Below are 1133359 nucleotides of genomic sequence, written 5' to 3' on the forward strand. Positions count from 1 at the left end.
GTGACAGGGCTGGGGGAAAACCCCATCTAGTGTGGGGCAAGTGTGCCCCACACACCCTCCTAAACTCCAGTCAATATACTCGCCCTTCTTAGTAGGATACTGAGGCCTAATTGCTAAAGTCAATGTGCTTACCCCAAACAGCTGAGCAGTGCAGCCCAATGGCCAAAGTCAATAGATTTGCCCCTCTGTGCAGGGCAGTAAGGGCTAGTGGTCAGAGTCTATAGATTCACCCCTCCTAGCAGGGCCGTAAGGTCTAGTGGCTACAATCAGTAAATTCACCCCCAGGGAGACAGGGCAATAAGGCCTAGCGGCAAGAGTTCATAGATTCACGTCTCATCATGGGGCAGTAAGGCCTAGTGGCCACAGTCAATATATTCACTTTGGTCAGCAGAGCAGTAAGGCCTAGCGGCCAGGGTCAGTCAGGATGGGGGCCATCATGCACAAAAGGGGGGGTGGCCAAAGTAGGGGGGTCCAGGCCCTCCCTCTCCCTCCGGTACACTAACTGGGCCACTACCTAATTCCCCTGGGCTGCTTCCTACTGTAGTTCCCACTGCTATGGTCAGGGTGTCTCGGCTGTCCCTGGTCACCGCTATCCCCAGTGACTCTGGGCTTTGTGGGGCCTCCATGGGTACCTTGACCTCTGCCTGGGTTGTAGAGTCTCCAGCGCCCATGGCCTCAGGCTTCAGCTGATCTTTGGCTGGAGCCAATGGCATACATACTTCCTTCCCAGCACTCAGCCCCAACTGAGCTGAGCTGCTCCCTTTTATACTGGTGCACTTGGAACATGCTCAGTAGAGTGTAGGGGGCGTGGTTTCCTCAGCTCACAATGTTTCCATGGCCGCCTTCCCCATCCAATGCGGGGCAAGTGTGCCCTGTCACAGAATCCTATCTATTATTTCCCCAAACTGAAGGAATTAATCTGGAGTTCTCTGTTCTTTTCTATGGGCAAGGTAACCCACCTCAACATAGCATTCTGGAAGTCACATAGGAAGTCTGACACAGCACTGGTTGTGATTGGTGCTCTCCCCTGTAATCCCATGGAAGCACCCAGTGGCTAGAATGCGCAGGACAATGGTCACTGTAACTGGGACAGAGAGGATGTGGTTTTATGCATCCCTTTGGCTTACCACACAGATGCATGATAGCTTCTGCAGTGAGCTAGTTCTGCAGCTCCCATCCACTGTGGAAAACTCCAGAAGTTTCCTCCTTCTGTCACCCATCACTATTATTTGAATTGCTCTCATTCTCTCAAACTTGTGCTGCCTTGTGTGTCTGAGGAGTTTTATTCATTTAAGAGTGAGGTCACTGAGTGTGCTTTTTCTGGAGTTCCCACTGCTTGGGAGTGAGAGGCTTATCTAGTACCTTCTGATTTGTGCACGTCCCTAGCATGACTAGACCAGTAGCACTTAAGTGAATATGTGGAAATCACCGAGTGCTTTTGAAAATCCTGATTGAGTGATTCCCCCCCATCCTTAGAATGACCCCTTGTGCTGCTTAACCTGAAGGCACTTGGGGATTTGTTCATGTCTAAAGGACTATCTGGAAATCCGAGATAGTAAACATGTGCCAAGACCTATCTGAGCTGTACAGCTGGCCTCTTGAGTCCATGCAACATCTGGCATTAATCGCCTTGTGCCTGAGTTCCCCATCTGTAAAAGAGAGATAATAATACTTCTCTGCTGGGGTGTTGTATGTTTTTGGATACTTACCATCAATAGGAAGACATTGTGATTCTTTGGGGATGGCAAGACAAATAAGTATATGTAACTTATATATAGTGGAAAGATACATTCTCCTTCCTATCTCCCCTCTCTTCCCCATTTCTCTTTGAAAAGCTCTTTCTATTCTGTTTGTGTTTGGATTTATGGTGCTAATATTCCCACACAACTCCATCATAAAATGTGCTGGTAGGATCCAAGTGGCTTCAGAATTAGAAGTAGTTTAATATGTCAGAGATGAACATCTTGTCTGGGGATAGCTCTGAAAGAAACTTTCCCCTTACAAACAAGTAATGAAGTGGGGATTTCACAATCATTTTGGCTGACACACACGGTTGCATTTTATGTTTTAATCTAGAGATGCCTGAAAAGAACAGAAAACAAAACAAGGGGCTGGAAACTAGCTTGGTTTACTAGCTGAGGATCTGGCCTCTGTAGTTGACATCAGTGTAGTTCCATATTGGCTGAGAATCTGCCCCTGGTTTTTTATTTTTTTTTCCCTAAATTGCTTGCCTGAGGCTCACACAGTGATTTCTTCACTTTTCACTAAATAAGATGTTTTTTTTTCTTGTGGGATTTCAGAACTGTCTTTTTCAATCCAATATTTTAAATAACATTGATTTAGATTCCTCCTGTTTTTCAGGATCCCCCTACTGAGTTGCTGAGTACCTTCCTGATATAGATGTCATCCCCATCACAAAGACAGCAGAACCACTGTAGTCACCACTTTTTAAACATTGTTGTGTCAAGCAATGTGTTTGTATCACTACCCAACGATGACCACAATATGGTGCCTTATTGTCACATAATGATTCACGGTCATATGTTATGACACACTGTTATCATGTCATAAGAAAAACTCTTATCACTATGTGACAGCACATCCTCATAATATCACATAAAAATGTTGGAATGACACAAATTCTTTGACACTGAGGTTTCTGCATCTGGGAGGGTTTTTCCATTCTCAGCCCAATAACATTATCAGTAAAAGAGCTAGAGACCATATCCAGAGATCCCACAGCAATCTCTGAGCATTTTATCGCCTGCCTCCTTTGCTAATGAGTTTAACTCTCACACTGGAGCTCAGAAATTCTTTCTTGATGGAGCACACAATGAGAGATCATTAAATGATTCTATGGTTGATTGAGTGTATATTAACTAAGGCATTATAGGCAGTCATTAGGATGCCAAAACAGGAAAAACTGATCATGAGAAATATGACTTAGGCCTCAGTTCATGCTGTTTTCTCTGGAACTTTTACTTAGGATTTGAAACAGTTCTTATCCCTTAATCCCTCATTAAGGACACACACTGCTGTACTGCCAGAGAAATGCGTCTTGCATCTGCGCATGCCACCTCATGCTGTCATTTTTTTTGGTCAGATTTCTCTTCCTATGTCAGGTCAGGCTGGATCAATACTTGGATAAAATATCTTCAGGAAAATCCAGGGTTCATCAGGAAATGTTTTGGTGATTTAGTAGGTGATATTTTCCCTCTTAATCAGTCCTGAAGCAATACCCCAGAATGGTGTTAGGAGGGACTGTGTCATCTGAAGGGCCATTTGTAGGGTGCTGGCTTGTCCCCAGCCCACAAAGGATCCAATCCTACACTCGGAGTCTCTTTTCCAGACAGTTTTATTTCTCAAACAGATGCAAAAAACAAACACAGTTCCTCAGCCCACTCTAGGCTATAGCTCCCAGCGGATTTTCTCCTTTGCCTCTCTCAATTCTTCCTGCTTCAGGGCCTATTTCAAGATTCTCCCATGCTCTGTTAACTGAGCAGTGCCTCCCATGACTCTCTCCCTGGAGACTCATTTCCGCAGAAGATTTCCTCTGCTTTGCCTCCCAGGTGACTCTGGCACCACTCTCAGGGAACTTCTGGCTGCTCCTGCTCCCACTACCTGGCCTGTCTTCTATTCCAAGGAAGCAGTGAACCCTTGTCTGCTCTCTCTGCCCCTTTCCTGACTGATTCTCAGGCCTGGCTCATCCAGAGCCTAGGTACCTCTTTTATAGCACAAATGGGGGCCAGCTGACCAGTCACAAGTGCACTGGCCTCTTCCCTCAAAAAAGCCATCTTTTAGCAGAGATATAAAACTAGGATCTGCTGCTTGGTGGCTATTAGAATCCCATGACACTTTTCATACAGGAAGGCTCCTCATGTCCTTGCCAAATTCCAAAATTCCAACTTGAGAAGTTACATTCTTTTTACCTACAATTTCTCTGTAGTTTCGGTAGGATGATTTTTACTCCCGTTCCTATTTTAAATTGTTGTGTAGTGTTGCTGTGCACCATTAGACAATGGCTGTATAACACAGCTGCTGAGCTTCAGTGTTATGGTAGTGATTTCTGTAATAGTACATATTTGTAAGGAGCTTTGGGATGAAAGGTGTCATATCTATCTATCCTATTATTTAGCTGCCATTACCATTGTATTAGAGTGCCCCACAATATTAAATGTATCTGTCCTCGTAACAGCCCAGTGAGGTAGGGCAGTGCTATTATTCCCATTTTACAGATTGAGAACTGTTGGACGGAGAGACTAAGGCCCAGATCAAAGGTATTTAGGCTCGTAACTTCCACTGAAATCAGTAGAAGCTGGGAGGCTAAATAACTTTATGAATCTGGGCCTAAGTGACTTGCCCAAGATCACAAAGGAAGTCTGTGGCTAAGCAGGGAATTGAACCCGTGTCTCTCAAGGCCCCGGTTAGCACCCTCAGCTATCCTTCCTCTTTTTAAAATTGTGGGATTCTGGATTAATCTAATTTCCTCTGGAAATTTTTAATGTTCAAAGGCTTGTGGAATTGGGTTCCACTTTCACTTTCATAGTTTGTAAGGAAACTAAAGATCTCCCCTGCATACACTTCATATAAAATGATTGTGTGTCCAATGTGGGATGTGTCCCAAAGATTCATTACCCTCTCCTAAATCTTCAGGATGTCCAGTGCTTACAGGTGTAATCAGACTCAATTGATTACACTTGTGGTTGGAGTAGCAGTAAATAATATTTCACAGGTGTACCCCAAAATGCTAGGACTGTCTGAATCTTGAATAGTTCAGGGACTGGGGAAAGAAAGATAAAGTTTGGAGGGGAAATAGTCTGCATTGAACAGAAGTGACTTTCAATGTCCTGGTGAAAATTGATTTTGATTTGACTGAGCTAGAAGCTTTTGAAAACTGCACTTTGTGCCTTTGCAGCATGTTTGGTATGAGTGTTATCACTTTTCTGGCAATGTTCCAAGTTCAGTCTGCCTCCATTGCACACATAGGCTGTCTCTCCACTAAGGAATTTTTATAGAAATTGTCACCAGCTGCACCAGCGATAGCAACATTGGGAGCTCTCATGAAGATGGCTCACTGAGTCTGGCAGCTCTTTTCTGCACCTTGTCAATTAGACTTGCTCTGAACAGGTTTAACTGACACGGTGCTGAAAACAGCTGGCAGAGCTGGAGAGCAGTGTATGCTGCAGCTGTACCAGTATTAGCAATGGTAGAGGGTTTTTGTAACAGTCCCCTAGCGTAAACAAGGACTAAGCTGCCAACATTATATCCTTTAAACATTTTATCCTGGGTCTATTCTGTGAAGAGGCCAGGGCTTTGGAGACTGCTGAGGAGAAGGATTTTGATAGGACATGACGGGGCTTTGGTTGGTCTAGGGAAGTGTTGGGGGAGAGGGAGGCGTGTCACCAGGCAGGATAAAGTATGGGGAAGACATAAGTGCGTTCAGTGATTTTGGGGGGATCTGGAGGTGGGAGAGTGGGAGGTTTGGTCAGTGTCAGGAGGAGAATTGCTAGATTGGGAAGCTCTGGCAGAGGTACGATGGAGGAACTATTGGTCCCAGCTGTTGGAAGCTTTAGAAGGAGCTTCAGCCTCTTCACCTGCAAGGAAACAACTAGCAGTTCAGTTCTGGCAAGGGAGCTGCTGGTTGTTTTCCTGGAGGGGAAGAGAAGCTCCCTGTATATACTGAGAGTCCAAGGAGTCCAAGACACCAGCTTCCTTTAAAAACCCAGGAATGTCCAAGCAAAACTGGGACTCTGGGCAGATGCATGTATATTTGTTCATTCTTCTGTGAGTCTTGAATTTCTCCAGTGTGATCTGGAACAATGTTAGTGATTCTGAGAAATAGGATCTGGTAAAACAGATCCTCTGTCTCTGGTTGGCTAGGAGACTCTGTCTCACCCTTGACAATGACCTGGCCATAATTATGTATGCCTTTGTCCCCTCCCATCTACATTACAGCAATGCACTATACCTGGGCATGAACACATAAGTCTTTAGAAAACTCCAGCTACTACACAACACTGCAGCATGTCTCCTCAGCAACATGAGCTATGATGACACATCAGCCTTGTCCGGTGCTGTTTACACTGGGCTCCTCATAAACTACTGAATCAGGTTCAAGTTGCTCCAACACCTGAGCCCAGAATAGCTAAAAGATCAATTAAAGCTCTGGGATGAAGACATGGTCAACAACTCCACTCCTCAGGCACAATGGAACTCTCTACAATAACAGTAAAGCTCATCCATGAAGGAGACAGAACTTTCAGTAATGGTCTCAAGTTGCAGTGCAGGAGGTTTAAGTTGGATGTTATGACAAACTTTTTCAGAAGGAGGGTGGTGAAGCACTGGAATGGGTTACCTAGGGAGGTGGTGGAATCTCCTTCCTTAGAGGTTTTCAAGGTCAGGCTTGACAAAGCCCTGGCTGGGATGATTTAGTTGGGGATTGGTCCTGCTTTGAGCAGGGGGTTGGACTAGATGACTTCCTGAGGTCCCTTCCAACCCTGATATTCTATGATTCTGTTATTCTAGAAGGCTAGTTACAGCTGTTGGAACACCACGGGAACTAAAGAGCATCACAAACCTTACCACCTTCCGCTCTAAATGCAAGGCGCACTTCTTCAACCAGCTTTTTCTAACATGAGCACAGAGCCTCATGTACATTAAAAAAAACTTACCAAAACCCTTCACTGCACACACAATTCTCTGCTTGGGCAGAGGATGAGAAAAAGAACAAACCACTCATACCAGATGACAGGTACATTGCTTAATGTTCTACACTTAGATACTACAGTGGTGAAGGCAACATAAGATCCTATGTAGACTAAAATAGAATAGAGGCTTGCAGCTGTGGCCAGAGAGGTGAGTGAAAAGCCAGCATAAGGAGACAACCATGGTTTTCCTAAATACCCACAACAGTTAGGTTGGGATTTGGACTACACACCTAATCAGAGAGTAAGGACACTCTCCCTCTCCCCACCCCGACAGGCTACCTGGGCATTGGGGTCAGACATGGAGGAGTAGGTAGATGTTAGGATACTGAGCATCTACACCACCACCTATTGCAGACTCTATGGTACTACCACAATTGAGCCTTAATTCCACTAATGTATAGAAGAGAACATCATCTAGTAGAGAGCAGGGGACAATGTGTTAGGACAAGGGTATTCTATTACACACTCTCTGTTACTTACAGTACTTGTTGTATAACCTTCGGCAAGTACTGTATCCTCTCTATGCCTCATTTCCATAACTCTAAAATAGACATGATAATATTTATCTAGCAACAGGTGTGTTAGGGGGCTTAATGAATGTTTGTAATATGCTTTGGGTTCTTCAGATGAAGGGAGTGAGAAAGAAAACATTACAGGGTTTATTGGCCAGATCCACTTTCCAAAGCAAGAGACACAGCTGAGTTTGAGATACACCAAGGTAAAGATGACAGAACATAAGGGGAAAAACGGGTAAAGTATAAATACAAAACTGTCATCTGATAGTCTCTCCATAATTCTGAGAGAGAGTATATAGTTTAGACTTTTGGCACTGACTGGATACCTGCTAAATGTGGGCATGTTGAGTTATTCATGCCTTTTGTTATAAATAATGCATTGCCTGCATATATCTAATTTAAATACATCCATATAGCCCAATGGATTAGTCATTGCATGCTGCCCAAAAGTAACAGATCATCTCGCCAAGTTCCCCTGGCCATTACCTGACCTCGGTGAGCCTTCTTTACAGGATAACACTTTCAAGTAATTGGTTCTGCTGTTTTTGTTGATACACACATAAGGATGTTCTGTAAGTAAGGGTTTAAAAGACTGAAGTAGGAGTACAGTTTTGTACTAAAGCTCAGCCTGGTTGAAATTGCTGCTGCATAATTTTCCCTAAGGATCATTATAGAGAACAGTGCTGTATATTTTTACTGTATAAGGTGTTTGTTACTCTATCTGCAGTATTGTATGCTTAGTTGGTTGCCATCCCAAAGGACGGTAATTATTATCCTACAGAGAGTGATGTTAGGTATAATCTAATAAAAAACCTTATACGCTAGGATTAATTGGGACAAGATTATGCCCTCTGGTTCTGTCTTCTGGAAACTATCCATGCTTGGGTCCCCCACATGCAGAGGATAGGAAATCAGCTGCCTCCATAGCATGGTCCCCTTTTCGTTGGGCCCCATGGAAAGCCCTAACATAGGCTAATCGATCCACAACTTGGGAGGGGGCAGACCTGGATGAAGCAGGGGGAGAATTGGAGAGATACACATCATTGTCCATTTGTATGTTCCACAAGGAAGCCCAGGAATCCTGAGGTAACTGAGAGAGCATGGGCTGACTGCTACATGTACCAGTTGCACTAGAAGAGAACCTGACTATTGCCACCAAAACTAAAAGAAGAAAATATACTCTTATCCTGCTTGATTTCTCTTCATGGGGTCCTGGGGAGCTGTGTGCTCTAACTGTGGGCATCGTAAATCCACTGTAAGATCCATTATGAACTAGATAAAGATGAAGGGTAGAGTAAAGATAAAGGTACCTTTTATGCACTGCCCAGGTATTGGGGTTGATGCTGCTCAGCCATAATGCAGTTCCAGAAAGCCATGTCCTTCCATGAAGCAAAATAATACCTCCTGAGCTCTCTGGCACACAGGGAGAATATGACCTCTCATACCACATGTAAAAGGATGCAGTGTGTACTTACCTCCACAGCTGGTCAGTGTTTCTGTGTGATGCAGTGGGAGTAGGCCATGGCATTTGCAGCCATTACTATTTTGGTGTTCAAGTGATGCTAGACCTGTTTGGTCTTCAGCTCATCTTAATGCAGAGACAGCAACTGTGCTCAGCCCATGTGAGGAGGCACAAGTTGAGGGGGGAACTTACCCCCTACAAAATTATCACACCACCCTGATTTCCCTCTGCTGACAACACTCTATAATTCCCAGACTATCTGTCCCCTTAACTGTAAAACCAACCAGTTACCAGCTGGCACCCCCACTGAGAAACAACCTGTTTTCTAAAGAACAACACTCATACCCTTCTCCAGGGCCAGTATCAGGGACACTTGAAGGAAGAGGTTTCATGGGCCACCAGCATCAAGGCAGAAGGGGCACTCATAGCTGTTCATCTCCCACAAAACAAATCATGACTTGCTCTTGTCCCTTTACATTTAAAACAGAATGGTCTATGTGTCTAAATCTTTAAACAGACAAAGGCAGAGTTCCAGACTTAGATTCCTCTGCATCCAAGTCAGTGATATTAATAGTGTCTCCTTACCTCAATACAACACAGAGAGGTTGGGTTTATTTGAGCATCTTTTAAGATTTCTGGGGAAAAAAATCTGAAAGCGTTCAATTAATTAGTGAAAATCTATCCCACTAATCCCTTCGTGCAACCATGCATGCTGTGAGGGGGGACTTTAACCCACTAAGGTTAGCTTTGCCACCTCCCTATGTGTGAAATCTTCCTCACAAAGAATTCTACTCATGTATATCTCAATTTCCCATGAATCTTTGCACTCCAGCAATCCAGTGATTCTCTTTTGGAATCCACCAGTGACTCCATCTTGAATCTTTGTGTGGGAGGACTTTAGAAATCCCAGAATCAGTGCTCAATCTATAACTAGTCCTAGACATCACCTAACTGCCCTCTACTTGCAGATGCAAAAGGATATCATCATAATAGGTGGCTAAACACCTGTCAAGATGTTTCATCCCTCATTCCTCTTCCACTCATCTCTTATATTTTTTTCAGTACATCAAAGGCAGCTGGTGGACCCCATTCTTTACCCAGATTGCAAAATCAGCTTCTAAATTTAAGATCATGCAACATAAAATTCATGCTTGCCTGAAGGCTGTTCCAAATAATGGAGATCATCAGACTATAGGGATGCCTCTGGCCTCCCTCCTGTTTCCTTAGCCATGCCTCCAGCACTGCTAGAATGGACCAAATCTCTCTAAATGCTGCTAAGGATCTAGCCCCTTGATTGCCACATCTGTGCTTTGTAACTTTTCCACTAGAAGATATGTTTGCTATGGACCAAATCCTCAGCTGGTGTAAATCATTATAACTCCATTCAAGTCAGTGGAGCTATGCTGGTACGCGTCAGATGAAGATCTGTCTGTATACGACCAGATCTGTCCATTAGATTTCCTGAGGATTTCTTCCTTTTCAATAGGTGTTATGCACCAGATATTCACTCTCATGCTTGGAGTTTATTTTACCCCGACATGATTTTAATTTTCATGTCGGCTTGGGACAGTAGGATTCAATATAGGGATGCATGGTGTAGGATTATGTGAAATTATAACATTTTAACAATGCTGCTAACATCAACAAATTGGAATTTTGGGGGACAGGTGAGTTTCATTCAAAAATTGGACATTCAGGAGTAAAAATGGGCTATTTTTTCACCCCAATATAGTCCTATCCTTGAGCAAAAAAACTCCGCCCCACAAAATTGATGTAATTTTGCAGTATCTGGGCATTTCAGTGAAATCACAACAAAAAAGTAAAATTAAGAAGTTTTTGAATATGACACTGTCTTGCCCACAACTAACATTAAGGCAAAAATCATTCCTTTTTTGACCAAACTGTGTCTTTTTTCCAGTAGTTACATAAATGTGATGGGCAGCTGGTACCAGTTCCTGTTTGGAGCACAGGAGCACCTGGAAAAAGATTTTGCTTAGAAACCAAGTAAACTTTCAGTTCTGCCATAGATCTCTGACTTCATCCGTATGGATCTGATAAGGCTATTTTTACATTAGCAATAACAATAGTTTATTTATAGTAGTGCTTTTCACACTGAGGGATCCCAAAATGCTTGACATATTTCCAAGAGGTTCCATTTCTTTTAAGTTGGCCATTAAAAATGCCTTTTTAGTGGCTGGGGTTTTTGTTTTGTTTTGTTTTGTGTTTTTGTATAATTTTTGTTTTGTGTTTTTGTATAATTCGACGTTCTTATAAGTAATTTCACCCTTAAATGACTAATATGTACTCTTAACTTGATATTAAAGCTTTTGTCAGGGAATATCATAAGCCTGATTCTGCACTCCAACATACTGGTGTAATTCCATCAAGGTCAATGGAGTTATGTTGTCACAAAACTGGTATAATGGGGTGGGGAACCTGGACCAACACATTCAAGAATCACTTCACCAACCATCAAAATCTCACCACCTCTGTGGTTTAATGCAGCAGCAGTTTAACAGCAAGGAGGAGCGCTAAACAGTTTATGTAGAAGGATTTAAGGGAAGCAGAAGGTATTTGTCCAAACTAGAATTTCACTAAAACTCTGAGACTAAGATCCTTACTCTTAAGAATACTGCCTTGGGATCTGCAACAATGCCCTTGTCTTGTGCAGTCATTGGCACTGTCTTTGTAGCTCAATTATTTTTGTGTGATAAATCTACACACTTCACTTTCTCCTGCCACTGAAGAACTAAATACACAAGACAAGAGCAAGCAAGAAAGAACGACTTCCAGGGATGAAAGGATACTGTAACCTTTGAACACTGAGAAAGCTTATGATTTGTCAACTCAGACATGGCTTTCTGCCTCCGTTTAATTAGATTTTAATTTTTCCTTACACATCTTTTCCTCTATAAAAAGTAATTATTTCCAATATCAATCGATATGGAGGAGCAATCCCAAATCAGAATAAGCAGCTTACAAAAGTTTGTCTTGTTCCTGGTTAAATATTCCTGCTGTGCAGCTGTATACGCTGCTTGAAGTAATAACATCCAGCACAAATAATGGACTTGTGTCTGTGAGCACAGACTTGGCATGACTAAAGGGAACTTCTCACATGGCTCTCAGCACGCTCAGAGAAAATGTTCCCAAATAACCTTGCAGAGGCAGAGAAATCAAGCAAAGGCCAGCCTCTTGCCTCGAGGGTCCCTTTCCCGAAAGTAAAAATATCAACATTCTGCAGGTTTCATGAGCAAGATATTGGAACATGAAATGACATAATTTCTCCTCTGGTTATGCTGTAACGGAGGTGCCTATCCATATCCAAATATATTCTTTATGTGTCATGTGTGGAAAGCCAACTCTATAAAAACAACAACAGCAAAACAAATAAAAAGTACCTTAAAACAGAAAGCTGTCACTTTAAGGTGTGTCATGCTGGAAAACCAGAAATGGAGGTACTCAAAATCGAGGACCACATTTGAAAATTTGGCTGCAAATTCCTTGTCTACGGCCACAGGGAGAGGCAGGACTCAGAAATTCCAGAATGTTAGCCCTATGCTCAGACCACTAGATTATACCTCTCTTTCACCTTTGTGTTAACAGCAGATATAAATAGCTGCCAGGGGAAGCCATTTGTAGTACATAAAAGGAAGTTTTATTGGTCCTTCAAATCCCATAAACCAAGTTACATATTCTTGAGTGCCATCTACTGGCACCTAATCTATTAAATATTTACAGAGATAAAGTACTCCTGTAATTTTAATGGTGTTTATTTCCTGCATATCTGGGGAGGAGACTGGAATGGTTGGTGGGCATTTCAGCCAGTATCTCCCCTAATGCTATTCCTTTGGACTTAAACAGTACCTTCACCTCCCTGTGACATCATTGGAGTGGATTATCTGTGGGCTTTTGCTGTTGACTTAGAAATATTTTTTGCTCAAAGGTGACTAGGGTGAGAAAGGAAACAGCCAGAGGCCTTGACTGCCCTGTGATATTGCCATTGTGCATTAGGGGTGTTTTCCTTGAAGGAGAATCATCTGACTTTGGGGAAGATGGCAACACCTGGGACCCTGAGCAGCAGAAAAAAGGGGCTAATGCTAGGGAATTGTTGGGCTGATATTTTTACTTTATCCTATGAAGTTATGAAGTTGCAGGGATTTAACTATATGTGTGTGAGCATGTGTGTGTATTGTCCCCTGCAACTTTTTAACTTTATATATACACACACACATTTGAAACTGGGAATAATCATAGACAGAGATAATTTCTATGTTTGTTTTTAAAAGACTAATTGAATCATCAAGCTGTACTCTAGCTACCCTTGAAACTATGTTAACATTCTTGCCCTTGGCCTTCTTCCCTTTCCTCCATCAATTTGTTTAAATTCACTTGTTCTTTCTTGTCTTAAATGTAGACTGTTAGCTCTTCAGGCCATTGACATTTTTATTTTGTCTGTTCAACACTCAGCGCAATGGAGTAAGGATCTACATTGGGGTCTTTGTGTTGCCATCATACAATATTTGGATTCCTGTCAAATTGGTTGAACACAGACTCTTGGCTGAGCAAAATTTAGACGTGCCTAGCTGATGTTTAATTACTTGAGCACACAGTGTAACTACAAGGTATATTCTGCACTAGGGGTAATCATGTTTCATTTTTTGAAGAATGGTATGGCCTTTTTAGCGTCTGATAACTAGGGAGCATTTTAAGGAGCAGTTGTCCATTTGGAGTGACACTTTTTCTGACCAATTGCTGAGACCATGTGAGAGATAACTAAACAATTTCTCAGTAGGAAGTGATTCTCATTGACTTGTGTGTTAACTATGTGTTGTAGGACTGGTTGCTGTTAGGTCCTCGCACCTAGTCAGGGAGACCAAGGCAAGTGCAGGGGAAACAATCCAAAGTTTTGGGTTCCAGAGCTGGTTCAAATGGCCCATGCATTTGGGCTTCTCACAGCCAGAGTTCAATAAACAAAGGCAGAAGAGCTTTGCAGCCTCTCTCTTACTTTTACATAGACTGAGTTAGGTCTTGCCAAAGAGTGGTTGGCCAGAACTATCCTTTCCTTTTTTTTCTCCCTGATGGAGCAATTAGCTGCAGCTGAGCCACATTCCGCTCCTGAGCACCTAATGCATCAGCTGCTGTGTCTGACATTCCCTATAATGAGGTCAGGCACCTGTAGTAGATTTTCTGCTCAAAGGAGCTTTTAATTTTTTACCCTCCCATTGTCAACTACGGAGCTGTCCAATTACCCTGTCACAGTCAGATCTTGGTTCCAAAAAATGATATTCTATCCCAACCAGACTTAGGTTTAAGCTATACATGGAGTTACATATGACACTTACATGCAACTCAGTTCAGTCATAAATGCATTGTTGACTGGCTGCTGCACCAAGAAACTGGTGCCCCCAATAGGTGATACTTATACATCCATGGAAATGATTTTTTTCAAGTACCTTTATTGCAAAGAGGTCAGTCTTTGAGCAGCATAACAAATAGGTATTGACACATTTAATAAGATAAGGCAACAGTTTCTCAAGCCTGAATTTTACAATGATAATAAACACCTGAAGGACAGGCAAAAGTAATATGGTGAAAATTGAATTGTTCTTTGTCCCAGATTGTTGATCCATGAAGAGATCTGATTAAAGGAAAAACTGTTGCTTTCACAATCTTCTTCAGAGGATAAAAGGGGTACGAGATCAAATTCATAGCAATTGCTCCATCTAATCCAGCAGCTTGTCTCTAACAGTTGCTATTATTAGATGCTTCGCAGGAGATGTAAAACGCCATAATGGACAATCATGCAATTCAGATTGCCAAAACCAAGTTCTCCTGCTTTCTTTCTGATGTGTATGTAACGAGACAAGGTCTGTCTACAATGGTATATGAACTCTTAGAGTAAAGTGGGGAGTGGAGAAATAGTTATTAGCAGACTTTGACCTTTCTAATAATCTCTATTTTAATTGTTCCCTGATTAAATTCCCTGGTGTCTTTTCTCTAGTTCATGATCTAGTTTCATTGTGTTTTAGAGCAATGCAAGGATTGTTTGGAAGGCTTTTTTTGTTTTGGGGTGGGGTGGGGTTTTTTGTTGTTGTTGGTTTTTTGTTTTGTTTTTTTGTTTGTTTGGTTTTTTTTGAGGGGAAGATTACACCAAAGACTCGATAATTAAACAGTCAAGTGCTTACACACCTATTGGTTTGGAGAAACATTATTAAATAATCCTAATATTGTCCAGCTTCAGAAATATGGCTGGGAAACAAGATCTAAAGTTTACTAATGACTTTGCAGGGAAAGAAGGAGGGATCTGGCAGTAGTTAGCACCTGGATTCCTTTTTTAAACTTCTTTAGTCTTGCATGAGAGTTTAAAGGGCATTTGGAAGAGATGTCTGACTTGCCTAGTTCTCTCCTTGCTGCTTGTTAGTGCTGAATAATTCAAACAGAGCTGGGTTACATCTAAGTATCAATATTTGATGCTCAAGATCACCACAGTGTAATGTTCGCAGTACTCACTTGGATGAGCATTCTGACTAGCATGCAGGCAGTTTCTGCACCAGACACACCAGCTTGAAGAGTCAACTGAATGCATCCTCATATACAGCTTTTGCACCCAGTCTGCACCAGCATGCAAAAGCTAGATTCTGTGGGCACCTGCATGTACAGATTGTGCACTGGGTGAGCCCCAGGAGAGGATGTGATTGAAATTACAGGCAGGCTGTTTATAAAGGAAATCAGCGCTGTTAAATTCAGGATAAAATTTTTAAACTGCACAGGAGCTGAAAAATATGCATGGCACTCCATTATGTAAAATTAATTTTTTATTAGTTTCTAATCTGTTAATACCTATAGTCCTGCTGTAGAATGCAACTTCCTTTCATTTCAGTGCAAGTTACTAGCACCTTGTGGTGAAGAACAGGACCCTACTGTGGTTTTTGGGTGTTCACAGGAGGCAGGACCAACATGGGATACACTAGAACATGAAACTATGTGCAGATATCCCCAAAAGACTTGATCATGAATGCCATTCTCTCTGACCTCACACTGGACAGAACTGCAGTTAAAACACTATTTCCGGGAGAGACTCCATTGTAACAGTCAATTACTGCGGCTGAGGATTGAATGCCAGTGCCAGAGAGGTTATTACTGGTCTCCGTAGACTTTCCCCTTCTCATCTGCCTTCCCAAGACTCATGACTGACTCACGAGGGGTTGGCCAATTGAACCTACAGGTTGGGAGGCAATCACAAAAATGTGAATATTAATAATAATAATACATTTAAATGACATTTTGTTTGAAAAGTAAAAATAACAATCCTCTGATACATCATAGGGAAATAGTTTTAGAACAACCATCTAAGATATTAAAATAATCATATAAGGCAGTGTTTTGAATTCCTAATAAGGAATTCAGTATTAATAACATAAAAGAACATAATAAGATGTATACAGTTTAAAGTGGTTTAAAAGACTTTTTCAAAGACAAAGGAAGAATTCAGAAGTAGTAAATATCCTGGCTAATGGGATCAATGCCACATTCTCATTAAAGGGTTACCAAGAAGCTGTGTGGATTCCCAAGGTCTCCTCTCCTGTTGATGATATAAAGGCTAGTCTCTATCTGGGGTCTTAGATGTCCGCCATCACAGCTTCTAAGTGCATCACATATATTAATAAATGTATCCTCAGAACACTTCTATGAGTAAGAAATATTATCACCATTCTACAGATGAGGTAACTCAGGCACAGACAGGTTAATTGATTTTCCCAAGTGTTTCTTCAAAACAACTGAAAAATGGACACACGCTTCTGCTCTGTCATTACAGACCAAGAATTGGGATAATTAATAAAAAATTGTCTGCCTCTTTAAATGCAAAATAGACTAAAAAACCCCAAGGACGTGCTTACATTTGCTCATCCTAGTTGGTGATAAGCTGCAATAAGCATAAACAATACAGGGATCTTTCATTCATGAAAGAGTTCTCTACTGATATATTCATAGATAGTCTGTCATAGTGCATGTCTTTGTAGAGCACCCAGTCAGGCATGGTGCTTCAGGTGAACCCTGCCTCAGTTTCCCCTCAGACAAGGTATAAACAAGTCCAAGCTGGCCTTCAGGTACTGAAGAGTTCCCTCTGTGGAGAGTCTTATTTATTGAACAAAAGACATAAGTGAAACCTTCAGTCAGCTACTCCACCAGAAAACCCTCCACCTCTGGATTTAGTACGTCTTATATCTTGGCCCTTTAGCTACAGGCTATTCTCAGAGAGGTTCCGTGCCTGCCGATAGTGGGGGGAGGGAGGGGAGGGGCAGAGTGAGGGCAGCCAGGTTCAGCAGTGTTACTGAGCATGCTCAGTCCATGTGAGCATACTCAGTAGAAGCCAAGCAGGAAATCGGGGAGACGGGGGGACGACGGGACGGGACATGTGACCCCTCATGCCTCCCACAATGCTTCGCCTCTGGCTGAATTCCTTGTCTAGAATTGGGCCTCTGCAGGGTGTTCTGCCAGCTGCCACTCTTCCCCAGTACATTGGTCTTTGCTGAGTAAGCCCATAATAGCTCCCTGGAAGATCCCATGCACTGTTTGTTCTCCTGGGCTGCTTCTATCCCTTCCCTGGGAGCACTTGCTCTCTGGGACTGCTCCTCTCTTCATGAGCCCCATCTCTCCAGAAGCACCTTCTCCCAAATTCACTCAAGTTGTAACATCACAGAGAAGCCACCCCTAGAAAAGTTCAAACTGGATTCTCCAAGGACCAACAGACAAAGAAAGTGTTTTTTTAATAAATAGCCTCATTTTAAACTGGATCATGGCCGTTTTCCTGATCCAGCAAATGGACAGGACCCCTGGTCCATGGAGGCCCCAATCCTTTCAGAAGGGTTGCAAGGACTGGGTCTGATAAGGCCACAAAAGACTGAGTGCTTGTTCTGAGCTGAAACTCTGATGAACTTGTAACTACAAGACAGGGGTGCTGGAACAATTTTTATAGTGTGGGTGCTGAGAGCAACTGAACCAAACTGTAAACACTGCATATAATGGAAACCACTTCAAGCCTGGTGGTGTGACAACACTTCTAGTTCCAGCACCTACAAGGAATCCCTTTTGGTGGGGGTTCTGTTTTCCAAGGATTGCTCCTACTAGAAACCATGTTAGGGTTGGGGTTAACTCTGGTGAGCTTATTAGCATGCATGTAAATTCTTTTATTGTTTTTAATGTGTTTTCACTGTAATGCTTTTTACCTTCAGAATAAAAAATAAAGTAGGCTTGCATAGGAGGTGCATAGGAGGTGCTGTACCAGTTACACCGGTTAACCATCTCTGAAGAGAAAGCAAGCAGGTGTCCTTGGGCAGCCTGTCTGCTGGGAATAACACCGGAAGGCAGGGACCTGTGCAACCTGGAAACACCCTGATCAGAGAGAAGAGAAGTGCACGTCTCCACCCTGAAAGGCAATGGCAGGGGACCTGGAAGCTTGAGGGTGAGTGCCCTTGCTAGACCACTTAAGGGGAAATGAAGGTGTGGTTGCCCTGAACTGTGACAAACACCACTAAATCTTCAGGTGTGAATGTCATGACTGGGTTTTTGGAACCGTTTATCTAATTTCTATTTATTTTTTTTTGTAATTAGTATTGTTGAGAAATATGTGGCAAGCAAATGCCCTGCAGTAGAAACAGAGCTTGCCTGGAAAAGACTGTAGACCTGGTGAATATTTATACACAGTGACAGTGACATTTGACTTTGGATTTTCTCTCACCTAAATTGCTGCCATTCAACTGTGAACCATTTCTCCTCATCCTGACAAGCTGGGGCAGACATAACACCTTGGACCAAAAGGCCCAAATTATGCATCTCTGCCTCAGAAAATTTTGACTTACATTTTATGTCTGTGAAACACAGACCAGATATAATTAATGATGAATGAACTTCAAGGGATTGTAAGCTTCATTATTCTTATTCTAATTTGTCTCTTTTTTCTAGTGATACCCACAATGTACCAGGTGCTGTACAAACAAAAAAGAAGACACAGTCTTCATCACAAAAAGCTTACTATTGAAAAATACAAGAAAGACAGAAAAACTGAGGATAGGGGGAAAGTGTTCACCATACAAGAAAAATGGGCAAGGTGATGATTGCCCATGAGTATTAACTGGAACGTTCTATACATTTACTGTAGAACTGCTTGATTTTCTCTGCAGCGCGGTTCCCAGAGCCCTTTATGTAGCTACATAAAAACCTACATTAAGACAATATTGGGGCTGCACAATTAGACATTCAAAAAATCAAGAAATGCTGAAGTTAAACTGGCCTGTGCAACCTTAACTCTGCTTCTTGGTGCATATGCATTACTGCAGCCTTTAAGTACATGATCACATACTATTTTTTAAAAATAATGCAGTAAAATATATATTATATTTTTTTTCCTATGACAGATATGCACAGTTAGTATCTTCTTCTAATGTGTACTACTGGATCTCAGACAAAAAAGTCCATGGAAATCATTTTATGCAATAGATTCCATTGGAATCCCTTGCTCCATTCAGTGGACAAAATTCACTGCACTTGCATAAAGCCAGACTATTCAGACTTTATGAGGGATATGTGAAAGGTGAAATTCACCAGAAGGCCAAAATGTGGGGCTGCCATGCAGGACAACACAGCTGATGCACCAACCAATAGGCTGGAATAGTGGCTGCACCTCTATAGGTCTAGTACTCTTCTTAAACTAATGCTTCTCTCCCACAGTGGTTATTTGAACCGCTTTCAGGTAGAGAGAGGGAGTGCTGTCAATCGTAGACTAGCCTGGGTTCTAGTCCCAGCTTTACCGTGTACTCTGCGTGTGACATTGGGCAAGTTACTTAAATTATCAGTACCTCAGTTTCCATATCAGTGACACGGGGATAATAATATTTACCTACCTCACTGGGGTGTCACGATGCTTCACTAATTAACTTCTGAAAAATACTTTCAGACCCTTGAATGAAAGGTGCAATGATTTCTTCTAGTGCAGGGGTTTACAGTGATGAGGATCATGTGAGTCCCTGCACAGACAGACAGTGTAGCATCTGCTACTCCTCAGAAAGAAAGGGGAACAATATTATAATGAGCCAGCCTATTTGGAATCAACATCAAGGTTTTTTTTTCTTTTTAAACACAAACGAAGTCATGCAGGGAGATCATTTCATCTTTCTCCCTTTTCACAAAATACTTGTGGGCCCTTTTATGCCATGTAACTATCAAAGGCCAGAAACCCAGCTCACTCATCTTCTCGTTGCAGTGCTTGGAGAGTTATTCCAATGAATCAGAGGGAAAAAAAAGAGAAGAAAGAAATATCATGCAGCGGCTGTCCCACAACAGCTTACGCATATAGGCTGATTCAGTTGTTTTCACTCAGTTTTTCTCAGCTCTCAGAGACCTTGGGCTGCTCTGAGGCACTTACATGCCAATCAAAATAAATTATTCTAATAAACAAAAAAAAGTCCAGTATTTGAAGTCCAGAGAGACTCTTACTAGAGAGCAACAGGTAAGAAATATTTCTCATTCTGACTTTGCAGAAGTAACTAACTTTTAAAAAAGTGTTTTGTGTCCAAGAGATTCTTTTCTTCTGCCTCCAGATTAATTTTCTATTTTATCTGGAACATGTTATCTTGACTGGCACAGGTATTCTTTAAAGCCAGTTCTGTTCTCTGGTTACAGGGAAAAGCAAGAGGTAATCAGTTTGTAACCATCAGCTGCCATGGAATTGCATTTCTGTTAATTTTAGAAATGAGGAGTCAAGAGACTTTTTTCTTCACTGGCCCATTCAGCTCCAATGTCACCTGAAAGGGCAGCTGGGGTTCTGGGAGCTATCTGGTTTGGTTTTTAATGTCTTTGAGCCATAGGTGCTGGAACTAGGGGTACGGGGGGGGTGCTGCCTCACCCCCTGGCTTGAAGTGATTTCCATTATGTACAGGGTTTACAGTTTGGTTCAATGGCTCTGAGCACCCCCACTATAAAAATTGTTCCAGCACCCCTGCTTTGAGCCATAGGGACCTAGCATGGAATCATCCTCCTGAAGGTTTGGAGCCATCGGATGACTTTAAGAAATCCTGTACAATAGAGACAACACCCAGAGAGCAAGAATAGATTTAGTTTTCTCCTTAAAAAGTAAGTTTTACTACTAAGGCCAATATTCTCAAAACTTTGCACAGCCCAAAGTGACAGTCTGGGTGGTTATAAGAAGTTCTTAGCCGCTCTGGGCATGCTTAGTATTTTCAAAAAGTGTGTGTAAATGACCCCAAGGCCCCTGAGTGCCCCAGTAGAAGTGGTGAAAAGGGCCTGGTTATGGGACCTCATTACACGTTGATGACAAAGCCCCTCAAATACACTTGGCATGAAATAGGGCATCCATTGGGAAAAGGATGAGGTGGGGGCATGTGGGTTTACCATTGTAGACTGGTCATGATAAAGATGCCCATAGGAAGAATTGCATTTTGTGGAGAAGTCTTTGGAAGGCCAAGAGCCTCAGGGAAAAGCAAAAATGTTCTTTCTTCTTCAAAGGCACCTCGTGTGTGGGCTTCTTGGAGGGAGGTGGGATCTCCCCTGTGACATTTACTGGGCATTAGATGTAGCTGTCGGAGGTTGAGATAGAAGGGAAATTCAGGAGACAGAGAACCAACTACTCTATGTGTGGGTTGTAACGCTGCAGGTGCCAATGGCTGCAGACACCGTTTAAAAAGAGTCATATTCATGGCGAGCACATAAATTCATTCACTTTGCCCAGAATATCATCATTCCAGGCACAATCTGGTGGTTTTGGAGGCTTCCCCATAGAGACTGGCTCCATACTTAGTACATCAGCCTTCCTGTCTGAAAAGTTACTCTTTCTTTTCCTACTCTAGCCCTTTCATTCAGTATTTTTTCCCATGGGTTTCTTATCTTTTTCCCACCTTGCCTCTTGCCAGGGCCCTATACCCCCATCTCTCTGCAGCAACAGATGAAGACATCATCGTGGCTGGGATGTGATGCTGAGCACATAACTGAAAATATGGCTATTTTGCATACATCTCCAGGTGTAAAAATAAATCACAATTAATATGTAATATTTAAAATGGCATTAAGGAAGGTACAGGTGAGGTCACGCACTCCCGCACCATGCAGTAAGTAGCAGTGTTTGTTCTGAAAATGATAAGTGCTCTGGGCAGGCTGTTCCCAGTCCCACCCTCATTGCCCATGCTATATGCTGACCATTAGGCAGAAGCCACAGAATGAAAGACAGCAGTGTTGGCTCAGCAACAATGCATAGGGAGCTCTTCCACTTTAAAATTGCAGCCCAGATCTTGCCAGTGATGAACTGAGTATAATTCAGAGCTAATGGCTTCTTCTGCGTTGATTTGCTGCTACTGCCAAATCCTAAGGCCAGTCTACTTGAGCATGGTGCCATAACATAATTTTGCTGCTGATAATGGCAGAGGCAGAAGTGTGTAATTGATTTCTGGCATCTGCAGCATGACCATCCATATGAGACCAGGTAGTCGTCGTGTAGTGTCAGGGCCAGCTGCTTCGCTCATGACGTCTCTGTAGTTCATCTATTTCACTTTACATTCATTACAGTGAGTACACTGCCCAGGGGCACGAGCTGCTATATTTCAGCATATGACAATAAGAATGCTGTGTACAGTAGTCACCCTTGTGCACATTCCTAGATGTGGGCACCAATTTCTTGCCAGACTTGCTCTTTCTGAAATCTGAAGAGGGCGACAATAACTAGCTGGAGCCCACAGTGCTGGTGGGGAGCATTCAGCTCCCCTCTTGCACCTTCACTGCCTGATGAAAATGCATATTTTATTCAGTGCAGTCCAAACAGAGCACTCTTTTCTCCCAAACACTTCTCCTGCTTTGAAAACTCCCCTTTAAGCAATTCATATCTGGCTATCCTGACAGTTGTGTTCATAGAATCTGCATTGATTTCAGTGGGAATTGTGGCTGCTTCCTCCAGACATGAATTTGGATCAGAAGGCTAGGTCACCTATAGGGAAAACTTGCATGGGGAGGACGAGGAAAAGAAACTTAAAGTATTAATGTACAGAATTGTTTCCCCTTCGCTCCTTGGCATAGGCAGTGGGTTCAGCCTTCTAAATCACAGCTGTCTTCAGATCATCTGAACAGCTCCCCAGGTCATTCAGCTGTGTTCCTTTACTGTCCCCACCAGCCCTATCTCCCAAATCCCCTTCAAGGAGGGACACATCATATAAGATAATACTGATTGAGTCTCACACTTCACAAACCCTGTGGGGCTGGGAGCAGGAGGAATTTATGGACAGTGGCCGTCCTCCTGACACACACTCTTCTGTTGTGCAAAGCTTTGACTCCAGAATGCACCTGCAAGGAAACTTCTCCGGGATCAGAGGAAAGGGAACAGCATACCATGGAGTTGCTATTCCTCTCCTTGCATGGCCTCCACCCTACCTGATCTGGCTCCATTTCTCTCCTCATCTATAGCAGAAGAGACATTTGGGCCCAGAGAGAGAGAGAGAAAGGGGGTGGGAGAGAATGAGAATGTATGAATGTGGCTGAAATCAGGCTGACTTTTTGTCATATGTTAATTATTCAGTTGAAAACCACCTTTTCAACTTGGGGAGGAAATCTGCTTGTCTGTGCATATTTAATCTAGCATTGACTCTATCTGCATCTGCAGCCCCATTACTTCAGGGAAAATCCTGGGCTCTTTTAAAAGGAGAACAGAAGACAAAATAGTATAGAATATGCTTGGGGTTGGCACAAAGTACTGAGTAGAATTGGTCAATAGCCAATCATTTGTATTCCTAGCAGAAACTAGCTACATGAGATTCTGGCTGTATTTAATTGGACATCTTTCTTATTTTATATTTGTATTGCCATTCATACTACCTTTCTTTTCTCCAACATAGGAAGCTAACTGACTCTGGTCTCCGCAATAGAGATTATACCGGCAGTGCAAGGTGGAAGATTTGTTTTAGTACTTTGCTTTTCTCACTTACATGTCATATTGGACCAAATTCAACCAGTGGCTTCAGGACAGTTATGGCAGGGGTGATTTTAGCCCATTGTGATTGGCGAAAGAGAGCATATTGCAGCTCTTAGACATCTGCTGCCTCAGAAAGACAGACAGACACAGTCAGGTCCAGACAAAGAATATGGTTGATTCCTTTATTAGTGTTTTCTAGTTATCAGTCATTCTTCCGGAGACTTCCCATAAATGGGAAACTCGTTGCCAAGCTGCGAACGTCCAGTTGGTAAGACAGTCCTTCCAACAGTTTGCACATGCCCACCAGAAGATGCTTTCCCAGTCATGTAGCAATTGTTGATGCGGGGAAACTACAGGAAGCTGAGAAGGTTGACATGACTTGATTGTCTACTGCTAAGGCAGGCAGTTTTTTGTTATTATACATGTCTGATAACATCTGCTGAACAATGCACAAACCTCAGGGTAAGCAGCTCAGTGCTAAGTTCTGTAATTTAGGATATGTTAAAAAAGGAACACACTCAAGATTGAGCCTGTCACAAGGGGCCCTGTGTGTCGAGTGGCCCAGGGCATGGTCAGTATACCCTGTCACACAATCATCGGGACTCCCTGTTGCATTAAGCAGTTGCAGTTAGGGGGATTCAGGACACCTGGTGGAGCCTGGTAAACACTTCGTCTATGCCTCCCGAACCTCCTGGGTAGGACAAACAATTGCAGCTGAGGCTCTGACCCTCTGGGCAGGGTAAAACCAGCAAATAGTCTGCAGTCCCTGGGCAGGGCAAAGCAAACAGTAAGCAGCCCTTGGGGCAGGGCAGAACAAATGCTCAGTCTCTAGTCTCCTAAAACTCCTGGCTTGGGCAAACAATAGCAGTTAGTGGGCTCTGATCCTCTGGGCAGGGCAAAGCAAACCAATCTGTAGCTGGAGCCCCCCAGTAGCCACACCCGGCAGCATGTGCAGAGGGGTACGGGAACCCAGGCCCACCCTACTCTCCCAGGTTCTGACCCAGGGCCATTTGAAGCCAGGAAATCCCTAGTTAAGTATTCAAGCATCAGCTTCCAATACATTCACTAGGTCACTTCCTACTGCAAGGCTCATCTTGGGCACCTCCTCAGCTGGCAGTGGTTCAGCATCCCAGGCAGTCTCCACAGTTGGCTGATCGTTCACAGAGTAGTCTGGCTTCAAGGTTTCCACCACTCAGAGAGTCGCAGGTGCCTCTGCAGGAGCCTGCAACACACATCCTTCTTCCTCCTCAGCCAGCCCAGACTGAGCTGGCCTGCCTCCCTTTATCTGTCCCTTCCACCTGGAGCATGCACAGCAGGGGATGAGGGGATGTGGTCTCCTGGGCCCACAGTGATTGATCAGGCCCTGTTGGCCCAGTGCAGCTTTGGTACACCCTGTCACAAAGCCATCTACAATTTTGTTGATACGCATCTTTTTATATGTTCTTGTTATAGGGAGAGCAGTAGTGCTGTCTATAATTCCTAACATTCTCTATTATAACTCCCTGTTTTCAGTTGTATATAACTTTGGCAACTTGTAAATGTTTGGGCTGACATTTTCCGTGCGTCATCCCTTCCTACAGTTGATATTTTTAAAATATGCTTTAACAAAAATGATTCAGCCATTTGAGAGACAGTTTTGCCAGCAGTAAACATTTTTTCCTTAACTGTGAAAGGCTAGTAATTTGGAAAATGGCTCTTTCTCCCAGATCTGAATCCTGTCTAAAGGCACATTGCTGTGAAATGCTTGGGAAAATAGTTAGTTTAGATATAAAAATAAGACCAATAAAGGAGTTTCCAATACACTGTGACTCCTCAGGTGAGTGAAATAAATGGCTAACTGGGTACAGTACTTGACCTCAAGTACAGCTCAGTTGTCCCTCTCAGAGGATGAATGGTTGGATTGCTGACAGGTAGTATACCCCAGGTCCTCAAGAGGTGTAAATTGAAATCAGAGCTATACTGATTTACACCTGCTGAGGATCTGGCCCATCATCTCTAGGTTTCTAGTCCAAGAACTGAGAGTAAAATAACCCAAGGATCTTAGAAGAGGGCCACATCTGCCATCCTTACTCCTGTCAAATTGCACTTTGCTCCTCAAATTGTCCCAATGGGACTACTCACCAAGTAAGATACTAATCAGTGTGAGTAAGGTCATTAGAGTCTAGCCCTAAGAAAATAGCTAAGACTTCTAGCTCCATGTAAGTTTATTTTGATATTAGGATGTGGTGGTTCTTTTCATAGAAGTATTATTGTTTTATGTTGCTATGGCTATACCTGACCTATGAGGAAAAGTTTTTTTAAAATGCGCATATTTAGTCTTGAAAAAGAAGACTGAGGGGGGACCTGATAACATGTTAAGGGCTGTTAGAAAGAGGACTATGACCAAGTGCTCTCCATGTCCATTAAAGGTCGGACAAGAAGTAATGGGCTTAATTGTTAGGGGGCTTATCCTTCACCCACTTACTTCCCTGGTCCTTCTTGCATGAACAGAGAGCAACAATACCCAAAGTCCAAAGGTGCAAACAATTCAGTGTTTATTGGGGTGAACTTCCAACAAGCATGATTCCATTTTCCTTCCTTAGTGTCCCCCTTCCCAGCTCTGACACCACAGAGCTTTACACCTGTGTCCCTGTTCCCATTTCTGCCCTTAGCCAAAAATGATTCCAATTTCCTTACCCCCATTCCCTGTTCCCATTTCCCCCACCCACGCCCCACCCACTTTCTGATTGACTGCAGACTATATAGTAAAACTTGAGTTCTGCTTAGCTATATCTTAACCAATCATTTTCCTGAAATTTAACTAACCAATCCTAACGTATTGTAACATGACTATGTAACCAATTATGTCCCACCACCTTAATTAGTTTACACCCAGCAAAATTAATTATACAGCAGACAGAAACAATCACAGAACCAGACAGAGATTATACAGACAAACAATAGCAAAGTGGGAACTATAATGATAAAACAATACAGAAGTGAGGATTTCACATACCAGCTATTGATAAGTGAGTTCTTGCCACACAGGATGCTATCAAACTAAGTTTCCTTTTACATTTTCTAGGCACTTCCCTTTCTCTGGAGATGATAGGCACTATCAGGACAGGATTGTACTCCTAACAGCCCAATAGCACCTTATTTCAATGTGCCTAGTTTGGAATGTGAGGATGTGACCATACACTTCCCAGCTTATGGCTGCCTCTGCTGCTTAGCCAAAGGCCTTAGCCTAAGAACAGGGCCTCAGACTGTCACAGTAAGAGAAGGACCTTACACCTGCAGACAGTGATTTTGATTCTTTCTTTTATACCTCTAACTAGCCAAGTGATAAGAATACACCTACATTCTTAAAGTACAGGCCTTTACCGACAGGCCTGAATATCTATATCCTAACATTAATCTGCAGCAAGGGAAATGTAGGTTAGATATTAGGAAAAACTTTCTAACTATAAGGATATTTAAGCTCTGGTCTAGTCTTCCAAGGGGAGTCGTGGAATCTCCATCACTGGAGATTTTTAAGAACTGGTTGGACAAACGCCTGTTCGGGATTGTTTAGGTTTACTTGGTCCTGCCTCAGCACAGGGAGGGCTGGACTAAATGACTTCTCAAGGTCCCTTCCAGGCCTGTATTTCTAGGATTGTCTTTATGCTTTTCCCAACCAGTTTCAAGTTGCCAGTTTCTATGTTCTGTCCTTGTAGGCACTGTAGTCCAGTAATAGTGTTAAACTCTGTAAATACAGTTTATCTATTTTCCTTTACCTTGTGGAGATTGCTTTAATTCAGGCAACTATAGAGACATAATAAAGGAAAGGATAGCATCTAAAATGACTGCCTTCAACAAACACTATTCATTATTCAAGGAGAAATTCCAAGGGGGCTATATTTAACCCTGAAGTATTTTACACAATTAAATTAAGGGTCAATTTGGTGGCAGTGAAAACTGAAACTATCTAACCCTTTAATAAAAGGATCCAAAGTGTGAGTGGTTTTTGTTTGATTTTTTTTATATTTTTGTGCAGTGGCAGCTGATTGACTAGGAACTATGGAACCAAATATCTACCTTCAATTTACTGTTGCTGATTTTGATCATTACTTCCACTTATACCCCCTTTGGATTCTCATACATAAATTCTATTATTCTTGGTATTTGTATACTTTATATACTTGACCATTGTTATCCTACCCTCTTCCTCCAGGCATAAGGTGGTAAATTTGGACCCAGACTCTGTTTGCTTATTCAACTGTGGTGTTGACAACATTCCTAGTTATATGTGATGTTTTACTAGGAGGAGTGGATTGCTGTTTAAAATAAACCAAAAACAGTCATCCCCAAACCCAACCAGGTTGAGTAACTTAATTTTGTATCCATTTTGTAATGTGGGCACAATCTTTCAGCTCTAGTTCCTTAGTGAATATTTAAACACAGAGCTATGGACACTCTGCGTAGCAAGGAATTGATTCTGAATTATAGTAGGTATGAAATAAGTTGGCATTGATTGTGCTCAAACACATGGGGAGAAAACAAATTACATAGGTATTGATTAATAATATTTTTATTAAAATACTCCCCCGCCCCGCAACGCATCTACTTAAGACTAGGTGCCACTGTTAACCAGATTTATTGAAGATAAAAAAGACAAGTGAAAAGGGGGCATTTAATTAGCCCAGAACCTGGTTATAGAATCATAGAATTGTAGGACTGGAAAGGACCTCAAGAGGTCATCTAGTCCAGTCCCCTGTGCTCTTGGCAGGACTAAGTATTATCTAGATCATCCCTGACCGGATGTTTGTCTAACCTGCTCTTAAAAATCTCCAATGACAGAGGTTCCACAACCACCCTAGGCAATTTATTCCAGGGCTTAGCCACCCTGACAGTTAGGAGTTTTTTCCTAATGTCCAACCTAAACTGCCCTTGCTGCAATTTAAACCCATTGCTTCTTGTCCTATTCTCAAAGGCTAATGAGAACAATTTATCTCCCTCCACCTTGTGAGACAATATCAGAAGTCTTATTAAAGTCGAGATATACCACATCTGCTGTCTCCCCTATCCACAAGGCTTGCTACCCTGTCAAAGAAAGCTATTGGGTTGGTTTGACATGATTTGTTCTTGACAAATCTATACTATTACTTATCACCTTATTTTCTAGATGTTTGTAAATTGATTGCTTAATTATTTTCTCCATTATCTTTCTGGGTACTGAAGTTAAGTTGACTGGTCTGATTCCTGGGGTTGTTCTTATTCCCCTTTTTATAGATTGGTACTATATTGCCCTTTTCTAGTCCTCTGGAATCTCTCCTGTCTCCATGACTTTTTGAAGATAATTACTAATGGCTCAGATATCTCCTCAGTGAGTTCCTTGAATATTCTAGGATGTATTTCATGAGGTCTTGGTGACTTGAAGACATCTAACTCGTTCTTTCCCTATTTTAGCCTCTGATCCTACCTGATTTTCACTGGCATTCACTATGTTAGACATCCAACCTACCTTTTTGGTGAATACTGAAACAAAAAAGTCATTTAGTACTTCTGCTATTTCCACATTTTCTGTTATGGCTTTTCCCCCCTCATAGAGTAACAGGCCTACCATGTCCTGGTCTTGCTCTTGCTTCAAATGTATTTGTAGAATGTTTTCTTGTTTCCCTTTATGCCTGTAGCTAGTTTAATCTCATTTTGTGTTTTGGCCTTTCTAATTCTGTCCCTACATACTTGTGTTATTCATTTATATTCATGCTTTGTAATTTGAGCAGGTTTCCACTTTTTGTAGGACTCGGAATGGCACTTGGATTGCAATAATTAAGATGTGGTCAGCCTAGCCATTAAAAACCTCTTGTTTTTCAGAGCTGTAAAACTAAACCAAGTAAACATGGTTTTGTCTAAAAGTCACCGGATGGAACTATACATGTTATTTCTGCCTGGAAAAATCAAAAGGAAAAAAAGGCAAGAGGTACTAAAAATAATCCAATCCACTTTTAATGTTCTATCTAATGCAAACTGCATATCCTCAAATGCCTTTAGTGTTAACAAAGGTAGATAAATAATAACAGAGGGAGGAAAAAGTTTAGAGGCACAGGCAATGGAAAACAGATGTTTGTGCCAACATGCAGTCTGTTAATCTAGACTCATGACAGAGCCGCAGCTGAGCCCTTAAAGGGGCATGGATAGTCTTGTTCCCATTGTCTTAAACAGGGAGCATCAATTCTCCTTTTATTTAAATCTACCACAGACAGAGTACCTGTGAAGATGGGCAACACATAGCACAGTGTTCATCACATTCTGGAGTCTGGAGAGCTGGGAGCTTCAATAACAATTTTAATTGTACAGACTGAATTTTCTGGCCTTTCCCCCTTGCTATGGACTGTTGCTGAGAGCAGAAACAAAATATCAGACTCCTCTGGTGAGTTGAATGAATGGCGAAGGAGATACAGTACTTCTCTTCCAGAGAATGAGAGGTAGGTCATGAGCCCTGTGTCTGACTGCTGAGAGGTAGTGGGTCTGATCATCAGGTGGTGTGAAGGTTCACTGTCTAATACTGCTCAGAGACTAGGATAAACTTTTTAAAAGTTTTTAAATCAGTCACAGTAAACTCAGAAAGCCTGCCAAGAAAGGAGTAAAGACTCCGAAGCTTTAGAAGATTCCAGTTTCTTTAGTTCTGTAGAAAATCAGCAAGAGTGTTCAAATTTTGGCACCAATAATGATCTTCAGTCCCTTCAAATACAACTGCCTTGCCTTGGCCTCAGTGTTTTCTTGGTCTCACTTGCTAACCTCATCCCAGTGTAACCTTTGAGTGGGCTAGAGTTTACTTCACTGCCCTTCTCCAGTGACTAAAAATACCTCCCAACATTCAAGTCCCAAAAGGAGCTAAAGAATGAATTTAATTAAAATAACTTTATAAAATCTTATGATAAAGAAACAAATAATCTAATTTTTACAGCATAACATGGCTATTTTATAATCCACAGACATTATTTTCACAATTATACATAAACAGAAAGAAAACAAATTAAAATTTGAACAGTTCAGTCCCCACAGAAACACAGTGAGAAGATACTGTGAGTTCCCAAAAGCTTAGGTTGAGTTCACCTAAGTCTCAGTTAGAATCTTTGATCACCAAATCTATATGGTTTGCTGAGTCTAAAACAACATCTTCCCTCCATTTGCTTGTAGGAAACTTCAGTTGGAATCCATGCAGACTCTTCCTCTGCTGAAATCACTGTTAGCCAGTCAGCTAACTGATTAACCAATCACTCAGTTAGGTGTAAAAACAACACAGAGTCTTTGTGGCACCTTAGAGACTAACATTTAACTAAATTTGTTAGTCTCTAAGATGCCACAAGGACTCCTCGTTTTTGCAGATACAGGCTAATACAGCTACCACTCTGAAATCAGTTAGGTGTATAGATTTTTTTAAAAACCTTGTTACAAGAAAATACAAAACTGAGAATAGCAAAATATAAATGACTCTTTCCCCATTATTACATTTAATGAAAAGTTGTTGAATCATACTAGTTTAACTAAAACATTCAAAGCATACAATTAAAATAGAAGAAATTATTTTCCCCCTTCCCAATTTCCCCTTTCTATAATTAACATTGCTCTCAGGCTTCCCTGTTAGAAGGTTAACAATATCACCAACCTGATGCAAAATGCTTCAGAGATAGGGAAAACTTTCTGCTCCAGGGCTCAGCTTCCCCTAACTCACACAGGGCACATGGCCCTTTGTAAAGCAGCTGTCCTGACTGCTTGCCCTCATGGGAGGCAATTAGAGAAAATAGGAGAACTTACTAGATCATAGACTAAAACTACCACACCCAATTCCAGAAGCTTCTGGATGTGGAGTGCTAAATCGGCCTAGCAACAATGACCCAGCCCCTGGTCCTGAGGCCCGCCAGGGATATTAGTTGGCAGCTCCATCACGGAGCCGTGAGCATGAGCGTGTACTTGGTGCGGTTCACCCCCACCCTGGACGCCTGCCCCTTCTGCAGCATGAGGAAGACTCTGGTGCACGTGTACCTCGATTGTGCCAGGTTGCAGCCCCTATTCCAGCTCCTCTTGAACATCATGTTATGTTTTTGGTTGCACTTTTCCCTTCACCTTCTTATCTACGCACTCCCTATCCATGGCCCCACAAAGTCGCGGGACCTCCTTGTCAGCCTCCTCCTAGCCCTGGCCAAAATGGCCATCTACAAAACCAGGGAGAGGAGGTTGGCTGATGGGGTTTCCTGTGACTGTGAGGCCTATTTCCAATCCTCAGTCCACTCATGCATCTGGACAGAGTTCCTCTGGGCGGCATCTGCTGGCTCCCTTGACACCTTTGAGGAGCAGTGGGCACTGTCTGGGATTCTCTGCCTGGTGTCCCAGTCAGGTTCTCTTCATTTAGCCCTATGACCTCACTCCTGTCCCTGTTTTATCTTTAGTTGTCCCACGTACTCACTTGGAATCCCGGACCTGTGGATACGCCCCTTAGGCTGAGGGGAGGTCCTTTAGTAGTGGGAGGGCTTCTGCCCACCCACTTCCTGGATCCCAATAGGAACAATGACCCAGACAACTCACTCCTACCTACCCCCCAGTGGGTCTTTTAAAGAGTATCTCCCTGTTAGGTACATGAGTTACACCAGCTCAAATGCTAATTGTATTAATATTAGCTCCTTCTCCCCATTCAGCTGGTCAGTAAGCATTGTTCCCTATAGCATTGTTCCCATTGTTCCCAGTGCCTTACCTAAGCCTGAATGTCAAACTCTAGCAAAGGGGTTTCTGCTACTTCTCTTAGGAGATTACTGTAGTGTACTTCATCTTTTTGTTAGGCAAATAATTCTTACTTTCCAGCTGTAACTTCCCCTTTCTCAGTTTCATACCTAATATTTACAGCTATTTCCCTCTGAACATTCCCAAATAACACTTTTCATCTCCGTAGTATCACACTTTAGATATTTGTAGGCAGATTTCATGCCTCCCCTGCCCCTCCTCCTGCTTCATGGGCTTGCAGCTATGCTATACTCATTTAATTCTTTTCATAGATTCATAGATATTTAGGTCAGAAGGGACAATTATGATCATCTAGTCTGACCTCCTGGACAACGCAGGCCACAGAATTTCACCCACCACTCCTGCAAAAAACCTCACACCTATATCTGTGCTATTGAAGTCCTCAAATCGTAGTTTAAAGACTTCAAGAAGCAGAGAATTCTCCAGCAAGTGACCCATGCCGCATGCTACAGAGGAAGGCGAAAAACCTCCAGGGCCTCTTCCAATCTGCCCTGGAGGAAAATTCCTTCCCCACCCCAAATATGGCGATCAGCTAAACCCTGAGCATATGGGCAAGATTCATCAGCCAGATACTAAAGAAAATTCTTTCCTGGGTAACTCGGATCCCACCACATCTAATATCCCATCACAGGCCATTGGGCCTATTTACCATGAATATTTAATTACCAAAACCATGTTATCCCATCATACCATCTCCTCCATAAACTTATCGAGTTTAATCTTAAAGCCAGATAGATCTTTTGCCCCCACTGCTTCCCTTGGAAGGCTATTCCAAAACTTCACTCCTCTGATGGTTAGAAACCTTCATCTAATTTCTAGTCTAAATTTCCTGGTGGCCAGTTTATATCCATTTGTTCTTGTGTCCACATTGGTACTGAGCTTAAATAATTCCTCTCCCTCTCCGGTATTTATCCCTCTGATATATTTATAGAGAGCAATCATATTTCCCCTCAACCTTCTTTTAGTTAGGCTAAACAAGCCAAGCTCCTTGAGTCTCCTTTCATAAGACAAGGTTTCCATTCCTCGGATCATCCTAGTAGCTCTTCTCTGCACCTGTTCCAGTTTGAATTCATCCTTCTTAAATATGGGAGACCAGAACTGCACACAGTATTCCAGGTGAGGTCTCACCAGTGCCTTGTATAATGGTACTAAAACCTCCTTATTTCTACTGGAAATACTTCTCCTGATGCATCCCAAGACCGCATTAGCTTTTTTCACGGCCATATCACATTGGCAGCTCATAGTCATCCTATGATCAACCAATACTCCAAGGTCCTTTTTCTCCTCCGTTACTTCTAATTGATGCGTCCTCAGCTTATAACTAAAATTCTTGGTATTAATCCCTAAATGCATAACCTTACACTTCTCACTATTAAATTTCATCCTATTACTATTACTCCAGTTTACAAGGTCAACCAGATCCTCCTGTAGGATATCCCTGTCCTTCTCTAAATTGGCAATACCTCCCAGCTTTGTATCATCCGCAAACTTTATTAGCACACTACCGTTTTTTGTGCCAAGGTCAGTAATAAAAAGATTAAATAAGATTGGTCCCAAACCCGATCCTTGAGGAACTCCACTGGTAACCTCCCTCCAGCCTGACAGTTCACCTTTCAGTAGGACCCATTGTAGTCTCCCCTTTAACGAATTCCTTACCCACCTTTCAATTTTCCTATTGATCCCCATCTTATCCAATTTAACTAATAATTCCCCATGTGGCACGATATCAAATGCCTTACTAAAATCTAGGTAAATTAGATCCACTGCGTTTCCTTTGTCTAAAAAATCTGTTACTTTCTCAAAGAAGGAGATCAGATTGGTTTGGCACAATCTACCTTTTGTAAAACCATGTTGTATTTTGTCCCATTTACCATTGACTTCAATGTCCTTAACTACCTTCTCCTTCAAAATTTTTTCCAAGACCTTGCATACTACAGATGTCAAACTAACAGGCCTATAATTACCCGGATCACTTTTTTTCCCTTTCTTAAAAATAGGAACTATGTTAGCAATTTTCCAATCATATGGTACAACCCCTGAGTTTACAGATTCATTAAAAATTCTTGCTAATGGGCTTGCAATTTCATGTGCCAATTCCTTTAATAGTCTTGTCTGAAGATTATCTGGGCCCCCAGATTTAGTCCCATTAAGCTGTTTGAGTTTCGCTTCTACCTCAGATATGGTAATGTCTACCTCCATATCCTCATTCCCATTTGTCATGCTACCATTATCCCTAAGATCCTCTTTAGTCTTATTAAAGACTGAGGCAAAGTATTTGTTTAGACATTGGGCCATGCCTAGATTATCCTTGACCTCCACTCCATCCTCAGTGTTTAGCGGTCCCACTTCTTCTTTCTTTATGTTTTCTTCTTATTTATATGACTATAGAACCTTTTACTATTGGTTTTAATTCCCTTTGCAAGGTCCAACTCTACTTGACTGTTAGCCTGTCTCACTTTATCCCTACATGTTCTGACTTCAATAAGGTAGCTTTCCTTGCTGATCCCTCCCTTCTTCCACTCCTTGTATGCTTTCTGCTTTTTCTTAATCACCTCTCTGAGATGCTTGCTCATCCAACTTGGTCTACAACTCCTGCCTATGAATTTTTTCCCCTTTCTTGGGATGCAGGCTTCCGATAGCTTCTGCAGCTTTGATTTAAAATAATCCCAGGCCTCCTCTACCTTTAGATCTATAAATTCTTCAGTCCAATCCACTTCCCTAACTAATTTCCTTAATTTTTGAAAGTCAGCCCTTTTGAAATTAAAAACCCTAGTTGCAGATTTATTTGTGTTAATCCTTCCTTTCAGTTTGAACTGAATTAGCTCATGATCACTTGAGCCAAGACTATCCCCTACAACCATTTCTTCTATGAGGTCCTCACTACTCACCAAAACCAAATCTAAAATGGCATCCCCTCTAGTCGGTTCAGCAACTACTTGCTGAAGGAATCCATCAGCTATAGCATCTAGGAAAATCTGAGCCCTATTATTATTACTAGCACTTGTCCTCCAGTCTATATCTGGGAAGTTAAAGTCTCCCATGATCACACAGTTTCTATTAGTATTTACTTTATTAAAAACATTAAAAAGGGCTCTATCCATATCCAAATTAGATCCCGGCAGTCTATAGCACACCCCAAGCACTATCCCAGGGGAGGCTCTATGTATTTTTTGCCAATGTAATTTTTGCCCAGACAGACTCAGTCATATCCATTTCATTGCTTCTTATTTCTTTACATTCTACCTCATCATTGATATACAATGCTACTCCACCACCTTTACCTTTATTTCGGTCTTTCCTAAACAGCACATACCCTTCAATACCTGTACTCCAGTCATGTCTACTATTCCACCATGTTTCTGTTATCCCTATAATATCTGGTTTCACTTCCTGCACCAGTAGCTCTAGTTCCTCCATTCTGTTACCTAGGCTCCTCACATTAGTGTACAAACATCTTGATTTTTGCTGTTTGGCCTCGCTCACATTCTGTACCCTATTAGGCACGGTCATTCTACAGCCAGTATAACGTATTAGACTGGTATCTACACTGCCCTTCCTCCTACCCACGGAGGAATCTAGCCTCATACATAAATCCCTCCCAGCTCTTGGTGTGCTTCTAAAACAGCTGAATACATCCTGTTTGGGTACAGGGAGGGTGGTCTGTATGCATTTCTGCCCTCATTAAGTAATGTAAATGGCATTTAATGTGACCTCATTAAGTAATGTAAATGGCATTTGACTGAGGACATATTTCTCTATGCTGTGGAGAAAGCTGCTCATTTTGACAGTATGTTCCATACCAACATCAGCTGCAAAGTCTGTGCTGCTTCCTTAACTTGCTCACAGCACACTAACACAAGGTAAACTAAATGCATGTAGTGGTGAGTCAATGACTAAAAGCCCACGGAGTCTTCAGTGTGGATTGAAAGAGAGAAGGCATTGTTCTATACTTGATGTTTCCATTGGCTTTCCTTGGAATACTAGAACGTTAATGAATGTAACATAAATCTGAACAAAAAAGAAACAAGTGGGCCAAATGTCATTTAGGGATTTTCCCCCAAAGCCACATTATAGAGGTCACAGAGGAGCATCACTTGCCCCATAACCTCAACCGTGCAGAACACAATGCCATCCACAGCCTCAGAAACAACTTTGACATCATAATCAAAAAGGCTGACAAAGGAGGTGCTGTCGTCATCATGAATAGGTTGGAATATGAACAAGAGGCTGCTAGGCAGCTCTCCAACACCACTTTCTACAAGCCATTACCCTCTGATCACAATGAGGGTTACCAAAAGAAACTACAGCATTTGCTCAAGAAACTCCCTGAAAAAGCACAAGAACAAATCCGCACACACACACCCCTGGAACCCCGACCTGGGTATTCTATCTGCTACCCAAGATCCATAAACCTGGAAATCCTGGATGCCCCATCATCTCAGGCATTGGCACCCTGACAGCAGGATTGTCTAGCTATGTAGACTCCCTCCTCAGGCCCTACCCTACCAGCACTCCCAGCTATCTTTGAGACACCACTGACTTCCTGAGGAAACTACAGTCCATCGGTGATCTTCCTGAAAACACCATCCAGGCCACTATGGATGTAGAAGCCCTCTACACCAACATTCCACACAAAGATGGACTACAGGCCATCAGGAACAGTATCCCTGATAATGTCACGGCAAACTTGGTGGCTGAACTTTGTGACTTTGTCCTCACCCATAACTATTTCACATTTGGGGACAATGTATACCTTCAAATCAGCGGCACTGCTATGGGTACCCGCATGGCTCCACAGTATGACAACATTTTTATGGCTGACTTAGAACAACGCTTCCTCAGCTCTCATCCCCTAATGCCCCTACTCTACTTGCGCTACATTGATGACATCTTCATCATCTGGACCCATTGAAAAGAAGCCCTTGAGGAATTCCACCATGATTTCAACAATTCCCATCCCACCATCAACCTCAGGCTGGACCAGTCCACACAAGAGATCCACTTCCTGGACACTACGGTGCTAATAAGCGATGGTCACATAAACACCACCCTATACCGGAAACCTACTGACCGCTATGCCTACCTACATGCCTCCAGCTTTCATCCAGACCACACCACACGATCCATTGTCTACAGCCAAGCTCTACGATACAACCGCATTTACTCCAAGCCCTCAGACAGAGACAAACACCTACAAGATCTCTATCAAGCATTCTTACAACTACAATACCCACCTGCTGAAGGGAAGAAACAGATTGACAGAGCCAGAAGAGTACCCAGAAGTCACCTACTGCAGGACAGGCCCAACAAAGAAAATAACAGAACGCCACTAGCCATCACCTTCAGCCCCCAACTAAAACTTCTCCAGCGCATCAACAAAGATTTACAACCTATCCTGAAGGACAACCCATCACTCTCACAGATCTTGGGAGACAGGCCAGTCCTTGCTTACAGACAGCACCCCCAACCTGAAGCAAATACTCACCAGCAACCACACACCACACAACAGAACCACTAACCCAGGAACCTAATCTTGCAACAAAGCCCATTGCCAACTGTGTCCATATATCGATTCAGGGGACACCATCACAGGGCCTAATAACATCAGCCACACTATCAGAGGCTCATTCACCTGCACATCTATCAATGTGATATATGCCATCATGTGCCAGCAATGCCCCTCTGCCATGTACATTGGCCAAACCGGACAGTCTCTACATAAAAGAATGAATGGACACAAATCAGACGTCAAGAATTATAACATTCAAAAACCAGTCGGAGAACACTTCAATCTCTTTGGTCACTCGATTACAGACCTAAAAGTGGCAATTCTTCAACAAAAAAAACTTCAAAAACAGACTCCAATGAGAGACTGCTGAATTGGAATTAATTTGCAAACTGGATACAATTAACTTAGGCTTGAATAGAGACTGGGAGTAGATGGGTCATTACACGAAGTAAAACTATTTCCCCATGTTTACCCCCCCCCCCCACTGTTCCTCAGACGTTCTTGTCAACTGCTGAAAATGGCCCACCTTGATTATCACTACAAAAAGTTCCCCTCCCCCCGGCTCTCCTGCTGGTAATAGCTCACCTTAAGTGATCACTCTGGTTACAGTGTATATGGTAACACCCATTGTTTCATGTTCTCTATGTATATAAATCTCCCCATTGTATTTTCCACTGAATGCATCCGATGAAGTGAGCTGTAGCTCACAAAAGCTTATGCTCAAATAAATTTATTAGTCTCTAAGGTGCCACAAGTACTCCTTTTCTTTTTGCGAAGACAGACTAACACGGCTGCTACTCTGAAAACAACAGGTGAGACACTCTGGCATAAATTTAATTAAGAAATTTTAAATGCTTTTGCTAGCAACACAGCAAGTTTTTATGCTGAAAATTCAGTTGTCCACTGGTGACTTGTGCCGAATTTGCAGACTAAATTCATTAATTAAAGTATGAAATAGAGAGACTGAAATCCTGTTTAAGTGGAAATCAATGCAACCTCAGCTATGGAATTACTACCCATGCTTCCACAATAAAAGGCAAGCTATTGTATGACTTACTGGCTCGGTGCAAGGTTTAAATTTAATTTTCTCATTACATTTATTGCATGTGTGGGCCGAGTCTTATCTGCAAACGGTGCAGTCAGATCATTGCCTGGCTTGTTTAATTGCCTCTGTGGCCGGATTCTTTCCATGTGCTGTGTTAAACAGCTTCCCATATGAGATATGCTAACTTCTTATATTAGTCATCAGCACACAATGAAGAAAAATAGTCAAAGCAGTAGAGGATGGATGAAATTTGTCTTACAAATTCACACCTTTAGACTCTAGGCAGATACAAGGGACCACTTCTAACTTCGTCAGGATAGCATCACCTTCACAATCTGGTATTTCTGCTAGTTCAAATACAGCAAGCTGCAGAAGAGAAATATCAGTCCGTCTTGCCTGCTGTGACTGCAGGGGCCACCTTTTGAACCCAGAGAATGTAGTACAAGTCATCCTGTCAGATGCTGATGCAAACAATCTCAGTGAACTATGATCTGGAGAGAAGGGCTCATCTCAGGGTACGTGTGACAGTTCCAGTTTTATGAAATAGATGAGTGCTACTATTGAGTCCCTTATTTCTGAGGACGTGGTGGATGAAATAGAGAGGGCTGTTTTAAAGTCCCAGATGGCAGTAGTGGGCCCTGAGGGGCTCCTACTGATATGTTGTTAACATCTTACTTTCCAAGGGCCCAACATCAAAATACCCATATCATCCAAGAGATGAGCAATCAAGCTGATACTGAGACAAGAGACAGCAGAGTGAATAGCAGAAACTGCCATCTGTACTGCATTGGTACTTAATTGGTATTTAATGAAGATAAGTAATCTTTATTTTTCTCCTACAGGAGGTGGTAGCTGCTGGTAGTAATACATAGGAGCAATTTCATCATTTGCTGACTACAAATCCCATTCAGGAATCATCACAATTTTCATGCAAGGCGGAAAGTTAACAAAGCATGGCAGAGTACAATATAGAAAGGCACATTACAGGTGCTCATTGTCAAACTGTTGCCTCAAATCCTCCCTGATTTGAATAGCCCCCATACCCTCCGCATTGTGCCCCTCCAATAGCGATGGTATCTGGCTGCTCAAATTCAGCAGCCAGGTGATCCACCTCCACACTCCACCCCAGGGAAATGTCTCACCCTTAGCCTCACAAATATTATGCAGCTTGCAGCAGGCTGCTATGACCAAGGGCCTGCTATGACCTGAAGATGTTCCTGAAGATGCATTTGTCATGTACCTTCCCAGATCATCGCAAGATGATCCAGGGCCAAAATTGGAATATGCATGCCATCTATCGCGCCAATGCTGTTTGAGGATCCCATTGCTGCAAAACCAGCCACTATTTCATGCACTTTGCAAGAGTCACAGTCCTTCATAGCAGGATGCGATTTATGACCCTGCACACTTGCGTTCGTGCCGCTCCATTGGTTGACTTCCTGGCTCTAAACTGATTCGCAACTCAGCAGTAGCAGTCTGGGTTCGCCAACTTCCACACAGCGATTGCCACTCACTTCTTCACTGAGAGGCAGCTCTCATTTTGGTGTCCTTGCAACCGCAGTGCTGTGGCGAGCTCCACACACAGTTCCTAGAAGGTGGCTTTCTGCATCCAAAAGTTCTGCAGCCACTGCTCATCATCCCAGACCTGCATAACAATGTGATCCCACCACTCAGTGCTTGTTTCCCATGCCCAAACGCAATAGTCTGCTGTGTTCAGCTGCTCCATGAATACCAAAAGTAATCTGGTGTTGTTTCCTTCCATGGCACACAACAGGTCAGGCACTTCGGATTCCTGTTTGGATTCGGAGCTCATGATATACTTGCATGACTATCCACAATGTGCTCACACTGTGACCACAACAGTAGAGGGCAATGCGGAATCCATCCTTTCAGACAGATATGATGGGCACACAGTAAATAGGGGCCATTGAAAAATGCCGCAAAACACAGCTGCAAGCCATGGAGTGCTAGGACGGAAAGACCTGCATCATGGAATGTTGAACCCGCATCCATGATGCACTGTGATCCACTCCACCTTCCCACAACTCCTCGCTGTAGAAGATGGCAAGTAGCACAGTGGGATAACTACCCACAGTACACTGCTCTCACAGTTGATGCTAGAGCATCTACTGTGGATGCGCTCTGCCAACAGAAGCAGCATTGTACAATAAAACAAGGGTGGCAAAACTTACTGACCCTCTGAGCCACATACAACAATCTTCAGAAGTTTGAAGAGACGGAGCTCACCTGCTGGGGCTTGGGGCTTCAGCCCCCAGGGAGGTGCCTGCCAGGGCTCGGGGCTTAAGCCTGCTCCTGCTGAAGCCCCAACAGGTGAGTCCTGCAGTGCTGAAGCCCAGAGATCTTCCTCCCCGCTGGGCAGAAGCCCCTACCCCATCGCTCCACTGCAAGGCAGAGGTCCCAGCAAACTGTCTCTCTCACACACTCTTCATACTAATGAAAAGACACACCACTCTGAAAGGGCTGAGATATTTATTTCACTTAATGATTGTTCAAGTAAGGATTTTGAGCCGAAATGTAAATGATTTAGTCCATATCACATTCTTGATTCCTAACAGCTTATTTCTCCTTTGTCAAAGTGTCGTTCTTTGATGGAACTGATCATCTTCAATACTGGAGAGAATTAGTTTTCTTTTCTTAAGAAGAAACCAATGGAATGTTGCCAGGGAAAGAGATACTAGAAAGCTATATGCTCAGGACAATGATTTCCTATCAGTACATTGAAGTGTCTTTAAAAAAAAGTTTAAAACCCCTGTATAGATTTGGTCATTTTCCTGATATTGGCACAAATGATGCATTGTCAAGGTTTGATTCATGAAAGCACTTACCCTTGGAATATTTAAATAACCATTTTGTAGCAAAAAGAAATTTGAGTCAGTACAATGAATAAAATATTCCTTGGCTGAGATAGTGTTAAGTTTTCAGGCAGTGATGATGAACCCAAGAAGCAGTGAATCACTCTTGTTAAATTTAAATGGTAATAGGAACATTGTTCACTATAAGAGCAACAAGATTCAGGTTGGACACTTATGTCTGCAGTCAAGCAGCCTTGGGGTGTAAGCTTGGCTAGATCATACCACAAGCTGAATAGGATCAGGCAGGGGTCAATTCTTGGAGAAAAGGTGAGGATGCTACAGCAAGTGACAAAAAACCCAGCACCCTTCCCTATGTGTCAATACAACTGAATTAATTCCTTACCACAGTGTTAGAACACACTCTGCTGATGTAGGTATTCATCATTTCAGACATGATAGATTTGGATGGATAATGTGTGGTCTATGGCTGGGCCAGGGTCTGAGTAACTAGAGAAAGCTCGGGGGGGGGGGGTGTCTAAATTTAAAAATATAATCCATCTGTGGGTATGCAGTTTGGGGTATGTTTCAGAAGTTATGGTTTGACCCAAATAATACAAGCATGGCACACGTTGCTGGCTGTATTGCTTCCATGCTTCCAGCACTTCAGAGAGTAAACGTCAAAGCACAAACTAATATACAAACCAACAAATGTAGCTTTTATATTTCCCCTGGGGGCGGGGGGAGGGGGCAGAACTAAGAGACCAAAGAGGAGTCAAAGGTGCAGCTAGCCCTGTGCTGTGACAAACCCATTTCTGTATTATCATCTGCAGAGAGTTGACCTGCAGCTGTATGTTCCTGAATGCATTTTTACATTTGTATTTCTTTGCAGTTTATGTTGAAAAACACTCTTAAAAATCTTTGTTTTATTGAAAGTGATAGACCACTTGGGCTGGACACCTCTGCATTTTGTTGCATATGCACAACACGCTTACATATTTACTACAAATAAGTCTCATTTCTGTCATTTGTTTCCTATTGTAGTCTGTCTTTGGATCTGATCAGAGCCCATAAACATCAATAGAAAAACTCCCACTGACCTCAGTGGACTTTGCATCAAGCCCATTATGCCTAGCTATGCAGTTTAGATGTGATGTACATGGCAGGTCTTCCCCCTGCTTCTTAGTGCTTTCATTTGGATAACACAGTTTTCAGTATCCTTGTGTAAGCAGAGTCAGAATGAGCTCCACCCTGGCATCTGGTGGTGAGTTGTGGCAAGTTGAGGAAAAGAACTTCAGGGGCTGATCTCATTTGCATAGGCACACCCACCCCGCCTAGCATGAGCCCGTAGCTGCCCAAATGGTCACTTTGGCTGCTGTAGGATCCCCAGTTTCTCTGTTATTGGGGCAGGAAGAATAAATTGTTATTATCCTGATTATGTGAATCAAGGACAGTGGAACTGTACTTGGCCTTTTGTTATGATGGAGGGACTCGCCATCAACTAAGTAGCAGTCGCTAAGCAAGGGACATGGGATTCAAAACTCAGTGAATTGAGAAAAGCTGAGGGTAGGTGTTGATACCTGGTGGTATGGGTCCCCTGGTGATGGTATTACAGGCTAATTGCACTTCTTCCTTTCTTTGCTATGGAATATCAGAGCTAATTTTGATTCTATTAGGAGTCTAGTTAGAGGCTGCTGAGCTGAATTCACTTTGGGCCAATGGTGCACCAGCACTGAGGCTCCCTTACTACAAGCTGAAATCACAAAAGAGCTAAACTTACTAAGAGCTGAAATCACTGACTGTTGTGTTAAGTAGTGAGGAAATCCGAAGATATATTGCGGAGCAGTTTGTGGGACAGCTGGCAGAGCAGAGCGGTTTGCGGCATGGCTGGAGCGGCTCATGGGATGGCTGGCAGAGCAGAGCGGCTTTTGGAGCAGAGCGGTTCACAGGATGGCTGGAGCAGCTCATGGGGGCGGCTGGCAGAGTGGAGCAATTCATGGGACAGCTAGCAGAGCGGAGCCCCATGGAGAGGTTGGGGCAATCGGCTTTGGACCAGGTAAGGTGCCCCTTAACCCCCCTCCCTCCACCCAGGTTGGGAGGTAAAATTCTGTACATAAATTTTCAAACTCTGGTGCTGCACTGACCAGGGACAGAGACTTTTGGGTTGTTGGACTTTTTGGGACTTTAGGTGTCTTTGGGTTGCTGGACTCAAGAACCAAAGGGAAAGGTCATACCCCAATTTGCTTGGGGTGGGGTTTTTTTTGCTTGTGGGTTGTGTTATGAATCCTGTTGGGAAGTTTCCCTAACATAATGCCACATTGTTTCTTTCTGTTATTAAAAGGCTTTTGCTACACTCAGACTCTGTGCTTGCGAGAGGGGAAGTATTGCCTCTTGGAGGCGCCCAGCAGGGATGGTATATATTTGTCCCAGGTCACTGGGTGGGGGCTCGAGCCAGTTTTGCATTGTGTTATTGGAATGAAACCCCTAGATACTGAACCCGGCCCTTGTTGCTGCCAACTCTGACGGCCAGAAGGGTTATATTTGCAAATATTCACTGTCCTTTGCAATGTCAAGGCCTTCTCTAGCAATAACCTTCTTTGATCTAATTATCAGTTACACTGCAAATAATTGTCTCTAATTACTCCATTTGTTAACTGTTCAAATTGACATGTAATAAAGCTAGGTCATAGATATGTAAAATAAGGGTAAATCATCTCACCTGGTAGCTGATTTCCTGTAAAGAAAATGTGCTGTTTCCAAGTGGCATTCTTGTGTGAATCATGGTATTCTTGAATTCTTAAAATAACTTTAGGTAAAACTTTCAAAAGTGCCTAAGTGATTTAGGAGCCTACATCCTATTTTTCAAATGTGACTTGACATTTGGAAGCCCATGTCTCATGGGGTGTGGAAATCAGTGAAAGTTAGTCCTAAGTCGTGTTTGAAAAATGGACTTAAGCACTTTTGAAATTTTTGCTCTTTGTCTAGTAGTTTACAATACCTGTCATGCTCCCACTGGAACATATTGTAGATCTGCAATCCCCTTGGGGCTGCCACATATACCAGTGTGGTGGATTTCACTATCTCCAGCTTCTCTACCACTTGCCTCCAGGAATATTAGGAATTCTTGTAACTCCCTCCTCCAGTTCTTTGCATGACTTCATTTCAAATTGAGGGGATTTGGGATGCACCTCTTGTTCCATTTTTGTGAAAGGTTTTGATTTACCCTCCAACACCATGTAAGAAATGTCTAACATGAAGTAATGCTATCATAAAACAGAAATTGTGTTTCCTGGCTCCAGTACATGACCTGGTGCAAAGTTCCAAAGGCACCTCCCCATGGCACATGTCAGAAATTATCATCTACTGACTTCAGGGGTTAGTATTATACCACCTTCCACTTAGAGATGTCAAAATAACTGAATATGCAGTTTGTGTGCAGGTCCAAAAAATGGAGACAAATTGCTTTTGGTTCGGATCAGCCAGAAACATTTCAAAATTTTTGGTGAACTGAAATGTCAAAGTGTTTCATGTCGACCAAAACATTGAGGTCAATCCAAAATTAAACTTTGATTAAAGATTTTAAACATTTTAAAGATAGGTTTCAGAGTAACAGCCGTGTTTGTCTGTATTCGCAAAAAGAAAAGGAGTACTTGTGGCACCTTAAAGACTAACCAATTTATTTGAGCATGAGCTTTCGTGAGCTACAGCTCACTTCATCGGATGCATGCCGTGGAAACTGCAGAAGACATTATATACACACAGAGACCATGAAACAATACCTCCTCCCACCCCACTGTCCTATTACCAGCAGGACAGTGGGGTGGGAGGAGGTATTGTTTCATGGTCTCTGTGTGTATATAATGTCTTCTGCAGTTTCCACGGTATGCATCCGATGAAGTGAGCTGTAGCTCACGAAAGCTCATGCTCAAATAAATTGGTTAGTCTCTAAGGTGCCACAAGTACTCCTTTTCTTTTTGCAAACATTTTAAAAAAAATTTAATACAATTGAGCGAAATTCCAAAACAAAAAACGTCAAAATATTTTGTTTCAGAAATGCTGAAATGAACTGTTTTGACATTTTCAATTATTTTTTCTCTCCAACCAAAACAATTAGCCAAAATCAACCTGAACTAACTGATTGTTTCGGTCGACCCAAATCTACATTTTTTTTTTTTTGGCCAAAAAAAAAAAAGGCTTAGAATGAAAAAATTCACCCAGCTCTACTTCCAGTAGCTTGAAGCGTTGGTTTTGCTTGGTGTTTCCAAAAGTTATAAGGAAGGCAGCTAGATTTTAGCAGCAGTAAATGTTTGTTGATTGCTCATTTTGTGAAAGAGTGAGGACTGTCCTATAAATTTCCCCCGTTTGCCTAAGCCAGCAAGAACCAGGGGAGCAAACTCTATTACCACACTACTAACTGTTCCTCCAGGTCAGCATACATTGCAGTCTGTACTGCAACAAAGCTCAGTAAGAGAGGACATGATGGAGATTGTGGGTTCAATAAAAGATACTGCCTCACCAACCTTGTCTCTAGATTTAGAAAGGAAGTTGAGCAAGAAAGAAAGAACAGCCTCCCTTCCACTCATATGTTTGTCCCACCTCCTGTTATGTCATGTCTTTTTTTATACTCTAACCTCTTTTGGTCAGGCACTATTATTTGCTATGTGTTTGCACAGTGTCTAGCACTGGGGCCCAAAGATATTGAGGTATCTGTGCATTAATTCAATAATGGGAAGACACACTGCAACAAAGAATGGCAACCTGATATAAAGAATGATCAAACACAGATGTTATTGATACACTTGTGTTTGAGAGGAACTCCATCTTTTTTTACATGCCCTGACTAACTTCCCTCATCTGCTCCAGGCATGCCCCACTAATAGATGGGGGAGCATGGTTCTCATAAATTAAAGGGAAGGGTAAACACCTTTTTAAAATCCCTCCTGGCCAGAGGAAAAACCCTTTAGCCTGTAAAGGGTTAAGAAGCTAGGATAACCTTGCTGGCACCTGACTAAAATGACCAATGAGGAGACAAGATACTTTCAAAAGCTGGAGGGAGGAAGAAACAAAGTCTCTCTGTGTCTGTGTGATGCTTTTGCCGGGAACAGAACAGGAATGGAGTCTTAGAACTTAGTAAGTAATCTGGCTAGACATGCGTTAGATTCTGTTGTCTTTAAATGGCTGAGAAAATAAGCTGTGCTGAATGGAATGGATATTCTGGTTTCTGTGTCTTTTTGTAACTTAAGGTTTTGCCTAGAGGGATTCTCTATGTTTTGAATCTAATTACCCTGTAAGGTATTTACCATCCTGATTTTACAGAGGTGATTCTTTTTCTTCTATTAAAATTCTTCTTTTAAGAACCTAATTGCTTTTTCATTGTTCTTAAGATCCAAGGGTTTGGGTCTGTGTTCACCTATGCAAATTGGTGAGGATTTTTATTAAGCCTTCCCCAGGAAAGGGGGTATAGGCTTTGGGGAGGATTTTGGGGGGAAAGACCTTTCCAAGTGGGCTCTTTCCCGGTTATATATCTGTTAGACACTTGGTGGTGGCAGCAATAAAGTCCAAGGGCAAAAGGAAAATAGTTTGTACCTTGGGGAAGTTTTAACCTAAGCTGGTAAAAATAAGCTTAGGAGGTTTTCATGCAGGTCCCCACATCTGTACTCTAGAGTTCAGAGTGGGGAAGGAACCTTGCCAATGTCATAGTGGTTGGAGCAGGATCCTGGGATAAGGACTTCTGGGTTTTAGTTTCAGTTCTTCCACTGACTTGGGAAAATCACTTCACTCCCATATGCCTCAGTCTCTCTCTTTATGTATTTACAATTTGAGCATATCTATTATATAGTGGTACACACATACCTCACAAGGTTTTTATGATCCTTAACTAAAACTAGGGCCAGACTAGGATAACCCTGGTGAGAGGGAGATAAGTGCATGAAAAATTCCACCCCCACCTCCCAGTCTTGTGTGGCCCTGCAAAAGCCACCAACAATAACAGTCCTGTCATTCTGGGGAGCACAGGAACTGCTTGCTCCCTGCTATCCCCATGTAGGAAATCTTATTAAAGGGAGAAGGCGCCATGACCTTGCCCCTTTCCATACCAGGAGAAGCCATCCCAATGGAAAAACACCATACCACCATGCCCATGTGCACTGAGCAACCCCAAGAGAGATTGTGCCTGCATAAGGCACAGTCCCTCCCACTGCTTCCCATTGGGTTGTGCAGGCCCTACCCAGGGCTGTGGCATAGATGCTACAACCTAGCCATTCATGTTGAGGCATCACTTTGAGACCCTATAAATGTACAAATCGTTATTACCAATATGGTCTCTTATGTAGGTTAATCCTCCAGCACAGCACTAATTGTAGGGGGCAGGGGTTGGCTGAACTGTTGAAGTGCCATCCTTTGGAGTAGCCATTACGCCTCACTTCCTTTGATTCTGTTTTGGTGTCTATTCTATACTGAAGCTAAAACTTCCATGGCACTTTTCAGAAAGAACATGGTAGCTGTCACCGGGTGCCCTCCATGTTGAGCCGGGCTCCCCCTGTTGGCCCAATGCGGGGTAGGTACACCCCATCACACAATCGTTGGGACGCCCTACGGGATCAGGCAATTGTGATAAAGAGGGCTCAGGACCCCTGGCAGGGCTGAGTGAACAATCAGTCCATAACCCCTGGGTGGGACAGAGCACAACAAACAGTCTATGGTCCCTGAGCCTCCTGGCTAGGGCAGTCAATAGCAGTTGGGACTCTGACCCCCTGGGCAGAAAAGAACAAACAGTCTGTGGCTGCAGCCCCACCTAGTGGCCAGTATGGTGGAGGAACCCTGGCCCACCCTACTCCACCAGGTTCTGACCCAGGGCCCCATGAAACCAGGAAATTCCCAGTTAAGGGTTTAAGTATCAACTTCTAATACATTCCCTGGGTCACTTCCTACCATAAGGCTCATCTCAGGCACCTCCTCAGCTGGCAGCAACTCAGTGTCCCAGTCAGTCTCTGCAATTGCCTGATTGTCCTCAGTCTTGTTCTGTGCTTCCCACTTCTTGGAGAGTTGCAGGTGTTTCTGTAGGAGCCTGCCTCACATGTCCTTCCGCCACCTCAGACTGAGCTGGGCTGCTTCCTTTTATCTGTCCCTTCCACCTCTAGCATGCACAGCAGGGGCCAGGGGGGCATGGCCAAGCCCTGTTATCCAGTGTGGGGTAGGTACACCCTATCATAATAGCCTCCATGTTTTGGTCAGCACTTCCACTCTCATTAATATAAGTTCAATGCCATGTGTGAGATACTGCTGGTCATATCACTGCTATGGGGAAGACTTTAGGAAAACATTCAGCAACAACTTGATTCCATTTTAACAAGTATTGAAAAGCTGCAGCTTGGACTGTGTGTTTCATGGACTGATATTTCATGCACTGACATTTTCTTCTCCTATATCTTTCTGTTTTTTCTGAAGACCTTGAGGTGAGTGTAAGATGTGAGCAGTATATTTTCTCTGGAGGAGTGAGAGAAAACTGCAATAAATCCATATAGTGGGGAGGAGAGAGCCTGGGTGGTGGTGTGCTATTTGTAAAAAACTAAGAGCTGTCAATCCTCATTCATCAGGACATTTGCTGATTGCAAGCTAGGGTCCAAAAATCATTTCTCTCGTGGGATATTATCTCAGTTAGGTGCATTATGCAATTTCTTCCTCTGAAGCATTTGACATTGGCCACTGTCAGAGATATGAGAACAGATTAAATGGGCCATTGGTCTGTGCTACTGTGGCAATTCCTATGTGTGAGATTGTCAGGAAATAATAAGACCTTGCACATATATTTTACAGAGCCTTCCAACCAAGGACCTCAAAGCACTTTGGAGACATTATTGAAGTAATTCTCACCACCTCCATAACGGGTGGGACAGCATTATTATTATCCTCATTTAACAAATGGGAAAGCTGATGCATAGGGAGGTTAAATGATTTGGTCATGATCACATAGGAAGGGTAACTGAGACAAACTAACCCAGATCTACTGGCTCCCAGTCCTTGAGTTATCCACAAGCCTATTCTTCCTCAGACCAATACCACAGTGCACTTTCCTAGAGCTTGTAGATAAGGGAATGTACATGAATAGTGGAAAAAATTAATGCCCTGCAGAAATAGGTTATATCCGTTTCACTACTGAACTATATGCAGAAAGGGGTCTTTGAATCCTGGGGTGTGGAGGGGAGGGAAAATGTAATAGTTCCCATTTACCTTCAATGCAGTTTCTGCCACTGTAGAAAAGATTCTTTTTTGCATCTTTATCTCCAGCTAGTCTTTCTAGCCACCATTTATTTGTTATAAAATCCTCACCCTATCTTTTCCCTACCTACCTGGTGTTCAGGCCTCACCTCTCTAATCTCCTTTCTAGACTATGTAACTAAACACTTGCATTCCCCCAGCCCTTCAAAATTATAGCTCTCCCCTAATGTTCTATGAATGGATGAGGCAGCCTGAGGCAGGAGAATACTGAGGGCCCAGTGTACTTGTATAATATGAAAAGGCTCCTTTCTGAGAATGACTCAATGCTGAAGGGAGAGAAGAAAGGATTAAGGATTGTTTTATATCCATCTTTGTTTAAACCACAAGTCAAAGACTTATTTCCAGCAACCAGAAGAGGTAACTGTCAGGAAGTCACTCACTGGAGTATTTACTAATACTGCCACCTGCTTTGAAGCAGGATCAACTGGGACCATAGAAGAAATTTCATACTGCAAAAATATTAGGTTGAGAGCTTTGGTGTCATCCAACACTTTGTTATAACTTTACTCCAACTTTCCAAACATTTAGGGTCTTCAAAGTGGGGCTGGAAGGAAACTCAGATAATCAGGCTCTCCCCATAAAGAGTCTCAGTGTTTACTACCACTCTTTGGGTTGGTAATGTCATGAAAATGTCTTATCCATTATTTGTCATTCATGATTCTAGTTCCAAATGGAACAAGAAATGCAGAACAGTGGCAAACAACAAGAGAACATAATGACAAAAGTTAACTGTAAAAAGAGATCCAGGGCTTCAGGGTTCATTTCATGCTTGGATTTGATGGGGTGCCCTGATTTTATCCAAAAGAATTTTCCCCACCAATCACTAAAATATATATACATATATCTTCCAGACAATGCAAGGGAGGTCCTTTTGTTGTTCAATTATTTCCATAGTATTTTGGGTTATGTTAGTTCTCCCCATTGTGAAGTGAGCCAAGAAAATAAATGATAGTCATATAATAGAAGCCAAATAAAATGGTTTGCTATTTGGCGCCTAATAATTAACTAATAAGATTCCCTGAAATAAGCAAATCTAACTTGTTTTTATGACCACATTAAAATGTGAATCTTAAGCAAAACAAGAACATAAATCTTACCAGAAGATGCTACCATAAAAATCAGACTAAATTCTAAGTAGAGACAAGGCTTTATTGATGGCCATAAAACTTTCTCACATGCCAGCAGAAGAAATTATGATAATAAAATCAGCTCCAGTTTAATGACTTGGTAAATGAACAGAACATTTGTGTGGAGTCATGCAGGATTCCTACAGTCCATCCCATTTCCCCCTCCCCATCTTCACAATCAAAAATGTTCTATCTAAATGCCCTACTTGAAATATTTTACCTTGGGGGCCACCCTGCCTCCTCTGCTACCAATGTATCCTTTCTAGAAAAGTAAGATCTGATGTGTTATGGGATAAGTGAAGATACTGCAGCTCTTACTCATGTGAATAGTCCCACTGACTTCAGGGAGACTCCACAGGAGAGTAAGGGCTGCAGGTTTAGTCCCTCCAGGAACAGATGGTATGTAGTGTATGAAAACAGAGGTCCATTCACAGATCAGAACAGTGAGGATAAAAATAAATATTAAACAGCTGCTTCATTCACTGTGCCCCCATCAAACCTGTGTACTATATAAGAGAGGCTTCCTGTGGGGGAAAAATTAGTATGTGATCATATATGGAAAACTGTATCAGATTGTGGGAGTCCAGTTTCCCTGGATAAAATGGAAAAGTAGTGGGGCCATGCCTCCAACTCTTCACTAACACTCTGACTTTCAGGAAGTTACCACCATTCTAGACACTAGCTCTGAGTCTTGCTCTGGTGCAGAATTCTAATGGGAAGGCTTTTCCCTCACTTTCTCTCCCTTGTGCACCTGGGTAGGGCTGGCCATCATCTGGCCCATATTCCATGAAATGGATTGGGATCCTTTGAGATGTAAAGTACCCTCTGAATGTAGGAAATTATTCTAATTCATTCCTTTACCTTTTGTATAGGACTTTTGCGATGGTACACAGAGTATATATATCCCTGTTATAGGATCCCACCCCAGAGTGAGCCCCATGAACACAAGAGGCGCCTCAGCAGCTGGCGCCTCAGCAGCTGGCGCCTCCTTGTGGCTGGATGTGCGATTGCTTGGTCTCTCCTATGGTTGCCTTCTCCTGTTGATCACCTCCGGCTGAGTACTCTGTGGCCTAGCCCTCCAGCCAAGTCACTTAAAAGTTCATTCCCCTTTCAAGATATCCAAGTCCAGCTGTAACTGGTCAGGTCCCCAGCTGGCCTCTTCAAAGTCCCTTTGCCCAGCTCCATCCTGGGCTAGCAGAAAAGGCCTTAGAATTTAACAGAAGTCACATTCTTCTTTCCAAAGCAGCAGGTGACATGGCTTCTCTCTGGGTCCCTCAGTAAAGCTCAAAAGTACAAACAAAATCAAACACTACTGAAGCATCTTCTGCCCCACTCCAAACTTGAGCCTCTCACACCTCTTGGGCTCCTCTTCAGCTCCTGGTTCCTTGTGCAACGCTGGCCCCAAGACTGCATTCCAGGGCCTACCAATGGAGTTACTCCATGCCTGTGGCTCAGCTCACTAACTGCTCACCTCCATGCCCAGGACCAAATTTCTCGGCTCTCTCTCTCCTTTTTAAGTCCTACAGCCAGCACAGCTGTGGCAGGGAAGGGCTGATTAAACAGGGCTGGCCAGCCCTGGCCTTCCTGGCCCTTAAAGTTGTACTTATTTTATTAATCCTGTGTAAGAGAGCAGGAGCCGAGCCAGCCTCACCTGAGGGGACAGCAACCTACTGCACAATATTTTCTCTTGTACTTAGCTTCAGCAGATCTCAACCTGTAGGTGTTGTTGTCTAGTATGGGGTCAGGAAGTCAAAAACCTTTCTGACATTCATTCTCTGGTCAATTATTGAAATGGAGTTGCTTAACTACTTGCAACCAGGTCTTCCCAACAGACCCCTGCATCAGCTTCTTTGTCTCCTTTTCAGATCCCCTATTGGAAGCAATGCAAAGGATCCTGTTAGAAAATACTACAAGAGAATACTTGTTCATACCACACATAAGTAACATGTGGAACTCCCTGCCATGAATTATTGAGGAAAGAATTTCATGGGACTCAAAAATGACTAAATTTTATGAGAATTATAAGAATATCACCCACACTTAAAATAAAGTGGATAAATTTCAAGGGATATCAACCCTCATGGTTCAGGATGTAAAGAAACATCTCTCTCTATCCCCCCCCCCCCCCAAAAAAAAAAAGTTTAAAAGCCTGGACATTCAAAGTTAGATTTTCTAAAATTAATACCTAAACAACATTAAAACTCCAGAGAAGCATAATTAAACACACCCAAAAACTTTACCCTGGCCATGTACCACCCAGCATAGTCTTCATACCGTCTTTGTAAGAGAGTTTTACGCAAAGGAATTGCCAGAGTTTGAATGAGTAGTAATTTATTTTGAAAGACATTTTCAAATTTTACTGTCTGTGTTGAAAAAGATGGCAAACTTCAAGCTCTTGTTGGTGCTTTTGAGGCAACTGTGAGCAATTTCATAGGTATTAATGGTATTGATCATGTATAACCATGTGTGTTACTAGTCGGGGCAGTGCTCAAAAATTCTCATGTGGCTTTCACTCATTTTGGAAAATATTGCATAAAATGAATCAGGACTGATGTAACCTGAGTTCATCAATAGATGTAAATTTGTGCACTGTGTATTTCTCTTTGGACTTAATCACCATTGTAAATTCTCTCTTACTTTTCAAAAGAAAAGTCTCTTGTTGTCTGAGGCATTGGAAAAGTTAGAAATGGTTACTGGAGCTCACAGCCATGAAAGACAATTCTGGCTCATATGCCTAAAAACCTATTCTACGAGACAGAGTAACAGTCAGTGAGCTTATGAGGCAAAGCTATGCCAAAAGCAGATCTATGTGCTTGAAGCTGCCATTGAAATAGGGATGCCCAGATTCAACAGGCTACAGCAACCATCATTATCTAGAATTTGTTCTTGAATTTTAAATAAATTATTGCAGTTTTGGTTCTGACTCACAACCCCAGGCTGGTGAGAGTAGTTGCATTTTCACTTTTAACACTGAGGATGTAACTACCTAGAAATCCAAGGGAGAAACAGACGCTCCAAACAAGGAAAGGAAAAGAGAGAGCACCAGTACCATTGCCTCTCACAGAACAAGCAAAACACAGAGAAATGACTTTAGACAATTGCAGCAGCAATAATATTTCATTTTAATTTACCAAGAGAATAAGGCCGCAGCTTACAAATTACCACTGGGCTTTCTTGTCAGACAGCAAAATGTTAAGTCTTCACTACCAGTGGACAAGTGATCAGATTTTTTTCATAGCCTGAAAAATTTTAATAACAAATAGCATACAGCAGGATTTTATGAAATGATAGTGTAGCTTGATTGTCTGTGTTACTTAAATGCCTTGTAACAAACAATTATACCAACATCATGTCAGGAGCATATAAAAATGTAAAGGAAATGGAGCATCTGAATGTCCTACCAGTGCTTAGATGTATACCAGAAAATAGAGCTGAGACAGTGAAAAACAAACCTAAAACTAAAGTGGAGAGCAATTTTCATTAGTAATCCTTTAATCAAACATACAGTGGAAATCTCAATGTTATGAGTTAAATTAATATATTGCAGTATGATACAGTGTTTGATTATATTTGATGCATTAAAGACACACACCACTTTGTTTAATGGCTGAGATGCCCTGGTTTATGAGTCCACCTACAAAACGTCTATTCCCAATAAGTGACTGGGTTCTTCTTGAAGTAACACGCATTGAGTGTTAGTTGGTTCATTGACTTCTTTTTATCTATCTGGACCAATCCAATGACTATATCTAATCGGCCCATTCCTGATTATATATAACAGGCCCATTGATGCAATCATGATGATAGCAGAAATATTTTTAAAATTACAAATATGCCTTTGGCCCAAAAGAATTTTGTAAAATGAGCTTTCAGTTCCCAACTAAAGAATAAGATAAGTGGACAGAACTAAACACATCAATGTGGAGGACTGATCAAGTGATTTTTTTTTTTTGGTAGTAGATAATGCTGGCTGAGCAAAGTTCCAGGCATTCTACATTTAGTTGCCCCTAGGCAGGTACTGCTTCCTTCATTTAATTTTTGACGTATCTTATGGACCAGACGTGTTCTAATATTTCTGCAGTGCTCTTACAGAAGTGATAAATTAATGGTATTACTACTTATAAAGTGTATGTCTTGGTCCTTGTCACGGTTCCTCCCCCACTCTGAACTCTAGGGTACAGATGTGGGGACCTGCATGAAAAACCTCCTAAGCTTATCTTTACCAGCTTAGGTCAAAACTTCCCCAAGGTACAAAATATTACCCCCGTTATCCTTGGACTGGCCGCTACCACCACCAAACTAATACTGGTTACTGGGGAAGAGCTGTTTGGACGCGTCCTTCCCCCCAAAATACTTCCCAAAACCTTGCACCCCACTTCCTGGACAAGGTTTGGTAAAAAGCCTCACCAATTTGCCTAGGTGACTACAGACCCAGACCCTTGGATCTTAAGAACAATGAACAATCCTCCCAACACTTGCACCCCCCCTTTCCTGGGAAATGTTGGATAAAAAGCCTCACCAATTTGCATAGGTGACCACAGACCCAAACCCTTGGATCTGAGAACAATGAAAAAGCATTCAGTGTTTTACAAGAAGACTTTTAATAAAAAATAGAAGTAAATAGAAATAAAGAAATCCCCCCTGTAAAATCAGGATGGTAGATATCTTACAGGGTAATTAGATTCAAAAACATAGAGAACCCCTCTAGGCAAAACCTTAAGTTACAAAAAAGATACACAGACAGAAATAGTTATTCTATTCAGCACAATTCTTTTCTCAGCCATTTAAAGAAATCATAATCTAACACATACCTAGCTAGATTACTTACTAAAAGTTCTAAGACTCCATTCCTGTTCTGTCCCTGGCCAAGACGACTACAGACAGACACAGACCCTTTGTTTCTCTCCCTCCTCCCAGCTTTTGAAAGTATCTTGTCTCCTCATTGGTCATTTTGGTCAGGTGCCAGCGAGGTTACCTTTAGCTTCTTAACCCTTTACAGGTGAGAGGAGCTTTCCCCTGGCCTCTTAACCCTTTACAGGTGAGAGGAGCTTTCCCCTGGCCAGGAGGGATTTCAAAGGGGTTTACCCTTCCCTTTATATTTATGACAGTCCTGAATGTGATATTTGACTAAGGACGAATCTATATATTGCGTGAAAACAACTAGCTATTGCTATGGCCTGGTGAACATACTACAGGGAAGAATCATAGCAATATAAAAGATAAAATTTTGGAGACCTGTATTAACTGAAAAAGGCATTAAACTAGTTATCAGAAGAAGCCAAGACACCCCCCACCACCACCACCACCACAAAAAACGAAACAGGAATGGAAGAATAATGTGAATGCTCTTTCCCAAATCCTCAACATAAACAAGCACTATCAATAAATAATCTTTACCTTTTTAGAACAAAATGAGTCAGCCAGTACGTTTTGCCAATGTTATTCTAGTAACTGCTGAGAACTTAATATCTCTTTAGGCTGTTTTAGCTGACACAACAAACCATTTCAATACCGGCTGTGTTTAGGAGGAAGTCAGCTTATACATGATCATAGGGCCAGCTCCTACAAGGTAACAGCCAGAGCTCAATGGCTGCTCAATGCATTTCATGCCACAGCTGTGCTTGGCCCTGCTTCCTGTGTTTCTCCTTCTCCCAGCCAGCCCATGCCTAGCCCTGCTCCTGCCCAGTTTATTCTTGTGTCCTCTCCAGTTTCTGTCCTTCTCCACTCTTGACACCGTGGCTCTGACGCCTGGCTCTGCTTTCTGACCACATCTCTGGCTCACCCATTGGCTCGGACACTTGACCCTGCTCTTGACTACGCCCCCCAGGTGTCCCATTGCTCTGATTCTTGACTCTGGCTCAACTCCACTCTGCTGTCATCTCCAGAGCTGCCCCTGCCACCCCCTGGCCCCATCATGGCTCTGACCATTAGGCATGACCACTCACATCCCGGTTGTGATCCTGACAGCAGTGGGCTCCCTGAGATGCTCAAAGAAGGGGAAAGAGCCCTTATCTCGTGGCAAAAATCTCATTTTCAAGCAGCCAATATTTTGTTCGAGGGTCCTAAGTGCAGTTGGTTCCCCTCCCATGGGAACTTCACTACAGGAAATGGTGCAGAGGACACCATGGTAAAAGACAATGGAGCCTGAAGACATTTCTGTGAGTGCATTGCAGAGGACTTTGTGGCAAGAAATGATTTAGAAAACAGTAGAACTGAGTGGACTCTAAGACCCACCTACCCACTGCCTTTATAATCACTAACCTGGATTAGGTGGTGGCACCACCAGGTGGGACAAGGCATGTAACTCCCTCCTTTGGGACTGGGGATAGATCTGCAGCAAGACACTTGAATAACTGCTACTTGCTGATCCAAACTGTGAGTGGGGTTTGGTGGATGGGAACGGTCACAGGACTATAAAATGTGGGACACTCTCTGCAGTGGCTGGGAAGGGTCTTAGACTGACTACTGCCAAAGTTATTGGAAGGGAGGTATTTTACTCTTTATTTGCATGCATATTTTGTTGCTGTGTTTTTCCAAGTTTATCACTGCGTTCCCATTTCTTGTTTGTACTGTGTCTAAGAATGCTTTGTGACTGAGGGCAGTTTTGCCTGCTAAGGGCACCTGGGGGTGGGGGGTGTGTGCATTTAGTTTTCCCAGGTTTCTGAGTGGGGGCTTAAGCTGGTTTAGTTATTTGTCAAGAGGGACTGTAGCTATAGCGAACCCAGACCTTTTTTCTGCCATTAACCACCTGACAGAAGGGTTAAAAATAATTAGTTGTCATATTTTGTTTCTTTTAAAGCAACGTTCTATAAGTTAGCATAACTGCTTCCTCTAGCAGTGCACTGAAGCTCTACTAGCGCTGTCATTCTAATGTTGAAAATGGCTCTTTCCTGACTAGAACACAAGGGAATCTCAGACTGCTGCGCTGGGCATCACAGCATGGGGAGTAGATGGCCAGCCCTCTGTGGAGAAAGAGGTGGTTAGGGACTATTTAGAAAAGTTGGACATGCACAAGTCCATGAGGCCGGACGAGTTGCATCCAAGAGTGCTGAAGGAATTGGCGGCTGTGATTGCAGAGCCATTGGCCATTATCTTTGAAAACTCGTGGCGAACCGGGGAAGTCCTGGATGACTGGAAAAAGGCTAATGTAGTGCCAATCTTTAAAAAAGGGAAGGAGGAGGATCCTGGGAACTACAGGCCAGTCAGCCTCACCTCAGTCCCTGGAAAAATCATGGAGCAGGTCCTCAAAGAATCAATCCTGAAGCACTTACATGAGAGGAAAGTGATCAGGAACAGTCCGCATGGATTCACCAAGGGAAGGTCATGCCTGACTAAACTAATTGCCTTCTATGATGAGATTACTGGTTCTGTGGATGAAGGGAAAGCAGTGGATGTATTGTATCTTGACTTTAGCAAAGCTTTTGACACGGTCTCCCACAGTATTCTTGTCAGCAAGTTAAAGAAGTATGGGCTGGATGAATGCACTATAAGGTGGGTAGAAAGTTGGCTAGATTGTCGGGCCCAACAGGTAGTGATCAATGGCTCCATGTCTAGTTGGCAGCCGGTGTCCAGTGGAGTGCCCCAGGAGTTGGTCCTGGGGCCGGTTTTGTTCAATATCTTCATAAATGATCTGGAGGATGGTGTGGATTGCACTCTCAGCAAATTTGCGGATGATACTAAACTGGGAGGAGTGGTAGATATGCTGAAGGGCAGGGATAGGATACAGAGGGACCTAGACAAATTGGAGGATTGGGCCAAAAGAAATCTGATGAGGTTCAATAAGGATAAGTGCAGGGTCCTGCACTTAGGACGGAAGAACCCAATGCACAGCTACAGACTAGGGACCGAATGGCTAGGCAGCAGTTCTGTGGAAAAGGACCTAGGGGTGACAGTGGACGAGAAGCTGGATATGAGTCAGCAGTGTGCCCTTGTTGCCAAGAAGGCCAATGGCATTTTGGGATGTATAAGTAGGGGCATAGCGAGCAGATCAAGGGACGTGATCGTCCCCCTCTATTCGACATTGGTGAGGTCTCATCTGGAGTACTGTGTCCAGTTTTGGGCCCCACACTACAAGAAGGATGTGGATAAATTGGAAAGAGTCCAGCGAAGGGCAACAAAAATTATTAGGGGTCTGGAACACATGACTTATGAGGAGAGGCTGAGGGAGCTGGGATTGTTTAGCCTGCAGAAGAGAAGAATGAGGGGGGATTTGATAGCTGCTTTCAACTACCTGAGAGGTGGTTCCAGAGAGGATGGTTCTAGACTATTCTCAGTGGTAGAAGAGGACAGGACAAGGAGTAATGGTCTCAAGTTGCAGTGGGGGAAGTTTAGGTTGGATATTAGGAAAAACTTTTTCACTAGGAGGGTGGTGAAACACTGGAATGCGTTACCTAGGGAGGTGGTAGAATCTCCTTCCTTAGAAGTTTTTAAGGTCAGGCTTGACAAAGCCCTGGCTGGGATGATTTAATTGGGGATTGGTCCTGCTTTGAGCAGGGGGTTGGACTAGATGACCTCCTGAGGACCCTTCCAACCCTGATATTCTATGATTCTATGAATATATTTTTCAGTGAAATAATTTACAATAGGATGAATTGCTGGATTTATTCCAGCCATTACTGTAAGTGGAAAACGTAACAGACACAGAGACATCTTCACTAATCAGAGCAGCAAAGAGGGATGACTGACTGCCTTTTCCCAGCAGTAAGAAATAGAGCTGGGAGAGAAAGGAAGTGGCAGGAAAAGGAACAAGAGTGGTAACCTCTGGTAGCCACAGCTATGGTGGGGCATCTATCTCTTGTAGCAAAATGAGAGAACCTTAGAGGGAGAAAGGGTTTCCCTGAGGAGGCCCAGCTGGTCAGGACAAACAAAGGGAACAAGAACAGAGGGGAAAACTGAGAAGTGTCCTATCCAATCTGGAATGGTAAGATATTCCATTTTGCCTAGACCAACAATCCCACCTTACCCCTTACATCACTATTCAGCAGATGAAGCTCTCATATCATTCATAGGATCTGCAGAGGCTAAATTTAAAGTGCTGAGTATCTTATTTGTGCAGGATTTACTCATGCCTATTTCTACCTGGAGATTCCTGCATCATATAAGTGAGTTAGATAGGAGACCATTAAAGAGAAGTGAAGTACACAATGAAGAAGGAAGTGTTTTTACACAATAAAGACAGATGAGCATAGCCTAGAACCTATTTGTTTTTTTCAGAGCCACACAATTAGATATTGCTAGTCAATTCTATTAAATATCTTTTAAAGATTTTAATATGGGAGAAGCTGTGGCTCATGTACATTCAAGGAACTTAAACATTACAAGGAACTTAGGTATTACCTTTATTTGCCATCAGTACCATTGTCTTTATATTGTCTGAATTCCACATGAATTGGGCAAATACTTTTCTTGCCTAATATTTTCTTGTCTCTGTACTTACAGAATCTTCACACTGTGGAATGAATTAGTGTTGTTTGTTCAACAGGCCAGAATGAGAGCTAAGCTGACAGCCCATGTCACAAGTGGAGTTCATATTGGAATTATTAAAGAGAGAGACAGGTCCAAAGGGTAAACTTAAGAGATTATGGGTTTTGAGAGAGGTGAAGAAATACAGATCTCTACATATTGAAACAAAGTAAGAAATGGAGTGACACCAAACTACTTGGAGAAGAGCATCAAGGGCAGAGATGGATTTTGGTTTTGTAGGGCCCTGTATGGAGTAATATGTCCAGATCCTTCTAACATCTGTGACTCAGACATTATCCCCAACCCCTCCACATATGACACCTTCTACCTCCCTGTGCTATCCTCACAAGTTGTGCCACCAACCCCTTGCCTGTGTAAGGCACGCTGGCAACCCATCTACTCATCCCAGGAAGCCAGAAGTAAAGTCGACGTGTGACTTTGCAAAGAGGGAGCGAGGAGGGAAGTTAGGGCATTCATTCTTTGTCATGGCCAACTGGTATTAGAATCAGACAAGACTGGATGGGAAATTGGCAATGATCTTCTGACTGTCAGATCAGGGGTGGGGGTCTTTGTGTGTGGCATGCACGACCTGGTTAAAGTGGGACCTTATATAGACACAAACTGGTAGGTCCACAACCTTAAGGCTAGACCTTATAAAGAACAGACACATAGGTATGTGTCCACATCAATACAATGCATTATCTCTCTTGGAAAGTTCATCAATAGTTCAAAATCGCAACAGCCCAGGGGCTTTAGACGAGGCAAGCCAGAGCTGGATATTGAAAAATGGGGACTTCATGCAGGAACAACACCCTAAGCCGTGCTTGGGAGCAAGTAGTCACCTCTGAAGCGGATGAGAGTGGAACCCAGTGGATAAAGCAGGGACCCACTTTGAGCTCCAGAATGAGTGGATGTACCATCTGATGAAACACCCCTAAACCCAGGAAATGTGGCAACTACCGGTACCCAAGAAGTTCCGGAAGAGGCTACTACACCTAGCCCGCTCAATGCCATGTGCTGGACAGTTGGGGAGGGAGAAGTCGCTTCAACAGGTAGCCCTCAAATTCTTCTAGCCAGGCATTCACAAGGAGGTGTGCAATTTCTGTGCCTCATGTCCTGAGTACCAACTAACAGGACCCAAAGGAACGCCAAAGGCCTTCCTGATTCCAATCCCTGTGATGGAGGTACCATTCGAACCAATAGGTATCTGCTATGTCCCCTAGGGAAGAACATGTCTGGGGTTTGTTACATACTGGTGATAGTGGATAATGCCACATGGTACCTCAAGGCCATCCCCTTGTGTACAATGAAGGCAACTGCCTGCTGGGCAAATTCACAAAGATCTTCATGAGGGTTGAAATATTGAGACAGGGGATCCAACTTGACCAAGCTGAGGAGAGAGCTCTGTTAGCTGCAGAAGGATAAAGCCCTCAAGACATCCATCTACCACCCACAGACCGATGGGCCAGTGGAGCATTTCAATGGGACCATGAAGTCCATTTGAAAAAATTTGCTAGCATCAACCCACACCACTGGGACAGGCTACCACCATTATTATTTGCCATAGGAGAGGTTCCCCAAGCCTCCAGGGGTTTTTCCCCTTTTGAGTTCCTGTACAGGAAGCAGCCCAGGGGAATTTTGGACCTCATCCAGAACACCAAGGAAGAGCAAGAGTCCCAAGCCATAGGCTCAGTGCCATATATGCTGCTATTACAAGAGCAACAAAAGGGAGGGGCTCGCTAAGAGAACCTGTTAAAAGCCCCGCAGACACAGGAGCACACTTACAACCAGGGCGCCTGACTGCAAACATTCAAACCAGGTGACAAGGTATTCCTGTTTCTCCCGTCATCTGAATCGAAACTCCTGTCACAGTAGAAGGCCCATTTGAGGTGATAAGGAAGATAGGACCCATGAACTACAAAATCCAGCAGCTGGGGAGATGGAAAGACGCAGATCTATCACAACTTCCTAAAGGCCTGGAAGGCTCAGGAGAGTTTGTTGATAGCACTATACCCCGCCTCCCGAACCAGAACTAGCACCTCAGTCATGGGCCCTCCCAGACCCAACCCCCGTACCGATGGGGACAGAGCTTAGCACAGAACAGTAGGTCCAACTGATCCAATTGGCTCATGGCACTTTCTGCCAGATGAATATTAACTTTAGTGTTCTAGGAAAATTCCAGTTTGATTAATTACTAGTGCTGAGTCATTAATTGTGGGTGGGGCTTGGCTTTGTCTGAAATATCAGGTATTGGCCATTGCTAGAGCCACGAAATCAGGTAAGATGAAACAATGACCTGATCTGACATGACTGCTCCTATATAAGATTGGCATGGGAAGCCATCAGCTAGCAGCACAGCAGTCCACTGATCAGCAGACTCTTCACAAGGCACTTGGCAGGATTTTTTTGCAGGGAGGCTATAGGAACGGGGAGCCAGGGAAGAAGGAAGTTGGAGGACAGAGAGATGCTCAAATCTTAAAATGATCATCAGAATGTATTACCTGTGAAATTGCTCCATTAGGAAAGACAGCATCTATACTTTTGTTTTTCCACTTCAATTGAAATTGACATTTGCCTATTATTGGAAGTGAGAAAATTGCAGCTCAGATGGTTCCTAAACTCATATTTGTTCCATATTGTTACATTTGTAACAATGACTGCTCTGACACACTTGTGCATACAGTACATGTTGATATTTTCTCCTGGATTTCAGCCACCTTAAAGGAAATCAGAAATAGGGGACCTACTACATACTTTTTGTACTTGTCTGGAAAGAATACAAGGGGAAAGGATCTCCACTGATTTTTTGGGTAAGTGAAAAATTTGTCTTTGCACATGTCTGTATCACTGTGACAGTGCTGGTGGATATTTCCCACAGGGATAATTCCAAAAATAAGAGTGAGGTTCTGGGGCTGCTAAGCCCTGAACTGCTGGAGGCCTGTGTGCACTTCTGTTGAATTTTAGGTTATTCTTGTATTCATATTTTATTTATCAAGGCCTAAAAACCAATTCAGCTTTCAGGCTATCATCAAAGATCTTTCTCCTACCAGACCAATACCCACTAAATCCTACATTCACTGCACCAGTGATTAATTCTTGTGACAAAACATCAATAACAATGCAAAATTACATATAAAACCAGTTAAAAGAACCCCCCTCTCCCAGGGTTTGTAGTCTGTAGAAGAATCCTAACACACGGATACTTATGCAAACTTGCGGAAGTTCTCACTCGAACTGTGATACACAGCCTCCCCTGCCACCCCCCACAATACACACAATAGGAGTCTTTTTGGCTTTCAGTATCTGATGTCTTGAGGCGAGGATCATTCAGTGTGACTGGGTATTGGCAGTAGGCTTACTCCATCTGTGTCACCTTCACCAGAATGCATGGCAAGCCTGCTTCCCTAATGTCTACAGGAGCATCATCGCCTTTCTCTCCCTTCCCCACACCTAGACTTCCCCTTTTCTCTTCCCCCATCAGAGGGCTTGGGGTGTGTGTGTGTTGGTGGGGCAAGGCGGGTGGCTGACATGTCCCCAGCAGAACCACTATAAGGTTGCAGCAGTGAGACCTAGTTCTCTGCTAGCCTGGGAGGGGTTGTGTCAGCAGCCTCCCTACCACCATACACAGGAACACTTGTTCCAATGACGTGTTGTGCGTGACCAATGTTCCCTCTGCCCCTTTTGTATGTGTGGAATAAATTGCTGCCAGACCTCAAAGTTAAAACCGACAAAGGTGATCTTTCCCACTCCCAGCCCCACTCCTCCTTACTCTGTTCATTTCCTCATTCTCTCTAGCCCTTCATTCAGTGTTGATGGAAGGGTTGAATTAATCTGAAAACTGGGAGGCTGATATTGGCAGTGTTGAATTGATTTTAAGATGTGTGTCTAAATTGATTTGATAAGGATGAAGACTGAATTGGTTATATGGGACTGAATTGCTCATGGGATTTAGAGGAATAACTGATTTTTTTTTCTAATGGGAAAGAAATGGTTGAATGATAAAAGCAGAATTGCTGAGGAGAGAAATAGTGAGGTTTTTCATGGGTGTCAACTGCAGGAATGAAAACCTACCCAAAATGTAAACATGCAGCTGATTGTTAATTGTTTCCTTTTTATACTATGTGTTGTGGATGTAGATGGATCCCTTACTGGATGTGGATAGCTTTTAAGGAATCCTGCAATCATTTTCTTACACTTTTTGAAAATGGGGTCCATTCAATCCATGATCCTGAGAGCCAATAGGGTAAAGATGCCACAAAATGTCAATTATGGTGGTGGCTTTTGTGATATAGACACCTGTTCACTGGGAACTGGCTCCTTCCTCTGAATCATTTGGTGATGGCCACTGTTGGACTAGATGGACTGCGGTTTTGATCCGGTATGGAAATTCCTATGAAGTGACTGAGCCCCCATCATTTTAAATGGGCCAGAAAACCAGAGGGGAATGATTTCGGATCACTACCACCTTGAACTAAATCTGAACCAATGAGTTAAGCATGAAAGGCTCCATATTCTATCAATCTCCTGAGCAGGACAGAATACCTACAAATCTCTTTTCTAAAGAAAGCTGGCCTTTAATAATTAGTGATAGGTGGAGCCACAAAAGTTGCACTGTTTTAGTTTGGATAAACACCCAGGAATTTGGGAAGCTTTTTCTGGCTCTTGACTTTCTCTAATTCCATGCTAAAAGACCAACCGTTCAATTTACACTAAAAACATTACTTTATCATCAGCAGATTGAAAACATCTGGTTTTTAAAATTAACATTATATATTGGAAACAATCGAAAATTTCATGCCTTGTATGTCAATGAACAACATAATCATAATCAGATACAAAAACGTAAACAGGATAAATTGAAGCGCTAATGGAAACTTCATCTATATAGTAAATCTATACTAAAATTAGATCTAATGCTCTCGGCACTCCCTGAAAGACAAAGACAAGTAATCTGTCCCCAAGGATCTTGTAAATGTATTTTTCTACTGGCTTGTTTGTTGTTTGGATTATTCATAATAGTCTGAATTAGCTATTAATCTCTTATCAATATGTTCATTTTCTTCCAGAGATGCTGTCTCTGGAATCATAGAAACACATCATGAAGACTCTAGTTGCTTTAATGACATAGGGCCAGATTCTGTTCTCACATTGATAAATCAGGAGCAACTTCATTTAACTTAGTGGCGTTGCACTGATGTGAACCAGGATGGAATTTGGTCCAATAGATTTAGACAAAACATTAAACGTATGAGAGAAAGAGAGAGGAAAGAGGAAAGGAAGGGCATGAGGAAATTAAGAGAAAAGCAGAGCTTTCGCTTGGGTACAACATGCACCTCAACTCCAAAGTTTTCTTTAGAAAGTTTTCAAATTAAACAGTGGAAACATTAACAATGAGAATGGTACACATTAGAAGACAACTTGATTGATACTCCTCTGTAATTTCTCCAGAGGCAGAGAGTAAAGAAAATTGTGTTAAAATGATGCCCATATTTCATGGTCAATAAAGTAACCCCTGCATCTGTTGCACAAGTCATATGTAAGCAGGGGAATAGTCCCGCTATTGTGGGGAACTTTCCTAGCTTCTGCACTACCCCGTGAAGTGGGCAAGTGAAAGGATCTGAGTCCTCGCTCCCACTTCCTTTACCCAGTGGCCTCCCTGCCCTTGAGGACTCCCCTTCCACTCTCCTGTCTGGCAGAGTCCTTGTAACCCCAACAAGGCTGGACCCAGGATTCCTGGAGGGCTTGACCCCCAACCCTGCTGTGGTCACCTAGGACAGGGGCTAGGGTGTCCCCACTCTGGGGTACTCTCTCTCTGCACTGGGCACTTCTCTGACCCACTGACCATTACATACAATTTGATGCAAATGCAAGTTATTTAATCAACAATTAATTTTAAAAAATAAGGGGAAATGGGAAAGGTTAAAGGAAACACATCAACCCACTCTGTGGCAGGGAACCTCACAAACAGTGTCTCTGGAATATCAGGGCAGTTCACAGTCTGTTCCTTGTAAGTCCCAGGCCTCCTCCTCAGGCCCTGGCTGTGCTGCAGGGATACTGTGGGTTGGACACTCGTTCTGGTGGTGGCCACAGGCTGTAGGTGGGAGGGCCCTTCTTCCCAGTGTTGCCCCCGCCCTATCGGGGTTACCAATCCCCCTTCGAGTCTGGCCTGCAGAGCCTCCTGGCTGAGGTGCCTCCCTGTGTTAGGCCCACTGCCCAGGGTCCCCCCTTGCTCTCCCCAGCTGCTCACGACACCTGGCTCCGGACTGCTCCAGCCCCAACTCCAATCTGCCTAAGCTCCAGCTCCACTCTACCTCAGCCTGGCTGCTGCTCTGCCTCCAGCTCCCTGGGCTGCTTCTCTAGCCCCTCTGGCTCTGGTTGCTACAGCTCTCCTCCCAGGACAGGTCTGCTCTACAGGCTGCTTCTGTGACTCTGCTCCCAGCATTGACCTGCTTTGTGGGTTGCTTTTCTGGCCCCTCTGGCTCTGGTTGCTGCAGCTCTCCTCCCAGGGCAAGTCTGCTCTCTCTGGGCTGTGCCTCTGGCTTTGGGGCTGCAGCTCTGCTCCGAGGACAGGGTCTGCTCTCTCTGGGCTGCTTTTCTGGTCCCTCTGGATCTGGCACAGCTCTGCTCCCCAGCTCAGCTCGGGCCCCTGCTTTCTCCTTAGCTTGGCCCCCCTCTGTCTGACCCAGGCAATTCCAGCTCACAGGGAGGAGGGGACCTCCCTGGCCTCCTGACTCCCTGATTAGCGTGCCTGCCCTGTCAAACAGGCTGACCTGGAGTATTGGCCTCTCCCCATTGTTCCTGGGGACTGTGAGTCTGAGTCCTGATTTCCCATCGATTTTCCCCCCCCCCCCTTTAGTACTGGGAGCTAGCAACTAAAATGCCCCCACTGAATGTTAGTAAGGGAAAAACAGTCCCCTTACACACAACTGATTCCAAAGAAAATGCACCACAGTCTGTCCGCTACAAGTGCCCTGCCCACCAGGCAACTCACTGCACAATGAGTGCATTTAAGCTTTGGAATACTATTACAGTAGAGCCTCAGAGTTACAAACACCAGAATTACAAATTGACCAGTCAAGCACACATCTCATTTGCAACCAGAAGTACGAAATCAGGCAGCAGCAGAGAAAAAAAAAGTGTAAATACGGTGCAATACACTGTTAAATAAAGAGAAAGTTATAAAAAAAAAAAAAGATTAGACAAGATAAGGAAACTGTTTCTGTGCATATTTCATTTAAATTAAGACAGTTAAAAGCATTTTTCTTCTGCAGTGTAAAGTTTCAAAGTTGTATTAAGTCAATGTTCAGTTGTAAATTTTTTAAAGAACAAGCATAATGTTTTGTTCAGAGTTATGAACATTTCAGAGTTGCGCACAATCTCCATTCCCCAGGTGTTTGTAACTCTGAGGTTCTACTGTAGTAGGTACTGCTGTCCAAAGATTTGGTCCCTTTGAATTACGCTTCTCCAACATTTAATTTTGCAGAGCAGTAAGTGAAAGAGATTATTTTGTGGATCAGTCCTCTCTCTAGCCTCATAATCCTGCACCCATTTTGCCACCTTCTCCCTACCAGTCCTCCATCTGCCCTCTCAATCTCTAAAACTCCCACCTGCAACAATGGTCCATACTCCCAACATACAGCTATTAACATTATTTGTATGAAAGAATATAGAAATTAGAGATTAAAAATGCAAATGGATCACCTAGTTCACCCTCTGGGGGAAAACCTATGCAGGATTGTTTCTTGCAAAATATATTCCTATTCTTTGTCCAATTTGTTTTTAAATTACTTGAGAAAAGCAACTCCCACCATTTATCTCTTGTGATACTGTTTCAATCTAGCAGAGCAACAGATATCATGTCGGTGGTATAGTAGATGATATTCCTTCCGCTGAGTCAGTGAATCAGTGCACCAATAAGGTACTAGGGTGCTGTAACACTGGAGATGTGATCTTTTAAATGAGATGCAAAATTCTTAATTATTCCACAAAATATTTTGGGACTGGTTTCCTTGCGCAGATCTACAATATTATGCCTCCCTCAAATCTCTTGAAATTTCAACTTGATCTTCATTTCCTGGGCTTGATTAATCTCTGCGTGTGCAGCAAAATGCATAAGGTACCTCCGTGCATCATTGAGGGCAACTCCGGAAGGGAGCTTTAACTTGGAGCCCTGGTTCCATATAAGCCCAAGAGTTCAGGCTGCCTGGGGAATGTACTGATTGAGAATGAGACATGAGGAGGAGGCAAAAGGTCAAGAAGGTTTTGATTCTATTATATTCAAAGGTCTTATACAGCCCTCTTCATCAGAGTGTCTGACCACCTTTCCAAAGTGCATTAAGCACGATAGTATCTGTCACATGTGGTTGTAGGCATTCTGAATACTGAAGGATATGGCAGTCTTGAATCACAGCTAATATTATTAACACTGCTAATGCCTTCTGTTCTGATACATCCAAATATCTATGGGCCAGATCTACAACCAGACAGTGTCCTTTCTCATGTTCAGATCCTTCTGGAAGGCTGCATGGGGGGGAACACCAAAAATGCTCTCAGTTTTGATTAGCACACTCACTTGGGAGAGTGGGAGCTCAAAGATCTGAGAATGAGAATTCAAAGACTGCCAGAATCTTGGAAAGCTGAGCAGCATTTAGCTTCAACTTGAATTGCTATATTAAGTTCAGCATCATACGGAGGGCTCCACAGCATTTCAAACTCAGTACAGTGGTACAAGGTTTTCTGTCTCTTAGCTGTTCTCTCTTGGTTCCCAGTGACCCAGAAATTCATCATGTTTCCCAGAAAAAAGATGCCACTTGTAACACAGGGAAACATTAGCTCCTAAGAACATAAGTAGGCCATAAAAAAGGCTGTTCTTGAAACTAAAAACACAACAGTGTAAATAAAGGTTTGTGCATCCAATTTGACTTAAAATGGACCAATCTGTGTATTACTATTTAAGAATATCGAATACAAATACACAATGGGGAAAATTTTCAGTGGCAGTTAAACGCCCAAGTCCTGTTGATTTGCATTTGTCTCTTTGTAAAATCTCCCCCTAGGCTGTTCAACAGAATAGGTTACTGAGGTACAGCAACCACTTACCATTAAAAAAACTAGGTAATTGCCAATTATGTCAAACACACTATACAACAACAAACAGATCTTACAGAAAAATGCCTTTGTAACAGGGTGCCTGTCCCCTTAACAGTAGTAATCACTAGTGGTCAGTCAACACCTGTTCTGTGGTGTATCCTTTTAAGCCTGGGGTTTTTAAAGTGGATGAAGATCTAGAGAAGGCAGAGCTAGGGATTGGGAGAGAGGAGATGGTCCCAGGGGAACAGTTAAGGCTTTGAGAAAACCCAGGCTACAGTTTCTGTAAGGGCCCGGGACCAGAAACTTTATAGAGTAGGCAGGGCAGTCAATTAGGACAAGGTCTGGGAAGAAGGCAGTATATATTTTGTCTCTTCCTTCAGAATGGGGGAGGACTTTTATTATCTGTGGACCTCTCGCAGCTCAGGGAAAGAATGACCGAGATCGCTGCTGAAAGGGTTCCTGAAGAAAGTGGCTAGGAAAGTTGATAGAGCAGCTGCTCAAAATCCAAAAACACAAACCCAAGGAAGGAGGGCTGGGCATCCTCCTGAACCCAAGGGGAGAGACCACAGGTCAGGGAAATTTTATTTCAAGTTTATTTGGGCTTAATAAAGTAGAGCACCAGCAGTTCTTAAGGGGCCCTGAAAGAAGGGAAATTGAGGAATGATGCTGCAGAGCCATGTTTGGCCAGCAGTGGATGCTACAGGACAGGCATGCCCTTTTACAGCCTCGCATCCCCTAGCACCCAGATAACCAATATCTTGGTTGGGCAGCTATCTGGTCAACCCATTCCCCCACAAGAGGGAGAGGTGGCCAGACCCTTTCTCGCAAGGTCAACCTTAATGCCTCCTTCAGAGGATTAGGATCCTCCAGCTCTGGGCCCAAAGTCCCTCTCGGCCATCAGGTCAACTCAGTGTCCTTACACGTTGCAGTAGCAGATACTGAGAGCTGCTCTACCTGCCTTCCCTGAAGGATGAGAACCTTCCGGCCTGGACCCAAAGTCCCTTTCAGCCACAAGATCAATCCTTTTGGAAAAGAGGTATAGTCTAGAACTCTCACTTTCTTTCATTTCATGAAGGAGGAGACCCACTTGCATTACTAGAAAAGACTAAAGTTATCATAGTGTCCTGACCTGAGGATTCTAATTATTTCTTGAGATATCAGCCAGATGAAGACTCAAACAGAGCTGAAGAATGCCAATTTTAACTTGATACTTATCAAAGACTTTTATATATGTGTATTATCCAGGTGGTGATCTGCTAATTGTAAGCTAACCAGAAATGTGTATTTGTACTAATGAAAACATGTGTAACAACTGTGCGTTTACTTGTATCTGAATAACAAGTTCCATCTTAACTATGATGAGTGTTGTGCAATCAGTGTTTCCTGGATAGGCTTTACGTACCTTGTTTGTATCTGAAAGGATTTTTGAAGACTATGAATATAAATTAGTTATATGAAAAACAACGGCAGATGTATATGCATACATATATAAATATATAGCCTTGTGGCTATGGCTTGCTTCTGAGCAGCTGACCACAGTCTCGCCATAGACAGTTATGTTTCTAAGTCCTCAAAATTACTTACTGAATGCATTATAAAAGTATCTAGGCAGGCTTTTGATATGCCTGTAGCAAGCCTTTGGCTGGCAGCTCAGCTGAAGTAAGCCACAGGCAGAGCGAAAGCCTGCCTAGATGTTTTCCTAACATATGCAGTTTATCACCAGCAAGTCCTCAGAGAAAGAACTTGAAGGCCATACTGTTTGTTGCTTAAAATTCTGTGTTGCATTGCTGTCTTTTCGTTTATAAGTATTCATACTAGAAAGTTCCTCAGTTATTAAATAATCGCTTCAATCACTTACAGTTGCAAAATCATTCTCTGCTAAAGAGAGTTTTTTAAAAATGGAAAATCTCAACCCACATCTCTCAGAGTAAAAAGCAAACATGAATGAGGATGATAATCTGATTCCTTAGTTCAGCTGTATTAACTGGGCCATTATTATTTGTGTTACTGTAATGCCTAAGATCCTTGCTCATGGACCAGGAGCCCCATTGTACTATACTGTTATCTTACTATCCCAGTTGTTACATCCTTATGATTCCTTTTAGCATGTAATATATACTCAGTGCCCACAGAGTATGGTATACTCCCGTTTATCGCAAACCCTATAATACACATTATCTCCTGCTGGGGGGGGGGGCAACAAATGGGTTTGGATAATGCGAAAGTTCGGATAATAGAGCAGAGACCCCCTGGCCAGGACTGCAAGAAGGAGGATGAGCCTCTGGCCATGGGGGAGGGCACGCTGATGCTGAATAGCTTCTGTGGCAGTGTAGGGAGCCTCTGCAGCCCCGCTGTCATGGGAGCAAGAGAGTGGGGCTGTGACAGCAGAGATGCAAGGTGCAGGGAAGGCTGCCATTCGGAGAGGGGGCAAAACAGAGTCCTGGCTGGGGGTCTCTGCTCTCCCTGCCCCTTGCACCTGCAGGGATTGGGTGTCACCAGCCCTGTGGCAGTGCAGGGAGCCTTCTGCAGCCCTGCTGTCATGGGAGTGAGTGAGCAGAGCAGAGGCCCAAACCAGGAGTGCAAGGAGGATGAGCCCCCGGCTTCAGGAAAGGCCACCCTGCTGCTGAAAGGTTCCTGCTCTCTTGATTATCAGAACTCCCAATTGTCCGAATAAAATCCATGTGTTCCCCCCCCTCATGCTACTCAGATAATTGGACATATACTATACCAACAAAAGTGTTGTGTTCCTAATTGTTCATCAGTTATGTACCATGGCCTTTGCCATATGGTACCAAATCTCCCTGTCAGGTATGTAGGGATACGGATTCATTCTTAAGTGAGTGGTGGTTAAGAATGCTGAGACCTTGAAACTTATTGCATTCAATGTGCAACAACTCACACTAATTGAGCATAGCTTAAGCAGGAATCTGTAGCCAGCCTGCAGACTAAAATAGAAAGAAGCACATCCAAAGCAGAAACATTGCTCTAAAAATTTGAATACTTTAGTGGCCTGACACCATCTGATGCTCAGAGAAAGAAAAGCAATAACTTGACTATGATTTATGCTGGAATTTTCAAAAGTCTATGCAAATACAAGTCGATATTGTACCATCCATCTTGTCTCAGAATATGGTTGGCCACTTGGGCTTTCAACACAAGTGTTTAGTCTTCTCACTGTAGTGCTCAGGTAAATAATCTAGGAGAGCAGTTCTGTGATGTAGTTAAAGGAGATTTCAGAAGCATTTTGTGGTCTCCATTCTAAACCAGAGATACAAATTCAGCTACCACTCATTCTTTGGTTGTTCAAAACATAGCTCCCAGACACCGTGCTCTTAAATTAAGCTTTAAAAAAATCAAACACATGTAGGAAAGCATGGGAGAGGAAAAACAGAATTACATGGCATAATGCATGGGGCAAGTCCAGGGCATCTGAGGAGGTTTTGGGGGTTTTCATATCAGTTAGGGGCTTCAGCACCCCATCACACCATGCTACATTTGGATTCTGTGTTCCTTGCTCTGTGCCTCCTTACTCTGCTGCTAACAGTCTGTGCTGCAAGGCCAGAAGCCCGCCCCCACAGGTGCTCAGATACCCTGCACCTTCAAGGACTGGACTAGCTCCCTTCACTTGGTATCCTTGAGTGGCAACAGAAGGTGCTGCACCCTGCAGTACATAGAATCATAGAAATGTAGGGCTGGAAGGGACAATGAGAGGTCAGCAAGTCCAGCCCCCTTTGCTGAGGCATGACCAAGTATACCTAGACCATCCCTGGCAGGTGTTTGTCTGACCTATTCTGTAAAACCTCCAGTGATAGGGATTCCCCAAACCTCTTTTAGAAGCCTATTCCAGAGTTTAACTACCCTTATAGTTAAAAGTTTACCTAACCTAAATCTTCCTTGCTTCAGATTAAGCTGGTTACTGCTTGTCCTACCTTCAGTGGATATGGAGAACAATCAATCACTGTCCTCTCTATAACAGCCCTTAACATATTTGAAAACTATTATCAGGTCCACCCCACCCCCCTTAGTTTCCTTTTCTCAGGACCAAACCTGCCCAGTTCTTTTAACCTTCCTCAGAGGTCAGGTTCTCTAAACCTTTTATCATTTTTGTAGCTCTCCTCTGGAATCTCTCCAATTTATCCACATCTTTCCTAAAGGGTGGTGCCCAGAATTGGACATAGTGCTCTTGCTGAAGCCTCACCAGTGCCATGTAGATGTTGCCGGCACCCAGTGCCAAGAGGCTAAACAACAGCTGAAGTTGGTTCGTTACCCGGTATGCTACAACCAATAATCACAATAGGGTGGAGAAGCAGAAAAGTTTATTTGAAGCTTCAAATAGGTACAGGGAGATTTGAATCTCAAATCCTGTACACAGAGCAGGAAATTACACAGGCTTTAATACATCCTTTTCCCCAACATACTTACCCAATAGCAAGCTGCCCCAAGTATCCATATAGCCAGCCAATCCAGTTCCCAGCTAGTTCCCTGGTTCTCTGTATCATTTATTAAACTATACATAACGCTGCTTTATTCAGCATTGTTCTTCCATATCTGCCCTGTGTGGCCTTGCTTAGTTTCAGGCAGTCTGACTCTGCAACATATTGTTGCAGATTCTCAGCATAACTGCTGTGTGTGTGCCTCCAGGCGGGGGGGCCAAGGACACTTGGGCCTAGTACGCAGAGCTGCTGCGAGTGCCTCCAGGCGGGAGGGGGGGCCAAGGACACCTGGGCCTAGTGCGAGGGGGCTTCATCGACACTTGTGGTCTTCCATCCCCTCGAGTTACCTAGCGGCCATGCCCCAGGGTCCCCAACATAGAGAAGGACAGTTACCTCTACTCCTGAGGGAATTCTGCGCTACTGTGCATGCGCATAATTAATGAGCCCTGAAGAGTTCTAATTTTTTGTGCAACAAAGCCGGTTGCCAACTGTGTCCACATATCTATTCAGGGGACACCATCATAGGGTCTAATCACATTAGCCACACTATCAAAGGCTCATTCACCTGCACATCTACCAATGTGATATATGCCATCATGTGCCAGCAATGCCCTTCTGCCATGTACATTGGCCAAACCGGACAGTCTCTACATAAAAGAATAAATGGACACAAATCAGATGTCAAGAATTATAACATTCAAAAACCAGTCAGAGAACACTTCAATCTCTTTGGTCACTCGATTACAGACTAAAAGTGGCAATTCTTCAACAAAAAAACTTCAAAAACAGACTCCAACAAGAGAGTGCTGAATTGGAACTAATTTGCAAAGTGGATACAATTAACTTAGGCTTGAATAAAGACTGGGAGTGGATGTGTCATTACACAAAGTAAAACTATTTCCCCATGTTTATTCCCCCCCCACTCCCACTGTTCCTCCCATGTTCTTGTCAACTGCTGGAGATGGCCCACCTTGATTATCACTACAAAAGGTTTTTTTGCCCCCCGCTCTCCTGCTGGTAATCGCTCACCTTACCTGATCACTCTTGTAACAGTGTGTATGGTAACAGCCATTGTTTCATGTTCTCTGTGTATATAAATCTCCCCACTGTATTTTCCACTGAATGCATCCGATGAAGTGAGCTGTAGCTCATGAAAGCTTATGCTCAAATAAATGTGTTAGTCTCTAAGGTGCCACAAGTACTCCTTTTCTTTTTGCGGATACAGACTAACACGGCTGCTACTCTGAAACCTGTCAAAATGTTGCTGTAGTTCTGCCTTTTGCCCACAAGAGGAGACTGTGGCAATAGAACAAAGCTGCAGCTTCTGCCAGCGAGGGAAGAGAGAGAGGTGCCTTCTTCTTTCTCCTGAAGCTAATCTGAGTGGGCATCTTATAACTAAAGACAGGATTTGTCCTTATCCTTCCGAGCCCCTTGTCCCTTTGTGATATCTTTCATGGTTCCTGGGCATTCTTGAGTTCTGCCTGTAGCCCAGTGGTCATCACTTAGCCCAAGCTTAGCCTTCTGCTGCATGCTGGGTCCAGTACACCGTAGGAAAATTCTGGCCTTTGATGACTAGTGGGCACAGCAGTAGCTGGCTATTAAAGACTCAGCTGAAAATTCTGAAGCCTGAGCATACAGCAGGAACCAGAACACCAAAGAAGCATGAGTGCCTGGAGAAGTAGTTGAATGTTCTAAACGATCCCCACTCATCCTCAGGTCTGGAAATTCCAGAGATTTCAAGACTGCCCAATCGTCCGTGTTCATCTGTGCTACTGTATGCCTCATTCACACACACCCCTTTGAAAATCCCTTTGCACATAATTAGAATACTAAAAATTTTACCTTTGTGTAAACCAGACTGTAGAATGAGATTAGAAAGCAGTTTTAAAACCACTTAGAGTCCATATTTACTTAGATTGTAAGTTCATGGGGGCAAGTACTGCCCTTTTATTCTGTTGTTTGTACAGTGCCTACTCCAATGAGGTTTTGGTCCTAGGTGCTCCTATAACACATAATAACTTGGGGTTCACAGTAGATAATGGACCAAATCCTCAGCTATGTAAATCAGAGTAACTCCATAGATTTAATAGAGCCATACTGATTTACAACAGCTGTGGTCCTGACCTATTACCTAAAGTTGTTTTGTGAGAAATTGTTTACTCTTCTTAATATCTGGGAAAACAAGTTTGTCTTGAATTGACATTTCTATAACAAAGCTATTTAGAGTATTTGAAATACTTATTTTAGAATGTATTTGACTGTCAGTGACACCAACTTGGAATAAGGCTGATTGACCTGAAAGGATCTATATTATAGATTTTTATGTTGAGAGAAAAAAAAAATCTTCCTAAACTAGAATTGAGTACAATTGACACTTTAGTATAATACTTACATTTTATGGGTTATATGGATTGAATTTAATAGGTTTTTTAATAAGCACTGAACATTATAGGTTAATACATTCCATTCTTGCTATTCTGTCTAATAACCATCTGTCTTTTTTTCTGTAATTTTCTTTTGTTTACCTTTTGAATTTTAATTTGGTAAAATCTGTAAATACATAGGACCAAATTCTGTCCTATAATGCAGGACAATCCTTTCGTACTGCTCTAATGGCACAAGGAGTCTGGAGAGACACCAGACCTCCCCTCTTGGGACTTTTACTGTCTGAGGGAGTCCCTAGCTGGTGCAGAGCTATCTCACTCAACTGTACACGATCCCCCAGGCATATAGGGGATTATTGATCTCTGGCTATTCTCCACAGCCAAAATGGCCTCTTTGGGGCCCCAGCCAGGCAGCATACTTTAGAAAAGTTCTCTGCCAAGGGCAGTTATGTGGGTCACTGGAGCACAGCAGCACTCTGGCTACAGTTCTTCCCACCACAAGAATGATCAGAGGTCTGAAAACAGGCCTATGGTGAGAGACTTAGGGAGCTCAATCTATTTAATTTAACAAAGAGACGGTTAAGAGGTGACTTGGTCACAGTCAGTAGGTATCAATTGGGGAGAATACTGCTGATTATAGAGAATCATTACCACTAAGATCCAATGACTGAAAATTGAAGCTAGACAAATTCAGACTAGAAATAATGTGCAATTTTTTAACAGTGAGAGTAATTAACCATTGCAACAGGTTTACCTACAGTTATAGTTTATTCTCAGTCACCTGAAATCTTTAATTGAGATTAGATGTCTTTTTAAAATATATTAACTAGCTCCACCAGAAGTTATTAGGCTTAATTTACAGTGAAATTCTATGGCCTGCATTCTGAAGGAGGTCAAACTACATGATAATAATAATCCATTCTGGCCTTTAAAAATATCTATGACTGTATAAACCACAACTCCTTCAGCGAGGCTGCGGGAGAGAGATTGGCATAAGGCCAGTCCCACAGGTTTGAGTGGGGAATCCTTAGCCAGCTATTTAGCCAGCTTTTTAAGTCTCTGCTTTGCACCTCTGGAGCAGCACAAAGCAGACTGAACTGAGATCAAGGTTTGACCCTCTGTGTTTTGCAGATCCATCCCCCACATCTTCCAGAGATTTCCTCCCCCCCCCACACACAATCCCTTCCAGGCAAATCAAAATCAGAAAGAGTCTGTATTTGAAGGCTTGCCTTTCAACTAATCAAGGAACAACTTTGTGTTTTGTTTTTGTGTTTTTTTTAAACAGATGATGAAAAAGTGTCTTTTTTTGTTGAGGTCTGATCAAAATTCCAGTGAAATGTGGTGAGGAAGGGTCATGAGGAAGTGAGTGACCATGTCAGTCGAGTGGAGGAAGGTAGTGGTAGGGTAAACTTCATTAGAAATCTCTCTGGCTACCTTACTATCTTCCAAATTATCTCAAGGCATCTGACAGTCTTTAAAGTCTCAGATCTAATGCTGTTTTAAGATGAAAGTTACCTGGAATGATCAGAGATCATGTGAACCAATCTTCCTCATCAGATAACTTCCTCTCCGGCTATGTGTCCTTTCCACCTACTTGATGTTAGTAACACATTTTCCACACATGCTTAGGAGAGGAGACTATTGGAATATTGAGCCCAGGTCCAGTATGTATTAGGGGGTATGGTTTTTTTTTTGTTTGTTTTTTTCTGGTTTAATCTGACTGGTTAGCTAGAGCTCTGAAAGGCCTTTATAATTAAATGGAATATGTTAGAATCCCAAAACTCAGCCCAGGCGTGCTGAAATGATTGCAAATCTTTTAGCAAACTGGGTCTAAATTTTGCACAGAACTCAGGCTGTTAAAAGTGCCTCTAATCTAATTTATGTATTTGGATGGAAGCCATCAGGCATCTAGTAAATTCTGTTGGTTTCAATATGAAACCGAAAAAAAGCTTATCAGTTTTGGCTGAGTTTTGTTTGTTTACCTGGGTGAAAACCTATCTTCACTTTGAGCAGGGGGTTGGACTAGATGACCTCCTGAGGTCTCTTCCAATCCTAATCTTCTATGATTCTATCAGCTCACTGGGGCCAAGGTTTCACTCCTTGTGTTCATCTTAATCCTAAACTCAAGGTGAAGCTCAAGGTAAGCAAATCCTATGGAACCAAAAGCAAAGTTGTCACACAAGCTCTTGTACATTGTGCTCCCCTCTTCCCAGGGCTTCTGAGTTAAAAGGGATTTTATTTATTTTACATGTAGCTGGAGAGATGGAGGTCTACTGGATGTGAGCAGCAGGCTAGAAGAAACAGCTTGGGAGCTGGGTAAGGACAGAGGGCCAGGTAGTAGGGCTAGATGGCAGTCTTGGAATTCATGAGAGCTGGGATGAGGAAGAGCAGCCTTTGTAGGGCTGGGTGAGAAGACAAACCTAGAACAGGACTGGAAAGGGGGGAAACAGCCGAGTGGAGGCTAGGAGAGACCTACGAATTTCCCACAAGAAGAAACTTGCCAGTGAGAATTAAAACCATGTAACTTTTTGTTGAACCTACAAAAATGGTGTCCCATCCCCAGTTTGGGTGACAGGGAGAACTTTGTCTGGTGATAAACAAATCTCAAAAGGTTTGGAATCTGCATAAGCATCTGAAAGTCTGGCTGCTTGATGAACCCTCATATAGATTGCTTAACTATAAAGTTTGGCTGGAAAGCTTACAACATCCCAGTATTTCCTGCTGGGCTAGGAAAACAAGAACAGCCTTCCTCATTGTATTTCAGAATTTCCATTTCCAGGCCTGAGATGGACTCACATCAGCTACCTACATTTGAAAGGTTTTGTAGCCTACTCCATAACCCCTGAACTACCCAGCCCCGCCCTAGGGAATTTAGGGTGTGTGTGTCTTTGCCTTGCTATTAGCTGCTTTTGCTTTGTCTATTTTCTCCATTGCAGGCTTGCTCTGGCTTGTAAATCCTCTAATGAGGCTTTTGGGATAATCTTCTGCATCTGGCTTTGACCATTTAATTTGTGATCCTAATCCTGCTGTTTCTCTCCTTTCATCTCTTTTTGGATTCTCAAAATTGCCTTTTCTCTGGCTAATCTGTGCGCTGAGGCCATTACCCTGTCCATATAGAAACACCAGTGAAGTCTGGTGACATCTGATGGCATGCATGTGAAACTGCCTCAGAAAGGTACACTCAGTCATTTCTTAGTAACAGGTGAAGATCTCATTTTATCTGACTCAGTTCAAGGTGGACAAAGCCAACCTACTCTTGCCCTGTGGGGCCTCCATTGCAGAATTAATCCCTTTCCCAACATCTGTTAAACAAACCGTGTGGGTAGAAATGGAGCAAGTGTTACAAAGTCACAAGAGCAATTTTTAGAAGGTGAGTGAAGGCTCTCTGAGACCAGAAAAGCTACAGGGCATGGGAATTAGTTGTAACCTTTCAGAAAAATGATCTTGTATGTTATCATGGGCAGATCAGTGAAGGTGTTGGCACAATGTGGAACTGCAGTCCAAAGGGTAACTAAGCTGTGTCATAGTGAGAAGGGGTGAAACAGAATTTTCTGTTGGCCATTATAAAAATTGATGGTACGCCTTCCCACTGAATGCCGCTCACTTCCAGGGCTGGATTATGGCAATGCAGGGCTCCAGGCACAATAGGATACATATTGTGGATCCACCTGCATGCCATGGCCCTGCCTAACATGGAGAAGTGGTAGCAGGAAGCCCCATCCATTCACAGAGAGGCAAGGGACCCCATTCTTTCCCTCTCCAAAATGGCATAAGGGATCCTGCAGCAGAGATAATAGCAGTGATCCATTCAGTCCCCAGGTGAAGCAGGGGTGACAGGAAGGGGGCTTCTCACTACTTATCCAACCATCAAGGTGTATTTGCTTGGGCAGTGCGGCAAGCCCTGCTGCACTCTTCTCCTGCTGCCACCCAGAGTCCCCTACTGCAGTGGTAATGGCCGGGCCCTCCAGCGCAGTGGATTTTGAAGTTAACCCCATACTGTAGTGTCTGAGCCAGTTCACATCTCTCAGAGCTGTTATTTCAGGCTGTCTGCAGACTCAGGTACAACTTGGGTCACATTTTCAAAGCTTTTTCTTTCTCATAACCATGAGGACTAGAAACTTTAATGTAAAGAAAGTAAATGGAGATTGTGATGTGATCCCATGACTTCAGGAGCAGGAGCCCTAGGCCTGTAGCACCTATATCTTAATCTAGCCATGATCTCATTCACTTGCTTGCTGTCCCCTATACAAATCGCAATAGCCATGAGATATGACATTGTGTTTGCTAAAGTACAAGGCAGAGAGATTTGTGCTACTTCTGTTCAGTAGACATTATTTGCAGAAGTGGAAGGTTCCCTTAAAACAAATTGTTTAAAATTGTCTCACTGTGAAAATTTCCCAGGGCCAATGGTATCATTTTTGTTTTACACCTGACAATGAGATGGCTGAAGACAGCTGCTTTTCCTATTTCTCATATCACCACTTGCACTGTACACCTCTGAGTTTTTGGGATGCATGTGCTCTGCTGTTCCCTTTTGATTTTATTGCCCTTGGGACAGTTTTAAAGGATAGATTCAGAACAAAATCTCTTTTGCTTGTAATTTGCTCATTAACTTGCATTTCCATTAATTTGTGAGAAGTAAGGAAGTTCAGGGAGAGTAACAGGCTCTTAAATACTTTATTGTGTTGTGCAAGCAGACAGCTCCTCATATTGTGGAGCAAGGGCTCAGACTTTCCACACCACATATGAGAGTATGAGTTGGTGATGATGAATAGAGCTTTGATATTGGAAATAGAGAGAGAGAAACTAGGGTAATGTAAATAAGAGAGCAAGATGGCTGTGAATACAAACTGAAAGAATGAGAAGGACTGAATATGTAGTGGGGAGGGCTAATCCACATGGAAGCAGACTGTGCTGTTAAGACACACGCCCACATTGGAAGCAGTGTGAAGCCCTCGCCCTCCCCCTTGCTTTCCCCCTCCCCCCCCCCACACACCCAGAGGCCCTGGGACAGATTCATACACCAGCAGAAGGAGAGATGGTGGGGGTGGCATGTACCTTCTCTATTCATGGGCTGGCAGAGTCTGACAGTTTTACAGCTGTGGACCTTACATCTGCCTCTCTGTGGCTGTCTAGCTGGTGCAAAGGTTTATAGGGCAACAAGGAATCAGGTCCATTGTACTTCAGGAAGACATAATGTCTCCTTGAGCTTCCTGGAATGAAAGCACACTACGCACATTGAAATTTATGGTAGTAGGATATTGTATGCAATTCCCCCTTCATGACTGGCCATCAACAACTAGAAAACACTGTCCTGCATTCTCCTCATTCCTCTACCCTCTCTGCGGTGACTTGTACAGAATAGTTTGCTAGCAGAGTACAGGGACTGCAATTCTGACTGGTGCTTGCACACTGAAATGAAGCTTCTTGTGTTTTCACAACCTGGCACACCCACGCAGGGCCAAGCACACGGTGGCCCTTAGAGACGAGAGCAGGGTGTAGGTGAATCCATGTAAACGAGAGATAGGAATGTGTTGATATAGAGAGAAGCTGGGAAGAAAAAGGCAGAGGTTGGAATCTTCACATTTACCCTGGTGTAACTGAGATAAGCATTAGGTTCAATGTGTTAAAAATGCCAAACATTCAGAGAGAAGGTCATGTGCCCAAGCCCCTTTCCTCTCCTTGATGAGTGTGTGACAAGTCACCTATTTCTTTGCAGATTTCCCTTGTTTTGGACCTTTTGGGGGACCTTCAGTCACTTCTTCTGTGGCTTATCATGAACAGCAGAATAAAACATGAGAATAAAATAGAATGAAATATTGATAGTCCCAGTATGATAAATTGGGGATTAGACTTTTTAACATTCCTACTGTTTGTTGAATCAATATGTCCACTAAGCCCTAGACTTTTATCTCAAGTGTGCTGAGGAACTTCAGGACTCAACACAGAGACGGAAGATGCTTACTGTAATACAAATAATGTGCAATCCCAGGTAACCCTCCAAAATTAGTGCAAGATTCTGCCATCACAATAGATAGGTTGTTGGAATGGGAGAAGAAGTGATATCGACTGAGAGGAGGATAAAATGACTTAGGGGGCTGAGGACAACATGCACCCACATGCATATAATTGCTACTCTTAAAGGAGCAGCATGTGCTGCCACGAGAGGTAGTCATGGTGACAAAGGGGGATATTTTGTAATATTTTATGGTTCTCTTTGTGCCTCAGTTTCCCCTATGTGCTGCATTGTTACCCAGTGAGTGGACGGGGACTGTTTGCTCTCAGGGCAGGCAGAAACATCTGTGTGGGTGTTGCCTAGCTGTCTGGGCCTTAGCCTCCATAACAATGGAGCATCTGAGAAGGCAATGGTGAATCCAATCACCAGGACATTGACACCCAGCAACCAATGACCCAGAGGGATATGGACTTTCCTGCCGCTCTGTTGGGAACTGAACAACAATCTCCCAGCAGGAGATCAAAGGACTGAAGTGGTATGAGTGGGGGATAAGAGTGGGTGCCTGGAAGGAGCTGTGGCTCTCATCTGGAGTTTACCAAGGAGGTCAGATGGAAACAGACAGAGCTTAAACCAAGGGGTTCCTACAGCTTGACAGGAGTCTGGGCTAACCAGAATGGACTATGCTTTAATCTTCATTTCTCTGTGCTACCCTAAGGACTTCCTGTGTTGTGTTCCAGTTGACTAACAAACCCCACTGTTTGGCAATGTTATGTAAGTGTCACTGCAAATGCTTGGTGAGGTGCATTAACACCTAAAGAACGTACAAATCTGCATCGGGGTGTGTCTCAGGTGGACTCACTGAATGGTGCTCACAGTGTGAAGCAGGAGTGCTGCAGACCCAGAGGTTCAGTCTAAGAAGGCGGTGAAGCTACATGGCTTAACTGGGAGGAGGAGTGAGGCCCCTAGGGGGTCTGGAACAGTGAAGGGTTCCTCCTGGAGATCATTCCAAAGTTGGGGCCATAGCACCAATTCTGTGGATCCGTGATGGACATCAATGGAAGTGAGCACATGGGGGACTGAGGCCCAGCAACACTCTCAAGTCAGCTGACACTGGTGGTTGTGGACACATTAGGCTGAGCTCCTCAAGACAGCAGCACAGGGCAGAGGTCACTTGCAGGTTTAATCTACTGTAAATGGTGAATTCTCTGTAACTTGAAGGTTTAAATCATTATTTGAGGACTTCATTAACCCAGCCAGAGGTCATGGGTCTATTACAGGAGTGGGTAGGCAAGGTTCTGTGGCCTGCAATGTGCAGGAGGTCAGATTAGATTATCAGGATGGTCTCTTCTGACCTTAAAATTTATGAGTCTATGATTATTAGGGGCTTCATTCTGGGTTGCATGTGTCACATGAGTGCTAGCATAAGTAAATTATACCATCTTTATTCTCCAATAACTTTTACCTCATAAATGCACTAGTGCAGACAGAAGCTCCTTGGGTAATGAGAAAAAACAGATTTGTGGGCCTTGCATCCACACTTTCCTTCTTCTTGGTTCACTCTCTTACCTCTGCAGCAACAGCTTGCATGGATACTATAGTCCTAAACTTGCAGGGGTGCTGGAACAATTTGTAAGTTGGGGTGCTGAGAGCCATTTAACCAAATTGTAAACCCTGAATATAATGGAAACCAATTCAAGGCAGGGGGTGTGGCATCCTTAGTTCCAGCACCTATGCAAACTGGTGGTCCTATCACTGCTGGTTGGAGAATTTGGAGAGTTGCACAAATGGAAAAGGGTTGTGTATGAAATAGGTGAATGTTGAATAAATCTATAGAGGCAAGATACCTCTCTTGAGCCAGTATTGTGCCCACATCACAGCCACTGTAAAATTCTGCATAGTTTGCATTAGTGCCTGTAAAGGTTTGCTGTTTGTCTCCATGCAAATACTGAGCCAGATACTTACCCAATTTACGTTATAGTATGGTTGTTCTGTAAATTGAATAATACATAGAGTGATTTGTCTGTATAACTGTATAAAGTACTGGAGCTGGTCATCTCTGGCAATAAGCTACCAAGAGTTATAGTTTAGTGCTTCTGAGTGTATGATATTTTTTTATTCTACACTACCCAGCAGGGTGACTTTTCATATAGAGTTCTGCTCCCCTCCATAACTACAGCTACCATCTATTGACGGCACCAGACTATTTTGGAGGAGTGTTTTTGAGCATAGCAAATGCATTCAGGTTTTCCTATAATTGTTAACATGCAGGGCACACCCTGGAGGTTAATAATTGTCTGGAAGGAGCTAAGGGCCTGAGGCATAACCCCAGAAAGTCAATAATCCTCCCAATACCCTCCATCAATGCTGTTTCTGCCCACATGAAATTTCTTTGGATTATTTATTCATTTAGTCCATTTATAAAGTCATCTAAGTGCCATGCAATAAAAACTAAAAACATGACATTAAAAATTTAAAGAGCCAACCACATAGTACAAAGAAAGATATTTGGCACCAGGACATCTCCATTTGCTGTCAGGTAAACCGCACCCACAAAGCAGTGAGAAGAACAAAGGGCAGTGGATATAGAAGCAAAGGAGGAGCCTAAACATGATAAAAATGTACCTCTGCCATTAATGCAACTTGCAATATGCCCTAAAATCTACCAGCAAGAGACTTCAGCAGATCCTTTTTGGGAAATAGTCTGACAACCAAAGGCTTTCAGCTGACAAAGATCTGCCCCAAACAAAGTCCTGATTGAACCTACAGAATCTGAGAAGACTTAACCCAGTCAAACATAAATGAAGGGTAGGCACCAGATACAAAATGCAGAGATAGTGCTGAGTCACACATTTGGCACTGTATGTAGCCTATGCAGTTTCAGAGCTCTGTGGAGAGCAGAGAAGAGTTGTGGCAGCAAGGAAGAGATTACAATGTTATGGTCTGAGTGGTCCCCTATCTGTGTGTGTAAGTGTGTGTAATCCATGCTGCCTCCATCACAGTGAATATTTGATTATATTGGACATTTCTAAAGAATGATTGTCATATAGGTTTCACAGTTGTAACTGGGGGTAGTATTTGCCCCAAATATCTTTTATATATTTCTTCTTATACCAGAGAAATGAAGAAAGTGTCGTACTTTATATATAAGTATCAGGGGGTAACCGTGTTAGTCTGTATCCACAAAAACAACAAGGAGTCTGGTGGCACCTTAAAGACTAACAGATTTATTTGAGCATGAGCTTTCGTGGGTAAAAACCCCACTTCTTCAGATGCATGCCACCGGACTCCTTGTTGTACTTTATATATGTTTATCTTTAACTGAGCCAATTATGGCATGACAGCACTTTGTGCAGTTACAGCACAGCAGCAGTGCAGCCAGCTCAGAGCAGCTGTGTCCTCTACAATCCCAGCTTACCTCCCTCCTTGGTCTTTCAACTTCTCCCAAGTTTGCCTTTTGCATTATACCTTAATGGGAGTTAGCCTGTGAGTGAAGGGTTAGCCTCCAGAAACTCCTGTACCCATTCGCACCAGATCAGATGTACTCAATTTACAACTAGAAAGATTTTTCCCCCTAACCAGCTTCCATGCAAATTAATTCTCATTAAGACAAGTTATTTCCTTCTCTCTTGCATCACCCTAGTAATAAACGTTCAATAGGTCAAATTATGCCCTCAATAATGTGTATATTCTGACTGCCTTCAGTGTTTTTGCGCAGGTGTACCTGATAAGCCCTGTAGCTAAGACTTAGTAAGCAATTCTGTTGATGCTACACAAGAAGAAATAAAATCTATCTCACTGTCTGTTTTGTTAGCTCTGAAAGGCTAACATGTAAATGTAGGAAATACATTTTATCACTCAAGTCAATGAGTAAGATACAATGGAAGAAGATTTGCTGAATAGGAAGGTGTCATCTCTACACAGTCATTTTTCAGAGGATGATGGCACTGTGAGACTCCATATCTTAGTGCAAAACACATGTTATGATGGTGGTAGGCCAGCTGAAAAGCCACAATGAGGAGCTCTTTTTCCACCTCAGGCAGCAAAAGGAGAAGAGGCTAGCTTAAGCCAGACGGTGTTAGAAAGAAATCAAATGGGGATGTTTGCATCTAGTTAAAAAAAAAAAAAAGTACATTTGAGGAGAAAGATCTATAGAAAGAAAGTGATCAGAGAGCCAGAGGCTAGTGAGAGAGAATGAAAAACAGGAGAGCTGGAAGAGAGGGGGAAGAGAGGGGAAAAAGAGGCTGGGGAACAAAGAGAGATTGGGGAAGGAATGTTAGAGGGGGAGACAATGTGGGGAGGGAGAAACAGAAGTGGGAGGGTGTCAGGGAATGGAGGAGAAACATAGATGGGTAAGAGGGGAAGAAAGTGATTGGAGGACATACTGAGGAAAAGATGGGACAATATTACAAGGGAGAGAAATATAGTTTTTGCTCAGGCTACCGGGGGTTGAAAAAAAAACACACAAAAAAGGAAGTAATGCATAAGCAAAGAGGGCTTGGAGCACAGAGAATGGAAAAGGAGGGAGTTTAGAGAGTTGTATAAAATATTGATTTTAAAGTTAAATATATTGAGGCCCTGAATGTCAGAACAGTAGCCTGCAGAAACACAATAATTCCCCCTGATATCCTAGTATGAATTGACAAGACTATGGCCCTTATTTACCTTTTACTTACTCAGATTTACATCAGTGCAACTCCAACGAAGTCAATGGTGTTACATCACCCTGGCAGGAGAATCAGATCCTAAGTTTCCAAACTGTACTCCTGGGGGAATTCTGAACTAAAAAATTAAAAATTCTGTGCATAATATTTTAAAATTTGGCATATTTTATTTGTCAAAATAACACAATATAATCACACCAGTTTCAATTATTTTGGTAATTTATTTAAAAATTGCTGTCAGCAAGTATGTCTGTAACAATAAAGATAACGAAAAAGATTCCCCCAGGAGCAGAGAATTAAAGAAACCCCTACTACAACCCAGTTCTTGTTTCTCTGTTATGCTTTTGTTGGGTGCCTCAGCCTGGGTGTCACACATGCCAGCTGGGCACATCTTGGGGGGAAAACTCTTCTCCTCCAGTCTCAGACACCCACACCCACACCCCAAAACCCAGCCATGAGGTGCCCCCACAGCCAAGACACCCACTACCCACAGTGCCTAGCCATGGGGCAACTCCCCAGCCCAGGCACCTGCACCCCCTACCCCCGCCCTGCCCAGAGCCCAGGGATCCAGAGACAGAAATAGATTGATGCTGGGTCCCCAGTTTGTACCATTTCCTTCAAGCCATGCTGGGAATGCTGCAGGACATGCTGGGAACCACAGCTGCCTGGAACTCTCCAGCTCCCACTCCTCCTCTCCTCCCCCATACCCAGTGTCTTGTATTTGCGAGCTGGTGAGCCAGGCTCTGCTGGGTCCAGTGGTCCCAAGTGGTAGCCAGCAGCTCTGTAGCACCAATTCTGTGGGGAAAAATTAAATTCTGTACAGAACATTAATTCTGCACAAATTCTGCATTGTGAAGTGGCACAGAATTCTTCCAAGAGTAAAACTGAAAGCCAATGCTGAAACAAAGCACCAAGTCACTGAAGCAACAGATCAGATTTTACTTCTTTTTGTGGGGAAGTGATTGTAGAGTTGTTAATATAGTTCTTCTGTACTACCATTCATCAATATTCTCAAAGTGGTCTACAAAGATTAATTACTGCAAGTATCATAATCCCAGTCACTCAAATAAAAAATAGGTAATTATTATCTTCATTATACAGATAGGTAAAGGGAGAGTTGAATAAGTTGGCCAAGGCTGTATAATAAGCTGAGAGCAGGAAATAGAACCTAGCAGTCCTGACTCTTTCTTCCTTCTTATCTCTAGTAGGTCTATAACCAGAAGGATTAAGGGCATCTTATTATCCAAATTATTCTTACAAAATTCCTTTTAAATCCTAGTGCATTCCCAATGTTCTAATAATATCCAGATTATGTTGCAACATCATGTGCCCAATAACAGGATGCTGGCAATAGAAGGAAATTATTAGTTTTTTGGGAATATATAGAAATTAACCCACTGTGATACATTCATTTTGCCTATTGCTCATTCAGAAGGCCTCCTTTGAAAATCCGGCTGCATTTTATTTTCCATAATAATAACAACTTACATTTTAGGATTTCAAAGACATTCAGATACCATGGTGATCGGTATGGGACAACAGCCTAGATAGAGGCAGAAGCATTAATTAAGCCTCACACACACTTTAGAGAGAGGCAAATATGATCAACCCTCTTTTAGAGATGGGGAAACTGAAGCAAAGGAGAAGTGACTTGCTCTACTCTTGACAAAAGAGGTACATGGCAGCTAAAAAGAGAACCCAAATCTCCTGTCTTCCAGTCCTTCATTACCCACGTCATAAATATAAAGGGAAGGGTAAACACCTTTAAAATACCTCCTGGCCAGAGGAAAAATCCTTTCACCTGTAAAGGGTTAAGAAGCTAGGATAACCTCGCTGGCACCAGACCCAAATGACCAATGAAGAGACAAGATACTTTCAAAAGCTGGAGGGAGGGAGAAACAAAGGGTCTGTCTGTGTGATGCTTTTGCCGGGGACAGAACAGAAATAAGAGTCTTAGAACTTAGTAAGCAATCTAGCTAGATATGTGTTAGATTATGGTTTCTTTAAATGGCTGAGAAAATAAGCTATGCTGAATAGAATGGATATTCCTGTCTTTGTGGCTTTTTGTAGCTTAAGGTTTTGCCTAGAGGGATCCTCTATGTTTTGAATCTAATTACCCTGTAAGGTATTTACCATCCTGATTTTACAGAGGTGATTCTATTTACTGTTTCTTCTATTAAAATTCTTCTTGTAAGAAACTGAATGCTTTTTTCATTGTTCTTAAGATCCAAGGGTTTGGGTCTGTGGTCACCTATGCAAATTGGTGAGGATTTTTATCAAACCTTCCCCAGGAAGGGGGGGTGCAAGGTTTTGGTGAGGATTTTGGGGGGAAAGACGTTTCCAAACAACACTTTCTCAAACATAAACCCGGTTAGACGTTTCGTGGTGGCAGCAAAAGTCCAAGGGCAAAAGGTAAAATAGTTTGTACCTTGGGGAAGTTTTAATCTAAGCTGGTAAAGGTAAGCTTAGGAGGTTTTCATGCAGGTCCCCACATCGGTACCCTAGAGTTCAGAGTGGGGAAGGAACCTTGACAACCCACAAGAACTGCTTTAAATGGTCCTTATTGTGATTGGCTTTATTACTGTAGGACATAGCTGGTCAAAATATTGACAAATTTTTATGTAAAAAATGGGGTTTCATAGAAAATTTAATTTTCTATGAAAAAATCATTTTTTTAAATTTTTTACTTTTATTTTAAAGACAAATTCAAAATGAAAATTTTCAGGGAAAAAACCTACTTTTTTCCCAATATTCTCAACATAGTTTGTTTTTAAATTGTGGGTAAATGCTCACGTTTTTAAAAAAAAATTCACCCCACGAGAAGTGAGGAGAAAGTTTAAAAAAAAAAGTTACTTTTCACTTAAAGAGTGAGAGAAAGTTACACTTTGAAATTTTCCATTTGGAAACAGTTAGAAAATAAGTTTTTCTACACTTTATTTTTTCAAATATTTGCAGTAACAATCTCCATTTGAAATTTTCTTAATGGGAAAATTTTGAATGTGGAGTGTTCCTGCAAAAATTCCCATTCTTTGGCCAGGTCTATTATAGAGGCTTTTGTTAAGATGACCAATGTAATATATCATTCAGCATGGAGGCCAAGGCCTGAATGTACATTGAACATGAACTTTCTCCTTCCCCTTATCTCTGCCAGATGTGGTCCTTCCAGGTCAGGTCTGAGGGACATTGGCAAGGGGCACAGACTGTCAAGCTGTGAACTCATTCTATGCCTGTTCAACAAGTAAACAGAAGGCTGCAGTATCCAGGGCTGGCAGTCCAGCACCTAATTCACTTTCAAATACTAGCTTAAAAACAGAAATAACACAGAGACACACATGTTGGCCATGAAAATCAGAATTTCCCAGTGCTTAAACTCTGATACAATCTGTATTTCATCTCAGTCTTACATACAGACATAGGTTAACATCCTTTACCTCAGAAGATATATGGAAGGGCTTGGATCTAATTAAAAGAGTTCAGAAATAACTCAGACATAAAAGGCATTCTACAACTGATCTCTCTTAATTGACAAATTATCCTGCCATTACTGCAGAGAAGGGAATGTATCTATTTCCTGTAATTCTGCAACTTTAAATGAAGGCACCAGGAATTACCTTGCCCAGAAGGGAAGATCAATAATTGTGCATTGGACAAAGATGGTAATAAAATGGAACTTCTACTGTATGCAGCTTTCTGGAATAACTAGGACTCTAAATGACTGCTGCCCATCAATGGATGTGCAATGGGAGGTGAGAAGGAACAGGGAGTCCCTTCCCATCAGCACTTTAAGACAGGAGGCAGCTGTAATATACCTGATAACACTGTGGGCAAGATCCTCAGCTGGTGTAATTTGATATAGCTCCACAGAAGAACTGAGCTGTGGCAATTTTTTCCAGCTGAATATCTGATCCATTACAACTACTGGACATGCTGCATAGCCCAAAGGGAGCAGATGTGTGGAAGCTGAAGGTGTGGCCACACTCCCATCCATCTGTAGACCAGTTCATACTAGGAGGTCAGTGCAAGGCAACGTTCATTACACATTTTTCCTCTCAGTGCCCCTGGCAGCACTGGGTCTGATTTTTCACTGCCTTCCACATTATGTAGCCAGTTACACCTGTGCAAAGAGAATGTAGAGTGGGGCTGAAAACTTTGTGATTTGGTAGCATTTTCCCCTACTTGATTATAAGTGACTACAGTAAGAGTACAAGCACCCTTTAGGCAGGTGTGGCCAACACTGTATTGGGGACTTCCAGAGCTGTAAGCATAAATCTTTATAGCTTGATTCAAAAAGCCAGACTCTGTATCTGAGGCTGTAACAGATTCACATGCTCTGTGGATCAGGCACAGAGGGGGACATCTAACACACCGACCAGTAAGTTACATGGGCATAAAGCTACCTGCTACATTACTCAGTTGCTGTAGTTCCTCCCCGACCCCAATGTCAGACTGCCTCTGAGATTCATAATTTGGCCATCAGAATCTAACAACAAACCAGTTTTTGATGTAAGATTGATGAAGGAAAGAAATCTGACTGACTTCAATTTTAAAATGGGAACAGGTTTTTCATTCAATCAGAGTCAGGAATTATTTGATCCTGAAATTCATTGCATCACTATTTGATAAATATTGAATGACTGACATTTATGTAACATCATTTATCCAGCTATCCCAACGTGAAGGGCAAACCAATTAACAATCTGTCTTGGGACTCATCTTGAATAAAAGTGCAAGGAAAAGGACAAATCAATCAAAACTACTTCTAGGTGTTAACACAAATTTCTTGTACTGCATCCTCCCATCTCCTGTACATAGGCTACAGCCAGTACAATAAAGGACAGAGAATGTAACCTGAGAAAGAATAAGAAGCTGGGGATTTGTGGGAAGTACTGGGTTCAGCTCAACCACTCAGATGTGTTCTCTATCTGCTGTCAAGAGGCCAGACTTGGAGGGGGGACTGGGAAGAAGGACCCTGCCACCTAGAGCCTGAGGGTGTGTGGCCACTGCCAGAACAAGTGTCCGACCCACGGCACCCCTGCAGCACAGCCAAGGCCTGTGAAGGAGGCCTGGGGTGTGTGAGGGACAGACTGTGAACTTCCCTTACATTCCAGAGACAGCTGTTTGTGATGTCCCTGTGCCACAGAGTGGGGTGACGTATTTTCTGTTAACCTTTTCCATTTTTTCCCTTATTTTTTTAATTCATTGCTATTTAATCAATTGTATTTGCTTGAACTATATGCAATAATCAGTGGGTCAGGGAAGAATCCAGAGTGGAGAGAGTACCCCAGAGTGGGGACGCCTTAGCCCCTGTCCTAAGTGACCAAGACAAGATTGGGGGTCAAGCCCCACAGGAATCCCGGGCCCAGCCTTGTTGGGGTTACGAGGACTCTGCTACACAGAGAATGGACTGGCAGTCCTCGAGGTCAGGCAGGCCTCTTGGTAAAGGGAGTGGGAGCAAGGACTCAGATCCTTTCGCTAGCTAATTCCACCAGGGCAGTGTATAAGCCATGAAAGTTTCCCCCAAATTGCGGGACCAATCCCCCACCTACACTTGCAATAAGGGTGACACAGAAGTGGCCCCACAGTATGCCAACATTTTTATGGCTGATTTAGAACAACGCTTCCTCAGCTCTTGTCCCCTAAAGCCCCTACTCTACTTGCGCTACATTGATGACATCTTCATCATCTGGACCCATGGAAAAGAAGCCCTTGAGGAATTCCACCATGATTTCAACAACTTCCATCCCACCATCAACCTCAGCCTGGTCCAGTCCACGCAAGAGATCCACTTCCTGGACACTACAGTGCTAATAAACAATGGTCACATAAACACCACCCTATACCGGAAACCTACTGACCGCTACTCCTACCTGCATGCCTCCAGCATTCACCCTGACCACACCACACGATCCACCGTCTACAGCCAAGCTCTGCGATACAACCGCATTTGCTCCAACCCCTCAGACAGAGACAAACACCTACAAGATCTCTGTCAAGCTTTCTTACAACTACAATACCCACCTGCGGAAGTGAAGAAACAGATTGATAGAGCCAGAAGAGTTCCCAGAAGCTACCTACTACAGGACAGGCCTAACAAAGAAAATAACAGAACGCCACTAGCCGTCACCTTCAGCCCCCAACTAAAACCCCTCCAACGCATTATTAAGGATCTACAACCTATCCTGAAGGATGACCCAACACTCTCACAAATCTTGGGAGACAGGCCAGTCCTTGCCTACAGACAGCCCCGCAACCTGAAGCAAATACTCACCAACAACCACATACTACACAACAGAACCACTAACCCAGGAACTTATCCTTGCAACAAAGCCCGTTGCCAACTGTGCCCACATATCTATTCAGGGGACACCATCACAGGGCCTAATAACATCAGCCACACTATCAGAGGCTCGTTCACCTGCACATCCACCAATGTGATATATGCCATCATGTGCCAGCAATGCCCCTCTGCCATTTACATTGGTCAAACTGGACAGTCTCTACGTAAAAGAATAAATGGACACAAATCAGATGTCAAGAATTATAACATTCATAAACCAGTCGGAGAACACTTCAATCTCTCTGGTCACGCAATCACAGACATGAAGGTCGCTATCTTAAAACAAAAAAACTTCAAATCCAGACTCCAGCGAGAAACTGCTGAATTGGAATTCATTTGCAAATTGGACACTATTAATTTAGGCTTAAATAGAGACTGGGAGTGACTAAGTCATTATGCAAGGTAGCCTATTTCCCCTTGTTTTTTCCTACCCCCCCCCCAGACGTTCTGGTTAAACTTGGATTTAAACTTGGAGAGTGGTCAGTTTGGATGAGCTATTGCCAGCAGGAGAGTGAGTTTGTGTGTGTGGTTTTTGGATGAGGGTGGAGGGGTGAGAAAACCTGGATTTGTGCAGGAAATGGCCCACCTTGATTATCATGCACATTGTGAAGAGAGTTGTCATTTTGGATGGGTTATTACCAGCAGGAGAGTGAGTTTGTGTGTAGGGGGGTGGAGGGTGAGAAAACCTGGATTTGTGCTGGAAATGGCCCAACTTGATGATCACTTTAGATAAGCTATTACCAGCAGGACAGTGGGGTGGGAGGAGGTATTGTTTCATGATCTCTGTGTGTATATAATATCTGCTGCAGTTTCCACGGTATGCATCCGATGAAGTGAGCTGTAGCTCACGAAAGCTCATGCTCAAATAAATTGGTTAGTCTCTAAGGTGCCACAAGTACTCCTTTTTTTTTTGCGAATACAGACTAACACGGCTGTTACTCTGAAACAGAAGTTAATGCTGCTCCAAGCCATGTTAACTAAGCCTCTGTTAATGTGAAAGTTACTAGAAAGAGAAAGAATGCTGCCCAGAGAGACAGCTCCTTGACTATTTTCCCCTATGGAATCGTAGGCCACCTTCTCTTGCACAGCATTATTCCTGTGCAGGGTTTTTAGCTGGTGGCAGCTGTGCAGATGAGACACATTCTTTGCAACTGCCTTTCATCTCTCTTTCATTTCTGATAAACTTCCATGATCTGGTCCCTTCTGCAGTGAAGTGAGTAAGGATCTAAATACAGAGATGGGCTGCTTTAGTGTTTAACAGCTAACAGCAACTCTAATACAAGATAGTTTAGGACAGGAAGAAAAGATTCCTGTATCCAACTGTCAGCAGGGAGATTTAGCAGAGGCTGAATGTTGGAATTCAGTCAGGAGACCAGGACAGACATCCCAACTTTCACAGGAATGACCACTGGATTGCTAATGACCACAAGTGGTCGGAACTAGAGGTGATCAGAAATTTTCCCAAAATATTTTTCTGTTGGAAAATGCTGATTCATTTAAATCAGTATCTTCTGTCAGGATGTCTATACAAAACTTTCACCAGAAACTGCCTCATTTCCTGCCTGTCTCCCCAGGTTCCTAGACTCCCTGGCTCCTTGGCAGCACATGTGGCCAGGTCCCAGGTTCGCAGCTCCCTGGCAGCCCATCAGGCAAACTACTGTGCAGCAGAGGCTGCCAACAGCCTAGGAACCCAGAGAGCATATTTCATTTCAGAAACACCAAAATATCCCCACTGCAGGAAGCATCATGAATCAGGCCCCAAAGATCATGAGGTTTGCTTTAAAATCATGAGATTTAAAATAAATTTTAAAAATTGGATTTTTTTTGTTTATTTTTGGGGGTGGGGGGGCGCCTTTAGGATACACATTGCTAAGCTTTTCTCCACAACAATGAGAACCTAAAATGTCTTCTTTTTTTCATGAAAGCTTTAAGACTGCTAGAGCTTGTAGCATTGTATTAGCTTCTACAGGGCTTGTGGGTTCCTCAAAGATCTCCCTTACAAAACACTGTGGAAACCTAACCCTATTATAATTGTTGTTGTATTGGTTTTCTTTTTCAAAATTACACAAACTTATTTAAATGTTAAATATGTTGGTAGAATAAATTCCATTGATATATTTAAAATTCAGATTGGGCCTTTAGTTCTGAGATCAAGTTTTAACTTTTTCTGAATCTGATTTGGTCCCATATACACAACCAAAACTAACCCTTGTAATAAGAAAGGTTGAGGCACACCCATTTTGAAAGTAAGTACCCAGCACAGTTGTAATGGTTTTCTAGTGCTAGTTATTTTGGTATTCTAGTACACACAGGAAGGCAATGAAATGTTTTGCATTAGTCAAATAAGGTGAATCATCTTTTTAAACGAATATCCTTAAAGGAAAAATAATGCTATATGAGAAGAGTCTGGTGTATTTTAGTGGCATCTCTCTGTAGTATAAATTCAGAATGGGAATGAGAAGCTGATAAAAGGAGGATCACACTGATAATTAAAATGTTTAAAACATTTTCCCCATTGTAAAGATGAAAGGCTTCAAGGGGCAAAGAAAAATGGTTATAGTTTTAGACTGTCAAATTTCCCTCTTCTCTAAGAGATATTTGGTGAATATGCTTTGAAATCTACTGTAGGCAGGAGTCAGCAAGTCCCCTAAGAAATCCATTCTCTCAGATAAGAAGCCAAATGCACATCAGAGGTGATTAATGAGAAAAGTAAAGAGAACCTCCTCCAGTGACATTAGGGGGCAGGTGGAGGAGAGTGCGGCAAACAAACAAACAAAAAAAAAGAAAGAAAGAAAAAGAAGGAGTAGCCATCACATCACAGTCTGCACTGTCCTAAGCACAATTAGTGCCAAAGCAACCATCAATACCACAACCAGCATCCTGATCACTATCACTGCCACGGCAACCATCAGTACCACCAGCTGCAGCATTTATGCCATAATCACCCAAATTGGTCATAATCTCAGTAACCGGCCCCATTATTGGAATCCATCATGATCACCATTGCCACCACAGCCAACATCCACTGCATTCAAAACCACCACTGATGGTACAGCTACCTTCCCTACTATCATAACTCTTATCACTTCCACAAACAATATCCCCTACAGAAAACTTCCCACCATCAGACTCCATTTCACTCCTGCAAACAGCATCACCATAATCTATAATCAAAATCACCAGCATAACAATCATTACCTCAGACATTATTTCTGTCATTGCCGTGACCGCCATGATACCCTTGCAAATGCTGTTGCTACTAACATCTTTGTCACTATCATTAACAGATTTTGGACTTGACCTGTTTTAGGACATTGTCGATCCTGTTGAACTTTTACACATTAATGACTCCTTTAATCCTGATGACCTATAATATCTGTGTGTGTGTGTGTGTGTGTGTGTGTGTGAGAGAGAGAGGGAGAGAGGGAGAGAGAGCGCAGAGAAACCTCACACCAGCAGGAGCAGAGTTAAAGAGAACGTTTGGGCCCGCTAGACCTGCCCCACTACACGTGCAGCCAATGCCAGACCTGGAGAGAGAAGAAAAGGAGAGAATTTGGCTGACTGGCGAAGAGGCAGCTGTGCTTCTCTATGTGTGTGGGGGGAGGGCGCAGCATCTCCAAAAGCCTGACAGCTGGGACAGCCACTGGGGGACAAGTGTGGTGCACCCCTGACAGAGAGAGACTGCTGAGGAGACTGGGGAATACCCAGCAGCGAGTGAACTTTACTATTTGACTGTAAGGACATTGTGGGACTAGGCCCCTCCAACCTGACATCCACCCCTGCCCACCTGAGGCCTTGGCAGGGTGCTGCAAAAGGTCCACAAGAGGGCACTATTCCAGGTGAGACACTGCCAACTGCTTGGACTTTCGGTGTCATGCCCCAAACTGAAGGGATGTAGGCAGGAAGTAGCCCAGGGCAGTGGACTTAGACTCTCTGCTGGGAGGACTCTGATGGCTTTGCTTCACACTGGGCCCTGGGCTGGGAGCAGGACCTGGTGGAGAGGGAGGGCCTGTGTCCCCCTGCCACATCCCTTGAGGGCTGAGGTCCCGATGCAACTGCAGGCCAAAAGGTTCCTGGCCTAAGGTCAAGAACTAGGTACCTATGCCAGGGAAGCAAAGGGCTGGAAATCAGGTATCTAACAGCTAGGCTGCCTGGCCCTCCAAGCACCTTATCACAGTATACCCCTTTCCCCCACTGCTAGGAATGCCCTCTCATAGTATTCATAATTATATTACTAAGCACATGAAATGCCCAAAATCCGTAGAAGGAAGTCGTCTGTCTCTCTTTGGACATTAAAAATAAAGTGATTCTTGGCAGTAAATCTCTTATACAAGTTTTTCCTTACCCCAAAACCCAGAGGTGTACAATATACCATACCTACCAAAAGGTGTTTGCTTTCTCTAAACTCATTGGTTGGCACCTGAGAGGCATATTCTATATGCCAGCTATCAGTTAGCATTATAAACACTAAAGAAGATTTTCATATACTTGAGTGAAAGGCACTAACCTTTTTCCTTCAATATTTAATGATCAAATGCTTAAAAATGACTGGTGATTAGGGTGCCTCTGTTTCTGAGTGCCCAAATTAACATAGTATGGAGGTCTGATTTATAGAGAGTCGGTGCAGAGCACTTTGTGAAAGATGCCCCCCTCTAAGGTATTCAAAGCTAAGCACCTAAAAGATTAGGCACCAACATCACTACTCACTTTTGACAAATTAGGCCAATGTTTCCTTTTGTATCAAACAGCATAATCTGATAAACTATTAGAGCTGTTGAAAAAATGCCAGTTATTTTTTAAAAATTCCCTGTGAAAAAATTATGAAGATACTGGTTTTTTTAATACAAAATTTTACCAAAAATGATTTTGGAAAACCCACAACCAATTTTTTTTTTACTGAAAACTGAACCAAAAAATGAATAGTTTTCTTTTTGTTGTTGTTGTTGAAAGTTCAGAACATTTTTATCTAACTGAAAATTTATTTGAGCTGGAAAGCCATTTTTTTTTTTTAAGTTTAACAGTTTCAGTCAGCTCTAGACATTCTATTGTTGGTAGTTTGCATAATTCCTTCACCTCTCCCTTCAGGGTGGCTAGTGTATATGTACTATTGCCCTCTACTGGATAAAATCAGAACAACTCAAACTGTTTGATATAAAACTCCTATCTGGGTGTATTATTAATAGATAGTTAAGTAAATAATAGAATAAAAGGGTTCTTCTTTAATTTAAGTGTTGGGAATTTGTTCTTTTAGAGTTAGGGGATCAGAGTTAATTGTGAAGTTCTGAGTGGGCACTGTGTACACCCCAGAGAGAACCCTGCAGTTCTTCCATGGTTACAAATTCATTATATATCAGTAAGCCTCCTCCAGAACTTTAGATGAAATTGATTAGTATATTGCAGAGAATGGGGAAAATTAATTTGGAGAAAATAAGAACTGATGTGAACCCTTTCTTCAAACTCAAACCTTTTATCATTTTCAACAAAATGTCCAAATGGTTTGTAACCTGCAAAACAGGCTAAGGCAATTCTGGGCTATACATACATATACGCATAAGGTCATTGAGCCAGGAGATAATAGTCCATCCCTAGAAAATTATGTTCAGTTTTGGGCACCAAATTACAAGAAAGATACCTACCAATTTAGAGTTCACAGAAATACTATGACTCTAATGGATGACCCAGTAGATTCCTATCAGTATACAGTACTCACAAGAGCTGCCCTTTGATTATTTTAAACTTATTTTTCCCTTTTGGTTCTCAGAAGTGCAGGTGTTTATTCAGCAGCAACTTCTGTAAAACTACAGCAGAGGTAGGCATTACAGCAGAGATCTTTTACAGTAATTTTACTGTGGTCCCTCTTCCCAATCATGTCCACTATAGCCATGGCTTTGTCAGAACTTGATTTAAGGCAAGAACAGATGCCATAGAAGTATCTTACAGACTGACATTTTAAAAAAATATTTCAGTTATTTTCCCTGCCCACTCTCCCCACACTTCACATAAAACATATAGGCCCTCATTGTCAAAGCTCACCAACTTTGATAAATGTTACTTTGAATCGCATTCAAACTAACCTACATGCAATGGTCTGGTCTCTCATTGCTTTCACCAATCTGTCATTTTCTGCTTACTATAACACTTCATCTAAAACCCCCAGGACACCCTTCTTGGAGATTTCCTTCTTCTTTATGTTTCTTCTGACATCAGTGAAGGGTTTTGTCTTGTTTAAGATTTAAGATGATAGAATGTCTTCTTCCGTGAGAGTAGTGTTAGTGGCCTGTCCATAGGCCTGGAACCTGCAGTAGATTAAGAGGCCAGTTCCCAGGCTTTTTGAGGTAACATCAAATTGCTTGGAACATTTTTATAGAATTTCTGTATCCATGTAATTAATGTTTCTCAGCATATTGTTTTTGTATGGTAATGACTGAGGACAGATTGATTACCCAGCTATAAATCAATTGGATGGTGACTATGATACCATGGATTATATAAGGAAAGTACTAAGAGTTTATAAGAACATTAGGGTACCTTTGTGATTTATACTTATCTGATTCACCTCTCCCTAAACATTAACTTTTATTATTAATACAAAATATTTCTACTGGGGATTAGGTGAAATCTATTTATTCTAAACATTTTGGGCATGGATGTTTTGTTTAAAACTTAATTCCTATGGTATATTGCTGAAATATCCAACAGCCTGCACTTCCATGGCAAAAGCAGAAAGATGTTTCAGGGAGCACTGCATACAATCTGACTTTGAGTCTGCAGATGAGTCCTTTATATTTTTTACTTTTAACATATTGTTGCCCCCATCCAATCACCTAGATAGCATCTAATCCCAGAAATATAGTGGATGACAGGAAGGACCAATTTCCAATACTACTATTGTCCGTGCCATCACCCACTGCAAGAAATAGAACATGTAAGTTAGGCCCAATTGATTTTACTAATTCATTCCTCGTCAGTTCTCCAGAGAAAGGGGAAAAAATCTTGCAATGTCCCTTCCAATGTGATATGGGGCAGAAGTCCCTCCTAGCTCTGTGCAAGTAAAAATTCCCACGTGTTTCCTAATAATGCTGGTGTATGTAAATCACCATCATCATTTTTTACTCCTTCCTGGCAGCTTTAAAGATGTCAAATGAACGGTAAATGCTGGAAGACTCTCTTCTTTAATTCCTCCATTCCAGCACTTAATGTTGTAATTTCTAATTTGTGAATGGAAGTGGTATCCAGTGGTTATAGCAGAGGTTTGTTAGTTCTAGCTCTTGACTTCTATTCCCAGTGCTACCACTGACTTACTATGGGATCTTGGACAAGTCATGTCACCATTCTGTGCCTCTGTTTCCTCACCTGTAGGAAGGAGATGGAAATACTTAGCTTCATAAGTCCCAAGGGATCTGCGGATCATGTACTCAGATTTACAGATGACTTATCCAAGAGCACCTGAGTAACACTTCCTACCAGTCATTTCTCCAAGAATCCCAACATGCACAGTAGCAGTATTTAATCTAAGGCTCCCAAACAGGCAACTGTCTTTGGGAGAAACATTACTCCTATTCTCCTAAATGCGTCTTGCCCGTTTCCAAAATGCCATTTCCCTCTTGCTCTTAATTGTCTAATTATGTTTTTTTCAGGACTCTGGCAAATGTTCATGTGCCAGAGTGGCATTTCCATACATGTCTGCCACTCTGTGATGGATAGGCTCTGCAGCTCTTGTTTTTTAATTCATTTTACATTCCTATCCCCCTGCTCCCCTACTAACTCCTGTACTGCCGTCAGGGCCAGAATAGCCCTAATAACTCAGGCTGACAATAGAGATGCCATTAAGTCTACATACTTCAATGAAATTGCCTCTTTGTTGTCTCCTTTCTGGGCTATAAAGATTCTTCATAGGTCACAGAATACCATTCTGCTGTAGAGTCAGTTGCATTGCCCTCCACAAACCATTTCCAAGGCTAAGGTGATATTTTTCATGTATCTGCACCACTGATACCCAATAAATGTTACATGGGACAAAGAATACACTTTATACCGTCGTTTTGCCCTCTGCAGTCCAGCTCACCATCCCCTACAGGATGGAATAAATTAGGTACGAATATCACTGCTGCTCCATGCTGGATGGAATTGGATTAACGCTTCTGGGCACACCGATGTAGGTGAACAAGCATATGTGCATGTGGGCAAAGGCAAGCATCCATAAACACTTGAGGCTCCTGGGGGCTCTAATGGCCATCTGTGGATACTCCTTGGCATGATTTGGATCAGCAACTTGAACCCAGCCTCCTTTCACCCAGGAGAGTGCTCCAGCAAGGATATTGGGTAGTTATTTAGTCCGCAGAAGAGAAGAATGAGGGGAGATTTGATAGCTGCTTTCAACTACCTGAAAGGGGGTTCCAAAGAGGATGGATCTAGATTGTTCTCAGTGGTAGCAGATGATAGAATGAGGAGTAATGGTCTCAAGTTGCAGTGGGGGAGGTTTAGGTTGGATATTAGGAAAATCTTTTTCACTAGGAGGATGGTGAAGCACTGGAATGGGTTATCTAGGGAGATGGTGGAATCTTTTTCCTTAGAGGTTTTTAAGGACAGGCTTGACAAAGCCCTGGCTGGGATGATTTAGTTGGGGATTAGGTTCTGCTTTGAGCAGGGGGTTGGACTAGATGACCTCCTGAGGTCCCTTCCAACCCTGATATTCTATGATTCTATGATAGTCTGGGGTGGGTCCTTCTCATGTTAAAGCTGTTCCACTTCATAGGAAATAATTAAATATTCATTAGGAGAGAATGACTCAGTAGCTCTGGGGGGTTAGGGCACTCCCTTAGGATGTGGAGACCTTGGTTCATTTCCCTACTCTGAATGATGAAGAGTAAGGATTTGAACCTCGGGTTTCTACATCCCGGGTGACTGTGCTAACCACTGGACTATTGTGAAAGGGCTGATCTGGATTAGGTGCCTAACTCAAGGAGAGGACTCACAGTTGTGAATCCAAGTGGAGAAAGGTGCCTTCCTCCAGCCCAGAATTAAATGCCTAAGTCCCTTTGAGGGGGCTTCTTCTCAGCATTTCCTACTGGCTAGGTTAGGTAGCTCCCTGCTCAGTGTGCTGGCTCTGTCAATACCTTCATTAGGCATCTAAGTCTCCCCATACATTGTATATGGAGCTTGGGCACCTAACTTGGGATTGTGAATTGCACTAGGTAGCTGGACACCTAAAAGGTAGGTGTTGCAGGGAGAAGTGATAGCACCAGAGCTGAATGGCTGTTTGAGCCTTTAGTTGTGTGTTGAACATGACACAATCCATGGACGTTGCTGCTCCCCAGCCCTCTGAGTTCCCAAAAAAGCATCTCCTAATTCTTAGATAGGTACTCCATATGTGAGCTGTAGCTCACGAAAGCTTATGCTCAAATAAATTGGTTAGTCTCTAAGGTGCCACAAGTACTCCTTTTCTTTTTGCATATACTCTATCTTTTTCATAGAGATGAATCTGAAGAATTATTTGCAGAAAAGGAACTCACAAAACAGTAGGATTTTAGAACAGGCTGTACTTGAAAAATCCAAGAAGGTAGTAGCTGGGCTCAGGTTCCTCAGGGGAGGAATGGAGCAGGAAACAGGGATCCCTGTCACTAAAGAAGATTTTGGTCAGCTAATTTACAAGTTTAGATCCCGAAAGTCCTCCCTAGATTCCAAATTGGATGAAATTAAGGCTGATGTCAGCAAAATGGGGGTGAGAGTGACTGGTCTGGAAACAGGCATGGGGGACAGAGTGGAGACAGAGGCTAAACTGCAGAATAGGATCCAAATCCTAGAATAAGAAGAGAAAGTGGAAAACATGAAGCATCGTGAAAGGAGAAATAACCTATGGCTCAGGGGTCTCCCTGAAAGAGTGGAGAAAAGAATTTCTAAAGCAGGCTCTATATACCTTCTTGGTGCTAAGAGAGGACTATGAGATTGAGATAGACAGAGCTCAGAAAGCCCTGTATGCTCCCCCGTTAAATTCCAATAGACATGATTTTGCAACTTCATTAGTTTGTGCAAAAAGAGCAAATTTTAAGATGAGCCAGGAGCTCTTTTCTATGACACAAATTAAATGTATGGGACTATTATAAATTATTACAACTGAGAGCAAATCTAATGTTTCCATCTCTCCCTGTCTCTAGCACTTTTGACTCCTAAGGAGCCTGGTCTTCCCCTCAGACATTCAGATGTGACTCCCTTTGGCTTCAGTAAGTACCGTTCCTATATATATAGGAGAGAAGGCCTGGGAACAAAATGTCTTTGCGTGGTGTGAGATTAGATATGACCTCTCTCTCTTCAATTTCAACTCAGCTTTCCTCTTTTATCACTGCTAGCCCTGAAAAATAATTAAATTAATCTTATAGTGTACATTAAGAATAGAATTTCTATTTTTATATCTTGCAGAAATTATTTTTAAAAATCCCTCTGTAAAATCGCTTAATGAGCTAGTCGGAAAAAGGAGCAAACACACAAGAAGGAGGAAGGGAATCATCATCTCATTTCCATTTTCAGTGCCAATGACATATGCAAATTCCTGCCCTCCAGTACACACACAATTTATCTGCACAGGCTTTTGTTTAAAGGAACACTCAGTTTAATTGATGCATCGATTTTAGGTCTGATCATAAAAAATGTTTTAAATGTGTTAAAGGAAATATTTTAAAAATTTTAGGAAGTTTAAATGGAAGCAGTTTAAGAAAATATTTATATGTTCCCCCGTTCTGTGAAGTGAAATACAGGAACCTTGTTCTATTGCTTGAAAAACAGAAAGTTAAACTATCCAAGCTGAATGAAAGAATAAATTATATTTTAAGATGCATTCAGTTTAAATAGTTTAATATGCTTTTAATAACAGATAAGGATTTTTTTATTATAATTTTTTTTACCAGTTCTCCTTTTAATCTATTCAGTTCCCTCTCTCTAGCCCTAGTCTCTTTCCTCCCACTCTTAGGTTTCATAATGCATTCACAGCCATAATCTTTTCACCTAAATAATCCCTCATTTTCCCATTCTGAGAAGTAGTGTCTGAGCTGAAAGACTAAACCAGGCTGCTGCCTATAATGGCTCCCCAGGATGGGTAATCATCCTAGCTATGTGACATCCATTTATGTTGACCTTACTGGGACAGTAGAAGGGCAGTATTTAGTTCCTCCTTACTTTCTTTACTATCTCTTTTTCCTGCACAAAATTCTGCAGACCTATGTAATATATGGAATGATTCCCAGAAATCAAATCACAAACTTTTCAGAGTAGTCTGATTCCTGGGCTTCGTAAACTCACTGTACCATCAAACAAGAAGGAATCTTTCTTCATCCTCCTCTCCCCATTCAGAGCACACAGCTACACTCTCTGACTGGGTGCTTTGTCCATGTCTATACCTATGCTAGCATCTCACCTCTCCATCATCAGGGGTGACTGCTGCCTCCATTTCCCTCCCCAGTTGGTATGTTAAGAGAGTTTAGCCCTCCAGCAAATTCTGCAAAATCCTCCCCTTCCAAATAATAAGAATCCCAAGGAAAACCAAACATTTAAATGTCAAGTCCAAAATGCAGGACTTTCTAGAGGGTCTGCCAGTCTATAAACCTCTCTGAGGCAAATAAGAGTCCCACAGAATAGGGAGCTTAATACAGGTCCAAAATCCTTTATCCTTTGATGCAGGGCTTACCACTCTTGATCCAGGGTCCCAAAGTCTTGATCAAATGAAATGTACCATCCCCAGGGGCCTTCTATAGCCTTCTTCTGGGCCTCCTCCAAGGAATCTTTCAATACAATCTCCTCCCATGGCCTTTGCCTGGAGAAACCCAGAAGCTTCTATTATTCCCTCCATAGCTCTCTGTTATGAAGGAAAGCGGTTTCTTATACCCTGTCAAACTTCCCAGAATTCCTTGCTGATCCAAGCTCCAGCTCCCAGACCCCTTCTTGCCTACACTCTTCAGAATCTGTCTCTTCTGAGCCAGAGCTGGAAACAAAAATGTGCTAAACTTGGGCTGCTTGTAAAGGGTCAGCACACCTTTCAAAAGTACCCTTTTTATTTGCTATTCACAAAAGACAGTTACCTTTTCCGTAACTGGTGTTCTTCAAGATGTGTTGTTCATGTCTATTCCACAATAGGTGTGCGTGCTCACAACGTGCACCGGTGCTGGAAATTTTTCCCCTAGCAGTACCCGTAGGGTGGGAGCAGCCCCCACGACCCCAGGAGTGGCACCTGCCTGGCGCAGTATAAGAGGAGCTGCGCGCTCCCCCCACCCTCAATTCCTTCTTGCCAGACAACTCCGACGGAGGGGAAGGAGGGCGTAGTGTGGAATAGACATAAGGAACACATCTCGAAGAACACCAGTTAGGGAAAAGGTAACTGTCTTTCCTTCTTCAAGTGATTGCTCATGTGTTTTCCACAATAGGTGATTCCAAGCTATATCTGTTGGAGGTGGGTAGGAGTTCACAAGTTCTCAGGATGGAGGACAGCTCTGCTGAACCCGGCATCATCCCTGGTTTGGGGGACGATCGCATAGTGCAAGGTAAACGTGTGAAACAAAGACCACGTGGCGGCCCTACAAATGTCCTGGATGGGGATGTGGGCCACAAAGGCAGCCAACGAGACCTGCGCCCGAGTCGAGTGTGCCCTCAGAATGGGTGGCGGGGGGACACCTGCCAACTCATAACAGGAGCAGATGCATGAAGTGATCCAATTGGAAAGTTGCTGAGTGGAAATCGGCTGGCCCCTCACACACTCAGCTGAGGCGATGAACAGTTGCAAGGACTTTCTGAATGGCTTGGTCCGCTCGAGGTAGAAAGCCAGAGCCCACCGCACATCGAGAGTGTGGAGATGGCGCTCCTCACTGGACGCATGAGGCTTGGGGCAGAGGACCCGTAGAAAAATGTCCTGACCCTTGTGGTAGGTGGAGACCACCTTCGGGAGGAATGCAGGGTGTGGGCAGAGCTGGACCTTGTCCTTATGAAAGACCATGTACGGCGGCTCAGAGGTCAGGGCCCTGAGCTCCAAGATTTGCCTGGCCGACATGATTGCAACCAGGAAGGGCACCTTCCACAAGAGGTGAGTCCAGGAGCACGTGGCCAGTGGTTCAAATGAGGGTCCCATGAGATGAGTCAACACCAGGTTTAGGTCCCACTGTGGGACCGGGGGTCTAGAATATGGAAAAAGACGGTCCAAACCCTTAAGGAACCAGCCAGTCATAGCATGGGAAAATACCAAGTGCCTTTGCGCCAGCAGATGGAAGGCCGATATGGCTGCCAGGTGCACCTTGACTGATGAGGGCATCAGGCCCTGGGCCCTCAGGTGAAGGAGGTAATCAAGGATCAGCTGGATCGGGGCAGCCACAGGTCCAGGACACCCTGGTCCGCCGCCCACCTAGAGAACCGGGACCACTTTGCCAAATAAGCGCGGCGAGTGGAGGGCCGTTTATTTTTGAGGAGGATGTACTGAACCTGTTCTGAGCATGTCCTTTCCTCTCCACCTAACCACTGAGCAGCCACGCTGTGAGGTGAAGAGCCGCTAGGTTGGGATGGAGGAAGCGGCTCCGGTCCTGAGAGAGCAGGTCCGGGGGAGTGGCAACGGTGATGGCGGAGCTACCGCCAGGCCCATGAGGGTCCCATACCAGCACTTCCTGGGCCACGCCGGGGCAATCAGGAGGACCCGGGGCTTGTCCATCTTTATCTTCTCCAGGATCCCGCTGATTAGAGGGAACGGGGGAAAGGCGTAGAGAAACCGGCCTGATCAGAACAGGATAAAGGGATTGGAGATTGCGCCCCTCTCCAGGCCCCCCCGGAGCAGAACCGGGGGCATTGCCAATTCTGCCGAGTTGCGAATAGGTCCACCTGGGGAGTTCCCCACCTTTGGAAGAGCCGGTGGGTCACTTCCGGGTGGAGGGACCACTCATGTTGCGAGGAAAAGTCCCTGCTCAAGCGATCCGCCCTCTTGTTCCGGGCACCTGGTAGGTGGAAGGTGGATGTCGTGGGCTATACAGAGGTCCCACAGCCTGAGGGCTAGGTGGCAGAGGATCAGGCCCCGCCTTGCCTGTTGATATAGAACATCGAGGCCGTGTTGTCCGTGAGGACCCTGACTACCTTATCCTCCAGGTGCAAGCAGAAGGCCATACACACCAGCCGCATCACCCTGAGCTTCTTCATGTTTGTATATGTAGGGTCAGATCTTGGGTCAAACCAGGTCCAATGCATCATAGAATCTCAGGGTTGGAAGGGACCTCAGAGGTCATCTAGTCCAACCCCCTGCTCAAAACAGGACCAATCCCCAATTTTTAGCCAAGATCCCTAAACAGCCCCCTCAAGGATTGAACTCACAACCCTGGGTTTAGCAGGCCAATTGTCAAACCACTAAGCTATCCCTCCCCCCAGCGATGGAGCCCTGTCCCTGAATGGGACTCCTTGGAGCATGTTGTTTGGAGTGGACCACCACTGTAGGGAGGTGGTCACCAAATCCGGCACAGTGAGGAACTTGTTCATCCTCTCTGTGGCCTGAGAGAACTTCAAGGCCAACCAGAGCTGGAGGGGCCTCATCCTTAGTCTGGCGTGACGGACCATGTACATGCACGCCGACATGTGACCCAAGAGCTGCAGGCAAACCCTGGCTGTTATCACCGGGAACCTTTTGACCGAGTCGTTGAGACCTTTCAGGGTCTCAAATCTGTGTGGCGGGAGAGAGGCCCTGGCTGACGCTGCGTCCAGGAGCGCCCCAATAAACTCTATGCATTGGACCAGGACTAACGTGGACTTGGTGTTGTTTACCAACAGGCCCAAGGCAGTGCACGTGGACAGGAGGAGCACCACATGATCCCTCACTTGCGACCGGGAGGTGCCCTTGACAAGCCAATCCTCCAAACAGGGAAATATCTGGACCCCGCCCCCCGTCATCTGAGGTAGGCCGCTACCACCGACATGCATTTTGTAAACATCCTGGGGGCAATGGACAGACCAAACAGGAGGACCATGAATTGGTAATGATTCCGTCGCACCATGAAACGGAGGAAGCGCGTGTGCCACTCGAATATGTGGATGTGGAAGTACATGTCCTATAGATCAAGGGCAGTGTACCAGTCCCCAGGATCCAGAGAGGGGATGATGGAGGCCAGGGAAACCATGCAGAACTTGAGTTTCACCATGTACTGGTTCAGACCTCGCAGGTCCAGGATGGGCCTAAGCCCCCCTTTGGCCTTCTGGATAAGGAAATAACGGGAGTAATACCCCTTGCCCATGAACTCCTCCGGCACCGCCTCTATTGCTCCTAGTCCTAGGAGCTGCCCCACCTCCTGCTTGAGCAGAGTTTCGTGTGAGGGGTCCCCCAAGAGGGACGGGGGCAGAGGGTGGTTTGGTGGGGAGGAAGTAAACTGGAGGGTGTAACCCCGGGAGATGGTGTTGAGGACCCATCGGTCTGAGGTTAGCCACGACCATTCTGGGAGTAAAGCACGTGACCAGTTGGAGAAGGGGAGCTTTATTGGGGGTGGATCCCTGATGAGGACTATCGGGGTGCCCCCAAGCGTCCTGTCAAAAGCACCTTTTCCCTGCCTGCTTGCCCTTGGAGGATCCAGGCTGGGGGGCAGGCCGAGACTGCCTCTGAGGGCATCTCTTATAGTCCTGCTGCTTCTTATGGGTGGCCTCATACTTTGGGAGGGTGGCCTGGGCAGGAGTCTGCTGCGGCTTGAACTTAGGTTTTGCTGGAGCCAGGACATAGAGGCCCAGAGTCTGGAGGGTCGTGCGGGAGTCTTTCATGCCATGCAGGCTTGTCTCTGTTTCCGCTGCAAACAGAGCTTTCCTGTCAAACAGGAGATCCTGCATGGAAGACTGCACCTCACTGGACAGCCCAGAGAGCAGGAGCCATGACGCCCGTCTCATGGACACTGCGGAGGCCATAGATCGTGCGGCCACAGCCACAGCATCCGAGGCTGCCTGCAGGGACGGCCTAGCAGCCGCTGCCTCTTCCTCCACTAGCACCTTGAACTCACACTCCTGGAGGGAGTCCTCAAACTTGGGCAGGGAGCCCCACAGATTGAATTAGTACCAGCCCAGGAGAGCCTGATGGTTTGCCACTCATAACTGGAAGCTCGAAGACAAATAAATTTTCCTTCTGAAAGAATCCAGTCTCCGAGAGTCTTTGTTCTTTGGGGTCGGAGCTGGCTAACCCTGCCATTCCCTGTGGTTGACCGACTCGACCACCAGGGAGTTGGGCACCGGGTGGGTATACAAGTACTCATGCCCCTTAGTGGGTACAAAGTACTTGTGCCTTCTTAGAGATGGGGGCCAACGAGGCTGGTCTTTGCCACAGGGCATTTGAAATCTTAGTCACCCCTTCATGGAGAGGCAAGGACACCCTACCCGGTGCCGATGGGGACAGCACGTTAAACAGGGAGTCTGAGGGCTCCTCCATCTCTCTGCCTGGAGTGGAGGCTTGCTGCCACCCTCTTTAAGAGTTCTTGATGGGCTCTGAAGTCCTCCTGCGGGGCAGAGGGGTGGGGGGTCACAATCACCTCCTCCGGGCAGGGCGAGGAGGCCAGTGCAGCGCTCTGGGTATCGGCCAGCACAGGAGGGTCCACCACCTGGTCGGATTCCGGGCACAGTGCCAAGGATGTACGTCCCACCAACTCTTTTCTTGGGGGTCTGGGGAGGGAGGCCAACGGTGCTTCCGAAGCTCCAGCCACCGAGCAAGCTCCCACCGGGGGCTGCACTGGAGGCCACGCCAGAGGCCACAGTGCCCACTGGTACCATTGGGCCGGCCACGAAACTCAGTGCAACTGCACCTGCTGTGGCACTGGTGGGGCTGGCTGTTCGGATTGACTGTCCTGGCCCATCGAAGGACGGCTACGAATGGAGGCTGGGCTGGTGTAAGATCTGCTGCTGTTTCTGGACTGGGAGGAGCGGCGGTGACTGGGTCTATGTCAGCCATGGGATCGTGATCTCGACATGGAGGACTGGTGCTGACGGTAACAGCTGTTCCGTGAATGGCCTCGATGGGCGGACCCACGACAGCGAGACACCGGCGATCGATGCCCGGGGCTGCGATGTCTTGGCGGAGACTCGGAGAGAGAGTCAGAGTGGGAACAGCATTGACGATCGTGCCATGACCGACTGCAGCACCCCCTCCGAGATGAGGACCATTGGCGACGCCTGCTGCAGTCCCGTCAATATTCGCTCCTTGAGGACGAGCGATGCTGAGGGTCCCAGCCGGACGGAACCCAGACAGACAGTCTGGTCGCTGTTGAGGGCGATCCACATGGACTCTGCCCCGAATGGTCACTGGCCGCTGATCGGCGTTGGGAACGTTCCCTCAACTGAGACTGGTACCAGGTCGGAGGCGACTGTGGAGATCCCAGCAGCAGCTTGCCTCGGGAATGTGGGGCCGATGTTGGCAGTGCTCCGGGCACCGGCATGGACATAACGTCCCGGGTCACCTGGAGGGCTTCAGGCCTGGATGGCATCCAGACATCTGGAGAAACCTGTTCCGAAGGGGCCGGGCTACTCCGCTCAACGTGAGTCGGAGGTCTAGGGCCCGGTGGGAATCGAGGGGCCTACCCTCTGTCCCAGACTTCTCTCGGTGCCACTGCAAAAAGGGAGTCTTCTTGGCCCTCTTGGCATGCCCCGTGGACAGGGAGCAGTGCCGATTGGTCAATGGCACCGGAGGGTACCGGTTCGGAGCGGCGTGCCGAAGTCGGGGTCAGCGCCAACTCCCTCGGGATGGCCCAGAGCATAATGTCCCTTTCTCTTTTGGTCTGAGGCTTAAACAACTTGCAAATCTTGCACCTTTCGCTGATATGAGTTTCTCTCAAACAGCACAAACAGTCTGCGTGTGGGTCACTTCTTGGCATAGAACGCCTACAAGAGCCACACGACTTAAACTCCGGGGCGTGGGGCATGCCCCAGCCTGGGCTCACTGACTAACTAAATTAACTAAACAGCTAACTAACTACAGGTACTAACACTGAACAAACGAACAGTTCTGGGGATGAGCTACAGCAAAGCTGGAGCAGAGTAGTTCCGACGCACCTTCACTGGTGGCAAGAAGAAACTGAGGGTGGGGGGAGCGTGCAGCTCCCCTTATACCATGCCAGGCAGGTGCCACTCCAGTGGTCGTGGAGGGTGCTCCTGCCATACAGGTACTGCTAGGGGAAAAACTTCCGGCACCAGTGCACGTGATGAGCACGCACACCTATCGTGGAATAGACATGAGCAATCACTCAAAGAAGAAACATCCTTGCAAATGTTTTTTATTTGGGGAATGCCTGTTTGAGGAATAGAAGGGGAATTATTCATGCACAAACAAGAGCATTCATTGTTAGATATTGTCATTCATTATAATTTTTCCTGTTTATAAAGTATCAGTCTTCTAATGAGGGAGCAGAAACAATACCATGTGATTTAAATGCCCAGTTGTACACCATGATTTGTTGAAGTGAGTAGTTTGAGGCTACTCCAGAAACAGAAATTTGTTTGCATAAATTATGTGATGAATACTTGAAAACAAACACATTTGTGGAAATCAGGCACTTTTAGTGAACAGTAGGCAAATAGAAACGGAGTGATTTCAGATAATTTATTTGCATCAACTAATTCTACCAGCTGTAATTACATCCCCTAAAGTACATTGTAGCAATTCTGGGCATAGAGTTATAGGCTCGGTTCCTCCGCTACAGCCAAGGAGTGTTCAGCTCAGTTGAAGAGAGGGAGTATGAAAGTGACTTAATTATTATTTGTGTTATGATAGCTGCCAGAAGCTCCAATCAAGATCAGGTCCCCATTGAGCTGGGAGCTTTTCAAATATGAAGTAAGAGACAGTCTCTGCACCAGGAACTGATCCTGCAAGGTGATGAGCATCTTGCCAGGTGTTCGAGGCTCGTTAAAGCAGGAGTTGAGGAGGCTCAGCAACTCACAGGGTCAGGCCCTCAAACAGTCAATGGGAACAGCTGATGTGAGGAAGGTAAGAAGAAAGGGGATGTGGAGGAAGGGGGAATGGATGGAAAAGGGGAGAGGAGATGATAATACAAAGAGGTGGGCAGAGGAGTAAATGTAAGCCATATCTGAGGGGTAACTGACAGTCATGTGGGGGAAAGACTAGAACTGGTGTGCTGGGGGAAAAGGAGTGGATAGACAGATAAAATGGTTCAGAATAATCCAAAAGTTCAATCAACTAAGCAAAGTGAAATACTATCAAACATCTAAAGCATTTAGAGGAGAATAGGTATTTAGTAAATTAGGCATTTGGACCAGGTGTCAGTCAAAAGTGACAAGGTAATCTAATACTCAGTAGGGGAAGTGATTTAAGTGAATAAATCAATTGTTTGAGGAAGCAATGTGATTTAGTGTCAAACTGTCATTTAAAGTCAGTGGACATGAGCAATCAGTACAAATAGGAAAGTTATCAGATGTAGTTCCAGTGAGAGTTACAAAACAAGAGTAGAATCATGTCAGTGGCAGAAGTGGAAACATAATACGCCCTTAACTCCTATGCCCTTAACTCCTTATCCTGCTTCAGGGAGACAGGAAGATAGTAATTTGTTCCATACAAGAAACACTGGTCCTGGAGAACAACAAAGAATCTCCTTCTGGGGCCGTTCTGCCCTTCTTCTACCAGTGGTTAGAGCAGGCTAAAGACTTCTCTAATTTGGGCCACTGACAGCTGGCACAAGAGGCTGTTCTAGCAGCCAGGGATCACCAAGGCCGAGGGAAAAGCCCGTCCATACCTCTTGCACTAGCAGCCAGGAGGAGGGGTGGCATTCTTCTGTCTGTCAGAGGCCTAACATTTAGAGCACTTTGGTTCTTTAAACATACTGCAAATTCCTGTTTGGTTCTCTCTTCCCTCTGCTGATTTATTCCATTTAGTAAATGGATAGGCTGGAGTGTTTGTCTCCATGAATGTTATGTCAACTTTGACGTGTTATGTATCTTATCAGGTGAAAATTCTCCTTAATGTGTGCAATGAATTTGATTCCAGCTTGATCCAATTTGCCCTGGTGATGTATGCAGCTGTAATTCTGTGTCTGAATGATGGATCAGAGGGGTAATCTATCCCGATGGGACAGAGATGAGGCTAAGAGATGGATACATGTGAAAAGCTGAATTGTTGCTAGATTTATTGGCAAGATAGTAAAGCATTCAGCAAAAGTTCTCTGATCCACTAAGGCCCCTTAGCGTAGCATCAATACCAGTTGCAGTATAGCACTGAGCAGAATAGACCTCCAGCACAAGCTCGATAATAGCAAGACATGGGACTGGCAAGTTCCAGCTGATATGGGAGTTAACTCATACTCTCAGAACCACCAGAGTTTGCAAAATGTATCTGGAAGTGTCATGAAAGCTGCATCTCTCATAGGACTTCTGGTGCTTCCTTCTTTCAGCCCACTCAGACTTAATGCTAGAGCAACAGCTCTTCCAGAATGCCACTGTATTAGGAAGAACATGGAAACATAATTTTATCTGGTGCTCGTAATTGAGTTTAGTCAATTGAATGCTACTGACAGGTCCCAAGAAAAATCCATGGCACCGAGTCTCAGACCCCAGGCCAACTGACTTGGGCTTGCGGGGCTAAAAATAGCAGTGTGGACATTCCTACGCACGCTGGAGCCCAGGCTGCAAGACCCTTCCCCCTTGATGGGTTTCAGAGCCCAGGCTCCAGCGTGGGTGGGAACATCTACATTGCTATTTTTAGCCCCACATTTCAAGCTCAAGTCAACTGGCCCAGGTTCTAAGACTCTGCTGCAGGGTTGTTGTTTTTTTACAGTGTACATATACCCAAATAGACTGTCAAAACCCATAGAAAGGCACAATCGTAGTCATCCCCTCAAACCAGGCCTGGCAGAATCATTTCTGGGAATCAGAGCAGTTCAGTCCACAGGATCCATTCAGTCACTGACCACTCAGACAGACAGCTAACTGGAGTATGAGTAGAGTATTGGAGATAAATTTACAAAGAAATCTATGTGTGGTCAAACGCAGCATTACATAAGCTCGTCTATAGGGGCCCAATCCAGTAGGCGAGGTCTGAGCATGATTACTGGATTCGGCCCCACAGCAAGTTAGGTGGAGAAACGCCTGTCTCCTCTCCATTTGTGCATTGCGCTGGGGCTTAGCTGCCCAGATTCCTGGTGTGGGGCTGCTGTGTACATGCCCAGAGCCAGAAACATAAACACCCAGAGAACTTTTACTGCAAAAATTTAGCCACTGAGCAATTTTAAGTACTTTCAGAGTTCAGGGGCAGCCAAGCAAGAGTTTTGCAAATCTCAATGGGGCCTGATTCTGGGATTAAGGTACATAAAGTGGCAGTTAGGGAGCTATGTCCTTTTGTGCATCTAGCCCTTGGTGCAGAATATGGGTGCACTCAGCAGCATTTAAATGTGGACTGTTGAAGAGCTCCCAGTTTAGCTTTTGCAGTAGAAAATTAAGTGGTGGAAAGGGTTACATGCTGCAGACTGTCACGTTGAGGGTGGGACAGTTTAAAACAATCAGTTTTCCTCCTGCAGCCCCTCACAAACCCATTTGCCTGTCTTCACCCCAACCCTCACAAAGTGCTGTTGTTGTTGTTGTGTTTTAACAAGTCACAAATTGCAGTCTGCAGAAATAAGACTATTTTGTGTCATGCGTGTCACTGGCGTCAGGATGACTTCTCCATATTGTCAATGAAAATAACAATGTTCTTTCAATGTTATTTTATATTCTTTATTTCATAGTGTGAGGAAAGGAGCAAGAGTGCTGAGTGTTGCTCACATGTCCCTCATGACCAAACCTGAAGTGCCTCTGCAAAAAGCGTTAAGTGGAAGGGGAGCTCACACAGCCCTTTTATTCTGACTGAAAAGGAGGTTGGGGGCAGGGTTCTTGTAAAAGAACTGTTATGCTTTGTGAGGGAGAACCATTTTTAGGCAAAACTGAAGATGTTTGAATACCCCCTGCACATTCGATTTCTCTGCTGTCCACCCAGTCTCACAAGGGCCAATCTAAGACATAGTTTGGGTGGAAACAACTGCAGGTCATAACCAAACTGGACTGAATTCCAGACAGGAACTGAGAAGCAAAAGGCTTGGGGTTATTTTAAAAATGGAAGTTGATCAAACTTTTTTGTGACCCTCAAAACTGGTTTGGATTTAGCTTGACTGTATTCAGTTCCTCCAACGCTATTAATAACCTCAGTGTGACAACTGGGGGCTATGCAAATAGGAACGATGAAGAAAAAATACTTAGTATAATAAGGTACAACTATAATCAGTGGGATGAAAATAAGAAAGGAAAAATTTAGGTTGAATAGCAGAGACTTTTTTTTTGAAAATAAGACGAATTAGGCTATGGAAGAGTCTCCCTAGGGAAGTCCCATCACGGTACACATTTAAAACTAGACTGGACAAAGCACTTCTAAATACATGAATGAACAATCTTGCATTAGATGGATTATATAACTTCATATTTTCCTCTGGATCCTATGATTGAACAGAGGAGACCTAAGCATTGCTTAAATGCAGGCAAATTGTTTCCAGACTAGCTGCTCAACAGGACTGGCAGTTTTTACCTTTGTATCTATTTTAATTAAAATGAAAATTAACTTCCAACCTCTTTTTAAAAATGGGATACTGCAGTAATGATCCAAAATACTTCACTAACATTATTTTGTATTAGAGAGGGGAGAAAAAGCATGGTCTATAGGTGAAAGAGCAGGTCTGAGGATTCAACAGGATTCTGCGGCTTACTTCCAAAGGACCAGTACCGGTTTGTCAAAAATTATCCCTAATTGGTGAACAAAATATTCCATCCATCACTTCCTTTTGGAGTCTTTAAAAAAAGCGGGGGTTGGGGAGACAGCTGCTGACTGGCTGTGAAATAGATCCACTGGAAGGAGTGAGCTTTACCATTGCGGCTGCCACCTCCACCATTTCCTGGGACCCTGGGATTCACCAGTACACCACTGGGCCTTTGACATCCTGATCCTGAGAAATGTCTTGACCAGACTGGGCCAGAGCGAGGGACCCAGATGACACCACCACCCCCAGCGGTTCTGGCTAACTCCTGAATACCACCTGGGATGTGAGACCTTGGTTCATGCTAAAAGAAAAGGAGTACTTGTGGCACCTTAGAGACTAACAAATCTATCTGAGCATAAGCTTTCTTGAGCTACAGCTCACTTCATCGGATGCATTCAGTGGAAAATACAGTGGAGAGATTTATATACACAGAGAACATGAAACAATGGGTGTTACCATACACACTGTAATGAGGGTGATCACTTAAGGTGAGATATTACCAGCAGGAGGGCGGGGGGAGGGAACCTTTTGTAGTGATAATCAAGGTGGGCCATTTCCAGCAGTTGACAAGAACCTCTGAGGAACGGTGGGGTGGTAGAATAAACATGGGGAAATAGTTTTACATTGTGTAATGACCCATCCACTCCCAGTCTCTATTCAAGCCTAAGTTAATTGTATCCAGTTTGAAAATTAATTCCAATTCAGCAGTTTCTCGTTGGAGTCTGTTTTTGAAGTCTTTTTGTTGAAGAATTGCCACTTTTAGGTCTGTAATCGAGTGACCAAAGAGACTGAAGTATTTTCCAACTGGTTTTTGAATGTTATAATTCTTGACGTCTGATTTGTGTCCATTCACAATTTTACGTAGAGACTGTCCAATTTGACCAATATACATGGCAGAGGGGCATTGCTGGCACATATCACATTGGTAGATGTGCAGGTGAACGAGCCTCTGATAGCATGGCTGATGTGATTAGGCCCCGTGATGGTGTCCCTTGAATAGATATGTGGACACAGTTGGCAACTGGCTTTGTTGCAAGGATAGGTTCCTGGGTTAGTGGTTCTGTTGTGTGGTGTGTGGTTGCTGGTGAGTATTTGCTTCAGGTTGGGGGGCTGTCTGTAAGCAAGGACTGGCCTGTCTCCCAAGATCTGTGAGAGTGATGGGTCGTCTTTCAGAATAGGTTGTAGATCCTTGATGATGCGTTGGAGAGGTTTTAGTTGGGGGCTGAAGGTGGTGGCGAGTGGCGTTCCGTTATTTTCTTTGTTGGGCCTGTCCTGCAGTAGGTGACTTCTGGGTACTCTTCTGGCTCTGTCATGCTGTCACCTCTTCTTTAACATGTCCTTTTTCTTTCCTGACCTTATTTCTCCTTTTTCTTCTCTCTCTTTTTATGCCTTCTGTTTAATAAAGGTCTGGCTTAGCTGGTCAAGATGGCATTTTTTGCAGCACTGCTGCAAGCCTTTGACTGGTGAGGCAGGTAAAAGCAATACCCTGAACAGTCCAAAACTAGTACAAGTTTGCCTGGTCTCAGAGTGGCTGGTAAGACCTTATGTTATGCCTGTACCAGCAGTAAGGTTGCAAGTGAGTGCTAATACCACAAACAAAAGCTGCACCTTCTTTCTTTGCTGTTCTTCACTCTCCCCTTGAGTACATTTAGCTTGTTTTGTCTTCTAGACAACAGGATTGGACTTTAACAACAGCTCCAGATCATCTCAACTAACTTTTTCTTTTCCCAGAAAAGGATAGTTATTGCCATATTTAATACCATCTACATGACTGTTTGCAGTGTTGTTGTAGTCATGTTGGTCCCAGGATATTAGAGAGATAAAGTGGATGAGTAAATATTTTTTACTGGACCAACGTCTCTTGGTGAAAGAGACAAGCTTTTGAGCTACACAGAGCTGAAAGAGAGGTGAAAGAGACAAGCTTTTGAACTACACAGGAACTGTATGTAGCTTGAAAGCTCATCTCTTTTACCAACAGAAGTTGATCCAATAAAAGATATTACCTCACACACCGTGTCTGTCTAAGAGACTGTGAGACAGGAGTTTGGGTTTTTTCCCCTTCTAAAAACTCTACAGTTAAAGGAAAGAGACTGAGGAATATTGTTAAACTAAAAGCCTTACCTCTTTATATTTCAAAAGCTTTAGCTAATTTTATTTCTTTTCTGTATCTTTAATAAAAGTTTAAATAGCTGGGGTGTTAAAATGGTGTGGGTGCGTTTGCCATGATACTAAGTAGGCCAAGGTCTCTGTACACAAAAATCCAAACTTTGTTTAAAACTGTTAATGTTGTGCAGTAACAGGGTCATAGTAACATCTTTGACTCTCGGGGCCTATTTTTTCCATCAAAATTAATACAATAACATTTTTCTTAATGACAGGTTTCAGAGTAGCAGCCGTGTTAGTCTGTATTCGCAAAAAGAAAAGGAGGACTTGTGGCACCTTAGAGACTAACCGATTCACTAGAGCACAAGCTTTCGTGAGCTACAGCTCACTTAATCTCTCTCACATAGCTGGAAAATTTGGATTAGTTGAAGAATTTGGGCAACATCATCTCGAGTGATGATTTCCTTGATAAGGAAATTTCCTCCAGAATTAGTAAAGCCAGCCAGGCCCTTGGCCAACTCTGAACAAAAGTCCTGAACCTACACAATATTCGTGTCTCCACGAAATTGAAGATCTACAATACAGTGGTTCTAACATCTCTCCTGAATGTATCTGAGATGTGGACTCTTTATAGATGTCACATTAAACAGCTTGAGCAATTCCACATGTGCTCCCTCTGGTCAATAAGCGGTTTCAGAGTAGCAGCCATGTTAGTCTGTATCCGCAAAAAGAAAAGGAGTACTTGTGGCACCTTGGAGACTAACAAATTTATTTGAGCATAAGCTTTCATGAGCTGCAGCTCACTTCATCACTGGCAGGACAGAGACCAATATTAAGATCCTTGAGAGAGTAAAAACAACCAGCATTGAGGAACTGTTACTGAGAGCACAACTAAGGTGGACCGGACATGTCCTCAGAATGGAAGACCACCGTCTCCCAAAACAGATTTTGTATGGGGAGCTGAGTCAGGACAAAAGAAAGAAGGGTCGTCCATATAAATGCTTCAAAAGATAATCTGAAGAGTCTCCAATGAGCTGGCATCAATATCAAAGAACTCAAGAAAATGGCTCAGAATAGGACTCACTGGTAGTCTCTGACAAGATCAGCACATAACGGGTTTGAGCAGGATTGCCAAAATCATCTCTAGGCTGCATGTTAAAGATGCCACAGAGCTGTATCATCAAACACCATAGATACAGACTTCCCATACCCTCAGTGCAGCTGACTCTGTGCATCAGGGTTCGGACTTCAGAGTGATATATGTAGCCATAGAATGAGACCTGCGACAATATCATCATTATTGTCAGTGATGGACTACCAATAATATCTCTCAGAATATGAGAGCAAGAGTTAATTCAATTAAACTGAAAGGTAACAAAAGTATTTTTTGTTTTTACACAATGTATGATTTAACTGTGGAACTCATTCCCACAAGAAATTATTGAGACCAACCTCTTAGGAGAATGCAGAAAAGGACTTTACATTTACATGGAAAATATCAAAAGTTACATAATAAGAAAAATGTTTAGGTGGTTTACAAACTTTAATGCATCAGGGACAAGTCAATCACTAACTGATGAGAGTTAGGAAGAAACTTTCCATGTGGGCAGGTTATTCCATAAATGTCCACTTTCAGATTTCTTACATCTTCTTCTGAAACATCTGGTACTGGCCACTATCCAAGACAGAATACCAGACAGATCACTAACTGGTGTGATCCATTATGGCAATTCCTGTTCATAGATATAATCTGGCCTTTTTTCTTTTTTTTAAACGTGGTATGCTAAGGATAAAGATAAAAATATCACAGATGCTTTTCTTATAAAAATACAGAGTGATATTGGTTAATTTTGGACCCGGGTGGTGCTTCTGAGCACCAGTCACATGTATATTGTCTGTTCTTCCATTGGAGATAATTATCTTACAGCCACTGTTCAGTAACGCATGGTGAGTCTTTGCAATCTACTCATGGCACAAGGCATCATTTCTCCCCATACCTCTATCCTGATTGGCATTTGGTGGGCCAGCATAAGGGAGGTAAAAAGAAAGAGGAAAGATGAGGAGACAGAGAGAAAAAGGGCATGGAGGGGTGGGAAGAGACTGGGCACTAGCTCATCAAGTAGTTTTTTTCCCCAAGCTCTCTGAGCTGTAATTTTCTTCCTCGCAGTTTTCAAGTATTAAAGTTAAATAAGCAGAGAGCTAATGTGCATTTATCTGAAGAGGTAATATGAAACATTTACAGGATTTTACTCCTGCTATCTGGAGACATTAGAATAATAAAAAAAAAAACTTATGGGATTACCCTAGAGTTAATGAGAGTTGAAATGACAGGCTATTGACTTAATTCTCAGTCCTTACTTTAGGAATCTCTCTCCCCTAAATATCTTTCCTTTACCTTGGGATTCAAGAACTGGAAATTCTAGGAATCCTTCTAGTGTATCTCTTGTTATATTTTATAATGTCCTTCACGGTTTTCAAGAGTATTTAATACCTCCCCACTACTATAAATGAAACTCATTCACTGCCCCACCACCCCGACACATTGGATTGCCATGTCACTGTAATTTATTTTATTCTTCTGTTTAGAGGTTCCCAAATGAGATTGAAGCTCCATTGCACTAGGTGCTGTACAAACAGAGGTGGTCTATGCCTGGAAGAGCTTACAGTTTAAACAGAAAACACAGAGAAAGCATGGAAAGAGAGAGGCACAGAGAAATGCAGTGATTTGCCCAGTCACACAGCAGGCCAGTGATAGACCCATGACTAGAACTCAGATCTCCTGACTTTGTAAATACTTGTAATAATGATTGCCCTACTACGTTATTCGTCTTCCATTCACTTCCCTTTGCGTTGTCCAGATACTGAGAGTTTACACCAATGAGTGAAGTGCAGTTTTTCTATAAGATGATTCTATGACAAATTTATTTAATTGTTTTTCCATTAACTGGAAGACTAACCTCCCTGCGCATGAAGAATATGTGTTTAATGGTCTGTCTTGTTGTCAGACCATGTAAAGATCTGGGTTACAGATGGAATAGTGTTTTTTAAATGAAAACATAACTATAGGGCCACACACTTTAATTGCTTTTGTAGGCAAACTCATTGCACACACCATGGATTCCTAGAATTCCTCCATTCCCCCACAAACTCTGTCCCCCCACCCTCCCATCCCTGTCTATTTCAGGAACATATATAATAGTTAAGCTTGTATAATTTGTTAAAATATTTTTCTTTTTGTTTGGTGTGTCTCTGCACTTCAGACTTCTGCTGGCATAGCTATGTGAGTGACAGGTGTGATCCCAGACTAACATAGAAATGCCAGCAGAAGTCTATAGTATAAATACAACTATATCAGCAAAACTGGGCTGCTTTTATAAGTATAGCTTGTTTCACTTGTGGGGGTGTGGCACAGCTTTGCCAGTATGACTGCGTCCACACTGGGAGTACTTGGTTGGTAGAGTATACTTGTATTCCTATATAAGGGCTTGTCTACACTGGCAATTTACGGTGTTGCAACTGTCTCGCTCAGGGGTGTGAAAAAACACCCTCCCTGAGCGCAGCAAGTTTCAGCGCTGTAAAGCGCCAGTGTAAACAGTGCACCAGTAGCTACACCTCTCGTGGAGATGGGTTTTTTAGAGCGCGGGGAGATCTGTCTCCCAGCACTCTGCCGTGAGTACACAAGTCACATTAAAGCGCTGCCGCAGCAGCACTTTAGCGTTGCCAGTGTAGACGAGCGCTCAGTAAAGCACACCTAGTGTAGAAATAGCCTGGGAGAGAAGTTGTTCAAGGTGTCAACATTTTAAACTCAATTGGGACAAAAGACTGGGCTGAGACGGGGGAGGATATTATGCCGCAGGTGTTAATGGCTGCCTTCAACCAGTTTTTTTGATCTATAGACAATTGGAGAGCCAGTTAAACCTGCGGGCTCTGCTAACCACCTGCAAAGGGCTCCCTCTGTTTCCTGTTCCCCCTTTCCAGTTTTCAGATCTTCACCCTAATTAATAGTATTCTGCCCACTGATGTCTTGAGCATTGCCTGAAATTTTGGAATTGATCAGATCTGGTGTTGAAAAGTTATCAAGCTACATACACACAAACAGACAGGCTGAGAAATGCCATCAAGCTGAGTGTAGGCGAGGGCCTCACTTCATTGAGTCAGCACTGAGAAGCTCAGCTACCAGCAGATAAAACCATTTCAGAAAGGTGAGGTACCTGTGGAGATTAGGTAAATGGATGGAGGGGCTGAATGGCAGAGCAAATTTTTTATCTGACCTCTTGTTTCTGGAGGGCTGGGTTCAGATGCTGTCTCAGGTCACATAAGTTTGATGGTTGAGCAAATAGATGAGAAGCTGATTTGTTTTTATTCTTTTAGAGAGGGTATTAGTACAGCAGGTGAGGGGAGTGAGAAGGAGGAAGAGCTAGAGATGGGGGCAGAAAGGTTGAGTATTCACTAATTACTTGGAATCTGTAGTTTCCCTCACCAGGTATCAACTAAACTAGACCCAATATGGAGTGTCTATACTGTTAGCAAAGGGGCAAGGAGTTTCCTTGAGAGGGTAAGAAAGATGAGTCATTGTTGCAATTCTGCTGTGTCTGACTCTTTGTTTGACACCTTTAGCTTTTGTGCTAATGGGCAGTCAGAATATTGAAAATACTGATTTCAAGGCCAGAAGGGACCACTGTGATCATCTAGTCTGACTTCCTGTATAACACAGGTCAGAGAACTTCCCCAAAATAATTCCTAAAGTATATCTTTTAGAAATACACCCAATCTTGATTTTAAAAAGGGTCAGTGATGGAAAATCCACCATGACCCCTGGTAAGTTGTTCCAATGGTTAATTACTCTCAGTGTTAAAAATGTATGCCTTATTTCCAGTCTGAATTTATTTCAAATTCCAGCCATTGGATTGTGTTATGCATTTCTCTACCAGGTTGAAGAGCCCATTATTAAAATGTTTGTTCCCCAGGCAGGTACTTTATAGACTGTAATCAAGTCACCCCTTAGACTCTATGAGCTCAATCAATCACTGTGAGACATGTTCTCTAATCCTTTAATCATTCTTATGGCTCTTCTCTGAACTCTCTTCAATTTATCAACATCCTTCTTGAATTGTGGACACCAGAACTGGACACAGTGTTCCAGCAGTGGTTATTTCCAGTAGAAAATAACCTTTCTACTCCTACGTGAAATTCCCACTTGTTCTGTACCAGTGACATGTCCTCTTCCTTATTTACCACTCCCTCAGTTTTCGGATTGTCTGCAAACTTTATCAGTGATTATTCAGATTTTACGTTTTCTTCTAGATCATTAAGAAAAATTTTAAATCGCGTAAGGCCAAGAACTGATCCTTGTGGGACCCCTCTAGAAACACACCTGTTCAATGATTCCCCATTTAAAATTAATTACATTTTTAGATTTAATCAGTTAGCCATTTTTAATCCATTTAATGTGTGCCATATTAATTGTATACCTTTCTAGGTTTTTTTAATCAAAATGTCATACAGTACCAAGTCAAATGCCTTCCAAAAATGTAAGTATAGTACATCAACACTATTAGCTTTATCAACCTAACTTCAAAATAAATACATATAAGAACTCCTCGGTGGAGATTCGTTATACTATGCCAAATCAAATGTAAGAGGAAGACAGAATGGATGATTCTGGGAATTGGGAATAGGATAAAGAAGTTTACAAAACAATAATACACTACAATACAGCCCTATATAAGGATAGGTCTATACTTAGGTGGCATGTAGAGTATAGACACTGAACGAACTAACATGGGTACAAATAGCAGCATACACAGTGAGGAATGGCTTAGGTGCGCAGAGTAGATTAGAGTGCCCTACATGTCTGAACCCTAGCGTATAATATAAGATGTGTCCTACACAACTCTCTACGTGCCCAAGCAATGCCTCCCATAGCTCCCACTAAAAATAGCAGTGTAGTGTTCCACTGCCTCCCTGCTGCCAGAACCTTTCCCTGCTGCCTCCCCCTTGTTAGGGCCTTTTACTGTCTCATGTAGCTTCGCACCACAGTGAGCATGGATGCAGCCTGCCTTTCACTGTGGCATGTGGCTACATGTGCCCTGAACACTGCCACAAGTGTAGACAAGGTCTAAAAAAGTATTTCATATAATCTTTATTGCAAAATGCCTAACAGAATTAAAAAATACAAGAAAGTACTGTGTATAGCGTTTAAATTATAGAAATCAATGGTTTAAAGACACTGGTGAATAAAGACAAGTTAAAATATTCAGTCAAAAGGCTCATTAACAATGGGAGAGAGAAATTAAGAGGCATAGGAAAGAAAGAAAGGCTTTGTTCTGAGATAAGATTTAAAATGAGATAGCGAGCCAATGAGGCAGAGAGAGACAGGGAGGGTGTAACAAATGGCAGAAACTGCAAGAGAGAATCAAGAGTGGAAAAATTATATTATATGAAGGGTCAAAGAGGATGCAGGCACTGGATGAAAGGATGGAGTGAAATCATCTGAAGCAAGTTCATGAAGGGTTATAAAACACAGGTGCCTGTTTTGAACTAAATCCTAAAATTAATGGGGAGCTACTGGAATTGTTTGGGGTTGGGGTAGTGCCTTTTTATAATTTGAAAAAGGCCAGCAGCAGAAGTCTGTACATTCCAGAGTCAGAAGAGTTGGAAGTCAGGGAAGCCATTGAGAAGGGAGATACAACATAGAAGACGAGATGGAGGCCTGGAGAAGGATCTAGGCAGTGAAATCTAGGCAGTAGTATGCACAAATATTGTTATGCAGTTGGAGTGAGGGATTCAGGAGATGTGGGAGGATCAGCGGAGCTCAGTATTTAGGTTGACACCTAAATTAGAAACAGTGGCAGCCGAACAGGAAATCTGGGTCCAAAAGGGAAATAGATGTGACGGAGTGGTACTGGTGGGTACTCCTCTTGCCGAGGAGAAGCACTTTTGTCTTTGAGACATATAGATGAAAGAGACTGAAACAAAACAACAAGAGAGAGGGTGGTCAGCCAGAAACCATGAAAGGTGTCAAAAGATATGCATAGCTGAGTATCGACATTATAAAAGTCATTGCTAGGTTATTAGTTTGAATCTAGTCCATGTCAGCAGTGTAAGAGTTGTTACATAGGGCACTGAATAGCCATGTTGTAAAGTAGCTGGTCATCTTAGCCCCATTCTTTGTGTCCATATCATAATAATATGCCACTACAATTGGCACTTAGAGAGATCAAGGACTGAACAGCATTGGAGACTGGTGAGGACTAATAAAAGCTTATGGTTCTTGTGACCCCTGGCCAGGGGTGAAAGTAACTTAAAAGTCTTACCAGTACGGGGGCCTGGCCTCAGGCAGAAGGGGCAGGCAGGGGGTCAGCCTCCCCCAGCCAGCCCTTCAGGGCTGCCAGGCCCACACCACCCGGTGCTCCGGCAGCGATTTAAAGGGCCCGGGGCTCCAGCTGCTGCCATGGTAGCAGCGGTGGCGGCTGGGAGCCCTGAACTCTCTTAAATCACCAGAACCTGGGGCAGCTGCCCTTTTGACAGCGCCACCGATGTGGGGGGCGGGGGGGCAAAAGGGGCAGCGACACTAAAGCACTGCCATGGCAGCGCTTTAATGTCGCCTGTGTATAGGCTCGTACCAGCGGCCACTTCTTACCGGTATGCTGTTCCAGCCCGTACCCGCCCACTTTCACCTCTGCCCCGGCCAGGGCTAGTGAAAGTTGTGGCTAATCCATATTTTCTCTAGAATAAGTTTACAGGGCACCAGCTGTGATACACACCTGTAATATTACACTTTTTTTGCTCATCAATCTATGTAGTATATCTGGGAGTCATCCCATTTCGTTGTACACAGCATATATAGAATCACAGACTTTAAGGTCAGAAGGGACCATTATGGCCACCTAGTCTGACCTCCTGCACAACGTTTAAGGTTCCAAGAACTTCCCACTGATACAGTACCAATAAAGCCTGAACATTACTCTAACACTATCGCCTACAGTGAGAAGGTCCAGAAAGTCTCATTAACTGTACAAATCATGTGTTCATTGTTTCTCCAATACACTGACAGGTATCCTTGAGCAGTAGGCGAGGGAGGACAGGCAGTATAACACAGACTCTGACATGTCCTGTGTTTGCTATACAAAAAGCATTTGCCAAGTAGTTGTCCTCCCACAGTTTAATTGCCATCCCACGGCTCTGCAGAGGGGTTTTTCTCTTCTCTGTGCAGCTTGAGAAGGAGTTTTGCAGGGCTTTCTTCTTCAATCCAAGCTCCCCAGCAAGAGCTCCTTCAGTTTAACATGAGGAGGTTGCTACAATCAGGCAGCCAGGCAATTTATGCCCCATGCTGGATCAGGAAATTGTTCTCCTCTGGTTTTTAATGGGATAGTTCTCCAGCTGTTTCATGATTATTGAGGACAATAAGGGCAGTGGGATACTTGGAATATTTGTAACTTTTTTCCCCCTCTCTTTTCCTGGTGCATTGAAAATACACACACCAGTTCCCTATACAGATCTTATCCTCATTGCATTTAAATAGAAGAAACATGATTTGACTATTATATTTTATTCAAAAATATTTTGTGAACCTTTTTCTCTTACAAATTTTTAGGCTCCTGCATGGCATTTCAAAGAAGAATTTCTCTTCTCCATATACTGTATTTCTTTCAAATACATGTATTTCAAAACAGAATAGTATGTACAAGGAATAAAGAGGGAGTGGGTCTTTAGTCTTCAGTGAGGGCACATGAGAGTGGTGGTAGTGGGAATGCAGCTAGGAAGAGTGGGGGCCAGTACTTCATATCGGGAGGCTAGAGGTAGGGATGGGAGTTTCTGACTCATATGTAGAGGATAAGCAGGCATATCAGATCATCTTTAGTCGTTATGAGATAAATAGGCTGGAATACAAAAAGTGCTCGGGCTAGTTGTTGGGTGGGGGTGGACTGGGTTATGGGGACACAGTTAAGGTTTGTGGTGGTCTGTGATGGTGTGTTCACCCCACACCAGCCCCTGAAGGGGTTAAGGTGGCTAAATGGGCCAATTAACTGCCTAGGCTTCACCTGGAAGAGGAGCCGGGCAGCAATGAGGACTAATTAAATGATGAAGCTTACATGAACAGGGGCTTGTATTGAGCCAGGTAGCTGAGGGAAGAAGGGGGCTACAATGAGGAGATCTGCAGTCACAGTCTCTGAGGTTGAGGTTGAGGAGAAAAGAGAGCTTGGCCTGGAGGGATGGGCATACCCGAAAGAGGGTGGAAAAGGAGCCTGACATAAGCAATGTAAGAAGCAGTCCAGGGAAACAGCAGAAAGGGAAAGGTGTGGGACCATGCAGACCTTAGCAGCTGGTTGTAGGGTTTCTGGGCTGGAACTCCAGTATAGAGTGTGGTCCTGGGTTCCCATACCAGCCACTGGGGAAGTGGCACCAGCTGAGGGGCAGTGAACTGGAAGACTGCCTAGGACAGTTTATACAGTGAGACTATGGTACACAACACACACACCACCCTCAGAAGGGGAAAGCTATAGTGACCTGGCAGCAGGGCCAAGCCACAAAGAGCGATCCATCAAGTCCTGAGAGAAAGATGGAGTGAGCACTTGGAGGAAAGGGCATCAGACTGGCAGAGCTAATCCTCAGCCGCGGCCTTAAGGAGTACCCTGTGACATGGTCTCTAGCTTGGATCCGGAAGGCGGGGGGAGGGTGGAAAGCTGAATTTAGTCTGGTGTTCAAATCTTAACTGAGACTTTCCTAAAGTTTAATCTTTCAATTCAGACTCTGTTGCTGAAAATTTCAGAAAGCTTGAATGGGTGAAAATGGCAAGGTAGCAGCCCAAATGGGACTCATCAGCATCTCTTTGGCCACTGAAGGAATTTTCAGAAAAGGCTTGCTAGTTATGGCCAAATGCCCCAGAAGCAAGTGGCCTAAATGGACAATTTCAGTGCATGGCCAAAGGAACAGTTTCTCTGTTGGAATTTTCAGAAGTGCTCAGTGCCCCTGCCCCCAAACTCATCTAGGTGCTGCACCTTTAGTTCCGGTAGCAGCATGATGAAATCAGGAGGTGCAAGTTAATAGATTTACCCACTAGACACATCATTGGTTGAGTGTGAAAAATTACATAAGGAACTCATACTCCTAAATTAATGAACACACAAGACAGCAAGGGTTTAAGAGACAAAGATGGAAACAATCATCACTTGTTACTGGGCTTTGAGGAGAATCAAGTCAAGAGGTGGATGACAGGAGAGGGGCAGAAAGCATAGAAAAGGGGGGCTGCAGCAACTATTGCTTGCAGTGAGAGCTGGGTATGAAATGGCTTTCATATCCTGCAAAAAAATGGTTGTGATTTCTAAAGCTTTCCTGTTCTGTACCAGGATGAAACTGAAACCTTCCAAAATGTTTTCAAGAGAGACACCCCCACCCCAGATCAGCCAAGAGCCTGGTGGTTGCAGGACTCCTCAGGGCTGTAGGAGACACAGGTTCAAGTCTTTGCTCTGCTGGATTGGGAGGAAAGCCTTAAAAGTAGGTCTTCCACCTCTCAAGTGAGTGCCCTCACCATCAGGCAATTGGGGTGGAGGGGTGTAGCTCTCTGTCTCCTGTTAAAGCTTTTCCATTGAATATTTAACTAGTTCTACACACTGAAGAAGGGGCTTGACCTCAGGTCTTCCACAGCCTAGGTGAGTCCTCTAACAATCAGACTACAGAGTCAGTCAATCACTTTAGCGCATCTAATAAATATTTAATTAATTACACACAGTGGAACAGCTCCAACAGGACAGACTGAGAGAGACCCATCCTACAATCGTCAACATCTCAGTGCTGCAGCAGTGGCCATCAGTCTTGTGAAGAACATCAATAATTTTTTTGCTTGAATCCTACAGAAAAAGTAAAAGAGAATTCTATAAAGATTCTTGAGGATAGTGAATGGATTGCGCAAAGGGTTTCTATTCTCTCCAGACACCTGCACATCCAGTGTTTCTGCATACGACCCACACCCTTTTTTAAAAGGGTTTGTCTAGCTTCCAAAATCAGAGCAAAATCCAGATCTAGTAGGTACTCAGATACCAGGATGATGACCACGGTTTAGATGACAGATAATATTTCGCTCTCCCTACATCCCGAAATTCCCAATTTAGGAGAGTAGATGTTTGATCGGAGATGAACCTTTAGGATATGGGAGAATTTTGCTCTACATCTTCAAAAAAAAGAACAGGAGTACTTGTGGAACCTTAGAGACTAACATTTATTTGAGCATAAGGTTTCGTGAGCTACAGCTCACTTCATCTGCTTATTCAGTTCTCACTCTTCTCCTTAACATTCAAATTCATTCCTACAAACAGTGAAATGGAATCACTGCCAAAATGCCACTGCTTTTTGAGTGAAAAAATGCAGGAAAGCAACACAATTAAAATACACACGCACTTCATGGGAATCTTAAGCAGATTCAAATATGCTCCTTAGGACAAACATTTCAGAGGAAAAGCAGGTCACTTGAGCCTTTCAACATCAATAAAATTAGATTAAACAGTATCATTGATTTTTCCTATATTTTATCCAGAGGGAAGATGAAATAGATGTGTGAATAGAGTATATTATGTATATGTATATTAAATATGTATATCCAGTTTAAATTATTTCTATCATGACCTAGATGTAAAAGACTTTTCTCACTTGTCAACAAGATACAGGGTCTCTTACCCAGTTTTCTTAGAAAACGCTGTACTCACTGTGTTCAATATTTGAACTCAGAAGTACTTGGAGTATCACATCGGAGTATGACATCAGCTGGCTAATCGTCACAGCCCAGTGAGTTCTGGTAGTCTCATGAAGGCAGTGTGGTAGCTTCATAGTTACAGTTGTGTTCAGATTGTCATTTAAAGCGAGGATTCAATTTATTTTTTTTCAACACAGCAGGCCATCTCCTCCCCAAACTTGCAGCACTTATTCATAGGTAAACCATTTTTTTTCAAATTTAAAAGTACGTATATAATTTAATTCAGGAGTTAGATGTATTTTTAAATGACCTTTTTCTCTTAATCTCTCAAGCTAAGAAATAACTGAATTCTGAGAGCTGACTTGCTGGTTGATTTTTAATTTAAGACTAAGGCTTCCAACTTTTTTTAATACAATAATCTGATCAAAAAAATGACTTGAGTTTGGACAAGTCTCTTCACCTCTCATTGCTTAAATTTCCCCAACGCTAGAATGGGGATAGCAATACTGACCTCTTTTCTAAAGTGCTTTGACCTCTATGGATGACAAGCACTATAGAAGAGCTACATATTATTATTATTAATATCTGCTTCAGTTTATGCCAGAGAGGGTCAAATAATGGATTTATTCATTAACAGCTGATAAATACTTTCTGGGCCCCAATCCTGAAAAGACTTGGACATGTGCTGTAAGAACCTACAGGGCTAGAACCTAGGACCACAGGGATTCAAGCCTGCTGATGCACCATATCACCACCAGAAGCTAAGTTAAGCTCCCAGGGAGGCTAGGCTTGGCAGGAAGTACTACCCAGTAGGACCTAAATGGCAACCCCTCACAGCCCATTGATTGGTAGGTACCAGTATTTAAACCAGGAAGCCATGATAAGAAGTTGAGTAACAACACAGACTGTCTGCTGGTCTCTGGTCCACACGCTGCTTGTGATAGATCTTAGACTCTCACTTCTGACCCTGACTTGTCCTTGACTTTGCTCTTCAACTGCTGTCTGTAATCTGGTGCCTGACCCCAGGCTCCTGGTAACCTGCCCCTGCCTGCTTCCTGACACCTGATTCTCGGTTTTTCCTCTAGCCAGTCTCAGACTCCAACCTCCTGGTAACCTGACCCTGCCTGCCTGCTTTGATGCCTGACTCTCAGTCTGGCGTGTCTTGGACTCTGACCTCCTAGTACCCAACTTGGCTTTGACCACAAGTTCTGACAGCCCTCATCATGACAGTTTCCTCAGACCACCTTTGCACTGGCCCCCCCTCAATCTCTCCAATCTCTCCACCAATGATGGAATGGGAGAGACACCACACCCTCCCACTAGTGGTTTCTCTAGGTCCTGGGACCTGCAGGACCAAGTCACCTGTCTGAAGGCAGAGCACCTTGCACTACAGGCCCATGCTATGCAGTGTACACTCAAAGCACAGACCCTGCATGAGCAACTAACCCAGTCATAGGCTCAGGTGGCACAGCTCACTGCCAAAGCACAGACCCTACACAAGCAGCTCATACGCTTACAGGAAGAAGAAGTGGCACTATGTGCCTGAACAGACCACGCATCACCTGAATCAACTCCCACAGTGCCACTGTCTGAATGGTTCAACGCAGATTGTCAGAAATTCCAGGGTTTCCTGAACCAATGCAGGCTGCTCTGCCTCCAAGCATACCCCACAGACCAAACTAAGGTGGGGCTAGTAATCAGCCTACTCTCTGGTGAAGCACGTAATTGGGCCTCCCCACTGTTGGAGCAAAACAGCCCAGTAATCTCTGACCAGGATGCCTTCCTGCTAGCCTTCACAACCATCTTTGATGACTCACATTGCGTCCACTCTGCAGAAGCTGCCCTCCAAAACCTTCACTGGGACAAGGGCCAGATACCTCCTGCGCTGTCCATTTCTGATGGCTTGTGGCTGATGCTGAATGGAATGAGGCAGCCCAACTTCACCAATTCCAGTGGGGGCTCAATGATGAGGTAAAATATGAGCTAGCCCATGCTGAAAACCCCACCTGCATAGATGCCTTTGTTGACCTCACCCTGTGCATCTGCTCTTGGCTCTATGAGCAGAAGGAGGAAAGGAGAGGTAGCATGACCTCTGCACCACAGCCTGTAGAAGTAAGTCCTGAACCCATGCAGGCCAACCAGGGCCAACAGAGGGGATAGAGTGCCAACAACAGCTGAACCTCTGTTTTCACTGTGAGGGTCATCTCGTTGCCTCCTGCCCAGCTCAGAAGAACTCAGAAAACAGACCAGTCCAGGCCCAGTAGGGGGATACAGTCTGCACACAACTAGAGCTGCATGCTTCAGAACCACCCCCGGCCTCAAGCAGAACCTGACCCGAGACCCATGATGTCTCCCTGCATTTACAGTTGTTGTTGCAGGTATTGGGGCAGGCACAGCAGATCCATCCACCCCACCCTCACAACCATAACTAGTAATCATAGACTCTGAGGCTCCTGCCAACTTCACAGATGTTGAAGCAGACAAAACCCTCCAGATTCCCCTTCAGCCAAAACCTACACCAGACCTGGTGAAGACGATTGATGGGTCACCCCTATCGTCAGGACTGGTTACGCAAGAGACCATGCCCTTAGAGGCTATCACCCATAAACAATATGCTTTGATGTGATGATTCTTGGCTTTCCTTAGTTGGTGCAGCATGACCCATGTATCTCCTGGCAGCAGAGGAGCATTAGCTTCCCCTCTGAATGTTGTCAGAAATCTAGCCTCCAATGAAGCAACCAAACCCCAAGTGACCCAGACCCAGAGCCCCAGGATGGGAGGAGACCCTCGGAAGTGGAACCACGGGTGGCGGGGGCTAGCCAGACAGGAGCGTCTCCAGGCCAGAATCTCAGCCTTCCTAACAAGTACTGTGACTACCTATATGTGTTTGAGTTATTAGGTCAGCTTAGTGCATGAGTTAAATCGGTGGGAGAAACATTATAGTGCAGATGCCTACATAGTTAGGTTGACATAAAGCAGCTTATGTTGACCTAACTCTGTAGCATTGACCAGGCCTCAGTACCTTTCCCAGACCTGAAGAAGAGCTCTTTATTGCTCAAAAGGCTCTCTCACCAACAGAAGTTGGTCCAGTATACAATACTACCTCACCCATCTTCTCTCTCTAACAGGAATAATGTTCAGAATTGAATTTTGGAAGGTCAAGCTGCACAATGTTTGCTATATCTCTTCTCCTGCACGCAGGAGTGCAGTAGCACAACTCTGTGCACCCGAATCCTTGGAAAAAACCTCTAGACCCAATCCTGTTCCTAACTAAATCCATTGCAAATCTACCACTAACTTCAATAGGCTAGCATCAAGCATTACGGGAAAACCCAGCCCATTCTTGTTCTGTGTAATTCTACTGCCCAAGCAGAGGTAAATGTGGGGAAGGATTGTAGGGTGTGCCTACCAGGTACCATGCGGTGTAGAATTCAGGACCTCTGTAGTTTGTTGTGGGCAGCGTATAAGAGGGGACTGGATGGGATGGGCAAGGACAGGAGATCCCCTGCTACAACAGATCTGCCCATTCTCCCACCCTACAGAGGGCTGGGTTTTGTTTTGTTTTTTTTACTTACACATACAAACACACACACACACTTATTCTCTCTTTCATTGCACAGCCTGGCTAAACATTTAACATCCTATGTTTCCTTTTTTAAAAACTTTGGAAATTTTTTCTATGCCCCCCAAACCACTTTGACTTTAGCTAAGGTTAAGTGCAATTCAAAAAAAAAAAAAAAAAAAAAAAGATAAACCATGACACACACAACTAAAAAAGCTCCAAACATTAAAAACTAAGGAAACCACAAACTAAAGTTTCATAAATTGGTTTAACCGCAACCTTAAAACCTGATTCATGCACATGCATAAACAAACAGTAACTCACAGGAGAGTTGTGAAGATTAATTAACATTTTAAAGAACTGGCAGATACTTGAATTAAAGGTGCTATAGACATGCAAAATATTACTACACTAAGAATCCTGAGAATTATTAAGATTGATTATTAAAACTAGAACTGGGTAAACTAATTTAGCTAAGAACAGTTCTTCCAAATATTTGCTCAAAACTTGAATTAAAATGCTGAACTCATTCTGAAGTTCATAAAAAGTCAGTGATATTTTCAACAAAAACTTTTTCTTCCTTCCATATTCTGTTTTCAGTTGGCACCAAAGGTAAAAAGATCAAAAAGAACAACTCAGCTGACAGTACTTCTGGCCAGCTAGAGGGCTAGACTGGAGTCTCTTCTCATACTGAATAAATAGTAACTTATACCACCACAGGTAATCACACCAAGGTCCAGAAGTTCTTCACACAGAAGAACAAGAAATTAATGAAATTCTTGAAAGACACCCTTTTCACAGGAGATTTCTGGCTGGGTTTCCAGTGATTGCTGAACCCCATAATGTTTGGTTTGGAAAAGTATGTATGTCAAAGTTTGGATACTTATTCAAACTTTTTTCCCTGAATCTGTAGAACCTAAGTTGGAAAAATGCATGTGATCAGAGTGTCCTGGGCAAGATCAATTGTTCTTGCAGTATTTCAGCAATTCCACCTCCAGTTCTAGCTGGAACCTGGAAATGCAGCTGCAAAAAATAACGAAAACAGAGTTCTATTAAAAAAAATCTCCAAAGAATATTTGGGGACTAATTCTGCTCCTAGTTGTCTAGGCATAAATGAGGACAAAATGTAGTCCTTAATTCAGATTCATTTCTAATTTCAAGACCGGTCTCTCCCTTTTTTTTTTTTTTTGGAACTATTCCCTTTAACTTCCATCTGCCAATATCAAGAATACAGACTTCGGCTAGCTTTGGATAAAGACCTAAAGTGTTGGTGCTTATCTGAACCAAACCTCCAAATCATCAGTGCTGTGTTCTTTGTGTGGAGCCAATGTGGTATTCATTAGCCATGTTCTTCAACTAACATCCACTGTATATGTTGCTTCCATAGAATTTCACTGTAATTGCTTACTTGTTAACAAAGTGAGGAGTTACAGCAATGTCTGAAAGGGTACAAAATTATCATTTCCTAAACTCTAGTCAATCTGGATTTAGCCAGAAATAGCTCACTCTCCAGGGGATTTCTTTAGTTTTACAACCTTTTATGTTAAGCAACACTTCTCCATTACAAAATACTCAAACAGATAATCAACATAATCCCACAAAGAAATATGCCTTGTGCATGTTTTCCTTAATTTTGTATATTTTTAGAAAAAAATATTTATATATGTGTATGTATGGTCTAGTGATTTGTAGCAGGGGACTGCACAATAAGACTTCTGGGTTCTGTTCTTGGCTGTACCACCAACTCACTGTATGACCTTGGACAAGTCATTTAACTTCTTTATATCTTACTTTATTCATGAATAAACTGAGGATAATAAGAAAATACCACTGCTACTGATGAAACTGTTAAGGCCTGAGAGGTAAACATTGACCTGAAGGGGACTGTTCAGTAAGCCTTATTGCTCTTTCATATTGTACTTATAAGTGACGTGTGGTATCTCAGATGTGACAACAGGAAAGTCAGGTTTATCAGTGATGTTACTCATAGAAATTACAGAAGGGAAAAAATCTTAGTCATTTGGCCAGCCTTTCTCATCTTCCTCTCAGGGGTCAGTGCAAGATTCTTCCCACCAGTCTACTTCCAGTGCTTTGCTCAGTCTTGTTTTAAATGCCTCCTGCAATAGGGTTTGCATTATTTTCCTTGGAAGACCTTCACACAGTCTGCTGGGGAAGTCTCTACTGTCCCTTTACCCCCCGATAGGACCAAGCAGGGAGGCAAGATGACTGCCTCATGTGGAGAAGCAGAGCTATGGGAGCTATAGCCTAGGGTGATCCTTGGAACAGAAACAGGTCTGGATCAGGCCAATACATTTAGTGCCCTTTTTTTTTTAAAGCTGTTTTGAGTTGAATGTTATCTATTTAGGTATTTGTTGGCCTCTACTACTTTGCCTGCATTACTCTGGTATTTATTTCCTTTGTGTTTGTGCTGCATTAGTATACAGTTGACATGTTTATTTCCATTATAATAATACTTGGCTCTTATAAAGCACTTTCATCAGATCTAAAAGCACTTTACAATGGAAGGTGAATCTCATTATCTCCATTTTACAGAAAGGGAAACTGAAGCAGAGATAGGTGAGGGGAATCCCACAAGATCACACAGTGACTAAATGGCGGAGCAGGGAACAGAGCCCAAATCTCCCAACTTCTAGTCCAGTATCCTATTCACCCCCACAGTACGGTTTTGCCGTGTGTGTGTGTGTTCTAGTTGTCTGGGGGTTTTTTCTTATCTTTCTCTTGTACCACTTTGTTTTGGGTGGATTTCTGCTGCCATGGTTATTTTTGTGGTTCTGAATACATAAGAATTTTTTTCCTGATAATATTCAGAAAAGCTAAGTGATTGGTTCAGGAACACACCATTTAAAACTATAGGGAGTCCTTGAAGCATGGCTGCATTTTAAGGGGTTTCCTCTAATCAGAGTTGGAGAATTAACATTTGTTGCACATTTGTGTAATCATCATAATAGACTTGCTGAGGAAGGAAGACCTCAAATCTTGGATACAGGTGTAAGAGCCCCCCCTTGTGTATACTTTTTTAATGTAAGTAGTAATTTTTATGATTTTTCTGATGAAAGGAACAGTTTAATAGAAATACTGTTGGAAGTCATGAACCAGTGTACACCAAATACTGGACAGTAATTCAGATGAGAAGCTATCAAATGGAAGTGTTCATTCCTTTCATTGTACAGTCTATGCCACCTAACTGGACTAGTCACTTTATTGGGATGTCTCCCATGGAACCAATTTAGCCTAATGACAGTAAATGGCACTGTCTAATTGGAAGAGTATTAAGTGGAGGGAAGGAGAAGAGAAAAATGCATTCTGTTAGTGTTAAGAGACTCTGTTAATACCTAACTATGCATTAATTAAGCATGATATTCTAAGGTCTGGTCATTTAATAGAGGAGATGCCAAATACAGATTATCAAGAGAACAAACAAACAGACAGTAGAAATGATTAAATAAAGATGAACTGCAATAAGTAGTATTTCTTCTTTACGAAAATACCTTTGCAGAGCTCCCTCCCCCATAGGAGATATGTACCATTGAACCTCTTGGAGCATTCAACAGTTAAGGAATGCACACACATCTCTTGTATTTGGCATTTTAGAACCAATGGAATAAAAGCTCATAATTCCAAACCATCCTTCAGTTCCTCTCTTTCTGCTAACCTAGAAGATTCAAAGCCCAACCATCATTAGTGCTGAGAATGGAGTTCAATACTAGTTCCTGTTTTTAAAAATGTGATTAGCTTTTTGTATGTTCTGTTTGCTTCAAGCCTAATTCTGTCACCCTTCTAATGAGCTGCACTTTACTCCAAAAGTAGTCCCATTCATTTCAGTGGAGCTGTTCAGAGTATGGTATTGCTTAATATAACTAAAAGGGTCGGATTTGGGCCCTCAATTAGAATTTTTGTCTCATTATTTAGTCGTCCTTCAAGTCACACTATTACGTTGCCATTGCTATAGCATATGGGGAAAGGAAGTCAAGGTTTAAGAGATTTGGCTCTCTCTGCAAAGGCCTGTCATGAAAAAAGCCACAAGCTTAAATCCTTCTCAATAAAACAGGCCTTGGGAATTTAAGGCCTTAGAGTTCTCCTGTGAAAGGTGGTCTATTGGCCTGCACTCATTAGTCTCTCCGGTTAGGTTCTATCAGGGAAGAACCTACTGAGTTAAAAAGCACCCAGTTGTTTTAAGATCCAGGTTTCATTTTCCTAGACTGGCAAAATCATCATCACATCCATGGAAGTTGAGGGACTGTGATGAGTAGAAGGTGGGGTCTATTTTTCAGCATCCTCCTATACTGACCACTCCCTCCTGACTTCCTTTTCTCCTGGTGACATCAGGGCCTTTAACAACATGGTAGACAGAATGGCATCTGTGTTCAAATTCCCTTAGCTTTTGTCCAGTCCAAGTTACAAAAGTTGTTTGACATACTGGAACTAAAGGAAAGAGAGAAGGTAACCTTTCTGGTTAATGAGGGACTTCTTGAGACTGTTCAGTTGTGGAAGCCTCCTGTTAGTTTCCTCACTGGACAGAATATTAGACTTCCTTTCCCAGATAGCTGTGGAGGGAACGTCTCACTCCAATCATAGCAACACCCAAGGGTTCTGTTCAGGAAAGGCTTTTTTCCACCTTCTCGTGCTGATAAGGTGTCAAAGTGACTGGATCAGTTTGAAAAACATATTCTTCTTTGGTCCGAGTTATGTAAGTACCATGGGTTACAACATATTATTTCTAGTCTCTGGACTAAATCCTGTTGTGGTGGGAGCATACCCCAGACGAGATGGTCCCTATTGGCCTTAGCATCTATAAATCCACAAAAGTTACTAGATTAACAACTCTCTGGGGCTGGTCAGTGTGAGCATGAGAAGAGAGTCTGCCCCATGGCACTTCCTGGTAGCCTGCTCTCAGCCCTTCGCTTCCGTTTCCCTTCTTGGATCCCCAAATAAATTCATCAGAAGGTTTTTCCAATCTAGTCACAACAGCCATAGAGTTCAAAACTAAACACAAAAGTCTCCCTTCCAGCCTTCAGCTGGGTACAGTCTAAACTCCCTTGGTCTCATAACAGACCTTCCTGCCTTAGTAGGCTACTCCCAGCTGGAGCAATTCTCCACTGTAAGTCTGTTGCAGAGACCACACCCCCTCACTACAATGCTTCTGGAGTAACTAAGTTCAGGGAGAAACTAGCAGACAGTTAGTAGGCCCCAGCCTGCAGTCCAGGCCAGGCAGCAATTGGGTCTGAGTCCTGACTCTCAGCCAGGGCAGGGCAGCAAATAGTTAATGGTTCTGGCCTGCAGTCAGGCAGAGCAACACAGCAGTCTAGGGGGATCAGCTCTCTGATGGAGCAGACAGTAAAATTGTCAGCTCAGGTGAGCGACAGACAACATAGGCCTCTTGGCCTAAAGGTGGGGTGGTAGGGGAATACAGGCCCACTTGACTCCACTGCTTTCCAGCCCAGGACCCTAACAGTGGCAGAGTGGTCTGCCACTGCATCAGCGGGGAATCCAGCTGCAACATGCTGGCCCATTTGCAGTCAGTAACACAAGCAAACCATATTCAGCTTCCCTGGGCTCCTCCTACACTCCCATTCAGGGGGTACCTGGGTTTTGGGGTTGTAGTTTGTCTTGCTGGGGTAAATGGCTAGTGGCAGTCCCAACAGCTCCTTGGTATCCCTGGCAGCCTCTCCAGGTCTCTGGCACTGTAGTGGCCTCCATCAGGTCTGAGCTCCAGCAGCAGGGGGAAAGACATCCTGCTTCTCTGGATGTCTTTTCTCCAGCTGAGCTGGAGTGCCTGCCTTTTATATTTCTGGTTCCTGTCCCGCCCCTCTACTTCCAGCAGGGTGGTTGTGGGTGTCCTGGATCTGCCCACCAGGGAGCGGTCATGGCTCTCTCCCCATCCATCAGGGAAGGAGGCCACCCCCGCTCACTACACCCACGTATCAGGGTCTTGCCTGCAAGAGCATAAATTGCTTAGGGAGGTTGTGGAATCGCCATCATTGGCGATTTTTAAGAGCAGGTTAGACAAACACCTGTCAGGAATGGTCTAGATAATATAGTCCTGCCATGAGTGCAGGGGACTGGACTAGATGACCTCTCAAGGTCCCTTCCAGTTCTATGATTCTATGATCCCTCGCTGTCTGCAGCCTCACTACAGCCTCCTGAGCTTCCCCCTTACTGCAGCCACTTTCTACTCTTTCTAGGAAATTGCATGATTCCCCTGAAGTCGGGGTCATTGTGTAACCAGAGTTGACTTGGCCTCAGGCTCTCAGCTCAAGGGCAAGCCACCCTGTTACAAGTCCTCTATCCATTATAAAAAGACCAATATTACCACCCTATGCTGCTTCAATATATTTTCAAACCAAAAAAGTTTCTCAGCAATAGGAAATTTTTCTCAGCCACCTGGCATTCTTCTCAGATAGTTTTTGGTCTACTGAGTTTTGGTATAGGACCTACAGCCTGTCCTACGGTCTTCCTCTATTCTTATCCCTCTTTCTGGAGACTATTTGGTCCAATTTTTATAGGCATGGCGAGACTAGTGAGTCCTGAATGTTATTAACTGGGCTATGCTTTTCAGTTTGAAGACATCATGCCAAAGCTCATTCTCCTCACCCCATGCCATTTTCTCCACATGACCCTCTGATAGGACATGCCTGTCCTGTAGCACCCCTTGATAAGTTAGTAGGCACTGGACATATTTCCTGCCGCAGTTCCTCCTTCTCAGGAAGCCAATAACTCTACTTGAAGCATGTCAAGGTTCCTTCCCCACTCTGAACGCTAGGGAACAGATGTGGGGACCTGCATGAAAAACCTCCTAAGCTTCCCTTTACCAGCTTAGGTCAAAACTTCCCCAAGGTACAAAATATTCCTCCCTTTGTCCTTGGATTGGCCGCTACCACCACCAGACAAATACTGGTTACTGGGGAAGAGCTGTTTGGACACGTCTTTCCCCGCAAAATACTTCCCAAAACCTTGCACCCCCCTTTCTGGACAAGGTTTGGTAAAAAGCCTCACCAATTTGCCTAGGTGACTACAGACCCAGACCCTTGGATCTTAAGAACAATGAACAATCCTCCCAACACTTGCACCCCCCCTTTCCAGGGAAATGTTGGATAAAAGCCTCACCAATTTGCATAGGTGACCACAGACCCAAACCCTTGGATCTGAGAACAATGAAAAAGCATTCAGTTTTCTTACAAGAAGACTTTTAATAGAAATAGAAGTAAATAGAAATAAAGAAATCCCCCCTGTAAAATCAGGATGGTAGATACCTTACAGGGTAATTAGATTCAAAACATAGAGAACCCCTCTAGGCAAAACCTTAAGTTACAAAAAAGATACACAGACAGAAATAGTTATTCTATTCAGCACAATTCTTTTCTCAGCCATTTAAAGAAATCATAATCTAACACATACCTAGCTAGATTACTTACTAAAAGTTCTAAGACTCCATTCCTGGTCTATGCCCGGCCGAAACCAGCATACAGACAGACAGAGACCCTTTGTTCTCTCCCTCCTCCCACCTTTTCAAAGTATCTTGTCTCCTCATTGGTCATTTTAGTCAGTTGCCAGCGAGGTTACCTTTAGCTTCCTAACCCTTTACAGGTGAGAGGAGCTTTCCTCTGGCCAGGAGGGATTTCAAAGGGGTTTACCCTTCCCTTTATATTTATGACAAAGCATTCTTGACATTTGACTGAATACCATCCTTGGTGTTTGTTTATTACAAAACCTCTTACAAAAGGGTCCATAACAAAAGTCCCAAATAAACAAAATATGCTTCTGGTTTCTAAGGTTCCTTTGAAGCCTTCCCTCTAAGCTCTGTTCCCAGTATCCTCAGGGTAACCTTCTCAGGCTCTGTGAACTTATGGCACAAGCCCCAGTCCTCCTTCTGGAGCTGTGTAATTCAAGCAATTATTGTTTTAGAACTACTCCTCAGTCTGTCTTCTGCTTAAGGCTGGAGCCCCCAGCTCTCCTCCTGGAGCTGAGCTGCAATTTGTCTCCCTGAGCTGGCTATGACTAGTCCTCAAGCTCAGAGGGCTTGGCAGCCTTTTCCTGTTGGTATCCATTCCCTGTTAACTCAGGGCCCTGCAGAAGCCTGCTTACTCCCTTCATTGTCTGCATGCATCTGCCCTGCTACGAGGAGGGAGGCAGCATTTGTGCTGGTCCCCTTCTCCCCGCTCATCTCCAATTGACGGGAGAGAGGGGAGCCTTGGCCCCCCCGTGCAAGGCTCCTGGCCTTGGGCTCTTAAAAAAAACAGTACCAGGTTCTCCTCCCTAACCCTGCTTACTCTCAGGACCACTCCCTCTCACCCAATATTTTCCAGGTCCTTGTGTCTATAGCAGAACTTTCAGCTCTTAAAGAGCCATGGCAAGTGGTGGGGCAGACTGACCAGTAACAGACCCCTGCCTCATTTAGTGCAAAAGATGGGTGGTGCTCAGTGCAGGATGTAGCTGTTTAATATTCACTGTTAGCATCAATATCCAATGTGTATTTGCCCCACACCCACCAAAACTAGACTCAAAGGTTATTTTTATTTATAAAGCAACTAGATCAAGCCGCTTAGGCCCAGATCCTCAAAGAAGCCTAATTCCCATTGATCCCGAAAGACCCAGATCCTCAAAGGTATTTAGGAACTTAATTCCCACTGAAATCAATGGGAGTTAGGCTCCTAAATACCTTTTGAAGATCTGGGCCTTAGGCCCTGGATTTACCACCCACACACTAAATAGTGCTTCATTCCACCTTTAGTCCATTTTAAATCAATGGAACTGCTGGCAGAGTAGGATACTATTATTGTAATTTATTACTTTTTAATACAATTGCAGCAAGAAGCCACAACCAAGATTAGGGCCTACCATGCTAGGCTCTGTTTAAACACACAGTAAAAAAAAAACAGTCTCTGCTCCATTGGGCTTACTACCAGCATGAGTCTGTGCACTCCTTCCTGAGGCACAATCTATCCCTAAGATCCTCAGCTGTTGTATCACACATTTTCTATTCAGAGCTCTCTCTACATGGCACAGTTTAGCCCTTATTTTATGAAATTACAGGGATCAATGTCACCGGAGTGCATGGATGTGGCAGCTTTACCCAGATGTGGAATAGGTGCTTTCAGAAGAGTAAGACACTGCAGCCCATTATCATTCCTAGGTACCAGTTCTAAACTGTACCAGGTTAGATGTGGCATGAATTGGTGGTTCAATCTAGTGAACTATAATATATAATACATCCGATGAAGTGGGTTTTAGCCCACAAAAGCTTATGCTCAAATACATTTGTTAGTCTCCAACGTGCCACAAGTACACCTCATTCTTTTTGATAATATATAGTGTGTATTTAATTGTCATCCACAAAAAAACAACCCTACAGGATGACAGGTTTCAGAGTAGCAGCCGTGTTAGTCTGTATTCGCAAAAAGAAAAGGAGTACTAATGGCACCTTTGAGACTAACCAATTTATTTGAGCATAAGCTTTCGTGAGCTACAGCTCACTTCATCGGATGCAAATGATGAATCTGATGAAGTGAGCTGTAGCTCATGAAAGCTTATGCTCAAATAAATTGGTTAGTCTCTAAGGTGCCACTAGTACTCCTAACCCTACAGGATGTTCCCCATACTCACAGTTTTCACAGTGCAGACTGTGACCCAGACCATGTGGTTGTATGATTCAAAATAAGGCTTTCACGATGGAAATTCCATGGTGCCAAACAAAGCTATTGCCCACACATTAACATCAACAACACAAAAGACCAAGGAAAGAGCCTCCAATTTTATTACAAATCTCAGGGAATCTGTGTCATCGATTGCACCTTCCCTGAATGCTGATGCAACAAGGAACACACTCAGAATAAATACCCATATATCTGCAACCTTAGTATTTGGTAAAAAGACTGAACAAGATAAAGACTCGCTTGCAGCATGTTCTGAAAAACTGCTTCCAGTTAATGAAGCAAAACACATAACATGTCTCCACTACAACATGAACCCCTCTCCTGAGCCATGAGCTTTAACCTCAGATTGGCCAAGCCAAGTGTGCATTGCAACAAACAGCAAGGCAATGTGCTCAATTGCACATTGTCCTTTGAGAATGGAGATCTAAGAGGTATATATGATGGAATCAAGAAAGCCATATGTCCTGCAGCCAACAAGATTGCTTCACTCAAATCTCTAAATGGAGACATCATCAGTGACAGCAGCAAACAGAAAAGGAGTACTTGTGGCACCTTAGAAACTAGCAAATTTATTTGAGCATAAACTTTCGTGAGCTACAGCTCACTTCAACGGATGCATGCAGTAGAAAATATAGTGGGGAGATTTTATATACACAGAGAACATGAAACAAGGGGTATTACCATACACACTGTAATGAGAGTGATCAGGTAAGGTGAGCTATTACCCAGCAGGAGAGAAAAAAAACCTTTTGTAGTGATAATCAAGGTGGGCCATTTCCAGCAGTTGACAAGAACGACTGAGGAACAATGGGGGGGGGGGAATAAACACGGGGAAAAAGTTTTACTTTGTGTAATGACACATCCACTCCCAGTCTTTATTCAAGCCTAAATTAATGGTGTTCAGTTTGCAAATTAATTCCAATTCAGCAGTCTCTCATTGGAGTCTGTTTTTGAAGTCTTTTTGTTGAAGAATTGCCACTTTTAGATCTGTAATCAAGTGACCAGAGAGATTGAAGTGTTCTCCAACTGGTTTTTGAATGTTATAATTCTTGACGTCTCATTGATACCCATTTATTCTTTTGCATAGAGACTGTCCAGTTTGGCCAATGTACATGGCTGAAGGGCATTGCTGGCACATGATGGCATATATCACATTGGTGGATGTGCAGGTGAACGAGCCTCTGATAGTGTGGCTGATGTGATTAGACCCAATGATGGTGTCCCCTGAATAGATAGGTGGACACAATTGGCAACGGGCTTTGTTGCAAGCATAGGTTCCTGGGTTAGTGTTTTTGTTGTGTGGTGTGTGGTTGCTGGTGAGTATTTGCTTCAGGTTGGGGGGCTGTCTGTAAGCAAGGACTGGCCTGTCTCCCAAGATCTGTGAGAGTGATGGGTCGTCCTTCAGGATAGGTTGTAGATCCTTGATGATGCAGCAAACAGACGCAATGCTGAGTTATAAAATAAGCTCTGTTCATGTGAAACTACTGTTTCAGAAAACAGTGCTAAATGTCGCTCTCAGGCTGCAGATTATTGAAGAGTTTGATGTAGAACCAATTATAAATGAGCTTGAAAAGGCAATCACCTCGCCAGCACCAGGAAAGGTTACAGGAAAAGATGGAATTCCAGATGACGTACTGAAACCAGGGCAGGTTATGCTTAAACATCTGCACAATGTCTCCCTCGCCCTCTGGAGGCTAGAAGGGGTATCCAAAGACATGAAAGATGCCACATCATAGAAAACAAAACAAAGGGGACTGGACTGGTTTCAACAACTACAGAGGAATTTCTGTCCTTGATATTGCTGGCAAGGCATTTGCATGACTCATTCTCAAAAGATTGCAAGTTCTTGCTGACCATGTATATGCAGAGAGTCAGTGCAGTTTCTGTAATGGTAGATCAATTATCAATATGGTCTTCACACTAAGGGAACTGCAAGAAAAGTTTCAAGAACAAGGAAAATCTCTCTACACTGCCTTCATAGATCTTACAAAGGCTTTTGACTTGGTCAGAATATTTCCAATTGCTAGAGAGAATTGATTGCACACACACCCCCATCCTCCTCAATCTGATTCAATCCTTCCATGATGGCATGAAGGCTACAATCCAGCAGGTTGGTGATCACTCTGACAGCTTTGAAATCCAGAGTGGTGTCAAACAGGGATGTGTTTTGGCACCAGCACTCTTTGTATCTACTTGTATCTTGTAACTTGTATCTACTGCTTTCTCATCTAGCTCTGAAGATGTCCATTGCCATACAAGATCAGATAGACAAGTCTTCAACATTGTACACCTGACAACAAAAAGCAAAGTCAAACACCTGCTGAGAGGAGGACTTCTTTCTATCAGTGACACAGTGCTCATTGAACACAGTGAAGAGGAACTTCAGCAACTTTGCAATAGCTTTGTGCTACCTTGTGATGAATTTGGACTAACCAGCCCCTAAAGAAGACAATGATTATGATACAAGCTGTGTTGACTTCACCAGAAGTTTTAATAACTAGTACCTCACTAGAAGTTGGTGCATCAGCTGTATCGCATAATTTATGTCTAGATGAAAAGCTTAATCCTCACATCAGAAAAGCAGCTGCCACATTCTGCCAACTGACCAAATGTGTGTGGGATAACAGCAAACAACCAATGAACACCAAGATACAGGTTTACAATATGTGCATTCTGAGCATGCTGCTGCATGATGGTGAGACCTGGATGTCTACAGCAGGCACAAGAAAGATTAAACACTTTCCATACCTGCTGTCTTCACCACTTTCTAAACATCAAGTGGGAAACCAAAGTTCTTGACACCAAAGTACTTGAGAAAGCAAAATTACCAAGTCTAAGCACTATTCTCAAGCACAACTGTCTCCAATGGCTTGGTCATCTGTACCACCTGAATGATGAATGCATTCCTAAAAGGATCTCCTGTATGGACAACTTGCGGGTGCTCCGAAGCCTTTGGGCCGAACAATGCTCAGGTTCAAGGATGCTTGCAAGAGGAACTTAAACTTTCAACATTCCACCACAAGCTGGGAAGATGCAACTAGCAATAGGATACACTGGAGAGCTGTGCTGCATTAAGCAGTCAGATTGGCTGAAGAGAGGTGGTGGAGAGACAGGAAAGCAAAGAGAGCAAAGAGGAAAGTGCAACAGGCCTTAAATACTACTAGTGCACTAGTTTCATCCTCTGTTCCTGTGTCTATGCCTGCATTATCTGTGGCAAGGACTATCCTTCAAGAATTGGACTTTTTAGCCACTTACGATGCTGCAGCATGACACACAGAAACTGAACTTCTTTGGCATTGGCAACTGTCCATCTTGAAAGACAATGGTGTAATTCATATATATCTGGAAGCATTGTTATCAGTCTAGCAGAGAGACCACAGAGGCTAAGAGGAGCCATAGAAGCCAATATTTAGCTCTCATTAGCAGCATTCATGAGTAATGCTTTCTACTATTTCTGGTTGGCTAGGAGACTCTGTCCCATCCTGGCAAATGATGAGCAACACTCAGACTAAAACACGGAGAAGAAACTCTGGTCATCAACTCTGCTCCTCTGGCGCAAAGGAACTCATTACAATAAGGATAAGGCTGCTCTGTGCAGAGCTTTCTCAGGGCTGGTCCAAGGGCTGCAATGAACACCAACAGGAACAAAGAATCATCACAAGCCTCACTACTTTCTGCTTTAAGCTCAAGGTGCATTTCTTTACCTGCCTTCTCTAACATGAACACATAGCAATGCATCTATATAATTTATACTATAAAAAAATCCAAAATAAAACCACTCTACTGAACAGAATTCTCCTCCTCGGGAGAGGATGAGAGATATTAATGCACTAGTGGAATTGATAAGAACCTATATTGACTAGAAATCCGCCATGTCAGGGCTGAAACCAATAGGCAAGTTACAGTGGAGAAGCTTGAATTTCCACTGCATCTGTTCTGTGGAGAAATGAGACTTAGTGCATGTGTAACTACACCGGAAAGTAAATTCATCTTTTTAAACCTACATTGCAAATGATTTAAGTGTGAAATTATATATTTTTCAGAGCAATGCACAATTAATCAGAGGGGGTAAGTGCATCTTGCTTCAGAAACCCCCCAAAGAGGGTCAGCCAAAAAGATTCCAAACTGTCAAACGATATTCTGAGAGGGAACATATGTGCAACAAAAGCACATGGCTCTCAAAAGGCAGGGGGAAGGGTGCCACATCTTCTCATTATGTCATTAACAGGCTGTGTACATTTGCCATCAATACTCTTTACCCTTCATTTCTGTGTGCTGGATTTTGTGTTTTGTGACCAGCTGCTCTACCAACCATGGATTTTAATGAGGCATACTGAACAGGGAGGACACCATTCTGATATTACTAATGGCTGATGTTCAACAGTGGTGAAGGTTTCTGGGTTGGTCTGTTTGTAAGGGGGAGAAAGTGGGGTGGAAGGTGCTGCATATGAACTTTTTTCCATGTCTGACATTCAGCAAGTAAAGCTAATATTTATTGCCCCACTTGCTGCACCTATCGCAACTGTAAGATAAGTAACCCATTTACCATGAGTTTATCTGATATCAAAAAACAAAGGTTTGGTCTTTGAGACAGTTCGTTTCCAATTGCAGTTCATTGTATCCAAGTGGGATGTTCGATCATTCTGGGCATTTACCTTCAACTTAATGTGAGCATTAGTACAATTTCCTCACCACAATTTTTTATATATTTTAAATCTGGAGGCTCTACCAAGGGTTCCCAAGATTCTCCTTGACATGCTAGCCTGGATCCAATATACGAGGGTAGTACTGGGAAAACCACAAAATGCTTAAGTTTAGTCTTAGCCAGACTTCTGGGGTCTGAAAATCTCATGAATACAGGGACTGTGTACAAGTGAAAGGAAGAGTCTTCATCAGGAGCCAGAAACTGGGCTAAAGGTCTCTCACATGATTGGTTTGTTGGCGCTTCTCAGTTTTCAGAGATTTCAGGCCCCAAATGCACCACACGTCCTTTTCCACATCCTCCCTCATCCTGCTAGGTTCTAGCAGGGACTCTTCTCCATGAAGCAGATGAGGAAGAGGAAGGTGACCGCCTGGCTGTGGGTGATAGTTTCAACCTTCCCTTTCCTCACAAAGGTCTCACTCCTGGCACTGGCTGGCTCAGAGGGTGCCCTCGAGGGGAGGGAAAGGGGCCTCCTGGCAGGGGAGCACAGGGTCCAGAGCTGCCAGTGAGAGTACATTTGCCATCAATACTCTTTTCTGTTCATTTCTGTGTGCTGAATTTTGTGATTTGTAACCAGCTGCTGGGTATTCACCTCAGCTCCCCATGGGCCTCTCCCAGCTAGCCCTCTTCCCCTATCTTCTTCCCAGTCCCAGGTAGGGGTCCTGGAATTGCCCCTCTGGACAAACAATGCCACGCGAAGAGACCATTTTGATCATCTAGTGTGACCTATACATAATACAAGACATAGAACCTCCCCAAAATAATTCCTAGAGCACAAATTGTAGAAAAACCTCCAATATTGATTTAAAAATTGCTAGTGATGGAGAATCCCCCATGACCCTTGGTGAATTGTTCTAATGGTGAATTACCATTGCTGTTAACATTTATATTATAGCTGGTGATTTTAATATTTGTCTAGACCCTAATCAGCACATCCCTTCTGGAAATGACATTCATGCCTTTGTGAGGCTCTGGTGGGTCTTTCTCTGGAGTGCAGTAGATCTAATGTACCTGGATTTCAGTAAAGCATTTGATACACGTCCACATGGGAAATTATCAGTTAATCACGAAAATATGGGATTAATACGAGAATCAAGCAGTAGGTAAGAAACTGGTTAAATGGGAGACTTCAACTGGTCATGCTGAAAGGTTAACTGTGAGGCTGGAGGGAGGTTACTTGAGTGGAGTTCCTCAAGGATCGGTTTGGGGACCAGTCTTATTTAACATTTTCATGAATGATGTTGGCACAAAAAGTGGGATTGTGTTAATAAAATTTGACATGAAGTAGGGAGGTATTGCCAATATGGAGGAGGACAAGAATGTCATACGAGAAGATCTGGACAACCTTGAAAACTGGAGTAATAAAAATGGGATGAAATTTAATACTGCAAAATGCAAAGCCATGAATTTAGGGACTAACAACAAGAATATTAGCTATTAACTGGCAACTTATCAGCTGGAAATGACAGAGGAGGAGAAAGACATAGGTATAGTGGTCGACCACAGGATGACTATGAGCTACCAATGTGATGCAGTCATGAAAAAGACTGATGCAATCCTGGGATGATATTTCCAGTAGAGATAGGGAAGTGTTATTAAATTAATTAAACAGACTAACTCCTTTGTCTGTTTCCCCTCAGACTAACTTTCTGCTGCTGTCTAGGAAAAGAACTGAGTGGAATTCACAGTTGGTTAATTCTATTAACAAACTAGCAACATCTCACATTCATTTTTTAAGGAATCTCCTTTTGACTTCCAGTGATTTGGATACAGTCAGTCATTTTGAGGCTATTTTATGTGAACTACAAGCAGATCTTTCCATTGGATCAACAGCTAATGCCAGACCTATTAATAATTCACAACTCTGTTTTGATGATGAATGCTAGAGGAAAAAGCAAATACTAAATACTTTTTGCAGGCTTTTTAAACAGTAAGGAGATATTTCTAGTTTAGAAAATTAGTTGCTTCTAGAAAGGAGAATAGACTTGTATTAAAACCAAAAAAGGCCTTTCCCACCTCGTAATTTTGGGAGACCTTTCAAAAGGTGTCCAGTTCAAGAAACCTCCACCATTTGAGCTAAAGGAGTAACTCCATCAGCAGGCAGCAGAGTAGGTTGTCCTCCTCTGTGGACCAGCCACTAGAAAGGAATAGTGAAAGAGTGGGTTACAAATGCAGCAGTAGCCCTACCTTATGGACAGTTCAGCAAAGCAGATAGTTTGACCAATTATTTCTGAAAGGCACTATCGATAAGAGAAAGTGGTTTGCATCTTCCATAATAGAGACTGGGTTTCCCAGCTCTGACAGAAGTAACTTTGTGCAATCTCTCTGTCACTCCTGTAAAATGAGGAGAGAGGCTGATACTTGTCCCATACTTTTTAGAATAGGGTGGTAGATCTTTCTGCATAGCAAAGACTGTGATGAACATAGAATTATTATGTCAGTCAGCAGGGGGTTAAGACTACAGCTCAGGGTTTCCTGGTTCCTAGCACATAGTACGCTGTCCCATAAACCAAAGGTTATATTGATGGGGGAAAGTAAGAGCAGGAGTTTTTTAATTTTAAGCTATCCATAGGCTTAATTCTGCCTGGCTTTAAAATGATGTAGAGGGAATGGAAATATGTGCAATGCAGTTGGAACATTAAAATAACTAAAAAAAAACCAAGCCTCTCCAGTCAACTGTGCATATGCACAATTTCAGAGGTCTATAATTTGTCCTATTCTGGACAGATTTTCACAGATATAGCAAAAGGTACTTTTCTGCCCCACCCCAACTAAACTGACACACATTTTTCTGGCCCCACAACTGAATAAATAAATATTTATTTATTTATTATTAATATTTATTTATTTATTCCAAATAAATTTCAAGTTCTTGCTCCAAGCCACTCAGACTTTCAAATCCAGAAAAGCATTTACTGTTGTCAAAACTACCTATTTTTTCCAACCATCTCACTGAAAGCAGTTGCAATATTCTCTGCTTAAACTTTAAAGAAAATCAACCTGAAGCAGAGACTAAACAGAAAGTTTCATCTTGAATAGTTAAATGCTATTGAAAGCAGGGTGTTAGACTGGGAAATGTTAAAAGAATGAGGAGTACTTGTGGCACCTTAGAGACTAACAAATTTATTTGGGCATAAGCTTTCGTGGGCTAAAAGCCACTTCATCGGATGCATTCAGTGGAAAATACAGTGGGGAGATATATATATACACACAGAGAACATGAAAAAATGAGTGTTGCCATACCAACTCTAACGAGACCAATCAATTAAGGTGGGCTCTTATCAGTAGGAGAAAAAAACTTTTGTAGTGATAATCAGGATGGCCCATTTCAAACAGTTGACAAGAAGGTGTGAGTAACAGTAGGGGGAAAATTAGCATGGGGAAATAGTTTTTAGTTTGTGTAATGACTCATCCACTCCCAGTTTTTATTCAAGCCTAATTTAATGGTGTCCAGTTTGCAAATTAATTCCAGTTCTGCAGTTTCTCGTTGGAGTCTGGTTTTGAAGTTTTTTTGTTGAATAATTGCGACTTTATGTTCTCTGTATATATATATATCTTCCTAGTGTATTTTCCCCTGCATGCATCCAGTGAAGTGGGTTTTAGCCCACAAAAGCTTATGCCCAAATAAATTTGTTAGTCTCTAAGGTGCCACAAGTACTCCTCATTCTTTTTGCTGATACAGAATAACACGGCTACCACTCTGAAACCTGGGAAATGTTAGGCAGTCCTAATCTAGATGTCACTACTGCTCCATCTCAAGAATAGTAGCTACCAAAGTTTTGCTTGTGAGATATGCACATGTGCACACAATCAGGTAATTGCATAGGCAAAATAGTTTGCACTAGTGTGGAAATAGGGACTAGCATGCAAATACCTGCATGTGCACCGTTATCCATTTTGTAAAAGTACGAACCTATTTACACATTCATGTATATACTTTGTGTGTGCCGCTATGGCACCCCTTTTTTCCGTTTGGCCCTCAAAGTCTAGTATGCTGTTCTTAAGATTGTTTTAGACTTTACATTGTCACTAACGGTCTCTTTTCCTTCCCAGCTGTTGTGAGTCCACACCCCTGGACACTTTCTCTTATTATCTGTAGAGTCCTGTTAAGAATGGTCTGTTAACTATTTTTTAATCATTTCATTTATGCCATAACAATGTAGGCTACTTAAACAAAAAAAAGACTCAGTTCTCCTACCCATACACTCCTTACTACAGTCGTAACCCTATTACAATAAATAGGCCAGATTCTGCCACCCTTATTCATGTTTAGTACTTAATTTCTCGTGTAATCGCATTGAAATCAATGGACTACTTGAAAAGTAAGATACTACTCACTGAGAGTAAAAGTGGCAAAGCCAGGCCCAAAGAAGATACAGGATCATTTCTCTAAAAAGGTTCAGTCTTACTTTCACAATAAACCCAAGATAACAGTTTGGGTGGAAATTAATTCAGAGACATCATTGGTGAGGAGCTCAACGTAGGAAGGCTTCATAAAAGTAGTTTTAAGGAGGGATTTGAAAGAGGAGAGCATTGGTGCAGGTATACAGGTTATAGAAGGCTGTTCCCAGCATAAGAGATGCTCAGAAGAAAAACGGGAAGCTGTGAGTGGGAAATACACCATGAGAGCAATAAGCAGAAAAGATGCATGGGATCAAGGGGTTGGGGGAATGGGAGTGAGGGGCGTGGGAAGAGTGTAGGAGGAAATTAGATCAATGATATAGGCAGGGGCAGAGAGATGTTTCAATAAAATACTTCCAGTTAATTTAAGGGACACAGTGATATTGTAAACTAAGTGGAACCCCTGAAACAGAAGTCCCACTTGGAGGAATTAATCATGTCACAAAGCATAGATCAGACAAGCAGCTGTGACAGAAGTGCAAATATTTGTATTAGAGATCTGTAGACTGCCGCAGTTATGATTAATAAGTTTTGCCCAAACATCCACAGAGATTTTGTTTTCCAATTTATCCTGCAGAAATTTTAACCAAAATCCTCAGGGATTTTTTCACCCTTCGGATTTTCTTTTAAAAAAAAATAATTAAGAAGGGTAGCTCATTACTTGGCTGGTAAATTAAAAGATATGCATAGAGCCTGTCGAAAATCTAATGGTTGCTCTCAGAAAGATCCTTGATCAAAGGAGATACCCCCTGAAGATCAGGGAAAGTACCAAGGAAACTGTTCTAAAAGAAGAAAAGACTGTCAGGGAAAAAACAATAATGGGTGACAAAGATGGTGATGAAATGTCAGATGCTGTAAAACCTAAAATTCAAATAAATAGATATTAAACACTTTCAAACAATAATACATGTTTTGGGGGGGAGAAATTTGGAAGAAAGAAAAAAATTCAGCTATAAATGAAGCATCAGAGAGATATGTTAGGTCATTGTTGTTGTTTTTGTTTTTTTTTTGTCAGAAGGACACAAACCAACAGAGTCTCCTGTCACACTACGAACTAAAAAAGCTTTCCTTTGTCTATGTTCCATGGAAAAATTTCTATTGGCATGTGAAGGGGCATGTGGGTGTGTAAAAAGAGATCTTTGATGCATATGTGTGGTACAGGGAAGAGAAGCCAGGACCTCCTGTTCCAAAACCATGGTATACTATGCACTGAGGTAAAGGGGTGGCAGTGAGAGGAACACATCTTTTTATATTCTTAATATTTTTCACATAATTGTGATCAGTGCCTTAGATACCAACGTGCCAGAGGTCTAAAACAGACAGAGAAACAAAGGAAAAATCTGCATTATCAGTCAGTTTTATTTGGGGTTTATAGCCTCTGTGAGCTCCAGCCACTGGAGAAAGACAATTAAAATGTGTTGAGCAGGTAAGAGACATTTGATCCAAATAGAAAGCAGTAATCATACATATAAATTACTCAGTCTATTATATGTCAGAGAAGACAGGGCAAGTAATTTAGTTTGGTTCCCACTTCTATTTATAGCAGCTACAAATCCAAGGAGAATCATGTTGGTGGTGGGAAGGAGCTCTTGTCTCCTCTCTTCCCCCACCCTCCAGCGCAGCTTCTATCAGTTCAAGGTTCAAACCCTCCCTGGTTTTCATCACTCTGCTTTGATCCAACCCTTGTTTCATGATATCAAGCTTTGATCTGCCAACTTATATCTCCCAGGTATCCATTATCTCTCACTGTCTCCTGAGACCTCGTTTCCCTACTCTTCTTTCTTCTCCATAAGTTCTCTCTATCCATTTCTCCTTCCCTGTGTGTCTGTAGGGAGTGGAGAAGGGGTCTGCAGTTTGTGACGTGTCTGAGTCTCCCCTTCTTGTCACTTCTGGCCTCTTTTCTCAATCGTGATGGTAGTAAAGAGTCACAGAAAGAGCCACTTTCTTCTAATACTGAACAGGGGACTTTATTAGAATAAAGAAAATCACAGAGTCATAGAAATGAAGGGCGAGAGGACCGCAAGAGGTCATCTAGTCCATCCCTCTGTGCTGAAGCAGGATTAAGTATGGCTAGGTCATCCCCAACAGATGTTTGTCTAACCTGTTCTTAAAAACCTCCTGTGACAAGGATTCTACTTCCTCGCTAGGTCACCCCTGTTCCAGGGCTTAACTGGCCTTGTAGCTTTTCCTAATATCTAAATCTCCCTTGCTGCAAACTAAGCCATCATCTTTATAACAACCTTTCACATATTTCAAGACTGTTGTCAGGTCACCCCCTCAGCTTTCTTCTCTTAAGACTAAACATGTCCAATTCTTTCACCTCAGAGGTCAGGTTTTCTAAACCTTTTGTCATTTTTGTTGCTGTCCTCTGGACTCCATCTAATTTGTTCACATCTTTCTTAAAGTGCGGTGCCCAAAACTGGACAACAGTACTCCTTATGAGATCTCGCCAGGCCAGAATACAATGCGACATATTCAGTTTGTGATCCATTACAATCCCCAGATCCTTTTCTGCAGTACTGCTGCCTACCCAGTTATTCCCCATTTTGTATTTGGGCATTTGATTTTTCCTTCTTACGTATAGTACTTTGTACTTATCCCTAAAGCTACTGTCTCTCTGTGCCTCACTGCAGAACTTCTGCCTGCTACAGATTTAAAGAAACGGTACTCATCCCAACAGTTCCCTCCCTTTGCTCTGTATAAATCTTTAACAAACTGTAGATTTATACAATTCACCATCTTCACTACTCATCAAGATTTGGAATTCTTCTGGCCTTCAGAAGGGTTTTGGCCAGTTAATTCACTTGAATTATTAAACCCCACAGGTATTAAAGCTGGTTGAGAACACAACAGGATAGCGTGAGAACCACTGCAACTAGGGTCACAAAGCAACACAACTGTGTGTGGAATCAGAGGAATCATGCCACCTTTTCTTTGCACTGAGTACCATGATCAGTCCTAACCAAATAGGGTCTTGGAATGTAGCTGTATTCAGCAACAGGTGGGTGTTGTCCACTATGGGCCTGGGTCTACTGGTTTTAAGGTTAGGTAAGCTTTGGACTATGTTTTACTGGTTAAAGAATAAAAGCATCTCTCTCTGAATTTGTCACTTCTCAGATGCATGTTTTTCAAAAGCAGGGCTACTTAGGATGAAAACATTTCTAAGGATAGGAGTGTTCTTCTAATGAGTGGACCTATACATAGCTGAGATAGGTTGTCTTTGGTGACTGATGTATGGGTTGCCCTACAGCTCACCAGAGCTAATATAGAATCTATTTATTGTAAAATTCTCTGGGCCATCTGTAATGCTCGGTTCATCATTCCATTCTCTCATGTGTGCTGGGCACTGGAAGTAAGATGCTTAAACTCATATTGTATTGCAAAATTTCAGTATTCATGTGTGGCAAACTGCAGCCTGTTGCTGGTGTCTATTTCTTCCAAAACAAGCAAAGTTGTCTTCAAGTTTTCTGTGACCTGATGACATGTGGGTTTAATAAGAAGTATTTCTGCAAATACTGAAAAATAGTCAGACAGACATGCCACTTTTCTTCATGTAGGTCTAATGCTATTCTGTAGCCTGACTTATTGGGTAGTGTTGTGGGCATGAGATGTTCTTTTAGGTGTATACTCAGCCTGGGGTGCACTCTAATTTGTGCCAGCTGGTAGAGTTACCAACCCTCCAGGATTGGCCTGGAGTCTCCAGGAATTAAAGATTAGTCTTTAATTAAAGATTATGTTATGTGATGAAATCTCCAGGAATACATCCAACAAAAATTGGTAACCTTACAAGCTGGCTGTGGTCCCCAATTGGGGCAGCTTCAACAGGAGAGATTAAGGAAGGCCCACATCAGAATAGCCCAGTGGTTAGGACACTCAAAGGTATCAAATCCTCTCTCCCTTCTGAACCTGGGTCTCCCACATTATAGTTGAGTGCTCTATCTATTGGGTTAAAAGTTATAAGATAAGCCCCACCCCCTCCTTCAAACCGATTTAGAACAGACTCCAAACCAGTAGGCAGCTTCTGAGCATGCTTACTGGGTCAGGCCCTGCACGCAACTTAGGGGGCAGAATGCCTGTCTTCTGCTGGTTTGTGACTTGTTCTGGGGTTTAAGCAGGAGCTAGGTGTCTGGACATAAGAACAGCCATTTTGGTCCAGCTAGCCCAGTATTCTGTCTTCTGACAGCGGCCAACACCAGGTGCTTCAGAGGGAATGAACAAAACAGGCAATCACAGAGTGATCCATCCCCTATTATCCACTCCCAACTTCTGGTAATCACAGTCTAGGAATACCCAGAGCATGGGGTTGCATCCCTGACCATCTTGGCTAATAGCCATAGATGGACCCATCCTCCATAAACTTATCCCATTCTTTTTTGAACTAAGTTATACTTCTATTCTGAACATCCTTTGGCAACAATTTCCACAGGTTGACTGTACGTTCTGTGAAGAAGTACTTCTGTTTGTTTTTAAACTTGCGGCCCATGAATTTTATTGGGTTCAATTCTTGTTTTCTTGTGTTATGTGACGGGGTAAATAACACTTCCTTATTCACTTTCTCCACACTATTTGTGATTTAATAGACATATATCATATCCCCCCTTAGTCATCTCTTTTCTCAGCTAAACTATTCTACGGCTGGGCTTCAGGCTCTTTCATTTAAATATTCTTGCAGTACCATTTACCCCCGGCTCAAAAGAATCTATCAGAATGTTCAGCCATATATGTCAAGTATGACCTGATATGGATGGAATCAGACCTAGTTGTGACATTCCTCTGGTGTTATCCAGACCAGTAATCTGCTAGGCCACTCCAATCCTTGACTCTGGGACCCAACCTTACCCTGCTCTGCTGTGAGAACCCCCCACTCCTGGGTTGTTCATGTACAGCCTCTGGCATGTAAGCTGCTCCTTGGATTGTGCAACTGAATGACACTAACCAGTATCTCCGATCCCAGACACAACCCTAGGAATCTCCATCTTACAGTGTCCAGTTATGCCCGCTGGACACTGCAAGCTTTTATGACTTTGTCAATTTAACAAAGAAATTTATATGTACCAGGCTTGTTATCCCAAGGGGAGTCTCTGACATGCTTTAAACCAAACACACTGCTTCAGGTAGAATAAACAAATGAATTTATTAACTACAAAGATAGATTTTAAGTGATTATAAATCAAAGCATAACAAGTCAGATTTGGTCAAATAAAAAAAAAGCAAAACGCATTCTCAGCTGATCTTAACACTTTCAATGCCCTTACAAACTTAGATGCTTCTCACCACAAGCTAGCTCGTTGCCCTTCAGCCATGCTCTCCCCTTTGATCAGTGTTTCAGTCGCTTGGTGGTGACATCTGTAGATGGAGGTGGAAGAGAGAGGAAGAGCATGTCAAACGTCTCTCTCTTTTATCATTTCCTTTCTTCCCTCTTGGCTTTGCCCCCCCCGCCCTCCACTTCAGAGTCAGGTGAGCATTACCTCATCGCAGTGCCAAACTGACCAAAGGAAGGGGGGTGACTCACTCAAGAGTCAAACAGATCCTCTGTTGTTGTCTAGACCAGTGATCTTTGTTCCTGTGAGGCTGGGCTGGGTTCGTCCCATACATGCCCTGCTGAAGTGTGAACTACCCCTCTGCTTCTGGAGAGTTTTTGCCTGGGCTTGCTTTAAAACATGAGGACACATTTTCAGCCTCATAACTATATACATGAAATTACAACTTATAACATTACTATAACAATGATTACCATAACATTACCCCAACAACAATGCTCAGTGCATCATGAGACTTCCGAAGACACCTGACATGACAAACTTTGCATTAGATACCACACAATCATAAGGATGAACATGGGGGTGTTGGATGTTCCCCCAAGGTACAGAACATCACACTAGTCCTCTCTGTGTCACCACTGCCTTTAACTGGATAGAATTATACCTGTTCCTCTATTGAAATTTAAATCTTATCAGTATTGTCTCCTGTTTGATGTAAATCAGACCTGCACATGTGTATGCATGTGCCCCCTGAAACACTGGTATTTGCTGAGGAATATTTGTTGTGCATTCATTTAGATTTAATATAAAATAAAATACCTATATAGAGTTCTACATTAGCTGGCAGCAATTAAAATCATATCCCCACAGAGATCACCCTGTAGTGAAACATAATAAAAATCAATGTACTGCCAGCAAATGCAGCAGCCAAACACTCCCCCATTCTAATCAATCCAAAGCCCCATACTCTCAGCCATCTTCAGAAGTTTGTCAAATAGATGGTTTTGCAATATATCCTAGAAATCTATTTCAGAGTAAGGATATGGGGAGGGGGAAAATTCCAGAGTTAGGGGGCCCTCACAGAGAATGCCTTATCCAGGAATAGTGGCATTTGCTAAATGCTAAATAAAGCCATAATTTTTGGTCACAAGGATTCCTGCAAAACATTTTCATCTGGGAATGGGCAGGCTGGGGGTTGCACTTCACCTATTAAGTTTCATTTTGAGTTATTAGTTTTTGTTCATATGGGTTCTATCATAAACTACAGCTTATCCCAGGCTCACATGAGACTCAGCTCAGATTTGCCCAGAAAGTTCACAAACACTGATAAAACTAAATGAACAGATCAAGGAAATCTGAGTCCCCAGTGAATTCATTCATTGGGACATCTCGTCTCCCCAAACACTAGGGCCCAAGATTCAGTGTGCACCTTCCCCCCTTTCACAAAAACTCCTGTCAGATGTTCATTCCCTCAGAGGTGCGTAGCTGAGTATGAACCGTACCCCAAACTGGAGTATATGTTTGCGGAGGAAGTTAGAGATTGTGAAAGGAGATTTCCTGTTAAACAGGAGAAAGAAGGAACCTGGACTGCACTGTGCCTCATCATGGGCTGCAATAAGAAGGCAGACATTTTGATTCTCCTCTGCTCAAGTTATCACCACAGGACAGCTCATATGTCACCATGTCAGGAGCATAAGCAGTAAACACCACACTAGTATTTTCACCTATCCCAGGTGCAGAGTCTCAGTGGCCTAGTGACTCTCTTATGCTAAGAGATTTAACAATATTATCTGAACTAGTTCTATGGACCTGACCCACATTCCAGTTTTGTGATGAAACCTCAAGGTAGGGGGATTTTGCCTGTTTCAGATTAGAAGCATGTTGCATGTTAAGGCCAGTCACCCCAGATTCTTTGCTGGAAATCCAAGCATTTTGGGGTCTCCTGCACACAGCTATGTGAGGTAACTGTCTTAATGACATTGTGTGTGCCAAATGTGAAAAAATGCTATTCCATTCATCTCAACCTTGACTCAAACGGAACTTCAGCAGCTGTGTGTTGTGTGATATGGCAGCAGAGACAAAAGACAAACTGAATCCCAGCAGTCAGAGTAGCAGCTTTCATCCCCCTCACCCACAGAGCAGTTAGCTCTTTTGTAATGGCTTTACCTTGAATACTTTGACTAATTAAGCCATTTCATCTGAGTGCTCTCTTTGTACTGCAAAAGGTTTTTGGCAAGGTAAACATGATTTGGAGCACATGAATGACTAAGGTGTACATGCTAAGGCGGGAAATGTGATAAACGATTTATTCTAAGAAAAACTTATGTCTCTCCTGCAATTTATTGCTAAGTATTTAATTGTTTTAGCACAAGTAAAAATACAGAAATAATAGATTTTTAAAGGTTTCTTCAAAAGGTTAGCTCAATTAGCAAATGATGTGGAATCAAGTAATTAGACTCTTCCAATTGTTTTTCTCCAGATTAAAATTTATTCAAACCCCTCTATTTTAAAAACAAAGGAAAATTGAGATTGAATATTGAGAAAAAGTATCTTGACTGTGAAAGCTTTTGGCTGTGAAATAGCCCTCAAGAGAAGTGATTTCCAGATTTAAATAACTCAAGTGCCTAGACAATGCAAAGGATGATACATAGAATCAATCCTGTAATCTCTTCCTACTCTAGTGCCTGTGATTCTATAGTATATTCATGGGGCTGCATATTAATAAAACTTCACAGCTATAAGAAAACAACATTCAAGAATGACCCCTTTTGGCAATGCCAGTGATGGTTTCTTCTCAGCTTTTTGGCTAAATCTACCTGTAGCACCAGATTAATATCTGTTAGGTCCTCTGTTGATGCGACTATTGCGCTTTCAAGGGTTGGGCTCAGTGATCTAACAGATCCTTGCCATTTCTAACTGAGATTGTTTATCTGAGGTTTTTCAACCACTTTCCCAATGTGACCTATATTTAACACCTCAGATTCAGTCCTCTTCAGACATGCCCCATAATCCTTTGCACCACATAACACAGTGCTTCACAGCCAGTACAATGGGAATCAAACCAATGTTTTATAGGGTTTTTCTAGCATCTAAGGAGGAACACTTCTAAGTGACAGAGCAAATCCATCTCTGCAAAGACCAGAGACAAGAAAGAGGAGAGACAACTAAATAAATACTGGCTAAATTATTCCCTTGATGGTTCACTTATAAAGCACCCAAAAGCCATTCAAAGAATGGTAGTGAAGGACACAGCCGTGACCCTTGTCCCAGTCACTCAGAGGAGTCATCTATAAGTTGATATGACTCCTACTGCCAGAGTCTTTCCCAGATTGATTATAGAAGACTGAGGATGTTGAGAGTCTCAGGCTGTAAAAGGTTCTTCTCTGGAAGCAACTAACAACTAGCCTTTCACTTCTTATTTATTTCCCTTATTTTCTGTTCTGTGAATATTATTCTGTTAATAATTTTACATTGCCTGCTACTCTTTGCAGCTCAGATTGCATCTTGGCCTCTAAGACTATGTCTACTCAGCAAAGAAAAGCCCACTGCTGGCCTGTGCCAGCCAACTCGGGCCTGCAGGGGCTCAGACTTCAGGGTTGCTTCTTTGCCTTGTAGACTTCGGGCTCGGGCTGGAGCCCAGACTCTAGGACCTTGCAGGGTTGGAGGGTCTCAGAGCTCAGGCTCCAGCCCAAGCCAGGAAGTCTACACAGCAATGAAACAGCCACTCAGCCCGAGCCCCGTGAGCCCATTTCAGCTAGCATGGATGTGTGTGCGTGTGGTTTTTTAATCTGTACTGTATATTTAATCTGAATATAATCTGGCTATGAATGTATTTGTATAACCAAGACACAATGATGAAGACCACAGACTAGACAAGGGTTGGGCCTGGAGAAATGAGTAAGAGAGCACCATTAGGGGTTTCCATTAACTGAAACCCAGATCCCACAAGAGAGTAGAATGTTTCCACTTGCACGGAGTTAGGTGGCAATAGAATGTAATCATAATTAGATATCTTTAAAGCTTGGAAGAGGAACCCCAGGCCATTACAAAACCCCAACCATTAATCACTCTTAGCCATCAATGCCTTTAATAATACCTAACTTCAGTTATAACTCAGCTCATAGTTCTACAGCCAAATGCAGCTCAACTGGATTCTAGCCATCTGTGTGGAGCTCTAAATGCTCTGCTTGGTTTTAGTGGAGTGGCGATCATGGGAATGCTCGCCATGCTACCTAGCAGGTAGCATGAGTCACAATGAGAATGTGCTATGGGCACATTCATCCCACCTTCATCCCACCAGAAAACCAAGGAGCTGTTTTCATCCCACCTTCATCCCACCAGAAAACCAAGAAGGTATGGAGTAGAAGGGGGAACAAGGAGGTGGTCAAATGGATCTGCAAAGGAAGAGCTTGATATTTAGTAGCAGTGTTTTCTTTGTGATATGCATGAACAATGTTAGTATATTGAGTTTTCATTGTGAGACACTGTGATGTCAGTATTGCAACACAATGCCAGGTTGTCATGCTGTTATTAATTTGTGCAGCTCCATTCTCTGACAGATTGTTAAAAGTGGCTGGTGTGGTTTCTGTGCTTCTTTATAATGGAGGAAGAAGGTATGAAAATGTTTGTTTTTTTCCCCTGTGTTTTTTACCATAGAGATATCAGAATATCTAATGAGGTTTTCCTGAAGGACCATTTGGGGGCCTCAGAAGTGGGGCTGTTGAGTCTTTAACAAAAGCTTCTTGTATATAAAATGTTCATTATTGTAAGGTGGTTGCGGCTCTCTCCCCGTCCGTCAGGGAGGGAGACCACACCCCCTTGCTACAATGCCTTTGGAGCGACCGGCAGTTAGTAGGCCCGAGCGGGCAGTCCAGGCCGGACAACAACTGAGCCTATGAGCCACAGCCCTCAATCAGGGTGGGGCAGCAAACAGTTAATGGTGCTGGTCTGCAGTCGGGCCGAGCAACACAGCAGTCTAGGGAATCAGCTCTCTGGAAGGGCAGACAGCAAAACCATCGGGCATCCTAGCTCCGGTGGATGACAGACCAATTCAGGTCTCTTGGCCTAAATTTGGGGAGTCTGCCACCCTAGGGGTAGGGTGCCAGGGGGTACAGGGATGCAGGCCCATCTGACTCCACTGCATCCTAGCCAAGGGCTCTAACAGTAGCAGAGTGGTCCGCCACTGGGTCAGCGGGGAATCCAGCCACAACACACTAGCTAGCTTGCAGTCAGTAATGCAGCCAAACGCTATTCGGCTTCCCTGGGCTCCTTTCTACACTCCCATTCAAGGGGTACTTGGGTTCTGGGGTCATCGTTCATCTCACCGGGGTAAACGGCTAGTTACAGCCCCAACAGCTCCTTGGTGTCCCCACTGCCTGGAAGTGCCAGCAATCCCTCCAGGTCTCTGGCACTGTAGCGGCCTCCGTCAGGTCCAAGCTCTCGTAGCAGGTGGGAGATGTCCTGATCCTCTGGCAGCTGTCCTCCAACTAAGCTGGAGGTCCTGCCTTTTATATTTCCGGTTCCTGTCCCACCCCTCTGCTTCCAGTGGGGCAATTGTGGGTGTTCCAGCTCTGCCCACCAGGAGGCAGTTGCGGCTCTCTCCCCATCCATCAGGGAGGGAGACCACGCCACCTTGCTACAATTATTGAAATTAAATAACTTGTTGTTTTAAAGAACTCCAATGCAAAATATTTAAACAGTGACTAAATATCACTTCTTTAAAGAGCTCAGCTTCCACAAAGTGACTCTTACTGGAGGAGCCCAGAGCTGATTGTGACTAGCTCACATGTGTATAAAAGTGTTGTTATCACTTTTCAACACATGCAGCTTGTCAATGTTTGAAGTCCTGTGGGTCTTCCAGTTGGGAGTAGAAATTGGTGGTAGTCAAGTATTTCTTTGATGCAGTTTTGTTTATTTACAAAGAATGTACAGTCTTGTGTCTCTGAACACAGAAGGAATCAAATAGCAGAAAACAGCTCCTTTTGCTCACAGCAGCAAGAGCACTCCTGTCAGCCTGCATGTCTGACCAAAAAACCTCTCCTAGGTTTCTTCCAGAGTCAGCCGCATGCTTTTAGTTGGTCCTCCAGGCAGTCTCTCTCTCTCCGTCGGTTCCGTTTTTGTCTCAATTTCTGTGAGATCTCTCTTCCTATACACACACCTCTACCCAACACAGTACTCAGCAAAAGTTCCTGGGCAGGTTCACACACTCCTTTTGTCTTAGGTGGGGGGATATGCTTACAGTTGTGCTAATTGAAGGGTGAGTTCATGCCTGTCCATCTCAATGGGGTTTTAACTCAATACATAACAAGGTTTCACCCAGATCATAACAGTGTTAAACATTGTCTATGCAAGTTGCTAACTCGGAAAAATGGGTGTGTGCACACGTGCTTTTTAGACAAGGTTGGGGTGAAGCAGAAAGCCTCATGTCCTCAGTCCACTGAAAAGCATTGATGCCACTACATCCCCCAAAATGAGGCACTTTAGGCTCCAAGCCAGTTCTTCCCAAACCCAGCCTGACCTCCACCCATCAGCCCATTTATGGCCTGCATGAACAGTCAACAATAAGGAGGTGAGTATCAGAGGGGTAGCTGTGTTAGTCTGTATCCACAACAACAACGGGGAGTCCAGTGGCACCTTAAAGACTAACATTTATTTGGGCATAAACTTTCATAGGTAAAATACCACTTCTTCAGATGCTTCAGTGAGGTCGAGCCAGTCATCACTCACTGCAGGCAAGAATCCTAAAGTTGTCCCACCTCCCCGCAGCCAAAAAATTCCTGTCCTCATCTAACAGCACCTTCTAGTGACTTCCAAACCTTTGGAAGTTAACTGTCTCTCAGGTGATTAACTAGCTTCTTAAGGGTTAATTTAATGTGATATATTTGACTCTTTTCAACCCAAGCAACTAGTCAAATTTGGGACCCGGGGATGTTCCCAATGGGAGAAGAAATGGGTGACTGATATTTCTTTGATGCAGTTTTCTTTATTTACAAAGAACATACAACATCCTGTGGCGCTGAACTTCTTTTTTTCTGTCTCTCAGAGTTTTTGTGTTCCCCTGACACACACCTGGTCACAATACCCAGTGGATCTCCTCTGCCCACGTGGTACTAGTTTCTGGGCAGACTATATTAGGCCTTGGTTTAGGTGTGAACCCTTAAGTGTTTCTTGCAACTATCTTAAGTGTAGTTCACACATCTTTTTGACTGAGGTTTTAACTCTACCCATAACAGGGTTTCACCCAGCTCATAACAGCATATACAGCATAACGAAATTAACTAAAGAGTTCAGGAAAATAGTTTAATTTTCCAGTTTATGGGGTGGACTTTAATTGCATTTTTGTCTCTTTAATTTAACTCTTAGGAAAGCTGTAGTAGCTAGAGGTTAATTAGCTTATGGACTTATTTCTTTGTGCTTCTGCTCATCAGTTTCTTTAGGATAATTAGGTGTGACTAAGAACATAAGAATGGCCATACTGGATCAGACCAATGGTCCATTTGGCCCAGTACCCTGTCTCTGACAGTGACTAGTGTTTGTTGCTTTTGGCAGTTGGAGGATTAGGGACATCTGGAGTATAGGGTTACTTCTCTGATCATCTTGGCTAATAGCCATTGACAGAACTATCCTACATGAAACTATCTAATTCTTTTTTAAACCCATTTATACTTTTGGCCTTCATAATGTCCCATGGCAATGAGTTCCACAAGTTCACTCTTCATTGTGTGAAAAAGTATTTCCTTTTGTTTGTGTTATATTGATTCCCTATTAATTTCATCAGGTGATCCTAAGTTCTTATGTTATGTGAAGGAGTAAATAACACTTCCTATTCACTTTCTCTATACCATTCAAAATTTATAGTCCTCTGTCATACCCCCTTAGTTGTCTCTTTTCTAAGCTGAGCAGTCTCACTCTCTTTAATCTCTTCTGATCTGGAAGTAGTTCCATAACCCTAATCATTTTCATTGCCCTTCTCTTGCACCTTTTATAATTCTAATATATCTTTTTTGAGATGGGGCAACCAGAACTGCATGCAGTTATCGAGGTGTGGGTGTACCATGGATTTAGATAGTGGCATTATATTTTCTATTTTATTGTCTATCCCTTTCCCAATGGTTCCTAACATTGTTAGCTTTTTTGACTGCTGTTGCTCATTAACCAGATGTTTTCAGAGAACTATCCACAATGACTCCAAGATCTCTTTCCTGCGCGGAAACTGCTAACTTGGACCCCATCATTTTGTGTGTATAATTGGGATTGTTTTCTAACGTGCATCATTTCACACGTCTCGGCACTGAATTTCATCTGCCATTTTGTCACCCAGTCACACAGTTTAGTGAGATCCCTTTGTAACTCTTCACAGTCAGCTTTGGACTTAACTATCTATCTTGAATAATTTTGTATTGTCTGTACATTTTTATCCCTCACTGTTTACTCCCCTTGTCCAGATCATCCAGACTCTCCCAGTCTTGATAAGTTACAAGTGGTGGGAAATAACCCTGGATCTACCAAAACCCAAGCAAAATTCCTCTGAAGTGTCTGCTGGAAAAGGCCTCTCTCATCAAAATCCTCATATCTGTCTAAGCATAATTCCCTCATTGTTGATGATAGTTTCTTGAAAGTAAAATGTATTTTTCTACTATTTTTCTCCTTCATACAAACACACATTTGTTATTGTAGGGTTGTTTATAAGTACTAAATATCCCCTACAGTTTCAGTTAGATACAGCACTTTCCACTTGCCATAAACAGCTATTTTCCACTCCAGAGAACGTTGTATTCTGGCATTTGGTAAAGTGGTTCCTGAATGTAAAGGGTGTTATGGGCCCTTTAGGGATGAAAAGCACTAGTGAAGTGTACAATACTATTGGTTCGTTATTACCTTATTGAGGGGTGTATGTTGAAAAATAACATGACATAGTCCTAATGGAGACACATGATGGACCTATGTGACTGACTCCTCTCTTCCTTCTGCCTGACCCTGCTGTTTCAGGTTGCTGAGAAATTCAGTGCATTTTGAATGTCTAGCTAATCTGTCACTTAATTCTGGTTTCTGCAAATGAAAGAGAAAAACCTGACATATCTTTGCTGAGATGCTGTTTACCCTGAAGTACATGTTTGCTCACTGGCTTAATCTGAGCCACAGGAAAACTCTGTGTGTTGTAGAAAGCCAGTCACAAGAGCATTCCTCTCACTCCACTGAGCCACAGTCCAGACAACAAGACAGATCTGAGAGTAAAGAGACAGAGGCATGTACCAATCCAATTTCACACAGGTCTGTCAGCCATTCCTCAGCTGCCCTGAGGAGTCTACATGTGAGAACAGGATCTGTCTACAGGAGCACAGAGACTGTTACTTCATGCTGGGTGCGTACATGATATTTGCACTGTCTGAACAGGTTACAGAAAGGAGGAATTCGAAGAACATCTGCCAAACTTCAGGAAACTGAACATTAGGGCATTCCAGAGGGGTAGAACTGGAATTAAGGGGATGAAGTTTAGGCTGGTTATCAGAAAACCATTTCAAATGATGAAACTAAGACTGGGTCACATGGACCATTAAAAACTGAACCAACCATAGCACTAGAAATTGTACTGTAGCAAACAATCATTCACTGGTCCCTGGATGGATGGACTGGCTTTGTGACCTAATAGCCCTTTCCAGTCTGTAACTTCTATGATTAAGAATCTTAATATCTGATAAAATTTACAATGTTAAACAACATTTGCTCCCTCTAGCACTGTTGTAAAAGACACTTGCGCTGCACAAAAATCTCTTCAGTCTTATTATTATTCAGGGTGTGAGTGAGCCTCAATTTTTTTGGTGCCAGTGTGTATGGAGGCTAATGGCATGTTGGCACAAATGGTGCTAATAGTCTTCTCACTGCTATTTCACAGTGCACTACTCACTGCCAAGTTGGCCTGTCCGGTTTCCTTTCTGCACTCCACAGGGAGTTCCAACACCAGTTGTTGCAAAGCAAAATCACAGCTTCTGCTCCCTCTCATTTGGGCTCACAACCATGTATTTAAATAAACCCCATTGTGCTCTCAGTCTTCCTCAAGACACACCACTCCACTTGCAGGTGGAGGGATCATTTTGTACATATAGTTAGGATTATGTTTTCCAATGTGCATTACTTTGTCTTATCAACATTGAATTTCATCTGCCATTTTGTAGCCCAGTTGCACAGTTCTGTGAGATCCCTTCGCAGTCTGCTTTGGACTTAACTATCTTGAATAATTTTGTATCGTCTGCAAATTTTGCCACCTCAACGTTTACCCCTTTTTCCAAATCATTTATTAATACGTTGAACAACACTGGTCCCAGTACAGACCGCTGGCGGGACACCACTATTTACCTCTCTCCATTCTGAAAACTGACCATTTATTCCTACTCTTTGTTTCCTGTCTTTTAACCAGTTACTCATCCATGAGAGGACCTTCCCTCTTATCCCATGACTGCTTACTTTGCTTATGAACCTTTAGTGAGGGACCTTGTCAAAGGCTTTCTGAAAGTCCAAGTACAGTATATCCAGTGGATCACCCTTGCTCACATATTCATCAACCCTCTCAAAGAATTCTAATAGATTGGTGAGGCATGATTTCCCTTTACAAAAGCCATGTTGACTCTTCTCCAACAAATTATGCTCCTCTGTGTATCTGATAATTCTATTCTTTATTCTAGTTTCAACTAGTTTGCCTGGTGCTGAAGTTAGGCTTACCCACCCGTAATTACCAAGATCCCCTCTGGAGCCTTTTGTAAAAATTGGCGTCACATTAACTATCCTCCAGTCATCTGGTACAGAAGCTGATTGAAGTGATAAGTTACATACCACAGATAGTAGTTCTGCAATTTCCTATCTGAGTTACTTCAGAACTCTGGGGTGAATACCATCTGGTCCTTTTGACTTATTATTGTCTAATTTTTCAGTTTGTTCCAAAACCTCTTCTAATGACACCTCAGTCTGGGACAGTAAATTCCTCAGATTTGTCACCTAAAAAGAATGGCTCAAGTGTGGGAATCTCCTTCACATTCTCTGCAAAGGATTCATTTACTTTCTCCTCAATGGCCTTATCTTCCTTGAGTGCTCTTTTAGCACCTCAATCATCCAGGGTCCCCACTGATTGTTTAGCCGGCTTTCTGCTTCTGATGGACTTAAAAAAAATTGCTATTAGTTTTTGAGTCTTTAGCTAATTGCTCTTCAAATTCTTTTTTGGCCTGCCTAGCTATTCTTTTACATTTGACTTGTCAGAGCTTATGCGCCTTTCTATTTTCCACAGTAGGATTTAACTTCCAATTATTAAAGGATGCCTTTTTGCATCTAACTCCTATTTTACTTTGTTGTTTAGCCACAGTGGCACTCTTTTGGTCCTGTTACTATGTTTTTCAATTCTACTGTGTCCTGCAAAATCTTATCTATGTACCTCTTTGTCTCCCTTAGCTCCTCCAGTTCAGCTACTCTCCAGAGCAAGTAGTTGGTCTCTGAGGGCCATGAATGCACACACATGCCACCTGCCCATAAGATAGGTAATACATTCTGCATTCAGTGCAATAACTGGATAGCCCCCACTCTGTTGCTGGACTTCTGTCTGCATTCTCTTTAAAATCCTGCATCTTTTGTTGCTGTTGTGTTTTGTTTTGTTTTTCTGTTTTGTTTATTGGGGTAGAGGGTGTTTACTGCCTTAAGTTTAAAGAATGTTAATCAGGTGTATCTAGCTCTTCCATTCCCTCTATAAAGACTTCCTTGCAACATTAGCTGCTCCTGTTTGCTAATTCGAATGGTCACTTAGGAGCTGGCTTTTTAAACTCCTGTGCTCCCAGAATAGCTCCCCCACCCTTAAGGATTAATGGGTGTTAAAGAGCCTTGTCAAAGCCTTGTTAAGAAGCTCTCAGCCTTACCTGGCAGGCTGCTAAACTCAACATCCCCCTCAAACAAAGAAATCACACTATACACTTCAGTCAAGCAGCAAGCACACCACAAACACACACTAAAGACAACAAACTCACCCCAAGGGTCATATAGTCGCTCCTCCTTCACCTGGAGAACTCCCTTGCAAAACTCCCGTGTTGTAATATAAACTGGTTTTGATGTTTAAAGTACACAGTTACTTTTCCTCCAGGTATGCATTCCCCCTTCACTGTGACAAAATTCAGTACCAAAAGCAATAAACCCACAACCTTAACAACAAAAATATTTCCTCTTCTCACTCCTTCTCCGTTAAAGAGAAACAAATTTGTTAAAGCATAACAATATCAAAGCGAAACATACATCAACAGCCCACCACCATGGCATCAACAACGACTTAAATGCACCAGTTATTTCTGACGTATTAGCCTCCTGGAGCACACACCCCTGCAAAACTATGTATTGGCTTATATATCACCACCTCAACAGCAATCTTCCTGGACTCCGCAACCCCAAATTGAAATTGCATTAGCACTGGGGATACCTGTGCATCCTGCAAGAATTTTTGTCTTAATATGAGGTGTGTTACAGTCATGGGCGCTTGCAGTGATGCTTGCAGTGCAAAAAGTTGGCAATATCTATTACACAGGGCCAGTCCATCAGGAGATCTGATACCAGCTTCAAAGAGCATCCCTCACTCCCTGAGATGGCAGGAGTTCTCTATTAGAAAAAAAGTTTCTAATTTCACCTCCCTAACAGGAACCACCACAATGAAGGTACTATAAGTACCTAGATAGGATATCACCAATAGATAGCCTCCTTTGCATCCTCATTAGTTTTCATTCACATAGATAATGAAGTAGGCAAAATCATGTAATTGAGGATTTATGACCCTAAGAAGAGGATCAGTAAATAAAAGCAACAGATTACCCCAATATTATTGAATGCTGCCATTTAGAGTATCTTTTGACAGGTTTACTAGGCGATATATATCCATTTTATTGGAGGCTCTGGAATGACTAGCATCTAAATCAGAAACACAGAGTCAACAAGGCAGATAGATATCTTATCTTTTAGCTGGATGGTGGTAATGCATGCAAGATTTGGAGAGATTTATGCCAGGATTCAAGGAATATAATATTCATCCTGAATTAACTAATTTTTACAATCAACGTACTATGAGTGATACACTGCTGCCAGCATAGATTTGTGATCTGCCTGAAGTACCAATTACCTTTCAATTTCAAGAGTAAATTTATTTGGCAATGTGAGGTGCTGCAGCAATTTTTACATACCAGTAAAGATAGAAATGAATGGGCTTTCTATCTTGCCTGGAAACCAAGTTTGTAAATAAAATAAAATATAGAGGAGAAATCTCTAGGACTTGTGCAAGCAAACTTCAATTGGTATTGAATTTTTATTTATTTGTTTTTTCTGCCCAATGATGCTTCTCAGAAAGGTTGATTTTTCTTGTACGTTAAAACAAAATGCTCTGTATGCTTTGAAAAGGAAGGTTCTTTCTAAGTACAGGAAAGAGCCAATATAGTACAATCTTAAATCAGGTTGTATGCAGCAGAACACAATCTACACCAATGCTTTGGACAATTTCATCTTTATTCTCCTCTTGGTATACATACAACAGTGTGAGTCCTGTCTCTTTTCTGGTTTACTCCAGATTTACAGCAGTGCAAATAAGTGGAGAAATAAGCTAACTGCTATATTTATAGTGATATTGTCAATTCAAAAATCATATTGCAAAAACAAATTGCCTTTATCTGTGTTACTAACAACACCTGTAATTATTAAAAGTGACTAGATTTTTAAAAAATCCAATATAACTCATCATTATTTATGCCCTTTGTTTACATTTTTCATTTCTTTCCGCATGGACAATGAAATTCAGTCACTCAGTTTCATGTCTGTTAAAAGCCATTTTCACTTTAAGATTCTTCTGGCTGCAATGTTTGGATTTAAGAGCGCTGTAGCAGAGTGCTTATTTGTTTATTTTCATTGGATATTTATTTTAAATTTATCCAAAGTTTTCTATTGCTTACTTCTCAAGCTTACTTCTCAAAATTTAAATTTCAGGCCAAAAATAAATTGGACAGTATTCCCTTAAAGGCTTCAAAACAGTTTGTTATAACTCCTGTTTTCAGATGCTCATAACATAAGTGTTCCTGTGACTTTTTATTAAAAAAATAGGGCTTTAGCCAAAATAGCTGTAGTTCAAAGCCGCAATATGGCATGGAAATAGTCCCCAGTGAGGTACAGAATGAGCTCAAATTGGTTTTGATTTGACTAAGTCATGAGCATTTTAAAAATTGCCCACTGAGCACATATAATAGAGATTTTTGCTAAGGTTAAGTGCATGCCTAAGGATCAATGGACTGTGCATTTGTGCATTAACAGTTAAGTTTGCATTGCAAACTAAATTCTCAAAAGCTTGCATTTATATAGGGGCTCATTCTGGAAGGTGATACAGCTCCAGGAGTAGAATATATTTTTCTGTATGTTGATTAGCAGAGGGAACCAGCTCACTTCTGTTCTGCAGTTCTTGTTGCTGGAATTCCTGTAAACATGGATTTGTTTGCAGAAGTGCAGATGTAGAGTTTCTGATGGAGTTTTACCCAATCAGTGTAATCAGCTGATGATGATATACTTCTTATCTTATGTATACTATATACTCAGGTGATATTGCTGACTATGCAGCTTACTGCAACACATCCATCCTACTTGACCATTTTCAATATCTCTGTTTTGTCATTTTTAAAATAAACTTCTTAACTTTTCTGTGCTTTTGCTGCTATTTTGAATCTGGTCACATTGCATCTGTTTGATGGGTACTTCACCTTTACTTGAAACCATGGTCCATTTAGCTGACTATGGAGCAAGAGAGACACACACAGACAGACAGGGTTGGTTATGGAAGTGGTTACCAAACCTAGTGGCATCTGAGGAGCCATAGTAGGTATTGACCTATGGAGTAGGGAGATGCTACTTCTCTTACAAAAATGTAACTGGGGGAAGGGGTCTTTTGCCCTCCTGAAAGGCTACAGCTAACTTGTTCACAAAAAACACAATATTCTTACAAACCCCTCATTTCCTGAGTCTGATTCATCCAAAAATCAGATGTGGGCCATTTTTAGACCAATAATTCTCAACCTATTTACCGTTGTGGGCCACATATACAGCACTCTATATGCTATGTTGGCCACACCTACACAATATATACACTACCCGTATTGCCCTGAAGATGTCTCATGAGCTGCAGCTGTGTGCTAATTGGGCCACAAGTGACCCGCAGGTTGAAAACCACTGCTCTAGACTTTCTACCTCTGTAACGGGGCTTTGGGATTCCAGCATAGATGTAGTTTTATCCTGGTTCTCATGCTGATTCTGGGCTAGAACCCAATAATACTGTTCTCTCCTTTTTTATTTTTTTGTCTTTCTATATTGCTGGGTGTCTTGTTACAATCTAAAATGAATTCTAGCTCTGTAGAATGCAGTCAAGTTCATCATAAAAGGGCAGGTTTTTCTTTCTGGACTGGAGCAGCTGTTGTGATTCTGGGTTCTGTGGTATGGGACCTTTTCACAAAGGGGAGTAGGCCCTTTAAGAGGGAACTGCTCCATCCCACTTGTGCCTCATTAACAGCCTTAATGGGGCCCTGTAGAAGATAAGTGTTCCCTATGAAGAGCTAGAGAGGAACAGGAAAGAGAAAGCTGTAGTAAAAGGGAGTTGTAATAAGCTGAAGGTTCCTGCAGAAGATCTTGAGGGGGAGAAAGGTTGGGGCCTGGAAACCAGAGCAAGAAGGCTGAGCTTTAGCTAGGAAGGACTGGGAGTCGTGGCAGATTTGGGATGAGCAGATTCAGATAGGACAAGTGCTCCAGGTGTGATAGAAGATGCCAGAGCTAAGTATGAATTTAGTGTTGTGGTGATAGACTTTATTTTGGATCCTTGAGGAATGATTTCTGTTATTAAACAGCCCCAGGAAGGGGTGACGTTAGTTACAAGAAAACCTGTGTGGCGTTTTGAGGGGCCCTGAAAAAAGGAAACCAATATAAAGTTCTATAGAGCCCTCCCCGTTCCCCCTGCCAGGGCAGAGGGGCTTGAGAGGTGGCTCACCCCATTGCTGACCTTCAGATCCTTTTATCTTTTCCTAGTAGTGTTTCTTGGCGCAGGTGATTGCCTAGTGGTCAAGACACTTGAATATTGGACATACTACAGGGTATTCCAACTGGAAGTCAGCTGTGGCTGTATTTTCTGGTAAATTCCAGAAGTTCATAATCACTCTGATCTGTACTTTAAACTAGCTTGTAACATGTTCATAAGGGGACTTCTTCTGAGACGTGTTCCAAAAGTAATTTGATTACACCACAGTTTCAAGGGAGTTGGATGCTGGTGAAACACTGTGATAGCTGAAGTGTGTGCAGCATAGTTGGTGAGGGACTTCCTTAGGGTGACCATATCTCCCGTTTTGGCTGGGACAATCCCTTTTTTTAAGCCCTGTCTGGCCATCATGACCTTTCTAGCAAAACTGGATATTTGTCCCTTTTGCTGTTGCCAGCTGATGATCAACCCCGCGCAGGCAGACAGCAGGAAAACTTGGGCTGCCCCACATATAGGGGATTGGGGGCGTGGATATGGGCTGGCTCCAAGCAAGCGGAGGGCAGAGGGGCTTGGGATGGTCCTGCTTGTGGGAGAGAGAGTGGGGCCTTGGGCTGGGACTGAGCCATGTCTAATTTTCCCTTTGGGAAAATATGTTCACCCTAGGCTTCCTGAAAACTTGACCTTGGTCCAATAATACAGAAACTCAGGCCCAGATGTCCCATAGGAAGTGAGTAGTGCACTGTCACTTGGTAGTGGGAGGATTAATTGTACAACTCTAGCTGATACTCCATCACTTGCTGTCTACGCCAGCACTGAATTGGTGGAGACTGGCCTGGTGAGGGAACAAACAATAGTTGGTCTTTCTCAGACCAAGTACAATGCTTGTGTGCTGTTGGGAGCACTCTTGCATAGCATGGTGTCAAGGTTCCCTCCCCACTCTGAACTCTAGGGTACAGATGTGGGGACCCCCATGAAAGATACTCTAAACTTATTTCTACCAGTTTAGGTTAAAACTTCCCCGAGGCACAAATCCTTCCTTGTCCTTGGATGGATACTGCTGCCACCACCAAGTGAGTTAGACAAAGATTCAGGAAAAGGATCACTTGGAGTTCCTGTTTCCCTAAAATAACCCCCCAAGCCCCTTCACCAGGGAGGCTTGAGAATAATCTGCCAACCAAATAGGTTAACAAGGTGAGCACAGACCAAATCCCTGGGTTTTTAGGACACTAAAACCAATCAGATTCTTAAAAACCAGAACTTTATTAAAAAGAAAAAAAAGTAAAAGAAGCACCTCTGTAAAATAAGGATGGAAGGTAACTTTACAGGGTAATCAGATACAAAACACAGAGGATTCCCCTCTAGGCAAACCTTTAAAGTTACAAAAAAAAAGGGATAAACCTCCCTCTTAGCAAAGGAAAATTCACAAGCTAAAAACAAAAGATAATCAACGTGCCTTGCCTTATTTACTTACTCTTTTTGCAATATTGAGAATCATTTTAGGAGATGGAGTTTTCTGACCTGATACTTCTCTGCTTCCCCAGAGAACATACAACACCAAGCACAAACAAAGCCTTCTCTTCTTCTCTCCACCTGCCCCCCGCATATGAAAGTATCTTCTTTCCCCATTGGTCCTTTTGGTCAGGTGCCAACCAGGTTATTTGAGCTTCTTAACCCCTTACAGGTAAGGAGGGATTCTAGGTTACCCTTAGCTGTATGTTTATGACACATGTTGAGTGTGGAACTGGAAAAATTGAACCTGGTTTCAGGAGGGGCATATATTGATATGGGGCTAGAAACCCACTTATTGCTCTTTGGTGTGGGATGGAGACAAACAGCAGAGCCTGAAGGGTTCTTGGCACTTCACTCAATCTCTTCAAGAGTGAGAGGATTTTGGCTGGGGCTGGAGTTCACCCGGTGACAGTTCTCTCCTGCATTTCAGCCCTGTCCTGTGACAGGCTGCTGCACTGTCCTGCCTCCTGGGAAAGAGCAGCTCTTCTCCCTCAGGCAGCTAGCACCAAAATAACCTCATTTAATAGGATTGCCAGGCATCTGGTTTTAAAAGTCTGGTCCATGGTGCAGCAGGGTTAAGGCAGGCTCCCTGGCTCTGCACAGCTCTCAGAAACGGCTGGCATGTCCAACACCTAGGCGCAGGAGTGACTATGGGGTCTCCACATGCTGCCTGTCCCCCCAGTGCCGGCTCTACAGCGCCCACTGGCTGGGAATTATGGCCAACGGGAGCTGCAAGGGAGGCGCCTGCGGGTGCGGGCAGTGCACAGAGCTGCCTGGTCGCACCTCCACCTAAGAGCCGGACATGCCGTCCACTTCTGGGAGCCGCCTGAGGTAAGCGCTGCTTACTGGAGTCCCAACCCCCTGTCCCACCCCAGAGCCTGCACCCCTTCCCCAGCCCTGAGCCCCTTCATGCACTCCTGCCCCGGTCCAGAGCCTCCACCCTGAGCTGGAGCCCTCATCCCTTCCTACACCCCAACTCCCTGCCCCAGCCTGGTGAAAGTGAGTGAGGGTGGGGGAGAGTGAGCAATGAAGGGAGGGGGGGTGGAGTGAGCGGGGGTGAGGCCTTTTAGAAGGGGTGGAGCAGGGCTAGGGCCTCGTGGATGGGGTGGGGCAAAGGTGTTCCATTTGGTACGATTAAAAAGCAAGCCTATTAAATATATTTGGAAGAGTTGGCAACAATAATTTCTCTCACACGCTAGGAAGGGGCAGTTAAAAAGATCAAAAGCACAATATAAGCTTTTAAAGCCAAATTGCATGTTTGGTGGTGGGGCAGTCTGACTCCTGAATATTTGGGGTTGGCAGTACCGTAACACTGGCCTTTGACTATATTTAATAAAAGTCTTTTTCTTAAAGCTCTCCCTAGCTGCTGCAAAACTTACTGCAAACGATAGAGCAGAGGGGGGCAAACTTTTTGGCTTGAGGGCCACATCAGGTTTTCAAAATTGTATGGAGGGCCAGTTACAGGAGGCTGTGCCTCCCTAAATAGCCAGGTGTGGCCTGGGCTCTGCCCTCTAGCTGACACCCCCCGCTTCTTGCCCCCTGACAGCCCCCCCGGGACCCCTACTCCATCCACCCATCAGGGCCGGGCAGGAGGGTCCCGTGGGCTGGATGTGGTCCACAGGCCGTAGTTTGCCCACCTCTGTGATAGAGTATGTGTGTTTCAAATATGCTAGGCAGTCCACACTGGGTAGAGTGATATGGCACACTAGTGTAGAAAAGACTTTGGAGAACAAATGTGAGAGACTTCTCCCAACTTGACTATGTGACAGAGAAAGAGATGGCCCCTGCCTTGCAGCTGCAGCAGAAACAAGCCATGCAGGGCTAAGCCATTGCAAAGAGACTGCAAGATGTCTCTACAGCAGGCCTTTTAGCATTGCCAGAGCTGGCTCTATGTCCCTGCTTCTGCAGGAGGCCCTGGCACAGGGAGCATTTTGGGATAGCCAGGTGTGTGTTGGGGATGATTTGGGGACTGGTCAGGACAGTCCTGTGTACCCTGATTTCTGTGCTGCTCCAATGATCCATGGAAGTCATTGCAATAAGAGTGCAAGATAGGGCAGTCTGGAAGGCTGTGAGGGTGGCTTCTGGCAGTCCCTGAATAGCAAGGTTACAAGCCACCTCCTCTTGGTGCCTGTGCTAGATTAGGATCTATTGTGTAACCAGTTTGACAAGAGAATTGAAGATCAGAAGAGCCATGAATTAGATCCAGGCCCATGTTATATAAACTGAGATGAGAATAAAAGGAGGACCTGCCTTTGAGAAGTGTCTCTAATAGGAGAGCCAGTATCCAGCTGGCCTAAAGCTGGGAGAGGTAATGGAGTCGTTGTTCATCTGGTAAAGGGAGATAAGAAGAGTTAGGGTGTAATTTAATGAGAATCTCACATATAGTCTCATCAAAATATTCTTCACAAGTTAACAGGAATGATGCAACTGCTTTAGTTTAGTGCACAGAAAGGAACTCTGGTGCCTCTGCAATTCGAATGGCTTTATTTAAAGGCAAAAAGTCATAGAACCAAATCATATGCAAAGTGCAGTATCTTTTCCAGCTGCTCTGGGGTGACTATATGTACTGAGATCAATTAAAAGAACGGTATGGAGCCAGTTGACATCTTGCAAGCATGCTGGAAAAACAGTTGCGTAACCATTTGTTAAATTGTTTTCCTATTGAAGTTGTTACCCAATTTAACCTCCAGCAAACTTTTTAAAAACTGAAACTTAAAAGACAGAAACCACCTCCTCAGTGAGGTGTTACAAAAGCCCTTATTCATGGTGACAACCTGACATTGTTGAGACAGCAAGGAGTAAAAATGCAGCAGAGAGCAATGTCTGAAAGGCCATGACGTGCTTCAAGCATTGCAGCAGAAAAATCCTACAGTTGGCAGTATCAGAAAGTTACAGGAAGATCATGAGGAATTAAAATTGATAGAATGCCAGGATCCATCTGTGAGAGAAGGTCAGTGCAAATACATGTAAGAAGTCTTTGTTTGGAAGGGTGGGGGAGTAAGGGTTCTTGTCCCTATTAAAACAGTAAAACTTACTGTGTGGGTTGAAGATGGAAAGTCAGATTCTCCATTCTACACGCACTTTGCATTGGAATAAATGATGACAGAAGGTGCAGACCACAGTCTATAAATACACTGCCACTAGCAAAGACTGTAGTCTTGTCTGCCCCAAGTCCACTTCAACCATATATGTACATCTGAGTCAGAAGGCTCCTTCACAAGAGGAAGTGTCCTCATTACAGGGCTATTTGCACCTTTACCCCCTTTCTGGTTGTCCTTAGTGGAACCCCTCGGATACCAAGCCTCATGCATTTACCTAGCTTAGCCCTGGTCTACACTAGGACTTTAGGTCAAATTTAGCAGCGTTAAATCGATGTAAACCTGCACCCGTCCACACAATGAAGCCCTTTATTTCAACTTAAAGGGCTCTTAAAATCGATTTCCTTACTCCACCCCTGACAAGTGGATTAGCGCTTAAATCAGCCTTGACGGGTCGAATTTGGGGTACTGTGGACACAATTCGATGGTATTGGCCTCCGGGAGCTATCCCAGAGTGCTCCATTGTGACTGCTCTGGACAGCACTCTCAAATCAGATGCACGATTGTTTGCCGTTGCTCTGATGCAAGGAGGAGCGACTGACGACACGGCTTACAGGGTTGGCTTCAGGGAGCTAAAATCGGGGCGGGGGGAAGCAAATGAGTACAAAACAAATCTGGTCTATATCTTGTTTTGATACACTCCATCTATCTTTTACATCTTTGGCTGGCAGCAGACGGTGCAGAAGGACTGCATGCCATCCACATCTCATGGCTGCTTGGCAGAAGATGGTACAATAGGACTGCTAGCCATCCTCATCTCTTGCCTGCCCGGCAGAAGATGATGCAATAGGACTGCTAGCAATCTGTATCACCTGCCTGCTCACCATAAGATGGTTCAATAGGACTGACTGCAGGACTAAAGAGAATGACTTGATCAAGTCACTCCAAATTTAGTCCCTGCGCCCATGTCTGCCCAGGCGCTCCTGATCGACCTCACAAAGGCGACCAGGAGCACCTCGGACATGATGATGATGGCTACCAGTCCTATTGCACCGTCTGCTACCACAAGGCAATGGGCTGCTGCTGCTGTGTAGCAATGTCCGCATCTGCCAGCACCCAGGAGACATATGGTGACAGTGAGCTGAGCAGGCTCCGTGCTTGCCGTGGTATGGCGTCTGCACAGGTAACTCAGGAAAAAAGACGCAAAACGATTGTCTGCCCTTGCTTTCACGGAGGGAGGGAGGGAACGGGGGCCTGACGATATGTACCCAGAACCACCCGTGACAATGTTTTAGCCCCATCAGGCATTGGGATCTCAACCCAGAATTCCAATGGGCAGCGGAGACTGCGGGAACTGTGGGTTAGCTACCCACAGTGCAACACTCCGGAAGTCGACTCCAGCCTCGGTACTGTGGAAGCACTCCACTGAGTTAATGCACTTAGAGCATTTTCTCTGGGGACACACACACTCGAATATATAAAACCGATTTCTAAAAAACGACTTCTATAAATTCGACCTAATTTCGTAGTGTAGACGTACCCTTAGAGTGGAATTCTCCACTTCCCTCACTCCTAGAGCAGGACCTGGGCTACAGCACCCTGTGTATCAACCACTTTTACCTTGCAGGTCCAACAGAGTTTGGACCCCTGCTGTTCTTCCCTTTGGGCGTTTATGATCAGAGGTATATAGTGACTAGACAGCCTTCTTATTGTTTTGTTTGTTTTTATTTTTAGCATAGGAACAAAGCTTTTAGAGGAAAAGGATTTTAAATCAGTATTTATGTAATGTAAACTGACATGAAGCCCTACCATCCTTTGGTGAGCTAGGCAGGCCTAGCTTCTCCAGAAACCTGTAACTTCCCCAACCAACTGCCTTGAGAGTGTGTCCCTCTTTTAAACTCTGCTCTTGTTCCTAAGCTTTGACACCTCCTGGTCCAAACCACTTTGCAGGTTGGCTCAAGACAGAGCTGAAATCATCCAAGCTAATTGTTCTGGCATTGTCCTCTTAAAAACTCGTAAGTGTTTGACGAGGAGTGACTATCTTGAGCCATTCCTTTTCTTCCTGCCTGTCTTTTTTTTTCCAGACAAACTCTGGTTGAATTACACTTATAACAGTCATACAGAAAATACAAATACCCAGGCCAGCATACAGGATTTGAAAATTATCACTGGGCAGCTCCAAATCTGCCATCTCCTCCCTTTAGATCAACCAGGATGGTATGCTCACAGTCATATCTGGGAAGCTTTCACGTGCCTCCATTAACTCGGACCTTCTGGGACCTGAACTTACCACCTTTTCCCATTTGTCTTCCAGGGAGTGAGAAGGGTGGTGATCCCTTATTTTTTATTTCTTAATGTGCCAGACACTGGCTTTAATGAGGATGCTGGCATTAGAGCAGCAATCTTCCCACTTGATGCAAAGGATCTTCCAGAGGCGGCATTGCTGGTACCTCTCCAGACTCTTCAGGTGCTGTCAATAGGTCACCCAGGTTTTGCATCCATAAAGGAGTGTGAGAATAACAATTGTCTTGTAGACCTGGATCTTGGTGTCCTTCCATAGGTCACAGTCCATGAAAATGCATTGGAGTAGTTTCCCAAAGGAAGCCCTTGAAGCTGAAAAGAGAAAACTTTCTCCAGCAGGCAGCTGATCCACCAGGAACTATCTGTACCTAATGTGGGCGGATCTGTGGTTCCAGGATCAGACTCCTGAGTCATCTTGGGACCTGTATGTAAATCTGTGGTAGAGATCATCCTCAAATTGAGGGATCACAGATGAGAGTTCAGCAAGCTACAGTGTGCTAACTATTCTGCATTGACTCTTCTATGGGGACACATACTGTGCGCTAAGAGTGCCTTTGTGCACTTGAGTTTACTCATGTACAGTGTCATTGCAGAGTAGCTAGCACACTGTAGCTTGCTGAGCAGTAACTTCCCTGTGTAGGCAACCCCTGAGGAGAGAGTGCTCTGTTGCATCACACCACTGCCTGCAGCACCCTGCATTTTCCTTGGCCTTGCTTTGATGGTGAACAAAAGAAAACAGAATTACTGGTGCACAGATGAAGCTGTCTGCTTCTGCTTTGAGAGATGTGTAGTGGGTTATGTCCCACTTTCAATCATGAAGCAAGAAGAGGGTGGAGGAAATGCTTCAACCCAAACCAATCCATCTCATTGCTTTTCACAGCACAGACAGAGAGCGCGAGAGTGTTTGTATGACGCTGTTCCAAGTCATGCAAGTAAGTCATTGTACTCTGTATTACTCTGTAATACCTTTAGGGAGAAACAGACTTGTCTGCACTTTATAGATGGTTCAGAATAAGATGGTGTATGAATTTTAAAGCACAATACGTGTTGTAGAGTAACTCCATATGTAGATGAGCCCTAAGAGATGAGATAGAAACAGAATGCAGCAGACAAAGAGAGAGTGAGACAGACAAACTGAGAGACAGAAGAAAGAAGATACACCAATAAGAAGGTAGAAAAGAGACAGGCACATAAAAAGAAGGGGGGCATCTATGCTACAGAACGTCTAAGCATCTGGTATGTAGATGGAAACAAAGACAGGAAGCAGTTACTACTCACTGACTTCAGGAGCAGCAGAAAAGTAATTTGTATGCCAGGAGAAATGAAACCAAGAGCCCTGTACTACTTGTATTTCTCGTTATGAGACCATGAGTTGTGTGATTCTGGTCTAAGGAATGTAAGATCAGAGGTACTCATGCTGGTGTTTAGACTATCATTTATTTCTTATGCAGGGTTGCCAAAAATTCTAGTAACAGCTCTTTATTAATCCCACCCTGACCTTTTCAGGGATTTTATCCATCACTGACTTTACTTTGTACTTTTGAACTTAGCAACATATGAATCATGGAGTTGAAAATGTGTGTGTGACTGTGCTGTGGATGCCAGAAATGCAGGGGGCATGGCAAGTGCAATAGACATGGAGAGGGTTGGTGGTACAGGGCTCTCCAGGCAGGCTGAGCCCTGGAGATGCACAGAGAGTATTTGGGTGGGTGGGAGAAATGAGGAACAGAGTGGGAGATACATGAAACACAGGTGGCAGAGGCCACAAAATGATGGTAGAGAAGATGTGGGGTCATGGAAAGAGTCTGAGGGGAAACAGGGAAACCTGAGTTGTGGAGGCACAGATAGTGGATCCGGAAAGGCCCTATATTTCAGCTTTTCATCACTTGCGCCGCTGTGATCTCATGTGTGCCTCTGCTCTTTAAGAGCCTTCAGATCAGAAGGAATTGACCCGCTCTCCCGGAAGTGAGGAACACCAGGAGGCAGCTATATCACTATGATGCTGTGCTGGCATGATGATGTGCATTATTCCTCCAATTTCATGGGGAGCAATTCTTCCTCTTAAAGTCAATCTGCAAGCTAACGTGTGTGTATGCACAAGGATTAGAATTCTCCTTTTCCAGTCTGTCTGCATTCTGGCCTGGCAGTGACCATTGAAACCAAGTTGCCAGGAGAAGGTACATGAAGTAGGTAGGTATCTCAGCCACAGAATGAATGACCAGCTATTGTCTCTCCTTTGTTGAAAACTATTTTGCATAATTAGCCATCTGTAAAAGGGACTACACTGAACTACCATGGAGAAAAGGCTTGTTTCCAGGGGTCCATTCTATTCTTCAGTGCATAGAGGCTGTTCTAAATTGCACCTCATTATTAATCTAATGCTCAGTGGCCCATGGATCATGTTGGGGGAACTGTAGCAATGTTTTATTGAAATCCAGGTAGACTAGATCTACTGTATTTCCCTTGTCTAGAAAATCAGTTAAGTCTTAGATCTATCTTTAGTAAAACCATGTTACATTTTATCCTGTTTACTGTTTACCTCTGCTTTTAATTACTCTTTTCAAAATTTGTTGCAAGATCTTGTATACAACTGAGGTCAAACTAACAGGTCTATAGGACTATATACTTTTTTACTTGGTGTTTTTGTTTGTTTTTTGCTCCTGCTCAATATTAGAATCAGGCATGGAGACTACATGAGAATCTCCCAACCATCATCCCTGAATTCCTAGTTTAAAGCTGTTTTAATCTGTTGTACCAACCTCCCTCCCTACCCAGGTGGAGTCCATCCCATGAGAACAGTCCATCATCTGTGAATGCCTCCCAATAGTCAAACATCCCAAAGCTCTCCTTTACACCCATTGCCTGACCCATCCGTTGATCAGCCTATTCTTGTTTTGCCTTTGCGGTCCTTCTCTAAGGACAAGTAGATCACATGAGCCTCCATTTCTTAATCAGTGGATTCTTTCCTGCTCCCATTAGGATCCTCTTCAGCCTCTGGTCCACATTCCATATCTTAGCTCCCAGCAGACAACATCCCCTTCTATTTTTCCGAATCCACTCTGGTGACAGGTCTGTGTGCTTTTCTTCTTAACAGTGTCCCCAATCACATAGACCACCTCTTCCTGGTGTTGGTATGATTCTCTGGCCTTCCCCCTTCTGTATTTTCTGGCTGTAAGTTGTCTTGTCTTCTGTTGTCACTTGCAATGTCCTGTGATTTACCCTCTATCCTCCTAAGGCTCTGAACTCTGGCTATCTCCATCATCTCTTCTTCTTACTGCCTGCCTCTCATCTTCATTTTCCACCTCAGCAAACCTGTTCCTCAGCTCTTATTTCTCCTCTGCTAGCAAGTGTTGTGTGGTTCCCCCCCACACACCTTTGTTCTCATAGTCACATGGTACTACGGACCCCTTTCTTCATCCAGAAATCTACCCTCCCAGCACTCCTTCCCAGCATGCATCTGACATTCAGTCTTCACTCTCCTTCCCTCCATCTGCTCAAATCACCTTTTTTCTAAATCCAACTATAGTTTCTAGCTGCATCTCCAAACCTGCAAATCTGCATCTATCAGATGACACATCATACAAACAACACACCTTTCAGGTACCCTCTCCAAAATAAATGTACATTCTGCAGCTTTCATATGTAGTCGTCTTTGCCTCTTCCATTCTTAGGGTCTCTAGCTGTGCCTAAACTGCTATCAAGGAAAAAAACATACCACACAAACTGTCGTCTTATCAAGGTGACCCCAAATGACTAGGGCTTCCTAAACAAAACTAATTATGTTGATTTTCCAGACCACTACACTGAGTAAAATAAGAGTCATTCTATTTCGCCCTCTGGCTTCCCTATTCCTGTACTAGCATGTTATGCTTCAATCAGGCACCCTGTTACACAGGCTAAGTCTGCATTTCTGCACTGCATTTACTGTTATCAGAACAAAGTCTAACAGTAAGAGGGAAGTGCAGTTTTACAAAGCACCTGTATTCTGCAGTTCCCTTTTTAGCATAGTAAGTCATTTAAGTTGAATTATTAAGTCAGGGGTTTCTGACTTCCTGGGGATTTAGCTGAAGGCATCAGACTAGTGAAGCATTCAGAATAAGCATTATTCCGTCTGTCCATCCTTCTGTGACTTGTAATCTGCAAGGCTTGAGACCCACATCAAGGGAGTTAGCATTTTGATCAGTTTACTCCACTCCTGGAAATACTTGGTTGGCAGACTTTCCCTTTACTTTCCTGCTCTGGATAGGAATTTAGGGTAAGAGGGTAGTGGGAGAGAAGTCTTACGGGATTCCCTATTTAAATTTTCTTACTGTTCACTTGTAATGCCCCCTACTGATTCTCCCTCACACTGAGAGGCTGGATATGTAGGGCCAGAACCTTAACAAGACCTTCAGTTTTGCACCCACAATGAATTACAGGTAGTTAGGTGTCTGAATACTGTTTTGTTACTTTAGCTCACAAATGATTACAAGTGCAAAATGGCACATGCAACTTTGAAGTCACAGGGGCCCTGCTTCTATTTATTCTCCAGGTTCTGTAAATCCTGACTGAAGCCCTAGTAGAGAGGTCCCACTACTGACTCCCCAGCACCACCTTTTGCAGGACAATTGGATTTCCTTGGAGAGTCCCAGCCAAGCACTGACCAGGCCCTACCCAGCTGCACGCTTTGTGAAATCCAACAAGTCAGTCTGCGGCAGAGAAGCTCAATAAATGAGACACTGCCTTTTCTTTCCCCCTCAATAAACTTATCTATAGAAGTCCCCTAAGTACCATTCTCATGTTCTTTCATGTACTTCTTCACTTCCAATACAGCTATGGAGATCACCTTCAGGGAAATGATCAAACATTTCTAAAAATGTCCAAGTAATTACTTTCAAGCAGTTGTGCATGGCAGTTTTTGCCTTCAGTACATCAGTGGAGCCAGTTTTCAGTAATCTTCAGCTATGCAGAGAATGTAGCTGGTTCTCCCTTAATTCTGAAGTACAGATGCATTAGCCTGGGGAAGCTAGGGTTGTGTTATTGACCATAAACTTACCAGCAACTGGCTTTCTTCTCTTATCTAGTCTCTGGAGACAAGGTCCCCAAGCTGTACATGGGGAAGTGCCTGAGTCTCTGCTTGATATGATGGGATACTTGTATGGTATGAGTGTGACACATCACTACACACAAAACTGAACATGTTAATCCTTTGAATGTTAAAATGAGCTCACCCTGTCTTGTTTACAGAAGATTTGAACTCAGACAATCTCTCCCTTTCCCTCCCATTTTAATTTACAGTTTTGCACTAAACTGCTGCAATGTAGAAAGACTCTTTGGCCTGGATTATAATCAGGAAAACAATCCTTAATTCCTGACTGTGGGCACTGACAAATGATATCTCTTCTGGCATCCATGGTGCTTAACACTCAGAGTATAACAGTCACATAGGCTATGTTTCCACGGGGCACTTCTTGACCTTGTAGTGAGCCATGTGAGGCATGAGACTACAACTATTATTAAAGACTCCCAGTCCAAGTGAAATGCCAAAGTCCTTTAGTATTTTCCATCAGTGGGAGCTGCTTGGAAAGCAACAGGAGACAAACTCTTCAACCAAAGCAGATCATTCCAGAATTCAAGTCATTCAGTGGATAAGGCAAAATTTCATATACTGATATTCTATTCTATGGGCTGTGATATAAATTTAGGATAACAGACTACCTTGAGTCCACAGCAGATCTCCTACTGATGTTAATGGGAGGTTTAAATAATTTGAAGAAAGAATTTTATCTAGCACCTAAATTTGTAGTTTCATTTGTTTTATTTAAGTGCCCTGTTCTTGCACTCAGAATGTGATCCCCTTTATGACCACTCTCTTCTTTTCCCCATTCTCCTTTCTTTCTCTCCCGCAAACCCCCCCCCCCCCCCCACACACACACACCCCTCCAGTCCTTGTCTCACTGTCTCTTCTCCTCTTCCCTCTGCATTTCCCTCCTGGCAGCAACTCCCAGTTCCCTTCTCCATCTTCTAAAGTTTTTGACAACCAAATTGTTACTGTTTAAATGTAAAGTGCCACAATTAGTGATGATACCTCAAAGAAAGAAATGGAGAGGAAGGGAAATTAACAGTCCTGAGCTGCTGTTTCAGGCTGTCTGCTTGTGACAGATGCCACCATGCCATTAATTCACACTCCAGTCATGTTGGGAAGGTTTTCTTTACAAAAATGTAGGCTAAAATCCTACTGGAAGGAAATCTTGATCAGGCATGCTGGATCTAGCCCACAGCACAGGCATTTAACACTACTGCTTTAGACTTGCCAAGTGACAACAGCAGCTGACTCTGCAGAAGCGTTCACTGTCTCCAACTTCATACTTATTTAGATTTATACTGCTACTAAAATGAGTTCCTCTCCTTCCTGTGGGCATCCTTGATAATCTCTTAAAATATGCATTTAAATAAAAAGACTCCTTCACTTATCCCAGAACACAATATGCTGAAAGCAGTAAAACTTAAGCCCTGATCCACTCAATGGAGACAGTGGGGGAAGTTGCACAGACAATCCAGGAAGTTTTTGGAAAGTGTAGGGGACAATTTCCTGGTGCAAGTGCTGGAGGAACTAACTAGGGGCAGAGCTCTTCTTGACCTGCTGTTCACAAAGCACGAAGAATTAGTAGGGGAAGCAAAAGTGGATGGGAACCTGGGAGGCAGTGACCATGAGATGGTCGAGTTCAGGATCCTGACACAGGGAAGAAAGGAGAGCAGCAGAATACGGACCCTGGACTTCAGAAAAGCAGACTTTGAATCCCTCAGGGAACTGATGGGCAGGATCCCCTGGGAGAATAACATGAGGGGGAAAGGAGTGCAGAAGAGTTGGCTGTATTTTAAAGAATCCTTATTGAGGTTACAGGGACAAACCATCCCGATATGTAGAAAGAGTAGTAAATATGGCAGGCGACCAGCTTGGCTTAACAGTGAAATCGTTGCTGATCTTAAACACAAAAAAGAAGCTTACAAGAAGTGGAAGATTGGACAAATGACCAGGGAAGAGTATAAAAATATTGCTCAGGCATGCAGGAGTGAAATCAGGAAGGCCAAATCATACTTGGAGTTGCAGCTAGCAAGAGATGCTAAGAGTAACAAGAAGGGTTTCTTCAGGTATGTTAGCAACAAGAAGAAAGTCAAAGAAAGTGTGGGCCCCTTACTGAATGAGGGAGGCAACCTAGTGACAGAGGATGTGGAAAAAGCTAATGTACTCAATGCTTTTTTTGCCTCTGTCTTCATGAACAAGGTCAGCTCCCAGACTACTGCACTGGGCAGCACAGCATAGGGAGGAGGTGACCAGCCCTCTGTGGTGAAAGAAGTGGTTCGGGACTATTTAGAAAAGCTGGACGAGCACAAGTCCATGGGGCCGGATGCGCTGCATCCAAGAGTGCTAAAGGAGTGGCGGATGTGATTGCAGAGCCATTGGCCATTATCTTTGAAAACTCATGGTGATTGGGGGAAGTCCTGGACGACAGGAAAAAGGCTAATGTAGTGCCCATCTTTAAAAAATGGAAGGAGGAGGATCCTGGGAACTACAGGCCAGTCAGCCTCACCTCAGTCCCTGGAAAAATCATGGAGCAGGTCCTCAAGGAATCAATTCTGAAGCACTTAGAGGAGAGGAAAGTGATCAGGAACAGTCAGCATGGATTCACCAACGGCAAGTCATGCCTGACTAATCTAATTGCCTTCTATGACGAGATAACTGGCTCTGTGGATGAGGGGAAAGCAGTGGACGTGTTGTTCTTTGACTTTAGCAAAGCTTTTGACACGGTCTCCCACAGTATTCTTGCCAGTACGTTAAAGAAGTATGGGCTGGATGAATGGACTATAAGGTGGATAGAAAGTTGGCTAGATTGTCGGGCTCAACGGGTAGTGATCAATGGCTCTGTGTCTAGTTGGCAGCCGGTATCAAGTGGAGTGCCCCAAGGGTCGGTCCTCGGGCCGGTTTTGTTCAATATCTTCATAAATGATCTGGAGGATGGTGTGGATTGCACCCTCAGCAAGTTTGCAGATGACACTAAACTGGGAGGTGAGGTAGATATGTTGGAGGGTAGGGATAGGATACAGAGGGACCTAGACAAATTAGAGGATTGGGCCAAAAGAAATCTGATGAGGTTCAACAAGGACAAGTGCAGAGTCTTGCACTTAGGACGGAAGAATCCGATGCACCGGTACAGACTAGGGATCGAATGGCTTGGCAGCAGTTCTGCAGAAAAGGACCTAGGGGGTTACTGTGGACAAGACGCTGGATATGAGTTAACAGTGTGCCCTTGTTGCCAAGAAGGCCAATGGCATTTTGGGCTGTATAAGTAGGGGCATTGCCAGCAGATCGAGGGACGTGATCATTCCCCTCTATTCAACATTGGTGAGGCCTCATCTGGAGTACTGTGTCCAGTTTTGGGCCCCACACTACAAGAAGGATGTGGAAAAATTGGAAAGAGTCCAGCGGAGGGCAACAAAAATTATTAGGGGACTGGAACACATGAGTTATGAGGAGAGGCTGAGGGAACTGGGATTGTTTAGTCTGCGGAAGAGAAGAATGGGGGGAGGGAGAGATTTGATAGCTGCTTTCAACTACCCAAAAGGGGGTTTCAAAGGGGATGGATCTAGACTATTCTCAGTGGTAGCAGATGATAGAACAAGGAGTAATGGTCTCAAGTTGCAGTGGGGGAGGTTTAGGTTGGATATTAGGAAAAACTTTTTCACTAGGAGGGTGGTGAAACACTGGAATGCGTTACCTAGGGAGGTGGTGGAATCTCCATCCTTAAAAGTTTTTAAGGTCAGGCTTGACAAAGCCCTGGCTGGGATGATTTAGTTGGGGATTGGTCCTGCTTTGAGCAGGGGGTTGGACTAGATGACCTCCTGAGGTCCCTTCCAACCCTGATATTCTATGATTCTATGATTCTAAGTTTCAGAGAATACCTGAAATAGAGGGGATGGGTGGGTGGCACATAGGGAGCTTGAGAGAGGGATACGGGGAGCCCCTGGTGTGTAATGTGCTCCTCTTATGGAAGCAACCAGCGTGTGACCCTAAAGTTGAAGCTTCTGAGGATGTGTGCACTTTCTCACTGGTCTAGCCAAAGAATTTTGTGTTCTGCTTTCTTTATTGCAGGAAACTAATTTCCTATGTGTCTGGAATAGCTATTTCTCATCCTCTTTGCTAGAGTACTTTCAGTCTGACTAACTATCATGAGATAGTCACCTTGTCAGAGACCAAATTAATGAAAAAAATAGGTGATGGTGTTCTGCCCACTCATCACCAGCATGCGCAAGATGCTGTAGCAGTGGGCAGATACCATTGTGGGCACAGCATCTAGACAAAATAGAAAAGGAACGCAAAACTCATCAATACCAGTGACCATGTACTGGTGTCACTCGCTGGGCTTCATATCCCGCTCTGGGATTCCATGCAGTGATGTGCACTGAGGTCAGGGGTCTCTTACTAGGTTGTCACTGAGGCATGCTAGCATCCCTTGCTGGGGTCTGGAGTCATGCAATAGGGTGGACTACCCTTCTTGGGCAGCTGCTGCTATTTCCAGGTACTCAGAAGGGAATGGCACCCACAGCAGCTCTCCTGTGGTTGCAGCTCCATCTCTGGGTGTGTTCCCTCTGCCAGCTGGTGGGGAAGGAGCTGTCAAAGCTTGGGCTCTTATGCCAGTCTCAGGAAGCTGCATTTCTGAATACACCAGTGGCTGATTGGTCAGTTGTATGAAAAGGAGCAAAAAAGGGGTGGTGCAAAACACTGCTGTTTAGAGAAGTGGCACTCTGACATACATGTGCATACTGGCTGTTTCCAAGCCTTGTCTGTAGATGTTAATGGTGGAAAATATCTACGGAATCAGTCATTTCACTGCACTGAAGCCTAGTGAAGGCTTGACCCCTGCATTTATTTTATGCAGTGCAATTTTAAATTACCCAAATGAAGGGACTTCCACAAGTCCTCTTTCAAAGGTTATTCCATAGGCTCGCAGACCTCCTTGTTAGGCTGCATATCAGGATAAAATTCCTAAATTTTCATTTGATCATTTTCCTCTCCCTGCTCTTTAGAGCTCTCCTTTAAGACAACCTCAGCAATTCCTCTTTGGCATTTATACCCTACACAAACTTGTAGGCAGTTTTCTTTGAGGAAGAAGCATCAGATGTTGATATCAAAAGTAGCTTACAACACCACTCAGAATTGCAGACTTGGAACCAATGAAAATTTTCCTCCCGTGTATGCTCTCTAAATAATAAACCATACTTGAGATACCTGGGACAAGTGAAGAAGATTAATGGGAGAATGACATGAAAGAAGTTCTTTGGCTAGATTTGGTTTTGGATTATAATAATGATCGGCCCACAGCTTGTGGTGGCAAAAAGTCTTCTCATAGGGCATTGTGGCAACACAAGGCACCCTGAAACCCTCAGTTGTGGGGGGATGGGGGGGAAGAGAGGACCTACCCTCTGCCAGTGAAGTTCTCCGAACTGGAAGTGTTGGCTAGAAGAGGAGGGGTATTGAAGATAGGTTTTCAGCAGTCCTTGCACTCAGGAAGGACTGTGAGTCCATGACCTCTTAGTCAGGGCTTATTGGGAAGGTTCCTTATGCTCGCTCGCTCGCTCTCTTGCTTACCCATGCAAGGCTGAACACCAACTGTGTTCCTTAATCACTTTCATTTTAGGACACTAGTTTAATTTCTACCCCCCAAAAAGGATAAAAGAGTTTGGCTTCTATAGTAAAACCAGTATCTGTATCTGTGGTATACATTGGATTTGTTGCTTTAATTCTGGTGATTGATATTCAGAATCAATAAGCTAAACTGATTAGCAGATATGAGGGCAAGCAGCACTTCATTTTTCAGATTATGCTGGCAAGGACTCTGAGTGTTTTCTTCTTCCTCTGGAGCTTTTACAAGAGATTATCTGTTAAGATTAGGTGGATTTATCACACCTGCTAAGCTTCTAAGGGCAAGGGGCATTGGTAGACCTTAATATTTAGATGTTTTCTGTTTCTAGCCTGGCACAGTGGGCAGTCCCTGCTTAACAAGTGTCTAGGTAGGGAACTACCCTCCAGGTGGAAGCATCACTCAACCCAAAATCAGTTTGATTTTGCAAAATCAGGGGACAAGTGTCCAGAAGATTGTCTGTAATCCCTACAAAAGGGCAATCTGTCTTTATATAGAATGGCAAAAGGATCCTGAAACCCCAAAGCCCTTTCAGCTGTTTGCCTCTTCTAGAGTGCAAATATTCACCGCTAATCTCGTGCAAACAAAAAATGATCAGTAGCAACTGTTCCATTTACTGTTAACAGGAGTTGAGGAATAATTATGCATATGTGGTATAAGCATTTCAAGTCTTCTAAGCCATTTGGCTGGAAGCCTGATTATATTTCTGCTGCAGTACACTTTCTCTCTTTTTTTTTATTTTTTTTTAAACTATTCAAATTTTATTTCTTGACCCAGAAAAAATCCTACTGTACTAGCCTGCCATCCACAAAGGGACTTCTTAAAGATAAATTATGGATTAAATCCAACATGCCCCAAAATATGGCACCGCCTGATTATTCCAGGAAGAATAAAACTGAACTAGGTAGCTTTTTTATTTCTGAAGAAACTTTACTGCTCATCAAGTGTGCCAGCTAGTCAGCCCTGAAGAATGAAGTTCTCTATCTAATCACAGAGCAGGTCCAGCATGAGCTGCAGCTATGCAACTTTCCCCTACACTGCCTTCTCCCAAAATACCTCTGACTGAGACCATCACCTCATTTCATTTGGGCCAAACAATCATCATGTATCTCTAGATTTCCCCTTAATTACATATGGGAGTCCTCTTCCCTTTCTGTCCTAAATTATTATGTAATGTTGCTGTGTGCTGTCAAACAGCTTCTGCATTTTGCTACAGGGTGGTTGTATTATAATGGTGGGTGAAATTATTCCTATCTACATCATATAGGGCTTGGTCCTCTTTTGGTGTAAATTGGTGTAGCTCTATTGAATTCAACAGATCAGTGCTGGTCTGCCCCTGCTGACAATCTGGTCCATAATTTCTAAGGTGCTCTGGGATTCTTCAGGATGAAAGGTGCTTTAGAAATGTAAGCTCACTTTCATTATTAACAGTAACATCAGTTACACACACATCAACAGCAGGCTAGACCCCAGAATTGTTAAACCATCAAAATCTCTCTGAACCCTGCCTATAGTCATTTAAAGAGGTAATGAAGCCACAGAATAAGAGCAAAGTGTTCAAACTAAAAATACAGGGTGCAAAATCAGAGACATCCATGCTGAGAAGGGACAAAGGCAGAGGAAATTCTCTGACTAGAAAAAAACAATCTGGATCCAAATGAGTCATAGACTGAGTTTCACAGACTACACATAGCAAATATAGTCAGCAGCAGCAAATTACAACTTCAACTCACCCAGTGATGTGTCCAATTACTGAGACAAGAGTTTCATGCAAAGTGAATAGCACAGTAAGTAATTAACTGTAGTGCAAATACTTTAAACGCTGAGAGCATGTTTCATCCTGGCTGTCACCAATTGTTCTGTGCAATATGGAAGCTTTTCATCTCAACTTTTGTTGAACACTATTTTTGTCTGGGCTTCAATAGGAAAAAAAATCAGAAGTAGGACATACTAGAACTATAATGAGAAGAGACAGTTTATTCAAGGTTTTTGGCTCTGCTTTAGTCAGAGCTAGATAGAAGCATTAGACAGTTCATGGGAGGTAGCAGATTCTTCATCAGTATGGTTGGAGGTGGCTGCTGCAGCTAAAGCCACGGCTCCCAACGTGTGGTACATGTGCCACTGGGGGCACGTGAGCTTGTTGGAAGAGGTATGCCGAAAAAAATTCAGTTTCAAATGAACAGTTATGCACCATAAAATGTCCAAGAACCAAGATGCACTTTTCTGACCACTGTCAGCTATAATGATGAATAACACCCCTCAGTCATGGTGGCACAGTCATTTTATCTGGTGGTGTGTTATGCACTGTGGCTGTGTAGATGGGCACTGTACTCTCAGCTGGTACACAGCTGGCTGGCTCTATGCTAGGCCTAGCCTTCAGCCTGGCCCAAGCTGCACAGCTTGAACACTGAAGGAATCACAAAGTTCCATATCGCTGCGGCAGAGCACCTCTCTTTCCAAAAAGATACATGCATACAGGGTTGCTTCAGAGTGCCTGGAAAAATCTGCAGCCCCAGGGAACCCCAAGATCAAAGTCCCTCCCCCATCCAAGGAAGTTGCTGCAGAGAAGGAGCACCCTTTGCTCTCCCTACCCCACAGAGGCTACAGCCTGGCCCCCGCAGGGCAGGAAGGCAGGGGTCACCTGAGGAATTCCCTCCTTTCTCTGCAGGGAAGTTGGTGGGTGGGGTGGTCAGTTGGATCCAGAGGATAAAAGCCTGGTTACAGGAGTAAGGAGAACCACCTGGCCCTAGAGCAGCAGAACAATGACTGGCTGCAAAGGAAGCTTTTTGGGATCTTTTAAGATGAAAGGTGCTGTAGCAATGTAGGATATTAATTGTTACTTAATAAAAACACCCAAGTGCATTGTTCGGAAGGTAAAGAGCTACTGTACAGTATTTTATGAATAACTTCAATTTCCAAACATTTAAAAACTAATTACATTGCCATTGATATAAGGCTCTCAAAAAGTCCAGTGAATGGGCCTTCAGAAAGGTGACACCAATTAATTGCCAGCAGTAATTGTCATTTCATAATCATGTTAATATCTAATTTGCTTCTGCCAACTCGTTAAAATGACAATTGCACATCTTCTTTTTAGTGTGTTAATAAAAAGAGCAATCATGCATTTGCCTTTATAATTTCTGAGTTAATTATATAGCAGCTTGAGGTATGTCTTCTGTACTTAACCGTCATGCTGAGCTCTTTGAAGAGCCCGGTGGATGGCAAATTAATATACTTGAACTACCTCGCCATAGTGAACTAAAATGCTTGCGTGGAACACTTAAATCTAAAACTTCTCAGGGATGTTCAATTAAAAGAGATCTGAAGTGACACTGGAGCTACAGAGAGTATATTAAAGAGCAATGCAATTCTTCATCCTCCCTTGCCCCATGGAAGGAAGGGTAAGGCAAAAGATAGGTTGTTTTTTAACAAAGGGGGCAGGGAGGTTTCCTACTAGCCGTCACCTGGAGGCTCCCGGGTGGTGCCTCATTACCCAGGAAAGTATTGGTATCTAAGTACAGAACGATACTCTTCCAAAAGGGTTGGTGGCAGGAAAGCTCAGGAAACTCATTCAAATCTGTCCACCGTTTGGTAGAACTAGGGCAGTGCTCCACTACCCAGTGGGACCTGGTTTGGATTCATAGAGATTCAAGAGGCTAGGAAAGATTTATGAGGACATACTGTTCATGCCTAGAGGAGCTAATATAGAATTGGGGCCTAAGGTATGTCCTGCAGTAACACAACACATTTAAGATCCACAGGCATCCGAATAAATTCTTAATCTCAGCATTTAGGTAAATTAACTAAACTCCAAATACCTTGACATTTATATTTATGGATTTTTATTATCTTTCTCTAGGGAACCATTGATGGGCCTAAAGCAACAGGAGCTTCCCTTCTGCTAGTATTTCCACCATCCAGAAACTGAAAAGCCGGGAGAAAAAGATCTCCTATGTTAACCCCACAAATCCCTATATGTGGTTCCTTATTGTTTGTAATTCTGTAAAGCTTTATGATTTGGATCCTGGTGAGCATAGAGACTGCAGGACAGATTCTCAGATGGCATGAAGTTAGAATAGCTCCATTGACTTCAGATGAGCTGCACCAACTGAAAATCTGCCTACACCCTATCCCCTCTCTCTTTGTGTGTCACCACAACAGTTAAGACAATCTGTAATGTCCTTCTAGTTAAGTCCCCTGATTTGAAAGGGGGGAGGGTTGGAGCCAGGCTCTTTTTCTCATTGGTGGCCCCATAATCCTGAGATTTTTTTCACTTATCAAAATAAATGTAGCTAACAAAATGGGAAATTGAAATAATTAAATGAACAGCATGGTGAACCTTGCGCCTAAACTCCCACAAGAAATTTGTCCTATTTCATTATGACTGATGCCATCTGGTATATTGACACCTTTTTAAATGGAGATGGTTTAAACTGAAATATAGGCCCCTCATAACCCAGGCCTCTCTCTAATGATCTTGCAACAACACATACTTCAGCCCTCCCATCCAGAGACTGGAAGGAAAAAAATGTCCTCCTCTCACCTACCCTCCCTAAATCTACGCAAGATCACAGCTGCATAACCTGCATGCAGGGATTATCAAATTAGTGGGGCTGGGCCAGTTGTGGCAAATTAGTTAATCCAGTAATATGCTATACGAAGGATGTGCTCTGCTGAACTTGAAACAGCTGGAGCTAGAAGTTAGATATACTGTGCTGTAAGATCTTTTGAGAAGAATCTATTTTGTACAGTTTATGTACTGTACTGTGCCATGTACATTTACAGTGCTATATAAACAAATATATTCAGTTTTGTACAGTAGAATGGCAATATTTCATAAGCACAACAGATAAACCCTTGAGGCTACATGGGTTTGTTTGGCCTGAGCGCTAAATAGCCCCAGCAGTTTCCTTTTCTTAATCTAAACTACTGACAGGAGGTCCATAGACATCTATTTTTGCTGCAAATTTTAGCTTAAGGGCTCTACTGAAGGCAGTCCAGTACAGTCAAAAGGCATTGACCCAACAATCTGAAGTCCTACCCTGACCCACACTTTTGTAATGTCCAGATTTAATGTTATGTGCCCTCCAAAGTGCAAAATTAAGATTTTTTTTAAAAGAGTGCGGGGGGAGGCGGGGGGAACAGACCCACTGGCAGGGAAGGAAGAAACCCCACTGCTATTGTTTGTCTCCCATCAGCACAGTATTTGAAGCTCTCCCAGGTGTAAAGTCTAGATAGAAAAACCTATTGTGTAAACCAGAGCCAGAATGTGGGGTGAATGGAAAAAGCCTGTGCAGCTGCTCCACCTCACAGCCCCAGGAGTTCAAACTGCTCCAGAGAAGGTGTGGGGGTGGCTGGGTTCTCTACCCACTTACAGAGCTGGTCAAGCCATGAGAATGAGGAGGATGCACCATTCAAAGGGATAGTGCTGCCTTTGTGCATCTCCTGCCTACAGGGAAGGATGGTACATCCTGAGTTCCACCTGACGTGGTGTGACGCCATACCATTCCCTGTGGGAGACAGTGGCTAAATCTCACACTCTGGCCATAACTGTATGTTGCCCTGTTGTAGCTGCAGTCCCCAGAAGGTACGGGCCCTTCTACTCTCACATGGGAGGAAGATTCTCTTTGAGCAAAAATAGCACAGACCTACATTTGGGGGGTGAAGGTCCTACGGCCCTATCTTCACTGGCAATCATGATGGCTGCAGCCTATGGAATTGCAACGTTGTCCAACGGATCCTTTCATGTGTTTCAAGTTCTGTCTGTTTCCCATATTCATCCCTTAGGCAGCTTCTAGGAGATGGGGAAAGAACTTTTTTTTTTTAATTCCTGCCCTTATGTGGAACAGCCAGGTGGAGACATTTTTAGTGTCAGCCTGGTGCAACAGACACAAAGTCACAGATAAAACCTTTGTGAGGAAAGTGGTTCAAGTGACAATCTTGTTGCTTACAAAGAAAAGTAGGTCAACTTTTATTGTGTAAAACACTGGGAGCAAGAACAGTGCTGCTTAACATGAAGCTGACATCTCCCCCACCTCCTGCATCACGTTCTGCTTTTAATACAGTTTAAAAAAATTAATACTGTGAGATTTAATCTGAAGCCCGTTTAAAATTAACCCAAAGACTGCTCCCCTTTCTCACCTTCTGTTCCTCTTGTACTTTCTGCCATGTTTTTTTCAAGTTTTTCTACCTTTCCATCTTCACATTATTTCCACCTAAACTAGCCTAAATGGATATATTAACTATTTCTCTCTTAATAATTTCCTCCCTTTTTTCTTTCTCTCCATCTCCACATCTTTTCTGCCTCCTCTCCTTCTTCAAGTATTTGACTAGTTTAAACACCGAGAAGGAGATGGTATGATATTACAAGAGAAAATTTTGGTTACAGGTGAGGAAAAAATTTCCTGACAGTGAAATTACTGGACTGTCAAGGGAAGTGTTGGAAACCCTTTTGTGCAAGACATTGAAAAGTGAACTTGACACAGCACTGGAGAATGTTCTGTAGGGAACAGTGTTGCATTGCTCAAATGAATGAGATCTCTGGTATTTTCTGGTTCCAGACTAAGTGGAAGCACCATGAGAGCAGCTTCCCACACCTTGCTGGTATTTTGGCACTCCCAACCCTTCCAAATACAGGAAATGCAGAAGCAACTGCCAAAATAAAATAATAATAATAATAGAATAGAAAAAGTTAACCAAAATTCATATCTCTAGAATTACATTTTAAAAATGATAACTTGTGAATAGTCATAGACTAGAGTCACAGTGAGAATTAACTAGTTTTGTCTAGAAATGTTATAAGTATGCTGCACAGTTATTCATCAAATCTGAGGTTTTATTCAGCTTCAGGAGGCAAACGTGCAAAAAGTGTCTGTCTGGTCCATTCTCCTTGCTCTGGACTGATTTTTTTACCCATTCTGTTCAACTTTAAGATAGGGCATCACTACTACTGTGCTTTGCTGTGATTGATGTTAGCAGGAAAACAAAATTCATGTCCTTAAGATGCAAGACCTAACAAAAAGCCTCCAATAAACCCACCAAAGACTATTACGTTCTCATTGATTAAATTCTGTTGACTATGCAATAAGGGTGTTGGTTTCATTATATCTTATTCATTTGCTTCGTTATCTATCTTTTTGCTTTGTTTACATCTGGTTCAACTTTTCCTATCACTTGTACCTACCCGCTATGTCTAGCCATTTGAAGCAGAAGAAAACCACCACCTACTGCAGTTGCTGCAAGTTTTCTAATTTTCTCAAACAAAACTAGACACATTACAATCTGAGTAGCTACAGAAAAGTTTTCTACAATTGATCTGAAGTGTCCGCCAAATGTATGATTCCCCCAGTGGTGCTGCCTCGCATATTCTGTTAAATCCAATTGTGCTCTGAGGCTGAGCCAGGACTCTGAGCCACTGTGTTTGCAAATGTTTAGGGTGGACTCAGCCTGGGGCCACACACAATGGGAAATACTGACAAGCTTTGAGAATAGCAGCAATACAATCGTATATTCTAAAAGGCACTCGCAACATCAGTTTGCCTTGAAGCCAAATGGCTGCCAGAGGTTTTGTTTCAAAGCACAGATCAGCCCTGGATGAAACAATAGGGTTTACTGTAGTTGTATTTCTTTTCCCCTAGATTTTCAAACTTGAAACTAATCAGAAACAACAGATCATTTATTCACCTAGGGCTATAGGAAGGAACCACCACATAACAATATATAACTCTTTCCTCAAGAAGATTCTATGCCAAATCGTTGCAGATCTCAAGTCTTCTATGGTAACTGTACAAGACTGTCTCTGCTTCAGTATAATTAAGCCCCTTTGTTTTCAGTTTAAACCAAGTTTTACTGAAAAATTCTTGGGTTTTATAAAAAGTATGATTCAGTTTTTTTCTGATTTTCACCTTACTTTTATATCATTCAAATATATAAAAAAATAACTTGTTTTATTAGGTAAATACAATATGTTGTCTGAGAGAGCTGTATTACAATACAGTAGTCTGTGTGTATACGCAAAGCTGCCTGTTGAAGTAAGGCTATGTATTTGTCAGATACACACAATAAGCAAACAGGCACGCACACAAGCTCTGAAGTGCGTGCACATCTGAATGTACTGATTAATCTAACGCCCGCCACTTACAGATTTTAAGCTGTTAGCAGGTAATAGTTAAAAATTTGACCCGTTAAAATGGGAAGAAAACAAAAATCTGTATCAGAATATGTTTCAGAACACGAGGAAGTATTCAAAAGTTTAAAACAAAAACAAGAGAAGAGGATGAAGTTGAGTGTATGCGCTGCAAATGGTGTGGCCCAATTATGAAATGTAAATATTTATAGGCTAATAGTTCTCAGTCTACAACAGTAAACTGACTATTCAAATTAAAAGTTTTATTTGGGGATTAGAGATGTATTGTTTTCTTAAACTCAGAGGTGGCATTGTGTTTTGAGTTCTGTTTTAGTTCTGCAGCAAACCATGATGATGAAGGGAATTCAAAGCATTAATCTACTGAATACTTTTTCCCCCGTCTTTCCATCCACCAAAATAAACCCTGATATTATTATTAATAGTTTTTGCACTGATTTTCACCTGTTTTTGTTGTTGTGGTAATAAACACTCATAAATTCCCAGTAAAACTTAAATAAAATAAAACTGAAAACAAAGGGCCCTAAGTATAATTAAGATGCAGATGGTGGTCACTAGATGGCAGACTTTAACCTCTTAAAGAAGGCATTAAGCTTCACTATAGGAGACTTCCTGGCAAGGCCAGAGTTTGCTTAAACTGTAGGTGGGCTTTCTGAGGATATCTGCCCAGATTAATAATACTCAGTCTGGTACATAATAAGAGAACAGACAAAAACACACACAAGGCTGATTTTGTTTGTCATGTGTTCAGTTTGGGAAGAATAATTTCCTAATAGCTTGTCATGTTTGGTTATTCTTTAATTTAAACTCCTGTCTTAGCTAATAAATCATTTGCCTGACATTAGCCTGCATGATCCACTCAGTGCATGTATTTCTATAGAACAGAGAATCCTCTGAGCAGTGTGAACAGGGCCCATCGCACTAGACCGTAACGAAGGATACAAGGGTAAACAGGGCAGTAAGATCTCAGAATTCTGTGTATGTGGAATTGAAGCACTTTCTATATCACTAATAAGACATAATCTGCCCTTCTGGGGGCTTTACATTATTTGGGCTTTAAAACACATTTTGAAGTAAAGCGTGCCCCTTCTCCCCCTGCCCAGCATTTAGGCATTTCAGACAATCCAAATTATGGCTTACAAAAGTTAGAGATGGCAAAGGTAGTTTGGGTAACAGCTAATCCCTCCACCCAACCAACCCTGGGTTGTTCCCTGCGATACATAGTTTTTAGTGTCTTGTCTGATCCAATTTTAAACTAGTCAAGCAATTGGGCTTCTACAGTTTCCCTGAATAATGTTCAAGAATTCTCACAGTTAGGAAATGTTTTCTGATGCTGAAAATGTCCAAGAGTTGAGTTGCAAGCAATTAATAAATATTCAGGATCTAGACAATTTTGTTCATTTAAAAAAAAGCATTAGACTTTACATTAGATCAGTGTCCATATGAGGCACACTTAATTACACATATGAGAAAATAGATGCAACAAATCATAGCATAGTATAGAACCCGGTAACTGCATCTTTATTACTAGCCATTAAGGATGATATTGCTTAGGCAGTGTACCTATCTTACACGCCTGTGTAACTCACACACCTCCTGGGTATCATGTTCTGTCCCCTCTATTAGTACCGAGACCACTGAGAGATTAATGAGTCTGCTACAGCCTTAGCTAAGAGCCATGTGGCTTTTAGCTCATACAGTAGGGGTTCATCCATTTAGCTCTAGAGTTCTCAGATTTGATCCTGCCCGCCGATGACTAGGGTCTGTCGATGTTAAAACTGCACTAGCATCAAATATTTATTTAGTTTATACATTCTATACTTGTGTATTTGGTATTTATGAAAACCAATAACTAATTCGACTTTGTTTATTTTGCTTGAAGTGAAGGGAGCATATTTGTACTCCAGGAGCTTACTTTTCAAAAACCTGACAGTCATAATCAGCTAAAGACCAATCTTAAACCTGTTTATAAAACAAAATATTTAAAATTTAATTTTAAGTGCCACCTTCCTGATTGTAGTGATATTGTTATTGATATGACCGTTATGGGCATTTCACTATTTATAGATCAACCCACCAAGCAGTGGTGGTAATGTCTGACCAATGCTACTCTGCTCTATGGTAATCTTTTTACCATCATGGACTTTCTTTCCTTGCCTTCTGTCTCAGCTGGAATTTTATCCCCATCCCTGTTCATTAAATGGCATCTTTTTATGGGTAGTGACTGAATTATCTAATACCCAGACTAAAATAAACAAACAAAGGATATAAATTAAAGATGAACATCAGGGTGAATATTATTGGGTTTGCATTCCATTTAGGCGAGATTATGGAAAAGGAATAAGTAAGGGGGAGCGGGGGAGAGAAGTATCAGTGGAATAAATGAAGTGGAAATGGAGCAGCGTGTTCAGAATGTAAAACAAAATATGGAAAAGCAGGAAAAAGGTAATGTATTTTGAGCTTAAATTCTCATCTTAAAAATTAGTATTTAATTATATCAAAGAGGGGAAACTGCAAAGCCCTTTCATTCCATCAGAGTCAGACGAGCTTGCATATGAATTATATAAGGGCATTAGGGCAATCTTAATATGGCTGCAATGCTGATATTTCCCCCTAAGCTACGGTAAACATTTTTAGATTGCCAGAGGCCATAACAATGGAGTAGAGTAAACATGCTGAGGTCTCAAATACATTTGGCTAATGTAAAACATCCCCCACACCTGCAATGTTTTTCATTTTTTATTTTTATTTTTTTGGGGGGAAGGGGAAAAGGAGGGGCATTTTTCGTGAAGGTGCTGAGACAGGTGATTGAGCACTTGCTGTGGTGGCCCCAGGGTATGACTCACTCCTTGCTGACATCCATCTATGTCCACCTCTCTCCACTAATAACAACTTTAGGATTTGTTTTTCCAGAAATCTTTTCTTTTATCCCCTCTTATCCCCTGTTTATTTCATTTTCCTCATTATTTTGTACCTTGTTTGGTTTCATTTGGATGATACCAATCTTTTTTTTAAAGTACTTTGAGATCTGTGGATGAAAAGCATTATATAAGAGCAGCTAGGTATTAGTTGTTGTAGTTGTTGTTATTTTAGCTGTGTTTTTATGATGGCGTGCAGTGCCCTTGCACAGTGATGGAGAAGAGGTGTTTTAGTGCTTTATAAATAAAATGATCACTGCTGTTGCTGACATCAGTAGGAGTTATGAATGCAAATTAAGGGCACTGTGTGATCCTATGTGCAGAAGTAAAATCAGGGCAGCCAGTCAGCCTGTCTGTAGTCTCACTTTAGCATGTAAACGATGCTGATCCAGGGATTCTTTTCTGTCTCCTTAATAGATGGGAATTGACCTTAATAGCTCCAAGATTTGGTTGCTGAAGCTGGTCAGAGGCATGTAATTTGTTGGTCTCTGAGTAGGAATTTGATCCAGTGGGCAATGATTGTTTTGTGTGATCTTGGCTGGGGCATTGCATTTTGCAGTAGCAAATCACTAAAAAGGGGGAAGCAGCTAGTGAATTGTGCTTCCCACTTCTGTTGACAGTGATGTAATGCCCTTTACTCAGGGCACTGCCTTAGAGCAGAATCTAGCCCTTACACCAGATATGTCAAATTCCATTTTTAGTTATGGTCTGTTGGAGATGGCATAAATTTAGGGCCCTGAATCCACAGGATATCTCCCACTGATGACAGTGGGAGATCTATAGAGTTTAAGAGTGAATCTGGGTCTTCATATGAAAGTGAAACTTTTAGATACTTGTTTTAATCAGCGCCTAAGGCTATGTCTACACTAGTACTTTTGTCAGTATAATTTATGTCGCTCAGGGGTATGAAAAAACACATCCCAGCAACGTAAGGGACTGCAACACAGAGCACCGGTGTTGACAGCGCTCTGTGGGCGGGAGATGCTCTCACACCAACATAGCTACCACCGCTTGCTGGGGGTGGGTTAATTATGTCGACAGGAGAGCTCTCTCCCGTCCGCATAGAGCGGCTACACGGGCGATCTTATAGTGGTGAAGCTGTGCTGCTGTAAGCTCTCTGGTGTAGACATGCCCTTATTCTCAAACTCAGCATCACTCAGTGGGGAAATGAGCTTCCCTTTGGGACCAACAATATTTCTGTTTCTCTCCCTTCTGCTTCCTGTTGTCCCACCTCATCCCATTTCCTCTCTCTCTCTCTCTCCACCCTTTTTCCCTTCCTTCTTCATTTTCTTCCTGTCTATCCTGTGCCCTGAATGAGGCAGTGGAAAAAAAATGTGGTCATGTAATTAATGACTATATCATAATGCATATGCAGAAGGGGGCTGAATTAGGCAACCTTAATTCTTGATTTCCTAACTTCTGAGTACTTCACTTTGTAACTGTAATGTTCTTTTAACATAAGTGGGGTCTTGTTTGTTTTTATGTAATGTTAACATGTTATCACTAGGCTTTAGCATTAACATTCCAATTATATAAATAGGGGACTGACGGGATTCACAGCTCTCAGTCATCATTTCAAGCAGACTGCAGATTCAGGAAGAAAACACTGCATCAATTTACACTTAATTAACATTTAAAAGGTTGTCCTTCCAATGACAAGTATGAGAATTTTAGCTCTTCCCCTCCCCCCCCCACCATCTCTTTAAATGAAAGTTTAGTTCTGAATGTAATGTCAGTGACATAAATATATCAAGTGGGCAAGATTGAGCCCAGGGGCCAAGCATTTGACACTCATGGCTTAGATTATAAACTCTTTTGGACAAGGATTTAGTATATGTTTGTAGAGAACCTAATGTAATGTGGCCCTGATCTTAAGTGAGGCTTCTTTGTGCTACTGTAGTATAAACATTTAATAACTGCTGCTCATTATTTGTGCAACCCTGTCTTTATAACGTGGGTGGTTTATTAGGAACAAAATTTGCCACCCATGCTCCCTTGGCTTCTAAATCTGAGAAACTGCTATTTCAAGGTTCTGTCACATGTACATAACTCACTTCAAAGTTAAAGCCACGAAACTTCAATTCTAGACAATTCTTTTATTGCTGATACAGAGAGGTATTTCAGATTTCTGGGCCAGCATTCTCAATGGTCAATTAGAAACCAATCTGTGCTTCTGTGAAATCCAGGCCATCATATGTTCAGATGAAGGGAAGCTGTCAAAAACCAATTCACTTTCTGGCAGTCAATACCTGAAATAGAGTCAATGACTCAGCAACATACAGCATTTCTTGCTGCTTCCAGGACACTACAGTTTGTCAGACTTGTCATTCTTTCCTGACAGTTTCAATAATACTTAGTCCAACAGGCTTTGTTCTGGAGTCTCCTGCAATTTTGTCACCTCTTTTTTACAAGGAAAATGCTGGAGGAGACAGTTTCAGAGAGTGGGTTAATTATTCTGCATATATAGTTTATTCAGAAGATTGTTATATTGGTACAATTTATAAAAACCGTACATTTTAAAACAATGAACTATTGACTGATCTTTTAGAAAGATGTCCAATCTTGATTTAAAGACTCCAAGTGATGGAGAATCCTTAGAAAGCTATTCCAGCGGTTAAACACACTCAGTTAAAAATTTACACCTTATTTCCAGTTTGAATTTTTCTAGTTTCAACTTCCCACACTGGGTCTTATTATGCCATTGTCTGCTGGATTATATAGACCCAGAGTGTCAGATATATTCTTCCTGTGTAGGTACTTAGACTTTAAGTTGTCTCTTAGCCTTTCTTCAGCAAACTAACAAATGATCTCCTTTAAGTCTCACTCTCTCTCTACAGTATATTTTCCAGGCTTTAAATCATTCTTGTTGCTCTTCTCTGAATCCCCGCCCTTTTTTTAAAAGCATTCTTTTTAAATTGTTGACACCAAAACTGCACACAGTATTCCAGAAGAGAACTCACCAACAGCCATATACAGAGGTAAATAATCACTTTCCTGCTCCTTTTGCTATTCCCTTGTTTATATGTGCAAAGGCTGTGTCAACCCTTTTAGCCACAGCATTGCACTGGGACCTCATGTTCATTTGTTATCTACCATGATCCATGAGTAGAGCTGTGCAAATAACTGATTTTTTGATTCACTGGCAGTTCCAAAAATAATAAATAATAATTTTAAAAAACACCTGTGAGGGTGAAAGTAAATGTGTTTAGCGTATTTTTAATAAAAGCAAAAGAAATAAAGGGCTAGATACATAAAAATGGAGGAGCCCGTTATTACTTTAGTCCGTGGTGAGATGCTCACCTGGAAGGTGAGAAACCCTTATTTGAGTCCCTGCTTTGGAGCTGAGATTTGAACCCATGTCTCCTTCTCCTAGGTGAGTAAACTGACCACCAGGCTACAGGGTATTCTGGTTTAGGTCTTTCTCAATCTCTCTCCTGTTGCAGCTGTTCCGTTTTGTATAAATAATTAAATAGTCATTGGAACAGGGACTGGAACCCAGGTGTCCCCTTCCCAGGTAAGTCCCTTAACTGCTGGGGTATTGGCTATTCTGGGATGGGGTCTGCCTCAGTCTCTCCTGTTGAAGCTGTTCTACTGTGTAGCAGATAGCTAGTCACTGGGCCAAAGGGGAAGTGAAAATGACTCCATAGCCTAATGCAGTGGTTCCCAAACTTGTACCACCGCTTGTTCAGGGAAAGCCCCTACTGGGCCGGGCCGGTTTATTTACCTTCTGCATCGGCCAGTACGTCCCTCGGCCTGCGCCACTTCCAGCAGCCCCCATTGGCCTGGAGCAGCGAAACCGCGACCACTGGGAGCCGCGATCGGCGGAACCTGCGGTGGCGGCAGATAAACAAACCAGCCCGGCCCGCCAGGGGCTTTCCCCGCACAAGCGGCGGAACAAGTTTGGGAACCACTGGCCTAATGGTTAACACAATCTGCTCAGAGACTGGGATTCTAGTCCCTGCTCTACCAAATATTTTAATTACTTATTCCAAGTGGAGCAGCTTCAACAGGAGAAATTGAGAGACACCCACCACAGAATAGCCAATAGCTGTGTGATCAGCTAATAGCATCCCATAAATATAGGATATAGTCTGTTTCTATTTGCATTTTTATCCAGCCTACCAAGCGATCCAGATCCTTTTCTGTCAGTGTCCTGTTCTCATCAATATTCACCACACCACATATGTGTGTCATCTACAAACTTATCCGCAATGATTTTATATTTTCTTCCAGATCATTGCTAAAAATATTGAGGAGTGGACCCACTAGCTGATGCTTCCTCAGGAATATTTACCTTCTAAGATCCATCAGTTACCCAGTTTTTCATTTGTTTAATATGTGCTGTATTGGCTTTTTTTTATATTGCTAATTTTTAATCACGATATCAGGAGGTAAGTCAAAAGCCTCACGGAGGTCTAAAAGCCTGATTTTCACTCAGAGTTAGGCCCTATTACACCACTCTGGCTCTGTAAAAGGAGCTTTGGTGTAAATGAAAATCAGGTCCTAAATATATCATATCAGCATAGTTACCTTTATTAACCAGCTTGTGATCTCAAATAACGAAATAAAGTTCATTTAAGAAGACCTGTTTCCTATAAAACTATGTTGACTGGCATTAATTATATTTGCATCCTTTATTGATATTCTGTATCAGCTATTCTATTATCTTTCCCAGAATCAGCTTTAGGCTAACTGTCCTATAATTACCTAGATCATCCATTTGCACCTTTTAAATATTGACATGATACTGGGCTTTCTTCAAGCCCTCAGGAACTTCCCCAATTTTCCATTATTTATTCAGGATTAACGAATGGACTGGAGAGCTCCTTGGCCAACTCCTGGGTGCAAGTTATCTGGGCATGCTAATGTAAAAACAACCTCGCCAGCAGTCTATGCTGTCCTTCTGTCAGTCACGTGTGCAGTCTCCTCCTGCTTCATCCTTTGCCTGTATCCTGATGCTGCTACTGTTGGCTCCCTGCCAGCACCAGCCATCTTCCCTGCCAGACTCTCAGCTTTCACTGAAACCTCTTTAACCCAGGTCTCATGCTACCTGTTGCCACAAGTCTGCCATTTACCCTTATACACAACCATTGGGTTACGTAGAAGATTGTAGGGAAAGTATCCTACAAGAAGGGAAATATTTCTCATTATGAAGAATCTTACGGCTCCTTCTTGCCTCCTGGCTCAGAATTCTCTTCTCCATAGAGTATCTGAGATCCTTGAGTAGTAACAGTGAGGGAGGAAACGTATTCAGGATAGAGATTTTGATATAATGCAGCAAGAGGAGAGTTCTTGGCTCTGATTCTGTTCCAGCCAAACTATGTGCAGACACAGAAGGGTCAGCGCAATGGTGCCTTAAAGTCACCTTTGTGCATCTGATATTCTTGGCCCAACCGCATATGAATCAGAGCATCCTTACATGTAACTTACTGTCACCTACCTGTGGCCCCAAGCAGAAGAGAAGAATCAGAACACAGTAGTGCTCCAGTTTCGTTCCCAGTCACACCTCCATGAACCCTCTGTACAATGGGATGCAAAGCATTATGGTAAAACCATTACTCCAGATGTACGCAACCTAGGGAATCCCCGATGACTGTATCTGCTAGCTTTGCACTACATTTATGCCAATGGATAAGCATAAAGTAAACATAACATACTGAAGAATCTGTATCCTTTTCTCCAAATCTGTGTCACTTGAAAACACCTGAAGTAGCTAGTAAAAAAGATTGTCACTAACAAATCAAGACACAAGCTAAATATAAAACATTGATCAGTTATTTATATACAATTTTCAGATGCTGCATATTTTTATCTGGCCTGGATTAAAGTATTTGATATTTGTGTATCACTTTTCCTCTCAAATTTCCAAATTACTTGACATACTACAACACATGCTATACAGTGCCAGAGAAATGCAGCTACCTCTGTGGTTGGAAATGACAGCCATCTTCTACACATTCCACCACAGTGAGTATGGATAGTTTTGGCAACAGACAGGTCAAATGCCGTTGAAGAAACAGGGGGATATGTGAGATATTTCAGGTCAAGTTTCCAAAGAGGAGTAATGCATTCACAAGGGAGGCTGGTCCTTAATGGTTCAAATTTGCAATGCTTAAAACCAGTAAGTCCTCCTCTGACAGATTCAAGCTCTTGTATAAACAGAAAACTAAGTGTGTCCGGCCTGCAAGCAATTTATAAGGCATGTACAAAATTGTTGTTGTTGTTTTTTTTTAAAGAGTTACTGAAGCAAAAAAAAGAAAAAGCCTTCCACTAACTCCAATCCAAATGACATTGAAATGACTATGGAGTGTGTAAAACCTTGATGAGAAAAGTGACTGAATCCGTGATTTGATATTCTAGCACAACCCAATTTTCAGTTTATTAAAAACCTTCATTAAGTGAAACAATGGCCAGGTCTATACTATAAACTTTTGCCAGCACCACTGTGACAGGCAGGGATATAGGAAGGTGTAATCTTTGACTGACATATGCCCTTAGTATAGATGCAGTTCATAGTGGCAAAAACACACTTTTATTGGTATAGCTTATTTGGCTCGTGGGGAGCTGGAATACGCTATACTGGGAAAAATACACTTTTTTTGCCAGCATAAGCTGTGTCCACACTAGGAGCACTTTGCTGGTACAGTATATTGGCAAAGTGTTCCTCGTATAGACCTGGACTCCAAGCAGTTTTCCTCCAGCACAAACCCCTTACCTAACAGTCAACTAAACTACTCGCCATCCAAGGAAAGATTGAGCAGACAAAACAGGACAAAGAAAAAACTATGTGAACACTACAGACTCCTGCTGGCATAGCTAAGATGGTCAGCGGTGTAAAGAAGACTGCTCCCTGACTGACATGGCAGTGCTGGTAGAAGTTTCTATTGGGGATGCAATTATATTGGCAAAACTACACTTACTGGCATAACTTCTTTTGCTTGTGAGGGGTATTTTTACTATACTGGTACAAAGTGCAGCTTTGCTGACATAAACTGCATCCACATTAGAAGTGCTTTGCTAGTATAGTATACTGGTATTTATATACTGATAAAGTGTTCCCAGTGTACACATAACTAAAGTCTGTCTCTTTTTTTTTTTTCTCCAAACCAATGGTCAAACATTTAATGTGCAGAGTCACCTGTTGGATGCTGTACTTGCACCTGCGTATGAGCATGTTAGAGATGGATGAATGTTAAAAGGTTTGAGGAGTCTGATCAGATATAAACATCTAGCTGTCTGGATGCTTCTCCAAACTTCGCATTTCTCAGCAGTGGAACAGAAGTCAAGAGAAGAGCTTTTCTGACAGCACATAGTATTTCCTGTGCCGGGCTGTAACCTGGAAGCATGTACATCAAAACCAAAATCAACAAGAAAAAAATTGCCAACATATTTTCAGTGCTCAAAGATTTGTGTTCAGTTCTTAGTTTCCTCACCTTAGAGCTTTCAGTGCACCAGCAGAATCCAGCAGAAAAGTTTTGGTTTTTTTTTTTAAAGTAGGGAAATCTCAAAATAATTACAAACCTCAGGGACTTAATAGGTTATAGCCTTGTTTAATACAACACAGTCCACAGGAACAAAGTAAGGGAGAAAATTAAAGGGGATTATGATCAAACAGTATGGAAAATGGTTCCCGCTAGTGGAGTATATGACCGACTAGAGAGACAATGTGGGTGAGGTAATATCTTTTATTGGACCAACTTCTGTTGGTGAAAGACATAAGCTTTCAAGCTACACAGAGCTCTTCTTCAGGTCTGGGAAAGATACTCAGTGTCACAGCTAAATACAAGGTGGAACCGATTTTTAGCATTAGTAGTTAACACATTCTAAGGGACCATTTAAGGTGAAGTTGCCCATTAATACCCCTGCAGTCATAGGACAAAAAAAGGGGGGTTAGCAGGTTACAAATTGTTGTAATAAGCCATAAATCCAGTGTCTTGATTAAAACCATGATTTTTAGTGTCTAGCAAAGTTATTAATTTAAGCGCCCAGGTTTGACTTTTGAAGTTTCCTTTGAGGACGAAGACTGAGAGTGATCGTTTTGTGAAAAATGTTCTCTAACAGGTTGTCATAAATATAAAGGGAAGGGTAAACACCTTTAAAATCCCTCCTGGCCAGAGGAAAAACCCTTTCACCTGTAAAGGGTTAAGAAGCTAGAATAACCTCGCTGGCACCTGACCAAAATGACCAATGAGGAGACAAGATACTTTCAAGAGCTGGGGGGAGGGAGAAACAAAGCCTCTCTCTGTCTGTGTGATGCTTTTGCCGGGGACAGAACAGGAATGGAGTCTTAGAACTTAGTAAGTAATCTAGCTAGATAGGCGTTAGATTCTGATTCCTTTAAATGCCTGAGAAAATAATCTGTGCTGAATGGGATGTAGATTCCTGTTTTTGTGTCTTTTTGTAACTTAAGGTTTTGCCTAGAGGGATTCTCTATGTTTTGAATCTAATTACTCTGTAAGGTATTTACCATCCTGATTTTACAGAGGTGATTCTTTTTACTTTTTCTTCTATTAAAATTCTTCTTTTAAGAATCTGATTGCTTTTTCATTGTTCTTAAGATCCAAGGGTTTGGGTCTGTGTTCACCTATGTAAATTGGTGAGGATTTTTATCAAGCCTTCCCCAGGAAAGGGGGTGAGGGTTTGGGGAGGATTTTGGGGGGAAAGACGTTTCCAGGCGGGCTCTTTCCTGGTTATATATCTGTTACACGCTTGGTGGTGGCAGTGATAAAGTCCAAGAGCAAAAAGGTAAAATAGTTTGTACCTTGGGGAAGTTTTAACCTAAGCTGGTAAAGGTAAGCTTAGGAGGTTTTCATGCAGGTCCCCACATCTGTACCCTAGAGTTCAGAGTGGGGAAGGAACCTTGACACACGTGATATTGAGTTTTTGTCCTTTTATAATTTTTCTGCATAAGTTCATTCGGGAGCACAGTTAATGTGTGGTTTCACCCACATAATTGTTGTGGGGGCATTTGAAGCACTAGATGAGATACACTACATGCTGTGACAGGCATATATAGGATCCATGGATCTTGAAAGGTGTGTTGTGGGGGATATTGATCATTATAGCAATGGAGATATGTCTGCCAATTTTGCATCTGGCAAGGGCTGGTGCCACTTTGAGTTGGTGAGTCCTGGTCTGGGGTGAGCCTGCTTCCAAAGATGAGCTTTGAGAGGTTGCAGGATTGTTTGAAGGCCAGAAGAGGGGGTTCAGGAAAGATTTTTCATGATGTGGTCACCATTGATTATGGGTTGTAATTGTTTAATGACATCCCCTAAGTGTTCCACTGTGGGGTGGTAGATGACAACTAAAGGTGTGCAGACAGAGGGTTTTTTTCCCCCTGTATTGAAGCAGATTATCTCAGGTTATTTGGGTGGCCTGTTCCATGATGCGATCGACTTCTCTGGTGGAGTGTCCATGCTTGGTGAGGGTGGTTTTGACTGTGTTAAGACATGTATCCCAGGCTTTCTCCTTGGAGCATATTCTGTGGTATCTAAAGATCTGGCTATAGATTAGATTTCTTGGTGTGTTTGGGGTGTTACTGGATCTGTGGAGGTAAGTGTGGTGATCCATAGGTATCTTGTATATAGTTCTCTGTAGGGTTCTATTGTTGAAGCTGATTGTGGTGTCCAGCAAGCTGATGCTAGTGCAGGAATGTTCTAGAGAGTTGGCTAAATGGGTGTAGTGGTTGAAGTTGTGGTGCAAATCTATGCAGGAATTCAGGACATCTGACCAGAGGGTGAAAATATCAATGTATCTCAGGTACATCCTTGGTTTGTGGTGCATTTGTCCAGAAAAATCTTCCCCAGGGTGGCCTATGTAGAGGTTCGCAAAAAGAAAAGGAGTACTTGTGGCACCTTAGAGACTAACCAATTTATTTGAGCATGAGCTTTCGTGAGCTACAGCTCACTTCATCGGATGCATGCCGTGGAAACTGCAGCAGACTTTATTTATACACAGAGAATATGAAAAAATACCTCCTCCCACCCCACTGTCCTGCTGGTAATAGCTTATCTAAAGTGATCATCAGGTGGGCCATTTCCTGCACAAATCCAGGTTCTCTCACCCCCTCACCCCCCTCCCAAAAAACACACACACAAACTCACTATCCTGCTGGTAATAGCTCATCCAAAGTGACCATTCTCCCTACAATGTGCATAATTAAGGTGGGCCATTTCCAGTACAAATCCAGGTTTTGCAAATTGGATACTATTAATTTAGGCTTAAATAGAGACTGGGAGTGGCTAAGTCATTATGCAAGGTAGCCTATTTCCTCTTGTTTTTTCCTACCCCCCCCCCCCCAGGTGTTCTGGTTTAACTTGGATTTAAACTTGGAGAGTGGTCAGTTTGGATGAGCTATTACCAGCAGGAGAGTGAGTTTGTGTGTGTGGTTTTTGGGAGGGGGGTGAGGGGGTGAGAGAACCTGGATTTGTGCAGGAAATGGCCCAACTTGATTATCATGCACATTGTGTAAAGAGTTGTCACTTTGGATGGGCTATCACCAGCAGGAGAGTGAATTTGGGGGGGGGGGGGGTGGAGGGTGAGAAAACCTGGATTTGTGCTGGAAATGGCCCAACCTGATGATCACTTTAGATAAGCTATTACCAGCAGGACAGTGGGGTGGGAGGAGGTATTTTTTCATATTCTCTGTGTATAAATAAAGTCTGCTGCAGTTTCCACGGCATGCATCCGATGAAGTGAGCTGTAGCTCAAATAAATTGGTTAGTCTCTAAGGTGCCACAAGTACTCCTTTTCTTTTTGCGAATACAGACTAACACGGCTGTTACTCTGAAATATGTAGAGGTTGGCATGTTGGGGAGCCATCCTAGTACCCAGGCTGTTCTCATGGTTTTAATAAAGTGTTTGTTGTTGAAAGTAAAATTGTTATGGGTGAGGATGAAATGGATGAGTTTAGCGATGTGTTTGGGGGGGATATCTGAGTGTTGTCCATTGTAGATACCTCAGGCAGGCCGTAGGGTCATCATCTTTTATTTATACGTAATACTACTGAGCTGAAATGGGTTGAAATCAATATCCTAGAGATTAAAGCATCCAGTATTCTATTACTGATCTCTTGGGCCACTCAGTCCCCTTTTGGTACTGAATACAGTTAGCTGAATGCCAGAGTGTCTGTTTATGTGATTTGTTACCAAATTGGACAACTTCTTTATCTTAAGTCAATTCATTACAATTTATGCTTTTGATCTTTGCTAAAGTTTGTTAGATTCTATTCTCTGTTCCTACATTGATGTGGCAGATATTTTGTGTTTTTCTAACAATGGATGGGTAATATCATGGAAGAAGGCATCAAGTTGGATGGACTACACAAATCTAAGTTTCTGGGTCTTTTCTGGGATTTCCCAGTGAAGCGTAGTCATAAAAAAATTAGTAGTTTCAAATTATTGTGTTCATTTTTGGAGTACTGGATACAGTATAGTATATAACTCAGGTTTGTGCTATTTACTAATATACTTCATTTCAACATCTTTGTTCTGTTTACTTTTTGTTACTATAGTTTCTCATTATCTTGTAGTTAAATCATAACTAAGTATGATGATCCTTTTTGTTTCCCTGTTACCACATCAAAAATTTAGTCTCAGTATTTCGTTTTGAGAGATCTACACAAGTTGATTTCTAGGAGTCTCTCTCTCTGCTGTAATAAAACACAGAGCTTATCATAGAACCAAAGGCATAAACCTCCTACACAAAACTGAAAGAACGAGGCTACATTTTACTCAGAACAAATAATTTTTGAGTGAAAACCATGGTTTATAGTTTTGACTTGAGCACATGGTGTATATAAAACATAACTGAAATAAGCAGCTGCCTGACAACTGTGCCACCATGGCTAAATAGCAGAGTAAAAGAGACTGATAGAGGCAAAAAGGCATCCTGTAAAAATTGGAAGTCAAATCCTAGTGAGGAAAATAGAAAGGAGCATAAACTCTGGTAAGTCAAGTGTAAAAGTATAATAAGACAGGCCAAGAAATTGTGTGTGTCTTTAGCTAGTTGCTCTTCAAATTCTAACAGCAAAAAAATTAAGTCCATCAGATGCAGAAAGCCTGCCAAACAGTCAGTGGGGCCAAAGGAACTTTCGAGGGAGACAAGGGTGTTCCAGAAAACCTACGTGAATTCTTTGCATTACTCTTCACTGCCGAGGATGTGGGGGAGATTCCCCATACCCAAGCCATTCTTTTTAGGTGACAAATTTGAGGAACTGTCCCAGATTGAGGTGTCAATTGAGGAGGTTTTGAAACAAATTGATAAATTAAACAATAATAAGTCACCAGGACCAGATGGTCTTCACCTAAGAGTTCTGAAGTAACTCAAATATGAAACTGTAATATGTAACTTATCACTTAATCATCCTCTGTACTCGATGAATGGAGGGTAGCTAATGTGATGCTGATTTTTTTTAAAAAAAAAAGACTCCAGAGGCAATCCTGGCAATTACAAACCAGTAAATCTAATTTCTGTCCCAGGCAATTTGGTTAAAACTATAGGAAATATCAGAATTATCAGACACACAGAGGAACATGATATCTTGCTGAAGAGTCAATACAGCTTGAGTAAAGGGAAATCATGCCTCACCAATCTGCTCCAGTTCTTTGAGAGAGTCAACAAGCATGGGGGCAAGTGTGATCCAGTGGATATAGCGTACTTGAACTTTCAGAAAGCCTTTGACAAGGGCCCTCTTCAAAGGCTCTTAAGCAAAGTAAGCAGTCATGGGATAAGAGGGAAGGTCCTCTCATGGATCAGTAACTGGTTAAAAGATAGGAAATAAATGGTAGGAATAATTGGTCCATTTTCATAATGGAGAGAAGTAAATAGCAGGATCCACCAAGGATGTGTGCTGGGACCAGTGTTGTTCAATATATTAATACATGATCTGGAAAAGTGGGTGAAGAGTGAGGGGGGAAATGTGAAGACTACAAAGTTACTTAAGATAGTTAAGTCCTAAGATGAGTGTGAAGAGTTACAAAGGGATGTCATCAAACTAGATGACTGGGCAACAAAATGGCAGATGAAATTCGGTGTTGATAAGTACAAAATAATGCACATTGGGAAAAATAATCCCAACAACATATAGAAAATAATGGGGATCTAAATTAGTAGTAACCACTTGGAAAGAGATCTTGGAGATATCGTAGATAGTTCTCTGAAAACATCTGCTCAGTGTGCAGCAGCAGTCAAAAAAGCTAACAATGTTAGGAACCATTAGGAAAGGGATATATAATAAAATAGAAAATATAATGGCACTATATAAATCCATGGTATGCCCACACCTTTAATACTACGTGCAGATCTGATCACCCCATCTCAAAAAAAGATGTATTAGATTGGAAAAGGTACAAAGAAGGACAACAAAGAGGATTAGGGTATGATATGGACCAGCTTCCATATGAGGAGAGATTAAAAAACTAGGACTGGTCATCTTAGAAAAGAGACGGCAAAGTGGAGATATGATAGAGGTCTATAAAATAATGAATTCTATGGAGAAGGAGAATAAGGAAGTGTTATTAACTGCTTCACATAACACAGGACTACGGTCACCCAATGAAATTAATAGGCCGCAGGTTTAAAGCAAAAGGAAGTACTGCTTCATACAACACACAGTCAACCTATAGAACTCACTGCCGTGGGATATTGTACAGGCCAAAAATATAACTCGCTTCAAAAATAGATAAATTAATGGATAGATAGGACCATCAATGACTATTAGCCAAGATGGTCAGGGATGCAACCCCATGCTTGGGGAGACCCTAAATCTCTGGCTGACAGAGCCTGGGACTAGACTATGGGGGATGGATCACTGAAAATGACTTGTTCTGTTCATTCCCTATGAAGCATCTGGCATGGGCCAGTGTCAGAAGACTGGATACTGGGCTAGATAGGTCATTGTTCTGACCCAGTATGACTGTTTTTAAGCAAAATGAATTTATATACAGGTTCTGAGACCATAATACCTTACAAAGGTACAGCAAATTTGATTTGTTTTCAGAGGGACCATGATAATGTAGTCAGACTTCCTAGATAACATGCCATTGAATTTCACCAAGTGGTTCCTGCATCAAACCCATCAATTCTAATTGAGCTAGAGCATCTTTTAAAAATACATCCAGTCCTGGTTTAAAGATTTCAAGCAACAGAGAATCCATCACATGCCTAGGTAAATTGTTCTAATGTTTTTTACCTTCACTGCTAAAACCTTATTTCTAGTCTGAATGTGTCTAGCTTCAGCTTCTAGGCGTTGGACCTCTGTCTGTTACAGTGAAGAGCCCTCTATCATCAGAAATCTTCTCCCCACAAGGTGCTTATATGCCATGATCGAGTCACCTCTTTCTCTGGGCCAGCACTTACTGAATGACGGCAGAATCACATGGATGTTTCCTCAGGCCTTTTTTCTTCTGTTACTCTCTTCCCCCTTTTTGCCTCACATCTAAGGCAAATTAGGCCCCTTGTAAATCCAGTGCAATTTCTGTGAATAACTAAATTATTTTCTTAATTGATTTAGTTGGTTTGATGCAATCCCCCTTGCATGAGCTCTCTTAAATTAGTATAGAGTGGCTAGTATTGATTTGGTTTAAAACAGTTTGCTTCCAAATGTGACCTGAAAGTAAACCAATAATTGTTGTTTTTTCCACTCTTTAGGCAGCCTGAAACAACAGCTGTAAGAGAGGCATGAACTGTTTCCAATCAATCTCAATGGGAGGGTTAACGGTCAAACCTAATACTGTAGACGTTGTTGTAGCCATGTCTGTCCCAAGATATTAGAGAGACAAGGTGGGTGAGGTAATTTCTTTTATTGGACCAACTTCTGTTGGTGCGAGTGACAAGCTTTCAAGCTACACAGAGCTCTTCTAATCCTGATAATTTTGTTGTTACGTATGTCATTGATGATAATCAAAGCAAAATCATGTAGTGAATGTGCTTATTGCTGTTGCATTCAGTGGCAGATATTGGGAGGTTGGAGGGAGTAACTGAATGTTGTCAGTGATTGCTGGAGTGGGAATTAAGAACTCAAGCCCTCACAAAAATTTGGAATCACTTCAGTCCTTCCCAATTCCAGGGTAAGTAATAAAAAATACACCCCATTCCTCCTCAAACATGAATAGTCTCCTAAGGTACATTGATTGATGGCATTGCGCCAGGCATTATGTAATGAGGTTCCCAGATCTGGCTCCATCCTGCAAATCTCTGGGACAGCCCATAAGCAGCACCAGGTGGGGTCAGGGCATGCACCCTTTTGTCCGTCTTTGGAGATTTTCAGAGCACAGTGTGCTGGGGTATTTTTGTCCATCCTGGTGACATGGCCAAAGAGCACATAACCCCTCTTTCAAATATAATGAGTGAAAGAAGGAAAACTAGATCTCTGTGAGATTTTGACATTTCACTCAAAGTCAAATCACTTTATGCTCTGGATTTGGCACTGACAGCATATATGGAATGTCTCTAGCTGCTCCAAGTCTGCCTACAGGAGGGTCCAGGTTTCTGACACATATAGCAATACAGGCAGTGCATAGGTTTGATAGATCCTGAACTTTGTCTCAGTGCAAAGACATTTTTGCATCCACAAGCAAGACATGAACTTATTACAGGAGATAATGAGACCTATTTGTTGAAGAACATCCAGTTTGCTGGGACTGTTTGAACTCTGCTTGCAACCTAGGTAGATGACCTTGTCGGCACTCTCCACAGTACTCAACCACACCTGCACCACAGGTTCTGGTGGCCTAGCTCTGAGGTTCTGGATCTTGATCTTCTGCCATGAGACATTCAACCCCATAGGACAGGTGGTATTTTGGAGACCATGGCCGGTGGGGCTGAAATTCTCTGATTTCTCCCAAGTGCCAAAAACCTGAACAGCTTCCTGACTATCTAAACCCCAAGCCACCTTTTGCCTGTTCCTGGGTGCCAAAAGCCCCAAATTCCCCCTGCTCAATTGCCAGAGCTTCAGATTTCCCCAGACAGGTATTACATTTAATATTAAAATAAATGACAAGTTATATTACACTGGATTGTTCATTTTCATATTAAATTATAAACTTCTGGTTTTGAATTTACTTGAATCTTCTACAGAAATGTTGATGTGGCTGTAGAATTCACCACTGAATTCCATAGCCAGCACGCCGCTGTTTAAGCAATTGGGACTTGGGCAGGCATGCTCGGTGGTTAGAGCTGTAGACTGTTAGGTCAGAGGGGATCAAGCCAGAGATGATCACCAGGGTCCAGAACCAGGAGTCAAGAACCAGGAACCAGAGCCAAGGGTCGAGATGAAGTCAAAAGCCAGGACCTGGGGGCCAGCCAAGGAACTAAGAACCGTGAGTGAGACAAGGGAACAGGAACAAGGCAGGGTCGGTTTCAGCAGCAGGTTAGTGATCTGCCTCATTGCACAGACAACTACCAGATGCTCTCTTCAGGCTTATATAGTAGGCCTGTGCCAGTCAGAGTTAAGGGAGGAGCTGCCAGTCATCTCTACTGTGGGCAGCACTTCCTGCAGTGACTGGTCTCCCAGGATGTATAGTGTGTTGACCATGGATCTGCCATGGCTGCCTGGTGGCAGCATGGAAGTACCACCTGACTGTAGCCTTCCAGAGCTGAATTTAAGTCCCATGAAATTTACTAACATAGCTATTCCAGAATAATTATTACAGTATAACCCTCCCCAGGGATACTTTTATTCAGAAATAAGGTTGTCCACATGGGGAGTTATTCCAGAATAACTAATCTAGAATAATTATTTTCATAAAATTCCAGGCGTAGACAAGCCCAGAACAGTAGTGAAAAGATTTAGCAAACATTTCCTAGTGTAGACAAGGCCTCTGCAGCATAAACATTTCATCTTTTGAAGTGTTTTTACTGTTGAAGATTATGTGAAATGTGGATGAACGCTGTCTCTGTGTGTGTGTGTGTAATTATAATTTCTGGAGCACCAACAGAGTGTTTATCATTACACAGAACTGTGCCTAGTTATAGGGGCCTCCCTAGTTTCTAACAAGCGAGTCATTAACTCACTGCTTAGATCTTACAGAGGGATACAGGCTTTAGGGCTCTTTTGTGCCACCAGAGGGCTTTCTGTAAATAATCCTGTGAAATAAATGCCGCTTATGGGGACCAGTAACTTGCCTTAGACCTACACTACCAAGTTATGCTGGTCTAACTATGTCACTCGGGGGTGTGGAAAATCTACACTCCTGAATGGTGCAGTTATAATCGACCTAATCCCCAGTGTAGACAGCACAATGTTGATGGATGGGCTTCTCCCATCAACAGAGCTCCCACCTCTCGGGGAGGCAGAGTGCCTGCACCAGTGGGAGAAGCTCTCCAGTCAGCATAGGTAATGTCTTCACAAAGCACGACAGTGGTGCCGCTGCACCACTATAAGTATAGAAAAGCCTAAACTCTGCTTTCAAACCTCAGGCTGGGGTTGGGGTTGTGGCTTTTGTTTGAATCATGCAAAGTGCCAACTGAGAGAGGCGAAAGCACATAGATTAAGCACCTTTTCAGGGCTAACTGGTTTCTCATACAATGAATTCATTGAGCTTAAATTTGCACTGTGCCTGAGGTGACTTACTTTCATATTTTAGTTAGGCACAATTTCTATTTCACTGAACATAACTGAGCCTGAAATACTAGAAATGGAGAGAAATCTTTGCAGCTAAATGATTTCTAATGGGACATAAACAAGAAAAAGCAAACCTGGCAGGGCAAAATATATTCATAGAATCATAGAATATCAGGGTTGGAAGGGACCTCAGGAGGTCATCTAGTCCAACCCCCTGCTCAAAGCAGGACCAATCCCCAACTAAATCATCCCATCCAGGGCTTTGTCAAGCCTGACCTTAAAAATATTTAAGGAAGGAGATTCCACCACCTCCCTAGGTAACACATTCCAGTGTTTCACCACCCTCCTAGTGAAAAAGTTTTTCCTAATATCCAACCTAAACCTCCCCCACTGCAACTTGAGACCATTACTCCTTGTTCTGTCATCTGCTACCACTGAGAACAGTCTAGATCCATCCTCTTTGGAACCCCCTTTCAGGTAGTTGAAAGCAGCTATCAAATCCCGCCCCCCCATTCTTCTCTTCCGCAGACTAAACAATTCCAGTTCCCTCAGCCTCTCCTCATAAGTCATGTGTTGCAGTCCCCTAATCATTTTTGTTGCCCTCTGCTGGACTTTTTCCAATTTTTCCACATCCTTCTCATAGTATGGGGCCCAAAACTGGACACAGTACTCCAGATGAGACCTCACCAATGTTGAATATAGGGGAACGATCACGTCCCTCGATCTGCTGGCAATGCCCTTACATATACATCCCAAAAAGCCATTGGCCTTCTTGGCAACAAGGGCACACTGCTGACTCATATCCAGCTTCTCGTCCATAGTAACCCCCTAGGTCCTTTTTTGCAGAACTGCTGCCGAGCCATTCGGTCCCTATTCTGTACCAGTGCATGGGATTCTTCTGTCCTAAGTGCAGGACTCTGCACTTATCCTTGTTGAACCTCATCAGATTTCTTTTGGCCCAGTCCTACAATTTGTCTAGGGCCCTCTGTATCCTATCCCTACCCTCCAGCGTATCTACCTCTCCTCCCAGTTTAGTGTCATCTGCAAACTTGCTGAAGGTACAGTCCACACCATCCTCCAGATCATTTATTTAACAAAACCGGCCTGAGGACCAACCGTTGGGGCACTCCACTTGATACCGGCTGCCAACTAGACACAGAGCCATTGATCACTACCCATTGAGCCCGACAATCTAGCCAACTTTCTATCCACCTTATAGTCCATTCATCCAGCACAATTCTTTAACTTGCTGACAAGAATACTATGGGAGACCATGTCAAAAGCTTTGCTAAAGTCAAAGAACAACATGTCCACTGCTTTCCCCTCATCCACAGAGCCAGTTATCTCGTCATAGAAGGCAATTAGATTAGTCAGGCATGACTTGCCGTTGGTGAATCCATGCTGACTGTTCCTGATCACTTTCCTCTCCTCTAAGTGCTTCAGAATTGATTCCTTGAGGATCTGCTCCATGATTTTTCCAGGGACTGAGGTGAGGCTGACTGGCCTGTAGTTCCCAGGATCCTCCTCCTTCCGTTTTTTAAAGATGGGCACTACAGTAGCCTTTTTCCAGTCGTCCGGGACTTCCCCCGATCACCATGAGTTTTCAAAGATAATGGCCAATGGCTCTGCAATCACATCCGCCACTCCTTTAGCACTCTTGGATGCAGCTCATCCGGCCCCATGGACTTGTGCTCGTCCAGCTTTTCTAAATAGTCCCGAACCACTTCTTTCTCCACTGAGCGCTGATCACCTCCTCCCCATGCTGTGCTGCCCAGTGCAGTAGTCTGGGAGCTGACCTCGTTCGTGAAGACAGAGGCAAAAAAAGCATTGAGTACATTAGCTTTTTCCACATCCTCTGTCACTAGGTTGCCTCCCTCATTCAGTAAGGGGCCCACACTTTCTTTGACTTTCTTCTTGTTGCTAACATACCTGAAGAAATCCTTCTTGTTACTCTTAACATCTCTTGCTAGCTGCAACTCCAAGTATGATTTGGCCTTCCTGATTTCACTCCTGCATGCCCGAGCAATATTTTTATACTCTTCCCTGGTCATTTGTCCAATCTTCCACTTCTTGTAAGCTTCTTTTTTGTGTTTAAGATCAGCAACGATTTCACTGTTAAGCCAAGCTGGTCGCCTGCCATATTTACTATTCTTTCTACACATCGGGATGGTTTGTCCCTGTAACCTCAATAAGGATTCTTTAAAATACAGCCAGCTCTCCTGGACTCCTTTCCCCCTCATGTTATTCTCCCAGGGGATCCTGCCCATCAGTTCCTTGAAGGAGTCAAAGTCTGCTTTTCTGAAGTCCAGGGTCCGTATTCTGCTGCTCTCCTTTCTTTCCTGTGTCAGGATCCTGAACTCGACCATCTCATGGTCACTGCCTCCCAGGTTCCCATCCATTTTAGCTTCCCCTACTAATTCTTCCTGGTTTGTGAGCAGCAGGTCAAGAAGAGCTCTGACCCTAGTTGGTTCCTCCAGCACTTGCACCAGGAAATTGTCCCTACACTTTCCAAAAACTTCCTGGATTGTCTGTGCACCGCTGTGTTGCTCTCCCAGCAGATATCAGGGTGATTCAAGTCTCCCATGAGAACCAGGGCCTGCGATCTAGTAACTTCCGGGAGTTGCCGGAAGAAAGCCTCATCCACCTCATCCCCCTGGTCTGATGGTCTATAGCAGACTCCCACCACTACATCACCCTTGTTGCTCACACTTCTAAACTTAATCCAGAGACACTCAGGTTTTTCTGCAGTTTCATACTTGAGCTCTGAGCAGTCATACTGCTCCCTTACATACAGTGCAACTCCCCCACCTTTTCTGCCCTGCCTGTCCTTCCTGAACAGTTTATATCCCTGCATGACAGTACTCCAGTCATGTGAGTTATCCCACCAAGTCTCTGTTATTCCAATCACATCATAATTCCTTGATTGTGCCAGGACTTCCAGTTCTCCCTGCTTGTTTCCCTCACTACACAAAGCAACCCTGTGCTGCTTGTTTGTCTGTGAATAAGGAATTGAGGGGGCATATCACACCTTCTGCTCAAATTAAATACTAAGACTCAAACATGAGATAAAACTGCTAGTTCTTTACAAATGCAGCTTTACTGGAGAGCTCCATAAACTAACTATAACTCAGTGTCTTGTCTAGGCCTGCACTGGACTTATTGTAAACCTGGTATTAATTCTTCATCGGGCTGTTTCTTATGATTGTTCCAAAGTCCTGTTCAACTAAGGAGAATAAAAGATTCCGTACAAGTCCCTCTGGTGGCTATGCCCCTGAAAATGAGAGAGCACTGAGACGTGTAATTAGCTGTTCTCTGGATTTTTCTATGAACATGTCAGTGAGAATAAAATATGTCATCAGAAAGGATGCATCTTTGTCCAAGGATTTGCTGTAGTGTCTATTATTATGAAACATAACATTTTAATTAACTGAACGGCTATCACCCATTGGAGGGACTAACTCATTTAATAGAGGTGACAAAATGCCAGCATTTCCTGGCATAAAGTCAGAGTGTCAGTGCTTTCATAAAGCTGACAGAGACAAATTCCCCAGTTTGTTCTGTGTGAAAGCAGCTTTATATACAGTTCTGAGATTGTGTCACAGCTGAAACTGAGACTTGGTAGAGGATCTATTATAATTCCACACACAAAAAGCCACATTAAAGGAACATTAAGGTTGAAAAGTGAAGTTGTCAAATTCTGGAAATTACAGCTGCCTGCTCCCTATTGCACTGGTTTCTTTTGGCTGACTGGTGGAGAAGAGAGGCAGCTGGGGGACAGCCTGTGGCTCTGCTGTGTGTGAAGTCTATCACATCCAGAGGCACTAGACTTCGATGGGGGTTGTACTTTGGGAGTCAGAAGACTGGTATTTTGGCTGATGGCTGTGAAGATGCACAAGGAGATGTCGTCTTGTTCCCTATGGTTGCCCTCCACCTTCCCCCGAATCCCCTCTTGTGCACACATGCAGGGATCAGCAACGCCTCTGGCCCCATATATAAGGATTTCTTGTACTTAACAGGCATTGTACAGTTTTGCATAAAAAAATTCTTCACTGCATTGCACCATGTAGTCACTTTAACCTGTACAAAGTGAGTATGAAGTTGATATAAAACACAACTTGTTGGGATATATATATACACACATTGTGATTCATATATCCATGTAATATATTATAGGTCATTGAGGCCTGGTATGAATGACTCATGCTTGACATGAATGCGTGTGTTGCAAGTTAGCAACAGAAGCAAGAACTTAGGGTCAAGGACTATTAGAACTATTTGTGCAAAAACAATCTTATGTTCTGAAAAATATACAGAAAATCATCAGACAAGGAAATACCAGCTGGACTGATATAAAATTGTATAAGAATTGGAGGAAATGGCACATCTATGATCATAGCGGCCTGCGCAGGATTGTCTCTTTGGAATTGTGTGGGTAGAAGGCCTAGTAAATAAAGGCAAAGAACCAATGATGCGATGGAATGAACTATAAATGGTTGCCTATGATTTCTGCACATCAGAGTCGTTTATTGATCCAGAGTCCCGTGTAGCTATAGATGTGGTTTTTGCCAGCTCCCCAATCTTATGATCTTATCCCGATGGAAGGAATCTCAACTGGCCATCAGGACCATTCTGACCTTTGGACTCTGGTATAGTATGTTTGGGGTGTGAATGTGGAGTGAGTAAGGTTTGTTTTGTAATCAATAAAGAGCATTTAGAGTATTATATACCAACACTGTGTCCGGTATCTGCTTGCTCCCCATCCCGTAGGGAGACCTCTATTGCGGGTCTAACAAACTTTTCTGATTTGGTAACATTTTATGCCCTCATTGCACTAGCATAAATGACTCCACAAGGTACAAGGCAGTGACAGTGGGCAATCAGGCCTAGTTTCTTTCATCTTCAAATATTTCTGTATCTGAATATTTCTGTATCAGACTTGGCTTTCCAGGTATTGCAGCCTTTTTCCTCCCACCAGATTTCTCTTAAATAATTTTCAGGCTAACTTGGTATTAACTGTCACTTTGATATCCTGAATGCGTTTTCTTTGAGTTAATTTAAATAAAATGAATGACTGAGCAGAAATTATTTCCCAATCTGTTCACTTTATTCTACCTGCCCTCCCCATATTTTCCTCCAGAGAGGACAGCAACTTTATTGCTTTCTCTAGTTGATCTTTAAGATACCCTGTGAAGGCCCAGGAGGGCTGGAGTGTCAAGGAAGATGTACAGGATGCAAACTGCCATAATGGCAATAAGGAAGCAGTTCAACTGTGTGGTTTGGACAAATCTTGCTGTCTCACAAGTCGTAGGTATTAGCTTCTACATACAGATTGGCCCTAAACAAAAATTCCAAATCTGAGCACCCACAAACTTTGAGGGAGTTTGAATCCAGACTTTACAGATGCTTCCATCTCAGTAATAATAATTTACATTTACATAGCACATACCAAAACCCTGGACCACACACCTCAAACTTTGAAAAATTCAAATGATCCAATTCCAGCAGTGTGACTTGGGCTTCTCTCCTTCCAACCAGTTGGTAAAATATATAATTGGTAAAATTCTGCACTTAGAGAGAAGTCACATGGCCCTGCAGAACTGCTATTCAGACCCACCATTGCCCTTTTTTATATTTACAGAACCTGCAGCATTCTAAATAAGCTCTAGTCTTCCGAGTCTCTGTTGTCTCTCAGTTTGTGATACACCCTGGAGGCGGTTTAGGCCAGGGATTCCCAGTCTTACTCATGTAGGCCACCTCACAAAACAAAAATTGACTCCACATACAGTTTCCCAGCCAATTAAAAATCAATTTTAAATACACACAAACACATTTTAAACAAATGTAATGCCACTCCCCTCCCCCAAACGCGCACATTTAAAAAAATCAGTGTATGTGAAATAAATGCGTTAACATGTGCCTGCTGAGCTGGGTTTCTCGAAAAGCAACCCCTATTTGGACATATGAGTGCCCTGTTAGGGATTTTGAAACTGCCATGTAAGCAGCTAAACCATGCTCTTGTCCTGCCTCTCTATTTGCTGATCTCAACAGATAGCTCAGGGCCCTTTGTGGCTACTTAAGGCTACTTTTCAAAAATACCATGAATGCCAACAGACAATGGCACACATTTAGCCACCAATATGCCAAATATGACTGGGTAAGCTATTGAAAAGTTTGTCTCAAATCTTGTTGGTGTTTTAATCACTCTTACTCATCAAACCACCTTGCAGTGCATGTGTATGTCTTCAGATGTTGCATCTTTGTTCAGCCCACTTGCCAGTTTTTCCATTGGCTCAGGATTAGGAGTTGATACAGTGGGAGCTATTGTTGTTTTCTGTGGCATAACTGTGGCCTGTTTCTTTGATACATCTCAGGAATTGTCTGTTACCTTAGGAACCTCTGTTTATCCGGCTCCACAGTGCATGAATGAATATGGAGCTACTGATCCAAGCAGGTTCCCTTTCTCTGCTTTCCATCTCTTTCAGTTGGAAATGCCTTTACTCTTTCTCTGACCTGTTTTCCACTCTGGCAGTTCTTTGGTTCCTTGATCACAATATGCTTTGGATTTGCAATGATATTGAATTGTGGTTTATGACTTCAGATGTAGTTTACTGGCTGTTTGGAGCAATGTTCAGGTTTTCCTGGACCTTAGCTGTTGTACAGAGCTGATGATGGTTCCTTGCGGTGGGCAATTCTGCCAGTCAACTATTGCTTTTTAGCAAAAAGAAAAGGAGTACTTCTGGCACCTTAGAGACTAACCAATTTATTTGAGCATGAGCTTTCGTGAGCTACAGCTCACTTCATTGGATGCATACCGTGCATAATAGCTCATCCACCAGCAGGATAGTGAGTTTGTGTGTGTGGTTTTTCGGAGGGGGGTGAGGGGGTGAGAGAACCTGGATTTGTGCAGGAAATGGCCCAACTTGATTATCATGCACATTGTGTAGAGAGTTGTCACTTTGGATGGGCTATCACCAGCAGGAGAGTGAATTTGTGGGGGGGGGGGGGGGTGGAGGGTGAGAAAACCTGGATTTGTGCTGGAAATGGCCCAACTTGATGATCACTTTAGATAAGCTATTACCAGCAGGACAGTGGGGTGGGAGGAGGTATTGTTTCATATTCTCTGTGTGTATATAAAGTCTGCTGCAGTTTCTACGGTATGCATCTGATGAAGTGAGCTGTAGCTCACGAAAGCTCATGCTCAAATAAATTGGTTAGTCTCTAAGGTGCCACAAGTACTCCTTTTCTTTTTGCGAATACAGACTAACACGGCTGTTACTCTGAAACCTGTCATATTGCTTTTTAGAGATCTTTCCCACTGTTCTTACCTTTCAATTGTTTTGCTACTTTGAATGCTGGCTCAGTATATGTCAGATTGACTGTGTTATAGTGATAAGGGTAGCTACTCAAACTCCCACTGATTACCAACTCTGCAAACTCAGTGCTAGTAAAGTGTGGACAGCTGAAGTGTTTCTCCAATTCTTCATGGGTCCTTGTAACATCCTGTTTATTCTGCCTCGGGTTGTGAGAGATACTGGCAGCAGTCTGTTCCCACTACTGAATGTAAGGAAGCTATCCATACTTTAGGATATTTCTATTTCAGCTCAGTTGCAGCTTTGTAGTCTGCTTGTTTTGATATACAAAACTAGTTAGTCCGATCTCACTTGCATTCCAGCTGGGGTGGGAGGGGAGAGAGAGCAGTTTGGAAAGTTGTTAGTAGCCATTTTCCCACTTCCCACCACCACTACCCCAACTCTCACTCAAGCTTTCATACAGCAAGTTCAACCTCTCTTTGCCGTTACTGAATCTTCAGGCCCAAAAGCTGATCAGTTTTTACAGGGTGGGAGTGTGATTCTGTGGTTTAAATATTCAAAAGTCCACACAGCACTTCTGGCAACATATTTCAGCAGATCTTTTCAAACAAAAACTCTGAATATGGAACTGAAATAAACACTGTAATCTGTAATGCCCACTGGTGGCTCCACACACTGGATAATAATACGATTCTTGTAACATTCTCATGACTGAAGCACCCATCCTGTGCCTGGACTCACTCACTCTGCGCATCCTGCGTGTTACTCAAGCCAAGAATCAAACCCAGAGCCTGATGGGTTCCTTAAGCAGCAGCTCCATTAGGTTTCAGAGTAACAGCCATGTTAGTCTGTATTCGCAAAAAGAAAAGGAGTACTTGTGGCACCTTAGAGACTAACCAATTTATTTGAGCATAAGCTTTCGTGAGCTACAGCTCACTTCATCGGATGCATACTGTGGAAAGTGTAGAAGATCTTTTTATACACACAAAGCATGAAAAAATACCTCCCCCCACCCCACACTCCTGCTGGTAATAGCTTATCTAAAGTGATCACTCTCCTTACAATGTGTATGATAATCAAGTTGGGCCATTTCCAGCACAAATCCAGATTTTCTTTCCCTCCGCCCACACACACACAAACCCACTCTCCTGTTGGTAATAGCTTATCTAAAGTGACCACTCTCCTTACAATGTGTATGATAATCAAGGTGGGCCATTTCCAGCACAAATCTAGGGTTTAACAAGAACGTCTGGGGGAGGGGGGCGGGTAGGAAAAAACAAGGGGAAATAGGTTACCTTGCATAATGACTTAGCCACTGCCAGTCTCTATTCAAGCCTAAGTTAACTGTATCCAATTTGCAAATGAATTCCAATTCAGCAGTCTCTCGCTGGAGTCTGGATTTGAAGTTTTTTTGTTGTAATATCGCAACTTTCATGTCTGTAAGCGCATGACCAGAGAGATTGAAGTGTTCTCCAACTGGTTTATGAATGTTATAATTCTTGACATCTGATTTCTGTCCATTTATTCTTTTACGTAGAGACTGTCCAGTTTGACCAATGTACATGGCAGAGAGGCATTGCTGGCACATGATGGCATATATCACATTGGTGGATGTGCTGATGAACGAGCCTCTGATAGTGTGGCTGATGTTATTAGGCCCTGTGATGGTGTTCCCTGAATAGATATGTGGGCACAGTTGGCAACGGGCTTTGTTGCAAGGATAGGTGCCTGGGTTACTGGTTCTGTTGTGTGGTATGTGGTTGCTGGTGAGTATTTGCTTCAGGTTGGGGGGCTGTCTGTAGGCAAGGACTGGCCTGTCTCCCAAGATTTGTGAGAGTGTTGGGTCATCCTTCAGGATAGGTTGTAGATCCTTAATAATGCGTTGGAGGGGTTTTAGTAGGGGGCTGAAGGTGATGGCTAGTGTCGTTCTGTTATTTTCTTTGTTAGGCCTGTCCTGTAGTAGGTGACTTCTGGGAACTCTTCTGGCTCTATCAATCTGTTTCTTCACTTCCGCAGGTGGGTATTGTAGTTGTAAGAATGCTTGATAGAGATCTTGTAGGTGTTTGTCTCTGTCTGAGGGGTTGGAGCAAATGCGGTTGTATCGCAGAGCTTGGCTATAGACAATGGATCGTGTGGTGTGGTCACGGTGAAAGCTGGAGGCATGTAGGTAGGCATAGCAGTCAGTAGGTTTCTGGTATAGGGTGGTGTTTATGTGACCATTGTTTGTTAGCACTGTAGTGTCCAGGAAGTGGATCTCTTGCATGGACTGGATCAGGCTGAGGTTGATGGTGGGGTGGAAATTGTTGACATCATGGTGGAATTCCTCAAGGGCTTCTTTTCCATGTGTCCAGACGATGAAGATGTCATCAATATAGCGCAAGTAGAGTAGGGGCGTTAGGGGACGAGAGCTGAGGAAGTATTGTTCTAAGTCAGCCATAAAAATGTTGGCATACTGTGGGGCCATGCGGGTACCCATAGCAGTGCCGCTGATTTGAAGGTATATATTGTCCCCAAATGTAAAATAGTTATAGGTAAGAACAAAGTCACAAAGTTCAGCCACCGGGTTAGCCGTGACATTATCGGGGATAGTGTTCTTGATGGCTTGTAGTCCATCTTTGTTTGGAACGTTGGTGTAGAGGGCTTCTACATCCATAGTGGCCAGGATGGTGTTATCAGGAAGATCACCGATGGATTGTAGTTTCCTCAGAAAGTCAGTGGTGTCTCGAAGGTAGCTGGGAGTGCTGGTAGCGTAGGGCCTGAGGAGGGAGTCTACATAGCCAGACAATCCTGCTGTCAGGGTGCCAATGCCTGAGATGATAGGGCGCCCAAGGATTTCCAGGTTTATGGATCTTGGGTAGTACATAGAATATCCCAGGTCGGGGTTCCAGGGGTGTGTCTGTGCGGATTTGATCTTGTGCTTTTTCAGGGAGTTTCTTGAGCAAATGCTGTAGTTGCTTTTGGTAATACTCAGTGGGATCAGAGGGTAATGGCTTGTAGAAAGTGGTGTTGGAGAGCTGCCAAGCAGCCTCTTGTTCATATTCCAACCTATTCATGATGACAACAGCACCTCCTTTGTCAGCTTTTTTGATTATGATATCAGAGTTGTTTCTGAGGCTGTGGATGGCATTGTGTTCCGCACGGCTGAGGTTATGGGGCAAGTGATGCTGCTTTTCCACAATTTCAGCCCGTGCACGTCGGCGGAAGCACTCTATGTAGAAGTCCAGTCTGCTGTCTCGACCTTCAGGAGGAGTCCACCTAGAATCCTTCTTTTTGTAGTGTTGGTAGGGGGGTCTCTGTGGATTAGTATGTTGTTCAGAGGTATGTTGGAAATATTCCTTGAGTCAGAGATGTCGAAAATAGGATTCTAGGTCACCATAGAACTGTATCATGTTTGTGGGGGTGGAGAGGCAGAAGGAGAGGCCCCGAGATAGGACAGCTGCTTCTGCTGGGCTAAGGGTATAGTTGGATAGGTTAACAATATTGCTGGGTGGGTTGAGGGAACCATTGTTATGGCCCCTTGTGGCATGTAGTAGTTTAGAAAGTTTAGTGTCCTTTTTCTTTTGTAGAGAAGCAAAGTGTGTGTTGTAAATGGCTTGTCTAGTTTTAGTAAAGTCCAGCCACAAGGAAGTTTGTGTGGAAGGTTGTTTTTTTATGAGAGTGTCCATTTTCAAGAGCTCATTCTTTATCTTTCCCTGTTTGCTGTAGAGGATGTTGATAATCCAAAAGGGTCCCTTCTCTGGATGAGCTAGTAGGTGCTGTCTAGATCTCAGCTAGTAGTTGTCCTTTGCAGATTTTACAGGCAGCTGATGACTGGCTAAAAGAAAAAGCTCCCCCCTTTCCTCCCCGCCAATTGAGTCAGCAAGACCTATGGTTCCTAATCAGCATGAAACATTGACCAAATATACCTGGTAAAACACAGTTCCTTCCCTTCCAAGCATACCAGTTACTCATCCTGACATCTCCAATTTCGTATAAAGGAAGCAGCTGAGACCCATCACTTGGAACACTTAAAATTGGCCTGGATAAAGCATGGGGGGCAGGGATCACTGGTGGGAACTATCTTGCACTGTCTCCAGGAGGGTTGAGAATGGACTACATGTGTCCTATTGTAGCATCTTTTCATCTGTAATTTACCCGATTCCATGCGGGGTCCCTGGAATGCCACAATAGTGAATTTTGAATGGAGAACAGTTAGCAAAGGCTAACCCTGTGCATAGTTTCAAAAGGACAGTGGATGAAACGAGGAAAATTGTGGATTTCCTTTTAAATTATATAAAGCAAACACTTTAGAGCTTTATAAAAGTTTAAAATCATGAGATTTTTATTTTCCAAGGTCAGGATCTCTCTCTCACTCTCGCTCTCGCACTCTGATGTAACAAACTATAAACAGTTCTCATAGGCTTTGAATCCCAGAACTCAAGCATTCCAGGATCCTGGTTTCTGATTTTTCCTTATTACCTTCCCAGTTAAAAAGCAGCTCAGTCACAGAACTGGAGGCTGTTTTGATCATGTTTTCCAACCCCCGTCCCTTTCCTCCTGCCTTCTCTCTCCCCCATTTACCCATTTGGTGGAGGGGGAAAACATGAAATAAAACACATACAAAAACATCCCAGGAGTGCACAAGAGAGCTCGGGCTGAATTCCACCACTGTGGGATGTGAGGAAAGGTGAAGTTGCTGAAGGGGGAATAGACCTCTATAACAGGAACAAATCCATACGCTTCAGTGATGATGGCTGGAGTTATTTTCAGCAGACTTCTTTCTCACATTATTTCTCCTTGATTACTTAGCCATCAGGGTATAACCAATCTGTCAGTCAGAACATTCTCTTCAGTTTGTTATGAAAATAAAAACTGCCATCATGGGTTTTCCACTGGGAGAGAATGGAGTGTTCAGTAAATGGTGTTTCCATTTATGGCAAATTTTATATTGTGTTGAGGCATAACTGATGCTCCTCTGCTTTCCAGCACCAATTCACAGTAGATTAAATAGTAAAATAAGTAATAATTTACATTTACATAGCACCTATCATCCTGAAGGATCTACAGTAACTAAAACCCCACAATTATGAATTGTTAATATTTAAAACTTGCCCAGGCATAAAAACTTGCCCAGGCATAAACACTGCCCAGGCAAAAACAGAAGAGTGGGCTGAGAGATTAAAAACCCAAAGTCTAATGACTAGTTTTGTTCAATAGTCTGAAAAACCGCAGAGTTGCTGCAGCCTTTCACAAGAGCATACTGCTTGGGCAGCTAAAGACACTTCCCTGTCTATGAAAAAGTAAATGAATTTAAAATAATATTAAATTAATAACAAATATTGATATTATATGAGGTGCCACATACAGCAGTAAAATAGGGATCTTGATGGAATCTAATCATAATTAAAATGTGTATTGCAAACTTTAATGACAGGATTTACCTTATGGTAATCCTGTTAGCCTTGGTCTACACTACGAGTTTAGGTCGAATTTAGCAGCGTTAGATCGATTTAACCCTGCACCTGTCCACATAACGAAGCCATTTTTGTTGACTTAAAAGGCTCTTAAAATCGATTTCTGTACTCCTCCCCGACGAGAGGTTTAGTGCTGAAATTGACATCACCGGGTCGAATTTGGGGTCATGTGGTTGCAATTCGATGGTATTCGCCTCCAGGAGCTATCCCAGAGGCTCCATTGTGACGACTCTAGACAGCACTTTCAACTCAGATGCACTAGCCAAGTAAACAGGAAAAGCCCCGGGATCTTTCATTTCCTGTTTGGCCAGCGTGGCAAGCTCATCGGCACAGGTGACCATGCAGTCCCAGAATCGCAAAAGAGCTCTAGCATGGACCGAATGGGAGGTACTGGATCTGATCGCTTTACGGGGAGATGAATCCATGCTATCAGAACTCTGTTTCAAAAGAGAAAATGCCAAAATATTTGCAAAAATCTCCAAGGGCATGATGGACAGAGGCTACAGCAGGGACCCGCAGCAGTGCTGCATGAAAATTAAGGAGCTCAGGCAAGACTACCAAAAAACCAAAGCGTCAAACAGCCGCTGCGGGTCAGAGCCCCAGACATGCCGCTTCTATGATGAGCAGCATGCAATTCTAGGAGGGGGCCCTACCACTACCTCACCCCTGTCTGTGGACACCTGCAAGGGGGGAGTCTCATGCAATAGGGATGAGGATTTTGAGGATGAGGAAGATGAGGAGGAGGATAGTGCACAGCAGGCAAGCAGAGAAACCATTCTCCCCAACACCCAGGAACTGTTTATCACCCTGGAGCCAATACCATCCCAACCCTCCCAAGGCAGGCTCCAGGACCGTGAAGCCGGAGAAGGCACCTCTGGTGAGTGTATCTTTGTAAATATAATACATGGTTTAAAAGCAAGCGTGTTTAATGATTAATTTGCCCTGAAGACTTGGGGGATGCATTCATGGCCAGTACAGCTACTGGAAAAGTCTGTTAATGTGTCTGGGGATGGAGCGGAAATCCTCCAGGGACATCTCCATGAAGCTCTCCTGGAGATACTCCCAAAGTCTTTGCAAAAGGTTTCTGGGGAGGGCAGCCTTATTCCGTCCTCCATGGTAGGACACTTTACCACTCCAGGCCAGTAGCATGTAGTCTGAAATCATCGCATAAAAAAGCATGACAGCATATGGTCCTGGTGTTTGCTGGCATTCAAGCAACATCCATTCTTTATCTCTCTGTGTTATCCTCAGGAGAGTGATCATCCCAGAGAATTGGGTGTGTGGGAGGTTTAGTTGGGTTTGTGCTGCATGTTAACCCGAAAACCACAGCCCCTCCTTTTAAATGGCCAACCCAAAGGGTGCTTGGTGTGGGAAAGGAGGGCGCTGCTCTTTGAAACCATTCCCACATATTATGAAGATTGAAGAAGCCAAAAGACTGTGGCTTACCATGGCTGCCTGCAAGCCAAATTCTGTTGCCCGGCCCTGCGTGTGTGATCTCTCACAACAAATTGGCAGGCCCTCAATATAAGAGGCAAAATGCGACCTTGTACCAAAAGCACATGTGCTATGTAATAAGTTTTGAAGTGCAGTGTGGCCTTGTCCTTCCCCCCTCCTCTCATCCACCACCCCACCTGGTGCTTCCCTGCTCCCCCACCCCTCCCGGGCTACCTTGGCAGTTATCCCCCTATTTGTGTGATGAATTAATAAAGAATGCATGATTTAGAAACAGCAATGATTTTATTGCCTCTGCAACTGGTGATCAAAGGGGGAGGGCAGTTGGCTTACAGGGAAGTAGAGTGAACCAAGGGGACGGGTTTTCATCAAGGAGAAACAAACACAACTGTCACACCGTAGCCTGGCCAGTCATGAAACTGGTTTTCAAAGCTTATCTGATGCGTAGCGCACCCTGCTATGCTCTTCTAATCACCCTGGTGTCTGGCTGCACACAATCAGTGGCCAGGCAATTTGCCTCAACCTCCCACCCCGCCATAAATTTCTCCCCCTTACCCTCATAGATATTGTGGAGCACACAGCAAGCGGTAATAACAATGGGAATATTGGTTTTACTGAGGTCTAACCGAGTCAGTAAACTGCGCCAGCGCACTTTTAAATGTCCAAATGCACATTCTACCACCATTCTGCACTTGCTCAGCCTATAGTTGAACTACTCCTTACTACAGTCCAGGGTGCCTGTGTTTGGCTTCATGAGCCATGGTATTAAGGGGTAGGCTGGATCCCCAAAGATAACTATAGGCATTTCAACATCCCCAACAGTAATTTTCTGGTCTGGGAAGTAAGTACCTTCCTGCAACTGTTCAAACAGACCACAGTTCCTGAAGATGCGAGCGTCATGGACCTTTCCCAGCCATCCCATGTTGATGCCAGTGAAATGTCCCTTGTGATCCACCAGTGCTTGCAGCACCATTGAAAAGTACCCCCTTGCAGTTTATGTACTGGCTGCCAAGCACTGGAATGCATTACCTCGGGAGGTGGTGGAATCTCCTTCCTTAGAGGTTTTTAAGGTCAGGCTTGACAAAGCCCTGGCTGGGATGATTTAGTTGGGGATTGGTCCTGCTTTGAGCAGGGGGTTGGATTAGATGACCTCCTGAGATCCCTTCCAACCCTGATATTCTATGATTCTATTATTCTAAGGTGGTCCGGTCCCAAGATAGGGATATGTGTTCCACCAATCACCCCACCACAGTTAGGGAACACCATTGCAGCAAAGCCATCCACTATGACCTGCACATTTCCCAGAGTCACTACCCTTGATAGCAGCAGCTCAGTGACTGCGTTGGCTACTTGGATCACAGCAGCCCCTACAGTAGATTTCCCCACTCCAAATTGATTCCCGACTGTCCGGTAGCTGTCTGGCATTGCAAGCTTCCAGAGGGCTATCGCCACTCACTTGTGAACTGTGAGGGCTGCTCTCATCTTGGTATTCTTGCGTTTCAGGGCAGGGGAAAGCAAGTCACAAAGTTCCATGGAAGTGCCCTTATGCATGCGAAAGTTTCCCAGTCACTAGGAATCATCCCAGACCTGCAACACTATGCGGTCCCACTAGTCTGTGCTTGTTTCCCGGGCCCAGAATTGGCATTCCGCGGGATGAGCCTTCCCCGTTGCCACCAGGATGTCCAAATTGCCAGGGCCCGTGCTGAGAGAAGTCTGTGTCCATGTCCTCATTACTCTTGTCACCATGCTGCCACCGCCTCCTCGCCTGCTTTTGCAGGTTCTGGTTCTGCACGTACTGCAGGATAATGCGCGAGGTGTTTACAATGCTCATAACTGCTGCAGTGATCTGAGCGGGCTCCATGCTTGCCATGGTATGGCATCTGCAGGAGAGCAGACTTGCAGCGGAAGCAGTGTGTGACAATGGATGCCACAAGAATAGATATTTATAAAGAACGACGAGAGGACCTGCTAGGTGGATTCATGAGAGCAGGAGAGCAGAGTTGCAGCGGAAGCGGTGGAGGACAACGTTTAGCACCATGCACATTTCCCGAGGAAGAACACACGTACCCGGGAGCCCATGACAGACAACATGGAGAAATTCGCTATTGAGACAATAGCAGCAGAGCAGAGTTGCAGCGGAAGCGGTGGATGACGACGGTTAGCAGTCCTACTGCACTGTCTGCTGCCAGCAGCACCCAGGACACAACAACGGCGGTGTCGGTGAGCTGAGCTGAGTGGGCTGCATTCTTGCTGTGGCATGGTGTCTGCGTGGATAAAAGGCACAAAACGATTGTCTGCCGTTGCTTTCACGGAGGGAGGGGCGACTGACGATATGTACCCAAAACCACCCACGACAATGTTTTTGCCCCCATTAGGTTTTGGGAGCGTAACCCAGAATTCCAGTGGGCGGTGGAGACTGCGGAAACTGTGGGATAGCTACCCACAGTACACCGCTCTGTAAGTCAATGCTAGTCACGGTAGTGAGGGCACACTCTGCCGACTTAATGCACTTAGTGTGGACATACACAATCGACTGTATAAAATCAATTTCTAAAAATTGACTTCTATAATATCGACCATAGTGTAGATATACCCTTGGAAAAGAAAGAGATTGCATTCACATTGATTTCTTTTGGTTTGAGATAAAGTGAAGAAGGTTAATGTTTGCAATTAAGCATGTGCATGCTATCTAGTTAGTGAAATACACCTGTGCTGAAAAAGGCAATAAATAAAAGGAACTGAACCTAAATAATGTGTTTATAAGGACACCTGACCACAGAGTGGCATAATCAGAAATGTGACTGGTTAATAATGCACAGACTCAGCTCAGCCATACATACCAAGGTCCCACCACTGTTGTTAAAACAAGGGAAACAGAAATAGAAGATTTATAATGGCTGTTCTCCTGGAGAACAATAGTTCTTGAAATGACTTTGCATTGTATAATGGACTGTTAAAACAAGTTTAAAGAGCAACAAACAATATGGAGAGACTTTGTATAAATTATAGGAACTTTAAACTGGACATTTCAGCAGCTAGCAGAGTGTTCATGGAGAAACTACAAATTGAGCAAGCATAACTGTAAAATAACCCAAGGGATCCACCATAAAGGGGCCCATGGAAAGTGATTTGCAGAGATAAGCTATTGACTGGAACAAACCAGCTGTTCTTAAAGATGTGTACCAAGTAGGGTGACCAGACAGCAAGTGTGAAAAATCGGGACGGGGGTAGGGGGTAATAGGAGGCCATATTAAAAAAAGCCCCAAATATCGGGACTGTCCCTATAAAATCAGGACATCTGGTCATCCTAGTACCAAGATGGTTGCACCAACAGTTATGGCCTAACAGGTCTTACACAAGCTGGTGTAACAAGATGTGTTGCACAAAGAGACTAGTAAATTCCAGTCTCAGTGGCAAGAATGCAAAAGCTGATGTCTCATTCCCCGGTTGGATGGTGAGAGAGAACAACTTTTATTTTGGTTGGACATTTTGAATCTTCAGAAGAAGTATGAGTTACCATCTGATTAGCCCACACCAGCAAGAAAATTAACTCAGTTGGATCACCAGGCAGAAATAGGATAAAATAGACTGTCTCCTTCAGCACATTGCTTCCTGATAGCCAAAGACACCTGGAAGGGAGAAAACTGAAGTCCAGGGCTGGCCACCTTGGAGCCCTCTGGTGACATCAAGTACCTAATAGGTAACTTTTATTTTCCAGTAATGTGTTTGCAGTGTTGACTCCTGCTGTGAACAGTAATGGAGCTGAAAGCTGACAGCTGAGCAAAGATCTGGTAATAAGTAACACAGACTTTCTCCTGGGTAACTACCCAAATCAATCAATTGACCACTTCCTGAAACTGGTTACCTAATTAGTAAGGAAATGTACATGTCTGTGTAGTACGTTAAAGATTGTCACAGTTAGTATGTCTTTTTTTTTTTTGGTAACAGGTTCCAATCAAGATTGCTGTAAAGTAGCTTTAAACTGAACTGGCTGCTCTTGTTAACTAGGATTATAGGATACTACATGTATGTGTGTCTACCATAGTTAATAGTTTTCAACCTGCCTTTCAAGTTCAAGATGTACGAAGACAAGGTGAGACTAAGCGTGCAAGGTTTTTGCACTCAGTCTGTACAGTCTGTCATAAACGCAGGCATTTATGTTATATAGTTAGGAGTATCAGTCAGATCCTGGGGCTAATATCATTTCTTGGGAAATAGGTAAAAAGGATTGACTACTATAGATACATTGGAAAGAAGACCTTGGTAAACTGGCATGTAACTAATTGACCAAATTGTCTTGTGATCTAGCTTTGATTGTTTTTCTTCTGTTTTGTTAGCAACACTGCAATTGATAACCAGTTGGCACTAGTGAGGCCCTAGTCTGAGGGACTCTTAGTCAAAAGTGTAAACAAAGTCACCTTCCTAAAATAGTAATTGAGTATAAGTAGTACTTCCTATTGTGGTTGTATGATTTGATTCTGCAGACCTGATTGGTTATATCAACAAATTTTTTAATTTATGTAGCCAAATCATAGTCCAATAACATCTTTTGCCTTCTTATATCTTGTACTGTGTGTACCTATTGTTAAGGATATTTTTAGTAAACTCTATAAAACTCATTTCAACTCTCTGATCCTTTTTCTTTAGTTAAACAATAGAAAATAAAAGAACCCTAAGAAAGGTGGTAGGGGTAATCAGTTAAGCAGCTACTTATCAAAGGTTTGTTTTATATCCTATCTTTCTAACAGATCCCAAAATGCTTTACAAGCTACATGAATATGGGAATAATTTCCCCTACTAATGAAATATAGAATTCTTGAAAAAATAGATAGTAACATTACAGAACAGTATAGGACAGGAAATGGAACACAAAGAATCCAATATTCAAATTAAACTGGAATGTAGGAGTTTCTTTATTTGAGTGAATTTTATCAATGGCAAAAGGTGCTTAAATACCATTCTCAGTTTGGGTCCCCCAAGGATTTAGTAGGTGTCCTGCACTACCTTGGGTAAAACTTAACAGATTGAGACCATTTTGACCTGCACCACATTAATAATTTAATCTCTAGCTCTGTGCAAAAAACCAAAAACAACGTAGACATTTTTTTGAAAAAATGGCTATTTATTTTCCAGTCTAATATCTCCTCAACTTCTAGTTGAAATTATCCCACATTTGGGTCAATAGCCTTACATGAGGCACACCAATATATGTAGTCAGATTTCTTTGAAAACTTGGGGTTTTTTTAATAAAGGTTGACCATTAAACAGAAGGCATGATGTACCCTTCACTGTGCCACTATAATATACCTATCTACATCACAATACTAGTGACGACAGCAGCTCTTTAAGTGTGGAGAGGAAGGCCGGACAAGAGATACAGCCAAAAAGATCATGATACAGTTCCTGGCATATGGGGTCCTAATCCCTGTTTGAAGTCCATCTGAGTTACCACAGTAGAAATGGAGGCTGTATTGGGTAGGTTTTCTTGAGTCACGATGGTTCTGATTAATTTTTCTTTTGGTTCACATGCATCTATACATAACAGATGTGGGTTATGTATTTGTTTGGGGCTGGACAAGGTAGGGATGAAGGTAATATATTGGATAACAGGAAGAAGTGGGATTCCTGAGGGTTTAAGAGGGGAAAGCAGGGAGAGTCATGAGGCTAAGCAGGAGGGCTTGAGACATGGTAGGCAGGGCAGACCTCAGCAGAGCAACAGAGTTGGTAGCAGGTGTGGTAAGCAGTTCTGCACTACCAACAAGATAAATAGTAAATTTAGCAAAATCTAAGGTGCACAGAATTGGGACCAATTCCTTCAGGAGTCACCTGATGCTGTGAAGGCTTGCTCCCCTCTGTGCTTGCTGCAGACTGGATCATAGTAGCAAGAGGTACCTTTATAGGTATGCATTATTGAGAGCCCTTTCTTGTCCACTCAGGCAGAGGAAGCATTAGGGTCATTCTCTCACAGAGTCAGCTCTACACCGAGTCTTATTCAAAAAGGAATAGAAACTTTTTTAAAGGACCATTACAATTTTGCAGCAACTGACTTTGCTATTGTAGAATTGTTGCTTTATCATACTGCCCCCCACTTTAGACATGGTGAATGAGCAGTGTTTTGAAAAATAGCACTTATGGTATTAGAAATAGAGCAGGAGGGAGTAGGATACTCCAGGAACTGAGTGGGATTCCACAAGGTTCAAAGCCATCATCCTGGTCCATGGTAAGATGCTTAGGAGGCATTTAGGCTTAAACAAAACACTTAAACTTTTCTCTTAACTTTAAATTGGAAAAGGCTCAGTGACAAAGTGTGGATCTGACTGGTTATCTGGTTAGACTACATTTGGGTCAATAGCTAAAAACATGCCACTTTTAAAGTCTTTGGTAATCAGTAGTATCTTTACTGTTTCAGAGTAGCAGCCGTGTTAGTCTGTATTCACAAAAAGAAAAGAAGTACTTGTGGCACCTTAGAGACTAACAAATTTATTTGAGCATAAGCTTTCGTGAGCTACAGCTCCCTTCACTGGTTAGTCTCTAAGGTGTCACTAGTACTCCTTTTCTTTTATCTTTACTGTGGGATTCTGGCTCAGCTAATACAAAGTCCTGTGCTGCGCTGCTGAAATTTAAAGTACTGCTGCCATCTGCAGGGCCTCATCTTAATGTCATTTTCATGCTTTATTGCTGAGCTTGTAGAGAGCAGGAAACACATCTGTAACTTATGCATCAGAAATCACAAAGTGTCAGGGTCTGTAATGGCATTTTCAAATGTGTCATCTACATATGGACCCAACAGGACAAACTCGTACATGGTGTAACTCCACTGAGGTCAATGGAATAGCATCAGGGATGGATTTGGCACAATATATGGCAATTTCACGAGAATCGTAGAAATGTAAGGCTGGAAGGGACCTTGAGAGGTCATGTAGTCCAGCCCTCTGCAATGAGACAGGACCAAGTAAACCTAGACTATCCCTGACAGTCGTTTGTCCAAACTGTACTTAAAAACCTCCAGTGATGGGGATTCCACAACTTCCCCTGAAAGCCTATTTCATAACTTAACTACCCTTATAGTTAGAAAGTTTTCCTAATATCTAACCTAAATCTCCCTTGCTTAAGATGATTACTTCTTACCCTACTTTAAATGGACATGAAGGCTAATTGATCACGATTCTCTTTATAACAGCCCTTAGCAAACGTGAAGACTGTTAGCAGGTCCCTCCTCAGCCTTCTTTTCTCAAGACTAAACATGCTCCTTTTTTTTAACGTTTCCTCCATGTGTCAGGTTTTCTAAACTTTTTATCATTTTTGTTGCTTTGCTGTGGACTCCCTCCAGTTTGTCCACATCTTTCTTAAATTGTGGCACTCAGAATTGGACACAGTACTCCAGCTGGGGCCTCACCAGTACCTAGTAGAGCAGAAAAATTACCTCCTATGTCTTACCCCATAATATTAGTCTTCTTGGCAACTGCATCACATTGTTGACTTGTATTCAATTTGTGATCCCCTATAACCCCAGATCCTTTTCAGAATCATTCCCTTGAAGGTAAGGGCATTACTCACAGACTTTACTGGATCAGGGCCAGACTACTTAGCACTTTGTAAGATCAAGCTGAAAATACATATTCCTGGACAGTATGGCATAGTCTGTGCGATCAGCACTAACAATGCACCCTGGCTAACAATTGCCTCTTGATAGTTTATGCACCTTCTGCTAGCATAATTCTAGTATTACAAAACAAGATCAAATTAGCCCAAAGTACATGTTTTGTAAATCTGATCCAGAATTAAATTTGTTTGAACTTCTACTATACAATAAGATGTGTGATTGCTTCACAGCATGGGAACATCCTACACTCCCGTTCAATATTGACCTTATAAATGCTCAGGTGCCTATATGCCAAACTTGTATTTTATAAAGAATACATCAGATAATGAATAAAGTAGGAATTAATTCAGGATGGGGGAGGGAGAAGAGTTGGACGTGGCATATAGGGTGCATTTCATGGGGGCATGTAGGCCTGGTATTAGAGTGTATAGGTCCACCCTGTAAATATGAGGGTACACACTGAGGATGCATGAGACCAGATATGATCACTATTGATTACTGTACAACCAGGTGGGTCACATTGGCCCAAGACTGGAGCCACAGGGAGTTGTGATCTTGTAAGGACCCAAGGAGTGAGGTGGGGCTGGATGGGTACATAAGGCACATGGAACAGAGAGGAAAAGGTAATAGAAACAGAGGGGAAAGAGGATGGTGGACACTTAAGGCTGGACAGAATGCTTTATGCATAAATGGAGCCCTGTAACAAGGTGTCAAGTTTTAGGACTCTAGGGTAAAGTACAAACCTATTCTGCTGACTCACCCAGGCCACCAGACCAGGCGGGTCTCATTAGCTACGACTCTGGAATATAAAAGGGTCAGAGCAGTTCTGAAACAAGATAACTTGAGGAAAAAAAGGAAATCCTGATGGGAGAAGCCCTGGGACTACCCCACTCAGGAAGATTTGTTTGTCAGAGCTATTCTAGGCCTTTGTTACTGAAATTAAAAATAACGAAGGCAAATCCCAGGGTGTGAGAGTTTCAGGCATGACCGCACTATATATGTATTTTGTGAATGGGGTGAAAGGTATGGAGATAACAGTCACATTGCCTTTGTAGAGACTGAATGAAAAGAATTCTACCTATATTCTTCAATTTTATTCACCTTTCCTGTCCTACAGAATAAAAGGAATCCAGACAAATTAACTGGTGACTCTCCCTAGATACTGACTTATCTTTGGCATCTAACAGATTTATTTCTGTCTCACTTAGAGAGTTCAGTTTCTGGTCATTTTGTCTCCTTTTGTAATGATTTTGGCAGGTTTCTCTCTCCATTGTGTACACAGTGCAAAAGCATTCTTGCATCTGAGGAAATTAAATATTTAAGATGGATGGAAAAAGATTTTCCTTTACAAGAACTGATGCCAAGACTACAAAGCAATTATCACTCCCAAATTTGTGTTATTCTGTAACTGTGTTTTGCCTCTTATTTGAAAGTAGCCTAATTTTATAAATAACAGCAATTTGTGACTGGCAGACTTTGTCAGTAAGTAGGATTTGGAAACCAACAGGATAAGAAATTAGTGTTAAAATATAATTTCCAGCTTTATATTTTTGAGATATAGTCATAAGCCACTGTAGCTTTGAATTCTCTGAGTAAAACTGGAATTTTAGCAAATCTCAGAATCCTTCCTCAAACTTGTTCTCCTGATTTTAATGGGAATGAGGCAGGTAAAGCTCTTAAGTGATGTGAAATAAGCACAGCAATGTTTTTGTGTCTTCATCCTAAAGGATGCCCAAGTGCTTTACAAACCGTTTTTCTATCTTGCCAGCAAGTTAAAGAAGTATGGGCTGGATGAATGGACTATAAGGTGGATAGAAAGCTGGCTAGATCATTGGGTTCAAAGGGTAGCGATGAATGGCTCCATGTCTATTGGGCAGCTGTTATCAAGCGGAGTGTCCCAAGGGTCGGTCCTGGGGCCAGTTTTGTTCAATATCTTCATAAATGATCTGGAGGATGGTGTGGACTGCACCCTCAGCAAGTTTGCAGATGACCCTAAACTGGGAGGAGTGAGAGAGACGCTGGAGGGTAGGGATAGAATACAGAGGGCCCTAGACAAATTAGAGGATTGGGCCAAAATAAATCTGATGAGGTTCAACAAGGACTAGTGCAGAGTCCTGTGCTTAGGAAGGAAGAATCCCATGCACTGCTACAGACTAGGGACCGAGTGGCCACGCAGCAGTTCTGCAGAAAAGGACCTAGGGGTTACAGTGGACGAGAAGCTGGATATGAGTCAACAGTGTGCCCTTGTTGCCAAGAAGACTAACAGCATTTTGGGCTGTATAAGTAGGAACATTGCCAGCAGATTGAGGGACGTGATCGTTCCCCTCTATTCAGCATTGGTGAGGCCTCATCTGGAGTACTGTGTCCAGTTTTGGGCCCCACACTACAAGGATGTGGAAAAATTGGAAAAAGTTCAGCGGAGGGCAACAAAAATGATTGGGGGCTGGAGCACATGATTTATGAGGAGAGGCTGAAGGAACTGGGATTATTTAGTCTGCAGAAGAGAAGAATTGGGGGGGGGAAGAGATTTGATAGCTGCTTTCAACTACCTGAAAGGGGGTTCCAAAGAGGATGGAGCTAGACTGTTCTCAATGGTAGCAGATGACAGAACAAAGAGTAATGGTCTCAAGTTGCAGTAGGGGAGGTTTAGGTTGGATGTTAGTAAAAACTTTTTCACTAAGGGGGTGGTGAAGCACTGAAATGCGTTACCTAGGGAGGTGGTGGAATCTCCTTCCTTAGAAATTTTTAAGGTCAGGCTTGACGAAGCCCTGGCTGGGATGATTTAGTTGGAGATTGGTCCTGCTTTGAGCAGGGGGTTGGACTAGATGACCTCCTGAGGTCCCTTCCAACCCTGATATTCTATGATTCTATGATCTTTTACCTGGGCCTCAAATACTGCAGACCCAATTTTGCTCCAACAATGAAATGTGGGCACGAGCCTGAGGGTACAATTATTCGTGCTTGCTACTGCATCCAGTTAGATGCCTATCTACCTGATTTCCAGGTGCAGACAGGTAGTTTGAGATTGCATTCAGAATAGTGGAGGATGTTTCTGAAGAATTAGGCCTGTACATTGTATATATCCTGATCCTGCAATCATTCTGTGTGCTCAACTCCTACTGGAAGTGCTGCGATTAGACAATGCTTGCCTTCACTGGTCCTGCAGGGGTTAACTCCACCCTATGGGCCAAGGAGGCCACGCCCCCTTGGCCTTGCTGGGCATGCTCCAAGTATAAAAAGTATACTTCCAAGTATACTTGAAAACCAAGTATAAAAGTGAGGAGCTCAGCTCAGTTGGGGCTGACTGCCGAAGAGGGAGGATGCATGTTGCAGGCTCCAGCTCAAGAACTGCGTAAGCCAGAGGTGGCCAAGACCCTGGCAGACATCCAAGCACCTGTGGTCACCCAAGGAAGGTTGGAACTGCCGGGAACTGCGTAGGCCAAAGAGCCCAGAGATGCCTGGACCACTGCATCGGGTACACAGAAGGAAGTAAACCAGGGGGACTAGCCATTGTGCCACGTGGCGTTAGCGTGTTTTGGTCAGATCACCGCTGACTCAGTGGCAACCACACTTGCCACTGCCAGTACCCTGGGCTGGGACCTGGTGGAGCAAGGAGGATTCAGATCCCCCTACCCCAGCCACAACCTACACCTAGGTGACAACCCACTTCCCCAACTGACCACTATGCCACACAGCCCTGAGGGAGAGGGCAGCCATATTTGTCCCTGGCTGTTGGGCCATACAGCCCTGAGGGAGAGGGCAGCCATCTTGATTTTGGCCCCTTGGCCACACTATCCCGAGACTAAAGGTGATTGGGCACACTTAGCCATGGGGCTAAAACAACCCTTAGCCAACTCCAAAAGTGAATGGGGAGCACTTGCCCCGTCGACAGTGCCAAATAGAAATGATGACCATCACTGAAGTGCAACAGTTCTTGGATGGATGGTGGTAGTAGTTTAACAGTGCTGGTACAGTGCATAATAGTTTAGGGCAAATGGTGAACAATACTGGGGAATTTAGATAGACAAAATATAAGTATCCACATCAGAGTTTGGCAAGAATATCAGAACTAACCCCCTATTACAAAAAAAGTGAGAATCTTTAATGATCACATGCAGTCAGGAATCAGGATCTCAGTTTTACATCTCATCTAAAAGATGCACAGTCTCTCACATTGAGCAGTACACTGCTCTATAGACAGTGGGGACATTAGTTCTGTCCTGACTCAAAGGGATGAGTGACCTCTATTGAGCAACTAAAACTATTTCCAGTAGGACCTTTGGGCTTCCTTGGAAGTTTCCCATCTAAATATTTTGTTTACCCTAATGTTCCCACTGTGAAAATTCTCTCTTGTTCTTTGCTTGTACTCTTTAAACTAAACTAAAAGTAATCTAAAGTTCTAATTTTGTGTTTTCCTGTGTGTGGAAAATAACCTGGAGGGCTCTGGAAATGATTGAAAGAGGAAGGTTGAGTGTTGCAGGAGTCTGGGATTTGGGATACTAGTTCCCCTAGACTCCCACCCAGTGGTATCTACCACAGTGCGACCTGGCTTTTGCTTTGAAAGTCTGGTTAACTGAATGGGGAGTTAGGGGAAATGAGAAATAGGGAGAGAGATGTGGGGTGGCTCTGGTACCCATAGTCCTACTATTTACCATGTTTTGAGCACTAGACACAACCAGTGAGACAAATAAGGTTCTATTTTTGACTCCGATTGACACTATGGAGGCAGAGTTAAGGGTGCTTCCCTGCCTTAACCGTGCATTTTCATAACTATAGAGCATTTAGGGTTAGTTTAAATTTAGACTTAACTCAAATTTCCTGGATTTCTAATGCTTGGGTTTTGTTTTATTTATTAAATTATAAGTCTGGCAAGGCTTTACCCTTAAGTAATTGATATACATTTTCAGCCTGAACTCCAGATTAGGAACACTTTGTCTGTTTCATTTTAAATGTTTATTAAATTAAATGGGAGCCAAGGAAGCAAGATATCCTGTGGAGCTCTTAAGCTCCCCATGGCACTGGGAGCAGGTGAGCCAGGGAGCAGTGAGCTGTACAGGGCACAAGGTGTGAAGAAGCAGGGAACATGTGGGGGGCTTAGGAGCTCTGCATGGTTCCTAGCTCCTCAGATCCTCAGTATGCTCCAGCCTTCTCTACTATGTCAGGTTCCATACCTTGATTTCTGCTTCCCCTCCCAGCTGTGCCTCTCTGTTGCTCTACGGTCCACATAACCTGCTGTGGATTTAGCAAGTCATTAGAGATAGTAAGCTTAATGTAGACTCTCATTAAGTTCCACACAGGGGTCAAGCGGTGCTGGAATGCTCCAGAACGCCTTTCCAGCACTCTATCTTTTTTATTTACTATTACTTACCACAAGTCCTGGAAGTGCCTTCTAGCACTTTTTTTTCTTTTAGGTCTGGAGCATGGGTTCCATAACTGCTCCTGTGGACTTTAAATAACATGTAAGTATGTCTGTCTGAACTGAAAACAGGTATCAAAGTATTGTTGCCCTTTGGCCAGAGCAGTTAGCCAGTGTTTGAGACCTTGTTAGGTTATTTCCATTAGGAAGAGAAATTTATGAGAGTCAGGTATTTCTTGGGTGCAGGCCTGTTTATTTACAAAGAATGTACACAAAGCTTTGTTTCCTTGAACACAGTAGGAACTAACAATAGGAGGCAGTCTCCTTGTTCAAAAATCCAAGCCAGTCTTCCACCCAGTACTTTGCCCTAAAAAAGCTCACTCTCTTGGCTTTCTCCCATGGCCAACCTACCAGCTTCTATTGCTTTCTCCTGGCTTTCTGTCTGCTTCTGTCAGACACACAAAGCTCCACCAATCAATGCCCTAGGCCCTATGTTTGCTATCAGTCTCCAAGGAAACCCCATGGGTTTTCACTTAGGCCTTCCCATGCTGGTCTGTGCCTTGGGTGGTGGCTTGTATTGTTTCAGCTAAACAATCACTAAACAAAGGGGCATTTAATTGATCCCTCATTTAGCCTGGATGAAAAATGGCTAGTACACCCACCAGCTTCAGCAAGGTCTGTGATTGCCCACAAAACAAAGACATGCTTGCTGGCAGCCATAGGCGCCGACTCCATGGGTGCTCCGGGGCTGGGGCACCCACAGGGAAAAATTAGTGGGTGCTCTGCACCCACCAGCAGCCAAGCTCACCTCACCTCCTCCTCTGCCTCCTCCCCTGAGCGTGCTGCATCGGCCTACCTCCCAGCACTTGCCACCGCCAAACAGTTTTTTTTTGTTGAAGAATTGCCACTTTTAAGTCTGTTATTGAGTGTCCAGGGAAACTGAAGTGCTCTCCTACTGGTTTTTGAAGTTACACACACTCCCAATCCATCCCTCCCAGCTTTTAATTCTTCCCACACCTTGTTGTCACTAGTTTCAAAGATATAGTCCCTCTGACATTATAAACTCTTAAGCTTGTTCAAATGTCTCATTATCAAGCTCAAGTTCTGAATAAATTGTGTTGATCTCTCATCTTCTTCCTTTATTTAAAAAAAAATCACAGTGACTGCTCAGGCACTAGTTGTGCTATAATATTTTTATAAGGATTTTTTTTTAAGTCCTCGAAGATTTCCCACCTGGTAGAATATAAATTCACTTTATCAAGCAATTTAAATGTATAATTTCTTCACTTTTTTTAGACCTGATAAAAATGCAACAAAAATTTGTCAATTAGGAAAAACCAAAGTGGGCTACATTTCTGTATTGCAACCATTGTATCCTAGCAACAGCTATGTCTGCTGCTGCTTCTGCAGATGCTTTGCTGACTCACCAACTGATTCACTCAGACAGCAGCTTTATTTGGCTTCTGATTAGCATCACTGTGCTTGCGTGCAGCTCTCTGTGTGTGCCCTAGGCCACACCTATAAATAGCCTCTGCTTTCCCTTCCATTGAGCAGGGAGCTGTGCAACATTCAGTGCTTCCATAAGATGAAACGAGGGTCTCTTCGCCCTTTGCTGGACTTGTGCTGCTACAGGCCCTGGGGCAATAATTAAGGTGTAACGAATGAATGGATGCAATCTGTAAAGTTAACAACCTGAAAGGAACTCTTTGTTTGTTTCATGGCCAGTAGCTTGAAGTCCATTCTTCCCCTTGATGAACATGTGCAATTCCCATGAACACCAATGGGAACTGCACAGATGATGCCAAGCGTCAATAACAAAAATAATCATTAAAACTCTGTGAAACAATGTTCCTGTATCTCAGTAAAAATGGCAGGAATTTAAGCTGTAGGACCTTTGGGGCAAAGATGGTCTTAATTTTACACTTTGTGCAGTGTTGATGGTGATGTTGTTATTTATTACAGCAGTTTCCAAAGACAAAAGACAACATAGTCCCTGCCCTGATGAGCTGACACACTATAAAGACAAAGAAAGAGGAAAAGAGAGGGGGAAAAAATGATACAAGGTACAAAACAGAGGTGAGTGGCCCACATCACGTTATCTCCATCTTTTTTTTTTTTTTTGGTTTTGTTAACTGTCACAATTTTTATTGTTTCTTGGCTTGCCCCACTGAATTTTCCTGACTTAGTTTTTTATTGATTGAATATTTGTAAGATTAACTATTTCAAAATATGCTAAATCTGCCCTGCCAGGAACTAGATTGAGAAAAATGAACAAGGAGGGTCAAGAGGTTAAACATAAATAAGGAAAGTCGTCTTACATTTTACGTGTTGTCTTTTGTACATTTAATTGTTGAGCAGCTTATTTCCCTGTGCACCATGGATCATCTGTCAGTTCCCACAGTGGTGACTGCTAGAGCTGGATGAAATTTTCAGATGAATAGCTTATTCGCCAAAAAATGAAGTTTCAGCTGACCCAATAGTTTCAGGTCAGCAAACTGTGTGCAGCTATCAGTCCAGGGATGTGGAATATCTGGGTTTGAATCCCTGCTCCAGAGTGGGGTTCAAATCTAAGTCTCCTACATCTCAGGCAAGCACCCTAACCTCTTGGCTAAATGTTCTAAATGGGACAGATAAAGACAAAACTTACACTGGTGCAAAATGGACTCTCAATTTGCTGATAAAACCCAAAGATTTTTGGAACCAAACCAAATATTTTGTAGAGGGATTTTTTGTTTGGCCAGCAAACCTAAAAATCCATTATTCATCCAGCTCTCGTAATTGCTAACAAGATACATGCTAATCAGCTGCAACCTCTCTCATTTAGACCTCAATTTATTTCCTAAACAAAGACAGATGGGAAAGTCTAGAATCTTTTCTCCAGCCTCTTAAGAAATCAGAGGGTTGCTCTCGAATTCCACAGAGCCAACTTGCCCTGTGAAGTCAGGCATCAGGATGGGATTGCCTCAGGACAAAATGAAGCAGGAAACTCCTTGAGCCCTCATTCTGGGCCTTCGGTTTTCTTTATTTGGGAAAGCAAAGGGCAGGGGGGAGGAAGATATGCACAGAAAAAAAGAATGAAATTAAGAAAAGGAAAAATTAGTTTAAGTATCAGAAAAACCTTTCAAATGGAGAAAACTACTTGGTTTTGGAATAGTTTCTCAAAGGAAATGATGAACACTTCATAACAGACATTCAAAACTGGACTTGAGAAAGCACTGGAGAATATGCTGGAGCAAACAATCCTATATCTGCCTCCTAAAAGGGATGGACTGTATCATGCTTCTCGTTTTCATGGTGTTCTACAAACACTTAAGCCTGGTCTACACTGGAAAATTAGGTTGGTTTAGCTACATCAGTCAGGGATGTGAAAAATCCATAGCCCTGAGCAGCATAATTAAAGCAACCAAAGTCCCTGTGTAGACAGCGCTAAGTCAATGGAAGAATTCTTCCATTGACCTAGCCACTGCCTCTCAGGGAGATGAATTACCTATGCCAACAGGAGAATCCCTGCTATCAACATAAGTAGTGTCTACACTGAAGCACCACTGTAGCATTTTATAGTGTAGACAAGCCCTAAGACTAACAACAGCTGTGAGGTAGGGAACTATTTTTATTCCCATTTTGCAGAAGAGGAAATGAAGGCAGGGAAGGTAACAGAAGAAGTTAATATCAGAGCCAAGAAAGTGCTGTGTACAGAATACAAGACCTGGCCTTTCTCTAATGACTAAATAAGACTTTACCATTGCTAATTTCTATCACATTCTATATACTTAGTAGAATGATATTCTGGCTTTCAGGCTTGATATTATAGAAAGCTTTCCAACTATCAAATCATGGGTGAGCATGTGTCATTTGTTGCTTGAGGTCTGGCTCAGACACATTCTCAAAAGTTAGACACAGTAAAATCCTGTTCAGATCATGGAAATGTTTTGTAGATCCAAACCTCTGTTGTTAGACTATTTATCAGTTCACCATTGGCCTACAAGGTATTATGATCTAAGAAGAGTTTACAGTTGGTACATAACAGGAAACAGATTCAGCCATGTGAGAAACAGAATGTCCAGTTTGAATCAGTCTCTGTCAGCAAAGCAATGACCAGTATTTGGATGAATTTTTACTGAAACTAGAGGGTAAGAAATAAAAATCATTATAGTCCCAACATAAAACCATGCACAACGCCCAAGTTATGCTGACTGAAATCTCTGGGAAAATGTATGGTGAAAAATTAAGATAAAGCTCCCTTCAGATATTAACCTGTGAGTCAAATATGGTTCCAGTGTCCACGGTGCAACCTCTATCTTCTTGGTCATGTTAGGAGTCACCAATTTCAAGACTAAGAATTGACCTAATCTCTACACTCAATAAGTCTCAGGCATTCCAATCATGAAAATCGATTCATATAACGTGAGTATCTATCTGAGACATAGATGCACTGCACACTAGCAATTAAGGTGATATCCTCAGATTTATTAGTCTCTTAGATGTCAAGAGTTCCTTATAAACCTTTACACCACTTTCCATGTGGATCTTACAAAGAGCACTGGGACCTAAACCAACGGATTCTGGACAACATGTGAGGAGGAGTTGTGAATGGAAGTCTAGAATCATAAAAGGATACAGGCTGAGAACCTCAATGCTCAAAAACTTCACCTGTAAGGAATTCTGCAAAATTATTTTGCATGTGCTACCAAGTAAAAACTAGCCCCTTGAATAGCTTCTCTTAAAGGATTATGGATGCCCATCCAATAAGAGTTCTTTTGGTATTAACATAATTGATAGTTACACAGGCAAATTAGATAGGGGACCATCTTATGGACTTCTGTAGCTTCCATCACTGTAGTATCTAAGCATTTCCCAGATAAGGTTACTCTGATAAGGTCTATGGTAGATTTTGAGAGTCTCCTGCTTTGCCCTCTGCCCTGGCAGAAGAGATGGTGCTTAGAATATGTATGTATAAACAAGCAAGGAGGTTGTTTGTTTATTCGGCAATCAGACTCTGGATCACCATGGACAGATCTTTATCTGGGAGGAAAGAGGGAAGTTTTCTAGAGCAACTTGAAGGGGGAAGAAGACAAAATCCATGAACTCGTGCTACCTGGTCTCACAGGATAATTGCAAAGGTCCAAGTTGAACAGGATCCCTCCACACCTTTGCATTACTTTGACAAATGGGAGACAAATACCTTTGATGGGAGGTGAGGTTAATGATTAGCATCTTTTCTGTCTTGTGTAAGTTATGTTTGAGCCAGCTGGTCTTCATCCTGGTGTTGACCTCCTGCAGGCATTGTGGCATCTGGTGATGATGTTGGTTGTGTCTCTGGAAAAAGAAGTATACAGCTGAGTGTCATCAGCAAATTGCTGGCAATGGAGGCCAAGAGGAGAATATATACCTGCTGTGTAGGCAGAATGAATTAGAGGCAGAAATCACTGCTGAAGTTGAAAAATAAATACTAAGCCAACTCAAAGGAATGAATTCACACATTCATGTGGAAAAAAGCTTGGTGAAATACCCTGGTCTCCAGTAGATATGTGAGATACAGATTGATTCATAAAGGGATATTTCATCAAAATTATATAATCCTCTAAAACAAGAAGAGGCAGTAAATACATAAAACAGAAATGGCAGATGAAGAAGAGAACTTGATCAGGGATGCAAAACACTTACTCCCTATTCTCAAAAGTGAGGTTGACAATCTACACACTCCAGTGTTTACTGACAACATTTCAAATAAGGTAATCAATGAATCCGGGTGATACTATTAAATTAATCATAGTTCCTTAGCCCTTTCTCTCCCCTCTGAGGTACTTCAGACCTTCCCTTAATTCCCAAAGCTGTCTTCTCCCCCACAACAACACTCCAGACCACTATCCTCTTCCCTAGTACTTCCACAGCATTCCTCCCTTTAAAATATGACGACCACACTCTTTCTTTTTTCCCATGAATTTCTTCCTTTCTCTGACCCACCCACCCATTGCTGCCCACTTGTCTTGTACTGACTACTTGAGCTTATATTGGTTCCCTCTCCACTTGCAGGAGACATGTTCCAAACACACCTTGTCCCAAGACTTGGGTTTCTTAATTGCAGGAAAACATCATAAATCAGAGATCAATGAAGGTTTCAGTTAGTTGGGATGCAGGTTGGTTCATCACTAGAGTCCTACCTTGTCCCACCACTGCTGTGATGGAGAACATCCCTGAGTTCTTGCTACCTACTGCTCATCCAGCCTTTCCTGCCTATACTCATAGGAATTCCCAGTTACTAGGTGCTATCTGTCTTTCTAGGAATCCAGCTAGGTCACTAAGGCTTTTTAAAACAACTCATTGTGGAAAACTATTATTTCAAAGTAATTCTGGACCAATATGTCTGCTCAAGGTTATACATATCAATGTTTACAGAAATCATGCTAAACTACATTGCCTTTGTAAATGCCTTTCATCTGAGTATCTCAGAGGATCTTATAAACCACTATTAAACCTCGTAAAATCCCATAAGGAAGATGATGCAGATTTTACAAATAAAAAACACCTGGGCACCGAGAAGCCAGGGTCAAAATTGCCAAATGGGTGCCTAAAGTTGGGAATCTGAATACATATTTAGGCACCTAAATAAGTGGCCTGATTTTTAAATGTGCTGAAATTTCACTAACTTCAATGGGAGTCAGAGTCTCTGTATTTTTGAAAAATCAAATCACTTATGTTTTGGTACATGAATATAAACATAGATGCCTAACTTTGAACCCTGAATGTTGACAATTTTGGCTTAACTCTGACTTTTGTTTAGCATTAGAAGGAATATGAAAATCATACATTTCAGCAGCATCTTTCATCAAAGATCCCAAAGTACTTTATAAGCTGTACAATCACTTCACCAACCACTGAAATGTAGCCATCTCTGGGGTGGATTGTGACAGCTGTTTCACACCTCACAACAACACTACAAAACAGTTTTGAAAATGAAGTGAAGAATATTGTATTCAACTTAAACTGCAAGGAGAATCTAGGTCAGCAGAATGTAATTACTAGAGCTGAGTGAGCAGTGGAAAAATTTTCCACTGATATTAATTCAAAGTCAAAAACAATCAAGCTTTACTGATACTTGCAAAAAGTGTGTTTTAAATATGAAAGCTTAAATGGTCAACAAATATATTTGAAATTGTATATTCACATGTAATGTTTGAAACTTGCAGTGTGTTGGTTAGTTACATAAGTCACCCAGTCATGATACAGAAACTTTACCACTTATGTAATTAACTAACACAGAATGAATTTAAAAATACAAATAATGAATATTCACAACAAACTGCTGATGAGCTACATATAGTGAAAACATTTTCCAAATAAATTCACAAATTTCACATCAAAATAAGAATTATTCTGGACGTTTTGTGAACAGAAAAAGGGAAGGAATGTATTTCATCAATTACCTATTAGGAATAGTTAGTTCATTTTTATCTTCTGATTATACAAGCTTGAAACTAGCTAGAATACATGGGATAACAACCTTTTTCTTGAAGAAAACATCATGGGATCTTTAACCACAAATATTAGCATCTCACTTCTGTAATTGTTTTGAACTGTATGATAAATGAAGAGCGGGGTAGCCCCTGTTTATGAATACCCAGCCAGCAAGTTAGCAGTAAAATTTCTCTTGGTGTCTGTTTTCTGCTTGCTTTACCTGTAAAGGGTTAACAAGCCCACAGGTAAAAGAAAAGGAGTGGGCACCTGACCAAAAGAGCCAGTGGGAAGGCTAGAACTTTTAAATTTGGGAAAGAAACTTTCCCTTTGTCTGTTGTTCTCTGGACTGGAGGGACAGAGCAACAATGCTGTAAGCAGCTTTAAGCCACGTATGATCATAAATCATCAGATCATACCTAGAACTACTTATCTGAACTCCAAATGTGTAAGTAGATCAGAATGTTTAGCTAGATGCGATCAGGTTTATTTCCGTTTATTTTTTAAGGCTTGTGGATCTCCTCTGTGCTAACCCCTGATGCTTTTGTTTGCTTGTAACCTTTAAGCTGAACCCCCAAGAAAGCTATTTTGGGTGCTTAATTTTTGTAATTGTTTCTTTTAAGATCTAGCAAAAAGCCTAAATTCCAGATATATTTTTTTCCTTTTTGTTTTTAATAAAATTTACCTTTTTTAAGAACAGGTTTGGATTTTTGGTGTCCTAAGAGGTTTGTGCATGTTGTTTGATTAGCTGCTAGCCACAGCTAATTTCCTTTGTTTTCTTTCTCAGCTCTTCCCTGGAGGATGGTGGGGGAGGGCTTGAGGATACCCCACAGGGAGGAATTCCCAAGTGCTCCTTTCTGGGTTCAAAAGGTTGGGGTTTTTTTTTTTCATTTGGGTGGTGGCAGCGTTTACCAAGCCAAGGTCAGAGAGAAGCTGTAACCTTGGGAGTATAATACAAGTCTGGAGTGACAAGTATTAATTTTTAAAATCCTTGTGGGCCCCCACTTCCTGCACTCGGAGTGACAGAGTGGGGATTCAGCCTTGACAAACTGAAATATCAGTTAATCCAAAAATCAGCACAGTACAGCACCCCAGCCTCATTTAATTAATTGAATAGCACCCCTACCACTGCACTGGGACAGTATTGACCTAAACAAATGTTACCCTTCACACTGGGACAGTACTGACGTAAAATGTTTAACCTTCTTAGATTGTATGTTCTTCAGGGCAGGGGATGTCTTCTACTGTGTTTTCTCAGTTCCTGGCATATTTTGGGTGATAACACATGCTTGCTACAATTGAAATATTGATCACACCTCTCCTTCCTTTAATGTATGAGGTCAAGCTAAAATAGACTGATAGAAATGGAAGCCAATTTCAATCTTTATAACTAGTCAAAATACAAAACATTTTTATTTAATATTTGGTTGTGTAAAACAACTGCTTTTGGAATAATATTGTAATATTTAGAGTACACAATAAAATTTAGTATCAAGCTGTAGTAGAGAGAGCCTAGACCATTAGGTCTGGTGCAAGACCTGAGGCCTGAATCAGAGACTGTGAACCAAAGTCAGACCATGCATTAAAGCAAATGCCTATAAGTTCAATGTCTGGTACATGAACTTGGCATAGGTACCTCTAGCATTGCTAAAATACACTGAATATGTAAACACATTCCTGCAGGCTAACACAAGTACACCCCAACCTAGCACAAGATAAGACGAATAGTTTTGTCTGTAACATCAGGGGAAATGTTTTGTCTATAACATCGGGGGAAAGGTACAAGAGGAGGTAACAAACATGTAATGAAATGTGTAAGGAGATGTGTAAGTTGTTTATCCCATATTGTTTGTCTCAGTCTATAAATGTTGGGATACCTAGCCTTAACCCTTTGTCTGGCCTAGGTGGCAGTGGGAAGTCCTTGCTGCTAATCCCATTGTCATAGGCATACATGTATTAGTGTACCTGCAGAATCTATGGAGTGCTAGTACCATGCTTTGTCGGCAATAAACCTGGTTGAGCGCCTTTGCCACTGAACCAAGTTTGCAGTCTTTCTTGGCAGTTCTCTCAAGGTTTGCTGAACCAGCTACCTGTTCAGAGCTAGGACAACTCACAGAGAGGACACACACACATGCCACCACTGACAACCAGTGTTAGTAGGGTGCTTTATTTTACTTTAATTCAAAAACATTTCAATATTGTTGTTTGATTCAGATAATATATTACAAATGAATCCCATTAATACAATACAAGTATAGTGTTATATATGAATTTCTGTGGAGTATGTAGGGTACTTCTTATTTGTAAGTATTTTACTTCCCATGGATATCTATAAGAAACTTTATAAGCAGTAACAGCCTTAGGAATGCTTTGGACTAAAGTGCCTGCCCATCTGTTGAGATCTATTTATTGCTTTCTTAGCAAAAGAAAAAAAAGAAAATTAGGAATTCCGGGTTCATGATAATTGTGAATTTTTTGCTAAAAAACAAAAACAAAAAATCCTTTTCATATGTCCTTTTTTGCAAGCAAGTCAAAGAGGAGCCCTGCATATTATCAAATTAGATACAGTTAGTGTAAAAAAACTGCCAAAATATCTTGCCAGTTGTTTTATTGTTTTTTGAAGGGGGCATATTTTAAAATAGATTAAATTTAAAAAGTGGCTAATTTTGTTTTAAAAATAAAATGTTATGGCTGATTTTACTGTTGATGAAAGCCAACACTGAGATAAGCCAGATATAGTACAGAAAGGAACTGTTTAAGCTTTGTCAATAGAAGTACATTCTGATCTATAGCTGTTCTAATTTGGGGCCCCTCATGAAGTTCTGTCTAGGGCCTTCAGCCAAAATCTTCAGACCTAGGTACCTAAAGTTAGGGTTTCTAAATCCATTTTTGGCAACTAAATGAAAAGGGACGGATTTGCGGAGGTTCTAAGCAACTCCAGTTCCTATTCAACTCAATGGGAGCCGCAACTGTTTAACAATTTTGAAAATCAGGCCACCTCTTAGTACAGGAGTGGGCAAACTACGGCTCAGGGGCCACATCTGACCCTTCAGATATTTTAATCAGGCCCTCGAGCTCCTGCTGGGGAGTGGGGTATGGGGCTTGCCCCGCTCTGCACATGCCATGGCTCCACGCTGCTCCCACAGCTCCCGTTGGCTGGCAACCAATGGGAGCTGCAGGGGCAGTGCCTGTGGATGGGGCAGCGCGCAGTGCCGCCTGGCTGCGTCTATGTGTAGGAGCCAGATGGTGAACATGCTGCTGCTTTTGGGAGCTGCTTGAGGTATGTGCTGCCTGGAGCCTGCACCCCTGACCTCTTCCCATGCCCCCAACCCCCTGCCCCAGCCCTGATCCCCGTCCCACCCTCACTCCCTCCCACACCCCAACCCCCAATTTTGTGAGCATTCATAGCCCACCATACAATTTTCATACCCAGATGTGGCCCTTGGGCCAAAAAGTTTGCCCACCCTGTCTTGGTAGGTGTCTAAGGGTATGTCTACAGTATGAAATTAAGTAGATTTTATAGAAGTCGATTTTTAGAAATCGATTTTATACAGTCAATTGCGTATGTCCACACTAAGCGGAGTGCATCCTCACTACGGTGGCTAGCATCAACTTACGGAGCAGTGCACTGTGGGTAGCTATCCCATAGTTCCCACAGTCTCCGCTGCCCATTGGAATTCTGGGTTAAGTTCCCAATGCCTGATGGGGCAAAAGCATTGTCGCATGTGGTTTTGGGTACATGTCATCAGTCGCCCCTCCCTCCGTGAAAGCAACGGAAGACAATAGTTTTGCATCTTTTTTTGTGCAGACACCATACCACGGCAAACGTTCAGCCCGCTCAGCTCAGCTCACCGACACTGTGGCTGTGTCCTGGATGCTGCTGGCAGCAAACGGTGCAGTAGGACTGCTAGCTGTCATCATCCATTGCTTCCCCTGCAACTCTGCTCTTCTGCAGCTCGGGGAATCCATTCTGGTCTTCCTGGGTGCGGCTAACCATCATCATCCACCACTTCTGCTGCAACTCTGCTCTCCTGCAGACGCCATACCATGGCAAGAATGGAGCCCACTCAGCTCACCGTTACCACTGCTGTTGTGAGCATTGTAAACACCTCGCACATTATCCTGGAGTATATGCAGAACCGGGCTAAGAGACACCCGCACGAGGAGGATTTTGATGAGGACATGGACACAGACGTTCCTGAAAGCAAGGGCTCTGGCAACTGTGACATCACAGCAGCAGTGGGACTGGTTGATACATTGGAACGCCGATTCTGGGCCAGGCAAACAAGCACAGATTGATGGGACTGCATAGTGTTGCAGGTATGGGATGATTCACAGTGGCTGCAAAACTTTTGCATGCATAAGGCCACTTTCCTGGAACTCTGTGAGTTGCTTTCTCCCATCCTGAAGTGCAGGAATACCAAAATGAGAGCTGCCCTGACAGTTGAGAAGCGAGTGGCGATAGCCCTGTGGAAGCTTGCAACGCCTGACTGCTACCGGTCAGTCGGGAATCACTTTGGAGTGGACACGTCTACTGTGGGGGCTGCTGTGATCCAAGTAGCCAATGCAGTCATTGACATTCTGTTATCAAGGGTAGTGACTCTGGGAAATGTGCAGGTCATAGTGGATGGCTTTGCTGCAATGGGGTTCCCTAACTGTGGTGGGGCAATAGACAGAACGCATATCCCAATCTTGGCACAGGACCACCTTGCCAACCAGTACATAAACCACAAGGGGTACTTCTCAATGGTGCTGCAAGCACTGGTGGATCACAAGGGATGTTTCACCAACATCAACGTGAGATGGCAGGGAAAGGTGCATGATGCGCACATATTTAGGAACTCCAGGCTGTTCGAGCAGCTGCAAGAAGGGACTTACTTCCCAGACCACAAAATTATCATTGGGGATGTTGAAATGCCAATAGTTATCCTTGAGGACCCAACCTAACCCTTGCTCCCATGGCTCATGAAGCTGTACACAGGCAGCCTGGACAGTAGGAAGGAGCAATTCAACTACAGGCTGAACAAGTGCAGAATATGCCTTTGGACGTTTAAAAGCTCACTGGCGCTGTTTACTGACTAGGTCAGACCTCAGCGCAACCAACATTCCCATTGTTATTGCTGCTTGCTGTGTGCTCCATAATATCTGTGAGAGTAAGGGGGAGACGTTTATGGTGGGGTGGGAGGTTAAGGCAAATCGCCTGGCATCCAATTTTGAGCAGCCAGACACCAGGGTGATTAAAAGAGCACAGCAAGGTGCGCTGCGCATCAGAGAGGATTTGAAAACCAGTTTCATGACTGGCCAGGCTATGGTGTGACCATTGTGTGTGTTTCTCCTTGATGCAAACCCGCCCCCCTTGGTTGATTTTAATTCCCTGTAACCAAACCACTCTCCCTCCCACCTTCAAAATAAAGTAACTATATTGTTTTGAAACCATCCATTCTTTCTCTATTAATTAAAAATAAAGGGAGATAACTGACAAGGTAGCCTGGGTGGGGGAGGAGGGAAGGACAAGGCCACATTCCTTTTTGTAGCCACACTGCAAATCAAACTGTTTGAATGACAGCCTTCTGTTGCTTGGGCCATCCTCTGGAGCGCAGTGGCTGGGTGCCTGGAGCCTCCCCGACTGCATTCTTGGGCATCTGGATGAGGAGGTTATGGAACTTGGGGAGGATGCCAGGCGGTTGTACAATGGATGTAGCACGGGTCTGTGCTCCAGTTGGCTTTCCTGCAGCGCCACCAGATGCTTCATCATGTCCGTTTGCTCCCCCATTAGCCTAAGCATCACCTCCTGCCTCCACTCTTCACGCTCCTGCCTCTGCTCTTCGTGCTCACTTAATGCTTTCTTAGCCTCTAACACTGAATGCCTCCATGCATTAAGCTGTGCCCTATCAGTGTAGGAGGACTGCACAAGCTCATAAAACATGTCATCGTGAGTGCGCTTTTTTCGCCTTCTAATCTGTGATAACCTCAGGGATGGAGATGATAGGGGGAGCTTAGAAACATTTGCACCTGTGGGGGGAGATAAAAAGGGAGAGTAAAATTTAAGATGATACATTTCTGAGAACAAAATGGAGACTCTTTCACAGTGAATTAGGCAATTCACAGCAGACAGCATATGTGCTTTAGGTACAAGGTGGCATTTTGCCTTTTATATTGAGCACCTGCCAGTATGGTGACACATCACACACGGCTGGGCAACAGAATTCGGTTTCCAGGCAGCCATGGTAAGGCACAGGGTACGCGGGGTTGGCTTCTTACGCATAAAATGTGGGAATGGTTTCAAACTGCAGCACCATCCTTTCCCATAGCAAGCAATGGGTTGGGTTTCACATTTAAAAGGAGGGGCTGTGGTTTTCGGGTGGATGTGAAGCACACACCTCCCCCCACCCCACCGCGTGGCTATTCTCTGGGATGGTCCCTTCACCCGTCCCCCCGTCGCATGGCTATTCTCCAGGATGACCCCTTTTAGCCAAGCGCAAACAGCCCAGCATGAATGGAGTAAATCAAACATTAAACACTATTGCTTTTAAACCCTGTAGTGTAGCTACAAATGTGCACTCACCAGAGCTGCCTTCTCCGGCTTCAGGGTCGGGGATCCCACCTTGGGAGGGTATTGGGTCCAGGATGATGAAAAGGTCCTGGCTGCCAGGGAGAAGGGATTCACCGCTTGCCTGCTGTGCATTCTCCTCCTCCTCTTCCTCATCCACAAAATTCTCCTCCCTGTTGCGTGAGACTCCCCCCTTGCAGGTGTTCACAGACAGTGGTGGGGTAGTGGTAGGGTCCCCCCTAAAATGCCATGCAGCTGATCATAGAAGTGGCATGTATGGGGGTCCGAGCCGGAGCGCCCATTTGCCTCCTTTGTCTTTAGGTAGGCTTGCCTGAGCTCCTTAACTTTCACGCGGCACTACTGTGTGTCCCTGTTGTAGCCTCTCTCCAACATGCCCTGTGCGATTTTGGCAAATATATTAGCATTTCTTCTTTTTGATCAGAGTTTGGCCTGCACAGATTCTTCTCCCCATACAGCAATCAGATCCAGTGTCTCCCGTTCGGTCCATGCTGGAGCTCGTTTGTGATTCTGGGACTGCATGGTCACCTGTGCTGCTGAGCTTGCCACACTGACCAAACAGGAAATGAAATTCAAAAGTTCCCAGGGCTTTTCCTGTGTACCTGGCTAGTGCATCGGAGTTCAAAGTGCTGTCCAGAGCGGTCACATTGGAGCACTCTGGGATAGCTCCCGGAGGCCAATACCATCTATTTGTGTCTGCACTACTCCAAATTTGACCCAGCAATGTCGATTTTCGCGCTACTCCCCTCACTGGGGAGGAGTACAGAATCTATTTTAAGAGCGCTTTAAGTTGACGGAACGGGGTTGGTTGTGTAGACACATCCATTTTAAAATTAACCTAACGCAGCTAAATTCGACCTAACCCTGTAGTATAGACCAGGGCTAAATATGGTTTTAAGAACCTAAGTTTGAAAATCTGGCTCTAGCCTGTTGCATCCATGATTTTTCACTTTGGGGCTTTCGATATGGCTTTACCAGTGCGTCTCACTCAGAACTTGCAGCAACCCCCGATATGTCAATCCTAGGCTCTCAAAGCACCTCAGTCCTGTTGTTCCAGTACTAGCAACCCAGGTATTCCAGTACTACCTTCTTGTACTTCTCTGCCAAAGAACTTCAGTCCTCAGCTGCGCCCTCCCCACCTGCGATTACAATTTTCATTGTTCCATACCTCAGTGCCCATGCTCTTCAATCCTTATCTATGGTACCCCTACTCTTTACAGTCGTGGAGTTCCACTCAGTCTTGCCAATGAATCTCAACCCTGACTTGCAGTACCCTAACTTGGACTCCCATAGACCTATGCCTCTGCAGCTAAACCTCCTTTGTCTTGCAGCATCTCTTTTTTTATTATAGTCCTGTACCACAATCCTGACAGTGTAATAAAATTTCAGGTTTTGAAATCACATTTCAAAAGGTAAAAGTCCACCAACTACCTGGCCTCCCCTAAGCTCTATAATCATAAGCGTACAATTCTGTATGCTTGATTCTCCACGGCCTTGACCTTGTGTGTGTAAAGTGCTAGCAAATCCGAATATCAGCATTCACATGCACATTGCACAGACATAAATGACCATACAAGGCCATGGAGAATCCAGTTGTGTGTGATTTAGAAGTGCAGGAGTCTGATTGAAATGAGTTTCACATTGCTCTTTGAAGACACTAGCTATTCTGAGAGTCCAAAGTATCATGTTTTATGGGCCCTTGTTACTAATCCCAAAATTCAGGCTTCTGGGGGATTGCCAAATCCAAAGCAGGACAGTTACGTAGAATGGAAATGAAAGTTTAAAATGCAGAAATCAGAAAAATAACTTTTTGTAAAAATGTCACTGTGGGGCCCATTTTTATTCTTTCACAGATTCCAGTTCAAAATCACAGTTTACATGTCAAAATATTTTTTTTAATTGCCCATTGCACAAATTCTACCTGGCACTAGAGAACCTAGATATGTCCTTTCTGACTTTTATATCACCAGCAATAAAGAAGCTGATCCTGCAGCCCTTACTTACATAAGTAGTCTAATTTATCACAATAGATTCTTTGATTTGTCAGTGTAACATGAGTGAGAACTGGGTGATCAGTCTCAAATATTCTGTATTCAGAATTTAGATGAAGGGCTAAATTCTGCTCTCAATTGCACACAAAGCAGAACAGAGCCCTACTTACTCTCTTAGATGGAGCAACCTGCATGGAACTTGGAGAGAGGAGCACAGGCTGTAGGAGGAGGAAGTGTTTGGGAGGCACCCAGAAGTCAATGTGTGTGCATATGGCTTGAAAGCTAGCTGCCCTGGCAGTATCTGTGTAAATAGTTCTCTTAATAAAAAGTGTGTTTAGTTCTGTAGGCATTGAGTCCTCTCATATTATTATCCAGCACACAGCACATGAAACATGGTGGCAGCAGACAACCTAGTGAGAGACCCACAAAAAGGAAGAGGGTGTGATTAACAGGCAAACAAAGCAGCACCTAGAAACAGAGCAAAGTAAGCAGCATGGAGGTACTGAGGTAATCAGGAATTCTGGATTTCCAGACAAAAAAAGCCTTGCACAAGCATGGAAGAAAGAACTGAGTCTGTATACAGAGCTGATCAAGGGATAAAGATGAGAAAATGAAGGTAAAGTTTTTTCCAATTGATTGAGGTGAAAGGATGAGAAGTCAGAGAAGCACTGTTGCCTGATAATGCCTGAAATACTGGAACAGCTGATAAGTGTTTGATGAGTACCTCAACTTCCAGACAGAATGAGACAGTTTATTTACCTGAAACCAAGAAGTAGAAGAGGGAATAGACTCTTACATCACAGAAATGAGAACTCTGGCATCCACATCTAACTTTGGAGAGATTAAAAATTCCCTAATTAATTGTTGGTGGACACATGATTCCAGTTTATGGGAGAGATTGTTGACGGAAACAGATCTAACCCTAGAGAAATGCCTCCAAAAAGCAAGGACGGCTGAACTGTCCAGGGAAAGGATCAAAACAGTATCAGTTACAGTCTCAAGCTAAAGGAATCCAGGAAACAGGATGGAGACAGATGGACTGAAAATGCAGACATCATTGTCCAGGCTATGTACCTTGGAAAGCAACATGAAAGGCAGAAAGAAAAATGTCCAGCCTATAAGCACTGGTGCAAGGAGCACAGGAAACAGAACCACTTTATGTCCCAATCCTGCAACTACCCTAGGAAGAAAAAGAGCAGCAGTGCATGCACTGTTTGGAGGACATAGAGACTTTTAATAAAGAGGAGGATATCTGCAGTGTGATTTTAGCAGATTCAAACATCTTCAATCTACATGCACTGCAGACGAAAGCTTCCAGCCTTTCAACTGCCATATTTCCAACTATGCTATTAGATCATTGACTAATTCTATTCCAACTGTAGAGCCAGCTGCATGGTAATCCCAGCAACACTGATAAGCAGCAATATTGGACCAGAAAAATGTGACCAAGTTCTGATGATGTATAATAGATCCATTCTGAGGCCAGTGGGCAAATGCAGGCTGTCAATAAGAAACCCATGAAATGAGATGTTGTCACTTGGAGTTTATAGTAGTTGACACACTGGAGTACCACCCATTGCTGGTCAAGAAGGCAGTGCAAGTCATGGATTTGGTTGCCATACAAGACCAGAACATCTTCTGCATGAAAGAGGAGGGTGAATAGTCACAATGGGCTCTGTCCAGCAATCTAACAGTGAAAGGATATATTTCAAAGAGATAGCTTGCCTTCTGGATGTCAAAGTTAGAAATAGACTCCCATGTGCACGCCATGAGATTACCAAAATGCATCAGCCAGACCCCAGAGGTGTGCCAGTGTCAACTGAACCAGGCACTAAAGGGACTTCAAGACAACAAGATTGTAGCTGATGACATTCTTATTGTATGAAGAGAGGACAAGGAAGAAGTGATACAGAACCATGATATGAAGCAACAACAGCTCCTGGTTGCTGGGAATGGAATATTAGGCTGAATGCAAACAAAGTGAAGCTGAGAACTGTGTTCCCCTACGCTGGATATCTGTTGACTTCTGAAACACTCCAGCCAGACCCTAGGAAACTGAGAGCCATTAAGGAAATGCCCAGAACAAAGGATGTGAAAGGAGTCCAGAGATTTATAGAGATGGCCAACTATCTTTCCAGATTCTATGCACACCTGTCAGAAGATTCTGAATGATGCAGCATGGAAGTGGTCAGAGAACAGACAGTTGAAAAACCTTGCACAGGCATTGATGGCACCAATCCTAAAGTATTACAACCCTGCGGAGCAGCTAGAGCTACAGTATAAGGTTTCAGAAGGAGGCCTATGACTAGCAGTCCATAGGACTTGCTAGGACAACCCTGACAGACAGAGAAAGGGGACATGCTCAGATAATAGGAGCTACTGGCTGTGCTCTTTGGAAAGAACAATTCCATCTGTTAACGGTTGGCCACAAGGTGGACTTGCAGTCCGATCACAAGCTATAAGAGAGCAGCATGAAGAAGCCACTGCTGTGACTACAACATGTTACTGAGACTCCAGCACAATGATATGAGGATAAGGTACTGCCCAAGAAAGTCACTATTGGTGCCATACACTTGGCAGGCCATCCTCAGTACAATGCAGATAGTCTATCAACATGTTACAATGCCTTCATATCTCTAATAGGAGGCTCCAGGCAATCCAACAAAGCACCAAACAGGATGGAGTGTTACAAGCAGTAAAATTATTCCTACTCCAGGGTTGGCCAAACTGCCAGGACCAAGTGCCACATGAGGTTATACCCTACTGCCAGGTGAGGGATGAGCTGTGTGTGCAAGATGGGATTTTGTTTAAAGGGACCAAGCAATAACTCCAGTAGACTTAAAAGCTGAAATCAAGAAACAGCCAAGCATGAATGCCCAACTGTGAGCGGGTAAATGGAACAGTGTGAGGTGAGCAAAAAATATAGTGATTGAAAATAGGAGACTCTAGAGCCTCCTGAAATCTCAGCCTAGCCCTAGGAAAAGTTCTAATTCACTTTTAATGACAGGAACTACAAGGTCGCAGTAGATTACTGCTCCAATTTTCTAGGAGGTGGATACTCAGGCAAGATCTATGTTCAGGAAATTGAAGATGCATTTTGCAAGGTATGGTATACCTGACATGCTATGCTCAGACAATGGACCACAGCACAGTGCAGCACAATTCAAATGATTCAGTGCCAAATGAGCACAAGACATCTTCCCATGGGTACCCACAAAGCAATAGGAAGGCAGAGTCAGCAGTTAAGACAGCCAAGAGACTGATGGCAACAGTAAAACAGACAGAAAGTGATCACTACTGGCAAGGTTGGACCATAGCAATATGCCCTCCTAGGGATGACATAGAAACCCAGCACACAGAGTGATTGGCCAGAGAATTAAGACCGCTTCCCATGAGGGGCAGTCTGCAACTGCCCAGCAGAAGAACAGTGGACTGGACACAGAAACAATTAATAGAACACCAAGCTGGGCAGCCCGCTAGAACAATGGAGCCAAGGATCTAAGGTCACTGCTCATGGGTGACCAGGTCTGGGTCCAACCCTCCAATAGCTTTACAAAACAATGGCATAAGACAACAATCCAAGCTGCAGTGGAGCACAGGTCATGTGAGGTAACTACAGACTCGGGACAGCAGTGGAGATGCAACCGAGAACCAGCACACATGGACAAACAGGACCAAAGCCAGGACCAGGAGAACTTGGGAAGAGCCTCTGTTATTAGTTGGCTTCAGAAGAGCTGTCAGAAACAAGGTGTATAAGCAATACCAAGGGTGAACAGGATACCCCCCAACAGACAAAAAGCAGCAACAGATGGAAGCAAGTCCTGAACCACCAGTGAAAACACAACCATTAAATAGGAGACTGATTTGAAGACTAGCATGCTGAAACACTGTGAGGCCTAACAGGCTGCAATGGGCCAGTGGTAAAGGCCATGTCCCTGGGGTGAACTGCGTACCAGTAACCTCTGGCCATTACAAGCCAGCAAACACTTTCACAAAAGACACAAAAACAGACATTGTTAAAAAGAAAGCTGTAGCAACATGCATGGAACTTGGAGGGAGGAACACAGGTTGCAAAAGGGAAGAGTTTGGAGCAGGTGCCAGTAAGTAGATCTGTGTGCATGTGACTTGAATGCTAGCTGCCATTGCAGCATTTCTGTAAATAGTTCTCTTAATAAAAGAGCCATTGGAGCTCTTTCTTGTTATTGTCCAGTGCAGGGCACCTGAAACACTGTAACTATATTGGCTCTGCAGGGCTAACAACAAAAATTGTTTGCATCAGCAAATTTGGAATTTGTGACTTTACTTGACATACAGAGAACTTGAATAAGAAGGAACTATTTATAGTGCATCCACAATTAATGAATATAGAGCAATCTTTTGAAGGTAACCTGGAAATTGATAGCAAGGAAACTAAAGAAATGAATCAAAGAAAGAGTTGGGGAAAATCTGAGATTTTGCAAAAGGCTCTTTCTGATTAATGAATAAAATGCCAAGGAAGGAAGAGAGGATCCAAAGTATGGAAAAGAAGGTGGGAGAGTAACCATGAAACATGCATAATTAACCCAGCATATGATTATCATTTCCATTTGCTTACCCTTCTATTGTCTGTCATTATTATCTAAGCACTGACAAATCCTAACAATCAGTTTCCTCAGGGCAGGGACTGTTTCTTCTGTTAGTTCTGTGGGAAAGAAGCAGTGGGGAATAGACATGCATTTCTTTCTTGAATCCTGTGTGTCTCATCACACATGTAGAGGGCACCTAGTTAGAAAGGCCCACAGAAATCTAAAGGGGGTGGGGGTGGTAAATTACTAGACATATGCCCAGTAGCTCTCACTGAAGCGAAGCACAGGGTTCCAATTAAGGGCAAAACAGCCTAGCGAGTTCTGCACATTCATCATCTGAGAGCTGAATCAAGCAGAGCTCAGTGGGGAAAAGTTTATAAATAAGGAGTTGGAGACAACCCTGTTGATTCAGCAGGTAAACAATGCAGGACTAAGATTTGTCTGTGATTAAATGCAGGGGCAGGGTGGGGTTGCAGAACATCAGGGAGGGTGAAGAGCTATTTAAGCTAAAGAACAATATTGGCACAAGAGCAAATACAAGTTAGAAATTAGTAGGTTTCTAACCATCAGAGGAACTAGGTTCTTGACCAGCCTCCCAATAGAACTGTGAGGGGAAACAACTTAATTAATTTTAAGAGGGAGCTGGACAAATTTATGAGTGGGATTGTTTGATGAGGTTGCTTCCAATGGTGGGGGGAGCGGGGAGCTTGGCAGTCCTGGAGGTCTCTTCTGGCTTGTGTCTTATGTTCCTAAAGTTCATGCTTTGGGGTTTCAGCTGGTTACTTGCAGGGGTAAGAAGGGATTACCCCTCCAGCATATTCTGGGTTTTCTGGGGGGTTTGGGGTTTTTTGTCTCCTTCCTCTGAAGCTTCAGAGATAGCCACAGGTGGAGATGAGACATTGGATGGGGTGGGCCAGTACTTTATGGTAGTAACTGAACATTCTCTCTCTCATATGTTTAGCTGGCTGATTCACATGCTCAGGGGCTGACCGCCATATGTGGGGTCAGGAAGCAGTTTCCCCTTAGGTCAGATTGGCAGTGACCTATGGGCGGGTTTTGCTTTCCTGTGCAGGATGTGGGTGCAGGTCACTTGGCAGGATTATCTGGGTATATCTCATTTAATCATTTTCCTGACATTGCAGGGCTCTCAGGCATGGGTGCACCTCCGTCCCTCCTAGTCTCTCTGTGTAGCACATGATCTTCCTGTGGGCTATAGTATTTCAGTGTAATTTTGGTTGTTGGGTTTAGTGTCCAGGTGGCCTGTGATACACAAGAGGTCAGACAAAGTGATCTGGTGGTTCCTTCTGTCCTTAAACTGTTATTCTCACAAGCAAGTAGTATCTCTCCATGGGGACAGAGGATCTAAGTTTGTGTCAATCTCCTCCTGTCAATTGTAATTAACTGCACACTTGTTTACAAACAATATTGATACACAATGAAAACACAGGAGGAACAAATGGCATTTCCAGAAATGGATGATAAGGCAGATCCCCTAAAAGTGCTGGGTAATGAGTGGGTTGGATGGGTGGTGGAGCCAGAGAGTTCACACTGATTTTTCAGAAGTGTGCAAAGTCTGCCCACATGTCCACACAGTATTACTGCCCTGATTGTGTCAGGGAGATGACTACCTTAGCAGGTGGAAATGAACTCACTCACCTGCCACCAAGTCTTTGGATGAATCAGGTGAGGCACACCTGATGAACATTAAACACCACTTTGCCCTCTGACAATATTGCTGTGATGTTGATAAAGTTTGTCTTTTAAAGCACCAATTGATTTGTTCCCTTAAAACTGTGTCAGACCCAATGCCACAGGTGTTCTTTAGTTTCACAAGATGAATTTTTATGTTCACATCTCTCGGAAGATAAGTTCACCTGACTACTCAGGCTGCTGAGGCCCCATATCAAGAGTATGCCATTCAGTCTTATTTTTCTACTCTGGAAAGCACGCATTCAGTGGTGATTCATGTGATATTAAAGCCTAGATAGAATATAGTCATAAGGGTGTCTGGATGATTGCTTTTATCTGACAGGAGAAAACTCATTCAAGCCATGTCCTTCTCAGGACACCAACTGTTATCCAGTTCATGGAGCGATATTTCCATGGTTACTTCTGACCTATTTGCTACAATAAAGAAGGAGCAGCCACACTGCTAGATTAGAACGTGCAAGGTGAAAAAGATGATTCCAGATGGTCAGGAAGACAGTTGCTTAAGCTCTGAGCATGTGGAAATGGTAATCTGTACAGAAAGACTAAGATTCATATGGGACACAGCAAGTCATGCTCTACAAATCAAAGCTGTATTGTATATCTTAGTCTGTAGATTGGAGGGATGTGTCTGGCCCCTCTGCAGATATATTGTAGTTAGTGAGAGCTAGCTAGTGGCACTCTGATACTGTTAAAAGAGAGCAGCACATCTTCCCAGCTGTCTCTGTGCACTCCTGCTGTAGCCAGCCAGGGGTCCAATAGTAGAGGAAATGGTGGGCAACATCTTGGCTTTCCAGACCTGTGCTGGCCAAGTCACAATTTGGCCTTAGCTGTTTTAACTAAAAATAGAGCTGTCAAGTGATTAAAAAAAATTAATTGTGATTAATCACACTATTAAACAATAGAATATCATTTATTTTAAATATTTGTGGATGCTTTCTACATTTTCAAATATCTTGATTTCATTTACAACACAGAATACAGAGTGTACAGTGCTCACTTTATATTTATTTTTGATTAAAAATATTTGCACAGTAAAAAAAAAAGCATTTTTCAGTTCACCTAATACAAGTATTGTAGTGCAATTTCTTTATCATGAAAGTTGAACTTACAAACGTAGAAGTATGTACAAAAAATGCATTGTTTTATTTTTGAATGTAAAACTTTAGAGTCTACAAGTCTACTTAGTCCTACTTCTTGTTCAGCCAATCACTCAAACAAGTTTGTTTACATTTGCAGGAGATAATGCTGCCCGTTTCTTGTCAGCTGAAAGCGAGAACAGGCATTCACATGGCACTGTTGTAGCCATCATCGCAAGATATTTAAGTGCCAGATGCACTAAAGATTCATATGTCCCTTCATGCTTTAACCACTATTCTATAGGACATGCATCCATGCTGATGACGGATTCCGCTCGATAACGATACAAAGCAGTATGAACTGACACATGTTTATTTTCATCATCTGAGTCAGATGCCACCAGCAGAAAGTTGATTTTCATTTTTGGTGGTTCAGGTTCTGTAGTGCTCTTTTAAGACTTCTGAAAGCATGCTCCACACCTCATCCCTCTCAGATTTTGGAAGGCACTTCAGATTCTTAAACCTTGGGTCGAGTGCTGTAGCTATCTTTAGAAATCTCACATTGTTACCTTCTTTGCATTTTGTCAAATCTGCAGTGAAAATATTCTTAAAAGGAACAACATGTTCTGGGTCATCATCCGAGACTGCTATAACATGAAATATATGGCAGAATGTGTGTAAAACAGAGCAGGAGACGTACAATTCTCCCCCAAGGAGTTCAGTCACAAATTTAATTAAGGCATCTTTTTTTAATGAATGTCAGCAGCATGTAAGCGAGTCCTCTGGAATGGTGGCCAAAGCATGAAGGGGCATACAAATGTTTAACATACCTGGTACATAAACACCTTGCAATGCCAGCTACAAAAGTGCCGTGCAAACACCTATTCCCACTTTCAGGTGACATTGTAAATAAGGAGCAGGCAGCATAATCTCCCATAAATGTAAACAAACTTGTTTTAGCGATTGGCTGAACAAGAAGTAGGACTGCATGGACTTGTTTCCAAAGTTTTACATTTTGTTTTTGAGTGCAGTTATGTAACAAAAAAATCTACATTTGTAAGTTACACTTTCATGATAAAGAGATTGCACTACAGTACTTGCATGAGGTAAACTGAAAAATACTATTTCATTTATCATTTTACAGTGCAAATATTTGTTATAAAAATAATATAAAGTGAGCAATGTACACTTTGTATTCTGTTTATAATTGAAATCAATACATTTGAAAATGTAGAAAAACATCCAAAATATTTAATAAATTTCAGTTGGTATTCTATTGTTTAACAGTGCAATTAAAACTGCAATTAAGCTTGATTAATTTTTTAAATTGAGATTAATTTTTGAGTTAATTGTGTGAGTTAACTGTGATTAATCGACAGCCCTAATTAAAAACAACACTGCCCTTTCCTGTTTTGACAAAAAAATGCCATAAACAGATTAATATCTAAAGTAAGTATAATGCTCTTAAAGTCCAGGTTATTCAGGGTCCAGTTCTGTGCTGTGGAATCTGTGGCTAATCAAAGGGATTTTTAGATTAATCATGGATGGTATTGATGTTCTTAGTTAATTATTCAAAGGGCTAATCTTTTTCTTCCCTAAATGACTGTTCAAGTGATTAAAAGAAATCATGGCAATCATCAGATTGAAAATGTGCAATTTTCAGGTGACTCAGGAGATAAAAAATTTACTTGCTATCTCAGAGGAAAAATTCTACCCACCAAAATTCGCTGTGCAGTTTCAGTTGGATAAATTAAAGTAGTTTTTACTTTCCCTCCACTTCTCTTTCCTTTATACTGGCTGTCCTGTGCCACCCCAAAAGTATTTGAATTTCAGTGGTGGGTGAAGTGACCCTATATCTTCCATAAAACTGTGGCTTGCAAATTATTATAGTACATGTTTCAATTACTAATGCTCAGCAGAGATATGATGGGTCACAGAGTGATAGCGTCTCCTCATTTCCAGTTGCTTCCACAGGTGTCCAGGCACTTCTTTTAAAAGACAAGCCTGGATGCCTGCAAAAGCAACTGGAAATGAGGAGGAGGAGCCAGGCTAATTACCTCCATTAAGTGATTGTTACTAAAGGAACAGAGAGAAAAAGAGAGAGTAGCCACACTTGGAGACCAGAGCCACCAGCAAGATCAGAGCTACCAAACACCAGCATGACTGCAACTGCCAGTTACTATGAGGAAATTCAAATGGGAGAGAAATGTGAAGGCAAGCAGAAAAAGAAGGACCTGGTTGGAGGAAAATATGTGCTAGGAGTGTGGGAAAGGAACAGACGAGATGATAGGAGGAAATAAAATGAGGAGCAAGATGAGATGACTAATTTTTACCTAAAAGGCCAAAATGTTTTTCACTGTGAAAGTTAATGTGAGTTTCTAACATTACTTTTCCATATAAATAATTGCTGTAGTTGCCGCAAATATGCTGTATGACTGGAATATTGGGAAGGGAGCTGATCCATAAAATGATCTCTCTGCTACGTTATGAGCCACACCATGAAAATGAAGTTTGAGAGTCTCTTCCTGAAAACACTTTCCTTCCTTCAGGATGATGGACACTGTAAAAATTGAAGGCACTGCTGTTCATAAAGAATTACAGGTAGAAACCAGTATTTTCAAAGTGGGGGGAAACGGGTGCTCAGCTCTTGGTAGACACTAATGCCCTCCTTTAGAAAATGTTTTAATGTCTCAAACTGTCACACACAAGCTTTTGAAAATTCTGGTGATACTGTCCATTTGATGTGGGGGTGATTGATATGAGATTTCAGCCACTTCCTCCCAACCATCTTCATTCCCTAAGGATACTCACCCTTGAAAAGCCTCAATCCTGCAATGCTTACTAACTAGGTAGATGGTTGCACCCATGCATTGCATTTTTTTATGCATCAGTGGAAAAAATAGCCTATTCATTACATAAAAACTTGCCTTGGTATTGCAAACAAAGTGAGTTTTTGCAATTGCAATATAACTACAGCCAGGAACACACAACTCCATATGAAACTTAAAGTTAATAGTAGTAGTTGGTGTTTTTATAGCACTTTTTCTTTCAGTGATTCCAAAATATTCAAATAACTTCAAAGTGATATATAAATTTTGGGCCCAGTTCTATGGATTACTTGCATGAATAAATATTACTCAGTATGGGTAAGGGATGTAGAATCACTTCACCCTATACTGAAGTACTGCAGCCGTCTTTGGCGTGGAACAGGACAGTTACTTAGAGTTTCCTTCAGAAAGTGAAAGAGGAAGCAATATTCACTTGAAACTGAATGGTGGATTTATAAGGACTGTTGAAGGTTAGAATTTCTAGGTTACTCCTTTGGGGTGAGAGCAGGTCTCTCACTTCCCTTTTAACCCTATATCATTCTCCAGGCAGCCACAACCCTGCGGTCTAGTTCTGAGGCATGGAGTAAAGCCCTCCAGCTGTGCTTTTTAGTGAGTCCGCCCCCTTTTAGTGATATAACACAGTCCAAACAAAAGGAAAATCCTTCCCTCACCCCGTTTCTTGTGCAAGAGAGAGGGAAGCAGTCTCTCAGGCCTCACAAGCAAGTCTCCTTTCCCACTACTCAGTGCAAGTAAAAGTCAGGCTTAATCAAGGGAGAATTTCAACAAAGAAAACCAGCCCATCATCTTCCTTTGAGGGCTCAAACAAGTCATAGGACCCCCAGTCTGGGGGGCTCTGGGCCCTGGCTCTGCTTGATTTTGAGTGTCACCCCTACTACACTGAGATCTTCCCTTTTAAGAGCCCACCTCCTAGCCTGACAAACCCTATGGGTGCAGTGGTTTACCGCTGATTGCGACCACAGTTCTTTAATCCTTGCCTGGCTTGGTGTTGGGAAGGGCGGGGGGCTCATCTGTCCCACCAAATCGAAGGAGAATGTTATAAATAGTAATTTTACCTATGGTAGTAGGGTTAACACATTCTTTAGAGAAGTGCCATGGTATCCTTAGTGACCACATGTATGTGCTTAATATCTTTGTTTTACATCTCATTCAAAGGTCTTGTTCTTTCAGTTCCTGTTTGAACACAGTTGCTAACACAGCACACAGATGCACTCTGATATCTTTTTATAAACTGTGTTATTCTCGAATAAATGTTATTCACCAAGTGAGTGACCACTGAGTTCCTATTTAAACTGTGTCTCTGATTAAATGCCTGCATGCACGGTTGCTGCACTAGAGGGAGTAGGAACCTCATCTCTGCCATGAACAGCATTGTCTCACTTAGGCTTGGATAGTATGCATGCTGCATTGAGACCATCAGATTGATCAAGTCCCCTGGTTACTAAATATAGAATATTGAATACATCATTACGTAACAATTCTGGAGCTCAGTGGGAGAACAAGGGTCTTCTAGAGATTAAAACTTTTCAGCTTCAAACAGCTTGATATACATGTCAAAAATAATTCTTTTGATAAGGCTCACCAACCCAGGCACTTTCTGGAATTGCTCCATCCTGAATCTGGGAATCCCTCACCCCAGGCTATCTGTATTTACTCTTTCCTGTGGAAGAGACTCCCCTATCCCATTATATAAGATGGATAGAAAGCTGGCTAGATTGTCGGGCTCAACGGGTAGTGATCAACGGCTCGATGTCTAGTTGGCAGCTGGTATCAAGTGGAGTGCCCCACGGGCTGGTACAAGTCCCTGTACTGCAGATGATACAGAACTACTAGGCTGAAAGGATGTGGGGCTTGGTCTATCTGTAAACCTGAAGAGCTGCAGTTAGAACCTTACCTTTCAGTGCCAAAAACACAGGCCTCTATCACACCAGCTAAAGGAGGTCTTCCTTAGCTGAAAGTTGTTAAAGTTTCCCATATACAAAAAATAACCATATAGTTCTTTGAGTGATGATCCCTATTATCAAAAAAAGAACAGGAGTACTTGTGGCACCTTAGAGACTAACAAATTTATTAGAGCATAAGCTTTTGTGTTTCAAGTTTAATCTTGAAGCCAGATAGGCCTTTTGTCCCCCACTGCTTCCCTTGGAAGGCTATTCCAGAACTTCACTGCTCTGATGGTTAGAAACCTTCGTCTAATTTCAAGCCTAAACTTCCCGATGGCCAGTTTATATCCATTTGTTCTTGTGAAGTAGTAGTTTTTAGGATTTTAAGGACTTTGTGACACCATTTTACTGGTCGCTCCCTCTTCCCCCCCCCCCCCACCTCAGTACAGGTTTGTGCTGAAGACGCCAGGGTTCAAGATCTGTGCCTCCTGCCCTCATTCATTCTCAGTCAGCGATGAGCACCAGCACTGCCTTTACTGCTTGAGGGAAGCCCACATTGCATCTAGGTGCAGTATCTGCCTATTCTTCCCAAGCCATACCCGGGAATGCCGGGCTGTCCTCCTCAAGAAGAATCTTGTGGAGGTCGCCATGAGACTGCAGTCTTCCCACCCCACCTGTACGTTGGCCTGAGCAATCAAGGAGCACACCTTCTACCATGAAGCACCAGGTCGGTTTTGCTGGTACCAGTGCTATGGACCCCATGCTGGAGCCTTATCGTGAGGCAAGGAAGCAGATCCATAAAGATGGCAGTAAGTCTTCCTCCTGACTGAAGAAGGATACTGCTCCATCCACCAGTTCCAGCCATGAAGAAATGATACATTCCAAGGCTCACAAGCACTATAAAGAAGCCACACAGACTGGCAGATCCTCAGTTCCATCCACTGAGCTGTGAACTCCTTCCAGGTTGGCACCACCGAAGTCAAGGCAACCTTCAGTTCCGAGGCAGTCCTCTGTTCCAGCTCCCATTCCTGCTCCGGTTCTGACTGTGGAGCATGTACTGCTGATGCCCCCGACTTTCATGAACTCTGCCTTGGCAAAGGTGAGGTCTCCACACCTATAAACATATATTAGACTCGCCAGCCATGTTCCTGCTCTGTCCCCAACAGCTCCCATCATTGGAACTGATTCTCAGCATCGGAGGACTTGGATGGAATGCAGGATCCCCCCACTTTTGTACCATCAGTATGCCTATCTTAAGGTCCCATTGACTCAATGGCAATAACCTTCCTGCTCCTTGGGGCTCTCCACAGTAACGACCAGATCTGTCTGGTTGGCCAAACTGGGAGTTGTGGCTGCAGTATCCGCTGTCAGATCCCTCCCACTCCTCTTGTGAGGAGTCTCCAAACTTGCCCCTTCAATTGTCATTGAGTAGGCATTTAGAATTGCTGTTGGAGGATGAGCCACTTAGTTCGATTCTGACAGTACTGGCAGAAGCAGAGCAATTCCCCTCATCATTCCCTGATGCCACGGTGTCTTTGACTCCCTCTTCGCCCCTGGATGACTACTGCCAATTTCAAAACTGCTATGTAGGGTGGCTGATGACCTCCACATTCCACTGAAGGAAGTACAAGACAAACTGCACCAGCTCCTTGACATCTTACATGCCTTGGTACCAGCCAGAGTATCTCTACTGATCAACAATGCTATTCTTCAACTGGCATGGACAGTACAGCACACACCAGCTACCTGCAGACACCCCCCACCCCTGGGGGCAGAGAAGAGGTATTATGTGCCCCTCAAGGGGTCTGAGTTTCTCTTCTCTCACCCCCACCTAATTCCCTCATCATTTAGGCAGTGATGGGATGGGCCCAGCAGCAACACCCACACTCCACCCTGGCAGACAAGGAGGGCAAGGGACTGAGCATTCTGGGTCACAAGGTCTCTTCTGCCAGCATCCAGTTTCACATTTCCAATTACTTGACTCTATTCACCAGATACAACTTCCTTACCAGCAGCAAGTTGGTGGACTTCACAGACAAACTGCTCCAGTAGGATCAAGCCCACTTTCCGGCTATCCTAGGGGAGGGGAAGTTGGTTACAAGGACAACTCGCCAGGCCACAGTGGATGCAGCGGATACTTCTTCACACATAATGGCTATGGGGATTGTCATGCAAAGGGACTCATGGCTACATTCATCAGATTTCCCGAGGGAAGTTCAGACCACCACAGAGGACCTCCTTTTCAATGAGTCTTATCCCTTCACTCCCTCGAAGACTTCAGGTCCACTCTGTGATTGCTGGGTATCTACAAATGAGTAACCAAATGCAATTCTACCTGCTGCCTCCAGTGCAAAGATTTAGAGTTCCCGAATTCTTCCACCAATGGTCTTATGAGCCTCCTCGCAAGGAGTAAAAAACCCAACAGCCCCATCCTCTCGGTTCATCATAGAATCATAGGGTTAGAAGAGGCTGGAAGGGTCATCTTAATCTAGCCCCCTGCCAAGATGCAGGCTTTGTTGTTTCTAAACCATCCAACATAGATGACTATCCAGCCTCCTTTTGAAAACTTCCAGTGAAGGTGCTTCCACAATCTCCCTAGCCAGTCTGTTTCATTGTTCTCCTGTTCTTACAGTAAGGAAGATTTTCCTGAGATTTAATCTAAATCTGCAATAGTGTAGTTTCTTCATCACAACCTTCAGTGTCTCATACTCAGTCTTTGCAGAAGCCTTATTTCTGAGTGAACCAGAGAGCTGCCAACAACCCTCCCTCACACTGTGCATCTGACCCACTTCCTTTGGGGGGGCATCTAGAACTCTTTTTACCAGCTTGGAGTGTGATAACAGGCAAATAGGTGCTAGATGTCATTAGACATGGCTATATGATCAACTTCACGATGCTACCTCACCCACGACCCTTGCCACAGCCCCGCCTCAGGGACCACTCTCACAACAGTATCCTTGCCCATGAAGTTGACTCCTACTACAAAGAGGAGTGATAAAACCTGGTCCTATGACATATTAGGGCACAGGGTTCTATTTCACCTATTTCCTGGTCCCCAAGAACAAGGGCAGTCAGAGGCCAATTTTAGGCTTCGCCATCTCAACCGCTTCATACACAAGCCATACACAACATGGGCGAGTGCATGACTATGGGGACTTGGATTGCTCAGAAATCCCAGATGCACATCAACATCCTGGAACTCCGAGCAGTGCAGAAAGTGTGTCAGGCGTTCCTCTCATCCATCCATTCCAGTCATGTTCTTGGCATGTCAGACAACACCACCACAGTTTACTACATCAGCAAACAATGGGGCATGAGGTTGCCTATGCTTTGTATGGAGACTATTTGCCTTTGGGACTGGTGCATTGCACACCAGATCCTGCTGTCAGTGGCACACCATTCTGGGACTCAGAACATATTTGCAGACTCTCTCAGCAGAAAATTTGTGACCGACAGCCAGTGGGAGCTCCATGACACTGAAGTCGCCAGCATCTTCGACCACTGGGAAGACTCTGACCAGAGACCTTTTCACCTCCCACCCCAACACCAAATGTACTCAATACTGCTCTGGGGATGAGCAGCACCCTTTCCCAATGCAATGTTCTGGTCCTCTGCTGGTCGGACCATGTCAATTACGCGTTTCCTCCTCTACCACTTCTGCTGTACTTCCTGCACAAGATCAGATGGGAGTGGTTTCTGGTTTCCCCTTCTTCTCCGTATGTCAGCATACTCCCCACTTCTGCTGCCACTTCTTCCAGAACTCCTCATGCAACAAAGCAGCTGGACCCGACATCCCGATCCACAGAACCTTCACTTTAGAGCATGATTTTGGGATGGGCATATTCACTAGAGTGAGAATGTTCATCAGCAGTTCGAGACATCCTCTTGAGTAGCCTAAAAGAATCCACAAGGTTTTCTTATAGGGCCAAGTGAAAGCGTTTCTCCTCATGGGTGCAACGGAGGGGTCTTGCCCCTGGGAATTGGACATTCCTCTTCTTTTGGTCTATCTCCTCTCACTGAAGACACCAGGCCCTACTCTCAACTCCATCAAGGTGCACATAGCTGCTATCAGTACCTTCCAACCCCCTGTGGATGGGCACTCTGTCTTAACTCACTCCTTGACTACCAGGTTTTGTAAGGGCCTCCTATCAACCTATCACCCTATCCAACCCTTTGCTCCCCAATGCGACCTCAACCTTGTCCTCACAGCATTGACAAAGTCACCCTTTGAACCTCTGACCTCATGCTCTCTGTCTAGCCTCTCCATGCAAGTCACCTTCATGGTAGCTATTACTTCCACAAGAAGGATAGGCGAACTGGGGACCATGATGGCAGACCCCCTTCACCACGTTCCATAAGGGCAAAGTTTCCCTGCATTTTGCATCCCAATTTTCATCTCAGCCAACCCATACACTTACCTGCTTTCTTTCTGAAGCCTCGTGCCTCAGCAGAGGAATGGCGCCTCCACTCCCTTGATATCCACAGGGCCCTAGTCGTCTGCTGGCAGAGAATTAAATCATACTGTTTATCACCATAGCAGAAAGGATTAAGGGGCAAGTGATCTCCACTCAGAGGCTTTCTGTGTGGGTTTCGAGGTGCATTACGCTCTATCGGGACTATCTCCACCCCTTGAGGTATAAGCCCAGTCCATGAGAGCGCAAGCATCAACTACAGCCACACTTCACAATGTGCCACTTACGGACATATGTAAGACAGCCACATGGAATTCGGTACATACCTTCTCTTCCATTATGCCTTGGTGCAAGACTCTGCAAGAGATGCCTCATTCGGCACAGCTGTTCTCCGTTCCACAGTTCCATCATCTTCCTCGCACCCTTCTCCTAACCAGGTACCACTTGTTAATCACCGTCAGTGGAATACAATAGGGACCATCACTTGAAGAAGAAGAGGCGGTTACTTACCTGTAACTGGAGGTTCTTTGAGTGGTCCCTGTATTCCAGTTCTGCCCTCCTTCCCCTCTGCAGCAGATCTTTGATTTGTGGTGGAGAAGGAAATGAGGGTGGGTCAGTCCGCCTTGCCCTTTATCACCTTGGATGAAACCATGAGGCAGAGCAAGGGCAGATGTGCAGACCAATGGGTACTACTACTTTCAAAATCTCTGGCTTCAGACACATGGCTCAGTGGAATACTGATAGGGACCACACATCTCAAAGAACCTCCAGTTACAGGTAAGTAACCTCCTTTTTCACCTAAAATTACTTATTTTAGAGTAAGAGTTTAAAACAACCATCAAGAAATCGATGACAGAACACAATGTCTGTATATTCCTCCTAGTCAGAGATCAGGGCCTACAGAGCCAGTCTCTGGGCAACCTAATGAGCAAAGTAGACTGCCTGATTGGCTACACCACCCGATTGGTGGGAAGAGTCAGCAGACCAACTGCTCAAACCATTTGTCCATGGCAGCAATAGCTTCTATGCCTGCTTATTCCCAGCCCTGCCCCCGCCCCATGAAAGGTAACCTAGCTCTGACCCTCTGCTCCAGTTCCTGACATCTGACTCCAGCTCTTACCCTGGGCTCCTATTCCTGGCTACCAACCCCTGCTCTAACAACTAGGTATGACCACCCATGTCACAATCTGATACTTTTTAATAGTCTGCATTGACCCCTGCCATTCAAAATAGCTGCCTGTAGCTGCAGAGTCCTAAAAGATTAAAAATATTCAGTATGCAGAAAACCCGAAGGCCTCCTTTTTATAGCAATGGTGCATACACCTCAGTAATAATGGTAGAAGTAGATCCCTTATTCCTGCTGTATGCCAATCTTTAGGAGAAGACATGCTCACACTCTCAGAATCCATAGATAACCTTTTCTTATTTCTCCTACCTTTCCAGGTGCCACCGCATATTCCTGCTCCCTTTCGTATCTAAGATCCTTTGGCATGTAGTCCATTCCCATCAACTAAAGTTTCTCACCTCGAACGCTCCTTGACCATTTACAGTCTGGCTTTTATCACATCTTTTCTATTGAGACTGGCTTCACTGTCATCACAAGTGACCTCTCCCTAGATCAGTTGGGAAGGCTCCTTTCCAGTCTTGTTCCCTTCATCCTTTCCATTGCTTTTGACACTGTTGACTACACTGTCCTTCCAAATGTTCTCCCCTCTCTGGACATTTTTGAGTCCATGTTGACAGGGTCTCTTTCCCACTCTCAAACTACTCCTTCATGGTCTCCCTTGGTGCCTCCATCTTCTCCTCACTCCTTGCTGGTATGCCTCAGTGCTTTGCCCTTGCCTTTTCTGCTTCTCAGTCTGTGCCCCCTTCCTGTACCTCAGAGAACCCTATGATCTCTGGAATATTCTGACTGATGCAAGAAATGGTCCTTAGCAATTCTGGGCAGACCACTGTCAGAGCAAGCAAAGACACTGTCAAAGTATTTTCAGGCAACAACTCCCAACCCTTTTCATTTCCTGCCCCTTCACAAGAACTTCATTTATTTTCTGGTTGTTAACAATTGATCTCATATAAGTAACCCTTTCATCTTTTGGTGAAAGATACCAGATTGAAAGATGACTGAACTAACTGCCATGGACACTGAAGCATTCTGCTCATTCCCAGAACAGGAACAGTAGCAGTTTAAGCTTCCCACACACACCCAATGTATTTCAGTCCTGCCGTGGAAGACAAGGTTTCAAGTTAACCTTGCAAAACAAGGAATTGTGGCTCAAGGGATTAGTGATAAGCTATGTGCAGCCTTATACGTGCATTAGCTGAACTGTGAAAGGGCATGTATGCTAGGAAGAGCAGAGGGTGTTGCAGGCCTGGCTTGAGGTGCATCACCAGTGCTGCTAGTTCTCAACCCACATGAGCACAAATTCACACAACTTTTTTAAATGCCAACAAAATAAAATTAGTTTTACCCTTTTATGCCCACCTCAACATAGGGGGCATATTGAAGACAGGGAAAGAACCAACCAGGAGTGGGACTAAAGCACATAGCACTCTTCCCAACCCTTAGTTGCTGTCATGGTATCTGGGAGAACCTGCTACCCAGCACAATTTCGGGCAGAGGTGAGCAAACTACGGCCCGCGGGCCACATCCAGCCCACAGGACCATCCTACCCGGTCCTTGAGCTCCTGGCTGGGGAGGCTAGCCCCCGGCCCCTCCCCTGAAGCCTCAGCATGCTGTGCCACCAGCGCTCTGGCCTGCCGCTCCTGCCAGGCAGCGTGGCAGCATGGCTGGCTCCGCCGGGCAGCAGGGCTACGAGCTCCTGCTGCTCTCAGTGGCATAGTAAGGGGGAGGGGAGTGGGGGGGTTGGATAGGGGGCAAGGGGTTCCAGGTGGCAGTCAGGGGATGGGGAGCAGGGGGGGGTTGGATAGGGGGCAGGGGGTTCCAGGTGGCAGTCAGGGGACGGGGAGCAGGGGGGGTTGGATAGGGGGCAGGGGGTTCCAGGTGGCAGTCAGGGGACGGGGAGCAGGGGGGGTTGGATAGGGGGCAAGGGGTTCCAGGTGGTAGTCAGGGGATGGGGAGCAGGGGGGGTTGGATAAGGGGCACGGAGTCCCAGGGGCAGTCAGGGGACAGCAGAGCAGCACACAGCAGGAGTTTGCCTGGGAGTTCGCCTGGAGTGAGCCCAGTGAGGCTTACATCTTGCCAACTTCTCTGAGGAAGCTCATAGTAAGAAGGTGATATGGAAGGGGGGGCTTCAGCTGTTGTGACCTGCACTGGATGTGCCATGTTTGTCTTTCTTCCACAGGACAGAAGCGACTTTGTGTGTACAAAGTGCAAGCTGGTCTCCATATTGGAAGAGAAGATTGAAGGTCTGGAGCAACAGATAACGACCCTGCGTTGCATATGAGAAACGGAGGATTTTCTGGACAAAAGTCAGGATATGCTTCTACAGGCACAAAGCTCTAAAGATTTAGAGCTGGTTGCACAGCGGAGCCAAGAGGCCAGTGAAGAAGCTTGGCAACATGTGACCTCCAGAAGAAGGGGGAATGTCCAAGTTCCAGCAATGCAGACACAGGTAACTAACCACTTTCATGTTCTCTCCACAGGTACCATTGCGGAGAGTGGACTGGATGATATGTCCGGGGGGAGAAAGCAGAAGGAGACTGCGATGGTTGGACGGCATGAGATGCACTGTCCTGAGATGGGGGGTTCCACGACCACCACTCCCAAGAGAAGGAGGCGGGTGGTCGTGGTCGGGGACTCTCTACTCCGGGGGACTGAGTCATCTATCTGCCGCCCTGACCGGGAAAACCGAGAAGTCTGCTGCTTGCCGGGGGCTAAGATTCGCGATGTGACGGAGAGACTGCCGAGACTCATCAAGCTCTCGGATCGCTACCCCTTCCTGCTTCTCCACGTGGGCACCAATGATACTGCCAAGAATGACCTTGAGCGGATCACTGTGGATTAAGTGGCTCTGGGAAGAAGGATAAAGGAGTTTGAGGCGCAAGTGGTGTTCTCGTCCATCCTCCCTGTGGAAGGAAAAGGCCTGGGTAGAGACCGTCGAATCGTGGAAGTCAACAAATGGCTACGCAGGTGGTGTCGGAGAGAAGGTTTTGGATTCTTTGACCATGGGATGGTGTTCTGTGAAGGAGGAGTGCTAGGCAGAGACGGGCTCCACCTTACGAAGAGAGGGAGGAGCATCTTTGCGAGCAGGCTGGCTAACCTAGTGAGGAGGTCTTTAAACTAGGTTCACTGGGGGAAAGAGACCAAAGCCCTGAGGTAAGTGGGAAAGCAGGATACCGGGAGGAAGCACAGGCAGGAATGTCTGTGAGGGGAGGGCTCCTGCCTCATACTGAGAATGAGGGGGCGATCAGCAGGTTATCTCAAGTGCTTATATACGAATGCACAAAGCCTTGGAAACAAGCAGGGAGAACTGGAGGTCCTGGTGATGTCAAGGAATTATGACGTGATTGGAATAACGGAGACTTGGTGGAATAACTCACATGACTGGAGTACTGTCATGGATGGTTATAAACTGTTCAGGAAGGACAGGCAGGGCAGAAAAGGTGGGGGAGTAGCACTGTATGTAAGGGAGCACTATGACTGCTCAGAGCTCTGGTACGAAACTGCAGAAAAACCTGAGCGTCTCTGGATTAAGTTTAGAAGTGTGAGCAACAAGAGTGATGTAGTGGTGGGAGTCTGCTATAGACCACCGGACCAGGGGGATGAGGTGGATGAGGTTTTCTTCCGGCAGCTCGCGGAAGCTACTAGATCGCACACCCTGGTTCTCATGGGTGACTTTAATTTTCCTGATATCTGCTGGGAGAGCAATACAGCGGTGCATAGACAATCCAGGAAGTTTTTGGAAAGTGTAGGGGACAATTTCCTGGTGCAAGTGCTAGAGGAGCCAACTAGGGGGGGAGCTTTTCTTGACCTCCTGCTCACAAACCGGGAAGAATTAGTAGGGGAAGCAAAAGTGGATGGGAATCTGGGAGGCAGTGACCATGAGTTGGTTGAGTTCAGGATCCTGACACAGGGAAGAAAGGTAAGCAGCAGGATACGGACCTTGGACTTCAGGAAAGCAGACTTCGACTCCCTCAGGGAGCGGATGGGTAGGATCCCCTGGGGGACTAACATGAAGGGGAAAGGAGTCCAGGAGAGCTGGCTGTATTTCAAGGAATCCCTGTTGAGGTTACAGGGACAAACCATCCCGATGTGTCGAAAGAATAGTAAATATGGCAGGTGACCAGCTTGGCTTAACGGTGAAATCCTAGCGGATCTTAAACATAAAAAAAGAAGCTTACAAGAAGTGGAAGGTTGGACATATGACCAGGGAAGAGTATAAAAATATTGCTCAGGCATGTAGGAATGAAATTAGGAGGGCCAAATCGCACCTGGAGCTGCAGCTAGCTAGAGATGTTAAGAGTAACAAGAAGGGTTTCTTCAGGTATGTTGGCAACAAGAAGAAAGCCAAGGAAAGTGTGGGCCCCTTAATGAATGAGGGAGGCAACCTAGTGACAGAGGATGTGGAAAAAGCTAATGTACTCAATGCTTTCTTTGCCTCTGTCTTCACTAACAAGGTCAGCTCCCAGACTGCTGCGCTGGGCATCACAACATGGGGAATAGATGGCCAGCCCTCTGTGGAGAAAGAGGTGGTTCGGGACTATTTAGAAAAGCTGGACGTGCACAAGTCCGTGGGGCCGGACGAGTTGCATCCGAGAGTGCTGAAGGAACTGGCAGCTGTGATTGCAGAGCCATTGGCCATTATCTTTGAAAACTCGTGGCGAACGGGGGAAGTCCCGGATGACTGGAAAAAGGCTAATGTAGTGCCAATCTTTAAAAAAGGGAAGAAGGAGGATCCTGGGAACTACAGGCCAGTCAGCCTCACTTCAGTCCCCGGAAAAATCATGGAGCAGGTCCTCAAAGAATCAATCCTGAAGCACTTACATGAGAGGAAAGTGATCAGGAACAGTCAGCATGGATTCACCAAGGGAAGGTCATGCCTGACTAATCTAATCGCCTTCTATGATGAGATTACTGGTTCTGTGGATGAAGGGAAAGCAGTGGATGTATTGTATCTTGACTTTAGCCAAGCTTTTGACACGGTCTCCCACAGTATTTTTGTCAGCAAGTTAAAGAAGTATGGGCTGGATGAATGCACTATAAGGTGGGTAGAAAGTTGGCTAGATTGTCAGGCTCAACGGGTAGTGATCAATGGCTCCATGTCTAGTTGGCAGCTGGTGTCAAGTGGAGTGCCCCAGGGGTCGGTCCTGGGGCCGGTTTTGTTCAATATCTTCATAAATGATCTGGAGGATGGTGTGGATTGCACTCTAAGCAAATTTGCGGATGATACTAAACTGGGAGGAGTGGTAGATACGCTAGAGGGCAGGGATAGGATATAGAGGGACCTAGACAAATTGGAGGATTGGGCCAAAAGAAATCTGATGAGGTTCAATAAGGATAAGTGCAGGGTCCTGCACCTAGGACTGAAGAACGCAATGCACAGCTACAGACTAGGGACCGAATGGCTAGGCAGCAGTTCTGCGGAAAAGGACCTAGGGGTGGCAGTGGACGAGAAGCTGGATATGAGTCAGCAGTGTGCCCTTGTTGCCAAGAAGGCCAATGGCATTTTGGGATGTATAAGTAGGGGCATAGCAAGCAGATCGAGGGACGTGATCGTCCCCCTGTATTCGACATTGGTGAGGCCTCATCTGGAGTACTGTGTCCAGTTTTGGCCCCACACTACAAGAAGGATGTGGATAAGTTGGAAAGAGTCCAGCGAAGGGCAACAAAAATGATTAGGGGTCTGGAACACATGACTTACGAGGAGAGGCTGAGGGAACTGGGATTGTTTAGTCTGCAGAAGAGGAGAATGAGGGGGGATTTGATAGCTGCTTTCAACTACCTGAGATGTGGTTCCAGAGAGGATGGTTCTAGACTATTCTCAGTGGTGAAAGAGGACAGGACAAAGAGTAATGGTCTCAAGTTGCAGTGGGGGAGGTTTAGGTTGGATATTAGGAAAAACTTTTTCACTAGGAGGGTGGTGAAACACTGGAATGCGTTGCCTAGGGAGGTGGTGGAATCTCCTTCCTTAGAAGTTTTTAAGGTCAGGCTTGACAAAGCCCTGGCTGGGATGATTTAATTGGGGATTGGTCCTGCTTTTGAGCAGGGGGTTGGACTAGATGACCTCCTGAGGTCCCTTCCAACCCTGATATTCTATGATTCTATGATAATGCTGAAAACCAGCACTTGAGAGTTTAAAATGGTGCATCCAATAACCTTATTCAGAATAAAACCAAAAAGGGAATGTGACTTCAGAAGAAAGACTACAATATCTGGAAAATCAAATTACACACAAAAGTATAGAAGCTCTTGGAGATAGTTTTGGTATGCTATGCAGTGCTATACTGTGCTTAAATTGACGGGAAAATAAGTGGTTATGCCACACCACCATTTTTCACTGCTACTGATGGGGGAAAATAGGTAAAAATTGTATTTAGAAATAGCTGGAATATGTTGTAACTTTTTTTTTCTTTTTTTATAGAGGGGTACAAGGGAGGATGGGTATACTATGGGTTTGTGGAGCACATCATCACATTTTCCCCCCCAGTTCAAGCTCTGATCCTATAGACCTTTCTTTCTCCTTGTAACTGTGTATAAGCTACCCCAAATATTATTAGCTATGATAATTTCCTGTTACAGTGGTCTTATGGTGAGAATAGGGCATTAGCCATCAAGATTTTGATGGTGTATACCCAGTTCTGACATACCCTCATTCTGTGATCTTGCACAGTCACTTGATTCCTCTATGCCTCAGTTTCCTCATCAGTAAAATGGGAGTAATAATGCTTAACTTACACTAGAGTTGGTTGGTGAATCTGAACATTTCAAAAATTCAAAAAAAAAGGGAGGGGGGAAATGCATAATTTCCCCCATTTTTCACTAGGCATGCATACCACACAACGATGTGTGGGGATTAATTAATTAATGTTTGTATAACTCTTTGAGATCTTTCATAAATGAGGAAAAATAACCATCCAGATGCTATGGAATTTATTTTTACAATCTTGCAGGGTATGTCTACACTGCAATGTAAACCCAGGTTTAGTAGAACTTGCGTTAGCAGGGCTTGAGTGTCTACACTCATTTGTAATCCCAGGTTAGGAATTGTTGAACCCTGGTTCTCAGTGTGGGGCTCCATTATCTAAATTGCATTATGTAGGACTGAGTCCAAACACCTAGACTAGTCCTAGACTTCCTAGTGCCCTCCATAAATGTGGCTGCTCTAGCAATTTGTTTATGGTGCAGTATGGGAAAACTTGCCTGTGCATGAAATTTACTCCTGGGGGGAATTCTGCACTACTGTGCATGTACATAATTAGTGAGCCCCACATTTTTTTTTTTTGGGTAGAAAAAAACTGCTGAAATGTTGATGTAGTTCTGTTTTTGCCCACCAGAGGGTGCTGTGGTGAAGAACAGCAGCAGCTCCCTGCAAGTGAGGGAAGAGACAGTGGCCTGCCTTCTTTGCAGCAGCCCAGGTCAGGAGATGGGCTATGGGGAGACAGACAGCATGGGATGCTGGGTGGGGGGGTCAGACAGGGGCTTATAATGGCTAGTGGGGGAGGACAGACTGGGCAGAGGCCGAATGGGAGTGGAGGCACAGGGCCATGGGGGCAGGGAGATGCAGGGCCACATGGGGACAGAGGGAGGGAATACGGGGGAGGGGGTACAGGGACACATACGGACAGGGGAGTGGCTAGGTGGGGGCACAGAGACATATGGGGATGGGGGAAGGGGTACAGAGCCACAGAGGAAGGGCTGCAGGAACTTATAGAAATAGTGGCTGGGTCGGGGATAGAGACACATGGGGGCAGTGGAGTGGGTAGAGAGACACATAGGGACGGGGGAATAGCTGGGGAATTGATGGGGGAGAGGGTACAGAGCCACATAGGGATGCAGGGGGTGGTGGTGCAGGGACACATAGGGACAGGGGAGTGGCTGGGTGAGGCACAGAGACACAAGGGGATGGGGGGGGTACAGAGCCACACAGGGACAGGGGGACGGGGTGCAGGGCCACATCGGGATGGGGGGGACTGGGCATCTGAGTGAGCATGGAGGGACAAATGGACAGGGGGGTGCAAAATACACAGGGGTGCAGGAACACATGGGGACAGTGGCAGATGTGCCTGACTGAATGGGAGAGGCTAGGGGTCAGCCAAGGTCTGCATGGGGGAAGCTCGCTAACAATCCCTCCCAAACCAACAAAAAAACTGTTCCATACTTTTCCCACCCATACCCAACAACCCTCCAAGTTCACACCCAGGCTCCTTCCCAGCAATTTACTTCCCTCTCCTCAGCTCCTCTGTTACCCCTGACTTCCCCAAGCCTTTGCTCTGCTTCTGAGGAGTGTGGGAAATACAGTTTTGAATTGTAGTTTAAATGAATTATAACTCAGAGTTCTGTATTAATATGCCTGTTTGAAAAAAAACATTTCCTGAATCTTTTTTGTTGTCTGTATTGTTACAGACAGATTTGCTGACAGATATTTTGAAATAAATTATCAGAAATAATGGAAACTGGTATGATTATACTGTGTTATTTTGAGAAATAAAATAGTCAGAATTTTGCAGAATTTTAAAATATTGTGCACAGAAATTTAAATTTTTTGTTGCGGAACTTTTAATTTTTTGGCACAGAATTCCCCCAGGAGTAACCAAACTCGACTATCCAGAGGACAAAGAAAGTCAGGTCATGGGATTGGGATATTTCTGGTGGACTTCTAAAGGATGAGTTCAGTAGGGCTGTGCCTATACTGCAAAACAATAGGGCTTGAAACCTGGGTCCGGGCTTGATTCAGGCTCGGACCCTCCACCCCCCCAGAGGGATACTGGTACCCTGAGTAAGCACAGAGTTAGACTTGAATCTGAGTTTGAACCCTGAGCTTACATTGCAATGTAGACATACCCATAGCAATCAGATGTGGAGCACACTGGGTTCTTTGTTCCAGTTCTGTTTGAATTGTGACTCAGGTGAGCTTTATGACTCAATCAGATGGATCACGCACTATTATAAGTTGACATGCTATGTAGATCAAAAAAGTGCCACCCTTATTGACTAAAAAGTACTTGAGGAATTGCTAAATGTGGTTATTATCAGGTTAAAAAATCAGAGGCTTTCTTTTGCTTTCAGTCTTCTTCAAAATTTCTTTTTTCTCTTTAAATTACAGGCAAAAACTCAGAAGTATCCCTTATGTTTCTTCACTGATCTATATATATGATGATATGGTTGTGCACTGGTGTAGTAATGAAACCAAATAAAAAGAAGCACCATGAAATATGCTGGCTTAGATAAAGAATAATAATTAAAAATTCACTTCCTGAAGAAGCTGTTCCATTGTACACTATTTCTATGTACAAAAAAGCATATTCTTGTCATTCTTGTTCTCAGAAGGTGTACAAATTATGGCATTGGCACTCTTGGGTCTCTGTTTCACTAGCATGACTGATGAGTTTCCCTTAGTAATTAAGTATTTGACATCAAGGAGGAAGGCATTGTATGCCTATCTTTGCCTAGAATGCTGACAATCACTAGTGCAGTGACAGGAAGATCATGGATATAAGATCTAGCAGAAGTGGGTGGTATAGCACTAAATTTGCTTTGCTCTGTCTTCTTTGGCAGATCCTTGAAAATTATGATGAACAACAGTGCTACTTCCCATATCCCAGGTGAGTACTCAAAGCACCTGGCTAAAAGTTATAAGATGGGCACCACCACTTCTCTGGCCAGAATGGGGACCAATCCAGGAGGCATGCTCTGAGGCTGCTTACTGGATTGGGTCCTGCATCAGCTTAGGAGTCCAAACATATATCATCCTCTAGTTTGTGAATTGCTCTGGGGTTTAGGTGATATATAGGCATCTAGACACCTAGAGAGATGCAGCAGTGTGCATGCCCCCAGCGTCTAAATGGCACCTAGGGAACTTTTACAGTGGAAAGTTAACCTATCAGAAAGTTCATGGATTGGAGTGGTGCCACACACAGGGACTGAAGTGCCTAACTTTGGAGAAATACTGGTGGATCAGGGGACCAACTTTACATCCAGGGTTATGCAGGAGCTATGCTCTCTACTGAAGATCAAGTCACTGAGGACCGCCGTCTATCATCCACAAATGGATGGATTAGTTGAGAGAACAAAATGCTGAAGGTGATACTAAGAAGATGGGGCCTCTGGTCCCAAGCATTGGGACCAGCTACTTCCTCCCCTTTTGTTCACCATAAGGGTGGTACCACAAGACTTCACCAGGGTCTCTCCCTTCCAACTGTTATAAGGCACCAGTTTCAAGGAATATTAGACCTCCTGTGTGAGGACTGGGAAAGGCAAGACCTGAAGGTATCCAACACAGCTCTACATGTTCTCCAATTAAGGGAGCACCTGAAGAAGCTAGGGGATTTTGCTCTTGAAAGCTTTTTTAGGGTTCAGCAGGCACAAGAACAACCATGCAGCCAAGGTGCACACCTACAGACCTTCCAACCCAGTGGTCAAATATTGTTACTCTTCTCCAGCATGAAATCCAGATTGCTAGCCAGTGGACAAGGGCATTTTGAAGTGATTGCCAGGTTGGCCGAGTAGACTCCAAAGTCCACCTGCCCCACTCCACCCCTTCCCTCAATGCCCCACCCCTGCCCTGCTTCTTCCTACCCCTGCTCTGCCCCCTCCCCTTCCCACACCCACCCAGTTCTGCCCCTTCCCTCGAGCACCCTGCGGCCTTGCTCCTTCCCCCACCCCACAAGCGCCTCTTGATACTGCGAAACAGCTGATCCATGGCAAGCACTAGGTGCTGGGAAGAAGGGGAAGGTGCTGATCGGCAGGGCCCCCCTGGCGCGTGGGAGGCACTGTGGGAGAGGAGGAGGTAATGATGGGGGGCTGCCGGTGGGTGCTCTGCACCCACTATTTTTTCCCTGTGGGTGCTCCAGCCCCAGAGCACCCACGGAGCCGGCGCCTATGCTGCTGAAGTCCCATCATTCTTGTCTGAAAACCCGATAGTTCAATGCGCTTCTGTTAGATTGCATTAAATTTTTAGAAGTCTATGTGTAATCCACACACCTCCTGGGTGTGGTGCTCTGTCCCATCTAGTGCACTTAGAGCAGGGATTCTCAAACTGGAGGTCGGGACCCTAGAGGGATTCACGAGGATAGTACATGGGGGGTCGTGAGCTTTCAGCCTCCACCCCAAACCCTGCTTTGCTTTCAGCATTTATAATGATGTTAGATAAATAAAAAAGTGTTTTTAATTTATAAGGGGTGTTGTACTCAGAGACTTGATATGTGAAAGGAGTCACCAGTACAAAAGTTTGAGAACCACTGACTTAAAGAGAGATTAATGAGTCTGCTACAACTTAGCTAACTGCTACATGGCTTTTAGCTCATGCAGTAGAGGCTCATGCATTTAGTTCTAGAGGTCCCAGGTTTGTTCCTGCCTGCTGGAGACCAGGGTCTGTTGGTGTTACATATGCAGCTTGACATGTACCCAGTTCCAGGGGACAAGATATTGAAACATTTAGGATCTTTTAGGTATGTATCAGTACTTTAGATCTTACAAAAGGGTCTTGGCTGGCCCCTTGTTGCCTGTGTCACAAGAAAAATCAGCCTTCTCAATACCTTTTGGGTTCTTCCACTTCAAGACAGTGCCTTCTCTTGTGTGGAGCAGTTGCAGTGTTTCAAGATTAATGGATAGAATATTCATACCCAAGGGGGCAAAAATAATTTTCCTAAGGAGGGGGCCTAGGTTACCTGTCAGGTAGCAGAGATTGGTGGGATCCCACCTTATGAATGCATTGCATTCCGAGAGGCACATGGATATATGGGGTTTTCCTTTTCCTTCCTTTTTATTACCACCCATGTCCTCACTGAGCCACCATCTCTCCTTCTGGAGTGGCATTGGAAGCAGAAGAGGTGGAGGAGGAGGCATGAGAAAATGGCAGCCTAGCATTCTGGGAAATGTTCACATAAAACTGGCTTACATATAGAAAAAGAATTGGAGGTAACAAAACAGAAAGGCTTAATGTACACTCTGGATTCAGGTTTGTCAGGAAGGTAGGTAAAACACATTTTTATTAACGGCATGAGTACACAGCTCAGTCTATGGGGGTCAAGCTTCTGGAAACCCTGGATAGATTCAGAGCTTTAATACAGGCATAAGGATAGTTATGACCATATTAATATCACATCATTATTAATTTACATGATTGTAGCTTGACCTTCTTCTGGCCATGGAACTGAAACTGGTGATCTCAGCATTCAGATTTAGATAAGAATCTGGAAAAAGATCGAAAGGATTTGGCTTTCTAGTCAAGTCACTAGTCAAAGTATGTGGTGTGCCACATTTCAGCTGCATATGGATGTTAGTGTCTTTCCTTATGCAATCAGACTGAATTTTATAAAAATACAGTTTAGTTTTATTTATAAAGTTAATTGTGTGCTGTTCTGCGTGTATGCTAGGGGAGACAGTGAGACAATTTTGGCTGTGGATTATACATAGCTGTGTCTTATTTTTGTCAGCCCTGGTTGGTGAGGAATTGCTTTCGAAGACCCGGTCTACATTTAAAAATTAGATCAACCTAGTTACATTGCTTGGGACTGTAAAAAAATTAAAGCCAAGTGCTGGAGTTACTTTGATCTAGCCCTTGATGCAGATGCAGATGCAGCTAGGTCAAAGGAAGCAAACAGACACGGGAGTCTCTCTTTTTTTACCGTTTGGAAATACCCATATCGGTTGACATACAAATGAAATCTCAGTGAATTAACCTGAACTGAATTTGAATAGGTGCAATGCAGGTGAGGGCAGTACAGCTCGGTGCAGCTTATGTGTGGCAGTGGAATGCCGATGAGCGTGGTGCATTATGGTTAGCATTGCACGGGCAGCTGCAGCGCAGGTGTATGTAGTGGAATGCCGGTGAGTGCAATACAGGCGAGTGCTGTAAATATATTATTTGCACAGGTCAGCTAATGTACATTGATGATCTGCAAACATGTAAACAGCGGTGCTTTCTGGCTGCTCTGAGTGACGGCACAGGCACACGCATGAAATCTCTCTAGCTAGGCAGCGAGCAAGGCACAATCAGGCCAGTCCGCTCACAACACCTCGCTGCAAATCTATGCCTCGGCGGTAGATTGATGCTGCTTGAGTCCGGTACTGCGGGTTGGTCGTCTCGAGCTCATTCGTCCGCGTTGTTGGCTCCGCCCCACGCTAGCTTCGCCCTCCCTTTCACGCTGGCTCCCTCCTCCTCACGGGTCCTCCCTCAGGCGAGCTCCGCCCCTCCGCCGCGCGGGCTCTGCCTCGCGCTCCTTCCCTCCCCCCCCACCTCGCGCCCGCGCCGCTCTCGCGCTCCCTTTCCCCCTCCCCCCCCCAGTCAGTGCGGTGGCTGCGCTGGGAAACATGGCGTCGGAGGGGATGATTTTAACCAACCACGACCATCAAATCCGCGTCGGGGTCCTGACAGGTAACGGGCCGCGGCCGGGCACGGGGCGGGGAAGAGCCGGTAGAGGGTCGGTGCTCCCTGTCAGGCTGCCCCGCGGGGCGTCCCAACGGCTGTCGCCTCCCGTGACGGCGCCGCCGCGCGGGGCGCCATAGCCGCTCGCCAGTGTTTCTGGGCCCAGGCCTGGGTTTGGGGGCTCCGGCCAGAGGGGCGGCCCCGGCTGCCGGGGCTGTACGCGTAAGGCCGGGGGGAATGGTTTGGGCGCCGCTGCCACAGGCGGGCGGGCTGCTCCGCGCTGCACTGGGGATTGGCCCGTAAATAACCTGAGTTGTGGGGTGGGGGAGGGGAGATGGCCGGGCCCCGGGATTATTACAGGTGCAGCGGTGCCTGGGATAAGTGTCTCTTCGGCCAAGCCGAGCTCAGGGGAGGTGGACCTATAGTTCTCACCCGGGCGGGAGGCGAGCCCCCGGGAAATGCCTCTGAGCGTGGCGCGCACGGCGCAGCAGGCACCTTTGCAGTGACTCTCTCCCTTCCCTCCTGTGTCCTTTACTTCCAGGAAGGTGGAGCGCGCCTGTGTGTGGGCATGTATGGTGCTGCTACTTATAGCGCACGGTTGATCCTTTAGTAATCTCATGGTACATTACATGCTATTGCTGTAAAGAATGACTTCTAGATCCATAGTGTGTGTTGCAGCTTCGTGGTTTATTTGGCTTTTGAGGTTGTATGGCCTGATGTAGTGTGGAGATTCAGGCTCCTGATTGAGAGCCACACGCCTAAAGCCCATGAGGGTATGCCTTTTTAGGGAGAATAAATCTGAATTTGTGGGTGCAAAGATACTAGAGATATTTATATCATGTCCAGTTCAGATAGCTTTTAGCAGACGTTCGAGAAGGGATAGATGTTAATGAAAAGCTGTTTTATGAACACATTGACGAGTCTATAGGTGTTCGGGATGGGAAGGGATAAATTAGCAGAAGGGGGAGCGAAGAGCTAATCACAGAGTTATTTATTGAGCTTGGTGATGTTAAATAAGAACAACCCTGCCTCTTCTCTTTTTAAAAATGGATTGTATTTGTCTGTGTTCTTGTCGGTCCCAGATATTGGATGAGGGTGTGTTCTGCCTATGAATGTCCTACTGGACGCTCCCTTGGGTAGGGAAGCGAGTCTGAATGTGACATGTAGAGGGAAACCCCCGAGTCTGATGGTACGCTGTTCTTTCCTCCTGGTGCTGAAATTGTCAGCCCACTGACTTTCACCAACAGTACCCACCAATAGAATTAAAGGATTAGAACAGGGACAGGAATTTCAAGCATTACTGCAAGATTATTGTGGCAGAATATAAACCTCTAGAAAACTCCACTGTAATAGTAATCGAAAAGTAAATCTGTAGTATTGGTTTCACAATTTAAACAATCAGCTCGTTCATAATGACATAAGTGGTTTGACAAAGTGTGAAAGTCAAATTGCAGGAGTTCATACCTTTCTGTTTGTGCCCTAGGATACATAAACACAATTTAATTTTATAAAACTTAAAGTATGGGGAAGGAGTATGGCAATTATAGAATATTAATTGCATGTTTTGTACATTTTTATGTAGCTTAGATTTTTCTCCGTGTTGATTGGTGATTTCTGGTAGCTTGCATATTTCTTTTAGAAACTAAAAGTCTAAAAGTTTTAGTATTTGTGCATTTTAAGGAAATGCAATATAAACCATAAGTGATGCAACAATTTCTTAAACAATTGTTTAAGTGGCTTGAAATAACCATATGATATCACAAAGATCTGTTCTCTGTTACATATCTGTGATTATAATTCCTGTCTGACTATTAAATTCTTGTACTTGTTACCATAAATTGTGGTTGCATTGAGAAGGGTACAGGGCCTGTCTTTAAAAAGCAAACACACCTGTCCTTGTTCCTTAAATCCATGATTTTGAATTAAAATATTCAAGGTTGCACTAAAGTGTTCTTTCCAGTGATAAGAGATGGTTTATGTACTGAATAATTTTTAATAACCCTTTGTAGTTTAGCCAGTGGACTTTTTACAGACTTCCAGTCAGAATTTATACAAATATATTATTTGAAAATAATATCATTGGCTGAGCTTCATTCTCTTCTCTGTGGTGTTTCTGTTTATCCGTTGACAGCTACTATTTGCACTTTGAGGGTTTTTGTCCTCTGGATGTTTTAGTTATCTTCTCTCCAGCTGTGAATTCAGCAAATATAGTATGCGGTCTATTGAAATTTCTCATAAAAATGAACTAATAATTGTATGTTGGATAATTTCTGAAAGAATAAGAGTAGGAAGAGAAACATTAAACATAAGCAGTATTTTTCTGGTTTAGTCTTTCAGATTCATTCAGGAATTAGAAATCAGATAATTAACTTAGCATGGGCTTTTTAGCTTTCTAATTAAGATTATATCTATATATTTGTTTCATTATCAGTGAAGTAGTAAAAGTACATATGTGTATGTTTTATCAGTAGAGTCGTAAACACTTCTATTCCTGTCACACTTTGAACTGTACATTTAGAAATGTTATATTGCATATAGAATACATCATTATCGCTCCTTTAAAATGGTATTCAAATAGAATTTAAATGTACTGTAAAAAGTAACTGGTTTATATTGATTTGTCAGGAAAAAAGGTTACATCTACTTCAGTGGTTTTTTTATGTAGTAGTTGCTAATAGATGTATTTTACATGTGTTTTGCTTATTGTAGATATTGAAGGTTGTTCAATAATAATGTCAAGTGAATATTTTCTACCTTGTAACTTGAATCAGTTCAAATAGGCTTTTAGAATACTTTCTGAAAGTGATCATGGTTTGTATATCTTCAAGAGTGTGTATTGCTACTTTTAACAGTTTGCTATTTAAAAATAAATGTTACTTTTCACCTCTCTGTTCTTACTGCAAAAATTTATTACGATAGAAATTTAGAATGTAAAAAGATTCTGCTGTCTGTATATGTGAAAGCATATTTGACATTGACATTCAAAAATATACAGAAAATGATGTCTTGATATCTTAGTCTTATATGCTGCATTTATTGCAATAAATACCATAGTTGTCAAACTTTTTATTGGCTAGGGGTCAATAAGAAGTGGGTGTATACAGAAGCCACTGTCTCAAAATCCAGGAAGAGTCTCTTTGAAATGTAGAAGCATATTGTGCATTGTACAGCATTCGAAAGCTGACTTTCACATTTTCATTCACATTTACTGCTGTGTCTTTATTCAAAAAGCTACAGCCTTGACCCTACTCACAGAAATATGGACAAGTCTAAACACTGTTGATAAAATACAGAACTAATAAACTAGGGCAGTATTTCCTATATGGACAGAAAACCTCTTTAGCTAATGGATAGATAATTGCTTTCTAGTTTTTGTATAGTGTGCATTCCAAGACATTTCTTAGTGTTAAAAGTATGCAACCTCAGAAATATCAAATAATGTGCCATTGTTAATGCAGTGTTGAAGTTAAAGAAAGTGATCACACAGATTAATTTCAAAATTTCAGTTTCCTACTTGATCTGTGTATTTATGGTACACATTGAACAATAAGTCTTTATATTTGCTTTGTTCTCATGGGGATAATACAGCAATTAAAAGGTCCTCATAGAATCATAGAAATATAGAACTGGAAGGACCTCGAGAGGTCATCTAGTCCAGTCCCCTGCACTCAAGGCAGGACTAAGTATTGTCTAGACCATCCCTGACAGGTGTTTGTCCAACCTGGTCTTAAAAATCCCTGATGATGGAGATTTTACAACCTCCCTAGGCAATTTATTCCAGTGCTCAACCACTCTGACTGGAATTTTTTCCTAATGTCCAACCTAAACCACCATTGCTGCAATTAAAACCCATTGCTTCCTGTCCTATCCTCAGAGGTTAGGAAGAACAATTTTTCTCCATCCTCCTTGTAACAACCTTTTATGTACTTGAGAACTGTTATCATGTCCCCTCTCAGTCTTCTCTTCTCCAGACTAAACAAACCCAATTTTTTTAATCTTCTCTCATATGCCATGTTTTCTAGACCTTTAATAATTTTTGTTGCTCTTCTCTGGACTTTCTCCAATTTGTACACATCTCTCCTGAGATGTGGCGCCCAGAACTGGACACAGTACTCCAGTTGAGGTCTAATCAGTGCGGAATAGAGCAGAAAATTACTTCTCGTGTCTTGTTTACAATACTCCTGCTAATACATTCCAGAATGATGTTACACTGTTGACTCATATTGAGCTTGTGATCCACTATGACCCCCAGATCCCTTTCCGCAGTACTCCTTTCTAGGCAGTCATTTCCCGTTTTGTATGTGTGCAACTGATTGTTCCTTCCTAAATGGAGTACTTCGCATTTGTCCTTATTGAAGTTCATCCTGTTTACTTCAAACCATTTCTCCAGTTTGTTGAGATCATTTTGAATTTTAATCCTATCCTGCAGTGCACTTGCAACCCTTCCCAGCTTGGTATTGTCCACAAACTTTATAAGTGTACTCTCTATGCCATTATTTAAATCATTGATGAAGATATTGAACAGAACCAGACCCAGAACTGATCCCTGCTGGACCCTGCTCATTATGCCCTTCCAGTATGACTGTGAACCACTAATAATTAGTCTCTGGGAACAATTTTCCAACTGGTTATGCACCCACCTTATAATAGTTCCATCTAGGTTGTATTTCACTAACTTGTTTATGAGAAGGTCATGCGAGATTGTATCAAAAGCCTTACTAAAGTCAAGATATACCACAATCTACCATTTTCCTCCCCCACCCCCCATTCACAAGGCTTGTTACCCTGTCAAAGAAAGCTATCAGGTTGGTTTGACACGATTTGTTCTTAATAAATCCATGCTAACTGTTATTTATCACCTTATTATCTTCTAGGTGTTTGCTAATTGATTTCTTAATTATTTGCTCCATTATCTTTCCGAGTGCAGAAGTTAAGCTGACTGGTCTATAATTTCCCGGGTTGTCCTTAATTCCCTTTTTATAGATGGGCACTATATTGTCCCTTTTCCAGTCTTCTGGAATGATTCTGACTTTGTCCAAGCAGGAGAATCCCTTTCAGGGAGAAGGGACTAGTATAGTTCTGTTGAGCATGAGCTTTGGCTTCACTAACATTCAGCGTGCCAGGTGGCTTCCCTTGGAAAAATAATATGTGGGAGAGATGCTGTGAAATTGATCAGTTTTAGTCAAAGATTGCATTTATATATTTTTAATAGAACTACTTATCTGAAACTGTACTCCTTTTGCCACCCCACCCCCCAAAATATCAGAATAGACCAAAGTTTTCACCTTCAGCTTCCTGATCTACATACCTGATATAAGTAGTAGATCGGTTACCACTAGTGCCAGAATATCATTCTGGGCATCAATCTTAGGAAAATTTTTGAATGCAAGGATCTTGATTGAAAAAGGAAAGAAAATAATACACTGTCATAAATATAAAGGGAAGGGTAAACACCTTTAAAATCCCTCCTGGCCAGAGGAAAAACCGTTTCACCTGTAAAGGGTTAAGAAGCTAGGATAACCTCGCTGGCACCTGACCAAAATGACCAATGAGAAGACAAGATACTTTCAAAGCTGGAGGGGGGAGAGACAAAGGTTCTCTCTGTCTGTGTGTTGTTTTGCCAGGAACAGAAAAGGAATGGAGTCTTAGAACTTAGTAAGTAATCTAGCTAGATATGCGTTAGATTCTGTTTTGTTTAAATGGCTGATAAAATAAGCTGCACGGAGTGGAATGTATATTCCTGTTTTTGTGTCTTTTTGTAACTTAAGGTTTTGCCTAGAGGGATTCTCTATGTTTTGAATCTGATTACCCTGTAAGGTATTTACCATCTTGATTTTACAGAGGTGATTCTTTTACTTTTTCTTCTATTAAAATTCTTCTTTTAAGGACCTGATTGCTTTTTCATTGTTCTTAAGATCCAAGGGTTTGGGTCTGTGTTCACCTATGCAAATTTGTGGATTTTTATCAAGCCTTCCCCAGGAAAGGGGGTGTAGGGTTTGGGAGGATTCTGGGGGGAAAGACGTTTCCAAGTGGGCTCTTTCCCTGTTATATATTTGTTAGACGCTTGGTGGTGGCAGCAATAAAGTCCAAGGGCAAAAGGTAAAATAGTTTGTACCTTGGGGAAGTTTTAACCTAAGCTGGTAAAGGTAAGCTTAGGAGGTTTTCATGCAGGTCCCCACATCTGTACCCTAGAGTTCAGAGTGGGGGAAGGAACCTTGACATACACACCGTGCCTAGAGAGAATGTGATCATGTTCTGAAGTCTCTAATCAGTATTAGCCCATTCTGTATTGTATTTGACGATGGTAGTCATATCCTGTGCCCTAACAAAAAGTGGTACCATGGCTGGGGCTATTACTTTGCAGTAGGAATCCTTAGCCGATGAGCAGAATCCCATCTCTTCACTTGGTGCGGGAGCCCTCAACCTTCAAGCAGGCTGCCTGAGCAAGAGTCAGCTTCACTGAAGTAAGTGCTATTAAATCAAGCTGCATTTCAACCTCTGTGCAGCAAATGGGTAACACAGACACTGGAGTTGTCTAATACCTTTGCCAACCAGAACATCTCCAAATTTTGCAGCTGTTTCTGACATAAATCTCATGCTACTGGTTTTGGCACTGAAGATTCAGCTGCCTCTGCACCCATCTTTTTTACTATAGTGGCCAAATCCTCATTACCACCCTGGAATACTATCCCTGGAAACCTAAAGATTGAGAAACAGTTGTTGTTCTGACTAACTCATTGAGTCCCTCCTTCTCTTAAAGACAGGTTCACCTTCATTTCAGCCGTTTATGGTATGGTAAACTTCTTTCACATTGATTTTTCTCTTAGAAATATTTCTGGCAAAATGATCACACCTCGACTCTGGGTTGTCTCTCCAGTCTTCTCTTCAATTTCAAGTTGCAGCCTTAAGTACTGTCAAAGGTAGAATTGGTGGCTGTTCATTATGGTCCCTCTTCTTAGCAAAAAGATGCATTTGAGCAGCCACTTATCTGAAACCTAGATTCAAATCAGTGGCTCCTCCCAGGAGCCTCAGATAAGTCTCAAGAGTGCTAATTGCCTAGATTCCCATGGATTTACGGATCTTTAAAAGAATGCTCCTTGTAACCATCTTTTCAGCTAAAAGAGTAGAGTTTAGGCCCTTCTTCATTTTTGCGGAGGAGTCTTTCTAAATTCACGGAATGTACTGCTAAGTGCAGTTGTGAAGTGAGAAAGTTAACAAAAGCCTGTAGGTCTTGCCTCCTTCACTATGAATTTTGCAAGTTAAAAACTGAACATATTCAAAGGCTTGCAAAAGAATTGCTCCCTCCTATGGAACTTGTGAAGAGTGTGGGTTTAAGTGATGCCATGGTATCTCTCAAGTAGTGAAATACTTTCACATAACTCCTCTCACTTTGCCCCTCCCATACATGGAGTCTTAGGTCTCATGATTAATCACTGAAAAGTCCAAGTAATGTAAGTGGGAAAAAATGTGTTAATTTTATTGTCATAATGGTTTATTATGATTGACTTAGACTAAAGTTCTCTTCTCTTAAAGGTATGTGTTTTAGGGCCTGTTCCTACTGCTATTGGGATAAAGGGAAAAACTTCCATGGACTTCATTGGTAACTCATAGGTCTTGTCAGCACTGTGCTATAGTGCGGACTGTGGGGATATTAATTGCAGAGTGCACCAAAGTGTTGTACTCTGTCTGCCCTGTGTGAATGCTGCTGGCATGAATGAAAAGATATCTAATTCATGTTAACATAGTCCTGTTTGAAAGAGGACTACGTTAATGTGAACTCGATACCTTTAAGTTTGTGCCAGCAACATCCACGTGGGCTAGTTGTAGTGCAATACTTCGGTGCACTCTGCAGTTCAGATGCTCATAATCTGCACTGTAGCATAGTGTAGACCAGGGATTGGCAACCTTTGGCCCACAGCCCATCAGGGAAATCCACTGGCAGGCCAGGACGGTTTGTTTACCTGCAGCGTCTGCAGCTCCGGCCGATCGCAGCTCCCACTGGCCACGGTTCATTGTTCCAGGCCAATGGGGACTGTGGGAAGCAGCAGCCAGCACATCCCTCGGCCCACGCTGCTTCCCACAGCCCCCATTGGCTTGGAATGGCGAACCGTGGCCAGTGAGAGCTGCCATCGGCTGAACCTGCGGACGCTGCAGGTAAACTGTCCCAGCCAGTCAGCCAATTTCCCTGATGGGCCACGTGCCAAAGGTTGCCGATCCCTGGTGTAGACATAGGCTTAGTCAGCAGTTACGTACTGTAAAATTTATTTTCAAAGAGCAGCAGCAAGACATTTGTAGTTGCAGTCCAGGGGTTAGAGAGACTAACTACAAACCTAATTTAGCTGCAAATATAAGTGGCCTATATATGCCAACAAACTTCAGTGTTGCTCTCTGGTGTTCTACAAAATGTGTAAATATATTTTAGTGTGTATTTCTTATACAAATGATGTTGAAGTGTTTGGCAAACGTAGTACACTACTACAGCATGCTGTATATGTATCTTAGATTGAAGAAAAATTGTATATTTCAGAAATAGGATGTGATTGTTTAGATTTTTTTTTTAGAGTGTATCATGATTATGCAGAAGAGGGCAGTGGCAAGGAGGCACATGAATCGTTAACTTTGGCATTTCCTTGACTTTTAGGTACTTAACTGCATGATCTTAATATTCTAATATTTTTTTAAATAATGGTTGTATTTTTTTAGAATTTTGAAAACTATACATTACTTGGAAATACAGGTTTTTTTACAATTTTACTTGTGATCTTATTTTGACGAGACTAGAATGTGACTAAATTAAAGAGATGTACAAATGTAGCTGATCACAGAAGGCAAGGGAAATAGAACCGTAAGGTATCATTTCAGGGTGATTCAGTTGGGGTCTGTGTTTGGTTCACTGATTAAAGATTACTGTTTCAGTATATACTATGCAATACAGACAATAGTGTGCATGTATATTAAGCAGTATCTTAAATTGCCATATTTTAAATAGTAACATTATGAAATGGGAGGGTGGAAAAACACTTGAATGACTAACCTGCTTGTACCACTAAGTAATTTGCTAGTAGCAGGGTCATGTCAAGCAAACATACTAATGTAAGTTAAAAACATTAAAAAAGTTAGCCCTAAAGTTACCATTTTGGAGATATTTTATTGAACAATAGGCAACCAGGTTATATAAGCAAGTAGAATTACAGTATTACTACTTTCTTGTCCTTACAGGGCTTCCCCATTTGTCAGCAATAGCCATAAAGTCATTCTGGTTAATTTGACTGTGCCCAGAGGTCTTATGGGTTCCTGTATCCCTGGGCATGATACTTTGTTGGTAGAAGGATGGAGAAGTGACCTTCACTGTCCCTCCCTGTGTTCTTCCCATATTGTGCCCATGTGGCAGCAGAGGATCACAGCTGTGTGACTGCTGTTTCCTAGATACACTGCTGCTTCTGTGGCTTAGTAGGAGCAGTGGTGTCCAACTAGAACTGGATCAGCTTAATTCTGTTACTGTTGGAGATAGGTTTCAGAGTAACAGCCGTGTTAGTCTGTATTCACAAAAAGAAAAGGAGTACTTGTGGCACCTTAGAGACTAACCAATTTATTAGAGCATAAGCTTTCGTGAGCTACAGCTCACTTATGCATCTGAGGAAGTGAGCTGTAGCTCACGAAAGCTTATGCTCTAATAAATTGGTTAGTCTCTAAGGTGCCACAAGTACTCCTTTTCTTTTTGTTGGAGATAGGAGGAAGGCTCTACTTGCAGTGCTGCACACCTTTTAGGGGAGTGTATGGACGAAGAGCTGTGCATCTTAGAGGATCACATTCTATTGCCTGCTGCAGAACTGACCCAGGGAGGTCCCCAGAATGTCACAGGAGCAGGTTGGGGAGTGGACAGGGGCCAGGTGGAACAGGTGGCTCCTCAGCTGGGCTGCACAGGAGTGGATTGAGGCAAGGCAAAAGGACAAGTCCCACAAGGGTAAGAAGTCTCCCTGCATAGCTTCTTGAAAGGGCATCAAATCACCTGGATAAATGGCTATAGATGAGGCTGTGGAAAACAAATCCCTTTCTACCTATACCACTCAATGTTCTCTTCCTCCCTTCACAGGATTTCTACTGTGAGAACACAGAGCCAGACCAGACCCCAAAAGCCAGGCTGTTGCTAACAGACCAAAAGGCCCATATTGTCCATTCCTTTCCTCTTTCCCATCCCCCCTTCACTCTCCCCCCCCACCTCCCCAGGTGGGTTACCTGGTCTTCCCCGTGCTCTGGACTATTTAGTTACCTGTAACTGGGGTGCCTCAGGACTTGTCAGGATGATTGCTTTTGCCTCCCTGAAGGGCTACATCACTTCCTTACTTAGAGAATCAGCTAGGATGAAACAACGCAAGTCGAAGGTGTTCACACAACACAGTTAGACAGCTTCATCTGGAGCTTAGTTTTTTCCCTGCCCAATTCATCATGGGCATGCACGATAATTCAGGGATCTTGGACATAGTATAAAGGGTGAAAAAACTCTAGGGTCTCTGTATGCTACCCATTGGAGCCTTCAGAGGGACATCTCTCCCTCTCTGAATTTGACAAATCAGGAAATAAGAGCAAAAACATTTCAGGAAAGAAAAAGTTTTCATCTGCATCTATATCTAATAAGAGGAGGAAATGGTGTGTGTGTGTGAGAGAGAGATTGATTGATTGATTCCTTCTTCTACCAAGGGTGTTCCTAAAACTAGTTTCCAGAAAAACAAGGAGCAAGAGGTGTAGACACTTCTCATTTTCCTTTCTTTCCTCCATCTCTGATTCCCTTGTTTGCAATCACATAAGCATAACAGTTCCAAAAGGGACAAAAAGAGTCTAAGAAACTGTTAGGGGTTTTCAAAATCTGTTTCATAGGAAGATGAGCCCCAAAATAAGTGTCTCAAGGAGGAGTATTTTGAAATTATTCTTAAGAAGCTAGTCAAGGGACTACGTATTCTGCTGGATGATTTCACCCAAAAAAGGAAACATTGGAGGAGGTGGAGAAGGTGTGTAGCAGGGCCATGGTCAAATACGTATTTCTGCTCAGGATCAAAATCAGATCCATATATCTGTCTATGTCCTCTTCTGGAGAACACGCATTTGGGAAAATTCTACAGAAGCAAAGCATCTAGAAAATGTAGCTAAGAAACAATATAATGTACACAAATCTAAATCTGGCTGGTTACTCTCCCTAAAATGGACACCGCCTTCTCTACTCTGATTAAGATATGGCAATGCCAGTAGAAGGTGAATTTCTCCTGTGGAACATGGCAGTCAGGAACATATCAGAGGAGAAATTTTGAGGACACCTCAGTTTTCCTACAGCTGTTACCTCCACCTCTTTTACTAGGGCCATCATGGCTTGGGTGGATTTTCTCTCTGATACCATCACTCTCAAGATTACAATATCTTTTGATCTAGAAGCCATATTGAGAGATTTACTCAGCAGTGGCCTTCATGACAGACACTCCAGTTGATTGACTGACAGATACAGTGTAGGAGCAGTGGGTGTAACTCAGCACCATGTCACTAACTTCGGCTTTAAGACTATGGAAAGCAGACCTTAAAGAAAAATAAATGTGAGTCAGTGGACTACACTGGAAGTTAGACTCTTTGGTGAGTCTATAGATCAAGCAGCAACTGAGTCCTCTGGTAAAGCAGAAAAAGAGTTTGTTAGCCACAAAAACCTCCAGAAGGGATTCTATATTATTCTGCAAAAAGAAAAGGAGTACTTGTGGCACCTTAGAGACTAACCAATTTATTTGAGCATAAGCTTTGGTGAGCTACAGCTCACTTCATCGGATGCATACTGTAGATCCTGGAACTCTTTTTGCTGCTATTCAGCAAAACAGGACAGGAAGGATAACCAACCAGCAAGAGGTAGTTAGAACAAGCCAAGAGGCTTTGAGAGGTCAGTGAGACTTCACAGAGGAAACTTTGCCTCCTCCAAGCAAGCATACTTACAAGGCAACCCCGTATAGTGTGGGTCCTTGGAAAGAGAGCAAGTTGCAGGACTTCTAAAAGGTTGGGTATGCCCATGTTTGACAGATGGGTCTTATATCTAGTTATTTTGGGTGTCACCTTAGAATTAAATGCAGTTCTGAAATTTGAGATTTTTTTTTTGTATCTTCAGCATTGTCCAATCCATTGGAACCCCAGAGTATGAAGATGGCTATAGATCACCTACTTCTGCTTGGAGCAAGAAGCTCAGGGACTCCATGCTTTTCCTAGTTACCCTAGTGTTCTGGGGAAGGCAGGACAGTTCTCAACCTGACATTCTCAAAAACTTTTCTATGGAAGCCAAAGATCAGGAAGAGGACTTAAAGTCCACCTTAGCAGTGACTGATGAAAAGGACTTCCTGTCATTGATAGACTTGAAGAGATGCCTATCTGTGTGTTCCTATTCAATCTTTCTAGAGGAGGTATCTCCAGTCTGCACATGACTAGCGTTACCTCTACGTGGCTTTACCCTGAACTGCTGATCATTGTTTTGCCATTCCTTAGACAGCAAGGGGTTCATGTATGCCTATTTTAGATCTGATCATCAGTAAGGCAAGAGCAAAGTACTACATCTCAAAAGGAAAAATCCAGCACACCAATACAAGATGGGGAATAACTGGCTAGGCAGCAGTACTGCAGAAAAGGCTCTGAGTGTTATAGTGGATCACAAATTGAATGAGTCAACAGTGTGAAGCTGTTACAAAAATGTAAAAGTGATTCTGGGATGTATTAATAGGAGTATCATCTAAGACATAGGAGTTAATTGTTTTTGGGCACACGCTTTAAGAAAGAGGTGAGCAAATTGGGAAGAGTGCAAAAGAGAGCAACAAAAATAAGAAGTTTAGAAAATGCGACCTACAAGGAAAGAATTGACATGTTCAGTCTAGAGATGAGAGGGCAAAGGGGGGACATAAGTCTTCAAATATGTAAAAGGTCATTATAACGATGATGGTAATCAGTTGTTTTTCATGGCCAGCGAGGGTAGGACAAGAAATAATTGGCTTAGTTTGCAGCAAAGGAGATTTAGATTAACTATTTGGAAAAACTTTCTACATATAAGGGTAGTTAAGCACTGAAACAGGTTATCTAGGGAGGTTGTGGTCACTCTGTCATTGGAGGTTTTAAAGAATGGATTAGACCAGGGTTTCTCAAACTTCATTGCACCGTGACCCCCTTCTGACAACAAAAATTACTACACAACCCCAGGATGGGGGACCAAAGCCTAAGTACTTCTGATTCCCACTACCCCGGATTCGGGAGCTGAATCCTGAGCCCCACTGCTCTGGGTGGCGTAGTGGTCAAAGCTGAAGCCCAAGGGCTTCAGCCCCAGCCGGTGGACCTGTAACCCTAGCCCCACCACCCAAGGCTGAATCCCTCAGGCTTTGGCTTTGGCTCCGGGCGGTGGGGCTTGGGCTTCAGCCCCGAGCCCCAGCAAGTCAAAGCCAGCCCAGGCAACCTCTTTAAAATGGGGTTGCAACCCACAGTTTAAGAACCGCTGGATTAGACAAATATCTGTCAGGAATGGTTTAGATTAGGGCTGTCAAGCAATAAAAAAAATTATTCGCGATTAATTGTGCTATTAAAAAATTATTTGTGATTAATCGTGCTGTTAAACAACAATAGATACCATTTATTTTAAATATTTTTGGATGTTTACTACATTTTCAAATACATTAATTTCAATTAAAACACAGAATACAGAGTGTACAGTGCTCACTTTATATTTATTTTTTATTACAAATATTTGCATTGTAAAAAACCAGTGTTTCAATTCACCTCATACAAGTACCGTAGTACAATCTCTTTATCATGAAAGTTGACTTACAAATGTAGAATTACGTTAAAAAAAACTGCATTCAAAAATAAAACAATGTAAAACTTTAGAGCCTACAAGTCCACTCAGTCCTACTTCTTGGTCAGCCAATCACTCAGACAAACAAGGTTGGTTACAATTTGCAGGAGATAATGCTGCTTGCTTACTTGTTTACAGTATCACCTGAAAGTGAGAACAGGCGTTCACATGGCACTGTTGTAGCTGGCATTGCAAGATATTTACATGCCAGATGCGCTAAAGATTCATAGGTCACTTCATGCTTCAACCACCATTCATGCTGATGATGGGTTCTACTTGATAACGATCCAAACCAGTGCGGACTGACACATGTTCATTTTCATCATCTGAGTCAGATGACACCTGCAGAAGGTTGATTTTCTTTTTTGGTGGTTTGGGTTCTGTAGTTTCTGCATCAGAGTGTTGCTCTTTTAAGACTTCTGAAAGCATGCCCCACGCCTCAGCCCTCTCAGATTTTGAATGGCACTTCAGATTCTTAAACCTTGGGTCTAGTGCTCTAGTTATTTTTAGAAATCTCACATTGTTACCTTTTTTGCGTTTTTGTCAAATCTGCAGTGAAAGTGTTCATAAAACGAACATGTGCTGGGTCATCATCCGAGACTGCTATAACATGAAATATATGCAGAATGCGGGTAAAACAGAGCAGGAGACATACAATTCTCTCCCCAAGGAGTACAGTCACAAATTTAATTGACACATTTTTTTAACAAGCATCATCAGCATGGAAGCATGTCCTTTGGAATGGTGGCTGAAACATGAAGGGGCATATGAATGTTTAGCATATCTGGCACATAAATACTTGTAACGCCGGCTACAAAAGTGCCATGCGAACACCTGTTCTCACTTTCAGGTGACATTGTAAATAAGAAGCAGTCAGCAGTATCTTCCGTCAATGTAAACAAACTTGTTTGTCTTAGCAGTTGGCAGAATAAGAAGTAGGACTGAGTGGACTTGCAGGCTATAAAGTTTTGCACGGTTTTGTTTTTGGGTGCAATTATGTAACCAAAAAAAAAAAAATCTGCATTTGTAAGTTGCACTTTCATGATAAAGAGATTGCACTTCAGTAACTGTATGAGGTGAATTGAAAAATACTATTTTTTTTTATCATTTGTACAGTGCATATATTTGTAATAAAAATAATACTATAAAGTAAGCACTGTGCACTTTGTATTCTGTGTTGTAATTGAAATCAATATTGAAAATATAGAAAAACATCCAAAATATTTAATACATTTCAATTGGTATTCTATAATTATAAGTGCGATTAATCACGATTAAATTTTTTTGAGTTAATCGCATGAGTTAACTGCAATTAATTGACAACTCTAGTCTAGATATATTTAATCTTGGCTCAACATGCAAGGATGGACTAGATGGTCCCTTCCAGACCTGCACTTCTATGATTCTATGATTCATCCAGCTAGGAAGGTGAAGCATGTGACTAAGTGACCAGTGTGCCCCTTGTGGCACAGTATTGCATAGCAGGCTTTTCTCCTTTAGCACCACCTGCTGACAGCCTCTCCTGGTGGGCCAGGTCACATGTAGTCCTGGACCTTCTGAGGTAAATCAATATTCCAACAAATAACAGTCCATCTCCCTCACATTGGGCCTTCTGTCCAACTTTGGACTCAGTCTTTATGCCTTGCCAGAGGGGTTCCACTCCACTTTTTTCAATGGGCCAGTAGGGGAACCCAGACCCTCCCTCTCCACTGGATTCTGGTCCAAGGACCCTTTATTAAGCAGTCAAGGCCTCTTGACACAGACCCCTTGCCAGTTCCCTGGATCACATCCTACCTTGCCCTGTCTTGGGCCTTTTTGTCATAGCAGGTTCACAGTATATTGACTCTTCCCTTTCTAAACTTCTTCCATGGGCTTGCTGCAGAGCTTTCTAGCGCTTTCTGCCATCCAGCTAGTTCTGCTACTGGAGAGTTTTCTCTACTCTCCTAGCAGGGCAGTCCCTAACTTTGTTGGAGTCTTCCTATTCCCTGCAGGCCCCTCCACCAGCATAGAGATTCTGAGGCCTACTTGTTTCCTGTTGCTTTCCTTCACAACTATCTTGGGCTCCCTGTTGCAGAGAGACCTTACTTCTGCCAGCAGTCCAGCTCAGCTTCTAGACTCCAGAAAGGCATCTTTCACTGAGAAAGAGCCAGCAATCTGCTCTCCCTCCTGAGCAGCCCCCAACTGAGCCCAGTTCAGTCTTTTTAACTCCTCCTTCCAGGTTTGACACCTACCGCAGGTGTAGCAGGGCAAGCCCCCAGGCTCTCACTAACCCCTTCTGCGCCAGTGTGGAGTTAGTACTCTCCATCATAGAACGGTTTTAGAGCTTGGGGCTTTATCAATAGAACTGCAGTACTGTACCTTTCATAAAGATAAAGTTTGTGCTGAGAATTAATGTGGCCTTCATATGTAAAGTAAGTTCAGTCACGTCACAGGAAAATATCTTTCCATCTTTCTGCTCTCATTTGAAACGTTCCTTGGGAAACTATGGTACCCCTTGAACATCAGGAGAATGTTAAAGACCTTTATTGCATGCACTAAGCCCTTCAGAAAGTTTTTGGCCCTGATCATTCTGTACCACCCATCAAGGAGTTAAGGGGGAAAAAAGCTTTTTAAGGCTTTCATTTCTAAAGGTATAAAATGGTGTATTGCTGAGATGTATAATACTAGAAGCCTGCCTTTCCCCCCTCAAACATTTGTGCATACTTCCTCAGAAGCATCCTGTGCTGAAAGATATGTAAGTTGGCTGCCTGGTTGTCCATCCACACACATTAATTGGTATAGGTTAGATGTTTTAGCCTCAGCTGAGATTACATTTGAAGGTTTCTGCATACTTTTGTCACTTGTTAGCCATGTAAATAAAGTTAAGTTTATATATATTTATTTTATGCACTTTTGGTTCCCCAGCTATACACTTTTATTGGAAATGCCATTGTAAGGGATCTGTAGAATTTCTTGTACAGAATAGGATAATATGTCTTAACCTATCTGAAAACTTCCTTTCTTCTCGTGGGACAGTTCCCAGATCCATCCCATATGATGCAAGTTTGCAGTTTAGAGGGATGGGTTTTGCCTTTGTTGCTATTTTTTTCTTCTTCCTCTTAAGTGCAATTTCTTTCTATACTCTGCTGATGCTTGAAGCAGATTTAAAATTACAGTACATTTTTTCTGTGATTGTTTTTGCTATGTTAATTACCTGTTAATGGAGTTTTAGGAGAATTGAACTCTATGTAGCAGCTTTGGAAGAATCTCAAACTGGCGGGGTACCCCAGGATGTGGCCATTTTCAGCCTGCTGTGTTTGAGAAGTTAGGGCTCTGCTTTCAGTGAATTGCAAGAAGGGGAAACCCGCTGTAAAGTATCTACAGACTTTATTGCTAGAAGAAAATAAATTTTCTGGGTAATTCAAGATACATTTTCCAGTTATCAAGTGTATATTTTCTGATTCACATGCATAATAGCTAGGTCAGCATATAGTCCGTTCCAGATGTTTGTGCCCAACATAGAGCTGAGCATCCAGGATCTTATTTAGGTGTAAGCAGCTGGAAAAGCTGCATGATATGTTTATAGAAATATTTAAATTTATGCTAAAAACTGAGATAAAAATACATGGTCTGGCTACAAAAACTGTCTTGGAATGGGGAGAAGTGAGTACTGGATCTAGCATTTGTGGAGAAGTAGGAATGGGTTTTGTAGATTTGTATACCACAATTCAGTGTTTGTCAATTTAAATAGAATAATTATAAAAAGATCTAGATTAAGACAATCTCTCTCACTTTAGCTAAATTGAAGCATGATAAAGAACAGATATGCTGTACTAATTGCTTATAGTGGGGACATCTGCTCTAGCCTAGTGATTTGCTTGATTATTGTTTCTGTTTTTAGAATTTTAGAAACCTTCAGTGTTCAGGTGTCACTCTGGGAACTAAATAGGTTTGCTTCAGGGTATTTTGTCAGAGTTGCTCAAAATGGCAACTGCTTCTGCCTTAAGAAAGGTTTATGGTACAAACCAAAATGCACATTTGTTGGGGATGGGAAATTTGGCCTAGGAACTTATAGTTTGAACATCAAGGTCAGGAAACCTGTTTTACCACATTTGGGATTATGTGTCTCTGAAAATGTGGCTAATAGAGATAGTGGGATGGACTGAAGATGATGTCAGGAAACTTATGCTATCACAAAAACTGGTTCTGTTGTGATTTTTCTTTTTCTCTCTCTTTTTTTTTTTTTTTAAGGGATACTGGGGAAGAGGTGCTCTTTCCTCTTCTGTTACTTACCACTACCAGCTCTGGTCTCCCTTGTTTTCACTCTTTCTACAGACCATGTGCCAGTCATGCTCTCTGTGGCCTTGTTTACACTGGGAATTGTTAATTGTGTTGGAACACGATTTTTATCAATCAAATTAGCTAGCATGATGTTGACTATGAGTTTTTGGTCTGCATAGAAGAGAATGAGTAACCTCTTGGAAACTAGGCCGGCATACAATTGTCTTCTAGTAAATGCTAGCTGACATGCTGTATTGAACTTGATTTGTCCTTGTATGTTCTGACCAGAAAGTCATAGTTAGCATCATGTTAGCAAATTGTTTGGACTTTTTTTTTCCAATTTTTAATTTTGCAACATCCTTTCCTCACTGTTGATACTGAGCAGTGTCCGGATCTCTCTCTGGATACGCTCTAGGGTTATCCCTTTGAGATCGATGTGGGTGGCACACCCAGCCGCAGGCTTCCCTGAATCACGTAAATTGAACACTGGTATGCCTGAGGTGACCTGGAAAAAAAGTATGGGTATCAAAAAGTATCAAAAAAGGATCAGTGGCAGCTTGGTTACACTGGCACAGTTATAGGGTCCTGTCTTCCAAGCAAAATGTTAGATGCATTTACCAGAAGACAGCTGTGTGCCATCATAGGCTGCAGACAAATGTGGTACACAGTTAGCTTCAGTGGTTTTTAATTATGTATTAACCATCTTTGTGTGTGGACACAAACAGTGTATGGAGGTAACCAAGTCATGACCTGGTTTAAAATGAATGTTAAAAGGTGTAGTGAAAGTGGAATCTTCGTTATGAAGGCCCAGCATGAAGCAAAAGTTAGGAGAAAATGCAGTTCGGAATATTTGGAATTTTGATACAGGTAATAGTCACAGAATAAAGCAATAATGCAAATGAAAAATGGGAAATGTAAAAGATTAGTGTGATTGCACAGGGACTTTTTAAGATAAATAAAAGGGAATCATAGAAAATGAAATGGAGAAGTTACAGGAGTCTAGGCTTATAGTAATGCTATGTAGGTAGAAAGATGTAGCATAAAGTACAGTTTTAACAAAGGATATAAAAGGACACAAGTTATAAAAATGAAGCAAGAGGATGATACTAGAAAGTACAGATTTTCTGAAAATGAAAAGGAGGTTCGTGTGCTTAGTGTTTACACAGACTTCACTAGAAAGTCTAGTAGTAGGATAGTTAATGTGATGCACTAAGTAACCAAAAGGACAAAATGAGGAAGGAGCAGGTTAAAGAAAAGTTGAAGTAAACTGAATGTAGTAAAAGCAACTGGTCGTAGTCAACTCTCCTTAGTATTTAAGGTGTGCTTTTCATTTTCCAAATGCTTTATGAACACTGAACCTGACAACTCTCTGTGGTAAATATTTTGCAGACGGTGAAATTAAGGGTATGTCTACTCTTCGAACTTGGAGTGTGGATCTCAGGTCGGGGAGACAGACTGGTGCTAAATGTTACTGGTGCTAAAAATAGACGGTAGCCATGGTAACGTGAACAATGGAAGGGGCTAGTCACCCTGAGTACACCACTTGTGTCTCAGATGGGCTGAGCCATGTTCTGCTTTTAGCTCACTAGCTCTGTGAAAGCTAGTACGAGTGTATCTTCTGAAGCTGAGAATCACTTTCTCAGCTTGAAATGTAGACATACCCTAAGGTGTGCAAAAACTGTCAGCTGCTTTAAGGCAAAGTAGCAGTGCCTGAATTCCAGTTTTGCTCAGTCCATTGACCATGTTGTCTGATCAGAACCATTAACTGTTTGTTTTTTATAACTGTTGGAGGACAAGTGAAATTCCAGAATATTTGTCAAGAATACACATCACATATCATAATTAGGGAGTCCTTTTTTAATTCTCTACCCAAGGGCCAGTATTTTTTTTTTTTTTAATCTTCAGTGTGTGGTAAAATGCTGGAACAAACTGACTGACTTTTTCAGTAACTGTAAGCACCTAGAAGAAAATAAGGTACTAAATAATAGGCAACATGGATTTATCAAAAACACAGAATGTCAAACTGACATTTTTGAGTTTTTCATTCCAAACTTAATTTTTTTTCTTTGATTAGGATAACAAGTTTGGTTGATAAAGAAAATGCAGTAGTCTTGGTATATCTTGACTTTAGTAAGATCACTGATAAGGTTCTGCACAACCCTTTCATAGGGGAAACAGGTAATGGGGATTAGCTAAAACTTTGTACAGTTGACCTCAAAAGTCTTTATACAGTTGGCCTCAAAAGTCTGACACAAAGTGATTAATAAAGATTTTATGTTGAGTCGAGTCCTGTAGGGTCTATTCTGGATCCAGTGTTACTTAAAGATTATTGATGAGTTTCACTATTAGCGAATGACTTACAGGAGGGAGTAGGGGAGATTATGTGAAATTGCAAATGAAATTTTAATATAATATAAACCTGAGAGAAATCACATTCTTAAAAGATTTTATTTAAAATTCAGGTCAGCATTGATGAGCTGAGAATACCGGGATGAAACCAAAATAATTTACTAAAACTTCAATGAGTAAATAATTCTTTTATAGAAGGAATAATCAAAAGTACAAATACAGACTAGAGGAATAGTGGCTAGCTTCTGTATACCTCTAACTGATCTGTGTCTACTGGTGGTCTAAAAATTAAACTTTTTGAGAGCCAAGCGTGTGTTGGAAGGAGAGGTGAATTCATAGAGGATTTCTTGAAAAGTGGTCTGTAGAATATTAAAATAGAAGCAACACTGGGTTAGGTAAGAATGTTTGTTACAAATACAAAAATGGAATTTGTGATAGACAAGTTGAGTGAATCAGTAATGCAACACTATCTCAAATAGTCAAATGCTATATTGAGTTGTTTTAACAGAAGAACTAGTCGATCTTGCTGCAGATTAATTAGACCTCATTTGGAGTACTACGTTGAATTCTGCATATCAGATTTTAAAAAAGAAGCATTGGGATCAAGCATGTGTGGCTATTGTTTTTAACTCCCCCAAATCTACATCAACAGATTTTGTGGCTGGAGTCCCACTAAGTGGAGCTTCTAACAATCTCTAGTTTAAGGGAGTAAAATAGCTACTTATTTTGTTCCTTTGGATCACATTGTTTAGAGTGACTAAGATTCTTTTCTCCACACTTGAGGACCCTTACCTCCGGGGGAAAAAAACCTGGAAAATACTCACAGGTTTACAAAGTGAATCATAAAATGTGTACTGTATACTTTGCTTTGTAAGTATATTTATTCCCGAAACATAAGAAGGCAGAGATATTGTCAAAAATGAAAAGCTTGCAATTCTTAAGTAAATCACAAATCCATAATTGAATGCATCAGTCTACTAATTAGTTAGATCTACCACTCTTATCTATCTTTAGCTACCGATATACTTTTGCCAACCTATTTTTTTTCCCAGTGTCTTGCTTTTTGATCAAACAAATATAAATGCAGTTAAAAACAAATAATTAACAGATGTTGAATTGGCAGGAAGAGAGTTATGGGCATCATAAAAACTGGCAAAATTCTGAATTAAATTATTTTCTCTTCCATGCATTTTACTTCCACAATTTTACACAGTGAACTGAGAGAAAAATGCCTTCACAATTGTAAATTTGGGGATAGAAATCTGGTTCTCCCATTCTAAATAGTAGAAAAGAATAAACAAATTTTTGGGATTACCTTCCATTAGCCACACTTAAGTCTCTCTTTCCTGTTCTAGGCTCAATTTAACATCTTTGCTCTCCCATGTTGGTTAAATATTGGAAATGTTCCATACCTTCTCAATTTCTTTTCATTGTGCAATTCCAGTTCTTTTTTAATTAGATCAAGCCAGATGTCCATTGAAACTACGACATGAGTGTCATGAGCCTGTAGTCTTCATTTGCTTTTCTAACTTTTTTGTGCCTTGTTGTGTGAAATGCATGTTGTGTTTTGATTGAGGAGGAGTTGTGCTCAGTGAAAATTACAACAATACTGGATGCAAACAGGTATGACATTTTTCTTTCAGAGTTCCTACTGGATATCATTGGGAAACTAGGGCATCAATCCTTTTTTCAGTCAACTAACTTTGAGGCTGATAGTGGTTATGGAACTTTTAAACTTCCATGGTTGCTTTAGGACTGTTTTTTAGCATTGGCTCTTACTGAATGAGGTTTGAATAATGTACTGAACATCCATATGTCAGAAGCTTGAGAAGGCTGCACTTTTGAAGTGTTCTTACTTTGTTTTGTTTTTCTTGTCTGAGCAGATGACAAGACCTCCTTGTCATATTTTTCTCTGCATTCTTGAATGACATCATCAGCAACTTGGATAGAATATTCTGTGACTTTTTTTTCTTTACAGGCATAGATTCAGTAGCATTAAAAAAGAATATATTTTTCCCAATATGGCTGCTTTAAAGCATTATTGTGTTTGACCATGTTGTCAGTTTTGATTCTTCTAAATATTTCTTCAGTTTGTCCTTTTTGTTTCTTCATTTTGCAGCATCTACTAGTGGACTTACAGGTTATCTACTGTCTGGAGGAGTATATTCAGAGAGAAGTGCTTTAATATAGAACAAAATGAGAAATTGAAAGAAATGTTTGAAGGAGATTTTGGCATAAAGGAAGGTTATAACTGTCTTATCAGTTCAAGTCTTTGCCTTTCACTTTTTCTTAATAGTATAATCACCAATTGATCTCTGCCATTTTTTGGGAGTCAAAAATAGAGTTTGTTCCTGAATGAATCTGATGGTGAACGAGCTGCTGGAAAGCTTGGAACAGCGACTTAAATAATCAAATATCAAAAATGTCTCTCGCAGGATCAGCAGAATTATCAAACTCATCAAAGTCCTGATTTTTCTACATCAGTAGATAAAGTTTCATTTAATGGCATAGTTGTTTTTGAAGGCTGAAGAAACTGACTTTCTGCATTTCTGGAGATTAATAATAACCTATTCAGTCTTGCTACTTTAATTTTTCTTGCTGTTTACTTCTTAATTTAGAAGAATTATCCATTTTCATTATTTAAATTGCTTGCTCCTTCCACTTCCTTCAGCTTTATCATGTTGAGTCAGATAAATTAATACTGATGTTTGATACTCAGACACCAATTGCCTGTTTGTAATATTGATCATAGACATTTACTAACTAATGGAACTTAACATTGTGAAGATAAAGATAAGATGAAGTAGCCTCCTTTAGCTAGAGCATCTGCTAGATTTGAGCAAACCAAGCCCACTTGTTCACAATTCCATCCACTCCCTTCTTTTAGTCATCCAATGACAGTTGATTCCAGTCACTAATTACACCTCTCTCTCTCTCTCTCCAGTCACCACTAACTCTTCCTTTTCCATTTAGGTATACAGACCATTTTATTACCTAAATTTTTAATAGTGACTAGAGATTTTGGGTAGCTCACCTTTTTCGGTGCTCCTTGTGAGATAATTTTAAGAGACCAAATGTTCAGAAAGTATACCCACTCTCTAAAAATTTAGCACCTTTTAAGGTATCTCAAGTTGGATACCCAGATATTGAGCCATACAAAGTCACTGGTCACTTCTGAACATTAGGCCTATGTACATTTCTTCTTGTTTTGTAAGAGGCATAACCTTGATGTTCTTATTGCATCCTTCTAAACTTTTTAGGTAAGTTAAAGGATAACCTAATAAGAACTGGTGGTTGAAAAATTGGAATATTTTCTGTGAAAACTTTCATAAAAAGTTTTGAATTTTTTTCAATCAGCCCTAAGCCTAATGGTTCTTCTAGTTGTTTTAACCTTTCAAATGTGCCATCTTCATTAAAATATTTCAGAGTGCAAACAGTACAGAGTACTTGAGATAGAGTGAGTTCAAAATTGTGTGCAAGAGGTTATTTGGAGTTATTTTGGCTAGATGAGCTGCGTGATGAGGATTTTACATAGCTCTGCATCTGTTGTCTTTTTGTTTTCCACTGTATCGAATTCAAGCTGTTTGTCCCTGTCTTTAAGGCATGTCAGGACACCCCTGTGAGGAAGGAGAGTCATTGCTTACAGATGGGGAACTGAAAAACAGAGATGTCATACAGGAAGTATGTGGCGCAGCTGGGAACAGCTGTCTGATCTCTGGAGTGCTAATTGAGTGCCTTAAGAGAGACCACGTTCTTCCTTTCATTGTTAGAAAACCCATTCTAGTGGCTATGTGGGGAGAGGTCAAGTAGGATTGTGGGACAGCAAAGAAAATGTGCAAAATGTATGTAGTGGACCAGAGAAAATATGATGAGAGATGGAGGATATAGTGGGGGTCACTAAGAAGCAAACTTAAAGTGAGGATTTTTATTTTTTTTGGCTATAAATTCAAGTAACGGCAAGAAACACATGTACAGGTCTTGCCCCCGCCCCAACTCAGAAAACAAAACATTTTGAACCCTGTCTGTGTTTGGGAGTACATAGATATGGAATATTTGTAACCTAAAACTTGATTTGGCTGTTCAGATGCTTTCATGGTGTCTTCTTTCAATACTAATTCCCTTTAGTAAACGTTCAATTAGAATGAAACAATATTAATAATCGTTGGGAGACTGGCTTCTGCTAGCCATTAATAAAAGCAATCAATCATTTAAAATTTCAAAACAATTTTTTTTGAGTTGCTAATGTGTCAGAAAATTTCTCAAAGTTCTATGAAACAAGTGGTGTGTAGGCAACTGAGTCTGCTGTCTCACTTATTTTCAGTAACATTACTTTGTGAATGTTAGACTGCTTGGCAAAGCAGGACCAGACTGTAGCCAGGGATTTTACTGTAATGCTAATTGATAACTCTCTAGGAATAGCAAAACCTATAATAAGCAGTTTGATCATGATTTAAACTATAGAACTGTAAGTCATGCTGCCAATTATAAATTAAATTTAGAAATGGCATGTAGTGATATAGATTTTATGCTATAAAATGGAAAAAAAATTGGTGTATTCTCTGGATATATGCTAACCGTTTGTACAGATTCATGATGGAAATAGTCTCCTCTTTTTGTGACAGATACTGTATATCAATGCCAGCGTGCTTTACTTTACCAAAATAGTAGGTAGTGTCAGAAAATAGGACATTTTACCTTTCTTCCATAGTGTAAGCATGAATGGGTTCAAATGTATCTATTTGCCACTATGCCTGTTAATTTAGCTCAAATTTCAGAAACAAGATTTTCACAAAAAAGATTTAACGAGTTTGAGGAATACTAATATCCAATATTGTCTGGCAATATTATAACCTTGTTTCGGTGTGAGTTTATGGAGCATTAGTTTACTAACTTTAATGCTGGGTTCTTTACACTGAGCAATTTTTTCTTTGGACAGCACTCTTGCACCAGGACATTTAATTATTCTTAACTGCTGTTTTTATGCATTCACCACAGACAAATTTATATGTATTCACAGTTGGAAAAGATCTATAAATCAAGTCTGGATGCACAAGATATTCTAGGCATATAAGTTCACAATGTACCGTGTGTTCTACATAGACTTGTGTTGAGGCTAAGCAGTTATACAAGAAAATTAATCGCTACTAATTTCTTATAAAATTTATAAAATGAGTTACTAAATTTCTAGAAAGAAAAGGAGTACTTGTGGCACCTTAGAGACGAACAAATTTATTTGAGTATAAGCTTTGATTTTCTCCATATGGCTAAATTCAGTGCCTTGTATAATGACAGGTTTCAGAGTAGCAGCCGTGTTAGTCTGTATTCGCAAAAAGAAAAGGAGTACTTGTGGCACCTTAGTACTCCTTTTCTTTTTGCGAATACAGACTAACACGGCTGCTACTCTGAAACCTGTCATTATGCAAGGCACAGAATTTAGCTGTATGGAGAAAATTAAATTTTGTTAGTCTCTAGGGTGCCACAAGTACTCCTTTTTCTTTTTGCGAATACAGACTAACACGACTGCTACTCCTGAAACCTAAATTTCTAGAGTATTTTAAATACTCTGAACACACACCAAAATAACTCTCAAAGGAGAAAAGGTTACATTTTGACTGACTGTATTATATAAATGTTGTTCCTGAGATTTTCTCTTACTGTTTTTTAGAAGGCACTAGTTTTATAATAGCAAAAGAACTTGCTGTAAAGAATGTTCTTTGGTGGCCATTACATCTGTGCCTCAGTTTTCCCTAGTGAACTTTCAGTATGCCCGGTGAGGCTGATGTATATTGAACAGTACCTCTTCAGAAGTCTGGTTTATTTAACCCAAAGGTTAAATCCAATGAAATTAATAGGCAGCAGTTTAAAACAAACAAAAACAAGTACTTCTTCACACAACGCAGTCAACCCGGAAATGTTGTGAAGGCCAAAACTATAACAGGGTTCAACAAAGAAGTAGATAAGTTCATGGAAGATAGGAGTATCAATGGGTATTAGCCAAATGGTCAGCGATGCAACCTCATGCTCTAGGTGTCTCTAGCCTCTGATTGCCAGAAGCTGGGAGTGGGTGACAGGGGATGGATCACTTGATTTGTTGCCTGTTCTGTTTATTCCTTCTGAAGTACCTGGCACTGGCCACTGTTAGAAGACAGGATACTAGGCTAGATGGACCATTGGTCTGGCCCAGTATGGCCATTCTAATGTTCTGATGTGGAATATCATACAATAGGCCTCCACTTCACCATCTTTATCTGGAGTGGGAGAGGGCTGAGTTAACCATAGTTCATCACTCCACTTATGCCTAGCAAGGCTCTCTCGACCCAGAACCCTCTTCTGGAGCCAGGGTCTCTTGTCATCAGATGAGGAAGGGTCTCTCCTCCTGTGTCAAGATGCTCACAACAGTCAAACCACAACAGCTCTTCGTCGCAGGTGAATCTGAGTTGCCTCATCCCCTCCCCCCCCATGGAGCCTGTCAGGTAGGCGGAACCCCTCACTCCTTTGGAGGGCCCACTATCCTCTGACATATATTTTTAGTGTTTTTCTTAAGCCACCTTGCTTGGATTTATAAAGAGGAAACTTGTATATTAAATTACTTGGGCTTTGTCTGCACTAGTACTTTTGTCAGTAAAACTTTTGTTGGTCAGTGGTGTGAAAAATCCCTCGACCTACAAAAGTTTTAGTGACAAAAACGCTAGTGTGGATAGAGCTATGTTGGCATGAGACTGCTGCTCGTTAGGGGTCGTTCAGTTATGCCAGTGGGAGAGCTCTCTCCCGCTGGCAGAGAGCGACTACGTGGGAGACCTTACAGTGGCACAGCTGCAGTGGTACAGTGTGCTTCTGTAAGGTCTGTAGTGTAGACAAAGCCTTAGTAAAACCCAACATTCAGTTCCTTAGGATCTTGCTGGAAGGAGTGAAGCTCCAGCAAGGTAACTTTGAGATAATTAATAAAACCAAAAGAGAGCCAATCTTTTATTTAAGTGAAATCTCACAACTTTTTCTGGTTCCTGGTAGTCAGTGGATAAGGGGTGAGGCTGCTCTCAGTGTAGTCTTAAGTTTTGCATAGATAGTATTGCTCTTGGTGGATTCAGCATCTCTGGAGGCTCTTTCTTGACATCTGAACTTTTATAGCCTTTTTGGGGGAGAGGCTGGAGCAGGGACTTACCCCTGTTTCTATTGGATATTGACTCCTCAGATTTCTGATCCTCAGGTTTTTGTTCTGCTTCTGTTGATGTCCATTAGATAGTGTCAGTATATCTAAAATCTTGTTTGATTTTTCTTTTTCCAGATGATTTTAGGTTTTATGCATTTCAAGACTGTTTTCTTTAACCCATATTAATAAAGAATTCTTTACTCAATTCTTTTTAATGTCCTAAAGCTGCATCCAGGTTGGGTGTTTATATCTTACAATATTTCCTTCTGTCTCTATATAATGCAGTTCACATTATTAGAAGATTATTATTTCCAAAATGCAACAACTTTTCGAAATCTTATAGTTCTCATGTTTGGTGGCAGTGTTCCATACATTCTCTGAGTTAAATTACATCTAATATATTTAATTAATAACTTTTGATGTTTCCATTAGAATAAAATATATAGAATTACCCAAATTGAAATAGAATGTATTGGTACAGAAAGACCAACTATCTGATTTGTAACAACAGATAAAACTACTTTCTAGCTTGGAATGAAAACCTATTAGTTTTATTTTTTTGAGGTGATAATAAGAGTGAGTTTGCTAGATATAGGCCCTGTCTGTACAGGGGGTTTAGTCTGCACTGAGTTGACATGTACTAGTTGGTGCACCATGTGCAAGCTGCACACAGGAAGGCTGTGCCGTCTTTCAGTTCTCCTCATTGTATACACATGGCGGGGGCTTGTTGCACAGTAAGCGATTTGCTTTGTGGGAGGGTATCCCATGGTCCTTTGCTTTGCTGTTGAGCTGCGTATTGTGGGATGCATAATAGAAGCCAGGAGGAAACCATCTTAATTTTGGAATTTGGGGTCAAACTCCAAAAATCCCATGATTCCACTCCCTCTGCCCCATGGATCCTCTCTATCTTGGCAGGTTAGTGCCATTTTTGAACTGTTGTTGACCAGCATGGATCCAACAATTCTGTGCACCACTTTGTTGGCAACCATGAATATGCAGAGGCCGTTTGCATTTTATTTGAGCTTTCTGAGCCAGGTGGCTTTGGTTTTGGACTTTATTCTGTAGCAAATGACCTGGTTGCAGTAGTGGCTCCTGCAGCAGCAGCAGAGTGGGAGGACAAGGAAGAGGAGGGCAACATCAAGCAACTGCTACTGAACGAGTTGTTCGTGGAGCATCTTTATACAATGCAGTGTCATTTCTGGGCTTAGGAAACCAGTGCTGATTGGGGGAAAGGACTGTTCGGCAGACCTAGGATGACAGAAGTGGCAACAGAGTTTCAGGATGGTGAAGACAACCTTTTTTGAGATCTGTTCTGAACTAGCCCGACAGCTGCAGTGGCAGCATACCAGCATGTGGTGTCCTGTAACCGTTGAGAATCCAGTCACCATTGCCATCTGAAATCTGTCCACTCCTTAATGTTACAAATCCATAGCCAACCAGTTTGGCATAGGGAAATCGATTGTTGATGCCATTGTCATGGAGGTGCCATTGTCACTGGAGGTTTATAAAGCTTGTTAATGCTCTGGAGGTAGGTTATTGATGGCTTTGCACATGTGGGATTCCAAAACTGTATGGGGGCAGTTAATGGAACCTATGTGCCTATGGTGTACTTCCTGTACCGGGCTTGGAGTTTGTAAACAGAAAGGTGTTTCTCCCTGGTTCTCCAAGGCCTCGCAGACTGCTATAGCAGATTTCACAAACATAAATACAGAATGGTCTTGAAAGGCCCATGATACTAGGATTTTTTTGGAACTCAGCTCAGTTTATCTTAACGAATAAAGGAGACTTTGTCCTCAGGATCACTATGGACATTAATGTTGTGGAGATAGTCCAGTTATCCTGGGAGACCTGGCTTATCCTCTGCTTCCTTGGCTAATGAAGCTGTTCACAGGCCACTTGAATAAAAAGAAGGAACTGTTTAACTGTTGCATCAATAGTTGCAGAATGACAGTGGAGTGTGCCTTTGGACATCTTAATGGAAGTTGGTGTTTTACGAGCTAAATTGGAAGCCACAGAAAAATAATTTCCTAAGATGATAGCTGATCGTTATATTTTCCACAATATTTGTGAGAGTAAGGAAGAAAGTTTTAATCATAGGTGTGGAGGGTGTGATGTTGAGATTTGCCCAGCCATTTGAGAAGCTAGTAAGGTGTCCGCTAGAAAATATAAATGACCAGGGCAGTACCATCAGGGTTGCCTAATTGTCCTCATTTTGAGTCTGGGGTATGAAAATGAAGGGGAAGGGGACAGACTGTGAACACTGCAGGATTTTTGTTGTGGACCGTAGAAGTTACATGTTATGGGAGTCCTTATTTTGTCATGTGTGTGTTTTTTTCTTTGTAGAAATCTGATTTATGCAAAATTCATATTTTTGTGTACCATGTACCATGCGTGACACTGCAACCCATATGCTTCACAGTAATATTATGATATGATTATGACATAACCATAATGTATTTCATGCAAGATAGTTCATGTGAGATATTATTGGAAAGGTTATGATTTACTGAAATGATTATCCTATTTGTATGTATGTATCATTTTTGTATCTGAAGTTAGGAATATTGACTATGTATCTGTATCACAAATGTGTTTACACCTGGGGAATGCCCAGTAAGCAAAAGACTATCAGTCTAGATGGTTGGCTGGGAAGGGCCCATTCAGATTACAGGGCCATTACGAGAAAACAGTAGGTTTTAGAAGAAGCTAATCTCCCACCCGGGAGCCTTCCTGAGGAAGCTGTAAACAGCCTCTGATTTATGGCTGCTAGGACCCTATAGAGGCAGGTGACCAGGTCACCTGGTACTGGACTCTGTCTTGGAATACCAGTGTTTTTCCACTGACTGGCGTGGGAACGAAGGTTGGAGACAAAGGGTTCCTGCCATATGCAAAAGCTATTTAAGGCAAGGGAGTGACATCATCGAAATTCTTCACTGACTCCCCTCCCAAAGAAGACTCCTGAAAACACCTGAGGAACAAGGACTGAACTGGAGAGAAGTGCTGGACTCAGGCTGAAGGGATTTTTAGCCTGCGAAAGGAACACCTGGGGTTTTTAAGCTGTAAGTGTCGCTGGCCCCTTAAGAAGTTTTGCAGCTGCTCGAATCATCGTTTAGGGTGAGAATTTGCTACTCATATGCAATATCTTTAGTATATTAAGATTAGTTTGTGTGTGTTGTTCGTTTGCTAGGTAATCTGCTTTGATCTGTTTTCTATGCCTTATAATCACTTAAAATCTATCTTTTGTAGTTTATAAATTTGTTTTTGCTTCATCACAAACCAGTGTGTGGGAGTCATAACTTGGGGCAAAAAGCTGTTGTATGTTTCCTCTCTACATTGAGGGAGGGGGCGAATTTCATGAGGTTATGCTGTACAGATCTCTGTGCAGTGCAAGATGGTATAATTTTGGGTTTACACTCTGCGGGGTGTGGGGGGCCTTAGAAACTGGGAGGTGCCTTAGCTGTGCCTTCCCATGCAAGGGCTGGTTAAAGGGATTCTCATGCAAGGGCTGCGTGTATGTAACTACAACTGGGTGTGTTCCTACCTTTATGTGTGCGCTGGAGTCTGGGAGAGGGTTTGGCAGGCTGGTCACAGCAGTACAGTGTATAGAGAGCCCAGGCTGGTGGGTTGCGGGGCTCAGTGGTACCCCAGTTCCAAGTGGCACCCTGAGAGGAACCTGTCACACCATGCATTGCAGATTCTTTATGAATGTATTATAATGGTTTTTGTCTTTACATTTTTTTTAAATAAATCAACCAGAAGTAAATCTTTGATTAAAACAACAATGAAAAACAGGTGTAAAGTGAAACAGTGCAGTGGATGGCAGCACTCAACAATAGTGGGAGAGAGGCTCCAATTTATAGGCAAGTATGTGTCTTGTCTCTGCGTTTCTTCTGCCTTCTGGGTGTTGAGTGTCAAGGCTCAATGTTACCAGGGGCTTTTGATAGCTCAAAAGAGCTAAGTTTTCAGGTGTGGTTCTTCTTGCTGCCCTGAGTTGGGGCCAAGGAGGGAAATGGCATGTGGGAACACAGTTGTGGGATACATCTGGGGGACATCTGCTGTTGCAGAATATGGCTGGGTCTCATTTAAGAGGACAGGATAGTCTGTAGGCCACCTTGCAGCAAGCACTCCAAAAGAGCATCTGCTTCTGTATTGCATTCAGTAGTTGCCTATTCATGTCCTTGTCTTTCTCTAGTGTCTTAGGCCATGACTGAGCTGTCTCTGGACACTTCAGTGCTCTCTCTCTGGATATCTGCCTGTCTTTTTCCCTCTCTGACTTCAAAAACAATCTCTAGCTGTATGTTGATTTTGGTGAGGTTTTTTTGAGTCTTCACTGTGGTTTCCGAAAACATCTCATTTTGATTTCTGTTTTCTCCCACCCTCCCCCCTCAGGTTAGCCAGCCACTTAGCTGTTGACATTCTGAAAGTTTAGAGAAAAATAGATTTTGTTTTGCACTGATTGGAAGCAGTTAAGGTTTCAAACAGTCTTTTTCTATGTAAGCTGTAGGGAGCTGTAGTCTTATTACCTTAATGGCATTCAGTGCCCCTGTCTACATCACATAAACTGAGACTACTAACCAAAGCTTTTTTCTTATAACCACTGTCCCAGTAAATTTTGCACAACTGAATATTTTCATTGTTTCACTATGCTCGGGACAGGAGGTGGGGCTGAGGTTGGAGCTGCGCCATCCTGCTGGCTGCCATTTTGAGCAGGCAAATGGGGTTTTGAGTGGGAGAGGGGTGATCACTGGGCAGGACAGAGGTGGGTAAAGAAAATGAAAATCGGTGCCCTCTGTGTCATGGGCTTGTAAACAGTCTGTGGTCATTGTGGCTTTAGCTTGAGATAGAAGCTGATTGCCTGGCCAGTCCAGACATCATTTTAAACATATGATGTAGGGAACAAACAAAAGGGGATAGTGTGGGGAGAGGGAGATAGGAAGGGAGGTGGGGGCTGGAGACTTGGAAAGGCTCCTACTCACATCTGCCAGAAATGTCTGTGGCTGGAAAATTTAAGCACATGAGTATAGTATAATAATTTTTAAAAATAAATACTAATATGCTGAGGTTCCCTTGATAGGATCTGCCTCCAGGGTCCTGGGCTGGATTTCTATGTGGCCACTCTCAGGGTCCTGAGTTCCAAAGTGATCCTGAGTTTCTGAGTAGATCTCTTCACGCCCCTCCTTGTTCCTCCTCTGATGACTGGAATAATATTGCTGTAATGCCAGTATGTTGGAATCTGGGAACAAATGGGCCGATCTTGGCACTGCACCAGCTTTTAAATGGGAGGATTCAGCTTGACTCCTGAGCAGTGGAGGGCACACAGGTGGGTAGGTTGGTCATAGACACCCACAAAACAGTGTGGGATAGCAGTTGGAGGACAGCTGGAGTAGTGCATGGCAGCACTGTATGCCAACAAACAGACTGCACTAACTCAATTTCACATCAGAGTTAGTACACCTTGAAAGACAACTCAAGAGTGCACAAAAAGGGCAGAGTTAGTGCATTCTAACAAGTTGCGTTGTGTACACAGGCATTTTCAGATCAGACCAACTTAAGTTAATGTGGACTAAACCCCCCTCCCCCAATGTAGAGATACTTGTGTATATAGTGAGGGGAAAAACTCCCACTTTCTTTAGTGAAGCAATCAAGACATGATTATACTGTCAAAACAAATATACACGTACTTGTAATCAAGTTTCATTGTAATTTAATGGATAGAGGCATGTATATATGGAAAATTAATATTGATTAACTATCAGTAAAAGAGGCTTGTGGAGTCTTAAAACAGCTTAAGAGAAGGAAAATTGATTGATTAATTGAACTGCTTCTCCACGTGGGCACCAATGATACTGCCAAGAATGACCTTGAGCGGATCACTGCGGACTATGTGGCTCTAGGAAGAAGGATAAAGGAGTTTGAGGTGCAAGTGGTGTTCTCGTCCATCCTCCCCGTGGAAGGAAAAGGCCTAGGTAGGGAGCGTTGAATCGTGGAAGTCAACGAATGGCTACGCAGGTGGTGTCGGAAAGAAGGCTTTGGTTTCTTTGACCAAGGGATGGTGTTCCATGAAGGAGGAGTGCTGGGCAGAGACGGACTCCATCTTACGAAGAGAGGGAAGAGCATCTTTGCCAGCAGGCTGGCTAACCTAGTGAGGAGGGCTTTAAACTAGGTTCACCGGGGGAAGGAGACCAAAGCCCTGAGGTAAGTGGGAAAGCGGGATACCGGGAGGAAGCACAGGCAGGAATGTCTGTGAGGGGAGGGCTCCTGCCTCATACTGGGAATGAGGGGCGATCAACAGGTTATCTCAAGTGCTTATATACAAATGCACAAAGCCTTGGAAACAAGCAGGGAGAACTGGAGGTCCTGGTGATGTCAAGGAACTATGACGTGATCGGAATAACAGAGACTTGGTGGGATAACTCACATGACTGGAGTACTGTCATGGATGGTTATAAACTGTTCAGGAAGGACAGGCAGGGCAGAAAAGGTGGGGGAGTAGCACTGTATGTAAGGGAGCAGTATGACTGCTCAGAGCTCCGGTACGAAACTGCAGAAAAACCTGAGTGTCTCTGGATTAAGTTTAGAAGTGTGTGCAACAAGAGTGATGTAGTGGTGGTAGTCTGCTATAGACCACCGGACCAGGGGGATGAGGTGGATGAGGCTTTCTTCCGGCAGCTCACGGAAGCTACTAGATCGCATGCCCTGATTCTCATGGGTGACTTTAATTTTCCTGATATCTGCTGGGAGAGCAATACAGCGGTGCATAGACAATCCAGGAAGTTTTTGGAAAGCGTAGAGGACAATTTCCTGGTGCAAGTGCTAGAGGAGCCAACTAGGGGGGGCGCTTTTCTTGACCTGCTGCTCACAAACCGGGTAGAATTAGTGGGGGAAGCAAAAGTGGATGGGAATCTGGGAGGCAGTGACCATGAGTTGGTTGAGTTCAGGATCCTGACGCAGGGAAGAAAGGTAAGCAGCAGGATACGGACCCTGGACTTCAGGAAAGCAGACTTCGACTCCCTCAGGGAACGGATGGCCAGAATCCCCTGGGGGACTAACTTGAAGGGGAAAGGAGTCCAGGAGAGCTGGCTGTATTTCAAGGAATCCCTGTTGAGGTTACAGGGACAAACCATCCCGATGAGTCGAAAGAATAGTAAATATGACAGGCGACCAGCTTGGCTTAATGGTGAAATCCTAGTGGATCTTAAACATAAAAAAGAAGCTTACAAGAAGTGGAAGGTTGGACATATGACCAGGGAAGAGTATAAAAATATTGCTCGGGCATGTAGGAATGTTATCAGGAGGGCCAAATCGCACCTGGAGCTGCAGCTAGCCAGAGATGTCAAGAGTAACAAGAAGGGTTTCTTCAGGTATGTTGGCAACAAGAAGAAAGCCAAAGAATGTGTGGGCCCCTTACTGAATGAGGGAGGCAACCTAGTGACAGAGGATGTGGAAAAAGCTAATGTACTCAATGCTTTTTTTGCCTCTGTTTTCACTAACAAGGTCAGCTCCCAGACTGCTGCGCTGGGCATCACAAAATGCAGAAGAGATGGCCAGCCCTCTGTGGAGATAGAGGTGGTTAGGGACTATTTAGAAAAGCTGGACGTGCACAAGTCCATGGGGCCGGACGAGTTGCATCCGAGAGTGCTGAAGGAATTGGCGGCTGTGATTGCAGAGCCACTGGCCATTATCTTTGAAAACTCGTGGCGAACCGGGGAAGTCTCGGATGACTGGAAAAAGGCTAATGTAGTGCCAATCTTTAAAAAAGGGAAGAAGGAAGATCCTGGGAACTACAGGCCAGTCAGCCTCACCTCAGTCCCCGGAAAAATCATGGAGCAGGTCCTCAAAGAATCAATCCTGAAGCACTTGCATGAGAGGAAAGTGATCAGGAACAGCCAGCATGGATTCACCAAGGGAAGGTCATGCCTGACTAATCTAATCGCCTTTTATGATGAGATTACTGGTTCTGTGGATGAAGGGAAAGCAGTGGATGTATTGTTTCTTGACTTTAGCAAAGCTTTTGACACGGTCTCCCATAGTATTCTTGTCAGCAAGTTAAGGAAGTATGGGCTGGATGAATGCACTATAAGGTGGGTAGAAAGCTGGCTAGATTGTCGGGCTCAACGGGTAGTGATCAGTGGCTCCATGTCTAGTTGGCAGCCGGTATCAAGTGGAGTGCCCCAAGGGTCGGTCCTGGGGCCGGTTTTATTCAATATCTTCATAAATGATCTGGAGGATGGTGTGGATTGCACTCTCAGCAAATTTGCGGATGATACTAAACTGGGAGGAGTGGTAGATACGCTGGAGGGGAGGGATAGGATACAGAAGGACCTAGACCAATTGGAAGATTGGGCCAAAAGGAATCTGATGAGGTTCAATAAGGATAAGTGCAGGGTCCTGCACTTAGGACGGAAGAACCCAATGCACAGCTACAGACTAGGGACCGAATGGCTAGGCAGCAGTTCTGCGGAAAAGGACCTAGGGGTGACAGTGGACGAGAAGCTGGATATGAGTCAGCAGTGTGCCCTTGTTGCCAAGAAGGCCAATGGCATTTTGGGATGTATAAGTAGGGGCATAGCGAGCAGATCGAGGGACGTGATCGTCCCCCTGTATTCGACATTGGTGAGGCCTCATCTGGAGTACTGTGTCCAGTTTTGGGCCCCACACTACAAGAAGGATGTGGATAAATTGGAGAGAGTCCAGCGAAGGGCAACAAAAATGATTAGGGGACTGGAACACATGAGTTATGAGGAGAGGCTGAGGGAGCTGGGATTGTTTAGCCTGCAGAAGAGAAGAATGAGGGGGGATTTGATAGCTGCTTTCAACTACCTGAAAGGGGGTTCCAAAGAGGATGGCTCTAGACTGTTCTCAATGGTAGCAGATGACAGAACGAGGAGTAATGGTCTCAAGTTGCAGTGGGGGAGGTTTCGATTGGATATTAGGAAAAACTTTTTCACTAAGAGGGTGGTGAAACACTGGAATGCGTTACCTAGGGAGGTGGTAGAATCTCCTTCCTTAGAGGTTTTTAAGGTCAGGCTTGACAAAGCCCTGGCTGGGATGATTTAACTGGGAATTGGTCCTGCTTTGAGCAGGGGGTTGGACTAGATGACCTTCTGGGGTCCCTTCCAACCCTGATATTCTATGATTCTATGATAATAAAACTTACTTATAAAGTGTTTGACTACATGGAGAGTTGCACTTATTCAACTAAAGATGTGAAGTAAAACCAGTGCAAACTCACACATGGACACTTTTATTTCAGTTTGAGAGTGACTTTATTGTGGTTTAGTTAAAGTCAGTTAGGAACAGGCTTAAGATAGACCAAATAAGCCACTCTCAAACCAAAATAAGAGTATCCACATGGGGCTTGGCCTAGTTTAACAAAACCTGTGCAAGTTTGTGTGTAGACAAAGTTTAAGATTTTTTTTCATTCATGATCTGACCAACAGTTTAAGAAAGCTTTTAAAATATCAATATTTTGAGGAAGTTTGGTTACATATCAAAGATTCTGTATTGCCCATTTCTTGGAGAAATATGTTTTGACTCATTTGAAAGGGACATGATTCTGGCAGTTACGTTACCTTGGTTTCTGGACATCAAGATATCTTTTCCTATTGTCCCAAGTTTAGGGTGAAACTTGAATAAGCACTTGTTTGGGGATACCTAGAGTTGGATAGCTACATGTTTTGCTGCATCAGTGTGATGGGAATAGATGAAAAGGGTTACAGGTGCTTGTTCTGGGAGACGTGGGGCCCCCACTTTATTAATAGTAGTTATGAAGTACCACTCCATTTAGGGCACATTTGGCATCTATATATACCACGATAGAAAGTGTGCAAAAATAGACTTCTTAAATTTAACATTTCATGATCAAGAAAAAAACAAATAAGTTGTAGCTCCATCCCTTAATTGCCCTTTTTCCAGAGTTTTTTCAGTTCTTTTTTCCTGCTACTCATTTATTCTCAACGTGATAGTTTTATACAAATTAGTCCCATTCATGGAAGTAACACTAAGATTTCTCTTCAGAATTTTTTTTATAATCCAGGTAACTTCCTCTGCTGGCAAATTAAAAATACTTCACCCATGCTTTTTATTCCTAGTATGTTGTCTTCTTATTGAAGAGAGAGAGAGGAATCTAGTTAGTTCCTCACAGCTTCTTCAACAAGAAGCTTTGACTATTTTTCCCTCTGTAGGTCTCCTGCCTAGTGGTTAGGGCCCCAGGTGGCAGCTCCAATAATAGGCACAGTTCTTGGTGGCAACCCTGCCTAGTAGGTTTAGTTCATGAGTGGTGGGGTAGGGGGACACTACTCCACCAGATTCTGACCTAGGCTCTTAAAAAAACCACCTCCACGAGGGGCGTAGCTACTAGCGTTGGGAGTGCAGCTTCCAGTGCTGGTGCACTGTCTATACTGGCGCTTTACAGCGCTGAAACCTGCTGCGCTTAGGGGGGTGTTTTTTCACAGCCCTGAGCAAGAAAGTTGCAGCGCTGTAAATTACCAGTGTAGACAAGCCCTTAGGCTGAGCATACTTTGTGCACTTCTGGGATTTTAAAGGGTTTCAATCATGGTCTCTTTTGCCCACTTAATACTGCCCACTTCATTGCTTGGTTCCCAAAAGGGAATTACTGGTGCAAGTGAAGATGTAGCAAAACAAAGTGTTGCAAGCCACCACCTCTCTTTTAGGTACTGTATTGCTAATGCTCTTACCACCAGGGAATCTTGACACCAAAGGGAAGAGTTGCATTAAAGTTGTTCACAAAGTTATTCACCAATCTTTGTTGTTCAGCCTTTTTTGCTTTTCCCCCTCACTTATCTTTGGGCTGTGTTGCTGCCGGTAGTCTTTTGAGAAAAGTCAGGATCAAGCTTATCTAATTCTTTTTGTTTAGATGTTCCATTCCATGCTTATAAGAAGCGCACGGGATCTTTTTCAGGGGAAAAGGCAACACACCACATTTATTGAGAGTACAGCAGTTAGCATATGCTTTTCAGTCACACACCCACACCCCTACCTCCCAGTCGATATTTATAGTTACCAGTCCAGAGTCTGGATCAATCTAGTGGCCAGCTAGATTGGTTGCAGAGGGTAGTCAGGCTCTGTCCGATGCTCCTGGAGTTGTGGCAAAACGAACCCAAAGTCCCATGGCCAAGCACCGTGTTCTGATAGTCTTTTTTACCCTCTGTTGAAGTCTATGGATTTTGCTGTGTCAGTTTGCGACCGGTTACTCCTTATTGGTGTTATCTTTTGATGGTAACGTTCCAAAACACCTCCGAGAGGGTCATCCTGTCCTGGTTTCGATGTAATCAATTGTCTTGTCTTTGGGGGTGCCAGCCTCCACCTCAGGGTCGTCAATCTGCCCTTCCTCACTTATGGATGCATGTTGATGGTTCTCTGGTGTCCTTAAGTTTCTTCACTCCTTCTTCCTTGACCATCTGGCTATAACAATGGTCTTCACACCTTATCTTGTCCTGATGCATACATTCCTCATTCACACAAATAGTCTTTTACAGAGACCTTCAGACAGGATAACATTTTGGAAAGGATTATATGGTTACTAAAGGGATTACAAAAGAACCTTACACAAATTAGTTTGCAATGCATACAAGAAGCAAGACCTTACAGCAAATTATTGTAATGAAATCTTATCCTAAAACAAAAGGGTGACCATAATCAGTCATAAGGATTGTTCTGGTCCGTCCGTGCCTTAACATCAGTACAGACACCGGCAGTCTCTCAGATGCGTTTCTACTAATGTCTCAGAGAGTCATTCCTTTCTGCTATTCGAAAAGGGTGGCTAGCAGGATGATCAAATCATACATTAATTCTTATAGTACAAATATAAAATCCTGCTCCTACACCATGATGTTCCACAGTTAAGGGCTTTCTACTGAGAATGCTATTCCCTGTGGTTTCCATGAGTTTTGCCTTCGTTGGGGTGAGCCCTGTTGTTCTCTTTGTGCTTATCTGCCTTAGATCACTGATGGACAGGTGCTTTCTAAGTCCACTGGGACTAGACTATTAAGGTAATATCTGGTCCTTGAATCCTTATAATTAGTTTGAATTGTTGATAATGAGCCTCTACTACTCCAGCGTGATTTTAAAACACATGGTTTTTTAATTAATAGTACAAATAATACTATACACAGTTGCTGGGTGTTTGAGAATCATTTATAAATGTATTATTTAATGTTTATATTGCAGACCCTTAGAGGTGACAGCCAGTTTAGGCCGCATTATGTTAGGCACTGTACAGACATACAATCAATAATACTTTCTGCCCCTAAAAGCTTAAAATCTAAAAGACCAGATATTAACAAGTGGATGAGACACACTACGAGAAGACAAATTCTTGCTGCCTTTTCTCTGAGGATCTCAAAGTACAGTATAGAAGAGGGTGGTATCTTTACTATTGAAAGTTGTTTCAGGTTACATTTTTCTACATTAAGTAATTGGTAATAACTATTCTGAAAGCAGTGCATTCACATTGCATTGTTATCCCAGGTTAAATTACTTCTGTTAGGCTCACTGGCCTATAATTTAGTACCGGGAAAATTGGTAGAAACTATAGTAAAGAACAGAATTATCAGATACATAGATGAACACAGTTTTTGAGGAAGAGTCAATACAGCTTTTGTAAAGGGAAGTTGTCCCTATCATTTTAGGAAACTCAGTTTGCCCTCTGCTTACTTGGTTTATAAAGACTTTTACTGAACAGCTGGATAGGAGAAAGGAGCTGTTTAACTGTACTCCTGAGCAGCTGCAGAATGACAGTAGAATGTGGATTTGGAAGGCTGAAGGGTTGATAGAGATACCTCATGGCAAGGCTAGAGCCTGTGCGGCAATATCTGCCCTGTGTGATAGCTGCCTGCTATGTTTTTCACAACCCCTGTGAAAGCAAAGGAGAGAATCTTTTTGACAGGTGGGTGCAGGAGGTAGACAGACTTTATGAACAGCTGCATCTGGTTAGGGATGTGGGCAATAAGTTCCATGGGTTAACTGTGTGTTGTGTGAAAAAGTATTTCCTCTTGTTTGTATTATACCAGCTGCCTATTAATTTCATCAGGTGACCACTGGTTTTTGTATTATGGCAAAGGGTAAATAACACTTCTTTATTCACTTTCTCCACACCATTCATGATTTTATAGACCTCTATTATATCCTTTATTAATCATCTCTTTTCTAAGCTGAAAAGACTTCATTTTTTTTTAGTCTCTCTTTGTATGGAAGCTGTTCCATACCCTTGATCATCTTTGTTGCCCTTCTCTGTGCCTTTTCCAGTTACACTTATTGAGTTATCCTTAGAGACAGGGTGACCAGAACTGGACACATTATTCAAAGGGTGGGAGCTCCATAGTTTTATCCAGTGGCACTATGATAGTTTCAGTCTTATTTTCTACCCCTTTTCTAATAGTTCCTAGCGTTCTGTTAGTCTTTGACTGCTGCTGTGCATTGATCTGAAGTTTTCAGAGAATTATCCACAACAACTCCAAGATCTCTTTCCTGAGTGGTAACAGCTCCTTGGCAAAGGCTTTCTGAACATCCAAGTGGACTCACTGCCATAATAGCAGGGCTCTACTATTACCCTTATTCACGATCACCTTTATCCACATGCTTGTTGACACCCTCAAAGAAATCTGTGTTGTGGGCTGGTGAGGAATTGGGGAAGTGAAGGGTATCTCCCACTATGCAGCATTCTTAGATTGCTGCACTGGATATGGCTAGGTTGGGGTGGTGTCCGTAAACAAAGCGCCACTGTGTTCTCCAGTTGGGCTGTATGCTTCCCTACCATCCCAAGCAGCTGTGCCTGCATATCTCTTAACAGTCCCTGTCCTCTCTCTCACAAAGAGTCTCACCTGGATGTGCGCCTGCATTTAAACAGGGAGGTGACATCTTCTCAAGATGACCTCAGAGAAGTAGCGGTCACACAATTAAATAGACAGTCTGATTCAGGTGGGCAGCAAAGCAGTGAGGGATAGCAGTGGGAGGACTGTCAGAGACAGAACAGTAGATCTGGAGTGGGAATGCATCCCACACCTATCTTGTTTTGGGAAAACAAATCACTTACAATTTGGGTTAATTAACATGGGTTGAGACACCAGATGCTTTGAAACAAAAACTTTTGTGTGGATGCAAATGCAGTTGATCCCAAAAAACTCATTAATCCAAAACAATTTTCAAGTGTAGATAAGCCCCTACAGTCGGAAAGAGCTAATGGATCTTTGCTTATGTGGAACCAGTGGGTGGGAATTCCAACATAGGAGCTGTGGAGGGACAGTGGGCTTGGAGTAGCAAATATAGGAGTAACTGTGTCATAGCTGCATGGTCTACTTGAGGGTTGGAATTGGATTTCTTTCCTGTTAGCTCCTGCACAAGTCATTAACATATAAAGCCCAGTTACTTGGACTTTGTACATTCTGACATGTAACTGGCTTGATTCAGAAATGCTGAGCACCTGCACCTTCTATTGAAACAATATTTTAAAAGTATTTTCCCAAAATAAGAATTGGGGGAAAAGATCTAGGCAGCCATTCTTTCAAATCAGTTCTCTGCCAGTTGTCGTCTTTATCTTGCTTTCTGGAGCATTCTTCACATAATTGCACAGTTATTTTATTTTTGAAAGATAATTGCTCTTTAATTTAGGGTTTACTCTGGCTTCTATTGAATTTAATTGAACTTTGCTTGTTGACTCCGCTGGAAGCGGGATCAGCCTCTAAATTAAATTATTTTTCTTTTTTTTGTTTTAAATTCTGTCAGAGTGAGCTGTTTGTCAGGGGGTTGCTATACTGAAGAACTGTACTAAATTCTATATAGAGTCTGCTCAATCCTTTGGGTTTGGGAATTTTCTCATATTGTATAATAATGATTCCTCAAGCTAAATTGTATTTATATATATTTTAAGACTCCTAAAGATATTCAGGTATAGAGGTGTCACCGGGCCTCAGTGGGTCACGGCTGAGAATGCCAAATTCAGAACACACTGCTGAGAAATAGGCAGATTCACCCCAAACTGGTGATGATTCTATCATTAGATTATACCAAGCCAATAACAAATGTATACTTCTGTATCACCACACTAGTTAACAAGAAAGCAAAAGTGCACTAGAGTGGACTAGATGACCTCCTGAGGTCCCTTCCAACCCTGATAGTCTGTGATTCTATGCAATCTCCTCAGGCATTCTATCCCTGGTTCACCATCCAGACACAGGACTTTATGATGAGTAATTACTGAAAACCAATTTAATCAAGCATAGAGTCAGTCTAATCCCAAGAGATCAACCATTTAGCCAGGTCAGTTTATAACTCTGATCTTACCCAATAATCATGCTGCTGCCAATCCTTTAGTAAGTAAAACTAAGGGTTTAATAATAAAATAGAAGAAGAGGAGGTGTTAATAAAGGTTAATAGATCATATACATAAAGTTGGATACAATTAACTTAGGCTTGAATAGAGACACTGGGAGTGGCTAAGACATTATGCAAGGTAACCTATTTCCCCTTGTTTTTTCCTGCCCCCCTCCCCCTCAGACGTTCTTGTTAAACCCTGGATTTATGCTGGAAATGGCCCACCTTGATTATCATACACATTGTAAGGAGAATGGTCACTTTAGATAAGCTATTACCAACAGGAGAGTGGGTTTGTGTGGGGGGGGGGGGAAGAAAACCTGGATTTGTGCTGGAAATGGCCCAACTTGATTATCATACACATTGTAAGGAGAGTGATCACTTTAGATAAGCTATTACCAGCAGGAGAGTGGGGTGGGGGGAGAGAAAACCTTTTGCAGTGGTAAACACCCATTTTTTCATGGTTTGTGTGTATAAAAAGATCTTCTGTATTTTCCACAGCATGCATCCGATGAAGTGAGCTGTAGCTCACGAAAGCTTATGCTCAAATAAATTGGTTAGTCTCTAAGGTGCCACAAGTACTCCTTTTCTTTTTGCGAATACAGACTAACACGGCTGTTACTCTGAAACCTATACATAACGTGATTTTTCAGTGTTCATAGGTCAGGTTCATAGCAGTGTTGGAATAAACTGCTAGCTTGCAAAAGTCTCACTGGAAGTGACCCAATCATATTGGGGGTCATCTGTCCTTGTTCAAAGCTTCCTTGTTAGAAATCCAGTCCAGAGAAACGAAGCAGGAAATGAAGACAAGATGGAGATGTTTTAGGGGTCTTTTATATCCTCTGCCAAGTGCATGGAATTTTACTGTTCCAAGCAAAGCTCACGGCCTTAGTTTGTGGAAAGTTACTGGCCCAAGATGGAGTTCAGGGTCACATGAGCATATCCCATGTCCTTACATGCTTTGATGAATCATAGGGGCAGCCATTGTCCATATTTTTGCTAAGGCGTCCACAGGAAGAGCTGTCTGGACAGAATGAGTTTCTTCTATGGCCCACTGTGAAAGCTAAGTGTCCTTGATGAGCCATCAATACGTAGCTGTCTGGCCTTAATGCAAATTCCATCTGGTGGTAGTACCCAGGAATACAACACATGTAAGATGCCAGTGCATAGCCAATATTTATAACTTCAGATACAAAGATGATATATGCATATAAACAGGATAATCATACTTAGAAAATCATAACTTTTCCATTGATACCTGACATGACATACTTTGTACAAGATTTGTTGCAATTGTATGACAGTGGTAGCTACAATGATATAAATGGTCCTGTTCAATCATACAACATCACAAGGAGCCAAAAAAAGATAAATGAATTAGTGTATTACTGAGATGGGGTGGACTAGGCCCAGAGGCTCCCTGCTCAAGGCCTCAAGATCCTGCCACACCTATCCCAGGAAAAGGAGCGTGGACTGTGTACTCTGAGTGGTCTAGAGAGGCTGCAGAGAGCAGCCTGTCAGGGCCAGGAAGGGCCATATAAAAAGGAGCTGCAGAGCCAAAAACAGGCAGGTCCTTGCTAGAGCCAGAGGAGTACAGATGGTCCTCCTGGCTGGCCAAAGGAGGTCTTTAAAGACTTCAGACACACCTGACCAGCAGGGGGCTCTTGCAAGAGGTGGGTTTCACCCTGTTACATTTACACTAAAGGAACAGTAGGAGTCCTTGGCCAGAAGGTTGTCAGCTGTGAAGCAGGCCTTCAGAATTGTCTGCAAAAAGCAGGAAAAACGGTGACAATCTCCTTAGGACTGTGAAAGGAAGTCTGAGATGCTAACATCAAAGCATCTAAATTTTAAGGGTCTTTTTTATTTGGAATGAACTAATCTCGATAAGAGGTATTGTGCTCATTTCATGTTTATATTACCATTCTAATTATATAGTGAAACATTTTACAATCTTTTGATAAACTATTTAGAAATACAGATACACTTTTCCCCTTTGCTGCAGGGGAATTGTGTGTAACTATTTTCTTAATATCAGGTTAAATACAGCTATGGGGTATTGATAATACATCCAATAATGTAAGGTAAGATGAACTCTCCAACTTTCCAGGACAAAAATGAAACAATGGGGGAATTTGAATAAAAGAATTACTTCAGGATTGCTGCAGTATGAAATTGCATTACTTCTTAGAAATCAAAATATATAAATACCTCTTGTAGTCAACCAGCTCTTGATAAGCAAGTTCTACGAAGATACAGAATCATAGGATAAAAAGTTAGAATTAACAGTTGTCAGAGTGAGTTGTCTTTTAATTTGCACTGCTTTAAACTACATATTAGTGGAGATGTTTTGATGAGGTAACTTATTAAATTATCCATCTAGCACTCATGCTACTTTTATTATGTTTGCTATCAAGCTTTAATTGATGCCAAGTGTGATATAATACACCCCTGTATTCACATCCTACACACTATTGTAATAATCTTTGTCCAAAGCATGCCTTGTAAGACCATAATTTACTGGTCAGTATTCTCCTGTTAAAATGTGTGGCAACATTGTGTATGAAGTTATAAGATTCCCCTACATGATGATGTTTACACATGTTCCATACCCCACAGCCCTGCCCAGGCAGAAGTCAGGTTAATCGTAAGCCAAGGAAGGAATGTGTGCTTACCTTAATTTGCATTTAAGCTATAAACAGAGTTATCAAGCAGAAATTAAAAACATACAGGTAATATCCTTCCTCGTGGACTTTTTGTCTCCTGGGTCTCAGCTGGAAATATTTCTCAAGCGGGGGACTGAAACTAAAAAGGAGGGACAAACAGCCAAAAGAACCCTCCTCTCACCCATCACATTCTCTACACCTGAAGAGACAAAGAAAGCAGCTGTTAGACTCTGAGAGAGATGTACTGAACTAAAAATTTTGATCAGTAAGACTGCTGAAAGCATGTGGTGAGAAACTTTGCTTGAATCTGCTATAGTTTGTAGGCATTAGTAAACATATTATCTTTCTTTTTTCCCCCTCTTGTAACCAGTTCTGACTTTTATATCTCATTGCTTGTACTCACTTAAAATCTATCTCCTTGTAGTTAATAAACTTGTTTTATTGTTTTATCTAATCCAGTGTGTTCAAGCTGAAGTGTCTGGGTAACTCCATTTCGGGTAACAAGTTGTGTGCATTTCCCCTTTAAAGGAATAACAGACTCAGTATATTTATACTGTCCAGGAGAGGGCTGGGCAGTACAGGACATATATTTCTGAGGGAAAATCTGGGACTCGGAGTGTGTTGGGATCACCCTTTGGCAATTTTTAAGGCTGGTAAGAGCCAAGGTGCGGCTGACTGGCTACAACACACGCACAGACATAGCTGGGAGTGACTTACATGCTGGAGGCTGCGTGTGAGCAGTCCAGGTTGAAGAATACAGCAGCAAGGCATTGTAAAGGGTACTTCAGTTACAGGGCCAGAGGGACACAGCTACTTAGTAGTCTGGATTGTATCCTGGTATGTCACACCAAGGTTTCTGAAACTTATGCTGTACTAGTTGAAGTAAGTGGAAGCTTATCTTCTTCACGTGTAGTCCATGTATTCTCCACTTTAGGTGATTGCGCGCACCTGTGCCGCTAGTTGGAGAATTTAAACAGTGGTAGCTAGCTGGGCTGCACATGCACTCTCCCCATCTCATGCCTGCAGTGGTGATTAATTAGCACTGTGCAGCCATGCCCCCTCCCCTCAGTTCTTTCTCAACTGCTGTTGGTCCAAGTTGGAGCTCCGGCAGTGCGTCACTCGATTAACCTCAGACCTTAGTGTTAGCAGTACATAACAGCTAGAGTAGTGTTCGTCTATAATAGGTTAGTTTAATAAAACCCTTTCTCTGTTTTTCTTCCCCATTTAAAAAAACAAACAAAACCTTTTCTTTATCATTTCATCCCACTTGGCATATTTTCTTCAAAATGCCAGGATCTCCAGGCTTTAAACATTGCCTCTCTTGCTGTGAGGCAATTCCACTTTTGGATGGATACTCACAATGAGTCCAGTGCCTCAGGGAAACATGTACCCCAAAAGTGCACCCATTGCTACAACCTCAAGGCTTGCACAAGAAAGGCCAGGGACCTTAAATTAAAACGTATTCTTATAGAGAAGTCCCTCCATCCAGCCTTGCACCAAGGGCCTCAAGCTTGTCCCAGTGGCTGATTGCTGAATACTGCTTCTGACGGAGCTCCCTCCTCCTCAACCCTGTACGGGAAGGATCTATCTCCTAAAGAACATGCAAAGAGGAGTACCACCTCTCTTACCAAGTCCATGTCTAAGAAGCAGTGTTCCCTGACTTGGGCTTCAGCATCGGTACTGACCGTGGTGCAGCAAAGAACCTACACGTCGGCAGGGACTTCCGGTACTCTCCATACGGTTAAAGCCACAGACTCTAAGCAGGCAGGCTCTAAAAAGGAAGGCAGAGAAAAGACTGCCCATTCCACCGTGGCACTGGCAGCAACAACTAAATACTTGGTGCCAGGTGCCTCTGCAGTTTCTAAGGTACTGACGTCACCTCCTGGCTTCTTGTCTCATAGCAAGGATGCATCGGCACTGAAGCTTGCTGTGTCCTCCTCTGTGCAGTTGATGTTGGCACCTATTCCCCAGGTGCAGCAATACCTCCCGGGACGGCATCAACTCTTGGCACTGCAGAAATGCAGGCGTCTCTGCCAGTACCAAACTTTCAACAATTCCTTACACCTATGGACCTGACAGTGACCCTGGCACCTGAATCGCCTCTCCTTGGTGCCGACAGTGCCTTGGTGTTTTCACCACCATGCTCATGACTGGCTGCATCTGCCCCTCCCTTCTACTGTGAGGAGGAGAAGGAAAGGGAAGTTTCTTAATCCCAACACTCCTCACCTCTGCAAGTCAGTCTCAGATCTGAGCCACAAGTAAAGTTTAGGCATCACCCCAGACCAGATATCCGTGGGGACCTCCACTAGTTCTTTTCCCAACGTTTCCCATGCACAATCTTTCGAGGAAACAGAGGAGGCTGTGCACCAGGAGGCTATTCCTGCCACCAACCCTCCTCCCTCCCCTGACGAGACCATCATGCCTCCGCCACCTACTACTGGAGATGACTTCAAACAGTTTCAAGATCTGTTTAAAAGGATAGCTGACACGCTCCAAATACCCCTCGGGGAAGTCACTGAATCATAGCACAAGCTCTTGAACATACTCCACACACAGACCTCCTCCAAGATCACCCTGCCGATAAATGTTGTAACCATGGAGCCCACCACAATCATTTGGCAGGCACCCCCTCCCCTCCCCCAGCCACAATTCCACCTACATGTAAGAGGATAGATAAAAAATACTATGTCCCTTTGAAAGGGCTGGACTTTTTATTCTCTCACCCCAGCCAAACTCTCTGGTGGTAGACACAGTAAATGACGGGGGCAGGCAACATTATTCCAGGACCAGCCCATATAAGAAAGAGTGGAAGAGACTGGATCTACTCGCCTGCAAGGCCTATTCATCAGCGAGATTACAATTTAGAATCGCCAATTATGAAGCCCTAATGGCGAAATAGGACCACATGAATTATTCCAAAGTATCTGAATTTACTGACTTCATACCTGAAGGAAAAAAACCAAACAATTTATATCACTCATCTCAGAAGAACACCTCTTGGCCCATATGGCCCATCAGGCATATTTGGATTCCGCTGACATGGCAATTAGGTCCATCACTACCACCACTGTAATGGGTCAAGCCTCCTGGCTTCACCTGTCAGGATTTCCAAGGGAAGTGCAATCCACAGTAGAGGGCCTCCCCTTCGAGGGTCAAAAACTGTTTGCGGGTAAAACTGAATCCCTCCACTCTCTCTAAAGGATTCGAGAGCCATTCTCAGATCTCTTGACATATATACACCGGCAACAAAACGTAAACAGGGCGGGTATTACATCTTACCTGTCCTAGACAGGCTCCCTATATGCAGATCCAGAAACAATACGATCCCCAGAGGTGCAGACAAAGGCCACCCAAGCATAGAACAAACTCTTCTCAACCCCCTGTACCACAACAATCTACGCTTAAACACCAAATTTGAAGGTTTGGTCAAGGGCTTGGCAGACCTCCCCCAATTACCAGTGCTGAAACTACTCTCCTTCAACCATCCATTTACAGATCGTCTAATACCATTCTACCTAATATGCAAACCATCTCTTCTGCCAAATGGGTATTGGAAATCATCAAAACGGGATACCCCATCCAGTTCTTCTCCATCCCCTCTATCTACCTTCCCTCCTTAGGGACCTCTCTCATAAGCTCCTCTTGAGACAGGAAGTAGAGCACCTTCTGCAACTCAGTGCAGTAGAACTAGTGGCCCTACAACACAGAGGGAACAGGTATTCTCGATCTCAGGAACCTAAACAGATTTGTCAAAACACAATGATTCCAGACTGTTAATTTGGCAAAAATCATTCCAGCTCTGGAATGAAGGGATTGGTTTGCAGCCCTCGATGTGCAAGATGCTTATTTTCACATCACCATTCATCCAGCACGCAGACAATTCCTCAGATTTGTCCTTGGGCAGCATCACTATCAATACACGGTACTGCTCTTTGGCCTCTCCACAGTTTTTTCCAAAGTTCTAGCAGTGGCAGCAGCCCACCTACACAAGCAAGGGGTCATGATATATCCCTATTTAGATGACTGTCTCCTCAAGGCTCCCACTCAGAAAGAAGCCATCAAAGCCACCATGTCACTCTTCACAAACCTCAGCCTGCAAATAAACCTTCAAAAGTCAACGTTAACACCAGTTCAAGAACTGGAATTCACTGGGGCTCATCTAAACTCGCTAGAAGCAAAATCCTCTTTACCATTTCATAGATTTGTCATGCTAGTGAACCTGATCAATACCACTGTGAGCAGCTCACAAACATCTGCCAGGATTTGCCTCCGACTACTGGGATACATGGTGGCGACCACTTACATCGTCTGACAAGCCAAACTGCGCATGTGCTGCCTGCAAGGATGGCTCAGGATAGTGTACCTCCCACACAAACACAGCCTAAAAAAACTTTTAAACATGCCAACAAAAGTCAAGGTCTCCCTTCAGTGGTGGACCCGCTCACACAGGGTGTGTACAGGTGTGCCTTTTCTGCAGACTCCCTCTGAACTGATAATCACAACAGACACCTCCCTGCTGGGGTGGGACGCCCACTTAGACAATCTCACCGTCCAGGGCAGATGGTCTTCTTCGGAATCAACTCTGCACATAAATGTTCTGGAACTGTGAGCAGTTTGCAATGCTGGAGCACATTTCCCACCTCTGATCAAAAACAAGGCCATACAGATCATGATGGACAAACAAGAAGGAGCGAGGTCACGCTCCCTATGTATGGATGCCATAAGGCTGTGGATGTGGTGTATTCAACACAACAGCTCCATATCAGCCACTTACTTACCAGGATCTCATAACATCACTGTGGACATGTTAAGCCGAAATTTCTCCCGTGACCATGAGTGGGAAATAAACACCTCAGTGATTCACAACATATTCTAACAGTGGGTCTTCCCTCTAATAGATCTATTTGCCACGAGTTGGAACAGCAAATGTCCAATGTTCTGTTCCAGAGCAGGCCTGGGACCAAGATCCAGGGGTGATGCCTTCTTCATCCGATGGGATGTGCCTTTCCTGTATGCCTTTCCCCGTACCCTGTTGTTAGCCAGGGTTATCCATAAGATCAGAACCGAACACACCAAAGTCATCCTGATAGCCCCAGCCTGGCGCAAGCAAACCTAGTATCCTAACCTACAACAGATGTCTGCATGCCCATCTCATGTCCTCCCACTTTTTCCAAACCGCTTGTCACAGGATACAGGCCATACCTCATACCTGAACATGGAGACACCCCCTGAGAGGTTGGCTCCTCAATGGTTCCAAGGCGAGATGATCTGTTCTGAGGAAGTTAAAGACACCTTGTTAAACAGCAGACAGTCAACTATACGCTCAACATACCTCCACAAATGGAAGAGATTCCACATGTACTGTCTAAACAAACAAATAGAAGCCATTACCTCTACCCTGCCATTAGTCCTGGATTACTTACTCCAATTTAAGAAATCAGGTCTGTCAGCGAGCTCGATACAAGTTCACCTGACAGCGATCACAACCTTCCATAACAAAGTAGATGCGGTCTCAGTCTTTCCACATCTAGTTACCAAAAGATTCCTACAGGGAATCTACCCAGAACCCAGAGTCCCAACTCCTCCATGGGACCTCACTTTAGAGCTTCAGTCCCTCACAAGTGCCCCTTTCGAACCTTTGGCTACCTGCTCACTACTACACCTGTCCATGAAAGTTGCTTGTCTCGTTGCCATCACATCAGTAAGGTGTGTAGAGGAATTCGGGGCCCTTATGGCACACCTCCCATATACGATCTTCCTTAAGAATAAGGTCACCCTAAGGCCGCACCCAAGGTTCTACCTAAAGTCCCTTCTTCCTTCCGCATTAACCAACCCATTCATCTCCCCCACGTTTCTTTCCTAAAATGTTTACGCCTGGGGGAATTCTCCATCACTGCACATGCACAGAATTTACGCCCCCCACAGATTTATTTGCTTCCCAGCAGAAAAATGACTTTCTGTTGGGGAAGCGAAGGAAAGCCAGAAGAGCCGTCATGCGACCCTCCCCAGCAGTACGTTTCGGGCAGCCGGCAGAGAGGTAAATCGCTGTTGGGCAGGAGGCGGGACTGGGGAATACCTGGCTGGTGGCTCCTACCCTGCGCCGGGCTCAGTTGGTAGTCCAGACTGGGCTGGGTAGGATGGGACTTCCTCTTCTCCTGCATAGCATCCGGGTCCACGTCAGACCCACCCCCAGATTTCTCCCCCAGCTGCAGGAAGCTTTGCAAACCCCTCCCCCTATTTCTTGCAGCCATCGCTCCTCACCTGCAGGGGGAGGGATCCCTGTACAGGGAGCTGCTCCGCCATCTGCCCAACCCCTGTGCATCCAGACCCACCTCATACCCAGACCCTCCTGCTAAGCCTCACCCCCATCCCCGCACACTCAAAATCCCCCTGCTGAGTCCCACGCCACCTGGATCCCCCACCCCACTGAGTCTCACTTGCCCAGCATCTGGAACCCCCACTGAGCCCCTCCCCCCCGCATCCAGACTCCCCTGCCGAGCCCTATCCCTCCACACCCAGACCCCCCCCCACTGAGCCCCAGCCACCTTCACCTGGACCCGCCTGCAGAGTCTCATTATCATTGCACCCAAAAACCCCCAACAAGCCCCTATGCATACAGATCCCCTCTGCACCCACATATCCTACTGAGGTGCCCACAACCACATTGCCCCACACAGAGCCATCTCAACCCACACCTGGATCTCCCCACACTAAGTCTCTCCACACTTGGATCCTTCCTTGCTGAGCTTGCCTGCCCATACCTGGTGCACCTGGCATAGAGGGGCTGGGCCCTGGCGTGTTTCTGGGGTAGGCACGATCCTTGTACTGTCTCAGAGTTGGGTGCAGCCTCACTGCTGAGTCCGTGTCCAGGGGTGGGGGGGAGGAGCTGCACAGTGATCTCCCACCTCTGTGCAGCCAGTGGCCTATGCTCCCCAGTGCCATGCTGGAGCCTCCACATTTATTTGACAAATAAAATTTGCAGAATTTTGCAGAATTTTAAAATATTGTGTGCAGAATTTTTAATTTTTTGATGCAGAATGCCCTCATGAGAAACCTCTCAAAAACAAATAAGGCAGCATTCCACACCCTGGGCGTCAAAAGGGCACTAGCCTTTTATCTAGAATGGACCAAAGTGTTCAGAAAGACTCCTAAATTATTTCTCTCCATGACAGAACGGACTAAAGCAAATCCATATCTAAGCAGAGACACTCCAAATGGATTTCCGGCTGCATCCAGCTTTGCTACCCCACCAACATGAACTGCAGCCTCCATCATGGATCAGAACACACTCCACAAGATCCGTAGCCACATTGGTAGCCTTTTCGAATGGCGTGCCTATTACCAATATATGTAAAGCAGCCACTTGGACATCCTGTCACATGTTCATACAACACTACATCATTGATCAGGATTCAGCCTCTGATGCTCGGTTGGGATGCAGTCTTATAGTCCATTCAGACCTAACTCTGAAGCCCCTCCTTTCCCTTGAGAGGCACTGCTCTACAGTCACCTAAAGTGGAGCATTTACAAGGACTCCACTTGAAGAAGAGGAGAGGGTTACTCACCTTGTGGAGTAACTGAGGTTCTTCAAGATGTGAGTCCCTGAGGGTGCTCCACTACCCACTCTCCTCTCCTCTACTTTGGAGTTCTAATTTAGTCCTCTGTGGTAGAGAAGAAACTGAGGGGGCGGACAGGGGAGGCACACAGCTCTTGTTAATTGCTGCTGCAGGTGTGAGACAGGGAGAGCGCATGTGCAGCCCAGCCAGGTACTGCTGTCAAAATTCTCCAAGTAGAGGTGCAGGGGCATGCAATCACCTGAAGTGGAGCACCCATAGGGACTCACATCTCAAAGAACCTCAGTTACTGCACAAGGTGAGTAACCCCCTCTTGTTTTGCTCTAATATAGGGAGAATCAGACTTTTGCGTAACTGAAATTCATATAAGCAACTTGCCCAGTAACCACGTAATTTTCATAAAGTTGATCAGTTTGCAGTCACTTTCCTTTAATAGAATAGTATGATCTGTGGAGGCTACGGGGCCACAGTGTATACTGTTCTATCTTGGTGGGCAGTTCAGATCAAGATAGAACAGTGCATGCTGGGACTTACAATTCTCTGTGGGCCACATCTCCATATTAAAAACAAAAAAATACAAGGATACCGGTACGTCACATTTTCAAAATCCATGGGCTGAATTTGGCCTGCAGATTGCTTTTTGGGCAACTCTAATCTTGCTACAGTTATCAACAGTTCCCCTTGCTGACATGACATTGAAGAGCTAGGTGAAGCACCCAGTGATAATGGATCAAAAGCACTAGGTGCTCACTTCAAAAAGGTACATTTTCCTACATTCTCTGATCTCCATCTAATTAATTTACTCATTGCTGGTATCCAGGTGCCAAGAAGTGAACATAGCATTCCTGGAATGGCCTCGCTAATATGGTATTTAAAAGGGACTATCTGTTCTCTGTAACAGTATTGCCACAATACAAGCATCCAAACATCAGATTGCCTCTTAGTTTGGCTGATGTGTCTGACCAAAAGGTTCTTTATACATCGTTGGTCAATTTTGTGTAAGGCAGTTCACCCTAATCCAAGTACCCTGGAGTTTTAACATAGAGAATATCTTTGTGCGTGGAAGAGGAAGAGTATTTTTTCTAGCTATCTGGGATGAAACATGGTGGGGAGGGTGTAAAGTGGTGGTAGTGTGAAGGTGTTGGTAGGGTTACAGCTGGAAGCTTTTATTCAGGAAAATTAGGTGCAGTACTAATAGGACTACTAGTTCTGGAAGATTACTTTCCAATTTCTTTAAATATTAAATACCTACCTCGGGTCCCTTTAAGTTAAAATATAACTGAGCAACATATACAAATATCAGGCCAAAGCCTAGTTATATATTCATGTAATCCAGTGTGCATAAAGCAGTTCTGACCTGAACATTAAAAAATATAGGACAAATTAAGAGTTTTTCACAGAATCAATCAAAATAATTAAAAAAAACCCCTGCTTTAAAAAATTAAATCTGATCGTGTTTATCAATGTATTTTTAGACTTGCAACTATTGAAACAACAACATAATTATACTGTCCTCAGCCATGGATGCAAAAAGCTGCTGTTTTATTTCCTTTCAAAAAGTGAGATGGTGCATAGGACAAGAGCAGTATATATTTGCTCTGCACCCAAGCGATAAAACCTAGGAGCAACAGCAAAACCAATAATTGCTAATGATCTGACAAAGGAGTTGTTACCATCCATAGTGACTTAGATCCAATAGATCCCAGTTATTCAGGCTATGTCTACACTGGCACTTTTGTCACTAAAACATGTCATTCAGGGGTGTGAAAAAACACACCCCTGAATGACAAAAGTTTTAGTGACAAAAAGTGCCGGTGTGTACAGCGCTTCATCGGTGGGAGCTGTGCTCCAGTCAATGAAACTACCGCCCCTCGTTGGGGGTGGTTTTATTTTGTCGCTAGGAGAGTGCTTTCCCAGCGATAAAGAGCGGCCACACAGTGTACCTTTCAATGGCATGCCTGCAATGGCACAGCTGCGCCGTTGTAAGGTGCACAGTGTAGACATAGCCTCAGTCACTATATTCAGGTTGCATGTGTATATATATATACACAATATATATATATACAATATATATATTCCTTTTAAGCCAGTTACACAGTACAATTACTGATCTACTAAGGGTTGATGAGTCACTGACCTCATCACCGTAGGCAGCTTCTTTGAAAATGGATGAAGTTGTGAACTTAAATAAAAGGGTTCAGAGTACTGTTCTTTTTAAATAAAAAGGGTTACTTATGAATCTTGGTGTCTCTCCTCCCTCCCTCCCATTTTGAATTTTAGCTCATTTTGCACCCCATCCCTCCTGGCCTAATCCGTCTCATTTTCTTTTTTCTAATGTCTATAATTTCCTGCTGAGTCTCTGGTGCCATCAACAGGGGAAGGCAGTGCAGTTGAAAGAAGAGAGGCTGCTGCTTTAGAAAGCGTGGGTAATCTGAGGGGCAAGTGATGAGATGGTCTTTTGCAAACCAACAGCGCTAGACACATCTGTCCGTCTTTCATGCCCAGCTGGTATAAAACATCTAAACTCAGAACTGACCACAGAGAGTTGATAAAACTGGGTAGAATTGAAGTGGAGGGGAAAGTACGATAACCAGCATGAAATAAATTTGGTCTGAAGAGCAAATGTTTCCTAAATCCAATGTAACATACTTCAACGCTTCTGGGAATCCTAGTCTTCGAATCACAAATGGCATTTTTACCCCTTGTAGTTTGAGTTATTGAACCTTGGAACTGTCACTGCTCCCTTGGTCTGGTTGTGCTTTTTGAGGTGACCACCTTTCTTCTTTTACCAGCAGCAGAAATTTTACTTTCCCCTGCTGTTGATACTGCTCCTGACACTGCTAAGTGTTTCATGTATAGTTTGAAACACTCTCTCAAATTGAGGTCTGGTAAGGTGCAGGTACTCGGCATATTACAGGACTGTCCCTATTAGAAGAATTTTAACAGATGGTGATATGTCAGCTTTCTAGATCAAGGAAGAAAATAAGAAAATTGAGAGAAAATTTGAAAAGACCTAAAAATAAACCAAGATTTGAGCTGTAAGTCACTATGAATCTTTGTTTAAAAAAAAAAAAAAAAAAAAAAGCAAGGGTCAGTTAAAAGGGGGAGAAAAACACACCAATTCCATATTAAACTCATAAAGAGAAAAATATAAATGTATGCCTCAATCACAGATATAGAAATTAGGATAAATAATAAGTGGAAGATTTACCTTACTAAGAAATGCTAACTTTAATCCAAAACATTTTACATGTACACGTTTTTTTTTTTAAAGGCCAAGACATTCTTTACTTCAGGCACTTCTCTGCTAGATTTCACTTTTCCTGTTCCTTTTTCACCTCTTGGGCCTTAGTGCATGCAGTTTCACATAACTGCAGAGGGGATTTGGAGAGGATGGGAAGAAGTCTGTCTGTAGTGGTGGGGATGGTTAATTTGTGGAAGGGGATGTTGGAATCTTGGCATACATACTGATACAGAGTTAAGGTTGTGGTGTCTTTTCTGGTGTCTTTAGTGCTGGTAATAATGGATGTTGTGGGAGGGGGAAGAGTAGAATGAATCTATTGTTGGTTGTATTAAGTTTTCATTTTCTCGATTTCAATTTTGTATGTTATACACAGTCCATCCTTAACTGAATTACAACACAGTTTATATAGTATCATCACAGCAGATTCTCATACTGTTGGATTTTTTAGCATTTTTATTAGTTTTCTCTATTTCTGATTCCATATTAGTTATAGGTAAATTTTATAGTTTATTGCAGCACGGTTTATGCCCATTCATCAGCCTGTTCATGTGAGCTAATTCAAAGAAATACTTTGGTGACAAAAACAGTATTGTCTGTACTTGGTTCCTGTGTATCACAAACGTAACATTTTGATTTGGATTGTACAGTTCCATCTTTAACAGAGTTAATATTTACATATTTAAAAAGTGCTTTGGTATCAAAAAGCTATTATGAATAAAAAGGACTTATCATGATCAACGCGTCCATGTCTCAACTTCCTGGGCAAAGGCTGGTGTTCTCCCTGGCATTTATTCATCTATCATGTTCACCGAATGCAAGCGCTTGCTTCTAGTAAAAATAGTAGGCTGACAGTAATCATCCTGAAGCAGACCTTATTTGGTGTGCCCATCAGCACTGAAGGAAATCAGGTTCAGGTCTAAAAAAAGTACACTTCTCTGATCCTAATGTAGTAGAATAAAGTAGAAAATCTTAGATTTGTGCTTATTGGCTCTGGGTGCTGAGAATCTTCACAGGCACATGGAATTAATTGTGCAGTGGGTTAAAAGATCAGAGATTTGTATAGGTATTTTTATATGGTGCTTATGGGCTTTTTGGAGAAGGGAGGGATGACTATTTAGATTCTGTGGTCAGTATCACCACACATTTGGTCCTGGATCTGTAACAGGATTTCTCGTTATTGCTGGGAATTCAGGGCACGAGCAGTCATGTTTTGTCATCTTCAGATCAGTCCTCAGATCTTGGCCCCTACCCTTCTCATAGATTCTAAGACTGATAGATTCCAAGGCCAGAAGGGACCATTGTGATAATGTAGTCTGACCTCTTGTATAGCACAGACTAATGAACTTTCCCCAAATAATTCCTAGAGCATATCTTTTAGACAAACATCTAATCTTGATTTAGAAATTATCAATGATGGAGAATCCACCATGACCTTTGGTAAGTCGTTCTAGTGGTTAATTCCTCTCACTGTTAAACATATATGCCTTATTTCCTTCAATGCTCATGTGATCCAACCCTTCTTTCTTCTTCTAGGAATCCAGTGTCTGCTCAAATATGTATTCTATGTCTTCCTCCTCATGATGATTTTAATGCCTTCTAAGATTAGGCCCACAACTTCTTGACATATTGAGGTACTTCTCTCTATAGTCCGTGACAAGTATCATTGAGTAATGTAAGGTATTTCCTCCTCCTCTGTTCCTTACCATTAGGGGAGCTAATTTATACTATCTACAGCACTTCTGGCCTCAGGAAGTAGGAGTCTAGGACTGGAAATTTTACTTTGGTTTTCCTCATGGTAATGCAAGGCACAATTAATGGACCAATACACAGTTTAAAATAACTTGTTCAGTAGTGTATAAATCATTCTAAACCAATCCAGTTTCCTTTTTTGACAGGGTAACTGGCATAGTGGATGAGGGTAAGCAGTACACATGATATAGCTTGACTTTAGTGAGGCTTAATACACAGTCCCCCATGACATACTTAAAAGCAAACTAGGGAAATGGGATCTAGATGAAATTGCTATGAGATGGGTGTATAACTGGTTGAAAGATCATGATAAAATATTAGTTATCAGTGGTTTGCTGTCAAAGAGGAGTCCCACATGGGGTCTGTCCTTGGTTTTGTGCTACTCAACATTTTGATTAATGATTCATGTAACGGAGTGGAGAGTATGGTTATAAAATTTGTGGATGACACCAAGTTGGGCAGTGTTGCAAGCACTTTGGAGAACAGGATTAGAATTCAGAAGGACCTTGATAAATTGGAGAATTGGTCTGAAATCAACAACATGAAATTCAATAGAGAAAACTGCAAAGGTACAATACTTAGAAAAGATAGCAAATGCACAAATATAAAATGGAGAATAACTAGCTAAGCAATAGTACTGATGAAAAGGATTTGGGAGTTTTAGTGGATTACAGATTAAATGTCTACTAAAAGTCTAATATCATTCTGGGGTATATTGACGGAAATATCATATTTAAAACATGGGAGGTAATTGTTCCACTCTACTTGGTTCTCATGAGGCTTCAGCTGAAGTACACTGTCCAATTCTGGGCGCCACGCTTTAGGAAAGATGTAGGTAAATTGGAGAGAATCTAGAGGAAAGCAGCAACAAACAGAGGTTTAGAAAACCTGACCTATAAAGACAGATATAAAAAACTGGACATATTTAGTCTTGAGAAAAGAAGACTGAGGGGGGCATGCTAACAGTCTTCAAGTATGTTAAGGTTTGTAATAGAGTACTATGGTCAATTGTTCTCCATGTCCACTGAAGGTAGGACAGGAAATAATCAGCTTAATCTGTAGCAAGGGAAATTTAGGTTAGATATTAGGAAAAACTTTCTAAGTATAAGCGTAGTTAAGTAATGGAACAGGTAGCCAAGGGAGATTGGGGAATCACCATTATGAGAGGTTCAGAACAGTGAGACAAGCACCTGTCAGGGATTGTCTAGATATTGTGCCAACCCCCATGTGGGACACAAGTGTTTTTAAATGTCTTAAATAGTGAGCCTGCACCCCTTCCTCTCTGAGGTGGACATTTGCCCGCTTTGCTTATGTGGGTCCAGAAACTCCTGATACAAAATTCCTGTGTGTAATTTGGTTTTGTAACAGTGTATAAAAGAATATTAGACAAGGGAATGGGTACAGATTGATGCACTAAAATGGGACTGGGAAACTTCGGGGAATTTAACAGTTAAACAATAGCACAGTCCCTTCCTCCACCTCTGGAAGTGAGCATAATCTTTAGTCCCCACCTAAGGCCTTTAATCCCACCAGTGGTGCACATAAAACTGAGCCTGGTGAGCTGCTCTTCTGGTGGCTGCTCAGTCTGGATCTCTGGCCTGGTTGGTTATGTTGCTTCTCCGCTCCTCAGCCTTTATCTTCCTTTGGGACACAAGTGAGTTTAAATCCAAAATGCTCACAAATCTGTCCAGCAGTGTTCATTGCAAGTTCATCCCCGGGCTCACGCACATTCATATTCAGGGCAACACAGCTTTTTGTTTCACAGAGGTCCCACATACACACTACTACAGCCAAGATGGCACCCACCCTTCAGCTCCTCCCCGGTGTCATGGAATCCTTCTCCTTTTTGCCCCTCTAAGCAGTTGATCCTCCAGGACTTGATTGCTTGATCCAGGACTTAGGTGCTATCTGCTGACTTATTATATTATTCCTGCTCTGAGGTTGCATCCCGACATCCTACTGTAGCTACTTCAGGTAGTCCTTAAGCCACGTGGTCTGTCTGTGCATGCACTGTGGTCTGTCCTGGGGTTCTGAGACTGGAGCCAGAGGTTGCAGAGATGAATTTCAGGAATGCTCCTCTGCCATAGCTTGCTCTGCCACCACATTGCCCTTACCATTCCCATCTTCATCATGCTAGGGTACCCAAACTAAGCTTTTTGACTCAGGAACATTCCTTGCGGGTTGCGTATTAGAATTGTAGAGGGATGTAATACAGGACTCCTGAGAATATGTTGGCTGAGGTTGGGTGGTACCACCCAGGGCTCCTGTGTAAGATCATTGTCCCTGAATTGTGAATTCACATGAGCCTTCAGCCAGTTGTAGTGTACATAGAAGATTGTCCACCTGGCTCAACTTACAGCTCATACACCACTCTGGACAATTTCCCGAGGACTATATAGGGACCATTAAACATTTTGTGTAAATTTTTTACATTGCCCCTTTCTTCTAGTCTGGTCCTGTACCCACATCAACTTTTCTGGCTTGTACACCTTCTGGCAACCCTGAGGTCATAGTATTCCTTTTTGTGTGTGGCTCTAGCCTGATGCCTCTTAACAGTCTGTGTCATGGTAGGCAGTTACCCTGCTACCCATGTGACATACTCAGATTGCTGAACTTTTCTGATATATCTATCCCAGATATAAGCTTAACAGGTAGGCAGTTCTGCCCAAATAACACAGTATTATAGGGTATATATTCCACAGAAGACTGGACACTGCTCTGATATGTCATCATAATGCAGGGGGGTAACTTTATCCCACTTCCTTTGTTTGTCTGATCAGAGAAGACATATTAACAAATGTGCGGTTGAATCACCTGACGAACCCATTTGATTGGTGGTGATGAGGAGTAGTGTGGATTTTTTTTTTTGGATCTCCAAAAGGTTATGCAACTGTTAGAACAATCGGGATTTAAGATTTTTCTCCCTCATCAATATGCAAGGACTGAGGCACCCCATGGAGGCACACAAACCTGTTGACAAATGCCCTTGCTACTGTCTGAACTTCATGGTCAGGAATGGGCTATTTTGAAAAACTGTCATTCACTACTAACACATATTTGTTTCCTTGAGGTGTAATGGGCAGAGGACTCAGGATATCCTATGTCACCCATTCAAGGGGCTGCCTGGCCTGAGTGGAGGTCATAAGAAGCCTCTGTTTACTTCCTGTTTCTTTTTGAGACCCCAACACCTTGCACAACCTACACCAATTCCTCGTGGACTTCCTCCACCCCAGCCAGAAATACTGGGACAGGAACTTACGAGTAACTTTTTTTTTATATCCAAATGTCGTCTTCCCCCCTCCTCCATATTTACATTATGAAGAGTCCTCAAAATTCCTGGCACTTTCTCCTTTGGCATCACTACTTGAACAAGTTCTGACCTTTGCCTAGATCTTGACAGTGTCCACACCAGTATCCCTTGTCTAACTCTCAGGTCAGGCCACAAAGTCTGATACCTTTTCAGGAGAGGAGGATGCTGAATTTCCTCTGGGAGCTCCCCGCTACCATTTCTTTAAAATAATTTTAGCTTTTTTTATACCAATATCTTCCTGCTGGCTCCGATGCCAATTTATTGACCCACTGATCTTTTCTGAATCTCTGAGTGCTACAACCTTGGTTGACACACACGTAGAGAATAGCAGCATCTCCGCCACCTGAGTCTCTTGTTCAACTTCTTCCAAATCAGGGTTCCGGGAAAAGGCATCGGCATTTGGGTGTTGCTTCCCTGGGCAGTATATAATCTGATAGTCAAACTGAGCCAGTTGTTCCAACTCTCCGGCTAACTGCCCTCCAGGTTAATGGAAATTGTGCAGGAGAGAACTGTGATCTGTTCTCCCTAGAAGAAAATACTGAAAACGTTTGTTTGATAAAGGTGACCACAGTGAGCAGCTCCTTCTTTATCATCACATACTTGAGTTGTGCTCTACTTTGGGCTTGGCTACCATAGGCTATCACCTTCTATTGGCCATCTTCCACTTGTGACAGAACTGCCCCAATACCAACCTCACTTACGTCAGTATCCAGCAAGAAAGGCACTTGGGGATTTAGATACACTGGGATGGAAGATGACATCAGCCATTGCTTCTGCTCTATGAAGGCGTCTTGACACTCCTAAATCCAGAGGAACTTTACCTTGTCCAAAATCCTGTGTAAAGGGGTAGCAAAGTATTCTGTGAATCTTTTGTAGTAAGAGGCCAAACCCAAGAAACTGCGTACTTCAGTCATCTGTGAAGGCACTAGCCATGCACTTATAGCCTTTATCTTTTCTTTATCTGGGCCTACTTCCACTGTAGAAATCACATGCCCCAAATATTTCACCTCCCTGCAGAAAAACTGACACTTAGCAGGCATGACTTTCAAATTGTCACCATTCTACTTCTTGAGTACCAATTTCAGTTTCTTCAGGTGTTCTTCAAAGGTTTGGCCTATCATTATATTATCAGGTATGCTAGGCAGGATGTTCCTGAAAGTTTGCTAAGAAGATATCTATGAGCCTTTGGAACCTGGATAAAATCCTGCCCTGCACCCCTAACTAAACAAACAAAACCACAACAATCTCTTTAAAGCCTTCTTATAGTGATACAAACAAGCAAAAATGGGTAAAAAGCCACTTTCACTTCCCTCTTGTAGTTCACTTTTTTCCCTCACCCTCACATTTATATGGTGAATAGTTCTTTGTATCTTTATAAGTAGTTCCACCTAAATATTGCATGGAACTTAATTTGTATCTTAATCTTGGCAGTGAGACTGCTATACGAGATTAAAAATTGAAAGGTGCTGTGTAGGTGATAAGTATTTTGATACTTTTATAAAAAAAAAAAAAAACCACCAACTAGCGCTATTTAAGAAAATTATTTCCAAACTGAGATTCTGTGGACTAAATCAGAAACCTGAGTAGAATTTTGTAGCTAAGAGTAAGATAGCTCTGAAATTACAAAGGGTATTCCATAGAGATGCTGATATATCCTTGACAATAGCTAGGCTAGTGGGTGCTATTAGAATATTTCACATCTTTCTGGTGAGTTACAGCATCATGATGGCAAGTATTTCCACTTGGAATTTATTTTCAGAAATGACAAAAACACCTTGTTATAATTAATCTTTTGCACAAAAAGTACTGGACTGTAGCAAGGAAAATATACAAAGAAACCAACAGTCTCTGGAGTTCAAAAACAGAATTAATTTTTCTGTGAAGTTCTCTAATCTGTACATTGAGAGACAAGGTGTAAGAGAGAGAAGGAAAACAATACCATTTCACTATCTCTCATTGAGACAATGATACTGATCATACTTATATATAGTTTTGTTCCATGTAACAGACTTATTTCTTTCAAGAAGTCTTTAATATATTCTCTGCCATGGAATGTGAACTTTTTGTTAAGTAAAAGCTTGTTATAGGTTTATTCTTTTAAATGGTACAAATGCCATTAAGTGTAGACCTGATTATCACAAATGGCAGCATGTAGAGCAGATCTTTATAATGCAGTCCTTTAGAATAGTAGAACATCCAGTTCATCTACTAACAGGTGATCTATTGACACAGGGTCCAGCTTATCATGATTTACTTCAGGCTTAAGGCATAATAATTGAAAAAGGAAAGTCACTAAAAGAAAGGTCTTTGGGAAAGGTAATTACATGATGTACTCCTGCAAGCTGTCCATATCCACCCCAAATACAAGGATCAGGACAGCATTTTCTCACTGGTGTTGCAGATGTTTTCCACCATAGCTGGAATACCTTCAAAACGTGGGAATGACTGTTAGCACTTTGAGGTAAATTTGCTGATAAATTCACCTTTAATCTATTAAACTCATTTAAATTAAAAAATATTATTAAGTTGTTGCCAAGTTTTAAAGAAGGTCAAACTACTGAACTGGTATAAGTCACTGGCTAAGCACCTGAAACCAGAGTTTGTTGGTGTGCTACACCAGATTTTGATTGAATGTAATGGCTTTTTTGCAGGTTTAGAGAGAACATTCTCTTCATTTTAGTTTAAGTCAGTGACTAGTTCATTCAAAGTTAAGAAAATTGGGAGTTGAAAAAGCAGGAAACGCTTGTTTTCCTCTTCTGATCGATGAATGACAGCTACGTGTGGCAGGATGAAATCTACTAATTCTAAAACCTTGAATAACACAATGACCAGAAAGTCAGTTCAGTTCACTAACTACAGATACTTCTTTTGTTTAATAAATCCATTAGTTTTAAATACAAAACATGTTTTGATCAACTTTTGTATGTATTCAGAACATTTAAAGTAGTATTTCACTTAAAAAAATAAAATTTCTTGCATTTTAACTGAATTTTAATTTTCATCAGAGTTTGAAAATCACAAGTTTAAATTTTTTTAGCATCTATTAAATGAGAAATGCATCATTTACCATTTTCTAACATAAACAAGATGACTTACATTTATTTTGATTTTTAATATTTAAGCTATATATTACTTAAATAAATGTGTATAGATATTGTGTATCCTCCTGGTTAGCAAAAAGAAGCACCAAGTCTTATCCCTGGACCGATGTAATTTTGTGGGGGAGGCAGGATGTAGATTGATTTAAATCAGAGTGACTTAAATCACTTATCTTAGTCATGACTTATAGTCATGCTTATATCAGCAAAGAGAGAACCTTTATTTAAATTGATTTTAATATTGTTTTGCATTTGTACTTTTTAGTTGGTTTCCCAAAGAAAAGTTGATTCTCATTGTTTGTTTCATATAATTTAATTGTACTTTTTGCTAGCCAAGGGGATACACTATATCTATACTCTTATTTAAATAATTATGTATCTTAACATACATTTATTTGGATTGTTCGTTTTAAAAATTTTATTATGTTAGAAAATGGGGAATGCCAAAATAATTTTTACTCATGATTTGAGTCACATTGCATTGGGCTGGAAATTGGAATTGAATTAAAAACACACCATTTTACAATAGTTTTATTAGTTAAATAAAACAATCTTAAATGCATTGGGTACATAAACTTATTTCTTATCAAAATAGTTTTATTTAAAAATGACTGATTTATTAACAAAGTATTTTGAAGTGATTGTTTCTGGTCACCATATCCTTCAAGATTTTGGAACTGGTAGATCTTACCTTGTCACACCTAGCTTTTATTAATAGGATGGAAAACATTTTTTTCCTCTTTTTAAACTACCTATTCATTTCTCAACTGTCAAATAATCTAGATTCCATAAAAAATAATATTGAAGCAGTACATGTTTGTTTGCGGTCAAAGTTTTAAAGAAAGTCAATCCACAGAACTGGTGGATGTCACTGGCTATGCACCTGGAACTAGAGTTTATTGAAGTGTTAAAGAAGTTTTTAATAGCATTAACCTCTTCTGCAGGTAAAGAGAGAATAATTTCATTTAATCTGTTTCTTCAGTGCCTGCAATTTAACCTTATCCTAAAATAAACTTCTGCAGTATTTCATGAAATTTATTCAAAATGTAAACAGTATCAGAGCTATCTGTTTGTAGTTTAACTTCGGCAATGGAAGTAGGCTTCAGTATATTCTCTTTACTCTGTCTTTACTTTTGGCAGTGATATCACCTATTTTTTTTCCAGAATTTTCTTCATAGTTTGTCCCTAATCGTGTAGTTAAATATATTGTTCAAAACTCCTGTTGTGGAAGATCAAGTGGTTGAGATGCCACTTCTCCTCCTCTCCCATCACAACCACCATTCTCTAGAAGCACCTGAATATTATGCTAAAGATTAGGCTATGGAATTGAGTGGGAAATGGTTTAAGTGGTAAACTTCATCCAGTTTATTAAGAATCGGAGAGAGGAGGAGGTGGGGAAAATAGAGGAGCTGGCAAAGGAAGCAGATATGATCGTGGAGGGACCCTACAAGCCTGGCAACTTTTGCAGCAAAAGACTATAACATTTTAACAGTTAAAACTGTAAACCTATTGTGTGTTTGGTGAGTTGAAAGGGAATTAGGGGAATTTAATAAAAACAGTGGAGAAAAAGTGTTTGTAACCTTTTCTGTTTTTCTATTTTTCTTTTTATTAGGATCTAGTTTTAATATTGTAATAATATATTCTTTAAGGGTCTGTGTTCATTCCCTCTTGTGGGATATGGTGCCCCTGGTGTTGAGCTGCAGAAATACCTTGAAAAGCAGTGTCCATTCACAGACTTTAATACAAGAAGGGACCATTAGATTATCTAGTCTGGCATTCTGTACATCACAGGCCATTACATTTTACACTGTTAGTTATTGGGTGCAATAAAGGACTGTTTGCCTAAAGCATGACTCCAGAAGGTCATCCAGTCTTCGTTTGAAGACATCAAGTTATGGAGAATCCATCACTTCCCTTGGTAGTTCAAATGGTTAATCACTGTCACTGTTAAGTGTCTTATTTCCAATTTGAATTTGTCTGGCTTCATGTTCCAGTCAGTGGTTCTTGTTATACCTTTCTCTAGATTGAAGAGCCCTTTAGTACCTGGTCTTTTTTCTCCATGAAGCTCCGGCGGGGGGTGTCACCGTGCCTCAGTGGGTCACAGCTGAGAATACCAGATTCAAGACAAACTGCTGAGAAATAGAGCAGACTCACCCCAAACTGGTGGTTATTCCATCATTAGGTTATACTAAGCCAGTACCAAAATAAACTGTCTCACCACATTGGTTATTAAGTCAAAAATGCAGTCTCGTTAGGCATTCCAGCTCTTATCTCGCCATACAGACACTATACTTCTGATAAGTGATTATTGAAAACCAATTTAATCAAATATAGGGTCCTTCTAATCCCAAGGGACCAGCCACTTAGCCAGGTCAATATATAACTCTCATGTTACTCAATAATCAGGCTGCTGCCGGTCCTTTAGTAACTAAAATCTAAAGAACAACAAGGAGTTCGGTGGCACTGGACTCCTTGTTGTTTTTGTGGATACAGGCTACTCCCTGATAAAATCTGAAGGCTTGTTGTTAAAAGAAAAGAAGGGAGTTAAAATGGTTAATAGATCATTTACCTATAATAATTTCAGTGTCCATATATCAGGTTTATAGCAGTGATTTTTATAGAGTGCTGAGGTGTAAAGTCTCTGTGATTGGAAGGTCCTCAGTGCATAGTTCAATATATTCCTTTTAGTTGTAAATCCGCAGTCCAGAAAATCAGGGCAGGAAAGAGGCAAAATGGAATCATTCCAGGGGTCTTTTATACCCTTTGCTACGTGCCTGGAAATTTTCTGTTTCATATAAAGTTCACAGTCCAGTTTGTGGAAAGTTACTTGCACAAGATGGAGTCCATGGTCACAGGAACATATAACATGTCCTTACAAGGTTTGATGCCTCACAGGGATTGCCACTGGCTGCTTGGAGGCTGAGATGTCCACAGGAATTGATATCTGGGTGGAATGAATTTCCATAAAGCTTGATTAATCCATGCACAATGGCTTGCTAGACTGGAAGTAAACTATCTTGTGGGTGATACCCCAAGAACAAACACATTTGAGACTAGGGTTGCCAACTTTCTACTCGCTCAAAACTGAACACCCTTGCCCTGCCCCTCCTCCGAAGCCCTGGCCCCACCCCTGCTCACTCCATCACACCTCCCTCCCTTGCTTGCTCTCGCTACCCTCCCTTGCTCACTCATTTTCACCAGGCTGGCTCAGGGAGTTGAGGTGTGGGGGTGGTGAGGGCTCTGGATGGGGGTGCGGGCTCTGGGTTGGGGCCAGGGATGAACGGTTTGGAGTGCAGGAGGAGGCTCCGGACTGGGGGGTGGAGCGAAGGGTTTGGAGTATGGGAGGAGGCTCTGGGCTGAGGCAGTGGTGTGGGAGGGGCTCTGGGCTGGGGGTGTGGGGTCCAGGGTTGGGCCAGAAATGAGGGGTTCAGGGTGTTGGAGGGGGCTCTAGGCTGGGGCAGTGGGTTGGGGTTCTGAGGGGGGAAGGGCTCCAGTATAGGGCTAGGGATGGGGGATTTGTGGTGCAGGAGGGGGCTCTGGGCTGGGGCTGAGGGATTTGGAGTGTGAGAGGGGGCTCTGGGCTGGGGCTGGGGGCTAGGGTGCGGGGGTGTGAGAGAGCTCCGGCGGGGGGTGCAGACTCTGGGGCAGGGCTGGGGATGAGGGGTTTGGGGTGTAGGAAGGGGCACCGGGGTGGGACCAAGAGGTTTGGAGGGCAGGAGCGGGATCAGGGCTGGGGCAGGGGGTTGGAGCACGGGAAAGGGTCGGGGTGGAGGCTCCAGGTGGTGCTTACCTCAAGAAGCTCCTGGAAGCAGCAGCATGTTCCCCCTCTGGTTCCTACGCAGAGGTGCAGCTAGATGGTTCTGTGCACCGCCCCGTCCCCAGGCACCACCCCGTTACCAGGCGCCGCCGCAGTTCCCACTGGTCACTGTTCCCAGCAAATGGGAGCTGCGGAGTGGCGCTTGGGATGGGGGCAGCACGCAGAGCCCCCCATCTGCCCCTATGCATAGGAGCTGGAGGAGGACATGCCGCTTTTGGGAGCCGTGAAGAGCCACGATAGGAAGAGAGCCTGCCTTAGCCCGCTGTGCTGCCAACTGGACTTTTATGGCCCAGTCAGCCGTGCTGACTGGAGCCTCATTTTTTGACCAGACATTCTGGTCAAAAACCTATACCTGGCAACCCTATTTGAGACACAGGTATGTAGCCAATATTCATAACTTGAGATACAGTAATGATACATGGATTTAAAAAGGATAATCTTAATTAGCAAATCATAGCATTTCCAGGGACACCTTACATGATATACTTTCGAACAAGACTTGTTGCAATTGTCCAACAGTGGCAATATCAATGATATACATGGTCAATCATACAGTATCACAAAAGATACTGATAGATTCTGATCAAGTCACCTCTGAATCTTCTTTTTGATAAGATAAACAGATTGAGCTCTCCAAGTCTCTCACTGTAAGGTATTTTCTCCAGCCCTCGAATTATTTTTGTGGCTCTTTTCTGCAATTTTAACATTCTTTTAAAAATGTGCACATCAGAACTGTACAGAATATTCCAGTACCTGTGTCACCGGTGCTATATGCAGAAGTAAAATTATCTCCATAATTCTTCTCTGCTCTGTTTATACATCCAAAGATCACATTGGCTCTTCTTGCCACCGCACCTCTCTAGGAGCTTATGTTTATGTTCCTTATGTTTAGTTCACTGTGACCCATAAATCCTTTTCAGAATCACTGTTTTCCAGGATACAGAATCCAATTCCATAAATAAGGTCATCATTTCTTGTTCCAAGATGAATGACCTTGCATTTGGCTGTATTAAGAACACATTAGGTTTGAATGGGCCCACCATAACAAGCAAACCAGTTTGCTCTCTGTAACTGCCGTATCCTTATCATTATATACCACTCCATCAATCTTTGTGTCAGCCACAAATTTTATCAACAGTGAATTTGTTTCTTCAAGTACTGTCCCTATTGGTACTCCACTGTAGTTGTGCTTGGGTCCCTGCGCTGCTGATAGGAGAACTGTGGTAACAGTGTCCGTTAGACCCGCAGGTGCGCTGTCTCTCCTTGTGCTGTACCACAAGGTTAGTCAGTGTGCATGGGCTAACGCTGCTCAGTTCCTTCTCAACTGCCCCTGGCTAGAGATAGAGGTATTCACAGTCCGTTAGGATCATTGCGTCAATTTGCATTCAGTTAGCTGCCTACTTCTTTGTTTACTCCTGAGGGCATTCTGTGCCAAAAAAATAAAATTTCTGCACACAATCTTGCAAAATTTTGCAAATGTTATTTGCCAAATAAATGTGGAGGCTTCAGCATGGCACTGGGGAGCACAGGCCACTGGCTGCACAGAGGTGGGAGATCACTGTGCATTTCCCCACTTGGACACGGACTCAGCGGTGAGGCTGCGAACCAGCGCTAACACAATGCCAAGGATTGGGCCTGCCCCAGAAACACCCCAGGGCCCTGGCCCTCCATGCTAAGTGCACCAGGTGTGGGTGGGCAGGCAGGCTCAGCAAGGCAGGAAGGGCTTAGTGTGGGGAGATACAGGTGTGGGTTAAGAGGGTTCTGTGTGGGACAATCTGGGTGCGGGTGGCCTAGTGGGGGATCTGGGTGCAGGGGGAATCTGGATGCACAGGGGCTTGTTGGGGGCTTCTGGGTGCAACAGTAATGGGACTTTGCAGGGGGCTCCTGGTGAAGGTGGATGGGGCTCATTGGGGGAGGGTCTGGGTGTAGAGGGCTCAGTGGTGGGGTCCAGATGCTGGGAGAGTGAGGCTTGGTGGGGTCAGGATCTGTGTGTGGGTGGCTCGTCGGGATAATCCAGGTTCAGGGGGAGTGGGGCTTGAGGGGGGGGGTTCTGGGTTCGGGGTGATGCTCAGTGGGATGGTCTGGGTATGAGGAGGTCTTGGGTGCACGGGGGTTAGGCGGATGGGGGAGCAGCTCCCTGTACAGTAATCTCTTCCCCTGCAACTGAGGAGCGATGAGTACAGGAAGTGCCCGGGGAGCAGGGGGAGATTGCAGAGCTTCCTGCAGCTGGGGGGAAATTTGGGGGAGGGTTTGACCCAGCCCCGGATGCCATGCAGGGGAAAAGGAAGTCCCATTCTCCCCAGCCCAGCTGGGACTAGCAGTTGAGCCCGGCACAGTGTAGGAGCCACCAGTTGGGTCTTCCCCAAGTCCCACCCTCTGCCCCACAGTGATTTACCTCTCTGACGGCTGCCTCGGGCATCTGAAAAATACTGCTTGGGAGGGTCATATGACCGCTTTTGGGCTTCCCTTTGCTTCCCTGTCAGAAGGTCCTTTTTTTGTGGGGAAGCAATGAAATCTGCGGGGGACATAAATTCTGCGCATGCGCGGTCATGCAGAATTCCCGCAGGAGTATTTGTTGTTGTCCTAATTGTAGGGTTTTTTGTTCTTATTTTTTCCCTTAAAAATAAAAAAAATACCCTTTAGTTTCTTTTCCTGCTTCTTTGCTCGTTGGGGACCTTTCCCCCAACGGAGTATGCCTGGCGCACCGGGCTTCAAATAGTGCCTCTTTTGCAAAGAGGCAATCCCTGTTACAGAGAAGCACTCACAGTGCTTTTGCTGCCTCGGGAAGGCCACATTCAACAAAAGTGTGGTCTTTGGCTGAAACTCAGGCCCATGTCTCATAAGGATAGAGAGCTCAGGCAGAAAATTATCTTCATGGAGAAGGTTTTCTGACCCTCTCCAGACTTGTGCCACGAGTCACCTGGCACATGTGAGTCTTCCCCACAGTCTTCAACATCTAAAGGTTGTGAACTGAAGAAACAAGTCACTGACCCTTCCCACAAATCATCAAAAAAGACAGCGAGCAGACTACGTAAATTATTCAAAGCTAAATGATTTTATTGAACAGCTGCCAAGTCACATCACAACCAATTTAAGGCCATCATTTAGGAGGGACAGTTAGTAGCAAAGACAATACTACTATCTGCCCTTGATGCAGCTGACATTGTGTCCAGGTCCAACTCCATGGCGGTGGTGATGTGACATGCATCTTGGCTCCATCTGTCAGGTTTTCCGAAGGAGGGACACTCAACCATTGAAGATCTTTCCTTTGAGGACGCTAAGCTCTTTTCAGAAAAGCCTGATGTGTCTCTTCACACCCTGAAGTATTCTCAGGCCACTCTCCATTTGCTGGGCATCTACATGCCACGACAGAAGAGAAAGTTTTGTTCGTAGCCCCAGCATAAGCCACGCACCTCCCAATACACAGCTCAATGCTACTATGTGCCACAGAGGAAGAGATCTAAATTTTTGAGGTGTAAACCGTCTGGCTCGCAATTTTCCTAATCATAGCCATCCACTTCCAAGCACCAGTTTTGATGTGTTGGTTGAGGTGCCGATAGACCATTTCCCCCCAACTGCTACATCTGACCACCGCTACCTACCCATTTGGCCACCAGTTTGCAGCATTCCGCAGCACCTGGGAATGCATAACATTGGACTGATTGGACCTAGAGATTGTTAATGAGTACTCTGTCCATTTTACCTCCCTACCCCTCTCCACAACACCGTTCCTTGTCCCTCTTCAGGGACCATTCATAGATATTTAGGTCAGAAGGGACCATTATGATCATCTAGTCTGACCTCCTGCACACCGCAGGCCACAGAATTTCACCCACCACTCCTGCAAAAAACCTCACACCTATATCTGTGCTATTGAAGTCCTTAAATCGTAGTTTAAAGACTTCAAGGAGCAGAGAATCCTCCAGCAGGTGACCCGTGCCCCATGCTACAGAGGAAGGCGAAAAACCTCCAGGGCCTCTTCCAATCTGCCCTGGAGGAAAATTCCTTCCCCACCCCAAATATGCCGATCAGCTAAACCCTGAGCATATGGGCAAGATTCATCAGCCAGATACTACAGAAAATTCTTTCCTAGGTAACTCAGATCCCACCCCATCTAATATCCCATCACAGGCCATTGGGCCTATTTACCATGAATATTTAATTACCAAAACCATGTTATCCCATCATACCATCTCCTCTATAAACTTATCGAGTTTAATCTGAAAGCCAGATAGATCTTTTGCCCCCACTGCTTCCCTTGGAGGCTATTTCAAAACTTCACTCCTCTGATGGTTAGAAACCTTCATCAAATTTCCTGGTGGCCAGTTTATATCCATTTGTTCTTGTGTCCACATTGGTACTGAGCTTAAATAATTCCTCTTCCTCTCCGGTATTTATCCCTCTGATATATTTATAGAGAGCAATCATATCTCCCCTCAACCTTCTTTTAGTTAGGCTAAACAAACCAAGCTCCTTGAGTCTCCTTTCATAAGACAAGTTTTCCATTCCTCGGATCATCCTAGCAGCCCTTCTCTGCACCTGTTCCAGTTTGAATTCATCCTTCTTAAACATGGGAGACCAGAACTGCACACAGTATTCCAGGTGAGGTCTCACCAGTGCCTTGTATAACGGTACTAAAACCTCCTTATTTCTACTGGAAATACCTCTCCTGATGTATCCCAAGACCGTATTAGCTTTTTTCACGGCCACATCATGAGAGTTTACTAGAAGAGGTAGATCATCTCCAATTACGAGCTATAGAATCAGTACCTCAGTATTTACAAGGCAAAGGGTTCTACTCTCATTATTTCCTAATATTCAAGATACCCTATATGCCACGTTGGCGGTTCTCTGCCTCAAGGCATAGCTCCTTCTTGGTTCAAACACCTAGAAAGTGCCTGTTCAAAGCACACGTTAGAGGGTATTGTTACACGGTAGAAAGTCCTCAACATGATGTACTTACCTGCAAAAATTGTCCAGGTTTTGAATTTGGTATACTTCCCAACAAATCTCCCCATCTGTGACTCTTCGACACATCTTAGATTATACTCTGGCCCTAAAAAGATTGGAACTGTCTCTAAGATCTCAGAATCCACCTAGCAGTGGAGATGTGCAGTGGAGATGTACTCAGTGCTGTCACTGACAAGGATCCACAATAGACAGAGCAGGGAGAACCTGGTAAGGGACTCTCCATTCCTTAGCATGCCTCTCCCACTCTGTCTTTCAGTGGCTCAGGACTACTCTCTGGCACCAATGTCAGCCTGTCACTCTCTGTCTTCCAGCACAGCAGGTGGGCAAAGAAACACCTTTGAACTTCCTGTCTTGGAGCATGGCGCCCCAAGTGTTGGGTCAGCCTAGTTCCAGGCCACGTTCATGAATCTCCCTTGAACAAAGAGTGGGATACTGAGAAGTGCCCTCCTGAATCCAGTCCAGCACAAATCTCCAGCCTGAACCTACTCTTAGGGCTAGATAGCTTCCCAGAAGAGTAATCATAAGGTTTCCCCCACCGAAGAGAACTTAGTCTAAAATTTCTGTCTTCCTTTCTGAGGAGGAGGAAGATCCAGGGACGCATAAGAAGAGGTCCCAGAGATGTTCTGATCTATCTAGTTGCCTGGACAAAAACACTGAGGAAAGAAAAAGAGCCCCCTGATTCCCTTCATCTTCAGACTACTCTGTTAAAGGGAATTCCTCTAGGAGTCTCTCTGAAGAGGCATAAAGTGAAATCTGTTTTTCTGAATCTGCATGAATCTGCAGAGTGCAGCAGGGCAGATAATCCTCCGTGCTTGGTTCATCTGTTCACCTTCCTGGAATGCAGCATGGAAAATCAATGCAAAAAAACCCCAAACAAAACACACAAACCCAGGCCATGGACATGTGTTGATTCTTATGAGTACATATTCTCTCCCCCCCAAGTGAATTCTTCCCTTTTAGAAGAGTAAAGCCAGCATTCCAAATCAGAGTTAGAGAATCAAATAGTAAAATATATTAAACAAAAAAACAAAACATGATATAGAGGATAGAGAGTGTATTGAGTATTGGAAACTATTATATGTCAGCAGATTTCCTAGACAAACTATAGCTAATTATTCCTCGACAAGCACCCTGGGAGTATAATAATGGGATAGGCATTTTCTTGCCTCACCTAAAAGACTGAGAAAGTATATCAGGCTGTCGTTTCCTGCTGTTGCTGTGGGTCACCATGCCCTCATATCCAGATTATTGCTCCCAGCTCTGTTGCAGGTTCACATGTCTCGCCACCATCTCCTGCCCCCAGCAGATGGCTATGGAGTGATAAGAAGGATAGCAGAAATGGAAGAATTGGCAGGCAGTAAGAGGCTTCTTGGCCCATCATTTCTTCCTTTCTATTCCCTCCCACCCTACCCCAGGCCTCTGTTTTATAAGGCCAGAAGGTATTTCAGCATGCACCAATCCAAATTTATCTTTGTATCATTAAACAAAGATAATTGTGCATGTTTTCCTGATAGTCAAGGACTAGTTGTTTCATATAAAAATCTCTCCTAGTTAGAAAGAGTGGCTTCCTCGTTATACAGGTCCTTCATAGGCAGGCATAGTCTTATTCCCTCCGTTGGTCATGAAAACTACTGGGGGGGCATTAGGCCAACAAGAATAAACAAACCAACAAATATGAGCTATCTGTCACGCTAAATGCTCCATATGCTTTCACAAGCAGTGCTGTTATAGGTGGACAGTATTGCAAGTATGGTCCCTCATCTTACCAAAAATGAAAAATCACATGGCGTAAGGGCTTCTCCCTGAGTAAGAAGAATCAAAGCATGCAGACAGCTGTCCTAGATTTACAAATGGGAACAATAGAATCTGTCCCTCTTCTACAGAGTAAACAAGGTCTTTACTTCATATTGTATCGAGTTTTTAAAAAAAGATCAGAAGGCTACAGAGCAGTTCTCTGCTTCAAGTACCTGAACAGGTACATGAAAAAATCAAAATTCAAGATGGAGACATTAAAATCCATGCTAGTTGCTATCAAAACAACAAACTCCATGTCATCAGTAGATTTTAGGCTATCTATCTACGTATCCCAGTTTGTCACAGGTGCTTGCTAAGCTTTGTTTTCAGATCATGACACTACGAGTACAAGCCCTTGCCAATTAGTATAGTAACATCACTGCAAATATTTACAAAATGCTGTTGGTGTTATGGCAGTTCTCAGACAGGAAGGGGTCCATGTGTTTCACCAGTTGTATATTCCTGAAGAGGAGGCTGAATCCTTCTTCATTGTCAATATATTCATGTAACTTCTTTCTAATTCACTGGGACATATTAGGGTCTCTAAGCCCTGGTCTACGCTACGAGTTTACAAAAAGAAAAGGAGTACTTGTGGCACCTTAGAGACTAACAAATAAATCTGTTAGTCTGTAAGGTGCCACAAGTACTCCTTTTCTTTTTGCGAATACAGACTAACACGGCTGCTACTCTGAAACCTGTCACTACGAGTTTAGGTCAAATTTAGCAGTGTTAGGTCGATTTAACCCTGCACCCGTTCACACGACCATACTTGTCTGTTGACTTAAAGGGCTCTTAAAATTGATTTCTGTACTCCTCCCCGGTGAGGAGAGTAGTGCTAAAATCGACCTCGCTGGGTCAAATTTGGGGTAGTTTGGATGCAATTCGATGATATTGGCCTCTGGGAGATATCCCAGAGTGCTCCACTGTGACCGCTCTGGACAGCACTCTCAACTCAGATACACTGGCCAGGTAGACAGGAAAAGCCCCGGGAACTTTTGAATTTCATTTCCTGTTTGGCTAGCATGGCGAGCTGATCAGCACAGGTGGCCATGCAGAGCTCATCAGCACAGGTGACCATGGAGTCCCAGAATTGCAAAAGAGCTCCAGCATGGATCTAATGGGAGACACTGGATCTGATCGCTGTATGGGGAGAAGAATCTGTGCAGGCAGAACTCCATTCCAAAAGATGAAATGCCAGTATATTAACCAAAATCTCCAAGGACATGACAGGCAGAGGCTACAAAAGGGACACACAGCAGTGCCACGTGAAAGTTAAGGAGCTGAGGCAAGCCTACCAAAAACCAAAGGATGCAAACGGTCGCTCCGGGTCAGAGCCCTATACATGCTGCTTCTATGATGAGCAGCATGCAATTCTAGGGAGCGCCCCTACCACTACCCTACCACGGTCCGTGGACACCTGCAAGGGGGGAGTCTCATGCAACAGGGAGGAGGATTTTGTGGAGGAGGAGGAGGTTGAGGATAGCACACAGCAGGCAAGTGGAGAATCCATTCTCCCCGGCAGCAAGGAACCGTTCATCACCCTGGAGCCAGTACCCTCCCAACCCTCTCAAGGCTGACTCCCGGACTGTGGAGCAGGAGAAGACGCATCTGGTGAGTGTACCTTTGTAAATATAATACATGGTTTAAAAGCAAGCATGTTTAATGATTAATTTGCCCTGAAGACTTGGGATGCATTCACGGCCAGTACAGCTACTAGAAAAGTCTGTTAACGTGTCTGGGGATGGAGCAGAAATCTTCCAGGGACATCTCCAGGAAGCTCTCCTGGAGGTACTCTGAAAGCCTTTACAGAGGGTTTCTGGGGAGGTCAGCCTTATTCCATCCTCTGTGGTAGGACACTTTTACCACGCTAAGCCAGTAGCAAGTAGTCTGGAATCATTGCAGAACAAAGCATTGCAGTGAATTGGCCAAGTGCTTGAATGGCACTTTGGTGGCATTCAAGCAACAGCTGTTCTTTATCTCTTTGTGTTAACCTAAGGAGAGTGATATCATTCATGGTCACCTGGTTCAAATACGGAAAATTTGCTTAAGGAGACATTCAGAGGTGCCCGTTCCTGCTGGGCTGTTTGCCTTTGACTGAAAAGAAATCATCCCCGCTGTTAGCCACGTGGTGGGGGGAGGCCCGTTCATGCTGAGCTGTTTGCGTTTGGCTGACAGGGATTTTCCTTGATAGGGGTGTGTGTGTGAAGCGATCATCCGAGAGAATTGTTGAGGGGTTGGGTTGTGCTGCACATTCACCCTAAAACCGCAGCCCCTCCTTTTAAATGGCCAACCCAATGGGCTTTGCTTGGTATGGGAAAGGAGGGCACTGTTGTTTGAAACCGTTCCCACATGTTATGAAGGTTGAAGAAGCCGAAACCCTTTGCCTTACCATGGCTGCCTGCAAGCCAAATTCTGTTGCCCAGCCGAGCGTGTGATATGTCTCAAACCAAACCAGCAGGCACTCAATATAAGAGACAAAATGCGACCTTGTACCAAAAGGACATGTGCTATGTAATGTGAATCGCTTGATTCACTGTGAAATAGTCTTCGCTTTGTTCTCTAAAATGTATCTTTTTAAACACTACTCTCCCTTTTTTTCCTCCCAAATGTTTCTACACTCCCCCTATCATTTCCATCTCAGAGGCTAGCACAGATTAGAAGGCAAAAAAAAATGCACTCGCGATGAAATGTTCTCAGAGCTCATGCAGTCCTCCTGCACTGAAAGAGCTCAGCAGAATGCGTGGAGGTAAACAATGGCAGAGACCAGGAAAGTGTTAAATGAACACGATGAGAGGAGGGAGGATGCAATGCTGAGTCTAATGGGGGAGCAAACTGACATGCTCAGGTGTCTGCTGGAGCTGTAGGAAAGGCAGCGGGAGCACAGACCGCCACTGCAGCCCCTGTATAACCGCCTGCCCTCCTCCCCAAGTTCCATATCCTCCTCACTCAGATGCTCAAGAACATGGGGAAGGGGCGGCTTCAGGGACCCAGCTACTCCATTCCAGAGGATTGCCCAAGCAACAGAAGGCTGTCATTCAATAAGTTTTGAACTGTAGTGTGGCCTTGTCCTCCCCTTCTCCACCACCCCACCTGGTGCTTCCCTCCTCACCCACCCCTCCCGGGCTACCTTGCGAGTTTTCCCCCTATTTGTATGATGAATGAATAAAGAATGCATGATTTTGAAACAATAATGACTTTATTGCCTCTGAAAGCGGTGATTGAAGGGAGGGAGGGAGGTTGGCCTACAGGGAAGTAGAGTCAACCAAGGGGGTGGGTTTTCATCAAGGAGAAACAAACAGAACTGTCATACTGTAGCCTGGCCAGTCATGAAACTGGTTTTCAAAGCTTCTCTGATGCGCAGGGCACCCAGCTGTGCTCTTCTAATCGCCCTGGTGTCTGGCTGCCTGTAATCGGCCGCCAGGTGATTTGCCTCAACCTCCCACCCTGCCATAAACGTCTCCCCCTTACTCTCACAGATATTGTGGAGCACATAGCAAGCAGTAATAACAGTGGGAATATTGGTTTCGCTGAGGTCTAACCGAGTCAGTAAACTGCGCCAGCGCGCTTTTAAATGTCCAAATGTACATTCTACCACCGTTCTGCACTTGCTCAGCCTATAGTTGAACTACTCCTTACTACAGTCCAGGGTGCCTGTGTATGGCTTCATGAGCCATGGCATTAAGGGGTAGGCTGGGTCCCCAAGGATAAGTATAGGCATTTCAACATCCCCAACAGTAATTTTCTGGTCTGGGAAGTAAGTTCCTTCCTGCAGCTGTTCAAACAGACCAGAGTTCCTGAAGATGCGAGTGTCATGCACTTTTCCCAGCCATCCCATGTTGATGTCGGTGAAACATCCCTTGTGATCCACCAGTGCTTGCAGCACCATTGAAAAGTACCCCTTGTAGTTTATGTAAAGGCTGCCAAGGTGGTCTGGTCCCAAGATAGGGATATGCGTTCTGTCTGTCGCGCCACCACAGTTAGGGAACACCATTGCAGCAATGCCATCCGCTATGACCTGCACATTTCCCAGAGTCACTACCCTTGATAGCAGCAGCTCAGTGATTGCGTTGGCTACTTGGATCACAGCAGCCCCCACAGTAGATTTGCCCACTCCAAACTGATTCCCAACTGACCGGTAGCTGCCTGGCGTTGCAAGCTTCCACAAGGCTATCACCAGTCGCTTGTGAACTGTGAGGGCTGCTCTCATCTTGGTATTCTTGCGCTTCAGGGCAGGGGAAAGCAAGTCACAAAGTTCCATGAAAGTGCCCTTATTCATGCGAAAGTTTTGCAGCCACTGGGAATCATCCCAGACCTGTAATACTATGCGGTCCCACCAGTCTGTGCGTGTTTCCCGGGCCCAGAATCGGTGTTCCATGGCATGATCCTGCCCCATTACCTCCAAATGTCCAAATTTCCAGGGCCTGTGCTTTGAGAGAAGTCTGTGTCCATGTCCTCATCACTATTGTGATTGCACTGTCATCGCTTCCTCACCTGCTTTTGCAGGTTCTGCACATACTGTAGGATAATGTGCGAGGTGTTTGCAATGCTCATAACAGTAGTGGTGAGCTGAGTGGGCTCCATGCTTGCTGTGGTATGATGTGAGCAGGAGAGCAGAGTTGCAGTGGATGATGACAGATGCCATGAGAATAGATATTTATACAGAACAACGAGAGGACCTGCGAGGTGGATTCATGGCAGCAGGAGAGCAGAGTTGCAGTGGAAGTGGTGGAGGATGGCAGTTAGCACCGCGCACATTTCCCGAGGAAGAACACAAGTACCCGGGAGCACATGACAGACAACATGGAGAAATTCGCTATTGAGACGAGCAGCAGAACAGAGTTGCAGCGGAAGCGGTGGATGACGACGACGGTTAGCAGTCCTACCGCACTGTCTGCTGACAGCAGTATTGCGTCTGCACGGAAAAAAGGCACGAAACAATTGTCTGCCATTGCTTTTATGGAGGGGGGCAACTGATGACATGTATCCAAAACCACCCGCGACAATGTTTTTGCCCCATCAGGCATTCGGAGCTCAACGCAGAATTCCAGTGGGTGGTGGAGACTGCGGGATCTGTGGGATAGCTACCCACAGTGCACCGCTCCGAAAGTTGATGCTAGCCATGGTTCTGTGGACCCACTCCGCCTACTTAATGCGCTTAGTGTGGACATACGCAATCGACTGTACAAAAGCGATTTCTAAAAATCGACTTCTATAAGATCGACCTAATTTCGTAGTGCAGACATACCCTAAGTGGTTCCTCTGTTCCCCCAGTCTATCTATAAAATACAAATCACAGCTGTTTTACAGTATTATGTGGGCATATACACCACTGCAGACAGCAGTTGTAAAATCATTGCTAATCTTTTCAGTATTTGCTCTTCTATTGATGTGTCGTATCATACGTCTCTGGGTTTGAACTAATGTTATGATGGGGTGTTATTTTATTTTTTCAGACAGTCATTTGTTTAACAAATATAGGGAGAACAGCAGACAGGAAGAGGCATTACCCTGGTTATATGTTTACCATTCCAGCCCTTATGCCTGTATTTAATTTGCAATTCACTGACACAAGATAATTACGCAAGGGAATAAAGATTCTATCTAAACAAAATGGTTCCTACTGACTTCCTATTTTCTTTACGCAGTCCTCTTTTCAGAGTGGGAATAGGGGCAGTTACATGTGTACAAAAAAGAAAAAAAGCATAAAAATAGTTGATAGTATGCTTGATCTAGTGACTTGCCGAAACAAATCCGTTCATAGATTACAATCACTGCATGACACTTGGAGCCATTACTGGGTGACTTATCAGTTGCACATCTTTTGCTAGAGTGTCTGTCCACTCTCTCTCCAAGTCCATGTCTACATTACAAAGTGATGCCATTAATTGTCTCCTGCTACAGAGGACTGTGACTCTGGGCAATGTGCAGGACATAGTGGATGGTTTGGAGCAATGGGCTTCCCAAACTGCAGTGTGGTGACTAATGGCACAAATATCCCTATTTTAGCACCGGACCACCTTGCCACAGAGCACGTCAACAGAAAGGTCTGCTTTTCTATGGTAATGCAAGCACTGGTGAATCACCTGGGGAGCTTTACCAACATCAATGTTGGCTGGTCAGGGAAGGTAAATGCCGCACACATCATTAAGAACACGGGACTGTTCAGAAAGCTGCAAGTACAGACTTACTTTCCAGAGCAGCGGATTACCATTTGGGATGTTGAAGTGCCAGTAGTGATCCTGGGAGATCCAGCCAACACGTTGCTTCCATGGCTCATGAAGCTGGCATTGTTCACTTACAAGATTGCCCCTCCATGAGAAAAATATCCCAATAGTATAGCTGCTTTCTGTGTCCTGCCTAATATCTGTGAAGCAAAGCGGGGAAAATTTCCACCAGGGTGGAGGTAGAGTGACTATCTGCTGAATTTTGAACTACAAGATACAGGGGCTATTAGAAGAGCTGAATGGGGAGCTATAAGGCTCAGGGAGGCTTTGAAGACTATTTTAATCATGAGACTGAGTAGTGTGTGTTGCTGCAGTGTGTTCTACCTGGCCTTGCTCTTTTGCAGGCTGGCATGAATCTTGTAGTGATTGCTCTGTAGATAGGTGCACTGACAATGTTATATTCCTATCAATATTGTCTGTGAATGATGTTATCCATTCTGTGACAAAGTGAAGTAATAGGAAATTGGTGAGCATCAGACCTGCTCAGCAACAGATAGCATATGTTATGATCTAATAAAGATGAGTTTTGTTCCAAAAAATAGAATTTTAATCTGAAACGTGAACCAGGCAACCAAAAAAAGACAACAAACCATTTAAAACTTAATAAATTAATGGAACAGAATTTATGAAGGGGGAAGAACTCTGCATTTCAGGTACACGTACACCAACCATAACTTTCACAGGTCAGCGTATATGGAGCTGTGATTGTCCTTAATGTCCCACTGAGTGGAGTGGTAAGGGTATTGATGCCACGTGGAATGTGTGTGTTTTGGGGGAGGGGCTGAATAGGAGGTCCTGATATTGAGTTCTCTGTGGGATTGAGAGGGAGGCGAGCATGGAACTGTTAAACTTGCAGGTCTGCTAGAGTCTGCAGCATCTCAGTTTGCTGTCTGAGAGGCGCAATCGTCTCCTGCTGCACATCCCTCTCCTTTTCCTGCACCCTGAGACCCAATCCTGCTGCCTGGGGTCTGTCAGCCCCAGGCGGAGCTCAAGGCTGTACAGTACATGTAATTGGGACCCAGGGACTCGGGTTCATTATAGCCAAAGGTTTGTAATAGTAAAGGGTGTTATAGAAAGGGTGTACTAAATTTTGAAAATACTACGCATACCAGGAGAGTCCCCTCCCGAACGCCAAAAAAGGAAGAAGTTAGCTGTCCAAGGTATCGATTTTGGCTTTGGAAATTCTGACCATGACACCTACATTATTGTGTTCCACTTTCTCCACTGCATGAAATTAGCAGAGTATGTTAGTTGTGATAGGATGCTCCAAGAAGTCCTTTCTATTAGAAAAAAATAGTTTGGTTCATTTTAATGCAAGGCATTTCCAATTTATTAAGAAAAATATTCCAGCATAGTCTTGAAAGTTGCTGTTCTAAGCATTGTTCTAAGTATTATCAACTGCTTCTGTGCTAGAATTGTGGTATGTGACTGGGTGCTAAAATGTTCTAACAAGTTTAGAAAGGGAAAAAATGCTAATGATTAATCTCTATGAAACAAATCACTGAGGACAATTAGTGGAATCTGAATTCATACCTGCTATTTTGCTGAACTTCTAGATTTTCAGACCTTGTGATTTGGAGTTCCTGTGATGTTAACAAAATCTCTATAGCGTCAGTATTTTTTGCATTGTAGTTGGTATCTGTCATACAGTGTCTAGCTTTACTTTACAATTAATTAAATAATTTAAAGTCCTTTATACCACAGTAATCAGTTTAAAAGAAGAAACGCTTCAGTTTAAAGGTGTTTGATAAATAATTACTGTAAACTGTCAGGTGTCTGAATTGTTTCCTGATCTAGAGGCGTAAGGAGCAAAACCTAAAAGTAGGGATAGCAGTGAAGTGTGGGTTTATGAATATGCTTGAATATACCTGGAATGCTTGCGCTGATAAAGGCTTATTGGAAACCAAATATAATTTAATTTAATTTCAGTGTTGTTTATATCCGTGTTAAATGAAGCTTGCCCCTTCACAACAAAATAATATTCTGTGTCTGAACCTCCTGTGGTATAACAGACAGGAAATCCACACTGATTCTTAAGGAATGTGGAGGAAAGGGAAGAACTTGGGGGAGAAGGGCACAAGGAGGAAGGTGAAGGGCAGGAGAAAATGTGAGGGACGTGAGACTGAGGGGAAAGAGAGGGTAAATATTAGCATGCAGATGGAATACTGAAGACTGAGAACGCATGGAGGGAGAATGTGACTGGGGCAGAACACTGGATTTGATGGCAAAGACAGAAGCATGGGGGATCAGGAGAGAACAGGATTCTCATAGGTTAGCAGAAGGGAGAGGGATAGAAAGATTGTTTCCCTACCTCAGGGCTCAGGAAAGAAGTACCTTTCCAAGCAGCCAGGGGAGAATTTCATGTTTTTGGTAGTGTATATAAAATTGAAATTTTAACTGGAAATGTTCAAACAAAAATCAGGATTATTTTTTCAGGTTGGTTTAGTTCCTGAATGTCCCATCAAGGAGCCTAAATAGGTCGGGTGGGGGGAATGGAAGGGGATTGTTGTTGTTCTGAGTTTTTTTACATGAGAAATCAATGTTCCTCAGGCTGGGCCTCATACTAAACGTGCCCAAATCCACGCTGGTCCCTACACAGAGAATAGAGTTCATAAGGGCTCTCTTGGACTCTGTGCAAGCCATGGCATCCCTGCCCTAGCCATGCTTCCAAGCCTTCAGGGCCATTATTGAGAACCTTCGCCAGTTCCCCACAACGATGTCCAGAAACTGTATGAAGCTGCTGGGGCATATACATGGTCCAGCATGCCAGATTACGTCTCAGACTCCTCCAGGCGTGGTTAGCTCAACTGTACAGACCCAGCCGAGACCCACTGGACAGGATAGTTACTCTTCCTCCTCCCATTCTCGAGTCTCTACATTGGTGGCTATGGCTGCAAGTGGTCTGTGCGAGAGTTCCCTTTGCCAAACCGCATCCTACCATGTCGCTGGTCATGGACACCTCAGCGCTGGGGTGGGGAGTGCATATAGGCGGTATCAGAATTCAAGGCCTATGGTTGCAGGCAGAACTATCGCTGCACATCAACGTGTGGGAGTTGACGACGGTCCGTCTGGCATGCCAAACGTTCCAGAACCACCTTGGAGGCAGATGTGTGTCAGTGCTCACAGACAACACCATGGTGATGTTTTATATAAACAAACAGGGTGGTGCTCGCTCCTCTCCCCTGTGCCACGAAGCCCTAGAGCTCTGGGAATTTTGCATTGCCAACTCGATACACATACAAGCGTCGTACCTCCCAGGGGTGCAGAACAAGCTCGCAGACTGACTCAGCCACTCTTTCCTCAGTCACAAATGGTCCCTCAGGCTGGACATAGCCCTTTCAGTTTTCCAGAAGTGGGGCTTTCCCCACATAGACTTGTTCGTGACATGGAGCAACAGGAAGTGCCAGCGGTTCTGCTCCTTTCTGAACCACAGCCTGGGCTCCATCGTGCCCGCTTTTCACCTCATGTGGATGAGTCACATGCTCTATGCATTCCCATCCTTCCCTCTCATGCACAGAGTTCTCCTCGGTGTCCCCCAGGACAGGGCTTCGTTGATCTTCATAGTGCTGGCGTGGCCCTGCCAGCACAGTTCACCATGCTGTTAAGCCTATCGGTCAACAGACCAGTAACCGTTCCCTTTATGCCCGGACCTCATCACTCCGGACCACGGCAAGCTCCCGCACCCCAACGCGGAGTCCCTCCACCTCATGGTGTGGAAACTCCTTGGTTGAGCTCGTTGGAGCGCCAGTGTTCAGACTCAGTGAGAGAAGTTCTCCTGGGAAGTAGGAAACCTTCCACCCAAGCCACATATCTGGTAAAGTGGAAGCAGTTTTCTATTTGGTCCTTGCAGAAGGTCCCACCGCAGCAAGCTCCAGTTCCCCTAATTTTGGACTACTTACTGGACCTGAAGCAACAAGGGCTGGCAATATCATCTGTAAAAGTGCCCCTGGCCGCCATCTCTGCCTTTCACTCAGGCAGCAAGTAGATCAGTCTTTGGAAATCCCATGGTGGGCCGATTCCTCAAGGGCTTAGACAGGCTTTACCCTCATGTGCGGCAGCCCGTTCCTTAGTGGTACCTCAGCCTGGTCTTGTCCAGGCTCATGGGCCCTCAATTTGAGCCCATAGCCATCTGCCGTCTCTCCTATCTCTTTTGGAAGGTTGCCTTTCTGGTGGCTATAACATTGGCCGGAATGGTCTCTGAGCTCAAAGTGCTTACCTCCGAGACCCCCAAACTGTCTTTTACAAAGACAAGGTTCAGCTGTGTCCTCACCCTGCATTTCTGCCCAAGGTGGTCTCCTAGTTTCATGTGAATCAGGACATATTTTTACTGTTCTTTTTCCCTAAGCCTGATGCCACTGGAAGAGAGCAGAAGCTCCATTCCCTTGATGTCAGGTGTGCTCTAGTCTTCTACATTGAATGCAAAAAGCCATTTTGTAAGTCACTACAGCTCTTTATTGCAATCGCCAAAAGGATGAGAGGGCTTCCCATCTCATCCCAGCGCATTTCATCGTGGATCACGTCCTGCATTAGAAAGTGCTACGACCTGGCCAAAATTCCACCCCCGCCATTGAGTGCGCACTCCACAAGAGCTCAGGGTTCGTCCGCAGCTTTCCTTGCGCACGTCCCTGTTAAAGACATATGCAAGATGGCAATGTGGTCTTCCATCCATGCCTTCACGTCACACTACGCCATCACCCAACAAGCGAGAGATGACGCAGCATTCGGCAGGGCAGTCCTACAATCATCAACCAGGTGAACTCCGACCCCCTCCTCCAGAGAAACTGCTTGGGAGTCACCTATTGGAATGGACATGAGTAAGCACTCGAAGAAGAAAAAATGGTTATCTACCTCTCATAACTGTTCTTCAAGATTTGTTGCTCATGTCCATTCCAAATCCCACCCATCTCCACTCCGTTGGAGTCTTCTGGCAAGAAGGAACTGAGCAGGGGGTGGGTCGGCAGTGTTCTATATACACCGCCATGATGATGCCACTCCAGGGGGCTCCATGGCCGACCCGACATGTACTGCTATGGGAAAAATCCTTCCAACGATCATGCATGTGGCATGCGCAAACACCTATTGGAATGGACATGAGCAACACATCTCGAAGAACACCAGAGGTACGAGAGGTAGGTTACCATTTTTTCAGTTTGGATGAGTCCATAAGACTCTGCTATGAGGGATTCTCTAAACTTAATCCTATTTTTAAAAGGGCTTGAATGAGGTTTCCTCTGGATCTGATAGGTTTCCGGCTTTCTTACAGTACTTTCACTTTTTTCTTTATCCTTTTAGGATGGGTACCTGATTTGGACCCAGATAAAGCAACTATGACTGAAGCTATCAGATCACATCTGCTCTTAATCATTGGTTGAGAAATACAAACATTTTTTTATTTTGAAAACACAGTGTGTGTGTGGGTAGGGGTATGTAAACGTATAATTTTTAGGGCAGATTATATGTCATACTTTCTTGGTTTGTCATGGACTCCGCAATGATTGTGACTTTTTTTTTTTTTAAAGTCACAGCTCCTTAGTAATCTTGGCTTTGGGTTTGTTCAACAAATGATTGATAAAATGTACCTTTAGTTTCAGATGAGGTGTTTTTTTTTTCTGTAATTAGTCATTTCTAACACAAATGCTTCTTAGGTCTTGTCATCTAGTTTTCTGATGATGGCTATACAGTATTTCTCCGTTTGGCTGCATTCGCAATTCTTGTTGCTAACAGTGAAAGTGTTAGTACTGATCTTTTTCTGTAGCAGTACACCCACTTGTTTGTCAGTGGTCTTCAACACCATTCTTTTACATTGCTATGTTGCAACAAATACTATAAGGTGATGGGATAGGCTATGTCACTAGTGTGTCCACTTGGAGTAAGGAGGAATAACACTGGAGGAATTCAGACTAGTGGATCCCAGATCTCACCTTTCCCTAAATGTTTCCAACAGCTTGGAAGATGAGCTTCATCTGACAGGCTGAAGGTAGTGGTTAACTGCTCTGCCATTTGCTGAGGGAAGCAAGCAATTGGGGAGGTAAAATACTACACTGGACTGGGTGCGCGCACACACACACACACACATTTTCTCAAACTAGGTCTTTCACTGTGGATGAAAATATCTATGTATTAGAACTATGAACAATTAAATTTGTTTGCCCACACACACTCAGAATCCAGGATTCTTAGACTGCTACAGCACTGGAAATCACCATCATCTCCTAGGATAGAATACTGGCACAGTGAATAAAGTGACATGGCAGTTCTTAAGAGTAGCAGAGTAGAATGGAAAAACTCCACAGATTTGCCATTTAATCTTTCTGCTTTTAGGGCTAGATACTTATAGAATGATTGTATGGGAAGTTCTATTAATAGATTTGGTGAAACAGTGCTGACAACTGTTGCTAGATTGATGTCATTGTTGTATGACGACCATTTGATTGCGTGGTATTTCATCCGACTAGAATGATGTCCAAATGTGTTCTTTCCCTAATTTCCTACCACTTTTTTGCTGTACTCTTTGCTGTTTTTTCCTGAAATTTCTTATAACCTAAAGCCCTGAACAGATGTGAAATATTATCTTAGACATGATTAATATGGCTTTATAGTAGATATGTAGTTTTTCTTATCTGATTGCAATTGTATGTCTTCCCCCTCTTACTTACAGAGGAAAACATTTAATCAAAAAAGGTCAATACTCGGAAATGATTTGAAAATCCAATTTATTTAGCATTCCTAATATTTAGTAGCAAGTAATTCTCACACTCCTAAACTCTCAGGTAGAAAAGTGACTCTGAAGTTGCTCTCTTAAGAGGCAACAGTAATCTTCATCTTCTCCCCTTAATTACACTTGAGGTTGCACAGGTCTTATTAGGGCATCATTTGAAGACAATGGGATTGGTCTGATGCCTCTGCAGTTGGTTCGTACTTAACAATTTTAAGGATGATTCACACGCTGGAAAAGAATCCTGTTCACTCTCCTAAAACTGTATTGATATTTTGCAGGGCTGACTGTGGAAAAATATTACTGTTAGCTAAGACTTTCAAAGGAGCCTGAGGAAGTTAGGAATCCAGCTCCCAAAGAATTTCAGAGTTGGGGTCCTAACTTTCTTAGGCTCCTTTGAAAATTCCATACCTTGTTATGAAAGTAAATAGTCCATAAATACACACTGAGCAGATTTGCTGAGTGAGAAGGTGCTATTTTTACAGTAATTTTTCAGAGTAAATCTTCTCTTTAAGGACATTCTCTCAAATACATAGTATTTAATTTCCTCTGAGTTGCAACCCTCTTCGCCCTTTTAAAAATCTGCAAAGTGGCTGTTTAGATATCTTAATGACATACATTTTTAAGAAGATAAAAGTTGAGGCTGTCACGACATTTTCTTTTTTTCCAGTTAACAACCACTGTAGAACACAAATGAATCCTAATTGTGGAAGCATTTACCTATATCACAGAGATTTCTAAGTTTTATGATATGCTTTGTACTGCAGATAATAATGGTGTTGGTTAAAGATCACTGTGGTCTGCTAGCAGGTTGGCGTTATGCTGAAATATTTCATAATTGACCCAAGAAACTGATATTTAAAGGCAACCTAAGACCACCTGCATGCATGCAATATGTAATTTTTTCTTACGCTAGTGTGCACACCTTTATTTTGTTATATTTGAACTTCTTGAACCACTTGACTTTTGGAAAACTATTCTTTGTAAATGTCTATTCATCTTGCAAGGTCTTTTCTTAAAATATGAAATATTTCTAAAGCAGCTTGAACAAACTTGACAGGACATTAATATTAAACTTCAAATAACAAACACTGGTTTTTAAAAAACATAAATGGTAGTTTGATAAATTGTATGAAATGTATTGTTTCCACTTGTATAATTTCCTTACGCTTATTTGAGACAGAACTATACACTTTTTAAAATTAGATTTCAAGATCAAGTTGGGGACCTTATCTGCCTTGTGGTTTTACTTTAACACAATAGTGCCCAGACCATGATGGGGCCTCTTGATGTTAATGTAATATAAATAATAACTACAGTTGTTAACATTCTGAGCAGTAAAAATAATATTTGCCTCTAAGTTGCTTGCAAGCAAGTCTTTAAACCACAATTTGAGGACTTCAGTAGCTCAGACATAGGTTAGAGGTTTGTTACAGGAGTGGGTGGGTGAGATTCTGTGGCCTGCGTTGTGCAGGAGGTCAGACTAGATGATCATAATGGTCCCTTCTGACCTTAAAGTCTATGATTCTATGTAAGCAAACTGGCATTATTTTCAGAAAACACCAGGCACCATTTTCAACTGTCTGCCGTAAACAGTAGAAAGACTTTTTTCTAAATATGTCAAGTTGCTCTTCTGCACTTTATGAACTGCTGTCATTTCCTCCACCATGCCCTGCCTAGAAGATAGACGTTTAAAAAGAAGAAATTCTAAGGTCAATTAAGTATTAGAGAGGGCCAGCCAGGGCTTTGTGAATGTTGTAAGAGGAAAGACTGATGGTGCTTATAGATCTGAAATTTGGCAGCCTGTAATAAAGTTCCATTTCAATAAATGAGACTATAGAGCAGGGAGGATTGGAAATGTCTCTGGTTTTCCCACACTTTTTCTTTTCTTCCCTTCCTCTATTTTCCATCTTTTGATCTCCAGTTCTGTTCACTTATACTGATGGATCCCAGCAGCTTTTTATATATATAATTTATGCAGCAATTTATGTTGTAAAGGAGAGAATACTCTATGCATATAAATATACATTTTTAATATTGTACTTCAAAGTTTTGTAGAGCAGGTACAAGACTGTCTATTATCCACTGCAGTAGCAGCGGACAGGGTTAAATCCTGGCCTCATTCAAGTCAATGGAAATTTTACCATTGATTTGAAAGGGGCCAAGATTTCACACAGGGTCTTTAATACCATTTCTCTGATTGAGCTGACTAGAAGGTTGCACACTTCATTGCTTCTGAGGCATCAGTTTTGAGGAAAGAGGCTTCTAGTATAAGGCACTCATTTCTCTCATTCTGGGAGTGGCAGTTTTCTGTCACCTGATCCTGTGCTCTCTCCACTCCACTTCTTACTGGGGGCTTTCTAACTTATGATTTGCATTCATGACTTACTCTACTTGGTGGATTCCTAGCACTTGTGTTTAACAGCCGTGGAGCAAGTTTCTGTTATCAAAATTTGCTTGTCTCATTGCTATGGGAAAGTACTGCTTGTGTGCTGTTCTTAGGAAATGGGATGTAGTATATGTGGTCATATATTGCAGAGGTTGGTTCTTTCAGCCTCTCTGGAATGCCATAGTTTACCACTTAACGACTCCAGCATTTTTCTCCATCAACTAGCCATGGATGAAAGAACCTGAATCCTAAGGGTAAGGTCAGAGGAGAATCTTTGGAAAAATCAGTGGTTAAGGTTGTCTTCATCAGGAGTTAAAGGGAATGTAACACCTTGATTTACAATAAGGCAGTGCCTACACTATTCTACTTGTTCTCCTAAGGCATATAAGGGTATGTCTACAATAGAAAGTGAGACAAAAAAGTTCGTTAGGGGCTGGTAGAATAGAGGACAGTTTGGGGAGAATCTTGACTTTAACTAGGCAGTCAACATAATTCTAGGTCAGACTAGTCCAAAATGGAGCTTCTCGTAGGAGGCAGATTACAGAGTACTACAAGAAAATTGATTTGTAACATGATGGACAGACGGGTGTTGTGCCTGCGATGCCAAAGCTACATGACAGTATTGTTTCAAGTAGTCTTGGCTCTGAGATGCAAGTGTGTAGCAATCCCAATTTCAGACAATATCTCACCCTCACTTCCTCTTCCCCTGAACAATAAAAAAACACAAAATGAAATCAGAAAGCCCATGAAAACAGTTATACCTTACTCAGATCGGCGTTCACACAGCAGATAGGGTTTTATACTCCGTCTTTTCCTTGATTCCCAGGTGCTCAAAGGAAGACAGCTGAACTAGATCCTGAACATAGTCATGCGGGTGCTGTGGGAGGGCAGCCCAGCTGCTTGGGGGTGGGGGTGGGCAGGCAGAAGCATGCAGCCTGGGACCCCTGCTGGTGTTGGGGGGGGGGCGGCAGGATCCCTACCTGGCTCCTCGCCTCCCCACCCCATCAGCAGCAGAGTTTCGATGTGGGAAGAGGGAGGGGGTTGGGGCATGGGATGGGGTGAAGCAGGCTTTGGGCGGCACTTACCTGGGTGGTTCTCCAGAAGCAGCAACATCCCCCTCGCTCAGCTGCTAGGCGGAGGCGTAGCCAGGCAGCTTTGTGCACTGCCTCCGCCCAGCTCCCATTGGCTGCAGTTCACTTGGGTATGTGAAGGTATCTCAGAACAGCTTCACTAGTCAGTCCTCCACCATGCTGTAGGATGCAAATATATGAGCTTAATTTGAGCTTTAAAGCATTAATTTAAGCATCCCCTTGAATAGTTGGATGGGTGTACTTTTTATCGCTGATAGTCTTCATAGTTGCAATTGCTTTTGCACAAAAAATTGTAGAACTTGGAAGAGTGCCTGTTGTGGAAAGTAAAATACTGTGGAACAAGGATTTAGTAGTATTAAGAACAAACTCTGCATCTGTTTTCCAAAGTGTGAACTCCATGTTCCTATAGTCATGGCACATAGTGTTGCCTACTGTGTGTCTTTATCCAAAGCACCCATCAGAAAAACAGTGGCATACTTTGATGTGAGAAGCTTCCTCAAGATTTTCATGGACCAGACTATAGCTTTCAGATGTTCCCTCTCTTTTATCCATGTTCTACCACCTGGCAGCTAAGGACAAGAAAGTCTCAAAGGTGTTAATTTACAGAAGGATAAAGAGAAGCATTTGAGAGACATACTTTACTCCTTTTTTGTGGTGTAGGTCTCTCTCCCTAAAAGTCATGAAGTTTACATGGACAGAAGGGAGCTAATATCTTTCATATGAAGAAATATACAAGCAATAAGGTGGTCACTTGTCAGTCCATTCACCAAATTGTACTAGTTATGTAATTCCACCTCCAGCAGAAGATCCTAGATACAGTGGCTTGTTAATGATTAGCCAGAGGGGTACTCTTTTATGAATATGTAGTAATATCTGTTGAATCTTTCTTCATTGCTTCACACTACTGCTTAAATCCTGCTGTTAAAGAACTGTGTGCTTTCCTGCACAAGAGAAAAATAACATATTTTAGCTTACCTGAAAATTTCCTTTCTTCCAATGGGAAAGTCCACAGATTCAGCCCCACCATGGACAAGTCTTGAGATTTCTTTTTGTGGGGGCCCTGGTCTTCTGGCAAAGAGGAGTAGACGTTCTTCAGTAAATTAGGTTGACAGGACTAAGCTGATTATAGAGTACAACTTGTTAAATCAGCTAGTTACCTGAGAACAGCTATGGAAGTTATTTTGAATTGCCAGTCTTCAGAGGTCAGATGAATCCCTTCCTAACAGCTATTGACAAATCTGGTTCTGTTTCCTTAGCAGGACACAGACTGAAATCCCACAGTTAAAGATTTGTAGACCTTCGTGCCACAAGAAAGAACGTTTTCAGGTAAACACAGATGCATTTTCCTATTCTCCTTCCCCCACAACCAAACAGTCAAATCTATCAATTTGGTCACTCATTTTTACTCCCTACCTCTTTGCGGGATTATTCTGTTTCTGCTGCAGCCACCCTTGTTGCTCGTCTTTCTGTAGATTGGCCCTCTAAGTCTCCATGTTCTTTCATCTCTACTGCAGAAAGTTCAGCAGTTCCAGATGTTTTGCTCTCTCCCCTTCTAAACAAGTTAGTGGTGGATGGTCTGCTCTGCTTCCTGTGGCCTATTTCCCTCACATTTAAAAGATTCATGTGTTAAGTGAGGACAGAAACAACACTGGATGTGAGGTCCACTGGAGTTGGGAGTGGTGGGTTAGGACATTTGCTGGTATGGGAGAGCAGAGGTTGAGTTGCCCGCCTAGTGCCAGAGTCCTAAGGCAGGTGTTCAAAATCCAATACTGTCTTGGGCATGCTGTAACTTTTGGCAGCTAAATCTATTGTGCTTTATTCTGATTGGCTTTTTTTTCGTGTGCTACCATTCTCTACAGACATTGGTTATTATAGCATAATATTCAAAATTAACTAGAAAAGGGTTTGTTTGTTTATCCTAAGGGTGATGTAACTGGAGGTTTGTAATGCTTGATGCTGAAGCCTCACTAACATAGACAAAGCCTTAATTACGGCTAGTAAATTAGTCTTCACAACCTGCATCTGTTCCAGGCATGTGACAAATTTGCTAACGGAACTGCTGTTGGAAATCATACAACAGGAACATGAACAGATGTTCAGTGGATGTTGGTGTATAGCAGACTGCTATATTCAAGCATATCTGGCAGCACTTTTATATTTTATGTACATCATTTTCTGGGTGAATGAGTTGTATTTTAACAATAACCTCTGCTTGCTGTATCCCAAAATATGTAAAAAGAAGAGGCTAGAATAGTGTTCAGAGGCTAAAAGTGTGACCTAGAAGTAACAGTGCAAAGCCCTTGCAATACTTGCAGATTTTCTTTAGAACAAACTGTTTCCTACTATGAAGTTTGATAGAGAATTGACAGCACCTCCTCAGTCTGTTCTTAAAAACGTCCAATGATGGGGATTCCATAACCTCCCATGGAAGCCTGTTCCATATCTTAACTTCCCTTATAGTTAAAAATATTTTCCTAATATCTAATCTAAATATCCCTTACTGCAGATGAAATCTATTTACTTCTTGTCCTTCCTTCAGTGGACATTTGTTCAATTCAGTGATCAACTGTTCTCCATTGTTTTTATAATAGACCTAATAATTTGAAGATTATCAGGTCTCCCCTCCCCCCGTCGTCTTTTCTCAAGACTAAACATGCCCAGTTTTTTTAACCTTTCCTCATAGGTCAGGTTCTTCTTTGAGTGATGGTCCTCTAGTATTCCACTGAGGGTTATATGCATGTGCCATGTGTCCAGAGCCAGAGATTTTGCACCCTTGCTCTACCTCATGGTTTTGTCCGAAGTGATAAATTGCGGGGTGAACCAACAGTACCCTCAGTTCCTTCTCACCTCCATATGGTGTGAGTCGGAGCCTCTGCTGTTTTGATCGGGGGAATCTACCTTATGTCTTGTGATGTACTTTCTAAAATACAGAAAAAAAGACTTATATTCTTGTAAATAGTATTTTTGTTATTTTTTGTTGTGTTTTTAGTGTTAGTAGTAGTTTTTAGGCTTTTAAGGACTTCGGGATGCCATTTTGCCAGTCTCCCACTTCCCTCCTGAATTCCACACCTGAATATTAGATTATGCTGAAAAAGCAAGATCTGCGCTTCCTGCCCTTGCTTGTTCTTGGTTAGCGATGAGCACCAACACCTCCTTTACTGTTTGGGGGAAGCCCACATTGCATCCAGGTGTAGTATCTGCCTCTCCTTCCCAAGCCAAACCCAGGAAGGCTGGTCTCTCTGCCTCAAGAAGCACCTCATGAAGGTTGCCAGGAGGCCACAGTCAGATCCAGGCTGGGGAATCCTCCCCTTTACATTTACCTGAGTAATCAAGGAGCATACCTCCCACTGCGGAGCTCCAGTCCAGTTCTGCTGGTACCAGTGCTATGGACATTGTGCCAGGGTCTTGTCATGAAGCAAGGAAGCATGCAGTAAGTCTTCCTCCAGACCCGAGAAGGATACTGCTTCATCCATAGTTCCAGCCACAGAGAAGCAGTGCATTCCAAGGCGCTCAAGTTCGATAAGAAGCCGCACAGACCGTCTGATCCATCGGTTCCATCCACCGAGCCGTGTACTCCTTCCAGGTTGGCACCACCAAATTCAAGGGAACCTTCGCTTCTGAGGCAGTCCTACGTTCTAGCTCCAGTTCCAACTGCGGAGTACGAATTATTGACACTGGGGAGACTCGAGTCATCCCCTGAGCCAAAGGTGAGGTCTCTGTTTCTTCAAGTGCCATCACCTCTTAGGGGGGTACGTTCTCCTACCTTAGATTTGCCTCCTTCAGTTCATGTTCCCACCTGTTCCCCTCTGGCTCCTATCCTAGAATCAGAGAATACTAGGGTTGGAAGGGACCTCAGGAGGTCATCCAGTCCAATCCCCAACTAAATCATCCCAGCCAGGGCTTTGTTAAGCCTGACCTTAAAAATATCTAAGGAAGGAGATTCCACCATCTCCCTAGGTAACGCATTCCAGTGTTTCACCACCCTCCTAGTGAAAAAGTTTTTCCTACTATCCAACCTAAACCTCCCCCACTGCAACTTGAGACCATTACTCCTCGTTCTGTCATCAGCTACCACTGAGAACAGTCTAGATCCATCCTCTTTTGAACCTTTCCTCTTTCAGGTAGTTGAAAGCAGCTATCAAATCTCCCCTCATTCTTCTCTTCTGCAGACTATAAAGAATCCCAGTTCCCTCAGCCTCTCCTCATAAGTCATGTGTTCCAGTCCCCTAATCATTTTTGTTGCTCTCCGCTGGACGCTTTCCAGTTTTTCCACATCGTTCTTATAGTGTGGGGCCCAAAACTGGACACAGTACTCCAGATGAGACCTCACCAATGTCAAATAGAGGGGAACGATCACTTCCCTTGATCTGCTGGCAGTGCCCCTACCTATACATCCCAAAATGCCATTGGCTTTCTTGGCAACAAGGGCACACTGTTGACTCATATCCAGCTTCTCATCCACTGTAACCCCTAGGTCCTTTTCTGCAGAACTGCTGCCGAGCCATTCGGTCCCTAGTCTGTAGCGGTGCATGGGATTCTTCCGTCCTAAGTGCAGGACTCTGCACTTATCCTTGTTGAACCTCATCAGATTTCTTTTGGCCCAATCCTCTAATTTGTCTAGGTCCCTCTGTATCCTATCCCTACCCTCCAGCGTATCTACCTCTCTTCCCAGTTTAGTGTCATCTGCAAACTTGCTGAGGGTGCAATCCACACCATCCTCCAGATCATTTATGAAGATATTGAACAAAACTGGCCCGAGGGCCAACCCTTGGGACACTCCACTTGACACCGGCTGCCAACTAGACATGGAGCCATTGATTACTACCCACTGAGCCCGACAATCTAACCAACTTTCTATCCACCTTATAGTCCATTCATCCAGCCCATACTTCTTTAACTTGCTGGCAAGTTCCTGGGGTTCTGCCAGTTGCAATGGCACCGCCATTCAAACTGGACTCTGATTTTTTGGCATTGGAGGACTCGGATGGCGCATAGAGTTCGCTCCTTCTGTATGATATGACTACTCTAAGGTTTTGCCGACTCAGTGGCAGTACCCTCCCTTTCCCCAGCAACGGAGCCATGGTACCACACTCCTTAGGGCCCTCCACAGCAACCGCTGGATCTGCCTGGTTGACTGTACTCGGGGTTGTGGCCGCAGTATCTGCCTTCATAACCTTCTGGCTCCCCTTGAGGAGTCCCCGATCTCACCTCTTCGACTGTCATCAAGTAGGCATTCTGAACCAGTGTTGGAGAGGACTTCACTTAGTCCAACTCTGATGGTACTGCTGTAACTCGAGCAGTTCTCTTTGTTGCCTACAGATCGCAGTGTCTTTGACTCTCTCCTTGCCCCCGGATGACTACCATCAGGTCCAGGGACTGTTATGTAGGGTGGCTGATGCCCTCCACATTCCTCTGGGGGAAGTCCAGGACAAACAGCACCAGCTGCTTGATACCTTACACACCTCAGTACCGGCCGGAGTCACTCTATCAATCAGCAATGCCATTCTTCAATTGGCCCGGACTGTCTTGCACACTCCAGCCACTTGCACACCCCACGCCTAAGGGGGCGGAGAAGAGATACTGTGTACTTGCAAAGGGGTCTGAGTTTCTGTTGTCTCACCCCCCTCCACCCAATTCTCTCGTCATACAGGCAATGACAGAGCAGGCCCGACAACAGCACTCATTCTCCACCCTGACAGACAAAGAGGGCAAGCAACTGGCTCTTCTGGGTCGCAAGATATTCTCTGCCAGCCTCCAATTTTGCATCTCCAATTACTTGGCTCTATTTGCTAAATACGACTTCTTTACCTATGGCAAGTTGGTGAACTTGGCAGACAAACTTCCCAGAAGGATCAAGCCTGCTTCCAGGCTATGCTACAGGAGGTGAAATTAGTTGCGAGGACAACGCTCTAGGCCACAGTGGATGTGGCACACTTCTTCGCACACAATGGCTATGGGGATCATCTTGTGGAGGGAGTTATGGTTGCATTCGTCAGGTTTTCCAAGGGAAGTTCAGAATACCATAGAGAATGTCTCTTTCAATGAATTTTATTTCTTCAATTAGAAGACTGATGATTCCTTCCACCCCCTCAAAGAGCCACTCTGCAGTCACTGGGTATTTACACATCAGCACTCAAGTGAAAGTTTTAACTGCTCACTACTGGCACAATGTTTTAGAGTTCCCCAATTCTTCCATCAGTGGTCCTATGATCCTCCTTGCAAGTTGCAGAAGACCCAACAACCCCGCTCTCTGGGTTCATTGTCACAAAGTTCAGCATCTCATACTCAGTCTTTGCAGAAGGGATATTTCTGAGTGCACCTAGAGAGCTGCCATCCATCCTGGATCATGCTGTACACCCAACATCTTTGAGGGTATCTAGCACTCTTTTTACCAGCTTAGAGTTTGATAACAATGGAGAAATGGGTCCTGGATGTCATTTGACATGGCTATATGATTGAGTTCATGACGTTACTTCATCCATGTTCTCTGGAAGCAGAGGACAGTTCCAGATCCAGAAGAGCTGATTTTCCAGAGGATTTCTAGTCCTCCTGTTCTGGCCAGGACTTGCCTTTCTGTTCTTGGCCACATGATGGCTTGCACCTACATTACTGCCTTTTCTTATCTCTGCTTTCGCTGCTGTGACTCCAGGGGACCTATTCTTCCACATGTCGCACCGTGGACTTTCTACTTAGAATCATAGAATATCAGGGTTCGAAGGGACCTCAACAGGTCATCTAGTCCAACCCCCTGCTCAAAGCAGGACCAATCCCCAATTTTTGCCCTGATCCCTAAATGGCCCCCTCAAGGCTTGAACTCTCAACCCTGGGTTTAGCAGGTCAATGCTCAAACCACTGAGCTATCCCTCCCCCCCTTAATGGTTCCCCACAAGGTTCTTTCCTCCCTCCAGTGGTGGGTGGACCCAGGTCAGGTCTGCACCGGGATACCATTCCTTCTATCCTTTCCAAGCATAATGATCATCACAGACTCATTGCTTGTAGGATGGGGCACCCACATGGACAAGCACATGACTTAAGGGACTTGGACCGGTTGGGAATCCCGGATGCCCATCAACAACTTGGAACTTCGGGTGGTGCAGAGAGTATGTCACGCATTTTTCCCATCCCTTCAGTCCTGACATGGTCTCATAATGTCACCACTGTTTACTACATCCCCAAATAAAGGTGCATGAGGTCCCTTGCACTTTGTGTGGAGACAGTTCACCTTTGGGATTGGTGCATTGCCCACAAGATCCTGTTGTTGGCAGCATACCTTCCTGGCCCTCAGACTGTAATTTCAGACTCTCTCAGTAGGAAATTCATGACTGACCACAAATCAGAGCTCCATGACACTGTGTTCGCCAACATTTTCAAACACTGGGGGACTCCAGCCAGGGACCTCTTCTCCTCCCATGCCCACAGCAAATGCATCCAGTACCGCTTTGGGAAGAAGGGAGGCTCGGCGCCCTTTCCCAACTTGAACCCCTAGTCATCCGCTGGTCAAACCAGATCAATTACACCTTTCCTCCCTACTGTTCCTGCTGCATGTCCTATTGAAGATCAGATAGGAGAGAGCAATGGTCATTCTGATCACCCCATTCTAGTCTTGCCAGTTCCAGTTTTCCCTTCTTCTCTGCATGTCAGCATGTCCTCTGCTTCCACTGCCAGCTTTTTCGGAACTCCTTACACAACATAGTGGCAGGATCCGGCATTCTGATCCACAGACTCTTCACCTCAGAGTTTGGTTTTTGGATGAGAATGTTTGTGAGTGGGACTGTTCGTGAGCAGTACAAGACACTGTCTCGAGTAGCAGAAAAGAGACCACAAGGTGGTCCTATAGAGCCAAGTGGAAGTATTTCACTACATGGGCCCAAAAGAGGGGTCTTGCCCTTGAAGATGTGGACATCCCTCCTCTTTTGGACTATCTCCTCTCCTCTTTACTCATCCCTTGACTATCAGGTTTTGGAAGGGCAGGTCTCCTATGGACTTACCCTCCCATTCAATCCCCAAGGGGACCTCAACCTTGGCCTCATGGTGTTGATGACCTCGCCCTTTGAACCTCTGGCCTCCTGCTCCATGTCTCTCCTCTCCATGAAGATTGCCTTCTGGATAGCTATTACTTCTGCAAGAAGGTTTGGCGAACTGGGAGCCATGATGGCAGATGCCCCCCCACTTTACCCCATTCCATAAAGACAAATTTTCCATGTGCTTGCACTCCAAGTTTCTGCCAACGGTTGTATCCCGATTTCATCTCAAACAATCCATACACTTACCTGATTTCTTTCCAAAGGAATGGCACCTTCATCCCCTTGACATCTGCTCAGCCCTGGCTTTTTACTTGCCGAGGATGAAATCATTTAGAAAGTCTCTGAGACTTTTTATTGTTATAGTGGAAAGTATTAAAGGGCAAGCGACCTCCACTCAGAGCATTTCTAAGTGGGTTTTGGGGTGCGTTACACTGTGTTATCTCTTATCTCCACCCATTGGTGTATGAGCCCACTCCACAAGAGTGCAAGCATTGACTATGGCTGTGCTTCATGACATACCACTTAGGGACATATGTTGGGTGGTCAGGTCGAGTTCGGTATGTACCTTCTCTTCCCATTACTCCTTGGTGCGAGACTCTGCAATGGATGCCTCGTTCAGTGTGGCTGTTCTTCATTCCACAGTTCCATCATCTTCCTCTCACCCTCCTCCTAGCTAGGTACTGCTTGTTAATCACCTTCAGTGGAATACAATGGGGACCATCACTTGAAGAAGAGACAGATAAATAATCTCTTTAACTGGGGGTTCTTTGAGATGTGTGGTCCATATCCATATTCTAATCCCTCCCTCCTTTTCCTCTGCTGTGGAGTTTTTGGTTTGCGTTGGCAAGAAACTGAGGCCATGGTCAGTTTGCCCTGCTTTTTATCGCCTTGGACGAAACCATGAGGCAGAGCAAGGATGCATGTGCAGACCAACGAACACTTTTACTTTCAAAATCTCTGGCTCCGAACCATGGTGAATGCATATAACCCTGTATGTAATACAGATACGGACCACACATCTCAAAGAACCTCCATTTACAGGGTAAGAAACCTCCTATTTTCTGAAGCTTTCATAATTTTTGTAGCTCTCCTGGGCTGTCTAGAAATGATGTGGGCAAATTGGATAATACGGTGCCCAAACTGGACACAGTTGGAAGTAGGTAAGTAATTATTTTGGCACCAGCCTATATAATAATATAGTATGTGTTTATGTATGATATACATTGTTTTGAACTTCTGAAGGTTATGAAAATAACTAAAAGAACAGTCTTGACAGTCTTTCTGTCAGACATGAAATGCTGTAATTGGACACTGAAGCATTTATCTATAATCATTCTGTATGAAAATTAGAAGAAGGAATAAAGGGAAGTAGTTTTTTGCTCCAGATAAAACCTTTACACCACATCACACTATCTTGTAGTCTTCCCCTCTCTCTTTACTGAAGATGTGGGGCCAGATCCTGGCCAAGCCGCACTTGATGTAGGTTTGGGATAGGGTGAGGAACCTAAACCTCGTCAAAACTCAGAATCAACTTGGAGCAACCTAAGCTTGCTCTAATTTATGCCAGACGCTCAAGACCCAGAGACTGTTCCAGTATCTAGGGACAGCATAAAGTCTTGACTACTCCAGTAGTCTTGACTGCTATTCTTTACTTTTCCAGCCAAGCGTCCTGTGCTGGTCAGAAGGAGTAATGGTGGTGTAGGAGCCATTATGGCAGCTCTGTCTCCCAGGATAGTGAGAGAATCCTCACCAGCATTGCACTCGTTGATTGGCTCAAAGCTCCCCAAAGGTAGGGCAGGAGCTGGGCTGTAGAATTTATGATCAGGAGATAGAGGTGACCTTGCAAGTCACATGAATTCACTGTTAACTTTTCACTGAGAATGGTATGAAAATGAAAAACTGGTATTTTACTTCGTTGTTCTGAACTATGCTGTTCCCTCCATGTAATGTATTTGTATTAAGTGCCAATGATAAAGAATTCACACAGAAGTTAAATTTAATTAGAATTGTATAATTCTTAACATTTATGTCATGCTTTATAACTTCAAAATGCTGTACAAATATTCAGATTCTGAAAATAGAGAAGTATTAATTATGTAGCCACAGACACTGAATTGTAATGTCTGGGTTCTTTCTCAGACCCTAATATGTAATATGCAGCTACTGGCTTGATGATTTGGATGCCTTTTGCCCTAGCTCTACCCATGTTATATAGCAATAGAAGCTTCTTTGCCTTAGCTGTTTTTAAAAAAACAACACATCAGCACACCGCTCTTCTTCACCCAAAAATAAATGGGGGGAAAAAAAACAAGGTGGGGAAGAGGGGGCAAGGAATTTGTGTCTAGTTTTGCTCTACACCATTACTTGGACAATTTGCCCATGCTTTCAAGTGCTGAGAAGGAGAGACATCAGACTTGCTACCTGCAGGTTGCAGTTCACCTTCATGCAACAGAACTCAACCCTCAGTTACTCCAAGATTCAAGTACTGCCAGCCAAAGCCATAGATCCCCTTCTCTCCTGCCACCCCAGAAGCCAGGACATGGGAGTTAGGAATCCTAACAGCTTCCCCTTGTGTGGAGGAGGCATAGAGGGGACTCCAGTGACTCCCTTTCCTCCAGTATGGAATCTGGAATGTCTATGAAACGACTGTTCCATGTGTCTTTATCCAGAACCACACCTGGTAGTCAGTGTGGGGTAGGGTGGGAGAGATCTACCTACTAAAGAGCCTAGCAGGATTTTTTTTTTGGGGGGGGGGAGGAGGGTTTCCTGCCTCCTTAGGGGCAGGCATTTCTTTTTCAGACCTCCCTTTTGCAGAACAGAAATTGAAAACAAGAGTGGTGAGGAATGTTTAATTCAATCAGTTGTGTCTTTTTAGAGCTGTGTGGCCAGGTTTCTCTGAGGGTACTTGAATCCTATTTTTTTTGTTTTCTTTCATTGAACACTGGTAGCAGCTATTTCCCTTGAAGAACCTCTGGAAGTGCAAACTTAGCAGACAAACAAAAAGAAAGGAGAAAGGAAAGGTCTGTATCTCCTGTTTTTCCCACCCCCTATTGTGGAATTCAGGAATAGAGCTCTTGTTCTCTGGGCATCTAGACCCATCCTCTGAAGCTCCACCAGCCAACTATTTCTGAAGACACCTCAGGCCAGGCAGGAGCAGAGCCAAATAAGCAGTTGCTTTAAACGGCATCCAGAGGATACTCATACCCTTCTTCCTCACATGGTAAGCCACCTAAAGCACAGCACAGCTAGTCCAGCTGGAGTGGGCATGAAGTTCCTTGGGCTTCCATCGTTACTGCTGCTGCTGACTGTGATGCCCCATCTGGTTGTACCTTTGACAGCAACTCAGACCCTGTGTAGCACTGGATGCTGGTAAGGGATTTCTGGGTTTAGGTGTTCATTCATTTAGTATCTCTCTGACTCCTGTCCTCCAGGTGATATGCCAGCCCTCATTTCCAGTTGGCCCTTCTTAGGTGGGTTTCATCATTCAGATTCTACGTGTAGGGATGTCTCAGCACCTCCTGAGTTGGAGGGTAGTGCACCATACTAACTGCATGACCAACCCTGTTTAATAAAGGTCCACTGACTGATGTGGGTATCTTCATGGCTCCTAACTTGCTGATTCATTTGGAACTACTCAGTAGGCAAAGAGAACGTGGGGAGAACCTTGCTTGTCACAGGGGATGTAGGAATGCCAATAGCAATTAGTTGATTGTTCAGCAAGCAACAGCACAGTAATGAGTGGGCACTATGTGGTCAGGCAAGTACCAATACAACCTGCTGCCATGGCTGTACTGGCCCTATTGGGGCTCAGCCTCTCACAGGTCACAAAGCAGGGAACCTTCGCATTTCTCAGCAAAGAAGCAGCAATTTCAGTCACCATCAGCATTGATTCTGTGTGTTGGAGTTTGATCTTTTTCTTGTGGCATTTGAAGCTATCTTAAAAGCATCTTTATGTGTGTGTGGGGGGGGAGAATATGCAAAACCCATAATGGGGCAGTAGTCAGCCAATTTCTAGATATAATGGATTGCAAAATATCATACATTAAATCTTCATCAGATGCATAAAGTGAAAAGTACAGTGAGGAGATTTTGTATACACACAGACCATAAAAAAATATACATTGTAAGGAGAGTGATCACTTGAGATGAGCTATTACCAGCAGGAGAGTGGGGTGGGGGGAGAGAAAACCTTTTTAAGTGTTAATGAAGGTGGGCCATTTCCAGCACATTTCCAGGAGTTAACAAGAACATCTGAGGAACAGTGGGGGTGGAGGGAGAAAAAAACAAGGGGAAATAGTTTCACTTAGTATAATGTCTTAACCACTCCCAGTCTCTGTTCAAGCCTAAGTTAATTTTATCCAATTTGCAAATTAATTCCAATTCAGCAGTCTCTCGTTGGCGTCTGTTTTCGAAGTTTTTTTTGTTGAAGAATTGTCACTTTGAGATCAGAAATCGAGTGACCAGAGAGATTGAAGTGTTCTCCGACTGGTTTATGAATGTTATAATTCTTGACATCTGATTTGTGTCCATCTTTATTCTTTTACGTAGAGACTGTCCAGTTTGCCCAATGTACATGGCAGAGGGGCATTGCTGGCACATGATGGCATATATCACATTGGTGGATGTGCAGGTGAATGAGCCTCTGATAGTGTGGCTGATGTGATTAGGCCCTATAATGGTGTCCCCTGAATAGATATGTGGGCACAGTTGGCAACGGGCTTTGTTGCAAGGATAGGTTCCTGGGTTAGTGTTTTTGTTGTGTGGTGTGCGGTTGCTGGTGAGTATTTGCTTCAGGTTGGGGGGCTGTCTGTAAGCAAGGACTGGCCTGTCTCCCAAGATCTGTGAGAGTGATGGGTCGTCCTTCAGGATAGGTTGTAGATCCTTGATGATGTGTTGGAGAGGTTTTAGTTGGGGGCTGAAGGTGGTGGCGAGTGGCGTCCTGTTATTTTCTTTATTGGGCCTGTCCTGTAGTAACAGTTAACTTAGGCTTGAATAGAGACTGGGAGTGGATGGGTCATTACACAAAGTAAAACTATTTCCCCATGTTTATTCCCCCCCGCCCCCCACTGTTCCGCAGACGTTCTTGTCAACTGCTGGAAATGGCCCACCTTAATTATCACTACAAAAGGCCCCACCCTCCCCCCCGGTCCACTCTCCTGCTGGTATTAGCTCATCTTAAATGATCACTCTCCTTACAGTGTGTATGATAACACCTATTGTTTCATGTTCTCTGTGTATATAAATCTCCCCACTGTGTTTTCCACTGAATGCATCCAATGAAGTGAGCTGTAGCTCATGAAAGCTTATGCTCAAATAAATTTGTTAGTCTCTAAGCCCTGGTCTACACTAGGACGTTAGGTCGAATTTAGCAGCGTTAAATCGATGTAAACCTGCACCTGTCCACACAATGAAGCCCTTTATTTCGACTTAAAGGGCTCTTAAAATCGATTTCCTTACTCCACCCCTGACAAGTGGATTAGCGCTTAAATCGATGTTGCTGGCTCGAATTTGGGGTACTGTGGACACAATTCGATGGTATTGGCCACCGGGAGCTATCCCAGAGTGCTCCATTCTGACCGCTCTGGACAGCACTCTCAACTCAGATGCACTGGCCAGGTAGACAGGAAAAGAACCGCGAATTTTTGAATCTCATTTCCTGTTTGGCCAGCGTGGCAAGCTGCAGGTGACCATGCAGAGCTCATCAGCACAGGTGACCATGATGGAGTCCCAGAATCGCAAAAGAGCTCCAGCATGGACCGAACGGGAGGTACGGGATCTGATCGCTGTTTGGGGAGAGGAATCCGTGCTATCAGAACTCTGTTCCAGTTTTCGAAATGCCAAAACCTTTGTGAAAATCTCCCAGGGCATGAAGGACAGAGGCCATAACAGGGACCCGAAGCAGTGCCGGGTGAAACTGAAGGAGCTGAGGCAAGCCTACCAGAAAACCAGAGAGGCGAACAGCCGCTCTGGGTCAGAGCCCCAAACATGCCGCTTCTATGATGAGCTGCATGCCATTTTAGGGGGTTCAGCCACCACTACCCCAGCCGTGTTGTTTGACTCCTTCAATGGAGATGGAGGCAATACGGAAGCAGGTTTTGGGGACGAAGAAGATGAGGAGGAGGTTGTAGATAGCTCACAGCAAGCAAGCGGAGAAACCGGTTTTCCCGACAGCCAGGAACTGTTTCTCACCCTAGACCTGGAGCCAGTACCCCCCGAACTCACCCAAGGCTGCCTCCTGGACCCAGCAGGCGGAGAAGGGACCTCTGGTGAGTGTACCTTTTAAAATACTATACATGGTTTAAAAGGAAGCATGTGAAAGGATTACTTTGCCCTGGCATTTGCGGTTCTCCTAGATGTAGTCCTAAAGCCTTTGCAAAAGGTTTCTGGGGAGGGCAGCCTTATTGCTTCCTTCATGGTAGGACACTTTACCACTCCAGGCCAGTAACACGTACTCGGGAATCATTGTAGAACAAAGCATTGCAGTGTATGTTTGCTGGCATTCAAACAACATCCGTTCTTTATCTCTCTGTGTTATCCTCAGGAGAGTGAGATATAATTCATGGTCACCTGGTTGAAATAGAGTGCTTTTCTTCAGGGGACACTCAGAGGAGCCCATTCCTGCTGGGCTGTTTGCCTGTGGCTAAACAGAAATGTTCGCCGCTGTTAGCCACAGGGAGGGGGGAAGGTTGAGGGGGTAGTCACGCGGTGGGAGGAGGCAAAATGCGACCTTGTGACGAAAGCACATGTGCTATGTATGTAATGTTAACAGCAAGGTTTACCCTGAAAGAGTGTAGCCACTGTTTTATAAAATGTGTCTTTTTAAATACCGCTGTCCCTTTTTTTTTCTCCACCAGCTGCATGTGTTTCAATGATCACAGGATCTTCTCCTTCCCAGAGGCTAGTGAAGCTTAGAAAGAAAAAAAAACGCACTCGCGATGAAATGTTTTCCGAGCTCATGCTGTCCTCCCACACTGACAGAGCACAGACGAATGCGTGGAGGCAAATAATGTCAGAGTGCAGGAAAGCACAAAATGACCGGGAGGAGAGGTGGCGGGCTGAAGAGAGTAAGTGGCGGGCTGAAGACAGGGCTGAAGCTCAAATGTGGCGGCAGCGTGATGAGAGGAGGCAGGATTCAATGCTGAGGCTGCTGCAGGACCAAACCAGTATGCTCCAGTGTATGGTTGAGCTGCAGCAAAGGCAGCTGGAGCACAGACTGCCACTGCAGCCCCTCTGTAACTAACCGCCCTCCTCCCCAAATTCCATAGCCTCCACACCCAGACGCCCAAGAACGCGGTGGGGGGCCTCCGGCCAACCAGCCACTCCACCACAGAGGATTGCCCAAAAAAAAAGAAGGCTGTCATTCAATAAATTTTAAAGTTGTAAACTTTTAAAGTGCTGTGCTTAAAGTGCTGTGTGGCATTTTCCTTCCCTCCTCCACCATCCCTCCTGGGCTACCTTGGTAGTCATCCCCCAATTTGTGTGATGAATGAATAAAGAATGCATGAATGTGAAGCAACAATGACTTTATTGCCTCTGCAAGCGGTGATTGAAGGGAGGAGAGGCGGGTGGTTAGCTTACAGGGAAGTAGAGTGAACCAAGGGGCGGGGGGTTTCATCAAGGAGAAACAAACAGAACTTTCACACCGTAGCCTGGCCAGTCATGAAACTGGTTTTCAAAGCTTCTCTGATGCGTACCGCGCCCTCCTGTGCTCTTCTAACCGCTCTGGTGTCTGGCTGCGCGTAACCAGCAGCCAGGCGATTTGCCTCAACCTCCCACCCCGCCATAAACGTCTCCACCTTACTCTCACAGATATTGTGGAGCACACAGCAAGCAGTAATAACAGTGGGAATATTGGTTTCGCTGAGGTCTAAGCGAGTCAGTAAACTGCGCCAGCGCGCCTTTAAACGTCCAAATGCACATTCTACCACCATTCTGCACTTGCTCAGCCTGTAGTTGAACAGCTCCTGACTACTGTCCAGGCTGCCTGTGTACGGCTTCATGAGCCATGGCATTAAGGGGTAGGCTGGGTCCCCAAGGATACATATAGGCATTTCAACATCCCCAAGAGTTATTTTCTGGTCTGGGAATAAAGTCCCTTCCTGCAGCTTTTGAAACAGACCAGAGTTCCTGAAGATGCGAGCGTCATGCACCTTTCCCGGCCATCCCACGTTGATGTTGGTGAAATGTCCCTTGTGATCCACCAGAGCTTGCAGCACTATCGAAAAGTACCCCTTGCGGTTTATGTACTCGGCGGCTTGGTGCTCCGGTGCCAAGATAGGGATATGGGTTCCGTCTATGGCCCCACCACAGTTAGGGAATCCCATTGCAGCAAAGCCATCCACTATGACCTGCACATTTCCCAAGGTCACTACCCTTGATATCAGCAGATCTTTGATTGCGTGGGCTACTTGCATCACAGCAGCCCCCACAGTAGATTTGCCCACTCCAAATTGATTCTCAACTGACTGGTAGCTGTCTGGCGTTGCAAGCTTCCACAGGGCTATCGCCACTCGCTTCTCAACTGTGAGGGCTGCTCTCATCTTGGTATTCATGCGCCTCAGGGCAGGGGAAAGCAAGTCACAAAGTTCCATGAAAGTGCCCTTACGCATGCGAAAGTTTCGCAGCCACTGGGAATCGTCCCAGACCTGCAACACTATGCGGTCCCACCAGTCTGTGCTTGTTTCCTGAGCCCAGAATTGGCGTTCCACAGCATGAACCTGCCCCATTAGCACCATGATGCATGCATTGGCAGGGCCCATGCTTTCAGAGAAATCTGTGTCCATGTCCTGATCACTCACGTGACTGCGCTGACGTCGCCTCCTCGCCCGGTATCGCTTTGCCAGGTTCTGGTGCTGCATATACTGCTGGATAATGCGTGTGGTGTTTAATGTGCTCCTAATTGCCAAAGTGAGCTGAGCGGCCTCCATGCTTGCCTTGGTATGGCATCCGCACAGAAAAAAGGCGCGGAACGATTGTCTGCCGTTGCTCTGACAGAGGGAGGGGCGACTGACGACACGGCTTTCAGGGTTGGCTTCAGGGAGCTAAAATCAAGAAAGTGGGTGTCTTTACATCAAGGAGTATTTCAGGCAGGACTTCACGGAGGGTTCCAATAAGAAATGGTGCACCTAAGTTATCGTTCTTATTGGAACAAGGAGGTTAGCCTGGCCTCTGATTGATACATGGCTAGATTTACCTCGCTGCACCTTCTCTGTGAGTGACTGCAGTGTGACCTAGAGGAATGAGTCCCCTAGACAGGAGAGGAGGCAAATGAGTACAAAACAAATCTGGTCTATTTCTTGTTTTGACCCACTCCATCTATCTTTTACATCTTTGGCTGGCAGCAGACGGTGCAGAAGGACTGCATGCCATCCACATCTCATGGCTGCTCGGCAGAAGATGGTACAATAGGACTGCTAGCAATCCGTATCGCCTGCCTGCCTGGCAGAAGATGGTACAGTATGACTGCTAGCAGTCCGTATCGCCTGCCCGCTCACCATAAGACGGTTCAATAGGACTGACTGCAGGACTAAAGAGAATGACCTGGTCAAGTCACTCCAAATTTAGTCCCTGCGCCCATGTCTGCCCAGGCACTCGCAGCCGACGTGGCCAGGAGTACCTCGGACATGACAAGGACGACTACCAATTGTATTGCACCGTCTGCTGCCAGAAGGCAATGGGTTGCTGCTACTGTGCAGCAAAGCCGTACCGTGTCTGCCAGCACCCAGGAGACATAGGGTGACGGTTACCTGAGCGGGCTCCATGCTTGCCGTGGTATGGCGTCTGCACAGGTAACTCAGGAAAAAAGGCGCGAAATGATTGTCTGCCCTTGCTTTCACGGAGGGAGGGAGGGAACGGGGGCCTGACAATACGTACACAGAACCACCCGCGACAATGTTTTAGCCCCATCAGAGTGCTCCATTGTGACTGCTCTGGACAGCACTCTCAGATGCCCGATTGTTTGCCATTGCTCTGACACCAGGAGGGGCGCTTACAGGGTTGGCTTCAGGGAGCTAAAATCAACAAAGGGGGTGGCTTTACATCAAGGAGTATTTCAGGCAGGACTTCACGGAGGGTTCCAATAAGAAATGGTGCACCTAAGTTATTGTCCTTATTGGAACAAGAAGGTTAGCCTGGCCTCTGATTGATACATGGCTAGATTTACCTCGCTGCACCTTCTCTGTAGGTGACTGCAGTGTGATCTAGAAGAATGAGTCCCCTAGGCAGGGGAGGTGGGGAAGCAATTGAGTACAAAACAAATCTGGTCTATTTCTTGTTTTGATCCACTCCATCTATCTTTTACATCTTTGGCTGGCAGCAGACGGTGCAGAAGGACTGCATGCCATCCACATCTCATGGCTGCTCGGCAGAAGATGGTACAGTACGACTGCTAGCAGTCCGTATCGCCTGCCCGCTCACCATAAGACGGTTCAATAGGACTGACTGCAGGACTAAAGAGAATGACCTGGTCAAGTCACTCCAAATTTAGTCCCTGCGCCCATGTCTGCCCAGGCGCTCCTGATCGACCTCACAGAGTCGACCAGGAGCACCTCGGACATGACTATGACGGCTACCAGTCGTACTGTACCGTCTGCTGCCACAAGGCAAGGGGTTGCTGCTACTGTGTAGCAATGCCGTACCACGTCTGCCAGCACCCAGGAGACATAGGGTGACGGTTACCTGAGCGGGCTCCATGCTTGCAGTGTTATGGCGTCTGCACAGGTAACTCAGGAAAAAAGGCGCGAAATGATTGTCTGCCCTTGCTTTCACGGAGGGAGGGAGGGAACGGGGGCCTGACGATATGTACCCAGAACCACCCGCGACAATGTTTTAGCCCCGTCAGGCATTGGGATCTCAACCCAGAATTCCAATGGGTAGCGGAGACTGCGGGAACTGTGGGATAGCTACCCACAGTGCAACACTCCGGAAGTCGACTCTAGCCTCGGTACTGTGGAAGCACTCCGCCGAGTTAATGCACTTAAAGCACTTAGAGCATTTTCTCTGGGGACACACACACTCGAATATATAAAACCGATTTCTAAAAAACCGACTTCTATAAATTTGACCTTATTCCGTAGTGTAGACATACCCTAAGGTGCCACAAGTACTCCTTTTCTTTTCATGGATACTAAGTTTTTTAAAGCACCTATTTTTCAGTTAAATTTAATTTAAGCTAATTAACACATGTAAATTGTCAGAAAATTTATTCTCTGCCCAAAGTGCCATCTGTCTGGGGAGGATACTCTGTATTTCGTGTAGCGCACGTCTACACTTCCTTGCAGTCCAGACTACAGAGGTGTGAACTGCAGTATGCGCTGTAACTCCTCTATTTCAGACTCTGCCAGCATGAACTAAAATGTTCCTAGCTCATGTTCCTAGTTCTCCTGTTTGAAGAGGGCTAGAATGATCACATTTGGGGGAGGGGGGCGGTGACTGGGTGCTAGGGACTCTAGGATATAGTTACTTTGAGTCAGGTTTTTGCAGTGTGGATGCCAGAGCCCTAGGTTCGAACATGGGTTAGAAATGTCTTAAAATAGAGTTAAAATACAATGTAGATGCCCAAGCCCAGGGTTTCCTTACACAGGTCAGCTGACTCGAGTCCAACTAACCCTGAGCTTACATTGCAGTGTAGATATACCCATGGTGACCTCCAGGTGATCCTAATCATTATATTAACGTTTGAGCCTTTGATACTCCATATAAAAAAAAAATTGATTACTAATTTCTTTAGCCGAGTTTTGAATGGCCGCACCTTCCAGAGCCCCGTATATATCATGAGGTTCTTCAGAAGATCTAATGGTGATGGGATTTTTTTTTTTTTTTGGCCCAGGTCTCGTGTGTTACAACTGGTGTGCAAGAACTATCCTTTGACTGCTGGGATCGCTAGAGATACTGATGATTTTATTGTTTCTCTTAATCCTAGTGGGCATATTTATTTAATCTAATCTAATCATTCACACATCAGACCTTCCCCCCCACCCAAAAAAAATCACACCACACACCTGGGGAGGTTGTGACATTAATTATACTATTTTATAGGGAGCTCTTAAATCTCTTTAAATACTCCACTTGTAGTGTTTAAGTGGAGAGCTTCACAAAACATATATGGTAAAGAATGAAAAATTAGGCACCACCAGCAACCACACACCACACAACAAAAACACTAACCCAGGAACCTATCCTTGCAACAAAGCCCCTTGCCAACTGTGTCCACATATCTATTCAGGGGACACCGTCATAGGGCCTAATCACATCAGCCACACTATCAGAGGCTCGTTCACCTGCACATCCACCAATGTGATATATGCCATCATGTGCCAGCAATGCCCCTCTGCCATGTACATTGGTCAAGCTGGACAGTCTCTACATAAAAGAATAAATGGACACAAATCAGACGTCAAGAGTTACAACATTCAAAAACCAGTCGGACACTTCAGTCTCTTTGGTCACTCAATTACAGACCTAAAAGTGGCAATTCTTCAACAAAATAACTTCAAAAACAGACTCCAACAAGAGACTGCTGAATTGGAATTAATTTGCAAACTGGATACCATTAACTTAGGCTTGAATAAAGACTGGGAATGGATGTGTCATTACATAAAGTAAAACTATTTCCCCATGTTTATTTCCACCCCCCCCCCCCCCCGTTCCTCACACGTTCTTGTCAACTGCCTGAAATGGCCCACCTTGATTATCATTACAAAAGGTTTTTTTCTCTCTCCTGCTAGTAATAGCTCACCTTACCTGATCACTCTTGTTACAGTGTGTATGGTAACACCCATTGTTTCATGTTCTCTGTGTATATAAAATCTCCCCACTGTATTTTCCACTGAATGCATCCAATGAATTGAGCTGTAGCTCACGAAAGCTTATGCTCAAATAAATTTGTTAGTCTCTAAGGTGCCACAAGTACTCCTTTTCTTTTTGCGGATACAGACTAACAGGGCTGCTACTCTGAAACCTGACATTAGGATGTTACAGTACAGCATGACGGAATCAAACAACATTGGGTGGTGGTAAACTTGATCAGCTTTGAAAACTTTTGGCAATGCTGACATCCCTTGAGATATCTATGGTATTAAAGGGATAGAGTGAACTTCGGAATCACATTTCTCTCAGAATTCCGCCCCACGTTTATTACAATAAATGTGTAAGATTTCTGTAACTGGAAGATATTATAGAAAACAGAACAGGGTAGATAAGTCATATGTTTCTATTTAAATGAAATCTTTGTAATACTAAGTTTGAAATTATAACAACCTGTGTTAAGGCCTAAATTTATTATAATCTATTAAATGTGTTTAAATTATGTACATAAAGGGTATTAAGCAATATCATTTTGCTGCTAAAATTTTGGAAAAAGTTAAACCACTGACCTGGTGTAAGATCACTGGCTAAGCACCTGAAAGCAGTGTGTTGAAGTACTACACCAACTTTTGAGATCAGGTGCAGAGAGACTAGTTCAGTTCAATTTCTTCGTTCATTCAAAGTTTAGAAACCAACCGAGAGTTGAAAAACCAAGAAGGCTTGTTTTTTTCTTCCAATGTATTAATAAGAACTAGATGTGACAGGATGAGTTCCAGTACTTCTCAAATCTTGAAGGACATGATGACCAGAAGCAATCAGTTAATTTCTCTAAAGGTAATATTCCCTATGTTTAATAAATCAGTTAGTTTTACGTACAAAACTTGTTTTGGGAAATTTTTTTATATGTATCAAACATGTTTAAGGTAGTTTTATTTAAGAAAAAAAATTTAAGGCTGTTTTTGTGCATTTTTAATTAAATTTGAATTTCCATCCAGTTAGACCTCGACACAAATCACAAGTAAAAAAGTTATCAACTAGTGAAAATAAAGAATGCGTCATTCACCATTTACCGTTTTCTAACATAATAAAAAGCTAAAAAGTAAGAATCTGAATAAAATGTAAATTAAAGTGTACAATTGTTTTAAATGTATGTGCATAGTCCATCTATTTGATTAGCAAAAAGATGCACTAAATTTAGTGTGAAAGCTATATTTTGCTGAAAAACAACATGTTTTAATGATTACTGAGCAATGGGAGTCAACCTTTCTTTAGGAAAATAACTAAAAAGTACAAATGCAAAACAAGATTAAAATCAGTTATTTAAATCGAGGTTTCCTGCGTCCTGATTTAAATCATTATTAAAACCATTAATTTAAATGTATTTGAATTAAATCATCCCACTCTCAAACAAAATGTAACTTTATCAGTTTGCTTACTTTGACCGTTTGATGGCATTTTGTAAACAATCATCCTCTAGTGATTTTTTTTTGGCGGGGTGGGGGAAGGGTGGGGTGTTTGTTTTAGATAGGAACAAGAAAGGAAAAAAAGCCTGAAGTGTCTGGGGAAGGCCCATCAAAGTGAGAAGAGCAGGATCTGCAAAGGGTTTTGTCCTCAGACTAAAAAGGAGCGGGACTTTTGTTTAAAGCAGCTCTTCATGGAGGCAGCTCTTAGCCCTCAGCCTCCTGCGGTGTGGCAAGACCCGGCACCGAGCGCCTCCGTGCGAAATGCCCCGGCGGCGGCAGGGGCTGCACCTCGGTTGGACTCTGACTGAGACCCGCAGCACCAATGCTCCCCGGTACCGCAACCGGCGACATCGGCTCAGCACCACTCCCACTCTCCTGGTCAGAAGTGGCATTGGAAGCTGGAAAAGGGAGGCTTTCCTACGCACAGACCAGCTTCCCTGGAACCGCCTGTGGTGGTGCGTCCCAGAGGGGAGTGCCCAGGAGCAAGGGCTACAGCCCCGGGACTGTTGACTCTGGCCCTGAGAGGGGAGCCGTTGAGTCTGGTACTGTGGGACTCCCCGACCTGCAGCGTGGTAGAACTCGAGCTGCCATCTACTCCAGGCACCTTTGCGGCTGCGAGGGACCTTATTGCCATGACGGCATCAGCATCCCCTCAGCTACATGTCAAGGCCCTGGTGCCTCTGTTGTACAGCAGCGTCTCTGGGAAAGCCAGCCCTGGTTCACCCGTTGGCACCATCAGTTGAGCTATGGCACCGATCCCGCTCTCAGCACTGTTCTTGCTCTCATCGCCACTTGGAGTCCCAACACCGCTCTCCTTCGTGGCGCCAGTCGTACTTGTCAGGGGCAGGGTCTTAGCAGGCGCACGGGCAGGGACCCACTCAGTGACTGTTCTGGATGCCATTGGTGTACGGCCAGGCCTAAGGTGCTCTGTTTGGGGCTTCCCGATTGGCCCCTTCCGAGGCGCAATTGCCAGAGGCTACTGCCATTCAGCCTGCTTCGGGGGGCATGGAGGTGGCGGCTACTCTCCTCACTTCAGGACCTTCTCCGATCCCAATTCCTGGGCCAGTCTCTGAGATCGGTGACACAGAACAGCGGGCCCCAACACTGCAAGGGGCTCTAGATGACCCTCTTCCTCCTCACCTGATGAGGCAGTAGCAGGTACTTTGTCTCCTCCAGTAGACCTCTGTGCCCACCGGGACCTCCTGCGCAGGGTGGCATGAAATATGAAGCTTCAGGCAGAGGAGGTGGTGGAGTCGGAGGACCCTGTGGTGGACATTGTAACTGCAGAAGCCCTGTCAAGGGTGGCCCTGCCTCTCATTAGGACCATCCAGACTAATGCCGCGACAATATGGCAGGCCCTGGCGTCCATTTCCCCGACGGCCAAGGGGGTGGAACGGAAATACTTTGTCCCCTTGAAGGGGTAGGATTACCTGTTCACCCACCCACAGCCCTGTTTGCTCGTGGTTGCAGCTGTGGATGAAAAGGAGCGGCATGGCCAGCAGGTTCCAGCGCCCAAGTTGAAGGACGCCAAGCGACTTGATTTGTTTGGACGCAAAGTCTATTCTACGGGGGTGGGGGGGCTTCCACTCATGATCACTAATCAGCAGGCACTCCTGAGTCATTACAATTTTAACTCCTGGAACTCCATGCTGAAATTTAAGGAGCTGGTGCCTCCGGAGTCCAGAGAGGAGTTTGGGGCTTTGGTTGACTGGGGCAAAACAAAGGCACGGACCTCTTTGCAGGCCTCACTAGACACTGTGGACCCAGCTGTGCGTACTTTGTCCTCAGGGATCGCGATGAGGCATACCTCCTGGCTGCAAGCCTCCGGCCTGCCCGCAGAGCTTCAAAAGACACTGCAGGACCTCCCCTTTGATGGAGAGGGCCTGGTTTCAGAAAAGACTGCCTCAAGACTGCATAGCCTTAAAGACTCGAGGGCGACAGTGAAGTCCCTGGGCATGCACACCCAGTCTACCCAGCGGAAACCCTTCAAGCCTCAGCACGCACAGCAGCACTCGTATCCTCCTCAGCCGAGGGCAGGATTTCTATAGGCAGTGGGGGCATAATGGCAGAGGAAATCCTCCAACCCCCCGTCAGGACAAGGCCTGGTCCCGACCAAGCCATTTGTCGAGCTCAAAACAGGCCTTTTGAAAGGACGCCTGAGGACGGTGTACCAGACCTCACTCAGGATTCTACCCCACCTTTCTTGCATCGCTTATCCCATTTCCACCGTGCTTAGTCTCAGATAACCACAGGCCGCTGGGTCCTCCGCATGGTGGAAGTGGGATACTCTCTCCAATTTTCTTCCTCCCCGTCCATCTTCAGGGACCCTTCTCACAAGCTACTCCTTATTCAGGGGGTTCAGGCGCTCCTTGCCATGGGGACGATAGAGGAGGTTCTGAGGGAACTAAGGGGCAGGGGGCTTTACTCCCGATATTTCTTAATCCCCAAGGCCAAGGGGGGCCTCCGGCCCATTACGAACCTGTGTGGACTCAACAAATTCATGGTAAAGTTGAAGTTCCGCATGGTCTCCTTGGGCACCATTATACCTTTCCTGGTCCTGGAGACTGGTACTTTGCTCTCGACGTGAAGGACGCGTACTTCCACATAGCGATTCATCTGGCTCACAGATGCTTCCTCCGCTTTGTGGTCAACCGCGAACACTACCAGTTCATGGCCCTTCCCTTTGGACTTTCCACGGCCCTCTGGGTGTTCACCAAATGTATGTCGGTCATGGCAGCCTTCCTTCGTCGACGGCTGGTGCAAGTATACCCTTACCTCGATGACTGGCTGATCCAGAGTCACACCAGAGAACAGGTGCAGTTCCATCTCCGTCTGGTCAGGGACACGTTTCTTCGGCTGGGCCTCCTCCTCGATGTAGCAAAATCAACCCTAGAACCGACCCAGAGGATAGAATTCATTGGGGTGGTTCTGGACTCTGTTCAGGCGCGAGCCCTCCTGCCAGACGCTCATTTCCAAGCTATCGTGGGCGTCGTCCGGAGCCGTTAGAGATTCCGAACCTCATCAGCAAGAAGTTGCCTGAGTCTTCTCAGCCACATGGCTTCCTTTTCATACGTGACCAGGCATGCCAGGCTCGACTCCGCCTGTTACAAGCCTGGCTCATTTCAGTCTATTGTCCCGGTCATGACAGTCTGAACTTGGTGGTCACCGTCCCGGAGCGGTTCCTGGCCTCCCTCTGATGGTGGCTAGATCCCCAGGTGGTGTGTGCACGAGTCCCTTTTCACAGTCCGCAGCCCAACTTGTCCCTGGGATGGGGCGCTCGCCTCGGAGAGCTTCAGACGCAGGGCCTGTGGCCTCCGTCCACACTCTCCCTTCATATCAATGTCCGTGAGCTGGTGGCAATGCATCTTGCCTGTCAGGCCTTCCAGGAGCAGCTACAGGGTCGTTGTGTGGCGGTCCTCACGGACAGCACCACGGTCATGTTCTACATCAACAAGCGAGGGGTGGGGTGGGGAGGGGCGCCTGCCCCGCTCCGCCTGTTATAAGCCTGGCTAGTTTCGGTCTATTGCCCCGGTTGCGACAGTCTGAACTTGGTGGTCACCTCCTCTCTCAGGAGGCCGTTTGACTGTGGGAGTTTTATATAGCCCACTCTATTCACCTGGTGGTGTCCTTCCTCTCCAGCGTCCAGAACATGCTGGCGGACTGCCTCAGCAGGTCCTTCCGTACGCACGAGTGGTCACTCCAGCCAGATGTCATCCACTCCATCTTCCAAAGGTGGGGGTTTCCCCAGGTTGACCTGTTCGCCTCCCGCAGCAACCGGAAATGCCCAGTGTTCTGCTCCTTCCAAGGTCCCTGCCCAGGCTCCCTCTCAGATGAGTTTCTACTCCCATGGACAGGTCACCTATTTTACACCTTCCCTCCATTTCCCCTAGTGCACAAGGTCCTGCTCAAGATACGTAGGGACAGGGCGTGGGTGATTCTGGTGTCTCCGGCATGGCCCAGGCAGCAATGATACACAACACTGTTGGAACTGTCCGTGAACACTCCAGTCCAGTTGTCTCTTCTTCCTGACCTGCTCACTCAGGATCACTGTCGCCTCTGTCATCCCGACCTGCAGCCTCTCCACCTCATGGCATGGATGCTGCATGGCTGAATCTTTGTGCTCGGACTCCGTGCAACAAGTGCTGCTGGGCAGCAGGAAGCCCTCCACTCGAGCCATGTATCTGATGAAGTGGAAGCAATTTTCTTTTTGGTGCGGCCAGTGACGCACACCCCCTCTCCAAGTGCCGGTGCTCCTCATCCAAGGGTACCTCTTGGACCTGAAGCAGCAAGGCCTGGCCGCATCCTCTGTGAAGGCTCACCTCGCGGCCATCTCAGCCTTTCACCTGGGCATGTCGGGCCGCTCTGTCTTCGCCAATCCGATGGTTAGCCGCTTTCTCAAGGGCTTAGACTGCCTCTACCTTCAGGTCCAGCAGCCTGTCCCTATGTGGGACCTTAACCTGGTCCTTTCAAGACTCATGGGGCCCCCGTTCGAGCCGCTGGCCACATGTTCCCTCCTATATCTCTCCTGGAAGACGGCTTTCCTTGTTGCCATTACGTCGGCGAGGCATGTCTCTGAGTTAAAGGCCTTTATCTTGGAACCGGCTTACACATTCTTCCATAAGGATAAGGTGCAGCTTAGACCTCACCCGGCCTTCCTTCCCAAGGTGGTGTCGGCCTTCCATACCAGCCAGGACATTTTCCTGCCAGTTTTTTTACCCCAAACCACACGCTGGTCCCCAGGTACAGCGGCTGCATTCCCTCGACATCCACAGGGCACTTGCCTTCTACATCAAGTGCACAAAGCCATTCAGGAAATCGACCCAGCTTTTTGTCGTGGTGGTGGACCGGATGAAAGGCCTCCTGGTCTCCTCTCAACGGATTTTCTCCTGGACCATGTCCTGCATCTGTGCTTACTGTGAGCTGGCCGGTGTACCAACTCCAGCTCTCACTGTTCGATCCACCAGGGCCCAGGCCTCGGCGTCCACATTCCTGGCCCAGGTGCCGATCCAGGAGATCTGTAGAAGGGTGACTTGGTCCTCAGTGCATAGTTTCGCCTCGCACTATGCCATTGTCCGGCATGCCAGAGATGACGTGGTGTTTGGCAGAGCAGTGCTGCAGTCCACGTTACTTCACTCCGACCCCACCACCTAGGTAAGGCTTGGGAGTCACCTAATTGGAATCAATATGAACAAGCACTCAAAGAAGAAAAAATGGTTACTCACCTTTGTAACTGTTGTTCTTCGAGATGTGTTGCTCATATCCATTCCAAACTCACCCCCCCTTTCCCCTCTGTTGGAGTAGCTGGCAAGAAGGAACCGAGGAGGCGTCGGGTCGGCTGGGGTATATATCGAGCGCCATGAAGGCGCCACTCCAGGGGGCTCCACAGCTGACACGCTGGGTGTTGCTAGGGTAAAACTTTCTGACGACCATGCACATGGTGCGCACACACCTAATTGGAATGAATATGAGCAGCACATCTCGAAGAACAACAGTTACAAAGGTGAGTAACCATTTTTTTCAAGTAGACAGTGTCCTTTTAAAGGCAACACAGTCCAGCACTGACAGCTGAAAATAAAAACTGACTCAGGAAAGTGCAGGTTTAACACTTTCTTCTCACCCAACTATCATATCAATTCATGTTGTGAGTGGAGGAAGGAAAGAGGCCAGCTGAACAGAAACCCTTAGCCTGCGCTGACCACCAGTTTGATTTACTCAAGTTAACAAAGAAGTGTTTAAATATTCACAATTAGTAATGATGATGCAAGAAAAATGTATATACATTCTAGTCATTCATAGTTTGTGTCTTGTAAGTGTAGATTCTATTTCTGTCAATTTTGAAGGGATTTTCTGTTTGGTATTTTTGTCAGTAAAGCCTTCATTTCATCAGCTCTAGATTGGTGTCTGTTCTGAGATTGTAGAATATGAATAATACTTTGTTGAACAGTAATGTTTTGATTGATATATGTTTTCTTTGTTTGGAAGATGGTTTAAGAAAGGAAAAATATACTTTTATTCCTTCTACAATGCATGAGAACACTTACCGTAGCCCAGCAAATTCTTTTTTAACCGTACACCATCTTTGGTATGAAGAGCTTTGAAATTGGCCCTGCAAACTCTGATATAATGAGCTCTCTTGCATCTCTCCCTTAATGCTACATTATGGAGGAAGGAATATAGGAATAATATTGAGGAATATCAGTTTATTGTAGATCTGTTAAGAAACTTACTTTAAAGTGTTCGTAGAGAAGAAAGGAAAAGGTTATACTGTCAAAATAATTCTTTCTGAAAAGTCTTTATTTAACATAATCTTACTGAGCACTTCAAATACCCTTTTTTGCTGTGCCCCAAATATATATCTGCACTACGCTGTCTATATGTGCAATACTGCATCACATCCTGTTCTCTGTACGCTATAAATATATTGGATTGAGGTAAAAGATCAAGATTCTAGTAGCCAATTTAAAAAAAAAAAAGGATTAATTCTGCTAGATTATTCAGACCAACTGACTGCCTGTTTGCTGAGCTGATTCATATGATTCTGTGAATCAAAAAAAGCCTGAGTCCAGGGCAGGTTTAGTGCTGTACTTAAAATCTCATGCCCTATTTTTTAGGCTTCTTAGTGCTTGTCTACACTGCCCCACAGTTGAGACAAAAGGGGCGTGAATAGCAGTGTGCACTGAAGTGCTGCACTGTAACACTCCCTTGAGAGCATGAACTAAAAGGTTAACTCACTCATATTAATGTAGTCCCCTTCAAACAGGGCTACATTTAATGTGAACAAGGAATCTTTATTTTGTGCGCACAGTGTCCACACAGGCAGCATTTTGGTGCACAGTGCTATTCACACCCCATAATGTGAACTGCAGGGCAGTGAAGACATAGCATTAGACACATTGTTAGAAACATAAATCCTGGAGAGAAAAAAGCAAAAATTAGTGTGACAGTAAGTGAGAATATATACTGTTAAACATTCCTAGACCACTGAAGGAGTCCTGCAATTTGTTAAATTAAAACAATTTCATAGTTACTGTGAAGCTAGTGACACTGTAAAAGCAGAGTACATTTTTTCTCTTTTATGTAATATGGCTGCTGTTATTATTGCTGGAAGTCTGTGATTGGTTGAGAGTCACTCTCAGGTAAAATAGATACCTTATAGGGGATAATTAAATCTGTTAATATTCAGGACAAAAATATATTTTTAAAAGAGTATGATAACACATGTAGAACAATATTTGTAGGTTATAGAGAAAACAATTCCCATTTAGTTTGAGGCATTGACTTCCGTAGTGCTTTACTGCTTTATAGGTCATTTTTCCAACCTGCCTAGAAATATTTTTTTAACATTATATTTCCATTCCAGTCCTTATGAAACCCAGTTTTCAGATGCTATAATTTTTACAAACTTTAACCATTCCATACTGAAATTTTTAATGTTTTTCTGTCTCAGGCTAAATTTTTATTTTGAAAGTTTAAGCAAAAATGGTTCATCCATTTTTGAGAATGAGATTAGGATAAAATGTTATTTTGCCAATGATAAAAATGTCTTACAGCTGTTTCCTTGAGAGGTTCTAGTATGTCTACATGTTTTGAAGCAAGGTCTTGAAGCTAAAGAGATGAGGTTAGAGAGCTGCCTTTTTGCTATCCTTGTGAAAATTCATCTAAATTTGGCCAGATTTTAAATCTCTGAAAATCATTATTTGCACATGGTCCATAGAGGATTGTTAGAGGCTGGCAGAAAAATTCTCAACACTTCATCACCTATGAGTATGCTCCACCTCCACATAGCTCTGTACTAACCACACTGAACATGCTTTGCCCCCCCCCCCACCTACATAGTTCATTAAACATTCAAGTAACCAGAGGGTGAACAGAATTTTTCCTGCAGTTGCTGCTAATGACATTTATATGCAGCGTTGTTGCAGCTGTGTCAGTCCCAGGATATTAGAGAGACAAGGTGGGTAAGGTGATACCTTTTATTGCACCAACATCTATTGGTGAGAGAGACAAGCGTACGGGTGTAAGCTCAAAAGTTTGTCTCTCTCACCAACAGAAGTTGGTCCAATAAAAGTTATTACCTCATCCACCTTGTCTCTGTAATTGACATTTGTGGCATCAAGCACCATAACTGGGAGCAGGGAGACTTTTTTTCTCTCCCTGTTGGCACCCAGGTGGCTTGGAGGAAAAGGAGGAAGCAGCCAAATTCAGATTTATAAGGGCAGGATGAAGAGTAGGTATGACCAGGCTGATTAGAAGAAATATGAGAAGGGGGAATGGGATTGACTGGAGCTAAAGCACTGGGAGAATGGGACAAGCCGGTGAGGAGATACATGAGCAAGTGGAGAATGGGACAGTCTGGAAGTTGGAATGTCAGAAACCGGGGGAATAGGATAGGCTTGGACAGACAGCAGAGGGGACAGGGACAGAAGGGATCAGGAGCAGAAAGGTCTACACACCACTAGAAAACACTCCCCTGTACAACCTGGACTAGAACCCAGGATCTCGGAGTCCAAATGTTCCTCTGCCGTCAGCAAATATCTGTGAAATCCACTGGCAAACCCACTCTGTTTCATCCCCCTCTAGTGTCTAACCTGCAGACTAGTATTATTACGACCAGTTACTCTGTGTGACAAAGTTCCTCCTCTGCTTTGGTGGGTCCTGCACTTATTGGCGGATTTGCTCGCCTCAGAGATTCACAGCAGCTCTCAGTTTGGCCACTTTTGCTAGTGGCTCAAGCCTGCCCTTCACTCAGTTAACCTCAGCACTGGCCAGCTTGGGGAGAAGGAAGGAGAACAATTCCCGCAGTCTCTGCTGGTTCACCTAGTGGGTTGGGGGACAGGCCAGGGACCTTCCCCTCTGATGGGACCCACAGTCCGGTCAACTCCTCCTGTATCCAATAGGGAGTTGGTTGGGGGGGGAGCCCGGGTCCGCCCTCTACTCCAGGTTCCAGCCCAGGGCTTTGTGGATCACAGCTGTCTACAGTGTTTCATGTAACACCTGTGTGACAGATACAACTCCCTGGGCTACTTCCCCATGGCCTCCTCCCAACACCTTCTGTATCCTCACCACAGGACCTTCCTCCTGATGCCAGATAGCATTTGTACTCCTCAGTCCTCCAGCAGCACACCCTCTCGCTCTCAGCTCCTTGCACGCCCCTCACTGACTGAAGTGAGGTCCTTTTTAAACCAGGTGCCCTGATTAGCCTGCCTGTCTTAATTGATTCTAGCAGCTTCTTAATTGGCTCCAGGTGTCCTAATTAGCCTACCTGCATTAATTGGTTCCAGCAAGTTCCTGATTGTTCTGGAACTGCCCCTGTTACCTTACCCAGGGAAAAAGGGACCTGCTTAACCTGGGGCTAATATATCTGCCTTCTATCACACTCCTGTAGCCATCTTGCCCGACCCTGTCATGTCTGCTAGTTCGAGAGGTGGAGGCCTGTGCAATAAAACTAAAGGTTCCAGTTCTGCTTATGATCCATATGGGGGTCAGTATGGTTCCACATGACAGAATTTCTACAGTTTCTACAGTTAATTTCTACAGTTAATTTTTTGTATATAATTTCCTAGTTATTTTTTAAAGCTATATTAAATGAAAATTTAAGATTCAAAATTAAGCATTCAAAAGCTAGGAAATGCCAGTATTAAGGTTGACCAAGCAATCTTAGTTCAACTCCTGTGTGCCTGTGGACTGTGACGGTCTTTAATTACATGATCACATACTGTTTTTTCCACCGGACGCCTGCATCATTCTGTGTTACAGATGATGTATGTAGTGAATGAGGCAGTAGGAAAAGAAAGGGTGTGTTCATGGTGATGAAAGTTGAGTGCAACTCTAGAGAATTTGATTCTATCCCTGCAGCAGACTCTCTGTGTGATGCTGGACAAACACTTAAACCAATGGTTCTCAACTGGGGGTCTGTTGCCCCTTGGGGATCTGCGAACCCTTTCCAAGGGGCCGTGGGGCCCCACATCTGAAGCCCCGATCCCTGATTGTACCAGGAGGTGTGGGGCTGAAGGCACAGTCCCCGCCAGTGTAGTGGCACAAATAGCTCCCTGGCAGAAGAATTTCCTATCTAGGTTGTACTGAGCATGCTCACCTGAACTGAACAGGCTCAGTAGGTAACTGCTATTGGTGGGAAAATGTGCCGGCTGCTGTTTTTGCCATTACACGTGGCAGTGCAGGGCAGCTGCTGCTCTGGCTGGTGCCATGGAGCAGGCAGCTGCAACGTTCCCTCCCCTCCTGCTGGTGCCCCCCCCAACCCAGTTGAAGCTGCTTCTCAGCTCCCAGCCCCCTTTGCTCCTGCAGAGGCAGCTAGTAAGAGCCACCCAGGTGGGGAGTCCCAACTCCATGGCTGGCAGACCCTTCTGGGAACAGGGACCACAGGGGAGTCCTCCCAGCACACAGCCCCTAATAGCCCTCTCTCTGCACCCTGAGTTATGCCCTCCTACACTCTGAGCTACCCCCTGCATGCACACAGCCCCAGCTGTCCCTCTCCCTGCACCCTGAGCTACCCCCTGCATGCACACAGCCCCAGCTGTCCCTCTCCCTGCACCCTGAGCTACCCCCTGCGTGCACACAGCCCCAGCTACCCCTCCCTGCACCCTGAGCTACCCCCTACCTGCACACAGTCCCAGATATTCCCCTCCCTGAACCCCAAACTACCCTCCTGTCTGCACACAGCTTCTAGCTACCCCCTGACTGCACCCTGAGGTACTCCCCTGCCTGCACACCGCTCTAGCTACCCCCTGCCTGCACCCTAAGCTACCTTACTGTGTGCACACAGCCCCTAGCTATTCCCTCCGTGCACCCTAAGCTGTTTTCAAACTTTTTGAGCTAAGCCCCCACCTTTGAGTTATAATTTTTGGTTGCACCCCCTCTAACCCAGACAGGCTGGGTGGCCTGCTGAGGTGAGTCACAGCGTGGAGGTAGCACTCCCTCCCTGGACCCCGCCATGCGGAGGTGGCTCGAGCCCCGCTGGCCCCTGTTCCCCCAAAATAGAAGTCAAACTACGCCTCTGCCCAAGGCTCCTGCCCTGAGGCCCCCCTCTGGGCCCTGGAGTTTTTATAGCATGTCGAGGGGTGAAAGAAAAGAGAGAAAAAGTTTGAGAAGCTGTGACTTAAACCAAATTTTTTCACATCTGGCCACTGTGAATTCCTTGTTTTTGTGTGTATGTGGGGGCGGGCGGGGGAGTGATGCCATTGGGAATCGCGCACTCCTGGCAAAGTCATCCAAGGTGGCAAAGTGAGGTTCCAGACCAAAAAATCCAATTCCCCACCTCAGGTCCTCAACAGAAGAGGAGGCAAACAGAGACAATTTGTCTCGACAGCTGTGAAGCCAGATGAAGGATGCAGCAGGATGAACGTCTCCAATTATCTTGGTTTCCTTGACGTTGAATTATGATCCTCATGTCAAGCACTGTGTGGACACTGGTGTGTAATGGTATCTTCATGTTAAAAGAAATCATGTATGTGTCTTCCATATAGATGTTCGAGTCCTTTGCAGATCGACAAGTGGTGACAGGAGCAGAGGTGACCGGAAGCCTCTAGTTGTGGACCAGCTTGCAGCGGCTGTCAGATGGTCTTTTTGGATGGAGGCAGGCGTGCAACTTGGCAGTTGCAACTGTGACTGAGCAGCCCATTTTAATGTTCACCAAGTCAAATGCCTTTTTGTAGGCGACAAATGCAAGACACAATGGTGCTCTGTATTCCTTGCATTTTTTGATGAGCTGCTGAACTGAGTGGATATGATCAATTGTCAAATGCCCTGAGCAGAAACCGGTGTGTTCTCTGCTTTCGTGCATTCCAAGATTCTTCTTAATCCAATTGAGTACGACGCGGGTGAAGACTTTATACACTTGTGAGAAGAGTGTGATCGGACGGTAGTTGCTCAATTCTTCTGGATTGCCTTTCTTCATCAATAGTATTTTTTTAGATTTTTTCCATGTATCTGGAATACGCTTGCCATTGATGTAGATGGTGAACCATTGCGCCAATGCTTTGAAGAGAGTATCTTCCCCTGCTTTGAGATATTCCGGCCAAATATTTTCCACTCCTGGGCTCTTTGCTCTCTTTATGTTACGAACCGTGTATTTGATTTCTTCCCACATAACGTTGGGAACTTCTTCTGTAGCCTGCTGCCTTGATGGTGTACACTGGACATTGACATGCAAGGAGTAGAGATCATTGTAGAATTTTGTACAGATTTCATACATCTGGCTCCTTTCTGATATCCTTTCACCATTATCATCTTTCAGCGCTGCTGGGATAACCTGTTTCAGCCTAACATCTCTTTCTACTTTCTTCAGACTCTCGTTCTTTTCAGCTGCCTCTGAATTTCTTCTTTCTGAAGTTTTTGTAGTCTTCTTTGATCTTCACGCAAATTTCTTTGCACAGTGTTCTATGTTCTTTGCCCATTTTCCCTTCTAATTTCATGTGCACCCTCCTCGCTATCAGATTTACAAATTCCTCACTGATCCTCTGTCTGCATCTCAGCATTTTCAATGCCTTTGCCTTCTTAGCTCCTGAGATTATCTGTGAGATAAACTCCTCGTAGTCTTCATTGATGTCCTTGTTGACCTTATGCTCGAGGTCCATTCCACTCACTTCCTGTGCAAATGCCTCTTTTTTTGAAGTGCCATTTTCCCTTCGGTTTCTGGTTTCTCTTGACACGGTCTTTGTAGGCATTGTCAACGCATAGTTTTGAGCGCAACATATGATGGTCTGAGCCTGTGCAAATGATTCATTTTCCTGTTGTCACTACATTGTTGACCACACAACAATTGAATATGTAGTGATATAAAATATTAAGTACTCTTGTGATGGGGTCCCCGGGGTGAAGCCTGGATTGTGGGACCACTGAGTTCCCTGAACCCACCGACCTGGGCTGGCCCTCACACTGTGATGCAGTGGTCCAGCAACAAACCTCTGGTAGGTACTGCAGTTACACAGCCATCCACAGGCAGGGACACATCCAACTGAGTTACATGAATGCTCTCCCACCCACTCGTGAACCAACAATATAGAGGCTTAAGACAATTCCCCCAGCCTTGCACCCCAGAATTATACTGTCTTGCACTGATAAAATATAAAACAGGTTTATTAACCACAAAAAGATAGATTTTAAGTGATTATAAGTAGCAGGCATAGAATTCAAAGTCTTTGTCTTCCATACATTCCTTCAGGTGTTGAGTTGGGAGGCAGGGAGAGAGAGAGAGGAGAGGCCAGGCTTGCTGGAAAGATATTTGCTGTGACATGGGGATCAGCCAATCCCCATTGGTCAAGCAGTCTCCACTGCATATAGTCTATAGGATAGTGAATCTTTTCTGTGATCGGTGTTGATGAGCCATTAATGTTGTCTGGCTACTCTGTTGTTGTACCTGAAAGGCTGGTTGTGGGTGTTCCCAACCTCACAACATATTTCAGTAACATATACAGCAATACTTCATAACCTCACATACAACAATAGCACATACAATCCAACAGGATATTAATGGTCAACATAATGTTCAATGGTACCTCAGAAGGCATACTTTGTACAGAACATATAATTACATGACAGTGGTGAATATGGGGGTTCCCGTATGCTGCTTTTGAGGTATAGAGTGTCACAAGTCTGAAAACCTAGGTGTCTCAAATTAGGCATCCAACATGAGTGGATGCTTTTGACATCTGAGGCCTTGATTGCCCTGTGCCTCAGTTTCGCATCAGTAAATTGGGAAACTGCTTACTTCATGGAAAAGAAAATTCATTGCTGTTTGTGAAGCAGTTAGATGCTAGAGTGATGACTGCCTCTGAAAAGCCCATGAGGAAATTAATAACTGTGTATTTAATGAATGGTTGGGCTGGTAAATTAAGCTTCGAGCCTCACATTAAATGAGCATAAAATAAATACTGCTACACACTCAATGAGCAACATCCAATTAATGCACTGAATGAGGCAGGGATCTGGTAGAAAAAAAGTATATTGAACATTAATGATAGTATCGTAATGGAGATGCATAAAAGGGATGGAATTAATATTGCACAGGCAACCAAATTTTGGCATTTTCTAATTTTCGAGTACTTGATTTTGCAACCTAAATAAAATTCTTTTAATGTAGGTTTTTAAAAATACAATTAAGACATAATTAGGGTCCTTAGATTCTGCAGTGCTCTGGTAGAAACTCATGTAAATTTAGTATTCTTTTAGTATAATTTTTTTACCGTATTTTTTTTTAAAGTGAATGAAACAGCCTAGAATTCTTCTACCTAGAAATATATGGGCCAGGTATTATATTTCTGCTTTTATTGATTCAGTTTTTAAAATATTCTACAAAAATTGACACTTGCTTTTGTCCTGAATCATTAATTTCACTTTCTTTCACATGAACTGTAAAAATGTTGTAAAGTTAGTGCCGGTGTAGAAGTCAGCCTGTTATTTTTTTTGTGGGGGAAAAGGCAGGGTTGCCAGGTGTCCAGTTTTCGACCGTAACGCCCAGTTGAAGACTGGAGCCTCCAGGGTCCCTTAACACTGTAGACCGGGCCGTTAAAAGTCTAGTCGACGGTGCTGCAGGGATAAGGTAGGCTGGTCCCTACCTGTTCTGGCACTGCTCTGTGCCTCAAAAGTGGCCAGCAGGTCTGGCTCCTAGGCGGGGGGGTCACGGGGCTCTTCGCCACTGTCCCCGCCTTGAGCACCAGCTCCATACTCCGATTGGCCGGAAACTGCAGCCAATGCGAGCTGGGACGGGGCGGGGGGGAGGGGGAGGGCACTGCCTTCAGGCGAGAGCAGAGTGCAGAGCCTCCTGGACCCCCCGCCTAGGAGCTGGACCTGCTAGCTGCTTCTGGGGCGCAGCGTGGAGCCAGGACTGGCGGGGAGCCTGCCTTAGCTCCACTTCACAGCTGACCGGGAGCCACCCGAGATAAGCCTGTGCCCCAACCCCAAGCCCCAACCCCCTGCCCCAGCCCTGGGCCACCCAACCCAGAGTCCCCTACTGTACCCCAAACCCCTCATTCCCACCCCAGAGCCTACAACCCAACCCCCTGCCCCAGCCCAGTGAAAGTGAGTGAGGGTGGGGGAGAGCAAGCCACCGAGGGAGGGGGAATGCAGTGAGTGGAGGGTGTGGCCTCAGGGGAGTGGCAGGGCTAGTGTGTTCGGTTTTGTGCAATTAGGAAGCAAGTAGCCTAAGTGTGAAAACTCTCCTTCATAATGAACATCGGATGGCTGAGCAAGGAAAGTGCTGATTTTAGACGCGCACGCGCACACACACAAAATCGATAAACTATTTTAACCTACTGTGCTTTTTTTTAGCAATATTGCCATACCATTTTCTCTTCCGTATACATACACACCTAATATTAGGCTAATGATTTCTTGGCATGCAAATTGTTTAAGTACGTTCCTATGTGTTATGAGTATCATATCATGTATACTAACAGTTTAAGGCTATTCATATGCATATTTGCGATGAAAACCGAGACAGTGCTACAGATACTTTGCAGTAAATTAGGGCTTGAAAAATATTACTCCACGATGGCATGTTGAACCTTTTCCAGGCAAGTAGCTGGCTTCACCATTAGCATCTGCAAAATATAAACTTTAGTTTGAGGAAAAAATATATTCTAGCTCTTGCACTTTTGAAGATAAGTTTCCAAATGTGACCTGACCCACTGTAATTTTCTTGAATCTGCCTGGAGCAATGGAGGTGTGAAGTGTTTAAGGCCCAAATGCTGGACCCAGTCCATAGCTAAAACATTTTGACTCTATGGCAGGGAGGGTTTTTTTTGGGGGGGTGGGGTGGGGGGTATCTAAAAGTGGGGAAGAAATCCTTATAAATACCTGAGGCTTGCAGCAGTGGAGCTACTCTGCTGCCACTGTTCCAGCAAAGAAAGGTTTGAATTGCCTCCCTTAATCTCAAAGGAATTTTCACTTTGAAGCCTTTCTGTCTCTCTGGCCCTATCTATGTTGGTAAATTGATCCATTGCTGACAACAGTTAATACGAAAGTTATGCATGCCCCCTTAATGTAGAAATTTCTTGACTTTTTGAGTGCTTATCTTTGCAACATTCTATAAGAACAATAGTGGCATATAAAGTATAATCTCTTTGTTGAGGGCTAGATTGAAATTTCACAATCTAGACAGAGCGAGGCTGGAATGTAGCTGTACTACTCCAGGTTCACACTGGGGAGGGAATTATGTTGAGTCACATTCCCCTCCCTCATTTCCCACCTTGTTCCAGTGGGGAAGTAATCTGCTGTTAGTCTGTACCAGTCTATAGTCTGCTGGTGTCAAAACTCCATGTATTACCCACCTCTTTCTGCACCCTCCCCACCCATCTGTAAAGAAAGAGCCTCACACAGGCTACTCTCCTCCTCCTGCCCTCCATTCACTGTACTGTGACCTGCCTTGCATCTCCTTACTGTGTGGTATCACTGATATGCACCTGCAGTCTTAACTTTGCTGTAATAGTTGTTTTTGAGTGTGTTTAAAATGACAAGGAAAACTTTAGGACATTTTCTGTTTAATTTCCAATTTGTGTTTCCCCAGAAGTCTCAGGAAAAAAAATCTGGTGACACATGGTGGAAGTCTACTACTACTTTTCTCTAATACACCGCAGCTTTTTCAGATTAATTGAGGAAAAAGTAGGCCATTGACAGAGTGGTGGTGTCCACCTCAAAAGAATAGTCCACCTCAAATTTGTGTTACATTAAGTTAACGTAAGGATTATTGTAGTGTAAACATGCCAGGGATTACAGACTCCTGCCTAGGCTCAAAATAGCAGCTCAGTTCTGTTTAGAGTTCGTTGCACTAGGTGGATGTAGGAGAAAAGGGTTTTCTTTTTTTGAAGAAGCACAGGAATTGTGGTCTCTGTTGTTGACGTCTGTGGTTGTTTTTAATCAGATTCCTGCTCCTGGGTTTTTTTATTGGGCTTTTTGACAAGCATCATTAGAGCTTTGGTGACTTAGCTCCCAAAATGAGAGAAAATGTCTCACTTTGTCAAGATACCAGTAGCTTATATAAGGAACACGAGTGTTAAGCTTTTAAGACAGTTCCCATCCTTTGATCTGGAAGAATAGTAGCTATAACACAGATTATTAATCGTTAGGGGGACGGTGAAACAGAAAAACTACAAGCAGTGGTCACAGCACACCAGCTGTTGAATATTTATTGACATTACTGCTAAGGAGGGATTTGAGGTAGGAAAGTGAGGTGGCTTTGTGGATATTCATAGGAAGCTTTTCCTGTGCATAAGGAGCATCATGGGAAGGAAGAGTGAAGGAGCTTGTTTGAAAAATTTAACAAATAAGTGATAAAAACAGGTGGCGGTGTTGGAAGAGCTGAGATGGGAGTCAACATATAAGACATGATAGGTAAGAGTACAGCAGGTAAGAGTACAGCAGGCTGTGAAGAGCACTGAAAATGAAGAAAAGTAATTTGAATTTGATATGGTGGAGAAGGAGCGGCCAGTGGAGGGAAACAAAGAGATAGGAGCCAGGAAAGTGATCTTTGCAGCAGTGTTTTCCGTTTAGTTTGAACTGAATTAGCTCATGATCACTTGAACCAAGATTGTCCCCTACAACCATTTCTTCTATGAGGTCCTCACTACTCACCAAAACCAAATCTAAAATGGCATCCCCTCTAGTCGGTTCAGCAAATACTTGATGAAGGAATCAATCAGCTATCACATCTAGGAAAATCTGAGCCCTATTATTATTACTAGCATTTGTCCTCCAGTCTATATCTGGGAAGTTAGTCTCCCATGATCATGCAGTTGCCATTAGTATTTACTTAATTAAAAACATTAAAAAGGGCTCTATCCATATCCAGATTAGATCCTGGTGGTCTATAGGACACCCCAAGCACTATCACAGGGGAGGCTCTAGTAGTTTTCTTCCCCAATGTGATTTTTGCCCAGACGGACTCTGTCTTATCCATTCCATCGCTTCTTATTTCTTTACATTCTACCTCATCATTGACATACAATGCTACTCCACCACTTTTAGCTTTATTTCTGACTTTCCTAAACAGCACATACCCTTCAATACTTGTAGTTCAGTCATGACTACTATTCCACCATGTTTCTGTTATTCCTATAATATCTGGTTTCACTTCCTGCACCAGTAGCTCTAGTTCCTCCATTTTGTTACCTAGGCTCCTCCCATTGGTGTACAAACATCTTAATATTTGCTGTTTGGCCTTGCTCACATTCTTTACCTGATTAGGCACGGTCATTCTACAGGCAGTGTGACCTATCAGACTGGTATCCTCACTGCCCTTCCTCCTTATGTCCATTCTCCTACCCATGGCTGTATCCTTTCTTACTTTGTTTTCTTCCTTCTTAATGCTAAAATCCAGCGTGGAGATTACCTGGACATCTCCCAACCATCTCCCCCAAATTCCTAGTTTAAAGCGCTCTTCAGTAGTTGTGCCAGCCTCCATCCTAGAAGTCTATTTCCTTCCCTACTCAGATGAAGTCCATCCTGAGAGAACTGTCCTCTGTCCATGAATGCCTCCTACTGGCCATACATCCCAAAGCCCTCCTTATAGCACCACTGCCTAGTAGTTCCTTTTTCACTGGTCAGCAGAGGATCTCCCTGTAAGACATTACACCTCATCAGGAGAGCATAAAGGTGAAAGTGGCAATGGCTAAAGGGAAGACTGGCCATATCTGTGGTACTATATCCTCGAATTCTGAGCTGTGGCAATAGGATTCATTTGGAAAAAGAGATTACCCATTTTATTGCCACAACCTGTTAAATCCTGGATTACCAGATTTTATGGCAAAAGAGAGACAAGGTGGGTGAAGATTTATTGGACTAACTTCTGTTGGTGAGAGAGAGAGAGAAGCTTTTAAGCAAAAGAGAGAGACACCTTGATCAATCCCCTTCCCCAAGAGAAATGACAGGTGCTTATGAAGTTTTGGAAGCCAGACTACAGGTTCATTGGTCTGATCTGGTATCAGGTTCAAGTGTCTTCGGTGTTGTTGATACTGTGGTGAGAGATGCTGTGCCAGGGGTGGATGTCTACAAGTCTACTAAGCTTCAGACATCCAGATTCCAAAAAGAGAGCCAGAAGAAGCTCAAGGAGCTGCCTAACAGGAGAGATGCATTTTTGGAGGAGTAGGTAGAATCCTCTTTACAAAGTGAGAAGGGGACGTAGGGCATGTTAATTTTGCTCTCCTGGGTTTCATCTTTCATCCTTCCTTTCAACAGAGGGAAAAGAAAGGCTCTGCTTCAAAAGCCTGCTTTCACAATAAGTGGCTTCAGTAGTTTGGTTGATAAAGTGTTGACATAATATACTCTGACTTCTTTAAGGCATTTGACTTAGGGTATGTGTACACTGCAGTCAGGTGTAACCGCAGCACATGTAGATACACCTGAGCTAGCTTTGATGTAGCTAGATAAAATAACAATAGCAGTGAAACTACATCAGTATGGGCTAGCCGCTTAAGTATATACCAAGAGTCCTGGGCAGGGTTGTACAGCCTATGCTGCAACAGCTTCACTGCTTTTGTTGTTCAGATCAGTATGCCTTTGTCTGCACTACTTCACTTTTAGCGACACGGCTGTGCCACCACAGCCATGCTGCTAAGAGGCATGCAGTGTAGCTGTTGTTTGTTGGCAGGAGAGAGCTCTCCTCCCGACAAAAATCTTCCACCCCACACAAGAGACAGTGGCTTTGTCAGCAGGAGAGTGCTCCTGTCGACGAAGCACTCTTGACACTGGTGCTTTTCGTCAATAAAACTTTTGTCATTCCGCAGTTTGTTTTTTTAACATCTCTGAATGACACAAATTTTGCCAATGAAGTTCCAGTGTAGACACAGCCTAACTCTGGTATGTGTACAGGTGCTGTAGTCCCATCTCTAATTGCAATGTAGTACTACCCTTAGTCCTACATGACATTTTGATTATATACACACACACAAAATATCATTTTAGCCCATATTAAATGGATTAAAAATTGGTTAACTGATGAATCATAGAAAGTAATTGTAAATGCGTAATAGTCATCTGGGGGAGGGGAGGAGGTGTCTCACAAGGCTCTGTTCTTGGCCCAATGCTGTTCAATATCTTTAGCAATAATCTAGAATAAAATATTAAATTATTGCTAGTAAAGTTTGTAGATGACACAAAAATTGGTACAGTACAATATATAATGATGACAGACCAACCTGGATCATTTGGTAAGATGGACTCATCTGAACAATTTGTTTTTAACACAGCCAAATGCAAGGTCAGATATGTATGAATAAAGAATGGAGGTCATATTTATAAGATAGGGGACTGTATCCTGGCATGTAGTAATACTGAAAAGGGCTTGAGAGTCATGATAGATAACCAGATGAACATGTGATACTGTAGTTAAGAGGATGAACATAATCATGAGATGAATAAGCATAGCAATATCAAGTATGAGTAAAGAAGTGGTACGAATTCTGAATATAATGTTAGTGAGACCATTACTGGAGTCCTGTGTCTAGAAGTGGTGTCCACAGTTCAAAAAGGATGTCAAAACATTGGGAAGGGTTCAGTAAAGAAGCTACAAAAATGATCTGAGTTCTTGAAAATCTCAACATTAAACCTATACTGAGAGATCAAAGAAGCTCAATCTATGTAACATATAGAAGAGAAGGATAAGGGGTGACTTGATCTCACCTTCCCCACAGCATGAGATGTAGTTCTCTTGTAGTTATGATTTCTCAGTTTACCACCTACATGCCTTGTGAAAGTTTTCACAAAGTAATCTACCTTTATTCCATTTGTCCAGCTATGTCCATATATGGTATCTGTGGTGATTTCTGATCTCCATCCCACACTTCACATGTTTTATCTATTTAGACTATAAGCTCTTTGGCAAGAATTAATAGTTACCATATTGCACCTAGCACAAAAGTGCCTTCAGCTCAGATGGGGCCTCTATATGCTGTTATAATAATAACTAATAGTAGTAGTAGCAGAATTTAAAAAAAAAAGTTGTATCTGTGACGGGATACCCAGGGTGCAGCCTGGGACCGTGGGACTGCTGTGCTCCCTGAACACACTCCATCCTGGGCTTTCTCTCACAATGCCTTGCTAGTGACCAGCAGCAAACCCCTCCAGGTGCTGTTATCACTCAGCACAACCACATGTGGAAACCCCACACCCAGCTAGATTGCATGAATGCTCCCAGAGCCACTCAGGAATCACACAGGGAAAGGCATCAGCCAAATCCCCCCATCTCCCAGCACTGTACCTCTGGAATATACCCGTCTTGTACTGCTCAAGACAAGCAATGCAGATTTATTAATTGGTTCACCACTTCATCAATGGAAAGTGGATATACAACAACCTTTGCAAAACCTGAGCAGATTTGCCACACACTTCATACAAACTTACTGGTAAAAATACACAGTGAAACAAATTTATTGACTACAAAAGATAGATTTTAAGTGATACTAAATGATAGGCAAAAAGTCAGTTAGTTACCAAGATAAAATAAAATATAATATAAGCATGCAGTCTAAACTCTCAACCCTATTAGACTGTGCAACAACTAGACTACGTTTTTCTCACCCCACTTGATATTGCAGTTCATAGTACACAGATTTCACTCTTGAAATCTGGGCCAGTCCCCTCAATAGGAGCTTCAGTGTATCCTTGTTGCTTGCAGCATGGGTGGGTGAAGAAGAAAGGCCCAGCATGTGGCCACTGTGTTGTTTTATAACCTCAGTCCCATGTGCTTGGTGAGCACAAGTCCAGGCATGTGTGAGGGCATTGCTGAGTCTCCAGGCAAGGTTGAGCAATTCCCCTAGTGTTGCCTCATGCAGGTGAGTCATTTGCATTTAGCTCCCTTGCTGGACAATGGGTGCTGATAGGTTGATTGACACGCCGCCTGGGTGTTGGTTACTTTCGTTGCTATTGCCTCTGGGGAGCTAATTTCTGGTTGATCCCCCAATTTACAGCATGTTTTAGTTAAAACCATACAACATAATTCTCATAACTTCATATGCATTAAGATATACATATATGGATAGAGAAATGACTTTCATTAGATCATAACCTTTCCCCTGATACCTTACAAGGCATGCTTTATATGTAAGATCATGATTATATAAAAATGAGGAATATGGGGGGTCCAGGTCACTTCCCCAAGGTATAGAAAGTCACAGTATCATGTTTGTGTATTTGAAGAGTTGCATCTTCACTTTTAAGATCACAGTAATTATATGCAGATAATTTTTCCTTAATTAGGAATTTCCTTTTTTCAGTATCTTCTGTACTACTCAGAAACTTGGGTATAGTATCCCACAAACCATAAGCCAAGCTTCACCCTCTTGAGCTGCCATACTGAGAAATGATTACCAGTAGATTGTGTAGATGTCTAAAATATGATTATATGGACTCTACTGGGCTCCTTAGGCTTGGCTTCCTCTCAGTGGGGTTCAGATACATCATTGGACAGGCTGTATTATGAATGAGTCAGCTCAAACTTGTCAGAGCTTTTGTTTCAAGCTTCCGCAGATTGTAGCAGACATCTTTGCATTGGTTTGCACTTGGGTCACATTTTCAAGTTTTTCCCCACATCCCTAAGGGTTATAGACTTACATAGTAATAATAATAATTAATAATTAATAAACAGCTGAGATTCTCTAGAACAAGGTGGCGGCCTCAAACACACAAAACAAGACAAAAACAAACATGAAGAAGAAACAGTGCCAGGTCACTGACTCAGCACAACCTGGCCCACTGGCTTGATTTGTGTCTTGTTTATAGTCCATTTCACTTTCTGGTTCCTAGGGACAGCTGTAACCTGCTTCCCTTAAGCAAACTGGGAAATACGACATTTACTCAAACAAAAAGTAACAAAACATTTTGGTTGAGAATACATACCCCGAGTTGGTTGTCAGTCCACAGTTTAGGAGTGCTTCTGAATTCCTTAATGTTCATAAGTGGTCGTTTAGCACTTGCAGTATCTGCCGCTAATGCTTTCTACCATGTCTAGTTGTGAAGCAGGTGGTGTCCCATTCTGGCAAATTATGACCTGGTTTCACTAATGCTTTCATCACCTCCCTGCTGAACTACAGCAATGCAATCTACCTGGGCATGAAGTCTTCTGCCCTTGGGAAACTCCAGCTGGTTCAGGATGCTGCACCATTTCTCCGCAGAAACAGAGGCTATTGTGGAGCACCTCATATACTATGGTCTGCTGTCTACAGTGGGTTCTTACAGAATTTCTATTCAAATTCAAGATCTCTGTCCTTATCTCCAGAATGCTCAATGGTCTGGGTGCAGCATATCTAAAAGATTGCCTGAGGCTCTGACAGGAGGACTGTGGTCAACAGCTCTGCTCCAGAGCCACAATGGAGCAGTCCACAGCAATTCAATAACAAATGCACTTAGCATAGAAGACAAAATGAAATAATTAAAAATACATAAATGGAACACATAACTTTCTCATTGGAGAGAAAAGGCGGTGGGGGGGGAGAGAATGACACATGACAAATGATAAACATGTCACTTAATTCAGTGGCTGTCAACCTTTCTAGACTACTGTACCCGTTTCCAGCGTCTAATTTGTTTCCCCTCACTTAAAAACTACTTGCTTACAAAATCAAACATAAAAATACAAAAGTGTCACAGCACACTATTTATGAAAAAATGCTTCCTTTCTCATTTTTACTATATAATTATAAAATATAAAATCAATTGGAATATAAATATTGTGCTTACATTCAAGTGTGTAGTATATAAAGCAGTATAAATAAGTTGTTGTCTGTGTGAAATTTTACTTTGTACTGGCTTCGCTAGTACTTTTTATGTAGCCTGTTGTAAAGCTAGGCAAATATATAGATGAGTTGATGTGCCCCCTGTAAGACCTCTCCGTACCCTCTCTCAACCCCCATGCCTTGGTTGAAAACTACTGACTTAATTCACGTCTAGAAGGTTTTCATGTATATGTTGAAGAGGTAGGTATAAGAATCAGAATAAAATATGGAAATCTTTCCATTTTGACTAAGAACTTCTTTATCTTAATCCTCCTCCTTCCGCTCTTTTCCCCAGTCTCCTTTTGAGGGATTTTTTTTTTAATGATTTCAGTGGTAGGTGTTTGCAAAAAAATACTCTAATCACCTTGCCCTGGGCCCAGTGAAGACAGAGGAGCCTTCCAAAAAAACTCAACAAAAAACAGAGGGGGACATAGAGGGGAAGTCAGAAGCGGTCTCTTTTAGCTTTGTTTAGAGTGAGAATTATGCTGTTTCTACTTCTAGACTAGTGTGTCTTCACTGAGGTCGATCTTTACTAGATAGTTCCTGCTAGCTGCTGCTTCACCAGCCATTGATGTTGTGATAGTGAGCCTAGGAGCTCCCTAAGAGCCTCCGCTGACAGTGGTAGCAGCTGCTTCATCCATAAGCAGCACAGCTTCCCTTTTGCCCTCAGCGCTAGAAGGCACAGCAGCTCCAAAGGGAAGAGGGAGGAAACGTGGCTCTAGGAGAAGGGATTGGGATAGCTCCTGGAAGCCCCAGTTGCCATTTAAAGCCTGTGTCATTCAGCCAGGCTCTTATCACCAGTCTCATTGTACTTCTAGCCTGAGCACCACAGGCTCTGGCTCAGTGCCTCTTCAACCAGCCCTAGGCCTGATCCGGTGACTTCCACCAGGACCAGCAGCCCCCGATTCTCTGTGTCTAGATCTGAGTGCAAGACAATGGAGCATTGCATCTTTCTTCATCTCCTGAAACCCTGTGAACTGTGGTCAGTCTCTCCATGGCCCCATTCTCAGCCATGTCTGCAGAGTACCTCATAGTGCCACTAGGGGTCCTTTTATAATTATACCAACCAAGTGGAGACCCTGATACAGAAGCCCTTTTCATTTGGATCCTCTGCTCCCTTCATTTTTCCTCTTAAAACATATTTCCAAATCTCTATCCCTGGGATTTTGAAAGTAAAGATTATCCCTGAGCCTCCTGGGCTCTAGTCCAACTTCTAGTCCAAGTAATGTCCCAGATTATGTTTGGAGAGCTCCTGGACAAAAAAATTCTTAAGGCAAGGGATAAGTCCAAAAAACCTGCCATGATCCGTACAACAGAGGGAAGGACTGAAGTCTTTCATCAAAATCTCAGCTGTCTTTTTAAGGCTATTTGTATACCAGTTTCTGTAGATGAACTCCTCAAGAGGATGAGGGAATAGATCCCAGGGAAGAAGAGCCAGAAGAAATTTATAGTAATTTTGCATCATGATCTCCATCAAGAACATCTGGCTTCCATCTCTTTGAGGAGCATAGGTCTTTAGAGGGCAGTCTCCTTCAGTTTTCAGGCCAGTGGACTGTCACTTCTTCAGACTGATTAGTAACAGAAATAGTAATCTTTGGCTGTGTTTAAAATAGTTTCATAATCCCTCTTCCCAAAGATTCCTTCTAAGGGCCTTGTACCTTCTCAGACTTGCATAAATGGGTGTTCTGACTGAGAACTCTAGAGTGAATGCTCACATAAATTACAGATGAGTAATCTGAACTTGCTTAATCTTCTGTGCCACTTTTGTAATGTTTAGATCGATGTTCCACTGCATTGTCTCATTGGACTCACCTAAGAAGTCCATGTGGGTGAAGCAGTAGGCATCAGATAACTCCTCTAGGCTACCTGCTCTACCCTTCAATCCTTGTTTGAAGAGGCGCTAGAAAAGATCCAGCAGTTGCTGTCTAGTTCCAAGAATGCATGCCTAATGCAGAACAGGCCTGTGAAGTGAACCTCAAAGCACAGTTTTCTAAGAGCAGATTCAGAGATATAGGTTTCTACTGATCAGGTAGAGGGGCTCAAAATAAGCGTTAGGAGGGTTCCACAGCATTAGTTCCTTTCTGCACCAAAGAAGAGGTAACAAAACACAGGGAATGCCTGAAAACGTGAAACAATTGGATTGAAGGCATACATGCCTGTTGGTTAAGTCCCATAAGCTGCTTGTCTTATTTTCAAGGCCCTTATATCCTATCCCCTACCTATCATCTTGTTCATTACCAAGCTGTTGACACATCTCTGATCTGCTAATGATACTGGTTAAATTTTCAAACAAGCACCTTTGTGCTTTTTCCCTTGCAGCTCTTCACACCTGGGAGAAACTCCTCACAAACATCTTATTATTCTCCTTCAAATCTCTCCTTAAAACTCTCTTTTTCGATGATGCCTACGAAAAACTTATCAACGGTTAGGCTGCTGGAGTGCTGATACCACAACCTGTTATGCTGACCAATATTATCTCATTGTTTCCTTTTACTATTCCATCTGTCTGTCTGTTTCTATGTGTTGTCTTTTGTCTTATACTTAAATTGCAAATTATTTTTGTTCATACAGCTTCTAGCACAGTGGAGTCCTGGTACATGACTAGGGCTTCTAGTTAATGGGGCTTTATTAAAACACACCATAAATAAGTATAATAGTCATGGTAAGACTGTATTTGGGCCCAGAAAATGTCAGGCAATTAGGTCTTCAACATAATGAGTTGGAGGAGCCCAAGAATATTTTTTTGTTTCACCAGGAGAGCTGTAACTTGTACTGAAAATGGTCAGTGCTTTTCTCAGGTTCCCAAGCCTTAGGCCTTGGCTACACTTCCAAGTTAGAGCGCATTAGATCAGCCACAGGTGCCCTAACTCCTGAGATGTCCACACTGGCAAGGCACTTAGAGCACCTGGACTCTGAAGCTGGCGCGCTCCTGGTAATGCACCTCCACGAGAAGCATAGAGCTTGCTGTGCCTTGGCTGAAACACTGGGGTGTCAGTGTGGACAACGTGTTGCATTACTGCTCTGTAATTGGCCTCTGGAAATGTCCCATAATCCCTTGAAGTCAAGTGGCCATTCTGGTCATTGAATTGAACTCGGCTGCAGGCATACTTATATCCCCTTTCAAAGCTCCGTTTCTGACAGCCGGCATGCTTATCTGCTCCGGGACAAAGCAAACCATTACTGTGGAATGCTCCTGCTGCAGAGGCAGGCATTTGTGCGTGTGTGTGTGTGAGAGAGAGAGAGAGAGAGAGAGGTGGGGGTGGGAGCTGATGTCAGGGTTTCCCCCTTCGCCCGCCACTCTCTGAACTTACAAGACAGCATGCTGACAAACTCTCTGCCTCCAGAACACAGTCTCTCCCCCTACATATGCTCCCTGTTACATTCCACACACACCCCATTTGAAAAGCATGCTACAGCCACTTGGACACTGGGATAGCTACCACAATGCACTGCTTTCTGTGGCGTTGCAAGAGCTGCTAATGTGGCCATGCCACTGCGCTTGCAGCTGACAATGTGAACACATGTCAGCGCTTTCCCTGCTGCGGTCTCCAAGGGCTGGTTTAAGTCCTGGTACTCTACATCTGCAAGTGTAGCCATGCCCTTAGGATGGAGTCTTTATAGTCAGTCATTCAGGGAGTGAACTTTGGTAAATTGTTGTACTTCTTCCATTGTTGTGAATTTCTGAAATGCTTCTCCCCCAGTGTACCCATCCTCTGGTTGTATCAGATATGCATGTGATTAACTGTTTTGAGTCAGGATGCCCCTTTAGGCTGACGAGAGCACCAAGGACCAATAAAATAATGGTGATACCTGTAGCTGCACTGAGGGAAAAGGCGATGTATGTCCACTTATACTTGCCTAGTTACAGCCAAATAAGAGCAAACACTTAGGCTGACAATGAGAAAGTCTGTAACTTCCTGGAAGTGTATAGGTTAATAATAAGCAAAGAGAATAGCTCTTCACTCCATCGCCAAAACTGGTATATCTGGGAGCAAGGCCTAACTGTAGGAAGAGAAAAGTATTTGCTTGTACAAAGCAGCGGGAATCCCATTGTTGGAATGGTTGCCCATAGGAGGAAATTTATTCGGGGAAAACGTATCTTGTTCTATTCACATCCAGGTAGATTTGGCAGAACACTTTATTTAAAAAAAACACTATAAACGTTGAGGCTATAGTATTTGACAGTCTCTTCAAATAGCTCCAAAATACCAGTCATTCCCTGTTTTGGTGTGCCCCAACTGAAAGCTATTACACTGTTTCTTTTCTCATCAGTTTTGCCACTTATGAGCTCCCTGTGTAACTTCTGTAAACATAATTAAAAATATATGAATAATCCAATGCTGCATAACTATAATTTCTCCCATGTTGCTTAGCCTAAAAACCAGATTTGCAGTGTACACATTTTGTAAAACTGCAACTTAACACGCTTGATTCAAGATATTGAAAGATAGGCAGATCTGTATCAATTCTGCTGTTTTGAATTGTTGTCTTGTTTGTGAAGGTAAGTCTCTCCTTTTTCACTAAAGAAATGTGTTTGATTCTTTCAGAATTGCAGGGCACGTCAGTGTAAATTTCAAGGTGCAATATTTAAGCTTCTTAAATGCACCCTTGAATTCACACATTTTTACATAATACTTCAGCAGTGATGTTATGGGGGAAATTAAAACTTTTTCTCTTATGTAATATCCAGTAAATTGTTAATAATTTGGGAAAGACAGCTTTCAGACAGTGTTCTGCCCTCAGTATATGATCAGGCAATGAGAATTCATTCTGCTGGTATAATACTTCAAACGGGTTCTTCACGGATTGCATTTGTTATCACTGTATATTATGCAGAGTTCTGTGGAATTCTATGAAAGTCAAGAACTAACTCAATTTTAATTAAATTGTTATTAAACTCAGTTGTTACTTTTGAACTCTCTTCTGGGCTCTTAATCTCTATTGCTTCAAGCACAATTCGTTCCTTTTGTAGTTTTTCTTTTTATGCCTGTGGGGTAATCTTGTGGCAGTATGTATTAGGGCCAGTATTTTTAAACCTATGAGCCTAAAGTTAAGGACCGAAAGACCTTAGCCACCTAAATAAGTGGCTTGACTTTCAGAGATGTTGAGCATGCTTGGAGTGTTTCAGTGAATAGGTTTCCTAAATCACTGCGATTTTCTTATGAGTCACTTTAATGAGATTTTGAGAAACACATACATCTGTTTTGCCAGCTTGCATCGTGGATTATATAAAAAGAAAAATAAAATCACTTTTAAATGGAAACTTGATAAACATCAAAGCCTGTGTTGAAAAATTTTGTTTGTGTCTTAGAAACTTATTAGGCTGTGTGCACTCCGTCTTTGGGGGTGTGCTGCAGGTCACTTTGACCCACCCTTTGAGCAGTAGACTGGCTCTGATGGAAATTTTGTCCTGTCCTTGGCCAAAGGAAAAGGGAAGATTTCTGTGACATGGTATCTTTTGAAAGAGGGAGGAAGTAAGTAAACCAGGAGAAAACAGGAAGTCTACAAAAGAACCCTTCCTTCTTTCTACATACTCAGACTGTATTTATATATATTTTTTCTTGCAAACGTCCGTTTCTCAATCCAATCCTCTGAACTGACAATGAATGTAATTTCTAGAGGTCTGGCAAGTAGCTCTTTCTCCTATCACAATGAACACCTGTAAGAGCAGTTGTCTGTCTTTGTAACTTGTTGGGGTGGATTTCAAATTAAATTCTAGAAATTCAAAATGATGATCATTATTTTATATTGACATTGCTGTGAATTATTGCTAATGTTATCAAGCTTTACCTTGTTCAGATCTTGTAAGGTTTAGAAAAGGTATGTTCTAACAGCTGTATGAGGAAATAGCATGATTGCTTTTACAAGATTAAGTCATTGGTTAAATTTAAAGCTTAATGCTCTGGATGATACGTTGCCTGCTTTTGGTCCTGACATTTCAGTGAGACTTTGCCTTTATAGGTAAAAAATAAAAGAGGAGAGTCTTACTGCCCTTTGGCTGAAATCCCAATATGGCAAATAATCCAAGACAACATCAAAAAGAGCCAAAGGACATTAATGAGAATGTGGATTTCATGAATATTGTTTGAGAGAATACAGCTGTTCTACTGTGGTTGGTGATTCTATTCAGCTATTGGGAAAAGAGATGAAATAGGAGTCAAGTTGTCTTATCTGAATAATGTTTATATAGACTTGTACTGCTTGTTTGTTTTTAATATGGTAGTGCCATATAAGATTTATATCTGATATATCACTGAGGACTTTCCTGTACCTAAACATCTAGAATAAGAGTTGTTTCAGACTCATGTTTGAATTTTCTAGCTTTCGTGAACTTTCCAGATCCTTAATGTTAGTTATAGATAAAGCTACGATTTTGTCACAGCGGTCATGGAAGTCACAGAATCCGTGACTTCCAGAGACCTCAGTGACATTTTCACTTCAGCCCTAGGGTAGTGGGGCTGGAGCTGTCATTCGACGGGGCCCCCTTGCAACTTCCAGCCATCATGGGTACTGAGCCTCCCTGTTAGCCCCAAGCCACTGCCACAAGGGGCAGGCAGGACCCTGCAGCTCCCAGCCACCATGGGCAGACCTCATATCTCCAAGCTGCTGCCGGCTCTCAGACCCCCACTCTCAGACACCGTGGGTGAGGGGAACCCTGGAGCCCCGGCAGCAGTGGGTGCTGGACCCTCCTTCCAACCCATTTTGTCATAGTTATTTTTAATAAAAGTCAGTGACAGTTCACAGGCTTCTGTGAATCTTTGATTATTGCTTGTGACCTGCCCCTGACTTTGACTAAAAATAACCATGACAAAATCTTAGCCTTAGTTATAGGGATAACATCATAGGCTCAACATCTGGTCTGTTTAAAAATTTTCTCTATGTATTGTCTTGGTCCATACGTTCTTTTTTAATTATTTAAAATGCTGTAAAAACAAATTATGCTCAGAATGTAGAGTTACAAAGTAAATAAGTTAAATTTTGGACTTGCTAAATTTAATAATTGTACTTAAATCACAATAGAAATTAAATTCACAAAATAACAACAATCAAACAAGGAAACAGTGTTACACGTAATGTATGACTTAATGGCCTTCCCACAGAAAAAAAAAATCTCATTATTACTTTACCAAAGTTTTTGTTGTTGTTGTTAATTATTCATAAGTAACTTGTCAACATTAGGGATATTGAGAGGGTATCAAGCACTTTGACAGTCTTGTAAACCTAGGAAGTTAAACCATCTGAAAAGTGTAGCATGCTCATCTTGCAAATCATGGAACAAAATTCCTAGATATAATAGTTAAATAAAAGGCAAATTAAGCTCATGGTTTTCTGGTTCTGTCTGTGAAAGGATGATTTAATGGTTAAGGTACAAGATTAGGACCTCATGAGTATGCAATCAGCTGTTCATTAATCAAGTGTATATGAAACAAATAATCCAATGGCATGTAACTGAATAAGCAAATACAGCCGTGCAAGCAGTTGTCATAGACTAGGGCTGAGGCTCCGCAGTTACACCATATAACAATACAAATTACCAAGTCTTCTTCTTACATTTAATTATAATAATCAGTTATCAATTCTTTAGTACTTTTAATATGTTTATTGCACTTCTAGTACTTCTCCAAGGAGTAAGGATGTACTTGTTTTAAAAGCACTCTGAAGTATATGGTCCCTGCTATTTGAATAGTGTGGTATGAAAGGGACAAGTTTAAACTATCAAAAGCAGCTGCTTAAAGCTATTGTTTAAACCTCTCTTAGGCCAGTTTGCTTGGGTGTACAAAGGAGAGCATGCATATAGCATGAGTTAGTTAAAATAAAAAAATATATTTACTTGAAGCCTTGTTATAAAGAGTAGAACTCAACAAGATAACTTTGTTATTTATATTTAAAGAACAGAAAGAGAAATAGACTTTGAAATGAAATCTCACTCCTTTTTCACAGCCCTGTTAACTCTGGAATAGGGAAGAGTCTTTTCACATGGCTGGCATGAGCATTAGTAGCACTTCAGGATTCTGCTGCTTTTTTGTGCATTCACTTAACTGTGCTTTGTCCAGTAACGCTGGGGGTTGGGAGGGGCTGTCCACAGGGGTTCAGCAAAGCTTTGGGGTACTACACTGTGACATCAGGTTTATATACACTGTTTCAGAGGCTACTGGAGGAAGGCAATCCCCTTTTCTATTAGACCCTGGCCAACTGAGTACTCAGATTTCAGCTCTCAGTTTTTCTTCTGCTTTCATCAGTACCAGTAGATGGTGGTAGTAAATACTTTTTTGTCAATCCTTCTCTTATAAGAGGGCTTTTATGTTTGATTTATTTCAAGGACTGTATTTGTGTATTAGCCAAACTCTTAATTGGAATGCCCCTCTTTTTAAGCAATTTCTTTTAATAATTCAGTTATACTCTGGTTAGGTAATTATATCTTTCAATATTATTTTTCCTTGTGTCATATGACTCCTACAACTTCTGTAGTGCAACAGTTCTTTTAGAAAGAAAACTATCAAAATCCCCCATAGTCTTTTTGTCAGCTGTCAGGGCCTGCAGCAGAGGCCGTCTCTGGGCAACCTGACAAGCGCAGTTGGCCTTTAGTAGGCTGCCTTAGTGGCTACACTGTCTAACTGGTGGAAAGAGTCAGCAGATTATCTCTTAAACCCAGCAGCACAAGCCTCTGTTTGTCAGCTGTTCCAAATATTGCCCATGGTTGTGATAGCTCATGCTCCAGCCTAGTTTCAAGTCCTGCTCCAGCCTTGCCTCACTCCAGATAACCTGGTTTTGACCATCAGCTCCCATTCCTGACCTGTGACTACAGCTCTGATCCTTGGTGCTGGTTTTTGGCCTCTGGATCTGACTCTTGGCTCCTATTCTTGGCTACCAATTACTGCTCTAGTCATTAGGCCAGACTGCCCACATCCTACTCTCTGACAACTTTAAATCTAGTGAACATAGTCCATATTTTCTTTGATTTCACATCCTTTAGGGCAATAAAATGGCAAATGAAATTCAATGTTGATAAATGCAAAGTAGTGTACATTGGAAAACATAATCCCAACTATACATATAAAATTATGGGGGTCTAAATTAGCTATTACCACTCAAGAAAGAGATCTTGGAGTCATTGTGGATAGTTCTCTGAAAACATCCGCTCAAAGTGCAGTAGCAGTCAAAAGAGCTAACAATGTTGGGAAACATTAAGAAAGGGACAGATAATAACACAGAAAATATCATATTGCCTCTATATAAATCTATGGTATGCCCACATCTTGAATACTGTGTTCAGATGTGGTTTCCCCATCTCAAAAAAGATATATTGGAATTGGAAAAGGTTCAGAAAAGGGCAACAAAATGATTAGGGGTGTGGAACAGCTTTCGTATGAGGAGAGATTAATAAGACTGGGACTTTTTCAGCTTGGAAAAGAGACAACTACGGAGGAATATGATAGAGGCTTATAAAATCATAACGGGTGTGGAGAAAGTAAATAAGTAAAAAATACTTCTCAGAAAACAAGAATTAGGGGGTCATCAAATTAAATTAATAGACAGGTTTGGAACAAACAAAAGGAAGTATTTCTTCACACAACGTACTTTCAACATGTGAAAGTCATTGCCACAGGATGCGTGAAGGCCAAGACTATAACAGGGTTCAAAAAAGAATTAGATAAGTTCATGGAGGATAGGTCCATCAATGGCTGTTAGCCAGGATGGGTGGGGATGGTGTCTCTAACCTCTGTTTGCCAGAAGCTGGGAATGGGTGACAGGGGATGGATCACTTGATGATATCTGTTCTATTCATTCCCTGTGGGGCACATAGCATTGGCCACTGTCTGAAGACAGGATACTGAGCTAGGTGGACCTTTGGTCTGACCCAGTATGGCCTTTCTTATGTTATCTTATGTTCTTATCTTAAAAAATCACAGCACCAATTAGTGTGGCTGCAGGCAAAAACCAGCATTTGGTGTTGATGAAAAGTTGTCAATCATAAAAGCGAGATAGATTTTAACAAATCTTCTATAAGAAGATTCTATTGAATGAATATAACTGAATTTTTCTGTTTCCTTCTTTTCTAGAGCACTGTAATTTGAGGTTTGATTATCCTATGTAGCTTGAATGGCCTCACTTTTTTCTTGTTTGGAAGTAAAATTTTCACATTAATACTAAAGCCGTGTATGAAACAGAAACCTTTTTATAATTTTGAAAAGAAAAAAAATACAATACAAAGTTAATATATTTTATTTCAGGGAAAAGTGTGCTTTTGTGATTGTGTAAGATAAAGGTTAAATTGTAATTAATATAATTGAAACTTAATTGCTAATTTTGGGCTTTGTTCTATCTACTATATGAAAAACATATTTAATGGAAAATGTACACATTCTCTACTGATGACAAACCACTACCTGTCTTTTCATGAATAATTCCTAAAATATCAAATGTCATCTTTTCCAAACTGAAATATATTCCACTCCTCGTATACTCTATAACTCCTATCTGTCTGGGGTTTTACCTGCATGACTCCCTTTAAGGAGAATGGGCATAATTAATGGAATGTGCAGCAGAATTAATTTAGAACATATCTGATGGTGGTTTAATAGAATACAAAAATCACTAGCTGAATAAATTACTTCAGTTCATATTATATATGTATGCATATTTGATATACATTATGTGTACGTTATATTTATATATATATATGTGTATATAACATACACACATCTGATGGTGGTATCAGTGTGAAAATAGCAGGACTGTGTAGGAGAGTGTGTAATACACTCAACCTATACTCTGCTCACTAATGCATTTCCAGAAAGACCACTATTAATATTCCAAATCTGAAATAGCTTTAAACAATCACTATTTAAAAAAAATAGTTTGACAGAGAAATGTTTCCTTTTTTCCCCACCCATTCTTTATATCAATCTAAGGCCTAGGATCGGTACTATTCACTCTTGGATAAGTGACAGGTTTAATGTCTCAGAAACCTTGAGTGACAGGAATTAGAAGAAGCTTTTTTAACTTAAGTAGCAGAGATTCCAAGCTTTTCAATGGGATGTAGCTCTTGCTTCTAGGGATATAAAAAGTTAACCAATTAACCAGTAAGCATTAGGGTTGCCGTTAACCGGAATTTAACCGTTAACTCCAGCCGGCCGCATTGGGCTGGCCAGCCACAGGGACCCCATCCCCGGCTGGCCGGTGGGCGGGTAAGCGGGGCCACGGCAAGCTGGAGCAGCCCTGGCCGCAGCAGGCAGACAGGACCCGGATGTGGCAAGCTGGGTGGGCTGAAGCGGCCCCAGCCCATGTGGGCGGGCCAGAGAGACCTCAGCTTGGGCTGGGCCTGGCCGGCAGGACCCCACCCATGCCTGGGCCAGGCTGGGTGGACTGGAGCAGCCCCAGTGGGCAGGCAGAACCCTGGCTACGGCCATGTTGGAGCGGCCCCAATTGTATGTGTGAAGGCTGTGATAGATTCCTGTATTATTTTATGAATACTGTGTGTTCAAATGTTGGCTTGATTATTTTTGTGTTGGTTGCTATATGATTACCGAGGGTCAATTCAGCCATGTGCTGACTGTCAGATAGACAAGTAGGCAGACAGAGGCGTCTTGCCCCTTCATCCCCCCCAGTACTTAAGACAATGTAGCCGTGTTTCTCACTGAGTATGTGTCTGGGGAGCAGATTGTCCTCCCAAACCCAGGTGTGGGCGTGTTGGGATAAGCTAAACTTATTTAAACTTCAGGTAAGACAGTTATGCTTGTACAGTATTTGTGCTAAAAACATCTTTTCTTGTTATGTTTTCATTCCTTCTACTTGGATTAATCTATACTCTGGTTTGAAAAGGCTGTTTGGGGTCACTGTGTACGCTCTGGTGTCAACTCCCAAAGGGAAGGCTTGAAGGGTAGCTGAATCTAGTTGAGCCTCCTGAGCAAACACAGTTTGTATACAGGAAGTGGTGGACTAGTATCCTGTTCTGAGAGTGGGAGAATCACAAGATTCCACCCTATGGAGGTGAAGGCAGGAGGCCTGTCACCTAAGGGGCTTATAGTTAACGAGAGACTGAGAAGGGCCAGAGATACAGCTAGCCATGAACTGTGACACTATGGTATGGTATAAAAGTTTTATTTGTACTCTTATAGGATGACTTGTATAATTCACTCATGGCGTTACCACTTGTGAGTAATATGGCCATACCAAAGTCATGGATTTATGGCCTTCGTGCTACGCCACAACATCATATGTTGCTTATCTAGTATAGAGGAAGCAGCTGCAGCCCCTATATTTAGGTTACCTAGCACATTCTATTGTGAACATTATTCACACTTTTTTTTCACAGCTCTAGCACTTCATTCTTTGCAGGAATGTGACAGGGTGCTGAGTAAGGAGGACTTAATCAGACCCCTGTCACTCCAGCCCCAATAAAGGGGAATAGATTGGGGCTGGTTGAACAGCCCTGTGCCTGCCTGGCAATGAGAAACAGCTGCCAGCCTAATCAGCCAGGGGCTATAAAGGCTGGCAGGAAGGAAGCCAGAGGAGGATGAGGGAAAAGAAAGGCCAGGCACAAGCAGTGTGGGGCCTGGCCCGGCCCTCTAGTCTGCTGCTGGCAAAGTTTGGCTGTGAAAAACCTGTACATAGATAGTAAGATGGTGGTGGTGGGGAACAGCTGTAAATAAAGAGCACTGGTGTTTGCATCAACCTGAGGTGTCCCTGACTGATTTGTGAGGGAAGCAGGGCAGAAACCAGAGGGGACCAGCTTATGCCTCACTACAAGGAGGAATTCAAAGTTTACGGAGGGATAGTCCCGGGGTCCATGAACAGCCTTTCGCTGTGTAAATTTGTGTAAATTCAGTCAGATTTGGCTGGTTCATGAGCTGTTGATACAATTTTCCATAGGTGTTTTGCTTACTACAGTTTGTTCCAAAACTGTTAGCACTATGTGATGGGATCCCCGGAGTGTAGCCTGGGACTGTGGAACTGCTATGCCCCCTTAACTCTCTCCAGCCTGGGCTGTTTCTCACAGTGCCTTGTAGTGACCAGCAGCAAACCCCTCCAGGTGATGTTATCACTTAGAACAACCGCATGTTGAGACTCAATACCCAGCTAGATTGCATGAATGCTCCCAGAGCCATTCATGAATCTCACACAGAAAGGCACCAGAGCCAAATCCTCCCAGCACTGTACCTCTGGAATATACTGTCTTGCACTGCTCGAGATGGGCAGTGCAGATTTATTAACTGGTTCACCACTTCATCAATGGAACGTGGATATGCACTAGCCTTTGCAACTTGAGCAGATTACCAAACACTTCAGGCAAACTCACGGTAAAGATAAACAGTAAAACAAATTTGTTGACTACAAAAGATAGATTTTGAGTGATATTAAATGACAGGCAAAATGTCAGAGTTAGTTACCAAAATAAAATAAAATATAAGCATGCAGTCTAAACTCTCAGCTCTACTAGATTAAGCAGTTTCTCTCATGCCACTGGATATTGCAGTTCATAGTTTCACCCTTGAAACCTGGGCCAGTCCCTTCTGTTGGAGTCTTCAGAGTGTAGGTGGGGGAAGGGGAAAAGGCCAAGCATGGGGCCCCTGTGTTCTGTTTTATACCCTTAATCCCATGTGCTTGAGGAACACAAGTCCAGGCATGTCTGGGGGGCATTTTTGAGTCTCTAGGCAAGGATGAGCAATTCCCCGGTGTGGCCTCATGTAGGTGAGTCATTGCATTGTAGCTCCCTTGCTGGACAATAGCTGTTGATGGGTTGATTGACAGTGCACCCGGACGTTGGTTACTTTCCTTGCTGTTGCCTCTGGGGAGCTAATATCTGGCTGATTCCCCAATTTACAGCATGTTTTAGTTAAAACCATGCAACACAATTCTCATAACTTCATATGCATTAATGATATACATACTAAATGATAAAATACAGCTAAATGACTTTCGTTAGATCATTACCTTTCCACTGATACCTTACAAGGCATGATTTATATGTAATATCACAATTTATATACAGATGAGGAATATGGGGGTTACAAGATGCTCCCCTACGGTATAGTATGTCACACACTGTGCATGCACTGCCTCACTTTAGTATGCTGTACACACAGGACATCCAAATGGAACATAGACGAAATGGATCCTCTTGCTTTGAACGAGGATACAATGAATTCAAAAACTCACTATTTCTCCTGACTGTTAATAATTCACAATCCTTACTATTGAGCAAAGTCGCTGTGACAAGGTAGAGTGTCCCCTTTAAGTACTCAGAAAAAGCAGGGCCTGTGTGTCTCAGATTGAATGTCTGATCATCGAGGGATCAAAAATTAAGAATTTTTTGCAAATTTCAGCCTTAATCTCCTTGTGTCTCAGTTCTCCAGCTATGAAAAATCATCCCTACTTCACAGGGGTATGGTGAAGATTAATTTTTTGTTAGGCTCATATACCACAGTGATAAGTGTGATAGAAGAAAACATGAGGAAAGGAATAATTTTGTATTCAGAGCAGGCTTTGGATGGTGTGCAGTAAATAAAGGATAGGTCTACACATTGAATGAGCAATATAAAAAATATTGAACGTGTGCCTTATTGCTTGAGCACTGAATGAGTTAAGGGTCCTTTGCAAAAAAAAAAACAAAACCAACCCACCTTATTGTATAATTAAAGACTGTATCATAATAATGCATAAACAGGTGGGCAACTTTAATTCTGACAGTTTCTAACTGCTGAGTGCTTCACTTTGCAACCTAAACATTCTTGTAACTTAATTTTTTTACTGCAATATACATAATTTTTTATATGTGTATATTTGTTTTTCATGGTATAATTAGATAATAAAACTAAAAATACAAGATTAATATTTAGTTAATATTTTTATATTTATCTCATCATAATAAAATAACTTGAAAATATGATACTCAGAAACTTGATTCTGTAAATGACATTGTGGGTTCTTATTTATATACCCTAAAATAGTGTCTGCATCACAATTGGTCAAGTTAAGAGGCTCTTTCTGTTTCTTATATAATCTCCAGTAATGAAGATCCTACAATTTGAATTTAACTGATAATTCTGTTGATAATAAATGAGCAGAATAGACTCCAGCTCATTCTTCCACACCTTTGTTGACTTGCAAGGCTGACAGGATTAGAAACTTATTTGTATTAGTGAAGTCAGTAGCTGTGACTCGGAGACATAAGGATCACATGAATATGCCAGTTTGACATGATTTCTTGTCTAACAGTTGTAACTATTAACATAGACACAATTTAGGTCTGAATGCCAACACTTGAGCTCTGTCTCTCCCCTGTCTTGTCTACAGAGTGCCATTTCGCTTGGTATGGGGCAACTTCACTCTTTTTTTTTTTTTTTAAAGTCAGCTACTCAGTGCTTAGGAAGAGCACTGTAAAAATGGGTGCATGGAAATCAGGGTGGAAAAGCATTTCCATAAGGAAACAGGAATCTATTTCAAGCTACCAAATGGTAATTATGAGAAAAAGTGAGGGGTTAAAAATTGGCAGTTGTTTTCTTAATTGACAAAACAGTATTCAATAGTTAACAAAACAGTAGTTAGTAATTAAGTATTAACATGACATAAAGCTGTGCAGTTTAAAGATGGAATTATTACATATAGATAAACAAAACAAATGAGGTGGTGATTTAAGAGACATTGTCCAAGGTATTGGACCTGAAAATAAACCTTGGCTTTTTGCTATATTTTATCTCTCCATGCAAGGATTCCAAACTTGATCGTGTCTTAAAAACTACTACCAATCAACAAAACCACTAACTTTATTACATCTGTTTTTGTTTCTGAATTCCACATCTCTTCTGAGTCTTCCCAAAAGTGAAAGTTGCAAACTACCTCAAGCTATTCTCAGAGAACTTCCAGCCTGTTGAGAAGGAAGAATGGAAAACTGTTCTTGTGTGATTTCCATCCCAATTTGGCAGGTTTAGAGGCGAAATCCTTTCTCCATTATAGTCACCAGGAGTTTTGCTTTTAAATTCAATGAGGCCAGAAGTTTACCCTAGGTGTTTATCCCAACTGAACCATAGAAACCCCTTAGGTTCAGTTTTACTTAAGTTCTCATTAAGAATATTACAGCTGTTGCACTGTTCATTGAAACAAGTGTGAAAGAGATGGTCTTTTGTCTTGTCCAGAACATTTTATTGTCAAGTGTAAAAATGCAGGAGTCGTCATGCTTTATCGGTTTTGTTGGTCCCCCCGCCCCTGGTACTTGCTTGGTATTTCAGCATTCAGATCTGCAAGCTATTCATGCCTTACTTGTCATGTCCTCTGATTAACAGCTCCCCAACTTTTTTTCTCATTAAAGTGTTTCTTTTGCTGAAATCCACAACACATTTGGTTCTTACGTTTGAATCAAATAAATTTTATTCATGCTGTCTGAGGGAAATACTTCAGTAAGTTACATTACACAGGAAAAAGAAAAGGAGTACTTGTGGCACCTTAGAGACTAACCAATTTATTAGAGCACAAGCTTTCGTGAGCTACAGCTCACTTCCTCACGAAAGCTTATGCTCTAATAAATTGGTTAGTCTCTAAGGTGCCACAAGTACTCCTTTTCTTTTTGCGAATACAGACTAACACGGCTGTTACTCTGAAACCTGTCATTACACAGGAAGAGAAGGCAGAGACAAAGTAGAGTGAATGGTTTACTTTATATCTTAAAAAAAAATGAAATACACATTTTTATTGGAAGGGGGGGAAAGAGATATTGTGTAGTTGAAACTCTGGAGATCTGGGGGTATGTAAACAAATTGAAATGCAGCACACCCTGACTTTAAGTCATAATAAATGCATGTTTGCCCTGTGTGTGTGTTGTGAGGCAGAATGGGGAGAAATGTATAAGATCTCCTTATGACGAGTTTTCCTGGTGAGTGGTGAATTACTCATTTAAAAACAAATGTATTGTTCTGTTATATTGATAACTTAGGGAATGCTTGAGTGATGCTCAACCTTTCTCTTTTAGGTCTCCAGGTATCTGTAACAAAGGAGACTTTTTAATGGCAATATGTGTTGAAATAAGAATAATGAATATTTCTTTAAAACTGACAGTGTCCAATAAGAATGTATCTCTTAGAGGATTTAATATGATTAGCTTCAAAGCATTGGGAATTTACAGTAGCATGCAACCTATTATAAGTATCATTACTATTAAATCTCTTTAAGGTTTGGATGTTCTTCATAGCCTTGAATTATCTTTTCAAACTCTAGCCTGACCACTATTAAGAGGATAGTACAGTTGAATTGAAGCACAAACGAGAGTTATGCATTATATGAATATGAGTTTTGAAATACCAAATAAGTTCAGTGGCCCTGGGCCACATAAACATTATAAGGTTTGACATACATCATTAGAAACAGTTGTGATCTCTGGGGTCAGTGAATACAAAGGATAAATGTCTCATTTAATTAATGTTTGAGAATGTAAGCAGTCTGGGAGTATTTTTTGAGAGTTTCAGAATCTGCAGACTATCTCTTTCTAATTACATTCAACAGCATTTAGGGGATTGTGTGGTAAATAAAACTGTGTGAACATTCAGAATTTTTTGAGACTTTTGCATCTAAAAGTTGTCTCTCATTGGGCAGCTATCTATTTTGCATCTGTCTCATGATAACTGTTGTTTTTTTTTCCATTTTCAGGTTACACTGAGGGAGATATCTAAATTTCAATAAAAGTTATTTCATAAGTTATTTTTGTTCTTAAGTGTTTTGTACAAAATCTGTATGATGACCTGAGGGCTCCTCTGTAATAATGGATAATCTTAATTTTGTACAGAATAGAGTCCCTCAGTTTTATTTCTCTAACTTATAGCTCTAGAAGCAGAATCATGAATGAAACTGTCATAGTTACAGGGTAAGCTGCACCTCTGAACTCTCTTCAGTCTTTCCAAATTTACTCTTAGCAGTGACAGGCCCTGGGCCTTCACTCCTCTCAGGATGGAATATAGGGTTGCCAGATGTCCGATTTTTGACCCGAACAAAAGGGGCCCTGGTGGCTCTGGTCGGCAATGCTGGCTGTTAAGTCTGGTTGGTGGGGCTGGCAGCCCTGAGCCTCTCCTGCACCCAAATTCCCTCCTGGAGCCCACATCCCCTCCCAACCCTGTGCCCCAGCCTTGAGTCCCCTCCCACACCCAAACTCCCTGCTGGAGCCTGTACTATGCAACCCCTCAGCCCTGAGCTCCCTCCCGCACCCTGAACCCCTGATTTCTGGCCTCATGCTAGAGCCCACACCCCTAGTTGGGGCCCTCAGCCCCTCCTATATCCCTGCCCTAGCCCGGAAAAAACGAGCAAGTGAGTGAGGGTCGGGGAGAGCAAGCAACAGAGTGGGGGGATGGAGTGAGCGGGGGCAGGGCCTCAGAGAAGGGGTGGGGGCTCAGAGAAGGGGCGGGGCAAGGGTGTTCAGTTTTCTGTGATTAGAAAGTTGGCAACCCTACTGGAATCTTGTGATTCTCGCACTGACAGACCTGGATTCTTGGTCTACAGTATCCCTCTTTACCAACAATATTTCCTCAGCAGGTCCAGTTGGGTTTGGCACCTGCAAGAGACTTCCTTTTGGGAGCTATGTCTAATAGGTTAATGCAGTGACTCAAAGCAGTCCCTTCAGAACAAAGTTTTCATTCTGCTACCCTGCAGACACTTTATCTGTGTCCCCACCATACTGAAACACAACAATCACATAAACAGAGGTATGCATGATATTCAGAAAATGAATACAGACAGGCTTTGGAAAAACAGTCCCTAAGGTTTTGGAGATGAGCTTCTGTGTGAGTTATCACTGATGTGTCATCAGCAAAGAGGAGGCATTGGATAAGGGCTTCCTGAGTCTTGGTTTTAGATCTGAGTCTTGCAAGACTCAGAACAGTTTTCCATCAGGTCTTATATGCAAGTAGATTCCCTCAGTTCAGGAACCAAAAGCTTGTTTCAGTAGCAAGGAGAAGAAGATCCCAAACATAGGGCAAGTACACAGCCGTTTTTAACTTGGCGACAAATCTGGAAAGCCTCAGAGACTGTGCCGTTGTATTAAACTGTGCTGTACATGTTTTCATGGAAGGATCGAATCATGCTTAAGAGCTTGTGGGGACAGCCAATCTTTTCTAGAAGCGCAAATAGTACACTTCTACTGACAAGGTCAAAAGCCTGTGTGAGATTGATGAAGGCTATGTAAAGGGGCTTTTTTTGTTCTCTACATTTGTCTTGTAGTTGTCTCATTGAGAAGATAATGTCGATAGTAGACCTTTGAGCTCTGAAGCCGCACTGTGATTCAGGATAGATTCTGTCTGCAAGGGTCTGAAGCCTGGTAAGGACAACTCAGGAAAGGCTTTTCCCATAATGCTAAGAAGGGAAATGCCATGATAGTTGTTACAGTCTCTCCTGTCACCCTTGTTTTTATAGAGAGTGCTGATGTTGCCATCTCTCATTTTTTGTGGTACTTCACCTTCTTTCCAGCACAGGCAGAGCAACTCATGAAGATGTTGCAGTAGAATAGGTTTTCCACATGTTATGATCTCTGACGCTATGCAGCCTTTTCTGGGGGCCCTTCCACTAGGGAGGCCATCTCTGGCAAGGCTAAGCTCCTTGACAGTTGGTTCATTGTTGAGTTAGTTCATAACAGGCAGGCTTTCGATGGCGTTGATTGCTGCGCCTGTAACAATATTTTCACGACAGTAAAGCTTAGAGTAGTGTTCTACCCAGTGATCCATCTGCTTGGTGCAGTTGTTGACTGTTTTCCCTGTTGTTGATTTCAGTGGGGCTGTCTTCTTTGAAATTGGACTCAAAGCTTTCTTGATCATGTCATGCATGATTCTGATGTTGCCTGCATCAGCTGCTACTTGTATGCTTTCGCATAAGTGCAACCAATAGTCATTGGCACAGTGTCGAGCAGTTTGTTGTATCTTGGTTTTTGCCACTCTCAATGCTTGTAAGGTTTTTTCATTTGGGTCTCTCTTGTAGTTGGTTTGGGCTGTGCATTTGGTCTCTATGACTGGTGTCAACATACTGGGATATGTGTCAAACCAGTTGTTGGTCTTGTTTTCCTTCTTCCCAAAGACAGACAGCTGTGTCATAGCTTGTGTTCTTCAGTTGCTCCCACTTCAGCTGGGCGCTTGTGGCACAATTACTGGAGTCAAGGGCTTGTTGTAGTATGTTCTTGTACTGCTGTGACTTTTCTTGGTTTGCGAAGGCACTGATGTTAATCACATCCTTTTACTTTAGATCTGTGTATTTTCTTTGGTTTAAGTCTGACCTTGCTGCATACCAGAGAGTGATCTATGTCTCACTTCGATAGCTGCAGGTAATGAGAACAGTGTTAAGGTTGGTATGCCTTGTGATGATAAGATCCAGTTGATGCCAGTGGTCAGATCTGGGATGTTTCCAAGACACTTTGCATTGCGGCTTTGTCTGGAAGAATGAGTTTGTTACACAGAGGTCGTAATAGGAACAAAGTTCTAGCAGTTTCTGATGGCTTCCATTCATCTTACCAGTTCCGTATTGACTAAGATACTTGTTCCATGCTTCATGATCAGTTTCCACCCTTTCATTGATGTCTCCTAGCAGGAAAACATATTTGTGTTTCGGAATCCTGCTGATGGTGGTGTTCAACTGGTCATAGAACTGGTCCTTGATGTCACAAGATGAGGAGAGTGTTGGGACATACACATTCACAAGGTTGATTGGGCAATCAGATGTGAACAAGTGTAGTGCCAAAATTCTCTCAGATCCATTTATAGGTGGCTCAATCATCCCCAGAAGTGAGTTCTTGATGGCAAATCTCATTCGGTGCTCTCACGTTTCTTCAGCGCTTTTTCCCTGCCAGAAAAATGTGTAGTCTTTTCCCCTGAGAGATCCACTTGATGCTAGCTGTGTTTCTTGGAGGGATGCATGTCCACATTGAGTCATTTCAGCTTGTTATTGATCACGGCAGTTTTACATTCATCGTTGATTTCTTGAAGGTCCTCAGATAATCCGGTTGTCACGGTGCAAACGTTCCAGCACCCTGTCTTTAAGGGTGTTTTCTTTCTTTTACTTGATTTGCCTGGTGCATTGGTTACAGTCCGCTTGTCAAGTTATAAAACTCCGAGCTCTGAGTGCCCATTGAAGCAGGCAATCCGTGGTGGGACAACACTCTATTATCTGGGGGCTGCCCAGTTTTATGGCGGGCGATGGTTGTCCAGTGAGATGTGATCTATCCCACTGTGGGAGACAGCCCCCAGTGCCCAACTCTACACCAATTGAGTAAGAGCTTAGAACTGGTGACTGCTGCCTCCTATGTCTTGTTGAGGTGAAGCTGGAGTACCTCTTCAGGGCACAAGCCTGGGCAGATGATATGGAGGCCCTGAGTTACCCATGCATCAGGACCCCCCTCTCGGTGTCACTGGTAAAATCCAGAAGAGAGGAAGAACCAATACATCTGGTACTTGATCCGCTGCAAGAGTTGCTGGAAAGATACTAAGATCTTAGTATCTGACCGCCTTTGGGGCTCCGTTCCAGATTTTCTGTCTGAGTTTACTCTCATAGCCTTACATTCTCCCGAACTCACCCACAAGACAAGTGGGGCTTTTCTGTCAGGGGTTGCTGCCTTAGCCTTACATCCTCCTGGGCTACCCATAAGGCAGTGGGTTTGATGACCCACAGGTAGTACTGTCTACTCTCCTTACAGTAGCACGCATACCCTGATCTGACACTGAAATGTCAGTAGCAACACAGAAACACTCGCACTGGGTGGAGGAGGAGGAGAGGCTGGTATTTGAGATGAGTTTATTTCAATCACCTTGTTGCTGTTCAGAAATGTCTCTTCTGAAGTGATTGCATTAGCTTAAATCAGGAAGTTCATTTGTAGAAGATGTGGATCTCAGTAATTTTTCTTATACATCTGCCATTTCTGTTTAAGTAGTTGAGTCTTCTGTAAATAAACTATAATCTACTACTCCCTCCATCTCCATTACCAAGAAAAAATACAGAAGGGAATACACTAATTTTTCAAAGTTGTTGAACACCTTCAGTTCTCATCGACTTCAGTGGCATAAGGGTACTCAGGATCTTTGAAAGTCAGGCCATAAATATTCAGCTGAACTTAGGTTTGAGATGGGTTATGTTGTGCTATGAAACATTAATGTATTTATTGTTAGCAAATTTAAAGTGAACCATCCTAAACAAGCTACAAGATTACTCCTAACCTCACTAATTAGCCCCCAAATGCCACTCACTGCACACTTCTCCCAGTAAAGGTGATATCCAGTAATATTTATGGGGGAGGGATATTTTGAATTGAAGAAAATCATGTGCAATTTGTGATCTTAAAGAACTGTTAGTATCTGAGTTCTTATTGAGGCTCTTGATTTGAGCAAGGCTCACTGTCAGTAGAGCTATTGATAGTACAGTATATTTCTTTCTATACAATGGGGTTAGATATTTTTAATACAAATGCACTAATCTAAAAGAAAGGGAACCAAAATTTCCATTGCTGAGGATGAAGTTTTTGAATCTGAATGCTATTTTCAGCTCAGAGTTCATTGAAAAAAATATTAAAACAAACCTCTTCCCAATATCATGTGTTCAGAATGATCAATGAAAATAAACAAGACTAACCAAGTGGAAGTTATTAGGTTAATGTTAAATGACAAGTGCCCCTCATCCTTCCCTGCACACTTGCTGGGAGCTAATTTGGTCCTCAGGTAGTTTACAGAGGCAGAACAGTGATTTCTCTTCCTTACTTTGTGTAGGTCCATCAGACTTTTAAATAACACAAACCGTTTGGGTAAAATAGTTGTGTTGATTTATTTTTCAATTATATTTAGGGATGAAAATTTCCCCTCAATTACAAAAATTACTGGATGAAATTCTGTGCTCTGTTTTGTAGGAAGTCAAGACTAGAAGATCATAGTGTTGCTTTTGACATTAAAACTATGGTTCTATGGAGTATGAGTATTTTTCTTCTATAAATATTAAGCAGTACATTCCTGAGGAAAATGAGGTATTGCTAATACTTGATCTCTTTAGAGGTTGCACTATGGATCAGTTATTTACAAAACTCCAGCAATGCGAGATTATGCTAGTCTTTGTTCCACCTTCTTGCACAAACTTTAGGCTCTAGATCTCTCACATGACAAACTTTTCAAAGATGAAATGAAAAATGAGTACTAAATTTCTGCTCAATTTGGCAAAGACAGTAGTGCTTCTAAGATCAGTATGGACTTGAAAATGCTAATTCTGGAAGAAAACCATGCCCAGTGGCCTGTTGCCAGCTATGGGCAAATGAAAACTCACTAAGAAAATTCTCCATAGGCTTTCAATTTCCTGGAATTACTGCTGCTCACTGTACATGTTCTGATAGTCAAGATGAAGTGAATATCTGAATAGAAACTATAATATTTTGACTTAATATCACAATATTGTCCTATTAATAGCACTGTATTGTATTATTTGAATTTTAAACATGATTTCTTTTCAGTTGAAAAAATCCATTAACATTTATGAACATTTATCTTTGTTGCTTGATCCTTAGTTGGTCCTGTTTCCTATAGCTTCCATGTCAGAATATGTAAACACTTGGAAGAAGTCAAGATAGTACTATGTCTTCTATAATTGACTGTGTGCACACCTATACAGCTTTTATAACATGCCTGATTAATTACTATAGCTATCACACCTTTCTGTTACTAAACTGTTTTTCTGAATTGGCTGCGTTATGGTATGAAATGTTTTTCGTCAAATATTACAGACAGTGCCTATTTAGTTAATATATTTTGAGATGATATGACAAATTCTGTAATGACAGGTGTTTGGTATCCTCAAGATGCAAAAGTTTCCACTTTAATTCCATGTTTTCACACAGCAATTTTTAGTAGCGTGAGATTAAAATAAATTGCTTTTTCCCATTTGAAAAATGTGAGCCAAACTTTTTTAGACAGGCCGGTAGCAAAAGTAAATAATTAGAGCATTTGTTTGAAAATAATTGTTGTTTTTTAACCATTCTGAACATTTGAAAATTGCATGCTGATCATGCACATTTTCAGGTTTTTAAGAGCAGTTGGACAAACACCTGTCAGGAATGGTCCAGGAATATTTGGTCCTGTCTCAGTGCAGAGGGCTGAACTTGATGACCTCTTGAGAGCCCTTCCAGCCCTACATTTCTCGGATTAAGTCCGTCAGGGTGGGATCCACAAAAGTACTTTAGCACCTATGTCCTGTTTTTAGGCTCCACTTGTGATCCACTAAACCCCCACTCAGCTGCTGCCTAACCTGGTAGGCACTTAAACTCACTTGGTGCCTAAGGATGTTTTTTTATTGTTGTTTTTTTCTCTATAGATGTGTGCACTGCAGCCTCACTCTAGGTGCTGAGTTTCCAGTCTCCTGCATGAGCATGTGCACTACTGCCTCATGATAGGCATCTGGAGATGTCTGTCGCCCACCAAAGCCCAAAGAGCAATTCACAAACTGGGAAAGATAGGCATTTGATCAGCTAAGTTATATGCAGGGCGGGGAGGTGGAGGACTTCCCTTATAATGTTTAGCCTAATGGATAGGGTACTCAGCCAGGATACGGGAGACCCCTGATTCAAGTCATCCCTCAATCTGAGTGCGGGAAGGGATCTTAACCAGGGATCTGCCATCTCTCAGGTGAGTGCCCTAGCCAGCACGCTAGAGTCATTCTAACTCTTTCTGAGTAGCAGCCATGTTAGTCTGTATTCGCAAAAAGAAAAGGAGTACTTGTGGGACCTTAGAGACGAACAAATTTATTTGAGCATAAGTGAGCTGTAGCTCACGAAAGCTTATGCTCAAATAAATTTGTTCGTCTCTAAGGTGCCACAAGTACTCCTTTTCTTTTTGCTAACTCTTTTTGTGGCCCAATTTATATTTAATTATTCAGTTGTTTAAAGTGGAACGACTTCAATAGGATAAATTGAGGGAACCCCATATTAGAATATCCCATAGCCCAGTGGCTAGGGTATGCACCTGAGAGGTGTCAGACCCCTGTTCAAATCTCTTCTCCCCCTCAGGAGGAGGGAGAACTTGAATTGGGGATTCAAGTGGGATTGGTGAGTATCCTGTCTATTAGGCTAAAAGTTATAAGGGAGCTTAGAGATTAACCAATTTATTTGAGCATAAGCTTTCATGAGCTACAACTCACTTCATCGGATGCATACTGTGGAAAGTGTAGAAGATCTTTTTATACACACAAAGCATGAAAAAATACCTCCCCCCACCCCACTCTCCTGCTGGTAATAGCTTATCTAAAGTGATCGATCTCTCTGGTCACGCGATTACAGACATGAAAGTTGCGATATAACAACAAAAAAACTTCAAATCCAGACTCCAGCGAGAGACTGTTGAATTGGAATTCATTTGCAAATTGGATACAATTAATTTAGGCTTGAATAGAGACTGGGAGTGGCTACGTCATTATGCAAGGTAACCTATTTCCCCTTGTTTTTTCCTACCCCCCCGCCCCCTCCTCAGACCTTCTTGTTAAACCCTGGATTTGTGCTGGAAATGGCCCACCTTGATTATCATACACATTGTAAGGAGAGTGATCACTTTAGATAAGCTATTACCAGCAGGAGAGTGGGGTAGGGGGAGGTATTTTTTCATACTTTGTGTGTACAAAAAGATCTTCTACACTTTCCACAGTATGCGTCCGATGAAATGAGCTGTAGCTCACGAAAGCTTATGCTCAGATAAATTGGTTAGTCTCTAAGGTGCCACAAGTACTCCTTTTCTTTTTGCAAATACAGACTAACATGGCTGTTACTCTGAAACCTGTCGTCCATCCCCCACCCCCCCACCCCACCCCGCAGTCTGGTTTTATGCACATGTCACCAAGAGAGGGTTTTGGCACACATCCCTCTGCCCAGCACACACCCCTCTGCCCAGTGTCTCCCATTGGCTAGTTTAGTCAGCACCCAGCTGGCTGGCTTTGTTGATAGCATTCTTAGGTGCCTGCCTCTACCTATTCATAGTATTAGGGAGCCTAGGTGTCTAACTTAAACTTTGTGGATCGCAGTGTTGTTTCTGTGACTTTCTAGGCGCCTAAAAGTTAGGTACCATGATGTTCAGCATTGTAATTCTTACATCCCTCCATGGACCCCATCCTAAGAGCATACATAAAGAGATGCACTGTGATTGCTTGTACAGGTAGTTAAGTGCAATTTTCAAAACAGGTTTTGCTGACTTTAATGTCCATGGACCACATTCAGTGAAGGATGTGGGACAATCCTCTATGGGATAAGGCTTGCATAATGACTCCTATATATGCCACAGGAAAGGGAACATAGGCAGGGCATGAACTCTGGCTGACAAAACTGACTGTGGGGCAGTTAGCTGATCTGGTGTAGAAGCAGCCTTCAGGTGACAGATTGGCATCCACTGGTCACACAAATATGTCAGCAAAGTTCATTTAAAGCTGCTCTAATGGGATATACTGATCCTTTAAGGCTGGTGAAGGAGTCCTCAGCTGCCCGTACTGTCCTGTCCCAGGCTATTCTTTTGTAAAGACATACCTATTAGACAAGGAATGCTATTGGTGATGAATAGTAGCCTTTCTGGAAGAGGCATTTTGTAATTTGGAAAAGAAACCTACTGCTATCTCTGTTTAGGCCTAAGATCTGAGTTCCAAAAGCCGTTACTTCTTGTTACAAAAGGATGCATCTTTAAGTTAGAGAGGAGCTGCTCATGTACCCAAGCATTTACTGAATCAGGACTTCAGATTGTAAGCTTATTTGGTCAGGGACTGTGTCTCACTGTATATGCAAACAGTGCCCAGAACAATGGGACCTGAATCTGAATTGGGACTTCTGGGCAACACTATAATACAAATGGTGATTCTAAGGGAAAATTCTATATAAAGGCGAAAGAAACCAAAGTCTGCTATGGACTGTTCACAGAAGAACACCATAGAGACAGCTAGGTCAAAGAAGATCAAGACATTTTCTTAAGATAAATCATATTCTTTTTAGGAAATTCTAAGGTACTTGATATTTTAAAAAAACAAAACAAAAAAGGAATAATTTATAAGAAAAATTTAATCATCATAAAATACTGTATAGTAAAGAATCTTTTCATACAAAGGCCAAAGTTCTCATACCTTTTTTGAAGTCATACCCCTTTTCAAATGCACTGTTAATCATGGACCCCCCAAATGAGAAACTGATTGACAAAAGTATATGTTTACTTCATATAAACACGTTCTATTTGTAATGCTTTAAGAAAAAGAGTATGAGTACTTATAGATAATCAGTGAGATGGGTGTGCCTATGTCTTACTGCAGTCTGTCTATTCTTGGTGTGATGATTGACAAGTAAACTCGTAAATCATTCTTCATTTCCAGTCGGGACCTGAACTTTGTCTTCATAGCTGTCATGGCAGAGAATGATGCTTTGTGTGTGTGTGTTATTGGGAAAGGTAGTGACACTTTCATTGCTTCAGTAACTAAAATTGGGTACTTTAGTGCAACAGTTGGCCAAAACTGTCAAGGTGTCTGTTTCTGAAACTTAATTTTCAGTATAAGAGGGGTAGCCGTGTTAGTCTGGATCTGTAAAAGTGGCAAAGAGCCCTGTGGCACCTTATAGTCTAACAGACGTATTGGAGCATAAGCTTTCATGGGTGAATACCCACTTCGTCGGATGCATGCTTCAACGAAGTGGGTATTCACCCACGAAAGCTTATGCTCCAATATGTCTGTTAGTCTATAAGGTGCCACAGGACTCTTTGCCGCTTTTAATTTTCAGTGTGCAGAAACAGGATAGTTCGAGCAGCTCCTGTCCTGCTTTTCCAATCCAGTGGCAGGATGACATAGCAAAAGTTGAGAACGGATCCAGAACTCAGTTATATTCCTCCATGTTTATATTATTGAAAGTTGAGCAACGATTCTCTCTCTCATGCAGTCAGTTGTGATGCTATTAGTATTCAGAAATTCTGTCAATAGTGGAAACATCTCTGAGATTCCACTGCTCAGTCTAGTTTTCCAAATCTATATTTTCTTCTGAAAAGCTGCAGTCTTGTCACTCACCTCAAGTATGGTTGTATCGCCCCCTTGTGTGGACAGGTTTAGTGCATTCAACAAGTTAAAAATGTCTGTGAGGTAAGCAAGCTTCATGATCCATATCAGATCAGAAAAGTTTGCAGTGATCTTGGGATTGCACAGAAAGAAAACCCAGCAGCTCTTTGTGGAGCTCAAAAACTCTTTCCAACACTCTGCTGTGAGATAGCCAACACACTTCTGTATGAAACAATAATTTGTCATGTCCTGCACCCATTTCTAAACACAGCTTTGGAAAAAGGCATGAATTCAAAGGCCAGGACTTTACAAAATTCACAACTGTCACAGCTTCATTTAGCACATCATTTAATTTGGGGTCCCTTTTCTTTGATGCAAGGGCCTGGTGATGCAACATATAGTGTGTTACAATTACCCATGGGTTTATGGCTCATATTCTTGCAACATCACCACTCTTATTGCCTACCATAGCAGCACCACTGTCCATGCAAACAGCACCACACTTCTCCAAATTTAGCAATTCAGTTTTCATGAAATATCCAATAATTTGACTATTTCCTGACCTGTTGTCTGTTCCAGTAATTCCTGACAAAAATTAAAATCTTCTAAAATTTTTTCCCAGCCAAACCTAACGAACAAAAACTAATAATTGTGCTGCATTACCAACATTGGTTGTCATATGAAGCTGAATTGAAAACTCTTCACATGTACACAGACTTTGAGTTAGTTGGTATTTTACATCATTTGAAAGCTCTTCAATTAACCTACTAACTGTGTTGTTATAACACGATTTGAGTTTTCTGTCTAGACACAAGGATCTTAGGCTGGCTGGCTGCATTGAGGATTGCTCTAACTTGCATTGGCTACCAATAGCCCTAAGAGACCAATATGAGAGTTATAGATTTTTTTTCAGGACAGAAAGGACTGTGATGATCATCTAGTCTGGCCTCATACATAACACAGACCATATAAGTTCACTTAATAATTTCTAGCACAATAAACTGGTTTTGAATTAAAAAAAAAACTCCAACCATATAGGGATAAAATTAGAAAGGCCAAGGGACAAAACAAGATTAAACTTGCTAGGGCATTCAAGTTAAAAAAAAAAGATTTTACAAATACATGAGAAGCAAGAGGGAGAGGACAGAGTAGGCCCATTATTCAAGAGTAGGGAAAGACAATAACAGGAAATAACAGGAAATGCAACAATGGCTTGAAGGTTAAATGCCTTTTTTGTTTCAGTTTTCGCCAAAAAGGTTAGCAGTGAATGGATGACTAACATACTGAACATCAGTGCAAGTGGTGTAGTGTCTGAGGCCAACACAGGGAAAGAACAAGCTAAGAATTATTTAGACAAGTTAGATGATTCCAAGTAAGCAGGGCCTGCTGAAATACAACCTAGAGTACACCTCTACCCTGATATAAGTGACCCGATATAACATGAATTCGGATATAAAGTGGTAAAGCAGCGCTCTGGGGGGGCGGGGCTGCGCGCTCCAGTGGATCAAAGCAAGTTCAATGTAATGCAGTTTCCCCTGTAACACGGTAAGATTTTTTGGCTCCCAAGGGCAGCATTATATCAGGGTAGAGGTGTGCTTAAGAAACTGAAGAAATCTCTGAACCATTCGTAATTATCTTTGAGAATTCATAAAGGGCAGAAGAGATCCTGGTGGACTGGAAAAGGGCAAATATTCTGCCTATCTATAAAAAGGGGAATAAGGCTAACCCAGGGAATTATGGACCAGTCACTTTAACTTTGGTACCCAGAAAGTTAATGAATAAATAATCAATCAGTTTGTAAGCATCTAGAAGATAATAAGTAACACCTTGGATTTGTCAAGAACAACTCATGTCAAACCAACCTAATATCCTTCTTTGACAGGGTAACAACACTTGGTGGGGAAGCAGTAGATGTGATATATCTTGATTTTAGTAAGGCTTTTGATGCTGTCTCACATGATCCCCTCATAAGCAAACTAAGGAAATATAGCCTAGACAAAGTTACTATGGGGGGGGGTGCACAACTGCAGGAAGAGCATATTGAGTGGGGTCCTGCAGGGATCTGTCCTATGTCCAGTTCCGTTTAACATATTCATAAATTATTTAGATAATGGCACAGAGAGTACAGTTATAAAGTTTGTGGATGATACCAAGCTGGGAGCATTTTGGAGGACAGGATTAGAATTCAAAATAATACTTTCTTGACAAATTGGAGAAATGGTCTGAAATACATGGGATGAAATTCAGTAAGGACAAATGCAAAGTACTACACTATAACAATGCTGCAAAGAGTACTAAGGGTGTGTATATGAGGAGGGAATTATGCAACAAGGAGCTTTTGGGCTCCAGGTTCACACAATAAATATGTTTTTTGGAAAACAAAACAAAAATACATGGATAATGTTCTTTTAAACTTAATTGCCCTATGTAATTCATTGTGTCTTGAATTATTATGGTAAATCTCCTAGGTGGATTATTCCACTGAAACTGTTTTAAACACAATTTTAATATCATTTATAAGTTGTATTAATAATTATACCATCTAAATTATTGTATGTTTACTTCAATTCAAGTAAACAATTTATACCATACTATAAACTATTGAAAACTTGAAATGTTAAAATATAGCAATTCTCAATATTTTGAACCCTTTAGAGTATTGAATTGTGTGTGATTGACACAATTACACTATAATTTTTCATATTTGTATATATTTATGCCTCTCATGTGATGTTTGATGAGATTGTGTGGTTGGCTTGTGAGAGCAAGGGATTTAGGAGTGTTGAGGGCCCTGGCTGAGGCACTTAATGACCCTCCTCATGACAAGTTTTCTGACCTCTTTGTGCTTTAGTCAACATATCTAAATTAGGTGAAACTTCACTGAAAAGTAATTTAATGGATGAGCTCTGAGCTTTCCTTTAAATAAACAACCTGCCAACCAAACAAATATTATTACTTGGCTGACAAAAACTGTACACAGTTCTCAAATGTTCATTTCTTGTGTTTCTCTTTTTTAGTGAGCGACAGTTGTTTTAGGAACCTTGCTGAAGATCGCAGTGGGATAAACCTTAAAGATCTGGTCCAAGACCCATCTTTGTGAGTATCTGGCTGCTACAGCTGAGCATAGAAAAGCTGTTATTATATCCTGTGTGTGTAATTGTAATTAGGGACAGATTTAGATGTGATGAAGCACACTTTGCTTTTGTAGGAGTCTGTGTACCATGTGCTGAGTCTATAATACAGACAGATGTGACTGGAACCTCATTGTGTCTTTCTCTGAGGAGACAGAGGAAAAGGAATGGCATCATTGATTTAACTCCCAAAGAGCACAGATAATAAATGGAACACTTTGTCAGCAGCAGGGTTATTGTTGTAAAGGAAGACACATTGTACCCATGTCCTCTTCTTCATTTTTTATAGGCACAAAACATATAACTAGATTTTAATCTCCTGATTTTGAATTTACTCTGAGTTTTCTTTACTTTGGAAGTCTTGGTTTTCTTCATATCTGATCTGATTTTCTTCCAGCTGATTTTTTAAAAACTCCTGTTTCTTTCAGTACTTTTTATTTATGCCAAACAAATGTTTGGCAACTTCACTTCATACTAGGAGAACAGGTCAGTTACAGTCCCTTATTCGTCCCATAACACAGGCACAACCTTTGAAAGTCTAAGGCAAGAGGCCAAAGAACTATGTGGCCATCCTTTCTAATCTTACTTGTTTAGTGACCAGGACAATGCACACATCCTCCCACTCAGCAGTAGTCCAATATAGGACTGTCTGTCTGTTTCTATAAATCCTATTTCCCCCTTACAAGCCCTGTCACTAGGAAGTGAAGCCATGTTTAGTATTGTGTCAAACATGGCTTTTCCCAGGTTCCTCATGAAGTAATGTTAAAAATGCTTTTCCCATTGCTATAGATAAACACCTAAGTGTATCACCTGTTGTAAGAAAATGTGGTCCTGTCTCTTTCTAGCAGAATTGATTGTGCCTTTCTAATAATGGGTTTTGAACATGATTGGCCCTGTCAATATAAACAGGTAAAAAGTTTTCAATATTGTTTGAGAAGCAGCAGAGAAGAGGCCATGTTTGAAACCTTATTTCAAACATAGAAGATTTTTACTGATAGATGCAAGCACACCAATTAATTTGTCACATTGCTAGAGCACAAACGCGACATCAAGGTCCTGAAGTTTCAAACTGAGGGAACAAGCTCATAATGTATTTAGTATATGATAATTCATACCACAGAAAAATATAAAGAAGAGGAGGGGAGATGTACATTCATTGCCTGAGAAGTTATTGAATGGTTAGAAACGGGAGGCTAAATTTTCAAAAATGACTAGAGATTTTCAGTGCCTCAGTTTTGGGTGTCCAATTTGAGACTATTTCAAGGGGCCTCGTTTTCAGCTGCACATCCTTTCATGGGTTTTTTTTTATTCTTGAGAATTGTGTCTGTTGTGGTGAGATGCAAATGTGATTTCAAGAGCTGTACATAATGTACAACAGTGACTTAGAAGTCTTGTACAGCTGTAGTCCTGTTACAAAGATTCACTGCAGAGATGGTGAATGGTGTTTGTTGTGGAATATTGTTTTTTCTTTCCACCACCTCAAAGTAATGAAATCCTCTAACTCCTTCCCCCCAGCCCATAACTTGTATGAGATAGATTGTAATCCATTAATTAGTTTAAACTAGGAAAATCAAAAATAAATTGTGACTATTGTTTGTAGCATAAGTGGTAGTAAGTGGCTGCTGAGATTGATTAAAAGGTGAGGCAAGTTTGGGATATTTACTCAGCCTCACAACCAATTACTTTTTCAAGAATAGTGATCATAATAAGTATATTGTACAACAAAGTATAATACAAGAAAGAAATAGTATTTTTATCTTCCCTCCTGATGATGTGAATGTGTTGTGCTCTCTCTTTCTATGACTTTCCTGATGGACATTCTTATGAGGTAGGGATTTAATAATGAGTAACTGTTTAAGAACAGTTCTTATAAAATGTGTAGTTGTGTGAGGGAATGGCCAGTATGGAAAATGACTGAAGTGATTTGACACACAATGCAACATTATTGGCTCTAGTGCTTTGCCAGAGGAAACCCACCTGGCTGTTAGAGAGACCTTTTTTGTCTCCTTCCACCACCAGAACAGTGCAAAGGGGACAAAGCAGGGCCAATGATTGGGCCTACAATGTCAATAAAGGTGATATATCAGCATTTTTATGGGAGAAGGGTAAAGCTGAATTACATTCTGAGGAGCAATCGGTTGAAATTATCTTGTATAATTGTTGTACTGAATAGTGTTTCAGTTGCTGGCTGTGTGTGAGTTCATTCTCTTTGTACTGTGCCAGTTCTGTGCAGATAGCCAGCCCATCAGACCTCCGTCGAACTGTCCGAAGAGACCACCGATTTGGTTTAGTGGGGAAGGCACATGGCCAGAATTATTGTCAACGAAGCATGGCCCGAGCTCCCCAGATCAATGTCTACAGTTACACTAGCACATGTATACCTGTTACAGTGGACTAGCTCAGTGAGTGGCGGGACTTTCCGCTCTCCCCTCTCCCCTCCCCCCCCCCCCACCGAGGCCAGACAAAGGGTTAAGGCGAGGCATCCCAACATTTATATACTGAGACAAACAATCTGGGATAAACAACTTATGTATCACCTTATCTGTTTCATGACATGTTTGTTACCTCCCTTTGTACCTTTCTCCTGATGGTTCAGACAAAACATCGCTATTCATCACTTCTGTCAAACCATCTTATTGTGTGCTAAATTGGAGTGTTCTTGTCCTTGGCTGCTGGAATATATTTACATATTCAGTGTGTTTTAGCAATGCTAGCAATACCAGTGCCAAGTTCATGTACAGGATAGTGAACTTGCAGGTAAGCATCTGCATTTGACAGGGCATAACTTTTGCTGACTTTGGTTCATGCCTCAGGCCTTGTACTACACCTCATGCTCCAGACTCTCTCTCTCTCTACTACAAATAGCATGTCCTGATTCAAATAAAACAGTTTGAGAGCTGGAATTCAAAAGAATGTAGGTTTATTAATATATATTAATACTGATACTTTGTGTATAATATTAATGTCTAAATTCACATTATCAGCAAGTGATGTGGACTATGGTCAGAGGTGGTAGAAATACAGTATTACTCTTAAAGTCTGACATTAAAAATTTTTTATTGCACCAACCTCTGTTGATGAAAGATGACCTGATGAAGAGCTCTGTGTAAGCTTGAAAGCTTGTCTCCCTCACCAACAGAAGCTGGTCCAATAAAAGATATTACCTCACGCAGCTTATATCTCTAATATCCTGGGATCAACGCAGCTACAGCAATTTATTATAAATTTTTCTCTTGCATCAAACCTGTATGATACAAAAGCTTAATTACAAATGGCTTCTCTCTTTTGCATTAGGTTTAGTTTTTATATATTTTTCTCAACTGTACTGGTGTCTGTATAGTCTTTTGTCATGTTTAGCTTCTGTCAGAAATCTAGTGTCGTCACAAATGTTTCATTGTGTCTTTGCAAAGAGTTGTCAAATAGAAGCCTATTCTGCAAGGTTTTAAGTGTGATTATATGTTGAAAAGGAACACTTTAAATATGTCATTGTAGGTGTCACAACCATATAGCTAAAGGGTAGCATAAAATCTCTCCTTTACCTGTAAGGGGTTAAGAAGCTCAAATAACCTGGTTGGCACCTGACCAAAAGGACCAGTAAGAGAAGAAGATCCTTTCAGATCTGTGGGGGGAGGTTTTTTGTTTTGTGCTTTGTTGTTGTTCTCTCGGGACAAAGAGAGGGACAAGGCAGAAAAAAAAAAACCCTCTCCTAAAACCATACCTGAAATAAGCCTCTAAGATTACAAATTTTAAGTATAGCAAGATAATGCATTAGTTTATCTTTTGTTTTAGCTTGTGGATTTTCCCTGTGCTAAGAGGGAGGTTTATCCCGGTTTTTTGTAACTTTGAAGTTTTGCCTAGAGGGGAATCCTCTGTGTTTTAAATCTTATTACCCTGTAAAATTACCTTCCATCCTGATTTTACAGAGGTGCTTCTTTTACTTTTTTTTCTTTATAATAAGTTCTGTTTTTTAAGAATCTGATTGGTTTTTAGTGTCCTAAAAACCCAAGGGTCTGGTCTGTGCTCACCTTGTTTACCTATCTGGTTGTTAGATTATTCTCAAGCCTCCCCAGGAAAGGGGGTGAAGGGACTTGGGGGAATATTTTGGGGAAACAGGCACTCCAAGTGGTCCTTTTCCTGAATCTCTGTCTAACTTACTTGGTGGTGGCAGCAGTACTCATCCAAGGACAGGGAAGGATTTGTGCCTTGGGGAAGTTTTTAATCTAAGTTGGTAGAAATAAGCTTAGGGGTCTTTCATGCGGGTCCCCACATCTGTACCCCAGAGTTCAGAGTGGGGAGGGAACCCTGACAGTAGGGTTCTATGTTTAGTATCTGAGTGACATCATATCAGTTGTGCTGAGTTACCAATAATAGATTTTTTTTTTCTAACAGCTCTGCAAACTCAGTGTGGGCTCTGACAAGCAAACTGTTTTTTCCTTCTCACACGTCATCACCAGTAATAAGGGTTTACTGGCCAGATCAGGTCTTCAGTCACAACTGTACTTTCTCATGGTCTTTGCTTATGTCTAACTGAATGGCCTTGTAAATGGAAGTTGGTAAAAATACCGATGGGATTAGGATGACCAGACAGCAAATGTGAAAATTCGGGGTGGGGGTGGGAGGTAATAGGAGCCTATATAAGAAAAAGACCCAAAAATCAGGTCTGTCCCTATAAAATCGGGACCTCTGGTCACCCTAGATGGGACACAAAACGATGTAGACTCCAGCTCACTCTCTTAGCATTGCAATCAGGAGAGCTAATAGGAGTAAAAAGCAATAAAAACTTATTTTATTTGCTACGGTTACCTAACATGGCTAGTAATACACAAAGAAAACAAATCTAGATGCAGATTCTGCCTCTGGCCTAGCTCTGTACATCATTCCAATAGCTTATAGGTGCCACTGAAAGCATTGCATCAGACCAGGGAAGAATTCCCCTGGTGTAGGCACATCATAGGTGGTCTTTCTGTTAGTGGCTGCACACAACCCCCTTGCAGACAATGGCATAAGGGGTTCCAGAGATGGTCTGGATGTGGGAGGGACCAGACTGGGAGCAGACCCATAGCACACAATGCTATAGAAATTCCGGAATTCTGTTCGCTGCTGTAACCAAATGGGCTGCTGTAAGTTAGAGCAGACATAGTTGTTAGCAAGATGTCCTTGCTGATACTGAAGAGGAATTCTCAGGAGTTCCTTGAGGCTCTGGAGGAAGGCAAAGCTTCTCAAGCCCTGCTCCAGTAAGGAATGAAGGCTGGCCAGCTCACATCACCCACAACTCAGTGGCATGTTTAAGGAATTTTTTTTTCCAGTTCTGGGTTCCAAACCACTGGGACAAATGGGTATTGGACATCATTCAGCACAACTACCTCCCAGAAATTTCTTACCCTCCTACCAAATTTCTTGTCACTAAATCGCTTTGCTTTAACCCTTCGAAATGGATGGTGTCACAAGGTGCCTCTGTCATTAACCAGTGAACTCCACTGCCTGGCCAGTTTGTGTGGTCTCACAATCACAAACACACACCAGCTTGTTATCTTTCACCAAGGTGAATATTTATTCTTTTCTTACAAAGTTACACAGTGTAAAGCAGGCTTACAGCAAGGGGAGGCTTCCTCGCAACCTTCACTCCTCAACCCAGACTCATTCTCTGTGCTTCCTTCTGCAGTAATCTGCATGATCCAGGTGCTTCTGATCATGCCCTGTCACAGAAAGCTATGTCAAATACTGCTCAACATCTCCTGGACATTGGAGCTATTTCCCCACAGGATTGATATCCTACTTATGGATCCTACTCTTGGAGATTGTTTTCTAAAGAGAGTGGGAGTACAACCAAGTGCTTGGGAAGCACCTTTTCCAATACAGTAACTGTCACAATTCTGGTGGTGCTAAAAGTGTGCCCGAGAAAGGAGGAAGTTAATGTATTCCACTATTTAGGAAACCTCCTGATTAGGTTCTAATACAGACAAAAAGTTATTTGGATCACCCAAAGAGCAATCCAGCTGCTGCAACATCATAGGCTGGTAATCTGTCAGGGAGCCAGGACATGCTGCCACCTTTCAGTTGGCAAGCAGAAACAGAAAAGGGTGAACCATTGTGGCTTCAGGTATCCTGACCAGTTGATGAATGACCTCCTTCCGGCCAGAAAGGATTCTACAAGATTCTGCATCCAAAGGGTTACTACTGCATATGTCATGTTTTCAAACCCTGGGATGACATGGTCTCAATGAAAAATCAGTATTGATCAAGATTGTCTTCACCTTCTGCTCAATGGCTGCTTTGAAGGACTGAGTCTCAGTCCTTAAGGCTTCAAGTGATTGCATTTTAAGCTCTCTGGGCTTCTTCCAGAAAAGAGAATCATAGAATATCAGGGTTGGAAGGGACCTCAGGAGGTCATCTAGTCCAACCCCCTGCTCAAAGCAGGACCGATCCCCAATTAAATCATCCCAGCCAGGGCTTTGTCAAGCCTGACCTTAAAAACCTCAAAGGAAGGAGATTCCACCACCTCCCTAGGTAACGCATTCCAGTGCTTCACCATCCTCCTAGAGAAAAAGTTTTTCCTAATATCCAATCTAAACCTGCCGCACGGCAACTTGAGACCATTACTCCTTGTTCTGTCATCTGCTATCACTGAGAACAGTCTAGATCCATCCTCTTTGGAACCTTTCACCTTCCAGGTAGTTGAAAGCAGCTATCAAATCCCCCCTCATTCTTCTCTTCTGTAGACTAAACAATCCCAGTTCCCTCAGCCTCTCCTCATAAGTCATGTGTTCCAGTCCCCTAATAATTTTTGTTGCCCTCCGCTGGACGCTTTCCAATTTTTCCACATCCTTCTTGTAGTGTGGGGCCCAAAACTGGACACAGTTCTCTAGATGAGGCCTCACCAATGTCAAATAGAGAGGAATGATCACGTCCCTCGATCTGCTGGCAATGCCCATACTTATACAGCCCAAAATGCCGTTAGCCTTCTTGGGACCAAGGGCACACTGTTGACTCATATCCAGCTTCTTATCCACTGTAACCCACTAGGTCCTTTTCTGCAGAACTACTGCCTAGCCATTCGGTCCGTAGTCTGTAGCGGTGTATGGGATTCTTCCGTCCTAAGTGCAGGACTCTGCACTTGTCCTTGCTGAACCTCATCAGATTTCTTTTGGTCTCTAATTTGTCTAGTTCCCTTTGTATCCTATCCGTACCCTCCAGCGTATCTACCACTTCTCCCAGTTTAGTGTCATCTGCAGACTTGCTGAGGGTGCAGTCCACACCATCCTCCAGATCATTTATGAAGATATGGAACAAAACTGGCCCCAGGACCGACCCTTGGGGCACTCTGCTTGATACCAGCTGCCAACTAGAAATGGAGCCATTGATCACTACCCGTTGAGCCTGATGATCTAGCCAGCTTTCTGTCTACCTTATAGTCCATTCGTCCAGCCCATACTTCTTTAACTTGCTGGCAAGCATACTGTGGGAGACCGTGTCAAAAGCTTTGCCAAATTCAAGGAATAACATGTCCACTGCTTTCCCCTCATCCACAGAGCCAGTTATCTCATCATAGAAGGCAATTAGATTAGTCAGGCATGACTTGCCCTTGGTGAATCCATGCTGACTTGTCCTGATCACTTTCTTCTCCTCTAAGTGCTTCAGAATTGATTCCTTGAGGACCTGCTCCATGATTTTTCCAGGGACTGAGGTGAGGCTGACTGGCCTGTAGTTGCCCGGATTCGCATTCTTCCCTCTTTTAAAGATGGGCACTGCATTAGCCTTTTTCCAGTTATCCGGGACCTCCCCCGATCGCCATGAGTTTTCAAAGATAATGGCCAATGGCTCTGCAATCACATCTGCCAACTCCTTTAGCACTCTCAGATGCAGCTCATCTGGCCCCATGGACTTGTGCCCGTCCAGCTTTTCCAAATAGTCCTGAACCGCTGCTTTCTCCACAGAGGGCTGGTCACCTCCTCCCCATGCTGTGCTGCCCAGTGCAGTAGTCTGGGAGCCGATCTCGTTCGTGAAGACAGAGGCAAAAAAAGCACTGAGTACGTTAGCTTTTTCCACATTCTCTGTCACTAGGTTGCCTCCCTCATTCAGTAAGGGGCCCACACTTTCCTTGACTATCTTCTTGTTGCTAACATACTTGAAGAAACCCTTCTTGTTCCTCTTAACTTCTCTTGCTAGCTGCACCTCCAGGTGTGATTTGGCCTTCCTGATTTCACTCCTGCATGCCTGAGCAATATTTTTGTACTCCTCCCTGGTCATTTGTCCAATCTTCCACTTCTTGTAAGCTTCTTTTTTGTGTTTAAGATCAGCAAGGATTTCACTGTTAAGCCAAGCTGGTCGCCTGCCATATTTACTATTCTTTCTACACATCAGGATGGTTTGTTCCTGGAACCTCAATAAGGATTCTTTGAAATATAGCCAGCTCTCCTGGACTCCTTTTCCCCTCAATTTATTCCCCCAGGGGATCCTGCCCATCAGTTCCCTGAGGGAGTCAAAGACTGCTTTTCTGAAGTCCAGGGTCCGTATTCTGTTGCTCTCCTTTCTTCCCTGTGTCAGGATCCTGAACTCGACTATCTCATGATCACTGCCTTCCAGGTTCCCATCCACTTTTGCTTCCCCAACTAATTCTTTCCAGTTTGTGAGCAGCAGGTCAAGAAGAGCTCTGCCCCTAGTTGGTTCCTCTAGCACTTGCACCAGGAAATTGTCCCCTACATTTTCCAAAAACTTCCTGGATTGTCTGTGCACCGCTGTATTGCTCTCCCAGCAGATATCTGGGTGATTGAAGTCTCCCATGAGAACCAGGGCCTGCGATCTAGTAACTTCCGGGAGTTGCCGGAAGAAAGCCTCATCCACCCCATCCCCCTGGTCTGGTGGTCTATAGCAGACTCCCACCACAACATCACCCTTGTTGCTCACACTTCTAAACTTAATCCAGAGACTCTCAGGTTTTTCTGCAGTTTCATACGGCACTCTGAGCAATTGTACTGACTGCTCTCTTACATACAATGCAACTCCCCCACCTTTTCTGCCCTGCCTGTCCTTCCTGAACAGTTTATATCCCTCCATGACAGTACTCCAGTCATGTGAGTTATCCCACCAAGTCTCTGTTATTCCAATCACATCATAATTCCTTGACTGTGCCAGGACTTCCAGTTCTCCCTGCTTGTTTCCCAGGCTTTTTGCATTTGTGTATAGGCACTTAAGATAACTTGCTGATCATCCCGCTTTCTCAGTATGAGGCAGGAGCCCTCCCCTCTTGTGCTCTCCTGCTTGTGCTTCCTCCCGTTATCCCACTTCCCTCAGGGCTGTGGTCTCCTTCCCCCGGTGAACCTAGTTTAAAGCCCTCCTCACTAGGTTAGCCAGCCTGCTTGCGAATATGCTCTTCCCTCTCTTCGTTAGGTGGAGCCCATCTCTGCCTAGCACTCCTCCTTCTTGGAACACCATCCCATGGTCAAAGAGTCCAAAGCCTTCTCTCCAACACCACCTGCGTAGCCTTTCGTTGACTTCCAGGATTCGATGGTCTCTACCCAGGCCTTTTCCTTCCACAGGGAGGATGGACGAGAACACCACTTGCTCCTCAAACTCCTTTATCCTTCTTCCCAGAGCCACGTAGTCTGCAGTGATCCGCTCAAGTTCATTCTTGGCAGTATCATTGGTGCCCACCTGGAGAAGCAGGAAGGGGTTGGTCTGTAGCAGAGTTTAGAGCAAACAAGTTCTATTACCTATATTTTTTTAAAATTGGTGCATATTTTAGTGACACATAAGTATGTGCATTATATTTTCTTCCTCAGAAATTAGTGTACAGTATTCTAATGCAACTGTTAAAGCCTCTGTATGTAGTAGCAGGGCTTGAAAAATCACTCACCTATAGTAAGAAGGAATCTTTTCCAGGTGAGTGTAATCAATTTCTGTAGAATCAAAGATGAATCATTTTAAAATCCACTTCTTCTGTTCAATCATAGCAGTCCAGAAGCTTGGGTAGAGAATCCACCAGCCACCAGATGGATACAGAATTATTGGTTTTCTAGATATTGTCAGCTTTCAACATATTAGGAGCTTCCTGGATCATATCGGAACTCAGTAATTTCTCGTTTCACCAAGTGGGACATTGGTACTTTTGTCCACTGAGAATCTTGAATAAGTAGAGAATGGAATAAGTCTCAGAAGTGTGAGAGGTTTTCCAGCCACACTCTGGTATGAAGCTATTTTTGAAGCTACCAACAGTCTTGGAGCCCATTATCCTACATATTGCAGGCCTGTCCTTACAGAAATACAACATGGCCAGCTACTGCAGGAGCTACAGGACTAGGTTTCTAGGTTGCCAGATTCTCAGTTTCTACAGGCAGAATTCTGGCTGAACTCTGAGGAAAGCTACTACTGGGAAGAAGAGTCATGGACTTGTTCTTCGAATGCTTGCTCATGTCCATTCCAATATAGGTGTGCGCGTCAGTACATGTGCACGGTCTCTGGAAGTTTTTCTCTCAGTGGTATCTGTCAGGTTGGCTCCTGTGCCGACTAGAGTGGCGCCTTCATGGGGCGGTATATAGGGGCTTGCCAATCCCCGCCCCTTCAGTTCCTTTTTACTGCCCTTGACAGTCACTGCAACATTACTGGTTTCTTGCTCTTTCAATGCCTTTCTTCAGTTGACCTCTGTAAATAGAAAATTGTATATAGTTATTACATTAGTTGGTAGTTAGAACAATAGTTTACAAGTTAGTGTAGGTCGAATTCCCCGCACGCAGGTTTAAGGTTTTAAGCCATGTGCTGCATGTCACAAGCCGATGCCGCATGACAGTTGCCTCAAGTGCCTTGGCTCCGAGGAAGGGCTCTACAGAGGACTCCTGACCCCGTCATTTTCCACCGGTGCACAAGAAGACAATCCCAGCACCGACTTCTTGGCACCACTCACTGTCACCGGTGCTGAAGAAGAAGCAGCGTAAGACGGACTGGGGGCGCTAGCTGACCCCAAAGCCAGCAGGCCATAGGGGCTCAGAGAGAGTGCAGCCCATGCTAGGCTACTCTGAGATAGCAGCAGAGTGCACAGTGTCATCGACTTCGGGGCTGGGAAGGGCACAGCCGAGTCCGACACAAATGCTCTACCTGCCGAGGGAGAGCCACCAAGAAAACTCAAGCCTGGCTTTACCATCCATGCCAGAGGCATTCCAAGCAGAGAGGGAACTACTCTCCCTCTCAATGCCCCAGCAAGTCGTGAACAGTTAGCAACACCCCCGCACCACAAGACGCTATGGCACCAAAGCAAGTGCCTATCAAGGGCAAGCTGGCAATGATGCAACGGCATAGCTCTTCACCCATGTGGCACCGCTCTACCTCATGGCACTGATCTACATTTTGTCACTGCTCTCCCCTGCAGCACCGCTCTACTTCCCAGCACTACCCCATTTCAGGACAGCACTGCTCATCTCCTGCACAACACCACTTACTGATGGCAACCGGCACCACGCCACCATGATCGCCCAGAAGTGACTTCCGTGAATCAGACTCAGAGGCTGAATCCTATGCCTCATGAGGGAACAAACACTGATCGCGTTACAGGCACCAAGTGCTGGACATGGTGCAAGGGATGGCATTGATGCCATGGTCACGTATTCAATAGCAGATGCCTGTGTCATGACCAGTGTGGAACCCTTGGGCGTTAGAATAGCTGCAAGGGCACCAGTCAGGATACTCATACTCGGCGACTTCTGAAGGGTGAGCTCTTCCACATCTCCCTCAGAACAGGTCAGTACAGAGGTTGGTGCTGGTACTGGTACCGAGAAACGAGAGACCCCTTCACAGGGCCTGTCTACAGAAAAGGTACAGTCCCTGTACAGGCTTCATCCTCCTCCCTGGATGAGGCACTGCCAGGGAGCACCGTGGCACACACTCAGGATGATTAAGGGCGAATCAGGAGCTTTTGCTCAGGATGGTCCAAAACATGGGCATTCAGGCAGAAGAAATCTCTGAGTCTGCTCACTCTCTTGTGGACATATTGGTACCCTCAGGGCCGTCTGAGTTGCCTTGCCCCTGAATTGGGCTATTCTGGAGCCGATAAAAACCCTTTGGCAAACCCCCGTGTCAATACAGCCAACGGCTAAGAGAACGGAGAGAGAGAATTTTGTTCCTCAAAGGGGTTACAAGTTCCTATGTACTCATCCACCAGTGGGCTCGCTGGTTGTTTCTGAGGTGAATTAAAGAGAGACAGGGACAGCAGGAATGCCAAGGATGCAAAAAAATTGGACTTATTTGGCAGGAGAGTATATTCCACGGGGGACCTCCAACTGAGGAAAGCTAACCATCAGGCCCTCTTAGGCTGCTGTGGGTTTAATTCCGAGTCTGCCTTAGAGAAGTTTGAGGAGCTCCTGCCTCTAGGATCGAGGGTCCGTTCATAGCCTCAGTGGAGGAAGGGAAGGCAGTAGCCAAGGCATCCTTTCAGGTGGCTCTCAGCGCAGTGGTCATGATGAGACAGTGCTCCTGGCTACAGGCCTTCAGACTCCCATCTGAGGTCCAGAAACCATCCAGGACCTGCCATTTGCAGGGGGCTTCCTCTTCTTGGAGCAAACGGACTCAAAGCTCCATAGTTTCAGAGACTCCTGGGCCACCTTGAAGTCATTGGACCTACATACACCAGACCCTACAAGGAGGTATTTTAAACCATGGCAGTTGGGCAGGTTCTATCCTGCACATCAACAACATCAGAAGCAAGACTTCAGTAGGAGGAGAAATAAGGACTATAGGAGGTGCCCTCCTCCTCCTTACTCGACATCAGCCCAGACATCCACCTCGGCGAGACGCATGGCAGGCTCAGAGCAGACTTTGTGACGGTATGCCTGAGGACAGCATACTGGAACGTTACCTGGATCCTACCTCCCCTTCGTTTGTGGCCTGGCTGTCATCTTGCATTACTACTGACCATTGGGTGTTGCACACAGTAGAAGTGGGATATATCCTACAGTTCAGTTTTTCCTCTCCTTCCCAACCTCCCTCTCCATCCCTCTTCAGGGACCCTTCTCATGAGAGATTTCTGGCTCAGAAGATGCAGTCGCTCCTAAGGGCAGGAGCAGTGGAGGAGGTTCTTCTGTGTCTAAGGTGCAGAGGGTTCTACTCCCATTATTTCTGGATCCCAAAGGCTAATAGCGACCTCAGACCCATCTTGGATCTGCGAAACCTCAACAGATTCATAAAGAAGCTGAGGTTCCGCATGGTCTCCCTGGCCTCAATTATCTTGTCTGGATCCAGGGGACTGGTATGATGCCCTCAACCTAAAGGATGTGTATTTTCAAATCACAGTATTCCAAGGACACTGGAAGATGTCTATGATTTGTGGTGGACCACAGCCATTATCAGTTCACAGTGCTACCCTTTGGCTTGTCAGCACTCCGAGGGTATTCACAAATGGCATGGGTTTTTAGATGGGGTAAGATCCAAGTTACCCGGGAAAGAATTTTCTGTAGTATCTGGCTGATGAATCTTGCCCATATGCTCAGGGTTTAGCTGATCGCCATATTTGGGGTCGGGAAGGAATTTTCCTCCAGGGCAGATTGGAAGGCCCTGGAGGTTTTTCGCCTTCCTCTGTAGCATGGGGCACGGGTCACTTGCTGGAGGATTCTCTGCTCCTTGAGGTCTTCAAACTACAATTTGAGGACTTCAATAGCACAGATATAGGTGTGAGGTCTTTTTTAGGAGTGGTGGGTGAAATTCTGTGGCCTGCATTGTGCAGGAGGTCAGACTAGATGATCATAATGGTCCCTTCTGACCTAAATATCTATGAATCTATGTCAGTTGTGGCAGCCTTCCTGAGAGGAGAGGGGTGCACGTACACCCCTATCTGGACGACTGCATGATCAGAGACTGGTTCAGGGACCAAGTCGAAGCTCACGTAAAACGGATATGGTCAACCTTTCAAGACTTGGGGCTATTTATAAACACACAGAAATCTATATTTGCACCAGCCCAGAGAAAGCCTGAGCCAGGGTTTTTTTTCTGGAGAGTTGCTTTTGAGTGATGGGGCGCTCATAGAAAGTGTAACAGAACACACCATTACTACAGCAAGGACCTGCTTGAAACTGCTGGGCCACATGGCATCATGCATTTATGTGGTGCAGCATGCACGGCTGAGACTAAGGCCACTCCAATCGTGGCTCACGTTAGTATACACACCAGGATGCCATCATCTGGACAGGGTGGTCTCCCTTCCCCCATTGGTAATTTCAACGCTTTAGTGATGGCAGAACCTGGAGAACGTGTGCGCAGGTTTCCTTCTCAAGACCCACTCCCATACTGTCCCTAGTCATGGATAATCTGGATACCCTCAGGATCCAAGGCCTTTGGTCATTGGAGGAACTGGCTTTGCACATCAATGTGTGGGAGCTAAGGGTGGTGTGCTTGGCCTGTCTGGCTTTCAGAACCCATTTGGAGGGAAACCAGGTATCAGTCCTCATGGACATCACAACAGCGATGTACTACATTAACAGACAATGGGGAGCTCGCTCCTCTCCCCTATGTCAGGAGGCTCTGAGTTTGTGGGACTTTTGTATAACCCATTCTATTCGCCTCGAATCATCCTAACTGCCAGGATTGCAGAATGAGTTGGCAGACATCTCGGCAGATCCTATACCAACCATCTCAAGTGGTCCATTCACTCAGACATCTTAAACACGATTTTCCAGAAATGGGGGTTTCCCCTGGTGGATTTGTTTGCGACGAGACTCAACAGAAGATGCCCCCAACTCTGTTTTTTGGGGACACAGTCCAGGCTCTCTCACAGATGCCTTTCTCCTTCCCTGGCTGGGAAGGCTTCTGTACACATTCCCTCCTACTCCTCTGATCCACAAGGTCCTATTCAAAGTCAAAAAGGACCAAGCAGAGCTGATCCTCATAGCACCAGCTTGGCCACACCAACATTGGTTCACAATCTTACTGGACCTCTAAGTGGACAGACCTATCAGCTTACCACTGCTCCTGGACTTGATCTCACAAAACCACAGTCGCCTGCTCTGCCCAAATCTTGAATCCCTTCACCTGCCAATATGGAATGATAGTGTTTGGAATGAGAGCAGGAGATGGTCTTCGGGAGCAGAAAACCATCCACTAGAGCCATTTACTTAGCTAAATGGAAAAATTCTCCGTCTGGTTGCTTCAAAAAGGGTCTTTCTCACTGAGGCCTCTCTGTCCCTTATCTTGGATTACCTGCTCCATCTGAAATATGGAGGTTTAGCGATATCATCTGTAAGAATCCACCTGGCAGCGATCTCTGTGTTTCACCCTTGGGTGAACAGCTGCTCAATATTGTCAAAGTTTGACTCAGACTCACAATTTATCAGACCCCTCAGTTTTATTAGCAAAGCTGCTCTGCTAATACATTTAGAAGTGAGCCCCCTGAGTGGGGCTTGTCTTTTAATTTATACAGTTTTTTGGAGAACAAGTTACAGAGAAGTTACAGACAAAAGAAGAAAAAGATTTTAGTCACCACCCTTCGAGATCCCTGAGACCAGTCACGTATCTTCAATTACCTGCCACCCGTAACAATCTCCTTTAACAGCTTCCAGTTAACTTAACTAATTGCCCTTCACACCTTCCATTCTGATGCCTGCTTCTTAGACGTGCTGGCTCTATCTTAATTGCTTCTCCATTCAAAAGCTAACTGTCCCTACGTGTGCTCCCTCAGATACCTTGTAACATGTTTTGGCATGCCCTCTCATATACAATGTATCCAGCATGTCCCCTTATACAACGTTATACTTATACAATGTTATACTTCCACAATATTCTCAAACCAGATTTGTGGCTGGTTCCTCAAAGGACTGGAGTGAATGTACCCACAAGTTCACCAACCCCTGCCTCTTTGGGACCTTAATCCGGTACTGGCAAGACTGACAGGCCCTTCATTCGAGCCACTGCCTTCCTTCTTTTTACTTTATCTGTCATAGAAGGTTGCATTCCTGGTGGCTGTCACCTCAGCTGGAAGGGTCTTGAAGATTCAGGCACTTACCTCTGAACCAGCATATACAGTCTTTTTCAAGGAAAAGGTGCAGCTACGACCCCACCCATCCTTAATGCCAAAGGTCGTCTCTCAATTCCATAGTAATCAAGACATATTCCTCCCAGTCTTCTATCCAAAGCACCATGCTAGCAAGGAGGAACAGTGGCTTCACTCACTGGATGTCTGACAGGTGCTCACTTTCTATTTAGAGAGGACCAAGCGCTTTAGGAAGACCACACAACTCTCTGTGCCCATCGCAGACAGACTGAAAGGCAGTCCAGTCTTGACACAGAAAATCTTGTGGTGGATCACGGCCAGTATCCTTACTTGCTATGACTTGGCGGGAGTCCCAGCTCCTAAACTAACGGCTCATTCTACAAGAGCAAAAGTGTCATCAGCTGCGTTTGTGGCACAGGCCCCCATACAGGACATCTGCAGTGTAGTGACATGGTCATTGGTCCACAAGTTTGTGACATGCTATACCAACTCAACAAGAAATGATGCGGGCTTTGGCAGAGCGGTGCTTCAGTCAGCATGCAAATGAACTCCGAGCCCTCCTGCAAAGTAACTGCTTGGGAATCACCTATATTTTAAATGGACAGGGGCAAGCACTTGAAGAAAAAAATGGTTACTAACCTTTCTGTAACTGATATTCTTTGAGATGTGTTGCTCATGTCCATTCCAAAACCTGCCCACCTACCCCTCTGTTGGAGTTGCCGGCAAGAGGGAACTTCAGGGGCAGGGGGGTCAGCAGGCCCCTATATACCGCGACATGAGTGCTCAACTCCAGGGGGCACAGGAGCCGACACAAAAAAAGAAAAAAAGTCTGTTTCCACCTCACCCAATAGTCAAATACACAACCAGTTTAACTTCAGACACTCCTAAACCATTCCCTTTTCCTGATTTGTTGTCCTCTTTAATTTTCCTGGATTGCCTCCTGCCTGATCCCATTCTTCCAAGGCCTTGTTTGAAGGGGACTGGATTAGATGACCTATTGATGTCCCTTCCAGTTCTACACTTCTATTATTTGTTCCTTCTTCACTCCCACTTGCTGTCTCCTCAGCTCATATTCTCTATTAGCTTCCCACTCCTGCCTTTTGACTCTGTCCCCTAACTCCTTGCTTTCTCATAGACTACACTGTTGCCTTCTGGACCAGCTCAGCACTCTTGGCTCCCAGCCTGGTCCCTAGCTCCATGCTCTGTAGCTTCTGGCCCAACTACCATCTGTTTTATCAAACAGCAGCTTTTAATAGTGACAGCTCTTCCCTTCCACGGAGCTCCTGGCTGGAGCCGAATCAAGTGGGCAGAGCCAACAGCCCTGCTGTCCACAGGCAAAATTTGGTAATTGCTGTTGTACATTAATAATTTTCTGATGGGACTGTTTCTACATCTGAATATGCAGTATTGTTGTAACCTTGTCATTACCAGGATCTTAGAGAGACAAGGGGGGTAAGGTAATATCTTTTATTGGACCAACTTCTGTTGAGAAAGGCAAGCTTTCCAGCCACACACAGCTCTCCCTCAGGTCTGAGAAAGGTACTTAGAGTGTCACAACTAAATACAAGATCAAACAGACAGTTTAGCATAAGAATTGAGCATGTATTCTAAGGGACCATTTAAGGTGAAGTGACCTGTTACCACACCTGCATTCATAGGACTAAAAGGGGGGATTAGTGGGTTACAGATAGTTGTAATAAATTGTAAATCCATTGTCTTTATTCAGACCATGCTTTTTAGTGTCTAACAAAGTTATGATTTTAAGCTCCTGGGCTCGTCTTTTGAAAAAGTTGTGCAGTTGTCCTTTGAGGATGAGAACTGAGAGTTCAGATGTGTTGTGATTGCTTTGTCAAAAGTTTCACCAGCAGGTGATAGTGGTTTTGTTATCATTTTCCTGTGTGAGTTCATTCGAGAGTGTAGTGATTGTCTGGTTTCACCCATATAATTGTTATTGTGGGCATTTAAGTGCACTCAGTGAGGTTTATAACATGTTGTGATAAACATGTGTAGAACCCATGGATCTTCAAAGGTGTATTGTAGGAGGTGTTGATCATTGTAGCTGTGGAAATATGTTTGCAGATTTTGCATCTGTGGTTTAGACAGGGTCTGGTGCCCCTTAGAGCTGGTGTGTCTTGGTCTGTGGGGAGCTTGCTTCAGATGATGAGCTTGGAGAGCTCGGTGGGTTGTTTGAAGTCCAAAAGAATGGGTTCAGGAAAGACTTCTTTCAAGATGGGGTCCGCATTGAGTATGGGTCATAGTTGTTTGATGATACCCTGTATGGGTTCCCATGTGGGGTGCTAGGTATCAAGAAGGGATATGTGGTTGCAGGAGGGTTTATTTCTATATTGAAACATTTTGGTAGACCATTCCATGATGCAATCTACTTCTCTGGTAGAGTATCTTTGTTTGGTAAAGATGGTTTTGAGTGTGGAACATATTCTGTGGTATCTGAGTGTCTGCTGTAGACAATGGATTTCTTGGTGTGTTTGGGGTGGTTACTGGATCTATGATGGTAGGTGATCCGAGGGTTCTTATAGTTGTCTGTAGGGTTCCATTGTTGAAGCTGATCTTGATGTCCGGGGAAATGGTGCTAGTGTGGGAGTGCTCCCAAGTGAGTTAATGTATGGGTGAAAAGAAAAGGAGTACTTGTGGCACCTTAGAGACTAACCAATTTATTTGAGCATTAGCTTTCGTGAGCTACAGCTCACTTCATCGGATGCATACTGTGGAAAGTGTGGAAGATCTTTTTATACACACAAAGCATGAAAAAATACCTCCCTCCACCCCACTCTCCTGCTGGTAATAGCTTATCTAAAGTGATCACTCTCCTTACAATGTGTATGATAATCAAGTTGGACCATTTCCAGCACAAATCCAGGTTTTCTCACCGCCCTCCCCCCCCCCCCACACACAAACCCACTCTCCTGCTGGTAATAGCTTATCTAAAGTGACCACTCTCCTTACAATGTGTATGATAATCAAGGTGGGCCATTTCCAGCACAAATCCAGGGTTATAAAAAGATCTTCTACACTTTCCACAGTATGCATCCGATGAAGCGAGCTGTAGCTCACAAAAGCTTATGCTCAAATAAATTGGTTAGTCTCTAAGGTGCCACAAGTACTCCTTTTCTTTTTGCGAATACAGACTAACACGGTGGTAACTCTGAAACCTGTCATTATGCAAGGCACTGCATTTAGCCATATGGAGTGGAAATCTATCAACTGCATGAAAAAACTTGTACAGATACAGACAGACGTCGTCTTCCTTTCCAAATGCAAACAGATGGACATCGTACCAAAAGGACTGAAGGTAAAAAATCCATTACAATCTACATACCACACAGACTATGCTGACAGCTTGTGCCACACGCTCTCAAAGAAACTGCGGAACCCACCTGATCAACATCCTCTACAGCGAACAGGGAAAGATTAAGAATGAGCTCTCAAAAATGGATACTCTCATAAAAAACAACCTTCTGCACAAACTTCCTCGTGGCTGGACTTTACTAAAACTAGACAAGCCATTTACAACACACACTTTGCTTCTCTACAAAAGAAAAAGGACACCTAACTTTCTAAACTACTACATGCCACAAGGGGCCACAGCAATGGTTCCCTCAACCCACCCAGCAATATTGTTAACCTATCCAACTGTACTCTCAGCCCAGCAGAAGCAGCTGTCCTATCTCGGGGCCTCTCCTTCTGCCCCTCCACCCCCACGAACATGATACAGTTCTGTGGTGACCTAGAGTCCTATTTTCGACGTCTCCAACTCAAGGAATATTTCCAACATACCTCTGAACAACATACTAATCCACAGAGACCTCCCTACCGACACTACAAAAAGAAGGATTCTAGGTGGACTCCTCCTGAAGGTCGAAACAGCAGACTGGACTTCTACATAGAGTGCTTCCGCCGACGTGCACGGGCTGAAATTGTGGAAAAGCAGCATCACTTGCCCCATAACCTCAGCCGTGCGGAACACAATGCCATCCACAGCCTCAGAAACAACTCTGACATCATAATCAAAAAGGCTGACAAAGGAGGTGCTGTTGTCATCATGAATAGGTTGGAATATGAACAAGAGGCTGCTTGGCAGCTCTCCAACACCACTTTCTACAAGCCATTACCCTCTGATCCCACTGAGTATTACCAAAAGCAACTACAGCATTTGCTCAAGAAACTCCCTGAAAAAGCACAAGATCAAATCCGCACAGACACACCCCTGGAACCCCGACCTGGGATATTCTATGTACTACCCAAGATCCATAAACCTGGAAATCCTGGGCGCCCCATCATCTCAGGCATTGGCACCCTGACAGCAGGATTGTCTGGCTATGTAGACTCCCTCCTCAGGCCCTACGCTACCAGCACTCCCAGCTACCTTCGAGACACCACTGACTTCCTGAGGAAACTACAATCCATTGGTGATCTTCCTGATAACACCATCCTGGCCACTATGGATGTAGAAGCCCTCTACACCAACATTCCACACAAAGATGGACTACAAGCCGTCAAGAACACTATGCCCGATAATGTCACGGCTAACCTGGTGGCTGAACTTTGTGACTTTGTTCTTACCCATAACTATTTTACATTTGGGGACAATGTATACCTTCAAATCAGCGGCACTGCTATGGGTACCCGCATGGCCCCACAGTACGCCAACATTTTTATGGCTGACTTAGAACAACGCTTCCTCAGCTCTCATCCCTTAACGCCCCTACTCTACTTGCGCTATATTGATGACATCTTCATCATCTGGACCCATGGAAAAGAAGCCCTTGAGAAATTCCACCATGATTTCAACAATTTCCATCCCACCATCAACCTCAGCCTGGTCCAGTCCACGCAAGAGATCCACTTCCTGGACACTACAGTGCTAATAAACGATGGTCACATAAACACCACCCTATACCGGAAACCTACTTACCGCTATTCCTACCTACATGCCTCCAGCTTTCACCCTGACCACACCACACGATCCATCGTCTACAGCCAAGCTCTGTGATACAACTGCATTTTCTCCAACCCCTCAGACAGAGACAAACACCTACAAGATCTCTATCAAGCATTCTTACAACTACAATACCCACCTGCGGAAGTGAAGAAACAGACTGATAGAGCCAGAAGAGTTCCCAGAAGTCACCTACTACAGGACAGGCCTAACAAAGAAAATAACAGAACGCCACTAGCCGTCACCTTCAGCCCCCAACTAAAACCCCTCCAACGCATTATTAAGGATCTACAACCTATCCTGAAGGATGACCCAACACTCTCACAAATCTTGGGAGACAGGCCAGTCCTTGCTTACAGACAGCCCCCCAACCTGAAGCAAATACTCACCAGCAGCCACATACCACACAACAGAACCACTAACCCAGGAACCTATCCTTACAACAAAGCCCGTTGCCAACTGTGTCCACATATCTATTCAGGGGACACCATCACAGGGCCTAATCACATCAGCCACATGATCAGAGGCTCGTTCACCTGCACATCCATGAATGTGATATATGCCATCATGTGCCAGCAATGCCCCTCTGTCATGTACATTGGTCAAACTGGACAGTCTCTACGTAAAAGAATAAATGGATACAAATCAGACATCAAGAATTATAACATTCATAAACCAGTCAGAGAACACTTCAATCTCTCTGGTCACGCGATTACAGACATGAAAGTTGCAATATTACAACAGAAAAACTTCAAATCTAGACGCCAGCGAGAGACTGTTGAATTGGAATTCATTTGCAAATTGGATACAATTAACTTAGGCTTGAATAGAGACTGGGAGTGGCTAAGTCATTATGCAAGGTAACCTATTTACCCTTGTTTTTTCCTCCTCTCCCCCCCCCCCCCAGACGTTCTTGTTAAACCCTGGATTTGTGCTGGAAATGGCCCACCTTGATTATCTTACACATTGTAAGGAGAGTGATCACTTTAGATAAGCTATTACCAGCAGGAGAGTGGGGTGGGGGGAGGTATTTTTTCATGCTTTGTGTGTATAAAAAGATCTTCTACACTTTCCACAGTATGCATCCGATGAAATGAGCTGTAGCTCACGAAAGCTTATGCTCAAATAAATTGGTTAGTCTCTAAGGCGCCACAAATACTCCTTTTCTTTTTGCGAATACAGACTAATACAGCTGTTACTCTGAAACCTGTCAATGTATGGGTGATGGTTGTTGAAGTTGTGGTGGAAATCTATGAGGTAGTTGAAGTTGTCCATCCAGAGGATGAAAGTATCATTGAAGTATCTCAGGTATATCATTGGTTTTATGGTGCATTTGTCCAGAAATTCTTCCAGGTAGCCCATGAAGTGATTGGCATATTGGGGAACCATCCTCGTACCCAAGGCTGTTCCCATTGTTTGGACAAAGTGATGGTTGAATATAAAATTGTTATGGTGATGATGAAATAGAACTTGCTGAGGGTGCAATCCATCCCATCATCCAGATCATTAATGAAGATGTTGAACAAAACCGGCCCCAGGACTGACCCTGGGGCAAACCTTATGATACCAGCTGCCAGCTAGACATTGAGCTGTTGATCACTACCTGTTGAGCCTGATGATCTAGCCAGCTTTCTATCCATCTTATAGTCCATTCATACAATCCATACTTCTTTAGCTTGCTGGCAAGAATACTGTGGGAGACGGTATCAAAAGCTTTGCTAAAGCTTTGTTTAGGCTATGTTTTGTAAAGGGTTGTTTCCTTATGGATAAGAAATCAGTGAAAAGAATCAGATATAGTCTTAGTGTAATCTTTTTATTCACAAAAAATTTACATAAAATCCTGTTTCCTTGAAAACAGTAGAAACAAACAACAAGCAATTTCCTTGCTCAGAGATCTCAAATGCACCCGTCTCGCAAGCTCTGTGCCCAAGAAGCTCTGTATCTTCACTTTCTTTCAGGGTCATGTTCATAACCCCTGCTGGCCTGTCCTTCCAACATACACAGTCTACAACCAACATTCTAGCCCGTATGTTCACAACCACAGACTCCATTGTTAATTCAGCTCTGCCTTGGTCATGCAACCTAGTTTCTTGAGCTGTAGCCCCTATTTGTATGCAACTGTTTCTACTATAGAAAGGGGCTTGATTACTCTATCTGTTAATCCTGAAAGAGGGCTTAGCAAACTATTGGCCTGAATGAGCTCTGAAATTATTTTTGGATCCAAGACCCCCTGATTATAGCCATTAGCACTTTTTCAGTATAACATTATTATTATCCTCCTCATTTTACACATGGAGGCACTAAGGCCAGGTCTACACTAAAAAGTTAAATTGATCTAGCTCCGTTGCTCAGGGGTGTGAAAAATCCCTTACTGACATAGTTAAACTGACTTAACCCTCCACATAGGCTACATCTACACTATAGCACTTACAGTGGTTCTGGTGAAGATGTTCTAGGTTGACAGGAGCTGTTAACGAGAGCTGTCTTGTTGGCTTAATAACTCCTGCCTCTGCAAGAGGCGATAAGAGAATCTCTCCTGATGACATAGCGCTGTCTAGACCAGCGTTTAGGTTAGTGTAATTTACATTGCTCAGGGGTGTGGATTTTTCACACCTCTGAGTGACATAAATTATACTGAAGTAACCTTTAGTTTAGACAAGTTTGTAGACAGCACTAGGTTGATAGAAGAATTTTTTGGTGACCTAGCTACCACCTTTTAGGGATGTGGATTAACTACAGTGATGGGAAAATGCCTCCCATCTCTGTAATGAGTGTCTTCTACACTGAAGCAGAACAGCAGCACACATAGAGCTGTGCCACTTTAGTGGTTTAAGTGTAGACAGCCTCTAAGATAGAGAGGTGCTAAATGACTTGCAAAAGTATCAGAGCAAGACTATGGCAATGTCAGGAATGGAACCTAGATCCTCCTAACTGCATCTAAATTGGAGTAATTATACTGGAATAGAATCACATTTATTCCAGAATAGAGTATCCAGCTGGGGAGTTATACTGTTATAGCTATAGTGGTATAATTATTCTGCTGTAGTTTTGCTGGTAAGCTTCCAGGTGTAGACAAGCCCTTGATTTCTAGCTTTGGAAGTGTGAACCAGAGGCCTTCTTCCATGCATTAATCAAGATTAGTCTCCAAATCTATTGTACCTTGAATTGTTAAAAATTGTCATGAGTGCTCTCCCTGTGTGTGTTATATAACATTATGCATTGTACTGAACAAACTGTTAAAAATAAACCAGAAAGACAAAAGGGACAAAAGTACATACTGAAATATGTATATATAGCACTGGAAAGTGAGAAATAAGGGTCAGGGATTTCCACAAGTAAAATATTCTTGAAGAATTCATATTTTCCCCTGGCACTAACAGTTCCTAGCTTTCAGTTTCAATTTCAGTCTGACTTCACTTTGAATCACCTTTAGTTGTAGCAAGGTCCAAAAGTGCAAATGAGGTTTGTTTTGTAGTTCATTTTTACCAGTGCCTTTCCAAATAAATTGTAATTGCTTCAAACCTTTTACCTTTCAAGTTTTTCAAGAATCCTATCATTTTCACTAAGGATCTTCTCTCAGAGAAGATTTTTCATGAAGTATCTAAGCAGTGAATTATAGCCTTTATCAAGGAAAAAATTAGACTTTCGAGAGGCTGAAATGTCAAGTATTGTGTTTGCCTTTGTAAGTATGAACTTCAAGTGCAGGACCTCTTTGTATCTATTTACAGAGAGATAGTGACCCAACTGAGCACAAGTGCTACAGGAATACTATTATTTCACTACTGGAGGCAGAGGAAAATAGTGAACTCTAGTCTCCTTGTTTCAACAATGCCTACCTGATCTGGTTTCAGGCTAGCTGATGCCTCAGTTTTCACTCAGGTTGGAGCTTCTGACCTCCCAGCCTGGTTAACATGCTGCAGGGACTTTTGCAGTGTCTTGGCTATCTAACTAAATGATTGATGCAAATATCCTCAAATTCCAGGGCGTCTAAAACAAACATAAGGGTCTTCCACCCCAGTCTCAGGTGGGGATCAGCCCCTACTTCTTGAGGGTCTGTTTTCTTTTCAGACTTCAAACCGTCTTCAGCCCTAGTCTCTAGCTGGGCCCAGTCTCTCCTTCCTGAAGGTCCTTCTTCTCTTCTTGAACCCTTCTGGGCTCCTTTGAGGCTCCACCAAGCACCAGCTCCCTGGGCTTCCTACCCAGTGTCTCTCTTCTCGTCTTTTTGGTTTTCCACAGGCTTCTATATTATACTCGCCCCCAAAGGCCTGCTTTAGCCACATAACCTGCCTGTCATATGGCTTTGTTCATTTTTTCCATCTGGGGAGGCAAGGTAAGGGTGTCACAGGTGGGGTTGGGTCCATCTCAGAGAGCCAGTCACCCTGTGACAGTCTTGTTACTGTAAGAGGTGTACACTCAACAGTGTCATTTAGAATCATAGAATAGAATATCAGAGTTGGAAGGGACCTCTGGAGGTCATCTAGTCCAACCCCCTGCCCAGAGCAGGACCAATCCCAACTAAATCATCCCAGCCAGGGCTTTGTCAAGCCTGATCTTAAAAACTTCTAAGGAAGGGGATTCCACCACCTCCCTAGGTAATGCATTCCAGTGTTTCATCACCCTCCTAGTGAAAAAGTTTTTCCTAATATCCAACCTAAACCTCCCCCACTGCAACTTGAGACCATTACTCCTTGTCCTGTCATCTGCTATCACTGAGAATAGTCTAGATCCATCCTCTTTGGATCCACCTTTCAGGTAGTTAAAAGCAGCTATCAAATCCCCCCCTCATTCTTCTCTTCCGTAGACTAAACAATCCCAGTTCCCTCAGCCTCTCCTCATAACTCATGTGTTCCAGACCCCTAATCATTTTTGTTGCCCTTCGCTGGACTCTCTCCGATTTATCCACATCCTTCTTGTAGTGTGGGGCCCAAAACTGGACACAGTACTCCAGATGAGACCTCACTAATGTCGAATAGAGGGGAACGATCATGTCCCTCGATCTGCTGGCAATGCCCCTACTTATACATCCCAAAATCCCATTGGCCTTCTTGGCAACAAGGGCACTCTGTTTACTCATATCCAGCTTCTCGTCCACTGTCACCCCTAGGTCCTTCTCTGCAGAACTGCTGCCTAGCCATTCGGTCCCTAGTCTGTAGTGGTGCATGGGATTCTTCCGTCCTAAGTGCAGGACTCTGCACTTGTCCTTGTTGAACCTCATCAGATTTCTTTTGGCCCAGTCCTCTAATTTGTCTAGTTCCCTCTGTATCCTATCCCTACCCTCCAGCATATCTACCTCTCCTCTCAGTTTAGTTTTCAGAGTAACAGCCGTGTTAGTCTGTATTCGCAAAAAGAAAAGGAGTACTTGTGGCACCTTAGAGACTAACCAATTTATTTGAGTATGAGCTTTCGTGAGCTACAGCTCACTTCATCGGATGCATACCGTGGAAACTGCAGCAGACTTTATATACACACAGAGAATATGAAACAATACCTCCTCCCACCCCACTGTCCTGCTGGTAATAGCTTATCTAAAGTGATCATCAGGTTGGGCCATTTCCAGCACAAATCCAGGTTTTCTCACCCTCCACCCCCCCCACACAAATTCACTCTCCTGCTGGTGATAGCCCATCCAAAATGACAACTCTTTACACAATGTGTATGATAATTAAGTTGGGCTATTTCCTGCGCAAATCCAGGTTTTCTCACATCCCCCCCACCCCCATACACACACAAACTCACTCTCCTGCTGGTAGTAGCTCATCCAAACTGACCACTCTCCAAGTTTAAATCCAAGTTAAACCAGAACATCTGGGGGGGGGGTAGGAAAAAACAAGAGGAAATAGGCTACCTTGCATAATGACTTAGCCACTCCCAGTCTCTATTTAAGCCTAAATTAATAGTATCCAATTTGCAAATGAATTCCAATTCAGCAGTTTCTCGCTGGAGTCTGGATTTGAAGTTTTTTTGTTTTAAGATAGCGACCTTCATGTCTGTGATTGCGTGACCAGAGAGATTGAAGTGTTCTCCGACTGGTTTATGAATGTTATAATTCTTGACATCTGATTTGTGTCCATTTATTCTTTTACGTAGAGACTGTCCAGTTTGACCAATGTACATGGCAGAGGGGCATTGCTGGCACTATCCATTTATAATTGTCTCAAGTCAGTCACTTGAGAGGCAACTGCGTACAGATGCTACTGTATTTTTCCAGTGGTAGAGTCTTCAGCTTCTTTCATGCAGAGAGCACGTGATTGTGTAGTCTTCAGCATCCTGTATAAGAGAAACAGGTTGCAGTAAAATCTTTCCATATCTCTCCTATCCAGGGCAATATGTCGCGGAATCTTCTCTCTCACACACTGAAAACCGCAGTGGTACATATGGTGGCATCTTACCCCATAGTAATGGAACCACTTTGATTTAATTGGGGGAAAGGGAAAATAATGAGGCTAAAGATGGTGAATCATTACATTTATTACTTCCGTAAGCATCATTACAATGTGCCACTATGTGTACAATTGAATTGGTGAGAGGCATCAGTAGTGCATCAGCAAAACCTAACACAGACTTCTTTAGTAGAGTGTACATTGTGCTTGTTGTTCCCGTTAACTGAATAAGGTCTACAGAAAGTCTTGCAGACTTCAGAAGAATGCAAAGCTGGATGTGACACTGGCAGACCAGGTCATGGCAGAGTGTATTTAGGCTATTTCACTTGTGTATTAGTGTAAATCAAAGTGATTGTTGAAGGTATAAGAGTGTATTTGGTGTTTAGACTTCATAAAACTAATGGGATGTTACTTGCATTGTTTTCACTTATCTGAATCCTGTTACAATGCAACAGCAAACATTTGCATTGTGTATAGCCATGTTACTAAATAGCCCATCATAGAGGCATTGTGGGATGCTAATGAAGGATTTTAACAAAACAGTGCTAATTTCAAAGCAAGTGGCCATTGTGTGTGATGACTGGAGGTCAAAGATTAAAAGTGTGTTCCTCGTTCACTGTCATCAAAGAAAAAGCCTATCTGGGTAGAGACACTGTCAGCTTGTTTTCTGTCAGAAGATGTTATAAGTATGGATTCAAGGTAAAAGACTCTTGATCTCTGGACTGTTACAGGGAAGTGTACCAGATGCAAAATGGAGATCAACAGAGACAATCTGGGTACCCTGAAAAGACTTTTGGGAAGCTGGCAGTTTATTACATCACTACCATCATAGATACTAAGATGAGAAGGGACCATTATGATCATCTACTCCGACCTCCTGCACAACGCAGGCCACAGAATCTCACCCACCCACTCCTGCAAAAAACCTCTCACCTATGTCTGAGCTATTGAAGTCCTCAAATCGTGGTTTAGAGACGTCAAGGAGCAGAGAATCCTCCAGCAATTGACCCATGCCCCATGCTATAGAGGAAGGTGAAAAACCTCTAGGGCCTCTTCCAATCTGCCCTGGAGGAAAATTCCTTCCCAACCCCAAATATGGCGATCAGCTAAACCCTGAGCATAGGGGAAAGATTCACCAGCCAGGTACCCAGGAAAGAATTTTCTGTAGTAACTCGGATCCCACCCCATCTAACATCCCATCACAGGCCATTAGGCCTATTTACCATGAATATTTAAAGATCAGTTAATTACCAAAATCATGTAATCCCATCATACCATCTCCTCCACAAACTTATCGAGTTTAATCTTAAAGCCAGATAGGTCTTTTGCCCCCACTTCTTCCCTTGGAAGGCTATTCCAGAACTTCACTCCTCTGATGGTTAGAAACCTTCATCTAATTTCAAATCTAAACTTCCCAATGACCAGTTTTTATCCATTTGTTCTTTTGTCCACATTGGTACTGAGCTTAAATAATTCGTCTCCCTCCCCGGTATTTATCCTTCTGATATATTTATAGAGAGCAATCATATCTCCCCTCAACCTTCTTTTAGTTAGGCTAAACAAGCCAAGCTCCTTGAGTCTCCTTTCATAAGACAGGTTTTCCATTCCTCGGATCATCCTAGTAGCCCTTCTCTGTACCTGTTCCAGTTTGAATTCATCCTTCTTAAACATGGGAGACCAGAACTGCACACAGTATTCCAGGTGAGGTCTCACCAGTGCCTAGTATAACAGTACTAAAACCTCCTTATCTCTACTGGAAATACCTTGCCTGATGAGTCCCAAGACCGCATTAGCTTTTTTCACGGCCATATCACATTGGCGGCTCATAGTCATCCTATGATCAACCAATGCTCCAAGGTCCTTTTGGAATTACAAACTGTGACTCACCTGTGCATAAGCTTAACTTGCTTTAACCTCTCAACAACTCTCATTTCCTTTTCTTAGCTAATAATTCTTTAGTTACTTTACTAAATAAAGTAAAATAAATAGAATTGGCTACCAGTGTTGTCTTTGGTGTTAAGATCTGAAGTACCAATTGATCTGGGGTAAATAACTGGTCTCTTGGGACTGGAAGCAACCTGATGTGGTGTGATTTTTTTGGTTTAAGTGACCTTTTATCACAAAGTCTAATTTGTCTAGGTGACAAGGTAGGCTGGAGAGTCTAAGAGGATGGTCTGTGATTCCATGGTAAGACTGGTATAGTGATCCAAGAGTTCAAATTTGTTACTGGCTTGGTGAAATCTAATTATAGAATACACCACAAGCTGGAGGTATCTGCCCTGTTTTATGACAGTCTGTCCTGAGGTAGGCACTCACAGTTGTGAGTCACTCCAGACAGCATGACACTAGGAATGGGGAGTAGCAGGAATCTGAGGGTCTTTTCTTTTCAGACTTGCAGAAACGGGCAACGGATCCATAATTATGTGGGGCTCCTAAGTTCCATATACTTTCTTGCTCTCTGGTTCTGCATAGTTTGTAGTGTGTTACGAAGCTCACTTGCCCCATTGCAATCTGTGCCTTAGGGTAAGGTGTTCTGTTCCCTATAAATATTTCAAACTTTTAAAAAAGTAAGGAAATCACCATACACAAAAATTCATTAAGATTGGGAGTATATATGACTGTCATAAGAGTAAAACTCCTTATAAGAATGTTGTAATAAAAAAACCAAACATTAGAAACCCAGGAAATTCAGAGTTAATGTAATACTTTTTAAAAAGTCAACCATTTGAATGTACAGAACTACGCAATTAAAATGAGCAGTTATCCTTTCTCTGTGTGTGTAAATGAAAGGAAAAGTCACGTTTTTAAGACGAGTGTTTCCATTTGGGCAGAGTTGCTACCGAAGCTCTTGAAGGACTTTTTACCTACTTAGGCTCATTAAGTTGCATTTGTGGATTTTTATTTCTTTTGGTTTAGTTCATATTAAGTGACGTACTGCAGTTATAAAATGAATAAAGCATTTCATCGTACTAAAAGGAAGCTATTTATCTTGTAAAAGTTGGATCCTTAGCAAGGGCTAATTGGTGACCTTGACTATAGTTGTATTTTTGTGAATTATTGTATATTTTAATGGCAGTCATCTTAGAACAGAAAGATGAATAGGTGTAGATGAAATACTGTAGATATAAGTTACTTACAGAACATTCCATCTTTATGTCTTTAAGCTAATAATTTAAAATATGCACACTTTTTTTTGCAAGGTGGAAGAAATAGTCTTCTAAAAATCATTCAGCCTTATTGGCTCTACGTCAACAAGTTACCTTTCTACTTAGGTGCATAGAGAACCTTAAAATGATTTCCTGGTGCAACAGTCTTTCTTAGTTATAGATGGGATAACCATTGAGGACCAAATTAGAATTCTTTTGCCAAACCTGTTATGTTGTTGAGGGCTAATTTTAGGTCTGCATCAACCCCTGAGGCTTGCCAGGGTGCTTCTTTGCATATGACTTTGCTGCAAGTTTGTGTCAGTGATTTGTCATATGAGGATTGTGTATTGGATTTTCCTGAATTTTAAGGCTGGATTTGTAAGACCTCCTTAAAGTTATTTCTCATTTGTCTGCTCTTAATTTCTAAGTAAATTGTGCTATGCTGTCATTTCTTAGATATAAATAATTGAATCCACACATGCATGTGTGCAGACATAAGAGTATAATCATAATTTCTGTTAATCTGATTTTGTAGTAGGGCTTGTGACTAACAGTATCCAAGTGCAAGAGGGCCAGGGACTAACTGGTATCTGGTAGTGCTTTTCACCTGGCCTGACTGGTTCAGTGTACCCCAATTCATTAATGTCCTAAACTGTATCTGAAACATGTCATGTAAAACTGGAAAACTAATTTATTTGGGCATAAGCTTTTGTGGGCTAGAACCCACTTCATCAGATGCATGGAGTGGAAAATACAGGAGCAGGTATAAATACATGAAAAGATGTGTATTCATATATTTATACCTGCTCCTATAGTTTCCACTCTATGCATCTGATTAAATGGGTTCTAGCTAGTGGTGAGCTGGAGCCGGTTCGCACCGGTTCGCGTGAACCGGTTGTTAAATTTTGAAGCAATTTTAGAACCGGTTGTTAAACCGCTTCCATGCAAGGAGCGCTGAGACTTTGATGGGCTCTGACCGGGAAGTGATGTAATTCCTACTCCGGCCGCCGGGGGTGCTGCGCTGCGGGAGCCATGTGGGCTGCCGCCTGGCCCTGAGCACAAGCCCTGTTGCTGCTGCTGCTCCCCCAACCCCTGGCCCTGGGGCTCCCGCTGCTGCCTGGTGGGTCCCTGGCTGCTCTGCTGGTCCTGGGCTTCGTCCTGCTGCTTGGGCTGCTCCAAGCTGTTCTCCCCGTGAGCACCCACCACCCTGCCCGCAGCCAGCCCCTGTCTCCAGCCACCCCCGCGCTCCCTGCCCTGTATCCAGCCAGCCCCTGCCTCCAGACACCCCCTGCACTCCCTGCCTGCAGCCAGCCCCTGCCCTCCCTGCCTGCAGCCAGCCCCTGCCCTGTATCCAGCCAGCCTGTCTCCAGCTACCCCGCACCCCCTGCCCGCAGCCAGCCCCTGCCTCACCCCCTGCCCGCAGCCAGCCCCTGTCTCCAGCCACCCCCGCACCCCTGCCTGAAGCCAGCTCCTGCCTCCAGCCACTCCCTGCCTGCAGCCAGCTCCTGCCACACCCGCTGCTCTGCCAGCACCAGCCCCTGTCTCCAGCCACTCTCCGCACCCACCACCCTGCCTGCAGCCAGCCCCTGCCGCACCCATCACTCTGCCCGCAGCCAGCCCCTGCCTGCAGCCAGCCCCTCCCACACCACATGCCCTGTATCCAGCCAGCCTGCTCCAGCCACCCCTGCACCCGCTGCCCGCAGCCAGCCCCTGCCGCACCCCCTGCCTGCAGCCAGCCCCTGCCCTGCCTGCAGCCAGCCCCTGTCTCCAGCCACCCCCGCACCCCACCTCCAGCCACCCCCTGCCTGCAGCCAGCCCCTGCCGCACCCCTTGCTCTGCCCGCACCAGCCCCTGTCTCCAGCCACTCCCCGCACCCACCACCCTACCTACAGCCAGCCCCTGCCGCACCCATCACTCTGCCCGCAGCCAGCCCCTGCCTGCAGCCAGCCCCTCCCGCACCACCTGTCCTGTATCCAGCCAGCCCCTGTCTCTAGTCACCCCTGCACTCCCTGCCTGCAGCCAACCCCTGCCTCCAGCCACCCCTGCATCCCCTGCCCGCAGCCAGCCCCCGTCTCCAGCCGCCCCTACATGTCCTGCCTGCAGCCAGCCCCTGCCACACCCCTGCCCTGCCCACAGCCAGCCCCTGTCTCCAGCCAGCCCTGCACCCCCTGCCCTACCTGCAGCCAGCCCCTACCTCCAGTCAGCCCCTGCCCTGTCTGCAGCCAGCCCCGCACCCCCTTGCCTCCAGCCAACCCCACACCCTCCTGTCTCCAGCCAGCTCCGCACCCCATGCCCTGTCCGCAGCCAGCCCCACACACCCTGCCTCTAGCTAGCCCTGCCCCACACCCCTGTCTGCAGCTGGCCCCATGTCCACTGGTGCCCTGCAGTTCCCAGGGCAGTAACCCTGCACACCTGCTTCAATGAGGGGGGCAGGGAGCAGCTGGGACCCACACATGTCCACACCCTAGGGTGACCAGACCGCAAGTGTGAAAAATCAGGACAGGGAGTGGGGGGTAATAGGAGCCTATATAAGAAAAACATCCCAAAATCGGGACTGTCCCTATAAAATTGGGACATCTGGTCACTCTAGCACACCCCCAGGGAGCGGCTACGTGTGAAACGGAGCTCATTTCTAGTTCAGGCCCATCTTTTTAAAAAAGAACGTTAGGCAGGGTTAACATACATCCGTATTTTCCCAGACAGGTCAGGCTTTTTGGTTCTTAGATTGCCGTCCGGGAAGAATTTTTAAATTTTAAAAATTCCTCCCAGGAAAATACGGACGTATGGTAACCCTGTTGGTACAAAAAATACATACTGGGGCACATCCCTTAAATCAGAACTTTTTATAGGGAACCGGTTGTTAACATTTTGACAGCTCATCACTGGTTCTAGCCCATGAAAGCTTATGAATTTGTTCGTCTCTAAGGTCCTCTAACAAGGACTCCTCATTGTTTTTGATGATACAGACTAACCCTGCTACCACTCTGAAACCTGGAAAACTAATAACAGATTGATCATTAATATTTTTGCATTATATTTATGATAAATGCCCAAGAGACCAAACAAATATGAAGAAAAAGCCTGGGGAGAGGATAAACAGGTTACTCCTAGACAAAGGACAAGCCATTGCCTCCAAGCACGTGTCAGAATCGATTAGTATTCACATGTCAAGGGCCCATTCATTTGCATTGGTGAAGGCAGGAACAGATCACTTTGTGTTTTAGCAAACACCAGTGGAGGAAGAAACCAGAATGGAACTTCATTCACCACCAGATGCCATGTCTGCTCCCCCCCAGCTTGAATAAACTTTATTTGGGGGAGGGAAGTAGCCTTCAGAAGAATCCATTTCAAAGGTTCAGTGGACAATAAAAGAGAGGGGCAAAGAACCTCAAGTTATCTTGTCACCTAAGAAGACAAAGAAAGCATTTTGTCTTTGGAGAGAGATCCTGACTAGAGGGGTGGTCAGCCATCTTCTCGAAGAAGTGTGTGGTAAGAACCCAATATCTGTACAATAGCTTGTTAAAGTCTTAGCATTAGAAACTTAATTTTTACTTTTGTTTGCAATTCTTTTTAACTTTATTCCTTCTACTTGGTATCACTGAAAATCTTATCTCTTTTTCTTAATTAACTTGTTCAACTTTTCATCTAAACCAATCCAGTGCTCTGAATTGAAGTAATTGTTAACATAAATTAAAGTGATAAGCTGTGCATTTTTATCTTTTTGGAGCAGAAAACTAACTTTATTATTCCTCTGAATGGTCCAGGAAAGGATTGGATATTGCAGAGCACAAGGTTTTGCGAAAGTTTGGGACTGGAGAGTGTTGGGGTCATCTTGCCACGTGTAACCAAAGCTGGTGGATACTAGAGTGTGGCTGGAACAACAAGCAGACTGCTGGAATCAGAATTGCTGAACCAGAGCTATTTAATACACAGACGCTCAGTGTTGTTCATCTGCTGGTTGTTGGTGTGCAAACTGTGAGCCACAGCAGCAGAGCATTTAAGTCACCCAAGCTGACTGGACAGGCTGTTAGAAAAACCCCCATTGGTCTGGATTGAACCTCAGAATTTGACAGTGGTAAAAGCTCTTAATAGTGTACTTTAGTGGAGGCAATTAATATTAATGTATAGACTTGCAGTAATTTCCATATATCAAAGAAATATATGCACTGCTGCTCCCACTTTTTTAGCAACAATTAGTGAATAAAATCCTGGCAAAACTCACTGACTTGAATGGGTCCAAGATTTCACTCAGTGTATTTTTAACAGAAACAGAGAGTGGACAACATGTTACCTTCCACTGAGAATTGTAGGGGGAAGCAAAATATGAGAAAAAACCTCCAAAATGAAGTCAGAGGTTTCACTATACCCAACATGTTGGTGTTCAAATTGTGAAAATGTTAACATATAATGACTGAAGTAAATAATGTAGCAAAGAAATCAAGTGAAGTTAAGGATGCTAACAATTATATTTGCCAGTTTGTGGATCTTTCCTCATTTTCTACTTGAAGCAGTGTAATCATGTGAAAGTGTGATGTGAAAGTGTATATTTAATGATAATCGTTATTCAAAGAGAAAATTTGAGATAATAGTTAAAGCACTAAATTTAATAGTTCTTCTTCAAGGAGTATCCCTGTGGGCGCTCCACTTTAGGTGTCTTGGCGTCCTGTGCTCGTCATCAGAGATTTGTAGTAGCAGTGCCCTGGTTGGCTGTGCATGCACGGCAGCTGTCTCACACCGCACCAAGTGGCTATTTGGTGTGCGCAGCCAACCATCCCCAAGCTCCTTCTCTACTGCCTTTGGCTTGAGTTGCAGTGACTTCAGTGCCTCTCTAACTTCAGATAGCTTAATATTTTCTGTTTTTCCTGATAGTGATAGCCTATCCATTTTGTTCTTTATAGACCCTATATTTTATATTTACTTAAAGTTTTCCTCCCCCAAAATCCCTTTTTCTTCATTTTTACCTTTCCCTCCACCCGCCACGAAAAATAAGAATGAAAGAAATATAAATGGACTTCTCCTGTTTCATTCTCCAAAACAAGTATCCTCTCAGGTATGCCCAGGTCTCCTGGCTTTAAACGCTGCCTGACTTGCAGACTTTCAATACCTATCTCAGATGGCCATGCATAGTGTTTCCGCTGCCTCGGTGAGACACACATTGCTCAAAAATGTCCACACTGCAAAAAATTAACTGCTCGGAGAAGGAAGGCCAGGGATCTTCAGTTGAAACTCCAGATGATAGAGAAATCCCTCAGGCCAGCCTCCGACCCCGAGTCCAGGATGTCTCCTGGCCAGCGGTCACCAGCATCTGACGGGTTCTACCTCATAAACGGCTGCTAAAGAGCCTGCTCCCAAAAATGCTAGTAAAAAGTGGTCTCACTCTTCCCCACAACAACATTTGCCCAAAAGAAAGCGATTTCCGAGTGAAAAATCTGCCTCGGTACCAACACACTGAGAGTGTCGGACTGCGAGGCACCGGGAATGTTCAGTACCGAGACTTCCCAAGGAGTTAACCACCCAGTGCAGGCAAGCTCTCTTGGAGGTATGCACCCTAAAGCCAAACCTCCCAGCTTGTCACCGACAGAGCCGAAGAAAACCTTGTCACGAAGTATTGCAATGGTGCCAGCTGCTGTACCTGCACAACAGAGCCAACAGAGCCAGAGTCATCGGAAGCAACAGCTCTGGCCCTGATTCCTAGTCAGAGAATGGTACTGTCCCCAGCCCTGGGCTTCATGGTGCCACACCAGTTCATAAGACAGCCAGATCTGACAGTTACTTCAACACCGGGAACTCCTCTGTTCAGTACCAGTGGTACCCCAGCAAGGCCGGGACCAAGCAGAATGACTACTCCCAGTGGTTCAGCACCTCCCCTCTCCAGTGATGATCAGGAGGAGCATGAGGCAGACATATACACCCCTCGCCACTCCTCCACTAAACCAGGACCCTCTCATCACCAACCACATGCGGAAGTGCGAGGCTGGCAGACTCAGCATTGGCTACTGCCTCCTATTACTCTTCCACCAAATTGGCCATACTGGGATCCATGGGCTATATATAGGGCCCAAAACCTCAGGCCTTCCAATCCACCGAGATCCAGAAGGACACGTCCCCTTTGCCAATGGACCCAGCACTCTCTGAGGCACAGGGTGAGGAGACTGAAGAGCCTGAGGATGCACCTTAAGGTGATACACTGCTGCCCACATATATTTCGCCTTCGTGTCTGGATGAAATAATAATGCCCCCACACCCCATGGTGGGAGATGATTTTAAATCTTTTCAGGATCTCTTTAAAAGAGTAACCGAATCCTTGGATATTTCATTATCAGCTCTACCAGAGACCCAACATAAACTCCAAGACATACTCCAGGCATCCCCAACAGCAAAGATAGTGCTGCCTATTAATGCTGCCATAATGGACCCTGCAAAAACAATCTGGCAGACGCCTGCCACAGTCCCTCCCTCTTGCAAGATGTCAGACAAAAAGTATTATGTGCTATCTAAAGGGGCTGAGTTTCTATTTATACACCCCACACCAAATTTGCTTGTGGTAGAGGCGGTCAATCAAAAGGGAAAACAACATCAGTCCAAAACCACCCCTTCTGATAAGGACTGGAAAAGACTGGACTCTTTCGGGCGGAAAGCCTATTCTTCTGCTATGCTACAATTCCACATAGCAAACTACTCGGCCCTGCTGGTCAAATACACACACAACCTGTTTTCTAAAATGTCAACCTTTATTGAACATCTACCAGATGACAAAAGAGAAATGTTCAAAGCAAACATTTCTGAAGGGTCTCTCGTCGCCAGGACGGCCCTCCAGGCCTCCCTCAACTCTGCAGACATGGCAGCATGGTCCTTCACTACATATGTAGTCATGTGCCGGGCATCCTAGCTCCACCTCTCAGGGCTCCCAAAGGGAGGTTCAGGCCACCGCTGAAGACCTGCCATTTGAAGGCCAAAAATTGTTTGCAGAAAGCACCGAAGTGTCCTTACATGCTTTAAAGGACTCATGGGCCATCTTGAAAACTCTGGGCATCTGTGTACCTGCAAAAAAAAAGAAACAAGACAGATTTTACAATCAAAGATTCTGGTCTGCGCCATACTCCCTGCCCCAAGGACATTATAACCAACGACGAAATCAGAGACAGACAAGGTGCCGGCAGAACCAAGCTCAATCTTCCACATCTCAACCATCCACCTCCAGATAATCATTTTGAAGGCATGGTCTAGTTCCTTACTTCCAAAACTAGAGAACCAGTCTCCAGACCATTCGGAGACCACCTGTCACCATACTACCCAGTCTGGAACAACATCACTACAGACAAATGGGTGCTGAAAACCATCCAGAAGGGTTACTCCATCCCCTTTATTTCTGTTCCACCTACCCCATCCCTCCTTCCCCGTCCCTCTTCAGGGACCCCTCTCACAAGCACCTGTTAGCAGGTTCAGTTGTTCAATTACGTGCCGTTGAACCCGTATCAGCTCAACACAGGGGGAGAGGGTTTTACTCCCATTACTTTCTTACTCAGAAAAAGACTGGTGCGTGGAGACCCATCCTGGATTTATGAAAGCTCAACAAATTCGTAGGAACACAAAGTTTCAAAATGGTGACTGTATCCATAATAATTCCAGCATTAGAGAAAGGAGATTGGCTCTAGCCCTTTACCTTCAAGCCGCTTATTTTCATGTTATCATTCACTCGCACACAGAAGATTCCTGAGATTCACCTAGGGAATTCCTAGGGAATCAGCATTTCCAATACAGAGTGCTACCCTTCGGCCTGTCAGCTGCCCCAAGGGTCTTTTCCAAAGTTCTTGCTGTCGTCGTAGCTCACCTCCACAGACAGGGGATGATGATTTTTCCATACTTAGACAATGGGACAGGCAGCAATGAATGCCACTCACACCTTGATAACCCTGTTCATGGAAATTGGGTTACAAATAAATCATCAGAAGTCCACCATGTTTCCTCCCCAACAATTGGAATTTATAGTAGCTCACGTCAACTGTCTCGTAGCATTAGCAAGGTTACCCAAACACTGTTTCCTCACCTTAATCAATCTAATTGCAACAGTGATGGACAGTCCACAAATGTCTGCCAGAACATGCTTACAACTCTTGGGGCACACAGCTGCAACAACATTCATAGTAAAATATGCTAGGTTTCACACGACATGCCTATACGCCTGCCTCTAAATTGTCTATATGCCACACAGACATTCTGTCAACAGACGGCTCATGATGCCCCGCAGGGTAAAGGACTCGTTCACATCATGGGCACAACCACAGAATGGTTGTTCAGCTGTCCCCTTTCAACAGAAAGCTCCAACCATAACGACCACGACAGATGCTTCCCTTGTGGGCTGGGGGGCACATTTACATGACAATACCATCCAGGGCCGCTGGTCCCCAGCAAATTCCAATCTCCACATCAATGTACTGGAGCTAAGGGCAGTCCGAAACACATGTCAGCACTTTCTCCCCTTAATTCAGAATAAAACCACCAAGATTCTCACAGACAATATAGCATGCATGTTCTAGATAAGCTGCCAAGGGGGACCTTGGTCATACCCCGTCGGCGCAGAGGCAATACATCTCTGGAACTGGTGCATCATTAACAACATAGACATTTCGACATCCTATCTACTGGGATGTCAGAACATGACAGCGGACCAACTAAGCAGGGATTTCCCTCAAAAACACACAAGTGGGAGATAGATACGGGAACCCTAACAACCATATTCCAGCTATGGGGGTTTCCCACCATAGACCTATTCGCAACAGCTCAGAATACCAAATGCCCACAATACTGCTCCCGAACTTGGTTGGGACACCGCTCCCTGGGCAGTGCTGTCCTTGTGAAGTGCGAAGCCCCAGTATTGTATGCATTCCCTGTGATCCCACTACTGGGTCATGTCATTCACAAGAGCAAACAGGACAAATCCAGGGTCATTCTCATGCACCCTCAAGGCCCAGGCAAACATGGTTCCTATACTTGAGACAGATGGCAGTAGAACCACCTTGAATTCTTCCTTTAGTACCTCACCTGCTGACACAGGACACGGGACGTATCCCCATCTTGCAGTACTTCATCTTAAGGCCTGGCTACTGGGGGCCGAGAAAGACTGTTCCAAGAAAGTGAAAAACATACTATTGAACAGCTGTAGACTAAGCACAAGAAAGACATATATACATAAGTGGAAACAATTCTGCACTTGGTGCCAGGAAAAACAAATTGTTCCACAGTCAACCCCATTACCTAGAATCCTCGATTACATATTGGCAGTTAAAAATTGGGTCTATCCACCATCTCACTCAGAGTACATCTCTCTGCCATCGACTCCTTCCATGGCAAGGTGGACAGAGTCACTGTCTTCGCTCATCCCACGATTAAACACTTCCTTAAAGGCATAGAAAACACACCACACTAAGAGACCCTCTCCCCATGTGGGATCTCAGCCTTGTGCTCTGCAGTCTCATGGGCAAACCATCTGAACCCCTCGCAACTTGTTCCTTGTTGCATTTCTCAGTGAAGGTAGCCTTCCTCATTGCCATCACGTCAGCAAAACGAGTAGGAGAATTAGGTGCCCTAATGGCACACACACCTTATACTACATTCTTTAAGGACAAAGTTGTCCTACGGCCGCACCCTAAGTTCCTATCTAAAGTTGCCTCCCCATTTCATTTAAATCAACCAATCTACTTACCTGTATTTTTTCTGAAGCTAGATGCTGACAAAAGAGAGGCCGCCCTTTACATGCTAGATGTCTGCAGAGCACTAGCTTTCTATCTAGAAAGAACAAAAACATTCAGGAAATCATCTTGCGTCTTCGTGTCTACAACTGAACTTTGTAGGGTACATGAAGGGTCAAACAATCTCAAAATAGACAGAATCCAAATGGATATCTTGCTGTATCCATTTATGTTACTAAAACAGCAATCCTCCAGCTCCGTCGCAAGTTCACACGCTCTCCACCAGAGCGTTATCTGTTTGGACTCACAGTGTTATCAACCATTAATAAATCAACTCCAAAGCCCCTCCCCTCCACTGAGAGGCACTGCTCAACAGTCACCTAAAGTGGAGCACTCACAGGGACACTCCTCGAAGAAGAGGAAGTAATAATAATAATATATAATAATTTACTCACCTTGTGCAGTAACTTGGGTTTGTTGAGATGGTTGTTCTTGTGGGTGCTCCACAATCCCCCCCCCCCCACTTCAGCATTTCAGGCCAATCCTCTGGGGTAGAGAAGGAACTGGGGGACGGTTGGCTGTGCATGCCAAGTAGCCACTCGGAGTGGCAGAGACGGCTGCTGTGCATGCCCGGCCAACTGGGGCACTGCTACTACAGATCTCTGATTACAAGCACAGGGCGCAAGACACCTAAAGTGGAGCATTGACGGGGACAGTCGTCTCGAAGAACCTCAGTTACTGCACAAGGTAAGTAACTTTCTCTTTATAAAATGAGAAAATTATTAAAGGATTATCGTAAAGTAAAAACTTGGCTAAAATATGAATCACTTCTGCCCAGAATGGCATAATACAAGCAAAAATATGAATATGACTCTTCAGCTTCGACTGACAGTAGTATGTGTATGCTCTGGTACCGATTAAAGATCTTTTCTTCTTGTTTCCATGCTATTATTGATCATATTAGGTTTTTTTTTCCAGAAAGAATATAAACTGTCAGTTCAGGCAAGCATCTAATATTTAATAAAATTGAGAATTTAATTAAAACCAGAGCAGTTTTAAATGAGATATTTGCAGTGCCAGTGGCATAAGTGTTAGTCCCAATGGTGAATTACAAAGGAGAACTTCAGTTATGAGCAGCCCTCATGAGAAGTTGTTTTGATCAGTAAATGAAAAATCAGTTCTAAATACAATTTTTTTTTTGCCTTTCTAGTTTGAAATTGGAAGTTAATACTTAAAACTCTCCATGTTCAAGTTAATCTTAATGCTGTTTACTTGGTATGGTCACAGCCAGTCTCAACACAGGAATGTTGTATGGTTAGGTTACTTACTTCTATGTGTATGATAGTGTTCAGTAACTGTACAAAATAAAAATCTCTGAAAGCTGATGTTCTGCTGCTCTCAGAATTTGCTATTCATATGTTTACATATGTAATTTATATCTTAATTATGTGTAAAATATTGAAGCAGACAGTTTAGTGTAATGATGACTTCAGGATACTTCCAGTTAACTTATAAATAACTGTGCCATAGACTAATAAATACATACGCTTTCAGCCCTGAAGTTCATTTAGCTCAGGTTACATTTATTACTGTGGAAAACAGAATTGCCTCAAGTTGTTAACTAAAACTTTAGAAAAGAGAAACTTGTGCCATATGATCAGTTAGGCTCTTCCTTCTTCATGGAGTTGGTGCCTTTTTGTACTCTATCCTTAACCAGTTTTTCAAAATGAGGTTGACTTCAGGCACTAGATGATGTCCTGGATAAGAATGCTGTGATCTTAGTTTTGAGCCAGTTTTTTAAATGAAAAGTATTTTTATTATACCCTTATTATTTCTGTACATAAGAATTGACATGTTTTCCCCACTCTAGCTGTAAATTATCCTTCTGTTATAACTTGTTTTTTACATCTATGAATTAGTAATATATGAAATGCAGCCTATTTGTAGTTAAACTACATTGGATATTGTTAGTGTTCCTATAACGTACACACACCATGGAGGATGTGTTGTATGTCCCGCTCTTCACCATATTTCCCCTAATTGTGGTTTTACCTAAACTCTGATTTTTTTCTGCATTGTGTATATTTCTTGATTTTGCATAATTGAACCTAAGTGATATAAGTACTATATTTTTTTAGTTATTGGGGACAAGCTCCCAAGACATTTGTGGACCAGAAAATTGAGAGCTCTCTAAAAAGAGGCTTCAAATCTTCCTCTGTCACCTTGCAAGCAACTATGTCTTCTGATGTCTCAGCTTGAGCTGCTGTCTGTCATTTATTTATTGAAGATGTTGTGCAGGGTTCTGGACAGAGATTTGAAGAAGAAGCCAAAATATATCGTATTGTCATTAGCTTTCTTGTATGACACCATTTATGACATTATAAAGTTTTCTGCCACATCCCTCCTCAGGAATACCTTAGCCAAGTGCAATAACTGGTGTAGAGCCTTGGACACTGCCACCTTTTTTAGGAGCAACTTTCAGTAAGGTAAAGCTGTTTAGAGCACCTTTTAAGAAGGCTTTAAAAGATTCCTCAAACCTTAACAAGAGCACACCCAACCATTCTTCTTCCAGAGACTCTAAAGCAGGGGTCCCCAATGTGGTGCCCGCGGGCGCCGTGGCACCCACTGGGGCATTTTTGTGCGCCCGCAGGACACCCTGCCACTGAATGCTGCTGAGAAGCGTTGCCATTTCTTGGCGGCATTTCGGTGGTGATGCTTTTTCGGCATTTCGGCGGCGGGGTGTCGGGCGCCCGCCACAGTCTTCTGGGAATAGCAGTATGCTATTCCCACAAGAAAGGTTGGGGACCACTGCTCTAGAGTGATCTTCAAGCACTTTAATTGTAGGTCAGATTGACAGTAACCTGGGGGGGGGGGTTCACTTTCCTCTGCATCATTTACCAGGATTATCTGGGTATATCTCATTTAATCATTTCCCTGCCATTGCAGGGGACTTGAGCACTGGTGCACCTTGGGTGCCTCCTATTCTCTTCCTGTGGCACATAATAGTCTAGTCTTCTGTGGGTCTCATTTACTTTAGTCTCCTTTCCAATGTTGGGTTTTGTGTGGGGATGTTTGGTGATGTTGGTGGCCTGTGATATACAAGAGGTCAAACTAGATGATCTAGTGGTTCCTTCTGGCCTTAAACTTTATGACTCTACAAAACTTTCAACTGCACCAGAATCAGTCCTTTATGCACTTTCACTCCTTCATGGCAAGAAACTTCTTTCCAAATACCACCAGGGTGGTTCAATCATACTTGCAAGCAAAAATGTTCTTCTGGCTAGGGCGCCCATCCCTCCTGGAAGAAGGCTGAAGGACTTGCTCTCCTCCTGAATTTGTACCACTCTGGACAAATGTGTTCAACCTTGTCCACATGCTTGTTGTTAATACTCCCAGGGAATTCTAATAGATTGGTGAATCATGATTTCCCTTTATAAAAGCCATATTGACTCTTGGCCAACATATTTTGTTCATCTATGTGTTTGATAATTCTGTTTTTTACTATAGTTTCAACCAGTTTGCCTGGTACTGAAATTAGGCTTACTGGCCTGTAATTACCAGGATCGCCTCTGGAGCCTTTTTAAAAAATAGCAGTAAAATTAGCCACCCTCCAGTCATATGGCACAGAGGCTGATTTAAGCAGTACATTATGTACCACAGTTAGTAGTTCTGCAGTTTCACATTTGAGTTCCTTCATAACTCTTGGATGAAGACCTGTGTTCCCTCTAAACTGCACGGTTGGGCAGGCACCCAGTGATTCAAGTGCCACGTACTTGATTAGCAGAGCCACGCACAGCCGGCAGTGTGTGATCAGGTGCCCCACACCCCACCCCACTTTGCAGCCATGTTGCTCCTTCAGCTGCTCCTGAGACCCTCCTGCTGGCTGTGCAGAGCGGGGGGAAGGAGGGAGGTGCTGATGTCTGGGTGTCCCCCTTTCCCCGCCCCTGTACCCCATCTCCACAGAGCAGGGGAGAGGAGACAGCCTGGCTCAGGACTCAGAGCAGGAGAGAGCTTCTGAGATCTGAACCAGCCTTCCCTTCCCAGTGAGTGAGTGACAAAGAGATAGCGCATGGCATCTCTCAGGAACTTCCCCAGCAGTCAGCACACACACTATTTGTGTGTGTGTGTGTGCGTCTGTCACTCACACTCCCACATGCACACACGAGTTTTTCACACTCACCTCCCAACACATACTTGTGTTGTTGTTGTTACTTCTTGGTTCTTCCTGTAAAGCACATATATTCTCTGTAATTCTATTCTTTCAAAGTGTTGTTTTAGTTTTTTGACTGGTCTGTGCATTTCATAATTTTTGTTTCTCTCTTACACTTAAATTTAATTCTTTCAGTTATGAGTTCTAAAATGACTCACCTGTCTTGGCTGGAGTAATTATCCCTACAGTGACTTTTTTAAAAAAAAAATTAAAGAAGAGGATCCTAACGGGAGCAGGAAAGAATCCACTGATTGTCCTTCCTGTGGGAGCAAACGATACAGCTAGATTCTCGCTAGAATGTATCAAGGGAGACTATGCCAGGCTGGGGAAGACGCTGAAGGAAATCAAGGCTCAGGTGATCTTCCGTGGGATTCTGCCTGTTCCTAGAGAAGGGCAACAAAGGTGTGACAAGATTATGATGCTCAAGAGATGGCTCAGGCACTGGTGCTATAAGGAGGGCTTTGGGATGTGTGGCCACTGGGAAGCATGGATGGACTTCACCTGAGTAAGGAGGGAACTAGACTTCTAGGATGGAGACTGGCACAGCTGATTAAGAGAGCTTTAAACTAGGAATATGGGGGAGATGGTTGGGAGACATCCAGGTAATCTCCACACCAGATTTTAACATTGAGAGGGAAGAAAACAAAGTAAGAGAGGATACAGTCATGGGTAGGAAAATGGACATAAGGAGAAAGGGTAGTGTACATACCAGTCTAATAGGTGATACTGGTAGTAGAGTGTCTGTGCCTAATCGGGTAAAGAATATGAGCGAGGCCAAACAGCAAAAATTAAGATGTTTGTACACTAATGTGAGGAGCCTAGGTTACAAAATGGAGGAACTAGAGCTACTGGTGCAGGCAGTGAAACCAGATATTATAGGGATAACAGAAACATGGCGGAATAGTAGTCATGACTGGACTACAGGTATTGAAGGGTTTTAGAAAGATGGAAATAAAGCTAAAAGTGGTGGAGTAGCATTGTATATCAGTGATGAGGTAGATTGTAAAGAAATAAGAAGCGATGGAATGGATAAGACAGAGTCTGTCTGGGCAAATCAAATTGGGGGAAGAAAGCTACTATAGCCTCCCCGGGAATAGTGCTTGGGGTGTGCTATAGACTGCCAAGATCTGATTTGGATACGGATAGAGACCTCTTTAATGTTTTTAATGAAGTAAATACTAATGGGAATTGTGTGATCATGGGAAACTTTAACTTCCCAGATATAGACTGGAGGACAAGTGCTAGTAATAATAATAATAATAATAGGGCTCAGATTTTCCTGGATGCGATAGCTGAAGATTCGTTCACCAAATAGTTGCTGAACCAACAAGAGGGGATGCCATTTTAGATTTGGTTTTGGTGAGTAGTGAGAACCTCATAGAAGAAATGGTTGTAGGGGACAACCTTGGTTCAAGCAATAATGAGCTAATTCAGTTCAAACTAAATGGAAGGATAAAAAATAATAGATCTGTAACTAAGATTTTTGATTTCAAAAGGGCTAACTTTAAAAAATTAAGGAAATTAGTTAGGGAAGTGCACTGGACTGAAGAACTTGTGTATATAAAGGCGGAGGAGGCCTGGAATTACTTCAAGTCAAAGTTGCAGAAACTATCAGAAGCCTGCATCCCAAGAAAGGGGAAAAAATTCATAGGCAGGGTGTAGACCAAGCTGGATGAGCAAGCATCTCAGAGAGATGATTAAGAAAAAGCAGAAAGCCCACAAGGAGTGGAAGATGGGAGGGGTTAGCAAGGAAAGCTACCTTATTGAGGTCAGAACATGTAGGAATCAAGTGAGAAAGGCCAAAAACCATTGTGACGGGGCAAGGCCAGATGGCTATAGAAAAGTAGTGGGAGATAGATATATAAGCTCCAGGCTAAACAAATCCCTGGTGTCAGGATAAGTTAAATGGCAGCTGCTCCAGGTCAATTAAGACACCTGGGGCCAATTAAGAACTTTCCAGAAGGCAGGGAGAATGCTAGGTTGATTGGGACACCTGAAGCCATTCAAGGGCTGGCTGAAACTAGTTAAAAGCCTCCCAGTTAGTCAGGTGGGTGCGGATGTCAGGAGCTGTGGGAGGAAGTTGCGCTGTTGGAGAGACTGAGCAGTACACACCATATCAGGCACAAGGAAGGAGGCCCTGAGGTAAGGGTGAAGGGGAGCTTGAGGAAGTGGGGGTTGCTGTGGGGAAGTAGCCCAGGGAATTGTACATGTCATGTTTCTAAAAGGTCAGCTACCATAGCTGATACTACTTGGGTCCCTGGGCTGGAGCCCAGAGTAGAGGGTGGCCCGGGCTCCCCCCTTTGCCCTCCCCCCTGATTAATCACTGAGACTAGGAGACAACAGAGACTGTGCAAGGGAGGAAAGCTTCTCCTCACCTCCCTCGCTAGCTTATGATGAAAATGGCTCAGTAGACTATGACCCTTGTCTCTCGAGAGAGAAGGGTTACGTGGAGGGTCACAGTGAGCCTCTGAGGCTAGTGAAATCCGCCAGGAAATGCTGGACCCACGGAAACAAGGACAGAGCTTTGTCACACCATGTAGAGTTGGACCTTGCAAAGGAAAGTACAACCAATAGTAAAAGGTTCTATAGCCATATAAATAAGAAGAAAACAAAGAAAGAAGAAGTGGGACCGCTAAACACTGAGGATGGAGTGGAGGTTAAGGATAATCTAGGCATAGCCCAATATCTAAACAAATACTTTGCCTCAGTCTTTAATGAGGAACTTAAGGATAATGGTAGGACGACAAATGATTAGGAGGATATGGAAGTAGATATTACCATATCTGAGGTAGAAGCCAAACTTGAACAGCTTAATGGGACTAAATCGGGGGGCCAAGAAAATCTTCATCCAAGAATATTAAAGGAACTGGCACATGAAATTGCAAACCCATTAGCAAAATTTTTTAATGATTCTGTAAACTCAGGGGTTGTACCATATGGCTGGAGAATTGCTAACACAGTTTGTATTTTTAAGAAAGGGGAAAAACGTGATCCGGGTAACTACAGGCCTGTTAGTTTGACATCTGTCGTATGCAACGTCTTGGAAAAAATTTTGAAGGAGAAAGTAGTTGAAGTACATTGAGGTCAATGGTAAATGGGACAAAATACAACATGGTTTTACAAAAAGTAGATTGTGCCAAACCAACCTGATCTCCTTCTTTGAGAAAGTAACAGTTTTTTTAGACAAAGGAAATGCAGTGGATCTAATCTACCTAGATTTCAGTAAGGCGTTTGATACAATGCCACGTGGGGAATTATTAGTTAAATTGGAGAAGATGGGGATCAATAGGAAAACTGAAAGGTGGATAAGGAATTGGTTAAAGGGGAGACTACAATGAGTCACACTGAAAGGTGAACTGTCAGACTGGAAGGGGGTTACTAGTGGAGTTCCTTAGGGACCAATCTTATTTAATCTTTATATTACTGACCTTGGCGCAAAAAGCAGGAGTGTGCTAATAAAGTTTGCGGATGATACAAAGCTGGGAGGTATCGCCAATACAGAGAAGGACCGGAATATCATAGAGGAAGTTCTGGGTGACCTTGTAAACTGGAATAATAGTAATAGGATAAATTTTAATAGTGAAAAGTGCAAGGTTATGCATTTAGGGATTAATAACAAGAATTTTTGTTATAAACCAGGGATGCATCACTTGGAAGTAAGAGGAGGAGAAGGACCTTGGAGTATTGGTTGATCACAATTGGTTTGGATTGGTTGATTGGTTGACCCGCCAATGTGATATGGCTGTGAAAAAAGCTATTGCGGTCTTGGGACGCATCAGGCAAGGTATTTCCAGTAGAGATAAGGAGGTTTTAGTACTGTTATACAAGGCACTGGTGAGACCGCATCTGGAATATTGTGTGCAGTTCTGGTCTCCCATGTTTAAGAAAGATGAATTCAAACTGGAACAGGTACAGAGAAGGGCTACTAGGATGATCCAAGGAATGGGAAACCTGTCTTATGAAAGGAGACTCAAGGAGCTTGCTTGTTTAGCCTAACCAAAAGAAGGCTGAGAGGAGATATGATTGCTCTCTATAAATATATCAGAGGGATAGATACCACGGAGGGAGAAGAATTATTTAAGCTCAGTACCAATGTGGACACAAGAACAAATGGATATAAACTGGCCATCAGGAAGTTTAGTCTTGAAATTAGATGAAGGTTTCTAACCATCAGAGGAGTGAAGTTCTGGAGCAGCCTTCCAAGGGAAGCAGTGGGGGCAAAAGACATATGTGGCTTCAAGACTAAGCTTGATAAGTTTATGGAGGGGATGATATGATGGGATAGCCTAATTCTGGCAATTAATTGATCTTCAACTATTAGCGGTAGATATGCCTGATGGCCTGTGATGGGATGTTAGATGGGGTGGTATCTGAGTTACTACAGAGAATTCTTTCCTGGGTGTCTGGCTGGTGCATCTTGCCTCCATGCTCAGGGTTTAGCTGATTGCCATATTTGGAGTTGGGAAGGAATTTTCCTCCAGGGCAGATTGGCAGAGGCCCTGGGGGGTTTTCCACCTTCCTCTGCAGGGTGGGGCATGGGTCACTTGCTGGAAGATTCTCTGCACCTTGAAGTCTTTAAACAATGATTTGAGGACTTTGGTAGCTCAGACATAGGTGAGAGGTTTTTTGCAGGAGTGGGTGGGTGAGATTCTGTGGCCTGCGTTGTGCAGGAGGTCAGACTAGACGATCATAATGGTACCTTCTGACCTTAAAGTCTATGATTCTATGAAATAATTCATTTAGTTTCTCCCAACAACATTTCTTCCTTGAGTGCTCCTTTAGTACCTCGATCGTCCAGTGGCCCAGCTGATCGATTGGGAGCTTTATGCTGCTGATGTATTTTTTAAAATTGCTGTTAGTGTTTGGACCTTTTGCTAGTTGCTTTTCACTAGCTCACCTTACCTAATCACTCTTGTTACAGTGTGTATGGTAACACCCATTGTTTCATGTTCTCTGTGTATATAAATCTCCCCACTGTATTTTCCACTGAATGCATCCAATGAAGTGAGCTGTAGCTCAAGAAAGCTCATGCTCAAATAAATTTGTTAGTCTCTAAGGTGCCACAAGTCCTCGTTTTCTTTTTGCGGATACAGACTAAAATGGCTGCTACTCTGAACTCTTGAGTTGAGTTACTGAAGTCCTCAAATCATGATTTAAAGATGTCAAGTTACAGAGAATCCATCCTTTACACCAGTTTAAACTTGCAAGTGAACTGTACCTCATTCTGCTGAGGAAGGTGAAAAACCCGCAGGGCCTCTGCCAATCTGAGCCAGGGGTAAATTCTTTCCAGATCCCAAATATGTTGATCAGTTAGACTCAGAGCATGTGAGCAAGACTCACCAGCCAGACACCTGGGAAAGAATTCTCTGTAGTAACTCAGAGCCCTCCCCATCTATTGTCCCATCACTGGCTGTGCATTTGCCTTGCCAGAGTTTGTTTCTTTCTATTTTCCTGAGTAGGATTTGACTTCCAGTTTTTAAAAGATGTCTTTTGGCCTCTAACTGCCTCTTTTACTCTGCTGTTTAGCCACTGTGGCATTTTTTTGGTCTTCTTACTGTTTTTTGTTTGTTTGTTTGTTTTCAGTAATTTGAGGTGTATATTTACTTTGAGCCTCTGTTATGGTGGTCTTAAATAGTTTCCATGCAGCTTGCAGACATTTCACTCTTGTGGCTGTTCCTTTTCATTTCCATTTAACTAGCTTCATCATTTTTGTGTAGTTCCCCTTTTTGAAGTTAAATGCTACTGTGGTCAGTTTCTTTGGAATTTTCCTCCCTAAAAGGATGTTAAGTTTAATTACATTTAATTATGGTTGCTAGTACCGAGCGGTTCAGCTATATTCACCTCTGTGCTCCACGTCTGACTCAATTTAGAGTTGCCTCTCCCCTTGTGGGTTCCAGGACTAGCTGCGCCAAAAAGCAGTCGTTTATGGTGTCTAGAAATTTTATCTCTGCATCCTGCCCTGAGGTGGCATACACCTCGTCAATGTGAGGACTCCTTTTCTTTTTGAAATCCCCAATTATACTTTGGTTTTCTGGTTTTGTAGTCTCTCTAATCTTCCTAATCGGTTCACAATCACTGTTACCATTCAGGTCAGATGGTCATATAGTCCTACTGCTATGCTCTTACTATTCAAGCATGGACTTTCTACCATAGAAATTCTATGGTACAGTTTGATTCATTTAAGATTTTTATTGTATTCATAGATTCATAGATATTTAGGTCAGAAGGGACCATTATGATCATCTAGTCTGACCTCCTGCACAATGCAGGCCACAGAATTTCACCCACCACTCCTAAAAAAGACCTCACACCTATATCTGTGCTATTGAAGTCCTCAAATTGTAGTTTGAAGACCTCAAGGAGCAGAGAATCCTCCAGCAAGTGACCCGTGCCCCATGCTACAGAGGAAGGCGAAAAACCTCCAGGGCCTTCCAATCTGCCCTGGAGGAAAATTCCTTCCCGACCCCAAATATGGCGATCAGCTAAACCCTGAGCATATGGGCAAGATTCATCAGCCAGATACTACAGAAAATTCTTTCCCGGGTAACTTGGATCTTACCCCATCTAAAAACCCATGTCATTTGTGAATACCCTCGGAGTGCTGACAAGCCAAAGGGTAGCACTGTGAACTGATAATGGCTGTGGTCCACCACAAATCATAGACATCTTCCAGTGTCCTTGGAATACTGTGATTTGAAAATACACATCCTTTAGGTATTGCCACTCTCTGATCAGCATGACCTACTCTGTCATTCCTGTATATTTTATACCCTAGTCTTAGTGTCCCATTGAATATGATCATTCCACCAAGTTTCTGTGATGCCTGTTATATCAGTATCACCATTTAATACCAGGCACTCAAGTTCACCCATCTTAGTATTTAGACTTCTAGCATTTGCACACAAGCACTCATAAAATTTTCCAGTATTTAGTTGACTGTCTTCATGTGATGTAATTGAATGGAACTCTTTTCTGTTTGACTGTTTCTCTTCAGTTCCTACCTGTACTTTATCAACTTTTATCCTCTCCTCTTTACTAGGATAAAGAGTATCCTCTATAATAATTACTCTCCTACGGGATGTTTCTGTCTGATCCCTGTGCTCTTCTGCATCTTTTGGCTTTCTCCCAGCCCTTCATTTAAAAATACCATTAACTTGCATATAAAAAATTTGGCATGCTTTTGTGAGGGTTCAGTTGCAAAACAGACTGGGACTGACTTTAAAAGGTGAATATTTCTTTCATTTGCCTATTTTGTAAATAACACAAACTACAACAGACAACAAAATAAAATAAGGAATCTTGACACTAATCTCAATTATTATAATCTTCAAGAGTTCTGACAATTACAATACAAATGCGAAGTGAGTGTAGCTAGACTGTGCAAACTCCCAGTCTAATATAGTTATGCTGCTCACCTGTGCATGCAATATCATATCCAGTGATCTTGAATGTGGGGAATGGTCATCCAGTCATTCAACTGCCCTGTTGAGTTGGTTTCTAGAAGTTATTGAATTAGGTGTTCCTAGAGCTAAGGCTCTGCCAGTATTTCCATTACAACAACTAATTTTCCAAAATTCAGATCTCAGTTACTTCTGATTGTCACCTTGAAATCTTCCCACAAATTGTCAAACACCGTGTAGACAAATTGCTGTTTAGAAAAAAAGGTTCAACTTGTGAAATTGTTTATGAATCTTAGCACTTCAGAATGCCTCTCCTCCCTCTCTACTCTATTTGTATAGTTTATCATATTATTTTTGCCTTCCTGCAGTGTAAATACTGGAGTTGCAAAAACCAAAATTTTATATAAATTGTTTTTAAGGAAATGGCTTCATGAGCCTTGCTGTGGGGCCAGAGCTCAGTGCTAGTTGCATGGGAAGTCTCTCATAGAATCGTGGAGGTTGTTCAGCTCTGTCATGCATTCTTGCATTCTGATACATCCAGCAGGCCTGTTGAACAACAGCGGTGATTACCCTGCAGTTCTTCCTCTTGGTCCCTGAGGGTTGCTATGTGACCAGATTTCATGCAGCCAGGCTGCTTGTCTCTTGTTCTCACAGTTTCCCCCCCAGTTGATCTCAAGCTAGCATGGGAGAGAAGACAGCCAGAACTGGAGAGTAGACTTTGGAAGAGGATAGTAGCTAGGACACCGGATTGTTTCTTAAAAGTACAGCGTGACTTAGCCACTGACCTGTTGTGGCAACTTGGGCAAGTCACTTAACGTCAGGGGCCCGACCAGCTGCTGGCCTGGTCTCTGACTAACTTTGCTTCTAAGAAACTTTATGAGCCCAGCTGCACTGCCTTGGAACTGACAGAGTAGCTACAGTCCCTGATTGGCTGCTGGTTTAGCAGCCCTGCGTATAAGTCTGGCTCCCTCAGCAGATCAGCGGTGGCTCAAGATGTACTTTGGCTACGGTTGGACTTGCCCTTGTTCCAGTCCCTGCTCCTGCTATTTTCCAGCCTCCTTCCAGTCCCTGCTCTAGCTCTGCTTCAGCTGGTGTTCCCCACTGGCTTCTGGCTTCAATCCCTGACTCTACCTCTGGTTTATGACTCTGGTTGATCCTCTGGCTCTGACATTTGGCTTCTCTCTCTCCACTACTGATCCTTAGCTCTGCCCTGGCTAGGGTTGCCAACTTTCAAATCACACAAAACCGAACACCCTTGCCCTGCCCCTGCTCTCTCCATCCCCCCTCCCTCTGTCGCTCACTCTCCCCTACCCTCACTCACTCATTTTCACTGCTTTGGGGGAGAGGGTTAGGGTACAGGAGAAGGTAAGGGCTCTGGCTGTGAGTGCAGGCTCCAGGACAGGGCCAGAAATTAGGGGTTCAGGATGTGGGAGGGGGCTCCAGACTGGGGAAGGGGATTGGGGTGCAGGCACTGCAGTGAGGCCTGGGATGAGGGGTTTGGGGTGCAGGAGGGGGCTCTGGGATGGGGGGTGGAGCTGAGGGGTTTGGCATATGGGAGGGGGCTCTGGGCTGAGGCAGGGGGTTGGGGTGTGGGAGGGGATACAGGCTCTGGGATGGGGGTTATGGGTTCCAGGGTGGGGCCAGAAATGAGGGGTTCAGGGTGCAGGAGGGGGCTCCGGGCTGGAGCAGGTGTTTGTGGTGCGGCGGGGGTCCCTCTGGAATGAAGTTTGGGTGCAGGAAGAGGCTCAGGGTTGGGACAAGGATGTGGGAGGGGATGCGGTGTGTGGGCTCTGGGAGGGAGTTTGGGTGCAGGAGGGGGCTCAGGGCTGGGGTAGGGGGTTGGGGTGTGGAAGGGGGTGTGGGGAGCAGGCTCCAGGCAGGGCTTACCTCGGGGGACTCCCCGGAAGTGGTGACATGTCCCTTGGCTCCTAGGCACGGAGCGGCTGGGCGACTCTGCTTGCTGCCTCTGCCTGCAGACGCTGCCCCTACAGCTCCCAGTGGCCGTGGCATGTAGCCCCCCTGGCTGCCCCTACACCTAGGAGCCGAGGGACAGGTCACCACTTCTGGGAGACCTGCCAACCGGACTTTTAACCGTCCGGTCAGCAGTGCTGACTGGAGCTGCTGGGGTCCCTTTTCAACTGGGTGTTCCAGTCAAAAACTGGACACTTGGCAATCCTACCTCTGGCCTATGACTCAGGTTTACTCTCTGGCTCTCGCATTTGGTTTCTGTCTCTCTGGTACTGAACCTTGGCTTGTTCCTGGACATTCGTTTCAACTACCAGGCCTGACTACTGACAGTCCGCTTGGCTACACGTCACCTCTCTGTGCCTCCATTTTCCTTCTTGCCCTTTATCTGTTTTGTGTATTTACAATGTAAGCTCTTTAGGACAGGGACTGTCTCTTGTGTGTATATACAGTGCCCTGCACTATACTGTCCTGATTTCAGGTGGGGTCTCTAGACACTACTGTAATACAAATAATAATAGCATCTAGCTGCTTCAGTGCTTCCCCAGCAGGAGTGTGGTGTGGGACACAATACATAAGCTAATGGAGAGATGGACAATGGCTGACGGGGAGACATAATGGTCAGGGACCTGAAAGGGCCAAGAAAAGGATGGGGAGCATAATGGGGAACTTTTTTAGTGGCAGAACTTCTTAAATTTTGCATATAAAAAGCACCAAATCATTCCCATCCACCAAAATAGTAGACTACTCTGTTGTCACAGAAGCCATTCTGTTGCAGAGGCATTCTGTTTAAAGTATACAGCTACAACTGTTCAGCTAAACAAGCCATCTGTTGAGATGAGATGAATACCTCTGAGTGTTATAGATGCCCGTTGGAAGTACCAATAATACTCTACATCGTGTGTATTAAGAATCCTGAACTTTTCTGACAACCCATCCATATTTGCATTATATAGCTTGAATCATGAGAGTGCTCAGCTCTTCTGAAGATGGTGTTTTCCTAGAAACCATCTGCTAGAGGGAGCTTAAAAGCTGCATGAACTGGTGTAAAATAGCATGATATATGCCCATTGGAACAGTTTTCTTTTAAATTTAGGGATTTTCCCCTCAAATTTCTGTAGGAGTTTGGTGCCTGACACAGTAAACAAGGTCTGGGTACTTTGGAATGATCAAGATCAAATAAGAATGCATATCTGAATTTTCTAGACTTTTTGGGCCAAGATTAATTGGGCTGGAAAACTAATAAGAACAAGCTTTCTTGCAATATTTCTGGTACTTAATGTTTCTATTAGGACTGAAAATTCCATAGGAACAATAAAGAGGTATATGAAAAAGAAGAAACAATAAAACACCTAATCAGCTTTTATAATCTTCAAAAAGTTTGTGTTTTGATTTGGGACAAAGAATCAGTGTCATTTAAATTAGTTCCCTACTCCTTAATGAGAGAGAACTCCACAACTCGGACATTTAGGGTGAATAAAATACCTTAAAATATACTGTAGGGAATAATCCTGCACTGCCCCCGGACATTGGTGTAGATTTTATTTGAATGGTCTTTTCACTTCTGATTTCTAGGATTGTGATGATCATCAGCTGGTGATGTGGCTGAAGGATCAGTATAATTAACTATAAGTCAAATTGCCCTCTCTTGTGTAAAAACCCCAGGACAGATGTCAAGGGGAAGGGAAACTGCGATAGGAGGATTATTCTGTGTGTGTAGGTGAGGTTTGCCCAAGTGCAGAACAGGAATTGAGTTTGTATCCAAGAGATCTTCTAGAGCCCAATATTATGTGGCATATGTTCTTCGTCCTGTCCTTTGTAGCATTCTCTCAGGTTTTCTCCATTAAAATGTGTTTAGTAATGCAGAGGGGCTAAAGGGTAAAGGTAGTAGATTTGTATCTAGCATAATAATCCAACTCCATAGGATTTCCATATACAGAGGATCTCAAACTGCCAACACTCCATTGGCTTCACTGGAAGTTCTGCCAGAAGACAATTTAGCCTACTGCCTCCAATGACTCATTTTTAACTGCTGGGGCATGGAGCATGTTTTTGTACCTTTGAAATGTAAAACTCTTTGATCAGTAGCTGAATATATACATTGTTAATTCTGTTCTGACTCAAATATCTTCCACTCAATTCACAAAATACCATATAGTACAGTACACTTAACTGTTCAGTGATGTACAGAAGCTCAGAGAATCTTACCAAACTCAGTAATAAAAGAAACGGGACTAGGTCAAAACACATTAACAAACTGTTAGTGCGCATCAGCAGAGTCCACAGGGATAGTTTGTCCAGGCCAGCTATCTCAGGGTAGATTTACACTCTGGCTTGTCGTGAACTAATTATTCATGTAGACAAACCCTTAGTCACTGCCACCACTGGGACAAATTTAGGCAGCCTGAATGGGAAAGGCTCCATGTCACAGTACATTCAAGAGAGAGAAAGACTGACTCATTCTATTTCCTAATCTTTATATTCTCATACACAGTCATTTTGCTGATTTTACAAGTCAAAATACAAATTCTCTAGCTGCCACCACTGTAAATTCAACCTGGATTTGAAAGTCTATCTGTGGTGTTTCAGCCTCTGACATCATAGTCAGTACTATAGATTCTGCAAAGAGAATTAAACTGGCAAAGACACCAAAATGAGAGCAGCCCTCACAGCTGAGAAGCGAGTGGCCATAGCCCTGTGGAAGCTTGCAGTGCCCAACAGCTACCGGTCAGTCGGGAATCCGTTTGGAGGGGGAAATCTACTTTGGGGGCTGCTGTGCTGCAAGTAGCCAACACAATCATTGACCAGCTGCTATCAAGGGTAGTGACTTTGGAAAATGTGCAGATCATTGTGGATGGCTTTAATGTGCTGGGATTCCCTAACTGCGGCGGGGTGATAGACGGAACGCATATCCCTATCTTTGCCCCGGAACACCGGGGCGGCCAGTACATAAACCACAAGGGGTACTTTTCCATGGTGCTGCAAGCACTGGTGGATCACAAGGGACGTTTCACCAACATCAACGTAGGATGGCCGGGAAAGGTGCATGACACTCGCATCTTTAGGAACTCTGGTCTGTTTGAACAGCTGCAGGAAGGAACTTACTTCCAGACCAGGAAATTACTGTTGGGGATGTTGAAATGCCTATAGTTATCCTCGGGCACCCAGCCTACCCCTTAATACCATGGCTCATGAAGCCATACACAGGCACCCTGGACTGTAGTAAGGAGCAGTTCAACTATAGGCTGAGCAAGTGCAGAATGGTGGTAGGATGTGCATTTGGACATTTAAAAGCGCGCTGGCACAGTTTACTGACTCGGTTAGACCTCAGCGAAACCAATATTCCCATGATTTTTGCTGCTTGCTGTGTGCTCCACAATATCTGTGAGAGTAAGGGGGAGACGTTTATGGTGGGGTGGGAGGTTGAGGCAAATCGCCTGGCTGCTGGTTTCGCACAGCCAGACACTAGGGCGATTAGAAGAGCGCAGCAGGGTGTGCTGCACATCAGATAAGCTTTGAAAGCCAGTTTCATGACTGGCCAGGGTACGGTGTGAGAGTTGTTTGTTTCTCTTAAAGTTATCCACCCCCTATGTATATATTAAAGGAAATAAAGTCACAATTGTTTAAAAAACATTCTTTATTATTTGTTGCACAAAGCATTGAAAGAAATCAGAAGCTAGACGGGGTGGGGGCAGGTGTTAGGGTGGTGGAGGAGGAGGGAAGGACAAGTCCAGAAACCACTTGCCGCCTGTGCAATGTCCTCGTCCTCCAAAAACTCATCCTCCTCACTCCATGCTACTCCCCCCTTGCACGTGTCCGCGGACAGTGGTGGGGTAGTGGTGTCGTCACCCTCCATAATTTCATGCAGCTCACGGTAGAAGCAGCATGTATGGGGCTGTGACCCAGAGTGCCCGTTTGCCTCCCTGGCTTTTTGGTACGCTTGCCTGAGCTCCTTGATTTTTGTATGACACTGTTCTGTGTCCCTGGAGTAGCCTCTTTCCATCATGGCCCTGGAGTCTTTAGCATACGTATTTGCGTTCCTTTTTTCGAAACGTAGTTCTGCCATAACAGATTAGTCTCCCCAACATGCAACGACATCCAGTACCTTCCGTTCGGACCATGCTGGAGCTCGTCTGCAAATCTGGGTCTGCGTGGTCGCCTGTGATGGTGTATTGTGCTGATGGTCACCTGTGCTGTTGGTGACCAAACAGGAAATTCAAAAGTTCCTGGGGCTTTTACTGCCTACCTGGCTAGTGCATCGGAGTTCAGAGTGTTGTCCAGAGCGGTCACAAGTGAGCATTCTGGGATAGCTCCCGGAGGCCAATATCGTCAAATTGCGTCCCACAGTACCTGTAACTGGGAACTGTGATCTCTATTTTAGCGCTACTCCACTTGCCGAGGTGGAGTACAGAAATCAGAGTTAAAGAGCCCTTTAAATCGAAAAAACTGGTTTGGTCGTGTGGACAGAACCAGTTTTATTTCGAGGTAACTCAGCTAATTCTGAAATAACTGCGTACTGTAGGCGAGGCCTTAAAGAAACAGCCGCTCAGGCTTTGATTGCTGCTACAAGGTGATAGCATTACTGTTTATGGCCTGCATAAAATATCTTAGATTAAAATACAGCTGTCTGTTTCTGTGTCATTAACAAAAAGAAAAGGAGTACTTGTGGCACCTTAGAGACTAACAAATTTATTTGAGCATAAGCTTTCGTGAGCTACAGCTCACTTCATCGGATGCATTCAGTGGAAAATACAGTGGAGAGATTTATATACACAGAGAACATGAAACAATGGGTGTTACCATACACACTGTAACGAGAATGATCAGGTAAGGTGAGTTATTACCAGCAAGAGAGCGGAGACGGGGGGAACCTTTTGTAGTGATAATCAAGGTGGGCCATTTCCAGCAGTTGACAAGAATGTCTGAGGACCCGGGGGGGGGGGTGCAGGAGAGAGAATAAACATGGGGAAATAGTTTTACTTTGTGTAATGACCCATCCACTCCCAGTCTTTATTCAAGCCTAAGTAAATTGTACCCAGTTTGCAAATTAATTCCAATTCAGCAGTCTCTCATTGGAGTCTGTTTTTGAAGTTTTTTTGTTGAAGAATTACCACTTTTAGGTCTGTAATCATTTGACCAAAGAGATTGAAGTGTTCTCTGACTGGTTTTTGAATGTTACAATTCTTGACGTCTGATTTGTGTCCATTTATTTTTTAACATAGAGACTGTCCAGTTTGGCCAATGTACATGGCAGAAGGACATTGCTGGCACATGATGGCATATCACATTGGTGGATGTGCAGGTGAACGAGCCTCTGATCATGTGGCTGATGTGATTAGGCCCAATGATGGTGTCCTCTGAATAGATATGTGGACACAGTTGGCAATGGGCTTTGTTGCAAGGATAGGTTCCTGGGTTAATGTTTTTGGTGTGTGGTTGCTGGTGAGTATTTGCTTCAGGTTGGGGGGCTATCTGTAGCAAGGACTGGCCTGTCTCCTAAGATCTGTGAGAGTGATGGGTCATCCTTCAGGATAGGCTGTAGATCCTTGATGATGCGTTGGAGAGGTTTTAGTTGGGGGCTGGAGGTGATGGCTAGTGGCGTTCTGTTATTTTCTTTGTTGGGCCTGTCCTGTATTAGGTAACTTCTGGGTACTCTTCTGGCTCTGTCAATCTATCAAGCGTTCTTACAACTACTATACCCACCTGGTGAAGTGAAGAAACAGCCCCCCAACCTGAAGCAAATACTCACCAGCAACCACACACCATACAACAGAACCACTAACCCAGGAACCTATCCTTGCAGCAAAGCCTATTATGATCATCTAGTCTCCTGCACCACGCAGGCCACAGAATCTCACCCACCCACTCCTGCGAAAAACCTCACCTATATCTGAGCTATTGAAGTCCTCAAATCGTGGTTTAAAGACTTCAAGGAGCAGAGAATCCTCCAGCAATTGACCCATGCCCCATGCTACAGAGGAAGGTGAAAAACTTCCAGGGCCTCTTCCAATCTGCTCTGGAGGAAAATTCCTTCCCAACCCCAAATAAGGTGATCAGCTAAACCCTGAGCATATGGGCAAGGTTCACCAGCCAGATCCTACAGAAAATTCTTTCCTGGTTAACTCAGATCCCACCCCATCTAACATCCCATCACAGGCCATTAGGCCTATTTACCATGAATATTTAAAGATCAATTAATTGCCAAAATCATGTTATCCCATCATACCATCTCCTCCATAAACCTTAGCTGATCACTCTCGTTACAGTGTGTATGGTAACACCTGTTGTTTCGTGTTCTCTGTGTATATAAATCTCCCCACTGTATTTTCCACTGAATGCATCCGATGAAGTGAGCTGTAGCTCACGAAAGCTTATGCTCAAATAAATTTGTTAGTCTCTAAGGTGCCACAAGTACTCCTTTTCTTTTTGCGAATACAGACTAATACAGCTGCTACTCTGAAATATGTCATTAACGTAATTTGTATTAAAATCTCTAGTCAAAGGTACCGTACCTAAAAAAAATAATTCATAAAAAATTCAGAAAATATAAAATATACTTTTTGCTTGAAATACTCCTCTCACTCCCCACCCTAGACCCCATCCTTTGGGTTTTACCACAGGAGTAGGCAGTCTGGTTGATGGTTAATGATATTATTGAGTGTCCAGCCACCTGGAGTGTGTCACCTGCATCTCTGTCCTCAGGATCCCCACTTACGCAGCTGTAAACCCCCTTGAGTAACTTGTAGTACATACATTATTCTCTTTAATCAGCAAGGGTAATGAATAATGAGTATTTTCTTCCCCATCCCTAAATGGCTTAGCACACTGTTTTCACTGTGCAGTCAGTTGTTGCTAACTATGGTCCCAGTTCTATTCCTACTGAAATGAATGGCAAATGTCACTGATTTAAGTGGGAGCATCAATCAACTAGATTAGCTACTCTCTGGGAAATAGGGAGGCTGAACAGATAAAACTATAATACAGTTAAATCAGTTGTAAGAATTGAAGGGACCAGCTAAATTCAGTTCCCCACTCAAGGGTTAGTCATTAAAGGATGGACAGAATTATACTGAAAACCTGGGAGGTACTTTAAGGTGGTTGCTAAAGATAATGGGATACCTAATGAAGGTTGGGTCCTCAGTAGAGGATTTGTTATGATCCCAGTCAATTTTTTTTAGTAGAAGGTTTAATTTATTATGTCAGTTTTCAGGTTTATATAATAGCCAAAAAGTACAGTAATTCACAAAATATAATTTGCATGTTTATTTTCTCTTAAAATGGAAAAAAAAAATTGTGATGAAGTGCCAGATGAGGTTGGGAAATGGTTTGAACTTGTTCCAGTTCTCTTTTGTGTTGAACCAATAGGTTTTAAGGATTGGTTTTTGAAGTGCAAAAGTAGTTTTGAAGTGTAAAGTATTAATGGTCAAAGTCATTTTCATAGCTACTAGAAGCATGATCTGCCTACTTTTAAAACCAGATTTCACAATTTTAGGGTCTTCTGGTTGATTGCATAGTGACAGTGGCCAAGAGTGCTTTTTTAAATCTTTCCTTGGCATTGATTTTGTGAGTCTTCTTGTGTATTACTATAGTCATCCTTGTTTTTGTCTCCTTCAGACAGAATTATGGCAAATCTACTCTATTTAGAACTTGAAAGATACTCAAAACTTCAACTAGTGAAGGATGGAACTACCTCCTTACTCATCTGAGCTTCATTATGGGAGACAGTCACATTAGGGTTCCTTAAACCACGCTAACTTACATTCCATTTCAGTGTGCAATTCAAGTTGCTCATTTTAACCTACTATATAATACCCATTGAGATATGGGCCTTGTGAATATGAGAGACTGCTCTTTTCTTCATGTTACACTGCAATAATGAAGATCAGCTGGCGTGCACAAGGTAACAATACCTAGATTAATATGTCTGAGGCTTGAAGACATGGCATTCTGAGTGAAGAATCTGTGACGGGTTGTCATCCCCAGGGTGAAGCCTGGAAGCTGTTGGAACTGCTGTGCCCCTTGACAATTCAGCTGGGTTGGCCTCTCCGCCTGCTCTACTGGTGACTCACAGACAGCCCCTCAAGGGACTGTTATCACCCAACATGACAGCAGGTGGTGCCGCATACCCAACTGAGTCATCTGAGTGCTTTACCTAAGCCACTCATGGACCAACAATAGAGGCACCAACCAATTTCCCAGCTCCCCAGCCTTGCACCTATACTGGAGTATAAACCCCAAATGATACCATCTTGCACTACACAGGAGTCTACATGGTGCAAGCTCATTAAATTAGTCCACTGCCCCCTCGATGTGGGGAAGATATGCAGCACCCTTTCTTACCAGAGCTAAGATTTCTAAACTGTTCACTCAAAGACACATACAAGTTTATTAACTACAGAAAGATAGATTTTAAGTAGGGTTGTTGATTAATCACAGTGAACTCACGCGATAAACTCAAGACTACTCAGAATAAGAGATAATAAAAACTTGGGGGGGGTTTCCACAGGAGTAATAGGTATGACTATGATCACACAGGTAACAATTTTGTATAATAGGAGCGTGTGATCTTTACATAGTTACTTTTCTGAGCAGAAACACATTTTAAGGTATTTTTCTGCACAACCACTCAATGCAGTTCAGATGAAGTGTTGACAACTGTAAGGTAATTTATATTACTTAAGGTTTGAATGTTAATGATGAACTTGAAGTCTGGGAATACACAGTGGAAGATCATGTGCCAATATACTTCCACAGGACAAAGTTATCTGGAGTACCAGGGTCCATGGATCCCAGTTTTAGAGATGCTGTCCTAAGTAACCGGCTTTGATCTATTTGCTATCACTTATAATCACTTAAAATTAGGGCTGTCAAGTGATTTAAAAAAATGAATCACGATTAATCACACTGTTAATAATAAAATACTGTTTATTCAAATATTTTTGGATATTTTCTACATTTTCAAATATTTTGATTTCAGTTACAACACAGAATACAAAGTGTACAGTGCTCACTTTATATTTATTTTGATTTAAAATATTTGCACTCTAAAAAGCCAAAAAGAACACAACTCGACTTTCAGATCCTAGGCTACATTAGCAGGGCTGTCTGATTGGAAAAAACCCTATTTTTATTGTACTGTAAACTGAGCAAGTTTGATATCTAGTCATTGGGAGACAGTGGGCCACATACTCATCTACATTAAGGGTGTTGTAGTTTGGTCCAATGCCATAAAGCCGCGTTAAAGCCAGCATACATAACCATTTGGGGATATTATGGCGTGGGGAAATCTCCAAATGGTAGAGTGCCAATGTGACAACTCACGTGCTACCCTATCCTGCCCCCTCCAAGTGTAGGAGTGGTTGCTTGGGGAAAAGGAATATGGGCAAAGTACTTGAAGGCTCCTCTAAATTACTTCTTGGGATTGGCTTGGTGTCCTGAAGATCAAGGGGTATAAAGGTTTCCTGAATCTCTCCTTTCAAAAACTCTTTTCTTTCTCTCTCTTTCTCTCTTTTCCCTAATCCCTGCCCCCCCCCTTTACACATCCATGGTTTCTTCCCTCTAATTTCTTGAATCTGCCCAATTCCCAGACTCCCACTCTCTTCTTCATTTTACCACAGGCTTCTCCTGTCCCAAATCCTTCCTTACTTTCTTACTTTCCTTCTTCAAACGCTTAGCCGAACAGTCGGCCTAGCAATCATTCACCATTTGGTCCGTTCCTGTGTGGCTACAAGGGCTTGATGGCCAGAGAGTCCAACATTGGAACTGACTTGATGAACCCATGTAATAGGGGGTCTGCCTCTGCACCCACCCCTCGGTTTGGTGGAATCTTATCCCGGATGTTACAAGCCACCCAAAGAACAGTGTTCTCTGGAACGTCTTGTGGCAATCTCATGACATTCCCAAAAAGTGTAAGGCGCTATCTGCGGACAATGGCCCCGGTAGTCTGTAGACCAGAGTGACCATAAACATCTGCATTTCAGGTGAAGTACTGTAGTGCAATCTCTTTATGATGAAAGTTGAACTTACAAATATAGAATTATGTACAAAAAATAACTGCATTCAAAAATAAAACAATGTAAAACTTTAGAACCTACAAGTCCACTCAGTCTTACTTCAGCCAGTCTTCCTTGATTAACATTACTTTTGTTATCTTCCTGCTTTATGCATCACAGTTGATGTTCTCCTGCACTCTGTCAGGGCTTACAATGGGCTTTCTAACTCTGTTCTGATAGGTGCACAGCTAGATCTACTGCACTGAGGCTACGGTCTATGCCCAGCCTAACAAGGACTCAACAAAATGTTCAGCCTCAAACCTGGGTTTCAAACTTCCTAGCTTGCCTCAGAGCTTAGAGAGCAGAAATGGCCTTTGCACTTTCCCAATTTGGATTTAAAATTTAACTTTGATGATTTTTATATTGGTCTCCAAATATCTGTCCATGCCTGACAATGAGGAAAAGGAATAGGTTTAGTGTGGCTTTGTTTCTTACTCTGCAGCAGAGAAAATTGTTGACAAACATAATAATCAAAATTCTGCTCCAGAAGTTTGCCATTTGCTCCAGTACTCTGTCTCCTCTGTGACACCAAAAAGGTATTCTTATGCTCTCCTCCACCTTGAAGAAAACTACTGTCAAGTAGCGAGAGAGCCAGGTCCATTCAGAGGCTGTACAGCAAGTATGGATCTGCAGATGTCACTGATCAATGGGCATTTTCTGTCAAACTCACAATGGGAATATGAAAGGACGGGGGTAAACATTGGGTTATGGTGAGGTTAGAGGATTTCAGGGAGGATCGGGCAGGTTGGAACATGTGTGAGAATAGGTGCTGACTTTGTGGGTGTTCCAGGGCTGGAGCATCCATGGAAACAATTTAGCAGGTGCTTAGCACCCACCGGCAGACAAGCTTCCCTTGCTCCCACAGTGCTTCCCACCTGCCAGAAGCCCTGCTGATCAATTCCTCCCCCTCCCTCCCAAGTGTCTCCTATATGCTGTGAACAGCTGTTCTAAGGTGCTGGGAGGGTGGGGGAGAAGCAGAGACAGGGCACGCTCAGGGGAGGGGGCAGGAAGAGGCGGGGCCTTGGAGGAAGGGGTGGAGTAGGGGCAGGGACAGGAAGGGGCAGGGTAGGGTCTTGGGGGGAAGGGATGGAGCGGGGTGGGGCCTGGGGCGGGGTTGGAGGAAGGGGTGGAGTGGGGGCAGGCCTGGAGTGGAGTGGGGCTCGAGCACCCCCCAGGTAGAGAGAAAATCAGCACCTATGTGGGTGGGTGTGACAAGCAGGGGCATTTAGGAGATGGGGGGTATCTGAGACTTACAGGGCTCTGACCTGTTTGGAAGGAATTCAGGATTCTGGCAGTGGTAGAATCACAGTGTTTTGATGATCTGTGGACCTGCAGCAGTGCCCCCCAACCCCAGGTCAGGCTAAAAAGAGACTACCTATGTAATTTTAATGTTAAAAAGTGAAATCATCACCCAAATGCCTTTCCCTATCCATTTCCTAGAAACTGTTTCATGAGACAGTCTAGATGGACAAAGTGACTTCTCTCCTTCAACTGGGAGTAATACAGTCAGTTTCGTAGGCATACAGGAGAAAAGATTTCTATTACCAATATTTTCTCCCCATCATAGACTTCAACTCAACCAGCTAGTAAGTGCTGAAGCACAGCTTGCCTTATTAAACATAACAGCTAACATGTTCTTAAAAAACATGAGGATGTGAGGATGCACAAGTATAAACAGGGCCGGTTCTAGGTTTTTTGCCACCCCAAGCAAAAAATTTGCCGCCCCAAGCTCCGAGAGCGCAACTGCCCAAGCCAAAAAAAAAAAAAGGGTGGTCGGAATGCCGCCCCTGGAATTGTGCCGCCCCAAGCACGTGCTTGCTTTGCTGGGGCCTAGAGCCGGTCCTGATATAAATGAGGAAGGTATTTGGCCAGCAGAACCTTTCATGCTGGTGACAATGCATGAGAAACCAGCAAAGCAGCTTTCAGATCCTAAAGAGAATTTGCAGGGCTGGCAGTTGGGAAAAAAATTACTTACAATTTGAGCAGGTTTGAGCTTGAGATCATTGAGAAACAGAGAAAAAAAATTGCAAATCTGTATTTGTCTGTTTCTCAGTGACTTAAAGCTCAAACTTCTCAGACAGTAGGTAAAATTTTTCAAAGTAGAATTGCTGTTTAAGTCTATGGAATGGTGTTTGAGGCTTCCAGCCTCAACAGTGTATACTTCCACAGACATATCCATCTGATCAGCATATCAAATGCTTGGCTGTGATAGCAGTTCATCTAAGATGCCAATGGATAAATGTCTACGCCTATTTGATTGACTGGCTGATAAAGGCACAGGAGCACCCTGCCTTGAGAGAATCTGCTTTCTGTTTCAGGGCTTGTCTTCACTACTGGGGTAAGTTGACCTAAGTTACACTACTTCAGCTATGTGAATAATGTAGCTGGAGTTGACATAGCTTAGGTCGACTTACCCCAGTGTCTTTACTGTGCTGCGTCAACTGGAGACACTCTCCAGTCAACTTACCTTACTCTTCTCTGGAATACCGGAGTCGACCGGAGAGCACTCTGCTGTCAATTTAGCAAGTCTTCACCAGACCCACTAAATGGACACCCGCTGCATTGATTGCAGCAGCATTGATCTCCCAGTAGTGAAGATGCCCTCAGTTGTTAGGTCAATGGATCAACAACAAAAAAGGAACATTTATACCAAGTCAGGTGGTAACTTTCACAGGAGTTACCATCAATTTCCTATCCCAAATACCTTTCAGAGGACTGGTTCCAGACATAGTGCATACAATTTAGTTAATCAAATCTTAGCCAAAGAAAAGTCTGCCTGGATTGGTAGGGAATTTTTAAAATTTTAATTAAAAATATTAAATAATTGAAAATCATCAAGTTTTTCATATTGTTTGACTTGTAGCTATATAGTTATGGTCACTATTATTACTTTTCATTTCTCCCCCATCCTGTCTCCTGTTCTTTGTTGCACTATCTTGTTGCATTTTATCTTTAGATCGTAAATAGTTCAGGGCAAGGACTGTTTCTACCTGTGTGTACAGCCATACAATCCTGATTAGGGGCTTTTGGAATCTACTGTAATACACATAATTTGTGGTATGTGGAGAAAAGTCTTGGAGTTGAAGAATGTAACCTCTGCTCATAGATTGACTAAGCAAATCAAATTGCTGTATTCAAACATCGTATGACCTTGCAGGTGAATCAATGCCTGAAGTCTTGGAACACATTCCACCAGATCTAAAGCAACCTTCATTGTCTCTTCTGTGTAATGCTGCAGTGTAGCTTAGTTCCTAAGTACAACCATTATTCTTTTGACCTAGTAGCTAGTTCTAATGTCTATTCAGGATAATCCCGTTTTTTTAAAACTAGGGTTTCTTCAGACTTACCTTTTTTTAGATGTTTATTGGAACTAATTAATCTTTCAAGAGTGGGGATGGATAATGACACTATTTGAAGGAAAAAGAATGTTTACTTTTCCATAACCGTGATTCTTTGAATAAATCCACACTTCCCCACATTCTGGCCCTGCTTCTTCTGTGTATGTATATGGATTCTGATTCTGTGGAAGGAACTGAGGGTACTTGGGGCCATGGATCCTAAGATAATCTTGCACTGAATGTTTGAGTGTATGAAGCAGCATGTGCAAAATCCTGATGGTCACTGGTTTTTATATTTCTCTCATTGTAGTGTGGATTTATACCAACAGTCTATACGAGAAGCATTGTTTCTGGTAAATTTCTTTGTTGCCTGGCATATCCACCCTTCCTTAAAATTATGTCATACTGAATAGACTGAACGTTTCAATATTTTCCATAAAAATCTCTGCAAAGGTCTCAAGAACTAATATTCCTGCCTTAAATCCCTCACCATTATGGTGTGTGTGTAAACATATGGGACATATGCATAAAATAGAAAAGTTTACATGGTTTTGAAATGTGTCAAATGTTACTAATAAAACATACCAGCTGGAGCTGTTCCATCCAGAAATGTCTCATACCTTTAATATCTTTACAGCTTATACCAGGTGTTCATTCAGAATGTATTTGCTGCAAAATTCATATCTAGTGAATAATAATAAAAACATAAAGTTTATAATTATGAGAATGGCGGATAAAATCTTCAGATGTTTAAAAGTAAACAAAACCCCTGCTTGAATTTTTTTACTCTTTCTTAAAGGCGATTTGTTCTAATTTCAGAAATGGGCATGAAAAACGAGGAAAGTTGTATAATGGGCTTATTTCAGTCTTACTTTTAAAATATTTTTACAGCATTGAGACTAAAATTGGTGGTGTAGGATATGCGTGAAGGCTAATAGCATTAATAATGATGAAGCATATGAAGTTGTATCAGTTATCTCAAACAGTAGCTTGAGTGTCTTGCATATTATTGATTTTTCATATCATTATATTTCTTGTTCTTTCTTTAAAAGTAGATCAGGTGCTCAGTCACAGGGGAACCCCAATACAAAGTAAATACTTCAATAGCAGAGCTGGGGAAATAACTATTTTTCAGTTTGCTGGCAGTTTTAAAAAATTGGCACAAAAAATGGGTTCATGAAATGCGTGGCACTGGTAGCGGCTTACCTGAGACATCGAGGGGTCCAGATCTTCCCGTATCTCAACAATTGGCTCATCAAGGGCAGGTCTCCGGAGCAGGTGCAACGGAGCCTTGATTTGGTGCAGTCCATCTGCAATGATCTGGGCCTGTTAATAAAAACAGAGAAGTCCACATTAACACCATTAAGTCCAACACATTTAGGCTGCTAGGTAAGAGATCGAAGTCCAGGACCTCCATGGTAGCATTCTCTGAAATGCTTCCAGTTCCATGTACAGGACCAATTAGATAGGCAGAACTGCAGGGTCTCAATGTGTGGATAAGATGATGGTATTGGGGGGAGGATGGGTTTAGATTTATTAGGAACTGGGGAAACTTTTGGGAAAGGGGAACCTATACAGGAAGAATGGACTCCACCTAAATCAAAATGGAACCAGATTGCTGGCTCTTAAAATCAAAAAGGTCATAAAGCAGTTTTTAAACTAAGGGCTGGGGAGAAAGGTGCAAAGAAGATTCTCTATGTCCTAGTAAGGAGGAGAGGATGAAGATGATTAAAATACAGGTCGGATCTGATGAGAAACAGTTAAATGAAAAAAGTTCCATTCATTTATATCATGTAATGGGAGACAGCTAAAAAGAGACAAGTTTTTAAAGTGCTTATATACAAATGCTAGAAGTCTAAATAATAAGATGGGTGAACTAGAGTTCCTCGTATTAAATGAGGATATTGATAATAGGCATCACAGAAACTTCTAGCGGAAGGACAGAACAGGTCATGCTGGTGGGGGAGTGGCACTATATGTGAAAGAGAGCATAGAATCAAATGAAGTAAAAATCTTAAACGAACCAAGCTGTACCATAGACTCTCTAAGTATAGTAATTCCATGCTCTAATAATCAGAATATAGCAGTAGGGATATAGTACCGACCACCTGACCAGGATGGTGATAGTGCCTGTGAAATGCTCAGGGAGATTAGAGAGGCTATTAAAAAAAACAACTCAGTAATAATGGGGGTTTTCAGCTATCCCCATATTGACTGGGTACATGTCACCTTAGGATGCAATGCAGAGATAAAGTTTCTTGACACCTTAAATGACTGTTTCTTGGAGCAGCTAGTCCTGGAACCCACAAGAGGAGAGGCAATTCTTGATTTAGTCCTAAGTGGAGCACAGGATGTGCTCTAAGAGGTGAATATACCTGGACTACTTGGTAATAGTGACCATAATATAATAAAATGTAACATCCCTATGGCAGGAAAAACACCACAGCAGCCTAACACTGTAGCATTTAATTTCAGAAAGGGGGACTACACAAAAATGAGAAAGTTAATTAAAAAGAAATTAAAAGGTACAGTGCAAAAAGTGAAATCCCTGCAAGCTGCATGGAAACTTTCAAAGACACCATAATAGAGGCTCACCTTAAAAATATACCCCCAAATTAAAGATGACACCATAAATCCCTTGTAATTTTCCTCAGCTGGCAGCTTCAAGGTGTTCTAGGACCTCATCAAGTACATGGCAGAAACTCTGGCGATACCTCTGGAAATGGTGCAAGAGAAAACTCACAAGTTCTTGACTATTGTGTATTCGTCTATACCTGGAAGGCTCACCATGCTGATAAATGAGATATTGTTGAAGACTGCAAAAGACCTGTGACAGACTCCAGCATTGATTCCAGCCATATGTAAGCTTGCAAACAGAAGGTTCCAGGTCCCTTCCAAAGTGCTGAGTACTTTTACTATCATCCAGTACCAAGCTCTCTGGTTGTAGCAGCTGTCCAGGAGAAATCTAATCAGCCAGTGCCTCCCAAGGCAACTCCTATGAAAAAAAAGACTAAAAAGCTGGACCTGTTTGGATGCAGTCTACTCATCCACCAACCTTCAGATACACATGGATAACCAGTAAGCCCTCCTCTCTAAATACGACATTCTGAATTTGAAACAAACTGTCTCAGTTTGTGGACAAGTTTCCAGAGGAACACAGAGAGGAATTTAAAGGCACCACAATTAAGGGACAACTGATAGCCAGTGCTTCCCCTCAGGCTTCAATGAGCACATCTGACACAGTGAGGCATGTTATGTGGTAATGAGAACATCCTCCTGGCTCTAATCCGGAGGGATTCTCAGGTAAGTCCAGACCACAACTGAGCCCTTTGATGGTAATGAGATTTTTCATTCCAAAACGGATGAAGGCCTCCATTCATTGAAGAACTCCAGGGCATCTCTACGTTGTTTGGGACTGTACACATCAACCACAAAAGGAAGGAAGGAAGATCACAGTCTTCCTTCTGGGAGCATCCCCCTGACCATTACTACTGTCAGTCTCGGGATTTTGGAGCCACTGAGAGAGAAGCAAAAGTTCCACTGACTACTTTCCGTCACTTTCTCTGATGCTGCACAATCTGCATCTTCCAACAGGGAGCATATTTGATGATAGTGTCAAGAAATAGACAGAACCTCTAAAGGATCACTTCCCTTCCACCAGCATCCCCTTTGACAATTGTGTCTTTCATTTCCAGGAACCGACTTGTATCATCTAGGACCAGAGGGTCCTAGAAATTATCAGCAAGAAATATTCTATCCAATTCCAGTCCTTTCTTATCCATTTTCAGAGACCTGTCCCATGAGATACTGTTGAAACAACAAATGGACGTCCTATGTCTGGAAGCTGTGGAAGAGATGCCTTTAGAGTTCGGGGCGGGAGGGAAGTTATTCCAAATATTTCGTCCTCCCAAAGAAGAAAGTGGGTTGGTCTCCCATTCTGGACCTTTGACATCTTAACAAATTCATCCATAATTTCAAGTTCAGAATGAGTCTGGCCTTCATAATTCCTTCTCTAGATTCTTAAGACTAGTTTGCGGATCTCAACATTCAGGATGCCTACCTTCATATATCCATTCATCCAGTCCACAGGAAATACCTCAGATACCTACTAGGAACATGTCACTACCAGTACATGGCCCTGCCCTTTGGTCTTTTCACAGCACTGAGAGCATTCACTAAATGTTTGGCCATTATGGCAAGTCATCTAAGGAGATGGGGGTTGCTAGTTTATGCATTTGTCAATGACTGGCTGATCCAAGAAAGATCACCGCAGCAGGTGACCAACTCAGTTCAAGTGATGTTTTGCCACACTGGGTCTAAAAGTCAGCAGAGGAAAAAAAATATACACTTACTCTGACTCAAAGGATAAATGGGAACCATGTTAGATTCCAGCTCACCGAGAGTTTACTTTTGACAATAAAAGTTCCAAACTATAGTGAACCTCATCAGCCAACTCTGTGTTCACCCAAGACTTCGATAAGAGCATGTGTCAGACTTTTGGGATACATGACTTTATGCACCTATGTGCCACAGTTTACCAGACTTCACCTACATTCCATACAAAGGTGATTGAAATCAATGTATCTATTCAGCAAGCACCACATGGACATGTTGGTCATGATCCTGCAAGAAGCCCTCTCCTTGTTAAACTGGTAGAAAAATATTATTCAGGTGTGTAAGCAAGGACCACACATATTACACAGCATCTTTCACAAGTGGGGATGCCCAGCAGTAGATCTGTTTGCCACAGAGTGGAACAAAAAATCCAAAGATGCTCTGCTGCAGAGGGAGCTCCAGCCTAGGCTCTCTGTTAGACGCTTTTCTCATCTTCTTGACGCCAGGACTAATGCATGTCTTTCCCCCCATCCTCATAATACTGAGGAAATTGAGACAAGATGCTGGTATGATAGCCCTGGCACTTCTGGTATTCAGATCTGGTAAACCTCTCAATGCAACCACCAATCATTTTTGTCTGCTATACGCAACATAGCCTTGCAGAATAACAATCCAATCCTATACCCGAACACAGCATCATTACATCTGACAGCTTGGATGATGACTGGCTGACCTAGAAAAGAAGCTGTTCAGTTGAAGTTCAGATCATTCTGCTCCAAAGCAGGAAAGCATCAACTACATTGACTGACTTCAAAAGCTAAATGGAAGATGTTTTCTATTTGGGCATCTTAGCACTAACTATCTCCCTTGACAATGCCCATTTCATTTATACTGGACTGTTTACTAATCCTGAAACAATATGGACTTTGTTAGTTCTATAACGGTCCATCTAGCAACAATATCTGCATGTCCTCCTCCAAGCCAGGGCCACATGATATGCTCTCACTTTAGAGTGGCTAGATTCCTTAGGGACCTAATCCATTCCCCTCCCCCCCCCCCAGTTGAGGAGCCTTCTCCCTCCAGGACCTCCAGTATAAACAGGGTTAATACCCTTTGAGCCGTTAGCAGCCTCTTCCCTATAACATCTATCAGTGAAGAATGCCTTTTTAGTAGCCATTACATCCGTTTGAATGGTAGAAGAGATTGACGCCCTCAAAGTGGATTCCCCTTATATATTGTTTGATAAGAACAGGGTTGCTCTTAGGCCTCATCCCAAGTTCCTGCCCAAAGTTGTTTGAGTTTCACATGAACAAATAAATTCATCTCCCAGTTTTTTTCCCCAAGCCTCACTCAATCCTGGGGAATCTAAACATCAAGCACTTGATGTAGTAAGGTTATTGTCATACTATCTTAACAAGACAAAATCCTTTAGGACACACACAGACTGTTCATGGCCTTTGCTGGTAGGATATGGGTCAGAAATTATCAAAATGGGTCTGCATTTGTATGAGAACATGTTACAAGCTAGCCAAGTTAGATCGACCCAGCCACATTAGAGCTCATCCCATAGAGCTCAGGCAGCCTCTACTACGTTTTTGAAAAATGCCCCTATTTCTGAAATTTGTACGGGAGATGTGCTGAGCTTGGTTCACACATTTACAAGACATTGTTTTTTCAGAGGGGCTTCCAGATCAGATGTCTATTTTAGTAGGGCTGTCTTCTAGACATTATTTTAAATAGTATTCCTAATACCAATCTCCATGCAGACAACTGCTGGTTATTCACCAAAGTGGAATCCATGTGGACAATCACTCAAACAAGGAAGAATGGTTACATACCTTACAGCAGGGGTTCTCAAACTTTTTCCCTGAGGCCCACCTGTGCAGCTGCAATAGGCAGTGTGAACCACTATTAACACTTCTTGAGGAAAGTAATTTATTTTAATGATTACATAGCTATAAACTATAATACTGTAAATAAGCAATGTATGTTTTTTCATTTTAATGTAAACAATTATAATGATAGAAATCCCTAGCAATGTGCGCTCAAATAAATGCTTCAATGCTTTGAAACCAAACAGTTTTAGTAAAACTACACTTTAAAAAAATGTTAAGAGCAAAATGTGGTGTTCAGACAGGGAAAACACACTATATAAATGTACAATGTACAAAACTGAACAATAAGCAACACAACAATGTTAACAGAATTGTTTAAAAAAATGGTGTTGTTCACTGATTTTAAAACAAAACAGTTGTCCAATTTTTAACACTTTATTGTGTTTTCATTTTTTAATGAAATATCAAATCTGAATTTCTGTGCTGTGTAAGTAAAGACCCAACCCTACTCTCTACTAATTAGAAAAGAATAAAATATTACAAGTACAATCTAACTGTTGTTTTACATTTTTAACACACTTAGGCAATGGGTAATCATCCAGTAAAGGGGAATCCAAACTTCAAGTATGTGTCATATTTTCTTACTGGCTCATTTTGTGTAGCTGTAGATGGTCTGGGACTTTCATTATCTTCTCCACCAGTGCGTCGTCCTTTTTTTTCTAAAACTAAATCAATCCACGTCAGATTGAAATACTCCTTACCCTTCTTTATAGTTGTAAATGGTGGAGTGTGTGTATGTTGCTAGGTTACTTTGCAGTGAAACGCACCCTTGTACTTGCAAGAATTAAACTTGACATAGTGCAGCTTGTTTTTTTTTTTTAAATAAATAAAGTTTAATAAGGATCTTGTTATCTTTCTGACACTGTTCAAACAAAATCCACATTACTTACAAATGGGAAGTAGTTACTATCTCAGTTCAGGGCAACTGCACCTGTGTTTCCCCTTAGTGGACCAGCAAGGGCACACTCTCTCAAACTTCTAGCTCCCCTCTCATTGGCTTTCTTGAATGGAAACCCACATTTCACTCCCTTCTGACCAGGATATTCCCAGGCTGCACAGTTCCTTCCCTTCACTGTGTTGTTCCCAGCAGAGACAGTCTGCCTCAGCACACTTGCTTGCTTTTTCTTAGAGATGGCTAACAGGTATCATTGCTACAGTTATAAGTTACCCACACAGAACTTCTTATGCAAACCTATTTTATTCTTAAGGAAAAAACACTATAGAGAAAACAGATTAAAAACAATAAAAAAACCTACACACATACTAATAAGCTTACCAAAGAACCTCCCCAATCCTAACATGGGCTCTAGCAAAAGCAGCCCTTCAGCACCCCATCTTTAGGGTTTCCTGTATAGTCACAACCTATTCCCAGCTTCAGCTCAGAACACGCAGACTCATAACATGTTTAGTCCATGGTTTATACCAGGGGTCTCCAAACTACTGCCCGCATGCCGGATCTGGCCCACGGCTTCCATTTGTCCGGCCCTCCAACCAACAGGGGAGAAGCGAACAGCTGAGTAGGCATGCCAAGCAGGCAGGGGGAGGGGCTGCGGGGCGGCAGCACAGCTGAGCTGTGCAGAGGGGTGAGTGCCTCTGGGAGCCAGTGTCCCCCCAAAAGGGGAACCAACTTAGGGGAGAGTCGTTGCTGCAGCTGAGCAGGCACGGTCCCCTGCCTTAGAGTAAAAATACAAGCCAAATGCTTAATTACTTCTCCAATAAATGGAGTAAAGAAGATGGAAATTAACAATTCCATAATGGTTAAATTTTAACTACAGCACTAATAGAACCAAACAGTCCCAACCGAGTAGAGTAGTGTTGTTTTTTTTTAATGATTTTGCATATATTTTGCATATATTTAATTTCTTTCACAGTTGCTTCAGCCCGCGAAGCCCCATCAAAAATCTAATATAGCCCTCATCTCATAAAGTTTGGAGACCCCTGCTTTATACAATGCAGGGATCTTTGATATGGAGCTTTCAGGAGGAGGTAATTAGTAGACAATGGGTTTTCCTCCCCAGGGCATAGCTTTAAAAGTGTGGGTTTGAAGTGGTTTATTTGCATTCCCCTCACTCCCCAGGTATTTCCTATAGAATTCACTTTACATGCATTGTTCCAAAAAGTCTTTTGAAGTTTTTGACTGTAGCTCACGAAAGCTTATGCTCAAATAAATTCGTTAGTCTCTAAGGTGCCACAAGTACTCCTTTTCTTTTTGACTTTTAAGTTAGTCAAGTCATTTAAAGAGTCACATACAATCCTACAATAACACAGAAACTCTTGCATTTTCAATACAGTAGCTATCAAGGACAAACTCAATTCACTAACGCTTAACTTAATTAAGTAAAGTTTATTCAGGATAGTCAGTCTGTCACAGTTGCATCTTTCAATACCTGTGTGAAACAAACTGAACAAATCTTCATTTAGTGGATCCAATGAAGTGAGCTGTAGCTCACGAAAGCTTATGCTCAGATAAATTTGTTAGTCTCTAAGATGCCACAAGAACTCCTTTTCTTTTTTCATTTAATGGAGTTTCTCTTAGGGAGGATCACAGAATTGTGTGGTGTTAAGCTTTTGGTGATCATTGTGGCAGAAATGTGTTTTAAGGAAGGATTTGAAGGAGGACAATGTGGTGGCTTTGTAGAGTTTTATGGGGAGCTCTTCCTGTGCAGAAGAGAGGCAGGGGAGAAAGTGCAATGGTTAGAAAATTTACAGATAGATAATGAAGACTAGCACTGTTGACAGTATGGAGGTGGGAGTCAACATTTCAACCATGTACAAAGAAGTGATAGATAGGGTGAACATAGACTATGAAGAGCCTTAAAAATGAAGACAAGTTGTTTTTATTTGATGCAGTGGAAAAGGAGGAATCAGTAGAAGGATGCAAAGAGAAAAGGGAGATTATGTGGTTGAAGTGATAAGGCAGGAAAACTAACTTTGCATGTTAAGTACACGTATAGTTTTGGATTGTGTGTGAGTACACTCCAGATGATTGACTTTTGGCTGGAGAGGGAGAGCAGAGAATAAAGAGGGCAGCCAGATGTGAACCTAACTTGCTCAAGAGCACACAGAAAGTCAGTCTCAGAGCTGGGGTTAGCATCCAGGGGTGAAATCCCCCAAATCATTGCTATGCTGCCAGTCTCTAAGAGAGTCCAAGATCCTTCTTGTAATTACTGTTGTATGGAAGTGTTTTAAAAAGGAATTACCTAAGGCCTTGTCTACACTGCCACTTTACAGTGCTGAAACTTTCTCGCTCAGGGAAAAAAAACACCCCTGAGCGATGCAAGTTTCAGCACTGTAAAGTGGCAGTGTAGACAGTGCTACAGAGCTGGGAGCCGCGACTACACAGCCACGTTAAAGCGCTGCCACGGAAACGCTTTAACGTTGGTAGTGAAGGCTTACCCTTAAACAGTTAGTCATATAGAGTACCTTATGAAACTTGTGTCTTATTCACTTTGGATCTGGACCCTAAACTGTTTGCACATGCCCTCCACACACTCTACTGTGTTAGTCATGATGTTCTGTCATCTTACTATCATTGACATTTTGTTGCATTGATAGATTTATTGGGCGCAAACCTGCCTGGCATGAATGAGGAATAGACTACATCTTTTCCATCTAAATATTATGATTCATTTCAAATTGTCCTCCAACACCAACAGTACCTGTGACTTTATCTCAAAAGCCTGTACTTCCAGTATACCATCCATCCCCCCTTTATTTTTTTACCTTTCTTTGAATAAAATTTACCCTCTTCCTCGATCTAGCATACTAAAAATAGTAGTGTAGCCAGGGCTAGCACTGGTGGGTTTGTACTCAAGCGGCTAGTCCAAGCTGCTGCCCATGCTACCCCTCACTACATTGGTATTTTTAGTATGCTAGCTCAATCAGAGCTCGTGCGTGTCTGTCTACCAGAGCCAGGAAGCACGCTCTCAGCTGCAGTGTAGATGTACCCATAGAGCGAGTCAGCAAAAATAACTCTACCTCTCTATACAGTGTTCTAAAACCTGATGTCCGGGTAATTCAGCAGAAGAGCCCTGCATTCCCACGCATAGGATTAGAAACCTCAGCTCTATTATATGGATCCGATGAAATGAGCTGTAGCTCACGAAAGCTTATGGTCAAATAAATTGGTTAGTCTCTAAGGTGCCACAAGTACTCCTTTTCTTTTTGCGAATACAGACTAACACGACTGTTACTCTAAAACCTATATGGATACTGTAACCTGCAGTATCTGCAGATTTTATTTCCATATCTGCTTCATATTATGTAAACTAGGTTTTGTTCTCAGACACGCAACAAATTCCCTTAACTTGGGCAATGTGTGACTGCCCCATGATGATCCACTGCTGACTGTACTGCTGCAGATTCTCTGTGCCCCTCATAGAAGTGTACTTACTTTAAAAATACCCATCCCATTGAAAAAGTGCCTCCTGTAGGGCAAAGTAAGAAAGAAGAATGTATTATCTTCGCCCCTATTGTAATAGTCTACTGTTCTTTCTGGAGTCTTCAGCCTACAAACTAAGGGTACGTCTACACAGGGATTAAAAAACCCTGCAGCACAGCTGTGGCTGGCCTAGGTCAGCTGTCTTGGGCTCGCGGGCACAGGCTTCTGGGCTAAAAATTGCTGTACAGACCCTTCACACTTGCATAGGCTCCAGCCCAAACCCGAATGTCTGCAAGCAGTTTTCTAGCCCTGGAGCTGGAGCCCCATGAGCCCAAGTCAGCTGACCCAGGCCAGTTTTTTTATTCCAGTTTTTTTTATGTGGACATGGCCTAAATCTCCAATGGCTTTTGAAAGGCTTTTTTCTCCTTTGTCTAAACCATGTGAATTTATGGCTGTTTTTATGAGGATGATTTTTCTGGTTCTGCATATTTTTTCTCACATGAAGCTTGAAATCCTGCTCTTGTTGTTTAATGAGCTGGCCGGTCAAGTATCTGATGTCCTAGTAGGAACTTTTAAAGTCACTGAGCACATTTTTCCTTAAACCTAGTTGACATTCTTGTCTGTTTGATTTAATGTATGACTTCCATAGTTAAACTACCAATCAGATGGAACAGTCTAAAATCATTCCTCGGTTCTGTAACCATGTAGTCATCCAACACACAAATTGTTTCTTCTTTTACATGGCAGTACATTTTTAAGATTTTCTCTGCATTTGAAAGCAGGTTAAAATATTTTGTTTAGAAACTGGAAATTCTGAGCAAAGAGCTAGTTTTTCAGCCCAGTTCTCAGATGCAGTACCACTCTCTCTTCTTGTAATCTACTGGAACCATGGCACTAGAAACCATGCAGTACTGATCTTCCTTCTAAGAAAACATTTGAAGAGCAGTTTATGTATGCTATTCTTATCCTAAAGTGATGTATTTTCAGATGGTGTTTCATGTGGCAGTACATTATACAGTATTCTGGATGCCAGACCATCTGCCAGAGTTTAAAAAAAAGAAAGTTTTAAACCTATGTATTACAATAAATAATTTCTGTATTGTTTGTACATATATAGCTTCTTTTCATTCAAGGGTCTCAATCCACTTTACAGTCAATGAAGCCTCAATCTCATAGTAAAATGTGTAGATTTTATTAATGGTGGATGCATCCTTTGTATTAGAAGTTTTATGAGGCTTTTTGAACAATTTTCAATGAATTTGTTTAGTGAAAACAAAAACCTAAAAAAATTGTTGGAGTTGCTCATAAAATTTCCATCTTTCTTCCTTTCCCCAATTCTAATGCCTCCATTTACTTGGCTTCTGCTGGAAGGAGACAGTCAGGGCTGGCTCCAGGCACCAGCGAATCAAGCAGGTGCCTGGGGCGGCAAATGTAAAGGGGCGGCAGGACGTCGGGCGCTGGGGCAGCAATCCGCCCATGGCGGTGGCGGGAATTTGGCGGCCGCTCCGTCACAGCGCTTTTTGTGCTCGGTGGCAATTCGGCGGCTTGGACGCAACTCTTCTTCGGCCACACCATCACTCCGCCTCCATGTTCGGCGGCAAGTTTTGGGTTGTTTTTTTTTTGCCGCTTGGGGTGGCAAAAACGCTGGAGCCGGCCCTGGAGACAGTGGTGAAATTTGTGATCCCTGCCCACTCCTTCATTCCATGGGGAGGAGTAATAAAGATGCTGCATTTCATCCCTCTCAAATTTCTTCAGATTTCTTTTATTACGTTTTGTGTCTTCTCAGGGCCATCTGTTCCCCCTCTATTGTTTTCTGGGGTTACAGACTCCCACATCTTCAGTGAGGCACCAAGGAGGCTCATGAAATACAAGTTCAAAGGGAAGACAGTCTACCCACCTATCACAGGCAGCAGCAGGATCAGGAAGCCCCCTATCGCACTGTACTATTCCTTTAAGCACTGTTAGGTAGAGGTGCCCCATAGTGCACTAGGTTCTTCTTCAGGTGGTATCCCCACAGGTGCTCCACAGTAGGTGCAGCAGTGCTTTTATGTCTGGAATCAGAGATCTTCATAGCAGTGCCCATTGGACCACACATGTGCTTCTTCCCTCCCTCGTGTTGTGTGCGGGATGTATATATAGCACTGTGCAGTCTGACCACCCTCAGTTCCTTCTCTACTGCTGTGGTCTGGAATGGAACTCTTAGCAGAGCCTGGCTCTGGTTTCCCTTTAGATTGTGCCTTTCTCCATTTCTTCTCTTGTAGTTAGCTAGTTCCTCCTTTTTTTCTTTCTTTTTCCCTAAAAATATAAAAATAATTATTATTTTACTTCCCTTACAACTCTATACTCTTAGGTTACTGTAGTCTTCGTTTGCCTCTCTCCCTTCCCGTCAGAGAAGCTACTGCCTCACCCTTACGCCTGGCTCTCCTGGATTTAAGCGGTGTGTCATTTGGGGCCGCCTTTTCCGTAACAGACAGTCATGGACAGTGTATCCATTGCCTTAGAGAGGGATATGTTCCCGAGAAGTGTTCCCACTGCCTGGGCTTAAAGCCGACAGCACTCAAGGACAGGAACATTAAACTAAAATTAATCCTAATGGAAAAGTCCCTTCGACCAGCTTCAGACCCGGGTTCTTACACCTCCCCGGAGAGACCCTCATGCTCCACGCGGTCATCTACCAACCCTCACTCCCCATGCACGAATAAGAAAAAGACATCATCTGACGGCTGAGGGTAAGAAAAGCGTGGTCCCTTCCTTGGCTCCTGAGGCAGAAGCTGTGAGAATGCCATCCCTGGCTAGATCCGTGGCATCAACAGCTTCTAATAAGGGGCATAACTCTGCTGTTGGACCGAGTACTCAGTCTCCAAGAAATGGTCTAAAGACTCTACTAGAGCACAGCTCCAGCTATCAGTGCCACCAGGCTATCAGTGCCATCAGTGACAACCAAAGCGAGCCCTTTACTTCATCTGTGGCCCCAAGACTTTGTGGCACCAAAGAAGCCATTGGCACTGATATCGGTAGCAGTAAAACTGCCAGTTCCTGTAAAACCGCTGGCTGCGGTGAAACTGTCGGTTCCGACTACATCCATGGCACTGAAGCCCTGTACACAGAAGCCCTCGGCACTGAGGAAGCCACCAGTACCGACATTGGCACTGACTAAATCAATAGCTCCAAAAACCTCTCTGGCGCCACCTGCTGACTTTTCTAAATCTCACAGCTTGGCACCATGGTCTGCACGGCTCCGACTTTTAGACATATATCAGATCTGGCAGTTTCAGACACTCCAGACTCCTTGGACGGAACCTACCACAAGTCTCTCCATCCTCACAGTCCAGACACTCTTCACTCTTTCCGCCAGGAACAGTGCCTCCTTTCCTAGTGAGCCCAAGGAAGAGTATGAAGAATCTATTGCCTGTTCCACATCAGGGCAAATGGCACCAGCCTGCTAGGCTTATCCTCCCACAATGCAGGGTACTCAATCTTTTCAGGCCCTCCGCATATCCCCCCCCCCCCACCTAACTGGCCATATTGGGATCCTTATGTCACAGATAGAGCACAATTTGGCAACCCTGCAGCACAGAGATTCAGAGGCCTCCTTCCATTTGTTCCGCAGTGACCTCCTGACCTCCAGAACCACAACCTCCGCAAATACTGCAGGAGGAGGAGGAACAGAAAGAGGGGCAGGACGAAGAGTTATCTCCAGCCCTGCACTTCTCTGCATCTTCACCCGAAGAAGCAATTATGCTGCCACCTCCAGCAGCAGCTGATGATTTCAGAAACTTCTAGGACTTATTCTGTAGAGTGGCTGATTCACTGAACATCCCCCTCGAGGCGGTCAAGGAACAACAACATGAATTTATTGACATCCTCCATACCTCCTTGACATCAAAGATTGCACTGCCCCTCAGTGGGGCCCTACTTGAACTTGCTAACCTCCTTTGGCAGATTCTAGCCTCTATCCCACCCACCTGCAAGCGGGCAGACAGAAAATTTTATGTGCCAGCAAAATGAGCTGTTTCTCTTTTCGCATTCTACCCTGAAATCCCTTGTGGTAAATGCAGTGCTGGAGAAGGGAGTACAGTACCAATCCTGAGCCGTTCATCTCGACTGTGAGTGGAAGCGGTTGGATTTATTTGTCAGGAAGACTTATTCATCCAATACCCTCCAATTTTGAATTTCTAATTATGAGGCCCTCATGGCCAAGTACAACTATAAGAACTGGAGGAGCTTTGTCAAGACCTACCAGAGGCAAAAAGAAGAGCAATTCCTTGCCCTAATAGCTGAAGGCCACTTAATAACCCATACAGCTATGCAGACCTCCCTAGATTCAGCAGACGTGGCCGGCCGATCCATTGCTACCTCGGTAGTAATGAGATACGCATCCTGGTACACCTTTCAGGATTCCCTAAGGAGGTGCCATTTGAGGGACAAAAACTCTTCTCCAAACGTACTGACAATGCCTTACATTACTTAAAGGACTCCTGCGCCACCTTAAGATTTCTCGGAATATACACCCCACCGCCAAAACAGAAATCAGGGAAATACCAGCTTCCCCCACAATCGCAACCCCAGCCATACTATCCACAACAACAGTTTGATAACCAACGTTGTCACCAGAGACCCCACCGCAAACAGGCGCAGACAACCGCCCACATAAGGAGCACCATCTCATACATCTTCCACTAAACAACAATTTTGAAGGTGTGGTTGAGGTCCCAAGAACCTCTCACCTGCTCCAGTCAGACCTACCATCCCTACTATCTGTAACATCTCTAGCACATCAACAGCACATCAACCTACTAGCTCCATTTTTGCCATCTTGGATGCTCATCACTTTGGACAGATGGATCCTGGAAATAGTCCAGCAGGGATATTCCATCCCCTTCCTAGCTACACCCCGCCCCCCCCCCTTCAGGGACCACTCTCACGACTCCATCCTTGGTGGGAAGGTGAAACATTTTCTTCAACTGGGAGCCATAGAACCTATCCCTTACAACACGGGACATGGTTTCTACTCCCACTACTTCCTCATTCAGAAGAAATCCGGCAGTTAGCGTCCTATCCTGGACCTTCGCTATCTGAACAAGTTTGTCAAGCTGCAGCAATTCAAGATGGTCACTCTCTCCACCATAATCCCAGCACTGGAACTGTGGTTCTCGGCCCTCGATCTGCAGGATGCTTATTTTCACATCGCCATGCATCCCACCCAGAGACCGTTTCCTATGATTTGTCGTCGGCAATGGCCATTATCAATACCGGGTGCTACCCTTTGGACTATCCACAGTACTGCGAGTTTTTTCCAAGGTACTTGCAGTGGCCACATCCTTCTTAAGGAAAAAAGGCATCACCATCTTTTTGTACCTGGACGATTGCCTTCTCAAAGCTCCTTCAGAGGCTGAAGTGCTCTAAGCGGTCCATACAACAATGACTCTCTTTACAAGATTAGGTCTCCTCATCAACCTTGAAAAATCCACACTAACACCAGTGCAGAAGCTAGAGTTCATTGGCGATCTACTCGATGCCATACAAGCAAGGGCTTTTCTCCCACCTCACAGGGTCACAGCCAGAACAGACCTGATATCCAGTGCTCGAATATGCCTCCAGATCTCAGCATGCATATGCCTCCACCTTCTGGGATATATGGCTGCAGCTATGTTTGTTGTCAAGCATGTAAGGCTCCATATGAGGTGACTTCAGGGCTGGCTTCGTACTGTATATCTCCCCCCCCAAAACACAGCATGCTAAAACTTCTGTCCATGCTAAGTCAGGTCAAGGACTCTCTGCTGTGGTGGACACATCCCAAAAACGTTTGTGCCGGATTCCCCTTTCTCCAACCCTCAAGTACCATGATGCTAACTACTGATGCCTCCCTCATTGGCTGGGGAGCACACCTCGGCAAACACACCATACTGGGCAGATGGACACCCATCGAATACACCCTGCACATCAACCTCTTAGAAATGAGGGCGGTACAAAATGATGGCTGTCATTTCTTACCACTCTTAAAATCTCGCTGCATGTACTACATCAGCAGGCAGGGTGGAGTGAGATCCCATTCCCTATGCTCAGAAGCAATCAAATTATGGAATTGGTGTATCTGCAACGGTTACACTAATAAAAATGATACCAACAGGATCTTGTAAGAGGGACAAGGCAAATTGCCATGTGTATTGTAAATACAACAAAATATTCCTATATGCAATTTCTATATAGATCCATTCACACACAGGTTCTACATAGAGGTTGTTATAGTTACCAACCTAGATGTTGCTTATGCCAGGTCACTGGCCAGGTGGCCTGGACACGAGAGTGGAGCCAAGTCGTTGTTAGATGTGCATCCGATGCTCTTGGAGGGTGGTCGTAGAACCAGACTCAAAGAACACAGTCCCTGGACCCAATTTTTATAGGTCTCTGGTTCAGTACAAGTCTATGGAAGTTGCTTCATCATGCTGAATTTACAATTGAGATGACCATCAATCAGCTCAATCAGTAGGTGGTACATCCATGACGGCTTCATGCTGGCTAGGTGTTATCTTCTTGTTCTTCCTTGATGCGTTTTGGGTGGATTCCAGTTCGCCCACTGGGGGTCATCCGGTTATCTCCACTTTGCATATTCTTCGGCCCATGGATATCAAGGTTGAAATTCTTAGGATTAAGCTGGCACCATTTACTAACCAATTATTTCCCTGCTTCAGGCTCTCAATTCCATGCACTCATCATTCATTCTTTTACTTAACAACACAATCTATGACTCTTGATTCATTTAAAAAGTTTTATCCCACTATCTATTTTTCCATCTTTGGATACCAAGATTTACATAGGCATGACAAGGGGCCCCCGCGGGGGAAGAGCATTAGGGTGTTGTTTTAAAGAACAGCATTGTTTCCTCAAAGTTCTTATCACTTTCCAGCACAGACTCTTTGTCCTGTACCGGCCTGAAATAATTAGCACTTTGGCCTTGCATTTGTTACAGAGTGAAATTCAACAGCATGGAACTGATGTTCATACCTTTTTACAATATCTATATACTCTTTTGTCTATCTTTATTTCTACTACTACATAATTATAATTCTATCATACTTATATAACTGTGAGGGCAACCCAACACAACAACATCTCCATGTTGGCTGCATATCTCCCCAAACATTACCGCGGACACCTTGAGCAGGACATTTTCACACAAGCATGAATAGGGGCTAGATATGAGAGTGCTCCAACCCATATTCCATCAATGGGGTCACCCTACTATAGACCTTTTTGCCACTCAGTGCAATATCCGTTGCCCTCAATTTTTCTCCAGAGTGGGCCTGGGACGCAGCTCACTAAGGGATGCATTTCTCATAACCTGGAATGCCCCACTTCTCTGTGCTTTCCCTCCTTTTCCTCTTCTGTTCAGAGTCTTACACAAGATACATGAAGACCGTGCTCAGGTTATACTAATAGCCCCAACATAGACATGACAAGTCTGATACACTTACCTGCTTTGCATGACACTATGCTGAGTGATTTTTTTTTTTTTAATAAAAGAGGAAAGCACAATTTCACTGATGACATGTAGCTTTCTGATAGCAGTGAAAGCCTTAGCATCATTTAGATAGCATGATCTGCCTGAGAAATGATTAATGTTAATTTAAGTGGCATCTGAAAACTTCTGCAAATGACAGCAGCCAAGCTGGATGCAGTTATTTTAACACTACATTGCATTCAGCATTACTCATTTATTAAGGTTTAACAGATGAATCAATAGCTCAGCTTCTCATGACACTCCCTAAACATAGAACTGCATAAAAGGACATACTTGGTCAGAGCTAAGATTATGAAAACAAAACAACACTGCCTCAGTCCAAGGCCACCTAAGAAGTTTAAAAATGCATATGTATTTCATAGAAGAATAAATGTGTTTCTAAATGATATTTGAAAAGGATGATAATGACAGGGAAAACCCATCACAATTCTAACTTGCAAACTACACAGAAAAGAATTTGATGTGTACAAAGAGATCCTGACACGTTTTGGCTTATTTTCAGAATATTAGTGTTTTAAAAAATATAAATACACTGCCAGACAGAGGTTGTGCTGGCAGTGTCAGTAGAAGGTACTTCAGAGAAATCTTTAAAATCATATATTTCAGTTTCCCTCAGATCAGATGCACAGATTCTTGGGCTGACATGCAGTCTTGGTTTGCTTTTCATGTTCTTCAGACATGCTGTTTTCTTATCCCTCATCTTGACATTTTAATCATCCTCATCTATGTGTGTGACATTGTGTAGCCCTCCCCCCCACCCCAATTCTCACATGGTGGGGCTGTCCGTTTGGGACAGCTAAACTGACACCAATAAAAGCAAACAATTTCAGTTCTGCTTTAACGTGCTGTTCAGAGCACTTATCAGATCAGAATAGATAGGTTTTTGCTACTCTTGTGTGAAGTGCACAGCAATTTTAATGATTGGTTCTGCCCATTTGCAGCAAAGTCAGTGTGTCCACAGAATTGTGTACTGCGTTTTGCCCAGTACTGAATCAATACTCTATGTGAAAATGGACTCAAGAAAGGGCGAGTAGCTAGTGATACTCTTTTAATTTTCTGTATATGTGAATTTTACCCTGATGAAAGGTGCCAAGTAGACACTCCTGGAAACCAAAATCGTTTCTCTATTTGTATAACAGATACATTACAGTACAGTAAAAGAGTAAATCCCTCCACTATTCCCCACCCCCCAATGTGACTTACTGAAGACCTGGAGAAAGTCACCTCCAGGAAGGGCAGACTATGAAAGGCCTTGAAAGTAAATACAAGCAGTTTATGTTTGATGCAGTAGAGAAAGGGGACCCAGTGGAGGGATTAAAATAGAGGGGTTATGGTTGAAGCAACAGACCAGGAAAATTATCTTTGCAGCAGCATTCTGAATGGAAAAGAGCAGAGCAAGTTTGTATTTGGCACAGAGAGAAAGATGTTGCACTATCCAAGAGGTGTGACAGAGTGTTAGTTGTGTGGATGGATAGGAAAGGTCATATCTTAGAGATGTTTTGCAGAAAGAATTGGTAATGTTTAGCTATCGCCTGCACGTGAAGACCTAGAGAGAGAGGTCTGAGTCAAAGATGATGCCCAGTTGATAGGCCTAGGTGGTGGTGATATGATCAAGAAAGAAGGTACCAGGAAGGGTTGAGAAGGGAACATTAGAAGCTCAGTTCTGGGCATTTTTAGCATGAGTTGGCAGATAGACATGCATGAGGAAATGCTTTCTTTCTCTCTTTTTTTCTCTTTTTCTTACATAGTACTCTATGACTCTTTTCATGTTTCTCCCCTTTCCTTTTCTAACTGCATCCATTTTCTTTCTGTGTGTTTTGCTTTTTCTTCCTTTCCCCCAATTATTTCAGGAGAAGGAGAGATTTTGAGTTCTTTTACTCTAAGTTGTGTAAGAATAATTTGGCTCCCTGGGACATTGGTGTTTCATTATATGATTTGATTCCATAATGGTTGTAGGTGTAAGCATATCAATCGTATTGCTTTGCTATTATATTTGTCCCATAGAATTCTAAATCATAATTGTTTTCCATCAAGCCTCACTGATATAGATGAATGGGGGAGCAGTACATAAGATGGAGCATTTTGAACTGAATGAGGTGTAGAATATCTTGACTTCTGTGGCTGAGCTGCAAGTCGTTTATAGGGTCAAGTATCTTTGTTTGTTTGTGATGCTGGGGTTCTTCTTCCGACTTAATTTAAAACTGTTTAATTGTGGTGTCAGGTAGGTCGTGCCAAGGATGGCACTGTGGGATTGGGAAATAAATTGGCTTGTGATAGTGTATGGCAGGTGTGGGCAAACTACAGCCCGCAGGATTGCCAGCCCCGTGGTGCAGTGGGGCTAAGACAAAGGTTCCCTGCCTGCCCTGGCCCCGTGCCGCTAATGGAAGCCACTGGCACCATGTCTCTGTGGCCCCGGGGGACGAGGGGGGGAAGCGTTGCAGGCACCACCCCAGCCCCGCAGCTCCCATTGGCAGGGAACGGGGAACCACGCCCAATGGGAGCTTTCAGGGGAGGTACCTGCAGGCAAAGGCAGCGCACGGAGCCCTCTGCCCCCCCTCTACCCCTGTGGTGCCGGCGGCTTCCAGGAGCAGCACAGGGCCAGGGCAGGCAGAGAGTCTGCCTTAGCCCCACTGCCACCCTGGAGCTGCTCAAGGTAAGTGGTGCCTGGCTGGAGCCCGCACCCTGAGCCGCCTGCTGCACCCCTCTTGCACCCCAACCCCCCCCTGCCCTGAGCCTCCTTCCGCACTCTGCATCCCTCCCTGCACCCAACCCCCTGCCCTGAGCCGTACTCTGTGCTCCCATACTCTACATTCCTCCTGCACCCGAGCCCCCTCCCTGTACCCCAACCCCCAGCTGTACCCCACACCCCTCCCTGCACCCCAACCCCCTGCCCTGAGCCCCCTCCCGCACTCTGCATGCCCTCATGCACCCCTCCTGCATGCCAAACCCCTGCCCTGAGCCCCCTCCCACACTCCACGCCCCTTCCTGCACCCCAGCCCCCTGCCCTGAGCCCCCTCCTGCACCCCAATCCTTTGCCCTGAGCCCCTTCCTGTACACCGCACCCCCTCCCGCACCCTGCACTCCCTCCCACACACCAACCCCCTGCCCCAGCCCTACATTCATGACTCTGCATGCATGAAAGTGCTCTATTATCAAGGACACTGTTTTAATATATATGTATATTAGGCAAAATGATCCCCTTCACTCTTCCCAGTTTTGCCCTTTTTTTGGTTCATTGTGACATATCTGCGCCTTGGCAGGCTCCAAGCTCTAAGAGGAAGTGCTTTATGTTGATAATTGAAGGCATTGATATGTTTGTGATTCAGTCAGTCTATCCATTATAATGGCACTGGAAAAAATGAAAACCAGTCCAGAACTCTGAACTTAGCAAGGTCCAAGTATGATAATTATCTAAAAGGAAGAACACAGTAAAAGCATATGAGGTTTCATTTTGTTTAATATGAATAATGTTGTCCATGATCAGTCTCATGATTCAGTATTTTTTCCTGAGGTAACTAATTGACAGTAATTGCTATTACGTCATCCTAACTTTGGATCACTGTCACCTTTCACATTTGGTCTGTGTCTTGCATTTAATTTTCCTATCACATATAGCCCAAGATAAAATGATTAGCCCTTGACACATATAGCTTTGATTAACACAGATCAGTCCTTTGGAAAATGGATTAAATCCACAGGGTCTATAAAGTTTTCATTGCACAGGAAGAAAACTAAACCAGTTTAGCAGTGAAACCACTCTCATATCTAGTGGAGAAATTCCACATTTTCTCTCTGGGAACCATTTCAGATACACCAGTCAGAATTATGATCAAAACTACTCATCCTTGTTCCCTGTCAGTCAGTCTCCACCACACTATGTGGTTCCAGGCACACACTTACAGTCCAGTTGCAAAACTGCACCACACAAATAAAAATATTTCTATTTAAAACATGTTACATTCATTAACATAAAAGTGGTAGAGTTTAATTCATCCACCTGAGTCTACTGATTCAATTATTCTGAGTTGTTTATTGACTTGATCTGGGAGAATGGTGAAGGAAAGTTTCAGGGCTGGAATCTGTGGTCTGCTAAGACCACTTTGTTTCAGGGGGTGGATAGTGAAGATTTCACCCTGTGCAGAGGAACTTTCCACTCATGTAAATCTCACAGTAGTGGCTCTGTTTCCTCCTATTCCCATCACCACTGGTGTAAGGAGAAGGAGGGGGGATATATTGGGAGGTTCCAGGGATAGGGCATGGGTAGGACATGCAGAGGAGAGAGCATGGCAGAATGGGAGAATGGCAGAATCTACACCTCACCTCAGCTGGCATAAAGTCCCTCATGGACTTTACTCCAAGTAACATTAGGGCATTTTGTGTGCAGCTCTAACTTATACCAAGGCAGAGTTGTTCTTAATCATGTGGCAGCCAACTCCCTGCAACTTTCCCTCAACTAAATTTGAGCAAAGCTCAGGCGTAGTGGAGAATCAGAGCCCTTGGTGTACTGTATTGTCATTGGCAAAAATCAGACACACAATTCACCACCAGTGAAGCTCTACTGATGATAGCAGTGGTGGAAGCTGCAGCATAGACAGGGCTGATGCATTTCTACCACTATCCTTGTATCTACCTTGCAAAATAAGACCTCCAGCAGCGAGTCTCAGAGCCCAGGTAAACTGACTTGGGATCCTGCTGCGGAACTAAAAATAATAGTGTAGATGTTCCCACTCGGGCTGGAGCCCAAGCTCTGAAACCCTCCCCACTCACTGGGTTTCAGAGCCCAGGCTCCAGCTTGAGCCCAAATGTCTACACTGCTATTTTTAGCCCCTCAATGCAAGGCCCATGAGCCCAAATCGGTTGTTCTAGGTTCTGAGACTCACTGCCGTGGGGCTTTTTCTTCTTTTTCTTTTTTTTTTTTTGCAGTGTAGACATACCCTATGTCATCTAACTGCTCATAAGTTAAATACCATGATGGTGAAAATTCCTGTGTCCTGTCTATGCCTCAGTATCCACTGTTGCTACCATCAGTGAACATGCACCAGTGTCAATTATAGGGATAATTTTTCCTACTGTAGACATAGCCTACATCTTTTTCACAAAGCAGTTTCACTCCACATGCAACATATCAGTTTTAAAGGTGACCTGCTTGTAGAGAGATGTATAAGCCAGAACACATAAGCCAAATCTTGTTTGGTTTAAAAAAATTTTTTTATTAAAAAAGCAAAATGTATAATAAATTAAAGCTGTATTTCATTATATTCTAACTGGATGTATATCTTTCTAGCTGAAAGAGAAAAACCATCCCTGCCAAGTAAGAGAGTGAGAATTTAACTGTATAAATATTTGATAATTCTCCAGTGCTTTGTCATTAAATTTTTTTCTAAATGGGTTTCACTTCTGTAGGACCTGCAAAATAATTAGTTCTGTTCTGCAGCAGAGCCAGCAGGGGGAATATTAATTAATTATATTCCCAGAGCTGTACTGTCATTATCAGTGATAGTGCTTCATGATATGAACAGAACCATGGTAGCATGTCCTTGGGGGAGAATATCAGTGCCTGTAAAATAGACACCTAATCCTGCAAATGCATACTACCAGCTGCAGTACTTATTATTGCGAGTCTTAGTCCCCTTGCTTCAACAGGAGCAGTAAATGACAGTAAGGTCTTGCAGTATACAGTCTTAAAATACACATCCTTTACAAAGGCTACTCGAGGGGTTTTGGGTAGGGAGAGCCATAGAATACATACAGTTGGCCAGCTGTTTAACAAAGAAACTTTTCTAATTTATTTAGAAACTAAAGCTATAACTGGCTCGCTCTCCCCTTGTACCAGTACCTTCTACTTAGGCATGATGTTTCTCAACTTTTTAAAAAAGTATCTTTTATACAGAATGATATTTTTAATAGAAGCTTTGATTAAGAAACACACAAGTTAAAACCAACATATTAATCTTTGCAGACAACTTTCTTTTTTAAAAAAAAAAGTCAATGCATGATATGGTGGTGTTAGCCGACGGCCAAGGATGTTTGGTGAGGTGCCAGCTATGCCTGTTTATACCATCCGTGACTTTAACTGCTAGAGCTCAGAGCTCCTTCGCAGCGGGCAGTCAATACTGACTGACAGGTGCCCCAATGGCAGCACTAAGAGCCTCTCCACACCCGTGACTTTAACTGCTAGAGCTCAGAGCTCCTTCGCAGCGGGCAGCCAGGATTGACTGACAGGTGCCCCAAGAGTTTGCCCCGTGGAGGCGACACAACTCAACGCTAGGCTCTTAGTACTCTCACCTAATGGCCAGGCTTTAGAGCCAAAACGGCTGAGGTTCTTTAATTGTGTTGGCTGCTTTACAGTAAACCAGAGAAAACAAGTCAGGCTTATGCATAAATGGTTACCAAAATTTATTAAGCTAGATTCTAATCATGTGGTTACAAAATTGCTAGTGCCTACTTATTTAAATGTAGAGATGTTACACACACAAACAAGTTACAAAACTGAAGCCACAATCCCAAAGAAAGAAAACAAAGTATAGAGCTCTATTTCAAAATATGTGTACACTAAAGATAGGAGATCAGGTGTGGGTGCTTCTTACCCTCCTTGCATCTCTCGATTCCAGCGGTGCCAAGCCAGGATCGGTCACTCAATTCCGTGGAAAGATGAATAAGGGACAAGGCGTAGGGACCCTCTTAGCTGCAGAAGCCTTGGGAGGCTGTCACTTATCTGACCAGCAGATAGATAGTGAAAGCACTCAAAAATCATGGTGCTGTAGGTCCCCTACTTATACCTCTGTACTCCTTTATTCTCTTTCTCCTTTCTTATGCCAAATTGAGGCTGGTCTGTCGGGGTGACGCCAGCTTTTGCAAGAGTAGTTTACACTTGCAAGGGAGAGAAACAATAAGTTTCGACTACTGGACATTTCTTTTATCAGGGTAAATATTTTCCCACCTAGGATGTTGGTGTGTGCGCATCACGCTATTTAGTAGGGGCTAAGAGCCATGTCTGTCACAGGGCCTCTGCCTGCTGTGAACTTAATCGTTATATCTGTTCCCAGAGGCACATTGTAGCAGCACACCTGTGCTTTCACAGCTTCAAAGGCTGTGCTGGAATATATGTTAAGTGCCCTGTTCCTGCTTCCTCCTGTGTTTCCAGCAATGCTGGTCTGAGGGGGGGGGGGGAGGGGCTGGCTGTCTGGCTACAGGTGGGAAAGAATTAGGATAGGCAAATAATGCCAGAGGAATGGGCTTTGATCTGGAAATGAGGACCATCAAACTTAGTTTGTAGTGTAATAAAATAAAATTAATAAAATTTCTTTAAGATATTTTTTCAGTGGCACCTCACACCAGTCTAGTTAAAAAATAGAGACTGAATGAGGATAAATATTGGAGAAATTATGTTGAAAAAAAGATTTTATACATATGTGGTGGACATGTTTTAAAAAAATACCACAACAATTACGTACCTAACAAAATAAAGGACAAATAGATACTCAGGTCTTTGGTTACTATTTATTCAAAATATCTTCTTCTGAAAAACAGCACACCTGTACAATTTTTTTGAATATTAACATTTGATAGATACCCCTGATTTGATAAATATGTGTAGAGTCAATAGTTTCATTCCGTTTAATAAAATAACCAAAAACAACATGTGCCAGGTGGTATAAAGAGAGTTACTCTGTAATATTGGAAGGTAGAGAAATGTTATGATTATATTACTGTATGATATTTCTCTAAACAAAATGATAAGTTCAGTCTTTTAATTATTCATTTTTTCATTTTTAATATTTACATGGCAATGACTTGTATATCTATTAAAACTTCACAAATAAGCAGTTATATAAAAAATCACAGAATCATTAAGGAGATGAAATTTAATTTCCAATTTTCTAAGTGGAGATTTCAAACTCTGGAGGATTTTTTAAATGTGAACTATTAAAAAAACGTAACTATGTGACCATGGAATTTAAATGAAATTAATTTCTATAACTCCTTTACTGCTGAATTGTATGCTAGGTATGTGGATCAAAATGAATCTCTACTGCTGCGTTACATATTTGGTAATATACATCAACATGGAAGTGCCATCATCAAACAATGCTACCTTAGGAGTGTATGGCTGAGGGGCTTTTTTTTTGCGGCATGTTCGATATTTGTTTGCTATTTCAAATCTAACTCAAGAGTTGTAGCAGCCAGAAGTTTTTACCTTCTGTAGGCTTTACAATCCAATAGTTCTTGATGGTCTATGAGAAATGAGTAGTTCTGTTTGTCTCTTTCTTCCACAATTATCTCTGCACAATTATCTCAAGTCTTTCCAACGGTTGACTTCAAAGGGCTTTGGATCAGACTCTTCAGTACCTACTGAAGACCCATGTCTTCCACAATACCTATAAGAAACTTACTAATTAGTAAGGCTCCGTGTTTGTCATAGAGATCACGGATTCCATGACTTTCCATGACTTCTGCAGCAGCCGGTGTGCCTAGCCAAGGAACCTCCTGAGCGGCTCAGGCAGCCCCTGAGCCAGTCACACTGTCTGCTGCTGGGGCAGTCTCGAGCCCCTCCACCCCCCCAGCAGCAGGAGTTTTGGTGTGGGCAGGCTCAGGAGTGGGGATTCGGGTGCGGAGCAGTGCTTACCTGGGGGTAGGGGCTCCCCAGAAGGATTACAGGATCTCCCCTCCCTCAGCTCCTAGCTCCACGTGTCGCCTCTGCCTACAGACACCGCCCCACCACTCCCATTGGCCGCAGTTCCCAGCCAATAGGAGCTGCAGAACCGGGGTTTGGGGCGGAGCAGAGGCAGCACATGGAGCTAGGAGCTGGAGGTTGCAGGTGCCCCTCAGCCCCCACCCCCCGAGCACCCATGGCATGTCCCGTCCCTTCCCAGCTGTCCCCTTTTCCCCCATGTTTTAGTCTGGGGTATATAGTAAAAGTCATGGACAGGTCACGGGCTGTGAATTTTTGTTTACTGCCCATGACCTGTCCATGACTTTTGCTAAAATTATCCGTGACTAAAACATAGCCTTAGATCTTCTATTTGTCCATTCTATTTAGCTATTTTTACACCCCAAAGCATCTGCTCCATGATGATGTGCACTTCCCTTTGCTGAATAACTGCATATTCCTATTGATCTTATCTCTCAGGCTGGCCAAGCACATCTTGCTTCTGATGCTCATTTTAACTACTTAAAGGTTTTTATTTGGTTAATGAAAGAAACATTTTCTGAACTGCTCAAATACCAAGATAACACTCAGAACTAATATACTAAAAAATAACAGTGACAACATGAACAACATTCCATGCTTTGTGATACTGGTTATGAGAATATTTTCTTCTCCCAATTTCAGGTTGGGTGGGACTATATCTGCATACAAGATAGTGCCAGACGAAATTGAAGAAATCAAGGTACAGTATTACTACTGTCTTTCAACACTGGAAAGTGGACAGTGTTTTGCTGGGGAGCATTCTTAAGGTGTTACATGAAAAAGCCCTCCTCCCTTCTTTTGTGCTTTGGAATGCACAGAGTGTGTATGGCCTTCTCTTAATACCCCACCTGATAAATACTGGAAATGGTAAAAAAATAATTTTAGATATTGAATAGATGACCTGACTACCATCTGGAGCAGTCTCTAAAATTAAAAACAGCATGAAAATAAAAATCAATTTTTGTCCTTTTTATACATTTTAAAGTCCTTTTTAGTCACTGAGCATGACAGATTATATTTGCTATTTGCTATATTCATCTAGCTATAGCTTCACAGGGCAAAAACAAGGTTTTAATCAGCCTGACAGAATCTAAAAGACTCAATAAGGCTTTTCCCTTCTAATTTCTGACTTGGTACCTGTATTTAAACTGATTGGGGTATTTTATTGTACAACAGTTTTAATCAGGCTTTATAGTTTGTGGCCAGAATTTTAAAACATGACTGCCTAAAGTTAGGTTCCTAAATCCCTATTTAGGCACCTTAATAGAACTAATCTGATTTTGAAAGGTGCTGAGCACTTTCAGCTCTCATTGACTTTAGCAGGATGTGTTGATGCTTAGCAATAGCACCTGTATAATTCACGCCATTTATGTTTACAGATTCTGGAGCCTAACTTTTGACATCTGACTCTGAAAATGTTGGCCTAATTTTTTTAACTTTTTAGATATATGTAGGCTTGGAAGGATTAGATTTTTATCAGTAAATGTTGGTAAGCCTTGATTTCAATGTACACACCCAAACAAAAAAAAAATTCCATTGATAATCAAAATTTACAGATTGGAAAGGTGAGAAAAATGCAGCTTGAGAACTTATTAGAGTTTGATTTAAGGATATTTCTTTTGTATATTTTGTATAACTTGACATGTGATGTTGACAGTTTGTATTTTAATGGTCATAAAGCTTTAATTTGGAATCTTGACATCTACTGCCATTAAATTATTGTCTGACCCCCCCATTTTTTCCTGCAACTGTGAAAATTTAAATTGCTAAAAAAAGTTGAAAACCTATAATTTTGCAAAACTATGAAAATTTAAATAAATAAAAATCTTTAAAAATGGTTAAAAATAAATACTGATATTATCCATCACAATTATTAAAAAATGAATTCTGTCAAGCCTAGAAATATATAAACTTTTTTATTTTCTTTTGGTGATCAAAAGCCTATCCAGCTCAAGGCATATTGTCCTTTTATCCTTCCATCAGAGCTCTGCTGCTCTAAGGCCAGGTAAACAGACATCCACCCCTCCCCCTGTAAAGCCCTGGGAACTTTGAAAATCCCCTTCCTGTTTTCTTGGCAAGTGCCAGGTGACATCTGGCCAGGTGACAATGCCTGCTCCACGGAGCAAACAGTCCCCAGTTTACAGCAATGCTGAGCTATTGGAGCTGATCAGTGTTTGGGGAGAGGAGGCTGTGCAGGGACCCAGGATGCCCGGCAATCACCTTACCTCCCGCTGCCCCCTTCCCACAAGACCTATCGTCAAAATGGAGAGGGCTGCACTGTGAGATAGCTATACTCAGTGAGCTGGTCTCATCGGTGATGGAAGTGCTGCAAAAGTAAACACCCTCTGATGCCTGTGGAAGTGAGTGAGTACACAAACCAGCGCTTTTCTTTCACTGGTTCACTATCACCATTGAAACTGACAGCAGAAAAACTCTGCAAGTGTAGACATAGCCAGAGTGTTCTTGCAGTAAAGAGAGGGAGTTTATTCTGTCTGAAGTCCTCCTGTAAAAGGAGACAGAGAACAGAGGGCAATGGGAGGAGAAAACAGGAGAAAGAAGAGAGGATGAACAGAAAACCAGAAGTGATTAAACATACAAAGGGTTTTGATGGTTCTCAGAGTACCTGGGTCTGTGACACCCTTGCTACCCCTGCCTCCAGCATGAGGAAGTCCTGCTTGAGGTAACTGGATGTAGGTTCCCTAAAACCACCAGCTTTTCAGCCACTCAAGCAGTCTTTTCTGGGCTATGCCAGCCCTTTCTTTGCCTTGCAGGTTAACAAGAGATGGACCCAGTCCCCAAGTCCCCTCGAATCAGTACCCTGTGATTTCCAGCCCCTGAAACTGAATACTCACAGAAATCCTAAAAGCAGTGTAACCCCATTTTACCAGATTTACCTTAAATCACTGCTCCTGTATAACGCACAGCAATTATAAAGAAACAAAAGAAGGTTTATTTAAGAAAGAGTAGAGATTCCACTAGAAACAAGAGAGAATGATGGAAACAAGTGATTACAATACAAAACAAAATAAGAAGACATGAACTAGGGCCTACACTTATTAATTTTTACCTTTCCTACCTAATAAAGTAGCTTTCCCCCCAAAGTTCACAGCTGGCTGGCTTCAGAGAAATCAGGCTCCAGTCTTTCATGAAAAAACATCCCTGCTCAGTAGGCTGTCTCAGTGAATAGATCCAGAGTCCCTCCCTCTGCTTTGTGTTATGCTGAAACAGCCCTTTGTCTTTATTCATAGATTGGGTGATCCCTAGTCTGCTCTAATGTTCCTTTTTTTTTTTTTTTTACCTCCAAGTGGTTTTGATTGTTTGCAGGTGTTTTGATGGTTTTCCATTGACTGTTCTGGGATGGGGGAAGGCTAGGCAATTGAACAATACATTACATAATTGGTAAGCCAGGGAGGGTGATAACTCCCTTCTGCTTGAATGGGTCATCACCAAGACATAACAGGTTTCAGAGGAGCAGCCCTGTTAGTCTGTATCTGCAAAAAGAAAAGGAGGACTTGTGGCACCATAGAGACTAACAAATTTATTTGAGCATAAGCTTTCATGAGCTACAGCTCACTTCATCGCATGCATTCCAGACATAACAGTCTCCGGTGACTAACTTTTACTCCAAGACCATAAGAGAATAATTTTCAATATAGTTACATATATTGTGCCTTAACTGTTCCCCATAAACAAATCTGACAATCATTACAAGCTTTCAGTAAAGACCTTGCAAGCTACACTCTGTGGATAAATACCATGAAAGTGGTATATTAGATGTAGTGAGTTTGTCAGGTCTGAGACAAGAGTTGTTTGGAAAGAACAGTGAACCTTTTTCTAGTTGGCACCCATAAGTCTCTGTGTCACAAGGGTAAGAAATGGAATCTCCTCTCATGCACAGTAGTGCAGAGGAGAAATTCCAATTCTCATCCTCCCTTTTCCCTGCCTAAATGTGAAATTAAAGCCCAGACTTTTAAGGGTAAGGAAAATAACTATAGTTTTAAATATATGATTTATCTTGACATGTTGCTGAACTAAATCCACAGGGTAAAGAATAATCAGATTGGCCTTTACTAGCCTTATAGAGTGATCCCTGCTCCCTGATGGGCAAAAGAAGGGGGATTTCTCAGTAACAATACTAATTATGAAAAATGAAGAAGAAAATTGGGGACAAATTTAGCTTTGCACATCAGTGTCAGAGAACAGAAAGAATCCGACTGGCATGCCAGGTATTTTTATCGCAGATCAGGGGAAACAGCCTCATAGACAATACAGCAATGTTCTATCTCTACAGGCAGTGGGGAGCCCGCTCTTTTCCACTTTAGCACGAGGTGACTGTGCTCTGGGAGGTCTGTATTTCTAACTCTACAGATCTAGAAGCTTCTTACCTGCTGTGGTTCCAAAATGACCTAACAGACCACCTGAGCAGATAGTTTGAGTCACCACAAGTGCTCTCTTTGTCCAGATGTGGCCAGGTACATCTTCCAGCAGTGGGGATTTCCCCAAATAGACCTGTTTGTGACAAGGACCAACAGAAGGTGTCAGCAGTTCTGTTCCCTACAGGATCACAGCCTGGATTCCCTGGCAGACACGTTTTTACTGCCATCGTCAGGCAGGCTTCTTTACACTTTTCCACCAATTCCACTCATTCACAGGGTATTACTAAAGATAAGACAGTATCAGGCCAAAGTAATACTTATAGCCCAACATGGGCCCATCAGTACTAGTTCTCCACTCTCCTAGTGCTGTCAGTGAAACCTGCAGTTTCACTTTCATTAGGACTAATCTCCCAAGATCATGGCCACCTACTCCAATCAAGCATACAAACCCTTCACTTATCTGCATAGATGTTCCATGGCTAGATACTAGAGAGTAGTCTTGCTTGAAATAGGTTCAAGAGATCCTGCTAAATAGTAGAAAGCCTTCTACAAAAACTACATACATCCCCAAATGGAAACAGTTTTTTTATCTGGTCTCACCAGTATGATGTATTGCTGTCTGATTCTTCAGTTCAACATATCCTGGACTACTTATTGTACCTGAAACACCAAAGTTTAGCTGTTAGTTTGATCAAAGTACATCTGGCAGCTATTTTAGTGTTCCAACCTACAGTGGACAGTCTCTCCATTTTCTCTAATGATATGTCCATATGGTTTTTGAAAGTCTTAGTCAAATTGTATCCTCCAGTGTAAGACCCTGTTCTCCAGTGGGATCTAAACTTAGTATTGTCAAGACACATGGGTCCCCTGTTTGAGCCACTGGCTACTTGCTCTCTGCTGCATCTGTCAGTCAGTGAAGATGACATTTTTGGTGGCCATTATCTCAGCTACAAGAGTAAGAGAGCTATATGTCTTAATGTCTGGGCCTCCCTGTATGATCTTTTTTAAGGACAAGGTTTACCTGTGTCCTCATCTGAAGTTTTTATCAAAGGTAGTATCATCTTTCCACGTCTACCAGCCAATTTATTTCCCTACATTCTACCTCAAGCTGCATTTGAGCAGGGAAGAAGAGTGTTTGAGTACCTTGGACATCAGAAGAACTCTAGCATTCTACCTGGACAGAACCAGGCACTTTCTATAAGTCCTCCCAGCTGTTTGTAGCAGTGGTGGACAGATTAAGAGGATAATTAGTCTCCATCCAGAGAATTTCTTCTTGGGTTGCCTCCTGTGTATGCATGTGCCATGACCTGGGTAATGTCACTCCATCTAGCAGAGTCAGAGCTCATTCAATGAAGTTGCAGTCGGCCTTGGCAGCTTTTCTGGCACAGGTTCCTTGGTCCACACTTTTGCCTCCTCCTGTGCAGTGGCTCAAGACTCCAGAGACAGAGTTGATCATGTTGTTTTCCAAACATTATTGAAATAGACTCCAATCCCACCTCCTGTTCTTATGACTTGTGAGTCACCAAGAGTGGAATGCATGTGTTCAATCACTCGAAGAAAAAACGGTTACTAATCTGTTCAATAACTGTTGTTGTTCAAGGTGTGCTGTACATGTCCATTCCATGACCTGTCCTCCTACACCTCTACATTGTAGTTCTAGCAGGATGGACCTGAGTGGGCTAGGAGAAGCTCTGCCCTTTATACCTGGATGCAGTGGCATGCAATAGCAGAATGAGTTTGGGCTGCCCAATGGGTACCGCTGAGGGAAAAAAATTCTGATGACTTTGCACTGGGCACACAAACACCTAGAGTGGACATGTGCAACACACCTCAAACAACAACGCTTACTGAACAAATTAATAACCATTGTTATAGCCTGCGTCAGTGAAGGCCTTATTTATTAAGCGACATAAAGTCAACATAGCCTTGTTGTCACTAAAGAGACCACCATCCCTGTGTAGGGAGGCTTCCTGCCCAAGGATCCAAGGTTGACTTCTTGCTGAGACGTAGACCTCACCAACTTAATCCTGGTCACTGTGGCCAGGATATATTCATTGTTAGAGCACTCTCCTATCAAGATCCAGAAGTCATATGACCTGGAAGCTTCATTGTTTAAACAAAAAAAAAAAAATCCCTCATAGCAGCATTTATTTAAGGAACCTCATATGATGATCTTCACAATTCAACAGGAGAAATAGACTATAACACAGTTTCCCATTGTCAAATATGGGTATGATTGTGGAGTGCTGACACACAGGTCAACCAGATCCTGGCAGCCTTCAAGTATATAAATAGTACACTCTTCAGAGAGCTGATATTAATGTCATCACAGAGTCCTCTTGGATATCTTGACCGTCATTAGCAGTAACAAGAGGGATTATAAACTCCACTATAAAATGAAGCAACCTTTTGCTCAGATTCCTTTTTGTTCATATGCGTCCTCAAGATATAATAGGAGAGACAGCCAAGCTGGTAGAGGCAAGTGGAGGTCAAGGGAGTCTGGGATTTCCCAGGGCAACCGTTGACCTTCTCCAAGCAGTGAGCATGCCTTCAACTAATTCTAGTTCAAAGTGGAGCCCTTCATAGGTTGGACTTTGCATACATCTAGGGATAAATACTAGAATCCACAGTGTGTTTGGAGGGACTAATGGGCTCAATCCATTAGTTTATCCGTTTTTAGGGACCTCAGAGTCCAGACCCTGATGGCTTCCTGTTATTGATATTCTTCTCTAGGCAACACTTTGCACTCTTAAAAATAAAATAAAATAAAAATATCAACCACAACAGTCAGTTGAGTATTGGAAGTCGTCCACTAGGATTGTGCAACGTAACTGGCTCTTAGAAACAGATTTACAGCTCCCAAACTTGGAACAAAAGCAAAGTGTGGTTGCAAATATATATCACTTTCTCCAGGTTAGTGGGATAGAACAAGTTCCCAGAGCGGAGAGGGGGACCTTAAACTATCCTCCATCCTCTTCTTGCTACTCAGTACTCAGAAGGATAAAGAGCTAGGCTAGATTGAAAGTTCCTGAATAGATCCATCAGCCAAAATATAGGGTGGAGATGCTCATATCTACTTTGGCTGCAACATCCCAAGAGGATTGTTTATCTTCAGGCCTTTTACAGATCAACCATTGATATATCCCGATAAGATCTTCTTACAGGAGATTTCTGCACTCCTTCTACAGTGGCCATTTCCAGCCCGTTCTTTTCCTTTTGAGTTAGCAGAAGTCGTGAGGGGTTTTGGTGAAAGGACTAATGACTCTTCTACCACCTCTCAGGCAGAGAGGTGTATCTCTTCCTAGATGATCCTCTAATCAGAGCATCCTCACAGGAAAAAACAGAAGACACTACTGAGCAAACAGCCCAACTTCTGCAAAAGCACCACTTTGTCATAAATCAGGATAAGAGCAAGCTGATACCAGCCCAACTGTGTACATTGGTTAAAAATCTGTATATCTGATCCCAAGAGCTGACTCAGAGAGAATTGAGTTTACAACATATATCAGTCTGGCTGGAGAACCTATACAGAAGGGAGCTTAGGTTCAAGGGATCTGGTCAAATTAGAAAGCAGACAGTATAAATCATTAGTATGGCCCTCAGAGAGCTGACTGCATCGATGCACTACAGGAATATGTTGCAGAGTAGCAGCCGTGTTAGTCTGTATTCGCAAAAAGAAAAGGAGGACTTGTGGCACCTTAGAGACTAACCAATTTATTAGAGCATAAGCTTTCGTGAGCTACAGCTCACTTCCTCAGATGCATATCGTGGAAACTGCAGCAGGCTTTATATATACACAGAGAATATGAAACAATACCTATTCCCACCCCACTGTCCTGCTGGTAATAGCTTATCTAAAGTGATTTCCAGCACAAATCCAGGTTTTCTCACCCTCCACCCCCCCACACAAATTCACTCTCCTGCTGGTGATAGCCCATCCAAAGTGACAACTCTTTACACAATGTGCATGACAATCAAGCTGGGCTATTTCCTGCATAAATCCAGGTTCTCACATCCCCCCCACCCCCATACACACACAAACTCACTCTCCTGCTGGTAATAGCTCATCCAAACTGACCACTCTTCAAGTTAAAATCCAAGTTAAACCAGAACATCTGGGGGGGGGGGGGTAGGAAAAAACAAGAGGAAACAGGCTACCTTGCATAATGACTTAGCCACTCCAAGTCTCTATTTAAGCCTAAATTAATAGTATCCAATTTGCAAATGAATTCCAATTCAGCAGTTTCTCGCTGGAGTCTGGATTTGAAGTTTTTTTGTTTTAAGATAGCGACCTTCATGTCTGTGATCGCGTGACCAGAGAGATTGAAGTGTTCTCCGACTGGTTTATGAATGTTACAATTCTTGACATCTGATTTGTGTCCATTTATTCTTTTACGTAGAGACTGTCCAGTTTGACCAATGTACATGGCAGAGGGGCATTGCTGGCACATGATGGCATATATCACATTGGTGGATGTGCAGGTGAACGAGCCTCTGATAGTGTGGCTGATGTTATTAGGCCCTGTGATGGTGTCCCCTGAATAGATATGTGGGCACAGTTGGCAACGGGCTTTGTTGCAAGGATAAGTTCCTGGGTTAGTGGTTCTGTTGTGTGGTATGTGGTTGTTGGTGAGTATTTGCTTCAGGTTGCGGGGCTGTCTGTAGGCAAGGACTGGCCTGTCTCCCAAGATTTGTGAGAGTGTTGGGTCATCCTTTAGGATAGGTTCACATTTGGGGACAATGTATACCTTCAGATCAGCGGCACTGCTATGGGTACCCGCATGGCCCCACAGTATGCCAACATTTTTATGGCTGATTTAGAACAACGCTTCCTCAGCTCTCGTCCCCTAAAGCCCCTACTCTACTTGCGCTATATTGATGACATCTTCATCATCTGGACCCATGGAAAAGAAGCCCTTGAGGAATTCCACCATGATTTCAACAATTTCCATCCCACCACCAACCTCAGCCTGGTCCAGTCCACACAAGAGATCCACTTCCTGGACACTACAGTGCTAATAAACAATGGTCACATAAACACCACCCTATACCGGAAACCTACTGACCGCTATTCCTACCTGCATGCCTCCAGCTTTCACCCTGACCACACCACACGATCCATCGTCTACAGCCAAGCTCTGCGATACAACCGCATTTGCTCCAACCCCTCAGACAGAGACAAACACCTACAAGATCTCTGTCAAGCTTTCTTACAACTACAATACCCACCTGCAGAAGTAAAGAAACAGATTGATAGAGCCAGAAGAGTTCCCAGAAGTTACCTACTACAGGACAGGCCTAACAAAGAAAATAACAGAACGCCACTAGCCGTCACCTTCAGCCCCCAACTAAAACCCCTCCAACGCATTATTAAGGATCTACAACCTATCCTAAAGGATGACCCAACACTCTCACAAATCTTGGGAGACAGGCCAGTCCTTGCCTACAGACAGCCCCGCAACCTGAAGCAAATACTCACCAACAACCACATACCACACAACAGAACCACTAACCCAGGAACTTATCCTTGCAACAAAGCCCGTTGCCAACTGTGCCCACATATCTATTCAGGGGACACCATCACAGGGCCTAATAACATCAGCCACACTATCAGAGGCTCGTTCACCTGCACATCCACCAATGTGATATATGCCATCATGTGCCAGCAATGCCCCTCTGCCATGTACATTGGTCAAACTGGACAGTCTCTACGTAAAAGAATAAATGGACACAAATCAGATGTCAAGAATTGTAACATTCATAAACCAGTCGGAGAACACTTCAATCTCTCTGGTCACGCGATCACAGACATGAAGGTCGCTATCTTAAAACAAAAAAACTTCAAATCCAGACTCCAGCGAGAAACTGCTGAATTGGAATTCATTTGCAAATTGGATACTATTAATTTAGGCTTAAATAGAGACTTGGAGTGGCTAAGTCATTATGCAAGGTAGCCTGTTTCCTCTTGTTTTTTCCTACCCCCCCCCCCCCCAGATGTTCTGGTTTAACTTGGATTTTAACTTGAAGAGTGGTCAGTTTGGATGAGCTATTACCAGCAGGAGAGTGAGTTTGTGTGTGTATGGGGGTGGGGGGGATGTGAGAACCTGGATTTATGCAGGAAATAGCCCAGCTTGATTGTCATGCACATTGTGTAAAGAGTTGTCACTTTGGATGGGCTATCACCAGCAGGAGAGTGAATTTGTGTGGGGGGGTGGAGGGTGAGAAAACCTGGATTTGTGCTGGAAATCACTTTAGATAAGCTATTACCAGCAGGACAGTGGGGTGGGAATAGGTATTGTTTCATATTCTCTGTGTATATATAAAGCCTGCTGCAGTTTCCACGATATGCATCTGAGGAAGTGAGCTGTAGCTCACGAAAGCTTATGCTCTAATAAATTGGTTAGTCTCTAAGGTGCCACAAGTCCTCCTTTTCTTTTTAGGAATATGTTGGTGGTGATTGATAATACTGCAGTCACAGCCTACATTATTGGTCAGAAAAGAACCAGGTCACTGACACAACAGTGGGATTCCAGCCTTCTGCTCTCTTGATCAGAGAGCAAGATGTCATCCCTGCATGTTCGCAGTGTAAATGGAAAGTTGTAAGTCTAAGTACACAAGGTAAGCAGTCAATAAAATCAGGCAAGTGGGACCTATGTGTTGAGGTATTTGATTTGCTGTTGAAATCTCAGGGCAGACCATAACTAATCTATTAATTTTGAGGTTCAACAGCAATAAAACTCCAAATTTCTTCTCTAGGAGGAGGAACCACAAGGCCATGGCAGTTGATACCCTCAACTAGAGAGAACCAAAATCTCTAACGTCTGCTTCCTACTGTATTGGTAGAGGAAAGAACTTGAACGTGATAGGTGATTTATTGTTTGCATTGTTGTTGTAGGCGTGTTGGTCCCAGGATATTAGACAGACAAGGTGGGTGAGGTAATATATTTGATTGGACCACCCTCTGTTGAGGAAAGAGACAAGCTTTTGAGCTACACAGAGCTCTTCTTCAGGTCTTTCAGGTCAGGTGAAACATGTCTGACAAGTACCTATTAAACATGTATGAGTAATGTTTTATATATATAATATACAAACCTGTTAAAAGAATAAAATCTGCTCACCATATCAGTGGAAGTGTGCACATGATTATCAATCCATTAAATAGGTTGTGCAAATTCAGTTTGCTGTATGCTAATGCTATGTGTGACCATAGGAAGGAGCAGACTTATTAAGGAACTAGCTTATTGTTTAGCCACAGGGTACCTGCATGTATCATTTTATGAAGGCCTACCTCATTCAGTATGTAATGGAATGATAGCATGAAAATGCTCTTTTTTAAGGTCCTTTTAGTATTCCTCGGAGAGAACATGTGCTGAGTCCTTCCCTGAAATCATCAGCTTTTCAATAAACTTTGATGGTTCTGTTTGGAAACACATTTATAACTTTAGTTGACTGTCAGTTACCAGATTTCAACCATAATACAATCAAACATGGTTCAGTTAATTTTACTTTGCCAGCAGCAGTATGAAAAAAATGTATTATGCAATTTTCTCCAAGGTAGATTAAAAAAAAGACCATAATATTTTATTTAAAATGTGCTAGCTTCTCTCAAACCCCAATTTTTTCTACCAGCAAAGATTATTTACCTGTTTGTCCAGCAGTTAGAATAAAAAAATGAGTAACCCCTTCTGTAGAACAGGATTAGCCTTTGATTTCTCAAGACTAAATAAAAATTAATAAAAAATATCAGTTTTAGCAGATTTTCATTGGATCATGATCCACAAGAAGAGACAGTGATGATATAAGATTTGACTCTCTCATCTCCTGAACTGAAGTTTGTGATGGATTAATTCATTAAAATTGCTTTAGTTTCATTGGCTAATGTTTACTGGTCTTAGGTTTTTCCCTTATATGTGTGTATATGTATTTAAATATCCACTCAACCCTCCCTCCTGCCAAAAAAAAAGTTTTGTATTTTCCTTTTGAAAGTGAAAAAAATTATTCAAGTGGTGTGCACTATTTACATTCTAAGTCAACAGGTTGCTGGTTTGTTCTGTGTTGTAGAATCAGTTTTAGCAACAATATATTTACAATTCTGTCACAAGGTGGCTGGCCCCTTGGGAGGCTGAGACTGGTGGATCACTTGAGCTCAGGAGTTCTGGGCTGCAGTGGGCTATTCTGATCGGGTGTCCGCACTAAGTTCGGCATCAATATGGTGATCCCTGGGAACCTTGGGGTCACCAGGTTGCTAAGAAGGGATGAACCAGCCCAGGTCAGAAATGGAGCAGGTCAAAAACTTAAGGAACTCCACCTCCTCTGTACTCCCACTTGGGCCAGTTAAGAGGGCAGGGCTGGACCTGAGGTTATAAAACATTAGGTGGCATTTGAGTGTGGCATTTGAGGGTTGAGAGTGAACCAGAGAGAATTTGAGGGCATTAGGTGGCATTAGGTGGCATTTGAGGGTTGAGAGTGAACCAGAGAGAGGCAGGACTGCCAAAGACCTGGGAGTGGAGGCAGTGAAAGCCTGAGATACAATGGGTGAGTGGATAAACTGTTTGTTGGTTTAAGTTTGGTAATAAAGCTGCATACAAGAGATTTTGGGCAAGGTAGTGAGTCCATAGAGGAACGCCAAAAGAGAATTTGAAGAACAGCTAGCCAAAGACTCAAAGATTAAGAGCAAAAAAATGTTTAAGTACCTCAGAAGCAGGAAGCCTGCTAAACAACCAGTGTGGCCACTGGGCGATTGAGATGCTAAAGGAGCACTCAAGAACGATAAGGCCATTGCGGAGAAACTAAATGAATTCCTAACATCGGTCTTCACAGCTGAGGATGTGAGGGAAATTCCCAAACCTAAGCCATTCTTTTTAGGTGACAAATCTGAGAAACTGTCGCAGATTGAGGTGTCATTAGAGGAAGTTTTGGAACAAATTGATAAACTAAACAGTAATAAGTCACTAGGACCAGATGATATTCACCCAAGAGTTCTGAAGGAGCTCCAAAGTGAAATTGCAGAATTACTAACTGTAGTTTGTAACCTATCATTTAAATCAGCTTCTGTATGAAATGACTTGAGGATAACTAATGTGAAGCCAATTTTAAAGAAAGGCTCCAGAGGCAATCCTGGGCACGTGGACGAGGGGGATCCAGTGGATATTTAGATTTTCAGAAAGCCTTTGACAAGGTTCCTCACCAAAGGTTCTTAAGCAAAGTAAGCTGTCATGGGATAAGAGGGAAGGTCCTCTCGTGGATTGGTAACTGGTTAAAAGATAGGAAACAAAGAATAGGAATAAATGCTCAGTTTTTAGAATGGAGAGAGGTAAATAGTGGTGTCCCCTAGGGGTCTGAACTGGGACCATATTCTATTCAATATGGGACTATTCAACATATTCATAAATGGTCTGGAAAAAAGGGTAAATACTGAGGGGGAAACATTTGCAGATGATACAAAACTACTCAAGATAGTTAAGTCCCAAGCAGGCTGCAAAGAGCAACAAAATGGCAGATGAAATTCAGTGTTGATAAATGCAAAGTAATGCACATTGGAAAACACAATCCTATCTATACTATAAAACGATGGGGTCTAAATGAGCTGTTACCACTCAAGAAAGAGATCTTGGAGTAATTGTGGGTAGTTCTCTGCAAACATCCACTCAATCTGGAGCAGCAGTCAAAAAAGTGAACAAAATGTTGGGAATCATTAAGAAAGGGATAGATAAGAAGACAGAAAATATCACATTGCCTCTATGTAAATCCATAGTACGCCCACATCTTGAATAATGTGTGCAGATGTGGTCTCCCCATCTCAAAAAAGATATATTGGAATTGGAAAAGGTTCAGAAAAGGGCAACAAAAGTGTTTTTCTCACTGAGATCCAATTTTGTGAGTGAAGAATGTCGGTGTCCCTTCAGGCTACAAAAAGCACATTCAGTTGTCATTCCGCACCTGCTGAGCTGGTACTTGAGTCTTTCCTTGGTGATGTTGAGGTGGCCAGTGTATGGCTTCATGAGCCAGGGGAGTCAGGGGTGGACTGGATCCTCCAAGATCAGTAATGGCATCATGAATGGTAATTCGCTAGTTGGGAAAGAAAGTCCCTACCTGTAGCTTTCTGAACAGTCCTGTGTTCCTAAAGATGCAAGTGCCATGCCCCTTCCCTGACCAGCCAGCTCTGATATTGGTGAAGCGTATCCAGTGATCACTAGCACTTGCATAACCATATAAAAATAGGCCTTTCTGTTGATGTACTCTGTTGCCATGTGGTCTGGTGCCAAAATAGGGATGAGTGCCTCCACCACAGTTCATGAACCCCACTGCTGCAGATCCATTCATTATGCCCAGCACGTTGCCACGAGTCACAATTCTGAGTAGCAATAGGTGATTAATGACCCTGCACACTTACATGACAATGGCCCCTACAGTGGATTTTCCAAAATTATACCCACTAACTGGTAGCAGTCTGGCATTGCAGGTTTCACAGTGTGATCACCACTCGCTTTTCCGTTGTCAGTGCAGCTCTCATTTTGGTGTCCCTGTGATGGAGGGCTGGGGCAAGGTCTGCTCACAAATCCAAGAATGTGGTCTTGTGCATCCGAAAGTTCTGCAGTCAATGCTCATCCCAAACCTGCATTAAGATGTGAGCCCACCAGTCAGTGCTCATTTCTCAGGTCCAGAAGTAGTACCCCATCATTTGCAGCTACTCTGTGAACACCACCAATAATCATAGACCAATCTCGCTATGTCCCACAGCAATCTCCAAAAAACTCATGTTCCCTGTGCCTCTTCTTGTGGGTCTGCAAATATTGGTGAATTATGCATCCTGTGCTTGCAACGCTCATGACAATAGTGCAGAGCTGTGCAGGCTTTGTGCTTCTATCAGAGAGAGTGGACAACGACAATTCCTGCATGGGTTGTGGGATTTTTAAAATAGGTGTGAAAATTATGAGATAGAGATGACATTATGGGGTGGAGAAAGTAGCATGATGGGAACTTGACCCTGCAGTTCCAGTCACCCCGCGCAACTCATTTCTGCTCCAACATGCATTGCCGAAACTTCCCAGAAGACAATGCGCTGGATGGTGTTGAGTTGCACACTGGAATACTTACCCATGATGCACCACACTGTGCATAGAAAGAAGCATTCCTGATGAGCTCACGTAGTGCCAATGCAAGAAGCTAAGTATGCATGCACACGCGATATGCTAACTGCAGCGGCTTAATGCTGAAGTAACTTGCATCAGCAAAAGTTTGTAGCATTGCCCTTCCTGCAGTTTAAGGATGGTTTCTCCAATTACATTAGGTGAATCACCTTCCCGAAAGGTGGTAACTAGTTGGATGGAAGAATTCTTCCATCGACCTAGTGCAGTCTACAGTGGGGGTTACATCTGCTTAATGACATCTCTCATAGATACGGATTTTTCACATTCCGGTAATGGCTGTGGGCCAGAGGGAGGAAGCACCTCACGCAAAGTGGGGAATGAGCAGTGACTCCTAGTTCCTGGAAGGGTGGGTACTTCCTATTTTTGAACTGGGATCTGGGGGGCCTCCCCTTTTTGGGGTGTGTGAGGCCCTCTCCCTGCCCACATATGTGAACTGTGATCTGGGGGTCTTCTTTCTCTGAGTGGGGTAGCCTGGTTTATAGACCATTAATTATATTGATTACTTAAGAATTCCCAGTTATTACTTTGAGGGTTGATAACTCAGTAAGGTAAATAGAGAGACTGCTGAATGTACATTTGCACATCCATATACTCACACCATCCCTTACAGAACAACCTGAAATGTTAGCATTTATCTTCCGCATCACCAGTAGCCATGATTCTGGCACCTTCCAAGGGCTACATCTCTCTCTCTCTCTCATACTGTCCACAGGCTGGGATGCAAATTTTATAATATGTTATGCTGACACCACTGTATCTAATGCATATTTAGTAGGGGTTTTCCCACTTTTCCTTATTTGTATTTCCTCATCCTACTAATGTTGAGGTGTCCTCCTTCTGTAGGTTAATATATGAGTATGTACTGCCACCATTTCAGCTGATGATCATACCCGTCATCCCTTGCTTAAGCAGATTTGTAGTTATTATTTCCATGTTCTTTGCAGTAGAACTTACTGGAACATTCAATCTTTTACCATTGAGCAAGCTCTTCTTAGTTCCCAAAATCTAAAGGTAAGCATTAATCTATGCCAAGGGTTATGGCCTACTTAACCACACACATGCTAATTTATGCTTCAGCTAATAGTTACAGAATACAGGCCTGTAGGTTCTTTGCATTACAGCTGAATATAATGAAAGCAGCAAAATATAATGAAGGCAAGACAGTGAATATAGTAAAGGCAAACTCGATATATTATGGGTTATGGTTGTGGGCATGGGAGTATCTGAGCCCTTCTTCCTGCCCTCCCATGTGTGTACGCTGGGGGCCTTGCCGTCTTGAGGGGTCCAAGGCACTCTCCTTGCCATCCATGTGTGAACCAATATGGCTCTATATAAGATGCATAATCATTGACAGTGCCACGTAGTGGTCAGGCAGGAATTGGCAGATCATCTTCCTGTTGAAACACAGTCTCGTCCTTCAGCACCCCCACCCCAATGGTTTCCAGTTTTCCCCTTTAGCACAGGGATTTTTGGGGACTGAGCCCTTGAACAGTTGAGGTCTTCCAATTGTCCTCTCACCCTAGTTGGAGGCTGTTATAGTCGTAACATCCTTCTGGAGCAGGTAGAAGAGCCCAGGACCACCCTCTCCATCAGGCTGTGGTCCAGGGCCCAATGGTGGGCAGCTACACTTGACACCTTGCAGTGCTAAGCTGCTGCACGCCCCCCCTCCCCACCCTGGGCACTTCCTCCCACAGTCTCCTTTAGCTTCCCGAAGTAAATCACTCCAGTCAAGTCTCTGACATGCACACTTAGTCATGTACCTCTCCTTTGTGGGTTTGCACGGGTTTGTGGTGTCAGGCCTCAGGCAGTGAGTTCCTAGGCCGTACTTACCCCTCAGAGCAGCAATCAGCTCCCTTGTACCACCTGCCTCTGAACTCCTCTGCTCCCCTTTTTAAACCCCTGCCTCCAGCTTGTGCAGGCATTGCAGGTGGGGCTGGATGGGGCTGCCTGGGCCTAGAGCTGTTCCTTAATCCCTTGCTTTCCAGTACAGGGTTTGTATACTCCATCACAGCCTCCTTTCATATGGAGCAACAATACTGGATTAGAATACAATGCTCCTAATATTCAGCATTCTGATATTTGTGCATTCTATACATTTTTTTTCTGGATACTGAGACAAACTATCTTGGTGATAAAATGGTAAAAAAAATAGATTTTTTATTTGATTTTTTGTGGCTGTGTTTTTATTTGTACCTTTGAATTACCAGTAGGACTTCAGAAATGATTTGGCTTAATCATCCTTGGAGAAATGTATGAAGGAGAAAGTGCCAGTGAGTCATCCGATATCAATAAAGGTGCAGTGGTGGCTGAGTTTTACTTTTTAAATAGTTGACTCACGGGATATAGAGGGATATTTAGGCTTGTTCCATCAGAAACTTTTGCATTCAGTCTCAGGTGCTCACTCTGGCTTCATTGATAATAAGGGTAGATGAAATGTCTTCGACTTTGTTCGTAACTCTGTAAAGGTGATATTTATATATTTGCTTTTACGATTTACACTTAGACTGACACTTCTAGGGTTGTTTTTTCTGTTTTACTGCTGTTTGTCCATAACCTCTTTGTCCATAACTGCTTTGGGTTGCCTTGAATTTGTAGACTATCAAATATTGTAACAGCTTCACTGTGTTCCTCAAATATTTTACGGTGACAGAAGCAATTATCCTTACTTCCTATGTACCATTCCACTGGAATAATTTGTAATGTTCAATACACCATCAAAGACTTCTTCTGGCTTCTTCCCATTGATGATGGTGGTCTGTTGGTTATGTATTGAACAAGTAAGGATATGAGTTGAAGTCAATGGGAGCAGTCGGATACTTATAATTTTTGAATAGGGTACAAAAGAGGACACAAGCCACCAATTTTTAAAATCTTTGCTCTCATTCATAGGAAAGCAAAGCAACACTACACAATAGTTTAGAGTAGGAAGTTAAGAATACTGTGCTGCAGATGAAGCTGTGCAGGGGGAGAGGCCATGTTTAAAGAAGACAAGTTGGAAGTTGTGTAGGACACTGGAGATAATACCTTAGTCTTACAAAAAGTATCATGGGATTGTTAATGACAATAGATGGTAAGGACCTCAGTTTTGCATCTTATCTGAAAGGTAACATACTTCTAAATTTTGAAATGGTGGCCGCATTTAAATAAAAAAACAAAGTCTTACACTCACTTGCGATAGCAAAGGTACATTAGCACTTCCCATTCCTCTCTACATTGTTGTTGCATGGTCCTTTCATTATTGTTTACTCTATATCCTTACTAGTTTAAAGATGCAGTCAGTAGACCACCTTCCCAAAAGGAATAATGTATACTTTTTTGATGGCTGTATTGAACATTGTGATTTTACCCAATAGCCACAAAACTACAAGAATCTCTTCCACCCCAAAATGTTGCATTTCACTAGAGAGTGAAGTAATACTTGATATATGCTGTATAATATATTAAGTGCTTTGGGATGAAAGGCATTATACAACTTATAAGATAATATTTTTAATTATTACCAAGATGTATTTCTTCTGAACCACGTGATTTTTCAGATATATGTAAAAATAATGAGATTGTAATATATTTAGTAAGGGAGTTTTTGCTACCAGTTTTAGAGATACTTACATAGGTGAACACCTTCACCTAACAGACTACAAATGAGAGGTAATAATAGAAAATTAGATGGCATGACATACAGTGAAAAGGCCTCACCACTTCTAAAACTGGTGTTATTTAAGGTATATAAATAGTTTAGGATTCTTTTAAAGGTTACCGTGTATTTTTCTCTTAAAGACAGAAAGAGAAAGAGCACTTCCTAGCCCAGAGGGCTTTCCATGGTTTCACATCTCTCAAACTAACTCATGCTTGAGCAGGGAGCTTTCTGTTCTTGTGAGGCATCAGAAATTTCAGACACACAAGCTCAACTTTACTCTCTGATTCAAACACAGCAACAACAATAGGAAGATGCTTGTTTTGGCTGGAACCTATGTACCTATGACTTACTGTTTATTTTAACCTACATAGTGCTAAAGCTACTGAGCTGCCCTGTGACATACTATACCTTGAGGGAGCATCTTGTAACCCCCATATTCCTCATCTGTATATAATTGTGATATTGCGTATAAAGCATGCCATGTTGGGGTATCAGGGAAAAGCTTATGATCAGTTGAAAGTCACTGTTCTATCTAAATATGTATATCTATAGTGCAGATGAAGTTATGAGATTGTGTTATATGGTTGTCACTAAAACATGCTGTAAATTGGGGGATCTACCAGATATTAGCTCCCCAGAGACAACAGCAAGGAAAGTAACCAACGCCTGGGTGGGGTGTCAAACAACTATCAACAGTCATCGTCCAGCCAAGGAGATACAATTCAGTGACTCACCTGCATATGCCCAAACCAGGGGAATTGCTCAACCTTGCCTGGGGATTCAACAATGCCCACCAGACATGCCTGGACTTGTGTTCTCCAAGCAGATATACTGAGGGTATAAAACAGAACACAGGGGGCCCATGGTTGGCCTTTCTCCTGTGCCCACCTATGCTGCAAGCAACAAAGACACTCAGAAGAGTGAAGACTCCAACAGAGGAGACTGGCCAAGGTTTAAGGGACAAACCTGTATATTAAAGACTGCAATATCCAGTGGCGTGAGGAAAACTGCTTAATCTAGATGTTGCCCAGTCTACTAGGGTTGAGAGTTTAGACTGTGCGCTTATATTTTCTTTTGTTTTGGGAACTAACTCTGATTTTTCCCTATCACTTAAAATCTATCTTTTGTAGTCAATCAACTTATTTTATTGTTTATCTTTACCAGTAGGTTTGCCTGAAGCATGTGGTAAATCTGCTCAAGGTTTGCAAAGGCTGATGTATATCCACTTTCCATTGAGGAATTGGTGAACCAATTAATAAGTTTGCACTGCTCATCTTGATGGTATATTCCTGAGGTACAGGGCGTATTGGTCTCGTGGCTTTTTCTGTGTGATTCATAAGTGGCTCTGAGAGCATTCATGCAATCTAGCGGGGTGTGGGGTTCCACATGAGGTTGTGCTGAGTCATAACAGTGCTGCAGGGCTTTACTGCTTGTCACTAGCAAAGCATTGTGAGAGACAGCCCAGGCTGGAGAGTGAAGGGGGCACAGTGGTCTCACAGTCCCAGGCTGCACCCCAGGGATCCTGTCATACTCCCTGCTTAGCCCTCTTCAGAAATCTTCAAAAGGCAGTAAGATGTTAATCCATAGATTCTCTCTTTCTGTGGAAAAAAGGAGGTATGAACTTCTGACTGTGATGAATAAAAGCAATACATATATCTTAATTTACTTGTGGGATGCAAATTACTTCCCAAATAGGTACAAAGGCTCCATAGGAATCCCAGGTAAAAGAAATCAAGGCAGGCTTAAGAAACATTTAAGAAATGATCTCTGAAACACTACTCAGAACAGAACATTTGCATAATGTATTGATTATGCTGGAAAATATTTGTTAAAATTAACAAGCTAGATAAGTGTGTGAAACATACCAAAAAAGAATTCTCTTCAGACTTATAGCTAACGTATTTTGTAACCAAGACACATAACCCATTACTGATTGTACAAAATTGACCCCTGAATATACTCTGGAGCAGTTTGAAAATCCATTTTGGTCACGAAATGTCAAAATACTAGACGTACCTGCAGGCAAGAAGTTATGAGACTGTGAAGGGGCATGGACTCACAAAGACTAACAAGCTTCTCTGAGCCAGTTGAACAGCAAAGAGGCGCACCTGCAAGACTCATTCTACCTGGAGAGAGGGGAGCTTAAAAAGGAAAACCTGCCACCAGGGATTCTGGAACAGTTTTTATACTGGGGGTGCTGAGAGCCATTGAACCAAACTGTAAACCCTGTATATAATGGAAACCACTTCAAGATGGGGGGGTGCCAGCACCCCCCTGCCCCCCACACCTCTAGTTCCAGCACCTACGCCTGCCACAGGAAGAGGGCTGCTCCAGCTCAGCTGATGTCGGCTCACTGAGAGGAGACAGCAATAAGCCCCACCACTCCAGAAGCTGCAAGACTAAGCCTCAGAGCAGTATACCCCAAGAGGAGGGGCTTGAGATAGACCCCATTTAGACTAAGCCCAAAGGGCTGACTTAGGAAGACTGCCTGAGATCCAGGTCACCCTTACTTCTCTCTATTTTCCTATGGACTCAACTCTCTCATAAGGGAAGAAAAGGGAGAGAGGACTTTTCTTTTGTTTGTTTGCTCCAAGAACCTCCTTAGGCATCTGCCTAGGGGGTGGAATGGGGAGAAAGACAGTATAAGGACCTGAAGCAGGATGTGGATGGGACTTGTGGGGAACGCTGCCCTCCACAAATGGTGGAGAATGCAGACATAACCATACCTGATACAAGGGGTTAAAAAAAAAAAACATTAGAGGGAATAGTGTTCAGATGCTCCATGCAAGATGGCACCAGAGTGGTGGTATAAGTGGTTAGCAGAGATACAGCAGCAGCAAGCTACTCAGCAACAGCAATTCTAACAGCAAATTGCTGCAGCAGCGGACTACCCAGAAACAAGTTCAGACCACAACAACAGCGACTGAAGGAACTGATGGCCCAGCAGCAGGCATTTCAAAAGGAGATGAGGCAGCAGATAGTACCAGTTCTGTGCCCCCTGGAAGTCCCAGGAGGTCATGCGTCTGTCAAGGGAATTCCTCTGCCAGTATCAGTAAAGCTAATTGAGATGGGTCTGGGCGATGACCCTGAAGCCTTCCTATATTTGAGTTATTTTTGAGAGGGTGGCACTAGCAGCCCAGTGGCCCCCAGGATAGTGGGCTTTGATCCTGGCCCCATACTTTAAAAGTTTGGCCCACGCGACCTATCATAGCTGGACTTGGAGAGGGCAAAAGACTACAAACACGTAAAGTCCAACATTTTGGATTACTTGAATATTTCTGAGAAGACCCTCCATCAACAGTTTAGAACTGAGAGCTACTCCCAGGAGGCAAGACCCTGGATAGTAGCACAAAGGTTGAGACAACACTGTTGGAAGTGGCTCCATCTGGAGGAGCGATCAGGAGCACAGGTGTCTGAGGCTATTGTGACAGAACAATTCATAAAGATATTATTCATGAAAGGCAAGGTGTGGATGCTATGGCACTGCCCAGGGATGTTACCAGAAGCGGTAAAGCTAATGAACGACTTTGTAGGAGCGAACGGATCACTAGGGGCAGAATCAGCAACAATCTCCCTGAGAGGCCTGGCTGTGAAGGGGTCCTTCCAGATTGTCAGACCACCCCTTGGACCAGGGACAGTCCCAGGAAGGCAAGGTGGTCAGGTGCAGATAAAACACCATCAGTGGGACTGCCAGGCACTTCAGACAACAGGAGCAGAACTCACAGACCAGGATCCAGCTGCCACCCCATAACCGGGCCCATCCTCAGCTGGGAAAGATGCTGGTAGTGCCAGCCCGTTAAAGTGCTGTGGGCAGACTGGACACATAAAGAGGAACTGTCCTCTTATGGAATGCAAATATGACCAGGACTGGACAGCAGAAACCCCGGCATGAAAAAAAGACTCCCCCCTAAGTTGATGGTCCTGGTGGTGGTCCAAGGGAAGATGGTTCAAGGACTCTTGGACTCCAGTTGCAGTCAGACGGTGGTTCAGGCCTCCGTAGTGGGATGCCATGACTCCTCTAACATACAATCCACCTGCAGTGTATACAGGGTGATGTCAAAACATATCCCAGACAGCAACTACAACTGGGAGCCCATACTGCAGTGGTAACAGTAGCCTTAGCTGAAAATTGATCTACCCCATAATCGTAGGCCGAGACTGGCCCTTTTTCTGGCAAGTCATTAGTGCATAAGCGTGGATAGCAGGTGAGGGTCAAGGCTACAACCAGTTCCCTGGAGGCTGATGAGCCTTGGGGAAGCCAATGACCCTGGAAAACAAACATCCTGAGTAACTCGGCTGCCAACACCCTTAGGGAAAGAAGAGGTAATTAGTTGGGACCTGGAAACCATCCTACAGAGCAGGAATTTCATGCAAGAACAGAGGAACGACCCTATACTGAGCCATGTATATGAACAATTATAAAAAGTGAGGTAACAGAGCCTCAGCAGGGTGAGCAGTATCCACACTTTGTGCTCAAGGAATGCTTGTATCGAATTGAAAAGGATCAACAAATTGAGGTGGTGAGGGCCCAGTTGCTGTGCTACTCAGGTACCACAGGATGGCATTGCTACTTGCACACTATATCCCATGTGCTAGACACCTGGGAAGGGAGGAGACATTGTCTCGGGTATTAGTCAGTTCTACTGGCCAGGTGTGCATAATGAGGTAAGAGAATACTATTCCTCCTGCCCAGGATGTCAGTTAGCCAGCATCAAAGCGGCCCCTAAGTTACGTTTGGTCCCTCTGCCCTTGATCAAGACATCCTTTGAGAAGAGTCAGTGTGGAAATGGTCAGGCCCCTAGAAAAAACTGCCTCAGACATTAATATGTATTAATGATCAACTATGCAACCAGGTACCCAGAGGCTGTTCCTCTGCATTGAGTGAAAGCTATGGTGATAGCTCTGGAACTCTTGAAGCTCTTCTAATATGTGGGACTTCCCTGTGGAATATTAGGAGATCAAGGGATCAGCTTCACCCCCCAGGTGATATGTGAACTATGCTCCCTTCTGAAGGCCATGTCGCTGATAACCGTGGGATACCACCCACAGATTGAGCAATTTAATAAAATGCTGAAAAATTTTGTCAGTGACAACCCCAAACAGTTGGACCAGCTACTCCCATTTGCCATAAGGGAGGTTCTGCAAGCCTCTATGTGGTTCTCTCTATTAGAATTGCTTTATGGTCATCAACCAGGGGAAATGTTGGACTTGCTATGCACAGATTGAGAGGAACAAGATGTAGGGTTCTTAAGCATGACCCAGTATGTCTTGCAATTAAGGGAACAACTCAGAAACATAGAGAAAATTTGAGAATGGCCCAACACACACAGGAAAGAAATAATAACTATGGGGCACAACTACAGACTTTCCTCCTGGTTGACTGTGGCCTGCTGCTCCTACCCTCGGCCAAGTCTAAATTAATGGTCCGATGGCAGGATCTGTTTGAAGTGGTGTTGCAGATCGGGCCAGTAGACTGTGAAATAAGACTACAAGGGAGAAGAAAAGAAACCAAGATCTATTATATGAATCTTCTCAAGCCTTAGAAGATGCACAAGGTCCTGATGATAACACTCTCTCTGCCAGAACCTGAGTTAGGACTCCCAAGTATCCAGCAGCCAAGAACCAACAACAGTATACTTGGAAGGGCTCTGCCCTGCACAAAAGAAGCAGGTCCTCCAATTGATCAAGGACTTTGCAACGGTATTCTCCACCCACTCAGAGAGAACATAGTTGATCCAACACGATCTGGAGACCACCCTGGGCCAGCTGGTCAGGGAGAGCACTAGGCCATTGCCACAGCGGATGTAAAATACAGTCTGAGAAGTGTGATCAGTGTTGGATATGGGAGTAATTCTGGAATCCGAAAGAGAATGGAGAAGCCCCATAGTTCTCGTTCACAAACCAGATGATTCTGTTCGGTTCTGCATCAACTTTAGAAAGGTTAATGCCATCTCAAAATTCTATACCTACCCAATGCCAGGGATAGATGAATTACGAGAATGGCTGGGACCTGCAAAACACGTCCTATTCAAGGATATACTTTTCGACCTCCACGGAGCTGCCATGACTTTCCAACAGCTTGTGAATAGGATCCTCAGCCTCCCTCATGAATATTCTGTGGCCTACATAGACAACACTGTCAACCATAGTCCTCCCTCGGAAGACTACCTATAGCACTTAAAGGCAATATTGAAAGCACTACAGGATGTGGGACTTACAGCCAACCCTGCAAAGTGTAAGTTAGCCATAGGTGAAGTAACCTGCATGGGGTACCACATAAGAGGCAACCTGGTGAAGCTAGTGGTCAACAAGGTACAGGTCCTAACATCGTGTCACATTCCCCAGACAAAGAGGCAAGTAAAACGTTTTCTCGGCCTGGCAGGATATTACCAGAGATTTATCCCTGTTTTTGCCTCAGTCGCAGCCCCTCTTACAGACCTCATAAAAGACAACAACTCTAAGAAGATCTAGTGGGATGAGAAAATGAAGATGTTTTTAATGAACTGAAAACAGGACTATGCTGGGCACCTGTGTTTTTCAGCCCTATTTTTTTCCGGGAGTTCATACTGCACATAGATGCCTCGGACAACCAACTTGGCACCATATTCTCGCAAGATTTCGGGAGAGAACACCCATTCTTCTACCTGAGTAGGATATCCTTTCCTAAAGAAAAGGCTTACTCAGTTATTGAAAAGGAAGCATTAGCAATTTAAATAGGCTATGGATTCCCTCAGGTATTATCTGTTGAGAAGCCCCTTCTTCCTGGACACATATCACACTCCTCTCTTCTGGATTCACAAAGCCATGCATAAAGGGATGGTACCTTGCATTACAACCCTGCAGTTTCAGAATACCACATTGGGCAGAAAAGAAGCATGCTAACACTGATTTCTTTTCTCAGGAAATTAGGAATGGTGACAAACCACCCCAGGATGGCCTGTCCATTTTAAAGCACATCCTCTCACTAGTGGAGAGGACACTAATGAGCTCCTTTGTGCCTGCTCAGCCCCAACACTGTGCACCCGTAAGGCTTGTTCTGCCTGGGTGGTGGGGATGGGAGCTTAAAGGGAAAACCTGTCACAGAAAGGGGTGGTGAACTGGCTCCACCTCAGACAGCCAAGACAAGTTCACTGAGAGAGAGACAGCAGCAAGCCTCACCGCTCCTGAAGCTGCAAGACCCAGGCTCAGATCTGTATGCCCCATGAGGAGGGGCTGGAGGTAGACCCCATTTAACTAAACCCAAAGGGCTGACCCAGGAAGACTGCCTGAGATCCAGGTCACCCTTATCTCTCTTATTTTCCTATGGACTCCGCTCTTTCATAAGGGAAGAAAGAGGGGAGAGGACTTCTCTTTCGTTTGTCTGCTTCAAGAACCCGCTTGGGCATCCACTGGGGTAGGAGTTGGGGAAGAGAAAGAAAATATAAGGACCTGAAGCAGGGTGTGGATGGAACTTGAGAGGACCCTGGTTCTTCACAGACGTCAGTGACTTTTGCAGATATTTTTATCATTTTATCATTTACAATTTAATGTGATATTACTCTGAAAAGGGACTAAAAATAGCGTTATTACCTCACCCACCTAAAAATGACCTTATCAAGTTCCGTTTTTCTCTTAAGATGAAATCTCATTGACTTCAGTGGGGCCAGGATTTCACCCTCAATTATTGCTATAGTCAATCAAAACCTATGCTAAGAAAATTTTAAGGAGTATGATTAAGTACTCAAAAGTCAGGAAATACAAATATAATGGTTGCATGCACAGCCTTAACTTTGATCTTTTGTGCATAATAATTGTTATATGAACTTTAATTACATGATCGCATACTATTTAAAAAATACAATATAATCTCATACACTTTTCTACAACCTCTGTTACAAGTATACTATTTATAGTATCTTTGAACACCAGAAAGAATTATCAAGTCATTTTTTAAACATATCACAATAAGCAAAGTGAATGAGTGAAGGGTGCCTTATTCAAGATCCTCACTATGCACCATTACAAAGATGAATGAGGCAAAGATTAATTGCTCTGTAAATATTCACCTTAAAGCAAAGACCAGGTCTGGAAAATTTCATCCTGAAAGTTGAGTCTTTGAAAATTACAAGAGACTGAAAATAGCATGTGTGGGTCAATTTATAAATTAAAAGATTTGTTTTTCTAATGTTGAGCCATGCAAATTCAACCTGGGATCTGAGAGTTAAGTAGGTTCTTTTGTTCTTCTGTATCAGCACCAGTAATAAAGATTCTGGAAGCCTAGTTATGCCATCAGTGTATTTGTATTATTTGTATGTGTAGAGGCTTGTAGGGGCCTTTTGCTGGGAGAGAAGCTGAGCCCTGATTAGGGGGTGGGGCTTCTCTGAGGAGGGGTCCTATAAAGGTAGCCAGCCAGTCAGGCAGCAGCACAGACAGCTGCAGTGGCACAGGAGCCATCAAACAGAGCTGTAAACAAGGGACTTTAAGTGGGAGTTCGTAAGGGGAGTTTGTATTGCGGTGCTTGTTTGGGGTTTGTTCTTGCTATGGGTGGTGGTGTTTTGGTGTGGTTTGTGTTTCCCGGACTAACAGAATTTAGGTGGGAAGGCTATGACAGATACAGAGGCAGCAGTGGTAATGACCCAAGCAGTGGAGGACACAATGAAGATGACTGGATGTGGAAGCTGCGGTATGTACATGATACTGGAGGGTGTACCTGGAAAGAGTTTTGTCTGCATGAGGTGCCGCCTGATAGAGCTGATGGAAGAAAAGATCCGAGGATTGGAGTTGCAGGTGGAAAGTCTGGTTGAGTTTAGAAGGGGGTTCAAACAGATTATGGAGCAAAGACACGAGGTGGCTGAAGGGAAAAGCTCAGACTTACAGGATGGAAGCAGGACTGAAGAACTCTGAGGGGAGACTGCTGGGTGAAGAAAATGGACAGGGGAAGCGTGTGACTAAGAGAACCAGGCAGAGGAAAGGATGGGCTAGTGAAGGAGAAATAGAGCTCAAGAACAGGTTTGCAGAGTTGGAAAATGAAGAAGGGGCTCAGCAGGTAGTCACTGAAGGTGAAAGGGCAAGGAAGAAGAGAAGAGCAGCTAGTTCTATAGGAAAAGGGAAGAGTCAATGGAGACTACACCAAATATGAGCCCCAGGAGGATACAGGATGGGAAGAAGAGGATTACAAGGGAGAATAGGAATGGAAAGAACTTACAGCCAGAGGGAACAGGGGATAGACCGGAGAATCGCACCATCGCCAGGAAAAGGTTGTGCTGTCTTCCAGGTGCTAAGATACGGGATGTGGACCTGATTAAGAGAGCTTTAAACTAGGAATCTGGGGGAGATGGTTGGGAGATGTCCAGGTAATCTCCATGCCGGATTTTAACATTGAGAGGGAAGAAAACGAAGTAAGAAAGGATACAGCTGAGGGCAGGAGAATGGACATAAGGAGGAAGGGCAATGTGGAAACCAGTCTGATAGGTCATACTGGCAGTAGAATTTCCATGCCTAATTGGGTAAAGAATGTGAGCAAGGTCAAACAGCAAAAATTAAGATGTTTGTACACCAATGCGAGGAGCCTAGGTAACAAAATGGAGGAACTAGAGCTACTGGTGCAGGAAGTGAAACCAGATATTATAGGGATAACAGAAACATGGTGGAATAGTAGTCATGACTGGACTACAAGTATTGAAGGGTATGTGCTGTTTAGCAAAGACAAAAATAAAGGTAAAGGTGGTGGAGTAGCATTGTATGTCCATGATGGGGTAGAATGTAAAGAAATAAGAAGCGATGGAATGGATAAGACAGAGTCTGACTGGGCAAAAATCAAATTGGGGGAAGAAAGCTACTAGAGCCTCCCCTGTGATAGTGCTTGGGGTGTGCTATAGACCGCCGGGATCCGATTTGGGTATCGATAGAGACCTCTTTAATGTTTTTAATGAAGTAAATACTAATGGGAATTGCATGATCGTGGGAGACGTTAACTTCCCAGATATAGACTGGAGGACAAATGCTAGTAATAATAATAGGGCTCAGATTTTCCTAGATGCGATAGCTGATCGATTCCTTCATCAAGTAGTTACTGAACCAACAAGAGGGGATGCCATTTTAGATTTGGTTTTGATGAGTAGTGAGGACCTCATTGAAGAAATGGTTGAAGGGGACAACCTTGGTTTGAGTGATCATGAGCTAATTCAGTTCAAACTAAATGGAAGGATAAAGAAAAATAAATCTGCGATGGGGGTTTTTGATTTCTAAAGGGCTAACTTTCAGAAATTAAGGAAATTAGTTAGGGAAGTGGATTGGACTGAAGAATTTATGGATCTAAAGGCAGAGGAGGTCTGGGATTACTTCAAGTCAAAGCTGCAGAAGCTATTGGAAGCCTGCATCCCAAGAAAGGGGAAAAAATTCATAGGCAGGAGTGGTAGACCAAGCTGGATGAGCAAGCATCTCAGAGAGGTGATTAAGAAAAAGCAGAAAGCATACAGGGAGTGGAAGATGGGAGGGATCAGCAAGGAAAACTACTTTATTGAGGTCAGAACATGTAGGGATAAAGTGAGACAGGCTAAAAGTCAAGTAGAGTTGGACCTTGCAAAGGGAATTACAACTAATAGTAAAAGGTTCTAAAGCCATATAAATAAGAAGAAAACAAAGAAAGAAGAAGTGGGACCGCTAAACACTGAGGATGGAGTGGAGGTTAAGGATAATCTAGGCATGGCCCAATATCTAAACAAATACTTTGCCTCAGTCTTTAATGAGGCTAATGAGGATCTTAGGGATAATGGTAGCATGACAAATCAGAATGAGGATATGGAGGTAGCTATCACCATATCCGAGGTAGAAGTGAAACTCAAACAGCTTAATGGGACTAAATCGGGGGGCCCAGATAATCTTCATCCAAGAATATTAAAGGAATTGGCACGTGAAATTGCAAGCCCATTAGCAAGAATTTTTAATGAATCTGTACATTCAGAGGTTTTATCGTATGACTGTCGAATTGCTAACACAGTTCCTATTTTTAAGAAAGGGGGGAAAAAAGTGATCTGGGTAACTACAGGCCTATTAGTTTGACATCTGTAGTATGCAAGGTCTTGGAAAAAATTTTGAAGGAGAAAGTAGTTAAGAACATTGAGGTCAATGGTAAATGGGACAAAATACAACATAGTTTTATAAAAGGTAGATCGTGCCAAACCAACCTGATCTCCTTCTTTGAGAAAGTAACAGATTTTTTAGACAAAGTAAATGCAGTGGATCTAATTTACCTAGTTTTCAGTAAGTGTTTGATACAGTGCCACGTGGGGAATTATTAGTTAAATTGGGGATTAGAAAAGATGGGGATCAATATGAAAATTGAAAGGTGGATAAGGAATTGGTTAAAGGGGAGACTACAGCAGGTCATACTGAAAGGTGAACTGTCAGGCTGGAGGGAGGTTTCCAGTGGAGTTCCTCAGGGATCGGTTTTGGGACCGTTGCCAATTCAGAGAAGGACCGGGATATCATACAGGAAGATCTGGATGACCTTGTAAACTGGAGTAATAGTAATAGGATGAAATTTAATAGTGAGACGTGTAAGGTCATTCATTTAGAGATTAGTAACAAGAACTTTAATTATAAAATGGGGACGCATCAGTTGGAAGTAACGAAGGAGGAGAAGGACCTTGGAGTATTGGTTGACCACAGGATGACTATGAGCCGCCAGTGTGATATGGCCGTGAAAAAAGCTAATGCGGTCTTGGGATGCATCAGGCGAGGTATTTCCAGTAGAAATAAGGAGGTTTTAGTATGTTATAGAAGGCACTGGTGAGACCTCACCTGGAATAGTGTGTGCAGTTCTGGTCTCCCATGTTTAAGAAGGATGAATTCAAACTGGAACAGGTACAGAGAAGGGCTACTAGGATGATCCGAGGAATGGAAAACCTGTCTTATGAAAGGAGACTCAAGGAGCTTGGTTTGTTTAGCCTAACTAAAAGAAGGCTGAAGGGAGATATGATTGCTCGCTATAAATATATCAGAGGGATAAATACCGGAGAGAGAGAGGAATTATTCAAGCTCAGTACCAATGCGGACACAAGAACAAATGGATATAAACTGGCCACCAGGAAATTTAGACAAGAAATTAGATGAAAGTTTTGAACCATCAGAGAAGTGAAGTTCTGGAACAGCCTTCCAAGGGAGGCAGTGGGGGCAAAAGACCAATATGGCTTCAAGATTAAGCGCATACGTCTATGGAGGAGATGGTATGATGGGATAACATGATTATGGCAATTAATTGATCTTTGACTATTCGTGGTAAATAGGCCCAGTGGCCTGTGATGGGATGTTAGATGGGATGGGATCTGAGCTACTACAGAGAATTCTTTCCTGGGCATCTGGCTGGTGAGTCTTGCCCACATGCTGAGGGTTCATCTGATCGCCATATTTGGGGTCAGGAAGGAATTTTCCTCCAGGGCAGATTGAAAGAGGCCCTGGGGGGTTTTCGCCTTCCTCTGCAGCGTGGGGCACGGGTCACTTGCTGGAGGATTCTCTGCTCCTTAAAGTCTTTAAACCATGATCTGAGGACCTTAATAGCTCAGGCATAGGTGAGAGGTTTATTGCAGGAATGGGTGGGTGAGATTCTGTGGCCTGTGTGGTGCAGGAGGTCAGACTAGATGATCATAATGGTCCCTTCCGACCTTAAAGTCTGAGTCTATGAGGACTCAGTTAATAAAGAACTAAAGGGAGATAATGTAATTAATGCAACTCAGCATAGGTTTATGGAGCCTCTCAATCTAACTTATGGCACCTTTGAGACTATCAAATTTATTTGAGCATAGGCTTTCGTGAGCTACAGCTCACTTCATCAGATGCATGCAGTGGAAAATACAGTGGGGAGATTTATATACACAGAGAACATGAAACAATGGGTGTTACTATACACACTGTAACAAGAGTGATCAGGTAAGGTGAGCTATTACCAGCAGGAGAGCGGGGGTGGGGGATGGGGAACCTTTTGTAGTGATAATCAATGGGCCATTTCCAGGAGTTGACAAGAACGTCTGAGGAACAGTGACGGGATGGGGGGAAATAAACATGGGGAAATAGTTTTACTTTGTGTAATGACACATCCACTCCCAGTCTTTATTCAAGCCTAAGTTAACTGTATCCAGTTTGCCAATTAATTCCAATTCAGCAGTCTCTTGCTGGAGTCTGTTTTTGAAGTTTTTTTGTTGAAGAATTGCCACTTTTAGGTCTGTAGTCGAGTGACCGAAGAGATTGAAGTGTTCTCTGACTGGTTTTTAAATGTTATAATTCTTGACATCTGATTTGTGTCCATTTATTCTTTTATGTAGAGACTGTCCAGTTTGGCCAATGTACATGGCAGAGGGGCATTGCTGGCACATGATGGTGTTTATCACATTGGTAGATGTGCAGGTGAGCGAGCCTCTGATAGAGTGGCTGATGTGATTAGGCCCTATGATGGTGACCCCTGAATAGATATGTGGACACAATTTATAACGCGCTTTGTTGCAAGGATAGGTTCCTGGGTTAGTGTTTTGTTGTGTGGTTGCTGGTGAGTATTTGCTTCAGGTTGGGGGGCTGTCTGTAAGCAAGGACTGGCCTGTCTCCCAAGATCTGTGAGAGTGATGGGTCGTCCTTAAGGATAGGTTGTAGATCCTTGATGATGCGTTGGAGAGATTTTAATTGGGGGCTGAAGGTGATGGTGAGTGGCGTTCTGTTATTTTCTTTGTTGGGCCTGTCCTGTAGTAGGTAACTTCTGGGTACTCTTCTGGCTCTGTCAATCTGTTTCTTCACTTCAGCAGGTGGGTACTGTTGTTGTAAGAATGCTTGATAGAGATCTTGTAGGTTTTTGTCTCTGTCTAAGGCATTGGAGCAAATTCGGTTGTATCATAGAGCTTGGCTGTAGACAATGGATCATGTGGTGTGGTCTGGATGAAAGCTGGAGGCATTTAGGTAGGCATAGCAGTCAGTAGGTTTCCGGTATACGGTGGTGTTTATGTGACCATCGCTTATTAGCACCATAGTGTCCAGGAAGTGGATCTCTTGTGTGGATTGGTCCAGGCTGAGGTTGATGGTGGGATGGAAATTGTTGAAATCATGGTGGAATTCCTCAAGGGCTTCTTTTCCATGGGTCCAGATGATGAAGATGTCATCAATGTAGCGCAAGTAGAGTAGGGGCATTAGGGGACGAGAGCTGAGGAAGCGTTGTTCTAAGTCAGCCATAAAAATATTGACATGCTGTGGGGCCATGTGGGTACCCAAGGCAGTGCCGCTGATTTGAAGGTATACATTGTCCCCAAATGTGAAATAGTTATGGGTTAGGACAAAGTCACGAAGTTCAGCCACCAGGTTTGCCGTGACATTATCAGGGATACTGTTCCTGATGGCTTGTAGTCCATCTTTGTGTGGAATGTTGGTGTAGAGGACTTCTACATTCATAGTGGCCAGGATGGTGTTATCAGGAAGATCACCGATGGATTGTAGTTTCCTCAGGAAGTCAGTGGTGTCTCGAAAATAGCTGGGAGTGCTGGTAGCGTAGGGCCTGAGGAGGGAGTCTACATAGCCAGACAATCCTGCTGTCAGGGTGCCAATGCCTGAGATGATGGGGCGTCCAGGATTTCCAGGTTTATGGATCTTGGGTAGCAGAGAGAATACCCCTGGTAGGGGTTCTAGGGGTTTTCTCTATGTTTTTCCTCCCTCTCCCCCCCACTCTCCTGCTGGTAATAGCTCACCTTTCCTGATCACTCTTGTTACAATGTGTATGGTAACACCCATTGGTTCATGTTCTCTGTGTATATAAATCTCCCCACTGTATTTTCCACTGCATGCATCCGATGAAGTGAGCTGTAGCTCATGAACGCTTATGCTCAAATAAATTTGTTAGTCTCTAAGGTGCCACAAGTACTCCTTTTCTTTTTGCAGATCCAGATTAACACGGCTGCTGCTCTGAAATCAATCTAACTTGATTTTTTTTATTAGATGACAAGTTTGGTTGATAATGGAATGTTGACATAATCTATTTAAACTTTTGTAAGGTGTTTGACTTGTTACCACATAACATTTTGATTAGAAACTAGAATAATATAAAATTAACATGACACACATTAAATGGATTAAAAACTGGCTGATATGTCTCCAAATGTAACTGTTAACAGGGAACCATCAGCAAGTGGGTCCTTTTCCAGTTGTAGCCTTCAGGGATTGGTTCTTGGCTATGAATTATTTAACATTTTTGTCAATGGAAGGAGACATAAAATCATCACTGATTAAGTTTGCAGATGATCCAAAAATTGGGGGAATGGTAAATAATAAAGAGGACAGTCACTGATTCAGAGCAATCGGATATCTTGCTAAACTGGGCACAAGCAAACAATATGCATTTTAATATGGCTAAATTTAAATGTATACATCTAGGAACAAAGAATGTAGGAAGCAGTGAGTCTGGAAGAGAGTTGGGCATCCTGGTGGATAATCAGCTGAACATGATCTCCCAGTGTGATGCTATGTCCAAAATCGCTAATGCAATGCTTGGATGCATAAACAGGGAATTCTCGAGTAGCAGTAAAGAGACTATTTTACCTCTGTATGTGGCACTGGTTTGACTGCTGCTGGATACTGTGTCTATATCTGTTGTCAACAATTCAAGAAAGATGTTGATAAATTGGAGGAGGTTCAGAGAAGAGCCATGAGAATGATTAAAGAATTAGAAAACCTGCCTCATAGTGATAGACTAAAGGAGCTCAATCTATTTAACTTAACAAAGAGAAGGTTAAGGGGTGACTTGATTATAGTCTGTAAGTACCTACACGAGGAACAAATATTTAATAATGGGGTCATTAATCTACCAGATAAAGGTATAACACGATCCAATGGCTGGAAGTTGAAGCTAGATAAATTTAGACTGGAAATAAGGTGTACATTTTTAATGGTGAGAATAATCAACCATTGGAATAATTTACCAAGCGTCTTGGTGGATTCTCCATCCCTGTCAATTTTTAAATAAAGATTGGATTTTTTTTCTAAAATATGTGCTCTAGGAAATATTTTGGGGAAGTTTTGTGGTCTGTGTTATACAGGATGTCAGACTAGATGATCACAGTGGTTCCTTCTGGCCTTAGAATCTCTGAAACTATGTTTCTCCATGGTTGCAGAAGCATTAATATCTCTCATTGGTTCCTTCTTGTATCCAAGATCAGAACAGTAATCAGAAGCGGAGTCAGATCATGGACAATCTCAGTTCCAACCTTCCCCCCCAAATGAACTTTCAGGCTCTCAGCCAATTCTTGAGAAACCTTACTATGATTATTACAAACCAGATCCTCATCTGGGATATTGGTCTGAATGGAAAATCCCACTATGATATAGACTACCTTCATGGCAGACCCAACCTCTTTGCACAGATCCACAACAAATGCAAATCATCAGGCTTATGCAGCCTCCAGCACCATTGGAACTGGATTCTTTAAATCCACGATCAGCGATCTGATGTTATTAACCAGACAAAGTGAAAAATCTCTGGCAATTCACCAATAATCATTTTCAGATGTTGAAGAGCAAGTGGTCATTCAGGAATTCCCAGAGTTAGATCCTGAAATGGATGTGTAAAGGTCACCAGACAGGAATGTGAGGATTTATTCAGCCACTTGTCTTTCGCAGGATACTGTAGCTTTCTGAGAGTTAATGCAGAGAATGGCTGCTACTTTGAAGCTACTTACCTCCACTGAGGAGGTAACAGACCACCCAATTTTTGACATCTTGGGTAATCAGTCTTCAGGCAGAATATCATTACCATTCTTGGGTGACTTCTACAACCTGAAAGATCAATCTGGGCAAATCCTTGTTCCAGTCCAACCTGTATCCAAAAAAGTGGACAAACTGTATCAAGAAGAGTTTTCATATTTTCATACACACCCATCATCTAATTCTGCAGTAGTCAAACACAAGTTACTGGGCCCAATACAGAGGAAACTGGGTTAAATCTGTAGTCTGTATTATACAGGAGGTCAGATTAGATGACCTACTGATCCCTTCTGCCTTAAAATCTGTGAATCTATTAATGTAAATATAGCTGTGAAAGCAGGTTGGGGACTTATAATCAGGAAGAAGAGAAGCAAAGAATGTAGGAAGATATCTTTGCATTGGTGAAATGAGCAATTTGATCATGAGAAAATTCTACCACAGATGAGTTGCAAAGTCCTAAGTAACCAATATAAAACTGAAATCAGTTCAGCTCTGGGCAATGCATAAACAGGAAACCCAGCAAGTCATTTGAGGTTATGAAGAGAGCAAAGTGAATTGTTATCTGATGGCTAAGCACAAAGAGAAAATTATGTAAAAGAGCCAGAAAGCATGACTAATGAACATGTGCCAAGTAAGTATTAAACTGATCTATATCTTGCATATACATCAAGAGCCCTTGGAATAGGGAATGATCTCAAAAAGTAGAATACACTTAGCAGCGATGCTCACAGGAGTTCCATTTGCCATTGATCAAAACTGAGCTTTAGAAAAGTGTCAGCAAAGATTCTTGAATGCCATTGAAAAAAGAGAAAAAAAACCTGTTCTCTAGATGAAGGAGAAATCAAAGAAATCAAGCAGGATGTTCAAAAGGAGTAAGAGGTGAAGTGAAAATAAAATGGAGAGGTAAACCTAAGACACACAACGTAGCTACTGAAGTGGAGGAAGCAGCCCTAAGAAATGGGCTAATAAAATTTTACACCAGTTCTGAGCGTAAGCGTCAAAGGTCAACTGGGTAGATGCTTTATTTCTGTGTATCACAAAAATATAGCAACCATTAGTGATTCAAGCACTTCAGTGAAGTACTAAATAGGTCAGAAGCACAATTGTGATTTGATTTTCTGGAGTAAAAATTAGTCTAGAAGAACCAAAAATAAAGCACATTTTTCTTTGCCTGACCCTTTCACCACAGAAGCAGGGGAGAGCTGAGTATTAAAAATATATTTATTTTTCATAATTGTTACAAAGGACAAAGATTTTTATTGGATTCATTTTTCTACACGTGCTGCAGTTTCTGAATGTAATTGTGATTTTTACAAATATGTTTCCAGAGCAAGATCCTCCACTGGTATGAAATATAATGATTGCATTGACTTCTATGGAACAACATTGATTTACATAATCTGTGGATTTACCCCTCAATTTTAGTTTGTATGGAACATCTGAATTGTAAGCAAAGTCACAAAATATAAAGGAGAGATGTACAAATATTATTCCAAGGAGTCTTGTTTGTTTGAGGTTTATAAAATTGTTTTTGTAGCACCACTAAAGAGTTCTGCCAAATAGCATGTTCCTGACCTGGAGGGACCATAGTCTGAAAACACAGCAAGTACAATTCTATGCAAGGCACGCAAAAAGGAGGCTGTAAGCCCCTTTGTCTCTCCTGCCCTTAGTTGCAGTGCAGATTGAGACTCTTGTTTTCAGGTGATTACAACTTTTTAAAAATATTATTGAGGGGGGCTGTACTTTTAAATTGGAAATACTATTCTGAGTAATTTTTAGAGATTTCTAAAATTGATTTTTCTTGTTTTTCTCCCTCTCTAATGTCTCAGCAGTGGGATTTGGTACTAAAGAAGCCTACATTTACAGGCAGAGAGATATGAAAAGTAGTACCAGTAAAATCAACAGTTTGGGAGGAAGGGTTAAAGTGCTTCTTGTGTGGAGAGGAATGGATGAGAATTTCCAGTTCTCAGTGTTCCAGGGTTAACTGGCTAAACCCTAGTGTTCTGTGAGTGTATAAAGATGAAGTGTTTTTACTGTAATTTGGATGAACACATAATTACAACCTGTTATCATTTCTCTCAGTATTTTGGAAATCAGAAAATAAATACATGTAAGATCAACATAGGTTAAATTTCTTTGTGGTTTTAAAGATCTATGTGGTCCCCAATTAAAGCTTCTGAAGTAGAATAAAGCTCTGGTTTACTGCATGTTATAAAGGAACTGATTTTTCTTTAGGCAATAGGTAAGAATTATAATTGTACCTCAGCATATTTATGGAACAGCTACAATATCTAGTTACTCACTCTTTAGTTTATATAAAGAACAGTTTTAAAAAAAATTATTTATCTTTGGCTGCATTGTATGATGTCACATTAAATTTATTCTTTTCTTTTTTAGCAATGCCTTAAAATGTGGTCAGTGGCTACGTCTACACTTGGAACTGGAGATGTAATTCTCAGCTTGAATAGAGATACACACACTAGATCTCATCGAGCTAACAGGCTAAAAATAGAAGTGTAATCACTGTAGCAATGGGCAGTGGCAAATGGTACCAGTAAAGTACTGGTATGGGCTAGCCACCTTGATTACAAACCTAACTAGACCCTGTGGGTTCATACGTGGGTGGCTACCTTGATTACAAACCTAACTAGACCCTGTGGGTACATACGTGGGTGGCTACCTAGTGCTGCTGCTCACCTCTGTATATGCTGCCATGGGTATACTATTATTTTTAGCACCCTTCCTGTCATTCAAGTAGCATATGTTTACTTAAACTGAGAATCACATCTCCAGCTCCAAGTATAGACATAGCTAATATGTCACTGAACTATGGCAAAACTGAAGCTCATGAAATACGTATTCTATAAAGCTGATTGTAGTTGGCAGGTTTTCTTTTGTCTAAATAAGATTATGAAATGGAGATACTGTGTTAAGAAAACTAATACAAATCCCCCTTCCTCCTATTCTGATACTGACAGATTTTGCTCAGTGATAATGAGTTTTTTTGAAACTGTGCAATACAAAACTTTTCAAAAAAAAAAAAAATTACTCCACTGAAGTCCTGTTGAGTCATCATATGAGGCTTACTGTTATTGAAAGTCCTTGAGACAAATACTGTTGCTAGATGATAAAGAAGCTCTGACAAAATGTTATCTATTTAAAAAAAAAAAATTGTTCCTATCTGTTTTGCTGATGAACACCTTAGATTATTAAAATTGAAGGAATTTTAAAGTGTAATCTGCTTTTTACTACTGATTTTGGGAGGGGGAACATTTCACTCAATTTTGAAGATCAAATTTCGTAACTGCTGAGTTATGTGCTGCTCCATGTGTGATATTTTATGCACATTATTTAATATTCTTATATTGAAATAAATTGCATATAACTATAAATGTCTGCTTTAAAAAAGGTCAGTCTGTCTAACCACCAGTGCAGATGGGGAGGTTTCTTGCCCAAATGAAAATGACCATCCCCAGAGAGGAGGAGGGGACAAAAGAATTTTTGTCAACTACTTACAAGGGACAGCTCGAGGGGCAGAGCTGGGAGTAATGTCAAAGCTGCTGTAATGGTGCCAGAAGGGGACACCAAGCCCAGAATCATGGGCAGTGCCCTCTACTCCCTCAAGCTGTTGAGGGAGCCAGTGAATGCTACCTAGTCAAACTGTGCCCAAATGTCTGCATGTGTAAGGTCAAGGGAAGCAGCCACAAAGTCACAGAGAGCCTCCCAAAGGTTAAAGGCATCAGCTTGATAGCCTTAGTGAAGGAAATCCTCTGCATCAGCATCTCATTCCAGAGTCAGGTCCCCTTCTCAACCTCAGAAGAGGGATATATCTCCACCTCATTTTATGCAACCACTCTAGAACTATCTATTCATGCTTTGGAAAAGAGATCACAAGCAGATGACCATCCAACTCCTGTATATGTATCTTCTCCAGATGAGGCAATCATGCCTGGATTGTGGCTTCCACTCCAGATGACTGTATGACATTCCAGAACCTATTAAGGAGAATTGCTACCACATTAGAGATTCTGGGCAAGATAGTTAAGAAAAATGCTACAAATTTCTCAACATCATCCATACCTCGGTTCCTGGACATCTTGCTTTACCTATCAGTGATGGATTATCAGATCCTGCCAAGCTACTCTGGCAAATGCCTGCTTCTGAACCTGCAACATCGGAGAGAGCAGACCTCCACAGCCAAGTTTCCTTACAGGGATTTGAAGTTTTACAGTCGTTCAACACCTGGTTCACTGATGGTTGCCACAGCCAATGAACACACATGTCAGGGTCAAGAAAGGTCCATTCCTAAAAATAGACGCCCCAAACAGTTGAACTTATTTGGATGGGAGAATTGTTCTACTTCTAGCCTCCAAATGAGAATTGCCAGTTACCAAGTCTTGTTAGCAAAATACAATTTTATTAATTGACTCAGGGTCAAAATTACATAAAAGATTCCTCAGGGCAATAAGGAGAAGGTTAAGAACAGCAGAAACAACTTGCATATCGATGGTGACCTCATTCGCAATGAAGAGTCTCCAGGCTCCATTCCTTAGGGCTCCCTAAAGAAGTTCATTTAACAATTGAGGCTCTCCCATTTTAGGGGTGTGAACATTTTAATTCTAAAATTAAGGCATTTGAGGCATTACATACCCTGAAAGACTCTTCTACAATGTTGAGATTTTTTCAGGCTCTAAACTCCTGCTTCCAAGTAGAAGCATTATAGACAACAACCTCAATAGCAACAGTCTTCCATTCCCTATAAACAGATGGAAATGCCTAGGAAATGTTAGAAATTTCCTAGAAGAAAATCTGTGTCCACCACCATATCAACTCACCCGCCTCCATCTACATCTAGATAGCAGCTTTGTCCGCTTGGTCAAGAGCACTGTTCATCCCGTCATATCCCATTCTTTTGGGAACCATTTATATCATTTCTATGAGTTCTGGAATACCATTACTACTGACAGGTTTTAGAAAAAATAGAGGTGGGCTAGACCATCCACTTTCAGACCCTTCAGGGATCCTTCTCAGGAGAGCGTGCTACATCAAAAGGTGCAATAACTTCTGACTGTCAGAGCAGTAGAAGTTGTTCCTCAATAGCACAGGGCAAGGAAATGTTATTCTCTTATTTTCTCATTCCCAAAAAGATGGGAGTGTGAAGACTTATTTTGAGCCTAAGACAGCTAAATACATTAATGAGAAAGCTCAACTTCAGGATAATGTCCCTAGCTTCTATTATTCCATCCCTAAATCCAAATGATTGGTATGCCACACTCTTATCTTTGGGATGCCTGTTTCCATACCACTATTTTCCAGGCTCACAGGAGATATCTCAGGTTCCAAATGGACAGTTGCCATTACCAGCACAGAGTATTACCATCCAGGGTTTTCATGAAATGCCTCACAGTAGTGGCAGCTTCCTCAGAATTCTCATACTTGCAGAATTGGCTCATTCACAGGAAATTGCACCATTAAGTAGCAGACTTCATTCAGCAGCCTCTGAATCTGTTTAACAGGTAGGCCTGAAAGTAAACAAAGACAAGTCAACACTGACTCTAACTTAAAAAGAAGAATTCACAGGACTGATTCTGGACTCCATGATAGTGATGTCTTCTCTATCTTCAGAAAGATTTCAAGCCATTCTGGATCTACGTACCCCTTTCCCAGACTCCAGAACATCAATTAGAATGTGCCACAGACTGCTAGGCCACATGACCTCATGCACCTCCATGCCTCAGCATGCCAAACCTCATATGTGCTGCGTGGAAGAGTGGTTGAAGGCTGTATATCAGCAGACATCAACTGGAAATGCTAGTTCACGTTCCACCATGAATCTTATCATTAAAGTGGTGGTTGGACCCCACAAAAGTTTGCAATAGATTCCATTCCTGTATGCACACTTCCATCTAAAACTGGAGATGAATGCCATTTGAATGCAAATACCAGGGTTATGGACTCCTCAAGAGGAAAAGCTTCACATAAATGTCCTGGATTTAAAAGCCATTTATTAAACATGCTCAGTTTTCCTCCCAGCCATCAAGGGTCTTACGGTACAAGTCATGACGAATAGCACTATGATCGTGTTTTATATAAATAGGATGGCACAAGATCTACTCCACTATGTCAAGAGGCTGTATGACTTTGGAACTTCTGCATCCACCATGAGGGCAACTGAGGGAAGTTCATCTACCAGGAATACAGAACATACTGGTAGATCACTTTGGCAGACAAATTGTAGATGACCACAAGTGGTCCATAAATGACAGTGATTCTGTAAATTATATCCCACCAATGGAGTCTCCTGACTATAGACCTGTTTGCTACCAGAGAGAACTGAACTGGAAGTGTCTTTGCTTCTGCTTCAGAAAGGGTCAGAGCCATCTGTTTTCAATGCATTCCTGATCGCATGGTCCTTAGGCCTTCTGTTACGCATGTTCTCTGATTCCATTAATACCCAGGATTCTCAGAAAGCTCAAGCAGGAATCCGACAAAATGATTGTGATAGCCCCAGCCTGTCCAAGGCAATTTTGGTACCTGTATCTCTGAAATCTCTCCATTCAATCTCTGATACACTTGTCTCTAAAACAAGACCTGGTACATCAGAATTGTGGCCAAGTCCTGCATCCTGATCCATACGCTCTTCATCTCGTGGCATGAACGCTAGCTAACTGATTTAATCAGAAAGAATATGTTCCTCAGAGGTTAAAAACATTCTCATGCGCAGCAAAAAGGATTCTAACAGACACATTTATTCTCCAAAATAGAAGACGTTTTCAATATGGGGGTGAAGCAGCCTTGTACAACCTCCAAATTACCTTGGTTGTAAAACAGGAGAAATCATAGTTGCCTGCCTCCTGGCCTAGATCAGTAATACGGGTTGTGAGCTGCACAGAAATGTTAACAGCACTTAGTCAAAGAGACGAGATCAGAATCCATGGTCTCCTAGCTGCCAATCTAATGTACCTTCCTACAGGCCAAAGGGTATTGTGTAAGTCTCTCTCTGTGTCCATCTTACCTGAGATGTGGGCAGGCTTGACAGATCTGCCAAATGCAAGGATCATGCATGGGGCTTAACACTTTGCAGGTCTGAAACTAGATTGTTCACTTTCACTCTCTAATTTTCAGGCAAATCCATGACAATTAGAGATGTGAAGAGAAAGATAATTCCATTTTATGGAGGATTTAATTCTTTTGTAATTTGGTTTCCTTCTGATTTGGAATGGTATCAGAGGCAGTCCATATGGCAGACTACCTCAGACCCTGGAAACTGTAGAATCACCAACTTTGAGGCAGTCTGCATGGCTGCTGAGGAACTGGTCAGGTGATCTGGCAGAAAACCAGGTAGGTTTTAAAACCTGCTGGGCAGATGGGATTCCATTGGACCCTTACCTGGGTTCTACAGGAACTCTGGTGAAATCCAAACATCTTGGCAATTTTTTTCAATTTTGACAAATAGGCAAATTTTGATGAGAAAATGTTTTGATGAGCTTTTCCAATCAGCTCTAATAGCAATGTTGTATTTGGGTTTCCAGTATTACAGGGAAAGGTTCAAATAAAACTATTTTAATTTAATTGGGGGAAAAGAAGTTTCATGAAAAATTTACCATAGGATTTGTAAAATTCTTTTAAAATAAAATTATATTAAACCTACATCTGGGGTGTAAGCTAAATTAATGGCATTCTTTCAAAACATTATCGTTCGTTTCATGACCATCAATACTATTTTAGCCTTTTTCAAACTCAAGACCATATTCACATCTAATCTCATGTTTCAGATCATCACCTTATCAGTCTCCAGCAGTCACAAAAAATAGTTCTTCCTTTCCCTATATAACATTATAGAAAAATGACAGTGCATTCACCTTTTTCTGAGGAATCAAGTCCAACTGCTAGGGTAGGGATCTCTGACTAAATGAAATGCTAGTCTGAATGGTTTTGAGATACTATGATGATGGGCACATTAGAAATGCTGAAGATAAATAGATGCATAGTGTCATTTATGAGAGGGGAAAGATATTTTGCCACTTCTTGCATAGAAGTCTGGTATGATTGCTGTAGCAGCGTCTGGATTCATTAGTAAGTACTGGTCCCCCAATCCAACTTAATTTGAGAAGAAATATCTGAATAATATTTGTTAACAAATAAAACCATCTCTGATGGCCTAGAAATTCACTTTAAAAAACTACACTAACAAGTTTTATTAAAGGGACAATGCAAACCTATAAAGACCAGTTTAGATGGGAACATCCCATGAAACATGTCATGTAATACCTAGTTCTAAGAAGACACCATATTAATGGCTTCAGTTTGCTCCCTATTGTAGGTTTTGAAGCACATACAGTATGATCATGCCTGAACCATGTGCATTTCCTGCCTATATAGAGTTTGTGGTACAGTCCATGTGTTGGTTTAAAATGCAGTTTTGATAGAAAATACAAATTCTGTTTTATTTGAATGCAATTTTCATCATGGAGCTATGAGTTTTCTCAGTCCAGTCTTGGAATCATACTCTACTGCAGAGGTGGGCAAACTACTGCCCACGGGTCACATCCTGCCCGCTGGACCCTCCTGCCTGGCCCCTGAGCTCCTGGCCTGGGAGGCTAGTCACCGGCCCCTCCCCTGCTGTCCCTCATCACCCACAGCCTCAGCTCACTGCACCGCTGGCACAGTGCTCTGGGCGACAGGGGTGCAAGCTCTTGCCAGGCAGTGCATCTGTAGAGCCGCAGCCTGACCTGGTGCTCTGTGCTGCGCAGTGGTGTGGTTGGCTCCAGCCGGGCGGCACGACTGCCTGTCCTGGTGCTCTGGGCAGTGCGACTGTAGCGCCACCAGCCACCGGTGCTCCAGGCAGTGCGGTAAGGGGGCAGGGAGCAGGGGGTGTTGGATAGAGGGCAGGGAAGTTCGTGGTGATGGTTAGGGGGCGGTGATGTGGTTAGGGGTTGGAGTAGTCAGAGGGCAGGGAACAAGGGGGTTGAATGGGGGCAGGGGCCCTCTGGGGTGAGTCAGGAAGGAGGGGGAGTTGGATGGGGCAGTCGGGGGCAAGGGTTCCAGGGCGGTCAGGGAGAAGGGGTGGTTGGATGGGGCAGGGGTCCCGGGGGAGCAGTCAGGAATGAGAGGAGGGGTTGGATGGGGCAGTGGGGGGGGGTCCAGGGTGGTCAGGGGACAGGGTGGGGTGGATGGGGCAGGGGTCCTGTGGGGGCCGTCAGGGAGTGAGAAGCAGGGGGTGGGTCAGATAGGCGACGGGGATGGGGACACGCCTGGCTGTTTGGGGAAGCACAGCCTCCCCAACCAGCCTTCCATACAATTTCGGAAACCCGATGTGGCCCTCAGGCCGAAAAGTTTGTCCGCCCCTGCTCTACTGGGTCCTTGAAAGTGTTGATGTGTAGTAGGGAGCAGAGAAAAGGTGAGCAAGAAGCAGTAATCACCTTTCTGCTGCTGTTTTAGACATACAGCATTCGCTTAATTTGTATTCTTGAATCTTTCCACCAAGAAGCTTACAGCAGTGTTGCTCTCATAATCATCAGGCCATTCCAGTTGAAATTAGAGCATGGAAACCACAGTCACCATGAGAAATATATATGTAGTGTATTGACATATGCTGGGGAGATTAGGCCCAGATCCTCAAAGGCATCTAGATTCCTAACTTCTATTGAAACAAATGGAAGTTAAAAACCTGTAAATACCTTTGAGGATATGAGTCTATATTTGTATTCAGACCTATGTTGGAATATATATGTGTGTGTGTAGTTCAGTATTATAATAAAAAGTTATTAAAGTGTTAAAATTACAATTTTTTTATTTTTCGTTTGGGACTCAGGAAGGATTCTCAATTTCCATTGAGAATCAATATCAGTTTTCATTTCCAAAACACATTGGTATTGGTGCCCAAATTACTTTGTCATATATTTATTGGTCATAAAGACAAAAAGAGAGAGAGAGAGAAAAGTGGCCATATAAATTGTCATGTGGAATGTCTTAAAAATTCTCTCCATTGAATATATGAATCCAAGTTTAATTATTGGTACTTGAAGATTTTTAAGCCTTAGGAATTTTTCAGATTTCTATATTAACATTATATGCCAAATCTGATAGTGATGATATTCTCTTTCAGGAGACACTGATAGACTGGTGTGATGAAAAGGAACTTAACTTGATTTTGACAACTGGAGGAACAGGATTTGCACCACGAGATGTCACTCCAGAGGTGAGATATCCTGGATTCACAGCAGTCTGCCCTTCAGCACATAAACTTCCTGGCTGTTAGAAATTTCCTTCATTGCCCTGATTCTGCAGTATCTCTGGACAGATTGGGTGATACACAGCAAAGGAGCAGTAGCAGCAGTAGGGAACAAGTACAGATGAATATTTCTCATAGCTCACGTTGTGAACTCCTGTCTTCAGAGGACCAAAAAAAAAGGCTTTTTGACTGAAACTTGCCATTGGACAGAATAGAGTTCCATCCCGCATACAAAAATAAAAAATACTATAGTATTCAGGAGTAATGTTCCTAAACACTACGTTTAATTATTCTACTATACAGTTACTCTAGTGCTAATAGAGGGTACAATGTGACCTGCACTATGTGCCTGCAAAAGGGAGAAAGGAGATATAAGACACCCCTTTTATTCTCCAATGTTGGGTATACACATTACAGGTCACAGTATGTGTGGTAGGGAGGGAAGAGAAGCCTCTGGAAGGCTGGTACTGCCCTTCCTACACTGGCAGCCAGAACTTTGACACTATGCCTGCTCTGCAGTGTTGAGAAGGCAGAGGTGGAAGGAATCTGCACTAGGTAAAAGGCTGGCACAGTTTCCTTCTGTCCTGGAGCAAGTAGGGAATCAGGAACTATACTGTGACATTCATGGATCACGATGTGATTTCTCTTCTACTCCCAGGAGAGCGCAGCTACATACTGGCTCTTGCTTGGGGCTTATGGTAAAACCACAATCTACTTCACTGTTTTGAACCATACAATATAATTCCCAGACAGATATGGAGATTAAAGTAGAGTTAGGGTTGAGAGTATATTTCAGTAACTTAAAGGGAAAAACATTACAGAGAAGTGGTAATTGACTCAAGACCAAACATTACAAACCCAAGAAATTCGGAGTTAAGGTTACTTTTAAAAGACATCCAAATACATTAAGGTAAGAAAGTCACAATAAAGGCAACAAAAAAACTTTTAACTCTGCATTCTTGTGACACCATGAAATAACTATATGATTATGATTAAGGTATTTTAGTGTTAGAGTTAAATTAACCTGATATTTTAAATCACCGGCCGCGGGAGGGGAGGGAGGAGAAGTTACACTTTTTTCCCTTCCTGGTATCACTAGAGAACAGAGTTAAGGTTGCTTAGGTGCCTTAAATGTGTATTTTTGTAATTTAGCATGTTTGGATTTCTTTTAAGTGCTAACTTAATTCTGAATTTCCTGGGTTTGTAGCACTTGATTTTGTATTGATTATAACCTCTCCATAATGCTTTTTACTCTTAAATAGATGTTAAGTACTCTCAACCTCAACTCCATCTTAACATAGTTGTTTGTCTGGAAATTTCCTTTTTTTTTTTTTTTTTTGTGAAGGTCATTAAAAATGTCAAGAATGAAAACTAAACAATAAACCCAAAGAGAATGTTGTTATGTGATATTTCTGATGATTCAAAGATATGTAGTATCAACTTAAATATTTTCTTTAAACTTTTAAGGCAGATTCACTGGGACATGAGAGCACTGCAAAGCAAAGAGAGCATATTGGCCAGTTACACCTGCTTTGCATTGCCAGAGCACCACAAAGTAGCCAAAATGTACAGGTGAATCTGGCCATCGTTTTGCAATTGACTTATTGGTTTAGAGGACTGTATTACAGATAACAACTCTTTGTGAAAGGATGGGCAGGGGAGAGCCCAATTCCCAAGTTCTGATATTGCTGAACTTTAAGGGCTTGACCTCTGCTCCTGGCTAGTTGCCTTGGCAGTACTGCCTTGGTGCACAGTGGAGTAGAGGCAGCAGAGTCACATGGAGCCTTTCAGGCAATGTTGCCCACAATGAGTTATGGAACCTCAAAGGGCAGTGGCAGTTGTGCCAAGTAATCTACCAATGAAAATTCTTCACACAAGTGTGCAGACTCCCTCATACCACAGAGGCATTAAAACCAAAAGAATTATTACATTTAAATTAGTTACAGAATGGCAATGATGATTGATTGAGTTATCCCTGAGGCAACAGTGGCCCTTTATCTGAGATGTTGAACTGACTTTCTCTGATCCTATATAATCATGACAACTGGATACAAAAAGCATTAACAACTTAGAATGATTGCAACCTAATTTCTTCTAACATAACTTATTCACAAGATTTCAATTGATTATAACTATATGGAAAGTTTTAAGTGTCTCCATTATTCTGTTATTAAAAATCACATGGGAAAAAATCAATAGGGATAAATGCAAAGTACTCCATTTAGGAAGAAACAATCAGTTGCACACATACAAAATGGAAATGACTGCCTAGGAAGGAGTACTGCAGAAAGGGATCTGGGGGTCATAATGGATCACAAGGTAAATAAGAGTCAACAGGGTAACACTGTTGCAAATAAAAGCAAACATTCTGGGATGTATTAGCAGGAGTGTTGTAAGTAAGACACGAAAAGTAATTCTTCTGCTCTACTCCGTACTGATTAGCCCTCAACTTGAGTATTGCGTCCAGTTCTGGGCGCTTCATTTCAGGAAAGATGTGGAGAAACTTGAAATTCAGAGAAGAGCAGCAAAAATGGTTAAAGGTCTAGAAAACATGAACCAGGAGTGAAGATCAAAAAAATTGGGTTTACTTAATCTGGAGACGAGAAGATTGAGAGGGGACATGATAACAGGATTCAAGTACATAAAAGGTTGTTACAAGGAGGAAGGAGAAAATTGTTCTCCTGAACCTCTGAGGATAGGACAAGAAGCAATGGACTTAAATTGCTGCAAGGGCTGTTTAGGTTGGACATTAGTGTTAGGATATAGATATTCAGGCCTGTCTGCAAAGGCCTGTACTTTAAGAATTTAGGTGTATTCTTATCACTTGGCTAGTTATAGAGGTATAAAAGAAAGAATCAAAATCACTGTCTGCCGGTGTAAGGTCCTTCTCTTACTGTGACAGTCTGAGGCCCTGTTCTTAGGCTGAGGCCTTTGGTTAAGCAACAGAGGCAGCCATAAGCTAGGAAGCAAACGGTCACATCCTCACATTCCAAACTAGGCACATTGAAATAAGGTGCTATTGGGCTGTTAGGAATACAATCCTGTCCTGATAGTGCCTATCGCCTCCAGAGGAAGTGCCTAGAAAATGTAAAAGGAAACTTAGTTTGATAGCATCCTGTCTGGCAAGAACTCACTTATCAATAGCTGGTATGTGAAATCCTCACTTCTATATTGTTTTGTCATTATAGTTCCCACTTTGCTATTGTTTGTCTATATAATCTCTGTCTGGTTCTGTGATTGTTTCTGTCTGCTGTAAAATTAATTTTGCTGGGTGTAAACTAATGAAGGTGGTGGGATATAATTGGTTACATAATCATGTTACAATATGTTAGGATTGGTTTAGTTAAATTTCAGGAACATGATTGGTTAAGGTATAGCAAAGCAGAACTCAAGCTTTACTATATAGTCTGCAGTCAATCAGGAAGTAAGGGGGTGGGGGTGGGCGTGGGGGAAATGGGAACAGGGAATGGGGGTAAGGAAATTGGAATCATGTTTTGCTAAAGGGGGAAATGGGAACAGGGAATGGGGGTAAGGAAATTGGAATCATGTTTTGCTAAAGGGGGAAATGGGAACAGGGAATGGGGGTAAGGAAATTGGAATCATGTTTTGCTAAAGGGGGAAATGGGAACAAGGACACAGGTGTAAGGCTCTGTGGTGTCAGAGCTGGGAAGGAGGACACTAAGGAAGGAAACTGGAATCATGCTTGCTGGAAGTTCACCCCAATAAACATCGAATTGTTTGCACCTTTGGACTTCGGGTATTGTTGCTCTCTGTTCATGCGAGAAGGACCAGGGAAGGAAGCGGGTGAAGGAATAAGCCCCCTAACAATTAGGAAAAACTAACTAATGTCAGAATGGTTAAGCACTGGAAGAAGTTGCCATGTGGGGGTTGTGGAATCTCCATCATTGGAGATTTTTAAGAGAAGGTTAGACATACCTCTATGAGGGGTGGTCTAGATCAGGGATTGGCAGCCTTTGGCACGCGACCCACCAGGGTAAGCCCCATGGCAGGCTGGGCCGGTTTGTTTACCTGCCGCGTCCACAGGTTTGGCTGATCGCAGCTCCCACTGGCCGCGGTTCGCCGTTCCAGGCCAATGGGGGCTGCGGGAAGCGGTGGCCAGCACATTTCTCGACCTGCACCACTTCCCGCAGCCCCCATTGGCCTGGAACGGCGAACCGCGGCCAGTGGGAGCTGCGATCAGCCAAACCTGCAGATGCGGCAGGTAAACAAACCGGCCCGGCCCACCAGGGGTCTTACCCTGGCGGGCCGCATGCCAAAAGTTGCCGATCCCTGGTCTAGATAATACTTAGTCCTGCCCATGAGTGCAGGGAACTGGACTAGATGACCTCTTGAGATCCCTTCCTTTCCTACGATTCTATGAAAAAAGAAAAGACTGATTTAAATTTCTCAGAGGGCCCAGTTTTTAATTAATTTTAACTCAAACTAACGTTTACTTACACAGTCTCAGAAAATTCTATACTCAAAGAGTAAGAGCTGTAAATTTGGGAAGGATATATTGTATTTTTCATATATAACAAAAAGGCTGAATCCCTGCTTTAATTGCAAAATGAAACTGCCTTAACTATGAAATTGTGGCCATCACCTCCATAATATTATCATTTCTAAGGGTTCTTTTGAGCAAATGTTGAAGAAAAAACCCTGTCTGTTTGCATTTAAGTGATATCAGCGTGTTTAAAAAAAAAAGAGCACTTTAGCTGCAGAATGAATTATTTTCCTTTGAAGATAACAGGAAGGCAAATACATAATAGAAAAACCAGTAGTTAAGATGTATTTAATTTTATAAATAAATATCAACTAAATTAAAATAACTTTACTCGAATATTGGAGTTATTAAAAATAAAAGTTTGTGATGTAGGAAATTCATAATGAAGGTTCACAAACAACCTTTACTCTGACATTGTATCCCACCTATGGTCCACTTGTTTTTGGAGCAGTATCTTAATCACATCAGGTCATTGCAATTATCAGAGGTAACCTAATCAATATATATTTTGAAGGATGAAGATTGTGCTCATTGCCTTATAAGGAATGGTGGCTATGAGACTGTAATTATAGACTGTATATGAAAAGATCAGAGGTTAGGTATTTCTTACTGCCACTGGGTGGTTAAATTTGAAGCAGTCTGTCTTTGTAGGTGATCCTGAATGGTGGTGGTGAAGGTGGTAGTTCTGTATCTATAGTATGGTAGATGATGATATTTCCAGTATGAACTGGAGCCAAAAGCCAGGAATTGCAATTGCTGAGGTAATCATATCACTCTGGTTGTTGATATCTTTACTCTGTTCATTGGGATACTAGGGTTTGGGTGCATATTAGAAATGTGGTGTGAAATTGTTGTTTGGCTTTATGGTGGCTTGGTGTAATGAGGTTGTTGAGAGTTAAGCTTATTTGTGGAACCTCAGTTTTTACATTTCCAGCTTTGTAATCCTTTTTTTCTAGAACTGCAGGATAACAGTGTTTTTATTTAATTGATATACAGATAGAATCTTAACAGAAAGTTAATGATATTTTGCCTTACACTTTTAAGGAATTATTTTAAAACATTGACACGATAATTTGTTGTAGATCATTATATTTCATTCTGATATAAAAACATATTTTGCTTAAGGCAATCAAATAACTTGAGGTAAAAAGTGCTAGTATAGACATATCCTCTATGTCCTCCCCCATCTCCATGCACATTCTTTGTCATATACCATCTCGCAAAATACACCTAAAATAGCAAACATATGTTCCTGCATCCCTTAAAAAAACACAAAATTCTCCTGCCTCTCTCCAAAATTTCTCACTTGCTGTAGCCAACTATTCCACTCTCTTTGAATGTCCCTCTTGTGATTGATCCAAGGGCTACCCTTGTATACCACAGCTGGTCACATGACTGTCACTTGGCGCTTAGGGAGCTACAGTTCCCCAGATCCCCCAACAAATTACATCCCACCTCATGCCTGCCCTTAAAGGGCCCAAGCCTGCAAACATGGTCACTTTGCCGCAGATGATTACTACCTTAAAGAGCACAGACAATCTTGTTACAAAGACTAATCCTAATCCCTACAGTACCCTGTTATAGCCCATTAGTAATTTGATGCTTTGTAATTTGTCGGTACTGGTAGACAGTTTTCAATCCATATGAATAGATTTTTATCCAAGCTAATTTTCTGGGGTTTTTTTTATTAAATTCAATTAGGAGTTTGAGATACTTGATCAAAAACTTTATATATACTGTATCAAAAATCCAAATATGATATGTATACTGTGTGTTCCTTTAGTCCACCAATTTTGTAATTCTTTTTTAAAAAATTGTAAGGCAAGATTTTTTATGGGGAACTGATAGTGACCCCCTATATTTAGATTACCTACTACTTTTCATGATAAAGAATTCTTGCCAATACTTTTTGCTCCATTCTTTGTGGCAAACCTTTGCTGTTTGGCAGGAGATATTTCCTCAGGCTAAAGAAGTGCCTTTTCTTTGTCCTGTGAAATTCCAGTCAGATTTAGCTAAATTGTAAAGCTTAAAAATCACAATTTCCCATCTCTTATTTGTGTTCCTCAGGAGAATTTTGGCAGCATGCCAGAATCACTGAACATCTAAAAAACCTTGCCCTGCTGCCATCAGAGCAGCAGCAGACACTGCGCTGGGGACACCTATGAGCTCCAAAGCAGCTGTAGCAGGATATGGGATTGGGGAGGGAGATTCTGCCTCAGTTCCATTTACTGAAATGACATTGACCAGAGAGTGGCAGAACTCTGAGGAAGAGGGAAAAGTCTGAGGGTAATATAAATATGCAGAGACAACACTCTTGAAGAACTCCAGTTATTTGTAAATAACTTTTCTTCTTCAAGATAGGCTTACGTATTCTTGCTGCTGGGAATTTAGCAAGCAATACAACCCCAGGAAGGCAAGCTAAAAACTTACAGTTAAATAGCAATTGTAAAACTGCCATCCCAAACTGAATATCTGACTGAGAGGCCAAGTTGAGAGAGTAACACTATATAAAGGTGTGCATATGACTCCAAGTTGCTTCTCTACAGATTTCCAGGCGTGGACAAATCTGAATATGACAAATAAACAAGGGTGTAGTAAGTAAGAGTACTGAGGTGATTTTACCTCTGTATACAGCACTGATGAGATAGATACTGGAATACCATGTAGAGTTGTGGTGTCCATGTTTTAAAAAGGATGTTGAAAATTTGGAGAGGGTGCAGAAGAGAGCCACAAAAATGATTCCAAGGCTGGAGAAAATAAGTTGTAAAGACAAACTTAAAAAGCTCAATCTGTTTAGCTTAGCCAAAAGAAGATTGGGAAGTGACTTAGGTACAGTGTATTAGTGCTTCCACAGAAAGAAAATACTGGGTACTGAAGTGCTCTTTAATCTAGCAGAGAATGACATAACAAGAACCAGTAGCTAAAAAGTGAAGCCAGACAAATTCAAATTAACAGTGAAGGCGATTATTAATCATCGAAGTAAACTGCCAACAGGACTGGTGGAATCTCCATGTCTTAGTGTCTTCATATCATGACTGGATGCCTTTCAGGAAGATATGCTCTAACCAAACAGAAGTAATTGGGATCAATGCAGAAATAGCTGGGTGAAATTTAATGAAATTTACAAGTCAGACTAGATGATATAATGGTCCTTTCTGGGCTTAAACTCATATCCATCTATTAATCAAAATCTATTAAATCAGTTGGAGCAAATCCACAGGGGCAATTTTTAACTGCATCCTGACTTTTGGATAGCCAGTGGAGTTGTTTGAGGGTGAGAGGTTGATATGGTCACAGATCTTTTCTCTTTGGATATGTGAGAAAGCTGGTAATGTCTGCACAGGATGTGATGATGAAAATATCTTTCAAATCTTTAATCAGTTCTGTGAACCTGTTAATATGAGGAGATTGAAAGATACAGAATACCAGATTCTGAATATTCATAGTACCTAGGTTAGAATCCTCAACCAGCCTGGTTGCTTATTTTATTTTTGCCCCTTTAATAAATAGTTTTGTTTGCTTCACCACAACTTTCCCTGGTACATTAAAAAGCAAGCTAATAATTCCCACCTCTGTCTTCCCATTGTATTTAAGATATTCACAATCCTCTGCTCAAATTAGAAAAAAACTACAAAGATTTGAATGTTTCATGTACATTGAAAGATAAAAGATGAGATATCCTATTTTCTGGCCTGTGATAGATTTAATTTGACGTCTATAAATCAGATTTTTATTCCATGGTAACACCAGAAAATGGAAGAAGACTCTGCATATCCCATGAGTAGATAATTGGTCACTTTCAGGCTAATACTGGAAGAGTAATGTGGTTATAATTGATTTAATTCTATACAAAAGTTACCTGTGTTGTTGCTGCTGTTGTCTTAATTGACAATCATGGATTAATATATGCAGTGTCGTTTTAGCCGTGTCAGTCCCAGGATATTAGAGAAACAAGGTGAGAGACATAATATCTTTTATTGGACCTACTTTTGTTAGTGAGAAAGACAAGCTTTCATGCTTACACAGAGCTCTTCTTCAGGTCTGGGAAGGGGAGAGGGGAAACAGCTGGCAAGGTTGTAGTGTGTTAAAATATAGAACCCGCTATAACAATAATCTGTAACTCATTAAGAAACCCTCCAAGCTGCTTCCCCCTCCTTCCTTTCCTCTCTATGACTGGAGGGGTGTGATTGGTCCACTTCACCTTGAATGATCCCTTGAAATATGAGTTAACTCAGTGTTTCCCAATTGGTATAATGGAGCACACTGGTGTGCCATCAAGCTCGAACAGGTGTGCCCTGGAATTTTTTTAAAAACTACATGTGAGAACAAAAAACCTTCCCTTGTATTTTAATTAGTGTTGGAGCCAGATCCCATTCTGTACTTTTGCTCTCTGGGATGAGACCCCTTTCAAATATTATGCATGTGTCACATTCCTTTCCCCAAAGATAGGCAAAGTAAGAAAAATGCTGCTTGAAAACTTATTAGCGTTTGATTCAAGGATACTTTGTATTTTCACATATGATGTTGATAATTTGTGTTTTAATGGTTATAAAATTTTAACATTTTGATTCTCGGCATATGTCCATGTGCCTCCCCAGATTTCTGCCTTCCGTTTAGCAGAGAAGTGTTCAAACTGTGGGGTGTGACCCAGAAAGGGGCACACCCTATAGTTTGAAAACCATTGCCTCCTGCCAGGAGCCAGCAGATCAGAAGCTGGTGAGAACTGCCCGACCCACTTGGTCCCCTGGCTCTCTGAGCTGTGGGAGCTGGGGCACTGGCTGGCTTTTCTGCAGCCCTCCCTGCTCTGGTCCTCAAGCCGAGCTGGGCTACCTCTGTATTGCTGGGCGCTCCCCAGGCAGAGCAGGCGGCACAGCTCCAAACCCCGACACACTCTTTCCTCTCCCCTAAAGGAGCCTGGCTCTGACTGGCGCTGACCGCAGAGGCCAACTGCTATGAGGTGCTCGACACTGCTCTAGCATTCCTGTCTCTGCTGCTGCTCCACAGAATGTGGTGGTCACCATTAGTACCAAAATGCAATGCTGAAAATTCTGCAGTCTCTCTATGTGGAAATAAATACATATATGATTCTTGCATATAAATACTGAGCTTATTGCTAATAGTCCATCAAATAGTCAGGTGGTGTTAGTATCTTTCAGTCATTATTGATCTGCCTGGGATCTGAACTAGCAATTTAGCAGTGAAAAGCCATACAGCCCACTACCAATCTCTTGAACCATCCGGTGGTCTGACCTTAGGAATATTTTTTTCTTTTTATAACATGAATAGTGTTTAAAGTTCCTATCTCCAGAATTTCTGAATACATCTTTGGCATGAAAGGTTTAATACGTGAGAAAAAAAGTGTATTTAGAAAAGTTACCCAAGCTGTTGACTGGAAAAAGATTAGGAACTATTAGCATAATAAGATGCCAGTCATTAATATGTATAGGATTTGACAGAAATGGATGTATATACACAAGCTTCCAAGGTCATCTGACTTCTCCAGTCGCATCTTCAAATGATAATTTTTGCAGAGAGAGGAAAAATGAATGCATGGAGGGACTACTACTATAACTACTATGGAAAATCAAGAAATATGAGAAAACAACTTCTTAAAAATGGAAATGATACCCTTCAATACAATGGAAAAAGGACACTTGTACATATCAATATATATTGATACTTTCATGATATAACGTTCATAACTATGACATGAATAAAGGAAAAACGTAAAACTGAGTTCAGTGTGCACTTCAGAGATATGTTAATGATTGCATTTTACTGAAATATCAAGGACAAAAGGGGGACCCTAGGTGAGTTCTTTGTTTCTGCACAAAGAGATTGTGAGCCTACAGGGAAATACAGTGCTGGATGGGAGTCTAATCAACATGTACTCTGCAAATTTTGTGTACTGCAAAAGTCAGTGTCAGTTGTCAAGCGAAAATCTCCACATAACTCTGAATGTTTAGGGATTAAAATAAAAATAATTGAGTTGGGAGGAGGATCTGGGAGTAAAACGCTGCGTAAAAGCTTGCACATTATAGGAAAAGGGGTAGGATCTTGCAGTGCTCACTTATAAAATGTGTAGGTTAGCACAGGATTCAGTGTGCTTGTTGAAACCTTCAACCCTTGCAGTGCAAATCACTGGTGATTAGCCACATTCTTTAAGTGGTGATACTGTTTTGGAATTAAGGAGATTACAAATATTGGGCTTGATTTTTCACTGGTTTACACCTTGTGCAGCCTCTTGCAGGAATGCAAAGTGGGTGTAAAATGCTACTATTTTATTTGGTTGTGTCTCACTCCCTCTTTGCTGTCACATGGCACAGGTGTAAACGACTACCCAAGATGCAGTGCAATGGAGAATCAGGGCCATTTTGCTTGTATTTGTTTCTTATGTGAAAGTCTGAAATTCTGAAGTATTTATAGGTATTTATAGTATTTATTCTGAGGTATTCACATACATGAATAAAAGAATAACTAAAATGGGCACTGTTGTCTGGAAGCAGTCCTTTTGGGTAAGTTTTGCCTCCATTCATACTTACTTGCTATCTGAGACTATCCTGGTATTTCTGCATGGCTACACTGGAAACTTGAAAGCACTGTCTCGGGAGCGCTCCCGCAGCAGCGCTTTGAAGTGCGAGTGTGGTCCCGCAAGAGCGCTGGGAGAGAGCTCTTCCAGCACTCCTGGTAATCCACCTCCACGAGGGGATTAGCTCCAAGTGCAGGGAGCCTGTTTACACTAGCGCTTTAAAGCGCTCTGACGTGCTGTGCTCAGGGGGGGTGATTTTTCACACTCTTGAGCCAGCAAGTTAGAGCGCTATAAAATGTAAGTGTAGCCAAGCCTTAAGAGTGCTCTGTGCTTCTGAAATCCCGGCAGTGCTTTCTGGAGCATCAAAACTAGTGGATGTTCTATTGTGCAGGAGAGTTTGAATCAAACTGCTGGGCTACAGGGTCTTGCTGCCAAGGGTTCTTTCTTTTCCTGCAATCAAATGTGGAGGGAGACATACTAAGGGTGACCAGTTTTTAAAGGGACAGTCCCATATTTAAGCCCTCCTGCAGGTGTCCCGTGTCCCATATTTTCTGTCTTCCCTCCCACCCACAGTACTGGTGGGTCCTGCTGCTGGCCAGATCCCTGCTCGCCAGCCGCCTGCACACCAGTGGTGAGTGGGGTGGTCCAGTTGCCGACAATGGGGAAGGGTGCGAGGCTGGAGGTGGGGGAAAGATGCAGTGCATTGGGCCAGCCGCTCCCCCGCTGGTCTGTCAGCGCAGACCCTGCTGCGCGCTGTCTCTTGGCCAGCAGGGCCCTGTCACCCCATCCCATTTCCATCCAGCACTGGCTGCACACTGTGAGCTGTGGTGGTTGGTAAGTGGAGGCAGGCACCAGGCAGCGGCCAGTTACGTGTTGCCTCTGCTGCCCACCGATCAGCCTTTTACATGCTCCTCCACTCCGTGTCCTTTCCCTGCTTTGCCCCTTCCCCCCCACTCCAGCCCCACTGCTCCTCCATATTCCCCCCCAGTGGGGCATGTCCCACTCTCAGCGCTGTGCAGAGAACCAGCCCCTGGTCGGTGCGTTCAGCTCACCAACAGCCTGGCCGGCAGGCTCCTTCCTTCCCCCACTGCCGACACCCCAGGAAAGCCAAAGACCCTCCGGACCGGGGCACTGGCCAGGAGGCACCGAGCCCTGCATGTGCCAAAGCTCCACACCGCACTGGCACAGAGAAGCATCTCTGCCCCTCAGCTAACCTATGGAATGGTGTGGAGAGGAAGCGATTTCTAGCCTGTTCACGTCTCAAACCTGCAGACTCCACAGAAACTCCCCAGGCAGGGGCTTAGCACCTTCTTCACCCAGCCCTGGGTCTTTCCCCCGGGATCGGGGGACTACTCCGTCCCTTAGGCACCCTCCCCTGCTGAGCCATGCTGAAGCCCTGCAGTCAGGTTCCCTGGAGCACAATGCATTCTTAGGGTTTAACCCTTTCCTACGTGTGCTCTACCCAGGGGCCAGAGGCAACTGGGTTATTTCTGTGGCCAGCAGCAGCAGCAGCTCTGCAAAGACATGGGCCAGGTCATCCCTTTACCCCATCCTTATCCCGTGCGGCTGGAAGCCGCTCCTGTCCCTTCCCTCCCACACAGTGCGGAAAGGCTGCTGCTGGCCACATTCTGGTGTGAATCCTGGCATGAATCTTGGGGGCAGGGGGAACATGTGACCCTGCATGCCCCCACCCCATGTGTTGCCTCAGGAAGATGCAGTTCCAGCTACCAGGAGAGATGGGTCCCAGCCAGGCATGGAGGGGAAAGAGTGCCCAGCAGGGAGGGTAGGGTTGGTCGGTCATCCTCCCTGTGTGAGAGAGGCAGGGCCAGCCCACAACATTTTGGCTCCTGAGGCGGGGAGCTCAAATGACGCCTCGCTTGGGCCAAAACTTTGAAAGGTCTCAATTCTGCCTTCTTCCTGTTCTACTCCTCTCATGGTACTGCTCTGCTACCTACCCCAATAAAAGAGAACTAACAACTTAAAATGCCTTGTTCAAAAGTTTTAAGTAACGCTTAACTTTCAAATGCCTGAACAGCAAATGTAACTTTTCTTGTCTGCATAGTAAACACTGGCATTTTTATCTGTTTGCATAATCGAAGTGTGCCATGCCTTTCCATGCCTTTCCATGCCTTCTTGGTTGCAAAGATTTGAACTGCATCCTGAAGGTCCACAGTGTGGGCCAGCTCATGCTCTACTGAGATGGTTGCAAGGCCAACCAGCCTCTCCTATGTCATTGTGGAGCGTAGATGTGTTTTTATTAACTTCAGCTTGGAGAAGCTGCTTTCTCCACTGGCAACTGTTACAGGAAGTGTTAGAAGTATGTGCAGAGCCACAAAAGCATTTGGAAAGAGGGCTGTCATCTTATTTGTGCACCTATATTCCAGAACAGCCTTTGGAGTTGATCCTGCTGAAATGTATCTTGAAAGGGCTTTCAGTTCATCACCTAAATCACTTGCATCAATACCGTGCATGTCATCCTTTGTCAACACTGTCTCTAGTGCCCTGCATTGCTGGTATAGGTCTTCTTCAGGTATAGTGAGGAGTTTTGGAATATCATACAACATTCCAAATATACTGCTGTGTTCCTTGAGCTGCATGAAACGTTCTTCAACTGACTGTATTGCACAATCTAGCACCTGGCTAAAGAATTCAACTTTGAATTGTTGTTTGGGGTCTCTTATGGGATAATCCCGTGCTTTGTAATCAAAATGTCTGACTCTTGTATTCTTGAATGGATGGGAAAATAGCTTCAGTGTGAAGTTCCTCTGCCAGCTTCTGTGCGCTCTTCAGAACTTTTTGAAATCCCTCATCTGACCGGTACGTCTGTAGGTATGACTTTGCTTTCTCTAGTTGTTCCATTGCTCCAGATAGATCAAGGTCAACACCTTGGCATCTCTTGCTTACAACATTTATTTCAAACAGTATGTCATGCCACAACACTAAGCCACACAGAAATTTGAAGTTATGTATGTTTCTGGTGATTCCATTTCCCTCTGCCACTGTTCTCCCACAAACAGTTCCTGTCATAGCATTATCCTCCATAATGGCAACTATGGCATCATCTATCTTCCCAATTTGGTGTTTGATAGGCTTTATCGCCTCCACTCTACTTTCCCATCGTGTGGCACTCTGGTTTCAGTGTCAGAGAGGATGTTCCCATATGTTGCTTCAAAATTTGCCATCGTTGAATTGATGCAGAGAAAAATATATAGATGCTTTGAATAACATTAAAAAATTCAGCAGCCTCACTAGAAACTGATGCTGCATCACTGATCACCAAGTTCAATGAATGAGAATTGCATGGGACAAAAAAAGCTTGATGGTTTAACTCTCTGATCTGTGTCTGCACTCCTCTGTTCTTTCCTGTCATGTTGGCACCATTATCATAGCCCTGATCTCTCATGTCAGCTATCGCAATTCTCGTATATTCCAGCTTTTTAAGAAGCACATTTGTCATACCAGCTCCTGTAGTATCATCAATGTCAATATATTCTAGAAAGTGCTCTCTGACAGTCACCATTGCAGGGACATTTTCACTAGGTTCTGTTGTTGTTACAAAATGCATTCAAGTCATTTGTTCTGTATGGCTGATGTCAGGTGTGCAGTTCAAACTAACAGAGGAATATCTTGCTGATTTCAGATCTGCCACAATCTTCTGTTTGACTTTTGTTACCAGGAACTGTATGATCTCATTTTGAATTGTTTTTCCAAGGTAGTGGTGTGTGTACATTTCTTGGGTGAGCATCAGCTTTCGTGAGCTACAGTTCACTTCATCGGATGCATTCTGTAGCTCACGAAAGCTTATGCTCAAATAAATTTGTTAGTCTCTAAGGTGCCACAAGTACTCCTTTTCTTTTTGCGAATACAGACTAACACGGCTGCTACTCTGAAACATTTCTTGGGTGGTGACTCTTCTTAGATGCTCCTAGAGTATAGCATCAAACTCAAAGCCATCAGTTTCACAATTTTAAGGAAGTTTCCATTGTTTGGCACTTACTGCTGATTTGCAGTGCCACGCAGTGCTAGGTTTTGGGTAGCAAGCATTCTCACAATGGCAATGAGCTTTTTCAGAGCGTTTTGCCAGTAAAGAGACTCTGATGCAATCTTCTCTTGATGCTGATCATCTATGGTGCCCTTTAACCTTGGTCTCACCTCAAGCTCTTTCCACCTATGGAATGCTCTCTGGTGATTTGCTGCCTTCTCATGGCATGCCAGATTTCTAGCCAGATTTTTCCAGTCCTTTGTTCCTGTAGAACCCAGTGTGGCTGGAACATTAGACTGGAAGAGTTTGCAACAAAAACAGTACGCAGCATTCTGGGTTTTTGAGTACATAAGCCATGGCCTCTCCACTTTGTCACCATTGGGGATTTCATGCCAGTAATGTGTTGGATGGACACTTCTATTTTCATTGTCTTTGGGGAACATGAAGTTTTTCACTTGCTGTGGCCTGTGCAGTACGAGGAAGTCCCTCAGGATACTGCTCAAGTGGGTCCACAGTCTAGACATCTAGACTTAAGGAACTAAACTCAGCAGCAGCTGTTTCTTGTGCCTCCACCACACTCTTCTCTGATCTACACTTTTCTCCAGGAATGTGCATGGTTACATCCATTTGAGATGGAGATATTGATGCTGCAGTAGCTGCCAGGTCACCTGCACTCTGACTAACTGGAATATCAGGCATCTCCTCACCACTCACATCCTTACTGAGGCTGGAAGGCTCACCATGAACATTTGTGTCTATGTATCTCAGGAGAGCTCTTTCCTGCTTAGATGGAGAAGCTTCCTTTGCTTACTTTCTTTTTCTGAATGCTGCCCCAGAGGGGTATTTTCTTCTTTCATTCATGACTGCTGTTCTGTGCTATAGTGGGCTCTCAACACTCAGTTGAAGGGGACAGACAAACAGGCTGATAGCAGGGCCTGAGTGAGGGAAGATATCAGCGTCTTAAGGGCCTAACTGGCTCCTACTACTTCAGTTGACTGCCTGTTCTCCTCAAGTGGGTTCAGGGAAGCAACAGGAAACAGGAAGCTCCCTGAGAAGCTGGTGTTAATGAGTCCAGGCTCCTGGGGGTGCTAGAGAGGTACATAAGAGGCTCCTCCTCCTCTCTCTCCCTGCAGCTCCTGCTGCTTTCTGTTATCTCCTCTCACCTTTTCTCCTGAGAGGGAATACATATGCACCACCAGCAGACACAATTTTCTACACTCTGGGTCCTAGTGTCACCACCCCCCCCCTTATCAAAAAGGGAAGGACTAAAATGTAGAGGAGTTGACAGTAGATTAGGGGCTTGGGTCCTGTTACTCCATATGGTAGAACTCCAGGAGACCCTTTTCTCTATTCTCTCTTATTCTTTTATAACAAAATGTAGTGATTCCTCGTATTGGAAGATTGGTCCTTCAGAGAGCAATTCCAGCTACAATGGATAGCACTAGAGGTGTTTTACCTAGTATGCTATATCTGCTATATTATGCAGCCTTGACATGATATATATAATCATTAGCTAGGACATTGTAAACAGTAATGTATGAAATTAAAAGAAAATGTAGACTGCATATCAGGAAACTTTTCCTATTTCCTGTGAATAGCCTCCCATGGGAAATGTTAGAAACCTCTTTATTTTGCTCTTTTACAACTGGATTAGAGAAAGCACTGAAAACTGTGTTATAGAGAACAATCTGTACTGGCAAGGAGAACGGACAAGAGTTTTCCTTCTCTAGTTTCTATCATTGTGAGTAACATTATTTGTTACTCTGTGTATTCAAGTACAATCTATCCTACAATCTGTTTACTCCTCACTTACTATTCTCTTATTTTAGTACCAAGTACAAAACATGCAAAGTAATCCATCTATTTCATTTTTATATATATATAAACTTTAAAAGCTCTTTGATAGATTCTTACAGTTATGGAGAAATGGAGGAGGGGAAGAACAAGATGTTTACCACAAAGACCATATTGCTGGACTTTTAGTCTTGAACAGGTCTTTTGGATCTTTGTTCTAAACGTCATTGTGGATAGTTCAGTCAAAACATCTGCTCATTGCACAGTGGCCAAAGAAGTGAATAAGATATTACATTGTGTTATGAAAAACATAGAGAATAATACTAAAAATCTGCTAAGTAATTAAATGTCACCCTTGTACTGTGTTCTGTTCTCGTCACACCTTCTCAAAAAGGATATAACAGAAATAGAAACAGTCTAGAGAAAGGAAGCAAAAAAGAGCAGAGACATAGAAGACTTCTATATGAGGGAAAATTAAAAAGATAAGGACTAGGAGGCAAAAGTTTACTTTAAAGGTATACAAAATACAGAAGTGAAACATTTTTGAACCAAACCCGTTAACAAAATATCTCCTCGGTTGTGCATTTTGTTGTTATTTGGGGGCTTGGGGAGAATTCCAGCATCAGAGTATTGTTTTCTCATGTAATCCTTCCCTTTTACCCGTCAGAACTCTCTTACCACCACAGTTAGGAGAAAGACTAGGCAGGGCAAAGACAGTAGTGTGCTTCTATTTGTGTTCAAGGAAATATTAGCATCTCAGCTGTAGGTCATTAATCACCCTGCCTTTATTATTCCCTATAAATATTATACAAAAAAAATTCATGTGCTAAAATGTTTTCTGCTAATTAGGCACTTGTGGTTGTGTTCACAGGGACTGTTCTTTCCTTCTCAAATTGTGAAACTCTTGTTGATAGTGGGGAAGAAAATAAATATTTTATAAAACCTTCAGTAGACCATGTGTGACCATTATCACATCTTGTGATCTGACTGATAACTTCCAGGCTTTTTCCATCAAAGCCTAACTCTGTCCCATATATTTAGGAATATGATTATCTAAGCATGATGTATATAATCCTAAATTACTCCTTTTATTATTATATTATCCACATTTCAAACCTCTTTCCATTTCTTACATTTCATTGTCTAACCCTGTTCAGTTGCTTCATATATTAAAGTTTGTTTATGGTTTCCTAAGAGTCATTTGTTCTCGCTCATTCCCACTGAAGTCTTGGGTAGAATCTCCCCCTTAAAGAAAAGATGCTAGCCATTGTGTTTATGATGCAATGCAACTAACTCTGGCCACATCTATTCATGATATCACATGAGCTGCTGAAGCTGCCAGCAGGTATTCTGAGTATCATTTTTACTGTACAATATTAACAGCTACTCTGGTTCCATTGCTTACAGCAAACTATAATTGACTAGTGTGTGCCCCTTACTTATCCTATCATATTACTGGTTACTCTTGATTCTTTCTTAGGCTACATTTTCCTCTACCATTTTCCAAACCCAAGTAACAGTGCTTGATATTGGGGAGTTGTTTTGGACAGGATAAGGAAGACATTCCATTCTGTGGCCAGTAGACCCTGACCCATCAGCTACAGCCTGTCACTGCCTTACCATGCTCACAAACCCTGCTGCATAAGGATGTACAGCAAATCCCTGTGGATACTGGCTTTGTGACTTTTCTGAGTTTCCCAAATCTTGGCTCAGCACCACACAATACAACTAGTGCATCTTTCTCCTGCTTCTGAGGTTCTCTGCAGTTTGGAGAAGAGATAAAGATTTGTTATTGCTTATATTACCTATCCAAAATGGGATGTAGGTATTTTTCAATCATGCTGTATGAAATCGATGCATAGGTGGCTGACTACATGTAAAAAAGTACTTCATGCTTTGTATTAGAAGCGGTTGAAGTGGAATTTACAATGACCAGGATAAAACAATGGATATAATACTTGGCCAAAAGAGATACCATTGTAAAGTAGAAAGCCAGGGAAGCCATGACACGAGGGGGAGAGTGCTGACTCAATAAAAGGAGATGAAAGCTGGCAGGTAGGAGAAAAGACCCTAATTCAGTTAGTGAGGATGGGATGCAAGTTGGAAGTCAAGCAAAGGCAACAATTATATTGCAAGAACTGAGGTTAGGAGCCTTCAAGAAAGCACCAATTCTTTTTAGGGTCTGGTAATGGAGGTTAGGAGGCTCAGAGAAATCCTGTACTATAGGACTATGGGATGTGGAGGACAGAGATTGGGAAGCAGGGAGAGGGCTTTACTCCATCATTGTGAAGGAGTTTGGAAACTGTGGAGGATGTTGATCCCATTGGTGAGTGCAAGTTTGGCAGCTGGAAAAAGAGTCCTGATCCCAACAGAGGTTGAGAAAGAAAGAGAGTGCTTATTCTGTCAGTTGGATTGAAGTTGAAGGAGAGGACTCTGGTTCCATTAGTGGGGTGGAGATTGAGAGAAGAAGATGCTGATTTGGCTGATAGAAAGGATAGAAGAAATAATGCAGAGTGACAAGACAACTTCAGGGAGGAGGATGGAATTCCAATTACTGGCATTCGTTGTCATCTTTTTAGAGTCTTTTTGTCCATTCCTTTGAATTTACTGCCTTTGATATGACTCCAAGAAAATTGGGGCACAGCAATGTCCAAATAGGGACTCTGGAATGAGAGATGGGCGAATTTTATAAGTTCTTCGAGTGCTTGCTCATGTCCATTCCACATTAGGGGTGTGCTCACCCCATGCACCGGTGCCAGAAGTTTTTCCTTCAGCAGTATCTGTAGGGGTGCGGCTCTGGCATCCTCTCCTTCACAGCAAAATGGTGAGAGTCCTGATGGGCAATATGGCTTCGATGTTCTACATCAACAGGCAAGGAGGAATGTGCTCATCAGCTCTCTGCCAAGAGGCTCTCCATCTCTGGGACTTCTGCATCTGGAAGCTGGTCACCGCCCTGGCATCAGGAATGCCCTAGTAGCTCACCTCAGCAGGGACTTCTCCTCTTATCACGAGTGGTTGCTCCACCCGGAGGTGTCCTGCATGATCTTCCAGAGGTGGGGAACTCCACAAGTAGATCTCAGGGTGGTAGCCATGTTAGTCTATATCAGCAAAAAGAAAGAGGAGAGCTTTTAGCCCACAAAAGCTTATGCCCAAATAAATTTGTTAGTCTCTAAGGTGCCACAAGTTCTCCTCGTTTTTTTACAAGTAGATCTATTTGCCACCAGGTGAAACAGAAAGTGCCATTGGTTTTGCTCCTGGCAGGGCCTGAGCAAGGGCTCCCTCTCCAATGCCTTCTTCCTGTCGTGGGCTGAGGGTCTGATGTACCTGTTCCCTCTGATGCCTCTGGTCAGCCGGGTCCTAGTAAAGATCAAGATGGACAAGGCACAGGATACCGTTATCACCCCTGCGTGGCCTCGCCAGCACTGGTTCAGCACGCTCATGAACATGGCGGTGGCCCCTCCCTGGCCCCTTCTCTACCATCTGGACCTGCTGTCACAGGATCACGGTTGGCTCCTACACCCCAGCCTCGAGTCTCTACACCTCTCGACTTGGATGCTCTGTAGTTGAACCTGGAGGAGCGTACCTGCTCAGAGGAGGTCCAGCAGGTCCTCTTCGGAAGTAGGAAGCCATCCATGAGACTAACTTACCTGGCCAAGAGGATGGGGTTTTCCCACTGGGCGTCAGCATTTCTCCCTCACGTTCTACAGTGCAGTGCATCTTGGACTACTTACTGCAGCTCAGGACCCAGGGTCTGGCACATTCTTCCATCAGAGTGTACCTTGCGGCCATCTCCACGTTCCACCAGCCGATCCAAGGTCAGACGGTCTTGTCTCATGACATGACTGTCAGGTTCCTGAAGGGCCTCAAGAGGCTTTATCCTCAGGTACACGCCCCTGTCCTGCAGTGGGACCTTAACCTGGTCCTCTCCAGGCTCACCAGCCTGCCTTTTGGGCCGCTGGGCCCCTGCTCCCTTTCCTACTTGTCCTGGAGGGTCGCTTTCCTGGTGGCAGTGATCGCGAGACAAGTCAGAGATTAAGGCCTTGATCTCGAAACTGCCTTACACAGTGTTTTGTAAGGACAAGGTCCAGCTGCAGCCCCACCAGTCTTCCTGCCAAAGGTGATATCTTCCTTCCACATGAGCCAGGACGTATTCCTGCCAGTATTTGTCCCAAGCTGCACAAGACTGTCAGGGAGAGGCATCTGCACGTGCTGGATGGCTGGAGGACCCTGGCTTTTTACTTGGAGTGTACCAAGCCTTTCTGTAAATCCACCCAGCTCTTCATCACTATGGCAGATAGGATGAAGGGCCTTCCAGTTTCTTCACAGAGGATTTCCAACTGGATCACCTCTTGCATAAAGACCTGTTATGTGCAAGCAAAGGTCCCACTGCCGCCAATCATTAGGGCCCATTCGACTAGAGCGCAGGCATCTTTGGCAGCCTTCCTGGCGCACATCCCAATCCAGGTCATCTGTAGAGCCGCGATGTGGTCCTCAGTCCACACGTTCACGTCTCAGTATGCCATCACTCAGCAAGCCAGAGAGAGCTCTGGGTTTGGCAGAGCTGTATTACAGTCTGCGCAGCCGTGAACTCCTACCCGCCTCCACGGGAACTGCTGGGAGTCACCTAATGTGGAATGGACGTAAGCAAACACTCTAAGAAGAACAGACAGTTACCTTTTCCATAACTGGTGTTCCTCGAGATGTATTGCTCAAGTCCATTCCACGACCCGCCCTCCTTCCCCACTGTTGGAGTTTCTGGCAAGAAAGAAATGAGAGTGCGGGGAGCCAGCAGGGCCCCTTATACCACGCCATATGGGCGTCGCTCCAGAAAGCACCAGAGTAACTCCATTAAGGATACTGCTGAGGGAAAAACTTCCGGCACCAGTGCATGTGGCGAGCACACACACCTAATGTGGAATGAATATGAGCAACACATCTTGAAGAACACCAGTTACGGAAAAGGTAACTGTCTATTTTGGAGGTTTGGATAAATATATGAAAGTGTGGATACTTCTTTGAACCTTCAAGCCTATAGTGAGAATTTTCCTATGTTCCCTCAGGTATAGCCTCTCCCTCACCCAAATTTGCCTGCTCACCCTTATCTTAAGGGGATGTAATTTGGAGGGCTGAGGAGAGGGATGTAGGTGTCCTGCTGAACTGTAGATCAGTCTGTGGTCCCCTTCATCCCTCCCCAGGCAGGTCCTCATAATTCTCAGTCAAATCCCCACGCCAATCTGGCAAGCAGCTACAGCAACGAGATGAAAAGATGCAGTTGTATTTCCACTGGGTCTGGTTGCTTCTGTGACTTTCTTAGCACTTACGTCTCAGATTTTTAAAGTGTGTTTTTGAAACCAAACTGCTGGTGAAATATCTGAAACATACTTTGAGATGCAAATATAAGTGATGCCCCAGAGAGCCCCTGAGTTGCAAGAGAATAGCCTCATCAAGGTACAGTGAAGGCGTTGCTGAATCTCCCCAAACACAGCAGTTGCTTTTGGAGAAGAAAAGGGCCATTCCCACAAAGACTGATGCTTCCTAGGATGGGAAGTGATTATCTGGACAACTTCAAATACCAGCCTTTGCTAGAGGTGAGTTGGGGTTAATGAACCTCTTTAATGTATCCCATAAAATGAACTGCATCAGCCTTGTGCACTGGTGTCTGTCCTCACTAGCTGTCTTGCAGTGGATATGGGAGTGAGCTCTTGATGCTGTCTCCTATCTCCACTTGCACAGCCTGCACTAGAGGTAAGTGTGGTTCTTGGAAGTAGAGGTGGGATATCATGAGATGAAAGTGGTGTGGACTTCTTAAACCTTTCTCAGACCTCAATAAAGGCTTGGTTCCAGAGAGAGGCAGAGATTCAGACCAGTTCTTATTTTGCCCAAAACAATTCACCAAGCCCTAAATTGACCTGCTTTTCCTCAGACGGGGAGTCAGAAATCCCTTTTCTCTTCTGTTTTTCTGCTGCAGAAATTCCCAACATTCCCATTTTCTGGGCTCCAGAGAGGGGTAAGCAACATCTTCAATTCCAGCCAATCATTTCCAAACTAATTCTTTGCTGGTTTTTTGTTTTTTGTTTTAATCATCAGAAACAGCTTTCAGGCTCATTTTTCCCATTTGTTTGATTTCCTTGTGGATTCGCATAGTTCTGTTAATAGGAGGGTCCTGTGGCCTCCCCAGGCACTAGGGCTCAGATTCATCTGCTGTTTCCATTTATGTACTGTTCTCTATTGGATTTTCATGGTTTACTATGTTAATCTAATGGTGTTATTAGAGAGTGTTTTTCTCACACTATCCTTCAGTACCTGAAAAGCATTGTCATCCTGCTGCCAACCTATTATCGGGCTTCCATTTTCTCCATGCCGGCAGTAGTATTTGATTATTAATGGACATTGCCCTCTTGCTACCCCTGTCCACCTAGGGATTGCCTGGCATTCATTGCTCTCTTTATGCTATGTCTACCTACTGGCAGCTCAGCATTGCCCCCCTGAGGCCCTGGCCTTCTGCTTGATTGTACGGCTTTCCCCTCTTGACCACCTGATTGCCTGGCATTGACTATATTTTGCCCTATCCATCTGTTGAGTGGCTTGCATTGATTTCTTACTGCTCTTTACATCAGATTGCATGTGGGCATTGACTTCCTGCTGTCCTGCCTCCTTTTTTGAGTGCTTGATACTGTCCTCCTTCTGTTGTGTGCAGCTGTTGACTTCCTGGAATTGCTGTCCTGCTGCTTTGTGCATCTGCTGATTGCTTGATACTGCTTTATTGACTTGCTGAGTGTCTAGCATTTCCCTTCTGCTTTTCCACCTGCTTTCTAGCTTACATTATACCCTTGCTGCCCTTTGAGTCTGATTATACACTGGCATTGCCCTTTTGCTGCACTGTCCACTTGCTTATTTTCTTGGCATTTATTTCCTGCTGTCCTGCCTACCTGCTTAGATTTCACTTCCAAATTAGCACAATTTGAAAAAAAAATCATAGGAAATGTGAGGAACCGGAAAAGACTATTATCTGGCTCCAGTGAGCCCTGCTTCAACCCAACATACCAGCACTTTAATATTGATCTCTGTATCTTCATCATGCTTTGTCGTAGGATTACTCAATCCCTTCTCCTCTTAGAAAAGATTGAGAGATGCAGTAATCTCATTTAAACTCTTTGCTGCAATCTCCTCATCTGAATTTATTCTGTAGGTATATTACAGTTTGCAGGACCTAGCATTTGTACAATGCTATTCAGTATAAAATCATTTTACCAACATTATCTACAGAAATCCTTGCAGTACCACTGTAAGGTAGGTAATTAACTATTAGCCACGTATTGCTGAGGCTCAGAGACATTAAGGGCTGAATGCTCAGCTGTGCTCTGTAGGCACTTTGCATAGTTTTTGGATTCCAAAGGTAGGAGGGATCCTTGTGATAATCTAGTCTGACTTCCTGCAAAACACAGGCTATAGAACTTCCCCCACAATAATTCCTACACTATATCTTTTAGAAAAAAAAGCATCCAATCTTGATTTTAAAATTGCCAAGAACGGAGAATCCACCAAGACCCTTGGTAAATTGTTCCAATGATTAGTAACTCTCACTGTTAAAAATTTACACCTAATTTCCAATCTGAATTTGTTTAGGTTCAGCTTCCAACCATTGGATCATGTCAAACCTAGATTGAACAGCCTATTATCAAAGGTACCTGCTTGTCCCCCAGGCAGGTACCTATAAACTGTAATCAAGTCACCCCAAGCCCTCTCTTTAAGTTAAATAGATGGAGCTCCTTGACTCCATCACTGTAAGGCATGTTTTCTAATCCTTTAATCAGTCTCCTGGCTCATCTCTGAACCTTCTCCAGTTTATCAAAATTCTTCTTGAATGATGGATACCAGAACGCAGTCACACTAATGCCAAACGCAAAGGTAAAAAACTTCTCTACTCCTACTTGAGATTCCCCTGTTTATCCAAGGATCGTATTAGCCCTTTTGACCACTGTGTCACATTGGGAGCTCATGTCCAGTCACTGCTTCCCAGGATAGAGGTCCCCATCCTGTAAGTATGGCCTATATTTTTTGTTCCTAGATGTATACATTTACATTTAGCCATATTAAAACACATATTGTTTGCTTGCACCCAATTTAGCAATCAATCTAGATCGCCTAGTATCAATGACCTGTCCTCTTAATTATTTATTACTTTCCCAGTTTTTGTGTCATCTGCAAATTTTATCTGTGATGATTTTAAGTTTTCTTCCAGGTAATTCGTAAAAATGTTATATAGTGTGTGGCCAAGAGCTGATCCATGTGGGACCCCACTAGAAAGACCCCCCACTCAATGATTCCCCATTTACAGTTGAGGAAAGATGCTAAAAAAAGATTCTTTTACAGATCCCTGATTCTGAGGTTGATGTTCTAAACAACACTGGCTTGCAACTGGCCCAAAGATTCCTTTGTAGCAGAGGAAAATTGCCAGAGTGCAGCATATTCCAGACATACACCCTCTCACTCAGGCGTGCCCCTAACACATCCTCAATGCTGAGAGAATCTTTAATTGCCCACTTATGGCAGCTTTTTGGCCTATTTGTATGGAGCAGGGGCCAGGATCTGACCCTGTGTGATTTGCTCAATGAGACAAGTCATTGTCAGAGCCTAAAATAGAAATAAGGATTTCCTGCTTTCTTCTCCTGGACTCAAACTACTAGCCCACACCTCTCCTAAGACATGCTGGAGTTCTCAGTTACTCCTAATTTTCTTGGGTTTGGATCATGCTTTTGAACCCAGTACCATAATGAACATTCTGTCTCTATAGACTCCTTTCATCTCTGTCATAATTTCATAGAAAAGAATTATGTTACATTAAAGTCTTCCTTCTTACAATTAAAACAAACTGATCTCTCAACTTTTCCTGATAACTTAGATTATTCAGATTTGATGTTACCTGTGTTGACATGTGCTGTTTTGAAGGGTGCCTAATTATTATAGAAAAGGTCTAACAATTGCTTTATAATGTAAGAGAATAACATTCCTCAAGGCAACAATCTCTTTCCTCTGGGATAGAGCCCAGCACAGTATTGGATCAAGCAAACAATTTTTATAATATCAGATTATTCAAGACATTCACTTCTCCTTTGTAGGATAGTTCCCAACATTACAAACAATATTTCAGATAATGTCAAACCAGGACTTTCCCTATGAATTTTCTGGTTTTCACTTTAACCCTGAGAAAACTGAGAATTCTTGTATTTTTTGTTCTACACTGAGAAACTGACCACTACTATTACTATTACTTCCACTCCTCTCTATCCTTTCACCTGCTCTCCCTTCTCCAAACACAAGAGTCCTTCCACCTCTTTTATCAAGTACCCAAACATACTCAGCAAGCTCACAATTGTAGAAGGCTGATGTCATCTCATTCCCCAACAACCTTGCATTGCTGGAGGTCCTAGCAACAGGTCTGTCTGATCTCAATGCCAGTTTCATTCCAGTTCTTCCCCAACTCCCAGCCTCAGCTCTCAATATGACATTTCTCCCTTTGCTGGTTCCCAGCCTGGTGTTTGGGAATGGGTATCAAAAGGAGACATTACATTAGGAGGGTGGAGGAATGGTTTCCTCCAACAAAGTAGAAGGACTGTTGGATGCATCTAGAACTCATTTCAAATCTCTCCACTATCCCTTCAAAAATAGCTGTCTCTCAGATGTTATTCAGATTTTCTAAGTTTAAAACCAATAGAATGCCACCAAAGCAACTGACTGAGAGGCCACAGAATTTGCTATTTTTTTCAATGTTAAGAGCTTTATATGTTTTTTCAATTGAAAATTTTAATTGGCAAAAAAACCAGGTCAAAACTGCCTCAGGCAGCTTCTCAACAAGCTATCAAACCAAGTCAGTCTTACAGGTGTGATGTTCAAATTAACAAAAATTCTAACCAATTTATTTTAAAAGATTTTTGTGTTCATTTCAGAAGGATATTTATCCAGTCATTTTCACATCTACAATTGAGTTATAATTTGATTAAAGAACCAATAAAAATATCAAAAGCAATGGAAAGCACTAAAGCAGGAATCGTATTTATCAAGTCCTATCATCATCTTTGCTCTTTGGCATTCTGCCCTTCTGATAAAGTGACCCCTATATGTGTTAGCTTCTTTAGTGCAGCTGTACCCTTTGCAACAAGAAGGGTCTTAAAATTAATTTTTGAGATGCTCAGCTCACTCTCTTTCAAACTTGTAAACTTTCCTTATGTGGTACTTCTGTGTTTCCTAACTCAGCCAACTTTTCTCCCTGTTTTATTTCCTGTTAATGAACACTTTGCCTTCACCACTTATTTCTGAAATGGAATCTTGTCAAATGATTTTTTAATATCTAGTGTACATCATCCACTGAAATGTCCTTTGCATGCCTGAGTACTTCTGACTATCAGTCATCAGCAAGGTTTTTTCCATGTATTCTCATACCACACATCCTCAGAGAGTTTCAATACAGTAAAAGATTTTAAACTTTTTGGATTGGTAGCTTTCTTCTTTGTCTCTTACTTCCATCATTTTAAATACAGGGTCCCTTGTTACTTTGCAGTACTCCACAATCTTTCCCAAAGCTAGCAAAAATTTTATATTACATTTATATTACATTTCCGGTTGCTTTGGTCACTTCCTGTAATCTCCTGTGCTTTATCTATTTTAAGGGAATCATAGGTATCTAGGCATTTATGCTGCACTCATCATTGTAATATCTGAACATCTGGCTTCTTTAACTGTCATTCCTGCAAAACTGATTCCAGACTAATGCAGACCAGCACGCTGTTTCTCTCTAAATAAAGTAACTATTTGTCACTTGTGTTGCCTCCTGAACCCGAAATGAAAGCACATCGCTCTCCTGATCCCCTTGATGGAAATTCACTGTTTTCAATCTCAGTAGAAGCTCTCCTTTTTTAAAGAGAAGTCACTGTATACTCTGCAAACTGACTCTGTAAAAGTTGCATTGTGGAATTCCGTGTCTCAATGGCTTCCAGATCAAATTTGAGAGATTTTTTTTCTAAATGCTGGTGCCTCAGTCTCCACCTAAATTGTTAACTATAACTCATGTATTATCATCAGTACTAATTTTTTTTTCAGTCAGAATTTATTTAACAATTCTGTTGCTGATCTATCAGGCAGAATAGACTCTAGTTCTCTCTCTGTCACCTCTGTTGACTCTGTGGGACTAAAAGGAATAAAAAGGAATACAAATCTATTTTTGTCTGAAAAAATGAGCAAATACATCTTAATACAGACAGCGGACAGATCTGATGAGTAAGAAGGTGCCATATTTACATGACTACTTTTCTGATCATCATCATATTTTATCACCAACTGTTTCTTTTACTTTTTAGCTATTACATATACTGTACATTAGGATTTTAAAAAATCAAAAACCTTACACACTGTCTCCCTTTCATAAAAAATGTCTCTTCTTTGAGTGTAGATTGAAAAAAATTTCACTTACTTTTCTAATTTGCAAATGTGATAGAAGTATAATCATAGTACAGTCTTGAGTTGACTCCCTGCCCCCGAAATAAAACCTGTAGCTTCAGTTAGGTGAGATGCCAGAAATGAAGAAGACCAAATAGTCATTTAGTCTAACCTCCGGTGGCCAATATAGGATTGTTCTTTACATAACATTTTTCAGTTGTTTTGTCCAGTCAAATTTTAAATTTTCAATTTGATGGGGCTTCTACCATTTTTCTTGAAAAACTGAAAACAGCCTAATAGATTTCATGGTCAGGAAGATTTATCTGATATTCTACCTGAATTTTTGCTTAATTTAATCTTTTTACTGCTAGTTATAGTGCTTTATAGCCACCTTAAATAATCCTCTCCATGCTTGTTTTATATACTCTTCAAATATTTGTAAATATTGTTGTTTTCCTTTAATGGTTGCTTAGATGAATTCTCAGTTACAGACCCCTTTGCAGTCCCTCTCAAGTGCATGCCTCTGGTGGCAGGTTTTGCTACCTTTAGCCATTCTGGGTGGAACCACACAGTCCTGCCATTCTTAGTCTTCAGAGTGAGAGCCGTGTTAGTCTGTATCCGCAAAAAGAAAAGGAGTACTTGTGGCACCTTAGAGACTAACCAATTTATTTGAGCATAAGCTTTCATGAGCTACAGCTCACTTCATCAGCCCCTCTGTTTACTACCCATGAAAAAACAACAGGCCCAGGTATATGGCACCTCCAAGACCTTTTCTGTGGGAACATGTGACCAGCAGCTGAATAGAGTGACTCAAAACAGTTTCTTCAAAATAAAGTATTATTTATTCACCCCAGGGTACAAAGCACTCAGAGAAGAGGTTTGAAATGACAAAAGGCCTATCCACCTGGGTCTTTTTCTCACAAATTTTCTTAAGTTCTGCTCAGCCCAAACACCCCTGATTTCTCTGCTCAGTGTTTTGATCTCTGCTGCCCTACAGGCATGCGCCCCTCCCCTTTCAAAGCTACAGGAAGTATCTGTGTGCTGCTCCCTTTGGGGAACAAACTAAGAGCAAATAATTGAGATGCTGCTGTTCTGCCCTGCACTAGGAACACAGCAGCAGGCAGCAGGACAGACTGCTCTGCTGCTTTGCCATTCCTCAGCATGGAGAGCTCACAGAGCTGCTCATAATGCTGCTCTCAGCAGCTGAGGGAGCTGTGGGAGAACTGGGAGAGAATCCCAAGATGCACAGCGATCAGCTCTTCCTTCTCACTACACTACACTGCGGGATACCCACAATGCATTGCTCACCCTGTCGATGATCATGTCCCCAATGTGGACATGATCTTTTGACAGAGGGAACAAGTGTGAACACCCTTTGGCGATTTTTGTTTTGGCAACTTTTGGATATTGACATAAGTTTTGTCAACAAAACTTGGTAGTGTAGACAAGCCCCACGATATAAAAGGCATTATAACTCCTCTTAGCCCTGGTCTACACTACAAGTTTAGGTTGAATTTAGCAGCGTTAGATCGATTTAACCCTGCACCTGTCCACATGACAAAACCATTTTTGTCGACTTAAAGGGCTCTTAAAATCGATTTCTGTACTCCTCCCCTACGAGGGGATTAGCGCTGAAATCGACATCGCCTGGTCAAATTTGGGGTAGTGTGGATGCAATTCAATGGTACTGGCCTCTGGGAGCTATCCCAGAATGTGCCATTTTGACCGCTCTGGACAGCACTTTCAATTCAGATGCACTAGCCAGGTACACAGGAAAAGTCCTGGGAACTTTTGAATTTCATTTCCTGTTTGGCCAGCATGGTGAGCTCATCAGCACAGGTGACCATGCAGACCCAGAATCACAAAAGAGATGCAGCATGGACCAAATGGGAGGTACTGGATCTGATCACTGTATGGGGAGACGAATCCATGCTATCAGAACTCAGTTCCAAAAGACGAAATGGCAAAATATTTGTAAAAATCTCCAAGGGCATGATGGACACAGGGACCCGCAGCAGTGCCGCGTGAAAATTAAGGAGCTCAGGCAAGCCTGCCAAAAAATCAAAGAGGCAAACGGCTGCTCCGGGTCAGAGCCCCATACATGCTGCTTCTATGGTGAGCTGCATGCAGTTCTACAGGGGGGCCCGATTACTACCCCACCCCTGTCCGTGGACACCTGCAAGGGGGTAGTCTCATGCAACAGGCATGAGGATTTGTGGGACGATGAGGAGGAGGAGGATAGTGCACAGCAGGCAAGCAGAGAAACCATTCTCCCCGACAGCCAGGAACTCTTTATCACCCTGGAGCCAATATCTTCCCAACCCTCCCAAGGCAGGCTCCCAGACCATGAAGCCGGAGAAGGCAGTTCTGGTGAGTGTATCTTTGTAAATGTAATACATGGTTTAAAAGCAAGTGTGTTTAATGATTAATTTACTCTGAAGACTTGGGATGCATTCACGGCCAGTACAGCCCCTCCTTTTAAATGGCCAACCCAATGGGTGCTTGGTATGGGAAAGGAGGGTGCTGCTGTTTGAAACCATTCCCATATGCTATGAAGGTTGAAGAAGCCGAAACACTGTGGCTTACCATGGCTGCCTGCAAGCTGAATTCTGCTGCCCTGCCCTGTGTGTGTGATCTCTCACACCAAACCAGCAGGCCCTCAATATAAGAGGCAAAATGTGATCTTGTACCAAAAGCACATGTGCTATGTAATGTTAACAGCTTGGTTCACCATGAAAGAGTCTACCCGTTGTTCTCTAAAATGTGTCTTTTCGAATACTACTCTCCCTTTTTTTCCCCCTGCAGTTGCAAACGTTGCAACACTCCCCCTATCATCTCCGCCCCAGAGGCTAGCGCAGATAAGAAGGCGAAAAAAATGCACTCGCAATGAAATATTCTCTGAGCTCATGCAGTCCTCCCGCACTGAAAGTGCTCAGCAGAATGCGTGGAGGCAAACAATGTCAGAGTCCAGGAAAGCAAAAAACAAACGCGAGGACAGGAGGGACAAGTGAGATGAGAGGTGGCGGCAGTGTGATGAGAGGAGGCAGGATGCAATGCTGAGGCTACTGGGGGATCAAACTGATATGCTCTGGTGTCTGGTTGAGCTGCAGAAAAGGCAGCAGGAGCACAGACCGCCACTGCTGTAACCGCCTGTCCTCCTCCTCAAGTTCCATAGCCTCCTAACCCAGACGCCCAAGAACGCAGTGGGGATGCTCTGGAAATCCAAACACTCCACCCCAGAGGACTGCCCAAGCAACAGAAGGCTGGCATTCAATAAGTTTTGAAGTTCAGTGTGGCCTTGTCCTTCCCTCATCCACCACCCCTCCCGGGCTACCTTGGCAGTTATCCCCCTATTTGTGTGATGAATTAATAAAGAATGCATGATTTTGAAACAACAATGACTTTATTGCCTCTGCAAGCAATGATCGAAGTGGGGAGGGCGGTTGGCTTACACGGAAGTAGAGTGAACCAAGGGGGCGGGTTTTCATCAAGGAGAAACAAACAGAGCTGTCACACTGTAGCCTGGCTGTCTTGAAACTGGTTTTCAAAGCTTCTCTGATGCTCACCGCACCCTGCTGTGCTCTTCTAACCACCCTGGTGTCTGGCTGTGCATAATCAGTGGCCAGGCGATTTGCCTCAACCTCCCACCCCGCCATAAACGTCTCCCCCTTACTCTCACAGATATTGTGAAGCACACAGCAAGCAGCAATAACAATGGGAATATTGGTTTCGCTGAGGTCTAACAGAGTCAGTAAACTGTGCCAGCGCTCTTTTAAACGTCCAAATGCACATCCTACCACCATTCTGCACTTGCTCAGCCTATAGTTAAACAGCTCCTTATAATGCTCATAACTGCTTTGGTGATCTGAGCGGGTTCCATGCTTGCCGTGGTATGGCGTCTGCAGGATAGCAGAGTTGCAGTGGAATCAGTGGCTAAAGACGGATGCCACGAGAATAGATATTTATAGAGAACAACAAGAGAACCTGCAAGGTGGATTCATGAGAGCAGGAGAGCAGAGTTGCAGCGGAAGCAGAGAAGGATGACAGTTAGCACCGTGAACATTTCCCGAGGAAGAACACATGTACCCGGGAGCCCATGACAGACAACATGGAGAAATTAACTATTGAGACAATAGCAGCAGAGCAGAGTTTTAGCTGAAGCACTGTATGACGACAGTTAGCAGTCCTACTGCACTGTCTGCTGCCAGCAGCACCCAGGACACAACAGCAGCAGTGTCGGTGAGCTGAGCTGAGCGGGCTGCACACTTGCCGTAGTATGGCATCTGCGTGGGAAAAAAGGCGCAAAATGATTGTCTGCTGTTGCTTTCACGGAGGGAAGGGCGACTGACGACATGTACCCAAAACCACCCGCGACAATATTTTTTCCCCATCAGGCATTGGGAGCTTAACCCAGGATTCCAATGGGCAGCGGAGACTGCGGGAACTGTGGGATAGCTACCTACAGTGCACCGCTCTGTAAGTCGATGCTAGCCACAGTAGTGAGGACGCACTCTGCCGACTTAATGTGCTTAGTGTGGACATACACAGTCAACTGTATAAAATCGATTTCTAAAAATCGACTTCTTTAATATCAACCTAATTTCATAGTGTAGACATACCCTCAGAGATAAAGGGGACAAGCTCTTTAATCCCTTAGCAAACAGATCAGATCCTTGTATCTGGCTGAGGAATGGTGGCTAAAGGGTTGTGGGGAGAGGCAAAGTTGTCTATTACCATTATTACTATAAAGCCATTATTATTAGATACTTCTTGATCCCAGGAGTGAGAATCCTACACAGGTGGAATCTCTAGAGAAGAGAAAATTACTTACGTATGATTCTGTTTCTCTGAAGATATTATCTTGCAGAGTACTCTCTCACCTGCCCACATCCCCTCAGAGTTTGGAAATTAATGTTTTTGAATGCTCCCACTCCCCTGGCCATATTTTTCATCTTATGTTGGTCATCTTGAAATTTTGAATGCCCTTTTCTACATTCATTACCAATGTAAATGGAAGGAACTGACTGGAACATTCATAGGCAACATTTATACTTGGCAGAGGGTAGCAAACAACAGGCAGTAGGGTACCAAGCTTGCTATCGACCATGCTACTGCTGCCCTTAAAAGTTAGAAAAACATTATGAACTAAGGGACTTATAATTGAAACTAAGGAGCTAATGCCCAGGAGTAAGAATCCCGCAAGATATCGTCAGAGAGGAATAATTACAGGTAAAGATTTTTAATTTTTGTTGTGTCCACCATGAAAGGATATTTGGGTACAGCGCTCTTGACTGATGGGTTATTTGAGGGGTGAAGCTCCTCAAAAAGCAAGGTCCTTTCCTTTCATGAGAATTAAGGCCACCACTGAGCAAAAATGACGGTCTTGTTTTTGTGGAGGGGGCTGGAGTATGTGGCTCAGGGTCCCCACTTTTTACCTTCCTGAGGTCCCTTTTGGTAATTATCCAGGAGCCCAAGAGTGGGACTTACTTTGTATAAAATGAAGCAAACTAGCCAGACTTATCTCTAATATGCAAATGTAGTCTGAAGAAACTATAAACTCACCAAATTAAGACTGAGCTCCCCATACTAGGCTGTGTATTTTTTCAGAGCTACAACTCCTTATTAATTATTAAGCCAGTCACAGTCATTGTAGAATTGTGAGTGACACGTTTCAGAAGGACTTTATTTAGCCCCTACATCTTTAAACCTATCATAAGATTCCATGAAATAGTAACACCACGGAAGGTTAAAAAAAAAACCTACTAAATAGACTTCTACTGTTTTTTGTTCTCAAATTTGGCAGTGCCTCTTGAATGTATACTGTATATTTCACCTCTGTTACACAACAGTGAAAGAAAGTCAGTATGGTGTAGATCATGCTGTGAAACATCACTTATAACATCAATTTAACACCTAGTGAAGAGCTGATTCTCTTACCCAAGTTTTTCAGAGATAGTAGTGAGTTGTTAGGAGTTGCTGAACTTGCAATTATTTCCAAAGGGGAAAAACAAACAAGAAACAATCCACTGATAGTCTGTGATTATCATTTAACAACTCCAATAAGAAAAACAACTAATAAACACAATGAATGAAATCCAGGCTCCACTGAAGTCAGTCAGGATATTGCCATGAACCTTGGGTAAGAGAAGTTTCATCCTAATTAAACTATAAATTGCACATGTTTGAAAGAATTTGGGACTTTCATTCAACTTCACTAAAATGGTGTATTGTTGTATCTAATTTCCAATGTATGATTTCACTGTATTTCTTTGTAACACTGCAAAGGAAAAAATAAATACCTGTTAATCTTGAGTTGCTCTCTTCTCCCTTTCTCTCTTCGTTTCCTCTCCTGCAAGAATCTGATCTATGCTCATTCCACACAGTTGTTTACATGCCATCTGGTTGCTTTTTATACAGCGAAGAGCTACAAAGGGATCTCACAAAACTGGGTGACTGGGAAGCAAAATGGCAAATGAAATTCAGTGTTGACAAATGCAAAGTAATGAACATTGGAAAACATAATCCCAACTATAAATATAAAATGATGGGGTCTAAATTAGCTGTTACAACTCAAGAAAGAGATCTTGGTGGCAAATTTATTAGAGCATAAGCTTTCGTGGGCTACAGCCCACTTCATCGGATGCATAGAATGGAACATATAGTAAGATAGATAGAGATATAGATAGATAGATAGATATACATAGAATCATAGAATATCAGGGTTGGAAGGGACCTCAGGAGGTCATCCAGTCCAACCCCCTGCTCAAAGCAGGACCAATCCCCAATTAAATCATCCCAGCCAGGGCTTTGTCAAGCCTGACCTTAAAAACTTCTAAGGAAGGAGATTCTACCACCTCCCTAGGTAACCCTTTCCAGTGTTTCACCACCCTCCTAGTGAAAAAGTTTTTCCTAATATCCAACCTAAACCTCCCCCACTGCAACTTGAGACCATTACTCCTTGTCCTGTCATCTTCTACCACTGAGAATAGTCTAGAACCATCCTTTTTGGAACCACCTCTCAGGTAGTTGAAAGCAGCTATCAAATCCCCCCTCATTCTTCTCTTCTGCAGGCTAAACAATTCCAGTTCCCTCAGCCTCTCCTCATAAGTCATGTGTTCCAGACCCCTGATCATTTTTGTTGCCCTTCGCTGGACTCTTTCCAATTTATCCACATCCTTCTTGTAGTGTGGGGCCCAAAACTGGACACAGTACTCCAGATGAGGCCTCACCAATGTCAAATAGAGGAGAATGATCACATCCCTCCATCTGCTGGCTATGCCCCTACTTATACACCCCAAAATGCCATTGGCCTTCTTGGCAACAAGGGCACACTGTTGACTCACATCCAGCTTCTTGTCCACTGTCACCCCTAAGTCCTTTTCCGCAGAACTGCTGCCTAGCCATTTGGTCCCTAGTCTGTAGCGGTGCATTGGATTCTTCCGTCCTAAGTGCAGGACCCTGCACTTATCTTTGTCCTTGAACCTCATCAGATTTCTTTTGGCCCAATCCTCCAATTTGTCTAGGGCCCTCTGTATCCTATCCCTACCTGCCACCGTATCTACCACTCCTCCTAGTTTAGTATCATCCGCAAATTTGCTGGGAGTGCAATCCACACCATCCTCCAGATCATTTATGAAGATATTGAACAAAACCGGCCCCAGGACCGACCCTTGGGGCACTCCACTTGATACCGGCTGCCAACTAGACATGGAGCCATTGATCACTAACCGTTGAGCCTGACAATCTAGCCAACTTTCTCCCCACCTTATAGTGCATTCATCCAGCCCATACTTCTTTAATTTGCTGACAAGAATACTGTGGGAGACCATGTCAAAAGCTTTGCTAAAGTCAAGAAACAATACATCCACTGCTTTCCCTTCATCCACAGAACCAGTAATCTCATCATAGAAGGTGATTAGATTAGTCAGGCATGACCTTCCCTTGGTGAATCCATGCTGACTGCTCCTGATCACTTTCCTCTCGTGTAAGTGCTTCAGGATAGATTCCTTGAGGACCTGCTCCATGATTTTTCCGGGGACTGAGGTGAGGCTGACTGGCCTGTAGTTCCCAGGATCCTCCTTCTTCCCTTTTTTAAAGATTGGCACTAATTAGCCTTTTTCCAGTCATCTGGGACTTCCCCCGTTCGCCACGAGTTTTCAAAGATAATGGCCAATGGCTCTGCAATCACAGCCACCAATTCCTTTAGCACTCTCGGATGCAACGCATCCAACCCCATGAACTTGTGCATGTCCAGCTTTTCTAAATAGTCCCTAACCACCTCTTTCTCCACAGAGGGCTGGCCACCTACTCCCCATGCTGTGTTGCCCAGCGCAGCAGTCTGGGAGCTGACCTTGTTCATGAAGACAGAGGCAAAGAAAGCATTGAGTACATTAGCTTTTTCCACATCCTCTGTCACTAGGTTGCCTCCCTCATTTAGTAAGGGGCCCACACTTTCCTTGGCTTTCTTCTTTGTTGCCAACATACCTGAAGAAGCCTTTCTTGTTACTCTTAACATCTCTAGCTAGCTGCAGCTCCAGGTGTGATTTGGCCCTCCTGATTTCATTCCTACATGCCCAAGCAATATTTTTATACTCTTCCCTGGTCATTTGTCCAATCTTCCACTTCTTGTAAGCTTCTTTTTTGTGTTTAAGATCAGCAAGGATTTCACCGTTCAGCCAAGCTGGTCGCCTGTCATATTTACTATTCTTTCGACACATCGGGATGGTTTGTCCCTGTAACCTCAATAGGGATTCCTTGAAATACAGCCAGCTCTCCTGGACTCCTTTCCCCTTCATGTTAGTCCCCCAGGGGATCCTACCCATCAGTTCCCTGAGGGAGTCGAAGTCTGCTTTCCTGAAGTCCAGGGTCCGTATTCTGCTGCTTACCTTTCTTCCCTGTGTCAGGATCCTGAACTCGACCAACTCATGGTCACTGCCTCCCAGATTCCCATCCACTTTTGCTTCCCCTACTAATTCTTCCAGTTTTGTGAGCAGCAGGTCAAGAAGAGCTCTGCCCCTAGTTGGCTCCTCCAGCACTTGCACCAGGAAGTTGTCCCCTACATTTTCCAAAAACTTCCTGGATTGTCTATGCACTGCTGTAGTGCTCTCCCAGCAGATATTAGGATGTTTAAAGTCGCCCATGAGAACCAGGGCTTGCGGTCTAGTAGCTTCTCCAAGTTGCCTGAAGAAAGCCTCATCCACCTTATCCCCCTGGTCCGGTGGTCTATAGCAGACTCCCACCACTACATCACTCTTGTTGCTCACACTTCTAAATTTAATCCAGAGACACTCAGGTTTTTCTGCAGTTTCGTACCAGAGCCCTGAGCAGTCATAGTGCTCCCTTACATACAGTGCTACTCCCCCACCTTTTCTGCCCTGCCTGTCCTTCCTGAACAGTTTATAACCATCCATGACAGTACTCCAGTCATGTGAGTTATCCCACCAAGTCTCTGTTATTCCAATCACGTCATAATTCCTTGACATCACTAGGACCTCCAGTTCTCCCTGCTTGTTTCCAAGGCTTTGTGCATTTGTATATAGGCACTTGAGATAACCTGCTGATCACCCCTCATTCTCAGTATGAGGTAGGAGTCCTCCCCTCACAGACGTTCCTGCCTGTGCTTCCTCCCGGTATCCCACTTACCTCAGGGCTTTGGTCTCCTTCCCCCAGTGAACCTAGTTTAAAGCCCTCCTCACTAGGTTAGCCAGCCTGCTCGCAAAGATGCTCTTCCCTCTCTTCGTTAGGTGGAGCCCGTCTCTGCCCAGCACTCCTCCTTCATGGAATACCATCCCATGGTCAAAGAATCCAAAGCCTTCTCTCCGACACCACCTGCGTAGCCATTCGGTGACTTCCACGATTCGACGGTCCCTACCCCGGCCTTTTCCTTCCACGGGGAGGATGGACGAGAACACCACTTGCGCCTCAAACTCCTTTATCCTTCTTCCCAGAGCCACGTAGTCTGCAGTGATCCGCTCAAGGTCATTCTTGGCAGTATCATTGGTGCCCACGTGGAGAAGCAGGAAGGGGTAGCAATCCGAGGGCTTGATGAGTCTTGGCAGTCTCTCCGTCACATTGCGAATCTTAGCCCCTGGCAAGCAGCAGATTTCTCTGTTTTCCCAGTCAGGGCCGCAGATAGATGACTCAGTCCCCCTGAGGAGAGAGTCCCCGACCACCACCACCCGCCTCCTTCTCTTGGGAGTGGTGGTCGTGGAACCCCCAACCTCAGGACAGCGCATCTCATGCCTTCCAACCAGCGGAGTCTCCTTCTGCTTTCTCCCCCCAGACGTATCATCTGGTCCACTCTCCGCAATGGTACCTGTGGAGAGAACATGAAAACGGTTACTTACCTGTGTCTGCGTTGCTGGTACCTGGACATTCCCCCTTCTTCTTCTGGAGGTCACATGTTGCCAAGCTTCTTCACAGGCCTCTTGGCTCTGCTGTGCAACCTGCTCTAAATCTTTAGAGCTTTGTGCCCGTAAAAACATATCCTGACTTTTGTCCAGAAAATCCTCAGATTCTCGTATGCAACGCAGGGTCGATATCTGCTGCTCCAGACCTTCGATCTTCTCTTCCAATATGGATACTAGCTTGCACTTTGTACAGACAAAGTCGCTTCTGTCCTGTGGAAGAAAGACAAACATGGCACATCCTGTGCAGGTAACAGCAGCTGAACCCCCCCACCGCATATCACCTTCCTACTTTGAGCTTCCTCAGAGAAGCTGGCAAGATGTAAGCCTCACTGGGCTCACCCCAGGCAAACTCCTAGGCAAACTCCTGCTGTGTGATGTTCTGCTCTTCCCCGCTGCTCAGCTGGTTTGCCGCCACTCAGCTGGTTCATGGAGCTCTGGCTATTTTTAAACAGCCAGGCTTCCCTGAAACAAACAAACAGATACCCCCAATACCTGCCCCCTGTAGGCTACCACCCAATCAGGCACTCGCTCAGGCTTTCAAACTGCCCTCCCAGCAAACACACACTCGGATACTCACTCAGCAAACACGCACTCGGATAATCAAGTTCTTGGTTATCACTACAAAAGTTTTTTTCTCCTGCTGATAATAGCTCATCTTAACTAATTAGCCTCTCACAGTTTGTATGGTAACTTCCAACTTATCCCATATGTGTGTGTGTGTGTATATATATATATATATATTTTACTATATCTTCCATTTTATGCATCCGATGAAGTGGGCTGTAGCCCACAAAAGTTTATGCTCTAATAAATTTGTTAGTCTCTAAGGTGCCTCAAGTACTGTTCTTTTTGCAGATACAGACTAACACGGCTGCTACTCTGAAACCTGTCATTGTGGATAGTTCTCTGATAACATCCATTCAATGTGCAGCGGCAATGAAAAAAGCAAACAAAATCTTGGGAATCATTAAGAAAGTGATAGATAATAAAACAGAAAATATCATGTTGCCCCTATAGAAATCCATGGTATGCCCACATCTTGAATACTGCATGCAGATGTGGTCTCCCCATCTCAAAAAAGATACACTGGAATTGGAAAAAGTTCAGAAAAGGGCAACAAAAATTATTAGGGGTATGGAACAGCTTCCGTATGAGGAGAGATTAATAAGATTGGGATTTTCAGTTTGGAAAAGAGACAACTAAGGTGGGATATGATATAGGTCTATAAAATCATGACTGGTGTGGAGCAAGTAAATAAAGAAGTGTTATTTACTCCTCATAACACAACAACTCGGGGTCACCAAATGAAATTAATAGGCAGCAGGTTTAAAACAAACAAAAGGAAGTATTTCTTCACACAATGCACAGTCAAACTGTGGAACTCTTTACCAGAGGATGTTGTGAAGGCCAAGACTATAATAACAGGGTTCAACAATGAACTGGATAAATTCATGGAGGATAGGTCCATCAATGGCTATTAGGCAGGATGGACAGGGATGGTGTCCCTAGCCTCTGTTTGTCAGAAGCTGAGAATGGGCGACAGGGGATGGATCAGTTGATGATTACCTGTTCTGTTTATTCCCTCTGAAGCATCTGGCATTGGCCACTGTCATAAGACAGGATACTGGGCTAGATGGACCTTTGGTCTGACCCAGTATGGCCGTTCATATGTTCTTTTCTTCCTCTTAAAAAAAAAACAAACTTTAAATTTTTGAACCCTGTAAATTGCACTGTCCTATTTCTCCTCCCCAGTCTGTATTTATCACAGTTAACAATATGCTTTAAGGGAAAGCAGGATACATGCCTGGGAGTAGAGAGTCTCTATGATTTTTACCAGCTTCTCTCCCTCCTCTACTAAATTGGTAGGGAAGTTTCCCTAAAGTGAATTATATTTGCTCTTTAACAATTCAGACATTAAAAGAAAGACTGAAAAGAATCTTTTAAAAGTTGACATGAATAAACATTTTAGATAAAATTGTGATCAGTATAAAGTTATTGTGGAAAGATGGAGAGGGTAAGAAAGTAAAGATAAAATAACATTTTAAAGATGAGTTTATACCATATTGCAGTTGCACCACTGCCTTTATCTTTCATCCTCCCTTAAGTGGAATAAGTTATTTAAAAAGTTAAGGGCTTGTTAATTCAGTCTGCCATAAAATGGGGCTGACTTAGGAAGCACAGCAATTTGTGAGCGGGAAAATATGACTATGAAAATAATATTTTTGTTTGATCTGTTTGTTATCAAGTATCCACAAGCATGGCTACCTAAGAATTTAAACAGAAACTTGTTGATGAGAATCAGAGAATCTTGTCACAATGTCATAGTTAAACTTCTTTTGACATTGTCCCATAAAACAAGTATTCAGCCTCCTTCTTTTGTATGAAGAATACAGTGTATCTTCTTCATATTTATAGCATGTGATCTTAATCTAAGAGTAAAGATTGTTGTTGTTTTTTTGAAGATTATCAAGTCAATAATTAGTTTTAAAAACAGGCTCTTTAAAAAATGTTGCTCTGAGTCTTATTTCTTCCCTTTAATTCCCCATAAATCCTTCACACTTTCCATTTAGTTAATACTAATTAAAAACTTATTAATAGGATACATTTGGAGAAATTAGGGTTAAGTAAGAAAAGTTATTAATAATTGCTTCTAACTGTTATGATTATAGTCAGAGCTGGGTCAGAGCTCAAGTCGTTCTCAAGTATTGTCATTATGACACCAGTGGTAACTCAACAAGTCATCGCATTTCTTCTCCAGTTAATTTGCATGTTGTAATTTGATTGAAATTAGTAGACAAAGTGAGGGGAATTGTACTCGTATGTCAAAAGTTCTCAGTTCACAAACAAGAAGGACATTGGATTGGCTCCCTGCTCTTGGATCTGATGCACCAGGCCGAAGGGAGGGGTATATGGGGTGATGAATAGATATGGCAAAGTGAGGAGGATTATGGGAATGCTTGTCAGGGGAGCAGGGTGTGACGGATGCAGGAAGAGAAAGAGAAGGCAGAAGAGTACTAGTGCATTTTTCCCCACGTTCCAATTTATCAAACAATGGTCACTGCTATGATACTTTTGTTCCCTACATGGATCAATAGGGAGCCCTGATATTAATGACAGGTTTCAGAGTAACAGCCGTGTTAGTTTGTCTTCGCAAAAAGAAAAGGAGTACTTGTGGCATCTTAGAGACTAACCAATTTATTTGAGCATGAGCTTTCGTGAGCTATTATTAATTATTATTTTATTATAATATATATTATATTATTATATTATATTATTATTTATTATTATTTCGTGAGCTGATATTAATGTGGTCTGAACACCACTTTCAACAATGGAAATCTGGTCTTCAGTTTGCACATGTCAGGGACATGGGAAACTCCCAACTACATTCAGATGTGCAATAATTTGTGGCAATGGGAACATGGTGTTGGTGCTGAACTGGCATACCAGTCTGTGAATTTCCTTGAGTGTATATATAGACTAGAGCAAGCTCTCAATAGTTGTTTTTTTAAGCAGAATGCACAGATAGAAATATTTAGTGTCAATAGGAACAAGGGCATTTCTATAAGGATCAGGATGACACATAACCAGTGTCAGGCTGAGCTCTTTACTGTATAGTGCGGCTAAATAAATATAAAACCATGCCTAGTGACACAATTTCTTTTTAAATTACTTGTCAAGCTATTCATCAATATAATGCTTTCACCTCTCAATGGTTCCTGAAATAGAAGTCTGTACTAAAATCTAACACAGATACTGAGACATTAAATTAATAAGGAGAAAGAGGGATCTTTCTGATAGCTTGTTTTGCCCTCTAAATTACAGAATACATGTGATTTTTTTCCCCCATGGCTGTTGTAAACATTTTTTCCCTCTAATCTCAGACTTATTATCACCTTTTTCCACCCACTTTGACAGACTACAGTCAGTAAATTCAGCAGGATATTAAATGCCTTGTAATATAACTGAGAAGCGGTGGTTGGCAATCTGCTGTAATTGCTGGGACGAATGTTTGCATGTTGGCAATGGTTCCAACTGAAAATTCTTAAATATCTATTTGAGAAATGTTGAAGTTTTGGGAATTGGGGGGTGTGTGTGTGTGTGTGTGTTATTATTTCATTTGATTCTGAGTCATCAATTTAATACTTCTGTGTTTTCCTTTCATTTTTATTAAGCTGTTTATTTTCATTCCCCTGAGGCATCCAGTGTTTAATCGCACTGTTAAGCAATAGAATACCAACTGAAATTTATTAAATATTTTTGGATGTTTTTCTACATTTTAAAATATATTGATTTCTATTACAACACATAATACAAAGTGTACAGTGCTCACTTTATATTATTTTTATTACAAATATTTGCACTGTAAAAATGATAAACAAAAGAAATAGTATGTTCCAATTCAGCCCATACAAGTATTGTAGTGCAGTCTCTTTATTGTGAAAGTGTAACTTACAAATATAGATTTTTTTTTTTGGTTACATAACTGCACTCAAAAACAAAACAATGTAAAACTTTAGAGCCTACAAGTCCACTCAGTCCTACTTCTTGTTCAGCCAATTGCTAAGACAAACAAGTTTGTTTACATTTACGGGAGATACTGCTGACTGCTTCTTATTTACAATGTCACCTGAAAGTGGGAACAGGCCTTGCAAGGTATTTACATGCCAGATAGGCTAACCATTCATATGCCCCTTCATGCTTCAGCCACCATTCCAGAGGATATGCTTCCATGCTGATGATGCTTGTTAAAAAATAATACATTAATTAAATTTGTGACTGAACTTGGGGGAGAATTGTATGTCTCCTGTTCTGTTTCACCTACATTCTGCCATATATTTCACGTTATAGCAGTCTTGGATGATGACCCAGCACGTGTTGTTCATTTTAAGAACACTTTCACAGCAGAATTGACAAAACTCAAAGAAGGTACCAATGTGAGATTTCTAAGGATTCGACTCAAGGGTTAAGAATCTGAAGTGCCTTCCAAAATCTGAGAGGGCTGAGGCGTGGAGCATGCTTTCAGATGTCTTAAAAGAGCAACACTCCAACGTGGAAACTACAGAACCCGAACCACCAAAGAAGAAAATCAACCTTCTGCTGGTGGCATCTGAGTCAGATGATGAAAATGAACATGTCGGTCTGCTCTGGTTTGGATCATTATCGAGCAGAACCTGTCATCAGCATGGACGCTTGTCTTCTGGAATGGTGGTTGAAGCATGAAGGGACATGTGAATCTTTAGCATATCTGGCACATAAATATATTGCAATGCCGGCTACAGCAATGCCATGAGAACGCCTGTTCTCACTTTCAGGTGACATTGTAAACAAGATGTGGGCAGCATTATCTCCTGCAAATTGTAACCAAACTTATTTGTCTGAGCGATTGGCTGAAGTAGGACTGAGTGGACTTGTAGGTTCTAAAGTTTTACATTTTTTTATTTTTCAGTGCAGTTATTTTTTGTACATAATTCTACATTTGTAAATTCAACTTTCATGATAAAGAGATTGCACTACAGTACTTGTATTAGGTGAATTGAAATATACGATTTCTTTTGTTTTTTACACTGCAAATATTTGTAATCAAAAATTAATACAAAGTGCGCACTGTACACTTTGTATTCTGTGTTGTAATTGAAATCAATATATTTGAAAATGTAGAAAATATCCAAAAATATTTATATAAATGGTATTCTATTATTGTTCAACAGTGCGATTAATCGCAATTCATTTTTTTGAAAGAACAGCATTCTTAGCTGGCTTTTCCATTTACTGACTTTAACAAAAATTTAAATAATCTGAGAGAATGGTAACTGGGTTAAAATATAACTTAATTTCTTTAAAATGTGATATTATTCTCCCAAACCTGTCTTCTTCAAACTACCTTGTACAACCTCCTCTTATTCTTAGTTCTACTTTAATTGGTAAATGTCAGTCCAACACACTAAAAGTACTAGGTCATTCAAATTTAGATCCCCAAGTCCCAGTTCCCTGAGATCAAACTGCTGAATGAACTTCTTCCTTACTGCACTGGAACTGAATACCCAGCTATTTCTGATCTTGATATAACAGTGAACAGGTTTCTCTCAGTAATAGTAAAACCGATGTAGCGAGGCCTTTGAGCTGAGGGCTTTCCTTATGAGAGACTAGTTCATGCAGATGAAAATGTTAAAATGCTAGACTGCTTGTATCACACTGGGATAGTAGTAAAGAGTTCTGAACATTTCAAAGACCCCTCCACATTGCTTCTCTCTGCTACTCCTGGCTTGAAAATGATTTCAGACACATTCTGATCTCAGAGATGTTGTAGAAAATCCAGACGCTCCTGGCAAAGAGGGTCATCATTCAATGCCATTGGATTAAAAAGTATCCTAGATACTTCCTGATAATCTAGCAGTCTCTGGCCTACCCGGGATCTCAAGCGCTTTTGGAATTAATATTTGGTTAAAAAAAAGTTCAAAGTGGGTTTTTTTGGGATTCATCATGCCTCTTCAGGGGAAAGTGACTAACTGTTGTTCTCTGGGTTTTGAAGATGCCTACACATACATAGGAATACTTCTGGTGCTTGGGGAGTATCTCAGATTTATTGTACAGGAACAGCACTATCAATTTCATGTTGTGCCTTTTGGGTTGATATTGGTGCCTGATGTTTGCATGAAATGCCTGCCAGTAGTTGTGGCCTGCCTATGCAGTCTGAGAGTGTTTTGACAGTTGGACAATTGGTTTATACAGGACACCACTTCTGAGTACATCTGACTATAGGTCTTTTTCACCATCCAAGTGTTGGTATCACTAGGGTTCATGAAAACTATCAAAAGATTTGTCTCAGCAGACTACTGGGGTACGAAGGGGTCCTGCTATACCCTACTGAAATCAAAGCCTTCCTCCCCTAGGATAGATACAGGACCTCATCATTCTAGTAGAAAGAGTAAGCAAGAGCCAGGAGATGACAACATAGAGAGTCTTATGGCCATAGTATCCATGACACATCTCAACATGTAATGGCCTTTGTGGGCCCTTTTCTCAAAAGGCTTCTACATGGTACAAATTATGGAAACTTTGTGGTGATACACAACAACATTGATATAAACTTTGGTGCAAAACAACTTTGATACAAGACAGTATTTTCTGCATCCTTGATCCCTGTCTCCAGGTGGCCAACAGAAAAAATAGGTGAGTGGGTTTGCAGTCCAGAATTTTCAGTCAGTCTAGATCCCTCTAAACTCTAATTTCTCAGTGCCACACCAATTGTAGGGAAGTAGCCTGTATTTGTTTTTGTTGCCAGTAGGGACTTGACCAGCTAAAATGGCTGACCTGTGAATATGAGTAATTTATAGGCCTATAGATTATCTCTTCATATTAAAAGGAGTGTGGGGAGAAACACCATAAATGAGAGGTTTCAGAGTAACAGCTGTGTTAGTCTGTATTCGCAAAAAGAAAAGGAGTACTTGTGGCACCTTAGAGACTAACCAATTTATTAGAGCATAAGCTTTCGTGAGCTACAGCTCACTTCCTCTGAGGAAGTGAGCTGTAGCTCACGAAAGCTTATGCTCTAATAAATTGGTTAGTCTCTAAGGTGCCACAAGTACTCCTTTTCTTTTTACCATAAATGAGATTATTTTACCTACCAGATCTGCTCATTGTGAAATGAACTAATGAGACCACTCAGGCCAGACTAAACTATCTACTTTCTTCAGTGCCCAGGATTTCTCAATAGGGGAAGAAATATCTGCTGAAAATCTTTGGATAAATCAGGTGCCCTAAATCTTTCAGGCTGCTGGAGAGGCCTGCCAGGTGTCACATATCTTGTGTGATACTCATATGACAGCTCTGTAAAATACCTTGTGTTTTTGAGGAGGTAGAAGGACAAGAGAGAGATCCTCACCCATTAACCTTGGGGAAAATTAACTGAACTCCAAGTAAGAGACTGAATCCCAGTTCATACCTTGTGATGAAACAAAGTACCATTCAGTTATTTTAAAGGTAAAATAACTGTTTGCACAAGGCCACTCCAGTCAGAGCACAGGTTTCTAATATGACAAAGCCAAGTCTTATCTATTGTTTCCACACTGCTGCCTTTCAGAATGAATGTGCCAAATTACTTGTTGGCTAGCAGGGGTGCTAGAACAATTTGTATGGGGGAGGGGGCTGAGAGCCATTGAACCAAAGTGTAAAGCCTGTATATGATGGAAACCTCTTCAAGCCAGGGCTGCGCCCCTAGCAGCCCTAGTTCTAGCACCTTTGTTGGCTAGGCTGTCTCCAACCGTTAGACCTCATTCAGCTCCCGGAGTCAAGAACAGAATCCAGGAATCCTAATACTCAATAGCTCAGTGCTTTCTCCTAAATAGAAATGTAACCCACTGCCAAGTGTGTGTCACTGACCCACTACGTGGGCTTGTCCATATAGGGGATAGCAGCTTATTTCCACCAAATTACAGGTGTTGCTCAAGTGGATGAGGTATGTGCTGTTTTAAAGCTTCGGGGTTCAAACCCTTTTGCTGACGACCCATGTAGAAAAAAAACTAGTATGTGATCATGTAATTAAAGACAACAGTATAATGCAATGGGATGAACTGAAACTAAGAGAATCTTAAGACTGGTACATGACTATCTCCTGGCTGTAGCCCCTCTTCTGTCTTCTCTAGAAGCAACTTTTGAGATACTGGCAACTTTTTTTTTCTTGGCTGTTTGTTTATGGTCATCCTATCCACAGCACAGCTAAGTCCAGAGACCTGCTCCTGACACTATCTGAGATGACCATTTATAAGTCTAAAGAGGAATCTTTGGCCTTTTGATTAAATCAGTTTGCAGTCAGTGCTTGCCAGAGAAGCTGCCATGAGGCCTTCTACAGCTCAGGGAATCTAGTATTTCATTTACATGGAGTAAAAGAAGGGAAGCAAGCAAGTGGAGAGCTCTGTGAAGCTAGTTGGCAGTAAGCCATCTGCTAAGCAACCACAGCTACATCAAAGATGCCTAAAAATAGATCAGTTTGGTTGACAGCATATTACCCTCTTCAAACAAAAAGGGACCTCAGGCTGGATGGAAACATTTCTTTGCTATTACATTTTTACTTATAAAAATGAAATGTAGGAGAAACATTCTCTTTTAGGCAGGGGCTCCATTTCAGATTTTGGTAGGGAGTGACAACTTTAACTGTGATTCCAGGCAGGCTACTTAGGCACTTGAAAACTCTAGTTTTTTGGCAGATAACTTAGCAATTAGCTGACAGGAGCCCTGTATCTAATTCCTATATAAAAGAAAGAAAATTAAATATATATTGGACCCACTCTGCTCTAATAATAACATGTTCTGACATCTTGTGGCAAGTCACTTAAGGGACAATGGTTAGGTTTAAAATTTCAGTGTATATTCTTACTTTGTTACTAACTTTGCAGAGAGAGAGAGACAGTGTCAGGACTTTTGGGTTCTATCTCAACGCTTGGAGGGGAGTGGGGTCTCGTGGGTTGCAGTGGGGGCAGATACATTTGGGTTCTATAGAAGAACATCAGAATGGCCATACTGGGTAAGACCAATGGTCTATCTAGTCCAGTAACCTGTCTTCCAACAGTGGCCAATACCAAGTGTTTCAGAGGGAATGTACAGAACAGGCAATCATCAAGTGATCCACCCCCTCTCGCCCATTCTCATCTTCTGGCAAATAGAGGCGAGGGACATGCAGAATAATGGTATTGGGTCCCTGTCCACCCTGGTTAACAGCCATTGATGGACCTATCCTTCATGAACTCATCTAGTTCTTATGGGAACTGTTATAGTTTTGGCCTTCACAACATCTCCTGGAAAAGAGTTCCACAGGTTGACTGTGAAGAAATACTTTCTTTTGTTTGTTTTAAATCTGCTGCTTATTAATTTCATTGGGTAACCCTGGTTCTTTTGTTATGTGAAGGAGTAAATAACATTTCGTTATTCAATTTTTCCACACCATTCATGACTTTATAGACCTCTATCATATCCCCCCTTAGTCATCTCTTTTCCAAGCTGAAAAGTCCCAGTCTTTTTACTCTCTCTTCATATGGAAGGTGTTCCATAGCAGTAATCATTTCTGTTGCCCTTCTCGGTACCTTTTCCAAATCCAATATAGCTTTTTTGAGATGGGGCAACCAGATCTGCACTCAGTATTCAATATGTGGGCATACCATGGATTTATATAGAGGCAATATGATATTTTCTGTCTTATTATCTATCCCTTTCCTAATGATTCCCAACATTCTGTTAGCTTTTTTGATTGAGCAGATGTTTTCAGAGAACTATTCACAATGACTCTATGATCTCTTTCTGGGTGGGTTCAGCTAATTTGGACCCCATCATTTGGTATATATAGTTGGCATTATATTTTGTCATGTGCATTACTTTGCATTTATCACCATTGAATTTCATCTGCCATTGTGTTGCGCTGTCATCCAGTTTTCTGAGATCACTTTGTAACTCTTTGCAGTCTGCTTTGGACTTAACTATCTTTAGTAGTTTTGTATCATCTGCAAATTTTGCCACCTCACTGCATATCCCTTTTTCCAGATCATTTATGAATATGTTGAACAGCACTGATCCCAGTACAGACCCCTGGGGAACACCACTATTTACCTCTCTCCATTCTCACCATTTATTCCTACCCTTTGTTTCCTGTCTTTTAACTGAGTGTCTGCCAATGCTTTCAGGATCATCTAAGGATCTTTAATTTGCTTTAAAATAGCAAAAGTCTTGTCATTAATCACCCTTCCTCTGTTTCTAAACAAACTTCCTGCCCCAAAGGCTGTGCTGCTCCCAGCTTCCGAACTCATCACATATTACACTCAAGCTGTGTTGCAATTAAAAGCTCCGTCTGGGGCTATGTTGAGTAGACCTCATGTATGAAACTCGGGGGGCTCTAGAGCCCCCCACACCCTCTCTAAATGGCACCCCTGATTTTAGGGAACCCATTTTTCTGAAATAAACAAACATTACTGGCCTCCACTTATCTCCTCCTAGTCCCCGAGGTAGGAGAAGCTACCAATTTATCCATGTCCATTTCCTCCTTCCCTATCAATATCCTCTCTCTCTCCCTTCTTCATTTCCCTCCCTATTCCACCCAGTCTCCGTCCCACTCCCAATTCACTTCCATGCTCCCTCATAGCGTCCTGTTCCCAGCCCGTACCCTTCATTCACATATTCCATCCTTTTCCCTTTACGGTATCTTAGTCCTTGTTTCCCCTCTGCCACTCTCCATTCCCCTGCACCTCTTCAGTCTCCATCCTGCTCATATTCCCATCCCTCTGAGTCTGCAGCCCCCGCATTCCACTGTAACCTCTAAGTTTCCCTCCCTGCACTCCACATTCCTGTGCCCATCTGTCTCTCCCCTGAACCCTACATTAGCCTGCAAACAACCCCTTTCCTTTACCTTTCTGTCTCCTGCCTGCATCTTGCATTCCCTTTGTTTCTCCCGTTCACCTAGCATTGCCACCTTTTTGGGGGGGGGGGGAATTAGGGAGACATACGATCCTATTGTATGAGCATTTTATGCAAATTGACTAAATTTTGTATTTGCCAGTGATTTTCAATACTTTAAAAAGAAGTATAGATGTAATGCTGCTGAACAGCTCAATTTGATATTTCTATGAATGAAGTCCCTATACCATTCTGCATTCCTTATTCTGTTCCCCTCATCCTGCCATTCTGTGTCCCCAAGGGAATGCCACCGTTAGTGTGATTCAGAGTGGTAGCCATGTTAGTCTGAATCAGCAAAAACAACGAGGAGTCCTTGTGGCACCTTAGAGACTAACAAACTTATTTGGACATAAGCTTTTGTGGGCTAGAATCCACTTCATCAGATGCATGGAGTGTAAAATACAGGAGCAGGTATAAATACATGAAAGGATGGGAGTTGCCTTACCAAGCGTGAGGTCAGTCTAACGAGACAAGAAGGTCAACTGTTTGAAATGGGCCACTTTCATTACCACTTCAAAAGTTATTTTTCCTCCCTTAGTATCCTGTTGTTAAGTGAATTGTCTCGTTAGACTGACCTCACACTTGGTAAGGCAACTCCCATCCTTTCATGTATTTATACCTGCTCCTGTATTTTCCACTCCATGCATCTGATCAAGTGGGTTCTAGCCCACGAAAGCTTATGCCCAAATACATTTGTTAGTCTCTAAGGTGCCACAAGGACTCCTTGTTGTCATTACTGTGTTGGCAGTTGGGGATGAACAAACTCAATTCCTGACACATTTTCAATCAGTGGCAGCTGCAGCAGGCAGACCTATCTGAAGGTAAGGCCACCCAGAGCCTCCTCTTTCACTCAGTGTTTAGGCCCCCTATGTATTCCTTTATTTTAACTCATCCCAGGCCTTCTGCCAGCTCCATGCTGGTCTAGCAGGGAGGCTGAAACCCTGTGAGGCTGCTGTCACACAAAATTGGAACTTTAACATTCCTGATTAACAAACTTGTGGGATGTGTGACAGTCACTACAATTTTGAAAGTGTTCTGTAAAGTTCAAGACAGGTGGCATCTTACTTGCAGCCCACATTCTACTGTTTCCTCTCAGTTCTTCTTTGAGTGATGATCCCTATATGTATTCCAGACGTGGGTGTGCATGCATGCCAGGCACCGGAGCTGGAACTGTTTGTAGTAGTGTCCGTTGACCCACACACGTGTCATGCATAGTCCCTATGTTGCATCTGAGGCTATGTGGGTCAGTGCTGTTCCAGTTCCCTCTTACTGCCACATGGCCAGAGGCAGAACCCCTGTTCCTCGGTGCTCTTAGCTGGCTAATAGAACTCTTGTCCATTCCTACTTATTGTGTATAGTTTACTTGTGTGTTAGTTATATATAGTTGGCTTTGTTACGTACTTAGTTAGGCTCCCCTGTAGGACTTGATCCCCTGGTGGGGAAACACCGCTCCCAGACCAAAGCTCCCGGGAATTATGCCCTAACAAGCCAGCTTCAAAAGGTGTGAGCTTTTCTGTGAGTGACGAGCACCAACATTCTCTACTGCCTCAGCAAAGCCCACATCATCGCCCGCTGCTCCATCTGCCACTTGTTCCCGCCTCAGACTTGGGAAGCTAGAGAACTTCGCCTCTGCAAGTATCTGAGGAGAAGGCTATGCGTCCACATGCGCAGTCGGATGCAGGCACCAGCGGATCTGCTGGAGTGGTGCCTGTCTGCTCCAGTGAGCACCTCCAACCCCCTGTCTTCCTCGCGGTGAGTGCCCCCGGTACTGCTGGAACCACAGAAGCCCAACTGTGAACATAACAAACATGCTCACTTCCATGGAGAGAGAACGAAGGGAATGGTAGCTGCCGTGACTGAGGTTCAGCCCCAATGAAAGTAATGAGAGACATTGGCCTTCTGAACGAAGTAAAATTCACAAATTTAATGCCTGCAGTCATGAGAAAATGTGATACTAAAATTTCAGAAAGTAAATATTGCGAGACACACACTAAAACCATGATAGCTGACAATTCTGACGTAAAAACACCAAAGGTCCGTCTATATTAGTGGCTTAGTGCCAGTGCAACTGCACTATTTCTGGCTGTTGCTGTACTATGTATACTAATTTTTCTAGTGTAAATATGTCTTCATGTTCTGTCTCCAGCAGATTGTCCCAAAACCAGTGCCCTTCAATCCTGTCACGTTAAGAAGGGAGATGATGAATTGTGATGTAAAATAAGGAGATGGGCTTCATTAGGCCTAATATTTGGTTACTGATCTTTTCAGGAAATTATCTAAAGTGGGTTATCAAACAGAGTTTTACTGCCTCACTGCAGCTCCCAGAGTATTGGTGCAATATCAAGATGCTGAGTCACCTTATTTTGTTAATGATTTGTATGCAGGAGAGTAAATATATGTGCCTGTTAGCTCTTGAGCTGGACACAGATGCAAATGTTATATTGACATTCCTCCTCCTGCCTCAGTCCACGGAGGAGGGGTTAAGAAAGGTGGCTAAAAGCTCTGTAATAAAAAAACTACTTGAAAATAACAAAGAGAGTGTTACAGATGAACACAAAATGGTCTGCAAACTATGACAGGCCCAGTTATTTCAGTCATATGTACAACTACTTAACTTGCATGTGTCTGTCTCAGAAAGACTGCAATTCTTCTTGCTCACTGATTTGTACATACTGTATCTATGTGTTATTTAAAGACATCCCAAGAGTGGAGTCTCAGGTGGCTGATTTAAACAGCAGATGGAACTGTGAGAATGTTAGTAGCAGCCATTTTCATTAAATCCATCTAGCCATGCTGTGAGAACAGGCAATGTTCTCCTGTTAGCAGAAGTATGCCTGTAATAATAGATGAAGGCATACATACTAAGAATGCAGTATATTTATTGACTTATACGAAGGGTCAGACTGTTTATCTGGACTTGTTGCCCTTCCAGATTTTGCCGTTGTATAGACAATGCATATTTAATAATCAATCTGCCTGCTAGCAATGACTTTTTATTAAGATAATTTTTCTTATGAAGTTAAAGAATGTGCTTGAATTTCACTGAAGGACTCCCTGGACTGCAAGGTTGTTTGTGACACTCTTTTATATCTTGCACTATCTTTGAAGCCTCTTTCAAACATTAACTAATGACATCTTCAAAGTGTCACTCTGCTCAAGGGCAAAGAAAAGGGATCTCAATATATAAATTATGTTTAAAAGCAATTTTTAATAACTTAGAAAATATCTATTACTTGAAGGTGAAAGGCATATGTGTGTATAATACATACAAGTGTATGTGATTTTATATACACACCCATACACAGTTCAGTAGCGTGCCTACTTTCTTCATTCTTAGTAAGATGCACTTTCAGTAACTTGTCCCAATACTGTAATGTATATTTCTTCTATACTGAAAAACACACCAAATCTTTTAGATTTTCAGTGGGCGATTGATAATTTTATATCAAACCAGGTATATTTTTTGGCAGAACACCTTATTCAACATAGAGATCTGAGCTTTGTTTCTATTGTTTCCAAGTCACGTCTTCCCATTTCCTTTTTGCAGCAATGAAAACATGAAGCTGCATTTTTATGCCTTTTCTGTTTCTGAAGGGAAGATGGCAGATATTGTACAACACACACTATATGCATGAACTAAAGGGAAATGTAGTTTCTATTACTGCATTCAAATTCTTTGGTTTAGCATAAGCCTAAGCTTCTAGTTTTCAGGACTGAGTGCACATACCAGTTTGCATCTTGATGAAAGATTGGAGTCTTTTCTTTGTGGTTATATGTTATGTCTGTTGGTATTATATTTACCTTTGGAAGATGTTACTAGTGGTAATGCCTTTGGTTAAGCAATATGCAATAGGCATATTCTTTTTTTTAGGGTTTGCCCTGTAACATGCTCTCTTAGGGACTAAAAGAGACATTCAATTCCTGGCTATGCCACTGACTCACTTAGTGACCTTAGGCAAGTCATTTAACCTGAGGTTCAGTTTTCCCATATGTAAAATAGGGGATATACTTACCTCTCCTGGATAATGTAAGAGAGAAATAATTAATGTTTGCAACATGCTTTGAGATCCTTTGATGAGAAGTGCAAAATAAGTACAAAGTGTTCTTAATACCAGCAATGATCCCACCAATTCTTGTTTTCTTTTCTGACTGGTGAACTCTATGTGGAATCTAGTAGCTGTAACTGTAAGAATTTGAATCTTTACTTTTATACTTGCTGAAGGGATTATAGTTGCGGCATTTGTTTCACATCCCTTTTACACACCAGCTCAAGGGTTAGACTCAATGCAGCAGACCTTGTGTTTCCCTGTTGCACCCACTTCAGGAGTGATGTAGTATTTCTGCACCCTTCTGGATGTGGAGACATCAGTATTGCCAAGCCCTACTGTTTCAGTCAGGCCCTCAGAACTCATGAGGTAGGCTTAAAAAGTGTGCAAATTTCAAAATAGTACATCTGAGGGGTTTTTTTGCCTTTGGGGTTTTTGAGCCTTTAGGACTCACATTTTCAAGCTTTCATCTGGAACCATGAGAGCTAGAATTTTTTTTTTTTTTTTGAAAAATCATGTGACTCCAAGAGCCGGGCTTCAAGAATAACACCAAATATCACAAGGGTTGGCACACTGAGACATAGTATCTTCTTGGGGCATATTGTATGCAACAATTGAGCCAACCACCTGCAAAGCCATTTGGGGTCTGCTGCTTCTGAATGAAACATGCTGGGTAAATGTAATTGATTTGTAATATATAACTTTTCCATGGAATCCTTTACATATTATTTTTTATTTTAATTCTTTCAGTGTGTCAAATTGCAAAATATTATGCAAAGAATATTTAGTATATTGACAGTGACCTTCCTAACAAGGAGTTTCTTGCTTCCCTGTCCCTTCTACTGATCGCTGCACAAAGAAGTTTGGTTGCATTTTTAAAAAATGGGTTTGATGATTTTATGAGAATTAGTAACTTTCATAGCTATTTGTGGTAAGAAAAGGGTAATCCAATATCATGGTTCAGAGCATAAACTGGTCTCTGCAAGAGTCAGGAGGTTTTTATCCCCCACGTACAACATTTACACTGTTGGTCACGTGCATTATAAGGAATGGGAGAAAGGAGTTTAACTTTCTTTGGAAGTATCAGGTATTGGCCAGTGCTAGATGTTAGAGACTAGAATAGATAAATTTAATCCTATATGACAAATCCTGTGTTATGAAGTGGCAGCAGAAGAGTATGCATGTCCCTTAAAAATAATTTCTCACCCATTTCCTTACATGCAAAAAATTGTGAAAATTTGGTAACTTTACCACCATCCTCCTGCATATGGACTGCCTGTGAACAAATGCCACTGGCTTGTTTGGAACCACCACTTTGCCGATGTAATTGATAGGGAAGGCTGCAGCTTTCTGCCATCCCCTGGCCATTATCATTTTCATTTTCACTATTTTTCCTGTCTGTCTGCTACATGGGCTTCATTTAGCAGGTTCTTTTCCCTGCTCCTACTCAGATTGCTTTATACTTTTCCCTCCTTTTCCCCTGAAAAAAGCCAGCTGGAAAATTCACATGATGATAATAAGGGGGCATTTACAATTAGTCTTCTTGCCTAGTTGCCAAATGCTATTTCATTCCTGATAGAGGAAGTTATCATTATTCATGCAGTGGAACTTAATAGTCCCTGCAGACATAAAGGTCCCAGAGCGCAAGGCTTTCAGTATTCTCTCAGTAATTTGTTACACTAAATCTAACAGTGATTTTGTATTTTCCATGTTATGTTTATTTTCTTTACACAAGCAAGAAAATATTCTTTAGGGGATGAATTTCAGAATCCAGTCTTTGTCATGGGCATCTTCTATATCGCAAGTGGGTAGGACCTCAGGAAAGCTGAGTGTCTCCGCTCTGAGTTTGTAACACTCACAGCTGAAACTTTCATGCTGATCACATTTAAGAAAAATGGGGAATGTTCTTATACAAACTTTAGTTAGTTTCACATTTCTTTTCATTTCTTTTTGTTGTTTTCACTCAGTCTGCTGTTTAATCTTTGATTACAGGCCACTAAAGAAGTAATAGAGCGAGAGGCCCCAGGGATGGCCCTGGCAATGCTGATGGGATCACTTAATGTTACTCCTCTGGGCATGCTCTCTAGGTAAGAATGTTACCAACAAAATACAAAGTGAACTATTTCCCTAGAAATATTCAAGGTGGTGGAATGACTGCACAGAAAAGAACTGATGCTTGGCACATATCTTAAGAATAGGGGGTCTGAACCCCAGATAGGTGGCCAAATTCCAACTCTGGTAGTTGCATTCTGCCTCCTTAAATTCCCCCTGCAGTTTCTGCTGGATAATGTATCCTCCTGTATATCCTGTCCCAAACTGTATAGTGTTAACAGCTGCTTGATTCCAACCCAGTGCAGTTGCATTTCAGTGATGAGTGAAGTAATTCCTGTATATATAGCTTATAAAGCACCAAAGCACTTCCTTTAGTACGATAAATATAAGGGTATTATTTTGACACTCCAGTATGTTCCAGAATAAGCAAAGAAAAATATTTCTGTATGAAAATATAGAAAGTTAAAAGTTTCAGAGTAACAGCCGTGTTAGTCTGTATTCGCAAAAAAAAAAGGAGTACTTGTGGCACCTTAGAGACTAATCAATTTATTTGAGCATAAGCTTTCGTGAGCCACAGCTCACAGCTGTGGCTCACGAAAGCTTATGCTCAAATAAATTGATTAGTCTCTAAGGTGCCATAAAGTTAAAAGTGGCACTGTCACATGTGCTTAGTTTTTAGTCATTTAACTATTAAATTTTGGAATTTACTATCTGATGCTTGATGATAATTTTTCTTTCCCTATTGGTGTTTTCCTTCAAACAACAACTTCTCCCACAATCCTATGTTTGCATGTGTACCATAAAAGAAACATGGGTTTTCCCATTTATTCTCTTGAGGTTCTCAGTATCATGATTGATCTTTCTATAATGTTAGAGCTTTAGTAGAATCAACAAGTTTTTGTTAGGCTTTGTCTACACTGGAACTTTGTTGGCAAAACTTTTGTCATTCTGGAGTCAAAAAAAACACACACAGACCTGAGTGACAAAAGTTTTACGAACAAAAAGCACTGCTGACAAAGCTGCTGCCACTCGTGGCGGGTGAAAGTTTTTTGTCTGCAGGAGAGCTTTCTCCTGCCGACAAACAGCAGCTACCCTGCACAGCTTTTAGCAGTATGGCTGTAGCAGCACAGCCTTGTCGTAAAAGCTGCGTGATGTAGACAAAGCCTTAGTTAACGTGATTGCTGTTTATATGTCTCTGAAACAGCAAAGCAAAAATATTTCAGGGTAACTCAGAAACAATGACTGCAATGGTTTTAATTTTATTTATTTTGCAATTTCAGTGATAGATAAAACGAGTATTGTAATCATGAATAATAAAGAGATTTTAAAATCTGAGGATAATTCTTACTCAGATGCATGCAATTGTGAGGGCCCCAAGTGACTGAGAGTTTCCATTTAAACCTTTGTCCCTTTGTGGGTATCCGAAAAGGCAACACCATGTTAACATCATTAGATTCTGTCCACTGCGCCCAGTGTTCTCATTTCCATATCTGATATGCTGTTATATATTGTTGGGAGAAAGAATTTTCTTTTTTTGGATACACACGGATTTCAGCAGAGGAAGGGGATAATTTAGCTTCTTTGTTGTCAGCTCTGACTAATAAAGTGGGGATTACAGTGGGGCTGACTTTGCAAGCCCCTGGACTTGCATAGCTGGTCAGGCTTTGGTGAGTCACATGGACAACATGTCTAAAAGTAGGGATATAATGTTTATTGTTGATCAGAGAGAATGCATCATGCTGTCCTTTCTCCTGTGTGCATGGAGTGGAAGAGGAGAAAATGTCCCTTAACTTCAGCCATTCCCAAGTGTTGTGGGGCAGAAGGATGGAATGCCCCTTCCATACTAACGCATCCCTAGCTGTCTCAAATATAATTATTGTACTTCATTGTTTCAAAAAGGATACCAATTCCCGCCCGCCGCCCTCAATTCAAGCACTAAATACAGAAATTAGCAGACAAGCAGGAAACTGGCTGGGACATTTATCTTTCAAATCTTTCAAATTGTCTTGAGAAACAGAGATTTATTATACAGGCCTTTGAAATTAGACCTTTTCCAAAACATTAATAGAATGTCTATGTAGCTGGTACACTCCTTTACTTTCCCTTCCTCTTACGTTTGGCTTGGTTGGTGATACTGGTTACAGGCACTGATGCCCCAGGTCTGCCAAAAGACACACCAACCCTTTGAGGCAGCAAATGGCTTCTTTTAGCCCCTCTAGTTCCCAGCTAGATAAACTCCAGGCCATGTACACCATCAAATCTCAGGAAAACCACAGGTGCTGCAGAAAATTGTATTAGTGACTCAGTAGGTCATTTTCTTATGTGTTAGTGCTGCACAAATGCTCCATCATTATGCTAGGAAGTACTGTGATGTTGAAGATGCCATCCATCTTTTGAATAAGACATGAAGTCAAGATGCTTACTATTTTTGTAAAGAATTGCATGTCACTATTTTGTATAATAACAAATGTTTAACATTATGTTCTGGCCAATTCTAAATAATTTTTTCTCATTCCAACTAGCTATGGTATTATTTTTCATGTTCTCTTACAAACTGTAGTGTAATGGTTCCATGTACTGTTAATTGGCTACTGAATTCCACTCTAGACTTGGCTGTATTTAAGTAGCGTGTAAAAAGTGATTCCTACTGGGGATCCTTTGTGATGCTATATAAATGTAAGGTATGATTATTATGGTGTAGTTGTCTCATGTAAAAGAAGATTAGCAGAGTTTTAAGTCTTTTTTTTTTCATGTCTATAAATGAGGAACCTAGTAGATTGCCAAGCAGGAGCTCCATTGGGTAGCTTGCTGTTCCTCTGTGATAGTCTATCACTGTATTTTCCCATTTAAAGTCCTGCCCCCAATGTGTTTAATTGTCTATTCAAATAAACTGTTGCCAGGTCTTGCAGTTTTATTGCAAGTCTTGCAATATTTTTTGTTTTTCTTGAATCTCCTCCTGAAAACAAATGATTATGTCAGAATCTGAGCTTTCATTTTTAAAAATAAAAGTTTCTAGCCTTCCTGGTTGCAGAGTAAAGTTTGGCAATGTGTACTCTAAAGGCTCAAAAACCAGAAGGCAAAAAGAATTATTATTTTTTTAGTCATTCTCATGATTTTGGGGGGCCTGACGGAGGATTTTTGAAGTCTTGGGGTTGGCAAAGCTGTAATATGAATACATTTCAGGAATAATTTAGAATAATTTATAAAGCTTCTCTGTACAAAGCATCTTGCTCAGTGAAAGAACATAAACTAAGGCAGAATCTAAAAAGCATGCAGTGGTTCTTCACATTAATATAGAGAAGCTTTGAAATTGTGCACTGAATTTTACAAGACCCTGGACTAGTCAATATAAGAATTATACTCTTTGTTTAAAAATATTTCTTTGAGTTACTAATGATACATGGGATTATTAAGATGGATAATTTTAAAAATCAAGGTTAATTTTTACAATGTAATGTATTCTCTCTTTAACTCCACTTGGATTGTGAAACTAGACTGTTTAATTTCACTTTGGGTCTAGTCAGTTTCACACTCTGATTCTCATGCACTAGCATTAATTGGGTTTGGATCTCCAGCACTGTATAGGGAATGTTGAAATCCTAAAATAGTTTTTTTTATCAAAATGTTTTACACTGAGATCACATTACTTGCAGTCATATTAGGTTTTGCAAACTGTTTCCCCCCTAAAACTCATCTGCAGTTTTCCTTTAATATTACTACACAGAAAAAAACTATGTTAAAAGAACATAAAGGTTGCAAAATCAAGCACTCAGAAGTTAGGAGCTGCCAGAATTAAGGTTGTTTATGCAACCTTACTGTGGCTCCCCTATGTGTATGCATTATGATGATACAGTCATTAATTACATGATCACAAACTATTTTTTCCAGCTGACCCAGCTTCATTCAGTGCACACAATGGAGGATGATCACCTAATGAACAACTATTTAATTTTTTGTTTTCTCCTTATTCAGTGTATGGCCCCAGATGTACTGCACACTATTCAAACCCTGCTCTGAATACAAAATTATTCATTTCTTCCTGGGCTTTTTAGGGGTGTTCATTGCTATTGTATCTGAGTTTTTCACAAATAATGAATTTATTTTCACAACACTTGTGAGGTAAAGGGGTATTATTATCCTCATTTTACAGATGGGGAATTGAGGTATATTGAGATAAAGTTCAAAGATATACACTAATTCTGGGTGCCCAATTTGAGATGCCTCTTGTCAGTTCGAGGGTTAACTGCACTACTGGTCCCCTCTGTGATTTGCTCGAGGGCATCCCAACCATCACCTCTCTGTGGGTCAGAACCCACATCCCTCTCCCTCCAGGCCAAGGATTTAGTCTTGCACTCCCCCTGCCATTCATTGTGCTCATCCCATTGTGTTTTAGTGGAACCTCCCATTCTGCTGTCTTCAAGGGTCTATGACAGTCTTTACTGATGACCAGCCAGCTTTCAAAAGCACGGTACATTTATGTACAAAAGCCTTACGGAGAAAACATACAATAAAACAATATACAGTCTGCACACATGCTAAGCTTACCAGGTGTCACTGTCTTCCACATCAAGACCCTGGTATGTCTCCAGTCCTTCAACTCTTCCAGCAGGGTTTTTCCATCTTAGTAACAGTCTTATGTTAATTTGTGGATCAACAGAGTGTCCCTGAGTCAGTTCAGCCTCCACCTTTATACCAAAAGCCCATCTTCTTTGAGTGATTTCATGTCTATTCCACACTAAATGCACGCATACTTTTGTACACTGAAACCGTAGTAATGCCCATTGGAGCAGTGTATTCACTCTGATTCTCCTTGCACCCCCCGCCAAGGTTATAAAGAGGGAGTCACTTTCAGTCCTTCTCACCACCCATGGATGGTAGTCGGAGCCTTACATGTGCTCTTGCTCACAGTTTTTACCTCTATCAAGAATTATTTTTCTAGTTGTGTATAGTTAGTTAGTTGTATATAATTGTTAGTTAGCTAGTAGTACTATTGTTGTCCCATTTAGAATAATTTACTTAAACTTTGTCTTGGTTTCTGTTCTGGGCAGTAGCTTGGTACCAGGGCTTCAACATGCTGAAGTCACCTAGTTTTAAGCACTGTTCCATCTTCAGAGTAACAATGCCTGTTAACAGCCCTCTTCTTAGTTCTTAAAGTGTCTGGGAGAGAGAAAAGTGCCAGATGTGAGATCCTTCAAAAAAAGGATTGAAAAATCTAGAGAGATGAGGCTGTGGGACTTTCTTATGGACTGTGCTTTGAGACCTGCCTCTGAACTTGGAAGGTTGGTGCAGAGCAATACAGCTAAAAAGAGTTCCCCTTACAGCAAGGTCTCAGACCATTGTCAACCCTTATGAGAGCCTTCTTAGAATTGCTTGGGTGCCAAAGATGGAGCTTGAGCCCTGGATTGAAGTTCCCTGGTACCATCAACTCTGGTACTGTCAACACAACCATGGAGACTGATGTCATCTGCTGTTCTGGGCTGAGAATCTGCCCCCACCTCGGTACCACCATACATTGAGTGTCAGTCACCATTGTCGGTACCAACGATGCCAGAAGCATGTATTGCGGCTATAGATCTCCTGTGCTTGTCAGTGTTAGATTCTCCACTCTTCCAAATGTATGATATGGAGATTTCCACACTGGTCCTACCCGTGAGGCATACATTACACTGGACATAATACGACCTTTGGTACAATTGACCCTGGCAGTATTTACCTTGGCACCGTCAATGAAGAGATCACCAGTATCACCTCATTCAAGCATTTGGTACCTATTGTCTGCAAGCCTCCAGTCCCTCCATAAGTAGTGGCTCTCTGTCTCCTGCAATTTCCCCTGATACCATACCATCATGACTGATGGATTATTCCTTCTTATCTTTGTAATCAGAGGTTTAATTTTATGCCTCACCTTCAATGTATAGAAGGTCTCAAGTCTCTCACCTTCCTTCTTTGGGGACATCCTCGCAAACTTGCCATGAAAATGGGTACAGAACTGGGTCAAGAGAGAGAACCCAGTAGAGTCAGCATAATTGGAGCCCAATGCCTTATCTGTTCCTGCAGTGCCTTATTGGAATTCCTGGGGCATCCCTCCTGTCTCTAAGTCACTTTCCCCCAACCCTCTGAGATACAGATCACTTAGTAGGGACAGTTTTACCTCGTACCAATCCAGTGGATATCATGCATCCCCTTCCCCACACCATCCACCGCGCACAAGGCTCACCAGAACAACCCTCCCACACCGTTCGCAGTTGGGGCTGAACGCCCGAGCTCTGCGCCACACGGGCATCAGTTCTGAAGGCAGTGCTGCCCGCCAGGAGCAAATTTCTCCACTGCTGCTGGTGGGCAGTGCTGCCTTCAGCTGACGCCTGGGCAGCAGCTGCCACTCTCCACTCTGCCTTGCAGCTGGGCCAAACATCCAGTTTTGGTGAAAAAGTAGGACTAGCTGGGACAGAGCTGAAAGAGGGGACTTCTCCTGGCCAAAACAGGATGTATGGTCACCCTAAACCAGGACCATATAAGATGGCCAACACCCAAACATAGGGACACTAAAAAACTTGATTTAGTTGGGGAAAAGGTTCACCCAACATCTGGGTTACAATTCTGTATCGCCAATCACCAAGTATTATTGGCTAGATACATACACAGTCACAGTCTCCATTACTCAGACTTCTCATCCCAGTCCCAGTCTCCTTGCCCAAGCAGTCACAATTCTCCCCACCCTGATTTTTTTGTTCCCATTCTCCTTCTCCAGCTAGTCTCAGACATCATGGCTCTCATATGATTTGTCTCTCCCTTTCCTACAGCTTCCAGTCAATCCTCGGTATTGCTGTTTCTTCTCACCCATTCGCCCACCCTGGGTCCACCACTAGATTCTAGTCCCAGTATCAGGACATCCCCTCCTCAGTGTATCTCCTTTTTTGCAACAATTTGCTATCCTCTTCATGCAGCTGAAGGTAACATGTAGCCCACTGCATATCTTTCAAGTTTGCCTCATTGAGGGATATCACTCATTTATCCCCAAAACAACCAAGAATCCATAGAAATTTGGTATGCTTTAGAGTTGCCAACTACCACAGTATTTTTTTGGTCCTGAAATTTTGGAGCACTTTTATTTGCTTTGAGTGATCTCACTAGAAGTTATGGGCAGCTCAGGACTTCAGGCTGAGCTGGAATTGATGTCCAGTTCTGGCTTCACCGGCTAGAAGCCTCACTTGGCAACCTAAACTTTAAACTTTGGGTTGCTGTTCCATTTGTCACCAGTAGAGGCCACTGCAGTTCTTGCTGCCTGCTGCTTTAGTCTGCTTTTGAATTTGCAAGGTTAGCAGTGTTGGTCATCTTACTTTTATTGTTGAAATTATTTAGATATTAAAGAATCATGAAATTGAGGTTGTAGAAAGAGTTATGTGCACGAAAGGAATGAGTCCACAATAATTTAAATTTCCTGTGTGATGTGGAGTTTTGTTATACATTGTATCCCACCTAGGCCTTGCCAGGTGGAGATGTATTACTTATTGTTTGGAAGCCCGCTAAAATCTACTGCTGTGGCATACAAAGCCAGGCACAGTATTTATTAAATTAAGCTCTTCATATTTGTTGTGTTGTAGGATACCTGGAAATGTTCTTTCCTAACAGTGAGGATAGATACTGCATAGGAGATAAATACAGAGAATTCTGTTGTAAAAGTCCAGCTTTAACCAAAATGTAGAGGTTGCTGCTGCATCAACTTTCTTTCTTTTTTTCTTTCTTGACACTCAATGAGTATATTGAAACAGAAACTTCTGGCTCCACACACAGCATGAAATTTAAGTAGTAGCAGTAATAGGATTGAACTGTTCAATTTGCATATTTTTCACATATGCAAACTTTCCAAACCACATACAAGGGCATGTCCCTTGCAGAGCAGCATAAATCACAGCTTTTTCACCTGCATCAGTTCAAACCCTGCCCCTCCCCCCTGTTCCTCATGGGTCTCTTCACCCTGGAGGGTCTGCAGTAGGGGTTCCCTTCTCCCCCTTCCAGGCTGGAGGGGCATCTCCAAGGGCTCTTCTGCCTTCCAAGGCTGGATGCTGCAAGAGCGGAGCAGGAGCACTGTCCTGGCCCAATTGGTTGTAGGAGGGAGTGAGGAGAGGAGGGAACAGAGCCTCTCTGAGCGGCAGGGCTCTTTAGCTCCCTCATCCCCTCACTCCTCCTGTGCAAATGGCTTTAGGTTGCTCAGGGGGAGGAAGAGGAGGGGAGGAGGAATGGCGGGGGGAGAAGAGAGAGAGAGAACACACTCTTCCTATAGCTGTTCTAATTGGTTGTTCTGCCCTAGAGATGGGCAAGTGGCACAGACAACCAATCAGAGGATTCATATTCTCCAGAGCAGTGGTTCCCAAACTTGTTCCGCCGCTTGTGCAGGGAAAGCCCCTGGCGGGCCGGGCCAGTTTGTTTACCTGCCTCATCCACAGGTTCGCCCGATCGCGGCTCCCAGTGGCCGCGGTTTGCTGCTCCAGGCCAAAGGGAGCTGCTGGAAGCAGCGCAGGCCATCGGCCGAACCTGTGGAATGGCAGGTAAACAAACCGGCCCGGCCTGCCAGGGGCTTTCCCTGCATAAGCAGCAGCAGCTGTGTGGTGATTAGGCTGCAGGTTGGAAACTGCTGCTTAAGGAGGGCTGGGTTGTCTCACTCATTGTAAGACTGGATTCACCCCTACCCAAAATGCTGTCATTCGTGAAAAAATGCAAGAGTTGACAATGCTGAATTTTACATGCAAAATGTAATCTTCTTTTTTCATGCCATGCCATTTCCTGTGACAGACTAGGGAGGGAAAAGGGACAAGGAAGGAAATACTGTCATCTCTTTTTAAACATGCAGTTCACGTTGTCAAGTGGACAAATTGCCACTTGAATCTTTGCAAGTTATCTAGTAACCTTAAGCTGTTACTCCGTTCCCCTGGAAGAAATTTCTAAACTGAGCAATATTACACCTGAAATATGCTAATACAAGAGGCAGTACAGAGACTGTAAGACAGAACATATTTGAACTGCACAGTTGAAGGCAAGACTTGTGTTCTCTGTGAGTCAAGTTAGCAATGACATGAAAGGCTCATTCTGAGGCTCTGAAAAGCTACTGTGCTCTTTCATGCTGAACATTTTGACACCTGTCACTAGGAAATTTGTAACCCTGCCAGAAAAATGCAGTACAGCCTCTAAGTGCCATTAAGACACTGAATTATCTGTGTAAGAGGAAAGCCAGGGAAATTCTCTCCCTCATAAATCAGCTGTGGTCCTTGGCTCTAAACATTCAGTAACATCCCAGCAAGAAATATATTTTCCCCTTCCTCCTCTCATTTTCTGTGGCTTACCTTTTCATTTGCTAAAAAATTGTGACACCTTATTTTTCCCAGACTGATGCTTAAACTTGGGTGTGTGAGTTTGGTTTTTGCTCCCTCCCACCACACCCTAAGATTTTCACAAAAAATTTGTTCAGTTCTCTGTATAAAATTGGGAGGTACTCTTATGACTCCATGGCAACATATAATAATTGTATTCTTTTAAAAAAATGTTTTACTAAAAAGAAGAGCAGGCAAACTCCTCCCTATGGCGCTGATTCAAAAAAGCATCCCTATTCAAAACAACATGTAAGGGCTGTCCTGACTCAGGCCCTACGGCAGTGATTCCTTAATGACAGGGACAATTAAAACTACCCACATATTGGTTCACTATGCTTTCATTTTGGAGATGTGCATTTACAGTCTGCAGTTTTCACGGTGGCTTCACTCTTGCCCTTTAGCTACACTCTAATATTTTAGACAACTAAATTGTAAAAAGCAAACATCATATGTCCAATCTCTGACATTTTTAATGAAGAATGTGCAGAGCTGGGTAAGTGCTGCAATCAGGCAGTCAATACAATTCACCTACTTTTTTTACACGAGTTGGCTTTTGCTATTTTCATTCCCCTTTTGACTTTGTTTTCTGCAGACATTCCTGCAAAACAGTTTTATTAGTATGAATGTCTGTAGGAAGTGAATTTTAAGTTCATACCGTTGAGTACTCAGATTTACTTTTTGAAAGCATTTATACCAAGATTCAATCCTTCAGTCAGAGAAGAGGAACAATGCTATATGGCTTATGTGGCCAATCACAACTCAGCTGTGTAGCTGAAAAATTAAAATGTTACATATTAAGCCATAGAATAAATGTAATTTGTAAACAATGTAATCTAAAATTACGAAAAATTTTCAATCTCTTCTCAAATATTTAACAAATAGAAAAAAGAAAAACTTGTGGCATAAATTCTTTGCAAATTATTAATTGACTTGCAACAAAGCAGGATTTACAAAGTCTAGCAAAATTATGTAGGAACTCTTGCAAAGAATTCTCATGAAACAAAGTGTGCTGTCAGGAGCTGACTCAGCACCCTGTCACTCAACTCCCCACCAGTTTATATTATTTGAGCACTGATTGAAAGACAGGTGGTTGGCAGAGGTGACCAATTAAGTGAGAGAAGGTACAGTTGAGAGGCTAGTTGGGTGGAAGTATCCAGCAGCTAGGACTATGTAAGCAAACATGAAGGAAGTGCTGGGAGGAGAGGAAGACAAAAGTAAACAGAAGTGGCTGCTGCTACTGTACCTTTCTTCAGAGCTAGTGGGGAAGCTGGCAATGATTGTAAATGTAATATATAATAAAGCATAGTGGTGGTTAAGAAGACCTGGAGCAGTTGTGGTCAGTGACTGAAGTTGGAAAGGACTCTCAGGATACCCCCGGCACCTTATTGTATTGAAATGAAGTCATGAGGAAAACATGCATCTGTCCATATCTGATGGGATTCCCTAATGCATAAAGAAGGACAAATTGTGCCACAAATACGTAACGTCACTGCATCTAAATTGCTAGTAGACTGATCTGCGCAATGTTGGGGTTGCCTGGTGAAGGGCAGGTACCTTCTAGGACTTGCAGCTTTGCTCCCTCTTCTCTTGGTTTTGACTAAATGTTCTTTACCTGAGTTCTGGGGAAAAAATCTCTCCTGATAACGCTTCATGGTCCCATAGGTTGTAGTACACTCTGGTGGTGCTAATGGACTTTGGTTTGGGCTACAGATGTACATCTGGGGTATCATTTGTGACAAGGCTCACAGTGTTTCTTTACTTTCAGTGTCAAGGCAAACTCCATCCTATGATGTATTTACTGTCTCCACTCATAGATACCTGTGGGTAAAATTTTGAATTTAGGGGCTGATCCTGTAAATAGGTACAAACATGAGTGACTACTCATGTGAGTAGTTCCCTTGCTCTGCTAATAATGTCATCATTGACCACGCACTTACCTACTGCCCCAAACACTTTCTCACTTTCTTCCATGACACCACTTAAACATGGAACATCCTCCCTGAACTGATCCTTAAGGCCACTACCTTCCTTCTTCAAATACTTCTCAGAACCCACTTTTGACATAAATGCCTACAAATGTTCACCTGTAAATGATAGTTAGGTTTTGGATCAATTGGGAATATCTAATGAATAGATATAAATATAATGCAGAATATGTTTTTTAAAAAGGAATTGTACATTGTATATAATTACATGTACATATTTTGATGTATTCATCTCTCCTTCCCTTTATATATCACTTGTTTTCTCAGGGGCAGGTACTCTGTCTACCTCTTTCTCCAAAGAGGTACACTACAGGGCCTCAATCCTGACTTCAGGCATCTAGAGGTATGTGTACACTGCATTGTAAACCCAGGCTTAGACTCAGTTTTGAGCCCAACTCCCCCTACTGTCCACACACAATCTGTCTTCCTGGGGTCAGCAAGCACTCAGGACCCTGATCCCAGGACCCACCTGGGGGTTGGATCCTGAGTCCTGCTGAGACTCACATCCAAGCCCTGTCATTTTGCAATGTGAACACAGCTCAATCCACAAATCCAAGTCAGAAGGTCTGCATAGTGCAATATGGATGCATTAGCACAGTTGTGAGACCCAGGTCCAGCAATTGTAAATCCAGGTTTACAATGCAGTGTGGATGCTCAAGCATGGGCTTGGAAACACCAGGTCCACAAGCACTGGTCCCACAGACCCAGGATTACAATGCAGTGCAGATATACCCTATGTGGTATTGAAATATAAAAGTAATATTTATTATATATACCGTATTTTATATTGTATGATAGAGATGTTGTGTGAGTACAGGATTGAGAACCTGATCCGGGCTGATTCTGAGGTCTTGAAACCAACTTCTGCTTTGTCTTTTTGCAAATCATTTATCTCTTTCCCTCCCCCTTCCCCCCCCCCCCCAGCCCCATCTTTAAAATGGAGGTGTAGTCTGGGGTGCCAAAGAAATAAATGGCTAAAGTTGTGAAGGTCTTTGAAACTGTTAAGTCATCTACATAAGTGCTTAGCAATATTATTATTATTCATTTTTGATCTTCCATGCTGATGAGATAGGCTCTAATCTCAAATTTTCTGCTTCAAGTAACCTCTTCATCTTGGCTTTTTCACTGCTGAATGTGCCTCTTGGAAGTGCAAAGGAGACTCGTAGGGAGAATAAGATTTGAAAATTGCCCTTTATGTTTGAAGTGAATATACCACCATTCTGTCCAGGTTGCTGTACTAACAGTCCTCCTGTTTAAATTTTTATATATGAGAATTATTATTATTTCCTTTTGCTGTAATTAAAAACATAAAATAGAACAAATGGAACATTGAGTGACCTATTGTTATTTTTAGTTCCTAGTCAAAATAATTTTCTGGAACCATTACTCAAGTTGTACACAAACCAAAGAATTTGAGAAAATAGCAAATAAGCCAGATCCTTATTTGATGTAGCTAAACAATGAAGTTAATGGCACTATACAGATTTATGCCAAATGGGGCTCTGGCCCAATCAATGTCTTTATATTACACTTGATCAAATGTGGAAATCTGATTGTCTGCCTTACCTAATGCTGCTTCTGCTCCTGTTTCTTCTGAGCACATCTCACCCCCCCGTCCTAATTCAACTCTTGATTGGAATGTGACCACCAGGCATTTTGAGAGCATGCAAACTGAAATGGCAGGCAGTGGTGACTAGTTATAATTGCCCTTTCGTGCTGGGCTTTTCCCATGAAAGATGGCACATGCATACATTTCACCCTGTTTCTCTTTCTTTTCAGACCTGTATGTGGAATCAGAGGAAAAACTCTCATAATTAACCTGCCAGGCAGCAAAAAAGGGTCACAGGTAAGAAGAGTTTATATTGAGTCTACCTTTAGAGCTTGCTGCCATCCTATAAGAAGGACTTCACATTGCTTGACATGGCAGAAAATTAGCTACACAACCTATTTTACAAAAATCCATGTATATATGTATTAATATCGCCAAAAGCAGGATCAAGTGCATTACTGTCTGCAACCACAAGACTCCGCATTCTGATTCTCAGGGAGAAATAAGAGATCCAGCTCAGTCTGATGTATGAGGAATTCATTTATTTCTTACTACCAGTTTTGGTCAGGAAAGGGGGGAAAAAACGGTGTAGGGCAACAGTTTTTAAACTGTTATGAAGATAGATATATTCCAAATAATCTCTTCTTTCATTATTGAATTTAAGACTTATTACAACTGAAAGAATTTTAAAACTCAAAGTTACTTTTCACCCTTCATGTACTTTGTTTTCTTTTTGTCTTTCTCTCAGCTTGGACAGTGAAACTAGCTGGTCAGTTTTCTATTTTAAGTTGTTTTCATTTCCTGATTCTAATACACTACCCCAATTATGTTACATTTTAGAGTTTCCATCACAGCAGTGAAAGATTCACATCAAAATAAGAATTTTACCCCATATTTACTATTATTTAAACAAAAATAAAAAATGAATATTAATAAGCTTGAAAAAGTTTTGACAATGTATATAGGTGGTAATCCCAAAGAGACCTTATTTCAATACATTATATTGCCCCTTTTTTAGCTTCTAAAGATTGATGTCCCATGTGTTAAACTATGGGGGAGATAGTGGCATTGTTTTTCTGTTAATTTTTATTTACTATTTCCAGTAGACCCACAATGTGCTAGGTGTTATCCAAACAATAAGAAGGCACGGTCTCTGCCCTGAGTTACTCATAATGTAAAGATAGGCAAATAACTAGACAAAGGATGATGAAAAGCTGTACAACAGGTTGAGAAATAGTTATTTTAATGAATATATGAAATATGTGTAAATGATAAAGAATGAGATCACTCTGCTGAAAAAGAAAGGAAAAAAATATGTAGTGAAATTTCATAAAGGAGGTGTTTTTGTAACCTGATGTGCTTTCTTTGTCTTTCTGTCCCCCCCTCAATTAGTGTAGTCTAAGAAGGCAAGATCTCTAATTCTAATCTCTAGATTTCAGCAAAGGTTATTAAGACCCATGATAGAGAGGTATACTTATGAGATGTAGGAATCTCATGAACTGAATTGAATGAGTTAGTTACAGAAGTATCAAATGAGGATTTACTCTTTTTTATGAACTGTTACTTCCCTTTTAATTTCATTAAAATAACCTTATTAAATGTCACTGGAAGGTAAAAAGAGGGTATGTGGATGTTAACATTCAGAGCTGGAAAACATGCAAGACTGCAATTTCCCTAATAATGAGAAAAGTTAAAATGCCATCATGGTCAAAAAGGTAAATGTGTAAAAATTATTCCTTCTTACTCTGTATATGTTTCCTTCATATTTTATGATTCACAACTGCCAACTTCTTGTGCAAGGAAGTGTTTATTCCTCTTAGCTTTGTAGCACAGCTACAGGAGAGGACCCTGGAGTCTATTTTAATAAATTAACCTGGAGTTTAATTAGTAAATTATTTAAGCGCTGACAATGTACTTAGCTCTGACCAGGACACCAATATAAAGAGCTGTGAATTTAAGTCTCACTATCAACAGAAACAGCAGCTAAATTCCAAATGCAGAATCTTTATTACTGGTAATGACATGAGTCAGAAAAAGTACCCAGCTGGATTTTTAGATCCTGTTTAGTTAATATCCCTGACAATTAGACAAAATCAATTTTTTACTTTTAAACTCTGCTTATTTATCATGGAAGGAGAATAAATCATGAAGAGAACATAAATAGCAGACGTTCCATGGTATTTTATATTCACTTTTCTGACTATACTGATTGCTACTTTTTGGTAGATAAATGAAAAGAAGTGTGATGTTTCAAAAGATAATTTTTTAAGAGATTAAACTGTTAGTGTAATAAAATGGCTCTAGTCATCTTTTAAGAGGAGCAATTTGTTTGGTAAACTCTAGATTGTACCAGGGTTGCCAAACCTGCAGGATTGTCCTGGAGTTTCCAGGAATTAAAGATTATGTCATGTGATGAAACCTCCAGGAATATGTCCAACCAAAATTGGCAACCCTGTGTTTGCCTTAGCAATATAGTGGGGGAAGAAACAAACCCTTGTACCCACAAGAAGCTGTACTTTACCCAGTACTTTGGGTTGTGGCTATGGCTGTAATGATAGGCACACTAAATATTCCACTTGGCTTCAGAGAGCATTCAGTGTGTTTGATTGAATGCCAAAACCAGCACATTCTTCTCTGCAGTGCTTGTGTAAGGTCTGGGAGCAAAAGGAAAGATATAAGTGGTGCTGGGATGTGCTGTTCAGAGAACTTTTGTACAGTGTGCCTCAGAATCAAGATTTGTGGGAGATTTCTCCTACTTTTTGCCTCAACAAAAGAAAGAAATACAATATTTTATAACCTTTATGTTGAAATGTTCTCAGTTAGCATTAAGTTGTTAAAGATAAGGGTGCAATAAAACCCAACTTAGTTTTCAAGTTCGAGCCTCTAGGTTGGTTTCAGAAAATGTATTTAGTAGAGGACCATGCAGTGACACTTCGAATGATACAACCAAACTATTAAAGTCATGCAGTTGCTACTTACACGGTATACAATTACACTTATGCTCAAATATCAGTCCACTGACACCAAATGAAGTACAGCCTTATAATCTTAGAACCTAATAGTACCCTTTTGATATTAATTGGAGTTCACTGGCAATTTAGCAAAACTACTCCTTTTATAAGCAATTTATAATATTAATTAACATTAAACTGATCTTTCCCATAATTGTATTTCTACCACCTTCTTATTGGCTCTTTACATTACACAGTATTTAAAATAACATCGTCCCATATTATCGATATAGATAGCATTTTAATAAACATTCACAATTCTTAAAAACATTCATTAAAACCTTGCTTTAAACCAGTTATAGCCTAAATGCAATGAGTAAAATAACCCTGGGTCATGTCCTTGCTAACTCTTACTTTTCCATTATATTTTAACTTTCTCACACTAGCAAATTCAATTTCCCATACTCCTTTACACTTAGGCCCAAAAGCTAATTTCAACTTATTTCTTAACCTAAACCATTGTATAGGCTACAGAGGGGCAGATCACCCTGAGGTACACACTTGATGTAAATTGTCATAGACCCACTGATGTCATCAGGCCTATGACAATTTACACTAGCAGAGATTATGATCCCTAGTGTTTTAATGTTTGCCAGTAAAAGTTCTGAATACTACAAATAATGTGGGGTTTAGAACTCTCTTTTGGAACCTATTTGTCAGTACTAAAACCAAACCGGGTTTTGTTTGGTTGTTTGCTTGCTTTATTTTCCCCAAAGCAGCCTGTTTACTTTTCTAATGTGTTAGTAATTCTTTGGGTACTTCCTCAAAGATTCACTGCTTTTCATTTTCGGTCAGCTTACAACTTCCTGTCCTTGTCCACCACTTAACTTCTGTTTTGCTTTTTGAGGTTTAGAGTTTATTTACATAAAGAGAGTTGTGTGCTTTGGTATTTCTAAGACTGTTTTATAAAAAATAATAGTTTTGGAGAAATAGTAGCAAGAGTTTTGCACTTAAAGATTATTTTTATGTTTAATGTAGTGTATCTGTATTCTCACCTAACTTACAGCACTTATACTGAGTACAGAATTAATTTTCAAAGAATTTAGAAGTAAACCTGTTAATTAGCTTGAATTGTAATTCAAATGCACCCTTTGAAACTTTTTTTAATCTTTCTGGCAAATTGATTCATGTGTAGAGTCTAGCATCTAAAGGATAGGCTACTTTTTATTTTGTTAATGTGATCATTTTTTATTTCCTGGCAATATTTATTATAACTATTTCTATCTACAACACACTGTTCATTATTGGCAACGATTTGTTGAATGGATGCTTCAGAATTGGAGATTTCATTTTAAAAAGATTTGCTTCTGTATTTCTGGTTGCAAAGAAAACTTGAAAATGAGCACCAAGTATAACAAATGCAGCATTGTCTTCTCCCCTCCCCATCCTGCTCCTATGGCCCTCCTGCCACATGGCTGCTGTCTTCTGTGGTCATCCCATCACACTGGGTCCTCTGACTGAGTACTGACCAGAGGGAAACAGACTCTGCTGATGTCGGCAAAGGCTTCCCCTCTCTGGCACCATTCCCCAGACCTTCGGCATCGGCCAGTGGAAGCAAGGGATATCTCCAACCATGATCCCCGCAAGCCAACTTGTCATTGGAGTTGGAGGTGGAGCCATGCACCCAGCCAAGGGGCCGATACCAGTACCTGGCCTGTGTTCTGTTGGATCCCGGTGCAGGTGCCCCTCAAAGTACTTGGTCCAGTGGGCAGTGACCTATGCAGGTCCAGTGGTCTTTTTGGAATCCGTGGGGTTTTCCCCAAGTACTGGGACATCTTCCAGCTGTTCATACTTGGTGGGGTCCAAGAGAAGGCCCTCTCCGCTGCACCGTCTGGCACCCGACCTGGACTCTAGTACCAAACACGGTACCGATACTCAGGATTTGGGGCTACATGTTATGGTTGGTGCAGAAGAAAAGGAGGAAGCTCTCCTCCTGGTTCAGGCTTCCTCTTCATCCCCAGACGAGGCTGTGTTGTGTGGCTCGGCGCCTCAGGATGACCTTACAGCTCACCAGGAGCTACCGAAAAGGATAGCTTCTAACCTACAATTGGAAGTGAAGATGCTTAAAAAATCCTCCCACAGCCTGATTGACATCTTGGCCTCGGCAGCCCTCTCAAAGGTGGCCCTACCCCTCAACCAGGTTGTTATGGGTCCAGTCAGATCCCTATAGCAGATTCTGTCCTCCCTGCCCCCCACTTCAAAAAGAGCAGAGAAAAAGTACTTTGTCCTCAACAATGGGTATGAATACCTTTATTCCCATGCCCCTCCCAGGTTCCTTGTGGATGCAGCAACCCACAAAAGAGACAGGTAAGGTCTGCAGGGTGTGACCCCCAAGGTGATGGACTCAAAGAAGCTGGACCTATTTGGTAGAAAAATGTATTCTACTGATGGATTACAGCTCCACATCTCCAATCAGCAGGCCTTGCTTGGGCAGTATGATTATAACATCTGACCTTGTGTCTATATTCAAGGAGTCGCTGCTCTCAGAAGTCCAGACAGGAATTCTCTGCTGAGGTGGAAGAATAAAAAACTATAGCCAAGACCTTCCTCCAGTCTGCCCTGGATGCAACTGACACAGCTACTAGAACTATGGCATCGGCACTATTCATGCAAAGGTGCTCTTGGCTCCAATCTTCGGGCCTTCCACCAGAGGTTCAGCAGTCCATTCAGAACCTTCCATTTGAGGGAACTTCTCTCTTCTCACAACAGATGGACACAAAATTCCATGGCCTGAATGATTCTAAGGCCACTCTCTAGTCCCTGGGCCTCTATGCCCCAGCACCTTTGAAGAAGTATTTCAGACCTCAATAACCGGTCTACTTCTCGGCTCCGCCACTGCACCAAGACCTGTTTAAGAAACGAAGCTGGGGTTATAAGTACAGGCAACTGCCCTCTTCTGCATCAGCCCTACTACTAGGCCCACAATGATATCTGGGAGGCCCCAAGCAGAACTTTTGAAGGGGCACCCGAGGGTGTTATATCAGTTCCCATACTGGATCCTGTCCCCCTTTTGTTTTCAGACTGATTCTCCTACTTCAGCCCTTTGTGGTCCCTCATCACCTCGGAACGTTGGGAGCTGAGAATGCAACTCGTTTGCGCGCATGAGGCATTGGAACCATTCACAAAACACCCCGTGCTAGGTGGTGGCAAGGTACATAGTGGGGTAACTACCCATGATGCACTGCTCTCTGCATCGATGCAAGTGCTGCTACTGTGGATGCACACCGGCAACACGAGGAGCATAGTGTGGACATGCAGCAGCAGTTTAATTACTGTAGTGACTGTACATCACTGTAACGTAAGTTGATTTAATTTTGTAGTGTAGACAAAGCCTAAGAGACATGGGTATGGATGTCATCTAGCTGTCTGGCCCTTAGTCCCCATATCAGTGGAACTTCTGAGAAGACAATATCAGAACATTGACACCTAGCAACCAATGATCCAGAGGGATACAGATTTCCCCACTTCTCAGCAAGGAAGTTGAGCAACATTCCCCAGCTTGAAAACAAAGGGCTGGGAAGTGCGAGGCAGGCGATAGGAGCTGGCTGTTGGAAAGAGTCAGGGCTCTCACCTGGAGTCTGGCCAAGGAGGTCAGACTCAGGGCAGGGCAGTACTACAGATTTACATCAGCACAGCTGCATTGGTGTAGCTTTGCTGGGCTAACCAGAATGGGCTATGCTTTAACCTTCAGTTCTCTGTGCTAACCTAAAGACTTCCTATGCTGTGGTCCAGTCGACTAACAAACCCTACTGTTTTGACAAAGCTGTTTGAGTGTCACTGCAAATGCTTGCTGAGGTCCATTAATCCCTGAAGAGCATACAAGTCTCTACCAGGAGTCTATCTCACTCTACCAGGAGTCTATCTATCTATCAGCACTTGCTGAACAGAGCTTACGGTGTAAAGCAGGAGTGCTGAAGGCCAAGAGGTCCAGTCTAAGGAGGCAGTGAAGCCATGTGGCTTAGCCTGGAGGACAAGTGACGGCCTGGAACACTGAAAGGGTTCCTCCTACAGACTGTACCAAAGCTTGGTCCATAGCACCAATCCTGTGGATCTGAGACAACTAGATTGTTTTAATTTTGTTAAAATATTCCTAAATACATAGGTAGTTTGTGTATATGTGTTGTGGGAATGCATCACACTTATGACTGGTATTATAGGTACAAGGGGTACAGTTACGGGGTACAGTTACAGGGTCTCTACAGTTTTTCAATTTCTCCAACCATAGGATGGAAACTTCTTACAATCTTTTAGAAAAACATAGGACAAAGGGAGGTTTAGAGGATAGATTTTATATGGTCACTGTTAAATTATCCTGAGTTATAAGAAATTATGATGATATTAATGATAGTCTGTCATTCTACAGCCCATAGGAAAAGTCCAAGAATAAAAAGTAATGTATCTTACCATATGAAAGCATGATTATAGAAACCCCTAATGGTGTGAATAAGAATTTGAAGAATCTTTCTTTAGGTATGAAAGGAGCAAAATGGGGACAGTTTGAGTCTAGGATCACTATAGGCATAGAATAAAGGTTGTTTATGTGTTGAATGTCTGTTTAAATATTTGTGATGTGTTCTGTGGTTTGGCTAATGATTATTTTATAAACTGTTGTGGATTGGTTACTGGATGGTGTGTACAATGGCACTTAACTGTTGACATCCTAGATTTTTATATTTGTAATATTGGTTGGTTAATTTTAGCTGTTGCACAACATAGTGTTCTTGTGTATGAATAATAATACTGTATAGCGCCCAATTCACCTTTGATTAAGCTGTTAGATTTTCACTTGATTCTCCTCCCATCAGCAATTGGATGTTAATGTTTTTATCAGATGTCAAATCTGATGTAAACCCCAATTACTCCTTACTGACAGAGAAGTCAAATCCCTATTTTCGTCTGCAGGTAACTCTTCACTGTCATTTCTCTTCTTGTTGTACATAGGAATGTTTTCAGTTTATACTGCCAGCTCTACCTCATGCCATTGACCTTTTGCGGGATGCCATTGTAAAAGTAAAGGAAGTACATGATGAACTTGAAGATCTACCTTCACCGCCACCTCCTCTTTCTCCTCCTCCAACCACCAGCCCACACAAACAGACAGAAGACAAAGGTGTACAGTGCGAGGAAGAGGAGGAAGAGAAGAAGGATAGTGGAGTTGCCTCAACAGAGGACAGTTCTTCTTCACATATAACTGCTGCAGCCATTGCAGCTAAGGTGAGTCTAAGTCATATGCATAAGAGGCACTTAGGTTTCTATCTCAGGTACTTTCCACCAACATCCAATTGCATTTTAGGAACATGTTTGTTTTTTGGTTTTACAAACTGATGAATTTTAAATACATTGTCTAAAAATCAGTACCATCCAGCTCCACAACAATATGCGAGCACTGTTTTGGTAGTTATCACAAACTTTGTAAGGTACCACACATACCCTGCTATTATCTTAATGCTTTTGTGGACTTTACAATACCATTTTCTGAAGTGCTAGAATTTTTTATTTTTACTTAAAACACCTGCCCTGCCTGACTGTATTACCTCCAGTAGGTGGTACTTCATTTCCTGCTATCACAGTGTTCTGTTTAAAAGGACAGTATTGATTTCCCGAAGCTAAAATGGAAAAAAAATATGACAAATAGGTTGTAGAATAGCTAATAATCTACCCAGGCTACTGGTATTCCCCCATATACATCTGTGTTCTGGGGGCCTAGTGATGTGGAATTCTGCTACAACAAATAGGTCTCATTACTATTTAGATTTCATTACTTTAGCCAGTTTGATTAGGCAAATGTTACTAAGACTAGGATTAGAAATTTTGGCGTATAAAAGAAAAATGACTTGCAATAATTTGTAAAAATAGTGCTTGGAAAAATTTATGATTTCAATGTGTCAAAAACAGTTAAAATACTATTTTCTCTATAATTTTGTTTTGCCAAATCAATACTATTGTTTTAGTTGCAGCACTGTATCTTTTACCTTTGTTTCATGCATTCTGTTTATACGTATTTAAGGTTTGTGTGTTGCTAGATGCTTGTGAAAGGTTATTTAAGTTCATCCACCCTACAGTTGGCTAAGCTGATGTTTTTCAGTTGCTGTTGATCACCATATCCAGATAAGGAATTCATTTTAAGTAAATCAAAAAGACAGTATGCCACTTATTTAAAACATAATAGCAGCATTCCTGCTCCCAAAAGATGAAGCTCAGGAATGAGCCATCATGATTCCATGATGCCTCCAACCTAACATCATTTTCTCATGAACAAAAAAATCCTGATTACGTATAGGTTTGCAGGAATAGAAGCAAAAGGTGATGTAAATTATCAACTGCAAGTTGCAATTTTTGTTAATATTAATTTAAATGTTATGTCTAATTAAGTCAAATAGTTCTTTTGAAATGGCCAAAGACTTACGTATTTAGTGCAATTTTTATGGGCAGAAAATACCTGAGATCTAAACTGATTGTGCTCATATAAATTTCTCAGCACTTGGCATTTCAGTGTCCCACCTGTATTCACCCTTGTTCCCTCTCAGTCATTTTGCTTGTATAGTTTCATGTTTTCCTGTCACTGTATTCATAGCTGTTATGTATTGTACATTAGAAGCATCCATCCTACACCAGTTCTGCTGTTATCATGGCAAAAGGTGAACAGCCCATCCCGGGTCTCATCTGTTATTCCCATCACGCAGCAGGCAGTGCAGGAGAACCGGTAAGACACACCTACAAGAGGCTTTTGCATTAATAGTATCTGCAAGTATACTGCCTGCCTCCTCTCCTAGCGTGTAAAGAGGACATGTTATTTGTTTTATTCTAGCAGACATACAGTGGTGCTTTAAAAAAAAATTAAATATATGAAAAGCCACTGAGCCTATTCTGTTAAGGACACAGAGTTTAATAAGATCTATCCTATAGCCAAAATATTTGGTTGAGGATTAAGATATTGTGGGTTGTGTCAGTGAGTATCCTCATTTGGATGCCAAAATGTTCATTGCTATGAAACATGTCTGTTTCATCATCTCATATATTTAATAAATTATTCAACCTCATTAAAATAATCCCTTAAAATTATTGCTTTGGAGTCTTGGTGGCTTTTTCCCCCATCAAGTTGCATTGCCTCTTTAAATACTTTTTTCCTTGGTGAGTGTATCAAATTAGTGTGTCATTTGAATTAGCCATTCATATTTTGCTTGTTTATGCTTTAATCGTTTATAGATTCTACTAAATTCTAATGTTTTGTGTTTAGAGTCAGGATTTCCCACAATGTAGGGGCAAAAATTGAGGATGCGGAATAAAAAGGACTTTTATTGTAGATATTGTTGAATTTCAATGAACAACAGGCAAAAGTGAGGAAGGACATGACATGGCCACATTTAGGATAGTCAGCTGCTCTGACAATTTAGGTAGGAGGGCCATAGTTAAGAGTCTGGCAATATCATTTGCTGTTGTTGTTACCCCAAAAAAATTCAGACTAGATTCCAAGGTAAAAGAATGAGCTAAGATGTCATCAGAAAATTGTAATTTATCATGTTTATAGCTACAGATTAGTGAGCCCAAAGAAAACCAATTGGTTTGGAGAGACTTGGACTATCTGATCTCATCAAACAGCAAGCTGCTTTCTTATTTATTATTGGTAAAAATTCTCTGGACATTGTAACATTAGTCTTGTTGGCAGAGGCTGCACAGTGTTGCTCTTAGTTTTTCACCTTTGTGTGCCTCCTCAGACAAATGATAATCCAAACCATTGATCAAATAGTCTAATGTGTCTGTATTTCAGACATGACATGTTAAAAATGTAATTTACGAAATGAGGAAAGGACTCTTTTGGAGTTAACACAGCAGATGATGAATCCATGTCCAATATATGAACTTGTACTGGTACTGACACTCTGCTTGATGCTACTGTAATAAGCATCTATATCATTATTATCTCCAGTGTACACTCTTCATTATTATTAAAATAATGAATTCAATGTCTCTGAGCAATACACTAACAAATTGTCATCTAAACTTAGTTCCAGGGTTTTTGGCTAGCTTGTTTTAAACTCTCATGATACCATTGTCATCCCCCCCTTAATTTGATCTTCATAGGTCAGGATCTTCATGGCTAATTTATAAGAACTTTTTTTATTGTATATGCCTTTCGTCTTTTGTGTCTACAAGATGCTTCTGCTCTTCTTATTCATTTTGGACAGTCATGACAATTGCAATCAGCAGTTTATACACTTGACTAACACCTTGCTAGTACTGTCAATTTCTCTTCAGATCCTCTTGGGGAAAGAGAATAAGGAGCTTTTGCCTTTTTTCCCCTCTCTTGTCATCATTTGGTTCTTTGATCTCAAAATTAACAAGAGAAATTGTAAGAAGATAGGTATAAAACCATTTCCAGAAAAGGTGGTGTCAGACAGAAAGATGTCCTTCAGAATCAGAATAAATGTGCGTAATAAAATGATGGATAGTGAGATGGATGGAAAGGAGAGGAATGAGAGCGAGAAAGGATAAGGGAAAGGGGTAGGAGTTCTCCCCTAGCCAGGGGAAAACCACTCCCCAATTAATCAGTTCACTGCCCCTTCATTTCAACTGTTCTACTCTTCCATAATTAATCAATTTTTGCTCTGCACGCCATTCCAATTGAATTTATTTCCCTTCCCTCAAAACATTTCTTCTTCAGTAAGCTTGATGTCAACCTCTACCACCATTTAAAATCCTTCCCACTGCTCAGTATCTCATTTTCTACTCACCAGCACCACTGCTGTTTAATTTTGTACACCCCACACATCCCCTTACCCAAGTGTTTTTTCTATACTTTCCTCATATCTTTGTACTCAAGTATTTAGTTTCTGATACTCCATATATTCCTTCTTTCTCTCTGCATTCCTTTGTCAATTGTTTGCTTCCTTCGCCTACTCCTTAGACTGTATTTTGATGGAATGTTTTCAGTTAATTATATGTTTTTCAGGGCAGGGGCCTTATTCTACATCTGTAAAGTATCTAGCACAATTTGGATGCCATGTAAATAATAATAATTAATAATTTAACATTATGTTGTGGTAGTGCCTAGAGGCCAACCAGATCAGAATCCTATTGTACTAGGTGCTGTGCAAACATATAAGATTCAATGAGCTTATATTCTAAAGACAAGACAAAGTAGGTAGATGAGACAAACACGTGGGTCAGGGTGGAGGAGACAGAGTAACAAAAATAATATCATGTAGACTCATACATTCATAAACTTTAAGGGCAGAAGGGACCATCATGATCATCTAGGCTGAACTCCTACACATCGCAAGCCACAGAACCTCACCCACCCGCTCCTGTAATAGACCCATAACCTCTGGCTGAGTTACTGAAGTCTTCAAATCTTGATTTAAAGACTTCAAGTTTCAGAGAATCTTCCATTTACTGTAGCTCAAACCAGCAAGTGACTCATGCCCAACACTTCAGAGGAAGGCAAAAACCTCCCAGGGTCTCTGCCAATTTCAGTTGTGGGAGAATCCTTCCAGACACCACACGTGGTAGTCAGTTAGACCCTAAACATATGTGCAAGACCTACCAGCCAGCCACTCGTGAAATAATTCTCTGTTGTAACTGAGAGCCTTCCCCAAATAGTGTCCCATCTCCAGCTGTTGGAGATATTTGCTAACATCAGTTGCAGATGGGCCATTGTAGGCAATCTTATTTACCATCCCTGCCATAAATTTATCAAACCCAGTCCTGAAACATGTTAGGTGTCTTGCCCTCACTATTCCCCATAGAAGGCTGTTCCAGAACTTCACTTCTCTGATAGTTCATCTGATTTCAAGCCTAAACTTATTGATGGCCAGTTTATATCCATTTGTTCTTGTGCCAACATTGGCCCTTAACTTAAATAACTGCTCTCCCTCTGATGTATTTAGAGAACAATCATAGTAGCCCTCTTCTGCACCTGTTCCAGTTCGAATTCATCTTTTTTAAACATGGGAGACCAGAATTGCACACAGTATTCCAAATGAGGTCTGAGCCGTGAGTTGTATAATGGTAATAAGACTTCCCTATCTCTACTGGAAATACCCCGCCTGATCCATCATAGGATCACATTAGGCCTTTTTCATGGCTGCATCACATTTGCAGCTCATAGTCATTCTGTGACTGATCAATACACCAGGTCTTTCTCCTCCTCTGTTGCTTCCAAGTGATGTGCCCCAGTTTATACCAAAAATTCTTGGTTTTAGTCCCTGACTTTACACTATTAAATTTCATCCCATTTTTATTATTCCAGTTTTCAAGGGCATCCAAATCTTCTTGTATGATATTCCGACCCTCTTCCGTATTGGCAATGCCTCCCAACTTTGTGTCATCTGCAAATTTCATTAGCATACTCTCATTTTTTGTGCCAAGGTAGTGAATGAAAATGTTAAATAAGAATGGTCCCAAGACCAATCCCAGTCCCTGAGGAACTCCACTAGTAACCTTCCTCCAGCCTGACAGTTCATCTTTCAGTACGACCCATTGTAGTCTCCCCTTTAACCAGGGTGCTGAGCCACCTTTCAAATATCATATTAATCCCCATGTTTTCCAATTTAACTAATAATTTCCCATGTGGAATTGTATCAAATGCCTTACTGAAATCCAGATTGATTAGATCTACTGCATTCTCTTTGTCTAGAAACTCACTTATCAAATAAAAAAGATCAAGTTGGTCTGGCACAGTTCTACCTTTTATAAAATCATTTGTATTTTATCCCAATTACTGTTTACCTCTATGTCCTTAACGACTTTCTCTCTTTCAAAATTTGTTCTAAGATGTTGCAGACAATTGAGGTCAAACTAACAGGCCTGTCGTTTCTCAGATCCCTTTTTTTCCCCCCCCTTTCTTAAATATAGGTACTATATTTGCAATTCTCCAATCATAGGGTGCGACCTCTGAGTTTATGGATTCATTAAAAATTCTTGCTATTTGGTTTGTAATTTCATGTGCCAAGTTTTTTAATATTCTTGGATGGAGATTATCCGGTCCCCCCAATTTGGTACCATTAAGTTTCTTTGAGTTTCTCTTCCACCGCAGATGTGGTCATTTCTACTTCCATATCCTCATTCCCATTAGCTACCCTGGCACAGCCCCCAAGCTCCTCATTACTCTTGTGAAAAAGTGAGGCAAGATATTTGTTTGTGTTGGGACATGCCTAGATTATCTTTACTCTCCACCCCATCCTCAGTGGTTAGCAGTTCCACTTCTTCTTTCCTTGTTTTCTTTTTATTTATGTGGCTAAAGAAACTTTTACTATTGGTTTTAATTTCCTCTGCAAGGTCCAGCTCTGCTTGGCTTTTGGCAGTTCTCAGTTTTTCTTTACACTTTCTGACCTACAAGAGGTAGCTTTCTTTGCTGATCCATCCCTTCTTCCATTCCTTGCAGGCTTTCTGCTTTCTCTTAATAACCTGTTTTGAGATGCTTGTTCATCTAATTTGGTCTGCAACCCTTTCCTACAATTTTTTCCCCTTGTTTGGGATGCAGGTTTGAGATACGTTAAGTCAAAGTTGCAGAAACTAATTCCAAGCCTCCTCCACATTCAGATCTTGAGTTCTAGTCCACTTCCCTAACTAATTCCTTTAATATTTTTTAAGTTTTCCCTTTTGAAATCAAGGGCCCTAGTTTCAGATCTATTTTTGGTTATCCTTCCATTTAGTTTAAACTGAATTAACTCATGATCACTTAAACCAAAAGGTGTCCTCTACAACCAGTTCTTCTATGAGTTCCTTGCTACTTACCAAAACTAAATCTAAAATGGCACCACCTCTTGTTCATTTTAGGACTATTTGGTGAAGAAATTTATGAGCTACCACATCCAGAAATATCTGGGCCCTACCATTATTAGTAGTACTTATTCTCCAATCAATATCTGGGATATTAAAGTCTCCCATAATCACAAAATTTCCAATAATATTTTTCATTAAAAATAATAAAGATGTCACTATCCATATCCAAATCAAATCTTGGAAGTCAGTAGCAGCCCTCAAGTACTGTTGCAGTGGAGCCTCTGTTACCTTTCTTTCCCCAAGTGATTTTGACCAAGATTCTATTTTATCCTTTCTATCGCTTCTAATTTCCTTATACTCTACCTCATCATTAATATACAATGCTACTCCACCACCTTTACCTCTATTTCTGTCTTTCCTGAACAGCACATATCCTTCAAGATCTATATTCCTGTCATGACTACTATTCCACTGTGTTTCTATTATCTCTTTAATACCTAGTTTTACTTCCTGCACCAGTAATTCTAGTTCATCCATTTTGGTACTCAGGCTCCCTGCATTGGTGTACAGACATCTTAGTTGTTTCTGCTTGGCTTTGCCCAGATTCCTTACTTCAGGTACATTTTACTGCCAGTATTGCCTAACTTACAGTTACTATCAGTGGTACTCACACTTTCGTTCCTCACGTTGTCCTTGCTACTACCTTCTATTGTTCCTTTCTCCATTACTGTATCCTCTCCTACTTGATTTTCCTCCCGCTCAGTATTCGAATCAGGTGGGAAGATTACATGGAGCATCTTCCAGCCATCACCCCAAATTCCACGTTTAAAGCTCTTTTAATCAGATGGGCCATCTCCCAGCCCAGATGTCTATTTCCCTCCCTACTCAGGTGGAGTCCATCACATAAGAACAGTTCTCTGTCCATGAATGCCTCCCAGCAGTTGATCATCCCAAAGTCGCCATTTACACCATTGCCTGAGCCATCTGTTGATCATCATAATCTTATCTTGCATTCGCTCTCCTCTTTGGACAGGTAGAATCCCACTGTAGATCACCTGAAGATCATTTCTTTAAGCGTCTTCCCCAACCTCGTGTATTCTTCCTTGATGCATTCCAGCAGGAATCTAGCAGTGTCATTTGTTCCCATATGAAGGACAATCAGTGGACTCTTTCATGCTCCCATTAGGATCCTCTTGGAATTCTGGTCCACACCCTGTATCTTAGATCCTAGCAGACAGTACACCCTTCTGTGATCCGGCCTATCTGGTGACAGGCCTGTCTGTTCTTCCTAGTAGGGAGTCTCCAGTAGCATAGACCTACCCCTGCCTGTTGGTACAATTTTCCAGCCTTCCCCCTTCTGTTCTTTCTGGCTGCAAGTCTTTTTTTCTGTTGTCATTTGCAATCTTCTGCAATTCATCCTCTATCCTCCTGGGGCTCCAAACTCTGGTGATCTCCACTGGCTCTTCCTCTCTTCTTGTAAGACTAGCTGCTCTTCTCTTCTCTTCTTTTTTGCTCTCATCTTCTGGTACTGCCTGCCTTTCCCCTTCCTTTTCCAACTCAGCAAACCTGCTCCTCAGCTCTATTTCTCCTTTGCTAGCCAGTCTTTTCCTCTGCCTTGTTCTCATAGTCACATGCTTCCACTGGTCACTTTCCTAATCCAGCAGTCTGCTCTCAGAGTCCTCTGATCCAGCTTGCATCTGCAAGTCTTGAGTTTTCCTTTCAGCCTTCTCTCTTCTTCCCTCCATCATCTGCCCCGCTCCCCTTTGAAACTCTAGTTTCTAGCTACATATACATTTTCTCTTCCATCAGATCTATCAAGTGGCACTTCATGCAAATGAAGCAACTTTCAGGTACCCTGTGGCAAATTGCCAGCACTACTTCGATGGGTCTCGCGCTTTCTCTTCTTGGGGAGGGTTCAGGGCACCGTTTCTCGCCCCTGAACTGGGGTATTAACTGCCTCACTAGTGTCCTAGAGGAGGGGAGTGGAGAGGGAGGGACCCAGGTCTGCCCTCTACTCCGGGTCCCCCCAGGGGCCCTAGGGATAGCAGTAAACCGCTTGAACTAGCGGTTCCTTCCCCTGGACTACTTCCCTCTCCTGCCCTTCAGCTTATGGGGCTTCCTGCCCTACCTCTGCACAAACCAGGTGTCCCTTTACCTAGGGTCTTGGTCTTCTTAGTCCACTGCAGCACTTCTCAAACTCTCCTCTGCTTCCCTCCAAACTGCTCTCTACTCCAACACCAATCCACTCTACTTCAACTCCTCCAAACTGCTCTCTGCTCCAACACCAATCCACTCTGCTTCAACTCCTTCCCTTGGCTGATTGAAGCAGGGGGGTTTTATCAGGTGACTGGCTTCAGGTGCTCTAATTGGCTTCAGGTGCTTTCATTAATCGATAGCAAACTTTCTTCCCTCTACAGGGAATAAGGCTCCCTTCTAACACTCTCCTGCTGCCCTCTGGCCACGCTGTGTCACACCCTCTCCAGAATAATGTACATGCCACAGGTGCCACATCCAGTCAACTTCATTGTCTCTTCCCCTCTTCAGGGCCCTACCACTGATACTTCTGCAGCTGTCATAGCCTTCCCTCCTAAGCTCCTGTCAAAAAAACAAAAACACCCTACAAATGCAAAAACCAAAAGCAGACCAACGCATAGCCCATTCCCCAAGCTTTCAGTCAAGCTCTGTTTGCTGGCTCCTGTGCCACTGCTCCTTTGTGCACAATTCTTAATTAATCAAGTCAATAATCACAATTTGCCACCTCTAAGTATTTTCAGATTGCAGTTTACTGTGTGCACCATGGAACAGGTGAGTTTTAAGGATGGAATAAAAAAAGATAAGGTGATGGTTTTTCAGATTTTTCTGGGAGCTTTTCCCACTTGTCAGAGGCAGCATGGGAGAAAGCGTGAAAGTGCTTTTCAGAGAAATGGGCAATCATGGCTGATATCACTGGCAGAGAAAAGACGTAAATTTACCTTGAGATAAGATAAAAGTTGAACAAGTAGGACAGAACTAGATTATCAAGAGCTAGAAAAGTTAGGACAACAAGTTCATGTTTGGTGCTATGGAAGAGGGAGAGCCAATGGAGGCAATTGAAATAAAGAAGCATGCAAGGAGGATTATCTTAGCAGTAGCTTAGAGATGAAGTGGTAAAAGGGGATGAAACAATAATTTATGGGAGATAAGGGGTCAAGGCTGGACTTTAAGATGGAAGAGACCAGGTATGTTTTATGTTGTAAGGGGAAGAACCTTGAGGAGAATGAAAAGTTGAGAAGGGTAAAGATAGGAGTTAGAGTGGAGGTGAGGGAACTCAAGAGATGGAAGGGGATGGAGTCACTGAAGCAGGTGCAGGGTTTAGAGAAAAAACCTGTGAAGCAGTCCCAGTGTCTGTGACTGAGGCAAAGGATGAAAGAGTGATGGGGAGACAGATATAAAAAAGAGAAGGGGGCTTCTGTGTCTGGTTTTTTTTTTCTTTGTAGAAACTGACAAGATTTATGCAGAGAGGGAAAGTCCTTATCTCCTTATATTACAGTCCTTATGGCAGCCTTTCAGTCCCTATCATGACTCATCCCAGACTTTAACCTTCCCTCTTAAGGTTTCTTTGAGGCTGAGCTTTGAACCAAAGGGGAATATTCATAAGACTGTCACAACCCCCTGTTTGGATTCTTCTGTTCCACTTAATCAATATTCAGTATAATATTAAATAACTGCACACCTCTCTGGAGAATTTAAAACAAAGACCCTTTAAAAACCACACACTTATACCCTATATATCAATATTTAAATGAATACCAAACAATTTATACTAGAGCTGTCAAGAAATTTAAAAAATTAATTGGGATTAAAAAAATTAAGCGTGATTAATCGCACTGTTAACAATAATAGAATACCATTTATTTAAATATTTTTGGATGTTTTCTAAATTTTCAAATATATTTATTTCAATTACAACACAGAATACAAATGTACAGTGCGCACTTTATATTTATTTTTAATTACAAATATTTGCACTGTAAAAAACAGAAAGTAGTAGTATATTTCAATTCACCTAATACAAGTACTGTAGTGCAATCTCTTTATCATGAAAGTTGAACTTACAAATGTAGAATTATGTACAAAAAAAACTGCATTCAAAAATAAAATAACGTAAAACTTTAGAACCTACAAGTCCACTCAGTCCTACTTCAGCCAATCACTCAGACAAACAAGTTTGGTTACAATTTGCAAGAGATAATGCTGCCCATGTCTTGTTTACAATGTCACCTGAAAGTGAGAACAGGCGCTTGCATGGCACTGTTGAGATTCTTAAACCTTGGGTCGAGTGCTGTATCTATCCTTAGAAATCTCACATTGGTACCTTCTTTGTGTTTTGTCAAATCTGCTGTGAAAGTGTTCTTAAAACGAACATGTGGTGGGTCATCATCTGAGACTGCTATAACATGAAATATATGGCAGAATGTGGGTAAAACAGAACAGGAGACATACAATTCTCCCCCAAGTTCAGTCACAAATTTAATTAATGCATTATTTTAACGAGCATCATCAGCATGGAAGCACGTCCTCTGGAATGGTGGCCGAAGCATGAAGGGACAAATAAATGCTTAGCATATCTGACATGTAAATACCTTGCAACACCAGCTACAAAAGTGCCATGCGAACGCCTGTTCTCACTTTCAGGTGACATTGTAAAGAAGAAGCAGTCAGCAGTATCTCCCGTAAATGTAAACAAACTTGTTTGCCTTAACAATAGGCTGAACAAGAAGTAGCACTGAATGGACTTGTAGGCTTTAGTTTTACATGGTTTTGTTTTTGAGTGCAGTTATGTAACAAAAAACCATCTATATTTGTAAGTTACACTTTCACAATAAAGAGATTGCACTACAGTACTTGCATGGGGAGAATTGAAAAATACTATTTCTTTTATCATTTTTAAAGTGCAAATATTTGTAATAAAAAATAATATAAAGTGAGTACTGTACACTTTGTATTCTGTGTTGTAATGGAAATCAATATATTTTAAAATGTAGAAAAATGTCCAAAAATATTTTATAAATTTCAGTTGATAGTCTATTGTTTAACAGTGTGATTAATCACGATTAATTTTTTTAATCACAGTTAATTTTTTTTAGTTAATCGCATGAGTTAACTGCAATTAATCGACAGCCCTACTTTCTAGTGTTTTAATCAAAATGTCATGTGGTACCAAGTCAAATGTCTTACAGAAGTCTAAGTATATTACATCAACACTTCTACCTATATCAGCCAAATTTGGAATCACAGCAAAACAAGATATCGTTAGTTTGACAAGATCTGTTTTCTATAAACCCATGTTGATTGACATTAATTATGTTACCCTCCTTTAATTCCTTATTAATCAAATCCCGTACCAGCTGTTCCATTATCTTGTCTGGGATCAATGTCAGGCTGATAGGACTATAATGACTTGGGTCATCTCATTTACCATTTTTGAAAATTGGCACATTAGCTTTTTTCCAGTATTTTGGGACTTCCCCAGTGTTCCAAGACTTATTGAAAATCAGCACTCTCAGAAGCCAGCTCTTTTAAAACTCTTGGATGCAAATTATCCAGACTTGCTGATTTTAAAAATGTATGGCTTTAGTAGCTGCTAATTTACATCTTCCCATTATATTCCATATGTAAAATTGGAATACCTTTATTTTTCAAACTCTCATATTTCACAAATATCTTGCTTAATTAATCTCAAACTTTCCCCCAAATTCTCCTTTGGCAAGAGTTCACACATCAGAAATTTCACATGGAGAGATTTTGTTTTGATAAGATTAGTGAAAGAAGGGTCACAAGTGGGATTATAAAGAAAAGATAGTTGTAATTTTAGGGCCTGACCCTGAAAGCCCTCATGGGGAGTGACTTTTGTAAACTACACTTGTGAGTAAGGATTACTTATTTGAATAAAGTTTGCATGATTGGGCCCTTCATTATGGAATTGGTATAACTTCTGCTGTAATTTCTGTGACTAATGTTTTCATGTTACCAATGGTTCCAACTGAAAATTCTTAAATATCTACTTGAGAAACGTTGAAGTTTTGGGAATTGGGATGTGTGTGTTAATATTTCATTTGATTCTGAGTCATCAATGTAATACTTTTTTGTTTTCCATTCATTTCCATAGGTTTCCTAAACCTCCCTTGCTGCAGTTTAAGCCCATTGCTTCTTGTCCTATCTTCAGAGGTTAACAACAACAATTTTTCTCCCTCCTCCTTGTAACAACCTTTTATGTACTTGAAAACAGTTATCACATCACCTCTGTCTTCTCTTTTCCAGACTAAACAAACCCAGTTTTTCCAATCTACCATCATAGGTCATGTTTTCTAGACCTTTAATCTTTTTTGTTGCTCTTCTCTGGGCTTTCTACAATTTTCCACATCTTTCCTGAAATGTGGCACCCAGCAGTGGACACAATACTCCAGTTGAGGCCCAATCAGTGTGGAGTAGAGCGGAAGAATTACTTCTCGTGTCTTGCTTATAACACTCCTGCTAATACATCCCAGAGTTATGTTTGCTTTTTTTTGCAAAGGTATTACACTGTTGATTCATACTTAGCTTGTAGTCCACTATGATCCCCAGATCAGTACTCCTTCCCTAGGCGGTCATTTCCCATTTTGTATGTGTGCAACTGATTGTTTCTTCCTGAGTGGAGTACTTTGCATTTGTTCTTATTGAATTTCATCCTATTTACTTCAACCATTTCTCCAGTTTGTCCAGATCATTTTGAATTTTAATCCTATCCTCCAAAGCACTTGCAACCCCTCCCAGTGTGGTATTGTCCACACACTTTTTAAGTGTACTCTCTATGCTATTATCCAACTCATTAACAAAGATATTGAACGGAACTGGACCCAGAACTGATCCTTGTGGGACCCCACTCATTATGCCTTTCCAGGATGATTGTGAACCATTGATAACTCTCTGGGAACGGTTTTCCAACCAGTTTTGCACTCACCTTATAGTAGCTCCATCTAGGTTGCATTTCCCTAGTTTGTCTATGAGAAGGTCATACGAGACAGTATCAAAAGCTTTTAGTAAAGTCAAGATATACCACGTCTACCACTTCCCCCCTATCCACAAGGCTTGTTACCCTGTCAAAGAAAGCTCTCGGGTTGATTTGAGATGATTTGTTTGGCAAATCCATGCTGACTGTTACTTATCACCTTAATGGCCATATGGTTGCTGTATGTACTATGTGCACATTTATGACAATCTGATTTTTAATTAAGAATAAAATGTATTTCCAAAAAGCGTGTGTTATAGACACAAGGTCTTAAGAAAAAGTTTTTAGGATAATGAAAGGTAGTCCCTGGGCCCACTAGCCCTTATCCTAACTCAGGGTTTGAAAAACCCACTACTTCATTTTTGGCAGTGGGTCCTCAGACATCAATTTTCAGAGAATCTGGTTTTATTTGGTATTTTAGTTAGGTTTCTTGCCATATGGGCTGTGACAATGATCTTCTGAATGTGAGCAGACGCATTAATGTCTCTCTCAATCTACAGACAGAGGGTTCCAATGCATCTTTAGCTGCCTATAGCTTTCCCAAGTGCCAGCAGAATGTCCATGTCACCAATTCATAATCCTGTGTTTAGTAGTGAAACAGGCCAGAATTATTTCCATGTCACCCTGCTGACTGGGAAAGTTGCGAGCAACAGAAGACCGCACTCAAGCTAATCATTAGAGCATACAAAGAAGGAACCTGGCCAGCTGGGGGACTATCAGTTCAAACACACAAACTCATATACCTAACACCCAGGATACTGGGAAAGGAGGAGAGTAGTAGAGATCCATAAACAACTCATCCTTGCAGCCGCAAAGTGGCTGGTGGAAGGGTAGAGTAGGAGAAAACTATTCCTGTGCAGAAGGTAGCAAAGGTGAGGAGGAACACATTCATGAAGAACTCCCTACCCTTGTGATAGTCAAGAAGATTGTCAAGAACATGGTGAGCCTGAGGAAAAGAGAGATCCTTCTGTTTTCCAGCAGTGGAGGGTGGGAGTGGGAAGGGAAGCTTCATAGTTATCAGACACCCAGGGCTAAATTCATTCCTGCTGTGGGGTATGTGCCAGCACAGGGACTAAGCAGGGAGGCAGCTTATGCCTCCCCTATTAAGGTCCATTGTTCAGGCTAGCACAGGCATCAAGGCTACCCAAATTTTGCCCCCATTTCAGTGGCCCTTATATTCCATTTCAGGTGCAAAAATCACCAGGACAGTAAGAATACCCTGGCCAGGCAACTTGTCCCCAGTCTACCTGCTTCTTCCCCTGGCCTATCCCTGCTCTGCTTCCACTTCTCCTCCAAATTCAGATGCCCTTTATGACAAGAAATGCTGTGAAGGGTGTATTAGTTGGTTACCCTGCAGCCCCTAGTAGCCAGAAACTCATTAAAAAGATGCCTGAGTAGGATCCAGATTGCAGCACCCTGCCAAGCCCACCTCTTTCACAGCACCTGATTTCTGGCTTTGCCCCTTGTTCTCACTTGTGCCCACTACCGAAACATGTTTCATGTTGGCCTTTGGCTAGTCATTGGAAATTGAAAACAGGATACTGTATTGATCTATTAGACTGTGAAACTCTCATTGAGGAGAGAAATGCAAAAAAATATTTTTCTAAAGCTCTAATGTATTGGAGCTGGTATTTCATGATCAACTCTAAACCATACAGTCAGTTGTGATTGGGGAGTAAATACCACTAAATAAGGACAACTTGGCCAAATAGCCAGGCTGTCTCAGAAAAAGGAGGAAATTAAAATAATGGAGTGTGACTTTGAAGACAGCTGTATGGAAAACATTACACAGTATAGGGAAAATAAATATATTGTAGAACCAGCCCTCACAGCCCTTAGAACTCACTTCTCTGGCTTCTGGAACTCAAAAGTCATGTTTTAGGTCTTACAAGATTATAAAAACATGAAAAAGTGAATGAATAATTTGAACTGGCAGTCCAATTATAATAGACAATTTTGTCTCTCTGGTTGGTTGTATATAAGTATTACAGTGATAGGAAGATAGAAGCTTTCTAAAACTTAATATTTTAGAAGCAAGAAAATCCGTTTCTTAAATCCACCGTGTTTCCTCTTTTCCTTGGGATTGGACAGAAAACTGAGCAAAAGAGCTAGAAAGAAAACTAAGGGCTAGATTTACTTTCATAACCCAGCATACACAATTAAATAGTTAGGTTTGCTCGTAAACTGGTATAAATGAGCATAGTTCCATTTATTTCAAAGGAGGTACACTGATTTACACCAGCTAAGGATCTGGCCCTTAAATTGCAGTTAAAAAATGGCAGGCCAGACATTTGAAAACAAATGACATATGGAAAACAAAAGACCAAGGCACAGCAGTGGGTTGGTAAAGATAACGGTGGTTGTGCTGCTGCCCTTGCTCTGTCTTCTCTCTGGATAAATATAAGACTTCAGGTTCCAGAGCTATAAACTCAGCACCCTTCATCAGCACCAAATTCACTTAATTTTTTTTTAGAATAATAACTTCACTACATGGAATAAAAAGGAAAATGTATTCAGTTCTTGACCTCTGTTCTTAGATTGTCAGAGGGATCAATTAATGCTATGTGTGGTATTGGTCTTGTGATTTGGACACCAGTCCACTAGGAACTGGATTGGGAGTCTAACTCCTTTTAGACAGGCCATGAAAGAACTATTGTGTGGTGGTAATCTTTTGGTCATTATTGGCTTGTGTTGATTTGAACCTTAGTCTTAGAGGCAAAAAGTTCCATATGTTGTTGCCAATCCCCTGACCCTTTTAGTCCCCTCCCACTTTGAATTGGTTGATCGGTTGTTTATATTGTGGTGTATCTGAATGCAGTCGTGAATTTTTCAAGACAAATTGTGGTATGTTCTGTGCATCTGCGGTTAAAATCTGACCTTATATTTGCTGATGGATTGTTTTGGAATTACCAAAGGTGGCATTCTTGCTACCAGAACAGAATTCTGAAGAAGGCTGGGCAGAGAGAGATGGGGTATTGTAAGCAGTTTTGGATTCAGATGTAAGATTCTGAGTCATTTTTAAGTACAATATATTTTGGACTGTTAACTGCATCTCTCGTCCTGTTCAGATTCCAGACTCCATCATTTCTCGTGGTGTTCAGGTGCTCCCACGAGACACAGCCTCCCTTAGCACTACCCCTTCAGAATCTCCTCGTGCCCAGGCCACCTCTCGTCTCTCCACTGCGTCCTGCCCAACACCAAAAGTAAGTACAATGCCTTGCTATCTCCTAGTGTTCGGATGTATAATCTGATTGATAGTTCCCTTCCGCTGGTGAAGGTAGGATCGCATGCAAGATTACGCTGTTGAAAATGACGAATGACAAATAGTGTTGTACATTCCTACATGTATTGTTACACAAATTACAGAGTGGGGCCAGCAATAGATTATGCAAGGTCTTGTATAATTTTGCGGCTCCTGTATTGAACCATTGCTGTAGCTCCTATTTGCCAACATTGAAACATATTACACATATGAAAGCACTTGTCTGTTATCTACTGCAATATTGATCATGAGTCTGAGAATGTTAAACCTTTGAAATTCTCTATTCATTCCCTGAGTAGTACAGATAACCCTGCCACTGAATAACAGGATTAAACTAATAGAGTACTTTCACCCAAAGGATGTGTGCATATTTATAGCCTGGGCTGGGGCAGCTCTTTGCCCCAATATAATACTGATGAATTTAAAACACTTTCAAGCCAACTTGTTTTGCTTTATCTTGGATACTTGCTGCCTGATATTTGAAAACAACTCTAAATTGACTAGAAAGAAAGTTTTAATGCCAACCTTTTGGGATTATTATTCAATTCTTGCAGATTATTCCATGCTGATTTAATTGATTCAGGTGAACTCCATTTATATGGATTTTATATCAGACCTTCAAGACTGTAAATTGGAAGCTAAGGAAATGAACTAGTTGCAAGACCAGTAATGATCATGATTACTTTCAGCTGGAGAGTTCTCCATTTGCGTTCAGCTAGTGTTGTTCAGATCACAAAATTCTCTTTTTCATGTACGTGATACCAACATATTAATAGACTTGTAGCAAATGACAAACAGTAACATTCCTTCTCGTCTAATTGATCATGACCTTAGAGATTATTCTGCTTGCTAAAATGATAGCAAGAAAAATGAATTGTCTGACATCTGCAATCTCATTTCTTTTCTGTCAGCAATTTAGATTAACCTGTAGTCACCCAGGGAGCGGTCTCCATTTAATATTTTTGACAATTTTATGAACTGCATGCCTTGACTATAATAGAATTTTGGTGGCAGCATGTGGTGGAATTCACTAAGCAGTTCATTGCTCTTAAAAAAAGATTCAGTGAAACCTTCATCTTTGCTTGATTTTGTTTCTTGCATTTGCTTTCCAAAATAAATTGTCACTTACAGAATGGTCTCATTAAAATACAGCCTGAAAGGATATTAAATAGGAATACCCAGGACAGGAGGAGGAATGCACAAGCCAGGAGAGGGAAACTGTGGGCCCTATACTCAGAGTTTGTGCCTTTTCAAAAGACTGTGAAGCAGGAATGTATACACACACACACACAGGAGGCCAATCAGAGGTCTAAACAATATTCATTATACTATAAAGAGACTCCCAGTGAAACTGAAGTAGTTAAAGCAATATATGGCAAAGGGAAGGAGCACAGTGTGCCAACTCTGAAACAGAATCCACACTATTGGACAGTCTTCATGAGATAAGGGGTTATACAAGGAAGCTAGAGGGAAATGCAAAGCACATGGTGAGACTGAGGATTTTCCATATGAAGTTGGTTGGAATAAGTCCCCACCAAACAAGGACCATCTCTGTAAACTTAATTTAGCCCATGTTTAATTGTCATTTCTTATCAGAAACTCAAGTGTATTTTCAAGACAGGCTAAATCACTGAGCACCTCCTAAAACATAGGAATTGCTGTGCCAGATCAGACCACTGGTTCAATTATTCCAGTATTGTACTTCCAGCAGTAGCCAGTACAAGCTGCTTCAGAGGAAGATTCAAGAAAACCCAGCAATAGACAGTTTGGGAATAATTTGCCCACAGGGAAATCTTCTTCTTAATCCCCAATATTTAAAGGTTGGATTAAAAGCTTGATCTTTTATTTCCCATACAAAGCTCTTGGGGTTTTTTTTTTATTATTCCTTACTGTAAAAATTCAGGTTATTCTTGTTATCCATATAAATGTCCAGTCATCTTTTGAATCCTGCTAAATTTTCAAGAAACGGATAGCTACCAAATATAATCGAGTATATGGTTCTTTCCTCTTCCTTAGGGAATACTCATGTTTCTTGGTGTGTCTACTATTTTCATTATTTTTTCCTTTTGGAGCCTGGATTTCTAATCATGCAACATGCATGCAAATTTCGCTGGAGCTGATGTGAGAGCTCTTGACTCACCCAGGTAATGGGGTTAACTATAAATTCTAATCTGTAACATGCAATTGATTTGTAAGAATCTGTTTATTTTAATCTGCAAGTGTTTAACATATGTATCATTTCATATTCCTATTTCTGAAGTTCACTTTAGATTATGGAGAATTATAAACACACATACAGGGATTGTAGTGTAAAAAAGAGAAGACTTAGAAGAAAGCAACTCACAATCCACATAATTATACAACAACATGTTGACGGGAGTTGTGATTTAACACAGAAAACTGTTTCCCCAAGGGTATGGGGCAATAGATTTCTTTATGAACTACAAACTCCAGTCTATCTTATTATACCCATTAAAAGTGTATTTTTATCCTATGTACCACAGCCTCAGTAAATCTTTACTGAATCTGCTGTTTAGCAAAAGATCATGTGACCCTCTCAATCAAGAACCAAGCTTCAGAAATTATAGTAGCAACTATGCTGGATTAATATTTGTGCAGACTCAGAAGTGATGGGTTATGAAAGGTATGTTAGGATTATGGGGTAGGGATCTTGATAGCCTTGGTTGGTTAGGTGGGTAAGGAAAAATTTATAACCTCTCAAGCTTATTTTGAAAAATTCTATAAATTGTATATGCATGTATAGCATGTGGTCAGACATATTTTAAAAATCAAAATACATATTTTAAAAATTAAGTTTCTCAGTTTTTGCAGTTTCTCCCACATTTTCTGAAAATTTGCCTCTAATGCAGCACTAACTATAGACCCACATCAAGGCTAGCCCACAACATTTTGGCACCTGAGGCAGGGGGCTCAAATGACACCCCCATGCCTCCTCGCTTGGCAGAATTGAGACCTTTCAAAGTTTTGGCCCTTCTTCCTATTCTACTCCTCTCATGGTACTGCTCTGCTACCTACCCCAATAAAGGAGACCTAACAACTTAAAATGCCTTGTTCAAAAATTTTAAGTAACACTTAACTTTCAAACGCATGAACAGCAAATGTAACTTTTCTTGTCTGCATAGTAAACACTGGCAGTTTTATCTGTTTGAATAATCGAAGTGGTGCTTTCCGTGCCTTCTTGGTTGCAAAGATTTGAACTGCTTCCTGAAGGTCCACAGTGTGGGCCAGCTCATGCTCTACTGAGATGGTTGCAAGGCCGACCAGCCTCTCCTATGTCATTGTGGAGCTAAGATGTGTTTTTATTAACTTCAACTTGGAGAAACTGCGTTCTCCACTGGCAACTGTTACAGGAAGTGTTAGAAGTACGTGCAGAGCAACAAAAGCATTTGGAAAGAGGGCCGTCATCTTATTTGTGCACATATATTCCAGAACAGCCTTTGGAGTTGATCCTGCTGAAATGTATTTTGAAAGGGCTTTCAGTTTCTCTCCTAAATCACTCGCATCAATATCACGCATGTCATCATGTGTCAGCACTGTCTCTAGTGCCCTGCATTGCTGGTGTAGGTCTTCTTCAGTGAGGAGTTTTGGAATATTATCCAACATTCCAAATATACTGCTGTGTTCCTTGAGCTGCATGAAACATTCAACTGACTGTATTGCACAATCTAGCACCTGGCTAAAGAATTCAACTTTGAATTGTTGTTTGGGGTCTCTTATGGGATTATCCCGTGCTTTGTAATCAAAATGTCTGACTCTTGTATTCTTGAATGGATGGGAAAATAGCTTCAGTGTGAAGTTCCTCTGCCAACTTCTGTGGACTCTTCAGAACGTTTTGAAATCCCTCATCTGACCGGTGTGACATGGTCGGGCCAGATGGCTACAGGAGAGTGATAGAAGGCAGATATATTAGCCCCAGGTTAAGTAGGTCCCTTTTCCCTGGGTAAGGTAACAGAACAATCAGGAACTTTCTGGAAACAATTAAGGCAGACAGGCTGATGAGAACACCTGCAGCCAATCAAGAAGCTGGTAGAATCAATTAAGACAAGCAGGCTAATGAGGGCACCTGGGTTTAAAAAGGAGCTCACTTCAGTTTATGGTGTGTGTGCAAGGAGCTGGGAGCAAGAGGGGCAAGAAGCTGAGAGTGAGAAGGCATACTACTGGAAAACTGAGAAGTACACGCATTATCAGACATCAGGAGGAAGGTCCTGTGGTGAGACTGCGGGGATTGTTCTTCCTTTTCTCATGCTGGCCAGTGATGAGGCTAACGGAGTGAACGGCAGATTTGAGCCACAAAAGTGGCCAAACTGAGGGCTGCTGTGAACCTCTGAGACGAGCAAATCCTCCAATAAGTGCAGGACCCACCAAGGCAGAGGAGGAACTTTGTCACACCGGTAAGACTGTAGGTATGACTTTGCTTTGTCCAGCTGTTCCATTGCTCCAACTATGTCAAGGTCGTCAACACCTTGGCATCTCTTGCTTACAACATTTCAAACAGTATGTCATGCCACAACACTAAGCCACACAGAAATTTGAAGTTATGTATGTTTCTGGTGATTCCATTTCCCTCTGCCACTGTTCTCCACCGAACAGTTCCTGTCATAGCATTATCCTCCATAATGGCAACTATGGCATCATCTATCTTCCCAATTTGGTGTTTCGAGTGGAGGCGATAAAGCCTATGACTTTCCCATCGTGTGGCACTCAGTGGTTTCAGTGTCAGAGAGGATGTTCCCAGATGTTGCTTCAAAATTTGCCATCGATGAGTTGATGCAGAGAAAAATACATAGATGCTTTGAATTACATTAAAAATTTAGCAGCCTAACTAGAGGCTGATGCTGCATCACTGACCACTAAGTTCAATGAATGAGAACTGCATGGGACAAAAACAAAAAAAAAACTCCAGGGTTTAACTCTCGGATCTGTGTCTGCACTCCTCTCTTTCCTCTCATGTTGCCACCATTATCATAGCCCTGACCTCTCATGTCAGCTATCGCAATTCTCATATCTTCCAGCTTTTCAAGAAGCACATTTGTCATACCAGGTCCTGTAGTATCATCAATGTCAATAAATTCTAGAAAATGCTCTCTGACAGTCACCATTGCAGGGACATTTTCACTAGGTTCTGTTGTTACAAAATGCACCATTCAAGTAATTTGTTCCGTATGGCTGATGACAGGTGTGCAGTCCAGACTAACAGAGGAATATCTTGCTGACTTCAGATCTGCCACAATCTTCTGTTTGACTTTTGTTGCCAGTAACTGTATGATCTCATTTTGAATTGTTTTTCCAAGGTAGTGGTGTGTGTACATTTCTTGGGTGGTGACTCTTCTTAGATGCTCCTAGAGTACAGCATCAAACTCAGCCATCAGCTCCACAATTTTAAGGAAGTTTCCATTGTTTGTCACATACAGCTGATTTGAAGTGCCACGCAGTGCTAGGTTTTGGGTAGCAAGCATTCTCACAATGGCAATGAGCCTTTTCAGAACGTTTTGCCAGTAAAGAGACTCTGACGCAATCTTCTCTTGATGCTGATAGTCTATGGTGCCCTTTAACCTTGGTCTCACCTCAAGCTCTTTCCACCTATGGAATGCTCTCTGGTGATTTGCTGCCTTCTCATGGCATGCCAGATTTCTAGCCAGATTTTTCCAGTCCTTTGTTCCTGTAGAACCCAGTGTGGCTGGAACATTAGACTGGAAGAGTTTGCAACAAAAACAGTACGCAGCATTCTGGGTTTTTGAGTACATAAGCCATGGCCTCTCCACTTTGTCACCATTGGGGATTTCATGCCAGTAATGTGTTGGATGGACACTTCTATTTTCATTGTCTTTGGGGAACATGAAGTTTTTCACTTGCTGTGGCCTGTGCAGTACGAGGAAGTCCCTCAGGATACTGCTCAAGTGGGTCCACAGTCTAGACATCTAGACTTAAGGAACTAAACTCAGCAGCAGCTGTTTCTTGCTCCTCCACCACACTCTTCTCTGATCTACACTTTTCTCCAGGAATGTGCATGGTTACATGCATTTGAGATTGAGATATTGATGCTGCAGTAGCTGCCAGGTCACCTGCACTCTGACTAACTGGAATATCAGGCATCTCCTCACCCCTCACATCCTCACTGGGGCTGGAAGGCTCACTGTGAACATTTGTGTCTATGTATCTCAGGAGAGCTCCTTCCTGCTTAGACAGAAAGCAAAGGAAGCTTTTCTTTCTTTTTCTGAATGCTGCCCCAGAGGGGTGTTTTCTTCTTTCACTCATGACTGCTGTACTGTGCCAGCTATAGTGGCTCTCAACACTCAGTTGAAGGGGACAGACAAACAGGCTGATAGCAGGGCCTGAGTGAGGGAAGATATCAGCGTCTTAAGGGCCTAACTGGCTCCTACTACTTCAGTTGACTGCCTGTTCTCCTCAAGTGGGTTCAGGGAAGCAACAGGAAACAGGAAGCTCCCTGAGAAGCTGGTGTTAATGAGTCCAGGCTCCTGGGGGTGCTAGAGAGGTACACAAGAGGCTCCTCCTCCTCTCTCTCCCTGCAGCTCCTTCTGCTTTCTGTTATTCCTTCTCACCTTTTCTCCTGCCTGCCTGTTATGTCTGTTGTGCCCTCCCTCCTCCAGCACAGCACTCCACCATCTCTGTGCATCTAGATCAGAGAGAATACATACGCACCACCAGCAGACAATTTTCTACACTCTGGGTCCTAGTGTCACCTCCCCCCCCCCCCCACAGTCTGGCACCTGAGGCAGCCTCCTCAGTTCACCTCACGGTAAGGCCAGCCCTGCTCCACATATGTATTTAGAATCAGGCATCAAAAGCTCCATTGCTTCCCTAAGTTATCCCTAAGTTTTGTCCCTGTGTTAGTCTAGTTCTTGGTTGTTAATGAAGCTGGATTTTCACTGAGACTGCAGGAGTAGGGTGATCAGCCTGTAATCAGTCAAGTCCCCCAAAAAGCTCCTTTGGTTGCTCTGATAAGGTTTTAGTGTGTCTCTGTAGAATCCCTTATGTAAAATGCAAACTGTGTTTTGAACAAAGCCCTCTTTGGGCTCAATGCAAATGTCAACATATTTATAGTAGTTGGTTGCAGATGTGGAGACATTTCTAAGAGTTTCACCAGAAAACATTGGCAAACTGAGGTATCAATCCTCTTTTTTTCAGTCAGCCAACCAGAAACTTCATTGTGGTGCAGAAGAATTTTTGAACTGTTTCAGTGTGTGCTTTAAGCCTGTGTTAAGTATTACTTCTTAGTTCATGAGGTTTAAATTGTGTTCTGAATATCCATATCTTAAAAGTTAACGATAATACCTAAGCAGTTCTTTTAAGTGTTCCATATCACTTTCACTGGCTGAGCAAATCACAAGATCTCCTTATAATAATCTCTATATTCTTGGATGGCATTTTGACCAATTTAGATGCAATATCCTTTTCATATAAAGAAGCAATACCATTAAGTAGGAATGCATTTTTCCCTATGAGACTGCTTGTAGCCTTTATTAAGTAATTTCTTTTGTTTGACATTTAATTCAAGATGATTGGTTAATGTTGGGTTTTTCCTCTGTTTCTTCATCTGCAGCATCTCATAGATTCTAATTTGCCATCTACTATCTCAAAGAGCATATCAAGGGCAAATGCTTAAATCATTTCCTTAAACTGCTAATTTTATAGCACAGAGTTTTATGCTGTTACCAGTAAAGAAAATTGCAACTTTTCTTTTCAAGTTCAAATCTTTCCCTTTCATTTTTTCTAATGGCACCATCAGTATTTCATTTTTTGCCATTTTTATATGTCAGAGACACAAAGTAGATGTTGAAGAACTGCAAGATGACTAGGGACAGGGTTTTAAATTATCATCATGAATGCATTCCAGCAACAACAATGGTATCAAACATCTTACTTACGGGATCGTCAAATTTATAAATTTTTTGCTCTTGCACTTCAATAAACAAAGTTTCATTCAATGGCACATATAGTCATTAAGAATCCAAAGAACCCAGTTTTCTGCACTTTTTGAGATGAGCACATTTTTACTATCTTGCTTCCCTCTTGACAATTTTTACATTTTATTTTTTAAAAATTATCTGTTTTCTTTACTTCGCTCCCTTCTTTTCTTGTTGCTTACCCTGTCCTTCATCTTTAGGACCTTGAATCAGATATATTTGTATGCTGATGTTAGGTAATGTGTTCACTCCAGTTTGGAGTAGTCAGCAGCAACTTTCACTTTTACTAGGTATAACAAGAAAGAACAAATCAGTGAATTCACCACTTTGAAAGGTAAGATGAGGAATCCAGCTTTGGATGGAGCCCCATTGTCATGCCCTATTAATCTTCCAGAAGTGTTTAGATTCCAGATAATCCAGTCTGTACACAGTTCACAGCTTCACCCATTCCCTCTCTTTAGCATCTAAGGACAATTGATTCTGCCAACTAACTACATCATCCTCTCCCATTACTGGTGGCTACCCATTCCCCTTCCTCTCAAGGTTTCTAGACGGTTCTGTAACTTTATTGATTTTTAGTAGGCTTAATAAGAACTTTGTTTTCCTTATCACTTTTCTTTTCTATCACTTTTCAGGATAATTAAAGTTTATATTCCCTGAGTAAAGGCAGAGAGACCATATTTCCAGTGTAAAAAAGTTTCAAATATGTATGTGCAGCAGACTGCGGCAGGACCCCGTTGGCTCCTGTCTCTGCTAGGTCCACGAAGTCACTCGGAGACTCTGGGGTTAGTAACCACAGGTGCAGATTATTCACAGGTTTGTTCCCACCACCATTTCACCATGTACAGTTGGCCTTTCACCATCTGCAGGCGGGAGGGAGGGAAGAGCTACCTCCCTGCATCCACTCCCTGCCTTTTCCCTTTCTTTCTGCTCTTCCCCAGCTTCCTTCTCCTGAGGCTTTTATACAGCCCAAGGCTAATTAGGCGGCAGCTATCTCTGCCTCCCCAATTATGGCCAGGTTATCTATCCCCCTAAATGGGAGCTGGCATGACAGAGGGCTGAAACAGCAACCCTTTTCCCAGCACCCTGTCACAGTATGTAATGTTTGTGTAAATACTTCAGAAAAATCCCAGAAAAAATGGAAAACTCTTACCCACCCTCACTAAAAAACAAAACAACACCAGCATGGTTTATTTCTGGAATAAAAATTCTGTTTTGGGTTTTTCAACCATGACGACTCATTGCTTCGTCTGCAATATGGTCATGTGAACACCAAATAAAGTGAAATTATAGAATCATAGAATATCAGGGTTGGAAGGGACCTCAGGAGGTCATCTAGTCCAACCCCCTGCTCAAACCAGGACCAATCCCCAACTAAATCATCCCAGCCAGGGCTTTGTCAAGCCTGACCTTGAAAACCTCTAAGGAAGGAGATTCCACCACCTCCCTAGGTAACGCATTCCAGTGCTTCACCACCCTCCTAGTGAAAAAGTTTTTTCCTAACATCCAAACTAAACCTCCCCCACTGCAACTTGAGACCATTACTCCTTGTTCTATCATCTGATACCACTGAGAACAGTCTAGATCCGTCCTCTTTGGAACCCCCCTTCAGGTAGTTGAAAGCAGCTATCAGATCCTCCCTCATTCTTCTCTTCTGCAGACTAAACAATCCCAGTTCCCTCAGCCTCTCCTCATAAGTCATGTGCTCCAGCCCCCTAATCATTTTTGTCGCCCTCCGCTGGACACTTTCCAATTTTTCCACATCGTTCTTGTAGTGTGGGGCTCAAAACTGGACACAGTACTCCAGATGAGGCCTCACCAATGTCAAATAAATACAGGGGAATGATCACGTCCCTCAATCAGATGGCAATGCCCCTACTTTTTGGCCTTCTTGGCAACAAGGGCACACTGATTCATATCCAGCTTCTCATCCAATGTAATCCCTAGGTCCTTTTCTGCAGAACTGCTGCCTAGCCATTCGGTCCCTAGTCTGTAGCAGTGCATGGGATTCTTCCATCCTAAGCAATGTTCCCTCTAATTTTTGACAGGCCGTGTGTGCAAAAAATTTCTTGTGTGCAAATTGTTTTGCTTCTGTGCAAGTTTTTGTGCGCATGGTGTTTCGCCGTGTGCACAGGGTTTAGGATCTGTGTGCGCGCCGCTTAGAGGGAACAGTGATCCTAAGTGCAGGACTCTGCACTTGTCCTTGTTGAACCTAATCAGATTTCTTTTGGCCCAATCCTCTAATTTGTCTCGGTCCCTCTGTATCCTATCCCTACCCTCCAGCGTATCTACAAACTTGCTGAGGGTGCAATCCACGCCATCCTCCAGATCATTAATGATAGTACTTAAATTACAATCTGGCCCTTAATGTCAGTTATTCCATATAGTGAAGTGAGTTTTAAATTAAAACCAATTGTGATTGTTTTCAGTCCCAACCCAGGGCCCTGTTGCTAGCAGGGTGCCCGTCACCAGCTCGGCACAATGCAACAGCTAGGCAGCAGGGCAGTACTAGAAGTTTTTTTGGAGGTTCTTAACTAAGCTTCTGGGAGAAGTCCTGCTTTGTATCCCTCTAGGTTTCATTCTATTTTATTCTATTTATACTTCCCTCATTACCATGTTTTCAGTACCTACAGGGAATGAGCAACTCTGACAGGTTGGATCAGCTCCAGGCAGTTGACTCCATGGGAGAGGAATCTCATCCTTCAAGTTTTCACAAGCATTTGCCGCAATTTAAGGTATCTTGCAATAGACTAGCTGTCCTCAGTGGTGACTCCTTAATTTCCCTTGTTGAATGTTTTGGCTTTTCTTCTAAAAGTGTTCAAGACCAGCCTTAAAATCTTTGCTTTCCCATCTCTGCAATCATGCAACCATAAGAGAGCGGGATTCTGGTTGGAATTTTTTTTTATTCTTGCAAAGACCTTTTAGTCATCATTTTAGTCTTCACTAGGGTTAGTCCTTTGTTTCACAGGTGTGAACAGGGCCATGCTTTGAGTTTGAGAACACCTTGAAATTGCTGTCTTCTAATGTAGTATTTTTAGTTGCTAACACTTCTGCTAAATGAGTAGATCAACAATGAGAGAACTCAGTTTTTCTCCCCTCTGCTTCAGGTTTCTCCCTCCTCCCCCAAGAAGATAGTTTTTGATCTTCCACCTGACTTCATCCCAATGGTAAATACAGAATTTCATATCAGTTAGCTCATTGTTTTTCCACCCATTGTGTTAATCTGGTTTTCTCCCAGGACATGTTGGATGTTTACATGTGTTCTGAAATGTTATGTACCTCTTTCACAAGAGTTTGAGCCACACAGTTGTGTTCACAAGGGCAAAGCTGCCACAATGGGCCAGAGAATTTATTTCAATAGCAGCTCAGTCAGTCATGCCACTTCTCCAGAAGAGTCTCCACTTTCTGGGCAGTAAGGGCTTAGTCATTCATATTTAAAGTGTGCAAGGCAGCAACTTATTTTTCCTCTCACAAGTTTATATGGCATTACTATACTAACTTGATTTCACTGCATCTTGGGATACTTCCTTCGGTCTTAAATTCCTTGAGGTGGCAAAATAATATAAGCCCTTCTTCCCTGGGTATTTCTTATTACATTCACTGACCATCCTATTGTGTCCAAGATAGGATATGGGAAGAAGGGAAGTATGACTAAGAATTAATTGACAATTTTATTTGTCATAGGCCCCTCTTCACAAATATATTGTCATCTTGCTTTCTGGTAGATTAAGCCATTAACAGTATGGTTCGTAATGTCTCTGTAGTAGGTGGGAGAAGAGGACTACATCAAAAAGAAGTGCTGTTGAATAATTTTCTCATATAAAAACTCAACCTCTCCTGTCAATACTAGCTTTGATGGCTATGTAAGAAAACAACAGGGTTTTCTGACTGCAGAGAGTGAGTAGTGTAAAGTAAAAGCACAAAGAAATATGAACTGAATTCCTTGTGAAAATGATGAGTGCTTTGGAAGATGCTCAGCCTTGCTGAGACTTCCAAAGTGCAACAGCTAAATTATGGCTTTGTTTCTTGAATATGGTCCCTAGTAGGCAATATTCACAACTAACGAGAACATTGTGGCCAGTTTGTACCAACACTGCACTTTTATTTTATGCTGGTGACATTTTCAGAAAATGCCACTAAGAATGTGAGAAGTTGGGTGTTGCCAAGAGAAGGAAGAATGAAAAAGCATCAAAAAATCAGTATCATGCTATAGTAAAATTAAGACATTTGTAAACCTGCACACACACTCAAAATATTTGTTCCTAAGGAGAACTCAGAGCATCATTATATTCTTCCCTTGGTCCTCCTGGATTATTTTTGTTCATTCATGAATGATGGTTTCTAGAAAAAACACCAAAAAACACATTTTGCCTCTGCCTGCTGAATTATAGTAAGTCCACATGCCCTCTACAAGAGGCCTGTCCTTCCTGATGTGCTTCATATTCTTAGCCCTCAGTAGCTATAAATCATGGTATGTAACAGCAGCCACCCTGACCCTGATCTAATCTTAGTCATCAGTACAAGCATGTGATTCATTTGGCTGTGGTTTTGGCTCATCAGTGATACAAGAATCCTCCACATCACCTGCTGCTGGGAAACTGCATGACTTCAGTCAGTGTTGCCTTCATTTTCTTCTCCAATCTACACAATGCACCTGATTCTCATGTACACTGGTCTAGCAATGTGAAATAGTTGTAAAGCAGGTGTAAATGATGTTTGCATCCATTTTAAAGGGTATTTATACTGCCAAAGTGATATTAAGGGATGTAAACGAGAATTAATTTGGCCCAGTGTTCTTGAGATGTCAGGCTGCAAAGGTACCAAACCTGTAATACACCATATTAACCATACCTCACTGAAGTAACATTGACAGTCCTTCAGTAATAACCCCCTTTTAAGGATTTACGGTAATTTTTGAAGTTCTCCTTTTTGAAGAATAAGTCCTTTGCAGGCAAATGGAATTCAGGAATAATGTAGGCTAGATGACGTAGAAGACATTCTTTATTCCAGTCATCTAAAGGCAAGTTTAGAGAGCCTAGATATCCTCCTTCCTGGCTGAGACAATAATCCGATAAGAAAGGCCTTGAGAGACCAGAGCACCTACCTATAGGCAGACCTATCTTATTCACAAACAAAAAGAGGATGCCTCCATTTCTTCACTGCATGGGTCAACATAGCCTTGAATTGCTGAGTTCTGGACTACATAGCATCCTTTCTAGATAGAATTGTTTTCCAAACCCTACAGCAGAGTCTTAGTTCAATCTGGAGCTCTTTAAGCATCAAGGGGTTCAGGATACTCTCAACCATCTTATAAATAACCCATCATCCCAGTTACCAGAGGATCATAGTGGACAGGGAATACACACCATCTGCTTCACGGCCTTCCAAAAATAGAGTTCTGTGTTCAGTCCTGGCTTTCAAGATGGAGCTATTTAAATTGATTTATTCAGGCAGTGTACTTGAGAGAGTATTCACTGGGTCTCTCTAATATTGATACACATCCCAGTTCTGACATCCATTAAGTCACAGTACTGAAACAATACCTCATTTGGTGTGCATAGCACCCAGAACATTCTCAAAAGTGATGGCTGTCCTAGCAGCAGCAGATTTTTGTTTGAGAGCGCCAAAACTGAAATTCAGATAAAGTAAGCCTTTTCCCAGGTGGGCATGTTCCTAGAGATATATAGCTAATTTTTCATTGGTTCCACTGCAGAAGCGCATGTACCTAGAAGACTAATTCAGTAAAGTAGCAGGCAGCATCTACCTGATGCAGGACAGATGAGGAAAAGCAACAATATCAAACGCAGCCACTGCTTTACTTATCACTGGTCTGGATGTAGGATTATGTACAAATTCTAGGCTCTGTGGCAAGTATAGCAGTAGTTTTCTGGGTCTACTTCCACTTGAGGCCATTGCAGTGCTTTCTTCACTGCAGTGAAAACTAGAGTGAAAGGACTTCAAGAAACTGTTTCAGCTATCAACTTGTTCCTGATCAGAATGGCACTGCAACAGGAGTCTATTGAAAGAATGCCTCTTACACCCTATCAATGGTTAACCTGGCTACAAATGCCAGTCTATCAAGATGGGGCTAGCTTATGATCCAAGAGCCTATTGCACATGAATGAGGCTCTTGGATCATAAGCTAGCCCCATCTTGATAGACTGGCATTTGTAGCCAGGTTAACCATTGATAGGGTGTAAGAGGCATTCTTACTTCAATCTTGTGGCATGCCTATTAAAAGTACTTCTCAGACAAGGTGAAATCTACCCTTTTGTAATGAAAAAATTGGTCTACTTTAATATGTATATGAAAATATAGAAAACATTCTCAGGTCTGGTGTGACATCAGAAACAACCAAATCCATGGTAGTCATACTGGCTATCCTGAACTAACTAAAAGAAAGGCTGAACCTGGAAATGCCTGCTTATGAGAATAATTTGTTGGAATGTTTAAACAGTGGCAGTTGCAGAATTCAGAGTTTTTATATAAACCCTCTACCTCCCAGTGTACATCTAGACAGCTCTAGCTTCTTCATGGTCATTGAGCAACTGAGACACCTGATAACGGAAAATGGAACACTTGGAGACTTCAACCTAGTACCCTCACAGACTATCATTCAAATCAATTCTGACTCCTTTCTAGGAAGTATGACTCCTTTCTATCAAAGTTGTGTTCTTTGTAGCTCAGACAAGCTTGAGAACTCTCTCCACTTCAGTAAGTTAGGGCCCAGAATCATACCATACTTTTCTGCTAAAGGTCAACTCCATGATTCATCTAAACCGGGGCATAGCCATAACATCTTTTTGCCCATCTAAAGAAGACAGACTGCATCACCCAAATATTTCCAGTGCTTTCAGGATTTATCTTGAGAGATACCATTCTCCTCCTTCCTTGACAGGTTTTGAGAAGGAATTTACAAAGTCACTGAATGTTCTCTCTTTTGCTATAAGAGAAATTACATTCTGCTATCAAATTTCTATCCATTAGTTTTTGTTTGGAAGAAGGGAGGAGAACAAATGTTCTGCTGTATCTGTACTGGTTCATTTATTCCTCTGGTGTGGTTCCTCTGTGCTGAGATACAATAAAAGGATGCAATTTTCTCTGTTCCCCACTTCCTTCCTACTGCAAGCTAACGTCTATCCTTCCTGAAGTATGTCACTGAATACTCAGAACTTCAAGCTCACCATACAAACATAGTTTGTGTTTTGAAAAACCTCATTGCCAATATGAAATCTGATTTTCTACATATCAAATTCCATTTGTAAAAATAGCTTTACTGACAAGACATGCGGAGCCAAAATTATTTGTAATTGTAACAGTTTTTAATTTAAAAAAAGGCAGAAACTGTCTTGAGTGCATTATTTACTTAAATGTGAATTATCCTTTTTAGTAAGCAATACATAAAGGGTCTTTTTTGGCTTTCAACTTATATACTACTTTGTGCCAGCTAGCATTAACCAGAAGCCTATGATATCCTCAGGAAATGCTAGTAATCTGAAGTCTCGTCCTTCCACAGTATCTTGTAATTATGCCAAATATAATAAGTGACAGCATTGGGGAAGGGAAACAAACAAACAAAAATTCTGTGAAATAGCAGCAATGTCCAGAATAGGGATGATTTAAACTACAATGTAACGTCTTTCATACTGCTATTTTTATGGGTCTGTGCATATATGTTTTAGGAAGTGATTCCCGTTACACTTTAGGTTTTCATGCCTGATACCTAGAATCCCCTCATCACCTTAACAATGATCTTACATACTCAGCCATGATTCCTCACTGCAGTCCTTTTGTCAGCTGTGTGCACTCCACACACCGACCATGGAGGTTTTGGCTACTCTGGGTAATTGGGAACCAGGGACACTGATAAAGACTAATACCTAATCTGGTAAACTGGTACATTCACCCGAAAAAGGTTGAGACACACTATTGTAGTCCATGACATACCAGAACTCACTTGTATTATTAAATCATAATGAACAGTAAGCACTGTCTTTCATTAACTGGCAAAGCAGAAAACTAAGGTAATGGAAAGGGCTACTAGGTTGTCTGGAATCATAACAGTTTAAGGTTCTCTAGTCTGCCTTACTTATCAATGACCGTTTGATTTCTAAATAAAGTTCTCCACTCAATTTAATATAGCTCCTACATAGAAATTTTCCCACTCTTCTAGTCCCCCTCTGGTTTTTCCCCACTTCAGTGACAAAAACCGACCACTTTTTCATTCACTTAACACGTGCGTAACATTTCTCCAACTCTTTGTATTGCAGGCAAGCAATGACTGTTTGACATTATCTGTGTGAAGTGATATGACTGCATCTAAAGACATTCTTATTTAGAGTTGCCACTTTCTGTTAAAGACTGCTCCCATACTAGGTCCCCACTGTAGTTATGTGCTAGATAGAGCAGGGGTCGGCAACCTTTCAGAAGTGGTGTGCCGAGTCTTCATTTATTCACTCTAATTTAAGGTTTCGCGTGCCAGTAATACATTTTAACGTTTTTAGAGGGTCTCTTTCTATAAGTCTGTAATATATAACTAAACTGTTGTTGTATGTAAAGTAAATAAGGTTTTTAAAATGTTTAAGAAGCTTCAATTAAATTAAAATGCAGATCTTGTCTGTTTAGTGTGATCCTTGCCCTTGCTTTTCCTTACTGAGTTTTCCAATGTCTGGCACGTATTTGGATACTTCAAGCTGCATGCAGGCTTCTGAGTGATCAGTTGTTAACCGACTCCGAGAGGGACAGAGGACAGATTTCATGTGTGAAATACCTGTTCACACAGATATGTGGATCCAAATGCTGAAAGCATTGCAAATGCAATTTTCTTCAAACAGTTAAATTTCACTGGCAGGGATGTCCAGCAGGTCAGAATAATCTCCATGACCTCTCTCTCAAGTGCACTCTGCAGATCTCCAAACTTTGATGCCCACAATTCTGAGCTTTTTAACTGAATGAGCTGCATTTTGAAATCTTCACCACCCATCCACTGAAATCCAAGTTGCTTTCATTGAACTTTTCAGGTTTAATTAGAAAAGAAAGCATTGTGCCAAATCGCTTGAAATCTGTCAGAAAATTCTGATTCCAGTTCTTGCATGTACATTCTAATCTCAAAGTCAAACGCAGTGCGCTGTTCCATGTGGCGTGATAGTGATGTAAGCAGCAAATCAGGACTTAAAAATCCCAGTACAGTGGCGCTGGAACAATTTTTAATGTGGGGGTTCTGAGCTTTGCCCCTTCTTGCCCCTGTCTGCACCCCTCACTGCCCCAGTGGGCCTCAGCAGGGGGCAGCTGCAGAGCCCTGGGAGGGTGGCTGGGACCCCAGGCCTGCAGCAGAGTCCCCCAGACAGGTGGCCGGGGCTGGCAGATGGAACCCCGACGGGCTGGTGGCCAGTACCTCAGGCCAGCAATGGAGCCCCCAGGACCGGTGGCCGGGACCTGGCAGCAGGCTGAGTGGGACTGGCAGATGGAACCCCAGCTGGCAGGGGGCCAGCAGCCGGTACCCCAGGCTAGCAGCAGAGCCCCCAGGACCGGTGGCCAGGACGCAGGCAGTGGAAGTGCCACTGAAAATCAGCTCATGTACTGCCTTTGGTACACATGCCATAGGTTACCTACCCCTGTGCTAGAGCTACAGAGAATTGACCTGTTCTGAACACCAGCTGTCAGTCTAACCAGCTTTATATGACTGATCCTAGAAGACATTTTCTAAGAAAATAGCTATTTGAGTTCACCGACATTTTGTTCCTTCAAACTTGACCGAAACCAAATGAACCATGAGATAACTCTGATGCTGTTATGTCAGCCATGTATTAATATGGATGTAATTCCAAAAATGTACAGCGATGAGGACATTATCTCATTCACAGGTACCACAGGGTAAATATGGGCATGATTATGTATTTAGCATATTACATTAATGTTAATGTAAATGAGATGGCTAAATCACCTTGTATACACCTTGAAAATGTGCTCTTAACTGTCTGACGTTAACTTTGTTATAGTGTTGGTTGTTTGGGGTGAGGTGGTATTAAACCAAATGTATGTAATTTATATTTATTTAATTTTTAAACGTCAAAAATGAAGATTATCCCCTCAGATTAGTTGTTCCTGAAACCCCTGGTTTGAATAAGATGAAATCACGTTTACTCAATATGGTGCACTTCAGCAGTACACAAGTCAGTCTGTCTGGAAGAAAAAATAAAGGCTTATTTATCTGTTTCTGATCCGATTACAATATTCTATGACAAGAATTTCTCTATTTCAGGCACTAATTGTGACACTAACAGTTCTCAGTCTATTAAAAATTGTGCCACCCAGGAGACCCAAATTTAGAACCCTTTCTTTCCTAATAAAGGGCAACTGAGTTTCCCAGAAGGAAGGCTCAAGATCTGAACCCAGCTCATTTTTTCTAGGTTAATAGCCTTTTTTAATGACATTTTTGTGAAAAACTTGTGTATTTCAATTTTTTTTGTTTTTCACAATTTTTTGACATCTTTAGCCAAAAATTTTATAAAAAATATCAAAACCTGAATTTTGAATGGCAATACATTAAGCTCATGTGGGTACAGGAATTAACTTTGCAGAACAGATAAATGAATAGTTATTTTTTCTCCTTTTATTTCTACTTAGCAAACTCATGTAGGAAATGGGTATTTAAGAACAGCAGCAGGAATAGATGATTTTTGAGATTTTAAACTCTTTGGTGCATGGATTTTCTTTTTGCTATGCATACAATGCCTGCCACAATGGGGCTTCAGTCCCTAATAGACGCTCCCAGGTGCTATTGCAATATATATTATAAATAGTAATGTGTCACAATTTTTAAACATTAAGAAACAAGAAATCTTTAAGGATGGGGAGAATCAAAGGTGTAAGTTCCTTGTTTTTTTTAATCTCCAAGTCATTAGTGGCTGTCAAGACAACAATGTTGGGTTGGGTTTTTTAAATTTATATTCCTTCTGTATTTTCTTATACTTTTTCTATTTTTTTCCCTTTTCACTTTATAGCTTCCTCTTTCATTTAGACCTAACTCACTGTGGGAAAAACTTTCCTTAATTATGTCTGAGATTTTTCATTACATTTTGTTTGTGATAAAAGGTACTATTGTCATGTGCAGTGGTAGAATTCTTATTTTGTTCTTATGCTAAAACATCATCTTTTTGATTGAAATGACTGTTAGTTGTAGGTGAGACAACTGTGTAAATGCTCATTTCTGCACGCACAATGGAAATAAATCTAGATCCGCCCATGCTAACTAATACAATCATGTCATTGTTACTGCTCTTTTGAGAGTTAAACCATTCTGTTTACAAAATTCTGTCATGCATTGTTTAGTGAGCTTGGTTCTCCACAAGTTGATCTCAAATCATGTCTGATTCAGTTATCCAAAATCACAAGACTTAGCTAATTCCCTTAATGTATTTACATATAAGTCAATGGATTCATTAGCCATTTGTATACTCAGTTTGAATTTCCACCATTCAGGTATTATATTTATAGATGGAGTAAAATGGTAGGGAGTACCATGCATTACACAAATGTTGTTCGTTTCAGTTCATCATCTGCTTCATGTAGTCCACTGATGGACTCCTTTGATGAGACTATCTGCATCTTATATACTGCATACAAATTGGTTGCATTCAAGTTGAAGGACTCGAGTAATGGTATATTATGGCTTTCCAGCTTTCCCAAATATCCTCACCAAACTACTGTCTCATTACCAAATTGTATTTTCAAAGAAGCAGGGATCTGAGGTTTCAGTATAATATGTTAATTTAACTATTACTATCAACAGCATAATGGATGAAACCAAATTCAGTCTCTCACTCAATCTCTAAACTCAGATTTTCAGAGCTACTTAAGGGATTTGGATGCTCAATTCCTTTTAATTATAATTAAGACTATATTTTAATCTTGGTATTTTTAGTAAAAGTCATGGATAGGTCACGGGCAGTAAACAAAAATTCACAGCCTATGACCTGTATAATGTACCCCTAACTAAATCTTGAGGCGGGGAGGGGCAGGGATGCCACAGGTGCTCGGGGGAGCAGCCGGGGGCACTGCAGGTGCTGGAGTGGGGGGGAGGGGGGCAGGCAGGCAGTAGTGGTGGCATGTAGCTCAGGACTGGTGCTGGGGGGTGGTTGGTGGGGCTGGCAAGCTCCCTACCTGGCTCCATGCCTCCCCGGAAGCAGCAACATCTCCCTCCCTCAGCTTCTAAGCAGAGGGGCAGCCAGACAGCTCTAAACGCTGCCTCCACTCCAAGCACCGGCTCCTCAGTTCCCATTGGCCAGGAACCGTAGCCAATGGGAGCTGTGGGGACGGTGTCTGCAGGCGGAGACAGTGCCTGGCTGCACCTCTGCCTAGGAATGTTGCTGCTTCCAGGGAGTCCCCTAAAGTAAGCGCTGCCCAGAGCCCTCACTCCCTCCCGCATCCCAACCCCTAGCCCTGAGCTCTCTCCCACACCCAAATTCCCGCTGCTGGTGGTGGAGGATGGCGTGTTGGCCTGAGATTGCCCCAGCAACAGCTGGTGCGGCTAGCCCGGGGTCTGCCTGAGCTACTCAGGCAGCCCCTCAACCAGCCACACCAGCCACTATAGAAGTCATGGAGATCCCAAAAAGTCACGGAATCCGTGACTTCCATGACCTCCGTGACAAACTTGCAGACTTAATTATAATGGTAAGTAGATATCCAAATACTCTAGGCATATTTGAAAATCTTGACCTGTAAATTGTCCATGTGTCTCTAACCTGTTTTATCCTCCGTCTGCTCTTCCTGCTGCATACATGCAGTGTCCACAAGATGGGACTATGCCATAAAACTGCTCGAATTGTACAGTATCTTCCTGTTCGACAGTAAAGTTTGGGCCAACTCCAATATTCCTTGAAGTCAATGGGACTGCTTCATTTCATTTCAGTAGACCTGATCAGGTTTCATGTCATGTTTTCAAAAATACTCCTCTAGTTCTGCTACTTATTGTTTATATCTTCTTCAGATATCTGCATAAAACAAATAGGTCCGATTTACTACACTGTGTACAATGAGGGCCTGATTTTCATTTCCACTAAGGCCTGGTGCAAACAAAAATTAGGCCCTTAAATTGTTAGCAACAGTGACATAGTGTGTGACTTTTTTTATTTTTATAACTCATTTATTTCTTAACCTTTTTGACTACATACTGTAACTGCCAATTTTGAACTTCTAAAATGAAAAACAGTTTTGAATTAACAAAACTTTCAGAAAGCACCTGCAAAAGTTATTAAAAGGTGAAAACAATATTTTTTAAAAATGAGCAAACTAAATATTACTAACAGCAGCAGAGGAACAGGCTTTGAAAATGTAAATGAAGGATTAGTATAGAAAGCTGTCAGCCATGTGAGTTAACTTTTCCCTGGTCTAATTAGCGCTTTGCACTTTAATGAACTTGAGTGACAGTTAAGCTTGATTGATCTATGGAAGTCAATAGATAGATGTAAGAAAACAGTTTACTGCACAACAGGTGTAAACTACCAGTGCGTTTACATAATCTGATTTATAGGGACATATTTATATTTTGTTTTCTGTTTTACATATTAACAGGGGATATATCTGGTGGTAATATTCACATGATAAATTGCTGAGCTGTGTGATCAATTACATTATCTTGTACCTTTAATTGCCTCACCTGCAGTCTGCATACTACTCTGCCTCCACAATAACTTTTTTTCCAAACTTCTTCACATAGGCACCTTTTAAAAAAAAACTTAAAATTTTACTACAAAAATTAGTCTTTCAAACTCCATTTCCCTAAACTTTACAGTGGTTTGAGTATATGATGAAAAATATTCAGGTATGGACTAATGAAAAGTTTAAGACCCCATATTTCATGGACTATCATGAAACGAAGAAATGTTTGATTTTTATTGTTACACGCCTCCCCCTTTCCTATGAAATATACAGCACTTGTTTCTAGTCCTGGTAGGTTGTAAAATAGCACACCTTAAAATTACAATACTGATTATTTTTAAAGAGTCTGTTATAGGTAAGTTTTTAGAAGTTACTAAGATATATTAGGTTTCAGAGTAGCAGCCATGTTAATCTGTATTCGCAAAAAGAAAAGGAGTACTTGTGGCACCTTAGAGACTAACAAATTTATTTGAACATAAGCTTTTGTGAGCTACAGCTCACTTCATCAGATGCATTCAGTGGAAAAAAAAAATTAGTTATTCCTTTTTTCCCCAAGAAGACCTATTATAGTGTTGGACTCATGTTACTAGTAAAGCCTGAGGCCACAGGCAAAGTGATAAGAAAAATATTACCAACTTTTAAAATAAAACAGCTCTAAAACAGTTTAAAAACATAGATGGCATAAAGAAGAAAATATATGATGATGTGATAGTGGTTTATTGGCACTTAGTTGGGTTAATTTACAAAACTTGTAAATTGTAAGCCACTTGTAATACAGCAATTCCAAACTCATGACAATAAAACCTTTATGCTATGCCACACCATCATGGGTATGTGTGTATACGTTTGTTACGGGAATTTTCAACCCCTTTTACTTGAAAACCCTTACAGTTTATTTAGGAAACACCACCTAATTGGTGTTTATGTGGTCTATATCTTGTATAAATAAAAGCTTTTTCAGGAACAAGTTTGCTTTTATTATAGGTCAATGGAAAAGTTATAACAATTAATGTAATATTTTTAGCTTTTAATTAAAAAAGGAATGGATTTGCCATAATATACTAATCACTAAATATACTAAAGAAGTATTTATTGGTATGAGGCATTTTTCAAAGAGAATTGTGAGTACAAACTATATTCTCAGTGTCTGTGCATTTCATCTCCTCTACAAGTATTTGCTGTTGTTTCTCAGTCAAGCAAGGATGCAGGAGATGAGAGCTTACTTGAATAATTTTCCTTATTTTGTCTAGATGTTGGCAGTCAGAATCCCCCAAGATGAATGTATTAACAGGCATTATGCAATTACTCCGCTAACTAAAACAACTTCTTGCCAGCTTCAAAAGCCTGACTGTTTCTGACCCATTTTTAGTGCTCAGTCCTTAGCCCAGTTTCAGTTTGTCCTATACAGTGGAACTTTGACAAATACTTTCTGAGCAGCTCATCCAAAGCCTATGGAAGTCAAGTATTACAGGATCACCTTTCTCTCATGTGCCCTAAAAACAGCTCAGTTGATGTGCAGTATACACTTGCTTCTTGATTGCCATGCTCTTATTCTCTAAGACTGCCTGCGCTAGCCATGAAAAATGGCTAAAATCTTTATGCATTCACTATTGCAAAGAGCTTTCTTTGGGTGGATGAACTGTTTGTGAATTAGCCGGTATTTTGTAAGAGGCCTTGGAACAGGGCACTAGTTTGGGGATGCCTGTGCATATCCCAGTGCACATGTTAGGGTCTGGGCCCCTTAAAACTAAGAGCTGTAGTCACAGGCATATGATTAGAAGCAAGTTTATGACATACAGTAAACCAGGACTGGTCTATGTTAAGTCAACCTAAATCAACTTACTGTGACATTATGGAGCTCATCTACTGGATTCTGTCGCTGCCTGCATGTAACCTTGTGGTGACTTAATGCTGTACATCTTTGGTTCAAATCCCTGATATCAATAGCCTGCCCACAATCAGAAGGTCTCATTCTAGCTTTCACCAGCCCATTCCTTGCAGAGTAATTCCAACAGTCCTTCCAGATCCAAGTTTCCCTAAATCTACTTCCTGAGATCTTAACTACCAGACACTTGGACTTTTCCCCTTTGGTTCATTGCCCCTGACAGCGTGAAACCGCCCCACTACTTATCAGTTGCATTTGGCGCCCACTCTTCATATAGTAGCACTGCAGAGACCTGCTTGGAGTAAAAATAAACAAAAGGTTTATTTAATAGTGTATCGACACGAGACTCACCTGGCAGCGCCTCCTGCTGGTCGTCCAGGGAATTAGCTCGCCAGCCTCTGGAGCACCCTCTGTCGGCCGGTGTCTCGCCTGTCGCTGGCCCCTCGTGTCCCTCTTGAACCCCTTTCCCTTGGGTCTTGCCCCCTGGCAGTATCCCCACAGTCTCTGGGTCTCCCCTCCTCAAGGAATCCCCCAACCCCCTATCCCCACCTCGCCTCAGTATATGGCTACTGTCAGTCACCACCTAGCCCCCGTTCACTGGGGCTGACTGCAGTGTACAAGCCACTCATCACAGGCAAGGGGGTTTGGACCTGCTGCCTCCGCCTACCCTTGTACTTATTTCGGCTACCCTTGTACCTATTTGACTAGGCCTGCAGCCTGGGGGGGTTTCCAGGCCGGAGCTCCCCAGCTCCTCTGGCCTTCCCCAAGCCCTGCTCCAGTCTATGTACCCTACTCAGCTCGCAGCAGCCAGGTCCCTTCCTCTCAAAAGGCTAGAGAGAGTGTCTCTATGCTCCTGGCCCACTGCCCGCTTATAAGGGCCAGCTGGGCCCTGATTGGGGCTTGGCCCCAGCTGGGCCTTTTTTCCCAAACAGCCTGGGCTGCTTGCGTGAGCCACAGCCTTCCCCTGGGCTGTTTTAAGCCCTTCAGGGCAAGAGCAGGTGACCACCCAGCTACAAATAGAAAAAACACAGATTCAAAGATTAAATAGTAAGGGAGAGCAAACATATACAAGTTACATAGAAAATAAACATATAAACATATAGCGGTAACCTCAGGCTTTACACTTCTATATTGGATAAAATATCTTTTTCAACCAAGCTATCTATTGCCTTATTACAGTTTCTCAGTGTACCCTTATAGGGCGGATCCAGCATTTCACAGACAGCCTCCCACCTACAGGCTGGCCTCAGTTTCTGGATGGATTTCACTTCAAACCCCTTTCATTTTAAAGGGCTTTGCAGTTTTTTCTTCAGTCACTTTACTTCCTTTGGTTTCAGAGTAGCAGCCGTGTTAGTCTGTATCCGCAAAAAGAACAGGAGTTCATGTGGCACCTTAGAGACTAACAAATTTATTAGAGCATCCAATGAAGTGGGCTGTAGCCTACGAAAGCTTATGCTCTAATAAATTTGTTAGTCTCTAAGGTGCCACAAGTCCTCCTGTTCTTTTTACTTCCTTAGTAAGTAACTTACTGGATCTAAGTTCTCGTGATAGCATCATCTCTGATTGAGCTAGGACAGCACCCATTTTTTCATTAGTGATGGAAATGGAGCAAAAAATGAATATGAGTGGGAGTAAATATCACAAAGTCAACAGCAAAAACTGAACTTTTAACCCAAGCTGGACAGAGGATTTTATTTTTAATATGCCACCTCGTTTAAATGCAAAATCTTTGTGTTTAATATGCCAAACCACTGTATCTTCTGTGAGGTCATCAACATGAGGCGTCACTTTGAATCAAATCACAGTAACTTCAACTCCGCCTATCCTCCTGGCAGTGTTGCAAGATGTGACAAAATTGAAAATCTGAAGTCTTCGTATCACACTTCAAGTGTCATTCTCACAACATCAGCAGCTATACAGGAAAAAGCAACAGCTGCTTCTCTTCGAATAATATGGGTACTAGCTAAAAAGAAAAAACCTTTCCTGGATGCTAAGCTTCTGAAGAAGTGCACATTGGACATGCTGGAGGAGCTTTTTTCTGGAAATAAAAACGAACATGACATTGTAAACCGTGTAAAGCCAATTCCCCTGTCTGATTCCATGGCAGTGTGAAAATTGGAGGTAATTTACAAGGATTGTCTGTCAGCACTGCTTTCCAATTTAAAAATGCCAAATGTCTCTTGCAGTGGACAAATGAAGTGATTTAAGTGACATTGCCCAGATATCACTGTTCGTTAGATTTTATAATGGTGAAATTTTCAAGGAAGAATTTTTGTGCTTAATACCATTAGAAACCTACACCACAGGAGTGATCATTTTTGCAAAGGCAAAAGGTTTTTTTGAAAAAAAGGGTTTAGATCTGCAGAAAGTAAACTTGCTTGTTACAGACAGAAGTCCCTCCATGACAGGGAAAGAGAAGGGCATCGCTTTGTGTTTGGCAGTGATACACCTTTCATTAAATACACTTCACCGGATCATTCACTAGGACACTGTGTGGTAAGTTGTCTGGGGACCTGGAAAAAATAATGGATATTGTGATTAAATTAGTGAACTACATACGCTCAACTTCTAGCTTGCAACGTTGTCTTTTTAAAGCTTTCTTTCAAGACGTTTCAGCCAAATGCAGTGACATGTTGCAGCATAATGATGTTCACTGGTTAATTAGGGTGTGTGTGTTAGAAAGGTTTTGTGCGCTTCAAAGAGAAATAATATAATTTATTTCAAACCACAATACCAACAATATTAATGATGTCCCCTTTTGTCACAGGTAGCTTTTCTGTGCGATATTACTGGTCACTTGAATCCCCTCAACATGCAGCTCCAAGGCAGTGCAAGGAGTGTAGGGAATCTGTTTGAAAAAATGTGTGCCTTTCAGAAGAATCTTGAAATCTTTCAGACAGACTTAACAGGAAAAGTGTTGCACTTTCCACATTATGTGTTGTTGCTACAGAGGAAACCTTGTTGACAATGATGCAAGAATTCCTAAACAATCTGATAGAAAATTTTAAAATGCAATTTAAGAATATTAAAATTCCAAAGGATTTGCTTTTATTTATTTGTAATCTGTTTGTTGTCTATGCTGATAGACCTTGCCCTTCTGAAGCAAAGAACATTCTTGATTCAATTTATGAAGGTGTGTTTCAATTAGAAATTGTAAGGCTCCAGAGCTCAGATGTCTTGAAGGCAAAATTCAGAGAAATGGGACTTTGTGGTTCCTGGACTCAATATGCTGACCAGTTTCAGAATAACCAGAATCTAACCATCTATCTTTTTAAAATGTTTGGATCAACGTACCTCTGCAAATCTAGGTTTTCCACCATGAACATTATAAAAAACCAGCACCGCAATCACCTGACAAATGAGCATCTTCACCAGGGCATGCACCCTGCCCTGACCTCCTACAAACCATTCTTCACAAACCTTGCCAGAGATCATTGCTGTCACCTCTCCCATTAGAGATTGCCACAAATACGGGTAACAATTTTGATTTATAATCTTTGTTAAAAGATAGAAACACTAATATTTATGTTGCAGTCAAGGTCTTTGTTTACTGGCAGATGAGGTGTTTGTTTGTTTTTTGTCAGCCTTCTGTGCAAATGGCCCGCCTCTTGTTAAAATTCTCAAATCAGCCTGCAGGTAGATCTAAGTGAGTATCACTGAGTAGACACTTACTATAGCAACAGGAAGGGTTCTGCCATCGCTGTAGGTAATCCACCTCCCTGAGGGGCAGTAGCTAGGTCAATAGAAGAATTCTTCCATCATCCTAGTGTTATCTAAACCGAAGTTAGGTCAGGTTAAATCTGCGCTTGGCTACACTTGCGAGTTAGAGCGCATTAAAGCAGCCCCGGGCGCCCTAGCTCACTACCCATCCACACTGGCAAGGCATGTAGAGCGCTCTGACTCCATGGCTAGAGCGCTCCTAATACTGCACCTCGGCAAGAAGATTAACGCTTGTTGCACCTTGGCTGAAATGCCTGGGTGTCAGTGTGAACGAGGTGTCGCATTACTGCACTCTGATCAACCTCTGGAAATGTCCCATAATCCCCTTCAGTCAAGTGGCCACTCTTCTCATTGTTTTGAATTCGCTGTAGGAATGCTGATATGCCCTTTGAAAGCTCCGTTTCTGGCAGCCGGCAGGCTTATCTGCTCCGAGACAAAGCAACCTTTACAGTGGAATGCTGTGTGTGAGAGAGAGAGAGAGAGAGAGAGGCGGAGGGGTGGGGGGGTCTGCTGCTGTCTGAACTTACAAGACAGCATGCTGATGTGCTCTCAGCCCACCCACCCCCAAAACCCACTCTCTCTCCCCCCACATACACACAACGCACTCCCTGTCACACTCCACCCCACCTCCATTTGAAAAGCACATTGCAGCCACTTGCATGCTGGGATAGCTACCACAATGCACTGTTTTCTGTGGCCATTGCAAGAGCTGCTAATGTGGCCACGCCAGTGTACTTGTAGCTGTGAGTGTGGACAGATTGCAGCACTTTCCCTACTGCGCTCTACATCTGCAAGTGTAGCCATGCCCTATGTCCCTCGGGTTTGGATTCTTCACACCTCTGAGAGATGTAGCTATGCCAGTGTAACTTTTCCATGTAGACCAGCCCCCATGTTCACACATCATCAGCATTCCTGCCATTGTGCCTTAGCCCTGACCTGGAAATATCACCTCAAACACAGAGCAGGAAATTGAGTTTCCATGGTGTATTCAGTTTTTGGCTTCTCTTCTGAGATTACTAAAAGGGATGCCAGTTAATGCCATTTGTGGTGTGTCTCAGTCCAGTTTGTAGTAGATACAATTTATTTTACATGGAACAGCCATCAAGCGGCAACAACTGCCAACCCAGGCTAGATTCAGATCAGCCACTAAGAGGTGAAAAACTCTGTATCCCCTGTGCTATCCAACTCTCTCTCCTCTTCCCTCTCGCCTCTCCTCAAATGATTTAGCTTAGTTTTAATTTCAGTTCAGAAAGAAAGAGTTCTTTAGTTGATTCAACAGTTCTGGATGAAACTTTTACTGTAAATGGATTTTTTCAGGACATAGTTCATCTGGCATTTGAAAATTGTGTTTACATGTTAATAGCAATGTGAAAGGTTGGAGCAGCAACTTCATTTGTTTCTTCCATCCTCTACATAATCTAGAAAAGGATTGCTATAATTAAGGAAAAAGATCAAGGCAGAAGGAGGTGTTGGGAATGGAGTTAAAATATATGTACTACAGTAAATCTAATGTTGGTCTGGCATTAAAATTTTCTGGTTGGGCAGCACAATTGTTTAATTGGGAATCTTAATGGCAGTGGCTAAAACTTCTATGCCTGAGTCATGGGCAGCTTGTATTTTATTCTGTCAGGTATCAGCAATGATACTTGTCAGGATTGATAGTTCCATTTACAGTACATCTGTGTTTCTAATCATATGGTTGACACCTTCTAACTTCAGTTTATACCACAAAGTTAAAACATTAACTGGAGTGAAAAATACAGGATTTTTTTCTATCAGTGTGTAAGGACCTTACTTTCTCTATGAACCAAATCCAGACAATCACAAAATACTAACTAATATTTATCCTCGGAGAAGAAGAAGAAGATAGTGATTTCAGCATGCAAAGTTTTGGTGCAAAATTGGTAATATAAAAAAAAAATCTCAACAAAAACGAGTTTACGATGACTTGATAAAGCATCACTTATTCCAGAAACTGGAGTCTGTGTCCTTGTCCTCTAGAGATGTCTCAGAGAGTCAAATTAATGTCTTGCATGTACTGCTAATTGATTGTGTGGAAATTTTTTTAAGTTCACTTTTTCTTTATTCTTCTGTCTTTTTACCCATTTTCCCCCATTGTAGCAAATTAGACGGCCGGATGAAAGCAAAGGAGTTGCTAGTAGAGTTGGATCCCTCAAAGTAAATATGTTTCTAACATTTATTTTGCAAGTTTCCTTCTATAGCCTTCACTTTTCCTTTTGGAGGGGAGGGGAGGGAGTGAGGGGGCTTTCCCATTTCTCACCATCCCATTGTTTTTATTTCAGTATTTTTATCACTGTGGGTCACATTTTGTTTGTTTCTGTGCTACACATAGAAGAACCATCTGAAAGCAAGCTGCCAGGTAGTTAGCTTTGAATGTCACCCCAACTAGGAGATAACAACAGCCTCCTTAAGGTGCCTATAATTTGGGGTCATTATTACACGGCTTCTCTGATTGGTGTCATTCAGTGAGTGTAAAGTGCCTGTTATGTATAAAAAAGACTTACTCATTTTCAGAATACAGTTTCCCCCTTTAAAGAGTAATTAAATTGTTGTTTTAGTGCTCTCACTGTTTGAAATTAATTCCAGAAAAGCTCATTGTTATGAGAATTGATTAATTTATTTAGTATTTATATGCTTGAAAATCAGAAAGGTGTGCGAGAGAGAGAGAGATCCATCCATCTGTTCCGAATACGAATGGAGCCACCATTTAGCTAATAGTATTAGGCCATTTCTCTACCTTTGTAAATATAAAGAGCATCTAAATCAGTGCCCGCTCTTGTACAGTGTGTCACATTAAACTTTCTTTAATTGTACATTCTTGCTAATGCTCTTGTATTTAAAAGACATATCTAAATAATCCAAATTTACCAAAATGCTGAAGGCACATACTATAGGCTACCCTGTTAAGATTCAGATCCAACAATAGCTTTTTTAAAATCATTTTAATATTTCACTTTTTTCCACTTTATTTCCTTTTCAGCACTTTATGAAGCACGCTTTTTTTTTCCTTCTGCACTCTCCTCGCCTCTCTGGCCTTTTTGGTTTTTGGTTTTTATTTTATTTTTATATGTCTGTGTGTTGCCTTTGTTCCAGGACAAGCCATCCTCTCTGTTCTCTAACACTGCTATACAGCTGCTCATTGTGAAAATGTTATTTCACTGAGCATAAAGAGGGGGAAGGGAAGGTTTAATTATGCAACTATTTCCGGTAACGACACCATTTAAATTTATTTCAGTGTAGAAAAAGAAACCAGTTTCTGTTTGTTAACACCAGTGTTACCTAGAGGCATCTGTAGCATTCCTCATTGTCAATCTCTGTGAGGTTTTAGTGTTTCTTCTTTAGTTTTGGGAGGAGGTTACAGTTACAGTGCAAATGAGGGAAACACTACATTAATGATGCGCTGTTGTTTCAGTTGTAGACAATGCAACACAATATGAATTCACAGAAGGGAAAAAATGATAGCAACACAGTTTCTACTGTGTTGTGGGTATTGCATATGTATATAACTACCTCTGATTTCTGCTTTTGAGTGGAACCCTGCATTATAACTGTATATGCTTAATACATATACATATGTGTAACGTGTATGTATGTATCATTTAAGTAAAAGAAAGCCTTTTAGGGTTGGGACTCCATTTTATTTTAATGAGTGTTGCTCAAATGTCAGTTTAAAAAAAACAAAACATGGGGCTCAATTTTCAAATGTGAACACCTAATTTAGAGTTCCAGTTTGTATCTGACTGCTCAAATTGGAACTTAGCCACTTAAAATGCTAATTTAAGCGCAAGAGTCCAATATGAACATCTAAATATAGAATTGGACACTGTACCTGAGATCCCCAAGTTTGAAAATTCACCCCAAAGAAGTTTTCTATGATTAGACAATTTTCGACAGACTATCTTGCCAAAAATAAAACATGTAAACAATGTTGCTGAAAGCAAATATCTTTAGAATGATGATGTCCATTTACTTGTATTTATTTTTCCCATACTAAAAAAAGAGCATTGTTAATCAAGAAAAATAGCTGGTTTCCAACTTCAGAGTTTACTGAGCATGTATATTTCTGTTGTGCAAAGAACTTTGACGTCTTCAAATGTTTTGCCAAAGGCAGTGAGAAATGTGTTATGCTATGATCTTATTTTTTTTAAAAAGATAAAAAGAAAGAAAGAAAAAAGAAAAAAAGTGAAAAGAGAACAGCTTGTTTTTTCAATTCATTTTCTGATGTTTATATGTAGCTCCATCGAAAGCTGGAGGAGCTCAGGGATCACCTAGAAGGCAATGTCAAAGGATGCTCTCTCCGAGTAAATGTACGATTTCACTCGGTGATTTATTTATTTTTAAATTTCCGCTGGTTGGTAACACCAAATCTGATTGGTTTTGTCCTCTCATCTCCATCTTTTCCTTTCTCTCTCTTTCTCCCTACCTGTTTCTTTCTTTTCTAGCTGGGGTTTCATTGTAATGTATGAGAGAATTCTAACGGACCTAGTGAGTTTGTTTAAAAGAAAACCCTAGTGCCTTTTTAATTAATTTTGACCATATTATGGCAGGTTTTAATGGCAGCAAATGATTAAACAACAACAAAAACTCCCTTTCCAAAATCAAAATTGTATTTGTAGGTCATTCCTGAACATTACAGTTAAATTACTATATATACTCGTTCATAAGCCAAATATTTTTGGTAAAAAAGCGACACATCAAAGAGCGAGCATCGGCTTATAAATGGGTCTACACCAAAATTTGATGATTTTAAACTCTATGAAATCATTGAATTAAATATCTAATACATTGTCGTTTTGTTTACCTGGAGCGTCTGCAGGCATGGAGCGCCTCAATTCCCTGTGGCCGCGGTTCCCTGTTCCGGCAAACCGCAGCCACTGGGAGCTGAGGGGCTCCGTGCCTGTGAACGCTCCAGGTAAACAAAACGTCCCAACCCGCCAGCAGCTTACCCTGACCTGCCGGGAGCCAAAGTTTGCCAACCCCTGAAACATAGGGTCGGCTTCTGAAAGGTTATACAGTTTTTACTATTTTACCTATCCATCTTGGGGGGTCAGCTTATAAACGAACGGACTAATGAACGAGTATATACGGTAAATCCAGTAAGTATCCCTGGTTTGAAGGGCAGCCATATATCTAATAAAAGCTGTAGTTGAACTGAAAACTATGGGCTGGTTTAAGGTAATCCAGATGCAATCTTGGCTCAGATATAATTCTGTTGTTGAGATTCTTTGGGCCCTCATTTGATCTAAAGAAAAAAAATAGAAATTTTCATGTTGAATGCACAGCTAATCAAATTTCACAGCTTCTTTGGAGTTAGTAGAATCCGTTTAATTAACATTCAGCACCTTCTGAGATTTTTATCATATTTGTGTTCTAATTAAAACATGCTTATTCAGAATGCAAAAAATCATATGAAATAAGGATTAGTATCCAGCATATAATTCATGACACCTCTATAAGAGTGTTCGGTGCTAATAGAGCCAAAGAAAACTACAACAAAGTATCCAGTAGAGCATTACAGACAGTACCTCATTCCTAAAAGAGAAGTCGTTTTGACTTTTGCAGACCCGCCTCTTGACTTTATGATAGAATTTGAAGGGCAAATTGCACCATGCAATATGATATGAAAATAAGGAAAAAACATGAACATGATAGGCATAGCAAATTATGTCTTTGTTTATGCAAAAAGACCAGTTGCATGAGTCTTCTTCACAAAACATCATATGTAGCTCCTTCTCCTGGTTTGTGTCTCCCATACACTGAGGCAGCTGGCTTTACAATTATCACCATTTTGATGCAAAATCCAATATGGTGCTGTGAAAGAGAAGGGAGAGCTTTAGACTGATCATTTTACCTATTACTTTTGGTGTACCTGAACATTTCAATTTTCAGCTAAATATCAGACATAAAGATAATCCCTGCTCATTATCCAATCCCAGAGCTCATAATCTCTTGCAAGTGAGATACAAGGATGTTGAGCTGCTGGTTGGCAGCAGCTTTCTGTAAAATCAGTTTGATGAGCACTTTGGATCTCATGTCATTTCACTGGCATACATTTCTAAGCAGACAGTCTAATCGTGCGCATGCCTTTTTTTTTTTTCCATTTGGTGAAACATTGAGCTTCTTAGGTTTGATAAGGGCAAAGGATGGGTATTTTATTTTAGGATTCTCAACCCCAAGTCCACAGTATTAGTGGGTGAACATATAGCTAGCAAAAAGTGCATATTGAAAATGAAGAATACTACCAAAAGTTGTACTTGACTACACATCCTCCCACAAAATGTCATACAAAGACAAGTGCAAAGTGAAAATATGTATCTGCAGTAATCTTAGCTATCTCGAGAATTGATTGAGTAGACAACTCAAGATTGGGAGACTGATTAATATAAAGTTGCCCTCTTCTTCCATGCCATATTACCTGTCACATCATGACCTGTACCATATGAAGGGCAGTTATTTTAGATGAGTAGGTAGGGCAGAGTCTGATCCCAGATATGTACTGTAGATGCCACAGATGCCCCTAAATTTCCTCTGATGACTCTGATCATTGGCAAGAAAGATATTAAATGGGCAAAATCTGCAGCCAGTTTCCCCACCTTAATTATATATGCTGTTGAGTGCCATAATAATGGATGCTTTGCATGAGGCAACTTTCTGAGGGAGAAGAGATCAGTGTCAGTACTTAGACCAAATAATGGCATAAATCTGCAGTAAATGCTCTGCATCTGGAAAGAAAATTGTGAGGGAATAGTTTATAAGTGCACTTTCAAATTAATTTTCATATTTTCCACACTGTTTTTGGAAAGGGATTTAAATAAAAGTTGCTCACATGACTATGATGCAGCAACTGTATTGATTGGTATGGGACAGGGAATAGGTAGTAGCTATTAGCATTAATTTCTCACTAAGAGGGCTTGCTATTGTACAATTCTGTACTCTGTTAAGGTGGAACCTTTGATTAATAATGATTTTCAAATACATGTCTTTCACATTAATTAATAGATCCACTGCAAATCTGTAGTAAACTTTGCCAGATTCTGTGGAATTTTTTCCTCCAGTTTCTGCTGAAATTGTTCGGAAATCTGCCAGATTTTTTTAAAGCACATCAACTCAAAACATATATGCAAATACTAGCAAATTAAACACATTTGTATATTTGTTGGTTAGTTTTAATTTTAAAATGACATTTTATATAATCAGTCATATCTTTTCTTCAAAAAAAAAGTTATCCTGAATTGAGATCTTTCTTTTCCCCCTTGAGATCATCAATCCGATATCTTCCCATTTCTCTTCATCTGGAGATATTCCAGTTACCTTTATATCTCTTTTCTCTTTAAATAAAATTAAATATTTCATAGAACAGTTAATCATTTCCAACTTTGGAATTTTTAGCCTTATTTTTGTTCTTTCAGATGAATCCAGCTACACTGGGTAAAAGCACATTGGCTGCTCAAATGATCAACAGTGAAATAGTTAACAGCAGTGATATTTTAAAGCTCATAATTCATTTTCAGAATTGATAACCTGAGGTGGCTGAGACAATTCATGCAGACTCAGAAAGAGCACTACATCAATTTGTATTTAGATTTTCTTTGTAACACAGGCTAGGATATTTATTTTTATTTGTTTAAATTCCTCAGAAAAATACTGAGAACATTTAAATTCCATAAGGAGATACTAAATCTGAAAATACATGGAAATTCTGCAGACACAGTTTCCTGAAACAATGTGTCCATCAGCCTCTGTGTGCAGGTTAGACAAACATGGATTTCATATCAAAGACTCCCTTTTTTAGGATCAAGGTAGGACTTGCCCAAATGCAGCATGGACGCCAAATATCGCCCATGGATGTTCTATGATTAAGCCTGGGCTGCTGTCAAAATCTTTCCTATAGAATGGTACCCCATAAGGGCTTGGGGCCCAACATGCAGTGTTTCATCTTGATCTGAGTAAGCTCCCTTCTTTGATTATGATGAAGGATTATATTTATGGGCCATTCAGTCCCTTTTGACCTTGTCTCATTAATAAAGACTAGAGCAGATGCAATATGTATATTATGCATCAGGCTCATGGCAAGTTACTAAGTCATGTTCTTAGCTGCTGTAAGTGGGCACAGCTCAGTTAAAGTTTGAAATTATGCCAGTTTTCAGCAACTGAGGATTTAGCCCCTTATTTGAGTGTCTGTGATATAACAAACAGCTCAACTCTTAGTACACTTTGGGTAGCTTCACCTCAAGTAATTGCAGGGGCTGTTTGGTATCATGTGAAATGAGGAAAGTTCCTCCCTTTAGCTGGAAGGAGATGCATAAAGGTCAACCATTCAAATTTACAGATGACATCAAATTAGGAGGGGAATGGAAACACAATTGATTTTAGAGAGAAAGTACTGAATGGTCAAGAGAGTTTAAAGAAAAATGGAGAAATGGGTTGAAATATCATTTAGATAATGCAAGAGTAATGCCCTTAGGGTATACTAGTACAGGTCATAAATTCAAAATGGAATGTGGTTAGTCAGAGAGCAGTGATGCAGAAAGGATCCAGGAATTTATCAGTGTGCAGCAAATTAAACATGAGCTCACAGTGTGATCTTGTTCGAAAAAAAGCACAAATTATACTGGAATGTGTATATGGAGGATCATGTGAGAGCAGGGAGATAATAGTTCTTTTCCTTAAAGCCATGGTAAGGCCACACTTGGAGCACTTTGTGCAATTTAGAGCTCATCACTGTAAGAAAATGACATGGCTAAATTAAAGGGAATCTAAACATGGTTGAATAAAATGTTGAAAAAATTATGCATAAAATAAGATGAAGGGAAGCTAACATATACATTTTAGAACAGGGAATATTACTGGCTGCCTGTAAATATTTTAAAAGTTATAACACAAGAATAAGTATGTTTTAATATGGTTAAATGTCAGGCAAAATAAGAGCCTGAAGCTAAGGCATAAATTTAAATTATATATTGATGAAAAAATATCTGAGTGAGGACAATTAAGCCATAGGATAATTTGACAAGGGAGGCCACCTCACAAGAGATGTTTAAGAAGAGACTAAATAAAGCACACGCTGGTTTACTATAGAGATAAGAGGGGAATTTCTATGGCCTGTGTTATACAGGAAGTCAGACTGGATGATCACAATGGTCCCTTCTGGCCTTGGACTTTATGCATCTATAACTCCTGCAGTTGTGTGGGGAATAGAATAGATAGGATGACTCAGGAGATCTTTTCCAGCCCGGATGAGAAAACTTCCAAAACCCCTCATTCTGCCATTCCTGTTTATTTAATTTCTGATGTTTGAAAAGCCACTGCTATGAAGTTACTTTTTAGTACTGCATTCTCTGGATTTTCACTTACTAAGCTGAAGCTAATGGATCTTCTTTCTTCCTACCCTCCAAAAACAAAATATGGAAACTATGACTAAAAAAATATACACTGAAATCTTGATTGTGGCTCATCAAAATCTGTATGAATAACAAAATACCATGCTGTATAATTAAATGAAAAGACACTCAACATCTCTTGGAAAACTTTGAAAAATAATCCTTTTAGAAACAATCTTGCTTTGTATCCTATTTTTACTTGTTTCTTGACTAATCCTTTTGCAAAAAGAGGATGTAGGAAAAGAATGTTTTGCTTCTTCAGAGTGCATCTTCTGCTGTTTGTATTCATCTGAAGTCATTATTTTCTTTTTGTGACATAATCATTTTCCAAAACAACATGCTGCTCCGTGTTGTCACAAATAATTATTACATCAGGTGGAGGTAATAAGTGTCAGGCAGACATGCACACTTAAAATATTCCCTATTCATACGGATTTCCTTAGTAATAGAATGTAGGAAGAACAAGGGAAATTCATGATATGCAGAATGCTAGAGAGGAGCAAAATTGTTTTTGGACAGAATTTTAAAATATTTCTGGTGATGCATGAGCAGCTCTGTAGAATTCTGTAATCAAGGCATAATGGAACATGGCTAAGCGTGAAGGGGGGAATTTTTCTGGAATTGGATATTTTATCATTTTGATGAAGAAAAAAGTAGATGGAATCATGAGATCTACATGCCTAATATTGAAGAAAGCCAACGTGTTACTTACACATTGGAGTGGTATTCCCAGTTCATTCCATCAAGCTACCTAAGTTAGCAAGTGCTCCATGAGAACAAGTGGCATACACAGAAGCTCTCCTTGGGATCATCTTTAATGTATCTGGTCTGATATTTAACAGGTGCTGAACACTTACTGATTCTACTGAAATCAGTTGGCGTTTTGGATGCTCTGCTCTTCTGAAAATCAGGCCACTCATTTATCCAGATTTTCATAAAACTCAAAACAGGATATTTTTAACTCACTTGTAGAAGCCACCTTCTCTTTTTTCTTTGATTTTTTTTTTTATTTATTTGACTGTTTTGGATCTTTACATCCAGTTCTTGGCATAACTTGATGGGAAAACCATGTTGCAACACCTCTTGAAATTCATATTAACTGATGACCAAAGAAAGACATGGTGTGTAAGGAAGAACAGAACGTAGCCCTTGGAATTCTTATGCTGTATATGAAAAATGAAATACTTACCATCTGGGAAAGGGGTTCAAATTACTGGGAAAACCAAGTTTCCCATGAATAAACTGAGACTGTTTCTGCATTTTATTTTTACTGACATAGCTTTTGCGAATGGTAGTGATTTCCCATTCTTTGGAGGAGTGGATGGAAGAGAGATCATTCCAGTATCAAAAAACTGACACTGTGCGCCTAACCAGATGACATCAGTAGGCTATACAGTAAAGGAGAGAGTCTCTAATGTGTTCCACATTGTGAACTTTGCAGAGCTAGAATAAAACCTATAGGATTAAATGAGAGATATTTAGAAAACCTCATTCCAGAATATCCTAATGAGGGTATTCTTATCACATTACCACCTCTCTGGGGGAGAAAAGATTGAATCCTTACTTCAAATTTCCTATTTATAACCATTATTTTATAATTTTTTTAAAGAAGCTTCCGCCTTAAATAACTAAATTATGGGTATTCTTACACAGAAGTATCTGGTCTCAGAAACTAAATGAACCCCCTGCTAATGTCTCAGTGCTGGAACCACCTATTCAGAAACCTTCCGAGACCATTACTGTGCCACCATTTCCTTTTTAACAATGTTTTCTTTTCCCCGCTGCACAACCAGGCTCGGCTCCCTTCGTGCTCATCCACCTATAGTGTTTCTGAGGTATACTTTGAACGCATTTTATCACAGTCAACATGCTCACCCATCACCTTTGTTTGAGATTTTTTTTTTATATTGCCTTGTACTGTGCACAAATGAGGAAAAAACACTTTGGGGATTGATTCTGCATGCTCACTCTGCAACCACGTCTAGCATGGTTTCAGTATCACCATGTCAGTCTGGGACCACCACAGTGTAAAGTGAAACCAAGCAACTATTACTTACATATGATCTGAGCTTATATAAAGAAAATTTCTTTAATTACCTATTAATTTATAATGAGACTGTTCACATGATGGACACAGAAATGCCCAGACTGCAAGACACTTTTTTCAGGCTTTCTGACCATTTTACCCTGTGCTCAGTAGTATAGCTGAAACTTGAGTAATAGTAAGGCTATTCAGAAATGGCTGTTTCACTCTGATTAATAATTGCCTCTTTACATATGAATTACTTTGTGGATTTCTAAAGTTCATTTATAGTAATGGAGGCTAAAATGTACCATTACACTACATTTTAGTCTTTATCTTTTCATGAGATTTTCAAGCAGGTGTCAGAACCACTGACTGTTTCATTAAACATATCTCTTTCCTTGCTCCTTATACGGTTAATTCTTCTGTTTTCTATCAGTTAAACAAGTTTCCCCCTAACAAGAAATGTCCAGTAATGCAAAGTCATGAGTTGGGTTCCTCTAATGAAATACATTTTTTTAAAAAAACTTTTATGTTTATCTTTACATTAAAAGAGCCCTGCTTATTTCCCCAAAAACTGGTGGAGGTCATCTTATCCCCAAAACACACTTTATTTTTAACTACTTTTTACATCTGCTTCAGGGTATGTATACTTTAAAGGGATCCTATCAATTTAATAAAACCTGAAAAGGAAGATACTTTAAATTGAAGTTACAGTCAGAAAAGTGATGATATAAAATTGGCTCCTTTTACTTCACAGTTAATCTAGAGCCAAAGCAGCCATCCTTATATATTTTACAAAGAGCCTTTAAGAATTCCTAAGAAGAGAATTAACTCTATCTCATGTTGCAAAGTCATAATTAGTAGAAGCACAGGCCCCAATAGTTCTGTGAGCTCCACATGAGTGGACCATTGTGCCCACATAAAGCTCATTACAGTACGAAAGCCTTAGTCACTAGCTTAGTTTTTCCCAAGATAACACAGGAAGTGTGTGATGGAACAGGGAAATGAACCTGTATTTCACATGTCCCAGGCTAACAACCTAACCTCTGGACAAACCATCACTCCTCTTGTGTGATGAAAATCTGATTTGTTAAATAAAATTTTATAGCCAAATAGACACCCAGCTTCCTCAGGGTGAGAAGGGTTGGGGCAGAATGAACATGAATAATAATTTGAGTTAAGAAGAAGCATATGTGGGTGTAAAATCAGAATGTAGTTTGTAGGTCCACTCAAAGAAAACACTGCACAAAAGATTTCTTGATTGCCAAGGCGTTCAATTTACTGTTCCTTCTTGCAGAGGTAAAGTCACTCTCTATTCAGCAGGAAAACAATGACATAGTAACCTAGTTTTTGCTCTATCAGTTGTCTCATCAAATTCAGCTTATATCTGGAGACAGGTCTTTTGATTAAAAGAATAAAATTTGCCATTGCTTTAATTAAATATCATGGTGCGATACGAGAGGATACCCAATGACTCCCAACTTAGCCACATGGATCCTTTACTGAATCCATGTAACAGAAAGATCAGTTTATAATGATGTGGACTTAAAGGTGAGATCATGATCAAGGACACTATAATGTTAAAATATGACAGAAGTGGCATTGTTAGTGGACTGAAGCAAGATACCTTCTAATTGATCAGAGTAACCCAAATCTCATTGGTCCATCCTTTCAAGTTACAAACTACCAGTTTGATCTTGTCTATGTCTTGACAACAGAATGAATTTTACATACATTACAAGATCTTTGAGGAGAAATAATTGAGAGGACAGGGACAATTGATTTTCCCACAGATGGGAGAAGCAGGGCTTGCAAGGCCAATATAAGGACATTAGGAATATGCCTTGTCTACTTTGATTTTCCTGACCACCCAATTTAAGACAGAAAAAGGTTTGAAGGTCTGATCAGCTGAATTTGAATACATATACTTATCTCCCAATATCTGGAGCAGAGGGAAGCTAACTTTTTGTTGATGTCCATTACAAATAAGTCAATATACAGAATCTGCCACTCTAGGAGACTCACTGAAATACAGTATTGTTCAATTCCCACTCTGCTGGAAAAAAAACCCTTGTAATTCAGCCACGTGTCCTGAATGTTAAGTTTTCCCTGTGTTCAGGAGACTGAGACTGTTAGGCTTTGCTTCTCCACCCAGTAGAAGATACAAAGAGCTGTCTGAAACACCTTTCTCCCCAGAGACCATGTTGAAGGTGTTTGTTCCTTTGTCTCCTAAAATGCACTACAGTGCTTCCTAAGAGGGGCCAGGATAGGTCTGTCCCTCTTGGTTGTCAAGGGCAAAGCCAATCCCTCACAGCTGGAGGAGATGTATAGAGGTGTATAGAGGACTAGTTGCATTTGCCTATTCTTACCACTCACCCTCTAAGGTGTGTCAGTTGAGGGTCTCACATACGAGGGAGGGAGAAAGAAAAAAAGACAAGTGAGAAACTGCAAATCTCAGAGTCTGTGGCCATTCCCAAGTGAAGACAGCTCAGCAAGCTGCTTCTGCCAGATGCAGGTGGAAAACTGAACATATGACCCAGTTCCTCAGTGTCAAAAACTATTCGCCAGTGACTTGCCTCTATGAGTGTCTATAAGCATGGCCAACCTAAGAATCTGTTGCATACGATAGAAAGAACAGTTCATCAGAATGTCTGTTTACTCTTAGCCATATCTAGGTTTTTAGAGTCTGTTAGTCTCTAGACATTGTAGGGCGATGGTACACATACACATAAGCTAGTGGGGCTTTTCTGTTTTCTGGTTCCTTGAAAAAAGAGATTTCTTTGTTTTAGGAGAAGTGGAGTTTTAATGCTCTAAGTCTATATTATGACAAACTATGTTAATGTATGTTTTATTTGTTGCTGTTAAAGTTTTTTCCCATTGGTGAAAATCCTCAAGCTTCATTCCTTTAGCTCTTATTAATGTTAACTGGGGTTTTTTGATGGTTATGTATGAAAGATGGAATTATATTAGCTAGCAGTGGTACTGACTGAGCAGTTATCCAGTATAACTTTGCCTGTCATTGACTCATTAGACAGTCATTACAAATTGTAACAAGCAACATTTTATTTTTTAAAATTGTAATAATTATTCACTTCAAGAATTAGACAAGATTGGCTGCACTTACATGTTTAAAAGTACTTGGCCTTTAGTTTTGTGCCTTAAAAATACTGTACCCAAAGTATAAAACTAAGCCTGCTAAATTTATAAAACAACGCTTAGTTTTTCAATGGCCCCGTTATTTTATCTTTCTTTGTATCTCAGCCATTTTACTATCACTGTCATTCTCTCTTGCTCTCGCTTTCGCTCTGGCTTCTGCATGTGCTATGTGTGCTGAAAGTAATGAAGGAAGTCTTTCAATATGTTTATTGAAAGTGTAGCAGCAACCAAATACTCATCATAATGTCATCCCCCAGTTTCCAAAAACTGTGGAGCATGAAAAACTAGTTACAAAGAGGGAGGAACTAAAGTGTGCACCATTGCTCTCAGATGTCCTCTGTATTGTTAGGTATGTCCCATAGATGAGAGACAAGACTATCTGTGTTATGGGAATTCTGCAGTAAGGGTATGTATAGCTCTTCCTCTCCCCAAGACAAGGCTAGTTATGGAATATATATTGATTGTGGAACTGACAAATTAGATTTGGTTGTCTGCTTACCCTTTATAGTAATATACTATAGGTTTCCTTGTCTGACAAAACAAGAACAAAGGCACTATTTGATGGAATTAAGAGCCAGTAAGATTAGCAGAATGAAAAATAACTATTTCATAGAATATGCAATCAATCTATGGAATTCCTGTGTCAGAAGGTCATTCAGTCAAATACAGTGTGTGGTTTTCTGAAACGTCTGGATAAAGTTACAGCCCTTAATTACATTTATAGTTCTATGTGCCAAGTTGTAAATAATTGAATCTCATGCTTTAGAACTAAGCTGGGGTAGAAGTGAATGTTTCTCCTACAAATGTAGCATTGTACAGCTGGCTAGGCACATTATGTTTTCCCCCTTTCCTCTGAAGTATCAGATATTGGCCAGTTTCTAAAGCAGGATATTGAAATTGATGAACCAGTGTTCGTTCTGCTGCCATAAAGTAACATGTTCTTGTGACTGAAAATGTGGGAAGCTGTATCCAGACATGGTAAACAAACTCTGCTAATCTTGCTCTATGAGTGGACAAATGAAATCTCTATAGAGCAGGAGATATATTTTTGATCTTCGAACCCCATCATTTTATCATAAATGTTTTTATGGTGGGAGAGAGGCATTGATTCTGTCATTAATAAAGTGATTGTGCTAGTCTCTCCATGTCACTATAGACTACAGTTAGCAAATTTGCTTCTGAATGGAGTGAGGACGTCCTCTTCCCAGAGGAGAAATGCCTGAAGACAAAAGATTGACAGGTTAATAAGGAACTGCTCATATAACTATGGGCCAAATTATCAAAAGGGTGACCTCAGTTTTTGCAGGCACAATCTGTGGTGGTAAAATTTGTACCCACATTCTCCACCTTTTGTTGAATTGTGGTCACAAGTGATTGGACTTGCACCTCTGATTACAGGGTCCAGTGGTCCACACAGAAAAAGGAGGTTGGGCCTCTGCCCTGTGAAAATTTGCCGCTACATTCTCCTACGGAATTCCTATATTCAATGGTATTTGCTGTTTCTCCTAGGCGAAGTGGCTTTCATGTGAATTTTTAACATCAATGAAAGGTGCCAGATTAACGGTCCTAGATACTACTACCGCATTAATGTCCTTTGTTTATCAACGGAAGACAATACAGCATGAGCAGTATAGTGCAAGCTTCATGTATCTTGTCCCTACATGTCAATATGCTTTCGGTATGACCTAAAGGACCCATATCTAGAAGTTAAGGCAGAGTTCATCATCATAGCTCATTTAGTCCTTGCCCTCTTTGAGGATACTGCCAACAAGGAGGCTAATTAATGTTGGTGGTGGTTCCTTTTGATATTATAATTATGTAGAACTTTTCAATGAATGTTTGCCAGATATTAGAAGCAATGGATAATTGTTAGGGCAATTAATGGGTGACTGGAGGAGATGAGGCCTCAGCCAGTTATTAGTTGTCAGGAAATGTATGATCGATGAAATCATTAGTTTTTTAAATCATGAAAATATTTTTAAGTGTGGCAAAGACTAAATTAATAGCCATTAAAAAAATAAAATCTAAAAGTTGAATTGCATGTTACCGTAGATATGTTTTTAGTGCTCTTTTTGAAAACCAGCAAACTATCTAATGGGAAAATAGGACTTCATTCCCAGTATTCCACTGGGTCTGTAATGTAAAATGTGCATAGTCTTTTGCTTTCATGTGTAATGAAGAAATTATATGTTTCTATTTTGGGTGGGATTTTAATCAAAGAATGGCAATTTTTGCACTCTGTTGCAGACTGTGTTGATTAATGCATTGTTTTTAAATGATGTAACATGCCAACTTGTCATGGTGATTGGCACATAATAAATCTTTAGGCAAACAGAAATTATTTTGACTGTGACGAAAGGAAAAGTGCAAACAAAAAATTAGTCACACGTAAAAGGGCAGTAATTTGTTTTAGCGGTTTTTCTTTATTCATTTATTTGCTTTTAACTTTTCAGTCTTTATAGCTAGCAGAGGATTCCCTGTGCCCAGATGAGCTCTTCTCTGGCAGAAAGCTGGTAGTGTAGCTACCTTCTTTGCCAACTGCCCCTGCCGTGTTGGCACTGGGGAAGGGAAGGAGTGTTTCAGTGGCGTGGCAGAGCAGAGCTACACCTGATCCTCTGTTGCTTAAGAGCACTGAGGGACCATACACCAGTCCAGTGTTCTTCAGAAGCTCTATCATAGGCCTGTGCTAAGTAGCCCAGGATCAGTGAGACAAAAGCTCCTTTGAAGTTCCTCTTCTCTGCTGCACCGAAGCAGAGCTCAGTTGGGGTGGAGAATCTAGTCCTAAATGTTTAACACCCTGCACATAGGCGGCGCATGAGTCTTCTGTTTGGGGGAGGCTTACACGCAAGCGCCTGAAGCTCCCTAGAAGTGAGGGGGCCACTGGTGCCTGAACCATGGCCCCTCCTCCCACTCCACCTCTTTCTCCCAAGGCCCCACTCCAACTCTGCCTCTTCCTGTCCCCACTCTGCCCCCTCCCTCGAGCCTCCTGCCTGCTCCTCTCTGCCTCTTCCCCCATGGTGGAAAGGAGCAAGCAGGCAGCAAGGGGGCCTACGGGGAAGAGGTAGAGTAAGGGCAGGGCCTTGGGGAGGTAACAACAGGGGTAGAACCTGGGGGTGGAGCACAGGCAGAGCCACAATCCAGGCCCCAGTAGCCCCACACACACTTCTAGCGAGATTGGCTTCCAGCGCTGCAAAGCGGCAGGCTGGCACACTTCCAAAGGGAGGTGACTGATGCCACATCCACGACATTTGCCCTCCTGCATGGCCAGCCTTTTTCGGGAATGCTTAGCCTCCCCAAACCTCTTATAAGTGCCACCCATGATCCTACATCTTGGCAAGGGGTTAGATTACATGACCTTTGCAGTCCCTTCTAACCCTATGATTCTATGAACATGACTAGAGCTTGTAGATGTACATCCTTGCCTCTAGGATACTCTCCTTGTCAGGATACTGACATCCCAGGGTTTTCCTGCTGGGAACCCCATGTACCACTTAAACTGGCATTCCACCCTTCACAGCCTCGTACCTCATTGTCTAGTCCTCACAGATCCTAGCTTGGGGCTCATCTCCACTTTAGAATGCCCCACAGGAGATAAACCTACTCCTGTAGTGCTGCATCCAGGCCAGAGCCAGTCCCAAACCAGCAGACCTGCCTCCAAGACCTTCCATGGGATAGGGTACTTTCCCTAGCTCCTGTCTTCTAGATCTCCCCTTATCTGAGTTCCCTCAGCTTCTTATTCAGCCTAGCTCCATCTCTTCTAGCCAAGAGAAAAATAATTAATCATCTCCCAGGTGTAGAGCATAACTAATCAGGTTCTTTCTGTTGCCTTACAGGTGATGGGGATTAAGCCCCATCACAGAACTGCTAATCCATCATTGGACATGTTACATTAAATCAGCATTGCCTACCCAGAGTGCCCTGTGAATACTTACTCTTTGTAAAAATGCTCTTCAAAGCTTGAAAATAACATTTATTTTCTCCAAGCTAGTGCTTCTTTCATTTGGCTGAATATTGCTTTTTTTTTCCTTTGTTTTTGAGCTCAGTGTAATATAATGTACATGCTAATTTTGTCCTTTGACAACATCTTCAACTTGTAAAAGGGCAAATAAGAATCACACCTGTTTTTATACACCTGTTACCTCAGTGACTCAGCAATGAGGGGTGTGAGTTCTAAAGGAGACTACATGTTATGCCTGAAATTATGTGAATGCTCACTGTTCTTGTTTCGTTGGTTTGTTTTTTAAATACCTTTTGACAGAATACAGTATTTTTAAGTAAAATTAGAATTCATAGGAATTTCTCTTTCCATTTCAAACAGTAAGTCAAGTTTGGGTCTCAGCTACTTCACAGTTTCCCTTTATAGTGATTTATATTTTTATCATTATATTTTCCTTGATTTTTTTCCTTTGGTTTGTTTTCTTTTGGTATGTTTTATTTTGCTGTTGAAATTACATGTTTTATTTTGGAAGCTTAAGAGAAAAAGTATATCAGAGTTGTAACCTGTAGACAAGTTTGTGTTTTCCTTCATGGCATGCTAAAATGCAAAAGTATATGACACCTAGGATCCAGTCAGCCTACCCAGGAGAATGTGCAGGCTAGAATAGTGACTAGAACATCTTAACATTATCACCTTCACTTCCATGTTAGGATTAATAGTCTCAGGGAAAATCCTACATGTGGAATTCACTTCAGCATACCCAAATAGAGAGCCTTTCTTGATATAAGAACTAGTTATATTGCACAATAGGGCATTTACTTCATCTCATGCATGGAGATTTATCTAAATTCTCCTATGTTAAATTGAAAGAGAAAATGATTGTATTATTACTGACATTACAGATTTTTGTGCAATCTATTTGATATGGACCATAAAATTCATTTTAAAAAACACCTGCATTTATGTTTGTACTTGTATATCTTTTCAACTTAATATGGTCCCTTCAGTGTGCCCACTGCTTTAGCCCTTTGGCATATCTCACATTCAAGACAGAAAGAAAATATGGGCCTAATCCTACTGCTGCTCTGCTCAGAGAGCTACTGTGACTTCTGTCTAAGGAAGCGGTACTAGCCAGGTACAACCAATTAAAACAAATCTCTCTGGACTAGACTGTTTTCCTGGGTGGATGCTCCAGAAAGTTAGGAAAATTCCCAAAAATGAAAACACCAATTTTTTTTTCAATTACCCCATCTTACAGATGCCTTGTTCATTTTGCCTCTGACTTGAGTAATAAATTCTATCCTTGTATAAAATGTCTATGATAATTCATATGGATCAATTTTAGATTTAGGGAGATAGTAAAAACTGGCGTTATAAAGGAAGTCTATCTTCATAATCTAGATTTTTGTTGAAGTCATATCTATTCATTTTACACAAATCAAAGTGATAATATAATTATAATTTTTGTCATAATGCCCCAGCTCTGTATTTATCAAACAGAGCTGAAATAAAAACTCAGAATATTCAATAAGAAAGCACCAATACTAAAAAATTACATGATATAATGACAAATATATATCATATCATACCATAATACCTAATATTGATATTCTACATTATCAAAAAATAATTTAACTGAGGAAGAATTCTCCTCTCTACTCAATGGACACTTGGCACTCTCAAGTTCTCTGTTGTTTTCAAATCATTAAACTAAAATTGTCCATTTCTCCCTCTTTTCTCCTGCCTTGGAGCAGGAAGACATTTCATCCTTAACTGTGGTTGAGACTAGTGTCTCTTAGTAATCCCCACAGGGAACTGACTTTGCCTGAGAGGTGAACTAGAAGATCTAAAATGACCTTTTTGTCTTTTCTTTTGATTCAGTGGATATGGTTTAGACCCAGGTGTGATTTAGCTTCACATTTCCTAGTCATAGAATCATAAGACTGGAAGGGACCTCGAGAGGTCATCTAATCCAGTCCCCTGCACTCATGGCAGGACTAAATATTATTAGGCCAGGGGTAGCAACCTATGCCATGTGTGCCAAAGGTGGCACGTGAGCTGATTTTCAGTGGCACTCACACTGCCCGGGTCCTGGCCAACCGTCCAGGGGGCTCTGCATTTTAATTTAATTTTAAATGAAGCTTCTTAAACATTTTAAAAACCGTATTTACTTCACATTCAACAATAGTTTAGTTATATATTAAAGACTTATTGACAGAGACCTTCTAAAAACATTAAAATGTATTACTGGAACACGAAACCTTAAATTAGCATGAATAAATGAAGACGCGGCACACCACTTCTGAAAGGTTGCCGACCCCGATCTAGACCATACCTGACAGGTGTTTGTCTAACCTGCTCTTAAAAATCTCCAATGATTGAGATTGCACAACCAATTTGTATATTAGAAATAATTGAAATAATTTCCATTTGCTCATAATTGCATCCAGTTAAATGATATATTTTCATAGGATTTCCCTATGCTTTACTCTACCTTGCACCACGCAGGGCAGAACAATCCTTGTCAAGCAGGTATACTGGGTTTCTAGTCTAGCCAGCCACTAACTTCTCTTTATTGAGCACCTTGCTACTGTCCAGCATACAACAGTTGCCAGTGATTTTGTTTGGGCTGCTCTACTTATATGTTCTGTTTGAAAAGCATGGCTCCAGCTTCTGCACAGTTGTCCAGGAACAATGGTTTATGCAGCTGTAATGAATGTTCAGTTCCCTACAGCAATTTACCTAGTTAGATTTAGGTTTGCAGCTGCAGTAGTTAGCCATGAACTTCCAGATCTCTCTCAGAGCTTGGCAAAGCAAAGGGATTTCCCCTGAGAATGGGAGGAGAAGGAAATCATAATGACCTTGGCACTTCAAGCAAACAGCTGTTGCTGGATCTGTGACCAGTATTCTTAAGCCCCTGCGTCTGTACCTATAGCTCTGGGTGTCTTCACCTGACATTGGACACCTGTTCTGGGGATAAGGGAGGAGGAAAAGTGAGGGGCCAGACACCAAAACCATAATGAATCCAGGAAAAAGATATATTAAACTGCAACTCTTGTCAGCCTCAAGAGCAGCATCCTTGAGAAGTTGGCTCCATCTCTGAAATACAAATAATTAAACCAAATTAAAACCAACTTTAATTGTATTGCTGTAAGATTTCTTGACATAATCATCCAATTTAAAATGACATCAAATGTGACCTAATTTACTCATGTCTGTAGCAGATAGAAAGTATTTCTAATAAATCATATTGTCAGCTTCAATATTGTACAACTTTATCCACGTCAGTAATTTATAATTCAGAAGTCAGTCTATCCTCATCAGTGTTTACACTAACATCCAGTTTTGCAGTTTAAAAAAGTAAACTTTTTTCTGACATGGAAAAAAGATTTTTCCCCAAGCCTCTCTGTCTGTATATGTGTGATTTCATGAAAAATGCATGTAAAGAAAAAAGGAATGTGCTTAATCCTGGCATGTTAACTCCTGTCTTTCATATCTCTTTTTCTGTAATCAGTTCTAGGATTTAGTGTTGCCTGAAACCCAGCCAAGTGTATATTCTGTTCTCAGTTTAGTCTACCAGTCAGCCCACTGATTTCTTCAGTGCAGTTTATGGTTGCCATCACCTTTAACTTTAGCTACAGGTCTGAACACCTGTTGGCTCAAGTTGTAGCAATCTATGCTGGGCCTTGTGATTTTTGCAGGCTGTACCGCTATATTCAAGATGGTCATGGAGGAATCTGATCAATGTTATGCAACGCCTTCAGATTTCTAGTTCCTGGCAAATTGCCTATGGGTCTTTCGTTTTGGCAGATTTCTAATGTAAATCCTGTTACCTGCAATTGTTATTAATGATTGTTTTTAGAAAGCTATTGTAATTTACACTTGACAATATAGTTCTTAGAGCAGCATTTGCTCCATTTCAGCCTCTGTTCCTCCTGTCCTGGTTATAAACTCTCTGAAATAAACCAGCTACTCAGCCATGATGATCCTGATTTCACTTTAAGCATCCCCCCAAGGTAATACGGGCATTGTTGTACTCTCTATGAATAATTGCCTCTTCATAAAGCAAAATTCACTATACTTTATACTGGCCACCAAGCAGATTCACATAATGTATTTTTACTTTCTCTACAGTTCTTGATGATTCATATACTTTACTCCATTTAATCTATTTACCCCCTGTGAAAGGAGTTTTATTCATCCTTATATTTAACTGTGTACATGTACTGTGTTTTTGTCTCTTAAGAGTACTACATATATCAATCATTGTAATGACCACTATAGTTATAATTAAGTTGGGATTTTCATATCCTATTTTTACTCACTTATAAGTTTCTCAATTTTTTTTCTTTTTAGCCTGAAATTTCCCACACTTAGACCTCCCAGCCCAAATGAGAATATTGTTGAGAAAGTCTGAGCAAAATCCATTCATCCAATAAGTTACAGAAGGTTGAAAAATGTGCTTTTTTGCATTGCAAATATCTTGGTTAATGCTTTTTTGATGACTTATAACTCAGAACAGGTGAATGTTTAAAAACTTTTTTTATGTCCTGTTCTCACTAAAGACTGATCTCCAGGCTACTTTCTTTTTTAATAGTGAAGTTATAAGTGATTGGAAACTGAGTTTTGTGCATAGGTTTTAGGAAATTTCCTATCACTAAGATTCTGTTGTAATTAATGTCTATTTAGAAATATTCCCCTGGGAAAAGATATGTTGGGCATATATGCATCACAGGTGCAATGCAGTGATAATATAATTCATTAAGAATTCAGTACAGAAAAACTTCAACACAGAGTTTTTGATACAGAAATATTTTTAAAGATTCAGATGGCAGGAGAGAAATTAGATTTCAGTAGAGGAAAAATGTTCAGGTCTTCCTTTGTTGAATTTGTGCAGCCTATAAATGATGCTTTGTCCCAGCTCTGTGATTATAAATTTAACAGATTACAAACTCTACTCTTGCAGCGCTTATAAACTTCATAAGGGCCAACTTTAACCTCCTCTTCCATGGCCATAGAGGTCCCCTAAGGCTGCAGAATTGACCCTGGTCTATTGCATAAGGGACACTGGATGGAGGGGGACTCTACAGGTAGTGTGTACCCGTTTATTGTACTGAGCTGTGCAGCAGACGGCAGAAGAGCCAGGAAGTCATCGTTGCAGTAGGATGGTACAGAAGAGCTACTTTTAAACAGTTCCTGCTACCCTTTTCCCATTGGGAATGACATAAGGGCCAACTGGGTCTCCCTCTGTATGCACGCACATTTATGTACGTGTGTTTATATATTGCCACAGATATGTATAAATGTATGACAAAGATATTTTAAAAAACAGTAAAGTCTAGCATTAATTAAGGATTTCAAATATCAGCATTCCTTAGCTCTTTTGCTGTTTTTAAAATCTCTTGGAAAGGTGCAATAACAAGATGAATTCAAGACTTGTAGTTTCAACTATTTTAAAGTTATCTGAGTTCAAAATTTCTGATTGGAATATATGGAGAAGGTGTGTTTTTTCATTCTCAAATAACTCAAAAATAGTCCAACTAGTTTTCCTGAAGCTCTCCAAATCCCATTTGGATTGTCACCAAGCACACAAAATTTCTCTCCAAAATTGTTCGAGAAAGCATTCTGAAAAGAAGGCTTAGAATGGAAGTTGGAATTTGCCCTTAAAGGTGACCTGCAAAGAAAAAAAAGAGGGGTTGTGCATCTTTTCTTGTTTTCTTATAAAACAAAGGCCTGCAAGGTTCGTTGTTCAGGTTTAAAGGTTTTTTCCCCTCTTACCTCAGAAGTGTCAGGAATGTCACATCTAGTCTCTGCTGACTTTACTAGAGGACTAGTTGGAGATGTAAGATGCAGGTTGTGAGCTTTCTCAGACATGAAGGGTCAGATTCAAACCCACTAAAGTCAATGAAAAGATAGATTCCTATTGACTTCTATAGGCCTTTTATCAGACCCCAATAGAAGTGGTTGGAACCATGTTTAAGATTTGATAGCTGCTTTCAACTACCTGAAAGGGGGTTCCAAAGACTGTTCTCAATGGTAGCAGATGGCAGAACGAGGAGTAATGGTCTCAAGTTGCAGTGGGGGAGGTTTAGATTGGATATTAGGAAAAACTTTTTCACTAAGAGGGTGGTGAAACACTGGAATGCGTTACCTAGGGAGGTGGTAGAATCTCCTTCCTTAGAGGTTTTTAAGGTCAGGCTTGACAAAGCCCTGGCTGGGATGATTTAACTGGGAATTGGTCCTGCTTCGAGCAGGGGGTTGGACTAGATGACCTTCTGGGGTCCCTTCCAACCCTGATATTCTATGATCTATGATTCTATGTTTTTTTCATAAAGAGATCTCTCCCGTTCCCTGTCAACTGTTTATTCAGACATTGACAACAAATACGTGTTAACTAAACAAAAAGCAGATATTTTTGCAATTTTTATTAATTTGTTACAGGGCAAAATCTTAGATTGAGATTGCAAAATTGGCAGGTAGCACACAAGGTGGATGGGGCATGATGCTGTTGTCAGAGGACTTCATTGCAGAAGTTAGAAGGTTCAAATGCGTAATGGGCTTCAGCAAGAGAAAAGATGATATTGTAGTTTAAGACACTGGATTGGTTCCAAGGAGTACTGGGTTCTATCCCTGTCTCCACTATGGTACAGATTTCCTATGTGATGCCAAGCAAGTCACTTAACCAACGTTTTCTGGGTGTCTTTCCTAAGACACATAGCGGTTGATTTTCATGAGCTGAGCCTTCACAAAAACAACTGAAGTCAAGGGAAGCTCTGGGGGTGCTCAATATCTTGAAATTAAATCCAGCCCTAGGTGTCTCAAGTTAATTAATGGGTACTCTTGAAAATTTTGGTTTAAATACATCTCTCTTTCCCATTTTGTAAAATGAGAGTACTTCCCTAGCTCGCAGGGATGGTGTTAAGATAAATACCTTTCTATTTGTAAGGTATTCAGTGCTTCAATGCTAAATGCAATGGAATAACCCATGATGGAATAAAATAATTCCTTATTCCAAGCAGGGTTTGGATGGTGTATGATAAGCAAAACATGAGACCCCTCATTGAATTTTGGAGATAAAAAGAAATATTGAAAAACTGCCTCATTAAATTAACTAATGCTGGTTGTGAATTTTTTGACGAAGGCATTTCGCCAATCCATCAAACCTGACACTTTTTGCAGAAATTTTCTATGAAAATTTCATTGGGAATGTCCAGAGTGGAATTCCTGGTCAAAACAAGAGACAGAGAAACTGGTCCGTCCCAGAATAGCCAGTGGTTAGGCCTTGGATGAGGGAGACGCAAGTTCTAGTCCCTACTCTAAATAAGGCAGTGTAGAGACTTGAACCTGAGACTCTGCTGTCTCAGGTGAGTAGCCTAACCATTGGGTTATTGGCTATTCTGGGATAAGTGTCTCTCATTTTTCATTTAAAAAAAATCAGATTTCAGTTTTGTTCCAATGCAAAATGAAACAAAATTCTCAAATCTCAGAATTTTTCACAAAACAGAATTCTTGTCTTTTGGCCAGCCCTACATTTATCATCATCCATCTCTGGCAGCTTTCCTGTGGGAAAAATTGTATGTTATCATATAATTTATTTACCATAATCCATACACACATTATGGGGAAAAAATAGGATTGCACAGATAACTTGAATTCTGGTATTGCCTAACTTTTGAGTGCTTGACTTTGCAACCTTAATAATGTTTCTTTTATATATTCTTGAAGGGAATTTATATTAAATTTGATAAACTCTTTTAAAACATATACTTCACTGTCATCCCTTTAAAACAGGTGAGGAAATAGTTTCCATTTCTAGCAATATTGTCTGAATTGGGTTGTTGTGGTATTACAATTGATTTGGCTATTACTGTGGACAAGGCAGAGAACTGTGAAAGTAGTGATGATTTAGTTGGGGATTGGTCCTGCTTTGAGCAGGGGGTTGGACTAGATGACCTCCTGAAGTCCCTTCCAACCCTGATATTCCTTGATTCTAGTGGAAAGCCTCATTTAAAAACAAAGGAGTAGGAAAGTAAAATGACTGGAGCGCTATTAAAAATGTTAATCCTGTTAATATGTGCTAAGGTCAGAGAACAATTCATTCTGTGTCAAAAGATAAGAGTTCATTTACATCACTATTGGAGTTTCAGCTTTCCTGACAGACACCAAGTTAAAAAGCAATTGAACTAGAACAGGCAAAGGATTTGGAAATGTCTTAATAGTGGTCAGACAGGACAACAAACAAGACAGTCCTTAAACCAAGTGATTCATCAGTCTACTTGCCAGGGAGTAAGGCAGTGTGAAAATAAGACTGCGTGGTAGCATACTGGTTACACAGGATGCAGAACTCCCTCGTCCCCACCCCAAGCTTTCTGTGTGAGATAATTAAGGGAGCATATTAGACTCTCTTTATCTAATGAACACCATACAACAAATGCACTATAATTATCAGTTGACTCTTCTCACGAGAGCCTGCTACAACAGGAGATAAACCATTTCTACAGCATAAGAGTCATAGAGCCAGTGCTCACACATTTAAAAGGCAAAGGCTTCTATTCTCACTACTTCCTAATACCAAAGAAAAGGGAGGATGGAGACCCATACTAGACCTCAGAGTGATCAACAAATTTGTCAAGGCTCAGAAGGTCAAGATGGTCACGTTCATAACAATTATTCCAGCATTAGTAGAAGGAGACTGGTTCTCAGCCCTCGACCTTCAAGATGCATATTTCCACGTCTCGATCATACCGAGCCACAGATGATGCTTCAGGTTTACCTTAGACCAAGACCACTACCAGTACAGAGTACTCTCTTTCATCGGCCTCTCATCGGCCCCCAGAGTATTCTCCAAGGTCCTCTCAGTAGTGGCGGCCCACTTACCCTCCCAGGGCATCATGATTTATCCTTAATGGACAATTCTGTCTTCGGGACACATTCCTTCATTGAAGCCGAACAAACACCCATACCACATTGAATCTATTCCAGAGTCTGGGCCTATAAATCAATGCACAAAAATGTGACATTGATGCCAGTATAGAGGTTAGAATTCACAGGAGCTGACATCAACTCCATCTGGGCGAGGGTGCTCCTCCCACATCACAGATTCCTAAACCTCTCCATGCTTCAAGAGACAGTGCAATCCAGCCCCCAAATTTCAGCCAGACACTGCCTCCAGCTTCTGGGGCTTATGACTACAGACACATAGGTTATAGCTCATGCCAGACTGTGCATGAGATGCCCCCAAGCATTCAGTTTGGTTCGGTTTACAGACTGCCTGTCATACCTACCTACAAAAGTAGACTAGATTTCAGATCTGGTGCCAGCCCAAAGGCATCACCCCGGATAAAGCCACTCTACCTGTAATCCTAGACTATCTGTTCACTCTCAAAAAATCGGGACTCTGTATTAGCTTGTGTGACAAAGCTCTGTCCTTATCTCTGTGGGTCTCACGTTTCCTGGCGGATTTCACTAGCCTCAGAGGTTCACTGTGACCCTCCACATAGCCCTTCTCTCTCTAGAGGCAAGGGTCACAGCCTGTTGAGCCATTTTCATCATAAGCCAGCGAGGGAGGTGAGGAGAAGCTATCCTCCCTTGCACAGTCTCTCTCGTCTCCCAGTCTCAGTGATTCATCAGGGGGCAAAGGAGGGAGCTCAGGCCCACCCTCTACTCCAGGCTCCAGTCCAGGGACCCTAATAGTACCAGCTGTAGTGGATGACTTTTTAGAAACAGGGTGTGTACAATTCCCTGAGCTACTTCCCCATAGCAGTCTCCACTTCCTCAAGTTCCACTTCACCCTTACCTCAGGGCCTCCTTCCTTGTGCCTGATATGATGTGTACTGCTCAGTCTCTCCAACAGCGCAACTTCCTCCTGCAGCTCGTGACATGAGCGCCCACCTCACTATCTGGGAGGCTGTTAACTAGTTTCAGCCAGCCCCGATTGGCTTCAGGTGTCCCAATCAACCTAGCTGTCCTCCCTGCCTTCTGGAAAGATCTTAATTGGCCCCAGGTGTCTTAATTGACCTGGAGCAGCTGCCATTTGCTTATTCTAGTAACAGGGATTTGTTTAGCCTGTGGCTAATATATCTGTCTCCCATTACTTTACTACAGCCATCTGGCCTTGCCCCGTCACACTTGCTAAAAGTCCACTTGGCAGCAATTGCTAGCTTCCACCAGCAGGTAGAAGGGTACTCCATTTTCTCCCACTCAACTACAAATAGGTTTCCTCTTTCCTCAACCCAGACTTCCTACCCCACAATGAGTAGAGCCCTGCACGGATACAAAATTTATATCCATGGATGCAGATATCCCTGGATATAAAGTGGATATTGCAGGGCTCTAGTGACAACAAGCGAGATCAGCAGGGCCATGGCCAGCTACCGGATCAAGAACCGCAGTGGCAAAAGCATCAGCATGTTGGGCCATTGCTTGCAGGAGCCAGCATCCAGCCTGGGCAGCTCCTCCAGCAGGGCTGTACCACTCACAGCCCTTCCTACTGGAGCAAGCGCCAGGTTCACAGGTAACTGTCCCTGGTCACCCTAGTTTGTGCAAGCGGCTCACACCCTCCCAGACAGGAGATGCACATTGCTGTGTGGAAGGGACAGCTGGGTGCTTTTGCCACTGTGGTTCCCGGTCGCTGGTCATGGCCTGGCTGATCTCGCTCGTTGTCGCTAGAGCCATGCAACTCCACAGATATGCACATCTGCAGATATAAATTTTGTATCCATGCATGGCTCTAACAATGGGATCTTAATCTAGTATGAAAAGGACACCACCATTTGAACCTATGGCCACTTGTCCTTTAACTCACCTCTCCATGAAGATAGCATTCCTGATCGCCATCACCTCAGCAAGAAGGATAGGAGAAGAGATAGTGGCTCTGAGGGCGCATTCCCCCTGCACAGTGTTCTTCCCTGACAAAGTCATGCTTAGACCACATCCTAAGTTCACTCCCAAGGTGACTTCTGCATTTCACATGAACCAACTCATTCACCTTCCACCTTCCAGACTTCATCAGGATAATCAGGAAGCCATCCTCCATATGCTCAACATGAGGAGAGCCTTGGCCTTCTATTTGGACAGGACAAGAGTTTTTAGAAAATCTCTGAGACTCTTCCTCTTCCTTGCTGATAGGTCAAAAGACACAGCAGTTGCTGCTCAAAGCTCTCCAGTGGGTCTTGAACTGTATCAAACTCTGTTACCAGATTTGCAGTGTAACACCCCCATCTTCAATACGCGCACACTGTATAAGATCGGCCCCTCGTCTGTCGCCTTCTCCAAGGGTATCCCTATATCAGAAATCTGCAGAGCAGCTCCCTGGGCGTCTGCACATACCTTTGCGAAGCACTATGCCATCTTGGTGGACTCTGCTTCAGATACCATATTCGGTGCCCCAGTAGTATCATCCATAACAGGCTTGACTCTGAATCCCCAGCCTTCGAGATGTGTGTTTTTATGGGTGCTCCGTGACCCACCCTCCTCCCCTTGACCACTGAGTTCTTGTCAGTGACTCTGTGCTAGAAAAGGAATTGAGGAGGGTACACCCGTGCAACGCTGGGTAGCCTCGGGGCAGAGGATGACGGGGCAGCAAATGCATGGGCTGAATGGATACTACTACTAAAGTTCTCCGATCAGTAGGGCAGGGATGCAGATACCCCTAGAGTGGAGCACCCATAGGGACACACATTTTGAAGAATCATCATTTCTGCGCAAGGTGATTAACTTCCTCTTGTCCTTCAGCAACACCTTTTATCCTTGTATTATTGCATATATATTAGGCAAATAGATCCATTGCTAATGGTGAATAACAATGGTACCTCTTTTTTCTGTGTCTCTTTGGAAAGAAAAGATATTAGATCTGCTTCCATTTATATTATCCATTTCTTAAACTGGGAACTTATTCCCAAGGCATTCAGTTTTATAAAAGTAACTTCATTCAACCCTATCAAAGGCCTTTTCAGCAGTTATCTAAGAGTAGTAGAGGATTTTTTTTTATCTTGGTGAGTGTAATGTTCCTAGTACCCATATAAGATTATCTGTATTGTTTATAAATCCTATTTGGTCTCTGATAACTTAAAATTATCTCTAAGAGGTAGTCTGTTCACCAATATGTTGGTGAGAATGTTACATCTCAGTTCAATAAAGAAACTGGATTATATGATGTAAGGTTCTTTCCAGGTTTGGGAACAACAGCTCTTGTAGTTGGAAGAGGACTTACCAATTTCCCTATAAATGTTTATAATATTTTTATTGGTAACCCATCTCGATCTAGGACTTTACCATTTTTCATATAATTTATAAATACTAATTTTTTCCTCTCTGATGAATTATTCAAGCAGAACTATGTCTAAATGAAATATGAGGAGGTTCACATTATTTAACACTAAAAACTGTCATCCTTTGTGGCTATATGGGAGTACAAGAAGTAATAAGGCTGCCCAGTCCCCTCCTAGTAACCCCAAGCAACCATATGGATCTTACAGTTTGTGACTGAGAGCACAGAACATACAGGGAAAGCACAAGGATTGCTTGCCCAGTACTCCCACTCCGGTCCCTAACAAGTGTCTCTGAGAACTATGCCTTCCCAGTGCTCCTCTTGGGGCAGCACATCTATTCGCTGTCCCATACTCCGGACTTTACCTCAAGGCACAATCTAGCTCATAATTTTTATTTTTCTAATACAAAAATAACTTTTGTAAATATTTTTATAATATGAAAAAACATCTCCCATTTTTTTTGCCTCTCTTCATTCCTAACCATGCGTGGAGGATTATGTTGACAGTTTGCTTTTCTTTTAGCTTTCTGCTTAACAGTTTATCCCCTTTATTCCCTTTTGTCCCTCTTTTCACAGAATAATTGTTTTGTATATCTGAAGAGCTTTTTCTGTTTTATCATTTAGCAAGGTGTTTAGCTTGCAACTTAAGTTGATGCATTTTTGTAGGATTTTGTTTGAACTATTTTTTTAATGATATGATTTTTGGTTTTGCATCTCGTGTACCAGTTGCAATCTATCTTGTAGTCTCACTTTTTCAACGGAGAGACTATTAATAAAATGACCTCTCATAACTGCTTTATTTGCAAAGAAAGACCCCTTAGTATGTAATCTTTGTTGTTATGTTCAAAATATGAGAAGATTTTTTAAATGACTGCTCTGTCTGGATCTTGTAACAGGAAACAATTCAGTGTGCCAATCTGTTTGGAGAATGATTTCTTCCCCACCCTTCAAATTAAATGTTAGTTTGGTTGGAACAAGAGCTGACCATGTAATTCTATGTTTATAGTTTGTTGGAAGACAATGTTAGTGATCAAAATTCAGTCTATCATCATATAAAGTTTATGTGGATGAGAATAAAATGAGAACATATAAAACTATCATCTGTTTATAAAGATCTAGATTTGTATCTCTCTTTTGTTTAGTGTCTGCTCTTTCTAATCTAGCATTCAATGTTAAAATAATATCCTAAAATTATTTCTCCTTCTTGGAAGGAATCTAGAAGCCTAAAGAATTTCTTTTTAAAATCTTTTTGCTTTTGGGATATACCAAGCTGATTGTAACTTTTTTGTCATTTAAATCTCCTTTGAGGATAATAAATCTATAATCAATAATTGTAATTTGATCTATTATTGGGAATTATTATTATGGGAAAAGAGCATATTCCTCTTTTTAAGGTTTGTTAGAGAATAATAGATTTGCCCCAACCATATTTCCTTGAAGTCACTTTTATTTTGTCTCTCTTTTAAATGTATTTCCGTTATACAGATAAAGGATTTTCTTTAGTTTTGTACTGCCTTTGGCTCCAATTAAGTGCTGTCCTGAATGGGGATGCTTTCCTAAATATCAAGGCCTGTGCATCTCTTATCCACATTATGTAATGTTACCATGTTACCAAAATGTTACCATTTTATATATATATTTGCCGTGTGTATGGGTAACCTATTTAGACAAAATTCTTTTATATTTTATTTTAATTCAACAAAAACAATTATAGTTTTCTCTGTTATTTTGAATAGGTTTAAAATAAAAAACAAAATATTTTCTAAAACCATCAAATCCTAGTATATTACTCTGATACTTTCTTCATTTGATTTTATGTTCCGTGACCTTATGCATAATATCCTACAATAATAGTCCAAAACCATTATGGTTTACAAAGTTATAACATAGTGCTGGGATATTTGTTATAAAATGCTGTGATTTTATGATGTTTAATTGTGGGGCAAGGAGAAATTTTTTGCGAAGGGACAGCAGAGTATACTCCAGAGCTCCTAAAAATAAGATAATGATATCTTTAATACCAATGCAAAGTAGACAGGTCTTCAGTATTGGAGGGATCATCCAAAATATCCACACAGTAAATTGTGTGGAACTGCGATCATATAATTACTAATTGTAGGTAAGTATGACGAGAAAAATTTGAAAGTTAGCAGAATTTGAACAGCCATGCAGTAGTATGTACTAAAGCTTGAGTGGTGCTAAGGTTCTTCTTGCCACTCATGTGCTGCTGACAGTCTGATACTGAAAAGTGATTTGAATGTATTGGAGGTTTTGTATTCCAAGAGTGGATTATACACAATTTATCCACTCTGCCTATTTCATGAAACAGATGGAAAAAGGCAGCAACAGTATACTGCACCAGATCTCTCTCAGAGTACAGCTGGTTTCTACACAACTGTTGAAGTCTCAGGGAAAGGTGATGAGAGTTCCACACTAACTTATAGCCATGACTTGTAGTACTTGTAGAACACACTGAAAATAATCTTTTCCTTACTTCTTAAATGAGTCTGACATTTATAGGGCAGTTAAAGGAAGACAGTTCTCAAATTCATAACTGCTGCTGTGCTTCACATGTCCTGCTTCCTTCATTGCAACTTGGCTAACCCATTCCCTTCCTGTTGGGTTTCTGCTGGTGGTTCCACATTCTGCATGCTGTCTTAATAGTGGAATATGCTTTCCCGTAACTAGATTATCGGTTAGCCTCCTATGCTCCTCTGTGTTCTTGAGAAATGGGTTCTTTCTAGTGCTGGTGGTAAAATCATGTGTTTTAATGTTACGAATTCTTCATGTTGCAATAAACCTCAATTGAAATGTTTCCCCATAAGACTTAGCTTTTCATATTTGGCTGGAAACTCTTCATGTTTGTGTAGCCATTCATTTTACGATAATCTATGGCTTTTAACTGTACCTCCCATAATGAAGAGCTGATTTTATACTCTGTTCTAAATCTTGTTATGAAGTATAAAAGGTAAGTAAATTCTCTAACCATTCCTAAAGATTGTGGTCATGTAGTAAAGGCTTCTCTTTCCTCTTTTATTTATTTTACTTTTACTTCACTTGTAACATGAGCTTTTCTTCATTTCATTTTCTATTTTACTTGTAAAGATACCCTTATAGATGCTAAGATTTGCCACAAGTGATTTCATGTCTCAGACCAGTCATGATTGATAGAGATTGTCAGCAGGTTTCTTGTTTTTACCATTTCCTCTGTTTATTTTAATTTAAAATGCTTTGTTTCGCATAGCGTTTGGTGCTTACGCCCATGGGAACAAGGCTTACTCTGCATTACAAGGATATACAATTATAATTTAAATATAATAAAATCCTATGGACGTAAAGGTCAGGGCAGTGGATTGTGGATGCTCTGCTTTCTGATTGTTCCCTCCTGAGCCACCCTGGGGAATGATATTGGATGAGATCCCAATTTATTCAGAGCTTCTCTGCCAAAATATATTGGCAGCTAGGGGAATGTAGACCGAAGAGAAATCAGATTTCCTGTGATATGGGAGACAGGCACAGGTTACTATCTCTGGAGCAGCCTGTGAGTGAGGGAAGAATTACAGTTGTTCCAAAACCATCTGTCCCAGCAAGTCATGATATGGTGTATGATGGTACACTAGAATATTTACTTCAGGGTTATATGATTTTAAAAATCATGTAACCCTGATTTACATACAGATTTAAAAAATATCACAGGTACAAAACATATACAAATGATAAAATATGAAAAAGACAATTTACACAAAGCTCTAAAGTAGGTTTGGGCTATCAAACACTATTTTTGACAAGTAAAATAATTTTTAATAGAACAATATTCAAAAAATGAAACAGCCTATGAATGTGCAATATACAGTAAATTGGAGAATTGGCTAACTGATTAATCCTTCAGCTGTGTTGAAGCACAGTTTGTATTCAGCAGCTATGAGCCTAGGATTGGAAATGATCAAGTCTAGTTGAGTGTTTTTTTCACAGTTATGGATTCCTCTTCTACATCTGCTTTTAAAATTTGTGGAAAACAAATTATTTCCCACAGTGCATATTTTGCTAATCAGGTGAGTGATAAAGGATAAACATTAGATCACCATGAGACACTGCAAAGCACAGTTTAGCTTTGTCATTTGAAGTCCTCTGTGCTCATAGAATAAAAAAAATACCTCCAAGAGCTATGTTTGAAGCCAGCTGTCTTTTGTTGCCATTGTCATCTGGACGTTGTAAGAGTGGTATTCTGTCAGCACATTTTTTATATTAGATCTGCAAGTCTCAGCTGCTCTTTGCATTATAAATTTCTTGTTTTTGTTCATACACTAGCTCCACTATAGATTGGAAGGGCTTAAAGATGAACTCAGGAGGAATAGAGTTCGACTAGAGTCTCGAGCTACGACTCGAGAGTAACTATTATTGCTCAAAGGAGTTGGTTTTCATTCGCAAACATTGCTTTGCGCTATGGGTTTCGGCTCCTTCTGTTCCCACACTTTGTTGAAGACTCTCTCTTGACTTGTCCACTAACATTTTTCCTCTCTCTAGTAGCTTTTATCTGTGTCCTTTGAGTCATATTTTTACTTAGTTTGTTTTATTAGATTGTTTCTATAGTGTTTGTGTGGGTTTTTTTGTTTGTTTTTTTCTTTAGGACTGTGTTGTTGTTTCACTAGGTTTCATTCCAAAGTTTGCTGAATTTCTTGATTATTTTGCAACAGGCCCATTCTTTGTTCTCTCTTTGCATATGGTTTTCAATGAGAAATAGCATAGCCTCTTCAATTTTAAATAATATCCTATGCAGATAGGCCCATCTCTCCTTTTGCATAGTACATTTTGCATTTTCCTCAACTGTGACCCACTCACCCATCCAGCCCTCCCTCTCTCTCTCTCTCTTGCTCTCATATATACCATTATACCTTCCTTTTTGGTCCAGAATTGCTCTTCGAAGAGAAACATTTTCCTCTTCCAATGAGATTTTATTTTATCATGTACCTGAAAAATGGAAGAACAACTCTGGACCAAATCAGGGCATCACTGACATTTTGGAGTTTACCTGTGTAGTATTTTTGACGGGAAGGAGGGTGGTTTTAATTTTTAAACATAACAGTTTTTTTTCAGGGAAGAACAACCATAATCCACTCTAAGTTGCAACATTACCATCATAAATTTTTTCATTACAATGAGTAGACTGTTATGCTGTAGAATCCAACTTGTTGTATGAATATGCGTTTGGGGCAAGCTGCTGTGGAATGAAAGAAAGAGGTTTAGAAAACAAGGAATGATTAGTTTCAGACTTAAAAGATGGCTCTAGTCTGAAAAGAGACTGAAAAATGGCACTTTGGGGTTCCACATTTATCACTCATAAATAATTTCCAGATCATGTGTGCTCAGTTTGCAGGCAGATATTTGTCTAGTTCCCACCCCCACAAACTCAACCTCAGATCTGAAAGTTAAGCTGGTCTCTTTCCTTCCTACCCTTCCTTCTTCAACACTAAAAAAGGTTTTACAAGGATTATGATGCCCTCAATGACACCTATGCAACCCTATTGCTGTAAATAGGTTTGCATGGGTGTAATTTATTGGCTTGTACTTGAAGTCTTAGTGAACAATTCTGTTGAAGGAGCACATGAAGGAAAAGGATCCAGCTCACACTTCTCGCACTTTCATAGGGCTTGTCTTCCCTTCAAAGTTAATTTGAGTTATAACTAGTATTGTCTCTAACTTGAGTCCCATCCACACACAAAAACCTTGAACTAAAGTTTGATGGTGCTTTTTAACTTTTAACAGCTGGCTGGCCTGGGGGTATAGGCCACAGCTCGAGTTAAGACAACTCATCAACTACTAATCCAATTACTCTGTGCAGCTCAAGTGTCATTTCACAGTGTGACTTTCTGACTCAAGCAAGACTGAGAAAAGTTAACTCAAGTTATCTACGCTCAAGTTAACTCTGCAGTGAAGATATATCCTATATTGCATTGGCTTTGCAGGGCTAACAATAGTTGAAAACCAAAACTTCTGTTAGTCTCCATAGTAAGCAGATATGACTCTACTCAGACATGATTCACCACTGTTACTTCAATATTACACCAGTTTGAGTCTATTGACTTTACTGGAGTCACACCAGGATAAAACTGGAGTAACACAGTGGGAATCAGGTACACAAGGAGTAGATCTATTGATTAGGAAGATGGTGTTTTTACACAATCACTTTCCAAAGTAGATCTACATTATAAAAAGCATATTCATAGATTCATAGATACTAAAGTCAGAAGGGACCATTATGATCATCTAGTCTGACCTCCTGCACAACGCAGGCCACCAGAATTTCACCCACCCACTCCTGCGAAAAACCTCTCATCTATGTCTGAGCTATTGAAGTCCTCAAATTGTGGTTTAAAGACTTCAAGGAGCAGAGAATCCTCCAGCAAGTGACCCGTGCCCTATGCTACAGAGGAAGGCGAAAAACCTCCAAGGCCTCTTCCAATCTGCCCTGGAGGAAAATTCCTTCCTGACCCCAAATATGGCGATCAGCTAAACCCTAAAGCATATTAGGCATAGTACTTTTCTAAACTAGACTTAAACAGCTGAACAAATTCATCTGTCTCCAGCCAGAAGATGTTTGTGCAGCTGTGAAGCAGAATTGATAAATGTTTTCACAATCACCACATTCTAACTTGTTAGCATTTTTAATTTCTCTCTACGAAACCTCAGCAGCCCCACTGACAGCAGCAATAATCAAGTCTTCAAGCAGATTATGTTAATACAGGCATATTGTTGTTCTGGTCTGCACATAAAACACAAGGACTTAGGTTCAGGATCACTGTGGTCACAATTATATACAATGAACTTGGAATTTAATGTAAAATTGAAGTTTAATATGTATCTTTGAAAGCTGTATATTCATTTCTTAACCTAAAAATCTGTCCTTTAGGCTGGCTTGTTTGCGTTTTTTAATTGCTTATATCAGATTCAGACTGTCAACCAGTAAGTTTCTGCTTGAATATATGTATCCTATATATACACTATATAAAATTGTTAAGGTGTCAAATATTTAGAGCCTCTGACTCTAGATCCCAGGAGCTTGCCCATTAAATCACCACATCTTGCTGTGCCTGTTAACTACTGTAGCTCATAGAGTCTGTGCTCTCTTCGCAGGTCCAGTCCAGGTGCAGCAGCAAGGAGAACATCCTCAGAGCCAGTAAGTATTGCTGCCTCCCTGATGTACTCTTGAACCATGACTCCCATTTTAGTTAGGAAGTGGGAGAACAAGTTAGAATAATATTTTGATGGTGTGGAAAGTGAAGAACAAGGGAGGGTTCATATGACTTTACAGCAGGAATAGAAAAAAAAATAGGACAATGAAATTCAATCCGAAAAGAAAAAAAAAGAGAAAACATTAGCAGCTTTCACCTTTCTAAAATAGCAGTTAGAGTCTGTGTTAATAGGTATTTTCCTCTTAATTCTTTCCCCCCGGATATTTCTCTTAGTGACATTAGAGTCTAAGCTATGTATAGTGTGATAAATGATATACACCCCATCATAGTGCAGTTCCTGCCTGGGCTTTTATCCCCTTTCTTTGGAGTCACCAGCCCACCTGTTGATCACTGCACCTTGGGGGATGTACGTGCATTTAATGCATTTCACAGGAGAAAAGAATCAACACACAAAGATAATGGGAAGGTAAATATCCATGATTTTCACCTTTGAGCTTGAAGTATTTTAAGAAATGCTGAGCTAGATGAGGGAAAAAATTAGGTGTCAGATTCAAAAAAGAGGATTTACACAAATGAACTCTTTCTACAAATAGAGTTTGTAACCTTCCAGGTTAAAGACCTCTCTCTTCATGTGCCCCGAAAATTTAACCTACCTTAAACGTATTACACTCTGCATAGGAAGTTGGTTTAGTGGTCAAAACAGAAGATGGGTAGTCAGGTCTCCTGAGTTCTGTTGCCAGCTCTCCACCTGATTAGCTGAGTGGCCTTAGGCAAATCACTTGACTTCTCTTACTCAAAGTATTCATTTCTGGAATGAGTACAGCATTATTTTATCATGTAGGATGTTGTGGGATGTAAATAGCTGTCTTTAAAAGCACTTTGAGATACTCAAAGTGGAAGATGATTTGTGAGGGCTGAAGCTTATTATTTTTTTATTTGTTATCATCATCTAAGTTTTGTAAAAAAAAGAAATCTACTATTCCATACCTGAGCATTAAAAAACAAAATCTTTATAAGTTGGTCTTGTCCATGGACATAACAGGAATTTAAGATTTCTGCTTTTAAATATCTGACATATCTGAAAGAAAAAGAAAAATCAGTGCTAAGAAGAAATACGGGTTAAAAAATGATAGCTCTGTATGTTTCCTTCCTCTTTTATGCCTTAGCATTATGAAAGGTTACTGTAGACCCAGAAGAGGTAATATTTTGTTTTGGTTTGTGTCTTTATGGGGGGGTTTGCAAAATTAGGGACTGCTGTTTCATCTGTGATGTTTAAAAATTTGCAAGATGGGTGGATTTCCTCCCTCCCGCTTTAAAAAAAAAGAATATTTGTAATTTAGAGACATTTCCCCTCTAGATTTTTAACAGATCATTTTGGACATTTGACATAAAAAAGCAAATTGACAGCTATCTGACACCATGGTTTGAATTCCATAGAATTATGTATATCTTCATTTCCAGAGAATTCTCACAGTTATGTGGGTGCCATTCAAAAATTTGGACACTGAGTATACATTAAGTGTGGCACTCCAGGGGTTCTAGGAAGTGAAATTGTGGCATCTAAAGTATTTATCAATAACTTTTATAAAACAGAAAACCTCAGAAACCCTGAAAACATGTTTACTAGAATGACTAGAAAATACATGGTGTGCTTGTATTGTCTCTCTCTGTTAAGTAGTTATCCTTGTTTAGAGGCACATTTTAATCTTACCCTTATTTTATAGTTTAAAAGAAAAAAGGAACAGAAAATCACAACTCAAAACACAGTCATCCAATGAAGGTTTGATGGGACCCCCCGCTTCTTTTCAGGATTTGCCTTCAAATAGTCCATGGTTCCCATGATCTCACAGGAGCTGTTCATCCCTTCTAACAGGAGCTCCTCCGAGCAGTCTCCAAGCTGCAGACAGGCTTCTCTCACATTGGGAGCCTGGGCAGGGCTGAAATGGAGTAGATCTCCTTTTAACTTCCCCTCTCCATGCCTAACATTGCTGCGGGTGAAATGCAGGCAGTGCTAACTAGGTCCACAGTCTCTCATTAACCCTGTCAGTGGGACCTATCTGCCCCATCACTATGAGGAAAAATGTTTTACTCCTGTTAACCCTGCAATTAATACAGCTATAGAAGAGCAAGTTGGATTCTATTTTGCTTTGCACACCATCAGAAAACTGTCAGCTAAATTCAGCTTGCAGAATCACTAATCTTTATTCCCAGTGATGGTTTCAGAGGTGGAAAGAGCCCAGCTGGATTCTCAGATCCCAGGAGCAGTTTGTGGTGCAGATAGTTAGAAAAATCATCTTTTTGACTTTCACGTTAAACATATTTGATCTAAAATCACTACGAGAGAGTATATTAGAATATATATACAGTTGTATTTCAGAATATAAGCACACTTTAAAAAATCATATATTTTATTTTTGTGGAACATGTAACATGAAAGTGAAGCACACTGTACATTGCATTAAAACCATGCACTATTTGCCAGATATCTGGTGTTCTCGGTGTGTTGGAATCCAGCAGATACAGGAATTGGATCCAATCAGTGGACAACATGTTACCTTTTCCTCTTGGGACCGATCACATGACTTCAGCTTGCATTTAATTGTAAAGATCAGCAAGTAGATGAGCATGAGGGGAAGGGTGAGGAAACCTAACCCTAACCTAAGGTGAATATAGCTGAACTGCTCAGTAATAGCAACCACAATGTAATTAAATTTAACATTCATTTGGAGGATGAGAAATACCAAAGAAGCTCACCACCGTAGCATTTAACTTCAAAAGGGAGAATGACACAAAAATGAGGAAGCTACTTAAACAGAAATTAAAAGGAACAGTCACAGAACTGAAATGCCTACAAGCTGCATGGAAACTTCTTAAAACCACTATAATAGAGGCTCAAATTAAATGTATACTCCTGTAGGGAGCCAGGGTGGCTTCCCTCTGAACCACAGGGTAAAGAGCAACCCTCTCAGCCAGAGTGGGCGGGCCCAGACCAAGCTTACCCCCGGAAGGGGAGGGGTAGAACAGGAAGTACAAAGGGCAGGGCCCTTTGCCAAGTGAGGGCAGCATCAGGGAGGGAAACAGACAAAGGCTGCTAGCTGTTCCCTCCAGACCCTGCTGCCGACCCAGGGGAGGCCCTGGGCCAGGAGAAACCTGACCTGGAGGAAGGACTGAGGCGACCAGGACTGCCAGCTGCCAAGTACCCGGAGGGGCCAGGCTGTAACCCGGGCCAGCGTGAGCCTGACACAGAGCGGGAGCTGGAGCTGGAGCTGCCAGCAGCTGAATACCCGGATGAGCTGGAGGGACCGGAGAGGCCCACTTGAGAGACCAGGTTGGAAGTAGCCCAGGGGCAGAACTGCACAGTGTGGTGGGCATATTTGATCAGCATGGCGCGGACGGTTCCCCGGTGACCCAGCGGCGGTAGCCTGAGTGGGCAGGGCCAGACCAAGCAGTACCCTCTCACCCCGCCACTGTCAGGGCCCTGGGCTGGAACGCAGTGGAATTGGGTGGGCCTGCGTTCCCTTACCCCGGCCAACCTGCTTTGGGTAGCAGAATCCCAAACGCCACTGACTCGTGCCAGTGCTCCCCTGCCTGAGGGGCGCGCCGCAGACTCGTGCCGGCGCTCCCCTGCCTGAGGGGCGCACTACAGACTCTGGCCAGTGCTCCCCTGCCTCAGGGGCACGCTGCAGACTTGTGCTGGCACTCCCCTGCCTGAGGGGTGCGCCGCAGACTCTGGCCAGCACACCTTCTCCGCTAATTCCCCAGTGACCGAAAGGGGTGACTAAGGCCTGCCAGTGGGACAGTAGCTCTCCATTGCCCCCTAGAGGCTCAGTGGACTGATTGAAACCTGTCACGAGTGTTGGAGAATGCGGGCACCAGTCCCTATCCCTGCAGGAAGGGATTAGAGCGAGGAGGCCTCTGAAGCTCCCCTAATTGAAAGATGGAGATGGAAAGGCTTATCCAGTTCCTGGCTGAGAGCCAGCAACAGCAGCAGCACCAACTCGTACAGCAGCTGTGTGCCCACCAGCAGCAGGTGCTTCAAACCTTGGGGGCTCCGCACCACGAACAACAAACCCAATGCTTCCAGTAGCTTGCAACCCTGTGGCTGGGCCACGGCGGGGCTCAACCAGAGAGGGCAGCCACCCCAACCCCTCCTGCCCCACCGATCCGTCTGGCCAAGATGGGGCCTGAGGATGATCCAGAGGCCTATTTGGTGACCTTCGAGCGGGTTGCCTCAGTGGCCGGTTGGGCATCTGACCAATGGGTGACCCTCCTCGCCCCATATCTGACGGGGCCTGCCCAGAAAGCTTACCGTGGACGCCCAGATGATGAGGCCCACATTTACGCTCAAGTGAAAACAGCTATCTTGGATGCCTTCGACATGACCCCGGAGACATTTCGGCGACGGTTTCAGGAAAAGGTCTATCCACTAGGCGCCAGACCCTGGGCTGTGGCCCAGGAACTAAAGGACTCAGGTGGCTGATGGCTACAACCCGAGCATCGAACAGCGGCTGAGGTGACTGAACAGGTCGTCCTCGAACAATTCGTGCACATCCTCCCGACCCAGGGGAGGGTATGGGTGTTGCGGTGCGGCCACAAAGTCTGAGCGCGGCCGTCATGCTTATGGAGGACTTTCTAGAGGCAGAGGCCCCAATAGGACTGGCAGCCCGCCCCCCAAACTCTGGACCCAGTGCACAGAAACTTGAAAGGAGGTCCACCTCCCAAGCCGACGCACCACACCGTATCCGACGACCAGATGGCGGCAGGACCGATATTCCCCGACGCCCCGAGTCCCCACCGCGCTCCACCTCTAGATGCTTAACCCGAGCACCAGGCCCCAGCCAACCCTGCAGCCCCACCGGTGCACCCATGCGGCTGGGGCGTCCAGAGGTAGGACCTTGCTTTCGGTGTGGCAAGTACGGGCATCTGCAACAGGGCTGTCCTGCAATGGACTGCAACTTTGGCCTGGTGTGCATCAGGGAGCAACGGGCCCGTCCGCCCTCCTTGGCCAAACTGACAGCCCCCATGGAAGTCGCCGGGACCCACGTTGTTGGTCTAGTTGATTCGGGCTGTGGGCAGACCCTTGTCCGCCAGGCGCTCTTCCTGGACACCGAGCAGCCCATTGGGGAAGTACGGATTCAGTGCATACACGGAGACGTGAAATCGTACCCCACAGTTCAGGTCCCCACCATGGTGAACGGAGCAACTCAGTTAATGAGTGTGGCAGTGGCATCATCTCTCGCCTATCCAGTTATTCTGGGCCGCGACTGGCCAGACTTCGTCGAGGTGTTTCGATCCCTACCGACCGAGGAGGCGTTCGAGGGAGCTCCGCCTGAGATGAAGACAGGCCCCGACTCGAGGTCAGATCCCGGAGTTGCCCCAGTTCCCACACCCGGGCAGGACGGCCTGGAAACAGCTGGCCCCCCTCCTGACCTGGTGGACTTTAGCCGAGATCAAAGGGAGGACCCTATGCTCCGGTTTGCCTATGTGTAGCTGGCCCGGGTGGATGGTGAGGTCGTGGAGGCCTAGGTTTGAACTCAGTCATGAGCAGCTCTACTGCGTTGATCGAGACCCCCAGACCCAAGAGGTCCGGACCCAACTCGTGGTTCCCCGCATTCATCGTCGGGCTCTCCTGAAGCTTGCACATGACATCCCGGCTGCAGGCCATTTAGGCCAGGAAAAAACAGTGGTTTGGGTCCTGGCCAGGTTCTTCTGGCCCAGCGTCCACCATGAGGTGAAGGATTACTGTGTGTCGTGCCCGGACTGCCAACATGCAGCCCCGGCAGGGGTACGGAAGGCCCCCCTGGTCCCTTTACCAGTCGTAGGTGTACCATTTGAGTGAGTAGTGATGGACCTGGTGGGGTCATTTCCAAAGAGTAAGGTGGGCCATCAATACATCCTTGTCCTGTTGGACTACGCCACCCGCTTCCCCAAGGCCGTCCCCTTAAGAAGTATCACCGCCCACACTATTGCTGTGGAGCTCGTGAAGATTTTCACAAGGGTGGGCCTCCCACGGGAGATACTCACTGATCAAGGGACCAACTTCATTTCTAAGCTGTTCCGTCAGGTATGTGCCCTATTAGGGATTAAGAAACTGCAGACCTCGGTCTACCATCCCCAGACTGACAGATTGGTCGAACGTTTTAACCAGACCCTGAAGGGAATGTTGCGGCGTTTCCCCACCCAGGACCTCTGCCAGTGGGACCAACTGCTCCCTCCTTTACTAATGGCAATTCGAGAAGTCCCACAGGCGTCCACGAAGTTCTCCCCGTTTGAGCTCCTCTATGGGTGGCGACCCCGCGGGGTGTTGGACCTCTTGAGGGAGACTTGGGAACACAACCCGTCTGCAACGCAGGGTCTCTTACAATATGTCTTACAGCTGCAGGGGCGGCTGGTGCGGGCGGGCGAGCTCGTGAAGGAGAACTTAAATACAGCCCAAAGAGCCCAGGAGCAGCACTACAATCGGGGAACCCAGGCTCGATCATTTGGGCCAGGGAACCAAGTACTTCTCCTGCTCCCCTCAGCGGAATCAAAGCTTTTTGCCCGCTGGCAGGGTCCATATGAGGTCCTCCACCGGGTAGGGCCTGTCACCTACGAAATCCAGCAACCTGGTCGCGGTAAGGAAAAACAGATTTACCATGTAAACCTCTTAAAACCCTGGCAGGAACGGGAAGGACTACTAGTTGCCCTGTACCCCCCCGAACCGGACCTGGGGCCCCAACCGCCAGAGGAGTCAGATAATGGTGAACCCCAGCTAGCAGAGACACTCACAGTCGAGCAGCAAGAACAGGCCTTCTGCTTAGTAAGGGCATTCCCCAAGACATTCACCACGAAACCCGGGCGGACTATGCTCGCCTACCATGTGATCCAGACTGAACCCGGGGTGGTGGTCCGAGAGACAATCCGGCCATTGCCTAGGTGAATGCAGGAGGCCGTAGAGGTGGAAGTCCAGGCCATGTTGTATCTGGGTGTTACTGAGCACTCCCAGAGCGAGGGGCGGAGCCCCGTCGTCCTCGTACCAAAGCTGGATGGGAGCCAGAGGTTTTGCATTGACTTCCGGAGGGTAAACGCCATTTCAAAATTTGACGCCTATCCAATGCCCCGCATCGATGAGCTCCTCGACCGGCTCGGGGAGGCCTGTTATATCACCACTTTTGATCTCACAAAGGGGTACTGGCAGATCCCCTTGGATCCCAGGTCCAAGAAGACAGCATTTGCCACCCCTTCAGGGTTGTACCATTTCACCCGGATACCTTTTGGCCTCCATGGGGCCCCGGCAACCTTCCAGCGTTTGATGGATCGGATTTTGCAACCACACACAAAATATGCTGCGGCCTACTTGGACGATGTGGTCATCTATGGCAATAACTGGGAGGAACATCTTAACCAAATAGCAGCTGTCTTCCGGGACCTCCGCACAGCCGGGCTTACGGCCAATCCAAAAAAATGCCAAATCGGGCAGGAGGAAATCACTTACCTGGGGTACACCTTGGGCCGGGGACAGGTACGCCCCCTCATCGGGAAAGTCCAAGCCCTCCAGGAATGTCCAGCGCCGACCACGAAGAGGCAGGTGCGTCAATTCTTGGGCTTAGCTGGTTATTACCGGCGGTTTGTACCCCACTTCGCGAGCATTACTGCCCCGCTGATGGAGCTCTTGACCGAGGACAGCCCCCGCCGGGCGCATTGATCCAATGAATGCGAGGCGGCCTTTCGAACTATCGAAAAACGGCTGTGTAGCAATCCAGTACTCTTCAGCCCTGACTTCCATCGTGACTTCATCGTTCAGACTGATGCCTCAGGAGTAGGGCTTGGGGCAGTCCTCTCACAGGAGGTGGACAGGGAGGAACACCCTATTGTTTACCTCAGTCGGAAGCTGTTCCCCAGAGAATGGAACTACTCCATCATGGAGAAAGAGGCCTTAGCAGTTAAGTGGGCAGTCGATGCCCTGCGCTAATACGTCCGCGGAGCCCCCTTTACACTGGTTACAGACCATGCACCCCTGAAGTGGCTTAATAAGGAGGACAGTAATGCCAGACTGATGCGGTGGTATCTAGCTCTGCAGCCCTATGCCTTCACGATTCACCATCGGGCAGGAAGGGACAACGCCAATGCAGACTTTCTATCCCGCCTCAGAGAGGGTGAGGACGCCAGCTCCGATGGTCGGGAGCTGGATTTGAGGGGTGGGGTATGTGGGGAGCCAGGGTGACTTCCCTCTGAACAATAGGGTAAAGAGCCATCCTCTCAGCCTGAGTGGGCGGGCCCAGACCAAGCATACTCCAATCCCCAGAAGGGGAGGGGTGGAACAGGAAGTGCAAAGGGCAGGGCCCTTTGCCCAGTGAGGGCAGCACCAGAGAGGGAGACAGACAAAGGCTGCTGGCTGTTCCCTCCAGACCCTGCTGCCAACCCAGGGGAGGCCCTGGGCCAGGAGAAACCTGACTTGGAGGAAGGACTGAGGCAAGCAGGACTGCCAACTGCCGAGTACCCGGAGGAACTGGAGGGGCCAGGCTGTAACCCAAGCCTGACACAGGGGGAGCTGGAGCTGCCAACAGCTGAATACCCGGACGAGCTGGAGGGACTGGAGAGGCCCGCTTGAGAGACCGGGTAGGAAGTAGCCCAGGGGCAGAACTGCACAGTGTGGTGGGCGTATGTGGTCAGCGTGGCGCGGATGGTTCCCCGCTGACCCAGCGGCGGGACCCTCTCGTCCCGCCACTGTCAGGGCCCTGGGCTGGAACGCAGTGGAGTTGGGTGGGCCTGCATTCCTCTACCCCAGCCAACCCGCTTTGGGTAGCAAAATCCCAAACACCACTGACTCGTGCCAGCACTCCCCTGCCTCAGGGGCACGCTACGGACTCTGGCCGCCACACTTTCTCCGCTAATTCCCCAGTGACCGAAAGGGGTGACTAAGGCCTGCCAGTTGGACAGTAGCTCTCCATCGCCCCCTAGAGGCTCGGTGGACCGATTGAAACCTGTTACAACTCCAAATAAAAAAACATTAAGAGGGCCAAAAAATATGCCACAATAGGTGAACAGGGTAAGAGAGGCGATTAAAGGCAAAAAGGCATCTTTTAAAAATTGGAAGTCAAATCTTACTGAGGAAAATGGACAGGAACATGAACTCTGGCAAGTCAAGAATAATAATAGATTTAAGCAGGTCAAAAAAGAATTTTAAGAGCAACTCGCAAAAGATATACAAAATAGCAACATTTTTTTAAGTACATCTGAAGCAGGAAGCCAGCCAAACTATCAGTGGGGCCACTGAGGGTTGAGGTGGTAAAGGAGCACCCAAGGAAGACAAGGCCGTTGCAGAGAAGCTAAATGAATTCTTTGCATCAGTCTTCACTGCAGAGGATGTGAGGGAGAATCCCACGCCCAAGCCAGTCTTTTTAGGTGACACATCTGAGGAACTGTCCCAGATTGAGGTATTAACATAGGAGGTTTTTGAACAAATCAGTACATTAAATAGTAATAAGTCACCAGAATAAGATGTTCTGAAGGAACTCAAATAAGAAATTGCAGAATTATTAATTCTGGTATGTAAACTGTCACTTAAATTATCCTCTATACCAGATGACTTGAGGATAGCTAATGTAATGCCAATTTTCTTAAAAGGTTGCAGAGATGATCCTGGCAGTTACAGGCCAATAAGCCTAACTTCAGTACTAGGTAATTTGGTTGAATCTATAGTGAAAAATGGATTTATCAGACACATAAATGAACACAATTTTTTGGGGAGAGAGCCAACACTGCTTTAATAAAGGGAAATCATGCCTCACCAACCTGTTAAAATTCTTTGGGGGGGGGGTTGTCAAAAAACATGTGGACAAGGGTGATCCAGTGGATATAGCGTACTTGGATTTTCAGAAGGCCTTTGACAAGGTCCCTTATCAAAGGCTCTTAAGCAAAGTAAGCTGTCATGGAATAAGAGAGAAGATCCTCTCTATCAGTAACTGGTTAAAAGACAGGAAACAAAGGGGATGAATAAATGTTCAGTTTTCAGAATGGAGAGTGGTGGATAGCTGGGTCCCCCAAGGATCTGTACTGAGACCAGTGCTGTTCAGCAAATTCATAAATGATCTGGAAAAAAGGGGTAAACAGTGAGGTGGAAAAGATTGCAGACAATATAAAATTACTCAGGATAGTTAATTCCAAAGAAGACAGCAAAGAGTTATAAAGGGATCTCACAAAACTGGCTGACTAGGCAAGAAAATGGCAGATGAAATTCAATGTAGGTAAATACAAAGTGATGTACATTGGAAAACATAATCCCAGCACTACATACAAAATGATGGGGTCTAAATTAGCTGTTACCATTCAAGAAAAAGATCTTAGTCATTGTAGATAGTTCTCTGAAAACATCTGCTCAATGTGTATCAGCAGTCAAAAAGCTAACAATATTAGGTACAATTAAGAAGGGGATAGATAGTAAGACAGAAAATATCATCATGTCACTGTATCAATCCCTGGTATGCCCACACCTTAAAAACTGCCTGCAGTTCTGGTCGCTCCATGTCAAAAAAGATACATTAGAACTGGAAAAGGTACAGAGAAGGGCAACAAAAATGATTAGGGGTGTGGAACAGCTTCCATGTGAGGAGGAATTAAAAAGAGTGGGACTGTTCAGCTTGGAAAAGAGATGAATAAGGGGGGGATATGATCGAAGTCTATAAAATCATGACTGGTGTGGAGAAAGTGAATAAGGAAGTGTTATTTACTCTTTCACATAATGCAAAAACTAGGGATTACCCAATGAAATTAATAGGCAGCAGGTTTAAAACAAACAAAAGGAAGTACTCTTCACACAATGCAAAGTCAATCTATGGAACTCATTACTAAGGGATGTTGTTAAGGCCAAAGGTGTAACTGTGTTCAAAAAAGAATTAGATATGTTCATGGAGGATCGGTCTATCAAAGGCTAATAGCCAAGATTGTCAGGGATGCAACCCCATGCCCTGGGTGTCCCTAAGCCTCTGACTGCCAGAAGCTGGGACTGGACAACAGAGGATGGATCACTCAGTAGCTGCCCTGTTCTGTTCATTCCCTCTGAAGCATCTGGCACCGGCCCCTGTCAGGCTACATGCATCATTGGTCTGATCCAATATGGGCATTCTTATATTCTTCTGACCTGTACCCACATGACTGGGATAGAGATTTCACTATGATACGGTACATAATGTCATCATGCTACATCTTGTTTGAAATGTTTAATCATATGACATTTCAGTTCTGTTATCATATGTGCAATATGTAAATAGAAACATTGAAATCATGACCCCTTAAAAAACACACACACAATGAAAAGCCAGTGTGTCCCCAGCGGTAGGTATACTAGGAGACATGAAGTCCAAAGACATATATGCAACTAGATCTGGAAACTCTTTACACAAGATTGCAAAGTCATTCTGCTTATAAAATTTATTTTGTATGGGTGAGCTATCAAATGCTGGATTTTCTAGGAAAAACAGCTTAAGCACAAGCTACTTCTAGATATTCCAAAAAGTTTATGAGTAACGCTGGAGCAGCAAGTTGAAAAGTCAAAAGTATACTGAAAGTTCCTGATAGTCACAGCCTGACATCATCAACAGGAGACCTGTATTCATTTAAAATAATTTTTAAAAAATTAAAGTAGCTGTGAAAATATTATACTGCTCCTGGTTGTTGTTTTTAATCCTGGGCATATTGGTGTGAACCACAGTAAAAAGGTTGAGTAGTTCCAGGCAATGTCCTCATAAAGATTTATATGCATGTCTTGGAGCAACTTTTGACTAACCAGTTGATGTTCTCTTTTAATGGATTTCTATTTCGTGATGCAGTAGCAGCTGGTGTTCCAGCAGCCTAATGGTAGTGGAATAGAGGGAAATTGCTGCATTGCATTTCCCTTTTGATGTCACTGCCAGGACAGTTCTTTCTTAGTGTTCCCATTCACATTTCTCAGTTTTCCTTTGCAAAAGAGTGCAGTCTTATACAGTCCACTTAAACCTGTTAGCATGTGCAGTATGGCGTCCCCCAGGGCTGCAGGAGCTCTGTCATCCTTTTAACCAATGTTTCTTTTAATGGCAATTACACACTAAAGGATTTTCTGAATCTGAAGTAGTCTTTCTCTCTTTAAACTCCTTCCCTTTCAGAGTTGTCAGCCTCTTGGGGGTGGTAAATAATAGATATCCCTTTGAAAAGAAGACAAAAGGTAAACTGGAAAATGTAGATATTACTTGTGGAAACTTAATTCCTATGCTATTCTGAGCCAAGCACATAAGGAGTCAGAAGGAATTGCGGGCTTTTGCCTGTTTATAAAAAATGACATTGACTTTGGTTTAGTAATAAGATTTGATTGCTTCTGTGTAGCTTTTGAGAGGCTGCTATGCCACTAGGTAATCATCAGCGATAGAAATTAGTTCATAAATAATGACCTACATAACTCATGTGAGTGAGGATGTGTTGACATTGAAGGAAGTTTTGTGCACTCAGTCATTACTGTACTGACTCAGCATCACCCTCCTTAGAGCAACAGCAGTTTTTGGCAGTTGCTTATAAAGTATTTTTACAGCAGACCACAATGGAAATATCCTCTCTTGTTTAAAATAACCTTTTTAAAAGAACTGAAGATACATAAAGCAACAAATAGGGAGCTTGGTAGCCAGAGAGACACCAGAGATAAAATAAGGCATTTTTAAAAATACCTAATCTGTGTTACTGATAACACATTATTGCAAGGGAAATTGTTTTAAAAATCAAATTTACTTTTCAGTATTTATGCTACAGCTTTTGGTTTTTAAACCTATTTTAGGAAGTATGGAATGAAGAGAAGGCAGGTGGGAGCAAGTTAATAGGAGGAAGGGAGGGGATGGGAGACACTGAGGAGGGAAAGTGAGATGGGAGAGGAAGGAGGGAGGAAAGGATGGAGAGGAGCATAGAGGACAAGGAGATTGAAGCTGACAACAGAGTGACTGAGGCAACAGGGAGATGGAGCAAATGGCCACCCGGCAAAAAGTAAGACAGTTCTGAGTGGAAAAAAACAGTCTGGTAAGATCACTCATCACCGGCAAGTAGGAGTTTGGGAGGACATGGGAGGGGGAGGGCATGAGAGCTCCAGGTGGGCCTCTCTCCCTGCCACTGTGCTGCCAACAGTACTCCCAGGCAAGTCCTCAGAGTGTGCCTTCTTTTTTTTCCTCCTATTTTTCCCTTCTGCCTGAAGAGGAAGGTTGCACTTGAGCTCTGGTGCCCCTGTAGCAGAGGATGCCTCCAGTTTTCTCCACATTTAGGTCCAAGCCTGGAGGCAGCAGAGGAGCCCAAACGGGGCCATACACCACTGCCCCACTCCTGCAGCCACTGCTGCCTCTAATTCCTACTGTGAAGAGGAGTCTCTCTCTTTAGTGACTATGGATTCATTCGTAAGTTCTTTGGGGGACCCGTCACACTTTGTATTACAGTAATTAAACCTGGAAGTTACAAATGCGTGGATCACTGTGGCCTGGTCTGTGTCTGACAAGATGAGAAGTAATCATCTGGCAAGCCAAAGGTGGAAGAAAGTGTTTTTGCTGCTGTTATTACTTGCTGTCTAGAATTAAAAAGAGTCCAGGAGGACTTCTTGGTTGCATACCATTTTAATGATGGTGGGACAGACACCTTCTTTTGAGGATGAGGGAACAGTATTGACTGGTGCTTCAGGGTATCTCCCTCTACCCATTAGCATCACCTGTGTCATCTCTGGATTTAATTTAGCCAGCTGTTCCTCATTCAGCCACTGATCTCATTTAAGCATTAGGATCACTTGGAAAGAGGTGTGATTTGAATTTAAGATTAAGTAGATGTATACTTCAGTATCATCTGCATATTGGCATTTAAAGCTGTAGTTTATGACAGTCTCTCCAAGGATTTTAACATATAGAATGAGAGAGGAGGAAAGAAAAGAAACTTGTAGAACTCCTCCACAGATGAGGGCCCTGACTCCCGAAGAGCAGTTACCCATCACAACATTCTGGGGGAAGTCTGTTCAGGAGAAACAGAACCATCTGAGGGGGTTGCCACTGCCCCTACCTTGCTCCCAGAGGTGAATCAGCCTCACATCATGATCCATGGTGTCAAATATAGCACCATCTTTTGAAGATATGTAATAGCGATGTACTGTTCTCTTGTCATCATTACATCTCCCAAAGCATTTTTCATAAGAGCAGGGATATTAACCATTGTAATCATTTTCAGTTTTGAAAAATATATTTTGTTTCCCTAAATTTCCTCTGCAATTTTAGTTAATTTCAGAGCTTATGCTTTAAGGCTTCCGCTGGACATCTAAAGGGATTTTTGTTTGTCCCTCAGTGTATTCTGGTGGGTTTTTTAGTCTCCTTTCTCTGAAGCATTAGAGATGGCCACAGCTGGATATTGGATGCTGGATAGTGTATTGGTGGCTGTGATATACAGGAGGTCCAACTAGATGATCTGGTGGTCCCTGCTGGCCTTAACTCTGTGACTTTAAGGATACAGCTTTCACTTCCTAGCCATAAATGCTGTGAACTTGAAGCTATTCCTCTATGTCGTTTGTAAAACACTATGTTATTCTTCTGAATGAAAGTTGTTGAATATATGTAAGTCATCCTGTCAGCATTCCAAGGCAGTGCCATGGAATATTTTCTAAACTGGATGCTCTCCCTCCCTGCAGGTCACAGTGCCGTCGACATTACCAAGGTGGCCAGAAGACATCGCATGTCACCATTCCCATTGACATCTATGGACAAAGCCTTCATCACAGTTCTGGAGATGACCCCAGTGCTCGGAACAGAAATCATCAATTACCGAGGTACTTTACATTTAGTTGGACTCTTTTTTCTTTTAAATTAGGGCTAGAGAATATTACTTCCCATTTGCTTAAATTGATTAAAATAAAGGGACTTCTAGTAATTTTTGGGAGGTGCTTGGGACAGGGACAACACTCTATCCTCCTCCAGTGGAATTAGTTTTAGAAAGTGAAGTGCGAAGATCAGGCCTCTCTTTACCAAATCGGAAGGGTGTGCATTGGGCTCAGTGCTTCTTCCTGAAGGAACTATGATGTTCCTATGACTGGAATCCATTGATAACAAAGAGTCCTAGATTCAGAACACCTGTTTAAAATGGTTGAATTCTGTTTCTGTCCATGAAAGAAAAGAATAATATATCCCATCTGCGAAGGATAATAGGAACATTTCTGTTGCAGTTTTGAACTAGAATTGATGTCAGGACCTAAACATTTAATTCACAGAGATGGGTTCAACTACTGAAGAGTGTTCAACATAATTGATGCTGTTCCCTTCATAAGAGCTGGTGTCCACATTTTACCTACTTGAATTCAGGGCTTTATTTTTTTCTCATAGAAATTTTTCTTAAAATGAAATCAGTACTTGTGAAAAGTGACAGATAGTCCTAGACGCAGTATAAAAAAAATTGCTGAGAATAGATTACAGCTTCTAGGTCTTATCTGAACAATTCCAGTGAAGTAAAAAAATAAATCTTCTGTTGGAAAGAGCAACAGGAAAATTTTAAAAATGTCAGTTGTCTAAGGGAGCAAGGGTGGATTTAACAGGGGGCAACTGGACCCTCTCTCTGTTGAATCCTTTTGGCCTCTGCTCTCACCTTGTGGGACTCATAAAACCTTTTCCAATCTAAAAGCTCAAGGGGTTGCAGAGGTTCAGTCACTGCAATTATTTGTTCTAACCTGCTCTTTTCTACACCCATGTCTCCAGCTCCTCCTCTCAGCCTACCTCTCCAGCTCCTGTTTGGCTCAGAGGCCACTCCAGCACTCTCTTCCTTTTCTCTTAATCAAGCAACTCCACCCTGGTCTCTGCCCTGCCCTGCCCCTAACACTTGACCGCTCTCTACTAGTGCTCCTGTCTCCCTTCACATCTTGGCTGCTGCTCCACTTCCACTTTATTGAAACTCATGATGATCCCAGTTGTTGGGAAACCACACACACACATCCCAGATCATTTGCCAACTGGGCCTTTATCTTAAATTCATATCTCCAAATTGGCTGGCCAGAGTGTTCATTCACTGGGATTCTGCCGGGCAGAGAGAGGCTTCAACCTAGGAATACATTAAGGTATGGGATATCAGAGAATCATAGAATATCAGGGTTGGAAGGGACCTCAGGAGGTCATATAGTCCAACCCCCTGCTCAAAGCAGGACCAATCCCCAACTAAATCAACCACTCAGAACTGTCCTTGATACCTGAAATTCACATGTTAGGGCAAAAGCAGCCTTTTGACAGAGGATATATCAAGGCCATAGAGCTTAAGCTAACTGATATATCCAGAAGCCTGTAAGGGACCAAAGTTGTACCACTAAAATAAATGTTAAAACTCCCTTTGACTGTAATGGGAGCAAGATTGGACCAGAAGGACAGACTCCTTAGAATCGAACCTATATGCTGGCCTGGAGCCTTTTGAAGGCACCTGCCTCAAAGCGGTTATTTGACCCTGTTTCCAAAGTGTGGCCTTACATCTTTGTCCAACAGAGAGGATTTAATGCCAGAAGACATTATGGTTCAGCATATTGGTTCAGACCTGAAGTCTGTTCATCAGCACAAAGCAGTCCTTTGACAGAAGAAACATCAAGGCAATGGAACTTGAAGTAAGTGGCATCAGAGCAGAGCTGCAACACAGACCCAAAGTTCGGTTTGCAAGAATTGATACTGTAATATCTCTGTGCTCACAACATTTATACTGTTCTGTGTGAGACAGGTACTGTTGGCCCAGTACCATTCTTCAATGCTTGTGTTTGGAAACAGCAAGCTGTTATATGCTGAACAATAGACTGGTATCAAGTTTGGCTGCTTAAAACGTGGTAACCAAGACACTGAACTGCTGCTAAATTTCCTTGGTTTAGAACCACTTCATAAAGCAGAACCCTCAATCCTCAGACACTTCAAAACAGCAGTCATGACTCAGACCCTGTTTGTCTCGTGCACGCACAGTCATCCTATGGAACAAAGCCATCTGTGCTTGCCTGCACACAAGCAATTAGCTTTCACAGAATCATAGAACTGGAAGGGACCTCGAGAGGTCATCAAGTCCAGTCCCCTGTACTTGTGGCAGGACTAAGTATTATGTAGACCATTCCTGACAGGTGTTTGTCTCACCCACTCTTAAAAATCTCTAATGATGGAGGTTCCACAACCTCCCTAGGCAATTTATTCCAGGCATAACCACCCGACAGCTAGGAATTTTTTCCTAATCTCCAACCTAAACCTCCTTGGCTGCCATTTAAGCCCATTGCTTCTTGTCCTATCCTCAGAGGTTAAAAAAAAACAATTTTTCTTCCTCCTCCTTGTAACAACTTTTTACATACTTGAAAACTGTTGTCATGTCCCCTATCAGTCTTCTCTTTTCTAGACAAACCCAATTTTTTCAATCTTCCCTCATAGGTCATTTTGTCTAGACCTTTAATCATTTTTGTCACTCTTCTCTGGACTCTCTCCAATTTGTCCACATTCTTCCTGAAATGTGGCCTCCAGAACTGGACAATACTCCAGTTGAAGCCTAATCAGTGCAGAGTAGATCAGAAGAATTACTTCTTGTGTCTTGCTCACAACACTCCAGAAGGATGTTTACTTTTTTTGCAACAGCTTTACACTGTTGACTCATATTTAGCTTGTGGTCCACCATGACCCCCAGATCCCTTTCAGCAGTACTCCTTCCTACGTGGTCATTTCCCCTTTGATACATGCCACCTCAAATAGCAGTTGCAAGTCGAGTCAATGTTTTGTTCCCATATGGGAACAATTGCACTTACCCAAATAAGGCTATTGGTCTTTGGAAGAATTTGAACCAAGGAGTGTCAACCATGGATTACCCTTCGGTGTTTCATGGTCAAATCAATGCCCCATAGCTTAGGGCAGCAGTTCCCTGGATATGGGGCATGATCACTTTGAGGTTTTAAAGGACTAGCCAGAGCCATGGAACAGTGACAGGGTAGATTTCCCCTAAGCTGCCCTTGTTATAAGGTGGGGATGGAGGCGAGTTTGGTTGGTTTTATTTTCTAGAAGGGCCGATCAGCTTAGAAATGTTTGAGAAATTCTGGCTTAGGGGATGTCATCTTATTACTCCTTAATATAAGGTAAACAGCTTCAGTGGATTGACATGCTTCAAGTATGTGGTCTGTACACAGAGCTACCCCTTGTAGCACAATAGCAGTGAACCAATAAGTTAGGTTTGAATGAAGTATTAACCAGTGCACGTTGTTCATGGAGAGATCACAGAAAACATTTCCAACCTAGACTTGTAGGTGTTGAGCCAAGAAATTTAAGCACACATTGAAAGATGTAGTTTGTCCAAAACTGTGACTTGATCAGTGAAGGACAGTCTCATACTGAGTTATATCAACACAGATCTTCAATTGGTCTCAAATACATGGCATTCATTAAAAGCCTCTCATTGTTACCAAAAGTCCAAGGCACCAGGCTTCTGCCAGGGTGAGTACATAGTCCTGGATTCTTGTCCACCAAACAAATCAGGAACGGAGTCATAAATTAGTGAAGCCTTTCATCCTTAAGCTCTGACTGTGCATAGCTGATTTCTTGGTGTTGCACACCTTTGTATTGCAAAGTGTCATCCTGGCCTACTCTGAGATAGCAATACCTAGACTTCATTATCATGTTTTGCTCAACTGCCTTTTAAAACAGGTACTAGCTGATCATAATTCATAGATAAACTTTCCCACATTTTCATGTGATAGTAAATCATTCATCTTTTATATTGTTGGAGCATTAACTGAATAAATCTAAAGACTTTTCAGTGATCACAACTGTCTTGTTTTGAGAAACTACATAGTCTCCTTTCTTACAGTATTACAATTAGGATTGTCAAGCAATTAAAAAAATTAATTGCGATTAATTGCATGATTAATCGCACTGTTAAACAATAATAGAATATGATTTATTCAAATACTTTTGGATGCTTTCTACCTTTTCAAATATATTGATTTCAGTTACAACACAGAATACAAAGTGTACAGTACTCACTTTATATTTAATTTTGATTACAATTATTTGCACTGAAAACCCCCCAAAAGAAATAGTATTTTTCAATTCACCTAATACAAGTACTGTAGTGAAATCTCTTTATCATGAAAGTTGAACTTACAAATGTAGAATTATGTTAAAAAAAGTTTGCATTCAAAAATAAAACAATGTAAAATTTTAGAGCCTGCAACTCCACTCAGTCCTACTTCTTGTTTACAATGTCACCTGAAAGTGAGAACAGGCATTCTCATGGCACTATTGTAACTGGCATTGCAAGCTATTTACATGCCAGATGCACTAAAGATTCATATGTCCCTTCATGCTTCAAACATCATTCCAGGGGACATGCACCCATGCTGATGACGGGTTCTGCTTGATAACAATCCAAACCAGTGCGGACCGATGCATGTTCATTATCATCATCTGACTCAGATGCCACCAGCAGAAGGTTGATTTTCTTTTTTGGTGGTTTGGGTTCTGTAATTCTGCATTGGAGTGTTGCTCTTTTAAGACTTCTGAAAGCATGCTCCACACCTCATCCCTCTCAGATTTTGGAAGGCACTTCAGATTCTTAAACCTTGTGTCAAGTGCTGTAGCTATCTTTAGAAATCTCACATTTATATCTTCTTTGCATTTTGTCAAAATCTGCAGTGAAAGTGTTCTTAAAATAAACAACATGTGCTGAGTCATCATCTGAGACTGCTATAACATGAAATATATGGCAGAATACAGGTAAAACAGAGCAGGGGACATACAATTCTTCCCCCAAGGAGTTCAGTCACAAATTTAATTAATGCATTATTAACAAGCGTAATCAGCATGGAAGCATGTCCTATAGAATGGTGGCCAAAGCATGAAGGGGCATACAAATGTTTAGCATATCAGGCACATAAATACCTTACAATGCTGGCTACAAAAGTGCCATGCAAATGTCTGTTCACACTTTCTGGTGACATTGTAAACAAGAAGAGGGAAGCATTATCTCCTGTGAATGTAAACAAACTTGTCTTAGCGATTGGCTGAACAAGAAGTAGGACTGAGTGGACTTGTAGGCTCTGAGGCTTTATGTTGTTTTGTTTTTGAGTGCAGTTATGTAACAAAAAAATCTACATTTGTATGTTACACTTTCACGACAAAGATTGCATTACAGTACTTGTCTGAGATGAATTGAAAAATATTATTTCTTTTGTTTATCATATTTACAGTGCAAATATTTGTAATAAAAATATACACTTTGATTTCAAATACAACACAGAATACAATATATATGAAAATGTAGAAAAATATCCAAAATATTTAATAAATTTTAATTGGTATTCTGTTTAACAGTGTGATTAAAACTGTGATTAATCATGATTAATTTTTTAATCACGATTAATTTTTTTTAGTTAATCGTATGAGTTAACTGTGATGAATCGTCAGCCCTAATTATAATGGTTGTCTACGTACAATAAAGTAGATCAGCTGTGTGTAAAAACTATCCTTTTTCCTTCAAAAGTACCAGCCTGGTAAAGTATTGGAATTCATTGCTTTTTTGTTGGCACATTCACCTACCAGGTAGTGACTGCTGTTGAAAATCTTCATGGACTTTCTCACTAGATGGAAGCTTTCTATCCTGTTTAATTATCTATACATCAGTGAGCTTATTCCGCTTGTTACATGATTGTATACCCACATATGAGTTCTCATTCCTATCATCTATTGATATTTGAACTGAACAGGACTCAGTTGTCTATCTTTCTCTAACCATGAAGACTTCAGATGTGCTGCTTTTTCACTGCTAAAGGCTCCCAAGTTCCTACTGACACCTTAGAGAATACCTCAACTGTTTCTGAGTGCAGATTAGGGCTTCAGACCCTTTCCTCCAAGGTTGTAGGCCTGTGCAGTGTGGTTTGAGGTCCTCTCATCAGCCTCACTCCTTTCTGCTTCACCTTCCTGATTTTTCTGTTAGAAAATGACTAGTGTGGTAAATAATGTATTTCTCAGGTTTATGTTATGGAGCTGCTGCTCACACTACTTCTTTACTGCTGTAGAATGGAAAGTCTGCTATCTTCCTTGAACTTTGGGAACATACATTCATTATAACATCCCAGGAACACATTTTGGCGCCCATAAGCTCTTTTGAGCTATTGCCTTGTAACCAACTGGACCACTGTCAGGAGCAGCCCTAGCCATTTTGCTGACCAAGGCAGAAGGAAAAAAGGCCAGCCAATTAGCAAAGCTGACAATGAGACTGGAGCAAAAAAACCCCAAACCTACAGCGGCCTGCCCTGCTTGGCTGTCCCTAGAACTGGCCATGAATGCTTTATGGCATAGTAGAATAATGGTGGCCTGCTTGAAAACGTTAGAAAGAATCTAACAAATCATTTTAGAGTACAGCCTTTTCAAGATTTTAATTACCTTTCAGTTTTCACATTTGATGTACATTGCCCAGGATTCATGTTAATACTGGTCCTTGATTTCCTTTATCTGGTTGCTTCTTGATCACTATTTTCTTATCATATACAGTATATCATTTGAGGATTCTCATTATTGTACTAGAGTTCTTCGGTACATAATGGGAGTTGATGTTAGTGTCACTGGCAATATTATTTCCCCAAGATATGCAACAAGATCTTAGACTTTGATCTCTTGGTGTGACCTTTATGTCACAAGTGTTTAATGATTTCCATAACAAGACTACAAAATCAAACATACATATAATTTTCCTGTACATTTGCTAGAATTAGATTAATTTATAAGAATGCTTTCTGTTTACATTAATTAATATTTAAATCTTCATTTATTTAGGCTGATATACCTGTTCTTCAGGAAGGGAGTTCAACTGTAGTCCTAGAGCTTTGAATTCTGACCTGTTCCGCAGTAAGGGAGTGTCTCTTTTAAAATGTAATACTACTGAGCTCTTGGAATTCACCTTGCATGTCAGACAAGTGGAATTTTTAAAGTTCAAGAACTATAGTTGATTTTATAAATAAAGTGCATACACTCGTACAAACATCAAAGCAAAAGAGGAGAAAACAAATCTAATTGATTTGCATTCCTAAATATATCTCAGAATACACAGTAATGGTGCTAAGTGTGTTGCTACATACAGACATTTGGCATCAGTCGGGCTCTTGCCCTTATTCTGAAGACCAGCTTGAAATCCACATATCTCTCCATTGTGTTCCCTAATTGTGTTCCCCTTTTCAAGCATTTCAACCCTAACTTTATTCTTGACTAAATTGTTTCCCTTTGCTCAGTAATGATCATTGTACACAGATTTCAGCTATGAAGCGTTCATCCAAGATAGAGACCAAAAAAAGAACATGGCTTAGAAAGAAACTGGACATCTATAAACTGAATTTATGGAATATCATGATGTCTGAGTTGAAGCTGAAGTAAAACTGTTCATGCGATGTATTACTGAGTGGTTCCAGCTTGAGCTGACTCAGCCATGTATAGTGCAAAGCCCTAAAAAGCTGAAATGAGGATAGTTTGAAACCAAAACATTGGCTCCCCTATGATAAGGCGATACTCATGTACTGCATCCCAGAATCCTGAGCTGCCACGTTAGGATTAATTCTGGAAAGGCCTGACTAGTCCATGACTGCAGCCCTTTGCATTGTGGACTACTGAGTCTTCATGACCAAATTTCAGGAAGAAATGGGAGAAACCCTCCAATCTGGTCAATTCTCTTCTCCAAGAGAAATGCAGAAAGCTTCAAAAAGATAATCCACAATTGGGTAGACACACTTCAGCATCAAGCTCAGGTCCTTTTATGTGCAGATTCAGTGACAAGGACTGCTGCCTTAGGGTTGCATTGCCACAGGTCAGCCTGGTTGCAGGCATCCAGATGCAACCAAGAGGTCTAGTTAGAGATCAAGAATCTGTTTTACAGTAGAGAGCACTCGTTTGGGGAGCAAGTAAATGCGTTTTTACAGAAAGGAAAGGGGGGAAAAGTCCATGCTATATTCTCTCAGACCTCACACCGTGGGCCTCTCCTTGAAGGGAGGGAAGGATAAAGCTCTACTTCAAAAGGTGGCTTTCAGATTGATGAGTGATTTCAAGATTACTCAGTACCTTCCTGCACAAGTCACTTGGCCTCAACAACATCAAAACCAAAATTATCCTAAGCCCTCTTTCACCAACCAGAAAACAAAGAGATCTTTAGCAATGTTCCCTCTAATTTTTTACATCCATGTGTGGAATAAATTTTATATGCACCAATATGGAGGTGATGTGTCGCGGGGGTGGGGCTGAGGGGTTCGGAGTGTGGGAGGGGGCTCAGAACTGGGGCAGAGGGTTGGATTGTGGGGGGGTGAGGGCTCTGGGGTGGGGCCAGGAATGAGGGGTTTGGGCTGCATGAGGGAGCTTAGGGTGCAGGGGGTGAGGGCTCCAGCTGGGGGTGAGGACTCTGGGGTGGAGCCGGGGATGAGGGGTTCAGGGTGCAGGAGGGGGCTCAGGGCTGGGGCAGAGGGTTAGGATGCGGGGGGATAAGGGCTCCAGCTGGGGGTGCGGGCTACGGGGTGGGGCCAGGGATGAGGGGTTTGGGGTACAGGTTGCCATGGGGCTGCGGCAGGGAGAGAGGACTCTCCCCAGCCGTCTCTCGCCACAGCAGCCCGGGGCCGGGGGAGAGCACCTCTCCCTGCCAGGGCAGCTCTGGGGCCATGGGGGAGAGGCACCTTTCCCTGGCTGCTGCTGCTCCAGGGCTGGGGCCGGGGGAGAGGCACCTTGATAGCCTGCTGAGTGGCTGCGCAGCTTAGAGGGAATGTAGATCCTTAGCATATAGGATAGCCTGTCGCTACCAATATTTTGCATGGTTCTTCATGGCAGAGGCCAATTGGCAGCCTTTTACCCCAATGGCCTCTGATACCTTGGATATGTAGTTCCTGAGCATTGTTCAATGGGGATATAAGATCAGGTTTTCAGGAAGCCAGGTAGCAAAGGTCCTGTCAATGCTAAGGAGAAACAAAGGTTTGATGATCATAATATCCTCAGACTCACTCAGATAGATTTGGTTCACAACTCAGTAGTGGATGGCCAAAGCCAGTCCACCCAAGTTGAGAGGATGGCTTCAACCTCAGAACCAGGGCCCTTTGCTCCATCCAATACAGGAGCCCTGTAACTTCTGTCTGAGCCGATGTCTTGTGTTCTTTTCTCTTGAAATCCCAGACAGACCTAAAATGGAAAAGGGTTGCAAATTGGTTCAGTCAAGCCCAGAGTGACCCCTTCACTTGATCCCCTCCAAAACTCCTTGACTATTTTCTTCAACCACCTAAATTTACATAAAGACTACATTTTTCAGCTATTCTAGCCTATCACAAACTAAGTGAAGGTGAACCACTCTGTATGCAGTCCCTTGTCAGTTAGGTCCATGTAGTGATTTCAAAAAACAATAATATTAAAATACCCCTTGTGGTGTGGGATATAGATTTCATTCTGACAAAGCTGAAAAAAATCTCATTTTGAACCACTTTGTTCCTGGGATCTGAAATTTCATACATGGAAGTTTATTTTCCTTTTGTCAATTACTTTAACTCAATATGTGAGAGCTATATACCAAGCTTTATGAAAATAAGGCAGTGCTGTTGATTCAACCAAGTTCTCTCCCCAGGACAACATTGTGGTTCCATAAAAATAAGACAAACTTTTATCTCATGTCCACATCACACAGTGGACCCTTGTCAGCAAAAAGTTCTTAGGGGTTTCTCTGAAGTGGAGTAGACTGAAACCCTTTGAAAATCCATCTAACTCTTTGTTTCTGTTGGAACTAGATCTCTGAGCTATACTATTACCAAGAGGATTGTGTCTAAATGGATATTCAAGTGGATTTCTTTTTGTGATGATCTGGCTGACCAGTAGCTAGAAAGCCATGTTAAGGCTCAGTCAGTGGGAAAAAAAGCTATCTCTGCTGCTTATTCCAGAGATGTGTCCATAGCAGACATCTGTAAAACAGAGACCTGGGCCTTTTCTCTCCACACTAAGCATTATTGACAGGAAAATCCATTTCAGACTCTTCATTATCCAGAAGTTGTTGTCAAGGTAAAGAAAGCCAAACATTCTCACCTCAATGAAGTCTTATTTCAGATTGTCCCTTTATTTTAAGTTGGCCTATTTTCGTGTGAAAAAAATTTTCCCCCAACATCTCTGCTTCCTTTTGCAAGCATGAGCATTTTGGTCTGCTTGGACATTTAGGAGGTATCTTAGTCCAATTTTCTCCATATATATTTTTTAAAAAACCCTTTTTCTTCTCACTGTTGGCAATGGCCTTGCTGTTGATGCTCATTGCAGCTTTAACTGTTTTTGCTTTGGGGACTTCCCTCAAACTTTTTATTCCACGAGTTGGAATCCTGACAGACAGTTTGCTTAGAGATGGGGAAATTGACTGTAATTCTGCTTCTTTGAAGAAGATCATTGCTATAGTGTTCACTAACCCAGCCACCTACCTTCACGGTTTGAGAATTATATACTTTTAGTGTTTCTCTGTTCACACCTAATTTATTTATTACTCAGACATATTTTCTAATGTTTTAATCATTGTTAATTAGCTTATTTTAGCTTTGCCTTCTGCATAACTGCAGAAAGACACTGAACTGTTGAGGAGGGAAACTGTTTATAACCATCGGAATGGATAGTGCATGCTGTCCATTAGGGGGCCTGGCTCACAACTTTATCCCACTAACACTGCCCTGGGGCATCAAAATTCTTAACACATGTGCACTTAGGGTATGTCTACACTACGAAATTAGGTCGAATTTATAGAAGTCGTTTTTTTTGAAATCGGTTTTATATATTCGAGTGTGTGTGTCCCCACAGAAAATGCTCTAAGTGCGTTAACTCGGCGGAGCGCTTCCACAGTACCGAGGCAAGCGTCGACTTCTGGAGCGTTGCACTGTGGGTAGCTATCCCACAGTTCCCGCAGTCTCCGCTGCCCATTGGAATTCTGGGTTGATATCCCAATGCCTGATGGGGCTAAAACATTGTCGCGGGTGGTTCTGGGTACATATCGTCAGGACCCCGTTCCCACCCTCCCTCCCCCCGTGAAAGCAAGGGCAGACAATCATTTCGCGCCTTTTTTGTCTGCTGCCAGCCAAAGATGTAAAGGATCGATGGAGTGGGTCAGAACAAGAAATAGACCAGATTTGTTTTGGACTCATTTTCCTCCTCCCCTGTCTAGATCACACTGCAGTCAGTCACAGAGAAGGCGCAGCGAGGTTAATCTAGCCATGTATCAATCAGAGGCCAGGCTGACCTCCTTGTTCCAATAACAACGATAACTTTGGTGCACCATTTCTTATTGGAACCCTCCGTGCAGTCCTGCCTGAAATACTCCTTGATGTACAGGCACACCCTTTGTTGATTTTAGCTCCCTGAAGCCAACCCTGTAAGCCGTGTCGTCAGTCGCCCCTCCCTCCGTCAGAGCAACGGCAGACAATCGTTCCGCGCCTTCTTTCTGTGCGGACGCCATACCAAGGCAAGCATGGAGGCCGCTGAGCTCATTTTGGCAATTAGGAGCACATCAACCACCACACGCATTATCCAGCAGTATATGCAGCACCAGAACATGGCAACGCGATACCGGGCGAGGAGGCGACGTCAGCGCGGTCCCGTGAGTGATCAGGACATGGACACAGATTTCTCTGAAAGCATGGGCCCTGCCAATGCATGCATCATGGTGCTAATGGGGCAGGTTCATGCTGTGGAACGCCGATTCTGGGCTCGGGAAACAAGCACAGACTGGTGGGACCGCATAGTGTTGCAGGTCTGGGACGATTCCCAGTGACTGCGAAACTTTCGCATGCGTAAGGGCACTTTCATGGAACTTTGTGACTTGCTTTCCCCTGCCCTGAAGCGCATGAATACCAGGATGAGAGCAGCCCTCACAGTTGAGAAGCGAGTGGCGATAGCCCTGTGGAAGCTTGCAACGCCAGACAGCTACCGGTCAGTTGGGAATCAATTTGGAGTGGGCAAATCTACTGTGGGGGCTGCTGTGATGCAAGTAGCTCACGCAATCAAAGATCTGCTGATATCAAGGGTAGTGACCCTGGGAAATGTGCAGGTCATAGTGGATGGCTTTGCTGCAATGGGATTCCCTAACTGTGGTGGGGCTATAGACGGAACCCATATCCCTATCTTGGCACCAGAGCACCAAGCCGCTGAGTACATAAACCGCAAGGGGTACTTTTCGATAGTGCTGCAAGCTCTGGTGGATCACAAGGGACGTTTCACCAACATCAACGTGGGATGGCCAGGAAAGGTGCATGACGCTCGCATCTTCAGGAACTCTGGTCTGTTTCAAAAGCTGCAGGAAGGGACTTTCTTCCCAGACCAGAAAATAACTGTTGGGGATGTTGAAATGCCTATATGTATCCTTGGGGGACCCAGCCTACCCCTTAATGCCATGGCTCATGAAGCCGTACACAGGCAGCCTGGACAGTAGTCAGGAGCTGTTCAACTACAGGCTGAGCAAGTGCAGAATGGTGGTAGAATGTGCATTTGGACGTTTAAAGGCGCGCTGGCGCAGTTTACTGACTCGCTTAGACCTCAGCGAAACCAATATTCCCACTGTTATTACTGCTTGCTGTGTGCTCCACAATATCTGTGAGAGTAAGGGGGAGACGTTTATGGCAGGGTGGGAGATTGAGGCAAATCGCCTGGCTGCTGGTTACGCGCAGCCAGACACCAGGGCGGTTAGAAGAGCTCAGGAGGGCGCGGTACGCATCAGAGAAGCTTTGAAAACCAGTTTCATGACTGGCCAGGCTACAGTGTGAAAGTTCTGTTTGTTTCTCCTTGATGAAACCCCCCGCCCCTTGGTTCACTCTACTTCCCTGTAAGCTAACCACCGTCCCCTCCTCCCTTTAATCACCGCTTGCAGAGGCAATAAAGTCATTGTTGCTTCACAGTCATGCATTCGTTATTCATTCATCACACAAATAGGGGGATGACTACCAAGGTATCCCAGGAGGGGTGGTGGAGGAGGGAAGGAAAATGCCACACAGCACTTTAAGCACAGCACTTTAAAAGTTTACAACTTTAAAATTTATTGAATGACAGCCTTCTTTTTTTTGGGCAATCCTCTGTTGTGGAGTCGCTGGTTGGCCGGAGGCCCCCCCACCGCGTTCTTGGGCGTCTGGGTGTGGAGGCTATGGAACTTGGGGAGGAGGGCGGTTGGTTACAGAGGGGCAGCAGTGGCAGTCTGTGCTCCAGCTGCCTTTGCTGCAGCTCAACCATACACTGGAGCATTCTGGTTTGGTCCTGCAGCAGCCTCAGCATTGAATCCTGCCTCCTCTCATCACGCTGCCGCCACATTTGAGCTTCAGCCCTGTCTTCAGCCCGCCACTTACTCTCTTCAGCCCGCCACTTACTCTCTTCAGCCCTCCACCTCTCCTCCCGGTCATTTTGTGCTTTCCTGCACTCTGACATTATTTGCCTCCACGCATTCGTCTGTGCTCTGTCAGTGTGGGAGGACAGCATTAGCTCGGAGAACATTTCATCTCGAGTGCTTTTTTTTTTCTTTCTAAGCTTCACTAGCCTCTGGGAAGGAGAAGATCCTGTGATCATTGAAACACATCCAGCTGGTGGAGAAAAAAAAAGGGACAGCTGTATTTAAAAAGACACATTTTATAAAACAGTCGCTACACTCTTTCAGGGTAAACCTTGCTGTTAACATTACATACATAGCACATGTGCTTTCGTTACAAGGTCGCATTTTGCCTCCTCCCACCGCGTGACTACCCCCTCAACCCTCCCCCCTCCCCGTGGCTAACAGCGGGGAACATTTCTGTTCAGCCACAGGCAAACAGCCCAGCAGGAATGTGTCCCTGAAGAAAAGCACCCTATTTCAACCAGGTGACCATGAATTATATCTCACTCTCCTGAGGATAACACAGAGAGAGAAAGAACGGATTTTGGTTGAATGCCAGCAAACATACACTGCAATGCTTTGTTCTACAGTGATTCCCGAGTATGTGTTACTGGCCTGGAGTGATAAAAGTGTCCTACCATGAAGGACGAAATAAGGCTGCCCTCCCCAGAAACCTTTTGCAAAGGCTTTAGGACTACATCTAGGAGAACCGCAAATGCCAGGGCAAAGTAATCCTTTCACATGCTTGCTTTTAAACCATGTATAGCATTTTAAAAGGTACACTCACCAGAGGTCCCTTCTCCGCCTGCTGGGTCCAGGAGGCAGCCTTGGGTGGGTTCAGGGGGTACTGGCTCCAGGTCTAGGGTGAGAAACAGTTCCTGGCTGTCGGGAAAACCGGTTTCTCCGCTTGCTTGCTGTGAGCTATCTACAACCTCCTCCTCCTCCTCATCTTCTTCGTCCCCAAAACCTGCTTCCGTATTGCCTCCATCTCCATTGAAGGAGTCAAACAACACGGCTGGGGTAGTGGTGGCTGAACCCCCTAAAATGGCATGCAGCTCATCATAGAAGCGGCATGTTTGGGGCTCTGACCCAGAGCGGCTGTTCGCCTCTCTGGTTTTCTGGTAGGCTTGCCTCAGCTCCTTCAGTTTCACGCGGCACTGCTTCGGGTCCCTGTTATGGCCTCTGTCCTTCATGCCCTGGGAGATTTTCACAAAGGTTTTGGCATTTCGAAAACTGGAACGGAGTTCTGATAGCACGGATTCCTCTCCCCAAACAGCGATCAGATCCCGTACCTCCCGTTCGGTCCATGCTGGAGCTCTTTTGCGATTCTGGGACTCCATCATGGTCACCTGTGCTGATGAGCTCTGCATGGTCACCTGCAGCTTGCCACGCTGGCCAAACAGGAAATGAGATTCAAAAGTTCGCGGTTCTTTTCCTGTCTACCTGGACAGTGCATCTGAGTTGAGAGTGCTGTCCAGAGCGGTCAGAATGGAGCACTCTGGGATAGCTCCCGGAGGCCAATACCATCGAATTGTGTCCACAGTACCCCAAATTCGAGCTGGGAACGTCGATTTAAGCGCTAATCCACTTGTCAGGGGTGGAGTAAGGAAATCGATTTAAAGAGCCCTTTAAGTCGAAATAAAGGGCTTCACTGTGTGGACGGGTGCAGGTTTAAATCGATTTAACGCTGCTAAATTCGACCTAAAGTCCTAGTGTAGACCAGGGCTAAGAAAATAAGACACAAAACTAAGACTCCTATTACAGTGATATTTTCAGAGAAACAAAATTTACAGGCCTTTTCTGTTAACACCAAAAAGCTGTTATCATAAGGAAGGGGAGTCTGAAGACGCAGAAGACATTTCAGAACTTTTGTTTTTAAAAATCAAAATTAGTCATAAACAATGGGGTGAAAAAGATTTTTAGACTTCCAAGATGAAAGTGCAAAAAAAAAAGTAAAAAATTGTATTTGAGAGTGTCCTTATTTTTTTGAATTAAATACCCAAACCTTCACCAAACATTGACTGTTTCTCTTTCCTTAATGAAATGCTTTCTAGCTGCTGGCTGTCCATTTGTTCACCCCAAATAGCACATGGCAGGATGCCAGGAACATACTGTCCACCATCTCTCTCTAACTGGTGTGATTTTTGCATGCAGGCAAGAAATAAAATGAAGATAGCTTACCTGCTAAAATTAGAAGCATTACATTTGCATTGGATTTGTGCGTGTATGAAGAGAGGGGGCATTCACTATTTCTCTGAAAGCTGATTTCTCAGCTATAATTAAAATGTTGTGTGTTGTATTCTCCCCTGCACTGCAATTACTCAAGCTTGTGAGTAAGCTTTCTAATAAAAAGAAGTTACTTCCACATAAGATAATGTGGAGACTATTAATGGGTATCAACAGTGCCTTTCTAGCTGCTATAGTGAAGAATATATCAGCATTTACATGCTAATTCCTACTATAAAAGCAGAAGTTCTAAAATGCACCATAAATATTCACTCCAGGCTGAAAATTGATGTGTTGGGTATCAGTATGGGAGCAAATACATAAATTATATATATTTACAATACAACTCCATTTAACTGAAGTCCAGTTCACCAGTATTCACACACATCAAGGTTTAGTTAACTTGTAATTTTGAAAAGCTTGGCCTGCTGCTGTGCAAAACTAACTTCACATGCACTTTCCCATTTCCCCTTCAAATATCTCACACACAGTCTCTCTCTTTCTCTTTCTCCTCTTAACCAAAAATCACATGCATACTCCTGTCTTCCTTAAAAAGAAATACACATACATACACACAGTCTTGTCCGTGGCTCTCACTTGGTTCCGCCACTAAATTCACACATCTACAACTACCCACATTGCCAAAGTTTTTCCCAACAAAATCACACACATGCTAAGAGTCCCCCTCACGTACAGGACAGCACCCTCTGCAATTTGACACACACACAAACACACACGGCCTCCATTCTTAGATGAGTCTTCCCCTCCCCAACTCAGACTACTAGCACCCAATCCCCCACCCTCTCGGTAACTCCTCACCCCATACTCCCCCCACTCTCACATACGTTGAACCTCCTTCCTGTCTCTCCCTCTCCCACTCTTTTTTCAGAGTTACCTGACTATGGAGTAGCTCTAAGCAGCCTCCCCAATTGTCCACATTGCCTCCAGCAGCAGAAGAATAAGCTTTTCGGAAGCTAGAGCTTCTTTCTCCTCTGCTGCTTTTGCAAAAGCAGACACAGAACATGAGCCAGGGTTGGGGGCTAACTAGTTTAAGCTGGGGGACACGTCAGGCTGAATTAAGGCTATTCAGGGTCTTAAGCATATCCCACATGGGGGACTTCCTGTACTCTGGCCCCATCCCACATTATCGCTGTGCCTCCCTCCCCATTTAAGGTGGTAGAAACTGGGGCTTCTGTTCCCCTGGCTGCTAAGAAGTATGGCAGTGTCTGTGGTTCCCGTCATCCTTGTTTCCAAAGCACCAAATGGAGAGCGCTTGGGTCCTCCTCACTCCTTCCTCCTTCTGGGTCACCTCCTCTCAAAGGATCCCCTACTCAAGAGAGGTGGCAGGGTCTTCTGCCCTCTTCACATGGCTAACTGGAGCAGAGGTATTCCCTGCCCTGAAGAGTTTACAATCTAAGTATAAGACTAGATACAACAGAAGGGAGATCACAAAGAAAGGATGAAACAATACGATCACCTCTACTGCCAACATGGGGAGGGAAAAATATGAAAACAACCCTAATCCATCTTTAAAAATTAGTTTACTCTAAACTGGAATCACAAACGCTAAAATGCACTAATCATAACTGTATGATTATTCCATGGTCTCACTAGGGCCAGAGTTAAAATTGTTTTGAGTGCCTTAATTATGCATTTCCGTACCTTAACGTGTTTGGATTTCTTTTAAGTGTAAGCCTAACTCTGAATTTCCTGAGTTTGTAATGTTTGATTTTTGTATAATCAGAACATTCCTGTAATTATTTTCTACTCCTAAATTACTGATGCATACTCTTTAAACTCTATTTTAATGTAATTGTTATCTTTATATATATTTTCCGAATTTGGAAGTACATATCAGTAACCTTACCTAATATATTCAAAAACAACAATAGGTTAGTTATGTTTGCAAAGAAGAAAAGATGTGAAGAAAAGATGATGTGCTGCCGAACACATCCATTAAAAAAATATTAAAAATTATGTCAAGATCACAAGCTAAGTTTACATAAACAACCCAGACACCAATCTTCTCTATCTCTCTCTCTCTCACACACACACACACACGCACACACACACACACACACACAAAACTAGCACCTAAGCAATTTTAACTGTGTCCTTGTAACAAAATTCAATTAGCAATTCAAGAGTACCTGAAAAATCTGTCTGTCCCTCCATTCAGCTAAAGTTTCTTATAATGCCCATGAACATCCAAACAACGGACATCCAAACAACCATATTTTCTTACTGAGCAAAACAATTCCATCTACCTCTAATAAGACAAATATTATCATAGGCCATGTCTAACTTTGGTTGAGTCAACTTCCCAGCATGCAATTGTCTCCATCCCATAATGTCATCTATATCCAGCTACAGGCAACTACTCTATTCCCAACCTCTATTATCACTGGCAATGTTGAAATACCTGTAGTGATCCTGGGGGACCTAGGCTACTCCTGGCTCCTCTGGCTCATGAAACTGTACACTAGCCACTTCAGCAGCACTACGGAAAAATTCAACTACTGGCTCAGCAGGTGCAGAATGACAGTTGAATTCACTTTTGGTAGATTGAAGGGACACTAGTGTTATTTACTCACAAAATTGGATATCAGTGGAAAAAATATACCCGATGGTTACAGCTGCCTGCTGTGTCCTGCAAAATATCTGTGAAGCAAAGGGGGGAAAGTTTCCACAGAGGTGGAACAGCTGTCTTCCGAGTTTGAACAGCCAGACACAAGGACTCTTAGAAGAGCTGAGTGCACAGCTATATGGCTCAGGGAGGCTTTGAAAGATCATTTTAACAGTGAGCCACAGTAATGCATTGTGGTGTACTGCATTGTACCTGGTCCTGCTGATTTGGGGTCTGCTAGGAATTGTGTGGTGTTTGCTGTACATCTGTGAATAACATTATCGATGCGCCTATCAATATTGTGTTGCTTGCTTTACATTTATGATTATTACATTGCATCAGGATCCCACTAGGGGCAGTCAGGGCCAAGGGGCGAAGCAGCTAGGTATGCTCACCAAGCTGGACAATCAGCAAAAGGCATTTCAAAAATGTATGGGGCTTTAAAGGGGTAGGGGGTCTTCTGGTCTCCATGAGCCCCAGGCAGAGTAGTGAGTGTTGGGCATTGTGGAGCAGTGGATGGGGGACTCATGGAGTTGACATAAGTAACATAGTATCTACATTCATGCTGCAGTGATCTCAGTACATCAGTGTGGCTCACTGCCACTTGGGAAGGTTGGTGTTACTGCGGTAATGGGGCACTTACATCAGTGGGAGACAAATTTAAGTGTAGACATATGCACAACTAGGTTGATGCAAGGCAGCTTATGTCAACCTAACTTTGTGGTGTAGAACAGGCCATAGCCTGTATCTCAGCTGACTGCTCTGGTTCTGGATACTGTACATCCAAATCCAATGCCAACAAGCTTGTCCTAACCAGAAATGCAGGTTCACTGAACCACATCTTTCATCCCTGCTTCCAGGCTGCATCTCTCCATTTATTTCCCTATTGGTTTGGAGAGAAATCAAAAGCTTGACAGACCTGATTACGAGATGTGTCACATACCCATGAATTTCATCCATCGGAGCACACTGCTGTCACCATCTATTCCCTTTGAATACATTCACTGACATGGAACATGGTCTTTTTTTTTCTTTCTTCCCTTTTAGATGGAATGGGCCGAGTTCTTGCTCAAGATGTTTATGCAAAAGACAACCTACCCCCCTTCCCAGCATCAGTAAAAGATGGATACGCTGTCAGAGGTAAATGCTTTAACTCTAGGCATGCAGTGCATCTTTTGCAGCATTACCCCAGATTGTTAGTACACCTGCTTGTTCCATCACAGTCCGAAGCACTTCTTTCTTGGATATAACTATTGTTATACACAGGGCTTTGCAGCGGAGCCCAGAGCTGGAGCGCAGAGCAGCTCCAGAGCAGTGAATCTGCAGGTTTTTGCCTGGAGCTGGAGCAGAGCCGGAGCACTGCTCCAAAGCCCTGGTTATACATTTTATTTGTAGATATCTAGATCATTACTGAAATCACGGCTGTGTAAAATTCAGCCACTTTAAAGGAAGACTGCAGTGATTAGTTCTAATTCTTTAAATGAGAGGCGCAGGGTGAGGGGGAGTGAAAATGCATATTTACAGAGCCATGTTTAGTAAAACCTTTCAGTGTTTTACTCTCTATATCTGTGCTTGGGTCTGGTAAACCTTTCAATGAAAGTTGCCATTTTGCTGCCACTTCCCAGCAGGAAGTCTGGCCTCATGATATAGTTGAGACCCAGGAAATGCAGTTCTTGTATGAGACAGACATGAGAATTTCAAAGGTTTCCTTTTTTTATATATATATAATTTTTATTATTAAGAGTATGAGCTTTCGTGAGCTACAGCTCACTTCATCGATGAAGTGAGCTGTAGCTCACGAAAGCTCATGCTCAAATAAATTGGTTAGTCTCTAAGGTGCCACAAGTACTCCTTTTCTTTTTGCGAATACAGACTAACACGGCTGTTACTCTGAAACCTGTCATTATTAAGAGTTTTTCCTATGCATCAAATATTTTATCAGACTGTTACAATTCCATTTTACTGTATGTTTATTAATTATTCTTTATTATTACAGTTGATAATTTTCAAAATTGTGTATGGGAATGCACGCTTCTGAGTAATTAGATGTAGCGATTAAAATATTTTTTTTATTACACTGAAAGTTTTCCTAGGAACTTTTCCTGTAAAGACTCCTTAGGGAGTATAACCTAGAGAACAGAGCACTGATCTGGGACTTAGAAGATCTGACTGTGCCATTGGCCTACTGAGTGGCCTTGGGCAAGTCACTTCACCTCTGTGCCTCTGTTTTCCCATCTGTAAAATGGGGATATGAAATCTTAGTGCCTGCTAAAACATTTGAACAGGAACTGATATATTTAAAAATGGTCTGTGATAAACTCAAGTCTGCTAATCTGAAAGTGAACCCAAAGAAATTTTGAATTGTTTCAAAAAGAGAAAACTGAGGCTGCACAGAACTGGCCAACTTCCCAGACACTCACAGATGTGCAGAGTTTTGTAGGGCTCTGCTCCTATTACAGAAGGTTTCTTTGTGAATTTGCCAATATGCAAAACAATTGCATAGGCTTGGTGAGAAAGGGAAACCATTTCAGAGGTCAGCAGAGTGTGATGTAGCATATTTGGAATTGAAAAAGGCTCTTGAGACTGCTTTTGTCTTAGCCTACCCATTATTTTAAAACCCCTTTTATGTTGGAGGGTATTACAACAAATATCTAAGTTCTCCTGAAAGAAATTATTTCATCACCCTAAAGGACCCCCGAGCAGTGATTAAATCTATAGTACATTTTCATCACTCTTTATATGGGAGGAAATTTGTGGTCAGGACAGACCATGCGTCCCTGCAATGGCTGTTTAGATTCAGGAATCCTGAGGGGCTAGTTCCCAGGTGCAGACCTATGATTTCATAGTTGCATGAAGGCCTGGGCACAAGTATGGTAATGCTGATGCTTTCTGGGAGGCTAATTTTCAACATTGTGACTGCGCTCTTTATGATCCAAGACAAACTATAGGGCAGACTTCAGTAAAGGGCAAAAATCCACTGAGTTGATTGAGACAGTTCCCCAAATGTCCCCTGGGCAGGGGTTCCATGGAACAGTCTCATTAGGACCCGCAGGCCTGTCCCAGGCAGCACAGTCGTCTTTATGTATTGAATGGCAGCCATCTATCTCAGAAGGCAATGGTATAGGTGCCAAAGCAGTTCAGTTATTGTATCCTACTGCAGAATTGCAAGTGGCTAAAAAGTCCAATTCTCAAGCAACAGTCCTTGTTGAGTGGGCTTACAGCAGCACATTATCCCTTGCTGACTTAGTGCGGCGTTAGTATACTCCAACACATACCCTCCCCCTCAGATCTTAGGGGACTGGATGTAGATTCCAACTCCCACGTCCCTTCCCAAGAGAAGAAGTTGGCATTCAGGTGTCCCTTCCCTGCTCATTGCTGAACCTGGAGGCATATGACTGAAGGGACAGATATCAACTCATCTATCAGCTTTTTGGGTCTTTCGTCTCATTCAGCCATCTTAGGGAACATGATCCATAACCAGGATGACTGGGTTCCCGAGGAGGTAATAATGAAATGCATCCACTCCCCATTTTACAGTCAGGCCCTTTTTTTCAATAACAGAATAGGCCAATTCCCAGGGAAATAGTTTGCAATTAATATAGAGCACTGGATGTTCCTTCCACTGGACAGAAGCACACAGAGAAGGCAGCAGGAAAGCCCCAGATGCAGCCAGAGAAACACTTGTAGTGTGACCCTGAAAAAAAATTTAAAGAGGGAGCTTTTTGATAGAGTGCTGGCACACAAGAGGCTTTGATTTGTGAACAAAAACTATCTCTTGCTGCTTGGTTCCTATTTTGTCCAAGAAAACAGTACTATTGTGTACATTATTTGTAAATAAACAGGATTGCATCAAGATAATACCTGACTTCTTCAGTTTTTCCTCCTAACAGATACAAACCTGCAAGACGCAGAATGTTGGTGAACTGTTCAGGTTAAAAGCCATACAGATATTAGTATTATTATTAATATTTGTAAAATGTTTTTCACATTCCATTTCAGAAAAAGATGGCGATATTTGAGAATGGGAGTGATATGTTTGCACTGTTTTATATGTAAAAGAAGGTGGGCAATAGCATTCTGTGCATGCTCAACTCTGGAGAGTTGAAAATTTAGGAGGCTATAGTGAAGAGAGTTGCAGTAGTGGAGACAAGAGGAGATAAAGGAATGGATGAAGATTTCATCAGAGGTAGATTCCAGGCAGTGAAACTTAAAGGCATTGTTGCAGAGGTGATAAAATGGTAGGTTGATTTGCAGATCTCAGCCCTGAGATGAGAGTTCGAGGTAAAGGAACAGGATAGAGTTTCCCATGAGACATTAGCAGCTATTTAAACTGGAGGTGCAATTCATTGAGCTTTTTCTTGTTCCCAGATAAAAAGAGTTAAATTTTGGCATTTAGGCATAGCCCTGTAGTTGGTATGGTGAAAAGCTGCAGGGGGTCATCAATAGGCATCCTGCCTCAGGGAGGCACAATGTCTTTGGTTAGCTCTGCGGTAACATGGAGCAGAGAACTAGTTCATTAAACATGGCAACTAATTCCCTCCTGCACAGATGGCTAGTTAACAGAACCATGGCTCTTGCTATTCTCCAGCACTCTCTGACCCCTTTCCAGTAAGTTTCTTCCAGAGAGAGGGAGAGCAATTCAGTAGCTGCTCTTGCAGTCCCAAAACATGGGGAATGCAATTCTGGACAGCATTTACATGGGTGATAAAGCTCTTTAAAAGTTAAATCTGCTTTCAATGTGCAGTACACGTTGATCAAACTGACACCCTCGCTCTGCCTGTGTGGCTGCTAGCTACTAGTACCAATCTAACCCATATGATGAGCACATATGGGCCTCACTAATGTGTCCTCACTATTGTAAGACTGTTTAAAAATAGGCTTATGTATGAGACCAAGTTGTCACATTCCATATGTTGTAGTTTAACTTTTTTTTTAATTATTTCAGAAAATGAAAACTATTTCCAAAAAATAAAATAAAATCTAATATTGAAAGTTTAAGGAAACATGTACAGTTATATAATATTCTGTAAAACATGAGAACACTTGTTCAGAGCTGAATATCTTAGCCCCAGGACCACTTGCCATCAGGTACTGTTCTTAGGCATAAAGGTGGGGAAAGTTTTGGCTCAACTTTGTGAGTTATTTTCACCCTTTGCTATTTGAGAGTTTGGAGGTTAAGGGACCTAGTTGGACTTTTTTTTCAAGTGAAATTAATCTTTCCTTCAAAGATTAGTAAATTGGGTAGGCTTCCGTCTGCAGATTTGTAGACTGGTTTCAGAATGTGAACTCAATAAAACATTACAAATGTAGCCAACCATACAGAGTAGCCATTCTTCCTGAAAGCAATTCTTCTCAGAGTGGTAAGGGAATCTAGATGTCTCTTTCTAGAGGACTGTTTGGGGTATTGAAATGAAACAAAGATTACTGTATAAGGTCATCATTGATTGGTCTTCACTACCAGGAATATTTTGAAACTGAACAGATTTAAAACGGATAAAAGGACATATTTTCAATGCAATGTATAATTAAACTATGCAGCTCACTTCCACAGGAAACTCTGGAAGTAAACAGCTCAAAAAGTTTTCCCTAAAGATTAGATATTTATACAGATAAGAATCGTGTCTAACTATACTAGCTAACATGAACAATTACAAAGATTATAAATTTTTATGCTCCAGAGCGTGAACTACCCATTGGGGTCCAGTGAAATTTCCTTTTATGGTATATAGTACTGTAGAATTTGATGCATTATGGTTTCTTTGCATTTTTTCTGAAATATCAAGCATTGACTGCTTGTCAAAGATGGATTTCCAGACTACTGTATATAGACAGTCTGTTTCAATGTGGCAATCTCTATGTGCCTATGAACCCTGTGTTGTTGAGGAGATAATGAAGAAATGCACTTCAGCAGCACAGTGTGTTTCACATCAACCAAGGCTACTCACTCAGTTTGAATAAAAGTTAAATCCACTTTTGAAGTGCATGGCATCTTGATTCAAGCTAACTTGAAATCATTTACTAGCATATTGGCAGCAAAGTAATGAAATGCACCTCATGGTTCTCAGTTCATCAATAAACCCTTGTGCAGAGCCAGATTTACACCTTATGAGCCCCGCACTCCCCATGTGGCCCTGCCTGGAGCCCCCTCCTGCGTTCCCATGTGGCCCTGTCTCTCTCTCTCTCACACACACACACACAAACACACACACACACACACAGCCCTGTGTGGCCCACTCTGTTTCCTAACCTGGCTTGAAGAAGGCTGCTGTGACTTTTTACTTGAGGAAAAAATGCACCCACCACCCACCTGCTAGCTGTTTGTTGCCACCCGCCAGACCAGTCAGCCTCAGCCAGCTCAGGCAGTTCTGGTGCCACAGTGGCCTCTGGTGGGCAAAAGGCAGAACTGCCGAACATTTTCTTCAAGGGAAAAAAAATTCTGCCTCCCTTGGACAAGAATTCTGCGCATGCTGCAAATGTCACCTAAGGGGAGGGGGCATGATGTGAGCCAAGTGGTGTGTGGGGCATCTCAGCAGGGAGCAGGACAAATCAGGAAGCTCCCTCCCCCTCAAGAACTCCTGAGCAGTGTGGCCAGCAGCAGCAGGGCAGCAAAATAGCCCAACTTGCAGCAGCTAAAAAACCCTGCCAACTGACAGCTAAAAATAGCCCAATTGGGCTAGAAAATCACATATTTGGCAACTAGTACCAGTGCCTCTAGACATGCCTGCTGTGCTTAATTGGAAATCCGGCCCTACCCTAGTGCACTTTTGAGCTCATCCATTACTTGACTTCTGAATAGCAATTGGTGGCACATGGAAAACTCTGAAACATAATTTATTTAGAAACAGATCTACTTATATCATATATTGTCGGCCTTTCTTTCCCCATCTCATGTTTCCCTGCTAGCAACATTGGCATGAAAACAAGATTTTTATTTCTTAGTAGTTCATCTGCTCCTGTTATCTTTTCCTCAGCTCATCTTATGTTATAACCCTTCATTAGATACGTCATAATCAGTCCGTCCCAAAGCAACCACTTGTGGTATTAGGTAGGTAATGAGCAATAGAAGCAGATGAACAACTATGAAACAAATTGCCTGTTTTCCTGGAGAACAAGATAATATATATACAGAAGATCTGAGAGGTAGGCAAAGTTATTTATTTAACAGCTGAGTACTGCTCTTTAAGGAAAGGAGTCAGTTAACGAAAAACATGGTTTGATTTTGAGATTACATTTTTAATATGATTTTATTTGGTTAAGAAAATAGCCAACACAACTCATTTAAAATTAAATGAAGTTTTTACTGTGCAGTGTTGTTATGTAATGCAGGCCCAAGAGGTTTGTCTGAAATAGCAGATACAACTAGACTTGTGAAATTAACTCACCACTGCAACAGACTATAGATTTGGCAAAAAGCACTTCCAACACTCCTTATTGGGGTCAATAGGTATTTACAGTAGTAATAATAATACTTAGTACTTTCCATCTAAGGATCTCAAAAACTCATCTAAGGATCTCAAAAAAAAAAATATTTGCCAGCCTCAAATATTCAAAAATCATGAGATTTTTTAAAAAACTATAAATCTGAGATTCTTTTTATTTGCTTCCTGATTTCTGAGTCTTAGGATGCACTTATTTCACATTTTCAAGCTTTTCTAACATCAGGAGGGCTAGAAACTTACTTTTTTTCTTTAATGAGAGCTGAGATTTTCATGTAATCTCTTGATTCCAATAGCTTTTAAGGGTTAAAGCAAATTTCTTAACCCAATAGGATTTTAAGACGAATACTAAACATTGTGAGACTCGTGATAGACTCTCGTGAGTTGGTGGCATTGTGAAAGACTTGATTCTGCGGCCCTTACTTGTGATGAGTAGTACTTTACTCCATGTGAAATTTCAGTGAAATCAGTGAGGCTACTTGTGAAGTAAGGTACTACTCAGTGAGAGAGAGAGAGACATTGACCACAGTTGAGTAAACATCACAACACCTTGGGGACATAGGTATGGTAAATACTTCCATTTTCCAGATGGGGTTTCTGAGAGTAAGAGAGATTAAGTCATTGAGAGCTCAAATTAGAACCCAAGGACTCGATTTTGTTCCAATTAACATCAATGATAAAATTCTGATTTCAGTGGGAGCAGGATTTCTAGTCTAGTCTAGATAGGTTCTTATGCTGCCCCCATCACTGTCGTTTCGGAGCCCCTTCCAGTAGTGCATTTAGTGACATGACTAACATCTGTCACAGTGGTTTGTTCTCTCTCTTATCCTCTCCCTAGGAGGAGAATTTTTGCATGCAGCGTACTGTTTTGTTTTGGTAAGTTTTCTGTTTGGGCTAGGTTTTTTGATTTGTTTTGAATAGAGAAGGCAGGTGCAACCAGGTTGTCTACATCAAGACACCCCTTTGTGGCCCATCAAGGTACACCTCAATCAGCTGTGTTTCCCTGACAGTTGGGTGTCACACTTCATGGATCCAGTGCCTTGATGTCTTAGCCCTCTGGCCATGGCACACTTGAGTCACACCCCTTCCAGGGCAATAGAGTCCAGAATAAAAGGAAAACAACTCAAACGCAAGGTCGTCCAAGGATTTGTCGGCAAGACCCTGCCCTTCTACTCAGGGCTTGTCTCCATGTGGCCAGTCTCTTTTATCTGTCTTCCTGGGTCCAGTCATCCCATCCTCTGGGAGTCTCATCCAGGCAGCGAACTGTCTCAGGATCTTGTCTAGAACCAGGCTTCCTCATCAAGGAAGACTCACAGTGCTGCTCTCTGTTCTTCCTGGTCTGTTCCCTAACTAAGCTGAGCCTCTTCCTTTAGGACCCCTCTCGATTCCCGAGAACTGCTGCAAGAGTAGTGGGGCTGGGCCAGTCGTGTCCACAGGCTCTTATTAACCCCCTCCCTGACAGTGTAGGGCCTATCTGCCCCATTGCAGCAGGTCAAAGAAATGCCCCTGGCACTTGGAGCGGAAGGTGGTAAGGTTTGTGACGATTCTTAGATCGTGTGGGAGTTCACTCCACAAGTTTCAGATCAGTCCCCAAGAAAATTCTATCTCCTGCACAGATAAACTTTACCCTAATGGTAGAAAGCTTCATTGTGCCTGAGGAGTGGTGTTATTGACCCTGGTCTTCACATCAGAGCTTTAGGCAATTTTCTAGCTATGTTGGGCCCAAGCCCCAAAGCACTGAGTGCCTTGAAAATAAGGAGAAATAAACCTTGAACGTGACTTGATATTCTGTGAGAAGCCAGCGTTGAGGGTGGATGATTAGATCCCAAGTCTCCTGACTTCCAATCCTGTACTCTTCCCCTAGGACGACATTGCCTCTAGATATAGAGGAGTCACTTTTGGGTGTAGCATGATCAAATGGTTAGAGCAGGTAACTAAGTGTCAGCACTCCTAGATTCTATTCCTGACTCCAGCTATGAGACCTTGAGGAAGTCACTTACTCTTCCTGTACCTCACATTCTTCTTCTGTAAAATATTGATAACACCTACCTCAGAAGGTTGTTGGGAGGTTTAATTAATTAACATTTGTTAAGCACTTAGAGATCCTCAAATGAAAGGTGCTATAAAAGCATAAATACAGTTCTTACAGGCAGAACACATAGCGACACCTATACACCTCCTAACACTTAATACTTCCCAGGATTTCAGTTGCTTCAAACTTCAGCTGTTTACACTGATAATTTCTGTGTTTGGTCTCTGCCTCAGAATTATATATTCAGTTTCAGCAAAAACAGTTTAAGTGTTTCTGAGAATAAGAGTAGGGAAAATATGGTCGTTATTCTCAATTGTTTCTTCGAACCTTTCTAGTGCCTCCAAAGCAGAAACTCAGCATTTGTCAGCAGAATTATCTTTGCTGTCCCCTTGAAAATCTGTCCAGATAAGGACAAATGAGCAGCCCTGGGAAATTGCCATTTGGACATACACAGTAAAACTGCAGCACTCATAAACCTTTGCCCACCTGCTCTCCCCCATCAAAATTCCCTTTTGTCTAAATGAAGGTGCACTGGGCTGGGACTGAGGAAATGATGAGTTCAGATATCACCTCTGACACTGACAGCTAGGAACAGAACCCGAGTCTCTAACATGGCATGTACAAGTCACATCTACGTAGCCCACTGTCTTTCAGAGCAAATGCGTCAGATGTACATGCTTGTCTATATTGTCTGTAACCACTGCACTAATAATTAAATCACATTCCTCCCAGAGGTAGGAAGGGAACCCAGAAATCTTGATATCCAAAATTCTGCTGTTGTCTTCCAAACAGTTATGTAACATACTGGCAAAATATATACATATCACGGCCCCCTGTCTGGTGGCAGTTTCACAGAGAGGATAACCAACTCTTGCTGTTACCTCTGCCTCATGAAGTTGAGGCTTTTATCTTAAGAATATTATGTACAACTGGAAATCTTTGATATTAAGATAATATCCAATGGTTTCCTTTTACGTTCTCCCAGACTTCTGCATAGCCTTGGAAGAACTTGGAACAATGAGTCTATCTGAGCAATTCTGTGGTAGAAATATTATTATATAACCTGTGATTAGCAAATTCATAAATACATCTTAAAATAGACCTAAAAGTTCAAAATGTTTTGCAAAATATTCATATCCTCTCATACAGCTTCTAAAGAAGCAACTCTAAACTAAATCTTGGATTATTCTAAGATTCTCCCATTCTTGGTTTCTAATTTTCCCATTTGCAATGGTTCAATATTTTTATCATCTTCTTTCTTCTGTATTGTCTTACAGCTGCTGATGGCCCTGGGGATCGATTCATCATTGGGGAATCCCAAGCTGGTGAGCAGGTGAATGCAATTTCTTTTCTCCTCTTCTTTTTCTCTTTTTATTTAAGTTGTTTTTCTTCTCTTGTAAAACTAAGGATCTGATTTCTTTTTTTTTCTTTTAAACGTATGCCTTGTATTTGTGCTCTGGAATCCTCACAAGTGCTCCAAAGATTGTATTTGTTATTGAAGTTGACACTAAATAATTACGAAGTTGTGTACACTGTCTAGCCTGTAGCCATACAACTTGGGACATGATCTCAAATGCTAAGTAGTGTAAGATCAGGTCAGTACTTGCATAAGAGACTTAGACGGAAACCCCAGAAGACCTTAAGGGGTAGTGTTGGTGATTTAGTAGGTGGTGGTCTTATGTATGAATAAGCAATAATCCAGTGCCTTAGGATGGTGTTAGGAGATGCTGTGCTGTTGATGGTGTAATTTTACAGAAAAGATAGAAAACCAAAGTCCTAACCACTTGTCCTTAAGAAATTTTCAAAGGGACCTCTAACCAGCATCTATTTGTACATGCACAACCAAGAAAGCTTATGCTCAAATAAATTGGTTAGTCGCTAAGGTGCCACAAGTACTCCTTTTCTTTTTGCGAATACGGACTAACACGGCTGTTACTCTGAAACCAAGAAATGAAAATTGTCTAAGAAATCTTAAAATATGCAGAATTACATGTAAGTGATTTTCCCTTCTTCTGACTGCCTGAAGTAGATGGCTCTTTACTAGGGCAGTCAAGCGATTAAAAAAATGTATCGTGATTAATCGTGCTGTTAAACAATAATAGAATACCATTTATTTAAATATTTTTGGATGTTTTCTACTTTTTCAAATATATTGATTTCAATTACAACACAGAATACAAAGTGTACAGTGCTCACTTTATATTATTTTTATTACAAATATTTGCACTGTAAGAAACAAAAGAAATAGTATTTTTCAATTCACCTCATACAAGTACTGTAGTGCAATCTCTTTATCATGAAAGTTGAACTTACAAATGTAGAATTATGTACAAAAAAACTGCATTCAAAGATAAAACAATGTAAAACTTTAGAACCTACAAGTCCAATCAGTCCTACTTCTTGTTCAGCCAATTGCTCAGACAAACAAGTTTGTTTACATTTGCAGGAGATAATGCTGCCCACATCTTGTTTATAATGTCACCTGAAAGTGAGAACAGGCATTTGCATGGCACTATGGTGGCCAGCGTTGCAAGAGATTTACATGGCAGATGCGATAAGGATTCATATGTCCCTTCATGCTTCAACCACCATTCCAGAGGAAATGCATCCATGCTGATGACAGGTTCTGCTCAATAATGATCCAAAGCAGTGCAGACTGACGCATGTTCATTTTCATCATCTGAGTCAGATGCCACTTGCAAAAGGTTGATTTTCTTTTTTAGTAGTTTGGGTTCTGTAGTTTCTGCATTGGAGTGTTGCTCTTTTAAGACTTCTGAAAGCATGCTCCACACCTCATCCCTCTCAGATTTTGGAAGGCACTTCAGATTCTTAAATCATTGGTCGAGTGCTGTAGCTATCTTTAGAAATTTCACATTGGTATCTTCTTTGCATTTTGTTAAATTTGCAGTGAAAGTGTTCTTAAAATGAACAACATGTGCTGGGTCATCATCCGAGACTGCTATAACATGAAATATATGGCAGAATGCAGATAAAACAGAACAGGAGACATACAATTCTTCTCCAAGGAGTTCAGTCACAAATTTGATTAACACATTTTTTTAACAAGCGTCATCAGCATGGAAACATGTCCTCTGGAATGATGGCTGAAGCATGAAGACACATGAATCAGCAGTGTCTCCCGTAAATGTAAACAAACTTGTTTGTCTGAGCGATTGGCTGAACAAGATGTAGGACTGATTGGACTTGTAGGGTCTAAAGTTTTACACTGTTTTATTTTGGAATGCAACTTTGTATGACTCTCAACAACTGGTTCACCTCAGGAGACAATGGTTTTCTGCATATGGGATTCGCGTGGCTGGGGGTTAGAATTTCCCAGCCTGGGGACATGGCAAAATAGAGTCAGAGATGGTATTAAAGAGGGGTGCTATCCCCTGGCTGGAAGGAAAGAGAAGACAGGAAGGACTCTACACATAGCCTAAAATGCTGACCAGACTTCAGGGCTTTTCTGCACTTACAGCGCTTGAGCTATGGCGCTTAGTGAAGACACTACCTACCTGACGGGAGAGCTTCTCCCATCGGTGTAGGTACTCCACCTCTCTGAGAGACAGTAGCTGTGTCAATGGGCAAAGCCTTCCGTTCAAAACAGTGCTGTCTACACTGGGGATTAGGTTGGTATGGGGATGTGGATTTTCCAGGCCCCTGAGCAACATAGTTATACTGACATAAGTTCCTAGTGTAGACCAAGCCTCAGACTCACATGAGGGTGGGGAGTGAAATCAGACTAATGGGGTGCTTCTGTCACGGTGCCTCAGTGGGGCCCAGCTGAGACTATTAACCAGATTCAGGACAAACTGCTGAGAAATAGATCAGACTCACCCCAAACTGGTGGTTATTCTATCATTAGATATACCACCAAGCCAGTAACAAAAGTAAACTTCTGTCTCCCCACATTGGTTAACAAGAAATCAAAAATGCAATCTCCTTAGGCATTCCAGCCCTTATCTGACCCCCCAAACACTGGACTCAATGATGAGTGGTTACTGAAACCAATTTCAACACATATAGGATCCTTCTAATCTCAAGAGACCAGCCATTTAGCCAGGTCAATATATAACTCAGCTCTTACCCAATAATCACACTGCTGCCAATCCTTTAGTAACTAAAATCTAAAGGTTTATTAATAAAAGAAAATAAGAGGAGAGTTAAAATGGTTAATAGATCATATACCTACAATAACTGCAATGTCCTTATATCAGGTTTATAGCAGTGATATTATAGACTTCTGATTTGTAAAGTCTCTCTGGTAACTTCCAAAAGATTGGAAGGTCCTCACTCCATAGTTCAGTATGTTCCTTTCAGTTGTAAATCCACAGTCCAGAGAATCAGGGCAGGAAAGAGGCAAAATGTGTTTTTCTTTATTTATTCTTTTCTCAAATGATTAGGGTCAAATGATAATTTTACTATGGATTTTGGAAAATGTATATTATAAAAAATGTCTTAGTGACAAATTAAAAAAACACACTTTTGTTTCACATCGTTTATTTTTTCATGTTGCTACTGGTTATTTTTTCTGTAATACATAATGCATGCTTCTTATGAAGTTAGATTGTTTCTGCTAGGACTTTGTTCTGTACCATGGTTTTGTGTGATTACTATAGAGCAACTTCAAATTTACAAATTTTAGGCCTCAGCAAATAGATCTGCACGAGAGCAGATGCCCCATGCAAACCTCAATGTTTGGAGTTGATCTACCTCACAGTAATGGAGAAACCTGCTCAGAAGTGAAGCACGGGACATGTTTTTTCAGGAAGAGTTTTTCCTAACCAGCTTTGTTAGTTCTTTCATTTTCAAAAATGCATTTTAGTGCTAGTAAAAGTCTGCAGCCCTGGAGACCACAGTCCTCTATTCAAAGACCATATACCACAGTGGCTCTTTGCCTGTGTGCTTCATCCCCAACTCAGAATGACCACCTCTTTTTGTGACAGGGGAGTTAATTCTCCTGATCTAATCATTCTTTGGCTTCTTTACCAAAGGGCACCAATATATTACCCATTGTGATAGTTTCAGTCATTTTCCCAGAAGATAGGTGTCCACATCACAAAAAATAACTACCAGTTTATTTCATACTGCCATCAGATAATAACGGCTCTCAATTACTAATGAGCTGAGTCAGATTTGAACCTGTTTTATTCTTTAATTACCTAAGGGATTTACCCATATTAATTCCACTAACTCATATCAAGAAAAAAATAAGCCATGCTATGAAAAGGATTTATTACTCTCCAGTTTATTTCTGCAGTGTTCAAATGTTTTCAGGTTTTCCCATTCCCTTGTTAAAAGTAAATTAGTTGTCATCATTTGCTTGTTTATTTTTTTCAGCCAACTCAGACTGTGATGCCTGGTCAGGTAATGCGGGTTACAACAGGTGCTCCAATCCCTTGTGGTGCTGATGCTGTGGTGCAAGTAGAAGACACAGAACTCATCAGGGAATCAGATGATGTGAGTCATAATTAAAAACTCATTATGCTAGTAATTCTGTGTGCAGTAGCATGGTACCAGGGATTGCAAAGATTCATTGTGCAATCCAGTAGCCTCCAAGGGGACATTGTGTCCTAGCGTCCATGCCATTCGTTTTTGGGTTTTTTTGCCCTGTTTATTAAGATTAGAGTACCAAATCCAGAAGGAGTCAAATACACTATACCTGACTCCTCTTCCTGGAATCTCATAAATCTCTCAATATTCCTGCTTCATGTAGTATCCTAGTCCATGCAGTCCTGTTGAAGGCTTATTTAGTCTCTTCTAGTATCTTGATTTGGGTTTTGAGATGCTGCAAACTCTTTATGCACTGAGAACTTGAGAATCTATATTAGTTGCATGCCCACTGGAAGCCTCTATCACTTATTGCATTGATATACGTTTCTATTAGCGGCAGGTAATAACAGGTTTGGTACTGAGAGCCTGCCTCAGTATTCTTTGCACAAGGAAGATAATACTGATCCAAATATCCCACCTGTTAGCACATCCTCAGAGGAGATGTAACATGTTCATCAGAAGGAAATCTCAGGTTAGCATCTCTCAGTTAGAATCTGCATCATCTGCCCAAATTGTGCTACCTAGTAATCAGGCTCTGCTAGATCCTGCAAAAGTAAACTAGCATACTCCAGCAACAGTACTGCCCACTTGTAAAAGGGCTGATAAATACTATGTTCCATCTAAAGTTTAGGAGTTTCTGGTTTCTCATCCCCCTCCCAACTCCCTGGTTGTTGAAGCTTTAAATGAACGTGGAAGGCAACACCACCACTAAATCAACACCATACGTCAAAGATCAGAAGCATCTCAGTTTGTTTGGTCACAAATCATATTCGTTTGCAATTCTGCAGTTTAGAATCATAAACTATCAGACACTTGATGGCAAAATATAATCACACCAACTACTCAAAGTTCAATTTATTTATTGAGCATTTACCACCAGAACAGATAGACCAATTTCAACCAATCATTACAGAGGGTCATCTTCTTGCCAGAACATCCCTGCAGGCCTCTTTGGATGCCACTGACATAGCTGCTTTCTCTGTTTCTACAGTGGTAGTCATGAGAAGGGCCTCCTGGCTTCAGCACTCAGGATTTCTGAGGAAGGTCCGGAACACAGTAAAGGACCTTGCCTTTGACAGCTTAATTTACACAACTGTGCATAAAAGGAAATTTAGTAAATCCCAGACAGTGCAGAGATCTCATCTTGTTCAATTCTCCAGCTTCCAGAGACCTTATGAACCCCAATGAAAGAGGCAGAGGTTCCAGAAAAAGAGGCCGTCTGCTGCAAAGGCATTGACCTCACAACCCTCCTCATCAAAAAAACCATTTTGATGGGGTGGTCAAGGTTCTGATTTACCTTCCCCTTACTAACTGCAATGGTTCAGATGCCTTCCTTGCTTCAGGGATGACCTTTCTCACTTCCGACAAGCTTGGAAGCATATCACTATATACAGGTGAGTTTTGGAGATCATATCAGCAGGGTACTCCACTTTACTTTCCTTCCTATACCCCTTCTCTCTCCCTCTTCAAGGACCCCTCTTGTGAGCATCTTCTAGAACAGGAAATAGACTTCCTTCTGAACTTAGGTGCTATAGAAACAGTCCCTGTAAAAGATAGAGGGAAGTGGTTTTATTCCAGGTACTTTCTGGTTCCAAAAAAGAATGGCGGGTGGAGACCCATTCTAGATCTAAGGCTTCTCAAGAGGTTCGTGAAGATAATAGAAATTCAAAATAACACTTACAGCAATAATACCATCATTGGACCTAGGAGATTGGTTCTTGGCCCTCAACCTACAAGATGCATATTTCTATATAGTGATTCACCTTTCCCACAGAAGGTTCCTATTCCACTCTAGCTCAAGACCACTTTCAATAAAGTGCTTCCATTCAGCCTCCCTTCTGCTCCCAGAGTGGTTTTGAAGGTTCTGTCAGTCGGAGCAGCTTATGTTTGCAGAAAAAGGAATCCTATTATTCGCATATTTTGATGATTGAATGCTAAAGAAGTGCTTCTGCAGCAAGATCTCAGTCGCAATTAGCACTATTTCTCAGCCTGGGACAGCAGTTAAATATTCAGAAGTTCACCTTGACCCTGGTGCAAAGATTGGAATTCATAACTCGATGTGGTAGCAGCCGAAGACTACCTCCCAATTCGCAGGTTTACAACCATAGCAAATTTAGTCACTATAGTTCAAATCAGTCCCTAGACATCAGTCAAAAAAATGGATCCGGTTGTTGGGGCATATGGCAGCTTGTACTTTTGTGATAAGCCAGTGAGGTTGCACATGTGTTGCCTCCACCGTTGGCTCAGAACTGTTTATTCACCAAGCAAACACAGCTTGAAGAAACTACTCTCAGTGCCTATAGTTGTGAAGAAGTCCCTCAACTGGTGGAAAGACCCTCACAATGCTTTCATAAGAGCCCCCTTTGCTCAGCTGTCTCCAGTGGTCATAACAACAACAGATGCATTCCTGTTCTTCTTTGAGTGCTTGTTCATATCAATTCCAATTAGGTGTGTGTGCACCACGTGCACAGTTCTCCGGAAGGTTTTACTCCTAGCAGCATCCATCGGGTCGGCTCTAGAGCCCCCTGGAGTCGCGTCTTCATGGCACCGTATATGAGGCCCTTCTTACCACCAGTGACAGTCATTGGAGCATTTCGTCTCTCGTGTTCAACAAGCAATTCTCTAGCGTACTATGTCTGTAAATAGCTAAAGACCATTTTTAAAAAATTGTTTGTAATTAGTTAGATATTTGGAATCGGGGTACTGGGGTGTGTTTTCCCTCCCCCGTTTCCCTCTCCCTCTCCTGGGCCCATGGCATTCCTCAGACCCAGGGGTTTAAGCCATTTGAGGTTTGCCAGAAGTCTATGCCCCAGGGCAACCCACACTTGGCTTGTCTAAAGTGCTGGGGGAGTCCCATCGAATGGACAGGTGTAAGATTTGTCAGAGTTTTTGCCCCCACATGAAGAAAGAGAGGGACCACAGATTAAAGTTACTGCTAATGGAAGCAGCTCTGCGCCCTCAGTCTGAGTTGAACCCCATGGACATGACACCGGGCTTTTCAGCATCGGTGCGCAGTGTGCCAGCTTCAGTCCGGGAGATGCCAAGGAAGGACTCTGGGATCTGCACTCCACGTTGCCAAGCATGGCGCAGAATCAATCTCGGCACCGCTCACAGTCTCCTGTCCCAAAGAAGCAGCACAGGAAGACTGATAGAGGGCGCTCCCCTTCCCATGCAAGGGAACGGGAACCACCCAAGGGAGGGCAACTGGTGCAAGACCGCACCACCCCTCCAACTCAACAGCCAGCACCGTCGACTCCAGGCCTATGGGAGGGACCATTGATTCCAGTGCCAGTGGAGGAGACCCAGGTGGAAGATTTGGACCTTCCTTCCACACCTGAAACTTATGAGGCAGTGCGGGATCTGATAACTCTGACAGGTCCACATTCTCCTGACCACGGTGCCACTGCACCAGCCCGGAGGCCCCAAATGACACCAGTGCAGTCCAGGGGCAAGCTGGCTATGACTCAGCAACAATCTCCATCACCCTGGTGCACGGTGCCACCATGGTCTCTGCGCACACACTCACTGGAGTCCGAATCAGACATGGACTCATGTGTGTCCCGGAGAAGCCGGCACTATAGCCACCGGCACTCCCAGACAGCAGGGATGACTCAAACCTTCCCCACTGTACTGTGGCCAACACAATGGCAAGTACCAGCTCAGATGCCAACTTAGTGGCCCTTCTGGACACCATGGGCTTACTACCAGTCCCAGGGGTCTGCCTTTGCATGCTCCTTTTTGGTCACTTCCAAGAGAAGGACTGTGTCCAGGGCCAGGGAGCTCTCCCAAGCATTAGCCACTACTAGCACCACAATTGGTACTGCACCCATCACCGACCGCAGAACCGGTGCCGGCACTGACAGCAGGACCAGCACTGACACAGACAACAGAGCCAGCACCGCACCCGGCAGCACCATATCCGGCACCGCAGCTATGATCAGTTCCACGGAAGGTACCACAGCCGGTGCAGCGACCGGTGCTGTGGCTGGCACCAAGGCAGACTCCGATTTGGGGGTGGAATCACAGTGTTTTGAGGAGCCAGACGGGCAGGAGGGGCCCTCCCTTGTTCGGGGCTCCTGATTATTGTCTCCAGATGAGGCAGTGGCAGGAACATCCTTGGGGCCTTGCCTTCCCAACAGCAGAGCCCACCTTGAACTTCTCAGGTGGGTCGTTCAAAACCTTGGGATACAGATGGAAGAGGTCACTGAGGTGTCAGATCTAATGGTGGACGTTTTATCCCTGGCATTTTATCATCAGGGTGGCCCTTTCCCTGATTAAAACCATTCAGAAGAACACAAAAACTCTCTGGCAAACACCATCCTCTCTGGCTCCTACAGCTAAAGGAGTCAAGAGAAAGTACTTTGTGTCCTCCAAGGTCTACCCCCCACCAGACTCATTGATGGTGGCGGCTGTCAATGAGAGGGAGGGTCAAGGGCAACAAGGGCCTACCCCTCAAGCTAAGGTTGCAAAGAAGCTGGACCTCTTCGGGAGGAAGATAAACTCCACCAGTGGGCTCTAGCTTCAAATCGCAAACCAGCCATCGATCCTTAGCCGTTTTAACTTTAAGTCATGGGACGCAATGTCAAAATTTTCAGACCTTGTCCCACCAGACTCTAAGCCAGAATCCTTGGCTCTCATGGATGAGGGCAAGACAGTCACCAGAATGTCGCTGCAAGTGGCATTAGACTCGGCAGTCTCTACAATGCAAGTGATGTCCTTGGGCATCGCAATGTGCCATTGCTCATGGCTGCAGGCCTCAGGCCTCCCCAGGGAGGTCCAACAGGCAATTCAGGATCTCCTGTTGAGGAGGCCACATTATTTTCAGAGAAAACGGACTTGAGACTCCACAGTTTGAAAGACTCCCGAGCCACTCTGAGATCGCTGGGACTCCTGCCACCCAGCATAGATAATTTAGGCCTCATCCCATGACACGACTATACCAGGGGCAGTCTAAGCAGGACCAAAACTGTAGGCAACCTAGAAATCTGAATCGCCGTCGCCAACCCCAGCCACCAAACAACAGGGGCTCTGGGTCGAACAGGCAACCACCAGGCCCTAGGCAGACCTTTTGAGGATGTGCTTGAGGACATTATACCAGCCTCCCAACTGGATCCTTGTTTCCTGTTTTTGGCACATCTGTCCCACTTCTACTGAGTGTGGTCCCAAATCACCTCAGACAGTTGGGTCCTCCACCTGGTAGAAATGGGATATTCTCTCCAATTTTTCTCTCTCACCCTCTCACCCCCCTTCACTCATCTAGGAGGTACAAATCCTCCTATCAGCGGGGGCTGTGGAGGAGGTTCCGCTGGAGCTCAGCAGAAAAGGTTTTACTCCCGTTATTTCCTAATACCAAAACAAAGGGGGCCTCAGACCCATCTTGGACCTGCGCAATCTCAACAAGTTAATGAAGAAACTAAAGTTTCTTATGGTCTCTTTGGCCACTATCTTCCTGTCCCTGGATCCTGCAGATTGGTATGCTGTCCTTGACTTGAAGGATGCATACTTCCACATTTCCATAATCCCGCCACACAAGTGCTTCTTAAGGTTTGTAGTCTGGAGTTCCCACTACCAATTTACAGTACTACCATTCAGCCTATCATCAGCACCTCGGGTGTTCGCCAAATGTATATCGGTCATGCCGCTTTTCTGTGGAAGAGGCGGGTTCAGGTATTTCCTTTCCTAGACGAGTGGCTAGTCAAGGGCCAGTCCAACAGACTGTGGATCAACGTGTCTGCCTCATAAGATCCACCTTCAGCGCATGGGTCCTAAACACTCAAAAGTCAACGCTCATCCTTATTCAGAGAATAGAGTTCATAGGGGCAGTGCTAGACTAAAGACAGGCCAGAGCGTTCCTACCTCAATCCCGCTTCCAGACCATTCATGACATCATACAGGACCTCAAACGATTCCCTATAACCACAGTAAGAAGTTGCTTAAAACTCCTAGGTCACATGGCATCTTGCATGTATGTAGTGCAACATGTGAGGCTCAGACTCAGACCTCTCCAAGCTTGGCTAGCATCGGTGTATCAACCGAGAAGGCACAGCTTAGACAAGGTGGTTACCCTTCCACTGGGTGTTCTCAGGTCTCTTTGCTGGTGGCTCGACCCGCACTTGGTGTGTGCAGGGTTTGCATTCTCCAAACCCTGTTCCTGACCACAGACTCCTCGGCCATGGGGTGGAAGGCGCACTTTGGAGAGCACAGAACTCAGGGTCTCTGGTCTCTGAAGGAACTGATGCTTTACATCAAATGTGAGGGAGCTCAGGGCAGTCCAGCTGGCATGTCAGGCATTTTGGCCTCTCCTGGAGGGCAAGTGCATTTCGGTCCTGACAGACAATAAAACAGTGATGTTTTATATCAACAGACAGGGGGAGCATGTGCCTCTCCCCTGTGTCAGGAAGCCCTCAAGCTCTGGGAGTTCTGCATAGCAGACTCCATATTTTTGGAAGCGTCCTATCTTCCACGGTCGCAGAATGAACTAGCAGACTATCTCAGCAGGTCTTTTCACAATCACGAGTGGTCTATCCACTTGGATGTAATAAGCAATATGTTCCAACTGTGGGGAATTCCCCAGATTGATCTGTTCGCCACAAGGACCAACAGGAAGTGCCTACAATTCTGCCCCTTCCTGAACCACAGCCCAGGTTCATTGGCAAATGCTTTTCTGCTTCCATGGAAGGAATGCCTTTTCTACCCGTTCCCTCCTATGCCACTGATTCACAAGGTCTTTTTCCCGAAACCTCATGCCAATAGCTGCAAGCAGAGGCTCCACTCCCTGGAAGTGCGGCATGCACTGGCATTTTACATTAAATGAACTAAGCCATTCTGCAAGTCGAACCAGCTGTTTGTTGCGGTAGCAGACAGGATGAAAGGCCTCCCAGTGTCCACGCAAAGGATATAATCGTGGATCATATCCTGTATACGGACTTGTTACGACCTGGCAAAGGTCCCTGCCCCCGCTCTGACTGTGTACTCCACCAGAGCCCAGGCATCCTCGGTGGCCTTCCTGGCCTAGATACTGATCCAGGAGATATGTAGAGCAGCAACATGGTCTTCGGTCCACACCTTCCCTTCACATTATGCCATCGCCCAGCACACCAGGGACAATCATAGAATATCAGGGTTGGAAGGGACCTCAGGAAGTCATCTAGTCCAACCCCCTGCTCAAAGCAGGACCAATCCCCAATTAAATCATCCCAGCCAGGGCTTTGTCAAGCCTAACCTTAAAACCTCAAAGGAAGGAGATTCCACCACCTCCCTAGGTAACGCATTCCAGTGCTTCACCACCCTCCTAGTGAAAAAGATTTTCCTAATATCCAACCTAAACCTCCCCCACTGCAACTTGAGACCATTACTCCTTGTCCTGTCATCTGCTACCACTGAGAACAGTCTAGATCCATCCTCTTTGGAACTCCCTTTCAGGTAGTTGAAAGCAGCTATCAAATCCCCCCTCATTCTTCTCTTCTGCAGACTAAACAATCCCAGTTACATCAGCCTCTCCTCATAAGTCATGTGCTCCAGTCACCTAATCATTTTTGTTGCCCTCTGCTGGACTCTTTCCAATTTTTCCACATCCTTCTTGTAGTGTGGGGCCCAAAACTGGACACAGTACTCCAGATGAGACCTCACCAATGTCGAATAGAGGGGAACGATCACGTCCCTCAATCTGCTGGCAATGCCCCTACTTATACAGCCCAAAATGCCATTAGCCTTCTGGGCAACAAGGACACACTGTTGACTCATATCCAGCTTCTCGTCCACTGTTACCCCTAGGTCCTTTTATGCACAACTGCTGCCTAGCCACTTGGTCCCTAGTCTGTAGCAGTGCATGGGATTCTTCCTTCCTAAGTGAAGGACTCTGCATTTGTCCTTGTTGAACCTCATCAGATTTTTTTGGCCCAATCCTCTAATTTGTCTAGATCCCTCTGTATTCTATCCCTCCCCTCCAGCGTATCTACCACTCCTCCCAGTTTAGTGTCATTTGCAAACTTGCTGAGGGTGCAGTCCACGCCATCCTCCAGATCATTTATGAAGATGTTGAAGAAAACCGGCCCCAGGACTGAACCTTGGGGCACTCCGCCTGATACCGGCTGCTAACTAGACGTGGAGCCATTGATTGCTACCCGTTGAGCCCGATGATCTAGCCAGTTTTCTATCCACCTTATAGTCCATTCATCCAGCCCATACTTCTTTAACTTGCTGGCAAGAACACTGTGGGAGACAGTGTCAAAAGCTTTGCTAAAGTCCAGGAACAACACGTCCACTGCTTTCCCCTCATCCACAGAGCCAGTTATCTCATCATAGAAGGCAATTAGATTAGTCAGGCATGACTTGCCCTTGGTGAATCCATGCTTACTGTTCCTGATCACTTTCCTCTCCTCTAAGTGCTTCAAAATTGATTCCTTGAGGACTTGCTCCATGATTTTTCCAGGGACTGAGGTGAGGCCTATAGTTCCCCAGATCCTCCTCCTTCCCTTTTTTAAAGATGGGCACTGCATTAGCCTTTTTCCAGTCATCCGGGACCTCCCCCGATCGCCATGAGTTTTCAAAGATAATGGCCAATGGCTCTGCAATCACATCCGCCAACTCCTTTAGCACCCTCAGATGCAGCTCATCCAGACCCATGGACTTGTGCTCATCCAGCTTTTCTAAGTAGTCCTGAACCACTTCATTCTCCACAGAGGGCTGGTCACCTCCTCCCCATGCTGTGCTGCCCAGTGCAGTAGTCTGGCGTGAAGACAGAGGCAAAAAAAGCATTGAATACATTAGCTTTTTCCACATCCTCTGTCACTAGGTTGCCTCCCTCATTCAGTAAGGGGCCCCTTACAATGCAGTATTCAGCAGGACTATGCTTCAATCAGTGATTCCATGAACCCTGACCCCACCTCCTAGGTAAGGCTTGGGAGTCACCTAATTGGAATCGATATGAGCAAGCACTCAAAGAAGAAGAAACGGTTACTCACCTTCTTGTAACTGTTGTTCTTTGAGATGTGTTGTTCATATCCATTCTAAACCCACCCGCCTTCCCCTCTTTTGGAGTATCTGGCAAGAAGGAACTGGGGAGGTGGTGGGTCAGCAAGGCCCTATATGCAGTACCATGAAGGTGTGACTCCAGGGGGCTTCAGAGCCGACCCGACGGATGCTGCTAGGGGAAAAACCTTCCGGTAAACTGTGCATGTGGTGTGCACACACTAATTGGAACGGATATGAGCAATACATCTCGAAGAACAACAGTTACAAGAAGGTGAGGAACCATTTCTTGGGTTGGGAGGAGCACATCTCAATGCATACTTCTCAGAGCGGATGGTCATCTTACAAACTCACTCTACACATCAAGTTGATGGAACTCAGGGCAGTCAGGAATACCTGTCTCCATTTTATGCCATTGATCAGGGGCAAATTTGTTAAGATTATGACAGACAAAGAGTCATGCATGGTTTATATCTGTTGTCAAGGGGGAGCGAGTTCACCCTCCCTCTGCACTGAAGCAATGAGACTCTGGAATTGGTGCATATGAAATCACCTCAGCATCTCAGCAGCTTACCTACTGGGCATTTGAAACATCACCACAGATTCCCTTAGCGGACGCTTCTCTCAGGATCATAAGTGGGAGATAGATCCCTTTATGCCCCACCATGTATTTCAGTGTTGGGGCATCCTACAGATAGACCTGTTCACCATGATCAGAAACAGGAAGTGCTTCCAGTTCTGCTCGAGAGGGGGACTGAGTCGCCACTCCTTGGGAGATGCGTTTCTCCTTCACTGGACTTTGAGTCTCTTGTATGTGTTTCCTCCAATCCTCTAATATCCAAGCTGCTGATCAAGATGAGGAAAGACAAAGCCAGAGTTTTTCTGGTGTTTCCAACATGGCCAAGACAAGCATGGTTTTCTTACCTAATCCAGTTGGCTGCTTGTCAACTGATCACCTTCCGATCATCCCCCATCTTCTCTCTTAGGATGCCAGTCAAATTCTTCACCCAACCTCAAGATTCTTCACCTCAGGGCATGGCTGATCAGTGGTTCGCGGGAGGAAGTGAGAAGAGTATTGTTACATAATAGGAAGCAGTCTATCTGTCATAGCTACAAAAGTGGATGAGACTCAGCCACTGATCAGACCTAAGAAACCTTCTACCTGCATCCGCTTCACTGTCAGATATACTAGATTACATCCTAGAACTAAAGAAGCCAGTTTTGTCTTTGAGTTCAATTAGGATACATTTGGCAGCTATTACAGCCTTCCATTTCCCAGTAGAGGGCTTTTCAGTGTTCAGACATCTGATGATGGTGAGATTTCTCAAGGGGTTGGGGAATCTGTTTCCAAGAGAGAAACATCCTGCCCGGGTTTGGGACCTTAACATGGTGATTATATGCTTTATGAGGCCTCCCTTTGATCCGGTGGCAACCTATCAACTGATCTATGAAAACGGCCTTCGTGGTAGCCATTACTTCTGCACAAAGAGTTGGGGAGATAGGGGCTGTGATGGCATATCCCCCCTTCAGAGTATTCTTCAAGGACAAGATCACATCATGACCACATCCCAAATTTTTACTGAAGGTGTCACCTAACTTCCACATTAACCAGTCTATTCATCTTCCAGTGTTCTTTCCTAAACCACACCTGAACAAGGAGGATGTGATATTACATACACTCAATGTCAGAAGTGTATTAGCCTTGGACAGGACTAAGTCGTTTAGAAAATCTCCCTGATCCTTTGTGTCTATGGTGGACAGATCTCCAGTTTCCAAGCAAAGACTCTTTAGATAGATATCTGGCTATATTACTTTTTGTTATCAATCTAATGATCTCCAACCTCCTTCTAGAACAGTGGTTCCCGAACTTTAACAGCCCACGAACCCCTTTCACTAAATTGTGAAATCTCGTGAACCCCATCCTAAAAATGAATATTTCCAGGGATTTAAGTTTAAATTTCCTTCGCACTCCGTGAGGCTCCTGCTGCTGGACCCCATTGACCGCCCCGGTCAACTGAGCTCCACTGAGCTCAGGCTGCAGGTCCCACTGACCGCTGGGACTTGGGCTGTCAGCCCCAACTGCCCAGCCCCACTATTCCTGGGGCTCAGGCTGCCAGCCCTGTGCAGAGCGCTGGGGTTCAGGCGGCCGGCTCCCCCACTGACGGGGGCAGGGCTCAGGCTGCCAGCCCCAATTGCCCTGCCCTGCTCTCCCTGGGGCTCTGGCTGTCTGCCCTGCAACTGGGTCCCACCTGCAGCCTCCAATGCCCGGGGTCCTCTGGCTGCCACTGTTCTAGAGAGCTAACCCATTTAACTCTTTTGCTACTTCAGTAGCCTCTCTTATGAATTTCCCATTGCTGAGGTATGTAGAGCCGCAACTTGAACCTCCATACACACCTTTTCAGAATATGATGCAGTAATTCATGACTCAGCTTCTGATGCTGTGCTGTCTTTGATCTTGGACTTGACTCCAAAGTGCCCCCCACTTAGAGGGTTCTGCTTGAACCTGCTTGAGCACCCATAGGGACACTACTCAAAGAAGGAAGAGAGCTTACTGACCCTGTGCAGTAACTGTAGTTTTTCGAGATGTGCCCCCCTATGGGTACTTCACTACCATCCCTCCTTCCCCTCTGCTTTGGAGTTCTCTGCTGTGGAGCTTTGAGGTAGTGAAGGAACTTAGGGCAGTTCATCTGTGCAGTTCTATATAGCCATGGTGCAGAACACGAAGTGGAACAGAGAATATCCGTGGCCTGAACGGGCACTGCTACCTGACATCTCTTATCAAAGGCACATGGGGCGTGTGGGCACCTGAAGGGGGGCACCCATGGGGACAACATCTTGAAGAACTACAGTTACTGCACAGGATGAGTAACCTCTCCTTCTGGGTCATAGGACCTCATGCACTTATGTAATACAGCAGGCCTGACTTCACCTATGCTCCATGCAAGATAGCATGTGGACATGAGAATGCAGATCGCCCCAAGAAGTCCTCTAATTGCTATATTGATGGAAGGACTGTCTCCAGGTATGCAAAGGAGTGCTGTTTTCTCCTCCTCTGCCTACCGAGAATGTTAGGAACCATTAGGAAAGGGATTTATAATAAAACAGTAAATATCATATAAATCCATTGTGTGCCCACACCTTGAATACTGTGTGTATTCTGCAGTTCTGGTTTCCCCATCTCAAAAAAGATATATTAGAATTGGAAAAAGTACAGAGAAGGGGAACAAAAATGATTGGGGTATGGAACAGCATTCATATGAGGAGAGATTAAAAAGACTGGGACTGTTCAGCTTGGAAAAGAGACAACTAAGGGGGGATATGGTAGAGGTCTATAAAATCATGAATGGTGTGGAGGAAATGTTATTTACCCCTTCTCATAACATAAGAACCAGGGGTCACCCAATGAAATTTAATAGGCAGCAGGTTTAAAACAAACATAAATAAGTACTTCTTCACAGAACACACAATAAACTTGTTGAATTCATTGCCGGGAGATGTGGTGAAGGCCAAAAGTATAACTGAATGAAAAAAAGAATTAGATAAATTCATGGAGGATAGGTCCATCAATAGCTGTTAGCCAAGACAGTCAGGGATGCAACCCCATGTTCTGGGTGTTCCTGAACCTTTGATTGCTGGGACTGGACAACAGGGGATGGATAAATTGCCCTGTTCTGTTCACACCCTCTGAAGCATCTGGCACCAGCCACTGTCGGAAGACAGGATACTGGCCTACATGGACCATTGGTCTGACCCATTATGGCCATTCTCATGTTCTATCTATACCATCTATCTATGAAAATAGCCTTTGTAGTAGCTATACCATCAGCTCTAAGGGTACGGGGGATTCAGGCTGTCATGGCTAATCCACCTTAAACAATGTTCTGTAAAGACAAAGTGACTGCTGAAATGTCTATCTAATTATATTAGATCACGTTATGAGTTAGCTAGAGTAGATCCACCCATGCAGGTTACAGCTCACTCCATCAGGGCTAGGAAGCTTCAACAGCTCCTCTGAGAAGCATAGCAGTTTCATAAATTTGCAAGGAAGCAACATGGGGTCAGTCTTTCACCTAGTATTATTCATTATTTGAGGACTTAAGAGCAGATGTTCACTTTGGCAGAGGTGTCCTGCAATCAATGTTTAAATAGGACTCTTAGCACTCATGTCCTGTTTATGAGTCACTGTGTGCAAGTCACCTGAAGTGAAATATATATGAACAGTCATTCAAAGAAAGAACAACTACTTATTTTACAATCACTGGTTCTTCGAGATATGTTGTCCACCTGGATGTCCATGATCTGTTATCTTTTCCAACTACTATGGAGTCTTATCCCAGCTGGGATTCTGTGTTGTCAAAAGAATGGAGGGACAGTGCTGCTCACTCCACCCTTCATGCCTTCAGGTTGGGGGGGAACTTGAGGGCACCCAGGATGCAAGCATGATCCCAATGAATACTGCTAGACAAAAGAACCCAATCTCACAAACATGGGGCACATGCACACCAGAAATGCAATCCATGTGGACAATACATCTTGAAGAACCACAGTTACTATGAGGTAAGTAATTATCCATTGTCAGCAGATTAAGATTGCATTATCATAACTCTTAATTTATTGGTTTTCAGAAGTTTACATATAGCCAATCTCCATATTTTGGAAGAGTACAAGACATCACAGGGAAACCTTAACTCTGCAGCAGTGTTTTTGAGTGTTTAATTTAAACCAAAATCCTTTCTGCTTCTCTTTGATGTCTGTCCTGATGAAAATGCCCAATTTTCTGGCACTTTTTTAGAAAAGTAAAGGGTAATCACAGTGTGCTGTCCAATATTGTCTTACTCTACAAAACAGGTTCTAATGTTCCACATGGCAAGGTAGGTATTTCTGAACACATAATGGCTTGCCATGTTTGCCTGCATTGTAAAACAAGTGTCTAACTCATGGCATTGGGGTGCCTCAAGTACAAAAGGTGCTAATACAAAAATAAAATTCTTCTCCATTCTCAGCACAGTACAAATTCAGTGCTGACAACCTACCACTTTCTCACAGCTGAGCATTTTTATCATCCGCCCACTTGCAAAGCTTATAAAATTAAATATTTATACATATCGTGTAGTCTATAAATTAAACTGCCCCAGTGGATTTATTGGCATCAAGCAAATCACCAGAGCATTGAAATCCTGTGTATGTGAACACAAAAATTCTATCAGAAAGCAGAGCTCAGGCTTTCCTACCACTGTCTTGTTCACAGTACATAAACATGACATATTAATCGCTCACTGATGTTCTGAAGAGGAGTAAAGGTTCTTGCACTACAGAAATTCCAAATAACCCCACCGAAATTTGGGCACACGAGTGGTTGCTACGGTGGGTTTTTTCTTATTACTTATCTGTTGGCGTAGTGCCATGTGCTTTACGATGCTGATTGATTTTCTCCCGGGAGAGGCTACTTCTGAAATATTGCTCGAACACAGCAGGTTGACTGAGAAAAGGGGAAGGAATCCCTGTGGTAAATAAGATCAACACACACCCCAAGGATATTGTATGGGGAAGACACATAAACAAAGCAGTCAAAAAAAAGCAAGGCAAAACTATGTATTCAGTGCAGGTTCCTTCTTAGTAAGCTCAGCTGGAAAGTAATTATTTTAAACTCTTTAAATTAGAGCACACATTGTAATACACTCATGATCAGCAGATCAAGAGAAACGAGAGGATGCTTGAACCATAATATGACAGAGTAATCGCTGCTGTGACGAGATCAGACTGTGGCATGGCCATTTTGTGAACCATTAAGAAACAGTGCAGACTGGTGAGAAATAAAAGCTGATTAATTTTGTTTGGTTAACACATCTGGAATTGTGTGACTTTTTTGTTGTTTTTTGTTTGTTTGTTTGTTTTTAAAAAAACAGGGCACTGAAGAGCTAGAAGTACGAATTCTGGTGCAGGCTCGACCAGGCCAAGATATCAGGTCTGTAAATAACCTAGTTTTAAAATACTCTAATATCTCTTTAGAGAATATAATGGATAGTGCATTTTATAGTCATTATTTTACCATAAACAGCACTGAAATTTTGAATTTATGACCAGGGCACAGATGCACACTCCTCACTTGGAGCTTGACCAGGAAACGAGAGTCATTTTGAATTATATTCTGTTTTTTTTTCTTTTTTTATGATATGGTTTTCAGACCTATAGGACATGACATTAAAAGAGGTGAATGTGTGCTGGCTAAGGGAACCCACATGGGTCCATCGGAGATTGGTCTCTTAGCAACTGTTGGGGTAACGGAAGTAGAAGTTAACAAGTTTCCAGTCGTTGCAGTCATGTCAACAGGGAATGAGGTAAGAAAAATATCTTTAAACTCAAGACTTTTTAAATTTCTTTCTTCTGCAGGCACAGGAATAGTATTTTGGATAGTAATTCCCATCCTAATTCCAATTGGGCCTGTTTAAGTGGTGCTGAGCACCTAAGGATCAGGGAAGCAGTTCGCATGTCTATGCATAAAAGCTCCTTAACCCTCTACACACAGGTCCCAAAAGAGATGATGCCTACTCTTAGCAGGTATATATTGTAGGAAGGAGCTGTGCATGAGACTGGTCTCTGCCAGAATATCTTCTTTAGCATATGATACAAAACTGTACTCCTACACGTTTTCTTTGCAGAGGCTTCAAATGCACTATAAAACCCAAATCCTCAGTAAAACTAGATGTTATTTCTTCTAGTATGTTCACAGAAATATAAACAGCACCCAACTGGCCTGTAATTGTTCTCTTATTTCTAATATTCTTTGCAAAATTTTCAAAATTAGAAACATGAATGTTAAAGGATTTATGAAAGACAAGGTGGGTAAGGTAATATCTTAGTTGGTTCAATAAAAGATATTACCTCACCCATCTTGTCTCTCTAATATCCTGGGACCAACATGGCTACAACAACACAGCATTCAAAGGATTTACACTAATACCAGGGGAATTTTTAAACAGCTGGTTTAGGTACTTGTGGGCAATAGCCCTGTGTGGAAGATGAGGCATTTGGACCAATTTCTATAAAAGACAACTTATATCTTTAATTGAATTAAAAGTCCTCATCTTTACCAACTAGAAAATCACTTTTATTATTGTAGCAACTGTGCTGTATTTAAAAAATCCAGTTACCTCAAACATGCATTTTGACCTAACATCTTGACTGTGCTCTTCTGAGGCAAACCTTTTGAACCCCCTGGCAGTATTCTCATCCTATTGGAAGCCTTTGATGTGTTTAAGTTTTAAATCTTTGATGTGTAAAATAGAGCCATAAAAATAAAGCTCTGTTCACATTTGTCCAAACCATTTCTGATTGATGCACCCTGTTGAAATACTTAATGCTTACACAACCCCAATGAAAGTTATTCTGTGACGGCAGAATGCCAACCCAGCTTAGCCTGCAATCTGAACAGCTATCCTAAGATAGACAGGAGTAAGCTGGACAGTAGATACCTCCAGAGAAAGCCCAGGGTGTCCCAAGGAGTGGTGGTGATGAGTTAGTAAGTGAGACTCTTCCCTGTGAGCATCTTTTATATAACATTTTAAACCTAGATCCTGCCCACTTGTGTTCATTAAACTTCCTGTGAAACTTTTCACAAGAACGGGTATTAGTCACAGTCTTGTGACCTAGCCAAGTTCCAACCTGAGTTATTATATTCTTACTACCTAACATCCTCACTGCCATTTCCTTCATCTCCTGTCCTCAACAGCTGTGTTGCTGCATGCTGTTAATCAGCACTACGGTCCATCCCAAAGGCCAAGGTGTTTCAGACCTGGATGAAAGCATTCCTGTTGTAAAATGTGTCTGTATGTTTGTTAGATACTTTGGCATCCTTCAAGATGAAAGATGCTATGTAAATGTAAGATCATCATTATCATCATTGCCAGTTTTCTACCCCTTAAAAATAACACCATTTTTCATCTAAAATGGATGTTATGTTATGAATTACATGGTTGGCATTTGAAGCTGTGCTTAAGTTTTCATCTGTATGTTTCCACATTTAAAATGTATCTTTCAAAGTGAGTAGACACTAGACTTTATTATTCTTGGTCGCTGCCGCATCAACACAGATCCTTAAAGTTTCAGTAAGATCAGAACAAGCAGATCTATCCATCAACCTGGAAATAGTTACAAATTTAGAGTTTGTGATTTGATTTATACTGTATGAGGTTGGAAGCCTGGTACCGCATGAAAAGAGGGTTTGCAGGCATGAATGCATTGAAACAATTTAAGAGAGAGAATCCTAGAAAAATAAATTATTTTGCTCTACCAATGTCTCAGCCACATGTCTTTTTGGCTTAAATTGCTGCATAGTCTGAATTCACAGAACCTATTTACAGACACACACTGACTGACTTGTCATAGGTGTCTGTCAGCAGGAACCATATCCAACTTCAAAAGCAAGAATACAAAAGCAAAGGCACATAACACTCTGAGGAGACTGATTGGTAATGTGGCTCTGTTTTATAGTTGTTGAATCCTGAGGATGACCTCTTACCAGGAAAGATCCGAGATAGTAACCGTTCAACTCTCCTAGCTACAATTCAAGAACACGGCTACCCAACAATCAACTTGGGAATTGTGGGAGATAAGTAAGTAGCACATGTTAATAAAGATTGCCATCTGTTGTCACTTCATGTTCATGTGGTGCAGTTTAACGTAGCAGTGGGGAAAGAAAACATTGCAGAAGCTGCATTCGCTAGCTCACTTCAAGTGCCACAGCATTGTGAGGGTGCTCATTTTGGAAGAGGAGTATTCTGTTATTTTTCTTCCCAGTATAGAGTTTAGCAAGCCACATCCTAGTAGTAAGAGGAATAGTCAGATAAGGATGTTTTTAATGAGAGATGTTTGTCTTGTTTAGTTTTCCTCCTGTTGTACAATTCTAGCATTGCCTCTACTCCCTGCAGTATGGGCTGAGTATAAATTGGGACAGGATAATAACACCAGCACTTGAATGGTGAAGTGTTTTGGTATCTATTCATGCAGCCTCATCCTGGATTGAAACTCACTGTATTTAATAAGGCAAGAACCTGCATCTGGGGAATATATTCTACAGAAATGCCAGTTCCTGATCTTTAAGAAGGTGTCTGGCACACAGTTTATTTTCCATATTAAGATTAATTTAGAGGTTAACTTTTTGTCAGATTTCTTGAATCACTGTCTTTTGGACAAGGCCCCACTCTTGACTGTGGGGTATTGCTAAAACAGAATTCCAGAAATGCATTCGAGGATGCACAAAGTTTTTCAGTGTTGTCCTCAAGTGAGCTCTCTGTTTTGACTCTTGTTATACTTCTGTGATCAAGTCATTTTATTCATCTGACAATAATTTCTCCTTGGTTCTAACTAGGAGTGAAAATGAGTTCTGCTTTTGAGAGCTCTAGCAGAAATGTTTGCAGCCTTTGGTGCAAAAGGTTCTCGATGTGCCAATGTGAAATCCAGAGCTTCCTTGTCAGGAGCACCAATTCTCAGGATGCAAGCTTGTGCCTCAGTACAAAAAGTGGTCCAGCTGTGCCAAGAGGACCACTGATACAGGACAAGAGGAATGCTCAGCTGGTACACAGTACTTTGTGGCAGCCTCATAGAAGATTATGACTGATCATGGTGGCTGAGTATATACTAAGTCTCTGGAATCATCAGCCCTGTCTCTGGACATGAATATGTATGTGGGAGGGGGAGTGAGAGAATCTGGAGATTTCAGTAAAAAGCTGTCTGAAATCAAATGCATGGGAGGATTCATCTGATGCCAAATACATATTCTGTATGGAGGAGCACCAAGAAGGTAACTCTTCATGGGATAATACCACCTTTCCCTAGTTTTTCCGACATAAATCCAAGATGGATGATTTTTAGTTTAATTACAATACTGTGCCCCAGAATCCAATGCTGTGCCTTTGGATTCATTCAAAATAAATGTTTACCAGTCTGTAATTACAACCCTTCAGATCACGTACTGCCAAGACTTCATAGTCAACAGTCAGATGAAATTATCAAAGAAAGACTTTACTCTGGTCGGTTTTCTTCATCCTTCCTGCAGTCTAATCCAGAAAGGTGAAGATTTAGCTTGGGCAGCTTTTGATGTGAGTGATATGATTTCAGAGACTACTGCCTAGAGGTGGATGCCCACAAGTTTGCTTTGCCGCAGATGTCTGAATGCCAGCAAGAGTTCCAGAGAGAGCCCAAGGATCTACCATACACTAGAGAGAATTTGTTTTGGGGATCAAATGGAACCTCACTGCAGAAGACAAAGAAAACAATGGCTGTATTGGGTTCTCTTGGACCTGTGTCTTCTCCTTTCGGTCCCTTGTTCAAGGGAGGAAACGGAAAGTCTCCACTTTAAAACCCAGGTGTCGCTTAATTTTTCTTTTAGCCCCATACTGTCCCAGACAGGTATGATTCTAAAATCGTTTGCCATTGGCTAAAGGAGATTCCATCAAACTGAGATTCTGACCTCAGATCATCATGCAAAACCATTGCGCCTCACTTAGTCCCAATCAAGAAGCCCTTGTCCTGTCAAGATAGAGCTTCATATGCACAGTGTGTCTGAGCAGGTGATTCATGTCCTGCTGCCATCATGGAAACCTTTTGCAAGGACCTATGATTCCAAATAGAAAAAAAATTTGCAATGTGATATAATTTGGCCCTGGGGAACCTCTTTACTTTTCAAGCACAAAAGTTGTTTGTCAGAACCTAGCTTAAAACAAAGTAAACTCTATCCAGGTATGTCTCACAGCTATTTAGGCCTCTCAGTCAAAGGTAAACAAGTGTCTCTGCAGCCCCTTACTCTCAAGTTCATGAAAGGCTTGACACATTTGAACTCTCCCCATTAAAAAGCCCCTTGCATCTTGGGATAATAATATGATCCTGACTAAGCTGATGAAGATCTGTTTCAACCACTGAGTTTGATACTTGGACAGTCATTTTTCTGGAGGCAGTCAGGCCCATCAAGAGAAATTCAGGGCCCCAGTACATCATGTTTGCTGTGTCCCTCCCACTTCAACCTACTTACAGGCATTTTGAGTGGGCCCCTGAGTACAGGACCCCAGTACAATTGTTCCCCCTTTTCTCCACTCTGATCAGCCCTGGAGGCAGTTTGTACAGCCTAAAGAATTAATGAGCTTCCAGATCTAGAGTGTGACTACTGAACTTATTTTTATTATTTGTTGCTGTGGACTCATCTGAGAGTCCTCACCAAGTAATGTTAGAATTCCACTTAAATGAGCCTATCGTCCTTATAACATTATTTCCACACCAAATGCCCATCCTTGGGGAGGCTTTTTCTGTATATTTGTCAAAATGTCTTTGGGGTTCTACTAGGGTCAAACAACTGGTTTTTTTTTTAAACATTTTATGCTCATTCATGATGCAGTGCTGTTACCAAGAAGACAGTGTCTACATAGGTATTTGAGTGTGTTTCCTTTTGTAATGACATGGTCTGACTTAACCCTGGAAGGCCACGTCAAGGCACATTTGGTCCCAGGCAAGATTGTCACTACTGTCTGTTTCAGAGGCCTTGTTTAGAGTAGGATTTTGATGTGTTAGCTAACACATGTTAATAGCCTAATGTAGAGAAGGCAAATATGCCTCTAATGTATTTAGTTGGTCTAGTTAAAGCCTAGGTTCCCTCATATCTAAAGTACAAGGGTTTATATATATATATCACATAATAAAATCCTGGGAGATATCTTTAGAGAGGGGAAATTCCATCTGCTTCTTTGAAGAGATTATTGTGACACAATTCTCCCTTAATGTTTTGGTAATTATATTCTTTTAGTGTTTCCCTGCTTACACCTAATTACTATTTTTTTTCTTTTTCTGGGGCAAACTTTTTTAACTTGAATAATTTTTGAATGATCTTATCATCATGGGAGCTTCACTTCCTATGCAACTGAAGGAACTGATTGGAAGGGTTAGAGGGCAACATTTATGTACTGCAGGGTGTGGCACATAACATGCAGTAGGGGGCATAGATCCTAATGTAACTCGTTAACGGTGCTCTCCAAGATCAGAATTCTTTAAGGGCTGTAGAAGTTCTGCCAACCTCATACTAAGGAGCTAAAAATCAAGTGTGAGAATCCTTTTAGAATGATATCTGCAGAGAAACAGTTTTACAGGTAAGTATTTTTCTCTTTCATCTCAATTCTCTGAACCATTCACAGGTGTTAATTTAACAAAATAGCTCATCCAGGTTAAGGATATTCCTGGTGGCAGCTACTTCATAGCCCAATACTGTATGGTGCACATATGCACATTCCAGTCAAATATTTGAAAGGATCAGGAGACACTTGAACATCATGATAGGCACTGTAGAGCACTTAGGAGCACTTTAAAATCAATGTTATCACATGTGCAATTTTCAATGGTCCACTCAGAATTGGACGTAAAGCCACACAGAGTACTTTGCCACTTACTCTATCTTTTTACTTTAAATCTATACCTACATTTTATTTATTTTCATTATTTCATTATTTATTTCAATGTTATTGTTAAAACAATTTCTGAGCTTCTCTCCATTGCTTGTGTCCATTCTCTTGGCCTACATATAAGGCTCGGTATGCAAAAATTCAAAATATCAATTCACAAAACATGTCTACCTGCAGTTAAAGTCCAGGAAGTCTGGAATACAAGAGAAGAAGGACCAGCCTGGAGAATGAAGTGGGGCTGAACCTAGGCTAAAAGCTAAGCCTCCCTCCCAATACATGAAACCATATTGTTTGAGGAGCAGACATTTCAAAAGTTATTCTGAGAGGTGAGGCAGAATGGAAAGAAATTCCTGCAAGACAAACCCAAACACAGACCCACACAGCAACAAAGCCCAGAAGCCTCGAATTCTTTACGTTTAGTTCTTGACCTGGTTTCCTACATCTCCAGTCCTCTGGTTTCCCAGATCCACTTCTTGCTAACATAGTCTAAGGGTGATGTTCATGCTGAAGGTGATACACAAATGTTATTTTTGACTATTTTCTTCTGCATGAACAGGGTCAAAACAGGTTTATAGTTGCATTTCATTTGCTCATAATCTATGAAATTGTAATCTGATTCTGTGGGAAACTATTATTAAAAATATGTGCATCTTTGCTTTGAGTAGCTGATCTCCATTAATTATTTATCATGGAATTTTTGTGTGTGTTTGCTGTTTTTAAAAGTTTTGTTCATGGCCTTCCTTGTATTTACTTTCTGTAAAAGTTGTATGGCTTAGCTCTGGGGAAATGTGCAATAAATTAGGCCAGTGTTGCAAAGGGGTTTTTTAACATAACCACGCTCCATTTTTAGAAGTTCTTCTGGGGGAGCCCCTTTAAAATAGTTTACTGATGGACCTCTGAATCTTAGCCTCTGTGCCTGGTGAGTTTTAATTTCCTTTCCTGTTGTTTACCTCTCTTGTTTACCTGCTGTTTACATGAGTAAATTTGCCCCATCTATGGGTTCTTTTCCAAACTCTGTTGTTTCCCCTGATGGTTTTACACTGTAGCAGCTGTGTAATGTTAATTGCTTTCATCTGTATTTTATCCTGCAATCATGAAGGTTCATAATGGAGAGAGAGGGAATTGCTACAGAATTTGACCAGACACTTCATAAACTTTACATTAAATGCGCCTAGTTGAGTTGCTAAAAAATATTGCACATATTTCTTATCAGAATAGTCATAAATTCACAGGCAGCCTGTCTTTCTTTTACTTTGTGTGAAGAATCAGCATATAGTTTTTTTTGTGTCAGAAGTAATTATTTCCAGACTGATGATATAGTTCTATAGTGACACATCGTTTGACATAAAGCTCCCAAGGGACATCTAAATCTTAAAAATCATCCTTGCTATTATGACAGCATCACTTTATGATATTGCCAGAACAAAAACTTTGAAAAAACTCCTTCTTTGTTTTAAAAAGGATACCAAGGCCTGACTCGTATCAGGATTTTAGAATACTTGAATGTTACGCTTGCCGTCCAGGAGGTCTAAACCTTTTGTAGCTGTGTCTGATGCATATAATTACTAAATTTTAATTCACAGACCGTGAAGATCACTCAGGGGTGTGTGGGATATTTTAAGGCACCTGTCACTTTGGAATATATATCCCGCTGGGGTTAAGCATACATACAGAATGTGGCAGCAGAACTGTAGGATCTTGTCTGCACTAAATATTAGTCTGATGTCCACATAAGACAAAATTAAATAGATATTCCAACTAGTATGATATTTATGAGTATGATTAAACAAAGGCTACTACCATCTGTTAGACTTAGTGGGGAGGCAGGAATTCAAGTGCTGAGTTGTTAGTTTCTACAGAAGTGTCTTCATTTCTAGATCTGCTCAAGCAACATGCAGGTTTCAGAGTGGTAGCTGTGTTCATCTGTATCAGCAAAAACAATGAGGAGTTCTTGTGGCACCTTACAGGCTAACAAATTTATTTGGGCATAAGCTTTCGTGGGCTAGAACCCACTTCATCAGATGCATGGAGTGGAAAATACAGTAGTAGGTATAAATACACAGCACACGAAAAGATGGGAGTTGCCTTACCAAGTGTGAGGTCAGTCTAACGAGACCATTCAATTAACAGTAGGATACCAAGGGAGGAAAAATCACTTTTACAGTTGTAATGAAAGTGGCCCATTTCAAACAGCTGACAGGTTGGGGTGGCTGTCTGTAAGCAAGGGCTGGCGTGCCTCTGAAGGTCTCTGAGAGAAAGGGATCGTCCTTCAGGATAGGTTGTAGATCCTTGATGATGCACTGGAGAGGTTTTAGTTGGGGGCTGAAGGTGACGGCTAGTGGCGTTCTGTTACTTTCTTTGTTGGGCCTGTCCTTTAGTAGGTGACATCTGGGGACTCTTCTGGCTTTGTCAATCTGTTTCTTCACTTTAGCAGGTGGGTATTGTAGTTTTAAGAATGCTGGATAGAAATCCTGTAGGTGTTTGTCTGAGGGATTGGAGCAAATGCAGTTGTATCTTAGAGCTTGGCTGTAGACAATGGATTGTGTGATGTGGTGTGGATGAAAGCTGGAGGCATGTAGGTAAGTATAGCGGTCAGTAGGTTTCTGGTGTAGGGTGGTGTTTATGTGACCATTGCTTATTAGCACCGTAGTGTCCAGGAAGTGGATCTCTTGTGTGGACTGGTCCAGGCTGAGGTTGATGGTGGATGGAAATTGTTGAAATCCTGGTGGAATTCCTCAAGGGCTTCTTTTCCATGGGTCCAGATGATGAAGATGTCATCAGTGTAGTGCGAGTAGGGGCGTTAGGAGACGAGACCTGAGGAAGCGTTGTTCCAACCTGAAGCAAATACTTACTAGTAACCACACACCACACAACAAAAACACTAACCCAGGAACCTACCCTTGCAACAAAGCCCGTTGCCAACTCTGTCCACATATCTATTCAAGGGACACCATCATAGGACCTAATCACATCAGCCACCCCATCAGGGGCTCGTTCACCTACACATCTACCAATGTGATATATGCCATCATGTGCCAGCAATGCCCCTCTGCCATGTACATTGGCCAAACCGGACAGTCTCTATGCAAAAGAATAAATGGACATAAATCAGACGTCAAGAATGATAACATTCAAAAACCAGTCGGAGAACACTTCAACCTCCCTGGACACTCAATTACTGACCTAAAAGTGGCAATTCTTCAGCAAACAACCTTCGAAAACAGACTGCAACGAGAAACTGCAGAACTGGAATTAATTTGCAAACTGGACACCATTAAATTAAGCTTGAATAAAGACTGGGAGTGGATGGGTCATTACACAAACTAAAAACTATTTCCCCATGCTAATTTTCTCCCTACTGTTACTCACACCTTCTTGTCAACCGTTTGAAATGGGCCATCCTGATTATCACTACAAAAGTTTTTTTTTTCTCCTGCTGATGATAGCTCACCTTAATTGATTTGTCTCGTTACAGTTGGTATGACAACCCCCATCTTTTCATGTTCTCTGTGTGTGTGTGTGTGTGTGTGTGTGTATATATATAGAGAGAGAGAGATATATATAAAATATCTTCCTGTTATATTTTCCACTCCATGCATCTGATGAAATGGGTTTTATCCCACGAAAGCTTATGCCCAAATACATTTGTTAGTCTCTAAGGTGCCACAAGTACTCCTCATGCAAACAACATTGTTTTTATAGATTTCAGTCATAAGTTAAGGCATCCAGGGATACCCAAACCCAGTAATGGTTTGAAAAAATTTGAGGGTTCAAGGCTGTTTACAAGGGCTGTTACAAAGAGGATGGTGATCAGTTGTTCTCCATATCTGCTGAAGATAGGACAAGAAATAATCAGTTTAATCTGCAGCAAGGGAGATTTAGATTGAATATCAGGAAAATCTTTCTAACTATAAGAATAGTTAAGTGCTGGAACCGGCTTCTAAGGGAGTTTGTGAAATCCTTGTCATTGGAGGTTTTTAACAATACGTTAGAGGAACACCTGTAAGGGTGGTCTAGGTATACTTGTTCCTGCCTCAGTGCAAGGGCTGGACTAGATGACCTCTTGAGGTACCTTCCAACTCTACATTTTATGATTCTATGAGACATGGAGGCTCCCTCTTCCATTAAGCCCCATCAACCAGAACATTCTCCTTTCCAAGTGTAAATGTTTTGTAGACAACACAACTTTTTCATGATCATTAGACCAAACTTCATTGCAAATGTCACTCTGATGTCATCCCTTCCTCTCTGTTTATGTGACAACCCATCTTGTTTTAATGTGTGTACTTGAACCTGAAAGCACAGAGCAACATCTAAAGGTGAGAAATAAAAGAGTTTCTAAAACTGTGCAACAGGTTATCTTCTACAGCAGGTAACAAACTATCCAATGTGGCACAACCTGAGGGTGAAATTTTCATTTCTAAAGAGGACCAGTCATTTTGATGGTCCTCACGCAGGCATGAATTTCTCCTTGAATTAGCATTTCCGGAAAACTGTTTCTGAAGAGCACAGCACAGCATCAAACAGCAAGTGAATAGTGAGGAAGGTACCACTCTTGCTATATTTGATGGTACCATGAATCTTTATAATTTTAGCTGTTACACCTCCACGGTGGGAAAAAAACTACAACTCCAATCTGCTTCTGAGGCATGGGGTAAAATTTTCATAAGCCACCAAATTACTTAGGAGCCTAATTCCCATTTTCAAAAGTGACTTAGGGACTTAGAAGCCTATGTTCCATTGGCTTTCACTTTTGAAAATGAGACAAACTCCTAAATAATTTAGGCATTTTTAAAATGTTTATGTATAGTGTCCATTAGATGGAACAAAGTAGTTAAGTAGGAATTTGAGGGGGCAGTTAAAAGGTTTTCTCACAAGAATGAAGGTGCAAAACCATCTGAAGTAGAAAAGATTACTTGAGATTATCGTTTCCTTCTTGCAGAGAAGAAAAGGTTAATTTGAAAAACCTGGCAAAAAGGAGCAGAGAAGAAATATGAAAAAGCAGCCTGCTGAGAAATTACCAAAAGCTCAATTAGCCTACACTGAAATGTTAAAAACGTATACTGATAGTTCAAGTAAAAAAACAAAACAAATTAATTAATTAGCATGACAAGGTTTTCCAGTTTTAGTGCAGTATTTCTAATGTCCAAGATTGTGAATTTACCATGTAAAACAAAATAACACCCACTCCCTCTCTGGCAGAAATAATCTAAGGATCTATCTGACAGTGGTGCATTCTCTACTTTCTCCTGAGCTAATAAAATCATATTAGATGAATTCCCAGTGGCAGGAGAGGAAAAGGATTCTGCAGCAGTTACTAAATAAAAGGAAAAGAATAACACTCATATAGCTTAAAGTTTGTGTGTCAGGGAGTTCTGGAGAAATCCAAGATCTCTGCTTTTCAATGGTTACAATTCCCCTATAAAATAATAAAAATTGCTTAATTTATCTATTGATCTTACATCTTACATCAAAGCCCTGTATTGATATTGACTAAAAACTGTGAGGTAGCTAAATATTATCCCTATTTCACAGATGTAGAAATTTGAATTAAACAAGCCACTTTACCTCTCTTCCTCACTCAACAAAGTCAGTGACATCTCACAACTAGAACTCAAAGACTTCTTGATTTCCACTCCTATACTCCAAAGCATGCTGTCTCACATCTTTAAAAAACTGAAAGTGAAGTTCTCCCATGAAAAGTGTCAGGGACCCACAGCTGAACCCAGACCCAGCTTTTGGTCCTTAGCTGATTCAGCTAATGAATCTGGTCTTCTGATTGGCAGAAAACTCTAGCAGGCACATTCTCAAATACTGCAGCAGGTCTGGGTCTCTGGCTGTTCAACAGTATTCCATGCCTTCAGCTGTGTTTCTGATCCTCCTGTCAGTGCCTTCCTTGCTCCTGTCCCATGCTCCTTCTTCCTGGCTCGCAGTCCTGGTTTCTTCCCCTGGCTCCTGGTTTCTACTCCTGTCCCGGATGATAGTCTGGCTCTAAGCTTTGGCTTAGAGATTCCTGGTTCTTGCCTCTGGCTTTCACCCTGGACTTGGTATTTGGCTTCTGACCTCAGCTCTGACACTCGGTTCCTGATTCCTGGCTCTCAGCCATAGCTCATTCCCTGCGCTTGATAACTTGACTCCTGATTCAGGTGCTGACCACTAAGCTTGGTGACTGCTGCTCCAACCACTAGGCTAGCCTCCCTGCCCACAGCCTTGTCCTTAACAAAAAGTGACTGCAAAAATGGTATGGTGAGGTTCAGTGTTTTTTCCCTTTCAATGACACCAGATCAGATTTGTTCTGTTTACATATAAAGCTGTTTTTCTAACTGTCAGTCCTGCAAATTCATTCTAGGATCTGAGAATCAATAACATTCTTTTCTTCTACTAGCTATTATGCCAGGGTCAGCTATTGCATTAAAAAAGCAGTTATATTTAGATTATGAGGTGAAAGATGATAGGGCTAAATGCAGAGTAAAATTCCTCTTTTTTCTCTCTCTCTCTCGCTCTTTCCTGAGACTGTAATGATCAGTTTCCAGAAACTTCTGTCAAGCTTTTCTAATCTTGACGTATTTAAATTGTGTAGCATAATTCAAAGCCCTTTAATTGCTTCTCATTGAAAAATGTTACTGCAACATTGCTTTGAATGTAAGTTTAATTTTTTTAAAATGATCACTCCAGGATATTTTAACAGCAAATAACGTCCTTCTTTAACCATTTGACTGCTTCTGTATCTACCAGTCAGAATGCTTCTGCTGCATCATGGAATATAGTACCTATATGTACTAACATTCCACTGATTTCAATTATATGTTAATGGATAATAGGTAGTAGTACACCAGGTACAGAAGACCAGCACTGAGAGGGTTAACGATTGATGAATAATATGGCAATGATTTAGAAGGATAGAATACTGGAAATTAGACTTTGGTTCTTTTGAAATGCTCTGTTTCAAATGAATTTAGAACTTGTTGGCCTATGAAAAGATGCTTTGGATTCCCTTATAACCAATTTTGTGGTTCTCAAACTTTTGTACTGGTGATGCCTTTCACATAGCAAGGCTCTGAGTGTGACCCCACCTTATAAATTAAAAATGCTTTTTATATATATTGAACACTATTATAAATGCTGGAGGTGAAACAGGGCTTGGGGGTGGAGGCTGACAGCTCGCGCTCCCCTTATGTAATAACCGCTTGACCCTCTAAGGATCACAACCCACAGTTTGAGGACCCCTTGTATCATTTAGACATGTCCATAGTCCCATACAGTCTTCTTGTAGCAGAAAATACTGGGTTACAGAATATTCTATGAGAGACAAGGTAGTTGGGGTACTATCTTTTATTAGACCAACTTCTGTTGGTGGAAGGTACAAGTTTTCGAGCTACAAAGAGCTCTTCTTCATGTCTGGAGAAGGAATCAGGCTGTCTGAGCTAAATACAAGTTGGGGCAGCTTGTTAAGTGGAAGGGACAGTCATTTGAAATGATGTGAGCAGTTGGGGGTTAGATTGTAATGCATAAAGGGTTTGAAGTGGGCAATTAAGGTTAACAGGCAGTGTGGTGTGCTACAAATTGTAATGAGCCATAAAACCAGTGTCCCTGTTAAGTCCATGATTTTTGGTATTTAGCACAGTTATGAATTTAAGTTCCCAGGTTCACCTTTTGAAGGTGTTGTGCAGGTTTCCCGTAAGGATAAGTATTGAAAGATCAGGCATAGAATGGTTGCTTTGAGACCAAGACAGCTACAACATATCCTGGGACCAACACAGCTACAACAACGCTGCAAACAGAATATTCTATAGACAATTTAGCAACCCCACTGAAAAAAATAAATTTGGTTCTTGACGCTCCTCTCTTTAATGCTGGAGACTGGAGCAGTGACCAGGATCAGGTGGGAACTTTGAAGGTGGCTTATTACAGCATTTCTTCCCCACCTCCTGAGCTGCATTGAGACTATATCTAGAAATGAAGGTACAGGTTGCCCTTTGACAAAAGCAATGGAATAAGAAATAAAACACTAAGACTAAAGCCTTCTTCAAGGATGGCTGTCCAAGGAAGCTCATCGAAGAGAAACTGACATCTAGATGTATAAACTACTAGTTTTTCAGAACAGCTTAGTTTCAGGATTTTTTTTCATGCATGCTGACATTGTTTAGCAAGTATCTGATCATATATAATGGAAATTTTTGCTGGAATGGCTAATGAGGACAAGCTACATATTATTAAGTCAATATACCTGAAAAAATTTTTAAGAAGATGGATTATATCTGCCGTATTCTTCTGCGGCATCCCTTGGCCCCTGAAAAGTATTAAACTTCTTGTTGTTCAAGAGTTGCAAAGCAATTTCTCACAGTTGCTGTGTCCATTTTGGTTTCAAACATCTTATTTTAATATTCCAGAAGATGCATTCTAAAGATTTCATGTCAAGTTAATTGTCTTAAAAAAGAAGAGGGGGAGGAGAGAGAGAGATTAAAAGTACTTTTCTTTGTGAGGGAAATGAAATGTACTCATCTGTCATCTGATACCACAGAGTAAAAAATGGACTTTGGTTTGTTTTATATTTGTAGCACAAAGGGCCCCAAGCATCTGAAAACAGGGTCTCCCCAGCCAAATTGACTTGACCAGAGTACATGCTAATAGGAACACCACCTCCATAAGGTAGTAATTTAAAGTAAGACATCAGCTGGTTCAAGTTGGGTCCTAAAACCAGCTACCTTTCATTCTGGATACTTTTGTCTCTATTAGTCCTTCTCCCTCATAACAGCAGTTGTATCCTATAGTTGAGTAGAGGGGATCAGACAGACTCCTATGAGAATGAAGTGGTGCTGTAATCAATCAGTAAGGTAGAGAAGCAGGATGGATACTGCACCTTTCTTCCTTGCAATCAAGAACATGACATTTAACGTGCCTTTGAACCCATTTCCTGAGGAACAAGTTAGGTTTCCTGCATGGCAGTTCAATGCACAAACCACAAAACTTTAGGTTTGACCCAAAGTTTGCTTTCCCCTTCCTCTTACTTTACCTTTGTATGCCTCCACTAGGCATGTGAGAATTAAATATTTAGTTGGAGGCCTTCTCCAAAGATTGTCCATTTTCTGAAGTCCTTCACAAATCTGTGTGCTTAGCACCCTTCATTTTGATTTCTCTTGAAGTCAAGAGTGAAGAAGTTTCTTCCTAGACTCTGGAAGAAAACAAAACATGCTCACTATGCTCAGCAGCACTGTTGCTAGCAGATGGGCTTGCTCAATGTCCTCAAATGCTTCCACGGCTTCTTCACATTTCATCCATGTGAGCAACCCTTTGAACATTCTGGGCCACTCAGGGGAATGTGGCTGGGCGTAGACCATTCCTTTCTCCCCAGGAGCCTCTCCTCTTCCCAGGCTCTTTACTCCCCTTCTGCTTCCTTTACCCTCAGGAAGCCAGATGCTTTTAAAGAAGAAGGGACACAGAGCTTCCAGAACACAGCGGAGACAGGCCTTCCAGATTGGTGAGCACCATTTTTAAAAGCACTTGAAACGTTCAGGCACATGCATGCCAGCACAGGCAGGGAAAACTAGAGGCTATTTGTGCAAAGCTTTGATCATGGAAAATACCAGTTATTGTTATACTAAATAACATTTTATCCTCACTGGTTGAGGACTGCTAGCACAAAATTGAATGTTTATGCACCATTGCACTGGCCCATATGGCACCCAAGACTTTGATAAAGTTAATGGTACTGCAACTGTTTCACATTCTGTTAGTACTGAGAATGCTGATATTATTCACCCATACCAGGAAACAACTTTATCCTTCAGGAGTTTGCCTTTTAAAGATAGCGCAAGTTAGGAATAAATTGTGTTATAGAGGCATTCCAGAGAGGTGCTACTTCACTGAAGTCATTATTACAACTCTTTAGTCATAATCACATCCATATCATGCCACTCGTTATCATGCCAATGCTGATAATTACTCCAGTAGGTCGACTTTAGATCTCATGGAGTCCATGGAACTATCTAGGGTGGTTTCTGCTCTGAAATACATATACCGTCATATATTGGATCTTATTTGGAGTCTGGATTAGGAAATAATGTAAGGTGAATGATGATTATATTCTTGTCATATACAGGGTTTACAACAGATAGTGATAAAAGAGGGCAAGAGCAACCTATCATAGCTTCTGTTAACAAAAGAGACCCTTTAGCATAATTTTAAATTCTACTTATAGAGCCAACAAACCAGAAATAATCAGAAAACTCATGAAAACCACTAAAACTCCAGCCTGAAACCATTAATTGTGAGTATCCTCATGAAAGTTAAGGGGACTAATTTTATAAGGGGACTACTTTTAAGGGCCCAGCTGCAGGGCTAGGGGCTTAATTCGCTAGTAGCCATTCCTTCTGATTACAAGGTATCTGCACAACATGTGAAAAATCTCACAGAAAAGACACATCTTCTCTGCATCCATCATTGGCTCAAGAATAATATCCTTAGCCCTTAGATGATGTGGATGAATTCAGCAACCCACTGTTCTTGTATCTGCAGTTGCTAAGGCAAGATTATCATAGCTCTGGGTTCTCCTCATAAAATTACCAGAACAGATAAACCGTATCAGAATCTCTCACTATGTTGTGCATATCTCTGAACTGTAGCAGCATGGTCTTCCCCTTTAAGGGTCAGGGGCCCAGGGAGCAGTCAATCCTGTTCTATAGAGGAGCCCAACAAGCAGTTGCTGGCATTCATTTGATGGAGCTGGACAACATCTAGTGATTAGGTTTGATGATTCCCAGATAGGGGATATAAAGAAAGGCCTCAGCTACATGAGGTTGCCTGGAACCAGGAGAGGGCTGGGTGTGCACTCTCTTGTGGCTGCAGCAGAAGGCTGCAAGAAGGCAGACAAGCCCTAAACACCCACTATGGGGAAGGTCTGGCCCATTAAGCTATCACAGGCCACACGGACTCACCATCTCAGTTAAGAACAGGACTGTTGCTTTTTCTTATTGTTCAGTTTTCCCAAGTTAAAGAATAAACAGAGCCCCGAGGTAAGAAATATAAACTGAACTGGGTGTGGCCAATTATCTGATCAGGTTCACCAGTCTACAGAACCCTTATAAACAGTTAGCTTCTAAGGAGGGCTATGAGAAAAGCCTCCTCATTTCTCCCCCACTACACACGCACTCTTCTTTAAGCAGATCTTGGCACGCAAGAGAATGTGGCCTAGAATTATAAAGCATCTCCAGCTCCCTATGTTGATTTGATGCCTGTCAGTGAAACTCTGAACAGGTGGCCTCAGGCAAAATCTAGTTTCTCTTTTGCCCCCTTTTCCCTTCTTATTTTTAGTAAACTGTAATTATTAAGCTTACTTGTATAATGTCATATTATGTTATGTACAAAAAAACCCTGTAACTTTTCCTATGACTTCTCTTCATATGTAAACATCTGTTTAAGACATGGCTGCTGACAAGGAGAGGTTTCAAAAATACCATGTTTGTACATACAAAATGTCTGTATCTGAGCAACACTGTTCATATCAGTTTTGCCTTGAAGAGGAGTGTGTAGTCTTGTGTGTATGTTTTTTTCTTTGTTTTAAACACCCTGAACTCAAGTTAATCAAGAGAGGTGTTTTGATGTTCTCTTACAGGAGAAACCCTTAACACTGAGGCTTTGGGTCCAGTGTAAATGGTCTCAAATTCATCATTCCAGCTTCTGTGATCTGACAGTCTCTAAGGACCAAATTCATTGCTGGCATAACCAGATATATCTCCCATGTACTTCAATGGGAGTTGTACCCACTCACACCAGGGATGAATTTGGCCCTCTATCTTTGTATTCATACTCAAATCTTAATCCTTACAAAAATGATTATAAAGTAAGAAACAGTTATAAGAAACTATGTCCAGTTGCCATGTATTAAACTATGAGGAGATTTCTGTGCCATTCTGTTGTTTTGAAGAACTTGGCACTGGTTAAATTATGAGCCCCATTTCTGTCTTGCAGCCATCTCTCAATGTATGGCATCTATCCCATCTTGCATAAGGGCTCTGGAAGAATATCAACTTTGGCACCATGTCTAGTCTTAGACCCACCTGTGCACTGTCATCTTTCTTAGTGCCAGCAACCTTTTTGGTATTATTACTTTGTATAGTAACAATCATCAGTAACATTCCCTTCCAACCACAGCTGAAAATGTTCCACCTCAGAAATGAAAACATTTGAGTGCATCCATATTATCTGTGAGGAAAAGGACAAAAAAGAACTTAACAGTCTTAATGGTCTCCAGACTCATAGGTGAAAACCCTCCTAACTTTTTGGAAGAATTAAGGGACCTGCTGGTAAGTATTATGCTGGAATCCTCAAGGGTCGCTGATCTCAGCTTCAGTTCACAGGCCAGGAATAATTTAGTATTTAATCTCCTGGTTCATATCGAAACCATGAGATTCTGTCCGGCTGTCTCTGGATTCTCACACTGGACCTGACCTGCTGCCTAGGATGGGCCTTTGGAGACACCACAAACACCCAACCTCCCTGGTCAGACCACTATCCACTATCCCCATCCAGGCAAAGGTCAGATCCTTGCATCCATCCTGCCAGGGAAAATCAAAGCTGGTTTGCCCTCAGTAATTCTTGAATCCTTTACACTTTCAACTTGCCCTGGGAGAGCAAGCCACTCAGCCACAAAGCTAAGAATCACAAGTTGGTATGTCACTACCTGACAATCACTACTGTCAAAGCCTTGGCCCTGAGTTTCCCAGGTCACGAAGAAGATCACAATAGTTCACAGGTAAACTCCAGTGGATGGAAGTACACAAGCAGAAGACTAAAATGCTGATGACACGCAACCAGATCTGAATCCAGGTATCAACAGTATGATGACTTCCTACAGGATGATGCCACCACAGTAAAGAAACCTCTACCATCACCACCTCCTTTGTCTCTCTCTTCATTGTCTCTCTATCATTCTGTGTCAGTCTAATGGGTAGCTGCCAAAACAGTTCATAAATACACTGGAATAAAATAAGTTACTATTCAAATGTAGAGAAATGTTTTAAAGGAATTAGGAAGATCTCACAGATACATTCATGTCATTCTGAGAGCTCTGACATCTTTAGCCCACGGATGGAGGCATGAAGGAAAATTTTTCTCTAGGAAATACTATTCCTATTAGCAGTAACATCAGTTAGGAGGGTAGTAGAAGTTAATGCCTGAGCCTTTTAGCTGATATCTGACAAAGGATGGAATTTATACAGAACCCCTTTTTATCTAAGTAGCCTAAGTTAGTATCATTATTCCAGCTTTACCCTGAAAGTGACCGAGACAAAAAGCACCATTTTGAACACATGCAAAAAGGAAATAACAAAGAAGGTGAGAGGAATGGAATGCTGTCAGAACATTATAGAGCACACTGGAGAATTCTGAAACTCAGTTAATCTGATGAAATTATTTTTAAGGCCTCCATATGCTTCTATATCCACAACCAAAATGGATAAGGTTGTCTGAGGAAAACATATGAGCCAAAACAAACCCCTTCACATTCAAAAGTACACTCTGCAAGGGGAGTAGCTCTTTCTTTGGCCGAACTAGATAAGGTCATTATTCTACATCTGGAAGATTACTGATATGCAAAACATTCTTCTGACCCATGACAGCATAGTCCTAAAATGGGTGACATATCTTGCTTGCCTTTATGCCCAGCTGCATCCATGATTTTGCAATCTGCCACCTCTACTGAATGAACATGAGAAGACAAATAAATGTTAATCACCATGGGTCAAGTCCTTTTTCAGCCCTTCCTCAGAAAAAAATTTAATTGATCTCAATGAGAGTTTTGTCTGAGTAAAAAATAAGTTCTTCAGAACTTGGCCCCATGAAATTAATAACCTTTCCCTAACTGAAGTTTTCCTCCAGCACACACTTCCATCCTTATCTTTATGGAAAGGAGATGTTCCTTAATTTATCTCAGTCAAAACTGGGAGTTTGCTGTGATTATACAAGGGGAAGGAAGTCTTAAGGTGACTGAGGGAATTCCTAACAGGACTTAACAGCTTTTTACAAGCCATCTCCCATATTGGGAATTCCCTTAGCATGGGGAAGTCCCCAGGAAGTGTAGACTCACATAGCCAATTCTTAACTTCTCCAACCCCCTGCAATCCTCAGTACAGGAGGTGAGGAGGGGTGCAAAAGGGTTGTGCCTGGAGTATACTACACTCCAGCTATCCCCAAATCGGGGCTCATAGCCAGCTGGTGAAGTTTAGAATAGCCCTCCGGCTACTCTGATCTATGGTGCAGTTGATATAGAACCAGCTCCAGCATCACTGCAACCAGCTCCCTCACAGCCCCCAGGCTGTACCCATCCCTACAGCTCTACCTTCTATGATCTTATGAAAAAAACGTTTAATTCTTTAAACCTGTAACTGTCTTGTTTTTAAGTACGGTAGCTGGAGGCCAAGAAAGATGACCCAATTCTGCCTTCATCTACACAGGCATACATCTACAATACCTATGTTGCATGCAAATCTCCTTCTGTCTCTCACTCTCTCTCATGAATTTGTAAAGCACCCATCACAATAAATTCAAAGTGGTAAATGACCAACAGATATTGAAAGCTTCATTTGAGTGAATGAGACTTGTACAAAAGAGAACTCTGTGGAGATGGTCCAGGAAATCGGTAACGAGCTCTGAAAGTTGTAGCATGACAGCACCTTGATAATTCAGTCGCTGCTAAATGCTCCAGTTCAGTTTTGGAAACTCTGCTGATCGTGTTGCAGAATGGTAGGTGATGCTGCATGCTGTCTGTGTTGTTACTTGTTTTCCAGATTAAGTAGCATAACTGAATGATCTAACTGCATGAGTTTCAAACTGCTGATAAATGGGTTGTGTCACAGAAGGGGTTACCTGCTTTAAAAAACAAGTTATAGTAAAATCTCATTAAAAATCAACAACAGGATCAGCAAAAATGAGCTGTCTAGCAGACATTGGTCTCTATCTGAAGGTCAAACAAAATTGTACTATAAATTTGGGGATACTTTAAAGTGGTGCTTTTAGACACTGAATTGTTTATTGAAGGATTCTTTGGTACAGTTTTATTCATCAAGATAAAATAAAACCTTTTGCAAGTTGGTGTATGTTTTGCTGATGTTTGCATCGCTTTCCAGTCAGGCTGCTGGTTCAAGCTATTGAGTTCCTTTGTACTTTTCTAGGTCAGCTTAAAGACAGCTCAGTAGTCATAACTATTGATATATGCTTTCTACATACTGGCCTGGAGGGCTGGAAGATTTCCATGATTGTAGAAAGGATTCCCATTCTGGAAAAATGCCATCGTCCAAACCTTTTCCAATCTGATTAAATCAAGTTGCACTTCTACATCAGCTTGTTAGATTTGTATTGCATGCTGCTGCTGCCAAGTTACAGCCTATCCTCAGCCTCCATACCAGAATGTATTGTGCAGTCTGCTCTGCAAAAGAGAGAGAGGAGGGGCAATAAAACACACAGCAAAACTGGTGATGTGCTTGTTAAATTGGCACAGTTAGCAGAGAATATTAAAATAGACTTAACAGCACACTGACTCTTTAAGCAAAGCGCAGTGTCTGCAGTTTCCAAAATATGTAAACAAAGCACATCCCTGCTTCTTAGTGCAGAAGTAATCTGCTGAAAGTGGGGATTTCTAATTATCCAGGGAAGTTTGGATCTCTGCTTAATTAGCTACACGCACAGCTTCATAAATTTCATATTTTCCTTACAGAGAAAATATTCTCATCAGCTCTATCTCCAGTACATACAAAGTTGTAAGTAGCAATAAAATACAAAGATTATGATTTGTGAATCTGTATTACCAATGTACTGTTCTTTTGTGTCAAAAAAGCTGCATTATTTTCTCATGTGAGTCTTTCCCATGGAAAACTCATTTAGGTGTAAGTTACTTATCTGCTCTTCTTCACCATAATATCTTAGTACGTGGCCTAATTTCTCAGTGAAGGAAATGTCCAGGAATGGCATTTTCAACCAAACATATGAAATGATTTGCCATGCCAGATCAGATCATTAGTCCATCAAATCCAGTATCCTGACTCTAGCAATAGTTGGTGTTTTCAGAGTAAGCCCAAAATCTCCAATCTGTACCTGCCCAATTAAGCAGTGGTGTAAACAGGGTTTTTATCCCGCACTTCTCATAGACTGTATTATGCCCTGAAGAATGTTGTTGATCCTGTTCTTAACATGTCCACTTACAAATGTTATTTTGCCTTTTATTTTAGAATCCAAGTACTTTCCAAATACTTTTTCTTTCCCCATCTATCCAGAATGAAGCTGTTCATTGTTTGTACAGAAGATGAAGCGAGAGACAAAATTAACAGCTGTTGTCTGGCTGTGATTTAAATATTTTTTTAAATGCCATTCAAATGTTAAAACTTTGCCTTCATAATGACAACTCAGCCGGCAAACTCCTTCAGTTTATAATAATAATAATAATAATAAATAATAAATTAATATAATATAATAGTTATGTAGTGTTTTTCATCCTCAAGGATTGTAAAGTATTTTGTAAACATAGCTAAAAGGAATGTGGAATAGTGTGGTTATAAAGATTTTATAAGGTATGAGCTGTGGATGCCCTATATTACTCAACTGGTGAAGCCAAGGGTGAGTTATGCAGGTCATCCCAAAAGAATTGTAATAAAACCCTTACACAAATCAAACAATCAAGGACTTTTTATATGACTCATGTTAAAGAAAAACTTCCAAATTTTCAGAAAAGTTTAATTTACCCCTGAATTACTCTAGTTTTAAGATAGCATAATGCCATTGAAATTAGTGGCATTATGCCATCATAAAACTGAAGTAAGAGTGGTGAATTGAACTGTCAATGAGGGTTATTTTTCATCTTCCTTTATCATTGTTATTTTATGTATTTATTTTGATTTATACATAAAAATAGCTAAAAGAGCTCCTATTCTATTGCTCTAAGTGACTTTGACAACAACTAAATATGCATTTACACATTTTTTACAACTCCCTCCAACAATAACTAATAAATACCGAATTGCTGTTAACCCACATTCCTTGCTATGCTTACAATTCCTTACCCCTTCCCAAAAGCTAGTCAGAATAGATGGCCTTTGCAGCATTCCCTTAAGAATAGATTTGGGCTGTTTTAGACTGAGGGTGAATGTGGGTTCCAAATTAATGAGCCCGTGATGAGAATACCCTGCTAGAAACTCACTCTCTTCTATAAAAAGAGGGCTCTAGCTCAAGCCTCTTTTGACCACAGCTGCAATGGTATAGCATAGGGAGAGACGTGGATATAAAAAAGAAACCTTCACAATATCCTAGCCATATATAAATAAAAAAAGCTGTCCTTGCTGTTGCTACTACCTGACCACCTAGTAGCAGCTGGTAATCTAGCCCAATCCTTAGATCGTGGACATGAACAACAAAAACAGGACATGAACCCTCAAACTATGGGGCAGATACTAGCTTTACCATATCTTCTGGTCACCTCAACCAACAACCCAGTCTTACCCAGACCTAGTTTCAGCCAGCTAGACCTCTCCCATTCCTCTATCATCCAGACCTTGGGTAAGGCGATTCACTTCTCTGGTTGGGTCTGATATGACTGGTTTTCAGAGCTAGGTATCATCAGCACACAGAAGGCCCAGCGATCCATGTCTTCTCATTAACTCTTCCAACAGCCATCTAGCCACATTAAACAAATGGGGTGACAAAATAAAATTCTACAGAACCCCAAATTAGAATACCCTCAACAGCAGGAGTAATTGTCCACTACCAGCCTTTGAGAAATTAAGCAAGATAAGAATAAAGCCACCCAAAATAGTCCCACATACTCTCACTTGGGTCTGCAGGTGAGTCAACACCACCTCATTGTATCAAAGGCAACTCCTAAACTGGAAAATATCAGCATGGACACCTGACAATTATCTGTTGCCAGGAGGAGATCCAGCCAACAATGCAACCCACACAGCCTCCATGCTGTATCTGTATCTCAGTCTGTACCCAAGCGGACAAGGGTCAAGGAGAACTGGGACAACTAGATATTGGGAGAGTTATCTTAATCAAAATTGGAAGATTAGATATAGAGTGATAATTGGTCACATCACCAAAATCAAGCGATTGTTTTATGAACAGCAGCTGCACATGTGCTTTTTCAAGGGAAGCTGGCATTCAACTCATCTTCAAGGATTCACTAATATTTTCCATCAACAGTTCCTCCCCATTGGCCTCCAGAAACCAGGAAAGACCTGAGTCTCAAGCACAGGTTGTTGAATAAAGTGATCCTAGTACCTTAGACTCTAGAGGGTGACACTGGCCAAAACTCCCATCAGAGAAGCCTTTTCATTTGTCTTCTCAAGAACACACACTTTCACACAGAGGGAGACAGTTTTGCTTGAATCTCAGCAATTTTAAATGCAAGTTAAAAATAAATTTCCTCATAAGTGGAACTTAAATTAGCCACCAAGTGTAGGCAGCTTGAATTAATCAAGCGGCCCAGTATTAAAAACAAACCTGCTTATCAATATTTTGCAGATGCTGTCATGGAGTCACGTGCCTCGCACATAGCCACCCCCGGGCAGTGTGTATCACAGGCCAGAGGAGGCTGAGCCTCCCCAAACAGCCCGGCATGGCCCCGCCCATGCTTCTCCACAGGCCCTCTCCTGGCTGCTTCCAGTTCCCACTCTTCCCCTGTGGCCCAGGCTGCGGCTGGAGTGGGCTGGCCTGGGCTGGGGATGCTCCGGTAGCCTGGGGCGGGGGTGCCGGTGGCCATGGTGGGAGTGCTCTGGGCTCCAGCAGGGGAGAGGGGGCAGAAAGGGTGGGGGAGGGAGGAGGCCTTGGGCAGAAGGGGAGGGGCCAGGGGCTAGCCTCCCCCAACGGGTGGTTCACCGCTGCCCATGCAGCCACCTTAAAAAAAATCTTTATTGCAGTCAATTGACTGTGGGCTCCATGGCACCATCAGCACTCTCTGTCTTTCCTCCTGCTTCACTTTGTTGCAAGCCATCTATAAACCAAGGTGACCTTTAAGGCCAAAGCCAGGGGAGAGGGTGAAAATGAGGGGCACTGATAGAGAATGGTCTATCAGAGGAAATTTCTTCTCCCAAGCCGTCCGGAAATATTCAGGTTTGAATAGTTTCTGAAGGCAGACTCTTGGAACAGGCCCCTCATCCAGATGAGGAGGTATTCCTCATATTGAATTGAAGTAATGGTTGGTCCATGACATGAATTTCCAAATTCCCTATATCCAATCCCAACCCAAAAACCAGCAGTTACTTTGTGGTTAGTAGCATACTGAATAAGAAGTATTGTGGCAGAGAAGCCAAGCACACAATCTCAGAAATTAATCAATCTTCCATTGGTTCAGGATTGTTCCATACACTGTGTATGTGTGTCAAGGGGTGGGGGCACTAGTTTATGTTAAAGGAACTCACATGTAAATGCTGTAGATGTAAACTGATTATAAATTAGCTAACTTCAATATTTTGGAAGTTCTGTATGGTTTCTTCTGCTCTGCTGTGTTTAGTCTGTATTAGTCGGAAGCTTCACCCCTCCATGCTCCCAATTCACATAGTAGCATCAGTACTAATGTTAGTCATTATCCTCAGATAGTTGTTCAACATGTCAAAAATGAAAACTGAAATGTGTGTGTAAGAAAAAGATTGCTGGTGTATTAGAGACAGAATTAGGAATTGAGTTTGTTTTTATTTTTCAATATCTGTCTTTTAGTTGCATCACATCAGACTCCTCAAATATGGAGAGTCTTTATACCAACATGTTTTCCCACCACCACACTGTTTCCCATGAAAAGTACAGAGAGGCTTGTAATGTGTGTAGCAGAATGTGAAAAAGTGTGTATGTTCTAGAGGATGCAGATATGTGAATGGCTTTATCAGAGTCCTGTAGTGGAGATGAGAAGCAAGTTTCAGACAATATAAAGTTGAAGGTTTTTTTATGCCTAATTATGTCATGTTTTGGTTCCATTGTTGTACATATTGAATAAATTGGACTGGTGATGAACAGGATTATAGTATGTAATTTTAATCAATGGGTTTTCTTTGTGAACCACAGAGGTCCTTCTTCCTACAGTGAGTCTCTGGAAAATAATACTGAGATTAAAGAAATGTCATGTTTAAAAAAATACTAAAGATCATAAACACAATAAGTGAATCACTAATTATGAAGCCTGTCATCTGATTTCTTTGGTCTGTTTGCTGAGACCACCAGCAAGGTGGCCAATTAGTGCCTAATGTAGTGGGTATTGTGATGTGGCTATCTATCCATGAGGCACAAAACTAACATAGCTAATTTTCTATAGCCTGGACTAGCCGTCAGATACTGGTGACTTTTGATTATTACTAACCTAAATTGAATAAAAATGACTGTCCGCAGCCTATTACCCTCCATTGGAGCCATCCAGTCTCCCAGAGAGAATATTCCCACCAGCATGGAGACAAATAAGAGGGGACATGCTAAAAGTATATAATGAATGGTAGAGAGAAGGTAGACCAGGAACGTCTATTCTCCCTGTCTTGTGCAAAGAAGAGCAAGAAGACTTTCAGTGAAATTAAAAGGTGGCAAATCCACAACTGATCAGAGGAAATACTTTTTCAATAATGCATAACTAGACTCTGGAACTCATTGCCACAAGAATTTAGCAAGATTCTAACGTGATTGTATATTCATATGGATCTCAAGAATATCCAGACTCGTAATTCTTCTTCAAGTTATTGTCCCTACGGGTGCTCCATGTCAGGCTGTGCATGTGCCTGTTCCCTCCTGATCTGAGATTTTGTCAGTCGTGTCCACAGGTCCAGCCTGTGCCCAACACCCTCATACTCTGATGCAAGGATATACAGGGAGGGGTGGACCTGCACCACCACTCCAGTTCCTTCTCCATCACCTGTGTCTTGAGATGGAAAATCAGTGTCAGCTTACTAGCTGACCCAGCTTGTTACTCTTCTGTCTTATTTGTCTTCAATGCCTGGGCCAGACAGCAGCATGTACGTTTGTATCACCCCTGGCAAGACTACACTTGTGATGTCTCCACACCTACCTCAGGTCTGCCTACACCCACAACAAGCACAACGTGTCCAAGCAGGTGTCAATACCTGTGAGGTTCCTTGACCGCCTCAGCTAGTGGAAGGATCCCCTGAAGGTTTGTGTGGGAATTCCATTCGTACATACTTCCACCACAAAGATCATCAAAAGCACTGCCTCCATTCTAGGGTGAGATGCTCATTCCAGGATTTCACAGCCCAAGGCAAATGGACCCCCCAAAAAATGTCTTTCCATATCAGCATTCTCAGACTCAAAGCAGTCCTTTATGCTTGCAGCAACTTCCTAACCAGCATCAGGAGCCACTCACAGTAATGCTAGACAACAGAGTTGCAATCTATTATATAAATCACCAAGGAGGTGCAAGATCCCAGGCTTTATATGCAGAGTCCATAAAATTACGGAATTGCTGCATATCCTACTGCATAGAGATCTCAGCGATTAATGATGATTATTAATGATTTGGAGGATGGCGTGGACTGCACCCTCAGCAAGTTTGCAGATGACACTAAACTGGGAGGAGTGGTAGATACGCTGGAGGGGAGGGATAGGATACAGAGGGATCTAGACAAATTAGAGGATTGGGCCAAAAGAAATCTGATGAGGTTCAACAAGGACAAGTGCAGAGTCCTGCACTTAGGACAGAAGAAGCCCATGCATTGCTACAGACTAGGGACCGAATGGCTAGGCAGCGGTTCTGCAGAAAAGGACCTAGGGGTTACAGTGGATGAGAAGCTGGATATGAGTCAACAGTGTGCCCTTGTTGCGAAGAAGGCTAATGGCATTTTGGGCTGTATAAGTAGGGGCACTGCCAGCAGATCGAGGGACATGATCGTTCCCCTCTATTTGACATTGGTGAGGCCTCATCTGGAGTACTGTGTCCAGTTTTGGGCCCCACACTACAAGAAGGATGTGGAAAAATTGGAAAGAGTCCAGCAGAGGGCAACAAAAATGATTAGGTGACTGGAGCACATGACTTATGAGGAGAGGCTGATGTAACTGGGATTGTTTAGTCTGCAGAAGAGAAGAATGAGGGGGGATTTGATAGCTGCTTTCAACTACCTGAAAGGGAGTTCCAAAGAGGATGGATCTAGACTGTTCTCAGTGGTAGCAGATGACAGGACAAGGAGTAATGGTCTCAAGTTGCAGTGGGGGAGGTTTAGGTTGGATATTAGGAAAATCTTTTTCACTAGGAGGGTGGTGAAGCACTGGAATGCGTTACCTAGGGAGGTGGTGGAATCTCCTTCCATTGAGGTTTTTAAGGTCAGGCTTGACAAAGTCCTGGCTGGGATGATTTAGTTGGGGATTGGTCCTGCTTTGAGCAGGAGGCTGGACTAGATGACCTCCTGAGGTCTCTTTCAACCCTGATATTCTATGATTCTACGATTCTATCAGGGCTACAGAACGCCATAGCAGACTGCCTGAGCAGCCATTTCCATCTCTTCGTAACACCATTTAATGTGAAGTGCCAGCACTTCTGCTCAAGGAGTCAACATGGTCGCAACTTGCTCGGAGATGCCCTCCTTCTCCTGAGGCCATGTGTCCTATTTTATGCTTACCCTGCAATGCCATTGCTCCTCAAATTCCTGAACAAACTGCAACAAGAGAGATTGATGTCCATTCTTATAGCACCATAATGGCCAACACTTGTTTGGTTCCCAGATCTACTTCACCTATCCCTGAAGCTACCTGTTTGTCTTCCTCTGACAGTGAACCTTCTGACTCAAGAGTTCAGCACCATGACCCACCCCAACCTCTCATCATTGCACCTCAAAGCCTGGCTCCGTATGCTCTCTGGCATAGAACAGGCTTGCTCTGCAGAGGTTCAGATAGTTCTGCTGAATAGTATAAAACCCGCCACAAGGACAACTTACCTTCAGAAATTGAAATGTTTTCAAGTGTGGTGTGCCCAATGATCCATATCTTCTCTCAAGTGTTTCCTCACACACATTCTAGATTTCCTGCAAAATTTAAAAACCATGGGTTTACTTCTGAGCTCAGTTAAGGTTCACCTGGCTGCCACTGCAGCCTTTCACCTCCCCACATCAAGGCGTTTTCAGTCTTTGCTCAGACGACCACTGTGAGATTCATTAAGGGTCTATTTAACCTTTTCTTCCCATCAAAAAACCTCCTCCACAGTGTGATCTCAAAGAGAAAACTGCCATTTGAACCTATGGGGAGTTGTTCTCTCCTTCATTTTTCTTTTAAATCCTCATAGCCATCCCCATCGCCAGAAGAGTTGGGTAGGACTCTTTTGGTTGACCCACTGTACAGGATGTTTTATGGCAACAAGGTGACAATACATCCCCACCCTCGCTTTCTACCAAAAGTTTCATCATAATTTCACATTAATTAGGACATTCATCTACCAGTGTTTTGACCCAAACCTCACTCCACCAGAGAGAGAAGCCAGTCTCTACACACTGGATGTAAGAAGAGCTCTCACCTTTTACCTTGATAGGACTAAGCCTTTCAGGGCTTTTCCCAGACTCTTTACTTCCATCTGGAAAAAGTGAAAGGACACCCAATGTCAACCCTAAGATTGTGAAAATGGGTTTCGAGATGCATCTTGAGCTGTCACAATGCCGCAGATACACATCCTTCATTTAGGGTGACTGCCTATTCCACCACGGCTCAGTCTACCCCTGTGGCCTTATTGAAGACCAGATCTATCTTGGACATTTTCAAAGTCCACCACCTAGTCTTCAGTGCACACATTTTCCGAGCACTATACAATTGTGCATGCTTCTAGAGCTGCCATGGCCTTTGGTGAGGTTATTCTATAGTCTGTATTGCATCTGTCTCTTCAGCATCCTTCTTCATAATTGAGGTACTGCTTGGGAATCTCCTGATGTGGCACACTTATAGGAACAATTACTCAAATAAAAAGAAAAGAGGTTACTTAACTTGTTCAGAAACTGGCGTTCTTTGAGATGTTTATCCCTTCAGATTCTCCACTACCTGCCTGCCTTCCCCTCTACTTTTGAGTCATTTTTTGTGGGCTTCATGGTCGAAAAGGAACTGGAGCGGCAGCAGGTCCACCTATCCCTATATATCCTCTTACAAGGGCATGAGGATATGTAGGGCTCAGGCACAGACTCATGGACGCTACTGACAAAATCTCCAATCAGGAGAGCATGGATGCACGCAAATCTTGAAGTGGACCATTCATAGGGACAAAACATGTCAGAGAACTCCAGTTACTGTACAAGGAAAGTAACCTCTCCTTCATGATGATAAATATTTTGGAAGGGATATTAAATCTCATGTTTCAGGGCTTAAGACAATCTCTGACTATTAGAAATCAGAATGAGATGCAATGTGGGGGCATATTTTCTCACATCTGCCTCCTGCAAGGTTTTGATACTTTCCTCTGAAGCTTCTGGTAGTGGTCACTGTTAGAGACAGGCTACTAACCTAGATGGACTATGTGTATAATGAAGTATGGCAATTCCTTAGTTCCACCATAATGGCCCATTATTCTTCACAGGCTCCTGGAAATGAGTATTTGCAGATGGGATCTTGTTCTGTTATCAGTTTTATCAGTGTCCAGGCTGAAATTCCTTTTGAAGTTTTTAAGGTCAGGCTTGACAAAGTCCTGGGTGAGATGATTTAGTTGGTCCTGCTTTGAGCAGGGGGTTGGACTAGATGACCTCCCGAGGTCTCTTCCATCCCTAATATTCTATGATTCTATGGGTATGTCTACACTACGAAATTAGGTCGAATTTATAGAAGTCGGTTTTTTAGAAATCGGTTTTATATATTCAAGTGTGTGTGTCCCCACAGAAAATGCTCTAAGTGCATTAACTCGGCGGAGTGCTTCCACAGTACCGAGGCAAGCGTCGACGTCCGGAGCATTGCACTGTGGGTAGCTATCCCACAGTTCCCACAGTCTCCACTACCCATTGGAATTCTGGGTGGAGATCCCAATGCCTGGTGGGGCTAAAACATTGTCACGGGTGGTTCTGGGTACATGTCATCAGGCCCCCCTTCCCTCCCTCCCTCCGTGAAAGAAAGGGAAGACAATCGTTTTGCGCTTTTTTTCCTGGATTACCCGTGCAGACGCCATACCACAGCAAGCATGGAGCCCGCTCAGCTCACCGTCACCATATGTCTCCTGGGTGCTGGCAGACGTGGTACTGCATTGCTACACAGCAGCAGCAACCCATTGCCTTATGGCAGCAGACGGTACAGTAGGACTGGTAGCCATCATCGTCATGTCCGAGATGCTCCTGGTCGCCTCTGTGAGGTCGATCAGGAGCGCCTGGGCAGACATTGGGCGCAGGGACTAAATTTGGAGTGACTTGATCAGGTCATTATCTTTAGTCCTGCAGTCAGTCCTATTGAACCATCCTATGGTGAGCAGGCAGGCGATACGGATTGCTAGCAGTCCTATTGTACCATCTTCTGCCGAGCAGCCACGAGATGTGGATGGCATGCAGTCCTTCTGCACCATCTGCTGCCAGCCAAAGATGTAAAAGATAGATGGAGTGTATCAAAACAAGAAATAGACCAGATTTGTTTTGTACTCATTTGCAACCCCCCCCCCCCGCCGCCCCCGTCTAGGGGACTCATTCCTCTAGGTCACACTGCAGTCACTCACAGAGAAGGTGCAGCGAGGTAAATCTAGCCATGTATCAATCAGAGGCCAGACCAACCTGCTTGTTCCAATAAGAACAGTAACTTAGGTGCACCATTTCTTATTGGAACCCTCCGTGAAGTCCTGCCTGAAATACTCCTTGATGTAAAGCCACCCCCTTTGTTGATTTTAACTCCCTGTAAGCCAACCCTGTAAGCCATGTCGTCAGTCACCCCTCCCTGCGTCAGAGCAACGGCAGACAATCGTGCATCTGAGTTGAGAGTGTTGTCCAGAGCAGTCACAATGGAGCACTCTGGGATAGCTCCCGGAGGCCAATACCGTCGAATTGTGTCCACAGTACCCCAAATTCGACCCAGCAAGGCCGATTTAAGCGCTAATCCACTTGTTAGGGGTGGAGTAAGGAAATCGATTTTAAGAGCCCTTTAAGTCGAAATAAAGGGTTTCATCATGTGGATGGGTGCAGGTTTACATCGATTTAACACTGCTAAATTCGACCTAAAGTCCTAGTGTAGACCAGGGCTATGATTCTAAGTAAAGGGTAGGGCATTTTTAGCAGATCTTCATATGTGAAATGAAACCAGAGGAAATCAGAATGAGCTCAGGGATGACCACTTTTAAGCTTACTTAAAAACCTGCCTTTTTTGCAGAAGCCTTCTTACAATGATAATATATTGCCGGGGGTGGGGAGTGCAGGGCAAAGAAAGAAGGGAAAGATTCTGAGGTTTAACTCAGAAAGATGGCAAGAGCAGGGTCTGTTATGGCCTAAAATTGATGTTAATAGGAATTCTGAATTCAGAGGCTAGATCAGATGTGGGCAAACTATGGCCCGCGGGCCACATCCGGCCCACGGGACCATCGTGCCTGGTCCTTGAGCTCCCGGCCGGGGAGGCTAGCCCTCCCTCCCTTCCCCCCGCAACTATGCCGCTGCACAGACAACACTATGGGTGGCGGGGCTGCGTGCTTCTGCAGGTCAGCACGGCAGTGTGTCTGACTCCGGCCGAGTGGCGCAGCTGCTAGACGTGCTGCTCTGAGCGGCGTGATAAGGGGGCCGGGCCCAAGGGGTTGGATAAGGGGCAGGGGATCCCGGGGGGCGGGCAGGGGATGGGGGCAGTTGGATGAGGTGAAGGTTATGGGGGGGCAGGTAGGGGATGGGGAACAGGGGCAGTTGGATAGGCATGTCAGGGGATGGGGGTGTGGATGGGGTCGGGGCAGTCAGGGGACAGGGAGCGGGGGGGTTGGATAGGGGGTGGGGTCCCAGGGGAGTGGTTAGCGTCGGGGGGGGGGTCTCGGGTGGGGCTGGTCAGGGGACAAGGAGTTGATGGGTCAGGAGTTCTGAGCAGGGCAGCGAGGGGGTGGGAAGTGGGAGGGGTCGGCTGGGGGCAGGGGCCAGGCTGTTTGGGGAGGCACAGTCTTCCCTACCCAGCCCTCCATACAGTTTTGCAACTCCGATGTGGCCCTTGGGCCAAAAAGTTTGCCCCCACCCCGGGCTGGATTCTACACAGATAAAGGCTTCATAACTGTGATAGACAAATTTCATTAGCTGGTTTGCAGATAACTCAGGCTAAATAATCTTGGTGTGATTTCACAATTAATATTTCAATTCATAAGTCAAGACAAAGCACAATATCCATTAGAGAGCAGTATAGACATTCTGACCAAGATTTTCAAAAATAGGAACTTTAATTTAGACTCCCAGTTCCATATTAAAGTACTTAAATATGTGACCTGACTTTCAAAAGTTCTGACAACTCAGCAACTTCCATTAATCTCAACGAGTGCTGCTGGAAGCTGATCACTTTTGCAATTCAGGCTTCTTATTTAGGCACTTAAATATGGATTTGGGAGACTAACTTTAGGCTCCTATTTTTTGAAATCTTGGCCACCATGTGAAATTGAAATAGTAAGAGGGGTTTATACGGAGATCAAAATCCTCCACTCACAATTCTTAAATCATACAGATTCTATTTAACTAAAACAAAGAGATTTTGTCTTTTTGTGGGTTTTTTTCGTCCCAGCTGGTTTCTCTTTCCTTGAGCAAAGCACCTTAAATTCCTGTACCTCCCAGCTGTAGTATAGTCATATCCCATGTGTCCACCTATGAGGTCTGTGCAGTGAGGAGGCTCAGTAAGTGTCCACACTGTAAGCACTAAAACTGGGGAGCTGCTCCAGCCATGGTTTGCAGGGAGAAGGAGGAGGTCTGAGGCTGAAGGTCTGCTGTGAGCTCCATCATTAGCCCCAAAGACATTTGGGGCAGTAAGAGATCAGCAGCCCCTCATGACTTTGGGAGGAATGCGAAGGTGAGCAGCTACAGAGACCTTTGTTGAAAGGGGAAAGCAGCCAAAGTTGTGGGTACAGAAGAGCAAGAGAACTGCATTTCTGGTCTTTTCTGTGTAACATTGAATGAATTCTGGGAAACATGGCCTTGGGAGGAAAATGTGGGTAGTTTGGGGGGGTCAGAAACAGAAACTATTTGGGAACACCTGCTCTAAATTTATGCTTTTGAACATGAGGACAGAACAGATGAAAAATCTGATGCTGAAGATTGCTAAACACTACAGTTTGTTATGGAGTGTTGAATGGAAATCCTACATAAACAAAACACCAGAAAAATGGAGTGGGTAGTATCATATGTCTGCAGAAGTTTAAGGGGAAAGAGTTTGAATGTAATATATTGGAGAAAAATTATTCTAGTGTTTATTTTATGTAAACTTTGTAGGGGGGGTTTTGGTCAGTGCCACTGTGTTTTATCTACTATGTACTATAAGGGGCAATTGACGTAATACCATGTACTGGAAGATACACTAATTTGCTCATAATCGGAGTCAGCCATATACTGGAAGGGCTGGTTATTTCAGTTAATGTTCCCCCTATATTGGCAAAGTACAACTCTTTATTACCAATGTCTGTTATTTATCAGCCCCTAACCATTTTCCTGCACACCCAACCTCCACCCACACCAAACAGTATTGCCTGTGAATTTTCCTAGTCAGTGTATGGGTCTACCCTTCAGTTGTATGTAATGACTGGTGGGTAGCAAGTCATTGTGGCTCTCCAGCAGTTTGCAACAGCATCCTAGCATCTCTGGTGTACAACTATATAAACAGAAGAAAGGATAGATGGTTTGGAACTTGGAAGTTATTTTAATCCATGTCACTCAGATTTGAAGATGAAAGTTTGGATACTTAACAATAAATAGGAGTACTTGTGGCACCTTAGAGACTAACAAATTTATTTGAGCATAAGTTTCATCAAGTGAGCTGTAGCTCACGAAAGCTTATGCTCAAATAAATTTGTTAGTCTCTAAGGTGCAACAAGTACTCCTTTTCTTTTTGCGGATACAAACTAACACAACTGCTACTCTGACACTTAACAATAAATGTTTATTTTTCAAAAAATAAGATGTCAGCATGATAGTGAAGAACGGATTGGTTAGATATGTTATTAAGGGTCCTTTCATTACTTAGGCCCATTTACATTATTTTCACCATTAAATACAGTGTATTCCTGATTCTACATCAATCTGAATCTCTACTTCAACATAGGATGCAAAGTATTTATCTGTTTGAAGCGCTCGGCGTGTGAACCTGTGTCTATTCTAGTGTATGTTATGTTGGGAGACAGCCCGACTTTCCCTTGGTTGACTGTGGAATAAAACTAGCAAAAAAGCTTGGAAATTGGGATTGACTTTAGACAATGTGCTGAGGACCAAGCAAAGGGATCACTCTCACCTTTTTTTATCTTTATTAATGGATTTATTGCTCATGACAATGGGAGACTAATAGCATGGACTAGAGCCTGGCAAAGTGTAGTCAGGCACTTTGCAAACTTCCCACAAACAACTGTTCCAATACACCTAAATCCTAACCTGAAGGTAATTTTGCTTTTCCAGTGCTAGATCCCCTTATGCTGCTCTGCCAGTACACCTCAGTCCTAACCTGTAGTGCCCCCTATTGCTCTAGTCCTGCACATTTATATACCTCTACCAATGATCCTATAGACCTCTTGGCAAGAACTGTATCAATAGACCACTTGGCCAGAACTATATCAAATTACGTGGTGTTTGATTAGATCACTTGCTCATGAGTAAAAGTGGCTAATCTACTTAAGAAGGGTGTGCAGTCTTATGAAAGAAAACAGAGAATGGTGTAACACTACTGCAAAAAAAAAGCAAACATAATTTTGGGATGTATTAGCAGGAATATTGTAAGCAAGACACAAGAAGTAATTGTTCTGCTCTACTCCGTGCTGATTAGGCCTCAATTGTAGTATTGTGTCCACTTCTGAGTGCCACATTTCAGGAATGATGTGGACAAATTGTAGAAAGTCCAGAGAAGAGTACCAAAAATGATTAAAGGTCTAGAAAACATGACCTACGAGGGAAGATTGAAAAAACTGGATTTGTTTAGTCTGCAGAAGAGAAGACTGAGAGGGGCATGACAATAGTCTTCAAAAACATAAAAGGTTGTTACAAGGAGGCAGGACAAAAATTGTTCTCCTTAACCTCAATATAGGACAAGAAACAATGGTCTTAAATTACAGCAATGGCGATTTAGGTTTCACATTAGGAAAAACTTCCTAACTGTCAGGGTGATTAAGCATTGGAATAAAATGCCTAGGGAGATTGTGGAATCTCCATCATTGGAGATTTTTAAGAGCAGGTTAGACAAACACCTATCAGAGATGGTGCAGATCAGAGGAGAACAAACTATGGCCAGCGGGCCACATCCAGCCTGCGGGACCGTCTTGCCCAGCCCCTGAGCTCCTGGCCGGGGAGGCTAGCCCCTGGCCCCTCCCCTGCTCTTCTTCCTCCCCCGCAGCTATGCCACCATGCGGGCAGCGCTCTGGGAGGCGGGGCTGCGTGCTCCTGCAGGGCACGGCAGCACAGCAGCGTTTCTGGCTCCAGCTGGGCAGCACGACTGCCAGACATGCTGCCCTGAGCGTCATGGTAAGGGGGCAGAGCCGGGGGTTGAATAAGGGGCAGGGGGTCCTGGGGGGCAGTCAGGGAGCAGGGGGCAGTTGGATGGGGCGGAGGTTGTGGGGGGGGCGGTCGGGATGGGGAACAGGGGGCGGTTGGATAGGGCAGAGGTTTGGGGAGGGGGCAGGAGATGGGGAATGGGGGGTGGTTAGATAGGGGGTGGGGTCCCGGGGCATGGTTAGGGGCAGGGGTTCCCGGGAGGGGGCGGTCAGGGGACAAGGAGCAGGCGGGGTTGGATGGGTTGGGGATTCTGAGGGGGGCAGTCAGGGGGCAGGAAGTGGGAGGTGTTGGATAGGGGGCAGGGGCCAGGCTGTTTGGGGAGGCACAGCCTTTCCTACCCAGCCCTCCATACAGTTTCGCACCCCGATGTGGCCCAAAAAGTTTGCCCACCCCTAGTCTGATAATACTTAGTCCAGCCATGAATGCAGGGAACTGGATTATATCAGTGGTTCTTAACCAGGGTTACGCGTACCCCTGGGGGTATGCAGAGGTCTTCCAGGGGATACATCAACTCATCTAGGTATTTGCCTAGTTTTACAACAGGCTACATAAAAAGCACTAGCAACTTCAGTAGAAACTAAAATTTCATACAGACAAAATGTGAAAGTAAGCAATTTTTCAGTAATAGTGCGCTGTGACAGTTTTGTATTTTTATGTCTGATTTTGTAAGCAAGTAGTTTTTAAGTGAGGTGAAACTTGGTGTATGCAAGACAAATCAGACTCCTGAAAGGAGTACAGTAGTCTGGAAAGGTTGAGAACTGCTGGACTAGATGACCATTTCAGATCCCTTCCAGTCCTACGATTTTATGATTACCTCATATTTTATGTGTGCAAAGATCTATTCATGTTTTATTTTATGCAGTACCTAAAAATATTTCTCTGGCCATTAATCTCTTTGCTTTGATTTTCTTGCAGCCCAGATGATTTACTGAATGCACTGAATGAGGGTATCAGCCGTGCGGATGTTATTATCACATCAGGAGGCGTGTCCATGGGTGAAAAGGTATAAGCTGAAGCATGGTTGCTACATTGCAATAAGAATACCAGGCATGAGGTCAGGAGTTCCTGATGGCAACTGCAAATGTATTCATGATTATTTCCAGGACATCCCAGGTCCCTGGACCCAGCGCTGCTGGATTAATTAAAAAAATATTTTTTAATATTGTCCTTTTTTATGCTTTTGTTTCAATACTGTAGTGGGTGTATGATATTTCTGGGAAGATTCTAAGTGGTGTTGGAATCAGCACTTTCCAAAATCTTGTTGTATCTAGTTTTCATTTAAGGAGTGATCATATAAATTTAGTGCTGGTGAAAGGTGCTGAATTGACAGCATCTGAAGACTGAAGACTTCTTTTTATCCATAGAGTAGGTAAAACGTGGGTAGTAGCAGTGAAAGCTACTCTGCAAGTGAATGTGTAAAACTGGCTCATTCTTACTGAAAGATTTGTTCTCTGAGTGTATCAGAACTATATCTGCTGACCTTAAAATAGTTTTTGTTGTGTTTTATTCCTCTTACCTCTGCAGAGACAGCACACATAAAAGACAGTGAACTAGATTCTTTGCCTGCTTGTGAATCATCAACAGAATTGTTTGCTAAGTTGCAGTTGGTAGCACCTGTGCAAAATCAGTGAAGACAGGTGTCACAAAGGGGATAAATGGGCCTGCAGAGCCTTTAAAACTTCTGGTGACATAGGAGAAGGAAAAAACTCAAAATGACTTTTTTATCCCAGGTTGTTTTTGCAGGAGTGGCAGTTAAAATAAACATTTATCTAGGTGTAACAGAGCAGATTTTATATGGAGTCACTGACAGATGATAAACAGTAAGCTCAATGGTTCCATTTTTAGAATCAGTTTTCTGAGCAGATCCTCACTTCAAAGGTCTAGTATCTTGCATAAAGGGAGAACTAGAAGCATTTTGTTGGACCAATAAAAATTACTTTCAGGCCCTTTAAAGTCCACAGTCACTGGCCCTGGAACAGTGATCAGAAAGAAAAGTGTTGATCGATCCATGAATTTTTAGAACAGTGGTGTCATGCAGACACATGGCCATGAGGAACTGAATTGAGACTACCACCTCTTTTCACAAAGGCATCTGAACAGCCTTTGGATGCCAGCAATTTCTGATCACTCCTCATCGAGACTGGATTTGAGACAGCAGTCTAAAGCTGAAAGGTTCCGTATCTCATTACCAGTTCCTTGAGGCATCCCATCCTTTTTTATTGGACTCTTGGTAGTGTACATGAAATATCTGAGGACATCTTAAGGAGAATTTAGATGGAAAATTAAAGACAAGGACTTAATATACCTAAAAGTCAAGTAGAGTTGGACCTTGCAAAGGGAATTAAAAGCAATAGTAAAAGGTTCTATAGCCATATAAATAAGCAGAAAAAAAAGAAAGAAGAAGTGGGACCGCTAAACACTGAGGATGGAGTGGAGGTCAAGGATAATCTAGGCATGGCCCAATAGCTAAACAAATACTTTGCCTCAGTCTTTAATAAGGCTAAAGAGGATCTTAGGGATAATGGTAGCATGACAAATGGGAATGAGGATATGGAGGTAGATAGTACCATATCTGAGGTAGAAGCGAAACTCGAACAGCTTAATGGGACTAAATTGGGGGACCCAGATAATCTTCATCCAAGAATATTAAAGGAATTGAAACATGAAATTGCAAGCCCATTAGCAAGAATTTTTAATGAATCTGTAAACTCAGGGGTTGTACCGTATGATTGGAAAATTGCTAACATCGTTCCTATTTTTAAGAGAGGTAAAAAAAGCAATCCGGGTGACTACAGGCCTGTTAGTTTGACATCTGTAGTATGCAAGGTCTTGGAAAAAATTTTGAAGGAGAAGGTAGTTAAGGACATTGAGGTCAATGGTAAATGGGACAAAATACAACATGGTTTTACAAAAGGTAGATCGTGCCAAACCAACCTGATCTCCTTCTTTGAGAAAGTAACAGATTTTTTAGACAAAGGAAATGCAGTGGATCTAATCTACCTAGATTTCAGTAAGGCGTTTGATACCATGCCACATGGGGAATTATTAGTTAAATTGGAAAAGATGGGGATCAATATGAAAATTGAAAGGTGGATAAGGAATTGGTTCACAGGGAGACTACAGCGAGTAATATTGAAAGGTGAACTGTCAGGCTGGAGGGAGGATACCAGTGGAGTTCCTTAGGGATCAGTTTTGGGACCAGTCTTATTTAATCTTTTTATTACTGACCTCAGCACAAAAAGTGGGAGTGTGCTAATAAAGTTTGCAAATGATACAAAACTGGGAGGTATTGCCAATTTAGAAAGAGACCGGGATATCATACAAGAAGATTTGGATGACCTTGTAAACTGGAGTAATAGTAATAGGATGAAATTTAATAGTGAGAAGTGTAAAGTTATGCATTTAGGGATTAATAACAAGAATTTTAGTTATAAGCTGGGGACGCATCAATTAGAAGTAATGGAGGAGGAGAAGGACCTTGGAATATTGGTTGATCATAGGATGACTATGAGCCGCCAGTGTGATATGGCCGTGAAAAAAGCTAATGCAGTCTTGGGATGCATCAGGCGAGGTATTTCCAGTGGAGATAAGGAGGTTTTAGTACTGTTATACAAGGCACTGGTGAGATCTCATCTGGAATAGTGTGTGCAGTTCTGGTCTCCCATGTTTAAGAAGGATGAATTCAAACTGGAACAGGTACAGAGAAGGGCTACTAGGATGATCCGAGGAATGGAAAACCTGCCTTAAGAAAGGAGACAAGGAGCTTGGTTTGTTTAGCCTAACTAAAAGAAGGTTGAGGGGAGATATGATTGCTCTCTATAAATATATCAGAGGGATAAATACCGGAGAGGGAGAGGACTTATTTAAGCTCAGTACCAATGTGGACACAAGAACAAATGGATAAAAACTGGTCATTGGGAAGTTTAGACTTGAAATTAGATGAAGGTTTCTAACCATCAGAGGAGTGAAGTTTTGGAATAGCCTTCCAAGGGAAGCAGTGGGGGCAAAAGACCTGTCTGGCTTTAAGATTAGACTCGATAAGTTTATGGAGGAGATGGTATGATGGGATAACATGATTTTGGCAATTAATTGATCTTTAAATATTCATGGTAAATAGGCCCAATGGCCTGTGATGGGATGTTAGATGGAGTGGAATCTGAGTTACTACAGAAAATTCTTTCCTGGGTATCTGGCTGGTGAATCTTGCCCACATGCTCAGGGTTTAGCTGATCGCCACATTTGGGGTCAGGAAGGAATTTTCCTCCAGGGCAGATTGGAAGAGGCCCTGGAGGTTTTTCGCCTTCCTCTGTAGCATGGGGCACGGGTCACTTGCTGGAGGATTGTGGATAAATTGGAGAGAGTCCAGCAAAGGGCAACAAAAATGATTAGGGGACTGGAACACATGAGTTATGAGGAGAGGCTGAGGGAGCTGGGATTGTTTAGCCTGCAGAAGAGAAGAATGAGGGGGGATTTGATAGCTGCTTTCAACTACCTGAAAGGGGGTTCCAAAGAGGATGGCTCTAGACTGTTCTCAATGGTAGCAGATGACAGAACGAGGAGTAATGGTCTCAAGTTGCAGTGGGGGAGGTTTAGATTGGATATTAGGAAAAACTTTTTCACTAAGAGGGTGGTGAAACACTGGAATGCGTTACCTAGGGAGGTGGTAGAATCTCCTTCCTTAGAGGTTTTTAAGGTCAGGCTTGACAAAGCCCTGGCTGGGATGATTTAACTGGGAATTGGTCCTGCTTTGAGCAGGGGGTTGGACTAGATGACCTTCTGGGGTCCCTTCCAACCCTGATATTCTATGATTCTATGATTCTCTGTTCCTTGAAGTCTTTAAACCACGGTTTGAGGACTTCAGTAGCTCAGACATAGGTGAGAGGTTTTTCGCAGGAGTGGGTGGGTGAGATTCTGTGGCCTGCGTTGTGCAGGAGGTTGGACTAAATGATCATAATGGTCCCTTCTGACCTTAATATCTATGAATCTATGAATGGAGTCAACAATCAAGAATTTGTGTCGTGGTAGAAAAAGGGTCACAGCTTTGGACAAAATAGATTTAAGAAAAAGTCAGAAATCTGTGTAGGGACTTCAGGTTCATTGCTTCTAAAGCCTCTCTTTACTGACAATTCTAGCAGGTGATAACCTAATTTAAGATGCATGGAGTCTAGTAGAAACAAACTTATATAGGCTTGTTATTTTCAGTTATGATACTCAATTTTCTCATGTGGGCGTTTTTTGATAGCAGTGTAAGTTCTTCTAGGATGAGCATTTGACATCTCACTACAAGATCATCTACACATCTGTGAGCACAGCTATTATCAACAGAGAGACAGCATAAGGAATTCTGGACTTCTTGAACTAATGGATTGATTGTGTTGATCCAAAATAATTTAACTTGAACCAACACACAAGAAGTGGAGGCTCACTAATTACCCTCTAGAGAAACTTTAGTTAAATAACCTATAGCTGTGAATTATACGTCCCCAAGAAATTACAAAAACTATAGTAACAAGGTGAGTGAGGTAATATCTTTTATTGGACCAACTTCTGTTGGTGAGAGAGACAAGCTTTAAGCTTGAAAGCTTGTCTCTTTCACCAGCAGAAGTTGGTCCAATAAAAGATACTACCTCACCCACTTTTTCTCTCTGATATTCTGGGACCAACATGGCTACAATAACACTGCAAAGAACTACAGTGACTTTTTGAGAGACTTTGAGGTCTACAATGCATCCTAGTTCTGAAAGGTACTGCTGATCACTGAATTCCACTAGTAGCTAATTTCCAGTCTCCAAAGAAAAGTAGTTTTATTGGGTTTGAGTCTTAGCCCTGACTTATAAAGAAAAATGTTTTTGTCTTTGGAATATATGCACAAGATTTCACAAGCTGGCATTAAAAATTTCCTGTAGTGACTAAATATCTTTGGACACTTTAAAGATGCCAGTACTGCAGTTGACTGTGCAAGGATCCCTGTATCCACACTGAGGCCTGGTCTACACTACGGAGTTAGGTCGAATTTAGCCGCATTAGGTCAATCTAAAAATGACTGCGTCCACACAACCAACCCCATTCCGTCAACCTAAAGGGCTCTTAAAATTGACTTCTATACTCCTCGCTGACAAGGGGAGTAGCGCTAAAATCAAATTTGGGGCAGTGTGGACACCAATCGACAGTATTGGCCTCCGGGAGCTATCCCAGAGTGCATTGTGACTGCTCTGGACAGCACTTTGAACTCTGATGCACTAGCCAGGTACACAGGAAAAGCCTCGGGAACTTTTGAATTTCATTTCCTGTTTGGTCAGCATGGTGAACTCAGCAACACTCAGCAGTACAGGTGACCATGCAGTCCCCTGAGAATAGCAGAGCATAGAATGTTTCTACGCTCCCCCTATCATCTCCGTCCCTGAGGTTATTGCAGATTAGAAGGCGAAAAAAACGCACTCGCGATGACATGTATTCCGAGCTCATGCAGTCCTCCCGCACTGAAAGGGCACAGCTTAACGCATGCAGGCATTCAGTGGCAGAGGCCAGGAAAGAATTAAGTGAGCGTGAAGAACGGAGGAAGGATGTAATGCTGAGGCTAATGGGGGAGCAAACGGACATGATGAAGCATCTGTTGGGGGAGCAAACGGACATGATGAAGCGTCTGTTGGAGCTGCAGGAAAGGCAACGAGCACAGACCCCCGCTGCATCCACTGTATAACCGCCTACCCTCCTTCCCATGTTCCACAGCCTCCTCACCCAGACGCCCAAGAACATGGTGGGGGATGCTCCGGGCACCCAGTCACTGCACTCCAGAGGATGGTCCAAGCAACAGAAGGCTATCATTCAAACAGTTTGATTTTTAGCGTGGCTACAATAAGCAATGTGGCCTTGTCCTTACCTCCTCCCCCATCCCACCCGGGTTACCTTGTCCATTATCTAATTTTTTTTTTAATTAATAAAGAAAGAATGCATGGTTTCAAAACAATAGTTACTTTATTTCAAAGGGGGGAGGGTGGTTGGCTTACAGGGAATTAAAATCAACAAAGGGGGCAGGTTTGCATCAAGGAGAAACACACACAACTGTCACACCAAAGCCTGGCCAGTCATGAAACTGGTTTGCAAAGCCTCTCTGATGCACAGCGTACCTTGCTGTGCTCTTCTAACTGCCCTGGTGTCTGGCTGCTCAAAATTGGCCCCCAGGTGATTTGCCTCAACCTCCCACCCCCCCATAAATATCTTCCCCTTACTCTCACAGATATTATGGAGCACACAGCAAGCAGCAATAACAATGGGAATGTTGGTTGCGCTGAGGTCTGACCTCATCAGCAAACAGCACCAGTGAGCTTTTAAACGTCCAAAGGCACATTCTACCACCATTCTGCACTTGCTCAGCCTATAGTTGAACTGCTCCTTACTACTGTCCAGGCTTCATGAGCCGTGGGAGCAAGGGATGGGCTGGGGTAGGTGCGACTGCGCGGTGCTGCCAGCTGGGAGAGCAGCCTGAGGCAGAAGCCTCCAGCTCGCATGATATTCCGGGCAGGACTGAATTTCCATGAGACGAAACTTAAAGAAGAGAATGACCTGGAATCTCTGGCTCCCATTCGGTGCTCTAAGAGGAGGATAGCCATGTCTGTCCAGGCACCCCTGATCAACCTCACTGAGGTCTGCCAGGAGCACCCAGGAGATGTATGACGGCTATCAGTCCTACTGCACCATCTGCCATGAAGGCAAGGAGCTGCTGCTGTGTAGCAATGCAGTACCATGTCTGCCAGCAGCACCCAGGAGACATATGGTGACGGTGAGCTGACCAGGCTCCATGCTTGCCGTGGTATGGCGTCTGCATGGGTAACCCAGGAAAAAAGGCACGAAACAATTGTCTGCCGTTGCTTTCACGGAGGGAGGGACGAGGGCATGATGACATGTACCCAAAACCACCCACGACAATGTTTTTGCCCCATCAAGTATTGGGAGCTTACCCCATAATTCCAGTGGTCAGTGGAGACTGTGGGAACTGTGGGATAGCTACCTACAGTGCACTGCTCTGTAAATCGATGCTAGCCACGGTAGTAAGGACGCACTCCACCGACTTAATGCACTTAGTGTGGACATACGCAATCGACTGTATAAAATCGGTTTCTAAAAATCAACTTCTATTAAAATCAACCTAATTTCGTAGTGTAGACATACCCTGAGTCAATTGCATGTTCAGAGTCTAAAAGAATTATAGCTCCCTCTTCCGCACCCATCTTTCTGCAAGTTGCTCCTTTCTAGTACTGGAAATTCCCTACTGGTTTATAACACTTTAAACAGGCCCTCCATGTACATGACATCTTTGATACTGTAAACCACTGTAAACAACTTTGATTTTAATTTAATATTTTTTCTTTTTTTAATGTAAACAGGACTATCTTAAACAGGTGCTGGACATTGACCTTCATGCACAGATTCACTTTGGCAGAGTTTTTATGAAACCGGGGTAAGAAATATTTTAAATTTTTTGGCCCTGATGGAATTTACCTTGTGCCAAATATGCTACATGTTCTGTTTTGGTAGAGATGCTATTTTAAAACCTAATATAAACCATTGAATAGTTGGATATGGGAAAAGAAGTAGTATCAACCCTAATTAAATCAGTGCTTACCATTGCTAGTGAATTTAACCAGAATTGAAAGCTTACTGCTGATTAGCAACAGATATTTCTATGCTGGAAATCACAGGAAAAAAATCAATGCATTCAAAAACGTGCAGAGCCCTAAATATGTTGCCAGAGCTCAGACACCAGCTTTGCTATGAAGCAGCTGGGAAATGGACGGACATTCTGGCTGTTGATATGCTCATTAAGCATTTCATTTCACTTCACTTCAGAATTCACGTGACCCATATTGGTACAACAAGGAGCTTTTAAATAAGAGAAGGGTGGAGTAGGATCTAGGTTGTAATGCTCCTTGTTGTCTAAATGTTGCATATGGGAATTCTGAAGTGATGCAGGATGTTTTATATGCTTGTTTTATATATAAACACACAGACTGTACTGCTTCTGCCTCACCACTACTTCACTGTAGTGCTGGTACTGTGCTCTGTGGAGACACTGAAAAATGTGGGTCTTCTGGGAGCAGAGAATTCTTTTCTGCAAATCCAAGACTATGGAGTCTTTTCTCAGCTCCTTGTCTCAAGAACTATTGAGTGTGGTTTGTTTACAAACTAGGTAGTTCAGAATTCTAAATTGTGGTTAAAGCTGGTGCCGGGCTGGTTGGTTGGTTAGTTTGTTTGTAATAAAGCCTCTGTAGCCTCATATAATACATATCTAATATATATTGCCAAAAAGGTGTTAGGAAATCCATTGTTTTTGCCAATTCTCCCATTTTCATTTTAGGCCATAGAAAGAGACTCACTATCATTAGCAAAGCACATGAGCCTCTCAGCCTCCTGAGACTTTTAAACAGTCACACATCTTCACTGACCCTGGTAAAAGATCAAATGTACAGCCTTATATTTCATCAGTTCTATCTGCGAAGACATTAAGCTTGAATTGCCACTATTCTATGCTGACCTAGATTTGGAAAAATCCCCTGGACCTAGACAAACAGAGCCAGAAGAGACTAGACCTTGGGTTATATTTTGAGGTTTCAGGATAATATAGTGCGACTCCTGGAGTCAAATATTCCCCATTTGGCCTCTGATGCTGCTGGACTAACATAGGTGGGTGCTATCAGGGAACAGTGTGAGAGGAATAATACTGGAAAGCCTCAACGAGAATGTTGTTTACAGAATAATACATGTCACACTATTAGAAGCTTTCTGGTGACCATCTATATATTAGCATTTAAAGCTGTTACAGCTGCTGTGTGTATGGAAGGTAAGATACTGTAGAATGTGTAATTTGGGGTAGACGTGGCTCCCGTGGGATTAGACAGGAAAGAAGGAAAATGTTAAGTACCAGCCTTTCCTTGTGAGGTGCATCTGTTCATGAGTATTTGTTGACAATGAATTAATCTGTAATCTGACAATGAATTAATTTCAAATTGTGGGTCATTTCTTGGATATTAATGACTGGCTGGGAGCTGATAGCCCAAAATGCAGCTGAGGGACCTTATTCGTTATTCCCATGAAAATGCCCTGCACTGGTATTTTATAAAATGAATAAACATAGTTGTATGGAATAGATTTCTTTTGAATGGGTGATACTATTTCAACTGGTACAAAGAGCACATTCCTAGAGAATCAGTGCCTCTTAAGTTAGCCAGTCAGATTGCTTGAACTATCTCCCATTACTCCATTGCGCTGATTATTTGTGATAACTGTCTGAAACCTGAGTAATGAAGGAACATTCTGGAGTAGCTTAGGAAAAGAGGAAAGGGTGCTCTTTACTTAACAGACCTCAGTCCCAACTGACTACAGTTCTGCTTGTCTGAGTCACTACCGCTGTAGTCACAGGAGGAAAGGGACTCTAAGGATAAGCTATTACCAGCAGGACAGTGGGGTGGGAATAGGTATTGTTTCATATTCTCTGTGTATATATAAAGCCTGCTGCAGTTTCCACGATATGCATCTGAGGAAGTGAGCTGTAGCTCACGAAAGCTTATGCTCTAATAAATTGGTTAGTCTCTAAGGTGCCACAAGTCCTCCTTTTCTTGATGCACTATAGAAATCTTTGGAAAGCCTTATATTTAAAAACAATTCTAGCTCTATACTGTAGAATTTGTGCACTTCCACTCTCATTCTTGGTTTCTTGGGCTATTTGCATGAAGACAGAATCTGGATTTCTGTTGATTAGAAGTTTATCTTCTCTTGTTGATGCTTCCTTACCTGAAACAGAATGTTCTGCCTGTGACTTCATAGCTGGATACCACTGAAAAATTATTCTGTCATCACAGACAGAGATTGTGGTTCCAGGTGGGAATAAACAGCAGCCACTAATGAACTGCTAAGAAAGAAAGAGATCCTGAGTAGGGTTGTGTTTTTTTTGGTTTTTTTTTTGTTTTTTTTTTGCAAATGTTCTTAATACTAAAGAACAGGTATGAAAAACAGAAAATACCTGTTGTAGCAGCAGGACTCTTTCTAAATAAAATGAAGATATTTGGCAAGTCCTTAAGCCTTGGAACACTAAGCAGGTTCCAGGTGGATGACACCTGGAAACTCGGTGTTTTAATAGTATGGGAGTGAAATTGTGTTTGAGTTAGTACTCAAGGGACTGGGTTATTTGAGAGTGGCTGCCCAAAGGCTCAATGAAATGAGACAAGAGTCAGCAAGAAGAGAAAGATCCATGGAGTGCAGTGGGAGTTGTATGGTTAGAGTAATCAGTCCTTTATTGGGATTCTATGGGCTACTACAATATGAATAAGTATTAATAATACTAGAGCAATTTAGGAGGAAAGGGTATTAGCATGTGGTCAGGAAGCTGGGAGGAAATTTGGTTACTAGGGAGAATGATCAGCATTTGATGAGTAGGTTAAGGTGATTGCTGGGAGAGAGGGAAGGATGAGGACAAGGAGATGAATTTAATCAGCTTAAGTTCTTCAACACAATTTAATTAGGATGATTATGCTCACAGTGCTCTAAGGGTTAAAAAGGCAGTGACAATAAAGAAGAGAAGGAAAATTTCAGATTAGGAAAGGAATGGAAGGTAATCTATACATTATAATAGCACAGCCACGTTAGATATGAGTTCAGTGTATTTATTAAACAACTTTCTTTTTCCCTAGCCTGCCAACAACATTTGCAACTTTGGATATTGATGGTGTACGAAAAATAATCTTTGCACTGCCAGGTAAGATATTTTTGTAATTATTTTTCTTGCTCTCCACAGGTACAGAGATCCATAAAATAAAACCAGGATGCCTCATGAAGGTCAGAGGCCTGGCACTTGCTCTCCTAAGCACAAAACACTTGAGATTTTCCCACCAGTTTTTAAAAAGAAAACGAGGACTTGTGGCATCTTAGAGACTAACAAATTTATTAGAGCATAAGCTTTCGTGAGCTACAGCTCACTTCATCGGACGAAAGCTTATGCGCTAATAAATTTGTTAGTCTCTGAGGTGCCACAAGTATTCCTGTTCTTTTTACGGATACAGACTAACACAGCTGCTACTCTGAAACCCCCAATTTTTATTCAGGAAAGGGTTTATTTGAGGGTATGCTAGAGAGTTCTTACCTCTGTCTAACATGTGATGGCGCACAGGACCTACAGTTCTTCTATCCAGAGACTTCCTTTGTCTTTTTAAAGAATATTGTGCAGTTGTCCTTTCCTCCTATTTCCCCACCCTCCCAATAGATATTCTCTGCAGGAATATCTGTGTTAGTTAAATCACAGAATCTGACGTACCACTAATATAGACAAAAACTAGACAGTCCCAGAATATGTCACAGAACTGTAGTCTTATTTGTCATCCTCAAGCTGTGACAAGGTGCGTGAGGTAATGTCTTTTATTGTCACCTTGTCTCTTTAATATCTACTCCTGAAGGCATTCTGGACCAAAAAAATTCTACGCACAATACTTCAAAATTCTGCAAATTTTATTTGTCAAATAAATTTGGAAGCTCCAGCATAGCATTGGGAAGCACAGGCCACTGGCAGCACAGAGATGAGAGATCATTATGCAGCTCCCTCCCGAGACACAGACTCAGCCGTGAGGCTGCACCCAACCCAGACATAGCGCAAGGACCGAGCCTGCCCCGTAAGCATCCCAGGGCCCTGCCCCTCTGTGCCAGGTGCAGGTGGGCAGCCTCAGCAAGGCAGGATCCAAGTGGGGCTTAGTGTGGGTGATCCAGGTGTGGGTTGAGAGGGTTCTGTGTGGGGCAGTCTGGGTGTGGGGGCTCAGTGGGGGATCTGGGTGCGGGGGGATCTGGATGCATAGGGGCTTGTTGGGGGGGGTTCTGGGTGCAACGGTAATGGGACTCTGCAGGGGGTCCAGGTGAAGGTGGTTGGTGCTCAGCGGGCGTGGGGGGTCTAGATCTGGGGATAGAACTTGACATGGGGGTGTGGGTGTGTGAGATGGTGGGAGAGTGGGGCTCAGTGGGATGGGGATCCAGGTACAGCTGGATGGGCCTCGGTAGTGTGGGGATCCAGATGCGAGTAGCTCGTTGGGGTGATCCAGGTGCAGGGGGAGTGGGGCTCGTCAGGGGGTCTGGATGCACAGGGGTTGGGTGGATGGGGGAGCAGCTCCCTGTACAGTGTCCCTTCCTCTGCAGCTGAGAAGTGATGGATGCAGGAAGCATGGGGGGAGGAGTTTGCAGAGCTTCCTACAGCCAGGGGAGAAATCTGGGGATGGGTCTGACATGGCCCCGGATGCCATGCAGGGGAAGAGGAGGTCCCGTCCTCCCCAGCCCAGGTACTGGCAGCTGAGCCCAGCGCACAGTAGGAGCACCATCTGGGTCTTCTCCAGTCTCAACCCTTGCCCCACAGTTATTTACCTCTCTGCCGGCTAAATAACTAATAATAAATACCTCTGCTCTCTACCTCACACTGCTGGGGAGGGTCGCATGACCGCTCTTGTGGCTTCCTTTTGCTTTCCCATCAGAAAGTCATTTTTCTGCGGGGAAGCAAAGAAATCTGTGGGGGACATAAATTCTGCACATGCGCAGTGCACAGAATTCCTCCAGGAGTAAATATCCTGGGACCAACACGGCTACAACAACACTGCATGCTCAAGCTGTATGAACCAAAAGAGGGCAGTATTACCTCACTTTGCTGTATCTCTTTGAAAACCAATAGGCACAGGATGAGGACTGGTCTACACTAGAAGCACTACATCGGTGCAGCTGCATGCGCTGACATAGTGCCGGTGTGGACAGTGCTCAGGTTGATATATCCTGAATTGCTCGGGATGTAAGTTACATCGACTTAAGCGGTAGTGTAGACCTACCCTCAGTGTTGCATTAGCAGTGTGGACAGGAAGCTGCATATTCTGAAACTAGGAAGAACTTGCTTTACTCCGTTTACCTTGCATGCGTTTGTGACCACAGAAGAACTGCACTTCTTCATGAGATCGTGATTTTTTATTTTATTTTTTTAGATATGTGCTTAGGGTTTCTTTCTCTACTGTATTGATTGTTTTCAGGAGGGAGATGAGTGGAGCATTTACTTGATTGTATAATGTAGATAACTAGAGTTGTCACCAAGGCCAGCCCAGGTGTTGGCAAGAAGTGTGATTGGCAAAAAGTAGGTGGCACTCTTCTCTCTGTCAATACTTAATCTCAGTAGCTGGTGCTAGTTCCTCTGAATTAGTGCTAAAACAATTTGCTGGCATGATGTTAGGGGGCATTATACTGCCAAAAACCAACTTCCCAATGAATACATAAAGAATCTGAGCATGTGCAGTCATTAAAGATCCCATGAAACTTTTTGCAAGAGAACAGGTATTAGCCCAATGTCTAGTCTGTATTATAATCTGATAAATTACATTCTGCGGCCCTAAATTTCCCTTTCAATTTCAGTTGGATACAGTACTCTGCTTCACTTCTTGTCCTAAACTCCTTAGTAGTATAGTTGTGTACTGCTTAACAACTGCCATATGCCACTCCAGATTTAAGTGAAGTTTTTCCTGTGTACATAGTGTAAAAAACTCTTTGGAATCCTTCAGGATGAAACCTGCTATGGAAATGTGAGATTATTTCATCATTTCACATTTTAACTCAAAATTACTCACATGTGAACTACTGTTGTGTTTTGCTCTCTAGGAAATCCTGTATCAGCTGTTGTCACCTGCAATCTCTTTGTTGTCCCAGCACTGAGGAAAATGCAAGGCATCCTGGATCCTCGGCCCACCATTATCAAAGCCAGGGTAAGGACTTTCAAATATAGGCTATATTTAAAATATATAGCTTCTTATATCATGTTGAGATCCTGCTGTCTGACAGGTGCAGTGAGCCACCCCCACCCCCAATACTCTATCTGACTTTGGATATCTCAGCACTAGAGATATGACGATAAATTGAAGGGAATTCACAGCAGAGAATAGATCAGATGACGAAAGGAGAATGATTTGGAAAGATTTTAAAAAGCTAAATATACATTGAATTTGATTAAACAACAACTAATGGTCATAAGACAATTGCATGAAAAGATATAATGGGTGTTTACACTGAGAAGGGACAGGAATAGTTTAGGGTTGGCTTAGAGGTTGCTATTGGAGGCCCTTTCTCCATTCTCCTTCCCAACCCCAGCGGTGAGTGTAAAATTTCCACCATGCCTCTTCCAAGCTACTGTCAGCCCAGGGAAAGGGGAGACTGGATCAAGGAATCAAGCAAATCCCAGTTTCCTGCATAACAGTCCAGAGAGTCCTGTTAGGCCTGTCAAACCGGCCCATCCACAAACTTGCAAATTTGCTCATTTAACATAATTCCTAGCTTCATTTAATGATCATTTTAGCTCCTGAAATCACTACAAGATGGATCCATGTTTTTCACTTACACATTGCTGCATCTCTGTTCCATTTTTCCCAGACCTTTTACTTTGAATGATGGGTAATATCAATCTCATTCATGCATGTTTCTGCCAGTGCAGGTTGCAATTCACTGAGCAATGGAGGCCATTTAACACTTATGAATTTCATAAGCAGCTGGGTTTCCCACTAGCTCATTCCTCCAGCCATTTTCTGGATTTGGAAGGGGGCTAAACTTTTCCGGGCTGGAATTTTCTATAGGTACTGTGCCATTGTTGAACTTGGCAATGTTTCTATGAAGTGCTGCCATTTCATTGGATGTACCAGCTGTGCATAGGGTACCACTGAAGATGTACATGGTCCACTAAGCAATAGTGAAGCAAGTCAAAAAGTACTGCACTGATGTCTAATCCAAGAAGGATAAGAAAAGCAATCCTAGCAGTTCAGCAAGAAGTGATGGTGTTCCAAGCTGACACTCGTAAGCTTGCAGCTGACATAATGTACTAAAATGTTTAAAGGTCACTGATGTCATATTGCTGTTACATTTAAAAGAACTGACTGTCCAAAGCCCAGAACTATGGCAGGGGCAGGGGTTTGTTTTTTTTACCAGAATTTTGAGTGCACGTAGGATCTAGGAAGGTCAGAGACATAGTATAAGAACATAAGAAAGGCAGTGCCTGAAAGAGTAGCTCAGACAATTGCAGGAAGGGCTGCCTGTGGGAGGGCACAGGATGTGGTGAGTTTAAGCACGTGGACTGAAATTATGAAAAGAAAAAGAGGGAAAGCAAAGGAGATTTCTGTTAAGCTTTTCTCAGCTGTTAAGTTTGTATAGAAGGATTACCTAGAGATGCAGGAAACATATAGTCAACCCAACTTACTTAACCTATCAGAATGCTCTTTGTTCACATCAGAATGTTGAATGAAAATAGGAAGGTTCTGAGATAGTGTCTATAAAATCACTGTTGTGTCCATGTTTCTCTCCTCTTAATGATGTCTGTTTTAAATTTCCTCAGTTTAGAAAAAATCTATGGACTTGTAAACTGTCAGTGCTGCAAACGCTACCTGCAATCTCAACAGCAAGCTCTATTCTTTCTGTCTCTCAACCAGTCATGCCACTCTGTCCAGTGATCCTATCAGATTTCACAAGGATTGGGCTGTAGGAAGTGCTGATGGTGATTAAATAGATGTCACTCTTCCCTCTGAGTCAATACCCAACTGATACCACAGACTGTCATTAGTGGGAGCTGCACTGTTCGAAGCACCATCTTTCGAATGAGATATAAGCCTGAGATCCTGACCACTTGACTTGTCCATGGAATTTTTGACAGTAGTAGGGAGTATTAGTTCTTGGGTTTTAGACAGACTCTGACAATCCTGTTGCTGATGACTGAGGCAGAATAAAGTCTAGCTTGTCTAATGAAATGTGAATGACAGTCTGTTTCTTCTTCCTCTCTTTGCTTCTCCTGCAGTTATCATGTGATGTAAAATTGGATCCTCGCCCAGAATACCATCGGTGCATACTGACTTGGCATCACCAAGAACCACTGCCTTGGGCACAGAGTACAGGTTAGCCACTTATGTAGGCTGACACAACCACATACAGGCTCCCAAACACCCACCATTACAAACAATCAAACACATACACATATTACACACTTATGCGTATAACTGCACATTTGCCAACAGACACATGCACACACATATACCTGCACATACTTACATGCAAGTTCACTGATGCTGTAGAACACACGCTTGCTAGCCTACTCCAATTTTTTACACGATCGCTTGCCTTCATGCTCCCTGACACACATTCATTTGCATACACACAACCTGCCCATTTACACATGTTCTTTTGCAAAAACATTCACTCACACTTGTTTATGCTCGCTCACAGACATGCACTTCCTCACATGCTCACTTCCACACTCATACATTGACTAAATACAAGTAGGGGCATTGATGGGAGCTGGCTGATTGAATTTCATTCCAAATAAACAGAGATGTTGCTAGCTGAATGGGAGAAACATCTAGTCGAGATAGCTGAGGGTGGTATCTATTCTCTCAATCAAGAAGATATGCCACTTTTTACACAAGATTTGCAATCTGGGAATGCTGTTCGATCCTCAGCTGCTCTGCTCCTAGATTTCTAGGTAGAAGAAGTACTTGAGTAGTTTTTCTATCGGCATGTGGCTAGTAGGTTGACCTTGCCTATCTCTCAGATGGATGTAGATCATGCTGCAGTTACCCATGTTTTTGTCACCTCCAGATTGGTTTAAAACAATACATCCTACATGAAGTTTTTCTTGGAAACTACCTGGAGACTTGTTAGTATTGATTGTGTCTCACTGCTTACATAGGTAGATTTCACACACGGAGCTCTACACCATTGATTCCAAAGACTGAACAGGCACTTTTACAGATGCAATTCAAGATGTTGATTTTTATCTGTAAAGCTTTACATGCTTTAGTTCCTCGTTATTTTATGCACTACCTCTTTTCTCATGTTCCAGGCAGACAGTTGATACCAACTGGAATGCTCTCACTGTCAGTCCCTAGGTTTGAACACCAAGAAGTCAAAGGCAGGGTATTCTCTGTTGGGACTTTTGCCTCTGTATTTTGCTTCACAACTGGTCCAGAAGAGCTGAAATTGTTCACTTTCACAACATATTGCAAGGCTGGGGGTGTCAAATGGGAGTGGGAGTTCTGAGCTCTTTTGAGCGGATGAATTATGTAGATTGTGCTAGGTTTTTAGTTATTGTATGAAATGGATTAGATACTCTTACAAATTGTAAGATAACTATGGTGTCAGTGGAAACTGGTGGGAAGGCAACCTGAAAATGGGAAGATTTGAGAACACAGATGGAAAGGTGGGGGAGGTTTAGGTTGGATATTAGGAAAAACTTTTTCACTAGGAGGGTGGTGAAGCACTGGGATGGTCTACCTAGGGAGGTGGTGGAATCTCCTTCCTTAGAAGTTGTTAAGGTCAGGCTTGGCAAAGCCTTGGCTGGGATGATTTAGTTGGGGATAGGTCCTGCTTTGAGCAGGGGGTTGGACTAGATGACCTCCTGAGGTCCCTTCCAACCCTGAGATTCTATGATTCTATGTGGGGTAGTAAGGGGGAGAAATGTGGGAGCTTGGATGGCAAGGAGGACAAGTGAGTGAATGGAAGTTTGGAGAACCTGGAAAAAGTAGGCTGAGAAATTCTCTCTCCTGGGTATTCTGTAGGTATTTGCCATGTGTCCATTGAGTATCCAGACCCCACGCTCCATGACTAAATTAGCTCCATGATTCTCCTCCTAAGAATAGCCCTTTTTTCCATCTTCATATATTGTGGGAGTAGTAGTGTTAACCATAGTATTTCTCTCATTCTGCTCTAGGGAATCAGATGAGCAGTCGTCTGATGAGTATGCGTAGTGCCAATGGACTGTTGATGCTACCTCCAAAGACAGAGCAGTATGTGGAGCTTCACAAGGGCGAGGTGGTGGATGTTATGGTCATCGGAAGGCTATGATGTCACCAGCAAGAGTGAAGCTTTGATGCATGTCCACATATCATTGACTGTATCCTGTAATATGCAACGGCACAGCTAGTTTTTCTGATTTGGATAAAAGTTGATCAGTATAGTCAACATCTTGAACTATATTTCAAATGGAATTTAAATAAATACCTTTTAAAAAAAACTTTAAAAAAACAAATCTTAACAAAGAAATTTATTCTGATTATATCAAAGCAACTTTTTCCTTTCTTGCAATTGCTTTGTGTGTTCAATGCTAGTTCTGATAGCAGTAGCTTTTAGTAGACAGCAGTAGGTGCCTGCAGAACTTGTGTTTTTTCTCATCTTTAAGATACAACTAATGCTCTTAAAACAAGGCTGTCTGCTTATTTATACTAGCGTAGACAACACTTGGATTTCCCTTATTAGTATGCTTCATAACTGCTTCACAGAGAGCTTCTGCTTGTTCTTTATCTTGTATCTCGTGTTGATGTGCACAGTGCCAAAAGCAGAGTGGCTGCACTGGGAACCCGATCAAGCCCCGAGGTTTCCTCCCTCGCTGCGCGTTCAGGGATATCTCTCGGCCCAACAGCCACCCAGCTCAGTACTCTTGGGCAGTAACTGGATACCTTTTATTTGAACAAACAAAAAAAATTGCTTCCTTAAGTGCTGACAGCCTTTTTAACCAATACATTTAAAATGTACAGAACTAAAAACTAAAAAAAAAAAAATCAAAGACTGATCTTGTACAGATATTAATGTTACCAGCATTCATGTGGAAATCAAATGAGCAAAGAAATAAAACTAATGTTAAACAACTCTGTACCATAACATTTTCTGTAATGATATTGAAACTTAAATGAATAAAAAAAATTCCTTGATCATTATTTAAAATTTCACCGTTTTAGCCTTGTTGTTTGAAAATAGGGAATAATGTTTCTTTCAATTTTGGGGGGAATGGCTGGGATAAAAGGAATTGTCTAGGGTGATATAATGAGTGAACTGAAATTAGACCAAAAAGACATTTAGAGTGTTCTAAGTGTAAGATCTGTGGAATAGTCTCCCAGTTGAAGAGGTGGAAGAACCTATGACTGGGTAATTTAAAACTAAACTAGAAAAGGCACTGAAGAATGTGCTGTGCTTTTGTTGAATTTCATGACAATTCTGCACTAATCCCTGAGATGTACTAGAGGTGGCATGACCTAGTACTATAGGTCCTTTCTCTCCTTTTCATGAATCTTTGATTAATACCTTGTCCATTCACATCTTGCCCAAATTGTGTGCTCTGGTGTTCTATGTATAGCTGCAGAGTCCATAAATTACATCCCTTTAGAATGATCCTACACTGTGGAGTCTCTGCTATCATGCCTGCTCCATTAATGAAGTCAGACCAATTCTGCTGTAGTAGTTTTGTAGTTAAGGTCCTGGAGGAGAACTAAGAAGATCTGGTTTCAGTTCCTGACTGCCACAGACTCTGCCACTGTGTGACTTTGGGCACACTTAATTGCTCTGTGCCACAGTTCTCCCTCTAAATGGAGATAATATTTATCTGCCTCACAGGGATGCTAGGGGTGCTAGCACAGGGGTGCTAGGATAAATACATTAACATTTATGAGATGCTCAGATACTGGTTCTGCAATGATGGGGACCACAGAAATACCTAGTGAGAGAGACCTAAAGTAACAAGCCTTTGCAAAATGCACTGGAAGGTGAGACTCTTAAATATGATGCAGACAAATTATTATTACATCAGTTACAAGGCAAATATCAGACAGCATAGAAAATAAAAATATGATTTATTAACCACATTACTAAGAACAATCTGATGGCAGGTTGTTCATAGTGTTGGAACATTTTGTTAGAGAAAGATAGCAAGACTCAAGAAAATGTACAAGTAGCCACCTTAGGCCTGGTCTTTTTTACAAAATTTCACTCTGTCTGAATATGGCTGTGAACAAGCATGTTAACTAACACAATGTTGAACATTATGTATCAGTCAGTGTAGAACAAGCCAACTCATCTCAACAACCAGCTAACCATCATTGTGTATAACTAAAACATTTAAAGGTAAAAATGCCAGGGAACAGTCATGTCGTAGCTACAGTAACTGGTTTGGCACATTATTCATGTTTGGCCAGACCCTATTCCGTCAAAGTTTCTGAGAATCCCCTCACATGTGGATTAGTATCCAGGGCAACAGGGTGTGTTGTGTAGGTGGCTCAGGAAGTTGGTAATAGGCTGTGGAGCCTTTTAAATCACTTTCTACCAAGCCTAGATTGTTAGTGACCGAACAGCGTTACTATCTGAACAATATTTCTTGGCCTGTGTAAAATAGATTGATAAACTCAGAACAGTTCCTAGTGGACAGATGTTCACATAATAATTTACAGTCTTGTTGGCAGCTTCGAAAAAGAAGTCAAGGAATGATGGGTCTCGATCCTCTCACACAGGCTCAGGAATGAGAAAGTGGTAGGTCAGTTTGAGGGGTATTTGCACTAATTTTACCTCTCCAGCGGATAATCAGAGTATTTCAGACCCAGAACTATCAACAGGGTAACGTTCATCATAACTCAATATAATACTAGAAAATATAAAAAGTGACAGAAGGTAGGGCTTGTATTTTGGCTTTTCTGTTTTTCTTTTTTGACTTGGTTCCCCACTTGTCTTGTAGTCTTGGGATTTCTTCAGCACTGTATACAAGGCAATGCACAGCAGTAGAAGCTTATGTAAGAGTCTTTCTAAGTCATATTCATCCAATTGGGCTAATCCTACAGTGACTTATGTGCTTACTGGCGTCCTGATACCAGAACCTTTACTGGGACTATGGGTAATATCACGTATAGAAATTTGCTGCACTGAATTGGACAACTGGAAGGATAAGATGACCTAATAGAGCTTTTCCACTACTAATCTCTAAGATTCTAAGTACAATTGCAACCTTCATTCTATACTGTAGAGTGATATTCAACTACATCAACTCTCATGTTACATGGAGGAGATCAACTGCCTTTAGGGAAGTGGATGACTCAGAGGACTGTTAGTGGAAAATTAATCTTTAACCTTTCTGTGACTAGTTCAAATCTGGCCTGAAGTGTTTGTAACTGAAAGTTATCATCTGAAGGCTCCTAGGTGGTCTATATGAACTGTATTGGAGGAAGGGTCTTCTCAGTTCCCAAAGGGCAGATTTCAGCAACACAGAAACCACAGTTTAATTGACTGCATTACTGACAGGATGAGCATACAAGCCAAGGACTTAACTCTTCTTTTATGGGGAGAGATGGAGCCACTACATGCAGTGGTGTGAAGAAGCTTGTACTGCTGCTGTCTATGATGTAGTTCTTCCACAGATAAATCAGAGATGTCAACTTAGCTTCTTTCACAAGCCATACAGTAACTTTTAAAAATTGTAGTATCCCAGCAGTTACAGTATCCCTGCATTTACTTTCCCTTCCATGATATTTCTTTACTGTTATTTTCATATTTGCTTCAGCACAGCCCAGGACCCGAAACTGTCCGTTTTCCCTCCACTGTGATTGGCCAAGAAGTGACTGAATTTCAGTGATGAGTTAGAGTCCAGAGGGAGACTTCTTACTTTATGTGTAGTTGGAGGCTAGGATGCATGGTATTTAGACAATAAAGGCAGAGATGGAAGGAAGAGATGCCTGGAGGATAGATGGGACTGAACCTTTCTGCCAGAAAACAATGAGATTTTGGTGAGTAGGTGAGCTTTTCACTCTGAGTCAGTACTGAATCCAGTATGATGCCAAGCTGTTGCAGATAGTAGGTTTGGGTTGGTTGGTTTTGGGAGGTGGGGGTTCAAACCAAGGTTCTCAACATTTATGATTACTAAATATTTCCATGTCCTTTATCATGAGTTAGGATCATAACCCCCATGTCCTGACTAAATTCCTCTTTGTGTAACCACATTTTCCCTCTCTAACCATCACCAGCAATTTCAATTTCTTTCTCCACCCCAGTTTCCTCCACTGCCCCAACAGTGCCCACCTTGACTACTCACTGGTTCACTTCTCCTATGCTGTCTTCCACATCTCACACACACAATGCCCTTCTGAATCTGCCATGTAGTGCCCAATCCTCCTCATAACCTGATGTGACAATGAGGCCAACTGACAAGGCCTATCTCCAAGAGAGATGCTGTAATAGATTTAAGGTCTTTGGACTATGCACCACCTAACAAAAGTCATGCTAAGAAGAACCTAATACATACTGGGACCTTTGTTTTGAGCCTTTTTTTTTTCTTTGAGAATGGGACTATTGTTGATATATTTCTGGGTTACAATTATTTGGGTTAAAAGACTGATTACAGAAATTCTTTCCAGAGTTTTTCAAGGACTGAGAAGCTTTCCAAGGACTATACAGTTATAAAAAGCTAAAGGATTCTGAAGTTAAGGGAGCATTTTTGCCAACTTTGGTCTATTGGCATTTCAATATCTTTTTTTTCTTTCCTATCCTTATTTATGGCATGAAGCTTACTGTACATCAGGTCAAAACTGTTCCTTTTAAGAAAGTTAACCCTAGCCAGTCCTGGATTAGTATCAGCCTGCTCATCTGACACTGGCTCAGCTGGCTTTTGGCCACAGGAAAGAGGAAGAAACTTAGTGGAACAGCCAGGCCTCATCTTTACATCAGTCTTCCATCCTGATCTCAGATAAACCAGGAACTGAGACAAGAATAAGGAGATACTAGCTTCAACCCATATCTGACTGTAAAAGCATTTTTTTCCTGTCCCCCTGCTTTTTTGCGCTTCTTTTTGTACTTGTTTGTCTTTGGGGAGACTGATTTTTGTGCGTTGTGAATAAAGTTAATGTGACTACCATTTAAGAAAACTGTTTTTGGGGAAGGGAGGGGTTTGTTGTTTGTTTGGTTTTTTTAAATTTATAATTCTCCTTTCCTCTTATGTTCATAGAATGAAAGGTTTATATGATGATGTGAGTTTTGAGATATTATGCCTTAGAACATAAGAATGAACCCTGGAAACTCTCAACCCAGGGAGAGAGAGGGCTAAGGGAGCTTTAAGTTACCTTTGCTCCCTACTGATCCTTGGCTGTTCCAGAGGCTAGAGAGGCCCCCAGCATACCTTTGCCAACCCTAAGAGCCTATCTAAGTTACAGCCACCGCTCCATGCTGGTCTGTGAGCTGCAGCGCTGCCTGGAATATCTTCAAGCACTTGGTGTCTGCGGCCAGCCAGCAGCAGAGACAGTCTCCTGACAACCCAATGAAACCTGGTCCTGACAGAAGCTCTCTAATTAACCTTGCCACCTGATTGGCTACAGGCTGACACTTATGCTCAGTAGCAGTACCAGTCCAATGGCTATTCAACACATTCTAGCCTGTACTTATTGAAGCACTGGGGATGGGAAAGTGTGGGCCTGCCCACATCTAAAGGCCCCCCTCCTCACATTCTCCCCTGCAACTGTGCTTGGTCCTGTCTCTGCCTCCACTGTCTCTAGCCTTGCTCCTGCTCTAGCCACAGCCTGTACCTGCTCCTGCTCCAGCCCCCAGTTCCTTCCTGATCTCTGACTTCCGGCTCAGATCTTCGGCTCAGATCTTCAGCTCCACCTTCTGATTACGATTCCTTCATCTTAGGCTTTGATCTTTGACTCTTGGTTACGACTCCTGGACCTGCCACATTGGGATTCAGCTCTAACTGGTAGGCCAGACTCTTGCTCCAGACACTAAGCCAGACCACTCACAGCTAAGTCACTTATAGTTTGAGCAACTCAAAAGATTGAACAAGTGCGCGTAACGGCTGGACTGCCCTTCAGATGGATTCTGCAGAGGCAGTTGTGTCTCTGTTGGACATCATGGCAATTCTGCAGACCTTATAGGCCCAGGTTATGGCCTTGCAGGTACAAATTGCAGCCCTACATGTTCAAACCATCCTGTCCATAGCTGCTGCCCTGGCTTCTAGGGAGCCAGGGATTCCAATGAGAGAGAAGTTTGATGGGGACCATAACAACATCTGCAGTTTCAGGAATCATTGCTGGGTCCTGTTTATGCTTTGGCCCCAGTCATTCTCCACTGACCAGACCCGAGTAGGACTTATTACTAGACTACTAACTGAGGATGCCTTGGCCTGGCCATCTCCCCTCCTGGAGACTTTTAGCCCTCTGCTGAAGCAGTTCAAAGAGTTCGTCAAAACTATGGCAATTGTGTTTGGTGATCCGAATCACACACGATCTACCAAGAATGCACTTCAGAGGCAGTGACAGGGAAACAGATCAGTCACTAAGTTTGCCACAGAGTCCCAGCACCTGGCAGCAGACACTAAATGGAACAAGGTGACAAACTGCTCCCATATCCAATGTGCCCTAAGCAAGGACATAAAGAATGAGCTGGCACAGGTGGAGCTGCCACCCAACCTGGATGCCTTCGTCAAGTTGTGTATCAGTATTGATGACCGCCCGACCAAACACCGGCTGGAGAGAGAGTCGAGGCATTGCTCCCCTTCCTGTTCTCATCACAAGGGCCCAGTAAGATCTAATGCAGAGAAGGGCTGGCATCATGCTTTGGGCTTATGCCTGTATTGTGGGGAATTTGGATGCTATACTGTGGCATGCCCCACTAAGAATCAAGCCGTGTTTTCACCAGAAAGACTCCTGGCCTCAGCTCCAATAAAGAGAGGTCTGGGCTGAGCCTGTGTTCTCTCCCTCACAACAGGACCTTGAATTGCTCCTTGTCTATCAGCATCCTGACTATGGATGGATTCCATGCCAGTACCCTCCAACTCTGCCTTTGGCTACAACATCCTACCATAACAGAGCTCAAGCTGAGGGCATGCACAGGCCTAGGGGCTTCCAACAATTTCATGGATTTAAACTTCGCCCAGGTTCACAACGTTACAACTCTGCAGGAAACCATCCCCAATTTGATGGAGTCTATTGACAGATCCCTCCTCTCCTCTGGCCTGGTTACTCATCAAACAGCACCCTTGATGGTTACAATGCTCCAGCGTCACTGGGATATTCTACCATTCATTCTGATCCATGCACCTCACTCCTCCATCATCTTCTGCATTCCTTGGCTCATCACCCATAATCTATGCATCCGCTGGGGGCCAGGCACAGCACACTTCACATCAAGACTCCACCATCAATTTTGCGTCCCAAAAACGAGTGCTGGACCAGAAGCCCCCTGCAATCTTTGCCAGCTACCTGAGAATTCAGAGACCAAAGGAGGTACACTGAAGGGGACTGCTGCCATCCCTGCAACTCCATGAAAAGAGGGCAGATGCTTTGCCACCCCATCATAATTATGATTCTCCAATTGACCTGCAACCCAGAGCCAAGATTCCTGTTGGCTGCATACAGTCCCTCTCAGAATCTGAACTCCAGATGCTCTGGGATTACCTCCGTGACACCTTAGAGAAGGGGATTCATTTGCCCGCACACACACACATCTCAAGTGGGGGCTCCAATCTTCTTTGTGGCAAAGAAGGATGGCTCCTTATACCCTTGTGTTGACTATCGAGCTCTGAACAAGGTGATAGTCTGAAACTGCTCCCCTTGCCATTTATTAATGAACTCTTTGAGAGGCTCTACTCAGCCAAGATTTTTTACTAAGTCGGACCTACATGGGGCCTACAACCTGGTCTGAATCAGAGAAGGTGATGAATGGAAGACTGTTCCACACCCAATATGGACATTTTGAAGAGTTAGTTGTGCCTTTTAGGTTGTGTAGCACTCCGGCAACATTTCAATATTTCATCAATAATATCTTTTGTGACATATCGGACCAGTTTGTGGTTATTTATTTGGATGACATTCTTGCTTTTTCTGAAAACCAGGTACTGCATGATCAACATGTGCTCCACACGCTTAACAGACTCCACCAAAACCATCTGTACTCCAGACTGATGAAATGTGAGTTTGACAGAGACACAGTCAAGTTCCTCGGGTATACTGTTTTCCCCGAAGGGCTAACAATGGATCAATGGAAAGTATTTGCCATCTCTGGATGGAATGCCCTAAAGGACATAAGAGGCATTCAGTAGTTTCTTTGGTTTGCCAATTTCTATAAGCATTTTGTCAAAGGATTCTCTCACCTAGTTGCCTCAATAACTGTGTTTCTTTGAAAGGGAGTTCATTTCATCTGGTTACCAGAAGCACACTTCACATTTGATCAGCTAAAAAGATCTTTTACCTCAGCTCCCATTCTTGTGTACCTGGATCCTGCCCAGCCCTTCACCATTGAGGCAAATCCTTTTAACTTTGCCATCTGAGCCATTCTGACAATGTACTGGCTCACATAACTAATTCCATCCCTGTGCCTCCAATCCCTGCTCAGAAGAGTTATGATATCTAGGGCAAAGAGTTACTTGCCATAAAGGCAGATTTTGAAGAATTGGTGACACCTTCCAGAAGGAGCTTTGTTCCTGGTCCAGATCCTTACTGACCACATATATGCTGAGTCAGACATAGCTCCCTTGGGTACCATTTTACACCCATCCAGTTTTCTCCAAGGGACAGCAAACAGGAACCTGATACCCCTCTTCTGGTCCCTGCTTCCCCAAGACCTCCATGCTACTAAGAGCTATCAGACTCTAGATCAGGGGTGGGCAACTTTTTGGCCTGAGGGCCACATCAGGGTTCCGAAACTGTATGGAGGGCTGGGTAGGGAAGGCTGTGCCTCCCCAAATAGCCTGGCCCCTGCCCCCTAGCCGCACCCTCCCACTTCCTGCCCCCTGACTGCCCCCCTCAGAACCCCTGACCCATCCAACCCCCCCCTGCTCCCAGTCACCTCCCCACCCCCTCCCAGGACCCCCCGCCCCTAACCGTCCCCCTGGGACCCCACCCCCTATCCAACCCCCCTGCTCCCTGTCTCCTGACTGCCCCGCCCCCATCCACACCCCTGCCCCCGACAACCCCCCTGGGACTCCCACACCTATCTAACCACCCACTGCTCCCTGTCCCCTGACTGCCCCCCGGTACCCCCTGCCCCTTATCCAACCCCCTCACTCCCTGCCCCCTTACCATGCCACTCAGAGCACCAGGACTGGCAGCCGCGCCGCCTGGCTGGAGCCAGCCACGCCGCCATGCAGTCTAGAGCACATGGGCAGGCCGGCGGTTCTTGCAGCCATGCTGCCCAGCAGGAGCTCACCGCCTCTCCACCCAGAGCGCTGGTGGCATGGCAAGCTGAGGCTGAGGGGGAGGGGGGACAGCAGGGGAGGGGCTGGGAGCTAGCTGGGAGCTCAAGGGCCGGGCAGGAGGGTCCCGCAGGCCGGATGTGGCCTGCAGGCCGTAGTTTGCCTACCTCTGCTCTAGATGGTCCTAACATTCTGCCCCACTCAAGATTTCACTTGAAGGATGGTCTGTTGTATGGCAGAAGGTGCTTTTATACCCCAGAGAGACAGCCCAGACTCAAGTCTGTAGAATTTCTGGTGGCTATGGTTGAGTACTGACAGTAAAAATAATGCCCCTTCGTGGGTGCCTGCTAGTGCGCCACAGGACCTAACTTCAGGAGGTATTTCTGAAGGAATGCATGTATGAGTTCTAGAGCATGGACATTTTCTATCAGCTCCCATGATTGTGCTTCTGATCCATAGCACACCCAGTCCATCAGATATTAGTGTTTGCCACTTGGACTCTAGAATTTCCTGGACCTCATACTCCTGTTGGCCTTGGATATCTACTAGAGGTGGTGGTGGAGTGGAGTGAACAGGAAAGGAATCTCCATATAGGATTTTAGAAGAGACACATGGAAAACTGGGTGGACCATCTAGCAATTGAAGCCTAAATGCTACAGGGTTAATTGGTCCTGCTATCTTAAATGGGCCCAGGTACTGATGATCCAATTTGGCTGAGGGACAGATGGATTTTAGATGTTTGAAAGAAAACCAGACCTTGTCTCCAACAGACAGGGTCAGTGTGGCTTGGCGTTTTTGGTCAGTATGATGTTTATGTGTCTCCTTGGAGACTTCAAGGTGTTCACTAAGCTCTCGTTGGACCCAGTGAAGGCGGGCAACTAGATCTGCTGTGGAAGGGACTTGGGAATCTGGAAGTGCAGCCGAATTAAGTTTAGGGTGGAAACCGTAGTTTGTATAGAAAGACCTATGTTGGGTGGATGCATGAGTGCAGCTATTATATGCAAACTCTGCATATGGCAGGAGGACAACCCAGTTGCCTTGACAATAACTGAGAAAGCAACAGAGGTGTTGCTCAAGGACCTGGTTCACTTGTTTTGTCTACCTGTTGGTCTGTGGGTGATAGGCTGAGGAGGTAAGAAATTTCATTTTTAAGAGCTTGCAGAGTTTGTGCCAATAATGGGAAGTGAATTGTGAACCTTGATCTGAGACTACTCTGGTTGGCAGTTCATGGAGCCGAAAAATATGATCTAGAAAAAGGTGGACCGTTTTCCTGGACAGTTGGGAGGGAGTGAACGTAAATAAAGTATGCCACCTTAGTGAAGAGGTTGACGGCAACAAGGATGACAGTGCAACCATGGGAGCAGGGTAGCTTTACGATGAAGTCTGAGGATACTGAGGTCCAGTGTCGAGATGGGGTAGGCAAAGGCTGAAGAAGGCTGAGTAGTTTGGCACATGGGCACTTACTCCAACAGCACAGATCTCCATAGTAGAAAGTTAAGTAGGTGATGCCATTCTAAGAGGGTGGGTGAGAAATTTTAAAGACCAAATTCTCTTCTCAGTGGCACCTGTGTAATTCTGGAGTAATTCTACTGAAATCTATGAAACTACTTTGGATTTATACCTATGTAAATGAGAGCAGAGCTGGTACCTGAAGAGAGATTGAAATACTGCCCCCACTCAAACTGGCACATCTGATCTAGCTCCAGAGTTGAGCAAGTAATACGTCATAAAGGTGTGAAGTGAACTGCATATTGCAGCTTTACAAATTTTAATACATACAAGGAGATGAAATAACTATCACAAAACAGAATGAGCTTTCAATTCTTCTGGATAGATGGAGTACTATTGAAGGCTTTAAAGTCCATTCACACTGATCCTGGCCCTTCTAAGACCTTGTCTACATTAAATTTACACCACTAAAATTGCCCACCATTGCTACCACTTGTTCCACTGGTGGTACCAAAAGTGAGAATGCTAGTGTAGACAAGGTACCATCAGCTACCAGTGTTTTAAGCACTGTGTGTAGCCTGCTCTAAGCAGCATTACACAATACAGAGTTTAAAATGGAAATGCCCACCTGTAGTCAATTGCCCCTGAAACCAAAACTTCTCCTTTACTTAAGGAGTTAATACATATTTAAAATATTATTTATCAAGGCTGGGATTTTTCTACAGAGCCTAAAAGAGTTAATCAATAAGAGTGCCTAACACTAAGCCCTAGTCTACACTACGAGATTAGATCGGATTTAGCAGCATTAGATCAATTTAGCCCTGCACCCGTCCACACTACGAAGCCATTTTAACTGACTTTAAGGGCTCTTAAAACTGGTTTCTGTACTCCTCCCCGATGAGTGGATTAGCACTGAAATCGACCTTGCTGGATCCAATTTGGGATAGTGTGGATGCAATTCGACGGTATTGGCCTCCGGGAGCTATCCCAGAGTGCTCCATTGTGACCGCTCTGGACAGCACTCTCAACTCAGATGCACTGGCCAGGTAGACAGAAAAAGCCCTGCGAACTTTTGAATTTCATTTCCTGTTTGGCCAGCGTGGTGAGCTGATCAGCAGAGGTGACCATGCAGCCCCAGAATCACAAAAGAACTCCAGCATGGACCGAACAGGAGGTACTGGATCTGATCACTGTATGGGGAGACGAATCCATGCTATCAGAACTCCGTTCGAAAAGACGAAATGCCAAAATATTTGAAAAAATCTCCAAGGGCATGAAGGACAGAGGCTATAACAGGAACCCACAGCAGTGCCACGTGAAACTTAAGGAGCTCAGGCAAGCCTACCGAAGAACCAGAGAGGCAAACGGGCATGTAGGAATGATATCAGGAGGGCCAAATCGCACCTGGAGCTGCAGCTAGTAAGAGATGTCAAGAGTAATAAGAAGAGCTTCTTCAGGTATGTTGGCAACAAGAAGAAAGCCAAGGAAAGTGTGGGCCCCTTACTGAATGAGGGAGGCAACCTAGTGACAGAGGATGTGGAAAAAGCTAATGTACTCAATGCTTTTTTTGCCTCTGTTTTCACTAACAAGGTCAGCTCCCAGACTGCTGCGCTGGGCATCACAAAATGGGGAAGAGATGGCCAGCCCTCTGTGGAGATAGAGGTGGTTAGGGACTATTTAGAAAAGCTGGACGTGCACAAGTCCATGGGGCCGGACGAGTTGCATCCGAGAGTGCTGAAGGAATTGGCGGCTGTGATTGCAGAGCCATTGGCCATTATCTTTGAAAACTCGTGGCGAACGGGGGAAGTCCCGGATGACTGGAAAAAGGCTAATGTAGTGCCAATCTTTAAAAAAGGGAAGGAGGAGGATCCAGGGAACTACAGGCCAGTCAGCCTCACCTCAGTCCCTGGAAAAATCATGAAGTAGGTCCTCAAAGAATCAATCCTGAAGCACTTGCATGAGAGGAAAGTGATCAGGAACAGCCAGCATGGATTCACCAAGGGAAGGTCATGCCTGACTAATCTAATTGCCTTTTATGATGAGATTACTGGTTCTGTGGATGAAGGGAAAGCAGTGGATGTATTGTTTCTTGACTTTAGCAAAGCTTTTGACACGGTCTCCCACAGTATTCTTGTCAGCAAGTTAAGGAAGTATGGGCTGGATGAATGCACTATAAGGTGGGTAGAAAGCTGGCTAGATTGTCGGGCTCAACGGGTAGTGATCAATGGCTCCATGTCTAGTTGGCAGCCGGTATCAAGTGGAGTGCCCCAAGGGTCGGTCCTGGGGCCGGTTTTGTTCAATATCTTCATAAATGATCTGGAGGATGGTGTGGATTGCACTCTCAGCAAATTTGCGGATGATACTAAACTGGGAGGAGTGGTAGATACGCTGGAGGGGAGGGATAGGATACAGAAGGACCTAGACAAATTGGAGGATTGGGCCAAAAGAAATCTGATGAGGTTCAATAAGGATAAGTGCAGGGTCCTGCACTTAGGATGGAAGAATCCAATGCACCGCTACAGACTAGGGACCAAATGGCTAGGCAGCAGTTCTGCGGAAAAGGACCTAGGGGTGACAGTGGACGAGAAGTTGGATATGAGTCAGCAGTGTGCCCTTGTTGCCAAGAACGCCAATGGCATTTTGGGATGTATAAGTAGGGGCATAGCGAGCAGATCGAGGGACGTGATCGTTCCCCTCTATTCGACATTGGTGAGGCCTCATCTGGAGTACTGTGTCCAGTTTTGGGCCCCACACTACAAGAAGGATGTGGATAAATTGGAGAGAGTCCAGCGAAGGGCAACAAAAATGATTAGGGGTCTAGAACACATGAGTTATGAGGAGAGGCTGAGGGAGCTGGGATTGTTTAGCCTGCAGAAGAGAAGAATGAGGGGGGATTTGATAGCTGCTTTCAACTACCTGAAAGGGGGTTCCAAAGAGGATGGCTCTAGACTGTTCTCAATGGTAGCAGATGACAGAACGAGGAGTAATGGTCTCAAGTTGCAGTGGGGGAGGTTTAGATTGGATATTAGGAAAAACTTTTTCACTAAGAGGGTGGTGAAACACTGGAATGCGTTGCCTAGGGAGGTGGTGGAATCTCCTTCCTTAGAGGTTTTTAAGGTCAGGCTTGACAAAGCCCTGGCTGGGATGATTTAACTGGGAATTGGTCCTGCTTCGAGCAGGGGGTTGGACTAGATGACCTTCAGGGGTCCCTTCCAACCCTGATATTCTATGATTCTATGATTCTATGCTCCGGGTCAGAGCCCCAGACATGCCACTTCTATGAAGAGCTGAATGCCATTCTAGGGCGTGCCCCTACAACTACCCCAGCCCTGTGCGTGGACTCCATCAATGGACTCTCACGCAACATGGATGCGGATTTTGGGGACGAGGAGGAGGTTGAAGCACAGCAAGCAAGTGGAGAAACCATTTTTCCCAACAGCCAGGAACTGTTTTTCACCCTGGATCTAGTACCGTCCCAACCCACCAAAGGCGGGCTCCTGGACCTAGAAGGCAGAGAAGGGACCTCTGGTGAGTGTACCTTTGTAAATATAATACACGGTTTAAAAGCAAGCATGTTTAATGATTAATTTTCCCTGAAGACTTGGGATGCATTCGCGGCCAGTACAGCTACTGGAAAAGTCTGTTAAAGTGTATAGGGATGGAGCGGACATCCTCCAGGGACATCTCCATGAAGCTCTCCTGGATGTACTCCCAAAGCCTTTGCAAAAGGTTTCTGGGGAGAGCAGCCTTATTCCATCCTCCTTGGTAGGACACTTTACCACAGCAAGCCAGCAGCACGTAGTCTGGAATCATTGAATAACAAAGCATGGCAGCGTATGGTCCTGGTGTTTACTGGCATTCAAGCAACATCCGTTCTTTATCTCTCTGTGTTATCCTCAGGAGAGTGATATCATTCATGGTCACCTGGTTGAAACAGGGGAACTTTGTTAAGGGGACATTCAGAGGTGGCCGTTCCTGCTGGGCTGTTTGCCTGTGGCTGAACAGAAATCATCCCCGCTGTTAGCCACGTGGTTGGGGGAGGGGTGAAGCGATCATTCCAGATAATTTTGTGTGTGTTTGGCGGTGTGTGGGGGGGTTAGTTGGGTTTGTGCTGCATTTTAACCCGAAAACCGCAGGCCCTCCTTTTAAATGGCCAACTCATTTTAAAGGGCCAACCCAACGGGTGCTTGCTATGTGCAATGAGGGCGCCTCTGTTTGAAACCATTCACACATGTTAGGAAGGTTAAAGAAGCCAAAAGACTGTGGCTTACCATGTCCGTTTGCAAGCCGAATTCTGTTGCCCGCCGGCCCTGCATGTGTGATCTCTCACACCATACCGGCAGGCCCTCGATATAAGAGGCAAAATGTAACCTTGTAAAGAAAGCACACATGCTATATAATGTTAACAGCTTGGTTCACTGTGAAAGAGTCTACCCATTGTTCTCTAAAATGTCTCTTTTTAAAGACTAATCTCCCTTTTTTCCCTCCTGCAGCTGCAAATGTTTTATCACTCCACGTATCATCTCCATCCCAGAGGCTATCAAAGATTATGGAGCAGGTCCTCAAAGAATCAATCCTGAAGCACTTACATGAGAGGAAAGTGATCAGGAACAGTCAGCCTGGATTCACCAAGGGAAGGTCATGCCTGACTAATCTAATCGCCTTCTATGATGAGATTACTGGTTCTGTGGATGAAGGGAAAGCAGTGGATGTATTGTATCTTGACTTTAGCAAAGCTTTTGACACGGTCTCCCACAGTATTCTTGTCAGCAAGTTAAAGAAGTATGGGCTGGATGAATGCACTATAAGGTGGGTAGAAAGTTGGCTAGATTGTCGGGCTCAATGGGTAGTGATCAATGGCTCCATGTCTAGTTGGCAGCCGGTGTCAAGTGGAGTGCCCCAGGGGTCGGTCCTGGGGCCGGTTTTGTTAAATATCTTCATAAATGAAGTGGAGGATGGTGTGGATTGCACTCTCAGCAAATTTGCGGATGATACTAAACTGGGAGGAGTGGTAGATACGCTGGAGGGCAGGGATAGGATACAGAGGGACCTAGACAAATTGGAGGATTGGGCCAAAAGAAATCTGATGAGGTTCAATAAGGATAAGTGCAGGGTCCTGCACTTAGGATGGAAGAACCCAATGCACAGCTACAGACTAGGGACCGAATGGCTAGGCAGCAGTTCTGCGGAAAAGGACCTAGGGGAGACAGTGGACGAGAAGCTGGATATGAGTCAGCAGTGTGCCCTTGTTGCCAAGAAGGCCAATGGCATTTTGGGATGTATAAGTAGGGGCATAGCGAGCAGATTGAGGGACGTGATCGTCCCCCTCTATTCGACATTGGTGAGGCCTCATCTGGAGTACTGTGTCCAGTTTTGGGCCCCACACTACAAGAAGGATGTGGATAAATTGGAAAGAGTCCAGCAAAGGGCAACAAAAATGATTAGGGGACTGGAACACATGACTTATGAGGAGAGGCTGATGTAACTGGGATTGTTTAGTCTGCAGAAGAGAAGAATGAGGGGGGATTTGATAGCTGCTTTCAACTACCTGAGAGGTGGTTCCAGAGAGGATGGTTCTAGACTATTCTCAGTGGTGAAAGAGGACAGGACAAGGAGTAATGGTCTCAAGTTGCAGTGGGGGAGGTTTCGGTTGGATATTAGGAAAAACTTTTTCACTAAGAGGGTGGTGAAACACTGGAATGCGTTGCCTAGGGAGGTGGTGGAATCTCCTTCCTTAGAAGTTTTTAAGGTCAGGCTTGAAAAAGCCCTGGGTGGGGTGATTTAATTGGGGATTGGTCCTGCTTTTGAGCAGGGGGTTGGACTAGATGACCTCCTGAGGTCCCTTCCAACCCTGATATTCTATGATTAGAAGCCGAAAAAAACGCACTTGTGATGAAATGTTCTCTGAGCTCATGCAGGCCTCCCACGGTGAAAAAGCCCAGCACAATGCGTGGAGGGAGACAATGTCAGAGTCCAGGAAAGCACAAAATGAACGTGAGGACAGGAGGGACAAGCGAGAGGATAGGAGGGACGAGTGAGAGGAGAGATGGCATCAGCGTGATGAGAGGAGGCAGGATGCAATGCTGAGGCTACTGGAGGATCAAACCGATATGCTCCGGCATATGGTTGAGGTGCTGGAAAGGCAGCAAGAGCACAGACCACTGCAGCAGCCCCTGTGTAACCGCCTGCCCTCCTCCCCACGTTCCATAGCCTCCTCACCCAGATGCCCAAGAACGCGGTGGGGGGTCCTCCGGGCACCCAACCACTCCACACCAGAGGACTGCCCAAGCAACAGAAAGCTGGCATTCAATAAGTTTTGAAGTGCAGTGTGGCCTTGTCCTTCCCTCATCCACCACCCCTCCCGGGCTACGTTGGCAGTTATCCCCCTATTTGTGTGATGAACTAATAAAGAATGCATGATTTTCAAACAACAATGACTTTATTGCCTCTGCAAGCAATGATCGAAGGGGGGAGGGCAGTTGGCTTACAGGGAATTAGAGTGAACCAAGGGGGTGGGTTTTCATCAAGGAGAAACAAACAGAACTGGCACACCGTAGCCTGGCCAGTCATGAAACTGGTTTGCAAAGCTTCTCTAATGCGCAGCGCACCCTGCTGTGCTATTCTAACCACTCTGGTGTCTGGCCGTGTATAGTCAGCAGCCAGGCGATTTGCCTCAACCTCCCACCCCGCCATAAATGTCTCCCCCTTACTCTCACAGATATTGTGGAGCACACAGCAAGCAGTAATAACAGTGGGAATATTGGTTTCGCTGAGGTCTAAGCGAGTCAGTAAACTGCACCAGTGTGCTTTTAAATGTCCAAATGCACATTCTACCACCATTCTGCACTTGCTCAGCCTACAGTTGAACAGCTCCTGACTACTGTCCAGGCTGCCTGTGTACGGCTTCATGAGCCATGGCATTAAGGGGTAGGCTGGGTCCCCAAGGATAACTATAGGCATTTCAACATCCCCAAGAGTTATTTTCTGGTCTGGGAATAAAGTCCCTTCCTGCAGCTTTTGAAACAGACCAGAGTTCCTGAAGATGCAAGCGTCATGTACCTTTCCCGGCCATCCCACGTTGGTGAAACGTTCCTTGTGATCCACCAGAGCTTGCAGCACTATTGAAAAGTACCCACTATTGAAAACCTCAAAAGTATTGAGGTTTATGTACTCGCCGGCTTGGTGCTCCGGTGCCAAGATAGGGATATGGGTTCCGTCTATGGCCCCACCACAGTTAGGGAATCCCATTGCAGCAAAGCCATCCACTATGACCTGCACATTTCCCAGGGTCACTACCCTTGATATCAGCAGATCTTTGATTGCGTGGGCTACTTGCATCACAGCAGCCCCCACAGTAGATTTGCCCACTCCAAATTGATTCCCAACTGACTGGTAGCTGTCTGGCGTTGCAAGCTTCCACAGGGCTATCACCACTTGCTTCTCAACTGTGAGGGCTGCTCTCATCTTGGTATTCATGCGCTTTAGGGCAGGGGAAAGCAAGTCACAAAGTTCTATGAAAGTGCCCTTATGCATGCGAAAGTTTCGCAGCCATTGGGAATTGTCCCAGACCTGCAACACTATGCGGTTCCACCAGTCTGTGCTTGTTTCCTGGGCCCAGAATTGGCGTTCCACGGCATGAGCCTGCCCCATTGCCACCAGGATGGCCAAACTGCTGGGGCCCGTACTTTGAGAGAAGTCTGTGTCCATGTCCTCATCACTCTCCTCACCACGCTGCCATCACCTATTCGCCTGCTTTTGCAGGTTCTGGTTCTGCATATACTGCTGAATAATGCACGTGGGGTTTAGAGCGGTCACAACTGCTGCGGTTATCAGAGCGGGCTCCATGCTTGCCGTGGTATGGCGTGAGCAGGAGAGCAGAGTGGCAGCGGCGGGTGGATGACAATGCTGACAGCAATATGGCGCCCGCATGGAAAAAGGCGCAAAACAATTGTCGGCCATTGCTTTCACGGAGAGAGGGAATGACCTGAGTCACTCCCATTTATGTCCAGGCGCCCCTGGCAGACCTCACTGAGATCTGCCAGGAGCACCCATGTCTGCCCAGGCACCCTGACCGACCTCACCAAGGCTGGCCAAGAGCACCGAGGAGACAACGAGGACAGCTACCAGTAATAATGCACCATCTGCTGCCACAAGGCAATGAGCTGCTGCTGTGTCCTGCGTCTGCCAGCACCCAGGAGACGTACGGTGACGGTGAGCTGAGCAGGCTCCATGCTTGCCGTGGTATGGCGTCTGCACAGGTAACCCAGGAAAAAAGGTGCGAAACGATTGTCTGCCATTGCTTTCATGGGGGGTGGGAGGAGGCCTGACGACATGTACCCAGAACCACCCGCGACAATGTTTTTTGCCCCATCAGGCATTGGGATCTCAACCCAGAATTCCAATGGGCAGCGGAGACTGCAGGAACTGTGGGATAGCTACCCACAGTGCAACGCTCCGGAAGTCGACACTAGCCTCAGTACTGTGGACGCACTCCGCCGACTTAATGGTCTTAAGTGGGGACACACACAATCGATTATATAAAATCGCTTTCTAAAAAATCGACTTCTATAAATTCGACTTAATTTCGTAGTGCAGACATACCCTAAATCCCCTTTGAAAATCTCAATCTAATTATATTTCTAAAAAATATTGGAGACACCTGCTTCATGTATAGAATTAAAGGGCCAGACTCACTGGTATGCTCTAGCTGCTTCATGTTACTCTGATGACCCAAAACAGCCATAAACCCATCTTAATTGCCAGTGTAAGTAGATTTAGAGCTACCCTGTGTTGCTAAAAGAACCCAGAAACTTTTGGTGGTCTGGGCTAAAAGGGAAGGATCACTTTTGATGGCAAAGGAAAATGTCCATGATCTTACACGACTTCATTCCAAATATTAATGTGTACCTGTACTGTCTTTTAAAGGATGATTATGAAAATAATGGATCATTCAGAAATACATTTAACAGTTTCCTTCTCCTTAGGGTTACCTATTTTTCTCCACAGTTACCCTGAAGCAGGCCTCTTGGCCTGGATGTTTCCCTTAGAAGAAAATTTCTGACTTCTCTTGTGGGAGACATGAGAAATCTGTGCAAAACTCCTACTTGTCCTGCCCCAAGGATAGAAGAGGATGCCAGAAAAATGGTAAATCATTCCCCACATCCTTGTTAACTCCAGCATTCTACTGAGGTATTATTACCTCACCACTCAGAAGGCATTGCTGGAGTGGAGTTGAAATCTTTGCCACACTGGCAGCTACTGACTGCTGACCGAGACTATAACCACCCTGAAGGAACACAGGAATGTCATCTGCTGAAGTGGAGATTGAAATCATGGTAGACTATCAAAGCTTGGCAAGACCCCTGGTATTTGGGAACCTTCTCTTACTCTGAAATGCATTACGCCAACTTTTCAGTCAGTGGAACAACACTGATTTACATCAGCTGAGGATCTGTCCTGCCCTGTGCAGAAAGGCCCTCTTTACAGCTATGCTACATTGATATCATTGGTAGTCTCTTAATACCAACTTTTTATTGCAGTGTTACATACATTTGGATTGTCCACTGGCAGCCTAGTGATATGAGCTGCTGTTGCATTACTCTGAACTGCCAGCAGTCCAGTAAGGTGGTAGCCTAGGCAAAATGCGCACATGGAAAACATGGAAGAAAAAGTTCAGGCTTATCTTTTTCTGTACATTCCATGTTTGTGGATGAGCTCCTGGCTTGGCCAGTTTCATGGTAAGGGCCGGTGGGAACCCCTTGGGAATACAGCATTTAATAGCTGTCTGGTAGGTGAAAAATTGGTGCATTCCAAGAGGATAAGCACAGTGGTACTCAATTATAGTAGAGCAAATTGAAGAATTTGGCAGCTTGTTTGTTATAGGGTGCATTTCTGGTGCACATGATACCAGTGTTTTTGGGTCTACACTGGCTAGCTGTTAGCTATTGGTAAAATTTAAGACGTTGGTTGTGACCTACTTATCAGACAGACCCTCTGTGTATGTGCAGTGGCACCTCAGGTCACCTAAGAGAAAGTGGGGAGCTGGCAGAGTGTTCTCCATAATGGCCCCTTTGAAACTTGTGCCTCACTGGCCAAGTTCAATTGATTTGACTCAATATTTTATAGGGAGCCAGAGTAGAGAGTGAAGGACAGGTTTGATATGCTCATGGCAGCCTGTATTGCTGAGAAAATGCACTGCTGTGTTCATACTAGTTAGAGTTTCCTAAGGGCTGATGACTAGGGCAGGCTAGAAGACAACAATTCTGATTTCCAAGAAATTTAGAGGTTTCAAAATGTGGTTTTGGTTTCTGCAAAAATCCTTAATATAGAGTAGCCTGTATACATGCAACATGTCTGGACTGCGTAAATTCATATCACCCACACTCTTCCCTGATTTAGTCAAGCGATTTAATTGGTCTCTGTATCCTCTGAGAGCACACAGGCCATACCAGTGGATTATGATCCAAGCAGCCCCTGCCCGACTCTGCCTTCCTATTATGACATGACTTGCTGCCTCACCTATAGGCATTGACATATCACCACTGTTTAAGGAAATTCAAGAGGGGGAACTTCTTTTCAAAAATCTACTTGAATATGCCAGTCATGGGTTCCTAGTGCAGCAGACTTCTAGAGAGCTCTTCAGAAAAAGCTAGAGCATTTGTATCTTTTTCTTACTTTGGTAGACTCCTCCATGTAAGAAATGGGCCTGTTTCAGTAAAATGAGGCATGAATTCCTAGAAATAGGAGTCTACTTAGGGAGTGTACACAGTATTTAAAAAAGGCAAGACAAGACATCTTGACTCTCTTCATGGCCTTGCCACTGACTTACTACTTGGCCTTGGAAAAGTCATTTAACTTCTGCATTCACAAGCATAAATGGGAATAATGATGTTTACCTACCAAACATGGGGGGGGGCACTGTGTTTATGAAGTTCAATTAATTATTAGCCCTGATCCTCTCCTGAAGTGTGACCACTTTATGTTGCTCCATTTTCTGTTTGTGCCTCAAAGTCAGTTTAGCCAGCTGGTAGAGGACACCCTCTTCCCACTCCAAGCACAGGAGGCATGTCCACAGGTTAATAGACATGGTTGGGGTGTTCCTTTGCCCCAAGGATTCCTGACTGCTGGAATATCCCTTTTGAGTTTTAGACAACTGACTCAATTTAGAGCAGTACTACGGCTGCTCTAAATTGCATCTCAAGACGAGACCAGCACCTGGGAGCAACATGAACAAGGGGCACTAAGATTGTGCAAGTCATCTTGCCCCCGTCCCTCTTGAGCTGTGCTGAGCAGACCCGAGGATCTAACCCATTATTTGAAAGATACATTGGTATGCTCACATGAAAGGGTAAAATGTTGTTGGTATCCTCATCACCCTAACAATGGCAAACAGTACTTTGATCAACCCTACCATTATATTAAGATTCTTCACTTAATTATAAGCGAGAGGAACAATCTGAAATACAGCATAGCACATGTGATCTAGTTTGTGTTTCAACTATATTTGTGCAAGTTTCATTTGTGAACTATCTATATTTATTCATAGAATTATGCTATGTGAGATTTGATGATGAAGAGGAGGAAAGCATGAAGCCAATAGAGTAGGTTGTGTAAGAAAAACAGAACAACAAAGGCACTCAAGGTGGGTTTTGGCAAGATGTTACTTTGTAAAAATAGTTTCTTTTTTCTGGCCTATATGCCCTCCCCTAAGTCTGATCAGCTCCCCAAGCTGATCCCCTCTCGATCATCAAATCCTGTCCAGCTTCTGAAGTGCCTTTGAAAGTTCATACCTTGAAGGCATGTGCATGTTTTTTAAAGAAGTCTTATTGAGTGCGCAGGAACAAACCATCCCAAAGTGCAGAAAGAATAGCAAATATGGCAAGTGACTTGTTTGGCTTAACAGTGAAATCTTCGGTGAGCTTAAACTCAAAAAGGAAGCTTACAAGAAGTGGAAATTTGGACAGATGACTAGGGAGGAGTATAAAAGTATTGCTAGAGCATGCAGGAGTGTAATCAGGAAGGCCAAGGCACAACTGGAGTTGCAGCTAGCAAGTGCTGTGAAGGGTAACAAGAAGGATTTCTACAGGTATGTTAGCAACAAGAAGGTGGTCAGGGAAAGTGTGGGACCCTTACTGAATGGGAGAGGCAACACAGTGACAGATGATGTGGAAAAAGTTGAAGTACTCAATGCTTTTTTTGCCTCAGTCTTCACAGACAAGGTCAGTTCCCAGACTGCTGCACTGGGCAACACAGTATGGGAAGGAGGTGAGCAGCCCTCAGTGGTGAAAGAAGAGGTTAAGGACTATTTAGAAAAGCTGGATGTGCACAAGTCCATGGGTCCAGATCTAATGCATCCAAGGGTGCTGAGGGAGTTGGCTGATGTGATTGCGGAGCCATTGGCCATTATCTCTGAAAATTCGTGGTGATCGGGGGAGGTCCTGGATGATTGGAAAAAGGCAAATATAGTGCCCATATTTTAAAAAGGAAAGAAAGAGAACCCAGGGAACTACAGACCGGTCAGCATCACTTCAGTCCCTGGCAAAATCATGGAGCAGGTCCTCAAGGAATCCATTTTGAAGAACTTGGAGGAGAGGAAGGTGATCAGGAACAGTCAACATGGATTCACCAAGGGCATGCCTGACCAACCTGATTGCCTTCTATGATGAGATAACTGGCTCTGTGGATATGGGGAAAGCGGTGGATGTGATATATCTTGACTTTAGCAAAGCTTTCGATACAGTCTCCCACAGTATTCTTGCCAGCAAGTTAAAAAAGTATGGATTGGATGAATGGACTATAAGGTGGAAAGAAAGCTGGCTAGATTGTCGGGCTCAACAGGTAGTGATCAACGGCTCGATGTCTAGTTGGCAGCCGGTATCAAATGGAGTGCCCCAGGGGTCGCTCCTAGGGCCGGTTTTGTTCAATATCTTTATCAATTATCTGGATGATGGGATTAATTGCACCCTCAGCAAGTTCACAGATGACACTAAGCTGGGGGGAGAGGTAGATATGCTGGAGGGTAGGGATAGGGTCCAGAGTTACCTCGACAAATTGGAGGACTGGGCCAAAAGAAATCTGATGAGGTTCAACAAGGATAAGTGCAGAGTCCTCCACTTAGGAAGGAAGAATCCCATGCACCGCTACAGATTGGGGACCGACTGGCTAAGCAGCAGTTCTGCAGAAAAAGACCCGGGGATTACAGTGGACGAGAAGCTGGGTATGAGTCAGCAGCGTGCCCTCGTTGCCAAGAAGGCCAAAGGCATATTGGGCTATATTATTAGGAGCATTGCCAGCAAATAGAGGGAAGTGATTATTCCCCTCTATTTGGCACTGGTGAGGCCAAACCTGGAGTATTGTGTCCAGTTTTGGTCTCCCCCCCCACCCCGCTACAGAAGGAATGTGGACAAATTGGAGAGAGTCCAGCGGAGGGCAACAAAAATAATTAGGAAGCTGGGACACATGACTTACGAGAAGAGGCTGAGGGAACTGGGGTTATTTAGTCTGCAGAAGAGAAGAGGGAGGGAGGATTTGATAGCAGCCTTGCTATCAAACTACCTGAAGGGGAGTTCCAAAGAGGATGGAGCTTGGCTGTTCTCTGTGGTGGCAGATGCTAGAACAAGAAGCAATAGTCTCAAGTTGCAGTGGAGGAGGTCTAGGCTGGATATTAGGAAACACTATTTCACTAGGAGGCTGGTGAAGCAGTGGAACTGCTATGGGTTGCCTAGGGAGGTGGTGGAATCTCCATCCGTAGAGATTTTTGAGGCCCAGCTTGACAAAGCCCTGGCTGGGATGATTTAGTTGGTGTTGTTCCTGCTTTGAGCAGAGGATTGGACTAGATGACCTCTTGAGGTCTCTTCCAACCCTAATCTTCTATGATTCTATGATTCTTCTATGATTCTATATTTGTGTGGGTTTTTGCTCTCGAATAACCTGATGCAGCCTGTGATAGGAAATGGAACAGACACAGGCTTTTCTATCTTCTGCTATTTCCCCATATGTTGATTATTTATGTTTTTCTGGAACAGCCCCTCTTGACTTGCTAATTTTTTCCTGTTTTGTGCGTAGGCAACATTAGAAGCTACTTCTCTTTTAGGAGCTTCAGTGCATGTGCAGCCTCCAGAAGCCAGATCTCCATTATGGGAGATCTTCAGAGAGTTCTCAGCAAAGGAGAATATGCCCCCTTCACATCCGCTCCTATGTTTGAAAGCAACTTTGTCCAGGTAAACAGCATTTATATGAAATTGTTTGGCACTGATGGTTTGACATACCTTACATAGAGAATTTCCATTTTTATTCCCCAGTGTGGTTGCTGCCCACTCCTTTGTTCATTTCTACTATTCTCATTCTCTGTCTCACTCTAACACTTGTATATTCCCCTTCTCATACACACTTATCCTACTCTCCCCTCACATACATTGAGCCAGATACCCAGCTATGCTACTGCTGCACGCAGCTCACCTGGAGGGGAGAGCAAAGGTGGCTTTGTGAGCCCTTTTCTCTCTTCCACACCCTTATTCTGGGAATAACTGGGTGCTGATTCAACCCCCTGTGCAACTTAGAGCAGCCTTAAGGTTGCACCCAATTGCAACAGCTCCTAAGTGGTCATTCTAGCAAATCTTGGCCTGTGTCTCCGATATCTCCTCATAAATATCTAACCATCAGCTCAAGATCAACATGGGAAAAACAGATCTCCTAAACTTCCCCAACCAAAAACCTTCCCCACTCCCTCCTTTCTCAGTCACTGTGGCCAACATCACCATCCTACCTGTCACTCAGATCCATAACCTGAGTGTCATCTTCGAATCTGCCCTCTTTCTGTGGTCCTCGCATCCAGGCTGTCTAAATCTTGCCAATTCTTTCTCCAAAAGACCCCCTAAAATACAGCCGTTCCTATCCATCAGCGCTGCTGAAACTCCTACCCAGGCTCGCCTTATCTCGCATCTCAGTAACTGCATCAACCTTTTCTTTGGCTTCGACAAATGCAGTCTTGCTCTGCTCGTATTAATTCAGAATGCTGTTGCAAAGACCATCTTCCTAGCCCATCATTTTAACCAAGTCACCCATCTCTTTACATCCCTCCACTTCCTTCCCTTTCCCACATCAAACATAAGCTGCTTGTCTTACAATCGATCCCCTCCCTGTCTTGCATCGCTTATTTGCTATCAAGATGTTGACTTCTGCCCCCAATCAGCCCATGATACCAGCCTCTATCACCCTCTGGTTACATTTTCAAACAAACATCTTAGTGTTTTCTCCCATGCTGCCTATTTATCTTTGCGAGGGTGTTCCCCATAAATATCAAGAATGCTGAAACCATTGCCTATCATGCTGACCAATATTGTGTCATATATTCCTTTTACTACCTAGCCGGTCCATCTGTCTCTATTTGTTGTCTCTTATCTTTATACTTAGATTGTAATTCATTGGGGCAGAGACCGTCTTTTTGGTTTGTTTGTAAAGCACCTAGAACAGTGAGGTCTTGATGCATGACTAGAGCGCTTAGGTGCTACAGTAATACAAATCAACAAATAAATAATAATTATTAATAATAATAATGGTTCACCAGAGCATTGCAGCTCTCTTCCCATGCCCCCTTCACCAGGGGCCATGAGAAGTGGTAATGCAGAGATGGCTCTGTGCCATCCAGGGATATTAGGTACTCAGATACCACAATGATGGGCACAACATAAGAACTAATAGCTGAATATATCTCCATCTAGCTGATTATGCCAGCTTTCCAACCTCTCTTCATTCTTACTCGCTTCCTTCTCCTCCCTTTCCCTTTCTTCATACACACGCCCCTCTCATACGTTTACATTCCCTTATCTTCTCACCACCTGAGTTGTGAGAGTCCCAGGCAAGTGGTACCACAATAGGTCTGTGTAGTGTATTATCATTGTGATGGCTCCATGACATACTGCAGTGACTTTGTTTTTGTATGCAGGTTAATAGGAGAGGTGAACCAATTTATGTTCATAATCGCCCCAACTGTGTGACTGTAGGCATCTGTGCATCCAGCCCCAGCCTATCACTGCCCAATGTGATGCTGCTAGCACACACAGTGCCTACATCTTCCCAGGAAGCTGTGTCAAAGCCCTGGAAGGCCTCAAAGCAGCCATCCTCCATGGAGCAGCTAGTACTCAGCAGGTACAAAGAAGGGGTTAAGTCAGTTCACAGAGCATGCTTTCCACAAAGGCTTTTTGTGGTTCTTGGTCATATCTTGGACAGGTTTGTAACCAGGTGTCTCTCCACTAGTGTCCATTTAGTAATGCTGTTCTTTGGATGAAACATTAGCTAAAACATGCATCCTTTGGCCAATCTCCAGTGGCCATTCCAAGCCAAATGCATAAAAAACACTTAAGTAAATCTATAAATATATCAAAGAAATTGTCTCTCATCTTATACGTAGATTGCTCTGTGGTTGTACAGTGCCTAACACAATGGCCTCCTGGTCCATGTCTAGGCTCCTAGGTGCAGCCAGAATACAAATAATAATGAATAATATTAAAAGCAGGACAGCCTGTAAGAGAATTGGTGGACTTGCTGGGTCACCAGGGAGCAATCAAGGGGAATAGGGCATATCAGAGAAGCTAATGTTGTTTGCATGAGTTTTTACCATAAAGGATGCTGGGGAGACACCTACTCAAAATATACTTTTTTCAGGTAATAAAAATGAAATGTCAGCAGAGGAGGTGTTGGGACAAAATGATAAAGAGCAACAGGTCACCAGGAATGGATGGCATACATCCAAGAGCTCTGGTAAATTGGAGAGGGTTCAGAGAAGAGCCACAAGAATGATTAAAGGATTAGAAAACATGCTGTATAGTGAAAGACACAAAGAGCTCAATCTATTTATCTTAACAAACAGAAGATTAAGGGGTGATTTAATTGCTATCTATAAGTATCTACATGGGGAACAAATGTTTAACAATGGGTTCTTCAATCAAGCAGAGACAGGTATAACACAATGCAAGGACTGGAAGTTGAAGCTAGACAAATTGATACTGGAAATTAGGTATAAATTTTTATCAGTGGCAGTAATTAACCACTGGAACAATTTACCAAGGGTCATGTGGATTCTCCATCACTGGCAATTCTTAAATCAAGACTGGATGTTTTTCTAAAAGAAATGTTCTAGGAATTATTTTTGGAGAAGTTCTATGGCCTGTGTTATATAGGAGGTAAGCCTAGATGATCACAATGGTAGTTTCTGTGGACTCTATAAGAATTAAGTGGTTGAGCTGATAACAAAATATACAATCTCTTTAAAATCCGTAACCATACCGAAAGACCAGAGGGTAACAAATGTTGTTACTATCTGTTCAGTAAAGGCCTTATGGATGGTAATTAAGAGATATTGTAACTTTAGTACTAGGAAAACTGGTTGAAACAATAATGAAAAATAGAATTACTAAACACATGATCATGCTTCTTTAAATTGTTCAAATTTTTTTAGCATGTTAGCAAAATTGTGGATAAAGGAAAACTGGTTGATAGAATTCATTTAGATTTCAAAAAGCCTCTACCAAATTTTCTCACAAGAAGCTAAATAGTTATGGAGCAGGAGGTGAACTATTATCTTGCTTTTGAAACAGGCTGAAATACAAAAAACAAAGTAGGAATAAATTAGTTAATTTTCAACATGGCCAAAGGCTAACATTGGGGTGCTCTAAGTTTTCATACTCAGACTAGTGTTGTTTAATATATTGATTGATTATCTGTAAAAGAGTGAACAATAAAGTGGCAAAATTTGCAGATGACTCAAAATAATTTGGGTTACTTAAAACCAGAGAAGACTGTGAAAAACTCCACAGGAACCTAACAAAAGGAGATAAACGGGCAATCTGATGAGAGACGAAATTCATTGTTGGAAGGAATAATTTGAACTACTCACTCTGAAACAAATTACTAGGTTATATATTAATTGTAACCACTTAGAAAAATGATCTGGACACAGGGAAGGATTAACCTTTTGTGGGCCCCTATGTAGTCACTGTGAGCTCTGAGTGTGGGCCTGGTATGGCAGTGCCATTGGTGCCATAGTATACCCAGTACTGAATTTCAGAGACATTTTTCATTTTGATCACACACCTCTACATGACCACATGCATTGCCATACACCGCTCCCTCAGCCCTCAGTTTTTCTCATTGAGCTGTACACTCATGTGAGTTTACCAATGTCCACAGTAAGTAGAACTTTCATAGAGATCAGGGAAACTTCCCACAGATTTATCTCCTTCCTCATTCAGACCTTCTATAGCCATGTCTCCAGTACCACACTATATCACTAGTCACGGTATGTGGTCCTAGTCTCAGCTCAAAGTTCCAAAGCCAGCAGATACCTGATCAGTTCTGACAAATCCCTCCCTCAGCACCCATCCTGCCATTTGAGCAAGCCACTTGCAAATACCGTTTCCCCAAAGTGAGGACTTAGCCCTTGGGAATCTGAAGACACCAGCCTTTCTCCCTCTGCTCCCATCTACATGCTAGTCTACTACCTGATCACCACCACCTCTCCCCGTGCTTGTTTCCTTTCTACTTTGGACATGCTCCCCAGCCAGCTGGGGCTATTCTCCCGCTGCAAGCCTGACCTGCTTCCTCTTTCCCTGATTCCCTTGACATTCCTTTCCTACTGGTGACCTCTGTTCCTTGAGGTTAATTCCAGTTTCTTTATCTGCTCTAGCTTAATGGCCCCCAGTAGTCACAGAGCCACCTGCAGCTTCTCTGGCTATAGCTGTGGGGCCAATTGCCAGAGGCCAGCCTTAGATAGCTGTAGCTACTAGTCAAGGGCGGGGTGGCAATTCCAAGGCTGAGCATGTTTGAACCTTGCAACGGCAGCACTAGGGACTCTAAATCCTCAGCGCTGGCCCTAAATGCTTCCCTCCTCTAGGCCATGGCTTTAAGTACCTGAGATGCCCATCACTTGCAGCAGTGGCCACCAGTTTCCACGCACCCCTCAGCTAGTACATAGTCGTGAAGAAAGTGCAGCCTCAATGATTTTGGAGGCTGGGATGCCAGGAGGTTCTCATCCCTGAGCAGCAGCTCTGCAACAAGCTCACATGGCCCCCCTCCGCTGTGGGACCAGGAGCCTGTGAAGACCACGTAGTTACCCTGTGTATAACCAGTTCTGTCCAATGCCTGTTGAAGTGAATGGGAGTCTTTTCATGATCTTTAATGGGCTGTGTATAGAAGCAAAGTACCCAATTCTAGACTCTAGAAGCAAAGCGCATTCTATGCTGCACTGGTTTACTATTGTGACAGGAAGGTCTCACATTACTTAGTGCAGTGTTTCCCAAACTTGGGACGCCGCTTGTTCAGGGAAAGTCCCTGGCGGGCCGGGCCAGTTTGTTTGCCTGCCGCGTCCACAGGTTCGGCTGATTGTGGCTCCCACTGGCCGTGGTTCGCCGCTGCAGGCCAATAGGGGCTGCAGGAAGCAGCGCGGGCTGAGGGACATACCGGCCGCCGCTTCCCGCAGCCCCCATTGGCCTGCAGCGGCGAACTGCAGACAGTGGGAGCCGCGATCAGCCAAACCTGCAGACGCGGCAGGTAAACAAACCGGCCCAGCCCTCCAGGGGCTTTCCCTGAACAAGCGGCATCCCAAGTTTGGGAAACACTGACTTAGTGAATAAGCAACATCTCCTACAGCATCTAACTTTTTCTGAGAGGCTTCCCACCCAATTACTAAATGTAAACCTGCTTCGCTTACAAGGGCTGAAAATATCAGGTAGTATGGTCACAAAAGCAAGGCACTTCTGAATTCAGTAGAAATTTTGGATGTGCACAGAACACAGACAGAACTGGTTCCCGCATGATTACAGAACTGCAGTAAAGTGGAACAATTTTCAGGTTGTGTGATTGGACGATATCTGGATCCATATTATTAAACTGTCCTACATAAATGAGGAAAAGTTGAGGTGCCTTTGTTATCCTTTTGTTCCACTCTTCGTTTCTATGGGGAATTTGCCAATGCAATATTACTGTCTTCCTTTTAAACAAACAAAACTAAAAAAAATGGTAATGGCTGTTGAAAATAGCAATTCCAGTCCTAGTTAGGACTGGGACATGCCAGCATTTGTTGCTCAATTTTATCCTACTTTTTCTACAGCAAGTTACAGTGGATCAGCATATCTGATTTGGGAGAAATGAAGTAACAGCAGCCTAAATTGAGCTTGAGCACTCCTGAATTTTGAGAGTGTTCAGATCTGGAAGGCAGGGGCTAGATTCCCTTTCTGAATATTAGATAAATCTGGAAAGGAAAAGCCAATTTCTGCTTCCATGGCTCAGATGTGGAAATCCTCCTATGTGCCTGGTACTGTATCTAAAGCTGCCCAGGTCCACTAATAGAGCTTTCCCTCCCTTACTTATCATTTTAACTTCTGGTGGGATCTACATACCTCCCTTGCTAGGCTTCAGATAAAGAGGTGCACTGTCCATTTAGTCCACCCAATTCCTTCTTTGGAGGCTGCCAGGCGAGTCACACCAGCATCCCTAATCCAGTCTGGGGAAGTCATCTGAGGGTGATATCTGGGCCAAAGCCTTCTACTCCTTGGGGCATACTTGTTCCCCATTAACATCCCCTTCTAGCAGCCAGCTCTCCATTCACAGGAAACTGTAACGCATGGGGTCTCAGCTTCCCTACTCCCTCCCACTCCCTTTCCTGTTAATAGCTGTCAAGGGAATGCTGGGAAACAGTTCCTTCCTCCCATAGGCAGGGAGCTGGTCAAGGAACTACAGCTCCCAGGGCCCCTTAGGTTCTCAGCTCCCATGCTGTATCCCTACCTCTCCGAGGCTGCTCTCAGGGCCTCCGCTTCTGCAGTGCTGTGAGAGGGGAGGAAGTGAGTGTTATACAGCTCCTTCTCAGCTAGGGTCCGGCGCTATGGAGCTATTGGGTAAATCCAGTACTGTCTGGACATCATTGTGTGCAGCACAATAAAACCTCTGTTCAATGTGAAGTAGCAATCAAGAAGTCAAACAAAATGTTAGTACATATAAAGGATGGGATAGGATATAATAGTGAATAGATAAGACTACTGATTGATCATAGGAACATAGGAATTGTCATACCTGGAAATTAAAGGCTCAAGGGCACTTTTCAGAAAGAAGAAGGGTTAATTGTAGTGTCCTAGTCAATCTACTGTGCCCTTTCTCAAAAATCAGGCTTTAATGTCACAGGTGCTGTGAGTTATTGCAGAGCACCTCTCCCACAAAGGGCATAGTGGCATCTGAAAAGAGAGTCTCCGGGTACACTCACCATGCTTTTCCCAACAAACTTCTCCCCTGCAGTCAGGATGTGCCCCCAGAGAAGACAGACACAATGCCTTCTTTGAGAAGAGTCTGCATGCATTTCCCTTCAGACTACTCCCCCTGCATCCCATTTCCTGAATCACGCAATGGATATAGAAAAGGAGTACTTGTGGCACCTTAGAGACTAACAAATTTATTTGAGCATAAGCTTTCGTGAGCTACAGCTCACTTCATTGGATGCATGCAGTAGAAAATACAGTGGGGAGATTTTATGTACACAGAGAACATGAAACAATGGGTGTTACCATACACACTGTAACGAGAGTGATCAGGTAAAATGAGCTATTACCAGCAAGGGAGGGGAAAATAACCTTTTGTAGTGATAATCAAGATGGGCCATTTCCAGCAGTTGGCAAGAACGTGTGAGGAACAGTGGGGGGCGGCCGGGGGGGGGAATAAACATGGGGAAATAGTTTTACTTTGTGTAATGACACATCCAATCCCAGTCTTTATTCAACCCTAACTTAATTGTGTCCAGTTTGCAAATTAATTCCAATTCAGCAGTCTCTCGTTGGAGTCTATTTTTGAAGTTTTTTTGTAGAAGAATTGCCACTTTTAGGTCTGTAATCGAGTGGCCAAAGAGACTGAAGTGTTCTCCGACTGGTTTTTGAATGTTATAATTCTTGATGTCTGATATGTGTCCATTTATTCTTTTACGTAGAGACTGTCTGGTTTGGCCAATGCACATGGCAGAGGGGCATTGCTGGCACATGATGGCATATATCACATTGGTAGATGTGTAGGTGAACGAGCTTCTGATAGTGTGGCTGATGTGATTAGGTCCTATGATGGTGTCCCCTGAATAGATATGTGGACAGAGTTGGCAACGGGCTTTGTTGCAAGGATCTGTTCCTGGGTTAGTGTTTTTGTTGTGTGGTGTGTGGTTGCTGGTGAGTATTTGCTTCAGGTTGGGGGGCTGTCTGTAAGCAAGGACTGGCCTGTCTCCCAAGATCTGTGAGAGTGGTGGGTCGTCCTTCAGGATAGGTTGTAGATCCTTGATGATGCGTTGGAGAGGTTTTAGTTGGGGGCTGACGGTGATGGCTAGTGGCGTTCTGTTATTTTCTTTGTTGGGCCTGTCTTGTAGTAAGTAACTTCTGGGTACTCTTCTGCCTCTGTCAATCTGTTTCTTCACTTCAGCAGGTGGGTATTGTAGTTATAAGAACGCTTGACAGAGATCTTGTAAGTGTTTGTCTCTGTCTGAGGGGTTGGAGCAAATGCAGTTGTATCACAGAGCTTGGCTGTAGACGTTGGATCATGTGGTATGGTCTGGATGAAAGCTGGAGGCATGTAGGTATGCATAGCGGTCAGTAGGTTTCTGGTCATTACACAAAGTAAAACAGATCTTGGGAGACAGGCCAGTCCTTGCTTACAGACAGCCCCCCAACCTGAAGCAAATACTCACCAGCAACCACACACCACACAACAAAAACACTAACCCAGGAACCGATCCTTGCAACAAAGCCCGTTGCCAACTCTGTCCACATATCTATTCAAGGGACACCATCACAGGGCCTAATCACATCAGCCACACTATCAGAGGCTTGTTCACCTGCACATCTACCAATGTGATATATGCCATCATGTGCCAGCAATGCCCCTCTGCCATGTACATTGGCCAAACCGGACAGTCTCTACGTAAAAGAATAAATGGACACAAATCAGACGTCAAGAGTTACAACATTCAAAAACCAGTCAGACACTTCAATCTCTTTGGTCACTCGATTACAGACCTAAAAGTGGCAATTCTTCAACAAAAAAACTTCAAAAACAGACTCCAACAAGAGACTGCTGAATTGGAATTAATTTGCAAACTGGACACCATTAATTTAGGCTTGAATGAAAACTGGGATTGGATGTGTCATTACACAAAGTAAAACTATTTCCCCATGATTATTCCACCCTCCCCCCACCCAGTCGCCCTTCACTGTTCCTCACATGTTCTTGTCAACTGCTGGAAATGGCCCACCTTGATTATCTCTACAAAAGGTTATTTCCTCCCCCTTGCTGGTAATAGCTCACCTTACCTGATCACTCTCGTTACAGTGTGTATGGTAACACCCATTGTTTCATGTTCTCTGTGTATATAAAATCTCCCCACTGTATTTTCTACTGCATGCATCCAATGAAGTGAGCTGTAGCTCATGAAAGTTTATGCTCAAATAAATGTGTTAGTCTCTAAGGTGCCACAAGTCCTCCTTTTCTTTTTGCGGATACAGACTAACATGGCTGCTACTCTGAAACCTGTTGCAATGGATATAGTGCCTCGTGTAAGCAGAGACTCTAGCTGGTCTCACACCGGAGTTTTCTTGTAGGTTCTTCCCCTTGAAGTTTGTGGAGATCACCGTTCACAATGCTGAGAAACGTCGCCTCAAGCTGAAGCTGGCAAGTGGCCGCTCCTTCTACCTGGAGCTTTGTGCCCCACCAGACAAGCAGTGCCTGCTCTTCTGTCAATGGTTGCAGCTCATTTCTCTCTTGAAACTTCCCCGAGATGACTACAACAATACTCAAGTCAATATAGTGTATGAGAATTTTAATGGGCAGCAAGCTGAGAGAACGCAAGGCACAAGGAACCAGTCAGACAAAGTGAGTCTTTGGCACTGGTTCGTAAAAAAATTCACATGCTTGCTCCACCATTCCTTATTATTGCACAAGTCAGAGCTTGTGCAATAGATAAGAATTCAAAGGAGTTACAATTCTGTTTATAAGGAGTTTATATAAAAATAACTGGCCTGCCAGAAGCTCCCTACAGAATCTGAGGGTGGTGGCAGCCAGGTGGCAGCCAGTAGTGCAGCCCTGCTTGGTTATTTGGATGTCAAGAAGTGGGTAACTGACACCATTGTTCTGGATTTCATTTTCCTGATATTTTGGGGGATGGGTTGCTGCGGCCTTTAATGGCACTTCCCTTCTGAATTCCCCTCTGATGTGGGGGCAAAGGGCAGAGCAGAAGAGGCATAACATAGCTGAGTTTCCTATACTTTCTTTGCATTGGGATAGTTTGCAGTTGTGACTTTTATATCATCTCCTTGAGAAGTAACCAGAGCCCTTAAACCTTAGCCATCAGGCAGCACAAAACCATGTCTCTGCTCCCAGATCAGAGCAAAGACAGAGGAAAACCCAGGCTAAGGATTGTTGGATATGGATGGGATGAAGAAAGGGAAAAGAAAACTTGCAATGTAGGTTATTAAACAGTGCTCAGGGGTTAATTTTGGTCAGCACTGACTTCCATGATCCCATGGAGAATGAACTCCTCACTTGTGCCCAGAAGAGGTTTCAGGGGTGTCAAATGTATGACCCATGGGCTGGATCTGCTCTGTGGATTTCCCATGAATCTTCAGGTTTGTCTTCATGACCCCAAAGTCAGTCCACACTTTGGGGGTGTGATTTATCCAGTGTTCCAGTGTGCTGCACTCTAATTCACTATGTAGACCCTGCTAGTGTGCATTAATGCAGTCTTCTTTCAAACAGGACTACATTAATGTGCACTAAGGAACAGTTAGGGCACACCACTAGGGTCGACATAGGGGATTGGAGCAACTGGTGCTTTCTACAAATCACACCCCCATAGTCCAGACTCTGGTGCAGCAATCCAGCAAAACCTCATGCACAAGGGTAGAACCACTTGATTGCACTTAAGAGGCGCTGGAGAGGTGTGGGTCTGATGGTTGCTGGTACTTGTCCGGGTGAGGGAAAATGGCACTGAGGAGAGTAGATATGCCAACCTGACAAGTCAAAGAAAAGGAAACTTCCAGGTGAAGCTAAAAGCAATTGTCAACAAGCGTTATCTTTATCTATTTCTATTTTAATAACTTTTTCAGAGTGTGACCCTACCAAGTGGCAGGGTATTGGACCAGGCCTGCCATATTGGTCAATAGGTCAATAGTCAGTGGCAAAGGGACAGGGTGGGGAAGTATCAGAGGGGTAGCCTTGTTAGTCTGTATACACAAAAACAACGAGGAGTCCTGTGGCACCTTAAAGACTAACAGATTTATTTGGGCATAAGCTTTTGTGGGTAAAAAACCTCACTTCTTCAGGTGCATGGAATGAAAATTACAGATGCAGGCATAAATATACTGACACATGAAGAGAAGGAAATTACCTTACAAGTGGAGAACCAGTGCTGACAGGGCCAATTCAATCAGGGTGGATGTGTTCCACTCGCAATAATTGATGAGGAGGTGTCAATACCAAGAGAAGGAAAATTGCTTTTGTAGTGAGCCAGCCACTCCCAATGCCTATCCAAGCCCAAATTAATGGTGTTAAATTTGCAAATGAATTTTAGCTCTGCAGTTTCTCTTTGAAGTCTGTTTTTGAAGTTTTTTTGTTGAAGTATGGCTACTTTTAAATCTGTTATAGAATGTCCAGGGAGATTGAAGTGTTCTCCTACTGGCTTTTGTATGTTACCATTCCTGATGTCTGATTTGTGTCCATTTATTCTTTTACATAAGACTGTCCAGTTTGGCCTATGTACGTGGCAAAGGGGCATTGCTGGCACATGATGGCAGATATCACATTAGTAAATGTGCAGGTGAATGAACCCCTGATGATGTGGCTTGTGTGGTTGGGTCCTCTGATGGTGTCCCTTGCATAGATATGGGGACAGAGTAGGCAACGGGGTCTGTTACAGGGATTGGTTCCTGGGTTAGAGTTTCTGTGGTGTGGTGTGTGGTTGCTGGTGAGTATTTGCTTCAGGTTCGAGGGTTGTCTGTAAGTGAGGACTGGCTTGCCTCCCAAGGTCTGTGAGAGTGAGGGATTGTTTTCCAGGATAGGTTGATGATGTGCTGGAGAGGTTTTAGCTGGGGGCTGTATGTGATAGCCAGGATGGGGAAGTTTTCACTGCCATGGTCCCTGCTGTATTGGTCCCATGGGTAAGTAGTCCCATTTCTCAGGACTGTCAGTCTGATACTCCTAACCAACAGAAAATTCAATATAAATAAAGAATTGATAAATATTACATTATTTTCTGATCGCCACTCAGAGCCCCAGTGGTGCTGATCAGCTCCACCCTGAGCCTTTACTTTGTGCCCATTCCTATTGTCTTATTTGTTGGGTGTCTTCCTTATTCCCTACAGAGAGACACCCATCTAGAGACTTTGAATTCTATTGATATCCCAGAATCAGAGAAGGAGGAAGTTGCTAAGCGAGCATCCTCCAAGCGAGTCACCATCTCTGGCATAGTGGGTCCTATTGAAGAGTGTGGCAGCAGCAAGAGAGGGCTGGCAGTTGCCTCACGCAGCTCCATAATAAAAGAGATAAAAAGAGATCCCAGCATGCAGTCAGAGAAACAACAAAGAAAAGATCACCTGGAGGTAAAGAAGAACAAAAGCACAGAGAAGAAGAAATCCAGGTATGTGTGGTTGGGGAAATATTGATGCTAAGACAGAGGTCTCCACAGCTGAACTTTAGAGAATGAAAAGTGGCATGTTCCTGTCATTAGGGAGGTTATTCTTTCAGCAACACTTTAGAATTACTGTGATATTTCTGCTGCTGTATTAGGTTGAGCTGCTTAGGAATATAGATAAGGATTTTCAAAAGCACCTAGATGTGGGCTCCTCAGTCATACAGGCACTTTTGGAAATCCCATCCATAAATCTGTAATTAGGACCTAAATGAAAGTGACCTGATTGTCAAAGATTCTGAGCACCCACTGCTTACCCTGACTGCAGAAAGAGCTGCAAATGCTCAGCATATCAGAAAATCAGGCCACTTTGATTTAGGTGCCTAACTTTAGAGACCCATGTTTGAAATTTTTGACCATACTATTTGCCATACTAGATCAAACCAGAGGTCCAGTTGGTCCAGTATCTTGTGTCCTGAACTACATACTGGCCTATGGAGTTCAGTATCCTGCCTCCTTCTGTGCTGGAGCAGGTCTAACTAATTTCCTGCCTCTAGCAGTGCCCACTGACTTATGGTTCAGAGCAAGACAAACCCCCATGCACCCATACTGCACCTAATTGTGCCATACTGCAAGAAGGGATTGAGGAGATTCCATCCTCTTCCCATCCCCAGCCTTTACCCCGCAGGTGGCTTTACATCCAGAAGTGTGAAATCCGATTACCTTTATCTTTACCTAAGTGTTGACAGTTACAAGTGTTGGGAGAGGTTTACAAAGGCACACAAAAAATAATTAGGTATCCAGCTCCCACTGACTTTACATTTGTGCCCTTGAAATTTCCACCCATTATTAGCTATACAATTATCCAAACAGAGATACAAAGCACATAAAGAAGGGAGGAGATCTTGGCGCTGTAGCAGACTCTATTTGTAGAGAATGAAGCACTATCTAATTATACATGGAAAGCCATGAGCACATGCACCATATTTTCAGAACATTCAGAACTCATCACCTGGGGTAGGGGTGGAGGGCTTTGCGCACATCACTCTATCTGAATGTATATGTTCAAAAGAGCATGCTGCAAACCGCACATTTAGTCTGGTTCTCAAAAATGAGTTGGGTCTTTGTCCAATTTCTAGCAGCGAGGTGTTCAGATCATAAAACAACCACCATGATTAGCTCCCAGGAGTGTAGTTTCAGTGCAGAGACCAAGGATTTATAAAGTTAGGGAAATTAACTTTCCCTCTTACCCCAAGAGATGATCTCTCTAGGTCAGGAATTAGATGAAATGTCACGGCAGTGAGGGAGAAGATTGCATTGCTACTGTTCATGCTGCACCTGTAGATGAACAGAGGACTTCAGTTTCTGAGAATGTCAGTCTGGCACTTTTCACTAACACTAAATTCAGACACACAAATACACACTTTAATAATCAAATATAAATATTTTAACAATATTATTGTAATGGATAGTTTTTAATTTTATATACAATGGTTTCCAGCTCATTAGCACATTTATGTAGCAAATAAGGCAGGGGTAGGGTCCCACTGGCATTTCTGCCAATTGGGCTTAGCCCACACCTTACTCTTCATGGTGTGATTACAAGCAAAAAAAGTAACTTTGTAAACGTGGCATTGTGGGGTTCCATGTTTGTCTTTCAATTACTCCATATCACGCATGCTCAGTTTATGGATAAAAAGACATCTTTCTAACTGACAGGATCACAAACCCAATGTATTATCTTAATATCTATCTGTCATTTTGTCTCCAACAACAATGGTAATAATAATTCTTTAAGCAAAGCTAAGCTGATGGCTGGGTTGGTGATGTGCAACAACATGGACCAGGAAAGTAACCACCCTTTCTATACTGTCCCAGTATACCTACACCTGCAATGTTGCATTCAGGTCTGAGAAGCTCTAAAATACATAAAAGGTGCACATTCCAAAGGCCAGATTCTCATAACTTCAATGGGAGTTGCAAGTGCTGAATACCTCTTCAGATTTAGGCTATGTCTACACTTTACAAGGACTACAGCAACACAGCTGAAGCACCGCAGTTATGCCACTGTAGTGCTTAATGTACACACTTGCTACAGGTTTCAGAGTAACAGCCGTGTTAGTCTGTATTCACAAAAAGAAAAGGAGTACTTGTGGCACCTTAGAGACTAACCAATTTATTTGTATGCATCCGATGAAGTGAGCTGTAGCTCACAAAAGCTCATGCTCAAATAAATTGGTTAGTCTCTAAGGTGCCACAAGTACTCCTTTTCTTTTTACACTTGCTACAGTGATGGAAGGGGTTTTTCTGTTGCTGTAGTAAATCCACCCCCTCAGGAGGCAGTAGCTAAGCTGATGGAAGAATTCTTCCATCCACCTAACTGTGTCTATACAAGGGCTTAGGTCAACTTAACTAAAGGAGTGTGAATTTTTCACAGCCCTAAGCAACATAGGTAGGTTGACCTAAGTTTTAGGTGTAGACCATAACTAGGGCCCTACCAAATTCACAGCAATGAAAAACACATCACAATCTTGAAATCTTGTCTCCCCATTGTGAAAGCTGGTCTTTTACCCTATACTACACAGATTTCACAGGGGAGACCAGCAGTTCTCAAATTGGTGGTCCTAACTCAAAAGGGAGGTAAGGGGGTGGGGTTGCAAGCTTATTTTAGGGGGATTATGGTATTGCCACCCTTACTTCTGCGCTGCCTTCAGCGCTGGGTGGCTGGAGAGTGGCAGCTGTTGGCTGAGCACCCAGCTCTGAAAGAAGTGCCCTGCCAGTAGCAGTGCAGAAGTAAAGATGGCAATACCATGCCATGCCACCCTTACTTCTGTGCTGCTGCCTTCAGATCTGGGTGGCTGGAAAGTGGTGGCTGCTGACTGAGGGCCCAGCTCTGCAAGAAGCAATGCAGAAGTAAGGGTGGCAATACCATACCATGCCATCCTTACTTTTGCGCTGCTGCTGACAGCGGCTCCACCTTCGGAGCTGGGCTCCTGGCCAGCAGCCGCTACTCTCCAGCTGCCCAGCTCTGAAGGCACCACAGAAGTAAGGGTAGCAGTACCACAAACCCTCCCCCCACCACACACACACCATAACCTTGCAACCCCCACACACAAGTCCTTTTTGGGTCAGGACTCCTACATTTACAACACTGAATTTTCAGATTTAAATAGCTGAAATCATTAAATTTATGGTTTTTAAAATCCTAATAACCAAGAAATTGACCAAAATGGACCGTGAATTTGGTAGGGCCCTAGCCATAAAAACCAGGCCTTAGTCCCAAGAACAAAGAATAGTTATTTAGAGTGGTATACAGAAGTATGAGTAATTCGATGAAATTAAGAAAGGGAATATTTAAGATCTGTAAGATATTCAGTGAGATCTGTTAGGCTCTGGAACAGACCCTGGAGGAGAGTTGCACATGCCTCGTTATTTGGGAGTTTTAAAACAAAACTGGGAAAAAATAATAAATAAATGTAATACAGAGAATAATTTGGCAGTGGCAGGAAGATGACCTGGATGACCTAACAGGTGTTTTCTAAATGTATATTCTATGAATTTATGATATGCAAGAGAATCAAGTTTAAGCTGCTGTAGCTATATTCATTCTGCAGGACTAACAGAAGTGAAAACTTGTTTGTGTCAGTAAAACTAGCAGATCTAAGTCAAAGTTACCCAGGGAGCAGATACTATGGGCCCTACTGTGCTTTTAAGACTCAAGCCTGTGTTGAGGGCAGGCAGTCTGGTGTCAGTACTAAGAGGGATTGTACCTTCCCAGTACACAACGGAATCATTCAAGATGCACCATCCTACGTAGGTGTAGCCAGCATCCTCTCTCTGCTTGGCCAGCTCTGTGATCTGGTGTAGGAGCCCCACCACCTTCCTACCCTCTTCGGGGCTATTGCACCCATGGGGATATAGGGAAGAAGCAGATTCTTTGCACTCCTGAATGCATGGAGGCAAGTGGAAGAGAAGTGAAAACTTACTGTGACATTCACCTAGGCACCCATGCAAGGGCCAAGGACAATCTAGTCCTATATATGGAGTGACAAGGAGATTTTTATGTATTTCAGGCCATAAGCACACATTAACAGCATTAAATAGTTCAGATGCATGTTATGTAAGTGCAGTCCATAGCATCTAAATTTCCTGTATCTTCTATCACACCTCCATTTCAAGGGCAGCTCTGTTACACAGAGTTAGCAAGGCATGTTTCAACTGCTGGCAGAGAGAGTTTAAAATAACAGAACGTATTATGTAATCCTCTTGTGAGTGTTTGTGACAGAACCGAGCAAGATTTTATCTTAACTTTCTATTTCCAGGGAAAATGTAGCAGAGTATAAAACAGAAAACAATTTGCAGGCTTCAGGTATGAATTAAATGTTTTAATATTTATTCCCTTTTCCAGCCCCACAGACAGTGTTCCTACACTGTTTTCCTACAATGCACAGGAGAGGCTGAAACTTGAGTAGCTGGGAGTCCCTACAGCCAGGATTTCTACATCACGACCTATAGTGATTACTGCTGGGAGAAGCTAGGACTAGAGCACCTAGGAGTTCCTCATAGTCAGGATTCGTAGCCCATGCCATACAGTGTCTCGTGCAGAGTGAAGTTGGGTATCTAGTCACTGGGACCTTCCTGACCACCTGTACTTCTACAATCTTCCCAACAATGCCTCCTTCTGGAAGAAGCTGGCAACTGGACAATAAGCTTTCTCATAGTCTTTAGTCCTGTACAACTCCCTGCGTTAATATTTTCTCCTATATTTTCAGTGGATAAGTGGTGCTGTCTTTGCCTGCCAAATGATAGCAAGACACTGAGAGTGGATTTAATACATTATTGAACTCCCCCACCCTCCGGCTGAATTTGCTGTGTGCGCATCGTGCATACTAGTAAAGCAGAGACTTGAACCAGAGTTTTTGTAATCCTCCCCCATGAACCTCCTCCTCCAGCCAAGCCACAGAAATTGGAATGAATGGAAGTCACTCTGCATATTTTATGCTGTTACTTTCTCCACCTCTTTCTACTTGGCTTTTTGGTTATGGGTCACTCCTTTTCCTACCTGCTATGTGGTGACCTTGCAATGGCTCACCTGGCGTGGATGGCTCTCAGGATCCTATTGTGTTTTATTATGCACCCACCTTTAATTTTTTTAAAATTATAATAATCTCAAAACATTGTCTACCTGCACAAATCTCTTTTTCCTTAACTCACTTAATGTGTTAGTTCCTGTCCATTAATCTGGCTGGCTAAGAGTCTTGCTGCATGTCTCTGTTTGCTTGTGGTTATGTACAGTATATGAATCTTTGTGACTGTCTCATCTATGATTCTCTTTCCTCCTTCTCCCACAATAGCCATTAAAGCCCACTTGGGGCAAGGACTATGGACAGATGTGAATTAGCACAAATTCAGCACACTATCTCAATCCTTCCACCATATATACATGTACAACATTTACATTTCTCCAACATTAACATTTATGTGAAAAGTATTAAACTGAAAGGGGTCTGGGATTACACTTTCTTAGAAAATGTTTAATTTCAGTGCAATTTCCCACATTTTAGAAGATTTTAAGACAGTCACACATAAATTGTGCAGAAAATGTTAACTTTGCCATACATTGTGCAGCAACTAGAATTCAATCCTTGAATATTGTATCTATAGTAAACTATATTCTGGTAAGATACCATACCTGAGGCTAAGATTTTGTCATGGATATTTTCAGTAAAAGTCACAAACAGGTCACGGGCAATAAAGAAAAATTCATGGAATCCTGTGACCTGTCCCTGACTTTTACTAAAAATATGCATGATAAAATGGAAAGGGCTGGGCAGCTGAACCTATGGAGGCTCAGAGCTCCAGGGTCTCCCTGCCCCCTGCGGCAGAGGGGAGCTTCAGGGTCTCCCTCCCCAGCGGTAGTGAGCTACAGGAATCCCCCTGCCCCGCATGGTGGCCGGAGGCTGCGGGGGTCTGCTTGCCCCCTTGCAGTGGAGAGGAGCTGTGGGGTTCCCCCTGTCCCACCACCGCGGTGGGAAGCTGCGGGGATCCCCCTGCCACCACCATGGTGGGGAGCTGCAGGGGTCCCCTTGCCCTGCGGCAGTGGCCAGGGAGCTGCGGTGGTCCCCTTGCTCCATGGTGATGGCAGGGAGCTGCCAGGATCTCCCTGCCCCATAACAGTGGCTGGGTAACTACAGGGGTCCCCCCTGCCGCCATAGCTGGCGGGGAGCTGTGGGGATCCCCCTGTCCCCTGCAGCATCCGGGAGCTGCAGGGTACCCACCCTGTCCATGGCAGCTGGGAGCTTGGGGGCCTGCTGCCTCAGGCAGAGGGGGTACCTCACTGCTCCCTGATACTGTGGGAGGCTGCGGGACCCTGCAGCTCCCAGCCACCACGGTGGAAGTCACGGATTCCATGACCTCCAGGACAAAATCGTAGCCTTAACCATGCCTAATAAACATGTATCAAAGCCACCAGAACCAAAATACCTTTGCATATCTCCCCATCACACACACACACAACCAACCAACATTAAAGCATTCAGAAAACAGTATCAATATTGCACACAAAAAAGCATCAATGTTGCAAAAAGCCATGTAAAACCAAAGCAGATTTTATTTTGAAACAATGGTCCACCTGCCTTTTCACTACCAGATTTCCTGAGCATCCCTCCCCGACAGTCATGTCTCCATTTCCTGATTTATAAAACCAATCACTATATATATTTTGTGGTAGTGTGTTTTGCATAACCTTTTTATAAACAATAAAGAATGACTGACTTTATCTCCCCTGGTTCTTCCCTTTCTCTTCTTTCACATCATTGTTTTTCCTCCTGTGTCTAATTGCTTCTTTTCCTCAGTAATTTACAGTTTTTCAGCTTTCTCTCTAATTAACATTTTGTTCCCCCCTTTACCTCTCTAAATCTTTTATCCTTTCATAGTCTTTCTCTTCCCTTCCATATTCTTTCAATCCCCCTCCATGTTTCCTCCTCCAAACGTTTTTTTCCTTCTCTATGTTGCCCCCTCTTCCATTTTTCTTTTCTTCCTTCCTTGCTCCTCTCTCATTTCATTTGTTCTGTGATTCTTCCATCTCTCATTCCTAAGGCCACTCTCAGGCAGAGGAAGTATCTCCTCATCCTGGGCCAGCTGTGGCCTGCAGACTGTGCACATCTCTCAATTACTGGTCAGTTTTTAGCAGGAACAGAAATGATCTTCAAACCCTGCCTAACAGCTGAAAAATGTGACAGCACCCTGAAGGGGGTGTCAGCTGGTGTCAGGTATGCACAGACTTTTTACATCTCTCAGCTGTTCCATAGAGAATGAACCTCACTTACTTCTGGTGTGAGGTTAACAGCTGAGAAGTGGTTTGTGGGCGCAAGTGAGGGGTAATAGCTGTAGGGACACCCTACTATGGAACACAAAGCAGTGATTCTGGTAAACTCAATGCTGTGACCTCTTAAGAGGTGGTGACGAAAAGAGAAATGTCATAGCCCTGAATTGTGTGTGTGTGTGTGTATCTTTATGTGTGTTCTCTCTCTCTCTCTCTCTCTCTCTTTTGATTCCCTGCTTTCCTGGGCTTTATTTTCCTTGTGCTCATGCTGTTTCTTTACAGGAAATGAAAAGAGTGGCAGTAAATCTGGAGTAATCTGTTGCAAGTAGTATTTCAAAGGGGCTGATCAAGAGGAAAGAATTAAAAAAACAAAGCAAAGCAGTCTGAAGATGAGATACAATTGGAGCAGGAAAGAGATAGAAGAAAAATTACTCTAAAAACATCAAAACTGTCTCCTACTTTTTAATATTATGAAATTAAACATTGTTGAAACACTAACACTACCTCTACCATTATTTTTCTAATCCAATATGAACAACCAAAGAGATATTAGTTTTGGTCCCTGCCAGTGGGCTCTAGATTCCCAGTGAGATATATGAGACCATTTTTCAGTGAAATGTCTGTTTTAATTTTAAATACTTATGCCAAAATATATGTCACACTTTTACGTGATGAAATGTGCTTCCTTTCAGAGCAACTTTCAGAGCGTTGTGGTGAGAAAAATGATGGCAGAATATAGAATACTCCTTTAATCAGTAGAAGCATTGCTTTCCTATTGGATTTTGCACAGGACATGCCTGTTGTGCTACTGAACATATCAGGCAAGTTGAGGTAGAACTCATCTGCTTTATGTACTATTGCCCCTTTTGACCTGAGTAGCTAAGTCAGCTTTCAGGGCCCTAAGGATGTTCCAGTTGGAAGTAGAAATTGATAGAGTATGATTTTATTTGATTCAGTTTTGTTTATTTACAAAGAATGTACAAAGTCCTGTGTCTCTGAACACAGAAAGAATCAAGAACAAAAGGAGCAGTTTCTTGGATAACACCCCAAGGGTCTTTAGCCAACAGACCCAAATTGCTCTCTCTAGCTTTTTCCAGAGTCATACTGTGCTCTGTAGCTACTCCTGGGCTTTCTTGGTTTTTTCCTCTGCCTCTCTCTCTGTTCTTGTCTGTGTCCTCAGTTTCTGAGTGTTCTCCCTCTCTCACACACACATACACCTACCCAAAACACTATTTAGCCCAAAAGCACTAGGACTCTCTCACACACACTTTTTATGTTAGGTAGGGCTTATGTTTACAGCTGTGTTCTGTGAAGGGTGAGTTCACACCTACCAACCTCAAAGGGATTTTAACCCAACCTATAACATGTTTTCATCCAGCTCGTAACAGTACCAGTATTCCATTGTTAGCAGGATGGCAAAGAGCAGTAGTAGTGAATGGACCCCTCCAGCAACACGGTGCTCATTCTCTCTAGGTCAGGGCTTTAATTCAATATTGACTCAAGGAGAAGAGTGCCATTGACTGCATCACAAACACCATTTCTTACAGCACCTAATGGTTACCAGGATATGTCCCATTAACGTAATAAACAGGCCAAGAACCACTAAGCATATGCTATCTAAGCCCTGGTCTACTCTAGGACTTCAGGTCGAATTTAGCAGCGTTAAATCGATGTAAACCTGCACCTGTCCACATGATGAAGCCCTTTATTTCAACTTAAAGGGCTTTTAAAATTGATTTCCGTACTCCACCCCTGACAAGTGGATTAGCGCTTAAATCGGCCTTGCCGGCTCGAATTTGGGGTACTGTGGACACAATTCGACGGTATTGGCCTCCGGGAGCTATCCCAGAGTGCTCCATTGTGACCGCTCTGGACAGCACTCTCAACTCAGATGCACTGGCCAGGTAGACAGGAAAAGAACTGCGAACTTTTGAATCTCATTTCCTGTTTGACCAGCGTGGCAAGCTGCAGGTGACCATGCAGAGCTCATCAGCACAGGTGACCATGATGGAGTCCCAGAATCGCAAAAGAGCTCCAGCATGGACTGAACGGGAGGTACGGGATCTGAACGCTGTATGGGGAGAGGAATCCGTGCTATCAGAACTCCGTTCCAGTTTTCGAAATGCCAAAACCTTTGTCAAAATCTCCCAGGGCATGAAGGACAGAGGCCATAACAGGGATCCGAAGCAGTGCCATGTGAAACTTAAGGAGCTGAGGCAAGCCTACCAGAAAACCAGAGGGGCGAATGGCCGCTCCGGGTCAGAGCCCCAAACATGCCGCTTCTATGATGAGCTGCATGCCATTTTAGGGAGTTCAGCCACCACTACCCCAGCCGTGTTATTTGACTCCTTCAATGGAGATGGAGGCAACACGGAAGCAGGTTTTGGGGACGAAGAAGGTGATGATGATGATGATGATGATGAGGTTGTAGATAGCTCACAGCAAGCAAGCGGAGAAACCGGTTTTCCCGACAGCCAGAAACTGTTTCTCCCCCTGGACCTGGAGCCAGTACTCCCCAAACCCACCCAAGGCTGCCTCCTGGACCCGGCAGGTGGACAAGGGACCTCCAGTGAGTGTACCTTTTAAAATACTATACATGGTTTAAAAGCAAGCATGTGAAAGGATTAATTTGCCCTGGCATTCGTGGCTCTCCTGGATGTACTCCCAAAGCCTTTGCAAAAGGTTTCTGGGGAGGGCAGCCTTATTGCGTCCTTCATGGTAGGACACTTTACCACTCCAGGCCAGTAACACGTACTCGGGAATCATTGTACAACAAAGCATTGCAGTGTATGTTTGCTGGTGTTCAAACAACATCCGTTCTTTATTTCTCTGTGTTATCCTCAGGAGAGTGAGATATTATTCATGGTCACCTGGTTGAAATAGGGTGCTTTTCTTCAGGGGACACTCAGAGGAGCCCATTCCTGCTGGGCTGTTTGCCTGCGGCTGAACAGAAATGTTCCCCGCTGTTAGCCACGGGGAGAGGGGAGGGTTGAGGGGGTAGCCACGCAGTGGGGGGAGGCAAAATGTGACCTTGTAACGAAAGCACATGTGCTATGTATGTAATCTTAACAGCAAGGTTTACCCTGAAAGACTGTAGCCACTGTTCTACAGAATGTGTCTTTTTAAATACCGCTGTCCCTTTTTTTTTCTCCACCAGCTGCATGTGTTTCAATGATCACAGGATCTTCTCCTTCCCAGAGGCTAGTGAAGATTAGAAAGAAAAAAAAACGCATTCATGATTAAATGTTCTCTGAGCTCATGCTGTCCTCCCACACTGACAGAGCACAGATGAATGCGCGGAGGCAATGTCAGAGTGCAGGAAAGCACAAAATGACCGGGAGGAGAGGTGGCGGGCTGAAGAGAGTAAGTGGCGGGCTGAAGACAGGGCTGAAGCTCAAATGTGGCGGCAGCGTGATGAGAGGAGGCAGGATTCAATGCTGAGGCTGCTGCAGGACCAAACCAGAATGCTCCAGTGTATGGTTGAGCTGCAGCAAAGGCAGCTGGAGCACAGACTGCCACTACAGCCCCTGTGTAACCAACCACCCTCCGCCGCAAGTCCCATAGCCTCCACACCCAGATGCCCAAGAATGCGGTGGGGGGGCCACTGGCCAACCAGCCACTCCACCACAGAGGATTGCCCAAAAAAAAGAAGGCTGGCATTCAATAAATTTTAAAGTTGTAAACTTTTAAAGTGCTGTGTGGCATTTTCCTTCCCTCCTCCACCACCCCTCCTGGGCTACCTTGGTAGTCATCCCCCTATTTGTGTAATGAATGAATAAAGAATGCATGAATGTGAAGCAACAATGACTTTATTGCCTCTGCAAGTGGTGATCGAAGGGAGGAGGGGAGGGTGGTTAGCTTACAGGGAAGTAGATTGAACCAAGGGGCGGGGGGTTTCATCAAGGAGAAACAAAGAGAACTTTCACACCGTAGCCTGGCCAGTCATGAAACTGATTTTCAAAGCTTCTCTGATGCTTACCACGCCCTCCTGTGCTCTTCTAACTGCCCTGGTATCTGGCTGCGCGTAACCAGCAGCCAGGCGATTTGCCTCAACCTCCCACCCCGCCATAAATGTCTCCCCCTTACTCTCACAGATATTGTGGAGCACACAGCAAGCAGTAATAACAGTGGGAATATTGGTTTCACTGAGGTCTAAGCGAGTCAGTAAACTGCACCAGCGAGCCTTTAAGCATCCAAATGCACATTCTACCATCATTCTGCATTTGCTCAGCCTACAGTTGAACAGCTCCTGACTACTGTCCAAGCTGCCTGTGTGCGGCTTCATGAGCCATGGCATTAAGAGGTAGGCTGGGTCCCCAAGGATAACTATAGGCATTTCAACATCCCCAAGAGTTATTTTCTGGTCTGGGAATAAAGTCCCTTCCTGCAGCTTTTGAAACAGACCAGAGTTCCTGAAGATGCGAGCGTCATGTACCTTTCCTGGCCATCCCACGTTGATGTTGGTGAAACGTCCCTTGTGATCCACCAGAGCTTGCAGCACTATTGAAAAGTACCCCTTGTGGTTTATGTACTCGCTGGCTTGGTGCTCCGGTGCCAAGATAGGGATATGGGTTCCATCTATGGCCCCACCACAGTTAGGGAATCCCATTGCAGCAAAGCCATCCACTATGACCTGCACATTTCCCAGGGTCACTACCTTTGATATGAGCAGATCTTTGATTGCATTGGCTACTTGCTTCACAGTAGCCGCCACAGTAGATTTTCCCACTCCAAATTGATTCCCGACTGACCGGTAGCTGTCTGGCGTTGCAAGCTTCCATAGGGCTATCGCCACTCGCTTCTCAACTGTGAGGGCTGCTCTCATCTTGGTATTCATGTGCTTCAGGGCAGGGGAAAGCAAGTCACAAAGTTCCATGAAAGTGCCCTTATGCATGCGAAAGTTTCGCAGCCACTGGGAATCGTCCCAGACCTGCAACACTATGCGGTCCCACCAGTCTATGCTTGTTTTCCGAGCCCAGAATCGGCGTTCCACAGCATGAACCTGCCCCATTAGCACCATGATGCATGCATTGGCAGGGCCCATGCTTTCAGAGAAATCAGTGTCCATGTCCTGATCACTCACGCGCCCGCACTGACGTCGCCTACTCGTCCGGTATCGCTCTGCCAGGTTCTGGTGCTGCATATACTGCTGGATAATGCGTGTGGTGTTTAATGTGCTCCTAATTGCCAAAGTGAGCTGAGCAACCTCCATGCTTGCCTTGGTATGGCATACGCTCAGAAAAAAGGCACGGAACGATTGTCTGCCGTTGCTCTGACGGAGAGAGGGGCGAATGATGACACGGCTTACAGGTTTGGCTTCAGGGAGCTAAAATCAACAAAGGGGGTGGCTTTACATCAAGGAGTATTTCAGAAAGAACTTCACGGAGGGTTCCAATAAGAAATGGTGCACCTAAGTTATTGTTCTTATTGGAACAAGGAGGTTAGTCTGGCCTCTGATTGATACATGGCTAGATTTACCTCGCTGTACCTTCCCTGTGAGTGACTGCAGTATGACTTAGAGGAATGAGTCCCCTAGATGGGGGGTGGGGAGCAAATGAGTACAAAACAAATCTGGTCTATTTCTTGTTTTGATACACTCCATCTATCTTTTACATCTTTGGCTGGCAGCAGACGGTGCAGAAGGACTGCATGCCATCCCCATCTTAGGGCTGCTCGGCAGAAGATGGTACAATATGACTGCTAGCCATCCTCATCTCTTGCCTGCCTGGCAGAAGATGGTACAATACGACTGCTAGCAATCCATATCGCCTGCCTGCTCACCATAAGATGGTTCAATAGGACTGACTGCAGGACTAAAGAGAATGACTTGATCAAGTCACTCCAAATTTAGTCCCTGCGCCCATGTCTGTCCAGGCGCTCCCGGCCGACGCGGCCAGGAGCACCTCGGACATGACGATGACGGCTACCAGTCCTATTGCACCGTCTGCTGCCACAAGGCAATGGATTGCTGCTACTGTGTAGCAATGCAGTACCGCGTCTGCCAGCACCCAGGAGACATACGGTGACGGTTACCTGAGCAGGCTCCATGCTTGCTGTGGTAACTCAGGTAACTCAGGAAAAAAGGTGCGAAACGATTGTCTGCCCTTGCTTTCACAGAGGGAGGGAGGGAAGGGGGCCTGATGATATATACCCAGAACCACCCGCGGCAATATTTTAACCCCATCAGGCATTGGGATCTCAACCCAGAATTCCAATGGGCAGCAGAGACTGCGGGAACTGTGGGATAGCTACCCACAGTGCAACACTCCGGAAGTCGACTCTAGCCTCGGTACTGTGGAAGTGCTCCACCGAGTTAATTCACTTAATGCACTTAAAGCATTTTCTGTGGGGACACACACACTCGAATATATAAAACCGATTTCTAAAAAACCGACTTCTATAAATTCGACCTAATTTCGTAGTGTAGACATACCCGGAACAGACTTATACTTCAAGATATGAGTGATGTTCATGCTACAATCTCTCCACTCATTTGAGAATCTAATGGATTTTACCCTGTTTTTAAAACCCACAATGGACCTGCTCCAGCTTACCTCATGGTCCTTCATTCTCTACTTCCCATCCTCCTTCCTATGTTTGTCTAGCAGCCACAAGCTCTCTCGCACATCCTACAATCTCACTCGGTGCAAGAGCCTTCCCTGCAGCACCTACCATTTGAAACAGCCTTCTTGTATATCTCCACCTCAACAGTTCTCCATCTCTTTAAATCTCATCTGAAAGCTATAACACTGAATGGGCTGTTGTCAGCATAAAATTCATAAAATAATACCTCTGTTCTTTAAAATTGGAAGAATTTTTAAACTCAAATTTACTTTATACCCTTGGCACTGCTTGTTTCATGTTTGCATTTCACTCAGCTTAGAAAGTAAAATTAGACTGAATTGTATAACTTCCTAGTACTCATGCATCAGCACAATTCACAACTCTGCAGGCAACTGTTTAATTGCAACAACTTTCAACTTTACTACAAACATAAAAACATTTATATTCTCATTAAGTGGTGTAAAACCATTATTTCTTTATAAATGGATTAAAGGGCTCTATGTAGCACTTGAAGATGTGCTCATTGGATGGAGCATCACTTTGGGGTCTACCACAACTACAGCTCTGACTGATGGGGTTAAAGCAGAAACTTTTCCTATGATCAGGCTATTCCTTAATCTTGTTTCCTCAATAATAGGATTACTTGAACCTTTCTCTGAAGCATCTGGTGCTGGCCTGTGACAAGTTGGTTGGCCCCTTTAAGGGGAAATGAAGCCTCAGGCCCATCTGTGACAAGATCAGCTCACCTCCTCAAGTGGGTAATAATAAATGAGGTAGTGACGTCATGTGATTAATTCAGGCTAGGCCTGGAGAGGTAAAGGCGGATGGGACAGGCACCTGGAGTAGTCCCTGGGACTGGAGAAGCTTGAATGGGAGGCTAATATTCCAATTAGGAGCCTTGAGAGTTCTAGGAATGCCAGAAGATTAGGAAACTGCAGGCAGCTATGGGGAGCAAGATTGGATTGTGGGGTAAGTAGAAGGGTCATTTTCATTAGAATCCAGCTCTGGGAAGGAAGACTAGGAGCCCCTGATTTAGTGGGAGAGACTGGACTGACCCAAGCTCTGAAAATGGAGGGTGGGGACCCTGGCTCAAGGAGAGACGAGAGTGAGGCACGTGAGTGGGAGCCAGAGACTGGAGGAAAGAGAAGCGAGACAGCAAAGAAGGCCTGGTAGGCCTTGCATCTCCTCCAACTGCTCAGTGAGCAGAAAGAGAGAGTCCAGCTGGAGTCTGAGCAGATGAGACTTTATTTTTTAGTTCATTTGGACTTTCCAGGCATTCAAGAAGGGATAGGTGCCCTGAGGAGGTCACAGTCTAGCCAGTGTGGTGTTAGCAAGTCAACAGTTGGTGATGTGGTGATGGGGATTTGTGAGGCAATTATTGATGTGGTTTGCCCACAGGTGTTGAAAATTGCTAATGTTCCTGAAATAGTAGCTGGTTTTGAGAGAAATCGTTCCTGAACAGTGCTGGGGCTCTCGATGACAGATACATGCTCACTGTCTGCTCCTTACAAGATGCATATGAATATGTCAACCAGAAAAATGCTACTTGCTCATTATACAAGCCTGGCCTGACAATTGCAGGAAGTTCATGAACATCAATGTGGCCTGTGCTGACAGGGTGCATGATGCCAGGGTACTCCAGAAACCTGGTGTTTACCTATTTCGACAAGGAGGGACTCTCTCCCAGTAATATGGATATCAAAAGGGACTTAAGTTGATTCTCATTGACCCTGTCTCATGAAGCCATAACCTGATTTCAGAGCACCTAAAAAAAGGAGGATAGTGGTGGTATGAGCATTTGGCCAAACGAAGGCAAGGCGATGCTGCCACAAACCTCTTAGGATGCCAGTATGCCCAATGCCATTCATGTTAGAGGGGTGTGCTGTGCATTGCACAACCTATCCAAGGATAATGGGAAGAACTTTTCACCATGAGTGGTTCAAAGACAGTGTTGGTTTACAGGCCTGGTATGGGCAACCAGAAAGTGTGCCTCTGACAACTGTGGCTGGGTCCAGGAGAGCAAGGGAAGTCAGAGATGCCCCTTAATTTGGGAATTATTTTGGACTCCTTTCTCTCCTTTGCCCCACACATCTCCAGACCATACTCCAATCCTTTCATTTGCTGTTGAGTAAGAAAAAAATTATAGAATTTGAACATGGCTTGGAGATGGGGTCGGGGAAGGGGCGCAAAGGAAAAGTAGGAGTAAAAAAAAATAGCTGAGGCTCTTAATCTGAGAGTTAAGGGGTTGCAGCTGGTGTTGTCACCAGTGACAGAGAAAGGCGGATGTAGAGAAAAGTTGGATGGAAGATCAGAAGTTCACTATTGTTCATACTTAGTTTAAGATAACAATTAGGTGAGATTGCCCAAAGATGGGGTACAAATGGCCAATATCAAAGGGCCAAGAACAGTGCCCCAGGGAAGCCCCAAGGACAGTGGGAGAAGGACCCACCTACAAAGATGCTAACTGAGTGGTCAGAGGTAAAAGAAAGACAAGGAGAGAACAATCTCAAAAACCAAGTCAAAATGAGAACAAGAAGATGATGATGGACATTGTCAGAAGCATCAGAAAGGTTGAGGAGGGGGCAGGATGGAATAGAGACATTGTGATATGGTGAAAAGGAAGTAATTAGAAACCTTAGTGAAAGCAATGTCAGCAGATGAGAGGACTGAAGCCAGATTGGAAGGGATCAAAGATGAAGTTGGAGGAGAAAGTGCATCTGTTGCAGATTGACAGGTTTCAGAGTAGCAGCCGTGTTAGTCTATATTCGCAAAAAGAAAAGGAGGACTTGTGGCACCTTAGAGACTAACCAATTTATTTGAGCATAAGCTTTCGTGAGCTACAGCTCACTTCATCGGATGCATGCAGTGGAAAATACAGTGGAGAGATTATATACACAGAGAACACGAAACAATGAAGTGAGCTGTAGCTCACGAAAGCTTATGCTCAAATAAATTTGTTAGTCTGTAAGGTGCCACAAGTACTCCTTTTCTTGTTGCAGATTGAATGATTCAGTGAGTTTAGAGATAAAGGTGAAGAGGCTAATGGGGCAGACAGATGGGAATTAATCCCCCACCAAACAATATTGACATTCCCAGCATCTCCATTGTGATTCTGGGTGTCCCAGTATACCCGTTCTACCATATGTCATGAGCCAATTCCCAAATTGCACATGTCTAGAAAATGACAATTCTGCTACACTCTCAACAGATACAGAATAGTGGTGTTTAGAAGACTTGGGTCCTGTCTCTCTTCCATCGTAAGGGCCTTTACAGATCAAACTGTGTCCTGGGATGAACCCTTGCTATAACCATTTTAAAGGAATCATACATGAATGATATAAATTCATTTTACTTTAATCATTTTGTAATTTTTCATTCCCTCTCTAGAGGGCAGCAGTTTCACAGAAAATTCTTGATCTTGTCACAGAACGGGTTTTGCAGACACCGTTTCCCTTTTGTGGAGATTAGGGTCAACTGGATTAACAGACATTAAAGACTATATTGGCAATTTACTAGGAGCCAAAGGCTCCCTTACTGATTTCCATACAAATGTATTTATCAAAGTATTGGTATCAACCTGATCGACAGTTCTGTGTTCTTCAGTATATCAGTGAACTGTATTCACCAGAACACTAATGGCATTTCCTTGGGATCCACTCATTTAAATGCTCAAAAAAGAAAAAAGTCTCAATAGCCTTTTTGGGAAATGGACAGTGAAAAGAGAGAACAGGAAAATTATTTATGAACAGCTGAAGAAACATCAGTTGGCTGAACTATACAGAGAAAGGCAGATCAACCCAGAGGATAGAACAAAACCACAGGTAGTAAATTTACTATAGTCTAATGACCAGTAGTGGAATGATGGTTCAGGATCAGACAACCTTCAGCCTGCTCTTCAGCAACATGAAGCAAATGGTTCAGCAACGCTCTTGAAGCCAATGCCCTGAAGGGATGAGGCTGACAGGGGCGGTAACTATGTTCTGTCCAGACCAAGCACGCTAATGCAACAGGAGTGATGAACCGTTCAACAGCTGGAGAAGGAAAAGCTGCAGCTGGAGAGGGACAGAATGCATCTGGAAATCCCCCAGAGAGCAGCTCAGGAAAGGCAGCATCAGTACAAGAGAGAAGAGAAGGAAAACCAGTGGCAGCACTAGGGGGTGGGAGGGCAGGGGGATCGAGACGACACCGAGCATCAATATCAGCTCGTGACGAATAGACTGCACCAGCAGAACCATAGTCCGGGAGGTGGAGCTAATCCCCAGCTATCTGTCCCAGTTGTTGGTGTAGACCAGGGGTTCTCATCCTTTTTCTTTTGGAGGCCCACCCAACGTGCTATAAAAACTCCACAGCTCACCTGTGCCACAACAACTGTTTTTCTCCATATAAAAGCCAGGGCCAGCATTAAGGTGTAGCAAGCAGGGCAGTTGACTGGGGCACCACACCACAGGGGGCACCACGAAACTAAGTTGCTCAGGCTTCAGCTTCAGCCGCAGGTGTTGGGATTTGGGGCCCCAGGCTGCAGACCTGCACAGCAGGGCTTCGGCTTTCTGCCCTAGGCCCAAGTGAGTTTTATGCTGGCCATGCCTGGTGGACCCCCTGAAACCTGCTCATGGCACCCCAGGGGGCCCTGGACCCCTGGCTGAGAACCACTGGTGTAGACATACATGGATGTGTTCCTACATGCTTCTAAAATGGGATGTGATTTTAATAAAGTGGGAAAAGGGGATGTGATAAGGTACCTGGCTCCACTACTGTCTGGGATAAAGGCCTTGGACATTTTACCCTTATGGAAAGCAAAGACTATAAAGATTATGATGGTTGTAAACAAGTTTTGTTGCAAATTTAAGGAGACTGTTGGCCCCTTACTAAAACTCAGAGGGGGTTTTTTGGTTGGCTAGCTCCCAGTACCAAAAGAAAGGGGAAGGGTCGATGCAAAATCAGGACCCTGAGACTGATAGTCCCCAGGGGCAATGGGGAGAAGCCAGTGCTCCAGGTCAGCCTGTTTGACAGGGCAGGCAGGCTAATGAGGGAGTCAGGAGGCCAGGGGGGTCCCGTCTTCTGCATCAGCTGGAATTGCCTGGGTCAGACTGAGTGGGGCCGAGCTAAGGAGAGAGCCAGGGGCCTGAGCTGAGCTGGGGAGCAGAGCTGTGCCAGCCAGAGAGAACCCAAGAAGCAGCCCAGGGAGCAGATCCGTGCTGTGGGCAGAGCTGCAGCAACAAAAGCCAAGAAGCACCCCAGAGAGCAGACCTGTGCTGGGAGGAGAACTGCAGCAACCAGAGCTAGAGGAGCCAGTAAAAGCAGCCCAGGGGGCTGTAGACAGAGCAGCAGTGCTGAGGCAGAGTGGAGCTGGAGCAGTCCAGAGCCAGGTGCGGTGAGCAGCTGGAGAGAGCGAGGGAGGGCTCAGTGCACAGAGACGACCCCAGCCAAAAGGCCTTGCAGGCTAGACTTGGAATGGGATCGTAACCCCGACGGCTCCAGGGGCGGGGGGGCTTACACTGGTAAGAAGGGTCCTGCCGCCTAGAGCCTGAAGGCGTGTGGCCACCACCAGAGCAAGTGTCCAAGAGAAGGAGGCCTGGGACGTGTGAGGAACAGTCTTTGAACTCCCCCCTACATCCCAGAGACGGCTGTTTGTGATGTTCCCATGCCACAGAGCAGGGTTATGTGTTTTCCTTTAACCTTTCTCTTTGTTTTTCTTCTCTTTTTAAAACTGATTGCTGTTTAATAAATTGTATTTGCTTTGAACTGTATGTAATGATCAATGGGTCAGGGCAGCGTCCACTGCGGAGAGAGCACCCCGGAGTGGGGACACCCTAGCCCTTGCCTTAACTGACCACAAGATTGGGGGTTGAGCCCCCCAGGAATCCTGGGCCCAGCCTTGGGGTAACAAGGACTCTGCCACACAGAAGAGTAGAAGGGGAGCCCTCGAAGTCAGGGAGGCCTACGGGTAAAGGAAGTGGGAGCAAGGACTCAGATCATTTCACTAGCCTATTTCACCGGGGTAGCGTATAAGCCAGGAAAGTTCCCCATTTACACAAACATTTAAGCTAATCCCTGAAGTGTATAACACAAGATTTCGGGGAGTTCAGAAAAAAAGCTGTAGGAAGTGGCAGCCAGCATGTCCCTGCGGCCCGCATCTCCCATAGGCCAGGAATGGTGAACTGTGGCCACTGGAAGCTGCGGAGGGGCTGTGCCTGTGGATGGTCAACGTCAGCAAAATGTCTCATGGCCCGCAATCAAATTACCCTGATGGGCCGCAGGTTGCCCACCTCTGGCCTACAGATCCTATTCTGGTTGATGCCCCCTTGTGTTAAACTTTGTACAGACATTTAATAAAAGACAGTCCCTGCCCCAATGACTTTACAATCTGAAAGCTTTAGTTTTACACGGGTCTGACAGGGTAAAGAATGCTTAAAATGTGTAAATATACAATGTGTAATTTACATTGACTTTTAGGCCACTTTACACTGCTAGAAAGGTTTAAAGGGGTCTTAGTGTAACTCAGCATTCCTGCCTTAGTTTAAGATGGGTGTTTACAGATGGGTGGCTGAAACAAAAAAAAAAATAGAGGCACAGAAAATGGGGATGGGGTACAAGTAATATAAATATATGTTTTTGCACAGATTAGCTGTATGCACAATTTGTAGGCATGGTGGATTTGATTTAAATCAAATTGATTTAAATCATGATTTAAATCACTAGTCAGGAAGACTCGATTTAATCATGGATTTCTACATAAAAGTGCATTCTTGTTGGTTGTTATAACCTAGTACATATTCTTTAGAAAGCAATTTTATATGTCCCCACAAAACACAGTAGGTCAGCCGAGTGCGTCCTCAATACCGTGGCTAGCATCGACTCACGGAGTGGTGCACTTTGTGTAGCTATCCCACAGTCCCCGCTGCCCATTGGAATTCTGGGTTAAGCCTGATGGGGCAAAAACATCATCGCAGGTGGTTTTGAGTACAATGTCCCCTCCCTTCATCCCTCCCTCCTTAAAAGCAACGGCAAACAATCGTTTTGCGTCTTTTTTCCCGGGTTACCCATGCAGACGCCATAGCATGGCAAGTATAGAGCCCGCTCAGCTCAGTGCTGCTGTTGTGAACATTGTAAACACCTCGCGCATTATCCTGCAGTATGTGCAGAACCTGGCTAGGAGATACCAGCATGAGGACGATTGTGAGAAGGACACGGACACAGACATTCCTAAAAGCATGGGATATGGCAATTGGGACATCATGGCGGCAGTGGGGCAAGTTGATACAGTGGAACGCTGATTCTGGGTCCGGCAAACAAGCACAGACTGGTGGGACCACATAGTGTTGCAGGTATGGGATGATTTCCAGTGGCTGCAAAACTTTCGCATGCGTAAGGCCACTTTCATGGAACTTTGTGAGTTGCTTTCCCCCGCCCTGATGCGCCGGAATACCAAGATGAGACCTGCCCTGACAGTTGAGAAGCGAGTGGCAATAGCCCTGTGGAAGCTTGCAATGCCTGACTGCTACCAGTCAGTCGAGAATAAATTCGGAATGGGCAAATCTACTGTGGGGGTTGCTGTGATCCAAGTAGCCAAGGCAATCAGTGATCTTCTGCTAACAAGGGTAGCGACTCTGGGAAATGTGCAGGTCATAGTGGATGGCTTTGCTGCAATGGAATTCCCTAACTGTGGTGGGACGATAGACGGAATGCATATCCCTATCTTGGCACCGGACAACCTTGCCAACAAGTACATAAACCACAAGGGGTACTTCTCAATGGTGCTGCAAGCACTGGTGGATCACAAGGGACGTTTCACCAACTTCAATGTGGAATGGCCAGGAAAGGTGCATGACGCTCGCATCTTTAGGAACTTTGGGCTGCTCAAACAGCTGCAAGAAGGGACTACTTCCCAGACCAGAAAATTACCACTGCGGATGTTGAAATGCCAATAGTTATCCTTAGGGACCCAGCCTACCCCTTGCTCCCATGGCTCATGAAGCCGTACACAGGCAGCCTGGACACTAGTAAGAAGCAGTTCAACTATAGGCTGAGCACATGCAGAATGGTGGTAGAATGTGCCTTTGGACATTTAAAAGCTCGCTGGCGCTGTTTGTTGACTAGGTTAGACCTCAGCGCAACCAATACTCCCATTGTTATTGCTCCTTGCTGTGTGCTCCATAATATCTGTGAGAGTAAGGGGGAGACATTTATGTTGGGGTGGGAGGTTGAGGCAAATCGCCTGGTGGCCAGTTTTGAACAGCCAGACAACAGGGTGATTAGAGGAGCACAGCTAGGTGCGCTGCACATCAGAGAGGCTTTGAAAAACAGTTTCATGACTGGCCAGGCTACAGTGTGACAGTTGTGTGTTTCTCCTTGAGAAAAAACTGCCCCCTTTGTTAACTTTACTTCCCTGTAAGCCAATCCGCCTCCCCCCTTTGACCACAGCTGGCAAAGGAAATAAAGTCCTTATTGTTTTGAATACATGCAATCTTTATTTATTAAAAAAAAAAGGGAGATCACTGACATGTTAACCTGGGTGGGGTGGGGGAGGAGGGAAGGACAAGGCCATATTGCTTATAGTAGGCACACTACAAATCAAAGCTGTTTGAATGACAGCCTTCTGTTGCTTGGGCTTTCTCTGGAGTGCAGTGGCTGGGTGCCCGGAGCCTCCCCTGCATTCTTGGGCATCTGGGTGAGGAGGATATGGAACTTGGTGAGGAGGGCAGGAGGTTATACAATGGATGCAGCAGCAGTCTGTGCTCTTGTTGCCTTTCCTGCAGCTCCACCAGATGCCTGATCATGTCCGTTTGCTCCCCCATTAGCCTCAGCATCTCCTCCTGCATGTTCTGATCATGCTCACTGAATGCTTTCCTGGCCGCTGCCACCGAATGCCTCCATGCATTCAGCTGTGCCCTATCAGTGCAGAAGGACTGCATGAGCTTGGAAAACATGTCATCGCAAGTGCGGTTTTTTTGCTTTCTAATCTGCCATAACCTCAGGGACAGAGCTGATCGGGGGAGCATAGAAACATTTCCACCTGCAGGGGGGATAAAAAGGGAGAGTAAAATTTAAGAAGATACATTTCTGAGAACAAAAGGGAGACTCTTTCACAGTGAATCAAGCAATTCACAGTAGACAGCACATGTGCTTTAGCTACAAGGTCACATTTTGCCTTATATATTGAGCGCCTGCCAGGATGGTGACACATCACACACAGGTGGGCAACAGAATTCAGTTTCCAGGCAGCCATGGTAAGCCAAAGGGTATGTGGAGTTGGCTTCTTCCGCCCTCATAACATGTGGGAATGGTTTCAAACTGCAGTGCCCTCCTTCCCCATAGCAAGCAATGCCGGTTGGGTTTGCCGTTTAAAAGGAGGGGCTGCGGTTTTGGGTTGGATGTGCAGCACACCGCTCCCCACACCGCGTGGCTATTCTCCGGGATGATCCCTTTTAGCCAAGCGCAAACAGCCCAGCATGAACAGGGTCCTTTTACTGTTCCCTTACAAAAATTCCCCTATTTCAACCAGGTGACCATGAATGATATCACCACTCTCCTGAGGCTGACACAGAAAGATAAAGACCAAATGTTGCATGAATGCAACCAAAACCCAGGACCATTCGCTGCCATGCTTTGTGATACAATGATTCCAGACTACTGGCTTGGCGTGGTCAAGTGTCCCACCATGGAGGACGAAATATGGCAGCCCTCCCCAGAAGTGTTCTGCAAAGGCTTTCAAAGTACCTCCAGGAGAGCTTCATGGAGATGTCCCTGGAGGATTCCTGCTCCATCCCCAAACATGTGAACAGACTTTTCCAGTAGCTGTACTGGCCGCGAATGCCAATTCTTCAGGGCAAATCAAACATTAAACACAATTGCTTTTAACCCCTGTAGTCAGTGGTGTAGCTGGGTGGGGGTAACGGAGCAGTGGCCGCTCCCCCACTGAGCACAATGGTGCCTTGTCAATGTCTTGGCGCCTTTTAAATTTTCCCCTGTTGAGGGAACAGGGGAAGCGATCCAAAAAAAAGGTGCTCCGGGTCTTCGGCGGCACCTCGGCGGCGGGACCTTCACTCACTCCAGTTCTTCGGTGGCACCTCAGCGGCGGGACCTTCAGTGCCACCGAAGACACACGGAGCGAATGAGGGCCCACTGCTGAAGCGCTGCCGGGTGAGTAAAAGTGCTGCAGCGGATGGTGCCTTTTTTTTGGATCACTCCCCCTGTTCCCTCCACCTGGCTACGCGGCTGCCTGTACTGTAGTTACAAATGTGCACTCACCAGAGGTGCCTTCTCTGCCTTCAGGGTCCAGGAACCTGCCTTGGGAGGGCATTGGCTCCAGGGTGATGGGAAGGTCCTAGCTGCCGGGGAGAATGGATTCTCTGCTTGCCTGCTGCACATTCTCCTCCTCCTCCTCTTCCTTATCCACAAAATCCTCCTCCCTGTTGCGTGAGAATTCCTCCTTGCAGTGGTGGGGTACTGGTAGGGTCCTCCCCTAGAATGGCATGCAGCTGATCATAGAATCGGCATGTATGGGGCTCTGACCCGAAGCGAATGTTTACCTCCTTTGTCTTGTAGTAGGCTTGCCTGAGCTCCTTAACTTTCAGGCGGCACTGCTGTGTGTCCCTGGTGTAGCCTCTCTCCACCAGGCGCTGTGCGATTTTGGCATATATATTAGCATTTCTTCTTTTGATCGGAGTTCTGCCTGCACAGATTCTTCTCCCCATACAGCAATGAGATCCAGTGTCTCCCGTTCAGTCCATGCTGGAGCTCGTTTGTAATTCTGGGACTGCATGATCACCTGTGCTGCTGAGCTCGCCATGCTGACCAAACAGGAAATGAACTTCAGAAGTTCCCAGGGCTTTTCCTGTGTACCTGGCTAGTGCATTGGAGTTAAAAGTGCTGTCCAGAGTGGTCACATTGGAGCACTTTGGGATAGCTCCTGGAGGCCAATACCGTCAAATTGCACAATGGTGCATCTGCACTACCCCAAATTTGACCCAAGAAGGTAGATTTTAGCGCTACTCCCCTCGTCGGGGAGGAGTACATCAGTCAATTTTAAGAGCCCTTTAGGTTGACGGAATGGGTTTGGTTGTGTAGCTGCACTGCTTATAAAATCGACCTAACGCAATTAAATTCGACCTAACCTCATAGTGTAGACCAGGGCTTAGAGAGAGGTAAGCGATTGACTCTGTGTACACAAATTTGCAGAAGGACAATAGGGTTGAGGTCTGTTATTTCTCACCTCTATATATTATTTATTTATTTTAAAACATTTTTGCTGTTAACAAGCAAGTTATCTCTGAAGACACAAACCCACAGTTTGAGAACTGCAAAACTAAGCATCTCTGATGGTATCTTCTAGACTGAGCACTGAGTCCCATTGGGTAGATAGAAAGATTAACCTAAATAATCTATAAGGAAGCCCCTGGAACCTCATAAGATTGGTTCCCTAATCCATGAACTTTTAAAACTCATTTACAAAACTTTTCTTGAACATTACATGAATATATTGTCTCATACTATAGAATTACAATGTATAATCCCTATTCCATTATGTGATATCTTTGAGCTATAATGTATCTTAATTAAAACGATCTTTAGATAGGTTTTTTCATCAAAAAGCATTTTATCAAAAAAATCTGATTTAAATAAAAAAAAATCCGCTTTTTAAATTTTTTTTTTAAAAAATCATTAATTTTTATCCACCCTGTTTGTAGGTATATATTTTTGGTTTGTTAATGGAGACAAATAAGCAGATCAGTAGCAGAAATCTCAGTTTGACACTTTCTTAGTCATTAGCAGTTGGCAGTGTTTACTAGGCACCAGAATAGAAATCTGTTTTAAGAAAGGATATGAAGGAGAAAGGTAAGGTATTGATTAAGGTAACAGAATTTACAGGGAGGGCATTTTGTATATATAAGGGGCAGCATGGATGGATGCACATAGGTACTCGCTCGGAGAAGCAGATAAATGGATGGTAAAGTCTGGTATTGCTGGCAGAATGTTGGAGGTGACAAGTGACAATAATAAAGCAGATAGGGCCACAACCATAAGGATGAGAAGATTGTATTTGATGTGGAGAAGGGAGAGCCAATGAAGGGACCCAAACAGGTGGCTGGTCAGAACCACAGGCTGGGAAGATTATTGTAACAGTAGCAATTTGAATTGACCTGCACAGTCCAAGGCTTCACTAAACAAGGCCAGCAAAAGGCTGCAGTAATCAAGATAAGGGCTTGAAAAAGTGCTACAAAGATTTACCAATTTGAAGGGAACAAAAGACAATATAACTGGAAATTTTTAACAATTTATTATGGAGAATGTATTCTAATCACTAGACAATATGTATTGTGGTACCAGGAAGAAAAAAAAATTACCTTTTTAAAATTTCTCTAATTTCAAATAGGAAGATATTTTTAAACTAATAGCTACAATGTAGTGTTTCTAAAACAATAAAGGATTTTACTTCCTTGTATTTGTCCCTTATAGATCAGAAGAGAAATGTCCTATGACTACATATCATATTTATGATGAGATCATGCTAAATCATGTATGTATCACAATATATGTCTATGAAATGCTAGGCAGTCAATTCTTTTCCAACAGATTCCAAGGGCCTTGTTGACACAATAGAATTATACCAATGCTAATTAAACTTGTATAATTGCATTGGCACACACTCCAGTGGTGCAGTACCATCACCAGCCATCCTGTTTCAGGAGCAATTCTGTCCTGTGTCCACAGGCAGACTTGATTCAAATATTGTAGCTGCATTGCCTCCTGGATGTCTATGGATGTGTTTACAATAGATAAGGTAACATTTTTTCTTCCTATATAGGCTGATATACATCTTGAATTCTTACACAAAAAAACTTTGATCAATTATTAATGGAGTTAAAGGTTTCAGACTACTGTTTTTGTGGGAACTAAAGCACAACTGAGTCCCAGTCATTCCTGCCTTAGTTCTTTTATAGATTCATGGATACTAAGGTCAGAAGGGACCATTATGATCATCTAGTCTGACCTCCTGCACAACGCAGGCCACAGAATTTCACCCATCCACTCCTGCGAAAAACCTCTCACCTATGTCTGAGCTACTGAAGTCCTCAAATTGTGGTTTAAAGACTTCAAGGAGCAGAGAATCCTCCAGCAAGTGACCTGTGCCCCATGCTACAGAGGAAGGCGAAAAACCTCCAGGGCCTCTTCCAATCTGCCCTGGAGGAAAACTCCTTCCCGACCCCAAATGTGGCGATCAGCTAAACCCTGAGCATGTGGGCAAGATTCACCAGCCAGATACTACAGAAAATTCTTTCCTGGGTAACTCAGATCCCACCCCATCTAATATCCCATCACAGGCCATTGGGCCTATTTACCATCAATATTTAATTACCAAAACCATGTTATCCCATCATACCATCTCCTCCATAAACTTATCGAGTTTAATCTTAAAGCCAGATAGATCTTTTGCCCCCACTGCTTCCCTTGGAAGGCTATTCCAAAACTTCACTTCTCTGATGGTTAGAAAACTTCGTCTAATTTCAAGTCTAAACTTCCCAATGACCAGTTTTTATCCATTTGTTCTTGTGTCCACATTGATACTGAGCTTAAATAAGTCCTCTCCCTCTCCGGTATTTATCCCTCTGATATATTTATAGAGAGCAATCATATCTCCCCTCAACCTTCTTTTAGTTAGTCTAAACAAGCCAAGCTCCTTGAGTCTCCTTTCATAAGACAAGTTTTCCATTCCTCGGATCATCCTAGCAGCCCTTCTCTGTACCTGTTCCAGTTTGAATTCATCCTTCTTAAACATGGGAGACCAGAACTGCACACAGTATTCCAGGTGAGGTCTCACCAGTGCCTTGTATAACGGTACTAAAACCTCTCCTTATGCATCCCAAGACCGCATTAGCTTTTTTCACAGCCATATCACATTGGCAGCTCATAGTCATCCTATGATCAACGAATACTCCAAGGTCCTTCTCCTCCTCCGTTACTTCTAATTGATGCGTCCTCAGCTTATAACTAAAATTCTTGGTATTAATCCCTAAATGCATGACCTTACACTTCTCACTATTAAATTTCATCCTATTACTATTACTCCAGTTTACAAGATCATCCAGATCCTCCTGTATGATATCCCTGTCCTTCTCTAAATTGGCAATACCTCCCAGCTTTGTATCATCCGCAAACTTTATTAGCACACTCCCACTTTTTGTGCCGAGGTCAGTAATAAAAAGATTAAATAAGATTGGTCCCAAAACCGATCCTTGAGGAACTCCACTGGTAACCTCCCTCCAGCCTGACAGTTCACCTTTCAGTAGGACCCATTGTAGTCTCCCCTTTAACCAATTCCTTATCCACCTTTCAATTTTCATATTGATCCCCATCTTTTCCAATTTAACTAATAATTCCCCATGTGGCACGGTATCAACGCCTTACTGAAATCTAGATAAATTAGATCCACTGTGTTTCCTTTGTCTAAAAATCTGTTACTTTCTCAAAGAAGGAGATCAGGTTGGTTTGGCACGATCTACCTTTTGTAAAACCATGTTGTATTTTGTCCCATTTACCATTGACTTCAATGTCCTTAACTACCTTCTCCTTCAAATTTTTTTCCAAGACCTTGCATACTACAGATGTCAAACTAACAGGCCTATAGTTACCCAGATCACTTTTTTTCCCTTTCTTAAAAATAGGAACTATGTTAGCAATTCTCCCATCATACGGTACAACCCCTTGGTTTACAGATTCATTAAAAATTCTTGCTAATGGGCTTGCAATTTCATGTGCCAATTCCTTTAATATTCTTGGATGAAGATTATCTGGGCCCCCCGATTTAGTCCCATTAAGCTGTTTGAGTTTCGCTTCTACCTCAGATATGGTAATATCTACTCCATATCCTCATTCCCATTTGTCATGCTACCATTATCCCTAAGATCCTCTTTAGCCTTATTAAAGACTGAGGCAAAGTATTTGTTTAGCTATTGGGCCATGCCTAGATTATCCTTGACCTCCACTCCATCCTCAGTGTTTAGCGGTCCCACTTCTTCTTTCTTTGTTTTCTTCTTATTTATATAGCTATAGAACCTTTTACTATTGGTTTTAATTCCCTTTGCAAGGTCCAACTCTACTTGACTTTTAGCCTGTCTCACTTTATCCCTACGTGTTCTGACCTCAATAAGGTAGCTTTCCTTGCTGATCCCTCCCATCTTCCACTCCCTGTATGCTTTCTGCTTTTTCTTAATCACCTCTCTGAGATGCTTGCTCGTCCAGCTTGGTCTACAACTCCTGCCTATGAATTTTTTCCCCTTTCTTGGGATGCAGGCTTCCGATAGCTTCAGCAGCTTTGATTTAAAATAATCCCAGGCCTCCTCTATCTTTAGATCCATAAATTCTTCAGTCCAATCCACTTCCCTAACTAATTTCCGTAATTTTTGAAAGTCAGCCCTTTTGAAATCAAAAGGAGTACTTGTGGCACCTTAGAGACTAACCAATTATTTGAGCATAAGCATGAAAAGGATGGTCTCTGTGTACGTAAAATCTCCTCACTGTACTTTGCACTTTATGCATCCGATGAAGTGAGCTGTAGCTCACGAAAGCTGATGCTCAAATAAATTGGTTAGTCTCTAAGGTGCCACAAGTACTCCTTTTCTTTTTGCAAATACAGACTAACACAGCTGCTACCCTGAAACCTTTTGAAATCAAAAACCCTAGTTGCAGATTTATTTTTGTTAATCCTTCCGTTCAGTTTGAACTGAATTAGGTCATGATCACTTGAACCAAGATTATCCCCTACAACCATATCTTCTATGAGGTCCTCACTGCTTACCAAAACCAATTCTAAAATGGCATCCCCTCTAGTTGGTTCAGCAACTACTTGATGAAGGAATCCATCAGCTATTGCATCAAGGAAAATCTGAGCCCTATTCGTCCTCCAGTCTATATCTGGGAAGTAAAAGTCTCCCATGATCACACAGTTTCCATTAGTATTTACTTTATTAAAAACATTAAAAAGGGCTCTATCCATATCCAAATTAGATCACGGCGGTCTATAGCACACCCCAAGCACTATCCCAGAGGAGGCTCTAATAGTTTCCTTCCCCAATGTAATTTTTTCCCAGACGGACTCTGTCTTATCCGTTCCATCGCTTCTTATTTCTTTACATTCTACCTCATCATTGGTATACAATGCTACACCACCACCTTTACCTTTATTTCGGTCTTTCCTAAACAGCACATACCCTTCAATACCTGTAGTCCAGTCATGACTACTATTCCACCATGTTTCTGTTATCCCTATAATATCTGGTTTCATTTCCTGCACCAGTAGCTCTAGTTCCTCCATTTTGTAACCTAGGCTCCTCACATTAGTGTACAAACATCTTAATTTTTGCTGTTTGGCCTCGCTCACATTCTGTACCCTATTAGGCACGGTCATTCTACAGCCAGTATAACCTATTAGACTGGTATCTACACTGCCCTTCCTCCTTATATACATTCTCCTACCCATGGCTGTATCCTTTCTTACTTTGTTTTTTTCCCTCTCAATGCTAAAATCTGGTGTGGAGATTACCTGGACTTCTCCCAACCATCTCCCCCAAATTCCTGTTTAAAGCTCTCTTAATCAGTTGTGCCAGCCTCCATCCTAGAAGTCTATTTCCTTCCCTACTCAGATGAAGTCCATCCCAAGAGAACTGTCCTCTGTCCGTGAATGCCTTCCAGTGGCCATACATCCCAAAGCCCTCCTTATAGCACCACTGCCTAAGCCATCTGTTGATAGTCATAATCTTGTCACACCTTTTTTGCCCTTTTCTAGGAACAGGTAGAATTCCACTAAAGATTACCTGAGCCTCAATTTCCTTAAGCATCTTCCCCAGCCTAGCATAGTCTCCCTTAATACTTTCCAGCAAGAATCTAGCCGTATCATTTGTTCCCACATGAAGGATAATTAGGGGATTCTTTCCTGCTCCCTTTAGGATCCTTTTCAACCTCAGGTCTACATCCCGTATCTTTTTTTAATGCCAGTGTGGTCAAGTTTCCTATCATGCTAATACAGTAAGTGCAAATAGTCTTCTCACTGCTGCCTAGATATATGCTGCAGAAGTAGCTCATTGCAGCAGTAGCCTCTCTGGTCATCTTTTTGCAGTACAATACCTAGGGGCTGACTTGCCTATGACACACCTACCTATACAAATAAAGTTGCTAACAATGTGCTCTGCTGTGAGGCATTTATGTAGGGAACACCTTCTTCTGCTAAAACTTTTTCATCTTTTCATCATTTAACTAAAAAGTATGTCTCAGCCAAGCATCTTATTAATGTGCTGCTAGCTGGCTAAAGGCCAACATTAATGCTTTCTTAGCGTTATGGAGGAAGGATGAGATCCAGAAGGAGCTGGATGGTTACCAAAGAAACAAACAGGTCTTCAACTAGATATTCTGGAGACTTAGAGATCTCAGCATGAACCTGGTCTGCCAACTGTACTGGCAGAGGATCAAAACCATCAAATATAATTTAAAGAAGGCAACAGACAGAAACAAAGTCGAAGGCTGGTGTCTACATTTGTCTTCTCAATGAAAAGTTGTACAAGATACTGAAAAAGTGTCCCTCCACTCAGCTGAACCTACTCTTGGACAGCAAGCAAACCCCAGGTACCGAGATTCCCCATGAAGGAGAGGAAGATCCCTGCCATCTAGGAGAACTACACACACAGAAGCCTGAATTAAAAGCTTGTGTGCTCATAGGACCTCTCTGGGTAAATCTTGGATACAGAGCTGGTGATCAAGCTGGATGAGGACGACTCAAGGGAGGATGGAGTTTCTACAGCCAGTAAGCAGCATTTTATTGCTAAAAGCATCCAGTTAGCCATTGTGCCACTTTCATGCAACCATCAGGATTTGAGGAAGTCATTTGTGTATTCTTACGATCTCTGCCATTAGTGCTCATAAAAACATGGATCTAGGTCACATAAGGCCAGCAGAAGTGTCCACCTCTCTTCCTATTCTGCCATAACTGACCACCCTCACTCTGCCACTCCCCCTCTCTATGCCTCTACAGAAGGCATGATAGTTCTGCAGTCTGCCTGAATTTGGATTCCATTATTCCCCAAGTGTCTTTCCCATCCCATTCATTTGAAACATGGACCCCTGTTACTAATCAGAGTGGAAATGCTTGGTTTGGCATGCAGCTATAACACATGGTTGCACAAAATATGGAATACAAATGGGGAAGGAAGCCTTAAAAGGCACACAACATCTACAATGTAAAAAGGCTAGAAACTGGAGCTTTTTAATGCTTCTGTGGAAAGGCAAGCACACAGCTTGGCATGGTCCACAGTAATGGAGAATTAGCTGGCCAGTTTACATGCCAAGAAAAGAAAAACCAAAGAGGATCTGTTTGAATTTGAAAGAGCATTGGAGTATATACATTTCAGAAAAAAGAGATACAAGATAAATATGGGCAGACAGGTTAAGTATAGGCAAGAGGATAAAAAGTGGCTGGACCCCTATATGACAAATGACATGAAGCATTTGGTGAACCTGTACCAGAGGGGAAAAGATTTAAAGAGGCAGCTGTTTGCTGACTTTTTGGTGGTCCAAGAAACACTTGCTGACATTGTGTCCTTAGCCACCCTCTACTCCAGCACCTCCTACCTAATCACTATCCTGCCCTTCAAAATATGAAGACTATAAGATAATGTCACCCTGGAGTCCCAAATCTTGTTTACATACTGATCCCTTCGTTGAAAGTGGACGAGTTAAACTGTCCAATAGTTAGTGGAGGAGAAAAGAGGAGTGTTTCATGAGCAAAGAGTGAAGCTGAATGCATGTTAAACTGAACACATGGATTTAACCCTGTGGACTGCTTTGTCTTTGTGGCTCATTTGCTACCTGGGTCCCTGGTACTGTGTCTACAAAGAACAATCTCTCCAGAGAACATGGGCCCTCTTACTCCAGTTCTGTTGATCATGATACATCTTTCCTATTTTGCAAATATTTTAATATAAACATTAAAAACAAATAATTGATGCCTAGACACTCACCCTGTGCCCTTTAGGCCAGAGATTGCTGCACATAGCCAAGTTGAAGCCTTGTCTTTACTGGTTATGCAGTCTTTGAGATAATCTGGTCTCAACAGGTGACCACACCAAGAGTGACCTATCTCTGTCTCCTTGTCATTTGTCTCTGACTGTAGCAAACTCTCTCTTAGTGGAGTCTTCTTCCTCCCTATGAGGTTAGCCTCTGGATGGTTCTCTTTCTGTTCTGTGATGATCTGTGTGTTATGTCTACTGGCTCATAAATGTCATGAATTTTTATGAATCACTTGTCCCTCTTGCATAATGACTTGTATGACCTGGGTACCACTGCATCCTTCACAACTCTGTTAGTCCCTTCCTTTTGGGGTCTAATAGCTGGATCCTCAAAGTAGTACCTATCTGCAAAGCTGGTAGGTCCTTGGCTGGCCTATAATCTAATGCCTGCTTTCTCTGATGACCATCTCCTCTTGGGAGTATCCCCATCCTTCTGGCTGCTAAAGGTCACTCCTAACTGGTATCAGTGCTTTGATCTTTTGTCCCATCACTGCTTGGGCCGGACTGTTTTACAACCATGATGGGGTATGCCTCTCTGTCAAAAATGCTAACAAGAGTTCTGAGCCCGAAAATAGCCTTGTGCAACAGTCTCAGAATCAGCTGGGAAAACTAGCTTGGGGTTACTCTGGCCCTCTGACTCCAGTTCCACTGATGAGGCTACAGGCAGGAGCGGGGCTGAGAGCAGCCGAGGCGTAACGGAGGTAGATGCACCAGGAGTGAGGGGCGGTGCGGAGGAGGCTCTAACCGGTGACCAGTCCAGCCTGAAGGAGTTGGTGGTGGAAGAGAAGGGCTCAGACCCTACGAGAGCAGGGCGGGAGCGGCGCTTAGCCAAGACGAGGGCGTTTTGAGAGAGCTGCCGTTTCGGTGAGTGGGAGCCTTGGCTGGTCATGAGAGATGCGACGGGCCACAGGGGCCATTACTGTGGGTGGGGGACAGCAAGGAAGCCCCTCATTCCCCGAGCCCCTTCCACCTCCTCATTCCCCCCACTCACGCTCCACAGCCCCCCCCCCCTTTCTCCCTGCGCAGCGAGCACCCCTCCCGCAGGCAGCGAGCGGGGCGTGCGCACCCCAAACTACCGCCCTCCAGCCAATGAGGACGTGCGGCTGTGGAAGGCGGGTGGAGCGCGTGCGTGCGTGCGGCCGTTGGGGGCAGGGGCGCCGCTGGGAGGCGGAGCGGGCGCAGCGGTGTGAGGTGTTTGTCTCCTGGGCTGTGGCCGTGGTGGCTGCGCAGCTCCGGGGGGTGAGCGAGCGAGCGAGCGAGCCGGGGGGAGTCTCCGGGCCGTGCGCGAAGGGCTTAGAAGAAGGAGCTGCTGGGCGCGTCCATGCCGAGGAGGAAGGGGTGGCAGCAGGAGGAAGGTGAGTCCGTCCCTCCCTCCCCTCCGTGTGATCGACTCTCCGGGGGAGGGAGGCTGGGGCGGGGCGGGGTGCGGCGAGTTCCTCGGGGCGCTCTGGCTCCAGCTCCTGTTGCTGCTGCCGCTGCGCCTCTGGCTTCCTGCGGGAGGGACGCAGGCGCGGTGCGGACTTTGCTTTCCCACTCCCCCTTCGGCGTGAACTTTGTCTGGCAGGGGCCCCGCGGCGTGACCAGGGCCCCGCCCGTGTCTGTGCTGTCGGGGGCGTGCGTGTGATTTTGTGGGGTGGCGGCCTTGCAGGTTGTATATCCGTCCCCCTCCCTGTCCGAACTAGGGATCCCTGAACCTGTAGCTTTTGCCTACATGACCCTACCTGGGGCTTAGTCTCTGGTGCAAATGTTACAAGTTTGGGCCTTAAAGTTGTATTAGTAAGGACTCCTGTTGAGTGTTGTCTTTTACTTTTTGAATATATTTATTTTAATAATGGACTGCGCTTAATCCTACTCTTCTTAACCATCTATTGGCAAGCCAGCGTTTGGAAATGATGTTCCTGTAAAGAGATTGCCCTGTAGTGATTTATGGGGCTTTGCAGGATTAAGTTAAAGTGGCTTGAAAACCAGCACACTCCGTGTTCCACAATAGGTAATAGGTATTGGTCAGGCTATTGATTAAATATTCGATAAAATACACAGATGAGTGTTATGGTAATGTTTAGGAACTCTAATCGAGGAATTGGATAGGCATTGTATACACAAGCAACAAGAAAGACAGTGTCTATCCCAGAGAGGTTTCAGAGTAGCAGCCGTGTTAGTCTGTATTCGCAAAAAGAAAAGGAGTACTTGTGGCATCTTAGAGACTAACAAATCTATTTGAGCATAAGCTTTCGAAAACTTATGCTCAAATAAATTTGTTAGTCTCTAAGGTGCCACAAGTACTCCTTTTTATCCCAGAGAGCTTACTTTAGAAAGAGTGATAGGATATATCTTGCTGACTGTATTAGAAAGAAAAGGAGTACTTGTGGCACCTTAGAGACTAACCAATTTATTTGTGCATTAGAAAGCTGACTGTAAGTAAAAGATCTACCCAAAACAATCTCTTACAAAGTGTCCTTACTGTGTTGGGTATACAGATTTTTTTGTTTGTTTTTTTACGATATTATTAAAATTACTGTAGCTGAAAGAGATTGGTGTGAGGGATGACACTATTCAGTTTTATTTGTGGCATTTTCTATTTTTTGTCTAGTTTTTTCTGTGGGTTTTCACTCAAACAAGAGTAACAATTTTCAAAAATAGGACAGTCTGGTTATAAAAACAGAAGATGATAGTGATGTGAGAGGAATTGTAAAATCCAATTTAATTTTAAAATAGGACATTAAAATGTCTGTTTCAAAGTGTGAGTTAAAGTAGTTTTGAATTCTGTGGTAGAAGCAAATGTTGGATTTCATATCTAATGGTGCCCTTGAAATAGGGAGACTTCTATAATGTTCTGTTTAAAAATACTGTCCCAGTGATGAGCAGTTTGTCTCTAAATATATTTTCTGATCGCTGAACCAGGTCCCACTGACAATGTTTTGTGCATGTTTATATGAATTTTTCAAGTTGTTGCAGAGGCATAGAATTAAACAAAGATTATAGGTAAACCCTTAAGTTCTACTAAATGTACAAGAAATAATCTGTAGTTTAGAAATGTAATATATTGTTATTGTAAATTTAAAGATCAGTTTGTTGTAGGGCCACTGAAGATATTTAATCAAAATCTTGAGGCTCTTGCTCTTAAAAGCAACATGTTTTGAGTCTATTTATCTTTTAATTTGAACTCTGAAATAAAAGCATGCTTCCGTGTTTATTGCCTTGTTATGTAACCGTTGTTGTAGGCAATCTTTTGTTTAGAGTCTTGTAAAGCACTTCTGGAATGATAAGAATCTGAGTGGTAGTCAAAGGTCTTCATAAATGCATTGTAACTGCGTGTTCTTAGTGGTCTTGATTAGGGTATGTCTGTACTACAATGGCACAGCTACAGTGCTGCATCTCTGCTGCTGATGACCGTGGTCTGTTGGTTGTAGCTAGGTTGATGGAAGAATTCTTTCTTTTGTGGACCTAGCAGCATCTACGCAGGTGGTTAGGTCTATCTCACTACATCGCACAGGGCTTGAAATTTTTCACAGTCCTGAGCAAAGTAGCTAAGTGAGTCTAATTTTTGGCCTTTGTTACGTACTGTAACTTCTTTGGTGTGAATTTGTTCTGAACTCTGATAATTGGATGTATCTCTCACATAGATGATCCAATTGGAAAATCTTTTTTTTTTTCAAAATAGTAAAAAAATATCTTTCTGGAACATCGTTCTTATTGGCCTGCTTCTTGAGAAGCATTACATAGAGACTTGGACATGGCAGTCTTTTTATGTTGAGAAATGAAAATGTTTTCAATGTGATAACTACAATCCTTCATAGTTAACTTACGTACAGTTCTAGTATTTGATAGATGAGTTTCCAGTGATGTTGCTAATTACATCTTGGTTACTCCTGCATTGGCAACATCAACCAGGGTTTTCAAAAGTGGCTAGTAATTTTTCAGTGCCTCAATTGTATAGTGTATGCAACTTCAGACACCTTATAGAGGTCTGTTTTTTTCAGAGGGTGAGTCCGCCACCCTTTCTAAAAATCAGATTTCTTTCAGGTATATCATGCTGCACACCTGAAATCAAGGTGGATAAATATAATTGATTTTAAAAAATGTTTTTTAATTTAAATTGGATTTTTTGATTGTTTAAATTATAATTTTTCTTTTTTAAAATCTGTTTTAAAATGAAATCTGAATTTAATGCAAAATACATAAAGGCCTACATTTATTATAATCTCTTAAAACATTTAGATAAAAATGTGTTAAATCCATGAGCCTGTATCAGAAACTTTGAGTTAAAGGCTGATTTTTCTGTATAAAAGAAGATGTTTTTCCCCTTATTTTAACTTTTGAGGTCAGGCTTCATAAATATGGCACAGCAGCTCAGCCAAAGTAACTTAGGAGACTGTCTCATTGTCATCGGCAATAGGACGGGGTGGGTAAACTTTTTGGCCCAAGGGTCACATCAGCGTTGCGAAACTGTATGAAGGGCCAGGTAGGGACGGATGTGCCTCCCCAAACAACCTGGCCCCTGACCCATCCAACCCCCCCCCGCTCCTTGTCCCCTGACCACCCCTTCTTGGGACCCCCGCCCCTAACAACCTCCTGGGACTCCACCCCCTATCCAACCCCCCCCCCAGTTCCCTGTCCACACCCCCGCCCCCAGATAGGCCCCCTGGGACTCCCATAGCTATTCAAGCCCCCTGTTCCCCGTCCCCTGACCCCTCCCCCAAACCTCCGCCCCATCCTACTTCCCCTGCTCCTTGTCCCCTGACTGCCCCGACCCCTATCCACATCCCCACCCACTGACAGTCCCCCCCGTCCCCCCCCCCGGGATTCCCACACATATCCAACCGCTCCCTGACTGCCCCCAGGACCCCCTGCCCCTTATCCAACCCCCCCTGCTCCCCTCCCCCTTACCATGCTGCTCAGAGCAGCAGGAGCTTGCAGCCCCGTCGCCTGGCTGGAGCCAGCCACACAGTCTGTGCTGCACAGCTGGAGCGGCAGGCCAGAGTGCTGGTGGTGCAGTGCGCTGAGGCTGCGGAGGAGGGGTAACAGAAGGGGAGGGGCCAGGGGCTAGTCTCCCCGGCCAGGAGCTCAGGGGCTGGGCAGGACGGTCCTGCGGGCCAAAGTGTGCCTACCTCTCTGCAATAGGAACTTAAGTTCTGGTAACTTTCACTAAGGCATATTTGAAAATTTTCCCAGGCTTACCTGAAATAATCAGTTTAATTAACTATAGTTAATCCCTCTGTTTAATAAATACTTTAGCTGTAAACATGAAACATCTTTTGATAAGAAAAATTATGTATTCAAAATATTTAAGGTTTTGTTCAATAAAAGTCAACTTTATGTTGAGTTGTGTGATGTAGCTATGTTGGCGCTACCTCTATGCATAGACCAGGCCTAAATTCTGAAGCAGAGTTGTAAACAAAAGCAGAATCCTAATATCCAGTCTCCTCTTGAACCAATACACATGTTCTTTCCTGATGATGTTTATTCCTGTATGGACATCACTGCTCACGTTACTACTGTGGTTCTCAAAATATGAAATGTTTTTCTTTCTGAAAATCTACTCTTTAGTATGTGTAGCTTTTGATCACTGTAAATTAGTCAAGTATGTATATACTTGATCATAAGCTGGTTCGTTTATAAGCTGACCCCACCAAGATGGATAAGTAAAAATGGTAAAAACTGTGTGACCCTTTCATAAGCTGACCCTATATTTCAGGGGTTGGCAAACTTTGGCTCCCGGACCGTCAGGGTAAGCCACTGGTAGGTCGGGACATTTTGTTTACCTGGAGCGTTCACAGGCACAGAGCCCCTCAGCTCCCAGTGACCGCGGTTTGCCATTCCCAGCCAATGGGAGCTGCGGGAAGTGGCAGCACTTCCCGCAGCTCCCATTGGCTGGGAATGGCAAACCGCGGCCACAGGGAACTGAGGGGCTGCATGCCTGCAGACTCTCCAGGTAAACAAAACAACAATGTATTAGATATTCAATTCAATGATTTCATAGAGTTTAAAATCATCAAATTTTTGTGTAGACCCGTTTATAAGCTGACCCCCACTCTTTGATGCGTCGCTTTTTTTCCAGAAATATTCGGCTTATGATCGAGTATACACGGTATACAAATGACTATTAAAGTGTCCGTAGTTATACCTCTAATGTTATTTGACATTAATTTCTTCAGGATCTTTCTTTTCTAGCAGGTGTGCTTAGATATCATGGTGGTATGTGCCTTTTAATATCCCTTTCTTCTATATAGTGATGTATTCAATACGTGGGTATTTATTTCCATATGCGGGTATTAACAACTCTGTATTGACTCCTTAGAGCCAATTCAACTTCAGTTTGAGTTCGTGGAGAAGCTCCCCATTAACTACATTAGGATCTTCATGTTGTTTATCTAAAGAAGATTTGTATTTGTGTTCTGGCAGCACCCGCAAAGTGATGGACGTTATCCACACATAGGAAAATAGTCTTACTGTGGAGAGCTTGCAATCTAATAGACTAAATTCCAGTTACAATTTATTAACATCTTGTTACAAACTAGACCAACTAAACTTCTAAATATGTACACTTTCCTATTTGGAACCATAGATGGTCACCTGGAGCTTCAGGTTTGATTTCCACTAAAGTACAAGAAGTGAAGCTTGATGTTAAACTCTTCCTCTGTATATTTACTGTAATACAAATTACAAACTTCTTTAAAAATGTCCAGTTTTTGTGGGTCTTGAAATGGTAAGATTGTAATTCTGCAATGGAAATTGAATGCTTAGGACAGTCGTTCCCAAACTGGGGTTTGCAAAATGTTACAGTGGGTTCGCCAGAAACATTTCACTGATGGCTGCCAGCGGTCCACAAGCATTAGAGGCAGCAGGTGGGACACGGTTGCAAGGCAGACAGCCCAAGCCCTAGGGAGGGCGGGGCAGTGTACTTGGGGCTGGCAGCCTGAGCTCCGCCCCCTGTGAGCGGGAGGGCTGGCAGCCGGACCTGCAGCCCGAGTTCAGTTGACGGAGGCGGTCAACGGGGTCCAGCAGCAGGAGCCCCGCAGAGTGCAGAGGAAATTTAAACTTAAATCCTTGGAAATACTCATTTTTAGGAGGGGGTTCATGAGATTTCAGTGTTAAAGTTTGGGAATCACTGGCTTAGGAACACTTCTTTTAAGCCGTAACTAAAAGTACATTCTGAGAGTGAGAGAGCAAAGGAAAATACACCAACCAACATTCAGCCATGACTCTGACCATGCTTTTGTTGATTCATTGATTTACGGACCACCTGTCTTTCATAAATTTCATTATCTGTAGTTCTGTATGTGGTTTTGTACTGGCCTGTGTGTGTAAGTAAGGTATGTTAGATGTGAAATGTCTTTCTGCAGTGTTCAGGAAAAATTATATGAATGAGTGATCTCTACTAGTGACTTATAAATTTTGATAATCTTCATGTAGAAATAATTGAAATCTTCAGGAAAGGGAGGATAGACAAGGAAATAACCAATGAAGTCATTAACAAACTTTTACGAACTGCAGTGGTGGGATATAGAATCTAGCAGCCGTAACTAAAGTTAAGTGTTTTGTGGTGGAATCGATATACAAACACCTAAAAATGTTAATTTTGAAATTGATGCTCAGGTGTGTCAAGAAATCTACTGAATGAGCCAGATAAAGTGCTAAAAGTTATGTGAGTAACTTTAGAACTACTGATGCAGGATGTGAAACTGGGTATTTATAAGGATTAACAGCAGCATGGTGGATAGCAGTGATGACTGGAATACAGATATTGAAGGGTATGAGCTTTCCAGGAGAGAAAGAAATAAAGGTAAAAATGGTGGGGTAACATTTGTATATCAATAATGTGGTAAACTGTAAAGAAATAAGCAGCGATTGGCTAAAACAGTCTAGCCTTTCTACTCTTAAGGATTCTTTAAGGAAAATGACAGTTCCCCAGGATGTTGAACCATGGAAATATTACTCCGCTGTTTACACTGTTGTTGACCAGGGAACATACTTCAGAGGTTCATGGTTTCAATTTACAAAAAGTATGATGCTTATGATGCTTTTTGACACATTCCAAGTTTTAGACTTGGTTTTGACAGTCCATGGAGAGTACACTTGTTCTACTTCAGGAACTACTGATGTACCTGGGACAATACTTTTAGCAAATGAAATATGATCTACAAAAATCTCATTAACTGACTTCACATCACAAATTCCATTTTCATGACTTTAAAACTTGTTGAGTAAGTGGGATTGTGGTGGACTTTTGGTTCTGAAACATATATGTTTAAACTGAAGGGTGGGGGGAAAAGCCTTTAATCAGTTTATGGTACTCTGTGGCCACTCTGCTGTTCTTAATCCACTAGGTCAGATAGAGCTATCGTGTGTCCATCTATCTGCACTGGGAAGCATGCTCCCAGCTGCAGTGTAGGCATAACCTTAGGGCAGTGGTCCCCAAACTTCTGAGGGTCATGCCCTCCCATGACCTGTGTCTGTGCCCCACCCCCCCGGAGCCACGGATGGGAGCGGGGCCATGGCTCCAGGGGCCGCAAGGAGGAAACAGGATGTGGACAGGGGTAAAGGGGCCAAGAGTCTGGGAGTGGGGGCTGGAGCAGAGCTGAGCTGGGCTGCGGTGGGGGCTGGCAGCCGGGCCTGTGGCCAGGTGCGGCTCTGCTCCCAGCCTTGTCTCCAGCCTCTACCCCAGCCAGGAACAGGGCTGAGGCTAGGGGCTGGCATGGGGCTTGGAGTCGAGCTGTGCCGAGGCTGGGGATGGAGACAGGAGCCAGAGACTGGGTGGTGCTCCCTCCCTCCCCCCATTGGGGGCTGGCCCATGCTCTGCCATGCCCCATGGATGTTCCTGCATGCCCCCCTGGGGGGGGAGTGTCCCACAGTTTGAGGATATTTGGCTTAGGGTATGTCTTTACTGCAGTGTTAGTTTGACTTAACTCAGAATGGGTGGGGTGTTCCCACGCAGAACCCAACCCTTGCCAGACCTGTGTGACTGTGTCCACAATGGTGCTGTACTAGCTCATGTGCTGGAATGGATCTCTAGCAGCATATCCAAAGTTTTTAGTGGTGCTTTAAACTTAGTTGTCCTTCTTTAGGTTTTTTTGTAAAAGTGCTCTTGTGGGTCTTTCTGATAATTATTTCTCTGCTCTGCTATAAGGCTGGTGTCGGCTACTGGCCATCTAGCAACATGTGAGAAGGATTTCTTGGGTGGCATCTCTTTTCAAATGCTATGGAAGTGCAACAGACATGGAACAGGCAAATGCAGAGTTAAAGAACAGTGAAGAAAAAGAGGACTTAGACAAAGTACAGCCCAGATAAAAAATTTTGGGATAGGATTGGGGGGCTGACTGCATCTGCGGTTGATTAGTCTGCATCACTGCAAAATAAGTGGGTTGTTATTGAAATCTGAGCTCCAGCCCATGCCCTCAACCATGTCTGCTAGCTCTGGTTTAAAGCACCCTTAATCCCACAAGTTAGAGTTTTTTCTGTGTGGATAGAAGGGGGCTGGAGCAATACCCAGGCTACGTCTGCAGTGAAGACATACCCTTAAAACAAATTCATTCTGGAAAACAGCAAACAGTATAGAAAATTAAATACCTACTGATTTGTCATTTGCTGCCACTTAATGCACAGCAGCCCTTAAACGATGCTTCTATCTTAAATTTCCAGATTGTTTTAAGGTGTAACCCCATGTAGATAGAATGTGTTCGCAGTAATTCATTCTGGAGGTGTCAAAAGCAGCGATCATACACAGTAGGAAGGCCTGCATCCGAAAAAAACCAAAAAACTGTTGCAACCTGCTGGTGAGGTATAGATGGTAAGAAGTGGTGCTAAACTTTAGAAATATCAAGGCTGAAAGTTAGGTTTACCATCTTTGATTTGCCTCATATGTGAACTTGGCTGATACTTGGCAATCAGACTCAGTGACCTGGGTTGTCAGCTGATTGCTCAGAGTAATTGGCATGTGAACAATGTTGTAGTTCTTGTTTAGGAGACTCATATTTTTCATGATTGAGTGTATATTTAACAGCTGAAACATTATTTGGTATGCTGTTGGAATAAGTTATACTTTGGGCTGTACCTTAAATATTTTCCTAGGTTTTGTCATTTTATAGTAATGTAAAGCCAGTGCTGACACTGTCTCCCTAACTCAAAAGGTTTGTTACAAGTGACCTGTTGGTTTCAATCTGGAATTTCCTGATTTTTTTTGTCTTTAAAATATAATACAAAACTAATTTCACTTTAATCAACTTCAGTGCCCACTTCTAGAGTAAGAACTCTCCTATACAATAAAAATTTAGGAACAGCATCGTGGAAAATATTATTGAGGCGATAACATTCTAAAATAAATGTTGCATGAAAGGGGGTCTCACACTTGATAGCTTCTGAAGGCTAAGTTTATTGTACACATTAGAGGCTCCCTGTATTTACTCCGTTCCACCTCACAAGCTTCCTATGTGCATCTCTTCATCTTGATCTATTTCAGGGACTCCCTGCAGCTCCCTTGTTCCCCTCCTGCCATGAGTTCAGTGTGCCTCCTGTTCTTGCCCAAATGCCAGGGGCTTCATTTGCACCCTTATGCCCTTCCCTCCACCCTCCCCCGCCAATGCCAGGTGCTCTACCCCCAGTCTCCTCTGACCAGGGGTTCTTTGTGTTCACCCATTCCTTCCCCCTCCCCCTCCACAGACTCTATATGCACTACCATTCTCCTTTTCTCCCATTATTTGTCTGGGAGATAAGTCATTTGAGTTGTCAACATGTTAAACTCTACTGGGAGGATGACAGAGGTATTGATTGTTAGGCTGGAAGGCATTAATCAGTGCCATCAACCAGTTTGATCTAAAGACAATTGCAGAGGTTCTTAAAGCTGTGGCAGGGCTCCGTGTGTCCCCTATTTTCCCCTTTTGTTTTTTTTATTTTTTTCCCCAAAAATCAATAGGGTTTTTGCCATTGATGTCTAGCATATTTCTGGAAATTTTGAAAATGATTAGACCTGGCATTTAAAGATTATCACATTATATACAGACAGACTAACCCAGAAATGCCATCAAGTTCAGTGTAAGGCCTTTGCAAGGTCAGTCAACTAAAAAACTGTAGAGTGGGTTAAAACTTCAGAAGGACTTGGAATTACATGTCTGTCAGTCTGATGTAGATCTCAGACAAGAAAATAGAGTGGATGATATGGGACTCAGTTAACACAGAATTAAAGGAGGGTAATATCACTAATGCCAATCAACACAGGTTTAGGGAAAATAGATCCTGTCAAGCTAATTTGGGATCCTTTTTTTTTTAATGACCTTACAAGTTTAGTTGACAAAAGTAATAGTTTTGATCTAATATACTTAGACTTCTCGAAGGAATTTGATTTGGTACCGTATGATATTTTGATTCTAAAAAAAAAAAACCCAAAACGAAAAAGATCTAAAACTAAAATGCACACATTACCTGGGTTAAAAGGTGGCTCTGATAGCTCTCAAAATGTAATTGTAAGAGGGAATAATCATTGAATGGTTGTGTTTCAAGAGGGGTTCCACAGGGATCAGTGCTTGGCCTTATGCTACTTAACGTTTTTATAAATGACCTGGAAGAAAACATAAAATCATTCTAATAAAATTTGCAGATCACATACAGATTGGTGGAATGGTAAATAATAAAGCGAATGGGTCACAGATAGTGATCTGGGTTACTTGGTAAACTTGGCATAAACAAACAGTATTCATTTTGATATGGCTAAATGTATCCTCCTAAAAACAAAGAATATATGCCATACTTACAGAATGGGAAGGGGCACCTGTGTCCTTGGAGGCAGGAAAATGATATGGGGGTCATGTCAGATAACTAGCTGTGTGAGAGCTCCAAGTGTGATGCTGTCGCCAGAAGAGCTAATACGATCTTGGGATGAATAAACAGGGGAATCTCCAATAGGGGGAGTAGAGAGGTTGTTTTACCTCCCTATTTGGCACTGGTGTGACTGCTGCTGGAATACTGTGTCCTGTTCTGGTGTCCACAATTCAGGAGGAATGTTGATAAATTGGAGAAGATTCAAAGAAGAACCAGAAGAAATAATAAAGGATTAGAAAACATGCCTGATAAGACTCAAGGAGCTCAGTCTACTTAGATTAACAAAGAGAAGGTTAAGGGGTAACTTGATTATAGCCTGTAAGTACCTACATGAGGAACAAATATTTAATAATGGGCTCTTCAGTATAGCAGAGAGTGGTATAACAAAATCCAAAGGTTGGAAGTTGAAAATAAACAATTCAGACTGGAAATAAGACTAAATTTTTTAACAGAGAAATTAATGGTTGGAACAGCTTACCAAGAGTTGTGGTGGATTCTACATCACTGACAGGTTTTTAGATTGAGATTGGATGTTTTTTCTAAAAGATATGTGCTAAGAAAAATTTTGGAGAAGTTCTATGGCCTGTATTGTACAGGAGTTCAGACTAGATGATCACAGTGGCCTCTTTTGGCCTTGGAACCTGTGAATTCCTTGCCAGATATTTGCTCATCACACAGACTGAAAGCTTCTTTTAAAAAATAATCTCTCTGTCTGGGAGTATTGACCTGATTAGTGAGACATTCTTTCCTCATTCACGGTAAACACTCCAGTATACCAGCTTACCAGCCTTTTTGGTAGCAAGTTCTTCTGGCAGAACTTGGACAAAAGTTCTGGTATTTTAACGAATCCATGCTGGCCTTGTAAGGAAAGTTTTGTCTCATCTCCTCTAGATGGCCAATGAGGGTATTTTCTGTCAGGTGAAGACCTCAGTTTGGATTGTTGATCAGTATTAACTCAAGAACACAAGGTTCTTTTCCTTGGCATATCAGTTCTTGATGGGGGTGGAGCTCCATAAGCATGATATTGGATGCTGGAACAGTTTTTATAGTGGAGGTGCTGAGAGCCATTGAACCAAACTGTAAACCCTGTATACAGTGGCAACCACTTCAAGCCAGGGGGTGTGGCAGCACCCCTAGTTCCAGCAACTGTGCATGGTATATATAAGTAGATGAGCTAACTGGAATTTATTTATTTATTTTGGAAGGGTTCAGTGGTTGGGAATTATCCCACACCTGGATTGTATGTCTTCACTTTTGGAGTCTAATTCTTACATCTGCTCTGTCTACTTTAGCTATGCTAGTCTAAAAGTAGAGGATCATGTCAAGATTTGTATGGTGCCAGGGGAGGTGACCAGTATTGCCAGCCAGCAGGATCGGGTTGCCAACTCTGACCGAAGCTATTCTGGGAGATTTTTTTTTTCTCCCCAACATGACGTAATGTCATTTTCTTAAAATATCCTATTAAAATCTCCTGGATTGCTTTCAATAGTCACTAGGAGATTGATGCCGATTCCAGGAGACTCCAGGCCAATCCTGGAGGGTTGGCAACCCTACAGCAGGATGGCTGTGGCATACCATGCATCTTTACATACATACACAGAGACTGACTGACTACGTGGCCATGTCCAATGTATTCTTTAATCTCTACTGCTTGTATTATATTTCCTGGCTATGTTTCAGTCTTGTTCTCGCAGCTTTGAGTTTGCATCAGAGGCATAGCGTCAAAAATTTCCCTTCCCTGGAGAACTTTGTTTTTTTGGGCAGGAGAGGGTGAGGGGTTCACAATATCTCATTTCAGTTGGTCAAATGTAGAAACTCTTCCCAGGTCTTTGCCTGTTTGACTTCATCTTATGCCATACTTTAGTAACAGTTGCTGGTATTTTCCCTTGGGACATCTGTTACTCTCCAGGAGTGAGAATCCAGTATAGGTGATATTGTTGGAAAAGAAAAAATTACTTTCATTGTATTTCTGCTTTTCTGTAGTTTTCTCTCCTGAACAGACCATCTAGGTTATGACTTGTCTATACTGGCACTTTAAAGCACTGCAACTGTCTTGCTCAGGGGTGTGAAAAAACACCCGCCTGAGCACTGCAAGTTTCAGCGCTGTAAAGTCCCAAGGTAGACAGTGCACCAGTGCTGGGAGCCGCGCTTTAATGTTGCTAGTGAAGAGGTGCCCTTATTGTCTTGGTTAACATTAGTCAGTATAAGATCTTTCAGAGAAAAGTGAAAGAATTATGAAATCTGTTTCTAGGCGATATTTCTTCCTAAACCTATTAGCTGGGTGTTAACTTATCCCCTGAAGCATGAGGATTTATATCCCTATGTTTTTCTATTTTAAATTAAACATGATTTTACCCATTATCTATATATGTATTTTTGAATCCGTCTGAGCTACTGGCCTCAATAATATACAAAGCGCTTTGTTGCCCTTCAGTTTAATTGAATGTCCTTTGCTTTTGTATTTAGAATTGCCTGATTTAACTTCTCCATACCCCTTGTTGTTTTATATACTTACGTAACCTTTTCTTTGTCTCCTCTTTTTAAATTAACAGTCCCAGTATTTCCAATCTTTTCACTTCGGAGTCTTACCATATCTCTAATGATTTTCATTGTAAGTTTCTGGATCCCTTATCTTATTTCTCTTGAGACAGGATGAGCAGAATTTTATTTTGTATTCCAGGAGAGAATGTGTCACTGACTGATACAATGGCATATTTTAGTAACTCGTGTTATGCTCCAGAATGGTCTTGAACTGAGTCTATTTATCCCTAGGTATACAGGCCACTGTCCTACTCAGACTTAGTTCTCAGCCAGCTCTTGTATTGAAGACCCATGCAGAAAGGACTTTTATCTTTCCTTAGGGCCCGGCCTCTTCACCCAGTCTTATCGATCTAGAACCACTTTGAATGTTGAATGCAGTTCTGGTCGCCCCATCTCAAAAATGATACATTAGAATTGGGAAAAGTACAGGGAAGGACAACATAAATGATTAGGGGTATGGAACAGCTTCCCAGTCAAGAAAAATTGAAAAAACTGGGACTGTTCATCTTAGAAAAGAGATGACAAAGAGTGGATATGATAGAGTTCTACAAAATCATGAATGGTGTGGAGAAAGTAAATAAGGAAGTATTATGTACCCCTTGCATAACACAAGAACCAGGGGTCACCCAGTGAATTTAGTAGGCAGCAGGTTTAAAAGAAACATAAGGAAATACTTCACACAGTGCACAGTTAACCTGTGTAACTCATTGCCAGTGGATGTTGTGAAGGCCAAAAGTATAACTGGATTAAAAAAAGGAATTAGCTTCATGGAGGATAGGTCTATCAACCCATACCATGGGTTTCCCTAAACCTCTGACTCCCAGAAACTGGGATTGGATGACAGGATGGATCATTTGATAATTACCCTGTTCTGTTCATTCCCTCTGAAGTATCTGGCACTGGCCATTCTTGGAAGACCGATGGACTGGGCTAGATGGAGCATTGGTTTGACCCAATATGACTCTTGTTATGGCGGACTACTTTCAGGTTCAGAAGGGAAGATGCCTATCCAACATCTAAATTTTGTGCCACCTTGGCCAGCTCCCCACCTGCTCTCTCCAAGAATCCAGAGATGGTAAAAGAAAAGAACAAAATAGTCTGAGTCCAGAAGGGGAAACTGTCCATTAGGTAAATATCTGATTCAGTCTGAAATTCACTTTCAGAGTCTAATTGAAAAGATACAAAAATCTTTGTGTATTAGAAATAATAAGAGCTTGGGAATCCTTACTCTTCTCTGAATTCTCACATGAACCAAGAAAAGTCTGGTATTTACTGAAAGTTGGTGCTTTGTCTTCTAGGTTCGTGTGTAGTTTGTGGTTTTTTTGTTGTTCGTTTTTTTTTTTTTAAATGAACTATTTACAATAGAGGAGTTTACATTTTTAGGTAGCCCTGTCTCCTTTTCTTCCTGTGGATTGAATTTTGTAAGCTGCTAACAAAGGTATGGTCAAACTTTTTAGAGACCAGTAAATGTTCTTAAATTAGAGCGGAATTGACTTTTCTCAATTATTACATAATACAAAATAAGGTAGAGTCTCTAAAATATTGTTCCTGTTCTTAATTAGTATTTATTAGAAGAGCTTCAGTCTGTCTTTGAGTAGCAGATGGTATTCTGGAACAAGATCCAGAGAGGATCTGGTTAACAAGAGGACATGACTGTTCCCTGACCCATCTTCGTGGAGGCAAGACAAATAAGCTTACTACTATAAGTAGCTCCAAAAATAGTGGGCCTGATTGCCTCAAGGTCGTGTGATTTATATTAAAAGTGTAGGTCCATCTGCTTTTATAACAATGATTTTGTTAGAATTTGCAGAAGTCATTTTATGCTACCTTTTAATAATTGAAAACTATTACTAATATAGAATCATATTGCACAAATGAACTAATTATACTGTACTTATCATGCAACTGGTGCTTATAAATACACTTCTCTGTATAGATTTCACCATCACTGATACAATTAATCACATTTCATACAGTTACCGTTTTTCACTTGAGTGGTTAGCCAGTATTTGAGGTCTTGCAGGCTATGTTCCCTCTAAGCTGCACAGCCATGCAGCTGCCTGTTGTGCTCAGGGCTGCGGTGGGGAGAGATGCATCTCCCCAAGTCCTGGACCTGCTGTAGCGCCCCTTCCCCTGCCCTGAACCTGCTGTGGCTGGGGGACAGGAACTTCTCCCTCCTTTGCTGCCCCCCCCCAAGGGCTGCTACAGGCAGAGAGAGCTGGGGTGGGGGGGGAGTCCTCTCTCCCCACCATAGTCCTGGGGAGCCCCACCGCACCCTGCATCCCCAGCCGAAGCCCTCACCTCCCCCTGCCCCCCACTGCCCCAGCCCTGAGCCCCCTCCCACACTCTGAACCCCTCAGCCCCACCTCACCACATGAATTTTATGTGCACCCATATGGAGGTGATATGTGACACATCAGCTCCATATTGGTGCACATAACAACATTTCATTCCGCACATAGGTACGAAAAATTAGAGGGAACACTACTTGCAGATTGTTTCCATTTCCAGTAGGAGAAATTGACAATGGAGTCAGGTGTTTCTTTGATGCAGTCCTGTTTATTTACAAAGAATGTACGTAAAGTCCTGTTTTCTTCAACATAGTAGGAATCAAACAGGAGGCAGGTTTTTTTTGCTCCCATTCTAAACCAGCCAGTAGTCTACCCAAAAACCTTTTAGCTTTTTCTCAGGTTCATATTAATAAGTGCTTTTTTTCTAGCTGTCCTTGGCTTTCTGCTGTCTTTTCTGTCTGCTTCTGTTATGTTTCTGGCTGCTTCTCTCACACACAGCTTTATCAAACAATACCTCTGCCCACATGATTCAGTGCTGTCTGGCCTAGTTCGTGGCCTGTATTTTGGGCAGTAGCTTCTATTATGTTGGCTAGCTTACTCCAAAAGAGGCTTAACTGCTTCTTGCATTTATCCTGAATGAAGGGCAGCTATTATGCCCAGCAGCTTCAGTGAAGTTTCACACACCCCTCAGAATAACAGTACAGTAGCTATTTTTGTAGATTAATACAAAAGGTGTAGGATTTAGTGTAGGACAGGGAGTCTTCATTTGTCTACTAATAAGTTGATTTATGAAGATTCGCATAACAATTTGAGAAGTAAGCTTTAATGTCAAAGTGTTCGCAAGCATTACGATTGCACGTAATAGGTATCTATCTTTGTTCACCAAAGTAAAAACATATCTTCTAGTGACAGGTTTCAGAGTAGCCACCGTGTTAGTCTGTATTCGCAAAAAGAAAAGGAGTACTAGTGGCACCTTAGAGACTAACTAGTTTATTTGAGCATAAGCTTTCGTGAGCTACAGATTTCCTCACTGTATTTTCCACTGAATGCATCCGATGAAGTGAGCTGTAGCTCACGAAAGCTTATGCTCAAATAAATTGGTTAGTCTCTAAGGTGCCACTAGTACTCCTTTTCTTTTTGTATCTTCTAGTGGTGTTTCCTAATTTTTATTTTGAATCTAGTTCATGAACATATTGCTGTGCAAGTTCTTCTCTCCATCAGGTTTACATTTAGAAGCTTGCACCATAAGTGGTGTCAATTCTCATTCTGAATGGCTGGTAAAATATTATAGACAGTCCTTATTTCAGGTATAAAGGTCAGTTTCATTCTTTTTTTTCAAGATGGTGGTACAGTAACTCCCCACTTAATGTCCTCTCACTTAATGTTGTTTCGATCTTACGTCCCTGCTCAGTTACAGAACATGCTCCATTTAAAGTTGTGCAATGCTTCGCTATAATGTCATTTGGCTGCCTGCTTTGTCTACAGCTGGCAGCCCACCTATCAACTCCCCTATGCCTGCCTCCTGCCCGCGGCAATCAGCTGGCTTGTGACGTTCAGGAGGCAGGGAGGGAGGGGGAGCCTGCGCACCATGTCCTCACTCCTCCCCTCTCCCTCCTCAATGCCGCAAGCCAGTTGATTGCCACTGGCAGGAGGTAGGGGAGGGAGAGGGGAGGAGTGAGGTTGCTGAGTAAAGGGGGAGGAAGGGGGGAAAGAAGAGGCAGGTTAAGGGTGGGGGCTTGGGTGGAGTGGGTGGGCCGAGGGTTGAGCCCCCCGCCCCTGGTGCTTGCAGAGTAGGGGAAGCTGCTGCTGCGCAACATGTTTCTCCTAGCCTACAGCACCTTCAGCCTCCTTGCCTGCCTCATTGTCTCCAGTGCCCATGGGCTGTGCCTTTGTGGGGTAAGGCAGGGGTACCTCCCAACTATAGTACTGTACTGTATGGCAAAAAGATTTCCCTGGAACCTAACCACCCCACCCACCCCCATTTACATTCATTCTTATGGGGAAATTGGATTAGCTTAACATCGTTTCACTTAAAGTTGCATTTTTCAGGAACATAACTACAATGTTAAATGAGGCGTTACTATAATTCTGTTTTTAGAGCTCACACTAAACAAGGTCCTAAGTAGCTTTTTCAGTTCAAATTTTAATCTTAAGGGAGTTCAATTAATACGGGATGTTGTCTTCAAATGCTTGACCTTTTTGATAAATTTATCTGGCTTGTGAGGAGTATGTTCTCTCGCAAAACTAAATGTGTGGTGACCAAAGGATACTGGGAAATTAATCTGCTTATAAAAACAACCTAAAAAAGACTTCATTTGCTGATGATTTATAGAATTGGCCTGAAAGGTTTGTTTGTTTTTTTAATTTCTTTACATTAGAAATTTAAGGTCTTGTTATACCCTGTTTTTCCTGGAAGATAGGTGGACATCTGCGAAACTAGTAGGAATTATCACACAACAACAAAATAAAATCTGGTTGAGGGTATGTCTACACTGCAGCTGGGAGTGTACCTCCCAGCCCAGGTAGACACACATGCTAGCTCAACTTGATGAAGTGTGCTAAAAATAGCAGTGAGGACATTGCAGCACATGGATGGTGGCCTGAGCTAATCCCCTGAGTATGGACCTGGGGAGTCAGGTAGGCTTATACGTGAGTGGTTAGCCCATACTGCTGCCCATGCCACAAAGTCCACACTTCTATTTTTATTGCAGTAATTTGAGCACAGTTAGTGTAAGTCTCTCTAACTGGACTGGGAGAGACGCTCCCAGCTACCGTGTAAACATACCCTGAGAGGCTAAGTAGTCTTATTCAGTCTGTTAACACTAACACCTGTCTAAGTCAAATACTTTGCCAACAAAGACCTTCTGTCCCAAATATTTTAAAATTCAATACCCTGGCCCTCAGGTAAGAGCTGAAAAATCTGCTGCTTCATTTTCATATCTTCTGAAGATGTCTTCAGCGTCAAGAGTGAAGACCAGATTTGAAATTCTTAATATATGTAAGGTAGGAAAAAAGTGGAATGCCTTCGCCAAGGAAATGTTCAGGCCAACTTTATGCATCATTTAAAAGAAAAAAATGAAACTAATTTTTTTATCTTTGTGGGTTACCTTTACCTTTCTTGACCATGACCTTAATTTTTTATTACAGTTCTGCAATTTTTTGTTCTATGAACCTTGTACCTGTTAATTTCATTGGGTGACCCCTAGTTCTTGTGTTATATGAAGGGGCAAATACCACTTCTCGATTCACTTTCTCCATACCATTCATGATCTTATAGACGTCTATCATCTCTTTTCCAAGCTGAAAAGTCCCAGTCTTTTTAATCTCTCATCATATGGAAGCTGTTCAATACCCTTAATCAGTTAGGGTTGTGCTATATTTGTTGCAGTACACTCAACTTGTTTCGCTTGTAAGTGATTAAGAGTTTATCTCTGGACGCTTTGTGAATACAAGATTTGCTCTTGATTTGGGTGATATGAAGGGTGTTGTCTTTGATTTACTTTGATAATGTAGTCCCTTTCAGCTAATGGTATTTAGAATTTTTGTGGATATATTGTTCTATCACCTATGCTTACTAAGAACTTCAAAAGTTGGTGCCTCAAGTTTTTATTTGACATGTCCATGCTAAAACAGACTCTACAGCCCTGTTAATGATTTGTTTTCCTTGAAGCTCTCTGGGTTGAACTGGCAGGCCTGTATAGTAGCTGACTTTTGTGTGCAATTAAAAATGTTTTTGACCAAGTATTGTAAAAGTAAAAAATGTTAATACGTTTTTCTTAAAACTTAGCGTTCTGTTGTACAGAAAAATCTCTCAAGATTCCATCAACAATGTTTGTGAAATGAGTAGCCACCAAAGAAATTTTTCTTTATTATTATTTTATTATTATCATTATCGATCTTTACACATTCATTATATCTTCAGCTAAAAAAGAAAATTACTCAGAATTGGTTAAAATGGTATTGGTAATCCTAACCTTTACTGGATATTTAAACTACGAAATAGAACTTGCTTGTATGGTGGTTAAAATTGGTATTAGTCACTTTGGCTAGCTGGTGGGAAATGGCAGGATTTTAGTGTGACTCTTGGTAACTCCAGTGATTCTACTCTTTTTGGTTTGTGTGTGAACTCGATATTTGGAAAAGGTTGACAGGACTCATAGTAAGGCTATAAGCATACAATTTCTAGCACTTGTCCTGTAAATTCCCTATTCTGCTACCATTTTTTGTAATTACTGTATTTTTTTAATTGGTATTAATCTAGCTCATCTGTCTCCAAGAATAGCCTAGTAAGCTTTATTGATATAATGCTATAATATTGACCAAAAATACTTGGAATTGTATTTCTATATGAACATATTCCATAGAAAGAATTAATTAATAAGTTAATTACAATACGTCAGCCAAGTAAAGTACGTAGCAGAAGTAATTATGCTCTTGATAACTACTATTAAGGGTTTTATATTGTACTGTGGAAATTCATTTGGATTGAAACTTGAAGAAAACATTTCAGGGTTAAGAAAATTAAGTATTTTAACAATTTGGAGGAAGATACAATTTGAAAATATTTTACTTGTGACACTATAATTTTGGAGTTTTTTTGAACTTGTATCTTAAAACTCTGCATGGGGTGAACTCAGGGTTTGAACTCCCCTCCATCTACATGCAACTGGCTTGGTCCCAGGACCCCAGGGGAGATGTGAAGGGGCTGAGCCTGTGTCAAGTGATACCCAGGGATCAAGCCCTATTGCTTTGTACTGTAGATGCAGTCCTACTGGACTCATGTTCTGGGAGTCCGCCAAAAGTCTCTCTCCCATAGGCCGGTTTTCTTTGTTCTCTGGATAGTCAAGTTTTCCCACACTGCACCATGAGCAAAGGCCACATTTTGGGAGGGCTCTAGGGAGTTTGATACGATTGGTTGGACTTGGGTCTGCATACTGCATTGTTCAGGATATTTGAAGCCAATCCCAGCAACCACCTGTATCAGCACTAATTCGGTTTCAGCATCTTTCTAGATATGGACATTATTAGAATGGCAGCCCAACAAATTCCAAAGTGTGTACCAAGGAATGTCACTACATAGCCAGCAATCGCATGGGTGCCAAGAGCTTCAGTGGCATAAGATTGCCAGTGATGGACAGAAACTAAATATTCAGCCAGACCACCTTAAAGACCTAGGCAAAGATTGATCCAGATGGGACTCAATCTGCAAGGAGGTCACGGTCCCTTTGTGAGTTGATATAAGAATGCTTACCTTGACAACCACTTCTACCACATACATATGATTCCTGAGATTTTCAGACACTTCCAGGTCAGTTCCCTGTGTGGTGTTTGGTTCCTTGGACAGTCATCAATATGTAATCATCATAACAGCTTTAGAAAAGAAGGTCTCTGTAGTTCCTTAGGGCTTGTCTACACTGGCAATTAACAGCGCTGCAACTTTCTCACTCGGGTGTGAAAAAACAACCCCTGAGCGCAGCAAGTTGCAGCACTGTAAAGCACCAGTGTAAACAGTGCTCCAGCACTGGGAGCTACGCCACTCGTTGAGGTGGTTTTTTAGAGCACTGGGAGAGCTCTCTCCCAGTGCTGCACTGCGACCACACGAGGCACGTTAAAGCACTGCCATTGTAGACTAGCTCTTAGTAACTGGCTGGTCTAAGTCAGCACTAGCCAGATGGTATCTACAGTGGTTGATGGAATTTCTGCAACTGATCAGGGACTTGAGCCTGGTAGTGAACTTGCATAACAATCAGTCTCCCTCCTTGATGGAACTGTCAACAACACAGAATGAAGATTTCCCTTTTCCCAGCAGGATCCTGAAACTGGAATCTTTGGGCAATTTCACATCAAGTTGTATGTCTGTATTGACAGCATGCTTTTCCTGGGGGCTCCTGCTGTCCTTCCAGGATTTGGTCCTGTGGGTGCAGTTTCATATCCAGGGTCTGCAATAGGACCCAAGAATATTTCTCCACTCTATGGAGGGAGCTGAATGGCTGTTTGCTTCCCCAAAAGATCAAGAATCACTGCATTTGTGGTTGGAAAACACCAACTGTCTAATAAGGTTCCCCTTTTCAAGTTTGTCCTAGGATTCAGGTGGCCACAGATGCCAGCCTGCTCAGGAGGGAGCCCCATTCTACTATGGAATTAGTTCGGGGCATTGATCACAGTGGGAATGCAAACTGCATGCCAGCATCTTGGAACTAAGGGCAGTTTGTCTCTCCTACTTCATAAGGACTTCACCCTTCCATAGTGTTCTAATCAGGCTTCATAACACAATGAAGGTACCATGTTGTCCACCTATCAAGGAGGGAGTATAAGCAAACCTGTCTTGTGAGAAATCCTACCCTCTTCGATGAATGCTGGGGGAGAGCGAGAGGGGGAAGAATCTGAGGACGATCAGATGGGATGGGAATAAAAGCTCTTCTCAAGTTTAAAAATTACCAGTGATTTCATGATCTACATAGGTGTTTTCCTTTTCTGACTCTGGCTTTTCATCAGACTCTGTCAGGAGCTCTACATCTAAAAGGCGAACAAGTCAACAAAAAGGAAAGAAAATACGAAAGAGAACTTTAAGGAAACTAATCTCCTTGGTTTCTGCCAAATTGAATAAATACATCTTATCTCTTCGGGTTGCAAGCTTCGTGCTATTGACTCCATGGCCTGAGTATCACCTTGTTCTCCTTCCTCTCCTATTGAGGATGTCACCTCCTATGCCTGCGTCAATGGATGATTTTAAATCCTTCAGACGTTATTGAAACACACGGAGCAGATTTTGGAAGCGTCTTTAGCAATTGTATAGGGGAAAGTGAATAGCTGTTTGATATTCTTCAGTCAGCTTCTCAAAATAGAATTGCTCTACCTATTAATGTGGGAATTTTACATCCGTCAAAGGATCTCTGGGCTATTCCGGCTTTGATTTCATCGACTTCAAAATGTGTGGATCATGGATATCAGGTACTGTCAAAAGGCTTTGAGTATTTTTATACTCCTCCAATTCCATAATCGTTACTTTTTACTGCTTCAGATGAAAAATCAAAACAAATAGGAAAGTCAACTTCCAAAGAGATTAGAACTCTTAGGCTGAGGAATAATTTTTCCTGCGTCTTTGTTTGAGTATAGCTAACTATCGAGCCATGCTATCTAAATATGATTACCATCAGTGGAATAAATCATCTGAGTTTAAAAACAAGTTACCTTTAGAATTTAGAGATGAGTTTAAATGAATCTTTAAGGAAGATCTGCTAAATTGCTAAAACCTTGTTTCACTTTGCACTAGATGCAGCTGATATGGTTGTCCGTTTGATGGCTACAGCTAGTGTTCTGAGATGTGTATCATGGTTGTGTGCATGAGGGTTGCCAAGGGAAGTGCAGACAACCATTGAAGATTTGGAGTTCAATAGACTAAATTTATTTAGTGCTAAAGTGAACGAATCTCTTCATTCTTTAAAGGATCCAAGAAAGGTTTATGCACTTTCAAGAGGAAGCAGTCTTGTTGTAAATCTCCTACATATAAGAACACTACTCCTTCCCCATTTTTATCAATAGAGAGATTGGGATATCAAAAGAGGAGATTAGGCCCATCATCCTCTTCGGTAACCTTGCACTGGGACAGACACAGAGGCATCAGATTTGCTGTGACAGTCAAGCATCTTGGGACTAATCTACAAGGATCTATAGCATTTTCCTTCTTTCCTTTGTTCTGAACTCTTTCCCCCCTGCCCACCCCAGGAAGCTTGGATAGCAACCACCACAGATCAGTCAGTCCTTCAAGTTATTGAGGATGTTTGTCATTCAATTTCAAACTTTGCTTCCCACCCATTTCCAGTCCCAGTCTCTCTTCAGGGACCACTCTCATGAGAATGCAGTGTGTCAAGAGATAGAGTATCTTGTTGATCTAGGGGCAAGAGAACTGATTTGCTCAAGAATTTATAGGAAAGAGTTTCTGTTCCCCTTACTTTCTTATAGTGAAGAAGGGAGATTGACATCAGATCCTAGAGCTCAGGAATTTAAACAGATACACTTGATGCACCAAAATTTGTATGGTAGCTCTTGCTTCCATTATTCCCGCTCTAGATTCTATATTTAGAAATTACCCTCGACCTACAGGGTGATGATCTATCAGTAGTAATGACTTATCTATGCAGACAGGGGCCACATGTTTACCTTGTCTAAACAATTGATGACATTGACGGCATGTTTGGGTAGGGTGGCAATTTATGGTCTTCCTGTTTACAAAACATTTTTCTCTAGTGACTGTTCAGTGTTAAGACATCCATTCTGGAGAGCAGTTCTACAGTCTCTTTTCAGAAAACTCCTAGGTTCCACCTCTATTGAAGATGACTACAAGACTGGGGTCCACATGCGCAGCACTCGAAGCAGAAAGAGCAGTTATTTATTTTACAGTAACTAGACCTTAAAGATGTCTGCATGTGTGGATCCTAGGACCTGCCTTCCTCCCCACAGCTTGGAGTTCTATATATGTGGTTCTAATAGTTGAAGGAACTTAGTGGCTGTTGGGATCGTTGTGCTCTGTATGCCCTTGGGGTGCAGGGAGGAGAGAAGGAGGACATGAGGAGCACGTGTGACCCCTACTGGAAACTGCTGGTGAAAACATTTGAACTGCTGCACACACTGTGAGTGGGAGCCACATGTGCAGACATCTCAACTACAGTTACTGTAACGACTCACTGACTTCAAGGAGCTCACTACAGACTACGTGGCTCTGGGAAGGAGGGTAAAGTTTGGGGCGCAAGTGGTGGTCTCGTCCATCCTCCCTGTTGAAGGAAAAGGCCCGGACAGGGACCACTGAATCATTGAAGGAAATGCGTGACTACGCAGGTGGTGTCTACGAGAGGGCTTTTGCTTTTTTGACGACAAGCTAATGTTCCAGGAAAGAGGATTATTGTGCTGGGATGGGCTCCATCTATCAAATACTGGGAAGAGCATCTTTGGACATCATCTAGCTAACCTGATAAGGAGAGCTGTAAACTAGGTCCTATGGGGGATGGTGAGACAAATCTGGCCAATGCACATCTAGGCTTGAAGACGAGGAATAGGGGATAATTTCTGGAGAAGGAACTAGAAATCACACCTGTATTAGAAAGGCAAGAAGAAAAGCAGCAGGGCAGGCAGTCTGCAAAATATCTTCAGTGCCTGTATACAAATACAATGAGTATGGAGAACAATCAGGAAGTCATGGTATATGAAGAAAATTATGACTTAACTGACATTACAGAAAGTTGGTGGGACAACTCCCATGATTGGAGTACCAGTGTTGAGGGACATAGCTTGTTCCAAAAAAGGTATGGGGGAAAAGGGAGGTGGTGTAGCGCTGTACATCAAGAATGTATACATTTGCTCTGCGGACCAAGAGGAAGTGAGCGACAGACCTACTGTGAGAGTCTGGGTGAGGATAAAAAGGGAACAGTAGCGATGTTTTGGTGTGGGTCTATTATAGACCAACAAATCAGGAAGAGGAAGTGAATTAATCATTCTGCAAGCAGGTAACAAGATTAGCTAACACGCATGAGCTAGTACTATTGGGGGATTTTAACTTCCCTGATATCTGTTGGAAGACTCTTACAGCAAAACATATGTCCTGCAAATTCTTATCGTGTGTAGGGGACAACTTTCTTATTTAAAAAGCTGAGGAAACAACTATGGGGTCACCAATTTTGGATCTGGTTTTGACCAACAGGGGTGAATTAGTGGCAAATGTGAAGGTGGTCAGAACTTGGGAGAAAGTGATCATAATCTGATAGAATTCAATATCCTATGTAAAGGAAGACATGAGACTACCAAAACAAGGACACTGGACTTCAGAAAGGAAGATTTCAACTAACTCAGAGAAATAGTAGGCAAGGTCCCATGGAAAGACCAATTAGGAAGAAAAGGAGTTGAAAGGGGCTGGCATTTTCTAAAAGATGTAATACTAGAGGCTCAGCGTAAAGATATTCCATTGCAGAGGAAAGATAAGAAGAGCCACAGGAGGCCAGTGTGGCTGCATAAGGAGTTTTTAGGTATCTAAAAACCAAAAGGGATACATACAGGAAATGGAAGGAGGGGCATGTGACCAAGGATGTATACATGGGAAAAGCGTGAGCATGTAGGGACAAAATCAGGAAAGCCAAGGCAAAGAATGAGTTTCAGCTAGCAAGCAATATTAGAGACAACAAGAAGGGGTCTTCAAATAGGTCAGACAAATAAAAAGGAAGATTGAGGACAATGAGGGTCCACTGATCAATGCCTACTTTGCTTCAGTTTTCTCTTAAAAAATAACATGTGATGGGACAACTAGCCAAGTTACCATAGACAATAAAGGGGAAGGAATGCAGCTCGGGATAACTAAAGAAAATGTCAGAGATCTTCTGACCAATTTGAATTCAAAACAGTGGGGTCTCATGCTGTTTATCCGAGATTACTGAAGGAATTAACTGAAAAAAATCTGAGCCACTGGAAAGAATATTTGCAAATTTAATGGATGGCCGGAAGACTGGAGAAGGGCTAACATAGTGCCCACCTTTAAAAGGGGGGAAGGAGGAACTGGGGAACTATAGACCAGTCAGCTTGACTTTGTTACTTGGGGAAACTACTCGAGCAGGGGCGGGCAAACTTTTTGGCCTGAGGGCCACATCAGGTTTCCAAAATTGTATGGAGGGCCAGTTAGGGGAAGCTGTGCCTCCCCAACAGCCAGGCGTGGCCCAGCCCCTGACCCCTATCTGACCCCCCTTCTCCCTGTCCCCTGACCACCCTGGATCCTCCACTGCCCCATCTAACCCCTCCTCTCATTCCTGACTCCCCCCTGCCCCATCAACCACCCCTTCTCCCTGACCGCCCCTGGAACCCCTGCCCCTCACCACTCCATCCAACCCCCCCTTCTTCCTGACTGCCCCCCCACAGGACCCCTACCCCCATTCAACCCCCCGGTTCCCTGCCCTCTTACCACACCAACCCCTATCCACACTCCTGCCCCCGAACACCACCACCACCCCCGAACTTCCCTGCCCTCTATCCAACCCCCCCGCCCCTTTACTGCGCTGCCTGGCGAACAGGTGGCTGGCGGTGCTATAGCCGTGCCACCGCGCAGCACAGAGCACCGGCTCAGGCTGGGCTCTGCAGCTGCGCTGTCCCAGGAGCACCCAGCCCCGCTGCCCAGAGCATTGCGCCAGTGGCTCAGTGAGCTGAGGCTGCGGGGGAGGGGCCCAACAGGGGAGGGGCCAGGGCCTAGTCTTGCGGGCCAGGAGCTCAGGGGCCGGGCAGGTCCCGCTGGCTGTAGTTTGCCCACCTCTGTACGAGAGCAATGTATAAAACATTCAATTTGCAAATCCCTGGAACGTGAAGGAGTAATCACTAGCAGCCAGCATGGGTTTACCAAAAACAAATCCATGTCAAACCAGCTTGATTTCCTTCTTTGACAGGGATCTTGTTTGGTGGATAAGAAGAATGTGGTGGACATAATATACCTGGACTTCAGCAAGGCTTTTGACACAGTCCCACATGACATTTTGATGAGTAACCTGGAGAAATGCAGACTCAACAGAACTGTCATTAAGTGGATACATAATTGGTTAAACAACCACAAACAAAGAGAAAAGGAGTACTTGTGGCACCTTAGAGACTAACCAATTTATTTGAGCATGAGCTTTCGTGAGCTACAGCTAAGGTGCCACAAGTACTCCTTTTCTTTTTGCGAATACAGACTAACACGGCTGTTACTCTGAAACCTGTCACAAACAAAGAGTAATTATTAATGAAATGATGTCTGATTGGAGGGGCGGTCTCAAGTGAGGTTCCACAGGAATCTGTTCTTGGTCAGGTGTTAACATCTTTAATGACCTGGATGTAGGAATAGAGCACATACTCATCAAATTTGCAGATGACACAAACCTGGGGGGAGAGGCCTGCCAGCACTTTGAAGGATAGAGCTAAAGTTCAGAGGGATCTTGATAAACTGGAGAACTGGACTATAGGTGACAACAGTGAAATTCAACAAAGACAAATATAAGGTGCTAGTCTTAGGGAAGAAAAACCAAATGCACAAATACAAATAGACGATAATTGGCTTGGCGCTCATGTGGCTTTCTTTTCATTAAAATTATTAGACAATATTTGGACCCTTTGCTGTGTCCACAGCAATATTTACCAGGATTGCAAATGTGTAGAGCCACAGGATATTTGGTTAATATTACAAATTTCCATTCATTGAAATAGCTTCATAGGATGTAAATGTTCTAATCAAGCTTCCAGGGGACAGCATGCTACAGTTTAATAGAATATTTTGGTACTATCCATAACATAATGCAGGACAACTAATATAAAATGACAACACTGAACAGTCATAACATTTCCACTCTTGGGCCTCAATTCTAGTGCAAAGCACATCAGTCTGCATGATTAATGCTGGAGATGTGAGACCCAAGCAGGGAGAATCCAGTAAAATGATGCCTTCAAAGAAGCAGGATTACAAGGTAAGTAAATAATCCCCCCCCCCCCCCTTTTTGGCTTTCGTATATAAAAATACATCTATCCAGAGCTGTAGACACACATAAAATTAACTTTTTTTAAAGGAGACATGTCCAGAGTTCTTTGGCCCTTTTCATTCAAAGGATTAATGTAGTAAAACTTGTTAAAGCCCCATTTACTGAAGGCATTACTCAGTAACCCAACATACAACTGCCAGATATCCAGCTTATATTATTAGATTAGCGTAATGAAGGAATTCTGGCTCTAAGGTTTTTGAATTTAATAGCTGTTTATCTTCAAATGGATAGCATCATTGTGTTCTTATGAGGCTTAAACTTCTACAGTACTATGTTGATTCTTTCGGCATGAAACTAAAAAGATGATTAATGAAGGTACTCCTACCTCAAGTGGGTGTTGCCTTATGGTGACATTGTTTTAGGTTTATGTCATAAGGTTTATTTTTGGAATTCTCCCTTCCCAACTCTGAAATATGTGGGATTGAGTTTAAAGTATTGGTGGAAGTTGTAGAAAGAAAGAAACTGTTCTGTTTAAGGAAACATTGAGATTTAAACATTTGTTTAATGAAAATAAACTTGTTTACATCTAGTATCCCTGTCATGTGGGACTTGTACAAACTTATTCCTACGTTAGGTATTTCTTTTTGAAGTGTGTGTGTGTATATATGTGTATATATACACGAGTCTTGTTCGAAGTGTTGCTCAGTAAAACAGTTTTTGAAATTGTTATGATTACCTCTGCTTGGTATAAATATCTATCCTGTTTACTTCACTGAGCTATTAAAATGCAAATTTATCCTACATTCACCAATTCAAGAAATTTTTCCCTGTCTCATTATATGTAATGAAAAATACAAAAAAGAGCGGTTCAAATCTATCGCATGCTGTTACTGGAGGGGCAGGATAGGCCTCTATGGTATAATTAGGTGACATAGGACATGTCTACACGTACAGGGCTGCTGCTTCAGCACGTCTGGTGAAGACACACTATGCTGTTGGGAAAGAACTCTCCCATTGGCATAATAAAATCACTTCTGCAAATGGCAGAAGCTGTGCACATGAGCACTTATGTCAGCACTTATGTCACTCAAGGGGGTGGTTTATTCACACCCCTGAGCAACGTAAGTTATGTAGACATTGGCTGTAATATAGACACAGCCATAGTTATCTCCCATTCTTTCAGTTCCAACTTCATTGAATTTGATCAATGATGCCAGCTTTCTCTCAAGAAGCAGGACTGGCTTCTGAGTACCTCGTACCTTTCTTACCAATTTCTTCCTTCCCTTCTGGCAAAAGGCAGATTTGTTGAGGTTTTTTTTAATTAGATATGTTGGAATAGGGGTACTCTTGAGAAGAAAACTTGACTGAAGAAGTGAGTTTTGCACTTTTACAGAAATTGATAAGGGTTGGTTAGTCAGTCATTTTTATTTTCCCTGTCAGTGAGTTCTGTACTCCTGATTCTTTCTCTTGCAGTCACAAGTCTCCCCACTATTGGTTGACATTGTAGTGGAAAGTAGGTAGCTGGTATGGTTGTGAAAAGAGTCTCTGATGGTTAGGACCATACAAGGCTTTGACAGTTGGAACAACAACCTTAAACTGGACTCTGCGCTCACTGAGGAGTGAGTCCAAAGAGTTGGGGTATTTGAGTAACCTGTGTTGAGCAGGAGGAGTGCTGCATTCTGAACCAACTGGAGCGTTCTCAAGATACACCTCTACCCTGATATAACACGCATTCGGATATAACGCGGTAAAGCAAAAATGGTTTTCTGTCTCGTCTACAACATTGGTTTTCAAACTGGGGGGGTTGTGACTTGTTCTGTGGGGGTCGCGAGCCCCAACCCCAGCGTACGGCTGCAAGTTGCAAGTCCCGACCCCTGCACGGGGCTGTGAGACCCGACCGCGACGCATGACTGCAAGCCCCGACCCCTCTGTGGAGTTGCGGGACTACGAGCCCGAGCCCCAGCGTGCAGCTCTGAGCCCTGACCCCGACCCCTGCTCTGGGCTGTGAGCCCCAACAGGGGCACGTGGCTGCGAGCTCTGACCCCGGTGCGCTGGGCTGCGAGCCCCGACCCCGGACTTGATGTGAAGGACAACATCAGATGCGCCCTTTCTAAAACAATACCAAGAATAAAACTTGTGTCAAATACTGTATTAATAATGGAAATTCCCGAGGACAAAGCAAGTTTGATATAATGTGGTTTCACCTATAACACGGTAAGATTTTTTGGCTCCCGTGAACCGCATTATATCAGGATAGAGGTGTATATGATTTCATTCCTAGATATAGACAGTTGCAGTAGCCAAGAATAGAGGATAAAAATTCATAGTTGCAGTTACTTCTAATAAACCCATTTAGGTTTGGTCTAGGAAGAAAGATCTCACTGTTTGCAGGCATTTCCATTCACCTCTGCTGCCTCCAGTAGGTGGGACAGAGTTTGGCCAATAGCATTAAGAGCAACAATGGGGTTCAGCCAGATAAATATGGACATTTTCTTCTACAAAAAAGAAGTCATCCATCAGAGTGACCAATACTGTCTCGGGAATCCACCAGAGAGGTGGCATTGAAGACTATTTTTAGCTAGGTTTTCAATCAGCTTGATGAGAGGAAAGAGTTGGAAGCTATGTTGTGGCTTATAAAGTTGCTGGAATAAAGTTTCTTTAGTGCCAGTTGGACTGTTGCATGTTTTAGATGGGTGAATATAGTTCGTACTTGAAAATCTGTTGGGGAACATATAAGACCTCTGCCATTCTTACATGAGGCAGAAGGTACAAGGATCAGAGTTTCAGTATCCCCACAAGCAGGTCTTTTGGGTTTCCATTACTTATTCGTGGAGAAGGGATTTTTTTTCTTGTTTTTAGACCTATTGAGGAATATTTTGATCTTTCTGCAGAACATGTCAAGAGTTCCAGAAATTGTATATTAGTTTTTCATTCATTAATTTAAGGTTTTTTACTTTTTGCCCAGTTATTCATTGAAATTAAATATTGTTAACAAGTTTTAAGCAGTCTGGCTAAAAATCCCTTTTGCTCTTTATAGTGATGTTCATTTCATTGGTTCTCCAGCCATCATAGGATCTGTGAGAAAAGGACTTAAATTTTTATAACAAAAATCGAGCAATATTTAAAACTTCCAACTTTAAATCACTAAAATTTAATTAGTATAAGCTACAAGAGCCTTGCTAAAGTGTAGGGAAAAGACTTGGTTAAATCATATTTTTTCTATTATCACTGTCTAAGGAGTTATCTTCTGTGATTCCTGATAATTTGAGGAAATATTCCTCTTCCTCCTTTTTTTGGAAACTGGAGTAGGAAGTGTCTCTGTTATACTGGCTGATCAGAGAGTCCTCTCTTGGCCAGGTCTACACTAAAAAGTTAGGTCAACCCAGCGATGTTGCTCAGGGGTATGAAAAAAACCACGCCCCAGGAAAAGTGGTTAAACTAGCCTAACCCGCAATGAAGCCAGTGCTAGGTTGACAGAAGAATTTTTCCATCACCCTAGCACAGTGGCCTCCAAACATTTTACGCCCAAGATGACTTTTTAAATCTTAGGGAAACCCAGGATCTGCCCTGCCCCTTCCCCAAAGCTCCACTCCACTCACTCTATTGCTCCCCCTCTCCGTCGTTCACTCTCCCCACCCTCAGTCACTTTCACCGGGCTGGGGCAAGGGGGTGGGGTATGGGCTGGGGCCGAGGGGTTTGCAGTGTGAGAGGTGGCTCTGGGCTGAGCCTGGAGCAGGGGGTTGGGGTGCAGGAGGTGGTGAGGAGTGCAAGCTCTAGGAGGGAGTTTGGGTCCTGGAGGAGGCTCTGACTGGGTCAGTGTGTTGGCTCTGGGAGGGGGCTCTAGGCTGGGGCAGAGTGTTGGGGATGCTGGCTCTGGGAAGGGGGTCAGGGCTGGAGATTGGGGTGCAGGAGGGGTTTCCAGGTGCAGGAGGGGATATGGGGTGCTGGCTCTGTGAGGGGGCTCAGGGCTAGGGATTTGGGATGCAGGAGGAGGTTTGGGGTGTAGGAGGGTGTATGGGGTGCTGGCTAAGGGAGGGAGTTTAAGGATGGGGGTTGGGGTGCAGCCTCTTGTTCGGCAGCACATCCTCCAGCAGCTCCCAGTTGGCGGCGGGTGCAGCGAGGCTAAGGCAGGCTCCCTGCCTACCCTGGCCCAATGCTGGTCCTGAAAGGGGCCAATGCGCCCCTGCAGCCCTTCATGCTGCCCCTCTCTGCAAGCATTGCCCCCGCAGCTCTCCCAGCCAATGGGAGCTGCAGGGACAGTGCTTGCAGGCAGGAACAGCATGCAGAGGGAGACTCCCGGTCGCAGGACTGCTCCGGCTGCTTCTGGGGGCGGCATAGAGTTGGAGTAGGCAGGGGGTCTGCCTTAGTGGCCGCCACACTGGACTGCTAGACATCGCGATCAACTGGGATTGAACGGTTGGTGACCACTGCCCTAGTTACTGCTTCTTACGGAGGTGGATTAACTACAGTGACGGGAGAACCCTTCCATTTGCTCTAGTGAGTGTCTGCAGTGGTGCAGGTGCAGCGCTGCCACTGTAGCAGGGTAAGTGTAGACATAGCCTTTGTGTAGACTGCTGCTTTGTGCCTCTCAGCTTCTAGTTTCTGTTCACTGGTTCTGTATTTGGTGAGAGTCTGCCTAATTTGTATATCTCATTGTATTGAGTCCTGTGTAAGGATCTGCAGCAGTTTAGCTTATTTGCTTTTTTTTTTTTTTTTTTTTTAACTTCCTCTTCCCAGTGACTTCTGTACTGATGTTTTTGGTGCTGGGTCTAGCATCTTGACCATTTTTTGGCTTTGAGCGGGGTTGTATGTTCCACTGAACTGCAAGTAAAAAAAATTTATGCCTGATGAACAATGATATAAAAGTGGATGATCTCATTTGGTTTGTTTTTGATCTTCTAGTGCTTTGCAGTGGAAATAATATTTGCTGCTTTGGAGGAGATGACACTAGAAGTTTAATGTTTCTTGCTGTATGTTGATTAGCAAAGGGAATTAGCCCAGGTCTTCTGCTCAGGAGTCATTGTTGCTGGAGTTCCTTCTGCACATGGGGTATTTTGTTTGCAGACCTGAATATATAGGGTTTCTATCAGGGTTTTATTCTTATCAGTGTAATTAGTTGAAGTTAGGCCCCAGACTTTACTCCCATGTAGCAGAGTAAGTAGAATTAAACTAACAGAAAAGGAGTACTTGTGGCACCTTAGAGACTAACCAATTTATTTGAGCATGAGCTTTCGTGAGCTACAGCATCCGATGAAGTGAGCTGTAGCTCACGAAAGCTCATGCTCAAATAAATTGGTTAGTCTCTAAGGTGCCACAAGTACTCCTTTTCTTTTTGCGAATACAGACTAACACGGCTGTTACTCTGAAACCTAGAATTAAACTGTTTTACTCAGAGAGTAAGTTTCTAGAAGGTGTATATTTCTTTGGTGATCTTATATAGGTGATAGTATGACTAAATCAGCAGACGGCACACATTATTTTTGTCATTTTTGGGGAGTCATTGGTTTGGGAATTGTTCCTGTACAATTGGTAGGTAATTGATGTAAATGTTGAAGTTTGGGCTAAGGTTACATCCCTGGTTTGCTCCCTGTCTTGCTTGAAGGTCTATGGTGTGCTTTTTTTAATCCTGCATTTGATGGATCTGTGCAGGGGTTTAATGGAGCTGGTTTTCCAACAGTGATGGCATGGTATTTACCAGAGGTAGTTTTTACGAGGTAAAAAAATAATGGTTTTAACCATCCCAGGAAAAACTAATTAGTCCCAGTTTTAGGCATTTTTTATTTTAAAAACTGCTTCATTAATGCACACTACATTACACTTAATTTTAGTTACATAGTTACATAAGGCAGTAGATTTTTTTTAGCACTGTACAAATAAGAAGTAAAACTGCAGTGGGCGTAATATCAATATATGTAATTGTAATAATGAACATCAGCGTGTCTGTATGCAGTATTTTCTCCAAGAAAGTTATACATGTCATGACACGTTTCAGTTTTCAATATTATATAAACAAAAGTTGAAAGCATTTGATTATGTGAAAACAACAATAATGCCTGAGTTGTGGGCTTGGAGCATTAAGCAGTCAGAAGCATGTGGGGTTGCAGACTACCAATCCAGGTTCAATTGGCCATGCAGCAGTTTGTAGCAGAAAACCATCTTTAGTGTAGTGGATAGACCAAGCCTATTCCTGAGTTTTGAATGGCGGCTTCCAAAGTTTTTTTTGTAAAGATTTGTTCTATGCTTGCTGAACTTGCTGGATCCTGATGCAATTATTTTTTTCCCAGTTTAATCCAGTATTTACCAATGCCCTGTCCTAAACTAGTTTTTCCCAAGAAATTGCCAACCCTGTATTCCACCACTTCTGTTTTGCAGCAAATTTTTAAGGTCCAATTCTCAGGGCCAGATTGTGTTAAAGGGTTTTTTGAGTCTATGAAGCAGGTAGATATTTTCCTTGTTTTGTTTTTGATTTGTATCTTAATGAGTGTCTGTAGGCTAAAGATGTAGTTGGTCATTCATTTCCCAGGGAGGAAAAAAAAATTGGTTTGAATGGATTATGTGATGACTTTCAGGCCTCCTTTATTATAGGGAAGATAAGGTGGGTAAGATAATACTTTTTATTGGACCAATTTCTATTATAGGGAAGTAATTAAACCCCTATGCTTAGATTGCCTAATGTTTTGCATTATAAAAGTCATGCAAACTTTTTTTTTTTTTTTTTGCTGGGAAGGGAGGGTGGGAGAAACTCTAACATCTCCATTGTTTGCAGCAGGACTTTTAAACTTGGAATGAAAGCCCTCAGGATGCAGACATGCCCTTTCTTTGTTCCATGAAATGCTGTTTGGTTTTTGCTGAGAGAAGCTTTGGACAATCACCATTTCCCTTCTGTTACTTGCATTTCTCAGGAAAATTTTGGCAGCATGCCAAAATAACTGAATATTCTTAGGCTGTGCTCCTACCACCTCCAAAGCAGCAGTAGTAGCACATAGAAAAGGAGTACTTGTGGCACCTTAGAGACTCACCAATTTATTTGAGCATAAGCTTTCGTGAGCTACAGCTCACTTCTGCAGTTTCCACAGTATGCATCCGATGAAGACATTATATACACAGAGACCATGAAACAATGTAGTAGCACATGTTGAGTTCTGAGGCAGTCACAGTACTCCTTAATTTTTTACAATGTTCAATAGGTCAGTAGAATCAATGTATGCTAGTTCAGAACCATTAAAAGTGTTCCAAGAAACCTGATGAAGTATAAATAGCTATTCATCAGACTTCTTCTCTTGTTCTGGATGTCTCTTCTGTGCAACTTTCTGGTAAGAATGTTTGGACAGGTAGTCCAAAAAAATACATCTGTACTTAAAAATATTTTGTCGTCTTTAAAAGCATAAGTTACTCTTCTTCCATCTCCAGCAGTTGATTATAAGATGAGTCATTGGGCTCTTCCATACATTTACAGCTATATACTTTGTGGTTAAAAATACATACCTTTTTTTTGCCCTTCTAATTTTTGGTTACATAGTTGCAAAATTTCTTCAGGTTGCAGTATAACCTTCATATTGGTGAGCTATTGAACCACCTTAATTTTATCCCATTATTTTTGGGAAATGCTATTCAATATGTTCTAGAGATTTTACTTGCCCAGTTTCTCCAGCACTTATCTGTTGAGCTCAGTTTTAGATATCCAACTGACTGGAATAAGATATCCATATATAGTATTATATATTGTCATAGAACGAGTACTAGCATAGACACAAGCCTCTGACTGTTCTTCTGTCTTGACATCAGAAGCAGCTAATCCTTGTATAGAGCTGGGGTAATCAATTATTTTTTGTAAAGGTTCAAATTTCTTAGTCAAGGTATAGTCAATGTCCAGATGCCAGAGAAAGTGTTGATGATGATGATAAGTAAATAAAAAGATTTTGGGGTCCGTTCAAAAGAGTCTAGTGGTCCGGATTTGGCATGCAGTCCGCCTGTTCACTATCCCTAGTATAGAGCATTGTTCAAAATTGGATGTAAAATGTGTCCCATAATGTCTTCCTGTTTGGATATTTGGAAGGATAATATCTTTGTAAGTTGGGTTTCTGTCTGCTTTTTTAACCATATAGCTTAGCTTAGTTATGAAGCTGGAAATACAAATATAATGGGAATGTTGCCAGTCCTGGTTTAGCTTGTGTCTAAACCTATAAAATTCCCTCTATACTAAATAATGATAAACCATCTAGTAGAATATTTTCTCTTGGCCTAAACCTACTGGACAAAAGCATGAGGATGCACTAAAGGAGGATATGGGGATGTATAGTTAATAAACATTTAATTTTCTAGTTTTTGTCCATATGTCTGATGATGTAAAACATTGGTTGTATAATAATATGTATCTTTTTCTTCAGAAGCCACAGTATTAATTGTAGGTATTTTGACTCTGTTCCTTGCTGTCATGGTTATCTAGAGGCATTCTCATATGCTAATATTTTCCTAGAGATGAGCTATGTTAGTCAGACCCTGTCATATCATGATCTTCTAGATCTTTTGTATTCTGATTATTGTTTCAATAAATTTAATAGGTACAGAATGAAAGTTTACTAGTCTGTAATTCTCTGGTTGCCCTAGTGCCTTCCCAGAATTGTAGGTACAGCACTTGATAACCTCCTGTATATTAGTTTATTTTAATCAGGGTGAATAAAAGTTGCTTTAAAAAAAATCAATGTGTTTTTAAGTTTGATTTTTGTATTTAAATTATATACATTTTTCTTTTTTTAAAAAGTTTTAAAACTAAATTTGAAATCATGACAAACTGTGTTGAGGACTAAATTTATTATAATATCTTAATCATTTAAATTTTTAAAAAAGCGGCATTAATGAGCACTCCTCAAATTTGGATGTGTTTGTGATGCTTTTTAATTGGATATGTGGAATCGGGGAATACTTTAACTTTAGAGGTTATCTCAAGCTTACTTAAGTGTTTATTTTCAGTCATTACAGTAGAGCAAGTGCTGGTATTTTACATTTGTCCAAATGTAAGTACTTTCCATTTCTGTTGCCCAGAAAAGCTTTTGTCTTTATTACTTTTGGTTTCAGTGTATCAGATGCAGAGAAAATATTTTCTTCGCTTGGATTAGATCATTCAGAGTTGTGAAACTGGAAGTTGAAAAAGCAAGAAACCTTGTTTTCCTTTTTTTAAATCAATAAAAAGTAGATGGGGAAGAGAGCTATTAGTTGAAAAAACATGAAGGACATGAGCCAGTTTTTTTTAAAGGTGTTTTAGGCACTTAAGAAGGCACTTATCTGCATCTTTAGGTACTTTTAAAAATCCCTCTAGGTATCTGTCTACATCTTTCAGCAACTAAATTCTTTGAAAATCATCCCCTGGTGACCAGAAATAATTTGTCAATTCACTAACTACAGTTAATGTACTTCCTTTATTTGATAAATCAGTTTTTAAATTCAAAACCTGTTTTGATAAACTTACTTTTCTTCTTGTGTATCCAATACATTTAAGATGGTTTTTACTTATCTAACAAAAAAATACTTCAAAATGATGATTTTGTGCAAATAGCTTAAATAATTTTTTATAGATAGTGTATCCTCCTGGTTAGGAAAAGTACCAAATTTAGTGTAGAGGCTACATTTATTTGTGAATCAGCTTGTTTTAATGGTTATCCCAATCAGTGAGAAAATAAATCTTTTGGAAAATAAAAAGTAGAAATGCAAAACAAGATTAATTATTTCAATCATAGTTTCCTGCTTGCTGATAATAAATCATGCTTAAAATTGGTAACGTAAATAATTTTGATTTAAGTCAATCCACCTGGATTTTCATGAGTGCACATTTCTGATCACTACTCAACAACCTTATTCTTAAGGGCCTTCAGAACTCTTGGATGTAAGATGCAGCACAGAATCTCCCTCTTTCATTTAAAAGAAGCTTCTAGCACTCGATAGTTCCACAAAATGGAACCTGGGGAGATCCAAATGTTTGCCACGTTAGTGCTATTTGTGCAGTAGCTAAACATTTCACTTATAAAAATTCTAAAATACTCTGGAATTTACAAGATAGCATTAATCGTGGATCAGAATCTATTTATATCCATGAAATGAAAGACTTTAAAGTTAGATTTGTGATTTTTTTACTTGTTGATGCATCCACTTGCAGATCTGTACTAGAGCTAAAGTCCAGGCTTGGAATATACTACCAACTTATGTCAGTATAACTGTCGCTCAGGAGTGTGGAAAATCTACACCCCATAGCAACGTAATTACACCAACCTAATCCTCTATGTAGATGGCGCTGTGTCAACAAGGCGGCTTCTCCCATCAACATAGCTACCACCCGTTGGAAAGGTGGAGTACCTATGCTGATGGAAGAAGCTCTCCCATCACAGTAGGTAGCATCTTCACTAAGCTGTACAGCAGCACAGCTGCACCAGTGCAGTGTTGTAAGTGTAGACAAGTCCTCAGTTTATATCAGATTTGTGCAGGAGGGAAAACTTATATCTGTGACATAGTAGACTTGGAATTGATGGTATTTTACAGGAAATAATAGTTGTGGGCATCAAAACAAAAGAGCTTAAATAAAGTTCTGGTTAGAATGTAGATGGTGCAGAAGTGAATATGGTCTGTATAAAGTATTTAAGGCCATGTTTAGACAAGATACTCACATTTTGTGTACTATACCAACCATTACTCCTAAGGGAATTCTGTGCCAAAAAATAAAAATTCTGCACATATTTTAAAATTCTGCAAATTTTATTAATAAATAAATGTAGAGGTACCAGCATGGCAGTGGGAGCACAGGCCACTGGTTGCACAGAGGTGGGAGATCACCCTGCAGCCCCGCCCCTCTGCGCCAGGAGCACCAGGTGTGGGCGGGCAGGCTTAACCCAGTAGGATCCAAGTGTAGAGGAGCTTAGTGTGGGAGGAGCCAGGAGTGGGGTTACAGGGTTCTGTGTGGGGCAATCTGAGTGTGGACAGCTAAGTGAGAGATCTGGATGCACAGGGTCTCGGGGTTCTGGATGCGAGGGGGCTCGTTGGGGTGGTCCAGGTGCAGGGGAGGTGGGGCTCGTTGGGGTGGGTGCTTGATGGGACGGCTTAACAGGGGAGTCCCAGCTGCAGCCAAGCTCCCACTCTCCCCCCGATTCACTTTCTCCCTTCCCTTCCCCACTGCCTCTTCCTCCCACCCCACGCTCCTTCTCCCATTTCCTCCTCCTCTCCATCCCCCTCGCCATATGCCGTACCCCACCATGGGCAGTCACTGTTACACAGAAAACAGGATGGCTCCCAGCACACAGAAGGGGAGCACAACTGGCACTAGGACCCAGTAGGCAGTGTCCAGTTGCAGAATCAGCAACGGCAGAGCCAAGCGGCATCCTCCTTCATCTGGGCAGCTCTGTGCTTGCAGAAATGGGGAGGGGGGGACAGTGGCATGTGACCCTCTGTACCCCCCACCTTGCCTCTGTTTGGGAGGTCAGTGCCACCCCTCCACCAACTATCCCCATGGGCATCTCCAGTCTGGGTCATGTCTCTTCCCCCCCCCCAACCTCATGGCTTCCCTGTCACTTTCTGCAGTGAAATCTTGGGCGGAGGGGACATTACATGTTTTCTGAGTGCATGCAGTGGCACAGAATTCCCCCAGGGGTAAATCATGCAACCTTGAGTTTTCTATTTTGGATTTCAAAGATTTATGGCTTTAAAGAGTTTTAATCCATTCTGAAAGGTATCTTCAAATTTTATTATTTAAGTCCCAAAAGACAGTGGCAATTTGAAAGCTTTGCTCATGACTTTTGAGGAAAACTGAGTTATATGGAGACAGGTGTAATTATTAGCTAGGCCAGAGCACTGAAAATAAGGATAAAAAACATGGATCACTTGGCTGTCACACCTTTAGAACATACTGCAGAAACTAAGTCGGGAGATGTATTCCAAGTTAGGGGCATTTTCAGTTTGATCAGGGCATGATAGTGTTTCATGATTTACCTAATAACCATTGTGAGTCAAGTTTGAGTAGCAGCCGCGTTAGTCTGTATCCACAAAAAGAAAAGGAGTACTTGTGGCACCTTAGAGACTAACAAATTTATTTGAGCATAAGCTTTCGTGAGCTACATGCATCCGATGAAGTGAAAGCTTATGCTCAAATTTGTTAGTCTAAGGTGCCACAAGTACTCCTTTTCATTATGAGTCAAATGTCTTTCAAGGATTATTGTTAAAAGCTGCTGAAACTTGCAGCAGTTAAATAAAACATTAGCTCTTTTTGTCTCTTCCTCATATGGGCTGGCAGATTTGAAGTAGTAAACACGTCAGGGTCTTTGGAGGCAAAGCTGCAGGAAAATCGGATTTATATTCCTGAAGCTGCCTTTAAAGATATGGATGCCAGACTCACCAGATAACAGCAACCACCATTTACAGGTTTTCAGTGCCTTGACTTCCCTCAATCTTCTAGTCAGTTTTACACAGGCATTGAATGAGAAGAAGTGTTGTATGTTAGTGGTAATCTCTAATATTACACTTAAATTGCATCATATCCACAACAAATGATGATTAATATAGTTAACAAAACACCAAGCCTCTTCTCATTCAGGATATGCTGTATTGCTTTCAGTGGAAATGCTGTTCTTACTGTCTTGTGGAAGTGTGGATTTCCATAACAAACTTTAAAATAAGCCCATGCACACACATTCAGCAAAGCATATTCCCAAGACTTGATGTAGATATGAGTAAATGGCCCAAATGTAGCTGTTTTACCAGATTCATCTACCAGTTTGAAGGAACAAAACCTGTTTGTGCACAGTATCACAGCACTCAACAGTAAACAATACTAGTCAAGGACTAGACTAGTGCCCTTCTGTATTAATTCTAGATTTCAAATTAGATATTCATATTATATTTTGATTTGAACTTGTAATAAATGTGCGTAGTCTTAGTTCCAACTCACAATCTCTCTTTGGTGTACCGACAACATTTTAAATAGTTTGTATGAATGGACAAAACTTTACATAAGATAAGTGAGAGTCAGACATTAAAAACAAGGGAATAAAAATAATACCCTGACAAAATAGTCCAGAACAGGACAAGCAGAATGCAGAGAAATACCTTTAGGTAACCAGAACAGCAACACTATTTAACTTTAATCTTTCCGAGAGAATGCAACCACAGTTTGAAACTGGAACAGACATGTTTACTTTTCAGTCAATGAAATTTGAAGTCTTAACTATCTGTGTGAAGTGATAAGAAAATAACTTGACTGTTTTCAAGCTGCTAGTTTTCCTCTGAGATCTGTTAACATCCAGTGGGAATTCTAAGAATTTCTTTACTGTTTATATAGTGCCCTTCTGCTCTGAGGCTTTCCAAATTGGGATATGTGCTATAAGAATGAAGGAAAAGCGAAAATTCAGTTGAGCATTTTTCTTTTAATTTGGATTGTTAGAATGGCACTTGTTCTCCACTGCAATCTACAATATATTGATGGTAGAGCAAGGGGCTGGTATGGCAGAGAGTTCAATGGTGAAACTAGATGTTTAGTTGTATGTGCACACATTTTCATCCTGTTACTGTACCATGGTGCAAGCTAGCAAAGCAGCCCAAGGTAATGAATATATATGAACTACATGGCAGGGGGTGGGTGGGTGGTGGTTTCTGACACTTAATAAGCTTTATAATTGTTCATTTATATGGGCTCCTTTTAGTTAATATAAAAACTTTTGCTCTGAACAGACTTTTCTTTGCCCTTCATGTTCATCTCCATCTCTTGTCCTTTCCAGTCCCTTTCTTTTAATTACTGTGGAGACTGCCCTCTGCTGTACTGTTTGTTCACTTAATACAGAGATTAGCTCTTATGAGCACTAGCTGCATTATCGTTAGTGAGGTGTGGAAGCCACACTAAAGGGGTTAAGCTAGGGACGAACTTAGTTGGTGGAAACAGAGGATGATAAAATGCAAACAGAGGTCAAAAGGCACAATGTTAAATTCCTAATTTGCCTTAATTACATGGACACAAGTCTTTATTTTCAATATCAAAATGGTGAATTTTAAAAGCTAAACTTCAGGAATGTTGTCAATAACTATTGAGAAATTGCAGAGCTTTCTTTTAAAGCTATAATGGTAGGCAGCTCTACTGAAATTCTGTCAGGATATTCTCTTTCTCTCACACCTTTTTTATTTTGTCTAAGGATTTTAAGATCTATTTTTAAAATATTTAGAGAGGGAGTTCTTTGCTGACATGATCAGCAGCTATTCCCCCTGAACCAGGTTTGAAAACAGTTTAGTTACTACTGTTACTGGAACAAAACTATTCAACGCTTCAATAGAAAGTTATTGCTAAGGCTCGTCCTTCCTGTAATCGTGTACAGCAGTCTTGTCTTATCTGTATATCATTTAAACTAACCTCCACATCAGGATGGATTTGATTTAAATTAGTAGTTAGGAAGACTCGATTTAATCATGGATTTCTACATAAAAGTGCATTCTTGTTGGTTGGTATAACCTTAATACATATTCTTCACAGGTAGAGGAACTTCATTAAAATATTCCCATACTGGGTTTTCCCTTCTAGTGAGAGAATGGTATGGTAGATATCAAATCAGGGAAGGCTACACTCAGAACGACCTCAAGACTTCTAGAATATGCTGCTCAAACAGTTTCAACTTTTGTTTCTACTGCCTGTCTCTCCCTTCTCATATTTATCTCCAGACTTCTTCTCCTTGTCCAGATCTATTCCGCCCCCAACAATCTTTCTATTCATTGAACTTTTTGAAACGTCACACTTTTAGAGAGAGGTAAGGTAATCTGTGTACACAAATTTGCAGAGGGACAATAGGGTTGTGGTCTGTTATTTCTCACCTCTATATATTATTTATTTTAAAACATTTTTGCTGTTAACAAGCATGTTATCTTTGGAGACACAAATCCACAGTTTGAGAACTGCAAAACTAAGCATCTCTGATGGTGTCTTCTAGATTGAGCACTGAGTCCCATTGGGTAGATAGAAAGATTAACCTAAATCTATATAGAAGCCCCTGGAACCCCACAAGATTGGGTCCCTAATCCATGAACTACTGGAATTTATTTACAAAACTTTTCTTAAACATTACATGACTATATTGTCTCATACTATAGAATTAGAATTTATAATCCCTATTCCATGATGAGATATCTTTGAGCTATAATGTATCTTAAGTCAAATTATCTTTAGATAGGTTTTGCTCAAAAAGCATTTTATCAAAAAAATCTGATTTAAATAAAAAAACGATTTAAAAAAAAAAACGTTTATTTTTATCCACCCTGCTCTACATCAGTTCAAGGGGACCCATTGCTGACAATTGTCAGAGAAGGTTCAATTTCCTAGTTTAATGCATACCATTGCTTGTCCCATCCTTTACAGAAATCATGGTAAGGACCGATTGTATATAAAGTGAATATAGAGCTTAGTGGTGGTCTTGCCTTATTGTGTGAATGAGCTGTAATTTTATTCTATTTTATGAGGGGAACCCCAAAGTATCCAGTTTTTTCAGGTTTTCAAAAATGCTAATAAGGATTGCTGAATTTAATGGAATTGAAGTGTATTCTTAAAAGTAATCTACTGTTGTGTATCTTACATATCTCTTAAACTGATTTCACTCACTTGAATCATTCAGGCTTTAAGTGGTCTCAAATGATTGACATAAGTAGAGCAGATAGTTTAAGCGCTGCTCTTTAGAGGTTTCAGAGTAGCAGCCGTGTTGGTCTGTATTTGCAAAAAGAAAAGGAGTACTTGTGGCACCTTAGAGACTAACAAATTTATTTGAGCATTAGCTTTCGTGAGCTACAGCCTACTTCCACTGAATGCATCCGATGACGTGAGCTGTAGCTCACGAAAGCTTATGCTCAAATAAATTTGTTAGTCTCTAAGGTGCCACAAGTACTTCCTTTCTTTTTGCTCTTTAGAGGTTTTATTGGTATTGTATAATTACTGCTGCTTACTGGGAGTCTTTAGCCATCTGCCAACTGAGCTTGATAGGTAGCAGAAAGGAGTTTTATGGCTCTGCATTTGAGTAATGGTCTAATTTTCTATGTAACAAGTTTAGAAGACTAACCAGTATTGCCTAAAAAACAGGGGCAGCTGAGTGAGCAGACTGAGGAAAGGCATTCCTGATTGTATGATGCAAGTTCTTTCCTCAACTCTTTGCATGAATTTCATGCTAGCTGACAAAGCTGTTGCTATAGAAACAAATAGTCCAGCTCCAGAGAATGGAAATGGAATGCTAATCTGATATGAGGAGTTTCAGCTGCTGTCCAAAGGCAGTTGTAAGAGGGAGTAACGAGAGGAGGAAATAACATCCCAGTGTTCTAGATGAGTGTCTGATCTGTGCTGGTGTCATAATTTTGGATACTTGACAAATACATAACTGGAAATGAGATCCTATTGTTACAATTGTTAATAGTAATTAAAAATCTTCCATCACTACTTCAAGGCACTGAAAATGTCTTAGCCAAACTATTGTCTTTGTCACGTTGGGGAACTAAGGTTAAGAAAAAACGGCATGCCATTTTATCAGTCTTTGACAGTGCCCTCTATTTAAAAAATTCATTTAATAAAAAGTAAGTTATGTTAAGTTACACCAATTACCAAAATGGATGCATAGTGTGGTATTAAAGTGAAAATTACTTGATCAAAATAAAATTAACTTTTAATTAAAACTGTTTCATAAGGCAACTTATGCTTCCAGATCTACAGTAAAATAGATCTGGATCCACAAAATCCACAAGCCAAATTTAGCCTGTAACTAAAAGGTGTCCTCTGTCCATCTTCACTACAGAGACAGCCCATGGAGACAGGTGACAACCACAAATTGCTTCATATTCGTCCAAATGACCTAGCCATGGCTTGATAGGTCTTAATGGGGCCATCCTTCCAATATTAAATGTCTTGGTTACAGTTTTTTCCATAGGGAAGTAAACTGTGGCTCTTTGGGTCTTTTCATGTTGACAGTGAAGGCTTGACAACATTTTGCCTGCACTTTTTTAGCTATCATCACTGAACCTCCAGATAAGCATTTTGGAGTTTTGTTTGCTTTGTTTACATCAAGTAGTTCATGATTCTTAAATCTTGACAGCTTAGTGATTTCCACTAAACTCTAACATTCCAGAGGAATCTGGATTCTATTCTGATCTGTGATCCTGGGAGTGCCTGTTGCTATACATCTTGCACAGTTGGCCTCAGTTTTTGCACCGAGCTAATATCCAATCTAGCCATAGTCATTGCAGAGATTTGAAATGTCTCCAGTTTGCATGGAGACTAGTGAAATTTGTTACACTGTTTGTTACAATTCTTCAATTTCTCTTTATACAAACACTTCTTGGAACGCAGCAGCACTCCTAATTCTTTTCTTCCTTTCCTTACAAGTTAACCCTTCTTTGTTTTAATTTAGGTCCATTCTCAGTAAAATTTTCAAGATCTGCAGAATGTTAAAACCTTTTGGTATGTCTAAAAGCTCCATGAGATATTTACTCATTTAAACTGAGTTAACTGGATATTCAAGAAAAAAAATCAGTTCAATATCAAAGATATTCTAATTAAAAGGAACAAATTAGTCATGCTCGGGACTTTTTTTTTGTCCTGTCCCAACCTGCAATACCCATTCCCACCCGCTCCTGCATTGTTTCTTGCATTTTTATTCCTCTCCCACCCACAAAAACCTTACATCCCGCAAATCCTGCAAGAGAGGCAGATTCATTCATGTTACTAAAAAAAAGCACACACAAAAAATCTGTTTATATATAAAAATGGAAATCGGACACCATTTTTACCACTAAAAGAATAAAACAAATCTTGCTTAAACCATGTAAAAAAAATACTTTAACTCCTGTTATAATAGACCTCAAATCTTTCTATCCCTCGTGTAAATTTAAGTATTAAAACCTGCTTTACGTTGCTGAAATTCTATCTATAAAAAACTGCTATCTTTTATATATTACACAGAATGTTAATAAATTGCACCATAATTTTGCCTTAAAAGGTGCAGATTTTCTTAATGATAAAAAGTAAATTGTTTTTTAAAAATGGAATTTTTTAAACCTCTTAGGCACCATTTGTAGAACTTTTAAACATACCATTCAAGTTATTTATATGTCAGAAGTATTACTGCTTTTTAAAAAACATTTAATAGAAAAGCTGCTCACAGCACTAGGTTTTTGATAGAAATAAATTTTTAAGAGGCTTAAAGTAAGTGGATAGTAAGGTTAACTTAAACAGCAGATGTTCCTAAACTTACATTTTATTTTCTTGCAAATTACTGCAGTCTGTTTTTAATTTTTGCTCACCCAATCCCACCTGCAACACAGTACATTTTACCCATTCCACTATTATGGCAGTAGGACCTGCAGGATCCCAGTCCCACTGCAGGGCTCTAAAACAAATAATTGATACAAAGATAATTAAAAAATCAAACTGAAAGCTGCCAACTTAAACTTGGATATAATGTGGGTAGGTTGAAAGGACTGTTTTTGTATTGAAAGTTCTAACAGAGACATAGGGACAGCCGTGGTCCATCTACCCCCAGTATCAATTCTCTGACAGCAGTCTGTACCAGATGCTTCAGAGGAAGGTGCAAGAAACTCCATGTGGACATTTCTGGAATAACCAAGGTCATACTAGAAGTTTCTTCTTAACCCCTTTGGATTAGAGTTAGTTTCATGCACTTGATGAATGAGAATTTATATCCCTTCCACTTTGTCCTATCTAATGTAATTGTGGGTGCCCAAATTTATTGACCTTAATGTTAATTTCTGCTGTTGAGAAAATGAATACTGTTTGAGAGGTGATATGTATAGTCAAAGTTGGGAATTAATTTTTTGTACTGCTTGGATGTTTAATCACAACTTTTAGGGTTGCTGTTTTGTGTATTATACCTTGATTGATGATTAAATACACAAGAGGTGTCCAGAGGGCAGGATATAAGCATCTCTTGTTTAGAAATACAAACGGACAAATGCCAGAAAAGCTAGTACATGCTGAACCACTTATACATGGGAGTGAGGGGTATACTAGTGGGGCTTCTGAAAACCCCTTGTGGGACATCACTTCTATACTGTTTTTTTCCAATAATTAAGATATCAAGAAATGAAAGGAAGGCAGTGTTAATTTTGTAGGTGATCTTTTTAATCATTTTTAAATCATTTCAGCAACTCAAGACCTAATCTTCCTTTCCTAATAGTTTTATCAATACTTACAAATACTTCCTGCATTGTTTATCTATTCATAGATTTGAATACATTGCTCTTATTTCATGGTAGAATCCTTTATGCTATTTCATCTGATGTAAATAAGTTTCTACTTATGTATATGTAATTACTGATGTAGAATGGGATTTTCAAAAGAATGCAAAGGGGCCTAAATCCTGTTGAAATTCAGTAGGGTTTTGGGTGCCTACCTCCTTTAGTACTCTTTAAAACTTCCAGCTTTACAGAAACATAAAATTATAGAAACATAGGATGGGAAGGGGTCCCGAGAAGTCAAGTCCAACCCTCTGCGCTGTGGCAGGACCTAGTAAACCTTGGAAGCCTATTCAAAAACTTAACTTCCCTTACATTTAGAATTTTTTTTCTCAGTATCTAACTTCAGTCTCCCTTGCTGCAGATTAATCTGATTACTTCTTGCCCTACCTTCAGTTAATATAGAATCATAGGACTGGAAGGGACCTGAAGAGGTCATCTAGCCCAGTCCCCTGCACTCATGGCAGGACTTAATATTATCTAGACCATTCCTGACAGGTGTTTGTGTAACCTGCTCTTAAAAATCTCCAGTGATGGAGATTCCACAATCTCCCTTGGCAATTTATTCCAGTGTTAAGCCACCCTCACAGGAAGTTTTTCCTAATGTCCAGCCTAAACTTCCCTTGCTGCAATTTAATCCCATTTTCCTGTCCCAATTTTTTTCAAACTTCCTTCATAGGTCATGTTTTCTAGACTTTTAATCATTTTTGTTGCTCTTCTCTGGACTTTCTCCAATTTGTCCACATCTTTCCTGAAATGTGGCACCCAGAACTAGACACACTACTCCAGCTGAGGCCTAATCAACGTGAAGTAGAGCGGAACAACTACTTCTTGTGTCTTCCTTACAACACTCCTGCTAATGCATCCCAGAATGATGTTCGTTTTTTTGTTTTTGCAACAGTGTTACACTGTTGATTCATATTTAGCTTGTGGTCCACTATGACCCGCAGATCCCTTCCTGCAGTACTCCTTCCTAGGCAGTCATTTCCCATTTTGTATGCATGCAACCGATTGTTCCTTCCTAAGTGAAGACCTTGTATTTGTCCTTATTGAATTTCATCCTTTTTACTTCAGACCATTTCTCCAGTTTGTCCAGATCATTTTGAATTATAATGCTATCCTCCAAAGCACTTGCAACCCCTCCCAGCTTGATATGGTCCGCAAACTTTATAAGTGTACTCTCTATGCCATTACCTAAATCGCTGATGAAGATATTCAACAGAACCAGACCCAGAACTGATCCCTGCAGCACCCCACTCGTTATGTCCTTCCAGCATGACTGTGAACCACTGATAACTACTCTGGTTTTATGGGAATGGTTTTCCAACTGCTATCAAATCCTCCCTCACTCTTCTCTTCTGCAGACTAAATAACCCCAGTTCCCTCAGCCTCTCCTTGTAAATCATGTGACCCAGTCCCCTAATAATTTTCATTGCCCTCCACTAGACTCTCTCCAATTTGTCTACATCCTTTCTGTAGTGGACGGCCCAAAACTGGACACAATACTCCAGATGTGGCTTCACCAGTATAGAATAGAGGGGAATAATCACTTCCCTTGATCTGCTGGCAATGCTCCTACTAATGTAGCCCAATATGCCATTAGCCCTTTTGGCAACAAGGGTACTCTGTTGACTCGGATCCAGTTTCTCATCCACTGTGATCCCCAGGTCCTTTTCTGCAGAACTGCTGCTTAGCCATTCAGTCCCCAGCCTGCAGCTGTGCATGGGATTCTTCTGTCCTAAGTACAGGATTCTGCACTTGTCCTTGTTGAACCTCATCAGATTTCTTTTGGCCCAATCCTCCAATTTGTCTAGGTCACTCTGGACTCTATCCCTACAGAGTATTTACCTCTCCCCGCAGTTTAGTGTCCTCTGGAAACTTGCTGAGGGTGCAATCCATCCCATCATCCAGATCATTAATTAACTTTAATTAACTTATCACCTTATTATCTTCTAAATGTTTTCAAATTGATTGCTTAATTATTTACTCCATTATCTCTCCAGGTAAAGAAGTTAAGCTGACTGATCTTTAATTCCCCAGGTTGTCCTTATTTCCCTTTTTATAGATTGGCACTATGTTTGTTTGTTTTAAACCTGCTGACTATAAATTTCATTACGTGTCCCCTAGCTCTTGTTTTATGAGGAGTAAATAACACTTCCTTATTTACTTTCTTCACACCAGTCATGATTTTCTAGACCTCTGTCGTTTCCCCCCCTTAGTCGTCTCTTTTCCAAGCTGAAAAGTCAGTCGTCTTAATCTCTCCTCATACAGAAGCTGTTCCATACCTCTAATCGTTATTGTTGCCCTTTTCCGATTCTAATGCATCTTTGAGCTGGGGCCACCAGATTGGCACCCAGTATTTAAGATGTGGGCACACCATAGATTTATATCGAGGCATTATAATTTCTGTTTTATTGACTCTCTCTTTCCTAATGGTTCTTAGCATTGTTAGCTTTTTTTGATTGCTGCTGCACATTGAGTGGATGTTTTCAGAGAACTATCCACAATGAATCCAAGATCTTTCTTGAGTGGTAACAGCTAATTTAAGACCCTGTGAATTTGTATGCATTCCCCATTTTGTAGTTGTGCATTTGATTTTTCCTTCCTGCATAAAGTACTTCACATTCAGATTTATTAAATTTAATCTTGTTGAATTCAGACCAATTCTCCAATTTATCAAGGTTGTTTTGAATTCTAATCCGGTTCTCTAAAGTGCTTGTAGCTCCTACCAGCTGTAGGTATCATCTGTACATTTTATAAGCATACTCCACACTCCATTATCCAAATCATTAATGAAAATATTGAATAGTTCTGGACCCAGGGCTGACCCTTGTGAGACCTTGGTATATGTGCTCTCCCAGCCTGACAGCAGACCGTTGATAGCTCTTTGAGTACAGTCTTTCTACTTGCTGTGCAGCCACCTTTTAGTTATTTCATTTAGACCGTATTTCCCTAGTTTGCTTGAGAATGTCATGTGGGACTATGTAAAAAGCCTTACTAAAATAAAGGTAAGCACATCTACAGCCTCCTCCCTATCCACTTGGCCAATATCTCTGTCAAAGAAGGAAATTAGGTTGGTTTGGCATCATTTGTTCTTGACACATCTGTACTAGCTATTCCTTATAACCCTAATATCCTCCAGGTACTTAAAAATTGGTTGTTTAATCATTTGTTCCAGTATCTTTCCAGGTATTGAAGTTAGGCTAACTAGTCTATAATTCCCTGGTTCCTCTTTGTTTTCCTTTTTAAAGATAGGTACTGTGTTTTTTTTCCAAGAATTCTCAAAGATAATTGCTCATGGTTCCAAGATTGCTTCAGCTCGTTCCTTAAGTACCCTAGGAGGAAGTTCATCAGGCCCTGCTGACGTGAACATATCTGTCATTTCTAAATAGCCTTTAACCTGTTCTCCCTATTTTGGCTTTAATTCGTTCTCCCTTTATTAATATGAATTGGTGAGTATCTGGTCATCATTATCCCCTTTAGTGAAGATTGAAGCAAAATAGACATTAAACACCTCAGGCTCCATGATGTCATCGTTAGCCCTGCTAAGTAGAGGACCTACATTTTCCTTCATCTTTCTCTTGTTCCTAATGTATTTAAAGAATCTCTTTTTGTATTGGTTTTTATGTCCCTTGCTATGTGTAACTCATTTTGTGCCTTAACTGTTCTGATTTTGTTCCTGCATGCTTGTAATGTTCTTCTGTACTCCTCCTCCTTAGCAATTTGTCCACTTTTTGTAGGATTTCTTTTTAATTTTCAAGTCATTAAAGAGCTCCTGATGGAGACATATTGGCCGCCTACTGTTCTTCCTATCTTTGCTTTGCATCAGGATAGCTTGTAGGTGTGCTTGTTTGAATCCACGTGTTCCATTTTTATAAAGTAGTGAATAGCAAGGACCTAAACCTCTGTATCAGATGACCTAATTCATAGATACTAAGGTCAGAAGGGACCATTATGATCATCTAGTCTGACCTCCTGCACAACGCAGGCCACAGAATTTCACCCACCCACTCCTGCAAAAAACCTAAGGTTCCTTTGACACCAGGAGACCCAAGAGCCATATTGGCATGTACGGCATGCAGAAGCATCCTTCTTATCAAGTAATGTCCCTATGGGTGCTCCATTCCAGGTATGTATGCACCTTCGACCTAAAATCTCCAATTGAAGTGCCCATTTGGCCTGTACATGCACTGTACTCTGCCTCATGCTCTGCACCATATAAATCTGCATGGGTGAACTGCCCTCATTTCCTTCTCAACTGCCTTGTTTCGAGACAGAGCCTCAGCAGTGTCTGAGTTGAGATTACTTCAAATGCAGTGTCACCTTAGATACAGTAATGCTATTAGTGAGTAATAGTAAGGACTGTTGTCCTTTCTGTCTTGTTCAGAACTTTAGATTGCTGGAGAGTATGCCTGGCTGTCAGGGCTTTCAGTGGTGCCTATTGTGCTAGGAGGCTATCTCGGTGAGTGACGGGCGTTCCCGGTACGTCCATTGCCTTGGGGCGTCACACATCCCCCAAAAGTGTAATTTTGCCTGGCATTAAAATTGAGAGCCATAAAGAAACGGAAGATGAAATTGTACCTCATCATGATGGAGAGCTCCTGATGTCTGGCTTCTGTCCCAGGTCAAGAGACCCTCCCTGTATACCAGTCACTGAGCAAATCGAGTACCTCAACTGTTTCAGCACAACATTCCCCTAGAGTTTCTAAGGCCTTGAGTACACTGGCAAGTTTCTGCATAGTAAAGCAGCTTTCTGCTGTGTAACTTCCAAGGTGTGTACACTGCCAAGCCACTTAGTGCGCAGAAACTCCTCAGTTGCAGCATTGCAAAAAAAACCACCTGGACGAGAGTCGTAAGCCTTACAGCGCAGAGCATCCAGCTGTGTATTTGCAGTATAAACACATTGCAGCACAGAAAGCAATCAGTTGGCCTCTGTAAGTGTCCCATAATCCTTCAAGTGGCAGTTCTGCTCATTGTTTTGAACTCGGCTGGCTGCCCTGAAGACATGCACCCCTCCCCTTTCAAAGCTGTTTCTGACAGCCCTTTCATGCTGTGCTGATCGGCTCCAGGACACACAGCAAACCATTATTGTGGAATGCTCATTGTGTGTGTGCGAGAGAGAGAGAGAGAGAGAGAGAGAGAGAGAGAGTGCTGTGGGGAGGGCAGGGACTGATGTTGGGGTTTCCCCCTCCTCCTGCCTCAGGACTGGTTGCTTCCTGCTGTCTGAACTTACAAGACAGCATGCTGACACGCTTTCTGTCCCCCAAAACACACGGTCTCTCCTCCCTCCCCTCCCCCTCACCCCGTTACATTCTGCCTCACCCCTTTCAGTTGAAAAGCCGCTGGCAAATATAGTAGGATGTCCATGGAACAGTGGGTTTGGGAAACCTGCATTATGTGACACCTAGCCCATGAGGCATTTCAAACCCTTTCCAAAGCACCCTGCAGCCAGTTTCACAGTGGGATAGCTACCACAATGCACTCCTCTCTTTGCCATTGCAAGAGCTCCTACTGTGGATGCTCTCCACCGTTACAAGGAGCAGTGTGGACACGCAACAGCTGTTTAATTCCAGCCCTTTAATAAAAGTGGTGTAACTTGTTGGGCAGAAACTTGCCAGTGTAAACATACCCTAAGAGGAAAACTCAAGAATTCTCTCAAAGAATTTAGGAAACAGAGTTTTGAGTTCCCCAGCTAAGGTATCTAATTCAAAGAAACCCCAGTCACCGATTGAGACAACTACCTCGGCACCCACTGGTTCTCGACTCAGTACCCATAAGTCTGCAGGTTCCTCAGGTACTCTGAGCACCACTATACCCAAATGATCTAAGGGTTCTAGCTCCAGAAGATCATCAGTACCATCAGGGGATCAAGGCAACAAGGAGAAGGCAACCCCTTCTTAAGTCAGTATTGATAGAATCAGCCAGGCTCTCAATATGTACCATTTCAGTACAGGAGAAGACTAGACTATCATCTAGCAGACCGTTCTCAGAGCACATAAAGCCTACGGTATCATCTACTCCCTCTGCCACAATCACCTCTGCTGCAGCTGCTACCTCGGTACCGACCACCATGTTGGTACTGCAAGAGTTCAGGTTTTACAAGACTTCATGCTGCCAGATGCCTGACTCCCCCTTGTTCAGTAATAATCCATCCTTGGTACCAAGGACCTTTAGGCAGACATTCACCTGATACCTGTAGAGTCGCCACCTTTTTCTACCACTGCTCCACTTTTACAAAGTAATGTTGAAAATGGTGGTGATGCTGATTTCTCATTCCTCAAATTTTTTTCAGGGCTCCCCTGCTCATTATCACTCCAAATGGTGGAGCCTCACTAAAATCCTGAGAGCTACTATTACTTTTCAGTCCTATGATTTGCTGCTGTACATTGCCCTTTTAAGTATATTGGCACTTAAATAAGACACAGCAACAGCCACCAGCAAGCTCCCTTCATCCCACACCTGAACCTTGTTGCATCCTGTCCCCTTCCCCCTGCAATCTGTAGAGATGGGGTACAGGGGTGGGGGGGGAAGGGAAAGCCTGACATCAGCGCCCCCCTTCCTCTCAGCTCTGCATAGCAAGCAGGAGGCTCCCGGGAGCAGCTCCAAGGCAGAGGGCAGGAGCAGTGGGCAGAGACACCTGAAGTGAGCGGCACTTGATAGCTTGCCAGGCGGCCGCCTGGCCATACACCTTAGAGGGAACTTAGATCAGCATCTCAGGAGCTTACCTTCTGGGTTTCTGAAACATCGCTGTAGATACCCTCAGCAGATGCTTCTCTCAGGATCATGAATGGGGGATAGAGCCCATTGTACTCCATTGCATATTTCATTATTGGGTTTTCCCACAAATAGACCTGTTCACCACGATCAGAAACAGGAAGTCTTCTACTTGTGCCTGAGTCGGGGACTGGGCTGCCACTCCTTGGTGTAGCTGAGGCCTGAAGTGACATGAGCAATTAACACATGGAGGGAAGCATCACTTCTTGGAGGATAGAATTAGGGAGGTAAACAGATCATTAGGCTGAAAACAGAATGTTTGTGCTAAATCATAGATCAGTAGGCTAAAAAGATAGAATGTCTGCACCGGCTGAGATAAGAGGTAGAACACCCAAGGAGCCATTTACTTTGAATAAAATAACTATGGACAAGATAAGTAAGGAACGTAGAGATGAGGAGGTAGAGTAGGTTGAGTATGGACAGAGCATGCTGCACAGGGATTGGTTCTTGCAATGCAATCAACCCAATCCATGTGATGAAATGTGTAGTACAGTAGAACCTCAAAGATACGAACACCAGGGTTACGGACTTACCAGTCAACCAGACACTTTATGCAACCAGAAGTAATCAATGAGGCAGCAGGGGAGATCCCAAAACCAACAGCAAATATTGTACTTCCTGGGGGCTTTAGCACTGAGCCCCAGGGCTACAGCCATGGAGGGGTTGGGTAGGGTAGGGTATGTTAGGGCTCCGGGCAGTGGAGAAGAGAACAGAGTTATTCTAGTGGTTCTGACATGGCCAAGACAGACATGGTTTCCTTACTTTATCCAGTTGGCTGTTTGTTAACCAATCATCATCTAGACCAAGGTGGGGAACATGTGGGCTGGACCCAGCCTGCTGCTTCATTTAATCCGGCCCTTGGCAAGTCTCCGCACCGCAGGCCAGAAGCCCCGAGCCTTGCCCCACCCCCTAGGGCTGGAACCATGAGCACTGGCTCGTCCCGCTGTGTGGGGAAGCTGGGGTTGCCTGGACGTTAAAAGTCCGGTTGGCTCCGAGCAGCTCCCGGAAGCGACTAGCATGTCCCTGCGGCCCCTAGAAGCAGGAGCGATCAGGGAAGCGCTCTGCATACTGCCCAAGCACCAGCTCTGCAGCTAATGGGAGCTGCGGGGGCGGCACAGGCAGCGCGCACTGTGCAGCGCCCCCTGACTCCTCCGCTTAAGGGCAGGACATGGCAGCTGCTTCTGGGAAGAGTGTGGAGCCAGCTTAGGAAGGGAGCCTGCCTTAGTCCTGCTGCATCGCCCACCAGGAACTGTCTGAGGTAGGTGCTGGCCGGCCGGAGCTGCTGCCTCAAACCCCCAGCCCCAAGTCGGAACACACTCCTGCACCCCAACCCCATGCCCCAGGTCGGAACCCCCTCCTGTACCCAAACTCCCTCCTGGAGCCCACACCTCAAACCTCCTGCCATGCTCCAGCTCGAAGCCCCCTCCTGCACCCCAAATCCCTCATCCCCACTCTTGAGCTCGAACCCCCAGCCAGAGTCCTCATCCCCTCCCATACCTCAACCCCCTGCCCCAGGCTGGAGCTCCCTCCTGCATCCTGAACCCCTCATTTCTGGCCCCATCCTGGAGTCTGTGGGGAGCCTCTACACTCCCCCTGCAGGGCTGGAGCCGTGAGTGCCAGCTTGCCCTGCTGCAGTGGGAAGCCCTAAGCCTCCATGCCCTCCGCCCCGCACCTGCGGGGCTGTGTGTGGCCCGCAACTGTTTATTTTTTCTGTGGGTCAGTGGCTCCTGGTAGAAAAAGGTTCCCCACCCCTGCTCTAGACCATCTCTCCTCTTCTATCTCAGGATGCCAGTCAAATTCTTCACCCCAACCTCGGGGTTCTTTGCTTCAAAGCATGGCTGATCTATGGTTCATGAGGTTAGAAACAGCCTGTTCCACGGAAGTGAGAAGAGTATTGTTATTTAGTAGGAAGCAATCTAGCTGTAACAACCAACAAAAGTGGACAAGATTCAGTCACTGGTGTGACCTAAGATGCATTTCACCTTCATCCTCTTCGCTGTTGGATATAATAGATTACATCCTAAAACTGAAGAAGACAGGTTTGTCTTTGAATTCCATTAAGGTACATTTGGCAGCCATTATGACCTTCCATTTCCTTGGGGAGGGCTTTTCAGTGTTCGCACATCCGATGACAGTGAGGTTTCTCAGTGGTTTGGGGAATCTTTCCATGAGTCAAATGTTCTGCCCCTGTTTGGGACCTCAAGTAGGTGCTTAGATACATTAGGAGACCTCCCTTTGAGCCAATGGTGACTCTTTCTCTTGATTTTTTTTGTGAAGACAGCCTTCCTGATAGCCATTACTTTTGCTCAGAAAGTTGGGAAGAGACAGGTTCTGGTGGCAAATCCCCCCTTCACAGTATTCTTCAAGGTCTAGGTCACATTGTAGTCACATCCCAAATTCTTACCAAAGGTCTTATCTGACTTCCACACTAACCAGTCAATTCATCTTTCAGTGTTGTTTCCTAAACCAAACCTGAATAAGGAGGATGTGGTATTACATAAACTTGATGTCTGGAGGGCATTAGCCTTTTACTTGGACAGAACTAAACCATTTAGAAAATCTTCTGAGTTGTCTGTGTCTGCTGCAGACTGATCTAAGGGATCTCCAGTTTCCAAGCAGACTCTCTAGATGGATAGCTGACTGTATTACCTTTTGTTATTAGGCTAATGATCTCCAACCTCCTTTTAAAGTACTAATCCATTCAGCACGAACTTTCTATTTCCTTTCTTAAGAATGTTCCCATTGCTGAGATGTGTAGAGCCACAACTTGGACTTCCATATACACCTTTTCTGAATGTTATGCAGTAATTCATTACTCAGCTTCTGACGCTGTTTTTGGCTCTACTGTGCTGTCTTCAATCTTGGACTCAACTCTAAAGCCACATATCCCCTCCATAGAGGGTACTGCTCAGTAGTCACCAAAAGTGGAATACCCATAGGGACACTATTCAAAGAAGGAGGAGAGTTTACTGCTCCTGTGCAGTAACTGTAGTTCTTTGAGATGTGGGTCCTTATGGGTGCTCTACTACCTGTCCTCCTTCCCGTCTGATTTGTAGTTCTATGCTTTGGATCACTGCAGTAGATAAAGAACTGAGGGTGGTTCACCCACACATCTCTATATAGCCACAACGTAGAGCACAAGTCAGAGTAGAGTACATGCAAGGGTTGAATGAGCACTGCTCCCTAAAATCTCCAAGCAAAGGTGCATGGAGTGCTTGCACATCTGAAATGGAGCACCCATGGGGGGACACATGTTGGAAAAACTAGTTACAACAGAGGGTGAATAACTAGATGGTGTTGCTTTAAGATTCATTTTACTCAAGTAGGAAGAAAGACATGTTGAGTGAAGAACTGTCTCCTTAGCAACCAATTCTTCCGGAAACAGATATTCTTCTTTGAGGGCTTGCTCATGTCCATTCCATATTAGGTGTGTGTGTTTGCCACATGCACCGGTGCCGGAAGCTTTTCCCTCAGCAGTATCCCTAGGGGACCAGCTCTGGCGCTGTCTGAGTGGCACCCGCATGGCACGGTGTAAGGGGTGCCACCGGCTTCCCCCTCCCTCAGTTCCTTCTTGCTGCCAGTAATGGTGCTGGAACGTCTACTGCTTCAGCTAGCATTGTTTCATTCTTTGTTCCTGCAAACTTTGAAAACCTGTAATATAGTTGTATATAGTCAGTAGTTTTAATTCCCCTTAGTAGTAGTTCTCAAACTCTCTTAGTCCCGAACGGGACTCAGCAGGGTGGTGCGGCATGCCCTGGTCCCCAGGCTTTAAGCCCTAAGATCGCTGCAAATGGCCTATGCCCATCAGTAATCCACATACCAGCTGCCTAAGGTGCTTAGGCGAAGGGCACATAAGTGACAAGTGCCGTACATGCAAGTCCTTTAAACCTAGGATGAAGAAGGAGCGCAATATCCGTCTGAAAGCACTCCAGATGGAGTTGACACTCACTCCGGCACCGGAGCAGCAGTCCGACTCCACACTGAGCATTGTGGCCTCCGTGCGCAGTGCTTCGCCAGCACCATCATGAGCCGGCACCAGTCCCCCTCCATGGCTCTGGTCAAGAAGCCAAGAAAGACTGTGCAAGGAAGATCTCCTACCTCCCATAAGGGAAAGGAGAGGGCTGGGGGTGAGCCACAAGCCATGCTGGGCAGCTCAACGACCCTTTCGGGAAGTCTGGCCCCAGCTCAAGTTGAGTGGTGCAGCCCATCACATGCTTCGCCTGCGACTCCGGATAGCAGTGCAGGCCATGGCCAGCTTCTGGTGCCATCAACGCCCAAAGTCCTACAAGCAGCTCAGGAGATCCTGATGCTCCTGGTGCCACCCACACCAGCTCCAGCGGTACCCCCGTCTTGGGGAATACCCACCTTGGGATCTATGCGTGTGTCCCCACCACAGCGGCATCATTCCCCATCGAGAGGGATGTCCCACCATCGCTTGCCCACTCGAAGCCATCACGTCTCAGGATTAGAGAGGCAGGCTCAAGGGAGACCTCTTTGTTCTCCAGATGGGCCACCGATCGAGGGAGTTGAGGCGTACCTCACTGGTAGATTGGCATAGACCCTCTGAGGCATGCACCACCAGGCAAGAACTCCTGGACTGGGCCCGACAGTCTCCAAGGGCCCAGGACCGATTAAGGATCGCAGATCGCCGGACCATCACCCATCTGCAAGCAGTAGTTCGCCCTACAAGGGAAGATCCTCCCAGCAACCGGCCCATATTAGCTTCTGGTCCCGTTCAGCATCCTGGTACCATTCGAGTAGAGAGAGGCGTGGATCGCCTGGTGTCCAATGCAGATCTGCCGAGTGCTGTCTGTCCCCGAGATCCTGACCAAGATGCCCGTCTCACCCTGTCAGATTGGCTTCAGGATGCAGTCACCAGCACCTGTCAGACAAGAGCCACCTCTCTGCCCGATCCTGGTCGCCTGGTACTGACCGCTCTGTTTATACCTCCAGCATGGAGCGAGGTTCCCTGACTGTGGGACAAGCCCTGGTACCTGCAGTGTCGTCTGTACTATCACCATCACCACCACCACCACTGCCTGTCCCATAGTACCCGTGGAACCCTTGGGGGTTCACTCAACCTTCCCAGGCTGCCCAGTTGGCACTGGGAGCTTCGGAGAGGCCAGCAGCCTTGGTATCCCATCCCTCTCCAGTGCTTTAGGCTTCAGGGGGTAAGACCCCACAGGTCCAGGAAGACCCAGGGGAGCAAGCTGCTGGACCACCAATGGAAGTGGAGGTTGCCACAGCACTGGCATCATCCTTGTCATTGCCAGAAAACGCTATCACAGGGTCCCCTCACCCAGTTTCTCAGGATGACGCCAAAGTGCACCAGGAACTTTTAAAGAGGGTCGCTTCCAACCTGGGACTTCAGGCAGAGGAACTGGAAGAGCCCTCAGACTCTGTTTGACGTCCTCTGCTCCTGCCAGCGTAGCCCTACCCCTTCATGAAGGCATTTCCAAAATCACTAATGCCCTGTGGCAGACCCCCTCTTCCCTGGCTATCTCTAAAATGGCCAAATGCAAGTACTTTGTGCCAACCAAGGGGCATGAGTACTTATACTCCCACTCTGCCCCCAACTCCCTTGTGGTAGATGCGGTTAACCCCAAAGAGAGGCGAGGACAATCCGAGACCACCCCAAAAAATAAAGACTCGAGGAGGCTGGATCTGTTTGGACGTAAGATTTATTAGTCTTCCAGCCTTCAGCTAAGCATGGCCAACCACCAAGTCCTCCTTGGCCAATATGACCTTAATATGTGGCAAGCTATGGCCAAGTTCGAAGGGTTGCTCCCTGAGGCTTCCAGGAAGGAGTTCCGGCCCCTGCAACAGTGGCTGGGGACGGTCTATTCCCAGTCCAGAGACCCCCTGGAAAAGATTGTTACCATTCCCCAGGTGATACTTACCTTGCTGCGATGGTGGGTCGACTGCAGGACAGTCCTGGGGGGCTTCAGTTTGACAACCCCACCTCACTCCATCGAGTTGGTGTTGGATGACTCGGCTAGGGTGCGCATCTTGGCGACCTCCAGACACAGGGCATGTGGTCCCTGGAGGAGGCAAAGTTGCACATAAACGTCACAGCGCTCCGAGCAGCCTGGCTGGCGTGCAGAGTCTTGCTGCCCCACTTGTCAGGGCAGGTGGTACGAGACCTGACGGACAACACAGCCTCTATATTCTACATCAACAGATGAGGGGGAGCGTGCTCATTGCCTCCTTGTCAAGAGGCACTCCCATCTATGGGACTTCTGCATCTGCCACGAAATCCCATCTGGAAGCTTGTCACCTTCCCAGCATCAAGAATATGTTGGTGGACCAGCTCAGCAGCGACTTCTTTGCTCGCAGTGAGTGGTCACTCCATTCAGAGATAGCCAGCATGATCTTCGAAAGGTGGGGAATTCCCCAAGTGGACCTGTTCGCTACCAAACAGAACAGGATGTGCCACCAGTTTTGTTCTCGGCAAGGTCTGAGCAAGGGCTCCCTCTCTAATGCCTTCCTCCTGTTATGGTCAGGGAGCCTGATGTACGTGTTCCCTCCGATTCCACTCCTCAGCAGGGTCCTGGCAAAGATCAGGAGAGGCAAGGCACAGATTGTCGTGATTGCCCCAGTGTGGCCTCACCAGCGTTGGTTCGGCATGCTCATGAACCTGTCAGCTTCCCCTCCCTGGCCCCTGCCCAACCAACTGGACCTGCTGTCACAGGACCACACTTGGCTCTTACATCCCAACCTTGAATCCTTCCACCTCTTGGCATGGCTGCTGTGTGGCTGAACCTGGAGGAACGGACCTGTTCAGAAGGAGTCCAACAGGTCCTCCTGGGGAGTAGGAAGCCCTCAACTAGACTGACTTACCTGGCCAAGTGGATGAGATTTTCCCGCTGAGCACCTGAACATGGCATCTCTCCCTTGCGTTCTTCCATACAGGCTGTCCTTGGACTACGTGCTCCATCTGAGGAACCAGAGCCTGGCACACACTTACATTTGAGTGCATCTCACAGCCATCTCCGCTTTTCACCCGCTGGTCCAAGGACAGACGGTGTTTTCCCATGACATGATGGTTAGATGCTTGAGAGGGCTCGAGAGACTCTTCCTGCAGGTACAGGCTCCTGTCCCATGGTGAGATCTTAAGTTGGTCCTCTCTAGGCTCACTGGCCCGCCCTTTGAGCCGCTGGTTCCTGCTCCTTTTCCCACCTGTCATGGAAGGTTTCTGGTGGTGGTGACTTTGCTAGATTGGTCTCTGAAATTAAAGCCTCGACCTCAGAACCGTGGTACACCGTCTTCTACAAAGACAAGATTCAGCTATGGCCCCACCCGGACTTCCTGCTGAAGGTGGTATCCACCTTCCATATGAACCAGGACATCTTCCTCCCGGTGTTCTGTCCCAAACCGCACAAGACCAGTGAAGAGAGGCGGAGGTGTCTTCACGCCCTGGACGTCCGAAGGGCCTTGGTTTTTTACTTAGAATGTACCAAGCCTTTCCGTAAATCAACTCAGCTCTTCATCACTACGGCAGATAGGACGAAGGATCTTCTGGTGTCCTTGCAGATGATTTCCAATTGGATTACCTCATGCATAAGGACCTGTTACAGCCTGGTGGGGGTTCCACAGCTGATTGTCAGAGCCCACTCGATGAGAACACAGGTTTCTTCAGCGGTCTTCCTGGCACACATCCTTATTCAGGACGTTTGTAGAGCTGCAATGTGGTCCTCTGTCCACACGTTTACGGCTCATTATGCCATCACTCAGCAGGCCAGGGACGACGCTGGGTTTGGCAGAGCTGTGTTGCAATCTACACATCCGTGAACTCCTACCCATCTTCAGGGGTATTGCTTTTGAGTCACCTAATATGGAATGGACATGAGCAAGCACTTGAAGAAGAAAAGACAGTTAATTTTTCCGTAACTGGTGTTGCTCATGTCCATTCCACAACCCACCCTCCTTCCCCTCTTTTGGAGTTTCTGGCAAAAAGGTACTGAGGGTGGGGGGAACCGGCGGCACCCCTTATACCATGCCATGTGGGTGCCGCTCCAGAGGGCGCCAGAAACAGTCCCCTATGGATACTGCTGAGGGAAAAACTTCCGGCACCGATGCATGTGACGAGCGCGCACACACACCTAATATGGAATGGACATGAGTATCTCGAAGAACACCAATTACGGAAAAGGTAACTGTTATTTCTTCACAACGTGTAATCTCCTTTTTGAAGTGCTGCCTCCCTTAGATTGGTTGCTCTCTCAGCTGTTTCTATTTATGAAGTTTCTTGTCTGTCTTGTGTATTTTTCTCAAGCAAACAATGCAACAGGACCGATCGCTGGAAGACTGTTAGTTCTAGTGGCTGTAGAAGCAGGGAACATGTTACTCTCTGATCAAATTGTCTGTTTTCTTTGCTGGGTTCAATACAACTCCAACGTGTGCCAAATTCAATTTGGTTGTGTGTTTCTGAAATCAGTCCCTGTGATGGGGTATTGGTAGAACATCCTCTAAACTAGAAAACTCATCCAGTAGTCTCCAATACAATTCATCTCTCCTGGCTGCTGCTTCCAGCATCACAGAATTCTCTCCAACACTAGTGGCTTTTGGCAGTTTTTTGCATTCTTTTGATTTTCTTGACAAATAACACTTTTCAAAGTTTTTGTAGAGAGTAGTGTAAGCTTTAAGAGGCTTGTATCCTCCATATCTTCATATACTGTTACTTTCCTGTAGAAGTAAAATTTGCAAAGTATATTGTTAGCATTGCCACCACTTTTCATTTTGTCCCATTAATAGACTTGTGCTAAATTAGATATAAATTAGATCTGTATATTCATATCAACATTGCCATTTTTGCTTAGTGAGCACTTCTGATTGAAACCCAATATGAAGCAGTGTATTGTCATCTCTAATACTATTTCTGACCTGTGCATTAGTGCCACTGAACTAAAAAGCTAGTTTCTAAAATATTTTAAAGGCTAGTTCTGCATATGTAGGCAATTACAATTAGCCTGCCTAGTAGAAGGTTTTAATTTGTATGCGCAAAAGCTTACAAGTGGAGAAGCATTACATTAAGGATTCATGTCTACTCACCATGCATTAAAAACAATCGGCATGCAATCTACTGCTTTTTGTGCAAAACCTTCAGTGTGACTGATCTGGTCAGCAAATTTAAATTGAAAATACAGAAAACTTATCACTTGTGAGGTGCTTTTACAATTAAGATTATGTGGTGTGAAAACATTTCATGTTAGTATATTGCAAAATGTTATTTGCCATAGTTGTCACGTGCTAAACAGCTCCATTTCTGGGGGAAAAAAAGCAATAAAAATCTCTTAATACAAATGAACACCACATTAAAGTGTTTACGTTAATTTTAACAGTAAAACTTGTAGTAATAGTCATGTTGTCGTGTTTCTGGAAATTGTGCAAAAACTGACACTTTCTCATTTTGGATGCTGCTGTTTCATCTTGTCTACAGGTTTACAGCACTACTTGACAACTCCATAGCATACCTCATATAAATGTACATAAAATAAGCTTTCAAATGATGTGGGTGTGTAGGATGGGTACGTTAAACTCCAAAAGTATGTCCCTTTTTGGAGAATTGCTGCATGCCTATTGAGAGCACCAGTGGATCAGACCATTCAGGCTGTAGGATATGAATTATTTCACCAGTTTGTGGGGAATGGTAGGTGAGGTGGGAGTAGATGAGTGTAGCCCTCCAAAACATTTAATGATGAGAATTCTGGCTAGTTTGCACTAGATGTTTGAGATCAGGATTAAAAGTCCTGTGTGATATCTTTAAAAATGTAGAATTTCAAAGTAATTTTCCCTTCTTAATCACATTGTCAGTGTCTGTTCTTGCTGCCTTTTGCAGTTTTTACTACTTTGATACAGTTCTTGTGCTACTTCCTCTTTTGACATGGCAGTCCTGTGCAAATTATGCCTTTAGACAAGGGGGAAATTTACTGAGTAATTCTGCTTCTCTGAAGGTCTTCCACCTGTCCTTCCGCTAATTTTGAAGAAAGCCTTTGTTGATTTTGTCTTTAGTATTCCTTTCTGAGGCATTGGCTTCTTTGTAGGTCATTAGTTTTATTCTTTGTAAAGCCTTCCTGATGACTCAGGCACTGAAAGGAAAGTACCTAGAGTAGTGGCCAAGTCTGTGCTCTCTTCCTTACTATTTTTGTCTTGGGCTCAAAATCCCCACATCTTTTAAATTCAGTACTTATTAGGGCTGTCAAGCACTTAAAAAAATTTACCGCGCGCTTCAACAAAAATAGAATACCATTTATTTAAATATTTTTGATGTTTTCTACATTTTCAAATATATTCATTTCAGTTACAACACAGACTACAAAGTGTACAGTGCTCACTTATATTTTATTACTAATATTTGCACTCTAAAAAACAAAAGAAATAGTATATTTCAATTCACCTAATACAAGTACTGTAGTGCAGTCTCTTTATAATGAAAGTTGAACTAACAAATGCAGTTATTTTTGTTCATAATTCTACATTAAAAAAATAAAAACAATGTAAAACTTTAAAACCTTCAAGTCCACTCAGTCCTACTTCAGCCAATTGCTCAGACAAACAAGTTTGGTTACAATTTGCAGAAAATAATGCTGCCCATGTCTTGTTTACAATGTCACCTGAAAGTGAGAACAGGCGTTCACATGGCACTGTTGTAGCCAGCCTCACAAGATATTTATGTGCCAGATGTGCTGAAGATTCATATGTCCCATCATGCTTCAACCACCATTCCAGAATAAATGTGTCCATGCTGATGACTGGTTCTGCTTAATAACGATCCAAAGCAGAGCAGACTGACCCATGTTCATTTTCATCATCTGAGTCAGATGACACCAGCAGAAGGTTGATTTTTATTTTTTGGTGGTTTGAGTTCTGTAGTTTCCACATTGAAGTGTTGCTCTTTTAAGACATCTGAAAGTATTTTCCACACCTTGTCCCTCTCAGATTTTGGAAGGCACTTCAGATTCTTAAACCTTGGGTCGAGTGCTATATCTATGCTTAGAAATCTCACATTTGTACCTTCTTTGCTTTTTGTCAAATCTGCTGTGAAAGTGTTCTTAAAATGAACATGTACTGGGTCATCATCTGAGACTGCTGTAACATGAAATATATGGCAGAATGCGGGTAAAACAGAACAGAAGACATACAGTTTTCCCCCAGGGAGTTCAGTCACAAATGTAATTAACACATAATTTTTTTAATGAACTGTCAGGGTTTCTTCCTCACCCTGAACTCTAGGGTACAGATGTGGGGACCGCATGAAAGACCCCCTAAGCTTATTCTTACCAGCTTAGGTTAAAAACTTCCCCAAGATACAAACTTTGCCTTGTCCTTAAACAGTATGCTGCCACCACCAAGTGTTTTAAACAAAGAATAGGGAAAGAGACCACTTGGAGACGTCTTCCCCCAAAATATCACCCCAAACCGTACACACCCCCTTTCCTAGGGAGGCTTGAGAATAATATCCTAACCAATTTGTTACAAAATCATCAAAGACCCAAACCCCTGGATCTTGGAACAATGGAAAAATCAGTCAGGTTCTTAAAAGAAGGATTTTATTTAAAAAAAAAAAAAAAAGGTAAAAATCATCTCTGTAAAACTAGGATTGAAAATACTTTACAGGATATTCAGATTCAAAACACAGAGGATCCCCTTCTGGGCAAAACCTTAAACTTACAGAAAACAAGAATAAACCCTCCCTCTTAACATAGGGAAAATTCACATAAAACAAAAGATAAACTAATCTGTCTCACCTGGCTTGCCTATACTGGTTGCAATATTGGAGACTTGGATTAGGATGGGTTGGAGATGATGGATTTCTGTCTGGCCTCTCTCAGTCCCAAGAGAGAACCCCCCACCCCCCAAGATTTGAAAGTGTCTTGTTCCCTTATTGGTCCTTTGGGTCAGATGCCTGCCAGGTTAACAAGCTTCTTAATCCTTTACAGGAAACAGGATATTGCCTTTAGCCAGGAGGGATTTTATAGCACTGTATGCAGAAAGGTGGTTACCCTTTCCTTTATATTAATGATGCAAACATCATCAGCATGGAAGCATGTTCTCTGGAATGGTGGCTGAAGCATGAAGGGGCATATGAATGTTTTGCATATCTGGCATGTAAATACCTTGCAATGCCGGCTACAAAAATGCCGGCTACAGACTTGTTTGTCTTAGCAATTTACTAAACAAGAAGTAGGACTGAGTGGACTTGTAGGCGCTAAAATTTTACATGATTTTGTTTGAGTGCAGTTATGTAACAACAAAAAAATCTACATTTGTAAGTTACACTTTCACGATAAAGAGATTGCACTACAGTACTTGTATGAGGTGAATTTAAATATATTATTTTGTTTTTTACAGTGCAAATATTTGTAATAAAAATAATATAAAGTGAACACTGTATACTTTGTATTCTGTGTTGTAATAGAAATCAATATATTTGAAAATGTAGAAAAACATCCAAAACTATTTCAGAAATTTCAGTTGGTATTCTGTTGTTTAACAGTGTGATTAATCACAATTCATTTTTTTAATTGCAGTTAATTTTTTTGAGTTAATCGTGTGAGTTAACTACAGTTAATCTACCGCACTAGTACTTATTGAAAGAGAGTTGTCCAATATTGAAGGGAAATAATGAATCTTCATTGCTATTCAAGTGCCAAAATATTTACTACTTGAATGGTTTTAGTAACTACTCTGACAAAAGCTAAAGAGATGAATTTTTCCAGGAGTGTTTGTACGTTGCTTTTCATTAAAATGAAACGCAGCACTTCAGATTTGCAAGTGAAAGCTGCCAGAAACTTGTGTAGGCTTTACTGCCACTCCTCCATTATTGTACCACTTACATTTAGTTTTCAGCATTATTTAGAACTTCAGTAGCCTCCTCCAAATTCATAACATTCCCTAAAAACAAAACACAAGTTAAGGTTTTAGTCTGAACACATACTATATTTAAAAAAAACACACTGAGATTCAATTACTGATATTTAACTATTTAAGAACAAAGGGAATTGACTAGTTTAAACCAGAGGGTTTTTAAAATTTATAAAAGAAGGGAAAAAAGCTTAATTGGCATTGCCGTGGTCACTTTTCTACTATTTTTTTTCCCTCCTCAGATTTGTTAGTAATGTTGTATCTGGCCCATTGGCCTAGCAATAAAGGAAGTTGAAGAAAACTGCAGTGTGATATCAGATGTTTTTAATTACTACATTTAATGACAGAAAAGAATGAATCACTAATATTGTAAGTATGATACGTTATTAATTCTTTAGGAATTCAAAATCTGAATAAATTAATTCAGATAAGAAGCTGCCACCCTGACAGTCTGATATAGAATGGGACTTGATGAGGGAGAATGTCTTGTATTTGAATGTGTGAGCCATAAAGGATTTTCAGAGTTGTCATCAAGTCTTAAAATTGACTTTTAACTGCAAATAGAATTTTTTAAAGTTATTCTGACTTTCCGGTGTCCTACTTTCCATAAGCAGCTGGACCTTCTACTAGGGAAGTATCAGGAAAACGTTACTAAATGTTCCGTTATGGAGATACTGAAACAATTACTCATAAAACAGTTTTTAACTTTTATTACTCAACATATATTTTTAATGTTTATCTGTATAAAGTATAATTGCTGCAAATTTCCTTAAAACATTCTTTAAAGAAAGTGAGAAATTTGAGTTCTTCACTGTGGTGGCTGTTTATCAAGTTGTCCTTTTAGGAAGATCAGAACTCAAAAAATACTTTTCCTGACTTAATCAGAATGCAGAACAACAGATGTTGGCAGTTGAAAGAAATAGGTTAGGCTGCCTTTTCTCATTGCTAAAGAATTGCAATTTGTTGAGCTCACCAGGACATCTGCAAGAGCCTTCCCAAATGGTACAATGGTACCTATGGGACTGTGTTGTTCATTTCCTGGTAAAACTGTGCGGAGGGAACAGGCCCAGGAAAATCTAGTTACACCTTATGGGTTTCTGTAAATGCAGCCCGCACTTGAAAATGACAATTTGTGGCATCTGAATCTTATCAGTCCAACAAAGTTTCAGCCCTGTGGTTGTGGTTGTCCTAGTTTGGCAACGTGGCTCTTTCTGGAGTTGCAGTGCTATTGGTGTCTCTGCTTTTAATTGCACAAATGCTCTGCCTCTCTCTGGATGGGGTGGATGGAAACGCAAGGAAACTTCTCCAGTGTGCCATCGTATCCTTTGCTCATACATTTTGTGGAATTCATTGGTTTCCATATACCCAAAATCAATAAAAGGAAGCTCAGGTAGAGCTGTGGTCTTGAGCTAAGAAAGTGCCACAAATGACAGGGAATTGTGCTGGCACCGTGTCCTCAGATCTTCAATGTGCACAGAGTAAGCTCATGTTATATCCACCTTTTTCTCAAACACTTTGCTACTGTTTCATGCAGGTATTTCATTGCTATGCTTCATAAATGTGCTGTATTGGCTTTGGGAAATAGCTATCATTGTCTGTCTGTAATATGGAGTTCTGAGACAGTCATTTTTCCTCACATAAATTAACTCCTTTTGTTCCATCAGACCTCTGTATTAAAAAAAAAGGGCATTTTACTCTGCATAAACATGAAAAGTTGAATATAATGTATTTTTATTGTTTCAGCAGCAGGAATTTATCAAGTAATTTTAGCATGCAAATTACATTAACAAAAGTAGATAGCATTTGTCAAGTTGGATTGAGAAGTTTACTAATAACTAACTAAATGTTCAGAAAAGTAAATCTTATTGATATGACATTTAATCAACCACACACAAAAACTACATTAATAGAACACTGAGGTTGCAAAGTCAAGCACTTGAAGGTTAAGAAATGTCAGAATTAAGGTGGTCTTAATTTGGTAGCCATATGTTTACATCTTGTGATCAAGTAAGTAAAGCCTAGATAGCACAGGAACTCTTAATTCTGGCATTTCCTAACTTTTGGATGCTTGACTTTGCAACCTGAGTGTTCTTTTAATGTAGATTTTTATGTATAATTTTTTCGGTTTTAAAAAAGCAAACTGGAAAACGTGAAATTCCATCTCTGTAACATCATAATGAGACACCTGCATAGCTGATCATCAGGCTTTGAACCTTTAGATCTACTATGTATCTGCTACTTGAACTAATGAAGTTACTGATAGCAGTAAAAGTTGTCATCTTCTGTGGACCTGAAATAGAGGGGAATCATGTTTTGCAAGTGGGTTTTAAATTCACTTCCTGACTGCAGAAGGAGGGGGAGACTCTAGAATCTTGAGTTACATTCCAGTCTTTCTAAGGAAGTGCTCTCTGGTGTGCACAGGCTCTTCTGCCCTTCCCCCTGCCCCCTCAAGATTGATCCTTCCCTTCTGCTGTCCCCTCCAAACTGTCCTGCTTCGTTCTCACCTCTTCTGTGATTCCACATTCCATTCCTATTCTCACCTAGCCAGTCCCAATCGCCGCTTGTCATCCCAGTCTCTTTACGCAGCCACTCTGTGTTCCTCCCATCCCCAGCTTATTTCCCACTCTCCTTTCCCAGTCTTCCTACTCTGGATGTTTGTACCAGTCTCCCCCCATGTTCTAGATGGGTAGGGTAGGGAGACCAGGAAAAGAGTTAGAGCAGAAGCTGGGATTGGGAGGGAACACTGAGAATTAGTTGGGCAAGGAAACTGGGAAGCAGGGAGAGCAAGACTGGAACTGTCTCCTTGTCCAGCCATTACCAGTTTCACTCTCCCTCCTTCCGTGTTCCAGTCAGTGTCCTCCCGCTTAGCCCTCTTGACCACTTTGCAGTTGTCAGGCAGCTCCCTCTTCCATGTTTCCTTGGCACCAGCAAGGGGAGGGTGGGAGGATCATCCAGAGCACAGAAGAGACAGTTCTATTGTTTTCAATTTTGGTGCCTCACCTGGCCCTGGCCCACAGTGACCAGAAGTTTCAGGGAATGTCCTAGTGATAGTGAGCCCCTATTGCCCTGGGTTGGAACAGGCTCATTCCCTTCCATCTGTGGGGATGGCATATACACAGTTTGGTCACTTGTAGGAGCAGTGTGGGAATGGAGCATGTTCAAAGCATATGGAGATTTTAGTTGCTAAACTCTGACCACATGCTACTTAAGATTTATCAAAGGTTGTAACTTGGCCAAATGTGACAGATTTTCACTGGAACAGCAAAAGGCACATCCATGGCACTAAAGCCCACTCCTTGCCAAATTTCAAGTCCCTGTTCCAAAATGTTCAGGGATTAAAGCTGCTTAAACATTCCTAAGAATATTTTTTAACTGGACAAAATGCATTTTCCCCTAACCTCATTCTCAGAAACAGACAGATGTTTTGGCTGAATCATTTCATTCAAAACCAAATCAAAACAAAACAAAAAATACACCTCAGCCTGGCATGGAAAATTTCAGCCCAGATAGTTTGGCAGAGATTATGAGCAACTGAAAACAGGGCTGTATAATGGGAAGTTATTGGGCAACCTGAGGTGGTGGTGATGGTGGTACTAGCTCCACCTATGATAAACATTGGCCATTAAACACATGATATTTTGTGTAGCTGTTATATATTAGGTTAAATTTGCAACTCTCTGTACACACAGAAATGGTACAGATGGGAATGTTGGATGAGGCCTGGGCTTGGAACTGGCATAGGATTGCTGCTGAGCTTCCTGGTCAGTTTTTAAGATGCTTCGGTAAAATGACAGGAGCAGTAGCAGGATGTACATAGCTTCTCTTCCAAGCTGGCTTCTCCATGTACATGTCTGGTGTGACAGGGTCGGCCAGATGGCTATAGGAGAGTAATAGAAAGCAGATATATTAGCCCCAGGCTAAGCAGGTCCCTTTTCCCTGGGTAAGGTAACAGGGAAGGTTCCAGAACAATCAGGAACCTTCTGGAAACAATTAAGACAGGCTGATTAGAACACCTGCAGCCAATCAAGAAGTTGCTAGAATCAATTAAGGCAGGCTAATCAGGGCACCTGGGTTTTAAAAAGGAGCTCACTTCAGTTTGTGGCGTGCGTGTGAGGAGCTGGGAGCAAGAGGCACTAGTAGCTGAGAGTGAGAACGCGGATTGTTGGAGGGCTGAGGTGTACAAGCATTATCAGACACCAGGAGGAAGGTCCTATGGTGAGAATAAAGAAGGTGTTGGGAGGAGGCCATAGAGAAGTAGCCCAGGGAGTTGTAGTTGTCGCACATCTGTTCCAGGAGGCACTGTAGACAGCTGCATTCCGCAGGGCCCTGGGCTGGAACCCGGAATAGAGGGCAGGCCTGGATTCCCCCCAAATCCTCCCAACTCCTGGTCAGACATAGGAGTCTGAATTCAGAAACACGGCCAAGCTGAGGGCCACCGTGAAGCTCCAAGGCAAGCATATCCGCCAATAAGTGCAAGACCCACCAAGGTGGAGCAGGAACTTTGTCACACTGGCTTTTTGGGGTCTTGCTGTCCTTCCTTCTCCCTCCCAGCTCAGGGCTGGTTGGAGATATGCAGGAAGTGCACTGTAGAGTTTTGCATGTCTAGTTGCATGGCAGCCAGTTGACCTTCTAGGTCCCTCTCTCCAGGGCTCCAGAAAGAAAAGCCCTCCCGTCAGCCTCTCAGGAAGCCCAGATGAGCCCACACCAGCTGGAGGAGATGGGGGAGAGAATCTTGGGCTCCATCCTCTTCTCCCCAGCCTGGACGTAGGGGGAGATAAAATTCCTTGTGGAGAATGAGAGGGATTATGTAAAAGAGACCAGGTGCTCGTGAGGAAAGAATTAACAGTGGGATTCTCTGTTGAAAGCAGTGCACAGAACCACTATGTGGAAGCTATACCTCTGAAAGCCTACTGTTGTCATTACCTCCCAGCTGTCCCTGTTTCACGTGTCCACTTGTCAGTGTGCTGCCCCTACCTCAGCCACCTTCCCTGGGAAGTTCCCCTTAAGAACTTTGTTACATTTGTAGATCACAGAGACAGGCTGGACTGTGGAGCTCAATAGAACCAGGACTTGCACCATAGTGACTGCTCATACAGTGTAAGTGAGGGAAAATGAAAGATTGTTGGCTGCTTCTGTGCACTTCAGAGAAAGTAGCCTCAGCTTCAGAGGAAGAATTGTCTCCATCTCACTTCTCATTAGTAGTACTTAGCCAGTCATAGTCAACATGATTTTACTTTGTAACCAACCAATATATATGATGAAATGTATTAATCATATAACTGATCCAGCAGCACAATGAAATTCGAATGGTCAGTCCTTATCTTCTAGGTGTTTAGGCCAGGATGTCTAAAAATGACTTAAAGCTCTAGCAGTAGGACCATTGCCGACAACTCCATTCCTCAGGGATTGGAACTTTCTACCATGAGGTAAAACATGACAGCTTTCTTGGGAACTAGTCTGGGACTGTGGAACAAACTAATATTTAAAGAGACGACTAAGGGGGAATACGATAGAGGTCTATAAAATCATGAGTGGTATAGAGAAAGTAAATAAGGAAGTGTTATTTACTCATAATACAAGAACAAGGGGCCACCGCATGAAATCAATAGGTAGCATTTTAAAACAAACACAAAGTATTTTTTCATGCAACGCACTGTCAACCTGTGGAACTCCTTGCCAGAGGGTGTTGTGAAGGCCAATACTATAACAGCATTCAAAAGGGAGCTAGATAGATTCATGGAAGATAGGTCCATCAGTGGCTATTAGCCATTGGTGTCCCTAGCCTCTGTTAGCCATAAGCTGGGATTGGATGACAAGGCATGGATCACTTGATGATAACTTGTCTGTTCATTCCCTTTGGGGCACCTGCCATTGGCCACTGTCAGAGGAGAGTATACTGGGTTTGATGGACCTTTGGTCTGACACAGTATGGCTGTTCTTACGTTCTTAAAACTTAGGACTATCACAGCTAGAAGTATCTGAAAAATGCAGTTTCAGTCAACCTGAAACTGCAAATTTATGTCAAGCTTGCTGAATAGTTTCAACCAAACCAAAAAAATCAAAATGTTTTGGAAATGTCTAAACCAAACACTTCAGTTTGACACGACTCAAAACTTTTCCTTTAGATTTCAGGCATTTTTAACAAAAGCAAACGAGGACTAAATTCACAAAATGTCTGGAAGAGGTGTCCTCCTTATGCCTTTTAGCCCAGTGGTTAGGGCACTCACCTGGAGTGTGGGAGACCCATAATCAATTCCCCTCTTTGTGAGAGAGAATTTGAGCTTGGGTCTCCCATGTTGCAGGAGAGTGCCCTGTCTCCTGGGCTATGATGGGATATTCTGTAATGGAGTTTTCTCCATTTTGCCTGGTGAAGCAATTACACTTCGTATAAATAAGTAATCATTGGAGCAGGTTTTGATCTTGGGTCTCCTACATCCTTGGCGAGTTCACTATTCATCACTGGATCAAGGAAAGAGTAAAAATGATTCTGCAGTCTGGTGGTTAGGTCACTCAACAAGTATATAGGAGACCCAAGTTCAAGTCTCTGCATTAATGACTATTTATTTATACAAAGTGGAATGACTTCAAGAGGTGAAATGGAGAAAGCCGCATAACAGAATATCCCATGACAGCCCACTCTCCTTCAATGTTGGAGACCCAAATTCACATTCCTTTCCACATCATCAGAAGGGGGAGTTGAATTTGGGTTTCCCACATCCCCTCTGAGTGCCCTAGCCACCCAGTTAAAAGTTAAAGGAGAGCATCATACACCTCTTTTTCCTCTTCCAGCAGTTTTGTGAATCCAGTTCTCCTTTGCTTTTGTTAAAATGCTCACTACCAAAATGAGAAATTGAGTTAGGTCAAAATGAAACTTTGTTTCAACCTGACCCAAATATTTCTGACTTTTTGATTCACCAAAAAGTTTTGGTTTTGGTTCAGAAACTTTCTGTAATTGCCAGAGAACCAAAATATTCATTTATTCACCCAGCCCTAATAACTTTTGTTCCAACTGATATGTGCACTTTGACCTGCCTTCTCCAATAGACATAACAAAGGAAAAACTAAATGAAATATAAAAGACAACAAGTCATACCAAATCACTACACTGAACAGATAATTCTCCCTGTAGGGAGATGACAGAGAAAACAATCCACACATGACAGATGTTAATAGTATCACTTAATACACTAGTGTGAGGGATTCAGATGTCACAGTGCTAAGTGTGGTATAAAAACTTGTATAGGATAGACATAAAATTTTACATGAAGTGTGAAAATGGGTCCTGACAACATCCTCAAGACACTTTTGATGAAAACAGGATTATCAGTAATGGTCAAACGCCAGTCCTAGTGAATTTCATTCAGTCCACTTAATTCCCCTTTCCATTTCAGCTGGATACAGTATCCTTTACTATGTGTTCAAAACTGTTGTGAAGTTTATGCTGTTCCCTTTCAAACAGCAGCTGTCTTCTACGTTGCCTTTAGTGGTAGGTGAAGTAATTCTTGTATGGAAACGCCCCAGTCCTGGGAACACTTACACATGTGAATATCTTTACACATGTGCATAGCCTCATTAAACTCTGTGACCACATTCATATATAAGTATTTGTAGGATTGGTGGAATAGCTTGAGAAATGTCTTGCAGTCCTTCAGAATGAAAGGAAAAATGTAAGAACTGTGAAAAGCAAGTTTCAGAAAACTGCCAGTTTGTAATCTTGTACATTAAGTGCAAAATCTTTACTGGAAATTTCATCTGGAAATATTATGAACTTTGTTTAACAGAACAGTCTTCTAATTTTTATAAACAGTGTGCGAAGGCTACTACACTGTTAATTGTGTGGCTGCTACATTAAACAATGCTTGAGTTGGGGAAAAGTGCACTATATAAACATAGAGAAAAATGTCAGGGTCAGGAAGTTATAAAAGTCTTACTGTTTTTCTTGTTTAGTAACTTAATTATTCATTTTTTCACTAGATTTCTTTGCTGGCTATTTCTTCAACCTTGGTCTTCTGATGCAATATCCTTTGAAATTATAATGGCTTTTAAGTGGGAGCATGAAGAAAACTGGCCTTGTAACAGAATTTGTATGTGAGCGGTGGTACAGATTACTATAAATAGCCATGACAACTTCTCATATGAATGGACATGTTACAGAAGATTCTGACAGTGAAACAAAAAATGTGGAGCTTGCAACTCCTGAGGAACCTCAGAAGCACAGAGAGATGGCTGTTGATTGCCCTGGGGATTTGGGCTCCAGGATGATGCCAGTACGACGAAGTGCTCAACTTGAGCGGATTCGCCAGCAACAGGAGGACATGAGGCGCAGGCGAGAAGAAGAAGGAAAGAAACAAGAACTAGACCTTACTGCTTCAATGAGGCTTAAGAAACTAGCACAGATTCCTCCCAAAACTGGAATAGATAATCCTATGTTTGACACAGAAGAAGGAGTCATTCTGGAGAGTCCTCATTATGCTGTGAAAATACTAGGTAGGTAAAAAGTACAAGCTAGAGGAAAAATACTTGTTTATCTGCAAATACTGTTTTAGGCCAGAAAACATTAGCTGGTTAGGCTTATGAGAGAGTTACAGCAATAAGACACAGTTTTCAACTTCTGTTGGTGGAAAGAAACACTTAAATTCCAGCCTGCAGTTTCCAGTAAAAGTTGAGGATAGTACAGATCCAACAAAATTCTGTTAGTGATGGAAATTTCATCAATAGTATAAATTATACATATTAATTTTACTTTTTTTTTGTCCTCCTCATTTAAGGCCTGCTGGAAAATATTTTGGATTTGTCCGTGTCTGACTACCTTCAAATGTATATTTAAGTTACAGCTCCTAATGGAGTTGTAGTAAACAATTGATTGCTAGAGTATACATTCATGACCATTAATTAGACACACATTCCAAACCAAATTTTTAATATCTGGGTAGTATTCCAGTTACAAGACCTCCTCCTCTTTCTCAGAGTGGAATCTCGTGATTCTTTCACTCTTCTGTTGGGACTCAGGTATACTACCCCATGATTGCTTGTCACCCTGCAGGCCTGAATGGATTTTAGGCCCCTGTGTTTGTTCACTTCAGGAATCTGTGACCAGTGATATTGACCCAACAGCTTTCTTAAGTTTTATTTAGCAGTTGGATCAAAGCATTAGAGAACAAATGTTTTAAAGCAACAAACAATCTACATGCATATTTAGTCTTATCAGTTATGTTTCATTACAAAAAAAAATTGTTACCCTCTTAAATTACAGTAACAGAAGTGACCCAACTCACATTCTCCTTGAAGGCCAAGAAGTCACAGTTAACAGCATGCCCTGCTGTTCTTGATCTTTTCCTTTTCTTTCTGTATGTCCCCTCTCTCTCACACAAACTGTGTTTTAGGGAAGATCTCACTTTCCATGTAGGTGTTTGAGCCCAAATACCATACTGCTCAATAGTGTCTGTTTTCAGTGTCCATCCAATATGTTTCCTGGTGCCTCAGACTGGTTTTTTCCAGTCAACCCAGGCATCTACAGTGCCTATCCAGGAGAATACATCTTTGATAGCTGCCCCATTGTTTGGGCAGTTGGACTCATTGAGACTCATTGGGTTGTAATCATTGGATTTATAAAACTCTCCCCTGTGGTGAAAGTGTTGAAAACTATATGAGAATATGAGATTCCTTCAGCCTCCTTTGTTATTCTGGCATACAGTCTTAGAAGTCAAACACACAAATTCCAGTTTAGACACATCAAAGTATGTTGTTAATGCAGACAGGGTCATATTTCATAACAGTAAATCATTTTATTTTAACATTTCAAGCATAATCCTGTTGGTAATCTGTATTCTTAATTCACATAATTCTATAGTTTGAGAGTCACACTGTTACAACTGGACAGGAAGATGTGTAAATAGTATGCTGAATTAATATAACTGTGCAGCTAATGCTCACTTTGAGTTGTTTCAGTTATAAATTTCTTTCAGATTATTCAGAATCTTTCATTTTCAAAAGGAGAGCCACAGTGAGCATAAAATAAGATGAATGTGGAAAAGGAAGTAGTATCTGCACATTGACCATGCAAAATTGTTAGTCGAATTGATTCTTTACCGCAACAGCTCCTTAACTCTTAATTGTATTCAGAGAAAACACTACACCCCCAAAAAGCTGACTTTGATTAAAGTGACCATATCTTGGTTGTTAGAGGCCTTCCCCCTGTCTCCCAATAAGATTAGCAAAAACTGGTATCCTTTTGTTTTTCTCTCGTCACCACCACTCCCGAGCGTCCTGCGTTCTTACTGAACCCTTTCTAGCCCACGACATGTGGTCACTTATGTGCAGCCAGATACCTCTGGTTCAAATGCTGATGTGCTGAGCTTTCGTAGGCTCTGCATAAGTAAAATTTTTAACTCTTGTCTGTGTAACTTTCTAATGAAAGTTGTCTCTTTAAATCAGTGGATGAAAAAAGTTACTTTTTGTAGATTGCTGAAATATTTTATTAGCTTTTAAACTAGAACAGTGCAAACATAGTTAACCAGTGATAACTAAAAATAAATTTCATTCCAGGACTAAGCAGTTAAACTTTTTTATATAACTATTCTCTGTCTATCTTCTGTTGGGCAGAAAATTTTTTTGTTTGCATTAAAGGGTTTGTCCGCTACTTCTATTAGTTGTATGCGTTTTCCCAGCCAGAAAGGTAATTAGGAGTTTGTGGCAATCTAGTTGGTAAAGATTAACCTTGTGTTTAAAGAAAAAATGCTTCTGGGACCAATATAATAGACTCTTGTCCCTTTAAATCAGGTGCAGAGATTCTCTTACACGGTGTACAGTACCAGTCTTTCCCTCTTTGCTCATATTTATAAGCAGAGAAAGGAAAATAATCCTGAATATCTACAACTGAGCTATTTCCCACCAATGCAGACAGCAAAGCCAAAAGGGATGTTGCCACCTTGCATATCAAGTGCTACCTGGATCTCTGGTTAGGTCCTCAGAGTAGTCTGGCTAGATATTCAGCATATATCCATCTCTGGCAATTTTATAATCCCTTATGAACTATAAAGTGGGGGATCCATAGGATACCAGTCTAACGCATTCACATCTTCCAAACTCTGCACTGCAGCCATCATTCTGGTCAAGAGATTCCTTTCAGAACAAGTTTATTCTTAATTAGATGCAGAGGTTGCTATTGAACAGTATAAGGAGACAGAAGATCAATTTTTCATTCAGTTGGATATCAAGAGCAGAAATTGCTATTTCTTTGAGATGCAGACAGGATTTATTTGTAGTGATTTTAGACTGGTGTAGCAATTTGCAATTTCTGCTTGGAGAAAGGGAAATTAGCTTTAAGCTATTTGGATGTTTTTGTCAGAAATGCACATCCATTGGAAGTTATCCCTTATGTAATGTGCTATGAATTTGGAAGCATTTCTTTATTGCAATACAATGGCAATTTGAATATCTGCCAGTCAGTAACCACATATAATAGGAAGAGGCCTATAGTTTCTGTTAGGAAAGTGACAGTCCCACGTAGTACAGTAACTCCTCACTTAACGTTGTAGTTGTGTTCCTGAAAAATGCAATACTAAGTGAAACTATGTTAAGCGAATCCAGCTTCCCCATAAGAATGAATGTAAATGGGGAGGGCGGGGGTTAGGTTCCAGGGAAAAAATTGTTTGCCATACACTACAGTACTGTAGTTGGGAGGTACTCCGCCTTACCCCACACAGGCACAGACCACTGGCACTGGAGACAATGAGGCAGGCAAGGAGGCTGAAGGTGCTGCAGGCTAGGAGAAGCATGTTGCACAGCAGCAGCTTCCCCTACTCTGCAAGCACCAGGGGTGGGGGGCTCAACCCTCAGCGCCCACTCCACTCCTTCCCCCGAGCCCCACCTTTAACCCCCCTCTTCTCCCTCCCCTCCTCCCCCTTTATTCCGCACGCCGCATCCTCACTCCTCTTCCCCCCCTCCACCTCCTGCCCGCAGCAATCAGCTGGCTTGCGGGTTCAGGAGGGAGTGGGGAGGAGCGAGGACATGGCCTGCAGGCTCCCCCTGCCTCCTGAACACGACAAGCCAACTGATAGCTGTGGGCAGGAGGCGGGAGCGGGAGGGGTGGGCATTCTGCGTCCTTGCTCCTGCCCATGGCAATCTTGCGATGTTCGGAGGCAGGAGGGAGTGGGGAGGAGCGAGGACTCAGCATGCAGCCTTCCCCCGCCCTCCTCCCCACCCCAGCTAGCACAGCAGTATCGTGGAGGAGGAAGACTCTGATTAGAATGCAGCGGAGACAAGAGCAGGACCAGCAGGAAAGGAAAGGAAAAGTAGACTGCAACTGGAATTGGGGGGACAGGGAGGAGAAGAGATACAGTAACTGAGTTGCAAGGGAGAGACTGGGACTGGCTAGAAAGGAGACTGAGAGCTGGGTGGTAGTTGAAGGCAGGCTGCAACTCATTGGGCTAGGAGACTAGAACTGGGAGTTTGGGGGAAAGGGGAAGCTCGGACTGGCTGGGAGCAATAGGCTGGGAGCTGGTGAGAGAAATGGGAAGGGTCATACTAAGATTGGATGAAGAGTTGGGATAGAACTGGTATTCGGTGGGCAGAGAGATTGGGACAGGAAGGTGTGAAGGACTGAGATTGGATGAGGAGCCCAGTGAAGGGAGAGGGACTGGAAACCAACCAGTGGGGGGGAAGGAGGGAGAGAGATCAGATGAGGCTCTAGGAGGAGGAATCTGGGGGCAAGGAGGCTGGGGGACAAGAAGTTGGAGTGGGAGGGAGGGGACTATGATGAACCTGTGGAGGAGTGGCGATTGGGACTGGGACAAGGATCTGGGGAGGAAAAGAGAGAGAACTAGGACCCATTAGAGGAAATGGAGCAGAGGGGTCAGGGTTGGAGGAAACGGGCAGAAGAGTTTGTGCCCACAAGAGCACACTTGCTTCCAGTGGCTGGAATGGAGCCCAAGTATCCTAAGTCTCACTTTCTTCTGCTGTCATCAAATGTTTGTGAAATCCTCTGGTTAAGTGTGTCTCATCTCATTCTAGCGCTTGTCCACTAGAGCAGTGTTTCTCAAAGACCAGTCCGTGGACCAGCAGAGGCAGCAAGCCAGTCCCTGGTATCAAAAAGGTTGAGAAATACTGCACTAGAGCACTAGGATATCATAGTGATTAGTGCTGTAGAAAAGCAGGGTTTGAATAGTGTTCAGTAAATAAGGCCTAGGACCAGACATTGAACAGAATAAAACAAAATATTAATTAGTTGCTCATTAATTGAGCACAGTCTTGTGCACTGAAAGAGGTGGGGTCTTGTGGAAAATAGTGTGATCATATCATTAAAGACTATCAGAATGCACACGTACAAAGGGGCTGAATCAAGGTTGCATAGGCAACTGTTTCATCCTAATTTGAAGGAATGACAACATGTTAGTAGTTGCATATGGTTAATACCCAGTTTAGGATGACATTGAGGTCACGGGTCAAATCTGAGGTGCTAGTGGAACTACTACTACTACTAGTACTGTTCTACTACGGGAAGAAAGGGTAGGAATAAATGGTAAATTTTCAGAATGGAGAGGGGTAACTAGTGTTGTTCCCCAAAGCTCATTCCTAAGACCAATCCTATTCAACTTATTCATAAATGATCTGGAGAAAGGGGTAAACAGTGAGGTGGCAAAGTTTGCAGATGATACTAAACTGCTCAAGATAGATAAGATCAAAGCAGACTGTGAAGAACTTCAAAAAGATCTCACAAACTAAGTGATTGGGCAACAAAATGGCAAATGAAATTTAATGTGGATTAATGTAAAGTAATGCACATTGGAAAAATTAACCCCAACTATACATACAATATGATGAGGGCTAATTTAGCTACAACTAATCAGGAGAAAGATGTTGGAGTCATCGTGGATAGTTCTCTGAAGATGTCCACTTAGTGTGCAGCGGCAGTCAAAAAAGCAAATGGGATGTTAAAAAAGGGATAGAGAATAAGATGGAGAATATCTTATTGCCCTTATATAAATACATGGTGCGCCCACATCTTGAATACTGCATACAGATGTGGTCCCCTCTTCTCAAAAAAAGATATACTGGCATTGAAAATGGTTTCAGAAAAGGGCAACTAAAATGAGTAGGGGTTTGGAACGGGTCTCATATGAGGAGAAATTAAAGAGGCTAGGACTTTTCAGCTTGGAAAAGAGGCGACTAAGGGGGGGATATGATAGAGGTATATAAAATCATGAGTGGTGTGGAGAAAGTGAATAAGGAAAAGTTATTTACTTGTTCCCATAATATAAGAACTAGGGACTACCAAATGAAATTAATGTGCAGCAGGTTTAAAACAAGTAAAAAGGAAGTTCTTCTTCACTCAGTGCACAGTAAACCTGTGGAACTCCTTGCCTGAGAAGGTTGTGAAGGCTAGGACTATAACAGGGTTTAAAAGAAAACTGGATAAATTCATGGAGGTTAAGTCCATGAATGGCTATCAGCCAGGATGGGTAGGAATGGTGTCCCTAGCCTCTGTTTGTCAGAGGGTGGAGATGGATGGCAGGAGAGAGATCACTTGATCATTACCTGTTAGATTCACTCCCTCTGGGGCACCTGGCATTGGCCACTGTTGGTAGACAGGATACTGGGTTGGATGGACCTTTGGCCTGACCCAGTATGGCCATTCTTATGTTTTTATGTATTGCAAATCTAAGGAAAACTGTATTTCAGATTAAATTGTGTGACCTTTAACTCTGTAATAAAGGAACCGCTCATACAGCTAGAATCTCCAAGTTGTAATATAATGGAGAAGACAAGAAAGTAACCCACAAAAAGGCTCTACAACAATTATGCTGTTCTTTCCTAGGGCTTTAACTTGTATGCATGTCCTTTTCCCCCACATTCTGGATTCATCTGAGAACTGACAGTTTTGCTGAACTTCAAAATAAGACTGTGTCATTCTGAAAGCTGTCTCCCCTGTTTAGCTTAGTGGGTGGAAAAAAAAGCTAGTTTAAGAATACATTAAAAAAAAATCAAATATGATGGGGGAGTGTGGGAGTCCATTATGAGCAGTTCAGCTCTTTTGTTGAAAACATATTGAATGTCTTCCTTTCAGAGGCCATCATGCTAATTTTAATAATAAACAGCTTCAGTTGCCATGAGGTTCATAGTCAATGATTTTTTAAAAAAGGAATTAGATGTATTTAAAACTACAGCAACAGTTCTCAAACTTTGAGCAACCTGAGGACCCCCATTTTTATTTAAATTTTTTCACGGCCCCCCAAGCTGCCCACTCACCCCCAGGCCCCACACCCACTTCACTCTTTCCCCCTAGCCCCGCTCCACCCCTGCCCCATCTCTTCCCTCCCCCAAGCGCACCCTGTCCTTGCTGCTCCCCCTCCTTCCCATTGCCTCCTGCATGCCGCTGAACAGCTGCTCCCCCGCATGCAGAGGGCACTGGGAGGGAGGGGAAGGAGTTGATCAGGGGTCTGCAGATCCCAGTTTGAGAAACGCTGAACGACAGTATTACTTCATATCTGGTAATCTGCAAAGAATGCTACGTTATGCAGCTTGGCTTCTTCCTGTCTCAACCCTTGTTGTCCAGGAGTGGGTCACTATCATGTAATTCTTAAAGAAGTATTACCAAAATCCTTAAATGATCATTATGGCTGTTTTTCATCAGGGTTAATATAGAAGAAAATATTAAACTGTTATCACTCAGTGACTAAAAATCTACAGGAACAGTGGATCAGTATTTTACAGGCTTTTTAAAAACCCTAATGAAACTCTGAACAAGTGCTAGGCACAAATAGCAATGCTGGTCCAATTAATATAAACTGTCCTCATTTTCCATTGTTGAAAATAATTTGTTTTATATTCTAATGCCTTTTAAGTGCCAGGTGACATACAGAGATTTAAGCAAGGGAATATATTTGGATTTTAACATATTCTGATTAGAAAGCTCCATAGCTATTTCTTAACCCAGATGTCTAGGTACTGCAGAGGATTAATGAGAACTTGAGGTCCCAAAAGAATACGAAATAAATTAATCTGTTGACATAGATGATTTGCATAGATTAGCAATACATGTCTCAGTTAATATTGTCTCTCCTATCCATATTGCACTTTTGAGGTATATGCAGTATGTAACCTGTATTTAAAATAACAAATGACCGCTATTATTTCCTTTCCCTCCTTTTCTAATCTGCTAACATGTCAAACTGCAACAGGAATCCTCCCCTGCAGTTGCATATTTCTTTTCTCCTGCCAGATTTTTGATTAATACACATGTTACATCGTGCTCAGACCTCTTCCCTGCCATTTCTTAAACTAGCAGGAAAGGCTGCAACTTTTCTCATAAACGGGGAATAAAACAAGGAGTATTTGGGTTCAGAAATAGTCTTTGATATATAATGGACCTGCAGTATCCAAAAGAAGCCTCACTTTCTCTGTGAGTAGAGATGGTTTACCTTTCTTTAAGTAGTATTTCTTAACTTTTTTGTCTTAAGGAAAATATTTATAATTGAAAAATGTTCAAAGTGGGAGTGGATGTAATAGACTGATCTCTCATTGGCGAAAGGTGGGGGAATGAACTGGAGCTTATTAGGTATACTGTACACAGATGTATCCCTTAATCTAGGATTCAGAAATATGAGTCTGGGAAAATATTAGTTTCCAGTGAGCTCATTATAGATTTTTATGTATATGACTGAAATACTTATTAATTGGGTAAATTGGGATGTACAGGCATCTATCTTTTAAAAGTCCCTGCCCTGTGGGAATACCGAATTCCACTCCCATTCCTCTTTTATCTTCCCATGAAGTCTCTCCCCACCATTTCCTTGCTTGTTCCCTGTCACTTTCATGTGTCTCACAGACAGTATAGAACTCTGGCCTTTAACACATGTGCACGATCAGGGCAAAATAACTGCCGAAGGAGGACAGTGTGATGGACACATGGGGTGCAAGACTTTGTAGGGGGTTAGAAAGAAAACGGGAGATGGAAATAGTCAACAGTTGGTGGATTGGGTGGGGGAATGTAGAAGTAGCCAGGAAGTGGGCAGATGGGGGTACAGCTGTGATCTGTATAGAGGGAGAATTTTTAGGTTTGTAAAGAGAAAAGGAACATTTAGAGAGAATAAATAGAAGGGGGAGGAAAAGTACATAATAGACAAGGAGAGTGAATGGAAAGTGGTGGAATGAAGTAAACTTGAAAGAGAAAACTATACAGTGTTTAGTTACATTTATTGTATTTTTCTGGTTAATATCCCACTGGCAGAATGTGAGTCAGATTGCTAAATGTAATTAGGTATGTAACCAGGTTAATTGGACAGGTATTTCTAAAAAATTGCATGCTATAGCACCTGAATTTTTCACTTTTCTGTGAGAGTCCAAATGTTTTAGTTCATCAGAACCAGTCACCATTTAGGTGATCTACGTCACTTGTTTTACAAGGGGTTTGCCATCTGATAGTGCTCTGTTGGTGAATATTCTTGCCAGCTGATCTGGATGGAAAAGTAAAGAACAAACTTTAGATACCACTGTGGGAATGGGGATCAGGAGTATGCTTTTTTACATAGCTGCATCTATAGCTTTCTGCTGAGACACTGATTACCTTAGGATACCTTATTCTAATATGCATTTGGCCTTGTGTATGAAATACCCAGTATTACTGTAACCTGACTATACTCCATGGTATGTCTCACGGGATGAGACTGGACAGCTGGTGCTGGACTCCAGTGCTGCTGCTGCAGCATACCCTTTCCCCCATTTCCCTGGTGGTAAAGGGGACACTAAGGTCGTGAAAAGGGATAAAATGGTGACTGTACAATCAGGGAGTCTTTGATCTGTGCTTTGCAAAAAGTGCCCGTTCCTCCAGGGATCTGCCTTTGCCTAATCCTAGACACTGCTCCTCAAGGTCCAAAGGTACAAAAGCGTGCCTCAGTTTCACACAGAGGACAGTTGCCTACATCTCCCGCAAAACACCTTCATCCAGGTCTCCTGTCTCCGTTCCATACTCAGTGTCACTCCATCTCCTTCCTCAGTGGTGTGGCTAAACAAAATAGACAGTCATTGCAGCTCTACAAGACTTCAGAAGAGCTTTAGAAAAGCCACAAACTTAATTCCAACCTTTATGCAAGGCATTTCCCTGTTCTGTCTTCCTCTAATGCTAGAATAACTCACCCCATCTCGCCCAAAAATGTCTTACCTTGTTTCTAAACCCAGCTTTCCCAGGAAGCCCAACAGGTCTACTCTGATTCTGTGATGGATAAACACTCTAAGCAGCACACAGTGCTAGATGCTTTCTATAGCCTACAAGAGAGACTTGAACCCAGAATCCTCATCAGAATTTATGATGAAAGGGGCCTTTAAAGCATTTAGAGAGAGCGGAAACTACCGCTTTAGAAAGATGATTGAGCAATGGGCACATCTTACAAGCAAAAAAATATATATGCATGCACACATTGATACCCAAGACCCTACTTACCAGATTGGGATCTGCCCTTCAAAGATTTACCAGGAGCACCAAGAGTTGTGAAGTTAGAAAACCCTGAGGATGAAGAAATGCATGAGGGCAGAAGATAACCAATGGGGAATAGTCAGAAATTCCCTGATCCTCAATCTCAAAAGAGGGAAGGCTTCTCCCACAGAGGCTTTTATAGTCTTAATCTGCCTTCATGTGGTTCAAATGCTGTTCAGATCACCCGTAGTTTAATTTGTGTTCAATATAGAATACTGCATTGTCACCTTCTTATTTATCCTTCTTCCAACTTCAGTCCTCAGCTGCCTGTTAGAGAAAGTTGTTCTACTGGATTGGTTCCATTTTCTTTTGTAACACAGCTAATTAACTTTTTATAGTCACTCAAAATGAAAACATTAAGATTAGTTTTAAATACTGTATATTGAAATACCACACTCTTGCAACAGTCCTAAAATTCTACTTTCTGCTAAGAAATCTAAGCCTTTTAAACTCTCCCCAAAAAGCAAATTTAGTAAAATATAAAAATGCAATGCTAAAAGTTATTAAACCCTGTTAAAATGTATGTCCCAAGTAGAATTCACAACCTAATGGGTAAAGCAATTTGTAGTCTGAATTTTCCTATTCTGACACACTAAAAATGTACAGAATTCAGTATGGTAAGAGGATTATTTTGTGCTTCTTCCTCTTCCCCCTGTCTTCAAACCTGTAAGTTCAGAATTGCTCAATATAATTTTTAATTTTGCTCCTGTCAGAAACACACTGTAAAGAGGAAATGGCACAAATGTACCTAATACAAAAATAAAGCTTTTAATGCCAATATTGTAAATGTGTGAAGAAGATTGTATTTGAAATAGGGTTCTCTATTTATAAATATTCAATAAAGCATCTAGATTACTTTAGAAAAGCTGCTAACTTTTTCATATTGTAAAAGAGGGAATATTTTACATCTGTTATTAATGGGTTTTGATTATCAAACCCTTTCATAGCAACCCATTATTTTGGAGAAGCTAAAGAATGTGAGGAATGAATTGCTGCTGCGATCTGGAACTTATCTGCAAAGATTTTAATCAGCTTTTTTATTGCTCCTAATTACACTGATTTTTTTCCTTTTCTTTAGTTATGATCTGCTCTTCAGTGTGAGGTTTATTATTAGTGGACTAAATAATGAACAGTTGTGCATGCATCATTGCTCATTCAGTCAAGGTTGAACTGCTATCTTTTGTACAAATCTTAAAAGTTTAGAATGTGCATAACAAAATAAGCTTAACCTAACTCTCACATCTTTTTTTTTTTCCCCCTCCCCCGTCCAGAAGTGGAGGAGCTGTTAGCTTCTCTTAAGTATATCCAACACACTTTGGTAGACCCCCAGAGCCAAGAGGATATCTCACTCATTTTACAACTTGTCCAAAATACTGATTTTCAGAATGCATTTAAGATACACAATGCTGTCACAGTGCACATGAACAAAGCCAGCCCTCCATATCCTCTTATCTCCAATGCACAAGAGCTAGCACAAGAGGTATGTATAGTATACATCTCAATGCTATATTTTGTAACTTGTAATTTGTATAATTAGAAATATATCCAGTTTTATCTGTGTATATCAAGCTTGTCTGAGTTATTAATAATCAAAGTTGAATTAAAATGGATCTTAATATATGAATAGTCACTGATTACTGCATCCACTTTTTCCAGAATTAAGCATTACATCCAGGAATTAAATAACTTTCAATTTTGGGTTAATAGCTCAGTTTTTCATAGTAAGAAATTTAACAGCAAAAAAGAAGTACAGTACTTAAGTGCAAAATATTACACCATTTAAGTGCGATGAAAGAAATGGTGCTACAGTAAAAATGGGAACATTTTTCATAGCTCTTCATATCCAGTATCTGTAGATATTGTTCACTTACAATGGATTTGGCTTTCTTCTGAGTTTTGAACAGTACTTCAGGGATACCCCTGAAAATGAATCGAAATGAAATCCCTGAAGGAAGTAAACTTAACCATATTTAAAGTTCTTCAACTGTTTGAATCTTTAGGTCTTTGCATCTTGGGACTAAAGATTCTATTGTATATAACTCAGTAGTTCAGTGTTGCTTGGCCATCTGGATTGGTGATATCGTCTATGCTAGTGGTTCCCAAACGTGTTCTGCCGCTTATGCGGGGAAAGCCCCTGGCCTGCCTGGGCCGGTTTGTTTACCTGCCATGTCCGCAGGTTTGGCCGATCGCGGCTCCCAGTGGCTGCGGTTCGCTGCTCCAGGCCAATGGGAGCTGCTGGAAGCGGTGGCCAGTATGTCCCTTGGCCCGCGCCATTTCCAGCAGCTCCCTTTGGCCTGGAGCAGCAAACCGCAGCCACTGGGAGCCGCGATCGGCCGAACCTGCAGACACGGCAGGTAAACAAACTGTCCCGGCCTGCCAGGGGCTTTCCCCGCACAAGCGGCAGAACAAGTTTGGGAACCACTGGTCTATGCCTACCTTAACTACTGATTTAAAAGTGTCGCTTAAAATCAGACCGATTATTTTATCCTAATGGATCCCAGGTGACACAGGAGAAATGGATTTGCAGAGTTCCTATGGCTATGAGTCACCAAATAGCTTTCATTTCAAGGCATGGTCAGAAAGAGAGGCTTCCTGAAAACTCAGTTGAAAGCTGCTTAGACTCCTAATCTAGTTTAAGAATGTAGGAGAGAGTTGAATTATCCATATGCTAAAAGCCCAGTACGTAAATTTAAAAGAGGTGGTATGTATACTTGTTCCCCACTTCTCCTTTAGATCTTGGGGTTACCAGGGACCAGTTCAGCCCCAAGCACTGGTTAGAGCAGGTTGTTCCCCTCCCTCACCTTCTGATCCTGTAGTGATCAGGGAATAGTCAAGACATAAAACTTTACTGGTCATATCCCTTCCCATCCCTGGAATACCCCCCAGGTGTCCCAAAAGACTCCATGACAGGGTCTTTGCCAATTCTGCGACCTCCTGTTCTGGGCAAAGGACAAAAGAAATATTGTACAAAATAAGTAAGATTGAATTTATTGTGCTTTGAGAGAATAGAATATATTACATTCATTTGTTAGAAGTCCTTGCATTTAATGAAATATTTTTGGCTGTCATTAAGGGGCCTCATTGAGCAGAAATGATTTTTGCTAACAGGATTTGTTAAAGGTCAGAACCATCAGACTGGAAAAATGCATATTTAGCCAATAAATGAATACTGCAATTGAGTGCAACAAACTTCCAATTCAAATCACACTAAAGTAATTTAAATTTTGAGAGCCATGTACCCCGGTCACCATTTTCACTGAGTCATGCCATTTAGGAACAAGTGAGCACCTGATATTTCTTTGGGATTTTTTTAAAGTGACTCTCAAACTGCACTTGAACAGGAGTCTAGTGTAATTTTTTTAGATGTTTTCTAGTTTTAGAAATCATATAATCATAGAATTGTAGGACTGGAAGGGACCTTGAGAGGTCATCTAGTTCAGTCCCCTGCTAGCAGGATTTGTTAAAGGTCAGATAGACCCAGCAGACTGGAAAAATGCAGATTTTCATTCCTTCTCTTCTTCCCCCCTGTTAATGCAATTAACGACAACTTTTGGGTGTGAATCTTTCCATCTTGGCCGCAGGTGAATTACTTGCATTTTTTGAGAGTATGAGGAAGAATATAGGACATTCATATTTTTTGTTCGCACATATAATTTGAACACAAACTTTAAACCATTTTAGTCATAAAGATATGGCTAGTCTTTTAGGAGCTATTTAGTAATTTTCTTTCTCTTCCCCATCCTTTGACTTAGCTTTACAGCATGGATGCTGGTTTGATCTCAGCATTGGCCTGCTAAAGCCAGGGTTGTGAGTTCAATCCTTGAGGTGGCCATTTGGGTCAAAAATTGGGGATTGGTCCTGCTTTGAGCAGGGGGTTGGACTAGATGACCTCCTGAGGTCCCTTCCAACCCTGATATTCTATGATTCTATGATTCCTTTAATGTCTGTGTCTTCACTTCCTGATAACTGGGTACAAGCAGCTTTAGCATCCAGGTCCCCCCCTTTCTCTGTAAGAGCCTGGGTTGTTGAGGGAAAGCTAAATATCCTTATCCATAAGCACCACCAAATAGGCCTCAGCGTCATAAGCTGTGGGAGACAGTGCTAGAAGATGAGTGGAAAACCATTTTCCAGAAGAAAGTGGAGAAGGTGCCTGACTTTGGGGATCTCTTCCAAATATTAATTGCAGGACAAATACGCCTGCAATTCCAACTAAGCAGCCACATAGAAGCCAGTATTTGTGGTGATATGCAACAGCCTGTGGATTTGTCCATAGGCAAGAAACCTGTCCTCAAATTGAGTTTCCTGTTCTTCCTTTCAAGGAATCCAGACTGTTTGTAGATATTCTTTATTCAGCCCTTAGTGCAGTTTCTGGGAAGAAAACCTCCTTTCCAGTTCTTGTTTTACTGTCCTGCAAGCCAAAACCTTTTTCCACATCCTTAATAGGAGAATCACAGAGCCCTCTTAATGCAGGAAAACTTGTGTAGGCTCACCCTTCAAAATGCCATTCTCCCACTTCCCTCCTTCCCTGTTTTAAATCCAACTTGAAACCTTTCAGGACCAAAAAAAACTGGGGAGAGCCAGTTCTGATTCTTTTTGGAGTGGGAGAAGAACATAAACATGCAACTCCATTGTTCTGGAGGTTAGGTTTTTGTATAACAGAAGGAGGTTGCAATTTATAGAGTTCTAGCTGCACAACTTCGAATTGTAGCAGCTGTGTGTGAATGTGCAGTTTTTTTATTAAAAGAAAACACGCACAGGCAAGTAAAAAAAACAAAACTTATTAATTCATTGTTAAAGTTACAAATTTTAAATGGTAAAAATCAAGAAATTGCTCTGGCACTCCGATTTGATCTGCCACGTACATATTTTGGATTACTCTTCAAGCAGTTGAATGTATATTGTAACATACAGTATAGACAATATGGGTGAACTAAAATTGCTGTACGAACTTTGTTCGTGCTTCTTCGTCCTTATTTTAAATTTGCAATCCTTAAAGAGTTGTAATGAATTATTGGCTTTATCTTTTAAAACATTTTAGAATTTTTTACATAATTGTACTGTGCTAGTTTAGCAATTCAGCTGGAGTGTTTGTGGGAGAAAATGTGTAACTGATAAGCGGTCAGCAAAAACTTGTGATTTATCTATTTTTTTTAGGCACTTTAATTTAATTAAAAGGCTGAGTAAAGCATGCAGGCTTAAGGAATTTATCTGGAGATTAACTCCCTAAACTAATTTGGTGCACTCTGACTCTTGAATAAAAATAGTGTTAAACATCAAATGTCATTACATTGGTTTAAAAGTCAGTTAAACTTGACAAAAATGGGGGCCAGGATTAGAGGAACATGATCTAAATGTTGATGCTGTAACAGCGTTTGATACAGCATTCAATACAGTTTATAATTTTTGGCATAGAAGAGCATCTAAAAGCACATTAGCAAGAACTGTCTCTCTAAACCTGGACTAATTAAACTTAATTTGATCCTGCTTACACGGAATGAATTCTAAACGCTTCAGAGACTGAAAAGTTTTAATTTTTTTTGCAAGACCAGATGTATGTAAATAATAAAATTAGATCATTTTTAATGGGCTTAACTGAACACTTACTACTGTACTTATGTATAGGGCTCCTTGTTTGTCATGGAGGTCGCAGAAGTCAGATTCTGTGACTTTACGCTATCTTTGTGACTTCTGCGGGGGTGAGTGTGGCTGACTCCAGGGCTGCCCAAGCAGCTGTGTCTGGGACCACCTGTTCAGGTGGCCCCAGGGACAGCCACACTGGCTGCTGCTGGGGCAGCCCCAGGCAGCTGGCCCTGGGAATCATCTGAGCAGTTGTCCCAGGGTGGCTGGTGTGGCCGCTGCCATTGGCCCCCAGCAGTGGTTTCCGGGTGCCTGGAGTAGCCACTTCTCCGGGTGGCTCCTGGTGGCAGTGGTGCCCAGGCAGTGACCCCATTAAGATTTAGTTAGGCATATTTATATTATGTCCTGGACAGGTCATGGGCTGTGAATTTTTGTTTATTGCCCATGACCTGTCAGTGACTTTTACTAAAAATACCGGTAACTAAATCATAACCTTACTTAAGTAATATAAAAATGCACACATCCTATATTAAATAAGATTACATTAATATAGAAATTAATATTAAAACTGAGTTGCTGGTTCTGTTATAAATAGGGCCCTATCAAATTCATGGTCTATTTTGGTCAATTTCACAATCATAGGATTTTAAAAATTTCATTTCAGCTATTTAAATCTGAAATTTCAGTGTTGTAATTGTAGGGGTCCTGACCCAAAAAGGAGTTGGGCGGGCACAGTTTGCAAGGTTCTTGTAGGTGGGGTTGCGGTACTGCTGTCCTTTGCGCTGCTGCTGGCAACGGAGCTGCCATCAGAGCTGGGTGGCTGCTCCTGGCCAGGAGTCTAGCTCTGAAGCCAGCAGCAGCGCAAAAGTAAGGATGGCATGGTATGTTATTGCCACCTTTACTTCTGCGTTGCTGCCTTCAGAGCTGGGCCCTAGGTCAGCAGTCACCACTCTCTGGCCGCCCAGTTCTGAAGGCAGCAGTGGAGAAGTAAGGGTGGCATGGTGTTGTATTGCCACTCTTACCATACTTGCAGAAGTGCTGCCTTCAGAGCTGGGCATCCAGCCAACAGCCCCGGCTCTCCGGCTGCCCAGCTCTGAAGGCAGAGCAGAAGTAAGGGTGGCAATCTTGCGACCCCTTAATATAACTTTGCAACCCCCCTGCAACTCCTTTTTAGGTCAGGACCTGCAATTTGAGAAACACTAGTCTCCCCTGTAAAATTTGTATAGTATAGGGTGGAAGCACACAAAAGACCAGATTTCACTGTCCGTTATAAACTGTTCTTCAGATGACTCTCAAATTGTGGTATGTAATTTGGCATGCACATTCATGGCTCTGATGCAACTATTTGAGCTAAAATTAGATGTTTTGGTATTGTTTTACATTTTCAAATTAATATCTTATAAACAAAACTTAATCTTTTTGGTGGAATTTGGTAGAATTTTTTTTAATATGGCAGACTTTTTGCAAAGCATTTATGGGGTAGAAGAATAATGTAGCAGATGGTGTGGATTTATTAACTACAAAACTAAGCCACTGCAACAAAGAGGCCAGTATAAAGTTACTGTTGCCATGTGCGCACAATAGATCACTAAACAAGATAGAGAATAAAGCTATACACAGAAAAGATTACTTCAGAACTGGTGGAGACTCCTGTGGCTTTACCAATTTAAAAATAAGAGGCAGTGCAGACTAGTGCCTTTAGTTTTAATATTAGCTCTGCCATTGACTTGGTCTCTCATTTTTGGCAAGTCAACTCTGATGCTGAATCACAGTAACCCCATTTGTGAACAGTTGTTCACATCTGCAGAAGTTATTACAGACCATAGCATAGTAATCTGACACACTGGAAGATACACATGTTCTACATGCTATTATATCTGCCAGAATTAAATAGTCCCACAGATGTAATAAAGGTACTAAATGTATAGAGAGGAGAAATGTAGTATTTCATCTGAATACATATAATGAAAGCATTTAAAGAACTATGAAACTATTCCAAATAGCAATCCAATTTGAGTGAAGAAAAACACAATGCACGAAAAATGTCTCAATGGGCCAGGTTGGCAGGCATGGATACTTCAAAAAAGAAAAAGGGGGGCGGGAGGAAGAAATTTAATTTCTGACATTGCCTCCATAAAACCGCTGTGTAGGAATCATGGCCATAAACCCTTTTTGAAGCAGTAATGTCTGTGGGTCTTCATATGGGGCAACAGAATAAATAGCTTGCCCCAACTAATGGTCCCCATTTCTGATTTCTGCCAGATGTAGCAGTATAGAAACCTGTCCATTCCATTTATGCATCATGCAGTAGCTTAGGAAGAAGTCTCAAATTCTTAAGTAAACCAAACAAAAAAGTATATAATTGTAGGTAGTTCTTTGTATTAGGTATTTTTTGGTTTTTTATAAATTCCTTAGATTTAGAGGGGATGTCAGATCCAACTCTTACAATGGATTTGATGACAAAGAAACATAGTTTCAAGAGGTGAACCTTTTGCCTCACTAAATTTCCAGCCTCTTACAAGCATTCAGAATGTTGTCAGGCACTGCTGAGGCAAGGAATTGATCTGTGTGCTCATCCTTCTCCAAAGGGGTCCAAAAGGATTGAGAGATGAGGCTGCAGAATTTCTTAATGCAAAAACCTTCATCAGGCAAGGAAGAAGGGGAGATCTCAAACAAGTACGGGTTCTGTGAAGTTGTTTGAGTGCAAAAATCTGTCAAGTCAAAACGGATGCAGAAGGGTTGCTCTCTGGAGAATACATCCTGTAAAGAAGGTTCCTCATGGCAACAGACTTTTGAAGATTCAAGCTCATCAGACAAAGCTGGCAGAAGTTCTTCTGGTTTCTGGCAGCTCTAAGAAATCGTATGGCACTGACAGAAAGGAGTCTCATAGTACATCAACTGATGGATGTCACCAGGCCATGGTGCAGCTGACCTACCTCAAACCTCAGGGTGCTGCAAAGAAGAAAAAAATATATATTCAGCTCTGAGCTGGGTCATTTCCATCCTTCTTGAGACCTTTGTTAGATCCCCTTGGCTTGATCTCCCCAAAACACCTCAGTGGAGATGCTCGAAGGGTTCACCAGTGTTCTCAGTACCAATCTGCGATTACTTCCTTTTGGGCTCAGTGTCTCCTTGGCAGCTAGGAGCTGTGGGAATCTCTGTCTAGAGGCTTCTGCTTTGGTGCTAATGGATTTTTTTGTTCTACTGTGGGGATGTCAGCTTCATAGATTCCAAAGTCAGAGGGACCGTTGTGATCATCTAGTTTGACCTTCTGTATAACCAGCCACAGAACTTCCCCAAAATAATTCCTAGAGCATATATTTTAGAAAACATCCAATCTTGATTTAAAAATTGCCAGTAATGGAAACGCCATCATGATCATAGGTAAATTATTCCAATGATATTTCCAATCAACACTGTAACCTTTATCAAACAAACTTGTAATCTCATAAAATAAGGATCTACTTTCCATAAATCTATGTTGATTAGCATTAATTATATTCTTCTCCTTTAATTCTTTGTTATTCAAGTTCCATATCAGCTGCTGTATTACCTTACCCTGGAATGATGACTGACAGGCCTGTAATTACTCAGGTCATCCTGTTTACTCTTTTAAAATATTGACGCACCAATAACTTCCGGTGTTCCAAGACTCACTGGAAATCAACATTCACTGTTCAGCGAACTCCTCAGCCAGCTCTTTTAAAACTTGGATGGAAGCTATTTGGACCTGCTGATTTTAAAATTTCTAACTTCAGTAGATCCTGTTCAATATTCTTCTGATATACGAGTAGAATGGAAAATGTTATCATATGATATTACTACATCTATTTTTCCCCTCAAATACAGAACAGAAATATTAATTGAACATTTCTGCAATTCTGCTATTTCCATGTAGTAATGAACCAATATCATTGTAAGGATTCTTTTTGAGCCTATTATTCTTGAAAAAACTCCTCCTTATTGTCCTTAACCCTGATGACCATAGAGTTCTCCTTGTGGCCCTTGGCTTCCCTTACCAATTTTTTACAATTCCAGGCTTCTGATTTATATTCATTACTATCAATTTCTTCCTTTTGTTTTATACTATTTTATTGTTTCTTTATAGCTGCCTTCACTTTCCTTCTACACAAGATGGCTTTCTTCCTTGATTTGTAGGCTTATGGCTTTTTGGAGATCTAGGAAAGTGTTTATAAACCATTCCAAATTATCATTTACATTTTTCTGATTAAATTCTTCATCCCAGCTGATTTGGCTCATAATCTTAATCAGTTTTGTGAAATTATCCCTTTCAAAGTAGAGTCTCTGTCTCTGTCTGTCTTTCTCTATATATATAAATAAATAAAATTACTGATCTGTACTTTATTCTGTTTGCACATTATAAATGTGATCAGGTCTTGTATGTAAGCTACCATTAATTTTTAGTTCTGTGATCAGTTCCTCTTTCTGACAAGATGTCTAATATAGAATTCCCCCATGTTGACTGTAACACTTGGAGTTAGGAAATTGTCCTCAGTAATATTTAGACATTCCCAGGATGTTTTAGCATTGGCAAGATCAGACCTCCAGCACATCACTCAAATTGAAGTCCCCCATGATCACACAGCATTTCGCCCCGACACACACATTAAAGATAGGTAAATAAGAAGCCAGTCATCCTGTTCCAAAGTGTGATTTGGTGCTCTGTAGCAGATACCGACCAATACCCCATCTGGTGTTTTTGTTAGGACATTGATCCATAAGCATTCAGGATCATTGTCTTCCAAGTTATCAGTGACTGGGAAACAAGTAATGCCATTTTTGACATCACGTCACTTCTTCTCTTTTGTCTACTTGATCCTTCCTGAATAGGTTATAACCATTTTTTTAACATTCCAGTCATGTGAGTCATACCTCCGCATTTTTCTGGTGGCCACACTGTGCCCACTCTCGCCTGTCTCTAGATGTTGGAATGCCACCCTGACCTCTTGTCTCTGGTGATTAAGAACAGCAAGGCCTCCTCTCCGACTTCCTCTTCCTTTCTTCCTTGAAGCTGGGGCACAGATATTCCCTGAACCTTGCTATCTAGGAACTCCTCACCTTCTCTGATTCTCAGTAGTGTCTTTACTTGCCTCTCCAATCCAGTAATCTTTTCCTCCAGCATAGTGACCAACTTGCACTTCATGCACAGGAAATCTGTTCTGGCTTCAGGCAGGAAAGAAAACATGGCACATCCACTGCAGGTCACCACTACTGTTCCATCGCTGGCCATCTTGAAATCGCACAGAGCTGAACCAGGAGGGAAAGCCTCTTTCATGCCCTGTCTAAACTCTCTCTGAAACTCTCCTCTTAAGTAATTCTGTTAACGGCTGTCATGTACACCTAACAAATTACTTTTTATACCAAGTACCCTGCTTAGCTCACCTCTTGCCTCTCACTACCATGGAGAATTAACTACTTGGAGACTTTAAACAGCGAGGCTGATCAAAGCTCCAAGGGCGCAGCCATGTGGCCCTTACCATGGGACCAGATATGAGAGAGGAGCTCCTAGCACTGCTGCAGGTGCTCTTCATAATCAAATATTGCACTAGAACTTCCTGGGACCTTCAGTTGTTTTGCTGGACCAATCATCTTTCTCTTTTCCCTTTTCTTAGCACTTCTGGGTATCTGACCCTCTACCACCACCTTCTGATAAGTCATCAGCAAGAGTGGAGGATGAAAGAATATCCCAAAAGTTGAAAGAGAGCAGTCTTTTGATCCTAAAAATGGGGAAGGCTCTTGTAATGACATTTCAGTCACTTTCGCCTGACTTTTCAAGGTCATCAGTGCTTCTGAACCCATATATTTTTATTTTCTCAGAGGAGGATGAGACTAGGAATAAGAGCCATGGATGGAACCCCCTTCCACCTCCTCACCAGATAAGGGCGTCCTTTCTGCTTTGTCTTTCCCTCTGAGCAATGGCAGGTCAGGACCTGGTAGTCAGGATGGCATGAGATATACATCTTCTTTTGACAGCTTTCCCAAGTAAATCTTGTAAGCTTTTTGACATCCTGAGTTGCAGAAGAAAAGGGCACCCCTCCCTGTCAAGAGGGATTTTTCAGAGCCAGACAAGGAAGTCTGATGACTCTATCAGGGTCTGAGGGAAGGCTTTGACATGGTCTGTTGAAACCCTGCATCAGAATCACTGTCTTTCTGCTGCCGGTGGAAACAGCAATTTGAACAAAGTGAGACCATCTTCCACTCCTAGGAAAAAGAAGTCTAAGCAGTTTAATACATTAATAATCTGGAATTATCTGTAATTTATGAGTCACCCAGATGACATTTTAGAAACGTCTGTGATGGTATGCTGTTGTTTGGTAAATAGGCTACCTTTTGTGGGGATGTGTTCATTTATAGTTTTTTAATGACTGCCCTCCTTTTACAGATCTTAATCTTTTATTCATTCCCTATAGTAGCCTAGTCCATCAGTAGTGTCCGCTCATGTCACTCTAATGTACTGGATAACAGCCTAGATAGAGAAGCACAGTTCTGATTTGACACATTAGAATAGTTCATGTATTCTCATTGCATAAATGTCTTATTTCTTAAGAGTTTTTTATAAATATATTGAGGCAGAGTAATAAATATACAGATTTGCTTTGTTTCTCTCAGTAAAATAGCTAATTACATTTAGTTTTCTTTCTTCAAGATAACTTTAGTCAGAGCTAAATTAGCCAACTATGCAAAGCAGATTTTCACTGTTTGGTCTCTTTTAGGTACAGTGTGTTTTGAAACCCAGTCACCAGAAAGATGGGCAGGAGCTTAGTGCTTTGCTGAATGCCCCTCACATTCAGGTAAAACTAGGCAAAGCTGGTACTGTGTAATCTATACTATGTAGATTTTTAAAATGTTTTTATATATTTTATTTCTTGCAAACACCATAAAAACACCGGTTTGAAACTTGTTTCTTGAGGCTAAAAACTGAGTGTTCCTCGAATATATGGAAAATCTCCACGTGATTGAAAAATGAAAACTTAACGTGTTTCACAGGTGACAAAATTGTAACTTCCTGCTACTAATGACATTTACTATTGAAATGCGCACTTGGGTTCAGTGCCAGCCACCAGTCTTCAGGTGTACTTAGTTGCATACCTAGTAAGCTAGCCTTCAATGTTTATGCAAAAGGCAGAAGACTGACTTTAAACATAACCATTGGAAGAGTGAAGCTGCACTGGGTGCATGGGTATATAATACAGTATTTTCCTCTACACTGTTGCCCGAAAACTCAATCAGAATTGGGGCTCCATGGTGCTAGGCACCGTATAAACACATAGGAAGACAGACTTTTGCCCCATACAGCTTGCTATCCAAACAAGGGAAGGGAAAAAAGTGTGGCATACAGAGTGAACAGGGAGATAAAGGTTTATGGGGGAGGGAGAGTGAGACTGACAGAGGACCTGTGATGGGAAATAGCTAAGATAAGTTAAGGGCAAACAGGCATTCATCAAATGCCTGATAATGACCAGAGTTCAGATGGATTTAAAAAAAAAAAGGGGTGGGGGGCGGGTGGTTTGCTGCTATTGGTGGCGTTGAAGTGCTGTGGAAGTATTAAGTGGATAGGGGGCCCCTGGCTGAGTGTAATCGTGCCCTGCCGCTTCTGGCTGTTTTGGGGGAATATTTGCTGTTCCTTTGGACTGACTGCTGGAGCTTGGAGGCTCTGGAGTGGGGTCTTTTTATTGGGAAAGTATTCTTTTTCCTTCCCAACTCTTCCCTCCCTCCCCCTAAAAAAAGTGTTCTGGGAGTGTGGAGGAGTCTGAAACCATAGGTATAAATTCCAGCATATATCACTACTGTACAAACAAGAATTGACAGCTAGTGAAATTTACAGTTGTCAGTTACAGAAGAATGTGATTAATGTGCATTGCTTGCAACTTATAAGTAAAATAGCTTCTACTACATTTCTTGGCAAAGATTTAATAGCTGAGTGCTACGGTGAGGTCTCTTTTTACTAAAACTTCATTACATTTAAAAAAATATATATTTAATAGTATACTCTGAACAAGGCCCTGTTTACTCTGACAAGCTGCACTTAAATTTTGTGGCAGAGTCCACTAATTTCTGCAGTGCTTTAATGGAAATAATCAAAATACAGTGACAGCTTCAAATATTAAAACTGGAGGTTTTGTATTTAATTATATATGAAAATGAATACAAGCAGTACAGCAGCCCCTGTGTTTGTTAAACTGATTTTGTCATTAGATTTTATCAGCGTACGTTCAGTAAGCTACAGATTGACATGGTTGTCATCTTTAGGTTTCAGAGTTAACGTGAAGTAAAATGGGGTATTGAGACCCCTCAGAGCCATTGATTCAGACTGTCAGCAAACTCAGGAGGATAACACTAGATTAGTTTACATTCACTTCATGTTTTCCAGGTTATCATTGCAATCGTCTCTCAAAACTGGGTGACTGGGCAACAAAATGGCAGATGAAATTCAGTGTAGATAAATGCAAAGTAATGCACGCTGGAAAACATAATCCCAGCTATACATATAAATTAGCTGTTACCATGCAAGAAAGAGATCTTGGAGTCGTCATGGATAGTTCTCTGAAAACATCCACTTAGTGTACGGTGGCAGTTAAAAACGCTAACAGAATGTTGGGAATTATTAGGAAAGGGATCAATAAGACAGAAAATACCATATTGCCTCTATATAAATCCATGGTATGCCCACATCTTGAATACTGTGTGCAGATGTGGTCGCACCATCTCAAAAAAAGATATATTGGAAAAGGTTCAGAAAAGGGCAACAAAAATTATTAGGGGTATGGAACAGCTTCCATCTGAGGAGAGATTAATAAAACTGGGACTTTACAGCTTGGAAAAGAGACAACTGGGGGGATATGATAGAGGTCTATAAAACCAGGGCTGGTGTGGAGAAAGTAAATAAGGAAGTGTTATTTATGCCTCATAACACAAGAACTAAAAATAAAAGTAATAGTCAGCAGGTTTAAAACAAACAAAAAAGGAAGTATTTCTTCACACAGTGCACAGTCAATCTGTGGAACTCTTTGCCCAAAGGTGTGTGAAGGCCAAGATTGTAACAGGCTTGAAAAAAGAGCTAGATAAGTTCATGGAGGATAGGTCCATCAATGGCTATTAGCCAGGATGGGCTGGGATGCAAAACCATGCTCTTAAGTGTCCATAGCTTATGTCTTCCAGAAGTTGGGAATAGGCAACAGGACATGAATCACTGTTCTGTTCATTCCCTCTGAAGCACCTGGCATTGGCCACTGTCAGAAGACAGGATACTGGGCTAGATGGACCATTGGTCTGACCCAGTATGGCCCTTCTTATGTTCTTAATCATAAAGACTAGAATATTAGCTTTTTAAAAACTAAGATTCTGAAGCACACTTTTGCAGCAAGGGTGAATTCTGCAGCTGTGGAATATATCTGGCTCTCACTATGAATTAGTATAATTAAAACTTAACCATGCTATTGTGATAGAGATCTTTAGGATTTTTTAATTTGTTTACCAGATAATTTGCACAGTTCTCTAACTTGCAATGGATATCCTAGTTAGTACAAATTAGTGAATTTCTGTTGTGCTTCATGTAGGTATGAAAGGCATGATTTCCTTAAACTGTATTGTCTGTTTTGTTTAACACTAGGCACTTCTATTAGCTCATGATAAGGTTGCAGAGCAAGAAATGCAGCCAGAGCCAGTGACAAATGAAAGGGTTTATGAGAACTTTGGCCTGTATGGAGAGGAGACAGTTAAAATAGTTCGCATTGAGAAGGCTCGAGATATTCCATTGGTAAGTATTGTTACTCTGACAGCAGATCCCTTGCTCTGGAAGAAAATGAGGCTTGAACTGTCCAATTTACTTTTATTCTTCCAGACTCCCTGGTGGGGGAAGTTGTCCTAATAGTAGTGTTCAAACCCCTCCCCCCCCTTTTTTTTTTAATTATTGAGAGAGAGGTGTTCTCTTTATAGGTGAAGTAGGGGACACAATTTTTTTTCCTTTTGCAGGTCATTATTTTGTTTTGGAATTTTATCATCGGTATGCAGGTTAAACTTTGAGAGCTAATAGTAATTTTGGTTCATGAAATAAAAATGTTTATGGCTGATGCATATTTCTTATACTGAGGCTATATTAATTTATTCTAATACTGAAACATAAGTTGCTGCCATTTAGAGCAAAGTCAGTAGTACATCTGTTGAAAAGTCAATGGGTTTGAAAGAAGGCCTTCCTAAAGAAGGCAGTATCTCAGGGTTTGCTGAAACTGAGTTTTAATCCTTACTGTGCCAACAACTGCATTTTTTACCTTTCTTATGTTCTGTTTTTCACGTTCTACATAAACCTATTTGGAAAAAAGTTGTTTAAAACATTTCTGTCATAATGTACAACTCAAATTTAATCACTGTTGAGCAGATTAGAAGTTCCTGTTTCTGCTTTAAGAACTGAATATCTATTTTTAAGTCAAAGCTTTGGATGTGTTCATCTAAGTTTGTTTTTCATTTGTAGTATATGAAATTTTATCCACTGGTTTAAAATATATGCAGTGTATATATCCCTGAGTGTCATATTTGTTTTACATTCAGATTATCTATTTGCAATTGTGTAGGGTGCTACAGTGCGCAATGAAATGGATTCTGTCATCATTAGTCGAATAGTGAAAGGGGGTGCTGCAGAGAAGAGTGGGTTATTACATGAAGGGGATGAAGTTCTGGAAATTAATGGCATTGAGATTCGTGGAAAAGATGTTAATGAAGTTTTTGATTTGCTGGTAAGTGGTTCCTTCTTTCCCCGCCCTCCCCAGGAATATTTGCTGTCTGACCTTTTCAAGTTGCCGCTCTTTTTTTTTTTTTTTTTTTTTTTAAAGGAGTTGGATCCAAACATCATAATTATAATTTTAATTAGTTAACTTTAAGAAATGTATTTTGTTTTTGATAATGTTGTTAGACCTAGAGAATTTTTTCACATCTGGTCTTTTGGCAAGTCTGACAAAGCAGTGTTCTAAGAGGTATGAAAATATTGTCTGAAGAAAGTAGTCCTTCAAATTCTCCAGATCTTGATGGTCATCTTCATTAGGTTTCTATTCTCAGAAGTCCAAGCACTCAGTAAACCAGGCTCACCTACATCAGAGGAGTCTGTGGTCTTTCTCTTCAGCATTACCCACTTCAGCCTCAAATGGTTCTGCCTCTAAGCAGCAAATTTGAAGGGGTGTGATAGCATGCCATACTAGACCTGATTAAGACCAGTCTTCTGTGTCCTTCCTTCCTTCCTTCAAGGATCATTTTGTTTCAGTTTTTGTCAGCAATGATATTTCTAATTTCTTTGTCACAGTAATCTCAGAAGTGTCTTGTAATGATGTGAGAAAATTCAATAGATCAATTAGATGGAAGTGTGATTTTGAAGCTGATTGGTATCCTCTTAACTTCATTCAAGGTGGTAAAAATGTTCAGTATCACTTTTATTAATATGGCAGCTGAAAAGATTTTTGAAACTGGAGGATAATCACATTAGTAACTTGGGATAAATTAAAAGTCCACTTAGAATTTATTTGCATACTGGCACAGAAGCCGATCAAATGTGCCCCTCTCAGCCATTCACTAGGCTGCTGTGAAGGGACCCAAAACCATGGCCCGAGGTGCTTTAAGCCTGTGGAGCCTGAATGAATCCGAGCCATGCCCCAGTGTGTGGGGTCCTTAGGCACATTCCAGAGCACAGACCTTCAGTCTGGTACCCCCTCCTGAGAGCTGGAACCTATTGTCTAGCTGCCTATCCCCCTGAACAAATAGTGACCCATCAGATTCTCCTGAAACTTAAACACACCCTCTCCCAGAATCCCACCAAAGATTTTGAGCCTTCTGAGTTGGGTTACTGTTTACCCTGTCAGGGGCCCTGCGGTAGGTGCAGTTTCCTTACCATCCCAGGGCATCATTTGGATCAGAACTATCAAATCCATCTACTGCAGGGCATTCCTTGGGTTGCTGAAACATGGGTACTTACTTCCTAATCTCACCACCTCTGACCTTGGTCCAACTGTTCTTTTTCTTCCTCCTGCTCCAACTTCCTGTGTATTTCAAAGCAACATCATTAACATTAAATATTCCCCATTGTCCCTGGTCTGGGGAAGACATGGTACAATCTTGCCAGTTCATGGTGATACACATACAGAGGCTTTCCTTGATACAGCAATTTAATGATACATTTCATAATATCATTTCGTAAGATGTATAGACAAAACTCCAAAATCATCACACCTGCCAGTATCGGAGTGAAGGATTCTAGCTTCCCCTACAACAGAAGACTGCTTCAGTTATAGGTGGAGCTGGTAACTATGTCTATAGTTACAATGGACACTGTTAGGCAATCTTAAGTCCCTGTTATAACTGTTTAGGCTGTAACTTTCAGCCTGAACTTTGTCTGCATCTACCTGAATCTTTTTTTTCCGAAAGTTTCAGCTAAAACTGTTCAGCTCTTTGAGAGAGAATTTAGGGAATTTGTCCAAGTTTAAAAAAAAATCTTACAACCATTTGATTCAAAATATCTTAAACATCCATACTTTTGTAGCAGGGACTTGAAATTTGTTGGGGGTGGGGCTCAAGCTAGGGATGTAGTTTGCCCTCCCTGCAAAATCTGTTCAAATTTAGCCAAGTTATGAGCCTCTGAAAAATCAGTTTGTATGTGCTTAGTAGAGGTTTATAAGACTTTGGCAGTATTGTGTTCTGAAGATTGTCTGCGAAGAACTTACTCCAGGAGTGGGCAAACTCCACATCTGGGTGGGGAAATTCCATACAGGGCCATGAATGTAGGCCTGGGGGAGGGAGTGCGGGGTGTAGGAAGGGGTGCGGTGTGCAGGAAGGGGCTCAGGGCAAGGGTTTGGGGCGCAGGAGGGGTGCGGGGTGTACAAGGGGGCTCAGGGCAGGGGTTTGGGGTGCAGGGTATGGCAGGGGGTCGGGGTGCGGGAGGGGGCTCGGGCGCGGGGTGTGGGCTCGGCCCAGCGCCACTTACCTGGAGCGGCTCTGAGGTGGCAGTGGCACGCAGCAGGGCTAAGACAGGCTCCCTGCCTGCCCTGGCCCCGCGCCGCTCCCGGAGATGGCTGGCACCACATCCCTGCAACCCCTGGAGGAGGAGGCAGAGGGCTCCATGCACTGCCCTTGCCTTCGGGTACCTCCCCCCCAAAGCTCCCACTGGCCGCGGTTCCCCGTTCCTGGCCAATGGGAGCTGCGGGTGAGGCGATGCCTGCAGGCGAGGGCAGTACATGGAGCCCTCTGCCACCCCTCCCCTAGAGGCCGCAGGGACTTTGTGCCAGCTGCTTACAGCAGCAGCATGGGGCGGCAATCCTGCATGCCGGATCCAAAGCCCTGATGGGCAGGATCCAGCCCACTGGCCATAGTTTGCCCACCCCTGACTTACTCCATACTGACATAGCTCCCACCAGATAGAATCATATAATGGAAGATTGAATGTAGTATTGTGTAACTAAAGACTATATAGTATTATTACACACACACACACCCCCACAGCCACCCACCCACCCACCCTCAAGTTAGGGTTATATGGGCAACCTTAATGCTAGGGTTTCTTAACTTTTGAGTGCTTGACTTCGCAACCTTTTAACATAATCTTATGTATAATAATTTTCTGGTGTTTTTAACTCTAAAATGCTTTACAATCATTCAGCAGCTAATCCATGCAACAGAAGATAAATTTGTTATCCTCGTTTTACAAAAGGCCATACAACAAATCAATGTAATTTAGGATAGAATTCAGGAATTCCTGGTTCTAAGTCCCATGGAAGGGTCAGCTGACCTCTTTCTGTATAAATGAGCTGTACACACTCCATGCACTGCTTTCATAAGACCTGATTGTGCAAACATAATTGAGTGTAATGCTTGCTGCACCATATAAATCAGGTCCTAAGAACCCCATTGTGCAATCATTTACACACACACTTTATTTTAAGCACTGTGAGTTGACTTGTCAGTCAGGAGAACTACGTGGTGTGTAAATTGAAGTGTATGTGTAAGTCTTTACAGGATTGGGATCTTAAGTATGTGAGCTCTTCAGGGCAAGGACTTCGCTGACTTTCTTTATAGGACTGAGCACAACATCTGTGGTTAACAATTAAATATTTTAGCTGTTAGTGATATAATTTCTATGGATGATGGTTTTGTGCCTTGACGTGAGGAAAATACTGTAAATTTGTTTATGTACATTTTGGCAATGTTTCAGTATAAGCAAGCACTCTCTTTACACTTGTAATTAGAAACACTGTTTTATAACTGAAAGAAATTTGAGTTCACCATGAACATTTTCATCTTTGTTTTAGCTTCTTTTCCAGTATTAACTGACTTATTAACAACTCAGAAAAGAGTGGCAGAATTGTAATCCTTGTAGTTCTCTAATTTCCCCATCTTTTCTCAGTAAAGTTGTATAGAGAAAATAATTTGTACAACCAAGCTTTCTAGGCTTCCATCATCTGGAGATCAGCATCAAGCTCTTTAGTCTTTCCTACTGTGTCACTTTTCTCTAGGAATGTATGTATATTGGGATTATTATAAATCTTAACCCACATAGTGATATAATGATGCATTTGATTATAGGGCCTGGATTTTCTTGGAATTTGTATTGCATTTTGAAAACAGTAAATGTTATTTATTGGAATCCCTAATTCAAATAGTCAAGTATTTATGGTGTAGATTACTGGAATCTTGTTTTTTGTTGCAGGCTGACATGCATGGCACTCTGACATTTGTGCTGATACCCAGTCAACAGAGCAAGCCGCCTCCTGCCAAGGAGACAGTTGTAAGTGAAATTTATGTTAATCTTACAACCGTTGTTTTTCACCCAGTGCTTACAAAGGTCTTTTGTGGGTCATTTTACAGGACGAAACAAAAGAAATTGATTTAGACCTCAAAGATTTGAGTAACACTGCTGAAAATAATCACAGGTGACTGCCTAGAGCATTGGTTCTCAAGCAGGGGTCCGTGTACCCCTGCAGGTACACAGAGATCTTCCAGGGAGTACATCAACTCATCTGGATATTTGCCTAGTTTTATAACAGGCTACATAAAAAGCACTAGCAAAGTCAGTACAAACTAAAATTTCATATAGACAAAATGAGAAAGTAAGTAATTTTTCAGTAAATAAGTGCGCTGTGACGCTTTTGTATTTTTATGTCTGATTTTGTAAGCAAGTAGTTCTTGAGTGAGGTGAAACTTGGGGGTACGCAAGACAAATCAGACTCCTGAAAAGTTGCCCGGAAAGGTTGAGAACCATTGGCCTTGGCAATTCCAACAAAATGTGATCATTTGTGCTCAGTTTATGGCCTTGTCTGTGCTTGCAGCAATGTGTAGAGTACATGTGACTACACACCACAGTGAAAGACTTTAGTGGGGGGGAGGCAGTGGAGTCTTTCATTGAGGCAGCAAAAGGCTCCAGCAGCTCCCTGTTGCTGGAGTCTTTTACTGCAACAGGGAGGCAGCAGGACCCTTCACTGCTAAAAACAGTGTAGATATGGCAGCTCCTGCTTGGCCATGTAGAGAGCTATGCAGGCTATATTCACTAGAGTTCTGGCATGTCTGTACTTTACTCACATAAGTAGTGTCTCACCATCTACACTGCTGTTTATACGTGTGCTAGCTGGGCATCCAGTGTCTGTACTCTACGTGCTGCTGCTGCAAATGTTGACCTACCCTATATAGCGTTGCTTACTGTCAGTCACTAAACATGTACAAGTAAGAAATGCTAAATCTAGAGCTGCTTGCACTTCTGAAATGTTCTGAAGTTGTTTTTTTTTTTTTTCTTTTGAGAATATCCATTTCTCCATTACAGATAGGGGGTGGAATTAAAAAGTGGTGAGTTGTGCCTTAACTTGCAAAACTTATCTGGAAAAAAAAGCAGTAAATTGAAGATCTTTCTAAAATGTTTGTTTCTAGCTAACAGTGTCTTGAGTTATCTTTAACTTGGACTATAGCAGCTTACGTAAAGCGTTATGCAACATTTAGTCAAAGATGAACAAAACCTTTAAATTACAGTAACATGGTGGGAGACTGATAAGCAAGCATCACTTATAATGAAACCTCATCTATAATTCAGTAAAAATGGGTTTTGGAGGAGCAGTCGTGTTAGTCTGTAGCCGCAAAAAGAAAAGGAGTACTTGTGGCACCTTAAAGACCAACAAATTTATTTGAGCATAAGCTTTCGTGAGCTACAGCTCACTTCATCAGATGCAGTGAGCTGAAGCTCACAAAAGCTTATGCTCAGATAAATTTGTTAGTCTCTAAGGTGCCACAAGTACTCCTTTTCTTTCAGTAAAAATGAAATCTCTGTTACCTTTAATGCATTCCTATGGAGTTGTACTACTTTTATAATGAAAGACAGATCTAGATACAAGGAATTTTGGTCATCTGACGCTGACCAATCAGAATAGTTAATACTGCATTCACTACTCTTTATGTGCCTGTAGGTTTTTTGCTGTCATTGAAGGTCAGTAAAAGTAACCTGAGACCTATAATTATCTCCTTAATCCAGTTTAAATTTCCAAAATATTAGAAAAATGTCTTTCTGGGGGCTGAGCAGAAAAATGACAAAGAATAAAAAGTGTGGGGTTTTTTTTTGGTGTTTTTTTTAAAAGATCAGAGAGAGCTTGTGAAATCATAAATGATTAATAATCTGTAAATTTGGCACTGATGTGACCGCTACTGGACTACTGTGTCCACAAATCAAGAAGGATGTCGATAAACTGGAGAGGGTTCAGACAAGAGCCACAAGAATTACTAAAAGATTGGAAAACATGCTATAAACTGATAGTAAGAGACTCAGTGAGCTCAGTCTATTTAGCTTTACAAAGAGAAGGTTAAGGGGTGACTTAATCATATAAGTACCAGGAGGGGGAACAAAAATTGGATAGTGGGCTGTTCAATCTAGCAGAAAAAAGTATAGTAAGACACAATGGCTAGAAGTTGAGGCTAGATAAATTCAGACAGGAAACAAGGTAAAAAAAAAAAATCAACACTTATCAACCATTGGCACAGTTTACCAAGGATTGTGGTGGATTCTCCATCACTGGCAATTTTTAAATCTAGTTGGATGTTTTTCAAAAGGGAATTAATTCACAGAAGTCCTATGGCCTGTGGTATGCAGGAAACTAGATGATCACAGTGGTCCCTTCTGGCTTTTTAATTTATAATCTGTCAATTTGTTTCTTACATATAGCCATCATTGTGTTGAAAACTGTAATTCAGACAGTAGTAAAACTCTGGTACTAATGAAGTGATCTCTTCCCCAGAAAAATTATTTGACTATAAGCAAATTCCACTGCACATACAATACTGCCTCTAAGGATTTTCTTTACCTTCATAAAAATAGGCAATTGACTGCATTTTCACATTCTGTAAAAGGAGTGTGTGTTCTCAGTTCTCCTCACCAACCTTTTCAGCATGTATGGATCTACTGTGTGTGTTCTGTGACTATAATTCCTATTTAAATTATTACGTAGTGAAAAACATTGTATAATGGAAGAAGGCTTCTGCAGTGTGAAGTGAGATTTTTTTGTTTTGCCACATACCTGTGACTAATAGCACTTTGGTAAACTCCCTTAATTAGATAGAGTTAGTATTTTCATCATACTAAAGTCCATAGTCTATCACAGTGAACTTTCAAACTGTTGCAGCTTGGAGACAAGCTCAGACCCGTCAACCTTCCTGCCAGTGACTATGCCCCTCCTCTGACAAGCCAGCTAGTTTAATTTTTGCCTTCACAGAAGCGGGTGCATGGTTCCAGGCCTCTCTGTTTTCAGACCTTTTTTTAAAAAGACTTTTTTCCTGTTTAAGGAACTAATTTGGCTGCAAATTCTCAAATTGTATTCCAGAATTACCTCTTTTTGGCAAAGGGAATAGATTCCTTCCTTCCCAAAGATACTATAGCAGTTGGAACCCCCTTTTACCTATATAGAATGCAGCATGGTGGGGAAAGCAGAAATGTGTGCCTCTCGTATCCATTTTCAACTGTCTTGGTGGGGAGTTTTGCCTTGTCTGTAGGCAGGATCTAGGCTTTTCACAAGTTTAGTGTTCCTTAGCCCAAATCTAACAGAATTCCCATAGCACAGTAGTTTTTGGCACTAGAGAGGAATAGCAGTGTCATGCACTACCCATGACGGACTACATATACCTCTGCCTATGACAGTTCCTTCTTGAGCACACCTAGAGAAGAAACTTCCTGCTGTGATTAGTCTTTGTGGCTATTAGAGGATCAGGCATATCTTTTATACTAGTTAGCTAAATTCCTTATTAATGTGGGTTTTGTACTCTCTGACACCTAGCTCTGTGCTGCAGTACATTTTCCAGTGCTTCGGGCTGTCTGCTTAGGGAGCCTCAGTGTTCGGTTGCTGTAATATTAGTGATTTGGTGCATTTATTCTTGGCACATCTTTTCAGCACACTTAATTTCAGTTCTCTACCACCTTGCGTGTCCTGGATTTTACTCATTCATGCTTTAGCCTACTTCGCCTTATCACATATTCCTTATGTGATTGATGCACCTGGCTCAACCAGGCCTGTGTGGCCAGTGGCAGCTGTAGAAGGCCTTTGCCCTGGTTGATTTTCCTCCAAAGAGAATTACCAGGAACTCAGAGAAATTATCCATTATGGTGTAGACTTTGCCTTATGTCAGGTGTGAGCATCCTGTAATGCAGGATATGACTGCAAAGGATGCTACTTTGAGTGGATTCCTTCAGCTTGGCTGCAGACATCTAATTTCCAGCAGAAAAAATTCAAGGACCTGCTATATGCCAAAGAGAACCTGTTTGGGAAGCAGATGTAAGCCTCTTTACAGAGGGGAAAAATAACATGCATACTAGTGTCTTGGACCTGTTTCATGGCCCTAATTTAAAAGATGCAAAAGAAGTTTTTCTTCTTATAAGCCATCTACAACTGATTTCAAAGGATCCCAGCTCCAGAGTGGTCAGCCTCATCAGCTGCAGAAGCTGACTGGTTCTAAGCCCAGTTCGTACAAGCAGCAAAAGCTTTAGGGTTCCAGAATGTGTACCATATGTGCTACTTTCAGTATCCTGCCAGGATATCCGTGCTTGGAGCAAACTTAAAAGCTTTTTACACCTAGTCAGCCCTGGCCACCTTAGACACATGGTGCAAACTCAGTTCGGTGAAGCAACTAAATCAGGATTTCAGAAATACTTCCAGATTGTCAGTGCCCAAGAATTCTCTCTCTCTCTTCTCAGTGTCAGGAAAAAATGCTGCAGGAAATCCAGTCCCTCCTGGCAAAGACAGTCATCAGTTTGTGCAACTTCGTGAAAAAGGAAATGGATTTTATGCTAGGTACTTCCTGATGAGCAAAAAAGCCAGGAGGACCCTGACCCTTCAGGATCTCAAGGAATTAAATCAGTATCTGGTCAGAGAAAAAAATCTGAGCTAAGGGAGTTGTATAGGCTTTGCGATAAAGAGTGCTAACACAAGAATCAGAGTCCAGTGTAATGATGTCTTCAGAGAAGCAGAACTACAGATAAGTAGTCTTCCCTTTTAGCCAAAATTAAGTAGCAAAACTAGGAATTTGCATTAAAAGTGCCACCAAAACCCCTATGTGTGTCTCCATTAACTTCATTAACTGGATTGAACTATTTCACCTCAGTGTTTTTGGCACATAGTCATTTGTATGAAAGGATTTTCATGCCTTCATCTTCAGTTTCTAACCTTCCCCCAAATTGGTACGGCTATATTTTCCCCACCATTATACATATATTAGTAGTGCCGTCCATACCTGCATACAAGAGACTGACTCAAATATTGAAATTACAACTTGTCACAGATTTTGTTTCACAGCCAAAGGGAGAGAATGTTTTAGGGGATATGAATCCTTGGAATTACTAAATATATTTTCCCTTTTATTTTTATATCTCTTGTTTCCTAGATACACGTGAAAGCACATTTTGACTACGATCCTTCTGATGATCCTTATGTACCTTGCCGAGAATTAGGTCTGTCTTTTCAAAAGGGAGATATACTCCATGTGATCAGCCAAGAAGATCCAAACTGGTGGCAGGCCTACCGAGATGGAGATGAAGACAATCAGCCTTTGGCAGGCCTTATCCCAGGTACAGTGCAATGTAACCAAAAACACAGATGTGCAGAAATTTTGAGGTGCCATTGTTTGGAATACAAGCCACTACAGCAAGTGAAAAGTCTTGAGAGACTTTTATATCCTGGAGTTTGGCTCGTTAAATGTCCATCTCTTGCTTGAACCTCTTTTGAGCAAAGAGAACCACTGTGATGGTTTTGTGATATAGAAATTAATTTACATGTTCAAAAATAGTTACCTATTTCTTAGCAAGCAGGTGTTAATTTTCTCATACACAGGCATCCACTGGTATGTCTGCCAATCACAGATTAGTCCTGATCATTCCACTAGTTTCTGCTTTTTTCCCTTTGAGTTCACATTTCCTCTGCTGCTTGCTGCAGCAACACTGCACCTTAACCCCAGTTTACTCTGCCGCCCTCTGAGAAAGCAAATTTAGGCTCAGTAAGTACAGAGAGCAGTAGGTAGAGAAATTGCTCTTTCAAACTGCTTGGAGCTTCAGATTAATTGGATTTTCAGTCATTGGAACCAGTGTTTACCTTCTATTGTGGAGCATCAGCAAGAGAGTTATTTATTAAGATCTTATCTGTTACACCCATGCAATGCAAATCCATTGGCAGCAATATGGTGAACAAGAAATAATTTGAAGACAGGTGTTTCACAAGTGTGACTTCATTACTTTGTGATGTTTGGATGAGATGAAAAGGAACTCAGTTTGATTCTGTAAGTCCAGGCTGATTTTGCAGGGCTGGAATTTATAAAAACACAAAACATCCACATCTTTTACTTGCAAACTGAGCATATTTAATATGAAAATCATTGCAAAACAATGCCATTCTTTTATAATCACTCTTCAAAGCAGAATTGCTCAGAGTAATACTAAGGATACACTCCTCTTCCTTGAGAGGTTTATGTTGGGAACGCTACAGTGAACTACAGTTTTCTAAATAACTTTCTCCTTTTATAAGTGTTTGCATGGTATTTCTCAAAGAGCTGAATCCTTCCATTTAAGAATCATAGACGTTAAAGATGGAAATATCTTATTGGATCATGCAGTCCCTGTCCTTAACAATACAGGATTGTTCCCTATACAGTAACTCCTCACTTAATGTTGTAGTTATGTTCCTGAAAAATGTGACTTTAAGCGAAACAATGTTAAGCGAATCCAATTTCTCCATAAGAATTAATGTAAATGGGGGGGTTAGGTTCCAGGGAAATTTTTTTTTGCCAGACAAAAGGCATTATATACATCTAAAACAATTTTAAACAAGCAATTTAATACAGGTATTAAACAGGTTGGCAGCTCCTCTACACACCACCCCCCCCCACCCCACCCCCAGTGCCTCCCGTCCGCCAGCGGACCCCGCGGATCAGTGCCTTCTGCCGGTGGCAATCAGCTGATTTGCGATGTTCAGGAGGAGCGAGGATGTGGCACGCAGCCTCCCCCCTGGCTCCTGCCCGCGGCAGTCAGCTGGTTTGCCGTGTTCAGGAGGCAGGGGAGGGAGCGGGGAGGCTGTGCACTGTGTCCTCGCTCCTCCCCGCAGCCTCCTGAACACTGCAAGATTGCTGATTGCTGCGAGCAGGAGGCGGGGGGAACAGAGGGGGAAGGCACTAATCCGCAGGGTCCCTTGGCAGGTGGGAGGTACGGGGGGGGCCTGCCAGCCATGGAAAAACAGGCAGCCAAACGACGTTATAGGGGAGCATTGCACAACTTTAAATGAGTCTGTTCTGTAATGGAGCAGGGACGTAACATCGAAACAATGTTAAGCGAGAGGACGTTAAGTGGGGAGTTACTGTATTACACCATCACTTGCCCTAAGTATGTATGCATAGGTGCACTTACTGATGTTGTCACGGATGTGACAATACTGGTATATTTGAGCACAAAACTAGATCTTAAAAGGAATGTATGTTTTTTAAAAGTTGCTTGCAAAATCATACAGCTTGATTCCATGCACCATTGTGAAAAGTTAACCATAAATGTCCATTTGCTTAATTAGGTCACTACAACCAAACTGCAAATAGAACCCTCTGTTTTTCACATGCAGAAATATAAATTAGTTGTACCTCCAAATATCCCTTATTTTGAAGGATTACACTTTAGTCAGTTACCTACATTCCACACAAATTCACCATCTCCTTACTTTCGTTGTTTAAAATTATATACATTAACTGTAGTCATGAAACTGAGATTATAGAAAGTTCTTTACCCTAAAAGAATGAATTCCATAAAATTTAAGTTTCATGTATAACACATTGTCCCTCATTTTGGATCTTTGTCGCACAGTGTGTACCACTTGGGCCGTAGCAGGTTGAGAGGTATGATAATAGTGTAGTTGTGTAATTCTGAGAAATTAGTTAAAGAAAACTGGCATCTTGCTTGTAAAAGGAAATAGGAGTGGTTTCCCAGTGCTAACTGCTTTTATGTACCTTTTTTATACATTAAGGAAAGAGCTTTCAACAGCAAAGGGAAGCAATGAAGCAAACTATAGAAGAAGACAAGGAGCCAGAGAAATCAGGTTGGATATATATTCTAAAGAAAATTTCTGCAGCTGTCATACCAATGTTAATTCAAGTGGTGTCTGAAGTTTTGGTATCAAAGGCTCTTTCACATGCTTTTTCACATGCATGCTTTTTTGTACAACATGGCTTCTTTCAAGGTTACGCTCTACCAGCTCCATAATGGATTTTAACTTTGCCCTGAAATTAGATACCAGTTCAGTTACAGGTTGCACCTGGAATGCCAAAATCATTAGAAAAACATATTCCCTTCCTTAATAAAAGAGGGGGGAAACCTTAATCACGTATGTTAAAATTATGTTTTTAGTGGAATGAAAAACAGTTTACTAAAATAGAGTAGATAATGGCAGTAACACAGAGTGTCTGTTAGAGAAAGTAAGCAGATTTTATTTATTGTATTTTAGTAGAGATACTGTACGAAGTATCAACCATGTGTTTCTGATATGTGTAAAAGCTCCAGAACTGATACCTCAAGGTTTGGGATTGGGAATATTTTGCTGTATTATCTCCTGATTGTTCTAAATTTACATATAAACTTTATATACAAACTCCAATTAAAGCCATATTTATTTTTTATTTCTTTATATAGCAATTACATATAATGCTCCTGTCAGCTAACTCCTAAGTTATCTGCAGAACAAACAAAAAAACCAAAAACAAACCTAGAGTTTTCAGATGCCTAAGTAGTCGCTGGAGTTATGGTTAAAGTTTCCTCCCACCCCCCAAAATCTGAAATGGTGCCCTGGTGAGCCAGGAGTGGCCAGAGGGCTGCAGGAGGGTTGTGGGCTCTGGCAAGATGCCGCCCTTAATTCTACTTTGCTGCTGACTGTGGCATTGCTATCAGAGCTGGGCACGCAGCCAACACCCACCAGTATCAGGCTGCTCTCCCAGTGCTTAAATTGGGCCAGGGCTGAACTCTGTCATCTCTTTCAGTACAAATTAAACACGGGGGGAGGCAGCAGGGTCCAGAAATGATGGAAGGGGGGAAGCCCAGGGAGCCTGTGGGAGCCAGGGATGATGGGTGCGAGGCGCCAAAATACAAGTTTACCCAGGGTGCCATTTTCCCTAAGGCCTGCCCTGGGTATAGTTGAAGTTGTAGTAAGGTCATGAATGCAGTTTTCTATGTACATAAATATGTAGATTCATAACCACAGTTTGTAGATATGTCCTAATGACCATTAAGTTCAGGGTTTCATAAAAGACCTTACTCAATACACTTTACAGTACCATAATACAGTATGCAGTCAGTTGGTTCAACTGCTCATTTTGGGGGTTTAAACCATCCGTTCTTTCCTTGGAGTGTCTGGACTCTGATTGTCAGTGTCTCTGGAGCCTTGTCTACATACAGAATTTTAGGGAATTCTCCCACCTGTAGATCTAGCCTGGATGGGATAATTCTCTGAAATTCTTAGTATAGGCAAGAAGTTTGTGTAGGAGCTTGTTAGTACTCAAATGATGTTCTCATAGCACATGCAAATCTCATTGGAGTAATTCAAGGAGATGAGCCTCACATCCTCTCTGAGAGGAATTTCATCCATCACCCCTCCCTTGTTACTATAGTGACAGAGGTGGGTTAGAAGAAAACTTCTAAAGATCTGTGTACTCTGAGACCACCTTAACTAGACAAGGGTGGATAAAGTCTGGTCAAAGCAACAAAGAGGAGATTCTTAGGAAGTGTCTTGTATGAATTGGCAGGGAGATAAGGGATATTAAGGCAGTCAGAGAATAATAGTTTATAATAGTCAAGACACAAAATAAGAGCGTATGGTCAAGAGTTTTTAGCAGTAAAGACCTAACAGAAAGGATGGCCCTTGGAAATGTGGAAGAAAAGTGGGAGTATTTGAACTCTACTGAATGTATTAGGTAAGAGAACAAGAAGAGTTAGATGACCTCACATTATGAGTCTGAGCAATGCAGGAGGCAGTTGGTATTGTGTTGTAGGAATTATATTAATCTAATACTACATAGCTATAATCTATAGAAATTTATATTTCTTAATTTACTTAAATACATGTAAAATATTTAGAAAGACAAACTGTATCCTACCATCTTTAAGTACACAGCCAGGAAAAAGAAGCTTTGTTTTTGTGTCCAAGCATTTCTGATTCTAGTGATTTTTTAATTTGACTTCCAGGAAAACTTTGGTGTGCAAAGAAAAATAAGAAGAAACGGAAAAAAGTTTTGTACAATGCCAATAAAAACGATGGTAAGTAGTAATAACTCTGATGTGAACTGTATGTCAGTTTTAGAATTTTCTAGTTAAAATGTCCTGAACGTTCTTTACCTTGCTGTAACAATGACAAATCCATTTCTTCTTTTGTGCTAAATAAAGCTTGTCCCTGCTATTTCTTATTGAATGTTGTATGCATATTCGATATGAGACTGAAACTGTGTCAGCAGAAAGTTCCTTCCAGTAGCGTTCTATATACAAAAGTACTTTTGGGATTTATGGTAAATGCAAATTGTATGACAAAATCTAAAAAAAATTGAATTTTGGTTATAAATATAAATACCAAGAAATAATTGCTGAATTACTGTTTCTTTATTAGAAACCTAATTTATAAACATATCAGCAAATTTATTCCCCAAATCAGTGCCAATAGGGCCTGGCAGCACACTTTCTTCTGACAGGAAGAGGAATGCATTTCATTGCTGAATAGCGCAATCCTGGAGAAATAAACAGACAATGAGATCTCTCCAATTCTCAGCCGAAAGGCTGATATACCCATCAGAGGGACTCAAGAGTGAGAGGTGCACAGTGAGAAAGGAAGAGAGATGGGTTTCCCTAAGCTCCTTACATTATGTGTCAGGCTCACATTGCAGTTAATACTGCCATATAGTAATAGTGTTGTTATACCCATGTTGGTCCCAGGATATGAGAGAGACAAGATGGGTGAGGTAATATCTTTTATTGGACCAACTTGTGTTGGTGGAAAAGAGAAGCTTTTAAATGCTACAGAGACCACTTAAAATGAAGTGGGCAATTAACATCTCTGCAGTCATAGGACAAACAAGGGTTGTTAGGTTATAAATTGTTGTAGTGAGCCATAAAACCAGTGTCTCCATTGAGTCCATGATTTTTAGTGTCTAGCAGAGTTGTGAATTCAATTTCCCAGTCTCCTCTTCTTTGAAGGGGTTATGTAGATTTCCTTGAAGGACGAGGACTGAGAGATCAGTGATGGAGTGATTGCTTTGTGAAAAGTTTTCACCCGCAGGTAATAGAATGTTTGTCTTTTTATCATATTTCTGTGAGAGTTTATTTGAGAGAATAGAGATTGTCTGGTTTCACGCACATAGTTGTTGCTGGGGCATTTGATGCACTGATGAGGTACACCGCATGTTGTGATCAGCATATTAGGACCCATAGATCTTGAGTGGTGTGTTGTGGAGGGTATTAATCATTGTAACCATAGAAATAGGTCTGCAGGTTTTGCATCTGTTGGTCTGGGAGGGTCTGGTGCTGCTTTGAGTTAGTGTATCCTGGTCTGTGGAAAGCTTTCTTCTGATGATGAGCTTGGGAAGGCTGGGGGGTTGTTTGAAGGCCAGAAGAGATTCAGGAAAGATTTATTTCAAGAGTGGTCTCCATCCAATATGAGTTGTAATTTTTTGATGGTACCCCATATGGAGTGCGGGGCGGGAGGGGGGTGTTTTCCTGTACTGAAGGAGGTTCTCTTGACCATATTCTGTAGTATCTGTGCCTGGCTGTAGATAAGATTCCTCCTAGTATCTGGGATGGTTATTGGATCTGTGGAGATAAGTGTGATGATCCATGGGTTTCTTGTTACATTGCAGGAGACCACTTAAAATGAGTTGACCCCTTATGCTTAACAGTCTGTCCCATCTTGTATTTAGCTCTGACACTCTGGTTACCTTTTCCACACCTGAAGAAGGGGTCGTGAGAGTTGGTTCAATAAAAAATAGTATCTCGCCCACCTTGTCTTTCTCATGTAGTAATAACATCAGTCATGTTTTATATCTGGTTGTCGTCTTTGTTTTAAATAATATTTTTCAGGGTTTTTTTTTGTTTTTGTTTTATCTCTGAAGATTATGACAATGAAGAAATTTTAACCTATGAGGAAATGTCACTGTATCACCAGCCAGCAAATAGGAAAAGGCCTATTGTCCTGATTGGCCCACAGAACTGCGGCCAGAATGAACTACGTCAGAGGCTAATGAATAATGAAGTAGATCGCTTTGCAGCTGCAGTTCCTCGTAAGTTTAAGGGGAGGATGTGACACACCAGGGTACAATTCAGACTAGTGGGGGGCTGTCACCCCTGCCCTGCAACCTTGGATGTCTTACAATGCATTGCTGAAGTAGTTCCCACCTGGGCTCCTCATAAACAGCCCTCAAGCATGCAAGCCACACCCTGAGTGTCAGTGTGGAACTTCAGTCTTCCAGTTACACCCTGGCTCTCAGCAGTCTCTGTTATACTGACTCCAACACACTTCCAGTCATGGCTTTTCCCCAGAAATGTACAGGACGTGCCTGGCCTTCTCCTGGACAGTGCAAATACATTAAGTCCATTATTCCTTTAAGGGAATAATATGCCATTTTATTACCTTAAATAGTTACCCAGACACTTCAGTTTAAATACACTGTATTCGATAAAACAATAAAACAAGTTTACTAACTACAAAGAGAGATTTTAAGAGAGTATAAGTAATAATGCATAAAAGTCAGAAATGGTTACAAGAAAAATAAAGATAAAAATGCTTACTGGTAAGAAGCTATCTTGGTCGCAAAGCAAACTTTCTCACCACATGCTCCCATAGATTACTGACCATATTTTCAGGTCAGGATCCCTCCCCAAAGTCCAACAGCTGTTTCCTTTTGTCTTCTCAGGTGCAGAGAAAGAGATGTGCAGGGAGAGGGGTCCCTTGGGGTGTTTGTCCCTGCTTTTCATAGTTCCAGTCCCCCTATTGAAACCTATTTCCAGCTGAGAACTAGGAGACAGTGTCTGTATGGAAGAATATTCCCTGCTGGGTTTTTTGTTTTTTGTTTTCTTTCCTGTTTGAACTTTCTTTGTTTTCCCTTCCTGCTTGATGACTCTGTCTACTGCTAAAATGCAAATAAAGGCAAGCACACATTCCTTCATTTAGGACAGACCTGGTTGCCAACTTGTGCTTGGGCAGAGCTGTGTGATTTGGAACATACGTTAATAATATCATACAGAAAAGTCTTAAAGCTTCACATACAGTGTTGCTACATATATTTTATCGGGACACTACTGACCAGTGAATTGAGTTTTCAAAAGATGCCTTACATGGCATACCTTGTACAAAGATTATTACAGTAGTTTGTAGGGTGTGAATACAGGGGTGTGTTCTGTCAGACAGTACAACCACTATCCTAAATATAACCTGCAACCAGATCACCTCAGGCTATGATCTTCGTGAATATTGCAAGCTAAGCAGGGTAAGATCAGTTCTGGATAGGAGGATCAGTAAAGATAACCTTTGTGTGCAGAAAGTGGCTTTGATAAGACAGTACTGGAACAGTGCCCTAGCATGGTGTTGGGTGCTGCTGGAAGTGCTTTTTTTTTTTTTCTTCTCCCAGATGAGACATAAAATTGGGACACTTACACTAGTTAAAAATCCCATGGAACTCTTCACAATAGTAAGTGATTTTAACATGGGGGTCCTGGTAAATTCAAATTTGGGATGATTATGCTGTGCTTTCCTAAATTCCCCCTGCAGTTTCCATTGAATATGGTATTCTCCACTATGTATTCTGAATTATGTTGCTGTGTTTTATTAAACAGCTGGAGCTTTCCATCCAAAGTGGCTGCATAGTGAAGGGATTTCTTTTCTAGTTGGTAAAGAGTTTCCAGATCATTCTGCGTGAAAAACACTAAATGCAAGATCAGTATGATACAATTGACACAGACTAATCTGTTTAGAGAGATTTATTTTTGAAAAGAGAATAGCTGCCCTTTTGTCTAATTGGATATTGCATAGTACTATAGCCTAAAAAGGTGTATTACTCCTGAAACACTTGGAATTTGAGAAGTACACCATTTTTTCTCAACTTCTGTTTGGTGGTTGTTAATTTCAGATACAACTCGGAGTAGGCGAGAGAATGAAGTAGCTGGCAGAGATTACCATTTCATCTCACGGCAGACATTTGAGACTGACATATCTGCAGGGAAATTTATTGAGCATGGCGAGTTTGAGAAGAATCTGTATGGTACCAGCATAGACTCTGTGCGGCAAGTAATCAACTCTGGCAAGATATGCCTTTTAAATCTCCATACACAGGTATTATATTTCATTGCAGCAGTTGTTATGAAAACTGAACATGTTACTGAAGGAACAACATCTGGTATTAGTAAAACGACACAGGTGACCTGTGTGAAACGAACACCTGGTAACAATCCATTTTCTACTAGCCCGTCTGTATGCAGCCTATTCAATCCCTATGGCAGCCCCTTTTATATATTGTTCAGACATCCTGGCAGACAAGGTATAGGAATAGGTATATCTACAGCCTGATCCATATCTGTTCTCTAGATAAATAGTACTTGTGAAAAATGCTCTGGAAACTGAAGCCCTGTGTACTTTTAACTTTTTTTAGGAGTGTTGATAATGCCCACCTTGCCCCACTGCCTTGGAATTCTCTTACTGTCTGAACTCTGAAATCTTGCAGAGGGTGGAATAGTTTGGGGAAGGTACCTCTCTCTTCAACCTAAGGCACTGATTTTCAAGGGAGCGCTTATGCAGTCCCCAAAAGGAACAGCTCTAGCAGGTGGAATATACAGCAATACTTTTAAACAACTCCAGTTACTGATATGACCTCTTTTTAGCCTTTGCTACCTTGTAAATTACAGCAAAGGCTGTAAAACATGTTATTATGAGCCCTACTGCCGCTGTTCCACAGAGGACAGTGAGTTTGCACCACTTCACTGTATGTGTGTGTTGACACAGGGATAAATACAGGTGAAATAGGATTGATAGCGTGAATGCTCAATAACATACCATCTAAACATGGGCCAGTGCTAGTGCTTTAATTACATATGTAATTAATCTGTGTAGTTGAGAGACCCTTGACTTAAGTGGAAGTTGAAGGAAGGGTGTTCTGAACTTTGCGGGATCAGCCTTTTTTCATTCTAAACATATTTTGAAACAAATGGTAAAACTTCAGCTCAAGTTGAAACTCAGCATGCAGTTTAGAGGGGAAACTTTCATCAAATGCTTGGAAAAGTGGGGGTGGGGTTTCCTCCAATTAAATGAAAATAACTTTAAAAGAAAAACTTTAAAACCAAAATCTAGTGGTTTTGAAATTCAGAATTTTTTTCACTCAAACTCATATGCTGGTGGGATTTATTTCAGAGAGACAAACATGGGTAGGTGCTCGCTACGGTGATGAGTACAGTATAAGAACTTATATAGAGTAGAATAATCTGTAATGTGACTAAATATTTTGTGCTCGTTTGGTTCAGGGGGAAATTAACTTGCAATAATGGAGGGGTTCTGATTAGCAAAGTACTTACTTCACTTGTCTCGTAATTAACTACTTGAAGAAATAACATTTATTTTTCAAGACTCTACCAAGGGATATTTAAGGTGGTATAAAATTAGAACTGGTTGGAAATTTTCCAGTGAAACAGTTTCATTTTAAAATGCCAATTTGTCAACCCCAAAATATTTTGTGAAAACCTCTCCGGTAAAACCTCTCAGTAAGTTGTTGGCGAATCAAAGGCAGGGTTCTGATGGAGCCATGGGAAACCTGCTGGCTTGCCGGTCTGCTAGGGAGCCAGAGTATTACAAGTTCAGTGGCTCTGGGACAGCTCCAGCCTGTGGGCTGCCACAAGCTTGAGGACCTGGTCTTGCAGGTTCCATGGCTCTGGTGCAGGCAGACATGCCAGAACTTCCATGCTCACTTCCTTGAAGCTGGGAGCGTGAAACCCATAGGAGCTCCAGCTCTAACGAGGGCTTGACTCCCAGCTCTACTGCAGGAAGCCTGGAAGACCTTAGAACACCTATTAACGCTAGGGCTCTCAGGCCTTCCAATCTCCCTGTTGCAGAACCTGAAAGACCTGGGATGCGCTCCCAGGATGTGCAGCTCTGGGGCTGCCCCGCCATGCAGACTGCCCCAGTTGGGAAGGTCCACATGGCAGGGCTGCCCCAGAAGCACAGACCCCACTACCCTAACAGCTGCTAAATGAAATTGACATTCTTGTTGGTTTCACTCAACCACTGTCAGGGTACTGGGGAACAGATTTCATTTAGAGAACACCATATATCGGTCTTTCTGATTCATGAAATATTTGGGGAATTTCCAATTCACTGGAAACCTTGAAACAACTTGAATTCATTCCAATGTGGAACAAAACCAAATTTAGAAAAAGCAAAACTTCCTGCAAATCAGAAATCCCATTTTTGGTCAACTCTGTGTACAGTAACCAGAGCACGTACTTATTTAATAACACATTAGAATTTAACTTTTAGTAAAACCAAAAGGATTTGCCAGTGCATTTTTGTAGTCTTGTTATGCCAGCTACAGTATCACATATAATTGCCCTGTATTTGTTAAGCCTGTGGTGTAAAATAGCAATTAGATAATCAAATACAAACAGTGAAAAATCACATTGGTGTAGTTACAAAAGAATTATTTAAATGATTTCCATTGTTTGTTTTTAAATATATACATTTGGAGAACTTTAACCCTATTTCAGAATTTTAAAGAGTCACGTTTACACTGACCGTGCATTCCAATCTGTGTAGTATAATATTTTACATTTCTCTAGAATGGTCCATGAGAGACTCTCAAAGCACATAACAAAAAATAGTTAATTAAATTTCTTCACACACACACTGTGAGGCTGGTTAGTAATCTTATTTTGAAAATGAGGAAGCTGAGTCACAGAGAGGTGATGACTTGTCCAAGGTCACACAGAAGGAAGTTCTTGAAGAGCCAGAAATGGAATCCTGTTCTCCTGACTCCCTATCCTGTGATCTTACCACAAAACTATGCAAAATGGATGCTTTGCACATCATTAGTGCACTTGGTGTCTCTTGGTAAGATAAACTGTGAGGGGATAACTGGTTTGTTTTTCTAATGTTAAGGTTAATGCTGTGTATGGAATTTTTGACAGTGTGTAACAAAACACATTATATTACTGGTTCTCAGTTGTATATGGAGAAATTGCAAATGTAGTTTAAGGCTATTTGTGCTTTCAAACACTGAAAGAAGTGCAATTAGTCTGAGTTCATATATTTAGTTTCTGCCAAGCCAAGTTTAGGGAACTGTTGACCTACTTTTCTATGAAGAACTCTTGAGCAAGAGCAAATGTTGAGGTTCCATAAGCAAGAAAAAAAAGATGGTAATACCAATTGCACAGGAAAAGGTGAATGGCACCAGAGTTAGTGATGATTGTCTGGCTATGTGACATTGTTAATCATGCTGCTATTAAGGAATGTCACAACTTTTAATAAACACTTGAAATTTATACTGAGTTACCTTAGCATTTGAGAACATTATGTGAATAGTGCATCTATACTTGTCCTTTACAAACACATTAATGAGATTGAAATAATAAATGGAACATTTTTTTCTTCAGTCATTGAAGACCCTACGCAATTCAGACTTGAAACCATATATTATCTTCATTGCACCACCTTCGCAAGAGCGGCTACGTGCTTTATTGGCCAAAGAGGGTAAAAATCCAAAGGTAATTTAACATTTCTTAATAAGTGGGTTTTGTTTACAAGTCTGGAGCTCCATTGACAAAGACAACTCCAAAGAATTTGGCATAAAAATATTAAGCATTATTAATGCAAGTGAAAATATGTAATATGAAAAATGTTAGACCCAGACAATTATATTTAAATATTTAACTTTATGAAGCCATGCCTCATTGAGTGTGCATTATGTGGGAAGAGAGAATTCTAGTGCTGGTCTAGCAAGAAGTTCTATAGTATATTTCTCTTTCCTGTCATTTTCCTTTAAAAACAAAAATCTAAATCAAAACAAGAAATTTATTAGTGTTCTTTTTAATTGTTACAACATGTCTCATTTACTGCATACTGCCCAGCCTGCAACGGTTGGTGGCTTTGAGCAACTGACGGTGATGTTCTTTTGGGCTTGAAGATCTGCTTTGTAACCTGGGATCAGTTGCTGCTTTAGGGCTTTTACTCCATGCATGCCAAAGAGTCATGGGTCAAGCTCTGAAGTGCTTAACTCCAGAGCTATGGGTGAGCCACCAGTTAAAAATACTTGAATGGGGCCAGCAACCAGGCTTCAAGTTAATACTTAAGATTTAAAGAATAAAAAACTAGCAAAAGTGTGCAAAAACAAGCAAAGATTTAAAATATGACAATGACTAATACAAGACAAGTGTACATTGGTGCTTCAATTCTATCCACCTCTATACCCTTCTCCTTTTTTCACGCCACTGTTCGCTATTCGCCTGCCGCTTTTCTCTGTGGGTTTGTCTTCCGTAGAAAACCACCTTGTGTTAGAAGACAACCTCAAGCAGTTGTTTTATCTAATATGGTTTTAAAGACAGTATTTTGGTCAGTGTAGACCAGGGTCATGAGTAAACATTACTGGAGCCAGACATTTCCCAAGAGCAGCTGGCATTGAGTTGAACACTACAGCAATGGACTCGTGACATTGGAAGTAATTTGACCAGTCTTAAAGTGCAATTAACTTGTGTAATTTGTGTGCCTCAATCCTATTGGTTAAAAATGCCTTAGATGTTTTGAGTTTGAAATCCTTTTTTATTACAAAGCTAATCTTAGCTTCCTAAGGTGTTTTTTGGTTTTTGGTTTTGTTTTTTTTAATTTTCTGGCTGCACATATTCAAACATAGCTCAAATGTCAAATCATATCTGAACTGTAGAAGTAGTTTGCTGAACAGATATGCAGACTGGATGCTATTTTTTTAGAATATAAACACATTTGAAAGCATTTGTAGTTTGTGTTAAGACAAAAATACTTTTGAGTCTTTAAGCAAAGACTGTTCAGTAATTTTGCTACTATAATATACCAGTCACTGAGAGAGATCTTAATGTATTAATTCAGAATCCGAGCTGCAATAGAAAACACCCAGCACATGCCACTGAACAAAGGGATCAGTGTGTGGCACACCAATTGCATGACATTCCTGAATTAAAATTAGAGCACAAACTAAGTGTTTTATTGGCAGTTTATTGTTTTGGAAGCTTGGTAAAATTAAGATTATGGGAGAAACCCAAAGCTCCAAGCCCCATTAATTCATGTTAATATCTGTTCTAGTTGTACAAAAAATAAAAATAATAAACTGATTTCAATTAAGAGTATTCTGTATGTGTGGGATTTCAGACACTATCTGTGTTAAACATTTGAAGTGGATTGGGAAGAATTCTACGACTAGTTCAAATAGTTATCCAAGATGGCTTGTCTTCTCGTTGGACTCTCCATTTGCTGTACATTTTCAGGGTACAGGATTCAGGATTTCAGTTCACAGGTGGACTCATTTGAACAACAAGTATTTTAATGAGCCAAATGCAAGGTTGCACATCTAGAAATAAAGCCAAAGGTTGCACAATATGGGCGACTATATCCTGGAATGCAGCAATACTAAAAAGGACTTTGTGGTCATGGTCGATGACCAGCTGACAGTGAGCTGGCTGTGCTTTGTTGTAGTTAAAATGGCAAACATGACTGTGGGATACATAAGTAGTGGAATATCAAATATGAATAGGGAGATGGTATTATCTCTTCAGACCTCATTTGTGAGACCATTATTGGAGTTCTATGTTCAGGTCTTGGTGTCCACGCCTCAAACAAGATGTTAAAAATTTGGAACGGGTACAGAAAGAGCTATAAGAATGATATTTAGTTTTAATTCAGAGTTAATTTTAAACAGGTTTATTTTTAAAAAGAAAAGCTTATAATTTAAATTAAAAACTGATTTTTTTTAAAAATCAGTATCAATTTTTATCCACTCTGGCTGTTGATGATAGGAAAAATAAATACAAATATTTTCTTGCAAACCATCTCTGTTTTCTTTCTGATTATTCTCACTGGAGTTACAGGACAGAATATTTTAGTTCTTCTTCGAGTGTTCCTCTGGGTGCTCCACTGAAGAATGAGTGCTCCACTGTAGGTGCAGCAGCTCCCCCTGTGCCGGGGATCGGAGATCTTCATCAGCAGTGCCCGTTGGACTGCATCTGCACACCTCCCCATCTCGTGCTATGAGCGGGACGTGTATATATAGCGTGGTGTGGTCCGACCGCCCCCCCATTCCTTCACTACCGTCTTTGGTCTGGGATGGAATCTGTAGCAGAGTCTGCTTCTCCTTTTTGACCTTTAGATAGTGCCTTACCTGTTAGGTTTAGTTTAGTTTAGTAATTTCTTCTTCTTTCCTCTGTATTCCTTCTCCTCCTTCTCTCCCCCCCTCCCCCGCCCCGTTTTCACTTTACCCTACTCATTACTTCATAGCTTAGGTTTTCATTTCTCTGCTTTCTGACTGGGAAGCTTTTTCCCTCACCCTTATGTCTGGATCTCCTGGGTTCAAGAGGTGAGTGTCTTGCTGGGTCAACTTCCCAATAATGGATAGCCCCCACAGTGCAGGGATGCATCCCACAAAAGTGTTCCCACTGCCACAATTTGACTGGCAGAACCAGAAAAGACTGGGACATGTGGTTACGACTTCTCCTCATGGAGAAAGCACTGGGTCAAGAATCAGACCTGGGCCTGGACTCTCCCCCTGTGCAGCTTTCCCCACTCTGCAAGTTCATCTGCTGATCCTCATCTTCCACATCCCTTTCTAAGAGAAAGTTGTCTTTCTCTCACTTTGACGAAAGAAATGGGATCCCTCATCCATCCCTGAGACATCACCTACGAGAAAATCATCCCCTGCGAGGTCAGTCGACTCAGCATTCTCAGACAGGGGACATAGCTCCAGGGCCCTTCCAAGTACATGAATTAAACAACAGTCTAAAGATCCTAACCAGGCAGACCTAGAGCCCTCGGCACTGAGCAGTTCTTCAGCTCCACCTGTTGGCTGCTCAGGAGAATGCATCTCTTTCTCAGCATCAATTCATACACCGGTACTGATGATGCTCCTACCTCCTCCCCAAGAATTCAGATACCCTAAAGACCTACTTGTATCTGACATGCCTGAGTCACCATTACTCAAACACGACCTTCCCCCACTTCCACCCTCTTCTCCAGATTCACAATGTTCTTCCCTTTCCTCTTCGAGGATGGCACCCTCCTTCCTCAGTGACAATGAGGAAGAAGAGGAGGAGTGGTCCATCACTCCTTCTTACTCGAGACAGGAACAAACGACTTCCTCTACATGTCCTCACTGTTCACAATCCACACCTGAACCAGAACCCTGGTATAGACACCGTGGATGCAGCCCCATGTTCCACTCTCTCCGCACTGGCCGAACTGGGACCCCGAGCCATTTACAAGAGTCCAGTTTGGGAAGCCTCCCATGGAGCAAAGCTGGAAACCTACACCTTTGCTTTCTCCACCAGCTTCTCGTCCACCAGAGACTGAGCCTCTCCCTACAGCAGATGAGGAGGAAGAACAAGAGCAGGAAATTCCACCACCACTCTGCTTCTTCGCCTAATGAGGCTATCATGCCTCCACCCCCTACTGCAGCTTACAACTTCAGACATTTCCAGGAGCTATTTTGCAGGATTGCAGACTCCCTCCCCATTCTTTTGGAGGAGGTGAAGGATCAACAACATAAGCTGCTCAACATCCTGCACACATCCTCCTTCTCCAAAATAGCCCTTCCTATCAATGAGGCCCTTTTCAATCCTGCCACGGTTCTCTGGCAGACTCCAGCATCCATCCCACCAACTTGCAAGCAGGTAGACAAAAAATATTATGTTCCCACAAAGGACTTGGAATTTGTTTTCTGAACCCACCCCAAACTCCTTGGTTGTAAATGTTATGCCAGAAAAAGGACACCTATACCAATCTCGAGTTACACACCATGCTAGAGACTGGAAACAATTCGACCTGTTCAGACATAAAGCTTATTCATCCGCTGCTCTCCAATTCCGTATATCTAATTACGAAGCGCTCATATAATTGGCTAAGTATAATTACATCAACTATTCTAAAATACAGGAACTCTGTCAAGACCTTCCTGATGACCATAAAGAACAACTCCAGGTACACATAGCTGAAGGACACCTCTTGGCCCACACAGCTCTGCAAGCCTCTTTAGACTCTGCAGATACCACTGCCTGCTACATCACTACCACTGTTGTAATGAGACGGATGTCATGGCTGCACCTCTTAGGCTTTCCTAAAGAGGTACAAACCACCACTGAGGGCCCCAAATTATTCGGGCAGCATAAAGATGATTCCCTTCACTCCCTGGGCATTTTCCCGGGCGTCTCTTTGGAGCTGCAGTGTAAGTACCAGTTTCTTCCATGATCCCGATCACCATAATACACTCCCCAGCAACAATATGATACCCAACAATATTGACAGAAGCCCCCTACCAAATGCAGACATACAACTCCATGGGGTGCTACTTGTCACGCTCCTCCACCCAAACAGCTATTTTGGAAGTGTGGTTAATGTGACGGGATTCCCAGGATGCCACCTAAACTGTGGGACCGCTGAGCCCCTCTTCTGTGATGCAGTTGGCAAGCTATAAACCTCTGGCAGGTACTGCACTACACAGAGATCCACAGGTAGGGACACAACCAATTGAGTTATATGAATGCTTCTCCCAGGCATTCATGGACCAACAATAGAGAGGCTCCAGCCAGTTCCCCCCAGTTCCCCAGCATTGCACCCCAGAACTGTACCATCTTGCCCTGGTCAGAAGCCTAACCAATGTAAATTCATTGCCCAGTTCTGCCCCCCCCTTGAAGTGGAGAAGACATATATTAGCCGTTGTAAACTGAGCTGAGATTTCCCAAGCACTTCAACCAAAGTACGCTGTTTTAGGTAAAATAGATTTATTAACTACAGAAAGCTAGATTTTTAGTGATTATAAGTAGTAAGGGTAGAGATCAAAGTTGATTATCTAAGAAATAAAAGTAAATTTGCAATCTCAGTTCTATAAACTAAACAGGATTTGAATCCAGCAGTGTCTCTTTCTGATAAATGGTACAAACAGGTCACAAATCTTCCGTACACAGGCTGGAACTCTACTCTAGCCCAGGGCCACCCTCACAAGTTCTGTCTTTGTCCTCCAGCTGTGTTTCTAGGTGGTGTTGGGGGTGGAAATGAGGCCAAGTCATTGTGTCACTTCCCCTCTTTATAGTTTCTTCCAGCTTGCTGGAAAGATCTATGCTTGTGACATGCAGGGGGCTCCACCCCCATTGGTCAAGTATTCTCCATTGCCTACATGCTCTCTCTGAGAAGTCTCCATTGTATACAGTTTCTGGGATAGTGGATAATATTTAATGGGCCATCAGCATGTCTGGCTACTCCATTGTTGTGCCTGAAAGGCTGGTTGTGGGTGTTCCCAACCTCCCAACATATTTCAGTAACACACACACAACAAAACTTCATAACTTCACGTACAATGATAGCACATACAGTCCAATAGGATATTAATGTTCAGCGGATCGAGACTTTCAAAATAATACCTCACAAGGCATACTTTTTACAAAACATATTATAATTATATGACAGTGGTGAATATGGGGATTCCAGGGTGTTTCTTTAAGGTACAGAGTGCCACAGTTGAGGCCATGAGAAGTCTTCCCGTTTGTCATATCCGACATCTTTGACATCCCACAAATTGGCGACTGATTTAGCCCTGTTTTTTCCATCACAGAGGCGAATTACCTCAGACCAGTGGGTCGTAGAGATCATCAGGGAAGGATACTCCATCCCTTTCCTATCTATCTCACCCCATCTCTCTTCAGGGACCTTTCTCACGAACACATCCTACGAGACGAAATAAATGACTAGGAGCCCTAGAACCAGTCCCATTCCAGCACACAGGAAAGGGTTTTTACTCATTACTTTCTGGCCCAAAAGAAATCCAGCGGATAGAGCCTGAATCTAGACCTTTGAAACCTAAACAAGTTAATCAAACTGGACCACTTCCAGATGGTTATCGCCGCCACCATCATCCCAGCACTGGAACTACCAACCCTTTCTCCCACTGATAGCACATCGCGCCAACAGAGACATGATAGACAATATCACCTGCATGTTGTACATCAACAGGCAAGGCGGAGAGAGATCCCACTCTTTTTATGCTCAGAAGCATTGAAATTATGGAATTGGTGTATCCAACACAGCATTACTATCTCAGCTGCATACTTCTCTGGTCACCAGAACACCACTGCAGACTCATTATGCAAGCAATTCTCCCACGATCACAAGTGGGAACTAGTTGCGCAAGCCTCTCAGCACATCTTCAACTGCTGGGGATCCCGCACCATAGAACTTTTCTAGTGTGGCAAAAACGCCTGCTGCCCTCAGTTTTGCTCCGGCGGGACTGGGACACAGATCCCTGGGAGACTCATTCCTCCTCGCATGGGATGCTCCACTACTCTATGCCTTTGCTCCCTTTCCTCTTCTGTTCTGTGTACTCCACAAGATACAGAGGGACCAGGCCAGAGTCATCCTTATAGCTCCGACATGGCCATGACAGGTCTGATATACTTACCTCCTTTACGGAGGTATGCCCTCCAATCTCTCTCTGCGACTCTTTTCTCAGAGTGTGGGTCGTATTTTCAATCCCAATCCACAGCTACTCCACCTCAAAGCATGGCTCCTCTGTGGTTCCAAGATTCAGAAATAACTTGTTCAGAAGCAGTTAAACAAGTACTCTTGAACAGCAGACATGACACAACAAGACACACTTACCTCCATAAATGGACTAGGATCTAATGCTGGTGCATCTCCCATTAGGTTGACACAATGAATGCTCATTGCCACTTATCCTGGACTATATTTTACACCTAAAATGATCAGGATTATCCACCAGCTCCATCTGTGTGAAGTTGGCATCTATCATGACCTTTCACTGCCACATAGATGGCCACTCCATCTTCACTCACCCACTCATGAAATGTTTCCTAAAGGGCCTCCAAAATCTTTACCCTCATATACGGGATCCAACCCTTGCTTGGGACGCCTGCCTCATTCTGCGCTCTCTTACAAGACCTCCATTCAAACCAGTAGCAATGTGTTCCTACGTTCACTTATCTGTGAAAAGGGCATTGTCACAATCACTTCTGCCCAATGGGTCAGTGAAATTGGAGCCCTTATGGTTCCATGTGTACAGGGGGTATATACAATTTTTCACAAAGACAAGGTTACGCTGTGTCTACATCCTAAATTTTTACCCAGGGTACCATCCTCTTTCCATCTCAATCAACCTATCCACCTTCCTTACTTCTTCCAAAGCCTCACAGTAACCAACATGATTGCATACCCTCCATGTCACACGAGCATTAGCTTTCTTCTTGGACACTAAACCGTCCAAAAATCATCATGCTACTTCCTCTCAATGGCCAAAAGATCCAAAGGTGCAGCCATCTCTAAGCAAGACCTTTCAAAATAGATCTCTCAGTATATATGTACATCAGTCTTACCCAACTACATAATCGACAGCCTCCTCCTGGAACTAGAGCACATTCAACCTGGTCACTCTTCATCTCTGTTGTTTTGCTCAGTAATGTCCTGATTATTGACATTTGCAAAGCGGCCACATGGCCATCATCAGACACTTTTGCTCATCACTATACCATTACTCAGGATGCCTCAGCAGATTGTCCTATCATCTGCAGCAAATAGGGGCCCTTCCAATTAGGGGCCCTGCTTTCCAGTCACTTACAGTGGAGCACCCAGAGGGACATCAATTGAGGAAGAAGAGCAGGTTACTCACCCTGTGCAATAACTGACGTTCTTTGAGATGTGTCCCTGTGGGTGCTTCATTATCTGCCCTCCTCCCCTCTGTGTCAAAGCTGAAATGTTAGCTCTGCCACAGAGAAGGAACTGGGGGCAGTCAAACTGCACAGCACTATATATACATCCCACTCATGGCGCGAGAAGGGAGGTGTGTATCTGCGATCTGACGGGCACTGCTGATGAAGATCTCTGATCCCAGGCGCACAGGGTGCTGCCACACCTACAGTGGAGCACCCATAGGGGGTCACATTTTGAAGAATCTCAGTTAGTGCACAGGGTGAGTAACCCACTCTTTTGTGGAAGCTTCTATTCTAGCCCTTTCCCCAAAAAATATTTTGTTTGGGATTTTTTTTAATTAAAACCTAACAAAAATCAGGTTTAATCCTAAAATCTCTTTTACGTCCGTTTGAAAATACCTACCTTACTTCTTATCTCATGTATCATAGGGAAACAATATTTTTTGCCTTAGTTAATGATGCAGTGGAATAAGCACAGGAAGCTTTGAGAAATCTGGCATGCTTCTGTAATCTGTTTACACTGGTAATAAAAATCCTGAAGTAGAATGATCCCATTCCACTGCTAACTTCTTTCCCAGTTCTCCCTCTGCCTCTCTTATCTGGACATTCATTTCCAGCCCATCTGCAATTTTCCTGCTTTTCTGCCACTTGGCCCTTTCACTCCCCTGAAACTCCTCTTCTGTTGTTATTGCAACATTCACTGAATGGTGAACTGGTTTCAGCAACTTGCATTGTGTGGTTCTTAACATTTCCTCATTATCCTGGTGTAGTTTTTTTATGGTAACTCTTATCTTGTCCCTTTCCCTGTAGGTTTTTTTTGTTTTTAAAAATGAGCATATTTTAAATACATTTTCCTAAACTTTGTTTTGATTCTTGTAATTGTGTTGTTACATGTTCAAAGTCATGGTTCCTATTTCTGTAACGCAATCTAAATTTTAATCTAAATTATCTCAGCACTGTTTCTTTCACATCACTGGTGTGGGTTTTTTTGTTTAAATTAATGAGAATTTGGCTCATACATCACTTTGGCACTTTTGAAACTCTTAGCCTTTATTTTTTTTTTTGAAACATTTTTTTTTCTCTTATTTGGTTCCTTTGAGGGTACTTATTTGCTGGGCAGTTAATTGCAATAATCATTCTATCATTTTCCTTTCGTGTCTTTAAAAGTTTTTTCACTCAATACTGCATCATCATCTAGTGATGGAATAAGACTGGGCATGATCAGTGGAATTTCCTGACCAACTACTGCTAAAGACTTAAGTCTTTTAGAACACACAAAACAAAACTACCACATTTTGGATAGTTATTAAAATGCATAGAAATGTCTCATGTCCTGCCCTTATTAAAATACATACCTGCTGTAAAAATATTTGTTGTAGTTGTACAGCTTCATACATTTTCAGCCATTGTGTGTGGAATTACATTTTTCTAGCCCACTGTAGCAGTTTCCAAGCCAAACTTGCCTGTGCCATGAAAATTTTGTACAAGACCTTACAATCCCCTGATGAGTAGTTTTGTTCATTTTTTCAAAATGAACATTCAGAATGTTCATATAATTATACGATATAAATTAATTCCTCCTATGTTTTCATTACAGCCAGAAGAGCTAAGAGAAATCATAGAGAAGACCAGAGAGATGGAACAAAACAATGGCCACTATTTTGACACAGCAATTGTGAATTCTGATCTTGATAAGGCATATCAGGAGCTACTTCGTTTAATAAACAAACTTGACACGGAACCTCAGTGGGTGCCATCCACCTGGTTACGGTGAAAAAGAACAGTTCTAAGGGACAAGCAGACTTGTATCCAGCAGTCTGTCAAAGGGAGATTGCACATCAGACTTAAATATTAGGTGGCAGTGTGAGCTCTAGACCTCTGTGGGTGCACCCCTTGATAGTTGGTGTATTAGTGAAGAAAATCTATTAGGCAGTTCATGAACAGAATGATATACTGATTAAAGATTGTCTGGGTTTTCTTCTCATCTTTGGACTAGAAATGGAAGCTCTGAAGAAGCCAGTACAATTTTTAATAGTTTAAATAGCCTTTCTAACAGCTGATTTACCTTTTCTATCTAGAATCACCTTTCTTTAAAAACTAAAGATTTTAAATGTGTGTATATATACAGTCCATGTTGTCACATAGTTATAAATATTATTATTATTTAACACTGTTAACTTAATGACCTTGTGGGACATGACAGTAGTTTGTGAATATACCTTTTACGAAAACATCGGGCAGAGAAATAATCTACATGAGACACTAAGGTTTATGAGAAATTCTCCCCTTTTAAAAATACACAGAATAAGGTGCGCTTTGGTCTGGAGTTGCCTGGTTAGGCTTGAATTTATTTTTTTAATTATTTACATTCCACTTTCTGAGAGCACTGTAATTTGCAAAATGTGTATAATGTAAATATTTCAACCCTTTGTGTCTTTTTAGTCAGACTTTATAAATCAGATTTGACTGCACATTAACCTTAGGTCCAATGAGAGAGGAATATGTACTGATCTTTTAGATGTGATATTTTTATGGAATTGTGTTTTTCTTTAAAGCTTATCGGTTGATTTGGGAGCCATTGCTCCCCACAGATTTGTAGAGATGTTTAGAAGGCAGAGGTTATATTTTTATTAAAAAAAACAAAAAACATTCTTATAAAACATGCGGATTTTAAAAAATATTCTTCCTGATAATGTAAACAGTTCTTATAACATAAAGGATACTGACTGAATGGGCAGTTGTAATGAGTGTCTTTTTATTTTGGCCCTGGTATATATTGTGGCTAATGGTCCTACAGGTAATTAACTGGAATTAAAACCGCTGAATGTAACTACTCTAAGTAAACCAGTCACCTTAAGGAAACAACCTAAGATATGGAAACATATGTATTACACGGTCTATATCCTAGCATGTTCTGCCGTCTAAGTTCAGCATGTCCCTACAGACTAGCCTGAGCTGTGAAAGTTGTGCAGCTGTCAAATCTGCAGCAGGGCTATTCCAAGCATTGAAATGAAATGTTACCTTTAGCTTTTCTTTGTTCTGGGGGTAGCATGAACAATCTTGAATGTGAATGTTGATTCTCCTCTTGTTTAGCCACAGTCTTTCCTTGTTCCCACATTTAAACACTGGAGTTATGTCAATGTGTAGTTGATTCAGTGTAACAGTGAGAAATGAAGAGTGAGTTTGTTTTTCACAGTCTTGTTTTGTGTATATATTTTCTTCGAAGAACAAATCCAGGCAAACCTCTTGCCTTCTGTGTCTATAGCTGAATGAAGAGCTCTAGGCTACACAGAGAATGAGTATAGTGTGAAAAGGTTGTTTTAAATCACTTTTAGTAAAGTGACGTTCCTGTATTGCAGGGTGAAAGATAGAGATTGTACTGTCTGCAGTAAACCTAGACGAGGCCCAGCAAGTTGGTTGCCTATGGAGAGAAGTTATAAGCTGTTTACTTGGGTTTTAGAACCATGGTACATATTATCTTGGTGAACATGCTATGGCTGAGAGAAGAATCATAAGGTCCATTCACTAACATACCTACAGTGAGGTGGGTGTTGGAAGCCTTAAATGACACTGAAATTAACTGCATATCATGTTTGGGTCAATAGCTAGCATGTTACTAAATTAGCTCCAAGTCAAGTATTCAAAGTAAGTGCACCTGCAGTGTGAGGCAGCAAGCCACTAACTGTTTAGTCTGGTGTGAGACACTACAAAATTCAGGTGCTGGGGGGCAACAGCATTATCCATCAATTCTGCCCTTCAAAGTTTACATCGCTTAAGTTGTAGATTCTCAACTGCCTGTAAAAAAAAAAAGTTGCTAAAGTGAAAAGTTGAAGTGCAATCTTTAGAGAGGCATCTTTAAAGATGTCACAGGTGAATTATCAAAATTTCACTCTATTACTGAACCCTGACAGTTTCAATGTTACATTGTTATTAAATAATGCTGTGAATGCTGGTAAATCTCACGCCCTTCTCTCCTATCCTTAAGACTTTGAATGCAGTAGGTTGAGAGATGTTTAGCTGTACCCTGTTTGTTTTTGAAGTATGGGGGGGTGTTGATATTTCACAGAGATCCATTTATGGAAGTGAAATGATCACGACTATAGGAGGCAGTGTTGGCTTTGTATCTAATTATGTGAGTGTGCTGGAGCAGTACTGAGGAACAGACTAGGCTCACAGAGCTCAGATGGATATTGGTATATGGCACTAGTTTTAGAGTTTGAACCCAAATTGCCTGAACCTGGAGTAAGTAGGAAAGCATTTTCTACCATTTTGTCATGAAGGAAGAGTGTCTTTTCAGTCCCTTTGAGGGGTAAAAGACTTGATTGCTGGAAGAAACACTAGGCATGGTCACCTGTTTAATAGCCAGCTGAAAGGGGAAGGTATCTTCATTTTTACCAATCCAGATTTATTGAAAAAAACTGTTTCATCATCTGAATTAAACAAAAATATTGAAGGATTATGAATAATTGTATAAGATGTGGACTTGACAACTAATAATTTCAATGACCTGTGGTTAGCCCCAATGTATCTGCACTCTGTATTTTGAGACCTCATGAACTGCACACTATGTAAAAAATGTAAAATATTTCTAGACAAAATAAACTACAATTTTTACCTGATGTAGCTACTGTTGAAGTCTTTTCTGCCATCACTCAAAGGCTGCTTTGGGGTTGGTTGAACCTAAGTGCTTAAGTATTTCAATTGAAGAGTTCCATGCTTCTGTAATTTTTTTAAAAAGCACTAAGTGCCCCTTAAGCTCAAAATAAATACCATAAGTATCTTAACAGTGTGGACACAGCTCGGGGCATGCATGTAGTTGATAGGGAAGACTACAAATTAGGGCTGAGCTCATAGTCAAGTGGGAATTGAAGTCCAGCACCACCCCCACCACAGCTCTAGCTGTAAGCCTGTACCACACAGAGCAGGAATGTACTCAGTCTTCAAACTCATGCATTCCAAACATAAGACATGCCATAAATAATGTTGCCTCTGTGCATGTATTGTACTGCTGTGTTAACCCCTCAGCAGAAGAATAATAAGAATGGCCTTGTCTATCACCAGGGATTTTAGAGTCCTATATAAAGCTGCTCAGTGGCCTATAGAAAATGGCTTTGCCATTTCAGTCAAGGTTACACTAGAATGTGATCCATAGCACTTCATCATCACCTCAGGAGAGACAAAGGGTCCAGTGGACATGGAGACAGCACTGGAAGTGGGCCCCTCTGGTTCAAGATTAAGGTACAGTGGCTACAAAGCAAGGGAAAAGCTTGCACTGTTACTGAGCCTGCTATGCCACAGTTTCCAGGGTCATGAAAGTAGCAACTTTGTCTCCTACTTAGCAAAACCTTAGGGTGGACACCAGACAGTAACATTTAAAATAATTTTACTAGACACATGAATTTTCTCCTACAGTTACACAAAATGGAAGATGTCTTCCAGCAACAAGGTTAGTCTGAACAATCTAGCTTTTCTATCATTAATACTTTGCAAGTTAATTGTAGCACCTACTTTCACCTGTTAACATGCACATAGGGTTTTTTTCCCTCCCTTAGTGGAAAACACTCCTTATGTTTTAAAGGTAGGAAGGAGAGAAAGGAGGGTATGATTGCTATAAATATATCCTTAATCAACAGCAGTCAAGATTCAGTAGCCATTAAGAAGCAAAACAGGTGGTGGTAGATTGGCAGTAGCAAGAACCTCTCCCTTACACTAGAGACCAGACTCCTGCTAGTCTCTTTTTTCTGCTTCTATACCCCCACCAAAAAAAGCTCCCAGAGTTCTCATCTTGGGAAAAACCACAATCAATGGAGCTCACAGGCTAATACACCAAATGAAGAACCACATAAATATCCAGAAAGCATGTCCAGAATTACATCAGTTAACACGCTGCTGTCTAGGTCTCCCCATCCAACAGAGCTACTCAAAGAGGAGGTCTTCATCCTTCTCTTCTGCTAGGAGATTGGCAGGTTCATGTTCCCCCCCAGCAGCTTTCCGTAACGCCCGCTCTCTCTCATTCTTCTCTTTCAATATTTTTTTCTTCTCCTGAATCTTCTTTAACCTGTAGTGAGAATTGGGGTGTAATTAATGCCTGCATTGATGGTTCCTCTTCCTAAGAAATTAAGATGTGCTCCAACAGTTCGGCTTTTCCATCAGTCCTCTGGGGAGCCCCGGGAAAGACAGCTGATGCAATACATTTGACATGATAGCTTACATGTAGGTACAGCAAGATGCTCTCTGGGCCCCAATATGCTGACCTGTAAAACATACTAAATCTATCTTGTCTGATGATCCCTCAATTCCTACTCCAGCAAGAGAGGCACCTAACCTGTATACACTAGGCATTTTATAGGCATGTTACTCTGGAGTGAACTAGTTTGACCTGCATGCAGTTTACTCCTCGCTTTCCTATTCTTAGCTTGAACCTGAGATCTGAACTGAGCAACTGGCTTCAGCTATCCTCCAATTTTTTTAGCCACAATTACAACCTTAAAACCTCTTAATGGTTCCCCCCCCAGCAAGAAAAAGGCCAGTTTCTTCTAACCTTTCCTCAAACTTCAGCTTCTTGGCACCAGGTTGCCTGCCTCTAATGGGCAATAATTTCCTTCCAGTGGCACAAAGCCCAGGACTACACCCACAAAAAGAGTAGGCCATCCCTCTGCCACCAAAAGGGTAGGCTGAGTGGCTGATTAGTGTTTAACTCCCTCTGCTTGATTTGAAACTAGATTAAGACTGAGTGGCCCTCTCTGTGCAATGAGCTGTTCACCCTGGTGGGCTGGCCAATCAATGCCACACCCTGCCTCCTAACTTAATCCTCTCCAGCCTGTAGGGATGGTAGGAGAACCTCTGAGGCCTCCCACAGTGACTGAAGAAAATCTATCCAAGACACCTGGTAGGATTCATGGGAAAATGAATCAGCACAAGGAAAGAATAAAGGTGCAAAGGAACAAAGACAGGTAGAGAGCCTTTTTAGAAGTTCATTAATTGAGAAAGCTTAATGCTAAACAATGTAAGTAAATAGAAAGGGGTACAACAGATGAACGAGCCAGCTTCCTTCAATCTGAATTTCACATAGGACAGAAAGATGTGAATGTTTAGCCCTGCCTCCTTTAACCTAGTACTAACGTCTTTCCCCCCATCACATTAAGCTTGACCTTCCCAAGATTCTCTCACCACAGCCCTTGAAAGTTTGCAGATTTATCCATCAAAAACACTCTGGACCGGTATTTTTCTAGTTTGCCTCTTGATCCCTTAAACGAGAGGGTTTTCAAACTTTTGGGTGGTGAATACATCGTAATAGCATGAGAGCGGAGTGCGGATCAACCTCCACCTCCCCATTCACAATTGCACAGACCATTTCTCCCCCCTATCCCCCATTGTGATCACATCACATCCTTGTGGCACCTACAGCAATTACTCTCAAGGGCAAATGTTAGGAAGTGTTTTCTGAAGTCTTCACTAGACTGTTTTTTTGAAAGAATCACACCCCCACCTGCTCTGTTTGTCAGCTAGAAGCAAGGAAAGCCCCATTTTGCTTAAGGTTTAGTTTTAGTGGCTCCATCACTTCTCTTCTCAAGGCTCTGGAAACAGCATACACAGGAGTAGCCACACCAGCTAGGGAAGGTGGCCCAGAGCAAACTCCCATGGAATCTGAGAGGAGAGGGCAACTAGATCTACAGAATAGACCCTTACAGCAGGACATTCAGTATGCACTGCAGTGCTCCACCATTCCCTCCCAAGGCCTCGGCACAGGGTGTCAAGGACCACACAGCATAACAGCAGAGGTTTACTCCCATCTAGGAGGGAAGTGGCTGTGAAACGGTGCTTAGGCAGCACTGGTGACCTGCACGTGCAATAAGCACTGGGTAGTTTCTAAAAGCAGGATGTCAATAGTCCAGCCTACTGCACAGTTCTCCTTCTCTACCCCATCACTACCATTTCTTTCTCTCTCTCAAAAGACAATTTGTGAGAAGAAAGAGAGGGGCCAGCACGACCCCCTCCATTCACATCACTTACCTGTAGAACTCCTCTCGCTCTCTCTCATCCAGCTCCGTGATGATATAGGACAGTGTGCGCTCAATCCTGGGAATAATCACTAAGACATAGGAAGAATCACTACCATATTATTCATGCAAACACAGAATGTACAGTGAGGAGAGATCTCATACATTCAAAGTCAGCCCAGTGATCTGCTTGTCTGAGGGAGCGTAAATGCCTCCCTTATTCTGACAGAAAGAACTGCAGTGTTTCATTAAGAGCAAGTAACCAACACCAAACTTTTCTTTAACAGGGCTCAGCATTTCATAACCTGCGCCAATAATTCAATGGAGCCAGCTTGCACTGGCTTCCAATGGAGGTTGAATGGGGAGAACTAAGTAGTGAAATCAGTAAGTTTATTTTTCTGTAGACAATCTTTTTTTTCCCCCCATGTCCAACTTAAAACTTTTCATTCCACAGCTTCAGGTCCTTGTCCTACAATAATGAGACTGAATGATTTGCTTTCTTTCTGCATCCATATAATCTTATACGGTGATCTCCTCAGATGAGGCTGAAAAGGGCGAGGCCTGACATGGGAGGCCTGCAAGGCAAACCTGATTCTGTAGGTACGGAACCAATATCCCAGGGAGTGCAGTACTGTGCTGAAATAGGTGCTCTCTCTTGGATAAGGTGTAACAAGATCTTTGACCACTAACATCCTGAACTCTTGAAGGTCAAGGTCCCAGGCCATTTCCATAACAATGAAGGTCTTAACCACAGTGTATTGGCCAAATTTCTATTTCAGAAACTGCATTCTTCTGCCTCTGTTCTTCTACCACTGGTTCTTTCAGCAGTTTGTTGGGTGTGACTTTTTTACCCACAACTTCCTATCTTGAATGGTTGCACAGCACTGCTGTGCAAAGTTAAACTTTGCAGTGCCATGTTTAAGTTGTGCATGATAAGATCCCTAATTTATAAAATGCTTTGGGCTCCTTTCTGGATAAAGGGTGCTATAAATTTAAGTGTTGTGCAATATCTGTCATTCAAATTGTATGCCAACGGAGACCATGATGTCAGACAGCATGTGATGCAGCAGCATGGTATGTATGGCATGTCAGTATGGCAAATTAAATTCAGTCATAAGGACAAGAGCAGGAGATGACATTTTCAGCACAGCTTTGATATGAGAGCTAGTCAATTCTGAAAGACTACTGCCAACAATAGGATCTGCAAAGGAGAAGGCTCTCTCACAAACAGTGTCAAGCTTGTTTGGAAGACCAGGGTGGAGGTCACTGCTAAATGAGTGAAGTGTGTGAGCAGTGAGGGGAAGACAAGAGAAGACCTGTAAGTTTGATGGAGCAAGTCCATGGAAAGCTGCATTGCTTAACAAGGGGGACAATTTAGACTTGAATCCTGAAGTAAGCAGTGCAAAGGAGTTGAAGATGGAGTTCAATGTCATGCTTCTTTGTATATATGAAAAGGCAAAAGAAGTCCGGAGAGCTGGGTCTTGAGGAGGCCCTTGAAATAATCTAAGTGGCAGGAGGTTAAAACTGGATGGTTTAGTAGAGGGACCTGCAGCAGGGTTGTACACAAGCAACACAGCAGAGTGGCAAAAGACAGATTCCACCATCAGGAAAAGGAGGGACGAGGAGTTCAGGCCCAGAGATGACACCAAAGGCAAATGAGAGATAGGAGTTAAGCATTGGCATGGAGGATATGAAATTGTGTTTGAAGACATGCTTTCCTAGGAGAAGCACAATCTACCATAAGCGTTTCTAGAGCCCTCATTACCCTGTGTGATGTTGCACTCCATATAATTTTATGAAAATATGCTAATGTGTTGAATATAATATAAGTGGAATATGCTTCATCCAAAAGGTCTTTTGTAAGGTATCATTACAAATCTTATCTACTGAGTGTGGTCATCCTATTTGTATGAATGTATCATTCTTGTATCTGAAACTAGACGTATGAAATAGAACTCTGAGGTCCTACTGTAATTATGCAAAGTGTGGGCCATTAATGGTGGTTTGGAATCTTGATGGCTCCCACCAACTATGACAATGGCTCTGTTTACTCTTAAGCCTTCCTGTGAGTCAGGCCAGGAAGAATAAAGGCTTGGGATCTCACAGGACACGTGACCATGTCACCTGGTACTAGAATCCATCTTAAACCTGGTGCTTTTCCATGTAGAAGGAGGGGTGGGGACCCAGACAGACAAAAGATTCCTGCCTTGTGCCAAAGCTATAAAAGGGGGTGGAACAGAACAAACGGGGCTGCAGTCCTGAGAAATCTCCTAGCTACCACCTGAGCTGGAACAAGGACTGTACCGGGGAAAGGATTGGACCCAGACTAGAAAGGAGTCTAGTCCCTGAAAGAAGCGTATTGGAACATCTCTGAGGGTGAGATTTACGTGTACTTAGTTTCTTAAATGTATTAAGCTTAGACTTGTGTGTTTTGTTTTATTTTATTTGGTAACTTACTTTGTTCTGTCTGTTATTACTCTGAACCACTTAAATCCTTTTTATATTTAATAAAATCACTTTTGCTTATTAATTTACCCAAAGTAATTAATACCTGGGGGAGCAAACAACTGTGCATATCTCTTTATCAGTGTTATAGAGGGTGGACAATTTGAGTTTACTCTGTATAAGCTTTTTACAGAGTAAAATGGGGTTTGGATCCCATTGGGAGCTGGGCGCTAGAGACGAGCACTTCTTAAGCTGTTTTCAGCTAAGTCTGCAGCTTTGGGGCACATGGTTCAGACCCTGAGTCTGTGTTGGAGCAGACTAGCATGTCTGGCTCAACAAGGCAGGGTTCTGCAGCCCCAGTTAAGAAAGTAATTGGTAATGGGAGGGAAAACTTCCATGAGACAATTGTGCTGATTGTGACATATCTGGTGACAATGTGTGTGGGATCTATGACAGTGAGAGTTGCTATAAGTGCCACAACAGTAAAGGGAAAAGCCTCAGATTTTTCAGGAAAGGAATAGTGAAGAGAGACAGGGGAAATGAATTTTGAACAGCTGATGAAAAATTAACTACTTGAGCTATGCAGAGCACAGTATCTCAACAATGAGGACCAGGCAAGGACCCTTCTTGTTTGAAAAGAAGTTGGTAGTAATAGAAAATCACTAATAGGCAGAACAAAGGAAACAGGTGATCCCAGCAGGAGTCTGAATGATATATCAGAGGGGAATGGGGGAGAGAGCCATTTTGCACCAGAGTTACTTAAGGGGCTATAGGGGCACAGGGTAGGCAAGGGGGTGAAAGACCCTGCCTGCTGACAGATACAACACAGATAATCTCCCAAGGGAAGGGTGAGCAAATGAGGACATTAACTTTAAGGAGGTTTTATTGTTTTATGTAATCTGTACTCTCCTGTGCTTTACATGGATTAAATATAAAGAGCATAAAGTTGACAGACTGAACAAAGTGAGAGAGTGTTGACTGCTTCACAACTATGGTGTACCCTGGAGAGAGTTATATTGTAAACCAGAAGCTTTGCACCTGTTGAGTGGAGTTCTGGGTGGTGAGGGGGAGGGGGTTTGAGTACTGGGGAGTCTGAAGGGTCAGCGCTTTGCCCAGCAGGGCAAGGTGGCCAGAGAGCAGATTCCAACACTCAGAAGGGTGATGCTAAACAGAAGATTGCACCCAGGGACCCCAGGATCCATTCAGGGTCCAGATGCTTGGATTCCACCCACTGAAGTCTCAGTGGGGGCCACAAAAGGGATCTCACTAGGATCTACGACTGACCACCTCCCATCCCCACTCCATTCAAAATCTCTCAACATCCCTATGACAACAAAAGCAATCACTTACATGGGAAAATGACAAAGGTAATATTAGTAGATCTCAATGCAAGATAATGTCTGAAAACAAAGGGGAGAGTTGGCATCGTGGGGCTAGACAGGTATCCATAGAGCATCAGCAAATGCTCTATGGACCACAGTACAGCTCCCTTTCATCTAGTCCTTGCAAGACTTGCAACCTGTGTCTAATGCACATTGGCATTTTTATTTACAATATAGTTCCTGGTTTATTCTCCACCTACGTAATATTGTTATAGCAACTCCTGATCAGGACAGAAATCCCCTTAACAGCAAAGCAGACCAATGAAGAGTGACAGTTGCCAGGACTCTATGCTGCTCTTCATCTCCTAAGGAAGCTCAAAAATCAGTTAAGCGTCTTAAAGGGGGAAAGCTCCAACTCACTCACCATGTTCAATAGCATTCACACGCCGGTTTGTTATCTTAATGGCTTCATCCAGTGTAACAAACGAAGTCTATGACAGTGAGATTAAATAATACAAAACCAAATGAGACACAGTATTTTTACCATCCAACAAGCATAGATGGCTTCAGGGAGCCAAGCATGCTTGCTTTAAAGGCTAAATTCCGCCCTGCCCTTGTGCAAACAGGTATATTCTCATGGACATGTTTGTATGCTGTGACTAAATACTTACTGTAACTAACCTACTGTTACATATGCCAGTAACCCAAAGGGGGGCGTTTACAAGCCAGGCATCTTAAGAGTTCAAAATAACAGTAAGAAAACTGGCCACGAAAGGCCCTGCAGAGCTATACTTGTGAGTAGCTAAAGCAGCCATTCAGTCTCTTTCTCACACATTTTCAGGAGGAGAGGCTGCAGAGGACCAAGAGGATCCAGAGGAGCAATTAACATGCAGTGTCTATGCCTGCCAGCAACAGTTGTAGGGTAGAAAAAAAGAGAGAAGCTCAAGACTCTGATGAGAGAAGACAAACTGAAAAAGAACTGCAGTATTGTGGGAACACTGCAGCCCTTCGATCTCCACACGCAATGCTCAGAGATCAAGGGGTTACTACATCCTTAGCCACCAAGATTGTCCATCGAACAACAGAGAAACCAGAACCCCTTTAGCTCGTCTTCTGCTCCCACCTACCTGGAGCGAGGCCAATTCTACAAGCAGCTCCACTGCTTTGGCATAGTTCCTCTTCAATTTTGCCAGCTGCTCTCCACCTCTAGCTAAGCCAGTCAACTCATAACCTGAAATAACCCATCAAACAGTAGTGCTATTAGCAAGAATGAAGCCTCTCAACAAAATTGCCAGAGCACAAGTACAGAGACGCTTATGGGACTGCTAATGGAATGCTGAATCCTTCACCTCTCAGTGAGCAGTTCTAATATTGAAAACAGTAGTAGTTACTGACCATCACTACTGTTGGATGATTGTTCAGTGGTCTATGAAGTCTGCACCTTGGGAGTGACCTCTTATTAGCAATTTCAGCATACAGACCAAAGCTACACTCCCCTCTGGCCCCAAAGGCAACCCCCTGCCAGTCAGCATTGACAGAGCAACATGGAGAAAGCTTGCATTACCAGTTCCTGTGTTGTCAGGGTTTCAATGATAAAGGGTTTCCAGGACACCCAAGTATTTTTCGCAAGCACCTGAAGACATAAAACATCCATTTTGTACTTACTGTCCCCTCCTTCTTGGTAATGCTCAAACACCGGTAAAGTTACACCTGTTAAAGACACACAAGAGTGTGTGTAAGAATCACTGAATGTTTTATTTGGTACTCAGACTACAGTATTTTTTACAAAGGCAGAACATGCTGTAGCTAATGTTAGTTCAACTTCAATTCTAGTCTCTTCCTTCTCCCATAATTGCTCCTAACATTAAATTCTTTGGGAGCTGAAGGTCTCCATGCTCCCTCAGCTAGAAGTCAATTTTTTTTTTTAAGTTTGAACCAACTTGGCTTAGACACTTGCATATTCAAAACCATGATTTTCTTCTTTATCTTCCAGTCAGAAATTGTAAGCAAAGAGAACGCAAATAACCAAAAATAGAAATTGCAAACTTGTTTTTTAGATCTCATTGAGACCCAAACATATAGCTATGTTTAAAGAAAATCAGTCTAGTAGTTCTAAAGACAAGCATTTAAATTTAAGAATTTGGGGTTGTAATATGCTTTATTTGTCTCACAGTAGCCTCCAGAGGTCCCAGACAATCCATTGTGCTAGGCACCACACAAACATAAAATGATTTCTGACCTAAAGAGCTGACAAGAAGTACAAATTAAACAATGGGTGAACACAACACTGAGATTATGATAAGCAGTGTCCATAGCACATCACTGTAGAATGTGTCTTAAAAAACACAAGTCCCAGAAATTGCATTAGAAATTCAGGTATGTAGACTCAGTTTGATAGTATTTGGTTATTTTGTTGATAACAAGTGAGCCATGTTTTAAGGTATGCGCTGAGCATTCAACTTTATAATGTTTCCTGACTCTGAGTGGCAATTTTTCAGTTAAATAATGTATTGTGTTAGCACTTTGCATGGAATTTTCTGGCATAACCAGGTATCTTTAGAGTCCAGGACATACACACACCCCACCCCAATAGTTATGCATTGTCTGATTGTCAAAAGTTGACCAGACAGCAATTTATGTACTCTCACTTCATTTAGGCAAGATGAGGGACTGGATTTATAGATCCTTCTTCCCTTTCTGAAGGCAGAATCCTGCAGTTGGGGTGCAGCTGGTTGCTGTGAAGTGGTGCACATGCACACACAGCATAACTGAAGATGTTCCGAGACATATGGAAGCAATGATGCTTAAAGAGATTTAGGAGGGATAAAATACAAGTTTGTGAATAGGAAAGTGTTGTTTACTCCTTCGCCTAACACAAGAACCGGGGTCCCCCAATGAAATTAATAGGGAGCAGGTTTAAATAACAAAGTATTTCTTCACATAGTAAACAGTTAACCCATGGAACTCATTGCATGGGATGTTGTGAAGGCCAAAACTAATATTCTGGTTCAAAAAGAATTAGATAAGTTCATGGAAGATGGCTAATAGGTCTACCAATGGTTAAGATAGTAAGGGACATAACCCCATCCTCTGGGCGTCCCTCAACCTCCAAATGCCAGAAGTTGGGATTGGATGACAGGGAACGGATCACTTGAAATTACCCTGTTTTGTTCATTCCCCATCTGTACTGGCCCCTGTCAAAACCCAGGATATTGGGCGACATCTGACCCAGTATGGCCATTCTTATGTTCGTAATGGAATACAGCAGCAAAAACAGCCAATGACATTTTAAGGGTTGTGTACAGAAGCATGTTACAAAACAAGCTGGTGATAAGTCCTTCATACAGCTGATGAGATACTAAAAATATGTTCATAAGTTAAAGGAAGCATAGAGAAGAGGAACAAAAATTAAGTGGTTTGAGAAAATGATCTGAGGAAACATCAAAAGATCCTACGTAATATGTGTAGCTGGGTTAAGTGATGTCTGAGGGGAATATATTTGCACAAGTATTTGAAAGGAACTGTTCAGTGTGATCTAGGTTGTATAACTAGGAATAACGGGATGAAATCAAACAAAAGTTAGAGCTGCATATACTAAAAAACTTCCACACAGGAGATATCTACTAGAACATGGTGTAGCTGGCCTGAGGGAAGCAGTGGAAGCCCCACTGCTCGGGACATTAAAACTGGACTCGACAAAGCTCTGAAGAATAGGCTGCAGTGGAAAACCATACCTGGCACCTGCAAAAGTGGACTAAATGACTTAATCCGAGGCCATCCTCCCGTTTCCCTGACTGCAAAATTTCTTATTGTAACAATTATGGAGACCAAATGAATCTGTAGTCCACAAAGTTCTTATTTTCATATGCAAGTGTCCCTAGTAATAAAAGGAGGAGGGGAGAAGAGAAATGCAGAAGAGGAGACATACATTCTGTTTACAAACCATCTGTATTTTCCAGGAAACATAAATGGGCCTGTGACATACTTGTACTTCGCAAAGGTGGGGAGATAGTCACCTGCTACGTTGTCTTTCTTAGCTCTGATCTTGACTTGAGCTTTGTTCACATTCTGGATCACAGTGGTACTGAAGAGAAGAAAATGCACCTTAAATGGGTAAAATCAAGTCATGAATTCATCAGTTGTGTGCAATGGTTAACCAGCAGTCAAACTGCTTCGAGGATTCATGGAACAAGTCTCCAGCTCTGGCACTGAGTTTTCTGAAGATTAGCTCACCCACACTAGCAGTTCAATGAAGAAACCTTTTACATAGAAATCAAAAGCTAACACAAAAGAGCTATGAAACTAAGTGAGGAGACTGCATCTGTTAGTAAATCTAAAGAGACCGAGTATCTAGAACGCACATTGCACACCTGGCTCATCAAGGCTCTTTCCAACCTCAAATCTATGCCTGAAAAGGAGTTATTTATCTGGCAGAAAACCACACAAAAATATTCTAGTAATATTATGGCTCTAATTTACACAAGAACCCAAAAAACCTGAAATCTGGGCCAAGGTTCCAGCATTAAGTTGGATTTTGTGTGACTGTGCATAGAATCATAGGACTGGACGGGACTTTGAGAGGTCATGTAGTCCAGTCCTCTGCACTCATGGCAGGATAAGTATTATCTAGACCATTCCTGAGAGGCGTTTGTCTAACCTGATCTTAAAAATCTCCAATGATAGATTCCACAACCTCCCTAGACAATTAATTCCAGTGCTTAACCACCCTGACAGTTGGGGGGTGAGGGGATGGAGTGAATGGGACAGATCCTGGATTGCTCTTAAATTCAAAAAGTGATTTTGGGCATAAAAAGGTTGGAGACCACTGCCCTAGACAGTCATCAGCATAGTAGTTCTCCCTGGGAGTTACTGAGAAAAGATGATGAAATCATGGAAGAGGAGAATCTGCCTCTACCACTCAGCAATACAGAGTAAAAGGGAAAACTAGACCAGCTTTCTGTTACTTTCCCATTTCCCTACACTTTAAAGTCCAAGCTGCAGAAGCAACCACTGACTCACCTGAGGGGTTTACATTTACACTTAGTTGAAAGCTGCTTCTACCAGCTGATGTGCTTGTTTGACTTCCAAAGTGATGAATATTTCCTCAATTTATCATGAGGCTGCCTTTCCCTTTCCCAGCATCTACTACAGAACTTTCCTTTCTTCCATTTTTCTCCTAAGAGTGGAACCAACAGCCTGCTGGTTGTCCTCTCTTCCTGGGAAAGGAAAGCTGGGGATTCTCCAGACAGCAGTACAGTACAAATCAGTGATACTCACCTGAAGTCTCCAGCCGTGAATTTTGCCTCAGCAAGTGAGAATGCAGCTTCTCTCATCACCTCACCCATTAACATCTTAGTCTATAAAGAGACCAGAGATGCAATTTTAAAACTTAACAAAAATAACTCAACCTAGAGCTGAAAAGCAGTCACCTCAGGATGTCACATTAATCGTTGACAGCTGTTTGCTGTACCTAGTCAAAGACCAAAGAATCCTGTGTCCTGAGGTTTCCCAACAGTGGGTCACACCCACCAAGGAGGCAGCACAAAAAACTAAAATGTAAAGGTGACTTTTTATATCTTTAGGATGGATACACAATGTAAGATTGCTTATGGCATGCCCCTGATAGGCCACCATATTATTGTGAACTGAGAATCCCAGGATTTAACATGGTAGTAAAAACGGGAACAGCACAAGAGGGCTCCAACAGCTTCTTACAGTGATTCAGCTGAACTACTGGGAAATCTGTTTTTTCCAAGTCTTCTCAGCACAGATAAGATTTAAGCATTTCTAGCCCATACAGTTAAAAAAAAAATATTGAAGCCAAAAATTTGAGTATAAGCCAGTGCACTGCTGCCTTACTGAGTCTGCAGGAAAACAGACAACACTTCTGAGGCCTTATCTACACCATGAAATGGAAACATTGCTAACCATGGCTGTCAGCAGCAACTGTAACTAATGCAATGCTAAACACAGTTCAGTTACAAGAGTAGACAAACCGAATTCATGTTCAGCATCATTTCACCTGACCATGGTTAAATCTTGGGTTTGCTGCTACTGCCGCAGAGTGCACCAACACCCATATTAACACTGTATCTTTACAGAAAAAGGGATAAGATCAAGCTGGACAGAGTTTGCTGCTTCTAATCATGCAGCTGACACTGATGGTCCACAGCATCCTCCCCAAGCCAGAGAGTGAAGGAAGCAGGTTAAACACCACCAGGACTGGCCAGTTTTCTAAAATTCAGGAAAGCCTGTAGGCAGCTCTGGGTACAGAAGGAAGCAGGATTTATGGCTGATTGGAGAAGGAAGAAGAGGGGGTTTAAATTCCTAAACAGAGTCTTAGGCCTCTTGCGCAGCTTCTTCAGATAGAAAAACTAAAATCACTTCAGTGTTATTTACCAGAACTGCAGCTTACCTGCAAAATTCCACCAAATTCTAACCTATGTGAAAGTGATATCAATGGAAGCACTATGGAAATGCATGGTTTACAGAACACAGATAATTTCCTAACAGAGCAAGGCAGACATGGTAGAAACTGAATTCACCTACCTCAATGATTTTCTTTAGTATCTGTCGGAATCGAAGAGTCAGAGCATCAGATTTCTTCTTTAAGAGGTTGCGACCTGTCTGGGCCCCTTTCAAACGAGCCTTCATGATGGTCTGAGCCCTATTAAGCAGGGAAAGAGATATAGATTTTTTTTCTATCACTCAGAAGGATAAGGAGAAAGCAAAATAATTTCTGACATGGAAAATGACAGACATTAGGAAGCATCTGAAGACATGTTAGTCGTCTTGGTCTCCTTGACCACGAGCAACCACTTGATGTGGCTCATTTTCTCATTTGTAAAAATGGGAATTCTACTTACCCATCTCAAAAGGTGGGTTAGTGTTTGTAAAGCTGAAGATCTCAACAGGCTGACAAGTGCTACATACGGGCACTGTATTTCAAATCATTGCTCAGCCATTCCATTATAGAAAGCCACACAATACACAATCAAAATTCTTTGGAATGCAACTTCTCTAGAGCCATTCAATAGGAACCAAAACTAGCCCATTGTCATCCTGAGGACATTTGTTCTACTTTCTAATATTCTTATTTTTGACACTTCTCAAATACCATAAAGGCAACCAATTCTTCATGAGACTTTAGTCTGTCTATTGAAACCAACAAGAGTTGGCTTTTCTAAAGAGTCAAGTCGTTTTTTTTTTGTTTTTTTTTTAAAAGACCGCAACAGGCAAGACAAAACAGCAGCCAGACTTTCAGCAGCAGCTCACACTCTCCTTTGGAAAAGAGCAAACACTGTCCAGAAAGTGGAGTTATTCCCTACCCTCAGAAATCCTGTGAGAGATTTCCAAGTCAGTGGAGACAGGTGGAAGTGATCCTAATTTGCAAGTACTACCCTCTGAATGGTCTGGACTGAGTATTAAACTCAGTCCTGAGGAAGATTTGAGAACTGAAACCAAGGTCACAGGTTCCATTTCCATCACTGCCATAAGCTGTGTCTTCACTGGAGAGTTTGCACCTCTTGAGTTAGCCTTGCTGAAGCAAGAGGGGCCACACTGTGAAAAGCTTGAGTTACTCAGAACGGTTGCGTTAGCAGCTAATGAGTTCTGCTAACTTGGCTATTGTGTAGCCCAGCATTTCTCAAATGCAGCCACCAGGGGCTTTTGCGGGAGGGAGGAAACAAAGCAGCAGCCGCTCCCCTTCCCCATTGTTCCTGGATGCACCACCTTGATGTTGGCTGTTGGGGCTGCAAGCAGGGGCTGGGGACAGCTGGACACAACACTGGAGGAGCAAGCAAATGGTGAGTTCCCCACCTTCCCAGAGGTGGTGGGGCTCAGGATTTGGTCTTCAACCCTGGGGTGATATGGCTTCAGGCTCCGGCTGCAGGGCTTCAGGCTCCGGCTGCAGGGCTTCAGGCTTCTGTCCCCAGCTACAGAGCTTCTCCCCCTGCCCCAATTCCATCACCCCTGGCCCCTGCTGCCTACCCCGACCCCCCATCCAGGGTTTAATTTGTCCCCAGGCTTGCTGGGGCTGGGTAAGTCTGCTGTGAACAGTGATACCTGCAGGTTTGTTTACTGCTAACTAGTAAGTTTGCTGTGAACAGAGATATTAACCCTGCAAGTATCACTGTTCACAGCAGACTTACTAGCTAGCAATAAATAAATTACAATGATTCGGACCTGTATATGTGCATATTTATTTGTTTTTCCTAAAGCCAATTAAGCATTTTAGAAAAAAGCATGAGTGGCCACCAGCAAGAGTTGGTGGCCACACTCTGAGGCCACCAAAAATTTGTCCTGAGAACCTCTGATCTAGTCTAGATACAGAGAGAGAGTGCATAGCATACATGCTAGAGTTAACACTTGAGTTACAACTTGAGTTAAGTTTGCAGTGAAGGCAAGCCCAGAGACTTCCTGTGTGACCTTGGAAAAACACTTAGGCCATGTCTACACTAGAGACCTTACAGTTGCACTGCTGTAAGATCGCTTGTGTAGCGGCTCTGTGCTGACGGGAGAGAACTCACCCGTCGACATAATTAAACCAACCCCAACAAGCGGCAGTAGCTATGTTGGTGGGAGTAGTTCTCCCGCCAACATAGTGCTGTGTCCACTACCCCTTATGCCAGCAAAACTTATGTTGCTCAGAGGGTGTTTTTTCACACCCCCGAGCGACACAAGTTTTGCCGACCATAGTGGTAGTGTGGACATGGCCTTAATTTCCATTTACCTCAGTTCTACATCTATAAAATAACAAACAACACTTTTCTACCTCACAGGCATGTTGAGGCAATACATTCTTTCATGTGTCTGAAACACTGAGATACCACAGCAACACAGGCCATATAAATTCCTAAACAGCCAAGAACTCAATTCGCACTGAAACTTCTGAATGTTCACAGTAGATTGTCTTTCAGGGAATAAAAATGAAGCCTCCTTTTTAGAAGAAATCAATGCCTGGAATTTCAAACAGGTTCAGCGATTTCACAGCCATGTACCAGCTGGCTTTTTCCAAGATCTAACTATCAAAGGCTGGCTCATTTTCTAGTCCAAGCAAGATTTAACAGACTCCATGTGTGCATTAAACACAGTCCTATTTACCATCAAGCCAGAACAGCTAGAACAAAAAGACTTCACCAAGCAGCTTTGAAGTAGAAAAGATTTATGCCAATAAGAAACTTTACTAACAACAAGATGGAGTAAGAAATTCTGTTCAATTGAGGAGAAGACAGACAGATTATTAACAGAACTTGCTATGAGTTTACTTCTCTGCTGAGACCCTAAATCAAGTCACCTCTCATCATTTTTAGAGAAAGAGTGCTCTCAAACTTAGGCATAATTCTCTGGATGAAATATTCTAGACAACTGTGAAGACTACAAAAATGAACAGTGGAAAAAAAAAAAATACACCTCCATAATAGGCTCCCTGCAAAAGTCATGGAAGATCCATCACTTGGAACATTTAAAATTTAACTGAACAAGAGCAGTAGTGAACAAAGTGAAGAGGACAATTCAGTAGCAGTAACCAGACAAGGCAGATAAAGATAATCTATTAGGTTGTGTCCAGCATCTATGATTCTGCATTTCTATGAATGAAGCTTGAACGAATGAAGCTATGAATTCAAGCTCTACTTTGTAAGTGTAATCTTTCTACATGGGATGCATTTTTTAATCTTAAGAAGAGAAGAAGATCTGGAATACAACAGCTATTATTCAAAATTTTAATAAGTCAGTTATGCCTCGGTTGCTGTACATTAACATTGCACACTAATTTGATTAAGGATCTCAAAAGTGCTTTTTAAAAGACAATTCTACTGTGAGGAAGATAAATGTTATCCCTGTTTTACATAAGGGTAAACTGAATCAGAGGAGTTAAGTTCACGCAGCAGAGTCAAGAACGGAATCCAGAACTCTAGACTCTCAAATGCCTTCCCATAGCATTAACCCTTCTTCCCAAAGCGATTTGTACTCAGAACACTACATGGAAAGATCTTGCGTTCTGCTCTCTGGCCCCTAGGGATTAGTCATGTTTTACTATGACTAATGGAATTTCAAAAGAAAAAACAAATTTTATCAAAATATCCCTCGTTCAGAATTGGTCGTATTCTTCTGGAAATATGTTGAGGATACACACCAATTCTAAACTTGGGCAGTCCCTGAATCCACATTTGCAGAATGTTTAGTGATCTGTGCTTCAGGAGTGACAAGCGATCGAAAATGGAGTTATCTAGTCAAACAGTCAATGAACCTTTCAGGACCACATATACCACACAGCTATTCTCAACAAGGAGCTGTAGGCAGAGACTGCAAACTGACCACTTAGATCAAGTGGAGGTATAATGTGCCGGGACCCACCTACGTATTAAAGCTGACAGCAGCAGCTGTCAGCACAATTTTATACAAGACTAAGAATGACCCTCTCCTGCTCATGGTGAAGTTTGGTTGCTCCGACCCTGGAAATCTGAACAGTTTTTGAGTAGAAACATTACAAGACTGCAGTTTCATAACTCAAACTTTCAAGTGTCTTGTGTTCTGCTGTAATGATGGCCATATTCCATGCTTTGTCAAAGACATCTGACTACATGACAAATCAGCACCTGGAAAATTACCGAGAATCGGGATTATACTCCATTTAGTTGACTTCCTTTGTCAACACAATTAGCTGTGAACCCTACATATTCCACTTGAAGTAGTTACAATATCTGGGAAGTTAATAATTTCTATCTGAAATTAAAGGAAAAGTGCATTTCAGTGAATGTCCCCATTCTCAGCTATATATCAAAGACTGTAAATGTCAAGTTCTGCCTTCATACATGGTTTTCCTTGACACCAAGCATAGAGTTTGCCTCCCAACACAGGTCTCATGTTCCAGCTTCCATACAGCTATTCTCCTTCAAGTAAAAGCAAAAACCAATACATTCTTCTCCTGTCCCACGTCCCATTCTTTATCAGTTTTATGTATAAAAGCTTAAGCCGGCTCTACACTAGTCTCTGATAAGCTGTGATTTGTGACACACAGCTGTGCAGGCAAGAGTCCTTAGTGTAAATACAGTTATACTGGAAAAACTATACTTTTGTCCGGAATAGCTTATTTTGCCTATGCCAGGCAAAGCACTCCTAGCATAGACCTGGCCTCAATCTCCAGTTGTATGGTCACTGAATTTCTGAGGTGTCTTGATTGCCTCATTACCAGTCTCAATCCTGAGATGGTTTCTCCAGGAAGAACTGATCTAGTTTCACAGCTCAGTCTTCATGCTCATTCTCCCCCAAGGCCACAAATACAAATAGAGCATGGGCAAAATCAGGAAGCTTAAAATGTGACCTCTGTTTATGAAGTCTGTATTTTTTGTTGTGTGTTTAACAGAAAAATGTGTGCAGAGCAACCCAGTATATTATGACAGGTTTCAGAGTAACAGCCATGTTAGTCTGTATTCGCAAAAAGAAAAGGAGTACTTGTGGCACCTTAGAGGCTAACCAATTTATTAGAGCATAAGCTTTCGTGAGCTACAGCTCAGCATCTGATGAAGTGAGCTGTAGCTCACGAAAGCTTATGCTCTAATAAATTGGTTAGTCTCTAAGGTGCCACAAGTACTCCTTTTCTTTTTCCAGTATATTATGTTTTTCTTTAAATTTAAAGATTTTTTTGATATTTTAAAAGGGATTGCCATAAAAAAAAGGAATACAATGGAAAATATCTTAATGTGGCCCAAGCTTTACACACCCAGAAAACTGCTGGTTCTGAGGATCCCCTTTATTTATGTTTGTTGCATTCAGTGGAATTTGTACTGCTCAATAAAAACACTACAAAAAAGTAAGCTACTTGGATCTCTGGTTATAAGGCGACAAAGGGAAGTTAAGTGAATTATGACATTGCAAACTGCCCCTGCAAGAGCAAGGGAACTACAGTCATCTGCACTGGCCATATGATCATCTCCTGAAACAGTTTTCATAAAGAGAATATAAGATTCTCCATCACTGGCAATTTTTAAATAATAAGAATCACCATACTGGGTCAGACCCATGGTCCATCTAGTCCAGTATCCTGGATGCTGATAGTGACTAGCGCCAGATGCTTCAGAAAGAATGAACAGAACTGGGCAATCATCAAGTGATCCATCCTGCATCCAGTCCTAGCTTCTGGCACCCAGAGGCTCAAGGACAACCCATGCATTGGGGTTGCACCCTGGACCATTTTTAACCCAGTTATAATATTGGCCTTAATGACGGAGTTTTGTAGGAGACTAATGTAGCAGTACAAGACAGAGTCCAATTCGCTTGTAAGTTCCTCAGAGATACTCAGTTGAATGGATTCATTAAAAACATTGCAAATGCATTGAAGATATCTGGAGGGAGTGCTTCTGACATGGAGCAGACTTAATAGAAATTTATGTTGATAGAACTGCTAAGAATGAGAGGTTTCAGTATTGGACTGAGAACTACAGGAACGTGTTAGATGCTTGGAGGTTCTGGCACAAATTAGCTGAATTTGACATCCACAGGAGTAGACAGGATCTCAGTTAAAAACCCTTAGCACGGGTATTTGTGAGTTGCAATGTCTGCAGGAAATCAATCCCTTACAGTTGTTCAGACATACCTCAGCAAGGCTGAGGTTTTACTCAATGTGGGGTAAGTGGCTCACCAACCAAGTCAAATGTTACAAGATGTCATGGTTGTCAAACCCCTTCCTCGCTATACACTTTTCCTAATATATACAGTGACCCCAGCTTCCAGCTGCCCTGTATGACCCAAGTCAGATGTAATCAAGACTAGATGTTTTTTCTAAAAGACAAAAAGAAAAGGAGTACTTGTGGCACCTTAGAGACTAACCAATTTATTTGAGCATGAGCTTTCATGAGCTACAGCTCACTTCATCGGATGCATACTGTGGAAACTGCAGAAGACATTATATACAGAGAGACCATGAAACAATACCTCCTCCCACCCCACTCTCCTGCTGGTAATAGCTTATCTAAAGTGATCATCAAGTTGAGCCATTTCCAGCACAAATCCAGGTTCTCTCACCCTCTTCCCCCCCCCCCCCCCCAACTCACTCTCCTGCTGGTAATAGCCCATCCAAAGTGACTACTCTTTGGATGGGCTATTACCAGCAGGAGAGTGAGTTTGGGGGGGGGGGGGGGGGGTGAGAGAACCTGGATTTGTGCTGGAAATGGCTCAACTTGATGATCACTTTAGATAAGCTATTACCAGCAGGAGAGTGGGGTGGGAGGAGGTATTGTTTCATGGTCTCTCTGTATATAATGTCTTCTGCAGTTTTCACAGTATGCATCCGATGAAGTGAGCTGTAGCTCACGAAAGCTCATGCTCAAATAAATTGGTTAGTCTCTAAGGTGCCACAAGTACTCCTTTTCTTTTTGCGAATACAGACTAACACGGCTGTTATTCTAAAAGACAGGCTCTAGTTCAACAGGAATTGACACAGGGAAGTCCTGGGCCCGGGTTACACAGAAGGTCAGGGCAGATGATCACAACGGTCTCTTCCGCCCTTGGAACAGGACAGTGACAAAGCTGGGCCGAGTCACACGCAGCGCGTTGCAGCCCCTGCACCTAAACAGCAAAACCCGAAATTTGTAGAATCCCCAACCCTGGTTTCAGAGCCTGGGCCGTTCCCCGGGGGAGCGTGATGGGCGGGCTGGGGTAGGGGTCCGGGAACAGCGACTCGCCGGGGCCGACGTGGCTCCCACACCCCGGCATCCCATCGGCAAAGCAGCGACGGGCAGGGCCACTGGGCGAAGCGGGCGGGCTCCCGCCGGCTCCCGTCTGCTGCGCGGCTCCGAGCAGGGAGGTCCTGCTGCTCCCTGACTGGCCCCTAGATACCACCGTGACGCCGCCCGCCCGCTCCCCGGTCACTGCGCTAGTCCCGGAGCCGCCTCTGCCCGGGCCGCCGCGCCAGAGCCCCGGGGCCCAGGAGGGGAGCCCGGCTCCGGCCAGGGAGGGGCCCCGGCAGATGCCGCCGCCCGGGCGAGTCACTCACATCCGCGAGGGGAAAATCTCGATCCGGTCCTTGCCGGACATCCTGACCGCGGCGAAGGGCGCTCGCGACCCGCTGCTGCCTCCACGGCCACCCGGCTCAGTCACGTGTGACAGCACGACCGGTAATCAAGGGAGGACCGACTCCGCTTCCTTCCCCTTCCGCTTCCCGCCGCTGGCTCCACCCCCAGCGCAGAGACGCCGGGCGCAAAGAACATGGCGGAACTAAGACCCGGATGTTGGGCCTTTCCGTCTCCGTTGCATATGTCGCGCATTGACACAGTACGGGCAAAACAACGCGCGGCTGCCGGGCAGTGGTAGTCACGTGACCATCACTCGCTGCAGCGCCACCGTGTGACAGAAAGGAAAATGCATGACTTGTTCCTAGGCCGGTTTGTACCGCCAGGAGGTCCTCGACTCTATGGTTTCTGCAAGTTCCTGCGCGCGTGCGTCCCTTTCAGAACCCCCCGCACTCCACCGGATTTGGAAGTTCCTGAGCCGGTCTGTGCTTCCCGAAGACCTTGCACTCTATGATGGGTCCTCCAGGGTCCCTCTATCTCGCCCGGCGGTCGCGGAGACTCTATGATGAGGAGTATGGACTCTCGCGCGAGCACTGCAGGTCTCACGCGCTGTGTGAGGTGAGAAGGGGCGGGTTCGCGGCTGCGCAGTGAGGTGGAGGCTCGGCGCACGCTGCGGCGGACAGGGAGGAACTAAAGCGAGACCCCCGGAGCAGAGAGCGGGACCCGGATACCGAGCAGGTAACGCGGTCGCCGGAGTCTCCCTCTCCTCGGAGCGTATCCCCGGTGGCCGGGCCCGTGGAGCTGGCGGCGACACTGCGTCGTCCGAGACGAGCAGGCCGGGGCGGCCCCGCCAGAGCCTGCGTGCGGGGCGCAGTGGCGGGGGAAGCGGCTGCCAGGAGCCCGCTGCGGCCGGCCTCTGTCCCGAGCCTGCGGGCGGCGCTGGCTCCTCGTAGGCCGGGGTAGGGGCTGGCGGCGGGGCACCAGGGCCCACCGGTGCGGGGCATCCGGCAGCCCCGGGCGTCCGGCTCTCGGTTTCTGTGCGCCGCTGCTGCGGGCAGCGTTGGCGCTGTGTCCGCACAGACTAGCGAGGCTCACGGGTGCGTTGAGAGAGATTTTGAGACTAAGTGTTTTGCCGAATGAAAATGTCTCGCCAGCTTTAGGCTTTCTGCCTTTCTTTCTCCTGTCGCTGGGTCGTCTTGCCCGTTGACCCTCTGCTGGCTTGTTCCTGTTCTTGTGTTGCCGCCTTCCTCAAGGGAGGTCGTGAGCGGAAGCCTGATATAGCTGGGTCCTGACCCATGGATAGCTTTCAGGATCAGGACCAAAGCTTTGAACTGACAATTGAAACAGAATGAGAGCTACTGGCTACAGACCCAGGCCTGGTGTCCTCACAGAGGCTTGGCCCGCTGCATTCTGCATGGCATTAAATATTCAGGCTTGTACACTGAGTTATGGTAATTAAGCTTAGAGGTGACAAACGTGTGGCTTTTCATACAGGAAGAAGAAGCAAAGTTTCCTAGCAAGCTAGAGGTAGTAGAAAGCATTTTCTTTTCCAGTGATGCCGATCATTTTGTTTTAGTGAGGATTCTAATAGGGTCTTGGTGCTGTCTTGCTGCTGATTGCCTTCAAGGGAAGGAGACGAAAGAGTCCCAGCTGGTTCTTGGTATTTCCCTCTCCGATCAGCATCACCCATGCCTTACTTAGGCTTTCTTTGCACCAGCTGTTCTTTCTCTAGGGCATCATCAGATCTGGGCCAGTTAGTGTCATCCTCTGTATTGACATCTCCTTTGGATCCTTGTGCTCTGACCCCCAAAAAGTGCCCATTTTGAGGTGTTTTTAGACGGTCTTTCCAAGGACTCTGCACTCAGCCTGGAATATTCCCCTGTGGGATCCAGAGATGTACTACATTGTCCAGAATCCTCCTCCTTGACTTGTAATCCAAAATCTAAATTCCAGCCTCCTACTTTCTCTACGTCATTTTATGTGTTGCCCAGTAAGCTGGACTCCAGATGTTTTCCCTGCATATATGCTAGGGTTGTTAAAGTCTGAGTTATGATTTTTGTGTTACTTTGAGAGTCAGGTGAATGCAGAGAGAGTAGTTTGTATCTCTGTCCTTTTTGAATTTCCCTATCTGTGGTGAGGTATGGTGTTTCATAGATAATGTGATGTCTGGATGACAAGCTCAGAGCAGACTTCTCTCTTCAACATGGTATTTCCTTACTTTCAAGGTTTTGGGTGATCGGACAGGTTGTGCCCTGAAGCAACCTTAACTGGTATTTAATGGTTTTGTTTTTCATATTATTCTCCTAACATAGCTATCCATTTTTAATGGAATGGCCAAAACCCTTTTGGTTGGACATTTCCTGGCAATTGATGACCAGATAGGTAAAGGGCTTGATATAGTTTAATATTAAAGTTGTTAATAATTTGTAAGGCTTAATGAGTGTTACTAGTACTTAAGCGTAAGTTCTACATGCCAAAGTTTATGAAATCATGAACTAGTTGGTGCACAATTTCAAATTGTGGACAAACGGAAACATTTTTCTTTGTCCTCCACCTGCAGTTGAAATCTCAGTATTTGCCACAATAGTGGATTAGTGGTGGCCAGTGCAGTGAGATGAATAATAATCTCTGCTTCTTTTACTCAAATCACAGTATGCCTGGACTAAGCTGTAGATTCTACCAGCATAAATTTCCAGAGGTGGAAGATGTAGTGATGGTCAATGTTCGATCCATTGCTGAAATGGGAGCTTATGTCAGCCTACTGGAATACAACAACATTGAAGGCATGATTCTTCTTAGTGAACTATCCAGGAGACGTATCCGCTCCATAAACAAACTCATCCGCATAGGCAGGAATGAGTGTGTTGTGGTCATAAGGGTCGACAAAGAGAAAGGTATGTTGGGAAAGTAGGTGGAATGACACTTCTGATTGTAACTGTAAAAAGCAATGCTGTAAAACCTGGGACCCTAGCTACTCTTTGAATTTGTAATTGGTTTTTTAAATATATAGTGGCACAAAGTAAGGCCTGATGCTGCAAGCTGCTGTCCTTGTGTGTTATCCTTACTCAGGCAAGTAGTCCTGTTGGCTTCAGAGGGACTGCTTGTAGGAGAGAGGAGGAGTCCTATGAAGGAGGATCTGCAGGATCAGGCCTTAAGACTTCTAAAGTTTATGCTTGGTCAACAAGCCATAGTGAAGTGGCATTTTCTTTTGAAAGTTCAGTAGTGCTTCTGCTTGTTGATATAGAGTGAGGAAAACGGTGACCATCGATACTACTGGTGCAGTGAGAATAAACATAAATAATGAACAATTTCCTCATTCACACCACACAGTCCATCCTGTGCACCAAATAAGGCAGAGGCAATGTGTACACAATATTATGTGATCATGTAACTATTCTCCATCATATAATGCATACACACATGGGTAGAGGTAAGGTTGCATAGGCACCCTTAACTTTGGTATTTCCTGACTTTTGAATAATTAGCATTACAAGTTGAAAGTTCTTTTAATGCATTTGGTATAGGATACAGCATACAAGCAGTCCCCTCAGTATTCGCAGATAACAGTGCCACATCTGTGTTCGGACCTGTCTCAGTAGTTAATGAAACACACAAGCATCCTCTTTTAGAAACCGGAAAATAGAGTTGTTTCATTTGTATAGTCCAAGGGTGGCCAAACTTACTGACGCTCTGAACCATATAGGACGATCTTCAGAAGTTTGAGAGTTGGGGCACGCTTGCCAGGGCTTGGGGCTTCAGTCGCTACCCCACAATGCCACTGTAAAGCAGTGTTCTCTTCTGTAAAGCATGTTTTCTTCTCCCCACTCTCCTCCTTCCCCCCCACCCTCCCCCAGTGGAGAAGGGGCGAGGGGCTTCACAAGCCGCACTTGAACTGTAAAAGAGCTGCATGTGGCTCGTGAGCCATAGTTTGGCCACCCCAGTATAGTCTTACATATAAAATGTATTCCTAAAATATTTATCGGAATTGAATCATGGATAACAGCAGAGAGAGAAATTGAGGTTAATAAGGGAGAAGAAACATTTTCAGATGAGATTTGAAATGAGTTGGAGAGATGCAGAAAGTCTGTTCCAGATGAAAGAAGCTGCACTGAAGGATACTTTTTACCTTTACAGATTTCGTCCTCCTTTTAAAAAAGCTCTCTTGGGGTCATCTGCCTCTCTTATTGAACCCTGAGAGGAACTCCTGAGATGGACTAGTTGGGATGCCATTTGGAACCCATCAGTGCTGCTGCTTAATCAGACAGGATTAAGCATTGGAAGACCTGCCTACCTGTAGTATCTGAGCATGCTGTGCTCTCATTTCTTACATAGATGTGATCAAGGAACTGCAGCAGAAATTGAGCCCAGATCTTGGCTATGATACTGTAGAGCAGTGATTCTTAACGTTTACTGCAGCGTGCACCTCTTTGGTTCTCAAAATATGTTCTTGCACTATTATCAAAAATCGTTGAAGTAGGTCAGTTCTTTAAACCTATTTGTATATTATAGTAATTGTTAAAAAATGTATAATGTTAATAAATACTTAGGTTTGATGAAACAAAGTAGTTGTACTTACATGCCTGTACTGAATTTGTGATTTCGATGATTTATCTTCTAAAAAAACCAGCATGTTTCGCACCCCCAGAAAGGCCATCTCGCACTCCCAAGGGGTGCATGCACCCCAGGTTAAGAACCACTGCTGTAGAGTCATACCCATCTAAACTACCAAGACTGCCAACTTCAAATGGTTTCTTGTGAAATGCTACCAAAAATATACCTTTTATTTACTTTTGTGTGTGCCGGCATCATTGTCGCGAAGAATGTGCACAGTTCTTGGAATAGTAGTGGCTAGTTAATCGCTGAAGTAGAGCATAAGGAGAAACTTGTACTGAATTTTGGGGCAAATGCTCTTAAATAGAAGCAGTATTTTAAAAATGTTGGTGATGTGAAAGGTAGCTGTTTTAAGTTGATTTACAGTCCAAAGAACAAATTTTAATCTGCTAAAACAGGTTCAATCTTTGCTTGTAACTGATCTCAGTGCCTGATGCGTAAGGCTCGGAGCATTTGTCACTAATGTAAGCGAAGTGTTTGTACTCTGTACACTGAAACTGAATCTTTCAAAATGTTTTGCTTCCTGTTAGGTTACATTGACTTGTCAAAAAGAAGAGTTTCCCCAGAGGAGGCAATCAAATGTGAAGACAAATTCACCAAATCAAAAACTGTAAGTTCGTGTCTGTGCTTTACATTACTTTGCTGACTTCCAACCACCTACATTTCCAACTCGCTCCATGCCAAGAAAACCACAGAGAGCTGAACTGTTGTGAAAATGAAATGCCGTTCTAGTTCCTTTAACATACTTTGAAATATATGGCTGGGGTTTAGACTGGGAGCTGGGACTCCTGGGTTCTGTTTCCACCTCTGTCACTGACTCATGTTGTTCAGTATAACACTCCTCAAATGGGTATAAATAATATCATTCTCGCACACGTGCAATATAGGTTAATGTTGATAAAGCACTTTAAGATACTGAATAATTGTATAGGGTATAGCATATAATTGCCCTATGCAATGCCAGGTAAGGAAAATCATACGGTGTCAGCACCCTAAAGCTTTCAGTTTATAACTCCTTTATAATTGCTGCCTCTTATATGAATATTCTTTACTCTTACTATTTGTATTACAGTAGCACCTGGAGGCTCCAACAAAGAGCAAGCTCTATTGTGCACTGTACAAACACATAGTGAGGGGGGATAATCCCTGTGTCGAAGAGATTACAATTTAAATAATAATCTTCACTGAGGTCCTTCATCCCCTACTTTTTTGTTGTTGTTGTTGTTTGTCCTAGGTTTACAGTATCCTTCGCCATGTTGCTGAGGTGTTGGAATACACCAAGGATGAGCAGCTGGAGAGTCTGTTCCAGAGAACTGCCTGGGTATTTGATGACAAGTACAAAAGACCAGGATATGGTGCTTATGATGCATTCAAGCATGCAGTCTCGTAAGGGCACCTTTTTACTCTTATTGTTTTAGTTCCATAGCTGTAGACCAGCGTTTCTCGGAATAGAGCCATCAAAATTTTCCTCATAGCCCATTGGACAACGGGCAGCGTTAGTCACACACTGGTCAAATAAGTCTCACTATTCCCAATTTTTGTCTGCCCAACATCTGTTTCAGGCAGCACCAACGTGGTGCTCTCATTGGAGCTCTTTAACACTGGGAACTAGATTCCAAGGATTCTGCCGTATTCTCCCACAAGCGTCACTTTGCACAGGCCTGTTTTTAAAAGTAATTTGCTTTGGTATGGAGAATTGTTGAGGAACTCTCTGAGTAAGGTATTTGAACACAGAAGAATGGGTTTATAAGTGCTGCCAGTCCGGAGGAAACAAGGCATCATTAAGGAGCCTTACAATACTTTTTTAAAAAAAAGGTAAAGGGTTTAGCCTTTGTGTCTGTCAATTTCCAGCTCACTTAAATTGAACTCCTCCTTAACTTGTTTTCTTCTGTGGTCATTGCTAGGGCCCTACCAAATTCACAGCCATGAAAAATGCGTCAGACTGTGAAATCTGGTCTTGGGTGCTTTTATCATATTCTATACAGATTTCACAGGGGAGACCAACGTTTCTCAAATTGGGGGTCCTGACCCAAAAGAGAGTTGCAGGGGGTTCGCAATACCGCCACCCTTACTTCTGCGCTGCCTTCAGAGTTGGGTGGCCAGAGCACCCAGTGGCTATTGGCCGGGCGACCAGCTCTGCAGGCAGCAGTGCAGAAGTAAGGGTGGCAATACCATACCAGGCCATCCTTACTTCTGTGCTACTGGTGATGGCGGCTCTGCCTTCAGAGCTGGGCTCTCAACCAGCAGCCGCCGCTCCAGCTGCTCCACTTTGAAGGCAGCGCCGCCACCAGCGGCAGTGCAGAAATAAGGGTAGCAGTACTGCAAACCCCCCTGCAATAAGCTTGTGACACCCTCCCTTCCACCCACAACTAGTTTTTGTGTCGGGACCCCTACAATTACAGCAATGTGAAATTTCAGATAGCTGAAATCATGAATTTACGATTTTTAAAATCCTATGACAGTGAAATTGACCAAAATGCAATGTGAATTTGGTAGGGCCCTATAGTCCTTGCAAACCTTTTTTTTTGTGTGTGTGTGTGTGTGTGTGTGTTAATGACTTTCAGGAACTATATATGCCAGATGGTTCCCTAATGCATCAACAGGATCTCATTTCACTTGTCTCCCAATTAGGTGTTCCCAAGTATATGCCTGTAATACAGAAATACAAATGTATTGAGACTAATCTGTTTGAAGTAGATGATGTTTACCTGTAATCCCAGAGGTTTGTTAGATTAGACCTTCTTTTCAAATGTATCAATGAGGTTGGCTTGTCATTCCTCTAAGGCAGTGGTTCTCAACCTTTTTTGATACCAGGGACCGGCTTTCTGCCTTCCTAAACTGTATCAGGGATATCTCCAGGACCAGTACTCGTCCATGGGCCGGTTGTTGAGACACTGATCTAAGGGACTGGAAGCAGAAGCGGTGCATCAGTTGAAATAGTTTGTACTGAGATACAGACCATTCACTTAAAGACTGATCTGTTAAGACATGCAGTTCCTCTTAATGGTGCCTTCATAAAAGGCTCAATTGGCAATTGAGCAGAATTGGATTTCTCAGAAAATTCTTCCCCCTCTTCTTTCTTCCCATTCTAAAATACAAAATCTAGAAAAGTATAACTTCAGTCTGCCTCTAGGTGTCTGTGACTGGTTATTTCAATCTGTGCATGTTTTCTTATATCCACCTGGAGATTCAAAGCTTTTATTACTGGTTTTTAATCCTCCTTAAATTGTATCTGTATATTGTGTTTTGAGATAAAAGAGTTTTAGTTTAATGAAGGGATGCTCACTGATTAATGGCACATCAGGGCACATTGCTCCAAAAGGGACCCCAAAGCGCACTGTCATACTGTGAGACAAACACTGTGGTATTGACCTGGAGTCCTTTATATAACTAGGGCTGTTTTGAGGATTAAACCTGGAAAACTCATTACTCAAATCTAATTTTCAGAATTAGGGTTGGGGAACCCACCCCACAACTTTTTAAGAGTTACAAGAAAAAAATGTATCTAAGAAGTCAGTATGTAATCATGTAATTTATCTTAATACATATGTGGAAAGGCCAGAGTTAAGATTCCACAGGCAAATTTGACGCTTTGTGATTTTTTTGAGAGTTTAACTGTGCAACCAAAATGCATAATTGAATATATATTTCAAACAAACTACATTTAAAAAAAACAAAAGAAGGAACAACAGTTATTGGCATCGCTATGCACTAGGTGCAGAAAGCATTCTCATCAACTGTAGTCTTAAATCTTAACCTTTGCACTGTTCGCGTGTATAAACTCAAATTTTGGTTTACATTTTCAAGGGCTGAACATATAATTGATGTGATTCTGATTACTGAAAAGTGATTGGTTGTGGCACCATGTGTTTCTTGGTGTGTACAAGGACAAATTAACCCTGAAAACAAATATACCATTTACATAATAGCATACCCAGGGCCAGATTTTTAAAGGTATTTAGGCACCTAAAGATGCAGATTGGTGCCTAGGTGCTTTTGAAAATCCCAGTAGGTGCCTATCTGTATCTTTAAGCATCTAAATAACTTAAATCTTCCCCCAAGTGTCTGCTCATTAAGGGCCTGTTGAATTTTGTGGAAGTCTTAATTGGAGTATGTGCAGGATCAGGCTGTAAGTTAGGAGACTGGATATTCAGACTTAACAAGGGCACCATATTCACCCTATATAAATTCATATTTTTCAAGATATAAACAGTATGACATAAAATCTGTTGGTTATAGTTTGACCGTGTGTGTCCTTATGCTATATTTCTGCATGTAAAATCAATAAAGATCATCATAAGATAGCAGAGCATGATGTCCAAAATTAAGTCTGTTGTGGAAAGCATTCTAGTTAATACGTTCTAGCTAGTGGTGTTACAGGTGGGGCTTGTGTTGCATTTCAGAGAACTGCGATTCGTTTTTGGTGTGACTAATCAGGGCTTGCAAATGGAACTATCAGGATGTTGGCTCCCTAGGCAATAGAGGATGACTTGCTCAGCAGATTGCTCTTATGCAGCAGTGAAATAACAAGGGGAGGTCTAATGGGGAAAACTTGTTTGTGAGGAGCTTATCCATTATTATTAGTTACATGATTATGTATTTTTATTATTGCCCTAGTCATGGAGCAGGCCCCTGTTGTGCTAGGTGCTGTACAAAAAGACTATTCCTGCCCCAAGGAGCTTACAATCTAAGTAGGCTATGCTTGTTTGTTTTAGTAGTTTGCTGAATGGAGCAAAGCAGCACTAAAAGGAAATGCTACCACTTGTTACACCTCACCCCTGACTAGGTCAGCAGCAGCAGCAATTTTACCCCGGAGCTCTGGATCTTAAAGCATCAACCTCTGGTGCCTGAGCTAGAAAGACGTATGTCTGTTAGCCAAGTGTGGTGCATCTACCACAAGAGGGAGTCAAAGCACCATACTGAGTGGGTGGGGGCTATGTAGTCTTATTTTCTCTTTCATTTATAGGGTAGTATTTGCCCCTGACCAAAACATTAAGGTATTTGAATAAGCCATTACTTTAAATCTCTGTGTCAGAGTTTCTCTTTCACATAGCATAGCCTCCTCTGCATAAGGGATGCAGTATAAGCTCCATATAGCTGGCTGCATTTTTCACTGCAAATATAATGTAGATTTGATGCCAAACAGAAGTTATTCCCTCCTTTTGATTAAAATGAGTTTGTCATGCAGTCTTATTTCCTCCATATAACTTGAATGAAAGGCTGAGGCAACTGTGCTCCTCCCTTATCGAGAAATATGTCCACAGCAAAGGTATTTTTAAGTGGATGCTTTCATTTCTCTCCATTGTTTAAATGTTTTCTTAACAAAGCTTCCCCTCTCTCTTTGCACAGCATATCACTTTGTCATACATAACACTATAGGAGTAGTACTACATGTTAATATTGGTACTTGTGTCTCATCTTGTTTATAGATCGCTAACATGTTTAACATTGCTTTGTTTGACTCAGAGACCCTGCAATTCTGGATGGACTAGATTTGACAGAAGATGAGAGACGTGTGCTGATTGACAACATAAATAGACGTCTAACACCACAGGCGGTCAAAATCCGAGCTGGTGAGTCCTAAATGGACAATAAGTTTATGACCAGAGTCCCTATACACAACACACAGTCACTGAAATCCAGTTACTAAGCACAATGTAAAATTATAAACCCAATTAAAACAATTACTACCTCTCAGTGACAATATTTGAATGAAATTGCTGTTTCAGAATTGGCTATCCTTGAATAAAATGCCTTTCAGATTACTGTCCGTGTCCTCCTTCCTCTAAATCCCATGGTACTTTTGTATATTTTTTTGGAGGAGAGAGACTGTGGCTAAGGCATGCTGAAATGACACTGTTAACAGGGGACCTACTAGCCCAGTCTAAGAAACATTGCTGTCCTTCCTTAAGTATTCCATAGGCTTCTTTCTGATGTTTGTATTACTAATCACAGAATCCTCTTCTCTGAAAGCAGCAGCTTGATAAGTAATCCAGTCCATCCCCTTGAACTGGCACAAAGACTGATTTAAAATATTCATCAGTTGTTATTGATTACACCTTTGAACCTGTCTAGTGATGATGATTTACAACCTCCCTTGACAGCTTCTCCTATTACTCAAAATGTTAGTTTCTCTGTCTGCGTGTTAAGCTCATTGCTGCTTGTTATGTCTTCCCTGACAGGATGATTGAGCCCAGTGTGCTTTGCTAAAAGCATTAATCTGGCTGTTCAGCCAAATAATTGAACAAGCCACAAGCACAGTTACCAACGAAATATAGTGGATAGTTACAAATGTCAGGCTGTCACAAAGGGGTAGAAAATGCCTCTAGTAAAGCATTATAGGGCAATCAGTATTATGTTTTTTATTGTTTTGGTTGGGGTGGCGAGAATAAGCCATATCTGGGTTTAGGGAAGTGAAGGAGGTGGCTCAAAGTGCAGGGGAGTGAAACTGTTTGTGCTAATACCTAAAGCTGTTACTTCGTTGCACCATATGAATTAAAATTAAGATTTTACATAGATGCATAGATTTTGATTTCCAAATCCTGTTTATATACTGAAATAAATCCCCAGAACAAGAGCTCTTTGACTGGAGTCTCATAAAATTACTTAGAATGAATGTTCCCTCATTTAGTTTCGATAGACTGTTGTGTTATTTTGACAGGCTAAGTTGGATTTGAACTCTGTCTTGTAAGGAAATAAGGAATTTTCCTGTGGGCTTTTAGAGATCAGTCTGAGTCTGACTAAGATGTTTACTTTGTTATCCACATTTGATTGCAACCACTAAAAATGGTGGAGTGTTGTGAATCACCTGTGTGGGAGAGTAGTCAACAAATGACTGCTTTGTGCAGCAATTATATATGGATATAGACATACAAAAACCTTTGTCTGGTGACTAATCAGATAATAATTAACAAATGCAAGCTTCATGGTTCTGAGTCCTCCTCAAACAGACAAAAAACAAAACAAAACATGGTAATCATTTCTACTGTAAACTAATACGATAGTATGAAAATTCCCAGTGATGCAGGCCTCAAACATTAATGTTGGCAGAATTTCTTGGGTTTTAGGTGGCATTTCCTTTAATTTGAGCTTTTTTGACAGTGCTTTCATTTTGCAGTCTTCTGTTATCATTTTTTTATATTTTATATTTTGAAGTTGCATCTAAGTCTCTTTCCACTTTATGAAATGAAATTACATGGTTACTGACTTAATTCGGTCGATATTTTTATTATTCAGTATCTTACAATTTCAAAGCACTCTATAAGACTGTTAATCATCAAAGAACTCTTCTAAATTATGTAAGTATTTTCATCATTTTATAGATAGGGAAACTGCAACGTTCCTAGACATCCCATTTTCAAAGGGTACCGAAGCGGTCCTGAGAGCTGACTAGTAGTGATTAATTTTTTTAAAAAATAGTTTTCCTTGAAATAATTGTACAGTGTTCTATAATTGGATTTTTGAATATTGTATTATTCTTTGCATTAATTGGGTTGTCTTTGTCTTAGACATTGAAGTTGCTTGTTATGGTTATGAGGGCATTGATGCAGTGAAAGAAGCTCTGAGAGCTGGTTTGAACTGTTCCACAGAGAACATGCCAATTAAAGTAAGTGACTCTGACCTGTGTCAGGTGACTGGTGCCAGGAAGTAGTTTAGTGTCTTATCAGGGTGCCTATTTATCATGTGCATTTCTCACCCTCTTCCCAGCTAGGTGGGCAAGTCATTCCTTTGTCTCTGAAGGGATCTCAAAGAGTCCATTCTGTTAAATTAGCTGACAGGGATAATCAAGACAGGCCATGTTGTAGATAAACCCTGTTTCTTAACACCTGTTGTTCCTGGATATATTCCTGCAGTATTTATTTCCAAGGACCAGCTTGGGAAATGAGGGGATCTTTTAGCCCCAGTGGGTTTGGGTTCTCATGCTGAATTTCAGAGGGGTTACTGCACCCAGTCAATCACATAGTCTTCTGTCCAAACAGTTTTAGTATACTGGGTACATTAATGGATAATCATTTCCCAAAGACCCTGAATCACCTTTTATCTTCTGGGAGCAGCCAGAACAGGGACTGGCAACCTTTGGCACACAGCCTGCCAGGGTAAGCCCCCTGGTGGGCTGGGGTGGTTTGTTTACCTGCTGTGTCCGCAGGTTCAGTGGATCATAGCTCCCACTGGAGGCACTATATAAGAATCTCTAATGATGAATATAGAGAAGTAGATTGTACATTCTCCTGTAAGCGTCTAAAACCAAAAGCTTAATTGTTTTCTCATAAGTGGTTCATGCTGCTTGAGAAATAATGGATACTTGTTCTTTGCACTGTGGTATATGTCAAATCCATTTTTAAAAGGGCAGTATTGGTCGCTTCCGTTTTTGTTGTGGTCTGTTTCTTTATGATTGAATCTGCCTTTTTTCTTCAATTTTTATAGATTAATCTGATAGCTCCTCCTCGTTATGTGATGACCACCACAACGTTGGAGAGAACTGAAGGCCTCTCTGTTCTCAACCAAGCCATGGCTGTCATTAAAGAAAAGATTGAAGAGAAGAGAGGAGTCTTCAATGTGCAGATGGAGGTGAGAACTGTTTCTGTATTAAAATGCTCCATTTTTCCTAATTATTTTAGAGCAGAAGACGAAATCTCAGTGGAAAACTACCGTTACCAAAAAATAAGTGGTACCTGCTTTGTACTGAACAAATATTGTTCCTGCTTAAACAAAACTGTCAGTAACAAAGTTTATTTACCAAAAATACTTCCCTGTGTTCCTGATAAACTTTGTTTATAAAAACTCAGATTTTTAAAAACTTTTTAAATGCTAGGTAGAAGTGGTTTGTTTAATTTTTTTGCATTTCCAGTCAGATTCTCTGCCAGGTTTTTTTTTTGACTAACACGCTAGTGTTTGTTTCCAGTACTGCAGAGAATATTGAAACCATAAGTCACAAAATCATATTAAGTAGTAGTATTTTTGTTTTTCATAGTGTAAATTTGAATCAGTTTGATCTCTTGCTCTACATTTAGGATGAGTACTAGCAGAATAATTTGGTTTATTTTCTTTCCTATCGGTGATATTTTACACAAAATATAAGAGGTTAAAGAAAACCAAATGTTAATGGTATGTATGTGTCCTGCCTTTCAGCCCAAGGTGGTTACTGACACAGATGAGACTGAGCTTGCAAGGCAGCTGGAAAGGCTGGAGAGGGAAAATGCTGAAGTGGATGGAGATGATGATGCTGAGGAAATGGAAGCTAAAGCTGAAGACTAAATTTCCTGGGATGAGTACCAGTTAAGGAGAATATATGATAAATTAGACACCCAGATACAAACACCCTGGACTGAAAGTTTCCAGTATCAAAAACTCCAAAAGCAGATACTTTCTTAAAGTATTTGAATGTTTTAAACAGACCAAGATGTGGAACGCTCTCTTAAACATCATTTGCTCTTATATAGCAGCTTGCGCAAATTGAGTTCTTCAAAAGGAAGGTACCTTCTTTCACTGTAGACTCAAATCCAGTGGGCCAGGGAGGGACCGTAGACCTTTGCTTAACATTTTCATATCTAACAACTCCAGATTGGCAACTGTTTCAGGTCAGTGCCTCTGTCAGTGAGGTTTCCTGGGAGCACCAAAACCGAGCGAACCTAACATTTCTACACAGAATGTATTCAAGCAAATATTCAATAAATTTCTGGGATATTTAACTCCACGCTTCTTTTTTCTTGTCACATGTTCTGTAGTATTATGAATGTGGCGTTGAAGGACACAGTGAGACTTCAGTTTTCTTTTGGAATGGAAGCAGTTTGTTATATATATATGAAGTATAATCTCCTTAGTTTAAAAGAAATCCAAATATTTTTCTTAATACATTTTATAAATGCAAACTTGACTCAGTGGATGATGTTTCATTTGCTTTTGTCTGTATGGGTTGTTTTACAGAAGGGACACTTTGAACAGAACTTGTTACCATTTCAATAAATACAGTTTAATGAAGAAAAGATACATAGTTGCACTTTGCTCCTAGAGGTTTGCATACTAGAATGACACAACACATAGCTGCTGGCATCTTCCTTTGCTCATACTTTAAAACTAAGATTTACTTGGTTGTCCCTGAGTGGACGCTGCCACATAAAAACCTTGAGCTGAGAGGGACTTTGCAGTGATTACTGAAATGTGAGCCCCAAATCTGGTGAACACTAGAAGTGACCATTTTAGATTCTTGGAGGTGGATGATGGAGAAACAAGATTCCCCCACCAAGCAATCTGCAAGACGGCTATGTTATCTTCCTTTTTTAAATCTCTCTATAGAACCCACCTTGGCCGTGATGCCTACAAAATGCTTAACAATGTTTAGGTAGCTAGTGTGCTGTGACCACTGTCTATTATACCTTATGCACCCCTTGTCTGTTGTATTCACCTATTATTTTTTGTCTTACAAGCTGTTTGAAACAGACTGTCCTCGCTCCATTATGTGCATGTACAGCGCCTAGCAGAATGGGGCCATGATCCTTGATTGGGCCTTATAGGTACTATTTACAAACATTCTCTCTTAGTGTAAATCACCATAGAGCACAGTGAACACAAGACACAGGACTCGGCCAGCAATCTTCCTCCATGTTTCACAGTCTTCTCACCGCCTTGAGAAGTGTGCCATTCCATATCCCATCCTGAAAGGCTCATCGTCTAACCACACTTGCCATGGGGCCCTCCACCTGGCACCAGACCCTACAAAATATGCTCTCCAACCCACATGACCTGCAAACTCAAGTTTTCTTTGTCTGATTGTCTTGATATCTGGTATCACTCCAGTTAAGCTTTTAACTTGGGAAATTACCTCCTCATTACTCTTTGGGAGGTATAGCTAATGTACAACAATCCCCTATAGCATTTCAGTTTAAAGGCAGAAAACCTCTTTATGTCCTTGTTTTTAGCATCCATGTCTTGCATGCATTGAGCAAGATGCTGAAGATAAGTGACTGCAGCAGTTTCATTTTAACTTCATTAATACCTTTCCTCCTCCAAATTGGGTGAATGTCGCTAGAGCAGCAGTTGCAAGTCCAGTTCTGTGTCTGATCTGTGAATCAAATTAATATACCAAACTGAGGCACTCAGGAGCAAGCAAGCTGGTTACTGTAATTCTAGCTTAAATGAGACTTAAGGAAGTGTTAGAGCTATTTCTGTCTGCCAAAAGGCTACAATCTGTATACGCTCAAAGGGTTGTGTAGATAGGTTAATGATGTAAGCTTTATTTCCATCTCTTATAGTCCAGTCTAAAGCTACCTAAATCTAGAGTAATTTCAGATCATTCTCTAAACAGAGAGGCTCAGTATACTCATGTACCTAATTCTTTGATATTATCTGCTGCTCCTTTAGAGAGAGCTGAGATTCAATGACTGGCACCTTCCTGAGCTATTGAGGCCAATATCAGAGCAACCTACGATGATTGTATTTCAACCACTTACCTCCCCCCCCCCACACACACACACAGCCCCGACAGATGGAGTAAAGCTCTGCTGTTGTTGCTTGAACGAATCCTAGCTAAGAATTTTGAATACAAGAAAAAAAACGCAGCTCTTTTTCATTTGTAGTGAAGGCACTAGCTAGAGCAAGGTATTGATTATGTTTACAGGTTTGTCAGCTAGTCGTGTCTCATGGTATGGGATTTTTGCAGCATGCAGTACACTGCTGGCCTTGGTTACACTGGTTTTCATTATGTCAATGGCTGTGTCACAGAGTCACTGGGGCGATGATCTGGAACTACTCTGTATGAAGCCAGCCAGGACTCTGGGGGAGCATACCTCCTCTCTCTGAGCATAGTAGCTCCAGGGCAAGACGCTTACACAGCTTCAATCTTCCTGGGTCTGACCTCAGAGCATTCAGCATCGCCTTCCACACTCTGCGCTTCCTGTAGTGAGTCTGCCCGGGAAGGACTCCTGGGGAAGCCAGAAGACCCTGCACCCCAACTCTGCAGTCAAATGTGACTCTTGGCCAGCGAAAAAACGGAAGGTTTATTAGTCAGCAGGATCACAGCCTAGAAAAGATCTGAAATCGGTGACTTTCAGCCAAGTCCATCTTTCGGTGTTCTGGGCCAGGTGGCCTAGACTCCTTCTCTTCCAGTCCCCCTAAGCAGACTGCCAGCTTCCATTGACCCAACCTCAGACATCCCCATTGCTGCTCCTCCTCTTTGTCTCGCTTTCCGGGCACTCGCCTGGTTGGTTGCATCCCCCTCCTGGGTCTCAGGTTACGAAAGGCACCGGTCTTAGCATATGTGCAGGCAGCTGAAGCAGCTTCACCTGCCCCAGAGGTCTCAGCCAAAGTCTCACAACCCTATTCCCACCACCGAGGTATTGGTGCAGCACACAGGGAAACTGAGGCACACAGTATTCATGCAAAACAGTAAAACTCACATAGGCTCAGCATAAGGGAAAATCCCTGCTTTGTCACATCTCTCCCCCCCCCTTTGAGACCAAACTGACAAGGGTCACTTTTGCCAGTGGCCTGGGGAAGTTCAGGCCCCCTCTCCCGGACAAAGCATCAGCTATAACATTTGCACTCCCCTTAACATGGACCATCTCTATCTCATACTCCAGTAGGGACAGAGTCCACCTCAGGAGCTTGACATTGGCCCCTTGTATCTGGTGCAGCCACAGCAGGGCGAGTGGTCAATGCACACAGTGAGGTGGCACCCAAATAGATCTGGCTGCAGCCTTTTAAGAGCTCACCCCATGGCCAGGCATTCCTTCTCTATGGCTGCATAGCTCTGCTCCCAGGACAGTAGCTTCCTGCTCGGGTACATGATGGGATGTTTCTCCCCCTTTGCATCAATGTGCATTGGCACCACACCTAGCTCTGTGTGTGAGGCATCGGTGAACACCATAAGGGGCTTGTCAAAGTCTGGGTTTCCCAGCACCAGGCCCTTGACCAGATCCTCCTTCAGCATGCAGAGAGCCCACTGGCACTGCCTGATCCAGACTAGCTTGTCTGGTTTACACTTATTGCACAGCTCAGTGATGGGAGCTGACACAGAGCTAAAGTGGGGCACAAACATCCAGTAGTGCCCTGCCATCCCAATAAAGGCCTGGGCCTGTTTCTTAGTCTGGGGAGCAGACCAGTTTCTGATTGCCTCCACCTTGGCCAGGTCTGGCTTTAGGCAACCTCTCCCCACCTTGTGGCTCAGGTACAACACCTCTGCCATCCACACCTTGCACGTGCCAGCTTTTACAGTCAGCCCTGCATCTGAAGGTGACCCAGCCCACTCTTCACCTGGGACACATGGTCCTACCAGGTCTGGCTAATGACACAAATATCATCAATGTCTGTTAGGGTAAAATTCTCCATGCCTCTCAAAGTAACTGATCCCCCTGGCGCTGGCAGGTGACCGGTGCCTCCTTGAGGCTGAAAGGTAGGACCAGGGATTTGTACAGCCCCAAAGGGGTGACAAAAGCAGGTTTCAACCTGGCATCTGGAGCCAAAGGCACCTGCCAGTAGCCTTTAGTGAGATCCCTGGTTGTGGGGGAACTGATTCTCCCCCAACTTGTCTAGGATCTCATCAGGCATAGGGCGGGCACTAGACATGGTGATGGCATTGAGTTTTTGATAAGCCACATAGAATCGGATCGACCCACCTTTCCTGGGGACCAGCACCACGGGAGAGGCCCTGGGGCTTGTGGATGGCTGGATCACCTCTAAAGCTAGCATGGTCCTCTTACCTCTCCCTCCAGGGCCTGGGCTGTGTTCCCAGTTACTCTGAATGGGGAACACCTGATGGGAGTGCTGGCTCCTGGCTCCCCACAGTGGACAGCTTGGTTAGTGAGCCCAGGCCAGTTGGAAAGCAGCTGTTGGTATGAATGTAGCGCCTCTCCGATCTCTGCCTGTTGGGCAAGGGGTAGCTGGTCAGAGAGGGGAATTGATTCCAGCAAGGGGCTGGCTCTTGTCTCTGGGAAGAAATCCACCAGAGGATCTTCCCCCTTCTCCCCCTGGCCACATGCAGCCAGTACCAGCCTCTCCCTGACACAGTACAGCTCCATCATGTTGACCTGGTACCCTCAGTGCCTGTTAGCCCGGTTGGGCAGTTCCATTACATCGTTTTCCTCATTCACCTGCTTGATGACCTTGAAGGGCCTGTCCCAGGCAGCTTGCTGCTTATTCTTCCTCACCGGGATGAGAACCCTCACCTGGTCCCCGGTGCCATAGGCTAAGTGGTCATACCAGACCTTCTGCCTCCCTTAGGCCCTGGCTAGGTTCTCCCTGGCTGAACCCATGAGCTCAGTGAGCTTTTTCCGGAAAGTCAGTACATACACCACCACTGATTCTCCATCGGGGGAGGCCTTTCCCTCCCATTCATCCCTCACCAAGTCCAGGGCCACCTTCTGAAAAGGCTTCTCTATGACAGGCAGGTGTCTCAAGGCTCCTTTTGCACCTCTGGACAAGCCAGCCCTGGTTGGCAGCTGTCCCGCCCTGGCAGTGGTTCTTCACACTCAGCAGGGGGCTCCAATTCCCCTGGGCTCAGCTTTGCCCCTGCTGACCCAGTGAGGGCAGACAGCGAGCCCACTTCATTGCTCACAGGATCAGAGCCAGCATGAGCCACCACACCTGTGCGCAGGGGGGCAGGAAATATCTCTGTCCCACTCAGCTCCAGGGCTTTGGTTAAATACAGGCAGCTCCTCCCCCTTGCCAGCCAGGTCATTTGCATTTTCCCTGACTGCTTCAGTCTCTGCCAGTAGGTTCCCTGGATTCAAATTCAAATCCTTGGCTGTTACAGGAGCAGGGCCTGGATCCCCTGGATGGGTCCTTCTGCCTCTCAGCAGCAGCATGAACTGGCAAGGGCTGAGCTGTCTCTCCTGCTGTTCTGCTTCATGCCTTCCCTGTCTCTCATGGTCCTCTGACTCCTTCAATCTCAGCTCCAATTCCATCCATCTCAGATCCATCGAGGGGAAACACGGTGGAGACCCCCTGCTGGTTGGGGAAACAGGTCTCCAGGACACCTGGCTGCTCCCAGCCTCTCTCACAGCCCTAGCTGGGTCAGGAACCAGTGCAGGCCTTGGGGCTGCCTTGCTGCTCCCAGCCTCTCTCATGCCCCCAGCTGGGTCAGGAACCGGCTCCTTAGAGCGATCCTCCTCTTCCAACTAAGTAATCAGTTGTGCCTTAGTGAGCTTTCCAATGCGCAGCCTTCTCTCTCTCTGCACAACTCTACAATGTCCTTCTTAAGGGAAACGTTATAGACCATCTTCATGCTGTTCCCAAGTGGTCACAGACTCATAGGCCTATGCTCTCTCAGCTCCCCAAGGTCCCTAGGAGGAACCCCTTCTGGATACACCTTAAGTACCTTCCAACATTGATATGAGCTGTGTTTACATTGAATTCTTTGTAAGGCCAAATTATTGATGCATGCTTTGGCCCAGCCAAAAACTTAGCCCATACTTTGTGAAACACTTTAGTGATTCCAGGGTTTGGTCTGTGGTAACTTAACATAGCCATTAATGTTCATTAGAGAGCACTTACTCTGGCATTCAGCCATAAAGGCTGTGAGATGTTTTAGCTCAGTTTCATTTGTGAACAGCAGTTCAAGCTTGTAATGGTTTTTGTACTGTGTACAGTTTCAAGATTAGATACAGGCACTAACTCTGAAATATCAGTATCACCAGGCGTTTTAACATAGTATGTGTTGTCTTGTAATGAAACAGTATAACCATGAAGGCTTTTACAACATAATGAATTCTGATGTATCACCCCCAACATGTTCAAGGGTTTTTCAAAAAAAACCCATGCACATTGTACATTTGTACAGTTCTTGGTATCAGCAACAAGTTAGTTACAATCGTTAGCAATAACATCAGTTTTATCCTAAGTGTACATTTACAATCATTTTTGTCATGCCAAGCCTTTGGTTTAGACAAATCATTCTTTAGGTCATCTCATTCAATATCCCTTTTGAATCTTTTTAGCTTTTTCTTGACCTCAGGGTCTTCCTTAACATAGGCTTTCAGTTAACCACTTCCTTGGTGTTTTGGTATTTTAGGGTTAACCTGTGGCTTTTATTTGCAAGGTTTAATCCTTCCCTTCCTCCCTGTCCAGTAGGGTCAAAATCTGAACTCTTTTGTGTAACAGAATCCATTGGTGGCTGGGTGTGTCCTCTTTGCTAATGGCTTTGGGCAAGTCTTTCTCCCCCGAGTCAGTCAGGTAATTTGCATCAATACAGACACTAGCTTGTTTACTAGTTTTCAAATCCTCAAGCTTTACCAATTCCAAGGCTGGACTCTGTCTTAAAGAGATACCATCCATTTTCACTAGCATGTTAGACTCCAGGTTCCTTTATCCTTCCATTACGAACCTCTGCTTCCACATGGACTCAGATGTCAAGTCCACTAAGAGACTACAAGTCATATCCAAAATATCTAGAGATGAGAGTTTGCCTGTTCTCCCCTGCATCCTTGTAACCCAATAACCCGATCTTTCCTCACTACCTGAGTCACAGAGTTTACTTAAAGAATAAACGTGGAGACATTCATGTTCCAACAACATTGTCTCCCCAACAAGCTGGTTAAGCTAGTAGGGCTGTTTAAATTCCCTAACAATTTTTATTTCATTTGAAACCTTTTCAAAGCTATCCACACTGGGTCTTTCTAAAGCAAAGTCAGTGGATCTGTACACCTCAGAAAGACTCTGGCAGTTAGGAACTGGAACAAGTCTCCCAAGCAAACTGTTGCTTTCTCTATACAGTGATTCACCCTGAGTTAACTCAATTAAATCACTTCCACACCCATCAGTTGCAGCAAACTGCTTGCAAAAATTACCCTTAAGATTTTTCTTTTCAGGAATCTTTCTAAGCAACAACCCATGTTTCACAGAAATTCTGCCCTTACCCTTTTCACCTAGAGCTGGTGCTAAAGAAACATTTTCCTGAGCAACAACAGACTCTTTCTGGGTTTCACTTAAATCCAGAATCACCTCTGTCCCATCAGGAGGATTTTTACAAAACCCCCTTTCAGGTAAACTGCTAGACTTCATAGTCACAAGATTTAAAAGTATTCTCTTCCTTGTTACAAGTTTCCACATTGTCAGTGGCAGGGCTGGCTCCAGGCACCAGCTTTCCAAGGTGCTTGTGGCAGTATTCAGAATGGGGCGGCAGTCAGTGTTCCACAGCAGCAATTCAGCGGCAGCTCTGCCGCATTTCCCGCCACTGCGGCTTTTGGGTGGCAGCTCCGCCGCTTTTCCAGGCACAGAGGCAATTCGGCAGCAACTGCTTGGAGCGGCAAAATTGGTAGAGCCGCCCCTGGTCAGTGGGTAATATAGTCAAATCACCTTCATGCTTTTCTTGTGCCCTGGCTATGATACCACCCTGATCAGACAAAGTTGTCATATCTTTACCCAGCAACACACTAGCAACAGGCAAAATAGAAGCACCCTAATTGCTTGGTCTCCGGGAGCTATTTATGACATTAACTGGATGCAACCGAGTGCAATGTCATCATCCCTAGCAGACACAAATTTAGGACCACTTCCTTCCTGGTCTTTAGTTGTATCCAGAATCAACTCTGGGTCTACTGATAAATTTTCAACCATCATAGGCTGACGGGCTTTTTCTGTCTGCTCTACAAACAGAAAAGAGCAGGAGAAACATTCCCCTTTAACAGAGAGACAGCTTGGGATATCCTTTCCTTTGTCCCAGCACACATGGCTATTCACAGACAACTGCTTGGAGACTGTGGTAGCAAGTCATTACCCCTAACAGACACAGGAACATTTCCTTCACTGTCACAATTCTCCACACTGGTAACTGGTAATGTATAGGGATACTCATGTTGCACTAACCTTGCCAACAATCCATCAATTACCAAGACTGTAGCCCTTCCTTCTTCAGTTGGGGCATTACTCTGAGCACTGACCCTGGCCTGTTCCAATGAAACATTGCTCTACGGGGCCGCAATAAATTCCTTCTCGGTTTCACTTAAATTCAGAACCATCTCTGACACATCAGGAAGATTTTTTCACCTGGGGGCTGCCAGACTCTATAGCTGAAGGGCTGGAGGCCATCTCCTCCCCTTCGCAGCTCTTTTCACTGCCATCAGTCAAGCTAAAGGCATCAGCACCGTACTTCCCTTGAGACCTTGTTATGACATTAACGGTATTAAACTCAGTCATAATGTCATTCCCTATCAGAGCGTCTGCTGGAAGTTTATCTCGAATGCCTACCATCAATTCACCGCTAAAATCCGCCCCACTCCAGGTGGATCTTAGTTAAAGGAACAGTTACAGGAAACCCGGCTAAAGCCAGAACAGTTATGTTCTTGCCTGCCAGTTCGTCCTCCTCTCGGACATAACACCAAAGTAATGTCTGATGTTGTGTCATGCCAACCATGCCAATCCACACCATTCACCTCTGAATTTCTAATAAATTCGTCACTACCCCTCCGAGACTCAGTTCTGACATAATTCACGAGACCCTGTCCTTCCCTTACATTCTCCTTTGGGGCTAGGGAGATAACATTAACATTTACAGGGTTAGCATCTGCACTCATAGTTATGGCATTGGCACTCACAGGGGTATAAGATGGTGGGGTGGTTTGGAATTCTGGACAGTTTGGCTTTATGTGCTCAGGTATTCCACATTGGTAACAGGTAACCGGCCTCCCTTTAGGGTAAGAGGTTTTGAACTCTAGGCTCCCATGAGCTTTTTTATCCACGCTGGGGTTAGGTTTACTCCAAGACCCTTCCTTTCTTTTGAACTGGGGTGAATAGTGATTATTCTTTCCCAGGGGCTTACTTCTTTCATGATAATTTCAGTGCAATTTCAGCAGCCTGCAAAACACAATTGGGCTTTCCATCTCATATAGCATCCCGGACCTCGTCTGGCACCAAATTTAATATTTGTTCAAGTGTAATTAATTGCATTAACTGTTCAAAATTACCCCAAGCTTTCTCACCAGTAATTCAATTACTGACAAACAGTTTATGAGCACATTCCACATACGAAAAACCATTAGACATTTTAAAATTTCTAAATTTCAACCTGTAAGTTTCAGAGGTAACCTTAAAACGTTTTAATACAGTATATTTATATTTTACATAATTCAAGGCTTCATCCATACCCATTTCATTGAACACTTCCCTGGCTTTCCCAGTTAATCTGGTCAGCAAGACAGGCATATGTTGAGCATCCGGGATATGGTGAATTTCACATAGACGTTCAGAGATAGACAGAAATTCCTCTGTGTCCTCATTATCTTTGTAAATGGGGCAAGTTCTTTCCCAATTTTTGTTGTCCAGAGCGGATGGATTTGCAGGTTGTGGCAGCTTTT

The 1133359-nt window shown here is 42.8% G+C and overlaps 4 protein-coding genes across 14 annotated transcripts; 3 read left to right on the forward strand and 1 right to left on the reverse strand.

The window, feature by feature from the left end:
• Window positions 1-293842: 293842 nt before the first annotated feature.
• On the forward strand, window positions 293843-881908 carry GPHN (gephyrin). 9 transcript variants are annotated; one of them, XM_084630610.1, is made up of 25 exons: window positions 293843-293981; window positions 462565-462643; window positions 557247-557304; window positions 602583-602675; window positions 658837-658931; window positions 672026-672092; window positions 679748-680020; window positions 681402-681509; window positions 696626-696760; window positions 726151-726207; window positions 761949-761991; window positions 776655-776792; window positions 796233-796325; window positions 805931-805986; window positions 809994-810113; window positions 825083-825141; window positions 825361-825514; window positions 827667-827788; window positions 841023-841094; window positions 863134-863221; window positions 870603-870676; window positions 873903-873967; window positions 876877-876980; window positions 879050-879146; window positions 880958-881908. In XM_084630610.1, exons 1-25 carry the CDS (start codon window positions 293918-293920, stop codon window positions 881089-881091), a joined length of 2448 nt encoding a protein of 815 aa, XP_084486736.1. In that variant the 5' UTR covers window positions 293843-293917; the 3' UTR covers window positions 881092-881908. The 9 variants fall into 9 exon arrangements, with proteins under 9 accessions (XP_084486736.1, XP_084486737.1, XP_084486739.1 ...); XM_084630617.1 differs by lacking the exon at window positions 658837-658931 and adding an exon at window positions 386806-386875 and having other exon boundaries at window positions 293917-293981; XM_084630611.1 differs by lacking the exon at window positions 726151-726207.
• Window positions 881909-952366: 70458 nt separating this feature from the next.
• PALS1 (protein associated with LIN7 1, MAGUK p55 family member) lies at window positions 952367-1088308 on the forward strand. Of its 3 annotated transcripts, none has more exons than XM_084630112.1 (14): window positions 952367-952564; window positions 1027180-1027692; window positions 1038946-1039154; window positions 1049986-1050063; window positions 1052883-1053029; window positions 1053841-1054002; window positions 1057953-1058030; window positions 1063148-1063331; window positions 1065760-1065831; window positions 1067967-1068038; window positions 1069877-1070044; window positions 1071890-1072092; window positions 1075395-1075505; window positions 1085287-1088308. In XM_084630112.1, the coding sequence occupies exons 2-14, from the start codon at window positions 1027326-1027328 to the stop codon at window positions 1085461-1085463; spliced, it is 2028 nt and encodes a 675-aa protein (XP_084486238.1). In that variant the 5' UTR covers window positions 952367-952564; window positions 1027180-1027325; the 3' UTR covers window positions 1085464-1088308. The 3 variants fall into 3 exon arrangements, with proteins under 3 accessions (XP_084486238.1, XP_084486236.1, XP_084486237.1); XM_084630110.1 differs by lacking the exon at window positions 1085287-1088308 and adding an exon at window positions 1076860-1077075; XM_084630111.1 differs by lacking the exon at window positions 1085287-1088308 and adding an exon at window positions 1076860-1077075 and having other exon boundaries at window positions 1038949-1039154.
• Window positions 1088309-1089055: 747 nt separating this feature from the next.
• On the reverse strand, window positions 1089056-1109621 carry ATP6V1D (ATPase H+ transporting V1 subunit D). The gene is made up of 9 exons (XM_084630114.1): window positions 1109450-1109621; window positions 1102006-1102123; window positions 1100734-1100813; window positions 1099473-1099540; window positions 1097122-1097166; window positions 1096584-1096687; window positions 1095881-1095947; window positions 1091703-1091781; window positions 1089056-1089747 (listed from the first exon to the last, which is right to left on the reverse strand). The coding sequence occupies exons 1-9, from the start codon at window positions 1109488-1109490 to the stop codon at window positions 1089606-1089608; spliced, it is 744 nt and encodes a 247-aa protein (XP_084486240.1). The 5' UTR covers window positions 1109491-1109621; the 3' UTR covers window positions 1089056-1089605.
• Window positions 1109622-1110065: 444 nt separating this feature from the next.
• On the forward strand, window positions 1110066-1123765 carry EIF2S1 (eukaryotic translation initiation factor 2 subunit alpha). The gene is made up of 8 exons (XM_084630113.1): window positions 1110066-1110203; window positions 1112118-1112359; window positions 1114607-1114686; window positions 1115311-1115462; window positions 1119543-1119649; window positions 1121585-1121682; window positions 1122501-1122644; window positions 1123206-1123765. The coding sequence occupies exons 2-8, from the start codon at window positions 1112119-1112121 to the stop codon at window positions 1123329-1123331; spliced, it is 948 nt and encodes a 315-aa protein (XP_084486239.1). The 5' UTR covers window positions 1110066-1110203; window position 1112118; the 3' UTR covers window positions 1123332-1123765.
• The last annotated feature ends 9594 nt before the right edge of the window (window positions 1123766-1133359 follow it).

Source organism: Lepidochelys olivacea, assembly GCF_965140295.1.
Source record: "Lepidochelys olivacea isolate rLepOli2 genome assembly, chromosome: 6".
In the NCBI taxonomy this organism is placed as follows: Eukaryota; Metazoa; Chordata; order Testudines; family Cheloniidae; genus Lepidochelys; species Lepidochelys olivacea.

Coding starts and splice junctions, on each gene's coding strand:
- PALS1 (XM_084630110.1), top strand. CDS start 1,027,326: ATGACAACTTCTCATATGAATGGACATGTTACAGAAGATTCTGACAGT. Junction 1,027,693..1,038,945: donor TTATGCTGTGAAAATACTAG/GTAGGTAAAAAG, acceptor TCCCCCGTCCAG/AAGTGGAGGAGCTGTTAGCT. Junction 1,063,332..1,065,759: donor TTTGGCAGGCCTTATCCCAG/GTACAGTGCAAT, acceptor TTATACATTAAG/GAAAGAGCTTTCAACAGCAA.
- GPHN (XM_084630610.1), top strand. CDS start 293,918: ATGGCGTCGGAGGGGATGATTTTAACCAACCACGACCATCAAATCCGC. Junction 810,114..825,082: donor TCATCAGGGAATCAGATGAT/GTGAGTCATAAT, acceptor TTAAAAAAACAG/GGCACTGAAGAGCTAGAAGT. Junction 863,222..870,602: donor GCGTGTCCATGGGTGAAAAG/GTATAAGCTGAA, acceptor TAATGTAAACAG/GACTATCTTAAACAGGTGCT.
- ATP6V1D (XM_084630114.1), bottom strand. CDS start 1,109,490: ATGTCCGGCAAGGACCGGATCGAGATTTTCCCCTCGCGGAT. Junction 1,097,167..1,099,472: donor TAAGAAAGACAACGTAGCAG/GTGACTATCTCC, acceptor TGTCTTTAACAG/GTGTAACTTTACCGGTGTTT. Junction 1,095,948..1,096,583: donor TAGAATTGGCCTCGCTCCAG/GTAGGTGGGAGC, acceptor TCACTGTCATAG/ACTTCGTTTGTTACACTGGA.
- EIF2S1 (XM_084630113.1), top strand. CDS start 1,112,119: ATGCCTGGACTAAGCTGTAGATTCTACCAGCATAAATTTCCAGAGGTG. Junction 1,115,463..1,119,542: donor GCATTCAAGCATGCAGTCTC/GTAAGGGCACCT, acceptor TGTTTGACTCAG/AGACCCTGCAATTCTGGATG. Junction 1,119,650..1,121,584: donor GGCGGTCAAAATCCGAGCTG/GTGAGTCCTAAA, acceptor TCTTTGTCTTAG/ACATTGAAGTTGCTTGTTAT.